The sequence below is a fragment of the Mustela lutreola genome, chromosome 12, assembly GCF_030435805.1.
Source record: "Mustela lutreola isolate mMusLut2 chromosome 12, mMusLut2.pri, whole genome shotgun sequence".
Classification (NCBI taxonomy): domain Eukaryota; kingdom Metazoa; phylum Chordata; class Mammalia; order Carnivora; family Mustelidae; genus Mustela; species Mustela lutreola.
Window position 1 is genome coordinate 61,075,649 of NC_081301.1, and position 1,153,433 is coordinate 62,229,081.

Here is a 1,153,433-nt window from a genome sequence, read left to right on the forward strand (position 1 = left end):
AAAGGCACTGGTTCTTTGTAGTAAGTCAGGATTACCCTTTCTTTAATATCAAGAAATTGCCTCAAACAGCCTTCCTAGTCTTATTTATTTATCTCCAGCTTGTTCCTTCTCCCGTTTCCCACAGCTAAACTTATCCAGTTTCTACTATCCAGTAATTGCCAATCTTACTCATTTCCATGCAACCAAAATTAAGAAATATATACCCCAGCTACCTTTTTCATCCATTATCACTTCCTTCCCTTCTTTCTCTGAAGGAGGATCCTCCCTCTTTACCATGTGCAACCTCCTTTCTTTGAAGGAGCATCCTCATCTCTTCACCATATGCAAACCTTTCGCCCAGGCTCTTGACCAATGTCCTTTTTCTCCTTTACATCTCTGCACAGGAGGTAAACCTGGCTCTCCCCTGAATCCTTTCTCTCCTTTTTTCCCCTCCTTCTGTATTTCTCTTTATATTGCCCCTCATATGCACATGCACACCTCTGCACACACAATCTACAGATAAAATTGAAGAAATTTTATTTTCTTCTTCTCCTATTATTTCTGGTAGTAGAACATGACCTGATATAAGACAAAACTCAAATCTGAAGAGGAGACAACCATTCTTTTAGCGTAATGAGCCACAAATCCTTTACAAGGCAGGGATTATTCAATGCTAAAGGTCAGATTTTGTTGTAGGTTCTGTACCTAGAGGTAGGGCCAGCTACCTAATTTGTGGGGTCCAGTGAAAAATGAAAATGTAGATGCCTTGTCCAAAAGCCAGGAGGAAAAGTACTATTAAAAGTAGTAAAATATATGGGTGGCTCAGTGGGTTAAAGCCTCTGCCTTCTGCTCAGGTTATGATCCCAGGGTCCTGGGATTGAGTCCTGCATGGGGCTCTTTGCTCAGCAGGGAGCCTGTTTCCTTCTCTCTCTCTCTGCCAACTTGTGATCTTTCTCTCTGTCAAATAAATAAATAAAATCTTTTTTTTAAAAAAGGTAGTAAAAAATAAAACTTTTTCCTTTCTTCAGTGGCCTTTTTTTTTTTCCTGATCTGTATTATAAGCTTTACTTATTATTTAATGTAACTGTCTGTTAGGCACAGTGATATTCATTGGGAGTGTATAAACCCTCACAGATTCCCGGGGACCTTGCCCTATGAATCATGACACAACCTAATAACTTTTGGGTTCCCCTCCTGCCAGTCACTGGACTGATCTTCTTGGGCTGGAGACAAGGAAGTCAATCTTCCCTTCCTATAGGAATGTATTATATCCTTCATGCCATGACACATTTAGTACCTGAATAAGAGGTGGCCAGGAGGCTCACCCTTCTAAGTTGCCTACCACACTATCATGGCACTCTGCATACCAGAATCCTGCCTTCCCTAAACCCAGGACCCCAGGTAAGGAGGTATAGGAAATGGCAGCAGCAACTGAGCAGTAATGAGGAAGCAAAGAATGGGTAAGTCTCAGGCACCAAGAAGCAGAAAGATTGGGCCACCAAGGACCTGTTCCTGGAAACTGAGGTAACAGAGCCAACATGAGCTAAGGCTTTGAGAAATCTCGAGGCTTTTATGCTCCATTTTCTCATCAGACTTAACTTGCAAAACCCAAACTCAAAGACAAAAATCATTAAGAATTTTAAGACAGTGATAACACAAAATTAAACCCAAGCTTAGGGCCCTTCCATGCATATACTCCCATGTGACAAGTCTATGAAGCTGGCCCTTCCTGGAAACACACCACTGCGTTATCATTTCACACCAGCTTCTTGATCACCCTCATGATATAAAACCATGTCTCAATAACCCCATATCCGATTTTTCTCCCACTTAATCCATACTCATTCTGTCAATAGACCAAGCTTTCTGACTCACAAGTCTGGTTATATCATTCCTACTTGAAAATGATTTCCCCCTGTTTTCAGAATAAAATTGCATGAGAATTGCAGGAAAGATAACACATACTACCTATTTTAAACAGACAGAGTTAAGAAATTAAAGGCTTACAAATTAATTAGGACTGAAGGAGTGGGCTCTAGCCCAGTTCTCCAGGAATTATTCTCAGAGATACAACAGCATTTTCCCACCAAAGCTACTGCTGCCTCAGCCACAAACAAGAACACAGATAGCCAAGGCTCCAACTCAAACTGTTGACTTCAAAATATATTACTGTAATTGTAATTTCAGGATCAGAAAATCTCTACTACCATGAGAGGCTCTCAATACCCACAAAAAACTAGAGATAAGACCCTGGAAAAAATGCAAATTATTCACCATCATGACTGCAAAGAGATACAGCCAGAAGCAGCAGAAATATAGGCTCCATTTCAGTTCTGCTTTCCAAATCTCATGGGAAGACATCTTACTGGTGAATCTATCTATTGTAGGAGATTCAGGAAATTCAGATTTTCAGGTTCTTTGACTCTGAAGTAGAGAGAGAGTCACTAAAGGAGGCTAGAATTAAATAAAACTACTCCCCATGTGTACCAAAAATATCCATCTAATTCTCCAGATTTCTTAGTCATTCTCCCCATTATTCCTTCCTTACATCCTTCAGTCCATCCATGCCGATAACTTGTTTTTCTCCTAAAAGGGTAAATACTTTAGAATCTCTCTAAATTTGCCTACAATATCCATGAAATGTCCTTTCCTTCATTTTCATACTATGCAACTGCCACTCGTTCTTCATAGCTCACCTCTTCTGAAATTCTCAGAAATAATTACTTCATTTTCCCTGAATCCTTTAACCATTTATTCTATTCCACTGTCACTAAATCTATTCATCTTGTGTTATGGTGTTGGCACACCCTTGTTCTTTTACATCTCATCTATCTAGCCAAAGGTCTAAAATACACAACAAAAGTATATTGGCAAAATGAATCTGTTGAGCAGAGCTAGAATTCTTTCAAATCAGACTCGTTCATAAAGTGAGGTAGACCTATATACACTAATACATTTATAAACAGGTTATGAATGCTGAATCCACTAGAGCAGAAAAAAAGTAATTACAGAACAGAAAAGATAGTTGATATCTCATAATAAGGGGATAATATAAGCATAAAACCTCTCTCTTACTCTCTTTTCTCAGAGGACTCTAGAATGTGGAACTCATCAAGCTTAAGTACCAAACAGAAGTAAGTCAAGTGCTTAGTCTGTTATTTATATATCTCCCTCTTGTGGTAATAGAGAGACTTCATTTTCTTTTACAGTAGTCATAATTAGAATTTAATAGAAACAAGGCACTCTTCATTTAAAAAAAAAAGCTTCATGTGGTTTGAAGTAAATTAATCCAACAAGTTTTGCTATCTGTGTCTCCTTAGAGTTTTAGTCTTGAACAATACAGATAAGAAAAATATATATAAAACATTCTAGGGGTGCTTGGATGGCTCAGCAGGTTAAGCTTCTGCCTTCGGGTCAGGTCATGATCTCAAGGTCCTGGGATCAAACCCCCCATAAGGTTCTTTGCTCAGCAGGGATCCTGCTTCCCCCTCTCTCTCTGCCTGCCTCTCTGCCTACTTATGATCTCTCTCTCTGTCAAATGAAATCTTAAAAAAAAATTCTAGTGAGTCCTTTGCTCTCAGTGACTTCTGGTACTTGATGATTTTTCTCCTTTTTCAGTACAAATATTTCAATAAAGATGCAGAGATGTCAAATATTTTATGATATGAAGTTTCTTTCATAGAGTATTTTTCTTTGAGGAAATAAGATTCTTCCAATGCCTTAACTCTCCCTTCTGAAATTAACTTTGTAGGCAGACTATTATATTGGAGTTTCATTCAAAAGGAATGGTCCTCTGGAATTCACCACAAAGATAATGTGATTTTGGTGAAGGTCAAGTCCATCATACCCCATGAAGCCCATACCACAGTCACCTCTGCCAATTCAGGTCCACCTCCATTCACCTCCATTACTTTGGATGAAATGAGTCAGCTAAACATTTTGAAGTCCAAGAGGACTTCAGATTGCCTTGTCAATAAAATGATTTCAAATTATAATTCCCTTTGCCTCAGAAATCAAGACTCCTAAGCAGAAACGTAGTATCTTCACTTAAGCTGTGGACAACTGTACTCATTCCCATGAGGGCCAATATGGCTAAACACTTTCTAAAAGGAATGGATGTGATTACAAACCATACTTGTCTGCAAGCACAGAGTTCAGAAATTCAGATTATTTTATATGAAGAACAAGGAATGGAAACAGGAAAATACATCACCATGCTATATACTATGGAGAAATGGTAAGGAGCTATGCAAAAGCATAAAGGGTGAAAATCATGCTCTAACTCCGTTTTCCAAAGGCTATTAGCCTATCTGGGCTAGGGAACAAAAGGAAAAACTTTCTTTCCCAAATTGTTTCTTGGCTCATAAATCTCATTCAAGGAAAATATTTTTCTCTCTTTCTATTCCCTCTCCAACCCCCAATCTATACAGTCCTCTGCAATTTCCCTCAACATCATTTACTAAGTATATCATAATATACTCCTTCCCTGAGGCCACCATTTCAAGAGACACCTTCCCTTAATCTGGGAAATTTTTAAATAAATCTCCCCATTTGGATTTTCTTCCCTCAATATATTTAGTGTTAGAAACACATTGGTGAAGGTTTTAAAAGCTAAAATTGTTCTTTGAAACATCAATATATTTGGGGTGTAGGCTTATGGTACAGAATGACTCCTGAGGGCAAAGTCAATCACCTCTGGTTTGTTGAGTCTCTAGAACTATTTTACAAATGCTTTTGTTAAAATAATATCCCTCTTATCTCCCCCCGCTGAAAGCTATGCCAAACACTCTCTCCTTTCATGTGGTTTTGGAGGAAAATTCAGTCCATATATTTTTGCCTTATTTAAACTCAGATCATTACAGGTTTTAGGTGCTTCTTGTCCCACAGCCAAGACACTTAGTTATCTTCATAAAAACAAATCAAATCGAATAATGAGAACTTGTTTGAAACTCAAAACCTCACATGTAAGGCAAGGTTATATCGTGAAATCAACATCTCCTTATTTCTATTTGTTTTTGTCTAAGCCAGGGTTAGCAAATGATAACCTGTGGGATAAATCTGACACACTGCCTATTTTGTATAACTTATGAATTAAGAATGGTTTTTCTATTTTTAAATGGTTATAAAAATAAAAAATTTAAACACACAAAGAATTATATGTGACACTAAATGTATGTAACCTACAAGCCTGAAATATTTACCATCTGGCCTTTTACAGAAAAATATTCCCACCACTGATCTAGCCAAATAAACATCCCTCCATTTTTTAGGTCCTTGTCAAATATCTAAACTCCACTGCCATCTATCTTTACTTAGAGTGTAAACAAATCATAAAATGGAAGAAAGTTGTTTTATATTTGATTTTGTGATATATATTGGGTATCTTATCTTAATTTGGGTTCACCCACAAGTAAGCCATGAGACAAAGATTCATGTGCAAGAGGTTTATTTGAGAGGTGATCACAGGAGGTAGAGAGAGAGAGGTAGGCTAGGGTATCAGCCAATACAGGGTGTGTTATCATGCAAGTTTCCTATTGTAGGGAAATGAAGTTTTAACCTGCAGGGGAGCACCAACTGGTGTGGGATGGGCACTTAAAGTTATTCTACATGTGAGGCAAAGAAGAAAAGGGACTGACACAACTCTCATCAGATTTGGTTGAAGGCTTCTGCAACTTCCAGCCTATAAGCACACCTGCAGACCTGTGGTTTCTAGGCATCAGAGGAAGACACCAGACAACAAAATGTAGGTGCTAATGGTTTGAAGAGATACAGGTGGGCACTAAGAACATCTGTAATACTCCATCTCTTACGATGCTCCACAATTTAAATGAACTCTTTACCATCACTGCTTCTCCAAGGTGGTCACAATTTCTTTTATTTTCTACAGTTTTATTGGGATATCATTGACATTTAGCATTGTATAAGTTTAAAGTGAATAATGAATGTGTTGATTTAATACATTTGTATATTGCATACAACAACTACCACAACAGTACCGCCATCTGATTTCTAAAACCAAACTTACAACCAGGAGGGTTGGTGAGAAACTAATGTTTCTATTTCCACAAATGACATTTTCATCCCTCTCTTCCACCACCCAGAGTGAATTCTCCTCCCCCTTAGCTAGCAACTTTTGTTAATTTAGATCACTTTCATCCTTTAGAGTATAAACTTCTGGTTAACATACTCTAATAAGCTCTTATTACCAGGCTTACCTGCCCATTCACAATGAACACTTGACTACATCTAGAGGCAAGCCAGTAAATTCCCTAAGTTCCAGGTATAATCCTCCTTGTGCCTATTACATTGCAGCAATCTCTTCTCTACATGATAATCAGCATCATCTATGCTTGACAGCATAGTATAATATAGTATGATATAGTAGAGTAGGGTAGAGAATGATATAACTTATTTGGTGGCCCACTTGTCTACATGCACGAAGAGCCCACAGTGTCCAGGGTGCAATCATAGCTTTAAGATTAGTAGAACAGTTAATGTGTCTCCCAGAAGAAGTGTCATTTACCTACTCCCACTGGAAACCAGGCCCTCTAATTCACTAGAGACCAAATTGTGAGGATGAGAAGCACAAATTCCCCACAAAGGTCACTGGGAATGGATGGGAATGAACCATGCCTACTTCCACATCTTGTTTCCCAGACTCATGTTCATTATTTATCAAGGACACAACACCATATAACAAACAGTAGTTCAAAATATGTATCACATCATGAAAGACAGTAACCCAGTACTGACATGTGTATTCATCAAGGTGGCTCTTCAGCTATGTATTAAAATGGCACTGCAACAATTCTACCAGATAGTATCTCTTGAGTGAGGTGATCTATTTTAAGGCCAGTGGATCCTATGGTGGTCATTTGCTCATTGTTACATCTTCCCTTTAAAATGGATTGTTCGATTCAAGGGAATGAAGGATCTTATAATGGTAAATCAGACAGTAAGCACATGATCCCTCTTAGTCTTCAGACAAAAGTGGTAACCAAGCCACTATAGCAGAAAAGATCCATAGTCTAAGTGTGTCCCCCAAAAATGTATATATTGAACTACTAAACCCCAAAAGTAATGGTATTTGTAGTTGAGACCTTCAGGAGATACTTAAGTCATTAGGGTGGAGTCCTCATGATTAGGATGAGTGCTTTTGTTAACGAGATTCCTCAGATGTCACTAGCTCCTTCCACAATCTGAAGACAAAGCAAGAAGCTACCAACTATGAACTAAAAAGGCCCTAACTTGACCATGCTCCAGTCATGATCTTAGACTTTCAGCCTCCAGAACTGTGAGCAATAAATTCCTGTTGTTTATAAGATACCTAATGTGTATTTTGTTACAGATGCCTATACTGACAAAGGGCAAACCTATATTTATAACATATACCAATACAATACCATACCACAGAAGAATGAATTTCTATACTCTCCAGTTGGAAGGAGGTCCAATGTAGTCAAATTTCCAATAAGTGGCTAATTGAATTATTCAGAGAATGGTACCATATGAGAGTTCAGCTTTAGTCTCTACTACTGACAATTTGGACAATCTGCACTACCAGTCAGATCAGGCTAGGTAAAAGGAGCTCATGTTGTTGGGCCAACCCACAAACTCCATCTCTGCCACCATGAATACTTTTGTATATTATGCAAGTATGAATGGCCACAAAAACAAAATTTTGCTTACCTCTAATGGACATCTATTCAACCAAGTTATTTAGTGCCACCTCTATGATGGACACTGTCTGGTAGGCATTGATACAAGGCACAAAGTTTTGAACACTTTGTGCTACTCTCATTGGACTATCTACATGCCTCTTTTCTACATCTCTTTGTCCCTAGTTTTCAAATATTGCTCCTTCTAGGCTCCTGACTAATCTACAAAAAACACTGATAATTTTTCCAGGAATTTATGATCCTTACTTCAGGACATTTATCCCTGTCCACCAATTTAATAACCAGATGTAGTGTTCAAAGTTCTGTCCACTGAGAGACTTTCCCCTCAGCACGATCTTCCAGGACTATACCTGAATGTGGCTGTAGTGCAGCAACAGTCCATACCAAATTGAGGCCTGTATACTCTCTTCCTATATTAGTTGGTTATTGTGAACTCCTGAAGCCATAAGCATGAGTTAAAGAGACATCATTACTAGGTAACATGGGGGTCTGGGCCACCTGTACACTCAGCTGTGTCTGCTGGACATTCTCTGGCCTGATCCTGAGTATATAATTTCCATTATACAATGATTTGCTGCTGTGTTTTCCTGACATTATTACCTAATAGTTCTGACAATATCCAATTCATCACGAGAAGCTCCAATTACATAATCATTAAATGTCCTCCATAAGGCTGAGAAGCATGCCAGGAACTGCATCTCAAACAATGAATACTTTTCTACTGCAGATGGCATGGCTTAGCTCCAGGGTTCTGTGCTGTGACTCTCCTATTGTGACTTGCCAGAGACCTTGTCAGTGATACCTCTAATAATTTGGGATCTGTTGAATCATATGGTCCAACCAGCTACACTTGTACTAAAAACTGATACTACTATAGAGACCCCTTTTTCTTTGCACCCTATTCAAAACTGGCAACCTCATGAATTGCATGACAAATGCATCGGAACATTTCATAATCTGGACTGTGCTGTCTTCAAAATCTGCCTACCAAGTTCATGCCTAGATCTTAGAGGTAGGTGGTACACTTGATTTGGGTAGAGTTTATCTCCCATCCAACTGTGTGCATGTGTCTTACCAAACCATCCAGAATACCCTCTACTTCCTGTTCCCCAAGTCGAATTAACATGATACTACAAAACTAAAACAAATAAGATACCACAATATTAAAACTTCAGAAATAATATGCCCCCAATATTTTTTTTAATTTTTTATTTTTTATAAACATATATTTTTATCCCCAGGGGTACAGGTCTGTAAATCACCAGGTTTACACACTTCACAGCACACACCAAAGCACATACCTTCCCCAATGTCCATAATCCCACCCCCTACTCCCAAAGCCCCTCCCCCCAGCAACCCTCAGTTTGTTTTGTGAGATTAAGAGTCACTTATGGTTTGTCTCCCTCCCAATCCCATCTTGTTTCATTTATTCTTCTCCTACCCACGTAAGCCCCCATGTTGCATCACCACTTCCTCATATCAAGGAGATCATATGATAGTTGTCTTTCTCTGCTTGACTTATTTCGCTAAGCATGATACGCTCTAGTTCCATCCATGTTGCCGCAAATGGCAAGATTTCATTTCTTTTGATGGCTGCATAGTATTCCATTGTGTATATATACCACATCTTCTTGATCCATTCATCTGTTGATGGACATCTAGGTACTTTCCATAGTTTGGCTATTGTGGACATTGCTGCTATAAACATTCAGGTGCACGTGCCCCTTCGGATCACTACGTTTGTATCTTTAGGGTAAATACCCAGTAGTGCAATTGCTGGGTCATAGGGCAGTTCTATTTTCAACATTTTGAGGAACCTCCATGCTGTTTTCCAGAGTGGCTGCACCAGCTTGCATTCCCACCAACAGTGTAGGAGGGTTCCCCTTTCTCCGCATCCTCGCCAGCATCTGTCATTTCCTGACTTGTTGATTTTAGCCATTCTGACTGGTGTGAGGTGATATCTCATTGTGGTTTTGATTTGTATTTCCCTGATGCCGAGTGATATGGAGCACTTTTTCATGTCTCTGTTGGCCATCTGGATGTCTTCTTTGCAGAAATGTCTCTTCATGTCCTCTGCCCATTTCTTGATGGGATTATTTGTTCTTTGGGTGTTGAGTTTGCTAAGTTCTTTATAGATTCTGGACACTAGTCCTTTATCTGATATGTTGTTTGCAAATAACTTCTCCCATTCTGTCAGTTGTCTTTTGATTTTGTTAACTGTTTCCTTTGCTGTGCAAAAGCTTTTGATCTTGATGAAATCCCAATAATTCATTTTTTCCCTTGCTTCCCTTGACTTTTGCGTTGTTCCTAGGAAAATGTTGCTGCGGCAGAGGTCAAAGAGGTTCCTGCCTGTGTTCTCCTCAAGGATTTTGATGGATTCCTTTCGCACATTGAGGTCCTTCATCCATTTTGAGTCTATTTTTGTGTGTGGTGTAAGGAAATGGTCCAATTTCATTTTTCTGCATGTGGCTGTCCAATTTTCCCAGCACCATTTATTGAAGAGGCTGTCTTTTTTCCATTGGACATTCTTTCCTGCTTTGTCAAAGATTAGTTGACCAAAGAGTTGAGGGTCTATTTCTGGGCTCTCTATTCTGTTCCATTGATCTATGTGTCTGTTTTTGTGCCAGTTCCATGCTGTCTTGATGATGACAGCTTTGTAATAGAGCTTGAAGTCCGGAATTGTGATGCCACCAACATTGGCTTTCTTTTTTAATATCCCTTTGGCTATTCAAGGTCTTTTCTGATTCCATATAAATTTTAAAATTATTTGTTCCATTTCTTTGAAAAAGATGGATGGTGCTTTGATAGGAATTGCATTAAATGTGTAGATTGCTTTAGGTAGCATCAACATTTTCACAATATTTATTCTTCCAATCCAGGAGCATGGAACATTTTTCCATTTCTTTGTGTCTTCCTCAATTTCTTTCATGAGTACTTTATAGTTTTCTGAGTATAGATTCTGTGTCTCTTTGATTAGGTTTATTCCTAGGTATCTTATGGTTTTGGGTGCAATTGTAAATGGGATTGACTCATTAATTTCTCTTTCTTCTGCCTTGCTGTTGGTGTAGAGAAATGCAACTGATTTCTGTGCATTGATTTTATATCCTGACACTTTACTGAATTCCTGTACAAGTTCTAGCAGTTTTGGAGTGGAGTCTTTTGGGTTTTCCACATATAGTATCATATCATCTGCGAAGAGTGATAATTTGACTTCTTCTTTGCCGATTTGGATGGCTTTAATTTCCTTTTGTTGTCTGATTGCTGAGGCTAGGACCTCTAGTACAATGTTGAATAGCAGTGGTGATAATGGACATCCCTGCCGTGTTCCTGACTTTAACGGAAAAGCTTTCAGTTTTTATCCATTGAGAATGATATTTGCGGTAGGTTTTTCATAGATGGCTTTGATGATATTTAGGTATGTGCCCTCTCTCCCTACACTTTGAAGAGTTTTGATCAGGAAGGGATGCTGTACTTTGTCAAATGCTTTTTCAGCATCTATTGAGAGTATCATATAGTTCTTGTCCTTTCTTTTATTGATGTGTTGTATCACATTGACTGATTTGCGGATGTTGAACCAACCTTGCAGCCCTGGAATAAATCCCACTTGGTCGTGGTGAATAATCCTTTTAATGTACTGTTGAATCCTATTGGCTAGTATTTTGTTGAATATTTTCGCATCTCTGTTCATCAAGGATATTGGTCTATAGCTCTCTTTTTTGGTGGGATCCTTGTCTGGTTTTGGGATCAAGGTGATGCTGGCCTCATAAAATGAGTTTGGAAGTTTTCCTTCCATTTCTATTTTTTGGAACAGTTTCAGGAGAATAGGAATTAGTTCTTCTTTAAATGTTTGGTAGAATTCCCCCGGGAAGCCGTCTGGCCCTGGGCTTTTGTTTGTTTGGAGATTTTTAATGACTGTTTCAATCTCCTTACTGGTTATGGGTCTGTTCAGGCTTTCTATTTCTTCCTGGTTCAGTTGTGGTAGTTTATATGTTTCTAGGAATGCATCCATTTCTTCCAGTTGGCAAATTTATTGGTGTAGAGTTGCTCATAGTATGTTCTTATAATAGTTTGTATTTCTTTGGTGTTAGATGTGATCTCTCCTCTTTCATTCATGATTTTATTTATTTGGGTCCTTTCTCTTTTCCTTTTGATAAGTCGGGCCAGGGGTTTATCAATTTTATTAATTCTTTCAAAGAACCAGCTCCTAGTTTCGTTGATTTGTTCTATTGTTTTTTTGGTTTCTATTTCATTGATTTCTGCTCTGATCTTTATGATTTCTCTTCTCCTGCTGGGCTTAGGCTTTCTTTCTTGTTCTTTCTCCAGCTCCTTTAGGTGTAGGGTTAGGTCGTGTACCTGAGACCTTTCTTGTTTCTTGAGAAAGGCTTGTATAGCTATATATTTTCCTCTCAGGACTTCCTTTGTTGTGTCCCACAGGTTTTGAACCGTTGTATTTTCATTATCATTTGTTTCCATTATTTTTTTCAATTCTTCTTTAATTTCCCGGTTGACCCATTCATTCTTTAGAAGAATGCTGTTTAGTTTCCATGTATTTGGGTTCTTTTCAAACTTCCTTTTGTGGTTGAGTTCTAGCTTTAGAGCATTGTGGTCTGAAAATATGCAGGGAATGATTCCAATCTTTTGATACCAGTTGAGTCCTGATTTAGGACCGAGGATGTGATCTATTCTGGAGAATGTTCCATGTGCACTAGAGAAGAATGTGTATTCTGTTGCTTTGGGATGAAATGTTCTGAATATATCTGTGATGTCCATCTGGTCCAGTGTGTCGTTTAAGGCCTTTATTTCCTTGCTGATCTTTTGCTTGGATGATCTGTCCATTTCAGTGGGGGGAGTGTTAAAGTCCCCTACTATTATTGTATTATTGTTGATGTGTGTTTTTGATTTTGTTATTAATTGGTTTATATATTTGGCTGCTCCCACGTTGGGGGCATAGATATTTAAAATTGTTAGATCTTCTTGTTGGACAGACCCTTTGAGTATGATATAGTGTCCTTCCTCATCTCTTATTATAGTCTTTTGCTTAAAATCTAATTGATCTGATCTAAGGATTGCCACTCCTGCTTTCTTCTGATGTCCATTAGCATGGTAAATTCTTTTCCATTCCCTCACTTTAAATCTGGAGGTGTCTTCGGGCTTAAAATGAGTTTTTTGGAGGCAACATATAGATGGGTTTTGCTTTTTTATCCATTCTGATACCCTGTGTCTTTTGATTGGGGCATTTAGCCCATTAACATTCAGGGTAATTATTGAGAGATATGAATTTAGTGCCATTGTATTGCCTGTAAGGTGACTGTTACTGTATATGGTCTTTGTTCCTTTCTGATCTACCACTTGTAGGCTCTCTCTTTGCTTAGAGGACCCCTTTCAATATTTCCTGTAGAGCTGGTTTGGTGTTTGCAAATTCTTTCAGTTTTTGTTTGTCCTGGAATCTTTTAATCTCTCCTTCTATTTTCAATGATAGCTTAGCTGGATATAGTATTCTTGGCTGCATGTTGTTCTCGTTTAGTGCTCTGAAAATATCATGCCAGCTCTTTCTGGCCTGCCAGGTCTCTGTGGATAAGTCAGCTGCCAATCTAATATTTGTACCATTGTATGTTATAGACTTCATTTCCCGGGCTGCTTTCAGGATTTTCTCTTTGTCACTGAGACTTGTAAATTTTACTATTAGGTGACGGGGTGTGTGCCTATTCTTATTGATTTTGAGGGGCGTTCTCTGAACCTCCTGAATTTTGATGCTCGTTCCCTTTGCCATATTGGGGAAATTCTCCCCAATAATTCTCTCCAGTATACCTTCTGCTCCCCTCTCTTTCTTCTTCTTCTGGAATCCCAATTATTCCTATGTTGTTTCATCTTATGGTGTCACTTATCTCTCGAATTCTCCCCTCATGGTCCAGTAGCTGTTTGTCCCTCTTTTGCTCAGCTTCTTTATTCTCTGTCATTTGGTCTTCTAGATCACGAATTCTTTCTTCTGCCTCATTTATCCTAGCAGTGAGAGCCTCCATTTTTGATTGCACCTCCTTAATAGCTTTTTTGATTTCAACTTGGTTAGATTTTAGTTCTTTTATTTCTCCAGAAAGGGCTTTTATATCCCTCGAGAGGGTTTCTCTAATATCTTCCATGCCTTTTTCGAGCCCGGCTAGAACCTTGAGAATTGTCATTCTGAACTCTAGATCTGACATATTACCAATGTCTGTATTGATTAGGTCCCTAGCCTTCGGTACTGCCTCTTTTTCTTTTTTGTGTGTTGAATTTTTCTGTCTTGTCATTTTGTCCAGATAAGAGTATATGAAGGGGCAAGTAAAATACTAAAAGGGTGGCAACAACCCCAGGAAAATATGCTTTAACCAAATTAGAAGAGATTCAAAATAGTGAGGGGGGAGAAGGGGGATAAAAAGAGGTTCAAAAAGGAAGAAAAGGAAAAAAAAAAGAAAAAAGAAAAAAAAAAGAAAAGAAAAGAATTTAAAAAAAGGAAAACACCTAAGAAAAATATAAAAAAGAAAAAATATATTTATTAGATAAACTAGTAAAAAATCGTTAAAAAAGGAAAAGGTAACAGTTAAAAAAAAAATTACCCGGATGCGAGAAGAAAAAAACAAAAAAGAAAAAAGAAAAAAATTAAATTAACTGCAAGACTAAAAAAAATTGCAGGGAGAATGCCTTGAGTTCCGTGCTTTGCTTTCTCCTCCTCTGGAATTCTGCTGCTCTCCTTGGTATTGAAACCGCACTCCTTGGTAGGTGAACTTGGTCTCGGCTGGATTTCTTGTTGATCTCCTGGGGGTGGGGCCTATTGTAGTGATTCTCAAGTGTCTTTGCCCCAGGCGGAATTACACCGCCCTGACCTGGGGCCGGGGTGAGTAATCTGCTCGGGTTTGCTTTTAGGAGCTTTTGTTCCCTGAGCGCTTTCCGTAGAGTTCCGGAGGACGGGAATACAAATGGCGGCCTCCTGGTCTCCGGCCGAGAGGAGCCGAGAGCCCACGGCCCCACTCCTCAGTGCGCCCTCAGAGAACAGCGCCCAGTTACTTCCGTCTGCCTGACCTCCAGCCGCGCTCCGAGCTCACCGAGCCTGCGCCCGGTTCAAGGTAACACCGAGCTGTGAGCTTACTGTCGGCTCTGTCTCTGTAGCCGGCTTTCCCTTTCCAATACCCGCAAGCTCTGCCACACTCAGACACCCCCGATCCTTCTGTGACCCTGCGGGACCTGAGGCCACGCTGACCCTGCGTGGGCTTCGCCCCAATTTAGCCTCTGGAGTGATGTCCCTCAGCAGAACAGACTTTTAAAAGTCCTGATTTTGTGCGCCGTTGCTCCGCCGCTTGCCAGGAGCCGGCCCCTCCCCCGGGGTCTATCTTCACGTCGCTTTGGATTCACTTCTCCTCCGGTCCTACCTTTCAGAAAGTGATTGTTTTTCTGTTTCCAGAATTGCTGTTCTTCTCTTCGATCTGCCGATGGATTTTCAGGTGTTTGCAATCTTTAGATAAGCTATCTAGCTGATCTCCAGCTAGCTGAAGTAGTCTCAGCCTGCTACTTCTCCGCCATCTTGACTCCTCCCCCTATGCCCCAAATTTTAATATAAATTCCCATTGCCAAGTTTTAAAAAGGAATTAAAGTCCAAAAATCAAATTTCCATGGAAGTTAAACCCTCAAATAATTAAGCTTGAAGTTATATTACTTTTCCCTTATGAGATAAAGGTCCTTGAAAACTATACTAGTTGCAATTCATTCTCCCCTATTTCCTTTTCTTTCTTTCTTTTTTTTTTTTTAAAGATTTTATTTATTTATTTACTAGAGAGAGAGAGCTAGAGAGAGAGAGAGGAGACAGAGAGAGAATGAGTACAACTGCAGGGGTGAGGGGAGGGGCAGGAGTGGAACAGAAGGAGAAGAAGGCTCCCCACTGAGCAAGGAACCTGATGGGGGACTCAATTCCATGGCCTTGGGATCATGACCGAGCCAAAGGCAGACTCTAAACCAAGTGAACCACCGAGGTGTCCCTCTATTTCCTCTACTGATCAGTTGAGTTGCATGGGAGTTCTCAATGCCTGGGTAGAGTTAAGAGCCCCTTAATACTGGCAGCATGGTGACTCTCACTGAAATAGATGTAGTTTCTTCAGGACTTCCAACTTTATATTAATTCAGTGCTATGTCTTTATTGGACCTGAATTCTCAAAGTAGGCCATGCACTGGCCTTATACCCACCATGTTTAGAAAATAAGCCAGCCCCCTCCAGGAATTTATCCAAGGTCATCTAACTAGCTAGTCAAGAGCAGTACCAAGATGAAAATCTTTTGCAGGCTGCCCTTATGCACTTCTACCCACCATGCTCTCCTTACCGGTTTTAGTCTTGCCAAGATGCTGACAAATCTATGCCAGGTGTCTGAAATATGTGATCTATGAACTTAAATTCATTTGGACATTAAATTCATCAAGAGATTAATTTTGACACTATACATTTGGCACGATATATTCAACCATATCTTGAAAAATACATTGTCTTTTCCCTTAGGGGATATAACAGTTTTCTCTGAAAAACTGCAACTACTGTCACCAGATGTTATTTGCTTGTTTTTATTTTTTTTATTCTTTAAAGATTTTATTTACTTATTTGACAGACTGAGATCACAAATAGGCAGAGAGGCAGGCAGAGAGAGGGGGAAGTAGGCTCCATGCTGAGCAGAGAGCCCAATGTGGAGCTTGATCCCAGGACCCTGAGATCATGACCTGAGCTGAAGGCAGAGATTTAACCCAGGCACCCACCAGATGTTAATTGAAGAAGGTTTCTTTTCTATCTGGTATATTCAAAGTCTCCTAATTTCCTTTTTCCCTTTGAGGCTTCATATTCTGGCATTCTAGCAATGGACTGAATAGAGGTTCTATCTAATAACACAGAATCTGTGCTCTCTTATGAGTAGTCATTTTCAGTTTTATACCACAGTATTGCTTTTTCTTTTTCTGACTCTTAAAAAAAGAATTCCTAAGGCCTAAGAAACAAACTCCCAGCTAATGTGTTTCCCTTATTTGTAATTGATTAACATAGAATCAACCTGGGACAAAATGGTGGTTTATGACTCTTGAGACTGCATACAAACCACTCCAACCCAACTGTAGCATTCTCACATCAACCTCCTCAGCCCTGACTTCAGAATGGAACTGTGGGCAGTGATATGCTGTCTATCTAAACATAGGGCACTGGTAGATTAAAGGCAGCTTCTTTGGTATTCTAAAATACATACAGAACTCAGCTGGCTTTTCTTTACAAACAGCAGATACTGTTTTGCTTCCAGTGCCTAAAAAGTCTGTATTTGAAAAGACACTTCTCACTATATTCTTGAATTGGTTTCAGTTATACCTGAATGACTCATATTCATGCTGCAGCCTGTGTAGGGAAGTGTTTTCAGCAGGCTTAGGTAGCTGTTTAGAGGGGAAAGTGAAATGTGTCCTTCCTACAATAAGATTTCTACTAGAAAGCCTGGGCTACACATGCTCAGTTTCACTTTCTAAAATCACTGGTCTTATAAGTCACCCCTTCTCCACATTATCGTGTGAGAAGTCAGTGAAGGAGGCAGGAGGAGAGTCCAGAAGGGATACAAAGAATGGAGGTTCCTCCATATGGAAGGAAAGTCTATGATTAGGAACTACACATTTTCTCCTAAAAATGACTAGGAAGATTCCTGGAAAGAATAGTGGAAAATACAGTTTTGCTATTGCTTAAAGATTTAAAGTCCATGACATGAAAAAGAGTCCCTATGCTCAGGAGAAAATAAGAAGAAACACATGGATTAGGTTAGCATCTACAGGAAGTAATAACATATCTTATCTCTAAATCACACACACACAGACACTCCACACCCAAAAGCTGTTATAAATTCAACCAGAACTTAAAGTAGTCAAGGGAAGGAAAATAAATAAGAAGACAACAATTGGGTTTCCCTTATTTCTTCAAAATAGGCAAGTCATAGAAACCATAACTGATGAAGAATAGCTTCAGCCAGTGAATTATAAGATGATAGTCAAGATCAAACATATTTCACCAACATCTGGGAATTACCAAATCCCCTATCCTCACATTGTCCTTTTTATCACATGGTAAAGGGAAGGTATTAATTCCTGCTGTATCTACTTCACAAGGCTGAGTGAAACTCAAAATGAAATAAGGAAGAGCTCTATAAACTGTAGAATGAGCCACATGTGTTCATTAACATTCCTCTTTCCCATGCAAAGAATAAGGTTGGTTTCTTCATTAGTTGCACGGTAGTTGGGTGACTGCAGGGCTTCAGGCTGTGCTTTCCCATCTGCCTAATCTAGCAAAAATTTCCAATTCACTTCTAAGTACAAAGACTTTGGCCACCATGATTCCCTGCAGTGGATCCTAAAACAGATTTTCCCAATGCTCTGTTTCTTGTCCCTTTCCTTGAAATAGATTGAAGTCTGGACGATCCATTTGTGTGGTTTCTTGGCAAAGTACTGGCTCTTTACTTTCTGAATCTCATAGGGTCCACTGCAACCTTCCATTTTTTTCCCTTTTGAGTATAAACGCATTAAAAATGACCAAAGGTAATCACAACTTATCCAGACATGGTAGACACTCCATATTAATTATTTCATCTAATCCTCACAACATTTCTCAGGAGGCAAAATCTCTGTTTTTAAAATGAGAAAACTGTGAAAAGTTATCAATAATTTGTAAGTTGTGCATGAGTGCTTATGCACACACACACACACACACACAAGGTATATAGTGGATCTGTAGAGACTTAGTGAAGAGTCACTGGTACTTCTCTTGTGATCTTAATCCCAGGTAGAGTCTCATTAACCCATGTGCTAATTCCATATGGCCATCTAACCTGCTTCCATACTTGGACTAAGTAATGATATCTCATGGAATCCTTAGAGTGAATCCACATTATAAGAATTATCTTCCTTGTGTTATGCAGGGGAAATGCTATTTTAAAAGTTGGCTGCTATTTGAGCCAGATGCTCTCAGAGGACAGCAGAATTTCCCTTGAAGAAAAAAATGTTCTTTTCATGGGGAACCTGTGTTTATTAAATGTATAGCTATAGTCTAGTCTGGGTGAAGAATGAGGAAAAAGAAATCAACTCCTCTTGTTCTTTTTTGTCTTTGCTTACAAATTTTCATTAAAGGAGAAAATCTTGGCCACTGGAGATTATTTCATAATTCTTTAATTTTACATACAAAGAAACTAGGACCTAGAGATATTAGGTTGACTTTCCCAAGGTTACACAGCTAGTGAATGACAGAGATCCTTTCACTACACCAAAATCTCTCCCATTCAACAACCTTCACAGTGTTCTGCAATAGGTGTTCAGGGGATACAATATGGAAAACACATTCCCTAAATATCAGGGTCTCAAATATGGATAAATCAATAACTTACATAGTATAATTAAAAGTATGGTAAGATAAATGCCATCTCACAAAAAAAAAGGTAAATACTATTGTGGGTATTAAAAGAGCTCAGTTTGGTTAGATGTTCCATGGACAAAGATGCATTTAAGACTAGATTAGATAGTTTTTTTAATGTTATTCTTAATTGCAAACAACAAAAAAGTCCTATTCAATCTGGTTTAAGTATGTAGAAAATTTTTTGTTCATCAACAAAATTCCAGAGGTAAAGAAGACTTCTCGGTTGGCTCAGTGGCTCAACACTGTCAACTATTACATTAAAACAATATTTCTATTCCACTGCCCTCACTACCACCTGCTTTCTAAGTGCATTGCCCATAAGATGATAACAACTGGAGCTTCCTTGTTCACAGTGGGAAATAAGTACCTCTATTCCAATGATAGGTGAGAATTACTTCTTTTCTTCCTTATTATACCAAAGTGGGTCACATCATACCCACTCTGGTCACTTCAATCATGGTCCATGAACCAATCACCATTCATCCATTCCATCCCTCCTATATAATATATAATGTTCTGTCGTTTTACAATAAGGTGAATGGGATACTAGGGTGTCAAAAACACCACCTTTTTAATAGGTCACAAGAAAAGCTAGGAGATGAGACAATCTTAATAGAGAGAAGAGCAAGAATAAAGGCATAAAGAGAGGAGAACTCAAAGTGTGAGCATCTGAGTCGCCTTTAGCCTGGAATATACACAAGGAGATATACAAAGCAGGGAGAGAAAAAGTTGTAATGATGGATTTGGTTGACATTATTAAAGGGACTTGATCATCAAGGTAAGATAACTAGTGTTAGTCAATGGGGATTTTTGAAAGTTGTGGCACTTTTTAACAAGAAAGAGACAATCAGAAAATTACTTTAGAAATCATTTTTAGAACAGTTTGGAGTGAAAAAAGATCATTTAGATGACTAATATATTATGCAAGATTAAATGCACTAAAGCCCTAAGTTTAATTGAGTAATTATAGGTAGGGGAAGAAAAATAATAATATAAACATTGAAGAGGTAGAATCTAAGGAACTTTCTGAGTGATTGGATGCAAGTAGGAAATAAAGGAAAACTTGAAAATAACTCAGAATCTCAGACGTAAGTGGGAGTTGATCAGAAGATATTGAGGAGAGAGATTAATCAGTTTTAAAATTCTAAGGCATTATATGGAGACTTCTAGCACATAGTCAGAATTCAGGTCTGAGAGTGGTAGAGAGGTGAAAATTGAATAAATGTGAACTTGCCATAGAGAGAGGAAGAGACCACTGGAGATAACAAATGGGCCCAACACACAACCTCAGGTGCCTTCTGCATCCTATGACTAAGCATGGACTAGGAGTTAGCTGAAGTGACTGAGGGGACAGAGCAGCAGAAGAACAACAGGACCTATTGCAAACATTCCCAGATGAGGCTGTAAGGTAAAGTATATTATGCTGCACAAAGTTTAAGTAGAATGAAGACAGAGAAAGGCCTGTTCCATGAGGTGATCTGAGTATCTAGTGACATTTCAGAGAATTTTTAGCAAAAATAAAATCATAGAATGAAAGGGTAACTTAATTGGGTGGTTAGAAAGGTTTAATGCCACTTTCTATGAGTTCTGTTATAACATAACATTCTGATCTGTGCCTTTACTTGCATATTTCACCCTCATCTCTGAATGTTACAAGAACTTTGGCCATGTTCTCTCTACCTTTGGGCTCCCAATATGCAACTCAATATGCAATATGCAACTCTTGTAAATCCTAGGCTTACAAGGGAATGTGAAGCAAAGGGAATAAATATTTGATTAAATGGAACAGACAAAATAAGTGGGCTAATTTACAGAAAAATTGGAAATGCAAGAGAGTGTAAAAATAGCATATAGGTGGAGGTGTTAACCTTGCCAAGAAGGAGGCCCACTCAGAAAATAGACAGAAACATTTGAAAATAGGAAAGGAGGTTTGAGAGGTTCCTCTGGGCAACCTCAGTTCTCTAAGTGTGGAAAATAAGTGAGAAGTAGGACAGGAAGGAAGCCAAGGGGAGTGAAGCAGTTATGTCCAGAAAATGTCAGAATTCAAGTCAGAGCTAGCCACTGGTCTTCTTCATTGGCTAGACATATGGTACATTCCTATTTTAATCTTTTTTTTCTATTTTTTATAGTCTTTATGCTTTCTACAGAGTTGCTTCCCCATCCTTTTCAGTGTTTCTAACATTGAAGCCTTAACTCTCTGTATGATGGTATTTGGAGATGGAATCTTTGGAAGGTAATTAGTGTTAAATAAGGTCGTAAGGTCGATACCCCCAATTCAATGGCATTCATGTCCTTATAAAAGGTGGAGGAGACACCATAAAGACCCCCATCCCACTCTCTCTTTACACACAAAAAGAGGAAAAGTCATGTGAAGATACACCAAGAAGGTGACCATCCACAAACCCAAAAGAAAGATCTTACAAGAAACTGAATCTTCCAGTACCTTGATCATGGGCATCTAGCCTCCAGAATTATGAGAAAATAAACTGCTATTGCTTAAGTCACCCAGTCTTTGGTAATCTATTATGGCAGCCCAAGCTGACAATTATAATCACCAAGTAACAGGATTTCTTTGCCAGTTCTGGAAAATGCCCAGGATCAGGAGTGTTTAGAACTGGGTTCTATCCCTGGGCTCAGACTAATTCAGAAACATTGGACCCATATCTTGACCTTTCTGAGCTTTAGGTACAGCATCCAGAGAATTAGGACACTGAATTAAATCATCTCAAAGACTTCTTTCTAACTCTTCTGGTTATTATTCCAAGAAGCAGTTTCAGTTTGGAAGGTTCATAAATATTGTCAAGTCCCCAAATGGAGACCATATCATCTCCATTAGTAAAGACAGATGTTCAGTCAACTGACCTAAAGGACTTTTAAATACTCACCTAGTGCAAAGATTCTGATAGTTTATAAAGTTGGTGGCAGCAACTGAGAAGGTGTAGTTAAGACAAAAACCTGGAAGGAAAAATGTGTTATTCAGAGAAAACACCATCAATTTTTTAAAAGTGAATTGCAGCCTTCTTGTCCTCTTTCCTTTGCAAACTATGATTAGGCTGTACTTTGCTTGAGTTTACAGTAATGATACCTTACACTCAGCCCTGTGCATTCTGAAGAGTGTGCTTGAAAGTACTTTACCAGCTTGTAGAACATAGTCCTTTCCTAGCAGGGTGTACTGTCTGGCCTCCTCTGCTTTGCCCTTTCTCCATGGTTAGTTAATCAGCAGGAATGCTTTTTAGGGCAAGTAGGCTAGGAAGAGAACTCTAAGAAGCACATTTCTACTGACAAAAAAGTAACCATGGTCCTAGGAAAATAAAGAAAAGCATTCCCATTGACTGAAGGCTTAAGGTGTGCCACATGTAATACTTGATATTTTCACCTGGTTTGACTCATTATAACTTAATTCCTCATAAATTACTACTAAAATACTCTATAAAACAGACTAATCTACTGCTCTGTATCTCCCTTTACTAGGATTTTATTTTATATGCATTTGGTTCCATTAACCAGTCTTTCCCTCTCTCAGTGTAAATGAGGCAAGTGAAACCATTTTGCAAGGAGTGTACAAGCTCATAATGAGCAAAATGGTAGCACTTTACAATCTGGAGTCAGGGCAGACACTATTGCAGAGGGACTTCTCTCTCTACTAGAGATGAGGAGCAAGGAGGCATGGGAGAAACGCTGGCTTTGAAGGCAGATGGAGTTTCCAGGATAGACAATGTACTAAATACAGATTTCAATGACTGCAAAGTTGTGCAAAGAGTTAATACTGATCTATTTATTTCTGGATTTTCCCAAAGTTTACATACAATCACTCTTTTGGGGCACTTCTCTTTTCACAGACGTTCCATGTTACACAGAATTGTGTATGAATCACATTGGTAAATAGTTAAGTATAAAAATGCTTCCTACATTTCTATGTAACTTCCAAGTCTTCAAAGCATTTTTAAGTGCTTTCAAATGTATATATGATAAAGTTCATTGTTCCATTTTATAGATGAGGTAAATGATGTATAAAAAAGTTCAATGATTTGGTCTATATCACTAATCTATAAAACACTGATAGATAATTCTCAGAAAGAACACAATCTAATAAAAAATTTCAACCCAATAATATTTTAAAAATTTTTATTTAGGCTTAAAAAGAAAAAAAAAAGAAAAATAGGAAAGAAATAATAACCATATAGCTAAAGGAATTTTCACAGAATAAAGACTCTCAAAAAGCCACCTTAATGATTAAGAAACAGAACATTACCAGCACTTCCAAAGTTCCCCTCATTCCCCTTCTAATCAGCACTTGTAGGAATCAATGCTAAGGAAATATTCAGAAAGAAAGATAGTGACTTAAAGATGGAGATGTTTATTACAAAGTTATTTATTATAGTGAATAATTAGAATAATTCTAAATACTTACCTCTTGGAGAACGGTTAAATTAATCATGGTAGAGTTATAGACCAGAATAATATTCACATTTGGCCTCCCATTCAAATACAAAAAGTGAAAAGAGCTTAGTTCTTACTCTAACAAGAAATAAACAGATAAACTACAAAATCATAGTTGTGAAAAATGTATTAAAGAACTTAAAATATTTAAAAAGAAACTAAAATGCACTAAATGTTAGAAAGCGATGGCCTTTTCTACAAGAGTAGAGAGAGGCCTACAGCTGCATTCATCCTTGCAGAGATGCAGGAAGAACAGGAAGCTATCTTAGATGAGGGTGAGGAGATACCAGCTGTATTTTTAACAAGCTTAATGGCTGCATGTGAGCTACCATGAAAAATTAAAGTCCTGATGAAGTACCAGCCACAGAGTAAGGCCATACCCAGCTGCCAACTCTTTTACCAGCCTTCTCAAAACCAAAGATTTACTATGCTGATAGCTGAAGTGAGGGAGGTAGAGCTAAGTTAAATCCTACATGAGGCACATGGGACATTTCTTAGGTCCAAGGTGGTGGCTTACTGAAGGCTATAAATAGGCAGGAGAGCTAACAGAAGTATTTCAAGATGCTTCAAGAGGCAATCCAAGCCTTTGCTAGTACCCTCAATCCCCCTAAAGCTAGGAACAGGTAAAGAAAGAGAGAGAGCTCTCCAGAATTCAAAAAGCCAGGAATGGGACTAAAGAACAAAGGGAATCCTCCAATGATGCAAAAATCTGCTTTAGGTAGGTAAAATAGATATATTAATCACAGTTCAGAAATCTGGTACTGTTTCCAAAGCAGAGGAAAGTCACTAGAAACTTATTAATACTCAGGTCTCAGGATCTGACAATAAGTTTTTAAATGTCTTCAAAACATTTGAAGCCAATGAGAAACTGAATTTAACTAACGTTGCCACAAGTCCCAGGCCTAGATAGGTAAAACTGGACAATTACACAGTGGATTTATTCAATTTCCCATCCTAGAAAACTGACAAAAAAAGGAGGTACCTTTGGGAGGGGCAGTAAATATTATTTAATTCAGTCTCTACTATTCTTTTTCTTATAATATCCATCATATAATCAAAGATTATAAGACATATAAACAAAGGATAAATTTGACTCATGGTTAAGAGAGGAAATAGTCAATAGAAGCAGTTTCCCAAATAATAAAGATTTGGAATTACCAGGAAATAATTTTTTTTTTTAAAGACTGATACATCTTTTTTTTTTTAAGATTTTATTTATTAATTTGACAGAGAGAGATCACAAGTAGGCGAGAGACAGGCAGAGAGAGAGAGAGGAGGAAGCAGGCTCCCTGCTGAGCAGAGAGCTCGATGCGGGACTCAATCCCAGGACCCTGAGATCATGACCTGAGCCGAAGGCAGTGGCTTAACCCACTGAGCCACCCAGGCAATTTTTAAATAGTTATGTTATATATTTAAAAGGATATGTGGGGAAATGTGGGAAAAAAATGCATTAAAAGATAAGAATTTCAGAAGATGGATGGAGATTATATTTGAAAAATGGAAACACCAAAAATAAGAAAACACAAGAAAAGAAAGGAAGAACTTATTCTAAGAGCTAAATACCAGAATTGTTGTACTTGAATACAAGTAAATAAAAATTATCCAAACTGAAATACAAAACAAAGTATGAACTGAGCATCTGAGTTCTATTGTACAACCACCTAACATAAGGGTTATTGCATACACACATAAGAGATGACACAGGATGGGGTGTCTGGGTGGCTCAGTGGGTTAAAGCCTCTGCCTTCAGCTCAGGTCATGATCCCAGGGTCCTGGAATGGAGCCCCGCATCAGGCTCTCTGCTCAGCGGGGAGCCTGCTTCCACCTCTCTCTCTCTCTGTCTGCCTCTCAGCCTACTTGTGATCTCTGTCAAATAAATAAATAAAATCTTAAAAAAAAAAAAAGGATGACACAGGATCTACACAGGATATAAGCACAAACTAACTTCATGATTCCAAAACCCCTCATCACATTTAGGACATATAAAAGGGAATGGAAGCTTTAAATAGAAAACTATGGGAGAAAAAGTTATTTGGGGTAAGTTATTTTCTTTTGGAGAGAGAAATTCTACATGGTTTACATTTTCTTCTTGTGAGAGAGGTGGATATAAAGAAATGTTGCAAAAAAAAAAAAAAAGAAAGAAAAGAAAAGAAAAAAGAAATGTTGCATCCTAACCTTGTAAGAGAGTCCTCACAAAAGTTATACAGAAATAGTTTGTAAAGATAAAGGTTGGTCAGTTCTACTTCCAACTACTCTCACCCTCAACCCCCAAACAATGCAGAGGTAGAAAGGTGCCTGCCTCCTATCTCAAGGACATGGGCTCTGTAGCTTGAGAAAATGGTGAAAATATTCCTAACAGGTGATATTTTACTGCCTGGAAAATCCATAGGGACAGCAATGGGTTGCCTTGTTGTTTTGTTGGAGGTAAAGAGAAGGGATTAGGTATCTTGTACTTCTAGGGCAAAGGACACAGGCATGTTTCCACAAAAGATACAAAGAGCCTTGTTTGATATAATTGCTATAACAACTTTAAGTCATTGTTAACTTAGACTATTCACTATGGAGTTGCCTTCCTTTAAAGCAGGTGAACTCTGTGCCTAATTGTTGGTACGGTGAATATCCAGAAGAATTGGCTATCATTTCCAATAAGCTCTTTTGGGCTGTGGCAAACAAACTGAGCTGCCCATAATTTAGGACATTTACCAGACAAAATCAATAGACATAGAAGAGAGTAACAACACCTTCAAGCTTTTTTTTTTTTTTTTCCCAACATACACTGGAGCCCTACTACCTACAAAACACAGCACTAAGTATTTGGGGATTACATGGACACAGATATTGTTCTTTAAAAACAAAACAATACATTACCAAATGTAATTAGCACCATAAGATAAATACCAATTTCTCTGGTTATTTAGGAAAGGAAGACACAACTAAGCTGAGCATAGTTTGGAAGTATGGTGGTGGCAGTGGGAGGATGGATGTAGCAAGTGGGAAAAGTAGAAAAAATCAAGAAGACTTCGTGAAAAAACTGGTATTTGACCCAAATTAGAAAGCTGATACATTAGCAAGAACGCAGTGGCAAGGAGAAAGATTGTCCTAACAGAAAACAGAATGAAACAATATGGTATCTTAGAAATGGAGTAAGTTTGGGGCACCTGGGTGGCTCAGTGGGTTAAAGCCTCTGCCTTCAACTCAGGTCATGATCCCAGAGTCCTGGGATGGAGCCCTGAATTGGGCTCTCTGCTCAGCAAGGAGCCTGTTTCCTCTTCCCTCTCTGCCTGCTTCTCTGCCTATTTGTGATCTTTGTCTGTCAAATAAATAAAATCTTTTAAAAAAAAAAGTAAGAAAGAAATGGAGTAAGCTGTGGTATCAGACATATCAAACTTAAAATCCCTACACCACTACTTTATACTGTGTGATCCTGGCAATTTATCTCACTCCTCTTGCTCTCAATTTCATGATATGTAACATGGGAGTACTAGCCCTATAATCATCTGAATATTTGTGTTGCCCCCCAAATTCATATATTGAAATCCTAAGGCTCAATGTGATGGTATTCAGGGGTAGGGCCTTTGGGTTGATTAGATTATGAGTAGGATTAATGCTTCACAAAAGAGGCTCTGGAGAGGTCTCTTCCAACCTTCTGCCATATGAAGGCACAGTGAGAAGTCTATACCCTGAAGGGCCCTCATTCGACTGTGCTGGCACCCTGATCTTAGACTTTCAGCCTCCAGAACTGTAAAAAATTCTGCTGTTCATAAGCTACCCAGACTGTGATGTTTTGTTATAGTAGCCTGAATGGAATAAGGCAAGCCCTAGTTTTTAAGCATGGTATATAAGCACCCAGTAACAATTGTTCTGGCTGCTATTAATTTTTAATAAAGTCATGGATGTGAGGAAATTCAGAGGTGTATAAGAGGGATTGTAAATCATGCAAACAATAGAGGGGAAAAGGAAATTAAAAAAAAAAAAAAAAAAAAGAATAGTATCCAGATCATGGAGCACTGGATTTGGGGCCTTATTTGGTAGGCAATGGAGAGACTTACAGGGCTTTCAGAGGGTTCTGAGATGTACTTCAGGAGATATCATCTATAATGTTTTATGTTATTGTACAACATATTTTACCTGCTTCTTGTGTAGATGTAGAAGCCACCTCACATTCTTACAAATCCAGGACAGATAATACAAACCAGTGACACAGGCTCAGTGATGCCCATGCAACTCAAGAAGGCAACCAAAGAGGGAGTGGCCCCTATCTAGCTTCAAGGTCATTGATTCCATGTGAAAGCATGAGGATATGTGGCCAGATTGTTCTGGCTTTTCGTGGAAAATGTGAAGCTTTATGTGACATCTCCCATTTTTTGTATGTTAGATGTTTTTAAACAACACTAATTGATCAAACATATTGATGGGAGTAAACTGTTTGAGATCTCTGACCTGGAGTCTCCCATATCTTAAAAGGATCTTTGATTTACCTTTTCACAATCAAGTTTCAGAAAATATCTATCTTTGTTGTTTTGGCTGTTGTTTTCCCCAAACAATAAAGATATCTGCTCTCAAATGTGAATGCAAACCTCTAGAGAAACAGAAATCTTGCTGAAACCTTCAGAATTCCAGCTTTTTCCTGCTTTTGGACATTATTTAAAAAAAAAAATTGGGCTTCAGGCTCAATGTGAGAACTCTGTTATAAATTTCAACATATCTTCTCTGATAATTTTGGGGCCTGAAACAGCATTTGGCAGTTGGAATATAAAGTTGTTTATTATTTTACTATGTAAGATTATTTTGAGGTTTTTAGGAAAGGCTAATCTTCAAATGACTTCCAAAATTCTCCATGATGTCAGAGTATAGTCATGTTTTATCAAGGTTTTGTCACCTTCATGCCCAAGATGTAATAAGAATAGAGCTAGCATTCATTGAGTGTCAAACAAACAAACAAAAATAGTGAAATAATAAAGATCAGAATAAAAAAAAAATCAAGAATCAGAAAACAACATAAAAGATTAAAAACCAACTGTTGATTCTTTGAAAAGATAAAAGCCATTAGCTAGACTAATTAAGAGAGAAAGAAAGCACCAAATAAGTAAAATTATACAGTGGTGAACTGAACATAATAAGGAAGAAAGAAAGAAAGAAAGAAAGAAAGAAAGAAAGAAAGAAAGAAGACATTACAACCTATAATGAAGGATTATAAGAGACTACTATAAACAACTATACTGGAAACCTAGAAGAAATGGCTAATTCCTAGAAACATAACCAACCAAGAGTGAATCAGGAAGAAATACAAAATATAAAAAGACTAAGTAAGGAAAATGAATCAGTAACGAAAAACCTATCTCATCCCCCCCCAAAAAGAGTCCAGGACCAGATGGTTTCACTGGTGAATTCTACCAAACATTTATAAAGAATTAATTAATGCCAATCCTTCTCAAGCTCTTCCCAAAAATTAAAGAGTAGGGAATACTACCAAACTCATTTTATGAGGCCAACATCACTTTTATACCATGGCCAGATAAGGGTATTACAAGAAAAGGAAAACCACAGGCCAATATCCATGATTAATATAGATTGATAAGGAGGAGTAAAGTAGCAGGCTGAGACAACATCAGGTAGAAGGAGATCAGCTAGATAGCTTATAAAACCATTGTGAACACCTACAAATCCAACAGGAGATCGAAGAGAAGAAGAGCAACAATTCTAGAAACAAAACTGACCACTTTCTGAAAGGTAGGACCATCAGAGAAGTGAATCCAAAGCAACAGGAAGATAGACCACAGGAGGGAGGGGACGGCTCCCAGCAAGCAGTGGAAAAAGGGAGCACAAAATCAGGACTTTTAAAAGTCTGCTCCACGGAGGGACATTGTTCCAGGCTAAACCAGGGTGAAGCCCACATAGGGACAGTGTGGCCTCAGGTCCCACGGGGTCACAGAAGGATCAGGGTGTCTGAGTGTTGCAGAGCTTGCAGGTATTAGAGAGGGGAAGCCGGCTAGAGACAGAGCTGAGGAGTGAGCTCTCAACTCGGGGTTACCTTGAACTGTAATCTGTGGCACAGACCCCTGCTCTGTGAGTGGGGTCCCCACAAGATCCAGGGAGACCCCCCCAGAAGAGCTCAGGGATCTCTGGGGTTCAGAGACTCCAGGCAGAGCTGTGTGCCAGAGACAGAGACACTTGGTCACAGGCTGGGTGAGCTCAACCAGAGAGATGAGAGTGACTGAGCACTTTTCTCCAAGCACGACCAGATGCCGGAGAGTCAGGAGTGATTGAGCGCTTTTCTCTAAAGGCCCACTAAGGACTGGGGCCCCAGCTCTTGGCTCCTTCAGGCTGGAGATTGGGAGGCTGCCATTTTCATTTCCGTCTTCCAGAACTCTACGGAAAGCGTTCAGGAAACAAAAGCTCCAGAAAGCAAACCCAAGCAGATTACTAAGCCTGGCCCCTGGTAAGGGCGGTGCAATTCTGCCTCAGGCAAAGACACCTGAGAATCACTACAACAGGCCCCTCCCCCAGAAGATCAACAAGAAATCCAGCCAAGACCAAGTTCACTTACCAAGGAGAACATCAGAATTCCACAGAAGGAGAAAGCAAAGAATGGAATTCAAGGCTTTCTCTCCATGATTCTTTAGTCTTGTAAAGTTAATTAATTTTTTTAATTTTATTTTTTTCTTCTGCTAATTTTTTTAAACTTTTACCCTTTCCTCTTTTAACATTTTTTAATTAGTTTATCTTAACAATACCTTTCATTTAAAAAAAATAATCTTTTTTGAACCTTCATTATTATAGTCATATTTTATCCTTCATTGTATCTGACTTCATTTTTTATATACACATAGGGTTTTTTCTTCTAAAAAATTTAGGGTACCACTTCTTCTAATACATCAAAATATACCCTAAATCTCACACTGGGCTTGCTCTGGTCTCCAGCCCAAGCAAATTATCTCCACCTTCTTTTTCTTTATTCTCCCAACCAACTTACCTTATCAATTCCTTTTTTAGAAATTTAAAAAAAAAATTATCTTTATAGTAATATTCCATCCCTTCATTGTGTTTACCCTTATATATGTTTTTCATTCTTTAAAATTTTGGGAAATAGTTTCTTCTAAAAGACCAAAATATCCCCAAAATTAAGTGGGTGACCTAGTTCTAGTCATCAGTCTAATATATATATATATTATTCTGTGTATGTTTTATTTGTTTTCTATTAATTTTTTTTTCTCTGAAGTTCTTTTTACAGCCTTTCTTCTCCCCCTCCTCCCCCACGATTAGGGGTCTCTTCTGATTTGGTTAAAGCACATTTTCCTGAGGTCTTTGTATTTTATTTTAGTATTTTAGTATTTATTTAGTCTTTTATTTGCTCCTTCATATATTCTTATCTGGAAAAAATGACAAGATGGAAAAATTCACCACAAAAAAAAAAAAAAAAAAGAAAAGAAAAGAAAAGAAAAAAAAGAACAAGAGGCAGTACTGAAGGCTAGGGACCTAATTAATTTGGACATGGGTAATATGTCAGATCTAGAATTCAGAATGATGATTTTCAAGGCTTTAGCTGGGCTCAAAAAGGAATGGAAGATAATAGAGAAACCCTCTCGAGGGAAATAAAAGCCCTTTTTGGAGAAAAAAGAAATAAAATCTAACCAAGCTGAAATTTAAAAAAAGCTATTAATGAGATGCAATCAAAAATGGAGGCTCTTACTGCTAGGATAAATGAGGCAGAAGAAAGAATTAGTGATATAGAAGACCAAGTGACAGAGAATAAAGAAGATGAGTAAAAGAGAGACAAACAACTACTGGACCACGAGGGGAGAATTTGAGACATAAGATGAAACAACATTAGAATAATTGGGATTCCAGAAGAAGAAGAAAGAGAGAGGGGAGCAGAAGGTATATTGGAGAGAATTATTGGAGAGAATTTCCCTAATATGGCAAAGGGAACAAGCCTCAAAATTCAGGAGGTGCAGAGAACCCCCCTAAAATCAATAAGAATAGGTCCATACCCCATCAGCTAATAGTAAAATTTACCAGTCTTAGCGACAAAGAGAAAATCCTGAAAGCAGCCCGGGAAAAGAAGTCTGTAACATACAATGGTAAAAATATCCACAGAGACCTGGCAGCCCATAAAGAACTGGCATGATATATTCAGAGCACTAAATGAGAAAACAGGCAGCCAAGAATACTATATCCAGCTAGGCTATCATTGAAAATAGAAGGAGAGATAAAAAGCTTCCAGGACAAACAAAAACTGAAAGAATTTGCAAACACCAAACCAGCTCTACAGAAAATATTGAAAGGGGTACTCTAATCAAAAAGACACCCTAAAAGTAGTAGACCAGAAAGGAACAGAGACAATATACAGTAACTGTCACCTTACAGGCAAATCAATGGCACTAAATTCATATCTCTCAATAGTTAACCTTGAATGTAAATGAGCTCAATGCCCCAATCAAAAGACACAATGCCCCAATCAAATGAGCTCAATGCCCCAATCAAAAAAAGAAAAAAAAAGGGATTCAGATAAACAATTATCAGAATGGATTAAAAAAAATCAATATGCTGCCTTCAAGACACTCATTTTAGACCAAAAGTCACCTCCAAATTTAAAGTAAGGTGGTGGAATACAATTTACCATGCTAATGGACATCAGAAGAAAGCTGGGATGGCAATCCTTATATCAGATCAATTAGATTTTAAGCAAAAGACTATAATAAGAGATGAGGAAGGACACTATATCATACTCAAAAGGTCTGTCCAACAAGAAGATCTAACAATTTTAAATATCTATTCCCCTAACGTGGGAGCAGCCAACTATATAAACCAATTAATAACAAAATCAAAGAAACACATCGACAATAATACAATAATAGTAGGGGACTTTAACACTCCCCTCACTGAAATGGACAGACCATCCAACCAAAAGATCAACAAGGAAATAAAGACCTTAAATGACATGCTAGACCAGATAGACATCACAGATGTATTCATAACATTCCATCCCAAAGCAACAGAATACACATTATTCTCTAGTGCACATGGAACATCCTCCAGACTAGGTCATCCTGGGTCATAAATCAGGTCTCAACCGATATCAAAAGATTGGGATCATTCCCTGCATATTTTCAGATCACAATTCTCTGAAGCTAGAAATCAATCACAAGAGGAAATTTGGAAAGAACCCAAATACATGGAGACTAAACAGCCTTCTAAAGAATGAATGGGTCAACCAGGAAATTGAAGAACAATTTAAAAAAATCATGGAAACAAATGATAATGAAAACACAGTGGTTCAAAATCTGTGGGACAAACAAACTCAGCAAACTCAGTCCTGTGACGAAAATATATAGCGGTACAAGCTTTTCTCAAGAAACAAGAACGATCTCAGGTACACAACCTAACCCTACACCTAAAGGAGCTGGAGAAAGAACAAGAAAGAAAGCCTAAACCCAGAAGGAGAAGAGAAATCATAAAGATCAGAGCAGAAATCAATGAAATAGAAACCAAAAACAAACAAACAAACAAAAAACAATAGAACAAATCAATGAAACTAGGAGCTGATCCTTTGAAAGAATTAATAAGATTGATAAACCCCTGGCCAGACTTATCAAAAAGAAGAGAAAGGACCCAAATAAATAAAGTCATGAATGAAAGAGAAAAAAATCACAACCAACACCAAAGAAATACAAACAATTATAAGCACATATTATGAGCCAGCAAATTTGACAATCTGGAAGCAATGGATGCATTCCTAGAGACATATAAACAACCACAACTGAACCAGGAAGAAATAGAAAACCTGAATAGACCCATAACCACTAAGGAGATTGAAACAGTCATCAAAAATCTCCAAACAAACAAATGCCCAGGGCCAGATGGCTTCCCAGAAGAATTATACCAAACAATTAAATAAGAATTAATTCCTATTCTCCTGAAACTGTTCCAAAAAATAGAAATGGAAGGAAAACTTCCAAACTCATTTTAGGAGGCCAGCATCACCTTGATCCCACAACCAGGCAAGGATCCCATTAGAAAAGAGAATTACAGACCAGTATCCTTGATGAACACAGATGCAAAAATTCTCACCAAAATACTAGCCAATAGAATCCAACAGTACATTAAAAGGATTATTCACCACAACAAAGTGGGATTTATTACTGAGCTGAAAGGGTAGCTGAACATCCACAAATCAATCAATGTGATATAATACATTAATAAAAGAAAGAACAAGAACTGTATGATACTCTCAATAGATGCTGAAAAAGCATTTGATATAGTACAGCATCACTTCTTGATCAAAACTCTTCAAAGTATAAGGATAGAGGGCACATACCTCAATATTATCAAAGCCATCTATGAACAACCCACCACAAATATCATTCTCAATGGAGAAAAACTGAGAGCTTTTCCGCTAAGGTCAGGAACATGGCAGGGATGTCCATTATCACCACTGTTATTCAACATAGTACTAGAAATCCTAGCCTCAGCAATCAGATAAAAAAAAGTAATTAAAGGCATCCAAATCAGCAAAGAAGAAGTCAAATTATCACTCTTCGCAGATGATATGATACTATATGTGGAAAACCCAAAAGACTCCACTCCCAAACTGCTAGAACGTGTACAGGAATTCAGGAAAGTGTCAGGATATAAAATCAATGCACAGAAATCAGTTGCATTTTTTTACACCAACAACAAGACAGAAGAAAGAGAAATCAAGGAGTCAATCCCATTTACAATTTCACCCAGGACCATAAGATACCTAGGAATAAACCTAACCAGAGGCTAAGAATCTATACTCAGAAAACTATAAAATACTCATGAAAGAAATTGAGGAAGACATAAAGAAATGGAAAAATGTTCCATGCTCACAGATTGGAAGAACAAATATTGTGAAAATGTCTATTCTACCTAAAGCATTCTACACATTTAATCCAATTCCTATCAAAATCCTATCCTTTTTTTTTCAAAGAAATGGAACAATTTCTTTGAATAATAATAAATAATTATTATTTATAATAATCCTAAAATTTATACAGAACCAGAAAAGACTTCAAATAGCTAAAGGAATATTGAAAAAGAAAGCCAAAGTTGGTGGCATCACAATTCCGGACTTCAAGCTCTATTACAAAGCTGTCATCATCAAGACAGTATGGTACTGGCACAAAAACACACACAAAGATCAATGGAACAGAATAGAGAGCCAGGAATAAACCCTCAATTCTATGGTCCACTAATCTTTGACAAAGCAGGAAAGAATGTCCAATGGAAAAAAGACAGCCTCTTCAACAAATGGTGTTGGGAAAATTGGACAGCCACATGCAGAAAAATGAAATTGGAGCATTTCCTTACAACACACACAAAAATAGACTCAAAATAGATGAAGGACGTCAATGTGAGACAGGAATCCATCAAAACCCTTGAGGATAATACAGGAAGCAACCTCTCCGACCTTAGCCACAACAACCTCTTCCTAGGAACATTGCCAAAGACAAGGGAAGCAAGGGCAAAATTGAACTATTGGGATTTCATCAAGATCAAAAGCTTTTGCACAGCAAAGGGAACTGTTAACAAAACTAAAAGACAACTGACAGAATGGGAGAAGATATTTGCAAACAACATATCAGATAAAGGTCTAATATCCAAAATCTATAAAGAGTTTAGCAAACTCAACACCCAAAAAACAAATAATCCAATCAAGAAATGGGCAGAGGACATGAACAGACATTTCTGCAAAGACATCCAGATATCCACAGACAGACACATGAAAAAGTGCTCCATATCACTCGGCATCAGGGAAATACAAATCAAAACCACAATGAGATACCACCTCACACCAGTCAGAATGGCTAGAATTAACAAGTCAGGGAATGGTAGATACTGGCAAGGATGCAGGGAAAAGGGAACCCTCCTACCCTGTTGGTAGGAATGCAAGCTGGTGCAACCACTCTGGAAAACAGCATGAAGGTTCCTCAAAAAGTTGAAAATAGCAATTGCACTACTGGGTATTTACCCTAAAGATACAAATATAGTGATCCAAAGGGGCACGTGTACCGAAATGTTTATAGCAGCCATGTCTACAATAGCCAAACTATGGAAAGAACCTAGATGTCCATCAACAGATGAATGGATAAAGAAGATGTGGTATATATATATACAATGGAATACTATGCAGCCATCAAAAGAAATGAAATCTTGCCATTTGCGACGACGTGGATGGAACTAGAGAGTATTATGCTTAGCAAAATAAGTCAATCAGAGAAAGACAACTATCATATGATCTCCCTGATATGAGGAAGTGGAAATGCAATGTGTGTGGTTTGGGGGGTAGGAAAAGAATAAATGAAACAAGATGGGATCTGGAGTGAGACAAACCATAAGAGACACTTAATGTCACAAAACAAACTGAGAGTGACGGGCAGGGAGGGAGAGGGTGGTGGGTATATGGGCATTGGGGAGGGTATGTGCTATGATGAGTGCTGTGAAGTATGTAAATGTGGCGATTCACAGACCTGTACCCCTGGGGCTAATAATACATTATATGTTTATTAAAAGTTTTTTAAATTATTTTAAAAATATAGATGGATAAAATTTCAATAAAATACTAGTAAACTAAATCTGACAGCAAATTAGAAGGATTATATACCATGATCAATGGAATTTATCCCTGTGATTCAAGGATGGCTCAACATACACAAATCAATAAATATGATATATCACATTAATAGAATGAAAGATGAAAGTCAGAAGATCATTTTTAATGATACAGAAAGGGGTGCCTGGGTGGCTCAGTTGGTTAAGCATCTGACTCTTGATTTCAGCTCAAATCATAATCCTAGGGTCCTGGGATCAAGTCCTGAGTCAGGCTTCATGCTCAGCAGGGAGTCTGCTTCTCTCCATTTATATATTATCTCCAAATAAATAAATATTTACTCTAAGAAATACATTCACTCTAAGATCAGAAACAAGACAAGGGGCACCCACTTTTACCACTTCTATTCAACACAGTACTGGAAGTCCTAACTAGAGCAATCAAGCAAGAAATAGAAACAAAAACATCTAAATAAGAAAAGAAAAAGTTAAATTGTCTCTGTTTGTAGATGATATGAATTTATATATAGAAAATTCTAGATTACACTCACACCTAAAAAAATTATTAGAACTTATAAATAAATTTAGTAAAGTTGAAGAACACAACATCAATACATAAGAATCATTTGCATGCACTAGCAATGAATTAGAAATTTCATTTCTTGAAAAAGAAATGAAAATAATTTCATTTACAATAACATCAAAAATAGTAAAGTGCTCAAGAAAAAATTTAACCAACAGGTGAAAGATCTATATGCTAAAAACTAGTGGGAAATGATGGGAGAAATTGAAGAAGACACAAATAACTGTAAAGATATCCCATGTTCATGGCTTGAAAGAATTAACACTGTTAAAACATCCAAACTATCCAAATAATCTATAGAATCAATGCAATCCCTATCAAGATTTCAATAGCATTTGTTACAGAAATAGGAAAAATAATCCTAAATTTATATGGAACCATGAAACACTCTGAATAGCCAAAGCAATCCTGAGAAAAAGGAACAAAGCTGAAACACATCATGCTTCCTGATTTCAAATTATATTACGAAGCTATAATAATCAAAGCAGTGTGGTATTGGCATTTTAAAAAACTGCATAGATCAATGGAACAGAATAGAAGGCCAGAAATAAACACATACATATATGGTCAATTAATCTACAACAAAGGATTTACGAATATATTATAGGAAAAGGACAGTCTCTTCAAACTGGAAAGCCATGTGCAAAAGAATAAAACTAGACCACTATCTTCCGCCATACACAAAAGTTAACTCAAAACAGATTAAAGACTTGAACATAAGAACTGAAACCATAATACTTCTAGAAGAAAATAGTATGGAGGTTCCTTTAAAAATGGAAGATAAGGGGGCGCCTGGGTGGTTCAGTGGGTTAGGGCCTCTGCCTTCGGCTCAGGTCATGATCTCAGGGTCCTGGGATCAAGCCCCGCATCAGGGTCTCTGCTCAGCAGGGAGCCTGTTTCCTCCTCTCTCTCTCTGCCTGCCTCGCTACCTACTTATGATCTCTGTCTGTCAAGTAAATAAATAAAATCTTTTTTTTTTTAAATGGAAGATAAAACTACTATATAATCTGAAAATTCTACTTCTCAATATATATCCAAAGAAAATGAAATCACTATCTTGAAAAAGATACATACACTCCCATGTTTATTACAACACTATTTATAATAGCTAAGCTATGGAAAAACCTAAGTGTCCATCCACAGATGAATGGATAAAAAAAAAACAATGACTGATACACACATACACACACACATGCACACAATGGATTATTGTTAAGTCACAATGGATTCTGCCATTTGTAACAACATGAATAAAATTTGAGGTTATTTTGCGAACTGAAATAAGTTCAAAGAAAAGCAAATACAGTAAGGTATCACTTATATGTGGAATCTAAAAAAATCAAACTCATTGAAACAGAGTCATTACCAGGGGTGATGGGTGGTGGGTAGGAGAAAAGGGAAGATGTTGCTCAATGGTACAAAGTCACAAAATGAATAAATTCTGGGGAGCTAATGTACAACATGATGATTAAAGTTAATAATATTGTATTATATACCTGGAAGTTGCTAAGAGATAGTAGATTTAGAATTTCTCACCACAAAAAAAGAAAAACTGTTACTATTTAAGGTAATGATGTGTTAACTAACCTTATTTTGGTAATCATTTTGCATTATCACATGATGAATAATCATCACATTGTATACATTAAACTTATACATTATTATATGTCAATTATATCTTAAATAAAGCTAAAGGGGGGAGGGAACACTGGCTGTGTAGATCACAACCCAGTAACTGGATCTTATAAATTAAAGTGTACAAATTCAAAGAAAAGGAAACAGACACATGATTCTAAATATGAAGTCTCCTTTTTGGCTACATAATTGAAGTCTAGATTGAGGAAAGAAATAGAACTTCTAGTCCTACTGGGAATCAAGTTTTCACATCCCCAGAAGCATACAAAGGTTGGCAGCAGTGAAAATAAAATAATAGTAATAATAGAGGGAAAATAAAACTGCCTCCATTTGGCTCTGATATGTGTATGTATGGACTAAAATTACTAGATACATCATTTTATTTCTCTTGAGGATATTTAGAACTATAATCCTGTTATGTCCCAAGGGGCTTTAGCATCATATACCATATAAAACACACACACATACATAAAGTCTCACTTTAGGTAGATAAGACACCAAAAGTTGGAGATAGGGTGTTAAAAGTCCAAGTTCAAGTTTGTCTCCTATTCCCAACTTGAGGAATCTGGGACCCTATGAACATCTCACTGTGGTGTTTTAAAATCACCCGAGAAGCCTGGCCTCCAGTCAATCATTTTTTATGAACGTAGCACAAGCTGAAAAGCAAGAATAATAAATGCCCAACTCAGGCAAGAGATACTCTAATGTCGCAGGTCTGCAGTCTTGGCAATCAGGACTTGGACCATCTCAGTGATTCTAGCCTTTAGAAGTGAGGACAATCTGTGGGATGACTGGCCCCTTAAGGACATGCACAGTAGTCACACATATTCCATCAGTCCTTTCTATCTAACCCCACTGAGGTTTCTCTCTGTAATAGCTGTAGTAAACAGTCTGGTTCATTCAGGATGGTGTGAAAGAATTAAAGTTGAAAGTTAAGGTTGTAATGGGTTCTAAGATCATGAAAAATACATTTGCCAAAGGCCAGCTCCAGCTGTAACACAAGGGGCTCTGGATACTACAGGTGTAGCAATTACTTGGTTTCAAGATGCCCCAAAATAATCAGAAACTGTTTCTCTGCTTTTAGAATTGCAAAAGCATCCATAAAATACTTGAAATCCTTAAACCAACTGAATGAGAATCAGGACTGGGTATTCTGGAGTCTTGAAAATTAGAAATTTCTACCTCCAGTGTGTCAGGCAGTAAGGTGCCAGACATGTGCAGACTGAACAGCATCCATCCCTAACCACTCACTTAAGTATTAGTTGACATGTGTTTATTGAGCACCTCCTAGTGCCAGGCACTATGATAAATGCAAAGATAAAGACAGTGGGCTTCCAGTGAGCTCTTAGTCTTCTAGAAGAAATGAAGGAAATACATAAAGATTATAATGTAAGGGAGGATATATTTAGATCTTAGAAGTATAAATTGTGAGGTCTTAAAAGATAAATGGATTTTTTTATCCACAGAAGGGAAAGAAAGGTGCACTCCTCAGAACAACTCAGAAGAGGTGGAAAAGTACAGGATTTGTTCAGACAACACTCTGTAATCCACTGGGGCTGGAGGGCAAGGTTAGAGCTGTGTGTGGAAGCATGATTTTTCATAAATGATAACCTGAGACAAGAATTTGGGTTAATATAGCTTAATTTGGGAGGAGGAGTCAAGATGGCAGAGAAGTAGAAGGCTGAGACTACTTCAGCTAGCCGGAGATCAGCTAGATAGCTTATCTAAAGATTGCAAACACCTGAAAATCCATCGGCAGATCGAAGAGAAGAAGAACAGCAATTCTGGAAACAGAAAAACAACCACTTTCTGAAAGGTAGGACCAGTGGAGAAGTGAATCCAAAGCGACGGGAAGATAGACCCTAGGGGGAGGGGACGGCCCGGCAAGCAGCGGAGCAACCGCACACAAAATCAGGACTTTTAAAAGTCTGTTCCGCTGAGGGACATCGCTCCAGAGGCTAAGCCAGAGTGAAGCCCACGAGGGGTCAGCGTGGCCTCAGGTCCCACAGGGTCACAGAAGGATCGGGGGTGTCTGAGTGTGGCAGAGCTTGCGGGTATTGGAAAGGGAAAGCCGGCTACAGAGACAGAGCTGACAGTAAGCTCGCAGCTTGGGGTAACCTTGAACCGGGCGCAGGCTCGGTGAGCTCGGAGCGCGGCCGGAGGTCAGGCAGACGGGAGTAACTGGCGCTGTTCTCTGAGGGTGCACTGAGGAGAGGGGCCCTGGGATCTCAGCTCCTCCGGGCCGGAGACCAGGAGGCCGCCATTTGTATTCCCGTCCTCCAGAACTCTACGGAAAGCGCTCAGGGAACAAAAGCTCCTGAAAGCAAACCCGAGCGGATTACTCACCCCGGCCCCGGATAAGGGCAGCTTAATTCCGCCTGGGGCAAAGACACTTGAGAATCACTACAACAGGCCGCAACCCCAGAAGATCAACAAGAAATCCAGCCAAGACCAAGGTCATCTACCAAGGAGTGCGGTTTCAATACCAAGGAGAGCAGCAGAATTCCAGAGGAGGAGAAAGCCAAGCATGGAATTCATGGCATTTTCCCTGTGATTTTTTTTAGACTTGCAGTTAATTTAATTTTTTTATTTTTCATTTTTTGGTTTTTTTTTTTCTCGCCTTGGGGTAAATTTTTTTTTAACTGTTACCTTTTACTTTTTTACCGATTTTTTACTAGTTTATCTAATATATATATTTTTTTCTTTTTTTACATTTTTCTTAGGTGTTTTCTTTTAATTCTTTTCTTTTCATCTTTTTTTTTTTTCTTTCTTCCTTTTTGAACCTCTTTTTATCCCCTTTCTCCTCCCTCACGATTTTGGATATCCTCTAATTTGGTTAAAGCATATTTTCCTGGGGTTGTTGCCACCCTTTTAGTATTTTACTTGCCCCTTCATATACTCTTATCTGGACAAAATGACAAGACGGAAAAATTCAACACACAAAAAAAGAACAAGAGGCAGTACCAAAGGCTAGGGATCTAATCAATACAGACATTGGTAATATGTCAGATCTAGAGTTCAGAATGACAATTCTCAAGGTTCCAGCCGGGCTCGAAAAAGGCATGGAAGATATTAGAGAAACCCTCTCGAGAGATATAAAAGCCCTTTCTGGTGAAATAAAAGAACTAAAATCTAACCAAGTTGAAATCAAAAAAGCTATTAATGAGGTGCAATCAAAAATGGAGGCTCTCACTGCTAGGATAAATGACGCAGAAGAAAGAATTAGTGATATAGAAGACCAAATGACAGAGAATAAAGAAGCTGAGCAAAAGAGAGACAAACAGCTACTGGACCATGAGGGGAGAATTCGAGAGATAAGTGACACCATAAGACGAAACAACATTAGAATAATTGGGATTCCAGAAGAAGAAGAAAGAGAGAGGGGAGCAGAAGGTATACTGGAGAGAATTATTGGGGAGAATTTCCCCAATATGGCAAAGGGAACGAGCATCAAAATTCAGGAGGTTCAGAGAACGCCCCTCAAAATCAATAAGAATAGGCACACACCCCGTCACCTAATAGTAAAATTTACAAGTCTCAGTGACAAAGAGAAAAAATCCTGAAAGCAGCCCGGAAAAGAAGTCTGTAACATACAATGGTAAAAATATTAGATTGGCAGCTGACTTATCCACAGAGACCTGGCAGGCCAGAAAGAGCTGGCATGATATTTTCAGAGCACTAAACGAGAAAAACATGCAGCCAAGAATACTATATCCAGCTAGGCTATCATTGAAAATAGAAGGAGAGATTAAAAGCTTCCAGGACAAACCAAATCTGAAAGAATTTGCAAATACCAAACCAGCTCTACAGGAAATATTGAAAGGGGTCCTCTAAGCAAAGAGAGAGCCTACAAATGGTAGATCAGAAAGGAACAGAGACCATATACAGTAACAGTCACCTTACAGGCAATACAATGGCTTTAAATTCAGATCTCTCAATAGTTACCCTGAATATTAATGCGCTAAATGCCCCTGTCAGTAGACACAGGGTATCAGAATGGATCAAAAAACAAAACCCATCTATATGTTGCCTCCAAGAAACTCATTTTAAGCCCGAAGACACCTCCAGATTTAAAGTGAGAGAGTGGAAAAAATTTACCATGCTAATGGACATCAGAAGAAAGCAGGAGTGGCAATCCTTAGATCAGATCAATTAGATTTTAAGCCAAAGACTATCATAAGAGATGAGGAAGTACACTATATCATACTCAAAGGGTCTGTCCAACAAGAAGATTTAACAATTTTAAATATCTATGCCCCCAACGTGGGAGCAGCCAAATATATAAACCAATTAATAACAAAATCAAAGAAACACATCAACAATAATACAATAATAGTAGGGGACTTTAACACTCCCCTAACTGAAATGGACAGATCATCCAAGCAAAAGATAAGCAAGGAAATAAAGGCCTTAAACGACACACTGGACCAGATGGGCATCACAGATATATTCAGAACATTTCATCCCAAAGCAACAGAATACACATTCTTCTCTAGTGCACATGGAACATTCTCCAGAATAGATCACATCCTCGGTCCTAAATCAGGACTCAACTGGTATCAAAAGATTGGGATCATTCCCTGCATATTTTCAGACCACAATGCTCTAAAGCTAGAACTCAACCACAAAAGGAAGTTTGGAAAGAACCCAAATACATGGAGACTAAACAGCATTCTTCTAAAGAGTGAATGGGTCAACCAGGAAATTAAAGAAGAATTGAAAAAAATAATGGAAACAAATGATAATGAAAATACAACGGTTCAAAACCTGTGGGACACAACAAAGGCAGTCCTGAGAGGAAAATATATAGTGGTACAAGCCTTTCTCAAGAAACAAGAAAGGTCTCAGGTACACAACCTAACCCTACACCTAAAGGAGCTGGAGAAAGAACAAGAAAGAAACCCTAAGCCCAGCAGGAGAAGAGAAATCATAAAGATCAGAGCAGAAATCAATGAAATAGAAACCAAAAAAACAATAGAACAAATCAACGAAACTAGGAGCTGGTTCTTTGAAAGAATTAATAAAATTGATAAACCCCTGGCTCGACTTATCAAAAAGAAAAGAGAAAGGACCCAAATAAATAAAATCATGAATGAAAGAGGAGAGATCACAACTAACACCAAAGAAATACAAACTATTATAAGAACTTACTATGAGCAACTCTACGCCAATAAATTTGACAATCTGGAAGAAATGGATGCATTCCTAGAAACATATAAACTACCACAACTGAACCAGGAAGAAATAGAAAGCCTGAACAGACCCATAACCAGTAAGGAGATTGAAACAGTCATTAAAAATCTCCAAACAAACAAAAGCCCAGGGCCAGACGGCTTCCCGGGGGAATTCTACCAAACATTTAAAGAAGAACTAATTCCTATTCTCCTGAAACTGTTCCAAAAAATAGAAATGGAAGGAAAACTTCCAAACTCATTTTATGAGGCCAGCATCACCTTGATCCCAAAACCAGACAAGGATCCCACCAAAAAAAGAGAGCTATAGACCAATATCCTTGATGAACAGAGATGCGAAAATACTCAACAAAATACTAGCCAATAGGATTCAACAGTACATTAAAAGGATTATTCACCACGACCAAGTGGGATTTATTCCAGGGCTGCAAGGTTGGTTCAACATCCGCAAATCAGTCAATGTGATACAACACATCAATAAAAGAAAGGACAAGAACTATATGATACTCTCAATAGATGCTGAAAAAGCATTTGACAAAGTACAGCATCCCTTCCTGATCAAAACTCTTCAAAGTGTAGGGATAGAGGGCACATACCTCAATATCATCAAAGCCATCTATGAAAAACCTACCGCAAATATCATTCTCAATGGAGAAAAACTGAAAGCTTTTCCGCTAAGGTCAGGAACACGGCAGGGATGTCCATTATCACCACTGCTATTCAACATAGTACTAGAGGTCCTAGCCTCAGCAATCAGACAACAAAAGGAAATTAAAGGCATCCAAATCGGCAAAGAAGAAGTCAAATTATCACTCTTTGCAGATGATATGATACTATATGTGGAAAACCCAAAAGACTCCACTCCAAAACTGCTAGAACGTGTACAGGAATTCAGGAAAGTGTCAGGATATAAAATCAATGCACAGAAATCAGTTGCATTTCTCTACACCAACAGCAAGACAGAAGAAAGAGAAATTAAGGAGTCAATCCCATTTACAATTGCACCCAAAACCATAAGATACCTAGGAATAAACCTAACCAAAGAGACACAGAATCTATACTCAGAAAACTATAAAGTACTCATGAAAGAAATTGAGGAAGACTCAAAGAAATGGAAAAATGTTCCATGCTCCTGGATTGGAAGAATAAATATTGTGAAAATGTCTATGCTACCTAAAGCAATCTACACATTTAATGCAATTCCTATCAAAGTACCATCCATCTTTTTCAAAGAAATGGAACAAATAATTCTAAAATTTATATGGAACCAGAAAAGACCTCGAATAGCCAAAGGGATATAGAAAAGGAAAGCCAATGTTGGTGGCGTCACAATTCCGGACTCCACCTCTATTACAAAGCTGTCATCATCAAGACAGCATGGTACTGGCATAAAAACAGACACATAGATCATTGGAACAGAATAGAGAGCCCAGAAATAGACCCTCAACTCTATGGTCAACTAATCTTCGACAAAGCAGGAAAGAATGTCCAATGGAAAAAAGACAGCCTCTTCAATAAATGGTGCTGGGAAAATTGGACAGCCACATGCAGAAAAATGAAATTGGACCATTTCCTTACACCACACACAAAAATAGACTCAAAATGGATGAAGGACCTCAATGTGCGAAAGGAATCCGTCAAAATCCTTGAGGAGAACACAGGCAGCAACCTCTTCGACCTCTGCCACAGCAACATCTTCCTAGGAACAACGCAAAAGGCAAGGGAAGCAAGGGAAAACATGAACTATTGGGATTTCATCAAGATCAAAAGCTTTTGCACAGCAAAGGAAACAGTTAACAAAATCAAAAGACAACTGACAGAATGGGAGAAGATATTTGCAAACGACATATCAGATAAAGGACTAACTCAACACCCAAAGAACAAATAATCCAATCAAGAAATGGGAAGAGGACATGAACAGACATTTCTGCAAAGAAGACATCCAGATGGCCAACAGACACATGAAAAAGTGTTCCATATCACTCGGCATCAGGGAAATACAAATCAAAACCACAATGAGATATCACCTCACACCAGTCAGAAAGGCTAAAATCAACAAGTCAGGAAATGACAGATGCTGGCAAGGATGCGGAGAAAGGGGAACCCTCCTACACTGTTGGTGGGAATGCAAGCTGGTGCAACCACTCTGGAAAACAGCATGGAGGTTCCTCAAAATGTTGAAAATAGAACTGCCCTATGACCCAGCAATTGCACTATTGGGTATTTACCCTAAAGATACAAACGTAGTGATCCAAAGGGGCACGTGTACCCGAATGTTTATAGCAGCAATGTCCACAATAGCCAAACTATGGAAAGTACCTAGATGTCCATCAACAGATGAATGGATCAAGAAGATGTGGTATATATACGCAATGGAATACTATGCAGCCATCAAAAGAAATGAAATCTTGCCATTTGCGGCAACATGGATGGAACTTGAGCGTATCATGTTTAGCGAAATAAGTCAAGCAGAGAAAGACAACTATCATATGATCTCCCTGATATGAGGAAGTGGTGATGCAACATGGGGACTTAAGTGGGTAGGAGAAGAATAAATGAAACAAGATGGGATTGGGAGGGAGACAAACCATAAGTGACTCTTAATCTCACAAAACAAACTGAGGGTTGCTGGGGGGAGGGGGTTTGGGGGAAGGGGGTGGGATTATGGACATTGGGGAGGGTATGTGCTTTGGTGAGTGCTGTGAAGTGTGTAAACCTGGTGATTCACAGACCTGTACCCCTGGGGATAAAAATATATGTTTATAAAAAATAAAAAATTAATAATTAAAATATATGTATAGCTTAATTTGGAGTGATTCCCGGAAACTCAGGAGAGGAGTAGTGAAGCCAGCCAGGACTGGGAGGGAAAGACAATGAAGGGTGTCCTTATCATTTGTCACTGTGGACAACTGGAACATGTTCCATCTAAAGACCTACTGAAAGCCCATGTAGAACATTGGTCAGAATTGTCCTCACAAGTGACAAGGAAGCTGAGATAGCTATCCACCAATTCCCTTCTGTCAATGGTTGAGAGTTAATCTTTCAGGGATGTTAACTCCATAGCACTTACAGCTAAGCATGTTCCTGCAGCTTGGAAAGCCCTCAGGTAATGAGACATGAGGGGTTGAGACAAGAAGCCTTTTTGGTGTAGAGTGAATGGTCTACTGAAGCTGTAGATGATCCTACAAAGGAGAGCCACTAATAGAATCTGCTACAGGGAGTATAGCTAGAACACCAAATAATGAAGCAACACCAAAGACCTTGTATTCCATTCATCTGAATGGAAAAAATTCTGAAAGGAAAAAATTAATTAACTATGATACATTTCTTTAGAAGAGTCTGGGCTTTACTGTCTCATGTGTAGCCACCAAAAACTTATGAGGAGGTAAGTAACTTGACCAGACCATCAGTCTCATAGCGGTGAGTGCCACGGACTGGCAGAGATATTTGACATGAAAAGACATTTAAGAAGGGCCTGCACTAGAGTGGTGATGATGGGGATTGGAAAGGGATGTGTGTGAGTGTGTGTGTGTGTGTGTACACACGCACGCATTTACAGGACAAAATAAAGTTGTCAAGATATGCCTGCTGATCAGATAAAAAAGATGAAGGTGAACGAGGATACAGGAAATTGAGATGTATGGCCTTGGGGAAATGCTAGTAGCATAAACGGAAACAAAACAATCAGAACAGTGAAAGGTATGGAGAAGAAATGTTCATTTTTTTTTCCTGTGTTGAACTTGAATTCACAATACTACTCTCTCTTGTTATGCATCATCTTGCTCAGTATTCCAGTTACTTGCCCCAAATTGGACCACTGGGCCTCTGGCAGTTTGTAAACTCTAACGGTCATTTCCAGGTCTTCTGGGCTCACAGAAGCAGAACTAGGGGTCTAAGCCACATCCATTGACATCACCTAACAATATGACATCAGCTCACAATAAACACAGGCTTAAAAAAAAAAAAAAAAACCCTGGAAACCTGGATAGTCTTTCTTTCCAGAAAATCATAATCCTTTTCTTACAGGTCTGCAGGTCTGAGCAGAATATAAGGTTTCTCCCCAAATGTAGATTAAGACTCAAGCAAGAAAGAACACCTGGCTTTAATGACCTGGGCAACTGGGAGTCTTCCTTCAAAAGTGGTGCCACAGGTGGTTCCCACATGTGCATCTGTCAACATAAAAATACTTTCAGTCCTTGTCAGAACATTTACAGCATTCCCTGCTTCTATTTGAACCACAAAGGCAGTTGAGAGAATTGAGGATTTTCCCCCTCTCTCCTTTCTGAGGTTCCTTGTTGCTGTTTGCTTGTTGGTTGGTTGGTTTTTAAAAGGGAGGTGGAGAGCTACTCTCCACAAGATTTGGCTTAGAAACTCCACTAAGTCACCAATGGCATCAGGAGCATGGTACAGATCCATAGTGATTGTGCTTACTCAACTTTTTTCTCAGAGAGGGAGGTGTACCCAAGGGGTTGCAGCCCCACCTATAGGATCTCCTTGGGAAACCACAATCACAGTGTATTAGAACACTGAGGAATTTCTACCAAGGGATAGCTTAGTAGGGTGAGCCCTAAGATTAAACCACAATAACACACAACTGTTAACTAATGATTCAGAAATTGGGAGCAGAAGAGGCTATATTGATAAATGAGATTAGGTGAAGGAAGTCTAGCCTGAGGGAATACCAACTGGTTGATGAAATCCCCTCTGGGTGCCAATGGGATACTGAGCCCTACTTTGGCCTCATTGTCCTAGAGCCAACTGGCCAAACTGAGCTTTCAGCTGTATTTTATCCACAGCCAGCTTAAATTCCTGTTGGGAGAATTGTGATTAGAGCTAAGAGTGCCACCTACAGACACTTTAGTGCTAAATGTGTATTAGAAAATCTGAAGAAAGCCATTTCTAGCCACTTTTACAAAATTCTAGTAGATCTCAAAGTATCACTGGCAAAGAAGGAGTGTGTGTGTGTGTGCACGCACGCACATGCGTGCACGCACCCCACCACATGCACACGTGCCTGAGCTTACTGGGGGAGGGAGCAAGTGATAGACCAGGAGAAAAAAGTGATTAGAATTCTGGACCTGAAGGTGGCTGGAAGAGTACTGGTGACAGACACTGGGGAATTCAGAAGAGGGCTTTAGGAGAAAGGGTGAGCTCACCCTAACCCTGTCTTCCATTTCCACCAACACACTTAGTCTGAGCACCTAGTGGGAAAAATTCTCAACTCTTTTTGTCAGCATTTAAGGCACATCTTTGAGGACTCTGAGCTCCTGGAATTTCGTGATAAGTAGTTATAAAACTTCTACCTCCATGTTTCTTACAGATTTACTGTGACTTCCAGTGGCTAAGTGAAGTGACATGGCTGGTCCCTTCCCCTGCTTATCACTGGTTGGCACAGCCTTGCCAATACCAACCATCTTCACACCCCATCACAGCCTACTGTCAGCTACTAATTTTCTCAAGATCTAGTCTTTTCTTAAAAGAGCACTAAGCATCAAACTTCAAATCATCAAGGCCTTTTTTTTTTTCACCAGTTATTTTAAAGTTAACATTTAAGCCAGAGTTAATACTAAAACTGGAAAAATAGAAAAGGTATTTTGTAACATGGCTTCTCCTGTGAATCCTCAAATTACATCACATAAAATTTGTCTATATATGTTCAAGTTTATCACAAATACTAAAATAACACTTGCCTTTCTATGTGTTATAATGGGAATAGTAAGACAGAACTCAACTCTGTTCTCTTTTAAGCTATGTGATTTGGGCAAGTCATTGAACTATCCTAAGTATCAGGTTCTTAATCTATAAAGTGCCTCCCTCACAGGATGAGTTACAGACTTAATGGTTAACTTTAATGGTTTACTTTATCCTTAAATAAATCCAGTGCCTCACATGTACTAAGTGCTCAGTGAATGTTAGATGTACTCTTGACTCTTCTCCTTCCAGTTCAGTAATTATTTCTGAGCCAGCTTGCTTAGTGGACTTCACTATGTTTCAGGTAGCTTCTTCCGATGACTCTTAGGTCATATTTCCCCTTATTAACAGAAGGTCATTACATTAGTTAAATACTTTCTCATGTCTGTCACTGACATCTTAATTTAAACACAAATTATCCTGACTTCAAAAGCTTCCTTGTAAAACAGATGAGAGGAAATTGTACTCTTCTGATCACAGGACCACCATTCAGCAGGTACTGGCTTTTCTTAATGAAAAGCACCAAGACAGTGTAAAGAAGGAAAAATATTTGCCAGAAACTAAAGCATACAAGAGGGACTAACAGGAAAGTGAGTTATAATCACACTGTTGATTCTTTTTCCCTTTTATTTCTCCTGGGAGTCGAGTTCATTTTCCTGGCTCCCAATACAATGACACCATAGTGGATGCATGCATATTTTTAGAAGAGCTGTATTATTGTTGACCTGGTACATGTGCTGCTTTTAATCATCCAAGTCATGCCTGGGTGATGGGCCTAACACAATAGTGAGGCTCTGACTAGACAAATAAGCCATTTCCTGAAATCTGCAGGAACATAATCAAGCAGGGGAATTATCCAAAATTCCATCATGAGCACAATACTTATCTTCTTGAGTCAGGAATGAGGGGATGTTTCTCAATTTATTTCCCACTCCCTCCACCCCTTTCAAAATCTAAATAAGAGTGGTTTCCTCTCCCAGTGAAGTCAGACCATCCATTTGCTACATGCGGTTTGAGGGATGATGCGGGGGAAATGAGGGATGAGAAAATGTGAGCTCTGTCCTCAGAAGCTGACTCTCAGCTAGAGCAGGTAAGAACAAAGTGGGGAGAAAAGGAGAAAGCTCCACTGTCACTGGCTCCTGACTCAAAGCCAGAGCCTCTTGTTCTGACCACACGACTGTGACTGAAAACAGCTAAGAATAACCCTCTTTGCTTTCTGTAAAACTTTACCTTCTACCTTAAAGGCAGTTGCAGGCAGAAGAAGATGAGGGTGGAATCACCAAAGCTGATTCAAACTCAAAGAAGCTGAAGGAGAGGTTTGATAAGAGAATCAAGGCATGGAATGGTAGCATGCAGCTTTCAGAGCCATGAGCCTGTGGTGTTATGGCCATCACAAGGCACCACCAACATGCTTACTCTTCTGATCTTCAGAGATGGTCAGTGAGAGACAGGTAGGAAAGTTGGAATTTATAGCTTGCCTGTGGAATCTGAATTCACAAAAATTTCACTACTTGTGGAGCATAAGGAATAACATGGAGGACATTGAGAGATGGAACAGAGAAGTGAGTTGGCGGAAATTGGAAGGGGAGACAAACCATGAGAGACTGGGGACTCTGATAAACCAACTGAGGGTTTTGGAGGGGTGGGGGTGGGGTATTGGGTGAGCCTGGTGGTGGGTATTACGGAGGGCATGTATTACATGGAGCAATGGGTGTGGTGCATAAACAATGAAGGCTGGAACACTGAAAAGAAATAAAATAAAATATAAAATAAAATGAAAAAAAAAAATAAATAAATTACTCTAAGATCAACAATAACCTCACAGACTCAGAGTCCCCAGCTAGTGTTCTAAACATTCATTTCTTGAGAACTGAATATATATATTTTCCTGTAAGAACAGTGTCCTTTGTATAGTTAATTCCAGACTGGCCTTCATAATCCATGTTCAATCTTGAGAAGCAGAAGCAGTAGCAGAACTCCATTGATCTCAAAACAAGATACTCTCTGTCCCCACAGGAACAAGCCACAAAGTACCAAGACTCTAGAGTCATGGGATACACATGGATGTCTTCCCTGAATCTGTTGTACTTGATAAGTATTTTCAAACATGACATGTAGATGGTATATGAGATGGAAGGTTAAATTCACATGAACCTTTAAAATAAAACCTGCAGGTGCACAAAAACTATAAATGGCAGTTTACCATGATTTCTTTATATAAATTTGTACTGTTTGAGTTGATTTTCCCCAAAAATATGTCTACATTTATTTGGGGGAAAAATACAATTTTAAGTCAATAACTATTTTATCTAAGAAATTTCTCTAAGAAATCTCTCACAGAACAAATTCAGGCTGTATCCCCAGACACAGTCGATTCATTGGCTCCCCTCCAACACTGAAGTCTTTCCATGAGCAAGCATGAAAAATATGGAGATGGCAAGATCCCTGGACAGAATGGACACTTTGAAGAAATGTGAAAGGCCCAGCTTCATCACATACCATGTGACACTGACCATACTATCTCTGATAGCTTATTTATCCAGTAGACATTTAATGAACACGTACTATGTGCTGGATACTGTGAGCTAGGAAGTTCCTCATCCATAAAAGGGGATAGTAATATAGCATACAGTATTATTAAGGTCAAATAAAGTACTATATAAGTACTATACACATACTATACACAAAAGCATTCCATAACTATCGTTTTACACTGTTTGGGGATACTTTACAATTTTAGGTATTTTATGGATTAAGAAGAATTTTCTGGATTAATCTCTGAACCTAACCATTATGTACACTTTCTATGCAGAGCACACTATGTTAGGGTATCAAGGAATATAACTTCCTCTCTCTGTTTCTTCCTTTTTCTTCCATATGACCTATAGGAGTGTCCAGCCAAGAAAAGAATGAGGCTACATTCCAAGAAAGAATGAACTCAACAGGTACTGACCAAATTTTAGGATCAAAAAACATACCAGTTCAAAGGACCCTCCTGATCCTCTAGGGCCCCATAATAAATCCATTACTCTTCCACTATATCACAAACCAAATCTTTACGTGGAAAGGATATATCACGTGTCAAGTGTTTGCAGTCATGAGCAGTCTGAAGAAAACAGAAGCTAAAACAAACAGAAATGGAAAACTTTTCCACTGACATGTGTCACTGCCTTTTGAGTCAAGGTAGCCCTAACTCCTGCAAGGGAGACCACTCTTCAATGAGAGAAAAACAGAAAAGGAAGCAGTAAAACAACACCCAAACTAAAGAAAATGGTTGTTTTCATCTCAAAGAAAACTTTTTAAGAAACTGGAGCCTAGAGCCACTGGAGGAGACTATCATGAAGGATGGATCTGGTTGAAACGCACTGTTAGAAAGGGATGAATGAAGATAATCTCCCCTTAGGCCAAAGAAAATAACAGAGCATTTTAATTTTTTGGTTTTTAATCCTTAGAAGAGTTGTAGGCTAATAAATAAAAAAGAAAAAAAGCCTTTGACAAAAGCCTCTAGAAGCAAAGTAACCAATATCATGGTTAAGTTCATTTAAAACAGAATGAAGAGACTACTTCTTGACCACATCTACAAGAGGCCACAGACACAAGCCCTTTTCTCAAATGAACTCATTTATTAAGCACTTGCTACATATGAAACAGTGGAAAGGTTCTCAGGGAAATGAAATGAGAATAGATAACCCCTGAGCTTTATTTGTTCACTATGCACTGGGAAAACCAAAATAGCTTTGCAGAAGGGAGTCTATATTGAGAGTTATCAAAACATGGTATGGAAGTACATAGGGGACAGACATTAATTTTGAGAAATCTGAGAGAGCAGACTGAAGGAGAAATATTTTAAGATGATAAAATGAAAGGATAACTCAAATTGATGAAATTGCAGAGATTAGTTATTTGGTAACTAAAACACCAATAATTGGTTAAAATGCCCAGCCATAGAAGAAGGAAGAGGAGGCAAAGGAGAAAAGAGAGGGGGGCAGAAAGAAAGAAAGAGAGAGGGAGAGAGAAAGAAGGAGAGAGAAACAGAGAGAAAGGAAGAAGAGGGTAAGGACAGAGGAAAGGAGGGAAGAAAAAAATAGATTAGCAAAACATACGTGCACCAATTAGCTGCACCAAGCTTAGGCAGTATGAATCTCCTCAATTACCCTCAGGTTACTCACCAATTTAGAGAGAGAGGAGGTTTAGCAGATACTGTTGGTTAACTCTCCTACATCTGTCCTCTTCCTTCCTGTTATGTTCAAGTAGCTCTGACCCTTAACACAAGCCGCCTCATCCAGACCCACAGGAGTGGATTCTGATTGGCCCAGCCTTTCAAGTTGCCTCAGCCCTCCCCCAACCAGTGGTTTGTTCAAGAATGAACATGTGACACAATTCTGGCCAATGATATTGCAGGACTTGGAGCAACAGAAGAGACCATTATTTTCCCTTTCTGTGATATCATCTTGTTGGGATTTGATACTTGGAGCTCCTTGTAGAGCAGGAAATATAAGAAGGCGGACTCACAACTTCACCAATGAACTAACCCACCCTGGAGTCCCTCCTCTCCACTTTATGCTGTATGAGAAAATAAATGTTCTTACCACTTCGGCTAGGTGCTCCACATTTCTGTTACTTGTACTGAGAGAATCCTAACTGATACCAGGATTTATATCTTTGATCTGTTTGATCTGTTCATATCTCTAGGATATGGTTCACTGTCACCAACTTCTCACTGAGGCCCAAATTTGGTTATGATCAGAGTCCTCCACACTCTTCTCTGCCATCTCTCACCTGTCATTTGTCTACAGGTTCATGGATATGGAGGACTCTCACGCGGGATTCAGCTGGCACTAAGCTTAGACAGAAAAGGGCCATCATGTAGGAGAACTGAGAAGAAAAGAGAGGTGAAGTGGTGGCCAGAATGATTGTACAGGCTGATGAACAAAACCATGGTGTCCAAACCCCTGACCCTCAGCAGCAATGTCTCCTCCTGGCATATGGCATGTAAACACCTGGACTATCATACACTCATCTACCACTTCCTATTTCCAAAAACTTGGAAACATGATTTCACATATATCTGATACTCAAGAAATACTCATGAGCTAGGTAGAGCAGGTATTTCTACCTCCATTTAATAGATAAGCAAACTAAGATCCAGCAAGATAAAGTGACCTTGGAAAGCCACACAGTTGGTGTTGATGGGACCTGGACTTTGGATTCCCTTCCCAAAAAAGACCAGGAACATAACAATATACAATACAAACATGTTAAATATATTTAATAATAATTAATATATTTAATTAAATACAAATATTAATTACAAGGGATTCAGGCCATGGGTAATTCTTACATGCTAATAAGAGAAAGAGGAGAAATACACTGGAACAAAATATAAAAGACGCACCAAAAAACTTTAAGGGAAATGTTTTACTCTTGGATCATCTGATATGTCACACAGGAAACAATTTTCAACGTACCATATTCAATAGAATTCAACAAGCTTTTACTAATTTTTTTTAAGCCTCTATGATGTAGAAGGTACCCCATGGGCTGAGTCCTAAAGAATACACTGACGTGAGACAGGGAAGCCTGGAGGCAGGGAAGAAACCGCAGGCAGAGAGAACAGTCTATGTTACCACAACAGAGTTATTAATCAGCTTGGTGCAGAGGAACTTCAACCAGCTTCATGTTACTGGAGCACTGGATGCAGCAAATGCCAAGAAAAAAAGCACAAAAGAGAAGCACAAGAAAACCACTGTCTGCCAAAGGCTCAGTCCTGCCCTCCATGGATAGGCAGCTAAAGAGTTTGGTCTCTCTTCATGATTCCATGGCCTTCAAACTTTATCTGTTTATATACCCACTAAAATAACTTAAAAACTGTGCGCCTCATGTCTGCAATTTAGTTTGAATTGCAGGGCTTGATTCCAGAACCCCAGGATCAAGATCTGAGCTGAAGGTGGGTGCTTAATGATTGATCTTCCCAAGTACCTCTATATCATTCTTTGAAGTCTTTGGGTTTAAAATTTTGTCACAATAAAAATTTGTGGAAAGAAAAATCCATATTGCCCCTCACACATATTTAAACTTTTCAACATAGATTTATTTTTTAAATAAAAGGACATAGAAAATGTTAAACATCATATAAAATGAAATGAGAAATGACTATTTATGAAACAAAAATTATACTTTATGATTTGATAAATAGATTTTTAACTACCCTGTTGATAAAGCATACTAAATCTGAAACAAATCACATAAAATATGCATCCTTAGTTTGTATACTATTGTCTGGGAAAATGTGATAGCCCCCATGCTTTCCAGTTTCCTTCAGAAGAGTTAACATCATTAGCCTTCTACTGTTACAGCTGATGATGAAAATACAGTGATTAACCATTAAAGGAAGTCTTTTCTAAAAACCAATATTTCAATTTTTTCCTTTATTTGATCTTCAGAGGTTTTTACATCCTAGGACAATGTACCAAAGTAAGATTCAGGGTGGGTAAAAAAAAAAAAAAAAAAAAAACTATCTTTCTTTTATAAGAGGTAGAAGAATCTTGTGATTGCAGGCTCATTTGTATATTAAAGACCTAGAAACTGATTTTTTTAAAATCCATTCAGGGTGTCTGGGTAGCTTAGTTGATGTGTCCAACTCCTGATATTGGCTCAGATCATGATATTAGGGTCATGAGACCAAGCCTCGCAGCAGGCTCCATGCTCAGCAGGGAGTCTGCTTAAGATTCTCTCTCCCTCTCCCACTGCCCCTCCCCTTCATGCTCTCTCTCTCTAAATAAGTAAATAAGTCCTTTAAAAAATAAATAAGTAAAAAATAAACAAGTAAACTAAAATCCATCCATGCACGTGTACCCTTTTGTGAGTCTGTGTAACCTCATTTGGAGACTCTTCTCTAAGTGGGAAGTCATCACCTATAAGATATGCTGTGAAAGAACAGCACTGGTTCTAAACCATAACTCTGGAATGAGTATGGAAGACAGATTTATGGGGTCAAGAGTGGAGGGTTCAGGGATACCAGCTAAGACAATATTGCAGTCACGGGATCTGAAATAGGATGGAAATTTTAGAGCAGGAACTGAGAAAGAATCTGAGAAATACTTTCAAAGGTCAGTGTTCAGCTGGACTGATGACTGACCAGATGCAGAGAAAAAAGGAAAGAAAAAGTAAAGACTGACTGTTTTACCCATTATGATAAAATAAACATACTCTATAGAAATTTAATATGTGGGGGCGCCTGGGTGGCTCAGTCAGTTAAGCGTCTGCCTTCAGCTTGAGTCATGATCCCAGGATCCTGGGATCATGCCCCACATCGGGATCCTTGCTCAGCAGGAAGCCTGCTTCTCCCTCTCCCACTCCCTTGCTTGTGTTCCCTCTTCCACTATCTCTCTCTGTCAAATAAATAAATAAATTCTTTAAAAATATTAATATGTGTACAGTCTGGTGAGGATAACACATGTTACAACATTATAAAAATTTATACAACCATTGATGGTAGCTTTTTTAAAATGTGACAGTTCAAAAAATAAAATAAAAATAAAAAAATAAAATGTGACAGTTCAATCTAGAGACTATCCTTCAATGCTGTGGCCTCCATCTCATGGGATCACATGTCCAAGAGCTGACTGGGTCAGGGAAGTGCCTGCAGAGTCCCAAGCTATGGTCAAGGCAATTGGAAGAATATGCAATGAGGATTAGGGCGAACAAAGAGAGTATAGGCCCAGCTCTGCTTCTACTCCCTCCTGTGTGACTTTAGAGAAATCACTTAACTTCTTTGGCCTTCACTTATATCATCCAGAAAGCAGATGTCAACAAGATGGTCTGCAAAGTCCCCTTGCCTCCCTAACCTTATTACAAATCTCAAAAATCAATGGATTCTGGACAAGCCAACTCCATAAGAGTAGTGAGATAGTTAAGAGTTGAGTGAAGAATTTGACAGATCATGAAGATGAATTAGCTGCAGGGAGAGTCAATAGGTGTAAATTGCTGTAGGCTTGGGGGCTTTCTGCAGCCCCTAGTCAGCACCTGGAGGAAGAAGGTGCTAATGATACTATGGGGACAGAACTGCTGATAGTTATTAAGCAGCAGGCAGTGGAAAACCCAAATTTACACTAATTTAATCTGAATCAGTGCCAATATCAGCCCAATGAAGGTCCTCAGGGGTGGGTGACAGCACTCTGAGAAGTTGAAAATGATGGCTAATAATAACGCATGGAGTTAAACTAATACATGCATTTCTTTCTTTCTTTTTTTTTTCTTTAAAAAGGCCCCATTATACTAGCAGGTGATTCTACCTAGAAAAAGAAAAGTGTTCATTTTTTCCAATGGTCTATAAAAAGATGGGCCTATCTTCTTTATAAGCAAGTAAAAGAAAAAGCACTGGTACAGCTCTTTGCTATTCTCCACAAGAGCTCACATTTGGACTCAAGGTGAGTTACCGGAAGCAAAGCAAAAGGAAGTCTGGGTTATCCATTGGAAGGGAAAAAGAAACATAGAGCCAATAAACTGAGTCTGGAATCCTAGATAACTAAAGAATAGTTCAACTAGGACCAGTCCCTCCTGGTGAAAAATCCATTAATTCAAGGTAAGAGACCCAGACAGACCAATCTCCTGACCCCCCTGGGGATAGGCAGAGCTCTCCACTTCTTCAAGATCTGTGATCTCACTTAAGCACAACTCTGTGATCTCCAACTGAATCAATTCCATTTTCAAGTAGATACTGCATGTGAATTTTCTAGGAAACAGGGAAGTACTATATTTCTCTAAGTAGTTTTTGCTATTATTATAACCATTCACACCCCCTGGAGCCCTTCAGACCAGCAGGGACACTGTTCTAAACACTTTACACATTCCATTGTCACCTAGAATATTTCTTCTTCTCCACCCAAGTCCCCGTACCTAAATCAAGTTCATCCTTCAAATCTCATTCTCTTTGAAGTCACCAGCCCTCACTCTAACTCTAAGCTCCTATTATTCTTATAGACCATGACTAATAATTTAGAACATGATTTTACTAATTGTTTTCATTCTTAACAAAACAGTTTTGTGATTGTTTACATTCTTGCAGCTGAGGGACATCTCCTACCCTTTATTTAACCCCTTATAATCCTAAGAACAGTTAGAAACTTTTGTTAACACTAACACAGCCTGTTTCCCAGGACTCCAGAGTGGCAGGCTTATCTCTCCCGCCTTCACACCTAGAAGCAAGTGTGGGTGTGGCAGTTCCTGAAAGGAAAGTAACTTGCCCCAGCATCAAACTAACCTCCACCATGCCTGGTTCGGCCCTACTTCACCTCTTAACATCTCATATATCTCTCAGAGACAGTCTTTCAGAGATTCCTCCTGCAAGAACACAGGAGACCAAGCAAGACTCCAGCCTCAGGGAGTCACAGAGGAAGAAGAGGAAAAAGATAGTGACAAAGAATGTGGAGGCTAAGACGTGTTCCCACTGTGGAAAGAGGAAACGTGACTCCCACAGGGCAAGGACAATCTGCAAGACAGCTGGAAGAGTGCCCATGAATGAAGGCACCTAGAGAAGAGGAAAGATCATAGTTTGGACATTAGAAAATTGGAAAGTAGAAGAAATCAAAATTCAAGCATCAGGAATTTAAGAACAGTCACCAGAAAACCCATGAAGTAGGACATGCCTGATCCATAGTCATTTCAAGTCGTGTCACCTTAAAAGCACAAGTATGATAGAGTAAGGGAGGAAGAAGCCAATTTTCCAGAATCATATTATCAGTCATTGATTCATCTAAAAAATGTGTTTGTCATTGGTTAAAAAATAAGGGTACCTGCGTGGCTCAGTGGGTTAAGCCACTGTCTTTGGCTCAGGTCATGATCTCAGGGTCCTGGGATCGAGCCCCATGTCAGTCTCTCTGCTCAGCAGGGAGCCTGCTTCCCCCTCTCTCTCTGCCTGACTCTGCCTACTTGTGATCTCTCTCTCTGTCAAATAAATAAATAAAACCTTTTTTAAAAAGTAAATTAAAAAATAAACACAATCTGTGTCATCAATGCCTCCAAATTATGTGTGGAAAAAAACACATCCCATTTATTATAAGAGGTATTCTCCTGTAGATGATGCATAGCAAGTAGGATACATAACTTGTAAATAACTCATTGTATATTATATTACCCATCATAACTTATTAGCCAATAATAACTTATTAGCCTACATGTATATGAAGCCAGCTTCAATAGCCTATGAAGTTACAATGTGCCAGGCACTGTTGTAAGTCATTTGCAAATATTGACTCCTTAACTTACACCAACCCTGTGATTAGCCCCACTTTACAAATGAGGAATCTAAAGCACTGGCAAAGTAAATGTCTCTCCTAATGTCACCCAGATGGGACCAAGATTTGAACCCAGCATGTCTGACTCCACAGTACTTAGTCTTAGCTGTTTCTTCCCAACCCTGTGTCATTTTGCTTATCAAGTGGAATTTATAGCCACGTGACGTAGAGATGACAACAGCAGCAGCAGTTTATCTGCCATTTTATGTCCCCTAACCCAACAACCAACATCCAGAGCCTAGTTCCCTGGGTCATCCCAATATGGAACTCCTTAGTCAACTCTATGTCCTACTCCCAGAAAGCAAAATATGAAGAAAGAATTTTTATAGGTTTATTGGCATAGTGTAGATAAATAATCTTGAACATTCTCCATGCCAACTCTTTTTTTAAATCATTATTACTGCTGATAGAGATCCTCTTACTGGCAATGAAAAAACATGTTTCTCCTTCCTTCTCCTTGTCCACCAAGCTGGCAAAGCATTCACTCCCTACCCTCACCTCCCAGGGATGTGGCCTATGAGAAGTATCTCTTCCCCATGGACCCACTGAAATCTCTCAAGAGCTCAGAAAAGCAAGGATCCTCTTCCGGCCCAACATCCCAAAACCTCAGCATCTGTTCATTGATCAGCTGACCATGAAAACATAAGTGAAAATTTTAAAGTTTTCCAAAACAATTTCAAATACTTTGTCAAATCCACACACTGGGGGATGGCAAGAATCTACAGAACTTACATTCTTGCTTAATTTGGCTTAATTTTCATAAATGGATATTATGAAAATACTGTTTTTCCTGATGTTTGAAAATCAGAAAAATCCTCCCTGAATCGGAGGAATCCTCTAGATTCCTAGAATTTCAGGAGGGTAATGCCATTGCTACTTTGCTGGACTTGCACACACTTCTCTGCTCCTTTGACAGCCTCTCCTCCTCATGTTGCTTCTTCCCTTACTTCTTTCCCAGACTGGAAGCAGCCAGAGCAGTTGTGCCCCCCTAGGTTATTCTCCATTGCTTTAGTATATATGCCTTCACTTTGGGTGTGTGAAAGTAGTCACTGAGATTATGTCATTTACTCTGCTTAAACATGAAATAGACTCTACTGGACTGAGGGTAAAAATATGCTTTTGAAGAAGGAGTCAGTGGAGGCCTATATTTACAGGACATTTATTGCTGCCACTTTATGGGGGAAATTAGTCTTTTATGTTTTCAGTAATGATTCCCCAGGCCCTCTTTTCAAACCACCATGATCATAAATTCCTTGTTTTTACAGAAGGGCAAAAAATGTGCAAAAGCATGCTCTTCCTCACTCAGCAACATCATCTGGTAGAGGATGGAGAGGCATCCTCTCTGGAAAGAAAACAGCCTGCTGGCTAGGGTCACAATGCCAGCAGGCTGCTGGGCCATCCTTGGATACATCTCCCAGGAGTAGGGGTAGTGCTATTTAACTGAGGGAGCCCATCTGGACAGCACACGTTTCTTAGAAACACAGCTGGCTCTTTAAAGAAAAGAAATCCCAGGCAGACATTGAGAAAGGAAGACCAGCTCAGGCTTTCTGGGTTTTACTGGGGTCGAATGATGCTAGCCAGATACTATTTGAAGAGGTTCCCCTCATGCAGGGCATCTGGCCTCAGTACATCCTGTTTCTAAGTGAGCCAGAAATAACTTCTTTGAAACCTGGAGAAGGTTCTCAGATAAATCCAGCTATGGATTGTGTTCCCTCCCAGGTTATGCTTTGCAGGAGCAGAGTACTTGCCGATTCCATACCCAGTAGCCTGGGCTCCCTTTCCACCAGTGTCAAGCAAACTCTGTGTCTGAGCAACCTCTACCATATCACCCAAACTTAAGTCATTTTAAACTTCCAAAACATGACTCAAAGACATGCAAGAGAAAATAAAACCAAGATTGCCTTATGCTTAAAAGTAAATCACTTCCTATTACATAAAGGGTGGAGAGAGGGCAATGTTCAGTGGAAAGCTTTCTTATGGCCAGCTTTGTGTTTTCAAGATAATATGATTAATACTAATGTCACAAATGTGGGAGTGGTATATTGACCAAGAATCAGCTCGATTTAGAGAAGATTATTCAAATATTCCAATCATATGGTGGTCTTACCAAACTATAGAGTTGGATTCCATGAGTCTGAGGTGAAATCAAAGATTCTGCTTGACTTATTTCACTAAGCAGAGAAAGACAACTATCATATGATCCCCCTGATATGAGGAAGTAGTGATGCAACTTGGGGGCTTAAGTGGGTAGGAGAAGAATCAATGAAACAAGATGGGATTGGGAGGCAGACAAACCATAAGTGACTCTTAATCTCACAAAACAAACTGAGGGTTGCTGGGCAGAGGGGGGTTGGGAGAAGGGGGTTGGGTTATGGACATTGGGGAGGGTATGTGCTTTGGTGAGTGCTGTGAAGTGTGTAAACCTGGCGATTCACAGACCTGTACCCCTGGGGATAAAAATATATATTTATAAAAAATAAAAAAATTAAAAAAAAAAAAGATTCTGCATTCCTGGCAAGTCCCCATGAGAAGCGGGTACTCCTAGTCCAGAGACCATACATGAAGCAAATAAAGAGGTCTTGGGTTGAGAGCTCTGGCTTTGGAGTTGGACAGATTCAGGTTTGAATTTGGTGACTTATTCCCCTTAGCATATTATGTAAATTCTTTAATTTCTGAGCCTCTGTTTTTACATGAAAAGTAAAGCAAATAGTAATACTACTTGTCTGTCTTTCCTTCCCATAGCTGATATGAGTTTCAAGCAGCTCTGGAAGTTCTAAAATACTTATGCAAATGTTAGTTATTTCTTTTGACTCCTTTCAATTATACTGTTTTATGTACTGAGTTACTCCCAGAAATGCCTTTTGCAACATATTGCAAAGATAGAATAGACAAGGAAGAAATTCCAAGAGGTTCTTTTTCTTCCATTGTCCCCTCAAAGGCCAGTGATAAAACAGGCAAAGACAAATCACCTGTCCATGTTTTAGAGAATTTTTATAGACGATTCTACTACCTTTCTAGGTAGGCTGTTCAATTTCAAGGAGAAGTAAGCACTTTTTTGGTTGGATCATTACTCATCTACATGATCCCTATCATTGGTTTATTCAATAAAATTATCAGCTATGTCTTCAATTTGGTACATAATGGTAGATGGGTTTTTCCAGTCTCATTCAATACATGCTATTCAATTACGGAGAAAAAAAAAAAAAAAAAAAAAACAGAAAAAAACATGGGCCTTAAGGTCACATATATCGAGTTTAAAGCTAGAGTCTACAGCTTACTAATTGTGTTGACCCTGAACAAGTGGATTGACCTCTCTGAGTCTCAATTTGCTCATCTGTAAAATAGGACTAAGAATCTGTATCACACAATATTTGGGGGACTATTTGAAGAAATAATAAGTAAAGTTCCTAAAACCTAAAAGATGGCCAGTAAATATTAGATCCCCCCACCTCTGTTCTGATTCTGTGCCAGAAAACAAAGAACAAGTTATCACTTTCTAGATGTGTTAACAATTAAGCAACTTTGCAAATACTCTCTATTTATCAAGAAATTCATTAGGCACTTTAAAAGTATTCACTCATCTAATTCTCAACAAGGATTTCACTATTATTTTCCCATATTAGAGATGAGAAATTTGGGGTGTAGAGAAGTATCTTAGTCCAGTCCCCACAGCTGGTAAGTGGCAATGCCAGGATACAAGGTCCAGAGAAAGCTAACTTCAAGGCCCTCACCCTTATCCATGTACACCTGACTCAACCTCCTCCTCAAAATAACCCTTCACATGGAGGTGGTCATAATTCACTGTCGACCATCTCTTTTTCTCACTCTCAGGGTGCTCTTACCACTGTCTAGCATGCAGGCTGATAGAAAAGGTGTTACATTTTGGAGTCCATCCCATAGAGTGCTGTCTGCCATTAGCATACTTTGTGAAAGAGCTACAGGCCAAGAGACGTTGCAACAGAGTGAATAAATCAACAGGTCTGGAAAGCCCAGAAATGCACAGTATGTCATTTGTCAGTATGACCTTATAGCCTTCCACAAATATCACATATTTTTTTCCTAAAAAATTATGCTTTTTAACTGAATAGATGGGAAACTAAACTGAAGAAAAACCTCTAACTGTAAAAAGAAATGTCTGGTTTCAGGCCATTTTATGGCTATAGAATTTGTGTTTAAATAATAACTCTAAGAACTCTCTAGATCTTCCTCTTTCCTACAAAGATAACTTCACCTTAACTTTTCTTTCTCAAGTGGCATTTAAGAAAAGTGAAACGATTTCTAACAATGGTAAGTTTTAATGGCCACATGGGTGGGGAAACTGATAGAGATACAGGTCAACCTGACATTGTTGAGGTCTCAAAACTATGTGAAACAGGGACCAGTGTCCAGGTACCCAGTCTTAGAACTCCAATCCCTAACTGACTGATGGCTTGGTTGATTGATTGACTGATTATGCCAACGTGTATTGAGTGTTAACCATGCATCTTATACTAGACCAAGTGCTTAACATACTTCACTCATTTAACCTTTCATAAAATATTATGGCTAAATGTTATTATTATCCCAATTTACAGATGAGGAAACCAAGTGTCAAAGCAGTTAGGTAATTTTCTCAAGCATAGCTAATGAATCATCTAGCTCTGACTGATTCTGAAGATTGAACTTTTAGCAATTCTGACAACTGTCCCTAAACTTCCTATTTTTTCTTTTCCTCTTTTTTCTTAAGCTTGTATAAGGCTATCACACACACACACACACACGCACACACACACACACTCACACCCCAGATCATAGGCACATTCACTGATTCAAGCTAAAAGTAACATAATGGACTTTTTAGTTACTCTCCCACTCCTGTCCTATTCCCAGAGGTGAGGTATGGCTGCTCTCTATTACCCTCCCCTCAACTCCTAAACTCTAAATGTGCCAAGAGTGAATCATGAGTCAAATCAAGGAGTTGCTTGAATAAATTCTACAGCTATTATAACATCAACACATGGAAGCTAAATCCAAGATAGGGGAGCTTCCCTATATCAGTCTCTTCTCCTGCCAACTAAGTCAACAGACGTCCCGCACAGACCCCTCACTTATTCCACGTTATCCTCATTTTCCTTCTCATTTGACCACTTCTGCAAGATGACTCATGATATACAAAAGTGCTGATTCTTAGATGTAGCACCTAAGTTCCTTAGCATTTTAGCACCTAACGTGAGGTCACTTTATCATGATGCCACTTGAATGAATGTGAGCAATTGACTCACACTTCTGGATCACTGTGCCTTCATCTCTAAAATGGGGCCATAAATCCCACATTAGCTTATAACAAAGATGATGCCTAAACTCTAGGGAAAGAGTAGATATGGGAATGCTCTGAAGACTCTAAGTGCTGTACCATAATAAAGCAACCTAGGATTTATTAAACCCTTACTGTGTTCCAGGTACTACACTAGGAAATTGAAATGAAGTTTCTTATATAATCCTCCCCCAAATAACTGTGAGGCAGAAATTACCACAAGTGAAACAGATGAAAGCAAGCATACTAAAATAACCTGCCCAGCACCACACAGTTAGTAAACAGGAATGCAATCATGTTTGTTGTCCTGCTGCATAGTACTTGTTTCAGGAATGGCCACTTCAATCCTGTCACAAAAAAAGAAAAAGAAAGGAAGGAAGGAAGGAAGGACGGATGGAGGGAAGGAACTGTGTGTGGAGGGTATCCATTTCTACTGCCTTTGTTCTGAAGTCAGCCTGGTTCATTTAGACATTAGGGGCTTGTGCTACACAGTGGTTTTCAATCCTTCATGCCCACTGGAACAGCCTGTGGAGCTTTAAAAAACTGACAACTGGGATTCCCCCCAGTTGTTCTAATTTGATTAGTTTAGGGTAACACCTGAGCATAAGGCTTTTTAATAATTCCCAGGTGACCCCAATGCTCAACCAAGATGGTAAGTGACTGTGCAACACTGCCAGAGCCCTACAAAGACAGAAGTTCCTAGGATGCTCAGATATGGGTTCCAAATGCTCCCTTCCCAAGTGGGAAGCAAAGAGGTGGGGTGAGATGGGGGAAGTGAGAACTGGTAAAGTACTGATGGAATCCAATATTCATTGCTGAATTCTGAATGGCAACTTTCTTGGCAGATACATAATTAGTCATGTCCCAGCTATAAACCATAGAGCTCTCATTTCCTCAGCAGCCTTATATACTCTGAGTGTCTTTCAGCATTATTAACCTCCATGATCAAAATAGATAGGGAGGCTTAAAGCCAGAGAAAACCTCTTTACATCTTCTGAATTGCAAAGCCACACAGTGAAAAAGAAGTTAGCCTGCATGTGAGCATTTGTGCTTGAATCAGACAAATACAGAGCCTGGACAAATTCACTTTGTGTACATAATAGGTTCAAGAGGGCTGTGGATTTAGGGAAATAAATGTGTCATAATTAGATTCATTGCCATTAGTATAACAGCATGCTTTGTTTGAACAGTGCTCCATGTAAATAAAGTTGTCTCAGCTTCTCTTAAGCACATTTCTAGGCAAAAATTAAGATATGTAGAGGAAATATCACTCATTTAGGATTGCCCAGCATCAAAACTCCACTCTGATTTGGGTAAATCACAGAATTGGTAGGAGACAGAGTTCAATTCCTATTGGGGAAATTAGAGAAAGATAATCCTGCTTTCTCCTCCCAGGAAGCTAGAGTGTGGCTGCGTGACTTGACTTCGCCAAACAGATGCTCCCACCCCATGCTTTCATATGTCTTTAAGAGAAGAATGTAAAAAATGAATGAATACTGGATGGATGGATGGATGGATGGGTGAATAAGAGTGTGGAATCTGTCAGGGATTTTTCGTGGTGCCTGTGGTAGATTAGAGGATCCATAAACAGTGAAACATGTGTCTAAGAGAGACATAACCCACAGCATGGTAAGTGTCCACTGACTATGGTGCCAGAAGCAGTAGAGAGTCTCCAGCTGGCAAACAAGTGTCCTCAGCAGGATCCTTCCAAGATAGTGCTTCAGCCATACCTTGTGCCCCTTGATTACACCTGAACCTGTTATCCAACCTGCTGGATTCCATAAGCTATCGTCATTGCCTCCCAAGAAACTCTTCTTTTCCTTAATGTAAACAAAGTAGTTTTCTATGGTTTCCAACCAAGAACTCTATTAGTGCAGGGTGATATAAGGGGATCCAATTGTTGCTCCTTTAACTACTAGTTAACCAGAAATTACCCACAAGGTCCTTATACAATTCATATTTTTATATTATGGTAATATCTAATATTATCTCTATACCTTCTCCAGCTTCTAATCCCTCACTTGCAAAATGAAACTCTGTGCAGATTTTATTCTCTATTATTTTCCACCACTATGAGAATTTTGGATGCAATATACCCAAGTGGTGAGTGAATCACTTCAAGTTATGATTTAAGGAGTAGAGTTAATTTCCTAGTCTGAAAAATGGAAACAAAAATAGGGTACAGTCTAACTCAGAGGTCATAAGATGGGCTAAGTAGCATGAAGCAAGCTGTTGAAGTACCAAAATTTAGTATACAATTTTTTTATCTTATAGATAATCCTAAACTCTATATCTGTCATATTTGGTCCTTGGATGCAGTATTCAAGTGCACCACATCCAAAATTATCTTCCAACACTTTTGTCTGACATCTTTTCTGCGGGTGGGGAAATACAGTGTTTTGATCTAAAAGATCTTTTCTTGGTAACTGAATTGAAGGTGGGATAGGAAAAGAAATCCAAACCTCATTCTTCAGCCTTCTGGTGTACTATATAAGTGTGTCAAGCTGCATTTCAGATTAGGAGTCCATGGAAAAGGTTATCATAGATCAGCCAAGGTGCTAACATAAATGTCACCAAAGGAGTCAAATACAGAGGATGCAATATCCCCTAAACCAATAATTTTTAAGCTAAAGACCATCTACTTCATGTCCACAGTCCCTGATGATCTCTCACTCCCAAAGTACTTATTGTCATCCACACATAACAAATGGCTCCTGAGTTGAAAGGAAATATGGGACAGCTGAAAAAACTGGGGTTTGGGAGCAAAAAACCTAAGTTTAAATGCTGTTTTTATTGCTGTTAGTTCTATGACCTCGAACAAATTTCTTAACCTCTCCAGTGCTTTGTTTCTTCTCTAAAATGTATACATAAAGTTATATAAAGTGCCTAGCACACTGTTTGGCATATAGTGAGGGAAAATGGTTGAGCCCATCCAGAAAGGGTAATTAAGGGGGCTTAAGGAATATCAACATGTTTTCCCTTCATGCAAGACACATTTATTGTCTGCTTATTGTGTGCAAGGTTGTACACACATATATACACAAAGGTAAATAAGACCTAGAATCTGACCTCAGGGATCAGTTGATGATTAAAACATTGGCTATACAACCTGGTAGTAAGTGCAATTTTCATTTGCTTTTGCCCAGGGGCATTTGTAGAAGAGATTGTTTTGCCAAATATTTATCTTTTTCTTCATTTTCTTAAAGCATGTCTTTTCCAGAAAGAAAAGACATTTAACAAGTATTAAAAACATGTGTTTAAACTAAAAAAAAAAAAAAAAAAAAACATTGGCTACAATTGGGTGGTATATGTAAGTGATAAACCACTGAATTCTACTCCTGAAACCATTATTGCAATTTATGTTAACTAACTAGAGTTTAAATAAAAAATTGAAACAAAAGAAAAATTAAAAAAAAAAACATTGGCTACAGTTTATAATCATCAGAAATGTATTGATAGAAATCCTCAAAAACAAAACAAAAAAAAACAAAAACAAAAAACCTACCCCTTCCCACATCCCCACAAAAAAATCTCAAACTCCTCTTTAAAAATCTAATAATGGCTATTTGTCTAATTGCTCTACAAAATTCAGTCCAAGAATCCCCTTCTCTGTAATACCTCTCCTTATATACCCCCTCCACACCCCCAGGCAGTAGTATGCTAATAAATGTTTAACAACTAGTTCTCTGAAGATCGTGGAGGGGGAACCCTAATTTGTAGTGTTTCCCAGCTGATATAGTGCTAATATTCCTTCCAAGGCTGACTTTAAGTTACCTACATGACAGCACTGGACACATAGTTGGGAAAAGATTTGCATAGTCAGCTCTCATGAGGTGATAGAAGCTGACTGCAACACACCACTGTGACCTCATGTCAAATCAACAATTCTTTCACTTGTGTCTTACTACACTTGGCACTGCCCTATCCAATGCAGCATTTAAATAGATGTCTATCCCATCTGCCTCCAATAAACTGCAAGTTACTTCAAGGCAGGAACTCTACCAATGCTTTATTATTGTAACTCCAGCATGCAGCATACACCTTAGCCCAGAGTAGGTCTTCAGTGAATGCCTTTTGAGTGAGTGATGTCATAGGAAGCTTTCCATCCTTTTTGGCAATCCTGCAGTCTTGGAGATATAAGGAACTGCTCTTATTAAGTTCATGAGGTTTGGCCTTAGCTGCCCAAACTCTTCTTTAACTTCCTATGTCCTTTTTATCTTTCCTGCTCTTCCATCATGAAGGGCAACCAGGAAATGTCCTAGCAGCAGTCATTTATACCTCTGAATGGATTGAATGTCTTGTTTCCAAACATGCCCTGCCTTAGCTCTCCCTGGACAATGAATCATTGTCCTTAATTAGGATAATTTCAATGGCAGGAAACAGGAGTAAAAATTTAGTGGCAGCCATTCATTTTGCATGCATATAGAAATAACCTTAAAGAAATATCTCTCCTGAAAAATATCAATTTAGTATTTGCAACTATTTTTTTAAAGATTTTATTTATTTATTTATTTATTTATTTGACAGAGAGAGAAATCACAAGCAGGCAGAGAGGAAGGCAGAGAGAGAGGAGGAAGCAGGCTCCCCACTGAGCAGAGAACCCGATGCGGGACTCGATCCCAGGACCCTGGGATCATGACCTGAGCCGAAGGCAGCAGCTTAACCCACTGAGCCACCCAGGCGCCCTGCAAATATTTTTGAAGTCTCAAAAGCTAATGACATTTTGAAATCCATAGCATTTTTCTGTAAACTAAGACAAACTGACCACTCACTGAAATCACCTTCCATCCTAAAATGCACCAGTCCAGAAATACACTAATTCAACTTGCTCCTTTATTAAAGCTCTGGTATCTACCAACCACACAGGGATCTTGAAACTCTTGTTTTAACTATCTCATCCTAAAAATAAAACCATCCTCAAGCATGTTTCATTTCATATAAGAGATGTGTCCTTGACAAATGATCTGATAATCAAGTCACATATTAAGAGTGGTAGGAAGGAACATTGGTAATAATTGCGTAATGGACTGAGTGTTTGTGTCCCAGTGAAATTCATATGTTGAAACCTTAATCCTCCATGTGATGCTATTGGAGGTGAGGCTTTTGGGAGGTCATGAAGATAGAGCTCTCATGAGTGGGATTAGTGGCCTTGTAGAAGAGACATCAAAGAGGCGATCGTTCTCTCCACCATGGGAGGATACAAGGAGAAGATGACCATCTGCAAACCAGGAAGAAGCCCTCACCAGGAACCAAATTGGGCAACACCTTGACTTTGGAATTCCCACCCTCCAAAACTGTGAGAAATAAATTTTAAGTTTTTGTGAAGCAAAAAAAAACCCCACATTGGTAATAAAAATAAAATGATTAACATTCTAACTGCTTACTATATGCCAGTCACTAAGGAAATTGCTTTATGTAAATTTACTCCTTTACAACCAACCACAGAGCAAGGAAACCTTTGATGACATAAATAATTGCTACTCAAATTTCTCTGCAACTTTGAAATTTTGTCTTGGACTTTTCTAAAGCAAGGTTGTCATTTCACAGCTCTGGTGCAGGTAGACTGAGAGCATGCAAGCCTTTGTGTGTTTATGTATTTATTGCACACTCCACTCTTCAACTAGCAAGAGCCAGGCCAAGCCCTAGGAAGTATTAATTTAAGGCATGACATGAAATAATATCCACATGAATGGATTATCTCATATTCAATCACATTTGTTTCAGTATTTATTTAATTAAAAACACAGCTATATTTATAATGGCAGCCTGTGCCTTCCAAGATCCATAGCCTTATTTCCTTCTGGAAGCACTCACTGAGGAGAAACTTTAAGTACTTCTTTTCATAGCCAAATATATCTTATTTTCATTAGAGTTGCCTCAGCACATAGACATTCACCATAACCTTATTGATAATTGCACCTGATTAACCACAAACTGCAACGGAAGGAGGATTGGATGCTTTTTATTAATTAACATAGTCAAGTCAAGGGAAACAGCCTACATGAGGGATAGCTTGTATAAAAATAATTGACTCATTAATCTTAACCATATGAACATGTTCGCATTAGCAAGGTCAGTCGCTAGAAAGGATTCAAACTGGAATAGCACATTCACTCAAGCAGATTTTGTAGTTATTTCATTTGGAGTAGCATGGAATTCCTTAGAACAGTGAAAGGTTTTCAGAAGGACACAGTCACAGAAACGGGAAAGTTTCAAAACAGTGATCTTTCTTTTACCTTTTCAAGTTGTCAGGACACTATGGGGGAGAGTCACATTCCAACTTTTACTCCTGCACATAGACAGTACTTGCACCTGAAAAGCAAGCCCATGGACACATACCTCCTCATGCTGTGATACTTCCGATAAAACCACCACATGCACCTCAACAGTGCATGCCAGGAGTTGTGAGCCAGACACACATTGCATCCTGGGGACTATAACTGGTTGGGAAAGGAATTTGGGTACAGGAGCATTTAAGCCTGGAAAGCAGTCATTTAAAATAATAACAAAAGGAAGTACTTCTTCGCACAGCAGGTGGTAAACATGTGGAACTTGTTACTCCCAAAGACTTGAACAAGCCAAGAAATGTAAATAGGCTCAAGAAGGGTTTGGAAAAATTATGATGCCCAATATCTTACTGGTTGTTGAAGAGAGTTTTGAGGTGTATGGGCGCACTCCCAACTTTTGATATTACAAAGGCAGCTGCCATCCTTTGCAAAGCATCCCTGTGTCCAGCCTGTTCAAATGGTGGAGCGAACCATTGAACTGACCCTATATGGTCTCTCTTTTGCTCTTTTATTCTTAAAGGAGGCCTTCAGAGGCACGCATTGGCAGAGGTATCAGAGAACTGGACTCTCGTACAGGCCTGGCTTCTTAAAAGCTGTGTGATTGCAGGAATGTCTCTAAAACCTCCACAAATCCCAATGAAATGAGCTTGCTTGTATTGTTCCTCCTGACATCCTAGTCTTACTGTGAGAATCAAGTGTGATAATGTTTACTAAATTATAAAGGACTGTGCACAGGTAAGGGTAACATTTTTAAATATTTTATTTATTTATTTGAGAAAGAGAACACAAGCAGGGGGAGGAGCAGAGGGAGAGGAAGAAGCAGGTTTCCTGCTGAGCAGGGAGCCCAACATGGGGCTTGAGCACAGGACCCCAGGATCATGACCTAAGCCAAAGGCAGACACTTAACCGACTGAACCACCCAGGCACCCTGAGGGTACAAGCTTAAATAACCATAACCTGGATGCCTCACAGGCAAATTGTAGGAATTCCATATCCAAGAGAAACTAAAATCAATTTAAAAAAATCCTTAGATGGTCATGACATAACTGATGTCTAAAAGGTTCTCTTTTCCTCTCCAAGGCCCCACCATGCACCATCATCACTGCTCCAAATCTGCTGTATTCATCCCACCAAGCTTCAGACCTCCTATCCTGGCCTCTTCTCAAACACTCTCTTCAAGTTTAGTTTGTTTCCCTTCATCCATTATTCCCACTAGCAAAACAAAGTTTGGGACCTGAACAAATTAACAGAAAGGTATCACACCTGGGGAAATTTATATTAATTTTTTGCCCCTCACTGTTATTTCTAGCCTTAGAATGCAATAATATATTATAAATCTCCACTGTTTCATGTGAGTAGTGGGTCACATGGGAGTAGGGCTAGAAGGCAAACATCTCAAATCAACAAATGCTTGCTGAAGTATCTGCTGTTCTATGTCACTGTGGTGGTGGCAAGGGTCAGGGAAATTCACATCAACTCAGAAAGGCTACATCCCAGGGGATCATCAAAGCTGATGCTCTTCAATCTCACTAGCACATCTGTACACCCACAGTGACTCGTTCATATGAAGGTGCTAATCCAGCGATTCTGACCTTGCTCTGATCACCATGGAGTGAGGGCTCCAATTCAATGCCTTTGAACTAGAGAAAAAAAAAATTCAGTGTTTGAGTCTTAGTTCCACCCCTGAAAAGCTGTGAGACCTCAGACAAGTGTCTTATCCTCTGTGGGCTACCATTTTCTTATCTATAAAATGGAGATTACAGATATGCATACCTCTCATTGAACTAAATGGAATAACGTACATAAAGAACATGAGTGCTGGGGCTGGCACAAAGTAAGTACATAACAAATGAGAAATGTGGTTCTCGCAGATCTCTGAGGTTCCACATAGATCTATAGGGTGCTACAGAACTGGAAGTGTGCTGGGTGGCATGAAAACACCAGCTGCTACAACTTGCACAATACCATCTCCAATGATATAAGAAATGACTACCCCGGGAACAACCAAATAGTTGACTCTTTCTTCCAGTGTTCCACCTCAGCTGGCTGTTCAAGGTACTGGAAAACTGCTTTTGCTCCAGAGGAGACCATACCCTGGATCTTCCCCTGGAGTCACTGTGGCAGGTGGCATTTGTCTTGACTTCCACAAACTGCTGTTCTCTTCAAGGATCATTGCTTGTCTAAGCCACGTATTAATTTCTTAATGTTCTGGCATGGTCTCTCTGTGATCGTTATAGGCTCCCATGTAATCAGATCACTCTGGGCCTATTAAATACTGTATTTGCTTAACAGCCAAATACTCTCTGTGTAAACATTCTGTGAAAATGAATTTTTTTCAGTGAGCTGTATTAGACGTCAATGCTTACAGAGTCTCATTATTTTGTGAGAAGCCCATGACTTTCCCACACGCATCCCTCACATTCCAGGTGGGTGGGAAGATGTCACCAGATAGCCACCGGGGAATCCTTTTACCCAAACCCCACAGCTCTTAGGTCTTCCAGAAACTAAGTTTTCACCTTCATTATCTGAATAATTCAGAAATTATCATCCACTTTCCTCCAAGAGAAAAATAATTGTTCCCATTGTAGCTAGTGTTGTAAAATGTTCCATGAAAGTGAAAACCGTTTTTATTTCAGGAGCAATCAGATGGCATGTAAAGAAACAGCAGGGGTGAGTGGGGATTCATTTCAGTATCTCACAGCCATTTATATTGATTTTTCCAACTTTGTACAAAAGAAAAGATTTCCCAGCTGAGTTGAGCTCAAAAATGGCACATTTAACATGATCTTGAGGATCCAGAAGGCCATCTTGTATAAATACCTTTAAGAATGTACAATACAATTCTTTAAAACGTGTGTCTACAAGAGAGCAAACAGTTTATCCGGGGGGGGGGGGGGTGGCATGTAATGGAAGCCACCTCCTGTAAGGTAACACGGGAAGCCCTACAACACATTTCATGGAATCATTGTACAACTGTGACAACTAATGAGTCTTGCCCTTCCTATCTCTCTCCTCCCTTTGCTGTAAACCTCACAACTCTTGAGAAGAAAGTGAGAAACCAATACAGCAGGGAGGGGACAGTGTGAACATGGAGCACTGGTCATCATGGGGGCACCCTCAACCTAAACTCTACAGAAAGTATTTCATTTTGAGAGGCTGGATTATCAAAGAAAACCATTTCAGAGTGTTACCAAGATAACAATGAGAACGGTTTTATTTATCTTAACACCTGCTGCTGGAACAGCAGAAAAGCTCATGATCCCATGCTATGTATAAGACATTGTGTTAAGGACTTGGTGGCAGAAGAATACAAAAGTGAAGAAGGAATTAAGACTTGTACCAAAGGAGCTCAAGTGGAAAGAAGACAATAAGGAAAGAGAAATCAAGATATACATAGCAGCCTCGTTAACAAACCTGTTAATGGGAGTATAAAAACTTCTTGGTGTACTAATGGAAAACTTTATGGAGAAGATGAAATTCAAGTTGGGTTTTCAAAGGATACTTGGAAGAAAAGTAAAATGACAGAGGTGATGCCGCAGCTTTTATATCAATTTTCTGAATAAGGAATGATGCCATCACCATGATAAAGCAGCATAAAGAAGCAAATTTGGGAGGAAAATTAGTTCAGTTCAAAATGAATATAAAGTCCCTTACTCTATCCACTTGATGCTATCCAGATGACATTTAAAAATTGAGGCCTCAGTCTTGAGAATCTAGTTTGCACTCTCTTGGGTACAGTGTGTGTATAAAGACTAGCAATGGAGTTTATAGAATCATTTTCTGGGCCCACATAATGCGGGCAACATGGACATTTTTGTTTCTTGCAGGCTAAGCCTGCAGAGTCATAGCCTTTCGTTGCTATCCTCTGATATTTGATTTAACTTGAAGGAATTTCTCCATGCCTACCATGACTACCTTTTCAGGGTTGTGGTAGGAAAAACTATTGAGATAATTCTTATCTTGCATTGGTTTCTCTAAAAGGCACTTAAAAAAACTGATAAAGTAATCCCTCTACCTCTTCCTAAAATGTTGGCCTACACTGATGCTGTGGTCTAAGACTTGGGGGAGGGAGGGAGCTTTCACCATGGTTTTAGTGGAGAGGGTCAATGTGAAGGCGTCTTAGTAGTCTGGATTAGAAAGAAAAAACACCCAACAAATGGACAAAGGCTAAAGCAGCTTTATGGAATTAAAAACAACGAAGTCTCCTTCCAGGATGGAGGACCTTTCAAGAATCACAGCAATTCCTGAAGGGCTTCTGTGAGTCTAGTGGAAGATGGGAAGAGCCTCCAAAAAGACCCAATCTAGCAGTTGATGGTAAGTGAGAAATGTGAATATGTTCTGTACATTATAAAATGCTATTTGAATGGAAGGCATTATTACTACTCAAATGCCCATCTCTCCCCATTAGGAACTGCTCTCAGGAAAGCTGCTTATTTCACACATTCACACAAGGTAGATAGAAGTTAATGCATAACCCCTTCAGGTTTTGTGTCTTATTAAAGGAATTTCTGACATGAATGAGCAGGTGATTCTGTGACTGGCTAAGTGTATGTGTGTATGGACCTGTACATGGTAATATATAATGGACAGTTAGTGAATCTTCTTTGACTGAGAGCATAATATGGCTACTAGTGGGGCTAATTATGGAGGAGACCACAAGTAGAAAAATAGGCAGGACATGCTGTGTTCAAGCTCAAGTCACTACGTAGCCACCGTTTTTTAATTTCACAATGAAATAATATATATAAACAGACCCTAACTTTAACAACGTGTGTGTGTGTGTGTGTGTGTGTGTGTGTGTGTGTGTGTTTGACAGCGGGAGATTTGTGTGTTCTACTTCTCTAATGGCTGTTATGTTTCGCATTCTTCATTTTGCCTTTAAGATACTATGTTCTTTGTAGGTGGTATTTCCTGCTAGCCATACTTTCATAAGGAGATTAATGGAGATGGTCCTTGGGTAGTTAATGGTCTTCCTGCAAACACACAGTATCCTTAAGGCAAAATGAAGAATGTGAAACATTAACAGTCACTAAGGAAGTATAGAACACAAATCTCTTGTCTCTCTCTCTCTCTCTCTCCACACACACACACACACACACACACACACACACACACACGTATTTATCCCCACCATTCCACCCCTGCCCACTTCTAATCAAATGGCAAGTGGATTTAGGACAAGAATCCCAGGACCCTTACCAGAAGACCTGAAACAAAATGGAAAAAATAGGTTTCCCTGCTTGCTGCTTTCAGCATTCCCCAGAGAACTCTGTGCCTTCCGACAGCGAGCATGTCTGCTTCTATTTCTGACTCTTCCTTTAGGAAGCCCCTCAGGGCTTGGCAGCTCTGTTCCAAGAGTACACAACCCAGGGCGCTCTGGCAACTTGCTCCAGTTTCTATATTAGACTCAGCATTTGTGTATTGATATGCTTCTCCCTAATCCATTTCCATCATTAAGAAGCCTGATACTGGCAGCCAGAAAAATCTGCCACCTTGGTTCCCTCTTCCTGCCAAGACCCATCCATTCAATACTTATACTGGGAAAAAAAAAATAAAAGGAGAAATGAATGCAACATTTACAAACTGTAGAATGAGTTATGTGTCCATATAAGGAAAAACACATTATCCTTTCCTTTCACAATCACCTTATTTGAGTTTGAGAAGTCTCTTTCTCTGAGTTCACTGGCTTACAACAAAGCCAAATAGTTGTTCCTGTCCCTTTCTCAAGGACAGACATCCCACTTTAAGAACGAAATAATAGACATCTTTTGGCTAAAAAGAGTCATTTACCTTTAGCAGAGAATATCTGATCTCATATATTAATCTGTACTTAAGGCTATATTCAAATATAATTTTGTATCAGTCAGTCCACTTATCCATCAACAAATAGTGTGAGGGGGCAGGGAGATGGAAAGATTGCTAATCTTAACTTGGAGTTGCCAGCCTGGACAAGGCCCAAGGACAGACTGCCCTCAAAGCAACTAACAGAGAAGCCTGCCTGGCTGAGGGAAAGGGAGCCCAAGGTAGAAGGACAGGAAAAATCCTATTAGTGAGAGCTGAAAGCCCACCTTCCAACACACTGTCCAAGAAAACAGCCACACATGGAGTCAGAGGCCACTGTCAAGGGACCCAACAGCTGATTACAAGTTAAACATTCATTAATAAGTCAAGCAGAGAGAGTCAATTATCATATGGTTTCACTTATTTGTGAAGCATAACAAATAGCATGGAGGACATGGGGAGTTAGAGAGGAGAAGGGAGTTGGGGGAAATTGGAAGGGGAGGTGAACCATGAGAGACTATGGACTCTGAAAAACAATCTGAGGGGTTTGAAGTGGCAGGGGGTAGGAGGTCGGGGTACCAGGTGGTGGGTATTAGAGAGGGCACAGATTGCATGAAGCACTGGGTGTGGTGAAAAATAATGATATTGTTATGCTGAAAATAAATAATTTTTTTAAAAAAGTATAAACATTCACTGAAAAATATTCCTAAGACTTCAGGACCACAGGGAGCCAAAAAGACAGATCAGTCTATCTTCCTTCCTTCCATCCTCCCTTCCCTCCTTCCTTCCTTTCTTCCTCTCCCTCCTTCCATTCTGTCCTTCCTTTTCTCCTTCCTTCATTTTACTTGGTACTTTTATGTCCTTGATTCTATTAACGCTTGTGCTGGCTTCTAAGGAAAAAATAAATCCCCATGGTACATACAGCAGAATCATTAAAACAAGGAAAAAAGAACAGGAGATGTGGAACCAAGATATAATATTGGGAGGAGAGATCACTGTAGCAGAAAATCTAGGGTAAGTATATTTATCACAACTAACCTATAATCTAGCTTTGAGCTACAGACATAAGGAGTTACAAACACTCATTAACTACTGAAAATAAAGCATAACAAAAACTTAGTGCTAAGGAAAAAAAGTTACGTAGATATTCAAACTGAAACCAATACTTACAGAACATACTTACCTGCCAAGCACCTCTTTTAATGCTCCTAGTAAGCCTGCCATGTGGTCATTACCCCGCCTATTTTACAAGTGAGAAAACAGGCTCTGGGAAATAGAATGATCAGAACAATAAGCAATTTCATGGACAGTTTATTTGATGACAAGTTGACATGTGCCACAAAACTCTTCTTCATTTGGTCAAAACAGTTTATTTGATGACAAGTTGACATGTGCCACAAAACTCTTCTTCATTTGGTCAAAGGCCTGAAAGGTGCAAAGCCACCAACAATACCACATTCTTCAAGAAGCTGATATCAGAAGTGAGTAGATGGCATCTGAGTACTATTTGGGCTCTATGCATGAGCACAACCACATTTAGAGGAGCATTTTACTATTTCTGCTGGTGTTTATTCTGACATCCAGGAGCAAAGTCTATGAAACAGGAAGCAAAGCCTATGAACTCTCTGAAGTCTTATCTGAAATTTTGCTTTGCACCAGGGCAGGAGAAATTGTTAAGTCTCCATCTGTCATGCACCAGTCTCCCTGGAACTTCCTGGTAATAGTGAAACAATGATTCCTGAGGCCTCCAAATGTGGTGGGGGGTACGGAGCTAGGTGTCACCTGACCAAGTCTGGTAGGTCAGCTATTTTGCTGCCATCAGTCTCCTTCACATAAGAATTTATTTGATCCTTATGGCAATCCTGGAAAATAGATAATATGGTGGTTTTCAATCCCAACTTGTCGATCAGGAAGCCGAGGCCAGGAAAAATTAAGATTTTTCCATGAGCCAGCATAATCACGACAAAACCTGGAACTTCTGACACTGAAGCCTATGCTTTGCACTCTACAACCCACTCCCACTCCCAGTAAGAAATACTCTCTTGGAGAATGAAGGACAGCACTGCATATTGTTCAGAAAATACAATTTAAATTGATTATATGTCTGAAGAGCTATATGCCTGCCTGATAATAATTTGCCTTCTCTTCTGTGTTCTCTGAGCAATAATTTATGGGCCTCAGAAAGCTGACTTACACAACTGAGCAACTAAAACTCCTGCAATTAATTTTATACTTGTGCCATGCTTCCTGCATTTCCACTATTATCTGGTTCTGATTTTCTACTTCCTGTTTCAAAACCTAGACTCACTCAAAACCAGACACCTTCTTTGTTGGTTTCGCCCAGCTTTCTAGTCTCAACCACCTTCAGAGACCTAACAAGTCACTGCTCCATTTTGCTGGAAGTCCCAGGCTTTGTCTGACAGACAGATACTTGACAGCTGCCCCACCCCTCCAAAAGGGAAAATTTAAGACAGGATCCCAGAGAGTATATACAGACTTTGCTTCCTGCCCTAGCTTCATAGATTCTGCTTCCAGATATAAGATTAAGCAATGAGAGAAATTCCAGAGTTCTGAAAATATACTGTCACTGGGATGACAAAAAACAGATGCATGGAGCCTCAGTTTCATATGGTATCTGGTAGTGGAGTTAAGAAATTTTAACAAGGAATGGGAGTGGATAGTAGGAGCAGGAGAGATAGAGGAAAAGGCCATAAACTAGCTGACTTGAGTTTCTGGTTTGGAAGCAGTAGAGAATCACAGTGATATCATATTCTTTTGTCCCTGTTAAAAACAGTGAAATCTAAAGGTCTAAGGAAAAGGGTACACATATATTATTTTTCAGTGCAGGAAGATTACACTGTTGTGCTCATAATGGTCTTGGGATTGAGAAAAACATGAATTTTTATCCTGTTATAGCAGTTCTAAACTGATATGAAGGAATCTGAGTTCAGGTGCTAAGGTTTTCTGTGTAATAGATAATAATGGAAGAAATGTGATATTTATTTTTAAAATAAAAATTCACCTAGGGCTTATCCATCTGAAAATATTATAACAGCTACTGTGACAATGACAACTCAAGTCACCCACACTTCACTTGTTGCTACAGGGCCAGAGTCCTCTATGAAATAATCCCTTATTATCCCATCTATCTCAAGGAGTCCCAGGGAAGGTCTTACATGTGCTCACAAATTAGTACACTCCTTCCAGGAAGCTCTGTCACCTCTGTCACCACACCAGAGCCCTCAGCTTGCTACACCTTGGCCTATGGTAACTGAAGGAAAAGATGACACATATGTCTCTGCTATGCAAGACCCACTCAGAAGAGCCAGTAAACAGTATCTCTCCTGCTCCTCTGCCTTGTGGTGTTTTTAGTGGGATAAATTTGTTCCATTTTACCTACATCCCTTTATCTCCAATGAACCAGAAATAAATTCCTGAAATTGGGCCAGAAAGAGATAGATTTGATTTGGCAGCCTTCAGATTTTACCTGGAACATCCCTTTCCTCTGACAACCAAGGCTTGAGTACAACAAAGCCATGCTCTTCACACCAGTGCCTTTTTCCCCAAGAGGTTCCCCAGCAGAGTTCTGGCAAACCACCTCATACTCACCAGTCATTCACTTGACAAATTCTTACTGAGTATGTACTGTGCACAAAAAATAAGTGAAATTCAGCTTTCTAAAGCACTGGTTCTCTTTACACCCTCTACAAATCCTAGGCATCATCCCTCCTTCCAAAGCATAAGAGTGCCAGCAGTCACTGGTAACCACAGGGTTATATTTCCAGCTATATCACCATCTGAATGCATGTAATATTAATCATTCCACACTTGAACATCTCTTTTCTAAAGAAGTACCCAGAGGCCCACAGGCATAGCTATACTTAGAAAGCAGCTACAGGCTTTGGGGGAAGTAAAACAATCCTGCCAACAAAAGACTTGTCCATATCAATATGAAAGAGAATAGTCACAATTATTAAAAAGTAGGCATTATCAGAATCACACACATGTAAAATAGGATAAAAGTGACTACAAAGTATAGATAGAATTTCACACAAATTTATACAGTGAAGGGAAAGGAAAAGAACATTAACAATTTCTTCTCTCTCCTTGAAAGGTAAATGAATGCACCTTGTCATTTTCTCCTGTACACCTTGGGAGGGAGTAATTTCAGAGGTATGTATTTACAGTTCCAAAGGTCAGAAGGCCCATGATTTTGCATTGTAAAATCAAAAGGTCAAGCCTCTTATTGAGCCTATTATGTTTTCAAGGAGACACCCTAAGAAAGGGAAAATGAAAAGAGAGTCACCTGTCTCCTCAAAGAAAATTTCATCATTTTATCTTATGAGGCCTGAGGGTTTAGATTGTAAAAAGGACCTATATTACCAAGTTGGAAATCACTGGATTTATATGGGCATTAGTGTGCTTCTGTGCTGGATGTTTTACACAGATTATTTATAAAACATCATGCTTACAAATTTTAAATTTCCAAAGAAGAGCACATTTTCATTCAACACCCGTTTCATCTACAGGGTACTCACCGACACCAAACAAAAAATAAGCCTCAGTGGGAAATGATGGTTGGAGAAGGAAATAGGGACATGGGGTTTAACAGGCTAAGAAAAGCAAGGAATGACAAAAAAAGGATGATTTAGAAAAATACCCAATACAAATTTTGCTGATTTCATAAGCTTATCAAGAATTAACACTCTGGTGACAGATGGTAACTACACTTGTGAGCAGAGCATAGCATACAGAGTTGTCAAATCATGATATACCTGAAACTAATGTAACATTGTGTGACAACGATACTTCAATGTAAAATTTTTTAAGAATTAACACTCCCTTCAGTATATGTGTGTACTCATGTTTAGGCACATGCCACATGCATAAATCTCAAATGAATATCTCTTTATACTATTTTACATCTTATGACAACATAATTTACTGAAATAGTACTAAATGATTTGGCTTTTCATTTTGTTCTTTTTCTGATGTGCAACAATGAGAAGGGATGAGAATTACATGTAACTTGGTCACACATTTCCTCTGGTCACATTTTTCCTCACTTCGGTACATTTGTAGGGCCCACAGCAGAATTAGCTTGAAAACAACTTCCTTTTCAGGCCTTAGTAGAGCCTGAGAGGATCTCTACCTCCATAGGTGCTTGAGTCAGCCACTCAGTAGAGCCCTGGCAGGGTGTGGGGAGATGGCAGCTTCTTAACTGCAAACCACAGCTCAGATGCTGCCTTTTGAGAGAGCCCCTGTAGAAGCTGAATTTCCCATGATGCATCCAGAATTAGCACTGGAGTCAGAAGTACAGCCAAGTTCACAATATCTACAAAAACATATCCGTGGAGTGTATCCAGTTTTGTTTTGATTGTTGGTTTTGGCCATCACTGGAAATAACACTTCAGTGGATATCAACCCTTATTTTGACTCTTCCATTACAATTTTGCTCAACAGGTCATGACTCCATAAGAATGAATAGGCACCTAAGCCCCAACGACCACAAACTGAATCATCTCAGCACCTTATGACTTGTGTTTTCTTTGCTTTTCAAAGACAAGCACTTTAGTCCCAACTGCAAGAATTATCAGCTGAAGGCAAGCTGTGCTGGCTGATGAGGGTGGCTCTGCTAGGTCACCTCTCACCTGAGATAACACTGGCCTCTTCCTGAAGAGGAAGCCAGAGGAAGGGCTTCTGTATCAAAAACATGCAGTGAAATATTTTAAAAACAAAACTTTCCAGCAGTTAATTCTTTTTGACAAATAAATTCTAATATCTAGCAAAGCATTCCCTTCACTTTCTGTTAGCACAATTCTTTTCTAGAAATCAGAGTAGAGGATTTGTAGCAAGCAGGCCACACCAGGGTCATTTCTAAACATTCACTTTTACCTGCTGAGGCATACCATATGTGGGAGTTTGAAATAGAGGACATATTCTCTAACTAATGAAAACTGCGCAAGCCTAAACTCATCCCTAAAAGTAATTTCCTAAACAAATCAACTCAATCAGAATGATCATTTTCGGGGCGCCTGGGTGGCTCAGTGGGTTAAGCCGCTGCCTTCGGCTCAGGTCATGATCTCAGGGTCCTGGGATCGAGTCCCGCATCGGGCTCTCTGCTCAGCGGGGAGCCTGCTTCCTTCTCTTTCTCTCTCTGCCTGCCTCTCAGTGTACTTGTGATTTCTCTCTGTCAAATAAATAAATAAAATCTTTAAAAAAAAAAAAAAAGAATGATCATTTTCATTTTTCTAACATTTAGTGTTCTTTTCAAAGAAGACATGGTGATCTGTGATTTTATCTGGGTGTTGGGATTACAGAAGGCAACTTTTTTTCATACTTTTCTAATTTTATCAAAAAAACAGTGCATGCATTTTTGTAGAAAGGTTTATTTTGTTTTGTTTTGTTTTGTTTTAATTTTGGATGTTGGGGGGCATTTTATTTATTTTTACTTTTAGTGTGGCTACATGTCCCAAAGCTTACTGTCTCAAGCTGTCTTTCAGGCTGAGAGAGGTCTCAAGAGTCACCTGAGCCAGCCAGATTTTCAACGCAACCAGTTATGGATCACACGTTAGCTTTATTGCCTTGTCTGGCTGTAATTTAAGATAGACCTCAAATCTGTTGAATCAGATACCCAGGGGCAACTCAGAAAGGAAGAGGCTCACCAGGTTTATTGCATTCCCTGGAAAAAGGGCAGAATGACTGAGCACAGCCAGGATACACCAAGGGCGACACTTTTATATGGGGATCAGCAATTTAATTTGTCTTTGTATTTTATGAATTGCAGGCAGAGATGTATTTGCAGGAAAATACATGGGCACTTTTGAAAGCGATTAATTAAGCATGCAATTTATATGAAAACAATTTACTGCAGGACATTATCAGAGCACCCAAAATGCACATGCAATTTCCTTGCCTTCTAATTTGTGGACATAATTTATTTTGATTGTGCAATTAGGAAAGTAGACCTTTATTAATTTCAGTGCAAGTCTAAAGAAGCAAGACAAATTTAGCAGTGAAAGAGTGTGCCTTAATGGAAAAGAGGGAAGTGTGGCCTTGTGCTCTTGCCTTGTAGACAACTCTCTGAATCCAAAGCCGTGGAATTATATCTATTTCTGCTCCTGATTTTCTTCAACAGGTCATTCAACCACACTGAGCTTCAGCTTTTTCTTTTACAAAATGGAGCTGAAAAATCCCTCCTCCTGGATTGACATTTAATAACAGGTTTAAAGGGCCTGTCATGGTTCACTTAGTCTGTTGGTAATGGCAAGCTGCCCCATGCCTGGCCTCGCTATGCAGACTCACTGTTCCCCAGACTTCCCCTTTAAGGTAAATGAAATTTCACTGCATGCAGCAAGTTCACTGCAGTGCCCCCACCAACTGACTCTAGGCCCACAGCTGTCAAGAATGAAGAAGGCAGACAATGGCCTGAAACAGATTTTGTTTTATGACAAGCAAACTGCCAATGTGGAAATGGAGCCCATGATCTCATTAGCCCTGTCCTACAACACAACAATAAATTAATCCAAATCACCAAAATTTCACTAGCTACTTTCAAATGATACAACCACCAAAAGAGTAGGTACTTTTTTAAAGTTGGGGGAAATTATTAAATCATCAACAGAAAAGTCTGTCAGAGATCTGACAGCAGCATGAAGAAAACATTCACTGGTCTCTGGCCCACTCCTTTCCCTCACACTCACTGACCACAGTAAAGAGGAAAAGGAGGAAAGATATCAAATTGTGCTAGATACCATACTAGACTCCCTTCCTGTCTTATGCTACACCAGGGTCATAACAGCACCATAAAATAGGTATATTTAGGGGTGCCTGGGTGGCTCAGTTGGTTAAGTGTCCGACTCTTGATTTCAGCTCAAGTCACAATCTCAGGGTCATGAGACCAAGGCCTGTGTCAGGCTCCATGAAGGATGTGGAGTCTGCTTAAGATTTTAAGATTCTCTCTCTTCCTCTTCCTTTGCCCCTCTCCTCTCTGCTCCTCCCTCAGCAGTCTCCCTCTCTCAAAAGAAGAAAGGAGGAGGAGAAGGAAGAGGGGGAGGGGGAAGGGGGAGGGGGAGAGGGAGGGAGAGGAGGAGGGGGAGGAGGAAGTAGTTTGTTTATTCCCATTCTGCAGATGGGACTAAGAAGAGTTATGTGAGGCTCATAAATGTTAGGTGGAATCCAGACTACAATTCCATGCTTTTTTAGTAGACCCCACAAGCTGTGGGCTCCACCAGGAATGCAGAGAGGTAGGGCAGTGTGATCCCTTTCCTCTTGTGAGCCTTCCCTTTAGCAGCTGAGCCTTAAAAAGATAATTTAGCCACTTTCTGAATTCCAGGTGACACTTAGCCTGTGTGTGCTGAAAAGCATCACTTTCACTATTTACTGTAAGTCTGCAAACTTTCTTTGGTTTTTGATACACCACTGTCTTCAATATTAATAGCACTTGATTGTTTCCCAAGCATAGTCACAATCATTATTCATATATGTAACCCAGACTTTACCAAACTGGGCTCAAAACAAGAAATTATGTTTTTCTTTCATATACAAATTACATACAGTGCCACTGATTCTCCACATACCCAGATTAGCAGAAAATCTAAGTTTTCTACATTCATACAAAGAACCTCCCTCCTGTGTGTGATCAGAATTCCCAAATAAGCTTACTCAGTCTTTAGATTCAGTCTGGATTCTCTTGCTGTAAGAGTGAAAGTGATGGCCTAATCAAACCAAGAATTGCCTTGTTCACTGTCAATGTTGACACTATTACCAAACCAGGAAGGCGCTACGAGGAAACAAAAGGTTTGTTCATTTGAACTGGCACTAGAAAAACTTGGGAATTAGAAGCAATGCCCATTTCCTCCCACTGTCATTGTTGTTTCTAGAATACTATGTCATCACCCAAATCAGAGAGGTTCTTAAAGCTGATGGCCACAGTGCCATCCCCTATAGGGTCTCCTTAGACCCCACTATCAGGTTCAACCATGGATGTCCCCACCCAAACTCAACCTGGAGTTCCAATTATTATACTCCTAGTTCTCTCATCTCATCTTTCCCCAGTGCAGACTGTATCCTGGAGCAGTTTCTAGCATGAATCAGGAACTGTACCCAGGAGTTCACTCACCAAGAGTCACTGCCTTCATGCTGACTTGGGACTGTGTATTCACATTTCTTCCTCCCTTAGGGCAATTTCTTCTTAAAGTTCTTGCCAACATTTCTGGAGCTCTAAACTAGAAGGGCCTTACCACAGTCCATCAGAACTTCATAGTCTCCTGGGAAGCCTTGTAAATTGGTGGAGACATACAAATAGAATAGGGTTTTGCCAGATGTCTAAATACCTTAAAGGAGTCAATTGGCAGCCCATCCCAGAACCAAGTGAATCTGACCAAGAGTGAACAAATTTTCTCTCCTAGGGAAACAAAACTGCTTACAACTCTAAAATGACAGCTATATAAAAGTAAGTAGAGCTCCAGTCCTGTATGCCTGGACACTTTATGAACAAGCTTTCTCCCTCTATCTAAGACTGTTTAGAGTACACATTCATGAGAAAATGAGAGATAAACACATACAAATCTCTTCAGGTGATGTGGGACAATACAAATGATGATTATCCTGATGTCAGAAATAATATCACACAGAAGTCACTCACTTCCTACCATGACACTGTACAGATGCTCTGGTTATGGTATCTTATCTAATCTTCACAATAACCTTACAAGGTAGCTGCTACCGTCAATCACAAATGAGAAAACTTGAGCTCAAGAAGGTTAAGTGGCAAACATAAATATTAGGACTAGGATCTGAACCCCTGTCATATCCAAAAATCTGTTTTCTTAACCATTTGTAAATTTTTAGTTAGAAACAGCAAGTTAAGATAAAACCTCTATAGCACCCTTAGATCAAGCAATCATTAGCTGGATGTCCTTTGGCAAAATATACTTTCATTGGTGATCAACTTCCTTATATGTAAGTGGAACTAATAATAATGACTATTTTCCAGGGTTTTCTAAAGGGAAAAAGGTGCAATAATGTGAAAAGACTTTCATAAATCATAACACACATAAAACATGTGTTATATTTTCAATTTATGTCTTGGTAATTTGGGTGACAACATGATGAAAATAGACCCTGGAAATCTTGATGACAGTGGCCATTACTGTTATTACGAGGAGTGCCTTCATGCCCAGATGGCTTGGTGAGATAGAAGTAAGAGATTTCTAACATACCTAAAATAATGGACATCTATCTGTGGCTGCCAAAATCTTGATAATTCTCCACATTGTAAAACCTACCTTCTCAACATAGAATTTTAAAAACTCCTGTCCTAATATCATTTGCTATCAGAGAACAGAATTGTGGTCTAGGTCCTACCACACAGACCCACATGTAAGAGAGTGATCTGAGGAGATAGAATGCAGAATAAGTGGTACCCTGGTCAGTTTTTCTCATTTTCTCTATTTTCTATGAGCACCCTGAAAAATAAGCAACATTACTACCACTCTACAGTTGAGAAATCTGAAGTTTCAAGGTTAAGTGAATTGTGTAAAAACATATAGCCAGTTAATGCAGAGGCCCAGCTTCATAAAATGCCTCTCTGCTTCCCAAGCCCACCACCTCCCCACTGTAACACTTTGAAATGGAAAGTAGACTTAGACCCAAGAATTTCCAGGGTCCTGATGATCAGCCTTCCCATAGAAAGGAATCAACCACTTTAAAAGATTAATCTACTGATGTCTAATGACCTCCAAAAAAACAGCTCTTGATACATTTTGGTGTCCACATAAGAAATTTTTCATGAGCAAGTTTATTTAACCTGAAAGAATAAAGATTGATTTTCCTATTACTCATTCTAGTGGTTTTATGTATTTAAATTGCAAACCATCTTCAGAGGCAGTTCTAAGTAATGAAAGGTAAGTGGTATCTATTTAAGGACCAAAGCAGTCAGATTTCAAAGAATTGTCATTGTATTTGTTAAACAATATCATATTTGAAGTTTCCTGATTTTTTTTTTTAATTTTAAGGAAAGTGACACTGAAAAGCCACAGGTTTTTTTGTTACCATCTGTGGGCCAGGCAAAAATGAAAATGCAGGTGTACTATGTAAGAAGGGAGTCACTAAGTGGGAAACCTTACGAGAGGTCCAGGAAGACAACTGACTCTCTCTCAGCAGCAGTGGCTCTGGCGATGGGTAAAGATTCTCAAGCCAGGTGTCTTCCTTTTTTTTGCCTTCACTTTACAAGAAGTAAATAATACAACAAGAAAACTTTGTCCAGGTCAAATAAGGTATTTTGGGGAAATAAAACAAACCATTCCACAAGCACAATCATTTTGACAGGAGTCCATTTCTTATAATCTAAGAATCTGGAAATCTAGGAAAGTTTGTATAAAAAAGAAAGACATGAAGTATGTTGCAGTAATATGCAGCATTTCCTTGATTCTGAGATATTATTGATTATCAGATGCCTCTTGGGGTTATTAACAGCTTCTCATAGAAACAAACAAACAAAAGAAACATTTCAAATGAACATGTTGCTTTTAAAATGGACTCCAAATTCCTGAAGATAAAACATTAAAAAAAAAAAAAAAAAAAAAAAAACTTCTCTTAGAGTCAACCCAAATGACTTTACTGAGAAAGGCTAAAAACATTGATAGTCTGTCATTTTCTGTTTATTCTTTTTTATTAATTAAGACTCTGCATTACAAGTAACTAATTTAAGCATTAAACCAAAGGAAGATTTTATTATAAGGATATATAGAGATGTCTCATTAAATCCAAAGACAAAAACATAGCCAGATCTTAATGAGACAGAAGCTAGCAACTGGAAAATTGGAGAATCTGAGGAAGTACCCTCTCTTCATTTCTTGTGACTGCCCTTTTCTGCAGAACTTCTTTATCCTTGCCTTTTTCTGGAGACAAGCTTCTTTCTTTCTCATCCATATGTCAGTATTAGACCACCAGTATAAAGTTTACTTCTCTAGATTCAAATGCCCCCATTACCAGGAAAGAAATTTTATTTTCTAAGTTAAATGTCCCTTATGTCTTGGATATGAGGGGAGAGGAGTAGGGGAAGTTGGACAACATATATAGATATGGTTCCAAGGACCTACCATGTGAATGCAAAACAGGGGGACATAATCTCACAAAGGAGATAGCAGCTCACAGGCTAGGCAGTCTGTCCCCCAAGCTCATGTCCAGAACTCTCTAAATTCAAAGCTGCTTTCTCTGCCCAGCAGCTCACACAACCCAGATGCAGAGCTTGAGAAACAAGCAAATGACTATATGTTTACACATTGAAATACCACCTTACACCAGTTAGAATGGCCCAAATCAACAAGACAGTAAACAACGTGTGTTGGAGAGGATGTAGAGAACAGGGAACCCTCTTACACTGTTGGTGGGAATGCAAGTTGGTGCAGCCTCTTTGGAAAACAGTGTGGAGATTCTCAAAAAATTAAAAATAGAACTACCCTATGACCCTGCAATTGCAGGGAGAAGGAGAGGAGAAGGGAGAGGGAGAGGAGAAGGAGAGGAGAAGGGAGTTGGGGGAAATCGGAATGGGAGACAAACCATGAGAGACTATGGACCCTGAGAAACAAACTTAGGGGTTTGGAGAGGAGAGGGGTGGGGGATTGGATAAGCCTGGTGGTAGGTATTATGAAGGGCACGTATTGCATGGAGCACTGGGTGTGGTGCATAAACAATGAGTTCTGGAACACTGAAAAAAATAAAATTAATTTTTTTTAATTACTATATGTTTAGATGACCTCCTGAGGATGGACAGTTGTTCACAGCAGCACTAAGTTTCAGGCATCAAACTTGGATGTCATACCATCCATCCACGAACACACCCTTTGAATGAATGGTGGCATTTGTAAGACTAGCATCCATACAGTTTTGCTCTTTCAATTACTAATAAACTGAGACACAGAAGCTTTTGCTTTATTATTAAAAGACCCTGAGATTTTGCCAATGAAGGCTAGAGTAACTCGTATGATGAAAATATGAAATTACAGCCCCCAAGCCGAGTGGTCAGCACTTTGCCCCAGAACCAGCATCAAAACTGCACTTGAGATTCATTACCCGGGTCTGACACCTGGACTTTCAGTCTGAGCTTTCTACTTTTGTGATCTTCCCTAAAAGTTCAAAGAAAAACACACCAAAACTCTGATAGACATAGAGCCTAGGAAGATGGGCTATTTTCAACACTCAGGGTAAAAATTACCTAATTTTAATGTCTGGCATATTTTTGACATGTAATTTGTTTTCTTTTATTATTTTGGGGGAAGGTTGTGTTTTCTGATCTTCTTGAATGATCATTGTTATTATCCTGGGAACTTTTTCTTACCTTTATTTTCTTTCTCTCTTTGTTTAGGTTTTCAAAAATATCTGTAGGGATACTAATGATGCTAGAATCAAGGTAGGAAGAAATCAGTAGATATTCATTTGTCTTGAAAGAATCCTTCTCACTGATCTGGCCCCACATGCATGGTTCTCCCAAAAAGCTGACTGGAATGGAGCAGCTGTTGCCTTAGGCTGCCCGGAGATTCTCACTGCCTCCAGCCTTCCCTTTTGCTCCAGAAAAGCCAATCAACGGCAGAACTTTGCCACATTCTCAGACCTTTACACCCTGCCTCAGAAAAGGAATTAGGCTTCCTTGAATCCCAAGAAGCCTTAATTCTTATGAAAGGGAAAGCTAGAACTCCCTGGAGTTGATATTTGCCCTTTGAATAGAGGTCCTTTATGGAAATCAGTGGTTACCTTAACAACTGCTTTCAGGGAAGGAAAAGAAGACAGTATTGAGAGAGCCTGTCACATGGAAATGACTACAATAACCAAAATGAGAGTAGGGAAAACATGGAAGAATGAAGAGTGGAGATGTGACAATGAGACTGCATGTATACAGCACATCTTGGTCCTGTTGAAAAAAGAGCTAAATCTTGATTCCTCAAAGGCAATTTGTTTCCCTTGCTTTTTTTTCTTCCTTCAGGGTTGAAGTTATTGTGCTCAATAGATATGTTTGCTCAACTATAATCATGATCTGAGGGGTGTGTCATCAGTCAACCATTTCGGAAGTGACCTCTCACAGAGTGGCATTGTCCTAATGAATTTCCAAAATCCACTACTCAGAGCTGGGCTTACATTGACTGAACTCTAAGTCTAAAACCAGAATATATGAAACCAGAATACCAATTTATTTATTTATAGTGAAACAAAATGCCAAAAGGCTTATACATCAGTCCCGGGCCAAGTATTCTCTTCCTATAGATACACTAACTACCAAGGGAACTAAATAGTAGTAACAAAGTAACTTGGTGAACATAAAATCAAAACAAGAAGAGTTTTATGAGTTGGATGCTTAATAGCATCAGCTTGAAATGACATGTTTTTATCTCTATAATAGGAAGATCATGAGACCAGATATATGAAATCGCTGGGCAGATTCTCTCTCTCCTACTCTCCCATCCTCTTCCCCTCTCCTTTCCCCTCACCTGTGTGAGCATGCACTCCCTCATTCTCCCTCCCTCTCTCTTCTAAAATAGCTTTAGTCATTTTCACACCTTGATATAGACTTTCTTTTGATATGTTAGTTTCAGTAAATTTTTTGTCTGGTCTTATAGACAAAGAGATATTCTCTTTCTTTTAGAAAGATTCATTACCTGTTTGTCTTACATGTTTAACCTTCAGACAGCAATCTTATTTCTTTTATTTCTAGATTCTTGGAGGATGCCTTATTATACATATTGGAACTTGAAATGCTATCTGTTTGTGCTGTTTTGGGCATAAGACCCTTGGCATCCTTTCAGCCTTCCTATGCTTGATGTTTTGCATCCAAGAGTCAGAGAAAATTAAGGTCAACAGCCTATCTTAAGCCTTTGGAACGCAAGGTGCTCTGATGATCTCACATGGGTATTTGTGAGTCTCTCACTTTTTCCTGAAGTTCACAAGGGGGGTGACTGGAAAGACCAATATGGGATAGTCAACTGGGCTTCTATGTAAAAGGCACCCGGAAGAGCAGAGACAAGAATACATTTTTTCATGGAAATGAAATGGATGAAACTGGATATCAATGATTGGAAAGGGAAATACTTAGGGCTTAAGAAGATCAAAAGGGAACAAAAGGGTAAAAGAAAGGTAGTCCTGATGGTTTCAACGTTCATGCATTCAGTTTTCAAACAACTCACATATTTGTGTTTGTCTGTGTGTGTTTGTGTGTGTGTGTACATATATCGTAATCCTATTGCCAAACTTGGATGTTCATAACTCAGGTGACAAATAACTTCTTCAAGTCGCTTCTCAGCTAAAGTTTCCATTTCATAAGCCTTGTAATATTTGTGTACACAACAGTATTTATGCAATTATTCAAAAATTTGTGGGGGTGCCTGGATGGCTCAATTGGTTAAGTGTCTGCCTTCAGCTCTAGTCATGATCTCAAGATCCTGGGATCCAACCCCACAACCTGTGTATTTTTCCATATTATTTTATAAGTAAGGGTAAACAAAAAAAAATAATTAAACAGCTGACATTAACTGTAAAAGGTACTGTTCTCATAAATTTAATTCAGTTGAGACAAAGAGGGAACTCATCAGACATGTCAATTGCAGAAAATCATTTACCTGAATTGCATTCCTGCTGGACATGAGCCAGCTGATCGTGAGTTCAGTTACAAAGGAAAATAACAAAAAAGAAAGAACATATAAATAAATAATGCTGGGAATGTAATACTGAAGATCATATTAAAAAGGAAAAATGTAATTAGGAAGTTTGAAAGCATTTTTTGCTTTATGACTGTGATTCCCTTACAAGGTGTGCCTGTTGTTTAAGTTCCCTATATTTCACTTTCTTACATGTTTTCAGATATACATTAAATTTAAAAGACGCTTTTTCAGTGATCTCTGGAAAAGAAAAAACATATTAGCAAAATATCTAGAGGCCTTGAAACTTCATTGCTATTAGCAAGGAAAGGGATGAAGTATGGGTGAGCCATGTCAGACTTTCTGTTACATTCTGCGGGCAAAGCACTGCTTAAGATGAGGAAAGTGAAGGAAAAGTACTTCCGCCTTAGCAATGGTGATTTGATTGTGTTAAAGGTTACACACCAACTTTGTTATCACAGCAGCCAGATTGCACTGTCTCTCTGGAGACGTGCTCACACCAGGAATAACACAAGTCAAACAGAGAGCCTCTTAAGAGCACTAGTCTCCTAGCCCTGTGTCACTGATTAATGAGTCCCTTGGCATCAGAATCTGAAAGCTGAAAGATAGTAAGAGACAGTAGAACTGCTAGAACCAGCATCACCATCTGTCCGAAGACTACTACTTTTACACTTCCCCTACATTATGTACCCAAATCCCAAAATTATCACATCTCAAACTCTGTTCACTTAAGTAAAAGCATAGTATTCTCATGAAAGCAGTAGTCATGATCAAAGAGAACTATAGGAAATTAAGGTACAAAGAAGTCAGACCAAATAGAATTCAGGCGTCCCCAGACCTTATATTATATTTTTGCTTTAGTCTGTGTGTCTCTTGAAAAGATAGAGTTCCAATGTTATATTTTCATACACAAAACACAAGCCATGTTATCACTACCCAACATTTGAAGATCAGGCTATAATATCAGATATTGGGATATTTGGAGAAATGGGAACTCCTATATATTGCTAGTGGGTATATAAATTAGTAGAAACACAGGAGTGCAATTTGGCAGTATTTACCCAATGAATATCCTTAAATAGTAAAAATGAATGAACTAGAGCTAACTCTATCACCATGCTTATATCTCAGTTAAGGTTGAGTGAAGAAAATTGCATAAAGTTACACATAATATAACACCAATTATCCAAACTTTAAGACATTGGAACAACAGCCTGCATTTTAATGGAAACACCCATGTGCAATGAAGGTAGACAGCTAAGGAAGAGAAAGTATAAGCTTACTTCAAGATGATGGTTTTCTTGGTGAAGGGAGGAAGAGAAATGAGACTGGAAAGAGGCCAAAAGGAGTTTGAACTGATTGTGTAATGTTTTGTTTTTTAAGAAAGAGAATTCTTAGGCAACTATGGCAAAATGTTAAGATTCGTTTAAACGGGGTGATAGCAGATTGAGAACACATATTTACTTTTTTTCCCTCCTGAAGTTCACTAAAATGATAATAAATGTATTTTTGAGGCATAAATCTAAAAGGATAAAGATAATAAGAAAGAAAACAATAGAAACAAATTTGGGAAGCTGGAAAGCAGGTGGGATGTCTGACTTCAGAGAACTGAGAAAAGGGAATCCTAGGCTGACAGTAGGAAAGGAGAAAAACAATTTGATTTTTACTTTAAGCCCCCAAAATGTTCAAACATGGTGATAGGAAACACTGGAAGTGTTGGTCAAAGTGGAGCTAAAGTACGATGATGGGCTGAAAGTCTGTTTTAAAGGCAAAGAGAAACTTAGATTCCTATCCCTCTCTGAGCAGCTTAGTGAATGCCCTTTTTTTTTTTATTTTTTATTTTCAAATAACAGTATTCATTATTTTTTCACCACACCCAGTGCTCCATGCAATCCGTGCCATCTATATTACCCACCACCTGGTGCCCCAACCTCCCCCCTGCCACTTCAAACCCCTCAGATTGTTTTTCAGAGTCCATAGTCTCTTGTGGTTCACCTCCCCTTCCAATTTCCCCCAACTCCCTTCTCCTCTCCATCTCCCTATGTCCTCCATGCTATTTGTTATGCTCCACAAATAAGTGAAACTATATGATAATTGACTCTCTCTGCTTGACTTATTTCACTCAGCATAATCCTTTCCAGTCCCATCCATGTTGCTACAAAAGTTGGGTATTCGTCCTTTCTGATGGAGGCATAATACTCCATAGTGTATATGGACCACATCTTCCTTATCCATTTGTCCGTTGAAGGGCATCTTGGTTCTTTCCACAGTTTGGCGACTGTGACCATTGCTGCTATAAACATTGGGGTACAGATGGCCCTTCTTTTCACGACATCTGTATCTTTGGGGTAAATACCCAGGAGTGCAATTGCAGGGTCATAGGGAAGTTCTATTTTTAATTTCTTGAGGAATCTCCACACTGTTCTCCAAAGAGGCTGTGCCAACTTGCATTCCCACCAACAGTGTAAGAGGCTTCCCCTTTCTCCACATCCCCTCCAACACATGCTGTTTCCTGTCTTGTTAATTTTGGCCATTCTAACTGGTGTAAGGTGATATCTCAATGTGGTTTTAATTTGAATCTCCCTGAGGGCTAGTGATGATGAACATTTTTTCATGTGTCTGATAGCCATTTGTATGTCTTCATTGGAGAAGTGTCTTTCCATATCTTCTGCCCATTTTTTGATATGATTGTCTATTTTGTGTGTGTTGAGTTTGAGGAGTTCTTTATAGATCCTGGATATCAACCTTTTGTCTGTACTGTCATTTGCAAATATCTTCTCCCATTCCGTGGGTTGCCTCTTTGTTTTTTTGATTGTTTCCTTTGCTGTGCAGAAGCTTTTGATTTTGATGAAGTCTCAAAAGTTTATTTTCGCTTTTGTTTCCTTTGCCCTTGGAGACATATCTTGAAAGAAGTTGCTGTGGCTGTTATCGAAGAGATTACTGCCTATGTTCTCCTCTAGGATTCTGATGGATTCCTGTCTCACGTTGAGGTCTTTTATCCATTTTGAGTTTATCTTTGTGTAAGGTGTAAGAGAATGGTCAAGTTTCATTCTTCTACATATAGCTGTCCAGTTTTCCCAGCACCATTTATTGAAGAGACTTTTTTCCACTGTATATTTTTTCCTGTTTTGTCAAAGATTAATTGACCATAGAGTTGAGGGTCCATATTGGGTTGGGCTCTCTACTCTGTTCCACTGGTCTATGTGTCTTTCTTGGTGATCACAGCTTTGTAATAAAGCTTGAAATCAGGTAATGTGAAGCCCCCAGTTTTATTTTTGTTTTTCAACATTTCCTTAGCGATTCGGGGTCTCTTCTGATTCCATACAAATTTCTTCAAAGAGCTGGAGTTAATGCCCTTCTCTTCTCACTTGAGAACTGTTAAATTAATTCCCTGAGAAAGGTAAAACAGAGGGTCCTTCTACTAGGAGACATCCAGTATAGGAGGAATCATATTGAAAACAGGGCTAAGGGAATTTTTAAACCCAGAGTTCTTTTCCCTCACTGTTCCCAGAACAGTGGTAATAAGTCTATTACTCTCTAGACAATACCTTGAGAGAATTTTCTCTGAAGAATCTATCCCAAGACATGGTTGGTTGGTTGGTTTTTACAACACTTTGTAAACATAAAACCTATTCTAAGTTCATGGAACATACAAAACAAGCCACTGGGACATCGTTTGCTGACTTTAGTTTACTCAACAGCAATACTGGAAGCCAACTGATAAAGGAGCAAGACATTCAAAAGTCTGAGGGAAAATTACTTTCAAACCAGAACTCTATACTCAGTCAACTATCAATTAGGCTATCAGGAGAAAGATATTTGGGGACATGGAGGGGTTCAAAAAATTTTCCTTCTAAGTACCCTTTTAAGTACCCTGGGGCATGTGTGCCACCAGAAACAGAACATAAGTTAGAAAAGCAAAAGGAAATGTCATTACAAAATCTAGGATCAGCAAAGAGAAAGATGAAGGAAATCCACAGTATGGTAATAAGGATAAATGTCAGCAGAAAATACATTCCAAATTAGAATAGGTTCAGGTCTTCAGAAGAAATTTCTTCCAAAGACAGAATTAGTAGAATGCCTGATATAACTAAACATACTGATTTTAAAGCAATCTTATTTTGTACTCTATCTTCTTTCTTGTGGCTGAAGGAAAAAATAGGAACATACAACAATGGGGTATTTTGCAATCTCACTTCAGGCCAAAGAATATTCACATTAGTAATTCAAGTTCTTTGCCCATCAAAGACCCCTAAGCAGGTATTCTAGTTCACTTTGCAGAAGTCTCTCAAACTGCACACCATGTATAGGAAATGACATAATCCATATGGGTGAGATTTTTTGGCTATTCCTTGTACTGGTTAAAACTTGGTGCTATTCATGAATGAGGGACACTTAGCATATGATCATTCTCACCTTTCACTTATCAAAATCCTCTTTCACACTTCTTAGAAGGAATGCTAACCATATGCACCGTATTTGTTACAACAGTAATCAGGTCACATAATCTGCTACATCTATCCTCCATTCCATTCTTTAAAAAAAAAAAAAAAATAGCAGGTTGTTAAGATATCCCTGAAGATACTATATAGATTGTTTAGGTCATTAGCACAAGTCACATTTTCATACTATCCCCTCAACAGTCAATCTTTCTCATTGAGATATTCTAAAAATAAGCTGTTTTTCTGCTAAACTGACACTCACCTAAACTCTTGATTTCTTCAATATTTGATTCATGCATTGAGATTCCTTGGATTCACCACAATCTATTCCTGGAAAACTGTAAGACAACTTCCTCATTTCAATAAATATCTCACTTTTTTCCTGCCTCCAGCTCCCTCTTCTGGACCCAAAAGGCCACAGAGAATTTCTTGGCCCCTATTTCCTCTCTTCTCATCTGTTTTCATTGTTTTTTCCTTTTTTCTCCTCAATTTTGTCCTTTTCAACTTGTCCCTCTCTTTCTTCTTGGAAGTTCTCTTCCAATTAGCTGGCCCAATGCTCAGAGTAAAAAACCGCCATAATCTATTCTTCCTGAGCTGTCCCTGCTGTTGCTCTTTCTTTGCTAAATTCTGTAAGGCTTGGTAATTTCTTCAGTGCCTTTGTCCTTCATCTCCCCATCCCTTTCCTCTCTTCCTCTTGTTTGCAATCTACTCAGGCATTAATAAGGCAATTAATTCTCTTCCTCCATGAGTCTAGCTGGGATTGCCCACTCATGGCTACAATCTCTTGACCATCACAACAAACAAATGAGGTTGGTATTATTATCATCACCCAATTTTAGAGATAAGGAGATTAAAGCACAGAGAGGCCAAATAACATTCCCAAGCTTGTAAAGCTAGTAAGTTGCTGAGACAAGAGGCAAATCTAAGCCTATCTAACCCCAAAACGTGTCAGCATTCACCAGTACCATGCTGCTGATGCATGGAACAGAACTATGGCCTCTTTGTGGTTCAGTAGTATCATTTATAATAATCTTCAGAGGATTTTGTTTTAAGATGTATTTAAATTCCAAAACACCTCTGCTGCTTTAGAATAATAATCAGGGGGTTTCTAGAGGATATTAAACCTATCTTGGGGGATATTGTGTTACATTCCTAAGGGGAAAGAACATAATTATAATTATAAACACACCCCAAGAAAAGAATCTGTTGATTTTTTTCAAGCCCACATAGAGCCTATTAACGTTCCTGTAAATTACTATACAGAATAAGCCAAAGTTTATCTTCAAGAAGAGACACATTTTGGTTGTTTTTGTTTTTAAGCAAAAGAGATTCAATCCAGAAAATGAGAATTTCTCACAGATAAGATAACTTGGAGACATTTATCCAGCAAGGGCAAAGGACAGAGTAAATCTAAGGAACTCCACTATAGTAATGAACAGTAAGGCCAGGAGGCACAGATGAAATGAAAAAGGAAACTATCAATATGGCTCCAAAAGAGGCACAGTAATACAACACAGAGCACAGGAGAGGCTGTTCATCTTGGCAGGACTGAGTCAGAGAAGAAAAGGGAAGCACTTCCCCCAAAAACACAGTCAGGGACCTAAAGGCAGAGGAAGAAGAACATGTGAAGATGATAAAATGTTCACTTGCCCAAGAAGTAGACTCAACCAATGACAATTTTACCCAGGATTCAAGGAGAAAGTGCAACAGAAATTATAGAGTATCTCTGGCTTGAAAGAAATTCTATATGAAAAGCTATAATAAAATCACAGAATTTTAAATTAAAGTTTAAATTAAAAAACTCAAACATTTTAATTTTATAATAGCATAAATTCCATATTGTAAAAAAAAAAAAGCAACTAGATTTGATATCAGACCTAGAGAAAATAAAAGTGGTAAATAATTTAATAAACAGTGAATTACTATACAAAAGTGTTTTCATCACCATGGTTATCTTGTGAATCTTCATTTGACCACAAAGAAGAAAGGGCAAATGTTAGTGTCCTAATTTTTCCAATGATAGAAATTGGGCTTAAAGAGGTTAAATAAACTGTATTCACCAGTAGATGATAGAGAAATGAGACTATTACTCAGATAGAAGCTTTCTTATTTCCAGCTGCAATACATTTGCTATTTTTTTCTTTGTATATTAATTTATGAGTATAATGGAAAGAGACTGTGGTGAAAAAAGAGGTGAAAATTGAAAGATCTCAGCTAAAACAGAGAAACCAAGACCAAAGTTCTTTTTAAAGGGGAGTCAAATAGAATAATCAGATGCCATCTTTAAGTTTATAAGCCTAATTTTAAAAGGATTAAACTACTTGCCTAGGAAATTGCTTTCTCTGAAAAGCTTCTTTCCCTCCAACTGCTTTTTATTTATTTATTGCCTGAAGAGTTTAAATAAAGATAATAAATTGCATGATCAATAGAAACAACAAAGTTGCTTTACTTAAAGCCAATAACAGAGATTATAGATTTTCCATGAATAATTGAAAAGGTCCAACAAAGAGGTTTAACCCTCCTGTCTCTGCCCTTCTACTTCTCTGCAGTTTTTATAATGCCGAGTTCCTAACTCTTCACATGGGAAGCAATCACATCCATCCAAGTCAACCATCCCAATAACCAGGAGGGTTTATTTATTGCCTGCAGTGGGGAGCCACAGCAAGTCATGTGGCAGTAAGAACTCAGGAAGAAGGCAGAAGCTCCAGGATGCTTAGAGTAATCCACAAGCCTAAGGGGATGGGAGCCTACCAGTGACTCATTAGCCAAGATCCAAGGCTGAAGATAAACATGTATAAAACTAGGCAATTTCTTTTTGAAAACTATATTTCTTTACTCTCAAAACCTCAAACCTCCTCTTCCCCCAAGGGGTACCAGATAGTTTTCCTAAGGTGAGCTTTTGTTGGCACACTTTTTTTTGAATGTTTTCATTATTTGTTCCATATGTACATTTTTATTATTATAGTAAAAACACATGAGATCTACCCTCTTAACAAACTGTTAAGTACACAATACAGTATTGTTAAGTCTAGGCATAATACTGTACAAAAGATCTCTAGAATGTATTCATCTTGCATAACTGAAACTTTATACTTGTTGAAAAGCAACTCCTCATTTCTCCCTCCCCTTAGCTACTCTGGCAACCACCATTCAACCCTCTGTTTCTATGACTTTAACTATTTTAAACACCTGATACAAGTGAATCATGCAGTATCTGTCCTTCTGTTTTTGTAACTAGCTTGTTGCGTTTAGCATGTCCATCAATGGATGAATGAAAAAGCAAATGTGGTATATATATGCAATGGAATGTATTCAGGTTTAAAAATAAAAAAGGAGGAGTGCCTGGGTGGTTCAGTCATTAAGTAGATGCCTTCCGTTCAGGTCACGATCCTGCACCATGGGATCCAGCCTCACATCAGGCTCCCTGCTCATTGGGAAGCCTGCTTCTCCCTCTTCCATTCCCCCTGCTCGTGTTCCCTCTCTCATTGTATCTCTCTCTGTCAAATAAATAAATAAAATCATTGTAAGGCACATAACTAGAGGTGCCTCCACAGGGTGCGGCCCAGAATAAAGATGGCGCCGGCTTGCCGTCTCTTCCGGCCAACAAGGCGCCAATTTCACAGTTTCGGTTCCTGAAACCTATGGCACTTCCTCCTCTTGCCCGACACGCCTTAATCTTATTGGCTCTTCCCCCTCTGTCCTCACTTCCCTTCTGCTGCTCTATATAAGGTGTGCCCCCACACAATAAAGTGAGATCCTGCTTCGACAGATCTCCCAAGCCCGGTGTCTTCTGTGGGTGCGTTCCGGGTTCGCGACACTCGCCATCCCGCTCAGCCCCAAGGAGAGGCCTCCGGCTGGCCCGGGCGCCTCCTCCCCTAGGCGGGGAGCCCAACAAATCATAAAAACAAGAAAAGGAAGAAATCCTTCCATATGCAACAACATGGATGAAACTAGAGGACACTATGTTAAGTGAAGGATGGACTTATAGTTTAGGGAAACATCTCACATGTTTATTCCAGCAACAATGAGCATAAAGAAAACTTTTCTATATACATAGCTTGAGACTACAAGATTCTGACAGAAAAAAGTTTGTAAGAATTTCAGGCTGTTGTGGCACTGTATCTGGTTCAAGCTGCCAAAATGTGGTCAGTTTGGTAACCAGAGTCTATGCCCTGCAGACTTCTCTTCACCTCTTTCTCTCATTCTCCCCAATAGTAGCAAAAGAAAGCAATAAACTAGAAAATAGAAGCTATGAGTCCTAGTTTCATCTGTGCCAAGGACTGGATGCCCTTGAGGAAGTTGTCTCTACTGTCTCAGCATCCAGCACAGTGAATGGCACATAGCAAATGCTCAAAAAGTGTTTGTTGATGACGGAATAAATGAATTGGATCTCAGAAATTCTCCATTTCCTCATTATTATGAATGAATGTTACACTAAAAAATAGGAAAGTTACACTAGATCCCTACAAAATCTCTAACTCTAAGATTTTAAAATATTAGTAGCACTACTTTTAGGCCAGTGTTTCAGGATACTATAATTATGTTAAGATAAGGCAGAGTTCCCATTCTGACATGATGGAGTAAACTGACAGACCAACCTTCACACAAACAACTATTTAAAGGCTCTGGAGAGCAGGCAAAATCAGAAAGATTTTAAAGATGTCAAAATTTGGGAGAAGAGACTAGGACATGATGAGTATTCTATTTTTAGGCTTTATACTGAAAGCAGACCACAGTATGCAACATAGAGAACCAAACTCAAAAGAAAACCTTCCATACTACTGAAAAGCCAAAAGGCAGAACACAAGGAACTATAGTCACTACAAAGTAGAGCAAAATCTCAGAGGGGGAAAAAAAATCCAGAAAATATAAATGAAGAAACTGCAAATTGTGGGTATAAATGCTGCCCAAGTGTCTGGAGAACACTTCAACCATGCATACTTGGGAAGTTTGTAGTTAAAGCTAAAAGAACTGAACTGACACTTAAGCTGTTAGAACATAAGAATTTGCAATTTGAGTCAAGCAAAATTAATTGCCCACTAAAATAAAAACATCAATATTCTTTGGAGGAATGTAACAAAATCCAGAATGTTCCCCAATATAATATTCTAAAATTCCCAAGATATAATCCATAACTACTCAGGAAAAAAAAAAAAAAAAAAAACAGAAAAGAACTAAGAAAGTGTGATCCATGTATGTGAGAAAAGACAATTCACAGACAATATCAAGATGATCCAGATGTTACAATTAAGAGCCAAAGACTTTAATGCACTTACTATAACTGTTCTAAATAAAGGAAAACATAATAATAATGAATAAAAGAGATGAAATCTGTGAAAGAGGAAACATACAAAAGAGCCAATTAAAAATTACTGAAATGTACAATGCCTGAAATTAAAAATTAGATGGATGGACACAATTGTAGAATGGAGATGAGAATGGGAAGAATCAGTGGACTCAAAGATAGATAAATAGAAATTACCCAATCTGGAAAAAAAATGAAATTGAAAAAAAGTTAAAGTATTAAAGACCTGTGGCCTATCAAAAATTCTACCACGTGTATAATTGGAAACCCAGCTTGAGGTTAGAGAGAAAAATAGGTTAGAACATATATCTGGGGCACCTGAGTGGCTCAGTGGGTTAAGCCTCTGCCTTCAGCTCAGGTCATGATCTCAAGGTCCTGGGATCAAGCCCTACATCAGGCTCTCTGCTCAACAGGGAGCCTACTTCCCCCTCTCTCTCTACCTGACTCTCTGCCTACTTGTGATCTCTCTTTCTGTCAAATAAATAAATAAAATCTTTATATATATATATATATATATATATATATATATATATATGAAAAAAATGGACAAAATCTTCCTAAATTTGGCAAAGACTTAGAGAGATTGATAGATGAATGAACTCCACACTGAAGAGTTACAAAGAAAACCATGCCTAGGTATAATCAAGCTGCTGTAAATCATAGCAAAAAACAAGCACTTGAAAATATTCAGAGAAAAAAATGACACATTATATACAAGGAACAATTATTCAAATGACTAGCAATGTTTTACCAGAAAGTAGGAAGACCAGAAAATAAGTAAAACCTTAGTAATATGAAAGACTAAAATATGTTAATCTAGAATTCTATACACTATGAAAATATCCATCAAGAACTAAGGTGAAACAATGACATTTTTAGATAAAGCAAAGTTAAGGAAATTAGTCAACATAAGACCCCCACTATTAGAAACAAAACAAACAAAAATAGTACTTAAAGTTGAATGAAAGTGGTACCAAAAGGAAAATCAGATCTTCAAGAGAGAATAAAGAACATCAGCTATAGTGAATATCTAGATAAATAAGAAAACCCAGTTTTGGGGCACCTGGGTGGCTCAGTCATTAAGTGTCTGCCTTCAGCTCAGGTCATGATCCCAGGGTCCTAGGATCAAGCCCCACTTGGTGCCCCACAATGGGCTCCCTGCTCAGCAAGAAGCCTGCTTCTACCTCTCCCACTCCCCCTGCTTGTATTCCTTCTCTCGCTGCCTCTCCCTCTCTGTCAAATAAATAAATAAAGTCTTTTAAAAAGTAACAAATAAAAAAAGAAAACACAGTTTCTCCTATTAATTTCTTTAAAATATGTACAGTTGTAGCAAAAATATAATATTATCTTGTATGCTTTAAATATATATTCAGATATATAGTATGGCAGCTAAACCATAAAAAATGGTAGGTTGTGAATAAATGGACTTATGGGATTCAAGTTTTCTTCATTTTATGTAAAATAGTATGATATTAATTTTAAATATAGTATGAAATTTTAAGAATATGTACTGTAATTTATAGAAAAAATCACTAAAAAATAATGTGAGGAGGTCTATTTTAAAAGCCAATAGATAAGTTAAAATATAATTCTAAAAATACTCAAATAATCCAAAAGAAAGCATGAAACAAGAAGCAGAAGATCTAACCACGTAGGTGACCTAAATAAATAAATAAATAAAACAGATTCAATCCAACAATATCAATCAATACATAAAATACTTATAAGCTAAACACTATAGTTAAGATGCAGAGATTATCAAAATGAATAAAAGAAGAAAAAGAAAAACTAATCAAATAAATGCTATCTATAACATGAAAGTAAATGAATGTAAATAATTATGCCATACAAACAATAAACAAGAGAGGCTATATAAAATAATTTCAAGATTAAGTATTATAGCAATAAAGTGAGATATTTCCTGATAATAAAAGAATAAATTTATCAGAAAGGCATAACAATCAGTAATATGTATATGCTTTATAACAGAGCCTCAAAATATATGAAGCAAAAATTGTTAGAATCAAAGGAAAAAATAGACAATCCCACAATGATAATAAGAACTTTTAACACCCCTCTCTGTAATTGCTAAAGTGAATAGACAAAAAAAATTAGTAAAAACATAAAAATTCTGAAAAATGTTACCAACAACCTGAAAAATGCTACCAACAACATGATCTAATTGATATTATAGATCCATACACCCAATAGTTTGGGAATTTATATTACTTCCAAATGCATACATTATATTCATCAAGATAGACCACTTGCTAGATCGTAAAACAAATCTCACTAAATTTAAGAGAATTTACAAAAAAATATTATCTGAACGAAATGGAATTAAATCAGAAATCAATAACAATGAGATATCTAGGAAAAGCCCAAATCTTTGTAAGTCAAACAACACATTTCTTTTTTTTAATTTTTTTAATTAACATATAATGTATTATTAGCCCAGGTCTGTGAATCTCCAGGTTTACATACTTCACAGCACTCATCATGGCACATACCCTCCCCCAATGTCTATAACCCAACCAATCCTATCTACTTTACATATAAAAGGAATTTGTTTGAACAATTTATATCATTCATTACCAACAAGGCTGAAAATTAGATTTGGAGGCTCTGCAACCAGGAATAACACCTCAAAAGCATATTCTAAGTCTGCTTTCACAAAATGAAAAACAAACAAACAAACAAACAGAACAAAAGAAAAAACCACTACCACCACTGCTGGGCACTGATACCAGTTTGCCCTGCTGATACCGCTGATTTGACTTTGGGCTCTGTCTAAAATAGTTAGTAGTTCCTCTAGATACTTACATAATGACATCCAGTTCTGCCTCTATCACCTCAGCTCACAAGCCACAATTCTAACTTTAAAAGAAGTGAGCACTATCACATAGGATGAAGAGAGCCTAAAGCTAAGAAATACTCTCAGGCCAAACATCCAAAAGTGTGACAAACTATTTACATGAGGAAAAAATTCACTTCTCACTCCATCCCTGGAATTGGATAATTAGTAATAAAACAAATAGCTTGTTGCAGATCAACACTCCACCTCCCTCTCTCTCTCTTCTCTCTTCCTCCCTCTCTCCCTAACTGAAAAATCTGGACATGGGGGTATTAACAGTGTAAGTCATCAGAGAACTACAGAATTATTTCAGTAAAAGGGAAATGCAGAGACAAAGCTGTGGCAGGAGGGTGAGTCCAACACTTGACACCAGTTTTCCCCTTAAGTCATTTGTTGATTTGAAAGCTGCATTTCAGAGGCTGAGAAGGGAAGCTATTTCAAAGAGCTAAGAATGCAAAAAAAAAAAAAAAAAAAAAAAAAAAAATGGAGTTCAGGATCCACCAAAAAGAGAGAGATTCTGGTAAACCCTAAGTTTTAATTTGGGGTCCCCAAAGTATATACCCTTGAAGTAAAGGTGAACCAAAAACAGAGCAGCACTTAAAAGATCAAAGCCCAACTTTGGATCAGCTCATTTCCTGGTTATAGTAAGATAATTTGTCCTCTATTTTAACTGCTACCAGAAACAAAAGTAATGGAAAAATATAACATCATTCAGAGCTTCAAATTACCTCTACCATTTTTCTTCATAATGACTGACATTAAATGAAAAATTAGACATTGCAAGAGGCAACATTATAACACAACACAGATGGAGAAAAAAACAACAGTTGATAAAATAATAAAAAAGGATAGCCATAACGGCCATAACAAAACATTAAGGCCGGCTGAACAGATAGGAAATAGTCAAATGATAGATTTAAGCTCAAATGTATTAGTAATTGCATTAAATAAAAATGAATTAAACCCTTAAAGGCTAAAGATTGAGGAAAATAGATTTAAAAAATAACTATACAATGGGACATCTGGGTGGCTCAGTCAGTTAAGCAAGATTCTTGGTTTTGGCTCAGGTTAAGATCTCAGGGTCATGAGAGAGAGCACCCTACCCAGCTCTGTTCAACATGGAGTCTGCTAGAGATTCTCTCCCTCTTCCTACCTCTCTGCTCCTCCCCACCATGGGCACTTGCACATGCTCTCTCTCTCTATCAAATAAATAAATTAATTAAATCTTTAAAAAATATATATAAGGGGCACCTGGGTGGCTCAGTGGGTTAAGTCCTCTGCCTTCGGCTCAGGTCATGATCTCAGGGTCCTGGGATTGAGCCCCGGATCAAGCAGAGAGCCTGCTTCCTCCACTCTCGGCCTGCCTCTCTGACTACGTGTGACCTTTCTCTCTCTCTGTCAAATAAATAAAAATATCTTAAAAAAAAAAAAATATATATATATATAAAAGACACTTATAGGAGATAAATTACTAAGCCACTTAATTGAGGTATTCTTGACACGTGAAAAGCTCTACATAGTTAATGTATACAACTTGATGAATTTGGAGGTAAGTATACACCCATGTAACCATCACCACTGCCAAAGAATAAATATACCCATCACCTACATGAGACACATTAAATAGCAGGATATAGAAAGTTTAATAGTGAAAGGATGCAAAAATAAAACCTGGTGTTGCTATACTAAAATCTAATATATACAAATATATAATATATACTAATATAATAATATTCGTGTACTAATAAACTAATATCAAAGCAATCTCTAAAATAAGAAATATTAATAGACATATAATATCTCAAATTATAATATTCAGTTTATTGGAATATAAAACTTGATTAGAATATTGAAGATATATATACGTATATATACATATATATGTATATCAATGAATCATTTACAGATAATTTATAAAATCAATTACAGATCCTTCTCTACCTATCTGAGAAGACAGGAGGTCCTCCCAGATCCTACCCTGCTTACAAACTTAGTACAATCTAGAACGTGCACTGAAGTTCACCTGAGCCCCCTAGAAAAAGAGTCCTTACTCCGGATATTCCCTAAGTCTTAAATTTTACTTAGTAGAGTAAATTCCACTATTCTTGATAGTGGAATGATATTTTAATTCTGAAACCATTTTGTGTTTTCTAGGATAGAGAAAATTTAAAAATATATTTATTATGTTGAGAACCAGGGCATTTGCTTAAAGAAAGGGAAAGAGAAAAATATATAGGAGCTGATAAGGGTCTATTTCATTTTGATTTTGAGTTATCAACAAAAATATAATCCTAACGGTACACTGAAAAGACACTAGGAGAAATAAATCTCAATAGCGATGAGGCACAATTAGCGCTAAGCACTTGTACTATCCTCTAGGAAAAAGTCACCAGTGCTCCTAGGAGAAGTGGCTGATTCCAGGTCTGGAAAAATACAAGATGATCCTGGAATATTGTGTACTAAAAAGTAAGTAAGTACGTAAAAATTAGTGAGCCCAGATGCTGTCCCAAGGGGACAGCCACTGGTTGTAATTGACAGTAAAAAAAAAAAAAAAAAATAGCAATGAATTAAAATACATGGGAAAATGTAAGTCCATCATGAGATTCAAAATAAAGTGTAGGGGTAAATAAAAGAGAAAAATTCCTCTCTAAGGAAGAATATCAGCTAAAAAAACAAGGAACAAATGATAAAATGTAAAATCACCACTCTGAAATACAATATAAGTACTGATTCAGGCAAAATCATCAGTAAAAGTTAAAGTGAAAAGAACAAAAGTTTCTTGGAGAACAAAATACTCACATAAACTCAAAGTAATCTCCTATCCAAATTCATTTATTCATTACAAAGGAAAAAAATGAATTTTTACCAAGGAGAGCTAGGACGGTCACAATTCTGGCAAAGGCAAAATGATAGGAACAAAAAACATGAATGGTTGTCAGGGACTCAGAGAGGGGATGGTCTGACAGCAAAAAGACAGGAAAGAATTTTGGAGGAAGATGAAACCATTCTTTATCTAGATTGTGGTGGTAGTAACATAATTGTACATAGTTATAGCTTTGACAAACTCCTGTATACCACAAGGAGTAAACTTGTAAAATATTGATAATTATGTAAATGATCCCTCAAAAAGCCTGACTTTAAGAAACAAGGAAATCAACAACAACAAACCAGAGAAAGGTAATGAATCCTTTTAGGCTGGGGGAGATTAAAAAAGACACTACTGCCAAATGCTATGGTGAACCTTGATTGGATCCTAGATTTGGGGGGATGGCGAGAAAGAGCTACAAAAGACTTTTAGGGACAATTGGGGAAATTTGAGCTTGGACTCCGCTGATAATGGTATTGAATTAATGTTTTTCCTCAGGTACAGTGATAGGGCTGTGGTTTCATAGAAACTGGTCCAATACTTGGGAGGTATACCCTATATATTTAGGGGTAACTTGTAGTGGCTGCGACCTTCTTTTTGATACTTTGTTGAAAGCACGAGTATAAACACAGAAAGGAAGGGTCTTTCCTGTGGGTTTGAAAGATATCAAAATAAAAATAAATTATTTTTGTTAAACCCCAATAATGCACAGCGGCAACCACCATCTCCAGACTTCTTGCTAGATGCTGTGGCTTTGCTAATCCATCCTCATTCCTCCAGTTCTTCCCTTTCAGAAGTTCCACCCTTGCAGCTCCTTATTTCTTATTCTCTGATCATGCCTTTTGGTTGGCAGGAAACCATTTGTTTCCAAGGCTGTTGATCTCTGCCATGGCCCTCCTCTTTCCTCTCCCCTGAGCTGAAGCCTGACCCATACAGCTTGGCTATTTTTAAGTAAAATCTATATTCTCCAAGTATCTTTAACAGAGTCAAACAGCATCTAGGTCTCTCTGGGACCATCCACCCCTCTTTAAAAAGCTTCTCATTCTGCCTCAACCCTCTTTTTTGAACTGAAAGTCCATTCACCATATTTTCCTCCTTTAGCTCATGGGCCTGGCTGCCTGGCCAGCTGAGTCAGAGAGGATTTTTCTTCTAACATCTCATAACCCCCATCTTCTGATTGCTCTCCTCCTTTGCTCCCTCTCACCTAAATGTAGCTGCCAATTCCCCTGTTTTCCTCTCAACCTTTTCTCATTCTCTGGCTCATGGATGCACCAAAAGTACTCTTTCTCATCAGGATATCTCTGCAGACATGATGTGGGTGAACAGGTACCTCGAGGACAGAGAGATGGAAGAGAGCCAAGGAATATTCCGCAGCCTGACACGAATACCGCCATCTTGGGTTGACCAGCAAACTTTCTCTATAAATGACCTTTTAAAGCACTTAGAAAATATCATCTTGATTTTCCTTTAAAGTGTGAAAGTGAAGAGGATAACCTTCTCTTTTTAATATACTCTCCCTGCCTCCACTCAAAAACACATCAATTATAACTGTTGTGGTGATTTTGTTAATGAAAGAATATGCTGAGAAGCAGCCATTAGACTGAGTATAAGCTATTTTCCGTGGTTTCCACACACAGCCCAGTAAACTTGGCCAGATTGTCTGGCAGGTTGGGTACCCAGCACCTCCTGTGCTGTGATCATCACTGATATGAAGCTGATGATGCTCAGTTATTCTAAATCACTTCCCTAAAAAGATCCTAATATGACCCTCTGAGCAACTGGCAGCTCTCTAGTTTTCTGCTTTTCTTCTCACAAGTATATCTCTACCTTATTCTTGGCTAGATTTTTCATCGAGATATGTTCAGGTGGCTTTGATTCCACTTGTAACTTTGGGATACTTGCTCTCAGAGAGGTAGGCATGTAATTTATTTGAAAAACCAACATAATTTCTTTGAGGCAGATCTGCTTTCCTTCAAACAATTTATAACTTTTCGTTGTCATCAGAGCAACAAGAACATATATTTATCAAACTAACATTTTAAATACTTTTTTTTAAAAAAGATTTTATTTATTTATTTCACAGACAGAGATAGGCAGAGAGGCAGGCAGAGAGAGAGGAGGAAGCTGGGACTCCATCCCAGTTCCCTGGGGTCATGACCCAAGCCGAAGGCAGAGGCTTTAACCCACTGAGCCATCCAGGTGCCCCTCAAATTAACAGTTTAATGTGGAAAAATGGATCAGAATAAATTGATAAAATGTTAGTGGCAAAATGGGGTTCAAACTCGCTAATCACCAAAGAAACAAATTTAAAACAATTGTGCATCATTTTTAGCCACTGAAACTACAAAACCTTTTGTGAAGGATAATATTGGGTGTCAGCAACGGAGGCAGCAGTGTGGGGATGCCTGCTCAAACAACGCAGCTGGCTTAGTGAGGACAGAGCCTCTGGCTGCAGAATCTTAGTTCTTACATTACCCCACACTATATCTCTTAAGATCACATTTAAATAAATCATAGTATGATTATAAGATGAAGTATTAATTAAAATTCAAACTCTCTCAGAATAATTAATGATATGGGAAGTATTTATGGCATTATATTACATGAAGAAATCAGGATACAAAACTGGGTATGCAGTATGATCCAATTTATCTTAAAATATGAACACAGAGATAAAGGGGCATGTTTGTGTGCATTGAATTACATGCCAAGTGAAGCTTCCCTGGATTTACATATCAAACTAAATTGGCTTAAACAACTAATTCCATGCCCTATGGAAAAGTAAAACCCCTTCTAAGATTTCCAAAAAGTGATATATTCAATCATCTCAGCTCCAGAATCCTACTCTGTTCTGTCCTGAATCAACCCAGAGTTTAAGTTTTTAGCTTAGCTCCTCCTTAAATTTCCATCAGTGGGAGGCGGGAGGCGGCGGGGGGGAAGCAGGTGGGAATCACACAAAGCATTCAAGAGTATTATAGAATCAAGCATTTGGAAGATGGAGAAGAAGTTCATTTAACAGTATTGCAAACCATTTCAAATTGAACACAAAGTATTACCATTTTTTAAAAATTATTTTTAGTCAGACCACTGGCTATTCGCCTGTTAAATCACTGAGCTGCGCGTTTCATGGGCCCATTTTTCTTCACCTTCCCTTCTCTCTACCTCTCCTCCTTCAAGAACAATAAAATAAATTTTATCATTTTCCATGTAAGCCACTTAACTGTCTACTTTGTAGCTGAGATGCTGGACAACAGTCTTCTCTGAGACCCGCCTCCTATCCCAGGCTGCTTATCAAGGTATTTCCCAAATAAGGACAGGCCCTACCCTAAGAATAATCTTGATCTATCAGCTATTCAAATGGTTGTTCTCAATCTTGGCTTCTCCTTGGAATTTCTGGGAAATGTCATTTTGTGTGTGTGGCTTTTAAAATAAATATTACTCGCTGGGCCTCTCTGGAAAGTCTGAGGTTATGATTTTGGCACAGATTTATTTTTAATATCCATGTGATTCTAATGCAGCAGAGTTGAAAACCACCATGCTGAAATAAAGACACTCATATTGTTACACATATACCATACATCTTTGATTCCATGGTGCATGTTTTTTCACAGCTTGATATTTTCTTAAATTAGGATGCATTTAATAATTTATATCAAAAAGAACTTATAAGCTGCCAAGTAGATTAAATTGTGACATACTTGTCATTTCTTGCAATGCATATGGGAACAGTGCCCGGTCTCTCCAAATATATCATGCAATCTTTAAAGCTGGGAGAATTTGGTGTGACTGATTCATGCATTATGAAGAACTATTATTTGGGCACTGAAAATCCATGAGTAAAAGCTTCTGGCTGAATTTCAAGAGAAACTTGTGATGTGTAATTCAATAAAGAAGAAATTATGAGTTTAACTAAATAGAAAATGCAGATAAAATCCTGTTATTTTTTTCATATATTTTGACATTAGACTGTAGATAAAGATGTCTCAGGGGTCAACATTTGAAGCACATATAATGGGAAACGGCACATAATAGGGATGATCTGTACAGCTATGGTTGGCCAAAAGTGATTTTAAATTAACTTTGAACTCAGAATGAAAAAGAAACTTGGTCTCAATTTTGTGAGAAGAAAATGGCATGTAACTGCCAATTTTTAAGTAAGAAAAAAATGTATCATTATTTGTCTTGAAATATAGTAACTAAACCAAACTGGATTTTATAACAGATAGTGAATCTTAGAATTAAAGAACTATAGTACACATAGATATCCATAATCCTAAAAAAACAACTGGAGTGAAGCACATCAAAATGTTAGCAGTCATTGTTGAACAGACTTACGGATGATTTTTACTTTCTTCTTTATGTTTTTTTTATTTCCAAATTTTCTAATAAATATAGATAAATCTCATAATAAGGAAAAGCAAGCAATATTATTAAAACAAATACATGAGCATAGGCATATCATTTTCTACCTCTTAATTCCCTTAAAAAGCTCATTGATCAAAGCTACAAATATCAAAATAAAAGAGATAAGAAAGGCAAAAAAAAAAAATGCATTTTGGATGATTCAAACCATGGGCCTTTTAACCACAATAATACCTTTGCTTTTTAAGTAAAGTCCACATGTAAAAGATTGTTGACTTCCTCCATACCTCTGCTCCACACCCTGAACAATCTTTAATTAAACCCAGAGCCCAGTTTACTGGAATGATGTTAAATGTGCCAGAAAAAAGGAAGCTAAGAAGCTGTCCACCTTCTCCCTTTCCACCATTTCTCACACAAATGGCATGCTGTGAAACACACCCTTAAATTGATTGGTATTAATGCATGCATACGGATTCTAAAATGTCAGCAAGATGCATTTGCTTTCAAGTTATATTAATTCTGCTGATTACAAAGAGCTGGGTAAATAAATCTTCGTTTTTCACAAAATTTGTTTTAAGGTCTTTTCTCATACATGCTCAGAATTTTCTTTCTTTACTTCATTTATTTATTTATTTATTCATTCATTCATTTATTTATTCATTCAATGGACAAAAACTGTGCCAGGCACTGTTCTCGGCCCCAGGGAAATGGTAATGAACAAGACAAGAGGTCCCTGCCCTTGATCAGCTTATGTGCCAGTAGGGTTAGAAAACAAGCAAAGGAGGAAATAACTGCATTAAATATAATTTTTTTTTAAATGGATAAAGAATGCCTGGGCCAGGGCTAGTACAGGGTAACTGGAAGCAGGTGACTACAACAATTAGGGATTCTCTGAGGAAGTCACATTCACAAAAGAGTAGGATGCTAACAAGGAGGTAGTCCTACAGGATCTAAAGAACATTCCAGACTGAGGAAACAGCAAGGACAAAGACCACATTCAGACTGAGCTTGGTGCATGCATGCAACACAGGGAAGGTCAGTTTGTCTAGAATAGCATGGGGAAAGACAAGTGGTATAAGTTGAAATTGAGAAATAAGTAGGAGCCAGAATATGCAGGACTGCACAGGTTGGAGTTAGATTTTATTCTACTTGTTACATGAAACCTTTGGAGTGATCTGATATGATTTATGCTTCTTCTAAAAAATGTATAACATGGAATGCAGAAATGTACATTATTCCTCTCTGTCCAGTTCTTGGATTTAGAAATAAACTGGAAACAAGAACATTTTAGACAAAAAGTCAGAAAACCTGGAATCAATTCCTATCTCTTCCATCTAGAAACTGTATTACCTCAGTCAAAATACTTAATCCTCTGGCCTCAGTTTCATTACCTGTAAAGTGGAATACTACAACATAGCCATGAAATATACATGAGATGAGGGATTTAAAACTACCCATATAGTGGATGGTTAGGATGTCAAGTCCCCTCTTTCTTGCCCTCCTTCCTAGGAGATACAGAGTAGGGGGATTCTGGAGAATGAGCACCTACAGGACAAGTTATAATTGCTAATGGAGAACGTGAAGCAATATGAGTGGATCCTTTGTTTTAGTCTGGGATCCTCTGAGACAAGGATTTGAGTTTTCTGGGAGATGATCCTAGAAAACCAGTAAAGAGAATAGAGCAGTGGAAGAAGAGAGAGATGGAAGCAGATGAAGAGAGTATTACCAAGCATGGCACCACTATGGGCAAGGGCCTCACTCATATCAGGAAACTTTGGAAAACAATGCAGAAGACATCTTGGAGTTTTCCCACCTGAGGGGCGAAGGAGCTTGGCATTTATTCATCAGGTCCATAGTCCCTAGGGCTAATTCTCCTATACTTCCAGTTTGCCCCAGATTTTGACTGACAAGGCTCCCATGGCCAGAGAGAGACCTAAGCAAAGATTTGCAGGTCCCAGCAACAGAAGCCATAGAATAGGCATGCTTAGAAATGTAGGTGCCAAGAGAATGTGGCTGGAGCACAGCACCTGCCACACCCTTAGGCTCGGACCCAACATTGCAAGGCCCTGGAGATATGAAGGCCTTTTCTCATTGTCAGAACTGCAACATGATTTTCTCCAGACTGTGACAACACCTGGGAATACTGTGTGTGAATGATGATGCCTCTGGCCACACTACTAGGGACCCCCTGGGAAGATTTAGCAAAAGGGCTAAATCTCTTCTCTGGACACTACATTCCTCCTCACACCTGCAGGATAACCCGCAGTCCTGGCTTTCTCTTGGACCAAGTTTGTGGATTTTTAGACACAAAACAGGATGAACTTATTAGGAATTCTAGTCTCGAGGGAAATTTTCTGTAAAGAGTCTTCCTGTTTAAGAAAAAGTTAAAATCAATACGCTTTGAGAATAGCCAGGCTTTGCTAAGTTTGGTCAGTGGGTGGGATTTATTATTTTGCTAGTATCAAAAAGCCAACACTTATTGAGAGATTTTACCATATGCCAGGGAAGAGAAGCACATAGCTAATATCATATAAATGAGACTTCTGTACAAAAGAGAACTATGAACTGACCTATAATGTAATCAAATAGGACATGACAGAGACAGCTGTCATCTAAGAGAACACTACTGCATTTGAAATGACATAATGTAATCCGTGGTGGAGCATTTTTAATATGTCTAGATTAATGGGCACCTGGCTCAGTCAGTTAAGCATCTGCCTTCAGCTCAGGTCATGGACCCTGGGATCAAGTCCTTCCTGTTGAGCAAGGAGCCTGCTTCTTCCTCTGCCTGTTGCTCCTCCTGCTTGTGTGTACACTCGTTCTCTCTCTCTCTGATGAAAAAATTAATAAAACCTTTTAAAAATATCCCTAGATTATTAATACTTGTCTTAATTTACTGAGCATTTATTATGAGCCAAACACAGTGATAAAACCCTTTCTCTACTTTAGCACTTTTGAACTTCACAACAACATTGAGAGAAAAGTATTGCAGTTCTTGTGTAAAAAGATGAAGAAACTAAAACTTCAGTCAGATTAAAGAACTGGCATTTAACCTACACTTTTAAATTTTTTTAGGTGGTAATCAAGTGTATAGCTTGCCCTGGGAATCTGTATAGAGAGATCCTGATAAAAATCTGTACAATTAGCTATGGAATTATGTGTTGCAGAACTAATAAAACATCCTTGGGCTCTGTCCAATCAGTGCATGGGGGAAGAAGCTTGGAGGAATAACATTTATTAAGTATCTTATGGGCCGGTGGAAGCTCATTCACACATTTGGATACTCCACGAAGGATGTCATTTAATATGCCTAAAACTTTATATTCCTAAAACTGAATGAAACATAAGACTAAATACCATTTCAGATTAAAAACACTCACAAGTCTTTGTCTCCTCTGATTTCATGAGGAAAATGAAGACATTGCCTAATGGCATAAAACCCCAAATATCTTATTTGATCCCTCATTTTCATAGAATAAAACAAAGGAACAAAAAAGAATCTTTAAGTAATTTCTTTCTTTTATCTTTCAAAGAGAATTATGTAAGTTTGATTCTCTATGGCTTGGCTCAACATTAACTGTACCTCATTTTCCTTCACTAGAGAATAAAAGTGTGAAAAATAACCACAAAACACATCCCCATGCTTTGCAAAAAGGCAGCTTACTAATAAAGATGAAAAGAGATGTTTTAACAGAGCAAGATGCTAAGTAATGAATTCTCTCCTTTAACAAACCTAACTATTCCCTAAATAAACATTTGTTTCTAGAGGAAGCTAAGCATGTCAAATCCAGTCAGTTCCATCTGTTGACCACTTCCCTACATCTCCCTTTCCTTTTCTCACTCTTTTTCACCTTCCAAACCAGTGCCTTGTACCTTCCTTACACCTTCACCTATCACTAAAGTCAAAGACCCTGCACCCATTGTCTGTCAACAGACACAACTCCATCACACATGCCATCAGTGCAGTTGCTCTGACAGTTGAGGTCAAACACAGGTGTCTCCACTGCACTAGCTATCTACTGCTGCACAGAAAATTATTCCAAAATTCTGTGGCTGTGCAGACAAGTCTCCATTAGGCCCCTTGTGCTTCTTGTGAGCAGAAGCACTGACAGCTTTTAGTCCAGATTCTCTTTTCCAGGATATTTGTATAGCAAACAACCTCAGAAGGTGGAGACAGTGTATCCCCCTGGGCCACAGGCCCGAAGTGTCTGCTGTCCAATATAATAAAAATAACATGGCTCTCCAGGGTAAAGTTTGAGCAAATTTTCTTGAAGCCCTCTTATAAAAGGTTGGGGTTTTCTAAGCTGAGGGTCCCTCAGCTGTGAGGCAAACCCACTGCGTGTGTAGCGTCTACCTGCCCATCGCTTTTTCATCCCCCATTGGACTTAGGAAGCAAGAGGAACCAATGCAAACATGTGCTCACACTGACTGCTTTGTTATAAATGTACAAGTCTTTTGTTCCTGACTCAAGAGTCCAATGACTTTTTAGATTACAAATAGGGTAAGATCTCAAATCTTTCATGGGTTTTGACAGTTGTTTCAAACAACAAACATTTATTTTCTCATAGTTTCTGAGAGTAGGAATCTGGAATTGACTTGCCTGGGTGATTGTGGTTGGGGGTCTCTCATGAGGTTACTGTGAAGCTACCAGCAGAGGCTGTTGAAGTCATCTGAAGGCTTAATCAGGGCTGAAACATCAAGTCAGCAACAAGAAGGCTGACTCATATGGCTGTTGGCTGGAGGCCTCAGTTCCTCACCACACAGGCCTCTCCACAGAGCTTCTCAATCCTCAAAACATGGCAGCTGGTTTCCACCCAGAGCAAATGATCCAAGAGAGAATGAGTGTGGCCAAAATGGAAATAGAAGGATCTCTTATATTCTAACACCAGAAGTGATATACTATCACTCTGCCATATTCTGTTGGATACAAACTTCAACCACAGCACACTATAGGAGAAAACTGCACAAGGTTGTGAATGTCATAAGACAGGGATCACTTGGGCCTTCTTCTGTTTTCAGGTGAGCACCTCACTCACACACAGAATCTGACTGGCATTACCAGATGCTTTCCAGCCAGGGACATGTAGAACTGAAGAAATGATGGCTAGGTAGCAAGCAAGATGGTGGAGGAATAGGAAGCTGAAATATCATTAGGTCCCAGGAGTTCAGCTAGATAGTTATCAAACCATTCTGAACACCTACAAACTCAACAGGAGAAAGAAGAGAAGAAGAGCAGCAATTCTAGGAACAGAAAATCAACCACGTTCTAGAAGGTAGGACGTGTGGAGAAGTGAATCTGAAGCTACGGGAACATAGACTATGGGGGGAGGGCCTGGCTCCTAGCAAGCAGTATAACAGCAGAGCACAAAATCAGAACTTTTAGAAGTCTGCTCCACTGAGGGATGTCACTCCAGAGGCTAAGCAGGGGGTGGAGCTATGCAGGGACAGGGTGGTCTCAGGACCCAAGGGGTCACAGAAAGACCAGGGGTGTCTGAGTGTGGCAGAGCTGCCAGGTATCAGATCCAGGAAGCTGGCTACAGAGACGGAGCTGAGGAGTGAGCTCTCAGCATGGGGTTGCCATAAACCATGATCTAAGGCACAGTTGGGTCACTGCTCTTCGAGGAGGGACCACATAACTAGAAGAACTAGAGAGATCCCCTCCTGCTCTAGGAGGAGTAGCACAGGACTGCATGGCAGGAATCTGCTGGGTTTGGAGACTCCAGACGGGGCCGTGCACCAGAGATAGAAATGCTCTGTCACAGGCCAGGTGATCACAGAGCATGGCCAGAGACCAGGAAGATGGGAAGGATTGACTGCTTTACTTGGAGGGCACACTGAGGAGTGGGGTCCTGAGCTCTCAGCTCCTCTGGGCCAGAGATTGGGCCTCCAAAGCTCTATGGAAAGTTCAGGGAACAAAAGCTACCAAGAGCAAACACAAGCAGATTACTTAGCCTGGCCGCTGGCAAGGACGGTGCTATCCACCTCAGGTAGACATTTGAGAATCACAGCAAGAGACTGCTCCCCGAGAAGATCAGCAAGAACATCCAGCCAAGACCAACTTCATTGATCAGTGAGAACTGTGGAACTCCAGAGCAAGAGGAAAGCAACACATAGAATTCATGGCTTTTTTTCCATGATCCTTTAGTCTTGCAAAGTTAAATTTTTTTAATTTTATTTTTTTCTTATTCTATTTTTTTTAACTTTTCCTCTTTCCTCTTTTAACATTTAACCATTTTATCTTAACAATATATTAAAAAATCTTTTTAAATTTTCATTGTTATAGGCACATTTTATCCCTTTGTTGTATTTAACCTTATTTTTTGTATGCATACAGGGTTTTTTTTTTAATTTTTGGATAAAATTTCTTCTAATAGATCAAAATATACACTAAATCCAGTGCATGGCTTTGTTCTAGTCTCCAGCCTGATCACATTCTCTCCTCTTTTTTTTGTTTTTCCAAGAAAAAGTTTAACTTATCAACTTATCAGTTCCTTTATTAGAGTCTTTTTTAATTTTCATCTTTACAGTCATATTCATACCTTCATTGTGTTTAATCTTATTTTTGTATATATATAACTCTTTCTTTCTTAAAATTTTAGTATATGTGCTGCCAAAGCGAGAATGCTTTCTTTAAAATTTTGAGAGTGTTTCTTCTAAGAGACCAGAATATACCCAAAATCAAGTGGGTGCCTCTGTTCTATTCACCAGTCTAATATATATATTTAAATATCTTATATATATTATATATAATATATAGTCTAGTAATATACAGTTTAATATACAGATATATATATTATATAATATATGTTTGTTGTTGTTGTTTTTATTTTTTTAATTTTTTTATTTTTTAATTATTTTATTTTATTTATTTTTCATTTTTTATTTTGTTTTTATTTTTTATGTTTATATGTTTGATGTTGTATATATATAATTTGTTGTTGTTTTTATTTTTTTGTTTTTTGGGGGGTTTTGTGCTTATTTATCATTTATTTTTCAATTTTCTATTTCATTAATTTCTGCTCCCCACTTCCACTATATTTCTTTATTTTTTTATTTCTTTTCAGTGTACCTGGATTCCTTGTTTTTGCACCACACCCAGTGCTCCATGCATTATGTGCCCTCCTTAATACCCACCACCTGGCTCCCCCAACCTCCCACCCGCCACCCTTTCAAAACCCTCAGGTTGTTTTTCAGAGTCCATAGTCTCTTATGGTTCATCTCCCCCTCCAATTTCCCTCAACTCCCTTCTCCTATTCATCTCCTCATGCCCTCTGTGTTATTCCTTATGCTCCACAAATAAGTGAAATCTTATGATAATTGCCTTTGTCTGCTTGACTTATTTCACTCAGCATAATCTCTTCCAGTCCCATCCATGTTGATTCAAAAGTTGGGTATTCATCCTTTCTGATGGAGGCATAATACTCCATAATAATATGGACCACATCCTACTTATCTATTCATCCATTGAAGTGCCTCTTGGTTCTTTCCACAGTTTGGTGACCGTGGTCATTGTTGCTATGAACGTTGGGGTACAAATGGCCCTTCTTTTCACGACATCTGTTTCTTTGGGGTAAATACCCAGTAGTGCAGTTGCAGGATCATAGGGAAGCTCTGTTTTTAATTTCTTAAGGAATCTCCTCATTGTTTTCCAAAGTGGCTGCACCAACTTGCATTCCCACCAACAGTGTAAGAGGGTTCTCCTTTCTCCACATTCTCTCCAACACATGTTGTTTACTGTCTTGTTAATTTTGGCCATTCTAACTGATGTCAGGTGGTATCTCAAGGGGGTTTTGATTTGAATCTCCCTAATGACTAGGGATGATGAACATTGTTTGATGTGTCTGATAGCCATTTGTATGTCTTCATTGGAGAAGTGTCTGTTCATACCTTCTGCCCATATTTTTATATGATTATCTGTTTTGTGTGTGTTGAGTTTGAGAAGTTCTTTATAGATCCTGGATATCAACCTTTTATCTGTACTGTCATTTACAAATATCTTCTCCCATCCCATGGGAGAAGATTTGTTTTGTTGACTGTTTCCTTTGCTGTGCAGAAGTTTTGATCTTAAAGAAGTCCCAAGAGTTCATTTTCACTTTCATTTCCTTTGTCTTTGGAGACATATCTTGAAAGAAGTTGTTGTAGTTGATATCAAAGAGGAGAACCTATGTTCTCCTCTAGGATTCTGATGGGTCCCTTTCTCACGTTGAGGTGTTTTATCCATTTTGAGTTTATCTTTGTGTAAGGTGTAAGAGAATGGTCAAGATTCATTCTTCTACATATAGCTGTCCAATTTTCCCAGCACTATTTATTGAAGAGACTGTCTTTTTTCCACTGCATATTTTTTCCTTCTTTGTTGAAGATTATTTGCCCATAGAGTTGAGGGTCCATATCTGGGCCCTCTACTCTGTTCCACTGGTCTATGTGTCTGTTTTTATGCCAGTACCATTCTGTCTTGGTGATCACAGCTTTGTAGTAAAGCTTGAAATCAGGTAACATGATGCCGCCAGTTTTATTTTTGTTTTTCAACATTTCCTTAGCAATTTGGGGTCTCTTCTGATTCCATACAAATTTTAGGATTATTTGCTCCAGCTCTTTGAAAAATACCAGTGGTATTTTGATCGGAATGGCATTAAAAATATAGATTGCTCTACACAGTGTAAACATTTTAATAATGTTTATTCTTCCAATCCAAGAGAATGGAATGGTCTTCCAGCTTTTTGTGTCCTTTTCAATTTCTTTCAACAGTGTTCCATAGTTCCTCGAGTACAGATCCTTTACCTCTTTGGTTAGGTTTATTCCCAGGTATCTTATGGTTCTTGGTGCTATAGTAAATGGAATCGATTCTCTAATTTCCCTTTCTGTATTTTCATTGTTAGTGTATAATAAAGCCACTGAATTCTGTACATTGACTTTGTATCCTGCCATGTTACTGAATTGCTGTATGAGTTCTAGTAGTTTGGGGGTGGAGTCTTTTGGGTCTTCCATATAAAGAATCATGTCACCTACGAAGAGAGAGAGTTTGACTTCTTCATTGCCAATTTGGATACCTTTTATTTCTCTTTGTTGTCTGATTGCGGTTGCTAGGACTTCTAATACTATGTTGAACAAGAGTGGTGACAGTAGGCATCCTTGTCGTGTTCCTGATCTCAATGGGAAGCCTGTGAGCTTTTTCTCATTGAAGATGATATTTGCTGTGGGTCTTCCATAGATAGATTTTATGAAGTTCAGTAATGTTCCCTCTATCCCTATACTTTGAAGCGTTTTAATCAGGAACGGATGCTGGATTCTGTCAAATGCTTTTTCTGCATCAATTGAGAGGACCATGTGGTTCTTCTCTCTTCTCTTATTGATTTGTTCTATCACATTGATTGATTTGGGAATGTTGAACCATCCTTGTAACCCAGGGATGAATCCCACCTGGTCATGGTGAATACTCTTTTAATGTGCTGTTGGATTCTGTCTGCTAGCATCTTGTTGAGAATCTTAGCATCCATATTCATCAGTGATATTCATCTGAAATTCTCCTTTTTGGTAGGGTCTTTGCCTGGTTTGGGGATCAGGGTAATGCAGGCTTCATAAAAAGAGTCTCGAAGTTTTACTTCTGCTTCAATTTTTTGAAACAGCTTCAGGAGAATAGGTGTTATTTCTTCTTTGAAAGTTTGGTAGAATTTCCCAGGGAATCCATCAGGTCCTGGGCTCTTGTTTTTTGGGAGGTTTGTGATCACTGCTTCAATCTCTTTACTAGATATTGGTCTAATCAGGTTGTCAATTTCTTCCTGGTTCAATTTTGGGAGTTTATAGTTTCCCAGGAATGCATCCATTTCATGTAGGTTACTTAACTTATTGGCATATAACTGATGATAATAACTTCTGATGATTGTTTCTACTTCCTTGGTGTAGTTGTGATCTCTCCCTTTTCATTCATAATTTTATTAATTTAGGCTTTCTCTCTTTTCTTTTGGATTAGTGTGGCCAATGGTTTATCAGTCTTATTTATTCTTTCAAAAAACCAGCTTCTAGTTTCATTGATATGTTCTACTGTATCTCTAGTTTCCACCTCATTGATCTCTGCTCTAATCTTGATTATTTCCCTATTTATGTGTGGAGTTGGTTTGATTTGTTGTTGATTCTCCAGCTCTTTAAGGTGTAGAGACAGCTGGTGTATTCTGGATTTTTCCATTTTTTTGAGGGAGGCTTAGATGGCTATGTATTTCCCCCTTAGGACCACCTTTGTGGTATCCCATAGGTTTTGGACCAAAGTGTCTTCATCTCATTGGTTTCCATGAATTGTTTAAGTTCTTCTTTGATCTCCTGGTTGATCCAAGCATTCTTAAGCAAGGTGGTCTTTAGCTTCCAGATGTTTTAGTTCCTTCCGAACTTTTCCTTGTGACTGAGCTCCAGTTTCAAAGCATTGTGTTCTGAGAATATGCAGGGAATAATCTCAGTCTTTTGGTATTGGTTGAGTCCTGATTTGTGACCCAGTATGTGGTCTATTCTGGAGGAGGTTCCATGTGCACTTGAGAAGAATGAGTATTCGGTTGTTTCAGGGTGGAATGTTCTGTACATATCTATGAGGTCCATCTGGTCCAATGTGCCATTCAATGCTCTTGTTTCTTTATTGATTTTATGCTTGGATGATCTGTGTATTACTGAGAGAGGCGTGTTAAGATCTCCTACTATTAATGTATTCATATCAATATGACTCTTTATCTTGATTAACAGTTTTCTTATGTAATTGGCTTCTCCCATATTGGGAGCATAGATATTTACAATTGTTAGATCATCTTGGTGGATAGTCCCTTTAAGAATGATGTAGTGTCCTTCTGTATCTCTGACTACAGTCTTTAGTTTAAAATCCAATTTATCTGATATGAGAATCGCTACCCCAACCTTCTTTTGAGGCCCATTGGCATGAAAGATGTTTCTCCATCCTTTCACTTTCAGTCTGAGTGTATCCTTGGGTTCGAAATGGGTCTCTTATAGACAATATATGGATGGGTCCTGTCGTTTTATCCAATCTGCAACCCTGTGTCATTTTATGGGCTCATTTAGGCCATTCACATTGAGAGTTATTATTGATAGATACGTTTTTATTGACATCGTGTTACCTTTGAAGTCTTTCTTTCTGTAGATTGTCTCCATATTTCTGTTCAATGATATTCTTAGGACTTTTTCTCTTTTATAGAACCCCCCTTAATATTTTCTGAAGTGTCAGCTTGGTGGTCACATACTCTTTTAAGCCTTGCCGGCCTTGGAAACTCTTTATCTCTCCATCCATTTTGAATGTCAGTCTTGCTGGATAAAGTATTCTTGGATGCATGTTCTTTTCATTTAGTGCCCTGAATATATCTTGCCAGCCCTTTCTGGCTTGCCAGTATTTTCTGGACAGGTTTGATGTGATTCTGATGGGCTTTCCTCTGTACGTAAGGAGCTTCTTTGTCCTCACTGCCATCAAGAGGGTCTCCCTACAATTATAATTCTTCATTCTTGCTATTAGGTGTCTTGAGGACTTTTGAGAATCTATAATCTTGCAGGGAGACCGTTCTGCCTCTAGTATAGCCCTCGACCCACAAGGACGACAAGAATCCCCAGTTCAGATATATCTTCTCTCTCTTTATTTCCATAAGTCTACACACTTATATACGTTTACATGACCAATCAGCGAGCAGGGTACAGGAGGGAGCGAATCAGGCTGTGCACCTAAACGAACAACTTCGCTAGCAACCAATGCTGTTTACTTCCCCTTTGGGCATTCTGCTTAGTCTCACGACGCAATCCTAACCTGGCAACTAGCCAGGCACCATCTTTTAATGGCGGAAGCCACCCTGGCCAGGGGCCTGCCTCTGACACTCTAGTACATGAACACTGGTTCCATTTGCGAGATTGGGAAAATTTTCATGGAGAACTTGTTCCACTATATCTTCTAGACTTCTTTCTTTCTCCTCCCTTCAGGGAGTCCAATAATTCTGACGTTGGAATGTTTCATGGCGTCATTTATTTCCCTGATTCTGTTTTCGTGGCTTCTAAGCTGTTTGTTCCAGGCGTCCTCCTGATCCTTTCTCTCTATCTGTTTGTCCTCCAGATCACTAATTCTATCTTCTGTCTCAGTTACCCTAGCCTTTAGAGAACTTAAATTAGATTGAAACTCATTGAGAGCATTGTGAACCTCATCCCTGTTGGCTTTCAGTTCTGCCCTAACATTGTGAACATCATCCCTGGTGGCTTTCAGTTCAGCCCTAATCAATTCCGTTTTGTCATCCATGACTTTCTCCAACCTAGCTATTGCCTGGATAATTGTTAGCCTGAATGCCCTTTCCGACATATTGTCTATGTTGATAGCCATTAGCTCTGTTGCAGAATGCCCATCCTCTGAATTTTTCTTCTGTTGGGAATTCCTCCTCCTAGTCATTTTGGTGAGAGATGGCTGAATGGTGTAGCTGGATGTATCAACCTTGGTGCAGTCAAGGTGCACCCTGGAATGCTTCTGAGCAATCAGGAGACCCCACCCAAATGAGAGAAAAAAGGAAAGAAAAAGAAAAAAGAGAGAGAGAGAGAGAGAGACAGGAAAATAAGGGAAGATAAAAGAGAAGGCTCAGCCCAAATGGGCCCCAAGGTAGGATTTATGAAGTATACAAACAAAAACAGACAAACAAAAAGACTAATAAAAGTATATGACAAGAGAAAAAATATATATATAAAATCAAAACAAACAAACAAAAATAGAACCTCATCAAAAAGAACCCCAAGTATAAGATTTATATACTATCAGGACAAACAGAAATACACAGAAACACTGGCAGAAGAAAAAGATGGGTGAGTGGTTATAAATTCTCGGTGTGGGCAAGGAAGGTTATTTTGATTCTTCCTGGATGTATCTTGATATCTTTGTTAAAGGACTCAACTTTCGGGCGCCTGGGTGGCTCAGTGGGTTAAGCCGCTGCCTTTGGCTCAGGTCATGATCTCAGGATTCTGGGATCGAGTCCCGCATCGGGATCTCTGCTCAGCAGGGATCCTGTTTCCCTCTCTCTCTCTCTCTGTCTACTGTGAACTCTCTCTGTCAAATAAATAAATAAAATCTTTAAATAAATAAATAAAGGACTCAACTTTCTTAAGATAAAGGGGGATTAAAAATTGGTTTACCTATAGGGGTCGCATTGATTGGGGAAAGGGAATTACCTTGAAGTTTAACTCTATATGAATATTAGAAAATAAAAATAAAAAAAGAATAAAGTAGACTAAACTAAAATTTTTTTAAAAATTTAAAAATAGAAAAGCAAAAGAAAAACACGGGTGTATGTATCAAAAAGTTCAGGTTAGAAAGTTATGATGGAATTTGATGTACTGGACATCTCACTGTGATGGTAATTAGGTAAAAAAAAAAAGTCTATAAAAAATAATAATAATGAACCAGAATAGTGGGAACAAGTTAAAAATAAAAGTTGTATCTATGAAGTAGTTGTGGTTGTTTTCTTGTCGTCTTTTTTTTTTTTTTTCTTTCCTGGTTGGTTTTCTGGGGGAGGGGCCTGCCACGTGGATTTTCAGTCAATGATGTTCCCTGAGTTAAGTCCTCCCGCCCCCCTCAAGGGGGTGGGCTCTGAGGAAACCGGTTTTTCTTGCTTTTGTTCTCTAGAGGTTTTTATGTTTGTTTGTTCGTTTTGTTTTTTCTTTTTTCTCTCTCGCCTTGACAGTTTTTGATGGTTTTTGGAGATTTAGAAGAAAGCAAACTGCACCCTGACCTCCCTCTCAGAGAGAAGCTTCAGTCTGTTCCCGTCTGGGTGCTGCAGAGCACATAAGCTCCCCCTCAGCCACTGGCAGAGCATGTTCCGAGTTGCGGTCTCTGGGGACACAGGAACTCCTGCTTGTACCCAAAATCACAACAGTGGTGGCTCTCTGGGCAGCTCCAGACTGCTAGAGAGGTTCCAAGTAGTGATTTCACACTGAGATTTTCCCACTGGTCCGGGCTGGGAGTGCCTGGTCTTTCCAGGCATCAGACTGGCTCCTGCACCACCTCTCTCAAGGGAGAGTGTAGGGTGCATGCATCTCAGGCTCTGATAGCACTGCACAGTCCTTGCCCTTGCGTGGAGAGTGCAAAAAGGCTGAGCTTCTGCTGGCTGGCGAGGCTCCCAGCCCCTCACAGGACCCCATGTGCTCTAAGGTGCGCTGGCGGCTCAGGGACCAAGACCTAGTTTCCCCACCACACTCTCTCTGACTCAGCACCAGGGGTAGCTGTTCTGGGTCTGGGGACTTAAGTCCCTGTCTCTAACAACCCCAATTCCCACAATTTCACCCCAAGATCCTTTGCTCCTTTTGAGTGCTTTCAAACAGACTCCAAGTTAATGCTAGTCCTCAGACGTCCTCAGATGTCCTCAGACGCAGGGCACTCTTGTATTGGGGTATTACTTTCCAATTGGTTGCCTCTGGTGTCTCCCTCCCCCTTTTGCTTATCTTCCAATATCAGACGAACTTTCCCACTCCTCTTTACCTGCCCGCTGGCATCTTGTGCCCCTGTAGAGTTCCAGACATGTATAATTCTGATCTCAGGCTCATTTCATAGGTGATCTGAGTTCTTTGGTAGGTAATCAACTCACTTTAGGGTACAGGTTGAAATGGCACCTCCTCCTACTTCCCCGCCATCTTGTCTGGAAATCTGTTTTTATTTTTTCCTCCCTTTCTTCTCCATCCGGTTTTGGGTCTCTTCTGATATGGTCGGTGTATGTGTTTACAACACACCACAAAAAAAAAAAAAAAACAAAAAAAAACAAAAAAACAAGAGGCAGTACCAACAGCTAAGGACCTAATCAATATGGACATTGTTAATATGTCAGAACTAGAGTCCAGAATGATGATTTTCAAATGCTAGCTGGACTTGATAAAGGCATGGAAGATATTAGAGAATCTCTTTCTGGAGAAATAAAATCCCTTTCTGGAAAAATAAAAGAACTAAAATCTAACCAAGTTAAAATCAAAAAAGCTATTAATGAGATGCAATAAAAAATGGAAGCTCTTACTGCTAGGACAAATGACACAGAAGAGAGTATTAGTGACATAGAAGACCAAATGATGGAAAATAAAGAAGCTGAGCAAAAAAGAGACAAACAACTACTGGACCACGAGGAGAGAATTTGAGAGATAAGTGATACCATAAGATGAAACAACATGAGAAAAACTGGGATCCCAGAAGAAGAGAGAGAGAGAGAGCAGAATATATATAGAGGCAAATTATAGCAGAGAATTTCCCTAATATGGCAAAGGAACAAGCACCAAAATCCAGGAGGAACAGAGAACCACCCCCCCAAAAAAAAAATCAATAAAAATAGGTCCATACCTTGTCATCTAATAGTAAAACTTACAAGTCTTAGTGACAAAAAGAAAATCCAGAAGGCAGCTTGGGACAAGAGGTCTGTAACATACAATGGAAGAAATATTATATTGGCAGCAGACTTATCCACAGAGATCTGGCAGGCCAGAAAGGACTGGCATGATATATTCAGAGCACTAAACAAGAAAAATATGCAGCCAAGAATAATATATCCAGCTAGGCTGTCATTGAAAATAGAAGGAAAGATAAAAAGATTCCAGGACAAACAAAAACTAAGAGAATTTGCAAACACCAAACAAGACCTACAGGAAATATTGGAAGGGGCCCTCTAAGCAGAGAGCCTAAAAGTAATGGACCAGAAGAAAGAGAGACAAAATACAGTAACAGTCACCTTTATAGGCATTACAATGGCACTATATTCATAACTTTCAATAGTTATCCTGAATGTAAATGGGCTAAATGCCCCAAACTAAAGACACAGAATATCAGAATGGATAAAAATAATTTTTTTTAAAAACTTTGTTTTTTTTTTTTAAAGACCCATTGATAGCTGTCTACTCCAAACACATTTTAGACCCAATGACACCTCCAAATTTAAAGTGAGGGGGTGGAAAACAATTTACCATGCTAATGGACATTGAAAGAAAGTTGGGGTGGTAATCCTTATATTATATAAATTAGATTTTAAGCCAAAGACTATAATAAGAGATGAGGAAGGACACTATATCATAATCAAAGGGTCTGCCCAACAAGAAGATATAACAATTTTAAATATCTATGCCCCTAACATGGGAGCAGCCAATTATATAAACCAATTAACAAAATCAAAGAAACACATCAACAATAATACAATAATAGTAGGGGACTTTAACACTCCCTTCACTGAAATGGACAGATCATCTAAGTAACAGAACAACAATGAGATAAAGGCTTTAAATGATACACTGGACCAAATAGACATCACAGATATATTCAGAACATTCCATCCCAAGGCAACAGAATACACATTCTTCTCTAGTTCACATGGAACAATCTCCAGAATAGATCACATCCTGCATCACAAATCAGGTCTCAACTGATACCAAAAAATTGGGATCATTCCCTGCATATTTTCAGACCACAACGCTCTGAAGCTAGAACTCACTCACAAGAGGAAATTTGGAAAGAACTCAAATACATGGAGGCTAAAGAGTATCCTACTAAACAACGAATGGGTCAACCAGGAAATTAAAGAAGAATTGAAGAAATTCGTGGAAACAAATGAAAATGAAGACACAACTGTTCAAAATCTTTGGGACACAGCATAGGCAGTCCTGAGAGGAAACTTTCTCAAAAAATAAGAAAGGTCTCAAGTACAAAACCTAACCCTACACTTAAATGAGCTAGAGAAAGAACGGCAAAGAAAGCCTGAACCCAGCAGGAGAAGAGAAATAATAACGATCAGAGAAGAAATCAATGAAATAGAAATAAAAAAAAAATAGAACAAATAAACAGAACTAGGAGCTGGTTCTTTGAAAGAATTAATAAGATTGATAAACCTCTGGCCAGATTTATTAAAAAGAAAAGAGAAAGGACCCAAACTAATAAAATCATGAATGAAAGAAGAGAGATCACAACCAACACCAAAGAAATACTGATAACTATAAAAACATATTGTGAGCTACTATACGTCAGCAAATTTGACCATCTGGAAGAAATAGATGAATTCCTAGAGAAATATAAAATACCAAAACTGAACCAGGAAGAAATAGAAAACCTAAACAGACCCATAACTATAAGGAGATTGGAGCAGTCATCAAAAATCTCCAAACAAACAAGAACTTAGGGCCAAATGGCTTTCCAGGGAAATTCTACCAAACATTTAAAGAATTAATTCCTATTCTCCTGAAACTGTTCCAAAAAATAGAAATGGAAGGAAAACTTCCAAACTCATTTTAGGAGGCCAGCATTACCTTGATCCCAAACCCAGGCAAAGACCCCATCAAAAAGGAGAATTATAGACCAATATCCTTGATGAACACAGATGCAGAAATGCTCACCAAAATACTAGCCAATAGAATCAAACAGTACATTAAAAGGATTATTCACCACGACTATGTGGGATTTATTCCTGGGCTGCAAATTTGGTTCAACATCCATAAATCAGTCAATGTGATACAATACATTATTAAAAGAAAGAACAAGAATCATATGCTACTCTCAATAGATGCTGAAAAAGCATTTGACAAAGTACACTATCCTTTCTTGATCAAAACTCTTCAAAGAGTAGGGATAGAGTGTACCTACCTCAATATCATCAAAGTCATCTATGAAAAACCCACAGCGAATATCATTCTCAGTGGGGGAAAACTGAGAGCTTTTCTGCTAAGGTCAGGAACATGGTAGCAATGTCCACCATCACCACTGCTATTCAACAAAGTACTAGAAGTCCTAACCTCAGCAATCAGACAACAAAAAGAAACAAAAAGCATCCAAATTGGTAAAGAAGAAGTCAAACTCTCACTCTTTTCAAATGATATGATACTTTATGTGGAAAACCAAAAAGGCTCCTCTCCAAAACTGCTAGAACTAATACAGGAATTCAGGAAACTGTTAGGATATAAAATCAATGCACAGAAATCAGTTGCATTTCTTTAAACCAACAATAAAACAGAACAAGGAGAAATTAAGGAGTCAATCCCATTTACAATTTCACCCAAAACTATAAGATACCTAGGAATAAACCTAACCAAAGAGGCAAAGAATTTGTACTCAGAAAACAATAAAGTACTCATGAAAGAAATTGAGGAAGAGACAAAGAAATGGAAAAATGTTCCATGCTCCTGGATTGGAAGAACAAATATTGTGAAAATGTCTTCTCTACCTAAAGCAATCTACAGTTTTAATCCAACCCCTATCAAAATACCATTAATTTTTTTTAAAGAAATGGAATAAATAATGCTAAAATTTATATGGAACCAGAAAAGACCCCAAATCGCCAGAGAAATGTTAAAAAAGAAAGCCAAAGTTGGTGACATCACAATTCCAGACTTCAAGCTCTATTAAAAAGCTGCCATCATCAAGACAGTATGGCACTGGCACAAAAACAGACATATAGCTCAGTGGAACAGAATAGAGTGCCCAGAAATAGACCCTCAACTCTATGGTCAACTAATCTTCAGCAAAGCAGGAAAGAATATCCAACGGAAAAAAGTCTCTTCAAGAAATGGTGTTGGGAAAATTGGACAGCCACATGCAGAAGATGAAACTGGACTATTTCCTTATAGCACACACAAAAGCAGACTCAAAATGGATGGAAGACCTCAATGTGAGATAGGAATCCATCAAAATCTTTGAGGAGAACATAGGCAGCAACTTCTTCGACCTCAATGGCAGCAACGTCTTCCTAAGAACATCACCAAAGGCAAGCGAAGCAAGGGCAAAAATGAACTATTGGATTCTATCAAGATCAAAAGCTTTTGCACAGCAAAGGAAACAGTTAACAAAACCAAAAGACAACTGACAGAATGGGAGAAGATATTCACAAATGACATATCAGATAAAGGTCTAGTATCCAAAATCTATAAAGAACTTATCAAACTCAACACCCAAAGAAAAAATAACCCAGTCAAGAAATGGGCAGATGAAATGAATAGACACTTCTGCAGAAACATCCAGATGTCCAACAGACACATGAAAAAGTGCTCCACATTACTCGGCATCAGGGAAATACAAATCAAAACCACAATGAGATACCACCTCACACCAGTCAGAATGGCTAAGATGAACAAGTCAGGAAATGACAGATGCTGGCGAGGATGCGGAGAAAGGGGAACCCTCATACACTGTTGGTGGGAATGCAAGATGGTGCAGCTACTCTGGAAAATGGTATGGAGACTCCTTAAAAAGTTGAAAATAGAGCTATCCTATGACCCAACAATTGCACTACTGGGTATTTAGCCTAAAGATAAAAATGTAGTGATCTGAAGGGGCACATGCACCTGAACGTTTATAGCAGCAATGTCCACAATAGCCAAACTATGGGAAGAACCTACATGTGCATCAACAGGTGAATGGATAAAGAAGATGTGGTATATATACACAATGGAATACTATGCAGCCATCAAAAGAAATGAAATCTTGCCATTTGCAATGACGTGAATGGAAGTAGAGGATATTATGCTGAGCGAAATAAGTCAATCAGAGAAAGACAATTATCATACGAGTTCTCTGATATGAGGAATTTGAGAGGCAGAGTGGAGGGCTGTGGAAGGTAGGGAAGGAAAAAATGAAACAAGATGGGATCACGAGGGAGACAAACCATAAGAGACTGTTTAACACACACACACACACACACACACACACTTGAGGGTTGCTGGGGGATGTGGGGCTATGGAGAGGGTGGTTGGGTTTGAACACTGGGGACGGTATGTGCTATGGTGAGTGCTGTGAAATGTGTAAGCCTGATGATTTACAGACCCATACCCCTGGTGCAAATAATACATTATATTTTATTTTTTTTTTAATTTTTATATTTTCTTTATTTATTTGACAGAGAGAAATCACAAGTACACTGAGAGGCAGGCAGAGAGAGAGAGAAGGAAGCAGGCTCCCTGCTGAGCAGAGAGCCCGATGCGGGACTCGATCCCAGGACTCTGAGATCACGACCTGAGTCGAAGGCAGCGGCTCAACGCACTGAGCCACCCAGGGGCCCCAATTTTAATGAAAAATAATTTAAAAAATAAAATAATGGCTAGGAAGAAAGAGATAGAACAAAGGCTTGTATATTGTAAGAGTTTATTTCAGCAAGAAGAGAAACCTCTGGAAAGGTTCTAGCAAAAAGCAGTGGAGTTTAGAACCCTTTCTCACGAAGAGCAGTAAAACTCAGAGGAGTTTGTTTTCATTTTATTTCCAAGAGAGATGACATATTCAATCCAGTCTTTAGGAAAAGAAAGAGTCACATTGCTACCCATTTCCTTTCTTCTGAAGAAAGCAACAGTATTTTTTTTTTCCTTTAATACTCCTCTCCCACCAACCATGTCATGCTCCCATTTGGCTAGCCTATGAGACAGTGGAAGCTTTTTTTTCCTCATTTTTTTCATGAGTGTTTGACAAGGCCACCTAACACATGCACTCTTGTGCCACTGCAGAGTGGACACTGTCACTTATTTCTGGTTCCAGCAGAAGTACGTCCAACAGTGAAATCATGTGCAGTGAGGACATCTGAAAAGGAAGGAGGAACATAGAATGTAAGGGGGCAGTATATGCATGTGTATATGGGCATGCAGACAGGTTCTAAAGAGGAGTCAGGGAAAAAAGGATCAATATATAATGCAGTTTTAATTCATGTTCTCTTGTTCTTCACTGCGAAGGAAAATTTTTAGTTATTAATGCCAACTGCAATTTGCAAACGCTACCATATAATGTTAAAATGTTTGCCTGGAAAACACATGAAAGTGGTGTGCATATATGTATGATATGTAGGAATGATAATAGAGGGCTCTAGAGACTTTTAGAAATAAAAAAGAAATGGTCTTCATTTTAGCAAAATAAAATAAACATTTTTAGCATATTCTGTATGCCAGAGTCTGGGCTAATTTTGTTCACATTTAATCTTCATTCAGAACAGCCCCTAAGGTAGGCAAAATCATCCCATTTCACAGGAGAAAAGAAAAAGTGGCTCAGAAAGAATGTACCTTACATAACACAGTGACAGATTCAGAAGTACATGCTCTTATAGGTCTCACTAGCTCTTTGACAAAATAGGGATATCTGTTGCTTGAAATGGTAAAGAGGAGAAGTGCCCAAGTCTGAAATATTTATTGAAAGCACTAGCATTTCTATAGTTTGGGGAGGACAAAACAAGTGAAATAACTAAGAGTGAGGTGGTTTTCATATCATCCTGAGAAGCAGCAGAGTGCACATGAGTTTACACAATCTCTTCATCTTCAGAAAAGTACTCCAAGAGCTTTTCCTCCTAACTGCACTTCCAGTGTGCTTCAGTCCTTGAAAGAGGGTTACGAACCACTCAAACATGCATGAAGGAAAGGAAGCCCCAACTCCTCCAAAAGACCCAAGACACATGAGCCAGGATTCTATTTCCTGGAACCAGGAACACCAAACTAGACAAGACCCTATGGCTCCCAGTGCCATCCCTTGTAAACCATCTGTGGTTGGTGCAGGGTATTTGACTTTAGTTGCTTTCTCTTAGCTATCCTAGTGTCTTACTGGAATGTTCAAAGCACATTAACCATGGCTCACATGGCTAACTCATGGCCATGTATGGGAAAGTATCTCTTATTTGAGCAATAATATTTACACTGTTACCAAAAGGAAATGAGCTATTTGGGAGCATCAGAGAATACATGGAGTTGAGAGCAAGAATGGAGTGATGTTACATGTGATGCTGTTCTAACAAAAATCATTTAAAGACCCTAAAACACTTTTTCTTAAGATTTTTCTCCAACAGGAGAAATAAAGTGGGAAGGCCTAACTCTTCAAACACAATACAAAGTGTACAATGTACAGTACACAGGCAGCTGGCTAATGAAAATTTCATGTGCACAGTGGACTATCTCTTTGAGAGAAGGGTGATACAAAGGATGATCCAAAAAGCATGCACTATGGAGTCAAACAGACCTGAGTTAGCATTTTAGCTCAATATTACTTGTATGACTGAAAATTTATATAAAGTCTCCAAGTCTATTTCTTTATTTGTACAATTAGAATGAAAAGACCTACCTCTGGGCTTTGGTTATCCCTATCCATGAGATAACACAAGCAAACTATCTCATACAGTCTGGTGTATGCTAGGTCCTCTGTAAATCACAGCAATGAATTCCATTCATTCATTTTTCAAGTCATATGTGTAAATCTGTGGGTTACACTTTCAAGAAGAAGCCTTTAGGATTCTGAAACCACAAGCAAACTAAGTTTCCAAAGAACCACATCTTTCAAATTGAATTGGATAATTCATAGAGTATTTAACAGGGTGCTGGTCTTGAAGAGAATAGATTTAATTTGGTTTAGTTCCTTTGACATTTTCAGGTAGAAACACACCACAAATTAATTAACATGTCTTCATTTGCTTGAGGATGATTAATAATACTCAGGGAAACAGGTTTTACATAATTCATCAGTTTGACACAGCCCAACACCTCTGGAGTTCTGAGAACTTCCAACCCCAGCTGGTCTGTGACACTTTAAAACTAGCTACAAAATATAGAAGGGTGCTATTCTTGTAAGCACTACATTAGCTATTGTTCTGAAGTGAGGGGAGAGAAACATAATCACAATCTTCAAGGTTACTTTCCTTCCAATTTAGGGTAAAAGGGTGTAAACAAATCCTCTGTGCATGAAACAGCTTTGACTAGGTCTCCAGTAATTCACTTGGTTCACTAAAGTGGCTGAGCATCTACTAGGTAGAGGCACCATTACATGTGTCTTCTTTTTCTCCTCCCCACCATTGGTCTGTATGAACCCCCAAGTAGGGGGGCTGACTCTCTTGATATAAGCAAAGGTGTGTCTTTTCATACTGTGAAAAATGTCTTCACCCTAAGCACACAGAGTTTTCTGAGTGTTCTGTCATGCACAAGGTATGAGCCAAGGCATTGGAAGCATGGACCATCAACAAACAACCAAGAAGCAAAAAGTAAGTTTGATCAGCATTTCTGAAACCAAATTGGAATGCCTGCTGTCCCAAATTTTTCATTATATACTGATGGCCTGATATCAAAGAGATTACTGATTATGTTCTCCTCTAGGATTCTGATGGATTCTTGTCTCACGTTGAGGTCTTTTATCCATTTTGAGTTTATCTTTGTGTACGGTGTAAGAGAATGGTCAAGTTTCATTCTTCTACTTATAGCTGTCCAGTTTTCCCAGCACCATTTATTGAAGAGACTGTCCTTTTTCCACTGTATATTTTTTTCCTGTTTTGTCGAAGATTAATTGACCATAGAGTTGAGGGTCCATATCTTGGCTCTCTACTCTGTTCCACTGGTCTATGTGTCTGTTTTTATGCCAGTACCATGCTGTCTTGGTGATCACAGCTTTGTAATAAAGCTTGAAATCAGGTAACGTGATGCCCCCCATTTTATTTTTGTTTTTCAACATTTCCTTAGCAATTCGGGGTCTCTTCTGATTCCACATAAATTTTTGGATTATTTGCTCCAGCTCTTTGAAGAATACCGGTGGAATTTTGATCAGAATGGCATTAAAAGTATAGATTGCTCTAGGCAGTATAGACATTTTAACAATGTTTATTCTTCCGCTCCAAGAGCATGGAATGGTCTTTCATCTTTTTGTGTCTTCTTCAGTTTCTTTCATGAGTGTTCTGTAGTTCCTCAAGTAAAGATCCTTTACCTCTTTTGTTAGGTTTATTCCCAGGTATCTTATGGTTCTTGGTGCTATATACTGATGGCCTTAGGAATGAATGAGAAGAAGAATCCCATGAGAGTATGAAGAGCAACAACTGTCTTAAAATATTTAGAAGAGGGTCAGGGAAAGAAATGAGAATTTTAAAACAAAATAATATTTATCTTTCTAGGTCTGCAGAGACCCTGAATTTAGCCAACAGATAAAATTAGAGGTCACACAGCCATCTGTGGAATTCAAGAGAGAGGTCTTCTCCTCTATGTAAAAGGTTGGACAAATGGACTGAAAAACTCTAAGATCCATTCCAAAACTAGGATCCTAGGAATCTAACTGGAATTTACAATAAAGAAGAACTTTGAATTCTTCACTGAGACCTGCCTTCAATTTGACTGTCCACTCTCAACTCTGGTTATTTAGTTAATTCTGGTTATTTAGTTTTGTTAAGTCTACTGTTTATGTCACTTGTGACTCAGAATTCTTTGCAAGATGCTAACTGGGATAGAAAGGTTTCCTAGCCAAGATCATCAATGCTATTTTGAACTCTCTTGATCCTAGTACCAGAAACCAACTCAAACTACTGTCAATCTAAGAGGAAATTCAGTGGAAGAATATTCAAGTATCTCACAGTTTTCAAGTGTAGAGAGGCTTAGGGAAGGGGCAGAAACTAAAGTCTGAACCATCAGGAATCTTGGCAGTATCCTTTCTCTCTTTAATTTTGACCTTTCCAAAAATCAGTCTCATTTTTATTCGTTTTTATAGAATAGATTTCCCTAATTCCCAGTCCACACGGCAAGAAATGCCATGCCGCCTAAAGTGACATCATGTCAGACTCAGTGACACTAGAGAAGACCCGGTTGGCCCAGATTAAGTCACATCAATTCTGGCCACGGAGGTGTGAGGGGTGAGGGATTACAAACATGGCTGCTGAGGGCCCATGCCTGTGAAAGATGAGAAACGATGTGAGAAGAAAAGTAGTTCTCAAGAAAGGAGCTGGAAAAAAATCCTTAAAGAAGTCCACTAAAAATAGATTCCACCAAAACAATAAATATTTCATGCTTATGTTTTCTTCAATTGGGTAAGTAGTACAGGTTGCTGTTGCTTCTGTTTGTATCTTACCTCTGAAAGAACTATGTCAATCCTACAGATGCATCAACTTCTCCTTTTTTTAAAGTGATATCTAAAGCATGTTTTCTTTTTCTATTTAAGACTTCACGTCACAAATAATCAATATTTGCCCTGAGGAAATCTTAGGGCTATTTTAAAAACCAGAATCCTATAATCCTCTGGTGTCTTATAGCTCTAGGAAAAACAAGTTACCCTTTTAAAAGAACTGTCTCTGCCTGTTTCTTCTTCTATGACGGGAACTTGTCTTAATGACCCCATGTCACTGGATGGGGTGGGCTCATCTAGAGAAAATAGAAGCAGTTATTTTTTATTTCAAAGCCATCCAGCAAAATACTTCATATATAATTTTCCACTGTCTCACTTAGAGAAAATGTGGTTCTATCCACACTAACCATTGATCTCAGAGTCCTTTTGGTGGCTAAAGGCTGGGAGAAAGGGAATGAGTTTATCTAGCCAGACTACTATTAGAAAATTTCAACCTAAGCAAAGAAAAAAAAATTTTAAACAAAACCAAATGCCATTTTTTTCCTAACAAAATACAATTGCTTTCAAATGGGTAAAAGATAAACACTTTACCAAAGAATATATACAGATTACAAATAAAAATGTAAAAAGTTCTCGATGTTATTAGTCATAACAAAAATGCAAATTAAAACCATGATGAGACACCACTAAATGCCTATTAGAATGGTTAAATTTTTTTTTAAAAATGGTAATATTAAGTGATGTCAAGGTTGTGAAGCTCCAGAAATACAAAATGTGCACCCACTTTGGAAAACCATGTGGCACTTTCCTATAAAGTAAAACATTAACTTACCTACAGCTCAGCTATCCCACTGCTAAGTATTGACTGAAGTGAAATAAAAACTTACAGTTCACTTGAAAATATATGCGCAGGTGGTTTTTTTGTATAACTACCAAAACCTGGAAATAATCCAAATAACCCCCTCCTAGGAGTTGGATAAGCAAACTATGGTACATCTAAATAGAATAGAATGCTTAGCAATGAAAAAGAAATAAATTATTGTTATATACAACATTATGGATGGATCTTGTATGCAAAAAAGAAGGTTCCAATGTTAAGTGAAAGAAGTCAGACTAATAAGGCTACATATTATATAACTCCATTTTAAAGACATGTAGGAGAAGGCAAAACAGAAAACAAATCAGTCTGAGGGATTAACTACAAAGAGGCACACAATTTGGGGAGTGATAGGACTATTGTATATTTGGTTTCAGTGTGAGTTACATGACTATATGCATTTGTCAAAACTTACAGAACCCCACTCACACTTAAAAAGTGGATTTTACTATATGAAAATTATACCTTACTTAAAAAGAAAAAATACACACTTATCAACAGATGTAGTGTAGTATATATTAATTCCTCTTCAACTGTACTCATGTCCACTTTAGAGATTCTCACTGAACAGTATTTTTAAACCTCATAGCAAGTCCAATGTACCTTCAGTCTCTTTGGCTGCTTCTGTGCATTTGTGAAATCAAAACAAAAGCTATTCCTTTAGCTTAACTGTGCTCACCTCCAGAGCACTCTTTCTGAGACAAGAGCCCTTTTTGTCTTGATGGATTTACCACAGAAATGGAGAGAGGCCAAGCATGTCCCATGGGCACTCCCAGAGCTGAAGTCTCTCTTTGCCGTGTTAAACTCTTCACGTAAATGAGAGGAAATATCTGTCTCTTATTTTTTCTGCTGGGTAAATTTTCCCCAACCTGCACTTGAATTCAAGTATCTGTAGTCCAAACAGCTGGAGACAATGCAAAGCTGTTATAACCTGCATCGTTCTGTACCACCCCCAGAAGGAACTATCTCCCAGCCACAGAGAAAGGAAGGGCCAGCCCATCAGTCATCCTCTGGGTGACTTATATGGGCTCTATTAATATCACAAGATGCTTCCCTTCAGCATTCACCTCTTAAGAGTCCATTTTAATCCCAATAAATATTCACAACTGACACCTTCCATATGCCACCTAGGCTAAAATGGAACTAATGAGTGCTTAGGAGATGATGTTTTAAAATGATGCACTGCATAGAAACCAGTACAAATCTCTGCTTTATTGCAGGAACAGAGGTTAGCATTAAGAGGACTGCCATTTGCTTCTCCAATTTGTAACACCATTAATTACTCATGTGTTTTTTTAATCTGTCTCTAAAACAGAAGCATTGCAAATCTACAATGCAAGGATTCCCTAAATGAGGACTTGGGATAAACCCACACTCTCTGGAAATACTGGTTCCTGTTCAGTCAAGGAAGGTAGAGCACAGAAAACAGACTCTGCACCTTGGGGACCCCAGTTTAAATCGATAGGAGATATGCAGGTGTGGGATAGAGGAAACAAAGACTGAAGCTTATTGTGGAAATGTCAACACAGAAGAAAGTCACAGTGAACTGTCCCTATAGAAGTTAGACAAGTCTCAGACTTTCCATCAGGGTCCCTCTGGCTAGTAAACTAGCCACAGCCCTAATCAAATATAAGTGCTGACCTGCCGCCAGCCACAGCATGTCAGCCCTGACATCAGAATCCTCCTGTCCTTTGACCCACAGGGATGCTGCGAGCAGTAATTAATGTCCATTAAGTGGCTAGTCATCCTTACTCAGCAGCTTTCTGTCAAGTTCTAAGCAGACAGCAGCATACCCCATGACCCAGAGTACCTCATCAGACCATTTCCTTCTCTGGGGAAAGGAGGTAACCTCAGCTCCAGCTGTCCACAGTTCAAAAGCCACAGACACGAAAGGGCCTCTTGCCACCATAAATAGTGTCCCCAAGATGGAGCTGAGCCCTGAGCCCCTGAGTGGGGCAGGCCCAGAGAAAATGGCTGTTGCATGGTGTAAGTCTTCAGAATTCAGAACAGTTAAACCAATTTAGAGAGCTCTGTTGGATGGAAATAATGCCGAAACATTCTTAGTGCAAGCCCAGCCAGAGCATAAATGATGATCTACAATGACTTTCTCCTGCTTTCCAAACAACCAGCCCTATTCCCCTATACCAAAGCTCTGAATTCATGAAGCCCTGACTGGGACTACTGAATACCAAAAGAGCTGAAACAATTTGAAAGGAGAAGCTAACATTTGTTAACTTCTACATGTTGCCAAGTTCTTTAATTACATCCATAGCATAGCACCTGACACAAAGTAGATGCCAAAAATCTGAAGCTTAAATAAGACTTGTCGAATGAATGGGGTGAATGAATTCCCATTTAATTTTTGCAACAATTCCAAGTTAACAATTTACACCTGAGGAAACTAAGGCTCGCAGCACCATAGACTTCATCGTAGTCATGAAACTATTTAAGGTTGAGGGGAGTTGAAATAGGTTTTTTTGACTCTTTAGAACCATGACTCTTTAGGAACCTTTGCTAGTTCCTGACTCTGGTAGTTCTTCTTGTTAACACTGATGTGGCATGGTTGGTGTTACTTACCTTTTTAAAGAGACCAAGAGTTGGCCTCCTCACTCAGATAATTGGGATGAAAATCCCCAGAGGCTTCTCCTCCCATCTCTCCTACCAAGGATTGGTCATAATATTCCCTTTATATATAATTACCTGTCCATAGGCAAGGAAAAATATTCCACTTTCCTTTTTTTTTTTTTTTTTTTTTTTTTTTTTTTTTTTTATAAACATATATTTTTTATATACATATATTTTTATCCCCAGGTCTGTGAATCACCAGGTTTACACACTTCACAGCACTCACCAAATCACATACCCTCCCCAATGTCCATAATCCCACCCCCTTCTCCCCAACCCCCTCCCCCCGGCAACCCTCAGTTTGTTTTGTGAGATTAAGAGTCACTTATGGTTTGTCTCCCTCCCAATCCCATCTTGTTTCATTTATTCTTCTACCCACTTAAGCCTCCATGTTGCATCACGGAGAAAGGGGAACCCTCCTACACTGTTGGTGGGAATCCACTTTCCTTTTTGGAGAGACTTTTGTTCCATCATCTCTAGGTCTCCACAGGAGCCAATTTATATACCCCTCTCCATAGCAGGCAGTAATTTTTATTGAAACAGTAATATTCAAATATGGTTCCTCTCTCCTCCCTTCACCTACACCTCTCTATAGGAGAAGGTGTTTGTCCGTTGCAGAGCCCAACCCATCAAATCACATGCTGGTGTGAAGAGGAAATAAAAGTGGAAAACCACTTCCACCACCTCTTTCATATGGCCTCCTGCAGGCAACGGTAAGAATTTCTGTTTTTCCAGACATAGTAAGTACCCAGAGGACCTTCACTGCCTTCCCATCCCCACTCTGCCTTCCCCTGGGCCAGTCCCAGGCTTTCTGAAACGGACTCTGCTCCTGCCTACAGCCATTATCTGGAGCTGTTAGAGTCTGCTCAGCAATGCCAGCTCACCCACAGGTGGGAGCCACTATACACACTCCAGAAGTGGCCGTAGGTCCCCTCTGCATTCTCTGATTTGGCTTTTCCTTGATCTTTGGCAACTAAGGGACCCCCTTTAAGGAAGCTACTGGTCTAATCCAGCTTCTCTATCTGTTCTCTAAGGCCTACCTAAGCCCTGAAGCTAAAGGTTAGGTGAGACGCAGGTGCTCATCCCTCTGCCCCCTCTAAGGTTCTAGCCAGCTGACACTGCATGTGACGTCTTTAATACCAGCTTTAAAGTCTGAGCACCAGTCAACAACATTTACCCCCTCTCTCTCAGAATATAATTACGTATATCTTAGGTTTTATTTTGCTTCTGAAATGTTTCTTTTTATTTGGAGGGAGGGGAGATTCTATGTTCTTTAGGTTTCTTTATTACAGATTGGAAGAGTTCCTCATACGTGTGTATGTGTGTGTGTGTGTGTGTGTGTGATTTCTGGAAGCTCTATAGAAAATATTTTACCATTCAAAGTATTCACCTTTATTACATGTCTCCCATTTTCAGCTTTGAGTTTCATCATTACCACTTGGGTCTCTGTAGCTTGTACTCAGAGTGGTGGCCTGGCTGTGTGAGGGGAGGAGGGTACCTGGCAATCAGCAACTCTGTACTTAGGTTTTCAGCCAATGCCCTTGGTTTCAGCTTTATACTTCACCCCTCCCTCCAGTTTCCCAGACTTGCTGAAGTTCTACACAACAGAGTATTTCCTCCTCCTTCTAAGGACACTAAGTTGCTACTGCCTCCAAACTATTAAATCAGCTACCAGTCCACTCTCCAGCTTCCTACACCTGTGGAAAGTTTCCTTTTTCAGTTGCCTTCTTGGCCCTCCTCTCTGTACTTGTGGTTTTGTATCTATCTTACTCCTCTTACTGGGGTTTGGAAAGGAAGAAGAAAGTTGTTGCATGGCTGTCTATCTTCCAGGTTTCTACTTCATGCTTACTAATGTGGGGCCACAAGCGAACAGTCAAGAAAGAATTCTTGAGATGTTTTCATTGCAAAAAGATGCTTTTATTACAGCACAGAGACAGGACCTGTGAGCAGAAAGAGCTGCACTTTTGCTCTGTGAAAGCTGGTAGTTAAATGCTTAGTTTTCAAGGGGGAGGGGACATGCAGGAAGTATTAAATCATAAATGTTTTCTTTAAATTTCTACTGTAAAACTACTTTCACAAGACTTCTCTGGTACTTATCATTCAGCTCAATATTAACTATTGGTGAGATACGCAGATAATCATTGGATCCTCTAAAGTTGTAGCAACCAGCACATAGTTGAGCCTTATTGAAACTATGACATCTATAGGTCAGTCTCCTGGGCTCAATTAGGTGAACATTCTTCTGTCCCTCATCAGTTACCCCCTCCAGTGCTGAGAGAACTAAACCAAATGAAGAAGGAAACAGGGAGTTCCAGAATGTGGCTCTTATTGCCACTTTCCATATCCAGAGTTCTCAGGGAAGAACAGGAGAGGGCATTCCCTTTAACACATGGTAGGAACCCCCTGCTTCTCTTTGGGATCCAAAACACTGTCAGTCCCATCTCTTTTGTGTATGCCTGACCCATCATGGTGAACCGACCCTACATTCTCTCAGCTTTTCACCACAGACTTTGCCACAGGGATTGGGACTCCTCCTCCCAAGAGCACCCAACATTCTAGAATTTCTCTGATGAGTATTAAACAGACCTGCCCATGGCCTTGTTTTCCTTTGTAGTTCATCACCCATGTCTTGTCTTTAGTTCTGAGCCCACTTGGCACCCTCCAAGGGGAGAATCAAAGATCTGTCAAGGGAACCAACAACACTGGCCCGAAGTTTTTGAGATGCCAAAAATCGCTGGTGTCACTGTTTCACAGAAAAGGAGAACGGTAGACTCCATTTTGGCAGAACAAAATCAGGCCACCAACAGTGTACTCAGCTTGTGGGAACATATCTCATGGACAGATAGAAGGAAGATTTTTGGTATAGCTCTCTCCAATTATTACAACAGTGCAAGGCCTAGACAAGGATATCAGGAAAATGCCTTACACAGAGGAACTATTTTAAAGTGCATGTCTGAGAAACTTCAAAAAGAATTCTTCTCTCTCCTTCTCCCTCACCTTTCCACCTCTCTGCTCTACTCTTCTCTCTTTTGCTCTTCATTGTCCCCTTCCAATATTTTTTTTCTTTCTTTTTCTTTCCTCTTTCAAAACATGACAAGATTATCTGCTGCCTGATAAAATTCTTCCACCAAGCTCAAGCCCTCAGAGAATATTTTCAACATGGCCATTTCCAGGCCATGGAACTTAGAATCTACAAAGGAAGTGCTGACAAAAGCCTTAAGTAGGGCAGCCCTGCATAGCCCCAGCCTTGTTTAATCAGCTTGCTGAGAGCTGGGCCCAGAAAATAGGATAATCTCAGTCATAAAGCTTTTCACTCATCTTTAACCCACCTACTTCTCGTCAACCTATTCATAACAAGCAATAAATGAAGCCCTGTCACAAAGCCCCAGACCTTGGTGCAGGATTTTACTTCACTGAAGCAAGAGCTTTCCACATTAATGCCTTTTGCTTTTCTGTCATATGCTTCTTGTAAAAGACATCCTGCTCTCTTTGGGGAGAGAAATAAGACAAATGGCTTGGATAGTTGAGATTTACTGAGTCCTTACCCTGTGCAGGGCTCAGCATTTTATATGCATTATCTCACTTAATCCTCATGATGACCCTAGGGGAGAGATCCGATTATCATCCTCTTTCCCACACAAGGAACCAGAGATGGAAGAGCACACAGAGAGTATGTGGTGGAGTCAGGATTTGAATCCCAGCGTTCTGGTTTCCAGCCTCCCATTAATGACTACCCTGAACTGGTTTCCTAAGCATGGAATTCGAAGATGGCCTTCAGTCCAAGTCCTTCCCAGCCATACATGTAATGGCATCCTGCCCCCACAGACCTGAGTGTGCAATTGTGAAGACAAGCTATGCTTTGTCTTGCTCCCTTTATCTCATCAGGGGCCAAATTGTGTGCAACCCTATTCCTGCTTGAGAAAGAGCAAAGCTTGAGATATGAATGTGGAAGTTACCAACAGAGAGATGACATTGGAAATCAAGTGAATAGATGTGATTGCCCAAACGCAGAGGCAGGAAGGGGCAAAACTGGTAAAGATAATTTAGAAAAGAGGAGTAAAATTGGTACTATGCAAAGAAGACTAGGAATTAGCAGTAGAGAGGGAAGAAATGAGAACCCCTTGTGATGGAAGAACATTTGACATTGTGGGTCAGAGAATGAGGGCACCCATTGTTAAGGTCTGTGGACCCCAAAAAACTGCCTTTGTCATAGCCCATGAGTGCAGTATGTGTATGGTTGTATGTATCTGTGTGTGTTCAGATCCCTCAACTGTCCACATATCCACCTCCCACTCCCACCTCCCACTTCTCGCCTGCCTTGCCGTTCCTATATTGCACCAGTTGAATGTGTCAATCAAAAAAGAAAATAGGACACACTTTCAGGTTCCTCAGCACCACTTCTCCTTGCTTCTCTTCCCTTTCCCAGCAGCCACAGCCTAGAGAATTCCAGGCATGAGTACATAAATGGCAAGAACATCACAAATGATTGACTTATGACGCCCCCACGGGCCCTAAGTTAAGACTACCACCCCTTCTTCCTGACCTCACTACTCTCTAACTCCACTTGAGACACTTCTATTTTAGAAGATTTGGAGGGAGCATTGTTTTCAAAAGAAGGACAAAACAAAGGGTGGGAAGGAAAACCCTGGAAAAAGTGATTAATATCATTGCTAATTTTCCGCAAGCACTTATCAGCACAGCAGTGAGCCAACTCAGAGTGTGCTAAAAGTAATCTTGAAATTCTCCAGCATCTCACTCCAGCAATAAAACACAGATTTATGTGGTGCAGCCCATAATAGAAGATGGAATAAAATCATCCTAGATGACTGAATCACGGTGTTTCTGGTCGAAGAGCTTAATAACTGAACTCTTTATACCTCCAGGGACTGCTCAACCATTTGTTTTCATTTCTCTGACATTTTGTCAAAGTCACATAATCAGATGTGCTGCCCTTCTTCATGGTCTGGGCCTCAGAGGTCAATGTGCTTCACAGTAGGGTCAGGAGACCCTCTCCTAGGTCCTGCTCTGTCTTGCACTAACTCGGAGACCTGAAACAAGTTTCCCCATAAACACCACCAGTGGTCTTTCATGCCACCTTGGAATGTCTTCCAGGCTCACCCATACTCCACCTCCTCACTCCTCACTTTTCTGCCCCATTTGATCCCACACCTAGGTTCCTGTTCTTCATTTAGCATATTCGGAGCCTGGTCCTAAGCTACTTCTGCAAGAAAACACCTCAGAAATCTAAATTGGTTTTGGAGGGGAGGTGGTTGGAGGAATGGGGTAACTGGGTGATGGGCGTGAAGGAGGCACGTGATGTGATGAGCACTGGGCGTTATATACAACTGATGAATCACTGAGCTCTGCCTTTGAAACTAATAATACAGTACATGTTAATTAATTAAATTTAAATAAATTTTTTAAAAATCTAAGTTACTTTTAAAGCTATGTTTTAAGTATGTTTCTTCCTTATTGTCATCTGAAGTAGCTGTGGGTTTATTTGGGCAATTTGGGGGTGAGTTTTTTTTTCCTGGTCCTCTGCTATAAAGTGGAATAATTTCTTTTTCTGTCCTCTTGCTCTATACCTCCTTCTATCTTTTTCTTCCCATGTCTTTTTCTTCTGCCTTCTTCTTTACTTTCTGATTCCTGACAATTACCTGGACATGTTTGACACTCTTTGACAGGCATGGCTTATTTGCCTGGTGACAGTCAAGGATAAAGAGGACACTTATCATTTTACACACAGTGACAGTTCAAAGTTGTGTAAAATCACCAAGGAACAGATGAGGAACCATTTAAAGCAGTTTATATCTATAGCATGAGCATACGTGGAAATGAAGTGGTGACACACACAGCTAGAAAAAAGGAATGCATTTAAGAGCGCAATATTTGACATATCTGAAGAAAAATGGTGAAAACTTTTGGAAGCATTTCTCTGCATGAAGATTCCTCTTCTTGTCTCAAAGTGAAAATGGATTGCAACAGCAGAGAGCAATGTGCCTGAGTTCCATCACTGGCAAGGAATGCAATTACAAATATGAACAGAACAAACCACACCTATAGACACCCACCTGGTAATAAAGCCTCCACAAAGCTTGAACATAATGCATATCTATCCAGGAAGACTCACAATTCTCCAGAAATCCTTTATCCATCTTAGTGTCCAAATGAAACTTCCAAATTACCATGGATCCAGGTCAGGGGTAGATTAGCAAGATATCAGGAGTAACCATAAATGTAATGAGGGAAAAAAAAAATCTAGAACAAAACAAAGAAAGGGATATCTCCCTAGTAACATTGGTTAAGCACTTCCTGTAAGAGAAAATGAGAAAATAAAATCCACAGATATTGAGATGTTATGTATACTGTATATATTTTATAGCAGTTTAGGAGTGTCTGTTGTTACTCCTAAGGAGCCTCCTTGACTGTACCTGAGTTTATACTAATGAGATGACTCATGAAGGAAGGGCCTAGATTGTCTCAGTATGGGGGCTTGTCACCACAGGAAACCATTATCTGAATACATTGGTGGAATTTTCAGCCCAACTCTACCAACAAATTTCCCAGAGGAGACAGGGACTGAAGACAGAGTTCAATCAGGGGGCCAAAATTTTAATCAGTCATACCCACTGTCTTAGCCTATTCAGGCTGTCATAACACAATACCATAGAGTAGGCGGCCTAAGAACACAGAATTTCACAGTTTTGGAGGCTAAAAACCCAAGAGGAAGGTGCCAGATGATTCAATTCCTGCTAAGGGCCCTCTTCCTGGCTTGCAGATGTCCACCTTCTCTCTATATCCTCACCTGGCCTTTCCTTGGTGCATACACACAGAGAGAAAAAGCAAACGAAAAATCTTCTTTCTCTTCTTCTTCTTAGAAGGCCACTAATCCCATTATTAGGGGTCCACCCTCATGACCTAATCTAACCCTAATGACGTCCCAAAGGCCCCATCTTCAGGTACCATTACATTGTGGTCTGAATTTGGAAGGGATGCAAGCATTCGTTCCATTACTCCTACATGATGAAACCCTGTATGAAAGGTCTGGAACAAGAAGGTTCAAGAAATTTTGAAATTGGTGACCACAAGATGTACTGGGAGGGTTCGACACAAGGATAGGACCAGGAGTGCTGTGCCTGCACTTCCCCAGACCTTGCTATCCTATTTCTTTCTTCACTTGGCCATTCATTTGTATGCTTTGTAATAAACCAGTAATTGTACATATATTGCTTTCCTTTATTTTTTTAAGATTTTATTTATTTATTTGACAGACAGAAATTGTAAGTAGGCAGAGATGCAGGCGAAGGGGGGGGGAAGCAGGCTCCCCGCTGAGCAGAGAGCCCGATGCGGGGCTTGATCCCAGGACCCTGAGATCATGACCTGAGCTGAAAGCAGAGGCTTAACCCACTGAGCCACCCAGGTGCCCTCATATAGTGCTTTTCTGAGTCCTGTTAGTTATTCTAGCAAATTACTAGGGGTGGTCATGGGAACCCACTTAGCCATGAGATCTAAATAGTAACCCAAGATTTAGTGTCAGAATTGAACTGAATTATAGGATACCAATGGGAGACTGATGTTAGAAAAAACATACCCTCCCATTACCCATCCCAACAGCTAACAAACAAAATGATGTTTTTACCGTCTGACTGCCCAGTGTATTAGGTATAATTCTAAGATGATCCCAAAGTTCTCACCCCTGATGGCATGCCTTGTATAATCCCCCTTTCCTTAGTGGGGGCAGGACCCATGAATTTGCTAGTGCTTTCCTTCTGTGATTAAGTTTTATTATGTGACAATAATGAAGGGGTTTTGGTTTTTTGTTGTTTTTTTTTAAACACCTTTTAAAGATTTTATTTATTTACTTGACAGAGAGAGATCACAAGTAGGCAGAGAGGCAGGCAGAGAGAGAGGAGGAAGCAGGCTCCCTGCCAAGCAGAGAGCCAGATGTGGGATTCGATTCCAGGACCCCCAGATCATGACCTGAGCCGAAGGCGGAGGCTCAACCCACTGAGCCACCTAGGTGCCCGTGAAGGAGTTTTTGTAAATATTATTAAGGTCCCCAATCAGTTCATTTTGATTTAATCAAAATGGAGATTATGCTGGGCAGGTCTGACTTAATAAAGCTAGCCCTTTAAGAGAAGGTCTATAAGTCATTGACAGAGGAATTCTAAGATTCTCCTGCTGCCCCTGAAGACATAAGCTGCTATGTTGGGAGAAGCTCTATGAGTGGACCACATGGCAAGGAACTGAGGGGCCTCATGGTCTGAGAGTAGACCCCAGGTGATAACAGTGGAACAAGACTTCAACCTATAACCACAAGGAACTATATGCTGTCAACAACCTGAGGGAACTCGAGAGAGGGCTCCGGGCTCCAGGACTTAACACAACCCAACTAATCCTTTTACTGCAGTCTTGCCAGATCCTAAGAAGAAGACCCAGATAAGATGTGCCCAGACTTCTGACCCATGGAAACTGTGGGATCATAAACATTGGTTCTTTCAATCTGCTAAGTTTGTTATAATTTGTAATGCAGCAATAGGAAACAAATGCAACCACATATCACACACACTGATCAATTTGTCATTCTCCTGCTTCCCACTTACAGTGCCACCCAGTCTTTTTATGATGCCCTCTTCAAGATGAAGCATAACAAAATCTTTTGACAGGTGCTCAACACCAGGATTTGCACATAATATATGATTGATACCTTTGTTGCTTGAATTGATATTGTACTGTCATGATTTACAAGACAGTATTAGCAAAATATTACCATGGTTTACCTCAACCCTTTAACATATTCTACTCTGAAAATAAGAATTCTTTGTTGTATAATGACTTATTAAATACCATTTCACTAAAATATTATTTTCAATGTGGGAAATAAATTCCATATATATCTTCTGAAGACACATGGTTTGATATTTTTTAATTTCCTGAGATTTTTGGACTCTACCATTAAGTAACAAAATAGCAACTATACCTAAGTTAAAATGTTGACCCAAATTACAATTCTAACTTCTCTATTCAAGAGTAAAATCAGCAGCTTTTTCATTGAGTTCTGATTTAACAGGTAGTCCAACATACCAAGCACTAATGGGGAGGTCAGAACCATACCAGAGTCATAAGTTCAGCCATGGATTACTTTGTCCATTACTATTCCTGACCTCTCTCCCTCTCTCCCTCCACCACTAACTGCCCTGAAACCAGAGCATGGCAAGGAATGTGTTCTGATTATTTCTGTGTTCCCCTTCTCTCATTCACTTTCTACTCATCTTTGTTATATTACGTCATTTGGATCATGTGTCACACTGAGATAGTGAGGGGGTTCATGCCTCTCATAAGTTTGCTAAAATCAAATGCATCAATGAACAGGAAATTATTTTCAAATGAGAAAAGATTTCCATGAATGTGACAAACCTTCTTTTTTAGTGAGCAACCATTTTTTAAATTTTTTTGTAAAAATTGTATTTATTTATTTACTTGACAGAAGAGAGACAGTGAGAGAGGGAACATAAGCTAGGGGATTGTGAGAGGGAGAAGCAGACTCCCTACTGAGAAGGGAGCCCAATGTGGAGCTTGATCCCAGGACCCTGGGATCATGACCTGAGTCAAAGGCAGATGCTTAATGGCTGAGCCACCCAGGTGCCCTGTGAGCAACCATTTTATAATGTAATAGAAGTTCAGTGTTAAAGAATTTTATTGGGGCACCTGGATGGCTCAGTGGGTTAAGCCTCTGCCTTCAGTCCAGGTCATGATCTCAGGGTCCTGGGATCCAGCCCTGCACTGGGCTCTCTGCTCAGCAGGGAGTTGCTTCTCCCTCTCTCTCTGCCTGCTGGTCTGTCTGCTTATGATCTCTTTCTGTCAAATAAATAAAATCTTTAAAAAAAAAAAAAAAAAGAACTTTGTCAAACCCTCCCACCTGGATATTTGATCTTTTCTGAAGCTCATTTATTCATCAAAAATGTATAAAACACTAATAATGATATATACCCTAGGAAAAGCCCTTGCAAGTAGTCTCCAGTTGATAACCTCCAGTGACAAGGAATTCACTATGTCTTGAGGGACTTCATTCCATTTGGTGCAGTTTTTATTTGTCAGAAACATCCTCCTTGTAGTAAGAGCTAAGAATCCTCATCAATATCTAGACTTCAGGGGTGAAAAGTAGTGTCAAATGGTGCTAGGCCACTAGCAAGAAGATATGATTGCACACCTGAAGCAATAGTGAACAGTATGGGTTAGTATATTCATGGTGTGGATACTGATTAAATATACTAATAAAAGCTGAAAGAAACAATGAAGTCTTCACAGAGGAGGTAGAACTTAAATGAAGCCTTAAATGTCAGCCAGAATATGAGGAGTGAGAAAGCAATTTTAGATGAGATGAAAAAAGGAATGGAGTGCACTCGTGGGAAAAAGGATGTGTTTGACAATAGTGGAGGATACTGGAAGTTTGACAAAGGAGTTTAAAATTGATATGGTGGGAGCCAGAAAACCTCTTAAGGTCACTAAAGCTTTATTAGTTTCATTCTCACAAGATCAGTTTTTATCTGAAGAACAAATGGGTGTTCTTCATCCCCAAGAAGAAAATAGGGACACAAAATAATATAGGTCCAAAGAGAACCATAGGCAAAAAGCCGGTTCTGGAGAAGGAATTGAAACAAGACCAAAGCCTATGGTTGTTGAGTCAACTATTACTTGCTTTACAAATTTGTCTAAGGAAATTGCCAGAAGCAAGTGGTCTTAGCTGGTCACCTGTTCCTTTGTGCAGTAAGACTTCCTGAGGTTTGTGAAAAATCATTTGTTCTCTACACTTTGCCAGGAGGATCGTAATATTTTTATGAGCTCCATTATCCAGAAAGCAGAATTCCTAATAGTACAGACACCAAAAATAAATGAAATCTCTTAATTAATATTTATGGTTTATGTATACATTTTCTGAATATGCCTTATGGTGAGGTCTCTTTGAGTTAGGACTGGGACCATTCTGATGCTCCCCCAAACACCTTACTCCAGTAGGATACATGTAAGTTATATCTAGATAAAATTATTGAAACACAGTTCTCTTGTACCCCATAATATTGAATGAATAAGGTTTTTTTTTAAATGTTTATTGTGTTATGTCAGTCACCATACAATACATCATTTGTTTTTGATGTAGTGTTCCAAGATTCATTGTTTACATGTAACACCAAGTGCTCCATGAAATACATGCCCTCCTTAATCCCCACCACCAGGCTCACCCATTTTTCCCACCCCTCCCCTCTAAAACCCTGTTTGTTTCTCGGAGCCCACAGTCTCTCGTGCTTCGCCTCTTCCTCTGACATCTCCCCTTCACTTTTCCTTTCCTTCTCCTAATGTCCTCCATGTTGTTCCTTATTTTCCACAAGTATGTGAAACCATATGATAATTGACTTTCTTTGCTTGACTTATTTCACTCAGCCTAATCTCCTCCACTTCCATCCATGCTGACGCAAAAAATTGGGTATTCATCCTTTCTGATAGCTGAGTAATATTCCATTATATATATGGACCACAACCATTCGTCTGCTGAAGGCATCTCAGCTCTTTCTACAGTTTGGCGATTGTGAACATTGCTGTTATGAACATTGGGGTACATATGGCCCTTCTTTTCATTACATCTGTATATTTGGGGTAAATATCCAGTAGTGTAATTGCCAGGTCATAGGGTAGCTCTATTTATAATTATTTTAGGAAGCTCCACACTGTTTTCCAAAGTGGCTGCACCAACTTGCATCCCACCAATAGTGTAAGAGGGTCCCTTTTCTCCACATACTCTCCATTTGTTGTATCCTTACTTGTTAATTTTTGCCATTCTAACTTGTGTAAGGTAGTATCTCAATGTGGTTTTGATTTGAATTCCCCTGATGCTAATAATGATGAACATTTTTTCATGTGTCTGTTAGCCATTTGTATGTCTTCTTTGGAAAGTCTCTGTTCATGTTTTCTGCCCATTTATTTGACTTGATTATCTGCTTTTTGGGTGTTGAGTTTGAGAAGTTCTTTATAGATCTTGGATATCAGCTCTTTGTTTATAGGGTCATTTGCGAATATCCTCTCCCATTCTGTGGGTTGTCTCTGTTTTGTTGACGTTTCCTTTGCTGTGCAGAAGCTTTTGATCTTGAAGAAGTCCCAAGAGTTCATTTTCACTTTTGTTTCTTTTGCTTTTGAAAGAAGTTGCTGTGGCCAATGTCAAACAGGTTACTGCCTATGTTCTCCTCTAGGATTTTGATAGATTCCTGTCTCACATTGAGGTCTTTCATCCATTTTGAGCTTATTTTAGTGTATGGTGTAAGAGAATGGTCGAGATTCATTCTTCTGTACAACAGCAATCTAATTTTCCCATCGCCATTTATTGAAGAGACTATCTTTTTTCCACTGGATATTTTTTACTGCTTTGTCAAAGATTAGTTGCGGGTCCATATCTGGGCTCTCTACTCTGTTCCACTGGGCTATGTGTCTGGTTTTGTGCCAGTACCATGCTGTCTTGGTGATCACAGCTTTGTAATAAAGCTTGAAATCAGGTAATGTGATGCCCCCAGCTTTGTTTTTCTTTTTCAACATTTCCTTGGTGATTAGGGGTCTTTCCTGGTTCCACAAAAATTTTTGGATTGTTTGATCCAGCACTTTAAAAAATGCCAGTGGAATTTTGATTGGGATGGCACTGAAAGTATAGATTGCTCTAGGCAGCATAGATATTTTTTAAATGTTTATTTCTCCAATCCATGAGCATGGAATGTTTTTCCATCTTGTTGTGTCTTCTTCAATTTCCTTCAGGAGTGTGCTGTAGTTCCTCAAATATAGATCCTTTACCTCTTTGGGATGAACATTTTTAAATGTTATGTTGGCCAGTTTTAAAAGCTGCCAAATCGAGAGAGGAGTCAAGATGGCGGAGAAGTAGCAAGCTGAGACTGCTTCAGCTAGCCGGAGATCAGCTAGATAGCTTATCTAAAGATTGCAAACACCTGAAAATCCATCGGCAGATCGAAGAGAAGAAGAACAGCAATTCTGGAAACAGAAAAACAACCACTTTCTGAAAGGTAGGACCGGCGGAGAAGTGAATCCAAAGCGACGGGAAGATAGACCCCGGGGGGAGGGGCCGGCTCCCGGCAAGCGGCGGAGCAACCGCGCACAAAATCAGGACTTTTAAAAGTCTGTTCCGCGGAGGGACATCGCTCCAGAGGCTAAACCGGAGTGAAGCCCACGCGGGGTCAGCGTGGCCTCAGGTCCCGCAGGGTCACAGAAGGATCGGGGGTGTCTGAGTGTCGCAGAGCTTGCGGGTATTGGAACGGGAAAGCCGGCTACAGAGACAGAGCCGACAGTAAGCTCGCAGCTCCGTGTTACCTTGAACCGGTCGCAGGCTCGGTGAGCTCGGAGCGCGGCCGGAGGTCAGGCAGACGGGAGTAACTGGGCGCTGTTCTCTGAGGGCGCACTGAGGAGTGGGGCCCTGGGCTCTCGGCTCCTCCAGGCCGGAGACCAGGAGGCCGCCATTTGTATTCCCGTCCTCTGGAACTCTACGGAAAGCGCTCAGGGAACAAAAGCTCCTGAAAGCAAACCCGAGCGGATTACTCACCCCGGCCCCGGGTAAGGGCGGTGTAATTCCGCCTGGGGCAAAGACACTTGAAAATCACTACAACAGGCCCCTCCCCCAGAAGATCAACAAGAAATCCAGCCTAGACCAAGCTCACCTACCAAGGAGTGCGGTTTCAATACCAAGGAGAGCAGCAGAATTCCAGAGGAGGAGAAAGCCAAGCACGGAACTCATGGCTTTTTTCCTGTGATTTTTTTTAGTCTTGCAGTTAATTTAATTTTTTCTTTTTCATTTTTTTTTTTTTTTTCTCGCCTTCGGGTAAAATTTTTTTTTTTTTTAACTGTTACCTTTTTCTTTTTTAACGATTTTTTACTAGTTTATCTAATATATATATATATATTTTTACATTTTTCTTAGGTGTTTTCTTTTTTAAAAAAAAAATTCTTTTCTTTTTTTTTTTTTTTTTTTTTTCTTTTTTCTTTCTTCCTTTTTGAACCTCTTTTTATCCCCTTTCTCCCCACTCACGATTTTGGATCTCTTCTAATTTGGCTAAAGCATATTTTCCTGGGGTTGTTGCCACCCTTTTAGTATTTTACTTGCCCCTTCATTTACTCTTATCTGGACAAAATGACAAGACGTAAAAATTCACCACAAAAAAAAGAACAAGAGGCAGTACCGAAGGCTAGGGACCTAATCAATACAGACATCGGTAATATGTCAGATCTAGAGTTCAGAATGACAATTCTCAAGGTTCTAGCCGGGCTCGAAAAAGGCATGGAAGATATTAGAGAAACCCTCTCGAGAGATATAAAAGCCCTTTCTGGAGAAATAAAAGAACTAAAATCTAACCAAGTTGAAATCAAAAAAGCTATTAATGAGGTGCAATCAAAAATGGAGGCTCTCACTGCTAGGATAAATGAGGCAGAAGAAAGAATTAGTGATATAGAAGACCAAATGACAGAGAATAAAGAAGCTGATCAAAAGAGGGACAAACAGCTACTGGACCACGAGGGGAGAATTCGAGAAATAAGTGACACCATAAGACGAAACAACATTAGAATAATTGGGATTCCAGAAGAAGAAGAAAGTGAGAGGGGAGCAGAAGGTATACTGGAGAGAATTATTGGGGAGAATTTCCCCAATATGGCAAAGGGAACAAGCATCAAAATTCAGGAGGTTCAGAGAATGCCCCTCAAAATAAATAAGAATAGGCCCACACCCCGTCACATAATAGTAAAATTTACAAGTCTCAATGACAAAGAGAAAATCCTGAAAGCAGCCCGGGAAAAGAAGTCTGTAACATACAATGGTAAAAATATTAGATTGGCAGCTGACTTATCCACAGAGACCTGGCAGGCCAGAAAGAGCTGGCATGATATTTTCAGAGCACTAAACGAGAAAAACATGCAGCCAAGAATACTATATCCAGCTAGGCTATCATTGAAAATAGAAGGAGAGATTAAAAGCTTCCAGGACAAACAAAAACTGAAAGAATTTGCAAACACCAAACCAGCTCTACAGGAAATATTGAAAGGGGTCCTCTAAGCAAAGAGAGAGCCTACAAGTGGTAGATCAGAAAGGAACAGAGACCATATACAGTAACAGTCACCTTACAGGCAATACAATGGCACTCAACTCACATCTCTCAATAGTTACCCTGAATGTTAATGGGCTAAATGCCCCTGTCAAAAGACACAGGGTATCAGAATGGATAAAAAAACAAAACCCATCTATATGTTGCCTCCAAGAAACACATTTTAAGCCCGAAGACACCTCCAGATTTAAAGTGAGGGGGTGGAAAAGAATTTACCATGCTAATGGACATCAGAAGAAAGCAGGAGTGGCAATCCTTATATCAGATCAATTAGATTTTAAGCCAAAGACTGTAATAAGAGATGAGGAAGGACACTATATCATACTCAAAGGGTCTGTCCAACAAGAAGATTTAACAATTTTAAATATCTATGCCCCCAACGTGGGAGCAGCCAACTATATAAACCAATTAATAACAAAATCAAAGAAACACATAAACAACAATACAATAATAGTAGGGGACTTTAATATTCCCCTCACTGAAATGGACAGGTCATCCAAGCAAAAGATCAGCAAGGAAATAAAGGCCTTAAATGACACACTGGACCAGATGGACATCACAGATATATTCAGAATATTTCATCCCAAAGCAACAGAATACACATTCTTCTCTAGTGCACATGGTACATTCTCCAGAATAGATCACATCCTCGGTCCTAAATCAGGACTCAACCGGTATCAAAAGATTGGGATCATTCCCTGCATATTTTCAGACCACAATGCTCTAAAGCTAGAACTCAACCACAAAAGGAAGTTTGGAAAGAACCCAAATACATGGAGACTAAAGAGTATCCTTCTAAAGAATGAATGGGTCAACCGGGAAATTAAAGAAGAATTGAAAAAAATCATGGAAACAAATGATAATGAAAATACAACGGTTCAAAATCTGTGGGACACAACAAAGGCAGTCCTGAGAGGAAAATATATAGCGGTACAAGCCTTTCTCAAGAAACAAGAAAGGTCTCAGGTACACAACCTAACCCTACACCTAAAGGAGCTGGAGAAGGAACAAGAAAGAAACCCTAAGCCCAGCAGGAGAAGAGAAATCATAAAGATCAGAGCAGAAATCAATGAAATAGAAACCAAAAAAACAATAGAACAAATCAACGAAACTAGGAGCTGGTTCTTTGAAAGAATTAATAAAATTGATAAACCCCTGGCCCGACTTATCAAAAAGAAAAGAGAAAGGACCCAAATAAATAAAATCATGAATGAAAGAGGAGAGATCACAACTAACACCAAGGAAATACAAACTATTATAAGAACATACTATGAGCAACTCTACGGCAATAAATTTGACAATCTGGAAGAAATGGATGCATTCCTAGAAACATATAAACTACCACAACTGAACCATGAAGAAATAGAAAGCCTGAACAGACCCATAACCAGTAAGGAGATTGAAACAGTCATTAAAAATCTCCAAACAAACAAAAGCCCAGGGCCAGACGGCTTCCCGGGGGAATTCTACCAAACATTTAAAGAAGAACTAATTCCTATTCTCCTGAAACTGTTCCAAAAAATAGAAATGGAAGGAAAACTTCCAAACTCATTTTATGAGGCCAGCATCACCTTGATCCCAAAACCAGACAAGGATCCCACCAAAAAAGAGAGCTATAGACCGATATCCTTGATGAACACAGATGCGAAAATACTCAACAAAATACTAGCCAATCGGATTCAACAGTACATTAAAAAGATTATTCACCACGACCAAGTGGGATTTATTCCAGGGCTGCAAGGTTGGTTCAACATCCGCAAATCAGTCAATGTGATACAACACATCAATAAAAGTAAGAACAAGAACCATATGATACTCTCAATAGATGCTGAAAAAGCATTTGACAAAGTACAACATCCCTTCCTGATCAAAACTCTTCAAAGTGTAGGGATAGAGGGCACATACCTCAATATCATCAAAGCCATCTATGAAAAACCCACCGCAAATATCATTCTCAATGGAGAAAAACTGAAAGCTTTTCCGCTAAGGTCAGGAACACGGCAGGGATGTCCATTATCACCACTGCTATTCAACATCGTACTAGAGGTCCTAGCCTCAGCAATCAGACAACAAAAGGAAATTAAAGGCATCCAAATCGGCAAAGAAGAAGTCAAATTATCACTCTTCGCAGATGATATGATACTATATGTGGAAAACCCAAAAGACTCCACTCCAAAACTGCTAGAACTTATACAGGAATTCAGTAAAGTGTCAGGATATAAAATCAATGCACAGAAATCAGTTGCATTTCTCTACACCAACAGCAAGACAGAAGAAAGAGATATTAAGGAGTCAATCCCATTTACAATTGCATCCAAAACCATAAGATACCTAGGAATAAACCTAACCAAAGAGACACAGAATCTATACTCAGAAAACTATAAAGTACTCATGAAAGAAATTGAGGAAGACACAAAGAAATGGAAAAATGTTCCATGCTCCTGGATTGGAAGAATAAATATTGTGAAAATGTCTATGCTACCTAAAGCAATCTACACATTTAATGCAATTCCTATCAAAGTACCATCCATCTTTTTCAAAGAAATGGAACAAATAATTCTAAAATTTATATGGAACCAGAAAAGACCTCGAATAGCCAAAGGGATATTGAAAAAGAAAGCCAACGTTGGTGGCATCACAATTCCGGACTTCAAGCTCTATTACAAAGCTGTCATCATCAAGACAGCATGGTACTGGCACAAAAACAGACACATAGATCAATGGAACAGAATAGAGAGCCCAGAAATAGACCCTCAACTCTATGGTCAACTAATCTTCGACAAAGCAGGAAAGAATGTCCAATGGAAAAAAGACAGCCTTTTCAATAAATGGTGCTGGGAAAATTGGACAGCCACATGCAGAAAAATGAAATTGGACCATTTCCTTACACCACACACGAAAATAGACTCAAAATGGATGAAGGACCTCAATGTACGAAAGGAATCCATCAAAATCCTTGAGGAGAACACGGGCAGCAACCTCTTCGACCTCTGCCGCAGCAACATCTTCCTAGGAACAACGCAAAAGGCAAGGGAAGCAAGGGAAAAAATGAACTACTGGGATTTCATCAAGATCAAAAGCTTTTGCACAGCAAAGGAAACAGTTAACAAAATCAAAAGACAACTGACAGAATGGGAGAAGATATTTGCAAACGACATATCAGATAAAGGACTAGTGTCCAGAATCTATAAAGAACTTAGCAAACTCAACACCCAAAGAACAAATAATCCAATCAAGAAATGGGCAGAGGACATGAACAGACATTTCTGCAAAGAAGACATCCAGATGGCCAACAGACACATGAAAAAGTGCTCCATATCACTTGGCATCAGGGAAATACAAATCAAAACCACAATGAGATATCACCTCACACCAGTCAGAATGGCTAAAATCAACAAGTCAGGAAATGACAGATGCTGGCGAGGATGCGGAGAAAGGGGAACCCTCCTACACTGTTGGTGGGAATGCAAGCTGGTGCAGCCACTCTGGAAAACAGCATGGAGGTTCCTCAAAATGTTGAAAATAGAACTGCCCTATGACCCAGCAATTGCACTATTGGGTATTTACCCTAAAGATACAAATGTAGTGATCCAAAGGGACACATGCACCCGAATGTTTATAGCAGCAATGTCCACAATAGCCAAACTATGGAAAGAACCTAGATGTCCATCAACAGATGAATGGATCAAGAAGATGTGGTATATATACACAATGGAATACTATGCAGCCATCAAAAGAAATGAAATCTTGCCATTTGCAACAACATGGATGGAACTAGAGCGTATCATGCTTAGCGAAATAAGTCAAGCAGAGAAAGACAACTATCATATGATCTCCCTGATATGAGGAAGTGGTGATGCAACATGGAGGCTTAAGTGGGTAGAAGAATAAATGAAACAAGATGGGATTGGGAGGGAGACAAACCATAAGTGACTCTTAATCTCACAAAACAAACTGAGGGTTGCCGGGGGGAGGGGGTTGGGGAGAAGGGGGTGGGATTATGGACATTGGGGAGGGTATGTGATTTGGTGAGTGCTGTGAAGTGTGTAAACCTGGTGATTCACAGACCTGGGGATAAAAATATATGTATATAAAAAATATATGTTTATAAAAAATAAAAAAAAAAAATAAAAAATAAAAAAAATAAATAAAAGCTGCCAAATCAGGGAAGCCAACCCAGTTTAGATCAGCACTCATCCAGATTAATTTACTTTTAAAGAGAGGGGTTTTATAACAGAGACAGACCAAGGGGGTTTTACTATTTTTTCATTCCCTAGAGAATGCAGTCTCAAGCCACAGGACAGTCTCTGTCTCTGTCATCTGAAGTTATGATCTTCCTGTTATCCAGATGGGCCTGGACTCCAGACTGCAAGCACTTTATTTGACCTTTGGGAGAGCTCAAAGAGGCAGCACCCAGTACCTATAGCCAAGCCTCTATAAGCACTGCAGAGGATGGTGTGCATTCCCCCTGTTTCCTCAGAGTGAGGATTAAGGGCTCTCAGGCCACCTAATCACAACACCTTTCCTCTCCAAAGAAGGTTGAAGGGTGACATTCTATCATCGTTATCTTAGCTCATTTGAGACATGAAGAGCATGTTTTTACCTTTAATAGAAACAGAAAAACATTCAGGCAAGCATAATTTGGAAACAACAGGTGATGTTTAACAAAGATTTTCAGACAATACACATTCTCTTCATTTAAAAAGAAAAAAAAAGTATGGCTTTCTCTCTGGGAGATAATTCTTGTTGTATATCAGTTTAAAGTAGTACTCCATAATCAGTCTGATAACCTTATAGGTTGCCATGAGAAACAAAAGACATCATATATGTTATAGGCCTCTGTATATTTCCAGAGATATCCCTTGAACTCAATACAATCACCTGTGCTTCCCAGAATTTTAAGTCATTTTCTCCCTTTTTTGGTAATTTAAACAATTACTTAGCATGTGTTTTCTTTTACATAGAACACTGTGGGTAAAACAAGGAAATTTTGTAATTCTCATGCTCAAATGTTCAAGTTGCAAACAGGTGTGCCAGCAAATGCAGTGTAAAAGAGTAAATGGTGGGAAAGATGGCCTGTACTGCAGAAGGGAAGGATTTGGAAAGGCTTATGCCATGCCCCCTTTCCACAGATTCTGTGATCTCAGCAAGAGAAGGGAATAGCTCCTCTGGGGTAGAGCAACAGAGCAGAAGCATCAGCAGAAAGTAAAAAAGATTCCCTTGAACCAGGCATATCTCAGGCAATCTCAAAAACACCCAATGCAGCTGCAACACTCACTCTCTCCATTTTACCATCTACGTCACTGCAGCTTGGATAGGAATAGAACCTGTCTGTACACATATAAAGTGGAGAACCAGAATTCCAGCCTAGGAGTCCAGCTCTGGATCTCACCACTGATCTCAAGATACCACAAAATAGGTATGTCACAAATATTTCCTAGCATGATACAGTCCAATAGAAATATAATGTGAGTCACATAGTAATTTTAAGTGTTCTCATGGCTACTAAAAAGTAAAAAAAAAATTTTTTTAATTAAATATATATACATATGTATACACATGAATTTAATTTTTGTAATATTTTATTTAACCTAATATATCTAAATTATTTTCATTTCTCCATGTAATTAGCATTAAATAAAAACTATTGATGAGATACTTTATATCCTTTTCTCCATACTTAGTCTTCCAAATCTGATGTTTATTTAGTCTTCACATCTGTTTGGACTGTCCACATGCCCAGTGCTCAATAACCACATCTGAGTTAACAGTACAATTCTGGAACATGAGAGGTAAGATAGCAAGAAAACTGATTTTCAAGAGATTACAAAGATTAGATCCAACTAGAATGGGAAGAATCACACAGATCTAAAGTACTTTTTTATACTTGCTCTCTTTCATCCTTGTGGTTATAAATGACAAATTCTACTGAGCATAGCTTTACACAATTGACAGATACCACCTACTACTAAGATTCATAACTTGCAGGGTTCTAGTTACTCCATTTTCACATGACATCCCCTAACAACATCTGGTCTCCTTGAGCTAGGGGAAGGGCCTGAGACAATCACAGTTAATTAGCTTATGGCCTAAATGTTTCCTGCCCTCCTTCCAATTTGCCAGATTAAACATATGAATTAAATTAAATGTGTCCCTTTCCACTCAGACTTACTCAAAATCCATGCCCAGGCTTAAAGCCTCCTTTCTTGCCAACAATTGCCTCCATTCCTTGGCTATGCTCTTGAACTACTTAAGTGAAGATGAGAAGGAATGAAAGGAAAACTTGTTGGTTAAATTCCATTCTTGTGTCATTACAACTAGCTGTATCCTCTAAAAGCAAGAAATAAATTTCACATCCACGACCTGGCAGGCTCAGTCACTATTGTCCGGAAATTTGGAGCTTGAAATACACTTACGTATCTCTCAAGCCTTAGGGATACTCCTAAGATAATTAATCTTCACTTAAGTCATGTCACCTAAAGAGTGCTGTCAGGGAAATACATTCTTAAACTAGACAAGAGTTGAGTTAAGGTTTTCTGTTCTCAGTTCTCACCCAGAATAAAGCTATTCTGCATCCCATCAAACTCACCAGATCCTTCGTTTATACCAAAATGTAAAGAATTATACTTCAGTGTTCTGTTCTCAAATTTGATCAAGTAGCAAACTCCCTGAAAATCATGGTGTCCTTCCCAGAATATCATGAAAATTTGCCATATAAAAATTAACATCAAGGGGCGCCTGGGTGGCTCAGTGGGTTAAGCCTCTGCCTTCGGCTCAGGTCATGATTTCAGGGTCCTGAGATCGAGCCCCGCATTGGGCTCTCTGCTCGGCAGGGACCCTGCTTCCCCCACCCTCTCTGCCTGCCTCTCTGCCTACTTGTGATCTCTGTCAAATAATTAAAATCTCAAAAAAAAATTAACACCTATCATACAATTCTATATTAAATCAGATAACATCTTAGATTCTAGTTCATACAAACCATAGCATATTCGGACTATAAAAAGAATTAAAAGGAGAAAAATTACAATTGATAAAATCCCATCCTTTGAGTTAACAGTTTTATTAAGAGTTGATGAAAATGGCCATCTCCAGATGGATAGCAGAATGCTCACACAATGAGTTTTCTCCTGGAACTTTAACATAAAAATTTATAGGTTACAGGGTCTGCCATTTTTTACAGGCTTTATCTTTTAACAGGATCCAAGACTTTATGTTTGGCAGTGACATGACATCAAGTTTTAGCCACTAGTAGAAGAGAATGGTTTCATTGACTTGTGGTCGGTGGTAGCTCCCAGAATCACAGCATCAGCAACAAGAGGTATGCCGATTAAGAGCCAATGTCACAATTCCTAAGAACAAATCCCCCATAGTTTTCCCAGTTTGTTCCACTGAATCCTGTCCAGTCCAGAATAGGACAAAAATGGGAGAAGGGTCAGCAGAAAAAAGAGACCTGTGGCTGAGACCTGAAAAGCAATGGTCCTGTGTATGCTCTTCTCACTCCCAAAACAGCCTCCGCTCAGCCTTCACACATCCATTGTTTATGTCTCCCAGAGCCTTTGCATCAAGGCCCCTGCCTAGAGCCAGGGTAGCAGAAGCCATAATTACAATGATTCAAAAGTGGTTGACAAATGTTAACTCTTTTCTTTTCCAAATTTTATTATGGAAAATATTAAACATATGCCAAATAGAACACTAGAGTCAACTGCACATACCCATCACCCAGCTTCATTAATTATAAATACATGGCCATACTTATCCACCTATATTCCTACTCAATTACCCCACACATACACTATATTATTATGAAACAAATCCCAGACATTATTATTTCAAAGGTGAATATTTAATTATGTATCTATAAAAATATAAAGTTTTTAAAAATATAACCATAATACCATAATCACATTTGAAAAAGTTAATAATTCCTCAATATCATCAAATATTCAGTTAGCATTCAAATTTTTCCTATTGCTTAATATATTTGTTAGTACTTGGTTTGTTTAAATCAGAATCCAAAAAAGGTCCATATATTGTATCTATCCCTATGCCCCAATATTTCCGGTAAACTAGAAGGCATGATTATGTTTAGGTTCAATTTTTTTGGCAAGAACAGTTTATAGGTGGTGCCTTGTCCTTCCTATTGCATCCCATCAGGAGGTACATAGTGCCTGAAGTTACTATTGATCAAGAGTCCAGGTGTTGCCAGCCTAAGTCATTGATTACAAAGTTCCCTATCAGCTTTTCAACTCCTGCTCTTAGCAGGCATTGATGTTAATTGCTTAGATCAATTATCTCATTAAAGATGGAAATACTGATATTTTAAATCTTATATTCTCCATTAAAATACAGTTAGTCAAAACTGGAATTTTCTACAAGGAAACACTTTCTCTCAATAAATAGTTGGTTGCTCTGATGGAAACAAAAAAAAGTGACAGATTGAGTTCTTTGCTCTTATTTACCTATTTTTAGAATAATGGATTCATTCCCAAACATCTCACAAAGGTGACCAATTGTGCTGCTTATCATTGTAAGTCAGGTGTATTAACATATCCTATGAACTTCATTCAGTCTATTTGCAGTTATATATTTTTTGTGTTTTTCAAATTGTCCTATCTTTGATCAGTGAAGTCCTTCAAGTCAGCTCCTAAATCTTTTAATACAGTCCCCAAAGTCTTTAATGGTTTTCTTGCGCTCTGGTGTGAAAAGATGTTTCAGGCTCACTTTATATATTTATTCTTCCAAACCTGGAGTGGAATTCTACACAAACCCTGTTGTTTCTTTTAGAAAAGCTATGCTTTTACCTCTCTCCAACTCTTGTTTCTCCTTATTACACCAAAGAACCGGATGAAGAAACATGGAAGTGCTACAAGGACAAATCGGCAGCCATGTGGTGATAATAGGTGAGTACGTCTGACCCTGAAAGAACTTGTGTCCAGCAGAAGTCAATTCCATAGGAATCCATCTCCCTGAAGCTGGGAAGCAGCTTCAGCAGCTATCCTGCTACCACCAGATCCTGAAGATAACAGAGGAGAGTAAGAAGAATTACATCCTTGATGACATGGTTGAGCTAATGAATCGACCAATCTGGAAGTCACCATACCTCTGGAACTCCTGCTAGGTGCAATTAAAAAAATCTCCTTACTGCTTACCTCCATTCAGAACCATGGTTTCTTTTACTTGAGGCCTACCGTAAAGGATACACATCCTCCTCTTTAGAAAATAATTGATTATTACATAAGTCACCCTTTGTTCCCTCTTTCCCCATACCCTTATATGGTTCACTTCTCTTGAGCATATTGGGGAAGGCACTTTTTGGAAGCCTATTCCACCTACTTCCACGTGAGTCTAACTTCAGCTTGGTTCTCTGCTCAGACTCACTCCCAGCTCTGGCCCAAACATCTAAACTGTTTTACTGTTAGTCATGACCTAGAAAGTCTGGCCCATGTCCTCACCCTTCACTAGGTTGTGAGTAGCAATCTTTTTTTTTTTTTAATTTTTTATTTTTTATAAACATATATTTTTATCCCCAGGGGTACAGGTCCGTGAATCGCCAGGTCCACACACCCCACAGCACTCACCAAAGAACACACACACCCAATGTCCATGACCCCCCTCCTTCTCCTAACCCCCCTCCCCCCAACAACCCTGTTTGTTTTGTGACATTAAGAGTCACTTATGGTTTGTCTCCTTCCTAATCCCATCTTGTTTCATTTATTCTTCTCCTACCTACTTAAGCCCCCATGTTGCATCACCACTTCCTCATATCAGGGAGATCATATGATAGTTGTCTTTCTCCGCTAGACTTATTTCACTAAGCATGATAAGCTCTAGTTCCATCCATGTTGTCGCAAATGGCAAGATTTCATTTCTTCTGATGGCTGCATAGTATTCCATTGTGTATATATACCACATCTTCTTGATCCATTATCTGTTGATGGACATCTAGGTTCTTTCCATAGTTTGGCTATTGTGGACATTGCTGCTATAAACATTCGGGTGCATGTGCCACTTCGGATCACTACGTTTGTATCTTTAGGGTAAATACCCAGTAGTGCAATTGCTGTGTCATAGGGCAGTTCTATTTTCAACATTTTAAGGAACCTCCATGCTGTTTTCCAGAGTGGTTGCACCAGCTTGCATTCCCACCAACAGTGGAGGAGGGTTCCCCTTTCTCCACATCCTCGCCAGCATCTGTCATTTCCTGACTTGTTGATTTTAGCCATTCTGACTGGTGTGAGGTGATATCTCATTGTGGTTTTGATTTGTATTTCCCTGATGCCGAGTGATGTGGAGCACTTTTTCATGTGTCTGTTGGCCATCTGGATGTCTTCTTTGCAGAAATATCTGTTCATGTCCTCTGCCCATTTCTTGATTGGATTATTTGTTCTTTGGGTGTTGAATGTGCTAAGTTCTTTATAGATTTTGGATACTAGTCCTATATCTGATATGTAGTTTGCAAATATCTTCTCCCATTCTGTCAGTTGTCTTTTGATTTTGTTAACTGTTTCCTTTGCTGTGCAAAAGCTTTTGATCTTGATGAAATCCCAATAGTTCATTTTTGCCCTTGCTTCCCTTGCCTTTGGCGTTGTTCCTAGGAAGATGTTGCTGCAGCAGAGGTTGAAGAGGTTGCTGCCTGTGTTCTCCTCAAGGATTTTGATGGATTCCTATCGCACATGGAGGTCTTTCATCCATTTTGAGTCAATTTTTGTGTGTGGTGTAAGGAAATGGTCCAATTTCATTTTTCTGCATGTGGCTGTCCAATTTTCCCAACACCATTTATTAAAGAGGATGTCTTTTTTCCATTGGACATTCTTTCCTGCTTTGTTGAAGATTAGTTGACCATAGAGTTGAAGGTCTATGTCTGGGCTCTCAATTCTCTTCCATTGATCTATGTGTCTGTTTTTGTGCCAGTACCATGCTGTCTTGATGATGACAGTTTTGTAATAGAGCTTGAAGTCCGGAATTGTGATGCCACCAACATTGGCTTTCTTTTTCAATATCCCTTGGGCTATTCGAGATCTTTTCTGATTCCATATAAATTTTAGCATTATTTGTTCCATTACTTTGAAGAAGATGAGTGGTACTTTGATAGGAATTGCATTAAATGTGTAGATTGCTTTAGGTAGCATAGACATTTTCACAATATTTATTCTTCCAATCCAGGAGCATGGAACATTTTTCCATTTCTTTGTGTCTTCCTCAATTTCTTTCATGAGTACTTTGTAGTTTCCTGAGTGTAGATTCTTAGCCTCTTTCGTTAGGTTTATTCCTAGGTATCTTATGGTTTGGGGTGCAATTGTAAATGGGATTGACTCTTTAAATTCTCTTTCTTCGGTCTTGTTGGTGGTGTAGAGAAATGCAAATTATATCCTGACACTTTACTGAATTCCTGTACAAGTTCTAGCAGTTTGGGAGTGGAGTCTTTTGGGTTTTCCACATATAGTATCATATCATCTGTGAAGAGTGATAATTTTACTTCTTCTTTGCCGATTTCGATGCCTTTAATTTCCTATTGTTGTCTGATTGCTGAGGCTAGGACTTCTAGTACTATGTTGAAGAGCAGTGGTGATAATGGACATCCCTGCCGTGTTCCTGACCTTAGCGGAAAGCTTTCGGTTTTTCTCCATTGAGGATGATATTTGCAGTGGGCTTTTCATAGATGGCTTTGATGATATTGAGGTATGTGCCCTCTATCCCTACACTTTGAAGAGTTTTGATCAGGAAGGGATGCTGTACTTTGTCTTTTCTTTTACTGATGTGTTGTATCACATTGACTGATTTGCGGATGTTGAACCAACCTTGCAGCCCTGGAATAAATCCCACTTGGTCCTGGTAAATAATCCTTTTAATGTACTGTTTAATCCTATTGGCTAGTATTTTGGTGAGAATTTTTGCATCTGTGTTCATCAAGGATATTGGTCTATAGCTCTCTTTTTTGATGGGATCCTTGTCTGGTTTTGGGATCAAGGTGATGCTGGCCTCATGAGTTTGGAAGTTTTCCTTCCATTTCTATTTTTTGGAACAGTTTCAGGAGAATAGGAATTAGTTCTTCTTTAAATGTTTAGTAGAATTCCCCCCGGAAAGCCGTCTGGCCCTGGGCTTTTGTTTGTTTGGAGACTTTTAATGACTGTTTCAATCTCCTTCCTGGTTATGGGTCTGTTCAGGCTTTCTATTTCTTCCTGGTTCAGTTGTGGTAGTTTATATGTTTCTAGGAATGCATCCATTTCTTCCAGATTGTCAAATTTGTTGCCGTAGAGTTGCTCATAGTATGTTCTTATAATAGTTTGTATTTCTTAAGTGTTAGTTGTGATCTCTCCTCTTTCATTCATGATTTTATTTATTTGGATCCTTTCTCTTTCTTTTTGATAAGTCTGGCCAGGGGTTTATCAATCATATTAATTCTTTCAAAGAACCAGCTCCTAGTTTCGTTGATTTGTTCTATTGTTTTTTTGGTTTCAATTTCATTGATTTCTGCTCTGATCTTTATGATTTCTCTTCTCCTGCTGGGCTTAGGGTTTCTTTCTTGTTCTTTCTCCAGCTCCTTTAGGTATAGGGTTAGGTTGTGTACCTGAGACCTTTCTTGTTTCTTGAGAAAGGCTCGTACCACTATATATTTTCTTGTCAGGACTGCCTTTGTTGTGTCCCACAGATTTTGAACTGTTGTATTTTCATTATCATTTGTTTCCATGATTTTTTTCAATTCTTCTTTAATTTTCCGGTTGACCCATTCATTCTTTAGAAGGATGCTGTTTAGTCTACATGTATTTGGGTTCTTTCCAAACTTCCTCTTGTGGTTGAGTTCTAGCTTCAGAGCATTGTGGTCTGAAAATATGCAGGGAATGATCCCAATCTTTTGATACCGGCTGAGTCCTGATTTAGGACCGAGGATGTGATCTATTCTGGAGAAGGTTCCATGTGCACTAGAGAAGAATGTGTATTCTGTTGCTTTGGGATGAAATGTTCTGAATATATCTGTGATGTCCATCTGGTCCAGTGTGTCGTTTAAGGCCTTTATTTCCCTGTTGATCTTTTGCTTGGATGACCTGTCCATTTCAGTGAGGGGAGTGTTAAAGTCCCCTACTATTATTGTATTATTGTTTATGTGTTTCTTTGATTTTGTTTTAATTGGTTTATATAGTTGGCTGCTCCCACGTTGGGGGCATAGATATTTAAAATTGTTAGATATTCCTGTTGGACAGACCCTTTGAGTATGATATAGTGTCCTTCCTCATCTCTTATGATAGTCTTTGGCTTAAAATCTAATTGATCTGATGTAAGGATTGCCACTCCTGCTTTCTTCTGATGTCCATTAGCATGGTAAATTCTTTTCCACCCCCTCACTTTAAATCTGGAGGTGTCTTCGGGCTTAAAATGTGTTTCTTGGAGGCAACATATAGATGGGTTTTGTTTTTTTATCCATTCTGATACCCTGTGTCTTTTGACAGGGGCATTTAGCCCATTAACATTCAGGGTAACTATTGAGAGATGTGAGTTGAGTGCCATTGTATTGCCTGTAAGGTGACTGTTACTGTATATGGTCTCTGTTCCTTTCTGATCTACCACTTGTAGGCTCTCTCTTTGCTTAGAGGACCCCTTTCAATATTTCCTGTAGAGCTGGTTTGGTGTTTGCAAATTCTTTCAGTTTTTGTTTGTCCTGGAAGCTTTTAATCTCTCCTTCTATTTTAATGATAGCCTAGCCGGATAAAGTATTCTTGGCTGCATGTTTTTCTCGTTTAGTGCTCTGAAAATATCATGCCAGCTCTTTCTGGCCTGCCAGGTCTCTGTGGATAAGTCAGCTGCCAATCTAATATTTTTACCATTGTATGTTACAGACTTCTTTTCCCGGGCTGCTTTCAGGATTTTCTCTTTGTCACTGAGACTTGTAAATTTTACTATTAGGTGACGGGGTGTGGGCCTATTCTTATTGATTTTGAGGGGCGTTCTCTGAACCTCCTGAATTTTGATGCTCGTTCCCTTTGCCATATTGGGGAAATTCTCCCCAATAATTCTCTCCAGTATACCTTCTGCTTCCCTCTTTCTTCTTCTTCTGGAATCCCAATTATTCTAATGTTGTTTTATCTTTTGGTGTCACTTATCTCTCGAAACCTCCCCTTGTGGTCCAGTAGCTGTTTGTCCCTCTTTTGCTCAGCTTCTTTATTCTCTGTCATTTGGTCTTCTGTATCACTAATTCTTTATTCTGCCTCATTTATCCTAGCACTGAGAGCCTCCACTTTTGATTGCACCTCATTAATAGCTTTTTTTATTTCAACTTGGTTAGATTTTAGTTCTTTTATTTCTCCAGAAAGGGCTTTTATATCTCTCGAGAGGGTTTCTCTAATATCTTCCATGCCTTTTTCGAGCCCGGCTAGAACCTTGAGAATTGTCATTCTGAACTCTAGATCAGACATATTACCAATGTCTGTATTGATGAGGTCCCTAGCCTTCGGTACTGCCTCTTTTTCTTTTTTTGTGTTGAAATTTTCCGCCTTGTCATTTGTCCAGATAAGAGTATATGAAGGAGCTAGTGAAATACTAAAAGGGTCCAACAGCCCCAGGAAAATATGCTTTAACCAAATCAGAAGAGATCCCAAATCGTGAGGGTGGAGAAAGGGGATAAAAAAAGGTTCAAAAAGAAAGAAAGAAAGAAAAAAGGGAAAAAAGAAAAGAATTAAAAAAAGAAAACGAATAAAGAAAAGTATACAAAAGAAAAAATATATATATATATTAGATAAACTAGTTAAAAAACGTTAAAAAAGAAAAGGGTAAAAGTTAAAAAAAATTAGCAGAAGAAGATAAAAAAATGAAAAAGAAAAAAATTAAATTAACTGCAAGACTAAAAAATCACAGGGAGAAAGCCATGAGTTCCGTGCTTTGCTTTCTCCACCTATGGAATTCTGCTGCTCTACTTGGTATTGAAACCGCACTCCTTGGTAGGTGAACTTGGTCTTGGCTGGATTCTTGTTGATCTTCTGGGGGAGGGACCTGGTTTGGTGATTCTCAAGTGTCTTTGCCCCAGGTGGAATTTCACCACCCTTACCAGGGGCCAGGGTGAGTAATCCGCTCGGGTTTGCTTTCAGGATCTTTTGTTCCCTGAGCGCTTTCCGTAGAGTTCCAGAGGATGGGAATACAAATGGCGGCCTCCTGGTCTCCAGCCCGGAGGAGCCGAGAGCTCAGGGCCCCACTCCTCAGTGCGCCCTCAGAGAACAGCGCCCAGTAACTCCCGTCTGCCTGACCTCCATCCGTGCTCCAAGCCCACAGAGCCTGTGGCTGGTTCAAGGTAACCCCAAGTTGCGAGCTTACTGTCGGCTCTGTCTCTGTAGCCAGCTTTCCCGTTCCAATACCCGCAAGCTCTGCGACACTCAGACACCCCCGATCCTTCTGTGACCCTGCGGGACCTGAGGCCACGCTGACCCCACATGGGCTTTGCCCCGGTTTAGCCTCTGGAGCGATGTCCCTCATCAGAACAGATTTTAAAAGTCCTGATTTTGTGCTCCGTTGCTCTGCCACTTGCCGGGAGCCGGCCCCTTCCCCCGGGGTCTATCTTCCCGTCACTTTGGATTCACTTCTCCGCCAGTCCTACCTTTCAGAAAGTGGTTGTTTTTCTGTTTCCAGAATTGCTGTTCTTCTTCTCTTCGATCTGCTGATGGATTTGCAGGTGTTTGCAATCTTTAGATAAGCTATCTAGCTGATCTCCTGCTAGCAGAAGTAGTCTCAGCCTGCTACTTCTCCGCCGTCTTACCTCTGAATCGAGTAGCAATCTTTTCTTGAAGGTTTAGGCTGAACAGAGAGCAGTTATGACAAATACAGAAAAAAACTTTACACTAGATGTCAGACATCCTTGTTCCAAGAAATTCACTGGTCATTCCCTCCCCATGGAATTTCTCACACTACACTCCTTGAAGGTTCTTAACCTGTTACCTAGCACCCCCTCCTTGCCCTCTCTCTGTACCATACCTACCTTCTTCTCTTACAGGTTCTTCAACCATCTGAATGCACCAGCAGGCAGCTCTAAACTTCCTGTTATTTTACTGTGCAGAGCACTTACCTAGTGTTTGTTTAAAATTCAATTCCACCTTGCTTTCAACAACAAACAGGCTCATAAATGCATTTTCCTAAATAAAAGAATAATTATGGCTCTGAAAGAAAAATTAATTTTACCTCCTTCTTGGGTCAATCCACTCAAATTCAGCCATCTAGAAACAACCATTGATTTTCTTATTAAAACTTAAAATGGTAATAATGATACCCACCTTATATCACTGCTAGAGAGCTTTGTCAGTGACTGAGTTTAGAAAAATCATTTTATCTCACTCTGCCTCATTTTTCTCATCTGTAAAATGAGAATAAATAATAACAACTCTCTCATAGTCAACAGTGTTGTTGAGGTGATTAAATGTTGAGGTGTTCTCTTTGGTAGCTAGAGAATGCAAATTATCAGACCCTTATAAAAAGATCTTCACATACTGCAATACATGTTGTCTGCAAATTTATTCTAGAAATAAACTCTCTCTCTTTCTCTCTCTCTCTCTCTCTTTCACACACACCCACACAAATACACACAAAGGGCTTTGAACTGTTCCTGGTACATAGTAAGTACTCAAGACATTTTAAGAGCTGCTGCTGCTTGTGTTGGTATTTGAGCAGACATCGTTGATCTAAAAAGATTATTGGACATTATTCCATGGGATAGAGAAGAGCCCCTGTAATACAGCGTTATTGTGAGGCCTGAATGATATGTATAACCTGAAACAACACCTGGGATGTAGTGACTAGTAAAGCCAGGCTTTTGATGCTGAGAAGATCAGTAATACTGTATGTAAGTACCTGCACGAGGCAGGAGATCAATAATGTGAGATCCTATCATTTCACTCTCAGGGAGGTTATGAATGATGTTGTAGATGGGGGACAGAGGGAACTGGTATTTTTTTAAATGCCCCATGTTCACCCCAACAGAAGATATCATTTGTTATTGTCATTACTCTTGTTATTACTATTAACAGAAGTAGCAGTAATGTGGAGCAATGGCTGAGCAGCTGCATAATCCAGGTTCTGTGTTCCTATTCTGACGGGAGGTAGAGATATCATTCAGCCTCTGCCCACAAGTATAAGCCAGAAGGAAGAGCCTCAGGTCTCACTGCTCAATCCCACCCCCGACTTCCGTCTTGCACACCAATGGGGGCTAGGCCACCCTCTGGGAGAGTTTGCTGGGGATCAGCTTTCCACAAACAATTGCCACCTGCCACAGTGAGAGAGTCAGCAGGAAGTTCACAGCATAAAACTCCTGGGCAATACTGCTTCTCAGGGATACAGGGACAATAAAGAAGCAGAGACCAACCCAATCCTCCACTCCCTCCCCAGTTTTTTCTAGGCCACATGACCCAGCAAGCTCTGCAGCTATCCCAAGAGTTTAGAATAGACGTGGAAGTGAGACAACTAGAAAATACTACTGAGCCCTGACCCCAGTCACTAAACATTACCAAAGATATGGACTCTCAACTCTATGGTCAAATAATATTTGACAAAGCAGGAAAAAGTATACAGTGGAATAAACAGTCTCTTCAATAAATGGTGCGTGGAAAATTAGACAGCTGTATGTAGAAGAATGAAACTCGACCCTTCTCTTACACCATACACAAAGATAAACTCGAAATGGATAAAAGACCTCAACGTGAGACAGGAATCCATCAGAATCACAGAGGAGAACATAGGCAATAATCTCTTTGCTATCTGCCACAGCAACTTCTTTCAAGATATATCTCCAAAGACAAAGGAAACAAAAGTTAAACTGAATTTTGGGGACTTCATCAAGATCAAAACCTTCTGTACAGCAAAGGAAACAGTCACAAACAAAGAGGCAACCCACGGAATGGGAGAGGGTATTCACAAATGACAGTACAGACAAAAGGCTGATATCCAGGATCTATAAAGAACTCCTCAAACTCAACACACACAAAACAGACAATCATGTCAAAAAATGAGCAGAAGACATGAACAGACACTTCTCCAATGAAGACATACAAATGACTATCAGACACATGAAAAAATGTTCATTATCACTAGTCATCAGGGAGATTCAAATCAAAACCACATTGAGATACCACCTGACACCAGTTAGAATGGCCAAAATTAACAAGACAGTAAACAACAAGTGTTGGAGAGGATGTGGAGAAAGGGGAACCCTCTTACACTGTTGGTGGGAATGCAAGTTGGTGCAGCCGCTTTGGAAAACAGTGTGGAGATTCCTTAAGAAATTAAAAACAGAGCTTCTCTATGATCCTGCAACTGCACTACTGGGTATTTACCCTAAAGAAACAGATGTCGTGAAAAGAAGGGCCATCTGTACCCCAAAGTTCATAGCAACAATGACCACAGTGACCAAACTGTGGAAAGAACCAAGAGGCCCTTCAATGGACGAATGGTTAAGGAGGATGTGGTCCATATACACTATGGAGTATTATGCCTCCATCAGGAAGGATTAATACCCAACTTTTGAATCAACATGGATGGGACTGGAAGAGATTATGCTGAGTGAAATAAGTCAAGCAGACAGAGTCAATTATCATAAGATTTCACTTACTTGTGGAGCATAAGGATTAACACAGAGGACATGAGGAGAAGAAGAGGAGAAGGGAGTTGAGGGAAATTGGAGGGGGAGATGAACCATAAGAGACTATGGACTCTAAAAAACAATCTGAGGGTTTTGAAGGGGCAGGGGGTGGGAAGTTGGGTGAGCCTGGTAGTGGGTATTATGGAGGGCACGTATTACATGGAGCACTGGGTGTGGTGCATAAACAATGAATTCTGGTACACTGAAAAGAAATTTTAAAAATTAAAAATTTAAAAAAATAAAAAGATGTGTGTCAAGGTACCCAACAGTGTTAAATTCCTCAGAAGCGATGACTGAGCCACAGGGGCCCAGGATCAGAGAAAGATATTTTCTGTCTTTCCCATAGAAGTGCTGAGAGAATGTTTATGGCATTTACATGGAGACTTACAAGTTCAAACCTGGGAAGAGAAAGTGGGTAACAGCATCAGATGTGCGCCAGTGTGGGCCTTGAGCAGCAAGGTGGGTCCACTAGGGTCCAACCATGGGGCCACTTGTCTCACTTGGTGAGGCAAAGACAAGCCAGGCTCCAGACCCACCATGCAGGTGCTCGGATTTCTGAGTAGCAACAGGCTGGTCTAATCTTGCCTCCAAATATCAGAAAATAAAACATTAGGAAGTTGGGTCAACTAAGTACTAAAAATTGGAGTAAACGTCTTAGAAACAAAGACCCTATGAAGTTAGTTCACTTAAGGAGTTCCTTAATCATTCTGTCAAAAATATCGACACAGAGACAGGGGAGAGGGAAGCCTGATGCAAGGTTACTGGCTACTCAGAGGACTGACCATTATGCTAGATTAGAAGCCTCTTACAAAAGGAACTAATTAAATGCTTCTGCACTAAAATGATTGCATGGCTATTATCTGCCCACTCAGAGAAAGTGAGAACCACAAAGTCCAAAATGCAGCAAACAGCAGGCTTAATTGTCTTCTGTAAGGAATGGCTTTTGTTTTGCTCAGTGCTCCATCAAAAACACTTAAGTGTTAATGTACCCTATATAATCTATCTGGCTAGCTAACTAGTTTAATCCATCACACACCATGTGAAAGAATAAAAGCAGGTTGGTAGTGACAAGTTAATAGTAGAGGCAGGAAATAAAATGGAGAAACACACTTTGATTGATGGTACTACTATAGATGGACTCGGTCTGGTTTTATATAGTGGCCAATCAAAGCAAAATAGATCTAGTAATTTAAAACTTTAAATATGTCTCCTCAATTAAAAAGTTAAAAGGCCAGTGGATGTATTGCATTCCAATTGAACAATAAAAATTCAATTACAGCCAAGTCTCAAATATCTACAAGTCGATCTGCCACAACAAATCTTAATTTCAGCTCCTCAGTGGCCTGATTATCTGTTCTGTCAGCCTAAACCCCTTTGTGGCAAAAATCTCTTTGATTTTATCTCAACTTTCTTAGACCATGTGGAGGAGGACAAAATGGTGCTTTGGATCAGGAACATTTAAAACCAAACATTCCAATGTGTTTTTTACCCACAAAGACTACAGGAGAGTGAGAGGCACAAATCTTAGAGGATCGAAAGGGATCTACTTAGTTCATGTCTTGCTACAGCCTGAAAATAATAATGTCATCCATCCCCAAGGCTGTGAAGAAAAACCAGTAGTCTCATGGAGGCAAGGTGGGAAACATACATGGCTTTCCAGAACTTCTTGTTCATTACAGTGGGGACTTTACATTCAGTTGAACCTACTAACCAAATCTGGAGCCCTCTTTTTCTCTTTCGTAGCTAGAGAGCACAAATTATCAGACCCTTGTAATTAGATCTTCACATACTGGAAACATGTTGTCTGCAAATTGATTCTAGCAATAGACTCTCTCTCTCTCTCTCTCTCTCACACACACACACACTCACACACACACATACACACAAATGATATACATATAAGATTAATCACCGCAACACATAGGAAACAATCAAAACAGTCCAAAATGTCCATAAAGAGAGGACTGGTTAAAGTATGGTGCATCCAGCAATGAGATGTTAGCAGCTATAAAAATAAGAAAAACAAATGGCAACTCTTACTCTTTGTTAACATGAAATGATCTCCAAATCATATTGTCAAGTTTCTTAAAAAAAAAAAATCAAGATGCAAAAGGGTACATATGCTATAAAACCGGTTGTATAAAAAGGTGCAGCTCCACACCCATACATACACACATACTTGCTTATATATGCATAGAATATCTCTCAAGAAGTATCTAAGGGTAAGGCCTGATAACCTTTGTTGCCTGTAAGGCAGAAAACAGAATGGGTGGTAACAGCACTGGAGGCATTTTTATTATATACTTTCAAAACCTTTAGATTTGAATATGTGAGAATATTACCTATTCATAAATGAATTGTATAGTTAGCCCTGTTAATCTCTGCTACTAGCTCTCCCATCCTTTGTTTCCTATCAATTTAGTCACTTGAGGTTCTCTGTGTGTACATATACCATGACCCCCCAGTGGTTCTATAATCTTCATACTGAAGACATCTCTTTAATGAGTGGTTCCTGATATAGATAGATACTTTCCTGATATAGATAGGTACTTCCCACAAAATATAGTCATTCACTTCTCCTAAGCATAACTCCAGACCCGAGTCTGGATTTATGCCCTTTAGAGCTGCAAATTGGTATTTCCTTTTTGGATTCTCACAGCCCATCCTAGAGTTCCAGGGCTCACTTCAGTCCCCAGAGGAGTTGTCTTGACCAAACCCCAGGCCAGCAGAGAACTGAAGAGTCTGATAGTCCACTTCTGCTGTTGTCTCCAACAGCCTCAGGATGTTACAGAGGACAATGAGTCCAGCCAGTTTTATCAAGGCTTTGCGTGCTATGCTGATGCCTACTGCCCTAGTCTCTGTTCATTTATTCCCTCCTGTTCCCCAGATTAGGACGCCCTACCTGAGGCCTCCTGAATCTGCCACATCCTGCCGAGCTCTGCTCACTATCTCAGACTTCCCTTGGTGGGTTTTTTTGTTTTTGTTTTTGTTTTTAATCCCTTGGTGTCTCCTATCAGTGGAACCAATTCGTTTCCTTAATGTGAATCTCAGGAAGCAGGAGTTAAGTACTTAGCCCCTCCTTCCTGAAGATTCAGGACTCCAGCAAACTCCCTATTAATCAGCTCTGCATACCTGGCAGTCCAAAAGGAGGTACAAAATGTCCTCATACCCTCCTTGAGCAAAGAGTGTTTCCTCATCTTCAGTTTGCCTAGCTATGAAGGCCCCTGCAAATGACTCTTTTATAAGCCAGATCCAAAGTGTGATATGCTGTCTCTATCCCTAGACATAGGTTAACACAAGCCTTACCTCTCACTCAACGACCCCAGGGATCTCCCACTTAATCTTTGCTTAAACAGACCTACTTCTTCAAAAACAACTGCAGTTTAGGACATCTACTATTGATGTCACAGCCCATAATGAAAAACAAAATATTATCACAAAAGAACATTGAGAGTATTGAGTCAGACCTTCCATTTCATAGTTATAAGGAATATCAAGATTGTGCCAGTCCACTAAATGATCTTCACATCAAAGTGATTTGAATTATTTAATAGCCAGGGTGGAAACAGATCTGTGTTTGAAAACTATGTCCTCAATTCACTAGCTCCAACCTCAAACATCTTAATCCACAAGAGCTCCAGTTTTCTCATCTGTAAGATGGGGATTGTTCTGAGGACTAAATTATTCAGAGCCTGTGGAGTGTTACTAGTACATCACCAGCACTCACTTGAAAACCTACATCAGCAAGGCTAATGCAATAATTTATAAATTGGATTATACTGTAGGGATTTTATCCATTGAAATATCTATGCACTGTGTTAAGACTACAGGAGATTCAGGGAAATGAAAAAGGACTCTCTGACAAATATTGCTGCCTGGCTGAGCCGAGGACTACTCCCAACCAATTCTGCCTTGTCTATTTGCCCCCTAAGAGGTAGTAGAGCTAAATACCCATTTTCCCAGGCTTTATTAGAGTTGTGTGGCTGAGTCATGGCTCTGGCCAAGAAGACAGTAAATCAAAAGTCCACCAGCAGATTTGGGAAACAAAAGGCATAGAAATAACTGCCACTGCTTTTTTCTTCTTTCCTGCCCCTACTGTTGAATCAGTGACTAGAAGGACAGCAACCCTTTTGCAACTATGAGGCAACATGAGACCTCAAGCATAAGGGAAACAACCAGAGAACTGTAACAAAATTTGTTCTGGTATCAGTAAGCCAACAAACCAACTCTAGCAGCTGCCTGCCTCTGGACTCCTTATTCTATGAAGTCATTCAACTCCTATTTATTTCAGTCCCTTAGTAAAGCTTTCTTTTACTGGTAGCTAAACACAATACTGAGTATTATAGATGTTGCCCTCAAGGAACCCCTATTCTAGTGGTAGAAATAAGATATGTTTTCAAATTTCCAAAATACAAAGTGAGAGTTATGAGTATGATTTGACAGAACACCATAAATTATATAAAAATCATAACCACATTTATCCAAATATTTTAGGGCATGTTGGTAGAGGCATTGTATATTTAAGTATAGTACTTTATTCCATAGTCAGCATTCTAAAACATAAATACATTACTGCATATAGCAGAGCTCTTCAGGAACTACAAATGAAAGGTACATTGCCTGGAAAATATCCAATTTTGCATATGCTTATCTTTTCAGATATATGAAAACCATAAAGCAAAGGGATTTAGAAGTACTGTGTAGAGAATCTAACAATGTCCAAGGTTATAAAAAATCAAATTTTCAAATTTACTGCATAACATGTATTTGGTTTACAATTTTCCCAAGCATTTCATTGTGAAACACTGCATAGATATGACTAAGTTTCATATTTGCCTAATACTGTGGATAGAGCAAATACACAAATTGAAGAGCCTGCAGATACCTTCAGTTACTAAATTTTTCTATTGTTGTTGTTCTATGTGTTGGCTTAAGTGACATGTTTAGAGTATATAGCATATTGTGCATATACTGTACCAGCAGTGATTCTGTTTTGCAGTATGTGTGCTATTAACATAATGTCTGATACATAGCCATACCTTTTTCAATGGTTTACTGCATAATTTTTAAAACAATGGAAAACACTAACACTAGTCTCATGTTTTAAGAAATTTCAATTAAGTTTGCATCCAAAATTAGCATCATTATTACCATCAGAGACTTCACTAGGTCCCAAGTTGACTGAGCTGGAAAGGCTATGTATAATAATGAAAAGAACATTGAGTTATCTTCAAAAGACTGATTGAAATCTTCCAAAGTTATCTTCAAAAGAACTTGACTGGAGTTGTAGCTCTGGCTCAGGAAATTACTGGATGTGCAATTCTGGGCTATCATTAACCTCTCTGAACACCAGTTTTCTATTGGTAAAGTGTTGAGAGTAACATTCACCTCACAGGTTATCCTTAGAAAGGTCAAATAAGAAAAAAAACTGCTTTAAACTATCAAGTACTCCAGCAACTAAGGATATGTACTCTCCCGGTTCCACTACTGAACCTGGATAACCTTGTGTGCATTTATTTTGTCTAAAAATTATAGAAGCATTATTTTTTCCAGGAAAATGTGTGCTCCTCTGTTAAAGGAAATCGCAAAAACATAGTAAAAAGTAGGAATTCTGTACACTTTTTATTTATACTTTCATTCAGCTAACACTTATCAAGTGCTGACCATTGTAGCACTAATTAGAACTCAGGGTATAAAGGTAAATAGAATACACTTTCCTGACCTCCAGAAGCCCAGGGTTTTGTAGGGGCTAAAACCACACGCACATGTGATTATAATACACTGTGAAGCATATTAATAATCAAAGGTGTTAAGACAGCTGGTGAAAGGGAATTTGAAAAGATACATGCATCCCTATGTTTGTAGCAGCACTATTCACAGTAACTAAGATGTGGAAGCATCCCTAGTGCTCACCAATAGATGAATGAATAAAGAAGATGTGGTGTAGCACACGCACACGCACAAACGCGCGCGCGCACACACACACACACACACTATGGAATATTACTCAGCCATAAAAAAGGAAATAAATCTTGCCACTTGCAACAACATAAATGGACCTAGAGGGTGTAATACTGTGAAATAAATGTGAAAGTGAAATAAATCAATTAGAGAAGACAAATACCATATGATTTCACTCACATGTATAATTTAAGAAGCAAAACAAATGAACAAAGAAAAAAAAAGAAACAGATGAAAAATAGACAACAAACTCGTGGTTGCCAGAGGAGAGGTGGGTGAGGCGATGGGGGAAATAAATAAAGGGATTAAGACTATGCTTATCTATGGGGCGCCTGGGTGGCTCAGTGGGTTAAAGCCTCTGCCTTCGGCTCAGGTCATGATCTCAGGGTCCTGGGATTGAGCCCCGCATTGGGCTCTCTGCTCAGCAGGGAGCCTGCTTCCTCCTCTTTCTCTGCCTCTCTCTCTGCCTACTTGTGATCTCTATCAAATAAATAAATAAAATCTTTAAAAAAAAATAAAAATTTTAAAAAATAAAATAAAAAGACTATGCTTATCTGATGAGCACTGAGAAATCTATAGAATTATTGAATCATTGTTCTATATACCTGAAACTAATATAATATTGTGTTAATTATACTTGAAAAATTTTTTTAAATACTGAGAACTGTATTTCTGATATATATTTTAAAAAATAGGTGAAAGGAGGCCCTTTGAATCTCTTAGTTACAATCTGAAACGAGAGGGAACACCAGACAGGAGGGAAAATTACTGAGGAAAGGGAGATTTCTCTATGTCGTAGTTTTCTTAGAACCTGCACTTTAAGCAAGGCTTCTCTAAGAGTTCATTTCAAGAGCTTCTTTGGAGCTTCTCAGATGAGGGTATGGTCTTGGTCAACTAAATCCCTAATGCAATAAACTCTCATAAAAGAGAACATACATAATAAGTTGCAGTGTAGTCCTTCACCCAGTTTTGGTTGGTGAATTCTTTGCTTTATGAAATACTTCAGTGATTCAGTGGTCCCTCAGACCTAAAGTCAGGATTGGATAGCACCATATTCTCAGTACTGAGCTGGAATCTTTCTTCTCAATGCAACTACATCCAGCCAACTGGAAATCAAAGCAGGTTTAATGTACTCAATAAAGATTTCCTCAGGGCCTACCAGACACCAGACATTAAGAACAAAGCTAACTGGGACATAGTCCTTGCCTTCAAAGTCCTTACAATCAAGGAGTGACAGCCACATGATTAAAATCCTCCAAAAAAGCATTAAAGAGGCTATAAAACGAGTACAGCAGAGACGTGAGGGTTATAGAGTTAAGATATCTTAGAAGTTCAGGAAAGGATTCAGAGAAGGATAAGTGTTGAAATATAAGTGGTTATTCACCAGATGGTCAAAGGGAGAGGATATTCTGGGTACCAGTATACACAGACACATAAAACTGTGAAAAAATGCTGGTGTGTTCTGTGAACCACGAGGAGAGGATTTGAGGTACGAGCTGACATCAAGGAAAAGTCAGACTAAGACAGTCCTCGAGTGCCATGCTGAGGATTTCGGACTCAGTGGGGATCTACTAAATCTGAAGGATTCTAACCTACTTTTAAGATTAGGTAAGTGTTGAGGAGGGTTTCAGGCCTGAGTATGCTACAAAAAGGATGCTGACTGCTACTTCAAAAAAAAAAAAAAGAACAGGACAGGAGAATATTTCCAAGCTGTTCATTACTTCCATTGCATCTAACACTTACAACTCGGAGTCCATGTCTAAAAAGCAAAACTGGGATAGCCACTTGATTAGATCCCCAAGTGCTAAAGAGATGGCTTTTAAAATGTGTCCATGTCTCAGAAACAGGCAAAGGCAAAGCATCTTCCTGGAAGTTCCCTAATCCTAGAGTTGTGATAGCTGATCAGAGTTCAAGGCGATCAATCAGAAAGAAGTCCACTGAAAAGGTACTGTTGCTGAGTACCGATGGAGAACCCAGCCATCTCCTATCTCTGAAGAAACTGGAAACTGTGCCAAGTGATATTTACATTGTTAGCTTCTCCATAAGAAAAGAACAATTTGTTAAAAAAAAAAGAAAAAGAAAAAGAAAAAGAAAAAAGAAAAGAAAAACAGTTCTTAAAAATGAAACCTTTGCTCCTTGCAAGGAGAATCTTTCACCAAAGCTCTCTAAAAATGAAGGCCCTCTTAATCTCACACCAAAATTTCAATGCAAGTATAAGCTGGGGGAAAGTTTAGACTAGAACTCAGCATGACACTTTTTTTCTCCTTGGTGGCCTAGAGGAACTCTACAGGAGTGGCTAATGTTGCACTGGATAGCTGGGTCTACTGCTTTGTGGTGTCTGGTGGCCCCTAGTGGAAGCTCAAGTCTCCTTCCCGTCCCACTGTCCAGCCCACCTCCAAAGAGAACTAATAGCAAATCAAATTTAAAGGTACTTTATTAAGCAGTTGAACTAATATGTAGGACACTAATTCTGCCAATAAATGAGACACTTACAACACTCAAGGATATGGTATCTCTTACTAGACTTTGTATAACACATAAGAGTTATTTTGGCCACAAACTGAGGGGAGCAAATGGATCTTTATGTTTCTATCTCAAACCCTTCTTTCTGTTGGTAACAGAAGCTTCATCTTAAACAGGGTAAGCTCGGGCAAACCAGAGCTTCTTTCTGTGGCTTTGTGCAGAGAGCTTTATCTGTCACACTGAGTCTTATAGAGCTCCTTTGATAAGGAGGACTTATCTCATCTGTAGTCACCATCACCTTTGCACCTCACATCCCCTAGGATGATAGTACATCAGCCCCAGCCCTGGTTGCCTGTGAGTATCTTCCCTGGCATTTCTGGAGATGTCAAAGCTCCCTGTGTGGTCACCACATCTGAGTCCTCTTCTGCCCCCACTGGTCCCTGCTCAGAGAGGTGAGAGTTCTTCTCTAAGGTAACACTGCAGGGAGGGGCTTCCAAATGTTCTCCCATGCCACCCTGCTGCTGTGGGAAAGGCAGTAGGCCATTTCAGTTTCTCTTTGCAGAAAGACACACCATATACCATGCTGCATGGTGCAAGAGAACTGCAAGGCTTAACATCTTTCTGGGCTTTCCTAAGAAGAGAGACATAGATCACCTCTGTCCTAGGACCTCCACTGAAGTGTAGTTGCCTCAGTCATTGCCCAAAACCCAACATCCCAACTCCCTACATCTCTGTACCTTATGCCCAGGATGCTTCTTCATTCTAGATGGGCGGATGAAGCTGGCCCGTGTCCCCCACCTCTCATTTCTGGCACACTGAACTCTACAGCTTTCTCTCACTTCCTCCTTCATGGCTCTTATTTGTCATGAGTTTTAAAAAGGCAAGTACTGCTTTTTTGCTCTTGTTGAGGTTCTTATCTGCTGCAGTTCTAAGGCAAGGTTAGTCAATGACTGAGAGGGAGAGACCCGAAGGTCGTTAAGAGTTAACTGAATGAGAAACAGCTGTTGATACATTCAAATATTACCTTTTCCAGCCACATTTGTCACTTCATGGAGATGGAGAAGTGGGATGTTTGGGCGTCCTCCTCCCAGGAGAGAGCTCATACCAGTCTTTCTGTCTCTCTGTCTTTCTCTCTGTGTCTCCCCACAGGCTCCCAGAGGCCCAGGACTCTTCTGAGGAGATGCACATTCACCACCTATTCTTCCCACCAAGCGATGTATGAAGGTATCAACGACTTGCCTGAAAATGCCTCTGCGGGAAGGTCAGCTGAGCTAGTTCAGCTCTTGATCTTACAAACAAAAAGCAAAACCTCTCTGGCTTCTTCCTTCCTCTAGCCCAGACAAAAGAGAGCCACCATGTAGTCTACTCTAGAGCACCAGAATTTTGCAAGTAGGGTTAAGCTCCAGAAGTTACTTTTTACTGAGAACACCAGCAGCCTCCATGCTGGAGTTGGCATTTACCTTGGCCTTAGGGGATGGGAAGGACATGGCAAATGGAATTCCAGGGAGAGGAATCAGCATGAAAAAAAAAAGGTCAAGAATTGGGAACCCACGTGGAGGGACAAGGGGAAAGGGAAGTTTAAAAATGACCCAAAGTTTCCATTCCAGGGTTATCAGGCAGATGGTGAAGCTCCGAACAGACCCAAGGCTTGTCATTTAGCATTTATCTTAAGCAGCCGTGTGTTCTATTTTTCTTTATATATCTTGCCTTCTTGAAAATAAAGATCACCTTTGATTCACTCATTTATTCATGTGTCTTCCTTACAACCTTAAAGGAAATAACCAGTATACACTGTTATACCTGGGAATGTGCCATGGAAGATATCCCTCAAACTGTTCTTTGGTTTTTCTTCATTAAAGAGAATGTTGCCAAAATTGTAGGTTGCTATGTTTTTCTCAAACTCTGTTTTAAGCTTTGTAGATTAAGGAAAAATCTATGTTATTGCTTCCCTACATTTTAAACTATAATTTGTGTGAGATTAGTATTCCTTAAATCATGAACATTTAATGATTTAACTTTCAAGATATTATTGCAACCCTTCAAAAATATTATTTTTCAGGGTCCTTTGACTCATTTGCTATTCACCTTATTAACAAGGGAGCTTTTCCTAACACACACACACACACACACACACACACACACACACACACACAAAATGGGACTCTACCTGTAAATAGATTTGAATAAATTATTTGAGTTAACCTGGAAATACAGAAATGTCTAACTGCCAAAGCACATCCTGATTCCATTTTCTTATAGTCAAATGACATACAAGAGAGAAGCAAATAAAAATGCCCTTTCATTTTGTCTGAAACACAACACTACCCTCCGTTTTTTTCATCATACCAGAAAATTCCCTTCGGCCAACCTGACTGCAGTTCACCTCATCAGGGTGCACTGAACTGTGTTCCCCTCAGAAGCCTTCTCTTCCCATCTTCCCTCCATTTCCCAAGAGGCTAGGATTGTTTCTTGCAGGAAATACAGCCCTCAGTCTTATCCTCCTGCTTCTGCCTCTCTATTACTCATGCCATTAATCAAATCAAAGATAAGAGTTAGTGTATATTCCGTGCAGAGTAGTTACTGAGAATTTGGGTAAAGAGCATAGTGATTTCTGGAGAGTTTTGAAATCCTGATTTAGGGACAACTGAAGAAACTAGAAATTAGGTCTCTAATGCTAACATTAAGCTGCCACTTACCTGCCCTGGTTTTACTTTACTTGGAGAAAAAATAAAGCTTCTAAATTATTTAGGGCTTCATGGAGGAGGTGGGATTTGAGCTAAAGTTTCCATAGGGGGAGATGCTTCTCTACTTGATCTGCTTCCTGAACAACTGGCATTTCCCCTTTCTTTCTGCGAGGTTGAGGTTGCCACGGTCAAGCCTGTATAATTCAGAGGCATTCCCACTCCCACAGACGCCCACATTGCTTGAGCTATTTTCCAACACCAGCTTCCTAAAAGAGACTGAAAATGCTCACAGCTCTCAAGTTCTAAGCCCAAGCTTGATGCAGTGGTTTCTCTGGGTCCCCTTTGCGAGAAAGGACAGGGAAGGGCTCAGGGGAGAAGCAGAAATCTCTGTGCCTAATACAGTGATTTACTGTAACCAACCTGGAACCATTAAAGCAAAACACAAACACATTTCAGGGCTCCATTCCCCCTGCTTCTCACCGAGCACTGGGCCTTTTCAATGTTTACTGCGCAGCCATCTGTGAATATCTTTGTGAAACTAGTTAAAGCCTTTTATGAGACCCTAAACTTCTAGTTACACTAATTTCCCCAACCTACCCCCCACCCCACCATGAATTAGGACTTGAGTAAACAAAAGCAGACTTGAGAACAGAGAGCAATTGTGTGGTGTTAAATGGTGCGTTTAACAGAGCCTGCCCACAGATTTTTCCGTTCCCATCCCTGGGTGTGCAGGCAACGCCAAAGCCTACATAATGGACTCTTTATGTGGTACTTGGTTAGAAAAACGTATTGACAAAGAATCACAGACAAATCATGGCCATGACCTTTAGTGCTCAAACAAGATTTTCCTTGGGAGTGATTTAATTGCCCATGCAGCTCGCTGGCTGCACACATGAGTGGCCTTTCTGCCTTTCCAAAGGCCATGCCCAGGCCAGTCTGGTTTGCCTTTCCTGTGAATGTTTGGCAGAGCGCTGCTCCTATAACGAGCCTCCGTTGTGCCATGTAAGGATAAACAGCGCATGGCATCCAGCTGGACTCGGTGAGCTCGAAAGATTGCTTCCCAAGCACTTGCTGCCCAAGCCGACCTTGGATCTGACAGTGCACCTGGCCTCAGACTCCTCATTCAGAGGACCGGGACAGATGCCCATGCCAGGCCTATGGTCTGCAGCAACATGGCAGGACTCTGACTACCAGGTGTCAGAGTGGGGCCTGGGGTTGCAGGGTGAGGCAAAATGTGCTTCTCCTGCCGTTCCCAATCCCTAAGTGCCCTGCTTGACTTCCCTTCACCTGAGCTTCTTTTGGCCTCTTCACTGCCCTGAGCTCTAGGAAAACAGAAACCAGACACAAAAGGCCAGCTATTGTGTGATTCCATTTATATGAATTATCCACAATAGGCAAACCCACAGCGACCAAAAGCTGATTATAGGTTGCCAGGACCTGGGGGAAAAGGAGAATGGAGATGGACTGCTTAATAGGTGCAGTGTTTCCATCTGAGGTAAGGAGAAAGTTCTGGAACTAGAATAGAAGTGATAGTTGCACCTGATTGTGAAGGTACTAAATGCCACCAAACTGTGCACTTTAAAATGGTTAGAATATAAGTTTTATGTTATGCATATTTTACTACAATTTTTTAAAATATGATTGAAAGTTATAATGGGGGAAGGAAAAAGATGGATTTCCTTACTCCTGAGGCCCCAGAAGACAAAACTGAGACAAATAAGACAGTTTTCTGGAAGCAGATTTCAGCTCATAGTGTAAGTAGAGAAGAAAAGTACCATTTAGAATAGGCCTACTGTGAGCCAGGCACCCCTGAGACCTCATTTCTTTGAAGCCCACAACTCTGGGGGGTTGTCCCAATTCTAAAGCTGAGGAAATGATGGCTCCAGGAGCATTTTCCCAAGGACACAGATCTAATAAGAGGTGGAAGTAAGTTTGAACCTAGGCTTTCCTACTCTGCAAGCCATACATTTTTTGATACATTGGTGCTCTGCAACTAATCTTTTTACCAAAGTACCCCTAATGTTCCTTAGGACAAGTGAAATCATGCATCAGGGTGAATAGACAGACCCCAAAGAAGTTGCTGAGTATAAGCCTCGTGTTTTAGCTTACAAATTCGTATAAGTTTCACATGCCTACTCTATTATTTTATATGAGGGTTTTTCTTAAATATTTAAATAAATTTCTGTCTAAATTTGCTAGTGAAAGCATCACTCTGGAAAGATGGTCTGTGTTTATCTTAGAGCCTCCTATCCCCCCTCACATACCTCAGAGGTCAGCTTATTCCTTTGAGAAGCTGGTACTAAACTGGCTGCTTTCCTAGATGGAGGGGAAGGAGAGCGGAGAGGTAGGGAGGTGAGGAGGCACAGTCCTTCATTCCTTCTCCTGATGACAATTGGATTTTGCTACCTTTAGGGATGTTGCAACTTCGGCTGTTTACAGAGAAATGAAAAGCAAGAGGTCTTATTATTTCTTCTCAAATCACCCCATTTGGATAGCTACTTACCCGATTGTACATGAAGTCAGTGTCCAGCTAAAAGGCATTTCTGGTGGGATACTCAATAAAGCATGACACTAGACTTGCAGGAGTTACATATGAGAGTGGACTTCACCACTGCTTACTTCTCCTGGGAGAGTCTGATGACATTGACTTGAATGATTTTAAATAATGACTGAGGCTGGATAGGGAAAGAAATTTCACAAGCTTCAAGAAAGTGAAAAGAACACTAAACTGACAGCCAAGAAAATTCTGCCTAGCACTGTCCCTGACTCAGCTGATTAAATAGGACAAGCCAGTCTTCCTTTTTAAGCCTTACTTATCTATACTTATCTTCCTCTTCCCATCTAGAATGCAATTTATATGAGGCAAGTATATTTAGTCCGGAACATTGGTAACAAATGACAGAAATCAAACATAGACTAACCTCAGTAAGAAATGACGATATTGGCTCTGTTTTGAGAGCAGTGAGATAGCCCACAGGATAGAAGTGGCAATCTGGCTTTGGAAAGGTAGCTAGAGCTGCTGTCTGGGAACTTCTGAAGAAATCTCCCTCTTCCAACTAATGGGAGGATGAGAACTGTAGTGAAGGGAGGTCAGCAGCAGCAATGTGGACACTAGGGGATGCACGGTGCTTCCTGAAAAAGTTGCAGGGCCAGAACTTAGATGAAAGTAATCCAGAGCAAGGACAATCAGAAGAAAAGCAATGCCAGCTGATTTCAGGAGAAGAGGAACCTCAGGTCACCATTATATAAAAACAGAGATGGCACATTGATGAGCAAGATGAAAATGACAAAGAGGATAAAGATATGGGCCAGGAGGGTGATGATATGAATTGATCTCGTAACAGAAGGACCTCTCAGAAGGACCAACCCACAAATACCAACAATGTTACCCAGATTTGCCAGTCACCATCTTTGGCCCCATTAGACCACATAACACTAAAAGAGAGCTCATTAGTCAAAAAGAGTTGATAAATGACAAATTCAGAAAAACCTAATATGAGTTATAGTTCCTGGTGATTTTCGAAGTTTGATTCAAACTGTGACAGAAGTCTTTAGAATAGCATCACTGCATGAGGTCTCATCTATCAAAAAATAGAGTAACATGGACAAAGATTGGGGTTGGTGTAGGCAATTTAAGTCATCAGAATTATTCAGAGTAATCAAATCAATCATACATGATGCTGTAAGTTGCCTCCCTTTCTCCTTGTTGGTGAGTGCAGAATTTTTTTGTCTCTAGTCTTTTAAAGGAAGGTTTTATTTATTTGTTTGTTTGTTTGTTATATCTAATTAGCCAACATACAGTACGTCATTAGTTTTTGATGTAGTGTTCAACAGTTCATTAGTTGTGTGGAACAGCCAGTGGTGAGTCTAGACTTTGTTCAGACATTTACCATTCCATGTGATCATGGAAAAGAGTGATTCACAATGGATTTATAGGTTTAATACAATTATGGTAATTCTATTCTCCCTTGATATTTGATCCAATCCTGGTCTCTGGGGTGGGAAGGGACTTGGAAAAGGTTCTCCCTGCTAATAAAAAGATCATCAAGGGACAATCCCTTCATTGTCTAGACATTGGTAGCTAAATGAGATGCCTGGAACTGAGGCGGCCGTTTGGTAAATAAGGGAATATTAGCCTAAATACCTAGTTTATATGCCAAACATAACATGTAAAAATTCTACCTCTCCACCCAGATCCTGACTAATATCCGTGAGGTAGAGAATCACTCCGCAACTGTTCTGTTTTGTTTGTTTGTTTATGAGAGGGAGAGAGGTGTGGGGGTAGGGCCAGAGGAAGAGGGAGAGAGAAAATCTTAAGCAGGCTCCATGCCCAGCACAGAGCCCAACATGGGGCTTGATTACACAAACCTGAGATCATGACCTGAGCCAAAACCAAGAGTTGGACACTTAGCTGACTAAGCCACCCAGGTGCCCTTCTGTTTTAATAATAGTAATAATACAATCATATTCTTGTTGGCTTTGTTATCATTACTATCCCCTCTGTTAATATAAGAGCAAAACACTGAACTGGCTCCCTGACTTTTACTCTTTCCTGCCTGTAATTATTCTCTGTAAAATAGCCAAACTAGTGCTTTCTAAATTCAAATTTTTAAAAATTTTATTTATTTATTTATTCACTCATTCATTTATTTATTTGAGAGAGAGACAGAGAGAGAACACAAGTCGGGGAGGGGAGGGGCAGAGAAAAGGGAGAAGTAGACTTCTCACTGAGCAGGGAGCCTGACACCAGGCTGGATCCCAGGACCCTACGAACATGACCTGAGCTAAAAGCATATGCTTAACCGATTGAGCCTCCCAGATGTCCCTAAATTCAAGTTTAATAATGCCATTCAGATGCTTGAAATTCTCCAATGTCTTTCCTGAGCACCTAGATAAAATCTCATCCCCAGGTCAAGGACTGTAAGCCTTATACAGTCTCCAATCTCATTTTACTCCACTTTCTGCTTCCTACTTCCATTTCTACCATCACTTTTTTTTTCTGCCTTTAACGCACCAAGCTTTTTCTCATCAGGGATTTTATTCTGGCTTTTTCCTTCTGCTGGGCTTCTTGCTCTCCAGATATTCACATATCCTTCAGACATCAAGTATCAACACTCAATGAAGTTCTCCCTGAACACTCGGGCAAAATTAGCTATCTCCCATACATTGAGTCAGGCTTTATCACATCACCTTCAGTATTATTTCTTCATAGCACTTATGCTATTTGCAGTTATCCTGGTTATTTATTTGCTTACTAATCTGTTTTCATTCCCTCTCCCTAGCACAGAAAAAACAAAAAACAAAAAACAAAACAAAACAAAAAAAAAACAAGGACTTTGTCTTATTCCCCATAATTTCACTTACCCTTAGAAAATGTCCCTAACATCATCAATTCTCAATAATAATTGTTGAATGAATGAAAGGAAGGAATGAAACAAAAAAGAAAAAGAAGGGAAGGAAGGAAGGAGCTAGAGAGAGGAAGGAAGGAAGCAAGGAAGGTAGGTAGGTCTGTGGAGCCAAGCAGGCCATAGTTTCAGGGCCTGAAATTAGAGATTTAAAAGATCTCCAGATTTAAAACACACTGACCTCTAATTTATTTTATCAGAATGAGTCCTTGTCTATACAATCAGAACAATGAAAGAGTCTATATGTGCATATATGACTTTATGTTGGGAGAGGAGAGACAGTAGACTTTAGCTATCCACTTTGCTTTGGAAGCATCTCAGGCTAACTATTGGCCAATGTCTTTCCACCATTCCAGAGTATGCTCTGTTGCCTATCAAAGTCTTTTTCCCCTCAGCCATCAGGGAAAGATGGCTGCTTCTATCATAAAGGCAGCCTCTATTTCCTCTATTCAGATAGTTATTCAACCATATGAGCAGCCTTTGTGACACAACACCAATACACACGTGGATGAACCACAGTCAGACTGGCAGTATAATGGCACAAGAGAGGAAGACCTGGGGCACCTGGGTGGCTCAGTCGGTTAAGTGACTGCCTTCAGCTCATGATCCTAGGGTCCTGGGATCAAGCCCCACGTCGGGCTCTCAGCTCAGTGGAGAGCCTGTTTCTCCCTCTCCCTGCCTCTCTGCCTACTTGTGTTCTGTCAAATAAATGAATAAAATCTTTAAAAAAAAAAAAAAAAAGAGAGAGAGAGAGAAAGACCTACTTTGGTGAGGAGAGATCTGTCATCTTCCATATAAACGGACAGTAACTTACAAGGAGAAAAACATGTTCTTGGCTCCAGATTAGTCTTTAGTGGTGCATTTTTGAGGAATAATTATATTGGTGTTTTTTCTTTCCCCTAATAAGTTCATTTACAAAAATATTGAGCATGCATTACACATCAACATAAATAATTCCCCCCATATCTTTGTCCTCCAAATTTTTCAGTTAATTAAACTAATTTGTCTGTTTTTGTGAGTTGGAAACTCTTACTGTCATCCTTTCCAATCACTACTTATTTAAATTTCATCCTTGGCCAGTTTCATGATAATGTTTATCTGCTCCAGAGGATTTGAAATGAGAATAACACACAGGAATCCCATTTAAGTTCTTTCTTGAAGCTGAAAAAAGCCAAGAATCAACTGGCCAGTTAGATAACACAATTTCCCTTGTAGGATATTTGCTTAAGATAGCTGGGAGCTAATTTAATTCCAGAGTTGCTTATTTACAGTTTTCTGTGAGGGATTCCCTGCAGTTAAGAGTGAACTGGGTAGAGATTCTATAGAAACATTCCTCAAGACCATTCTCTAAAGCAGGTTAAATACGTTATTTCTAAAGAAAATAAAAAGCAGTACAATTTGCTATCAACATTCCACTCTGGACAGTTCCCAAGTAGAAAGACATCTCAAGACCACTTAGATTCATGTTTGGCATTTCATTAATTCATTTGGAAAGAAATGACTCTATGGTCTTGACTCTTTGAAGTGTTTGCTTCAAATGCTCAATCTGTGCTGGACTGCCATGAAGAGCAGAAGAGAACCATCCAGAACCCACGGAGAGGAAGATCAATGTTCTACATTGTTTTGTTTTTGTGTTGAGCTCTCAGTTCCCTAGCCATGCCTGTGCAGCATAATCTAGCCCCTGCCTACCTCACCTTTTCAGCTTCCCTTGAGCCTCACTTCTCCATAGCTCTCAACCACCCACCTAACCCAATTCCCTCAACTCCTCCACATACATCCCACCCCTATCCAGCTACCCTGATGCCTTTGAGGTCCTTCACAAAGCTAATTCTAGCTCAGGCACAGATTTCAACCCAAAACCACTTCTCTGAGCTGCCTTCCCCAACATTCCCCTTCTACTTCAGGTTCCCTGTACTCACCTGCAGAGCTCTCCTGTCTCCTTCTTGCCACTTAGCACCATCCTGACTGATTAGTTATCTATGAAGGATCTTGCTTAAAGGAAGCCTCCTTCTCCTTCTAGGTTGTAAGTTGCACAAATAGCAAAGACTGGGTCATTATTGTTCACTGCTATGGCCAATTCTTAGCACAGGGACTAGCACACAGAAGGTGTTAAATAGGTACTTGTTGACTCAATAACAAGTTGAAAGATATTGAGTAATTCCCTTAAACTCAATGATCCCTTCCATATCAAAGATTATATGATTCTATAACTCTGTGCAACACAAAAATACAACAGCTGGAACAAGCCAACACCTGAATGAGGGATCAAGGAAATTGGCCTGGTAAGGAGATAAAGGTGAGTAGGGAGCAAACAATCAGCTTTAGCAGCTACTGTTTCCCCATACTGCTGTTGTTTTGGGATAGCTTATCTCAACCCATTATCACAAAAATCCTTCAGCTTAGCTCATCACTTGTGCCATTATTTAGATTAGAAAATTGAGGCCAAACAGATAGTAACAGGTGAGGCCACTTGAATCCAAAACTTGATCATTTGCAATATACTCAAATTTAGATCTGAGCTTTTAGTTTAAGAGAAGGAGAAGTGGTATAGAGACTGAAAAGAAAGTGAGAGTGGGAAGACTTCTGTTTTGTGGGTTTTTTTTTTTCCAATCTCTATAATTTGCCTGTTCTCTCATATTACACAGCTCCACACCCACTCCTTCCCAAACACACATGCATACATAAATACACACTTAACATTACAGATCTCCCTCTGAGAAGGTCATTTCCTGAATTCTTGGTGCTCACCTCCATAGCTGACTTGGTGCAACTCTAACCAGAAACTTTGGACCTCTCTCTTCATTGTTACCCCTTCTCCACGTTTTTCTTGGGTCTCTTTTCAAGCTTTGCATGATTTAACACTCATTTGTGTGCCTGTTAAGTCATTATCCCCATTTCATGTTCTGAACAGAATTGCACTTTTAATAAATTATAACAATCAGCTCAATTGAGTTTGAGGATAGGCCTCGCTTTTTGTTCTCACAAAGCCATCTTTGTTCCCACCTCCTGGAAGAGGGATGGACACAGTGTTCTACTCCAAAAATAATTCAAGCAAAAACAAGACACCACAGAAAAGCAGACAGTACTCAGTGTTGCTGAAACAAGCCCAGGGAGCCTGGAGTGGGATGAGAATAAGGAGGTTAATGCTACCTTGATGTAGGAGCTGGGGCCAGATTCAAGGTCTTCCTCTACTGTTTCCAGCCCCTCCAGACTGTGGTTTTAAGGATCTCTTCCTAGAGATGAGTCTGTGAGCTCCTTTCCCTTGAGCCCTAGAAGTCTTCACTTTTTTCTTCCTTCTTTGTTTATTGGGTTTGGTGAGCTATATCTACTCTACCCATAGGGCAAGGTAACTTTGCTAAGTGTTCCAGACCATATCTAGGACAGGACATGTGAACCTCCAACACAAACTCAGAAATGAAAGCAGTGGACGTTGAGGTCCAGTTCTCCACAGGAGAAAGTTCAGCCTTTCAGCCAGAACCACCATCTTCCAGTAATTCACCAAAATGACCAACAGCAAGGGAAATAGGAGAGGCACCCACATTGTGTTCTCTAGGCCTTTTAGAAGCCAAGGCTTTGTTCCTTCTGCCACATACAGCTGAACCTGGGGGAAACACGATCCTGTACACATCAAGGGGAGAGGCTTCGTCAGAAAAGAGTGTTCCCACAAATGTTACCACAGCAAAACAGGAAGAGTCTACAATATTGCCCAGCATGCTGCTGACATGTTGGGCAAACTTCTTGCCAAGAGAATTAGTCAATGTGTTGAGCAAATTCAGCCCTCTAGGAGCCCAGATATGTTCCTGCAGCATGTGGAGGAAAATGACCAGAAAAAGAAGAAAGCCAAAAGGAAGCCAAAGAGAAAGGTGCTTGGGTTCAAGTGAAGCATGGGCCTGCTCTACACTTTGTGAGAACTGATAGAGAGAGGCTGAGCTGCTGGAACCCCTTCCTATGAATTCATGATGAGCATAAAAAAATAAAAGCCTCCTGGACTGTGAAAAAAATTTCTAGAAAAAGTTCTTAAACAAGTTTACTAAAACTATAGAAGATACATTTGTATTAATATTTGTATTAAATAGAGTAATTCTTTTTAAGATAGGTAATATATTTTTATAAATTAAAAAGATAGATGCTAAGTGTCTACTTCTGGTAATGCATGTCTGAGGACCATCCATCAGACCAAACACACAAAAGTGTCAGAGTCACCAAAATCTGACAGAAATTAAAGAGGTGTTAACACTGGGAAGAATGAACCCTTAGCAAAGTTAATTTGCCCTATGGGTAGAGTAGATATAGCTCAATAAACCCAATAAACAAAGAAGGAAGAAGAAAGTGAAGACTTCTAGGGCTCAAAAAAACTGGTAAGGTTTTTTTAATACAGCCTTGCGGGAAGGCAGTCCCCAGTAAATGTTGCAGAGTGGCAGGGTTCTTGTCTCACAGAGTCAAATAATGAACATCCTCCACAAAAAGGTGAAGTGAAGTGGAAGTTTATTAAGGGAAGGTGAGAACAGAAAAGAAAAAAAAAAAAAGCTCTCCAGAGTGAGAGGGGTCCTGAATGGGTTGCCACTGTGGGCTTTTATGGTTGGTCCTATATGGAAATCTGACCGGGGAACTTGGTAAATTTCATGTCAGTAACATGACAGATTTATAAGTATTATGAGAATATCCTGTCTCTATTTAGGATGAACACAGTGTTCTTGTAAATATCATGAGGATAAACAAGGTATTCCCTTCTCTCAAGTTATTTCTTCACAGCTGAGACTTCTGTGAGCCTGATTTCATAATTCCGTGTGTGAGCCTAGTCATGTAGCCCCCTACCTGTCTCTCCCTATCTAGCTTCAACTGTCCCTTACTCATAACTACCACCTGGGGTGCTGAATTTGGGGCTACTAGAACTGAAAGGTGAAGAGGCAGACTGGAAGATGAGAAGTCTAGGGAGGACCCAGTGGCTGGATCATCTTAATGCTCCTTCATTCACTGCTCTGGCTCCTGGTCTGGGAGGACTCAAAAGCTAAGATTGCTCACTGGAACACCTCCACATGACCTGTCTGCATGGCTTGGCTTTCTCAAAGCATTGAGGACTCAAGGTTATTGGCCTTCTTACATGAAGATTTGAAATCCAAGCAAAAACTTACAGCTAAAAATCAGAAGCTGTATTGTTTTTCATAACCTAACTCAAATTCACATACCATCTTATCTGTTCCATTATATTGGTTACAAGTGAATCACAAACCCCCAAAATTCAAGGGGAGGGAAATTAGACTTCATACTTGATGGAGTGTGGTAAAGTTCTAGAAAAAAGATACCTTAAGACCATTTTGGGAAAATACAGTCTGTCCCAAAAATCAATGACTTAATATTCCACCATGAGAAGTCGAAAGGGAAAAGCAAAATAAACCCAAGCACGTAGAGAGGAGAAAATAAAAAGATAAGAGCAATTGTAAATAAAATAAAATGACATAAAAACCAAAAAGCCAAAACTTGACTGTTTGGAAAACCATTATAAAACTCAAACATCTCCAAAGTGACCAGCTAAGAAAAAAAGAGAGAAAATAGAAATTACTAGTTTCAAGAATGAAGGTGAAAGAAGAGATATCATTACTGATTCTACAGACATTAAAAGGACAAAAAGGGAAATTATTAACAAGTTAAAATATTTTCTACAACTTAGTTGAAAGTACAAATTCCTTGAGAAATACATCTTACTAAAATGATGCAAAATAGGAAATATGAACAGTCTCCTACATATCTATTAAAGAAATTGAATCTATTATCAAAAACTTTCCCACAAAGAAACCTCCAGGCCCAAATGATTTTACTGATGAGTTTTAATAAAGATGCAAAAAGAATTAACATAAATGTTAACACAAACTCTTTAAGAAAATAGAAAGTAATAGATTGCTTCCCAATGCATGTATGAGGTTTATGTAACCTTGATATAAAGTTTGATAAAGAAATTCAAAAAAAATTACAAAATAATATCTCTCACAAACATAGAAAAAAAACTCCAATGAAATATTGATAAATCAAATACAGCAATATTTTAAAATGGGAATATATATCATGATTAATTAAAGTTTATCTGAGATATGCAAGAACGGTCTAACATTGGAAAATCAATGTAATTCATCATATAAACAGATTAAGGGAGAAAAACTCTTTGATCCTTTCAATAGACACACAAAAAGCATTTGACAAAATTCAGTGCCCATTATGCTAGAATCTCTCAGCAAATTTAGAACAGAAGGGAACTTCCTCTACCTAATAAAGGACATTTAAGAAAAAAAATTAAAAAAACAAAAAACCTTTATCATTATACTCAATGTTAAAATATTGAATACCCATATGATCAGGAAAAAGTCATTTTTATTACTTCTCTCAAGTATTGTCCTGGAGGTCCTAGCTAGCACAGTAGGTAAAAAAACAGAAAATAGATAGAAACAGATCCTTTCTATCTATAATGATAGTAAAACTGTCTCTAATCACAGATGACATCATTCTTCACTTAGAAAACTCTAAGTTTTTTGATGTTCTACACATCAACATCAGAACTACTAAGAGAATTTTTCAGGGTCAACATACAAAAATCAATTATATCTTCATATATTGATAGCAAATAAATGGAAAATAAACAGTTTTAAAAGTCTATTTAAGTTAGCTTCAAGAGTCATAGAATACTGAGGAATAAATGTATCAAAAGATGTGTAAGACATAAAAACTGCAAACTACTGCTGAAAGGAACTAAGGAGAAAGACACTAATAAGGTGGAAAGTTTTATAATATTTAGAAAAACGTGTTAAAAATCTATCATGTTCATTGATCAGAAGTTTACATTGTTATGGTGCCATTTCTTCCAAAATCCCGGTAAAAATTCCAATATTTTCTGTAGAAATTCACACACTGGTTCTAAATTGTATATGGAAATACAAAGTACCTAAACTAGCCAAGACAATCTTGCAAAGAGGAACAACTTTAATAGTATTTACACTGATCAACTTCAAGATTTATTCCAAAGCTATCATAATCAAGACAGTATAGTACTGGCATACAAATAAAAAATAGATCAACGCCAGACACTTATAAAATCATTTTATTTTCAACCAAAGAACCAAACAATCAATGGGGAAAGAAAGTTTTTTTAACAAATGGCCCTGGCAGAGGACATGAACAGACATTTCTGCAAAGAAGACATCCAGATGGCCAACAGACACATGAAAAAATGCTCCACATCACTCGGCATCAGGGAAATACAAATCAAAAACACAATGAGATACCACCTCTCACCAGTCAGAATGGCTAAAAATTAACAAGTCAAGAAATGATAGATGCTGGCGAGGATGTGGAGAGAGGGGAACCCTTGAACCCTGTTGGTGGGAATGCAAGCTGGTGCAGCCACTCTGGAAAACAGTGTGGAGGTTCCTCAAAAAACTGAAAATAGAGCTACCCTATGACCCAGCGATTGCACTGCTGGGTATATATCCTAAACATACAAACATGGTACTCTGCAGGGGCACGTGCACCGCAATGTTTATAGCAGCCATGTCCACAATAGCCAAACTATGGAAAGAACCTAGATGTCCATCAACAGATGAATGGATCAAGAAGATGTGGTATATATACACAATGGAATACTATGCAGCCATCAAAAGAAATGAAATCTTGCCATTTGCAATGACGTGGATGGAACTAGAGGGTATTATGCTTAGCGAAATAAGTCAATCGGAGAAAGACAACTATCATATGATCTCCCTGATATGAGGAATTGGAGATGCAATGTGGGGGGTTTGGGAAGTAGGAAAAGAAAAATGAAAGAAGATGGGATCGGGAGGGAGAGAAACCATAAAAGACTCAATCTCAAAAAACAGACTGAGGGTTGCTGGGGGGAGGGGGGATGGGAGAGAGTGGTGGGGATATGGACATTGGGGAGGGTATGTGCTATGATGAGTGCTGTGAAATGTGTAAGCCTGGCGATTCACAGACCTGTACCCCTGGGGATAAAAATACATTATATGTTTATTTAAAAAATAAAAAGTTAAAAATTATTTTTTTTTAAAAAGGCCCTGGAACAATTGGATATCCATATGGGAGAAAAATATATTACGACTCAACCACTTCTACACACCATCCATAAAAGTTCATTTAAAAGAGATGATAAATCCAAACACAAATGCTAAAACTATAAATTTTCTATAAGAAAAAAGGAGAATATCTTCAAAAATCATGGCTAGGCAAAGATTTCTTAAACAGGAAAGAAAGCAACAGCCATAAAGGAAAAATAATAAGTTAGACTTCATCCAAATTAAAAAGGTCTGCTCATCAAAGTCAATGTTACAAAAATGAATAGGTAAGCCACAGACTGGGAAAAAGTCATTTCAGAGCATATGTCTAACAAAGGACTTACATCCAGAATATATGAAGTACACCTTGACCTTAATAATAAAAAGACAACTAAATTTTTCAAAGTGGAGGAAGCATAAGAAATAAAGATTAAATTTAGTATGGGACCCTAGATAGAATCAGGAACAGAAAAAGGACAATAATAGAGAAACTGATCTATTTGAATCAAGTCTATAGTTTAATTAGCTGTACTGTGCCATTGACTTCCCGGTTGTGATAATTGCACAGTGATTTCATGTGATGTTAACCAGTATGAGAAGCTAGATGAAACATGGAGAGGAACTCTGTACTATTTTTGCAACTTTCCTGTAGGTCTAAAATTAGTTCAAAATAAAAAGTTTTTTTAAATGGATAAATGTTTTGAACAAAGACTTCCCAAAAGAAGATATAAAATGGCTAATAGCACATGAAAAAGTGCTCAAGTAACTACCAGTTAGAAAAAGGTAAATTAAAACCACAATTCTAGGAGGAGGAGTCAAGATGGCGGAGAAGTAGCAGGCTGAGACTACATCAGCTAGCTGGAGATCAGCTAGATAGCTTATCTAAAGATTGCAAATCCATCGGCAGATCGAAGAGAAGAAGAACAGCAATTCTGGAAACAGAAAAACAACCACTTTCTGAATGGTAGGACCGGCGGAGAAGTGAATCCAAAGCAACGGGAAGATAGACCCCGGGGGGAGGGGCCAGCTCCTGGCAAGCGGCGGAGCAACAGACCACAAAATCAGGACTTTTAAAAGACTGATCCGCTGAGGGACATCACTCCAGAGGCTAAACCCGGGTGAAGCCCACGTGGGGTCAGCGTGGCCTCAGGTCCCACAGGGTCACAGAAGGATCGGGGGTGTCTGAGTGTCGCAGAGCTTGTGGGTATTGGAACGGGAAAGCCGGCTAGAGAGACAGAGCCGACAGTAAGCTCACAGCTCGGTGTTACCTTGAACCGGTCGCAGGCTCAGTGAGCTCAGAGCGCGGCCGGAGGTCAGGCAGACGGAAGTAACTGGGCGCTGTTCTCTGAGGGCGCACTGAGGAGTGGGGCCCTGAGCTCTCGGCCACTCCAGGCCGGAGACCAGGAGGCCGCCATTTGTATTCCCGTCCTCCGGAAATCTACGGAGAGCGCTCAGGGAACAAAAGCTCCTGAAAGCAAACCCGAGCAATTATTCACCACGGCCCCCGGTAAGGGCGGTGCAATTCCTCCTGGGGCAAAGACACTTGAGAATCACTACAACAGGCCCCTCCCCCAGAAGATCAACAAGAAATCCAGCCGAGACCAAGTTCACCTACCAAGGAGTGCGGTTTCAATACCAAGGAGAGCAGCAGAATTCCAGAGGAGGAGAAAGCAAAGGACGGAACTCAAGGCTTTCTCCCTGTGATTTTTTTTAGTCTTGCACTTAATTTAATTTTTTTCTTTTTCATTTTTTGTTTTTTTTCTCGCCTTCTGGTAAAATTTTTTTTTAACTTTTACCTTTTTCTTTTTTAACGTTTTTTAACCAGTTTATCTAATATATATATTTTTTCTTCTTTCTGTTTTTCTTATTTGTTTTCTTTTTTAAAATTCTTTTCTTTTCTTTTTTTTTTCTTTCTTCCATTTTGAACCTCTTTTTGTCCCCTTTCTCCCCCCTCACGATTTGGGATCTCTTCTGATTTGGTTAAAGCATATTTTCCTGGGGTTGTTGCCACCCTTTTAGTATTTTCCTTGCTCCTTCATATACTCTTATCTGGACAAAATGAAAAGACGGAAAAATTCAACACAAAAATAGAACAAGAGGCAGTACCGAAGGCTAGGGACCTCATCAATACAGACATTGGTAATATGTCAGATCTAGAGTTCAGAATGACAATTCTCAAGGTTCTAGCCGGGCTCGAAAAAGGCATGGAAGATATTAGAGAAACCCTCTCGAGAGATATAAAAGCCCTTTCTGGAGAAATAAAAGAACTAAAATCTAACCAAGTTGAAATCAAAAAAGCTATTAATGAGGTGCAATCAAAAATGGAGGCTCTCACTGCTAGGATAAATGAGGCAGAATAAAGAATTAGTGATACAGAAAACCAAATGACAGAGAATAAAGAAGCTGAGCAAAAGAGGGACAAATAGCTACTGGACCACGAGGGGAGAATTCGAGAGATAAGTGACACCATAAGATGAAACAACATTAGAATAATTGGGATTCCAGAAGAAGAAGAAAGAGAGAGGGGAGCAGAAGGTATACTGGAGAGAATTATTGGGGAGAATTTCCCCAATATGGCAAAGGGAACGAGCATCAAAATTCAGGAGGTTCAGAGAACGCCCCTCAAAATCAATAAGAATAGGCCCACACCCCGTCACCTAATAGTAAAATTTACAAGTCTCAGTGACAAAGAGAAAATCCTGAAAGCAGCCCGGGAAATGAAGTCTGTAACATACAATGGTAAAAACATTAGATTGGCAGCGGACTTAGCCACAGAGACCTGGCAGGCCAGAAAGAGCTGGCATGATATTTTCAGAGCACTAAACGAGAAAAACATGCAGCCAAGAATACTTTATCCGGCTAGGCTATCATTGAAAATAGAAGGAGAGATTAAAAGCTTCCAGGACAAACAAAAACTGAAAGAATTTGCAAACACCAAACCAGCTCTACAGGAAATATTGAAAGGGGTCCTCTAAGCAAAGAGAGAGCCTACAAGTGGTAGATCAGAAAGGAACAGAGACCATATACAGTAACAGTCAACTTACAGGCAATACAATGGCACTAAATTCAGATCTCTCAATAGTTACCCTGAATGTTAATGGGCTAAATGCCCCTGTCAATAGACACAGGGTATCAGAATGGATAAAAAAACAAAACCCATCTATATGTTGCCTCCAAGAAACTCATTTTAAGCCCGAAGACACCTCCAGATTTAAAGTGAGGGGGTAGAAAAGAATTTACCAAGCTAATGGACATCAGAAGAAAGCAGGAGTGGCAATCCTTAGATCAGATCAATTAGATTTTAAGCCAAAGACTATCATAAGAGATGAGGAAGGACACTATATCATACTCAAAGGGTCTGTCCAACAGGAATATCTAACAATTTTAAATATCTATGCCCCCAACATGGGAGCAGCCAACTATATAACCAATTAATAACAAAATCAAGGAAACACATCAACAATAATACAATAATAGTAGGGGCCTTTAACACTCCCCTCACTGAAATGGACAGATCATCCAAGCAAAAGATCAGCAAGGAAATAAAGACCTTAAACGACACACTGGACCAGATGGACATCACAGATATATTCAGAACATTTCATCCCAAAGCAACAGAATACACATTCTTCTCTAGTGCACATGGAACCTTCTCCAGAATAGATCACATCCTCGGTCCTAAATCAGGACTCAGCCGGTATCAAAAGATTGGGATCATTCCCTGCATATTTTCAGACCACAATGCTCTAAAGCTAGAACTCAACCACAAAAGGAAGTTTGGGAAGAACCCAAATACATGGAGACTAAACAGCATCCTTCTAAAGAATGAATGGGTCAACCGGGAAATTAAAGAAGAATTGAAAAAAATCATGGAAACAAATGATAATGAAAATACAACGGTTCAAAATCTGTGGGACACAACAAAGGCAGTCCTGAGAGGAAAATATATAGCGGTACAAGCCTTTCTCAAGAAACAAGAAAGGTCTCAGGTACACAACCTAACCCTACACCTAAAGGAGCTGGAGAAAGAACAAGAAAGAAACCCTAAGCCCAGCAGGAGAAGGGAAATCATAAAGATCAGAGCAGAAATCAATGAAATAGAAACCAAAAAAACAATAGAACAAATCAACAAAACTAGGAGCTGGTTCTTTGAAAGAATTAATAAAATTGATAAACCCCTGGCCCGACTTATCAAAAAGAAAAGAGAAAGGACCCAAATAAATAAAATCATGAATGAAAGAGGAGAGATCACAACTAACACCAAAGAAATACAAACTATTATAAGAACATACTATGAGCAACTCTACGCCAATAAATTTGACAATCTGGAAGAAATGGATGCATTCCTAGAAACATATAAACTACCACAACTGAACCAGGAAGAAATAGAAAGCCTGAACAGACCCATAGCCAGGAAGGAGATTGAAACAATCATTAAAAATCTCCAAACAAACAAAAGCCCAGGGCCAGACGGCTTCCCGGGGGAATTCTACCAAACATTTAAAGAAGAACTAATTCCTATTCTCCTGAAACTGTTCCAAAAAATAGAAATGGAAGGAAAACTTCCAAACTCATTTTATGAGGCCAGCATCACCTTGATCCCAAAACCAGACAAGGGGTAGGATAAGAATAAATGAAACAAGATGGGATTGGGAGGGAGACAAACCATAAGTGACTCTTAATCTCACAAAACAAACTGAGGGTTGCTGGGGGGAGGGGGTTTGGGAGAAGGGGGTGGGATTATGGACATTGGGGAGGGTATGTGCTTTGGTGAGTGCTGTGAAGTGTGTAAACCTGGTGATTCACAGACCTGTACCCCTGGGGATAAAAATATATGTTTATAAAAAATTAAAAATTAAAAAAAATACCAAAAAAAAACCCCACAATTCTAATTCACAACCAGGAGAATAACTAAAATGAAAAAGATTGATAACACTCAGAGTTGGCAAAGATGCAGAGGATTTGCACACACAACACTCACACATGTTGGTGAAAGCATAAAAATGTCAAATCACTTGGGGAAAGGTCTACAGTTTTTATAAAACAAAACATACACCTACCCTATCACCCAGTAATTTTACTCCTACATATTCATCCACCCAAATGAAAGCATATAGCCACAAAAAGATCTGCACTGGAATGTTCACAAGAGTTTTATTTGCAGTAGTTCCATACTGGACACATTTCAGGTGTCCATCAGCAGGAGAAGAGCTAGACACAGTGTTATAGTCATATACTGTAAGACTACTCATAAATGAAAAGGAACAGACCTACAAATACACTCAACAGTGTGGATGAATCTCAAAAACATTATGCTGAAAGAAACAATTCTTGTACAAGAGAATAAAAACTACATCAACATATTTACATTAAGCTTTAAAGCAGGAAAAAATTAACCTATAGAAAAAACAAAATCAGAACAGTGGTTGCCTCAGGGGTTGTGTCAATGGTCATCAATGAAGGAGGAGCACGAGAAATTTTCTGGGTAACAACAATGTTCTATTTCTTGATGGGGATTTTGGGTTATTGCACTGTATGCATTTCTGTTGTTTCACAAACTGGTCCCCAGACATGGAGGGCAGAAAGAGACCAATGGAAAAGGTAAGCCAGTCCAGATTGGTAGGTGGCAGGCATAACAAGCAAGGAAGTGTACTTAAGAGTAAGAGTCTTGCTTGGGCTGCCACAAGAGAAGTAGCTCTCTTCACCCACTTGCTAGAATCTTAAAAATTTATGTCTAGACCTTAACTGAGTTCAGTCATAGTTACTGTATGGGTGGCCTCAGCAATACATTACTCTCTCATGGCTCCCACGTTGGAAAAGAGTGGGTGGAACATACGTTCCAAAGACAAGGGGAGAGGGTAAGGACCCTCTAATTTCCCAGGTCCAGCTGGCAGGTCAGTCAGAGGTCCTGTTCTCCCAATGACCTTCTCCCTCAATTTGTCAAAACTTACCAAAAGATACACTTAAACTTTGTATACTTCATTACATGTAAATTTCACTTAAAAAAAAAAAAAGGAAAAAAAAAAACCCACACCAGTCAGAATGGCTAAAATTAACAAGTCAGGAAACCACAGATGTTGGCAAGGATGTGGAGAAAGGGGAACCCTCCTACACTGTTGGTGGGAATGCAAACTGGTGTAGCCATTCTGGAAAATAGTATGAAGTTCCTCAAAAAATTGAAAATAGAGGGACCCTACAACCTAGCAATTGCACTACTGGCTATTTACCTTAAAGATACAAATGTAGTGATCTGAAGGGGCACATGCACCTGAATGTTTATAGCAGCCATGTCTACAATAGCCAAACTATGGAAAGAACCTAGATGTCCATCAACAGATTAATGGGTAAAGAAGATGTGGTATATATACTATGGAATACTATGTAGCCATCAACAGACCCTGAAATCTTGCCATTTGCAATGACATAAATGGAACTAGAGGTTATTATGCTAAACAAAATAAGTCATTCAGAGAAAGGTAATTATCATATGATCTGTCTGATATGAGGAATTTGAGAGGCAGAGTTGGGGGATGATGGGGAGAAGGGAGGGAAAAAATAAAACAAGATAGGACTGGGGAGGGACCATAATAATCTCAGGAAACAATCTGAGGGTTGCTAGAGGGTGGTGGGGGAGGGATGGGGTGGCTCAGTTATGGATATTGGGGTGGGTATGTACTATGGTGAGTGCTGTGAATTGCATAAGACTAATGATTCACAGACCTGTACCCCTACAGCAAATAATACATTATATGTTAATAAAATTTTTAAAAAAGAACTATAAACAGTGAACTCTAGTTAATGATAGTCCTGCTAAAGTTTAAGAATGAAGTATGCTGGTATATTTATTCTACTTTGAAATGCATTTTGAAATGAATTGATAGATGGGGGGGTAGGTAAATAGATATGTGAAAAAACAAATACAAAAAGTACATTTTTAAATCGAGATTGTGATCCATTGTATAATTCTTTCCATTTTTCTGAATGTTTGAAATTTTCACTGCTGGGAGAAAAAAGATTAAGGCAGAATTTTTTTTTTTATCTTGAGCATTTTTTTCATTTTTTATTTAAATTCAACTAGCCAACATATAGTACATCATTAGTTCCAGATGTAGCATTCAATAATTTATCAGTTGCATATAACACCCAGTGCTCATCACATCACAAATTTATTTTTTAATATGAAATCATTTTGCAGTTCAGATAGTGTAACACAAGTTTGAAGTTAATGATAACTTCATTATATAATAAGTATTTCTTTGCATAACCATTTCTTTGCATGCTGTGTCAGTATCATTTCATTGACAGACAGTAATAACTAACTGACTGAGTTTTCTCTGCATACCTTCTAAGTACCTGGGATGGGTTACCTCATTTAATCTTCACAGCAACCAGTCCCACCACTAACCCATATGGCAACATATTGCAAGTTAGAAAACAGCATTCCTTCCTTGAGAGATTTTACTGCTGTCTGCCAGAAAATTGTCATTAGAACTCCACACATCTACAGTGGCTCCAAGCCAAATGATGCCCCTGATGTTGAGGAACTCATGGCAGCTTACACAGTAGTAACTGGTGGCCCTGAGAAGAACCCTGTGAAGTACAATTCCTATCACCAGGGTTAATATTTAGCCAATGCCACAAACAGAGCAGTCCAGGTTGCTTAAAATAGTGAAATATTTACTGGTGGTAAAAACTTTAAACTTGAGACCAACCATGTGTCTGTGCCTACTCTGATCCTGCGGGCTCATTACTTAGGACATTCTTGGTTCCCCATGTTCAGCAACTAAAGGATTAGTAGAACAGAGAGCCCCAGATCCTTGCTCCAGAGCTATGGCCAATGTCTACTGTGATTGTTCTAATTGTTCAGTACCTGTAAAGATTATTAAAGTTTAACAGTAAGCTTGATTGTCCCCAGCTTATGCTTATGGCTCAGGAAACTGAGACCCACAAATATAAATTATGAGAGCTTTCAAAGGTAACAAGCTGTAGAAAAGAGATTTGAACTCAGTAGTCAGACCACAGACTTGGCTACAATACTTCATGGCCTCAATCACAAAACTTTCACTGAGAGGCTCTCCCCAAATTGCCTTCCTTACTTACCTTCATCAGCCCTGGTGGCCAGTTCCATGGACTATCCTAAAACAGATTGGCTTTCGGGTGACTCTAACTAGAAGAAATGCCAACAAGAGGTGCTAAGTGAAGAGTCTGCTCTCAGGAGGCCTTTGGGCAGAAATGCTGGTACATGAGTCTGGGTGCACTGAGGCCACATGCACAACTCAGGCTCTCTCTCTGACCAAGGAAGGCTGGAATACATGCTTGCTGATTCCAATTTAACCTGCAATGGATCTGCAGCAACTTCCAGATGTCTAGGGTACATGTTGCTGTTGACAGTGTTTAGTTTTTTTCTTTTGTTAGTCACTGTACAGTACTTCGTTAGTTTTTGGTTTGTGTTCCACGATTCATTGCTTGCATATAACACCCAGTGCTCATTGCAATATGTGCCCTATTTAATACCCATCACTGGGCTAACTCATGTGACTTTGCCTCCCAAGAGCTCTGGGGTCCTCAAATAAAAAAGACCCCAGTAGCCCTTTGCAATCTGTCTCTTTCCTGGGAGTGGGTGGGTCTAATGAGTCTTATTCTAGCTTTTCCTCACATTAATTAAAGCCAGATCTGTCTAACAGGAGAATACAGGTGTGATTGCTTCCCTCAGGAATTGCGCACTGAGCTGTAGGTGATAATTAACACTGAAGGAAAAAGAATAACCAATACAAAAGTCTTTCTTATCCTTCCCAAAACAAGACTAGGTCAATTATTTTTAGGATAATCTTTGTAGTGGTTACTATTTCTTTTTAACCAACATACCATAAACCTTTCTTAGAGTAACTGGTCACAAAGATGGTCTTGGGATCATCAGAATAGACCAATCAAAATCCTTCCTTGAGATCTGTTCCTTCTGTGATTACAGAGCCAAAGGGTGTAAGTCCAAAGCTTATACAGGTCATATTCCAACTCTACCCCATGGCCCATTAGTGTGCTCTAGAAGTGAAGAAAAACAAGCTCGGCAGAGAGAGAGAGACAAAGCCAGAAATAAAGACAGGAAAACAGAGAGCCCTAGAGCTTTCAACTTCCTTACTTGGAGTAACTCCAAGAGTCAGCTCCTGACCTTCCCACAATTGGGCTATGAAAGTCTATACAATCTCTTTTGGCTTAAGTAAGTTGAGTTGGGTTTCTATCACCTACACTCAAAAGAATTTTGACTAATTGCATCACACTCCTCGAGGCATTCAGAATCCATCTGTGAATGAGGCAGGGGTGGGAGGATTAATTCCTAGTAGCATTTAGAGTAGAATCGGGCCTTGAAAGATAATAGAATTTAAGTAAGCAAATTGGGGCAGGAGCAATTTACATCAACTGGAGCAATGCAACCTTGACAGTAATAAAAATAATTCAGCAGCTACCACAATGCCTAGTGAATAGAAAATTTGGGGGGGGGGGGCAGGGATGCCTGGGTGGCTCAGTCAGTTAAGCGTCTGCCTTCGGCTCAGGTTACGATCTCAGGGCCCTGGAATTGAGCCCCATGTCAGGCTCCCTGCTCAGTGGGGAGTCTGCTTCTCACTCTTCCTCTCTATATGCTCTTCTTCCCTTGCTTATGTTCTTTCTCTCTGTCTCCAATAAATAAAATATTTCTTAAAAAATAAAAATAAAATAAAATAAGAAAGCTGATAGGGCTATACAATTATATGAAATAATCCATATAAAAGACACAATAGGCCTTTATTCTACTGGGACGGCATAAATATTAAAATTAACAATTTTTTTCAGCAGTATAAAAAATAAAGCTGAAGTTTGCCATCTTACAGAGAAATCTAACACTCCTCTGTCTGAGTAATCTGTACCTTCATCCTCCAACCATTTTCATGCCTATGAATAAATGGATAACTTCATGAAAAAAAGAAGTAGTTGAAGGGTTATAACCAGGTGTGGAACAGAAAAAAACTATAGTCAATGAAAATCTATCTGCTCTGCCCAGTGAGTAGGTTAGTTAACATGAGTGGGTACCTGTAGAATGTTAGTCGGGGTTGGAGGGGGTGATCCAAACCCATTAGCGATGCAACTAGAGAGGAAAGGATGAAGACAGGACATATTTGAAAGAAAAAGAAAAAAAAATATATATATATATAGATAGATTGGGTATGAAGGATAAAAGAGAAGAGAATTGGAAAGACCTTGAGCCATTATATATGATATTTCCCAACAGAATGTCAGTATCTTGTTCCAGTTGTATCTTCCAAATAAGAGAAATGGTAAATAACATTCTCTTCTGAAATTCTCCAGAAGTCAGCCACCCTGAACCTTGGTGCTAAAACAACTGTCATTGTGAAGGGCTTTATCTGGCCTTGTGTTCATAAAAGAGGAGAAGAGACGAGAATTACTGCTTAGAGCTCCTTTGCTGTTACCCACAGCCTAGCAGTAATTTATCATGTGTGCACAGCTGCCAGCTGGGTTGTTTGTCTTTGGTATAAACCTCCTATCTCCCACACTGGACCAAACACAGCGTCGAAAACTTCCCTTCTGTGGGGCAAAATATGTTCATGCTTACTAACCGACAGAATTAAAAAAAAAAAAATCCCAAGTTGCTATAGGAAAAATACCTACCTTCTTTTGGACAAGCCCCACCCCTGCCCCACCAACACCTGATCAATACCCCCTGTACCCATTGAGGTCTGGATTGTTGCCTATGGCAAAAACTGCTGGGAGTTGACTCAATATCCCTCTCTTCCTGCCATGCTGCCCTTACTCAATAATAGAATATGTGTGGTCTAACTAAAAGGTTACATCTCTCAACCTCCGTTGGAGCTGGCTCCATGGTGGGTACAGTCTTTTTGTTCTTCCCTCTGTTCTACCTTCTGAAAGTCAGAGAAGAGGACAGGAGTTTCAAAAACTTTCTTAGACTATGAGATAACATGAGGACTGGCAACCACATGCTAACAAAATAGGGCAGAAAAGTAAGGGTCCCAAGTCCCTGAAGACAGACCCATGGCCATGACAACTTGGGACTGCCTATCATTGGGTGTCTATTATCAAACATTTAGGCTAACTGCATCTGACCCTGTTGAGATGACTGCTTCATAGATTTGGAAACTGAGTCTCAGGGGAGTTTTAAGAGCTCTACCCAAAGTCTTATGTCCTATCAGTGACCTGAAACCAGTCCCTGATTGTCAATGCTTCTACATCAGAACGACTTACAGAAAAGTCCTACAGGTAGCTTTCTGCTGCAGAACACCATGGATCAGCTTTGGTTTAGTTTTTCCCTCTCACCATGCCCTGAATTTCCTCTAGAGAAGTCTTACCTCCACACACAGGTGCTTCCCAGCAAACATCAAATATCTGTTCTGCCCTGTGAGAAAGGAACTCATAAACTGTGCACCAAAAGGTGAGAAGCCATGAACCAGTGTTCTGGCCATAAAGTTCAGTGGGTAAGCTTCAGAAACCATGGCAGATCTTCTCCATCCACACCAGAAAAAATGGGAAGTCTGAGCAGTCTTCTCAGAAGGAAAAAGAAGAGATGTCATCACTAGAGTTTGTAACTGTCCCATTGACAGGACTTTGAGGGCCTTTCACTTGTTCTAAGAAAAAGCCACAGCAACAACAAATTGAGTACTACACACCCACTGATCCATCCAAAAACAAGGACTGCAGCCTATGGTCAAAATCCCAGACACTAAAATATTCAGCCTTACTAAGGGAGTATCTCCATCTTTATTTAAATCTTTATTGTATTATTCTGTATAATTCTCTCTACTTGTTTGTTGTGATTATAAAACAATTATCAAAACAACTTATATTTGTGGGGTTTTTTTTCTCTTTTGTCTTCTCCCTTGACCCCATGTTTTCCTCTCCCTTAAATTCATTCATTTAAAAAAAAAAAATCTGTTGGAGACATATATGTTAAAAAGGAGAAGGAGAAAAAAGAGAAGGGGAAAGAGGAAGAAGAGAAAGGGGGAAGAGAATAAGGAAAAGGGAAAAGTCCTCCCATTTGTGCCAGCAGTTGTAGAAGATCTGGGAACTGACCCTACTTGCAAACTAACCAGTTAGGCTGCTACCTTTTCATGGATGCTGACAGAAGACACAAGATTTGTAGGTCAGAGACAAAGGATTTTATTACTTAATGTAAGCAGCATGAGCTACATGTTTGCATTGACTCCCCTTAACCTCCAAGGCACAGAAAGTCTCATGAGATTTAGAATAGCCCAGATGGCTCTTGTGCCTGCAGTGGGTTTGCATCATAGCTCAGGAACCCTAATCTTAGAAAACCCCCAATCTTATAATGGGTCTAATAGCAAACCTGTCTAACCTTTGCCCAGAGGGAGACATTTTTCTTATACTGATCAAGAAGCAATGCTACCTTCTGCCCCAGAAGGAGATACTGTATCTTCTGAGGCTGTTTGCTATACAAATATTCTTGAAAAGATCATCCAGCACAAAAGCTATCAGAAGACATGCAGGAACATGAAGAACCCATAAAGAATGATCTCCGAACACTCTTCACTCTCTCATGAAACCGTATTTCTTTGCTTCTTTTAATGCTAATTTCAGCTTGGAAGTAAAACCGTAGTGATTTTTTTTTTAATTTTTTTTTATTTTTTTATCTTTTATAAACATATATTTTTATCCCCAGGGGTACAGGTCTGTAAATCACCAGGTTTACACACTTCACAGCACTCACCATAGCACATACCCTCCCAAATGTCCATAACCCCACCCCCTTCTCCAAACCCCTCTCCCCCCAGCAACCCTCTGTTTTGTGAGATTAAGAGTCACTTATGCATAGTGATTTTTGATGAAAATCTGCCTCTCCACAAAATTTTAAGTTTGCAAAAGTTGTTGACACTTGCTACTTCTGTTCCACGAAGCTCAGCTCCTAGTAAGAGTCTAGCACACTGTAGGAACTCAACAAATCAATGAAAAGCCTAGCTAGGGGCAGCTGGCAAAACACAGAGTGCCCAGTTTGATGTTTGTATGTGACATAAAGTTAACGGGGCCTAAAGCATGCATAGGAAATTTGCATCATTATCTGGCAATGTCTGCACAATCCTGCCTTTTTCCCTTGCTTTTTTGCATTCTTTCCATCAACGTATCAAAGCACAAAATCATCTTTTTGGAGGGTTACATAGGAAATTTATTCATCTTTAATTTGAGCAAACCATCATCTAATTAAACAATTTAGATTGAATATGCTGATACAGACCTTTTTTTAAAAAAAAGAATAATTACAAAGGGACTTCAAGAGGATAATTACAAATGGGAAATATTGAAACTGAAATTTCTATTTTCTTTAATTACTGAAACCCCCTCCTAAAAAGATCCTGAAATAATCTATATTTAAGTATTATATGCCATGAGGTCTTTCCAGGCATCAGGGAAAATATAATTAAGTTATTGGTGAGGCATTGCCCCCATTCTCTGTCCAAGCATGCAAATTTGGGATCTTCTGGACTTCAAAATGTTACTCAAACTATTCTACAGGAATTAGTCCTCAACTGGGATCTCTGGAGGGAATGTCTGGACCCTCTGACCACTGCAATCAGCAACACAATTGCTCTGCCTTTTTTTAATAAGCTGAAAAAATTCCCAGTCTTCTGACTGGGGGTAAAACTTCTAGAGCATTTCTACTCAGTCCCTAGGATTTCCTCAGGAAGTGCACTGGGGAAATGGTCTTTCTAGAAATCTAACTCAGTCTTATACATCAACTTTCTCAAAGTACAATCTGGGGCTCCTAGGGCTTCCCTAGTGGCTGCAAACACTTAAAAATACAAGTCATTTGTTTAGATATCAGAATGCTGCTCAATTCAAGAAATTTCCAATATTTACCTGCATCAGAGGGCTTCCTAACAATAATCCACTGAGGGGCACCTGGGTGGCTCAGTCGTTAAGCATCTGCTTTCAGTTCAGGTCATGATCTCAGGGTCCTGGGATCGAGCCCCATGGTGGGCTCCTTCCTTGGCGGGGAGTCTGTTTCTCCCTCTACATCTATCTCTGCCACTCCTCCAGTTTGTGTTCTCTCTGTCAAATAAATAAGCTTTAAAAAAAAATATTAAATAAAAAAAATAATCCACTGAATGAGTTACTGAAGGTGACTAAAGTTTGGTATTCACAAATTTAAATTAGCAGATCACCACAGTTTATAAAACACACTAAGTCAGCATTCTGAGAAGTGTGGCTGCCACGCAACACTTGGAAATGTCACAAAGACTACTGCTCAATCAGTGATGAGCATGCTGTGGTATTGTTGTCAAGGGAACTAGGGAGACCCCAGCCCCTGAGGCCTCAACCCAGCCCACTGCAAAGATATTGTTGAAGGCTTTTGGTCTCACCATGAGAAAGAATTCAAGGATAGTCACAACACACACACACACACACACACACAGCTTACAAGCAACACAAGCAGGAAAGATTATGAAAGTAGAACTACATACTCTAGGTGTGAGAGCTGATAAACTTAAGAGAGAGCTTTCTCACCCTGGGGTTTGCATTTCTATGTTTCATTGACAGTTTTTAACTAGGAGATGGAATTTCATCACTTGGAATAGGGAGTCCTGGGAGCAGGGTTTTGTGCCTTTTCTTCCTTTTTTGCAGGGGTTTCCTGTCATGGCACCAGCCATCTTGGGCCTGTCAGATTTGATCTGACTTGTTGTGGAATGCTGCCAAAGACAGGTCTCTGACTTTTCAGATAGCTGGACATGACTTCCTCTTTGCTGACCCACAGCGATACTGTTAGAACCTAACTGCCTTCAACAGTATCAGGCATCATCAATAATGTTTTTAGTTGTAGCAGAGTGTGATTAAGAGGAAGAGTCAATGAACCTGGATTTGAAATCTTATCTCTCCTATACTAACTGTGTGACCTTATCAAGGGACTTATCTTCTCTCTGTGTCTTCATTTCCTATGTGTAAAGTGGGGATGATAATAATAATAATACCCACCTCATGGGTTTGGGGTGAAGTAAGACAAAAACATGCAAAATGCTCAGCACAGTGACTAGTGATGATACTTGATAAATGAAATTGTAAATACATGACTTTTTCAGTTGCCAGTGTTCTTATGCCATTCATTATTTTAATGACATTACTATAAGGTGTGACTTTTTTCATGCTTGTGTTGTATAGTCACAGTATTATTGCCATTTTGCTTTTAAACACTTGCTATGTTGTTACATCTTAGTCTCACTTATTTGTTTTACCAAGTTCACTTTCTACCAGAAAAAGAGAAAAGGTGGGATAGAGGGGCTCTGAAGGCTGCTGATGCAAAGGTACCACCCCTGTCCCATCTGCCCCACACTGGTGAGTAGCACTGAGATGCCTGTGGTCTCCTGCTGTGGGCCCCAGAGGCCAGCACAGTAGAGGGAGCCGGCTGAGCACGAAGGTGACAGGCTAGCAGCATGTACTCACAGCATATCCCATACACTCTGTCCTTAGGTCTTGAAACCAAACGCCAGACAGATGCCAGCACTGGGGGGAAGCAGAGGAAGGTCCTGATAAAGCCAGAGGAATCAGTATGACTTAGGCTTCAGAAAGATTCTGAAAAAATCATTTATTTTTATTTTTGTTCAGGAAGATTCACTGACAAAGTTTTTCTTTAATTCCACTGTCATTCAAATTACCAGCTTAAAACTTGGGTTCATATGGAATAACACGGAGGACATTAGCAGAAGGAAAGGAAAAGTGAATTGGGGGAACTCGGAGGGGGGGAGATGAAGGATGAGAGACTGTGGACCCTGAGGAACAAACTGAGGGTTTTAGAGGGGAGGGAAGAGGGGGATGGGTGAGCCTGGTGGTGGGTTTTAAGGAGGGCACGGATTGCATGGAGCACTGGGTATTTTACACAAACAATGAATCTTGGAACACTATATCAAAAACTAATGATGTATTTTATGGTGACTAACATAACACAATGAAAAATTTAAAAAACAAACAAAACCAAAACAAACAAACAAACAAAACTTGGGTTCAGAAAGGAAAAACTCCTTCGGTTTCCTTCCCTGTCACTTCCTCATGAAGACCTCATGAAGTTAAGCTGGAGGCACCATAGCTTTCAAGTTCAGGAAGACCTGGTTTCAATACTAACTGCTACTCTCTTGTTATGAAACCTAGGCAAGTCACTTTGCCTTACTATGCCTCCATTTCCTCATCTGCAAAAAGAGGAAAATAAAGCCTAAACCACAGGATTCTCATGAGGATTCAATAGAATCATGCACATGAAAGCAACTAGCCAACACCTTGCTGGCCCACTAGAACTTTTTATGCACATACAACATGCATGTATACAACACTCACACTATGTCCTATCAGTTTCATCTGATCATGTGACTCAAACTGGTTCATTCAGAGCTGATCAAGCCCATGCTGGAATAGTGTCCCAGATTCCCAAGATGCTGAAAGACAGGTGAAACCATGAATGAGAGCCTCCAGAACCCCATTCTTCCCCCTTACACAGAGCCATGCTAAGGTGATGAGGCTGACTGTTCAGTCAGCATAGAGCTGACCCAGGAGATGAATGGCAATTCTCAAGAGTCCCTGGGTAGCTGCACATTGTCCGAGTCTTGTCACCCCCATTCCAAGTACTTCTCTTCTTTCAGGATGGCTTTGATACCATTGAGCTCATCCTTTGGAATACTCCCAGGGGCGATAAACTTCTGTCCTTGGGTGAGTACGACTTTTACAATTGCTTATTTTGAGATGACTGTTGATTCACATGCAGTTCTAAGAAATAATGCAGAGATATTCTGTCTACACTTTACCCAGTTTCTCGTCAATGGTAACATCTTAAAAAATCATAGCATAACATCACAACCAGGATATTGATTTTGATACATTCGAAGTACAAAACATTTCCATCAGCATAAGGATGCCTCATGGGGCCCTTTTATGGCCAAATCTAACTCCCTCCTATACCCACCCTCTCCTTAACCCCTGACAACCACTAATTGGTTATCCATTTATATAATTTCAAGAATATTACATACACAGATGCATGCAGTATGTAATCTTTAATATTGGCTTTTTCACTCTGCAAAATTCCCTGGAGATTTACCCAACTTATTGCATGTACCAATAGTTTACTCTTTTTCTGCCGAGTAATATTCTATTAAAGGGTTGTACCACAGTGTCTTTAACCATTCAGCTATTGAAGGACATCTGGGTAATTTCTAGTTATTGGCTATTATGAATAAAACTACAACTAGCATTCATGTACAGATTTTTGTGGGAACATAAGTTATGATTTCTCTGGGATAAATCCACAAAAGTGCAAATGCTAGGCTGTATGGTAGTTATATATTTAGTTGCATTAAAAACTGCCAAGTAGTTTTCCAGAATGACTGTATCATTTTATATTCCCATCAGCAGTATATTAGTGATCCAGTTTCCATGCATCCCCCCAGTCACTATATTTTATTTTAGCCTTTATGATAGGTGTGTAGTGATATCTCACTGTGGTTTTAATTTGCATTTCCCTAATGGCTAATGATCTTGAGCATCTCTTCATATGTTTATTGCCATCTGTATATCTTCTTCAGTGAAATGTCTATGTGTGTCTTTTGCTCATTTTCTAAATGGATTGTATGGGATTTTTTATTGCATATAATTTTTTATTAAGTAATTTGAGCTAAGTGTTATGAATGTCTTGAGTAGTATCATTTTTTGTTTGGTGCAGCAAACACACCAGTAGCTACATACACACAATATATAAACTCACACAAACAACCGAAAATGTATCTGTAAATCAATGAGCCTCCTTTTCTTGTAAAGATCTCAAAAGGGCTCAGAGAAGTTGCCAAAACATACTGCTGAGGTTCTCAACCTGTTATAATCATGGATCACTCTGTGAATCTGATCAATACAAAGATGCTCTCACCACAAAAACACAAAAATGTGTGAAATTTTACCTTTAATTTCTGGGGCCATTGAAGCCAGCAACGAAATCCAGGTTAAGAAAATCTAATTAAGCATTATGCCTAAGTGGTTGACTAGAAGTGGCTCTGAAGAACTCCACACTCACTCAGAAATTAGAGCTTCAGTGCAAGTTTAAAGCTTCCAGCAGTGGACATTAGTTTCCTGTGAGTCGAAATTATGTTGTGGCTCATTACGGAGATGCTCAGGCCTGCTTCCATATCTATCTGACTCAGAAAGTCTGACACAGAGCCCGGAAGTCTGTATTTCTTCCAGCTTGCAGGCTGGGGCCGGGAAGCTCAGCGGGATTTGGCAAACTTCAGTACGCACCATCCTTCCCTAATAACAGACATTTTCATTTTACTTAAAGTACTCAGGAAGGAGATTATACAATCTCCAGAATGTAATTCCCTTTCAGTGAAAAAGGAATTTTCCCTTTAGACTCTGACCTAAATATGTTCAGGATGTCCCTCATTTCCTATTCTCAGGACAAATGCATCTTTAAAGTGCCACCAAGGACAGTTTCAAGTCCTGAAGTCTGGTTTGGAGACAGCTCTCTAGGCTTCACTCTCCTGAACCAAATCCCTGCAAGGGGCTTCTAACTTTCCCCGTCATGTTTATTTTCCAAAGTGAGCATTTGGTTTCTCTCTGCTGTATCCTGTGCTGTAAAATCCTACCCACCAGTTATAATATCATACTGAATAACTCCCAGGCTACCTACAGATATCTGCTGACTCACCTCAGATAGATATCAGTGAGGTGTGCTGGTTTACTTGCACAGAGCTGTGGGATGCATTAGATTAGGATCCACAGTCACTCGTGACTTCTAAAGGTCAAATCCCAGCTGATCTCAAATCCCAGTTCTTCCTTAACTAGCTGGGCATCATTAGGTATATTTCTTAACCTCTCTGGGCTTATTTCCTTATTTAAATGAGAACAATGTAATACCATTATCTTCACACAGAAAGTTGAGAAGATTGGATGAGACAGTATATACATAGTTCCTGGCATAAACAGGACACTGGGCAAGTATTAGCTCCCCTTCTTCTCCATGGACAGTGACTTAATGATATATTTTCACTTGAAGTAAGGTTGCCCTAAACTCTGGGTGGGTTCACCTGACCCTCTGCTTCTCTCTTGCTCGACATACCTCTTTTTACTTCTCTGGGACAGCCCGCAATACAAGGCTGGACCCTCTTCACCCTTAGTGTTGAACTGGGAACCTCCCATGCACAGATCGGGTGGGACTTTTGGGAAAAGGACAGAGAACAGAGCTTGTAGGCTGTAAGTCAGGGGGCAAACTGGTGCATTCACAACTTAATCATGCCACTCCTCCAAACTGACAACATCTGCTATCCCTTTGGCCCAAAGGGAGCTATTTCCCCTGACAGTCACCAAAGTAGAATCTTGAAAGAAGGAAACCAGACTATTTCAGAAAGCAGAAATTACTCACATATGTGGATCCCCCAGGCACCAAAGAATGCTCCAGCCACAGCTCCCCACCACTCCCCTGTTCACATGTCATGCCCTGCTCCAGCAATATTATTCTCCTTGACTTAAACGCAGAATAAACATTTCCTCTCCACTGCTCACATGCATAACTCTTTACTAGGTGCAAGGACTTCATATTCAGCAGCATCCTTGACATCTCTCAAATGGCAAGTCCCTGAGGAGGCTTGAGATATTAAAGCCTTGGACTCCAGTGCTAGACTACGTGAATCAAAACCCAGCTCTACATCTCTCTAATTAGGTGACTTTGGGCAAGTCACTTAACCTGCCTATACCTCAGTCTCCTCATCTGTAAAGCAAAAATGATACCTACCTCATAGGGTTATTGTCAGGATTAAGTGGTTAATATGGCCAAGCACTAGAATACTGCCTAGTGTCTAATAAAACACTGTACGCATAGTAGCTTTATTATAGTATTTATTACCAGGAACTTGACACCCACAGGAAGGGCTGATGATAACAAGAACAATAACAGGACTAGGCTCTTTCTCTGTGGTCCCAACCACTGCTTCCTGTGCTGCTGCAGCTGCTGATTCTGATTCATCGTATTCCAGGCCAGGCACTCTGAAGGCTCTGGGAAATGATCTCCTCTCCCCACCCACCTGATGCAATCTGTCTTCAGTGAGCAGAAAACTTAGGGGTGGCATCATTTTTGCAGACTGTGGAATGATTCAAAGACCCAAAGGCCATGACATTTCTCTTCTAGGTCCTGTTTTGGTGTTCTCCTAAGGGTGTAGGCATGGTTTATCCCTGCCCATTAGCAGTTGTCCACGTAAAGCACTTCTATATCTGGGGCTACCCCCTCTCAATTTTGTAGCCTGCCAATGTGGCAGAGAAGAGTGCAAGCTCAGAAGCAAGATTGCAGAAGTTCAAACACTGATTGTGTAGCCTCTTCTCTGTGCCTCAGTCTCTGCCTCTGAAAAATGCATACACACAATACTGCCTCCATCATAGGGTGGTTAGGAAAATTAAATGAAACAGTCCATATAAACATTGCAGGTAAAGCACAGTGCCTGGCACATGGGGGGATACTCAACAAATGTTGGCTTTATTACTTCCTCAATTCTCCCATCCTCACTCAGTCCCAGCTACATTCTTACAGCATGGGAGCTCCTTGATTTTGATGCCAGTATGAGGTAGGATCGTCACTCCATACCCACTCCCCCAACATACACACACACACATACACACATGCTGCCTTGGACACCCTTTAGAGGCTAGATGACTCCAAGCAGAGATGATCATGAATGGGGTGCTAAGAAAGCCCAGCACTCCTTTTTCTGCTCGTAAGTGACTGTTTGAAGCTGGCATTTCTGGGGCGGTGGAGGAGTAGCTGGTCCCTTGCTGAATGGGCCCTCATGATAGGGTCTGTATCTCACATCCCCCTCACAGGGGTCCACGGTGCACTGTGACTTAGATCAGCTGTTGTTTTCCAATTTCTTCAGTCGCCCACCTGCTGTCTAATCTAATTTAATAGTCTCCATAGCACTGGGGAGCCAGATGTTCAGATGTTCACAGGAGTGGGGAGGATGTTCTGAGACAACCCAAGTGAGGAAAGTTAGCACTCGTACAGCCATACATCCAGGCGTTAAATAAAATAAGCACATAGATTGCAAACCCTAGAGGTTCTTCCACTAACATCCAATTAGCAAACGTGTCCCTATAGGGAATATCTGCTTTTCCATGTCTTCCTATGAAGTGATCCATAACATTAGTAAGGGAATTCAAGCCCTTGCTCTCTGTGCCCTGGTGGTCAGAGTCCCTCTTTGACTGGGAACTGGAAGGTGTGAGGGATGAGTGTGGGTGTGTGTGTGCATGCACATGTTCCTATTGGGGGAGGATTGGTAACAGGGCATTCTAATAAAAAATGCATTAAAAAATAGTAACTCTCCCCTCTAAGCACTCAGCAGTACCCCTTTCAGCAGTCCATGAAGATATTTACCCAGGACTCTGTCTCCCTGAATTTGGGGATATAGGACAAATGATGTGGAGGAAATTTAAATTGGCTGCTCTGGTCATGAAAAATCTGTCCTGCCAGTGACAATGATTCAGTTTTACTCCAGTTGTCTCCACTGTGCAAATATGTGTTAGACTTGGGCTCCACTTTATATTTCTCTGTGACTTTTCTAGAGTTCTTTAGTCACAGGCACATTAGGCTTGGTTTTCCTGTGTAGAATAGTGTATCCATAGGTCCCATCATCTTTGTTCTGACTAGAGGAACTTTAAACCTAGCTCTTCTACTCATTACCTCCCCTCTGATCCATGGCCATGACCATTTCTCCCTACTTGTGGGGCTACTTGCTTGCCTTGCTTGTTTGACTCTCTTCTGTGCATGCCTCACCTTGCCTGTCAGACTGAGTTCCCAGGAGGGAAAGGCTGTGTCCTCACTCTTATTTCTCTCCCAGCATCAACACAGACCAGGACACTGAGAAGGTGTTCAGTGAATTTAGTGCATTGACCAGTTTCTGTTTCTCTTGTCCCAGTGCTTTTATTTCCAGAAAAGTCACTAAGAATTTTCTCCATTAGGGACCTGAAAACGCATCTGTCTGTCTTGACATAGTACTCCATTCCAAAATACTTCTGTGACCTACCCACCCACCCAGTCATCCCACTTAGAAATTAGGCCTCATCCTTGAGGTCTTCTGATGATTCAGAATAGCTTGGTTGTGCTGTGATGACAAACCAAAATGGCCTAATCAGAATGATTTAGTTTTCATATATACTACGTGTCCATCATGGATCAGCAAAGGGTTGATATATATTTCATATATCACTCCTAATTATAGCCCATGGGACAGAATTAGTCACAGACCCCACCTAATTTCAAGGAGACTGGAGAATGTAGGAACAAGACAAGTTGAGTGACAATATTGTCTGCAATATTTCCCTCTGCCCCCAGCTCCCCACCTCTGATCTTTCATCTCAATGCATATCCACTCTACCTTCCCCTTTTTTAGAAAATTATGCCCATTCCTTCCCATCCCCAAAGACAATGCATTTTTCAAGATACCTTCATTGCCTTTGGTGTTGACCCCAACCCTAAGTTCCTCTGCTCAGAGCAGACAACAGATTCTTAAAACACAAATCTGAAAAGAGACAGACTCTTTACATAGAGAACAATGTGGTGATTACCAGAGGGGAGGTATGTGGAAGATGGGTGAAATAGGTGGAGGGGATTAACAGTACACTTATCTTGATGAGCACTAAGTAATGTATAGAATTGTTGAATCACTATATTGTACACCTGAAACTAATATAACATTGTATGTTGACTACACTGGAATTAAAATTAAACACACACACACAACTCTTATGATGTCAACCTTCACTTACAACATTTTAATAGAGCCCTTTACCTACAGGATACCCAGTCAGCACAACCCATGGGCCCATCCCATAGTTGCTCTGCCTACCTATTCAGGCTTATCTCCTCACACCACACAAGGTCAAGACCAGGCTGAAATCCAGCCCAACCCATGTGCTAAGCTTTGATCTCTTGTGATGGGCTGTATCTCCTTGGCAGAAAAGGTGTCCCTGTGCATCTATTTCTAATTCAGACAGATGTAATGTATGCTGACAAGCTGCATTTGCCCAGAGAGCAGCACATTGTTCTGTCCTACACAAAGGAATTGGCTAACAGCATAAACTACTAACAGTTCCCCAAATTCAGCACCCCATTTATCACCTCCAAGCATTGACACAAACTAGCACTCTGCCAGGAATGACCACCCAGTCTCCATACGCTGGCCTCGTGTGATCTTTATCCTTGAGGACTCTTCTGACATGACTTCAGATATTCCCAGTCAGAGGTAATCATTTCCTTAATTTTAATTTGGTTTCCTCCAAAAACAAGCCCCAAGACAATGATTCAGCCCTAGTGGTTTGTGTGGATCCCAACAAGCATAAATAAAGAATGGTGAGAGTGAAATAGGTTACTGTGGCTTATTCCCATGGAGAAACCTCTGAGGAGCCATGAAGAATATGATTACCAAATAACATGGAAGCCAGAGTATTTACCCACTGACTCCTGTTCCTCATGGCCTAAGGTGTGTCTTTGAGAGCATTAAATCTCTTGCATATCTTGGATCTCCTGAATGCACTGAGCAAGCAGGCAGAGAGTCAGGCATCTGAGGCGGCTCTTGGCTTGGTCTTTAGGGTTCTCAGCCCCACACTCTGAGGCATTCTTTTCCACCAGAAATGGCTTGAGTAGCTTTCTTGGAGTACTTCCAGCCTCCTTTCTTCTTGCTTCCAGTTTAAAGAGCCCTCTTCTCATTTTGAATTATCTCTATTGATTTCAAGTTAATACATTTCTTTTAAAAATATATGTTTCTTGGAGCACCTGGCTGGCTCAGTCAGTAGAGCAAGCAACTCTTGATCTTGCAGTTGTGAGTTCAAGCCCCACATTGGTCATAGAGCCTACTTCAGAAATAAATAAATGAAAAAATTTTTAAATATGTTCCTTACGTGTCAAATGATATTCCACTCTATTGAACAAATGCCATATTCAAATTTCTTTCTATAATAAACCCTTTTCTACCCTGTAACAAGCTGCTATAGGATAAAGCTCATAAAAATCTTAGAAGCTGTCTCCAGCCAAGAACACATAAAAGGCATACCATTAACATCTATGAGACTATAAGACACACTTTAAGTGCTTCTTTTAAAAAAAGAAAAAAAGATTTTATTTCTTTTACAGTTGAGAGAGAGGGCCAACTCACAAGCAGGTGGAACAGCAGGAAGAGGGAGAGGGAGAAAGAAGCAGGCTCCCTCCCCTTTGAGCAGGAAGCCCAACACAAAACCCTGGGATCATGACCTGAGCTGAAGGCAAAGGCTTAACCAACTCAACCACCCAGGTGGCCCCACCTTTAAGTACTTGTAAGTTCTTAACATCAGATTTTAGAATCACACCCTTGATTGTATTGTTAACCTAAGACAATGTTTTACTGCCCTAAGTTTGTTCCTTTCCCTAAGACCATTTCTTACTTTGAGGTCCTTCTGCAGATTTGGATAGATCTTCTATATTTCTTCTAAATTTTGCTGAAAAAATGTAACAATTCCCTTTTTACCTTATAATACACTGCTAAAAGAAGCCAGTATTCTTCCTGGATCTCCTTAACCAAATCTACTATTTCATTAGATACATTTTGTGTTTTCCAATTACTGCAAGCAACGTTGCCAACTTCTCACCACTACACACCATGGGTTGCTTTTTCTCTATTCCCCAATATCCACTTTCTGACAGTCCTTCAAACTTTCTCCTTGAGACCCTTTGAGCCTCTGACAGTCCCAAAATCAATGTCACACAAATAATGTGGAATAAGAACTTGACATTACAGATTAGACCTTAAGCAACTGTGGAAGAAACCAGTGAATTACATGTCCAGAAGAGGATAGGAGGATCAGAGAAAGAAGCTACAAGAAGCTGGTGGAGAAGCCAATGGAAGGCTGTATATCTGGGGGGTCTGGAGTTGCTGTAGGTCAGCAGGGCCAGCAGGCTGAAAAGCTGGACATGAAATGGGGAGAGACAGGAAAACTTGCAACCCATACAGACAAACCTGAACCCATAAGACAAACTAAACCCACCTGTGTCTTTCATCACCTCTATCTCAAAGACATGTTTCCCTTACCACAAAGATGTGCATATATCTGGTTCAGGAGACTAAAAGACAAGATTCTGCAGGTGCCAGATCTACAGGCTCAGCTGCTGTCCCACACCAGCGAGGCAAGCAACAGATCATGACAGCACACACCACCCCAGAGCACACCTGCTGCTGTTAAGTCCTGCCTTCCAACCCTCATGCAAATTTCTCTTGTCCTCAGCCCTAACCCACAACCCACAACCATGCCAGGAAGGAAACCGAGAACCACAGATACAGCTCAGCTAAGTCAATAAACTATAAAAGCACCACAGAGGCTCTTAGCATGTGGGTCCTGTCTTAAAGAAAACACTTGATAAATGTTAAATATTTATTCGTATTCTTACTATCTAGCCCAAAGTTCAACACATAGCAGATGCTCCAGTGATGTTTGCTCAACAGAAACTTGATTTAAATACCAAATTTATAGCTACTCCTATAAAACATGTCTTTCTTTTAGTAAAGAGATAAAAGTCTTCTGCACCAACCTAATATTTTATTAACTTCCCTCTTTGTGGGACAGTTTATTGTTTAAAACTAAAGCCATCTGCATACTACTTACTCCTCAAAACAGCTGTATTAAAATTCATTCAAACTTAGCAGTAAGAAGGATGACCTCATGGTGTTACCATTTTCAATGGAGCCCGAATGAGGGGCAGGATCCATGCTTGAACACTTTCTCTTCATTAGCACTTCTGTTCCTGCATTCAGCTCTGAGCCCCACCTCTCTGACCCTACTCAGACAAGGGGAACAGAGTGATGAGGTGATAATGAGGAGAAAATGTCCCACCCTGTTCTGGGCCTGGCTAGTTCAAAGCAGGACCACAGGGACAAGACTGTACCTGGCTGTTTTAAGAGCTTTCTTCATTTGGGAAGCAGCATGATGAAAATTCATCAACATAATGAAGAGGAGGCTGCAGCAGCAGTGAAGGTAGGTAAGAGTGTAGATAACAATGTGCTAGCCTAGGCTCGCTGGATAAGCTCAGATTCTTGCTAGGATAGGTCCTTTAGAAAATCCTAGCATTCTCTCTGCTGCTCTCCAACACTGAGTACATGACTGTATTGGAAGGAAGGAAGGAAGGAAGGAAGGGAGGGAGGGAGGGAAGGAGGGAGGGGACAGAGGAAGCGAGGGAGTAAAGGAATGAATGGAGGACGGAAGGAAGGAAGGGAGCAAGAAAAGAAAGGAAGGGAAGGAGGGAAGGAAAGAAAGAAAACAGAAGGAAAGGCTTTTTCCAGGACACAACAGGTGAAAAGAGATCTTTTCATACCTAAGCCATAAAAAGGCCCCAGTCTCATGTGACTTATTTAAACTCTGTTCCAAACCATGTTTTTTGCTGTTGTTGTTGTTGTTTGTTTGACTGATTATTTATTTATTTATTTATTTTTAGAAACTTCACAATTGGTCTTTGGACAGCACTGATTCTCCAAGGCATGTAGAATGTCTACAATATGCTAATGTTTCCCTAGACTCCCAGACCTAGGCTTGAGAGAAAAGTAACACATGAAAAAACACTTGCTCTTTCCAAGGTGGTTCCCCCTAACAATCCAAGGGTTCTGCTAGTGCAAAGGAGGAGAGGACAAAATTTTGGTATAGGAATAGCAGTCTGCTGTAGCCCTGAGAAACACTTTCAGAAAAACTCCCTCTTGTCTTTCAGATGGAAAAGGTCCCCCTCCACCTATAGTGCCTCTAGGCCAGTTTGATTCCATTCTCTCTCTCCTGCCCGCCCCCCTGTATTTACTTCCCCTTCCTACTACTCTCCTTCTCTCTTCCCACTGACTTCTAGCCCCATCTGTCTCCAAGGTGTTCCTATCTTATTTGGTCTCTGAGCAATCAAATGAGGCTAAAACATTATCATGATCCAATTTTTAAACAAAGAAACTAAGGCCCAGAAAAGATAGATGACTTACCCAAGGTACTCATTTAACTTGCAGCAGAAGCAAGACTAGAGAAAAACCAGGACTTTAGACTAGATTCTTCAGACTCTTGTTCTAACTCTTCTGAAAGGACCCTTACCCACTAATGAGTCTGTATGTGAGGGTGCATGTTAAAGGAAGGACAAGCCTTTTCATTTACCCACAGTTTAGCATTGAACATGCCTTGAACATATTCTTCCAACACCATAAGTGCATGTGTCTCTAGGTTGTAAGTTAAACTGCTGAAGAGTTGTGTTCCTATGGATGGTCCACAAGCACACCCCAATCCTGAAGCTCTAGCAGAGTTCCCATGTATCTCTAAAGGGAGCTTTTTTTTTTTTTTTTTTTTTTTTTTTTTTGCTCTTTTGACAAATAGTGTGCCTATTGTGAGCAGTTCACTAATTAATTTTTTCATTGACTGTTGGCATCTACCGTATCCAAGATTCAATGTCAGTTATACTGAAATGCCAAATGAATATTACCCCCACCTTAAAAGACCACCAGAGACGTGAGTCAAAGCCAATCAGCAAGGGTCGTTTATTGCAGGTTCGAACCTGGACCTCTGCGGCGCTCGTTGCCCATAACGCCGAGAGGTCCAGAGCTGGGTTGGTGCAGGGTTTTTATAGACAGGTACAAACAAGTTTCGGGTGGGGCTGAGCTGACTGATTGACAGTTTGAACAGGCATACTTGGCGTCAGTGAATTGGGTCAGGGGACCCCGTGCAAAAGCAGACAAAGCAATCTTACAGAAGCAGAACTGGCCGGTTAGCCCACGCATGCGGGGGAAAAAAAAAAGCACTACCAGGATATTGAAGGCCTGGTTACTTATCAAGTAAAGACAATTGGGAGTCTCCTGGTGGAATCTTACATTCCTGCTATCAAGCATCCTTGTTAATGAGATTTAGGTTTAGAAGAAATTTAACTTTATTTACTTTTCCTTCTACCTCCGCCTCTTCAGTGTTTTATGGAGGGGAGGGTGACATTAGGGCTATTGATAAGGTAACTTCTTTGTTGTAAATCTCAAGGACATTTGGAAACCAAGGGAGACTCCTACCTTGCAGGACTGTGATCTCTGCAAGTTAACTATTTATTGTTTTATGGCAGTCAGGGGTGCCTGAGGAATGCTACACATATGGAGGGGAGCGGGTGAAGGGGGGGGTGCAAGGCGCCAGCTTTTGCTTTGTCCTCAGCCAGCCTCCTGCTCCTTCAATACAGAAGAAACAAAATGAATGCTGAGATATGGTCTGGTCTTTGAGTCTACAATATACTTGGGAAGATGTCTGAGTAGACATACATTCATTAGGCCAAGTCATAATAGAAAGGATGCTCTCAATGCAGAAAAGATTTCAGATGATGAAGCAATATTTCTGTAGGGAGTCATTAGTAAAATCTTCATTGAAGAAATATAACCTGAATAGAGTCCTGAATGATGAGCAAGATTCTGGTAGACAGAAAGGTAAGATCCCTGCAAACAGAGAGAATAGTATAAGCAGTGGCCAGAGTTTAAAAAAAAAAAAAATCAAAGAGAAGAGCAAACATTGTAAATTGGTAGTGGTGTTAGGATATTGGGAATATAGTAGGAAAGTAGAACCAGAAAGTAAAAAACCTTCAATACCAGAGTCTGAGGTCTGGAATTTTTCCCATAGACAATAGTAAGTCATTAAGGGTTCCTGAATAGTGTGAAGGAACTATCAGAGCAAGGTAAAAGCCACTATCTAGGATCCAGGGAATGAAACTTTCTACCTCACGTATTCTGAAACCTGGAACTCATCAGTGTACCAGAGTGAGCTAGAATTAGGAAAACCAGAATGCCCTTTATTAACTTACAGTAAAAAAAAAAAAAAAGAAAAGAAAGAAAGAAAGAAAGAAAGAAATGTCTACCCAAGTAAATCAAGATTTTCAGGTGCAAACAACAGAACTAACTCTAGCTAGTTAAAACAAAAAGTCAAATGGTTACAGGTATTGTGAAATTCACAACATTTTGAGAGACTCAGAACCAGTGAATCAAGCTCAGAGACTCTAGAGCCAAGACCAGAACCTAAACGTCACACCCCGTTGGTGGTGTGGATGCAGCAGCCAAGTTCACTCAGTACACACAGAGCAGGGGGCACTGAGCATGGCATGCCAACCACAGAATTTTACTGCTAGGAGCTTTGCTGCTGCTACTACTCCTAAAAAGCCCAATCACCTCCTGCCATTCTATCTAGAAAAGTAGATTCTGAATGTGATCTTTTATGTGGCCCCTTTCCAGGTGGAACTTGATTGAATGTGGCTTGGGACACAAGTATGGCTTGGAATGCAACTTTTCCTACTTCTGATGAAGTTTTAGAGTATCAGTGAGGTTCGGTGGGGTGGAGTCTGCAGCCAATGAACAAGAAAGAATTCTTGAGACATCTTTTGTGCAAAATAGTGGCTTATTAAAGCCTGGGGATAGGACCTGTGGACAGAAAGAGATGCTGCCCCTGGGTTGTGAGGGGTGGCAGGTTATGTGTGATGGGGTTGGGGGAGGTAAGAAAAAAGGGAGGTTTCAATAAAACTTTCATATGCTAAAGAGGACCTATAAGATACCAGATACCTTGAGGCCTTGTCATTGTCAAGGTTTTTCCCTTCAGCAAGGTGTTAACATTAAGATACTTGGGAGATTCCTAAAGAATGTCACATATGTCCTACCCAGGAGTGGGGGTGGGGGTAGGTTGCAGGGTGTCAGCTTTTGCTTTGTCTTCATTCAGCCTTTTGTTCCCTCATCACCACTACTGTTGGAAAGAGCAAATCTTAATGAAAAAGATCACCAAAATGTAAGAAGGGGAAGTCCAAAAGATGTAGGATGGCATGGATTATGAAATTATCCTCTTCAGAGCATGATCTGGAAATAGGTTTATCTTGTCATACCATCAGAAACTTCTTGTTCTGGGCCCCTGGGTGGCTCAGTCTTTAAGTATCTGCCTTTGGCTTAGGTCATGATCCCACTATCCTATGATGGAACCTCTGGCTTCCCCTCCTCTGTGGGGAGCCTGCTTCCCCCTCTCCCTCCACCTGCCACTCCCTTTGCTGGGGCTCTCTCTGTGTCAAATAGATAAAATCTTTTAAAAAAGAAAGAAAGTTCTTGTTCAACATGAAGTTAGAGAAATGGAACTCCTATGTATGACTTGAATTTTTTCCTTGCTCTAGTAACCTGTTGAATTCAATGCCACAATTCATTCATCCAATAATGAACATTCACTCATTTGGTTTGCCCCACAGCACATGAACTCCCCAGAACTCTAAGGAGGGACTCTACCATCCTCCCTTTGTCAGCCTTCTTTAGGGACCTTAGCTTTTCTTCCTTTATTCTTCCCTTCCTAGTGATGAGGGAGCACGAGGCTGGCTGAGGACAAAGCAAAAGCTGGCGTCTTGTACCCACCCCCTCCATCTGCTTCCCCTCTGTCATAAGTGTAGCATCCCTCAGGCAGCCCTGACTGCCATGAACAATAAGCAAATAGTTAACTTGCAGAGCTCACAATCCTGCTAGACAGGAGTCTCCCTTGGCTTACAAATGTCCTAAATCTCACTAACAAAGATGATTGATAGCAGGATTGTGACCCCCACCAAAAAGTCTCCCAACTATCTTAATGTTAATGGCTGGTCTAAAGACAACATTGATCCAGCCTCAAGGGCAAGGCCTCTGGTAGGCCTCTGACATCTTGGCACCTTGTAGGCCCTCTTTAGCATATGAAAACTCCATTGAAACCTCCCTTCCCCTCTTGGTGAGGGGAAGGGAGGTTATGTACCTAGGTCCTGGGCTAAGTATCTTCCCTATAATAAACCATCACCTTTCTTGGTCATCGGCTCTAGACCTCAGCCCACCGAACCTCACCTAGGTTCTAGAACTTCATCACTAGTCTACCTCCCAGGCCATGTCTGTTCTTTTATTTGCAATCCACAGAGCTAGTATAATCTTTCTGAACTTGGCCTGAAGAGAAGAAAAAGCATTTTTCCTATTAACATATATATATCTAGGGCAAAGAACTTGAAATCACCTTCCACATGCCAGAGTGAGTCCAGCTTTGACAACTTCTCTCCCAAAGCACCAGTAATAACCTCAACTCCCTGCAAAAGCTATAGCTTTAATAAAAAACAGGTCACACATCAGACACAAGTATTGCCAGAACATGCAAACACACACATACTCTCTGTCACTGATAACTCATAAAAGAAAATGAAATTTCCAACAGTATCCCTTCCCACCAGTTTCCCCCAAGGAATTCCTGGGGAAGAGGGGAAAAAGAGGGTTTTAAATGCCCTCAACCCTCCCAACACCGTACGCAATGTCATGGGTATAATTCTGATCCTTGGAGAATAACTGGGACACACAATCTTTGTGTCTTTACTGAAATGCTGTTGAAGGACAGGTGATGAGGGTGGTAGAAAAGGCACATATTCGAAGTCCTGCTTTTGTCTTTACTGACTGTACGACATAAGGTATCTTCCTGCTCAGTCTCAGTTTCCTCCTCTATAAAATGGGCACGAGATCCCTAGCTCACAGAGTCATTCTGAGACATAAATAAAAAGATCTAAGTAAATGGTACCTTGTACTATCCTTGCTGTTGCTGATGTTTTACCATCATCCCCTTTATTACTGAACCAAAGGATCCTATTGGCTCAGAGTTGAAAACAGAGAGATCCTTATGTCCATCCTGTGGGTTCATCTCTGATAGAAAAGCCACTTCCTTGTCATTTGGGTAATGGAAGCATTGAAATTCTATTGAACATAATGACTAGCCTGCAAGTGGACAGGTGACAACTCACATAGGGAAAAGTCAAGCACTCTTAGGAGCCCTGTGTGCAGGCTTGACCCCTTCTCACCCCTACTCACCCACACTCATTGCCTCCCCCAGCCTCTCCTTACCCAGAGACTTGCTTTCTCATTATGAGCCTTCTGGAAGTGGAGGGGACTCTCCCTCACTCTCTGCAGAAAACAGTGACTGTCCTTATGCATTACCCCCACAGAAAGTGAAACTGTATGGCTGGGAGAATCCCATCATCACTCCACCCCCTAATGAGAGAGATTGTTTGCAGGCAGATGAAATTAAATTGTAAGCTCTATTGACTTCAACAACAGGTGCCATTTGGGCAAACCCAAAGGCGGCCATTGAACTGTCAAAAAGATTTAACTCTTCCTGACACCACAGCGTTGGGTAATAGCCTCCCTCCAGTTCTGCTGCCAGAAACATCACCAATGGAGATCCATTCCACTATGTTCTTGCCCTGAAATCCTTTTTAAAAATGTTAATCCTCAGGGAGAGGAAACAGACAAGTCAATCATGCTAAGGTGGCTGTGTAGAACCTGAGTCCCGATCCTAGCTAAGTTCCTTGGCCAAGTTTCTTCTCTGGAAAATGAGGAATGCTGAGAATTATAGCCATATCTAAGTCTTTGGGGAAGATTAAATGAGAAGTTATAGGGAAGATACTTAGCCCAGGACCTAGTGCAATGTGAGTGTTGCACAATTTATTCATCATATAAGGAATTCCTTGAGCTTCCTCTCTCACAAACACTCTTGTGCTTAGAAAAATGCAGACCCATGAAACTCGCCCCAAGATCCCACAGCAGGAGGTCGGGGCTGGGCCTGTGATTGCAGGCCTTTAATAACCCTCCCCTAGTTTGTAGTTAGACCGTCCTCCTCAGAATCCACCCCACCCCCACCACAGGGCCAATCCTAGGGTCTGGCTGATAGAGGTTACATCCCCCCTCTCTCCCCACAGGAAGAGCCTGAGGAGGACGCTGAGTGGCTAAAGGAGTGAACACTAAAGAAGGTCAGGGAAAGGAGTAATAAATCTCCAAGCTGAAATGAGCGATTTGCAATTTGCCTCCTCCAGGCTGAGGCCTTGCTTAAGGAGATGGGTGAGTCGGGATTGAGAGTTAACTTGGGGGAAAAACTGAGAGAACAAATAACAGTCTACACAAAAGAAAGCATCTTTAGAAAACCATTGTGGGAATACCAGACACCAGCCACAGGCCCCGAAATTCCATTTTAAAGCAATTCAGTTCCTGTTCCATTCAGCAGGCAATGAATTGCAGGCATTTGCACTTCTGTGGTACCTTTCACACCAGAGCTTCAAAGCCATTTTCAAACACAAATCTGTTCAGCTTCATAACCTCTCTGAGAGATTTGGCAAAGGGATAGTGGGGATCACTTCCCTCCCTACCTCAAGGGCAGCCTTTTGGGTGGTGGGAGACAGGAGGTAGAGGCAAAGGCAGTTTAACAGTCACTTAACCAGGCATCTTGACAGCTCACAGGAGAAGGAGCCACGTGGGATCAGACATTTCTGGGACACCGTCTGAGGCACGGAATTACAGAATTACCTGGATATCCACCTCTTCCTTTCCGGCTTTTGCATCTTCACTGTGTAGCCTAAACAGTGTCTGGTGATTCGGCAGACACAGAGAGTGCCTACCCAATGTCATCCTCACTTCCTCCTTGTAACCAAACCCCAAGTTTTTCTGGGGTGACACAGCCCAAGGGGGTAGACTATGATTCCTTTAAGCCAAATTAACAATCCTCTTCCCATTTTTCTCAGCCTTCCTTGCTGCTGTGAGAGACTGTGTAACTTAGGTTTGGCCAGTGAGATGTAAGGGGAAATACTGCTGGGGTTGTGTTTGTCAGAATTTGCTATGCTGCAGTAACAAATTACCCCATCTCAGTGACTTAACACAACAGAACTTTATTCTTCTTTCACATTATAATTGCAATACAATCAGTGTGGACACTACTTCACACTCACCAGGGAGCCCAGGCTTATGAAGTCTCTGGCATGTTAGAATGGAACAATCTAAATCAGGGTCTCTAAAGTCCCCATGAAAGAAACAGAAAAGGTTGCATTTAAAAATATTGGGTCTGGGTGGCTCACTGAGCCTGGGTGGATCAGTGGGTTAAGGTCTCTGCCTTTGGCTCTGGTCATGATCCCAGAGTCCTGGGATCGAGCCCCACATCGGGCTCTCTGCTCAGTGGGGAACCTGCTTCTGCCTCTCTCTCCGCCTGCCTCTCTGCCTACTTGTGATCTCTGTCTGTCAAATAAATAAATAAATAAACAAATAAATAGAATACTGGGCCTCAAATTCCTATGCTCAGTAATGACACATGTCACTTTCACAGTCACACAGAGTCATGTCATGGTCATGGGACACTAATTTAACAGGCTTGAAAATGCAGGATTACACATAGAATGGTGAGTGACACTGCCACAAAGGTGACCTCATGACAAAGATGATGTCTCCTGTTACTTCACAAACCCTCATATGCCATTCTTATAGGAAGACCTTACAGATGGTGATCTGGAATGTCTCTCAGTTGAAGCTAAAAGTGCTTAACCAAGGTAGGTTTCTGTCAGCCCAGCATCTGTACATCTACAGAGTATCCTACAGTTGTGTTGGTAATACTGGGAATCATAATGAAATGCCAATTGAATATTACCCCCACCTTAAAAGACCACCAGAGACGTGAGTCAAAGCCAATCAGCAAGGGTCGTTTATTGCAGGTTCGAACCTGGACTTCTGCGGCGCTCGTTGCCGATAACGCCGAGAGGTCCAGAGCTGGGTTGGTGCAGGGTTTTTATAGACAGGTACAAACAAGTTTCGGGTGGGGCTGAGCTGACTGATTGACAGTTTGAACAGGCATACTTGGCGTCAGTGAATTGGGTCAGGGGACCCCGCGCGAAAGCAGACAAAGCAATCTTACAGAAGCAGAACTGGCCGGTTAACCCAAGCATGCGGAAAAAAAAAAAAGCACTACCAGGATATTGAAGGCCTGGTTACTTATCAAGTAAAGACAATTGGGAGTCTCCTGGTGGAATCTTACATTCCTGCTATCAAGCATCCTTGTTAGTGAGAATTAGGTTTAGAAGAAATTTAACTTTATTTACTTTTCCTTCTACCTCCGCCTCTTCAGTGTTTTATGGAGGGGAGGGTGACATTAGGGCTATTGATAAGGTAACTTCTTTGTTGTAAATCTCAAGGACATTTGGAAACCAAGGGAGACTCCTACCTTGCAGGACTGTGATCTCTGCAAATTAACTGTTTATTGTTTTATGGCAGTCAGGGGTGCCTGAGGAATGCTACACATAAGGAGGGGAGCGGGTGAAGGGGGGGGGTGCAAGGCGCCAGCTTTTGCTTTGTCCTCAGCCAGCCTCCTGTTCCTTCATTCCCCCCTGAACAACTTTGACCCTTAAATCTTTAAGGGGGTTGAAGGTGGAAGGTCTCATCTTCTATAACTTCTTCGTGCTAAATGGGGGCGTAGAGCTGTCCCTACCTACTGGGGTCGATATTGATCAGGGTAGGAATGTATAAGGGAGTTATGAAAGGTGGAGGCAGCTGAATCCAGCGCTGACAGTGAAGAGGCGTCCTCGCGTGCGATAAGGATCGTCTGTCGTGGTGTAGTCATTGTAGCAATGGAGTCTCGGCACCAAGTAGAGAAACATGGAACAAAGCAACATATTAAGGTTAATAAGGCGATAAGAATAAGAAGCCCGAAAAGGAGATTTGGCCATAGTCCTCCTCCAAGCCAGGAACTTAACCAATCACTAAAAGAGAGAGAGGGACCTTCTAGAGCCTTAATCTGGGCATATCCTTTATTAGTCCTGTGATATTTTTGTGATAGTCTGGGATATACACACAACATTCTGTCTTGATAATTGCACATGTGCCACCCTGGGCTGCTGTCAGGACATCTAAGGCCATCCTATTTTGTAGGACTGCCCTGCGTATGTGTGACACTTCGGTATTAAGTAGGGAGATGCCATTTAGTGAATCATTGAGTGCCTCTGTAGTATATTTATTAAGGGCTTCTACATGCCACATGACATCCTCTAGTCCCGCAGATGGAACAAAGATGGATGCTAAGTGATCATACCATTTACAAACAGATCGTGTCCATCTTTGTTTCAAGTTGGGGAGATTAGCTGGAGTTGTAATGGTTTCAGTAATATGCCCATGAATCCAGGCAAATCCTAAAGTACAGCGACCTATCCACCCTGGAGGAGGCCAGAGCCACAGGTTGGTTCCACATATTCAGTGGGTTTCGTTTGGAGCTGGCCATCTAATGCCAGGTCGCCTTACCCAGTCAGTAGCAAAACATTCAGTAGCCTGGAGTACTATTATTTGGGAACACATTTCTAGTGATAGCCATCCTTGATACTGTGTGTTATTTGCCCAAGTATCACTCGTATGATTCCTTTGTTCCCAGCATAAAACTGCCTTCTGACTGAGCTGTCCAATCGTGGGTGTAAGCCACAGATATGTATCCCAGATTTGATATATATCATCCTTAGTATAGCGATAAGGAGTGTTTCGTAACTTAGGCCCATATTTGATTGGGGAGTTATGGCTTGACAGCAATCCCCTTTCCTTTCAAATAGCTCCATGGGCATATAGTACCAGGAAAGCACATTTGGAGTCAGTATAAATGTTAATTCTTAGGCTTTGGCAATTGCAAAGTGCTAGTGAGCACTATGGCACACCTAGCTTATCTTATTTTTTCTATGAAAACTACACCGAGAGGTCCAGGTTCGAACCTGCAATAAACGACCCTTGCTGATTGGCTTTGACTCACGTCTCTGGTGGTCTTTTAAGGTGGGGGTAATATTCAATTGGCATTTCAATAACAAAAATGGCACTGTGGGAAATGGGCTAGTCATTTCTTTACTCAACAAGAAAGGCACATCATTTTCATGCCTGACTCTGTGTTAGGCGCTGGAGGCTCAGAGTAAATAAAACGGGGTCTATTCTTCCTTGAAAGTATCATGGGATTACGAAGAAACAAGGAAGGACTTGCAAAAAGCAGCCTGCTGATGTTACGCATTCTAAGCAAGCACCAAAAATTAATCCCATTCACAACACAACCCCAGACCAGGGACCTGCTCAATAAGAATTTGTGGGAAGGGGGCAGGGGATGGAATTAATGGCCACTTTAATGGCAACTTTTGAGGCTATTTCAAGGAATTGAAGTCTTTGACAAAAAGGGACAATCAAAGAGAAAAAAAATACTGGCAATTGGGTCATCATCAAATACCCAGTTATCTGGAATCATAAAACAGAGAAAACCTGCTTTGAATACTTGTTGCCAAGTTCACCTCCCTCAAAGGAGCACTTAAAAGGCCCCCCGTGTAGCCATACCCTCTTTCAGTTCCTACAGATGACCTCCTTGTGGGCCCTGCCAATCATCTCAGTCACCAATGTGTCTTCCTTAATCTGAGCTGTAACTTGATATGTCAGGAGTGTGAAGAATAATTATCCACTTGAGTATTACATAACTTCAGAAGTCTCTTGAGATGAAATGTATGCAAATGATAGTGTCTATTATTGGTCTGATAACCATTCTTTAATTCTAACTTAAAAGAGAAGAGATTTCCAGACATCGTGATGCATTTGATCCAATGAAACATTCAAATAACTTTATATCACTTGAGTGGTAATTTATCTTCTCTGCCTGGAGCAGCAAGAGGTTTCAGTTCAGTAATAATGAATTTATGTCATTTCTCTCAAGTTGGTTTCTTTCAGTTGGAGCACAGCTATTCAAATTGGTGCAGTCTTTTTAGCGTGGACTTGCTCTGGGCATGAAGCTGTTCAAAAGATCCCGAGATGAAGGTTGCCACCTACCCTGATAATTTTTGTGTCCAGGTTAGAAGTCACAGTTCACAAGAAAGGAAGCCAGTCTTTGATCAGGGATATGCAGCGAGAGAAAACAATGAGAGGGAGAAAGGAGAGACAAACAGGAGACCTGCTGGGACAGATGATGGGGGCCCTGAAAGGCACAAGCCATAGGTTGACAGGCCATGCTGTGCTTTCGGAAGATGGAACCCTCCCCGTTAAAGCCACCACCTAGGCATCTTCCACTCCTCATCACAGTCCCCTGGATATCTCTGCTCTTCCCTGACTTGCTTTCGATCACAATGGCTCCCAGAATCTGAGCCTCGATCAAAGCCAGTCCAGAGAAGGCTAGAGTCACGTGGCACCTGGTGAGATAATGCCTGTTTTATTTGAATATGGAGGAAACTGTGTTAATAAATGCCCGTGACATTTAATGATGTGGCTTTCATTTTGAACACATCATTGCTCGATATTGAATCCATCCATTTTGATAATAAACATCAGGGCCACAGAACTCTCGCTTTTCACCCGCAAATAAATAAATAATAGGGACTTGCTCTGTGTGCTGGGAATGAGGGAGAATTGCAACTCCCCTGCATGCGTTTGCATCTTATGAACTCTATTCAGCCGCATGGCCTCCCATTCGTCTCTCTGGAAATCCAATTTCCCTCTTGCATCTTCGTCTGCCAGTTTTCTAATTTTCACATCAAACTGCATATTACTCATTGTCAGGCTGGTTGTTCTGGAAGAATCGTTAGAGTCTTAAACCCTTTACAAGTATTTTCAATCTTGCCGCAGACGGTTGCCAGGCATCCTGTTTTCCAAAAGAGCGCTAACCACCCGCAAAGAGCTCAAAATTTCAAACATACATTCTCTTGGCCCAGGCCAGGGCCAGTGAGGATAATACTCTCTGAAAGTTAAATCCAAATTCTTTAATACAGCAAAACAGTGTACCACCCTGTGTACCACAGTGTACACCCCTCGCAGTGTACAAGGGAATGTGTGATTCGTTTTTCCATCCAGCACTTAGCACACAATAGACCTTTAATAAATCACTGATTTTAAAAAATGAATAACAACTAAATGAATGGTATGTTTTGTTTTGTTTTGTTTTGTTTTTTAAGATTTTATTCATTTATTTGACAGAGAGAGAGAGACACAGAGAGAGGAGGAGCACAAGCAGGGAGAGTGGGAGAGGGCAAGGAGAGGGAGAAGCAAGCTCCCCGCTGAGCAGGAAGCCTGGGCTCCATCCCAGGACCCCAGGATCATGACCTGAGCTGAAGGCAGATGCTTAACAGCTGAGCCACCCAGGGGCCCCTGGATGGTATGTTTTATACAAACGCACTTCTACAAGATTACATAGATATATGTTACACACATACCAAATCAAACTTTATTGCATCTAGTACAAGTTCATCTTTATCTAGTGTATTTATGCTAACAAAAATAAACTTTCTCTTTATTTTAAAAAATCACTAATTATACTTTAAATGGTAGCTTTAATTGATATAATTAATTTGTCATGAACTAATCCTCAACAACATACCAGATTGGACTCTCCCCAGATCTGTAGCTTCCAAATCTGTGCATTTGGTTCTAGGGTTCTGTTCATCCCATTTCCAAATTCTCAGGCTGATGGAAGGGTCTAACACATTTCCTTTTTAGGGCTGGGGTCCATCATGGAAAAAGATATCTCAGACTCACTGCAGCCAGAATAAAGAGGTTTGACTGGAAATCCGACTCCATGGAGGTCATTTGGATACTCTCATGGTCTCCAAATGTGTGCCATTGCTGCCACATTCAGAGGATGAGCAGGCACCCAGAGGAAACTGCCTTTCTAGAAACCCCGTTCCACGGACATCTCTCCTGTTCCTGGAAAATTCCTCCAGGCCAGGTATAAGCACTAATGAACCAGATAAAATGTTGACTTTTCCTTACAGTTTTCCAGGAAATGAACTATGAAACAAGTGCTTTCTTCCTTAACAGAATCAAACCTCAAAAACCTGAGGTTCATAACAGGTAAATGCAATTCCTGACCCTGAATGCTATGCTGGAGGGGGGAAAAACACTACAAAGGAAATCCACTGATGTCCTGATATGAACTAAAGTTGAAATTTGTTATGAAAAGAGAAAATCCTAATTCTTAGGAAGACTGTCCATGTACATATACTATTCTAATTCCCAGAGCTTTGATACATATTGACTAAATAGATTTAGCCCAAGGGCCACAGTATGCTGACCCCTGAACCAGATAATTGGGTGTATGGGATCTGGCTTTCTCCCATTCAGTTGGGGTCCCCTGGAGGGAAGTGTCCCTGCTGAGCACCTGCGGCAGACTTCACCTGTAATCCCTGCCACTCTGGAACTCCCGCAGCACTATCCATCCATAGTGATCGACATCAGTAATCTCCACTCCCTTCAGGAGTAATCACAGTGGGAAGTCCTCTAGTTCACAGCCTTCTGCAAGTCAGCCTAGAAAACGCAGATGACAATCTCTACATTCATGTGGGAGACAGAAAGGAATATCATTACACATGCCAGTCAGGAAAGGAAAGGGGGTAAGTTGCCCCTCCATGCACACACAGGAGAAGCCTGCTCCTCAGAAATCACAATCCAAAACTGTACCATGAATGTTTTGCTTACTTAAAGAAACAAAGAAAAAAAAAAGTAAGTTTCTACTTGGGTCCATTGTCCTATCTGAAAATGACCGTAGAAGAAAGGTACCACATCAAGAAATGGAGAGTAAGAGAAACAGTGGAGATGGGTAAGGATGGGAAGTAGGGTAGGGAGAGAACAAACCCAGCTGAAGTTAAAATGCCTTTTGCTTCTGCAAAGTCGTCACTGGATTGTTGCCCTCGCGTGCCCCTGCTGGTACCTTGATGCTCACAGTCATCTGGCTTCTGCCCTGTCTCATTACACTTCCTGCACTGTGTTATGGGTTCCCATGGAGAAAACAATGCACCTGCCCCTCCACAAGCTGTCAGAAGTCCCCAGAGAGGGGCAAAGAGTTGGAGCTCAGCCAAACCCCTTGGCTAACAGAGAGCCTCCACCTGCCACCGTCCAGCTGTCTATCCTGTCCCAGAGCACAGAGCACATCCTTAAGCTAATGGTGCTGGCCCAGAGCCCCAGGACCTCTGCTTCTTGAGAGTCAATTTTATTTGGAAGATAATGAATCCCCAGGCAATGCAAAGAAGCAAACAAGCAAGCAAAGAAATAAAAAGGTTGGAGCATCTAGTGTGGCTGAATTTGGGGTGGTGCTGGGGTAGGTGAAACCATCCAGGTGGAGGTTAGACACTTGGCAGTTCCCTCTGATCACATCCTCTCACTCACTCTTGCCTTTGTCTTTTGGATTCCACGCAGGAGAATTGAAAGAGCACCTACTGTGGGCTTGGCAGACACAGGGGTGAATAGGACAGGTGCGGCCCTCCCTTGTGGAGCCTATCTTCAGTGTGGGATCTAAACAGCAAACAAGCAGTGCATCAGACAGAGCCGTGGTTCCCAAACTGAGTGAACATCTCGGGGGCTTGTTATAGTCCAGGTTTCAGGGTCAATGCAGAGTGTCTGATTCAGGAGGTGTGAGGGCGGCCTGAGAATCTGCATTTCTAAAAAATGTCCAGGTTTTGTGAATGCTGCCTGAGGACCAGACTTTAAGAACCACACATTATAGCATGACCAGTGTCATGCAGGTGAAAGTACAGGGTGTGATGGGAGCATGTAAAGAAGCATCCTATCCAGGCTCAGTCAAGGAAAGCATCAGTGGGCATAAGCCAGGTAAAATGTGCTCCAGGCAGAGAGAAAAGCCATGCAAAAGAATAACTGGAGTCTTGAAGGGAAGCTAAAATCCATTCACTGTGGCTGTCATGCAAGGCCATCCAGGGCCACGGTGAGAACCATGTTAAGGAAGCAGTATCTTCTTTGGATTTACCCGCATACCTAGTGGAAGCACATTGTAAAACTAGGAAAAGTAAACGTCCATTTCTGTGTAAGCACAGAGGTTTCGTTGGAAATAAATAGATAAATAAATAAATAATTAAAATAAAACAAAAACTCTCTGACTTCAGGCATTGTGCCTATTTCCTTCCTGAGATTCAAAATGTGGCACCAAATTGCTCTCCCTTTTAAAATGAGACAGACTACTGTTTCCCTTCTAACAAACAGAATGTAATGTTACACCATTTTTGAGGTTGGATCCCAAAAAGGATAGCTTCTTCCTAGGTTTCTCTTTCTCTTGAATCACTCACTACAAAGGAAGCCAACTGCCATATTGTAAGGACCCCATGCAACCTGTAGAGAGGCCCCATCTCGAGAAACTGAGGCCTCCCACACGCAGCCATCTCCAACTTGCTAATGACATGCGTGGCCACCTTGGAGGTGATCCTCTAGTTCCAGTCGAACCTTCAGATGATAGCTGCCCTGACTGACAGCTTGACTACAAGCTCATGGAAGATTCAAGTCAGCACCAAGATCCCCCCCAAATCCTGATCCATGCAACTGTAAGGATAATAAATGTTTACTGCCACTTTAAGTCCCTAAGTTTTAGAGTAACATGCAACAATAGATAAACTAATAAAGATAACTCTTGTAGTTATATCAAAAAATATCAAGACTCTAGAAATAAATCTAACAAAACATGTCTAAGAACACTGCAAGGAAAATTAAAATCATTAAGAGATATTAAAACATCTAAGTGAACGGAAAGAAGTACATCACATTCATAAATATGAAGACAACTGTCAAGATGTTGATTCCTCTCAAATTTGTCCATAGATTTCATACAGTTCCAGTTAAGCCCAGCAATGTTTATCACAGAGCTTGATAAGCTGACTATAATGTTTATATGGAAGATTAAGGCCCAAGAGTCATCAGAACCTTTTTGAAGAAGCAAAACAAAGAAAGAGCCTTCTCCCAGCATCTATCAAGACTGAATAGGTACCTGGCTTAAAGCCAGTATGATCTGAGAGCATCTCAAGGATTCAGCCAGGAATTCCATGCTTTGTCTACAGGATGTGAATCTGAAAGGACCTAGGCTTGTGGCTGGTGGCAGCCATTTTATGACTCTAAGAACCTGACTGAGAATGCCCTCAACAGAGGAAAATGGGGGCCCAAAAATGAGGGAAAAAAGCAGTCAGTTAAAACTGCTCCTAAAGCAGTTCTACCTCTAGATTTTCAGTTATATAAATGAAAAATTCCCTTTTGGTTTTGGAAGCTTAGATTGTCTTCTAGCAGTTCCAACTGGTAATATTCTGACTGATAGTCTCACCCACTTGTCTACTTGTCCTGAAATTCTACCGTTCCTTAGCATTGCTAAGGCAGCCATCTTCAAACAACTGTCCGTGGGCCACATCTGGCCCATGGTCTATTTCTGTAGATATAGCTGCGTTGGAACACAGCCATCCTCATTTATTCACACACTGCATGGTGCTTGCATGCTAAAATGGCAGAGTCGAGCACTTGCAACAGTTCACACGGCCCACAAGGTCTCTAATCTTTACTACCTGGTCATTCTGAAGTCCTGCTCAATACATTACATGAGAATCATCCTGCCTATTTAAATTTACTCTTCCTAGTCCCATATTCTGAAGAGCTTGAGAGGACTTTAAAATATGGGAAAAGAAAGGTTTCCTGAGGGTGACTGTGGAAACATCTCTCGTAATCTTTTCAAATGAGTGTCTGTTCCTGTGGACTAATTCAAAAGTTGTCCTTCCTCTTGATGAAGTTCTAGAACCTAGGTGAGGTTTGGTGGGCTGAGGTCTGGAGCCGATGACCAAGAAAGAATTCTTGAGACATCTTTGGTGCAAAATGGTGGTTTATTAAAGCACAGGGACAGGACCCGTGGGCAGGAAGAGCTGCTGCCCTGGGTTGTGAGGGATGGCAGGTTATATGGCCTGCAGTTGGGGGAAGGTGAGGGGAAGGAAGGTTTCAATGGAGTTTTCATATGCTAAAGATGGCCTACAAGGTGCCAGGATGTCCCAGGCCTACCCGAGGCCTTGCCCTTAAGGCTGGATCAATGTTGTCTTTAGACCAGCCATTAACATTAAGATAGTTGGGAGACTTTTTGGTGGGATGTCTTTGTTAGTGAGATTTAGGACATTTTTAAGCCAAGGGAGACTCCTGTCTAGCAGGATTGTGAGCTCTGCAAGTTAACTATTTGCTTATTGTTCATGGCAGTCAGGGCAGCCTGAGGGATGCTACACATATGACTGAGGGGGAGCAGATGGAGAGGGGGGTGCAAGGCGCAGCTTTTGCTTTGTCTTCAGCCAGCCTCGTGCTCCCTCATCACTCTCAGGCTGGTCTTCTTTAGAAGATCACTCATCCCCCATTCATCCTCTACTGCCTGCTCGTCCCCTGCCCCAGCATCCTTTCCACCCGCCCCCCACACACACTTTTCCTAATTGGGAGCTACTGCTCATTTCCCCAGAGTCTAATGACTGTGGAACAGTGAAGGTCACTAACAGGGCTGAGAAAGCAATTTATCAGCCTTACCGTCCATCCCACTGAGAATTCCCCAGAGCGGTGGAGGAGGCAGATCCATACATTGTGTGGCTCAGGGATGACCAGACAGAGCTTCAAGATCAAATAGCTTGTTCTCATCCTTTGAGGCAGAACCACTTCGAGGAGGCCAGCTTCCTGGGTCAGTGAGATCCTGAGGTGCCCACATCTGCCCAGTGTATAAATGATGTGTGCTGAGGAAACGCCCACGGCTAAAGATGCCTTCCCTTTTCCAGGGCAGAGGCAGCTACGCACCCCAACCATTGCTCCCTCATCTACCATCCAGCACAGGCTTTTAAATCTGACAGTACCAGGGAATTTCATATTCTCAAGATGGACTTTTATGCAGAGAAAAGGATATTCAAAAGTTACTTATGTTTTTGTGAAATAATATTAAATTTATTCAAGTAAATTGAACCTAATCCTTCCTTAGGCTTTTATGTTCAACTTATAAACTTTATTATTTTATATATAATTCCAGAAAATCTGACAATCACCTTTAGGGGCCTTTGGTTAAACCCGACCCCATTTATAAACTTAATTAAGCATAATTTTAAATAGCAATTATATATTTAGTATATTCTATTCTATTCTATTTTGTTAAATTATTTTTTATTTTTGTTAAAATAACTCATGCACATAAATTCACAAATAGTACAAATATGCTTGTAACAAAAAAATGATTCCCTTGACCCCCCACCCTCAAACCCCCTCTGCTTTTCCAGAGATCAGCTACTCTTCTTCTTTTTTTTTTTTTTTTAAGAAATTTTATTTACTTGACACAGAAAGAGAGAGAGAAAGAGACTATAGTCAGGGGGAGTGGGAGTGGGAGTTCCCTGAAGAGCAGGGAACCCGATGCGGGACTAGATCCCAGGACCCTGAAATCATGACCTGAGCTGAAGGCAGACGCTTTAACCGACTGAGATACCCAGGCGCCCCTATTTTTTTTTCTTTTTAAGATCAACTACTCTTGACCCCTTCAGCCATTTCTTTTGGAATATTCGCCTCTCCATACATCTAAATATATATATCTATATACTGCTAACTTTTGGTAGTGCAATTTGACCCATTTCTCCTGATCTACAGTAACAGTTGAGGACTTGGCTTTCTCATGCCACCTTCCCCTTTGCTTCTCCAGACCACTGTTTCACTACAGTGCTATCAAGATCTTTGTTTGAAGTAATTCTCAGTGGTCACATTATTTGTCTATGTAAACATTATTCTAAGCTGAGCTTTGTAGGGCATTACAATTGTTTTATTTCTTATTTTTTGCTTTCCCTGAACTTCACAATTGCTTGCCTTTTTAAAAAACTGCTTAGTTTTTTGTTTGTACATTTTGCTAATTCTACCATAATTTCTACAAATATCTCAATACTGTATTTCATAAATTTTATCATGTCAGGTCTAACACTGACTTACTGCCTTTTTTTCCCCCTTTGAAAACTCCCTCCCAGATAATTTCATTCTCCTTCAACCTGGGTTGGTTTAGGTCTGCCACATAGTACCACCCATGACTTCTCTTCATCCCAGAAATCCCCTTTGTCTTCTCATGGGTAGGAAGCCTGTTTCCTGGAACTCAAGTCTTCCTGCTTCTTGAAAGAAACAGGATCTCATGTCTTGAATCTCATGTCTCCCTCTATCCCCTATTCCGCTGGAGTACATCCTTTATTAGTTTAGCAGATTTAGAAAGAGGGTATGCTGGCCAGTGATGTGCTGATGTCAATTTGTCTACTGCTTGGATCTTAGGGGATATCCTTCCTGCATGGTGTTCCTAGCATCTCCCTTCACTGCCATCCTGATGATTCCCTCCACTGTGTCTTGTGCTGGACCACAGTTTCTGTTCTGTACAAGTTATTATATGTTATTTATTATATAGAACACTTCAGAATTATTTCTTCCTATTTAAATCCTAATCATCCTCAAATGTCCAACATTCTAATACAGAGCTGAGTGATCTACTTTCTTACCCTAAATGAAAATCAGAATATAGGACCTTGTTTTCTGATGTGGTGGACTAATTCCCTTACTTCAATGATCACGCACATCCTCCACTAGCTTCCTAAGAATGTGTGCTTAGGAACTAAAATGTGTAGATATTTCTGTGCCTGAAAATATCTCCTTTCTTTCTTCACATTTAATTTTGGTTAATCTTGATAGAAAATTCTAAGTTGGAAATTATTTTGAAGTCATTGTTTAGTTGTCTTCTAGCTTCTATTATAGATGTTGCAAAGTTTCATTCCACTTCAGTTATTAATTCTTACTATTATTTCTTGAAACCCTATTTTTTTAATTTCTAGTAGCTATGTAGCTGTACAATTCTGATAATCTATAGTGTTGTAACTCCATGTAGATTATTTTCATTGATCCTGCTGGGAACCTGATGAGCCCTTTTAATTCAGAAACTCCTATCTACAGATCTGGGAAATTTTCTTAATCATATTTTTCATGATTAATTCAGCTGTTTTTCTTCTCATTTCTTTCCTTCTAGAAATTTTTTTTATTTGGATGTTGGTTGTCCTATTGTTTTCCCCTTCCCCATTATTTTGTTTATCACCTTCATTTCCTAATCCTTTTTTAAAAATATTTTATTTATTTATTTGACAGACAGAGATCACAAGTAGGCAGAGAGAGACAGGCAGAGAGAGAGGAGGAAACAGGCTCCCCACTGAGCAGAGAGCCCGATGCGGGGCCCGATCCCAGGACCTCGAGATCATGACCCGAGCCGAAGGCAGAGGCTTAACCCACTGAGCCACTCAGGCACCCCTCCTAATCCTTTTGATTTCTTTCATTAGTGCTATCAAGTTTTTCATTTCCAAGAGCTCTCTTTTTTATTCCCTTGTTCTTTTTTCATGGATGCAGTATCTGTGCTTTTCTCTGATTATTGTAACAATTATGTTTTTGTAAGTTTTTTATCCCTGTGTCTCTGCACCATCCCACTGGCTGGTTTCTTTGTGTTGGTCTCTCTTTTTCATATTAGAGCCATTTCTCAGTTGTCTGGCAAACCCTTTCTGTCTATTCATGTCTGAAAGTGAGTAGAGAGCAGATTGAAGTCCTGAGCATATGGGTGAGGACCTGTCGACTCTGAGTTTCCCTTAGGTGGGTTTGTGTGGGCCACACATCAAAAATCTCTGATGCCACCATCCCAAGGTCTTTATTCTTGGATTGGTCAGATTTCCCAGAGTATACACTTCGATTGGGGAGAGGCTTAGCTCTCAGTGGTTCTTGGAGTTGAGTGGGAGAGAAAGACTGTGGTGGGGTTGGGGAGGTGTGGGGTGCTGTGGGGGTCATGTGCATATATTCATTTACTCTTTTTTCAGTACACTCATGCTGTCACCCCCAGCTTGGTGTTCTCCAATCCAGAGTCCCTCTGATTCTTCTTAGAGTAGAAAACTCTGTGTGTATTGTGCCAGGGAAAGGCATTTACCTGGAGGCTTGTGATCCCTGACTACTTTCAACCAAGGCTTCTTTTTTGGCCACTACCCCCCACCTTCCTCTCCAGTTTCAGCTCTAAGTCTTTTGAGGATTCTGTGGATTAGATCAGGATATTCTTGGCTTTTTTTCATTTCAGGCTTAAGATTCAGATTTCTAGCTTATGCTAAGTAAACTAACAGTCATCTGTCTGCTTTTCAGCTTCCAAAATTTATTGCCATTGTTCCCTGCTTTTTCTCCCCATCCTTGTGGGCTTCTATTGAAAACAAACAAACAAACAAACAATAATAAAAAAACCTTTGCTATAGTTTTATTAGGACTTCAGAAGAGAAGAAGATATATGGGGTGTTAGATCCACCATCATTACCATCCTGTAGCCTTTTTAAGTATACCAATTGTCTGATTTAGTTTATAAAACTAAGTGCTTAACCCTTGCAAAGCTATCAAATTAAGTCTTAATTTTTACATGTTGCAATATTATTTATAAAATAACTTCAACTTAAAATCATAAATTTAAATAAGTTAACTGAAATATACATATTAAATTAGAATTACCAGACAGGTCTTTATTCTAATAGGTTAGATTATTTTTAAATTTTGTAAATAATAAAATTTTCACAGATCCCTTAATGCAAAAATATTAATAATGTATATTTAGTTTTCTTTAAAAATTCTATTGTTAATTATATATCTGAAGTTAAAAGATGCTCATTTTATAATTCCAAACAATTTTGGGATTATCTTCTCAAGTACTTTCAGAGTTGGCCTTTTTTTTTTTTTTTTTTTGCTGTGATTCATTAACTACAGAAGAGGTTCCTTGTGAGATGACAACTGAATTTTTTTTTAAGCTTTTATTTATTTATTTGACAGGGAGAGAGATCACAAGCAGGCAGAAAGGCAGGCGGGTAGGGGGGGAGCAGGTTCCCCACCTAACAGAGAGGCTGATGCAGGGCTTGATCCTAGGACCCTGAGATCATGACCTGAGCTGAAGGTAGAGACTCAACCCACTGAGCCACCCAGGCGCCCCGACAACTGAATTTTTGCCACAGCATTGATGGGACACATAGATTCCCATGCGTCTCTGGCAGGGATCATTTCTCAATTCTTTCATCTCCTTGGACAAAATTTGCCATATCTATCATGTTTGTTTTTTTTTTTTTTGCATTTCTTTGGTTTTTAAAAGATTTAAATTGTTTTTATGTGTAACCCTAAACACCTTTGAACTGGAGGAAATCCTACAGTCTTTTTGTCTTTGCACAATTAGGGCTAAGCCTCTTCTAGGGAGCAAAATGACCTCCAATTACCCTTTTGATCCCCTCATTGGTAGCAGCTTGTTATTCTGTGAACATAATTAAAGGCAAAAACTAGAGGAGCTAAGGCAAAAATGAAGATTCAATATAAAACAGTGTCCGAAAACATGTGATCTCTGTCTCATCCTTTCACGTGTAACCCCAGGGGGCTTTATTACCAAATGTAAAATGTGCTTAGAGGGGTGTGAATCCACCAGGCTTCCCACTGGAGGATTGAGGAAACACAGGAAGGGAGTTAAATGCCTGTCTAATTGTCAGGCTGTGACTCAGCATAGACCAAATGCACTAACGGAGCCAAAAAGAGAGAAAATGGGCATTACCCCTGATGTCATCTTCATGGAAGCCCCACAGAAGCTCAATGGAAAATAGTTTTATGAAGGGTCAAAGGTGGTCCGTGATGAGCAAAGTTGGCTGTCAAGGCTGATTTTGAACACTGAGAATGTGCTAGTTATGTTTGCTAGAAGATTGAGACCCCAGTGGGACACTGATACCAACTTTTATACGTACTGCAGAAAAAAAAAAAAAAAGATCTGGCAAAACTAGCTTTAGTCTCTCTATGACAAGGCAATTTATGGAGTTGGTCAAAGTTATGACTATGAAACAATCAAAGCCACAAACAATTCCATGGAGGGAATCCGATTCTGAGTTAACAGTTTGTCTACTGATGTCCACTCCTCTTCTAATGACCCAACGACTGCCTCAGTACCTTTAATGTATGTTTTCTCCATGTAGTGCTTTTTTTTTCTCATAATTTTGGTTTATCCCAATTTCAGTTGGTTAATGATCCCCCCATGTCTTGTGAGATGCATACTTTCAGTCGCAGATCTTTTCCATTTCAACTTCCTAAGGGCAAAAACCTCACTGCCCTTGCTCTTTTCTGTCAGAGCAGAGTCTCTAGGACCACATAAAATCATGGGCCACTGTTTTTAGCCAAGGTTCTATCTGCCTCCACTCCTGGTCCAGTAAGCTGTCACTGGCATGAAAACATGGTACTGAGTTAAAGCATGGTATTAATGTAGGGCTGTTTCTTCTAGAAAAATGGAAGGATATGATAGAAGGATATGAATGGAAGGAATGATGGCTATTTCTGATCACATGGCTTGGAGGCCAAGGAAGGAAAAAAGCCTGACCTCTCTCCTTTTCATCAAGAAAAGCATTCATAAGACTGAAAGATAAGATCTGTAGGAGTGTCTGTAGGTGAACCAGAAACAAAGAAACAAAGATTTTCTTTATCTGCTTTTACTCATGCCTAGGGAGAAACATTTAGGGTTCAAGGCTTGGAAAGAGATATCTTTTGGATTTGAAGATATTTGGCTAATCAGAGGTTTTGCCCAGTGACATTTCTCCTCCTCGTTGCTGCTCTCATGTTTAAGGGCTTGGGATATTTTCTAGTTAGAATGACTCTGGAAATCCTATAGGTGCCAGGCTGGACCCGAGGTCAGGAAGAGGGAGCTTCCTGCTTAAGGCTTGTTCTAATTTTAAAGGAGAAAGAAGGAGCAATGCCTCCGGGTTTCTCTCTAAATTAATTTCACTGAGCTTCCCATGGTGGGATGTTGCAGGATTCAGGCCAGAAGTGTTGTCAGAATTAACAATTAAAATATTTTCTGGTGGGCTCTCTGGAAAGCCAGTAGGTGAACCATGAAGTACATTGTTGTGATTGACGTGCACATGAGTTTTGACCAAGATAACTATCACCATAAATCTATGAGTAGCAAATCACCCTTTGCTGTTTGAGCTCAAGGATGGCATAATGAGATTAGAATGTGTGCCCCCCAAGTCTCTGGGCCAAGGCAAAAGAGTGCTCCTGGTGCTGGCACTTGGTCCAAGGTGGGCATGTCGGGCTTTTGGTAAGCTCACTGCAGCTTTTCTTCCCTCCAGCAGATCCTAGTGCTCTCACTGATTGCTCCCAGGGCCTCATTGTTCTTTTACATAGATTTCCTCTAATACAAGGCCAGTGGAGAATAAAGGAGAGGGTCCCTCCCTTCTCTTCCTGCCCACTTTCCAGGCCATTTTCCTGCTATAATCCACAAGAACACAAATAGAGTTACAAAAGCCTTAAAATACTTAAAGTCCTATTAATGATGGATCTTCATTAAGAAGCCACTGACCTGGCTTCCCTTTATTAATTCACCACATTGCACTGTCTTGGGCATCAGTCCAGCCCAGTTATTCCCTCTCACTGGCCATCAGGGAAAGACAACTGCATTTGAACATAGACCAGTTTGTTCTTCAAGGCTTAGAGACTTTATTTACATCTCAATGATCTCTCCCCAAGAAGAATAAAAACAATAATAATTAAAAGGAGGAGAGAGTATTATTTACTGAGGCAGCTGCTGTGCCAAGCTTTGATGTACATATTTTATTTAATCCTCATAATGGCCCAATAAACTAGATAGTATCTCCATTTTAAAAAGACACAGAGATGGTAATAAGTTTGCCCAAGGTTACTCAACAAGTATAGAGGCAGAATTCAACCTCAGGTTTATCTAACTCCAAAATAATTGCATCTTTATAAAAATAATATATTCTTATTAAAATATCCTTGTCCTAAGGAAAGGATGAAGAAGACAGTGAAAAATTACATGTAATTTCATTGGTCAGATATAATCACTATCTATTCTTTTTAATTCCTATGCAACCACATAGACAAATATTAGTTCATATATCAAAAAATTTTTGAGCATCTCTGAGGTCCTGTTGTAGGTCCTGTTCTACATGCTGGGGTATGCAAAGTCTCCCTCCTGAAGGAGCTTATGTTCTACGGGGGGAATCAGAAAATAAATAAATATATGAATAAATTTATGCTTTAATATATGCTAGACATATGCTATATACAGCTATGCAGGTTGTGCACTGAGACTTCCAGGGGTACAAATCACACTGCAGCTAATGTGAATGACCTTCATAGAAGCTGGACACAACTCCTATACTATACACAGTAGATAATAATGGGAGACAGGAATGTTCTGGGCATCATCAAGGAAGAGCAAAGAGGCTGCCGTAGGTGGAAAGTAGTGATCCAGAGGGAAAGGGTGGGAATAAAGGTCAGATCCCAGGGCCTTTGGGCATGGTTAGGGCTTGGGGTTTTATTTTGTCTGTTGGAAGCCACAGAGAGTTGTAAGCAGGGATGGAGGTCTTAAAAGGACAGTTCTGGCTGCTTTGTAGAGAAAACAGGCATTGAGACCAGATAGAACTAGAAAGACAATGATATGGGTAGCAGAGACCCAGTGAAAGCTGCGTAGTGATGAGAAGCAGCCAGATTCAGGAAGTTTTAAGATGTTGCTGGCAGAGCAGATTTTTGGATAGTACCATCAAGATTTGCTGATACTTTGTTGTGAAATGTGAGAGAAACATGGGAGTCAAGATGACCTAAATGGGTAGAGGGGGAGCTTTAGGAGTTGTGGGCACTATTGGGCATATGAAGTGGGGAAAGCCACAAGTTCCACTTGGAAGAACCAAGTTTCAGATGTCTATTAAGCATGCAAGCAGATATATGTTGAAACTGGAGTTATCATTCTGAAATTGACAGTGTGTATATGATGTTTAAAACCATACACCTGAATGAAATTCCCTATAGAGAGTACAGAAAAAAGGAAAATTAAAAAGTAAGGACAATTGGGAGAATCTGAAAAATCATTTAAGAGGCCACAGAAGTAAGGGGAAAGCCATCAGGGTCTCCTGTCCCAGAAAGCAAGTAAGAAAAGTGTTATAAGCCGGTATGATCAGCTGTAACAGGCTGCTGAAAGGTTAAGTGGGATGAGCTTGATTGACAAAGTAACACCAAATAGTTTTGGTGGAACAATAGGAGAACAACATGATCTGAGTGAACTTAAGAAAGAGTGAGTGGAAGGAAGTAGAGGCAAATATAAACCACTGTTTCAAAAAGTTTTGCAATGAGAGGAAGCAGAGAGAAGACAAGGTAGGATCTGGGGAAGTCAAGAAAGGTTGTAGATTTTATTTTAGCTTTTGGATGAGTAATAGTATGGTAGGTTTTTGAGGTGATGTTTATAATCCAGTAGAGGGAAGGGATAATAATGAAGGAAAGGAGATAACAACTGGACCTATGCCCCGGATGATGAATGAATAGAATTTTGTGCACAAGCAGAGAGATAGGTCTTTGCTAGAATAATGGACATTTATTAATTATAATAGAAGAGAACATACAGAAATTTGTAATAGGCTGAAATTTGTAATTGGCTGTATTATAATGATACTACTTTACAAATAAACTTAGATCAGTACCATGGACTTACCATATTTCAGAGAATGCCTCTTCCATTATTTATTTATTTTTAAAATTTATTTGACAGGCAGAGATCACAAGTAGGCAGAGAGGCAGGCAGAGAGAGAGAGAGAGAGTGTGAAGCAGGCTCCCTGCTGAACAGCGAACCCAATGCGGGACTCAATCCCAGGACCCCAGATCATGACCTGAGCCATAGGCAGCGGCTTAACCCACTGAGCCACCTAGGCACCACCCATAATTCATTTTATCAATCCCCTCTTCTTGGACATGTACGTTGTTTCCAATTTTTCACTGTTAGAAACTATGACGTGCCTCCTTATCTCCAGTACTCTGTGTGCTGACTGCAGGCCACCCCAAGTCAGTTCTCAATGTGTAGCATCCCTGCCCAGGCACAATCCCACCTCTGAGACTGGAACTCTGCTCTACATTCAAGATCCAGTGCATGGGTGGCAAGAATCACTTGGTCCCCTACTAATCTTGTCATTTCCATCACCCTCAGCTTCCACCAGCCAGAGGGATGTGCCTGTTCTGTGGCAGGTAGGACACAGGAGAGTTGAAACAGACACTGCTTCTCTCCCCTCTGGAATTCACAAATGCTAAAAATTTGGAAAGTGCCATGAGGCCATAGCCTCTAGCCCCAGAAGTTTTGAAAACATTTTTAGGCCTAGTTGTATTAAATATTTTCCTTTAAGAAACTGAGTTTTAGAGATGGAATATGTGAAGGCAGGGAAAATCTAATAGCTTGCTCTGAATTTCTCAGCAAAGCAAAAAGACAAGCTAAGAATTCCTCTCTGGCCTGTCTGACTCCACGCATACCCCTCTCCTCCCTTTTCACTGCATGTGTCTCACAATCTCCCTCTCCCTGCCCCCATCACTAGTCCTTCCTAGGCTTCCCCAGACATAACAGCAAAGCAACCTCCCTCCTGGGATCCAACTCCACTCTGAGCCAAAGCCTCAGGGACTCTTTCAAGTCAAGGCCAGAGCCCTTCCAGGTTTATCTCCAATCTTTCCTTCATAAGCTCTGTGAAGCTACACAGGCCACTTCCTAGTCCCCTAATATACTCTCCAATTTCCTGTCTCCTTTCCTTTCTTCATGTCTTTCTTGGTTCCATCTGCTGGGATCCTACACATTCTTTAAGGCCTGATTCATTTGTCACTTCCTCCAAGAAGGTCTTTTCAGTGTCATTAGCCTTCCCCACCTCAGAACTCCTAGAGCACTATATCTGTTCTTGTCTTATGAGCCGTAACACTTACCATCCCGTTTGGTGGTTGTTTTTCATATATCTTATCTCTTCTTCCACCAGACTAGAAACTCACAGAAGGAAGGGATCATAGCTCAATCACCTAAGTAACTCTTATACACCTGTCCAATATCAGGCACAAAATAAGTCCTTGTCATAGGTTTTAAGGATGGATGAATGGGTGAATGAATTCCCTACCTATTTCTGGCTTGATAACTTTTTTGATTAATGTATTTTGTTTTACTTAAATTCTAGAACCTGTCCTTACTGGTATGGTTATACAGAGCTATCCCTAAGTGCCTGGAAATTCTTCATACAATGTCCCTCTTCCATTTCTGTTGCTGTTAGCAGCCCTTTTCCTCCAGCCCACCCTCATCCTATCCTCTTAACGTTCTGACTCTAGGTGTCCCATAATTATCTCACTCAAGCATTCCTGGCTGAGAAGTCAGATAATAGGTACTTAAAATATAGTCTTTGCCAGGGGGATCTGAATTTTAATAGGACACTCCAAAGGCAGAAAGTATATATGTTTCTAGTAATGAAATTTTAGACACCATGATGAAGATGGGGAGAAAGCCTGTCTAACTGCCTGCTTCCTGGCTGGTAAGAGTGGCCCTGTGGCCAGACTCCCTGTGAGGGAGTAGGAATTAACATGAGGAGACCACATCACTGCCTCCCACCCCTATCTTGACCCAGGAAATGAGGGCAGAACATCTCAGAGCTAATGTCTCTGCAGATAGATACCTTTGGCCATGCCACAGACCTCAGCTGGCATCACCTTAGAGCTGCAGAGGTCACAGCCCCCAAAAGCAGTACCCTCAAGAGTTAAAGAACACTAGCTTGGCTCAGTCCCTGCTCTAACTGGATATCTAGAAGCCAAGAGCAGGGTTAGAGACCATTTCCAGAGACCTAGTAGATAGGGCAGGCAGATACCCATCTGCCTTCTGGACCCTGTCCCCAGAAGTAGGACCTCAAAGGGTCCTTCCTAGTTGAGTTTCCTGAGCTTGAGAGTGGGTAGGAAAAACAATGCTAGGAAACATGAGTTGCCCCTATCCTTAGCAACTGAGCCCCAGACTATCTCCTGGGACGAAGTACCCCTTGCCTGAGTCAGCCTGGTCTTCCCTAGCATCACACTCTGGCAGTCAGGGTCAATCTTCTGAGCACCTGCTCTGCACTGATCTTTGGGTTCAGTAAGGCTTTAGGGCCTTCTTCACTTCAAGAAGGGCAGTAACTGCTAATGAACAGAATGCATGGGGCTGGATTCTAAATCTGATTCCATCGTTACTAGCTATGTGACCTTGAAAAAAATGTCCAAATTTCACTAGCCTTCACTTGCTATAAAATTATCGTAAAACAGTACTTACTTCACTGACTTAAGATAAGAAATGTAAGGCACCCAGTACAGTGCCTGGATTTATAAAAGGAGTTCAAGTAATGTCAGCAGCTGTTAAGGAAATTACAGTCTGGCTCTGGGGACATTGAAAATGATACTTAGGCAACAGACACAGGAGAGAGAAGTGACATTCTTAACACTCATATAAAACCACTAACATCTCACTTTTGGATCTGTACACCTACCATTGTCCGTGAGAGCAGACACCAGCCACTGATGACTGCTATTCTTTTGTCCTGGAATTTAAGACCCTCCAAAGCAAGTTCTGATCTTGCCTTCAGTCTTCATCTTTCAACGGTCTTCCAACAACAGACACCTGGCCACACCTAACCACTCCCCCACTGTTATCTATCCTATCCCTGAGTTCTTGGCTGTCAATGTTGCCACTAGCTCCAACGTCCTCCACATCAATCAAGCCTAAATCCTAAAGCCACCTCCTACAGGAAGTCTCTCCAACTTCCTATGTGGAATACAACTTGTCTTCCTTTTAGCTTCTACAGCACATTTAAGGTTAGTGAATCCAGAAGGCTCCCTATTTTGTCAAGATTTCTTTTGAAGAATAAGCATATCAAAGACCTAACAAATTTTCTACCGAGATTAGAATACTCCGAATATAATGATACACTGACAAGGGACACAGGACACAATGAAGCCTCCCCTGCTTAGTCATCAGACTCTGGGCCACATGCTTTGTTCCAACAGCAGGCGCAAGCCTTCAATGACTACTTCCAAGCTACCTATGGCTTTTCTTGTTCCTTCCCAATCCTTGGGGGAAGCAGAGATCCTTCTATCTAAACCTTAGATCACTTTCTTTGCTGGCAGCCCGGATATATCCCGGCTGTCGTCACACCCACCAGATGCTCCTCTCACTTTCCTGCTTTACTTTTCTGTCTGTAAAGCGGCTCCCAATACCTGCTTCATTTGCTGTCCATACCAGTCTCCATGCTTCTCAGATATTTTAAACATATTCCTCTGTCTTTGATATTTAGTCAACCCCAGAACCAGACATCCTTGGGCACCGCTCAGATCAAGCCCTGCATCCAGGCTACGTTCACCCCTGCAAAGCTCTCTGCCTTGGGCATTTGTCAAAGGAAGCACAGGCAACTTATCTCGATTGCTCCAGTGGCAGCATTATTGAGAGCCTTATCCCTACATCACTGCGTATCTCCTATAAGAGCCCACATGAGATATTTCTTTATAATTTACTGCTAAGAAAAGCTCTTCCGTCTTCCCTGAGGAACTTTCCATAATTCTCTCTGATCATAAAGATTATGTAACAGTTCATGCCCCAGTTTTGGTTTTTAGCTACCAGGAGCTTGGCAGCAGATTTGAGGCCCTGCTGAAGGAACTTGGCTTTCTGTACAATTCCAGGGCTCCTTCCTCTAGGGTTACCTCTTGATGTCTAGAATGGTTCAGCCTGTTCTGCTTGAGTTCTTTGATTATTTTACTTTGAGCTTCCTTGGGTGCAGGTTCCATCTGTTCTCTCCATCACTGGCAGGTTTTTAACCATCCTAATAGAATGGTACCCCACACAAAGTTTTCCCATCTTCTCTACCTCTTTGCTCCTGGACCTTTTTTGTTCTTAAGTTCTGTTCTTCTGGAAGGCAGTGTTGGAGTTCTAGTATTTCAGATAAAAATAAAAAGAGAGAATTGTAAAGTTAGTTGCCTTTCCTCCTTTTAAAAGAAAAATCAGTTTTATTTTTATCAAATGTATACCTGACCAGAGTTTAGAGGCAATAGGTCTGCCTGTTGTTTAAAAATAAATAAATAAAAATAAAGCCAGCAATTATCTACTTCATTATTCTTTCCCCAAAGGCAATAATATTTACCTCTTTTAATGGATTCTTTTGGTATTCTTTTAGATAATGTGCTTATAGATTATTTATACCATTTGTATTATGGTATTTCTTTGGTTTTTATTTCTAGGTATTGGCTTGCCACTGAGGAAGATGAGGATATAAATCTCACTGGCCACCACCACTACTACCAGCTCTCAGAAACCAACAGAAAATTTTGTGCCCCCCCACCTCGGCTATTCCAAGTCCTATTGTGATTTTAATTAGATCGATTTCAGTTACATTATTATGATTATAAAAGCGTAGCTGAGCCATGTAATACACAAAAATTACTTTTCCTTTCCAGCACAACTTTTTATTTTTCCTGAATTTAATATATGTATTGTTTTACATTTGCTTGCTTTTTATGTACTTCATACTAATTCAACCCAAATCTGCCCTCCAGTTGTGTATCTCTCCTCAATACCTTCAAGCACCTTAAGGATCCTATTGTTTTCATCTTCTGAATGAAACCTCTCCCAGGGTCTTTTGAGCTGCTCGAATCTAGATAATCTTATCTCAAGATCTATGTAGCAGCAGTAGAAAGCCATAATAGCAAAGGGAAGAAACTGATATTTGAACCTTATAAGAGCCATTGTGGAAGGGTCAGCCAAAGAGAATCATGGTATTAGCTGGAAGACAGCTTCTGACCAACTTAGGTCCAGCATAATTCTCTCTGATTTCTGATAGAGAGGAAGCATGGGGAATAAAAATTATCCCCTCAGTTTCTTCCTGCTGATCCCTTGCCAGCATCTCTAGTGGTCAAACCCACTTATAAATCCCCCAGCAAGCGAGCCCAGGTAATGTAGTATGGTATTGTAGATCAGTTTCCTGGGGCACCAAGAACAGATGGAGAATAGAACTGAAGAAGTAAACCAAGAATATCTAGCAAGCCATATCTTTCTATTTTGGTTTACTCTGTTATTTTGGTAGAGCCCATTCTCCAGTAACTTGATGAGAAACGGCACATGACAGATAAATTAGTTAGGTGTTTATAAATCTTGAAAATACCTTTTTGTCTCAAGCTAAATTAATAGTTTGGCTGGATACAGAATTCAAGGTTGAAAATAATTTTGCCTCTCTATTCTCTTGTCCTCTAGATTTCATCATTGTCAAGAAGTTTCCTGCCAGTCTAAAAGTTTATTCTTTATGGAAAATCTGGAAGCTTTAGGGTGCCTGGGCGGCTCAGTCCATTAAGTGTCTGCCTCCAGCTAAGTTCATGATCCCAGGGTGCTGGGATTGACCCCATGTTGGGCTTCCTGCTCATTGGGGAGTCTGCTTCTCTCTTTCCTTCTGCCCTCCCTGACACTTGTGTGCCCATGCTCTCTCTCTCAAATAAATAAGTAAAATCTTTTTTTAAAAAGTCTGGAAGCTTGCATGAACTCTTAGTTTTTCTACCTGCATTCTTAAATTCCAAAATGATGACTTTTGTATGGCTCTTTTTTCATTACTGAAGACTGAACTTAGTTGATCTTTACCCTTTAGAACCTCTCCTCTAAGTTTGGGGCAATTTCTTGAATTATTCCCTTCATGATTTCTTCACTGTTTTCTCTTTCTGGAACCCCAATAATTTGTATCTTTAACCTCCAGGACTAGTTCATTATCTTTTTGTTTGCCTTTTCTTTTAGCTTTTACATTGTTTTGGTTTTTAGAGATTCACTTAACTTTATACCAATTTTCAAGTACTCATAGATTCTCTGAATGTTTCTTTTTGTAGTGTCGTGTTCTTGTTTTCCTGAAGCTCTTAATAGTAGGTAGGTTTAAGGGGAGGGGGGAGTTGTTTGTTTTCAAGTTTCTCTAAGTGCAATTAATTTTCTCAAACTAGTTTTCTTGTTTGTTTTGTCTTGTCTATGATTTTCATATTAGATGCTCTAATGATCCCTCACACACATACAGGTGAGATAGAAGCTCCATGCACCTCAAAAGGAATTGGCAACTCTGGACTTTCCTGTTGGGTAAATGTCTTGGTCATTTTGTCAGAGACTTTTACATTGTCAGAATCTTCAGATGTTTTCTTCTGGGCTAGATTCCATTCTCCTGCTTATAGACTATAAGCTTAGTTGCCAGTACATTGAAAACTAAGTAAGGGAAGAAAGCAGAGTCTCAGTTAATCTGTGATCCTTCATTTAATATTCTTGTTTCCAACATGGTTCTACTCTCAGTTGTGCCTATCATTCTCTAGCCCAGTTCTCTGTCTTATATTTTGCAGAGATCATACCTTCAATCTTCTCTTGGGGCAAAAAATGCAGTCCTCCTGATACAAGGGATTGGAATAATCTTTGAACAATTTTCCCATTTCCAGTTCTGTTTTCACCTCCACTTCCAGACAAATGGAATCACTAATTCTGAAGCCTTTGGGGGAAAATGCTGGGGTGTCCACTGCATTGTTTCTTCATTTGTATTTAAATAATCTTTCAACAAGTGTTTTTATTTTCAACCCTACCCTCATGCCCATTTTTAGATGTATATGAAATCACTAATTCCTGAGCCTTGCAGGGACAGGAAGGTTCTGTATGTTTAAGTGGCATTATTCCATGGCTTTCTGCCACTGTCAGTTTAGGATTCAACTTCCTCAAGTCTATCAAATCTTTTTCCATCCTATGGCTATCTAGCTTTCATTTTTTAAAACACCATCTTCTCTAGGTCTTTGTATTTTTATATTATTAAAAATCATTTTATTATAACTTTACTAAGTAAGCTTAAGAATAGGGAAGAGAATAAATGCATGTACTCATTTCTCCCATCTTCATCTGGGAATCAAGCAGCTATTTCCCCAATCCAACCCTCTACCCCACACCCTGACCCTCAACTTTATTGTGGTATAACTGACAACGAAAATTGTAAGATAATTAAAATGTCCATCCTGTGATTTGATTTACATATGTATTGTGAGTGGATCCTTACCATTTACTTAATTAACTCATCCATCACCGCACATATTTATCTTTCTATTTTTTGTTTTTTGGTTGAGGACATTTAAGTTCTGTTCTCAACGAATTTCCATGATTTAACACATTTTTAGAATTATGATCATCACATTTTATATTAGATCCTCAAAACTTATTCATTTTGTAGCTAAAGTTTTTAACCTTTTAACCAACCTTTCCCTATTTCCCCCACACCCAAGCTATCACTCTGTTTCTAGGCGTTTTACTCTTTTTAAAAATTTATTTCACATTTAAGTGATACCATGCAGTATCTACCTGGTTTATTTCACTACCTAGTTTATTTCTCTACCTGGTTTATTTCACTTAGAGTAATGGCTTTCAGTTTCATCTATGTTGTTGCAAATGGCAAACATTTCTTCTTTCTCGTGGATAAATAATATTCCATTGTATATACATTGCACATATTCAACTATTGATGGAAACTTAGGTTGTTTCCATATCTTGGCTGGTAATTGCTTTTTGTTGATAGGGCCAAATAAACATAGTGTAAAGAATTTAAATAAATGTGTCTTGCTTGTGTCTTGCTTGTGCACTTTTTGTACATGGGGCAGAATGAGAGGAGGTAACATACAGTGGTATTTGTTTCATAAGATTTATCAGAAGTTCATTAAGAGAGCACAAATAGCATTACTCTAGAGTTCTACATCATATATTTGAATATTATTTTCCAGTTCTCAAAGCATTTACCCATATTTATCCTCTTTGATCCCTGAAACAACTCTAAATAGTAGACAAGGCAGGTGTTACTATTCCCCCTTTACAAAAGAGGAAAATGAAACTTGTAGAGATCAAATGACTTATCCGGAAGAGTTCAGGTTAGTGGCAGAGATGAGACTCCAACACAGGTCTTAAAATGCCAAAGCTAAAGCTTTTTTTTTTTAGGTCTATATTTTCTCCAAGTGGTAATATTTCTGTTTTTATAACTGACGCAGGATGGTGTACAACCCAATAGGATTGCATCCGTCTCCCACATAGTCCCCAGACTGGCCCAGAATGGTCTGCATTGGTACCATCTGTGGACGAGTAAATCGTCGTAAGATTTTTGGGCCCTAACTCCAAGAGATTCTGATTTATAAAGTCTGGAGTGTGGACCAAGAATCTAGATGTTTTAAATAGCTCCCTAGATGACACTGGCATGTAGCTTGATTGAAAACCACTGCTCTGAAGGGCCTGGAAGTGGTCTAGAGTTGTCCCCCGTCTTCAAGTTGGGGATAATCAAATGCCAGTTCCTGGAATGTAACAATTTAACTGTCTAGACAGCAGCCATCTCAACATGCCCCAGTCTAAACTAATAGTTTCCTCCTTTCTGTTCCTCCCTATGGCCCTTGACAGAGCTCACTTCTGTCCTCATTACCTGGCTGCCCACTCACATCATGGAGACTCCCTTGCCATTTTCCTCGGCTGCTCCATTTCAGCTTGTGGGACTTCAGGGACTCAACTTCCTGAAAAAATTAAATTAAAAAACTTCCTCCCAGATAACTTAGGACCTCGTGTGGAATTTAGCTCACCTAGGAGCCAGAGGGAAAGAATAATAAGCAGTTGTATTCGTTATCTGATTGGCGGCCCCAGAAATGTTATTCCTGGCTCTCAGGTGGCCTTCTAGCAGAAAAATATAAACTACAAATACCTTTAGGTTAAAAAGGGAGCATCTTGGCGTCATAATGCAGGTTTATATGTATATGAATGCACAGTAGTGCACAGTGGAGGAGGTCTTTTTTCTAGAACCTGAAGGTCCCTCAGCTGAAGAAGTTTAAAGAATAGACAGGGAGAAAGAGAAGAGAGCTGTATAGCAAGAGCCTCAGCATTTTATTTACCACTGAGAATAAAAGAAGACTGAGCCATTTGGCAGGCCAATGGGAGAGACCAGCACACACATTTTAGCACGAGACAAGAGCCCTTCTGGGAAAGAACTGCCCTAAGGAAAGAGCTGATACATGAATTTGTAAACAATAACTCAGCCAGTGGAGGACAGAGATGACTGTGTGAGATCCTCACCAGATCAGACAGGCATGACCCAGAGTACCTACAACTGCAGAGGCCTCTTTTAAGGAATTTCTTCTACATAAGTCACTTTTGCTTGTAACACGAAACCTCGAACTCCTAGTCAAGCAAATGGCCTGGAGTAGAAACCTAACCTAAGAGTTAGGTTGAAAGGAGAATATGAGAAAGACTGGTACAAGAGCTCTCAAGTGGGGAAGGAGCAATTAAGCCAGTCTGATTCTTCAAGAAACTTATTTAATCAAGGCAATAAATATTTTTTGAGTACCAACTATGTGTAGACATTTTATTGGATTTTTAAAAAAGATTTTATGTAATCCTTACACTCAGTGTGGGGTTCGAACTTAGAATCCTGAGATCAAGAGTCTCATGCTCCACTGACTGAGGCAGCCAAGCATCCTGACGTTTTATCTTTAAATTGTATTGAATAAATGTTTCCACTGAATGTATTCTGTGCAAGACACGTAAATTTTATAAATATTAATTTATTTAATTCTCCTAACAACCCTGCAAACTAGCTGCTATTAACATGCCCGTTTTTGAAGGTTAAAAAAAAAAAAAAATCCTCAGTGCAGAGAAAGCCTAATTAATTTGCACTTAGTTTTTGTGGTAGAGCCAGTCTTTTAAGTTCTGTGACTATATCAATAAACAAAAGAGACCAAAATTCATGTCCTCCTCAAATTTATTTCTACTAATGATTTTGGCCTGGACATTTGGAGAATCAGTGGTACTAGGAAGAGAAGCTAAAAAAATCAAATGGTGAAGGTCAGCAGCAAAAGCTATGTGGCAGCAGAGGCCTTAGAAGGAAGTGTGAGGGACATGGTTGTGGATAATAGAAAAAACTAAAGAGCAATGAATTCAGGATGAGGGCGCATTGGAATAAAGAGATCCCAAGAACTCTCTCATTCCCAGCCATGTTCATATCCATGAGGTCCAGATTCTTGGCTGTGTTTTGCATACTCTTAACTCTGCAATAAAACCACCACAACTGAAGTAACCTGAGTGGATTTTTGCTCTTCACATTTTTAAGAGCTCCCAACATTCAGCCCTATGGAGCCCTAACCCCTCACAAAAGCAAGGACTATAAGAAACAATACCCAAAAAAGGCAGTGTACACAATTCAGTCTCCTTGACAGGTTAAGCATATGAAGTTGCACTATAAGATGAGCACAGACACAGGAGACACCAGGACAGGAGGACAACTCTTTCTGCTTCAGGGAAGTGTCAGGGCTAGCAGAGTGATGTCACCGGGTGTCAACCTCAGCTTAGAATGGTGGTGGCTGTCCTGGCTCTACAACTCCCAACCTCAGGCAGCAGTGGGGTCCCAGTATAACCTCAGTACATCTCAGAAGTTACAACAGTGGTATCATTCGCACTGGTTTCTGAGCATAATGTGGGGGGTAGCTTCAGCATTATCAACAGGATGCAGAAAAAAGTTCCTCTCCCTCAGCCTGGAGGGCAGTGACAGCTGAGCATGCTGACATTCTTGAAGTCATATTGGAGAACACATGAAAATGGCAGTTACCAGGTAAAAACCAAGAGCATTTATTTATGAGCTCATCAAGATGCTCCTTGAGGACTCTCAGAAGTAATTGGGAAGCACTTGATAAGAGTCTGGAATATTGCAATAGCATTTCATACTTAAGACATAAGTATGCTCTTTTTTAGATTTTCACTGAAAACCCATTTAACAATTCAGGCTGATGAGACCAAAGTGAACAAGAATGATTCTTTTGATGTTCTGTTGCCTCACCTTGGTCAATGCTGTGTTGTACAGGGAAGGTGATGTTTACTAAGACTGTGCCAAATCCCTCTGGTTACCATTCTCACCTCAGCTATGTCTCAGGAAACCACATTCCAGAGCACTGAGTCAGTACTTACACTGGTAGGGAACATTCCACAGGAAGCTTCAGCAATTCTGATGCAAGCTGAAGAGTTTTCTTGGCAAGGGCTGGCTTATTGGAATGCAGTCCATTAAGCAGGAAAGATGGCAGTAGTTGCAGAATGGTAAGCTCTTTAGAGATGGAGGTCTATAGGAGTAGCCTAATTGCCTCACATCACAGATAGGGGAATTGATAGCAGTGTTTTGTGACTCTGCAGGAATTTCATGTGACCATGCCCTTCCCCCACATCAAGTTACCAGCTCCTCCTGCTCTTTCCAAGATGAGGGCGAAGCCTCCCAAACACCTAAGAAAACTGGTTTTCTCATCTTACCTCCTCTTTCCAGTTGAGTAAGATGAAAGTTGGAAAAGCTTAGTTGACCAGAAACACTAACCTAAGGTAGGTGGACTATGTAGTTTTGCACATAAAGCAAGGACTCCGAGGTTGTAAGAATGAAGATGAAGATGCAGACCATGAGAATGGTGATGGTGGTGATGATAAAGACTAGGAACAGTTGGCAGCGCCCACTTGTTAAACTGGCCAATATGTTGATTACTTGATATATATTCTCTCACTGAATGCTTAACATCACTGTCAAGAAATAGGTATTATTATGCCTATTGTACTGATGGAGAAACTGAGGTCAACTGTGAAGAGACAAACACCAAGTCACAAAGTTATTAGTGGTAAAGGGGAGCTTTGCACTCAAATCTGCATGACTCTAAAGCCCATCCCTCCTGACTTTTTGTTAGATGCTGCTCAATATCCACTTTTTCATCTCAAAGAGGGAGGGAGGAAGGTCAGGTGTGTAAGAAGGTAGGCCACACTGGGCTGGGAGAGTGTTTCTACCTTAGTTCTTTGTAACTGATTACCACTGGCCAATTCCCTTTGGCTCCTTGTCCTCACGTCCCTCCCACTCCAACTCCTTGAAGGTCACAGACATTTTGTGTTGTCTGGGGGGAAAAATTGGCAACTCAAAGGTCTTATAAAATTACAAAAATATTAGTCTCTTATTCAATGGAGGGAGAAAACGTAGAGGCAGAAAGAGGCCTAGAGAATCAGTCTTGAGGAAAATCAAGTCAACCACATTTCCCATCCTATTCATTTTCTAACCCATTGAAATGGGATTCTAATTGCGTAAAACAACTAATTTTGTTCATTAAGGTTCAATTAAATTAATCTGAAATTCAGGATAATGGCATTGTTGAACAGCCATATTAAAGATGAAACATAATCTCTCTTGACTCCATTTCCTTTGACAAAATAAAGTTCAGCTACTAATGAGCTTATGCTACAAGGTCTCTTTTATAAACGGCAACAAAGGGTGCAAATTTGTGAGCAGCAATTTTTATTATCATCAACAACCATTTCCTTTGTTATCAAAATATGCAGAAATTATTGTGTCCTTTTTTCTCATTCTGGCTTTGATGGGAGGAGGCATTAAATAAATAGCTTCATAATCATATCACCCTGGAGTTACACAGTGAGAGCCTGCAGGGGGTGGTCTCAAAGCTTTGAGGCAGGGCATTCTGTGGACTAGGCAGACATTTCAATTTTCAGCTTTTAAAGGCCTCAGAGAATCGTGCGCCCTCCCTCCCCCACCCCCAAAGTCCAAGTCTCTATTTCTGGGCAAACAAGAAGCATTTCTTTCTACCTAGGTAGCCTAGCCCATGGCTTTTTCTGACCTAAGGAAGACCCTGCTCTCTAGAGTCAGGAGAGCAATTGGCAGCCTGTCTAAGTAGTATGAGTCAGCCTCTGAGAATGAGCCTTCCCACCCTCTGGAGATACCAGGCCCTTTCCATTGGTAGCCACCAGAATGGCTCAGTGCCGCCATTTCCCTCCTCAGGGCCGTGTTGTGTTCACAGTTAACCAGTTCACAGTTGTCAGAATGTCTGCCCCTGGTCAGTAGTGCTGAGAATTTCAAGCCTGGTAGGGTTAACTTACTATCCAAACCTAAGACAAATGCCATCAGTCCCCAGTGCAGTGACACCATAAGTGAGTGGCATTCAACCAAGTAAGTGGCTGGCATTCGACCAAGCTTAGTGAGGGTGTTATGTGCAGGGGATCTCAGGGAATATGGAGATGAATAGGGGCCTATATAGCAGGGGTGAACAGTGGGTATACAATAAGAGGTCCACATCTTTATCCAAAATCCACAGGGCTAGATTTATTTTGTGTGAGTTCAGAGTTTTCAGTATTTTAGAAAGGCAACTTGATATCTAATATCCCATATTACCTAACACCCAACATGACTATCCTATAGTGGTATGTTTGAATGTTCATAGTAAGTGAAATAAAGAATATAAAGAGCCTCCTAGTAGTTCAGGTCAGGTCAAGTTTCCTACTAAATGATTTAGGAGTTATAAAAAAGAATCTTCTAGGAGTAAAAGAACAGCCACCAGGAGAAGAAAGGGCCCTGGGAGGGAAAGGGGTAATGAGATCATCCATAATATTCCTGCAAGGGGCCAAGTTGCCGTGAGCTGAGAGAACTGACCTCTATGGGGGGGGGGGGGGAGCTGAGGACTTACTGGGGTGTGAAAGTCCCATCAGTGGGTGTAGGCAGGGATTGATCTTTCTCCAAAGACCTGTTACAAAAGGGCTGTGCTCTAGTATTCCCAATAGCTGTTGGAGCTGAAGGCCACACTTCCCCACAGTCTCCTGGGCTCTACCTTCAAGGACAGCTCTTTGGCCAGGATGTGCCTTCCCCTTCGCGCCTTTGTTACCAATATGTCTTCCACGAAGAAGACCCACCATGGCCACTACCACACTCACAAACCTGACCAAACCAATCTCTCAAGTCTTCATTTGGTCAAGTGTGTATAGTCTTCTCAAATGGGTGAGTATATTTATGTCCAGAAGAACCCTTCATACTCAAAATGTAGTCTCATGAAAACATTCTCTTTATGCCTCTCAGTTTCAGAAATGTTCTTTAAAACACCATAATATATGAAGAAAGAATGAAAACCGTTGAATTAAAACTAAGTAATTTTGTAATTAGGGAGTAGTGGTGGCTGCAAAATATACTAAAACACACTAGATTGTACATTTTAAAAGAGTGAATTTTATGCTATATGTACTATCAATTAAAAAAATTAAATAGTTAAAAGAAAAAGCTTATTCAGTAAAATGACCTTCAGCTCTACTCCATTCTCATGACCATACCCTGAACCTTATCAACACTCAAGTGTAGAAATTATCAATGAACCCCTCTTCTTCTGACCATTGGTTCTGAACTTGAAGTCAGACCTTGAAGAGGTCCTTTCATCCTCTGCCCTGCAGTTTAACAGTTGTGTTTGTTTGGCATTGATATTGCAACATACTACACAAACTTAGAGGCTAACAGCACCACCGTGAATTTTTTTAACTTTCTGGAGGCCAGAAATCTGACATGCTTCAGCAGGCTAAAATTAAGGTGATAATAGGGCTGGTTCCTTACAGAGGCTTTAGGGGAAAATCTATTTCGCCTTTTCCACCTCCTACTTGCCATCTACATTCTTTGGCTTCTTCTGGTTTCTGTCTCTGTCTTCAAAGCAGATCACTTCACCCACTTTCTTTAACACATCTGCTTTTCAGTCTCTGAACCTCCTGCCTCCCTCTTATAAGGACCCTTCTAATTATATCAGGCACATCCAGGTAATTTAGGATAATCTCCCCATCTCAAAATACTTAATTTAATAGCAACTATGAAATCCCTTTTACCATGTAAGGTAACATATTCACAGGTTTTGGGGATTAGACTGTGGACATCTTTAGTGGGGGAATGGGGTCTTATAGCCATCCGTTTCCCACATCCCTCTTTTCTCCCAGTCAATTCCCTTTTGAAATCAACTACCTTCCCTTTTCAACCCAGACTAATGGGGAGGAAGAAACTATTCTCCAGCGTCTTTAATTCTCATACCCTTTTCTGCACACTGAACCCACTAGAAATCTCCTTCCCAAAACAATTCTATAATTTCCTTTTCTGCTCTTATGATAAAGAATTCAGTCTCTGTGGATGAAATCTCCAACCATTTCACCTCTGTTCTCAATCTGTTTTCCTTCTTTCAGGATTCTTCCATCAATTGTTCTCTTTAGATCTTCAATTTCTAGACCCCGCCATTAGTAAGAAATTATTTTCTCTCATCTTAAAGAAAAAGCGAGGACTCTTCATTCTGGACAGTGGGGAGAAGATTTAGTTCTCCATACTCTAAGCTTAATTAAAGATTTAGTTCTCCATACTCTAAGCTTAATTAAAAGTCATGGACATAATAGAACAACCATAAGAAGACTATGAAATGCTGAAAGAAGCAAGAAGACTTCCGGGGGCTTCAAGATTTAAGAACTACTTAGGAATGTAGTTGAATAGCAATGTGTTTGAACAAGAATGTGTTCTCTGGAATTTTCTTCTTATCTCCCAAATATCCTGGATTTGGAGATGGAGAAATCTGAAAACTGGATCTACCAAGAGGCATAGTGGTTAAAACCAAACCAAAACAAAAACACTTAAAACCTGCTCCCTATAGTCAAAAGACCTAAAAAGGAGCAGCATAGCAGGACAAAATCCTTTTTGACAATATTGTACCCCAGTCAAACATAATGAATGGTCCCTGCCTGTATAGTCTCAGGAAGAGACCAAATGGAGAGTTTGGATTTCTGTCCCTCACATGATGGCAGCAAGAGAGCTGGGGTGATACTCTCCCCTCACCCTCAGTGTTGTGCTGATGGAGACCGAATGAGGAATCTGGACTTCTACCTTCCATCCATCCTGAAGCCTGGATGTCCTGGGTGGCATTTCCCTCCCTGTCGGCATGCTATTAGTGGAGACTGAGTGTTTTTTATGAATAGTATGAGGCAGTGTTCCTCATTTTTTCAACTAGAGAACGGAAGGGTAACCTTAGAGAACAGAGATCTACAGAAAAGAATTCTATAAATATGCACAAGAATTTGGTGACTGACTCACATATGAAACTGATTTACATTAACTCACCAAAAAGTTTGAGAACTGAACTAAAGTGGAGAATAGTACCGTCGTTTGCAGAGTGGACTCTGGATAGCACACAAAGCAGATCAGAAGAGCTCTGAAAACTAAACTGTCACTGGAACCACAGCCCACAAAAATAGGCCAGGACCTAAGCACTAAACCAAAACAGGGTGACTGCCATGACTAATGGCAAAAAGAATATAGATATAATCCAAACTCTTCTAACATAATATTCAAAATGTCCAGGTTATAACTGATTCATTTGCTATGACGAGAACCAGGAAAATTACTTGAATGAGAAAAGACAATCAACACACTGTAGTACCAAGATGAATCAGATGCTGGAATGATCTGACACAGATTTAAAGTAGCCATCATTTAAAAAAAAAATTAAAAAAATAAAGTAGGCATCAGAAAAATGCTTTCATGTATAATCAATCATGCTCTTGAACAAATGAAAAAATAGAAAATTTCAGGGAAGAAATAGAAGATACAAAGAGAAGAACCAAATGGGAATTATAGAGTAAAAAACACAATAACCAAAATTTAAAAATTCGTTCAGTGAGCTCAATATTATTGAGTTTGGAGATGACAGAGGATGGACTCAGTAAATTTGAGGACAGATCAATAGAACTTACCCAATCTGAACAAAGAGAAAATAAACTTTAGAAAAATCATTATTGGGGGGTACCTGGGTGGCTGAGTCAGTTAAGCATTTGCCTATGGCTCAGACCATGATCCTGGGGTCCTAGAATCAAGCCCTACAGTGGGCTTCAGTGTGGAGTCTGCTTCTCCCTCTCCCATGGCCCCTCCTGCCACTCATGCTCTCTTTCTCTCTCTCAAAAAGTTTTCATTTCTTTAAAAAAAATTATCGGAAACCCATGTAACAACAACAACAAAAGACCCATCATTTCTGTCACTGAAGTCCCAGATGGAGATCTCAAAGAGTATGGAATTAATGGATAAAAATTAAATGGATAAAATTAATGGATAAAAATTTCCCAAATTTGGTGAAAGGCCAAGAGGTTAAACAAATCCCAAATGAAATAAACCCAAAGAAATAAAAGTCAAGACACATTATTGTCAAGTTCCTGAAAACTAAAGAAAAGAAAATCTTGAAAGGAGAGAAAAGGGGACGGGTGTGATTGAGGGAGGAAAGGAAGTGGGCAAGTGAGTGATGCCTGTCTAATAGGGAACACTGATTTTTTTTTTTTTTTTTTTTTTTTAGATTTATTTATGAGGGCACCTTGGTGGCTCAGTGGGTTGGGCCTCTGCCTTCGGCTTGGGTCATCATCTCAGGGTCCTGGGACTGAGCCTTTCATCAGGCTCTCTGCTTAGCAGGGGAGTCTGCTTCCCCTGTCTCTGCCTGCCTCTCTGCCTACTTGTGATCTCTCTCTGTGTGTCAAATAAAAACGTTTTTAAAAAATATTTATTTATTTATTTATTTACTTGACACAGAGAAAGAAAGTGAGTGAGTGCGAGCTTGCACAGAACACAAGCAGGGGGAGAGGGAGAAGCAGGCTCCCCATGCCAGGACCAGGACCTGAGCTGGAAGATGCCTACTGTCTGCATTAGGACTGAGCCACCAGACGCCCCTAGGGAACACCAATTTGAATGTTAATAGATTTCTCATCTGAAATCACTTGAAATGCTCTCCCCAAGGTCACTGTTGGCCTGCTCAGAAACAAGGACCTGATCTTGCTTGGACTCTGCAGCACTTTCTCTGTCAACCACTTCTCATTATTAGGAGCACTGTCTTCCTTTGCTGTCCCAGACATCAGAGCGTCCTGATTTTTCCCTTCCAGTATTCAGGCCCAGGCTCTTCTTCTACCCATCCGTTTAGCTTTCCCAGGCTTCTGATCTCTTCTCACAGGACATCTTCTCTCTCTCTGCCTTGCCCACCCTTCACCTCGATTTTATTTAAGTCAGGTTTACTGAGGTGATACTTAAATCTAGTAAAATCCACCTATTTTAGTGTTCAGTTCTATGAATTCTGACAAACATATAGGCTGTTACCACCACCACAATCAAGAAAAGTATTTCCACCCCCCAAACTTCCTTCATACCCCTTTGCTGTCCAACCCCCACCAAATCCTTGGCAAGCACTGATCTTTTTCTGTCCCCACAGTTTTGCTTTTGCCAGAAGGTAGATTCCATGTATTTTTAAAAAACATCTACCAATACGGGTGCCTGGGTGGCTCAGTGGGTTAAGCTGCTGCCTTTGGCTCAGGTCATGATCTCAGGGTCCTGGGATCAAGTCCCGCGTTGGGCTCTCTGCTCAGCAGGAAGCCTGCTTCCCTCTCTCTCTCTCTCTGCCTGCCCCTCTGTCTACTTGTGATCTCTCTGTCAAATAAATAAATAAATAAAATCTTTTCAAAAAAATCTACCTTGGGCGCCTGGGTGGCTCAGTGGGTTAAGCCTCTGCCTTCGGCTCAGGTCATGATCCCAGGGTTCTGGGATCGAGTCCCGCATCAGGCTCTCTGCTCAGCAGGGAGCCTGCTTCCTCCTCTCTTTCTCTCTCTGGCTGCTTATGATCTCTCTCTGTCAAATAAATAAATAAATTCTTTAAAAAAAAAAAATCTACCAATAAAAATGATGCCTTCCTCATTTATACCCCTAGTGCTGATCTGTCTTTTGAGCTTCTTTTGTCTATCCAGTGTCTTTTGTTTGGGTTAGGTTTAGAATAATTTTTTTCTTCATGCATCAAAGAGGTTAAGTGATTCAGAAGTTACTTAACCTCTCTAAGCCTTAGTTTCCCTCCATGAAAGCGGGTAATGGTACTTTGTTGATTTCTTGGGGAGGTTAAACAAGGTAAACAAATGCCACTAAGGAGCCTACCAGGCTCAGGATTCACAATAGATAACTCAAGACATCATTAATAACAGTGGCTCTTGATGAAGTTCAATTTCTTCAAGGGTCCTACACCTACTGAGGACAGAGCGGGAAGTTTCTGAGTTGTCAGCCTACTTGCTGGAGAGTTCAGGCTTCCTCAGAGGCCAGGAATCCTTCTCCCGACCAGTCAGTGCTCTATGTCTCTACAACATACTGGGTGAAAGAATGAGTAACATTTGCAGTGACTGCAAATCTGAATTCTCAGAAAGAGTTCATAGTACGATTGAGTTTTGTAACCAACCAATTACAATTACTTTATGTAATGAGAATAACTCTACTTAGCTTCAAGTTTATGTGGCTGATCAATATCTGAAATGAAGTTTCATTTCAGATCCCTTTTACTTAAAGGAAAAAAAAAGTGCCCAGTGTTATTCTGCAGCATATACTACTCCAATATGATTACTCGTAGGACCTCCCAGTCATTTATAATACCATATGCACTTCAGCCTTGTTTCACATTGGATGGGTACAGGGAGAAGTGGCAGTCCCATTCACTCCTACATCTTTTTGTATTCTGAGTCTACATGTTTTCATATACTATTAGCCAGTAGCAATTTATAATGTATTCCAAGAAGCCATGTGATATTCTAGTGGATGCTTCTCAATTTTTCTCTAGATGAAATAAACAAAAGTACCATAATAAAAGTAAACTGACAAGAATCACACTGTTCTCATTTCACATACACATAAAGGAACTAAAATGTTGTGAAATATGCCAGGCAGTTTTTATTAATCCTCTAACCTCCAGAGAAAGGGCTGGCAATTAGATTTACATTAGAATTGTCACAGCTAGCAATTCTTTTAATACCAGAAGCTGGCCTTCAACTGATTTCATGTTACACATACACACTAAAAATGCAGTTAGTGTAACGCAAAGAAATTAAAATTACAATTGAAGTGTCACACAGTAAGTTAAAAAGCTTTAACAGTCTGTCTGGTCATAGAGCTAATAATGACTATGCAGAATGCAGTGAAACAAAGGTGTCTTTCTCAAGAGATAGAGTGCATCTGGGGCGAGTACTGTTTTGTTGAGGCAGCCATATACAGCTGTACTTAGTTATAGGAACATTAGTTAAGTGAGCCTATAAAAAAAAACAGCTGTATTTGAGATCACATAGGACTCTGCACATTTCCTCCCTGTGGCAGCCAATCAGAAATCTTGCTGACAGGCAAACTTGTATAGAACGAATGATCCTATTTAGATTAATTCTTCTTAATGCCTTACACAGGCTTACTCCCCTGGCATATTGTGGAGAAGACAGGTCAGTTCCATTCAAAACCTGGAGGTAGAAACACAAGCTTGATTATTTGATAATATATATGATGATACTGATATGGAATGTGGAGTGCTCAATCCTATAAAAGTACGACTGGTGGGCTCTTCCCCAGCTCGGAGTTCAGGCATGAGGCACTCTGGAAAATGAGCACTCAGTCAGCAGGTGGTCTGGAGAAATGATTTTTTTAAAGATTTTATTTATTTATTTGACAGACATCCTCACTCTTTGCCATGAAACTCTGAAATGCCCTTGAATCCTTGGCTCTGGACTCTGGCCGATAGGATGTTAACCAGCACCACAGAGCAAACTGAAATGTGCCTACTCAGCTGGGCTCACTTGCTCTTCAGCCTCTGCCACTGACATGAGAAGAACATAGCTGAGCTAGCTCACTGGGCCCAGTGGGATGATGGGAGACATGTGGAGCAGACCTGTGAGTTAGCCTAAGCCAAGGGCAGCACAGCTGCCAAGCCAAGCCAAGCCAAGCCAAGCCCAGTTTAGACCAGCCAACCTGGTCTTCCGAAGGCTGGCCACTGAGATTTTGCAGTTGTTTGGAAGGCAGCGTGATGGTGATTCAAGTTAACTGAAGCAGTCACTAAGGACTCTGTGACCCTCAGCAATCTTTTCCTGCTTGTCCTCCACCGTTCATCTATAAAGTGAGAGGGTCCATACAGCCTTTTCTAAAGGTCACTGGGGACAAGGAACCTGGGATGAGAAAAGCTCTAGACTCTAGGTGCTCAGAGTTCTTCAAGGCCTAGAATAAGCTGAAAGAAACACTTGATCTGACACTGTGGGCAGGCAGAGGAGCCTTTATGCCCAGTGACAGGTCTGAAAGGTCTGGCAATATGTCCAGTTATATAAAAAGTCTGTGAACGAAGAAGGGCCTGACAAACTTTTTTAGCCAGCTCCTAAAGAAAACCTGTTTTTCTGTTGATTTAAACATAAACCAAAAAGCAAGTCAGGAGACAGAATTGGAGAAAATGGAAATCTTTATTTTTAAACACTAGTACATTTTCAGGCTGTTTTAAAAAGGAAAAATCATATTAGTTGAAAACTATGCATCAAAGCATATTTATTTAAACTCTAATTTTACAAACACATAATGAAAGAAATATATTTTATAAATATCTACTCAGAATATTATGGGAAAAAAGTGTTTAAAAATAACAGCCCCAGATCTCCCTCTTTAAATATATAAAATTCCCATACAATTCATAAGAATTCTTTCTCAAGAGCCAAAAATTTCACAAAGGCCAACAACTCAGTTCTCATCAGACACAATCAAAAGTAATAGGGATATAAAAAAATGTAAAAGTTCTGTACAAGGGAAATTACAGATAGCACACGGGTAAATCTCATTACCATAGAGGCCATTTGTATTTTAAAAATGTTTTATAAAAACCACCATTTAAAACAAATAAGTGAGAGTCCTTCCCTGACTGTGGAAAATATATAAATTATTACCCTCTTACCTGGGTATCAGGGCTCCCACTTGCTGGGGTTGGGGAGAGAAGTCTCCATGTGTTTCCTGACTAAGGGCACAATTAGGCCACAATTGAGGACCCACCTCCTTCCTCAGTGGCATTTTTTTGGTGGATGATTCACTATTATTTCCTTTCACTTAGAAAAATTCTTTGGGATCATCGAAGATAACTGCTCAGAAGTGAAAGCAAGACTAGGGGAGGACTTCGGATTGTCCAATTAATAACACTTATAATCTGTGGTCTGGGTGACCAAACTCTGGAAAGCCTAATTTTCCACTGTCAGAGACACACCCCGTCACCTACCCCAGTGAGACATATCACACAGCCCCAAGGTTGTCCCTTCATCTTTCCTTTTCTGGTCCACGTTGCTCTGTTGCCTGCAGCAGCGTATGCAGGTTACTGTCTCTTCTGACATTTTTTCTGAAAAGAGCTCTTCAAAAAAGTGCGATACACAGGATCATCCACATATTCATTCTTAAACCTGGAACTCAGCACCCTTTGTCTCTTTTTCTCCCCTTGGATTATGTCTGCTCCATAAAATGTGTCTTCAAATCGCATATCAGAGGCTGTGGACTAGAAAGAGCCAGTGTCACACTGCAGAAAGCATGGCATTTGATCATGACAAGAATGGACAAAGATCTGATCTAGCCAGCTTGGAGTGGCATGTAGAGGCCAGGACATTAGCCCAGGATTTGCTCCATCCAGGCTCCTGCTTCCACGTAGCCCCAGCTTTCTTCAGGATCTCCCACCCCCAGGGACCTTCCCCCAGCAGAAGCAGAATTAAAGTCTTCTCATATAAACCTCCCTCACTTGTCATCTCCCCTCTGGCTCTTCTTGCCCAACCAGGATTTTGACAACTTGGTCAACAGTCATCTTTAACTCACCCTACTCCTATTTACCTCTGGGCCTCTGCCCATACAACTTCCCTGAAACTGTCCTTGCTCCAGCCCAGTTCCTATGATACCTTTCTATTCTGTCACCTAAGTATTGCTGGAATTGCTCTCTTCTCTGACACTTTATAAGCCCTTCCTCCTGCTTCTCTTCTTCTGGCTGTTCCTGTTGATGTGTCAGGGGTTCTCCTTTCTTAACTATCTGTTCAACTCTGATTCTCCTGATGTTTTTCATTTCTCCTCTCCACATATGCTCCTGAGCCCTCATATCCACACTTCTGCTTCTTCTCCAATGATGTTCATATCTCTCACTCCACTTCAGACCTCCTTCTGTGCACAAGCCTGCATGTCCAACTGCCCAGCAGCATCTCAACTGATCCCAGAGGCAATTCAAATCAACCTGCCCTAAATTGAAATCAAAGTCCTCCCTCCCCGTTACTATCCTTCCGATACCCCATAAATGGCATAACTATCCTACCCACAGAGACATAGCTACACTGATCAGAAACCTAAGAGTCACTGTAAATGTCCCCCATCCCCACCATGTCCAGGTCCCCTCCTCCATGTTCCTGATAGCTGTCCATCATTTCTTCTTTGTTCCTGCTGGCCCCATGATACAGGCCTCACATCTCCTCCCCTAAACCGCTGCAGCAAATGCTACACCCTCAGGCTATTTGCTACAGAACCACTAGAAGAAAGTGCTCTACAAACTCTCTGATTATATGTATCCCTGCTTATCATCTTTCAAAAGCTTTGCTGCTTTTTAAGATGGTATCCAAGCTCTCTAGACCTATATAACTTGGCAAAATCCTACCCCATATGCTGGTCAGATAGAATTATTTGCAGTTCCTGGCCACACCTTACTGGCTCATGCCTTTCTGTCATTAGATGTACTTTTTCCTTTGCATGGACACTATCCTCTTTTCTCTGACACAGGAAAACTTGAGGATCCTTCTTTTGGTTCCTATAAGACTTTATGTATCAATGCAGAATGAGATCAGTGGCAAAAATGAGGGGCAGTTAACTTTCTCTCCACTGGGGATTCCTGAATCCCTTGAGGGTGAGGATGTTACAGAGTGAGTACTGATCTTTACATGTCCTCCACACCAAGCAACACGCCTGGCCCTCAGTCACTGCTCAATTAAGTGTTAGCCAGGTGAAGGAATGTGGGTTTCTTCTGTTATGCTCAGGTAAAGCATTAAGACACAGTTTTTGCTTCCTAATTCTCTACTATTTTGTCTCCTAAAATGCATTTCCAACTGGTTTTCACTGAAGTGGATCACTCCAGATGATGCCAAGGCACAGTGCATCTCACTGTCACTGAGGCCACCTCCTCTGATTGGTGACAGGGGCAGAGTTCAGCTTTGAGAACTTGAAACACATGGTCAATCATGAAGAAGAGATAAACAATGGAGAAGTTACAAAGAAGCCTAAAAACTAAAAAATGGACCCAAGTGCACAGCAGGCATGTTCCCTGCTAGCTCATGAGATGGTTATCCAGGGTCACTGGCTACCTGCATGGACCCCCAGACACTACCTTGCTTCACTTGGGAAGAAAATAACTAAAAGATTATGGGTTTGCTGGGCACCCCCTGCCATTAGGAGAAAACATTTTTGTTTCATTCATTCTTGGCAAAGTACTTCCTCTGAGTAATCTTTCCCTTTTATAAGTGTTAAAAGTTACCAAAGGAGAAAATAAAACATCTATGAAAGTGTTGCCGCTGTGTGAGAACAGCAAAAGGCAGCTTCTCAAATATAATAATAAAACCGATTTACCAGCAGCTCTACTTAATTATGCACTGTTGCCATGGTTATTCTGTGAGACAATAAAAGGTAATGGGGCCGTTTCTGAAGTTAGTGGGAAAGAACCCCCGCAAAATCACCGAGGTAGACTGCTGACTCTTTTGAAAAATTTCTTCCCAAGTCAGCATGTGTCTGGGTGAGCAGCAGTCATTAAAATATGAGGCCTCTTGTTTAGCAGTGAGGCTGCTAACCTACCCTTCTTTAAAAAAAACAAAAGAGATTTCTCTAATCATAAAATATCTTCCATCAATGAGATTTCTAATTAGATTTGTTTCACCAGTCATAGACCAACCAAGGGCCAGAGGGTTATATACGACCTGAAGGAAAGGCTGGACTGCTGTAATAGGAGCACATAAGTCTTTGATTCAATAAAAACAGAGGAGGCAAGCTAGATTTAGTGACTGTGAGCCTTTGTTCCTGAAGATATTTTCTACTAGGTTCAATTGTTTGTTACACTCAGATAATATATGTGATTTACATATTTTTTACAGACTTTTTTTTTTTTAATTTGACAGACATCTGGGGCACCTGGGTGGCTCATCAGGTTAAGCCTCTGCCTTCGGCTCAGGTCACGATCCCAGGGTCCTGGGATCGAGCCCTGCATCGGGCTCTCTGCTCAGCAGGGAGTCTGCTTCCACCTCTCTCTCTGCCTGCCTCTCTGCCTACTTGTGATCTCTTTCTCTGTTGAATAAAAGTGAAATATTAAAAAAAAATTTTTTTCCTCTGAGAATTAAAAAAAAAAGTTAGATGTTGGTGTGACTGTTCAGAGAAATGGATCTTAGGACACTCAGGAGCTAGGTTCAAACAAAGCTGTGCAAGAAGGCAACCCAATATTGGAGACAAATCTATTATGGAACAAAGAGATTGTGATCTGAGCAGAAAGTAAAAAGTGTTCTTTTAATATGATTAAGAAATAGTATTTGAAATCTATAAGACCCAGCCAATGCTTAATCAAACACGCATTAGAAAATCAAAGACCTGAGAGACTTAGGCCTACCTACTCCATTGCCCATCCTTCAGTCTCTAGGTGAATGGATGAATGAATGAATGAATGAATGAAGGAGAGGGAACAATGAAGGGCAGGAAGAGGAGGGAGAATTTAGGGAAGATAGAGGCACAGCATGAGTGTTGCCATCTTTAGCATCTTGAAGAAGAAAGTTGTTCCTAAGAGATTTTTAAGATATAGGGCATGGACAGAATTTTTAGATCTTTGTTAGAAATTAGCCAATGTCTTTACAATAGGAATATTTGATTTTTGTCTTTCCCTGCAGATTACCTGGTGGCTAATCTATTTTCAGGTGTGTGGTTCCCCTACATGTCACATTTCTCACTGGGTGGGCAGCAATGCTGTTACTGTCCCTCTGCTCTTCACTACTTCACTTTGAAAGACCTTCCTCTCAAGGATGCGGCTCAGGAAGTTAGTTGATACTTGGTGCAGTTACCCTGTCCCCAGGACCCTACCTGATAGGAAATGGAGCTAAATATACAACTGAAGAATTAAGGAATGCAAGGATTTTCCAAATTAAGGTAACTCTATAACTGCAGAAAAAGTATTATCATAAGCATTCACTGAAAACTAAGTATGCCGTTTATTCTGAAAAAAAATTTTTTTTTTCATTTTAGTCAGAAAAATCCCATTCATTCATATTTCCCTTTTCAGGATTTATCATTTTGCAGATGTAGTAGATGCAATTCTAATGAGTAAAATTGACTTCATTTCAGGGTCCACTAAATATTTTATGATGCAATAATGAAAACTAAGTTATTGTGAATTATATTTTTTAACAACTTCAGTTTTGAGTATTTGTCCATGTTTATTTGTCTTTTAATGGCATGTATAAAGCCTGAAACTAAAAACATTCTTTTTTTTTTTTTCTTTTTTAAACAGCTTTAATATTCCCACACCTAGTTTTTGGGCTTTTTTTATTCCTTTAGTTAAATAGTGAGAGCCTGGTTTAATTATGAACTGACACAAACATTAATGAGTTTCTGGAGAGATGTTAATCAATATATGATAAGGCTATAGAAAACCAAATATTCATTTATACTGTGTCCCCTTTAATCTACTACTGAAAACTTCCTGTAATGTTGCCTTTGCTGACAAGATTATAAATGCCTGGATGGTACCTTTGTATGTTCCTAGTGCCTTGCACAGAGTACGTATTCAACAACTATTCTGGTATGCCAATAAGTATTAGATCATTTGACCTCATTAGAAAGGAAAACAAGGAACCTGCACTGGTTTCCTGTTTGGGGCCAATTTGAGGTTTGCCTAAGTAAGGGAAAAGTTGCACTGGCCTTCTTGAAAATCAATCCAAAGGCCTAAGTATGTTTCCTGCTGGGCTTGGGAAACAGAGGGATAGGATTTAAGATTCACAAGACAGATCCCTGAGGGGTATTTGCCAGCACTTACAAAACGAGCTTTCACTCTCTTGGGTAATTCTTCATCTAAAGTATAGATATCCTCTCTCTTCATTGCTATCTGGGATCCATCTTCAAATTCAACCTAGTGGGAAATAAGATATCTTGATATATATGTACACACACACACACACACACACACACACACATTCATACATAAAAGTGTTCACCATTTTTTCCCAAGGTTCCAATTAACTCCATAAAAAAAGGGAAAAAAGGACTCAAGCAGAACAAACAAGAGAACCAGCCAACAGCTAAGGAAGGAATGAAAGCTCTTTGCCTTATCAAACTAAGAACGATATATGTTTTCAAACAGGTCAAAATTCTTGAAAATAAGTGTCTTGGAGTATGTGATATGAAAACTTTATCTTCACCCCAAAGCAAAAACAAAGAAATACATAGCTGCTGCTCAAATGATTTCTCAGAACATGAGATTGTGCCCAATTTAGGATTAAGACTGGCTGGGCCTGTGTGTATGGTTTATTTCTTTAAGAGGCTCTGATACCACATGAGGAAGAAAGGATGATATATTTACTCTTGTGTAATGATCTTCCCAAATAAAGTAATTTCTCAAGTTCTTAGATAACTTTGACTTTCAAAACTCACTTTTGTCAAATTAAACTATTCAGCCAGGAAAATCCCAGGTTCTGAAGCTTATAACATGTAAACCACAGCAATGTGTGAAAACTTTCATCTGAAATGAAAATTCAAACTTTTTCTTCAAGCTAATCAAATGGCAGCAAATAATTTCATAACCATTTTTTTTCAACATTTTAGGAGATTTTGTCAGAAAAAGTAAACAACACTGGCTAACAGAAACCTAGAATATTTGGGGGGAAATTCATCAAATGCCTGATTCAGGTCACTGTTCTTGGTTTAGGTTTAACACATGACCTCTACCAGGAGGAAACAACAAAAGGGATGCAATCAGGGCAGAAAATCTATTATGTTCTAATCCTGAACAATTTATTATATTTTTGAAGTCCCCAAGTTGTCCGTCTGAATTCTTTGCATGTAAGCTATAAAAATGGGCTTGTACTTCTGGTTAAAAGGTAAGTGAAACCATGCAGCTATACTACGTTAATTAAAAAAAAAAAAATCTGCTGGAGTTAAAAAAAAATACAATAAGAATAATATATATAATTAAGTTTCTTATCCATGTACTATTTACATTTGACTAAGCTGAAACAATAGGGTGGAATTAGGTCTCAGTCACAGGAGAGCTCCCTTGTTACCTCCCCAGAAGGCTGAGATGAGGAGGCTTCTCTTCCTGGCCTTGTTCTAGTAGAATGGTTTCTTTAATATTTAATTAGGCCAAGGTGTCATCTCATTTGTACAGTTTGATAGCATAGCTAGAACTACTTGTGCCTAACTTTTTTATGTTTTACATAATTTGAAAATTCTAGAGAGAGAGAAAGGCAATTATAAAACTAAAAAGGAGTATGGTAAGATGACCAATCATTCCAGGACCAACAGGTCTGCTAGGATGCAGGACTTTTAGCACTAAAATCAAAGACTCCCTAGCAAGCTGGGATGGCTGTTCACTCTAGCTGGGGCAGAGCAGAGAGTAAACTCTGGCCCTTCCCTTCACCAGCTGTGTGCTCTTCAACAAATTATTAAATTCATGTAACCTTTTTATCCTCATTTGTAAAATGGAGTCAAAAACATTTATCTTACAGGGCTACTGGGAGGGTCAAAAAAATTCATACACTTAGGATATTTAGCACTGTGTAATAGGAATTTTTTTGGTTACATCTATTTTTATAAACGTCTTTCCTTATTCAATAATGAGATGGAATAATTAGACTCAAAACACAAAATAATCTTAAAAGAGCCCTTGGTTTAATGAGGAACTTTAAACTACTTGCACTTGAGAGACAACTTTAATATTAGCCTTAACTTTTTCATTGAGTCTATAAATATGTTTATAGTTCTATGTTGACAGTCCATCATAAATTCAACTGACAGTAACACACCGATTACTAATTAGCCTGAATTTCAGCATGTCCTCATTATGATACTTTTCATGTAGCTAATAGCTTTGCTACATGTATAAGATGCTTCACTTTTGCATTTACTATTTAATTAAATATAATTATTTCCTTTTGAATGATGTAGTAATGCTTTTTTTCTGGGAGTCTCCAGTATGATCAGTCTGTCTTATGATTTTTGCCTAATTCTGGGCATTCTGACACATAGAAGCTCCAGCAACTTAACATTATGACAAAGGGGAAAATAGCCTTTACACACACATGCACATATGCGTATAAATGTTCTCCCCTCCCTACTCACCTCGGATTTTTCTAGACCTTAAAAATCCAAGTTTCCTAAACCTCTTTGAACCCCTTTAATTACACCATGCTGTAGTTCTTGGTACAATGTCTTATAATGTGCTCTCCCACTAAAGCCCCTGTCCCTTACCAGTCTTTGAACAATTTCCCTGCTGAAACTGGCGGTCTTATTCTCAAGCTGTTTTTAACTTAACAGGCCTGAACCTTCTTAGTTTTTTCTTCTTTTACTTCAATCTTCCTGTTTTTACTCTACTGTTTAGCTTGAGAACAGTGATCTCTGCCATGGTGTTACTGAAGCACTATGATACATGATTCTAATATGATTCTATGATTCTAATAAATGTGTTCCTTTTTAAAGCCTAAAGGAATATAAACGTACATGTGCCATCTGTGTTGTTTTCCTTGTTAGAGTTTAACTCATTTTCATTTCTGATAGGGATAAAATATTTTCATTATTTGATTGTATATATACTCCTTAGTAATATGTAGAGTTCCCTAGTGAAAAAATATCCAACTGATTGCTGGACTTATCATGAACTAATAAGCACTCGTTTAAGCTTAGGTGGCCACAACTGTGTCAATACATAATTGATTTAGGTTTGAGGAGACACCCAATGGGGGTATGTCTTTCAGGCAAAAGCCATCCATTCAGGGGATGCTGGCTGATGAAGAGCCATCATTGTCTTGGCTTACGGTGAGATGAAGCAGCCAATTAGTCTCTCTCTAAATGATGTACACACAAGAAAGCAGCCTACCATCTAGTTGCTTATCTTTGTGGCCTAACTATATTCTTTACAATTAAACCATCCATCAATGCTGTTAGTTTTCCAGTGTTGAACTTGATAATAAAACTCCAGTGTCTGGGTCATTAGACACCAAATCTTTGCCTCCTTTATAAAATAAGAGGTGCTCCAAATTCATGTGGCTTATTGATCAGCAGCACAGTGGATATCCATTTGCCCTCTGGCTTTTCCTATTCATCTCAGCAAACATCTCACATGGGACAGCGCTCACCTGGTACATGTGGGCAACATTTGATCCCAGATATTTTGCCCCATAGAGTTTGCCATCAGGCCACTTGACTTGGACAACTTCTCCCTCAGCAGGAGGACCCAGCTTCACACAGTCTCGGCTCTGTGGAAGAAATAGAGATGGGCTTTTCAAGGCAAGTGTCTAAGTGACTGCATTTAGAACTTAGCAAATGATGAACTCCTGGCAATTAAAAGGAGTTATTGCCTCTGTGTTTTATGGATTATGATCTTGCATGGGTGTTCAGGGGAAGAGATATGAGCCAAAGGAGTACTTAAAGATTTAGCCTACATCATAAAGTTGCAAAGGAGCTACCATAAGCCAAGCAGGAAAAAAACAGCAGCATTTACATTTGCTACTTGACAAAGACTCTTTCAGAAGGTAACTAAAATATGCATGGAAACTCCTTTAGCTAACCAGCTCATGATTTACAACACCTGACATTTATATAGCATTTTGCAGTTAACCGACTGCTTTAACATACAACTCATCTGATCCTGAATAATCACTCCAAGAGGCAGGCAGAGATTATTAATTATCCCCATTTTACTGATAAGGAAACTGAGCCTCCAGGGGGGTTGTCAGCATCTCTGGAGGAGTGAAGCTGAATAGAAGACTAAGAGTTGGGACACACAGGTGGAAATGGGGAAGAACAGAGTGAGGTCTAAGCCAGCAGGCTGTAACAAAACAGCAAAAGAAAAGGAAAGCAAGAAGCACCGGCAACCTGGCAGGCAAGGCTAGTGAAGGAGCAGGAGGCTGGCTGAGGACAAAGCAAAGGCTGGCGCCTTGCACCCCCCCCTTCACCCGCTCCCCTCCATATGTGTAGCATTCCTCAGGCACCCCTGACTGCCATAAAACGATAAATAGTTAACTTGCTGAGATCACAATCCTGCACCGACCCCAGCTCTGGACCTCTCGGTGTTATCGGCAACGACTGGCTTTGACTCACGTCTCTGGTGGTCTTTTAAGGTGGGGGTAATATTCAATTGGCATTTCACTAGGAGGGGTGTGTGCAGTTTGGCAGGCCTCTTTAGAAGATCCCTGCACCTCCCTGGAGGGGCATGCTTCTGCTGGCCGCCCATTAAGTGAGTACCCCTCTTCCTTCCACGGGCATCTATGGGTGGCACCCATAGCCAGTCTTTTCATCTCATGTCTTCTACTAACAGTGTCTCCTCCTAAGAGAGTAGTTTAGACCAAACCCCTGTAGTCCATCCTGAAAGGTGCTTCATTTTTTGGTGGGGCAGGGCAGTAACAGGTCTCATAAAATGTTTTCACAGACACAGTTTGCAAACTCTTAAAATTTGTATGTACTGGGTATGACATAGTAAAATTTTAATACAAATGAATTAAGTTCTTGATCTCTTTGGTAAAATTTTTGCACATTTAGCAATTTGTGTTCTGCTAATACCGGTACTTTACTGATGAGGCCAATCTGACTGATGGAAATGCACACTTGACCAATCAAGCTATCAATGCAGACTGGGAATGGCTCTATGGTTTAAATGCAAGGCACACACAGGAAATATTTAGTTTTTTATGACTAGAAATCCACCATCTATTACTTTTCATTATTATTAGAAATTCTGTATTATAAAGGAGTGGCCATTTTATTGTCGGGTTTGTACTATACATGAGAGGCTCAGCTATTCATTCTGCTCACTGCAGACTCCCTTCCATTTAAAGCTATGGGCAAAGAAAAATTTGCACAGAGGCTCCATAGAATTGACAGTCTGCATCTAATTTAGTTAAATAAAAGTAAGTTTCTCCTTGGCCTTCTGTACTATTTGACCTCTGGACATGCAGAATCGAAAAGGTGGGCTGTAGAAATGTATTCCATATATGCCCCTGGGGTCATCATCTTACTTGGCATTTCCCTTCTGAAGATGTCCCTGGTACTAAGAATGCAGGAGCGTACAGCTTCTCTGTACATACTATCCAGTCTCCTAGGCTGGGAAACTACGTCAGCTCTCGGATAACTAAGCTGAAACCTGGAAACTTTGGGGATAGGAGTAGGGAGCAGGGAGGCAACACAAGAGTGTGTGTCTTCCCTCTTCTAAAGTTTTCTTCCACTTGGAGGAGCTCCTCTGGGGTAATGTTCCTGGCTTCTTTACCACTCATTCATCCACTCCTCCAAGAGAATAAGCAGCGACTGAATTTTGTTACTGAGTTCTGAAGGAGATGGCATTTTCCAAACTATGTACCACAGGGCCCTGGGGCACCTCAGCAAACTTGCAGGGGCTCTGTGGGATATTTTCAGGGGAAACACAATGACACTCTTCAGACACCAAGTTTACCACTCCTACTCTTAACCTGTTTAGACCCAAGTTACTTAATAGATGGAACTGTGTGAAAAAGATGTGCTGAGACACCCAGGGGCTGGGAGCCAGTAAAGTTTGGTAACTGGCTTCACTCCTCATGTTCTCTTTCTCTTTGGAGCCACCCTGTGGACAGAGAACTCAAGTTCTGCTCTGCTCCTTCCCTGGAGAGGAGCTGGTGGTATCCTGTACCCTTGTCACTAGGAAGCCTGTCTAATCCTCAGGTCCAGTATTAGGAATCCTATTTGCCCACAGACATAAACTACACACTACAACATCTGCTTTGTTAGTAATAAAGATATTTTCAATCTCCAAATCCTGACTCCATAGTCTCTCTCTATTGCTTTTCCTTAGGCAAGATAATTCTATTTATTGGGCCCTTCAATTCTAAGAGAGGGAATTCAAGGCCTTGGGGGAACACAGAGGATACACTCCCTAGGAGAATTAGGTCCTTACTTTATTTATTTATTTGTTTATTTATTTATTGACAGAGAGAGATCACAAGCAGGCAGAGAGGCAGGCAGAGAGAAAGGAGGAAGCAAGCTCCCTGCTGAGCAGAGAGCCTGATGTGGGACTCGATCCCAGGGCCCCGAGATCATGACCCGAGCCGAAGGCAGCGGCTCAACCCACTGAGCCACCCAGGCACCCAGGTCCTTAATTTAAGACATCTAACCTTTGACAGAGATTGTCTAACCTTTAAAATAATTCTCTAAAACAAATCCTGGACCTGAAATTTTAAGTACCATATCATCAAAGGTGTGGCAATGGCCTTGGAAATGTAGCCTAAGCAAAGTATGAAGATACTTGAGCAATTTATCATAAAAATATAGCTTTATTAATAAACTAAACACATGCAACTTTACCAAGTGAGAAACAATTCTTTTTTTTTTTCTTAAGGTGTTTGAAAATGAAATGTTTGAGATACAGTTTTATATCTTTCTCACTGTCAATTTACCCTTTACTCATAAGCCTTAATTTGGCATTGACAGTGCCTGACCTCAGAGCAGCTTACAGCTCAGTCTCTACCCAACTTTGCTCTGTATCAGTCACAAAAAAATCACTTCATATTCTTTCATGTCAAAATCTAGGAAGGACACACTTCAGTTTGCTTTCTCAGTCTTACCTTCAGAACTCTTTTTTTCTTTGTTCATAATAAAGAAGAAAAAAGAAAATAACCAACTGCATAACAACACAAAATTGTTCTGTGAATCTCCTTTTCTCATCCTCCATCAGGAGACGTCCCTCTTAGCCTTGAGGGCTACCTTCTCATTCTCTGCCAGGTCACTTAGCTGGAAGTAGTTTTATTCTGATTTGCATAAAACTTCATTTAGTATTATTCACTCTTTATACCCCAGCTACTTTCCAAATGGATTTAAGGTGGCTCATAGTAAAACATAAAAAAATGTATTTCTGTGATATCTAGTTTCCTCCATAGAAAGATGATCAACTCACCAGCTGTCTCAAAATTTTGAGTTTGCCGGAAACTTTCTATGACTACATGGAGTAAAAAGCATTCAAATAGGAATGGAAGTAGAAGCATCTGGGCTGATGAAAAGAAGCTGAAAGGTTTGCTACTGAGGTCTTCCTGGTCCCTCCAAAGCAGGAGTCTCCTAAATTCTCACAATCATTAATCTAGTATATATTTACTGACCATCTATGTGAGACACTGGAGGAGTGAACAATATCTAGCTCCCTAAGTTAGAGACAGAGGGCATCTTGTCCACACCTGGAGGCCTGTCACACTGAACCCCATATCTGTATGGTGTGAGTGCCTCAGGGTCCTTGAAGGTAGATCCATGTGGAGTATGAGCTTTTGTCGCCATGATCACTTCAACCAGAAAGAACTTCTATTTGATTTATGGACTGAATAAGATTTACTGACTGAATAATCTGAGTAAGATTTCATATTTTTTTAAAAAAAGTTTCTCTTAAAAATATAAAGTTTGATAAATAAAATCATGAGGTGATTTAGTTTGTGAAAAGCCCCAGTGAATGGTCTGCCCCCTCTCTTAAAGGCCTTCAGCTGGCTTACATCTCCCTGGCCGGTGCACAAGGAGCATATCTCCTTAAAGTGTGGTCCGAACCACTGAGGCACACATTCAAAAAAAAGATTCCAGCCTCCCTCCCCCCACAGCTCTATGTGACCCATGTGATTTTTTTTTTTAAAGCATTCTGGTATTTGAGGTCTATTAAAGGATGTAAAGGATGTAAAATGCTAAAGAAGTCTTTCCTAATGCAGTTCTTAGTGTGTTGCTGGAGCAAGTAAACACCTTTGCTGGAAAATTATATGCATTAAAACCTTGATTAATGCATTTTTTCCAGTTGCTGTCTAGACCCTCAGAAGCAGTTTGGCTTCACCTGACATAAATAGTTGTTTACTGTTTGCCATACTGCCTCCAGGGATGTATGAACTCCCTTAAAGCCTGCCAGAGCCCTGTCCACAGGGACACTGCTGTCTGGAGCTGCCGCTAATCCTGTAGCTAGAGTCCTAAATAGATGATGTGAAAATTAAAGACAGAAATCATAATCACAGTCAAGGGCAGGCTTCTGGCTATGATTAAAGGGCTCTGATAAAAGGACTGGGATGCGTCATCAACCCAGGCAAGAGCACAGTGTCATATCACACTGCTGCCAAAGTCAGGGCTGACTCCCATGCTTGCTCCACCAACTACAGAGAAAAGCGTGACCACCAGGCTGATTACTGGAATTCTGAAGTCACCACATTCTTGGAACTCTTACTGGGGCCTCTGCAAGGACCTCTACAATTGGCTGTGCTTGAATGCTGCCCGTTTTGCCATGTTCCCCCTGACCGAGTCCCACCTCTACTCCTAACAAGTGTAAACCACAGAGCAGGCAACCCTGTCTGTCAGTCCAGCTGTAGCACAGGAAGATGTGGTACTTGAACTCCCAGTGATTAATGGGCATAGAGTTTGGAACTTCTGACAGTCCCCCTTGGGGAAAGTGCTTAAGTGATGGGGAGCAAACTGATACCAGCAGCTGCTGGCATTTTGAGGGATAATCACCTGCTCATTAATGGACGCTGGCAGGGATTAACAAGACTGACTGATAGCCATGTACTAATTGTACTAGCTATCTATCATTTGTTTGGCTGCCCAGCATCTGAACCCTCATCTCCCCTTCGGATTCTCAGTGGGAGGCAGAACTGGCCGGCCATTATAGACACTGGAAAATGCCAGATACCCTGTTACCCAGCTTCCCTGGCAGCAGACATGCATGGGGCTGGCCAATCGGCTGCACCTGCTCAGAATGTAAACCCTGTGACCAGAGACACAGAGAAGCAGCAGAGAGAAGAACACTCTCAGAGTGCAGCAGTGGCAGCCGTAACAGCAGCACCCATGCACCAAAGGCAGAGCCCAGGGCCCAGGCTGACCACACAAGGGGAAGCAGCTGTGTCCTTCCTGGACTGGGTCTATGGCCTGGTCCTGCCCATGTTCCAACTGAGCAGCCTCCCTTGTTTTCGTCAGTTCTCTGACCTTGATCTTTGGCATACCTGGAGAGTCTGTGGATTTCCTGATAACTTTCCACTAAGTTTCTTTAGTGCTTCAATCAGTTACAGTCACTTTTTTTTTTTTTTTTAAGATTTTATTTATTTATTTGACAGATGGAAATCACAAGTAGGCAGAGAGAGGAGGATGCAGGCTCCCTGCGGAGCAGAGAGCCCAATGTGGGGCTTGATCCCAGGACCCTGGGATCACGACCTGAGCCGAGGGCAGAGGCTTTAACCCACTGAGCCACCCAGGCACCCCAGTTACAGTCACTTTTTGTTGCTTACAACCCTAAATGGTAAGTAACTGCTGTTTATCATGGCAGATCCCTCTCCTTACAAAGCAGAGATTATTACACTTTTCATTTAATGGTGGAATATAAAAGTGGAGGGCTTCCCAGAGCACCCAGTCCTCATTCAAAGTGTTTATGAGGAAAGCCATCTTTCAAAAAGAAAAGAATATGAGGCGCCTGGGTGGCTCAGTGGGTTAAGCCTCTGTCTTCAGCTCAGGTCATGATCTCAGGGTGCTGGGATAGAGCCCCGCATCAGGATCCCTGCTCAGCGGGGAACCTGCTTCCCTTCCTCTCTCTCTCTGCCTGCCTCTCTGACTACTTGTAATCTCTGTCTGTCAAATAAATAAATAAAATCTTAAAAAAAAAGAGAATGAATATATTCGTAGACCAGGTAGTCTACGAATATATTCATTCTCTTTTTTTTTAAGATTTTATTCCTAATCACAAGTCTTGGCTCTAGGTCATTTGTGAGTGTCCCCAAGTTTTCATTAAACACCACAATCTGAAGATGTACTCTCTTTAGGGATATCCACAAGAATACACCCCAAGCCAAAAAGGTGAGTCACCAAGTATCTTAATCAATGGTAGTCTGTCAAGGGGACTCTTTTGAAGGAATGAACCATATTTGGAAGGGTTAAATCCTGGGCTAATTGTTATATAGAAGTCATATTTAATATTACCCTTCATGTGAAGATAACAAAGATAGAAAACATTTTAATATTATTTTTCTTAATAATTCTTTGTTCTGAGCATCTACTATAAATTCAGTAGGGGAAATTACAGAATTTTAAAAGATAGAAAAAAAAAAACCCATATTTTCATCACCTAGAAGTAAATGCTGTTACCACTCTGTCAGAATGGCTAAAATCAAAAACACAAGAAACAACCAGTGTTGGCAAGGATGTAGAGAAAAAAGAACTCTCACATAGTGTTGGTGCAAACTGCTGCAGCCACGGTGGCTTTGGAGATTCCTCCAAGGTTAAAAATAGAACTATTCCCATATGATCTACTAATTCCATTACTGGGGATTTATCCAAAGAATATGTAAACACTAATTCAAAAGGATGTATGTACCCTGATGTTTACAGCACCATTATTTACACTAGCCAAATTATGGAAGCAGCCCAAGTGTCCACTGACTACTGATGAATGGATAAAGAAGTAGAATATACCTATGCTTCTATGTGTTTTTTAAAAAGACCTTCTTATACATGACATAATTTTTTTCACAGCTACAAACTTTATTTTCTTTTACATGGAGCACAACTGAGCTCTCCAGAGAGGCAGACAAGGCTGCCTTTTGTGAAGAGCTCAGTATTACAGCTCATGCCCTGCTCCTTCACTCCTTCCACAGCATTTGGAGGGAAGAGGTCTTCCTTTTTATTGTGGTAAAATAGACATAACATAAATTTTACTATTTTAATCACTGTTAAGTACACATTTTGGTGGCTTTATGTACATTCACAATGTAGTACAACCCATCACACCACCTTCCTCTCCAGAAATGTTTCATCATCCCAAACTAAAACTCTATATCCATTAAACACGAACTCCCCATTTCCCTCTACCCCCAGCCCCCGGCAACTACCACTCTACTTCCTGTCTCTATGAACTTGACTATTTCTAAGTACCTCATTATAAATGAAATCCTATAATATTTGTCCATTCGTGTACATTTATGATTTTGTATTTGCCATTTATTGCCTATAATTACGAGTATTGTCTCAGTTATTAATTATCTTTTTAAAACTCCATTTTACTGCGTGAATACATGCAACATTATGGCTATTTCACAATTAATTAAACCACTCTCCCATTGTAAGATATATAGGTCATTCCAATTTTCTCCTATCATCTATAATGCTATTATATACTTTTCTCCATGAATCTTTGTCCAAATTACTGACTCTATTCCTAGAGTTTTAGAACAGGAATAGGTTGATAAAAAGGTACATAAACTATTTATAAAGTTAATTTCATTAAGTTTTGAAAAATTCAACATCAGACTCATTTCTCTAGTGCAATAAATCCTAACCACCACAGAAAATTCTGATTCAGTCAATCTGAGGTATGGTCCTAGCTAAATGCACTCCTGAACAATATGATGCTTGGCCATGTTGATCATTACTGCTTGAGATTATCTCCAGAATACACTATACCTCTACGTATAAAGAAAAAACTAATTCCAAGCTGCTTCCTTTGCGTGTAGCTTTTCTACAGTGAGAGATATCTAACATACCTGAAAGAAAATCTGAAATATCCCTGAACTGAGGTATCTTATCTGTGCTCTCTCCCAGTTACAAAACACTGTCACTGTAGCCTGGGGGATAATGGGTTCAAGCCAACCTGCCTCCACACTGACACTTCTCATTCTGGGAAAAGTCCAATTCTGATGTCCAGCTTTCCTTTTTAATAGTTTTTTCTTTTGTAAAGGAAGCACAAACACACACTCCTTCTCCACCCCCAAGATGCTCTGGTTGTCTCTGTTCAGCTGGGGCAATGCCTCATTATTCCCTCAAACAGCTAGATTCTTTCCCAGCAGTCACCCTTTGCCAATGCCCTGACACTTAACCACACTTGTCTTCTAAAACATAGTGTCTTCTCCACAGAGAGAGAAAAAAACAACACTGACACACATTTGGTGAATTCCTGAGGGCCAAGTTTAGCACACACTTACCCTTTTGCCAAAAACCAAGAATGGATACCCTGCCCAGTAATACTGAGGTGCCAGATACAGAGGTTGTCTTATGTTTCTAAATGTTACCACAGCATTAAGCCTCAGATAATATATTTCTAAAAGAAGTGACACTATTAGAAATAGATGAGATTCTGGCAAGCAAAGGCTTTAAAAGTCATAGAAAATACCAAGTTAGGCATTTTGTTTTGAAAATTATCTTTCTAGTTCTTTTAAGTGATAGAGCATAAGAAAAGTCATTAACTAGAACCAGAGGTGACAGTGAGGGGCTGACCTAACAGAAATGGCATATGAGAGAGGGACACAGAGGCAGTTAATGGCGGGGCTCTGAAATGCTAACAAGGATTCTTGGTAGTGGAGAGGATTAATGAAATTGAAAGACTCATTCACTTACCAACTACCCACCTTTGAGAGTCCCACCCCCCCTTCCCAGCCTTTTCTCCCTCCCTTTGGCATATATTCTTTACTCTGCCTGGTTCTGAGCGCTACCCTGGGAATACAAAGACAAAAAGAGTCCTTCTGAAGTCTTTTCTCTCAAGGAATTCAAGTCTAGTTGGGCATTCGAATATTCCCATGAATATCTACAATATGAGGTACCGTATATAATAATAGGTAGGTGGCTGGAATGCGGGAACGCTGTCCACGACTCACCCTTCTGTGACATCAAATGTATCAAGGACTTTCCCCTAGTGGTTAACCAAAATTCCCCATGTCTTTCCCTCAAAGTTAAGTCACCCTCCACATATACTCAATTAATCAAAGAGCCCTGATTCAGGACTCTCCTGCACTCACTTGGCTAGGTAAATGTGAACACTTTGTAAGCTGTGGTGAGAGCAGCTATGTAATCCTTAAAGACATGTCAGACAGAGCAGCAAGCTGGTAGCTCCAGCAGCGCTTTTGGGGATCACTGTTGGAGGCTTGGGCACTAGCAGCCTGATTTTATTGGGGCACCCACAGTTGGTGAAGCAATCCCAGTGAATATGCTGAGTGGGGTGGCCAAGTCAGGAGGACGGAGCTGTAGCCCTGACCCCTTTCTCTACCTCTAGAGATTGTTCTGGAAGGACATCACCAACTATTGCAGGGCCAACGCCCCGTCACACCAGGAACCCAAATGGGAAATCTTTCATGTTTATCTTCTAATGAGTATGGATGGAGCCACAGAGTATAATGCTAAGCAAAAAAACCCAAAACTAAACTAAACTAAATAAACAAAAACAGAGAAAGACATTACCATATGATTTCATTCGTATATGGAATTGAAGAAATAAAACAAATAAACTAAGGAAAAAAGATAAACCAAAAAACAGACTCTTAACTATAGAGAACAAACAGGTGGTTACCAGAAGGGAGGTGGGTGGGGGATGGGTGAAATAAGTGGGTGAAGTAAGATGTATGAAATAAGCCCAGAAACAATTCCCTAAAATAAACAATTCCCCAAAAGGGAATCTGCATGTTTCAAGCTTTTTAGTACTTCTTAGATCTTCTTTCAATAAAGTTTTGGAGGATATATCATTTGAACATGTTACTGGGAATCTTATGCTTAGGGACTTCTAACTAATGGGTTAACTGAAAATTACTAGCCACCGCCACCACCAGTAACAACCAGAAACACAGTCACATCACTACTTGAGTGTTTATTATGTGCTAGACACTATACTAACTGCTTTATACATTGTATTTCAACAATTTTGGGGTGCCTGGGTGGCTCAGCGGGTTAAGCCTCTGCCTTCAGCTCAGGTCATGATCTCAGGGTCCTGGGATCCAGTCCCCCATTGGGAATCTCTGCTCAGTGGGGAGCCTGCTTCCCCCACCCCCTGCCCCCGCCTGTCTCTCTGTCTACTTGCGATCTCTCACTCTGTCAAATAAATAAATAAAATCTTTTAAAAAGTTTTTTTTTTCCAACAATAGTCCTGGTATTTAGTATTACCTCCATGTTAGGGTTAATGTAACTGGTGTCAACTCCCTTGCCCAGGCTTGCATAGCTGTCTCTACACATCAAGTTCTTGCCACCATGGAGGTACAGCCAACACCATTCTGGACTGACTGCATCTTCATCCTCTTTTTCCTGCAGACACTAAGGCATAAGCACACCAGGAATGGAACTCTTCATACTCAAATAAGGAGAAAACATTGCCATCTATAGGGCAGATCTTTTCTCCCTTTTTATAGTTGTGGCAAAGGCTAAGAAACATGAAGGGAACAAAATATTTTATTATGTCAATAAAAATTTATGCTGCAAAACAGAAAGACAGTCTTGAGGTGAATTTCACGGTCATGGTTTCTAAAAATAAATATCAGTTCTCGGGGCACCTGGGTGGCTCAGGGGGGTAAGTCTCTGACTTCAGCTCAGGTCATGATCTCAGGGTCCTGAGATCAAGCCCTGCATGGGGCTCTCTGCTCAGCAGGGAGCCTGCTTCCCCTTCACTCTCTGCCTGCTGCTCTGCCTATTTATAATATCTCTGTCAAATAAATAAATAAAATCTTCTAAAAAATATAAAAATAAATATCAGTTCCAAAAGCTGGGAAAAGAGGAGGAAAGGAAAGATAGGGGTAAGCATTATGGGACAGGAAGACTCCCCTGTGCTCACATTGCCATAATAGGGGCTTTGCAGTCAGAAGAGCAGTGCCTGGCCAGCGCTGGCCTCTGTGGATTCGCATTCTGCTCCACAGTGTACATTCTACTTCTCAAAGCAACTGACGCAGCACAGAGCACAGCTTCCAAGGTCTGGGGTCACATGCCTGGGGTCAAAGAAGTGACGGGACCCACACTACTCTTGATGCACTGGTTTCCCATCAATCATATAATAACATGACCTTAAAGGAGTGTTGGGAGAATTAGAACTAAAATATATTTAAATGGAGAGGAGAGGGAAAGAGAAAGGCACAGCACAAGTAACTGGCAGCTGGTGACTTTCAAGTGACTATGACTGGATTTAATTCATATCAATGAGGAACATCTGGAGGATGATAGCAAGAGGACAGAACACCTTGGGAGCAGATGAACCTTAAGATTTAAAATTCTGAGGAGAGGACGCACTAAGAAGCCAAGAACCTACTACAAAAGATGATCAGACAAGGTTATCCTAACTAAGGATCCAAGAGTCAGTAAGCAGATGTCATCTCCCATCTAGGTAAGAAGCACAATTATGTGCCCCAGATAACCAGGCCAGTAAGTGGACAAGTGGGGCAGTCATTCACTCAACACCTAATTTCAAGCATTTCTTATATTCTAAGAAAAACAGATGTGGCTATTTCATGCAACTTGTTAGTGTAAGATACAGACATTGAAATAAAAAATAAAAATAAAAAAGGTAAGTGTGAGAACTCCTCTGTCATAGAATTACAGTGCAAAGTACTTTAACAGAATGATTATTAGCACACTACGTGGTTATCATATTCCAGAGAGCTTCAGGATGCCTCAAGAGATAAGAGAACTAAAATGAAAACTTGACACAAGAATCTGAAAGGATCCAGATAGAGAAAACCAGAGAAAATGAGTCACAAAATAAGGAGTTCTTAGAATGGTTCAGATCTTTTTAAAAAATAATTTTATTATAAAAATAAAACATGCTCATATGGAAACTATAAGAAAGTGATAAAACTGAAAATCATAATCACCTATGATTACATTCTCTAGAAATAATCAGTAACATTTCAATGCATTTCATTCGAGGATTTTTCCTTTTGTACATTTATACTTTTATAAATAATTGGGATCATATTATATACACCAATTTTTCCATTTATTATATTGTACCATTAAAACATTTATTATATTGTACCTTTGAAAACATGATCTTTTTTTATTATGTTAGTCACCATACAGTACATCATTAGTTTTTGATGCAGTGTTCCACAAAATCATGATTTTTAATAGTTGCATAAGTAATTCACTTAATCTTCCTCCTAGCTGCATTGGTAAGTGTTCAATGGCTAGATGAAAGAACAAGGAGTTGTCATGCTTGCATGGTCAGATTGGCTTTAAGGCAGTGTTCTCACATCTAAGAGTAGGACACTGTCCGAAAAAATTTCATATTCAGGAGTGTCTTGAAGGAAGAGCACTCTGAAAACCACTTTCTCATTAGATCATTCATTCCTTCCCACAGCAAATAGGTGAGGTAGGAGGAGAATTTTGTTTGGATTTGAGAAGATTCAGGAGGAGGCTGTGTCTTCACAAACGTGAAGGGCTGTGAGTAGGGGCTTATTCAGTTTTGTTCTAGAGGTCAAGAACAAGACTGGTTCTTTGGGTGGTTCAGAGGCAACATTTAGGCTCCACGAAAAGAAGCCAATGCCTCCTAATAATTACAGCAACAGTTTCGTAGTGAACTCCCTGTCACTTTTAGTGACAAGTGACTCAACCATGGACTTGAGGACTGAATGACTCAATCCTCAACAATGGACTTGAGGATCACTCACCACAGCTATGATACAGGAGACTTCTGCAGTGGGTGGGAATTTGAGGGAGTCACAGAGGAAAGTCAGGGGTGGTTTAAAGGCTGTGGCGGGAGGGGACTTACCGCTTAGCCTATCTTACATATATAGAGGCCCTGAACTGTGCCAATGGTTACCAGAGCTTTTAGACAAGAGACCCCCTGGCTAAGATTCTCTCACTGAGCATCCTGTCCAAGCCTCACTGAAGTTACAGTGGATTAGGGTTAAAGTTCCTAAATTTCTCAAACTCTTCTCCTGTGCCAGTCCTCCTTTACCAAAGTACCGGGAATGGAGTATGCAAAGAATAGGAATAAGAATCAGGCACAGTCGGGCAGTTATTTCCTCTCTTGAACTGACTTCAGTCACTAGGTGGCCGTGCTCCTTCAGCTCTTTACAACATCGGCTTCTTCCATGGTCACAGAGACCGAGCATCTTTCTGGATCAATACCCCAAGGAAACCTATTCACAAAGCACAACCTCGTTCTCTGAGGGGCACACAAGGAGCTCTGTTTTAACCTAACCAGCTGTGTAACTTGCCGGGGGATGAAGCAAAAAGCCTAGAAACAATGAGACAGACAGGTGTGTGGAGAGCCTATTTGCCGCAGAAATGGCTTTTACAAAGCTTCGTGGTATAATGTACAACTGCAGAAAGACATCATGGTGTATAAAAATATGTCAAGGATTAATTACTCCTGGGCTGAAACCCAAGATTAGCTTGGTCCTCTAGTCACCAAATGACGTCGCAGTTTATAAATGTCATGCCATGTTGCAGTGTGTGGCTGTGTACCCAGATCAAACGCCACCTTCCAGCTCTCAGCTTCTGCCAACCAGGCCCAGCATGTGCTCCTTCACAACAACCCCTTACGTGGTCATCAAGGCCTGGGATCCGGAATGGGGACTCTGAGTGCCAAAGAGTGGACATAGATGACAGGGTCACATTCTGACACTTATAGTCAGACATGAGTCAGGATAACCCATTTGCTTTTTCCCCTGCCAGAGTCAGAAGAGGTATAAGAGATCCCCCTAGGACAATGTCCCCATTTTAAAGAGAAAGACGGAACAGTGAAACGACTTGCATAGAGTCGCAACTCACCAAGAGATGGCTATCATTTAATTTAATTTTGCATTTTACAGCCTAGCAGTGCAAGATTTTGAGGAAATGAGCAACATCTGGAGAGAGGATTCCACATACAGGTTTAAACAGGAGAAATAGGAAGGGGTGAAGGCAAATGAAAGGATTTGTGAGAACAGGATTTGTCAAAAAAATGTCAGCCCATATTATATTAAGTTCAGAAGCAGACAAGTCCTGAAGCATATGTATGTAGCAATGAAGTAATTCAGAATTTCCTCAAGGTTGCAAATGTGCCTGAGCATAGCAATAAAATGTGAGCAACCCTGATCTACATGTAAGTCACTTCTTCTATCTGTTAATTTCACATGTCCTTCTTTTCAGATTTAATGCAAATGCATAAACTTAAACAATCATGTTCATAACAGACTGTCTTATAAAGAATAGGACGTGTGTAATTACTACCAACCTATTTCTGCTGAGACTAGTCTGCCACAAATGGCAGGCAGATAAATAGATGGTTGAGGAGAGGATAATGAATCAATATATTTACTCAACACTATTTGCCCTTAAAGAGAAGTCAGAAATTCCAGAAACTCCCCAAATCATTCTTGTGTTGTCAAAAAGACTATCAAATCAAAATAATCTTAATGTGGGCACCTGGGTGGCTCAGTGGGTTAAGCCGCTGCCTTCGGCTCGGGTCATGATCTCGGGGTCCTGGGATTGAGTCCCGCATCAGGCTCTCTGCTCGGCAGGGAGCCTGCTTCCCTCTCTCTCTCTGCCTGCCTCTCTGTCTACTTGTGATCTCTCTCTGTCAAATAAATAAATAAAATCTTTAAAATAAAAATCTTAATGTGAAATTAGGGAGAATTTTGCTTTTATTACGCTCCCAACAAGAATGAAAATGATATGTAGATAACACACTACTGTCAGATTTATCCAAACAAGAGCTTTTAATCCAAAGACTTAAAAATACTTTAGAGAAGGGCAGTGAATTTAGCTGGACTGATCACACTCAAGCCTGGAATGCTTGGTTCAGCATTCCATTGAGGATTCTGTTGTGTCCTCTTTCTGTTAACACAAACCTTTGAAATGGGAACCTCTTTGTTCTCTTCATGTTGGTTATTAATCTTTATTTGAAGTCTGATTCTTGAAACATCTGACTTGCTTAATGAACACTGAGTCATCAGTCAATTAATATTTAAATTATGATAGGTCTTTTTTCAATCTTCCCCCCAAAAAACACATGAAATTTTGTTAGCATCCTCATTATTTTCCTTGAAACATGTAACCACAGTTCTGAGTTGATGTAGATCTGTAAGTACTGGCAACTGTGAACCAAGAATATGCCAAAGGGAGGAGGACAACAGGGTATATGGACATCTTAAAGAGGGGTCAGTGGATATGATGCCGCCACCAGAACAGCTGAGCCCAGCTTTTATAGGTTAAACTAAGAGGGGAATAGGTGTGGGTAAAACCCCAGAAATGATACGGTGGAAAAAGTATATATTTGGAAGTAGAGGAAGAGAAAAGGGGATGGCTTTCTAGGAAATGGTTTTAACATCCCTTCGCTAATAATGAATTAGCAATAATGTTAATAGTACATGGGATGCCAACTCCTGGCTTTAGCGAGTCAAACTGTGCCTAGTGCACTCAAACAAAAATCTGCATAGACATACGCACTTATAAACCTTGCATCTTCATTTTTTAAATCCTAGGATATACAAAGCAGCAAGTGGGACTGTATCCAGATGTGGGGTACTGCAGGGACTTGTACTTTTCTTTTCATAGCCTTCTGTATTTCTTGAATGTTAGTCAGTCATGGGTACATAATACAAAACACTGTGCATATGTGATTGTTAAATATTAGCTGCTAATTCTTACTACTGCCAACCAAACACATTTTTTTTTCTATAAACGTAAATCACTGATCCTTTGCCCTTAAAGCAAGGTAAATGAATTTCCAAAACGAGGGATATTCAAGATTCTGGAAGGCCACACCATCCATCTCCTTTGTAAATGAGAGCTCTTTTCAGGGCACACAGCAGATGCATCACCCTTACCCTGGTTCATAACGTGGAAGCTCTGAGGAAAAGAGGCAGAGGCACTGAAGGCAAAAGGAACTAAAAGTTCCAGAGTGGGAAGGAATCACCCAGGCTACATGCACAGAAAACAGGGGTTGGGGAAGCAAAATCAGGTAAATGAGTGCTGAAGATAGCTATGGATTAAAAGAAGTTAGGATGCACTGTACGGTGAGGCCAAAGTTTATTTATGCACAGTTATGCTCAACTTAAATGTTTGTGTGTCAAGATGGAAGTTCCATAAAGGGTAAACATGGCTCATCAATTTTGGTGTTGTCATGTTGAAAAATTACTTGGGCAAACATTCACTGTCTTATCAAATGGGTGAGAGAGAGGTAATTGTGTGTTTGTGTGTATGTGTGTGTTACAGAATGTAACATGCCAGACCATGACGTTTCTGAAATATGTCCGTTCTCACATTGTGTTCTCACATTCACTCAGCATCCCTTCAATTCTGAAGCAAACAAAAACCAAACAACAACAACAACAAAACCAAACCTAGGCTTTGCACACCAGGGGTCTTGGGATGACACTAAATGCAGTAACTGTTCGACATGGGAAAAGCAAGGAAGAAGGAAAGAAACTCCAATTATGGCCAGGTTTGAACTCATAATCTTGGCCCTAAAATCTGGGCTTCTTCTAACATTCCTTCATTGATGGATGTGACCTTCCATTTGGCTAAGGAAGTCAGAACCCTGGGGATCACCTCCGACTTTTTTCTTCCTCAGTCCCAGTATCAGGTCACCTTTGAGTCCTTTTGCAGTTCTTCCACTGCTCCTTAGTCCACGCTGCAACATTTCTCCCCTGATCCACTGAAATGTTCTCCTAACTGGCTTCCCAGAATCTACTGTGTCCCACTCTCCAATTCATCTTCTCTCCTCAAGCCAAAGAAAATACTTCATAACAAATTTCTGCATGATGAATTCTGCTTAAAAGCATCAATGGCTTCTCCCCACTCTTAGAATAAAGACCCAACCCTATAACATACTTTTCAAAACCTAACCTAGTCTGGTGCTTTCCTCCTTCTCTGGGCTCATCATTTACCTCTTTCAGCAACTTGAGCAGACCATCCTCCTTCCTGTGACAGCTTTTGTGCATGCTTTGTTTGGAATACTCTACCTCTGTCCTTTGTCTACTTATTGATTGCTCATCTATATGAGGCATTTTTGGTTACATGTTCTTATAGGATTATATTCCTATCAACTCATGGCTCATTTCAATTTCAACTACATTTTTATTAGTGTGACTGCTGTATGTTACTCTTTCCCTCTTCATGGTAATTTGATAAGAGCAAAAACCATTTCAGTATTATTTCTTACCATCATCATAGTTTTCTGGGCCCAGCACAATGGCTGGAATGTAATGGGAGCTGACTATAAATACATTTTTATGGTAAGGCTACCACTTACTGAAGAGTAAGATACCTCTTGACTAGGGAATCCATAATGCACCTATGCAGTTATCCAGATGTGGCTAATCAAAGCCCTGGCCCTGCAGCAGTTTCTCCTCTACAAGAAGGGCCTCCTGGGGAAGCATCAGCCTTCCACATCCAAATAAGCCCCTCATGCCTAGACAAGAAAAGGGACTTGAGAACCAACACAACTGTTTCCCCATCTTCATTAGACTTCCCCTGGAGGGAACCCGCCTGTGGACATTGGTTAGATATTTGCTCTTTCAACTTTAGAAAAAGAAAAAAACAAAGCATAACATGAAACAAAATTCCATAGAAACATAACTAATGACATGGGATAGAGTTTCAGTACAAATTTTAAAAAGGGGGTGGATTACTAATATTAAAATAAATTTTAAAATTAAATGGAATGTTCAATTTCATATACAAATAAGAATTCCTTGCCCAGGAAGGGAATAAAGTACCTAGTAAGAAGAAGCCAAGTTATAAAGCCCACTATTAGTAGCCTTGTATAAGGCTTGTTACATGATAATCTCCACAGGATAGGTCTTATCTCATTTCAGAATCTCACTGTCAATGGTGCTCACGTTTACTTTCTTTCAACTGCTCTCTTACAGTCCCTCTTTCAACCAGGCTGCAGATACTGGCTGAGGATAATGCAACCATCACAGCCTGACTTGTTTACTTGTTTTGTGCTAGGCACTACCTATGGCATAAATCAAGTAAACTGTTTTAGAAGATTAAATCTTTTACTCCCCACCAAAAAGAGGGTATCACAAACAAAGGAATCATTAGGTCAGATTATTACTATTATTATTATTATTTTTTTTTTTTGATCAGATCATTTTAAAGGCTAAAAAGGGTAAATATAAGCATGCTTTAAAAACAGTAGTCTATAAATATATCATTATAACTATGTAACTGGAAATATGCATAATTACAACCCTCCTTCCCTTTAACTGAGTTGTTCGCCATCAATCTGCAGAAGGCATCTTTTTCAGGCACTAATCACATCAGCATTAAGTACTGTTGGAAAACCCTGCTTGCATCTGAAAAACTATGTACAAAATATTATTCAGCACATTATGCTATTATAACATTCAGAAGGAGCGAAACATTCTTTATGTTTAATGGTATTGGATAAAACATCTAAACCACAGAAGACTTGCAAACATAATATCCTCTATCTTACAGAAGCCAAAAAATCAGATGGCGCAAGGCAGCTGATCTGCAGAAACACATGTAACCAACAAATATTATGGCAGGTTACAGCTTCCAAGTTCTCCACTCACTTCTCAGTGGAGAACATTCTCTAACTGAGGTTAGAGACTGAGGGAAACTGAAGGAAAAACACACTCTATTCTCTCTCCTTACCTCATTCTTGCTCTCCTTTTAACCACAGACTCTAATCTCAAAATATCATTTGGTTAGTAAAATAGAAGGCAAGATTTATTACTCATTCTCTCTCACTCATGAAACTTGGCTAACCTCTTTCAACTAAGGTATGAAAAGGAAATAATAAAATGAGGCAGTGTTAGTTCACCAATAAATAGATAGTACTGACTTCTAGATAAATATTGACTTATTATCAAACATAATCTAAGTTTATTACCAAAGAATTTAAACCCCATGGTCAAATAGGAACATAAGCTCTGGTGATATATGAGCTCAATATCTTCTGGGATGTGACACCAATTTACGTGCTAGGTCCTAGTGTGTTAGCACCGGGGGTTGGCTAAAGATGAAAGATAATGTAAAGGGGCTTATAAATAGGAATGTCCCTGTTGACTATTTGCCTCAGGAAGCTGTGTTCACTATATATTTCAGAAATTGCAGAATGTTGTGCTTACAACTGTGCTACAGGAAGGGTCAATTCCAGAAAATTTAAGGCATATAAAACATGCATGATCATACCACACTCAGGGTCAGTATCAAGGTTTGAGATCAAAATAAAGTTTGAGCGAGGAAAGATTTTAAACTTTGAAACCTCTAATCATAAATAGCTAGTGTGCCATTTTTATTTAAAGGGAAATAGAGGGTCAATAATGAATGGTGACATTCTGATACTATGATGTGAAGCAACAATGTCAACTGTCCACAAATTTATCAAAAGAAATTAAGAATTTTCATTATGTTTATATTTTCTATTAAATGGAAGTAGATTCAGCCCTACTTTAAGATTTAGAAATGATGTCACTAATATTCACAGTTTGGAGCTGAATATTCATGGGGGAGCCTGTTAAGGCCACTAGAGATATCTCCCATTAGTCATGCTCTCTGGTAGACACAGGTAACAGCTGCTGCATTAACACCATGGGTCTCAGACCTCTTTTCACGTAAATAAAATTTACTTCATCTGAACCAGTGGTTTCAATTTTTTTTCATGGCTATAGACTTCCTTCTTCAAAGAAATCATATATGAAAGCCCAAACACTAAAGGCTTGAGTTTTTGCAAGGACTACTACTAGAGCACAGCCCCGCCATAAGGACTGAATATTCTTTACTTGGAAAGGACATGAAAGTTACAATACAAAAGTGACTCAAATTTAAAAACAATTCTTAACACTATCGATTTTTAAAATAACATACTAATTATCTATGGTATGGCTTAGAATAATAAATTAGCTCAAAATGGATCATAGTTCTAAATGTAAAACCTGAAACTATAAAATTTCTAGAAGAAAGCCTAAAAGAAAATCTTTATGACCTTAAGTTAGCCAAAGAGTTCTTAAGACATGACACCAAAAGCATAATCCGTAAAGAACAAATTGAAGTTAAACTGGGTTTTATCAAAATTTAAAACTTTGGCTCTGCAGACACTAGTAAGAAAGTAAAGCTAAGACACAAACTGGGAGAAAATATTTGTAAATCCTTTCTGACGAAAGATTTATATATAGAATATTTTAAAAAAGACTTACAATGCAGTAAAAAAATGTAAGTAAAATATTTGAATAGGCCTTTCAACAAAGATGATGTCTGAATGCCGAATAAGCACTTAAAATGATGCTCAAAAGTATTAGCCATCAAGGAAATACAAACTAAAATCACACTGAAATCCTACTACACACCCGCTAGAAGATTTATTATCCAAAAGACTGACAATACCAGGCTTTGGTAAGGATGAAGAGAAAACGTAAATTCACATATTTGCTGGTAGGAATATAAAACTGCACAGCCACTTTGGAAAATAGTTTGGCAGGTTCTTAAAAGCTGAACATATACTTACTATTAACTCAATATTCTCACTCCTAAATATTTATCACAGAGAAATGAAAACACACATCTACACAAAGACTTGAAAGCGAATGTTCATAGCAGCATTATTCATAATAGCTCCAAACTCAAAATTATCCAATGTCCATCAACCAGCAAATGGATAAAAAAAATAAATTATACTCATACAATGAAAAATTATTTAGACTAGGAGAAAAAGTGTAAAATATATAACAAACTCCCAAAGCTGAAGTGGACTTACTGATAAGTGGTATCTCCATCAACCTGGTCTCTACCATTGTAATGTCTGCATAGCCACCTGACTTGAAAATTGAGGAGCTTCCCAGAATCCCACAGAATAGAATGTTTCTGGGAACAGCTTTTTTCTTCAGTATTTCAGACCCACTTTGGTATTTTATTTTACCTCCAGAAGACACAGGATCACTTCTACATCTATGTTTATACATCTTTGAATCGTCCCGTGGTACCTACCACAGCGCTGAATAAGTAGTTAAAAAAGAATGAATGTTAATAGAGACTCCTGGGTGGCTCAGTCAGTTAAGCATGTGCCTTTGGCTCAGGTCATGATCCCAGGGTCCTGGGATCGAGTCTCGTATGGGGCTCCTTGTTCAGTAGGGAGCCTGCTTCTCCCTTTGTCTGCCACACCCCCTGCTTGTGCGCTCTCTCTTTCTCTCTCTCTGACAAATAAATAAATAATTATTTTTTAAAAATGACTGATATAAATTGGATATTCTCAAACATAGGGTAGATTTGGTTCATGGCCCCTGCTACTCTTGGGCTTAAGCTCTATGCCAAGAAGAGATGGCAAAGTCCTGGATTAATAACATTGCCCTCAAGTTCAAGGTAGTTATTTTGATTTTGTTAGACTGGAGATGAGATGTTACATACCTTGAGCCCCCTTGGGAAAAAAAAGGATGGGAAGGAAATACCAAGAACCTATCTCCTGGGAGTAAGTTCCCAAACCAATCACCTTGAGATAATTACCAAAAGAGAAATGAGAAAAACACTGTCAAATGAGGAAAGTATATATTTGAAGAAAAATGTAACAGACATTGTGCCTTCAGGGCAACTAGTTAATCTCCTACATGAGATATCAGGGTGATGACAAACTTTTTTCTTCAGAGGATCACCAGTGCTAAATGGAAACTGTCAATATGATGGCTGAAGAATTGGAGTCAGTGAGATACATACAATTTATAAAAGTGAAAGGGAGTCCAACTCAAACAAGGGCTTCAACATTTCATTCACATGCCTACGCTTTCATGCAAAAAGCCACATACATAAGAATTACACACAAGTGAATAAAATCGCAGGGTCTGGTAAATAAGTACCCCCACTAAAGTGAGACTGTTCATGAAACCTATAAGAGCAGTTAAGGCCTCAGTGAAGGGCACACTGTTTAGAGAGCTGATCGACAGATGAAAGCTGACCTCAGGAGCCCTTGACCAGAAACTGTGCATTTAGTCTTCAAAGACACAACCACACTCTATTACTCTGAATGGTCTTGAAGTTCTTTGATTATTTTTTCTAAATAAACTCCTGGCCAATATAGTAATATTCCCCCTCAGTTGGGTAGATTCTATTTATTTACCCATCAATTAATGAAGTACAATTTCTCCATTACAAATCATGTTTATAAAGGTGCAGTAGTGTATTTCATAAACATTGAACCTCTTCATGTGTTGTTTCTTGAAGGTGTTTGAAATATTCAGAAGAATATGAAGTACTAAGCTAATACCTGATTAACTAGTTATGAACATTAAATACTTAAAAAAAATTACAACTGTAAGAACCATATATATTTAAAAAATAAAGAACCATATATATTGAATCTATAATCATGTTAAGATTTCCAAGGAAATTTGGTTACTTCAATTTAAAAAGCTTAGGATTTGACCTGTCAAATTTATGTAATATATAAACACTACAAGGGAATAATCTTTTGCACTTATTTTTTATGCAAAAATTATTAAATTTATGAATAAATCTGTCCATTGAATTTGAAGACTTTGAAAAGTAAACTTTAAATCAAATAGCCTAAAATCTGAGAAACAAACTGAGGATTTTAGAGGGGAGGGAGGGCAGGGGTTGGGTTAGTCTGGTGATGGGTATTAAGGAGGGCACATATTGCATGGAGCACTGGGTATTATATACAAACAATGAATCATGAACCATCACATCAAAAACTAATGATGTACTGTATGGTGACCAACATAACATAATAAAAAAATTTTAAAAACATTAAATAAAATTAAAAGTAATAACAGATATTCTTTTACATGATTAAAAGGCTTCCCAAAAGAGCAAAAGTTAATGGGAATTTGGCAAAGCCTACACCTCACAGACTCTCAGCTCCACAGTCCAGAAAGAGAACCAAGGGCACCACTCTTGAACAGTTAAATGCCATATAGGCCATACCTGCAGCAATCCTAAACCAACCAAAGTTCTCAGAGATATCTCTGGCAAATTTCCATCATTTCTAGAAGAACTAAGACTGTCAAAGGAAGAGGAAGGTAAGGGGCATCAATCTGGAGCAAACATAACCTAGATGGTCTGGGATGGGATGAGATTTCCACCTTACTTGAAAATCCAGAGAACCTCAAAATCTAGGGGCCAATAAGAATTTTAAAAAGCTTCCCAGGATCTCATCCCAGAATAATTCTGGGAACAACTAAGAAGTTTATTCAACTCCCTCAAATATTCTCTTTTGCCTCTGGAACATTCAGAGTCACCCCTACACTTACTTTGCTGAGTGGGGCCTTGTAGAATGCTGACTACTGAACAGCTCCCACACTATGTCCATTAAAGGAGGTGCAAGGTACTCTACCAGAGCTATGCTAAGTGACAGCGAGCAGAATTCCTAGAAAGGTACCCAAAAGCATGGAGGCAATAAGAATGGAATGCAGAGAGCCAACCTGCATTCTGGACCTAGCTGTGTTACCACATAGCTTGAGAAGCTTGAACAAAGCTTTTTCAAAGCCTTTTTTTTTTTGTGACCTGGCAAATATCATATCTGTGAAATAAGCATGAACTTACTTTGGAACAGGTTTTGTTATAAAAAGCCACTGAAATAACACTTTAAACACCCAGAAGAATACAAGCAAAATGCTGAGAATCAGGTTCTTTATTAAAAGTCTGAAGATGCTAGGACTGCTTTACAGCAATGGAAATGGTAAGCTGGCTCTGAAATATTACATGTATGTGTGGGAATCCATTTAACTAATAAGTAGGAACAGGATTCTATTCCTACTAACATACTTTCCAACTAAACTTCATCAAGACCAGAGAAGGGCAGCATAAACTAGATGAGGAGTTTAAAGGAAAAAAAAAAAAGTTCTACAGACTGAAGTTAATATCCTAAAAATTTGATTTTGTACCAACTCTGTGTCAGGTACTTAGCTCATTCAGTCCTTTCAATAATCCTAGCGGTAGAAATTATTATTCCCTTTTTAGTGGGGGAAAAACACTGAGGTTTGAACGCTGAAGCAATTTGCCTATTACCGGGAAAAAAATAACTAGCTCTAAGAACCTCAGTTTATATGGTACCTCCCACAGAAACTAAAGGCCATGACAATTCATCCCGAGAATCCTGAAGAGTACAGTTCCTGTGCTTATTTTACATTTCAACAGAGGCTGAAAGATGTAGCAAGTCTTCATGGAAATTTCAGAGATGGATCCTTGTTGTCAAATTTCTAAATGGTCCTGTTTCTCTTCTTACACCCGGTGGTGAATGTTATGTGTTCGTCCTAGAGCTATCCAGATCTCCCACACCATTCTCCTCCCTTGAAATGAGCTCTAAGTTCAGATGAAAGGAAGCAGCCATCATTCTCGTGTCCACATGGGCATGCTAGAAGATTCCAAGTTTTAGCAGCAGCTAAAAGCAGGCCCTGGAAGTGCTCATTGCCTTCTCTCAGATGGGCAACTTTCATTCCCATCAAAATAGGAGGAGACAAAAAAATTCATCAGGAAGTGTATCGCAATTTCACAGACTGACAGATGGCGGCATGTAGCAATACATCTTTTATTACTTCCCTTGACACCTACAGATTGCATACTGAGTTCAACTGGGCTGATAGACACATTCTGCAGGTGTATTGTTGAGAGAAAAAATTTTGAACATTTTCTAGCTATCAAAGAAATAATGTACCTAGGTATGGGAAGAAATTTCCTGGTAGTCCAAAGAATGTTTCTCTCTCCAAATACTCTCTAGTTATGTAATCCTAACACTGGCATTTTAATGCCTGGTAAATTTACTTTCAAACATGGATAGGCGAGTCTGCATTAGAGGTTTCACTTCTGCTGTGTTTATAAAACACAAGAATCTACAACTAAAGGACTGCAACTTTATTCACTAAAGCCCCAGGCTGCATAAGGGACTATATTTTATGTCACACATAAATATATAGCTTGGGATGATTGAACTTGATTTTTCTCAATTTGATTTTCAAAGTTGAAAAACTGAAATTGTGCTGTATCCTTATAGCTGTTCTAGGTAGTAAATACCCACAGCTCTGAGAAGCTAGCGCTCCACTAGCCAGTAACAATGATGTCATACTGCATTGCTGAAAAAGCCTTCCCAGAAGCATTCATACCTGATAAGCATATTGTGTGGATTAGAGTTACAGAAAAACAATAGAAAAAATCATTTTCTAGCCCAGTGTCAGATGCCAGAGGTATATTAGTGAATGAAAACAAAACTTATCTAAGGAGTGTGGAATGTATTTAGTATTTCCACCAAATTATTATTCTGCCATCATCAGCAAGATGTGGAGACAGCAACAAACCTGATGACATTTTTTTTCTCATCTGATGACTAAAGTCCCCATTAGGGTGCTAGGCAGGATCCCCATCTCCCAGAGGACAGTTCTAGTATAGATGGATATCAAAAGTGGAAGTGGGGGCGCCTGGGTGGCTCAGTGGGTTAAGCCTCTGCCTTCCACTCAGGTCATGATCTCAGGGTCCTGGGATCGAGCCTCACAATGGGCTCTCTGCTCAGTAGGGAGCCTGCTTCTCCCTCTCTCTCTCTCTGACTGCCTCTCTGCCTACTTGTGATCTCTCTCTCTGTCAAATAAATAAATAAAATATTTAAAAAAGAAAACTGGAAGTGGGATGATTGCAGCAACTAAGGGCCTGAAAAATGGTGCTATGAGTATATTTGCATTCTATTATATACAGGAATAAGTATAATTTATATGTAAATAGATTTATAATATACTTAATTATACACTACATTATATCTTAAAACACAACATCAAATTCCCCATCTCAAACCAGTCTAGTTGACATACTACACTACAAAGGCATTTAATCATGCAGCTTTCCTCAATTTCAGAAAGAAACATAGAACCCAACCAATCCTTGATGATCTTTTAAATTTTAAAAGTTTGCCTTATAAAATCCAGGGAAAGCTAGATGACGACGAGGACAAAGTATATGGCTAATGGAGTGGATCCATAGTGTGCTACAAGCCAACGATACAATGTGGCTGCTTTATGGAAAAGGAAACTATACTCTGCCACAGAATCAGAGCTTCTCATCATGTGACAAGGTGAAGAAAAGAGTCTTTGGTGAAACATTATTCTGGGTAAGTCTCTAAAGGTATTTTGGGATCAGTTTAATATTTGAATTGATAGACTGAGTAAAGCAGACTACCCTCTCTACCCTCCCTGTTTGAGTGGGCCTCATCCAATCAATTAAAGGCTGAACAGAACAAAAGACTGACTCTCCCCCCAAGGAAGGGGAATCCCCCTCTCTGACTGGCTTGGAGCTGGAACTTGGCTCTTCTGGGCTTTACACTTGAGATGAAACATCTGCTCTTCATGGATCTCACGCCTGCAGGCTCCCAGACTAAGACTACACCATCAGCTCTCCTGGGTTTTAGGCCTTTGGACTTGGACTTGAAACTAAACCATTGGCCCTCCTGGGTCTCAAGCTTGCCAACTGCAGGTCTTGGGGTCTCCCAGCCTCCGTAATCACATAATGTCCCGTATCATCAATATGTGCAATTTAAGAAACAGATGAACACAGGGGAAAGGAAGGAAAATTAAATAATATAAAAACAGAGAGGGAGGCAAACCATAAGAGGCTCTTAACCATAGGGAACAAACAGGGTTGCAAGAGGGGTTGGGTGAGGGATGGGGTAATTGGGTAATGGGCATTAAGGAGGCCACCTGATGTAATGAGAACTGGGTATTATACCCCTGAAATTAATAATACACTATATGTTAAATAAATTGAATTTAAATAAAATTTTTTTTAATTTCATATATATAACATATATACACACACAATCTTTATACATATAGCTTCTTTATATATACATAGTTTTAACATATTTATTATATTAAATACAAACACACAACCCTTATTTGTTCTGTTTCTCTGAAGAACCCTAACACAACGCTGGAAAAAACTCTTCCCTATAGAGCCACCAATGTAGTAAAGCTGGGGATATCTCATTCCTCGCCAAGATAACAAAGATGAATAGGCCACAGCAGCCATCAAATGGTGATACTATTAGAAAGTATGTGATATTTGGGGCGCCTGAGTAGCTCAGTCAGTTATGCTTATGGGTCTGCTTTCAGCTCAGGTCATGATCTCAGGGTCCTGGGATTGAGCCCAGCATCTGGCTCTCTGCTCAGCAGGGAGTCTGCTTCTCCTTCTCCCTCTGCCTGTCTCTCCACCTTCTTGTGATCTCTCTCTCTCTGTCAAATAAATAAATAAAATCTTTAAAAAAAAAAACTTTAAAAAATAAAAGTGTATTTGGAAATAAAACATGATTGAAATATTCCTACTTCTATAATGCAAGTGATTGGAAGGGGTATGGCAGGGTATTAAGGGAGACAAAATCAGACAAAAGAGAAGACCTGCTCACAGATTATTACAATTTATTTTCTCCTGCAGAATTGATCATTCACACAAATCCAGGCACATGCATCTGCTGCCCCTCCCTCGAAGGCTCGAGTTGTGACCACACCCACACACATACACAACCTGCTGCTAAACCTCAAATCCTTTAACAAATGTGCCACATAATAGCTAATCAAGCTATAAAGAGTTTTGCTTCTTCATTCTTACTGACTTAAAAGCCAAGGTGCTCCTGAACAATTTTATGAATTTTAGGACCTGTGTTCTTCTCACAACGCCCACACATACTTAAAATCATCTTTGTATGGGGTTCACAGAGAGAGGAAACAGAAGGTGTCAAAGGAGAGATTTTTAGAATTTCAAAAAAACTTCCAGGATCACAGACATTCTTTTCCAATATACAAGCTGAAGACATTTTAGGAAAGCTTAAAACCAGCTGGGTATGGTAGAGACTTGTGAAGTGAAAGGGAATTTGGGATTCATTAAAAGACTACCATGGATAAAGACCTAACTATTTGCTCAGAAGTCTCCCATCCCACCCCACAATGCCCAGGAAAAACTCAACTCCGCCAGCTCAGTGGTCACCTGCACAAAAGGAGGCCAGCTCTTAATTAAGCACGCACCTGGGCAGGGCTGAAAGCAAGGCCTGGTCTCTTGCATCCTTCTCTGCTTTTCTCACCCTTGCACATCCCTCCTCCTACTTTCTTCCTGGGGTTAAGAAGAGGCTCCAGAGCCAGACTCTGGGTCTGAATACTCTTCCTGACACTGATTAGCTATGTGTGACCTTGGAGAAGTTATTTACCTCCTAATGCCTCAGTTTCCTCAGCAGCAAAATGTAAAAAATAGTAGTAACTAGCATGTGGGGTTGTGAGGATGAAATCAGTTCAAGCACAACAAACTCTTGATGAAGTACTGGCCCGTGGTACATGTCCGTGTCAGCCTAACTAATCTTGTGGAGTCCATTTTTCTGGACCCAGCAGATGGTAAGTTGATTTTGGTTCATTTATTGCATTTCTCACATGGTATAGAAAGTACCCATTTACCAGCCTGTCTCCCCTGAGACTGAGCAGGAATCACACGAACGTTCTCATTATCTTTCCCAGCACCTAGTGGTGGCGCACAGCAGGCTCTCAGTAACTGTGGATTGAGTACTTCAAGACACTAATTTTAGGGTGCCTGGGTCCTGGGTGGCCCAGTTGGTTAAGCATCTACACCTTCAGCTCAGGTCATGATCCCAGGATCCTGGGATCAAGTCCCACATTGGGCTCATCCTCCTCTGTGGGGAGCCTACTTCTGTCTCTCCCTCTGCCTGCCACTTGGCTTGCTTATGCTCTCTCTCTCTCTCCCTCTCCTCCCTCTGTGTCAAATAAATAAATAAAATCTTTAAAAAAAAAAAAAAAAAAAAGAACTAATTCTAACCAGGAGAGCATGTCACCTCGGTTGCTGATTATGGATGGCAATGGCAATGCAGTAAAGTGAAGCTTCAGGTAGAATTCTGCAATGAAACACAGTTCACCATTTGGCTATATAATCAAATCCTCAAATTTCTTTATTTGTCTAAATTCATTTGCTTTAAAAGTCTTTCAGATAAGGTCACTTTGTTTACATACTTGTGCCTCTTAATGGCACTGAAAAGTAAGCATAACAAAGATGACTGAATCAATGTTACTTATGCCCCAGGAGAACAAAATTCAAGAAATATTTATGAGCAGTCTGCTACAGTTACATTTAATTATCAATTGCACATAACACATAATTATTAAAGAATCATTAAGAAATGTCCTTCCAAGTATAAACAAGAGCAAAGCATCAACAGACCCAAGATAAAGCAGAGGTTACAACAACATTTTTGAGGCCTGGCTCTCCCCAAATGCCATTTCTCTTAACTACAAAAGAGATAACAAGATGACCACTAGAATAACCCTGGTCTCAGGTAAGTGATTTGACCTTGGTTTCAAAAAACCTTCTGTGGAAAGTATTCTTCTTGTGAAACATCCTATTAAAAAGCAAGCCTGTGAGACACGTTCACTAGTTTCTCTAAGTCCCAAGGTGTTAATGGAGGGGACAGAAGAAGGAGACAGACAGACATGAATACGCACACACCTACTCCTCCTATACAGACCAGACCAGTTAAGATGATCAGTAAAAGTCACCATCTCTTTCCTGTGTGACTTTTGTTATTCCCATATGACACATGCACAGAGGTTTCTGTTGAATCACAGATATCACTGTTGGGTCAGATTAATAAAAGCCATATTTTCCAGTTAAGCATAAGGAAAAGGAGGTAATAAAAGAATTCAAATATGCTCATGCTCTGTAACAGAAAAGAATAGGTGAATTTGCATTTTATGTTTCCTGGACACATACACTTCTCATTTAATTAAAAGAATTTGGGAAGATGAGTCTAAGTTCATAGGACGCCTATGAAGAACACTGAGAACCTCCTAGAAAATAATACTTCTTTGCAGTGCCGAAAAGCACACCTGGATCAAGTATTAAGTGAAATGAGTTACTCCAAAAGCCAAAAGCAGGACAGCTGAAAGGTACGGCTAGTTTAGTTATACAAAAATGAACTGGATATGGACATCAGGGAGGGTATGTGTGATGGTGAGTGCTGTGAAATATGTAAGTCTGATGATTCACAGACCTGTACCTCTGGGGCAAATGTTAGTAAGTTAAACAGTTAATAAGTTAACTTATGTTAATAAGAAAGAAAAGAAAAGAAAAAAAATGAACTGGGGAGCAGGGACCCCAGAATTTACTCACCACTATATCCTCAGGGAATGTGTCTCTGCTGAAGGAGCCATCATCAAACACGACCTCATAGAAGGTCTGCGATGTCACAGCAATCACCCTGCAACTATAATAGCGGGTGTTCCGATGCTTTGTAATGACCGTCTGCCCCACAGAGATACCCTTCTCACCAGCCTTGGACTTCTAAAAGAGGTGGCACAGAAAAAAGGAGAGAAAAGAAACAGGAGAAAGATAAAAGGGAGGGACAGAAAATAAAATATATATTTATTTAGGAAAAAAATTCACATGCTCATGATATATATTTTTAATTTCTGAACTTTTTATTGGGGAATAATTTCAAACTTAAAGGTTACAAGTATATGAGTAGTACACAAAGATACCTACATACTATTGACCCTTTACCCAGATTCATCTGTTATCTATCAATATTTTTAACATTTTGCCATTACTTTTTTGCACATTCTGTCTCTATTTTATATACATGTATATTTATATATTAATAATTGTGTGTGTGTATATATATATATATGTGTGTGTGTGTGTGTGTATACACACACACACACACACACACACACACACACATATATATATTCCGCCCAGAACAATTTAAGAATAAGCTACATATATCATGGGCTTTTACTCCTAAATACATCAGTTGTGTATTTTCTAAAAATTAGGATTTCCCTTTACATAACCACAGTATTGTTATAGTTACTAACTTCAGTGAATCTAACATGGATACAATACTTTAATCAACAATGTATGTTCTAATTTATCAACTGAGCCAATAATGATCTTCATGGTTTCTCCAACTCCCCCACCCCACACCTGCTCTCAAGTGCAAGGTCCAATCAAGTCAGGTACTGCACTTAGCTTCTGCTTCTCTTTAGCCCCTTCTAATCTGGAACATTTCCACAGCCATTCTTTGTCTTTGTGATCATGAGTGCTACTTCTGAAGAATACAACACTCCCTCTCCCTCCTTTTTTTAACTGAGCATTTGCCTGATGTTTCCTCATGATTAGATTCAAGTTCTACATTCCTGGTCAGAACACTATAAAGATAATGTCATATTCTTCTTAGGATATCACTTCTGGAGGCACATGTCTGTCTCTCTGCTCTCAATGGTGATCTTAATTTTGATCCTAAACTAACTGTAGTCCAATCTCTCCACATTACAATCACTGTTTTTTCCCTTACAACTAAGAAGCAATATGTGGGAGAAACTTTAATACCATGCAAATATCCTGTTCCTATATACATCTGCTTAGGTTTAGCATCCATTGGTGAGCTGGGCCTGATCTAATCTTTACTGTGATGGTGGCGATATGCTGCATTCTGCTGCTCCGGCACTCCCTCCACATATACTAGCTGGCACTTAGTATCTGTTAAGCAGGAGTCTCCTACTCTCCCCACATCCTGCTCTTATGTGGGAGAGGAGAAGACAAGGTATAAGCCTATAGAAATGGCCTGGGGTCAGACTATGGGGGTGGGGTGGGGAAGGGAGAAGGGCAGTCAGTCCCTTTGCCATCCTAAGGAGTAAGGACATTATCCTATGGGCCTAAGGAAGGCATGGAGAAGTTTAAATATAGAAGAAAAGTGATCCAGGTTTATATGGCTATAGGTGAAGAAGGTGAGTGGGGAGCTTATTACACCTGGCCAGGTGGGAGATGAAACCTTGGAGTAAGGAACTAAGGACAAATGCTCATGATTTGGATGGAGGGGTGACGCCCTCCCAACAAGCATGTTCCTACGGTCTCCTAGTTGTAGAGTGAGCTCTGACATCTAGTTTCTCACATGCCTAACAAAACAAAATCATTCCCCAGTGACTGCTGGGTTGTTTGGGGAATAATTAGGTGTATAGCATCTAATAGTTATAGTCAGTTAGGTGTATAAACATCTCAATAAAAGACAACAGTAAGTGGGGCGCCTGGGTGGCTCAGTGGGTTAAGCCGCTGCCTTCGGCTCAGGTCATGATCTCAGGGTCCTGGGATCGAGTCCCGCATCGGGCTCTCTGCTCAGAAGGGAGCCTGCTTCCTTCTCTCTCTCTCTGCCTGCCTCTCAGTGTACTTGTAATTTCTCTCTGTCAAATAAATAAATAAAATCTTTAAAAAAAAAAAAAAAGACAACAGTAAGTAAGTGCACTATGTTTGAAGTAGAAAACATTTGTTTATAAGTTTTCTTTTTAAGTTTTCTGTTTGTTTGTTTTAGTAATTTCTACCCCCAACATGGGGTTTGAAGTCATGACCCCAAGATCAAGAGTGGTATACTCTCCAACTAAGCCATCCAGGTACCCGTGAAGTAGAAATCATTAATAGCTAGGCCACAGTATGTTATATGTGCTGAAATAATTACCTAGTTTCCTATTTCATTTCTTCACCCAACCCCTTCAAATATATCTAACCTTTCAAAGTAAGAAAACAACTCAAATGTAATAATGAAATGTGAATAAAAGCACAGTCTGTGGTGATATAACTCCAAAATTGGGCCCATGACTGTTCCGTAAGACTGTACCATTTACAGCTAACTGTAGGAGGCAAAATTTACAACCTGTGTGACCATACATAGTGGCCCTAAGTGGCAATGGCAGCACTTTCTGCAGATGTTGTCCCTCTCTGTCAAACTGACTTAAAAACACTCATGCTCTATAGCTCTCTTTTTTGGTGGGATCCTTGTCTGGTTTTGGGATCAAGGTGATGCTGGCCTCATAAAATGAGTTTGGAAGTTTTCCTTCCATTTCTATTTTTTGGAACAGTTTCAGGAGAATAGGAATTAGTTCTTCTTTAAATGTTTGGTAGAATTCCCCCGGGAAGCCGTCTGGCCCTGGGCTTTTGTTTGTTTGGAGATTTTTAATGACTGTTTCAATCTCCTTACTGGTTATGGGTCTGTTCAGGCTTTCTATTTCTTCCTGGCTCAGTTGTGGTACTTTATATGTTTCTAGGAATGCATCCATTTCTGCCAGATTGTCAAATTTATTGCCGTAGAGTTGCTCATAGTATGTTCTTATAATAGTTTGTATTTCTTTGGTGTTAGTTGTGATCTCTCCTCTTTCATTCATGATTTTATTTATTTGGGTCCTTTCTCTTTTCTTTTTGATAAGTCGGGCCAGGGGTTTATCAATTTTATTAATTCTTTCAAAGAACCAGCTCCTAGTTTCGTTGATTTGTTCTATTGTTTTTTTGGTTTCTATTTCATTGATTTCTGCTCTGATCTTTATGATTTCTCTTCTCCTGCTGGGCTTAGGGTTTCTTTCTTGTTCTTTCTCCAGCTCCTTTAGGTGTAGGGTTAGGTTGTGTATCTGAGACCTTTCTTGTTTCTTGAGAAAGGCTTGTACCGCTATATATTTTCCTCTCAGGACTACCTTTGTTGTGTCCCACAGATTTTGAACCGTTGTATTTTCATTATCATTTGTTTCCATGATTTTTTTCAATTCTTCTTTAATTTCCCGGTTGACCCATTCATTCTTTAGAAGGATACTGTTTAGTCTCCATGTATTTGGGTTCTTTCCAAACTTCCTTTTGTGGTTGAGTTCTAGCTTTAGAGCATTGTGGTCTGAAAATATGCAGGGAAAGATCCCAATCTTTTGATACCGGTTGAGTCCTGATTTAGGACCGAGGATGTGATCTATTCTGGAGAATGTTCCATGTGCACTAGAGAAGAATGTGTATTCTGTTGCTTGGGGATGAAATATTCTGAATATATCTGTGATGTCCATCTGGTCCAGTGTGTCGTTTAAGGCCTTTATTTCCTTGCTGATCTTTTGCTTGGATGACCTGTCCATTTCAGTGAGGGGAGTGTTAAAGTCCCCTACTATTATTGTATTATTGTTGATGTGTTTCTTTGATTTTGTTATTAATTGGTTTATATAGTTGGCTGCTCCCACGTTGGGGGCATAGATATTTAATATTGTTAAATCTTCTTGTTGGACAGACCCTTTGAGTATGATATAGTGTCCTTCCTCATCTCTTATTATAGTCTTTGGCTTAAAATCTAATTGATCTGATATAAGGATTGCCACTCCTGCTTTCTTCTGATGTCCATTAGCATGGTAAATTCTTTTCTACCCCCTCACTTTAAATCTGGAGGTGTCTTCGGGCTTAAAATGTGTTTCTTGGAGGCAACATATAGATGGGTTTTGTTTTTTTATCCATTCTGATACCCTGTGTCTTTTTACAGGGGCATTTAGCCCATTGGGTATTTACCCTAAAGATACAAATGTAGTGATCCAAAGGGGCACATGCACCCGAATGTTTATAGCAGCAATGTCCACAATAGCCAAACTATGGAAAGAACCTAGATGTCCATCAACAGATGAATGGATCAAGAAGATGTGGTATATATACACAATGGAATACTATGCAGCCATCAAAAGAAATGAAATCTTGCCATTTGCAACAACATGGATGGAACTAGAGCATATCATGCTTAGCGAAATAAGTCAAGCAGAGAAAGACAACTATCATATGATCTCCCTGATATGAGGAAGTGGTGATACAACATGGAGGCTTAAGTGGGTAGAAGAAGAATAAATGAAACAAGATGGGATTGGGAGGGAGACAAACCATAAGTGACTCTTAATCTCACAAAACAAACTGAGGGTTGCCGGGGGGAGGGGGTTTGGGAGAAGGGGGTGGGATTATGGACATTGGGGAGGGTATGTGATTTGGTGAGTGCTGTGAAGTGTGTAAACCTGGTGATTCACAGACCTGTACCCCTGGGGATAAAAATATATGTTTATAAAAAATTAAAAATTAAAAAAAAAAAACACTCATGCTCAGGACTGCAACTACTGTATTTCATTATGGTATTAGTTTCCTTATGCATATTTTATTAAAATTGGAATTAACCCTGTAAGGAAACAATGGTTTGGATTTGAATTCTAAGCTCTGCTACTTACTAGCTGTGTGATCTTGTGATCTTGAACCTTTATCAGCCTCAGTTTGTTCATCTGTAGAAGGGATAATACTTACATTAAAGTTTTGCTATAAAAACAGGATAAAGTACATCAACTACCTAGACTCATGGGCAACTGTTAACTGGTTTCATTTTTATAAGTGGAGAACATACCTAGGACGCTAGCCCCTGGTTAATAAGCCACTCTTTTCTGCTGTCCCTCAGTAATTGGCATGTATGACTGCAGCACCCTGATTTCACATAACAAGGCTGAATCCAGCCCCAAACCATCACTGCCTTGCTCTTTACTTCATCTACTTCTGATTCTAAGTCTTGTCAAACATGGCCACAAAGCTATGGTCCTTAGGAAAGAAGGCATATGGAGGCCTCCTCCCCTAACCCCAATGCTCTGAAAGCCTGTGTTTGCAACTCCCTTAAAACCCTGCTCAAATTACAGTTTCATTGACTATTCCTCCTACAGCAGAGTAAAATCCATGCATCAGCACCAGGACTACATGCCTTTTTTTTTTTTTTTCCTACAGTACCCACCACAGCATGAAAAATACTAATGCTGCTGGATGAACAAAAAATGAACGAATGAAAGAAAGAATAAATAATTTTTAAAAATGAACAAACTGTGAGAGTGGGTACAGACATATTTTCAAAATGGGAGAGGACTGATTCTAATTCATGGCCCAGAAAAGAGGAAAACAAAGGGGAGTTATAGAAAGATGTTACTCTTTCTTGGGGTGGATAGGGATGTATGTGGGTTGAGGGTGGGGGAATAAAGAAGGTTTATGGTGAAATTCACAGGGTCTGGAAAGTGGAATTGGTCAGTCAGGGAAAGAGAAACACAATACAGATAGATAGAGGAAAAGGCTGACTCTAGATTATAATCACTTTTTTCTTACATAGGACCTGAAATTTATGCAAACTAGCTGGCTGGGAAGATGGTCAACACACAAACTAAATGCCTTCATCTAAATAAAAATTTCCCTGAGCTTTAGGCATGACATTTCATAGGAGTATTAAGGAAAACAGATTTTCCCCATAATGCTATTTTGATAGGCTTTCTGATTTATTTTTGCAGGGAAAATTTATTGACAAGCATACCCATAACTGATTATACATTCTCAAAAATATTTCCTGTCAGAAAAGCACAGGAATTTATTGATGTTAACATTGTCATTTCTGATCAAAGAAGACAGACGTTATGCAAGAGGTTCCATCAGATTATAGAAATGGCTATGGTATTTTGAAGATTAGTACACAAGGTAATGCTGTGGAAGTTAAATTTCCTTTAACATGCACTAAGCAGAAATGAAGAGTGGTTTAAGGGAGAAAAAAAGCACAACTTCTTTTAAAGAAAGCTAGAGCCACTTTGAAATGCTGTGGATGGGGAAAAAATGTTAAGTAGGAAATGTTACAGATATTTCACCAAAACATCAGAGAGTTTTTGGGGCACAATTACATAGGTAGAGTTACCAACACACATGCATATACCTGAGTTAATTAAATTCTCCCAATAACACTGTGACATAGTTGTTATTTTCATTAAATAGATGAAGAAGCTGAGGTACACGTCAAGGACTTTTCCAAGATCTCAGAGATGGTGAGAAGCTAACATGGGGCTCACAGGCAGGCACTCTTCTATCTTGAGTGCCCTGGTATCATCAACCATCAGAATAAACGTTGACAAAAATCAGAGGAAAAATAAAACCTACCAGGAAGTGGACCTAATGGAATTAACACACTTGCCTAAAGAAGTTACATTTTTCTTTTCCTTTATTTTCTGATTTACTGAGTACTTTCTTTGTTCTACATACACACTGAGAAATTTCTCAGGTAAGAAATAATTTTATCTCCTCGGTATACTCAATTCAACTAGCAACTAGGATTTGGAGTCTATCTGGATATGAAAAATGTAGAATGTATAATTGCACATATAGTCCATTTTTCCATATGTACATGTAACACACATATACACACTGTGGTAAATTGCAAAAATACCAATAATCTTTACTCCTTGTTTTTGCATCTACTGCAATAAAACCTTGAAGCTCCTTCTATCAAGAGCTGGACTCTATTTCCTCATCCCTCAAATCTGGGTTCGTCTTGCAACCTGTCCTACCTAGGCCAAAAGAATACAACAGAAGTATGCCAATACAATGCCTTTGCTCAAGAAGCCTTGCACCCTGCACCCTTCTGCTGTCATCTGAACAAACTCAATTATCCTACTGACAGATGAGAGATCACATGGACCAGAAGTCACATCTGGGACCCTAGACATGAACCCAGATAGAAAATGGTAAGTAGTTCTACAGCTAACCATAGATGAATGAGGCAATCTGCTTGGAAGGAAAGAACCACCCAGCTGAGCACAGCCTAAATGTATGACCTACAGAATCACCAGCTACAGTATTCTCATTGTTCTAAGCCACTACAGTTTATTTGCTCTTTCTTGTACTTCTCTGTACTTTCTATTATGTGTTTATTTAATTATTATTGAAAACACTAAGTGTAATAAAATACAAGAGTCATTGCAAGTTTCTAAATTCTTTAAACAACAGTCAGGTCTACTTAACTGATGTGCTCAAAAAAAGCTGAAGGCAAATTATTTAATAATAAAAGACAATTCTCTCATTTATCTTTCACTTAAATAAGATAAAAGAAGGACTTAAAATGTACACTTTGTAATGTGGAAGGACACATAAATTTAGTTTAAAAATTTCATCTGAATTAACTTCTATTTCTTGTATTTAGGCCAAATGTGGTATAAAAAAGGGCATCTTTATTTTGTTCTTAATAATCCTTACTGATTCCTAAGACATATTATTTCAGTAAAATGAACACATTTTGTTCTCAGGTTTTCTTAAAAAACCAAGAACAGCAACAAAATAAAAACAAAAACAAAACCCCTCAACAAATCTTTTTGGGACTCACTGCTATACCTATCTTTCCTATCATACTATGTCACCTATAAGGAGCAGCACAAATAATAGGATCCAATTGATTACATGTAGAAGAGTTTTCTCTCCACTATGTTGCTTTCAGGTGTGGGCTTAGAAAGGAAAGAGGCCCTTCTTACATAGCTCTCTAACTTTCCCAAGACTCTGCTGATGTTGAAATAAATGGCCACACTTGGGGGAAAAAAAAAAGACTGCTAACTATCAATGATCACAACCTGAATAAGGAGAAACAGATGTTCCTAATACCTGGATTGGCTCATTAAAGGCACACCAACATCCAATAGGCTAACTACAAAAAATTTAAAGAAAGAAAGAAATGAAAGAGAGAATAGGGAAAGGAAGGAACAAAACAGGATGAAAGAAATCACCATTACCTGACAAGTATACTATGGCCATAAATTCCAAGCCAAAGAGCCAAGAACCAGCTAGCAAGTGATGCAAAGAGGAAAAGTAATGCAAGGAGGGACACAGAAAAAAGTGATACTTAAACAAGCAATTACTGAGTGCTCCTTACAAGTAAGACACCCTGCTAGGTGCTGAGGATTAAATAAAAGAATGAGAAAGTCCCTTCTCTCAAAAGCTGGTAGGAAAGAGAGACATAGTTGACCAAAATGCAAAGTATTAAGAATGCCCAGTTGAAGGCATGAAGGGGCCCTTCACAGACTTCACTACAGGGAACTTCTGAACCAGATTGGAGGGAGCCAGGAAGCACTCATGTACACATGTTAGGAAGGCAGTCTGAGTCCAGTAATTAATGCCATGAACTCCTACCATTGGCTACCTTGTGAGCCTGTGGGCACCTATTCAGAACAGTGGTTTTAAATACATAAAGCAAAACAATGAAAGAGTACAGAAGAAACTAATTGAAATAATATTAAAAAAACAAATTTGTGGTGTAATATCTTTGCCTCTTTAATAATGTATTAAATACTAATATCTAGTGGCAGGTCTAATAACTATTACTATCCTACTTTCAAAGCTGTGTAGAACATAAGCAATATTTTGAAATCTCTGTTACAATGGTAATGTGATTTCTACTGTGGACAGAGTTTCAGAAACTGCTAATACCACCACTGCCTCAAAAGTAACAGACTTGTTAAATTCTAGCTAGAGTTGATGGAATACAATTATAAATCTTTTCTCATCCTCTAACAGACAAATTTTCCTTGATATTAAAATATAAAAAAGATTTTATCACCTGGAATATTTAAAGGCACTAACAACCTTATAAAAAATTACAACAACATTATTTATAGAATGGTGCTTGTATATACTGAAGATAAAAGGGCACAGTGAAATGAAACTCAAAGGAAGCATCCCTGTGAAATTATGGAGGCATTATGGCTAATTCTGGGGTGACCTAAAGTGACATAAGAACCTAACTTTAGTACTGAGGTTGGAACGTGCACTGCATTCTCCAATATCATCTCTCCCCATTGGGTTTTTGAGAGTGGAGAGCAGTTAGTTCACATAAGACCTCTAAAGCAAAGGTTCAGGGAAGAGTCCTGTGTGGCAGAAGGAAGGAAGATTCCTATACTTTGCCAAGGTGGATCTTCTCTGATCGGACCCAGCAAAGTCTCAGCTGCAAATACACCTTGAAGAAGGGTCATCCACCATCTGACAAGATGAGTGATGGTCAGAAATGTCATCTTGGGAAAATCCCTTGTGGAGGCCAAGAAAAACAAGGCTGTACCCAACTCGAGTCTAGCCCTGAGATAAGTACAGCCAACTTGGCAAAGCAAAAGCTGACACCTTGAACCCCTTTTCCACCCACTCCCCTCCCCTCGGTAATATGTGTGACATTCCTCAGCCACCCCTGGCTGCCCTAAAAGAAAAACAAATAGTTAACTTGCAGAGATCACAATCCTGTAAGACAGGAGTTTCCCTTGGTTTACAAATGTCCTAGAGATTTAATAATAGCACAATTTCCAGAGGGGAATAACTCAGTTCCCCAAGCCCTAATGTTGCCCTCCCCACCATAAAACTGAAGGAGGCTGAGACAGAAGGAAATGGAAATAAAGTTAAATTTCTTCCAAACCCAAATCTCACTAACAAGGGCACTTGATAGGAGAAGTGTGAAACTTTATCTCTAAACCTCCAAGATAGTGTCAGCAATCATTCCCAAGCATATAACCCACTGATATACATCTAAAGGGTCTCACGAGAAGATTTTTATTACTGGTAATGAATAACCTTTTTCCCAACAATAGCTAGCCCCTCAAGGTCCTGGAGACCTTGCTTCCAAATTTTCTTAGAGACTTACATCATCCCCTTTGTCCTCACCCACCGACGAGTCCACCCCTACTCTGCCTTTAAAAACTCTGACTGTATTCTGGTTCAGGGTCCAAGTCCCTACTCCACTGTGTCGGGTGTACTTGGGCCCAAGCTTAAGCATGTCACCTCAGGGTCCAAGTCCCTACTCTGCTGTGTTGGGTATACTTGGACCCAAGCTTAAGCTTGTCAAATAAACCCTCGTGTGATTGCATCGGTGCATAGCTCCTTGGTGGTCTCTCAGACATGAAAACTCGGGCATCACACCCTGACTGGGTTCTCCATCTATATAATAATGTTAAAAATAGTGAAAATCTGAATATAATTGTGTATGCAGAGCCAGCAAAGCTGGAGAAGCAACTTCTCCAATAAATAGGCCAAAATGGACATTCCCATTTCTCTCCAGAACTCTTTTACCTTCTCAACTTAATTATTTCTCCCTAATTCCTATGGTTTAATAACCCATGAGATATTATTATTGTATTTTTTAAAAACCATTTTATAAAAATCCCTACAGGGATCTGAGTAAATAAATTAATACACACTATTCTTCTTTTACCAAACTCATGCAGTAGAAGTCACTCATATAAATTTACCTTGTATAATGAAAGCTTTCTTTGTAAAATTACAGGCACTAGGAAAAAATCTTCTACCCAGAAAAACCCAAATCCCTCAGGCTTCATGAAGAAATAATTGCTCTATTGGCAGAAATGCACATGCAGACTCAAAAAAATGTCACAAGTATTTAATTTTCTACATGTATGTTTGTTCACGTGTACTTTTATTTCTTGTGGGTTTTTAAGTACAAATATATAATACAGTGGGAAATGGTGGTAAGCAGTTTTCCAGAAGATTTAAGGTCTTATTCACTTTAATGTCTATAGAAGATACTGAGAAAAAACTAATTCTTCTACATTTGAGTCATTAGCTCACATCAGAGGTCTTGTTTGGTAGGTAAGTGAAGAGGACTGGGACAGAAGAAACATCCCTAGATGCTCACTCTGTTAATGTAGGAAGCTCTCAACAGGTCGGTATCACCTGCTTTTTATTCTGAATAGTAAACAACTTACTTCAAAAACAGCAAAGAGGAAAGTTCATATCAACTGGTGGAGTTGGAGGAGTATGAAGTCTCCCACTGTTAAGATGGAACTTGACACGAGCAACTCCTAAGTCACGTTCGAACTCATTAGTTGCTAGTGAACATGGGAGTCCCTGGATGCCTGCCCTAAGAAGCTCTACCTTGGGCTTTTACATTTCAGGGGCTCTTCAGGCTTCTTGGGTAGCAATAATGGAATGTGGAGAGAACTACAGGTACAACAAAATCTCAATCATTCACAGCAGGCTCTGTAGGTGTAGAAATTAACAAGCTGATTCTAAAATTTACATGAAAATGGAAAGAAACTAAAATACTCCAAGTAATCTTGGAGAAAAAAAAATGTTGGAGGAATTACAACTTGGAGGGAAGGAGAAGGAGAAGTAATGGCTCAACTCTAGGGTAATACAACTTAAAAATTACCTCAGAGGGGGCATTTTCAACAGAGAGAAGCAAGCATCTCTAAATGGTATTCTTCCCAAAAGGACTTCTAAATCTCAACTACAGTTGGGGAATGGGTTAAAAATAGCTTAAAATAGATGCCAAAAAAAAAAGTTCTTATCAAGGAAATCCAAAGTAAATCAGACTAATTAAATGGTTTTATAGTTTTCTGTGCCACCAAGAAGGAAACCCAGGTAAATAATGACACCATATAAACTAACCCAAGCCATAGTCTCCAATTGGAAAAGTGACTACCAAAACAGTAATCTAAATGAAATGTCACATATGCTCTGACCCTGATGATCTGGTAAACCTCTCTGAAGTGCAATTTTATCATCTATAAAATGTGTACAATCATATACCAGGGAGGTTGTGACTGTGAGGACCAAATGAAATAATGTAGTTATGTATGAAAGGGCACAGTAAACTACAGAAGGCACTGTACAAATATTAGGTGTTACATTAAATTTTATTCACCTTATCTACTTTGATACACTGCTCCCAACAAAGGAGCGTTGTCCCCCTGAATAGAAGAGAACATCATGGTGGGATAGGCAGTTGTGGTTCCATAAAGATACCGTAGTTATATGAGCATAAGTGAGGGGGAGGAAGAAAGAGAGGGGGGAGCAAGAAAGGAGGAGAGAAAAGAAGAGAAAGAAAGAAGGGAGGGTGGAGGAGGGAAGAGAGAGAAAGACACAGCAAGTGAGAGAGTGAGAGATTGATCTAAAGTGAAGCTTCCTAGCCTTCTTTTGAAATTGCAGGAGAAATAGCCATAGGGACAGTTGAAGAAAAGCTGGTCAAAAGTTTTCTATTGCCCATCACAACAGCAGAAGTGCAGAATCTGCCTAGCTACCCCACGAATGTTAATCAAAGAGGACAAACCCACAAAATATTTCCATTATTAATAAAGAAAATATCCATCTACCTCTCTATCTAGTGTTAATTAAATGCATCTAAGTGCTTAACACCATGCTTGAAAGAGAAATGTGTGGGGTTCCTTTGGAGGCAGGAAGGGATGGCAAAAAAACTGAGAGTTTTCATAGAAGGAAGCTTTCCTTTCCAGTTTCATGACTGTAGCCCTCATGTTCTCTTAAATATCACCGAAAGTTAATCTCTGTGGTCCCCACAGCCTTGGCAAAAGCTACTTCTCAGTATCCGGTAAGGGCACCAGTCTATTCCAAACACATGACAGATATATATAATAACAGATATGAAGGTAAAATTAGAAAATATTGAATACAAGGGTTTGGAAATTTTGTATTTTCTTCTAATTCCTGAGAAATGTATGAGGAAAGGAGGGACAAACTTAACCAAAAGCCTTATCTAGTACTCAAGGAGAGACAAACAAAATGGAAGGTAACTGATTGTAACTGATTACGGTATCTAATGCCCACAAAAAAAGAGCATTTCATTCCTTTGCCTCCTGCCCCATTCAAAGGATTCTGAACGCCCGATCAACTCAGTAACAGCTCAGAGAAAAATTAAAATAATGCTTTATTTAAAAATGTCGAAAGAGTAATTTCTTACATTTCTTCAGATACTGCCCTCTAAAATTTCATAGATCCACTACACATGGTGGGGGATTAAACAGAGAGAATCCATGAGATCTCACAAAGAAAACAAGCCAATTTCAGATAAAGAATGGTCAAGGAGGGGGCGTGCCTCAGTGGGTTGAGCATCTCACGCTTAGTTTCAGGTCAGGTTGTGATCTCTGGGTTGAGATCAAGCCCCACTTTGGGCTCTGTGCTCAGTGCAGAGTCTGCATGGGACTCACTCTCTCTTTCACTCCCCAGTTACTGGCGCAAGCACATGCTCTCTCCCTCTCTCAACTAATAAAGTAAATCTTAAAAAAAAAAAAAAAAAAGGAAATAAAAGAAATGGTCAAGAAACCACCTAATTTTGCCTAGAAAGAAAAGAAGTGCTGATATGCAGCTGTGAAATCATCAGACCCCAAGATGGCTACCAACATCCTGTGGAAAAGGACAAAGAAGCTGGATAACCGCAGGCTGACTGGCTTCCTGCCAAGAGACCTCACAAGGGCTTTTTAGTTAATCCAGGGTTTTATATATCATGTTTGTTCAAAGTGGACATGTAATGTTGACCTAGAGAGTAGATTTTTAGATAGAAATGTTGGAACTCTTTTAATTGCCATTTCTATTGTTCATAGTAAATAGTCTTAAAAAGTTACATTTTCATTACATTTTGTATCTATGGATTTCATTACGACTATGACATCTAATTGCTGTTTTCTACATGAAGGAATAGAGAAACTCTGTCTCTTATGCTTTACAAGATGCGGGAATGTCAAATAACCCTTTCCTGTTGTCTGTCTGTTGACAGATTCCATTTTTATTTCTCCACCTCATCCGTGGTGCTTCACTCTAATGTCAATGTTAAAATATGGGATTAGTGTCACTATTTAATTTTCTTAACAAGCTATCAGACAATAATGTATGCTTCAATTATTTTCTTTTTAAAAAACAATTATAACTTGTTGAAAAGCTTAACATTTTCTGGGTACTGAGATATATTAATTCTGTGAAAATGTGAGCAAGCATTTTACATGGAAACACACCTTACCTATACTGAAAAATGAAACGAGGTAAGTGGTTCTTGGAAAGACTTGATTTCCTCAGTATGTGTAGTCCCTGAAGTTGGCAAATATCAACTGTGCCAGGTAAACATTCCTTCATGCAGTACAAGCGTGATGGGAATAACAGAGCCAAGGAGGAAACGAACAATGACAAGTTTCTCCTGGGGATTCTGCTGAGTCTGCTTTTGTGATAAAAAACCAAACACCTGCACCAAGATGCATCTCTTTCTTGATTTTTTTTTTAAATAAAATAAGGATTCATTTGTAGTTTTACAAGGCCAGAATAAAAAGTTCAGCAATACATTCTTTTCTGTGAAGCCACACATTATCACACATTTTGAGAGAGATGAATATAACCAAGGCATCAGATAAGAGATCTCCTACTAATCAAGACTCTATAGAGGGTAACTATTAACGCTCACCTTAAAAACACATTAGGCCTCAGCCCCCCACATGGCTTCCAAATTATTTCAGGGGCTCCTCCGGCCCTCAGGAGTAAGTATTGCGTATTTGCAAAATAAATAAGGTGTCCCACAAGATATATGTTCTAACATTTTTTCTTTGCATTTGGATATTTCCAGTAAATACATTTGAGATGCTGTTCTTTTATCCAACCAGATTAAAGGATCAGAAATTTAAAGGATCAGAAAGTCTGGAGAAAGGCTACTCTAGGGGAGGAGATATTTTTCTGAACCCCCTGGGACCTGACTCTGTTTTCTACTCCTGGATGATGATGTGGTTTGCTGACCCTATATCTGATTCAAGAGCTGACTGCTTGCAAGAATTTCCTTAAATGGAAGGACCCAGACTCTCAAAAGTAAATTTTTTTCTAGAATGGACATGTAAATCCTTAATACAGAGCAACTGTATGGTCACAAAATATGACCTTTATTCAGACCCAACAGCAGCCAACTCCATGCAGACACTGCCACAACTCTGTAGCCCGTCATAGGGAACAAGGTAAAAGAGAAGAACCACTGGCATTCAGCCTCTGCTCTGACTACATGGTCTCCCTATTCTGATCAGTTTCTGTATCCCTGCTGATTAAAACTTGAATAGGCAATGGAGGCATCTGTTCTCTCTTCCCACAGATTAAAAATCCCTTGGAGCACTTCAGTTAGTATCAGAAATGTATCTAAAACACCTGCAGATGATGCTTGAACTGCGGCTGGTGCAAAGACCCTTCCCAAGTGGCCAGACTTGGAAAAAGATCTGGAAAAGGGGGAAGGACAGATGAGTAAGCTGAAGATGGCTCAATTTGAGGCACAAGAGCCTCTGGCCCAGAGTCTATGAGGTCCTGTGGGAAGCTTCTGGGGATAGTATCAGTGGAACCTCTCCTCTATGCCCCACAGCCAGGGCCAGTGACTCAATAGCAGGGCTGTCCTACCTTCTGCTGTGGGTCCACTCAAGCCCTTTTTCTCTTGACAAAAAGCATGGCAGAGAGAAGCTCTACACTCTCTGATCCCCACCCTTCCTGTGGAAATGGCTACAGAAGTAGAAGGAGGAAGCTAAATGTGGGGTATTAAATAGAGGGCAGAGAAGTATGAAATAGGACATATTTTGTTTTCTTTATAAAATTAAGAAAAATGATGTCTTCATTGGTTTTACCTGATAAAGTGAACAAGAGGACAATTCCTTCCAAAAGTAAATATTCTAAAATGTCTGTTCTAAATATTTCTTCTCCCAGGCAAACCTGGTGTTAACTTTCTCACTGGGATACATGGATTGAGATCTCAACCAAACATTTCTATTGATGAAAGGGTAAGGGGTTTCTCTTATTTACTATATGTTTGATTTAGGAAGACTGATCAGACTCAGGCCTGAATCACTGTAGTATTTTTTTAATCCTTGTTAAGAATTTTTTACTCCAGATCTTTTCTTGGGTTAGAATTCTGGTTTTCAATCTCAGTGCAAAGTCAGCAGGGCATATAGAAAATAACTTATGTAGAATAAAAAACCATATACAAACACCAGATAATTGTCCATAAGTCTGAGAAGAGTATATCGGTCATAGAAAATGTAACTGAACAGAGAGGGAGTTAGCAATATCTAAACTCTAATAAGAAAAACAACATCCACCAAAACAAACCTACTGCCAACAAAACACAAAGACACCCAGATCTGGGAGACAGGAAGAGATCATTCAGATCATTGTTAGATGAGTGTTAGCTAAATTCTGGTTCTCTTCTATAAAAGATTGGGAGAGAAACTAAAAGTGGACAGAGTTGAGCTACAGAACTGAGCTCCAGACTAAAGGAGTGAAAATAAAAAGGAAAAAGAAAGGATGGATTCAATCCATTGCTGAGTTTGATATGTCAACCCTGTTGGAGCCAAGGCAAACTCACTGGCATTAGAAGGGCACACTTAGAGCAGACAAAACTCATAGCTATAACCTCCTCTGTGAATTCTACCTGATTGCCTTTAATAGAGTTAGCAGCTTCCTTCTTTCAGTTCCCAGAACATCCTTATCTTTATTTAGCCTATCTTATTATGGTCATAGAGCATAGTAGCTAAGAGCCTGGGCACTGAATCAGGTTACCTAGTTTTGACTATTCTTCCCTTTACTACCTATGTGATATATAAAGTTATAATTTAAGTACCCCTTGCCTCAGTTTCCTCAACTGTAAAGAGGGGTTAATAGTAGTACCTACTACAAATGGTACCGTAAAGATTAAATGACATAATACTTGTAAAGCCTTTAGAACACAACTCATGTTGAATAAATGTGTATCATTATTTTTTCAAAAAAGTACATCTGTGTACAAAAGGTGGGTGAATGAGGGCAAGTCATGGGGAATGTTTAATGTTAGGCTAAGTTTAAAAAAAAATTGTGTTTTTATTTCCAGGGCACTCCATGGATCCCTGTATATTGAATTGAACAGTTTCAAAGCAATCTAACTGAAGTTCTCCATAACTAACCTTTGTACCTAGATTATTTTTTATGAGTTGACTAGATAAATGTTAAGATAAGAAAAGAGAGGCAGGCAGTATGCATGGCCAACCTATTATCAAACAGTTTATCTCCAATACCAAAAGTCTTTAAAACGTGGTCTTATTTTCCTTGGGCTCTGTTCATTTAAATATCTTGGAATGGGGTCATAGTTTATGAGGTTTCTACCCTAATCCCATCCTTTCTTCGAAAAAGTTTAAAACATTTTCAAGTTTGGGAACCATTCATTATCCTGAAATGATAATGAATAGAAGCTGAGAGTCAGAAGGTCACCCTCCAGAGAGTAACAGGCCCATAAGAAATTAAAAGAATTTTAGACAAAACATCAAAATTTTATATTTTTCTAATATCCTAAAAATGATGGTATTGATAGTATCATAATATTTAGTGCCCTATATTTTCATTGCTTTACTGTTCCTTAAAGGAAGATAAAGATTGTTTTTGTTTCTTTTTAGAAGAGAGGTGCTTAGGTGATGATTGAAAGTGGGCTATTCTAGACGTATAAACATTGAAACCAATCCCATGACACTTGATCCAGTGGTTCAAACAAAAAAAGAAAACAAAGATCCCTAAAATTTTTATCAGCAACATAATATAAACATGTGTGGTATGACAACCTATGTTGAGACATAAAAAGACCAGATAATGGTAACAGGAGGAAGTATATTAATAAGCCCTTAGTATATAAATTAGAACAGTATATAAATAAACTTATTAAAGGCAGAAAAAAATTGGACATATCAACATAAACTCTTGATCATTTGAAAAATAATTATTTTCCTGCTCTGTCACTAATGTGGCCCCCTGGCCAAAGCAGCTGGTGTTCACATGAAACAAAAACAAAAAACACCCTTCATTCCAAATTTGGTTTCTAATAGAGAGCAACTTTAAAAAAGAACATGGGATCCTTAATGGGTAGCTGATTCCATCTTCGAAACAAGGAAATCAAGATGATTTTGCCATTTCTTATTGAAATAAACAACAACAGTTTCAAAGATGTCTGCTAGTGGTTTTATATTAGGAAAATAAAGTCACCTTGAAGAAGCTCAAAATGGTCAAAGTGTGACAGAAGCATCAAGAAGAAAATTACAGTCAATTGGTACCCACTGAATCTACAAAAGCTATAAACCAAAATGATGCTCAAAAGGGTCAAATAATATAAAGCACAGTCAAGCAAAGTCCTACCTACTGATGCAAATTAAATAAATCGTGCCTGATTACAAAAATATAATCCTATGGCCACCCATCAAGGGCTTGAGGGGCACCATATGGTAAAATGCAACATATGGTGAAATGTAATTCTGGTCTTCAACCCAAAATTCCTATTGGAACTAAATGGATTAAAAATCATAAACCAGAGTCAGGGATAGACTCCAGGAAAACAGATTTCTAGAACTGTATAACACTGAAGGGAGATATTACTTAGGTACCCATCTGGGAACTGAGTTGATCCTCTTCTTCTAGTAGAATACGTGGTCTTCTTGACCTTGATGCTGGCTTAAAAATAGGACTCCTACATGTCTATAAACATTTTACTACATGAAAGACATGGATAATCAGTTTTCCTGAGTGAGTCCCAAGTATAAACACGTGTGGGACAGCGATATATCTTTTGTTTCAGATCTGACAGCACCTTACACACAGGCAACTGCATATGCGCATTAGGGAGAGAGAGCCCAGGGAAACTTTGTTAGGATAGGTTGAATATACTTCCTCCCTCTCTAGTTAAACCATTTCTTCTACATTCCTATAACCTTAGCTAATTAAATGGAAATTTATAGTGGGAGTATTTGTTGGGTCTCTCCCTATCCATCCACAATCAACCTGAAATACTGCAGATTCATTGTAATTAATGAATTCATATAAATGTGTTTCCAATTTCACGAAGGTTTTTTTGTCATTATGTGTTTTTTCCCAAAAACTGATACTTGAAGTATAATATGCTATACAGTATTCCCCTGTGACTAAGAACTATTCTAGGATTTACAGTCTAGGAGCTTTGATCATCCATTGTTCCACATGTAGGTAAAGTGAGAATTATTTTTATATACCAAGGGAAGATTTTTTTTTTAGGTTAGTTTCGACAGATATTTATTTTCACCCTGGTACCACCAAAGCTTATTTATAGAGGAACAGATTAACCAGATGTGCCATCTCGCTCTGAGCCCTTCACCAGATCCTGCACAACATGGGTCCCTGTCCTGAGCCACACATAGTGATGGCACAGAAGGAGTTGTATTGAAGCTTGTCTGGGGAGCTGGCCTGGAGACCAGGCTGAGAAAAAAAAAGTAAGTGCCAAACAAAGTCTCAAGTTCTAGTACAAGGATGAGTGCCCAAATAAGACAGGGAGGATTGCTAGAAAGGTAGAACAACAAAAACAAGAGGACCTTCCAGAGTAGGTGGTGCTAATAAAGAAGCCAATATAACCACTGCATTCCATTATCCACATCAATAACACTGCCTTGAAATAAAGGGCACATTTGAAATATCTGATACAACATTGACATAAAGATGCTCAACAAATACAAGTTCTTTTTCTTTTAGACTAATCCCATTCATTAGCATTAGAAAATTATTGTAACAAATTTATACCAAGCAGCTTCTATGGATGGCTAAGTGCTAGTCAAAGAGAGAAAATATTAATTAATCCTAGCTTAAAAATCTAACTAAAATTATGGACATTGGGGAGGGTATGTGCTTTGGTGAGTGCTGTGAAGTGTGTAAACCTGGCGATTCACAGACCTGTACCCCTGGGGATAAAAATATATGTTTATAAAAAATAAAAAATTAAATAAAAAAAAAATCTAACTAAAATAATGACCTAGCTTAAAAAATATAGGTAAAATAATATTGAATAGAATAATACACAAAAGAGTAGGAAAAAATTTGTCCACTAAGGTGTTTTCTCTATAAAAGTTCTTCTCTTTTTTAATAGGTGACTGTCTCTATGTTAGTAGCCAAAACTTAGAAAATTATGAAAGAAATTTCTCAAATGTCACATTTTTCAAGAGGGGAAGGCACTGAGATGAAAATGATGTACCTCATATGAGATACTTTATTAAAAAGGGCTTTGGTGGGAGGAGTCAAGATGGCGGAGAAGTAGCAGGCTGAGACTATTTCAGCTAGCCGGAGATCAGCTAGATAGCTTATCTAAAGATTGCAAACATCTGCAAATCCATCGGCAGATCGAAGAGAAGAAGAACAGCAATTCTGGAAACAGAAAAACAACCACTTTCTGAAAGGTAGGACCGGCGGAGAAGTGAATCCAAAGCGACGGGAAGATAGACCCCGGGGGGAGGGGCCGGCTCCCGGCAAGCGGCGGAGCAACCGCGCACAAAATCAGGACTTTTAAAAGTCTGTTCCGCGGAGGGACATCGCTCCAGAGGCTAAACCGGAGCGAAGCCCACGCGGGGTCAGCGTGGCCTCAGGTCCCGCAGGGTCACAGAAGGATCGGGGGTGTCTGAGTGTCGCAGAGCTTGCGGGTATTGGAACGGGAAAGCCGGCTACAGAGACAGAGCCGACAGTAAGCTCGCAGCTCCGTGTTACCTTGAACCGGTCGCAGGCTCGGTGAGCTCGGAGCGCGGCCGGAGGTCAGGCAGACGGGAGTAACTGGGCGCTGTTCTCTGAGGGCGCACTGAGGAGTGGGGCCCTGGGCTCTCGGCTCCTCCGGGCCGGAGACCAGGAGGCCGCCATTTGTATTCCCGTCCTCTGGAACTCTACGGAAAGCGCTCAGGGAACAAAAGCTCCTGAAAGCAAACCCGAGCGGATTACTCACCCCGGCCCCGGGTAAGGGCGGTGTAATTCCGCCTGGGGCAAAGACACTTGAAAATCACTACAACAGGCCCCTCCCCCAGAAGATCAACAAGAAATCCAGCCGAGACCAAGCTCACCTACCAAGGAGTGCGGTTTCAATACCAAGGAGAGCAGCAGAATTCCAGAGGAGGAGAAAGCCAAGCACGGAACTCATGGCTTTTTTCCTGTGATTTTTTTTAGTCTTGCAGTTAATTTAATTTTTTCTTTTTCATTTTTTTTTTTTTTTCTCGCCTTCGGGTAAAATTTTTTTTTTTTTAACTGTTACCTTTTTCTTTTTTAACGATTTTTTACTAGTTTATCTAATATATATATATATTTTTTTACATTTTTCTTAGGTGTTTTCTTTTTTAAAAAAAAAATTCTTTTCTTTTTTTTTTTTTTTTTTTTTTTTCTTTTTTCTTTCTTCCTTTTTGAACCTCTTTTTATCCCCTTTCTCCCCACTCACGATTTTGGATCTCTTCTAATTTGGCTAAAGCATATTTTCCTGGGGTTGTTGCCACCCTTTTAGTATTTTACTTGCCCCTTCATTTACTCTTATCTGGACAAAATGACAAGACGTAAAAATTCACCACAAAAAAAAGAACAAGAGGCAGTACCGAAGGCTAGGGACCTAATCAATACAGACATCGGTAATATGTCAGATCTAGAGTTCAGAATGACAATTCTCAAGGTTCTAGCCGGGCTCGAAAAAGGCATGGAAGATATTAGAGAAACCCTCTCGAGAGATATAAAAGCCCTTTCTGGAGAAATAAAAGAACTAAAATCTAACCAAGTTGAAATCAAAAAAGCTATTAATGAGGTGCAATCAAAAATGGAGGCTCTCACTGCTAGGATAAATGAGGCAGAAGAAAGAATTAGTGATATAGAAGACCAAATGACAGAGAATAAAGAAGCTGATCAAAAGAGGGACAAACAGCTACTGGACCACGAGGGGAGAATTCGAGAAATAAGTGACACCATAAGACGAAACAACATTAGAATAATTGGGATTCCAGAAGAAGAAGAAAGTGAGAGGGGAGCAGAAGGTATACTGGAGAGAATTATTGGGGAGAATTTCCCCAATATGGCAAAGGGAACAAGCATCAAAATTCAGGAGGTTCAGAGAATGCCCCTCAAAATAAATAAGAATAGGCCCACACCCCGTCACATAATAGTAAAATTTACAAGTCTCAATGACAAAGAGAAAATCCTGAAAGCAGCCCGGGAAAAGAAGTCTGTAACATACAATGGTAAAAATATTAGATTGGCAGCTGACTTATCCACAGAGACCTGGCAGGCCAGAAAGAGCTGGCATGATATTTTCAGAGCACTAAACGAGAAAAACATGCAGCCAAGAATACTATATCCAGCTAGGCTATCATTGAAAATAGAAGGAGAGATTAAAAGCTTCCAGGACAAACAACAACTGAAAGAATTTGCAAATACCAAACCAGCTCTACAGGAAATATTGAAAGGGGTCCTCTAAGCAAAGAGAGAGCCTACAAGTGGTAGATCAGAAAGGAACAGAGACCATATACAGTAACAGTCACCTTACAGGCAATACAATGGCACTAAATTCATATCTCTCAATAGTTACCCTGAATGTGAATGGGCTAAATGCCCCTGTCAAAAGACACAGGGTATCAGAATGGATAAAAAAACAAAACCCATCTATATGTTGCCTCCAAGAAACACATTTTAAGCCCGAAGACACCTCCAGATTTAAAGTGAGGGGGTAGAAAAGAATTTACCATGCTAATGGACATCAGAAGAAAGCAGGAGTGGCAATCCTTATATCAGATCAATTAGATTTTAAGCCAAAGACTGTAATAAGAGATGAGGAAGGACACTATATCATACTCAAAGGGTCTGTCCAACAAGAAGATTTAACAATTTTAAATATCTATGCCCCCAACGTGGGAGCAGCCAACTATATAAACCAATTAATAACAAAATCAAAGAAACACATAAACAACAATACAATAATAGTAGGGGACTTTAATATTCCCCTCACTGAAATGGACAGGTCATCCAAGCAAAAGATCAGCAAGGAAATAAAGGCCTTAAATGACACACTGGACCAGATGGACATCACAGATATATTCAGAATATTTCATCCCAAAGCAACAGAATACACATTCTTCTCTAGTGCACATGGTACATTCTCCAGAATAGATCACATCCTCGGTCCTAAATCAGGACTCAACCGGTATCAAAAGATTGGGATCATTCCCTGCATATTTTCAGACCACAATGCTCTAAAGCTAGAACTCAACCACAAAAGGAAGTTTGGAAAGAACCCAAATACATGGAGACTAAAGAGTATCCTTCTAAAGAATGAATGGGTCAACCGGGAAATTAAAGAAGAATTGAAAAAAATCATGGAAACAAATGATAATGAAAATACAACGGTTCAAAATCTGTGGGACACAACAAAGGCAGTCCTGAGAGGAAAATATATAGCGGTACAAGCCTTTCTCAAGAAACAAGAAAGGTCTCAGGTACACAACCTAACCCTACACCTAAAGGAGCTGGAGAAGGAACAAGAAAGAAACCCTAAGCCCAGCAGGAGAAGAGAAATCATAAAGATCAGAGCAGAAATCAATGAAATAGAAACCAAAAAAACAATAGAACAAATCAACGAAACTAGGAGCTGGTTCTTTGAAAGAATTAATAAAATTGATAAACCCCTGGCCCGACTTATCAAAAAGAAAAGAGAAAGGACCCAAATAAATAAAATCATGAATGAAAGAGGAGAGATCACAACTAACACCAAGGAAATACAAACTATTATAAGAACATACTATGAGCAACTCTACGGCAATAAATTTGACAATCTGGAAGAAATGGATGCATTCCTAGAAACATATAAACTACCACAACTGAACCATGAAGAAATAGAAAGCCTGAACAGACCCATAACCAGTAAGGAGATTGAAACAGTCATTAAAAATCTCCAAACAAACAAAAGCCCAGGGCCAGACGGCTTCCCGGGGGAATTCTACCAAACATTTAAAGAAGAACTAATTCCTATTCTCCTGAAACTGTTCCAAAAAATAGAAATGGAAGGAAAACTTCCAAACTCATTTTATGAGGCCAGCATCACCTTGATCCCAAAACCAGACAAGGATCCCACCAAAAAAGAGAGCTATAGACCGATATCCTTGATGAACACAGATGCGAAAATACTCAACAAAATACTAGCCAATCGGATTCAACAGTACATTAAAAAGATTATTCACCACGACCAAGTGGGATTTATTCCAGGGCTGCAAGGTTGGTTCAACATCCGCAAATCAGTCAATGTGATACAACACATCAATAAAAGTAAGAACAAGAACCATATGATACTCTCAATAGATGCTGAAAAAGCATTTGACAAAGTACAACATCCCTTCCTGATCAAAACTCTTCAAAGTGTAGGGATAGAGGGCACATACCTCAATATCATCAAAGCCATCTATGAAAAACCCACCGCAAATATCATTCTCAATGGAGAAAAACTGAAAGCTTTTCCACTAAGGTCAGGAACACGGCAGGGATGTCCATTATCACCACTGCTATTCAACATCGTACTAGAGGTCCTAGCCTCAGCAATCAGACAACAAAAGGAAATTAAAGGCATCCAAATCGGCAAAGAAGAAGTCAAATTATCACTCTTCGCAGATGATATGATACTATATGTGGAAAACCCAAAAGACTCCACTCCAAAACTGCTAGAACTTATACAGGAATTCAGTAAAGTGTCAGGATATAAAATCAATGCACAGAAATCAGTTGCATTTCTCTACACCAACAGCAAGACAGAAGAAAGAGATATTAAGGAGTCAATCCCATTTACAATTGCATCCAAAACCATAAGATACCTAGGAATAAACCTAACCAAAGAGACACAGAATCTATACTCAGAAAACTATAAAGTACTCATGAAAGAAATTGAGGAAGACACAAAGAAATGGAAAAATGTTCCATGCTCCTGGATTGGAAGAATAAATATTGTGAAAATGTCTATGCTACCTAAAGCAATCTACACATTTAATGCAATTCCTATCAAAGTACCATCCATCTTTTTCAAAGAAATGGAACAAATAATTCTAAAATTTATATGGAACCAGAAAAGACCTCGAATAGCCAAAGGGATATTGAAAAAGAAAGCCAACGTTGGTGGCATCACAATTCCGGACTTCAAGCTCTATTACAAAGCTGTCATCATCAAGACAGCATGGTACTGGCACAAAAACAGACACATAGATCAATGGAACAGAATAGAGAGCCCAGAAATAGACCCTCAACTCTATGGTCAACTAATCTTCGACAAAGCAGGAAAGAATGTCCAATGGAAAAAAGACAGCCTTTTCAATAAATGGTGCTGGGAAAATTGGACAGCCACATGCAGAAAAATGAAATTCGACCATTTCCTTACACCACACACAAAAATAGACTCAAAATGGATGAAGGACCTCAATGTACGAAAGGAATCCATCAAAATCCTTGAGGAGAACACGGGCAGCAACCTCTTCGACCTCTGCCGCAGCAACATCTTCCTAGGAACAACGCAAAAGGCAAGGGAAGCAAGGGAAAAAATGAACTACTGGGATTTCATCAAGATCAAAAGCTTTTGCACAGCAAAGGAAACAGTTAACAAAATCAAAAGACAACTGACAGAATGGGAGAAGATATTTGCAAACGACATATCAGATAAAGGACTAGTGTCCAGAATCTATAAAGAACTTAGCAAACTCAACACCCAAAGAACAAATAATCCAATCAAGAAATGGGCAGAAGACATGAACAGACATTTCTGCAAAGAAGACATCCAGATGGCCAACAGACACGTGAAAAAGTGCTCCATATCACTTGGCATCAGGGAAATACAAATCAAAACCACAATGAGATATCACCTCACACCAGTCAGAATGGCTAAAATCAACAAGTCAGGAAATGACAGATGCTGGCGAGGATGCGGAGAAAGGGGAACCCTCCTACACTGTTGGTGGGAATGCAAGCTGGTGCAGCCACTCTGGAAAACAGCATGGAGGTTCCTCAAAATGTTGAAAATAGAACTGCCCTATGACCCAGCAATTGCACTATTGGGTATTTACCCTAAAGATACAAATGTAGTGATCCAAAGGGACACATGCACCCGAATGTTTATAGCAGCAATGTCCACAATACCCAAACTATGGAAAGAACCTAGATGTCCATCAACAGATGAATGGATCAAGAAGATGTGGTATATATACACAATGGAATACTATGCAGCCATCAAAAGAAATGAAATCTTGCCATTTGCAACAACATGGATGGAACTAGAGCGTATCATGCTTAGCGAAATAAGTCAAGCAGAGAAAGACAACTATCATATGATCTCCCTGATATGAGGAAGTGGTGATGCAACATGGAGGCTTAAGTGGGTAGAAGAATAAATGAAACAAGATGGGATTGGGAGGGAGACAAACCATAAGTGACTCTTAATCTCACAAAACAAACTGAGGGTTGCCGGGGGGAGGGGGTTGGGGAGAAGGGGGTGGGATTATGGACATTGGGGAGGGTATGTGATTTGGTGAGTGCTGTGAAGTGTGTAAACCTGGTGATTCACAGACCTGGGGATAAAAATATATGTATATAAAAAATATATGTTTATAAAAAATAAAAAATAAAAAAAAAAAAAACCAGATGAATGGAAAAAAAAAAAAAAACAAAAAAACTTATCATTAAATATTTCCTGCTTTCAAAAAAAAAAAAAAAAAAAAAAAGATACAAACGTAGTGATCCAAAGGGGCACGTGCACCCGAATGTTTATAGCAGCAATGTCCACAATAGCCAAACTATGGAAAGTACCTAGATGTCCATCAACAGATGAATGGATCAAGAAGATGTGGTATATATACACAATGGAATACTATGCAGCCGTCAAAAGAAATGAAATCTTGCCATTTGCGACAACATGGATGGAACTAGAGCGTATCATGCTTAGCGAAATAAGTCAAGCAGAGAAAGACAACTATCATATATGATCTCCCTGATATGAGGAAGTGGTGATGCAACATGGGGGCTTAAGTGGGTAGGAGAAGAGTAAATGAAACAAGATGGGATTGGGAGGGAGACAAACCATAAGTGACTCTTAATCTCACAAAACAAACTGAGGGTTGCTGGGGGGAGGGGGTTTGAGAGAAGGGGGTGTGATTATGGACATTGGGGAGGGTATGTGCTTTGGTGAGTGCTGTGAAGTGTGTAAACCTGGTGATTCACAGACCTGTACCCCTGGGGATAAAAATATATGTTTATAAAAAATAAAAAATTTTAAAAAAAAAGTAGAATAAAATAGTATATTGCTAAGTTTCTTACAGGTACCAAGGCAAGTAATAGTTTTAAAATATTTGTTTCTTTATACACATAAACGTGTACTGGCTCATCATGTCAAATGTGTTTTCTAGAGTGGGTCAAGCACAAAAGAGGTTCAGAAGCCCTGGTGTAGAAGGTCCAACTTCCCACACTTAAGAGTAGAAAGTAACCCAACCACAAGCACTTATTTGAGATTTCTACCTCTCCAGTGTGTAAAAAAAAACATATTTCTTTCATTGGTTTGATTTTCCTGTATCTGAGCAAAACTGGGGTGTCTTTGGGTTCTACCTCTTTCTTTTTCAAATGCTCAACAGATAGTCCAGCCACCGGGAGGTTGTCAGAAAAAAAAAAAACTTCCAATGGTATGTTTAAAGAAGAGTTCATGGATGATTCTTTCACAAAATTAAAATATGCCAAACGCTTGCTAAAAAAAAAAAAAGGGCTTTGTTCATTGCAATGAATTAATGCATAAAGTGCAAGTGATTTCAGTGTTCCAACACTGAGTATATTGAATATTCTAATCAAATATGAAGGTTTGTTGATATAATTTGCCCCCCCCAAAAAATCTGTGCATGCATCTTCTCACCTCCATTGTCCTCTATTATTCAGGTGTCTCTTCCATTGGACACCCCGTAGTTTACTCAGGTGTGAAGACACAGACCTTGTGGTAGCTTTAAGGAGGTATATAATTTATGAGTAGCTCATTATTTGTTCCCAATTTCAAAATCATTTTACTATATATTGTGTTCTTTAGTTTTTCCCTTTCCTACAAACATCTGTGCAACATCCACATAAGTGGTTAGGAATACATCCAATGGAACCTTCCAAAATAGAGCCAGGAAAGAGGTCACACTGAATCATGGCAAAGGGTAGGTGGTCAAGTACCACAACAGTATAACATAAACACATGTGCACACATACATATGCACACACAAATGAAATCTTACACTTGAAAGATAGCTGATGCCAGTTAAAAAGTATGCTTGACAAAAACACTGAAAAATACATATAAAATTTTAGATTAAAATAACAGGGATTAGCTGTGCACTTTTGTAACATATTAATATCCTTAAGACTTTGGAAGCTATTCATTTTTTCAAATACGACTTTTTTTTTTTTTTTTTTTTTTTTGTAAAGATCTATTTATTTATTTCTTTGAGAGAGAGAGAGTGACAGAGACAGAGCATGTGGCCAGGAGAGACAGAGAGAAAGAATCCCAAGAAGACTCATGCAAAGCCCATCTTAGGGCTCAATCTCACAATCTGAGCTGAAACCAAGAGTCAGATGTTTAACCAACTGTGTCATCCAAGCACTCCTTAAATCCCACCTTTTCAATTAAAAGGATGCTTACTATCTAATGGAAGAATGCATTATAATAAATCAGATGAGATTTTTAGACTATTATCCAGAATGAGTTTATGCTCAAAGCCCAGTAACATTGAAAATCTAGTATATTTACAATATTTTTGGCATTAAAGGAAGAGTAGGAGTTGCCTTAAATCAGTACTTTGGGTGCAAAAAACACAAATAATTGGAAGAAATAAAAGAATAAAGGAAACAAAAACCCTAAAGTGAGTAAAAATGTAGATCCTACTGAAGCAACTTCATTTCACCTAAATTATACAGGCATCCTCTATTCTGTCAAATGACTGGTAATGCCAGGTTTGCCTAAATTTTATTTTACAGTTTTCACTGCTATGATTCAGCAATTGCCCACTACCCCCAAATAATCAGGTATGGTGAAAATATAGCCAAACTATAGTTCCAGCTTTTGAAAGTATAACCCCTGGCATATTTAGTTTACACAAAAAGAAATACTGGAATTAATTTGAACTTTTTTATGCTTGAAAAGTAAAGCATATTCAATGCAATAGGGGCAATTCATGATGCTCTTAACCAACATTACCAGCGTTTGAATTCCTTCTGGTTAGTTGTCAAACATTTTGGGGAAGAAGCCACACTTAAAGTCCAACTGAAGAATAATGGATAAGAAACAGCTACCAGGAATATATTTTGGAAATTCAGTATTCACAGTGCTTCCTGCTAGAGAACTTTACAAAGGCAATTTATGAACACTAAAATTTTACCTTTATAAGGAAAAATTACCATTTAATATAAATTATATGATGTTTCCCCATGCTTGACAAAGTGTACCAAACTTAAAGGACATCCATAGAGGAGAGTGAGTAGATGAATATATTTTGGAAATTCAGTATTCACAGTGCTTCCTGCTAGAGAACTTTACAAAGGCAATTTATGAACACTAACATTTTACCTTTATAAGGAAAAATTACCATTTAATATAAATTATATGATGATTCCCCATGTTTGACAAAGTGTACCAAACTTAAAGTACATCCATAGAGGAGAGTGAGTAGATGTTCTTTCATCATTTATGAAACAATTAGTAACATAAACTTGACTGAACCACACATCATAGTCAGGAGGAATGACATCCTGATTAGACACATGGATCTCTTTAATAACAACTTTAATATAATCATCAGCAACCACAGAGCTTTGGAATATTAAAATTAAGAATGTGTGATCCCAAGCAAAGCTTCAAATGAACACCTCTAGCTCCATTCAAGGCTGGGAGTTTGGAATTCAACAAACAATAGAGAATGGGCTGGAAAAGCATTTATATTCCAGCACCTGTTGCTCATTAACTGAATCCACTTGGGCAAGGAACTGAAACTTTTAATACTTAGGTTTCTTATCCGAGAAGCAGGGATAATACTAGTCATGTGGCCCAGTTCACAGAGAATTGTAGCACCAAAGCCAGCAACAGCAGCGGTAGTAAAACAGAGTATTAATACAACTTTCATTTTCTGAGGGCTTATTCTGTGGACTGAAAACAAGACAGTGAGATAGGCATGCCTTTGTTTGTAGACAAGGAAGTCGAGGCTCCGAGATTAGAACTTGCATAAGGTTGCACATGTGTTGCTGGCAAAGTCCAAGAGTGAACACAAACTACTCTGACTCAGGAGGTCATGATCTGGTTCACATCTCAAAATGCATTCCCATGTGTCATCTAATGAGGTAATGCTATTGACCATACATTGTAAATGGCAAAGCACCACAGTAATGCAATGTATTATTACTGTAATTTTTTAAAAAGTTGTTAAAATGTATTTTCTGCTGAATATATAATACTGTTTTTAGCAAAAGCCCATTAATTCAAGACACTAAGGAAAAAGCATGAATGGATATGCAACTTGTCACCTAAAACATGGAAAGTAAAATAGATTTGACAGTTGGTGATGTCATCTCATACATTTGTGCATTTACTCAAGTCCCAACCCACAAACATCAAGTATCTCCCAAGACACCAATGGAAATTGCTGGAATCATTAAAAAGTCAAGAGATTTGTTGTGTATGGTCATGGCTTCCCAAGCCCAGACTGACAACCTGGCAGGCTGCTCACAGGAGGTTATTAGACACATAGGACAAGTATGTTAGGCTGCAAATAGTCTGTGGCCAAGCCTCCCAGGGATAGCAAAGGGCAGAAAGTTAGCAGAACTGCCTCTTGATGGCAGCCAAAAACAATTACAGTGAACTGGAAAAGTAACAAAGGCATATCAACCATCTCACACTGTCCTAATTTTTCTAAGCATTTAAAACAAATGAAAGATTCTGTTTGCCAACAACAGGTAAACTAATTTATAGTTAAATTTACATGTTATTTACTTGCAAACACAATTTGCCCAGAAAAAAGTGTGGTCCTGAGTGAAATAGAAGAGGCAGAAAAAAGTGACCTCTTCTACATTTCTGCTTTTCTGCAATTGTCCTCACTTAGCTTATCCCACCTCAGGCAGCAAGGCCCCAGATATTTGTGACCACTTTCCCCCTTCCCTTTACTGTGGTACTGCTCTTTGTTTCTTCTAGAAGAGATGAAATAAAACCCAAAGGCCAGAATGTACAGGTATGAGGATCAGGACACTGATGGGTCCTAGGCAAATACTAGTAAATAATAATGTACAATCCCTGCCCTCGAGGAACTCATAGCCAGGACACATCAACAATGAGTAACACTACCAAGAAAAGCATGCTAGCCCTGGGAAGTGTATAGGAGGGAACTCATATTCAGTCTTGGCATCAGGGAAGGAAGGGAGGGCCTTACCACATTTGGGTTGACCTTATGTCGGAAGCATGTGATGTTCACCACATATGGCCAGTCATCAGGCTCCATTAGCACCCCAGCAGCATGAGCACATGTAACATGGAAGGAGGCTGGGCAGCGGCCATAGGAACACTGGATACAGGCTCCAGAGACCTTCTTAACCCGGTGTCTGCAGAAGATGCATTTCTGGAGGATTAAAACAAAGAAGAACATCAATTCAAGCTGTAACTCAGATGATTTCCACACTTCATAGAATAATAGCTATTAGAGAGGCAGAAAACTGATTACATCAAGAAGTCTGGACCCTTCTGGGGCCCTAGTGGTGAGAGCCACTTATATCTGTGACAATATAAGTTGTATATTTTTAATGAAACACACTGATATGGTCACATGCTACCAAACATATGTTGAAATACTTCCTATGGTTAGGAAAGCCCTTCTGCATATACTTCTCTGGACACAGTGAGGAAAGACCCCAAGGGTACTCCTGTATATCACTTGCAAATGCTCAAGTTGCTTTTTACCTCCTGCATGGCAGGACTTTTGGTACATCAAGAGATAGAATATGGGTTTGGAAGACAGGTACCTACTCTCCTAAATTAGATGAGGTCTTCAGAAATAACCACAGCACAGAGGTGGTCTTAGTTTTCTATTTACAAGGAACTGCAAGGTGTTAATGGTCCAGTGTGGAAACTAGGGGCTCAAGTGTTTAATAATACAAATCTGAACCCTTCATGACTGACATAAAAATATGCTTCCCAAAGTGAGAAAATTGAAAATCACCCCAAAGGGCATAATTTTTTTTGAGTAGCTATAGCTGACTATGCCTAGTAAAGAGAGAATGAAAATAAAGCAGCAATAATGATTACCACAATCTAAAAATTAAATTGCATACAATTAGCCCAAGACATTATCAGTGTATTTGTTATGAAAGACAGGAAAAATAGAACAGCTTCACTAAATGTATAATTAGTGAATACTTGATAGTTAGAAAAATGGTTGTAGAACAACATAGGGTAGGTTCGGAAAGCAGAAGAAAGAGAATGATAAAAAGCTTGACTTTTCATTCCTAAGGATGAAAAACGTCTGCAATCTGATCAAATATTGGTGCGGCTGCTCTTCTTTTATAGGCACATTTTCTTTCCCGGGACAGCAAAGGTACTTAAACTCAATGCCTTTTGGGGATCATAATATTTTATCACGGACCTGTAAGAATCAATGTGAACTTAACTTCTAACTCTTCTTTGCCCTCATATCAGATCAGCAACTTTAGTCTTATAGATTCTGCACCTTAACCTTGTCCTGATCTCTCCCTGCCCATCTATACCACCTGCCACTGCCTCTGCCCATGGTACCCAGCATAGTAATATCCTCCTAACTGGTCTTTATTTTATTCCATTTCTATTCATCTTCCCCAGGCCTGCCAGTATGATCTCTTTACAACATAAATCCAATGTCACCCCCTGTTTAAATGTCCTTCATTGGCTTCTCCTTATCTCCAAAACTTTCTAGAACAAAAGGAACCGCATGAGACAGACGTGGAAAGCTTATAATAGGCCTTATAGTCCATCTGAGCAGTCTTATTTCTCACTAGTCTGCATAAGGTGCCACACTCTAGGCATTTATCTGTTCTCCCTATACATGTAGATTCAATGTACAATTAAGTATTTTTAAGTGGGACTTAAGGATGTGGCTTAGTTGATTAAGAAACTACCCACACACACAACCACAGAACTGAAATAAGACCCATTATTATCAGAATAAAAGCATTACTTAATATCTTGGTGTCTTGGCAATTTTTAAAAGACTTTATTTATTTATTTGAGAGAGAGAGGGAATGCACAAGCCGGGGGAGGGGCAGGGAGAGAAGCAGACTCCCTGCTGAGTAGGGATGCCCAGAGGAGGCAGAGGAGGGGAAGGGGGAGTTCAATCCCTAGACCTGGGGATCATGACCTGAGCTGAAGGCAGCTGCTTAACTGACTGAGCACTCTTGACAATTCTTATTAGCAGTTCCAATACATTCTTGGTAATTCTTGGCATTCTAATATTTTTTGCCAGTTCCAACTTTTTGAAATGTGATGGCAGGTATAATAGTGAAAACTTGTATCAGGGGCGTCAGGCATAATTAGACAATCTTTAAAGAGCCTAATCATACTACATGGAGCTCAGCATTTAACTATGTTAAGATATTGATAAATATGAGAGAAAAAAATGGTTTCCCATTTTCTTAACTAAATAAGATTCTTTTAAGAGTAGGCAAGAACTAAATTGTTGTGGGTTTTTCATAGATAGACTTCATGAAGTTGAGGAATGTTCCCTCTATCCCTATACTTTGAAGAGTTTTGATCAGGAACAGATGCTGTATTTTGTCAAATGCTTTTTCTGCATCAACTAAGAGGACCACATGGTTCTTTTCTCTTCTCTTATTGACTTGAAAAAAAAAAAAAAAGGACAAATCTTTTCAATTGGTATGGATATCAATATTGTTTATAAGGAAAAATGTCTTGAAAAACAATTGTCAATTAGGACAATTTGGGCAGTGTGTACTGTCCAGTTCTCCATACATGGCATGAGATCTATTTTTTCTTTCAATCACTGCCTAGTATTTTATTGTATGTATTTATATCTAAATGGTGCAACAGCATTTCTTTTTTTCTCCCAACATTTCTTTTGTCTTAAACTAATCCTCTGTTGATATGTTTAGAGTCTTTCTAGAATTTTTTTTTTTTTCCTGTCTGTTTGGAGCTATTTCAAGCTTTCTGTAGACCTCTTAGTTTACTTGTACAAGTCTACCCAAAATAAAGTTTTAAGTAAAATTTTTTTAAAAAGTAGGAAAGAGTATTATGACTTAAGCTAGTTAATGAATTGGTAACTCCAGCCTCTTCCACCATTAACTGCCTCATTAAACAGAGGCCCTCCAGAAAAGGCAAAAGAAACAGAGATAATACACTTAAACACAGTGAGGATTCAATCCTTGGAATCCAGTAAGGGAAGGGCTCTCCTTTCCCAGAAGATGAGAAATGGTCACTTCTAAGGATACAACCAGTATCCTTACAAATTCAACCTAACTGCAGACTACTATAATTTGATGTGTTGGAAGATATTTATTCCTAGAACCAGGAAATATGACTTAAACATCAACCAGGTTTTTGAGGAAATGGAGAAATACATAAAACCGAGTAGAGGAACCATTCTGTATCTTGACAGTACAGTCTGTGTTGTATTTCCAAACCCCATTTTCACTGGCTTGCTACTAAACCAGTTGTTCTGTACCTGGGATGAAACATCTCTGGCAATCTGACACCTACCTATGTCTGGGATATAGAACTTAATTTAGCAGGGCAAAGACAAGGACAAATAGATAGTTCTTGAGGATGTTACAATGGAATAATCACTATAAAATGCCAGAGAGAAAGTGCTATGTGGAACCTGAATGAATAGTGGAATGAGTTATGCTTGGAGACAAGACAGGGAAGAAAGCCTTCAGTAAACACATGGCTGACTGGATCAAGATGGTGGACTTAGTCTGTGCTACAACTTTCTCAGCTCTAACCCCTACGTAAAGATAAAGGAGAATAAAAAAAGACAAGCTACCCACTGTTGGACAAGTCCATGGCCTATCCTGTCCCAGTCATCATCAGCAGGTGAGGTAATCCTATCTGATCCGAATCGGAGTCCTATGATCTGACTCATCACTCATCAATAAGCCAAGCAGATTCTCATTTGGGCTGAGGACAGAAAAAGTGTACCCTGGATGCACAACTAAAGTACAATCAGATACTTAAAAAATCACAAACATTGGGGGCACCTGGGTGGCTCAGTGGGTTAAAGCCTCTGCCTTCGGCTCAGACCATGATCTCAAGGTCCTGGGATCAAGCCCCGCATCCGGCTCTCTGCTGCCAGGGAGCCTGCTTCCCCTTCTCTCTCTGTCTGCCTCTCAGCCTACTTGTGATCTCTGTCTGTCAAATAAGTAAATAAAATCTTAAAAAAAAAGAAATCACAAACATTGGAGGGAAAACAAAAATAACTGAGAGATGCTATGATTCTCAGTAGAAGAATATCTGACCTAAGGAGTCAGGTAGGTGGAAGCACAAGATGAGTTAAAAAGAGGTACAGTATATGATATGATAGAGATTCCAAAATATATCCCATCAATTAGGAAAAAAGTAACAATTACATAGCTAAGAAATTTAAAAAGTCAAAAAGAAGATTGCTGAATATTGGATTTCATCCTATTAAAGATCAAATTAGTAACTGGAAGATGGAACCTACAGATTGTCCAGAACACAGAAGAAAAAAGAAAACAGAAATGCTAAGCAATATGGACAAGAGATCCAGATGTTCTATTATCTTTCTAAAAGGCATCTTATAAGAATTAAAAAAGAGAAAATAACAAATTTTCCAGACCTGAAAAAAAGCCCAACAAGTAAGATTAGTTAAAAAAAAAAAAAAATCACCTGGCAACATCTTAGACCTCGAAATAAAAAGAGAAAAATCCCAAAATCTTTCAGAGAAGAAAAGAGAAAAATCAGATTACCATCAGATCTCTAATGTGCAACAGTGAATGATAACAGACAATGAAACAATGTCTTCTGTTTCTGAGGGAAAATTAAATTTGGTCTATATTCAGCAGAATTATCATTCAAATGTGAGGGCAAACATAAAGACTTTTTTTTTTCTTTTTCATATACAAAGATACAAAGATGAGGAGTATATGTGAACTGAAGAGCAACCAAAATGCTAAATATGTAGATAAGTCTAAATGAATATCAACTTTATAAATAATAATAGTAATGTCTTTTGGGTTTCAAATATAGAGAATATGAACAAATAACAACTGAAGCACATAAGGAAGAAGTGGTAAAAGATGCTTAAAATGTTCTAAAGCTGTTGAACTGTCTGGGACAGGGGTAAAAGTATCAATTAACTAAGTGTGGAAAACAAAACAGAATAAGGAAAAATAATAAATTCAAACAAAGACAAGAAAGGAAGGAAATAGAAGCAGAACAAACAAGGAGCAAAGGGAAAGAACAGTGTAAGTTGGTAGAACTAAACCCAAATATGCCAGTATATTATGTATAAACAGACCAGGGGTAGCAAACTTTTTCTTTTTCTTTTTTTTTTAAAGATTTTATTTATTTATTTGACAGATTGACAGAGAGAAATCACAAGTAGATGGAGAGGCAGGCAGAGAGAGAGGAAGGGAAGCAGGCTCCCTGCTGAGCAGAGAGCCCGATGCGAGTCAATCCCAAGACCCTGAGATCATGACCTGAGCCGAAGGCAGCGGCTTAACCCACTGAGCCACCCAGGTTCCCCAGCAAACTTTTTCTTAAAGTGCCAGATAATGAGTATTTTAGGCTTGTATGGTATGGAGTCCCAGTTGCAACCACTCTCAACTCTCAACTCTGCCATTGTAGCACAAAAGCAGTCATAGATAATTTGAAAATAAAGACTGCTGTTGTGTTCCAATAAAACTTTATTTGTAATAGCGAGCACATACTTTAGTTTGCTGACGACTGCTATAGGCCATGGGCACACATTTGAAATTATGGGCACATATTTGAAGTTAGTATGATAGAATTAGTATTTAAGAATGATCACTCTAAATGATAAAGAACAAACTGAAGGTTGATGGAGGGAGGTGGCTGGGGGATGGACTAGATGGGTGATGGATATTAAGGAGGACACTTGTTATGATGAGCACTGGGTATTGTATGCAAGTGATGAATCACCAAATTCTACTCCAGACACCAATATTGCACTGTATGTTTATTACCTAAATTTAGACTAAAATAAAATGATCACTCTATCAGCAAGATAGATCAAGGTAGGAAAACAAACTGTCAGGAAGCCACGTAAATAGGGAGGCAAGGATGATGAAGAGAGTTGGATTATAGAAATAGCTATTAGAAGGAAGGTAGATTTTTAGTTTTTTATTCTTTTTTTTTTTAAAGATTTTATTTATTTATTCAACACAAAGAGAGAGATCACAAGTAGACAGAGAGGCAGGCAAAGAGAGAGGGGGAAGCAGGCTCCCCTGCTGTGCAGAGAGCCTGATGCAGGGCTCGATCCCAAGACCCTGAGATCATGACCTGAGCCGAAGGCAGAGGCTTAACCCACTGAGCCACCCAGCCACCCCAAGTTTTTATTATTGTTGCCCTTTTTTTATAGAGATTTTATGCCTTCCTCTAAACAGAGCTGCTCACTTAAGATAGACAGACTTGCCTTCTGTGGGAAAGAACCTCTCTAGTAGTGGCCTTAGTGTGAAAATGGATGGGGGTAGGGGCAACACCAATTCCAGAGGGAGAGGGATAGTAGAGAACATGTGAAGAGAAAGATTATCAGGCATTTAAAAGCAGAAAGAGTTAAAGAGTTCAGAAAGATAGGGTCATTCTTCCTGCAATTCAAGAAAGTACTAGTGTCCAACTGGGAAACGGATGAGGAGCCAGCTGGTGGATGACGGTTAATGAAGGCTTTGAAAAGTCAAACAAGGCAGCCTGGAGGACCATTACTTCTGGTATTTTAGAGGTAGGGCTGCCATCCAGGGAGGCCAGTGCGGCACAGCAGGAAAACGCTAGCACAGATAACACTAGATTGACTTTAAAGTGTCCTTTACCTCTGTGGTTTTCTAGGGAGGACACCTAGGGATATAACAGCTGCTCAGTCGATGTCTGCTCAAACTGAACACAAACAAGTAGATCAGGGTGAAGGTACAGACCTGCTCATGTTTCCTTAACAATTTAAAGAAAAAAAAAAAAAGGCCTTCATTATAGAACTATGCCACAGGAATATTAGAGCAGGTCAGAGTCACAGGGATTCCTGCTTAAAACACAGATTGCCCACCCCACCCCCAGAGTTTCAGTGTCCCTAGCTAGGGCCACTGAATTTGCATTTCTAATAAGTTCCCAGTGGTGCTGATACTGTTGATCCAGGGATCACACTTTGAGAACCAAGGGTTGAGGGTTAAAGAGTTAAAGGATGTTGATGCTTCTGAGAGCCTGTAGGCTAAGGCAATTCAGGAAGTACAATGATTTTTCATCTATTCTTCTGTGTCAAGGGCTGAGAAAATTCTCGGGCGAGTATGATTTATAGAGCACTATACTTTCTTGGGGGACTGGATTTCCATACTTATTCCAATGGCATAGACCATTAAGGCTCCTAATGGATTGAGGAATTAATGAAGTATCTGGCAATGAGGCTTTGTGTATCATTAGATTCCTTGAGCACACAGCTTGGCAAAGGGCATCAAGAAATGATGAGCTGTGAAGGAGCTGGAAGTTCAAAGCACATCCCATCCCCCCTTTTTTTCTTTTAATATAATTGTAGTATGATTTTACTGCTTTTTTCACAATGTTATGATTCTTTTTCCTTCCATAAATAGGTAATTCCAAAATAGGCACAATGCTTTTTAATTAGTGTCATTTGAGAGGAAGATTCAGAAGGAGCAGAAAGAGGAGTAGATCGATACCAAGAGAAATCAGTTTACCCAGAGAGCTCAAGAGCAGCTGGGGAAGGAGGAGAAAGGGAACACAAGAAACTGAGATCCAACATGGACTGACACTACAGGGTTAGGCTGCTTTTGTGAGAGGCAGCAGTTAATATGCCAACTCATACCACTCACACCACACAACTGTCTGACCTCAGCCATCTAAGCATATTACAAATAGCTGACACTATGAAATGGTACAGTGAAACTCAATTTTGAATACTCGTGCATCAGCTTATTACGTTTAAGTCCTGTGTTTCCCCACCCTCCTCATGAAAAGTTATTTCTACACTTCAAGTTCAGAGCATTAAAATATATGGCTTTTGGTGTCAAGTGCGTTGAATTAAATCCTTATTTATGATATGTATCAGAAGCCATTTATCTCATTGCTTATTGTTTGGTGAGATTCACCCCGCAAAAAATGAGAAGCTAAGAAAAAGTCGACTAGCAGGATAAAGAGGAAAGGGCACAGGAATGAGCTCAGCCAGGCCAAGAGACAGAGCCAGCAGAGGTGGTAGGGATCAGATCGAAGGCTACCCTTACTCAAAACAAGGCTAGTCAGTCATTGTTGGCCCTGAGAAATGTTAAATAAGAAGCACAAAAGAACTCTAGAACTGGAAAAGCCACTGTAGTTCAGACATAAAGTGACAAATTAACAAGTGACTCTTAAAAAGTACTATGTCTACAGCCCAGTCACACTTTTATTTTGTGACTGGGAAGCACTGCGAAGCACACCACTGGGAAGCTCATCAAATAGGAATCCTTCTGGAAGCACTTTTAATCCAGCCCCAGAACACTGACCACATATAGCAGGTGATTAATAACTACTTCCTGACTAAATGAATGACTGTTTCCTTATTATAGATCATATGTTAATTCATTCTTTCAGCCATTTCAATACCTATTAAATATCTTTCATATAATAGACATTTTGCAAAATGTGAAAGGAGATATAAAAATGGAAAAGATACTATCTGTGTATTCAACCAGATTAATCTGGCATATAAGAATAGCTGTAACAGGGGCACCTGGGTAGCTCAGTGGGTTAAAGCCTCTGCCTTCTGCTCAGGTCATGATCCCAGGGTCCTGGGATTGAGCCCCACATCTGGCTCTCTGCTCAGCAGGGAGACTGCTTCCCCCTCTCTCCCTCTGCCTGCTTGCGATCTCTGTCAAATAAATAAATAAAATCTTAAAAAAAAAAAAAAAGAATAGCTGTAACAAAAGCTCTGCAGTGGTCATCACAATAATCAAGATGAAGTGCTATTGGATTTGGATGGAGAGAGGGCTGGAGAACCAAGGTGAGACCAACAGGTGTGCCTCAGCTGGTTACCTTCCTCCAACCTAGTTCCTTCCATCATTCTTCTACTGAGAAGATCTCAAAGAGGAGCAAAAGAGGATGAACTTCATGACAGCCACTCAAGGGACACCCCATACAGAACAAGAAAGCAAGTATGATTCTGCTTGGATGGCTAAGATCATGTAGCGGCAGAGCTCAGGCAGGTGACCTGTGCAACTCTCTGAACTGAGGGCACAAGTCACTGAGTCCAGGCACCACTGGGTCATTTCCATCAGGCTGACTTCCGAAGTCAGAAGTTTTCTGTAATTTATTTCTTGGAGTTTAGAGGCAACGTGCTTCTGCACCAAGTCAGACACCACCTTGGAGTGTGCTGGGGACACGCTACACACTGGCTGAGCCTGCAGCGGCAAGGATATAGGTCTGCCAAATGGTTCAGAGAAACTGCTGGCAGGGTTTAGAGAACTTGGGAAGCTAGCAAGAGCAGGCAGATGCTTTGTACTCACCTTGGATGGACCAGCAGGGTTAGCCAGTGCACATGTGGTAGCATGAAGAAAGAGGAAGGACAGCCTACAACAGATGTAACAAAGCTCAGAAGGTGGAAAACATGAGGCAAAATTGAGTGAAGAAGTGTGAGCAAACTAAAGAATAACAGGCTAGATGGTGAGATTTCAGAAGGTCTTGGGTGGTCCCTGACACAAATCTCACCTTCACTTGCCAAGATGAGAGACTGACAAAGGCTTAATAGTGGTGACTAATTTTTAGATGGAAACAGAACTGCTATTTTATTACAATTTTCTGAGTGACTTAGGTTTAAACCTCAGGCAACCAAGCAATTCTCCCCAGCAGCCCTCCCAGAATATCAGAATAAACCTGCGCACTTATTGTTCAGGCATGGCTCTTTCCTTGTCCATCTTCTGCTCCTCCAGGAGTTGGACGAATTCTACTGATCTTGTTATCAAAGGTACCTCACACAGCATACACAGTTTCTGGGGAGTACCCTGACCAAACACCACACTTCTCCTGACTTCCCTACATATATTTCATTGTAGTTGGAAGCATGGACTGGGAAGTCAGACAGATCTGATTTTGAATGCTAGCTTGGCACAGGTACAACACAAGGGCAAGTCACAGGAGGAGAAGGGGTCTGAAAAAACAAAAGTGGAGAGAAGGTCCTGGGGGAAACAGGCTAACCTCGGAACGCTCCTGCCTTCCTTTCCTACCCTCCTTCAACAGAAAACAGAACTTCCCCTCTGAACTTACTTCCTGGGCTGCGCAGAAAACCCAAACATAAAAGCATCATTTGCAAATAAATTAAATGCAATATCACAATCTCCTGAAAGAGGCACTTCACTGATAGTATAGAGGAGCATTTGCTGAGTCACAAAATAGGCAATGTTATCTATGCTGAGAAAAATCAATCACTTATCATTTCTACTTCTCTAACAGCCTGTTTGGGTTCCGTCCTTCATTTCAAGTTTATTTCAAATTTAAAGGGCAAAAGGGGCATACAATTACAGCATACAGAGTGCTTTAGAACAAATCTTATTCTGAATACTTATTAAGTGTCCCTAAATATCTTTTAGCTGATGGGCGGGAAAAGCAAGCCTCCTAAATCACAAAATAAACATTCTCTAAATACTTTTGTATTTGCATTTTTATTTCTTTTTATGTTAATATTAAAGACCACCTGTTTCCTAGAGGAAATTTCATTTTTTGAAATTATTGTTTACAAGAGATCAAGCAGAAATTCTTACTTTCCCTGAACTCAAAATTACTGAATTATTTAACTTAAAATTTTTTAAAAGGCGCGCTGTCCTTTTGGTAGGAGCAGGCCCTGCTGAAGTCACTGATACGTGCTCTCTACCCTCCTGAAAGAAACCCAGATTTATAAAGTTAGTTATAACATAGGTGGATTTCTAAACTCTCTGAATTAATGACCGAAGTGGCAGTATTTTAATCATTTAATTCTCAGTATTGAATTTAAAAAGAAACATAATTTTCCTGTTTCACAAGATTTTGGAAGGTTAGCTCACAAAGCTTCTCATCGCTCCAAGGACAGCCCCCCCCCACCCCAAGAAACTTTATTTATTATGAGTATCAGATATGATTTGGTACTGACATTATCAAATCAAGGACTATAAAACATTTTCTATTTATTTCTGGCCTTGAGCGTGAAGGCCTAAAGATATTTGACCGAAAATTAAATAAGACAAAGGCAGAGACTAATTATCCTTAGCAGTATTTGTCAAAGGCTGCAGTGTTGCTTTGTTTGATGTTTTTTTAGAGACGTGTATATGGTTTCTTCAATCTCTGTTTTCTATGTATTCACTGAAATTGCATTCATTGGTGAGGTCTGCGATGGAACAATAAAAACTAATCTGCAATGAGGGAACTGGGTCCCACAAATCAGGTTCTAAGTACCTCTTTCTTATCCAACTTCCCACATGAGGTTTTTAACAGTTTAAATGAACATTTATATACACTCCTGCTGCATATACTTATTTCGTTAATGTATAACGAAAATAACGGATAATGTATAACGAAAATAAATAACACTTATTTGAGTGGTTGGGAAAAAGAAACATATAGAAGCCTCATCATTCTTCTTTAAGGGCTATACAAGGTGCTGTGCTGGGACATGCTTCCTGTTCTGAGCACCCAAGGCTCTGGCATACATCTGACCCTTATTAGAGACTGTCACCCATGAAGTATTCTATCTGTGGCCTGCTCCAAACTCTTTGCCTCTTGTCTTTCAATTACACCAGTCTTAGACCACACTGAGAAAATTTATGCTTAAGTTAAAATACCCCAGGCAACATGTCTCCAAACAACCCTGAGGAGGCAACGATGAAAAGTTATAAAGTCAATGAATGCAGGGCAGATGTGTCCCGGTGACCTTTCAGAGGAAGAACCTCTCCAGCAGGACAACCGTGGTCCTGAAAAGAGCAGATTCAAGGTGTGAACACAGACTGTCCAGTGCAGAGCCCATCCTGTCTTCTGTAGCCCCATAACCCACTGCCTTGCTCTGTTCAGGTTTCTACAATGGTTGCTTCAGGAGAAAAATCACCTAACAGTAAATTTGAGGCTTTGTCTTCTAGAATAGACAGATTTGGGATTTCTAATCTCAAGTGGCCCGTAAGGTCACTTAGAAATTCTTTTTATCTTTCCCAGTTTAGGAGGTGGACAAAAGGCAGCTAAATAGGCTCTCATCAAGGGTCTGGGACTGAATCCTAATGCTGCCCCCAATGTGGCTCTGCATTTGGGTTACCAATCAGGGATATTGCTTCTGGATTATTTAGGTAGAGTTCCTTTGAGGGATAGTAAATGATCTATTTGTGGGTAATTTCTCCAAACTTAGTTGCTACATTGGGCAAATAAAGACAACAAAAGCAACTATTCCTCATGATGGTGTTCTCAAAGTTAACGGAAATAACATATATAAAAAGTTTTGCACAGTACCTGAGACATAGTGAGAATTAAGCAATGTGTCCCATTTATTCCCAAACCTTACCTCTCTCCAACCCCAGCCCAAGTCCTCACATTCTAAAGACAACTGAACCTCTTCATTCACCCAGACAACAGGGACCATCGGGCATAACATTCCTCAACTCTCCTGCCTTCCCTTTCATCTTTGGATCCAAAATTCCAAAATATTTACATTCACAATTACTCAAAAATCAAGTAACTATGACTTTGTCTCATTTTGTTATGTAATATATTGGCAGTAAAGCACGTTACCATACCACGAGTTAATTTTAAAACTATTTCAGTAAGTGTACTTTAGTATTATTGTGTCCTATATAATCCCGTGTATTTTGTTTTAAATACTTAAAAACAATTTTCTAAAAAGAGATCCATAAGCTCTACCAAAAACTGCCAAAGGAGCCCATGGAACTCCTGACACAAAACAATTAAAAATGTATAAAATCACTATGAACACAGTGATTACAACCATTCACACAAATGAACAGAATTTCAATGAATAAGCAAAAATGACGAATATCTAGGCTAGTTCTGACTCTGAAATGATAGGAGAGGAAAAAATAGCTCTAAAGATATTATGGTTCCTATCCTATCCTTTTTTTGTCATTATTATAAAAACAAAACAAAAACCTTAAAAAAGAAAAAGAAAACTGCAGGATTCCACAAACCTAAACATGATATTCGTCATTTTTGCTTATTCACCTTGTACTACCCTCAGTTTCCCTGTCGTTGCAACTAGCTATGAACAGGTCATAAGAAAGGTGTAGCTGCAACAGGGGAGTAAGTCAATTCCAAACATGCAGATATTCTTCATGAAAATGACAATACCTTAATCTACATTGTGTACAACGTTTTTCTTTTGTGAAAAATTAGGTGACCAACCTTAAACAGATATTAGACCAGCCAAGCAATGAAATCTACAGCCAAAGGGTTAGAACATTAACTTCTTGCTAGGCCACTCTTAGTTATCCTTGGCATGACTCTTATAATAAGCATTTTATTCTCCTTCCATCTCTTAATGGATTTCTCAATATTTAAAAATTCCATTTTTGTGAGAACCTATCAAACAGAACAATGAATTACCCAAGCAGATGTGTGAAAGAACGTGTTCATACTCTAAAAGACACTCACTGCTTATATTATGGTTCATTGGCAATCGTAAAACTCAAGTGTGGTCTTTTATCATTCACATTACTTTCTTAAAACATGAAGATGATGCGGTCTCTCCGGGAATGCACATGCTTCCATTTCTCTCGTGTGCACACCTATGTGAAAGAAAGAGACCCTTTGCTCCTCTGTGCAACAGAGGTCCGTCAAGCTTCAAAGTGGTAAAATATGAACTGCTTTGTCTCAACATATGTACATCCATGTTTTGGTGCTACAATTTTGAGGCCAAAGTGGTACTTTTCAGTGGTAAGTTACAAAGAAAAAACATTCTTCTTTGGAGTCCTTTTCATGGGCCCTGATCAGATTAATACAAAATGAGGAAAACAGAAGAGTTCAAGGACTCCCATTTTTGTTGTTGTTGTTGTTGTTGTTTGCTTTGTTTTTTTGTTTTTTGGTTTTTTTTTTTTTTTGTAATAAAGTAAGATTTGGGGCTCATAATGCTTGCTGGTATTTGAGCAATTTTCAGGCTAATGCAAACTTCTTACCTCTACCTGCCAGATTAGAGGCACTGGCCCGGGATTGGAGTTTGAGTTCCAGCTCTCCCATTAAGGAGGAGCGATCTTGAGTGGGCTCCCCTGTGCCTCTAAGCCTCAGTTTCTACAGCTAGACTTGTCAGGATCTCAGCAGGGATTAATAGGATAATGGGTACAGAAGTGCCCTCTAAACATAAAAGGTTACAAAATGCCCATTGTTACTATTTTCTTTAAAAGATGTGTGGGAAGAAATAGAATGTGGTGATATGTTAGTTCCTTTCAGGTTGCCAAAGCAAAAGCCACAAGCACTTGGTATACAACACAAATGGGGCAGAAAATCAAATCACACTGTTTATCAAGGGAGTGGACCATCAAGGAACAAAAGATAATGATTTTTAAACAAATCTTCACAAAGAGTGTAGCAGCATTTGCTGACCTGAGGCTGGAGCCCCTATGGCAGAACAAGCATAAACAGCTCTTCTCAAATTCATCTCTACCAAGTCCCCTTGTTGGGCCTGGCCTCACTCAGAGCTACGTGATTTTTTTTCCGGCCAACATCTTCCCAGGTGTGAGTTGATATGTTCATTCTTCAGTCCCAGCTTCTCATTTCAATGGCAGGTGTGATGACCACAGCTTAACTCTTTATTACCAGTGTATGTTTTTCAGATTTATTTTTATGAATCAGAAGGAGAGGGGAGGGGCGCCTGGGTGGCTCAGTGGGTTAAGCCGCTGCCTTCGGCTCAGGTCATGATCTCAGGGTCCTGGGATCGAGTCCCACATCGGGCTCTCTGCTAAGCAGGGAGCCTGCTTCCTCCTCTCTCTCTCTCTGCCTGCCTCTCTGCCTACTTGTGATCTCTCTCTCTGTTAAATAAATAAAATCTTTAAAAAAAAAAAAAAAAAAAAAGAAGGAGAGAGGAGGCAACCCTTTTCCAGATTCAGGGTCTGAATCTAGGACTTTGAAGTATTTTCATTTTTTTTCTGCTATAGCCATGTTTAGTAAGTTATTTTTTAAAGCAGGGTTACTAATATCATGTATCTACTTCAGTATGTATCTATCACTCATCAAAATATAAGAAGCTAAATATCTGGGCTCACAGACCCTTGTTCAAGAATAGGGAATGTGGGGGCGCCTGAGTGGCTCACTGGGTTAAGCCGCTGCCTTCGGCTCAGGTCATGATCTCAGGGTCTTGGGATTGACTCGCATCGGGCTCTCTGCTCAGCAGGGAGCCTGCTTCCCTCTCTCTCTCTCTCTGGCTGCCTCTCTGTCTACTTGTGATTTCTCTCTGTCAAATTAATAAATAAAATCTTTAAAAAAAAAAAAAAGAATAGGGAGTGTGTATTCCTCCTTCCTCTAGAAGGGAAAAACTCTTCCTTTAAATGATTTTAAGTTTTTCAGTTAAACAAAACAAAACATCTATATTATTAGGGTGGAAAAATTATCCTCTTCTATGATTAGACTTGTGTGAAGTTTGACAAAGTGTCATACAGGGTTTTCCTATTTCTCTGGTGTGGATTCAGGTTTGTATTAGGTTAAAGCTATTCCCACAAAAGTGACAGACTGAAAGCTTCTACTGAAAACCAGAAAGAGTTACCTGTTCAGGTCCACTTGAAATATTCATGAACGCAGCAGAGAATTGGTTTAAAAGTAGAGCCCCCATACAGTGGAAGTTTTGGGGTTTCCTCCCCCCAGGTTTTAGGCTTCATGATGGTCTTTTCACAACTTGGTCCACCTGCTCATAAGATGCTTTTAGCCCTACCAGGACTATATTTTACCTTGCAAACTTTTACCTCATGAACAAGAACAAGATACACAATTAATCTTTCCCCTGACAGGTAAAGTGTAATTATCAGTAGCCATATATGAGAAATCATGACAGTGGGTTGATATTGTGGTATATGCCTATTTTTTGGAAAGTGGCAGTTGGGTATGCTGGGCATATATAAAGAAAACATAAATTCTTACATGAGTCAAATCTGTCAGTGGAAAGGGGATACACAGTATACCTCAAAGTCATGTAAAAAAATGGTGCTATTGGGCGCCTGGATTAAGCCGCTGCCTTTGGCTCAGGTCATGATCTCAGGATCCTGGGATCGAGTCCCGCATCGGGCTCTCTGCTCAGCAGGGAGCCTGCTTCCCTCTCTCTCTCTGCCTGCCTCTCTGTCTACCGTGATCTCTCTCTGTCAAATAAATAAATAAAATCTTAAAAAAAAAATTGTGCTATTGTTTTCACTGGTCCACTATACTGCACCTTTTGTAGAAAGACCGAACAGCCTCATAAAAAAAATGTAGCCTATTCCAAAACCATTCCTTCATTTGATCATACCAGCCACTAATGCAAAGGAAGCTTAACCCTTCTGAAAACATTTTAAACCTGATCAAATTAAAAGCAGCACCAGAGGGATTATTATTTTTTTAAAGCAAGAACCCGCAAGCAATTTTCTTGACTAGAGGGAAAAATGCAAAGAAATCCTTTATCACAAAATAGCTTCTTGACTCTTTCTACCAATAAACCTTCCATCCATCCAAGAATGCCTATCCTCCTTGCTGATAACAAGCTGTAGAGATAAATATTTTATTTTTTCTATAAAACCCCAAATGATGTTTTCAAATAAAATAAAAATAAAACTACTACATGCCACTGTCAAAATGGTCCTAGAAGAGGTAAATGTCATTTTAAAGGCTGTGTGTTAAAATATTTAGGAGAAAGAATGTACTTGTCAAAGTTCCCACAGAAAGCTCGGAAGAGGTTATAAGTGCATCTATCAAATTTTCATCTACCTTAAGGCTGACCTACTGGGAAGCCACAGAAAGCCTGGCCTTGTGTTATGAGGGAGCTGGAGGTTCAGAGTTCTGGTCAGCAAAAAGGGTCACACTCAAGTACAAAGATGGGGCTTCATATAGATTATGCCAAGATTCTCCAGGAAGGCACCAGCACTGGGTGGCAGGAATCGGCATTCTACTTTAAGTCACAGTTCAAACTACAGAACTGAACCCATCTAACTGGACCATCAACCTTCCTTGGGAGAATTCTGACCTCTCATGTCAAACCTAGCAAAGAAGTACCCGTCAAATATCAAAAAAAGGCCAAGCCAGCAAAATACAGGAAGGATTTTTTTTTTAAATCTAATTTATATAGCTTCCATACCCTACCCTTTGGGAATTATATTCAGTAACTTTTTTTTAACAAGGAAAATTTGGTTTTAAGGAGCTTATGGGAACATTTAACTTGGACTAGAAAGGTTATTTGCTCAGTGTTAGGCTAAAAGCCAAAATCCACTTTTAGCAAGAGATGATTTTAATATTATACCTCACAAGAGTACTGTCATGTGAGCAGGCGGCTGCGATAAGCAATGTAGTAAAGTTATGACTTCCCCTAAAGACTCATTAAAATGTATTATTAGGTAGAAAAAAGTTCAGAAAATCCAAAAGGAACCCGTCTGTACTATCTCAGAAACAGTAAAAATGGTCTCCAACTTATCACTTCTTTGCTCTGCCTCCTCTACACATACCAGTAAGTAAATACTGTGAAGAACTTGATCCTGATGCAAAAGAGGATGAAAATGCCTTACAGTTGTGTGCCACTGTGATGTTCTGTATAAAATTTTTCCTTTAAATGTGTTATGAAGGAATATATAACAAATTTGAGTAACTGTAAAAAATAATAAACCTGTGAAACTCCATGATATTTTTAAATTATTCAATTGGTAAAACATGTAAAATTATAATCATTATCTTGAAGACAAATAGCAACTTTTTCCAATTTTAATTTTTACAATTTCAAATTTTAATAACTCTAATATTTTTATTCTTCCTTTCTGTTTTGATTTTTAATTCATTAAAATTTCTCCCTTCATTGATTCTTGAAAACTTTCTTCCACCTCTTTAATTAAAAAAAGAAAGAAATGTAATGACTTCATTTAAGCCAAGCAAACGTGCTTCAGAAAGCTTGACCAAATATCGACTTTCTTACCAGATCCTGCAAGAATGTGAAAGCACACTTGGAAAGGCAGTCCAAGCTGCTATGGAAACGACATTCTTTTTTCATAATAACAATACTCCTGGCTGAGGACTGCTGGCATGCAAGCTCCCAATCCAAGCCCATTGACAGCTTGTGGAGTGGACAGATGAAGCGTGGAAAATATTTTAAATTAGTTCATTTATCTTGTTGAGACACAGGAAATGGCAACAAATTTCTCACATAAAAGACAGAACAGAGAAAGACAATGCACCTCTAGCAATATGTAGCAAATTTAGCCCATTAAATCAAACCCTTCAGACTATTTCCTACTGCCTAATAATAGCCACATCTCATATCCTGAGGAAATGTTTTATGATCAAAAGATCCAGAAGGATGGCTAGAAATCACTGACTGTGTACAATTATCTGATGGACTCAAATTCTGGAAGTCAAATAATTTTCAATTAAATGTTACCTGACTGATCCCAGGTAGATCTTGGACCAATATTAATCCTGATTAATAAGTCTAAAAAACTACAATAAAGAACTGAAAGTTCTTGAAGAGGAGCTCAAAAATGCCATTTGGGGTGCCTGGGTGGCTCAGGTGTTAAGTGTCTGCCTTTGGCTCAGGTCATGATCCCACGGTCCTGGGATTGAGCCTTGCATTGGAATCCATACTTGGCGGGAAGCCTGCTTCTCCGTCTCCCCACTCTCTGCTTGTGTTCCCTCTCCAGCTGTGTCTCTCTCTATCAAATAAATAAATAATTTTTTTTTTTTAAAATGCCATTTAGGATGAGTTATGTATGCAAAGATCATTTTTGGATAGGATGTGAACCTCCCCTAAAGTGAATGGACAAAACAGCTTTGTTCTAGGTAACCATTCCACTCTTGACACATCAGGAACTTATGGCTTCTTGTTTTCTTCCTGCCTGAATGTCATGGCACCACCTACACAGTGGTCTGTCACCCACTGCTTCATGAGTCCTTCCCAGAAGCAGTGAGCAGGGGCTTCAGGCCTTTAAGTAGAAGCAAGTGGACACAAGGGAGCCAAAGACAGGTCCTAGGATCCGCTGGCAATCAGGGAATCATGTAAGGTAATTTTTGATTCATAAGTCTAAACAGGAGCTCAGAAATCTGTATTGTTCATATGCACTCCCAAGCCAGAATTGGAAATCACTGTAACATCCCAAACCTGCCTCCTTCACAAACTAAAAGCAGATAGAACTTTGAAAATCTATGTGCTCCGTTGTACAATTTTAAGTAGACACATAAAATTTCTTATAACTTTAAATCATTATAAAAGTCATAATTCTTGTGTATTAAACATTGACATTTAGAAACAAAATACATATCATGGGGTGCCTGGTTGGCTTACTTGCTTAAGCATCTGACTTGGTTGCAGCTCAGGTCACAATCTCAGGGTCATGGGATCAAGCCCCATGTTGGGCTCCCTGCTCAAGCAGGGAGTCTGCTTGTCTCCCTCTCTTTCTGCCCCTTCCTCTGCTCATGTGCTCTCTGAGCTACCCTATGACCCTGCAATTACACTACTATCTTTGTATCCCAAAGATACAGTTGTAGTGAAAAGACAGGCCACATGCAAACCAGTGTTCATAGCAACAATGTCCACAATAGCCAAACTGTGGAAAGAGCTGAGATGTCCTTCAACAGATTAATGGATAAAGAAGATGTGGTCCATATATATAAAGGAATCAGAAAGGAAGAATACCCAGCTTTTGCATCAACATGGATGGGATTGGAGGATATTATGCTGAGTGAAATAAGTCAACCAGAAAAAGTCAATTATCACATGGTTTCACTTATTTGTGGAACATAAGGAATAGCATGAAGGACATTAGGAGAAGGAAGGGCAAAATGAAGAGGGGGAAATCAGAGGGGGAGATGAACCATGAGAGCCTATGGACTCCAGGAGACAAACTGAAGGTTTTAGAAGGGACGGAGTGGGAGGGTGGGTGAGCCCAGTGATGGGTATCAAGGAGGGCATGTATTACATGGAGCACTGGGTATTATTTGCAATCATGAATCATGAAACACGACATCGAAAACTAATGATGAAAATAAAAAAAACCTAATGATGTACTGTATGGTGACTAACATAATAAAAAATAAATAATTTTTTAAAATTATCTCTAAATTTAAAAAATTATCTCTAAATACCACAGTGATTTGATACCTCTACCACTACCACCCTTGAAGAAACATAAAAGAACAGGTGCTTCTTTAACAGGTTTTATAGCATTCCTTCTTCCCTTTCAGCTTCCATTGCCTATATTGTACTTTCTTCACAGAATTTTATCTGGTGATATTTTTGTGCTTAAAACCTCCTTTATTGACCATTCTACCATAATCCTCTGTATAATAAAAATATGCAGATTAGTTGAAATTTCAGTTAATTTTCCTCTGATAAGGCTCTAAGGTAAGAAAAAAACCTTCTGAGTTTAATGATTACACTATAAAAAATTGTAACTAAAAGCTATGTATAAATAATGGTAATTATTTAAAATAGTATTTTTTTGGAAATACATCTCTTTTTCTGTTTTTAAAGATTTTATTTATTTGACACAGAGAGAGAGATCACAAGTAGGCAGAGAGGCAGGCAGAGAGAGAGGGGGAAGCAGGCTCCCCGCCAAGCAGAGAGCCTGATGTAGGGCTCGATCCCAGGACCCTGAGATCATGACCTGAACCAAAGGCAGAGGCTTTAACCCACTGAGCCACCCAGGTGGCCCGGAAATACATCTCTTAACCAGATAAACAAAAGAAGATTTTAAAAATTAGCTTATGTAAATATATTTCACACATCGCTAGAGTGAGACAAGTTTCAAGTGTCAATTTAACTGTATTTTTCTTCTTTAAAAAAAGCATTCACATAACAAGTAGCACTGCAGGAATTTTGTTGCAGCAATATCCCTCAATGATTTTGAATTTCTTCCAAGTCAGATGCCCAGATGCATACCAGACACCATCTAGCACAATCCAGTAACTAACATCCTCTGGGTATTCCTTCAGTTTTGTCCAAAGTAAAGGAAAAGAACCATCTGAATAGCAAATAAATACATGTCACCCTGTCAGTACATTCATTACCTTTGCAACTTTACTTATTAAGACCAGTATTTTGTACCCTTCCTCTGCTTAGCATGGCAGAGGTCTTCCAACTTGGAGCAGGAACAAGATCCCACCATGCAATTAGAGATGGGGGTGAGTTAAGTGGGAGACTGACTGAAGGGCAGGAGGCCAGGACACCCTGTAGACTGTAGGCCTGTTTGTAGGCAGATGAACTTTAGGGGAAAGTATGAATTATCCTTGTACCTATCCTTATGAAGGTACTCAGGATAGGCACACCAGTTCAAAGGTACCTGCCAGATGATCCTGTAGTCCATAATCCACTCCTGGTGGCACCTACAGTTACCCAAGGCGAAGAGCACTCTGACAGCAGCTCAGACAGGAAACAGGGCTGAACAGGGTGGTGCCCAGCATAGTGCTGACTTCACAAGGGCAGTGTGGCAGGTGGGGTAGGAGGCACTAGAACTGAGAGGATGGTGGGCATCTCTCTTAGAGCAACCTGTCACAGCATGGACTCTCCCAATTCCATGGTCTTCCCCAGCCTCATGTTTCCAGAAAGATTCCATTGAGAACACAGCACAAAATGTGGATCCTTATTCCCCTCTGTGACAGAGGGCATACTTACTCAACAGAGTAATACTATTCTGGTGCTACTGTTGCAGCAATCAATGTACCTAGGACTCACAACCAAAATCCTGTGTGGTCTAACTCAGAAATTCACATTAGGGCTAGTGGAGTTTCAAAATACAGAAGTATCTACCAATTTTTAAAACTTCTCCTGCTTGCTCTGGGATTCAAATGTACTAGAGATAAACAAGTTTTTAAAATGAAAAATAAAGAAAGAAAAAAGAAAAAAAAGAAGTTCTTCCACCACATGCTCCATTCACTTCAGGAGGGGTTAACATATAAACTCAGTGGGGAGTACCGTTATCTATAAATGCTAAAATTATCTCACCATGCAGTCTGAGAAGAAAAACACAAGAGAAAAAGTTTTTAAAAGCCCAAACTCCTATGAGCAGAGGACGGACATGGGACCATAACCCTAACTCCTGCCTTTCTGCGTCTAGCAGGAGCTTTCACTATGATGCCACCCTTAAGCAAGATTAAATGTCATCTGGGGACCCAGAGCTGCTCAAGGGTCAGCCAGGATGACTCCACATTTTATAGCATAAAAGTCAGGTTAAGCATAAGACCAGAAAGAATCTATTCTTCTCTTCCTTTTGGTTGTTCCTCTTAGTTCTCTCTGTACAATTAGAGTTTGTTAGAAACAACTTTTGGCACAGCCTCATTGGCTCTTTGAAACAAAAAAAGGAAAAGGCAAGAAAATCCTAGAATATTAATTTTGGAACTGAAAGGATCACTTATCTTAGAAATGAGGAAACTGAGACCTGAAGAAGAGAAGTCTTTGTCGAGGGTCACACAACCATGGCCAGGATGCCCATGAAGGCCCTGGTGCCCTCCTCTGCCACATTGCTCCAGGGCTTCTGCCTCACTCTGTATGGCCCCAGCTCCTCCACTGCTCCTGCCCCGCTGGCTTCTTTCAGTTCACTGATGTGCCTAGCTGCTCTCCTCTTCAGGGCTCTTGAATACACCACTTCCTTTACCTGCATAACTCCCTCTAACTCCACCTTTATCATGGCTATACCTACACGTCTTCTAGCTCTTAAATGTCATTCCTTCAGGCCCATCCGTTCTTGACCCTCAAAATTAGCTTAGTCTCCCTGATAGATATTCTTGTAGTACTGCACTCTTCATAATTAATCATTTTTTTACATATCTCTCTACCTAGACCTATGAACTCCAAGAACATTGGAACCAGTATGCGTTCATCCATGTTTATAAGCCCTTAAGTATCACCCCTTATAAGTAACTGCTCAGGACAGAGAACATGGTAAGCACTCATTAAATATTTACAGATAAATTTAGTAAATATTTACTACATGTCAGATACTGCTTTGAAGATGTTACATATTCACTTAATCCTCTGAACTCCAAGGGACAGGCAACAACAGTATTTTGATTTTACAGATAAAGAAACTGAGGCACAGAGCATTTCAGAATCTTCACCAATATCACACAGTGCAAAGTGGAATGGTTATTTAAAATACACACTATGTGTACTGGGTAATATTTATGGTAGCAGCTTCATGAATGGTTAGGAGACCTGAATTAGGACATAATCAATTCTTGGAACAACTATTAAAGAACAAGTCCATTATGCTCTACTATAGGACATTATGGGAGCATTTTCCAAAAGCATATAATAACAGACTTTATATTATTACTTTTCATGCTCCAGTAGCAACAATCTCCAAAACCTCAGTGGCTAACGACACCAGTGTGTTTCTTGCTCATGCTGAATGTTGGTTGTGACTCTGCTCTGGGCCTTCTTTAGTATGGGATCTTTGCTGAGGGAGCAAGTTCTATCAGAATCATGCCATTCTCCCAGATGGTAGCATCACGCAGGGTAAAGCTTCAGTTTAGTAGAACACAGATCATTACCACTGACATTAAATTAAAAGCCCCATGCTCCTTATTTTCTTTCCCTACATTCCCCAGTACATTAGAAGAAACCAACTAACTCCATTAAGCTTATTTTCACTAAAATGCTCATGGCACTGAATGCTTGGGTCACTTAGAGCATGTCTTCCCTAGGCACTTGATTATAGGGACCTAAAGGGGATGATCTGAGTAACTTTTTGCTATGGCTATACCATGGGCTGCCCGTTGAATCCTTCCTGTAATTCTTTAAGGCTTTTTAGTGCTGTCTTGACACAATGCTTTTACTCATTCAACCCTCTTCCCAGTTGAAAAACCCCTTACTGACCTGGACTCAAATTCCCATAGAGGTACAGTAGAAAGACCTCTCCTATCTTTCCTTTGAGAGAAGGGATAATAAGGAAGAGACATAATCTAACAATCTTAGTGTTTAAACAATACTACTTTGTCTCCTGAGTAACTTAACCTCCATTTGCCTTGGGCACTTTGCATGTGATAATTCAAGATTCCTTATGTCTTTGGATGTTAGAAATGATTATATCATTTTATAGGTAGCAAATAATAATAGACACCTAGAGGTTAAGTATCTTGCCTTCAGTCTAACAGACAGCAGCAGAACTAGGACAAGAAGATCCCTCCTGGTATTCTAACCTTTGCACAGAAATGTTAATCTAGACTTTCTAATGATTCTGAGCTAAGGTAAAGACACAGCCAGAGTAAATATCACCAACCCCTTTCCCTTGATATACATATATCCACACATACTAAATACATATATTTTTATGTGTGTGTGTGCATTATATAAATATATACATATGAACAAACACAAAACACTGACTCAGAATGGGGGGAAAATATTCTTGAACTGTTGAGTACTTGTAGGCTGGTGAACTGACAGAACTTCACTTACTTGATAAATAATTAATCTGTCCTCACTTCTTCAGGAAAATACACAATAGGGAACTGCAGGTCTCATCCCTGCTTGAGACTGCACCCTAACAATGGCAAGGAACATAAATATTAAATAAGGGAAAAGCCTCTAATGTTTGGTGCTATATTTTATCACTTCTCTTAAATCTGACAATTTCCTTTTATTGCATACAACTTGATCATTCATTCTGTTGAACAAAGACATAAGCCCCTATTGTCAGCTGTTTTGCTACTGCAAATGCTTGACAAAATTGCCTGTTTCGTTTTTTAGTCCCTGTAGATCATCCTGCCCACAAGGAAGTGACTCTGAAGCAGTGTGAGATCCGGAGCAGAGTGTGACAACCCAGCAGTCTCGAGATGAAGTGTCAAGTCAGCAGACAATACTGGTTACAAGAGCAAAGCACACTCTCACAGGAAAAGGACTGCCTGCAGTCTCTGGAGGCATGCTGGGACTCACAGGCAGGAAGCAGTCAAAGCTCTGCCTCTGCAAAGGGATATAAGAGAAGCACTATCCCTTCCATCATCAACCTCAGAGAGGACCCAAACTGCAAGGCTCTGAAAGAACCAGTGAACATTTATGGAGTCACTTTAAATGGGATGCCTTTGCCCCTGGTGTCTTACATTGATCACAGTATCAGTAACAATGCCTGACTGGGTCTCCTCTTAACTCCTCCTGAATCTTAACTGCTAGGGATCCTGAAATAAACATAGGTGAGCACATACTATTCCTAATGGAGTGTTCGTCTGAGTCCCTCTATGCTATTCTAGTAGACAAGGGTGGCAGGGAAATCTTCTAACTGATCCATTCATTCATCATGTAAACCTTTTCTGGGTATGGACTCATTCCCCACCTGAGGCTCTAGTGATGCAAAGACAAACAGGCTAAGTCTCTGCTCTGGAGGACAGACAGAACTTCCAGAGAAGGAAGTCTCTGGAGTATTTCTTTGATGACTCCATTCTCAGATCCACCATGATACCATTCACAGGGAGAAGAGTCTAGCCAAGTGAAAGGTGCCTGATGTTTCAACATCATCTACCCAGACACCTTCCTAAAAAGTCTCTTTAGCCAGAAATTAGCTCTTTCACTCCTGCCCTTATCCAATCTCTAAATTGGATCAAAATCTCTAAACGAGTGCAAGAAATTTGGAATATTCACCTTATCCCTTGAGTTTCTGAAGTAATACAAAGCCATTCCTTATTAGTACTTGGCCTACCTTCTACTGATTGCCTCTCTGAACTCCTCTCCAGAACTTTAAACACTTGTTTTGCAGACACCGGAAACCCAAAGGATTTCTTCCATCAATATGGAATATTTCCATCATATTTCCTCATATTTCCTCATCAAATTTCCATCATATTTCCTCATGAAAGCAATTATTCTACTTCCCAGATTTCCCCATTACCCCTGCAGGCTCTGGGCCGTGGGGTGTGTTCAATTTTTTTTTTTTAAGATTTTATTTATTTATTTGACAGAGAAAGACCACAAGTAGGCACAGAGGCCGGCAGAGAGGGAGGGAAGCAGGCTCCCTGCTGAGCAGAGAGCCCAATGCAGGGCTCGATCCCAGGTCCCTGAGATCATGACCTGAGCCAAAGGCAGAGGCCTAACCCACTGAGCCACCCAGGCGCCCCGTGTTCAATGTTTTTCAACAGAAATGTCACGTGTGATTCTGGCATTTATGGTTGTCAACATCTTCAAAGTGGATGAATGCCAGGGACATACTCCTGGAGATGCTTTCAGTCACTGGGGCAGTACCACCTGTGAGAGCTGATGATTTCCTCTGATCTTTTACATATCTGCATAGAGGATATATGCTCAGGTTTCCCTCTGTTGTTCCTTACTTGCAGTGGGTTTGGTGTGTTGTACGGGGCACAAGTAGGAATGTTTCCCTTAAAACCTTATTTAAAACCCTATAGGCATCAGCCTTCCCAAACCATAAATTTAGAGAATTGCATTGTTAGACTAAGTCCTTCCCTTAGCACTTTAGTCATAGAGTTATTCTTCAATTTCTTCCCTACAAACATTTGGCCCAGGTCCCGAGGTCCATCCCATATCTATGTGTCTCTTCAGCACATAAAAGAGATTCAGGAAAGGAGAAGGAACAATAAAATTACAGGTTTACTGGCAGCACTAAGTGAAGTAATCCCACTACGCATACACTTTTCTTACAAGAAGATCAATTACTCAACCTTTCTATTCACCTGCCTGATGAGATCTACAAATATTTTAAGAGGGTAATTTGGAAAAGTTATAATAGCAGAAGTTGTTCAAGCTGTAGCATTAGTCTCTGTCGTTTGCTTTAGGTTTGCCCTGGACATTTAACTCATTTACACAAGTGAATAACTAACTGCCTATTTATTAATCAGGTCAACAAAGACTCGTTTAAACTACCTATTAGCAGTCGTCCTTATATAGTTGTAGTCTTCAAATGTTTTTGCTTATATTTCCCCAAAAGACTTTTGCATATGTTAAAGTTAAACCTTATACATTTATTTGAGGATTAAAAAAATTAAGGGGTATTATTTTCCAACATAGAATTCCAAGTTATAATTATATATGTTTAAAATATATTTTATCAAACCTTTGAGATTGCAGATTAAATATAATTTATGTTAAGTATCTGGTATATATGTATATACATATATAACCCAATGGACAAAGGTAACCATCATTATCAAACCAATTGGCCAAGACTATTTTATTTTCTCTCAGAATAAGTCAAATTCATTTTTAAAATAAAACAAATATATTAATATGTATTCCCTTATCAAGCGTCTCATTTCTAGATTCTAAGAGATAACAAAGAGTATATAGAGTAAAATATAGGCCCCCACTATACAATACCTTAATAGAAATTCATTTCTGACTCACTTAAAAGTATCAGGCTGGCAAATAGTTCAGTGGGGTAGAATTTCTCCACAATCATTCAGAGACAAAAGTGCTATCAATTCAACATTTAGGTTCTAGGGTCTCAATCTGAGTCAACTCCATTCCAGAAACCATAAGGAAGACAATATATGGGAGTATTAAGAAACCAAACTTGGGAGTGATATCCATCACTTTTGCTCCCATAGTAGCTTTAGCTGAGCTCCAACCTGCAAGGGATATTGGATTATGTGGACCAAAGCTATGGACCAAGGAAGAGAAGACCATGGGATTTAATTGGCAGCTAGTAGATAAGGTCACAACTTTCTCAATAAATTAATGCCTAGATTAAATAGTGTGCTATTTACTTCAGTATTTATCACCTAATCTGTCTTTGTCTTGCTCTCTTAAGATGACTATACCTTTGTTTATCTACTTGAAAGTAATGCAATTATTCTATAAAGCAAAAACAGTAGGGGAAAAGAGAACCAGTAGCCCATTCCAACACTCATTCTCCTACAGATCAATCTAAAGAGAGAGTACATGCAAAAGTTGAGAGTTTCGTACTTACTTGACTCAGAACTATCACTGCACTGGACTTCTAAGACAGTCTTCATATAACTCTATGGCATGTGGACTACAGTTTTAGTCCCTGACATATAAAGTATCAGAAAACATACAGGATCACAGAATTCTTTTCTTCTTGAGATTTTTATTTATTTGTTTATTGAGACAGAGAGGGGGGTGGATCGAGAAAGTGAGAGAGTGAGAACACAAGCAGGCCTGGGATCATGACCCAAGTCGAAGGCAGATGCTTAACCGACTAAGCCACCCAGGTGCCCCTAGGATCACAGAATTCTAAAGTGCAAAGTACCAGCGCACTTTGCAAGAGGTGAAAAATGAGCTAAAGGGAAGATGTCCAAAGTAACTCTCACAGAGGTTAATGCACACAGTGGGGCCATTCTTTACTCTAGCAAATTCAATTTTGCCTTAGGTGTAAATGGGTATTTCTAGCTTTTTATCCCACATTGTGTAGAAAGGAGTTCACACCACAGGCCTGGGACTGCTATTCACTGAAAATCCTGCTTAGAAGGTTGGCCCTGGTAGCTGTCTGACAACTTGAATTTCAGGAGTTCCACCCATTCTCTAGTAAGAGTGACTGACTGTGCCTGTACTGTTTGTACAGTACAAATGGTATGGTTAATGCTTGCTTCCCTTCCAGGAGTCTGAAATTTTGGCATGTGCTAGGCAGAAAGGGTGCCATATACGTGATTAGTTCCAAGTAAAAACTGTAGGCACCAATTCTCTGACAAGCTTCTCTGGTTGGCAACATTTCACAGGTACTGTCACAACTGGTTCCAGGGGCCATAAGGAGTGCTGTGTGATCCCCCACTAGGAAAGGACTCTGGAAGTTTGCCCCTGGTTTCCTCCAAAACTTGTTCCCAATCCTTTTTTGCTTGGCTGACTATGCTTTCTATCTTTTCATTGTAATCACAGCTGTGAACACAACTATATGCTGGGTCTTATGAGTCCTCCCAGTGCATCACTGAACTTGGGGGTGGTTTGGGGACTCCTAACCACAGGTAAATTATGTTTGACAAACAAGAATAGGCTAATTTCAGGATATAAAGAAACAGCAAGTAAAAATAGAAATTTTAGTACATTTTGAATTCAAGTTCTTTTTTGGGATATTGAACCTCTAGAAAACACTGAAGGCCATTTATATTCAACTTAATTAAGCTACATACTTTTTAAATGACAGACAATAATGAAAAGCATAAAAAATATTGATCCCGGTCTTAGCTAGCAAATAAAACAAGAATTCCCTGAAAATTACTACCGAAGACATCAAAAGGGAACCTTCCATGTTGAAAGGAATCATTAATAAGAAGATGAATATGGAATTGTGAACATTATTAAGAAAAAATGTGTCCAGAATTGAAAGAAAAAAAAAATTGCTCTGAGTAATTGTGCTCAGAACCAAAGGGAAGAAACCAGTGGACACTACCACGGCTACAGTTTGTCCCATATCCTTCCTACTGAGGTCATAAAACAAAAAATCATATAAAAGGCCAAGGTATTTAAGTAACATTTTCTCCAATTTTATAAACTTTATCTTTTTTCCTCTGATTTTATAAGCAATACAAAGTTTTTATAGAAAAAGTACAAAGGGGTACCTGGGTGGCTCAGTGGGTTAAGCCTCTCCCTTAGGCTCAGGTCATGATCCCAGGGTCCTGGGATCAAGTCTCACATTGGGCTCTCTGCTCACCAGGGAGCCTGTTCCCCTCCCCTCTACCACCTGCCTGCCTTTCTGACTACTTGTGATCTCTGTCAAATAAATAAGTAAAAATCTTTAAAAAAATAAATAAATAAATTTTAAAAAACTGCAAATTACAAGAAAGTACATCTAAAAAAAAATTTTTTTTTAATCCCTCAACATACAGGACACCTGGGTGGCTCAGTTGTTTAAGTGTGTGCTTTTGGCTCAGGTCATGATTCCAGGGTTTTGGGATTGAGCCCCTTATCAGGCTCCCCGCTCAGTGGGAAGTCTGCTCCTCCCTTCTCCCTCTGTCCCCACTCAGGCTCTCTCACTCTCTCTCTCTCTCAAATAAACAAATCTTTAAAAAAAAAAAGACAAAACAGAACCCAATATATCCCGTTATCCAGAGACAACCACAATATGGCATTTAGAGTCTTTTCACTGTTCATTTAAGAAAAAAATTAGGAATATTCTGCATTTCTAATGTCTCTTAAACTTCTTTTCTCATCAAAATGCAGTTTATACACAAAAATAAAACTAAAAATGGAAGAAGGCCCTAGATGTGAGACCTGAAACCATAAAAGTCTTAAAAGAGAACAGACAGTAACTTCTTTGACATCAGCCATCGCAACTTTTTTCTAGATATGTCTCCTCAGGCAAGGAAACAAAAGCAAAACTAAACTATTGGGACTACATCAAAATAAAAACATTTTGCACAGTGAAGGAAACCACCATCAGAACTAAAAGGCATCCTATGGAAAGATTTTTTGTGAATGATATATCTGATAAGGGGTTAATATCCAAAATATGTAAAGCTCAGGGAGCCTGCTTCCCTTCTTCTCTCTGCCTGCCTCTCTGCCTACTTGTAATCTCTGTCAAACTTAAAAAAAAAAAAAAAAAAAAAAAAAAGTATATGACTTAACATGAAAAAAACTGCAAGCAATCCAATTAAAAAATAAGCAGAGGAACTGAATATACATTTTTTCCTAAAAAAGACATACACATGGCCAACAAACACATGAAAAGATGCTCACCATCACTTAACATCAGGGAAATACAAATCCAAAACCACAATGGGATATCAATTCACCCTGTCAGAATGGCTAAAATCAAAAAGACAATAAATAACAAGTGTTGGCAAGGATGTGGAGGAAAAGGGACTCTCGGGTACTTCTGGTGGAAATGTAAATTGGTGAAGCCACTGTGGAAAACAGTAAGGAATTTCCTCAAAAAACTAAGCATAGATACACCTTACAACCCAAAATTCCACTAGTTGGTATTTGCCCAAAGAAAATGAAAACACAAATTTGAAGTTATATGCCCATATGTTTACTGTAGCATTATTTATAATAGCCAACCTGTGTCCATCAGTAGAGAATGGATAAAGAAGATGTGGTACATACATGAAATAGGGTATTATTCAACTATAAAAAAGAATGAGATTTTCCATTTGCAATTACATGATTAGACTTAGAGGGTATTATGCTAAGTGAAACAAATCAGTCAGAGAAAGAAAAACACTGTATGATTTCATTTACATGTGGAATCTAAAAAACAAAACAAATGATTAAACAAACAAAAGACAGAATTAGACCTACATATACAGAGAAAAAAAGGATGTTTTACTGGGGGGATGGGCAAAATGGGTGAACAGAATGAGAGATACAGGCTACCAGTTATGGAATGAATACATGATAGGAATAAAAGGCACAGCACAGGGAATATAGTCAATGATATTATAATAGCATTGCATGGTTACAGATGGTAGCTACGCTTGTGGTGAGCATAGCATAATGTATACGAAATGTTGAGTTCATATATTGTACATCCGAAACTAATATAATATTGTGTGTCAACTGTACTCAAATAAGCAAAAGAAAAACATGTATCTCCCAGACAGAACTTGAATGAGTGACAGTTTCACCAAAACTCAAAATATGTTCAGTTGCTTTGATGTGCTACAGGAAGGCAGGATTCAGGCTGAGATACAAAGTACATTCCCCAAGAAACAAGCCTCTGGGTATGTGAAATGCTGTAGAATTAACAGTGTTACTTCTGAGATTCCTATTAAAATCACTCCATGCTATGGGAGGTGATCCCAGGACGTACCAAAATCATTAATTCCATGTACCTTGGAAAGATTTTGATTCCAATCATCATTTTTGAGGCTGTAATCAGATATATGTTGGACTCAATTACCAAAGGAAAGAGAGATTCCAGGATAGGATAGTACACTAGGCAAAAGAAGTAGCTTTAATCACAGAGTAGGTCAACAAACAAAAATAACTGAGCACAAAGTCCTAAGATTCCAGGGGAAAATGACAGGTGACATATTATCTTAGAAAAAAATCCATGGATTGACTCAAGCAGGAGCTCAAGCTGTTGTGACCCCATCCTAGAGATTATGCTGGCTATTCCCACCTAAGATGAGAAACAGCATCTTAAACAAGATTTGGGGTGCATGCCAATGCAACTTTCCTACTGAACTGCCATTTTCACAGTGAGCCTTCAGTATTATTTTTATTTTTCAGTATCTAGACTTCTTAATGTGCCCTAAAAAATTCAATGTATCATAAGTTTCAAAAGCCCAATATGCTACACATTAATGAATATTAGTGTACTTAGCAAGAACTTTAGAATAATACATATGAATTTAATTCCAGTTCAACTACTTCCTACACATATATCATAAAAGAATTATTATATATCTCAATTTCCTTAAAATCAACTGTTTCTAGTAAAAATGAGTTAGAATAAAGCCTAGCATAAAGTCTAAAAGCAAGAACTTGTACGATTTGTTGTTTTTACTGATGTTTCATTACAGTAGGATGCCTTAAAACAGGGTCTAGCAAAGGGGGAACAGAAATAATGAATGGATACAGAAATGTCAAGGACCACAAGGATGATTGATGCTTCTGATGGCACTGGGCAAGTACCCAGTGCAGGGTAAACATGCCCTAATTATCCTTTTTTTCCCCAAAAGCTATGCTGCTACTATTCCTTTCTATGAGGGGGAACAAGTGAGGATTGACTTGTTTTAAGAATACTAACCAGACAAATCATAGCACCCAAGATCTAATAAAAATCTCCTCCAAATAAAATTCTTTAAAAATAACTAAATAAAGTGTACAAGAGAAGGGGTCTCTCTTTTCTCTACTGGCTGGCTTGTCCTTCCTGGTAAGTATGATCAAACTGATGATATGGGTTTGTTAAATAAAAAAGAAGGCATTTAAAACTGAGCATAAACAGAAAGAATTACAACGAATTTATTACACACAAAGAGGTAGTAAGCTCTGGGATCTGTTTTGGGGGAACCCTAGCAAAATACCCCAATGCAGAATTGTTTCACTGACAGTCTCCTCACTGCCTATCATGTCACCATCACAACTGGGGTGTTTTCTTCTGGGGTCCACTGGGGAGAAAATTATTTCATATCCCTTCTTTTGCTTGAAAAGAGGGTAATCTGTTCATTGCCTCACAAATACAAAGATGGGAGACCTTCATTTTCAAGGGTGGAAATCATCTATTCACTATATACAGTAGAAGATATTGTCAGATGTCCCAAGACCTCTGGAAACCCCCAAATTCATGAAAACCCATTGAACACATACCTTTCCATGTAAAACATGTATTCTGATGGACAGAAGAAAGGTTATGTTCACATGTCAATGCTGGTTGTGTACACATGTCAAAGCTAGGGTCACTGGCTACTGCCTTATACAGCGGCCACAAAAGACTCAGCAAGACTACTACCTAAAAGGATTTGGCCTTTTAGAGTTACTCACAAATAATAAAAATTGCAAAGGGTGGATAGATGAAATGTTCATGTCCAACTTAATATGTACCTGGAATGCTTTAAAAGTATCTGCATTTTTTTCAACATAAAGGAAAAAATGTGAGCTTGACATGCATAAATTAATCTCGGGAAACAAACAGGATTGCTGGAGGGGAGGGAGGTGGGAGGGATGGGGTGGTTGCGTGATGGACACTGGAGAGGGTATGTGCTATGGTGAGAAAATAAAAGAATTAAAAAAGAAGATAAAGATGAAAATAATAAATTAAAAAATAGTAAATATTATCTTTAAATGAAACTAAAAACAAACAAACAACAACAAAAAAAAAACAACCACAATGGTCAAATCTTAATTGTACATAACTTTCTATTAACTGAAGTTTTCACTCTGGTTGAGTTCCAAGAACAGCTTATATAGAAATTGCTTATATACATAAAAGATTCAGATGTTGTGAAATAAACCCAATAATGACATCCCTCTCTTCTCTATAAAGTGAACTCCAGTACAATCTTTTCATTTGAGGGCAAGATTCCTTTGGAGTTTTTCAGATAGCAAATCCCTATCTTTTTAAAAACTGTCAAGGTTAAAATGCTGTTTCTGGTTAACAAAACCCATGTGCCCACATCACCATGAGTCCGAGTTCTGAGACACCTGCCACTAGTGGAGTTTATTTAGATGATAGATTTACGTGTGTCTATGAACCTCTCTGAGGCTTTAGCTGTCTCTGACATACCAACTGTTTGTCAAAGCTTTCCAACAGATCTGACAACAGGCGAGAGTGAACTGGAGTTTTTCGGGCACTGCAAGTCTAATGACACTATGTAAGAATATTTTTAAACTTAAGAGTACTTTTGATTCTCTGGCAACCTACTTCTCACAAGGACTTAAATAACATAGACATAATTTTATAGTACTATATATTTAATGTCCTCTGAAATGGAAAACAGAACAGAATAAAACAAAAACCAGGTTATATACCCGAACTGAGATGATTGTCTTCATGGAAAATACTGGAAACAATTAACTTCAACACATCAGTGCTTGTTTTAAACCTTTAAAAAGATCAAGGAGCTACCTAACTCAGTGGAGAATACAGCTCAGATAACACAGGATTTGGGTCAGGAGGTTAAGATTTAGCACAGCTCTCTGATTTCTATCTATATAACATAAGCACTTTAAACTTCTGATTTCTTATTTTTAAATAGGAGTCAAAACCATCACTTCATGGTTGTTAATTACTGAAACTTACTCACTGCCAGCCAATGTGACAATATAACAAATATTTCATTTACTCCTCCTAGTGATGATATGTTGATGAAGCAGTGGAAACTAAGATTAATACCTTTCTTACAAATGATTTTGGGAGTAGGATTTTAGCTATGGAAATAACTATCTGAGGTGAGAACTTTCTGAATGGAGGGAGATCTATGTGAAAAGCCTTCTGAAAATCCAGGGTTGTCAGGAAGAAGAGTAAACATTTGAGTTTGGGGTGGAATGTGCACAGTCATGGACTTTCCCTCTTACTCCCCTAAACCTCTCCCTTTCAACTTTCATCTCCATTCTTTCATTTCCTCTCCTATTTTTTTTCACATTTTCCTTCTTATGCCACTGAGTTATCATTAGTTTTGTTAGTCATTTCTGCAGTCAATCTAGTAATATATTTTTTAATGATTTTACTTATTTATTTTCAGAGAAAGAAAGAGAGCACAAGCAGGCAAAGTGGCAGGCAGAGGGAGAGAGAGAAGCCGGTTCCCCAATGAGCAAGGAACCCAATATGGGACTTGATCCCAGAACCCTGGGATCAGGACCTGAGATGAAAGCAGTGGCTTAACCAACTGACCCACTCAGGTGTCCCTTTCCCCGGGAAAGGAAGTCTGTAACATACAATGGTAAAAATATTAGATTGGCAGCGGACTTAGCCACAGAGACCTGGCAGGCCAGAAAGAACTGGCATGATATATTCAGAGCACTAAACGAGAAAAACATGCAGCCAAGAATACTATATCCAGCTAGGCTATCATTGAAAATAGAAAGAGAGATTAAAAGCGTCCAGGAAAAACAAAAACTGAAAGAATTTGCAAACACCAAATCAGCTCTACAGGAAATATTGAAAGGGGTCCTCTAAGCAAAGAGAGAGCCTAAAAGTAGTAGATCAGAAAGGAACAGAGACCATATACAGTAACAGTCACCTTACAGACAATACAATGGCACTAAATTCATATCTCTCAATAGTTACTCTGAATATAAATGGGCTCAATACACCAATCAAACACACAGGGCATCAGAATGGATAAAAAAATGATACCTATCAACATGCTGCCTACAAGAAACTCATTTTAGACCTGAAAACAACTCCAGAATTAAAGTGAAGGGGTGGAAAACAATTTACCATGCTAATGGACATCAGAAAAAAGCTGGGGTGGCAAACCTTTTATCAGAACAACTAGACTTTAAGCCAAAGATCATAATAAGAAATGAGGAAGGACATTATATCATAATCAAAGGATCTGTCCAACAAGAAGATCTAACAATTTTAAATATCTATTCCCCTAACATGGGAGCAGCCAACTATATAAACCAATTAATAACAAAATCAAAGAGACACATCGACAATAATACAATAATAGTAGGAGAATTTACCACCCCCTCACTGAAATGGACAGATCATCCAAGCAAAAGATCAACAAGGAAATAAGACCTTAAATGACACACTGAACCAGATGGACATCACAGAAATATTCAGAACATTCCATCCCAAAGCAACAGAATACACATTCTTCTCTAGTGCACATGGAACATTCTCCAGAATAGATCACATCCTGGGTCAACTGGTCAACCAGTATCAAAATATTGGGATCATTCCCTGCATATTTTCAGACCACAATGCTCTGAAGCTAGAACTGAATCACAAGAGGAAATTTGAAAAGAACCCAAATACATGGAGACTAAACAGCATCCTTCTAAAGAATGAATGGGTCAACCAGGAAATTAAAGAAGAATTGAAAAAAATTCATGGAAACAAATGATAATGAAAACATAACAGTTCAAAATCTGTGGGACAGAGCAAATGCAGTCCTGAGAGGAAAATAAATAGTGATACAAGCCTTTCTCCAGAAATAAAGGTCTCAAATACACAAACTAACCCTACACCTAAATGAGCTGGAGAAAGAACAAGAAAGAAAGCCTAAACACAGCAGGAGAAGACAAATAATAAAGATCCAAGCAGAAAAACAAAATAGAAACCAAAAAAAAAAAAAAAAAAAAACCACAAACAAACAAAAAACAAATGAATTTTAAAAAACCTAAAAAACAATAGAACAAATCAACAAAACTAGGAGCTGGCTCTTTGAAAGAATAAGATTGATAAACCCCTGGCCAGGCTTACCAAAAAGAAAAGAGAAAGGACCCAAATAAATAAAATCATGAATAAAAGAGGAGAGATCACAACCACCACCAAAGAAATACAATCAATTATAAGAATATACTATAAGCAACTCTACGCCAACAAATTCGGCAATCTGTAAGAAATGGATGCATTCCTAAAGACATATAAACTCCCACAACTGAACAAGGAAGAAATAGAAAACCTGAACAGTATAGAACCTGAATAGAAACCTGAACCTGAACCTGAATAGAAAACCTGACCCACAACCAGTAAGGAGATTGAAACAGTTATCAAAAATCTCCAAACAAACAAAAGCCCAGGGCCAGACAGCTTCCTAGGGGAATTCTACCAAACATTTAAAGAAGAACTAATTCCTATTCTCCTGAAACTGTTCCAAAAAATAGAAATGGAAGGAAAACTTCCAAACTCATTTTATGAGGCCAGCACTACCTTGATCCCAAAACCAGACAAGGATCCCATCAGAAAAGAGAATTACAGACCAATATCCTTGATGAACACAATGAGAAAATTCTCACCCAAATACTAGCCAATAGGATCCAACAGTACATTGAAAGGATTAATCACCATGATCAGGTGGGATTTATTCCAGGGCTGCAAGGTTGGTTCAACATCCGCAAATCAATCACTTTGATATAATACATTAATAAAAGAAAGAACAAGAACTATATGATACTCTCAATAGATGCTGAAAAAGCATTTGACAAAGTACAGCATCCCTTCCTGATCAAAACTCTTCAAAGTGCAGAGATAGAGGGCACATACCTCAATATTATCAAAGCCATCTATGAAAAACCCACCACAAATATCATTCTCAATGGAGAAAAACAGAGAGCTTTTCCACTAAGGTCAGGAACATGGCAGGGATGTCCGTTATCACCACTGCTATTCAACATAGTACTAGAAATCCCAGCCTCAGCAATCAGACAACAAAAAGAAATTAAAGGCACCCAAATCAGCAAAGAAGTCAAACTATCACTCTTTGCAAATGATGTGATACTATATGTGGAAAACCCAAAAGACTCCACTCCAAAACTGCTAGAACTCGTACTGGAATTGAGTAAAGTGTCAGGATATAAAATCAATGCACAGAAATCAGTTGCATTTCTCTACACCAACAGCAAGACAGAAGAAAGAGAAATTAAGGAGTCAATCCCATTTACAATTGCACCCAAAGCCATAAGATACCTAGGAATAAACCTAACCAAAGAGGCAAAGAATCTATACTCAGAAAACTATAAAGTACTCATGAAAGAAATTGAGGAAGACACAAAGAAATGGAAAAATGTTCTATGCTCATGGATTGGAAGAACAAATATTGTGAAAATGTTGATGCTACCTAAAGCAATCTACACATGTAATGCAATCCCTATCAAAGTACCATCCATCTTCTTCAAAGTAATGGAACAAATAATTCTAAAATTTACATGGAACCAACCTCTTTTTATCCCCTTTCCCCCCACTCACGATTTTGGATCTCTTCTAATTTGGTTAAAGCATATTTTCCTGGGGTTGTTGCCACCCTTTTAGTATTTTACTTGCCCCTTCATTTACTCTTATCTGGACAAAATGACAAGACGTAAAAATTCAACACAAAAAAAAGAACAAGAGGCAGTACCGAAGGCTAGGGAACTAATCAATACAGACATCGGTAATATGTCAGATCTAGAGTTCAGAATGACAATTCTCAAGGTTCTAGCCGGGCTCGAAAAAGGCATGGAAGATATTAGAGAAACCCTCTCGAGAGATATAAAAGCCCTTTCTGGAGAAATAAAAGAACTAAAATCTAACCAAGGTGAAATCAAAAAAGCTATTAATGAGGTGCAATCAAAAATGGAGGCTCTAACTGCTAGGATAAATGAGGCAGAAGAAAGAATTAGTGATATAGAAGACCAAATGACAGAGAATAAAGAAGCTGAACAAAAGAGGGACAAACAGCTACTGGACCACGAGGGGAGAATTCGAGAGATAAGTGACACCATAAGACGAAACAACATTAGAATAATTGGGATTCCAGAAGAAGAAGAAAGTGAGAAGGGAGCAGAAGGTATACTGGAGAGAATTATTGGGGAGAATTTCCCCAATATGGCAAAGGGAATGAGCATCAAAATTCAGGAGGTTCAGAGAATGCCCCTCAAAATCAATAAGAATAGGCCCACACCCCGTCACCTAATAGTAAAATTTACAAGTCTCAACGACAAAGAGAAAATCCTGAAAGCAGCCCGGGAAAAGAAGTCTGTAACATACAATGGTAAAAATATTAGATTGGCAGCTGACTTGTCCACAGAGACCTGGCAGGCCAGAAAGAGCTGGCATGATATTTTCAGAGCACTAAACGAGAAAAACATGCAGCCAAGAATACTATATCCAGCTAGGCTATCATTGAAAATAGAAGGAGAGATTAAAAGCTTCCAGGACAAACAACAACTGAAAGAATTTGCAAATACCAAACCAGCTCTACAGGAAATATTGAAAGGGGTCCTCTAAGCAAAGAGAGAGCCTACAAGTGGTAGATCAGAAAGGAACAGAGACCATATACAGTAGCAGTCACCTTACAGGCAATACAATGGCACTAAATTCATATCTCTCAATAGTTACCCTGAATGTGAATGGGCTAAATGCCCCTGTCAAAAGACACAGGGTATCAGAATGGATAAAAAAACAAAACCCATCTATATGTTGCCTCCAAGAAACACATTTTAAGCCCGAAGACACCTCCAGATTTAAAGTGAGGGGGTGGAAAAGAATTTACCATGCTAATGGACATCAGAAGAAAGCAGGAGTGGCAATCCTTATATCAGATCAATTAGATTTTAAGCCAAAGACTATAATAAGAGATGAGGAAGGACACCATATCATACTCAAAGGGTCTGTCCAACAAGAAGATTTAACAATTTTAAATATCTATGCCCCCAATGTGGGAGCAGCCAACTATATAAACCAATTAATAACAAAATCAAAGAAACACATCAACAATAATACAATAATAGTAGGGGACTTTAACACTCCCCTCACTGAAATGGACAGGTCATCCAAGCAAAAGATCAGCAAGGAAATAAAGGCCTTAAACGACACACTGGACCAGATGGACATCACAGATATATTCAGAACATTCCATCCCAAAGCAACAGAATACACATTCTTCTCTAGTGCACATGGAACATTCTCCAGAATAGATCACATCCTCGGTCCTAAATCAGGACTCAACCGGTATCAAAAGATTGGGATCATTCCCTGCATATTTTCAGACCACAATGCTCTAAAGCTAGAACTCAACCACAAAAGGAAGTTTGGAAAGAACCCAAATACATGGAGACTAAACAGTATCCTACTAAAGAATGAATGGGTCAACCGGGAAATTAAAGAAGAATTGAAAAAAATCATGGAAACAAATGATAATGAAAATACAACGGTTCAAAATCTGTGGGACACAACAAAGGTAGTCCTGAGAGGAAAATATATAGCAGTTCAAGCCTTTCTCAAGAAACAAGAAAGGTCTCAGGTACACAACCTAACCCTACACCTAAAGGAGCTGGAGAAAGAACAAGAAAGAAACCCTAAGCCCAGCAGGAGAAGAGAAATCATAAAGATCAGAGCAGAAATCAATGAAATAGAAACCAAAAAAACAATAGAACAAATCAACGAAACTAGGAGCTGGTTCTTTGAAAGAATTAATAAAATTGATAAACCCCTGGCCCGACTTATCAAAAAGAAAAGAGAAAGGACCCAAATAAATAAAATCATGAATGAAAGAGGAGAGATCACAACTAACACCAAAGAAATACAAACTATTATAAGAACATACTATGAGCAACTCTACGGCAATAAATTTGACAATCTGGCAGAAATGGATGCATTCCTAGAAACATATAAAGTACCACAACTGAGCCAGGAAGAAATAGAAAGCCTGAACAGACCCATAACCAGTAAGGAGATTGAAACAGTCATTAAAAATCTCCAAACAAACAAAAGCCCAGGGCCAGACGGCTTCCCGGGGGAATTCTACCAAACATTTAAAGAAGAACTAATTCCTATTCTCCTGAAACTGTTCCAAAAAATAGAAATGGAAGGAAAACTTCCAAACTCATTTTATGAGGCCAGCATCACCTTGATCCCAAAACCAGACAAGGATCCCACCAAAAAAGAGAGCTATAGACCGATATCCTTGATGAACACAGATGCGAAAATACTCAACAAAATACTAGCCAATAGGATCCAACAGTACATTAAAAAGATTATTCACCACGACCAAGTGGGATTTATTCCAGGGCTGCAAGGTTGGTTCAACATCCGCAAATCAGTCAATGTGATACAACACATCAATAAAAGAAAGAACAAGAACCATATGATACTCTCAATAGATGCTGAAAAAGCATTTGACAAAGTACAGCATCCCTTCCTGATCAAAACTCTTCAAAGTGTAGGGATAGAGGGCACATACCTCAATATCATCAAAGCCATATATGAAAAACCCACCGCAAATATCATTCTCAATGGAGAAAAACTGAAAGCTTTTCCGCTAAGGTCAGGAACACGGCAGGGATGTCCATTATCACCACTGCTATTCAACATTGTACTAGAGGTCCTAGCCTCAGCAATCAGACAACAAAAGGAAATTAAAGGCATCCAAATCGGCAAAGAAGAAGTCAAATTATCACTCTTCGCAGATGATATGATACTATATGTGGAAAACCCAAAAGACTCCACTCCAAAACTGCTAGAATTTATACAGGAATTCAGTAAAGTGTCAGGATATAAAATCAATGCACAGAAATCAGTTGCATTTCTCTACACCAACAGCAAGACAGAAGAAAGAGATATTAAGGAGTCAATCCCATTTACAATTGCATCCAAAACCATAAGATACCTAGGAATAAACCTAACCAAAGAGACACAGAATCTATACTCAGAAAACTATAAAGTACTCACGAAAGAAATTGAGGAAGACACAAAGAAATGGAAAAATGTGCCATGCTCCTGGATTGGAAGAATAAATATTGTGAAAATGTCTATGCTACCTAAAGCAATCTACACATTTAATGCAATTCCTATCAAAGTACCATCCATCTTTTTCAAAGAAATGGAACAAATAATTCTAAAATTTATATGGAACCAGAAAAGACCTCGAATAGCCAAAGGGATATTGAAAAAGAAAGCCAACGTTGGTGGCATCACAATTCTGGACTTCAAGCTCTATTACAAAGCTGTCATCATCAAGACAGCATGGTACTGGCACAAAAACAGACACATAGATCAATGGAACAGAATAGAGAGCCCAGAAATAGACCCTCAAATCTATGGTCATCTAATCTTCGACAAAGCAGGAAAGAATGTCCAATGGAAAAAAGACAGCCTTTTCAATAAATGGTGCTGGGAAAATTGGACAGCCACATGCAGAAAAATAAAATTGGACCATTTCCTTACACCACACACAAAAATCGACTCAAAATGGATGAAGGACCTCAATGTACGAAAGGAATCCATCAAAATCCTTGAGGAGAACACGGGCAGCAACCTCTTCGACCTCTGCCGCAGCAACATCTTCCTAGGAACAACGCAAAAGGCAAGGGAAGCAAGGGAAAAAATGAACTACTGGGATTTCATCAAGATCAAAAGCTTTTGCACAGCAAAGGAAACAGTTAACAAAATCAAAAGACAACTGACAGAATGGGAGAAGATATTTGCAAACGACATATCAGATAAAGGACTAGTGTCCAGAATCTATAAAGAACTTAGCAAACTCAACATCCAAAGAACAAATAATCCAATCAAGAAATGGGCAGAGGACATGAACAGACATTTCTGCAAAGAAGACATCCAGATGGCGAACAGACACATGAAAAAGTGCTCCATATCACTCGGCATCAGGGAAATACAAATCAAAACCACAATGAGATATCACCTCACACCAGTCAGAATGGCTAAAATCAACAAGTCAGGAAATGACAGATGCTGGCGAGGATGCGGAGAAAGGGGAACCCTCCTACACTGTTGGTGGGAATGCAAGCTGGTGCAACCACTCTGGAAAACAGCATGGAGGTTCCTCAAAATGTTGAAAATAGAACTGCCCTATGACCCAGCAATTGCACTATTGGGTATTTACCCTAAAGATACAAACGTAGTGATCCAAAGGGGCACGTGCACCCGAATGTTTATAGCAGCAATGTCCACAATAGCCAAACTATGGAAAGAACCTAGATGTCCATCAACAGATGAATGGATCAAGAAGATGTGGTATATATACACAATGGAATACTATGCAGCCATCAAAAGAAATGAAATCTTGCCATTTGCGACAACATGGATGGAACTAGAGCGTATCATGCTTAGCGAAATAAGTCAAGCAGAGAAAGACAACTATCATATGATCTCCCTGATATGAGGAAGTGGTGATGCAACATGGAGGCTTAAGTGGGTAGAAGAAGAATAAATGAAACAAGATGGGATTGGGAGGGAGACAAACCATAAGTGACTCTTAATCTCACAAAACAAACTGAGGGTTGCCGGGGGGAGGGGGTTTGGGAGAAGGGGGAGGGATTATGGACATTGGGGAGGGTATGTGATTTGGTGAGTGCTGTGAAGTGTGTAAACCTGGTGATTCACAGACCTGTACCCCTGGGGATAAAAATATATGTTTATAAAAAATAAAAAATTTAAAAAAAAAAAAATTTACATGGAACCAGAAAAGTCCCCAAATATTGAAAAAGAAAGCCAAAGTTGGTGGCATCACAAATCTGGACTTCAAGCTCTATTACAAAGTTGTCCTCATCAAGACAGTATGGTACTGGCACAAAAGCAGACACATAGATCAATGGAACAGAATAGAGAGCCCAGAAATAGACCCTCAACTCTATGGTCAATGAATCTTCGACAAAGCAATAAAGAATGTCCAATGGAAAAAAGACAGCCTCTTCAACAAATTGGGAAAATTGGACAGCCACATGCAGAAAAATGAAACTGGACCACTTCCTTACAACACACACAAAAATAGACTCAAAATGGTTGAAGGACGTCAATGTGAGAAAGGAATCCATCAAAATCCTTGAGGAGAACACAGGCAGCAATCTCTTAGACCTCAGCCACAGCAACGTCTTCCGGGGAACATCGCCAAAGGCAAGGGAAGCAAGGGCAAAAGTGAACTATTGGGATTTTATCAAGATCAGAATCTTTTGCACAGCAAAGTAAACAGTTAACAAAACCAAAAGACAACTGACAGAATGGGAGAAGATATTTGCAAACGACATATCAGATAAAGAACTAGTATCCAAAATCTAAAAAGAGCTTAGCAAACTCAAGACCCAAAGAACAAATAATCCAATTAAGAAATAGGCAGAGGACATGAGCAGACATTTCTGCAAAGAAGACATCCAGATGGCCAACAGACACATGAAAAAAATGCTCCACATCACTCAGCATCAGGGAAACACAAATCAAAACCACAATGAGTTACCACCTCACACAATCAGAATGGCTAAAATTAACAAGTCAGGAAATGACAGATGCTAGCGAGGATTCAGAGAAAGGGGAACCCTCCTACGCTGTTGGTGGGAATGCAAGCTGGTGAAACCACTGTGGAAAACAGCATGGAGGTTTTCAAAAAGTTGAAAATAGAGCTACCTTATGACCCAGCTATTGCACTACTGGGTATTTATCCTAAAGATACAAATGTAGTGATCCAAAGGGGCACATGCACCCGAATGATAGCAGCCATGTCCACAATAGCCAAACTGTGGAAAGAACCTAGATGTCCATCAACAGATAAATGGATAAAGAAAATGTGAGATACACACACACACACACACACACACACACACACACACTGGAATACTATGCAGCCTTCAAAACAAATGAAATCTTGCCATTTGTGATGACATGGATGGAACTAAAGGGTATTATGCTTAGCAAAATAAGTCAATCGAAGAAAGACAACTATCATATGATCTCCCTCATATGAGGAAGTGGAGACACAACGTTGGAGTTTTGGGGGGGTAGGAAAAGAATACATGAAACAAGATGGGTTCAGGAGGGAGACAAACCATAAGAGACTCTTAATGTCACAAAACAAACTGAGGGTTGCTGGGGGTTGGGAGGTCGGGAGAGGGTGGTCGGGTTATGGACACTGGGGGAGGGTATGTGCTATGGTAAGTGCTGTAAAGTGGATAAACCTGGCGATTCATAGACCTGTACCCCTGGGGTTAATAATACATTATATGTTTATTAAAAAATTTTAAAAATTTAAAAATTTTTAAAATATCCTTAAAAAATGCAGACTGAAAATTTTCAAAATGGGTGAGATAAGCAAAGGCATGTGAAATTTTAGGGATACTGGTAGATTCATAGACCATAGGAAAGGAACAACACAACTACCTTTAAGACTGACATTTTTATGAAACAATTATATTTTTATAAAACAGGTTTACATGCATGTGTTTGACTATCATGTATATGCTGGAGAACAGTCTGGCAAATTAAGTTAAACATGCAATTTACCATCTTGCCCAGCAATGTTATTCCTAGGAATATACCTAAAAGAAATGAAATTAGGGGCAGTTGGGTGGCACAGTAAGTTGGCCAACTCTAGGTTTCAACTCAGGTCATGATCTCAGGGTTGTGGGATCAAGCCCTTCGTGGGGCTCTGTGCTCAATGTGGAGTCTGCTTGGGACTCTGTCCATATATGACTATCATATACATAGTATGCTATTGAAATACACTCTTAATGCTAACACAGGATGGATAAATGCTGCATTTTTCCAGGCTGTTTTCTCCATAGAAAAAAGTCAAGAATCATTACTTCAATATATGGAACATCACCACTTCTGTGAAGTGCCATGGAGCTGAAGACGACCTTTATTTGTGTATTTTATACACTTACTTTTGTAATCTTTGATGAGAAACACATTACTTTTATAACTAAAACAGTAAGTCCTTAAAGAAAGGACCAAGAGCCATACATGATCTATATATTAAAATTCTAACATTAAATTAAAAAATAGAGCTAAATGATACAGTTTAGACTTATTGGCTTCAGAGATGCCCTGCACCTGTGTGTCTCAGGCCGATAACCTGAACTCTAAGCTTGGCTTGTCATTTTCTTGAAACACCTCTGAGAGAAACAGAATGTGATTAAGGATGAACACATCACGCTAGCTTGTTTGCTTTCCCCAGTGCAGGTGGGCTGTCACCCTCTGCATGCACAGCAAGCTGAGGTTAAAAGGCTGTCATGCCTTATCTATGCAGAACGTACACTGCAGTGGTGTCATGTGCCAGAACTCTGGGGCAGGGAGCCCCAAATCAGTGTGTGGCAAAGAGCAGAGATGTGTACTGCTGTCACAGACAGGAAAAGAAGACTCAGTAAGTTCTAAGGCTATCACTGAGATAAATGGAATTTTGAAATTAAATGGTGATTGCCCCTGTCAAATTGAGAAACCTGAAAATGCACATATATTAACCATTGGACCAGCCAGGAAAAGGAGTGATTTTCATGTTGTTGGCTTTTTCATTTTCACCTTATCAAAAAGGATTCTTAGAGAAACAGTACCGAAGAGTTAGAAATATTAATTTTTTTGTTGTGTCTAAAAACATTTGGGTCATTAATTTCCCTCTTAGTTCTAAGCTGAACTGCCCACTAAAATTCTTATTTGGAAAGGGATAATACTAAAGGATAATTCTCTCTGAATGGCCTCTTCCCAGAGAAATTTTAAAGTGAATTTCTGCAGCAGTACTGAGTTCATGCCTTTTACTGTGCAGTATAAAAGAAATAACAACAAAATCCCTCAATTCTTTAAAAACGAAACCAGAAAAGACCCCAAATTGCTAAGGAAATGTTGAAAAAGAAAAACAAAACTGGGAGCATCATGTTGCCTGATTCAAGTTTTACTATAAAGCTGTGATCACCAAGACAGCATGGTACTGGCACAAAACAGACACACAGACCACTGGAACAGAGTAGAGAGCCCAGATATGGACCCTCAACTCTGTGGTCAAATAATCTTCGACAAAGGAGGAAAAAATATCAGTGGAAAAAAAGACAGTCTCTTCAATAAATGGTGCTGGGGAAATTGGGCAGCTATGTGTAGAAGAATGAAACTCAACCATTCTCTTACACCATAGACAAAGATAAACTCAAAATGGGTAAAAGACCTCAACATGAGGCAGGAATCCATCAGAACCCTAGAGAACATAGGCAGTAACCTCTCTGATACCAGCCACAGCAACTTCTTTCAAGATATGCCTCCAAAGGCCAAGGAAACAAAAGTGAAAATGAACTTCTGGGACTTCATCAAGATCAAAAGCTTCTGCACAGCAAAGGCAAGAGTCAACGAAACAAAGAGGCAACCCACGGAATGGGAGAAGATATTCGCAAATGACACTACAGACAAAGGGTTGATATCCAAGATCTCTAAAGAACTCCTCAAACTCAACATACACAAAACAGATAATCATTGTCAAAAAAAATGGGCAGAAGACATTGAGCAAGACCCTTCTCCAAAGAAGACATACAAATGGCTAACAGGCACATGAAAACATGATCATCATCATTAGCCATCAGGGAGATTCAAACCAAAACCACATTGAGATACCACCTGACACCAGTTAGAATGGCCAAAATTAACAAGACAGTAAACAACATGTGTTGGAGAGGATGTGGAGAAAGGGGAAACCTTTTACACTGTTGGTGGGAATGCAAGTTGGTGCAACCACTTTGGAAAACAGTGTGGAGATTCCTCAAAAAATTAAAAATAGAGCTAGCCTATGACCCTGCAATTGCACTACTGGTTATTTACCACAAAGATACAGATGTAGTAAACAGAAGGGCCACCTGTACCCCAGTGTTTGTAGCAGCAATGGCCACAGTCACAAAACTGTAGAAAGAGCCAAGAGCTCTTCAATGGATGAATGGATAAAGAAGATATGGTCTATATATACAAGGGAGTATTATACCTCCATCAGAAAGAATGAATACCCAACTTTTGTATCAACATACATGACTGGAAGAGATTATGCTGGGTGAAGTCAAGCAGAGAGAGTCAAGTATCATATGGTTTCACTTACTTGTGGAGCATAAGGAATAGCATGGAAGACACTGGGTGAAGGAAAGGAGAAGTAAGTTGGGGGAAATCAGAGGGGGAGATAAACTATGAGAGACTGGGGACTCTGAGAAACCGACTGAGGGTTTTGGAGGGGAGAGGAGTGGGTGTTGGGTGAAACCTGGTGGGGGGTATTATGGAGGGCACATATTGCATGGAGAACTGGGTGTGGTGCATAAACAATGAATTTTGGAACACTGAAAAGAAATGAAATAAAATAAAATGGGAAAAAACAAAACAACAAAAAACAGTAATTCTAAGACATGGTGGTATTTGAAACAGTCCATATTATAAAAAAAATTTTCATTATTATGAATGTTTTATTATTCATATTTCACTGTGTTGTGAGCTATGACTAATCTAAAATTTTATAACAAGCCACTATTTTAAAATAAAGCTTTTAAAGATGTTTATTATTTCTAAAATTATCTCAAACTAATTTCATATCAGAAAGATGTATACATTTTTAATATTTTTATCTATTTGTTAGACATTATCTACATGAGATAAATACCCTGACATTAGAAAATAGAAGAGCCTATTTCAACCCCTCTGTGAAGAAATACCTTAGACCAATGTTCTACTCTAGCCCCTTCCTTCTGCCTTTCAAAATGACCCAAAGAACAAACCATATCCTTGGAAGTTCTACTTCTAAATCCTTCCAGAATATAAATCCCAAAAGAGGAATGACTCTATTCATCTCATGCACCCTGTCATCGAGCACCAAATGCAATGCATGATCAGTTCCATAAGTATTTATTGACTAAAAGATTGATAAACGAATGAAAGAAAACTCTTTATTCCACAATTTTCCTCAAAACCTTGAAAAAGACAGGCTGGAATTCCCAAATTATGTAATAAAAGACAATTTTATTACATTTCAAGATATACTTTGTAGTAGAAATTATTCTAAGTTGATTCCACAACAGTAAAGAAATCTATTATTCTTCCATTGCCCCCAAATCAAGAGCTGTCAAATATAAAGCTGTGACATCATTAAAACTAAGACAAGACAGCTGAATGTATCTGTGGGTCATGATTTTTTTTTTTTTAACTATAGCTGCTGACTTATTTCATTTCACACCACTTAGAGTTTTAGAATTAAATATAGGTCAACAATCACTAAACACATCAACAAGTGACACTCATTGAAATAAATCACACTAAATGGGCAACATATTATAAGCTAGTGTGACACTACCCTGGTTTCATAAATAAAAAATGAGAATTAAACTTTCATAGTAAAATATTTCACCAGACTAGATTGCAAATTTTGACAGAGTCAATTTATCACTCTAAAAATCAGAGAAGACTCACTTGGCTTTGGTCAGAAAGCTCATTAGTTTATTAAGATTATACTCTAGCCAGAGTGTCACGATTATTTTTACTGAAAAAAATTAGTGAAAAGATTTCACAATATTTTCTTGCTTTGTCTATAGAGAAAAAGTGTTTAATTTAAAACCAATTAATTTTTAAATCAATCAGGAACAACAGATGGCTCTAGGAAAATAATGTTTAAGTGTTAATTAACCTTAAGCACTACTCCTTATAATGAAAACTGGTCAATTTATTTGACTACTTTTACTTATTTTACTTTAATAAATAATCATTTATTTAAAGTAAAATATTTTGTTTTGAAAGAAAAACATATTTTATATTCTGAATGAAAAAAATCATGATTTAAAATTTTATCCTAAAGGCAGTTTTATCTCAAAAACTATTGATGAAAAGATGATTTTAAACTAAAATTAACTGAAATTGTAACAAGAAGCAAACCTGAAATAAATACCTTATCATGGGTTTGAGCAACCCCATGTGATTTTTACAGCAAATCCTTTTTTACATTGTGGCCACACATCTTGGCAACAAATCCTAGAGTAGACTATGTGTATACTGGTTGCAGGACACATTTATTTTTCATGAGAACATTATACTTTCTTTCTCATTCACCTTTTTGCAAGTCAGACTACTTCATTTCTATAGGTTTGGTTTTCATTTTCAATATGTTTCTTCTTCTTGCCCTAAGAGAGAATCTAAATAAAACTTGTGGTGCTGATACCACCTTGCTTGACTGTTACACTTCAAACAAGAGTTTGGAGTGGCAGATACGATATTACCGTGAACCAAATACACATCCAGACAAAGCCCTGTTGCTCACTACCACCTGAATGGCTGCCCAGTAATAGTCACTGACTGTCACATGCCTCTAGCCCTAAAAATCTAGGAGCAAGCTGTTAAATAGCTACATACCCATAAGAGGTGGGATTCTGGCACATCTCCCTTCTGAGCCACACCAGATGAACTACAAGTACTTAAGTGCCAAATGTACTTCCCCCTAAACTTTGTGGTGATAAGCCCTGTGCACAGCATGACCTCTACCCAAGCTACTTATGCCAGAACCCAGCTTCTTCCACACCTAGCTTACCCTGCCTCTGGTGGGTTTACCTCTCTCCATCCCCAGGTTCATGCCAAAATCAATGAAACTCCAGGCCTGCTCTCTTGAATACATTCTCCACTCCAGCAGCAAAATGCCCTTCTGAAATATGAATATGATCTTACTGTTATACTTCATAATTAAATACAAAATCCTCTAGGATAGCACTGTCCACTAGAAATACAATATAAGCCACACATGCAATTTTTATTATTATAGGAGCAACATTAAAAAACAGGTAAGAGAGGAAAGAATGGGAAAAAGAATGGGAAATTATTATTCAATGAGTAAGCCTAATTTAAGGAAGATGAAAGAATTCTAAAGATACAGGGGTGTGAGATATAAACACATTTAATGCCATAGAACTATACACCTAAAAATGATTAAAATGAAAAGTTTATGTTATGTATATTTTATAATAAAAAAAGAATCAGGAGGCACCTGGTGGCTCAGTGGTTAAGTATCAGCCTTTAGCTCAGCTCATGATCCCCAGGTCCTGGGATCGAGTCCTGTGTCAGGCTCCCTGCTCAGCAGGGAGTCTGCTTCTCTTGCTGCTTCTATCTGTCCCTCCTGCTTGTGTCTGCTCTCTCTCTCTCTCTTAAGTGAATAAATTAAATCTTTAAGAAAGAAAGAAAGAGAAAAAGAGAAGAAAGGAAGAAAGAAAGGGAGGGAAGGAAGGAATCAGGTGAAATTAATTTCTCTCTCTTAAGTGAATAAATTAAATCTTTAAGAAAGAAAGAAAGAAAAAGAGAAGAAAGGAAGAAAGAAAGGGAGGGAAGGAAGGAATCAGGTGAAATTAATTTTAATAATATATCTTAACTCAAGAAATCCAAAATATTATCATTTTGACATGTAACCAATATAAAAATTAATGAGATATTTTGCATTCTTTTCTTCATACTAAGTCTGAAATCTGCTGTGTATTTGCACTTATAGCACATCTCAATTATGATACTAAATTTTCAAGGGTGTTTGAAATGTGCACCTACCAAAATTATAGTTGTGTTTCATGTGTTTATGCTGCCTCCAGTTTTTAAATTTAGCTTATTTAAAATTAAATAAAATTTACAATAAAAGGGGAGTGTGAAATTTTAGTTCCTGCCAACATTAGCCCTTTGCCCACTTGCTTCAAGCCATGTAAAGGAGTGGAAATTAATTGGGAGGTGTCTAAGTCAGGGTTCACTTGGAGAAGCAGAACTGCTGTGAGGACCATGCAACAGAGGCATATTTCAGGCTAGGTATTACACAGGCCCTGCATGCTATTGCTCATATCTGTGGTTAGGCCTAAACTTCTGGAGGATCAGCAGGACTAGCATGGGAGGTATGTGGATGTGAGTGAGAACAAGAAAAGCCCCCAAATTGTTTAAATTCAGTTCTTTGATAACACTAACCACATTTCATGTGCTCAACAGCCATAAGTGGTTGCCATGCTAGACAGCACAGTTCTATCTCATCTGAGGCTTCTTCTCTCAAGATTCACCTTTCCCTCTCTATACTTCATGCTCCACCTGTACTGAAATTTCATTTCCTAGACTTCATAATTTCCTCCCACTTCTAGGCTACTAAGCATACTAACCCTTCCTCCAGCTAGCTCTTCTCATCTTTCAGGTCTCAGATTAAGCATTACTAAGCAATGCTTCTTTTAGGAAGTTTTTCTCCACCTCTATATTACCAACCCTAATACCTCAAATCTAGTAAGGTCCTTCACTGAATTCCAGATTTCACTACAATAGATCTTCACATACTGCTTTGCAATTGCTTGCCTAATGTTCAATGACTTCTATTATTCTGTAAAATCTATAAAAATTGAAATGAAATAAAATCTATCACCTAACCACATAGCAAATCCTAAATAAATATCTATTGAATAAATAAATAAACATGAGAGATCACCAGGAATCTACTCCCTCTAGAGCAGAAATATTTATTTGCTCTGTTCCTGATTGGTCAAAAGGCAGCTCACAGAGATTTATGAGTCATTAGCCATAAGCAATGACCTACTTTGAAGGCAACTGTATTCCAGTATTCCATTATTCTTACTTTATCCTCACAACCACCCCAGGTTCAGAGAAGTTAATATGCATGGTAAGCATGGCTAAGTGGAGGACACTGGACTCAAATAGTCTTAATCTCAATGTAATAGAGGCTTAGAATTGTATGATCCAAACAGTAATACAGATGAAAGCTAAGACTCTTTCATATTTAAGTCAGTAAGTCCAAACTATGACTGACTAAAACTATGCTGATACCTGTATGTATGAGCTCATGTTAGAAAATGACATCACTGGGCACCTGGGTGGCTCAATGGGTTGAGCCTCTGCCTTTGGCTCAGGTCATGATCTCAGGGTCCTGGGATCGAGCCCTGCATCGGGCTCTCTGCTCAGTGGGGAGTCTGCTTCCCCTCCTCTCTCTCTCTGCCTGCCTCTCTGCCTACTTGTGATCTCTGTCTGTCAAATAAATAAATAAAATCTTTAAGAAAAAAAAGAAAATGACATCACTAAATTGAGAGAATATGCCTAAAATATACCAGAGTTATATGTTAAATAACTTATTTTTTGTGGATATTTAAGAATGCCTCTTTGAGGGAATAAACAACCTAATTCATACTAAAATATTAGAACAACAAATAATAATGAATCCACATTTTTACAATAATGACTATATCTCTCAAAAATTAGAACCTCCCTGCTGTCATTCACTGTTGACCCAGCCAAACTCTGTTATTTGTTTAGAGCCATAGAGCAGCTGCCTCCGTTAGGCATGTGTTTGTTCAAATTGGCCCAGTCGATGTTGGAGTGAAGGGGGTGATCCCATCTCTGGAACCCCAACATCAGCTCACTAATTCAATTAAAAGATCTGCCAGTAATCACTACTCACACAGACAAGATCAGAAAAAAATGAACCATTCAGCAATGCAAGCTACAAAATAAATTACTCTTACAATATTCTTAAATCATGACTTACATGAAGTTCTACTTATCTAATAATGTTTTAAGAATTAGTCCCCAGGAAAAATGAGTTCAAAACTAAAAATTTAAAGATTCCAATCAATTTCCTTTGGCCTCCGAGTTTTCTTTCAGCAGATAAAGAAAATCCATAGTAACAAGATAACATTTCATGCATTTACACATTTTCTCCTATAGATGTCTACAGCCTTCAGAAAGTATATTATTTGTAGTCATGCCTATCTGACATTTTCCATTTTGCTCAAAAGATTTTATGGTTTGGTATTACAGCAATATACAAATTTGACAGCTTGCAATAGGATCTAGTCCCTGTAGCAAATCATTCTGACAGTTAAGAACTATACAGCTACTAATATACATTTTTTTACAATAAACTTATTTAAAAATCTTACAAAGTTGAGGATACAATGTATGTTGAAATTCTGAAGAACGGCCTTAATGATATTATAAGTTTCATACTGAAGTTATTATATAATAGAGCTGAACACACTACACCATATTTCATTTGTAGTATAACTTATTCCTCCTTCAGTAGTTCCCTTTATTAAGGCAAATTTTTCCTCAACTGCATTTACACAATAAAGTCACTTATCATGGTCAATGTTTAGTATTTTCTTAGAATTCCTCTTGTTCTTTAAAAATAACTGAAGATGTGAATAAAACAGTACATGCGTTAATGTGTAACATAATGACATTTTTTGATTGCCTTTCCAATGCATTTTTTTCCTTTTAAAGTGATAAAAGATAATCAATTACGTTTTTGTATTTCCCAAAATGCATTAACAGAGGCTCTGTCAAATACACTCATGATTCCTCTAGAAAGAAGGTGAAGCCGATCTCTAACATTGCTGTAACATTAACTAAATAAGGATGAGGGTGATCTTACAGCACGTAAGGCAGACCCCATCCCTATCTCTCAGTAATTCTATTTTTAGTATTCAATACATCTGATAATGTAAGCCAGTTAACAAGAGAACAAGTGCCTTATTCTAAGAAACAGGAAGTCTGGATGCATTTTTTTTTTCCTTTGATTCAACTTTCAGCTGGAATACCTCAGTGAAACCACTCTATTTTCAGAATTGATGTGCCTTTCAAAACTATAATCTCTGGCTTTCAAGTTCACTATTATTTGCCTTCAGGTACAAATTTTAAAGTGTATAGAGGCTTCTAAGCAGAATAGTTGGTCTCAGCCAGATACTGAAAGGCTTGTAGCTCAGTCATCATTGCAGTGTAAATTCTTTTTCAAAATAATGTTCTTCATTCAGGGAACACTTGTGCCTGCGCTTGGTTCACTCGTCAAATATATATCAGTGGTCACTGAAAGCCTGGGGGCAACTTCAGCTATTCTAAAATTCATTTCTTCCTCTATTTGGTTGCAAAAATAGAATTTCAAATGAAAAAATCTTAGGGATGTCCACACACATAGAAACCAAAGGCACTATGCTATGCCACTGTAAGGATGGTTGCATGGTCAATGACCAAAGTTTCTATGCAATGACAGCTATCAAGATAAACATCATATGCTTTGACACATGTAATTTACTATTTAAGTATTCTTACAACATTTCTATTTGAGAACTTCCTCTCAAAACAGAAAAATTTTTTAAACTAATGGCTGCATTGATGGTCTGCTCCAATTTTCCAAGATTTCTTAGAATCCATAAGCCTGCCTTGCTGTTTTATTTATATCAATTCCACAGATATTTAATTAATTTAATCTTCAAGAAGTAAATGATATATGTAATAAACATTTATGGTAAGTGTGTAACAAACACCAGAACTTCATGCTGTTTTACTCCTTTTGTTAAGTTCTTTTTTTTTTCCTTTTGTTAGGTTCTTAAAATGTTCTTCCCTTAAATTTTATAATCAAATTTAAAGATTTTTTTGGTGATCTGCTTCCAAACAATAACATTGATACTGAAGATCATTTCAGCAGACAATACTGCTGTCTTCTGTGTGATTCTACTATAAAAAGAATATATTGTTTGTCCTCTCTAAATTTCTGTCCTTAACCCCTCTTCCTGATAATCTTTACCTATATTTTTTCCATCATGTAAATAAAAAGAAAAGACATTCTAACTTCATGTGTGTTTTATCTCTATTTCCTTTTCTTTTATTCTCAACTTTGTACAATTCTGCTCCTCTTCCAGAGATACAATTATGACTAGGGCTAACTAATTATATTAGTACAGAGAACAAGATGGAAGGGATTAGGGAAAAAAAATGATTGAGTAAATTCTAAAATCTATATGATGTGAAATCAGGTTTCTTTGTTGTTGTTGTTGTTGGGTTTTGTCTACAGGTATACCAATCGTCTATGACTTCAAACAAATCCCTAGCCTGGCTATCCCTGAGCATAGGATCAAGTGTTAGGTTACGAATGTCTTCAGCATCCTACTCATCCTGTGTCCTACCAGACACCAATGCTCTGATGGTCACTAGGTATTGGAAAATTTTGTTTAGCTTTTAAAAATTAATGTATTTTATTAAAGTATTTAAAATTACCAACCACACAAAATGAAATACATTGTCTTGAAAAGAAGTCTAGTGTCATCATTGCTGTCCATTTAATTATCTAATGAGCAGAGACCACACCTGTGATGTTACCAAACAAGATAGCTGGATGAGATAAAGGTTCTTCATAAAAGCGTTTTAAGATCAACATAATCCACTGATGAGCACTGGAATTTCCATTTGCTGCCTCTTTTTTTTTTAAAAAAAAGGGTCATTATAAGTAAGAGGGAAAATCTACTAAAGTAAATAAATCTTCTTATATTCTCTACAAAAAAAAAAAAAATTCTTCCTACACAAATAATTGAACAGAAAGGTATTTCAAAAGCTGCAAGTTGAACCAATGAATAAATAAAAGGCTAACAACAGTATTACCAAAACATTCAAATACCTGTGCATAAACTCCAGTATTCCATGTTCTAGAAAGACTAATAATAATGATTATTTTTTAAAATATACAGCTTTCATACTTCAGAAGACATTTTAAACTTGTTTGCCATCAGCTGTTCTTTAAGCCTCTTGCAGTTACTAGCTGTTACTAGTGTTGCTTATTACTTATACAGAAAAATACTAACTTGCCCCAAGGGAAAACTGTTCTTTTCCTATGACTAAATGAAAACTGAACTGAAAAATTGCCCTCTGGAATTGAGCATTTTGAATGTACAGCCAGTAGCAAGCACTTTCCCTTTCTTGGTGCCATCTATCCATCTGTCTCTCTCCCTCTCTTTTACATACATACATACATACATACATACACACACACACACACACACACACACACACACACACACACACGACTCTGAATAGGCACTTGTTAGGGAGGTGATTTAAGGGCAATGGGATGAAAAACTGGTCCAGCAGCACCACCTAGTGGGCACAGGGCAGAGGCTCAGAGTCCCCCTTGCGGCTGCTTCATCAGTCAATGCTTGCTTTAGGAACCACTTACAAAGACTTGTGCATAAATTTACCAAAATTTTTAAGAGGAAACCATAAAAAGGCAGAAGCCATTGGTACTGTGTGATCAAACTCTCCAGCCACAGTAATTTTAAGTCAGAAGCAGAAATAATAAGTAACAAATTGCTGCCTTTTATTCCATGTGTACTCAAAATTACCGTGTGTGTGTGTGTGTGTGTGTGTGTGTGTGTGCGCGCGCATGTGCACACACTCCCCCCCACTTGATTACAATTCAAGGTTCTTCAATTTTTATAAAAACAAGTAATGTTAAAATAATCAAATTATATAATAAATTATACAGTTGTAAATACACACCTGTTGCTGAGTTTCTTATTTGCAAATAAATTCAATTTGCCAAAATAAATTCTGATTACTTTTAAAAACAATTAAGAATTTCCATTCTCTCATAGCCTCCAACTTATTTCTTTCAACTAAGATGTTCTGTCTGAAAATGACAAAAGTTAAAATATCCTCTTTATATATATGTCTTCCCTATAGACCAGTGGGTGGGTCTTCAAATGGAAATGATATTGTCTCCCGAAAATTATCTGGCATTGTCTGTTTGGTCAGGGATGCTGCAATCTACAATGCACACGAAAGTCATCCAGAACAAAAAATTGTCTAAAAGGTCGATAGAGCCTAAGTTGAGAACATCCACCTAGACTGTAAGATGCTAAAAGACAGGAACAATGTCTTATTTAAAAATGTATACTAAGTACCTGGCAAGGTAAGGTAATAATGGTTTGGTGAAATAAACTAATACTTACATCTAACGTTGGCCATATACCAATAGATTGCTTAAACTTTAACACAATATTAATGTCAGGAAAGCATACTCTTGACTGTACATATAGGGCAGAGCATCCCACACCACAGTCTGATCACTAAATGAGAAAGACTGGTCACAGATGCTATCTGATGGGAGATTCACCACAGTGATGGTGCTTTCTTGACAATTCTTGGTAAAATATTCATCTAAACTTTTGGTTGTTGCCCACTTTCAAACTGCAACAGAATTTTTGAGGTTTTTTGATCCCCAAAATGAAGTCTCTCTTTGTATTTTTCCACTTAACCACTGTAATCATTTTGATAAGTACCACTTGATAAATACCAAGAAACTCTCCATGCATATAAAACTATTAAAAACAGAAAAAAATCTGATCTATAGCCTGCTAATTTCACCCAAATATGTGAATGAACAGCTCTATACTGCCATTAGAAGTAGACTTTGGGTGATCTTAAATTCAGTAAAAACATATGCTTTTCAAGGTATCAATTGTTTAAGGGTGTAAGACATTCTATAAAGAACATGTGATATATATAATCAAGATGAAGCATAGCACCAAGGAAAAAACAGTAAGCTTTGCCACTTCAGATGTCAAATTTCTAAATATAACTTTCTGAATGGCATGGAAACAATCTCATGTTGTCCTTCCTGCTGTTTCCTTAAAACCCCTTCGGGACTGGTGTAACAATAAATCAGCATTCACATACTAGATTAGCCAGGATATAGCTCCTTAAAGGAAAGCATCAAGACCATTAAACTGGTAACAGAAGTCATCTTTCAGGATAGAGAACCAAAGACATTTTTAAATGCACTGTTGGAATTTTCACAGATACATACTACTTGTAAATTAGAAAAAAATTAAAATATAAGGCATTTGTTTATATTTGTCATACTAAACATTAAATTCTTCAACATGTGAAGAACTCAACATTTTAAAAATATCCTACCTCATAGTCTTAATTCTGGCAAACATTTTTTGTTTGATTCTCATTGGTATGTGTTTGTGTTTTTTTAACTGGTGACCAAGATGCAAGGTTTCAAACTTTCCTATGGAAGTCCAGGAGCTGATGAACTTTTTGCTCTCTTCTGAATCACTGTGAGCTTTAAAGCCATTTCAATGACCCATTTCATTCACAAAACTTCCATTATCACATCCTGAGCACCGTGGTGCTACCACTCAAACCTGCCAATGACAATCATCAGGTCTGTAAAGGACCACATATTTTCTAGTAATATGAAATTCTTGATGCACCTATAATGGAAAACAACAGTGTATACTTTCCCGTCTCTGAGAATAAAAGACTGTAGATTCTAGGTGCCTGTGACAGAGGTCCAGAGACGATATACGCAGCTCCCTGATGGGGAAGAGACTGGTAGAAAGTTATAGCTACAGTGCCCAAAATATTCTATAGTGGAAAGACCTCACATTAAAAATAACAAGTACTGGGGTGCCTGGGTGGCTCAGTGGGTTAAGCCACTGCCTTTGGCTTGGGTCTTGATCTCAGGGTCCTGGGATTGAGTCCCACATCGGGCTCTCTGCTCAGCAGGGGGCCTGCTTCCCTTCCTCTCTCTCTGCCTACTTGTGATCTCTCTCTGTCAAATAAATAAATAAAATCTTTAAAAAAAATAAATAACAAGTACTGAAGAAATTTTAGGGAATGAAGTCTGCATGTAAAACACACTCCCGTATTTTAAAATCATGCAATGTAATGTTAGAGAAAATTATTTAAATATGAAATCTAAGGGCCTAAACTAATGCTTTCTTGGCTCACACTTTAACTCTAGTTGAGGGATGAAAGGCCTATCCTTGGAATGAAAAATATTCCTAACAAAGAGAAGCATTAGGAAGATTTTATGAAAGTTTCTAAACTAGTCAGAAGATAATCAGCCAAAGAGTTTGGCAAATTAAATGACCTATATCTATTCGTAAATGAAAAAATATTCCTTGGTAATAATAAAAGTTTTTCTATTTATCTAGAAATCTAAGTTAAGAAATGATGGAATCAGGTTAGGTGAATCTGCTAAGTCAGGAACAACCAAAGAGAGGCCAGAGAGAAAAACTAAACAATTTAAATACAGACAGACAGGTCAGGTATATTACTAACAAACCTCACCAGATGACCTATACTTTGAAAATTCACACTATCCAGAAAAAGTAGTATTCCTTTGCCTCATTTCAAACAGAACTGAGGAAGGTTATATCATACCTACAATATAACAGGAAAAGAATATGTACAGATAAGTAGATTTAGGCTAAAGGAAGAAAAAAGGTAGAATAATGAAATGACACTAAGAGAAAAATTATCTTGAGAATCTGACATTAGAAGAAATATTCAGAACTTGAAATTAACACTAACTTATGAGGTTAAAAAAAAAAAAGAAGCTTTGCCACTCACCAATTTTAATCTCTGTAAAGGGATTCTGCCTACATCTATCTGTGTCCTCTCTGGGACATTAGTGAATCGAACTTCTGGGACCGCAACAGCACACATGACATGGGCCCACCTACAGGAAAGGAGACATGAAACATGAAAAAAAGTTCCCTAAACTTAGATACTGTATACTTCAGCTAGGCAGTGGCAATTCTCACAGAGAGTAAATACACAGACAAGAAAGAAAGCCAAAAGCCTAAATTCGTCACAAACAGACTCTGAATTTTAAACCTCTTGGGTGATAGCTGGAAAGATTCAGTACCACACCTGCCTACCACTCCAGCATGAAGAATGGAGTGAAGACCAAAGACTCGATCCTATCAATATACAGTATTTTTCCCACACTGGCTCTACAAAATACTGAAATGTTTCCTATTTCATTTGGTACTGAAATATAACAGGTGTTTAATATACTTAAGCTAATTAATATGTAGCAAAAGATTAGTTCAATTAATAAAAAGTATGAAGTGGGTATAGTATATAATCTTTTTACATAATACAAGAGTCGCAAAAACTAGAACAAACAGTAAAGACGTCTAAAAGTATTAACATTGATTAAGTCTTTAATTAAATTTTCTCATTGCAATCCTACTATAACCAAAAGAACCCAGAGATAAGGAGGAATGAAATTTAGCTGGTTTTCTCATTTCTTACTTAAAGCTGAATTCTGAATTACCCAGAAAAATGACATCCCCATTAACACTAGTTTATCAAAAATGTCATGCCCCAAGTAAATATAAAGACTCTTAAAGTTTAAAGACATCTTAAAGGAATTATCATATCCATAAGCCTATTTTTACGTCTAAAAGAATGTCACTCAGACAACATGAGACTCCATCCTGCCTTCAAAGACCACAGGAAGAGAGGACAAGTGTCAACCCCATCAGGGCATTCTTTTAAATCTAATAAATACTATAATCTATAGTAAACACTATTCCTTTCCTTCCTAGCCCAAATTTAGAGAGAGAAGTTCTTACCATCTCTGTCTGCACAGGAACCACCTAAAGCAGTTCACAGTCTACATGACCTGTGCAATATCCTAGACCTCACAACACTTTTTAGTATAAGTGCCAATCACATTAACTAGGGCTGTGAAAAAGGAAGATCCATAGTTAAGTAAAAATTAGTCTATTAGACTAAACTTTATCAACACCGGAATGATAAATGCCTTCACTTTTCCTTGTAAGCAATTTGAAACATGTGCATGTGCACATAGTTATGTTAATTTGATCATTACATTATATACCAGGCGTCCCAACTCCAGCACCCTCAGGGCCAGCCAGGAGGTAAGCAAATATACTGGAAAATCACGCTAACATGGGGATCATCTGTCCCATCTAGGCCAGGTCCTCATCCCAACATGTTATTGTCAAAAAGAGATGTACAATTATTTTTCAAGTACAGATAAAAATTTTTGTATAAAAAATTTGTATAAATCTCTCAACTTTTAATTTGTATCAAATTTATAAAATGGTGTTTCAGTCAACTAAAACATATCTTGGAGCTGGATTTGGCCCTTAATGCCAAATTACCATCTCTGCCTCTATCATTTCTACATTCTCCTATTTCCAAAGGGATATTTAAAATGCTTTGGCCTCATTTTAAATACTAAAATTGGGTCATGAAAATAAAATTCATGCAAAAATGTATTTCAACAATCACATTAAAAACCAGATTACCTTTGTTTTATGTTCACTTCTGACTCTCTTTCAAGATTCTCTTCATATTCTTCAACTGTCCCCCTTTAAATCGTAAAATCAACATTTTTCCTCCCTATGTTTCTATTTTAAGAACATACACTTTCTTGTTAATTTGCTAGTTTTAATAGTAAGTTGCTTTGTTTTAATGTTATGACTATGATTGATTTTATTTATCTGAAGGTAACAGATTTCACTGTTTTTGAGGCACATTGTTTTTATTAGACTAATAGGATTCATCACATTAAACACTAGGATTCCAATGGCACCTAGATGATATGGGGTGCCTTCACCTTCAAACCGCCTTTAGTAAAAGAGGGGTGTCAAAGACATGGATGGAAGCAAGGCTTAGACCACCTTCAACCAGAAGAGGTGAACAAGCTGTCAGTAACAGACTCTGTCAGTAACAATCTCTGAAGACATGCAAGTAATCCCAGCCTCAGGTCTGGACAAGAAAAGCTTTGAAACAATGTCAGCAAACTGTCCACACAGAGGTTCAACACTCTAAAGAGGAGAAGGAAACAATAAAATTGAACACAATTAACACATTACTTACTTGTTGTTCTTTGTTTCTTTAAGAGCACCCCCTCTCAAATTGCAAAGACAACACTCCTAGGAGGAAAAAACAAACAAACAAACAAACAAAAAACACACACAATTATCAGACTCATTTAACAGACATCATTACTATTTATCTAAATATTATCTAAATACCCCCATACATTCCAATTTTTTATTTTAAAATTAAAGCTATCAGGAACTTCATAAAGGTCTATCTCTGAGCAGTTCAAGAAAGGAAAAGAAAAAGAAGGGAGGTAAAGTGAGAGTACGCACAAAAATATTCTTGATATACATGTATCCTAGAGGGAATCATCATTACCCTGGTATCATGTTCACCTGCCATCTCCAGGGGAGAAATACGACACAGAGCACTTGGTAGCCTGGAGACTATTTACTAGAATTCTAGAACAGAGAATACATATATGACTGAATTCTCTTGTGCTCTGGGAAACCGTTTGTGTATACAGAATAACTACAAAATAGAGTATTGGTGGGGTTCATTCTGCAATTAATGACTGGCAGGAAGCTCTTTTTGAGAGATATTCTTTTCATAAAAATATCATTTAGGCCTTTCTGTCAGTGGGCAAACGGTGTTGGAAAAACTGTACTGATAAACCCAGGCTATCCACCCCCAGAAAAAGGTACCATGAAATGTTTTCCTTTCTTCTCCCCACATAAGTTTATATTTTGGGCATTTCTGTGTATGTCTTAGATTGGCACAGACTGTTGCACTCCAAGATGACTGACTCACTTTACCACAAATACAGAATTTAATTATCATTTTTCACGACAATTCTATGAAAAGTCCATCAAAAAACAAGATCAGACAGCAATGCAATGCCTTTTGCTGACCTAGAATTTTTAAATTAAATACCTAAAGTTTTTTTTAATTTTCAACCTTACTTTTATTTTCAATGTTAATAGAAGTCCAATTTATTACATTAATAAATTTTTTAAGTAACTACACGTTATTTTGGGTTTTTTTTCCCCCTCTCCAAGCAATACATACAAAATTTCTTTATTTGTTCTTCAAGGTGATCTTCTTTAACTAAAGTTTTGCCTAACTTTATGAAGAATCCCTTTAATTTATCTACTGTTAATAATGGGGTGTCAAACTCTATAGCTTTAATTTTTCTGAGGAGAGCAATACCAAAACAACTGAGGAGAATAAATATACCAGCATAACTCCTAACAGGCAGCAAAAAAACCCAAACAACCAGAAATGTTCAATGGTTTTATGTGACTGGAAACTCTGCACATTCATTTGAAATTTCCTGGGTTACTATTAAAAGTTAGAGTAGCAAAATTTGCCCTGTGTTTGTATATACATCTGAATCCATTATAAGCCCAGCTCATGAAGATAACTTGATGGATTTTCTCTGTAACAAAGCCAGATTCTAGAGCCCCTTGACATAATAATTTTGATGAAGCACACAATGAGAGTATAAGTTCAGTCCAAATATTAAAAATGAGAAATTCAGTAATTCAAGTTATTCAATAATATCCAAATTATTTAAGAACAATTTCACAAAACATGACTGATTTTAAGAGTTTTCCATGGGGCGCCTGGGTGGCTCGATGGGTTAAAGCCTCTGCCTTCAGCTTGGGTCATGATCCCAGGGTCTTGGGATCAAGCCCCACATCGGGCTCTCTGCTCAGCAGGAAGCCTGCTTCTTCCTCTCTCTCTCTGCCTGCTTCTCTGTCTATTTGTGATCTCTGTCTGTCAAATAAGTAAATAAAATCTTTAAAAAAAAAAAAAAGAGTTTTCCAGTAGTTTATCATAATTTCTGCAGAGAGAGAGAAAATGAAAATAAAACATGAGGTAAAGTATTTTCATTGACTATAAAAAGATGTCAGTATCGAAGTGAGAATGCAGCAAAGGAGAGCCGTGGATGGCGAGGAGCTCAGACACTAAGAGCATTAGATGCCTGATTAATGAAACTAGGAGTGAGAAGAAGCCTAAAGGGACAAGCTAGCAGAGTTAAATACAGCAAAGCAGCATGGAAGCGGCTTGAAAGCACCTGAGGAGGATCATTAAAAGGTACATGTGCTGCACAGCACCACCACAACAGGAGGAGACAATCCTCTCAAATAGAATACACAGACTCAAGATTTTAAAGGAGGTTGAGAAGATTCCACCTGCCATAATATGAAACTGCTTTTTTTCTGGGATTACCAGTGACCTCCATGTCACAGAAGCTAATGGATAATTCCAAGTCCTTGGTTCACCTGACCTGTAAGTGGCATTCAGCATTGTTGATAATGCCTGACAGTTTCCACCTGTGGCTTCTATGACCCATCATGCTCCTCACTGTCTTCCACCTCTTTTTGATCCTCTGCTTGCTTTAACAGGTATCTCTTTCACACTCTTTAAACACTACAGTTTTTGTAAGAGACCTCACTTGCTTCTCTATCCACACCTGCTTGTGGGGAGTTTGACTCTCAAAAGGCCAGTGAGTGACTCAAACATTAATTTCCTAATATGTCTGACTGACATTCAAGAGGCATCTCTAACACACATGCAAAAATGAACAATGTCTCCTTCTCAAGCCTGTACTTCCCCGCTGTTTCCTATCAGTATCATCAAGCATCCTTTCTAGCTCATGCTGGAAGATATAATTTCCCTATCATACTAGATCCAATTAACTGAGTACAATCCGATGTCCAAATCTGCCGCCTTCTCTCCATCATCAATGCTGCCACATTAATGGATAGCCCCAGCATGCTTCAGCAGACCTAAACTACTGCAACAGCCACCCTAGGTCAACCTAGAACACAACTGAATGGGTTTTAATGCTACTCAGTACTTAACGTGTTCCCAAGAGGCCAGGATCATTAGGCCTGGACCTTGTCCAGATTCACACTGTACTATTCTCCATGCATAGACACCCTGTGCCCCTAGATACATCGGACAAACCCTACACCATTTGTTATTTATTATACTGAACACATCCTTGACATCTCAGCCTAAATGCTGACTCCTCAAAGAAGGCTTTCCTAATCCCCTGGCCCAGTTACTTCTCATTCATTACTCTTCTTAACTATTTGTGGAATTCTTTTTGCTGTCCTGAATAAACTGTAAGCTTGATGAGTGCTATGGAAATACTTGTCAAGTTACTCTTTCTCTACTGTGATACCCAATAGAGAATACATCCTCCACATGAATTTGTTACATAAATGAGAAAATGGTAAAACAGGACAAAGTAAAAATCTTGAAAACTACCAAAGGATTAAAAAATTGCAAAGATCATTTTCACATACTGGGACACTAAGAAAAGGAAGTTGCAGACTCTGGTGTCTTAACAGGGAGTTAAAAAAACAATGATTTGACATGGAGCTATTTTTGCTATAATTTACTTGAAAAATCATACTTCCTAGTTAAAGACAAAAAATATTCATGACCAAGCAGTTACTTATATGATATATATGATACCATGGTTTCTGTTCAATTCACTCAATTTTGAAAAAGTAAGTAGGAAAGTAAAAAGTCATGTCCAGTTATGTCACTGTTTTGAGTCACCATCCCTCCTCTCATGGGTTGATCTGTCACAAGCACAAGCATGTCAACCTGTCAACCCATTCATTTGTAAATGAACTTGCATTAAATGCCTATGTTTATAACCAACCCAATAAAAGCAATATTACATAGGAAACCTTTTAACGTTTCTTTCCTTTCTTAAATAGTACCTTATTGTCAGGCAACAAAATTGATAATTCTAAAATTTAAAAGGTTATTCCTTACCTGAAAAGTACCCCAACGTTTTTTAAGAATCCATATAATGCATGATACACATAAAGGTTGATACTTACCAAATACACTAATTGTACTAGTATTGGTCATCTTCTAGTTCACTGAAAAAATTGAACGAGAATATAGGGGTGATAGAGCACCTTCAGGATACTGATTTATTAAATTGGTTATCAATAATAAATATTTTCTCTTAGAAGAATAAAAGCTATATTAAAGGCCTAATTCACTCTGGATACCCTGCCAGAAACATCATATCATTTACCTCCCTTAACATGAACTTATTAGGTAATTTATATTTTACTTCACTTATGAGGAAACTAAGATTGAGATTAAGAGATTAAGTAACTTTTCTAAAATCATCCAATCCCAGAGCTATCAAGCTTCGTCTGTAAATGGCCAGATAGTTACTAGTTTAGGCTTTGGACTACACAGTTGTTGCAACTAAACTCTGACACTGTAGGATGACACGTAAATGAATGGGTGTAGCTATATTCCAATAACAACATTATTCACAAAAACAGGCAGTGAACAGGATTTAGCCCACAGGCTTCAGTTTTCCAACCCTTAACCTACCAACAAAAGTAGAAATTGCAGTTCAAGTACGGGTCTGCCTGAGCAAAAGTCCATGCTCCTTTTCACCAGCATCTTCTATCTCAGTATAAAGCAAGGCAAAAGATTTCAAAATAGAATGCCCAAATAAACAGGAAAAGGTGCCTTTTCTGGGAAGCTCACAATTTAGGAGGTGAGAAGACCTATGTGTACTTAACCGTACTATGAAGAATATAACGATAAAGGGTATAACCAAGACCCCATTTCCTCATTTCTATAAATGACTAAGAATTCATTTCTTTAAAAGATTTTATTTATTTATTTGACAGAGATCACAAGTAGGCAGAGAGAGAAGGAGAAGCAGGCTCCCTGCTGAGCAGAGAGCCCGATGTGGGACTCGATCCCAGAACCCTGAGATCATGACCTGAGCCAAAGGCAGAGAGTTTAACCCACTGAGCCACCCAGGCGCCCAAGAATCCATTTTTTAATTAATCCCCTTAAAAGAACCCATATCATAAAAAAATGTGTTATAAGCAGCATATACTATATATAACTATTTGTGTTCCCATTTGTTTCACTCACCTAGCTAATAAAACTCCTCACTGGTATCATATCATTAAATTTATCTCCACTTCTTCCTTCAAAGAATGATACCATTTGAGGCAAAAAGTAACATTTTAGTTTGTCTTTGCAGTCTCACTTCAGGCTACATGAATCCAATTTAACTCATAGAACAACAGTGATACCAGAGAACCAGGCTTTATCCTGATATTTAATAAAGTACCGATGGTCAAAGTTCAAAATCATAGTTTGGCTATGCCTCAGATATCTTACCTATAAAGGGAGAAAAATACTATTTCCCTAAATGAGATAGTAAATGTAAAGCATTCCAGAAACACAATACAAGAACAGTGGTTAGATATGTGAAAAGTTAACTGATTCTAGACAACTTATGCATAACATCACCAGTGAATGATCTGGGTATAGTGGTTTAGCAGAGAATGAAATAGAGATCTGTCAATAACTCCCTTGAGGTGTAAAAAACAAGCAGCAGACCTGGAGAGAAGAAAACAAAACAAAACAAAACTCTCCAGGAACCTCAAATGCAGGCAGCTGGACTCTAAAGCAAGAAGAGATCTTCTATAATTCTAAAAGCCGCCAACTCAGCTGTGGAAAGCAGGCAGATGTGATAGTTTCCACAGTGGTCAGAGAACAGATACTGCTAAAGGGAAAATCCTGATCTTATCTTCAAAACATCCAAAACTAGAGTGGACTGAGTCAAACTAAAGCTGCAAAAAAGCCCAGACCTAGCTCAACTACAAATCAGACTGATCTCACTCCTGCTCTAGAAACCTGACAAAGGACCATCCCCTTTCTGAAAATAAGATTACCTTCATTTGCTACAAAACAAAATATCCAGCACACAATTTTAAAAAAAGCCCAAGGTACACTAAAAAACAAGAAAATATAATTTATGATTAAGAAAGTTAAGAATCAATAAAATCAGACACAAAAATGAACAAGATACTGGAAAGATCAGATGGTGAGTTTAAAATTGCTATGTTCCAAATGCTAAAGGAGCTAATGAAAAAGATAACATATGAAGAGAAAGAATATTTTAACAAAGTCATGGGAATTATTTAAAAATCAAATGTAAATGGTAGAAACAAAAAAATGTGACATTGATAATGTTGAATTCAATATATTTCAAAGCAGACTGGAACTGTGAGGATAAAACTTCAATGACTTTAAAGACATGAATAGGAAACAGAAGGAATGAAAGCAGCTGTGAGAATGAAGAGAGACCTAAGGAAAAAAAACCTGTTCAATTTCTGTATAATTGCAGTCTGAGAAGGATAGAAGGAGAGAGTGGATGAGAAAAATAATTGGAAGACAAAATGGCAGAGAATTTTCCAAAAGCAGTGGGGGGAAAGAAATATAAACCAAAACCAAAAAAACCACCACCATTGTCAACCCAGGGTGCCTGGGCAGCACAGTCAGTCAAGCATCAACCTCTTGATTTCAGCTCAGGTCATGATCTCAGGGTTGTGAGATCAAACCCTGCATCACACTCTGCAATAATTGTGCAGGCTGTTTACTAGTCTCTTCTTCTTCTGCCCCTCCCCACTCTCTTAGGAAAAAAAAAAAAAAAGTCAACCCACAGACCCAAGATGCCCAATAAACCCCAACAGATAAATACAAAGTAAATACATCTAAATATATAATAGTCAAAATTGTGAAAACCAAATATAAAGAACATACTTAAAAGCAGAGGAAAAAAACATTCAGTAAACAACTAACCAGAAGCAAATGCCAATGGAACAATATCTACAAAAATACTGAAAGAAAAAAGCTGGCAACCTAGAATTCATTTCCAAGGAAAACATTCTTTGAAAATGAAGACAAAATAAAAACAATCTCATAGAGACAAAAAATCTAAAAGAATAAAGGAAAATGATAGCAGTCTGAACCATGGATTTGCACAAAGGAATGAAGAACAGTGAAAAAGAGTAAATACATGGGTAAATATAAAATAAATTTTTTGTATCTTCAAAAAACACACACATCCAAAGAGAGAATGAGAGCAAGAGACAAAGAGAAAGAGACTATAAGTTTCCTAAAAAGCCCTGACTGTTTCAAACTAAAATAATACTACTACAGAGTATAATGTATGTAATGGTAAATGTAAGATAAGAGCAGAAAGAGAGAGAGATTTAATGAAATCAAACTGTTGTAAGGTTCTTCCATTGTTCATAAAGTAGGATGATATTATATTGCTGGAAGGGGGGTCTAGCACCTATCAAAAAGTCTCAAAAAATTCCCAAATATTGGTTTGAAGGGGTGGGGGGCGGGAGGTGGGGGAACCAGGTGGTGGGTATTAGAGAGGGCATGGATTGCATGGAGGACTGGGTGTGGTCCAAAAACAATGAATACTGTTACACTGAAAATAAATTTTTAAAAAATTCCCAAATATTAAGTTCTAAGGAATATAAGCTGACAGTCAAAATTCCAAAAACATGCAAGAAAATATGATTCTCCAAGAAGAAAAAACATAATGTAAAACTAGACAGACGAATAATATCTTAGGCACAAGATGTAAATAAGCCCTTTAAAATGTTTTAAAATTAAATGCATTAGAAATATAAGTAAGAGGGCACCTGGGTGGCTCAGTGGGTTAAGCTGCTGCCTTCAGCTCAGGTCATGATCTCAGGGTCCTGGGATCGAGTCCCGCATCGGGCTTTCTGCTTAGCAGGGAGCCTGCTTCCCTCTATCTCTCTCTCTGCCTGCCTCTCTGTCTACTTGTGATCTCTCTCTGTCAAATAAAAATAAAATAAAAATCTTTATAAAAAAAAAAAGAAATATAAGTAAGAGACTATAAACAAAGGACAAATCAGATTTTTAAGAACAACAATATAAAAATTTCTACAACCAGAAAAATGGAAATGGAAAAATTAAAGAATATGTCAAATAGATCACTCTTAATTGAATAGAGAATTAGAAGAAAAAAAAAAGAAAGAGGGGCACTCAGTGGCTTAGTTGGGTAAGCATCTGCCTTTGGCTCAGGTTATGATCCTAGGGTCCTGTGACCAAGCCCCATATGGGGCTCCTTGCTCAGCAGAGAACCTGCATCTCTCTCTTTCTCCCTCTGCAGCCCCTCTGCTTGTACCCCCTCGTGTACTCTCATGCTCCCTCTCTCTCAAATAAATAAATAAAATCTTAAAAAAAAAAAAAAAAGAAAAGCTAAATAACCAAAAATCAATACAAACTATTCAATAATATATTTAAATGAACAATGAAATTATTGTCTGGGGCAGAGCCAGAGAAAGAGTGTATCTGCCTCTTAATCATAAAAATAAATTCCAATTACTTATAGATCTAAACTCAAAAATAAAACAGAACTATATACGTATTAAAATAAATAGGCAAATATACTGATGAATTTAGGATAAATATGACTTCTTAATATAACATTTAAAAGATAAAGGGCATACTGGATGGACTAATAAATTTTTATTTTGTCAACATTTTAACATTCTGAAGGATAAAATACTGTATAAATTAACAGAAGATGATAAGACAAGAAAATATTTCCACACTTTTGAAGAATAGGCAAAAGATTGATTCAAAGACTCTTCACTGCCAATAAACACATGAAAGACACAAAACTTCAAGAACAAAAGGTGAAAAATGAAATAATGAGGTATCTCTTTCAGATTATTAAATTAACAAAATATATATGGTCTTTGGGTATGTGAGAAGTTATTGTGGCTCTGGAGAGGAATTTGGCATTATCAAAATTTTAAATCACTGACTCAGCAATTCTATTTCTTAGAATCTCAGATAACTTTTAACTGTACAGAAGGAAGGATGTGCAATCATCTCATTTCTGTTTGTAACAGAGAAAACAGTTACCTCTGGGAGCAACAGGAACTGTCTGTTGCTTAGATTCTATTTGTAAACTCTGGATTTTTTAATAAGAATAGAGTTAAGATTGAAATTTAAAATAGCAATGGAAAAGATCTAGTAGATCCATAAATACTGAGTTACAAAGAATGATACATTGTATTACTAAGTGAAAACATTACAGCCTATTAAACTGTGATACCATTTGGGTCCCCCAGGAACAGCAAGCCATTACATTCATGTATGTACAGAAAGGATCTGCAAGGACTATTGAATAAACAGTATCATTAGTTTTCTGTAAAAGAGAATTGAGAATTCGAGAGTGTTAAGAATGGGGGAGACTGTCGGGGCACCTGAGTGGCTCAGTTGGTTAAAGCCTCTGCCTTCAGCCCAGGTCATGGTCTCAGGGTTCTGCAATCGATCGAGCCCCACATTGGGCTCTCTGCTCAGCAGGGAGCCTGCTTCCTCCTCTCTCTCTGCCTGCCTCTCTGCCTACTTGTGATCTCTGTCTGTCAGAGATAAATAAAACTAAAAAAAAAAAAAAAGAAAAGAATGGGAGACTGTCTTAACAATGTTTAGTACTCTGTGGAAAGAGCCAAGATGCCCTTCAACAGATGAATGGATAAAGATGTGGTCTATATACATAATGGAATGTTCCTCAGCCATCAGAAAAGGATGAATACCCAACTTTTGCATCAACATGGATGGGACTGCTAGAGATTATGCTAAGTGAAATAAGTCAACCAGAGAAAGTCAATTATCATATGGTTTCATTTATTTGGGGGAATAAAAGGAATATCATGGAAGACATTAGGAAAAGGAAGATAAAAATGAAGGGGGGGAATTGGAATAGGAGACGAACCATGAGAGACTACGGACTCCGGGCAACAAACTGAGGGTTTTAGAATGGAGGGAGTTCGGGGGGGATGGGTGAGCCTGGTGATGGGTATTAAGGAGGGCATGGATTGCTTAGAGCCCTGGGTATTATACACAAACAATGAATCATGGAACACTACATCAAAAACTTATGATGTACTGTATGGTGACCAACATAACATAACAAAAAAAAAAAAAAAAAAAGAAGAATAAAAAAAAAAAAAGAAAGAAAACCCACAGACAGGGAAATTAAATCATTTTCTATTAAATATGTGTAATTTAAAATTAATGTAACAGTGGAGGGTTAGCCTATTTTCTTTACTTAAATGAAAATTTTAAGTGAGCACTATGATTTCTTCCAGAGTCTTTCAGTGTCCTTTGTAATCTAACCTCTGGAGACACCCCAAAAGAACAAAATAAATAAATAAAATTCAACAGTCAGGGCTCATTGCCAGCCTCATTTTATCTCATGTTTAATGAGCATGCCTTTTCCAAGAACAATAACACCCCAGTGTAAAATGACTCACCATTCTAAAGATTTAGATATATTGCTAGTGAACCAATGTCTCCTAAAACAAAACTAACAAACACTAAAATGTCTGTCACAAAATGATTATTCTGTAAGATAGCTTTTATGCTTGTCTCCCAAGTACAGCATTAAAGGAGCCATTCTGTTGTACTTACCGACCCCCCTTCCCCCCCACAGCGGGGCAGCTAAAAGCTGAATGAAAAAATATAAATTAGATCATATATTGAACATTGTACCTTTCCTGCTTAGGTCCCTTTTCCTCACCTAATACCATTTACAAAACTTCCCTTCTAGCATTACTAAGTATTTTTAAAATTTGGTTTCATAAAAAATAACCACTGCAATGAACCACAAGTTTACCAGTTTACAACGTGGAATGATTTCTTTATGGCTCAGTTATTAAACCGTGAAAAAGAGTGTTTGTAATCAAAGTGCTGACACAACATTAACAACAGTGGTGAGAAGGACATTGTTATAATACAGCTAGCTATTGCAGCTGTTTGTTATTCATGGTGGAGGGAAATCATGTTCCACTGGCTCTTCTATATAACATCAGTTAAAGAAATGCCAATACCAACATTCTCAAGCTGCCTCATAAGAAGCTCTCATTTTAGCTGACATATCCGTAAGTACCACTAAAGCCAATTTTCAGTGCTATAGAAAATTATGAAATTGAAGTATTTCCCCATACCTTTACTTATGAACCATGTTCATAACAGAAATGCAAAACCATAAAATAGGGCTGTCTGAGCTTGGAAAACAAAGAGTAATTAATCACATTACAGAAAGATAGCTTACAAAGTGCTGATCAACACAACATGGAAGAAACCATTTCTGGAGCTATGGCTCATTTATCAGGGTTGAGGAGAGAACAGGATCTCACATAAGGACAGGGCTGGCATGAATTCTGAGTGATTAGGAAACTAAATGACAGGTTTCCTGCAGTCATCTTTTGAGTGGATATTCCACAGGCTCAGTGAATTTCATACTAGCAAGTGAATTCTCCAATTTAAATGCCCACATCAATTTTGTACTGTAAGTGAAAACACATATTCACTCAACAAATATTGGTTAATCATCATGTTCCAGGCACTGGGCAACTTCAATGAATGACAAAGATCCAGCCCTCAATGAAGTTACCTTCTGCTGGGATAGCAGACAAACTAAACCAGTAGACTATTTAAGTGGTAGAGGATGTCAAGTGCTAGGGGAGTGAGCCATGGAATAATCTACAGAAAGTGATGCCAGCAGATTCTGGCCTTTTCTAATAGGAAAAGGGATCAGAAATTTAAGAGGAGGAATAAGACTTCATAGGCCATGGAAAAAGTCAACAACTTTATTCTGATTGAGATAGTGAGGTTCGAACACAGCAAGAACTTAGTTTGACCTATATTTTAATTGGATCATTCCAATGGCTGTGTTGACAACAGACAATAAAGGTTCAAGAGGAGAAATTAAAAATGCCAAGTGAAATAAGTCAGTTGGAGAAAGACAAATACCATATGATTTCATTCATACGTGGAATTTAAGAAACTAAACAAAGGAATAAAAAAGAGAGACAAGCCAAAAAACAAACTCTTAACTATAGAGAACAAACTGATGGTAACCAGGGATGGGGGGTGAATAGGTGATGGAGATGCACTTGTTATGATGGGCACTGAGGAATGCATAGAATTGCTGAATCACTATATTGTACACCTGACACTAATGGAACACTGTATGTTAACTATACTGGAATTGAAATTAAAAAAAAAATTTTTTTTAAAACAAACAAAAAGAGGACAGTCAGGCATATGAAAGGAGACCCTGTTCATGAAGTTGGCCATAGTGCTCCACAACCTAGAAGAGAAGCTGAGCTAGACACTGATAAATACAGGCCATCAATGACTAGCTGCTGTTTAAAAGCATCAAAGCTATGACATGGATGAGATTACCAAATGGGTTAATTCAGAGAAGAGGCTCACGTTTGAGTTCTGGGGAATGAAAAGAAGTGGCAGTAAATAAAGAGGAAAAGCAGGAGTGTGTGGGGCTCCGGGAGCCAAGAAAAAACAGTGCTTTAATGGGAGACAGTGATCAACTGAAAGGAGCAGAAATTCTATAAAATATAGGCAAAGCCTGTGACTCTGTTAAACTAACAGAGAAGTGGTGGGGGTGGAGAACTTCTTGAAGGAAGAATAGTTACATGGATTAATAAAGACAATTCTTTTAAGGAGTGTTACTATACAAAGAGGCATGGAGAAATAGGGTAGACCTGGTAAGGAAGAGGATCAAGAGAGGTTTTATCAGTTTATTTGAAAATAAAAGGAATAGCAGCTTATTTGGATGATAATGAGAATCATCTAGAGAGGGGAAACCTGCTGGTATGGGAAAGAAAGGGATGAATCATCGGAACTATGATCCTGTGTATAAAAAGAGAGGGGGTAGCCAAAGGTAGAAGCAGAGATATTGTGGCCATGATGCAGATGGAAACTTGAAGATCTCCACTGATGGCTTCCTGTTGCTCAGTGAAATGTGAAGTAAGTTCACAAAGTCAGAGTAAGGATGGGGGAGAAGAATGGAAGCTTCAGGTGACAGAGCTATGAAACAGTCCACCTGGACAGTGGTAGAGGGACTGCATGATGGGAATGCAGCATGAATTACTCGCATCCCTGAGGACACACCAATGTCAGCTACAGGAATGCAGGTGCAGAGCTGATACATAATAGGATTTACCAGGATTGAGTTGTATGGACAGTAACAAAGTAAGCAAGTGGAAGAAGAGCTGGAAGTGTGCTCAAGGAAACATATTAGCTAAAAACAATAGTAAGGACAAGAGCAGAGGGAGAGACTGAAAAGCTGGAGCAATACTGGGAGTCACAGTGGGGTAAAGGATTCCTGGACTCCAGGAACTAGAGACTGTGAGCTAGTAAGAAAGGAAAAAAGTCTGAGAAAGATGCCTCATGCTTCAGACTGGGCAAGGACACTGCCAGTTGAGAGTGAAAACAAATGAATGACCCTTTCAAAAGGCTTTCTACTGAATACTATATTAGTTCTATATTATTGCAGTAACAATTTACCTCAAACTTCATCACTTAAAATAACACCAATTTATACAGTTCATTAGGTCAGAAGTCCAAACTGGGCCTCACTAAAATCAAAGGCTAAAATAAGATCAGTGAGGTTATTCATTTCTGGAGACTCTCTAGCTTTTCTTTGCTCTTACTCTAGCTTTAAGGGGTTGCCTGCATGCCCCAGCTCGTGACCCCCTCCACTTACAAAGCCTGCAACAGCAGGTCAAGAGTTTTCACTTTACCTCATTCTGACCTTCTCTTCTGCCACCCTTTTCCATAACCAAGGACCCCTGTGTCTACACTGGGTAAACCCAGATATCATAAGCTGATTAGCAACCTTAATTTCATCTACTACCATAATTCTGTTTTTTATGCAATATTGACAAACACACTCATAGGTTCCAGGGATTAGAACATGGACATCTTGGGGAGGGGGTGTGCACTTACTACATTATAACTATTTAAATGTCATCATACAACCATTTGTATGAATGGAATATAACAGAAGAATATAAAGCCATACATACTGTTTATTTCAAATTCAATTTTTCCCTGGATTTATCTTCCTAATAGCACTGCTTACACCAATATAAAAATTAATTTGAGATTTGCAGAGTATCTATCTGATACAGGGTAGCAAGGCAAGCACATGAGCAGTGGCAAGAAGCACCTCTATAATTTAAGACTGGTCAGAGATCATCCACATGAAGCTTAATGCATTTACATAACCATATTTCCAGGAACCTAAGCAAAGTACTTCAAGTTGAACATATACCTTACTTTGTTAAAACAGTACAACATTTGGCTTTCAAGTAAAAACCCAGCTGGTTTATTCTTTCTTCCCAGCATCACCTTCTATAACAAATAAAAAAGTACTTGATTTCTTCATCCTGTCACTGGATTAATTTTTGCTATTCATGAGAAATGCCTGCACTTCACTCCCCCCCCCCCACCCCCAGGGTTCCCTTTCCTCACTGCTAAGGAGATGTGCCTCGTAGCCTGGTGACCTCCAGGCATGCACATCCTGGTGTGTAGTACAGTATGTTATGCTCCCCATAATGTCAGTCATTATTCTTCCTGACTTCACTTGTGCTCTCTGGTTGAAGCACTTAAGATTAATGAGGCATTTGTTCTCAATCAAGAAGCTATTTATGAATATAGTTCCACTTAAAATAAGTTGTGTAGACTTCTCTTTCTCTCTGTTACCAAGTGGAGGGAGGGAGGAAGAAGAAAGTAAAGAATAAAAAAATGATTTGGGACTTTTTAGCCTGTAAGCAGTTCCCTAACTGGAAGGCTTCCACATCATAGCTATGTTGTCAGGATAATTGATATCCTCAAATGTGCTGTTCTATTTGGTTAAATTTAAAATAATTATTACCACCCTGGCCTTTGTGAGCCAAGGTTTAAGGCTGCAGCTATTTAGAACACTCTGCCTCTTCAGGAAGCAAGAGGTAACTGTGAAGCCAAATGTATTTCCTCAAATGGGAGAGTGTGGTCCCAGCTAGTGGCTTACAGGGACACCTCAATGGAGAGGAGTAATTACATAAGCAACCACTAGACTACAAACCGCCACCACGCACTTGTGAATGCCCTGCCTTTAACAAGAACAGAGCCTTTCTTTTATATTAGTTTCACTGTATATGAGGATCAAAGTCAGCCTTTTAGGCTGACAGCCTCCTATCACCTGGTCTTAAGTGTCTCAAGGAATTTAAAAAAAAAAAAAATACAGCATAAAACACATCACAGGGCACAGCAGTGCCACCATGACCACTCAAGGCCATAAGCCAAACTGATCTAAAAATCAATGGCTCTGATCTACATACAAAGCCACTTCAGAGCTCTTCGTAAAAGAAAAATGTCAATGCTATTGTCAGTTGGCAAATTGGATTCAGAAGATTATCCAGTTCTGGGGAAGGTCCTCTGGGCAGAAACTAGAGTAATTATGAAAGGGTAAAGAAACTGCTTTACTCAACCATTCAGTAATGCTAATTAACCTACATTAAGTAGATAACAAATTCTATTATAATTAGCTAGAAGTTAGTGCTAGATTAGCTTTCAATGGAAACAAACAAAAATCATTCAAAAACCGTGTTCAAAAACTGGCCAGTTGCTTAGCCTTCTTCCCACTCTAAAAACAAGAAACAGATAAATGAGTCTAGGCCTGGAAATCTGAAGGCCAGTGTACTGCTATAAATCCAGGCTCTCTTACCATATTGTAGGGGGAATCAGGGAGCAAAAGACTGACTCTCTAAAACCCTGGTTCATTATCTGTTGAAATGCCAATAGAGTATTACCCCTGATGAGGGAGCAGGAGTCTGGCTGAGGACAAAGCAAAAGCTGGCGCCTTGCACCCCCTCTTCACCCTTTCCCCTCCATAAGTGCAGCATCCCTCAGGCAGCCCTGACTGCCATGAACAATAAGCAAATAGTTAACTTGCAGAGCTCACAATCCTGCTAGACAGGAGTCTCCCTTGGCTTACAAATGTCCTAAATCTCACTAACAAAGATGATTGATAGCAGGATTGTGACACCCCACCAAAAAGTCTCCCAACTATCTTAATGTTAATGGCTGGTCTAAAGACAACATTGATCCAGCAGCAAGGGCAAGGCCTCCAGCAGGCCTGGACCATCCTGGCACCTTGTAGGCCCTCTTTAGCATATGAAAACTCCACTGACACCTCCCTTCCCCTCACCTTCCCCCAACAGCAGGGTACATAACCTGCCATCCCTCACAACCCAGGGCAGCAGCTCTTCCTGCCCACGGGTCCTGTCCCTGTGCTTTAATAAACCACCATTTTGCACCAAAGATGTCTCAAGAATTCTTTCTTGGTCATCGGCTCCGGACCTCAGCCCACCAAACCTCACCTAGGTTCTAGAACTTCATCACCCCCACCTTAAAAGACCACCAGAGACGTGAGTCAAAGCCAATCAGCAAGGGTCATTTATTGCAGGCTCGAACCTGGACCACTGCGCTGCTCCTTGCCGATAACGCCGAGAGGTCCAGAGCTGGGTTGGTACAGGGTTTTTATAGACAGATACAAACAAGTTTTGGGTGGGGCTGAGCTGATTGATAGATAGTTTGAACAGGCATACTTGGCGTCAGTGGACTGGGTTAGGGGACCTGCGTGCAAAAGCAGACAAGAAAGCAGACAAAGCAATCTTACAGAAGCAGAACTGGCCGGTTAGCCCACGCATGCGAAAAAAGCACTATCAGGATATTGAAGGCCTGGTTACTATCAAGTAAAGACAATTGGGAGTCTCCTGGTGGAATGTTACATTCCTGCTATCAAGCATCCTTGTTAATGAGATTTAGGTTTAGAAGAAATTTAACTTTATTTACTTTTCCTTCTACCTCCACCTCCTTCGGTTTTTCATGGAGGGGAGGGTGACATTAGGGCTTGAGGAACTGAGTTCTGTGTCTTTGGAAATTGGGCTATTGATAAGGTAACTTCTTTGTTGTAAATCTCAAGGACATTTGCAAACCAAGGTAGACTCCTGTCTTGCAGGATTGTGATCTCAGCAAGTTAACCATTTATCATTTTATGGCAGTCAGGGGTGCCTGAGGAACGCCACACATATGGAGGGGAGCGGATGAGGGGGGGTGCAAGGCCCCGGCTTTTGCTTTGTCCTCAGCCAGCCTCCTGCTCCTTCACTGTAAAAGGATATTTCTGATAGAGATAAAGAATTCTTTAGTCCTTATCAGTGTTATATTTTATGGAAGCTGTATGCTGCTTATATTAGCTTATATTTAAATCAATTGTTATTCTGAATTATGTAAGTCAAAAGCTGAAAAATAAAACTCTACTTTTCTAAATAAAAGACTTCAAAGAGTATAATGATTGGCAATTTCAAAAATTGGTTATCAGTATTATTATTTTTATCTGGGGAACTAAAGAGGGTAAGGGTTGTGTTATGTGGCAAAGGTCATAAACCTTAAACATACAGATTTTCTTTAATAATCTCCAGCCTAAGAGAACTCTTTATTATGGAGAGAGGGAAAGCACTACCTTGAGATTCAACAGAGCTAAGTTAGAGTTGCTTCATAACAGAGGCACCTCCATCTATAAGACCCAGTCTCAATGCAAAGCGGGAACCAAAGATTACCCAATAAACCACCTTCCCAATCATCAAGCAGAGTAAAGAGAAAGTTACACAGGTTGGTACTTAACTGTTCTCAAAGATCTGACAAGCTACCACTTCCAAGAGGTCAATCATTTTTACCTGAGACTGAGACTGAGCTGACAGACTAATGTACACTTCAAATCAGGAGTTCAAACAAATGCATTCCAACAAATGACTTAGATTCTTCCAGTCTACAAGCTTTAGCAACACCATGGGAGTGAGTTTTGTAAAGACCACCTCAGGAATTTCTAGAATTTAACTTTGTGACTATGATTTATGCAGAAAAAAAATAGTTCATTTTCTTTCAGAAGTCAAATAAAATAGATATGTTCAGCCTTAGAGGGCATGAATGGCAACCACTACCAAATCTATAGATATCACTTACTTATAGTCAAGCAGTAAAAAAATACAAACCAAAATGTTTTCTTTTAATCACTGCAATTCCATATTCCATTCTTTATAAAAGGAAAGGAAATGCAAATCCCAAATTATCATTAAAGAATAACTTGTTCATATCTATGTTACTCCATTAAAAAAAAAAAAACAAGAAAAATAAAGGGCATAGTGAATAAATGTGAAAACATATTTCATGTTTGGGTTTTGATTTCCTGAAACCATTTTGGGGGAAAAAATGTTATTACAGATATGTCACACATATACAATACAACTTTATTATTCTACGTAGTACAATAAATGCTATTCAATAGATGTGTGCAATTACTTAGTTTGTACATTTCATTATACAAAATGAAAATTCCAACCTATAAAGTGTTTTTTTTTAATTTTTCATTACAAAATCTGCTTTTTCATACAATGGCAAATATTTGCCCAAGAATATAATATACAGCTATTTTTTTAACACTGTATTACTTGTAAGCAAAAATACTGAAACAAATTCTTCTAAATTAAGTGTAACAGGATATACTAAAATAAAAAAGAATTTAGATAATGCATATTGTCATGCATTCCCAAGAAGCAAGTAGATAAAGTTATAGTAAGACCTTGAGGTCAATGGTTTGTTAAAAATTTTCTTTAGCTCATAAAAACTACACCGATCTGTCCGATAATTATCAGTGCCACTTGTATTCTTATACTTTTCTGCTATTCAACACCTCTGACTAGTTTAAGAAGTGCATGATAAATTTAGTATGCTTGAAGGTCCCCAATTCTAAAGGAAAGCTAATTAAAGCAAAATGGACATACAAAGCAACACAGAATCAAGAGCTTTTAGGGTCAGAAGAGATCTTAGATATAATCTCTAATAGAACCTTTTCATTATATTGCTTTTAAATCTTTCTTTAATTTGGATTTTGTTTAGATTTTAAGTATGTGAGCTACTGTGCTTACCTGTCCGAGAATTATTTAAAGTAATAAAAAAGCTCCATAGCAAGACATAGCACAAATGATACACACTTTATTTGAAATTGGTCACACTGACAATGAAAAACTATAGCACAGGCTTAATGCTGCCAAGGACAGAAGATTGACAACTTATGATTTGTCAAAGTCATAAATCTGAGTATGATGTGACTTTCCATGATAAGCTACCAATCCTTACACGCAGTTTTCACCACCACTTATGGCACTAAAACAAAACTTAATAGCCCCTCTCCCCTGAAAGGTTCCTGAATAAATATCCAAATTACCTAGACAGAAAAAAATCACCAGACACTTACATAATCTATAAATTTTAAGAAAAGAAAATCTTATCCATATTCCCTTTTAACCTCCTTAATCTGATGATATTTATTTTACCCTTTAGAATTCTATATTATAAATTCTTCAAAAGATAATATGGAAAATCGTATTTTTACTCTACATAATATAAACCATATAAATTATTATTATTATTATTATTATTTTAGATAGTAGTAAGTATTCAGGTTACTGGCCCATTCCAGACATCTAACAAATATCTTTCTTCATAATCAGAAGTGTATCCTTAAAGGAGTAGTCAGGTATTTCACAGAAATACCCAGAATGGAAAAAAATTTTTTTCAGTGTAGGGATAAAAAAGAAAAGGTGGGAAAAAAAGCTTCAAAGAAAGCAATACATATTCTATGTTTTTACAGTGAGAATACTAGCATTTTTAATTAGTAATGACTTATAGTCATTATACAGTGGAAAGAAGCAAATTAGAGAAAAGTATAGCAAATTAGATCAAAAGTGATTAGGCTCACATTAAAAATGAAAATAAGAAAAACATGGTAGAATCAGAGTATTGACAGTCTATACCTAAAAACAGAACTTGGCAATGTTTGGCATGTGCTCTCAAGTCATACGGTAACAGAGTAAAAACTGCTCCAAAATCCATTTTATAAATAGTCACAAAAAGGTTGAAAACAAATAGCTGAAAATAAAATAATCCAATAGAGTTGAGTTATAAGCCATAAACTCGAACATAGCTTTCAGTCAGTTGCATCTATTCACCTAAGCGATACTGAAATAGGGAAATCGGCACAAAGCAGTTACATTTAGTTAGAATGATGGGATGTACAACCTAAATCTCAGGACAGACAGGTTTTTGGGGGGTTCTTTATTTCATTTCATTTGAATTTGGATATAGATCCAGGATCCTAGAATCTAAGTGGGGGTACAATCCAAAATTTGTAACCTATCTCTTCCCCCAACCCATTCAATTAAAGCTCCAAAGAAGAAGCTGAGGCTTCTTTCTTGTTTTAACTGACACAAATGGATAAAGTAAAGAAACAATAGCAAAAGGAAACACAGTAAGCACTGAGCAAGACTCTGAAAACAGTGAGAGCACCGAAGGCCACAAAGGTCTGGCCCATTTCTCTGTGATCACAACCTTCTTACTTTATGTTTCACCCCTTCAGAAATGATCTAACACCGCACAGGTGATAACGGTACTACTTAAAAACTATCACAACAGTTGGGGCCAGAGTGATGTCCCTTGTTAGAACTGGTAAATCAAAAGACAGCTGGTCAGCATTGATTCCAGCTTTGCATGCATCCTCAGTTACCTTGCCAGGGCTGACAGTGACAAAACTGACTACATTCAATACTTAGATGAAATAATACCTACAATGCCTTTGCTTCTAAAATTTAAAATACTGATGCTTATCTCCATGATACATTTCCTATTATAGTCTCCTTTTCCCCCAGCTTTACTTAAATATAATTGATATTTTAACATCTAAGTTTAAAATGTATAACATAAAATGTACAACATGATGATTTAATTTATGTATGTATACTGAGAAATATTACCAAAATAATAAATAAAATAATAAATCACCTCACATAATTTCTTTTACTTATTTATTTTTTGTGGCAAGAACTTTAAAGATCTTAGCAATTTTCAAGTACAGTACTATACAATAGAGTATTTCTAACTATACTTATTACTATGCTGTATATTAGACTCCCAAAATGTATTCATTTTAAAACTGGAAGTCTGTACCCTTAACCATCTTAACCTATTTCCCCCATGACCGGCTCCCAACAATTAACAATTAATTTTCTGCTCCCATGAGTTCAGTGTGTTCTTTTAAGACTACACATATAAAATAGAGTATACAGTATTGTCTTTCCCTGACTTATTTCACTTACAATAGTGCTCTCAAGGTCATTTATGTTGTTGCAAATGGCAGGATTTCCTTCTTTTTTATAGCTGAATATGAAATTCCAGTGTGTATCTTCATATACATATAAATACACACCTCATTTTCTTTACCCATTCATCCATCAATGGAAGTCTTTAAAATAGATCTTTTTTTTGTAATTTTTTATTTTTTATAAACATATATTTTTATCCCCAAGGGTACGGGTCCGTGAATCGCCAGGTCCACACACCCCACAGCACTCACCAAAGCACACCCCCCCAATGTCCATAACACCACTCCCTTTCTCACAAGCCCCCTCCTCCCAAAAACCCTCAGTTTGTTTTCTGAGATTAAGAGTCACTTATGGTTTGTCTCCCTCCCAATCCCATCTTGTTTCATTGATTCTTCTCCTACCCACTTAAGCCCCCATGTTGCATCACCACTTCCTCATATCAGGGAGATCATATGATAGTTGTCTTTCTCTGCTAAACTTATTTCACTAGGCATGATATGCTCTAGTTCCATCCATGTTGTCACAAATGGCAAGATTTCATTTCTTTTGATGGCTGCATAGTATTCCATTGTATATATATACCACATCCTCTTGATCCATTCATCTGTGGATGGACATCTAGGTTCTTTCCATAGTTTGGCTACTGTGGACATTGCTGCTATAAACATTCGGGTGCACGTGCCCCTTCGGATCACTACGTTTGTATCTTTAGGGTAAATACCCAGTAGTGCAATTGCTGGGTCATAGGGCAGTTCTATTTTCAACATTTTGAGGAACCTCCATGCTGCTTTCCAGAGTGGTTGCACCAGCTTGCATTCCCATCAACGGTGGATGAGGGTTCCCCTTTCTCCACATCCTCACCAGCATCTGTCATTTCCTGACTTGTAGATTTTAGCCATTCTGACTGGTGTGAGGTGGTTTTGATTTGTATTTCCCTGATGCCGAGTGATATGGAGCACTTTTTCATGTGTCTGTTGGCCATCTGGATGTCTTCTTTGCAGAAATGTCTGTTCATGTCTTCTGCCCATTTCTTGATTGGATTATTTGTTCATTGGCTGTTGAGTTTGCTAAGTTCTTTATAGATTTTGGACACTACTCCTTTATCTGATATGTCCTTTGCAAATATATTCTCCCATTCTGTTAGTTGTCTTTTGATTTTGTTAACTGTTTCCTTTGCTGTGCAGAAGCTTTTGATCTTGATGAAATCCCAATAGTTCATTTTTGCCCTTGCTTCCCTTGCCTTTGGCGATGATCCTAGGAAGATGTTGCTGCGGCAGAGGTCGAAGAGGTTGCTGCCTGTGTTCTCCTCAAGGATTTTGATGGATTCCTTTCGCACATTGAGGTCCTTCATCCATTTTGAGTCTATTTTCGTGTGTGGTGTAAGGAAATGGTCCAATTTCATTTTTCTGCATGTGCCTATCCAATTTTCCCAACACCATTTATTGAAGAGGCTGTCTTTTTTCCATTGGACATTCTTTCCTGCTTTGTCAAAGATTAGTGGACCATAGAGTTGAGGGTCTATTTCTGGGCTCTCTATTCTGTTCCATTGATCTATGTGTCTGTTTTTGTGCCAGTACCATGCTGTCTTGATGATGACAGCTTTGTAATAGAGCTTGAAGTCCGGAATTGTGATGCCACCAACTTTGGCTTTCTTTTTCAATATCCCTTTGGCTATTTGAGGTCTTTTTTGGTTCTATATAAATTTTAGAATTATTTGTTCCATTACTTTGAAGAAGATGGCTGGTACTTTGATAGGAATTGCATTAAATGTGCAGACTGTTTTAGGTAGCATAGACATTTTCACAATATTTATTCTTCCAATCCAGGAGCATGGAACATTTTTCCATTTCTTTGTGTCTTCCTCAATTTCTTTCATGAGTACTTTATAGTTTTCTCAGTATAGATTCTGTGCCTCTTTGGTTAGGTTTATTCCTAGGTATCTTATGGCTTTGGGTGCAATTGTAAATGGGATTGACTCCTTAATTTCTCTTTCTTCAGTCTTGTTTTGGTGTAGACAAATGCAACTGATTTCTGTGCATTGATTTTATATCCTGACACTTTACTGAATTCCTGTACAAGTTCTAGCAGTTTTGGAGTGGAGTCTTTTGGGTTTTCCACATATAGTATCATATCATCTGCGAAGAGTGATAATTTGACTTCTTCTTTGCCGATTTGGATGCCTTTAATTTCCTTTTGTTGTCTGATTGCTGAGGCTAGGGCTTCTAGTACTATGTTGAATAGCAGTGGTGATAATGGACATCCCTGCCGTGTTCCTGACCTTAGCAAAAAAGCTTTCAGTTTTTCTCCATTGAGGATGATATTTGCGGTGGGTTTTTCATAGATGGCTTTGATGATATTGAGGTATGTGCCCTCTCTCCCTACACTTTGAGGAGTTTTGATCAGGAAGGGATGCTGTACTTTGTCAAATGCTTTTTCAGCATCTATTGAGAGTATCATATGGTTCTTGTTCTTTCTTTTATTGATGTGTTGTATCACATTGACAGATTTGCGGATGTTGAACCAACCTTGCAGCCCTAGAATAAATCCCACTTGGTCGTGGTGAATAATCCTTTTAACGTACTGTTGAATCCTATTGGCTAGTATTTTGGTGAGAATTTTCGCATCTGTGTTCATCAGGGATATTGGTCTATAGCTCTCTTTTTTGATGGGATCCTTGTCTGGTTTTGGGATCAAGGTGATGCTGGCCTCATAAAATGAGTTTGGAAGTTTTCCTTCCATTTCTATTTTTGGAATAGTTTCAGGAGAATAGGAATTAGTTCTTCTTTAAATGTTTGGTAGAATTCCCCCGGGAAGCCGTCAGGCCCTGGGCTTTCATTTGTTTGGAGATGTTTAATGACTGTTTCAATCTCCTTACTGGTTATGGGTCTGTTCAGGCTTTCTATTTCTTCCTGGTTCAGTTGTGGTAGTTTATATGTTTCTAGGAATGCATCCATGTCTTCCAGATTGTCAAATTTGTTGGCGTAGAGTTGCTCATAGTATGTTCTCATAATAGTTTGTATTTCTTTGGTGTTAGCTGTGATCTCTCCTCTTTCATTCATGATTTTATTTTTTGGGGTCCTTTCTCTTTTCTTTTTGATAAGTCTGGCCAGGGGTTTATCGATTTTATTAATTCTTTCAAAGAACCAGCTCCTAGTTTCGTTGATTTGCTCTATTGTTTTTTTGGTTTCTATTTCATTGATTTCTGCTCTGATCTTTATGATTTCTTTTCTCCTGCTGGGCTTAGGGTTTCTTTCTTGTTCTTTCTCCAGCTCCTTTAGGTGTAGGGTTAGGTTGTGTACCTGAGACCTTTCTTGTTTCTTGAGAAAGGCTTGTACCACTATATATTTTCCTCTCAGGACTGCCTTTGTTGTGTCCCACAGATTTTGAACCGTTGTATTTTCATTATCATTTGTTTCCATGATTTTTTTCAATTCTTCTTTAATTTCCTGGTTGACCCATTCATTCTTTAGAAGGATGCTGTTTAGTCTCCATATTTGGGTTCTTTTCAAACTTCCTTTTGTGGTTGAGTTCTAGCTTTAGAGCATTGTGGTCTGAAAATATGCAGGGAATGATCCCAATCTTTTGATACTGGTTGCGTCTTGATTTAGGACCGAGGATGTGATCTATTCTGGAGAATGTTCCATGTGCATTAGAGAAGAATGTGTATTGTGTTGCTTTGGGATGAAATGTTCTGAACATATCTGTGATGTCCATCTGGTCCAGTGTGTCATTTAAGGCCTTTATTTCCTTGCTGATCTTTTGCTTGGATGATCTGTCCATTTCAGTGAGGGGAGTGTTAAAGTCCCCTACTATTATTATATTATTGTTGATGTGTTTCTTTGATTTTGTTATTAATTGGTTTATGTAGTTGGCTGCTCTGACGTTGGTGGCATAGATATTTAAAATTGTTAGATCTTCTTGTTGGACAGACCCTTTGAGTATGATATAGTGTCCTTCCTCATCTCTTATGATAGTCTTTGGCTTAAAATCTAATTGATCTGATCTAAGGATTGCCACGCCTGCTTTCTTCTGATGTCCATTAGCATGGTAAATTCTTTTCCACCCCCTCACTTTAAATCTGGAGGTGTCTTCGGGCTTAAAATGAGTTTCTTGGAGGCAACATATAGATGGGTTTTGTTTTTTTATCCATTCTGATACCCTGTATCTTTAGATTGGGGCATTTAGCCCATTAACATTCAGGGTAACTATTGAGAGATCTGAATTTAGTGCCATTGTATTGCCTGTAAGGTGACTGTTACTGTATATGGTCTCTGTTCCTTTCTGATCTACCACCTATAGGCTCTCTCTTTGCTTAGAGGACCCCTTTCAATATTTCCTGTAGAGCTGGTTTGGTGTTTGCAAATTCTTTCAGTTTTTGTTTGTCCTGGAAACTTTTAATCTCTCCTTCTATTTTCAATGATAGCCTAGCCGGATATAGTATTCTTGGCTGCATGTTTTTCTCGTTTAGTGCTCTGAAAATATCATGCCAGCTCTTTCTGGCCTGCCAGGTCTCTGTGGACAAGTCAGCTGCCAATCTAATATTTTTACCATTGTATGTTACAGACTTCTTTTCCCGGGCTGCTTTCAGGATTTTCTCTTTGTCACTGAGACTTGTAAATTTTACTATTAGGTGACGGGGTGTGGGCCTATTCTTATTGATTTTGAGGGGCGTTCTCTGAACCTCCTGAATTTTGATGCTCGTTCCCTTTGCCATATTGGGGAAATTCTCCCCAATAATTCTCTCCAGTATACCTTCTGCTCCCCTCTCTCTTCTTCTTCTGGAATCCCAATTATTCTAATGTTGTTTCGTCTATGGTGTCACTTATCTCTCGAATTTTTCCCTCGTGGTCGAGTAGCTGTTTGTCCCTCTTTTGCTCAGCTTCTTTATTCTCTGTCATTTGGTCTTCTATATTACTAATTCTTTCTTCTGCCTCATTTATCCTAGCAGTGAGAGCCTCCACTTTTGATTGCACCTCATTAATAGCTTTTTTGATTTCAACTTGGTTAGATTTTAGTTCTTTTATTTCTCCAGAAAGGGATTTTATATCTCTCGAGAGGGTTTCTCTAATATCTTCCATGCCTTTTTTGAGCCCGGCTAGAACCTTGAGAATTGTCATTCTGAACTCTAGATCTGACATATTACCTATGTCTGTATTGATTAGGTCCCTAGCCTTCAGTACTGCCTCTTATTCTTTTTTTTTTGTGGTGAATTTTTCCGCCTTGTCATTTTGTCCAGATAAGAGTATATGAAGGAGCAAGTAAAATACTAAAAGGGTGGCAACAACCCCAGGAAAATATGCTTTAACCAAATCAGAAGAGATCCCAAATCGTGAGGGGGGAGAAAGGGGATAAAAAGAGGTTCATAAAAAAAGAAAGAAAAAAAAAACAAAAAAAAGAAAATGAATAAAGAAAAGTATAAAATAGAAAAAATATATATATTAGGTAAACTAGTTAAAAACGTTAAAAAAGAAAAGGGTAAAAGTTAAAAAAAATTTAGCAGAAGCAGAAAAAAAAATGAAAAAGAAAAAAATTAAATTAACTGCAAGATTAAAAAATCACAGGGAGAAAGCCATGAGTTCAGTGCTTTACTTTCTCCTCCTCTGGAATTCTGCTGCTCTCCTTGGTATTGAAACCACTCTCCTTGGTTGAAACTGCACTCCTTGGTAGGTGAACTTGGTTTTGGGTGGATTTCTTGTTGATCTTCTAAGGGAGGGTCCTGTTGTAGGGATTCTCAAGTGTCTTTGCCCCAGGCGGAATTGCACCACCCTTACCAGGGGCCGGGCTGAGTAATCCGCTCGGGTTTGCTTTCAGGAGCTTTTGTTCCCTGAGAGCTTTCTTTTCCGTAGAGTTCTGGAGGATGGGAATACAAATGGCGGCCTCCTGCTCTCCAGCCCGGAGCCGAGAGCCCAGGGCCCGGGGCCCCAATCCTCAGTGCGTCCTCAGAGAATAGCGCCCAGTAACTCCCGTCTGCCTGACCTCCGGCCGCGCTCCGAGCTCACCAAGACTGCGGCTGGTTCAAGGTAACCCCGAGCTGTGATCTCACTTTCGGCTCTGTCTCTGTAGCCGGCTTCCTCTTTCTAATTCCCGCAAGCTCTGCGACACTCGGACACCCCCGATCCTTCTGTGACCCTGCAGGACCTGAGGCCACGCTGCCCCCGCTTGGGCTTCGCCCCGATTTAGCCTCTGGAGCGATGTCCCTCAGCAGAACAGACTTTTAAAAGTCCTGATTTTGTGCTCCGTTGCTCCGCCACTTGCCGGGAGCTGGCCCCTCCCCCCAGGGTCTATCTTCCCGTCGCTTTGGATTCACTTCTCCGCCAGTCCTACCTTTCAGAAAGTGGTTGTTTTTCTGTTTCTAGAATTACTGTTCTTCTTCTCTTCGATCTGCCGATGGATTTGCAGGTGTTTGCAATCTTTAGATAAGCTATCTAGCTGATCTCCTGCTAGCAGAAGTAGTCTCAGCCTGCTACTTCTCTGCCCTTGACTCCTCCCACTAAAATGGATCTTTAAAGAAGAGAACCACCACACTCAAGTCTCACATATACCTTAAAAAGATAAATATAAGGTATTTCATGCTACCCTCTTCTTACCCTCCATGTGTGCAAAGTACTCACCATAAAATGAAACAGAATTAGCTAGAACAGTCACATCTGTTATATTAATATATATCCCAAGCAAAATATGCTTTCGGTATATTTTGCATTCACAATGAATAATAAGTCTTATTTACAAATACATTTAAAAAGAAAATCCCAGGAAATAATTAGGAATTAGAATTAGTGATGTACAAACTAGCAATCAAATGTTACCTGACCTCCCTTGCACTGTTAGATTTCCATTAGCTCCTTTGGAGCCTCCACTGAAAGGAGTTCCAAGACTTCTCTAGAATCTAAAAACTGACAATGTGAGATTGATTCCTGAAGAAGTCTAAGGATACTTTTAAAATGCAATCATCCAATCATTAAGCATTGCCTTCAGCTCAGGTCATGACCCCAATGTCCTGGGATGGAACCCTGCATCAGGTTCCCTGCTCAGTGGGAAACCTGCTTCTCCCTCTCCCACTCCCCCTGCTTGTGTTCCCTCTCTTGCTGTCTCTCTCTCTCTCTGTCAAATAAATAAATAATTTTTTTTAAAAAAAATCAATCATTCTAGCCATAAAATCCAAAGAATCATACTTGTCTACTAAGAATTAAAATTGTAGCACTCACATCCACACTGAATAAGAGAATTAAAACAAAACATTGATATTATCACTTACTTCTCTGCAATGCTAAAATTGCAACTCACTGATCTCTCAGGAGAAAAAATATAGGATCTGAGCTTCATAGACAAAGTGCACTCAAATGGATAATTTGAAAAAATAATTGGTGCACTATGAATTCAGATCATTTCAATTTAGAAATAAGGTATTACGTGGGTCTAAAAAAGTCACTGTAAAACTGTATTCAAGAGTTTTCATTTCTTTTGCAAACTTTAAGAGATTTACATGGTATCAATAATAAAACACAAAAGGTATTTCCTGAGGGTGGGAGGGATTAAGACTAATAGGAGCTTTAAATCAGTTCTAAAGGATTACTAATCTAGTATTTACTTCTTAAGACATGCTAAAGGAGAATAGCGTAAGCTATCACAAGCAGCATTAGAATCAGAGTGGACAGCCTTGGCCTGGTCCTGGCTCTGCCACGCAAAGGACAATGGTACCTTAGGTAACAGGAGTGCTCAGTGTGTAAACACAGAAGTCAAGCAGTAATTGTAGATGGAATGAAGTATTCTTCATGCTTTGGTGAACGGATTAAAATATCTCTAATCTTGAAACCTATACTTCAGCATGAATGAGAGGACATCACTGTCTAGACTGATTCTACAAAGCTTTATTTTTGGCTCATACAACAATATAAGACCTGCATGGTAAATAAGAACTGAATATACTTATTACTTCAAGACTTCCAGGCTGATTTTAAGATACTCTGTATTTATATAATTTTTGTTAATATAATAATCACATTGAAGGAAATACAAAAATGTTTTCTGGGACATGAAAGAATTTTCTGGGACAATGAAAGAATTCTTAGATTGGAGATATTACCTCTAACACCAAACAGATCAGATTATTTGGGCTATAAAGAATGTCCATACTTTCCCTCATTTTTCCCTTAGTTCCTAAAGTGAATGCCAGCAAAAAAATCATTCAAAAGGACATGGAGAGTTAGAGAGGAGAAGGGAGTTGGGGGAAATTAGATGGGGAGGTGAACCATGAGAGACTATGGACTCTGAAAAACAATCTGAGGGTTTTGAAGGGGCGAGGGGGTGGGAGGTTGGGGAACCAGGCGGTGGTTATTAGAGAGGGCACGGATTGCATGGAGCACTGGGTGTGGTGCAAAAAATAATGAATACTGTTATGCTGAAAATAAATAAAAAATGAATTTGAAAAATTAAAAAAAAATAAATCTTTAAAAAAAAAAGGACATTCTCAGACATCTTTAATTTACAGTCACCATATGTCTCTTTCAACACTGAGAGCTAAACATTTGTATCATGACATAAATTTTTATCATGCAAGGCATTTTCCCTTTATTGTCCCTCAGGATTTTAACTCTGGTTGCAAAGAAATTTAATTCTTTGTCATTAGAGAGCATTGAGAAACAAAGTAAATGCTACTATTACAACTGAAATCACCTGCTCTGAGATTAAGAGTGAGGGATACAATGTTAAGATCTAACAGGTCCTAACTTTCAAAAATGATCTCATGCTTCTTGAAAGAGAATTTTTAAGAACTATCAAAGTAGCACAAAATTAAATGGAAAAATAGGTGACATGGTGAGTTACTATAACTTAATACTTGGATGTAGCTAAAGTTTTAACAGGGTTCATTAGGAAAAACAAGGTAGATGAGGAGGAATCTGTGTTCCCTAAGCAGGGTATCACTTGTTGTTGAAAGAATCTGTCCCAAGTTTACAGTAATGCCTGGCAAGATTCCAAAAGTTCTTGAAGTATGAATGTATGAATGAATCAGTGGGGAAAGACCTCGTACCAGTGGAAAAGTTATGTTTGAGCCTGGTTTTGTCAGGGGTCAGGGAGGATCCTCACCTTGAGTGTGACTTAGAATATTTATTTTCAAGAACTGCAAAATAGACCTAGGAGGGAAAATGAAGGAATATTTTAGACTTGCTCTGATAAACTGGCAGTCTCTGTAGGCTCCTGAGTAGAGGAGTGACACTTAGATATTTATTTAATATTTCTCTGATGAATAGAGCCATTAGATAGGATGATTTGAAAAGAGAAGATCAGAAAAATATTAAGTATAGAAGTAAGTGCACACAAAACCATGCATACAGCCTTACCTTACTGCTAGATTAAATGTGTTCACAGTGGAGAGAGTAAGCAGAGGGATTAAAATATATTAAAATAGGCCACTTACTGCTGTCCATGCATTTCTTTTGCAACGGGCACATAGCCATCCATTACAGATCTCGTGAGAAGGGATACCATAGCAACCTATAAAATAATAGTATGGATCCATGAATTAGGTCTTTTGCATTTTGGTAGTATTATACATTTTAGCACTGAATAAATAAAATCAGAACAACTGCCCACCATAATAGCATTTTTTAAATATTTTTTTTTCCAGTGTTCCAAAGTTCATTGTTTATACACCACACCCAGTGCCATAATAGCATTTCTGATTCTCACTGCTTAAAGCAAAACAGAAGTAAGGCTGTCTTCAGAGATACTTTTGGTTCTCATGCCTTATAAAAGGATATCAGTCTCAGGAAACATGAGAATATGGGTCTCAATCATTACTAATACTCACAATAATTATCTGATAATTCTTGAATGGGCAAAATAATTAAATTTCTAATTTATTGGGCCTTGTCCTTTACTCATACAAAATGTATTTCAAAATAAGCTGCAATTCATTAAAGAAAATTTAGGGAAGCTTAAGAATAATATAATAAACTTTGACATATTTTACAAATTAATATAATTTAAAATTACATTTCAAAAATTATGCTTAATTAGCTTTAATCTCAGTGACAGGACAGAGGATGCACAATTCAGTTAGTGATGAAGAGGTATCTTCAGTTCTATTTGTCTATTCAATACATGCCTGACTCAAAATAACTGTGTAAGGCAATAGCTGATGATCCAAATATAAGCAGGAATTATACAGTACCAATAAACATGTGTTACTCTGACTGCCTTTCAAAGGGCTTTGAAAGATTTAAAGAAGTAATTTTTAATATCAAATTTCTATAACATTTAAATGAAAGAGAAAATAACAGAAATATAATTACCAAAGAAAAGCCTATCATAGTTAGCCAAGACTATAAAATGTTTAGTTCAAGCACATGTTTATGAAATACTACAGTTAAATTGTATAGCTTGTACATTCAGGAATCAAAATTAAATCCCAGTTTTCCTGTGAAATGATGCATTGACTGTTATAAACTTAGAAAAATGTGAGGGTGAATGTGTGTGTGTGTGTGTGTGTGTGTGTGTTACAGATTGATATAAGTAAAGAAGGTTGCTATATTTCAAATACATTATGGTATCTAATCAGTCAATAAATGATAGACACCAAGACTATATCAACCCTAATGTTAGACTGGTGTTTCTCTGGGGTAAATATAGAAGGTAATGCCTCTATTATAACCATCCATGCTACAGAGACCATACATAACTATGTTAGCATGATATATGATTTGGCAAGATCTGGAATACTAAAATGCTTTAAAATAGACTTGCAGTAAAAAATAGCTCCCTTTTCACATTTTAAAGGATTTACATGGCAGGCAAATAAAAAATTATGTATTTGCCATGTATCCCATGATTTGAAATTACCAAATTATGGCAGGTATGGACCATCTCAGGACCATCTCGGTTCCAGGGAAAAACAAATGTAATGACTGTTCTCCCCTTGGAAGGCAACACAGATTTCCTTACCCTCCCAAAGAATAAAAATTAAACTCTATAATTAAATTTAACAATAATTACCCAAATCACTGAAAAAACTGTCCTATCTCTTTGAAAAGTACAAAGAAAAATAATCATGAATTAATATCAGAGGTTAAAATTAAGTTTTTACAAACTATCTCTTAAAATAAGTAAAATCCAAATGTGCAAAAGGAGCCTCAAAATGTCCCCACATCTGTACAACAAACAAAACAAAACTGCTCTCCACTGATACTGTACAAAACTGTAGAAAAAGGGATTATTATACTTACTCATACTTTTATCAGAAGAAATGTGAGAAAGAATGATCTAACCATTAAGAATGCCAATAGTTCAATGCAATAGATTTGGCAGGGGACAAAAGGGTGAGAAACAAAGACTATGTGAAGCACTGAAAAGCCAGTGATTGATGAATGAGAGATGCATTTACTTGCATGAACCCGTACACAGCACTTTGCACAGGAAATCAGAAGACTTGTTCCATCCTCTTCCAGAAAGGCATTAGGCGGAGAATATTCTATACTTTCTTCACTATAAATAAAACACATCTCTGGAATGAGGGGCTTAGACTTTCCTCCTGGAGTAACCACTTCATCTAATTTTGTCTCCCATCTAGAATCATTTTCTTCATTGCTGCTATCTGGCTGAAAAACACAATATTCCCACATGAGTGAAAAACATGCAAAAAAGTTCATCATTTGTTCTGGTCACTCAAAGCCACTAATAGCTGTTCCATTCACTAACTTCCAGCTTCTGTTCTTCCTGTTGTTTTCCTTGATATAACTATTAGCTTTTTATCAATGTTCCTCTTCAGGCTCCCATCCAGAAGCTAAGCTGTAAAAACAGGAGGACATTCTGTATATCTGCTTGTATGAAAAAGTTGATAACCTGCTAAAACTACATTCTTACATAAATAATTCAGGTAAAGCATCAATTTTTCTGAGGAATTTTTATTTCTTTATTTACACTAAGTTAGCAGACTTGGTTTCATTTACTGAAAATTTTACCTGGTTACACTTGAAGGAGTATTTTCAAAGACCTCAGTTTTAATCTTTGCAACAGTTTTTAGAGAATTTTTGAAGGCTTTGCCTCACCACAAAGTTTCAAAACCTCAAGACAGAAAGATCTGGAAAATGTCACTAAATAAGGAAATATAATGTGCAAAATAAAATTGTCATCCCTTACCAAAATATATGAGAAACATTTAACTTAATTGAAACTCTAATTAATGAACTATATTATCTCCAAATATCTTATATTAAAAGGTTTCCCTATATCTTATAGGTTTAGTGAGAATTTTTTTAATTATTGGGGAAATACACAGGCAAAATATGATATACAAATAAGAGTCAATAAAAAGTTAAATTTTTCCAAGAAAACACAGACATTCAATGACTAAACAGAAAATAGTTTCTCAGTCACAAAGGCCCATCAAAGACAAGTGAGTTAAGTTTACTTCCTCTATTTTCAAAGCTGAACATGTGGCATATCACCCAATTTCATGCCCTGAAATACCTGAACAAAAAAGCATTTACTTTACATGAACTCTAAAAGAGAAGCAATCTTAAAATACTTCTGATTCCATTATTGAGACTATAACTCAGGATACAATGCTCACATCAATACGCTTTATAAAAATATTATATCTTAAAGTAGGTCATAAAGTTCCACCCATACTAGATTCCTGAAGATCACTTTGTCTGAGTTTGTGTTAGAAAATGTGGCCTTCAGTAAGCTAAAATGCCATCAGGATGACATATATGGAATAACACCGATGACAATACTATGCACAGCTAGCTGATGAGGGTGAACTGAACAATCCAGTTTGTATTGAGTCCTGCTATATCTTACACATGTTCCACGTGGGAAGATAAAGAGAAACATTTTAAATGTGGGCACAGAGTTGACAATTATTGAGAGCGATATTTTCAAACACAAAACAGACTAAGGCCAAGTTCCCTCTTTGTAAAACTTCTACTACTGTTAAGCTTTAAGTTCTGTGTTTCTTTCTGAAAAAGGTTGGAACTGCTCCTTGACTGAAATGAACCAAGACTGACAAACGAATCACTTATTTTAAAATGATAAAGCACCCACCACCAGAGAAGTGGCTTTCTAGTAACACTCAAAAATTCTGTATGCTATTCTATAACGGCCATGTAGCTACATAAGTACTGATGTCTCCCATTCCATGTACACACATACCTTACAATGATCCACCTGTGTTTCTACAGCCATACAGAAAGCGCAGCAGTAAAGAAACCTGGCAGTGACCCCGCCACTGTTATTACCTTGTAGTAGGGCATGAGGAGAGCACAGATGGCACAGTGTGGCTCCATTTTGGCCATGGCTGCATTATACTCCTGTTCAGCCACAAAGTTTGGGGACTTTGTCTGCCAAAGGTGGACCAAAGGCTTCGCCCAAGACTCTGTTTCTTCCACTTCCTCCTCAACTGATGGAACCTCAGGCAATTCTTGCAAAACAAGGCACATAAAATGTGAGCATGGGACCCAGAGAAAAACAACCCTGGTTATAAAAGAAGCAAACATTCCAAAGTATCACTGATATTAATGTCAGACAGGAAACCTATTTTATCTTTCAAATACATTCTGAGAGAAGCAGAACAAAATGAATGTCCTTTTTATCCTCTTCATCTTCAAGAGCCAGGTCAGATCTGATGGCCAGACAATGAGCCTCCATTTGAAACCCTCCCCATTCCTGCCAGGAATAACTCCCTCCTTCAATTTCACTACTTCTGTATTCCTACTGCTACTACTAACATCTCCTATGGTAAAATAGCTCATATCTATAAAATTTCCTTCCAGTTAGCAGAGGAATTTGCTGGCCCAATAACTGCCTTACCAATATTTTTAGTTTCCTCACCTAATACTGTATATGGCTTAATAAAAATGTATTAATTGAACTTCATTTAATTAACTTTTGGGTTCAAGAATTCATGACAAATAACATTTACAGAGTAGCTATCATATGCCAAGAAATACACTGCCATTACATGAATATGAAAAATAATTCTTATTCAAATCTTATTTGTTAAGATAATACTCCCAGAGGGTCAAATCTCTTAAACATGTATATCTATTAACATGCAAGAGGCAGAGATCTACTCCACAAAAATATTATTTTACAAAATTTTATAGAAGGACAGAAAAATACAGAAAGACAGAACAGATTAAGAGGAAAAAAGTTCTTAATGCCTATAGTAGCGGACAGTATATCAGAACAGGTGACAGCAATCACAGCTACATCTAGTACTTAACATCTACAGCTGTGACACATTCTAAAACTCCTCACCACTAGCTGTCATAGTCTAACAAATAAACACTGTGGAGCAATGTCCTCAAGTCCCAAGGCACAGGTGTTTCTGTGAATCAGTGTGCTCCAGCCCTTACCTTGTTGACTTACCGATTTTTAAAAAGTCAAAGGAGATTTGTTGAGATGGAAAAATAAGAAGAGCTAAATGAAGCTGAAAAGAACTCAAAAGACATCAAATGCCAACTGAGTGAAAGGGAATGTTCCTGCTTCCATGTTGGCAGTGGTGGTATTATTATTATTACTATTATCAATAATGGAAAATGCTTCGTGCTCAGCCAGGCAGTGTTTAAAAACAAAAAGTAAGAATCTTAGCCTATATTTGCAAGGAAGTAATCTGCCACTAAACAAACACACACTGCTTCCCCCTCAGTCCCCGTACAATACAGAATAAAGGGCTACCTATGAAGACTTAGATTTGACAAATGAAAGACAGGAGTTGAAGAGCTGACCGGGAATTTGAAATACCATTAAGTCCTTAACTCACCTCTCCCACATACATACTAAAAATGGGATCTAAACAAAAAGAAATCCTTTAGGTTTGAACAGCTACTGCCTCTTCCTGACACAAAACAGATTTATCATATCACTTGCTTTATTATAAAAGGTTGAAACACACAAGATAGATGAACACTTTGGCTAGTCATAAGTTAATGTGGGTAGTTCTCAAAACATTTTTAGGAATACAGGAAATACTATTTAGTTCCGAAAGCCCTAACAACAAAAAAGTAAAGGAGGGCAATTTCTAACACGGAAGCCAGACAGGAGGGTGTGGGCAAGCCATGCCAAACCTTGACCTAGAATAGCCTGATTCAAATTCAGCTTTTCTCAAACTTTCTCAACAGACCAGGGAGAGAATCTTGCTCTCCAGATGTCCTTCCCCAAAGATGAGGTTGTACTCTGACCCAACGAGTATTTATCTTATTTGGACAATCTCTGCACCAGAATATATAGTGAACACTCTACTATGTAATCCCATCAATTAAAAGTACCATGACAGCAACACTGTACAGCGCCAAGTACAGGGAACTGTTAGTCCAGAGACCTAGCTTTAAATTCAAACCCTTTGATTCAGAAGGCCTATGGCTTTGGGTAAAACAGATTCTCACATAGTGAGAATTCCCTTCTCACTTACTTCAGAGGGCTTTTTTTGTTTGTTTTAATATTAAAATGAAATACTAAATGTAAAACTTCTTTTTTTTTTAAATCTAAAGTGCCAGACTTCTTTGTAAAGTCTAAAGTGGCATACAACTATATATATTACCGTGTAAAATCCATCCAGTCATCTTGTTTTCATTTGCTCTTTTTATCAATTAAATGCTGCAATACTTTATGAGGCAGAAGAGAGTGCATTTAATCACAAGCATATGATGATTATTCACATTTTAATTTAGCTTTAAAAATCAAAAACACTGGCACATTCTTGAAAGTAAATATTCTTTCTTCCTGAAACTTCTTCATCACCCCCTCCATCTCCAAGAACTCTTGCTTACCAAATTGACCCCTGGCATGTTCAAGGATAGACTAATATGGCTATTGTTTTTCTAGATTTATAACATTCATTTAACTATAAATCTCAATTCTGTAGGGAACCAAGAATGTTGGGGGGAGAGGGAGTCCCTCTGGGATATCTAAAAACGTTCATCAACTCACTACTTCAAATGAAAACTGTCCCTTTAGCAAATATTCCTATTCCTGGTAGCATTTTAATAAACCTTCATCTACTTACATAAAACAAACAAACAAACTTCCACTTCCAATATACAGAAGAGGAAAATATTTTTTCTATTGCAGCTTTTAAATGTTTTGACATTCGGCATCGCTATGCGCAGGAATTTCCTCTCCTCCTCCCTTCTTCAACTAGAGTTGACTAATGAACCTCTAAATGCGTCACTGTACTTTCATTAGTACATGATTATCTCACAACATGATGTATTTTAAAACATGCCATGTAATAGAAATAGATTCTTACATATTTTAAACATCAAATTAGTTCAGGGTGCCTGGGTGGCTCAGTCAGTTAAGCATCCAACTCTTGCTTTCAGCTCAGATCATAATCTTAGGCTTGTGAGGTCCAGTCCCGCATCAGGCTCCAGGCTGGACACAGAGCCTGCTTAAGATTCTCTCTGCCCCTACCCACCATTTCTCTTCCCATAAATAAATGAATGAATGAATGAATGAATGAATATATATTATTTGTATATATGTATATCTGATATGTATGTATATATACATATATGTTTTGATATATATTTGTATATATTTGATATATATGTATATTTATACATATATATCAAATTAGTTCTCACAACATCCTCATAAAAGAGAAGGGCAAGGATAGATATTATCAAACATAAAAAGACATGAACACTATAGGCATTTAATTAATACCAATGTTTTTATTACTAAAATTCTATCCTTTTTATATCAGCATACAAACAATCAGAAGATTGTGCACAGTTCTAAGTCTCATCCTGAATGCCAGTTTGCTGTAGATTCAGGAAAGAGTGAGGCAAATGAAAAATCCTTTGGTATGAGTGCATCAAACTTTGGGAAATGTGTGAAAACACTACCAGCAGTTACTGTATTCCCAACAAGAATGAAAGAAGAGCTAATAGTGTACCAGCGGATCTCAAAGTAAGGTATAGACCTTAAGGTATGTCTCCCAGAGACATACAGCACAATTTCACAAAGTCTGTATAGTCAAAAATACCTTCATTATAACATGAAGACATTATTTGCCTATGTCACCCTGGCAACAATTTTATTAAATCTGTGACAAACATGGGATATATGCATGAAGTACTTCTGCTGCACAATAAAGTTCAATAGTTGTCTTGGGAAAAAGTACATGTGCAATTAGTTGAACTGCAAGTTGAAAAAGCTGTCTCTTTCACAGAAACATCATCTTTACTTGAAAGAATAATTAACAGACAAACTATAGTAAGTCAGACTTGGGTCTGGCAGAAATTTTCATGAAAGTGAACAGAGAAAGCCTGTCATTTTAATAAAAAAAAAAATTCAGAGTATTTGTTGACAGTGGCAAATTGAGCTTATAGTTAACTTAGAATTCTGGAAAATATTTTTTACTATTGTAACCTTGACAGCTTCCCCATACTTAAAGCTGTTTCTGATGGGACTGATGGTGATAATATCAAATATAATTTTTAAATATTATATAAAGAGACCTATACAATTTGGGTATATTTACAAATGCATAATGTTCCAAAATCATGCATGTGTAGAAGGGTTGCTCAAAGTGCAAGACAGACCAGCGAATCTTGAGCTTACTAGAGTACAAAGAGTTCATTGATGTGATTTCAGATTCCACATTGCAACTAATCTTTAAAAAACTAACACATGCCGACTTTGGTGTAATGTCAAAGGAAAATACCTATAATTATCTGAAAAGATAATTAAAATATTTTACCCCTTCCAAGCACATATCTATGTGAAGCTGGACTTTCTTCACATACTTCAACCAGAACATAATGCAGCACACTGAATGTAGAAACAGATACAAGAATCCAATTATTTTCTTTTTTTTTTTTAATTTTATTTATTTATTTGACAGAGAGAGATCACAAGTAGACAGAGAGGCAGGCAGAGAGAGAAAGGGAAGCAGGCTCCCTGCTGAGCAGAGAGCCTGACGCGGGACTCGATCCCAGGACCCTGAGATCATGACCTGAGCCGAAGGCAGTGGCTTAACCCACTGAGCCACCCAGGTGCCCAAGAATCCAATTATTTTCATTAAATCTAATATTAAACACCTTTGGGGAAAAAATGTGAAACAATGCCACTCCTCTCTGATTTTTATGATTGGGGATATTGTTATTTCTTATGAAAATTATAACTATTTATGAATTTATTATTGCTTCTTTTAAATGAATTAATACTTTTTAAATGTTCCCTATTCTAAATTCCAGTCAATAAGTATTGATAAGGTGAACCCATAGAAAGGGAAGGGAAAAAGAAAAAGTGAAAGGACATGAAAAGATCAAATGAAACCTCTTTAGGGTCATCAAAACATTTAAGGACATGGGGTTCCTGAGAACAAAAAGGTTGAGAATCATTAACCCACACATGACTATATAACATTCGTCAAAAATATTAGTACCACAGAGTTACTGCTGAACAAATACAGCCCTAACAAAACTAGTGCAGACTCTGTTCTCATAGCCAGGAAAGAATTTTGTAAACTGCTTTCTTTAATCAATTTGTGATTAAAATCAATTTTGTGATTTACACAAAAAGAAAACAAGTCAGTTCCTTCATTAAGGTCTGCAAGTTTTGTTAGCCATAGTAGGAAACAAATTCTATGTCAATAGAACTTCATTTTCTTTTTTCTTGGTGAGTCATGAAGGCAATCTAAACTCACAAAAATGAGTTGGTGCATTCATGAAGGCAATCTAAACTCACAAAAATGTTCCTGTTACTCTATAGTGAATAAAATACAGTTAAGAAAAGCAGGAGCATAACACAAAGTAGTTCCTTAAATTTACATAAGCTCTTATATAGAATTCGTAGAAGCAGGTTATAACACAGCTCTAGACACCATGTTCTCAAGAACTTTGTCCTGAATAAGGAAATGTAAGCAATGGCTTAGGTGGTCTCCAGTGAAGGATGTCCAGCTCCCTAACAACCACTACTATAATGGGGGAATGGGGAAAAGACATACTACCTTGGATAAATATACTGAAGTAACCTGTTGAAAATGTTACTGCCATAACAAACAAACCTCAATAAATTAAAAAAGACTGAAGTCATACCACACATCTTTTCTGATCACAATGCTATAAAAATAGAAATCAACCACAATAAAAAGTCTGGAAAGACCAAATATACATAGAAGTTAAGGTAACCAGGTAACAAAAAGAGAAATAAGACAGTACCTGGAAACAAATTAATATGAAAACATAACAGTCCAAAACATTCAGGATGCAACAAAAGCAGTTCTAAGGGGGATTTATAGCAATTACAGGCCTACCTCAAGAAGTAAGAAAAAATCTCAAATAAAACACTTAACCTTATACCTAAAGGACCTAGAAAAAGAATTTTAAAAACCTAAAACCAGCAGAAGGAAGGAAATAATAAAAATTAGAGTGGAAGTAAATTATATAGAAACTAAAAATATAGTAGAACAGATCAATGAAACCAGGAACCGGTTCATTAAAAAAATTATAATAAAACTGACAAACCTCTAGCCTGACTTATCAAGAAAAAAAGAGAGGGGACCCAAATAAAGAAAATCACAGATGAGAGCAGAGAAATAACAACCAACACCACAGAAATACAAACAATTATAAAAGAATATTATGAAAAACTATATGCCCACAAATTGGACAACTTAGAAGAAATGGATAAATTCCTAAAAACATATAAACTACCAACACTGAAACAGGAAGAAATAGAAAATTTGAACAGACTGATTACCAGCAAAGAAATTGAATCAGTAGTTAAAAAACTCCCAATAACAAAAGTCTAGGACCAGTGGCTTCACAGCCAAATTCTACCAAATATTTAAAAAACAGTTAAGATGGGTAAGGAGGGCAAATGTTCTGATGAGCACTGGGTGTTATATCGAACTAATGAATCACTGAACACTATATCAAAAACTAATGATGTACTATAAGTCGACTAACTGAACATAATAAAACTGAACATAATAAAAAGAAAACTAATATCTATTAATTTAATAGTCAATATCTATTCTTCCCAAACTATTCCAAAAATAGAAGAGGAAGGAAAACTTCCAAATTCATTCTATGAGGCCAGCATTACCCTGATACCAAACTAGATAAAGACACCAGAAAAAAAGAGTACTGTAGGCCCATATCTCTGATGAACATGGATGCAAAAGTCCCCAACAAAACACTAGCAAACACGATCCAACAATACATTTAAAAACCATTCACCACAACCAAGTGGGATTTATTCCCAGGTTGCAAGCATGATTCAATATTCACAGATCAATCAGTGTGATACATCACATCAATAAGAGAAAGAGTAAGAACCATATGATCATTTCAACAAACACTGAAAAAGCATTTGACAAAGTATAACATCCGTTCATGTTAAAAACCCTCAACAAAGTAGGTTTAGAAGGAACATACCTCAACATAATAAAGGCCATCTATGAAAAAACCACAACTAACATCATTCTCAATGGGGAAAAATGAAAAGCCTTTTCCCGAACATCAGGAACAAGACAAGGATGTCCAGTTTTAGCCCTTTGTTCAACATAGCATTGGAAGTTCTGGTCACACCAATCAGACGACAAAAGTAAGTAAGTAAAACACACTCAAATTGGCAAGGAAGAAGTCAAACTTTCACTATTGAAAGATGATATGATACTCTATGTAGAAAGCCCAAAAGACTTCATCAAAAAACTGCTAGCACTGATAAACAAATTCTGTAGAGTCAGAGGATACAAAATCAATTAGAGAAATCTGTTGCATTTCTATAAACCAATAATGAAGCTGCAGAAAGAAAAATTTAGAAAACAATGTCATTTAAAATTAGAGCAAAAAAAAAAAAAAAAAAAAGATACCTAGGAATAAACCTAACCAAAGAGGTGAAACACCTGTACTCTGAAAATTATAAAACATTGAGGAAAGAAACTGAAGAAGACACAAAGAAATGGAAAGATATTCCATGCTTATGGACTGGGAAAACAAGTATTGTTAAATTGTCTATACTACCCAAAACACTCTACACATTTAATGCAATCCTTATCAAAATACCAACAGCATTTTTCATAGACCTAGAACAAACAATCCTAAAATGTGTATGAAAGCACAAAAGACCTCAAATGGCCAAAGCAACCTTGAAAAAGAAAATGAATGAAACTAAGAAGAAAGGAAGAAAGAAAGAAAGAAAGAAAGAAGGAGGGAGGGAGGAAGGAGAGAGGGAAGGAAAGAAGAAGAAAAGAAAACCTGGAGGCATCATAATTCTAGACTTCAAGTCATATTACAAAGTTGTAGTAATCAAAACAGTATGGTACTGCCACAAAAAAATAGATACAGAGATCAAAAGAACAGAGCAGAAAGCCCAGAAATAAATCCACAATTACATAGTCAATTAATGTCAGACAAATCAGGAAGAATATCCAACGGGAAAAAGTCTCTTCAACAAATGGTGCTGGAAAACTGGACAGCAACATTCAAAAAAATGAATCACTTTCTTACACCATACACAAAAATAAATTGAAAATGGATTAAATTCCTAAATGTAAGACCCAATATTATAAAAATCCTAGAGCACAGGTAGTAACGTCTCTGACATCAGCCATAGCAATGTGTTTCTAGATAGGTCCTCTAAGGAAAGGGAAATGAAAGCAAAAATAAACTATTGGTGCAACACAAAATAAAAAGCTTCTGCACAGCAAATAATCAATAAAACTAAAAGGTAACCTATAGAATGGGAAAAGATATCTGCAAATGTATTAGCCCTCAGGGAGATTCAAATTAAAACCACATTGAGATATCACCTTACACCAGTTAGAATGGCCAAAATTAACAAAACAGGAAACAACATGTGTTGGAGAGGATGTGGAGAAAGGGGAACCCTCTTACACTGTTGGTGGGAATGCAAGTTGGTGCAGCCTCTTTGGAGAGCAGTGTGGAGATTCCTCAAGAAATTAAAAATAAAGCTTCCCTATGACCCTGCAATTGCACTCCTGGGTATTTACCCCAAGGATACAGACGTCGTGAAAATAAGGGCCATCTGTACCCCAATGTTTATAGCAGCAGTGGCCACGGTCGCCAAACTATGGAAAAAACCAAGATGCCCGTCAACGGACGAATGGATAAGGAAGATGTGGTCCATATACACTATGGAGTACTATGCCTCCATCAAAAAGGACAAATACCCAACTTTTGTAGCAACATGGACGGGACTGGAAGAGATTATGCTGAGTGAAATAAGTCAAGCAGAGAGAGTCAATTATCATATGGTTTCACTTATTTGTGGAGCATAACAAATATCATAGAGGACAAGGGGTGTTAGAGAGGAGAAGGGAGTTGGGGGAAATTGGAAGGGGAGGTGAATCACGAGAGACTATGGACTCTGAAAAACAATCTGAGGGGTTTGAAGTGGCGGGGGGGTGGGAGGTTGGGGTACAAGGTGGTGGGTATTATAGAGGGCACGGATTGCATGGAGCACTGGGTGTGGTGAAAAAATAATGAATACTGTTTTTCTGAAAATAAATAAATTGAAAATTTTTTTAAAAAAAGATAAAAATAGAACTATCCTAAGATCCAGCAATCACACTACTAGGTATTTACCCAAAGGATAGAAAAATACTGATTCAAAAGGACATATGTATCCCAATATTAATAGCAGCATTATGAACAATAGCCATATTATGGAAAGAGCCCAAATGTCATCAACTGATGAATGGATAAAGAAGTTGTAGTATATATATATACACAATGGACTATCACGCGGCCATTAAACAAATGGAATCTTGCCATTTGCACCAATGTGGATGGAGCTAGAGTGTATTACACTAAGCAAAATAAGTCAGAGAAAGACAAATACCATATGGGTTCACTCATATATGGAATTTAAAAAACAAAGGAGCAAAAGAGAGAAAAAGGAGAGAAAGAGGCAAACCAAAAAACAGATTCTTAACTATAGAGAAAAAAATGATGGTTCCCAGGGAGGATGGGTCAAATGAGTGATAGGGATTAAGGAGTGCACTTGTTATGATGAGCACCTGGTGATGTATGGAGTTGTTGAATCTCTATACTGTACACTTGAAACCAACACAACAACAGTATGCTAACTAACTGGAATTAAAATAAAACTTACAAAATTAAAAATTAGGGGCACCTGGTTGGCTTAGTCAGTTGAGCATGCAAGTCTTGATTTTGGGGTCATGAGTTCAAGCCCCATTTTGAGTACAGGAATTACCAACATGGGTAATGTTTTTAAAAATTAAAAATCAAAAAAATGAAAAAATAAAATTTTTCTGACTTATACCTAAGAAAGCAAACTATACCTCTAATTCTGAATATTTCTGGCAGAAATAAAAGCTCATGGAGAAACGTAGTATAGATAGATATGCACACAGAAGAATTAAGAGGTAAACCAAGAGTATTTGATTTACATAACAGCACTAAGAGACAACTACACTTCTGCCACTTAGATAAAATCACAATAAGCAGCCTCTCATAGGCAGCTTGCTTACAACTCACCCCATCCTTCAGCAGTGTATCTTAAAAACATCTTCAAAATAATCCTCTATGTTTGCTGTTAAAATCATACTTGCTGTGATACTGTGATATAAAAAGAAAATATTTGGTCTTTGATCCAGTTCCTGACAGAAAGCTTCCAAAATTTTAGGAATTTCCTAAATGATATGGATGAGAAGAGCACCACTGGGTGAAATATTTGGTCTCAGTTTCTAGTTCCTGACACAAGAGCTTCTAAGACTCCTGGAATCTTAGAATTGATAAAAGTGTCTTGCATGCTAATAAGAAGACTGACTGGTGGCTGGGGGCCCCCAGATAGCTCCAGGATGGGGGAAGGTTACTAGAAAGCCCAAGGGATGATTAGAGGGTGGGCATTTCAGCCCCACCTCTGACCTTGGTGAAGGGGAGAGGGGCAGGAGATTAAGTTAAATTGCCAATTGATGATGTTTTATTCAACCATGTGGACAATCAAGCCCCCATAAAAGCCATACATGCAAAATCAACTAAGTTCCTAAAAATAATAATCAAAACCATAAAAGTCCTAGAAGAACAGGCAATAATGTTTTTGACATTGGCCATAGTAACATTTTTCTAGATAGGTGTCCTGAGGCAAGGGAAACAAAAGCAAAACATAAACTATTAGAACTCCATCAAAATAAAAAGCTTCTACCCAGCAAAAGAAACAATCAACAAAACTAAAAGATAACTTGCTGAATGAAAGAAGTATTTGCAAATGACATCTAATAAAGAGTTAGCGTCCAAAATAAAGAACTTATAAAACACCCATAACCCATAACACAATTAACACATATAATCCTATTGAACACCCATAACACAAATAATCCAATTAAAAAATGGGCAGAACACATAAACAGACATTTCTTCAAGGAAGACATCCAGATGGTCAACAGACACAGGAAAAGATTCTCAACATAACTTATCATCAGGGAAATGCAAATAAAAAGTACAATGAGCTATATCACCTCACACCTGCCAGAAAGGCTAAAATCAAAACCCAAGAAACAAGTGTTGGTGAGGATGTGGAAAAAGGAACCCTCACACACTGTTGGTGGGAATCAAACTGATGCAGCTACTCTAGGAAAACAGTATAGAGATTTCTCAAAAAATTAAAAATAGAATTAACACATGATCTAGTAATTCTTCTACTGAATATTTACCCAAAGGATATGAAAACACTAATTTGAAAAGATATATGCACCCCTATGTTTATTGCAGCATTATTTACAATAGCCAAAATATGGAAGAAGGACAAGTGTCCATGGATAGATGAATGGATAAAGAAGTTGTGGTATACACACACACACACACACACACACACACACACACACACACAGGAATACTACTCAGTCATTAAAAAGAGAATGAAATCTTGCCATTTGCGATGATATGGATGGATCTAGAGAATATAATGGTAAGTGAAATAAGTCAGTCTGAGAAAGAGAAATACCATATGATTTCATTCATATGTGAAGTTCTTACCTATAGAAAACAAACTGATGATTATCAGAGGGGAGGGAGGGAGGTGGGAAAATGTGTGAAATAGGTGATGGAGATTAAGAGTACACTTATCATGATGAGCACTCAGTAATGTACAGAATATTATACACCTGAAACTAAATAACACTGTACATTAGCTATACTTGAATTCAAATACAAAAATAAAATCTTGAACAACAGGGTTCAGAGAGCTTCAGGGCATGAAGGCATGAATGCTCCGCACTTACTCCCCCATCCCATACCTTGCCTTGTACACTCCTTCTTTTTGGCTGTTCCTGAGTTGTAAACCAGTGAACGTCAAGTGTTTCCCTGAGTTCTGTAAGCCATTCCAGCAAATGATCAAACCTGAGAAGGGAGTTATGGGAAACCCCAGACTTTATAGCACACTGATCAGGGGTAAAGACTTGAAATTGGTGTCTAAAGTGGAGGCATCTTGTGGCACTGAGCCCTTAATTTGTGAGGGCTGTGTTGACTCTGCGTTGTTAGTATCAAAAATGAACTAAATTGTAGGACACCCAACTGGTGTTTGGGGAGTTAAGGAAATCACCTCACTGGGAAAAATGACCCACACATTTGCTGTCAGAATTATTTGCACTTGGAGTACTGGCCCTCTCCTCTAGACCATAAACAATGTTGTTTTTCAAAGATTGACTCCAGTCACAAAGGGATAACTAGAATGTGTCTTGTCAGTATGTAACTATAAAGTCTGAGGGCCAGTAGCACATCTGATGCTGGCTATTTAAATGAGCATAAGATTTTCTAAATTGCAAGGTTCCCCAAAATGTTATATGAAATACCAGCCACAATACTGGTGCTACCCATTACTACAGAAGAACTAGGGCTTCAACAGATGATGGCTCCTTCCCTTCTAGGTCTCCAGCATTTACCTAGAGTCTGCATAATCTTTGCAAACATCATCCAGAAAATTATCTAAAATATATGCCCTCAATATTAAATTTTAACATGACAAGACAAATTGGAACAGGAAGGGCCAATCTACATAGGTACCCAATTACCTCTTACTATATAAACATTTCTATCAAAAGATCCATGTTTTCAGAGAAAAAAAAAAGCCTTTATTCTGCCATTCATTCAAAAACATCACTAAATATTATCTATGATAATAAAAAAGATTAATCTCCTTTACAAAAGGACCCCCCCCAAAAGTGCTCATTTAGAAATATATAAATAAATTATGGCGTGGCCATATTATGTCATCATTAGAAAGGATATTTTGTGGGGGTTTTTTTGTTTGTTTTTAACTAGGCTCCATGCCTAGCATGCGGCCCAGTGCAAGGCTTGAACTCACAGCCCTGAGATCAAGACCTGAGCTGAGCTCAAGAGTCAGGCCTTTAACCAACTGAACTACTCAGGTACCCCTAAAATGGGTAGAGAGCATTACTGAAATATAATAAATATGAATACATATATAACATAATATTAAAGGAATATTCCATTAATAAATTTAAAATATACATACAAAACTATATGACGTTAATTCCGTAAAATACATTTAAAAGTGTGAATAAAGGAAAGGGGATTTGTAAGTTTTTGTAGTTAAAAAATATGCAATTTTTAATGTTAAAAAAATACCCTGCAGTCAAAATAAGATTAGGTAGCTCCTATGAACTGGGGAAAACAGTTTTCAAGCAGATATATGTCAGATTTATTCACTGCTCAGTACCGTATTTTCAAACAAATTATGCTTACTAGGTGCAAATAGATTTCTCAACAGGAAAACATCTGGGCCATGGTTGAAGGGCTGTTGCCAGGACTTACTGATGGAATCCAACAGATGGGAAAAGCCATCTACTCTACTACAGTATGATTGTCCCTTTACCAGTCACCACAAGCATTTTGCTGCTGGGGTATGTGCCAGTGCTGTGCTTTGGCTGGTCAAGCATTATTCTCTGCTATGAAGAGCAGAGCAGCATCTGTTATCTTTCAGGTACTTGAGCAAAATCTCAGTCCTGGGAGGCATTATATATGGTTTCAAATGTCCTGGAAGAAGTTGTTGGGGGAGGAGGCTGAGGGGAGAAGAACAAGGACATAAATGAACTACTCAAACAAACAAATTCAAAGTTGGGAACTTTATTGTTCCTATACAGACTACTTAATAATCTGTATACAAACTGAATTTAATGATTCTAGGAAGTGCTGAGTTTCAAAGGTTTGTAAAGCTGTGTTCAAAAGTACAAAATAGAAAAAAAATTATAGGACTTTAAGGTATGGTTTTACTAGGAAGTATTGACATTGAAGAAAAATTAAATTATATATTAAGAGAAAATGAAATCCCCTAAAATGTTAATATAATAATGGGTAACAGAGAATTCTGTTTTATTTCTAATACACTTCTTTTTAAAAAAAATTATTTCTTTATTTTAGAGAGAGAGAGAGAGGGAGAACATGGGGTGGGGGAGGAGGGGAGGGAGAGGGAGAGAAACTCAAGCAGACTCCCACTGAACACAGAGCTTGCCACATGAGATTATGACCTGAGCTGAAACCAAACAGTCACACACTTAACTAAATGAGCCACTCGGGCACCTGAGCTCTAAAGCACTTCTGAAACTAAATGGATAGACACATAGCCTTACTCTTTATATATAACATTACAATAACAGAGATGTCAAAAGCATTTCAAAAGAATGCATTCCAACTCGTTCAATATACTGTTTTAAATGACATACTTTTTGTTTTTTTTGTTTTTTTGTTTTTTTGAGGTTTTTTTTTGGCATCTGGTGGAGCAGTCAGTTGAGCATCCGACTCTTGGTTTCAGCTCAGTTCATGGTCTCAGGGTCATGGGATTGTGCCCTGTATCAGGTTCTGTACTTGGTGCAAGTCTGCTTGAGATTTCTGCCCTTTCCCCTCAATTCTTTCAAATAAATGAAAGAAAGAAGGAAGGAAGGAGGGAAGGAAGGAAGGAAGGAAAGAAGGAAGGAAAGAGAAAAAGAAAAGAAGTTAGGAAAGAAAAGAAAGGAAAGGGAAGAGAAGAGAAAGATTTCAAAGTATACTCCTTCAAAATTCCTATTACATAAAAATGTGCTGATAGTTATAGTACATCTGAGGAGAAGGGTTTCATGGACAATTTTGGCATTACCAATGTTACTTAACTAGTTAAAGAATGTTAGCTCATATTTCATATATGTACAAATTCTTACAATACACATGGACAGGAAAAGGGACTGCGTTCACTGTGTTCACTTCAGCTTCTTTTTTTTTTTTTTTAAAGATTTTCCATTTATTTATTTGACAGAGAGAAATCACAAGTAGGCAGAGAGGCAGGCAGAGAAAGAGAGGGAAGCAGGCTCCCTGCTGAGCAGAGAGCCCGATGCGGGACTCGATCCCAGAACCCTGAGATCATGACCTGAGCCAAAGGCAGCGGCTTAACCCACTGAGCCACCCAGGCGCCCCTTCAGCTGCTTTTATCAGGACAGGAACTGTTATCAGGGGTTCCTAAGGTGATAAGGTAAAAATAGAAACTTGAAACTAGACAGAATTTAAATCTCTGAGCTCAGTTTCCTCAATAGGAACAATGACAATAATACTATCTACCTTCAAGAACAGTAAATATAAATTACTAACAATGTATACAATAGCAAGAAATCAGTATGGTCAGTTCTCTCATTATTGTAGGAATAGGGAGAAGAAAACTCCGAAAGGAAAGCTGGCCTATTTTTGGAAAACTAGCTAGCAACATGGTAGCAAAAGGAGCTAATTATGAGCATCAAATCAAGGACAGGTGAAAGAGTGAGAATATGAAACTCACTGTGTGCTAGGCAATATGACAGATGCTGAAAATTGGAAATAAAAATAAATAGTTCTTTGCTTTCAAAGAGTTCAAAATTTCCCACGGGAGAAACCTCCAATTTCCAACTGTTTCATTAACAGCATTTATAAGACAAAGTCAAAAAGTGGCTGAACAAGATCTCTGAGCAAAGAACCACTAGCATGTTATAATCTATATTGTAAGGGCCTATTTAGCCAGAGTGGCCCCACCTTGGTTGAACAGCCATTTTGTTGTTTGCACACTTATTCTTGATCTTCATACGTAGTTTCAAAACCAAACAAAAGGTAGAAATAAAAATGCAGAAAACATGGTACAAAATATGGCTAAATCAATGGCCTATTGGGTTCAGACATCTTTGTCTCCAGGGAAAAGGGATTGTGTACAAGTGTAAGGAAATGTAGAGTAATAGATTAAGCTGTATGAAATTGCAGTTTCTGTGGAGAAAAAATCAAATATCAGCAATTTCATACATTTCAACCCAATACAGTAATTTATTTTTCCAAGAATGGAATGAACCACATAATTGTAGTATCAAAAGCTATCTCTCAGATATTTCTACCAGACTTTAAGAGTAATGATACATACATGAATTCAAAAGAATCAAAGTCTTGAGTATCACTTTACAAACTCAATGCTTTTAGCACACTCAGATGCTTAGTCATAAGACTTCATGCCAACCACTGTTTAGGAAAAAAAAAAAGAATATTTCCAGTACATATACATATATATATTATATTTATAGGCTTTATTAAGAGTTTTCTATGAAAACAAAAAAGTTCTAAGACTGATACTAAAAAGTACAGAAAGCAACCATGTAAGTTAAAAGCTAACATTTTTCCCTGTGATTCAATCAAACCCTTATGAAGCCACTAGCATAATAAGAGCAAGGTATTTTTGATTTTTATTCCCCATACTGCCATAAAAGTCAATGCCATTGGGGCTTTCTATAGAATTTACTGACAGAGAAATCAAGCTAAACTGAGAATGCCCGACAATTATTACACAGCTGAGTGCTAGATAAAATATCCATTAAATCTGAGTGCCAATAACATTTAATGTTTTATGTCCACATAATGCAGGAAAACACTGGCTGTGACCTATCAACAAGCATTCCAAGCCAATCTACATAGTAATCTGCTGAATTTGCTGTTTTATTGCTTAAACAGACAAAAATACAACTGTGCTTATCATGAAAGTATAATATTACCTCAAGCTAATAAGAATTGATAGAAAGAGAAGAGATCATTATGTAAAAATTAATAACATTTGGAGAATGACATGCAACATCCATAAGACAGCATTCTTTTTTTTAAATTGTAGGGAACTTTTTACAGAGGGGAAACACTGTCAATGGAGGGATGTTTCTATACTTCACTATTTTGCTTTTCTTTTTTTCTTTTTTTTAATTTTCAGCATAACAGTATTCCTTGCTTTGGCACCACACCCAGTGCTCCACGCAATCCGTGCCCTCTATAATACCCACCACCTGGTTCCCCCAACCTCCCAGCCCCCGCCCCTTCAAACCCCTCAGATTGTTTTTCAGAGTCCTTAGTCTTTCATGGTTCACCTCCCCTTCCAATTTCCCCCAACTCTCTTCTCCTAACACCCCTTGTCCTCCATGTTATTTGTTATGCTCCACAAATAAGTGAAACCATATGATAATTGACTCTCTCTGCTTGACTTATATCACTCAGCATAATCTCTTCCAGTCCCGTCCATGTTGCTACAAAAGTTGGGTATTCATCCTTTCTGATGGAAGCATAATACTCCATAGTGTATATGAACCACATCTTCCTTATCCATTCGTCCACTGAAGGGCATCTTGGTTCTTTCCACAGTTGGCCACCATGGCCATTGCTGCTATAAACATTGGGGTACAGATGGCCCTTCTTTTCACTACATCTGTATCTTTGGGGTAAATACCCAGGAGTGCAATTGCAGGGTCATAGGGAAGCTCTATTTTTAATTTCTTGAGGAATCTCCACACTGTTCTCCAAAGAGGCTGCACCAACTAGCATTCCCACCTGCAGTATAAGAAAGTTCCCCTTTCTCCACATCCTCTCCAACACATGTTGTTTCCTGTCTTGCTTTTCAATGAAAGGCTAACATGGGGCAAGAGACTACATTATACCCTCTCCTACTATCATTCAAGTTTGAATGAAACTTCAGGGTTTGAAAGAAACTTTGGGACAATTAATGAGATGAGGAATCATGATGAGCCTTAAAGAGATTACATGATTTTGTTCTCCAAGGCCACATAGCCATTAACAGCCAAGGAAAAACTAGAACAAGGTTTCTGGTTGCCACCATAAACAGTCATGTACTCATTACAATCTGGCAAAACAGACAAACAAATGGGTGGTTTCAATATTTAAAATAAAATTGTTATCTACTTTAATACTTAAATAATATTTGTAAAGTTTGAATAGATAAAAGACATCACTATTATATTTGGTCAGCATATCCACTTAATCCTTAAAATAAGAGAAATAAAATGAAGACCAGAACATCTACACAAATTCTGTTAGAAAGGAGCAAGTTACAGCATGCCATGGACTGACAGGCATAATTCTCCCCTAAAACAACCATCTACCAAAGTTAAAGTGAAACAACCAATTTTTAATCATGTCCTTTTGTTAGAAGGACAATTGCAAAGTATCCAGGAGCCAGCTTGTACACTAGGAGTACTTACAATGACTGAATGACCCAGGCTAAATTTCAGAAAATACTATAGAAAGTATCAGGCAATCCCAGAAGAAAACAAAAATCTCTCATAAAGTGAATCAAGGCTTTGGCTATGTCTACAACGTGGCAGCTTCATTTTAACTTTGAGGATGTCCTAGAATTTGGCACAGTGGTAAAGAAGATTCTGATACAGTCAGAATACAAAACTGGGTTAGCTGATATATATATATATATATTTCTCCAGCTAACTAAAACTGCATGTTTTCCTATACATTTATGCATACAGAGAATATTTCCTGGACAAGAACTTGCATTTTCCTTAACATGAAAGCATATATCATATTAAAGTATTTGACTAATGGCTGATTTCAAAGTTACTGATGACCAGCACTTTCCTGCTTTTGGATCCATGGATGATTTAAGCCGCAGTGGTTAACCTTGGACTAGGAAGGGAAGGCAAGATGAAAGGAGTGGGAGTAGGGAGACAGACAAATGATGAGCACAATATAAAGTGACAAGTGGCATTCTAAAGCTAAGTAAGTATGTATATAACAGGACAGCAGAGGTAGGAAAGGAGAAGTGGTGAGCAGAAAATGACTCAAGAAGGAAAGGGTAGCACATGTAAAACAATAATTGGGGGAAGTGCATGGAAGTAAAAAGCAGTAGATTACATTCAGAAGGAAAAAAAAGTTGTCTGAATGGATAAAAAGGAGGATTTGTGGAGGGTAGTTAAGAAGAATGAAGCTAGAGAGCAAAGCTGGTACTGGATCATGACGGCCTTAATGTCACTTATCCTGTATCAAAGCTGGAATATTAGGGGAAATATGTGAGAGCTTTTGAGCCCCCATCTTCACCAACGAAGGAAAAAGAAATACTGTGGCAGACTTCTGAGCCTGACAGCCCTAGTTGGTTCATCCCCTCACTCTCAGTACCTTCTGAGGCAAGAGTGTTGTTCTTGGAGCATGCCTGGTTCACCCATGCGACACACACACACTCTCCTTCCTACAGACACTCAACCACAAAGCATTGAAATTGGAGAACAGGAATATGCCATTATGTTGACATATCACAAGAAGAGGACAGGTACATATAAAGAATGCCTCAAAAATAAAATGATCCACCCAACCTTCTCTTTCAAGTTTATGTTTTAATACATTTGTATAATTATTTTAATGAACAGAAAAAATAAAGAATATTAATCCATGTTTCAGAATCACCTTGTACAGCTGCCCAGCTTAAGGAAAAATGTAACTGAAAAACATTTCAGTTAAAAGAAAACCAGAGGCAGCTTAGTCATTTCTTTTCAATTATAAATAATAAAATACTCAGTATACATTTAAGATTTTTTTCACTAAAAACAAAACAAAAAGAAGAATTAGATAAGAGTTTTTATAAAGATACTATATTCTAACATCATTCTTTTCTTATGTATACCACGTCTGCTCTACCACCAACAACCACTGTTTTGCTGGTTGAGCTGAGAGTCAGGAAATCCTTGCAGATTCTGTAATTACTGGATCTGCCACTAACTATAATGGTCTCTATAGTTCCAGGTCATTTGAATATCAAAGAGCCACTTCACTGTACTTTTGAGAAGAGCAACTTAGGGGTGACTCTTATCTCTTGGCTGCACACAAATTCCCAGAGATGCTGGATCAGTATTTTTTCTTTTTCCTAGTTTTCTGTTAAGGAGTCAAATTCCAACTTCAACAGAGAAATGCTCTTTCACCAGCAGAAGACTCAACTGTTGTTTAGAGACACAACTTCTCAGATGCTCTAATCTAGTTAATGCTCCTGACTGAAATATACCTACTTGTATATGAGGAATGCAAAAGGAGCCTAGTAGTTTGGGTAGAAAAATTCCCAAAAGAAGCTAGATTTGGAGTTGTGTGCTCTCAATGAGCACTAATCCCACTCTTCATCATTTTCTAATAATAATGATGTTCATTAACTTCCAACTGTATGACACAGAGGCAAAAGCAGAGGTAACAAGGGCCCCATGATATAAATACAGTTGACCCTTGAACAACTTGGGGGCCTAACCCCACGCAGTTGAAAATTCACATATAACTTTGAACTCCACCAAAACTTAACTACTAATAGCCCACTATTGACCAGAACTCTTACCAATAACATAAAGAGTCGATCAACATGTGTTTTGCATATTATATGCATTATATATGGTATTCTTACTATAAACTAGAAAAAGAAAAATTTTATTTTTAATATATTTTTAAAAGAATTTATTTATTTTTTTTGTCAGATAGAGAGCATAAGCAGGGGGAGCAGCAGGCAGAGGAAGAAGCATGTAGAGGGGAAGAAGCAGCTGAGCAAGGAGACTGATGCAGGACTCGACCACAGTACCCTGGAATCATGTCCTCGGTGGAAGGAAGATGCTTAACTGTCTGAGCCACCCAGGCTCCCCGAAAAGAAAATTTTATTAAGAAAATCACAGAGAAGAGAAAATACTTTTTACAGTACCATATTGTATTTATTTAAAAAATTCACTTATAAGTGGACCCACACAATTCAAACCTGTGTTGTTCAAGGGTCAAATATAATTTACTTCAGGATGCAGAACATTCCCCATTGTTAGTATGGAAAGTTGTAAAAATATTTAGTCATCACTAAAATTCTCTGATTTTTTTATTTTTGATTCTCCAAAATCCTCAGAGGACCTTTTTACTATATCCTTAACATATTAAAATACAGAGTGCATGACTGCAAAAGCTACAATTACCCTAGTGTTTCAGCAAGACATTTAGCCTTAAATCCTTGAGATGACTTTGTTAAACCAATTCACTTAAAAATTTTGTCAACCATACTGATTGAAATCAGAACTGTTCTCCATGGAGAAACTCTGGGCCAATTTATGATGGCCCACAACAAAATAAACTAACTGGGGGTAAAAAGGACACAGGAGAAAGTAGCTTTCCTTACATGTTACTATGATCCATTCCCTTCCAAAAAACTACACAATGATGGAGGAGCGTAATTAAAATTCAAAAGTAATGTACAGTAAGCAGTAATCACCTTATAATTGTCCTTTATTTTGACACTAAGGGGAAAATGGTTTGTTCTGGGTACAATAAAGAGGAGAAAGAAGAAATGAACATGATGACATATGGAAATAAACATGAATACATGAATATGTTTCACTACTTGTATTACTAGAGACAGAATTCCACCTTTGGCTGGTGTTCTGGAAATTGCTATAGTCATTATCCCATCCCTCCACTAATGATCTTTTTTCCTAACTAACCATGGGATATAAAAGAAGACAGTGAGTAAAGAAGAAAACAATCTGTTACAGATGTCTACTCTGATGACTGTATTCAAACCAAACAAGAGGCCTAATCCCAAGGTTCATATTACTCCATTGACAGCATCTTCACAGGCACAGGACCTTAACAGTTTGCACGAGTAAAGGACAATACTTTGAAGAATGGCTTTTTATAGAAAACCTGTTTAAATTGATCTTTTTAGAGAAGGGAAAAATAAGCTTCCCCCCGCCAATGCTATGAGACAGCTTACAAGGAAGAAACAGCTAGTCAGTGGTCTGATTTTTAATCGAAGGCAACAAAAATGCATTTTTGGAAAAAGAGAGAAAGAGAGATAAAAAGGGTAGCCAGGTAAAACAAAATATAAATATTACACCCTGGAATAGTAACTGATTTACTGAATTTACTGATTTACTGAATAGTAACTGATTTACTGAATTACTTACTGAATTCTTACTGAATTACTGAATAATTTTAAAGGACTCAAGTTAAAAATAAAGACAATGCTAAGAAATCTAGAGCATGTTAACTTCATGATTTGACACCTTTAGAGAAGTGATTCTCAACTTCCTCTAGAGTATCTTAAGGTGAATTTCAGAAAAGACCAATTTTATCCCATCATATGAAATGGGAAAACTTTGACTAGAAACATAGCTAGCTTATATGATGCAAGGATTTACCCTTAAAATCCAAATTCCTTTTGCCTGTTAACTATTTCTTATAACCTCCTTATGGTATGCATGTCTTTGCAACTCGGTCAAATTTCCTATCAAGCAATTTTTAGATAAGTTTATTATAAAAAACAGACAGAATGAATGTTGACTATCATTCAGTATACAGAGAATAAACACTGCAAAATCACAAGCTCACCTTCATCACTTGTTGCCTGCTGCTTCACCAGAGTCAGTGGGGATCTTGCTGGAGGCTTACTCAGTGGATGGCGCCAACTTTTAGCAGTTTTGGTTTCTCCCTCTATTCTCTGGTCACAGAACAAAAATGGAGAAGAAACACAGTTAAAGACTTGCTTTGAATAAAAAACCATGATTCACAATGATTTATGATACTTTAATTATAAAGAATTTTTATACTTATTTACCTCCTTGGGAATTAATCCTTAAAAAAAAAAATCTTAAACCTATAAGTCAATAAAAATAGGAATCCATTCTATTAGTTATTTTACCAAGAGATCAACTATCCTTCCACTGCATATTAAAACACTATCTGTGGCGCAGGTTAGGCTTATCAAACTTGCAACTAACATAGCAGTTAGAAGTTTTCAAAATTTCTACCAAACTCATCTAAATTTAGGACTACATATTCATAATTATATAGAACTGTGGCACTTGGTCACCTCTATGCTGGCCACATGTGAAAATCTGGCAGGTCATTTTGCTTTCTATGTTTAATCAGTGAGCCAAAGTAAGCCTGTAATACTTTCTCCCATTCAGAAATGAATCCCCACTTCTCTGAGGATCAACTAAGAAATTTAAAGGTTTTTTTTTTTTTTTTAATATAGTACATTACTGTCATCTTGAAAGCACTTAAATTTTATAAAGAATTTTTTGTCTTGTTCTCTCCAAACGCTATTTTCCTTTCCAAGGTATATGAGAAGGCCATCCACACCCTGACATCTTTGGATAGAATCTACTTACAAGTTTACTTGCCCAGGCACTCAAAAAACAAACAAACAAAACCCCCACTTTAAGGGGGTAGGTATTCAGAGAAAGTGTTTGAAACTAATGGGTTTGCATCAACAATGGACTAGGAAAGAAAAGAGTTTCAGAAATGTACCTGTAAATGGAAGAAGCAGTGGCTGGAAGTAGAGAAATTCCACTGGCTTCTGACACCAAAACAGGATTATGAGAAAATATGTGACAACATTTTAATCAAAGCTGGGAGTAAGGAAAGGATGTCAAAATAATACAAGGCACACCTGGGTGACTCAGTCAGTTAAGTGTCTTGTTCTTGACTGCAGGTCAGGTCATGATCTCAGGGTCATGGGTTCGAGCCCCATATCAGGCTCTGTACTGGGCATGGAACTTGCTTAAGATTCTCTCTCTCCCTCTCCCACTACCCCTCCAAAAAATAATATAGGATGGGACAGATTTGTGGTTTATACTAGCTAAAAATTAATATGAAATACTTATCAAGTCCTCACTTTGTGCCACATTGTTGTAAGAACTGAGCTACAGCAGGAAAAACTACACCAGGTCTCAGCTTTCAAGGAATGTGCATTATAGAGGAGGAAGGCACAGACAATAAACAACTAAATGTTCACTAGTTATGTTCACTAGGTACTATTAAGAAATATGCAATAGGGGCACCTAAATGACGCAGTCAGTTAAGCCTCCAACTCTGGGTTTCAGCTCAAGTCATGATCTCAGGGTTGTGAGACTGAGCCCTGCATTGGGCTCTGTGCTCAGCATGGAGTCTGCTTGAAATTCTCTTTCCCTCTCCCTCTGCCCCTCCCACTCATGCATGTGTACTCTCTGTTTCTCAAATAAATAAATAAATCAGGTTGTTTGGGAGGAAAAAAGGAAATACGCAAGAAATTTAAAAAGGACAGAACAAAGGAACAGAAAGAGATGGGAGGGAGCTATTTTACATGGGGTCATCAGAGAAGGCCTTTCTGACAAGGAGACATTTTAGTGGAATCTTGAGTGCCCTGAGGGAACTCTGTGGACTCAGAGGACCATCTAGAGAGCAGGAACAGCATGTAAGGTGTGAACATACTCAGTATATTCCAGGAAGAGTATGGAACCCAGTTATAGACAGATAGACAGATACTGTTCAAAAGTAACATATTTCTTGGAAAGACTGACTAAAGCTGACTGCTGCAAGCATATACACAGCATTACACTTAGTACTAAGAAACACTGGTCAAAACCATATAAGAACAAAATGGGTCTGTACTGCTTAGAATGGCTGCCTGACACTATGCTGTGAGAAAAGAATATCACACAGTTGATTCTGAGAAGGAGCAAATCAAGTCACTCAGGCCTTAACAGCAGTGTTTGCTTTCCAATGCAGGTCTTTGTTCAGTAAAATGATAAGGATAACAGTTAAAGGCACGGAAGGTAGAATCACCTCCATTGAAAACAAGGATATAGAAAAGTTACTTTCAGTTCCACTCTAAAGAATATGAGTAAACTTAATATAAACAGGCATTTGACTCATTCACCATTCCACAAAGAATCACAGTATCTACTCAGCTGCGTTTAATCCCTATGTGAAGTTAAGTTTTAAATTTTGCTTATTATTATGTGAATACTATTTTCAAATTTCCCTTAGCAACCATTTCAAATAAATTAGACCATATTTTTCTATTTCTCTTATGTTTTTCATAAATATTTAATAGTTCACTAGGATATACAATCATGCATAAGACTGTAAAAGTTATTGAGTCAAATTAGCAAATTATATTTTATGTTTTAAAACTACTATGAACTGACTATTCCAAGCTGATTTCCTTATCTAATCTCCCTTGTGGACTCAAAGATGTGAAAATGCCTGCAGTGACACAAAATGAGCAAGAGCAGTAAGAAGTGGGTCTGTTCGGTGGCTAGCTCAATTTATCACCTCCAACAATTGATGCTCTCCTTATTTATGCCCTGGAGATACTTCATCAAGTTGTATAGGTCAACACAGGGTAATGAATTCTGACAACCACTACACACAACTGGAGCTTGTCTGGTCCATTCATAATCTTAAGATTAAAGCAACAGTTTATACTGAAAGCATATACTATAAATGCATAAGAACATATGAGACATATTTATAGTTTCTCTATAAATGCAAAGAGTTAGAATGGGGTACCTGGCAATCAAGAGAAGTCGAGTTTTCTGAAAGGCAAAAGGCCTGTTTCTGGCAGTGGGTGGGGCCAGAAAGGTCAACCTGGTCCTAGAATCAGAGCCCAAGAGGAGACAAGGGAAAGCCATGACCAGCTGAGTTAAAATAGAGGTTGTGGGAAGCCCAGAGGTTTAACTGATGGCAGGAGGAGGTCAGAGTTCTGCAGGTGAACCTTTTCTGGTATGGTTAATATTACAGGTAACAGAACCATTCTGTAATAGATGTCGGTATCATTATGAAATCCTACTATAGTTTTCCAAGAAAGTACTATTGCGGGAAAATGGGGACAATAAATTTTTCTGTATTATTTCTTACAACTGCAATGAACCCATAATTATCTCAAAGTTCAATTTTAGAAAAAGTTAAAGAAAATTCAACTATAGCATGGAGCCAAAAATTTCATGCTCTCCGAATTTTCACCATGTGAACCAGAGTTCACAAAAGGCTTACCTCCCAGTCATCGAAGGAAATATGATTAAGACCTGTTAATGGGAAATGTTATTTCTACCCTAAAGCAAGATTTCAATGCACAGCATGTTTTCTCCAGAAAGTACTCTCACTATACAATAAATACAGTAAAAACAGACATTGCTACATACACCAGGAACTTTGAGGCCACTGGAGACGGCTAGGACTTCCCCAGGTTCGAGGCCATTCCTGTGGCTCTCCACATCACTCTCTTCTCCCTCTGTCAACACACTGTTACTCTCTGCCATTGAAGAACACGACTCAGGTGACTTTGGCCATGAAAGCTTGGGTGAGTCTGATTCCTTAGATGTCAGATTGCCACTAGATATAGAATCATCAGCTTCACTGGGATTTGAAGGTAGAATTACACCATAGGCTTGGTCATCCTTAGTTTTTATTTCCTCTGTTACAGATGTGCTTAAGCAACTGTTTCCTGAGGAGTCAAACAAAAGACTGTTAGTAAATCTTACACTGCATTACTACTCAACAATAATTCTCAACTAAATTTTTGTTTTTCAACTTCTCCTCTAAACTCTCACAGACATGAATGGGAACAGTTACCATAGCATCAGGAAGCCTTCATATTTATTAGTTTGGCAAAAGAATATACTTACTGACAAAATTAGAGCTTAAAAAAAGGTTACACTTTGACTAATGTCAAAAGCCAATGCAATAATAATTACCCAAAGCAATAGCAATTTGAAATCTTTCTAAAAATAGGAATTATATTCCAGTACATGATGCTAAGAGCTGCTACTAATAAAACATTCCAGCTCAGAGGATCTATGGAAAAAACACATGTAAGGCTGTGTTAGATCCAAATAAAAAGTATGTCATACACTAAACCTGTATTGCATGCTGATGGAAAATAAAAGGAAAGGTTATCATGAGCTCATCTCTTCCACTGCCATCTCTATTTACTCTTCTCTCTCCCTTACAAACATTCATAGGCATCATTTCACCATCATATATTGGCTTTGATGCTAAACTCACCCAAGTTTTGTACCTAAGTGTTCTGCAAGGTCTCAAACCCTGGACGTCAAAATACAAGGAATCATGTATCAATAGAACTAATAAAACTGGGTGCCATTGGCCTCAACCACCCAGTAATCTATCAAGTAGCTAAATAAATCCAATGTAATTAAAAACTATGGTAAGGGACTATTAAAAAAAATCCAGGGTTGCCTGAGTCAGTTAAGCGTCTGCCTTCAGCTCAGGCAGTGATCCTGGGGTCCTGAGATGGAGGCCACAGCGAGCTCCCTGCTATGTACAGTTTAACTGTGTTCTTTGCATTGCTTGCTATTCCTTTCTCTACCTTCCCCATTCTTGCAATTTTCTATCCATTCATCACAAATTAATTCAGATATCACCTAGTCCATGAAACCTTGCCCAGGACAGCCTCTGGACTGTTTGGAGTTTTTTCCTTGGTATATCAGTAATACCCTGGAACATCTCTATTATGGTACTTACCACACTGGATTGTAACTGTATGTTTGCCTAGCTCTCCAATAAAGTATGAAGTCACTAAAAGAAAGTCTATTATTTAAACTCTATTTAAACACAGATATCTCAAGAGCAAACAGTAATGAAAGTGAAGACATAGGAGAGAATCAAATTAGGACTATGAAAAGGACTTTTTCTTTTACTCTAAGTGGAATAAGAGTAAGAAGAAGGTAGGGACAAGACCTCACCTACATCTTTTAAAAGGATCACTCTGCCATATGGAGAAGTGACTAGCATGAGTGAGTAGGGTAGACCCTGAAAAAACAGAAAAGAAGCAATTTCTGCCAACAGTTCAGTCAAGAGATAAAAGTACCTTGAACAAGGAGGAACCAAGGGTAGATGGCCAGATTTGGGGGAGTCCCACAGTTGAAAGACAAACTGGATGAGCAGTATGAGAAATTACCAATAAGCTCAATTAGTAAAAGGACAAAAACTCTGACAAATATTAAAGAGGTAAAACATTACAGCAATTTCAGAGACATATACTATAAAAAGGAAGAAAGCAAACTAGTTGAGACTTACAGGGTATGCCTTTAGTACAGAGAAACAGCAAGGGAACTATACATACCATTTCACAAAACTGAATGATTATTATTATTCTTTTTTAAAACCTTTATCTTTATTTTCTTCTTAAAATTAAGTTGAAAGCTAAGAATCTGCAAAGCATTATCTACAATTGGTTTTTACTGTTCCATGTGAATTTAACAGAAGCTTTCCAAAAATGTATTGTATACTATAAATTGAGTTGTACCCCTCCCCCAAAAGTTTTCATTTTAGAATATTTTTTTTTTAATTAAACCAAATAGGCACTGCTGGCTGTCTCCTAATTCCATCACACATAATTGATGCTCCTGACTTTTACAACATTCACTTGGCCTCCTTACTGTTACTTCATAGCTTTAGATGCCTTTCTGGTAAAGCTATGTGAAAAGGTAAGATACATGTCATAGAACACAGAGTGAAGACATCAGCTTACATGTGAAACATAGTCAGTTTCTCACCTGGGAGTTTGACATTATCTGATGAATTCTGATCTAGCTGCTTTCTGCTAGGAGAAGCCTCTTCTTCTGAAGGTAGTTCTGTGTTCCCCATCTTCACTGCTTTTTCTGGTTTTCCATTGACCTTGAGACCTTCTGGGTCTGGGTCAGGGGTAAGGCCCTCTGCCCCATCAACTGCCGGTGACACTTCTTCATTTCCCTCATTCTTAAGCCTCTTAGAGTGAGAACCACTGCACTGGAAACTATTAACAAGAGAAGCTGTGGTCAGAGCAGGACATTTGCAATTATAAATGTTATTTTCACTTACCGAAAGTAGTGAAAAAACTGATAGCTTTCTAATTATTATGCAAAAATAATCTTCACAATTAATAAATTAAATCTGAAATTGAAATCTCAGCAGTTTTAATAACAATTTGCTAAAAATTAATTTTTTTTTCTAGTTAGACAACGATTTTATTGCTTGAGTACATAGTCAAATTTACGCGACCAGTGCAGAGGCTGTGGATGACTCGTATTTCCAATTGTGGGGGAGGACTCGTTTGGTCTTATAGTATCGAGCCAACCGGTGAATATGGCTCTCTATCAGAATCAGTTGGAATTTAGCATCCTTGTCCTTTCTGTTCCTCTCAAGATGCTTTCGAACAGCAACAGCTTTCTTAATCAAATGGTAGAGATCCTCAGGAAGATCAGGAGCGAGTCCTTTGGACTTAAGAATTCTCAAGATTTTATTGCCTGTCACAAAACGTACTTGTGCCACACCATGGGAGTCTCTCAGAATCACACCGACCTGCGAGGGAGTCAGGCCCTTCTTGGCCAGTAACTGATTATTAAAGTAACTGATTATTAAATATTATTGAGGAATATTGCTAAAATTTTATAACAGTATTAAAAGAAGTCTGAAAATAAAAAAGTGAAAAATTATGACATGGGGATAATAAAGTCATAAATGTTTTTTAGGTAATAAAGAAAGGAAAAGGAAAAGAGATTTCTATAAGCTGTTGTTAAAGTCTATGTATATTACTTACATTCTAAGTTTCATTTAATTTTGAGTATGCATGAAAATCATCAAAATTAAATGCCAAATCATTATTAGCTAAAGGAATTAGAAGAGGAGACAGGCTAACTAATTGTATTTAACATCTTATATCTACTTCTTGTTTTCAGAGTAAACACTATTTTAATTCTTTTCTTAGTATTTTTCAGGAGGTCACTTGATGGCTTTGTCATAGATGCCTTCTGTATAACACACAACATTTCCAACACTTTCATTTAAGAATTACAAATCAAATCTAAGCAACGTGTATTTCCATGTCCAAACACACACACACACACACACACACACACACACACACAAAGCCTGTTCACTACAGGAAGTCAGGGAAGGTAGGTTTCTGAGGTGAAGGTGGTAGCCAAGGATAACCTATGTAAATTAGCTTTGGCTGCTATTGGCAGTACTACTATCATCATCACCATTATTGCATTGGCCAGGTGGGAAATCTTCACATTATAAATAGCATAGCACATGTAAAATAAGATGGCTGATTTCTCTTCGAGATTTCAATGAATCATTCACTTCATTACATTTCCTAGATAGGGTATTACTTAAGGGAGATCAGCAAATGCCATGATCAAGTCACAAGCCTGGGCATAATCAACGAGCCCCTTAATATGAGGCCATCTAACTGAATGAGCAAAGTCCATTGATTATTTTAACCTACTAAAAGGCATTTCAAGTCTGTTCAATGTCATAGATCTATGTTCTCTGTCAACACTAAAGGGTCACTGTTTTTAGTAAATAGGAGAACAGATCATGCACCTAAATAAAGTATTGTATTTTCTGTCCATTAAAGAACAATTCTCAAGATGTTCTATTGGTATTTCTTCTGGACTCAGATTGTCTAATGCCTCCTCACCTTTTTGGCATTGACTCTCTAATCAGTATTTCCCTAACTTTTTTTAAATACAACCAACCCGTTATAAGTTACACATTTTAGATAGTGATACAACACACTCATACACATATGTTGACACATCAGGAATTAATACTCGCCCTTACCACAGAAAAGAAATGCAATACTTTTTACTCTATTTTGCATCCTAATTTTAAAATGTTGTAACTAGCCTACTGAATTTATTTGAAAACTAACAGTTTGAAAATCACTGCTGTAAACTATAGGGTAAAATAAGAACACCTGAGTTTTAGTTCTGTTACTAATTCCACGCCTCAGGTATTTATTTCTCTTATAAAATGCAGAAGCGTGACTCCATGTTCTTAAATTTCCTCCACTCACTACCATTTAAAAATAGCAGAATATAAATGTCAGAATAAGAAAATAAGCATCAGAAGTATGGCCAAAGATTTAAAATCACACTGCTATTTAGTTAATGGCCAAAAAACCCCAAAAACAAAAACTAGAAATAAGATATTGACCCAAACACAGGGGATTAAATACATGCAGGCATTGAGTATTATGTTGTACGAAATCATTTAATTACATGAAGAACACTCACAAAACCAGTCATCAAAGGGTTAACAGAGCATAGCCCAGTTTTGGAAAAGTATATTATGTAATATAATAAGCACATATGTAAAGGGTATCCACCAAATTTTAACACTGGATGGTGATGTTATAAGTGATTTGGGATTCCTTCACTATTCTTTTCCTTATTTTACAAATATTCTCCAGTGCCAAATATTAGTTTTATAATATGAAAGAAAAACAAGGAGTAATATTGGAGAATAAACGTGTAATATAAACCTGGAAAATATAAGAGCCTAAAAACTTTGCCTAAGGACCTGAGAGCAACATAACACATGCTCCATCAATGAGTTTTTTTTTTTTTAAAGATTTTATTTATTTATTTGACAGAGAAAGATCACAAGTAGGCAGAGAGGCAAGCAGAGAGAGAGGGGGAAGCAGGCTCCCTGCCGAGCAGAGAGCCCGATGTGGGACTCGATGCCAGGACCCTGAGATCATGACCTGAGCCGAAGGCAAAGGCTTAACCCACTAAGCTACCCAGACACCCCATCAATGGGTTTTAAAATAGGAAGATGCCCACAGATGACCTAAAAACTTCTGAAATGGCTCTGGCCACTAAAATGGAATATAGAATAAAGTTCACATGGACAACCATGTTAAACAAATACCACCTGCTCTGCTTTACACCTTGTAAAAGAATAAAACCAAGTGTATAAATTGTAGCCAAATATAGGTATCCTGATGAGTAAAGTATCTTGAGTGAAGAATGAAGAAAACAACTAAAGTCAGAAAATCAGTAGCTAAATGAAAAGGTTCGACATCAAGTTATTAAAGTTTATAAAAATATGGAGATGAATACAGAGCACTAATTCAACCTCAATGTACATTAGTAAGGGGTCTAGGAGGTCCCAGGACTGTTCTTTTTGGCATGTATAGCATGTCAGGAATATTCTCAAGCACATTATATATCCCTTCCTATATTTTACTTATTATACTTCTTAAGAATTATAAATTATAATTTATATAATTATAAGAATTATAAATACTTTGCCTCAGTTTTTTTCAGTAAGATATTAAGTAAATTTATGATGATAAACAGGAGAAAGCAAATGAATAGTTTCTGAGAACATCACATTCAATGACCCATTTTATTGAGTAGGTACAAGTGGGATGGGGGGGAAGAAATCATTACCTCCTAGATGCTTTTCTTACTTTCCTCCTCCTCTGCAGCCATGCTTTTACTTCAGGTGTGGATTCTGGAGTAGGCTTTGTGTGATCAATGGTGTATATATCCTTTCCTTGCTTCCAAAGCTGATATCTGTCTGGCTGAAATTTCCTCACAAAGATATCCATTGAGATTTTCACCATGTCTTTCCTGCAGGTGCACTGAAACAACAGGGTTGGTGTGCTTTAAACATTGTACTGGCTACATAAGGTCAGACTAAGTTATACTTTGAATGTACCATACATGAATACTCACTACAAACTTGAGGATAATGTTTTACATTTTCAATATAAATTGCAGCAAGTGATAAATTCAATTTTTTTCTGAACAGAGGTGACAACCTATACTTTCACATTTACAAATGATAAAATGCAGTGTATGGTTCATTGAGAACTTACTGCAAAAACAACTAATAGGAAAGCACACTATCTATCTATCTATCTATCTATCTATCTATATATATATATTTTTTATTGTTTATTTGAGAGAGAGACATCAAGAGAGAGCATGAGTGAGGAGGTCAGAGGGAGAAGCAGATTCCCCATGGAGCTGGGAGCCCGAAGTGGGACTCGATCCCAGGACTCCAGGATCATGACCTGAGCTGAAGGCAGTCACTTAACCAACTGAGAGCCACCCAGGCACCAGGAAAGCACACTTTTGTAAGATTGCCTGGGGCAGAAGAATTATCTTCTCATCATGAATATGGACCAAATGCTGAAAGGCCCATAAAACTGAAAACCTGGATTACAATGAATAAAAATAGCCAATGTATGTTTGTTTAGAAAAATTCAACCAATAGATTGAGATAAATTTTAATCACATGTATTTTAATCACATGTATGTTTATTAATAAATATACTCTCCCAGATTAATCAATAATTAGAGCAAATGACTGGCTTCTCTTCTATGTCCTACCCATAAGACCCCCACCATCATCACTTTAAATATGTAACTAAGAAGAAATAGTGTTAAGGCGAAAAGTTCAAAGAAAAGATTATTTTAAATCTACTAGGACTTTGATTATCATGAATACATAGTCAGCAGTTCCACCTTATAAAACAAGTTTCCTATAAAGACTTCAACAGGTTAAATTGTGTCTAGGCCAACATTCCATTAACAGGGCAGTTATCATGCAAACAATCCCTAACACACCTAACGACAGACTGGTTGACTTAACAACAGCCTTGAAACAATAAGTCTCTCAATATGTTGGTGATAAGATTATCATCTCCATCTAAATTAATTTCAAAGCTTAATAATCTCCAAACTGTATTATCTATCCCTAGAGTTCAAATCTTGACAGGTATAATGTTTTAAAAGTTCAGAAAACACCTTATACTCAACATGCCTAAAATAACTTCTTCAACTGCAAACAAACATTGTTATGATATCATGATTCTTCCATTCTTCTACATTCATAGTCAACATTTCCCAATCCCTCCCTTCTCATCTACTCCTAAAAATTCTGTCTGTCGTCACCAATAAGAAGTCCTTCCTTTAAAATGTCTCCTGCATGAAGTCCTTATACCAGGATCCTTTCATCTTCACTTTCAGACACTGAACTCTAGCATAACAAAGCAAACTCACTTCTCTATCTGCAGTCACTCCTAGCACCAATTCATCTTTAGAGCTGTCACTTTAATCCTCCTCAAATATCTTATAACCTTTCCTGAGTTCAATAAGCTGTAATCTATGCTGCTCTGCTATTAGAATAAAATCTAGACCCCTGAGTCCAGCATTCAAGGGATCCAAGATTTGACTCTACCAGTGAGATTTCCGAGTTTCTCTCCCATTACCACTCCTTTTCAACCCAAGGAGCATAATCACCAGAAGCCAAATGTGCAGATGCTTCCTTAACTCAGTACTTCTGCTTCTACCACAATGTCTTCCTGATCACTGTTCTATTATTACAAGAAAAAAAAATTATCTTAAACACTGTAAATTGTACCAACTATTCCTCTGAATGCAGTACTGTTTATCTATAGCTCTGCTTTCTATTATAAGTTAAGTATAGAAAAGGTTCTACAACATCTTGCTATAATTATCTTGGCCTATAAATACGGAAAAGGGAAATGTGAGAAATTTTAGCATATTTTGGTTTAAGATGCAATCTTACCCCTAAAGGAAGAAACAGAAACTGGATTCATCAGCAGAAACTTTCCTATTTCTTAAAGTGTTACCAATATTTGCTTCATGAAGAAAAATAAGGGATGAACAATATTGACACAATTAGTTTCTTTGGCAAGGGAGAATTTTGTCGTACCTATCTTACTTTCCCATTCCACCCTCACAGAAGTCAGATATTGTGAACATGCAGCAAGATCTACCACTCATTTGACTGCTTGACTCACTACAAAGGATTAAGTTCTATCTCCAAATTAAAATACTCAGAAAGAAAGAGACAAAAATATCCAAAATAATGCAAGGAACAACATCAGAGTCAAAAATAGTAAAATTCAGCAGCACAGAGAAATCTACTTTTTTTTTTTTTTTAAAGAAATCTAGTCTTGTTAGTATTGAAAAATAGTAACACTCATCTAAACCCTTCAGGAAGTTAAATGAGGTCATTTTAAGAGAATGCACTACATAAATTTGTTAGTAAGAAGGAATGACATTAACAATCCCATTTGGAAATTAAGAAACTTTCAGACTACATACTAATACAAAGAGCAATAATAAGCAATAGATAATACTTTTTGAGCAACCTATTTGTGATATCAAGTCAAAATACTAAAAAGAATGGCTATTCTTGCTGCTCCTTTTAAGAACATACACATATGGGTTAAAAATGCTAAGCCCAAATTTAAAGAGAATTTTCAGGGCGCCTGGGTGGCTCAGTGGGTTAAGCCGCTGCCTTCGGCTCAGGTCATGATCTCAGGGTGCTGGGATCGAGTCCCGCATCAGACTCTCTGCTCAGCAGGGAGCCTGCTTCCTCCTCTCCCTCTCTCTCTCTGCCTGCCTCTCTGCCTACTTGTGATCTCTCTCCGTCAAATAAATAAATAAAATCTTTAAAAAAAAAAAAAAAAAAAAAAAAGAATTTTCAGGAGTTTGTATGCATTGAATTCTTCCATATTTCACTACCCTAAGACTTACTATATAGAATCACGATTATATGTTCCTATCTCACAGGAAGTCAAATTTATGTTATTATTGATACTGAAAACCATCAATCTACTTTAAAGATGAAAATGCTTTAAAAATTAGCAACTTTCTAAGACAGAAAATACTAAATTAGTTGTCTCAACTGCAAAACTGGAATTTTCACATAACCACAATAAATGATTAATAAAATAAGAAGTTAATACTAAAACACCCAAACCGAGGTATTACTTTTAACATATTTTCTTCATGACACACAGGATGGATAATTAATTATGAAAAAAATACTTTCATGTGCAAATATCTGATAAGGAAGGCTTTGAAGGTATGAAAAAATGTGTGAAATGATTCTGCTTTTCATTCTGTTTATCAATAATTAAATGATAAGTAGGAAGGAACTAAGTTAAGAATGCCTTAAAATAAGACAAGTCTAGTAGCAACTTGATGGTGGCTGTCATGGTTATTATGAGGGTTTTACAGGTTGAATTGTGACCCCCTCAAAAGGTATGGTGCTGTGCTCACCCCAAGTATATCAAAATGTGACTTGTTAATGCAGAAGTAATGACTTAAGGTCATACCAGAGTAAGGTGGGCTTTAATCCAAAAGGATTGATAGCCATATCAGAAAAGAAGAGACAAAGACACACAGGGGAGAAGGCCATATGAAGACAGATGCACAGATAGGAGAAATATGTCTATAAGGCAAAGACCACCAAGGACCAACTTCCACTACCAGGAAAAGGCAGGGAAGGATTGCAAAGGGAGGCAAGTCTTATTGGCACCTTGATTTTGGATTTCCAGCATCCATTACCATGAGACAATACACTTCTGTTATTTTAAACCATCCAGTTTGTGGTCCTTTGTTACAGCAGTTCTCAGAAATGAATATAGCCTTAGAAAACTAATAAATGTTTGGTATTGTCAAGTGCATTACTGCTATAACAAATACCTTAAAAATTTGGAAGTGGTTCTGGATAAGAAAAGAGTAAAGAAACCTTCTGTGATCATAAGCAATACATACATAATCATGAACAGAATGTCACTAGACATGTGAACTTTGCTAAAGTGTTTTGTTAAAAAGGTGTTTTTGCCAAGATCTTGGATGATAATGAGGAACATGGTATTGAAAACTGGAAGGAAGGTGATCCTTGTGACAAAGTAACAGAACTGGGTTCTTCTGCTGAATATGTAGTTGAAGATATGTCCAAGGAAAATATGGAAAGTGCAGGCTATTTTCTTTGTTATTTATCATAAAATAGGAGGGAAGAAATAAACTGATGAAGGAAATGCTAAGCAAAAAGGAAAATTTTAGCCTATCCATTTAAGTGTGCTCTGCAGACTGGGCCAATGGTTTGGTGGGACAAACATCTGCTAAGGAGATTTGACATGTGAATCAGGGATGAACTCAACCATACCAGCAGAAGCCAGAACTCAGGATGTAGTTATCCTGGAAAGAAATATGGAGGACCTTCCTGTCTGATGGCTTGCATAGCCATGATTGCACAGAAAGCCAACACATTTTTTGAGATCTTTATACTGGCAAAATGCTGCTAGCTTGGATGGAAAGGGATAAAGACACAAAATAAAATGAAGGAAGAAAGACTCCAAGGGCAAAGTTACAGTAAAGAGAACTGAGCCAGGGGAGACAAGATCGTGGGGAACTAGAAGGAGGCACCGTTTCAACCTGTACCTAAAGTGAGCTGATTACCTACCAAAGAACTCTGATCAACCATGAATTAGCCTGAGATCAGAATTATACACGTCTGGATCTCTACAGGGGCAGAAGACACCAGTGGGCAGGTAAAGCGGAGTGGGAACATCGGACTGATATTGGAAGATAAACAAAAGGGGGAGGGAGCCACCAGAAGCCACCCATTGGAAAGTAATACCCCAATAAAAGAGTAACTGGGGACCAGCATTAACTTGGAGTCTGGTTGAAAGCACTCAAAAAGAGCAGGATCCTGGGGGGGGAAATTGTGGGAATTGGGGCAATTAGGGATAGGGGCTTAAGGCCCCAGATCAAGGAGAGACACCCCGGCACTGAGTCAGAGAAAGTGCAGCGAAGAAACCAGGTCTTGGTCCCTGAGCTGCCAGCATGCCTGAGAGCACCCGGGTGGTGGGTGGTGGCTCCCATGAGGGGCTGGGAGCCTCACCAGCCTGCAGAATCACAGCCTTTTTGCACTCTCCAAGCACGCTCTGCGCCCTGCTATCAGAGTCTGAGTTGCGCCCCACACCCTCCCCTGAGAGAGGTGTGTGCAGGCACCAGCCCAGTGCTTTCGGACCTGGAAAGACCAGGCACTCCCAGCCCTGGCCAGCGGGAAAATCTCTGTGTGTGATCACTGCTTGTGACCTCTATGGTGGACTGGAGCTGCCCAGACAGCTGCTGCTGTCGTGGTTTTGGGTACAAGCAGGAGTTCCTGCATCCCCAGGGACTGTGACTGGCAACCTGCTCTGCCAGTGGCCAAGGGGGAATTTATGTGCTCTGGAGCACCGAGAGAACAGATGAGGCTTCTCTCTGAGAGGGAGGTCGGGGTGCAGTTTGCTTTCCTCTAAACTCCAAAAACCATCAAAAGCTGTCAAGGTGAAAGAAAACAAACCAAAAAACCTCCAGAGAACAAAAGCCTGAAAAACCTGTCTCCTCAGAGACCACCCCCTTGAGGAGGGTGGGAGGACTTAACTCCAAAACACTGAAAACCCACACAGCAATCCCCTCCCCCAGAAAGCCATGGGGGGGGGGGCGGGGATTGGGAACAAGAGAACAAGCAGCACTACTTCATAGATACAACTTTTATTTTTAATTCGTTCCCACTATTCTGGTTCATTTTTTTATAGATAATATTTAACCTATTTACCACCACAGTGAGATGTCCAGTACATCAAATTCCATAATAACCTTTTAACCTGCACTATTTGATATATACTGGTATTTTTCTTTTGCTTTTCTATTTTTTAATTTTTTTTTAATTTTAGTTTAGTTTGGTTTATTCTTTTTTTATTTAAATTTTTTAATATTCATATAGAGTTAAACTTCAAGGTAATCCCCTTTCCCCAATTAATGTGACCCCTAAGGGTAAACCAATTTTTACTCCCCCTTTATTTTAGGAAAGTTGACTCCTTTAACAAAGATATCAAGATACATCCAGGAAGAATAAAAATAACCTTCCTCACCCACACTGAGAATTTATAACCACTCTCCCATCTTTTTCTTCCTCCAGTATTTGTATATTTGTGTTTGTCCTGGTAGTATATAAATCTTATACTTGGGGTTCTTTTTGATGAGGTTCTTTTCTTGTTTTGCTTTTATATATATATATATTTTTTTCTCTTCTCATCTACTTTTATCAGTTTTTTTATTTGACTGTTTTTGTTTGTATACTTCATAAATCTTACCTTGGGGCCGATTTGGGCTGGGCCTTCTTTTCTATTTATCTTTCTTTTTTTTTTTTTCCTTTCTCTCTCTCTCTTTTCTTTTCTCTCTTTCTTTTTTCTTTCGTTTGGATGGGGACTCTTGATTGCTCAGAAGCATTCCAGGGTGCACCTTGACTGCACCATGGTCGATACATTCAGCTACATCCATTCAGCCATCTCTCACCAAAATGACTAGGAGGAGGAATTCCGACAGAAAAAAAATTCAGAGGATGGGTATTCTGCAACAGAGCTAATGGCTATCGACATAAACAATATGTCGGAAAGGGAATTCAGGCTAACAATTATCCAGGCAATAGCTAAGTTGGAGAAAGCCATGGATGACAAAATGGAATTGATTAGGGCAGAACTGAAAACCACCAGGGAAGATGTTCACAATGTTCTCAATGAGTACCCATCTAATCTAAATTCTCTAAAAGCTAGGGTAACTGAGACAGAAGATAGAATCAGTGATCTGGAGGACAAACAGATAGAGAGAAAGGATCAGAAGGAAGCCTGGAACAAATAGCTTAGAAGCCACAAAAACAAAATTAGGGAAATAAATGACACCATGAAATGTTCCAATGTCAGAATTATTGGAATCCCTGAAGGGGAGGATAAAGAAAAAAGTATAGAAGATATAGTGGAACAAATTCTCCATGAAAATTTTCCCAATCTTGCGAATGGAACCAGTGTTCATGTACTAGAGGCAGAATGGTCTCCTCCTAAGATTATAGAATCTCAAAAGTCCTCGAGACAACTGATAGTAAGAATGAGGAATCATAATTGTAGACAGGCTTTCTTGAAAGCAGCTAGGACAAAAAAGGTCCTTACATACAGAGGCAAGCCCATCAGAATAACATCAGATCTGTCCACAGAAAACAGGCAAGCCAGAAAGGGCTAGATATATTCACGGCACTAAATGAGAAGAACATGCAGCCAAGAATACTTTGTCCAGTAAGAATGACATTCCAAATGGATGGAGAGATAAAGAGTTTCCAAGACCAGCAAGACTGGAAAGAGTATATGACCACCAAGCCGACACTGCAGGAAATATTAAGGCAGGGTTCTATAAAAGAGGGAAAGTCCTAAGAATATCATTGAACAGAAATATGGAGACAATCTACAGAAAGAAAGACTTCAAAGGTAACACAATGTCAATAAAAACATATCTATCAATAATCACTCTCAATGTGAATAGCCTAAATGCGCCCGTAAAATGACACAGGGTTGCAGACTGGATAAAACGACAGGACCCATCTATATGTTGTCTACAAGAGACCCATTCTGAACCTAAGGATACATCCAGACTGAAAATGGAGGGATGGAGAAGCATCTTTCATGCCAATGGGCTTCAAAAGAAAGCTGGAGTAGCAATTCTCATATCAGATAAAATAGATTTTAAACTAAAGACTGTAGTCAGAGATACAGAAGGACACTACATAATTTTTAAAGGGACTATCCAACAAGATGATCTAACAATTGTAAATATCTATGCCCCCAATATGGGAGCAGCCAATTACATAAGAAATCTATTAATCAAGATAAAGAGTCATATTCATATGAATACATTAATAGTAGGAGACCTTAACACGCCTCTCTCAGTAATACACAGATCATCCAAGCATAAAATCAATAAAGAAACAAGAGCATTGAATGACACATTGGACCAGATGGACCTCATAGATATATAGAGAACATTCCACCCTAAAACAACAAAATACTCATTCTTCTCAAGTGCACATGGAAGCTTCTCAAGAATAGACCACATACTGGGTCACAAATCAGGACTCATCTGATACCAAAAGACTGAGATTATTCCCTGCATATTCTCAGATAACAAGGTTTAGAAACTGGAGCTCAATCGCAAGGAAAAGTTTGGAAGGAACTCAAACACCTGGAATCTAAAGACCACCTTGCTTAAGAATGCTTGGATCAACCAGGAGATCAAAGAAGAACTTAAGCAATTCATGGAAACCAATGAGAATGAAGACACTTTGGTCCAAAACCTATCGGATACAGCAAAGGCAATCCAAAGGGGGAAATACTTAGCCATCCAAGCCTCCATCAAATCCACCAGCTGTCTCTACACCTTAAAGAGATGGAGAATCAACAACAAATCAAACTAACTCCACACATAAATAGGGAAATAATCAAGAACAGAGCAGAGATCAATGAGATAGAAACTAGAGATACAGTAGAGCCTATCAATGAAACTAGAAAATGGTTTTTTAAAAGAATCAATAAGATCAATAAACACTAATCCAAAAGAAAAGAGAGAAAGCTCGTATTAATAAAATTATAAATGAAAAGGGAGAGATCACAACTAACACCAAGGAAATAGAAACAATCATCAGAAGCTATTATCAACAGTTATATGCCAATAAGTTAAGCAACCTAGATGAAATGGATACATTCCTGGAAAACTATAAACTCCAAAAATTGAACCAGGAAGAAACTAACAACGTGAATAGACCAATATTTAGTAACAAGATTGAAACAGTGATAAAAACCTCCCAAAAAACAAGAGCTCAGGACCTGACAGATTCCCTGGGTAATTCTACCAAATTTTCAAAGAAGAAATAACACCTATTCTCCTGAAGCTGTTTCAAAAAATTGAAGCAGAAGGAAAACTTCCAGACTCTTTTTATAAAGACAGCGTTACACTGATCCCCAAACCAGGCAAAGACCCCACCATAAAGGAGAATATCAGACCAATATCACTGATGAATATGGATGCTAAGATTCTCAACAGGATCCTAGCAAACAGGATCCAACAGCACATTAAAAAGATTATCCACCATGACCAGGTGGGATTCATCCCTGGGTTACAAGGATGGTTCAACATTCCCAAATCAATCAATGTGATAGAACAAATCAATAAGAGAAGAGAGAAGAACCACATGGACCTCTCAATTGATGCAGAATAAGCATCTGACAAAATCCAGCATCTGTTCCTGATTAAAATGCTTCAAAGTATAGGGACCGAGGGAACATTCCTGAACTTCATAAAATCTATCTATGAAAAACCGACACCAAATATCATCCTCAATAGGAAAAAAGCTCACAGCCCTCCCATTGAGATCAGGAACACAACAAGAATGCCCATTATCACCACTCTTGTTCAACATAGTATTCGAAGTCCTAGCAACCGCAATCAGACAACAAAGAGAAATAAAAGGTATCCAAACTGGCAATGAAGAAGTCAAACTCTCTCTCTTCGCAGACACATGATGCTTTAAATGGAAAACCCAAAAGACTCCACCCCCAAACTACTAGAACTCATTCAGCAATTCAGTAATGTGGAAGGATACAAAGTCAATGTACAGTAATCAGTGGATTTCTTACACACTAACAATGAAAATACAGAAAGGGAAATTACAAAATTGATTCCATTTACTATAACACCAAGAACCATAAGATACCTGGGAATAAACCTAATGAAAAATTTAAAGGATCTGTACTCGAGGAACTACAGAACACTCATGAAAGAAATTGAAGAAGACACAAAAAAATGGAAGACCATTCCATGCTCTTGTATAGGAAGAATAAATACTGTTGAAATGTCTACACTGCCAGGAGCAATCTATACTTTTAATGCCATTTCGATCAAAATTCCACCAGATTTCTCAAAGAGCTGGAGCAAATAATCTAAAATTTGTATGGAATCAAAAGAAACCCCGATTGCTAAAGAAATGTTGAAAAAGAAAGATAAAACTGGGGGCATCACATTACCTGATTTCAAGTTTTACTACAAAGCTGTGACCACCAAGACAGCATGGTACTGGCATAAAAACAGACACATAGACCACTGGAACAGAGTAGAGAGCCCAGATATGGACCCTCAACTCTATGGTCAAATCATCTTTGAAAAAGTAGGAAAAAATATACAGTGGAAAAAAGACTGTCTTTTCAATAAATGGTGTTGGTAAAATTGGGCAGCTGTGTGTAGAAGAATGAAACTCGGCAATTCTCTTACACAATGCACAACTATAAACTCGAAATGGGTAAAAGACCTGAATGTGAGGCAGGGATCCACCAGAATTCTAGAGGAGAAGATAGGCAGTAACCTCTTCAATATCAGCCACAGCAACTTCTTTGAAGATGTCTCCAAAGGCAAAGGAAACAAAAGCGAGCTGAACGTTTGGGACTTCATCATATCAAAAGCTTCTGCACAGCAAAGGAAAGTAAATGCTGAAAATTAAAAGAGGCTGACTCTCTTTCTTAGAAATTATTAATTTCCCAACAAAGTATCCACAGTATCATAAAATAGTGAAAGTAAATGCTTAAAATTTAAAGAGAATTACTCTTTCTTAGAAATTATTAATTTCCCGAAGGAGTCAAGATGGTGGAGAAGTAGCAGGCTGAGACTACTTCAGCTAGCAGGAGATCAGCTAGATAGCTTACCTAAAGATTGCAAACACCTGCAAATCCATCGGCAGATCAAAGAGAAGAACAGCAATTCTGGAAACAGAAAAACAACCACTTTCTGAAAGGTAGGACTGGCGGAGAAGTGAATCCAAAGCGACGGGAAGATAGACCCCAGGGGGAGGGGCCGGCTCCCAGCAAGCGGCAGGCCAACGGAGCACAAAATCAGGACTTTCAAAAGTCTGTTCCGCTGAGGGACATCACTCCAGAGGCTAAACTGGGGCAAAGTCCACGTGGGGTCAGTGTGGCCTCAGGACCCGCAGGGTCACAGAAGGATCGGGGATGTCTGAGTGTCCCAGAGCTTGAGGGTATTGGAATGGGAAAACCAGCTACAGAGACGGAGCCGACAGTAAGATCGCAACTCGGGGTTACCTTGAACCGGTCACAGGCTCGGTGAGCTCGGAGCGCGGCCGGAGGTCAGGCAGTCGAGAGTAACTGGGAACTGTTCTCTGAGGACACACTGAGGAGGGGTGCCGCGGGCTCTCAGCTACTCCGGGCCAGAGACCAGGAGGCCACCATTTGTATTACCGTCCTCTGGAACTCTACGGAAAGCGGAAAGCGCTCAGGGAACAAAAGACCCTGAAAGCAACCAGAGCGGATTACTCAGCCCCTGGTAAGGGTGGTGAAATTCCGCCTGGGGCAAAGACACTTGAGAATCACTACACCAGGCCCCTCCCCCAAAGATCAACAAGAAATACAGCCAAGACCAAATTCACCTACCAAGGAGTGCGATTTCAATACCAAGAAGAGCAGCAGAATTCCAGAGGAGGAGAAAGCAAAGCACGGAACTCAAGGAGTTCTCCCTGTGATTTTTTTAGTCTTGCAGTTAATTTAATTTTTTTCTTTTTCATTTTTTTCTCTTCTTATACTAAAATTTTTTTTAAGATTTAAGCTTTTCTTTTTTAATGTTTTTAAACTAGTTTATCTAATATATATATTTTTTCTTTTTTCTATTTTTCTTTATTCATTTTCTATTTTTTAACTCTTTTCTTTTCTTTTTGTTCTTTTTCTTTTCTTTCTTTCTTTATGAACCTCTTTTTATCCCCTTTCTCCCCCCTCACGATTTGGGATCTCTTCTGATTTGGTTAAAGCATATTTTCCTGGGGTTGTTGCCACCCTTTTAGTATTTTACTTGTTCCTTCATATACTCTTATCTGGACAAAATGACAAGGCGGAAAAATTCACCACAAAAAAAAGAACAAGAGGCAGTACTGAAGGCTAGGGACCTAATCAATACAGACATAGGTAATATGTCAGATCTAGAGTTCAGAATGACAATTCTCAAGGTTCTAGCCGGGCTCAAAAAAGGCATGGAAGATATTAGAGAAACCCTCTCGAGAGATATAAAATCCCTTTCTGGAGAAATAAAAGAACTAAAATCTAACCAAGTTGAAATCAAAAAAGCTATTAATGAGGTGCAATCAAAAGTGGAGGCTCTCACTGCTAGGATAAATGAGGCAGAAGAAAGAATTAGCGATATAGAAGACCAAATGACAGAGAATAAAGAAGCTGAGCAAAAGAGGGACAAACAGCTACTCGACCACGAGGGAAAAATTCGAGAGATAAGTGACACCATAGACGAAACAACATTAGAATAATTGGGATTCCAGAAGAAGAAGAGAGAGGGGAGCAGAAGGTATACTGGAGAGAATTATTGGGGAGAATTTCCCCAATATGGCAAAGGGAACGAGCATCAAAATTCAGGAGGTTCAGAGAACGCCCCTCAAAATCAATAAGAATAGGCCCACACCCCGTCACCTAATAGTAAAATTTACAAGTCTCAGTGACAAAGAGAAAATCCTGAAAGCAGCCCGGGAAAAGAAGTCTGTAACATACAATGGTAAAAATATTAGATTGGCAGCTGACTTGTCCACAGAGACCTGGCAGGCCAGAAAGAGCTGGCATGATATTTTCAGAGCACTAAACGAGAAAAACATGCAGCCAAGAATACTATATCCGGCTAGGCTATCATTGAAAATAGAAGGAGAGATTAAAAGTTTCCAGGACAAACAAAAACTGAAAGAATTTGCAAACACCAAACCAGCTCTACAGGAAATATTGAAAGGGGTCCTCTAAGCAAAGAGAGAGCCTATAGGTGGTAGATCAGAAAGGAACAGAGACCATATACAGTAACAGTCACCTTACAGGCAATACAATGGCACTAAATTCAGATCTCTCAATAGTTACCCTGAATGTTAATGGGCTAAATGCCCCAATCTAAAGATACAGGGTATCAGAATGGATAAAAAAACAAAACCCGGGACGCCTGGGTGGCTCAGTTGGTTAAGCAGCTGCCTTCGGATCAGGTCATGATCCCAGCGTCCTGGGATCGAGTCCCACATCAGGCTCCTTGCTCCGCAGGGAGCCTGCTTCTCCCTCTGACTCTGCCTTCCACTCTGTATGCCTGTGCTCGCTCTCACTCGCTCTCTCTCTGACAAATAAATAAATAAAATCTTAAAAAAAAAAAAAAAACCCATCTATATGTTGCCTCCAAGAAACTCATTTTAAGCCCGAAGACACCTCCAGATTTAAAGTGAGGGAGTGGAAAAGAATTTACCATGCTAATGGACATCAGAAGAAAGCAGGAGTGGCAATCCTTAGATCAGATCAATTAGATTTTAAGACAAAGACTATCATAAGAGATGAGGAAGGACACTATATCATACTCAAAGGGTCTGTCCAACAAGAAGATCTAACAATTTTAAATATCTATGCCTCCAACGTGGGAGCAGCCAACTCTATAAACCAATTAATAACAAAATCAAAGAAACACATGAACAATAATACAATAATAGTAGGGGCCTTTAACACTCCCCTCACAGAAATGGACAGATCACCCAAGCAAAAGATCAGCAAGGAAATAAAGGCATTAAACGACACACTGGACCAGATGGACATCACAGATATATTCAGAACATTTCATCCCAAAGCAACAGAATACACATTCTTCTATACTGCACATGGAACATTTTCCAGAATAGATCACATCCTCAGTCTTAAATCAGGACTCAGCCAGTATCATAAGATTGGGATCATTCCCTGCATATTTTCAGACCACAATGCTCTGAAGCTAGAACTCAACCACAAGAGGAAGTTCGGAAAGAACCCAAATACACGGAGACTAAACAGCATCCTTCTAAAGAATGAATGGGTCAACCAGGAAATTAAAGAAGAATTGAAAAAAATCATGGAAACAAATAATAATGAAAACACAACAGTTCAAAATCTGTGGGACACAACAAAGGCAGTCCTGAGAGGAAAATATATAGTGGTACAAGCCTTTCTCAAGAAACAAGAAAGGTCTCAGGTACACATCCTAACCCTACACCTAAAGGAGCTGGAGAAAGAACAAGAAAGAAACCCTAAGCCCAGCAGGAGAAAAGAAATCATAAAGATCAGAGCAGAAATCAATGAAATAGAAACCAAAAAAACAATAGAGCAAATCAACGAAACTAGGAGGTGGTTCTTTGAAAGAATTAATAAAATCGATAAACCCCTGGCCAGACTTATCAAAAAGAAAAGAGAAAGGACCCCAAAAAATAAAATCATGAATGAAAGAGGAGAGATCACAGCTAACACCAAAGAAATACAAACTACTTATAAGAACATACTATGAGCAACTCTCTACGGCAACAAATTTGACAATCTGGAAGAAATGGATGCATTCCTAGAAACATATAAACTACCACAACTGAACCAGGAAGAAATAGAAAGCCTGAACAGACCCATAACCAGTAAGGAGATTGAAACAGTCATTAAATGTCCCCAAACAAATGAAAGCCCAGGGCCTGACGGCTTCCCGGGGGAATTCTACCAAACATTTAAAGAAGAACTAATTCCTATTCTCCTGAAACTATTCCAAAAAATAGAAATGGAAGGAAAACTTCCAAACTCATTTTATGAGGCCAGCATCACCTTGATCCCAAAACCAGACAAGGATCCCATCAAAAAAGAGAGCTATAGACCAATATCCCTGATGAACACAGATGCGAAAATTCTCACCAAAATACTAGCCAATAGGATTCAACAGTACGTTAAAAGGATTATTCACCACGACCAAGTGGGATTTATTCTAGGGCTGCAAGGTTGGTTCAACATCCGCAAATCTGTCAATGTGATACAACACATCAATAAAAGAAAGAACAAGAACCATATGATACTCTCAATAGATGCTGAAAAAGCATTTGACAAAGTACAGCATCCCTTCCTGATCAAAACTCTTCAAAGTGTAGGGAGAGAGGGCACATACCTCAATATCATCAAAGCCATCTATGAAAAACCCACCGCAAATATCATCCTCAATGGAGAAAAACTGAAAGCTTTTCTGCTAAGGTCAGGAACACGGCAGGGATGTCCATTATCACCACTGCTATTCAACATAGTACTAGAAGCCCTAGCCTCAGCAATCAGACAACAAAAGGAAATTAAAGGCATCCAAATCGGCAAAGAAGAAGTCAAATTATCACTCTTCGCAGATGATATGATACTATATGTGGAAAACCCAAAAGACTTCACTCCAAAACTGCTAGAACTTGTACAGGAATTCAGTAAAGTGTCAGGATATAAAACCAATGCACAGAAATCAGTTGCATTTCTCTACACCAACAGCAAGACAGAAGAAAGAGAAATTAAGGAGTCAATCCCATTTACAATTGCACCCAAAGCCATAAGATACCTAGGAATAAACCTAACCAAAGAGGCACAGAATCTATACTCAGAAAACTATAAAGTACTCATGAAAGAAATTGAGGAAGACACAAAGAAATGGAAAAATGTTCCATGCTCCTCGATTGGAAGAATAAATATTGTGAAAATGTCTATGCTACCTAAAACAGTCTGCACATTTAATGCAATTCCTATCAAAGTACCAGCCATCTTCTTCAAAGTAATGGAACAAATAATGCTAAAATTTATATGGAACCAGAAACGACCTCAAATAGCCAAAGGGATATTGAAAAAGAAAGCCAAAGTTGGTGGCATCACAATTCCGGACTTCACGCTCTATTACAAAGCTGTCATCATCAAGACAGCATGGTACTGGCACAAAAACAGACACATAGATCAATGGATCAATGAAACAGAATAGAGAGCCCAGAAATAGACCCTCAACTCTATGGTCTTTGACAAAGCAGGAAAGAATGTCCAATGGAAAAAAGACAGCCTCTTCAATAAATGGTGTTGGGAAAATTGGACAGGCACATGCAGAAAAATGAAATTGGACCATTTCCTTACACCACACACGAAAATAGACTCAAAATGGATGAAGGACCTCAATGTGCGAAAGGAATCCATTAAAATCCTTGAGGAGAACACAGGCAGCAACCTCTTCGACCTCAGCCGCAGCAACATCTTCCTAGGATCATCGCCAAAGGCAAGGGAAGCAAGGGCAAAAATGAACTATTGGGATTTCATCAAGATCAAAAGCTTCTGCACAGCAAAGGAAACAGTTAACAAAATCAAAAGACAACTGACAGAATGGGAGAATATATTTGCAAAGGACATATCAGATAAAGGAGTAGTGTCCAAAATCTATAAAGAACTTAGCAAACTCAACAGCTAATGAGAAAATAATCCAATCAAGAAATGGGAAGAGAACATGAACAGACATTTCTGCAAAGAAGACATCCAGATGGCCAACAGACACATGAAAAAGTGCTCCATATCACTCGGCATCAGGGAAATACAAATCAAAACCACAATGAGATATCACCTCACACCAGTCAGAATGGCTAAAATCAACAAGTCAGGAAATGACAAATGCTGGTGAGGATGTGGAGAAAGGGGAACCCTCCTCCACTGTTGATGGGAATGCAAGCTGGTGCAACCACTCTGGAAAGCAGCATGGAGATTCCTCAAAATGTTGAAAATAGAACTGCCCTATGACCCAGCAATTGCACTACTGGGTATTTACTCTAAAGTTACAAACGTAGTGATCCGAAGGGGCACGTGCACCCGAATGTTTATAGCAGCAATGTCCACAGTAGCCAAACTATGGAAAGAACCTAGATGTCCATCCACAGATGAATGAATCAAGAGGATGTGGTATATATATACAATGGAATACTATGCAGCCATCAAAAGCAATGAAATCTTGCCATTTGTGACAACATGGATGGAACTACAGCGTATCATGCTTAGCGAAATAAGTCAAGCGGAGAAAGACAACTATCATATGATCTCCCTGATATGAGGAAGTGGTGATGCAACATGGGGGCTTAAGTGGTTAGGAGAAGAATCAATAAACAAGATGGGATTGGGTGGGAGACAAACCGTAAGTGACTCTTAATCTCACAAAACAAACTGAGGGTTGCTGGGGGAAGGTGGGTTGGTTGAAGGGGGGTGGGGTTATGGACATTGGGGGAGGGTATGTGCTTTGGTGAGTGCTGTGAAGTGTGTAAACCTGGCGATAAATACCTGTACCCCTGGGGATAAATATATGTTTATAAAAAATAAAAAATTTAAAAAAAATTTTTTTAAAAAGTAATTATTAATTTCCCAACCATTATGAAAAACACCCAGTACATCAGATTTATTGAATTAGAACAATCAAAAAGTGGGGAGGAGCCAATGATGGCAACTCTTGTTTCAAAGATTTATATATGACCAAATGAAATATATATTCTCATTTTCCACTGACACAGGAATTCTTTTTTTTTTTTTTAAAGATTTTATTTATTTATTTGACAGACAGAAATCACAAGTAGATGGAGAGGCAGGCAGAGAGAGAGAGGGGGAAGCAGGCTCCCCGCTGAGCAGAGAGCCCGATGTGGGGCTCGATCCCAGGACCCTGAGATCATGACCTAAGCCGAAGGCAGCGGCTTAATCCACTGAGCCACCCAGGCGCCCGACACAGGAATTCTTAATGTGTCTTTAACCTCAGAACACTATCCTTTGTAATAAGAATACTAGAGGGTATTATGCTAAGTGAAATAAGTAAATCAGAGAAATACAATTATCATAAGATCTCTCTGATATAAGGAATTTGAGAGGCAGGGCATGTGGTTGTGGCGGTTAGGGAGGGAAAAAATGAAACAAGATGGGATTGGGAGGGAGGCAAACCATAAGAGACTCAATCTCATGAAACAAACTGAGGGTTGCTGGGAGGCTGGGGTCCAGGGAGGGATAGGTTGGCTGGGTGATGGAAATTGGGAAGGGTATGTGCTATGGTGAGTGCTGTGAAATGTGTAAGCCTGATGATTCACAGACCCTGGGACAATAACATATTATATGTTAATTTAAAATAAATAAAGAAAGACATGCATATTAAAAAAATACTAAGATATTTCATACTGTCTTTTGTCATAATCATTATAAGTTGTATTTAACAATACAAATGACTCAGTCCGTTTTCCTCTTCCAGGGATGGCATCTATAGGTATTCAGAATGCTCCAGCATTTGACATACTGTCATAGGCTGTCCTACAATACAGCCTCTAACAAAGCTAAGCTGCCCAAACCCCTGGTAACAGAATTGTTTACCTTTATACCAAGAAGGTTTGGAGGCACCAAAATCCTCATGACGCATCTGCATAGACTCACTTTGAGGAGTTACTGCTATGAGATCTGAAGTTTTAATGAAGTTGTCTAAAGTGAAAAAACATGTCGGCAGGGCATATGGGGGTTCTATGTTGTTTAGAGTGTCCAGGACAGGATCAAGCTTGCTTTCCTTGTTGAGGAAACACTTCCTTGTGAAGTGTTAAAGACACAGAGAGAGTAAGAAAGAAAAAAAAAATTGAAGCTTTCTTAAAAATGAAGCATTTTAAAAATGAAGTTTTTAAGTAATAAAAAATTAAGAGGCCAAAAAAAGACTAATTTTAAAACCACAGGTAAACATATTAATTCTTGTTTCCTTCAGAAATTAAAATCAATAATTGGAAAAGGTAGTTTTTAACATCCTATGTTTATGTCAAAATCTAGTCCCCCTAAAATATTATTATCAAAAGTTAAGTTAATTATTTCTAAGGCACAAATTGCCAGATAAGAAATCTAATAACCCCTTAACCCATTCCAACAGATAGCAAAAATGTCTCACATCTCCAAATATATAAGCTATAAAAATAATGTACATAAAATGTAAAAATGCCAGATATTCAATGGAATCCCTGTCATTGGCTTTGAGAGCCCAAAAGTTTGTACATTACAAGCTATCCTTTGAAAGAGTATTTCATTAATAAAGAACAAAGGGAAGAGAGAGATTTTTCCAGTTCACTGTTTTCTAACACCCTACGTTTTTTAGCTTTGAAGTAAGAATTAAGAAAATTATGTTATTAACATAGTTAGACAAAGTTATTCATTATTTCTACATTAGGTAGCAAAGATATTGTTAAGTATGAGGCATAGCAACCTTTTATTTAACCAAAAATGTGACTGATGGTGATAACTAATTAAAACCCAAGTCAGTAACTAAACCTGAAATGTAATTTTATTCTAAATTATCAAACTACTTTTTATAGTAACAGATAATTTAGTCCTCAGTAAGTTCAGATACTTCACTAAAAAAATGTGTAGACATTCCAGGGGTAGAGCAGCAAGAGAAATCTTAACTACAGAATTTGGGTATTAAATTGACAAGGCTGTAATAAGTCCTTCTTAAATGTGGTTTGTGACCAGCTGATGTACAACCTACCAGGGTTGCTTCTCTTTCATTCTTTCCCATTCTTAGAGCTTTTTATCTATTTTCTTTTTTTTTTTAACTTTAATTTTTTTTCAGTGTTCCAAAATTCATTATTTATGCACCACACCCAGTGCTCCATGCAATATATGCCCTCCATAATACCCACCACCAGGCTCACCCAACCCCCCACCATGCTTCCCTCCAAAACCCTCAGTAGGTTTCTCAGAGCCCCCAGTCTCTCGTGGTTTGTCTCCCCTCTGATGTCCCCATCTCAATTCTCCTATCCATCTCCCAATGTCCTTCATGTTATTCCTTATGCTCTACAAGTAAGTGAAACCATATGATACTTGACTCTCTCTGCTTGACTTATTTCACTCAGCATAATCTCTTCCAGTCCCATCCATGTTGATACAAAAGTTGGGTAACCATCCTTCCTGATGGAGGCATAATACTCCAGTGTATATATATATGGATCATATCTTCTTTATCCATTCATCCATTGAAGGGCATCCTGGTTCTTTCCACAGTTTGGCGACTATGGCCATTGCTGCTATGAACACTACAGTACAGATGGCCCTTCCCTTAACTACATCTGTATCTTTGGGGTAAATACCCAGTAGTGCAATTGCAGGGTCATGGACTAGCTCTATTTTTATATTTTGAGGAATATCCACACTGTTTTACAAAGTGGCTGCACCAACTTACATTCCCACCAACAGTGGAAGAGGGTTCCCCTTTCTCCACATCCTCTCTAACACATGTTGTTTACTATCTTGTTAATAATGGCCATTCTAACTGGTGTCAGGTCTCAATGTGGTTTTGATTTGATTCTCCCTGATGGCTAATGATGATGAACATTTTTTCATGTACCTGTTAGCCATTTGTATGTCTTCTTTGGAAAAGTGTCTGCTCAATGTCTTCTGCCCATTTTTTTGACAATGATTATCTGTTTTGTGTGTGTTGAGTTTGAGGAGTTCATTATAGATCTTGGATATCAACCCTTTGCCTGTAGTGTTATTTGCAAATATCTTCTCCCATTCCGTGGGTTGCCTCTTTGTTTCATTGACTCTTTCCTCTGCTGTGCAAAAGCTTTTGATCTTGACGAAGTCCCAAAAGTTCATTTTTGCTTTTGTTTCCTTTGCCTTTGGAGACATATCTTGAAAGAAATTGCTGTGGCCGATATCAAAGAGGATATTGCCTATGTTCTCCTCTAGGATTTTGATAGATTCCTGCCTCACATTGAGGTCTTTTATCCATTTCGAGTTTATAGTTGTGTATGGTGTAAGAGAATGGTCGAGTTTCATTCTTCTACATATAGCTGCCCAATTTTCCCAGCACTATTTATTGAAGAGACAGTCTTTTTTCCACTGTATATTTTTTTATATTTTTTATATATTTTTTCCTGCTTTGTCGAAGATGACTTGACCATAGAGTTGAGGGTCCATATCTGGGCTCTCTATTCTGTTCCACTGGTCTATGTGTCTGTTTTGTGCCAGTACCATGCTGTCTTGCTGATCACAGCTTTGTAGTAAAGCTCGAAATTAGGCAATGTGGCATTTTATCTATTTTCAACTTAGTTATAATCAAACCCTAAATAGTCTTCTCTAAACATGTAAATAATAATTTGCTGGCAAATTTGATAGCAGTAAAGCAAACTAAGTTACTAATAATCCACCAGCACACCTGACTTTTTTTTTTTTTTAAGATTTTACTTATTTGACAGACAGCACAAGTAGACAGAGAGGCAGGCAGGGGGGCGGGGGGAGAAGCGGGCTTCCTGCTGAGCAGAGAGGCCGATGTGAGGCTCGATCCCAGGACCCCGGGATCATGACCTGAGCCAAAGGCAGAGACTTTAACCCACTGAGCCATCCAAGCACCTCTACACCTGACTTTCTGTCTTCATCTCACATCTACATAAACATCCACCTACTCAATCAATATAAATGGAATTTCCACCCATCATATCAAACTTACAAAAAAAAAAAAAAAGGTAAAGCTCTTCAGTAAACTCAACATAGTTAATTCATTAAATCTGTAGTGTTCCAAGATTCCCAAGATATTCTCTGCTACATTTACACCTATTTATTTCTTATTCTATGAATGAAGAAAAATATTTTGCAAAATGCACTCAGATTACAGTTAAGATTTCTAATCAATATTTTCTGGCATTATGTTTCAATTAAAAAGCCACATGTTTTTAATGAAATTTAATCAATTATTTTAACAGAAATGTGGCCTCAACTAAAGGGATATTAAGAGGGGCGCCTGGGTGGCTCAGTGGGTTAAGCCTCTGCCTTCGGCTCAGGTCATGATCTCAGGGTCCTGGGACAGAGCCCCCTCTGCTCAGCAGGGCAGCCTGCTTCCTCCCCCCACCGCCTGCCTCTCTGCCTACTTGTGATCTCTCTCTCTGTGTCAAATAAATAAATAAAATATTTTAAAAAATAAAATAAAGGGATATTAAGAAACAGTAAACAAAGACAATCTTAGAAAACAGATGCATTATGTAGTTACTGAAGCCAGCATTTACTGACAGGATATCATTCTACTATTTGTAGAAGTATCGAAACTAAAAAGATACTACAAAAATTGCTGAAGGAGCTTTTGTTCTTTACCTGTTCAATAGATACAAACAATGCATAAAAATATTTAATGTGCTATGAATATGGGGTGTATGTATCCCTTTCAAATAGTATTTTTATATTCTCTCAGTAAATATCAAGTAGTACAATTGCTGGGTCCTAGGGTAATTCTATTTTTAACTTTTTGAGGAACCTCCATATTGTTTTCCACAGTGTCTGCACCAGTTTGCTTTCCCACCAACAACAGAAAAGTGTTCCTCTTTCTCCACATCCTCGCAAACACCTGTTTTATCTTATATTGTCCATTTCAGACATTCTGACAAATGTGAGGTAATATCTCTTTATAGTTTTGTTATTTAAATTCAATTAATTAACATACAGTGTATTATAACATACAGTGAATTATAGAATTCAGTGATTCATCAGTTTTACAAAATACCCAGTGTTCATTACATCATGTGCCTCCTTAATGCCCATCACCAAGTTACCTCATCTATAACCACCCTCTCCCCTGCAGCAACCTTCAGTTTTTGTTTCCTATGATTAAGAGGCTCTTAGGGTTTGTCTCCCTGTGGTTTTGTCTTGTTTTATTTCCTTCCATCCCTAGCTCCTCTTTATGTTTCTTAAATTCCACGTATCAGTGAGATTATATGATAATTTTCTTTCTCTGATTGACTTATTTCCCTTAGCATAATCCCTTTAGTTCCAACCCTGTCGTTGCAAATGGAAAGATTTCATTTTTGACAGCTGAATAGTATTCCATTGTGTGTGTGTGCGCGCGCGCGCGCTCGCATGCCTGTGTGTGTATGTGATCACCTCTTCTTCACCTGTTCACCTCTTAATGGATATCTGGGCTCTTTCCATCCCTTGGCTATTGTGGACATTGCTGCTAGAAATGAAGGGGTGCAGATGCCCCTTCAGATCACTACATTTGTATTTTGGGGGTAAATACCTAGTAGTGCAATTGCTGGGTCATAGGGTAGCTCTATTTTGAACTTTTTGAGGACCGTCCATACTGTTTTCCAGAGTGGCTAAAACAAGTTGCATTCTCACCAACACTCTGGGGGTTTCCCCTTTCTCACATCCTTGCCAACATCTGTTATTTCCTGACTTGTTAATTTCAGCCATTCTGACCAGTGTGAGGCGGTATCTCACTGTGGTTTTGATTTGTATTTCCCTGATGACAAATAAGGTGGAACACTTTTTTATGTGTCTGATCGCCATTTGTATGTCTTCATTGGAGAAATATCTGTTCATGTCTTCTGCCCATTTCTTGATTGGATTATTTGTTCTTTGGGTGTTGAGTTTCATTAAGTGCCTTAGAGAGTTTTGGATACTAGGATTTTACCTGTAAAGACATTTGAAAATAACTTCTCCCATTCTGTCAACTGTCTTTTTGTTTCATTGACTATTTCCTTTGCTGTGTAAGAGCTTTTTATCTTGAAGTCCTGATGGTTCATTTTTGCCTTTGGAGACATGTCTAGGAAGAAGTTGCTACAGCTGAGGTGACAGATGTGGCTATCTGTGTTTCTCTACCATCTTGAAGGATTCTTGTCTCACATTTAGGCCTTTCATCCATTTTGAGCCTATTTTTGTGCATGGTGTAAGGAAATTGTCCAGTTTCACTCTTCTGCATGTGGCTGTCCTATTTTCCAACACCATTTGTTGAAGAGACTGTATTTTTTCCACTGGATATTCTTCCCTGCTTTGTTGAAGATTAGTTGACCACAGAGTTAAGAGCCCATTTCTGAGCTCTCTATTCTGTTCCATTGACCTTTCTGTCTCTTTTTGTACCCATACAATATTGTCTTGATGATTACAGCTTTGTAATATAGTTGAAGTTTGGAATTGGATGTCACCAGCTTTGGTTTTCTTTTTCAATATTCCTCTGGCTACTTGGGGTCTTTTCTGGTTCCATACGAATTTTAGGATTATTTGTTCTAGCACCGTGAAAAAAAAAACTTGATGGTATTTTGATAGGTGTTGCACTGAATGTATAGACTGCTCTGGGAAGCAGAGACATTTTAACAATATTTGTTCTTCCAATCCATGAGCATGGAAATTTTTCCATTTCTTTCTTTGTGTCTTCCTCAATTGCTTTCATGAGTGTTCTATAGTTTTCTGAATATAGATCCTTTGCCCCTTTGCTCAGATTTATTCCTCGGTATCTTGTGGTTTGGGATGCAACTGTAAATGAGATCGACTCCTTAATTTCTCTTTCTTCTGTCTCATTTTTGGTGTATAAAAATGCAACTGATTTCTGTGCACTGATTTTATATCCTCTCACTTTGCTGAATTCCTATATGAGTTCTACCAATTTTGGGGTGAAGTCTTTTGGGTTTTCCATATGGAGTGTCATGTCATCTGCAAAAAGTGAGACTTCAACTTCTTTGCCAATTCAGATGTCTTTTATTTCTTTTTGTTGTCTGATTGCTGAGGCTAGGATTTCTAAGTATTATGCTGAACAACAGAGGTGAGAGTGGACATTCCTGACGTGCTCCTAACCTTAGGGGAAATGCTCTCAGTTTTTCCCTACTGAGAATGGTATTTTTGTGGGCTTTTATGTTACTGAGGTGTGTTCCCTCTATCCCTACACTGTGAAGAGTTCTAATCAAGAAAGGATACTGTACTTTGTCAAATGTTTTTTCTGCATCTATTGAGAGGATCATATGGTTATTGTCCTTTCTTTTATTAATGTAGAATATCACATTGATCTGCAGATGTTGAACCACTTTTGAAGGCCAGAATAAATCCCACTTGGTGGTGGTGAATAATCTTTTTAATGTGCTATCGGATGCTATTAGCTACTATCTTCAAGAGTATTTTTGTACCTGTGTTCATCAGGGGTATTGGTCTATAATTCTCCCTTTTGGTGTGGTCTTTGTCTGCTTTTGGGATCAAAGCAATGCTGACCTAGAGTTTGGAAGTTTTCCTTCCATTTCTGGTTTGTTTGCTTGTTTAGTTTTGTTTTGTTTGAAACACCTTCATGAGAATAAGTATGAATTCTTCTTTAAATGTTTGGTACAATTGCCCTGAGAAGCCATCCAGCCCCAGACTCTTGTTTCTTGAGAGATTTCTGATTACTGTTTCAACTTCCTTGTTGGTTATAGGTCTGTTCAGGTTTTCTATTTCTTCCTGGTTCAGTTTTGGTAGTTTATACCTCTCTAGAAATGCACCCATTTATTCTAGATTGCCTGATTTGCTGACATATATTTGCTCATAATATGTTCTTATCATTGCTTTTATTTCTTTAGTGTTGGGTGTGATCTCTTCTCTTTCATTCATGATATATTTGGATCCTTACTCTTTTCTTCTTCATAAGTCTGGCCAGGGGTTTATCAATCTTCTTAATTCTGTCAAAGAACAAGCTCCTAGTTTCACTGACCTGTTCTACTCTTCTTTTGGTTTCTATTTCATTGATTTCTGCTCTAATCTTTATTAATTCTCTTTTCCTGATGGGCTCAGGCTTTATTTGCTATTCTTTCTCCAGCTCATTCAGATGTAAGTTACGCTGCATATTTGAGACCTTTCTTGTTTCTTGAGAAAGGCTTATAGTGAGAAATACTTCCCTTTTAGGATGGCCTTTGCTGTATCCTAAAGGTTTTTAGTTATGTTTTCATTTTCATTTGTTTCCATGATTTTTTTTAATCCTTATTTAATTTACTGGTTGAACCATTCATTCCTTAGTAGGATGTTCTTTATCCTCCATGTATTTGAGTTCTTTCTAAATTTTCTCTTGTGATTGAGTTCTAGTTTCAAAGCAGTGTGGTCTGAGAATACAGGCAAGCATGGTCCCGATCTTTTGCTACCAGCTGAGACCTAATTTGTGACCCAATATGTGCTCTATTCTGGAGAAAGTTCAGTGTGCACTTGGGAATAATGTGTCTTCTGGAAGGCTCTGAATATACCTGAGAAGTTCATCTGGTCCACTGTATCATTCAAAACCCCTATTTCCTTGTTGATCTTCTGCTTAGATGATTTGTCCATTTCTCTGAGTCCCCTACTATTATTGTATTATTATCAATGTATTTCTTTAATTTTGTTATTAACTGGTTTATATAATTGGCTGTTCCCATGTTAGGGGCATAAATATTTACAACTGTTAGATCTTCTTGTTAGACAGACCCTTTAATTATGATATAGTGTCCTTCCTCATCTTTTATTACAGACTTTTGATTAGATTTTAAAACCAAATGGGGAGCAATCCCTACCCCAGCTTTCTTTTGATGTCCATTAGAATGATAAATGGTTCTCTGCCCCCTCACTTTAAAGCTGGCAGTGTCTTTGGGTCTAAAATGAGTCTCTTGCAGACAGCAAAACAGGGTCCTGCTTTTTTATCCAATTTAATACCCTGTGGTTTTTTTTTTTTTTTTTTTGATTGGAGCATTTAGCCCATTACATTCAGAGTAACTACTGAAAGATATGAATGTAGTGTCATTGTATTACCTGTAAAGTCACTGCTTCTTTATATTGTCTCACTTCCTTTCTGGTCCATGTTACTTTTAGGCTCTCTCTTCGCTTTAAGAATTCCCTTTAGTATTTATGGCAGAGCTGGTTTAGTGATCACAAATTCTTTTAGTTTATGTTTATCCTGGAAGCTTTTTATCTTTCCTTCTATTTTGAATAACAGCCTTGTTGGATAAAGTATTCTTGGTTGAATATCTTTCTCACTTAGCACCCTGAATATGTCAAGTCAATACTTTCTGGTCTACCAAGTCTCTGTGGATAGGTCTGCTGTCAGTCTAATGTTTCTATGCTTTAAGATTAAGGACCTCTCCTCCCAAGCTGCTTTCAGGATTTTGTCTTTGTCTCTGAAATTTTCAAGGTATTGACCTATTTTTACTAGTTTGGGGGAGGAGGGTTCTCTGTGCCTCCTGGACTTGAATGCCTGTTTCTTTCCCCTGATTAGGGAAATTCTCAGCTATAATTTGCTCCAATATACTTTTTGCCCTTCTCTTTCTCTCTTTCCTCTTCTTCTGGGATCCCAATTATTCTAATATTGTTCCACTTGTCTCTCAAATTCTCCCCTAGTGATGCAGTTGTTTATCTCTCTTTTTCCCAGCTTCTTTATTCTCCATCATTTGGTTTCTCTATCACTCATTCTCTCTTCTGCCTCATTTATCCTAGCAGTTAGGATAAATGTTTTACTGCATCTCATTAATAGCCTTTTTTATTTAGACTTGACTGTTTTTAGTCCTTTTATTTCTCCAGAAAGGGATTCTCTAGTGTCTTCTAGGCTTTTATGCTTTTTTCAAGCCCAGCTAGTATCTTTATAACATTACTGCGAACTCCAGTTCTGTCATCTTACTTATATTCATACTGATTAGTTTCCTGGCAGTAATATTGCCTCCTGTTCTCTTTTTTGAGGTGAGTTTTTCCATACTTGTAGAAAGTGGTCGCTTTTCTACTTGTAGAATTGCAGCAATTCTTTTCTTAGATCTCTGGTTGAGTTTGCAGGTGTTCAGAATGATTTGATAGCTAGGTGGTTCAATTCCTGGGATCAGAAAAACAAAGGTCTCCTATTCCTCTGCCATTCTGGACTCTCCTCTTATTATAGTTTTGATTTTCACTTCCCTGATGATCAGTGATGTTGAGCATCTTTTCATGTGTTTGTTGGTCATCTGTATGTCTTCTTTTGGAAAATGTCTATTCATTCTTCTGCTGATTTTTAAATTGGATTATCATTTTGGGGGTGTTTGGTTTTATAAGCTCTTTCTATATTTTGGATACTAACCCTTTACTGGATATGTCATTTGAAAATAACTTTTCCTATTCTTTAGTTCTGTTGATTGTTTCCTTTGCTGTGCAGAAGCTTTTTATTATGGTGAAGTCCCCATAATTTATCTTTGTTTTTGTTTCCCTTGCCTCAGGAGACATATCTAGAAAGATGTTATGGCTGATGTCAGAGAAATTACTGTCTGTGCTATCTTCTAGGATTTTTATGGGCTCAGGTCCCATATTTATGTCTTTAATCCATTTTGAACTTATAGGAGCATTATCTATAATAGCCAAATTACAGAAACAGCCTAAGTGACCACTGACTGATGAATGGACAAAATAAGTGGTATATAAATAAGTGAGATATAGATATAGATATAGTTATAGGTATAGATATATCACTCAGTCATTAAAAACAAATGAAATCATGCCATTTGCAAAGACATATATGGAGCTTGAGAGTATCATGCTAAATGAAATAAGTCAGTCACAGAAAGACAAATATCATATGATATCACTCACATGCAGAATTTAAGAAACAAAAGAAACAAAGGAAAAAATAAAAGAGAGACAGGCAAACCAAGAAACAGACCCTTAACTATAGAGAACAAACTATGATTACCATAGGGGAGGTGAGTGGAGGAATGGGTGAAATAGGTGATGGGGATTAAGAAGCACCAGGTATTGTATGTAAGTGATGAATCACTATACTGTACCCCTCAAACTAATATTACACTGTATGTTAACTGGCATTTAAATAAAACTTAAATTTTAATAAGCATTTAACCTATTGATTAACTGTAAAAATATAAAGGGATCTATTCATATTGAAATTCCTCACAAAAAATTCCAAAAGATGAGCAGAATATTCTTCTATAGAATATAGAATATTATCAAAATTTTCATTACGAGTTACAAATATGAACAAAAATTCAGCTTCTTTGAAATATTCCAAACAGACCATCATTTCTTCATGGGTTCAAAACTAAGTGTACATTAGAAAAAGGAAAATTTAGAATCAATATAATGAATGTAAATTAATCTAATATACATTAAGCTAAAGAAATCAGACATGAAAACTCTGTACAGGTTATTCTACCAGAGTAATGAATATGACTATGTTTAATATGATTAGTAAGCCGTAGTCACATTGCTTTATATGCCTGCTGAAACTTGTACTACAGTTCTTCTGTTTATTAGTTAGGTAAAAGCGAATTGACTTCTTCATATAAAAATGTTTTCGTACCACTCTCATAGGAGTTTAAAAATCAAAAAGTATGTAAATATACTTGATCAACTAAGCTCTTTCCATGTGATTATAATTGTGGTCTCCCTGACTCTTTACTCTGGGGTGGGGGGGGGGGACCTGAAGTAAATTCAAAATGCTGTGATAAGGCAAAGAAATTTTTTTAAAGATTTTCCTTATTTCAGAGACAGAGAGAGTTTGAGTGTGTGGGAGGGCAGGGAGAGAGGGAGAAGCAGACTCCCCACTGAACAGGGAGCCTGACACTGGGCTTGATCCCAGGACCAGGAGATGATGATCTGAGTAGAGGGCAGACATATAACCAACGAGCCACCGAGGTGCCCCAAGTAAAGAATTTTTTTTAAGTTTAGTCTGTATTCAAATAGTTATATTTTACAGAATTGATTTTCCAAGATGTTAGAATCATAAGATTCTTCAAAGAGCTTAACCAAAAGCTAAAAAAAAATTTCTACCTAATAGTAGAATAGAAAAATTCTGTTCCTGCAGGTTCCTATCTATTGCATATACTATAAACCCATCACTGTATACTTGAATGGAACCTTCACCCATTGGTCACATATATCAATTATAACATTGATTTATTTAATCTATGTCCTCATTCAATTATTACTCATTTTTACATGTACCTTCTGACCCAAATAATTTTGGGAGAAAATTTTTATGATTACCTGAACAATTTTTAATAATTATTTAATTAGAGGAAACAGAGTTTTAAAATATTTAGATCTAATTAAGATGAAAAATAATATTTTAATATTGCGCTTTTTTCCCCCTGGGTTACATTTTATATAGCAATATCAGCCAAAGACAGATGATAGTCTTTCACCAGAGTACATGGAAAAGCAAACTATATAATTACATTTACACTGACTGAGCAGAGGGAATAAAAAACACAATTCTAAGATCAATACTAATCAACAAAGTCAGTACATAAAGAGTGCAAAGGCCATTTCCTTTGTCCTTATATTCACTCGTGAAGCAAGGTCTGCATGAGGCCTAACCATCCCTCGTTCCTCCCAGACTGGTCTGCAGAACTCACAGAACCATGATTTTGTCAAGGTGCACAATATACTTGAAGGCTTCAGGATCCCAGAAAACACACGCATAGAAAATTTCCAAATATTTTGTTCTCACAGATGTAAAGAAGAGACTAGCTTTAAAAGTTCCCTAGAGACCAAAAAGACATTTCATAGCCATAGTAAAAAAAATAAAAATATATATGATACGAGACCAAAGTTCTTATTCTAATTTTAATAAATCATTATTATGAATTGATTCAAATACTTTTGCCTCCCTGCCATTCTATTTTAAACATGAAAATATACACTGTATTTACTGTCTTACTGAGAAATGCATTCTAGGTTCCTGGAAGGCCAAATATTCAAGATACCTGAAAGTATTTCAATAAATTACCTGGTTTTTTTAACATATGAGAAACAGAGGCTCAGAGAATTTAAATTAACATGGCAATGTCACACAGCTAACAAGTAATACAGCCTCTGCCTGATTCAAACCTAGAACAATTTCAATACTCTACTGCAGAAATTCCAAAATCAAACCATTTAGAATACATCTTAAATAGGTCTTAATTTAAATTTAGGACATATTTTTCCATTTCAAACTTCTTTTCCTATAACCCCAAACCAAATTGAAATTATAGTTGAGAACAAATGTGTGGGTCTAATTATTTTTGCTTTTTATGCATGTTATCATGCTGTGTTTACGGAGTTTATCCAGTCTAGCTAAAAATTTTCCAAAATACATTTCCTCCACTCCCTCTACTACTAATAGGTTCAGATTAATTTCTTCTGAATATTTTCAGGCTTCACCATGCCAAGATATGTCTCCCTTATAAAGGAAGGCAATTATAAAGCAATTTAAGGTATGGGATTAGAAACTTTATCTTTCTATCCCATGGGAACACTGTTCAAACAGACCAAGAAAAACTATGCAAAAGAAGGGGAATGGATTCAAATAGTTTGCTCCAAGGGTCTCCAAAAGATTCTGTAGAAATTATTTTTAGAATTTCTGCTTCTTACCTGAGTATCTGATATAAAGGCTATGGAAGTTCAGAGTTACAGATATTAAACAATCTACTCCTGCTGTGCCATGTAAAACACAGCATGAAATTGAACTCCTTAGCATTACGGAATAGATGAAGTTATTTTGTTCTGAATTCATGCATTGCATTTCACATTTTTTATGGATGATAAATTTGGGCAAGACCAGATAAGAATAGGAATGGCTCTGTAGACTCTTAGGGATCTAAGTGTTTTATGAATATAAATATTTGCTCATAAGAGCCTATAAAATTACATATCTGAGCCACAAGAAATGGCATGGAAGTATATAACATATAATCTTTCTCTTATAATGCTTAGATATTTTTACTTCCACTTTTGAGAGTCTTTCAATGGACATAATTAAAAGATAATCCTACACCTTAAAAAGTAAATCATCTTCTCCAATCATCATAATTCAAGGACAAGAAACTAAGCAAAAAAAAATGCTAAGTGACTTGCCGGATGTCGCAAGGATAGTGAATTCAAAAATGTTCAAATGATATAAGATTCATCCTCCCTACTAGCCTCCCTGAGATTTTCAATTTCCCATTCATTGAGCAACCACTGAGTACATAGGAATATACTGAGTAATGCAAGGGGCTGAACACAGAACTAGCCATTTTCCAGGGCTTGCAAAAGAATGCTGGTCATGTTCAAAACCAACCACCTAACTCATACAGAAGATGTTCACCTTATCTCCCCTTCTGCAGAACTGGAGATGAAGGCAGCATCCCCTAATCTTCGTCCATATTTTTTGCACAGTTCAAACAATAACATCAATGTAGCAGAAATACTATTTTTTATAAAGGGGAAGGGAGAGGAGTAAATGAGGAAAAAATTTAATGGAATGGCTGTAAATGCATAATATAGTCCCCATAATAGAAGCCCTGAGTAGTATATAGTCAGAGTACCCTTGCTTGGTAAAAATAAAAATAACCTGCTAACAGCTTTCAAATAAATTTTGGATTACCATATTTTTAAATTTATATGTCATACTGAATTTTGAATGCAAGTCTCAGGAAAAATAAAACCTTTATTTATTTAACAGCCATGTTATAAGCACTATCCCACACTCAGTGCACTCTGATTATATGTCTCTTGCCATCTAAAAATCCTTGGTACTAGTTCCAAACCAGGATAAAACCTGATGAAAGCTAACTAGACCAAAAAGTTAATGCTTTTTGGGAGAACTGTAATTTATTTTAGGCTTCCTAATGCTAACAATATGGTCAAAAATTTAATACCAAGTATTAAAAAGAAATAATTTTGTTGGAAATAAGATTTTTTAAATTTTAAATTTTTAAATTCACTGACAACACATTTTCTTTCAGTGACACTTCTTTAGAAAACTACATAGTGGGCGCCTGGGTGGCTCAGTGGGTTAAGCCGCTGCCTTCGGCTCAGGTCATGATCTCAGGGTCCTGATATCGAGTCCCGCATCGGGCTCTCTGCTCAGCAGGGAGCCTGCTTCCTCCTCTCTCTCTCTCTGCCTGCCTCTCTACCTACTTGTGATCTCTCTCTGTCAAATAATTAAATAAAATCTTAAAAAAAAAAAAAGAAAGAAAACTACATAGTGAGGCACCTGAAGGCCTCTGCCTTCAGCTCAGGTCATGATCTCAGGGTCCTGAGATGGAGCCCTGCATCGGGCTCTCTGCTCAGCGGGGAGCCTGCTTCCTCCTCTCTCTCTGCCTGACTTCTCTGCCTACTTGTGATCTCTGTCTGTCAAATAAATAAATAAAATCTTAAAAATTAAAGAGAAAAGAAAAGAAAACTACATAGTAACACTCTAAGTAAATAATTCAGCATTTCAGATTCACTTTATCTGGTAATTTCTGTGTTTCCACTCAAGTGTGAGACTATGTTGGCACAGCTATTATCTTTTCTCTGTTATTAATTTTGTGAAATTATTTAAAGCAGAAAATACAGTAAATATATTCAACACGAGCCAGAAGGAAAGCAAAGAGAGGACAGAAAACACAAAACGGATTTTAAGTGTTTCTTCAATTTCTCCCTGGCCAAATTTAGAACACCATCAATAGGATAATATATGGAAAAAGATTTCTCATAAGAAGATATTCATTATTATTTTATGGAACTGAAATGAGAAAAACAGGCCTAAAATCAGATTATGGTCAACAGGGATCCAACATGAAGAACTAACCTCCATGACTCTTAGTTAGCTGACTTCAGACTCATGAAGAGAAAAAAAAAAGTTGCATTAAAGCAATTCATGACATGTTACCAATAAATCAGGCCAACAATCTGGCAACACTTAACAAAACTTTTAAATAGGTAATAATTTTTAAAATATGAATAATCTGTGACCAACAACATAACAACTGGAAATTTATCATAAGGAAATAATGATTAATTAATGTACCAGCATATACTTAAGAATGTTCACCTTAGCAGTGTTATCAGAAATCTAAAAAATGGAAAAAAACACTTTCTGAAACAACAAAATAGTCCTTAAAAGAAGTCTTTCTATAATTTATGGGAAGATGCTTAATGCCATGGAAAAGCATTACTATTAGGTGAAGAAAACAGGTTTTACATACTTATGATCATATATTAATATCTATCTATCTACCTATCTATCTAACTGTAATAAACTTATACATGTGAAAAACTTACTAGTATATTTCCTTATCTGATTGGGGGGCAGCATGGGCACAGAAACAGTGGGTAAAACTAGAAGTGTGCATAGCAGGAGGAGGTTGCTGGACTAAAGCCAAACACTTGGAGTAAAAATATCCATAAGTAGATGGATCCCTTTCTTGTCTTGTTTTTTCTTTTTAGATGGATACCTCTCTAAAGTGACAAAAAGTTTCTCCCTTACTCCTGATCTCTCTGTATTTCTCTCAAACCCAAAGGGTTTCATTTCCTAGCACCTTGGTCTTTTCCTTCCAACAATCTGCAATCGTGTGTTTCAGTGATTAGTTACATCTGTTTCCCACACTAGAACCTACTATGTTCTGTGAGGGCCAGCTTCAGATCAGTTTTAGCACTGTATATTCACCACCAACACATAGTTCATGCTCCCTAAATATTAGTAGAATGATCACCAAATCACTAGAGTATTGACAGTATAATACAAGAAATAAGACAAAAATTAAAATTAAAATCTAATGTTAACCTCATTATATTTGATTTAATGATTTGTTTCATTTCTATTTATATAATGTACTTTAAAATTGAATTACCTTATCAGTATGTTGAACGTGTGATTAGAAGACCTTAAATTATTTCATTATTAAATAGGGTGACTCTGCCTTAATTAATGAGAAACATGTCATAAATGTTTAAAAAGCATCCCCCCCCCCAGGAAATGACATGTAGCTATAAACTATAAGTCAGAGTTCTAACTCTATGTCCATTGTCTAAGAAATTGATTAATTCAAATAAAATATAAAATTGTCATTGCTGTAATGAATCATTAACAAGCTGTGGACAAGAAATTTCTTTCACTACCCCAGGGGCAATGGGTCCACAGATAAAATCTAGAAAGTGCTTTGGTGGAATACACCCTATTTTTACTCTGTAGAAGCTCATTAATCAGTCTAAATGTAAAAGGCTACATAAGAAATTCAATTTTAATGACATACATTTCCTCATATTCACATGTACTCATACTATATTTAAATCCAAACTGGACTGAGTCCAAAAAGTAATCCTAAATACAGCCTATATCTGCCTCATGTTCTGCCAGGCCTTGAAAGACCACTTTAAAACAACTCTATTCAACTGCATTTCTGGTGCCAAAAAAAGGCTCCACATTTGTACAGCTTATATAATAATCATATTAAAGATTAACCTATACGTGTAATACATGTAATAAGAAATTCACTAACTTCCTCAGATGTGCCTGCCTATAACCATCCATCATCTGTCAACAAATAAAAAAGCAGGAATGTTTTGTCTTCACTAGTGAATAAATACAAGCTGTAGTAACTACTTATTAAATCAAAACACAAAAAATCTTTCCTCTCAGATTCAGAGTGATCCTATAGTTGAAAACAAATGACAGGGTTAGTGCAGACATTCACCATTTTGATTCTGGTTCACTTTGTGTCCCAAGAGCTATTGCTGACATATGCTGGGAGGACCAGGTAGGGCTCAGAACGGCTTTTTACAGCAATGAACAATTATCACACACCAGGTCTGCTCACCCTTTGCCTATTTACTTTGTTCAAGAAAATAGGAATAAGTTGAAAATGGCTTCCCACTATTCTAATTCTGTTTGGGAAATCCATTTTGCTGCTAAATTACCACACCTGAGCCATATAACCCCTGGCCCAAGACTGTAAAAGTGCAACTTCCTTTCACAGTGCAGAAAATCATGAAGACTATCCCACCTCAGACTTTCATTTCCCCGCTCTGTGAAATGTATATTGAAAAGAAAACCAATATAAGGCCCAGTTCTTTAATCATATATTAAATTACATCCTTTTTATCTATCTATCTATTTATTTATTTATTTATTTTGTAAACATTTATTTTTATCCCCAGGGGTACAGGTCTGTGAATCACCAGGTTTACACACTTCACAGCACTCACCAAGGCACATACCCTCCCCAATGTCCATAATCCCACCCCCTTCTCTCAAACCCCCTCCCCCCAGCAACCCTTGGTTTGTTTTGTGAGATTACGAGTCACTTATGATTTGTCTCCCTCCCAATCCCATCTTGTTTCATTTATTCTTCTCCTACCCACTTAAGCCCCCAGGTTGCATCACCACTTCCTCATATCAGGGAGATCATATGATAGTTGTCTTTCTCTGCTTGACTTATTTCACTATGCATGATACGCTCTAGTTCCATCCATGTTGTCGCAAATGGCAAGATTTCATTTCTTTTGATGGCTGCATAGTATTCCATTGTGTATATATACCACATCTTCTTGATCCATTCATCTGTTGACGGACATCTAGATTCTTCCCATAGTTTGGCTATTGTGGACATTGCTGCTATAAACATTTGGGTGCACGTGCCCCTTTGGATCACTACATTTGTATTTTTAGGGTAAATACCCAGTAGTGCAATTGCTGGGTCATAGGGCAGTTCTATTTTCAACATTTTGAGGAATCTCCATGCTGTTTTCCAGAGTGGTTGCACCAGCTTGCATTCCCATGAACAGTGAGGATTCTCCGCATCCTCGCCAGCATCTGTCATTTCCTGACTTGTTGATTTTAGCCATTCTGACTGGTGTGAGGTGATATCTCATTGTGGTTTTGATTAGTATTTCCCTGATGCCGAGTGATATGGAGCACTTTTTCATGTGTCTGTTGGCCATCTGCATGTCTTCTTTGCAGAAATGTCTGTTCATGTCCTCTGCCCATTTCTTGATTGGATGATTTGTTCTTTGGGTGTTGAGTTTGCTAAGTTCTTTATAGATTCTGGACACTAGTCCTTTATCTGATATGTCGTTTGCAAATATCTTCTCCCATTCTGTCAGTTGTCTTTTGATTTTGTTAACTGTTTCCTTTGCTGTGCAAAAGCTTTTGATCTTGATGAAATCCCAATAGTTCATTTTTTCCCTTGCTTCCCTTGCCTTTGGCGTTGTTCCTAGGAAGATGTTGCTGCGGCAGAGGTCGAAGAGGTTGCTGCCTGTGTTCTCCTCAAGGATTTTGATGGATTCCTTTCGCACATTGAGGTCCTTCATCCATTTTGAGTCTATTTTTGTGTGTGGTGTAAGGAAATGGTCTAATTTCATTTTTCTGCATGTGGCTGTCCAATTTTCCCAGCACCATTTATTGAAGAGGCTGTCTTTTTTCCATTGGACATTCTTTCCTGCTTTGTCGAAGATTAGTGGACCATAGAGTTGAGGGTCTATTTCTGGGCTCTCTATTCTGTTCCATTGATCTATGTGTCTGTTTTTGTGCCAGTACCATGCTGTCTTAATGATGACAGCTTTGTAATAGAGCTTGAAGTCCGGAATTGTGATGCCACCAACGTTGGCTTTCTTTTTCAATATCCCTTTGGTTATTCGAGGTCTTTTCTGGTTCCATATAAATTTTAGAATTATTTGTTCCATTTCTTTGAAAAAGATGGATGGTACTTTGATAGGAATTGCATTAAATGTGTAGATTGCTTTAGGTAGCATAGACATTTTCACAATATTTATTCTTCCAATCCAGGAGCATGGAACATTTTTCCATTTCTTTGTGTCTTCCTCAATTTCTTTCATGAGTACTTTATAGTTTTCTGAGTATAGATTCTGTGTCTCTTTGGTTAGGTTTATTCCTAGGTATCTTATGGTTTTGGGTGCAATTGTAAATGGGATTGACTCCTTAATTTCTCTTTCTTCTGTCTTGCTGTTGGTGTAGAGAAATGCAACTGATTTCTGTGCATTGGTTTTATATCCTGACACTTTACTGAATTCCTGTATAAGTTCTAGCAGTTTTGGAGTGGAGTCTTTTGGGTATTCCACATAGAGTATCATATCATCTGCGAAGAGTGATAATTTGACTTCTTCTTTGCCGATTTGGATGCCTTTAATTTCCTTTTGTTGTCTGATTGCTGAGGCTAGGACCTCTAGTACTATGTTGAATAGCAGTGGTGATAATGGACATCCCTGCTGTGTTCCTGACCCTCGCGGAAATGCTTTCAGTGTTTCTCCATTGAGAATGATATTTGCGGTGGGTTTTTCATAGATGGCTTTGATGATATTGAGGTATGTGCCCTCTCTCCCTACACTTTGAAGAGTTTTGATCAGGAAGGGATGCTGTACTTTGTCAAATGCTTTTTCAGCATCTATTGAGAGTATCATATGGTTCTTGTTCTTTCTTTTATTGATGTGTTGTATCACATTGACTGATTTGCGGATGTTGAACCAACCTTGCAGCCCTGGAATAAATCCCACTTGGTCGTGGTGAATAATCTTTTTAATGTACTGTTGAATCCTATTGGCTAGTATTTTGGTGAGTATTTTTGCATCTGTGTTCATCAAGGATATTGGTCTATAGCTCTCTTTTTTGGTGGGATCCTTGTCTGGTTTTGGGATCAAGGTGATGCTGGCCTCATAAAATGAGTTTGGAAGTTTTCCTTCCATTTCTATATTTTGGAATAGTTTCAGGAGAATAGGAATTAGTTCTTCTTTAAATGTTTGGTAGAATTCCCCCGGGAAGCCGTCTGGCCCTGGACGTTTGAAAAGAACCCATATACATGGCGACTAAACAGCATCCTTCTAAAGAATGAATGGGTCAACCAGGAAATTAAAGAAGAATTGAAAAAAATCATGGAAACAAATGATAATGAAAATACAACGGTTCAAAATCTGTGGGACACAACAAAGGCAGTCCTGAGAGGAAAATATATAGCGATACAAGCCTTTCTCAAGAAACAAGAAAGGTCTCAGGTACACATCCTAACCCTACACCTAAAGGAGCTGGAGAAAGAACAAGAAAGAAACCCTAAGCCCAGCAGGAGAAGAGAAATCATAAAGATCAGAGCAGAAATCAATGAAATAGAAACCAAAAAAACAATAGAGCAAATCAACGAAACTAGGAGCTGGTTCTTTGAAAGAATTAATAAAATTGATAAACCCCTGGCCAGACTTATCAAAAAGAAAAGAGAAAGGACCCAAATAAATAAAATCATGAATGAAAGTGGAGAGATCACAACTAACACCAAAGAAATACAAACTATTATAAGAACATACTATGAGCAACTCTACGCCAATAAATTTGACAATCTGGAAGAAATGGATGCATTCCTAGAAACATATAAACTACCACAACTGAACCAGGAAGAAATAGAAAGCCTGAACAGACCCATAACCAGTAAGGAGATTGAAACAGTCATTAAAAATCTCCAAATTACATCCATTTTCAATTCAGTTTAATACTGTGCTGCTGCAATTATGTTCACAATAACAAGCTATGGCTGCATTCATTCTACAAACATTTTGAGGCTAACAGAAGCAAAGAGGTACAACTACAATAACTGAACATCATAAAGAGCTACATGAAAAAGGACAAAAATCTGAAAAAAAGTTTTCAACTTTCGCCACTGGTTAAGTTTTGTGGAACTTATTAACAGGGCTGTTTTTTACTTCTTTTTTTTTTTTTTATTTCTTTACAGTATAACAGAATTCATTGTTTTTGCACCACACCCAGTGCTCGACAAAATACGTGCCCTTCTTAATACCCACCACCTGGCTCCCCCAACCTCCCAACCCTGCCTCTTCAAAACCCTCAGACTGTTTTTCAGAGCCCACAGTCTCTCATGGTTCACCCCCCCTTCCAATTTCCCTCAGCTCCCATCTCCTCTCCATCTCCCCATGTCCTCCATGCTATCTGCTATGCTCCACAAATAAGTGAAACCATATGATACTTGGCTCTCTCTGTTGACTTATTTCACTCAGCATAATCTCTTCCAGTCCCATCCATGTTGCTACAAAAGTTGGGTATTCATCCTTTCTGATGGAGGCATAATACTCCATAGTGTATATGGACGAATGGATAAGGAAGATGTGGTCAATATACTTATTTTTTCCAAAAAAAAAAACTTTACTGTAATTGGTATGGCAGAATTAAATCATTACGTTTTATTGCCACTTGTCATTCCTAAGACTTCTCTTCATTAGGATATTTTGACTAAAAAGAACACACCTTGATTTCCCCTCCAAGGGTAGGCCATGTTTTTTTAGGAGATGCTAGATTGGCCTACCGAGCTTTCCATCTTAATGGCAATAGTGTTTAGTTTAGGGATAGGCACATATGACCCAAACAAAGTCAATGGGATTCACCTTATTAGCCTAGAAAAGCCAACAGCCGTTTTTCCTGCATCACAGGAACAACTGCCTGAGAAGGAAGCCAAGTGTGATAGAAGAACCAGAGATAAGACAGTATGATCAGAACCACTAATATAGATAGATCGATAGACAGACAATAAATATCTAATATATATATCTGAAGATATACATCAAGGATAACTTGGAGGTAGCCCTTTTTTTTTTCTGCACCAATAAGAGTTGAAAGGAAACAACTTTTGAGAATGTTTACCCATTAAGAGCTTTTTAGGACAGAATATGCACACTTAATCTATATTAAATGGAAATATTAAAATCATCTATAAGCATAAAAAGGATTTTTCAATTCAGTTCTCTATAAACTATTACTGGAAATGCATCTATAGTTGAAAATAAAGCATAACTATTTGCATTTGACTTAGAAAAAAAGGATTTTTATAGTCAGAATGTGATGGAATGGGTAAGATAGACATATACTGTGAACCAAACACAGATATAAAATTTAAATTAATAAGACAATTAATAGGACACCTGGGTGGCTCAGTGGGTTAAAGCCTCTGCCTTCAACTCGGGTCATGATCCCGGAATCCTGGGATCGAGCCCCACATCAGGCTCTCTGCTCAGCAGGGAGCCTTCTCTCTCTCTCTCTCTTTCTCTCTCTCTGCCTACTTGTGATCTCTGTCTGTCAAATAAATAAAATAAAATCTTAAAAAAAAAAATTCTTTAAAAAAGAAAACACAATTAGTAACAGAACATTATATGTAAGAGTTTGCCAAAACAGAAAACCATTTTGGATTTCATTTTTACATATATTCAAAACAAGGTCAATTAACATATTTAGAGTCTTAGACCTAAAGGTAAACAGATACATTAACTCCATGTTTTTAATCTGGAAACTTGATTTTCATATAGCTGTTAAAATCAGTTAAGGTTTTAAATGCCAGTCACATCACACAAAAAAGTATTCAGTAAGAAAAGTATATAAATGTATACATTCATTTCAGTCTCTTTATCATCAAGAAAGAAACATCAATGGGGCCTGCCTTCAGCTCAGGTGATGATCTTAGGGTCCTGGGATCTAGCCCCGTATCAGGCTCTCTGCTCAGCAGGGAGCCTGCTACCCTCTCTCTCTCTCTGCCTGCCTCTCTGCCTACTTGTGATCTGTCAAATAAACAAATAAATAAAATTTTAAAAAAAAAGAAAGAAACATCAAAACAGCAATTAAATATTGACTAAGCCAATACAAATTACATATTCCGATGTCCCAGAAATAATACAAACATTTTAAACACCCAATGTTAAATACATTGCTTTAAAAGCCTAACCAAAAATACCATCTCACTTTACTACTCAGATCTAAATTCTAATGTTATTTATTTATTTATTTATTTATTTATTTATTTTAAAATATTTTATTTATTCATTTAACAGAGAGAGATCACAAGTAGGCAGAGAGGCAGGCAGAGAGAGGTGGGGGACCAGGCTCCCTGCTGAGCAGAGAGCCCGATGCAGGCCTGGATCCCAGGATCCTGAGATCATGACCTGAGCCAAAGGCAGAGGCTTATCCACTGAGCCACCCAGTTGCCCTAAATACTAATTTTCAATAAAATGTCAGAAATATGGCAACCTTTAACCACAGAGATATAAAATCACTAAGTGCCTGAAAATGAATGACATATATCAAAAGATAATATTACGTTATTGGCATTGAACTACAAAGGTTATTAGAATCTCAATTTTAATAAAGAACCCTGACTTTATTTTGGATTATTTCCAGCAGTTCAAACAAAGTAAATGTGTTATCTTTTTTTTTAATATTCAACTATTCTTTTCATTTTTTTTAATGCAATAGTTTAACTTAATTATTCTTTGGTAGCAGTAATATCCAAGAATATTGTCAATCACAGCCAGAGGTTCTTCCTCTAAAATGGCCGAAATGAGCAGAACATGAAATTGCTACAGTGGAGGCAGCATGAAGAATTTTCTAATGAAGAGTGTTTAAATGATACCCATGGTTTCCTTTGCCCAGTGGCAAGTTATTCATGGTATTTTTTCAGTTATGTTTTTGACTAAAAAGAGCACCTTGATTCTCTGCTAAAGACAGGCTATAATTTTTAGGTGACACTAGAACAGTCAATCAAAGATTGCCTCCAATGTCAACAGTGATTGGTTCAGCAATGAGCACATGACTCATAAACTCAACCTATGATACCAACATTGCCTTGATTCCAAAACCAGACAAAAATACCACTAAAAAAGGAGAATTACAGGCCAAAATCCCTGATGAACATGGATGCAAAAATTCTCAACAAGATACTAGCAAATCAAATCCAACAGTACATTAAAAGAATTATTCATTACAATCAAGTGAGAGTTATTCCTGGGCTGCAGGGGTGATTCAATATTCACAAATCAATCAACATGATATGCCACATTAATGAAAGAAAGGATAAGAACCATATGATCCTCTCAACAGATGCAGAAAAAGCATTTGACAAAATACACCCTCCATTCTTGATTAAAATCAACAAAATAGATTTATATGTAACATATCTTAACATCCTAACAGCCGCATATGAAAGACCCACAGTTAATATCATCCTCAGTGGGGAAAAACAGAGCTTTTCCTCTGCGGTCAGAAACAAGACAGGGATGTCCACTCTCATCATTACCACTTAACATAGTATCGGAAGTCTTAGTTTCAGCAATCAGACAACAAAAGGAAATTAAAAGTATCCAAATTGACAAGGAAGAAGTCAACCTTTCGCTATCTGCAGACAACATGATACTCTATGTAGAAAACCCAAAGACCCCACCAAAAAAATCTCTAGCACTATACATGAATTCAGCAAAGTTGCAGGATATAAAAATTAACATACAGAAATGTGTTGCATTTCTATACATCACCAATGAAGCAGCAGAAAAAGAAATCAAGCAATTGATCTCATTTGCAACTATACCAAAAACAGTAAGATACTTAGGAAAAAACTAACCAAAGAGGTAAAAGAACTGTACTCTGAGAACTATAGAACATTTCATGAAAGAAACTGAAGAGGACACAAAGAAATGGGAAAATATTCTATGCTCATGGATTGGAAGAACAAACATTGTTAAAATGTCTATGTTACATAATCCCTATCAAAATACCAATAGCATTTTTCACAGAGCTAGAACAACTAATCCTAAAATTTGTATGGAACCACAAAAGACCCCAAATAGCCAAAGTAATTTTGAAAAAGAAAAGCAAAGTTGGAGGCATCACAATTCTGCCCTTCAAACTACATTCCAAAGCTGTAGTTATCAAGAAAGTGTGGTACTGGCACCAAAAACAGACACATAAATCAATCAAAAAGAACAGAAAACCCAGAAAAGGACCCACAACTATATGCTAAACTAGTCTGTACAAAGCAGGAAAGAATATCTGATTGAAAAAAAGACCATGTCTTCAATAAAAGAAGACATGCTGGGAAAACTGGACAGCAACATGCAAAAGAATGAAACTGGATCACTTTCTTATACCATACACAAAAATAAATTCCAAATGGATGAAAGACCTAAATGTGAGACGGGAAACCATCAAAATCCTAGAGAAGAACACAAGAAGTAACCTCTCTGACCTTGGCCTTAGCAACTTCTCACTAAACACGTCTCCAAGGGAAACAAAAGCAAAAATGAACTATTGGTATACCATCAAGATAAAAGCTTTTGCACAGCAAAGGAAAAAAAAAAAAACTAAAAAGGCAGCCTATGGAATGAGAGAAGATATTTGCAAATGATATATCTGATAAAGGGTTAGTATCCAAAATCAATAAAGAACTTACCAAACTCAACACCCCCCAAAAATGAAAAAATGGACAGAAGACATGAATAGACATTTTTCCAAAGAAGATATCTAGATGCCTAACAGACACATGAAAAAGATGTTCAACATCACTCATCATCAAGGGAATACAAGTCAAAACCATGGTGAGATATTACCTCACACCTATTAGAATGGCTAAAATTAACAATACAAAAAAAAAAAAAACAGGTGTTGGAAAGGATATGGAGAAAGAGGCACCCTCTTACACTGTGGTGGGAATGCAAACCGGCACAGCCACTCTGGAGAACTGTATGGAGGTTCCTCAAAAAGTTGAAAATAGAGTTACCCTATCCCCAAGTAATTGCACTTCTAGTGCTCTACTATCTTTTACCCGAAGGATACAAAAATACATATTTGAAGGCACACATACATCCTGATGTTTATATAGCAGCAGCATCAACAACAGCCAAACTATGAGAAGAGCTCAAATGTCCACTTTCCCTTGATTGATGAATGGATAAAAAAGATGTGGTAGTGTACACACACACACACACACACACACACACACACACGCAATGGAGTATTAGTCATCAAAAAGAATGAATTCTTAACATTTGCAACAAGAGGGTATTATGCTAAACAAAATAAGTCAGTCAGAGAAAGACAAATGCCATACAATTTCATTCACATGTGGAATTTAGGGAAAAAAAACAGATGAACATATTGGAAGGGGGGAAAAAAGGAAAAAGAGGGAAGAAAACCATAAGAAACTCTTAACAATAAAGAACAAACCAAAGGTTAATGGAAGGAGGTGGGTGGAAGATGGGCTAGATACGTGAAGGGTATTAAGGAGGGCACTTGTTATGATGAGCACTGGGTATTATATGTAAAAGTGATGAATCACTAAATTCTACTCCTGAAACCAGTATTATACTATATGTTAACTAATTAGAATTTAAACAAATATTTGGAGAAAAAAGATATTTTCCTATATTTTCTTCTAAAAGCTCTATATTTTAGTTTTCTCTTTCATGTCTAGGATCCATCTTAGTTAGGAATTCTAGATGGTGGGGATCAAGGTTCACTTTTTCCCAAATACGGAAGACTCTTCTCCTGAAGGGATTGCTTTGGTGCTACTGAGAAAAATTAAATGCCATATATGTGTGAGTCTATTTAGGGTTCTTTCCTCTTTTCTACTGAAGAAGATCTAGATCTACATTGAGAACTTGAGCTACATGTAGATATAGTCTTCATAAACAGTCATATCCTCTATAAATAGGAACAATTTTCTTTCCTTTTTTAAAATGCCCATCATTTCTTTTCCTTGACTTAATGCAGTGGCTATAATCTTCATAAAATGTTCAGCAGAAATGATGAGAGTGAAAATTCTTGCTTTGATGTATATCTTTGGGAAGAGCTGCACAGTATTTCACCATTTAGTATATTTATTGTAGGTTTCTTATACTTACTTTACTGACAAAGTTCCCTCTGAGAGATTTTATCTGAAATGGCTATTGCTTTCTCTGCATTTATTAAAATGATCATGTGGTTTTTACCCTTTATTCTGTTAACATGGTAAATTGAACAGATTGGTTTTTCAAATGTGAAACCAAACTTATTATAATAGTTAATTTTACATGTTAGCCTGACCACGGAGTCCCCAGATACTTGGTCAGACATTATTCTGGGTCTGTTAAGAATGTTTCCAGATGAGAATAACATTTGAATCCGTAGACTAATTAAAACAGACTGCCATCTGTAAGTTGGGCATGCCCCATCCAATCAGTTGAAGGCCTGAATAGAACAAAAAGTCTGACCCTCTCTGGAGTAAGAAGGGACTTCTCCTGTCTAGCCATTGAGGTAGAACATCAGTTTTTTCCTGACTCTGAACTAGAACTGAAACATCAGCTATTGTTGGGTGTCCAGCTTGCTGACTACATGTCCTGAGACTTCTCAGCCTACAATATTGATGAGTTAATATCTTATAATAAATCTCTACACATATACACCCTTTAGGTTCTTGAGGAACCTGACTAATATACTTGTGTTCTGGAGGTAAATGCCACTGAGTCATCAATTATCCTTGCTTTACCATAGTTCAGCTGTAAAATGTATCTCTATTAAAGAACATGAAATGGATGTGTGATTCTAGGTATTTCCCTACAAGTTGCCTTATGATTCCTATGCTTGCACAGTGAAAACCACCCTTATATTTAACTTCCTACTAACAAATATTCTCTCATTAAAATGATGTAACTCCCAAGAATAGTAATGGAGATAGAAGCCAGATAAAGAAATCTCTTAGAAATTCCCATGTTTCTGGACGCCTGGGTGACTCAGTCAGGTAAGCGACTGCCTTCAGCTCAGGCCATGATCCCAGCATCCAGGATAGGGTTCTGCATCAGGTGCCTTGTTCAGCAGGAAGTCTGCTTCTCCCTATGCCTCTGCCTTCCACTCTGCCTGCTGTGCTTCCTCTCTCTCTCTCTCTAACAAATATATGAATAAAATCTTAAAAAAAAAATAAATAAATGAAAGAAAATGGGATTGGGAGGGAGACAAACCATAAGTGACTCTTAATCTCACAAAACAAACTGAGGGTTGCTGGGGGGAGGGGGTTTGGGAGAAGGGGGTGGGATTATGGACATTGGGGAGGGTATGTGCTTTGGTGAGTGCTGTGAAGTGTGTAAACCTGGTGATTCACAGACCTGTACCCCTGGGGATAAAAATATATGTTTATAAAAAATAAAAAATTATATATAAAAAAAATAATAATGAATAATAAAAATATATATTTTTTGCTATTATAAAATTTAAAAAAAAAGAAAGAAATTCTTTTTCTAACATTGGCATTAAGAAACAGAGACCAAGGGGGCACTTGGGTGGCTCAGTGGGTTAAAGCCTCTACCCTTGGCTCAGGTCATGATCCCAGGGTCCTGGGATTGAGCCCCACGTAGAGCTCTCTGCTCAGCAAGGAGCCTGCTTCCTCCTCTCTCTCTGTCTGCCTGCCTCTCTGCCTTCTTGTGATCTCTGTCTGTCAAACAAATAAATAAAATCTTTAAAAAAAAAAAAAGGAAAAAAGAAACAGAGACCAAAAGATGTAAAATGTGGATAGATATAAAATGATTATTGAGGAGATAAAATCAGGCAGAAATTATATTAAATAAGCCAGTCTTCAATGATGTAAAGAAAATCTGAACTAAAACATTTCTTATGTCATAAACAAAACTAAATAAGATTCCCTTAGTCAATAAAATATCAACAGAGTTATACTCCTAGTGTTTAAAAATTTAAATCATTAGCTCCAACAGATTGCAATGAAGTTTCTTTTTAATCATTTCCCAAACTTTCAAATATTCCTCTGGACTTAGAAAGAGCTCATCTAGGAATAGTTGAAAAAGTGATAGCAAGAAAAAGTAAGATTTTAAAAAAGGAATAGGAATATCTCAGGGAAAGGAGGACAGTGGAAGTACCATCAACTAGAAGAATGTACAAACAGCTGCTTAGGGAGACAAGGAAGACTGAGAGGTGACAAATGGATTGCTGCTCTGGAAGACTGTGTGGGAGGACAGACAACATGCTACCTTACAGGGAAAAGAACAGATCTCATAAATTTAAAAGCAATGAAATCATCACTATCAACTCAAAAGTTGTTATTCTTCTCTACTCTTATTCCTATAAGACATCATGTAACTTCCTATGTATCATTACATTTCCTGGAAACATCCTCATCCTCTTGCTATACCAACCATCTTTATCGAGCTAACATCCTTCATATTTCACTTCAAATGCATAGAGACTAGGTCAGCTCCCCCTACTACAAACAATCTGGTGCCATGAATATGTGGCACAAATAATGGTTGCAATCAAGTACTCAGTTGTATAATTATTATTATAAAATGCCAGTTGCTAACTCTTATTTGTGAGAGGACAAAGATTGTGATTATCCTGTTCATCACTGCAACTCTCAACCAAAGTGGTCAATAAATACTTTTTGAATGAATAAATTGAATGACAAAAAATGCATCATTTGCTATATTTCAATAATAAATTATTATCACTAAAGAAAGCATCGGTCTGCATTTATTTATTTGTCACTTCCATGGTGTAATAGGAAGCTGGTATAATTATCATCCCCACATTAAAAAAAAAAAATGAGAAAACCAATGTACAGAAAGGTTAAGTAGCTTGGCCAAGGACCCTCATGGAGCGAAGATTCAAACCCTGGCAGCCTGGTTCTATATTCATTACTAATTAATTATCAAAATAATGCCCCAAAACAGCTACTGAGAATAAGTATCCTATAAAATATTTAAAGGTCTAGGATTTCATATTTTAGTTCTGCAATTCTCACATATGTATAGTGAATTAAGGAAAATCTCAGTTAACTGATTCTTGATGCTGAGCTCTTTTTTAGTAACAGAAAACACTACATAAAATTTTAAGGAGAAATAGATAAAGTTTTCATACTACCTACCACTTTTACATATTGCTATCCTGATGCCCAGAGTATGTGCTGAAGTAGAAATGAACAAATCCATGTCAAGATTAAGGTAGTCAGTAAAGCAGACGACCTTTTTTCTTCCCTTACTGGAACAAAGAAATCAGCATCCTAACTGAATCTACCATGTTGACTACAAAAGATTAACTATGTAAAAACATCAATGCTAAAAACATTTATAGGACGTTTTTCCTTTAGTAAATCAAACTCATTAAAATGACCACTGTGCATACTTTGTTTCAAAAAGAAACCATAAAGTGTCATCTTCATATGACCCAATTATGTGATTAACATAATTGAAATAGTTGAAAACTTCAACTATCCTTAACTTATCTGAATTTTAGTGGATTTAGTGCCAAAGTTCAGTTTGTATTTCTGAACACTAGAAAACTGGAAAAGTTATCTACTTTTGGTCTTCAAATGCATTAACTTTTTCTTACCCTACTGCTAACTAGATAAAACACTACTACAGGAAGGGGAACTTGTGCTTGCTATACTATAAATATTTCTAATTCAGGATGTTGATGTAGGCTCACTCAAGTTTTTACTGGGTACAAGACATTTATAATATGCCTAATAATCTCTAGTTCTTTTCTAGCTTTTCTCCGCCAATTTATTTCATGTTTTTTCCATACCACATGCATAGCTCATCCTGTATCTCACCATCAGTCCATGTTCCCCCACCACTGACCTAAGTAAATAACAAAGCGAATGCTAGCAAACATAACCTAGCAAACAGATGATTTCTAAATGAACTAAGAATGCCCACAATCATTCCACGGTATTTGATTAATGCATATACTCATTCAGGAATGCACAGAAACTGCACTGACGACATCTTTCAAACATTATGGGCTCTAAGGGGAAAAGCTTAAAAAGATAGCAATTTTAGGGCACCAGGATGGCTCAGTCAGTTGAGCATCTGACTCTTGATTTTGGCTCAGGTCATGATCTCAGGGTCATACGACTGAGGGCCACATCAGGCTCCACACTCAGTGGGGTGTCTACTTGAGATTCTCCTTCTCCCTCTTCCCCTCCCCATCCTCACTCTCTCTCCCCCACCTCTAAAATAAATTTTAAAAATGCTTTTTGTTTTTTGTTTTTAAATGATGGCAATTTCTACATAGGAGAAGCAATAACATGGAAAAATAACTGTGGCTATAAATGGATGACAGAAAAGTAACATTAAATACCATTAAAGATTAGTTGGTTTTTCTTTTTGTTTTTCTTTGGGGCAGTACACACCTTTACTTGCACATTACACCCACGAGTTTGAATTGTGATAATAAATATTACTTCTATAAATAATTTTGAACTTAAGTCACAGTCTAAAATAAAAGAAGAAAAACTGTTTTATGAATTACTAATGACTTACACCATATTCTTTCTAATGAGAAATAGTTAAAAATATGACCTTCTATACATACAGAAATTTTATAAACTTTTTTTGACAGTTTGTACAATCAATTTCTCTTTGATAGGAAGTAGAAGGATAAATTTCAGTAGCTGATGTGCTAAATTTGTAAGCAGACCACCTGATTCTTCTCTCTATACTGGAACAGAACCTTCAATTCATCAGCTCCTGTTCAGTACTGTACATATGTAGCAACATGATGGCAGGACTGTACTATGTAATTACTGCTAGATAATTATAAAACCATCCTTTGGTATTTCGTAGCTATTCAGCACTAGCAATATTTAACTTTAAAGAAGAAAAAGAAACAAAGAATTTTACATACTGCCTTTAGTAAACCAAAAATGCTTCAAATGTTTGAAAAGTAGTGATTCTGATAGAACATAAATAAATATGCTGAGTGAGGTAAGAGACACTGTAATGTGGTCTGGTATCAGCCTAAGAGAAAGTGAATTTGAGAGTGCTCTGAAAGCTACCACTTTCTTGCACAGCACCCTTTGTGACTCATGCTTAGTTCATTCTAGTGTGTATATTTAGTACTCATTTCTCTGTATGCTTGCCTGTCTCCCCTACAGGTAACACCCATAAGCACAAGTGGTTCTCAGTCACAGGGCATTTGCCCCCCAATGGTATCTGAGAATGCCTGGAGACATTCTGGTTGTCCAGTGGGCAGAGGCCAAGAAGCTGCTAAAAATGACAGTACTGCTGAGGTCAAGAAATCTTGCAGTAGTCTGAACTACCAGAGGACAGGGACTGTCCACTACTTGCAGCACTGTGCTCAACCCTACCCCCAGGCACACGATAGGCACTCAAATATGGGACAAATTGTTGTATGTGTACATGAAAATTCATGTCACTGTGAATTTATAAACCATTGTTTTCTATATGACACTCTTTAAAGAGTTTCCTTTTCTTTCTGCTACTGCCTCTGAGCTGTTATGTAATGAGACAGGGAACATATCTGTGATTAATGTCAAAACTGTAGTTCTACCCTGGAACAGAGAAGTAATGGGGGAAGGCACACTGGCCAAGATTCCAGTTCCTCCATGCGACACAGGAAAGTTCTTAACCTGACAAGGACATCTGGTGACTTGAACCAGATGACCTCTCCGACCTCTGATTGAAAGGATTACTTTAATCATTTTTACATCTAAGAACATTCACCTCATGTAATAACTTTCCATATGGGCTATCCAGCTTTTATTATGGCAGTCAAAGCCCTGCAGTATTTTACACCTTGGGCTCAGCTGCTGTCAAGTCTGCAGTAACCATAATCTTTAGGTCAAGCTTTTATTTCACTATAAAAGGCTTTAAATATGAATATGCCTGGTGATAAATTAGGGTGACAGGCATTTCCTTTTATTATGATTCAAAGGAAGACATATATATCTATCATGTTGTTTGGTGTAAACAACTTATGAGTGCAGTAATAATTCATATAGCCTAACTAGACTACAATTTCACAGAATTAACATACCATGGCTATAAATTACAAGTCACTTACACTTCTTGGAGCTGTCTTATGAACTCTAATAGGAACTCATAAATTGAAACAAATCTAAAGAATGACAGTAGCTGTGCACTTCTTCAGTAAATCTGACCAGTGTAAAAACCTAAGAAATGGCTTTTCTAGTTGTTCAGAGTAAATTTGTGGCTGTGTTATCTGGTGGCACTATGTTACAATAACTACAAACAAGATAAAGTCAGAATGCTTAAAGTTCATTAGGCAGGTAAAATTTCAAAAATAACAGTACAGGGCATATTCTCTAGGAACCCATGACTGATATCATCATCTAAAATACAAAAGAAAATGACAACAATGCAATGAGACAGACCAAACACTCTAAAGAGAGAGGGGGCAACTGACACCCTCTCCTCCATCTTTGGGCACATGAAGAGAAGGGACCCAAGACTGGAGGGTGAGACTCTGCAGGCACTTTCAAAAACTATAAAGCCAGGAGAAAGCTTGGGTGCTTTCCAGCTCTCCTATTCTCACCTGTTTCTTTTAGAGAAAGTATCTGGGGGGTAGAGCTATCTCAGGTCAAGTTATTTGGTCCTTGGGTTCCTGTATAACTCTGAAAAGGGATGAAAAAGCATGAGAATGACTATGAATGATTTATTCCAGGTGTTACGCTTTGAAAGGGAAGCATAAAAAGGATCTTATGATTTCCCTCTAGGACTCTATAATACCTTCTACAAAACTCTATTTTCTTCCTCTCTAGTGATGTTACCATATGAAAGAAACCATAAACTTTTATGACTGAACTATTCAAGGGAAGAAACTGATACCTTGCTCAGAGCTATATTATTATTTGTCCTTAGCTATTGTCCCAATAATTAAGTGATTTCCACTGAAAATACTCTTTTGGTAGTCCTTTGTAATTGTGTTATTGTTGTTAATTGTTTGGCAAAGTGGGGAGTTGACAAGGAGAGGAAGAACTGAATCAGTTTGGAAACATCTAGTTGGAAAAAAAAAAAAAAAAAAAAAAAAAAAAAAAAAAAACTTTTCTTTGCCCTGCAATGAAAAGAGAATCTATAACCAATTAAAAAAGGAAAAGGCAGGGGCACCTGGGTAGCTCAGTGGTTTAAAGCCTCTGCCTTCAGCTCAGGTCATGATCCCAGGGACCTGGGATCAAGCCTGTCATTGGGCTCTCTGCTTGGCAGGGAGCCTGCTTCCTCCTCTCTCTTTGCCTGCCTCTCTGCCTACTTGTGATCTCTGTTTGTCAAATAAATAAATAAAATCTAAAAAAAAAAAAAAAAAAAAAAAAGGAAAAGGCAGCTTTGCTACAGCAAAACCCCAAATGTTGCTTACAAAATCAGGACTAGCTGGACTAGCTGAACGCAACCAATGCTTGCCTATCCACAATCATTGTTTCCCTTGGACAAGAAATACACTTGGAGGTCAGACCATCTGATAACCCAACAGCTCTGTGGCCCTCAAACATGGATTCTGTAGCTTTCTAGTGATAATACTTTTATTATTACAACCATAAACATATGTACTGTCTGCACTTTACTATAGAAGAATGTGAGGATCAGAAGGGCTAGATGGTTTGTATAAGATTGTCTAGTCATTAAGGAGCAGAGCCAATGTGTAGACTGAACTCTCTGACTCCAAAACTGAGCACATACCACCCTGTCATCATGTCACCTCACCTGACATAGCTCCAGGACACCCTGGTTTCATTTCCCACAGAGTAAAACCGTGCCTCTGTTATAGAGTATCTATCACACCACACATTGAGTTTGTGAGAATGAATACCCATTCACAGAGGGATGCATGAAGAGATCATCTACAATACAAGACCCTTCTGGGAAGGAACCATGGTTCTATGCACAGAAGAATGAAATGGCCTTCTGAGAAACAGTAGTCTCCGTGTCATATCTCTTATCATGGTGTTGGGTTTAAGACCCACAAATATTCTTCAGTGACGTGGCTGCCACCACTGCTGGTGCTGCCATTACTGCAGAGAAAAAAGTTTTTCACTGATTTCATTATGGTTTTGACAAGCTCTAGATTGTCCAAAATGCGGTCTTTTTTTGCCTGGAAGGAATAAGGTCCCAAAAGAAAGGCTACAATGAAGAATGGGGAAGCAAATGCAAAAAATCTCCATGAAAACTAAAAAACAGATTTCCGTCTTGCAACTACTCATTTTGTAAAGAAAATGAATGGTAGATTTAGTCTGAAATATTTATAATAAAATATATTAAAGGATTTGTGATAGAAAAAAATAACAAAAGTGATGACTGGTGGTATTTTGCAGAGCATTATCTTTCTAAGCAGCTGTATGCCAGAGAGAATGTGCACTTGCGATTTCAGGGCATTACAAATAAAAGAACCTATACCAAATTCATTATTTTCTAAGTCAAGATGCTGCAACCTGAAAAATATCACAAACAAGAGGTCATGCTTCATACTAATCAGCCCTTCTATGAAGTGAGTTAGGAAAGCTGGCAGGTCCCTCACCTGTCTTAAAAAGTATGAAAGTGCAACATGTACTCACTGTGAGAAAGAGCACAACTTAAACCATCCTAGCCCTTAACATACCATCTCAAAACTACAGTCATGCCTGAGGATGCTGGAAATGGTTGTGGTACTAGGGACACTGTCTCAGAGCACTACAGAGCTCCCAATGAGGTCTGCAGCCAAAGAAAGGGACACTACTTCACGTGCTCCAGTAAAGGGAAGAAACATATCTTTGCAACCAACAGGCAGGTCAGCAGGTTCTCCACCTAAACCTATGTAGACATTTGAAAATGTCAGGTTCCTGAACTTGGTCAGATCTCACAGACCAAGGGGTCAGCAATCTTTCTCTAAAAAATTCCAGAGAGTAAATATTCCAGGCTCTGGGAACCATGTGATCTCTGTCACAACTACTCAAGTCTGCCATTGTAGTATAAAAGCAGCCATAGATAACACATAAACAAATATACACAGCTGTACCCTAACACAACTTTATTTACAAAAATGGCATGAGCCATAGTTTGCCAACCCCTGGCTTAGAAAAACAGGTGAGGTGGCATTTGACTCTTTGACTAGGCGGTCCAACACAAAATTAAAATCCTGAGTTACCAGCACCCACATCACCATTTTTGAAAGAACTAAAGGAGGCTCTGGAAATAAGGCACAGTCAGAAGTACTATAACTCTGGTATCTCCAACCCAAACTCAGGGCAGCTGGCTGCAATGTGCCATATTATTCACATTATAAAGACTAAGAATAATTTTGTGTTAGATAAAAATGTCACTGTATCCCTCCTGAGGTTAACCTTGACTTGCCCTGGAAATTCAAGTTAATACATCAAGTTATAAGACAGTTTGATATAAAGAGAGTATTTTTCCCTACAACTGAGTCAATTGATTTGGTACTGTTGGTAAGCTAAATGCAGAAAAAAGCCAAAATATTATAACTGCTTTACAAAACAAAAAGAGGAAGCCGAAAATTTTTCAAGTGCTAAATTTTAAAAACCATTGTGCCACTAATTAGAAGCTGGCTGCACTCTCCTTTCCAGGAGACCTGCTTGATAAGAATGTAGCACAAATTCCATGCAAATCTGCCTGCAAAAGAATGGGAAAGCTGACTGATTAAGTGAATACAGATCAAAGACATCCCGCTCAACTCTTGGAGACCAAGCCTTTACACTCAGCTCTGTGAAACCTGAATCATGGTCCATTGCCCTCCATGTAAAAGAAAGGGCAAACCAAGGACAAGCAACAAAATGGTGGACAGTTTTGCCTCCATTCAGAGATGAAAAATAAAAATGTCCCAACTTACACAATGGTGCATTGAACATTTCATCTTTCTGTGCTTTATCCTACCCAAATAACAGAATGATTACTTGTCTCATCACTGATTGAAAATTATCCTCTTAAAACTCTTGTGTCCATTCCTCCCACCCCATAGAAGAATTTCTGCTAAAATATAGGGAGACAACCTAAGCTCGGGAAGAAGAATTTTCTGATTTCCCCAGGTTCTAAAACCCATGAAACAGGAAGAAGGCATACCATTTTGACCACTTAAAGATTCTGAATGAACAATAGTTACTGGCTCTGAGTCTCCTTCTTTTGGGCTTAGGTAATCTTTAAAAATTGCTTAGAATGGCAAATCATTTAAAGTAGACATTTTTAACCTTGTAGAAATTGCTGTTTACAATCTGATAAAAAGCTATGGACCCAAACTCCAGAAAAGTACACACACAGACATTTACAAGAATTTTTCATATGATTTTATATGGCTCACAGATCACTAAGTCCTCTCCTTAGACCCCAAGTTAAGTACCCTTGAAAAGAAGGATAAAAGATCATATCCTGTATATTTTGTCTATCTTACTTGGCAAGTAAGTGTAGCTACCAGAATAATTCATTATCACATAATATCTTTAATTTTATTCAGTATATGTGCAGGAATTCTGCAGAGTTTAAAGAAAGCATGGAGATAAATAAAAGCAGAATCCCACTTTCCTAGAAACATAAAAACAAATGTAGTCCAAAGGCATTTACATGACCAAGTACTAAAAAGAGATTGAAATGAAGGCCCAGGAAAAAGCCATACTACATGGGGAAGCGTGGTTTTGCTATTTAAAGTAGACACTGATACTAGTTCATAACCAAAAGAAAATAAAGGGACTGAAGGCAGGGAGAGAACAATTCCTTTAGAAGTGATGTTGCCTGGTCAGCTCAGTATGAAAATAGAATGAGATATAGTGTTTAGGTAAGAAAAGAACACGGAGGGTCTCTGTGGAAAATACTGCCTGCAGACCACCTAACAGCTATGCCTGAAAGTATACGGTGCCCATACCAGGAGCAAGGTGAGATGGCAGTACATTAGGAAAATCAATGTGTTTACAATCACCCAGAACTAATTCAATAGCAGCACTTAAAGACTCTCAGTTCTCTCAAAGTTTACTAATCATATCTGAGGATCAGTAAGCAAAGATCAGCACGAATCAGCAAAATGTATGACATCATACACTGAGACTTTTATTTGAAACAAAAGGTTGCTCTCTTTTTTTTTTTTTTTTTTTATTTTTTTTTTTTATTTTTTTTTTTATTTTTTATAAACATATATTTTTTATATACATATATTTTTATCCCCAGGTCTGTGAATCACCAGGTTTACACACTTCACAGCACTCACCAAATCACATACCCTCCCCAATGTCCATAATCCCACCCTCTTCTCCCCAACCCCCTCCCCCCGGCAACCCTCAGTTTGTTTTGTGAGATTAAGAGTCACTTATGGTTTGTCTCCCTCCCAATCCCATCTTGTTTCATTTATTCTTCTACCCACTTAAGCCTCCATGTTGCATCACCACTTCCTCATATCAGGGAGATCATATGATAGTTGTCTTTCTCTGCTTGACTTATTTCGCTAAGCATGATACGCTCTAGTTCCATCCATGTTGTTGCAAATGGCAAGATTTCATTTCTTTTGATGGCTGCATAGTATTCCATTGTGTATATATACCACATCTTCTTGATCCATTCATCTGTTGATGGACATCTAGGTTCTTTCCATAGTTTGGCTATTGTGGACATTGCTGCTATAAACATTCGGGTGCATGTGTCCCTTTGGATCACTACATTTGTATCTTTAGGGTAAATACCCAATAGTGCAATTGCTGGGTCATAGGGCAGTTCTATTTTCAACATTTTGAGGAACCTCCATGCTGTTTTCCAGAGTGGCTGCACCAGCTTGCATTCCCACCAACAGTGTAGGAGGGTTCCCCTTTCTCCGCATCCTCGCCAGCATCTGTCATTTCCTGACTTGTTGATTTTAGCCATTCTGACTGGTGTGAGGTGATATCTCATTGTGGTTTTGATTTGTATTTCCCTGATGCCGAGTGATATGGAGCACTTTTTCATGTGTCTGTTCGCCATCTGGATGTCTTCTTTGCAGAAATGTCTGTTCATGTCTTCTGCCCATTTCTTGATTGGATTATTTGTTCTTTGGGTGTTGAGTTTGCTAAGTTCTTTATAGATTCTGGACACTAGTCCTTTATCTGATATGTCGTTCGCAAATATCTTCTCCCATTCTGTCAGTTGTCTTTTGATTTTGTTAACTGTTTCCTTTGCTGTGCAAAAGCTTTTGATCTTGATGAAATCCCAGTAGTTCATTTTTTCCCTTGCTTCCCTTGCCTTTTGCGTTGTTCCTAGGAAGATGTTGCTGCGGCAGAGGTCGAAGAGGTTGCTGCCCGTGTTCTCCTCAAGGATTTTGATGGATTCCTTTCGTACATTGAGGTCCTTCATCCATTTTGAGTCTATTTTTGTGTGTGGTGTAAGGAAATGGTCCAATTTCATTTTTCTGCATGTGGCTGTCCAATTTTCCCAGCACCATTTATTGAAAAGGCTGTCTTTTTTCCATTGGACATTCTTTCCTGCTTTGTCGAAGATTAGTTGACCATAGAGTTGAGGGTCTATTTCTGGGCTCTCTATTCTGTTCCATTGATCTATGTGTCTGTTTTTGTGCCAGTACCATGCTGTCTTGATGATGACAGCTTTGTAATAGAGCTTGAAGTCCGGAATTGTGATGCCACCAACGTTGGCTTTCTTTTTCAATATCCCTTTGGCTATTCGAGGTCTTTTCTGGTTCCATATAAATTTTAGAATTATTTGTTCCATTTCTTTGAAAAAGATGGATGGTACTTTGATAGGAATTGCATTAAATGTGTAGATTGCTTTAGGTAGCATAGACATTTTCACAATATTTATTCTTCCAATCCAGGAGCATGGAACATTTTTCCATTTCTTTGTGTCTTCCTCAATTTCTTTCATGAGTACTTTATAGTTTTCTGAGTATAGATTCTGTGTCTCTTTGGTTAGGTTTATTCCTAGGTATCTTATGGTTTTGGATGCAATTGTAAATGGGATTGACTCCTTAATATCTCTTTCTTCTGTCTTGCTGTTGGTGTAGAGAAATGCAACTGATTTCTGTGCATTGATTTTATATCCTGACACTTTACTGAATTCCTGTATAAGTTCTAGCAGTTTTGGAGTGGAGTCTTTTGGGTTTTCCACATATAGTATCATATCATCTGCGAAGAGTGATAATTTGACTTCTTCTTTGCCGATTTGGATGCCTTTAATTTCCTTTTGTTGTCTGATTGCTGAGGCTAGGACCTCTAGTACGATGTTGAATAGCAGTGGTGATAATGGACATCCCTGCCGTGTTCCTGACCTTAGCGGAAAAGCTTTCAGTTTTTCTCCATTGAGAATGATATTTGCGGTGGGTTTTTCATAGATGGCTTTGATGATATTGAGGTATGTGCCCTCTATCCCTACACTTTGAAGAGTTTTGATCAGGAAGGGATGTTGTACTTTGTCAAATGCTTTTTCAGCATCTATTGAGAGTATCATATGGTTCTTGTTCTTACTTTTATTGATGTGTTGTATCACATTGACTGATTTGCGGATGTTGAACCAACCTTGCAGCCCTGGAATAAATCCCACTTGGTCGTGGTGAATAATCTTTTTAATGTACTGTTGAATCCGATTGGCTAGTATTTTGTTGAGTATTTTCGCATCTGTGTTCATCAAGGATATCGGTCTATAGCTCTCTTTTTTGGTGGGATCCTTGTCTGGTTTTGGGATCAAGGTGATGCTGGCCTCATAAAATGAGTTTGGAAGTTTTCCTTCCATTTCTATTTTTTGGAACAGTTTCAGGAGAATAGGAATTAGTTCTTCTTTAAATGTTTGGTAGAATTCCCCCGGGAAGCCGTCTGGCCCTGGGCTTTTGTTTGTTTGGAGATTTTTAATGACTGTTTCAATCTCCTTACTGGTTATGGGTCTGTTCAGGCTTTCTATTTCTTCATGGTTCAGTTGTGGTAGTTTATATGTTTCTAGGAATGCATCCATTTCTTCCAGATTGTCAAATTTGTTGGAGTAGAGTTGCTCATAGTATGTTCTTATAATAGTTTGTATTTCCTTGGTGTTAGTTGTGATCTCTCCTCTTTCATTCATGATTTTATTTATTTGGGTCCTTTCTCTTTTCTTTTTGATAAGTCGGGCCAGGGGTTTATCAATTTTATTAATTCTTTCAAAGAACCAGCTCCTAGTTTCGTTGATTTGTTCTATTGTTTTTTTGGTTTCTATTTCATTGATTTCTGCTCTGATCTTTATGATTTCTCTTCTCCTGCTGGGCTTAGGGTTTCTTTCTTGTTCTTTCTCCAGCTCCTTTAGGTGTAGGGTTAGGTTGTGTACCTGAGACCTTTCTTGTTTCTTGAGAAAGGCTTGTACCGCTATATATTTTCCTCTCAGGACTGCCTTTGTTGTGTCCCACAGAATTTGAACCGTTGTATTTTCATTATCATTTGTTTCCATGATTTTTTTCAATTCTTCTTTAATTTCCCGGTTGACCCATTCATTCTTTAGAAGGATACTGTTTAGTCTCCATGTATTTGGGTTCTTTCCAAACTTCCTTTTGTGGTTGAGTTCTAGCTTTAGAGCATTGTGGTCTGAAAATATGCAGGGAATGATCCCAATCTTTTGATACCGGTTGAGTCCTGATTTAGGACCGAGGATGTGATCTATTCTGGAGAATGTTCCATGTGCACCAGAGAAGAATGTGTATTCTGTTGCTTTGGGATGAAATATTCTGAATATATCTGTGATGTCCATCTGGTCCAGTGTGTCATTTAAGGCCTTTATTTCCTTGCTGATCTTTTGCTTGGATGACCTGTCCATTTCAGTGAGGGGAATGTTAAAGTCCCCTACTATTATTGTATTGTTGTTTATGTGTTTCTTTGATTTTGTTATTAATTGGTTTATATAGTTGGCTGCTCCCACGTTGGGGGCATAGATATTTAAAATTGTTAAATCTTCTTGTTGGACAGACCCTTTGAGTATGATATAGTGTCCTTCCTCATCTCTTATTACAGTCTTTGGCTTAAAATCTAATTGATCTGATATAAGGATTGCCACTCCTGCTTTCTTCTGATGTCCATTAGCATGGTAAATTCTTTTCCACCCCCTCACTTTAAATCTGGAGGTGTCTTCGGGCTTAAAATGTGTTTCTTGGAGGCAACATATAGATGGGTTTTGTTTTTTTATCCATTCTGATACCCTGTGTCTTTTGACAGGGGCATTTAGCCCATTCACATTCAGGGTAACTATTGAGAGATATGAATTTAGTGCCATTGTATTGCCTGTAAGGTGACTGTTACTGTATATGGTCTCTGTTCCTTTCTGATCTACCACTTGTAGGCTCTCTCTTTGCTTAGAGGACCCCTTTCAATATTTCCTGTAGAGCTGGTTTGGTATTTGCAAATTCTTTCAGTTGTTGTTTGTCCTGGAAGCTTTTAATCTCTCCTTCTATTTTCAATGATAGCCTAGCTGGATATAGTATTCTTGGCTGCATGTTTTTCTCGTTTAGTGCTCTGAAAATATCATGCCAGCTCTTTCTGGCCTGCCAGGTCTCTGTGGATAAGTCAGCTGCCAATCTAATATTTTTACCATTGTATGTTACAGACTTCTTTTCCCGGGCTGCTTTCAGGATTTTCTCTTTGTCATTGAGACTTGTAAATTTTACTATTATGTGACGGGGTGTGGGCCTATTCTTATTTATTTTGAGGGGCATTCTCTGAACCTCCTGAATTTTGATGCTTGTTCCCTTTGCCATATTGGGGAAATTCTCCCCAATAATTCTCTCCAGTATACCTTCTGCTCCCCTCTCACTTTCTTCTTCTTCTGGAATCCCAATTATTCTAATGTTGTTTCGTCTTATGGTGTCACTTATCTCTCGAATTCTCCCCTCGTGGTCCAGTAGCTGTTTGTCCCTCTTTTGATCAGCTTCTTTATTCTCTGTCATTTGGTCTTCTATATCACTAATTCTTTCTTCTGCCTCATTTATCCTAGCAGTGAGAGCCTCCATTTTTGATTGCACCTCATTAATAGCTTTTTTGATTTCAACTTGGTTAGATTTTAGTTCTTTTATTTCTCCAGAAAGGGCTTTTATATCTCTCGAGAGGGTTTCTCTAATATCTTCCATGCCTTTTTCGAGCCCGGCTAGAACCTTGAGAATTGTCATTCTGAACTCTAGATCTGACATATTACCGATGTCTGTATTGATTAGGTCCCTAGCCTTCGGTACTGCCTCTTGTTCTTTTTTTTGTGGTGAATTTTTACGTCTTGTCATTTTGTCCAGAGAAGAGTAAATGAAGGGGCAAGTAAAATACTAAAAGGGTGGCAACAACCCCAGGAAAATATGCTTTAGCCAAATTAGAAGAGATCCAAAATCGTGAGTGGGGAGAAAGGGGATAAAAAGAGGTTCAAAAAGGAAGAAAGAAAAAAGAAAAAAAAAAAAAAAAAAAAAGAAAAGAATTTTTTTTAAAAAAAGAAAACACCTAAGAAAAATGTAAAAAAATATATATATATATTAGATAAACTAGTAAAAAATCGTTAAAAAATAAAAAGGTAACAGTTAAAAAAAAAAAAAATTTTACCCGAAGGCGAGAAAAAAAAAAAAAATGAAAAAGAAAAAATTAAATTAACTGCAAGACTAAAAAAAAATCACAGGAAAAAAGCCATGAGTTCCGTGCTTGGCTTTCTCCTCCTCTGGAATTCTGCTGCTCTCCTTGGTATTGAAACCGCACTCCTTGGTAGGTGAACTTGGTCTCGGCTGGATTTCTTGTTGATCTTCTGGGGGAGGGGCCTGGTGTAGTGATTCTCAAGTGTCTTTGCCCCAGGCGGAATTACACCGCCCTTACCCGGGGCCGGGGTGAGTAATCCGCTCGGGTTTGCTTTCAGGAGCTTTTGTTCCCTGAGCGCTTTCCGTAGAGTTCCAGAGGACGGGAATACAAATGGCGGCCTCCTGGTCTCCGGCCCGGAGGAGCCGAGAGCCCAGGGCCCCACTCCTCAGTGCGCCCTCAGAGAACAGCGCCCAGTTACTCCCGTCTGCCTGACCTCCGGCCGCGCTCCGAGCTCACCGAGCCTGCGACCGGTTCAAGGTAACACGGAGCTGCGAGCTTACTGTCGGCTCTGTCTCTGTAGCCGGCTTTCCCGTTCCAATACCCGCAAGCTCTGCGACACTCAGACACCCCCGATCCTTCTGTGACCCTGCGGGACCTGAGGCCACGCTGACCCCGCATGGGCTTCGCCCCGGTTTAGCCTCTGGAGCGATGTCCCTCAGCGGAACAGACTTTTAAAAGTCCTGATTTTGTGCGCGGTTGCTCCGCCGCTTGCCGGGAGCCGGCCCCTCCCCCCGGGGTCTATCTTCCCGTCGCTTTGGATTCACTTCTCCGCCGGTCCTACCTTTCAGAAAGTGGTTGTTTTTCTGTTTCCAGAATTGCTGTTCTTCTTCTCTTCGATCTGCCGATGGATTTTCAGGTGTTTGCAATCTTTAGATAAGCTATCTAGCTGATCTCCGGCTAGCTGAAGCAGTCTCAGCTTGCTACTTCTCCGCCATCTTGACTCCTCCCCCCCGAAAAGGTTGCTCTCTTAAATACATATTGTTTTCAAAAAGAGCTATCAAAATCAATTTTGTATTTCTTACTCCAATAAAAGAAAGCCTGATAGTCTAGGTAGCTTAGGACTGTCTCCAGAGCAACTTGAAAAACGAAGGGATTTGATTCCATTATTACTTTGGAAGGATTGAGTACTTCTCTTGAAAATGAATGCAAATAGCCAAGTTAATTCAAACCATAGGTCAAAGCAGAATAAATCATGTTTAAATCTCTCAATTTTATCTTCAAAAAGTAAAGGCAGGGAGTTTTACTCCATTGTGGTTCAAAATGGCTGAGTAAGCTAAAGTGATTAAATAAACAGACTATTATGTGCCATCAGTTCAATCAAGTGAGAACACTCTGGCTCTCAACTCTTAGTGAAAGGAAGATGTTTGATGCTTTTCATAATAAATATCCATTCATAAAATGTGCTGAAATGAACAAAAAGATCTATTGCCAATTCCAGCTATTTCACAGAGAAAAGTTGGCAAGGAATTTCCTAACATCTAAAATAGAAAAGAATCAATTAATCATGAAAATGACTCCAATAATGTGCTACATTTTGTTACATATTATCACATTTATCCCAATGCCTTAAACCATTTATAACAACATCATATAAAAATGCAAGTACTTGTCACCTCAGGAAGCAAAAATTTTTTAAAAATACATGTCTACAAAATTAAAACACGCTTATTGGAGTAATGTTGAAAAATAACAAAGGATACCATCAAGAAAATAATAACCACCTAGGAAGAACCCCATTTAATGTACTTCTTGTACACTCATCATCTAAATGCACTTCTGTCACAGGAACAGTACTTCACATGATGTCTGCCTTGGCACACTCTGAACAAGGTCTCAAAGCACTAAGTATTCACCTAACAACAGTGTTGAATGATTCCACATTCAAGTATTCTTCTTCTATGTAACTGCACCATGATTTATGTCACTAATCCTCTACTGCTACACATTGTCAGCTGTCAGGTTGTTTTGTTTTGCTGTTTTAAATAATGTTATGTTGAACATCTTTACAAATAAAATCTTGCATATATCTGTACCTATTTCTTCATATCTATTTCCTTAGCTCTGATTCTTAGAAGTAAAATGCCAAATCATAGAATATGCACATTTTTAGAGTTTTTCAGACATTTTCTCAAATTTCCTTTCATTAGATTAGACCAATTTACAATGTCACTGGCAATACATGTCTTAAGCCAAATCAGGTTCATCTTTATAAAGAGTTATATTTCTTAAAATATGAACTAAATAACATCATAAAATCATATTACCCTACTCGTACTATTAAAAGGATAAAGAGGAAGAAAGAACTAAATGTGCTTAAAATGATAAAATGTGTCAATTTTCATAAATTGTGTAATAACATAAAAATTTAAATAACATTGCTGGTTATTGCTTTTATGACTTTATAGCCAACTTACATACAAAGTACATGCAAAGTACTAAATCCAAGGGGTGCCTGGGGGCTCAGTCAGTTAAACATCTGCCTTTAGCTCAGGTCCTGATCCCAGGGTCCTGGGATCCTGGGTTCAATCCAGGATCCTTGTGGATCCTTATGTCCACTCCCTGCTAAGCAGGGAGTTGGCTCGTCCCTCTCCTTCTGCCCCTCCTGCTGCTCAGGCTCTCTCTTTCTTGCTGACTCTATCAAAATAAAAAAAATCTTTTAAAAAAGTGCTAAATTTAACTAAATCACACAAATGTTATTTTATTTGTAAATGAATTTGTCACTATACTGCATGCTTATTTTATTCTTAAAGGTATAAAATATGTAAATGATAGTCAAATTCTTAATGCAGTGTTTTGTCAATGTTATTTCTAAATTGTATACTTATATGTCACTGCCCCCATTAAAATGACCTGTAGCACTCAACTGAAATGGTCAATTCTGGTTTTAAGAGATACTTAACAGCCTCCACCATAAACAGGCATTGTTGACCCCACCCAGTTCCTAGGACATTCCTCAAGTTCTTAGAAACCCAACTCCCAGTAACAAATGAGATGGAACGAGTGATGCCCATATCTCATAATATGTATCAATCCCCCCATGAGCAACAGCTGAAGATAATTACATCATGGCTAGAAGAAATTGATGTTGGAGTTCTGAGTCCAAAAGAAAAGATTCACTACAGGGTTTTAATTTACAGCTCAAAGGCATATATATAGGTGGCTTTGGAATTGTCATAAATGAACTATCAAATAGTATGAACCCTGAAGGCTAGAAAAAGCCCAAAATACTGAGGACCTGATGGAGAATTGCACATTAAATGAAATACAATATTTGGAGAGAATAAAAAGATAAAAAGCTTCTTCTGTCCCTTCAACCCATTAATGCAAAAGTTGAATATAGGGTCTTAAAATCTAAAAAGAATAGCAATTTATCACATTTAATCCCTTTTCATTAAAACAACAAAAAAGAGTGAGGAAAGAAAAAAAGGGAAAATTAATATATATCGTCATCTTTTTTATAAACATTTGCCTTTCTACAAGTCTACTTGTGTAAATGTACGTGTACGTGTGCCTACATACATATTTGACCCACAGAATAATTCTACTGTTTACATTATCAAATAATTAACTGTAAGAAATTACTATTACTGCTGCATCTCTTCCTGAGCTAATGAATGCCATCTATACTGGCTACAGAATTCAGGCAGTTTTGCAAAGTTAGTCATATTAAAAAGAAATAAATTTCTGTCACAAAACAGTTAACTTTCTTTAATGCAGCTAACTGGTAACTCTTAAGATTATAAATTCAAAAGACTGATACTACAATTAATATCCAGTAAACTTATTTCCTTCCAGAGGTAATCATAAAAATGGGGATTTATTTTATAAAGCTAAAACTCAACTGAGTAAGAAATGCTATAGCACCTCTCCTAGAGAAAAAACAGGAAAACAAATTATATTTGGAAACAAAAAAATCTGTAAATATATAATGAATAAGTAACAAACATGGGATGGAGAGACCAATAAAAACAGTGAAAAACCTCCACACAAATGCAAATGATTATAAAACTGTACAGCAGTGGTTAAGTCCTGACATATACATAATTTCCTAACAAGTTTGTAAAAAGTACCAATAAACAGTCTACACACCCAGAGATTCAGACTTACTCATTCTTGGTCAGGGTCCCAAAACAGATTCTAACAAACCACCATATTAGAAGATGATAAATAGGTTAGAGATAAACTGGTTAAAAAACTATTTTAAAATACAATTTCAAGTAAACAATTTTAAACAAGAAGACATTAAAAAAATTAAGTTTGCAGGGCGCCTGTGTGGCACAATCGGTTAAGTGCCTGACCCTTGGTATTGGCTCAGGTTATAATCTCAGAGTCCTGAGATAGAGCCTGTGTTGAAATCCCAGGAGTCTGCTTAAGACTCTCACTCTCTCTCTCGATAAGTCATACCATAAAGCGAAACAATTATTAGAATAATTGGGATCCTAGAAGAAGAAAAAAGACGGGAGTTGGGGGGGGGGCAAAAGATATATTGGAGCATATTATAGCAGAGAAATTCCCTAATTTGGGGAAGGAAACAAGCATTAAAATCTAGGAGGCACAGAGAAACCCCTCAAAATCAATAAATTAAGTCAACACCTTAACATCTAACAGTAAAACTCACAAATCGCAGAGACAGAAAAAATCCTGAAAGCAGCTCAGGACAAGAGGTCTGTATCCGACAATGGTAGAAACATTACATTGGCAGCAGTCCTATCCACAGAGACCTGGCAGACCAGAAAGGATTGGCATAATATATTCAGGGTACTAAACAAGAAAATTATGCAGCCAAGAACGGTTCATCCAGCTAGGCTGTCACTGAAAACAGGAGTGATAAAAAGCTTCCACAACAAATAGAAACTAAAAGAATTTGTGATCACCCAAAGCAGCCCTACAAAATAGTTTTTAAAAAAACCTCTCTTTCTTGAATAAATAAAATCTTCTTAAAAAAATTTAAGTTTGCTCTCTGCCTCACACCATACAATGAACAATTCTAGAAAAAAATTATAAAATTAATAAATGATAATCTAAATGACTGTGGCTATAGTATTCTAGGTAAGGAAAGCCTCTTTGAGCATATAACACCAAATGTTGAACAGACAGGTTTAAAAGAAAACTGGCACATATGACTATTCCTAATTAAATACAAAGCTCATATAACATAGCAAGAAAACACTAATGAGAAAATAGATTGTAAAGGACAAACAGGAGGAATTTTTTTAAAACATAAAATGATGAATAAACATGAAATGTTCAATCTCTTGTAGAACCCAAAGAAATGCAAATGGAAGCAATTTCCATTTTTCCTCACTAAAATTAGAAAAAAAAATAATGTTCATAACTAGAGCTATTTACAGAGAAATAAGCATACGGATAATCAGTTGCAGAAATTATAGATTGACATTCTTGAGAGAAAATTGGCCCAAGACAGTGAAAATAAACATCTTCCAGAGACTGTCCTGGGAAAGACCTAGAAATGCAGTCACATGGTTATATGCTTGTTAATTTACAATAGTAAAGGATTTTCATTTGATTCTGTTAAAGGCACTGACCACCTCCATTGAATTTTACTGCCCCTTACTTTACATTACATAAGGTGGCATTAGAGTAGCTGCTGGAAAACTGGGATCTGGCCAAGAAGCTGCCAAGTTGGGATGCATTTAATATGCAATGAGAGGTAAAATCTTAAATAAAAGTAATGACAAGGCTGTAGGATTACCTAGTAATCCAATTAGTGAGAAAAAATGAAAAAGACAAGTTTTCTGTCTGGACATGAAAATACTTACATTAACCACAAGAAAAAGTAAAACTCAGAATGTACTACTTCAGTGACATACTGGTTAATGAGCACCACCAATTCAAAAAATATATATTCATATGTATTCAGTGTATGTACATGCACATTCATAAGCACACTCACATAAACACTTTGAAAACCTGGAAATATTACAGCTTGCATATGAAAGAGAAATGAAAGAGGTTTATCCCGGGTGCCTGGGTGGCTCAGTGTAACCCGCTGCCTTCGGCTTGGGTCATGATCTCAGGGTCCTGGGATTGAGTCCAGCATTGGGCTCTCTGCTCAGCAGGGGGCCTGCTTCCCTTCCTCTCTATCTGCCTGCCTCTGTCTACTTGTGTTCTCTGTCTGTCAAATAAATAAATAAAATCTTTAAAAAAAAAGAAAGAAAGAAAGAAAGAGGTTTATCCCAAATCAGGACATCAAAGCTAAAAATTTGCTTGTCATTACAAATAATGAGTTGTGACAATTAAAAGAAATAATATTTTTTAAGATTTATTCATTTAGGGGTGCCTGGGTGGCTCAGTCATTGGGCATCTGCCTTCGACTCAGGTCATGATCCCAGCATCCTAAAATCGAGCCCCGCAGCAGGCTCCATGCTTGGCAGGAAGCCTGCTTCTCCCTCTCTCACTCCCCCTGCTTGTGTTCCCTTCTCTCACTGTGTTTCTCTCTGTCAAATGAACAAATAAAGTCTTTTTTTTTTACAGTAGTATTTTTTTTTATTTGATAGACAGAGAGAGATCACAAGTAGGCAGAGAGGCAAGCAGAGAGAGAGGGGGAAGCAGGCTCCCCGCTGAGCAGAGAGCCCGATGTGGGGCTCGATCCCAGGACCCTGAGATCATGACCTGAGCTGAAGGCAGAGACTTAAACCACTGAGCCACCCAGGCGCCCCCAAATAAAGTCTTAAAAAAAAAAAAAAAGATTTATTCACTTATTTTAGAGAGAAAAAGAACACATGGCCGGAAGGGGTAGAGTGAGAGGGAGAATCTCAAGCAGACTCCATGCTGAGCATGGAACCCAATATGAGGCTCTAGTTTATCCTGAGATCATGCCTGAGCCAAAGCCAAGAGTCAGATGCTTAACCAACTAGGTCAACCAGAAGTCCCTAAAAGAAATGTTTTAAAACTAAATAACAGAAAAAAATTTAAACAATGCTGCAGCAAAGAAATGAATCATCTTTCTATTACAAAATTACCAGGATATGAAGTAGAGATCAATGATAGGCAGCCAAAACAAGTAGGAAAATGTTATAGAAGGGTGTCATGCATCCCTCTATATAATTAATAAAAAATAAAGGCAAAATGTAGTATTAAATGATATTAACAGATCCTACTTTGCATAATCTATTGCTTTAAATTTTAAAATATAGTAAGTTTTTAAAATACAGATTTTATTTCTTTAAGTTAAAATTGTTATAATTGTTATGCCTATGTTAAAATTGTTATACCTATGGTATTAATTACAGTTACCTCATAATTCTCCAATCATTAGTAACAATGTGCACCCCTGGTTATAGGAGCAACATAGTAAAATCATGTTCATCCAATGACAAATAAGTAGACATAATTCATTTGTACTAAGAAATTCACAAAAAGCTACGTCATGTTCATTTACCAAGTGAATTGTCATTCTAATGATGTAAATTTTGCCATTAATACTAACAGAAATGACATATCTCCATCAAACAAAATATCTTAAAATCTGTGGGTTCCACATGTGCTGCTGCTGCTTCTGACTTATCTGACATTAAGTGCATTTAGATACTCTACTCCCTTACTGACCAAGAAAACCTCCTTTTCAATGTACTTTAACATTTCTGAAAGCAAATATAAGAACACATTTTGCCTCATTCAAGACCACAACATGTAAAAGCTCATTTTTGCTATCTTCAAGAAATATTAGTATCTTATTAAAACTCAAATTTTATTTAATAAAACATTAGATTTAAGCCATATTGAAAATCTGAAAATATAATTAAACATATGCTATCATTTCCAAGAATTATTCAAAATCATCTAATTTTAGATTCTCAGATTATAAATTTAATAAGCACATAATTAATCTTAGCAAGTAAATCCTCCTTAAAAGGTGACGCCTGTTGTTAAAATTGTTAGCTTATTTACTTTTTTTATTAACATATAATGTATTATTTGCTTCAGGGGTACAGGTCTGTGTCATCAGTCTCACACAATTCACAGCACTCACCATAATACATACCCTCCCAAATGTCTATAACCCAGCCACCCTATCCCTACCCACCACCCCCAGCAACCCTCAGTTTGTTTCCTGAAATTAACAGTCTCTTATGGTTTATCTCCCTCCCTGGCCCATCTTGTTTAATTAATTCCTTCCCTGCCCCCAACAACCCCCCACCCTGCCTTTCAAATTTCTCCAATCAGAGAGATCACATGATAACTGTCTTTCTCTGACTGGTTTATTTCACTTAGCATAATACCCTCTAGTTCCATCCACATCATTGCAAATGGCAAGATTTCATTTCTTTTGATGGCTGCATAGTATTCCATTGTATATATAGACCACATCTTCTTTATCCATTCATCTGTGGATGGACATCTAGGTTCCTTCCATAGTTTGGCTATTGTGGACATTGCTGCTATAAACATTCAGGTGCAGGTGCCCCTTCGGAACACTACATTTGTATCTTTAGGGCAAATACCCAGTAGTGTGATTGCTGGGTTATAGGGTTAGCTAATTTACTCTTACACTATTTTCTTTTTAATCATGAGTTCAAGAAAGAAACCCCTAGGCAAATGAATAGCAGTACAAAATACACCAACGATACTTTTAGATAGTTTGTAATCCCAAAATTACTTTGAATTTATGCTGCCCCAAATAATATTTATATATTATTTTCACAGAGTGTCAGGTAAAAATGGTTTAATTATTTAAAAGGAAGGCTGGACTAATTCTAACTAATAAAAGAGAAATTAGAAAGATCTTTTATTGTTGACCTAAATGAGCTGACTAGAAAAAAGAAATATGGGGTGCCTGGGTGGCTCAGTTGGTTAGGTGGCTGCCTCTGGCTCAGGTCATGATCCTGTCAGGTCATGATCCTGGAGTCCCAGGATCTAGTCCCACATCAGGCTCCCTGCTTGGCAGAGGGTCTGCTTCTCCCTCTGACCGCTCCCCTCTCAAGCATTCTTTCTCTCTCTCATTCTCTCTCTCTCTCAAATAAATAAATAAAATCTTTTAAAAACTAAAAATAAATTAAATAAATAAATATAAAAATTAAAAAGAGAGAGCTTGTGTGTAGATGCGTGTAAACTGAAAATGAGAGACCAGAAAAGACTACTCAGGGATCAGGATGGAGCAAGACAAAATAAAACATCACTGCACAACTGTGCTAAAACATGGACAAAAATAAGAACACTATACAAACTACAATAACCTAATATAATAACCTCAGTTCCAGTTAACATGAGTACAATGCTACTTCTTTACCAATTACAGCTTTGACCTACGCTATTCCTCTTGCCTTATAAATTATTAAGATAACAGATCATAAAATTGCCCCCACTTTCTGCCATATCTAATCCAAACCAAAACACTCTTCCATTGAACTCTCCCAAATCACCTAAACAACCCCCAATCCAATAGTAAGTCTTTACTAAGTATACATAATTCCCCATGCTGTGATATTGCCTCTGTTGCGAAGAGGCAAAAGATTCCACTTTATTTGACTGTAAGCTTGCTCCTATAGTCTGGTTTAGAGGGCATCTAAAGAAAATAATATTGAAGTTAATTTTCTTATCCAAAAGTAACCAATATGTTTTAGAGGGGAAAAAAATGAACAGAATTTTCACAATGACAAGGAGTGCCAAAATACTTTCATGTATTTGATTATACCCTAATATAGGCTAAAAAGCAAAAAAGACATGAGCCAAACTCTAAAGAATCACTGTTCCATCACTGATGTTCATGAAATCCTGCAAATGAAAATCAATTTATAGAAGGAAGTTTAACACACTGAATTTCAAATTCCTTTAAAGGCTTAAAACTATCACTGTAATATTAACCACTTCCCGGCACCACCCAGGCCTTCTGAATCTGCTATAAATTCAAATGTAAAGATGTAAATTCAGAATACAGAGTCAATTCAATAACACTCTCTGTTTGCAGGTAATTTAATTTCATTTTAGAGAATGCTTTAAACATCACAATTCAACAAAATAAAGCTTTAAAACTGTGCCATTTTTCTGATATACGTAAATTTAAGCTAACCTGAAGGAATACATTGTAACATTTTACATCTAAGCCAGGAATGACTGAAAATTAGCAAGGGTTAGGTAAAAATCAAGTTTTGACTTTAACACTGCCAAGTACAGGTAAGTGGATCTCAAACTTTAGAAAATATGAGGAAACACCTGGGAAGTTTGTTTAAAAAGCACAGGTTTCTCTCAAGTATTCTCAAGAATCTGGTTCAAAGAGGACCAGAAATCTTCACTTTTTATAAGCATTTCAGCTGGTTCTATTACTGAATGCCATATTTTCACATACTGCACTGAAATACCCTTTAATAGAAGACCAAAGTATTTCTGGGACAGGTAATTATGTGCAACTCTTTAGTACTATCTTATTTTAGCAAAGAAAGAATAAAATTTTTAAAACAATTTTTTTCAAATAATGATGACGTTAAAATGTTTTAAAATTTCTAAAGTAAAGAAAACTTACTTCTCTTAGTATTTATGCTCTAAAAATGTCTATAACTTTTGCTCTGATTAAAGGAAATCATGTTGGATTGTTTCAAACTTGGACTGTAGAGATAAGCACAAAAGATTAAAAATCTCCTGGGGCACTTGGGTGGCTCAGTCAGTTAAGTGCCTGCTCAAGTCATGATCTCAGGATTCTGGGATCGAACCCTGTGTAGGGCTCCCTGCTCAGTGGAAAACTTGCTTCTCCCTCAACCTCTGCGCCTACCCCCAACTTGTACGTTCTCTCTCTCTCACTCTCTCTCAAATAAATAAAATCATTTTTAAAAAGGATTAAAAATCTCCTGAAATTCTATCACAGAGGTAACTACTTCTTAGTATTTTAGAATATCTTTTTTTCCCCTATATTTATATGTTCCTCACCTGGAACTTTTTATTTCACTATATAGAATAACAGGGTAAAATTGTCAAAAGAAAGGTAGATTGTCACTAGATATAGGCCTTCATTTACAAAAGTACATAATCATATTAATAACAAAATACACAGGGGCGCCTGGGCAGTTCAGTGGATTGTAAAGCCTCTGCCTTCGGCTCAGGTCATGATCCCAGGGTCCTGAGCTCAAGCCCCGCATCGGGCTCTATGCTGCAGGAAGCCTGCTTCCTCCTCTCTTTCTCTCTCTCTCTGCCTGCCTCTCTGCCTACTTGTGATATCTATCTGTCAAATAAATAAAATATTTAAAAAGAATAACAAAATCCACAGACGTAAAACAAAGGAAAAAGTAGCAATTAGTTCATAAGCCCTAAAGAAAGAAATACCGTAACTGAGGGAAAGCACAATGAGGCATAGCTTATGCTACACATGCCCATGCCTTCTTGGGAGAAGTGATATTCAATGAAGTTCAGGACACATGAAATATAAATGGATACTGTCTTATGTATAAGAAGTAGACACAAGATTCTGTACCTAACACCTATATTACAACAGTTTTAATGGCTGTAGGAATAATTACAGAAGGGGAAGAAAAAAAAAAGCTCTAAGGACTAAAAAAAAGAGAAAGATAAATAAAGCCAACAGACATAATAAAAAAGGGAAAACAAAACTAAATGCAGATATATTTTTGATGAATTACAAAAAACTAGTTTCATTGTTAATTAGTTCACTATTTCCCTGAATCTTTAAGGTAATTATATTTTCCCTCAAACACAACATGGCCAAACCTATTCTAAAGGAGATAAAGTATATACATTCAGAGTAACTACTCTGCAAATTAATATCCACAATCCCTTCAAAAAAAGGACTTCAAAAAGGACTCCATGTCACCTGGACTCAAATCTATAAAGGAACAGGGGTCATGCAGGTGCAGAGCAACATTGTGCCAAGCCACTCCAACACAGATAAGGAGAGCTCAGGAAGGAGGTCAGTGTGCAAGTCAGGAAGGGAAATCCATCAGCAGCATCAAAGCAAAAAAAAAAAAAAAAAAAAAAAAAAAAAACAAGCTACAATGCATACACACTAATATTCAACTTCATTATAATGAGTTATCCTTCCAGAAATTCTAATGGAAGATAATTAGAATTTTCATCACTTCTTAATTTCCTTGGAACTTAGAAAGCTTTATTACGCACACAGATACCTTATGCATACAGGTGCTCAGTAGAGGCTTGCTTATTTATTTATATTTTAATTTCAGCAGAATTAACATATAGTTTTAAATTAGTTTCAGGTGTACAATACAGTGATTCAACAATTCTAAACACTCAGTACTCACTGTGGTACGTGTACTCTTAATCCCCCCACCCAGTTCCCCTCTGGTAGCTATCAGTTTTTCTCTCTCTATTTAAGAGTCTGTTTCTTGGTTTGTCTCATTTTATCCATTTATTTCTTAAATTCTATATGTACAAAATCCTGTTATCTTTCTCTGACTTATTTCACTTAACACTATACTCTCTAGATCCATCCACGTTGTTGCAAATGGCAAGATTTAATTCCTTTTAATGGCTGAGTAATATTCCATTATATATGTACATCCATATGTACACCACTTCTTCTTTATCCACTCATCAATTAATGGATACCTGTGCTGCTTCCATAATTCGGCTATTAAAAATAGTGTTGCTATAAACATAGGAACACATGTTTTCAAATTTGTGTTTTCATATTTTTTAGGTAAGTACCCAGTATTGAAATTATTGGATCATATGGTAGCTCTATTTTTAATTTTTTGAAAAACCTCCCGACTGTTTTCCTAGTGGCTGCACCGGTTTTCATTCCCACCAATCACTCATGAGGGCTCCTTTTCTCCCGGTCCTTGCCAACATTTGTTGTTTCCTGTGCAGACTTTTTCAGTTTAAACCTGATTACTATCAATTGCTTAAAATATAGAAAACCAATTTTCAAAGAACCAGATTAAAATAACAGTAATAAAACAAAACAAAAAATAAAAAGGAAACAAATAAACAAAAAGAAACCATATTTAAATTATCTAGTTGACTGAAGGAGCAACAAAATTGGAAGGGAGCAATTCAAATAGCCACAGAACCAGGCAGGTCACACAAATAAATGCAGTGCACCAGGGCATCCGTAAAATAATGGGGCAGGCACAGGGAGAATTAGGCCCCCAAGTACCTCTATGTCTGACTAGAGAAGAGCAAGCTGAGAACTGAGGAACTGTAGAGAGCTTGTATGGTCTGAGGGAGACAACCTCTGCTTACCTCCCAGCAAATACTGCCCCTCAGGGAATGTCAGAGCAGTGTTTTCAAATCATCCTGGCTTAAGTGAACCTATGACTCCAGAGTTTTATGTAAAATCATCTGATATTTAAACATTGACAATTTATATAATTCAAACATTTCTAAAACACTGTGAACCTCTATTGTACATGTACACATTTAGTCATGGCCTACAGGCTGTTAGGTACTGATTGCTAGCCTTCTGGTGAATCTGCTGTGGTTTCAACTTGAGAATAACCATGGCAAGGAATAGATAGCCATCTCTGGCTCTGCTGCCATAAGGATGAATATGAGGTGATACATCTGATAAGGTAGTCCATTTCTCTCTCTTGCTTCTCTTAGCTAGGAGCACATTCTGCTTTCCTGCTAACACCCAAAGGTAAAACAAAATTAGATTATTGTCCCATGAAATATATGTAGTATTTTTTTAAGTTTCTGTATTCTATTCTATATTCTATACATGAATATGTTCCATTAATCTCACAATAAATTTGTTTTACATAACTTACGCTATTGTACCTTTGTTTCTAAAAATAAATACTTTTGCAAACAATCTTTTAAATATAATATTAAGACATGGAAAGCAGAGAAAGTATTCTGGAAGACAGCAGGAAGGACAATCTTACAGAAAGAAGCAAATGCAAAATCAACTACCACAAAACAAAACAAAATAAGACAAAATCAATTTCAAATAGCAGAAATTGCAAATAGAATAAAGAAAATGCATCCAGTATCTTATGCTGGACCCATGGTGCACCAAAACAGTAAAATTTTACACATCTTAATTTTGAAATATATAGATAAAGGATGCTGCCTTTAGGGATCTGTCCACAGAAAAAGAAATTATATCCAACTTATATTTTAAGATAAAATTCATAGAAATACAGTAACTTCATTCTTCATCAGTCTCATCTAAAATAGGAATGCATTTTCTTAGCTGTCTATGACACCATTCATCAGAGAAAGAATAAAATTTATATTCACACCATCATTAGATTAGTTCTTTCCATCATGTCCTACAAATTACTGATCACTGTCCAGCAGAGATCAGAAAGGAAAAGCACTTCCATCCTCACTATATCATATTAATTAATGAATTAATTATACTAATATTAAACTAACTCAACATAAGAAACTTTTATTATGAGATTAAAATCTTAAATCATGTACTTAACAGCAAACATATATAAAGCAATACTCTAATTTCTATGAGGAAATAACATGTGCCATCTGAGGAAAGAAACCTACTGTTAATGAACATGTACAGGAATGGTTTCAGAGCTGAAGACCATTTGGAGACTGAGTCTGGATGTACTTATGGATAGAGAATAAGCCACACAGGCGAAGACCAAAAAAATGGAGTGGGGAAGGGCAATAAGGATATATGACTGAATTTGGAAAGGAGTAGAGATCTCCTCTCAGGCATGAATGAGGGTATCAGTCTGAATAGGATAAATATTCTGAAGTTTCAAAAATCAAGTAAAAGTTGGAGTATTATATAAAGCTCATGCAATGAAGAGAGCCAAAGAGAAACTAAAATGATCATAAAGTAATTAATTTCTAGAAAAGTAGTACAGTTATAAATTTAGTGATGTATGGATATTTATTTGCCTAGAAAAAATTAATATTTTGTTTAAACAAGATGTTGGTGAAATATATAAAAGAAATGAAAACTTACATATTTAAATGTTGGCTATACTTTCCCACCATTATCTCAACATAATTATGAAATTTTAAAGGTGAAATGATTTAAAGAATATTTCTGCCATGTGGATGATTTTAAGTCTCTCATATTCAAGTATTTATTTGCATTAGTATTAATCCTCAAGCATTTGGGTCCTATTTTGTTGGGGTGGAACTGAAAATTGTCACGATTCCCACAAAGACTTTTAAAAAGTTGTACTCATCTTGTTCTCCACAGTGACAATGATGGGTCGTAACTGCTTACATTTTGAAGCTCAAACGATATTCAGATTGAGAACTGTTATCTCTAGGTGACAGGAACAAGAAATGTAGTTTCTAACCATAGGATAAAACTTAAATCTCTTCCTCAGAGTTACTGTGTGTGTGTGTGTGTGTGTGTGTGTGAGAGAGAGAGAGAGAGAGGGAGAGAAAGAGGGAGTGTGAGTGCATGGTCAGGAGATGATGGGAGTCACTTGACTATTACATAATATTCAAATATACTTTTAAAAATATAATTTATGTTAAAAACATCAAGGAAAACTCATCTATTAAACACACATTGAAGTCTATGCATCAACTTCAAAATATCTATTCTATTTCTAGGAAATTATACTCAATGTAATGAGGTATTAATAAATTTAACATCAACACCCTCTAAAGAATGTTTATAATAAAACTGTGACATCATTGAATTTGACATAAGAATGAAAAAAACTAATGGCAGAACTGAAAAATAAAACACAAATTTACTTTGAGTAACAGGTTTATGTATTCCAATTAAATGAAACATGAAAAAGTTAATTTCAATGAAATAGCCACCATTTTATTATTGGTATATCTGGAAAAATAAAAGCTTCTATAAGGGGCATCTGGGTGACTCAGTCGGTAAGTGTCTGCCTTCAGCTCAGGTGGTGATCCCAGAGAGCTAGAATTGAGTCCCGCATTGGGCTCCCTGCTCGGTGGGGAGTCTGCTTCTCCCTACCCCTCTGCCTGCCAGTCTCCCTGCTTCTGCTCTCTCTTTCTCTATCAAATAAATTAACAAAAAAATTTTTAAGTCTATAAGAAAAACAAGTTTAACTATCTTTCTTCTTTCCTCAGACTCTCCTTCTTCTCAAAATCTATAAAAGCACAAGTTGTGTGGGGCACCTGGGTGGCTCAGTCGGTTAAACATTCAACTGTTGATTTCAGCCCTGGTCATGATCTCATCGTCTCATCAGCTCCTGGCCCAACCTGGAGTGGGCTTGAGATTCTCTCTGTCCCCCCGCCCTGCACTCCTGTGTGTGTTTTCTCTCTGTGTCTCTCAAATAAATAACACTTAAAAAAAAAAAAAAAAGCACAAGTTTTGTAGAAGTAAAACCATTCCAAATACATGATAGAAGACTGACAAACTCCTAAGCCACACACAGCTCTTCAAAAGGCTCTGCAGTGCTGTGATGATTTGTAGTTTTCTGGTTTCCCAAGGGGAAGCTATAAAAATCAGGGAGACTGAAGACAGTGCCTGCTGAAAAACTGAACAGATGGCTTAGTCAACTAAAAAACCAGCAGTTTTGGAAGCCTGTTCTCATTTAAAGTACCTTCCAAAAACAGCTTGGTGTGGTTGGTTTCAATTTTCTTTTCCTTTGACATTGTTAAGCTATCTTTCCAGCCTTTAGATAGAGAGAACAAAGAAAATATTAACTTCCTTTACAAGAGAACAAAAGACTTACTGTTTCATTTTGTTCTCCTGAAAAAGTTTTAGACCTGAGTTTTACTCACTAAGAAAAAATCATAACCTTTCTTTTCCAGCTGCAGTATTCTCTAGACAATCATAAACAACTCTGAAAATGGGTGTTATGGCATGGAAGTAAAGAAATAAAATAAATATATTTATTAAATATATACCAAATATATAAATATTATATATATTCAGTATATTGATATATCAATATACATTTGAACCTTGAACAATGGGTCTGAACTGGACAAATCCACTTATAGGTGGATTTTTTTTCAGTAAATACAGTGTGCTACAATAAATGTATTTTCTCTTATGATTTTCTAAATATTTTCTATAGTTTATTATAAGAATACTATAATACATATAACATATGAAGTATGTATTAATTGGTGTTACTGGTAATGCTTCAACATTAGGCTATTAGTAGTCAAGTTTTTGAGGAGTCAAAAAGTTGTATGTGGACTTTCAACTGCTTAAGACCTCTAACCCTCATGTTGCTCAAGGGTCAACTGTATATTAAATTATGTATACATACACACATACATCATTCAAGCAAACACGGAAACCTCTGGCTACACCTTTGGTGGAGGAGATCACATACACAAGATTCTGTTTTATGTAGATTATATTAGCAATTTGTAAAAGTGTTGAAAGAAATAGACCAACATAAATTTGAAACATTTATTCTTTGGCAGAGAAGGAAAAAAAGAGAAGGGAGCTGCTCCCACGACTTAGGAGATGATTCACTATTCTGTGGGGAGGAGTTTCAGTGTGGGACATCTATGTAGGCAAAACAGGTAAGAAATGCTTGCTCTGCTACAAGAGGGAACAATATCAAATGATACACAGTTCTACAGCATATTGTTTTTAATCACAAGAATAAACCTACTATGTTACAAATAAGAAGGCTAAGAATTTGGCATTATCCCCAAAGCAAAATCTGACTTCACTAAGTAACCTGGCAAGGTAAATACCCTCCTCAGGGGTGTATTGCTATGAAATATATTTTTCTTAGGCACCATTCAACTATTTACCTTTCCACCAATGAAAGGCCATTTATTTTTTTTTTTAAGATTTTATTTGTTTACTTGAGAGAGAGACAGTGAGAGAGAGCATGAACGAGGAGAAGGTCAGAGAGAGAAGCAGACTCCCCATGGAGCTGGGAGTCCGATGCGGGACTCGATCCCAGGACTACAGGATCATGACCTGAGCCAAAGGCAGTCGTCCAACCAACTGAGCCACCCAGGCATCCCAAAAGGCCATTTATTTTTAAAAGCTGATTTGTATTTTTTGTTTTTAGAGTTTCAAACTTTCTCTGAAACTCAACTAAACACACATACGCACACACACACACACACACACACACACAGTAAAGGGAAATATAAAAATCTATGTACGGATTGCCAGTTGGACCTTCCTTGGAAAACAAAACATCCTGATCCCATCCTTTTTGCTGTTTTTAGGGAGTCCTTCCTCCTCACCTCCCATTAAAATCTCAGGGTCTTGTACTCCTCCTCCATGACAACACCTAAATTTGAACTGTCATACTGAGATTCAAAATAAACACACACACATAAAACTGATCTTCAATTGCTAATGTATAATTTCTAAGTCAAACAAATACATCTTAACATTTAATTCATTTAGAAGCACAAAATCAGGGTTACAGTCTTCCACTTAAATTCTACTATTTCTGATCAATGTTAAATCATAAAAGCACATGAAGTTTACAGAGTAAGGTACAAAGATTATCTCCCTAAAAGGTATTTTGAACCACAAGGCTAGCAAGAGCCTTTTAATAAGAAGAAATTACAGATGGGGGCGCCTGGGTGTCTGTTAAGTGTCTCCCTTCAGCTCAGGTCAAGATCCCAGGGTCCTGGGATAGAGCTCCCCATCAGGCTCCCTGCTCAGAGGGAAGCCTGCTTCACCCTTTGCCACTTCCCCTGCTTGTGTTACCTCTCTTGCTGTGTCCCTGTCAAATAAATAAATAAAATCTTAAAAAAAAAAAAAAAAAAAAAAAGAAAAGAAAGAAAGAAAGGAAGGAAGAAAGAAATTACAGACGTTACTCCTTTCGCAGGAGTAACTTTAACTGATGATGATGATGATGATGATTTTTTTAAAACCTAGAACGTTTCTTTTTAAAGCCTAGAAAACTTTTAGCTTCTTTTTTAAAAGCCCCTCAAAGTTAGGTAGTTAAGAGATCTTTAAGTCTTATAAATACAATGAACATCAATAAACTTTACATTCTACTCTTTCCTATTAATTATAATAATAAATTAGTTACAGTATTCAGCTTTTCCTATTTCTCCAATGAAAGTAGCTATGATCAGGGTGCCTGGATGGCTCAGTCAGTGGGGTGTCTGCCCCAACCCGGGTCATGATTCCAGAGTCCTATAATAGAGGGAAAATGTTTCTCCTTCTCCCTCTGCCAGCTGCTCCCCTTGCTTGTATGTGTGCTCTCTCTCTCTGTGTCAAATAAATAAAATCTTTAAAAAAAAAAAAGTAGCTATGATCACTATTCACTCTACATAGCAAAATGGCCAAATATTTTAAGTAACTGTATAGATCTGGGTCTAGAATCTGTACTTGAAATCAGGTCAATAATAATAGGCATTTAATCAAAATTTCTTCATTCCTATCTGCTGCACACTGTGCTAAAATCTTTACATAGGTACGTCCCACAATAACTTTATAAAACAGGTTTTATTACCTCAGATAAGGAAACTAAAGCACAGAGGAGGTAAGTACCTGAATAAGGGCACACAGTGATTAGTTTGCAGAAATGGGAGTTGCTCTCAAGCATTTGCTCATAACCACTACACTCTGTACCTTCCAAAATACCACTCCCCCACAAAGATTTCTATGAACTGGCTCCCAGAGATTAGACCCTCCCATTCTCTAAATAGTCCAGACAGGGGTCATTCTCATTCATCAGAAGGCTTGATGTTCAACTTAAACCAGTCAACTACTGCAGCAGGAACAACGCAAGAAAATGCAAGAGAATGGGCTGAGCAATTTCAGCTGGGAAATATAAGTTTAACTTAAGATGTTATTATCTCAACATCTCAAAAGAAATGGTGACATCATGAAATAAAAAGTCAAAATATTAAATATCTAGTGGTAATGTCTTTTTCTCAAGCCCTGTTACATATGGATAAATGTATCTATGCACTGATTTACTTAGCAAATCAAAATCAAGTGATGTATTACTGCTTATATGTACATATGCAAGCACATACCTACAAATCTCCATTTTTATAGCACATACAGTCTTAAAAATAGATATAAAGCTACATAATTGAGAGGGAATCATCTAATTTAAGTAAAATCACCAATTTAGTGAGTGATGGAGTTTTAAAAGAAAACACACAAACATATATCTGGATGGTCTGAGATCACAAGGTAGCTTTTTCTTATGTTGCTAATTTATTAGTTTATTTCCTTTCTAGGATTTGAATAAATGCCATGTGTTGGAGCTACCTTCTGTCTCTAATCCAGTTTTCATTTCAAAGCCAAAATAAATTAAATAATTTATTTTTAAAAAAACAAATAAAATATGTGAAATCTGAAACATAAGTATACCTGTCTGCCTATGTACTTCAATAGGTTTTATTAAACAAGATGCTGAGATTTTTAATTACTATTTACTCTTTGTTCATCCACTTTTCATAAAATTCAAGGTTTTTTTTTCCATTTTCCATTTAGTTTATTTCTTTTCAGTGTTCCAAAATATATTGTTTATGCACCACACCCAGTGCTCCATGTAATATGTGCCCTCCATAATACCCACCACCAGGCTCACCCAACCCGTCACCCCCGACCCAAAGCCTCAGTTGGTTTCTCAGACCCCCAGTCTGTAGTGGTTTTTCTCCCCCTACAATATCTCCCCACTCACTTCTCTCCATCTTCCAATGTCCTCCATATTATTCCTTATATTCCACAAGTAAGTGAAACCATATGATACTTGACTCTCTCTGCTAGACTTATTTCACTCAGCATAATCTCTTCCAGTCCCATCCATGTTGATACAAAAGTTGGGTAACCATCCTTTCTGACGGAGGCATAATACTCCAGTGTATATATGGACCATATCTTCTTTATCCATTCATCCATTGAAGGGCATTCTGGTTCTTTCCACAGTTTAGCGACTATGGTCATTGCTGCTATGAACACTGCAGTACAGATGGCCCTTTTTTTCACTACATCTGTATCGTTGGGGTAAATATCCAGTAGTGCAATTGCAGGGTCATAGGAAAGCACTAGTTTTATATTTTTGAGGAATATCCACACTGTTTTCCAAAGCGGCTGCACCAACTTGCATTCCCACCAACAGTGGAAAAGGGTTCCCCATTCTCCACATCCTCTCTAACACATGTTGTTTACTGTCTTGTTAATAATGGCCATTCTAACTGGTGTCAAGTTGTATCTCAATGTGGCTTTGATTTGATTCTCCCTGATGGCTAATGATGATGAACATTTTTTCATGTACCTGTTAGCCATTTGTATGTCTTCTTTGGAGAAGTGTCTGCTCATGTCTTCTGCCAATTTTTTGATGTGATTATCTGTTTTCTGTGTGTTGAGTTTGAGGAGTTCATTATAGATCTTGGATATCAGCCCTTTGCCTGTAGTGTTATTTGCAAATATCTTCTCCCATTCCGTGGGTTGCCTCTTTGTTTCGTTGACTCTTTCCTCTGCTGTGCAGAAGCTTTTGATCTTGTTGAAGTCCCAAAAGTTCATTTTTGCTTTTGTTTCCTTTGCTTTTGGAGACATATCTTGAAAGAAATTGCTGTGGCCGATATCAAAGAGGATATGGCCTAGGATTTTGATAGATTCCTGCCTCACATTGAGGTCTTTTACCCATTTCGAGTTTATAGTTGTGTATGTGTAAGAGAACGGTCGAGTTTCATTCTTCTACATATAGCTGCCCAATTTTCCCAGCACCATTTATTGAAGAGACAGTCTTTTTTCCACTGTATATTTTTTATATTTTTTTTCCTGCTTTGTCGAAGATGACTTGACCATAGAGTTGAGGGTCCATATCTGGGCTCTCTATTCTGTTCCACTGGTCTATGTGTCTGTTTTTATGCCAGTACCATGCTGTCTTGGTGATCACAGCTTTATAGTAAAGCTTGAAATCAGGCAACATGATGCCCCCAGTTTTGTCTTTCTTTTTCAACATTTCCTTAGCAATTTGGGGTATCTTCTCGTTCCATACAAACTTAAGATTGTTTGTTCCAGCACATGGAAAAACGCCAGTGGAATTTTGATTGGGATGGCACTGAAAGTATAGATTACTCTAGGCAGTATAGACATTTTAACAATGTTTATTCTTCCAATACATCAGCATGGAATGGTCTTCCATCTTTTTGTGTGCTCTTCAATTTCTCTCTTGAGTGTTCTGTAGTTCCTTGAGTACAGTTTCTTTACCTCTTTAGTCAGGTTTATTCCCAAGTGTCTTATGGTTCTTGGTGCTATAGTAAATGGAATCAATTCTCCAATTTCCCTTTCTATATTTTGATTGTTAGTGTATAAGAAAGCAACTGATTTCTGTACATTGATTTTGTATCCTGCCACACTACTGAATTGCTATATGAGTTCTAGTAGATTGGTGGTGGAGTACTTTGGGTTTTCCATGTAAAGTATCATGTTACCTTCGAAGAGAGAGAGTTTGACTTCTTCGTTGCCAATTTGGATACCTTTTATTTCTTTTTGTTGTCTGATTGCTGTTGCTAGGACTATGTTGAACAAAACTGGTGAGAGTGGGCATCCTTGTCCTGTTCCTGATCTCAAAGGGAAGGCTGTCAGCTTTTCCCCACTGAGGATGATATTCGCTGTGGGTTTTTCATAGATAGATTTTATGAAGTTGAGGAATGTTCCCTCTATCCCTATACTTTGAAGTGTTTTAAAGTGTTTTTTTTTTTTTTAATTAATTTGAGAGAGAAAGAGCACAGAGACAGGCAGAGTGGCAGGCAGAGGCAAGGGGAGAAGCAGGCTTCCTGCAGAACCCGATGAGGGACTTGATCCCAGGATGCTGGGATCATGACCTGGGCCAAAGGCAGCCACCTAACCAGTTGAGCAACCCAGCTGTCCCTACTTTGAAGCATTTTAGTCAGGAACGGATGCCATATCTTGACAAACGCTCCCATAAAATGGCACAGGGTTGCAGATTGGATAAAATGACAGGACCCATTGTCTAGAAGAGACACATTTTGAACCTACAGATATATCCAGACTGAAAGTGACAGGATGGAGAAGCATCTTTCATGCCAATGGGCCTCAAAGGAAAGCTGAAGTAGCGATTCTCATATCAGATAAATTAGATTTTAAACAAAAGACTGTAGTCAGAGATAAAGAAGGACACTACATCATTCTTAAAGGATCTATCCACCAAGAAGATCTAACAATTGTAAATATTTATGCCCCCCATATGGGAGCAGCCAACTACATAAGACAATCTGTTAATCAAGATAAAGAGCCATAGTGATATGAATACACTATTAGTAGGGGATCTTAACACACCACTCTCAGTAACAGCCAGATCATCCAAGCAGAAAATCAATAAAGAAACAAGAGCATTGAATGACACATTGGACCATATGGACCGCATAGATATATACAAAACGTTCCACCCTAAAACAACAGAATACTCATTCTTCTCAAGTGCACAGGGAACCTTCTCCAGAATAGATCACAAACTGGGTCACAAATCGGGGCTCAACCAATACCGAAAGAGTGGGATGATTCCCTGCATATTCTCAGACCACAAAGCTTTGAAATTGGAACTCAACCAAAGAAAAAGTATGGAAGGAATTCAAACACTTGGAAGCTAAAGACCACCCTGCTTAAGAATGTTTGGATCAACCAGGAAATCAAAGAAGAACTTAAACAATTCATGGAAACCAATGAGAATGAGACACTTCCATCCAAAACCTATGGGATACAGCAAAGGCGGTCCTAAGGGGGAAATACATAGCCATCCAAGCCTCACTCAAAAAAACTGAGAAATCCAGAATACATCAGCTCTCCTTACACCTTAAAGAACCAGAGAATCAACAACAAATTAAGCCAACCCCAAACACAATAAGGGAAATAATCAAGATTAAAACAGAGATCAATGAGATAGAAACCAGAGATACAGTAGAACACATCAATGAAACTAGAAGCTGGTTTTTTTTATAAACTGCTGGCCAAACTAATCCAAAAGAGGAGAGAGAGGACCCAAAGTAATAAAATTATGGATGAAAGGGGAGTGATCAAGACTAACACCAAGGAAATAGAAACAATCATCAGAAATTATCAATAGCTATATGCCAATAGGTTAAGCAACCTAGATGAAATAGATGCATTCCTGGAAACAAATAAACTTCCAAAACTGAAACAGGAAGAAACTGACAACCTGAATGGACCAATATCTAATAACGAGGTTGAAGCAGTGATCAAAAACCTCCCAAAAAACAAGAACCCAGAAACTGATGAATTCCCTGGAGAATTCTACCAAACATTCAAAGAAGAAATCATACCTATTCACCTGAAGCTGTTTTAGAAAACAGAAACAGAAGGAAAACTTCCAGACTTTTTTTATGAAGCCACCATTAACCTGATTCCCAAACCAGGCAAAGACCCCATCAAAAAGGAGAATTTCAGATCAATAACCCTGATGAAAACGGATGCCAAGAATCTCAATAAGATCCTAGCTAATAGGATCCAACAGTACATTAAAAAATTATCCACCATGACCAGGTGGGATTTATTCCTGGGATGCAAGGGTGGTTCAACATTCACAAATCAATCAATGTGATAGAACAAATCAATAAGAGAAGAGACAAGAACCACATGGTCCTCTCAACTGATGCAGAAATTCAAGCTTTATATCAGGAATATAGATTCCTTATGGCAGGAATCAAGAATTTTCTGTTCAGTAAGTAATTATCTGCAAGAAGTTATGCTGTTCACTGACAAAAGAAGTAACACAAATGAGAGAGAGATACATTAATGAAATATATTTAATGGCCCTTTTATAATCTCTTGTTTTATACCATACTTTCTAAAAAAAAAAAAAAAACAAAAAAAGGTCCTGGATGATTTTCAGAATAAAAAAACATAGTTAAAAAAACTGGACAAGTAGGAATATAGGCACACTTCAAATGTTTAAAAAATCTTGAATATTAACAATTAGCCTCAACTTGGTCATAAAATACTAAGTTTTAGAAAAGTATCAAGTCATATTCAATTATAGTTCTCTGTAAAAATTAGAGGAGGACAGAGGGGAGGAGTCAAGATGGCGGAGAAGTATCAAGCTGAGACTGCTTCAGCTAGCCCGAGATCAGCTAGATAGCTTATCTAAAGATTGCAAACACCTGAAAATCCATCGGCAGATCGAAGAGAAGAAGAACAACAATTCTGGAAACAGAAAAACAACCACTTTCTGAAAGGTAGGACCGGCGGAGAAGTGAATCCAAAGTGACGGGAAGATAGACCCTGGGGGGAGGGGCTGGCTCCTGGCAAGCGGTGGAGCAACTGTGCACAAAATCAGGACTTTTAAAAGTCTGTTCCGCTGAGGGACATCACTCCAGAGGCTAAATCGGGGCGAAGCCACGTGGGGTCAGTGTGGCCTCAGGTCCCGCAGGGTCACAGAAGGATCGGGGGTGTCTGAGTGTCCCAGAGCTTGAGGGTATTGGAAGGGGAAAACCAGCTACAGAGACAGAGCCGACAGTAAGATCGCAGCTCGGGGTTACCTTGAACCGGTCACAGGCTCAGTGAGCTCGGAGCGCGGCCGGAGGTCAGGCAGTGGAGAGAAACTGGGAGCTGTTCTCTGAGGACACACTGAGGAGTGGTGCCGCAGGCTCTCAACTCCTCCAGGCCAGAGACCAGGAGGCCGCCATTTGTATTACCGTCCTCTGGAACTCTACGGAAAGCGCTCAGGGAACAAAAGCTCCTGAAAGCAACCAGAGCGGATTACTCAGCCCCTGGGAAGGGTGGTGAAATTCCGCCTGGGGTAAAGACACTTGAGAATCACTACACCAGGCCCCTCCCCCAGAAGATCAACAAGAAATCCAGCCAAGACCAAATTCAACTACCAAGGAGTGCGATTTCAATACCAAGAAGAGCAGCAGAATTCCAGAGGAGGAGAAAGCAAAGCACTGAACTCAAGGCGTTCTCCCTGTGATTTTTTTAGTCTTGCAGTTAATTTAATTTTTTTCTTTTTCATTTTTTTTCTCTTCTTCTACTAAAATTTTTTTTAAGTTTTAAGCTTTTCTTTTTTAATGTTTTTAAACTAGTTTATCTAATATATATATTTTTTCTTTTTTCTATTTTTCTTTATTCATGTTCTATTTTTTAACTCTTTTCTTTTCTTTTTGTTCTTTTTCTTTTCTTTCTTTATTTATGAACCTCTTTTTATCACCTGTCTCCCCCCTCACGATTTGGGATCTCTTCTAATTTGGTTAAAGCATATTTTCCTGGGGTTGTTGCCACCCTTTTAGTATTTTACTTGCTCCTTCATATACTCTTATCTGGACAAAATGACAAGGCGGAAAAATTCACCACAAAAAAAAGAACAAGAGGCAGTTCCGAAGGCTAGGGACCTAATCAATACAGACATAGGTAATATGTCAGATCTAGAGTTCAGAATGACAATTCTCAAGGTTCTAGCCGGGCTCGAAAAAGGCATGGAAGATATTAGAGAAACCCTCTCGAGAGATATAATATCCCTTTCTGGAGAAATAAAAGAACTAAAATCTAACCAAGTTGAAATCAAAAAAGCTATTAATGAGGTGCAATCAAAAATGGAGGCTCTCACTGCTAGGATAAATGAGGCAGAAGAAAGAATTAGCGATATAGAAGACCAAATGACAGAGAATAAAGAAGCTGAGCAAAAGAGGGACAAACAGCTACTCGACCACGAGGGAAAAATTCGAGAGATAAGTGACACCATAGACGAAACAACATTAGAATAATTGGGATTCCAGAAGAAGAAGAAAGAGAGAGGGGAGCAGAAGGTATACTGGAGAGAATTATTGGGGAGAATTTCCCCAATATGGCAAAGGGAACGAGCATCAAAATTCAGGAGGTTCAGAGAACGCCCCTCAAAATCAATAAGAATAGGCCCACACCCCGTCACCTAATAGTAAAATTTACAAGTCTCAGTGACAAAGAGAAAATCCTGAAAGCAGCCTGGGAAAAGAAGTCTGTAACATACAATGGTAAAAATATTAGATTGGCAGCTGACTTATCCACCTGCCAGGCCAGAAAAGGCTGGCATGATATTTTCAGAGCACTAAACGAGAAAAACATGCAGCCAAGAATACTATATCCAGCTAGGCTATCATTGAAAATAGGAGGAGAGATTAAAAGCTTCCAGGACAAACAAAAACTGAAAGAATTTGCAAACACCAAACCAGCTCTACAGGAAATATTGAAAGGGGTCCTCTAAGCAAAGAGAGAGCCTATAGGTGGTAGATCAGAAAGGAACAGAGACCATATACAGTAACAGTCACCTTACAGGCAATACAATGGCACTAGATTCATATCTCTCAATAGTTACCCTGAATGTTAATGGGCTAAATGCCCCTGTCAAAAGACACAAGGTATCAGAATGGATAAAAAAACAAAACCCATCTATATATTGCCTCCAAGAAACTCATTTTAAGCCCGAAGACACCTCCAGATTTAAAGTGAGGGGGTGGAAAAGAATTTACCATGCTAATGGACATCAGAAGAAAGCAGGAGTGGCAATCCTTAGATCAGATCAATTAGATTTTAAGCCAAAGACTATCATAAGAGATGAGGAAGGACACTATATCATACTCAAAGGGTCTGTCCAACAAGAAGATCTAACAATTTTAAATATCTATGCCACCAACGTCAGAGCAGCCAACTACATAAACCAATTAATAACAAAATCAAAGAAACACATCAACAATAATATAATAATAGTAGGGGACTTTAACACTCCCCTCACTGAAATGGACAGATCATCCAAGCAAAAGATCAGCAAGGAAATAAAGGCCTTAAACGACACACTGGACCAGATGGACATCACAGATATATTCAGAACATCTCATCCCAAAGCAACACAATACACATTCTTCTCTAATGCACATGGAACATTCTCCAGAATAGATCACATCCTCGGTCCTAAATCAAGACGCAACCAGTATCAAAAGATTGGGATCATTCCCTGCATATTTTCAGACCACAATGCTCTAAAGCTAGAACTCAACCACAAAAGGAAGCTTGAAAAGAACCCAAATATGGAGACTAAACAGCATCCTTCTAAAGAATGAATGGGTCAACCAGGAAATTAAAGAAGAATTGAAAAAAATCATGGAAACAAATGACAATGAAAATACAACGGTTCAAAATCTGTGGGACACAACAAAGGCAGTCCTGAGAGGAAAATATATAGCGATACAAGCCTTTCTCAAGAAACAAGAAAGGTCTCAGGTACACAACCTAACCCTACACCTAAAAGAGCTCGAGAAAGAACAAGAAAGAAACCCTAAGCCAAGCAGGAGAAGAGAGTTCATAAAGATCAGAGCAGAAATCAATGAAATAAAAACCAAAAAGACAATAGAGCAAATCAACGAAACTAGGAGCTGGTTCTTTGAAAGAATTAATAAAATCGATAAACCCCTGGCCAGACTTATCAAAAAGAAAAGAGAAAGGAGCCAAATAAATAAAATCATGAATGAAAGAGGAGAGATCACATCTAACACCAAAGAAATACAAACTATTATGAGAACATACTATGAGCAACTCTACGCCAACAAATTTGACAATCTGGAAGACATGGATGCATTCCTAGAAACATATAAACTACCACAACTGAACCAGGAAGAAATAGAAAGCCTGAACAGACCCATAACCAGTAAGGAGATTGAAACAGTCATTAAAAATCTCCAAACAAATGAAAGCGCAGGGCCAGACGGCTTCCCGGGGAAATTCTACCAAACATTTAAAGAAGAACTAATTCCTATTCTCCTGAAACTGTTCCAAAAAATAGAAATGGAAGGATAACTTCCAAACTCATTTTATGAGGCCAGCATCACCTTGATCCCAAAACCAGACAAGGATCCCATCAAAAAAGAGAGCTATAGACCAATATCCCTGATGAACACAGATGCGAAAATTCTCACCAAAATACTAGCCAATAGGATTCAACAGTGCATTAAAAGGATTATTCACCACGACCAAGTGGGATTTATACCAGGGCTGCAAGGTTGGTTCAACATCCGCAAATCTGTCAATGTGATACAACACATCAATAAAAGAAAGAACAAGAACCATATGATACTCTCAATAGATGCTGAAAAAGCATTTGACAAAGTACAGCATCCCTTCCTGATCAAAACTCTTCAAAGTGTAGGGAAGAGGGGACATACCTCAATATCATCAAAGCCATCTATGAAAAACCCACCGCAAATATCATTCTCAATGGAGAAAAACTGAAAGCTTTTCTGCTAAGGTCAGGAACACGGCAGGAATGTCCATTATCACCACTGCTATTCAACATAGTACTATAGGTCCTAGCCTCAGCAATCAGACAACAAAAGGAAATTAAAGGCATCCAAATCGGCAAAGAAGAAGTCAAATTATCATTCTTCACAGATGATATGATACTATATGTGGAAAACCCAAAAGACTCCACTCCAAAACTGCTAGAACTTATACAGGAATTCAGTAAAGTGTCAGGATATAAAACCAATGCACAGAAATCAGTTGCATTTCTCTACACCAACAGCAAGACAGAAGAAAGAGAAATTAAGGAGTCAATCCCATTTACAATTGCACCCAAAACCATAAGATACCTAGGAATAAACCTAACCAAAGAGGCAAAGAATCTATACTCAGCAAACTATAAAGTACTCATGAAAGAAATTGAGGAAGACACAAAGAAATGGAAAAATGTTCCATGCTCCTCGATTGGAAGAATAAATATTGTGAAAATGTCAATGCTACCTAAAGCAATCTACACATTTAATGCAATTCCTATCAAAGTACCATCCATCTTTTTCAAAGAAATGGAACAAATAATTCTAAAATTTATATGGAACCAGAAAAGACCTAGAATAGCCAAAGGGATATTGAAAAAGGAAGCCAACGTTGGTGGCATCACAATTCCGGACTTCAAGCTCTATTACAAAGCTGTCATCATCAAGACAGCATGGTACTGGCACAAAAACAGACACATAGATCAATGGAACAGAATAGAGAGCCCAGAAATAGACCCTCAACTCTATGGTCCACTAATCTTCGACAAAGCAGGAAAGAATGTCCAATGGAAAAAAGACAGCCTCTTCAATAAATGGTGCTGGGAAAATTGGACAGCCACATGCAGAAAAATGAAATTAGACCATTTCCTTACACCACACACAAAAATAGACTCAAAATGGATGAAGGACCTCAATGTGTGAAAGGAATCCATCAAAATCCTTGAGGAGAACACAGGCAGCAACCTCTTCGACCTCTGCCGCAGCAACATCTTCCTAGGAACAACGCCAAAGGCAAGGGAAGCAAGGGAAAAAATGAACTATTGGGATTTCATCAAGATCAAAAGCTTTTGCACAGCAAAGGAAACAGTTCACAAAATCAAAAGACAACTGACAGAATGGGAGAAGATATTTGCAAACGACATATCAGATAAAGGACTAGTGTCCAGAATCTATAAAGAACTTAGCAAACTCAACACCCAAAGAACAAATCATCCAATCAAGAAATGGGCAGAGGACATGAACAGACATTTCTGCAAAGAAGACATGCAGATGGCCAACAGACACATGAAAAAGTGCTCCACATCACTCGGCATCAGGGAAATACAAATCAAAACCACAATGAGATATCACCTCACACCAGTCAGAATGGCTAAAATCAACAAGTCAGGAAATAACAGATGCTGGCGAGGATGCGGAGAAAGGGGAACCCTCCTACACTGTTGGTGAGAATGCAAGCTGGTGCAGCCACTCTGGAAAACAGCATGGAGGTTCCTCAAAATGTTGAAAATAGAACTGCCCTATGACCCAGCAATTGCACTATTGGGTATTTACCCTAAAGATACAAACGTAGTGATCCAAAGGGGCACGTGCACCCGAATGTTTATAGCAGCAATGTCCACAATAGCCAAACTATGGAAAGAACCTAGATGTCCATCAACAGATGAATGGATCAAGAAGATGTGGTATATATACACAATGGAATACTATGCAGCCATCAAAAGAAATGAAATCTTGCCATTTGCGACAACATGGATGGAACTAGAGCGTATCATGCTTAGTGAAATAAGTCAAGCAGAGAAAGACAACTATCATATGATCTCCCTGATATGAGGAAGTGGTGATGCAACTTGGGGGCTTAAGTGGGTAGGAGAAGAATAAATGAAACAAGATGGGATTGGGAGGGAGACAAACCATAAGTGACTCTTAATCTCACAAAACAAACTGAGGGTTGCTGGGGGGAGGGGGTTTGGGAGAAGGGGGTGGGATTATGGACATTGGGGAGGGTATATGCTTTGGTGAGTGCTGTGAAGTGTGTAAACCTGGTGATTCACAGACCTGTACCCCTGGGGATAAAAATATATGTTTATAAAAAATAAAAAATTTTTAAAAAATAATAAATTAATAAAAAAAAATACATGCAAAATTGAATATGTATGGGTTTAACTTCAGCAGTCACCCAAAGATGTCATAAACAATGACATAAGTTTGCTAGTGATAATAATAAACTGTGCTCTCTTTTAATCTAAAAAAAAAAAAAAAAAAATTAGAGGAGGATATATACCGGTACTGAAATTAAATTTTAGAAAAAATTATCTATCTGGTTTTAACACTGAGTTTCACAATAGGGAAAATCTGGAAAAATTCTAATTCAAAGGACCATTCATTCTAAAAACAAACATGCAAAAATCCTTGCCATCACTTCGATCTTTACCTTTCTGCCAAGCTTTTGTGTTCTTGACAAAATGTTTCTCTTGAGATTTATACATTGCCTTACATGTATATTAAAACTATACATAAGAAAATATTAAACAAATTACCATCAAGTTCAAATTCACTGAAAGCGAATTTATTTCCCCTGTTTAAAATTTATTATTAACATAGCATTCTTTTTAAATTTTTGATGGAACTTTAGCCAAAAGTTATTTGCAGAACCAGGTTCAAGAGGAATAAAACTGTTCATCAGATACATTTTTCTTCCATAAGGAAAGCCAACCCTGAATATGGTCCAAGCCACTCCTTTCTTCAATCTGTTTCATTTCGACCATTGATTGCTAGCCTCCTCCCCCAGCATGCATGCAGCAGATAACTAGGATTTGCTTCAAATGGTAATGCTGGTATTTATCTTTCCCTAAGGCACTACCTGCAGAATTAAAGAAACCAAGGGATTTAGAACCTCCCCGCACAATTAACTGTCAGAATCTACTAAAGGCTTTCTAAAGTTAACATCCTAATGTCTAATGTTTCCCTAGAAGAATTTCAGAATGTGTTTTAGAAAAGTGGTTTCAATTTATGCTGGTAGTCTATCCTATGCCTTTTAAATCTAGTATTATTAGGTGAGATTCACATTTCTTATGGAATTAAAATACTTTGAAATTTTACTACTGAAGATGTATGTAAATGAACTACACATCCTGTACAATAAGTGAAAAAACCCAAGAATAAAATAAACTGTCTTTTCCTTAAATTAGCTTTTCAGCTAATGGGAAAATTAATAGAAGTCTGGATGAAGGGTGGTTACAAAGTGTGGTAGTACAGTTAATACCATCACCACACTATTGACATTTGGGGGGCCAGATAATACTTTGATGTAGGGTACTGTCTGTGCATCCAATGATGCTTAGCAGCACCCATGGCCTCTTTTCACTTAGATGCCAGTGACATTTCCCCATTTGTGACATTCAAAAATGTCCCTGGACATTGTTAAATGCCCTCTTGAGACAAAATCATTTCAGGATTCAGAATGGATGATTTAGCAGAAATGGCCACAAACAGGTCACAGTTTGGATCTGCTCCTTTGGGTGTGCATCAACCAGGGAGACACATTTCACCTCTTTGTCTCATTTTCCTTCTGCCTCAAATAAGTGATGTAAGGGTTAAATGAGAGGTCTGAAAAGTGACAGCAACTGATAGTATTGTATACACTGTAGCATCTCTCTCTATAGACTCTCTGTGCCACTTTTTCTAAGTATTTTTCATAATTTCAGTAAACATACAGTGTTCAATCAGTTTCAGGTGTATAATATACTAATTCAATAATTCCCTACATCACCTAGTCTTCATCACAAGTGCACTCCTTAATCCCCATCAGCTATTTCCCCATCCTCCCAATCACCTGCCCTCAGGTAATCATCACTTTGTTCTCTAGAGTCTGTATATTGGTTTGTCTCTCTCTCTTTTTTCCCCCACTTGCCTCACTTGTTTTGTTTCTTAAAATCTACATGTGAATTAAATCATATAGTATTCGTCTTTCTCTGCCATATTTCACAGAGCATACTATACTCTGGATCTACCATGTTGTTGAAAAAAATTCTTTGTTACAGTGCAGCAATATTCCTGTGTGTGTGTGTGTGTGTGTGTGTGTGTGTGTGAGAGAGAGTGTGTGTATCACCTCTACTTTATCCGTTTATCAATGGACATCTAGGCTGCTTCCACAATTTGGCTATTTTTTTTAATTTATTTATTTATTTATTTGACAGACAGAGATCATAAGGCAGAGAGGCAGGCAGAGAGAGAGGAGGAAGCAGGCTCCCTGCCAAGCAGAGAGCCCGATGCGGGACTCGATCCCAGGACCCTGAGATCATGACCTGAGCTGAAGGCAGAGGCTTTAACCCACTGAGCCACCCAGGTGCCCCAATTTGGCTATTTTTTTAATGTTATGTTCAACATACTTTGGCTATTGTAAATAATCCTGCCATAAACACACTGATGTATGTATCACTTTGAGTTTGTATTTTTGTATTCTTTTGGTAAATACCAAGTAGTACAATTGCTAGTTCATAGGGTAGTTCTGTTTTTAATCTTTTGAGGAACCTCCACACTCTTTTCCACAGTGGCTGCACCAGTTTGCAATCCCACCAACAATGTAAGAGGGTTCTCCTTTCTCTGCATCCTTGCCAACATCTGTTTTTTCCTGTGTTGTTCATTTTAGCCATTCTGACTGGTGTGAGGTGTGAGGTGGTATCTCACTGTAGTTTTGATTTGTATTTTCCTGATGGTAAGTGAAGATAAGCATCTTTTCATGTGTCTATATATCTTCTTTGGAGAAATGTTTGTTCATGTCTTCTGCCCATTTTTAATTGGATTAGTTGGTTTTGGGGTGTTGCGTTTTAGAAGTTCTTTACCTATTTTGGATACTAACCCTTTATTGGATATGTCACTTGCAAACATCTTCTCCCATTCTATAGGTTGCCTTTTAGTTTGGTTGACTGTTGCCTCACTGTACAAAAACTTTTTATTTTTATGTAATCCCAATAGTTTATTTGTACTTTTGTTTCACTTGCCTCAAGAGACATATCTAGAAAAAAGTTGTTACAGTTGATGTCAAAGAAGTTACTGCCTATGTTCTCTTCTTGGTTTTTTATGGGTTCAATTCTCACATGTAGTTATCTAATCTATTTTGTATTTATTTTTGTATATGATATAAGAAAGTGGTCCACTTTTATTCTTTTGTATGCTGCTGTCCAATTTTCCTAATACCACTTGTTTCTTTGGAGCTTTTAAAACTTTTTTTTATTTTTAAAGATTTCATTTATTTGATGGAGAGAGAGCATAAGCAGGGGGAGCTGCAGAGGGAGAGTAGAAAGTAGACTCTCTTGAGCAGGGAGCTTGATGCAGGGCTTGATTCCAAGACCCTAGGATCTGACCTGAGCTGAAGGCAGACACCCAACCGACTGAGCCACCCAGGCATCCCCCCACACCAGTACTACTTGAAGAGAATTTTTCCCATTGGATATGCTTTCGTGCTTTGTCAAACATTATTTGACCATATAATTGTGCATTTATTTCTGGGTTTTCTATTCTATTCTATTTATATCTGTATCAATTTTTGTGCCAATAGCATACTGCTTTGATCACCACAGCTTTGTAATATAACTTGAAATCCAGAATCATGCTGCTTCCAGCTTTGCTTTGTCTTTTCATGACTGCTTTGGCTCTTTGTGGTCTTTGTGGTTCCATACACATTTTAGGATTATTTGTTCTAGCTCTGTGAAAAATGCTCTTGGTATTTTGATAGGGATTGCATTAAATGATTGCTTTGGTTAGTATAGATATTTTAACAATATTTGTTCTTCTAATCCACAAGCATGGAATATCACTCCATTTCTTTATGTCATCATCAATTTCTTTTCATCAGTGTTTATTATAGTTTTCAGAGTACAGATCTTTTACCTCTCTGCTTAAGTTTATTCCTAATTTTCTTATTATTTTTGGTGCAATTCTAAATGGGATTGTTTTCTTCATTTCCTTCTACTACTTCATTATTACTGTATAGAAATAGAACAGATCTTCTGTATACTGATTGTGTCCTGAGACTTACTGAATTCATCTATCAGTTCTAGCACGTTTTGGTGAAGTTTATAGAGTTTTTAATATATAGTATCATGTCATCTGCCCACAGTGCAAGTTTGATTTCTTCCTTGCCAATTTCGATGCCTTTTATTTCTTTTCATCATCTGATTGCTATGGCTAGGGCTTCCAGTACTACATTGAATAAAAGGGATGAGACTGGACATCCCTGTCTTGTTCCTGACCCTAGGGAAAAGGTTCTCCATTTTCCCCACTGAGAGTGATGTTAGCTGTGGGTTTTTCATAGATGGCCTTTATTATTTGGAGGTATGTTCCTTCTAAATCTACTTTGTTGAGGGTTTTATCATGAATGGATGTTGTACTTTGTCAAATATTTTTCCTGTGTCTTGAAATAAACATATGGTTCCTATCTTTCTTTTATTGATGTGATGTATCATGTTGATTCATCTGTGAATACTGAACCACCGTTGCAATCTAGGAATAAATCCCATGTGATTGTGATGAATGATTTTTTTAATGTATTTATTAGATCTTATTTATTACTATTTTGTTGAGGATTTTGTATCTATGTTCAACAGACACACTGACCTATAGTTCTCTTTTTTTCGGGTGTTTTTATCTGATTTGGATATCAGGGTAATGCTGGCCTCATAGAATGAATTTGGGAATTTTCCTCCCTCTTCTATTTTTTGGAATAGTTTGAGTAGAATAGTTTTTAATTCTTTTTTAAATGTTTGGCAGAATTCCCCTGGAAAGCCATCTGACCCTGACTTTTGTTTGTTGGGAGTTTTTGGATTACTGATTCAATTTCTTTGCTGGTTATTGATCTCTTCAAATTTTTTATTTCTTCCTGTTTCAGTTTTAGTAGTTAATATGTTTCCAGGAATTTATATATTTCTTCTAGCTGGTCTAATTTGTTGGCATATAGTTTTTCATAATATTCTCTCTTATTATTCTATTATAATTATTCATATTTCTGTAGTGTCGGTTGTTTTATCTCTTCTCTAATTTGTGATTTTATTTATTTGGATCCTTTCTCTTTTTTTTTCTTGTTAAGTCTGGCTGGAGGTTTACCAGTTTTACTGACTTTTTTCTCAATGAACCAGCTGGTTGCTGGTTCCATTGATCTGTGATCTAATGTATTTTTGGCTTTTATATCATTTATTTCCACTCTAATCTTTATTATTTCTCTCCTCCTGCTGCTTTTAGATTTGTTTGTTGCTATTTTTCTAGGTCCTTTACGTCATGTAAGGATAGGTTGTTTGACATTTTTCTTGCTTCTTGAGAAAGGCCTATATTGCTATCAAATTCTCTCTTAGAACTGCTTTTGCTATCCCAAAGGTTTTGGAAACACTTTCACCTGTTTCCATGTACTTTTCTATTTCTTCTTGTATTTCTTGGTTGACACATTCACTGCTTAGTACCATGTTATTCAACCTTCATACATCTGTGGTCTTTCCAGAATTTTTTCTTGTGACTGACTTCTAGTTTTGTAACATTGTGGTCAGAAAATAAGCATAGTAGGATGTCAATTTTTTTGAATTCTTGAGGCATGTTTTGTGACCTAGTATATGATCTATTCTGGAGACTGTTCCATGTGAACTTGAGAAGAATGTGTATTCTGCTGTTTTAAGATGGGATGCTCTGAATATACCTGTTAAGCCCATCTGGTCCAATGTGTCATTCAAAGCCATTGTCTCTTAGTTGATTTTCTGTTTAGATGATTAGTCCATTGAGGTAGGTCAGGTGTTAAACTCCCCTGCTATTATTGTATTATTATCAATTAGTTCCTTTGTGTTTGTCATCAATTGTTTTATGTATTTGGGCGCTCCCATGTTGGGTGCGTAAGTATTTATAATTGTTTTATCTTCTTGTTGGATTGTCCGCTTACTATGATATAGTGTCCTTCTTTGTCTCTGGTTACAGTTTTCATTTTAAAAGTCTAGTTTATATGATATAAATAGAGCTATCTCAGGTTTCTTTGACATCATTTGCATGACAGATGTTTCTCCATCCTCTCACTTTCTTTTTTTTTAAAAAAGATTTATTTATTTATTTTATATAGAGAGAAAGCATGAGCTTGGCAGGGGAGTAGAGGAAGAGAGAATACTAAGCAGACTCCATGATGAACATGGAGCCTGACAAGAGGCTTGACATCACAAACTAAGCTGAAACCAAGAGACGCTTAACCAACTGTGTCACCCAGGTGCCCCTCCACCCCCTCACTTTCAATCTGCAGGTGTGTTTTCATCTTAAATGAGTCTCTTATAGATGGGTCTTGATTGGTTTTGTCTTAATTTACTCTGTCACACTATGTCTTTTGATTTGAGCCTTTAGTCCATTTACATTCAAAGTAATTATTCATTTTATTATTTGTTTTATGGTTGTTTCTGACAATATTCTCTGATCCTTTCTTCTCTTTCTCTCTTTCATGGTTTGCTGATTTTCTTTAGTTTTATATATATATATATATATATATATATATATATATATGGATTTTTTCTCTTTATTCTTTGCGTATTAGTGGTTTTTGATATATGGTTACCATTAGGTTTGTAGAACAACTTCTTCTGCATTTGGCAGTCTATACTAAGTTGATGGTCATTTAAGTTTGACCCCACTGACTCAGGAATGTCTCCAAAGTGTGCCACATGTGCTCTGTTGTTTTGTCCTGGTATCTTTATCCTTCAGGCCTGTTTGCCTATTGTGGGCAGTCTTTGGTCCCTGGCCTGAATGTGACATGTTTTAACTAGGTGTGCTCTGGTCTGCTTGTGAAATAAGACTTGTCGCCATCACCATTGGAACTGATGCTCCACAAAAAGTCTCGGGTTGTGAGACAGGGTTTTGGTGGGGGTTTGGGCTATTCTTCTGGGGGAGGGGATCTGCTGCACTGGGACTGAGGCAAGTTGTCTGGGAAGGGAGGCACCACCAAAGTGGGGGTGGGGTGGGGTACGGTGTGGTATGCTTGGTATAAGATAGCAAGTGTCAGTGCTATGTTGGTTCCATTCATAGCCGTGTGCCTATGCTAAGGGGTGAGGAAGGGAAATGGCACTTGCTCATTCCTTTGCTCCTGGAGAGGTCTCTCTATGAACAATGCCTCTCTGGAACACACTCTGAGATGAACAAATAACCTCCCCACTGTGTGACCCATGAGCTCTTCAGATCACTATTTTCACACTGTATGTCCATGGGTTGTTTGCTTAACTTCTTTCCAAGAGCAGCCCCAATGTCCTCCAAGGCTCTTCCCAAGCCAAGCCCAGACCTTTAGCCTCACTGGTTGCCAGAACTCACAAAATTCAGCCTCCCTCACTTTCCAATCCAATTACTATTGGGATTCGTTTTCCCCCATGCACTGCCCTGTGTGCTAGTCTGTCTCTCACCCTCCTCTGCAACTGTGGCTCCCTCCCTAATCTGGTGGCCACAATCCATTTCTCTTCCAAATCACACCTCCACACTTCTTACCTTCTTAATGTGTCCTCGCCTCTACCTTTAGTTGTGGAGTTTTTTTCTGCCAGTCTTTCACTTAATTTCTGTGGTATTTAGGATGATTTTATAGTTATCTAGTTGTATTTGCAAAATGAGGTGAGCAGTCCTCCTACTCTGTTACCATCAACCCCTCCTTTCCCCAAGTGTACACTTTTTCAACAAACTTTTTCCTGAGTGCCCTAGACTAAGAGATTAAAAAAGAAAGGGATGGGGCATTGCTAGGGCCAATATTGTAAGCCATAATAATATATCCCAAATCTTAGTTCCCAAAGTCTATGCACAAGAGAACCAGGATGGCCCACTTGGTCACTGAAACCATCACATACTTTCCCCTCTCTGTACTCTGGCTACAGCTTTTGTCTGATGGACAACATGACCCCACCACTTGAATAGCTACATACCTGTAAGAATCCAGAATCCCTCATGAAGTTATTTTCCTAGTGGCATCCAATCCATCCCTATTACCCAACCCCAAACACCATGGCAGAGTCTCTCTCATATTACTCCTACTATTCTTCAGGGCACGACTGATTTATTGATGGCTACACACATGGGAATTCATTTCCCTGCTAAACCTCAGGTACTTTTTCTGTTCTCATGCACCTATGTCTAGCCTGCAGTATTAAGCCAGGGACCTGGTCACATTATGACTTACGATTTCTTTGTAACTGTTAGTACCTTTAGAGAGTTAATAGTCCATTTTCTTATAAGCTGATATAATTCTCACATATAGCTCCACAGTAAACATTTTTCCCAGATAAGACTTCCATTAAGATATGAGCAGTGCTTACTGACATCCACAGCCCCAAGAAGGCTAATATTCAAGAATAGTATTCACTGATATGGAGGAAATTATTATTAAACATAAATATTTACTTGAGGGCCATTTACTGGGTATATAGAAGTATCTTTATTAAGTAATGAAGTATATTTCTTAATAAAGCACTAATTACTATGACCTTAAATTTTAAATCTTATAACTCTATTTGTGTGTTTCACTAATTGTTAACCAATATTTTTCTCATGAAAATTATTTTGTTCAATATATACTGTTTCAAGCAACTATAAACCTACTATAGTGAGGTGATGGTAGTTTCAGCCTGGAGGTGGCAAGAAGGAGGGTAGGGCATATCCTATATAGAAAAAAAGTAAGTATCCAATGATGCCTGCTGCACTCATTACAGGGATCAAGGCTTAAAGTGTCTGTAGGGAGATGGGGGGAAGGGAGACAAAGTAATCCAAACATCTGCAGCGTCAGGAAACTGTAATTGCAGGTGTTATCCTGAAGAATTCTGGCATAAGACAGTAGTCACAGGCAAGGGCAAGATTACAGTCGTGTATTTCAATATGCATTCAGAGGGCTACAGGCATCAGAATACTCTTAAGATGCTTGCTATGAAATACAGCTACAGAGGAGTAGAGGCCTGCTTCTACATTTTTTTAATAGGAATTCCAGATTTCTTCTGTACATGAAAGTGGAAGAACCACTAGATTAGCTTTATCACCTTATTAGAACAAAGGGATACTAACTGCTTAAGACATACAAGTAATTACACTGTGTAGATCGCTTTAAAATATATTTTTAAGTAAATGCCACTAACATAAATAGCTGCTTTATTTTCTAGGCATTCTCTGTATTAGGTGCTCAATAAAAAAATGAAAGGGTCTGTATAAAAAGATTACAGAGAAATTTACAGAAACAATTCATGTAGACAATTCTGTAAATACTGACAGAATGGGGCAGAAGTTATTCTCAGGATGTGAAAATTCAACACTCATATCCCAAAAACCTTACCTCTGCTGCCCTAGAGTATTTCCCATCAGTGGCTATATCTGACCCATAGGAGATCCCAAGAACTGCTGACTCTGATTAATTTTACTTCTGTGAGGAGTCTTGGAAAACAGATATTCTAGCACAGCACCAAGGAAAATGTCTTTCTCCTCTGACAAACTGAAACCAATTAAGTCAAAAGCATCACATTGATCCAATTATACCAGGAAGAGTTAAAATGAGACTAATATCCCCAAGACTCTCAGGACTCATTAAGAGTAGTAACATTCTTCAGGGGCCAGTGAAATTAATGACCTTTCAAAAATGAGACCCTTATGAGCCACTAAAGAAAGAAGTGGCAGAGGGTTGTAGAAATCAAGTGATGTTAATCCTTAAAAACTAAAAAAAAAAATTTGAAAGAAAAATCTCTATAATTTCTTTAAAATAGTAAAGACGGACTTCTTACATATTTTCTGGCACCCACAAAATATCCTTCCTTCTTACATACCTCAAATTTGGTTTGCAAATCTGACTAAGATACCAGCTGGTTAACTTCAAAACAGGTAACTCATGGGCTTCAGTTTCTTTCTCCATAAAATGGAGCTGCTAAAAAGAGTCAACTCAATAGAGAGGACAAAGTTCCTGGACCAATGACTGGGGCAGAGCAGCCAAAGTAGCTACCTGACTAAAGGAACTGAAAGACCAAAAGAACCCCCCTGGCTAGAAGTGCATTTTTATCCTGTTAACCAGCTAGTTTCGCTTCTGAACGAATGCTTGCTTTTTCGCGCGCGCGGGCTAACCCGCCAGTTCTGCTTCTGTAAGATTGCTTTGTCTGCTTTCGCGGGGACCCTTTGTCTGCTTTGGCGCAGACCCCTGCTTTCGCGCACGGGTCCCCTGACCCAATCCACTGACGCCAAGTATACCTGTTCAAACTGTCAACCAATCAGCTCAGCCCTACCCGAAACTTGTTTGTATCTGTCTATAAAAATCCTGCACCCACCCAGCTCCGGACCTCTCGGCGTTATCGGCAATGAGTGGCGCAGAGGTCCAGGTTCGAACCTGCAATAAACAACCCTTGCTGCTTGGCTTTGACTCACGTCTCTGGTGGTCTTTTAAGGTGGGAGTAATACTCAGTTGGTATTTCAGAACAGCCTCTACACTTAATTTCTATCCTATTCTATAGCTTACATACACTACCTCCTTACTGAACTGTTGAAAGGGGTGAAGGGGGTGTCAAACAGGATAACATGTATACTGCTTTGTGAAAAGTAAAGCATTACACTCAAATGTTAGCTGTTATTAACTTGGAAATGGAAGAATAAACACAATTAAAAGAGATCTGACACCCAGGATAGGTAAGTAAATAGTAAAAGGGCATTTAGTTTCTTTAAATGAGTTCAAGTCTCTTTCATTCCTTCAATATTTATTGAACAAAAGGCAAGGGCCAAGCATTTGTCTTCAGTGACCTACAAGGGATATTAGACATAAGCAAACACAAGAAAGAAAAGTCTAAGCACTGTAATTAAGGTAAGGATAACTAGGGATTTCACAGTAGAGAGAGATTACTTCAAGCTTAGGGTAAGCAGATAAATCTTCCCAAAAACGAAGCAGCTGAAATGGCCTTGAAGTATGTAGAGTTTGGATAAAGAACATATTTCAGTAAGAGCACAAGGCAAAGCAGGGAGATGAAGAAGCACAGGTGTGGAGTATAAGGTAATTCATTTCTGCTAAAGCACAGGGTATAGGCAGTGCTGGGCCAACAGCCTGGAAAACAGGCTACAGACAAGCCGTAGAGGGCCCTGCATGTGTGTCTCAGGAAACAGAGACTTAAAGAATCCTGGCAGCTATGCTTCCTTGCTTAAAATCCTTTCACGAAGGAATTTCAGAGTTTTGTATTCTCAGAGTAATCTGACATGTTTTCAAAGGAAGGCTAGAGCCAAGGGTAACCATCAACCTCCAAGGTGGTTAAAAGGTGAATGTTTGAAAAAGAAATGGGTAGGAACAATGCAATAAGTAAACTGACTAATCATGGGGTATAATGAAAGAGGCACCATTAACACAGCAAAAGACTCCAGCTTTTATCTGCTACAAAGATGTAGTATCCTTAATGGAAAAACAGCACATGGGTGAGCGAAGTATAAATGGTGTTCCAGGATACTTAAGTAATGCACAAGATGATCACAGAAATACTGACTACAATCTTGGGGAAACTACGACACCCAAGTCCACACTGTGAGAGGAGTTATTAAAAGTAAAGCCAAGCAGCCAGCACCTACTATCTCAGCATTTTTGTGGGCACAGGACATACAGCACAAACAAGACAAACAAAAGTGCCTGCTCACAAGGGACTTACCTTCTAGTAAATGTAAGACAAATAACTAAATCAATAAAGACTTTAAAGATAAAGAATAGGGCCAAGGGCAGACCTCTGTGACCTTCTAATATTCAGAGGCCTAATAAAGGAGGATGAGAAATAGCCAGAGAGGAGAAAGAAAACCAGGTGAATATGGTGTTAAATGGAGACTAAAGAAGCTCATGTTTCAAGGATGGAGAAGTTACATAAAACGAGGATGGGGAACTCACTAATGGCTTTGGCCCAGAGAAGACCTTGATGGAAGCTATGTTAAAGCCCAGTGTGTGAGTGTGTTAAAGCATCAGTGTGAGGTGAGGAAGCAGAGAAGTAAGTATGGTGACTCCTTCCAAGAGTCTGAGAGTGTGGTAACCAAGATGAGGTAGCTTTTCAAAATGGGAAGAGTGGCCCGATGCTACTGAAAGTCAAGTAAGATGAGAACAAAGGTTAATAATGAGTTTGGGTAAGGTATAGGCCAATCACTCAAGCAGTTTTAGTGGAGTGGTCAGAAAAGTAACAATCAGAATGGAGGTAGGGAGAGGGTGATGGGGTTATGGACATTGGGGAGGGTATGTGCTATGGTGAGTGCTGTGAAGTGTGTAAACCAGGCAATTCACAGACCTGTACCGCTGGGGCTAATAATATATTATATGTTTATTAAAAAAAATAAATAAATTTTAAAAAGTCAAAAAAAAAAAAAAAAAAAGAATGCCTTGAGAGGGCCATCCCACAGAGAGGATGGAGGGCCACCTCAAAGGGAAGCGTCTTGCTTTGGGGGTAAGTCTGATACATCTCATATCCTAATTAATGATTATCTAGTAATGTCATCAGTTCTTCTGTTACCATCACCTGAGAGCCTAGGTAAAAATGGTCAGGCGTGTTCTTAAGTATAAAGCCTGAAGAGTGTATTTTCTTCAAATGGTAATGGTAAAAATTCTACACTGCCCTTACTGAGAAACTAGTTACCCAATATATTTCCCACCAATCATATAAGTAACAACTAAGGAAAATAAAGACACATATATTTAATTGCACATACCAATAATATTGGCATGTTTATAAATATAAAATTGGGCAGGGGCGCCTGGGTGGCTCAGTGGGTTAAAGCCTCTGCCTTCAGCTCAGATCTGATCTCAGGATCCTGGGAGCAAGTCCAGCTCTCTGCTCAGCAGGGAGCCTGCTTCTCCCTCTCTCTGCCTGCCTCTCTGCCTGCTTATGATCTCTATCTGTCAAATAAATAAACAAAATCCTTAAAAATATAAATAAATAAAATAAAATAAAATTGGGCAACAATTAAGAGGCAACAATACTACTGAGAATGACCAGATCATCTAAAAAGCATTTATGATGCTAACTACAAATTCTAAAACCCTATAATATAGTTCCTCAGGTAAGTCATAACATTAAGAACACTGTCTAATAATTTGAAAACTACTTAACATATACCAATTGTTTTTACAATTCTAATCTATATCTGAGATAAACAATGTTTGGAGGCATTTGATTTGTTTTTCCCAGCATGTGTTCTTAGCACCAGGCCTTATCCACCCTAGATTGCAGAATGAGACATAAAGGAGGGTAGAAGTTAATACTGGAAAGATCCTGTGGCTTCTCATTGAGAGGCAAATAATCAGCTTCATATTGTAACTGTTGTTATGAGCCACTCATGAAATAATTCTGATTATGCAAAAATTGACTATAGCTACAAAATCTAACCAAAGCAAAAAATGAAAACACACACTTAGAGAATAAGATTCCACCTTTCACCTTATATTTCCCTTCCCTTCATTTTCATTTTGATCCCTCTTTTGCTGATTTTCTCTCTACATCTCCTTCTCTAATACCACCTCATACTTGTTTCATTTGTGAACGCCCCCTTTGCTCATTTAATTCTCATATCAACACATTTTACACACATTCACATATTAAATGATGAGAAAATTAAAGCTGAAAGACATGAGTGGACCTATCAAACTCTGACAAGGTCAGTTTTATTTTGCCACTACCACCACAGATGCCTCTCCCAGTTGAAGTCTATCACTTTGAGAAGTATTTTCTTGTAAGACCCAATGCCTAATACCCACTTGCCATCACAGAGGATAAGTTACTCACACAAAGGAGAAACCTGGCTTATCAACGAACCACCATCAGAGAAAAAGACTTTATTTTTACTATCACCAGCTGGTCACAAGGTCACTTTTAAGAGCAAAATGAAGACATGCTGCCCATACAGTTGCTCTTACCACAAGATTTTGTCATTAGCAATGGCTGTTCTTAGAAAGTGTTCATGTCCATTGTAATCCATTGAAGGGGAATTCAGGGTCCATTAAGGATCCATCTGCAAAGTTCCACTTCAGTGACTGGTAATCCCAGTACTCTAGGATGACTGCAGCTCCACATTAAAAAAAAAAAACAAAAAACAAAAAACACCAAAACAAAAAACAGTGCCTTTCCACATCCCCATGCCTTTTTATAAAATATAATCCCTAAATTTCTCAAGAAATGGTAATACATCATTTCAGCTACCATAAAATCAAAAGCAAAAACAAAACCTGACTTTGAACTTGAATTGTAATTGACAAAATCTTGAATCTCAAAGAGATCTGAATCTCAATAAAAAAAAATAAATAATTCACATTAACTGGGGGCTGGGGAGAAAGGGAACTACAATGATCTACTGTAAAAATTTCTTTAAAAACATGTTTTATAACAGCAATTTTCCAAACAAGGAAGGAGCCCATGATAAACCATCATTCCACTGTATCAGGTGAAGAGAGTTCTGGAATTGAGCTTATCCTAGACAAAAGAAAGCGAGTTAGCCCAAATTATTGAAGTTTGTATCTCTTTTATCTGATCCACATACTTTTCTATGGTAACCACATCATACAGTAACATTTATATCACAATTATTCCATCAGAAACCCTTCCACAGCTATCATGTGAGATACGTCATCAACAGTGACAGCCCTGCAATGTTGACATACGATCATAACAAGTCCCAGGGAAGCGCAACTCAGGCATCCACAGAGAAATTTAGAGAAGAAACAATGAATGGTCTGTGATCAAGAACCCATACTCCACAAGCTTCAAAAGGAATACTGAGCCCTCAAGAAAAGTCTTAGAAAGTCAAATAGTAAAAAGAATACGGGATTCCTTGAATGCTCATTGTCATATGCCTTGTTCATTTCAGAACTTCAAAAGCAGCATACCCAAGACTCGCTAACACAAAACATGGTATCAAAATATGTTTTTAAAGAGAAAGAACTAATGCCAGACACATTAGTATGAGTTGAAGGCCTTACTCTGGTCAACAAAAATCTCTACCACCCATAATTTTTAATTTAAAAAAATTGATACTGTACACAACTTAATTGTATCTATATCAATGGCAAAGCAGAATCCAGAGACCAAAAGAAAAATTAGTTTAAAAAATATATATTTTCAGTTTTTATATTTAATAAAAAAACCCTCTCACAAAATCCAAAAGAGTTTTCTGGGTCAACATAGTATGAATTGGCCCCAGCAGAAAACAGGTGAAATGTTAAACACTGGAATAATTTGAGGACTGAATTAAGGGACAGAACAGGTATAGGCAGGGCATAGAAAAACAGAAGAGACAGAGTAGGACCTGGGGCCAGATAACAACAGAGTTTTCACTAAAGCTAAGTCTGAAATGCCTTGAGAAGACAGCAGAAGGAGACTACCTGGGAGGCTGGTCTAAAGCAACTGCTGTCACTGGGCCCTCATTCCCTTCCCATCCCCATCTCAGCCCTACCTTCCTGCCTCCTCTTTGGTGCAGAAGATTAGGCTTAATGTTCGAGAAGCAGAGGGGTAGTAAAGGAATCAAAGAGGTGAGGAGTACCTGTGTCTGGAGATGACATATGTTGGCTAAAGAGCAATCATGTAGCACTTGTGTACCTAGTAAGATCTTTAAATATTAATATACATGAAATGGGAAGTCATGATAAAGAGATTTCAAGCAGAAAGGTGTACAATCTGAAAAAAGGTTTTAAAGGTGTCCCTCTGGCCTCTAAATTAAGAATTGACAGGAAAAGGGAGACTTTGAGAGTCACTAGGACAATTCAGGCCAGTGATAACAGTGGTTGCACCAGAGATGTAGTGGCTAGAGTGGTGAGAAGTGGTCACTTTCCTATAGATTTGGAAGATGGAAAATCGTGGAGATAATGAATTTGTAATTAAAGAGAAAGGAAGATATCACTGAAGACTCCAGAGTTTGGGGTCTAAACAACTAGGGGAATGGAGTTGTAATTTAAAAAGATGTAGAAACTGGTAAGAGCAGTTACTGGACTTAAGTCTGTGAAGCTTATTAGACATCCAAATGGAGTTATCAGCCTGGATCACTTCGCAGAAGTTTGAGGGTTCAGAGGAAAAGTCTAGAATAAAGATATAAATTTAGTAGTCAGAAGAAATCAAGATATGGATGATATTTAAAACTGCAAGACTGAATTCAGTCATAAGGGTGCAAATGTAGACAGAAAAGAGGAACCCAAGAACTGAGCCCTAGAGTTCTTCAATGGGATGCTGTTTCAGAGATAGAGGAAACCACCAAAAGAGACTGAGAAGGACAAATTGGGTAACATGGAAGGAAATCAGAAATGTACAGTGTTCTGAGAAACCAAGGAAAGAAGATCTTCAAGGAGAATGAAATGCAGTTGTATCACATGCTGCTAATAGGTCAGGTGAGATGAGAATTAAAAAATAATACAATTTAGCAACATTGGGTTATCAGGGATTTTGACAAAAGAAGTTCTGGGAGCATAGAGAGGGTCGAAGAGTGTGGCAGTTAAAGAGATACTGGGAAAAAAAAGAAGCAATAAAAGGGGGTGGGGGGTTATAAGCATGATGAGAAGAGGGATTACAAGAATCTTTCAGATAGGAGAAATAAAAGCTTGTAGGAAGATAAGAATGATCCATCCAGTAAGGAAGGAAAAACTGACAATGCTGAAAAAAAAAAAAAAAATGCTGACAATGCTGGACTGAGGAACTGGTGAAGCAGTGTTCTTGAAGGTGAAAGGGGGACTGGAGTTATGTGCACAAGTGACCTCAAGTAGAAGCAAAAACAATTTATCCAGAGTGACAGAACAGGAGATTGAGTATATGGGCTTTGGTGCTGTTGGGAATCTGTGAAGTTCTCTCATATTTTCACTGAAATGAGAAGAAAGGCACATAAGAGAGAATGAGGATGGAAACAAGAAAGGGATCTAGAGGATGTGGCTAGACTGCTGGGCATAATAAAATGTCCACCTGAGGTCTTGGATCTGGAAAGAGCAGTTGGGATAGTTGTGTGCTTGTCCCCAGCCACAGTAAGGCTACATAGGGACAAGCATGGAGAGCAGGGAGATAGGTGAGAGGAACCAGATGCAGATGTGACAAGTAAGAGAAAGGCTATAGTGTGAAGAGAAAGATGACAATGATAGGATATAATTTGCCGGAGAAGAAGTGAGAGCATGAGGGGAATGAGCAACCATGAAAAGTATGATCAATGGCTTTTTAGTTGCTGCTCGAGTTCAAGGGTGTACTGGGATTAAGGTAGTAGAAGGAATGAGCTGAAGAGACAAGGAGTCACCTTGTCACAGGATGAGATTTCTGAAACTGGAATTAAGAAGACAGTGCACATATTAAGACCACTGGAATGACTGACCTAGATAGGGTGGAGACAAGATCACTGGAAGAAAGAAGTCAAGGCAGGAGCCGCCCAGCAATGATTGCAGGCGCCTCCACTTTATGCCTAATCTCTCATATCCGCAAGTCACTTCAGTCAATGAAAATAACTCATATTACTGTAAATGATTTAACCCTCTTGCATTAAACAAACAAACAAAATGCTTGATGACCTAACTAATCACTAATGGGTAAAATATGAATACTCTAATTATATCATATCCCAAAAATCAAAGAGACAAATAAATGGAACTGGGATGTTTCCACTGTAATTCGCAATCATACGGCCACCCACCAAGCATAGGAAAACAGGCTGCTTTACAGTCATTTGGCCAAAAAGGAAAAACTCAAGGTGATCAAAATTTCTTAAAAATACAGACTTATTTACTTTTAATTAAAGAATAGTTGGCAAACAATATTACATTAGTTTCAGATACATAACAGTGATTTAAACTCTATATATTACGCTATGCTAGCCACATATGTAACTACCATCTGTCACCATACAAGGCCATGACAACACCATTGATTATATTCCCTATGCTGTTCCTTTCATCCCCGTGACTCATTCATTTCATAAATGGAAGCCTGTATCTCCCAATTCCCTTCAACCATTTTGCCCATATCCCTAAACCCCTCCTGTCTGGCAACCACTAGTTTGTTCTCTGAATTTATGAGTCTGTCCCTAAATGCAGTCTTATTTTAGAAGACACAGTCTTCTTAATAAGCATGCAATATTCAATGCTTAAAAAAAAATGAAACATCCTGCTAAAAGCTCTTCATGGGACAGATCTAGTTTTATTTATACTTCATCCCCACATATGAATAACTTTGCATGTGACTAGAACTCAATATGTATTTGCTGAATAAATGTCAAAAAAAGTTTAATTAGTCAAAAGAACTAGACAAAAAAGAAAAATGCTCTTATTAAAATTGTAAATATAACTATTATTGTATTTTCACCATTGTGTTTTATAAAGGTTTATATTGAAACTTTTCTCAAAAATGGTCAATGGCTCTCCATCACAAAAAAATTAAAAGGTCCAAATTTCTCTGTGTAACAGTCAAGGTATTTCATAGCTTGGCTATACCCACCATTTTAAAAGTACTTCATTTCAAACCACAAAGAGACAACTATCAAAAACATCCTGTCGTGACTTTACTCAAGCTGTGGATTTCCTCTTTCACCCTTAAACTTCTGAACCACCAATACTAGAATAATCTCATCCAATCTCCACCAGCTCAAATATTAACTCTCTCACAAAGCATTTCAGATACCCGTTATGCTGGAATTAAACCCTCCCCATCCGGTACTCCCATGTTACTTTGTGCCTTTGTTAGCATTAATCAGTGATAAACAGCTCAGCCTAGGACATATTCAAATACTAAAAACTGTCTTTGGTGGCTTCTCACACCCAGCATAGATCCTGTCACTACTATGAGCTGATCATGTCAGCTTTATTAATCAACAGTTTACAGTGGAATCTGAACATGTTTATCTGGCCCTCTCCTTGTTCTTCAAGAGCTATACCTTGAATACAATGTATACCCACCAAGATTAAAGCCAAAATAAGGCCCAAGGAAGATATGTAAGTTGCTGTACCATTCAAGGAAAGAAAAACAAAATCAAGAGGTCTTTTTATTCTTGTGACAGACAAATGGATTTCTTCCCACAGAGTTTTTCATCTTAAAGAGTTTAAAACAATACGGGATGCCTGGGAGGCTCAGTTAATTAAGTTCCCAGCTCAGTTTCAGCTCAGGTCATGATCTCATGGGTGGCGGGATAGAGCCCCTCTTGGGGCTCTGCACTCACTGGGGGAGTCTGCTTACAGATTCTCTCCCTCTGCCTATACCCCCATTCACATGCTTGCTCGTACATTCTCTTTCTCTCTCTCAAATAAATAAATCTTGAAAAAGTTTTAAAAAAAATCAAATCTTTGCAATCAAACAGCATAAAAAATGCCAAGTACAATGAGGACAATGACTTCACAATGACTGGACTATAACAATCATTTTCTATCTCTTTTGAATTGAAAGAGAATTTAACCCCTAACCTCAAAGTGGCAAGCATCTCCAATTCTTCATCATGGCAGTTGTTTCTTGTCCCTTTTTACATGCAATCCTCTAATCCCCTCATGAAGATGTGAAGACCCTAATACATGCTCATAGGCAGATGAGAGAACAACTGTTTTTGCAAAATCTAAACAGCAGGAACATATAATGTGCTTCTTGCCACAAGAGAAATTAAGAGATGATACATTCTAGGAAATCAATAAGATGATGTATCTTAAAAGCAGTAAAGAAAGCTTATAACTTTCCTAAACTAAAAAGCACCTCATAAAAAAATTCTATCATTCTAGATACTTTCAGAATTTTAATTTTGAAAACAGAATTTAATTAACTCCAGAATTACATATTTGTGGTCCACTCTCATCAGTAACAATCCTTACAACACAGAAAAATAAGTAGCAAAATCAAAAAGACACAAAGAAATCTGAATAAATTTTTTTTATGTTAAAGGGCAGTCATAAATTAGTCTAATACCTCTGCATTCTTCGTTATAAATACTAATTTTACCAAAAGTATGCAGCATATCATAAGAAGGCAGGAAATAACATACTCTTTTCTCATATTCTTAGACAAATCTATTTAGAATAGGAAAATAAGAAGTGTCATAAAAAGATCAGAACAGGGCTCTGAACTGCAAATAAAGACAATGTAACAAAATTCAAATGGAATAGGAGAAAGTGTGGATGAAAGAGTTCTTAGCATCCTGACCTTTAATTTATTGCCTATACACAAGTATCATGCTATCTTTTTTCTCAACAGTTAACAAGTTATATGTTTCAATTAAAACTGCACAAAACTGACATCAGAAGGCCTCAAGGGATGTCAAATACAGCTGTTTGTTTTTAATAGTAACCTTGGGAATTTTCAATTCTGCATATATATGTTACCATAATACAGTAAAAGTTGCCCAATTTTTCCCAAGTGTTAGCTTCACTGATAAGAAGGAAGGGAAGGGAAAAAAGAAGAAAGGAAGGCAGGCAGTAGGCAAGCAAACAGGTTGTCAGAACACCTATGAAGCTGAGATAGCACCCCCAAAGAAGCCTCTGCCTTGCCATGAAGGAAAGTGAAGTCAGCTGACACACCCCTTCAAAAGGAGGTGTGAAATAACATTCCTTTACCTGCCTCTAACCAATCCCATTGGAAAGCACTTTGGACACGACATGTATTCATCCACAGCTGGCCCAAAGCATGGACTGAAAAAGAATATACTTCATAAAAATCCATTTTGTAAACTTGAGCCTAAGTGCATCAGATTCCAAAACTGTTGCATTACATTACCAAAAAAAGTATGTTTCACCATATGCTTTAAGAATACCTAAACAGCTGGGTTGTTTGTTTGTTTGTTTAAGTTTTAAATGAATTTGCATACACTTATATTTTAATACTAGTGAAACATTTTCATACAAGAATTTTTATTTTTCCATTCATATCCCTGAGCAGCTAACTTTAAAAGAATACAGTCAAACTGTATTACCTAGTAAGAAATCTGAACATTTACTTTTCCTAGTATGAGTGCTGGTCTTTTGTTTATTTGAAAAGAGAAGTGGGGCACCTGGATGGCTGGTAAGTTGAGCATCTGACTCTTGATTTTGGCTCAGGTCATGATCTCAGGGTCATAAGATTAAGCCCCGTGACAGGCTCTGAGCTCAGTGCAGGGTCCACTTAAGATTCTCTCTCCCTCTCCCTCTGCTCATCCTCCTGCTGATCAGCGTGCTAGAAAAGAGAAAAGAGAGAGGAAGGAAGAAAGGAAGGAAAAGAAAAGAGAGAGGGAAAGAGACAGAAAGAGAGAGGAAGGGAGGAAGGAAGGAAGAAAGAACCTTAAGAAAAAAAAAAAAACAGAGAAGCGAAACTGTCAGTTACTGAACTAAGGTTCAATCACAAGCATTTGAATTTTCACATTCCATTCCTTTTCAGAGGAAGTACTGAAATAACCAGTATTGTTTGCTTTTTATGGTTTTATTGTTTTGTTAAATACAATATTTAAAATATTGTACAATATCCACTGATTTGCAACAAATAGAAAAGCTATCATATGAAAAAAACTTCAAGAACAGAACTTTGTAATTCTTAAAACACCAATAGTAAAAATGTTAGTAAGAAAATGTATTCTTTCCTTCTTATTTCTATATCGAAGTTAGTACACAAAGAAAGGTAAAAATCCCACTGCAACTCACAGGGAATACACATACATACCTTTGAGGGCAACTAGCAGTTCTGAAGGTACTACTACATGCTACCCTGGTTAGAATCAAGTTAATGGGGAAAGAAATACCTCCTCCCATAAGTAAAAATGTCTTTGGAGTATGGCAAAGCAAAAATTAGTCAACACACAAAGCTGTGAGTATATACATTCAGTCTCTCATTATACACCACTGATAACCAATCTTGTATATTAGTTTTCTGAACTTTCAACCTACTCCATTCGCATACATTAAAGTGCATTTCTATTTTGATCTGTTGTACTTGGCCACAGTTATCTGTGTTCCTTCTCCAGTGAATTCTGATATGGGAAACAAAGGCAGAAGAAAAATTATTAAATTCCCTTACTACCCAGAGCCTACTGACAAGTCCTTGAAACAGAGTGACATTCTTCTAGGGACTCAACTACCTCGATGTTAATACTTTGTGAAGGGCAAACTGTAATCTTAGCCCAACCCACAGAATGCTGTAAGTCTACTTTAACATATAAAAATTCCTTTAGAAATTGCCTTTATCTTTAAACTCCCAAGATATATGTTGGCAATCATCACCCAAGCATATGGCCCCACCAATACACATCTGAAGGGTCTCATGACTAAGGTTTGATTAGATGGTAATAAATGACCTTTACCCCACAATAGCTAGCCCCCTCAAGGTCCTAGAAACCTTGCTTTGAAAATTCCTTAGAGACTTAGTGTTATCCCTAACCCCCTCCCAACCTGAAAGTATATAATGGGCCACTCCGTATAACCCCATTGCTCACAAGTCCTGTCCCCATACTTTAATAAAACCACATTTTTGCACCAAAGTCTCAAGATCTCTTTCTTGGCCATTGGCTTCAAATCCAAACATCTTGTCTACATCAAATTCCAGGACTGTGTGGGCTCCTATAACTCTGCCTCAGAGAACAGCAGCTCACAGGGCACTGCGAGGTATGAGCATACAGCACCACCTGTTGTCTTGTAATCTGTAGAATAACCCCGGAAGACAAATAGGAGGCCTGTTAACCTGCACATGAGGGGTCACGAATGCTGCCGGCCATAGCTGAGCCCTGCCATATACAGTGTTCATCAAACGGGGAAGAGGCACCACAATTCCCAAAAAAGGGCTATAAAGAAGTGAGGGATGGCAGGAAGGGAAGAGTTGAGGTGGAACAGGAGGAGGAATAAGGCTCACAGATTACAGGAAAGCACTGTGCAGGCCCCTCCTTGTTCAACCTGAACCTTGAGAAAACCTATTCCCACAAGTCCCAACTTCCTGGGGAAAACCTTGCAAAAAGAAAGATCAGCTGGCAAAGAATTCCAGAACTACGTTCCCACCTTATTCATTCACAGACTTTTAAACTAGGAACCTGACCCAGAGCCCCAGACAAAAGCTGGGGAGAGGCACTGAAGAAGAGTCACATCACCTAAGAGCCCAGAGCTGGAGAGGGGTTTAGTTGGGTTGAGGTTTCCTCTCTCCAGGGTCAGTGTCCAGGAGGTGCACCTGCCCTTAGCTCTAGGTCATGTAGATTCGAAAATACACCTTTTAAATATCTCAAAGAAAGCCCCACAACAACAAAAAACTTAATTAAGATTCCAAATATAATAAATTAGAGATCCTGGAGATTTATCAAATCCCTGTTTTTGCTTGAAATATGAACATTTGTATACAATTGCTAACATTATTAAACATGCATATTTATCTAGCACAGGTAGGAAGTAAAATATACCATAAGAAGGATAGGTATGAATTCTAATATTCCCTAATATACTTGTTTACTTTCTTAATCAGGATATGCAATATATCAAAATCATTAACTTAACAGCTCATAGTTATCACTATAAATATTAGATACAGCTATATGTGCTCAGGGATTATTGATATTTACACTCCTCTTTGAAGCTGAAAACAAGTAATTTGGCCAAAGTCTCAGATCTAGCCAATCATGTATACCCTGATTTATCAAATTCTTCCTCTGGCATATTTTCCTAAACTACTGCTCTTGTCTTTTTGCCTCCATTTTAAAAGCACTTCACCAGTGGATTTACACTTAATTTGAAGTAAATTCAGTACTTTGAAATCTATAACTAAATAAAAAATACAGTTAGACAGTTCTTTTTAAAAATAAACTTTTAATCTTTTAACTGCACATGTAACAGTTGCTGTAGAAATACAACAATAAAATTGCAATCCCATCAAAGATGATGATGTTAAATAATGAACACCCCTCTATTATTTATAATACATGTGTACGTTCTTTCCTTTTTTAAGTAGCTTCCATACCCAGCACAGAGCCCAATGTGGGGAGCTTCAACTCACAACCCTGAGTTCAAGACCCACACTGAGATCAAGAGCCAGTCACTTGACCAACTGAGCCACCCAGGTGCCAACGCAAGTGTACTAAAAAGGAAAACATCCTATTTTGTAATCTACTTTTAATCCTTGACAGTATGTTTTAAATGCCTATCTATCAATAATTACACACCCACATCATTTTTCACACTGCTCAACACGTCATGGATGGATGTGCCATAAATGAGTCAACCATCCCTCAGTGTTGGACATTTATTTACTTACTATCATTTTTTCAGTTTCATAAACAACACTATAAGGATAATCCAAATAGGTACATTCTGGTGCAACTTTCTCTTTTTCCACAAGACATATTCCTAGATGTGGAAAGCAGGATCACAGAACACACTTATTTCCAAAGCTGACAGCCTGGGCATCCTGTAGGCTGTATTAATTTGCAAAGGCATTAACAACACTGGATGTTTTCTTTTGTCTCCTTTGCCAGAAACAACATTCATCGTTCTGCATTTCTACAACTACTAATAAGATTAGATTAAGATTATGTGATTACTAGCTACTGTATTTTTTTCTTTGATGAATTGCCTTTTACCTAGTGGGTTCTGTTTTGGTTTGGTTTGGGTTTTTTTGGTTTTGGGGTTTTTTTCTTTTTGGTTTTTTTTTTTTTTTTTTTGAGAGAGCGAGAGAGCACGTGCACACATAGGCATGCAGGCATTCTAGCTAGTGGAGGAGGGTCAAAGAGAGGTGAGAGAGCGAATACCAAGCAGACTCTACCTCTCCTCCACACCCCCACAAAGGGCCCCATAGAGTTCAATCCCACAACACCTGATCATAACTCAAGTGGGAAGCCCAACTGACTGGGCTACCCAGGTGCCCCCAAATCTTCTACTTTAAATGTGGACTGACCCTCAATTGCACCTAATATTTCTCCTCTACAAAATGGGAGTAGTAATACTATGTCTCTTACACAACAGTTGTAAAACTTAGATGAATTTGTGTAAGTTTTATACCTGGCACAAAGTAAAGACTTAATGAATTTTAGCTATGATAATTATTAATAAATTAAGACTGAGAGGTTTCTGGGGCACCTGGGTGACACAATCAGTTGAGCATCCAACTTTTGGTTTGGCTTAGGTCCTAATCTCAGGGTCCTGGGATCAAGCCCCGCCTCCAGCTCATGGTTCAGTGTTGTTGCCTTGAGCTCCCTGCTCCCTCATGCTCTCTAAAATAAATGAATCTTTAAAAAAAAAAAAAAAATTGAGGAGGGACACCTGGGTGGCTCAGTCATTAAGCGTCTCCTTTCAGCTCAGGTCACGATCCCAGAGTCCTGAGATTGAGGCCCCACATCAGCTCCCTGCTTAGCAGGAAGCCTCCTTCTCCCTCTCCCACTCCCCCTGCTTATGTTCCCTCTCTCTCTCTGTGTCTCTGTGTCAAATAAATAAATAAAATATTTTTTTTAATTGAGTAGTTCTTTTCTTCTTTAAAGATTTTATTTATTTATTTGTTTGTTTGTTTATTTATTTATTTTAGACCGAGAGCACCAGCCACATTGTGGGGAGCAGTGAGGGGCAGAGAGCAATGGAGACAGGAAAGGAGAAGAAAAGTCTCAAAACAGACTGCACTCAGCTCAGAGCCCCACAAGGGGCAGATCCCACCACCTTGAGATCAGAACCTGAGCTAAACCAGTATCTAGTAACACTTAAGTGACTGAACCACCCAGGAACCCACAGAGGTTCTTTATATATTCAAGTGGCGTTGCTTCTCAAACCTGACCACTAAAGCACACCTAATGGCAAAGAAACACTCATAGCCCCATAGCATCTTAAAAAAAAAAAAAAAAAAAAAAAAACAACCAGCATCTCAGATGTGCCAAATTTCCCTAAAATTTCCAGTTTTATTTTAAATATTCTTATAAATTTTACATTCTGCCCCAAGTTATATCAATATTTGACTAAATATGTTTTCAGTTCATTTGCTATTAAGTAATATTTAGGAATTACAACTACAGCTTAAGGAGTTTACATAGTACAAGTACAGCTTAATATTAACCCACTATCTCTTATGTAATGTAAGTGGTATACAGTACTTGTTTATTTAGTTTGCAGTTTTTCAAATCTCACGGTCTCTTCCTTCATGGAATCCACCAATGGATCCCGCTTGGAAAGTCCTCCCAAACCAAGGATCAGATAAATATTCTCCCACATTTTCTTTTAATACATTTAACATGAACAACTTCAGCCACATAAAATTTTGTTTTGATGTGACAGGAATCTCAATTTATTTCCACTTACCTGCCACCCATCTTCACCCTCTTTTGCTCTGTCAAAATTCCCTAAAATAATGAAGCTTTCAAAATGTAAGCACATATTTAGATACTTGCTTCATTAAATGATTAACTGCTATATTAAAAATACAAATAAAAGCATACTTTTGAGTTTTAATTTTTTTAAGATTTTATTTTTAAGTAATATCTACATCTGACAGGGGCTCAAACTTAAAACCCCAAGTGCAAGACTTGGGGACTGAGCCAGCCAGGCACCCCTGAGTTTTAATTTTTTTTTTTTCTGAAATGATTTTAATTTTAATTTTATTCCAAATCCTTTCTTTTCTATTCCAATTTATGTTGCTATTTCATCTTATATAATTTTCCAAAGTCTTTTGCCTCATTTTTATTTACATGTTTACATTTTTAATTATAATTGTATATATTTAAGTTATTTTATTTTTTATATAAAAAAATTGAAGAGCATTCTATAATTTTGGGTACAGCATTTAATAGAAGAAATCTTTGAAACACCTGGCAGTATTAAAGATCCATCTACATCTTTGGTGATTTTTCATGGCCATTACTGAATAGTTTGAGTTTTTAAAATAAAATTTCTATCCCCAATACACATCAATGAAAGTTGATGTGCTAGATCAGATAGTTACGACATGGCCAGATTAATGAACTGCAGCAGTAAAGCAATGTGTTAAACTCTCAAGCCTTTCTGGTCTACATTAGAGAGAACAAGTGCTGATCTTTGCAGCTCCCTGTCCCCTCTTCCTGTATCTGCATATGTAAATCTGTTCTCTTAGCCACAGCTACATAATAAAGGACATCCCCTTCCACAAATGCAAAGCTAGAGTCGGAAGAAGAGCACTTTTCCTTTGTGTGTACCTATGCATCAAATTCAAGAATTATATTCTTTACTTTCATATATGTTGAAGTATCTTTTTGCATTTTCAAAATGTCTCATGTTCTTGCTTTATTTTATGAAGAAGGAGGTCAATTAAAAAAAAAAAAAGAACAAAACAAGGGATATTTTAGAACAGCTATCTCAGCATTTGAACTTTTCTCCCAGTAGTACAGTTTCTGTCTCCCTGTATGATTTATTCAATTAAAATTTATTCCAGAACTACAGTCCTTTAGTATGCTCTGGATACAGCCCAGATGGAAACCAAAGAATAAATATTTTGACCTATTTAAAGTCCCTCTGACCCAGACGATAAAAATGCACTCCCCCACTAGGTACCCTCCACAGTTTTATTCTGAAGGACAGTTAATAGCATGGCTGGCATGTATGTCAGTGGTAGCTGCCCAATAATGATAGGATATCAGATCTGCCCCACAAGTGTCATCATGGAACAAAGAGTCTTGGCTTACAACTAGTTCCTGGGGCACAGCTGGGAAGCAAAATACAGGAATGCACTGACATACTACCACAGCACAATTTCACATGATGGGGACCCCAAACTGATTTAAAAAGTTTAATAAATGTCAACACTTCATGAGAAAGAGAAGAAACACTTATCACATCACATGTAGGAGTTACTATTTCAGTAACTTATAATAATTACCTCATTTAGTCCTTACAACTAAACTATAATATAATATTATTATACCAACTTACAGAAATCTTGCCTAAAATGATACTTTCTATAAATGACCAACCCAACTCAAGCTCAAGCAGTCTAAATTAAATGCCACTTAATGTCCCCAACTAAGCTTTACAAATTAATGCCACTTAATGTCCCCAACTAAGCTCTTTAACTTCACCTTCCAAAAGCTTAACAAAGAGCAAGTTCAGCAGGTCTGAGTTATCTCAAGAGAGTATCTGTCCTAAATGTTTGATAGAAGCTTCCATTTCTAAAAAGACTACTTCTTCACCTAGGAGGCCCATGGATGTGCTCTTTCCTTTTTCTTGTAAATAAAAGCATGACATGATGGGATCTCGGTTGGGTCCTTCCACTGAAACACTTGCCCAGTTACACCTCGTTCAAGTCCACCTCATTGTGGAAGAAATGAGACCTGTAGGGTCTTGCACACACTGCTACTTGTCAGCTTGTAAGTTTCCCTCAACAAATTTTATTTTATTTTTGTACTGTGTGTTTATACACACACTGCTCCTTTGCACAGCAGTTGCACCATACAACACGAAGGGACCAAATCCATGAACAACCCGCAATAGTTTTGGGTGCATTATAAATTTATTTCACAAAAAAAAAGCACTTCAATTTGATGACATTTTATGCTAAATGCTCACACTTCTTCAACATAAAATGAACATTCTTTTAAGAAACAACTAATCTAGAAGGATTATAAAAAATAGTACAAATATCCCTTACTACACTAAGTTACATTCATTTTTATCACCTTCTATTCCATATGAAACATATCAATTACAAATTTGTAATCAATTAATATCTTTAAGGTCTTCATACGTCAAATTAGGTCAAATGCTATTAGGGAAACCCTCTTATCAAGACTGCAGGAAAAAAAATTGTGAAGAGACACTGCCCTCTGCTGGTTAATGATACACACTGTCCATAAATCTTTATTTTGAGAACAAAAGTAATGAAATGCATTAATATTTAAGTACCATGGTCCATAATGCTATTTACAGAGTCTAATAGTGAGTTTTGATTATATGAGAATGATAAACACATGTACACGTCATAGCAAGAGCCAATATACAATTTCAGGCTCTTCTACTATAACAAATATAAAACATTACATTCAATCTGCAAATAGTTTCAAAGCAAATTTCCATTTTCACTCTTTCAGCAATTTTTTAAATAATGTATATCAATGCTGTTTATTTGCATTTTAGGATCAATGATGAATGTCACCTTAGAGATCAATTAGTAACTACAGAATAAAGTTTTAAGGCCTTAAAAGTACTATGGGGCGCCTGGGTGGCTCAGTGGGTTAAGCTGCTGCCTTCGACTCGGGTCATGATCTCAGGGTCCTGGGATCGAGTCCCGCATCGGGCTCTCTGCTCGGCGGGGGGCCTGCTTCCTCCTCTCTCTCTCTGCCTGCCTCTCTGCCTACTTGTGATCCCTCTCTCTGTCAAATAAATAAATAAAATCTTTTTTAAAAAAAGTACTATGATCATGTACAGACACATATTTATCACCCTCCCCTACACTGAAATTTTGGTACAAACTAAGTATCTTGAAGTTGATAAATTTCAGAATATTTCTAACATGTGCCTATATGACACATGTGAACATTAGTTTAGACCTCTCTATATAAACACTACTGAAAACTATAAAGATAACTTTATTGAATTCTAAGTAGTACAGAATAATACATGAAAACAGCCTTGTAAAAAAAAAAAAATCCAACAACAGAAATGCATAAAAGGTGAGGGTTCCTGTATTATACACCTCAAATTCACTCCAATGGCTATAGGCCAACATAATTAACCCTTTGTATCCTTCATTTTGTTTTTCTATTTACATATTTTTGAGATAGTTTTTAAAGAAGATTGATTCACACTATACAAGACACTTAATCACCTTGATTTTCACTTTATAATAGATTTTTAAGATCTTTGTCACAACAGTGCATAAAGATTTAACCCACTGGTTTTAACAGCTGTCTTCATGAAATAAAATACACATATTATATAAACAAATACTATGCAGTGTAGTTTTTAATGTTTGCCAAACTAACACTTAGAAGCAACATTATATTAAAACTCACATGAGTCTATAACTGTACACAATAACTATATAAAAATAGATAATTTTCCAGTGACTTAAAGAGAAACCATTAAAAACCAAAAGCTAAACCTATACAGAGGGGAAAATGGACATCATATATTTGTGAAAAATATTATGTATTTGTATGTTTTTGACTATTTAAAAATATTCAGCCTCCATTAAAGAACCACCAAAAGCTCACAAAAATAGTGAGCATGTAACACACTTACAACCATACAGTATTCCATTGATCTTTCCTTTTTATATGACTCTTGCTTTATACCACAGTTAAAAATCCCCAACTGAAAATACAAATAACTCTATAAATAGCACATTTCCTTGAAGTTCAACCCTCCTCATTTGTGTTCAGTAATCCATACAACTCTATGATTAGTTCTGCTGTGGGCTTAAACCATAAGATACAAAATGGCATAAAGCAGGCTAGCTTTGCCAAACTAACACTTAGAAGCAACATTATATTAAAACTAAAACTAAAACAACATTATATTAAAACTCCTCCCTTCACTTAGCTATAAATTTACTCTGAAGGTTTATTAATGAACAGCACAATCACAAACACCCTAGCTGTTATCAGATCCCTTCCTGTTAAATTTACTGAAGCATATACGCTACTGTCTGCATATCTCCATACATATGCTTTGTAAAACCACAGATCTGCATATTGAAACTGGTTTTTAGTAAGTTTTCCCCACCTTCAAACTGCCCAGTCCCAAAAGTCTGTCATCCTCTGTTAAATGTATAGCTCAGTACTTGAATGAATATTTAATCTATGGTTATGCCTTGACTTTCTGTTGAACGCCCATTTCCCTCTGTGTCTTATTTCTATTTCCCCAAAACTGTAGTTTCCTCGCCCTTTGGTTTCCCAGCTTTTGACTATGTGTTTGGCATGGGTTCGGTTTCACAGTTATCACATCTTGGAATAGCAGCAAAGAAACACTTTCTCTGCCTTTGCTTCAGAGATAAACCCATTAAAGCAGAAGGCCCAGAGCTGCTAATTTGCCCACTGAGGACCACTTTCTCACAGACCCTACTGAGTGACTGAAACAACAGGAAGCTGGGAGCTGGACACTTGACATTCACTGAAAAAAGTTCCTTCCATATTTGTGTTTGTTTGGCTTTATCCTGTTACATTTCCATAAATAAGAAGCATCATTTATTTACTTCAAAGCTGAATAATTATAAAGTCTCGGAAAATACATCTAATTCAATCTGCTATGGTGTCAATCAGTTACAGAAGGTAAATGGAGAAAATAAAGTGGGGCAGAGAGGGGCCAGAGGCTCTCTTAAAATGAAATAAACCCAAACAACACTATTTAAGTGTACTAAAACTAAACTCTATCTATGGAAAGTCTAGGTTTATAAACCTCCCAACCTCAGAATGTTTCTTTGAGACACAGTGATTTGCACAGCCCAAATTTTCTTTATAAGTAACCACAACAGTTACTCAGTAGAGTATCAACTTCAGACTCTCCACTTCACAAAGAGTGGATACTTTTGTAAAATGGATCTGCACTTCCAGTTCCTTTTCTTCATTTTTACATAAGCTATGTGACTAGCAAGATAACCAATATGAACAAAAAGTAAAGCATAAGAGGAACTGAACAACAATCTGTGCTCAGCACTAACATCAGTCCAGTGCTGAGTAGCTGCATAAATCAGAGACTGATTTAGCTTTGCCACAGACACCGTTCATCTCAACACCACCAGCAAACACATCTGTACAGTAATTGGATTAAAATGTACCATAAACTGTTCATAAAGAATCTATACTATAGAAATGCCTTCTAAGATGCATTCCACTGACGTTTACACTATAATGTAAACCTATGCACAAATCTAAGAACAGCAGTTTATCTAGTAAGATATCTTGGTCATGCTTACTCAAACTATACATTTTAGGGCTTGGGATTCAGCATTAATTACGAAGGTCATGGGTATAAGCAGCACCAAAATTCAGGAAACCTCTCCAACACTCTTTCTAGTCAAATGTGAAATACTAAAGCATGAAACACATTTTCTAAAACTTATGAGTATGTACCTCAATGAATGTCATTTTAGAGAAATAATCTAATACTTCAGAACTTCCAACATTCAACCTCAAGTAACTTACCAGAGCCACTTACAGAGACAATATGTAACAGAAAAGAATTTCACACAGAGGAGCTGAGGAAGGTTTGGAATACTGCTTTCTTAGAAATCCTTTCCCTCATCTACTCCTTCAGTCCCTTGCCAAGACAGCCTCCAATGTGTGTCCTTACTGGCAGATTACTGCTGCATTTTGTTCCTCAACTCAACCCTAGCATACCCCCAAAATAGAAAAGTTTGCATTAGACTTTTTAAATATAGATGGTATATGCTCTTTGGTTCCTGGATTTTAAGAATGACATAAAATTAAGGGGTATTTTAAGCACCCTCTGCTCTCTTGCAACAATGGGCAATAATTTCCTAGTTGTCTTAATTTGTGTGCATGTTTTAAATCTAGAGTATCCTTTATGATTATTGCAGTTGATATTTTCTTATTTTATGTAGCCCTTCTTTTTTTTTTTTTTTTTTAGTTTTTTTTTTTTTTTTTTTTAGTTTTTTAAAATTTATTTGACAGAGAGAGAGAGAGACATCACAAGCAGGGGTAGCAGCAGAGGGAGAGGGAGAAGCAGGCTCTCTGCTAAGCAGGGAGCCTGAAGCAGAGCTTGATCCCAAAAGTCCCAGCATCATGATCTGAGCTGAAGGCAGATGCTTAACCAACTGAGCCACCCAGGCATCCCATTATGCAGCCCTTCTTGCCTATAATGTATATTTACAAACCAGGCTGGATTTTATCCCCACTTTGTATCATTCCTATTTCAATTTCCCATTATCACAGAACTGTTAACAAAAGTCATTTAGTTACTTTTTCCTATCATGTATTCCAAATTCACTGGAATAATCCCTTATGAGGCCAAAGAAATGCAATTCTAAAGAAACTTATTAAAATTTACATGACCAATCCAACCCTTCAAATATGAGAGCACAGTTAAAAATGTTGTTATTCGATAAGACAAAAACAATGATGGCATTAACTACCTTACAGTATGAACTGTGGTGGAATAAACTGAGATAGTGGGAGCAGGCAGGGCCCATCAACAAAGATAAGACTGGAAACGTGCAAGTGCACCAGGTCCACATAGCCATCTGCTCTGCATGGAGGGAATGAAATAGAGCAATGAACTAAGGCATTTATTTTCAAAGTCCTAATTTGTTAACAAGACCTGTGCAATGAACTCTCATGTGGTTCTATGATGCCCCTCCAAAAAAAAAATCCACCACAAACCACCTGCCATACTCTATGGGGACAAGTTAGAAGATTTTCCTAATAAATGTCTATACTTCAAAAATGTTTTACTTGCATATGAAAGAAACATTAAAAGAGAAAATGTTAAAAGGAAAGATACTAGAAAATAATGTTTACAATATTAATCAACTTTGTGTGGGCTTTTAAGAAGATAAAGACTTACACTGATATTCTCGAAGGGATATGCAAGTTATTACAGGCTTTACTTTAGGGAAGAGATTGGAAAGCGTGTCATTAAATATTTTTCTGTAATCTACTTTTTTTAAATATATGGACATATATTCATTTTTATTTTATTTCTATATATCTTAACAATGAGTATTTGGATAATAATATTAAAAGCAATAGTGATTTCCTTTCAAATAATTTTCTGTAAAATTAAAAGGATTCTAATACATGGACACACCATAAGTTACTCAATGATTCCCATTTATCATTGGACATTTTAGTTATAATTCAATTTTTGCTGACAAAATTGGACTACAACAATCACTTCTATCAATGAAATTTTGTCTGCATTTGTGATTATTTCCTAGGAGTGGAAGAATGGGATAGGGCATGGAGATGTCAAGCGCTATTAATGCATACTACCTACCCACTTTTTAGGATGCTTATAACAATTACACTTCCACCTAACAGAAATGCAGAGTACCCACTGTAGCAACTACATTCTCAAGAGCAATGGGAATTTTCCTTTAATCTTTACTAATATGATAAGAAAAAGAAATCCTTCACTATTACTTTGAATAATACTAAGGTTTGGAGCACCTGGGTGGCTCAGTGGGTTGAGCCTCTGCCTTCGGCTCAGGTCATGATCTCAGGGTTCTGGGATCGAGCCCCGCGTCGGGCTCTCTGCTTGGCGGGGAGCCTGCTTCCCCCCTCTCTCTCTCTGCCTGCCTCTCCGCCTACTTGTGATCTCTGTCAAATAAATAAAATCTTAAAAAAAAAATTTTTAAAGAAAATAATACTAAGGTTTGAACAATCTTTCAATTTTATTTATCTGCAAAGAAACAGGTTTTCATGCTATTCTAAGAATTATCAGAACAGTCCAAATTTTAAAATATTAATACTTACAGGATGACTCAAAATATACATTTCCTAAAACTGGAAATACTCTACCAAGAGTCACTGGAATTATTAATCGTTATGAAAATTGTAAATTATATAATATCTGTTACGAAATTTTAAAAAGTTGCTGGAAACTACCTACTTTTGTATCTTAACTCAAATAAAAACCTGGAGTATATGAAAACCATATGTGGACGACAAGAGTCAAACTGAGCAGGAATCTCTAATATCCATGATGGTTTTCTTCCCAGGGATTTACAACACATGGTTTTTTCAGATTCAACACAGGGCCCAAGAGCTACAGCAAGCTTTTGAAGACATAAGCAGCCTATCCAAATACCTCTCCTTAGCACTCTGGCCCACAGAACCCTAAGCACTGCTGGGTGATATCACTTCTTTTCATACTGCCCTCATGCTGGCAGAAAGAGTGAACGAATATGAGATATAAGTAGAAATATATAAAGCAATCCATCTGCCCAGCCTGCTGTTAGCACTTATCCTGAAAATACTATCCCCACAGCCACAGTTCTCAGTGCCTCAGATCTGAACTCTGCCAGCCTTCTCCAAATTAGTATCAGGGAGTTCCCTGACTTAGAAGTTTTAAAAATGTTTTCAATGAGAGAGGCATGGTGCTACATGACTGCACCAGCTACAGCTGCCATCCTCACCACAGGCTGATGAGGGGAGGGTTAAAGCCTTCCTCACAGGTAGGAAAAATGCAGCTCACAGAGATAGGTTACACAGCTGCCCAGCACAGAAACAGAATTCTAACATAGGTCTGTGTGATTGGGTTGGTTTTTGTTTACCTACACTCAAATATGCCATCAAAACTCCTGTTAAGGAAAGAAGCACCACAGAGATGGAGCGATGAACACTTGAATCTCTGACTGACAAAGTTATGAAAAATAAAACATTGGCCTGCTTTCTCTAGACTTTGGTTTTAAAGAGAACCATTTCAGCTCTCTAATCTGGTATCCAAAGCATGGACTTCAAGCTAGGCCCAGTCCCCTTACGACTGCAGGTTGCAGACTTCAGTGCTTCCTTGTCCCCATCTAGAGAGATGAGCCTCCCAACACATATAGGCAAGATGGCGTTTTTCCCCCATCTTCACCAACCCAATCCTCCTTTCTGTTGGGCCAGGAACTGGCCCACTGAACTGACCCATCATCACTGGAAAAAGAAACCGATTCCCTTAGACCAATCACAACCACCAATGAGCCAAGGTCAATTGCTCAAACTGGAATTCTGGAAGAAAGACACATATTTACCTAGTACATATCTACCTAGTACTCACCACAACTTTTCAAGGCTCCCTACATATTTCATTGTATTTATATCTCAAAACAACTATTTTTTTGGACAGGTTAGTTAAGTACTTACTCCAATCACACAGCTAGTAAAAGGAAAAGTTTGAATTTCAGTCAGTCCGACTTATCCTTGAACTTGTACCCCCTCACCACTACACAATAATGCTTTCCTTCTACATATCGAAAGTAAAGCTCTGCATGATTATATACAGAGCCTGAGAGAGATTCAAGACAAAGTGTATTACTACCCAGAGGATCTACCACATCCACACATTGTGTCACTCCCTTGAGTGTGACTCAGATAGCAATCCTATGTGATCACAGAGGATTTGCTTGAGCTCTATTTTTTACCTTTTTTGTAATTTTATTTTTTGCAGTGTTTCAAGACTCATTGTTATGCACCACACCCAGTTTGAGCTCTATTTTTAATTAAGCATACTGAAAGAAGATGTAAGATATAATTAATTTTATAAAACTTTGATATGACAATGGAAGTTAACACATGCTAATTTTTTTTCCTTAAAATGTTTTTCTAGCCTTTTCCTAAAAGGTTATAAAATAACAGCAATAATAATGAAATATATGTACATATGCAACTCTCATCTCCGTCCCCCCAAAAAAGTGATATGTATGATTACACAACAGACAATTCTCCAATATTAAATTTTTGCTTCTTCACATTTTTTTAGTACTTCATATTTTTTTTTTAAGATTTTATTTATTTATTTGACAGACAGAGATCACAAGTAGCAGAGAGGCAGGCAGAGAGAGGGGGGAAAGCAGGCTCCCTGCCGAGCAGAGAGCCTGATTCGGGGCTCGATCCCAGGACCCTGGGATCATGACCTGAGCTGAAGGCAGAGGCTTTAACCCACTGAGCCACCCAGGCGCCCCATAGCTCTTCATATTTTTAAATGACATTATAACTCTGAGTTGAAATTTCCCCTACTTAACACTTTATTCATTGCTCATACTCTAGTATAATAATAATCAGAATATTAAACAATAATAAGAGCTGCATAAAACCATCATAAAAACTGCACTCAAGAATCAACAAGGCATACAAGTATTGGTATTGTCCTCAGTTAAAGACAGCACATGGAAAAATGCAAACTGATCAATACAAATAAAAGACGAACTATAACGCCTGGAAGAATTAGCTGTAAGCACTAAATTTTGTAGATAGTGCCACAGAGAATGTATTGGTGCTCTAAGCTATCATAGAAAATCATCCCTCCACAGAATCCAGAGTGTCCAGAAGACACTCTTGTTCTGCCTTCCTCGTTTTAGAAAGAGGCAAAAACTATTAATGGCCATAGTTTATAGAGGATAAAATTATAGTAAATTAAAAATAACAGGTATGGCTAAATGAGGGACAGAACTAGGTACTAGGATTCTATACTATATGAGACTTTTTCAGGGTCTGCCTAGCTGGAAACACCTTTCCTCTTTGAATTGGCTAACACTCTGATTCTTCTAATTACAAAGGTGTAGAACTATTAAAACAGTAATAGAGAGTAATCATGGGTTTCATCACCTATTCTTTATTCCCTTTGATATTTAAATGTCAAAATCTTACTCGGCAATATGCTTTCATTATTTTGAGCTTTTGGCCTGAGTATGGTCCCTGGCTCTGGCAGAGAGTGCTCTTTGGGGAAACAGCCCTAGTGGGTAATTTCCAGGCTATAGTTATAACCAGCAGTCCTAAAAAGAGATATGTTCTATCACCTTGCTCAGAGCACAGGAAGGATAGATTACGGATCCACCGATTAAGGTTTAATTATAGCCACTGACCTCAGTGAAATCCCATTAAAACTTTCTTTTAATTCAAAACTGTCCTATCAAATGATAAGTAAGCAAGACTCCTATACCAAAGCTACAAATCAGGCATCTGCACATGTTGCTCTTGTTTCATTAACAGAGAAGGTTATCTCAAAGGAAAAGGAACAATGACTTTGGTTGGTATGCCTTATTTAAGAAGCCCTAATTTAGGGGGATGCCTGAGTGGCTCAGCTGGTTGACCGGCCTTGGCTCAGGTCATGATCTCAGGGTCCTGGGATCGAGTCCCGCATGGGGCTCTCTGCTCAGCAGGGAGCCTGCTTCCTCCTCTCTCTCTCTCTGCCTGCCTCTATGCCTACTTGTGATCTCTCTCTGTCAATAAATAAATAAAATCTTAAAAAAAAATAAAAAAGAAACCAAACCATAAAGTTATGAAGTGAATCAAACGACCACCAAGAGGATCAACTGCTGGGAAGCAGCAGTGTCCATACCAAATCCAGCCCCACAAGCTACAAATGGTACTCTCCTTTTACCCCTGGTCATTTACTCATTGGTCATACTAAAGTAATGATATAGGCTGCCTCCTAGCTCATGTGTGATCACATGTCTAACGACAGCTTTAGACAGCTTTTGAATGAAGTTAGGAACAGAACCACAATTTTAACATGACAGTCTCAGCAAGGCGGAATGATACTCCCAAAGAAAATCAGCTTATCGGTGATAGAGGGAGAACTGACTGTATTCACAGGGTCCAAGTTTTTTGTTTTCTTGCATTATCCCCAAACTTTGCAAACCATTTCCTTTTCTACCGTGATATCTTACGCTTTACCATATAAGTTGATATGATGAGTTAAGTAGTGAAAGTGGATTTCAGATTCAGACTGGAAAGCTACAAGTTCTTGAGGAAGATTTTTAAATGTAGTAAATTTATATATTACATTTGTAATTATTCTGTTCTGTGTAACAGAGCAGTCAGTGAATGTTAGCTGAAAATGTAAAAAAGAGAACACTATTTATGTAAGAATAAAGCAATAAAATATAGGCAAGATTCCTAGGTTTGAATCCTGGTTCTGATGTTTTTCACTAAAAGGCCTTGGGCAAGAAGTCATTTAATCATTCAATAAATTATTTCTTGTGCATCTATTACGTGCTGGGTAAAGAACACTAAATGATATTATTAATATTATTGATACTAATGATTTTTTTCCCTAAGATTTTATTTATTTATTTGACAGACAGAGATCACAAGTAGGCAGAGAAGCAGGTGGGGTGGGGGAAGGAGGCCCCCCACTGAGCAGAGAGCCCAATGCAGGGCTCGATCCCAAGACCCTGGGATCATGACCCGAGCCGCACGCAGAGGCTTTAACCCACTGAGCCACCCAGGTGCCCTGATACTAATGATTTTTTAAATCCCTACTCTTACAGATCTCTCAACCTACTGCAAGGGAGACAAACAAATTAGGACATTATCAACAGTATGCCAGACAATAGTAAGAAGAAAAATAAGCTTAAAGGGGTACAAGGATTATAGGAGGAGGGAGTAGCAATTTCCATATTATTTCCATATTATTTTAAATAGAGTATCTATTATCTTTGATAATTTATATTCACCTTTGATAACCCAAATATACTATTGTATAATTATATTATTATAAGAGATTAAGAGTTTATTTTATACTATTTTTCCATAATGAAAAAAAAATAGGAGAAAAACTAAGAAGGAATATTTTTTAAAAAAGGATCCCCTAAACAATTACAAATCCAGTACATTAGATAAAAAGCTCATAGTTAACCTTAGAAATCGCTATATACAAAAGCTATATACTTTTACCTTTAACACTCGTCCTCCTCTAGAAGATCTTTTCCAACACTCTCTTACCCAATTCTACTTATGCCCAAAATACCTATTAATTCTCATAGAAAAAGGGCCATTAATAATATACTTGAAAGCTGTTACACATCTCCAACTTACAAATGGGTTCTACATTGATGGTTTAGAACCTAAAATACTTTTTTAGTAGAGAAAAAATATTATATGATGTTGAAGGGCCTCAATCCAAACAACAAAGGTCTATTTAATTCACTAAAGACCTGTGGCTTTCAACTCAAAGCATCCACCAGATTCAATTATGGGGATTTTTAAAATTCAAACACTTATAACCCCTTACCAGAGATCATTATCTTACTGGTCTGGGTGAGGCCAGGGTTCTGTACTTTTAAAGCCCCACAGGGTTGAGGACAGCTTCTGGAGACTTAGCTCCAAAAGACAGATCACATCTGTCTTATTTTACTTCTTTAACCACAACACAGAGCCCGGCACGAATAGAGCCTAAACATGCCATTAACTTCCCCAGCCTTCTTTACAGTTATGGCTAGCCATGGAATATAAAAGGAAGTTTTCAGATGGATTTAAGGAAAGATTTTCCTCCCAAACAGAGGAAGGTAGGTGAGCCACCTTCTTGTACTATCTCCTTTTCTTCCTGTCCTTGGAGAGAACATGCCTGGAGTAAGCACTTGTGAACACTCTCCCACTAAGGCCAGTAGGACAGAAGATTAGGAAGATCAGGGGACCTCATGACACTGCTGAGCAGCTATACCAACCCTGGGACCCCAACCCCCGAATCCCTCAAGTGCCAAACACCTACATGGAACAGAGCCTTTTGTAGAATTTTTTACTATGTATTTACTATTATAAACACTGAATAAATCTGGAAAAGGTAAAAGAGATAGTTAAGAAAAAAATCCCAAAGTTTCAAAAGTCCTGCAATAGAATTTGGTTCTTAATAATCATAAGAACAGGTAGGTGTGCCCTCAATTTCATTCTAACTCCCCAATTAGGGTGCAAGTTCCCCTTCACAGCTTACACAGTAGACAGGATCATTCTAAATCCTCAAGAATCTTAAAAATAGAGGCGCCTGGGTGGATCAGTGGGTTAAAGCCTCTGCCTTGTCTCAGGTCATGATCTCAGGGTCCTGGGATCGAGCCCCGCATGGGGCTCTCTGCTCGGTGGGGAGCCTGCTTCCTCCCTCTTCTCTCTCTACCTGCCTCTCTGCCTACTTGTGATCTCTCTGTCAAATAAATAAATAAAATCTTAAAAAAAAAAAATCTTAAAAATAATTCCACAAATCTCACAGCAGACTGGCACCTATTTAATCCACCGTAATCAGGGAGATGAGTCCAAAAGGAAATAGCACACTAGGGGGTCAACCTTCTGCCTCTGATCCCAGCCCCACCGTGCTCATTTTACATATCATTCCTCTTCTCCTCCCTCCTCTATTCGAAAAAGGGGTTGATAGAGGGCGGAAGGCATCAGATTATCTATGAACTGACACTATCACAGAAATGACAAGAAATAAAATGAATAAAGTGCCCTGGACAAGGCCCAGCATATCATGAACAATCAATCTCACCAATCATTACTAACGAACTCATATGAAAGTAGAATAATTTAAAAACAACAACAAAAAATAATTTTTAAAAAATAATTTTTTCTCAGTAGAGTATGTAAGTTATTCAAAGAAGCCAATTTACTTTTTCTTTTTTTTTTCAAAGATTTTAATTATTTGAGAGAGAGAACCTGAATGAGAGGAGAAAGTGAGTAAGAGAGAGAGCACAAGCTGGGGGCAGAGGCAGAGGGAGAAGCAGACTCCCTGCAGGGATCCTGATGCAGGGACTTGATTCCATGATATCTGGTATCATAACTTGAGTTGAAGGCAGATACTTAACCAGCTGAGCCACCCAGGAGCCGGCCAACTTACTTTTTCTTAAAGTACTGACTTAAACTAAAGCCTCAAAAACAGGCATTACATTGATTTCAGTTTAGCAACTAAACATGAGGTCATAAGCCATGTAACACAAATCCCAAAATTTGGCAAATTTAAGTTAGCAATAAATAAAATCAGGCTCCCTTGCTCTGAGGGCTTGAGGTCCAGATATCTCTCCTGCAGACACAATATTTACTAATCAAATGGCTTTCTACTATACAACTTGACATCTCAGATTTTCTGAATCCCACAATTCAGTACTTTATCAGAATAAAATGAGGATATAATATGAATATTTTCTTAATACCTCTTCCACATATATAAATACTAACTCCCCAGTCAGAGTACAAGCTCCAAAAGACTTAACTTCATATGATTTTGTTTCTCTACATGATATTTTATACTCTATGTTGTACCACCAGTGACCAGGAAATAGAAACAAAGAAGAGGTAAAAAGAGAAAATGAGAATATAAAATCTTGTGCTCCTAAAGTTCATATTATATAGGCCACATTAGACATTCAAAACTAGAATGCAGGACTATTAGTCTACATTTCCTTTCCTTCACATGCTTTAAGAATTCAGAAATTCTGTGATGTAAAGCATATTCAACATAGGGACTCACCACGAAAATAATTCCTGATTGTTTTTAAAAAGACTGCCCAAGATTCAAGATATTTTTGGAAGGGTGCTACCTGATTTAAAAATAAAAATCCAATTCTAGAAAAGGATTAAAATATAAAATGAAATGAACCTATACCACAGCTCTTGTATGTAAGACAATTTTTTTAATTGAAATCCACTCCAGATTAAAGGGAAATCAGTTTCAAAATTCTATCTTTTTAAACTTGTTCAAACATTTAAGGATTCAAATGTCAGAAAGCTTTAAACTTATATTATGAAATGCCCCTAAAGTTCATGAGAGAACATTCCCAGCTCTGCAGTATAATTTTTCAACTTTTTGGCATATCATCTTAATAGATTATCACTTAATATAAAATTAATGCAAAATAAGAGGTATCATTTTGGAGCCACCAACTATTACCTTTCCTTCCAAAAAGATAACATGATTTATCGTGCCATAGATAAGTCTCTCATACTGCACATGTGGTCATAAATACACTACTTCTGATGGTGTAAAGCTAGATATCACTATCCCCAACACAATGATTCTTTTTTACTCAAGAAAATCAGTACAGTAAATAACTTTTCTTCCCTTCGAGACAATCACAGTGCTTGAGGCTGCTGCGACACAAAAACAAAATATCTTCACAAATGTCTCCAAACAGTCAAGCTGAAAATCTAAGCCAAAGTTTCATTTAACAGCCTGTCAGTTTTTTGATGTGAAGCTAATGAATGCAGTGGCAAACAAATCCATCAAACCTAACATCAAAACAACTGCACTTCATCCTACCAAACAGAAAAATGAAATACAACCTGCAGGCCAGCTCTTTGATCCAGCCTAGCCAGCAAGCAGACCTGTGAGTACCATCACAGCTGCTGCACCGAAGTAATCATGGACTTCATTCCACCACAGAAGGAGAGAAGGCTCCAGAAATGGAAAACATTCATCTCAAATATGCATCAATATCTTATTTCAATTGCTAAAGTGTTACATAGTTTTACATTTCTACCAGAAAAAAATACAGCATTTCATTCTAGATTACTCAAGTTCAAAACTATAAACATGCCTAAAATAAATAACTAGATAGTATGTTCTATTCATACTACAGTTTTGAAAATGGAGGTTTATTAAAAGCCCTTCTGTTCTTTATGAAAACTCCTTGAAGACAAAGAAAACACATCTTTCTTCTTTGTAAAAACACAGGCACAATTCCTGTTGCAAAAGAGGAACTCGCTGAGCACTCCTGAAGCTGAACTCTGCCTAACTCAGTAGGCAAATGGGCATGTAGCTATCTATAAAATTCCTCTCAATTTTTCTTCAGTGAAAACCTTACCTCTGATCAATGTAATGGGGGAAATTACATAACCCCCTTCTTAGGTAAGTGAGTTCTCTTAAAGGCAAGGTCTTTCTGTTCTAGAGTATAATTTTCTGAATAAAAATCACCAATAGGGACGCCTGGGTGGCTCAGTTGGTTAAGCAGCTGCCTTCGGCTCAGGTCATGATCCCAGCGTCCTGGGATCGAGTCCCACATCGGGCTCCTTGCTAGGCAGGGAGCCTGCTTCTCCCTCTGTCTCTGCCTGCCATTCTGTCTGCCTGTGCTTGCTCTTTCTCCCCCTCTCCCTCTCTGATAAATAAATAAAATCTTTAAAAAAAAAAATCACCAATAATTCCAATATTACCAGTGACCCTGGGATTATTTTTTCAAACCCAATGTTTTGGGTTTCTTTTGTTTTAAACAAAAAACTGAGATTTGGAGGAGGAGAGGCAAGATGGCAGAGAAGTAGGAGACCCTGTTTCAACTGGTCCCCTAAGGTGACCTAATTATCTACGAGAACACTTTGAACACCCATGAAATCAGCCTGAGATGTAAGATTATACACTTCTGGATCTCTATGGAGGCAGAAGGTATCAGTGGAGAGGTAAAGCAGAGTGGGAATGCCTGGACTGATATCGGAGGATAAACAGAAGGGTGAAGGAGCCACCCACTGGAAAATAATACCCCAATACAAAAGTTCTCTGTGGTTGGGGACCAGCATTAACTTAAAGTCTGGTTGAAGGTACTCAAAAAGAGCAAAAGAGCTTAAGGGACAACTGGTAGAATCAGGTAGTCAGGGACCTAAGCCCACGGACCCAGGATGACCACTGCTGGTGACCACCTGTGCCAGAGAGTGTGGCAGAGCCTCCATGGTCCCTGAGCGCACCACCACTGGGCTGGACACACTCCCACCCTCGTGTGAGACAATCTGGTATGGGCGCCAGCCGCCACTCGCTAGGTCCACACCCTTCTGTGCTCCCCTGAACTCCCCAAACTGTGAGGGGGCTGTGAGTGTACTCCCCCCAAACCTAAGGGAGCTTGGTGTATGCACTAGCCAGCTGTCTCTAGGACCAGCTGAGGATCTGGTCAGTCCCAGTCTGCACTTGAGAGAACCCGCTAATCTCTGGTCCGGGTCCCTAGGCAGCGGCAGCCTTCTGCAACCTGCCCAACAATGATGTCTGGACCCCTGACAGCAGTCCCAGCAAAGGCAGACACAGGAAGCAGGCTCCCTGGACCAATACTGCTTGAGGTTTTAGTAGCACGGGAGTGCAGAGACAACAGGCATCTCCTGTGACCACTGAGATGGTGGCTGGGGGCGTTCACCGCCTGTGGGAGGTTGTGCGGTTCAGCAGACATTGCAGAGGGGGCGTCTGTGTGTTCTGTACCACCGAGAGGGGAGCAGACTGAGGCTCCCCTCTGAGGTGGAGGTCTGGGTGCAGTATGCTTTCCACTAAACCTCAAAAAGCCACTAAAGAACAAAAACCTCTATAGAATAAAGGCCTGAAAAACCGGTTTCCACAGAGCCCAGCCACTTGATAGGGGACAGGACTCAATGCAAGCAAGACTGACTGAAAAACAATGCAGCAGGCCCCTCCTCCAGAAAGCAGGCCAAAAGAACAAGAGGACAACCTCCACAGGGTCCCCATAAAACAGTAAAATCCTAACATGAGGGGAAAATAATATATTAAGCTCCTGGTATTGTCCTAAAACCTGTATATTTCATAGGTACAACTTTTTTTTAAATTGTTCTCACAATCCTTGTACTTTTTAACTTTTTTAACCTATTTACCATTACAACTAGAGGTTTAATACAACATATTCCATAATAACCTTTTAACTTGAACTTTTTTCTTACATAGACCTGTTTTTCTTTTCTATTTTTTTAATATACATATAGATATAAGCTTCAAGGTAATCCTCTTTCCCTAATCAATACTACCCCTATACATAAATCAGTTTTAATTTCCCTTTATCTTGGTAAAGTTGAGTCCTTTAACAAAGATACCAAGATACACCCAAGAAGAATCAAAATAACCTTCCTCAACCACCTCAAGGATTTATAACCACCTTCTCATCTTCTTCTTCTGTTAGTGTTTCTGTGTATTTGTTTTTGCTGGTGTTATAGAAATCTTATCCTTGGGATTCATTTGGGCTGAGTTCTGTTTTGTGGGGTTTTTTTTCCTTGTCATTTACGTTTTTTGGTCTTTTTGTTTGTCTGTTTTGTTTATATACCTCATAAATCTTACTTTTAGGGCTCATTCTGCTGGGTTTTCTCTTTTCTCTCTCTCTCTTTTTCTCTTTTTTCTTTCTTTTTGTTGGTGACTTCCAATTGCTCTGAAACGTTCCAGGGTGCACCCTGCCTGGATTGTGGTTGATATATTCAGCTATACATCTCTTCAACCACCTCTCACCAAAATGACTAGGAAGAACCCCCAACAGAGGAAAAATTCAGAGACTGTGCCCTCTCCATCAGAACTATTGAATATGGACATAAATAGTATGTCAGAAAGCGAATACGGGGTAACAATTATCCAGGCAATGGCTAGTTTGGAGAAAACCATTAGCGACAACATAGAATCTCAAAGGGCAGAAGTGAGAACTGCCCGGGAAAAAGTTAAAAATGTAATAAATGAGACCCAATCTAATCTAAATACTCTAAGAGCTAGGGTAATCGAGGCAGAAGATGGAATTAGTGATCTAGAGGACAAAATGATAGAGAAAAAGGATCAGGAGGAGGCATGGAACAAATAGCTTAGAAGTCATGAAAACAGAACTAGGGCAATAAATGATGCCATGAAACATTCCAAAATCAAAATTATTGGGATCCGTGAGGGGCTGGAAAAAGACAGAACTAGAAGATAATAGTTGAACAACTACTGGATGAAAATTTTCCCAGTCTGAGAAATGGATCAAGCGTTTGTGTCCTAGAGGCAGAAAGAACACCGACAAAGAACACCTGCCTCAAGGCACTTAATTATGAATCTCATGAATCATAATTTTGACAGGAGCTTCTGAGGGCAGCTAGAAAGAAGAGATTCTTTATGTACAGAGGAAGGTCCATCAGAATAACATCAGACCTGTCCACAGAAACCTGGCAAGCCAGAAAGGGCTGGAAAGACATATTCAGGGCACTAAATGAGAAGAACATGCAGCCAAGAATACTTTATCCAGCAAGGCTGACATTCAAAATGGATGAAGAAATAAAGAGCTTCCAAGACTGGCAAGGTTTAAAAGAGTATGTGACCACCACGCTGGTACTAAAGAAGTATTAAGGGGGGTTCTATAAACGAAAAAGAACCCAAGCATGACATAGACCAGAAATTTACAGAGTCAATCTATACAAACAAGGACTTCACAGGCAACATGATGTCGATAAAAACTTATCTTTCCATAATCACTCTAAATGTGAAGAGCCTAAATGCTCCCAGAAAATGGCACAGGGCTGCAGATTGGATAAAATGACAGAACCCATCCATATACTGTCTACAAGAGACACATTGGGAACCAAAAGATACATCCACACTGAAAGTGAAGGGATGGGAAAGCATCCTTCATGCCAATGGGCCTCAAAAGAAAGATGGAGTAGCGATTCTCATATCAGATAAATTAGATTTTAAACTAAAGACTGTAGTCAGAGATAAAGAATGACACTACATCATTCTTAAAGGATCTATCCACCAAGAAGATCTAACAATTGTAAATATTTATGCCCCCCATATGGGAGCAGCCAACTACATAAGACAATCTGTTAATCAAGATAAAGAGCCATAGTGATATGGATACATTAATAGTAGGGGATCTTAACACACCACTCTCAGTAACAGTAAGATCATCCAAGCAGAAAATCAATCAAGAAACAAGAGCTTGGGCACCTGGGTGGCTCAATGCGTTAAGCCTCTGCCTTCAGCTCAGGTCATGATCTCGGGGTCCTGGGATCAAGTCCTGCATCAGGCTCTCTGCTCATCAGAGAGCCTGCTTCCCCCTCTCTGCCTACTTATGATTTCTCTGTGTGTGTGTCAAATAAATAAATAAAATCTTCAAAAAAAAAAAAAAAGAAAGAAAGAAAGAAACAAGAACTTTGAATGACACTTAGACCAGATGGACCTCATAGATATATACAGAATGTTCCACTATAAAACAACGGAATACTCATTCTTCTCAAGCGCACATGGAACTTTCTCCAGAATAGAGCACATACTGGGTCACATAGCAGGGCTCAACTGATACCAAAAGATTGAGATTATTCCCTGCATATTCTGAAATCACAATGCTTTGAAACTGGAAATCAGCCACAAGAGAAAGTTTGGAAGGAATTCAAACACTTGGAAGCTAAAGACCATCCCGCTTAAGAATGTTTAGATCATGATATGGTGAATGCTGTGAACTGTGTAAGCCTGATGATTCACAGACCTGTATCCTTGGGGCAAATAATACATTACCTGTTAATAAAAATAAATAACAAAAAGAAGAAATGAAAAAGGAAAAAAAAAAAAAAAAAGAATGTTTGGAACAACCAGGAAATCAAAGAAGAACTTAAAAGAATTCATGGAAACCAATGACAATGAAGACACATTAGTGCAAAACCAATGGGATATGGCAAAGGGGGTCCTCAGCAAGAAATACACAGCCATCCATCCAAGTCTCACTCAGAAAACTGAAAAATTCTGAATTCACCAGCTCTCTTTACACCTTAAAGAACTGGGAAACCAACAAAAAATTAAGCCAATGCCACGCACAGAAGGGAAATAATCAAGATTAGAACAGACATCAATGAGATAGAAACCAGAGATACAGTAGAACATATCAACAAAACTAGAAGCTGGTTTTTTTTGAAAGAATCAATAAGATAGATAAACTGCTGGCCAAACTAATCCAAAAGAGGAGAGAGAGGAACCAAATTAATAAAATTATGAATGAAAGGGGAGAGATCACAGCTAACACCAAGGCAATAGAAACAGTTATCAGAAATTATTATCAATAACTATATGCCAATGAGTTAAGCAATCTAGATGAAATGAATGGATTCCTGGAAACCTATTAACTTCCAAGACTGAAACAGGAAGAAATTGACAACCTGAAGAGATCAGTATCTAGTAATGAGATTGAAGCAGTGATCAAAAACCTCCCAAAAAACAAGAGCCCAGGACCTGATGCATTCCCTGGGGAATTCTACCAAACATTCAAAGAAGAAATAATACCTATTCTCCTGAAGCTATTTCAAGAATAGATACAGAAGGAAAGCTTCCAGACTCTTTCTATGAGGCCAGCATTACACTAATCCCCAAACTAGGCAAAGAGCCCATCAAAAAGGAGAATTTCAGACCAATGTCCCTGATGAATATGGATACCAAGGATTCTCAACAAGATCCTAGCTGATAAGATCCGAAAGTACATTAAAAAGATTATCCACCATGACCAGGTGGGTTTTATCCCTGTGATGCAAGCGTGGTTCAATATTCACAAATCAATCAATATGATAGAACAAATCAATAAGAGAAGAGACAAGAACCGCATTGTCCTTTGAATTGATGCAGAAAAAACATTTGGCAAGATACAGCATCCGTTCCTGATTAAAATGCTTCAAAGTATAGGGATAGAGGGAACATTCCTCAACTTCATAAAATCTATCTATGAAAAACCCACAGCGAATATCTTTCTCAATGGGGAAAAGCTGGCAGATATCCAAGATCTATAGAGAACTTCTCAAACTCAACACCCAAAAAACAAATAATCAAGTCAAAAAATGGACAGAAGATATAAACAGACACTTCTCCAAAGAAGACATACAAATGGCTAACAGACACATGTTCATCATCATTAGCCATCAGGGAGATTCAAATCAAAACCACATTGAGATACCACCTTATACCAGTTAGAATGGCCAAAATTAACAAGACAATAAACAACAAGTGTTGGAGAGGATGTGGAGAAGGGGGAACCCTCTTACACTGCTGGTGGGAATGCAAGCTGATGCAGCCACTTCGGAAAACAGTGTGGAGATTCCTCAAAAAATTAAAAATACAGCAAGCCTATGACCCTGCAATTGCACTCCTGGGTATTTACCCCAAAGATACAGATGCAGTGAACAGAAGGACCACCTATACCCCAATGTTCATAGCAGCAATGGCCATAGTCGCCAAATTATGGGAAGAACCGAGATGCCCTTCAACAGACAAATGGATAAAGAAGATGTGGTCTATATATACAATAGAGTATTATGCCTCCATCAGAAAGGATGAATATCCAACTTTTATATCAACATGGACAGGACTGGAGGAGATTATGCTGAGTGAAATAAATCAAGCAGAGAGAGTCAATTACCATATGGTTACACTTACTTGTGGAGCGTAAGGACACAGAGGACATTGAGTGAAGGAGAGAAGTGAGTTGGGGGAAATTAGAGGGGAAGACAAACCATGAGAGATTGTGGACTCTGAGAAACCAACTGAGGGTTTTGGAGGGGAGGGGGGTGGACGGTTGGGAGGGCCTGGTGGTGGGTATTAAGGAGGGCACGTATTGCATGGAGCACTAGGTGTGATGCATAAACAATGAAGCTTGGTACACTGAAAAATAAAAATTTTTTTTAAAGATTTTATTTATTTATTTGACAGAGAGAAATTACAAGTACACTGAGAGGCAGGCAGAGAGAGAGAGAAGGAAGCAGGCTTCCTGCTGAGCAGAGAGCCCGATGCGGGACTCGATCCCAGGACCCTGAGATCATGACCTGAGCCGAAGGCAGCGGCTTAACCCACTGAGCCACCCAGGCGCCCTATGAAAAATAAAATTTTTTAAAAACAGGGCTTTGTAAAGCTTTTTTCTAAGTCATCAAATTAGAAATATTGGTTTGTAATATATAAAATATAACCAGTACAGACCCACATGCTGTACCACATTAATTCTGTCCCACAAAGAGACTCTGTCTTGGAAGCTTTTATGTATTCTACCCATGTGACAGGCAAAGGAGATCTCATTTCCCCTAGTCCTTCAACTATGAAAAAACCATGCCATTATTTTTTAAATTATCTGCCCCCCTCAAAAGCACAACTCATCCCTTGTGAATAATAACTATTTCTGTTTTTAATTAGAGACTTAAAATATATTTTTTCAAGTACATGTGTTTATAGGTACCCTAATCCCAAATAACCATAAAAACATAAAGTCATAAAACTTTGGGTACTTGAACGGGAAATATTTATAGATAAATAAAACTTACAGGACCCCTCAGATGCTACTATACACAAATATAAAACTACCCCTGAGTATAATAATAGCTATCGTTTAGAATAAACTAGATAAAGCAAAGAATTCAGTAGGCAAAACTTCGTTAGTTTAAGAATTAACTTAGGTATCCTCAAAGCTAAAAGTTTGTTTGGTTTTTTCTAAGATTTATTTGTTTGTCAGAGAGAGAGAGAGAGAGAGCAAAAGCAGAGGGGAGCAGCAAGCAGAAGGAGAAGCAGACTCCCCGCTGAGCAAGGCGCCTAATGTGGGACTCCATCCCAGGACCCTAGGATCATGATGAAGGCAGATGCTTAACTGACTGAGCCACCCAGGCATCCCAAAGCTAAAAGCTTCTAGGTGCAGTTCATAACTAATCCATTATACATTTGTTCCCAGCAAAACACAAAAATTAACTGTCCAACTCACAAATTTTCCCAAAATTAAAAACTACACACACACATGCATGCACACATGCACACAATACAGTATTCATATTGCTGTGTAAAGAAATAGACTTGGAGATCAATAAAAATGTGTCAAAAAAATTACAAAGACATCAAAATATGCACAAAAATGCCATCATAGCACCCTACAATATAAGAGAACTTATTTAATGAGACTAATCAAGAAAATATTAAAACTGAGGGATATAAAAAAATAAAATAAAATAAAATTGAGGAATATGATTTTAAAAAGCATAAGTATGTTTTAGTGAAACATTCAAAACTGTATCCGTTATAAATTTAATTTCCAGTTCCTGTATAAAATAACTGAAATTAGTTACATCTACTCACAGAAGACTCTTAATATATCACCATGTCAATTATTGACTGGAACTCTCTATGGTAGAGAGTTTACTGCCCTAACCTTCCCATCCCCACCAACAAAGATATGTATGTCTCAATCCATGCAATTTGTGAATATGTCATCTTATATGTTAAAAGGGATTTTGCTTGCTCTGAAATGTAGGAGACCACATGGAAAGACCTGAGAGATACCTCTAGGAGCAAAGACCTAGATAACAGGCAGCAAGAAAATGGGAACTCAGTCCTACAACCTCAAGAAACTGAATTCAGCCAACAACCTGACTGAGCAAGGAAATGGATTCTTCAACAGCATCTTCAGTAAGAAATGCAGCCCTGCAAACATTTTGATTTTTGCTTGGTGAGACTAATATCAAACTTATAACCTATAGAATCATGGTAAGTGGGTATTGTTTTAAACCAGTACTTTTATGGTAGTTTGCTCTAATAGCAAGAGAAAACAAATACATTCTCAGAGGAGGAGAACCACATCACCAAAAGTAAGGGAAAGGTAGAGGCAACACCTAGAAACATCTCAAACACATGCAATTAAAACAATTTTTAACCAACTAGCCAAAACTGTATCATAGGCATTGAACAATTTTGTACCTAGCAAAATACCAGAACCAAGACAGTCATATTCTTTAACTAAATTGAATGATATAAATCAACACAGCATGAGTGGATATCCACATACCTAAGATTTTTTTCCCCTCATAATAAATCTATGGGGTGGAGAGGTATTTCTGATTTATAGAGGAAGAAACTAACAAAATAAATAAATGACTGTCCTAATGACATATGGTTAACTAGAAAAAAAATGGGACCTTGGAGCCCTGCCTCCTCTACTATGGCATTACCTTTCTGTGAAAGCACTGTAAGTAGCTGGCCAAGACACATACTCTGAGTTTTCTATTTTTTTATTAGGTTTATTATAATATGAAAGATGTGTAATGGGAAGAAGTAGTTCAGTTCTGTTCCTTTCTAAATTACCCCTCATAAACAGAAATTACTCAGAACAGAAAGTCTTCTAATAGCAGGTTTCCTTTTTTCGCAAGTTCACACAAATGCTTCCTAGGCTGTCAAAGGGCTATAGTTTCATTTTAATATACTATGTAATTCTCTAATTACACATATAAATTAAACCTAGTGCTCTATTCCCTGAATATATTTCTATCCAAGTTCACCCAGTGGTTCTACATGCAAGCTTTATCAATGTAGAATGAATAATACTCATACTGTGGCCAAGAGACAGCCATGTAAGTTGTATGTGTCACTTTCCACTAAATCTGTGTCAATTTTACATACTCTGTAAAATAAACAGTTTCATTTAGAAGCTGCCCTCTGCCAGCCTGTATTTCTGCCTTCAAAGCCACAGGAAAGAAAGCAACCTAATGGAAGCTACCTTTGAAGATGTCTTCTATTTAACACCACAGGGGGAGATTAAGTAAATTAAATAGAAGTTATGGCCTGTGAATGAAAATACACAGTGTGTGAACTAAATTAAATATAACTGAGCAGGAGATGCAAAATTTTATACCAAATTTAACATAAAGATATATTTCTTGTTAAAGCATGTTCTATATTACTTTCAAGAAATTCATGTTTGTACTAAAGGCAATTTTAATCATTTCTTCTTACCATCCTCCCTCAACATCTTACTACAGTTTTAACAGAAACTTTCCTCTGTAAGTAGTTGTTTTCTAAGCCATGGACTAAACTCAATTTGGACAGAGCCAAGTCTAGCTAACGTGGAGCCACAGGGAGCCACTAAAAAATCTCACAAAAATACAATTGGTGGCTTTAAGAAAGAAAGCAAACATCAGCTGCATAAAAATTACCTCTGCACCACATTAATCTCAAAACAGAGAACTATAGCTACAAATGATAATATAGCCCATATAAAATAAATATACCTGGTCTGAAATAAGTTATCATGATAAGAAGCACACAACATCAATGAAGGAAAAAACTGTCGCATGTGATCTTAGGGTTTCCTGCTACAATATTACCAGAATACACATTTATTTTTGAGGCATAACTTACCAATTTAGCAACTTTCCCATAGTCAATCCATCGAACTGTAGCAAAATTTGTAGATTCTGCACAATTGAAACCATGATTAAACCCAGCATGGTAGCCATATGGAAAAGTGATCATAAATTCTCCAGCCTCCTGAGTGATCTGTAGAATAGAAATCATATAATATTTTCTAATTATAGACTTTCTAAGTTGCAAATACTATTAAAATATATTTCCAAGGGATGCCTGGGTGGCTCAGAGGGTTAAGCCTCTGCCTTCGGCTCAGGTCTTGATCTCAGGGTCTTGGGATGGAGCCCCACATCGGGCTCTCTGCTCAGCAGGGAGCCTGCTTCCTCCTCTCTCTCTGCCTGCCTCTCTGCCTACTTGTGATCTCTGTCTGTCAAATAAATAAATAAAATCTTTAAAAAAAAAATATATATATATATATATATATATTTCCAATAAAGAAAAGAAAAAAAAATGCCATGGTATCAGAGCTATCTAATATAAAAAAAGTAGCCCCAGATCTTTACCCAATCCATTAACAGTTTTTCAGGAAACATTAAAGACTTTTCTAAACAGGGTTACGGCAATGTTGTTCAATCATTAAATCCATAATCAAAGATATTATATTTTATATGAAGATGTTTTTAAGTTATCAAGTAAATTTGTTTTAGCACTCAACCTGCATATTTTAATACTTTAAAAATTCATATTATTGTAGTTCTGTAAAGGGACCTATTTTGACTTTTTTTTTTTTTTTGCAGTTACAGCTATAGAAACTCTAATAATGCACCCTCAACAGGGTTTACTATGAATTCTGTTGCTAAATAGTTGGTGGTATTCACCAAACTATTCTTTCATAATACTCAGAAAACATACAATTAGCTATATTCCATTTAATAGTAAAATTTCTATCAAAGAACTCAAATATGTATGTATGAGTGCATCTTTAAATATAATTAAAGAAACTTGGGTAAACCAGTCAGAACTTAAAAGCAAAATGAGAAATACATTTATTCCATTCCTATTTTTTAGGTTAAAGAAATCTGGCTTTTTACAACCACCAAAACACACAAATCACACCATGAGCTATAGAAAAATAGTAAAGCAAAATTTTTCTGCTCTCTTTTAAAAATTTACCTATACTATGATGGATTATCAAATGTATTACCTATGCTTCATTTTGTCACCATGGTTCAATTCAGTCCTAAAATGCTGAGAAATGAATCTGGGAGTACGTATGTGTATGTAGACATACAGGAGACATACTGTATAAATACAGATGCACACAAGGCAATTCAGTTGCCATTTTAGGTATACAAAAATGTTGTATGTAGAAGTATTTTCTTTTACAACAAATCTGAAATTTATCTCATTGCCCTCAAGCCCATGACAGCCCAGAAGGTGTTCTACTACAATGAGCAGCACTCTGCTGCCACCTGGCAAGCAAAGAACGACTTCTCAGTGTTCAGCATGTTTCCAGTTCCATCATTCTGAGCCACATGACAAAACAGCCTGGTTCTCTCCTTTCCTGGTCTAACTGAATTTCATTAATTATAATTGGGCTTGGAAACTAGGCACTTCCCTGTACTATGTGATAAAACAAAACTCAAGCTGGCCAACTATTTCTAACCCTACACATATGGGTAAAGAGGGTAGGGTTGCTGCCACTGGGATAAAGTAACTACCTTCACTGTGCCATTGAATCCCACCCACAATCCTTTTCTACTCTACCTAGAAACCTCTGTTCTTGCCATGTTGAAAGAGAGTACCTGTTCCCATTGAAAGGGACTCTAAATTTTATGCTTCTATATAATTTCCAGAAACAGTGAGTCTCAGTTAGCCAAAATGTTTTTTGGCTTATTTTACTGCCTCTGTGTAATATGTACATAAGAAAGCATGGTGACAGAAAAGAACGAGTCCCTTTTATTAAAAGACTAAACAATCATCACAATTCCATATCACAAAAGAAGTTGGAAAGGAAAGTACACATCTAAAAGCAGACATTATCAGTTTATTAAACATATATATATGTATATGTGTGTGCATATATATATATATATATATATATAATTGCAAATACATTGAAAGAAATCTGGCTTTTTATAACCACCAAAACATACAAATCACACCATGAGCTATAGAAAAGAATGTTACTTTGACTGTGAAATGATTGCCTAAAAACAGGGTCAAAATGAGGAGAAAGAGGGCTATGCAAAACCCTTTTATAGATCATCTCTTTTCATCCTCATAATAGTCCTATTAAGTGGGTACTATTATTATCATCGTTCTCCAGCTAAAGTAACTGAAACTCAGAAAAATTATGTAATTTCCCCAAGTGACAGAAACAGGAATGAACTTGGGAAGTTTAATTCAGAAGCCTACACTACTCTGTCCCATGATACATTATCATCATCAGAGAATAAGTTCCTTGAGGAGTACAGAGTCATCACATATTCTTTGTCAACATGGAAAGGGAAATGGCAGTATTTCACATAAAAAACTGCAAATGTCAATCAGATGGTGAGGCACTGGTGTCTTCAGAAGCCATGAAATGTCCCAACCTCAAGAGATTAAAGGAGAACCTGTCATCTGGTGATTTACCAAGTAGTACTGAAAAGCCACAGCCCAGAAAGGGGTGCAGGGCACCTGCCTCCTTCTCCCCAGAGCTTGGAAAGGAGCTACAAGCTCCAAAGGCCTCCAATCCTGGGGAAATGAACCAATCCCACACTCTGCTATTTCACAGGACCCTCTCTTCAAAGACCAGCTTGATCAGTATCTATCACCAGCCCTAAAATCATTAAGGATTTTCTGTTCTTGGGAGACTATTCCATTCATTCTCCTCTCTCTTCTAAAATTCCAACTTAAATAGAAGTGTCTAATTAAGTTAATGCCAACCACCTAAAAGAAAGACTCACTGATGATGTGTCTGAGACTAAAAAGCCCAGTGCCTAGAGGTATCTGTAAGTAAGACAGAACCTCACAGTGGCAGTGGCCCATCTGGGGGACACAGCCCCTGCCCTCTGTACCTGTGAGTGCTGTAGTCCATCACCAGCTTCTCTCCACACACAGGCACATCCCCCACAGTATACATCTCAAAGACCTGCTTTTTGTCAAGGCTAAGACTATGCGAGTAAAACAGTGGTGAGAGCATCCCTGTCACACAAGACAAATATGTCTCATCTCATGCATGAATACAGCATAGACAGTTTGTGAGTGAGCAGCAACCACCTCCAAGTTGAAGAATGACTCCTCGTCCTTACAAAAATTCTACACTGAACAAAGCTGGGGGTGGGGGGATGTGCTTTCAGGGCTGGGGATTAAGAAGAGGTAAAGATTTAGTCACAAGTGAAAAACTTCTAAAGTGAAAAACAACAAATATTATGGGAAGAAAAGTCAAATTAAAAAGTGAAGAAAAAAAGATGAAGAGAGTGTAGCTATTTATTAATATGTCCACAAGTAGCTAATTCCTAAATCCTCTTCTAACTGAGACGAGCTTTTATTTATCTGGTCAAAAGCTTTTTGTCACTTTAGCTTCTTCACATAAAAATTCTCATGTTCAAAAAAGAGTTCTCATGCTCATAATAATTCTGACCCAGTAACTACCCATGGGCACAAAGAAAGAGGAACCCAGTATGTACTGAGCCTTACAGAACCTAATCTTCAGAAATATTTCAAAGAAGCAACTTCTGATTATTAAATCATCAGGCAATTTTATTCATGATGAACGCTCAATTGTTTTATGTCTGAATATGTTTAGAAGCAACATACTGGTATCGTAATCATAGACTCTAACCAACCAAACTAACGATAATTGTTCTGAGTTCTTTTTTCTTAAGATTTATATTTACGTAAGAGAAAGAGAGCATGCCTGTGCACACAAGTGAGGGGAGGGGAAGAGGGACAAGAAGACTCCCTCCTGAGTGCCTAGCCCACGGGAGGGGCTCCATCCCAGGTCTCTGAGATCACAACCTAAGCCATAGTCAGATGCTTAACTAACTGAGCCACCCAGGTGCCTCTGTTCTGAGTTCTTTTTAAAAAATAGATCACACATACATAAACTATGTTGTTCATATAAAAGTCCTTAATGTAGAAGTGCTACATCTTATTTTGTTGAATGTCCTGCATTTTACTTTTAGTATTATTATAAGTGAACTATAACCAGCATGAAATTATAGTAAATGTACCCTGAAATAAAACTAATTTCATGGGGCACCTGGCTGGCTCAGTGGGTTAAGCCGCTGCCTTCGGCTCAGGTCATGATCTCAGGGTCCTGGGATTGAACCCCACATCAGGCTCAGCAGGGAGCCTGCTTCCCCCTCTCTCTCTCTGCCTGCCTCTGCCTACTTGTGATCTCTCTCTCTGTCAAATAAATAAATAAAATCTTTAAAATAAAGTAATTTCAAATTAGTACTCAGATAAATAATTGTTGTTATAAAACATGAATCTGCATTTTTCTCCCCACATCCTAAAAACCCTATTTGAAGTCAAGGATATATTAGTTTGTGTTAAATCTGTCTTACATATAAATACTATGCACACAAAATGAATGTTAAAAAAATAATACTAATTTACCTTATCAAAGGGAATACCATATTTCTTCAATACAGACGGAGATATCAGTGTCATCTTGTGGCGAAGAAATGCATCACACCCTTGAGAACTGCTTGGGAAAAAACCTAAATGGAAACAATGAATATAAGTAGTGATGTGCCAATTATGATAAAATTTCAGATAGATTTTTTTAAAGCTTATGTTCTAGTATTCTCACAGAAAGACCGTTCTATGCAAACATATACCAACTCCATCAAAAAAACCCTGGTACTAAAAATTAGAGTCAGAATTCTTAAAAGCTAAAGGATACATCTTTATATCACTAAAGGCTGACCTTCCTTACAAAAAGAGCTACCAAGAATTGTTTTCATAAGATATAAAATTACTAAGCCTTACAAATTTCAACTTACAAATTTTAATTCAACCTAATATCTGGTAAATGGAGAAAATAATAAAGATGGTTAGGAAAGGTTAATACACATTTTAATACAGAAATCTCTCATTTTAAGAAAGATTCCTAGAGGTGATCGTTCCAAATACCTGGCAAGAGAAGAAACAGCAGTTCCCTCCCACCTTTTTGTGTTTCTTTCTGATCAATTTAATACAGTTAACTGATACTGTAGATGCTGCTGCTATTAAAGACAGGAGTGCATACGTCCCTTAAATTAGTATTTTTGTGTTCTTTGGGTAAATTTCACTCATACATGGAATTTAAGAAACAAAACAAGCTAGCAAATAGGAAAAACAACAAAGAGAGGCAAACCAAGAAACAGACTCTTAAATATAGAAAGTAAACTAATGGTTACCAAAAGGGAGGTGGGTGAGGGGAATAGGTGTAATGTGTGATGGGGATTAAGAAGTGCACGTGTTGTGATGAGCACCGGTGGAAGTACTGAATCACTATATCGTACACCTGAAACTAATATTACACTGCATGTTAACTAACTGGAATTTAAATTAAAAGGTTAGCTGCTACCAATTTCCTGAACCAAATTCCCAGACAGCTCCGGTCAAATGCTTGGAAACCTGTCCCACCAGTCTGTGTGGGAGCAGTGTTTTGAGCAGTCCTTTAAATGAGGAAACTTAAGATGCAGCAACCCTTTTGCTCAATAGTATATCAAGGACCAAAACATAGTTGTTTTTCTCCACCACTGACTTCATCCCTGTAGTTTTTGTCTGAGGCAGAGTCATTAATTCAGCCACGCAAGCTACAGGAAAATGAATATGCATAATGCCCTGCTCTTCGCCTTACTTACTCAGAGAGAAACACTACCAACGCAAAGCAAGTGGGAAAGCAAGAAGGGGAAGTGGGAAAGCAAGAAGGGAAAGAGACACAGGGAAAAGACAGAGAAGAATCCTAGAGAGAGAACCCAGAAAGAAAACAGAACTCACCAAGAAGACAAGGGGATACACATGATAAAGTGGGTAGAGGCACAGAAGCTGTTTAATTCCTTCACTGCCAAAATGAAGACAAAGCCACTAGAAATGTTACTTATCTAACTCTATAGCTCACTACATGCAAATAGTTCAAGATGTGACCAATTTGACAAAAGGATTACCAGTATTCATTAACTAACTATGAACAATTTTAACCTCATGGAAGTGTCTCACAATATTTTTAAAGTAAATCAAAACCACAATGAGATACCATTCTAACACCCGTTAGAATGCCTAAAATTAACACGACAGGGAACAACAAACGCAGCCAAGGATGTGGAGAAAGGGGAACCCTCTTACATCGTTGGCAGGAATGCAAGCTGGTACAGCCACTCTAGAAAACAGTACGGAGGTTTCTCAAGAAGTTAAGATTAGAGCTACCTTACAACCCAGCAACTGCACTACTGGGTATTTATCTAAAAGATACCAACATAGTAATCCCAAGGGGCACCTGAACCTCAATGTTCATAGCAGCAATGTCCACAATAGCCAAAATGTGGAAGGAGCCAAGATGCCCTTCAATAGTTGAAGAGGTAAAGAAGATGTGGTTCATATTTACAATGAAATATTATTCAACCATCAGAAAGGATGAATACTACCATTTATATCCATCACATGGATGGAAGTGAGGGTATAATGCTAAGTGAAATAAGTCAATCAGAGAGACAGTTATCATATGATTTCACTCATATGTGGAATATAAGGAACAGCACAGAGGATCATAGGTGAAGGGAGGGAAAACTGAATGGGAAGAAATCAGAGAGGAAGAAAAACCATGAGTGACTCTTGAGTCCGGGGAAACAAACTGAGAGTTGTGGAAAGGGAGGTAGGTGGGGGGATGGAATAATTGGGTGATTGGCATTAAGGAAGGCATGTGATATGATAAGCACTGGGTGTTATATGCAATTAATGAATCATTGAACACTACATCAAAAACTAATGATGTACTGTAAGTTGGCTAATTGAATTTAAATTAAAAAAAAAAAAGAGGGGTGCCTGGGTGGCTCAATGGGTTAAGCCTCTACCTTCAGCTCTGGTCATGATCTCAGGGTCCTGGGATCGAGCCCTGCGTTGGGCTCCCTGCTCAGCAGGGAGCCTGCTTCCCCCCTCTCTGCCTGCTTCTTGTCTACTTGTGATCTCCTTCTGTTAAATAAATAAATAAATATTTTTAAACAAATAAATGAAAAAGAAAAAATATAAATAAATAGGACTTATTGATGCCACCATGGAGTATGTGATCATCAGAAGGAAACAGATCAACTTGCCAGGAAAAAGCCATTAGGGTATAAGGAACCACCTGCAAAAGGTAGGATGTTCTGCTTAAACATCTGCATCTGAGTTTTTTAAATAGCTGGAAATTTTTAAAGTATATGGCAAAGAAAACAACAGAAATACTATCATTCCAGGGGCTCAGTCGGTTAAGCATCTGACTCTTGATTTCACTCATGTCATGATCTCAGGGTTGTGAGAGTGGGCTCCATGCTGGCCATAGAGCCTGCTTAAGATTCTCTCTCTCCCTCTCCCTCTGCCCCTCTCGCCCCTCACCCTGCCTCCACAGTCATGCACACTCTCTGTCTCTCTAAAAAAGAAAAAGAAAAAGAAATACTACCATTCCCTACAATACCAATAGGAATAAAAGGAATCATTTTGTCCTATATGGTCACTTGAGGCAGCCCTCTGTATATGGTTAATATATATTATATATAAATAGGAAATAGAATATTATACCAAATAAACGACCCTATGAAAAAAATGCAGATTTCAGTGAATGGAGAGAAAATACCACACTAATGTAACGGCCATATCTACACACTAAGACATGCTGAGTCTTACACCACAGACAGTAAAGCACAGGAGGGAGGTCCCCACACACACAACCCATGGAAACATTTTTAATATTACAATTCAAATGGATTTATCAAACTTCTGAAATCTGTATCTCTGCACATCCTAAATGAATTGACTTTTAAATTAAAATCAATGAAGAAAGAGGAGTCTATTCAATTTTCTTTTGATACAGATTTGTAATCAGGACCTGAAAAATATGGTGACTGGTCATAAGTTAATTTAAATTGGAAAACCACTGAAGTAAGGTAATTTGCAGCGTATTAAAAACTTTGGTTTAGAATTTGTATTTACAACAGGCTATCAGAATTACATTTTACACTACTGGAAAACACCTCATAATCAGCACAAATTATGCTCAAGCATGTGCCTCAAAATGAGTTTTACCTCAAAATATCTGCATGAATACATGGTTCATATTCGCCTCACCCCACAGTCTATGAAAATTATTTTATCAACGTATAAACAACCCAGTATAGCCAGAATACTATTAGATACAAAATGATAGTATTTTTAAAAACTCAGAATTACGCTGGTTGAAGAAATGTTGGTGTATTTAATAATAAGTAAAATAAAAAAACAACTTTGGGGTCACTTGCATAAAGAAACAACAGTAACATGGATAGAAATGATAATATTTAAGTAAAAATTCAACCTAAGATAATTAAAGTTTTTGAAGAGTCACCAAGAAAAAAGATAGTATGTGTTAAAACTTCTGCAAACAAGTTCTTCAAAATATGCCTCTCAGAATCATTTTTTCTACTCTAATATTTGCTTTCTTGACATTCTCTTTTCTAAGTTTTGAATAATTTATTTAGATGAAGTACTCTCTGGAAGTTATATTTTAATGTTACTACTGTAAGAGTCCATAAATTTTTCCAGTTAACCAGTCACACAGGGCAACTATCTGCTCTTCCACAATCTTGGAAATCAAGAAGTTCCAATAAAGAGAAAATTTTAGGGGTGCCTGGGTGGCTCAGTGGGTTAAAGCCTCTGCCTTCAGCTCGGGTCATGATCCCAGGGAGCCTCCCTCCCCCCCTTCTCTCTACCTATCTCTCTGCCTACTTGCAATCTCTGTCAAATAAATAAATAAAATCATTTAAAAAAATTAAAATAAAGAAAAAGTTTTACATTGAACCTTCAATCATCTAGTTAAGGAAATAGCAGCTAGCATCCCACTGCCACACCTCACACCCCATGGTCTCTAAGTAATGTGCTATATGTAGAACACACAGAATAAACCTGACTCATAATTCTGTACTCCTGTCACGTTAGGTCACTTGTTTTATTCTTACATAAAAACAAACACATTAAGGGAACAAGATACAAAATATGCATGAGTGCTGTAGGGAGATGTGGTTTCAGTCTCTTATTTTAAAAGATTTTATTTATTTGAGAGAGAGCATGCAAGCACACGTGAGGGGGGTGGTATGGAGGGGAGGGAGAAGCAGACTCCCCACAGAGCAGGGAGCCCCACGTGGAGCTTGATCCCAGGACCCCAAGATCATTACCTGAGCCAAAGGGAGATGTTTAACCAACTGAGCCACAAAGCCACCCAAAGTATCTTCTTCTATAGGGATATTTTGGTAGGAGCATTTGAGAGTCAGACTACAAGGTGCAAACTATGCTATGGGATTCCGTATAAATCTTACTCAATCCCCTCTTACTGGTGCTTAACACACATACTTATTTGAGCACCAACCTTCCTCTCTCCTTTAACACTCTTGACTAACACACTTCTTCTCTGGTATAAATTGGAGAGCTAAGTTTTAGACCAAAGAGCTAATTGTTGGAAATATTTTTTATTATCTCTATAACTTTTATTTCTTGTTTTACTGATTTTTTTAGTGTATTATGTTAGTCACCATACAATACATCATTAGTTTTTGATGTAGTGTTCCAAGATTCATTGTGTTCCTTAATACCCATCACCAGGCTCACCCACGCTCCCCTCTAAAACCCTCAGTTTGTTTCTCAGAGCCCACAGTCTTTCATGATTTATCCCTCCTCTTATCCCCCCCCTTCACTTTTCCTTTCCTTCTCCTACTGTCCTCCATGTTATTCCTTGTGTTCCACAAGGAAGTAAAACCATATGGTAATTGACATTCTCTGCTTGACTTATTTCACTCAGCATAATCTCTTCCAGCTCCATCCGTGTTGATGCAACAGTTGGGTATTCATCCTTTCTGATGGCTGAGTAATATTGCATTGCATATATGGGCCGCATCTTCTTTATCCATTCGTCTGTTGAACAGCATCTTGGCTCTTTCCACAGTCTGGCTACTGTGCACATTGCTGCTTTGAACACTAGAATACATATGGCCCATCTTTTCACTACATCTGTATCTTTAGGGTAAACACCCAGTCGTGCAATTGCAGGGCCATAGGGTAGACACATTTTTAATTTTTTTTAAAGATTTTATTTATTTATTTGACAGAGAGAGAGAGAGATCACAAGTAAGCACAGAGACAGGCGCAGAGATAGGGAGAAGCAGGCTCCCTGCTGAGCAGAGATCAGGGCTCGATCGATGCAGGGCTCATCCCAGGACCCTGGAACCACAACCTGAGCCCAAGGCAGAGGCTTAACCCACTGAGCCACCTAGGAACCCTATTTTTAATTTTTTGAGGAATCTCCACACTGTTTTCCAAAGTGGCTACCCCAACTGCCATTCCCACCAACAGTTTAAGAGGGTTCCCCTTTCTCCACATCCTCTTCAACACATGTTGTTTACTGTCTTGTTAATTTTGGCCATTCTAACTGGAGTAAGGTGGCATCTCAATGCGGTTTTATTTGAATCTCCCTGATGGCTAATGATGACGAACATTTATTCATGTGCCTGTTAGCCATTTGCATGTCTTTTTTTTGGACAAGGGTCTGTTTATCTCTTGTGCCCATTTTTTTGTGATTATCTGTTGTGTGTGTTCAGTTTGAGGAGTTCATTATAGATCTTGGATGTCAGCCCTTTGTCTGTAATGTCATTTGTGACTATCTCTTCCCAATCCGTGGGTTACCTCTTTGTTTTGTTGACTGTTCCCTTTGCTGTGCAGAAGTTTTTGATCTTGATGAAGTCCCTGAAGTTCATTTTTGCTTTTGTTTCGTTTGCCTTTGGAAACATGTCTTGAAAGAAGTTGCTGTGGCCAATGTCGAAGACGTTACTGCCTATGTTCTCCTCTAGGATTTTGATAGACTCCTGCCTCACTTTGAGATTTTTAATCCATTTCGAGTTTATCATTGTGTAGGGTGTAAGAGAATGGTCAAGTTTCATTCTTCTGTACATAGCTGTCCAACTGTCCCAGCACCATTTATTGAAGAGACAGTCCTTTCTCCACTGGATATTTTTTCCTGCTTTGTCAAAGATTATTCAACCATAGAGTTGAGAGTCTATAACTGGGCTCTCTACTCTGTTCCACTAGTCTATGTGTCTGTTTTTGTGCCAGTACCATGCTATCTGAGTGATCACAGCCTTGTAATAAAGCTTGAAATCAGGCAACATGATGCCCCCAGTTTTGTTTTTCTTTTTCAACATTTCCTTGGCAATACAGGGTGATTTCTGGTTCCATACAAATTTTAGGATTGTTTGTTCCAGTACTTTGAAAAACACCAATGGTATTTTGACCCAGATGGCGTTGAAAGTATAGATTGCTCTAGGCAGCACAGATTTTTAACAATGTTTACTCTTCCAATCCATGATCATCTTTTTCCATCTTTTTCCAGTTTTTCCATCTTTTTGTGTCTTCTTCAACTTCTTTCATGAGTGTTCTGTAGTTCATTGAGTATAGATCCTTCACCTCTTATTCCTAGGTATCTTATGGTTTTTGGTGCTGTTTTAAATGGAAACAATTCTCTAATTTCCCTTTCCACAGTTTCATTGTTAGTGTATAAGAAAGCAACTGGTTTCTGTACATTGATTTTGTATCCTGCCACATTGCTGAATTGCTGTATGAGTTCTAGTAGACTGGGGGTGGAGTCTTTTGGATTTTCCACATAAAGTATTATATCATCTGTGAAGAGAGAGAGTTTGACTTCTTCTTAGCCAAAGTGAACACATTTTATTTCTTTTTGTTGTCTGATTGCTGTTGCTAGGACTTCTAGTACTATGTTGAACAGCAGTAGCAACAGTGGGCATCCTTGTCGTGATCCTAATCTCAATGCAAAGGCTCTTAGCTTATCGCCATTGAGAATGATATTCGCTGTGGGTTTTTCATAGATAGATTTTATGAAGTTGAGGAATGTTCCCTCTATCCCTATACTTTGAAGCATTTTAATCAGGAACGGATGCTGTATCTTGCCAAATGTTTTTTCTGCATCAATTCAAAGGACAATGCGGTTCTTGTCTCTTACTGATTTGTTCTGTCATATTGATTGATTTGTGAATATTGAACCATGCTTGCATTCCAGGGATAAATCCCACCTGGTCATGGTGGATAATCTTTTTAATGTACTTTCGGATCTTATCAGCTAGGATCTTCTTGAAAATCTTGGTATCCATCCATATTCATCAAGGATATTGGTCTGAAATTCTCCTTTTTGATGGGCTCTTTGCCTAGTTTGGGGATTAGTGTAATGCTGGCCTCATAGAAAGAGTCTGGAAGCTTTCCTTCTGTATCTATTCTTGAAATAGCTTCAGGAGAATAGGTATTATTTCTTCTTTGAATGTTTGGTAGAATTCCCCAGGGAATGCATCATCAGGTCCTGGGCTCTTGTTTTTTGGGAGGTTTTTGATCACTGCTTCAATCTCATTACTAGATATTAGTCTCTTCAGGTTGTCAATTTCTTCCTGTTTCAGTCTTGGAAGTTAATAGGTTTCCAGGAATCCATCCATTTCATCTAGATTGCTTAACTCATTGGCATATAGTTATTGATAATAATTTCTGATAACTGTTTCTATTTCCTTGGTGTTAGCTGTGATCTCTCCCCTTTCATCATAATTTTATTAATTTGGGTCCTTTCTCTTTTCTTTTGGATTAGGCTGGCCAGTGGTTTATTGGTCTTATCTTCAGGTTCAAAATGCACCTCTTGTAGACAGCATATGGATGGATCCTGTCTTTTTATTCAATCTTCATACCTGTGCTGTTTTATGGCAGCATTTAGGCTGTTCACATTGAGAGTGATTATTGAAAGATATGTTTTTATCGTCATCATGCTGCCTGTGAGGGCCTTGTTTCTATAGATTGTCTCTGTAAGTTTTTGTTCTATATCACTCTTGGAGTCTTTCTTCTTTTATAGAACTGCCCCTCCAATATTTCGTGTAGGGTCAGGTTTTAGTCTTTGCCAGTCTTGGAAGCTCTTTCTGTCTCCATCCATTCTGAATGTCAGCCTTGTCATATGAAGTATTCTTGGCTGCATGTTCTTCTCATTCAGTGCCATGAATATGTCTTTCCAGCCCTTTCTGGCTTGCCAGGTTTCTGTGGACAGGTCTGATGTTATTCTGATGTTCCTCCCTCTGTACATAAGGTATCCCTTTCCCCTAGCTGCCCACAAGACATTTACTCTGATTTTATGATTCATGAATTTCACAATGACATGCCGGTAGGTCTCTCTACCCTCGTTGATCTTGGGGGAGTGTCCTCTCTGCCTCTAGAACACAAACATTTGTTCCATTCTCCAGTTTAGGGAAATTCTCAGCTAGGATTTGCTCAACTATATCTTCTAGTCTTCTCTCTATCTCTACCCTCTCAGGCATCCTAGTAATTCTGGCATTGGAATGTTTCTGGCATCATTTATTTCTCTAATTCATGTTTCATGGCTTCTAAACTGTTTGTTTCAGGCCTCCTCCTGATCCTTCTTTTCTATCAGTTTGTCTTTGAGATCACTAATTCGATCTTCTGCCTCATTTACCTTAGCTGTTAGAGTATTCAGATTTGATTGAATCTCATTGATAGCATTTTTAAGTTCTGCCTGATCAGCTCTCACTTCTGCCCTTAGAGATTCTATGTTGCCACTAATGGTTTTCTCCAACCTAGCCATTGTCTGCCTAACTGTTACCCTGAATTCTTTTTCCAACATCTTGCTTATGTCCATATCCAATAGTTCTGTGGCAGAGGTCACACTCTCTGAATTTTCCCTCTGTTATGTGTTCCTCCTCCTAGTCATTCTGGTGAGAGGTGGCTGAGGGGATGTATAGCTGAAAATATCAACCACGATCCAGGCAAGTTGCAACCTGGAAAGTTTCAGAGCAATCAGAAGTCACCACCAAAAAGAAAGGAAAAAAAAAAAAAAAAGCCAAAAGGAGCCCCAAGGGTAAGATTTATAAAGTACAAAAACAAAAATGAACAAACAAAAAAGCAGACAAAAGGAAAAGAAAAAGAAAAAAAGAAAAACCCTGCCAAAATGAACCCCAAGAATAATATTTATAAAGTATAAAAACAAAAACAAAGAGCAACAAAAGAAGAAGAAAATTAAAAAACACAAAATAAAAAGGAGGGTGATGGGAAGGTGGTTATAATCCCTCAATGTGGGGGAGGAAGGGTACTTCAGTTCTTCCTGGGTGTGTCTTATCACCTTTGTTAGAGGCCTTAACTTTCCAGGGATACGGGGAAATTAAAACTAGTGTATATATAAAGATGTAGTACTGAATAGGGAAAAAAGGACTACATTGACACATATCTATGTATCTGTATCTATATCTATATCCATATAAAAGAAAAAAAAATGTGTATGTATGAAAAAAGTTCAAGTTATAAAGTTACTATGTAATATGTTGTATTAAACATCTAGTTGAAACAGTAAGTAGATAAAAAAATTAATTAAAGAAAAAAAATCATGAGAATGAATTTTAAAAGAGAGAGGAAAAAAGTTATATCTAAGAAATATACAGGCTGTGAGGCAATACTGGCAGCTTAATATATTGTCTTCTCCTGATGTTGGGGTTTTATAGTTTTATGGAAACCCTGTTGTGGTTGTCCTCTTTTTCCTTCCACTTGTCTTCTGTGGGAGGGACCTGCCTCATTGTTTTTCCATCAATCCCGCTTGGGTGGAGTTGCCCTGCTCCCTATCAAAGGGCTGGGCTCCATGGAAACCGGTTTTCCAGCTTTTGTTCTCTGGAGGTTTTTGTTCTATGGCAGCTTTTCCTGCCTTTAAGGAGGGTCAGAGCAAAGTAAACTGGCTGCACCCAGACTTCCACCTCAGAGGGAAGCCACAGCTGCTCCTTTCTGAGTGGAATACCTCCTCTCTCAGAACATACAGACCCCCCCTTCTGCAAACTCTGTTGAACAATCCAGTCTCCCACAGGTGGTACGCACCCCCAGCCACCATCTCAGTAGTCACCTGAGGCCCCATTTGTCTCTGTACCCCCGTGCCACCAAAACCATGAGCAATACTATTCCGGGCAAGCCCAGTCCCAGCAGCTGCCATTCCCAAACCACTGACTCAAGTCCCCTGCAGGTCCTCTCATCCACCTCTGAGGCAGAGGCGTCTGTGGTGGCTATGGCAGCTGCCAGGCCCAGGGACCACTGACTCAAGCCTATGCCATAAGCCCTCACCCCTACGACGGTGGAGGCTGTGGAAATGGCTGTGGAAGTGCTGCTGGCCGCAGCAGCCACCAGCCCCAGGGACTGCTGACTGTGGCCTGCACCGATGGGCAGTGGCTGCAGCTGACCTGGGACTGTGGCATAGGTCTACACCTGTGGCCACCAGGTCCCAACAATTGTCCCTTAATTCCCTTTGTTCTGTTACAGTGCTCTTATCAGTTCCTTCTGGTCTTGCAGCCACCAGTCCCCAAGCTATTGCTGGTCCCCAAGCTCAGGGCACCTTAACATTGTGGTATTACTTTCCAATGGGTTGCTTCTGGTGGCTCCGTCCCCCTTCTGTTTATCCTCCAATATCTGTCTACACACTCCCAACGTTTTTATACCTCTCCACTGGTGATCCTCTGCCCCCATAGAGATCCAGAAGTGTGTAATCTTACATCTCGGGTTGATTTCATGGATGTTCAGAGTGCTCTGGTAGATATCTAGCTCAATTCAGCAGACCAGTTGAAATACGGTCTCCTACTCCTCCACCACCTTGCCCCTCCTCCTGAAATATTTAAAACCACCCTCACTTTGTCTACATGGCCAGCAAAACAAGAGATAATAATAGTTGTTAAGAACTTGCTGAGCCTTGCTGAGACATGGATTCCAAAGACAAATCCAACACTCATGTAGCTCTGACTAGTCATGTGATCTCTCAGCTCCTCAGTTTCCTCATCCATAGAGTTATCTTCCTTCCTGGATTGTCTTTTTTCAGCTTTACTGAGCTATAATTGGCATGTAACATTGTGTGAGTTTAAGGTATACAGAGAAAGAATTTGATTGATTACCATTATGAAATGATTACCATCACCTCAGAATTTTTTGTGTGTATGATAAGAACTTTTAAAATCTATTCTCTTGGAAACCTTCACTTATACAATACAGTTTTAACTATAGCCACCATACTATATAGTCCATCCCTAGAACTTAACCTTCTTAAAACTGTAAGTCTGTACCTTTTGACTACCATTACCCATTTCCTCTCCACCTTGCCCACCACCTCTGGCAACCACTAACTTGTTCTCTGTATCTATATGTTCAGTTTTTTTAGATTCTACACATGAGATCCTACTCTCTGACTCATTTCACTTAGTATAATGTACTCAAGATTCATCCATGTTGTTACAAATGGTAGAATTTCCTTCTTATGGCTGAATAATATTCTACTGTCTTCATATATAACACATTTGCCTTATCCATTCAAATGTCAACAGACACTTTAGTTGTTTCTATGTCCTGCCTACTGTGAATAACACTGCAATGAATATGAGAGTGCAGATATCTCTTCCAGACAATGATTTAATTCCCCTTTGATATATATCCAGAAAAGGAATTGTCAGATCATACAGTAGTTACATATCTACTTTTCTGAAGAAACTCCACACTGTTTTCTATAGTGGCTGTTCTCACTGGATCATTATGGGAATCCAACAAGATAATGCTCAAAAAACTTATCCATAGCTAAAAGGTGGAAGCAACCTAAATGTCCATCAACTGATAAATGGATGAAGTAAATGTAATATATCCACAAATGTAATATTACTAAGCCATAAAAAAGAATGAACCACTGATACATACTTGAAAATGGAAAAGATGAGAAGTAAAAGAAGACAGACATAAAACATCACATAATGCATAATTCCATGTACACTAAAATATCATGGATTAGTAAATTCCTAGACAGAAAGCACACTAGCAGTTGTGAGGGATTGGGGAGAAGCAGGACAGAAAAGGCAGGGACCAATTAATACATACAAGGTTTCCATTTAGGGTGATGAAATTCTCTTGGAACTGGATAGAGGTGATGATTGCATAATAAGAACATACTCACTGTCACTGAATTGGACACTTCAAAATGGTTAATAGTTTGTTATGTGAGTTTTATCTTGATTTAAAAAAACAAACTATTGGTATACTTGACACAGAGTAAATTTGAGTAAATAGTAACCATTCTTTTTATCCCTATTTCTCACTTCTACCCTACTGACTCCAGTCCTCATGTTAGTTCAACAAATCTTCTTTCTCCACTACCTCTGCAGCCTGCTAGCTAAGAAGAGGGAATCACAATTCCAAGAGACCTAGAGAACTGACTGGGGTGCTATCATGAAAAGTCAATGGGTACTAAGCCTTAAAACCTGCCTCACTCCCTTGGGCCCTTTAACCTAAACCTAACTGTTCCAGTCACAAAGTAACAAACTTCCCCCTCAAAAAGGAGTTCTAACTGTCAAGCATGACCTGAGTTAAACTATACAGGTTTATTTTTAACCTTGTATTCACCTGTAGATTCTTCCACCTGTTCTCTAACGCTGTTGTTTTAAAATTAAATATCAAAACTCAGGTCTGGATTCCAAATGACCACTCACAATTGGGCTTCAATGTAAACACCCTGTAGGCTAGAAAGACCAAACTGAGAAGGTAATCACTTCTTTTACACTCTAAGCAATGAATACTGGTAAGGACACCACTTTACAACTTATTCCCTCCATATCAACTCTTCCCTACAAGTGACACATTAGGGCTTCTGTGACAGGTAAATCAATGAACTCCCAATGAAATGGTATGTGATTTGGAGGTAGGAAACTGAAAGAATAGTTTGGAAAAACAACCTATGTTTTCACTAAACTGTTAAATAGTAAGAATACAGAACCTGTTTTAAGAGTCTCATGCTCTACCGACTGAGCTAGCCGGGCGCCCCAGAACCTGTTTTAAATAATATTCAAAATAAGTAAAACTTTGATCTGTTTTTTAAAAATAAATATTTATTTTGAATATTCAATATTTAAATAAATATTCCAAACATTTAAGTAAGTATTCATAAACAAATATTCAATATTAAATAAATACTCAAATTAGAACAAACTGCAATCCTGCATAGGCTCCAAGGAGCGCAAGTTTAATTGTATATTTCAAGAGGAAACTAAGAGAAAGGAAGAGCAATAACAAAAACTTTTAATAGGTTGCTTATGTAACTTGATTATTTATTTATTTAGTTAGTTTGGTTGTGAAGTGAACTATGTTCTCTTTTTTTTAATTATAGAAAATGTCAAACATAAAGTAAAAGAGTATAATAAACCTCCATGTACACACACACCATCCGCCTTCAACAATCATCAGCTCATGGTGCATCTTGTTTCTTCTATATTGCCACCCATTTTCTCCATTCTGTATTATTTTTGAGGCAGAGCCCACACATTACATAATTTCATCTAGAAATACAACTTGATTTTTAGAGTCTATACCTCATTTATACTATCTACAAAGATAGGACACTGCTAGCTGCCAATTCCTTAGCAAACTAAAGATAATATTTTTGTTTACTTTTTAAGATATCATATAGTGGGGCACCTGGGTGGCTCAGTGGGTTAACGTCTCTGCCTTCAGCTCGGGTCATGGTCCCAGGGTCTTGGGATTGAGCCCCTGGGCAAGCATTGGGCATCGGCTCTCTGCTTGGCATGGAGCCCGCTTCCCCCTCTCTCTCTCTCTGCCTGCCTCTCTGCCTACTTGTGATCTCTGTCTGTCAAATAAATAAATAAAAATATTTTTTAAAAAAAGATATCATATAGTGGTAAGCAAGAAGGATAGTCTTTGGAACCATTATTCCAATACAAACAAAATGAAAGAGGGTGAAAAGCTAGCATTATAAAAAGCATGTACTCCAGAGATCCCAAAAGAGACTCGAAGCCCTAAAAGTACTCCATAATAACCTTTGCTAAGACAATAAAGTACTGCAAGGAGTTGTACAGCATGGGAAGTGCAGAAACCCATAAGCATTCTCAAGGACCAGGTGCATTCTTTGAATACAGGTGCATGTCCTGTGTACAATGGAAAAGTGATCATAAGTGAGAAGCATTATTCTAAGTGAAAAAAGACACAAAAGTTTACATACTATAAAATTCTATTTTTATGACACTCTAGGGACAAAAATCAGATTTAGTGGTTGCTAAAGGCTGTGGGGAGGGATTAACTGAGAAACGGCACAAAGAAATCTTTTCAAGGAATTGGAAATGTTCTATATTTTGATGATGGTGGTAGTTCCACCACAGTACATATTTGTCGAAACTCACTGAACTGTATATTTAAAGGGAGTGGCTTTTATTGTAAGTATATTATACTTCAATTAATCTGACCTCCCATAATAATAATTAAATGTTTTTCAATCGTTTTAGAAATAAAGGAGATACACTCTAAAAATATGTACTCTTTCCTTCAGATGAAAATTTTTACAAACCGTCAACTGGTTTACATTTTCTAGTATATTAGCTGTTACTAAGGAATGCCTTTTATTTATTTATTTTTTTAAGTAGGCTCCATCCCCATTGTGGACCCCAAGGCAGGGCTTGAACTCACAACCCTGAGATCAAGACCTGAGCTGAGAGCAAGAGTCAGATGCTTAACTGACCGAGCCACCCAGATGCCCCACTAAAAACTCCCTTTAAATCCTAATCTCATATGACAAATATGACAAACACAAACACATGCTGTTGCTATTAAATCATCAAAGTTGCAGCGTTGAAAAAAGGTTACAAATCAAAGTTTAGTAACTTTTTCTATGGATCTGTAAACACTATTTTGGAGAAGCTTATATTAGTTATTAGTCATTTAGGAAAGAAACGAAGAAGGGAAGAAAGGAATGAGGAAAGATGAAGAAATCAGACATGTAGAATACATCTCCACATTAGCAACAGAAAATTTCATTCAAATATAATTGAAATTTACCCAAGAATACTTTGATACAGTTTTTATAATGGTTTTTGTTATATTCATATAACTAATAGGCTTAAAAATATATTGCAAGCATACAAACAAATGGTAAGGAAAAGAACACAGAAAAAGGATATGGAAGGATTGCTTCTGTGGGAAATGTTTATAGATAGATATATTGAATTTACATATGAAATTTCTTAACAACCTTATTAATGAAAAGAACCAATGAGTACGTGGGGAGAAACCCGGTAATTTTTACCCACACCCCTACATATGACATCAACTTCACAGGTTTAAGTTATAGCTGATGTTTCTGTGTGTTCTACTACTCACTGTACAATTAGTTACTCAGGAACGGGTAGAAAATTATCACATTGCAAGCTTCACTCAGCTCTAAATGTCCACAATCTACCAAAACAGGCTTCACTCTGCTCCAAGTGTCCCATGATCTATCAACATCCGTAATAGAAGAGACAGAGCTGGGGCGCCTGGGTGGCTCAGTGGGTTAAATAAAGCCTCTGCCTTCGGCTCAGATCATGATCTCAGGGTCCTGGGATTGAGCCCCACATCGGGCTCTCTGCTTGGCAGGAGCCTGCTTCCCCCTCTTTCTCTCTGCCTGCCTCTCTGCCTCTTTGTGATCTCTGTCAAATAAATAAATAAAATCTTTAAAAAAAAAAAAAAAAAAAAGAAGAGACAGAGCTCCATGGAGCACTCCAGAGGAGCACCAGGAAATTCACACTGATCTCAATCTTGAGAAGGATAGTGGTTCTCCTAAACAAGTGCCTTATTTTATCTCCTGAACACAGTACACCACGTAATGGTCAAGCTTTTTCCATTTCATTTCCACACAGGCATAGATCAAGGACTCCCCAGGCCAAGTACTTTGGGCTCAAACAGGTCAAGGCCAAGTTATTCACAATCTTCCTGGCTCAGCTTCCACCCAAAGAATCAAAGTAGTCTTAATTTCCCTCCATAGTAATTCCCCCCTGCTAGCTGATAGTCCCTTCCTGAATTTTCCTTTCCCAATCTCTGCTGTCACTTCTCAAAATTGTCTATCACCCTACATTAGAATTACACTAGCTTGCTGTATGTTATGTATTACTGACCAATGCCTAAAATCCTAGAACATAGCCAGACATAAAATATTCAGATATATTTAAACACAGACCGTGATATCTGACATCAGATTATGAGGAAAGTAAGCTTAGGGACTGTTGAATCATTCTTAATACAATCAACTGATAAAAAGATGAAAATAACATAGCCTGACAAACCATACATTGATCTCCATGTCTAGGGCATGAGTTAGGCATGAAGGCAAAGAATATATCACTGAATTTCTTCATTTTTTATGGCTTAGGGGACTCCTTAAAATTGATTATTTATAATCAAGGGTATTTTTATTTATTAGCCTTTCACAGCCAGGCATTTTAATATAATAGTTACAGACCATCAGCTAAATGAATGTTTAAGGGAATAAAGTATTTATCATTTGGAGAGCAGATAAAAGTACATTTTCTTAATTCCAAGACAGAGGTATGAGAATGGGTCAAGTTAGAATCAGTTCATAAAATTAACATGACTTGTTATTTATTGCTGCTCTTCTAGTCTCTTGACAGCAGGTTCACAATCTCTATTAGGTCAAACCCTCTGAAGGGATCTGAAGATTGCTTCCCAGAAATACACACATGTGACCAATTTCAAGTATAATTTCATAAAGTCCACAGACTCCCTACATCCCTCCCACAGACGCTTGTCCACCTTCTAGAACAGGAATCCCTAGAAATTAGGTTAATACTCTTGGTTTCACAGGCTTAAATTCAAGACTACTAGTCATTAAAACACACATACCCCAAAACTAACTATTAAAAAAAATTAATCCGTGCTCGCTTCGGCAGCACATATACTAAAATTGGAACGATACAGAGAAGATTAGCATGGCCCCTGCGCAAGGATGACACACAAATTCGTGAAGCGTTCCACATTTTTATGAAATCTTGCCATTTGCGCCAACGTGGATGGAACTTGAGCGTATCATGCTTAGCGAAATAAGTCAAGCAGAGAAAGAAAACTATCATATGATCTCCCTGATATGAGGAAGTGGTGATGCAACATGGGGGCTTAAGTGGGTAGGAGAAGAATAAATAAAACAAGATGGGATTGGGAGGGAGACAAACCATAAGTGACTCTTAATCTCACAAAACAAACTGAGGGTTGCTGGGGGGAGGGGGGTTGGGAGAAGGGGGGTGGGGTTATGGACATTGGGGAGGGTATGTGCTTTGGTGAGTGCTGTGAAGTGTGTAAACTGGGCAATTCACAGACCTGTATCCCTGGGGATAAAAATATATGTTTATAAAAAATAAAAATTAAAAAACTTTAAAAAAAATTAATCCTTCATAATAATGACTCTTCTGTTCCTCCTTCCTGAATGTTGTTTTAAAATAAGTCACAACTAAAATACCTGCTAAGAAGAAGACATCCAAATGGCCAACAGATCCATGAAAAAGTGCTCAATATCACTCAGCATCAGGGAAATACAAATCAAAATCATAGTGAGATATTACCTCACACCAGTCAGAATGGCTAAAATTAACAGGTTAGGAAATGACAAATGGTGGCAAGGATGCAGAGAAAGGAGAACCCACCTACACTGTTGGTGGTAATGCAAGCTGGTTCAACCGCTTTGGAAAACAGTACGGAGGTTCCTCAGAAAGTTGAAAATAGAGTTACCCTCTGACCCAGCAATTGCACTACTGGGTATTTACCCCAAAGATACGAATGTAGTGATCAGAAGGGGCACATGTACCCAAATGTTTATAGCAGCAATGTCCACAATAGCCAAACTATGGAAAGAACCTAGATGTCCATCAACAGAAGAATGGATAAAGATGTGCATATATATACAATGGAATGCAGCCATCAAAAGAAACAAAATCTTGCTATTTGCAACGATGTGGATGGAACTAGAGGGTAGAGGGTATCATGTTAAGCAAAATAAGTCAGTTAGAGAGGGGCGCCTGGGTGGCTCAGTGGGTTAAGCCTCTCTCTACCTTCGGCTCAGGTCAAGATCCCAGGGGCCTGGAATCGAGTCCTGCATAGGGCTCTCTGCTCAGCAGGGAGCCTGCTTCTCCTCATCTCTCTCTCTGTCTGTCTCTCTGCCTATTTGTGATCTCTCTCTCTGTGTCAAATAAATAAATAAAATCTTTAAAAAAAAAAATAAGTCAGAGAAAGACACTTATCATATGATCTCTCTCATATGAGGAATTTGAGAGGCAGGGCAGGGGGGCTGTGGAGGGTAGGGAGCGAAAAAATGAAACAAGCTGGGACCAGGAGGGAGACAAACCATAAAAGACTCTTAATCTCAGGAAACAAACTGAAGGTTGCTGGGGGGTGGGTGTTAGGGATAGGATGGCTGGGTTATGAACACTGGGGAGTGTATGTGCTATGCTGAGTGCTGTGAAATGTGTAACCCTGATGATTCACAGATCTGTACCCCCTGGGGCAAATAACACATCATATTTTAATGGAAAAAAATAAAATAATAAAATAAAATACCTGCTATGTAAGTATAAGAATTCACTTTTCTAAAAAAAAAAAAAAAAAAAAAAAAAAAGAATTCACTTTTCTTACTGCCATCTGAAACAAGATTCTTGCTGATCATTCACACTTCCAAACTCAGTTGCACAAAGCCCTAACTCATATTTTCTTTTTCCAGTAACCAAAATTTTGACCACAGTAAATCAACTTCAATTTTTTTAATATTGGCCGGCATTTTATCCATAACAAAAGACTAATGGAAGACAGCTCTTTGTAAAAAAATTTAGTCATTCCCAATTTACTTCAATCCATACTTTGCTTAACTCAATAGAACAGCAAAGATATTGTCTTATTTCTAAAATAGATGAGATTTAGACATTCTAAAAAGTGAAAATGTTCAAAACTGTCATTCATGATTTAATATTATACCTCTATTCTCCCTTATACTTTCCATTCAATTGTATCAAACCAAAAATTAGAATGTAATAGCATTATAAGCAAACATAACAAGTATAAAAATTGCAACAATTCACTTGAATTTTTTTTTATTACATTTACATCTACACAATATTGGGGGAAAAGAAAACCTATATAAATGAGAAAGCAGCTGAAGGGCAAAATCAAACTCCTGTCTTTATTAGATGCAGGCTTAATGTCTTTGAGATAAAATATTTGTAGGTGCCACAGTCAATCAAGATTTCAATAGAAACCAAAGATGAAAGCATTCATGCATAAAAGGCAAGTGTGATAATTATGATGTGCAGACAAGATAATGGAAAATATCCTTGGCTGCTTTTCATTTTCTGTATCAAGTGCTGCCTTGACCTAGACATCCTATAATGTTCCATCACACTTACTGCATTATTTTATCATTTTAATTATTTAGCAGAAAGTAATTAATTTGGTTGGCATATGCTCAGTTAGGATGGGAATCCTCTACTGTCTCATTGGGTCTTTTCCCTGTGTCATTTCTCAAAATAATCCTGTAAAACAGGTTTGAATAAATGTGCAATTGATTCAAAATTCTTGTACATCCTTCAAGTTTATTAACCTCTTACTGATTAAACAAATGGTACCCATTTTCCTAGAATGTCATTTTCAGACAGTTTATGTCAAAGTTTGTGCAGACAATTTATAGTAGAAATTTTAGTGTGTGACTCCATACTGTAAAGTTTACATTGGCTCCAGGTCTCTGGTGGTGAGGCAGATAGAAAATGGTGGAATAATTATTATAGAGAAGAGTATAGTTCAGCATACAGATTTAGCACAAAGTTCACTGCCTGTGTATTTAAGGATTATGGTAATCGTTTTCTCAGCCACACTCTAATCTTTTCTTCAGAACCAAGGTTCATCCACCTTAATATTCATGAAAATAGTCCCTAACAAAGTTCAAGATTACAATTACATTGCTATTATTACTACAATGTATTACATTATAAAAACACTAAGGCTTTATAGTTATTAGTCTGCCAAAATTATAATAATGCTTCTGACAAATGTGATACTGTAAGTGTTCCTTCTAATACTCTTCTATAATTGGGGGGAAAGTAACTTTTAGATAGCATTAACAATTTCTGTTCAATAAAAGGGATTTTTCAGTGTCCCCATTTCATTATTAAATGAAAGCATATGTAAGACAGGAACAAAAATCCTTTCCCACTAAAAGGCAAACTAAACACACCAATTTTGAAAACAAATCAGCACCTGCCTAAAAGGACAATGGTCACTGAGGATTTGATCCTGGATAAAAAGCAAAACGTCTTACACTCTAATGCAATTCCACCTTCCCCTAGAAATAAGTCACTACCAGCCTACTTATTCCTTGGTAAGCATGGCTAGCAAAACAGATGATGTTGGCAGGGGGTGAATCAGATTCTTCTCCCTTGTATAAACAGGTATGGCAAGGTTTTCTTCTGTGTCTTAAAGACAGAAAAGAGGGGCACCTGGGTGGCTCAGTGGATTAAGTATCTGCCTTCGGCTCAAGTCATGAACTCAGGGTCCTGCTTAGTGGGGAGCCTGCTTCTCCTTCCTACTGCTCCCCCTGCTTGTGTGCACATGCTCTCACTCTCTCTCTCTCTGTGTCAAATAAATAAGTAAAACCTTAAAGGTAAAAAAAAAAAAAAGAAAAAAAGAAAAGAAAAGAAAGAGGAAGGCACTTTGTGCAGATACAAGTGGGTACAGAATGAACCCATTAATAGAGTTCTTCATTCTGGCCCTTACAAAGATAGATAAAGCCACAAAAAATAAAAATTCAAGTTCCAGTAAGGTATGCTTAAATTTGCCTAAGAAGGCATACATGCTCATGCTTACTGGTTATCTGGGAACAGTCATCTTAATACTTCCATGATAGCAATCCCAAACCCAGGGGGCCAAACCAGGAGTCAGAAGGAGATATAACACAACCCTTAGTGAAATAACAGGACAACATGAAGAGTATGCATAAAATACCTGCACCCTGAGATGCAGCATCAGTACTCTTTGGAATTTAACTCAAGAGTATAACTTAAAAGAAAGAAAAGTATTATTAGCACAATAATGTTAAGAAAATGTTTTATATATATGTATATACACATATATATGTTACATAAAAGAAAAAATTGGAAATAATCAAAATAGGTTAAGTGTATCACTTGATGAAATACTAAGCAGCCAACTAAAATAAACATGAAGATTATACAACAGGGAAAAATAGTCACATGGCAATGTGAAAAAAAAATTAATTGTTCAATTAGGAAAACATTAAAAACTCATTTACTTGGAAAGAGTAAAACTAATGGTGACATCCTATACCGTAAAAATACCACAATAACAAAGTATCTATCCAGATGAGAAACAAAGAAAGCAAGTTTACCTTGAGCTAGTCTTTCAAGTCGCTTTCCATGTTCCGGGGGTATTGCATACCTAAAATTTTAAACATAAATAAAAATTTTAGGTTTATAACTGCTCAGCTAGTATCCTTAGATAACGTCATTAAAAAAAAAAAAAAAAGCCAAATTCCACTTGGACGAAATGAATGGAGATTAGAAAACCAATCGCAGAGTCATATACCTGGGACACTAGACAGAAGAAAAATAAACTGTAAACCACCTATTTCAGTGTCCAACCTCATCCCAACCACATTTTTACTCATTAGGAAACAAAGGCCCAAGACCAGTAAACTCCTTGGACAAGGGAGGCAGCTAGCCACAGAAGGGACACTAGAACCTCTTTTCCAACACTCACAGCATCCCAGAAGTTTGGCCTGTTTTTAAGAAAACCAAGGTAGTTGTGCTTTCTTTTAAACCTTTTAAAATGTTTTTATTGACAAGCAGGACAGAACACAAAATTATTATAGCAATATTCATACTTCCACCAAACCTTTCTAAGAACATTATACTTTCCAAATAGATTTTTTTTTAAGATTTATTTATTTATATTAGAGACAAAGAGCGAGCACATTGAGAGTGAGCACAAGCCAGAGAAGGGGTAGAGGGAGAAGGAGAAAATCCTCAAGCAGACTCTCAACCTGGCAGAGCCTGGCACACCTAAGATGAAATCAAGAGTCAGAAGCTTAACCGACAGAACCACCCAGGCACCTCTCAAATAGATTTTAAATAAAAAATTACCAGCGATAAAAAAGCACTGTTTATTGATTTTTATGATTTTATGACTTTTAAAATCTTGATTATAGAAAAAAAAATTTTTCACCCTTGAACAAAAATACTCATTTCTAGTTCCCAATATTTTCAAAAGTGAAAAACTTGAACTTATCCACTGTGAACTTACTAACAAATTTTAAAACAATCATCTCACAGGCTGCCTGGGTGGCTCTGCATGGAGCCCACTTAAGATTCTTTCAGTGGGGGTGGGGGGGAGGTGCCTGGGTGGGTCAGTGGGTTAAAGCCTCTGATTCAGCTCAGGTCATGATCCCAGGGTCCTGGGATCGAGCCAGAAATCCTGCTTCCTCCTCTCTCTCTGCCTGCCTTTCTGCCTACTTGTGATCTCTGTCAAATAAATAAATAAAATCTTTAAAAAAAAAAAAAAGATTCTTTCTCAGGGATCCCTCTCCCTTTGCCCTACCCTTCCTGCTCACTCACTCTGTCTTAAAATAAATAAATAAATAATAAAAACAAAACAAAAAACTCCCAATTTATTACATAAATAATAAATATTATAAGCAGTTTAATGAGGAAATTTAAGGATGTTAAAAATAAAGTGATCATTTCATGTTTTAAGTAAAAATGATGTTGTTAAGACCTACATTTGCTATGTTTACTAGCTCAATATATATTAAGTATAAGTTAATTTTTACTAAAATAATTTTTCTCATTTTACTTAACACCACACTTGGTTGCATTTAATGCCATTGATAACACATGCAAAACTTAATTGGATCCAATATAACTAGGCAATTTTCTAAAAGAAAATGCAACCATATATCCTGTTCCCTAAGGCACTGTTAAGAAATTATTCCAACTGAATTGGGAAGATAAAATTTTAGCATAACTCAGTAACAATCATCCAATTTATTTATACACTGGCCACTTCTTACCTGTTTTTAATCCCAGTTTACATCACCAAATATACCCAGAAAAGGGGAAAAAAATCTGTATATGCCCCAGATAAGATGGTCATGTCCCAAGTCATACACATGTCCCATGTCATACACACATACACACACATATGTACACACATACGTGCTTGCATACATGTGATGGATATATGCCTGGCACAAATGGCTGAACACAGATGGGTATATACATTGAGATTCACTTTTCTGAAAATTGGCATCCAAGTTAAAGCTCATTAATCTGAGGTTCAATCATATATTCAAAGAAAATATAAACCTATATATAAATTATAAATATACACATAAGTATAAACATACATATAAGGATAAAAATATATTAGACATAGTCTTTCAGTTAGTCCACACAACAGCTCTGTGAGAAAATCACACGGCTATCTTCTTCTTACTGTAAAGTCATCTTCTAAAGGGATACTTGTGAAACTTCTCGAGGCTAATCACCAGAAAGATTTTCTGCATACATTACACATATAACAAAAATTCTTTAAATTGGACCCATGACCATAAGGCACTAAGTGTGTCCCCTTGATGCAAGGGGTGTAAAATGACGATTACAGGTGTGCTCTCCACTGTCTTCCAAACTACCTTCTACAGTGTGCTAAGAGTCATCTCTGCAAACTGCAGTGAATCGTGACAAAGTCCTGGACCTTCAATGGCTGACTGTAACCTGAAGGACAGAAGCCAAACTTCTCTGAAGGGCACACAGGCCTGCTGCAATCTTGGCAACTTTTCTGATGTCCCTATCAAACTTGCTCTTTGGCTTTAACAAATCACTTGAAGTTCTTTCCGGTGCCCTTGCTACTTCACACCTCTACTATTTTCCATCCCCGATTTCTTGGCTTTACATGCCCTCAATCTTGTCTACTCAACAAAAACACACATTCCGGGCTCCTAAGTGGCTCAGTTGGTTAATCAACTGCCTTCAGCTCAGGTCATGATCCCAGAGTCCTGATATCAAGTCCCACATCCAGCTCCCAGCTCCATGGGGAGTCTGCTTCTCCCTCTGACCTTCTCTTCTCTCATACTCTCTCTCTCTCTTTCTCTCAAATAAATAAATTAAACACACACACACACACACCTTCTTCCAAGCTCAGCTTGAGCCACCCCCAAGGAGAGCTTCCCCCTCCCTCTTTTGTTGCCTCACCCATCGGAATACAAGCCTCCACCATGGCGCTCAGAATTTAATTTTTTTTTACCTTTTTTGCCTCCCTCCTCTCCTCTCAACTAGACTACTATCATAACTGAACTCTGCCTGGATCTCTCCGGGTAGCTAAAGTGTTCAAAACACTATCATATAATAAGAACCTTAATTCCTTACTACCTGGCTTTCAAGGACACCCCCCCCATAGATACACACACAAACAATCTAGACTTAGCCTTAAGTATCAACAGTGTGCTTTCAGTAGACTAGACTATGAATTATTCTGTTACTCACTCCTCACCTCAAAATAGGCCCCTCCATTATAATTCAAATCCCAAACCTACAAGCCCAAATTGCACCTCCTTGAAGCTTTCATTGACCATTATAAATCTTAGCAATCTCACCCTTCTCTTTCTCCCAGTACCTTTCTGTTATGTTTTTCATGTAGTATTTACCATCTACTACTTTCCAAAGCTAGATGTTGTTCAGTGTGCATAAATCTGAGTTCTCTGCGGGAGAGAGCTTAACACAATCCAGAAATTGAATTACCTTTTTAACATACCTTGTATAGTACCCAGTTAATAGCCAGGCACTTTACTATCTACCACGATTGCTTGGTTATACAGCTAATACTTAATTCTTTGAAGATATGAAAGTGGATTGCCCTTCTTTGTATTCTTTGAAACCCACCAAATAAGATGCCTCCAGTACATACTGGTTTGGTGAAATTATTAATTGTTCATTTAACCTTTAGGACAGTGTTTTTGTTTCAGATATAATGAATACTGCCAACAATTCTGCTGATATTTAGAAACTATGAATCACTAATGAACTATGAACACACTAATTAGATATTTACAGGGTAATGTTTTATTTAAAACCAAAAGCTTTTATGAATTCAACAACAACAACAAAAAAGATCTAATTTGAAAGCCAAGGTAAACGTTAACAATCCCTCCGAGCACATCTTTTGGTGGTTTACTCAAAGAAGAGACCTAAAATGATGTTTTCCTGATAGGTGTAATACAAACACTACCTTGAATGAATAATATTTTTCAAAATGTAATAGATCCATTTCTCTGATACAGGTTTTCTATATGAAGTGGTCCACTGTATTTCTCTTTTCAAGATATGCTCAGTCCCTAAGTCCATTAGAAGCTCATTTACCAGCACTTCTCAAAAGGAAATTCCTACTTTTTAGATCACTCCCTGAAAGTCTCCATAATTTGGTGGGGAGTGGGTGCATCGCTAGGGCTGCCACTAATATGCTTAGAAATAAATGTTCTCAGCTTCCCCCACCCCCTCCACCCACACCTCTGTCACTGGGCTGTCTGACATAGGCAGCTGCCTGAGTCCCTCTGTCACTCTACTTAACGGGGTGCTGCTGGTGCCTCCTGCTGGCTCAGCTTCAACCTACCCTGTAACATCCAGGGCAGTCTTACCAGTCCAGAGCACAGAGAGCAGAACCTCTTCCAGGCCCATGCCATGTTCAAGTAAATCAGTCCTGAAAAAGGGCTGCTCTTTACTCCCTTCCCTTAACTGAGACTGTGTGTGAAACAGCCCTTTCCTCCTCTTGTGTTTACATTTCTTCTTCTTGATGTTTCCTCTTGCAGTCATCTCCCAAAAAGAATCAAGTTCACATTCCTAAGGACAGTTTTCTGACAGACGAGTCTAAACTGACCCTCCCCCACTTTTACCTGACTTGGTCTCTATTGTTACTAAGGGACTGAAAGCTCAGTGAAAAGATTAACTGACCAATAAATAGTGTAACATCATCACAGCTACCATTTATTGAACACCTACAATATACCAGACCTCGTGCTAAGATCTGTAATCCAAGTTCTACTACTACTACCTCCATTTTACTGATGAGGAAACCAAGGCTTAGAATTTACTTATGCAAGAAGGATAATACAGGTGGCACCCAACACCAGACCAATGTGGCTCCAAAGCCCAGGATGTGCTTTCCACCCCCTTATTGCATTCCTGTTTCCTCACCAATCACCACAAAGATGTCAACCGGAAGGAAGTGAAAGGGGCTAATAAGCACCCTTCTCCCCATAGACAATGATCACTGCAATCACTGGAGGGTAATCTAACTTTTGGAAGAAAAAGTCTTCTGCCTGCTGCTAACAGAACAAAGTTCCAATATTCACACAGAATACTTACTTCTCCCAGCTACTCTTCCTACCTTCATCCACTTTTAAAACTCACAATTGGAAAAAAAAAAAAAATCACTAACCTCTCCAGCTAAAATTACAGTGTGCATCAAGCAAAAGACAACAGCATTTTAAATAAAATGTAGATATGAAAAATAAAGCCAGTAAACCACTACTAAAGTTTCCCTTTGGTTCTTGTTACAAAAACTTGATGAATCAAAAAGTACCTATTTATATTTCACAAAACTCAGTATTTCTGAAGTGGTTAATCTACAATATGCTTTTTAATCAAGGCATATTTCTAACTGTGTCAAAAAGAAGTCTGAACAACTGTGGATTTTACATGTGTGATTATGTTAACATTTTTATATTACTAATGATGTTAACATGTTTTAATATTGTGCATTTATTAAAGTATATGCATTCATATTTTAAATTACAAAGTCTCATTAGTTAACTGCAGAAAATATAAGACTGCTTATATTCATTTCCAGTTCTTAAAAACAGATAGACGTGAGAGAAACAGGGATGCTATGGTAGGTGCCAGGCTCCCCCTTCCAGATGAGGCCCTCACTGCATTCTCCAAAGGAAGACTTCTCACCTCACCTCACACCCACTCAACATCATGTTCCCTCCCTGAAGATCCCTGAAGATCATGGCAGTGGTGGCCCATATACAATGAATGATACATACGTGAATATAAAAGCCTGATGCCCTTGCCTCAACCTGGAGCAATTCGGAAGGCCTTGCCAGCTCCAGCTGCCTATGGGGTCTGCCCATGGCTCTACTGCAGTTTAACTTCCCCCCTCTGGCACACAAATCTGAGTTTCAGTGTGGGCTTCCTGAGCTACAATGAACATGTCTATAAGTATATGTCCCTTAAAGCTAGGCATCTAAAAGCATGGACTAATGAACAAGATATCTGAGCTGAGGCCTTACAAGACTAAACAAACAAAAAAAAAAAAACTCTGAGCAAAGGAATTCAGCCAGAGCTTAGCCCCACACTTATGGCTTCTTATGGCCTATTTCCTAAAGAACAATTAAATGAAAAAGAGAAACTCTACAAGCCACATCTGCAGACAGTCATAAGTCAGGAAACTGCAGGAAAAAAGAAATCCTAATGAGGAAATTTCATTGAATAACTGAGCATTAAAAATATAAGCAGCTCTTTTTAATCTGGAATTCAAAATACAGTTCAATATCCATATACATGTAAATTAATATCCACAGCAATCATAAAAACCAAGTTATTTTTTGTCTGAAATCATTATAAAACCTAGTAAAAACAGTAACTGCACAAAACTTGATTTTCAAGAAAGAATATATTTTGTGTTACTTAATCCACTGAACATTTTCTAAGATCTAAGTGTGTCTTACACATTACTAATGGGTTTTTTCCCCCTGAAATGAAAAAGATACTATGAATTATTAGTTGATACCAACTATAGGTAACATTAAAGAAGTCTTTGTTCCTTAATACTGATCTCTCCAAAATACTCAATAGATATCACAGTAAACAGTAAAGGGATTTTTCCAGGACTAGAGGATCAAATGACTGATTTTCAAACTGTTTTCCATACCCGTCCCTTGTCTCCTCCCCACCTCCCCCTTCCTGGACCCAGTGTTTCTTGATGAAAGTGCTTCAGGAAAAGAGTTACTGAGGGACAGTATCCTACCAAACACATTTCAGCCAGGTCAGCTCTTCCTTTATTTTCAGTTTTATATATTGACCTTCTAAAGAAATTTTCACTTACAGAAAGTCTAAAAACTTCTGTCCTTTCTTGAAAGGATTAGCATGGTTCCTGGCACATGAAAAAGGACTTCACTAAGGGGCATCTTGGTGGCTCAGTCAGTTAAGTGTCTGATTCTTGATTTCAGCTCAGGTCATGATCTCAGGGTCCTCGGATTGAGCCCCGCATCAGGCCCCACACTCAGAGGAGTCTGCTTGAGATTCTCTTCCTTCTGCTCCCCCCCAACCATGTGTGTGTGCTCACTCGCTCTCTCACTCTAATAAATAAATAAATCTTTAAAAAAAAAAAAAAAGAAAAAAAGGACTTCACTAAATGGAATGGAGTCAACCAAAACCAAAACATACTTCACCACCCTAGTCAAACCCTACTCCTTGAAAAATAAACTTACAAAGAATGAGTAAATTTGAGATCCTAGAAGTAGGACATAAATCTCTTTGCAAGCCTACCTGTAGATGTGCAATCTCACACACATATACACAGAGCCATCTTCCTATATGCTCAAATCAAAGAATAATTTTTGCAAAACAAATAACTAAGTAATATGTATTTTCTATAAAGCTCTATCTAAACAGTAAGATTAAAACAGTCTGAAAAGGAAGGAAGAAATATGGGGAAAAAAGATAAGCTAAGCAAAATAATTGGTGAACTATGACATTTGCCATGGTAATTTGTGAAACTAACAGGACTAATGCTTGTTTTCCATTAACTACAAAGTAAATACATTTGCATTAACCTTCTGATTTTTCCCTAAGAGTTATGGATTCGATTCAGCAATTTCTTTTCATTTGAAGGGGGCTCTCTGGTTCTTGTTAAGTGATGGTGGTGGCTTTACATGAAAGAATAGCAGCAAGTAAATAAGAGGCATCCCAGAGGAATTCACAAGCCCCTGCTATGCTTTCCAGGGGTATCAAGAGTACACAATATAAGTTTAGAGTTCCTGTGTGAGAACCCACACTTACCATTGGTTAGTAAAAAGGCATTACATCACATCAATTCAGGGAAAAGAGTGAGATTTGCTTTGAAAATCACAAACACTAGAGCTCACTGATGCTTCCTTTAGGGAACTCTGCTGAGCAGGGGTCTATGAGACTCCATGGATTGCAAGCATGTGGATGTGTGCCAGTATGGTGGTGTTTACTCTCAAGTCAGGCTCAGGTCTAAATAAACTATGATCCACTCTATCAATAAAAATTTTTGCTCTCACTTATCCTTGTATTTTCTTCTTTCTATACCCAGTAGCTGATTACAAAATGAATACCTTACTTCTTAACTATCTTCCCAATTTCTTAAAACTTTTGCAATAATATCTTAAAAACTATACATTCATATGCCTAAAAATAATCAGAAAAGCTTATGCAATTAATTTCACTAATAGTTGGTTAAGGTATTTATACAAATCTATTTTTCCTATTTAGAAAGTAGTAATAGTAATTAGTAATAGTAATTAAAACCAGAAAGAAACTACTTAATTCCAAGAGTATTTTCTCTATATAAACCATCAAAAGGATACAGCTTTTACCATTATCTAATTAGCCTTAATATTTGAAGTTAGAATATATTGAGTCTAAACTTACTATGTAGACAAGCAGGAGTTAGTACCATGGGTTGCTAATTCAATGCATCATTAAATATTATCAAGCTGTCCAATCCCTAAAGCCATGTTCTGCATTAGGTGTTTAAAGAAATAACCTCAATAAGAAATTCCTCAGTAAGACTGTTTATTTAACAAATATTGAGTACCTACTATGCGCTACAATCATGCCAGATACCGTGCCAGGTATGGGAGATACGCGAGTGAACTAGAGAACTGAATTCTAAAAGTCAACAATAATTGAATACTTATTTATTAGTAAACAGCATTTCCTCTATACAGGAAGAAAGGAAGAAGAAAAAGAGCAAGGGGTAAGACGGAGGGGAGTGAATGGAGAGAGGGAAATATTCAGAGAAAGGGTGAGACAAATACCCAATTAAGAGCACCTGATCCCTGGACTGAGCCATGCTTCTAGCTTATTCCAACCATATACACTAGCAGATATCCTTTTGCTTAAACTAGGTTTGTGTCATTTAGAACCAAGAATTCTTATTAATATATGATCTATGTGGTCTTAGATAGGACATGCAATATGTATTTAACTGAAATTTATGAAATATTATTGACTGAGCACTTATGATATATCAAGAGCTGTGGCACATGCTTTATACACTGTATTTTACTTCATCTACAAAACCTTAGAACCTTCGGAGTGTTTTAGGAGAAGAAACTGAGGCATGGAGGTTATATAATAACTGCCCAGGTCACATGCTCAGTAAAAAGTAATGTCAGAACTCAAAACACAAGACTCAGGTACAAAAACCTCTTGCTCTTCATACAATACTGAACAAATGATCTAATGAAAAAGCATCAAACTAAGTTTAAACTATTTATCCTGAATAATCTGATACTTCTTAATGCTACATGGTACTTTTATAAAACCTCACAGTTGAATAAAATTTAACAAAGTCCAAAATACTACAGCCCATTCTTAATTTTTCTAAAAACATCCAGGAGAAAACTTCTTGCCTGATTTTAGACATTTTCATAGCTTAAGACAAGTCCTCTCAAATATGACCTCATTCTCTAGAGAGTAAGTCTGGAAGTCTCTTATTCACTGTGTTTGGACACAGGATTTGAGGAACCATCTAAATTCTACATCTCCCAGCAATTAACCACTATCACATATGACATTTGAAAGGGAGAATTATATTTCATTTAGCCTTGAAAACCCTACTGTATTATATAGAGATATATCTTGCCAAGTTCAGGCTTAGTCATTACTAAGACCTAAAAATGATTTTCGTAAGGTTATTAAAATAATAGTAATTGGAAATATTTGTATAGTACTTTACAGTTTACATCGCACTTTTACAGAAAATATATCCCTGGACCCTCCTAGAAGTTCTATAAGGAGAGAGAGAATAAATCATGCCTCCATTCAGCAGTTAAAGAAATTCATGATGAAAAAAGTAGTTATTTGCCCAAGTCATTCAGCCGGTAAGTGACAGACTGAGATTTTAAAACAGGCCTTCTGGCTCCAAAGTCAATGTCCATTCCAAGAAAATAAATACTTTACCAATGACTGCTAAAGCACTTTTCCATCTGCTTATTTAAAGCATTCTTTCTCCCCTAAACCTTTATGCCAGAAATATTTAAATAAATCATCATCTCCTCTAAAGTCTCTTCACTACAACCCTGGTTCATGCACACTTACTCAGCAAAATCTGCCACACTCAGTGCCCAGAAAAGTATGTCTCAAGGCTTCTACCTGGATCTGTGCATCTGCAGCTACTCAGAAATCCCAGGAAAATGAGTGTTCTTAATTAACTATACTTTGGACAAAAATCTTTATAAAATGTTCTATATATTTCCTTGTTTGCCCTTAAACAAACTGTTGCAAAACAACACTCTCCTGATACAATCAAGAATTATGTACAGAGCCTCGGTCCTATAGCCAGGCCTTATGGTAAGTGCTGATGATTCAAAGGCAGACACAGACCCCAACTTCAGGGCAGCACAGGAAACTGTGAGGAGGTAGTCAAAAGCACCTGGTGCAAAAACAAATATCTTAAAGTAAGGGCAGCAGATAGTCCAGAAAGCCTCTGGGCAAAAAAGAAGAGATATGCAGGCAGAGAACACTGTAAACATGGAATTAAGGAGGAAATCTTAGGCAATTTTGCAACAATCACATCCAAAAGCTGATGGCTTAAGGGAAGAATTGAAGAAGTCAAAATTCAACACCAGCCTATAAGGCCTGAAGGAAAAGACACATTGCTAGGTTCAGAGAGGTCAAGCACGGATGAGAGCACCCCCGGAGAAAAGTAAACACAACTATCCCACATACAACTCAATAAGAAGAAGATAGCAGAAAACAAAACCAGTGCTCGTACATGCATGCACACAGAGAACCTTATGTCACCTCCTCATCTTCTCATTTCCTAGATAGGATAAGCCCTGAGCTGGGCTCCTTGCTCAGTGTGGAGTCAACAGGAGATTATCTCCCTCTCCCTCTCCCTCTCCCTCTTCCTCCCCTTCTGCTCCTCTTACCCCCAACCACCCCAACACCTCTCTAAAATAAATAAAATCCTTCAAAATAAACAAACAAAGGAGTATAGTTATCTGTCCAAAGCCACAAACGTTAGTAGTAGAATAAGGAATAGAGCCCAGATTGCTGTCCCTTGAATCTAAGCTCTGCCAACAGACACTGCCTACCTCCCATATTTATATAAATTTGTACTGCTTCTACTACCTTTCAAAGCTCACTTAAAATATATCATGATGAGTACTAAAATGAATTTTAGTGATAAAACAATTTAACTCAAAATTATTTATGCTGAACTAATATAATCTTTCATAAATCTACTTGGAAATATCCTTAGAGTCATTTATATCATTCTTTTCTACAGTAGTTATCTTAGAAAGTGGAATGTAGATTAGTGGTCATAACTCACTGCTGGGTTTTATTATTTTATCATTATAAATAATGGTCAAGGTTAAAGATAACAGTGACATTATAAATCTACCTTTAATGCATATAATGAAGTCTATATGTCTATAGTAACTAATAGAGTAATTACAGAAAATATAGATGCTAGCAGAAAGAAATTCTTTGAAAATGGGCATAATTATTCTCATTCATGAACAGTGGTACTCTTTCACAAAGCCACAAGACTCTAGAATCAGTTTTCTCCCTGACCAGAATACTCTCCCCTAAGTGATCTTTAGGAGATAACATAATTCTGTTCAGGAAGTACGGCGGAAAGGATCATCTTTCTTGATAAGAAAGCAGAGATATCATCAAAACTCCTCTAATAGTGGAGGGTGGGGGAATAAAATAAACTCCTCTAATACTAAAATTTCAAATTATTGTCCTGGGCATTCTCATTAGCTAACATCTAAAACACCTCCAGAAAAATTTTGTTACTAACTTTTCCGATTTCTTAAAGAAAATAAAGTATATAGTTGCCTATACACTAAATTTTACCAACATGGGTTGGATTTACCCATTTCATTTAATTTTGTTCACACTGAAAGTGAATATCAGAAAGAGCATGGAGGTAATTATGCGGCTGAGAGACTGCCCAGGTGCCTAGGAATTGCTTAAAATATTTATCTAAGTCTCTCAAAGTTAAGTCCCAAAAGTACTAAAGGATGACATTCCAACAGATGTTATGGTGGTGTTGAAGAAACATGACAAAGACCCACATGGCCTTAAGCATGTGCTCAAAACTGGCCCTCAGTAAACACCTATGTAATGAATAGTCCCATCATACCAGTCTATCACAAAGGCCTCTCTGGGTCCTAGACCACCTATTAAAAATGTTTTATTTAAAATATTTAAAATTTTTATTTATTCCATTTAGAGAGCAGATTGCTCAGGATTTATGAAATGAAACACGCAAGTAAAACACCTTTAATATATGTTTAACAGCCTCCCCCTTTTTTTATATCATAAAACTCCATAAGAAATCAGAACTGCCTGGATTTTTCTTGTATGCCCTAGGAACTTTGCTCTTCTACCTAAAACTTGCCTTCCAACTAAATGTCATTTGTAATTATTAGGAACTTTTGCTATATTTGAATTTTTTTTTTTTTTAAGATTTTATTTATTTATTTATTTGTCAGAGAGAGAGCGAGCGAAAGCGAGCACAGGCAGAGTGGAAGGCAGAGTCAGAGGGAGAAGCAGGCTCCCCGTGGAGCAAGGAGCCCGATGTGGGACTCGATCCCAGGACGCTGGGATCATGACCTGAGCCGAAGGCAGCTGCTTAACCAACTGAGCCACCCAGGCGTCCCTATATTTGAATTTTTTGAAGAAAATTTACAACTTCATACTCAACACATGAAAAAAACCTCAAGGGCAAGTGATAATGGCAAAATGGAGGTAGAAATTATCCCCAAATTACTGCATCTCAATACCTAATCAACAGGAGAACTTGGAAAGAGGCCATTATCTTTAGGAGGCAGGAAAGCTACTGGGTTGACACAAGCACCTGAAGAGCAACCTATCATGTTCACATCCATTGAAAACATCATCTTTCCTGTATTGGTCAAGGTCATATCTCATATGCTTCTGTCTGTGTTCTCCTGCATATATGTGTATTATAGAAAACAGAATTGATATTTAAATTTCCCTAAAACTAAAACCCACAAAAACAAGTTCAAAACAGGAAACTGGCTAACCACAAAGGATCCCAGGATAACTGACAAACTAGCAATTATGTATGTGTACCAGCAAGTACAGAAGAATATACTACATGATGTATTTTACAAAGCCACACATCTTTAAGTCATTGCTCAGAAAGACATGTGAAGAGGCTCACAAACACAGGAAACTGCAAGTTAAGAACACATATTAACAATAACATTCTTTTCCCCTGCCCATCACCCAAAGAGCAAGAGCAGGCCTCTTGATTGATCCCTCCTTTCCTACTCTTATCATTTATTTAGAAGAAGCTGGACCAGAATATCATTACTGTTACCTAATACCCAACATCAATGAAGTCACCTTTCACTCTTAACTATTTCCAGCATACCTTCCAACAAATGCTCAGAGAAGTAAAAATGCCTAACAAATTCTTTTATCAATCCATGCCCCACAAAATGATCTGCAAGCCACTTTAGATACACCAGTCACCACTAGCTTTACAGTTTTGAGCAAAAGCATGGGCAAAACAGAACACAATCAATTATTACACTCAAAAACTTTCAATTCACATAAATCTGAATTCACCAGATAAGGGAAGAAAATCCTCTTCAGTAGGTTCATATTGCCCAAATTTCAAAACTCTTAAGCAAATGAATATTAAACATGTAACTTGCCAAGACTTGGGCTCTCCAAAGTGGAGATAATTAATGCTGTAGAGGTCCATATCCTCGGTGTGCCACGCGAATGTGGTTTTCCACATGCCAAAATAGAGATAAGGGGTATTTACACCCTCTATAGAAATACCGCACTCTTCCTCAACCACATCCAAGACTGTATTTAGGCGAGCTATGTTCCATTCATCCACACCCTGGAACCAGGAGAGAGAAAAAAAAAAAATCAAACATTAATAAGCTAATAAAGATAACATTTACTAATCAAACTGTCATGTGACAAAATTATCACACTGTGTATTTTAATTCACTGAGAAATGAAAAATAGAGAAATCATTATTCAGGTGATATATCAATTATTAATTATCCAAGATTATTACTGGCATAATGTAGCTCTATATGAACATAAGTATGAAAGTATAGCAAAAAAACTTCCTGATCCAAATGCAAGTATAAATTAAATCCCCACCCCTCATCTGTTGTTTGTAAAAAAAATCACTGATTCAAAGAATATGATTTGAAGTGAGCTTTTCCATGTTTGGCACACAAGCCTTTTATTTGAGAAAGGAGGTAGCGTTTTCCTTTTTAATTTATTTGTACATTATTTTAGAAGTCATGTTCAATATCAGACATTATCTCAAGATACCAATGGCAAAATATTTCTTTTGGGCTCCCACTCTCATCCCTATTCATTTCATTTTAGCATGTGATACATCATTTCCTAAAAATTCCACCTCTAATTATGGGGAAAACTCAGAGATTTTTCTTCTAAACCAGAGATTTTTGTGCTTTTACTGTTCCTTCAACTAAATATTAACTTCTTACGTTGATGGGAAGTTTTAAACACAGAACAAATGATTAAAAAATAGTTATCCAAACTTTAATAAAATTGCTGGGAAAATCTAGTTTTACAGCAATAATGGTGATGATAGAAAGAAAAGGATAGAATCACTGATACTAGGAAAAGATTCTGGTTTTATTATAACTTACCAATTACTCAATTATAACTCATAACTGCTTAAGATCTTTAAAAAACTGTGTATTTTTCCTTTTATAAGAAATACATGCCTTTCTCATAATGAAACATAAACATTAGGGATTGGGCCCATTCGATGCAATCATGAGGAAACTGCAATCCCTTTAAATCTAATTTAGTCTCCTCGTGGTGCTATTAAAGAAGTTTATTAAATGTGTTCCCTCTAGGGATGCCTGGGTGGCTCAGTTGGTTAAGCAGCTGCCTTCGGCTCAGGTCATGATCCCGGCGTCCTGGGATCGAGTCCCACATCGGGCTCCTTGCTCCGCAGGGAGCCTGCTTCTCCCTCTGACTCTGCCTTCCACTCTGTCTGCCTGTGCTTGCTCTCGCTCGCTCTCTCTGACAAATAAATAAAATCTTTAAAAAAAAAAAAAAAAAAAAAATGTGTTCCCTCTATACTGATAAGACCTTCTCCAATGACTACATAGACTACCACATCTAATATTTCCCTTATACACTAAAAACTTCCAGGGTTGTTCTGTTTTTATACAGGTCTGTAGACAATTCTCTAATCAGTGTACTAACTTTACTTCCTCATGCTTTGGGTTAGGAAAGTTATTGATGCAGCAGTTACTGAAGTTCTGCCTCAGGTGACATAATTAAAAGTCCCAGGGAAGATAATTTAATTCCCAAATTCCCCTAAGCAGCCACTCTATCTACAACTTAAACCCCACAGTGGGAAGTGTGCATTTAGAAATTGGTCAAAGTATCTATTTAGAGAAGATCCTAGATTCCAACTTATGAGACCTCATAAAAATTAAATCAGATTCTATAAAATGTTTTATCACACTCTATTTATAGTGATGCAGTCTCTCAACTCTAGTCCAATCAGACCTCAGTCCAATCACTCTAATAATAGAGTCCAATTTGAAAGTCATTACTGAGGCAATGAATCTAAAGTAATAAATGAGCACCATATAAGAGGAATCATTTTAAAACTGAATGAGCTTGAAAATTTAAGAACAAACTATTCCTCTGAAATTCCTAAGATTATTTTCTTTATTTCTAACTGATATTATCTTTCAGGAATAACTGAAGCTAAATCCTTTGACATCCCTTGACCTGCAGCTCTAAGGGGAAGAAAGTGAAGAAGAAAGAATACTGAAAGAAGACCTAGATTATAGCCCCAGCTCTGCCACTGACCAGGGCAAAAATCACTGAGACTTTCTGTGCTTTCAGTCTGACTTCATGAAAACATGAGAGCTACAGCATCTTCCTCAAGTTGTTCAGAGTACTGAATATACTAACAGACACAAAATCTTTGGAAAATAACACCTACTATTTCTTAGAACCTATGAAATAGACATCTCCACTATTCTCTAATAAGTCTGACTAGAAAGCCTCCCCAAACAATGAGATAAGTGATAATAAAGTCCTGTGAAATTCTTTCCATTAATGGTTCTTTCCATAAATGGGCAAGTAACATATTTGCAGTACTTTCTTCTGGACAGAGCCATAGTTGCCATGATGCTGAAATTCAATTTATTTTATTAAAACAAAAAGTCATAATATTTCAACTAAAGAGGTTATATTAAGAGTAACTGACATAACACAGACTAAGAATAAATCTTACTGCTTCAAAATTCCTTCTCCAATTTGTGTCCTCTACTACTGATTGAACTACCTAACAGCTACCAAGGACAGACTCTGCTCAAACACTGAGAGTCCAGGTTGTCCTCAGAGAGTTAGAAAAGCAGTACACCAGGGCGCCTGGGTGGCTCAGCGGGTTAAGGCCTCTGCCTTCAGCTCAGATCATGATCCGAGGGTCCTGGGATCAAGCCCCACATCGGGCTCTCTGCTCAGCGGGGAGCCTGCTTTCTCCTCTCTCTCTGCCTGCCTCTCTGCCTACCTGTGATCTCTGTCTGTCAAATAAATAAATAAAATCTATTAAAAAAAAAAAAAAGAAAAGGAGTACACCTAGTTTGTCATTTAGACAAACTGTTATACCATACTCTACTCCATTACACTACACATACCTACATTCTATACCTATTCAAAACAATCCTGTAAAATATGTAACATTATACCCAAATGAGCAAATGGAAAAACTAATACTCCTAGCTAGTAGTAGGTGGCAAAGATAAACCTAAATTTGCTTCCTGACCTAAACTCCATGCTTTCAGTTCTGATCATCTTAAAATAAAACGTGTCATCCTCTTCTCGCAGCCTCCTCAACAAAGATCCAAGGAGCTAAAATTTAGGACAGGCAAACCCATAAAGTCCCCAAATTCTTCCTACCCACACGGAGAGACATCCTACACACACACTGGCAAAGCTTAAAATGCAAGCCTGCTTCACTTTTGTGGAGGTAGTAACAGAACTCATTTAGTGTAAAAGCAATCTCAAAAGACATTAGCTATAAACAAGCCCCACATGACAGAACGGGATTTGTCAAACTATTCAAAGTTTACAGCCACTGAGTCTGAGCAGAAAGTCTGCACACCAGCCCAAGTTCATAGTCAAAGCCTTTTCTCAGATTCCATCCCCTCAAATAAAGCTCTCCCACATATCTTTCAAGAGATGCTTGAGCATCTGTTTTGTCCCACTCCCTTCACTCCAATCACCCATTTGGCATTCTGGGCCTGTCCCGCTCCATTTGTCTATTTACCCTGTATCTGTCAGGTTTTCTGCTCACAATTGGCCCATGATTTGTGCAGATACACATAACTGAGAAGTTTATGAAGGATTTCTCCTTTCAATCTCTGTATCTTCCACCTATCAGGAATCTGATGGCAGTTTGAAAGAACTCTTAAGTCTTCATTACCATAACCAGAGCCAGGTGCTGTCTGAAGACCAGGCTTTGGATTTCACAGTGGGAGTAACATCAGAACAGGAACAATACATTTATATATCTCCAGAAAGACAGTACCAAGTTTGAGTTCCTGGCCCTTGTGCTCTGGGCCTGTGTCCCTGAAATAGGCCATAGCCGGGGCAATAAGCAACCTCTCCTCAGGACTGTGCACATCTGTGACTCCCCCTACAGTGACTGCACTCAGTCACTAGAAGACTGAAGGATGACATAGCATCAACATATCATGTTAGAAACCTCACCAATAATAAGCCATTCCCACCTAACACAGAGAAATAATGAAAAGCTCATAGAAAACCAGTTTTTTCCCAAAATATTTCCAATGGGACATTAGTCCTACCAGCAGATATAGTCAAACTTTGGCTTCTATTTCTCCTCCTCTTAGAGAGTCATAGAGCTGATAGGTACTCCAAAGCATGTGAGAGGTCCTTTATAAGAAAGTCTGTTTAACTCTGCCTAACTCCAAATTTACCAAATAACCCTTAACCATGGAATCTTGTTTATCTAATACATAAAAATTCCATAAAATCATGCTGTGTAGGGAGTGCCTGGGTGGCTCAGTGGGTTAAGGCCTCTGCCTTCGGCTCAGGTCATGGTCTCGGCGTCCTGGAATCAAACCCTGCATCGGGCTTCCCACCCCCCACCCCTGCCTACTTGTGATCTCTGTCTGTTAAATAAATAAATTTTAAAAAAAATCATGCTGTGTGGGACAGCACATTCAGGGAAGGATTATAGTAAACTGCTCCTTAAATGTCACAGCCCAAAGAACTCAGTAGTAAAAGAGAAAATAATTTGAGCCACAACTGCGATGGCATTTTAGACCCCAGGGTATGTGATGGGTGGCTGGAATATGGTTCCATCTATTGTCATAACACGCATATGTAATTTGATTGTGCCACCTAAAAATACATAGAGAGAATGTAAATTTAATGCATTTAAAACCTTCCCAAAAAGGTATTTCTAAATGAAGACAAAGAGATTAAAACTAGGAAGGGAAGACAGAAGACATGACCAAATTTTTAAAACTATCAAACATACTGATGACCAGAGAACGGGGTTTTAAAAAAAAAAAAAAAAAAAAAGGCATATAAAAAGGAAGGCACAGGGCACCCGGATGGCTCAGTCAATTAAGCATCTATCTGCCTTTAGCTCAGTTCATGATCTCAGGGTGCTGGGATCGAGCCTGTCATCTGGCTCCCTGCTAAACAAGGAGTCTGCTTCTCCTTCTGCCTATCTCTGCCCCCAACCCACTTCTGCTCTCTTTCTCTCTCTCAAATAAAATCTTTTTTTTTTTTTTTTTTTTTTTTTTTATTTCTGAGAGAGAGAGAGGGAGCACAAATACAGGGAAGGGCCGAGGGAGAAGCAAATTCCTGCTAAGCAGGCAGACCCATGCAGGACTCCATCCCAGGACCCTGGGATAATGACTTGAGCCCAAGGCAGATGCTTAACCAACTGAGCCACCAAGGCAAACCTCAAATAAATAAAATCTTTAGGAAAGAAAAATAAAGGCACATCCACCAAAGCCTACATAAAGGTTGTTCTAAAACAAAAGACAAATTAGTAAACTTATGAAAATCAAGGTTACACACTCTTTTTCTGCCCTCACTCAGCAAATAGCAAAATGGAATAAAGAATTTCTATCTCAAAGAATGACGCGATCTCAGAAAAGCAACATGCTGCACATGGGTCAAAAGCTCTCTAATCAAATGCTGGCTCCAGCACTTAGCAGGGTTATAGGATCTGATGGCTTCTCAATGGTCATTTGTAGCAGAGCAGCCAGCTGGGCCCTGACAAGACTGTGACCACTTTGAAACAGCCATAGTAAAGGTCCAGTGTTTAATGGAACTATTTTCAAAAATTATATCCTTGTTCAACAGAAGTGGGGTCCTAAGACTTCCCAAAAATACATAAATCCAGACTTGCCTACCTTACAGGAAAACTGCAAAGGTAAGATTACAAAATACATATGAAACTTTTTTTTTTTTTTAATTTCCTTTCTAACTAAATTTTTCTTTCAGAAACATGGGAAGGGGTTTCAGTACCACAGCTTGTTAGAGTGGTATTCCCGGGGTTCAGGGCCCACCTCACCTCAAAGATAATTGTCGCAGCATGTTCCAAAGAGCACAGCAAGAAGTGAAGAGCTATGTGATAAAGCAGGAGTTACAAATTCAGGTGCTCAAAGAGCACAGCAGGTAACATCAGTGAGTGAAGCAGCCAGGTGTAAGTCAAAGCGGGATAGGGAAGACCATTTGGAGACTTTACTCATTTCCCAAATGGGGAGACCTACCCATTTGGAGACATCTACTACCCTTTCTAACAAGGACAGCCATTACTCAACTCCTGTCTATTGCTGTCACTAGAAAAGCTGCCAGATCTTCTGACGAGCCCCAAATCCAAATGTTATGGGATATGAACCAACTTTTAAATACAAAATAAATACATCTGTGGCCACTTCTGCAAAAATACAGTAGGTATTAAAGAGTTCACACTTATTGCAATAATTTATATGTGATGACAAGAAGAAAGAAGTTTTGGATATAGGCTATACATACAAAGTTAGTGACTGTGAGCTTGGGACAGAGACACTGCTCTGATTTTTAAAACTAATCATACATTTGCCCTCAACTCTCCAGTAACCAGAGTGAGATTGTGCAAGTGGCATGACAGGAATCTACTCTCCATAAACACATCGTCCTCCCATTCCATCACTGTGTAGAAATCCAATACGCTAATGAACAGAAAGACACAAAGTAAAATGGGAAAATGTAAAGCCTGAGTAATTATGAAAACTGAATAACCAACTGCAGATAAGTGGAAAGAAGCACATAGGTTTAGACAAAACAGTCCTGAACAAAGCTATTTAACTTCTTCAGACAAGCCTCTGTGAAGCAATAGCCAGGATAAGAGTGAAAAGAGGGCAGAAGAAAGCTGTGCAAGAAATAAGCCACACCAACACACCTGCCAAGTGACAGGCAGTGACAACATGCATACCTGCCAAGTGACAATTCTGTGAGCTGTACTGCACCAAGGTCAACCTGACTATACATTCTGCTTTGTCCACAAAGTAGAAGAGTTAAAATCACTTGCCTGTAAGTATGAAAAATTGCTACAATATCAACAACAATTATGTGAAAAAAGCCCTGGATGACCACTGAAACACTTCCAACTGAAGACTCAAACCAATGAAGAATTTCTTCACTCTATTTTACCTATGGTTGGCTATAGAACAATAACTGATAAATTGACACACTCACTATTATTAATTATATTTTTATGGCACCTTTCATACAGTAGGAGAGTCTATATGGTTCTTGTTTTCCAAAATTAGTTCTAAACACTAACCTGCCAATCTCTCACTTAGGCTTTCTACATCTTCATTGTCGTCACTCCATTATATTCTATCCTCAACACTGTCAAGATCCAAACACATGCTTCTCTCCCCACCCCCCATCTCCTACCATCATTTTAGCACCTTCAATGCTGAAGGTGCTACTTTCCAAACAATGTCATGAGCCCTCAATCTCATGCCCATGCACATGCCCAGTTCTGAAACAAAGTGATATATGCAAAAAATCTTTTAAAAAATTAGTAAACAAACTTTAAACAAAAAGAAAAATAACATTTTCTTTATATCTGATATCCACAAAAAACACTAGTGCAAGTATTTGGCAATTATTTTATTAATGCAGAGACCTAAAATGCACTGAGATAATCTCCATGCTAGCAAAGCACCCTCGTTTTACAGATGGAGGTAAGAAGCTCTGCAAGTTAACAGCAATTTAACTCTTTGTTTGAAAATTAGAGCCGTCTCCTCAGTAGCGAATACACTGTCTGTCCAGCAAATCAGAATTCTTTGTAATCAATCCCTTCAGAAATACTGGAGTTGGTTCCATTTTTAAACTCAGTATTATAATATGGTATTTCTCATTAGCACATAATATGTACTATGCAGTATTTTTTAAAATTTTTAGGTATTTTTACCTAAACCGATTAGACAAAAATACTAATTTTTAAGTATTTTTTTAAAAGATTATGTTTTCCTTTGACTTTTACCATTCCTTTTAATGACCCTGTCATAGCGAAGCCAACACCTAACAAAAGACCATGCACCAATCTCCACTAATTCACTGGGAACGTAGAGCTAGGCTAATGTAAATTACTGCCACTAATTCACATGCCTTTAACAAGCCCTTAAAGTCTTAAAGGTAACGCACACAGAGAAAGAAAAATAAAACTTGGTCAGTGCTTTAAAGACTTCAAAATTCAATCCATTTTACACTGTGTGAAAACTATACCCTTCCATAACTAAAATGAAAGCTCTGGTCCACATTTTAAAATAAACTGAGGATTTCCTACAGATCTTTACACAGTTAGAATAAAATTAGACCCACATAAAATTCATTTTGCTTCAAAGTTCAGTACAACATGTAACATGATAGTCCTTTTTGTTTCTTTCTTTCCATAAAAATATCTCACATTCTCTGAACTTTCTAGTTAAAAAAGTTAAGAACAGAACTACCCTATGATCTAGCAATTGCCTTCTAGGTATTTACCCAATATAAAAATACTAATTCAAAGGCATCCATGCACCCTGACCTTTAGAGAAGGGTTATTACAATAGTCAAATTATGGAAACAGCCCAAGTGTCCATCAAGTAATGAATGGATAAAAGAAGATGTGGTATGGGGTGCCTGGGTGGCTCAGTCAGTTCAGTGTCTGCTTTCAGCCCATGTCATCATCCCAGGGTCCTGGGATCAAGTCCCACATGGGGCTCTCTGCTCCTCGGAGAACCTGCTTCTCCCTCTGCCTGCCACTTGTGCTCTCTCTCTCTCTCTCTGACAAATAAATAAATAAAATCCTTAAAAAACAAGAAGAAGACGACAATGACGTGGTATATATATATAAAGGGATATTACTCAGCCATAAAAAAGAATGAAATCTTGCCATTTGCAATGACATGAATGGGATTAATGAGCATAGTGCTAAGTGAAACAAGTCAGTCAAAGACAAATACCACATGATTCTCTCATATGTGGAATTTAAGAAACAAAACAAATGAGCAAATGGAGGGGAAAAAAGAGAGAGAGAGAGAGAGAGGCACACCAAAAAAACAACAACAACAACAAAACTCTTAACTACAGAGAACAAACAGATGGTTACCAGAGGAGAGGTGGGTAGGGAAATGGGTAAAAGAGATGAAGGGGATTAAGGAGTGCACTTGCTGTGATGAGCACCAGGTGTTGTATGGAAGTGTTGGCTCACTATATCGTACACCTGAAACTTATATTATGCTGTACATTAACTGGAATTTAAATAATTTTTTAAAATTTTTAAATAAAATAAAAATAAAACAGACCTCTTTTCCCTTTTACATTTTTATATACCAAAATACAATTTTATAGCAGTGCCTTTTCTTTCTAAAAATCTAGACAATAACCAACCTAGAACAAGTTTTCAAAGAAACAAAATTCTTCAACAAAAGTACCATAGAAAAAGACAAACTGTTCACCTTAAAAAGGTAATTATGAGTATGAAAAGAAGGACAGAAAAGAAAAAGATAGAACTGCCCAGTCAAATAAAAAAACTACAGAGAGCTTGGGATGCCTGCATGGAGTCTGGACTATTAAGGGTTTCAAGTTATGTTAATGTGTCCCTGGTTCTAGGGAGAAGCAATCCCAGCCCTCCTGGGAGAAAAGCTCCCTCCATTTAGACCTATAAATTTTTCACAAATTAAGATCAAGTCAAAGCATATAACCAAAGATTGCCATACACACAGGGAGGCGAGGCAACACTGGACAAAGCTAGCTGACAAAGCATTTAGAACCATCCCCCAGCAAGGGCTGCTGACATTAGAATTACCAGAGAGACAAAAAAAAACATGATTTAAAGAAATAAAATACAGAATAACAAAAACAGGCTCATAAAATAAACTATTTAGAATAACCTGTCAGATCTGGAGGAAGGGGTGGACTTCTAGAAAGGAAATACATCATCATTAAATTAAAAACTCAATTAAAGGGTTAAATAAGAGTAGTTAACCAGAAGATAAAATTTAAGGCCTTACCATACAGTGCAATACAGAAGGATGAAGAGATAGAAAATCTGAAAGTGAAGCAATACTTAGAACAATAGTATGTCTCAGGAGAAATAAAAATTCTAAAACCAAATTAAATGAAAAAGGCTAATAAAAATCAATTACATTAAAATTAAAATCTTCATTCATTGAAGACACTGTAAATAAACCTACCTCTAAAAATTCTGATGTCAACTTTAGTTAACCTTAAATATGTTGAACTGAATCTACAAAACAGAAATCTCAGAACTTTACTAATGCTGCAGCTTTTATTTTCCAAATGGCCAAAATACCAAAATGGCTATTATATTTATGGATTAAAACTACTTATTAAGGGTTGCCTGGGTACCTCAGTGGGTTAAAGCCTCTGCCTTCCGCTCAGGTCATGATCTGTCCTGGGGATCGAGCTCCGCATCGGGCTCTCTGCTCAGCCAGGAGCCTGCTTCCCTCCCTCTCTCTCTGCCTGTCTCTCTGCCTACCTGTGATCTCTGTCTGTCAAATAAATAAATAAAATCTTTTGAAAAAAAAAAAACTGCTTGTTAAGTCTTTATTATTACACCTATTCTTGAAGATGATAATATTCTATGTGGGCCAAATATATAAGCTTATTCTAGACTTACTTCAATGTTCTTCATTTTGTTTGTTCTTCATTTAACTCTTCACAGACATGTTGAAAGTAAAAATAGTATTTTGTCTATATTCCTTTTCAAGTATTTCTAGGTAAGGGATTAAAAAAACGAACCACATTTCTGAAGTAATAAAATATGAAACAGGTCTCTCCAAGGTCAGAAATGATTAATGTTTTTGCTATATACCTTTATTCATTATTTTCTGATCAAAAGTTACTAAGTATTTTTATGTTTATAAATGTGCTTTCACAGCATACCTTGTACACATGTAAAAAGTATTCACTTTTGCTGCTCACCTTCTAATTGACAAGAAAGAAAAACAGTGAAAATTAAAAAAAACTGTGGAATATAATAATAGTAGGGGACTTTAACATCCCCTCCTCCTCACTAAAATGGACAGATCATCTAAGCAAAAGATCAACAAGGAAATAAGGGCTTTAAATGGCACACTGGGGGCGCCTGGGTGGCTCAGTGGGTTGGGCCTCTGCCTTCGGCTCAGGTCATGATCTTAGGGTACTGGGATCGAGCCCCACATCAGGCTATCTGCTCAGCAGGAGCCTGCTTCCCTCTCTCTCTCTCTGCCTGCCTCTCTGCCTACTTGTGATCTCTCTCTCGCTGTCAAATAAATAAAATCTTTTAATTAAAAAAAAAATGACACACTGGATCAGATGGACATCACAGATATATTCAGAACATTCCATCCAAAAGCAACAGAATATACATTCTTCTCTAGTGCACATGGAACATTCTCCAGAATAGATCATATCCTGGGTCACAGGTCAGGCCTCAAATGGTACCAAAAGACTGGAATCATTTCCTGAATATTTTTGGACCACAATGCTTTGAAATGTGAACTCAACACAAGACAAAAGTTAGAAAGATCTCAAATACATGGAGGCTAAAGAGCATCCTACTAAAGAATGAATGGGTAGACCAGGAAATTAATGAAGAATTTTAAAAATTCATGGAAACCAATGATAATGAAAACATAACTGTTCAAAATCTCTGGAATGCAGCAAAGGCAGTCCGAAGAGGACTTGTATGGCAATGCAAGCCCTTCTCAAAAGACAAGGAATGTTTCAAATACACAACCTAACCCTATACTTAAAGGAGCTGGAGAAAGAACAGCAAATAAGGCCTAAACCCAGAAAGGGAAGAGAAATAATAAAGATTAGAGCAGAAATCAATGAAATAGAAACCAAAAGAACAGTAGACCAAAGAAACTAGGAGCTGGTTCTTTGAAAGAATTAGTAAGATTGATAAACCCCTAGTGAGATTTATCGAAAAGAAAAAAGGACCCAAATTATTAAAATTATGAACAAAAGAAGAGAGATCACAACCAACACCAAAGAAATACAATCAATTATAAGAACACATTTTGAGCAACCATTCACCAGCAAATGAGACAATCTGGACGAAAGGGATGCATTTCTAGAGACCTATAAACTACCAAAACTGAACCAGGAAGAAACAGAAAACATGAACAGACCCATAAACAATAAGGAAATTTAAGCAGTAATCAAAAATCTCACAACAAGCAAGAGCCCGGACCAGACAGTTTCCCAGGGAAATTCTACAAACATTTAAAGAAGAATTAATACCTATTCTGAAACTGGTCCAAAAAACAGAAATGAAAGGAATACTACCAAACTCATTTTATGAGGCCAGCATTACCTTAATCCCAAAACCAAAGACACAATCAAAAAGGAGAATTACATACCCTCCCAATATGTGCTTTGGTGAGTGCTGTGAAGTGTGTAAACCTGGTGATTCACAGACCTGTACCCCTGGGGATAAAAATATATGTTTATAAAAAATAAAAAATTTTTTTAAAAAAACTGAAAAAGAAAAAAAAAAGGAGAATTACAGACCAATGTCCTGATGAACATGGATGCAAAAATGCTCACCAAAATCCTAGCCAACAGAATCTGACAGTACATTAAAAGGATTATTCACCACGACCCAGTGGGATTTATTCTTGGGCTGCAAGGCTAATTCAACACCCACAATCAATGTGATACAATAAATTAATAAAAGAAGGAACAAGAACCATAGGATACTCTCAACAGATGCAGAAAAAAGCATTTAACAAAGTACAGCATTCTTTCTTGATTAAAACTCTTCACACTGTAGGCATAGAGTATACATACCTCAATATCATCAAAGCCATCTATGAAAAACACACACTGAATATCATTCTCAGTGGGGAAAAACTAAGAACTTTCCCCCTAAGGTCAGGAACATGGCAGGAATCTCCACTATCACCACTGCTATTCAACATAGTACTAGAAGTCCTAGCCGCAGCAATCAGACAACAAAAATAAATTAAAGGTATCCAAATCGGCTAAGAAGAAGTCACATCTCAGTCTTTGCAGATGATACTTTATGTGGAAAACCAAACTACTTTACCCCAAAATTGGCAGAACTCATACAAGAATTCAGTACAGTGTCAGGATATAAAAGCAATGCACAGATATCAGTTGCATTTCTAAAGCCCAACAACAAAACAGAAGAAAGAGAAATGAAGGAGTCAATCCCATTTACAATTGCACCCAAAACCGTAAGATACCTAAGAATAAATCTAACCAAAGAGAAAAAGAATCCGTACTCAAAAAATTATAAAACACTCATGAAAGAAATTGAGGAAGACACAAAGAAAAGAAAAACGTTCCATGCTCATGAATTAGAAGAACAAATATTAGGAAAATGGGTATGCTACCTAGAGCAATATATACATTTAATGCAATCCCTATCAAAATACCATCAACTTTTTTCAAAGAAATGGAACAAATAATCCTAAAATTTGTATGGAACCAGAAAAGACCCCAAATGGCTAGAGGAATGTTGAAAAAGAAAACCAAAGCTGGTAGCATCACAATTCCAGACTTCAAGCTCTATTACAGAAGTGATTACAAGTAATCATCTAGATAGTATGGTTCTGGCATAAAAACAGACACACAGATCAATGGAACAGAATAGGGAACCCAGAAATGGACCCTCAACTCTATGATCAACTAATCTTAGACAAAGCAAGTAACAATATCCAATGGAAAAAAGATAGCCTCTTAGACAAACGGTGTTGGGAAAATTGGACAGCCACATGCAGAAGAATGAAACTGGACCATTTCCTTACACCACACACAAAAATGGGTGAAAAAAATGGGTGAAAGACCGCAAAGTGAAAAAGGAGAACATAGGCAGCAACCTCTTTGGCCTCATCAACTTCTCCCTCGACACATCACCAAAGGCAAGGGAAGCAAGGGCAAAAATGAACTATTAGGATTTCATCAAGATAAAAAAACTTTTGCACAGCAAAGGAAACAGTCAACAAAACCAAAAGACAACTGACAGAATGGGAGAAGATATTTGCAAATGACATATCAGATAAAGGGCTAGTATCCAAAATGTATAAGACTTATCAAACTCAAAACCCAAAAAACAAATAATCCAATCAAAAAATGGGCAGAAGAGGGGCACCTGGGTGGCTCAGCGGGTTAAAGCCTCTGCCTTCAGCTCAGGTCATGATCCCAGGGTCCTGGGATCGAGCCCCGCATCGGACTCTCTGCTCCATGGACAGCCTGCTTCCTCCTCTCTCTCTGCCTGCCTCTCTGCCTACTTGTGATCTCTCTCTGTCAAATAAATAAATAAAATGTTTTTTAAAAAATGGGCAGAAGAAATGAAGAGCTATTTCGGCAAAGAAGACATCCAAATGCCCAAGAGACACATGGAAAGTGCTCAACGTCACTCAGCATCAGGGAAATACAAATCAAATACACAGTGAGACACTGCCTCAAACTACTCAGAATGGCTAAAATTAACGAGTCAGGAAACGACAGGTGTTAGCAAAGATGCAGAGAAAGGGGAACCCTCCTACACTGTTGGTGGGAATGCAAGCCAGTGTAAGCACTCGGGAAAACAGTATGGAGGTTTCTCAAAAAGTTGAAAATAGAGCTACCCCCTACAACCCAACAATTGCACTTCCAGGTATTTACCCCAAAGATACCAATGTAGTGATCCAAAGGGTCATGTGCACCCCAGTATTTATAACAGCAATGTCCACAGTAGCCAAACTATGGATAAAGCCTAGATGTCTATCAACAGATGATAGATAAAGAAGGTATATATCTACAATGGAATATTATGCAGCCATCAGAAAGAAACAACAATGAAATCTTACTATTTGTTATGACATCAATGGAACTGGAGGGTATTATGCTCAGCAAAATAAGTCAATCAGAGAGGGATAATTATATGACCTTACTGATTTGAGGAATTTGAGAAACAAGACAGAGGATCAAAGGAGAAGGAAGGGAAAAATGAAACAAGATGAAAACTAGAGAGGAAGACAAACCCTAAAAGATTCTTGGTCTCAGGAAACAAACATTATTGCTGGAGTGGAGGGATGGGGGGTGGGAGGGATGGGGTGGCCGGCTGATGGATATTGGGGAGGGTATGTGCAAAGGTGAGTGTTGTGAATTGTGTAAGATTGATGAATCACTGACCTGTACCACTGAAACAAATAATACCTTATATGTTCATTTAAAAGAAAAGATTATATACTGCTGCAAACCTTTGTACATGTGCACCAGGAACCATGCATATGAATATGACCATAGCAATAATATTTATTTGTATTTTGTTATTTTTATTATAGATGGTAAACATACAGTGTTTAATATTAGTTTGAGGTATACAATATAGTGATTCAATAATTTCATACACTGCTCAGTGCTCATCAAGGTAAGTGTATTCTTAGTCCCCTTCAGCTATTGCACTCGGAAATGTTTATTACTAAAAGAAAAGAAAAAGAAAGAAAATGTCCCTTGGCAAGATAATAAAAAATAAAACATATATTCACCAATTGGAATAATATACAGCACTGAAAATGGTTGGACACTACTTCACACAGTAATATTAATAAACCTGGGAAACCAGGTTGGGTGAAAAAAATCAAAGTCTCAAAAGACTACATAAGGTGATATTATGCATTAAGGTCAAAAGAGTCCAAACTAAATCAATTTTTAAAGAACAGATGCATCTCTGTGAAAACTATATTTTTAACAGGCAAAAAGTCAAACACAAAATTCAGGCCACCCTTGGGTGGTGGGGTAAGGTAGCAAGGAAGGGCCACAGAAAGAGTTGTCCATGGGCAGTATGTTAACATTCTAGATGCTGGACTGCATAGTGGGTTTGAGGTATTGAGTATATCATTGTGCTTTAAAACTTAAATACCTTGCACACAGAAATCAGATATTACATTCCAAAAATATGACAAGGAAAAAATCGTGATACAGTAGGTACTCCTGATTCACACTCCATAGCACCAATTCAGTCACGGCAGCGACAAGATGATGGTCTGTTTATTAAAAACAAAAGGAGTATTTTTTAAAGCAGTAGTCCCTAAACAAATATCCTTCATGGTTCTGTCAGTCTTTTGACAGATGATTAGAAAGTATAAATTGCTGGGCTGGACTCGTGCATAAATGACAACTGCAGAACAGAATAGAATTCTTCCCAATCCTACTGGAATCAACTACTCACTATCTCATTACAGACTCAAAATCTTTGTCTTATTTTGCTATAATATTGCCACCAGCAGCAGCTAACATTTATTCAATATACACTGTGCAGCAGACCATGAGGTGTTTCATTTGTCATGTCATTTTTATCCTATGAGGTAGATACTAAAAGCATCTATCATCAGTGCCATTTTATGGATGAGGAAACTGCATCAGAGAGAGATCATATAACTTACCTAACATCTTACAGTTCATAGTCATGGAGCTGCATTCAAGAGCAAGAATGAAAACTTGAACCCATGCTAGCTCAACTAGTCTGAAGCCACATGGCCAAATAATGAGCCAGAAAGTCAACTCTAAACTGCCTAGCGTTAGATAATCAAGAAGGGGAAAACCCTATCCTCTATCCTCTATCCCTAATAACTGGAAAGGAAAGTTAGTAATTTGGTGATGATGCTTTTTCTTTTTATTCTTTTAAAGGACTACCTATCAAGAAGATGATTTAGAAATACTGTCTTGGGCCAAGAGCAGGACTAATAGATTGACTTAAAGATCTGCATTCTATTAAGAAAAATCACAGAAATTGGGATGCCTGGGTGGCTCAGTTGGTTAAGCCGCTGCCTTTAGCTTGGGTCATGATCCCAGCATCCTGGGATCGAGTCCCACAGTGAGCTCTTTGCTCGGCAGGGAGCCTGCTTCTCCCTCTGCCTCTGTCTGCCACTCTGTCTGCCTGTGCTCGCTCGCTCGCTCTCTCTCTCTCTCTCTCTGACAAATAAGTAAATAAAATCTTTCTTAAAAATCATAGAAATAATAAACAGAGTTCTCAAATTTATTTTACACATCTACACATGTCTGTTGCAGAAAATCCTAAAGGGAACCTGAACCATATGAGGCCTTATTCTCCTTTAAAGAAGATCAAATATCTCCACATTTAATAAAACAGTAAAATTCCATACTCAGACCCTGAATATACTTTTAATATAGTAAAAACAAAAAATATTTACTAATGTATTCATACTTTCTAGATTAAGAAACCCCTTGTGTTATTCAACTTTTCAAAGTGTATAATACTGCAGTGTAACACAGTATTTCAATATCATTGCATCTTATAATAAATTTTTATGACGGAAAATGACTAAGTACTTAGCATCGATTTTCACCATCTTTACTACTTATTACTAATTCCAATAAAATCTCAATTTAGATAAAGAATTTAACTGTCTCTCCCAGTTCTTTTTTTCCCAGTTCTATTTTTTCTTCTGCGTATCCCAATTGTTTTTTCCACCTTGCTTCATTTCTCTGTTGCTGTAATTTCCCACTTAAAGCAATTTTAGATTTAACACTCTCCTAACATTTGGCAGAGGGGTGGACTCAAGTTTCCCTTTAATTATTCATAAAATAAAAACAATCTAAGGTATTTCCAATGATCTCATCTTCATTCTTCACAGTGTAACGTTTGGGATCATATACAAAGGCTCAACAGTATTCCTTCAGTGAAAATGGGAGAACAAGAATTATTCTGAATATAAAACTACATTTTCTCACTGTAAAACATTTGGAGACTAAACTCACTTATCGACCTGCAAATAAGAGAAAACCATTATATAATCTTGGTTATATTTTTCTCTAAAAATAAATATTTTAAATTAGAACATAATTAGAATCAGACTCCTGATTTTTGTGGCTCTAATTCTGTTCCAGTGACCCCAAATGCCCACTGACAGGTAGTGACTCACTTGGAGGAACCCATTCTAGAAAGCTAGTATTCTAGCTTTCTAGAAAGCTCCTCAACATCCCCATTTCAGGCAGACTAGCTGCTCTCTGCCCAAGTCAAGTGAATGATTTATCAAGGGAATTCTACCCATTCTATTGGAAACCCAATATGGGCATTTCAAGATCCTAGAGATGCATCTTCTTTAAATTTTATTTAAATTCAATTTAGTTAACATATAGTATATTTTTAGTTTCAGGGGTAGAATTTAGTGATTCATCAGTTCTATATAACACCCAGAGCTCATTACATCAAATGCCCTCCTTAATGCCCATCACCCAACCACGCCATTCTCCCTTCCATCAACCCTCAGCTTGTTTCCTACAGTTAACAGTCTCTTACGGTTTGCCTCCTTCTGTTTTCATCTTATTTTTCCTTCCCTTCCACTATGTTTATCTGTTTTGTTTCTTAAATTCCACACAGGAGTGAAATTATATGGTATATGTCTTTGTCTGACTGATTCATTTTCCTTAGGATAATACCCTCTACTTAAATCCATGTCAATGCAAATGGCACAATTTCATTTGTTTTCACGGCTGAGTAATATTCGTGTGTGTGTGTGTGTGTGTGTGTGTGTGTGTGTGTGTGTAGCCACTTCTTTATCTATTCATCTGTCAATGGACATTTGGGCTCTTTCCGTAGTTTGGCCATTGTGGACACTGCTGCTATACGTATTGGGGTGCATGTGCCCCTCTGAATCATTATGTTTGTAACCTGTGAATACATACCTAGAAGTGCAATTGCTGGGCCATGGGGTAGTTAGGTCTATTTTTAACTTTTTGAGGAACCTCTATACTGTTTTCAAGAGTGGCAGTACCAGTGTGCATTCCCACCAACAGTGTAAGAGGGTTCCCCTTTCTCTACATCCTCACCAACATTTGTTGTTTCCTGAATTGTTCATTTTAGCCATTCTGACCAGTGTGAGGTGGTATCTCATTGTGGTTTTGATCTGTATTCCCCTGATGCCAAATGATGGTGAGCATTTTTTTCATGTGTATATTAGCTATTTGTATGTCTTCTTTGGAGAAGGGTCTTATACCCATTTCTTGACTGGATTTATTTTTTTTGTTTTTGGAGGCTGGGTTTGATAAGTTCTTTATAGATTTTGGATACCAGCCTTTATCTAATATATGATTTCTGACTACCTTCTCCCATTCATCACATTGTCTTTTAGTTTTATAATTGCCTCCTTTGCTGTGTAAAAAGCTTTTTATCCTAATGAAGTTCCAATAGTTCCTTTTCGCTTTTGTTTCTCTTTACCTCTGGAGATATGTCTAGCAAAAGTTGCTGCACCAAGATCAAAGAGGTTGCTGCCTGTGTTCTCCTCTAAGATTGTGATGAATTCCTGTCTCACATTTAGGTCTTTCATCCATTTTGAGTTTACTTTTGTGTATGGTGTAAGAAAGTGGTCTAGTGTCATTCTCCTGCATGTGACTGTCCAATTTTCCCAATGCCATATGTTGAAGAGGTTGTCTTTTTCGATATTTGTCCATTGGATATTCTTTCTGTTTTGTCAACGATCAGTTGCCCATACAGCTGAGGGTCCATTTCTGGGTTCTCTATTCTGTTCCAATGAACTATGTTTCAGTTTTTGTACCAGAACCATACTGTCCTGATGATTACAGCTTTGAAACACAGCCTAGAGTCTGGAATTGTGATGCCTCCAGCTTTTCTTTTTCTTTTCTTTTTCCTTTGCTTTTTTAAATTTTATTTATTTATATGACAGAGAGAGAGCATGCATGCACAAGCACAAAAGTGAGCAGAGGGAAAGGGAAAAATAGACTCCCCACTAAGCAGGGAGCCTGACGCGGGCCTTGATCCCAGGACACTGAGTGACAGGCAGATACTTAACCAAGTGAGCCACCCACACACCCTTGCTTTTCTTTTTCAACATTATTTTGGTTATTTGGGGTCTTTTCTGGTTTCATACACATTTTAGATTTGTTCCAGCTCTGTTAAATTTTTATAGGGATTGCATTGAATGTGTAGATTGCTTTGGGGAACACAGACATTTTAACAATATATGTTCTTCCAATCCATAAGAATGGAATGTTTTTTCATTTCTTTGTGTCTTCCTCAATTTCTTTCATAAGTGTTCTATAATTTTCAGAATACAGATCTTTTACCTCTTTGGTTAGGTTAATTTCTAGATATCTAATGGTTTTTGGAAATAGCAAATGGAATTGAATCCTTGATTTCATCTTCTGCTGCTTCACTGCTTATATATAGAAACGCAACAGATTTCTGTGCACTGATTTATATCCTGCAACTTTGCTGAATTCCTGTATCAGTTCTAGCAATTTTTGGATGAAGTCTTTTGGGGTTTCTAGATAGAGTATCATGTCATCTGCATAGAGAAAATTTGACTTCTTCTTCACCAATCTGGATCCCTTTTATTTCTTTTTGCTGTCTGATTGCTGTGACTAGGACTTTCAGTACTATGTTGAACAAGAGTTGTGAGAGTGGATATCCCTGTCGTATTTCTAACCTTATGAGAAAAGTTCTCAGGCTTTCCCCATTGAGGATGCTATTCGCTGTGGGTCTTTTCATATGAGGATTTTATGATGTTGAGGTATGTACCCTCTATCCCTACATGGTGGAGGGTTTTTATCAAGAAAGACTGCTGTGTTTTGTCAAATGCTTTACCTGCATCTATTGAGAGGATCATATAGTTCTTTTCCTTCCTTTTGTTAATGTGGTGTATTACACTGATTGATTTGTAGATGATGAGTCACCCTTGCAGCCAGGAATAAATCCCTTGCTCATGGTGAATAATCTTTTTAATGTACTTGGATCCTATTAGCTAGTATCTTGGTGTGAATTTTTGCATTGATGTTCATCAGGGATATTGGTCTGTAATTCTTTTTGGTGGGGGTCTTTGGTTTGGGGATCAAGGTAATGCTGGCCTCATAAAATGAATTTGCAAGTTTTCCTTACATTTCTATTTTTTGTAATAATTTCAGAAGAACAGGCATTAATTCTTCTTTAAATGTTGGTAGAATTCCCCTGCAAAACCATCTGGCCTTGGACTTTTTTATCTGTTGGGAGATTTTTTTATTACCGCTTCAATTTCCTTGATGGTTATGGGTCTTTTCAGGTTTTCTACTTCTTCCTGCTACAGTTTTCATAGTTTATTGTCTCTAAGAATGCATCCATTTATTCCAGATTGTCTAATTTTGTCATGTAATTGCTCATAATATTCTCTTATAATTGTTTGTAGGTCTTTGGTGTTGGTTGTGATCTCTCCTCTTTTATTCATGATTTTATTTACTTGGGTCCTTTCTCTTCCCTTCTTGATAAGTCTGGCTGGGGGGGGGGGTATCAATTTTATTAATTCTTTCTAAGAACCAGCTCCTAGTTTTATCAATCTATAATACTGTTTTTTGTTTTTTAATTTCTGTATCACTGACTTCTGCTCTTCTGCTGGTTTTGCTTTATTTGCTGTTCTTTTTCCAGATCCCTTAGGTGTAATGTTAGGTTGTGTATGTGAGACTTTCCTTGCTTCTTGAGGAAGGTCTATATTGCTATATACTTCCTTTCTGGAACCACCTTTGCTGCATCTATCTTGGGGATACATCTATACACAGTTACTCTGGTTTATTCACTCACCACTGAATTATGAACATTTTCCTAACATCTATTCTAGTGTATGTATTACTTCATGCCTACAACAGTTTGTATCATTATTTTCCTTTGTAACACATACACTGTTTTACAGTCTCTGCTGTAATTTAAAAAAAAAAAACTGGAAAATAATTTTGGTACATATACATTGACCCGTATTTCTGATCATTTCTAAAACAGACTCTAGAAGCCAAAGGTGTGGATCAACAGTTCCTTTTTCACAGTAGAATTACATGATTCTTTCTATTTATAAAATCTCTCTTAAAAAAAAAACAAAAACTGCTCCATGTCTTTAAAAGCCATAATAAAGATGAAATCTAGATTATATTCACCCTCATTTTTTTGAAAATGGGCAATAGTGGTGCCAAGGTAGGAATGGAGCTTCAAATGGACATGTCTTATCAAAGTACTTTTATGAACTTGCAGGCAAGGCCAGGGCTGCAATGGCAACAGAAGAATCTTGCTTCTGATGATACTAATCATGCAGTGAAGACCCAGGAAGATACTAACCCAAGAGGGGAAGAGGACCAGAGTACATAACTCAGTTCAAAGTTCTAATTATCCCTCCTGGCGACAGTGTAGAATAGTAGAAAGAGAAGAGGAAAAGGGGCCTCCCAACTCTGTCACTAAGTGGGTGTCATCTTAGAAAAATCCTGGATAAATCCTGTTCCAATCTGAGGATCTTCATTTAAAAATGTATTGGCTACATCAGATGGTTCCCAAGACATCTTCCAGGTGAAATCATCAATGATTCTATGATCATCATTCAGCAATAAAACTCTGGTTTTTCATCTCTGGCCTTCATGTTCTGGCACCTTCAGTAATTCCTATTGTTGCTTTCCTAATTCTTTCCCAAGAGGTATCTGCCCCTCTGGGCTTACTGATCATCTAGTACCCAGAAAACAGTTAGTATCCTCACCCCACACCATGGTTCATATGTCTGATGGCCACTATACTTTTAATACTCACCATAATCTCAGGGATTGTGTCAGTCTCCAGGAAATTTAACCTTTTTATACTTTTTAAGGTGCATAGTATTCATGCCAGCCTTGGAGCACCAAGTTTGCACTAGATGTGTTATTTATCCCTTGGGTAAATCTTTCATGACTCTCCAGTTAACCAGTAAGCACTTTGTACTGGCAAAGACCTGCTATCCTGACACTTCTCACACTTCCACAAATCACTCAGCAGCATGGGACTCTACACACACTTCTGATTATCAGTTTAGCACTGTATTGAACATGTAAGTATACTGTAATTGTGAAGTTTAACAGTTGAAACATAAAGAGAAATTAAACAAAAATTACTAATTCTATCTAAATCCTATCAAACCCAAAATAATTTTCAACATAAGATCAAACAGTTTTTCCCATGAACATGCTGAGGTCAGTAGCTGCTTATCTCAAAGTGGCAGCCTAGCCTGTCCTGGGGCAATTGCATTCTTCGCAAAGTTCTTTCAGAGACAAAATAGATGTTCCCGCAGTAATCCCACCTAACCGTCTCACATGCAATACACCTGAGGGCAGTGGCCATTTTGAGGTCATCCTGCATCTGGGCTTTACATGTCTTCCACTGTCAGTTCCTCTATAATCCTGGCATGCTGTTCTAGCAATAGCTCTCTAAAAACACAGCTTCCAGAACTGATGGAACATTCTAGATGAAATATGACTACTGAATTGGAAGAACCATCATCTCCCCTGTTTGATGGCATAATATGGGATCACTCACTGAAGGTCAGTCACAATATGCTGGCAGAAATTGAGTTTTGACTAACTCACAACCTCATTTCAGAAAACCAAAATCTGAAAGTCAAAATTCTATACACCAATATCTTTTTCTTTGCACCAAAAAATGTCTGGAATGATGACATTTTACCTTGGATGTGAAAATTACACACATAGTGTTCTGCCTTCAAATTGTTTCTTATTTCAAGAGAAATGATATACTGACATGACACAAATAAAAAATGGAAAGGAATTGCGTTAGTGACTCGATTTAAACTGTTTAACCTCACTGGGAAACCCTCTGTCTTAGATAAATTTGTTGTTCAATTGCACCATCTGGTGGATAAAGGTATTTAAACTCCCCCATTGTGAGAAGAAAAAAAAATATATCATTTATAAGACTAAAGATATCACTAAAACTAAAATCTTAGTATGAAAGATTCCCATGCTTTAGCCAAAATCTTTCTTATAGAGAGGCTCTTGATAAAATTAAAATACCACAAAAAATCTAAAGCTCGTAAAACTTCACTATTAAAGAATCCAGTTCACCTTCTTCAAGAAATGTTGTTCATCATGAAAAAACATTTTTAATCTGGGAAGAACCTCAGAGAGCAGCTAATTGACTTCCCTTTACAGATGAATACTCCAAGGCAAAGACAGGGCTTTCTTGAAAGTCATAGCTAAGGATATATTGATTATATATGTAAATAGATCGAATATCCTGTATTGTTTAATATGGCCTTCTATTTCAAGAGGCTGTGTGAGAACGACAGGAAATAAGTCAGTCAGTGTCTGCTGCAAAGTGCTACTCTCATGGGTTGACAATAATCTGGCTACCCCACTATGGACTATGGCCTACCCCAACTGATCTCTGTAACACCAGGAGTTGTCATACCCTTCCTGCCTCTACAACCTGCCTGCATCCTTCTTCAATTTAGATTTAAACTCCTCTCCCTCTCCCCCAGAGAAAACCATCCTACCAATAAAAATAAGACAGATAACAGGTAACAATATCTAGAAAATATATCTAAGTCATGGATAATCCTTTTATCACTTAAGAATCCACAAAAATGACACAAGGAATGAAAAAACAAATAAGATCGATAAGATAAATGTTAAATCACCTGTTGAAGAACATCTATCAACAGGAGGAAGTGTTCACAATGTGTTAAAATAGGAGAGGAAAAGAAAAGCCAAATACGTTCACTACAATACCTTATTTGTAAAAAACAAACAAAAAACAAGCAAAACACAGTTCTCAAGCATTGAGTAGAGAAAAAACATTGGAAAGAAATACACTAAATATTGTTGACAGCTAGTGTCTTTGCCAGGATTTATGAGTGATTTCAATTTTTTTTCTCTTACACAATGCTTTCCAAATTTTTTATCCTTAACATTTATATCAATAAAAGGGTACTTTTACCCTTTTGTATTTATACTCATATACCGTAAAGAAAACTGGCAAAAGAAACTGGAAAGAGGACCCACAATACATACCCATCTACCCAGTACGTAAATAGTAGGGGAAAAAAATTTTCTAGCTCTCATGAAAAAATATATAGTATAAGACACTGTATTTTTGTCTTAAGACTTACCAGTTTTTCAAAATGTTTTGAATTTTCTATCAATTCTATATTAAGAAATACCTGGATAACTAGCAAATTAACATTGATGGATAATCTCAGAAATATAATTTCTCTAAAATATTTTATATATTTTGAGACTTAAAGACTTGAGTTCACATCCTATGTCCATTTTCTGCTTGTAATATTTTGCCTCAATTATATGACAGAATATATGGCATGATGTTCCCCAAAGAATTCACAGCTTCCATGATGAGAACCACTGTCTCCTAATGTGGTTCGGTCTTTGACATATATATCAGGAATGCAGAAGGTCAGTAACAAGAATGTTACATTGTTATTTTGTCTTAAAATCCCTGCATCATCTATGTAGACTGCAATCAGAGAAGTAATCTTTTGCTAAATATCATAAGGTAACAATTTTTCAAGCATTGTCTGAGGACCACAGGAAAACACCCAGCTCCCATTAGGGTCCATGGCATTAAAACTGTCTCCACAATTATACCAACACACTATTTGCTTTACGGTCTAACAGTAGGGTCAAATTTTCCAGAGGCTATATGACATCACCACAGACTAAATGCAGAAGCAAATATATGAATCCAGAGGTCTTCTATGAAGCTAGACATTACAGATTTGAAAAATGTAAAATAATGCCACCCCTTTCACCAAATTTTTTGTTTCAGAAAGTAGTCATTTTTCAATAAAAATGTGTATGTTATTATATAACGGGTTATTCTTAATAAATTAAAATACTTTTAAATAATCTCTGTTTCAGTTTTAATTTCTAATAAAACAAACAAGGATAGATATAACCTACAAGAGAAAAGCTTTTTGAGGTCCACAATAAATTATTAGAAGTATAAAGGAGTCCTAAGACCAAAAAGTTTGGGTATTCATGTTCAGAAAAAAACACACACTGGGAAAGATTACTCTAACCTAGACCTCTTCTTTCTTTTCAAAGCACTTTTCAATTGCTGTGACCAGTCCACCTTAAAGACCATTATCTGACCACAGTTCCCAAAGCATGACTGTGATCTATCACTTCTCTACTAAAATGATCTCAAACAATTCAAAATGTAGAGAGTGATAACCAAAAACATGTAAGAAACTCCATGGTTTGTCCTCAAACTATTTTTTAGAAGTCATACACTCATCAATTCTATAATTATTTCGCTGCATTTTTTACAGCAGACACTATGATAGGAGCTGGGAGTGAAGAGTCTATGAGAAATAACACCTGCCATCATTGGGCTAAGCATCTACTGAGGAAGAAATAGTCACATAAATACAGATATCTTTAATTTTCTATACTATTTTTCCAAATTTGCCATAATTATATGTTTTTTACCCAAAATTCACTATCCACATCAAAAACTCTCTAAAGTGACTCTGAATGTCTACCAACAGAATCATTTTGGTTGTACAGAAATCTAGGTAAGGGAATGTGGATAACAGCTCAGTTGTATCTCAACTGTTCTCCCTAAAGGATTATGCCAATCATGCCTTGTGCCCATATTAAATGTACCTTTGAGGACCAATGCTATCATTATTCCATTCATAATGAAAATATCTTCGGAGAAAGTAGAAATGTGCAACAAAAGAGCATAAGAAACTTAGAAAAGCCCACATATCAGAAAGATTTGGAAGTAATGGTGCATACTGAGGGAAGGAAGCATATAACACATTATCTCCACATGTCCCTATCTATTAAACACAGCAGTGTTGGAAAGCTTAACTGTAGTTACCCAAGCCAACACAATATCTGAGAAACTAGAGAAATTCCTTGTACAGTAGACTGAGCTCCACTCGCAGTGTAGGAGACCACTGAGTACCAGGCTGGTACAGGGGCAGGTGGTGGACACTTTCAAAGACCTAGAAGCACCTGCAAGTGTGGGGAGAGGGAAAACACGATTTAGTGAAGAAATTAAATCTCAAAGCAAGTCTGAGAGATTTATGAGCAGTGATATATGGCACAAGCTGAAGATCATTGGTGAAGCAATTTTCCCTCACAGTGAGATGGGCTATCTTCCTCCAGAGAACTGCAAAAAACTGCCATTAAAAATGATGACACACAGGGACACCTGGGTGGCTCAGTTGGTTAAGCCGCTGCCTTCAGCTCAGGTCATGCATGATCCCAGGGTCCTGGGGTCGAGTCCCGCATCGGGCTCCTTGCTCAGCAGGGAGCCTGCTTCTCTCGCTGCCTTTGCCTGCCTCTCTGCCTGCTTGTGTGTACTCTCTCTGTCTCTAGCAAATAAATAAAAAATCTTTATTAAAAAAAAAAAAAAAGATGACACACAAAGGAAACTGACAGTCTTAATGCAATACCATCTCACAGGCTTATTTCAAAACAAAGAAGTACCTGGACGTAAAGCATCCAAAGAAGGCTAACTTGCTCTTAAGTGAGAACTATGATGGTGTGCATAAGCTAAGGTCCTTGCTGGTACACTACTCTGACAACATCGGCTCAAAGGGACACTGCAGACTGTACTGCCTGTGATGATATGAGATATCTGAATCAGAAAGCCTGGGGGGTGGAGGGGGTGGGTGAGGCTTAGGAGCAGAACTCTCTCTCATCATTTAACAAGAGAGCCAAGAAGGCTCTCTTAAAAACAGACAATATTCTTGGGAATCCTTCTGGTGTAACAAGTTATGAAGATAATAGCCAGCTTAAAGGATATGGAACTTCATTTAAACCTCCATTTAATGAGCCATTATCATCATTAAGACATTATACTATATGACAGGTGTTGCTAGAAACGCAGCCATAAATAGCACACAGAATACAAAACTGACTGCCTCACTCTCACTGTTCTAGTATAAATAATGTTGATGCCTGTGCTTCACGCTCTGTCTTCAAAGGTCTGTGGAAGTATACTCAGCTACTGCCTATCTCAGAAATGTCCTAGCTTCTGCCTTTCCTACAAATACCTGTTGACTTGCATGACCCTAGCCAAGTTGCATCATCCCACACAGTTACAGGACATTTTCTCCCTGTTCCTCTGCACCCTTTATGTCTCTTCTTTTCTGTGTTTGTTTCCTGAAGTAACTCATGCTTCTTTTAACAGAAAGTTAACTTTTTAAATGTACAGTTAGCAAAGGCTAGTTAAAACTTTCTTTATAATGGACGAGTCCAGGGAACCAGGCTCAGTTGGTTAAGTGTCTACCTTGGCTCAGGTCGTGATCTCAGAATCCAGGGATCCAGCCCCGTATCAGGCTCTCTGCTCTATGGGAAGCCTGCTTCTCCCTCTTCCTCTGCCCCCCCCCCCCGCTCATACTCTCTCTTTCTCAAATAAAAAATTCTTTAAATTAATTAATTACATGATTAAAGTTAAAATATATATACATACATATGTGTGTATGCATATACATATATATATATATATAATACATATAATGAACAAGCTCTTAGTGAAGCATAACAATAAAAATTCAGATCTTAGAACTCTGAAGCTTATGTTACTGTTACCAAGGAGTCATCTAGGGCCACCCTAGAATGCAGGTTGTTCTACTTCTAACTTCAGGAACATCTTAAATTACAGAAAATTCCTGATAAAATTAAACACCTCAATCTCACTGTCTCAAGGTATCAGTGTAGTCAATATATATGAATCCCATTCTCCTAAGAACATTCAGAATTTTATTTATATCCCATCTATCTCAAAAAGGTTTTGAGCATCCTTCCCTGAGTATGTAAGTATGCCTAATTATGTATTAGGGATTGGTAAACCTTTTCTGCAAAGGGTAGACAATAAATATTTTAGCTTTTGTGGGCCATACAATCTCTGTCACAACTACTTAACTCTGCCACTGTGGTGAAAAAAAAACATAATATGTAAATGAATTAATTAGATTATGCTCCAATAAAACTTTATTTATAAAGACAGACTCTGACTGCAACCCCTGCTCTGCATCATGTCACCACATGCCTTTGATAGTCTTGGTATTTCAATTTTTAAAATAGTAACTTGTTTAAGTCATATGACTGTTACTACTGCCACAGGCTACTGCCCATGGTACAGACTGATACTCTTTTCATATATCCTAATATATCAAGCTCTGAAAGAAGCGGCAGAATGAAAGAGGAGCCAAGACTTGCGCCCTGGGATCTCCAAGCCCTTTTCCCTTTACTATTAGGGCTGACTGTTCTCAACTAGTCCCTCATGAACACCCTCACCCCTAATTCCTATTTTGTATCCAAGCCTGATCATCACTAAAATGGCACCTATCTCGTTGCTACTGAAAAGATTTGCCTGGTGTTGCAAGACAAACATGTGAGCAGGAGGGGCCACTATAGCACCACAGGTCTGAGCTCCTATCCACAGCCCTGTCTGCAGCCTGGGGCAGATCCCTTCCCCTTAGAACCCATTATTCCAGAGCAGCCTCACCCTCCTCAAGCTGTTGCTCAGAAAAAAGCCTCAGAATTCAATAAAAATACAGAGACTATTATGTGTGATCTTACCCTCAAATTTGTCTAGCTCCTGTCCCATCCTCCTTTCTGCCTCCTTTACCTGACTTGAACTTACTCATCTAAGTCCAGTTCAGATCCTTCAGTGCCAAGGCTGCTCTAAGTGTCTCTCCTCCCAGCTCCCTAGAACTCTATACTTGCCTTTATGGCCAAGCTTATTATACTTTAGTGCCCCTCTAAGCTTATGAATTGAGAATGAGGATCCTTATTCATCTCTGCACCCTGCACAAATTGTTCCTCTTACCTCCCCATACCCTCTCCAAGAACTTCCAGCCTCACCAAAAAAAAAAAAAAAAGGACATGATTTTTTGATCATTCTACTAAAATTAAAGGAAATGACCATATCTAGAAATTAGGGAGGAAGTGAACTACAATTTGATGACTATTAATTCCTTCCAAAATAATGCCATGAACCATAACCAACCAGTTCCCAATACAATTTAAGTATTGAGCCAAACAGTTAATTCAAGGACACAAAAGTAAAGAGCAAAACAATACATGGGCTTTTTCAATGCACATTCATTGTGATGATTTCAAACACTGCTGACAGTCATGGGTCATTAGTACTCTCACTCTTCGCTCTCTTTAACGCACTCTCTCTCTTGTTACTCTCCATCTACCTCAAGGGGCAAAAACAAGTTGTTTTTCATTTGTTTGAATTAAGGTGTTGGGAGTGTGATTGGTTTTGTTTACCAGCAGCAGTTTACAACATCTCACTTGTCTCTCTTTATGCTACAAAAGCTTTGAAAATGTCACCTCAACTCTGGAGCTACTAAATGTTCCTGCTGAGCCACACAAATTCCATAAAATACTAGTATGCCTTGTAGGTCCTACCAAAATGACAGATTCCTGACTTTAGAATGTGGAAATGATGAGGATGTTTACAGACCAGTAAATTTTGTTCATTGGATTTTATTAAGTAACGTTACTCAAATCTGAATTCTAAAGTCAATGTTCCCTTAAAACAATGCCAATATGTAACTGGTTTTCAAATACAAGCAGTACATTGATAAGCACAGCAAACCAAAGTCCATCAGTCTTTTCTGTGCCATCAACAATTATTCCATTTTACTATCAAATAGGAAAAACTAGTTCAGGGCATTTTTATGTTAACTGTTCTGGAAACTGTCCCAAATATGCTACTTCTAACTCTTAATTATATATGCAAAAATTAACAAAGAAGTCAATGATCCCAAAGGGTGGTTAGAAAAAAAAAATACCTTAAATTGAGTTTTATTTTCTTTTAGAGCACTAAGACAAGCAAACTCTCAGTCTAGACTCGATGATTTCTCAGTTCAATCTTCCTCTTGGAAGCCTAAAAACTTACCAGTATCATACAGAAGAAACCAGAGAGATGGCATAAAATAAATGAATAGTTTAGGGGAAATTTATGATTGACAACAACCTAGTTTCACACATTTCTACAACTATGAGATTAACTATATACAACTGTTTTCTTAAGACTGGTATGGAAGATATCAGGGCGCCTGGGTAGCTCAGTTGGTTGAGTGTGCAACTCTTGATTTTGGCTCAGGACATGATCTCAGGTCCTGAATCTAGTCCCCAAACCCCATGGGCTCCATGCTCAGAAGGGAGTCAGTCCACTTGGGATTCTCTCTCTCCCTCTCCCTCTGCCCCTCCCCTCCCTATGCATGCATGTGAGCTCTAAATAAATAAATAAATAAATCTTTTTTTTTTTTTAAAGAAATATATAAATAAAAATTTTCACAATTTGTGCAAAAAGGAGACTAAACCTATTCAAATATAACTTTTTTAAATGACTAGGGAAAAACTACTAGAAGAATACATATTAAAATACTGGTTTTTGCCTTAAGTTGGTAGTACTATGGATAATATTTCCTGTTTCCCAAATATCTTTATAATGTGTTTTGCTCGAAAAAATTTTAGTATAATTTAAAGATTAGCCAGATAACCATTTAATATATTACTGTTGAACAATTTCAGCTATTTGTACCATTCACTGGTTTCAATCTGAAAAATACCAGCAACAGAAATCCTACAGATATGGCTTGATTACCTCTTATCCTATGAGGAATGATAGATCACACACAGCACAACAAAGAAGTAATTTTCTAGTGCCTAGAACAGTAACAAAAATGGGAAATCTGCCTTTACAAAACCCATTACAGTATAAATATACCTCATCATATATGCTCCCATTAATGTCTGCGCCGTAGATAGGTGCCACAAAAGTTAAGTTCTTCCAGTACTTGCGTTCCAAATCTTCATAATCCAAATATCTTGGAGTACAGTACCTGCAAAAGGTAAATGAAAAGAGTACAAACCAATGCAACAGTATAAGATTTTCCCCACCCACATCACTTAAATTACTTTCTAAACAAAATTTTATTAAAATGAAAACAATGTAGCAACTCAATTGTCAAATCTAACAAGTAAATACACAAATGTGTATTTACTTGTATTTATCACGGATCTTTGGATACTGTAAATACTCCCAAATAACTCTATACAGTAATGTCATATATTTTACTAATAAGGAAAATATTTTCAAAAGCATATCAAATATAGGAGGAGAAGAGTTAAAAGTTCACCATTTTACATCTGCAAATCAATGAGATACAATACATTAATAAAAGAAAGAACAAGAACCATATGATACTCTCAATAGATGCTGAAAAGGCATTTCACAAAGTACAGCATCCTTTCCTGATCAAAACTCTTCAAAGTGTAGGGATAGAGGATACATACCTCAATATCATCAAAGCCATCTATGAAAAACCCACCGCGAATATCATCCTCAATGGAGAAAAACTGAGAGCTTTTCCACTAAGGTCAGGAAATATGGCAGGGATGTCCGTTATCACCACCGGTATTCAACATAGTACTAGAAGTCCTAGCCTCAGCAATCAGACAACAAAAATAAATTAATGGCATCCAAATTGGCAAGGAAGAAGTCAAACTATCACTCTTTGCAGATGATATAATACTATATGTGGAAAACCCAAAAGACTCCACTCCAAATCTACTGAACTTGTACAGGAATTCAGTAAAGCGTCAGGATATAAAAGCAATGCACAGAAATCCGCTGCATTTCCTTACAACAACAAGACAGAAGAAAGAGAAATCAAGGAGTCAATCCCATTTACAATTGCACCCAAAACCATAAGATACCTAGGAATAAACCTAACCAAGGAGGCAAAGAATCTATACTCAGAAAACTATAAAGTACTCATGAAAGAAATTGAGGAAGACACAAAGAAATGGAAAAATGTTCCATGCTCATGGATTGGAAGAATAAATATTGTGAAAATGTCGATGCTACCTAAAGCAATCTACACGTTTAAGGCAATCCCTATCAAAATCCCATCCATTTTTTCCAAAGAAATGGAACAAATAATTCTAAAATTTATATGGAACCAGAAAAGACCTCGAATAGCCAGAGAAATATTTGAAAAAGAAAGCCAAAGTTGGTGGCATCACAATTCCAGACTTCAAATTCTATTAAAAAGCTGTCATCATCAAGACAGTATGGTACTGGCACAAAAACAGACACACAGATCAATGGAACAGAATAGAGAGCCCAGTAATAGACCCTCAACTCTATGGTCAACTAATCTTCAACAAAGCATGAAAGAATGTCCAATGGAAAGACAGTCTCTTCAACAAATGGTGATGGGAAAATTGGACAGCCACATGCATAAAAATGAAACTGGACCATTTCCTTACACCTCACACAAAAATAGACTCAAAATGGATGAAGGTCCTCAATGTGAGAAAGGAATCCATCAAAATCCTTGAGGAGAACACAGGCAGCAACCTCTTCGACCTCAGCCACAGCAACTTCTTCCTAGGGACATCTCCAAAGGCAAGGGAAGCTAGGGCAAAAATGAACTATTGGGACTTAATCAAGATCAAAAGCTTTTGCACAACAAAGGAAACAGTCAACAAAACCAAAGACAACTGACAGAATGGGAGAAGATATTTGCAAATGACATATCAGATAAAGGGCCAGTATCCAAAATCTAGAAAGAACTTAATCAAACTCAACACCCAAGGAACAAATAATCCAATCAAGAAATGGGCCGAGGACATGAACAGACATTTCTGCAAAGAAGACATCCAAACGGCTAACAGACACATGAAAAAGTGTTCCACATAACTCGGCATCAGGGAAATACAAATCAAAACTGCAATGAGATACCACCTCACACCAGTCAGAATGGCTAAAATTAACAAGTCAGAAAATGACAGATGCTGGCGAGGATATAGAGAAGGGGGAACCCTCCTATAGTGTTGGTGGGAATGCAAGCTGGTGCAACCACTCTGCATATTGCATGGAGGTTCCTCAAAAAGTTGAAAATAGAGCTACCCTACGACTCAGCAATTGCACTACTTCGTATTTACCCTAAAGATACAAATGTAGTGATTAGTGATCCGAAGGCATATGTGCACCTGAATGTTTATAGCAGCAATGTCCACAATAGCCAAACTATGGAAGGAACCTAGATGTCCATCAACAGATGAATGGATAAAGAAGATGCAGGGTGTGTGTGTGTGTGCGTGTGTGTATATATATATATAATGGAATACTATGCAGCCATCAATAGACATGAAATCTTGCCATTTGTGACGACATGGATGGAACTAGAACGTATTATACTTAGCAAAATAAGTCAATCAAAGAAAGGCAATTATCATATGATCTCCCTGATATGAGGAAGTTGAGAAGCAACAAAGGAAGTTTGATGGGTAGGAAAAGAATAAATGAAACAAGATGGGATCCGGAGGGAGACAAACCATAAGAGACTCTTAATCTCACAAAATAAACTAAGGGTTGCCAGGAGGAGGTGGATCGGGAGAGGGTGGTGGGTTATGAACATTGGGGAAGGTATGTGCTATGATGAGTGCTATGAAGTGTGTAAACCTGGCGATTCACAGATCTGTATCCCTGGGGCTAATAACACATACGTCAATAAAAAATTTAAAAATTATATTTAAAAAATTATCAACCAAAAAAAAAGAAACTCACCATTTTACCTTTCAAATTATTTTCTAAACTCTTTAACCAATTATTCTATACTAGCAAATTTTACAGACTTACATGCAAAAGATAAAACATTTATAGGAAAATTGACAAAAAATAATTTCACTCAAAGTCCAGGAAAGCAGGAAAAGCCAAAACTAGAAGCAATCAACATGATCATTAGAAGCAGAATGACCTAGGGAAAAGTTCAGGAAACCAAAATAAGATACTTTACCAACATTAGTTTGGAAAATGGTTAATATATTAATGGTAGGAAAGAATGAGACCTCTCTTACACAGCTGGAGTGAAAGTATAAAGTAGTACAAACTTTCCAGAGTACAATTTTTTACACATATCAAAACCTTCAAAAAATGCATATCTTCAACCATAAAATCCAACTCTGGAAATTCATTCTAACAATGCAGAGACATATACAATGATACATGACCTGTGGTGTTTGTTCCAGCAATAACTGAAAACTCAAACTAATGTTGCCCTACAACAAGGGCTAAGTTAAATAAAATACAGAATACAAAATAAGGTAGATCTTTCTACATATTGATATTAATATTTTTCCACAATGAATTAAGTAGATTACAGAATGGTGAATATACATGTAAAAAAATCTATAATTATATTCAAAAGGACAAAAAGAAATTTATACCATATTATTAATATTAATGGTTATTTTTTACATTGGAATTACAGAAAAGCACTTACTTCTCTGTGTTATTTGGACTGTGAACAAATAATCTTATATTAATACACATACACACAAAAATACCAGTATTTCTACATGAAAAATAAATCAACAAACCAAGAGAGTTTTTTAGCAGCAAAAAGAGTGTTTAGCAGCAGTAGCAATCCCCATAAAGCCTACTGACATTTTACTATAGATTTAATAACTGTAGAACAATCAAAATCAATACCCACTGTACTAGGACCCCAAATTAGTTACCTAAGCAGTAAGCAAGAAAACCAAACAAATTAACAACTTTATTTGAAATATAAAATAACTTGCTGATTTACCCAAAACATTAAAATCTCAACAGGACAGCCAAAATTTTAAAAGATGGGCATGAAAGCATCATTTACTCCACAGTATTCTACCACTTCAATTAGTAGGTTTCAAGAGTAATAAGAATTGTAGGCAAGCTAACTAGAAGCCAGACTCAGGTGACCAAAAAAGGTAACAGAGATACTGTTTATTATATCTTACAGAGAAATTTGTTGGACTTTTTTGGATACCAAAATCTTAAACTGTTTTTCACTATAACAGACCCAAAGACTCTATCACTATATACCACTCAATCATGGATCAATTTTTAACTACCTATAACTCTAAAATAAAAAAGACACGTGGTTTAGTAGCTACTGAGTTAAATTCTAAAATCGTGAATATAGTATTTGTTGACTGAATGAATAATGATTCTAAACTTGAAAAAAGTGACCAGTTCACTCAGTTGGTGCCCAACTCTAATGAAACTTGGCTACAGATTCCATCCTTAATAGACCGTCAAACAATTACAACTGTCCCACAAATCCAGTATCAATTTGCTCAAAACCAATCCACCATTCCTTTCTTTCAGAACCTTTTATTCACTATATAGCAACTGTTAGAGGTGGGTCTTTAGGACCAGCCTGCCTAGAGCTTTGAATCCAGCTTTTGCCATGTGTAAGCTATGTAATCTTGGGCAAGGGGCTAATTTTCTCTGGACCTCAGTTATTCCTCTATAAAACGAGGATAGTAACAGTTGAATTACTGTGAGGACACCATTGCATAATTATACAAAGCACATAGCTCCATGCATAGAAGAATGTATAGATCAGTAATGTAAGTGATACAAGAGAGTATATTACTTACCTCCATAAAGTTTTATAGTAGAATTATCTTGGAGGTCTCCAGATTTTCTTTTTTTTTTTTTTTAAGATTTTATTTATTTATTTGACAGACAGAGATCACAAGTAGGCAGAGAGGCAGGCAGAGAGAGAGATGGGGGAAGCAGGCTCCCCGCTGAGCAGAGAGCCCGATGCGGGGCTGATCCCAGGACTCTGGGATCATGACCTGAGCCAAAGGCAGAGGCTTTAACCCACTGAGCCACCCAGGCACCCCTCCAGATTTTCTTTGAACTAAGTTGTGTTATTAACCAAATGAGCATGTTATCCTGTTTACTATTTACACCAAGCACATGATGCACTGTGTACCTATGCAAAGGCATATACTGAATCAAAGTAAACAGACGAACAAAGGGAAAAAAAAAAAAAAAAAAAACAGGAGAATGCCTCCTGCCTCCCATGAAAATTTACTCCATCTCAGGAGGACCATCCTATAACCATAATGAACACCATTTGCCCAAGTACAACTGTAAGTGAACAAGCAAAAGCCTTGGATTGAGGCTTAGAAACCCATCTCACTGGCATTTGAAATAAATTTCCCACATGAAACTGGCAGAGGAAATATAAAAAGAATTTTCTTTTTTTTCTTTTTTTTTTTTTAAAGATTTTATTTATTCATCAGAGAGAGAGAGAGAGGGAGAGAGAGCGAGCACAGGCAGACAGAATGGCAGGTAGAGGCAGAGGGAGAAGCAGGCTCCCTGCCAAGCAAGGAGCCCGATGTGGGACTCGATCCCAAGACGCTGGGATCATGACCTGAGCCGAAGGCAGCTGCTTAACCAACTGAGCCACCCAGGCGCCCCAAAAGAATTTTCAAAAGTATCTTTTTTCCTAGGAATCTTCATTTTATTTTTTCTTTCTCTCCAAATTTTTATTAAAATTCTAGTTAGATACTCTAACTATTCTAACTAAAAAGTAATATTGGTTTTGGGAGTAGAATTTAGTGATTCATCACTTACATACAACACCCAGTGTTCATCATAACAAATGCCCTCCTTAATACCCATCACCCACCTAGCCCATTCTCCACCCACCTCCCTCCATTAACCCTCAGTTTGTTCTCTAACGTTAAAAGTCTCTTATGGTTTGTTTCCCACTTTTTTTTCCCTACCCATATGTTCATCTGTTTTGTTTCCTAAATTTCACGTATGAGTGAAATCATATGGTATTTGTCTTAGCATAATACACTCTAGCTCCATCCACATCATTGCAAATGACAAGACACTTTTGATGTGAGTAATATTCGTGTGTGTGTGTGTGTGTGTGTGTGTGTGTGTGTGTACACCACTTCTTCTTTTCCCATTCATCAGTCAATGGACATTTGGGCTCTCTCCATCGTTTGGCTATTGTTGATAATGCTGCTGTAAACATCAGCATACATGTACCACTTCAAATCTGTACTTTTGTATCCTTTGGGTAAACAACTAGTAGTTCAATTGCTGGATCATAGGGTAGTTCTATTTTTAACATTTAAGAATTTTTTATTTTTAGAGAGAGAGGGTGCATGTGCATGGAAGGGAGGGGGAAAGGGAGCAAGAATCTTAAGCAGGCTCCATACTCAGCCCAGAGACCAATATGGTGCTCCCTCTCGCAACCATAAGATCACGACCTGAGCAGAAATCAAGAGCTGGAGGCTTAACCGACTGAGACACCCAGGTGCCCCTATTTTTAACTTTTTGATGAGAGTAAAAATTGAACAGCTATACGAACAAAACAAGTGCCTAGTAAAATAAATTCCCTCTAAAAAGAAAACTGATACTACACTAGAATAATCACATGGGCTAGAGATGATGATCCAAGTGTCTCTATGACAAGAAAAAAAGGTCTTCAAGGCTCTGTTCTCATCAATATTTTGAATTACCACGTATTATTAACAATGATCATCTGGGAGCCAAAATTATATATTTCTATAATGTTTGAATTTTCAAATAAACATGTATTACTTTTGTAACTGATAAAAGCATTTCTGACCATTCTTCAAAATTCATCTCAATGGCACGTACAAAACAAAATTACTCCTTTCCTGATTATCAACCATAGAAGTCTTTTGAAACCCCATTGTACTTTGTACCTCTCCTATGGTAATTATAATAATTATTAAAGGTACTAATAAGCATTTTCTAGCAAGTATAATCTGATTACTTTCAAATTCAAATTGTCTCCCAAAATACCAAAGTAGCCAAGCAGATGTTCCACTATATGAACTAATCTATTTAATTAACACTTTAAGAATGACTCTGGAGGAGCGCATGGGTGACTCAGTCATTAAGCATCTGCCTTTGGCTCCCAGGGTCCTGGGATCAAGTCTCACATGGGGCTCCCTACTCAGTGGGGAGCCTGCTTCTCCCTCTCCCACTCTTCGTGCTTGTGCTCCCTCTCTTGCTGTGTCTCTGTCAATTGAATAAAATCTTTTTTAAAAATTTTAAAAAAGGACTCTGGAAATGGGTGCTAGAAGATAAACAACAGAATACAACACACCATTTATACTTTTAAAGAGCTAGATAAGTCTGCTTCCACAATCCTGTTTCAATTGCATTACACTATAGTGTAATGTACATTATATATAATGTACATTACAGTAAATGGCTAAAAGAGTCCTTGAAAATTCTGAATGCAAACCAGTCCAGTCTACAATAAAAGTTTCACATTCTCAATTAATGAGATCTTAAACAATGAGATTTACTAATGCCTACCAAAAATTCAAAAGAAGGGACTCACATGAAATATAAAACTTTCAGGATGAGTCCAAGATGGCAGAAGAGTATAAGACAGAATCTTCAGCTAGGTAGCTATTAAACCATTCTGAAACTGACAAATTCAACTGGAGATCAAAGAAAAGAAGAGCAGCAATTCTATTGACAGGAAAACGACCACTTTCTGCAAGGTAGGATGTGAGAAGAAAATCCAAGGCAATAAATGGGAATATAGATCGCAGAGGAGGAGGGATCCTCCATCGGCCAGCTACTGGCAAGTGACAGAGCAGAGGAGCACAAAATCAGAACTTTTAGAAGTCTGCTCCAGTCAGGGATGTCATTCTGGTGGCTAACAGGCAGGGGTGGAAGGGAGTGGAATCCTTCTTGGGACAGTGTGATCTCAGGACTCTCAGGGTCACAGGAAGACCAAGGCTACAGGAATGTGGCAGAACTCCCAGGTATCAGAGCGGTAAAGATGGCTGCAAAGAGTGATCCAAGGAGTGGGCTCTCAGGGCAGAGTTGTGTGTTACACAGCACAGTCCAGCCACTGCTCTTCAAGCAGGGGCCTAACAAGAGGCAGATCCAGACAGAACCCCCACAGCACAGGAGCATGCTACAGGAATCTGTGGAGTTTAGAGACTCTAAACAGGGCCATGTGCCAAAGATACAAACACTTGGTCACAGGCCAGGGGAGCACAGAGTATGGCCAGAAACCAGGGGGACAGGAGTGATTGAATGCTTTTCTCTGAGGGCTCATTAAGGAGTGGAAACCCAAGCACTCGGCCCCTCCAGGGCCTGAGATTGGGAGGCCGCCATTTTCATTCTTGTCCTCTAAAGTTGCATGGAAAGATTTCAGGGAACAAAAACTACCCAGAGCAAAGCCCTACAGATTACTTAGTCTGGCCCCCAGCAAGTGCGGTGTAACTCCCCCTGGGGCAAAGACATTTGAGAATCACTGAATAGGCCCCTCCCCAAGAAGATCAGCAAGAACATCCAGCCAAGAACAAGTTTACAAATCAATGAGAACTGCAAAACTCCAGAGCTAAGGGAATACAGCACATAAAATTCATGGCTTTTTTCCCATGATTCTTTAGTCTTTCGACTTTAATTTTTCTTAATGTTCTCTATTTTTCCCCTTTTTCTTCTTGAATTTTTCTTCTTTTTTTGATTTCAACCAACTTCTCATCAATTCCTTATTTAAAATATTTCTTTAATTTTCAATTTTACAGTCATATTTAACCTTACTCTGTATGTGTGTGTGTATTTTTCTTTCTTTAAAATTTTGGGGTGCCATTTCTTCTAACAGAACAAAATACACAAATCTAGTATATGGCTCTGTTCTATTCACCAGCCTGATATATTCTTTTTTCTTTTTCTTTTACCCATGGATTCGGGTCTCCCCTTATTTGTTTACTGTATATTACTCTGGGGTCATGTTACCCTTTTAGTATTTTGTTTTCTCATTCATCTATTTTTCCCTGGACAAAATGACAAAATGGAAAAAACTCACCTCACAAAAAAGAACAAGAGGGGCAGTACCAAATGCCAGGGGCCAAATCAATATGGACATTAGCAACATGTCAGAACAGGAGTTCAGAATAACGATTATAAAGATACCAGATGGGCTTCAAAAAAACATAGAAGACACCTGAGGATCTCTTTCTACAGAAATAAAACCTAACCAAGTTGAAATCAAAAAGGATATTAATGAGGTGAATCAAAAATGGAGGCTCTGGGGCACCTGGGTGGCTCAGTGGGTTAAAGCCTCTGCCTTTGGCTCGGGTCATGATCCCAGGGTCCTGGGATCGAGCCCCACATCGGGCTCTCTGCTCGGCGGGGAGCCTGCTTCCACCTCTCTCTGCCTGCCTCTCTGCCTACTTGTGATCTCTGTCTGTTAAATAAATAAATTCTTTAAAAAAAAAATGGAGGCTCTAACTGCTAAATAAAGGAGGCAGAAGAGACAATTAGTGATATAGAAGACCAAATGATGGAGAATAAAGAAGCTGAGAAAAAGAGAGATGAACAACTACTGGATCACAAGGGGAAAATTTAAGAGATAAGTAACACCATAAATCAAAACAATATTAGAATAATTGGGATTCCAGAGGCACCTGGGTGGCCCAGTGGGTTAAGCCTCTGCCTTTGGCTCGGGTCATGATCTCAGGGTCCTGCGATCGAGGCCCCCATCGGACTCTCTGCTCAGCAGGGAGCCTGCTTCCCCCTCTCTCTCTGTCTGCCTCTCTGCCTACTTGTAATCTCTCTATGTGTGTCAAATAAATAATAAAATCTTAAAAAAAAAAAAAAAAAGAAGCATTGGGATTCCAGAAGAAGAAGAAAGAGAGGCGGGGGGCAGAAGGTATATTGGAGCAAATTTCAGTGGAGAACTTCCCTATTTAGGGAAGGAAGCAGGCATCAAAACCCAGGAGGCACGGAGAACCCCCCCCCCAAAAATAAATAAAAATAGGTCAACACCCTGACATCTAACAGTAAAACTAACAAGTCTCAGAAAAAAAGGGAAAATCCTAAATGCAGCATGGGACAAAAGGGCTGTCATTACAATGGTAGAAATATTAGATTGGCAGTAGACCTATCCACAGAGACCTGGCAGACCAGGAAGAACTGGCATGATATATTCACAACACTAAATGAGAAAAAACACAGCCAAGAACACTATATCCAACTATGCCGTCATTGAAAACAGAACGAGAGATAAAAAGAGATAAAAAAAAACATAGACCAGAAAGGAACAGAGAAAATACACAGTAACAGTCCCTTACAGGCAATACATTTGCACTAAATTCATATCTTCCAATAGTTACCCTGAATGTAAATGGACTAAATACCCCAATCAAAAGACACAGAGTATCAGACTGGATAAAAAAAAGCAGGACCCATCCATATGCTGTCTGCAAGAGGCTCATTTTAGAGCCAAAGACACCTCCAGATTTAAGTGAGGGGGGCGGAAAACCATTTACCATGCTAATGGACATCAAAAGAAAGCTGGGGGCAGGGGACAATCTTTGTATCGGACAAATTAGATTTTAAGCCAAAAACATAATAAGAGATGAGGAAAGACACCATATCATAATTAAAGGATCTGTCCAACAAGAAGATCTAACAATTTTAAAGATCTATGCCCCTAACATGGGAGCAGCCAATTATGTAAGTCAATTAATGACAACTTCAAAGAAACACATCAACAATAATATAATAATAGTAGGGGACTTTAACATCCCCTCCTCACTAAAATGGACAGATCATTTAAGCAAAAGATCAACAAGGAAATAAGGGCTTTAAATGCCACACTGGGGGCGACTGGATGGCTCAGTGGGTTGGGCCTCTGCCTTCGGCTCAGGTCATGATCTTAGGGTACTGGGATCGAGCCCCACATCAGGCTATCTGCTCAGCAGGAGCCTGCTTCCCTCTCTCTCTCTGCCTGCCTCTCTGCCTACTTGTGATCTCTCTCTCGCTGTCAAATAAATAAAATCTTTTAATTAAAAAAAAAAATGACACACTGGATCAGATGGACATCACAGATATATTCAGAACATTCCATCCAAAAGCAACAGAATATACATTCTTCTCTAGTGCACATGGAACATTCTCCAGAATAGATCATATCCTGGGTCACAGGTCAGGTCTCAACTGGTACCAAAAGACTGGAATCATTTCCTGAATATTTTTGGACCACAATGCTTTGAAATGTGAACTCAACACAAGACAAAAGTTAGAAAGAGCTCAAATACATGGAGGCTAAAGAGCATCCTACTAAAGAATGAATGGGTAGACCAGGAAATTAATGAAGAATTTTAAAAATTCATGGAAACCAATGATAATGAAAACATAACTGTTCAAAATCTCTGGAATGCAGCAAAGGCAGTCCGAAGAGGACTTGTATGGCAATGCAAGCCCTTCTCAAAAGACAAGGAATGTTTCAAATACACAACCTAACCCTACACTTAAAGGAGCTGGAGAAAGAACAGCAAATAAGGCCTAAACCCAGAAAGGGAAGAGAAATAATAATGATTAGAGCAGAAATCAATGAAATGGAAACCAAAAGAACAGTAGACCAAAGAAACTAGGAGCTGGTTCTTTGAAAGAATTAGTAAGATTGATAAACCCCTAGTGAGATTTATCGAAAAGAAAAAAGGACCCAAATTATTAAAATTATGAACAAAAGAAGAGAGATCACAACCAACACCAAAGAAATACAATCAATTATAAGAACACATTTTGAGCAACCATTCACCAGCAAATGAGACAATCTGGACGAAAGGGATGCATTTCTAGAGACCTATAAACTACCAAAACTGAACCAGGAAGAAACAGAAAACATGAACAGACCCATAAACAGTAAGGAAATTGAAGCAGCAATAAAAAATCTCACAACAGGGATGCCTGGGTGGCTCAGTTGGTTAAGCAGCTGCCTTCGGCTCAGGTCATGATCCCAGCGTCCTGGGATCAAGTCCCACATCGGGCTCCTTGCTCCGCAGGGAGCCCGCTTCTCCCTCTGACTCTGCCTTCCACTCTGTCTGACTGTGCTCGCTCTCGCTTGCTCTCTCTCTGACAAATAAATAAAATCTTTTAAAAAATAATAATAATATGAGAAACCTCTACCTTTAAAAAAAAAAAAAAAATCTCACAACAAACAAGAGCCCGGACCAGACGGTTTCCCAGGGAAATTCTACAAACATTTAAAGAAGAATTAATACCTATTCTCCCAAAACTGGTCCAAAAAACAGAAATGAAAGGAATACTACCAAACTCATTTTATGAGGCCAGCATTACCTTAATCCCAAAACCAAAGACACAATCAAAAAGGAGAATTACAGACAAATGTCCTGATGAACATGGATGCAAAAATGCTCACCAAAATCCTAGCCAACAGAATCTGACAGTACATTAAAAGGATTATTCACCACGACCCAGTGGGATTTATTCTTGGGCTGCAAGGCTGGTTCAACACCCACAATCAATGTGATACAATAAATTAATAAAAGAAGGAACAAGAGCCATAGGATACTCTTAACAGATGCAGAAAAAAGCATTTAACAAAGCATTCTTTCTTGATTAAAACTCTTCACACTATAGGCACAGAGGATACAAACCTCAATATCATCAAAGCCATCTATGAAAAACCCACACTGAATGTCATTCTCAATGAGGAAACCTGGAGCTTTTCCTAATGTCTATTATCACTGCTGATATTCAATATACTAGCAGTCCTAGCCTCAACAATCAGACAACAAAAAGAAATAAAAGGCATCCATATGGGCAAAGACAAAGTCAAATTCTTACTCTCTGCAGATGATATAATACTTTATGTGGAAAACCCAAACTATTCCACCCCAAAATTGGTAGAATTCATACAAGAATTCAGTAAAGTGTCAGGATATAAAATCAATGCACAGAAATCAGCTGCATTTCTATAGCCCAACAACAAGACAGAAGAAAGAAAAATTAAGGAGTCAATATCACTTACAGTTATACCCCAAACTATAAGATACCAAGGAGGCAAAAAATCTGTACTTAGAAAACTACAGAACTCTCATAAAAGAAACTGAGAAAGGCACAAAGAAATGGAAAAACATTCTACACTCATGGACTGGAAGAACAAATATTGTTAATATGTCTATGCTACCTAGAGAAATCTACAGATTTAATGCAATCCCTATCAAAATACCACCAACTTTTTTCACAGGAATGGGACAAATAATCCTAAAATTTGTATGGAACCAGAAAAGACTCCCAAATAGCCAGAAGAATGTTGAAAAAGAAAACCAAATCTTGTGCATCACAATTCCAGACTTCAACCTCTATATCAAAGCTGTAATGATCAAGAAAGTATGGTACGGTGCAAAAACAGACACATAGATCAATGGAACAGAATAGAGAGCCCAGTAATAGACCCTCAACTCTATGGTCAACTAATCTTCCACAAAGCGGGAAAGAATATCCAATGGAAAAAAAACATCAGTCTCTTCAAAAAATGGTGTTAGGAAAATTGGATAGCCACATGCAGAAGAATGAAACTGGACCAAAAATAGACTCAAAATGGATGAAAGACCTCAATGTGAGACAGAAATCCACCAAAATCCGTGAGGAGAACAGAGGGAACAACCTTTTTTACTTCAGCTGCAGCAACTTCTTCCTAGTCACATCACCAAAGACCAGGAAGCAAGGGCAAAAATGAACTACTGGCATGCTCTCTCTCTCTATGTGTGTCAAATAAATAAATAAAATCTTTTTTATTTATTTGGCACTTTATTGACACTAGTGACACTTTTTGACACTATTGGCACTTTATCAAGATTACAAGCTTTAAACAGTCAACAAAACCAAAAGACAACAACCAATAGAATGGTAGAAGATATTTACAAATGACATACCAGATAAAGGACCAGTATCCAAAATCTATGAAGAACTTATCAAACTCAACACCTGAAGAACAAATAATCCAATCAAGAAATGGGCAGGGGCGCCTGGGTGGCTCAGTGGGTTAAAGCCTCTGCCTTTGGCTCAGGTCATGATCCCAGGGTCCTGGGATAGAGCCCCACATCGGGCTCTCTGCTCCACAGGGAGCCTGCTTCCTCCTCTTTCTCTGCCTGCCTCTCTGCCTAGTTTCTCTCTGTCAAATAAATAAAATATTTAAAAAAAAAAAAAAGAAAGAAAGAAAGAAAGAAAGAAATGGGCAGAAGACATGAACAGACATTTCTGCAAAGAAGACATCCAAATGGCCAATAGACAAATGAAAAAGTACTCACCATCGCTCAGCTTCAGGGAAATACAAATCAAAACCACAATGAGAAACCACCTCACACCAGTCAGAATGGCTAAAATTAATAAGTCAGGAAATAACAGATGCTGGTGAGAATGTGGACAAAGGGGAACCCTCCTACAGTGTTTGTGGGAACATAAGCTGGTGCAGCCACTCTAGAAAACAGCATGGAGTTTCCTCAAAAAGGTAAAAATAGAGCTACCCTATGACCCATCAACTGCACTACTGGGTATTTACCCCAAAAATAAAAATGTAGTGATACGAAGAGGCACCTGCACCCCAATGCTGACAGCAGCAATGTCCACAATAGCCAAACAAAAGAAAGAACCCAGATGTCCATTGACAGATTAATGGATAAAGAAGAGTGGTACACACACACACACACACACACACACACACTGGAATATTATGCAGCCATGGAAAAATGAAATCTTGCCATTTGCAACAACGTGGATGGAACTAGAGGGTATTATGCTAAGCAAAATAAGTCAATCAGAGAAAGACAATTTCCATATGATCTCACTGATATGTGGAATTTGAGAAACAAGACAGAGGATCATAGGAGAGGAAAAAATGAAACAAGACAAAACCAGAGAGGGCGACAAACCATAAGAGATTCTTAATCTCAGGAAACAGACTGAGGGTTGGGAGGAATGGGATGGCTGGGTGACGGACATTAGGGAGGGTATGCATTGTGGTGAGCGCTATCTATTGTGTAAGACTGATGAATCATAGACCTACACCCCTGAAACAAATAATACATTATATGTTAATAATTTTTTTTAAAATATTTTATTTATTTATCAGAAAGAGAGAAGGAGAGAGCGAGCACAGGCAGACTGAATGGCAGGCAGAGGCAGAGGGAGAAGCAGGCTCCCCGCTGAGCAAGAAGCCCGATGAGGGACTCGATCCCAGGACACTGGGATCATGACCTGAGCCGAAGGCAGCTGCTTAACCAACTGAGCCACCCAGGTGTCCCGTTAATAATTTTTTTTAAAAGCCTTTTCCACGCTACCCAGGGAAGGGTTCATATGATGTGTTTTGCCTTCCTGCCGCAACTTAAAGGGAAATTTTCACAATATCCGGAGCTCTTGATGTTCTGCAAATGAAGGAGGAGGATGTCCTCAAATTCCTTGCAGCAGGAACCCACTTACGTGGCACCAACCTTGACTTCCAAATGAATAGTACATCTACAAAAGGAAAAGTGATGGCATCTATATCCTAAAACTGAAGAGATCCTGGGAGAAGTTTCTGCTGGCAGCTCATGCCGCTATTGCCACTGAAAACCCAGCTGATGTCAGTGTCATATCGTCCAGGAATATTGGCTAGGGAGCTGTGCTCAAATTTGCTGCTGCTACTGGACCTACTCCTGTTGCCAGTCGCTTCGCTCCCGAAACCTTTCCTAACCAGACCAGCCAGGCTTCCAAGAGCTGAGACTTCTAGTGGTTACTGATCCCAGGGCTGAAGACCAGCCTCTTACAGAGCTGTCATATGTTAACCTACCTACCACCACTCTGCGTAACCTACCTACCAACACCTCTGTGTTGTGTGGACATTGCCATCTCTTGCAACAAGGGAGCTCACTCAGTGGGTCTGAGGTGGTGGATGCTGCCAGGGAAGTTCTGCACATGCATGGCACCATTACCCATGGGAGGTCATGCCTGATCTCTACTTCTACAGAGATTCTGAAGAGATTGAAAAGAGCAGGCCACTGTGGAAAAGGCTGTGACCAAAGAGGAATTTCAGGGTAAATGGACTGCTCCAGCTCCTGGATTCACTGCTACTCCACATGAAGTCACAGACTACTCTGAAGGTGAATAGGCGCTCTCTGTTCTTATTAAGCAGTTCCCTACTGAAGACCGGAGTGCTCAGTCTGCTACTGAAGACTGGTCTGCAGCTCCCGCTGCTCAGACCACTGAATGGGTAGGAACACCACTGAGTGGTCTTAAGCTTCTCTTCCAGAAAGGCAAACAAAATGGAAATAAAGTTGACGGTAAATAAACAGTTTGTAAAAGTCAAAAATATATACATATAAAACTTCCAATTCCTTTGGAATAGACACAATGTTCCATAGCTGAAACTTTACACACAGAATTAAGATTCTTCAACCATCAAGTATTGACTATGTCAAATATAAATTTAAAATTTCAAAAACATATCAACTAAATTCATCCAAAGAGCTTACCCAGGGAATTTAGATGGTGATGTTTGTTGATCAGCACATTGGCTGATTTGAGGTTTTAGTTTTTTTTTCCTAATTAATGTTTTGGTCTTGAGCCTTAACTACCATATCAGAAACATTTTTTTAAAAAGGTAATTTATGGGATGCCTGAGTGGCTCAGTTGGTTAAGCCGCTGCATTTGGCTCAGGTCATGATCCCAGCATCCTGAGATCGAGTCCCACATTGGGCTTCCTTGCTTGGCAGGGAGCCTGCTTCTCCCTTTGCCTCTGCCTGCTACTCTGTCTGCCTGTGCTCACTCTCTCTCTGACAAATAAATAAAATCTTTAAAAAAAAAAAAAAAAAGGTAATTTAAAGGGATGTCTGGGTGGCTCAGTCAGTTAAGCATCTGACTCTTGGTTTTGGCTTAAATCATGAGCTTGGGGTCCTCAGATCATGATAGCCCCGTGACTAGCTCTGCATTCAGTGGGGAGTCTGCTTCTCTCCCTCTCTCCCTCTCTCTGCCCCCATCCCAACTCATGCACACATGCTCGCTCTCACTCTCTCTAATTAAATAAATCTTTAAAAAGAAAGGTAATTTATAATAACAACTGTGATGGTCTCTATTCTTTTTTAAAGATTTTATTTATTTGTCAGACAGAGAGCAAGAACACAAGCAGAGGGATTGGCAGGAAGAGGGAGAAGTAGGCTCCCCACCAAGCAGAAAGCCAGACACAGGGGTTGATCCCAGGGCCCCGGGATCATGACCTGAGCCAAAGGTAGACGTTCAACCAACTGAGCCACCCAGGCCTTCCATGTGATAGTTTCTAAATATATTCACAAATTCTTTAATACTCCTCCCTTCAAGAAGTAGAGCTTAATTCTTACCCCCTGACTATGGGCTGCCCTTTGCAACTAGCTTGTAACAAATGGAATATGGCAGAAGCGACAGTCAAAAAACAGATCATAAAGAGATACTGTGGCTTCCATCTTGGCTACTCTCTAGGATCATTTTCTCTGGAAGAAGCAGGTTGCCACAACATGAGAAGTAATCCATGAGGCAAGGAACCCAGGACTCTAGCCAACAGCCACGTATGGGGAACTATCTTAGTAAAGGCTTTTCCAGTCACAGTCAAGCCTTCAGATGGCAGCAGCTCCCCCTGACATCTTGACAGCAACCTTATGAGAGGACCTGAGCCACAGCCACCCAGCTAAATCACTCCCAGATTCCTGACTACAGAAGCTGAGATATTAAATAAATGCTTGTTGATTTAAGCTATAAGGTTTGGGGTAATTTGTTACACGGCAATAGGTATAATTACAATATGGTAGCCCTTCAAATCTTTCAAGGATTTCCTTTTCAAATTACTCATCTTCCAAATATGTAATTTATCATTTGAGACTTAAACACTGCCAGGGGTATTGTGTGCTGTGCAGCACTGGAGGCTGGCACAACCAAAGGTATAAAGGGCAGAGGAAAAAGCTCACCAATCTGACAGGTCCTTTCCCAAGCCCCAAAGGCAGCATGGGACTTGGGGACCAGTGAGCACACTGAAAGTTCAAGAAGAGCCTCTGCTGTCCGCAGTGTCTCACCCTGCCCCATGCCAGGCACAGCTGCCTTGCCCCCAGCTGCATAAAGTGCAGGAGGCAGAGGCAGAGGAGGGTGGCATTACAGGCCCAGGCCATACCCTCCATGCCCAGGGGATGAAGACGTTACTATCATGAACAGCCACTGCCTCCGTCAGTTCAGCTGCTGAAGCACTGGGGTCCTCATGATCCATGTGGATCCTGCGATCCACCACTGCACTGGGTGCTGGGTGGCTATGTCATCAATGGGCACACCAAGGCCATGGTGGTGTCTTACTCAGGCAATAGGCTGGGGTACGTAAGGCATACAGTCAATCCCCACAGCAATGGACACTGTATCACCTCTATCTATTACCTAAATCAGAACTGGGACATCAAGGTGCATAGCAGCCTGCTGCCAATCTCCCCAGAAGACTGGCCTATAGCAACCAACATCAAGCCACTCCTTGATGGGCTGCTCATTTTCTGGCCGCATCAGTGGAACCTCCATGAGGTGGAACCAGCCGATGCCACCAGGTATGCCATCACTATCTGGTATTTTGATGCCAAGGAGTGGACAGCAACCAAAGACAAGTTATCAGCTAGCATCCAGAAAGAAAGGTGTCCAAGTACCTGTTACAGCCAACTACACCCACATTGTGGCCAGCCCCAGAGTTGTAAGGACAGATAGCCTGCACTGATTTCAGGAGAGCCTCTGGCCCTGTGCTGCTGGCCCAACAACCCACCAGACTCAGTGCCTGCTCCTTTTCTGCCACTGCTGCTGCTTCCAGCTTTGCCTCTGTCTGACTAGTATAGAGGGCTCAGCCTAACCCTGAGGACCAAGGAGGGCAGAGACCTCTCCTGTCCTGTGATGGGAGCTGGGATTATGCCTTGAGAAGGAGCCAGGATTGGGAGCTACCATCAGTGGAGCTAGGGGCCTGTGGTTTACCCCATCTGGCCCTGTTCCTCTCAGGTATGGAGAGCTGGGAAGAGCCACTGCCACCTCCCACCAGGATGCAGGCTTGGGGGCTGAGATGTCATGGCCTCTTGCTCGTAAAGCATTGTTGGTAGAGTATCCCCAAGCCCCTTACTCCTCCAGCCCAAAATGTGAAGTGACTCTCCAACCCCTATGGCCACAGCACCTTTTGGACTATGCTGTCACTGCATGGGCAGGATAAAAGGTGCTGAGGAGCATGGGTGTTAAAAGTCCTATCAACCAAGAAAAAAAAAAAAGTTTACCCCAGAGCTGAAAAAAAAAAGACTTAAACTTTGTGTACAAAGAAAATTTGCCAAACAAATGTGAATCATGTGTAAAATCAAAAATACTCATGGCAACTAAAAGAAAAAAACCATTTACAGATATGACTAAGATGATAAAATGAGAAATAACTTCCTTAGTGGTAAGCTAAATATAAGCACACAACCACATGAAGAACAGAAAACAGATACTCTTAAACGAAAACTGAAAGAAGATATGCAGGAGACTCCTACTTCTCATCACAAGCTCCTCTGTCTACTTGATTTCTTACCATGTTCATGTATATCTTCAAAAGCAAAAATAGCAAAGTGTATGCACTCACTTGCCACTGTTAGCCAGCTGCCTGAACTCCTTCACTGTCATGGCTTTTTTCTGGATGTTGTATTGAGTGAAGAGTCCTGACTGCCCAGTGACCATCTGCTGAATCGGTGCTGGAATAAGCAAATTATCAATGTCATCATAGCACTGCCGTGGCTTCCATTCCCGAGGAGGAATCACCTAAAAATAAAATAATAAAATAAAATATTATCCAGAAAATATTCCAGGTAGTCATTTAGCTTTGATATTCCAACAGAAGAGAAATGAAGAATTTCTCAGCATTTCTATAACAAATGTGTAGAAGAACTATGAAGATTCAGAGTAAGGGAAATGCCTTGTATTCTCCTAAATAATCACCTTACTTTGATTTTTTTTTAACAACAAAATTTATTGAGCATTATTCCAAACAGTACTTTTATTAACTTATTTTTTAGCTGATACTAGTAGCCTCTCAATTTTAAAAGTAAAATTGAAAGACACACAAAATAACTTGAAGTTCAATCGTGCTTATATTAATACAATAAAAAAATAAGCAAATATATGTTTAGTCAGTATTTTTTTTAAAGATTTTATTTATTTATTTGACAGAGAGAAATCACAAGTAGATGGAGAGGCAGGCAGAGAGAGAGAGAGGGAAGCAGGCTCCCTGCTGAGCAGAGAGCCCGACACGGGACTCGATCCCAGGACCCTGAGATCATGACCTGAGCCGAAGGCAGCGGCTTAACCCACTGAGCCACCCAGGCGCCCAGTCAGTATTTTTTTTTAAATATCTCTCACACAACATGGCAAATAGCAGAGTGGTGTGCTAGTAAATGTTTAACAATCAGTTTTCTGGGAAGATGGAGAAAACCTTGAATTTGTAACTCTCGCCTATTTCCATGATGTAACTACACCCATCACGGCTAATTTGAGCTTACCAACATGTCATCATTGAACAGGAAGTCGAAAAGAGTCATACATTATCAATGTTTTTGTTCCTGTATGAGGTTGTTCAGCACACCACTCTTTTCCAACAGTATTTTTTTTTTAAGATTTTATTTATTTACTTGACAGACAGAGATCACAAGTAGGCAGAGAGGCAGGCAGAGAGAGAGAGGGAACCAGGCTCCCCACTGAGCAAAGAGCTCGAGGCGGGGCCTGGATCCCAGGACCCTGAGATCATGACCTGAGCCAAAGGCAGAAGCTTAACCCCCTGAGCCACCCGTATGCCCAATTTACCAACAGTATTTAAACACTTAATTATTAACAGTGAAAAGATCAATAAACAGACCAAAAACATATACGCTTATGATTAAAAATTAGAAGGGACAAAGTTATTAAGTCATGATTTACAGCTGGAATATATTTACCTTTAGAAACTTTCAATTTCTTAAGAAAAACTTTAAAAAATTAATTGCAAAATATAGATAGCACACTTCAATAAATGCATGATTACAAATATGTAACTGTGAATTATAAAGCTACACCAGAGTACCACATGTGCCCTCCAAACACATTTATCTCTTGCCCAATCACAGCATTTATGGTACGTATTATCACAGCATTTACGGTATGCATTTCCCTACTAGGGTTTATATGATTTTATTGGGTGCCTGAGTATGCATCCCTAGCACCGGTTTTTAAAATGAATGGAAATATACATAATATAATACATATATACACATCTTCTTTGAGGTTTATCTTTTATGTTTCATTCAGTATTTCTCTGAGATTCAAATATGATGGTCTATATAGCTGAAGTTCACTGATACTCCTACTGTACTCCTTCATACAAATATTTATTCATAAATGGGGAACCATTTAATGCTCACTTGTTTTTTTCTGATTATTTTGTTTATTATTTCTGATTATTCTGTTACTTTGCAAATAACACTGCTATTAATATTGTTGTGTGCATTTTCTGCTGCATATAAGCACACCGTTCTCTAAAATAAACACATATCTATGGACACTCCCAACAGTGAAATTATGGGATGCAGGATATGTATAGATCAAATTTAATAGTTATTACTGAATGTTTGTCAAAGTGGTTGTACCATTTCACATTGCCACCAGCAATGTATGCAGTCTTTTTCTTGGGCTCCCCATATTCATCATTACTTTATATTGTCGATCATTTAAATTTTAGCCTTTCTTAGAGGTTGTGTAATGATAGTCAAATGTAGATTGAAAGACTATGAAAAAGAAAAGTGAGCTGTCAATTCTAAATTTAATTTAATTTTCATCAGCGATATGGAGATATTTCACATTTTATTTCCACCAAGGTATGTTAGTTTAAAATGAGAATAGATACAATCATATTATATGCTGTTTAAAACACATACTCAATACTTTAAAAGAATTTGGATAATTGTAACAAATGCATATGGATAAACACACCAAATTGTCTTCAGGACATATTGAAAGGGGGGAAAAGGTTGTAAATACTAACTTGCTCTTCATCAGAAATAAGTGCAAATAATCCAAAAAACTGAAACATGGATTGATTCAGGCCATTGTTTAGAAACAAATATATCTATAATCAAAATTAATATATTTTGAGTTGAATATTTTCCTATCTGTGAAAAAAGTTTTGTAGCAATTTTCTCTTCTAAATTTAGAGAAGCAATGAATATAACAAATTTATGAAAATTAAACATTATCTTTATAAATATTTCATGTATGTGTTCATTTACTTTTGATAAAAGTGTTCAGACAGAACTTTAAAAATTTGTTAACTTCAGGTCTATAATAAAAATCTTATTTTTGGACTGTAATTTTAAATCTCAGATTTTCTTACATAGGAAATGGCAGGAAACAGAAGCACAAGATACTTAGGACTTTAAAAGATTCCAAAATTAAACTTTTACATAAAATGACTCTAACTAAAGGTAACCCATTCCTCCTAAAGTTTACCTTCTTATTGTATCAAAATAAAAACAAACATTTTATTTTGTATCACCATTTCCCCAATCCCAGCCTGAGCCTTATACTCAAAAGAAAATTTCTGACTGAAACCTGTATTTGCCCTACTTACCTTGAAATAAGTTGCTATTATCACCATCTAAATACTGAGGAAGAAGGAATAAGAGGAAGAGCAGTGCATCTTGTAATCTTTCTTCATGAACCTTGAGGACATAGATCACTGTCTATACTCTCCAGGCTATTCACAAAACTATGTAATGTGCATAACCTATGGCCCAGGACAGTCTATGTCCAGATTACTGTCATGTAATAATTTTACCCACTTCATATGTAATAAATTTTCCTCATAATCTTTCTCCACAAAAACAATGTAAATTTTACATTTAAAGAGACTGTGAATCTTCAATTTGCAAACTTCACAACTACCTTTTAGATAGAAAGTTTGGGGTCAAATCTTTCATTATGGAAATAAAAGTTAAATCTAAAGTATAAATCTTAAAAAATGTTCATTAAAAAAAAAAAAAAGACAGACTATAATCTAAGGCCAAAGTCACTACTACTGGAACTACTCAACCCTCTTCTCCAAATCATAAATTAAGACCAATTCATTAAATGGTGCATTAACAAAGAGTCTCATGGGTGGTTCTGTCCCCAGGGCTTACTCTCAAAGCAAACTAGCAGCATTAATACAGTTTTAATTTTGACAACTTGATTTGTGCAATTTTATACATTTGCTCTTGCTGCAAATTCCAGGAAAAAAAGGCAAAGTAGGTGAAACTGACCTTATGTGACTTACTGTGAAAGGTAACAAAAATGGCCCAAAAAACCCACAAGAAACAAAAGAAAACAAAACAAACAAACAACAACAACAAAAAACGAGTTCATTGTATTCCTAGTAGAAGCAAAAAAAAAAATTATCATGAGACTGAATAAATGAGTATCTCCAACTTTGTCAATAAATCTCATTCAAAAAAAAAGTCTGGGGTGCCTGGGTGGTTCAGTAGGTTAAAGCCTCTGCCTTCAGCTCAGGTCATGATCCCGGGGTCCTGGGATCGAGCCCCACATCGGTCTCTCTCCTCCTCAGGGAGACACTTTCCTCCTCTCTCTCTGCCTGCCTCTCTGCCTACTTGTGATTTCTGTCAAATAAATAAATAAAAATCTTAAAAAAAAAAAAGTCTAGACTCAGGTGTGTTTTGTTCAACATTCAGAAAACTAATTGTGGTTCTCATTAACCTCATTCTGTTACAGAATGCCAGCAGCGGCACAGGTGTACCCTTGGGAAGATGTGTGCTGCTTTCCCTTCCCGTGTTACTAAACGTGCCACCCTACCACAGCACACTCCATAATCTCAGTGGAACAGAGTAAAATCTATGTTTTCAAGGAACAAAAGGGGGAGAAGAGCAAGACAAAGGGCTGCATTCAAAGCCCAGAGAAGGGGACAACCAGTTACCCCCAACTTTCCTCCACTCAAATAAAGCCCAAATCCTTGCTACCCCACTGCTAGTTTATGATCAAAATTACATGTGTTAGATAATCCTGAAATGATAGTCTCTTCAACTCAAAAATGATTTTTCTCGAAGGGGGCAGTAGGGAGATGGTTTTCCGCCAGATCAAAGATATTGAAGTGCTGAGGTTCCAAAAGTGGGTTCTTTAAGAACTCAATAAATAAGTTAAACTAAGGATCCCTCATCTGAGAAATTCACTATAAACCTCTTAACTTTTCTCTTTGTTTCCTCTTTTATCTTCCTTTTCTGTCACTTACCCACCCCTAATAAACTTTCACTCAACTTAATATCCCCCAAATTTTAAACCCTTCCTAGGCGGGACTTGAACCATACACAACAAAACGACAGACCTCAGGGGACAGATAACAGCACAGTCGAATTGGGTTATAAGATGCCGGAGGACTTGAATACTGAAACATCCCTGCCATTCTGGGACTTCTCTCCTCTGATATCTGCTCTTAATGCTACTGGACATCCCGCTGGATGTGGGAATTCCAAGAAGAACCCATGACCCAGCCACAGTCAAGCAGGCTCTGGCAGAGTTCAGGATTCATGAGGTGATGCTGACAAATCTACAGAAACCCAGATTACAAGCTTAACGTTTAGAATAATAAAATGAAGTAAGTACAATAAAACATACTCTTCTGAGGGGACTTTTTTCCCTCCCTCACCCCTTAGCCTCTTACGAAGTAAATTTTTAATTGAAATATATTTCCAGGGACACATGGATGGCTCAGTTGGTTAAGCGTCCAACTCCTGATTTCAGCTCGGGTCATGAAAATCAGGGTCATGGGATGGAGCCCCTTGTCAGACTCTGCAGTCAGCATGGAGTCTGCTTGTTCCTCTCCCTCTGCTCCCCCCCTCATTCACATGCTATCTCTGAAATGAGTAAATAAAATCTTCTTTAAAAAACTGAAGAAAAAAGAAATAGATTTCCATTATACAAGGAATAGTAATCCATCTCAGGTTGTGATCAAAGGATGAATTATATAGAGTATCTCTCTTTCAAAGTTCTAACTTTGGATCTATGGGTGCAAACCCACAGTGAAATCTTCAGCGCCTTACTGTGACCCTCAGCATATCACAACAACCCCTGACAAGACTCCCCTTTTCCACTCCGTCAGCACTCTTCTCAGTCAGTCCACTCTGTCTCCCCGCAATATTCATTCTTCATGTAGGAGCCATTGTGACACTTTCAAAATAATGTCACTGGGATGCCTGGATGGCTCAGCTGGCTAAACAACCAACTCTTGATTTCAGCTCAAGTCATGATCTTAAGGTCCTGGGATAGAGAATGCCCTGTGGCTCCTTGCTCAGCAGGGAGTTGCTTGAAAATTCTCTCCCCTGCCCCTGGCCACCCTCCCCCTCTGCCCCTGCCGACTCATGTGCACCTGCACACTCTCTCTCAAATACATAGCTTTCAAAAAAAACAGAACAAAAAAAAACAAAATAATGTCACAAAAATAACAAACACACAAATAGCCATCATGTCTTTCTCTCATCTGCTTTAAGCCCATCAATGATTCCCACCACACTTCAAATAAAACCCCCAATGCTTACTAAGCCCAAGCAAGCCCAGGATGATCTGGCCCCTTCCAGGGCTCTTACCTTACTTACCAACCTCTTCCTCTGCTCACTGAGCCCCAAATTCACAGACCACCTTTCTATTCCTCCCACACATGAAGCTCAGGTCAGCTTTCAGGCCTCTGGACTTGCTATTCTCTCTGTCCCCACGTCTTGAAAAAGTTGGTTTCTTTCTATTTTTTGGGCCTCTGCTTAAATGTCCTTATCTCACCACCCTAAGAAGCTACCTCCAGAATATAAATTCAACAGGGGCAGAAATGTGGTCTTTACTATCCCATCTCCCAGGACACGGCAGTACCTGGTATGTAGTAGGCACTCTCCACACTTGATAAGCAAGTAACTGAAAAGAAAACAGAATACACAAATCTACAGAGAAAGAAAATAGTGGTCACCTACAGCTGAGGGGATAGCAGGGAACAGAAAATGACTGCCAACGAGTACCAGTGAACTGTACATTTTAAGTGGCCAAATTGTATGATATGTGAATTATATTTCAGTAAATCTGTTATATTTGTAAAAGGGGAAAGAGAGAAAGAAACAATTAGAAAGAAAAGAGGAGGTAGAGAGAGAGGAAAGGGAGGGGAGTAGTTAAGCTTCAGGTTAATAACTGTCCTCTATGAGAAAGTGATGAAAGCTATGAATACTCTCACCTCTCTCTAGAGCCCAAACATGGATCTCTTTAGTTTCTAGAAGCCACACGTGTTTTAAAGAAAAATAAGAAGAAGAAGAAGAGGAAGAAGAAGCCCTAGAACACAACCTAGCATAAATAGTTAAAAGAAAAAATAAGACAATTATTCTTTGAAGATAATAAATGCTCTGCATGAATTAATGAAAACAAATTTTACAAATATTCTCTGGAATAAACCATTTCCCATATTATGAAGACTAAGAGCAAAAACGAAAGGCCAAGTGATTGTTCTTGGTTTAAAGGATGTGAGGATAATCACCTTTGCAAGACCTGCTCGATGGGCTCCTTTAGACTCCATGTATGCGAGGTATTTGTTGAATTCCCGGAACTCCTCCATGGAGGGTCTGAAGGTCATGATCTTACAGCTGGGGTTCAAAGGACTCTCCACCTCCGCCACCTCCATGATGGCTGGGGCAGTCTCTGCAGAGGAGATGATGCAATCATCAGCACTGAATTCTTGTGTGCTTAAGGCTGGTGGTCATTTTCTCCCAAACAGCATGTAAGCACCCCAGTCCCAGCAGAAACTCTTCTCTTAGTTACTTACCATTCTCATTAACACCCCATTAGGGAGACTTCCTCATCTCTCCCAAACTCTTGGGAAAAGAACCTGTTTTTAGCCATTCCTCCTCCCAAGTTCCTATTCCTGATTATATTGCTCACCTCTTCAAAATCCTTCCTAGTGAGAATGAATTTTCTAACTTTCCAAGTTTACAGAAGGTGTTGTTCCTATGCACCAGTTCTGAAACAGATTCTCATACACACGACTGTATAAAGGCCTAACCTTGGATGAGTAGTGAATGGACAATGCCCAACATCCCCAGCATAGGATTGTTCAGTGTCCTAATACGCTTTCCTATAATAACTTACAAATTACCCATTCTGCAAAACTACCAAGTGCCAGACTAAAATACTAGAGGTAGAAAAAAGGGTAAGATTTGTCTTCACCATCCGGAGTCACTATCTAGAGGTGGAACAGACTTCAATACAAAACTATACACAGGCAGGGGTATTAACTCCACCTAAATTACTCAGAAATGACTTCAGAGTTAAGACTTAGTAGAAGGTACAGGGGTTTGCCAGATAAGAGAAAAAGCATTCTGAGCAGTGAAAATATCTGGAAGTATTGTTAAAAACAGAATTTAGTTTGCCTAGAGCTCAGAAAGGAAAGATTACAGGATATCAAAGTAGAAAAATGGGCAAAAATATGAACTTAATCTCGCTGACAAAAACCAGGATGATTCCCTCAATATGTACTGAACACTTCAGACACACAGAATGAAAAAATTAGTAAGAAGCACTGGCCTGCCTGCCCCAGAAAGGAGTCTTATCCCCATCCCACTTCTAGAACCAATAATTGTACCTAGTATCTGACAATCCAAACAACAAATAGTCTCAGAACAAAACTCTCCTTTTTTTTTTTTATAAATTCAATTTGCTTGACAAAAAGAAAAATTGGGAAGGGATGAATACATAAAGATGAAAACATGCTATGGGATAATAAGAGGTTAAAATGGATCAGGGCTACAGATAAAGACATGAGCATCATTCATAAAGGTTTAAATAAGCATTCTCTCACCAAGTACATGTGAGAAGAATCAAATTAATCCTGCCACCCACTAGGAACTTAAATATAAAGGAGAAAATCTGCATGGATATAGGTAAGTTAATACATGACATAAAATATTATATATATATGTATATTATATATATATATATATATTTTTTTTTTTCTTAATTTAAATTCAGTTAGCCAGGGAATCTGGGTGTCTCAGTCATTAAGTGTCTGCCTTTGGCTCATGTCAGGATCCCAGGGTCCTGGGATTGAGCCCTGCATCAGGCTCCCTGCTGGGAGCCTGCTTCTCCCTCTCCTTCTCCCCTGGCTTATGTTCCCCCTCTAGGTGTCTCTCTGTCAAATAAAAATCTTTTAAAAATAAATAAATATAAATAAATAAATAAATAAAGTCAATTAGCCGACATATATTACATCACTAGTGTCAGATGTAGTGTTCAGTGATTCATTAGGTGCGTATAACACCCAGTGGGATAACTGGGTCATGGGCATTAAGGAGCACAAGGGTTGTGATATAAGCACTGGATGTTATTCTGTATTCTCTTTGCCTCAGGGAGAAAGCGTGCAAAAGTAAAAACCTTCCAGGCAACCTCCCCACCCACTTCCCTTCACACCTATACAACAGATGCGCATGCCCAATGCTGGGCTGCAGGATCAAAGTCTAACCTCTATACAAGACACACATAATCCTTTAGAAGCACCTAGATCAAACCTTTACATAACTATCATGGCCTTGTCTACCACTACAGCCTGCATTATATTTTAAGCTCCAACAATGCTCACTGATTTGTGCTTCTCGAAACAAGTAAAACCCTCTGTGCCTCTGCCTAAATCATTCCCTCCCATCAGGGCAGCCTTTAACTGTCTCCTCACCTGGCAAACTCCTGGCCACTGTTAAGATTCTCAATCCTACCCAAGTAGGCCAAGGTGAGCCAGCCTTGACTTCCCTTCCTGCATTCCTCATAGTAGCTGCCTATCACAGTTGTTGGCACTTCTGACCATACACTGAACTCTAAACTCAAGGGAAAAGCAGGCTGTCTCTGTAAACCCTAACTTCCAGTCTGAGATCCAGCCTGGTTTGTAACATCTGCTATAATAACTATTTGCTAACTGAATAAAGAAATAAATGCCAAAATGTTAAAATATTTACACAAAATGATACCAAATGCATGAAAAAGGAAAGTATTGATCTCACACACAGAAAAGTTACTTAGAAAATAAACTCATTGCTTGACAGGTAAAGAATAATCTGAGCAGTGAGAAAGGAGAAGAAGCTCCCGGACTACCTTTGGTACCTGGAAGGCAGCTTTACTTTTACCCTGGCCAAAGAACAAGGGTGTCATGCATAGCTCTCCCACAGAGGGAAAACCCACTAGAAAAGAAACTCAAAATTCATCCAGTCACTCGAAGAACCATTACCGAATGTCTAACTGCTGAGTAGGCATTCAGGAGGGAATGAAGCGAAACCCTAATAGGAGGGGAGTGAAGCAAACAATAAATAAGTCAGAAGCACGCTGAAGAAGAAACCAGGAGTAGCTATTTTTTTTTTTTTAAAGATTTTATCTACCTATCTGACAGAGAGAGATCACAAGTAGGCAGAGAGGCAGGCAGAGACAGAGGAAGAAGCAGGCTCCCCACTGAGCAGAGAGCCCGATGCGGGGCTGGATCCCAGGACCCTGGGATCATGACCCGAGCTGAAGGCAGAAGCTTAACCCGCTGAGCCACCCAGGCACCCCAGAAGTAGCTATTTTATATAGCGTAAGTGAGGAAGCATTTCAGACGCCTGAAAGAGGGAATAAATCATGCGGATAACTGGAGGAAAAGCATTTTGTACTAAAGCAACAGCAAGGAGCCTCTTGGGCTCTTCGAGGAATAGGAAGGATGTAAATGTGACTGGAAGTCATAAAGCAAGAGAGTGGAGAGAGGGAAAACAGAGAAAAGGAGTTTAGGGGAAGTAATTTGGGACTCTTCCCCTTCTTATACATTCTCATTCTTGATACTCTAACACGTTTCCTTTCAAGAAGATGACAGTGTTTTCTAAGGTAACTCTTCCAGAGGATTTTAAGCAGAGCACTGAGCAGGCTCATCATTCTGACTATTGTATCAAAGACAAGGTTGGAAGCACAGAAACAATTTACACCAATCCAGGCAAAATAAAATGGTGACTTGGACCAGAAGTAGGCAGTGAGAAGTGGTCAGATTGCAAATATATTCAGAACAAAATTTCCTGATAGAAGTAAGAGAAATGTGCAAGTCAAGATTTCTGGTCTAAAATACAGAACAATGGCTCTGACAAGAAACTGAGGCAATGAGACTGTTAAGATATGCAGCAAATTAGTAGCAATCAGAATTAAATATCTGCCCTTGACCTAGTTTGCTAACTTGTCTGTGAAACATACTTTGCCTCCTTCTCGTGTCACTATTCACTGATAACACAAACCCAGTTCTACCTACAAATCAGGCACATACACTAAAGACCTAGTTAATTTATGTTTCAGACCCTTTTCAATCTATAAAGTTAATATGTGATCACTATAAAATTTGAAATATGCTAAAATTTCTAAAAATTTAATGTGAATCCCACGACCCAAATCTTTGCCAACATGGCAGGCAATAAAAAAAAAATCTATTGTTAAGTTTGTTTTTTTTTTGGACATTAATAACCATTTTCATTTTATTTTTGGGTTGCCTCCTTATGTTCTCTACCCGTAAAAGGTAGTTTATAAATTCACTATTCCTTGAGTTTTTCCTAATCCACATCTATCACTATTAAGCCTAATCATGCTGCTACAATCAAATTCCCAGTCACCCTTCTTTCTTTTACCTTTAGTTCTCTGAAGCAGAAGAGTAGGTTTAAAATGCTCTTGCAGGGGCACCTGGGTGGCTCAGTGGGTTAAAGCCTCTGCTTTCAGCTCAGGTCATGACACCAGGATCCTGGGATTGAGCCCCACATCGGGCTCTCTGCTCAGCAGGGAGCCTGCTTCCCTTCCTTTCTCTCTGCCTGCCTCTCTGCCTACTTGTGATCTCTGTCTGTCAAATAAATAAATAAAATCTTAAAAAAAAAAAAAATGCTCTTGCAGTGTTTCCCACTCAGAGAAAGACTTATACTTTGGGGAAAATATACCTGTGATTTTCAGCTGGAGGTGATGTAATTAATAATATTTTTTTTAATGCCACACCTCTTACAGACAGTCCCCAAAGTGAGTGACAACAGCTGATGACAACTTTATTGTTTTGCTTCTAGAGAGCTAGTCATCAATGTTTTTTCAGACCACCTAAAACAGCCAAATTTATAGTATGCACCCTAAGAATTTTTTCTTAATTAAAGATCTTTTTCAGCAAGTGAAGGAAAGTGTAACACTAATTCATACTTATATAACTCTCCCAGCTTCTGTTCTGAAAAGTTGTACTTTATCATGAAGGAAAAACATGTGCTCTTCTTATCTTAATCATATATCTTTATTTGGCAATAGAAAAGAAACTGAATTAATGCTTTGCTGCTAAATGTAAATCTATATCCTATATAACTTTCCTGTGTACACCTATATTTCCAAATTGTGTTCTCTTATTTAAGTAATTTCTGCGGAAAATGTAAAAACACGATTCTCATCTTAGGATTACTCGTTTCTTAGACAATGCCTGCCACAGAACTGGTATACAGTGCTTACGGTCTCTGAAGAGAACACTTAAGGATCAACTATAAAGTACAACCCTGGGAGATAAAGCACTCACCATTTAAGCAGATAATATATTAAGCTAAAAAGAAAATGAACCAAGGCACGATTACTAGCTATGCCAGTGTTAGATGAGAACTCTCCCCCCATGATTCCTCCTGTGGACCCGCTGGAACCCTGGAGGCCATCCTTTCCAGTCCTCACTCACTCCTACTTCCCTACAGTGAGATTTTAGAAGAAACTGTCCAGCCAAGGCCCAGATGTTACAGCTATGACTACCTTGCTCTCCTTTCAGTTCCCAAGTGCCACGTCCACCAGAGGGAGGGCTTGGACCTTGTCTAAGGTAGCTGGAAAGCTGGCATTTCCATTCCAACACTGTAATTCACCCAGTTTGGTCTCACAGTGAGTCAATAAGGTTCTTCTTACATAGTGCTCAGTAAGGCGTTGTTATGAGTTTAATTGTGTCCCCCAAAAAGATGTGTAAAAACCTGAGCCTTAATACAGGTGAATATGACCTTTTTTGGAAGCACAGGTTTTGCAGATGTAAGCAAGTAAGATGAGATCATGTTCAACACCTCATCCAATATGACCAGTGTCCTTATAAAAGGAGAAGAGTCAGAAAAAGAGGAAAGAATAATGTGAAGATGGAGGCAGGCAGACGAAGTCACACAGCTGCAAACCAAGGAATGTCAGCCAATACACAAGGCTAAGACAAAGGCACAGATCTTCCCCCAGATCCTTCAGAGAAAGCATGGCCATACTGACACTTTGATTTTGGCTTTCTACCCCCTAGAACTGTGAGAATATCAATTTCTCTCATTTTAAGCCATCCAAGTTTGTGGTTAGTCATTATGGCAGCCCTAACAAACTAATACAGGCATCAGGATCAGACTGATGGGACCCTGGTAGACTGCCACATTCTCCAACCCCAGCCTCACCAATACTAAAGCCTGAAATACTCTGACCTTCCATCTGACTCCATATTTCTCAAATGGGTGGGAAAGTGGTGGAACACTCCAAAAATGCCACATTAGCCATTAGTATGTCTAACCAGGAACTGAACCACAACAGGGTCATCTGGCTTTAAAGTCTGCCCTTTTCTGTCATCCCAGGACTTCACAGGCCTGGCACCCTAAAATGAAAAGGAAGACAGCAAAGAAAAGCCCTCAGCCTATTAATCATTTTTTGCCTGAGCTAGACTCATTCCTCTTCCAGGCAGCTCTTCTTGAATCATCTTGGTCCCATTCAATCTTGCTCCACCAGCCTACAGAAACCTGAAGTAAAAATGGGAAGGTGGACTCAGGGAGATAGTTCTGGGACAGAAGAGCCAAGGCAACAAATGAATTTGTACAAAACTTTCTTTTATTACACAGATAATATATGGGTCCCAGGAGAAGGTTTCTAAAGAGAGATGATCCAAGTAAATATCTAAATTCTCTCCAACAATCTGTACCGGCCAAAACATAATCCTGATCACACCCCTCTTACACCCTTAGTGGATGGAACAGGCAGAAGTCATCCTCCTGGGCAAACTGAGCAAGGCTTCTCCTCTTGATCACCAAAGATCTGGCAAGATTAACAGATACTGGAGCACTGAGGCTATCATCTCCTCAGACTTAAGTACGCAATAAGAGTGTGTTGGAACCATTAAAGCTGCCAAGTATTCACTCTTGGCCCCACCTGGCATGACATTCATTTCCAGGGTCAGATTATAGCCAGGTCTAGACTTCAGTGGGTCAGGAGAAGAAATTTTCCTTTCATGAAATGCTCACAATGTAATTAATTCTAGTTGCAAACACTAAACTTCTCAGCACTAACTCTTACAGCATATAACATCTAATTTATATGTCCCCTTCAGTCTTGCAACAATTTTTCAAATGCACTGAGTCAGATGTTAATTACATGTGTCATTTCTTGGTTTTCCTTTCTCTATCTCTTAAACTTCCATAGTAACCATCAATAGGGGTCTGGCTGAATCAGTGTATTACTTCTGGCAACGTAAGAAGAGTGAGAGAGATCTCTAAGTAAAGATCTGAAGTGATTTCCAAATTACACTGTTAAATTAAAAAAGCAAAGTGCAGAACAGCTTATAATATTCTACTTTTTGTACAGGAAGCAAGATCAAACCCATAAAAATGGTTACCTAAAGGGAAAAGAAGACACAGATAAGGAAGCAAAACTTCTGTGAGTATAGCCCTATATACTATGGGCCAAGTAGTATATATGATTTCATATAGTAGTATATATGATTTCATATATATGATTTCATATAGTAGTATATATGATTTCATATATACATATGATTTCATATAATCATATAAATAATTTACAAATTATTTTATAAATCATACAAATATGATTTATATTTTTACAAATCATATAAATAATTTACAAAATTAAAAAGAAAATCATATAAATAATTAACATGAAATCATATAATTTACAAAATTAAAAAGAAAAAAAAAGACCTCAAAACTGAAAAACAAGCTAATTACATAATAAGTCAGTGGCATAAGCAAACAAGGAAAAGAACTACTTAAGTAACTGTGAGTCAAAGTGTTTAGGCTATAGATTCTAACAGGATATATTTTGGGATATAGAACAATTTTTAAAAGATATATATAAACTGTATTTATTTGTCAAATTGTTAGTAGTAATATTATTGATATTGGGTCTTTTTTAACTATTACAAGTATACTAGAAGATACAGCAAATAAGTAATAATGCTAATGTCATTGGGGATCAAGATTTTCATTATAAGGAGATACCAATATAAAATTCTTGATTAAAGGGGCGCCTGGGTGGCTCAGTGGGTTGATCCTCTGCCTTCGGCTCAAGTCATGATCTCAGGGTCCTGGGATCGAGCCCCGCATCGGGCTCTCTGCTCAGCGGGAAGCCTGCTTCCTCCTCTCTCTCTCTCTGCCTACTTGTGATCTCTCTCTGTCTGTCAAATAAATAAATAGAAATTTTTAAAAATAAATAAATAAATAAATAAATAAAATTCTTTTTTTTTTAATTTATTTTTTTTATTATTTATTTGACAGAGAGAAATCACAAGTAGATGGAGAGGCAGGCAGAGAGAGAGAAAGAGGGAAGCAGGCTCCCTGCCGAGCAGAGAGCCCGATGCGGGACTCGATCCCAGGACCCCGAGATCATGACCTGAGCCGAAGGCAGCGGCTTAACCCACTGAGCCACCCAGACGCCCCAATAAATAAAATTCTTGATTAAAAACTTAATCTTTCACTAGAACTGAAACAGCAATATGAACTCAAGATTTTTTTCTCTCAAAATATTTATCTCCTAGTACTGCCCACTTAAAAAGGCATGGAAATAATGATAAGATAGTAGCAAAAATTATACTTTGCACAAAAATTATGGCCTCTAAATACCATATCTCAATGAAAAGAACCAGGGATCTTTGTAGAAAATGCTGGTTCCAAGTTTGGGACAAGAAATATATAAGATGTGTCTAGAACATGTTTGTGCCACAAAGAAAGCAAGCTATCAAAGACTTTTGAGGATACATATCACTTCAAAATTAACATCACTGCTAAGAAAATTAGATAGTATGTGCCTCCTGATAAGATGCACTAAGAAGGATACATCTACTTACATGGCTATCCTACCAAAAGTAAATAATTTATATCTAATCATGAGGAAACATCACGAAAGGCCAAATTAAGTGATATTCTTACAAATAAAGAGGTTATACTCTTCAAAAATGTGAAGGTCATAAAAGACAAAAGATTAAAAAGTAGTTCCAGATTTTAAAAAGACTAATGAAATATGTGATCCTTGGATCCTAGACCAAAAAACAATTTTTTTCTCTTTTCCTATGGTACAAAGAATATCATTGGGATAAATGGTGAATCTGAAAAAGATCTGATCAGATAATAGTGCTGTCTCAAATTAATTTTCTGATCTTGATAACTATACTGTGGTTAGAGAATGCTCTTGTTTTTAGGAACATAAAATGATGTGTTTACAGTTAGAGGGGCATTACATATATAAGTTACTTTCAAATGGTTAAGAAAATATTATGCACATGCACACACGCACACACCAAAGAATAAATAAATAATGAGCATAGAGGAACTATAACACTTAGGAAATCTGTATGAAGTGTATGGGGGAACATCTTGTTCTCTTTTTAGCAAATTTTCTTTAAGTCTGAATTTATTTCCAAATAAGTCAAGAAAACAAAAACAACTAATGGGAGTCATATCAAAAGGACATGGGAACTTTGGAGAAAACAGTCACAGTAGCCCCAAGCAGGTGTCAGAGTCTGAGTGGATGAAGAAAACATCCTGCAAGCATAGCAGCAGCAACACTAGGAGACTGGCTACATACTGGCCTATAGCGGGAGCCCAGTTCTTCCCATTGGAGAAAGGAATATTCAGATATGGAGGGGGAGGAAATTAGAACTGACCTTTGGTAATAGATTAGAATTTGGGAGCACAGGTATAAGCTCACAATGTGTATGTATGTATGTGGGTAGATATGTGAATGTGTATATATACATGTCCATGGATATGTACAGATACTTCCTTAGCTCTGCCCACTGAGAGGTCTTGGTAGCTGTAATACCACAGTACCAATGAGCTCTCAAATCTTGGTTTCTAAATACCACCATCCACTGAAAGGAACTAGGGCTTCTTGGACTGATTCCAGGGCTGGAGAGAGAAAGTACAAGGTAAGCCAAGAACATCTTGTTGTGTGCCAGAAAGGAAACACTCAAAAAACAAAAGGGAACATATCTAAAGGACACAAAAACCAACTTGAAAGGGCTTCCACTGGCTAAATCTGGGGGAAACTGAGCATCAAAATAAAGGATAGTAATCAATATAATCAATTAAATAAAATAAGAATCTATGAGTCCACAGTGAAGTAAATACAATAAAAGAGTTATTAAATCTGTAAGTATATGATATTCCTTTTTTTAAAAAGCATCATTCACCATTAGAATATATCAACATACTACCCTAAAAATGTATACATAAAGAGAATGAAATAAGCACTTATCTTGCTTTTTCTGGAACAACTGCTATTTTAGGGTAAGTAAAGAACTGATAGCAGAAAGTTCTTCTTTATAGAAAAATTCCAACTAATAAATGTAGTAAAAATGACAGAATTATATCATCCCCATTTTTTTTTTTACAATCCCTAATAGATAATATAGGGAAACATGATCACTGGCTGCTAAAATCATGAGGTGACAAGTTAACAGGAAGCTTTATAATGGAGGAATCAGGCTCAGGCTCATTAATCACTGGAATAGACAGACATGACTTGAAGCAATGGAAAATACATAGCATCACCTATTAATTGTTTTTACCTTAAAAAAGTAAATCTGAATCTAAACCAACCCATTAAACCATTGAATCTAACTACCAGTTGTCAGGAAATAAGGAACAAAGTAAATACCACCACAGGAAAATAATGTGCCAAATCTGGAATATGAGACAGCCTTCATTCCAAATGCCAATAGAAAAAAGGAGAGTGAGGTAAGGGCTGGGAGCAAGGGACTGTTACAGAATAAAAAGGACATCATACATATGAACAAAAACTATATGCATCAACAACTGGTCACCAGAAATTTTTACAGAAAAGCAACAGAATAATGTAACAAAGCAGAAAAAAATAAGATTAAAAAAAGCAAAAACACAGAGGGTGCCTTGCTGGCTCAGTCAGTGGAACATACAGCTCTTGATCTTGGGGTAGGTCCTGAGTTCAAGCCCCATGCTAGGCGTAGAGCTTAATTAAATTAAAAAAAATATTATAAATGAGCAGTACAGTAACTAGAATAAAGAGTTTTCAATATGTTTTATATGTATGTTGTTTACATACATATATAACAATATTTATATTGTTATAAACATGAGAATGTATGTCCTCATTTAAAGATTTTATTTATTCATTAAGGAGGCCACAAGTGCACAAGTTTGAGCAGGGGGAGGGGCAGTAGGGGAAGGAGAAGGCTAAGGAGAGAATCTCAAGTAGACTCCCTACTCAGCAGGGAGCCCCACCCAGGGCTCCATCTCAGGACCCTGAGATCATGACCTGAGTAGAAACCAAGAGTCAACTCAGCTTAATCAACTGAGACACCCAGGTGCAGGGAGAACATCCTCATTTAAAAGGCATGAACTAGAACATTGAACCTTTTAGAGTCAATGTTTAAGACTTTTTCTAACTGCCGGCCTTATTATTTTCAACTTGCAAAGTTCAATGGCAGAATGTCAGAGTTATTTTAACAACAGTCAGATTCCACTAAATAGACAACTATTAGAAAATGGGGGTGGGGGGAGTGTCTGGGTGGCTCAGTGGGTTAAAGTCTCTGCCTTCAGCTCAGGTCATGATCCCAGGTTCCTGGGATCCAGCCACACATGGGGCTCTCTGCTCGACAGGAAGCCTGCTTGCCTCTCTGTCTCTGCCTGCCTCTCTCTCTGTCCCTGCCTGCCTCTCTGCCTACTTGTGATCTTTGTCTGTCAAATGGATAAATAAAATCTTTAAAATAAAAAAAGCTTTAAAAAAAGGAAAAGAAAATGGGGGGTGAAAGATGGGGAGACAGACTCTACACTCAGTCATATCGTGTGCCACACAATAACCACCTAATTGTTAGAAATCCCACTATCCTTTGCCCTTGGAATAAAGTTTCCATTCATCTCTACTAATAACATGATCACAATCATATTGATTTATTAGTCCATGCCCAAATCCTTAGGCTGAAGCACTAAACAAAAAGTCACTATAGCCAATGATAGTTACTTGGCTTTCCAGCACTTAAACTAAATTTACATCATAATGGTAATCTCAACCAAATAGAATAACATTTTATTAAAAATTACTCTTGGGGTGCCTTTGCTGGGCCCTGTGATCAGCTGGGAATATGCTGGGAATTCTCTCTCTCTGCCCCCCTCTACTCACTCTCTCTCTCTCTCCCTCTCTCTAAAATAAATACATCTTTAAAAACAATTACTATTACAATAGGAGTTGAAGAAAATCACCTTGTATATTTCTCTCAACTATCCCACTTAAGCAGCCAGGTAGAGGAAAGATCATACCTTAGAGCCAGATGGAACTGGGTTGTTGTCTTTTTTAGTAGGCACCATGCCCAACGTGGGGCTTGAACTCATTACCCTCAGATTGAAAGTTACATGCTGTATAGACTGAGGCAGCCAGGTGCCCCCAGAATTGGATTCTAATCCCTCCTATCTATGTCCCGCACTTAATGAGTGACCTCTGGAAAGTTACTTGAACTAGACCTCTATTTCCCCATCAGTATAATGGGATACCACTCCTCCCCCTACAGCATTGTGATAGGGACTCAGTAAGTAGCCAAATATAAGAGATTAGTACATTGTCAGGCTATATAGCAAGCACACAGATGTTGGCTTAAAAAATAAACAAAACTATTCAAATTAAATCCCTTCTATTACCTTCTTCTCCATTGCTTATACACATGCTCAAATCTCTCCCATGTAATTTTTTAAAAGATGGTATGTGTTTATTTGAGAGAGAGAGCACAAGCCTGTGTACATGCAGATGCGGAGGGGACAGAGGGAGAGAGAATCTGACCCGTCACGACCTGAGCTGAAACTAAGAGTTGGCTGCCAGACCCACTAAGTCACCAGGTGCCCCTCCCATGTGATTTTTAAATGTTCTCTGTACATATTCTCCCCCCACCCATAAAGACTCCAGCTACAGCATTCTCTCTCCAACCCCTCATAGACAAACCTCAACAAAGAACAGCCCACACTCATTTTGTCCACTTCATCTATTCTATCATTGACATCTCCACCCACCAGTGTGCTGAAATCACTCTGAAAAAGTTTGCCAGTGACTTTCTAACTGCTTTATACTATATGTTGTCTTTAGTCCTCTTATCAGTGTCTTTGCAGCATTTAAAACTGGATAGCCATCCCTTAGTACAGCTTCTGAAGACTGGGGAGAAGAGGGAGGGGAGGTGGGAGGACAACACACATACACCATCCTCCACTCACTCTATTTCAGTTAACTCTACCCTCCACTCTGAACTTCCTTCTGTGCTCCTCCAGAGCTAAACCCTTCAGTACTGGTATACGACAAGATTATTTCTATAGTTGTCTTTCCTTTCCACCAGACACAGACACCATGGGAAATTTCATCCAACTATCCTTATCAATGGCTCAGAAATACAAAACAAGGACCTCTCTCCCCTAAATCCAAGTCCAATAAATCTAAGCACCTACTAGGCAGAGTCATTTGGAGATGATCCTCAAACTCAACAGAGACAAAACTGAATCCAAAAGTTAATAGGGATAAAAAGGAACCTTTGCTCCAAAATCTGCTTCTCTACCTAACAGTCCCAATCCTGGTTCATTCAATTCATCCATGGTCCTGCATCAATCCTCAAAGAGCTTACAAGTGCAAGAGAAAACAAGTATACAGACGGCTCTAATACCACAGGCCAGGTACTGCAAAAAACGGAAGCACACAACACCACCATGGCCTTTAGAACAAGAACAGAAGAATCCAACCCTTTAATAGGGTAAAGGGTAGAAGGGGAAGCAGAAAAGGAGAGCATCCCCTACACAGGCCCTGACCTCCAGTACATGGCCTGCATCAGAATCCCAGGAGCCATCCTCAGCCCTGCCTCACCACATCTGTGTGGGTACCAGTTATGGTCTATGTGACCTCCTGAACATCTTTTATATCCATTCTCTAGTGTTTCCAAAGTTACTATCTTAAATCAAGCTTTTCTCCTCTCTTTCCTAAACTACTCCTGTAGTCTTTGCTGATTTACTCACCTTTAGTTCATCTCCCTCAATTCTCTTCTATACAACCACAAAAACACAAAACTTTCCTTTTTTTAAGGAGGTTTTATTTATTTATTTGAGAAGGAGAGAGAAAGAGCAAGCACACCAGGCAGGGGAGCAGCAGAAGGAGTGGGCGCAGCAGACTCCCTGCTGAGCAGGAAGCCTGCCTTGGGAATCAATCCCAGGACCCAGAGATCATGACCCAAACCAAAGGCAGACCCTAAACCAAATGAACCACCCAAGAGTCCCCAGAACAAAATCTCTTGACACAAAATGGATCATGCCATCTTTATTTTTTTTTTTTTAAGATTTTCTATTATCTATTTGAGACCGAGCGAGCATGAACATGGGGCAGAAAAGAAAGGAGAAGAGACTCCCCATTAAGCAGGGAGCTGGATGGGGGGCTTGATCCCAGGACCCCAAGAACATGACCTGAGCCAAAGGCAGATGCTTAACCAACTGAGCCACCCAGGCAACCCATACCATCCTTATTTTAAATCCCTTAGTTGCTCAATACTATTTCAGCATGGAAGCTACCTCCATGATCTAGCTCCTCCTTCTCCCCCCATCCTCAAAGATCCCTTTGACCTACCTGAAACCTTTGCTTCATTCTAACCAAAGTTCCCAATTGGTGCCAAGCTATTTCCCTCCTTCAATGTACTGTATTGACTTATGTGTCACATGTATGACACTACTGAGTACTTCCTATGAGCTATATATCTACAAAGTACACCCTCTTATTTAAACCTAATAGCTCAAAATAAATAAATAAACTTAATAGCTCAAAAATAAACAAATAAACCTAATAGCTCCATTGAAAATGACCATAAATATCTTTATGTCACCAATAATAAAAACTAAAATGCTTGCAGGGTCCTATAGCAAGAGCTAAGGACAAGATTTGAACCTAATCGGAGATTCTAACACTCATATTTGTAACTACTGCACTATTTTCTTTGCCTTTTCTCAGTAAGTTCTAGCAAAACCCATCTTTCAAAGTTTATCTCACATGTAGACTGCATTATGAAGCCTTTCCTGGCAACACTCCCTACAACTAATAGTGCCATTTCTTTAATGTTCTCCTCACCCTCTTTCCATATATACAGTCATCCTTCATTATTCCTGGATTCAGCATTGGCAAATTCACCCATTTCTAAAATTTATTTTTAACCCCCCAACCAATAATGGTGGCATGTGTGTATGGTCATTCACAGACATGCACAGTGTTGAAATACTTGAATCACCCAACAGGCACATCCCTTCAGCAGAGGTCAAACAAGGCAAAAATATACCTTTGCAGTCTATTTAGTGCCAGTGGTTTTGCATTTTTGTGCTCCTACTGGTGATTTAGCTGCTTAAAACAGCCCCCAAGTTCCTAAGTACAAGAAAGCTATGATGTTCCCTATCACAAACACACTTTGTGACATAACTTTAGGCATCAGTTATATCACTGCTGGCATGAGTTCAGTGTTATGAATCAATAAAATTATATATTAAATACGGTATCTTTAAAACAGAAACACACAGGGGCACCTGGTGGCTCAGTGGGTTAAAGCCTCTGCCTTCGGCTCAGGTCATGGTCTCAGGGTCCTGGGATGGAGCCCCGCATCAGGCTCTCTGCTTAGCAGGGAGTCTGCTTCCTCCTCTCTCGCCTCTCTGCCTACTTGTGATCTGTCTGTCAAATAAATAAAAATCTTTAAAAAAAAAAAAAAAAAAAAAAAAAAACAGAAACACAGATAATGGGTGCCTGGGTGGCTCAGTGGGTTAAGCCTCTGCTTTCAGCTCAGGTCATGATCTCAGTGTCCTGGGATTGAGCCCTGCAGGGGCTCTCTGCTCAGCAGGGAGCCTGCTTCCCCTTCCCCCTCTGCCTGCTTCTCTGCCTACTTCTGATCCCTCCCTCTCTCTCTGTCAAATACATAAATAAAAAATCTTTAAAAAAAATAAATAAATACACATAAAACAAGGTGATACATAGATCATTTGAAAAAATGTGTGATCAAAGCCTCACGGGCAACTAATCCTACATTTCCCTTCAGAGCAACGGTTCAGTATTCACTAATTCAGTATTCTCAGTGACTTTATGGAACATAACTACCACAAATACTGAGAATCAATTATATCTTAGCCCTTGTAATGAGACCATTCACAAAAAGCCCCCACCCCTCAGCCCATGGAAACCATCTTCCTCCCCACCTCAAGAATTTCTCCCACTGACACCCAGGAGTCCAGGCAGTCAATACTTCATACTGCAATTGACCTACATTCTCCACTAGCTCAATCACTCCCTCAGGAACTCAGAATTGGAGAACAGATGAAGCCCTGAAGGGCTGGGGCTGCCAAGGTCCTCCTTTTGCATAAACAGAAAATGGCTAAAGGAAGGAAATTAGCAGATAGAAGTATCATACAGAGAATGCACAGCCTGAGAGAGAGAGAGATGATTTGAAAGGGAAAAGGAAAGGTTGGGGGGGGGGCTCAGTCATGCAAAGCATAATGCAAGTCATAAAGTAAACACCTGAAGAGTCTGCATCTTCAAGAGACTGGATAGTCTGAAGAACTGAAAGCTACACTGCAACAGGCGTTCCAGATATGATTTAAATTTTTCCAGTGAAGAATGAAGAGACTTGAATTCAGAAGTAGGCAGAGTGTGGAAAGAATTGGCGACCACAAGGTACTTTTCTTGCTGGAACGGAGCTAGCACAGGTAACTTAGCTCTTAAGAATAGTCCTAGCACTATTCCTGATCTCTGTATGAAAACTAAGATGGCATGCTCATGGAACAAACAAATGCAGCAGCAACTACCTGCTCCCCAGCTTTCTGCGACGGTGCTATGATCCCAGACTATTACTCTTCAGTTTCCTATTTGTAGCAGAAATGGCAGCTCTCTGGGCAGCACCTCCAGCAGTGGTGTTCTGGGAGACATCCCATGGGATGAGCCCCTCAGGACCCAGCCAAGAACCTGCTCTCCAACCTTCAACAACTACAGGATCAAATCCCTTTTTGCTTAAGTTAAGCAGGGCAGTAGACATTAGCTATAATTGAATCATGGCTGATGAAATTATCAAACATAAACCGATAATAATGATGAATAGAAAAGAAACCTGGTATACAAATACCAGTAAATCAAATGAAGGTTTTATTCATACCTCTTTGCCTTTTGAGTAATCCTTTCTAACCACCAGTTCCTTGGTGTATCTTCATAAAATTAACTTGAATGACTCAAAATTCATTTTGTAATATTTAGTAGAAATTACTAACTGAGCCATTAAACAAACTAGCCAGCCACCCAGGGCTACTTACTCTTACTGGCCTACTACAGGAGAAGATCCCAATAAACTACTTAACAGATTTACCAGATAAGGGATACATACTATATATTCTCTCTGAAAAACACCACTGCTACAAAAAATACAACACAGTGGAGACTAGCAGACTCTGTTTATTATGTCTAAGTACCAGTTAAACTACAAGCTTAACAATCAAGTGTTTATTTGCAATCCGGTTTATGCCACTTTTGCCAATTATCTGATATAATTAAATAGATGAAGTGTGAATACAACAGTGTTATTGTTTTTATAAGATTTAAGTTGAATCTTTTGGAAAGATCCAGTAAAATGAAATGACTTGGGGGGGGGGATGTCAAATAAAGTGTGGGAACTGCAACATAAAAGATTAGGGGATAGAGGGATTTGTAAAATCTAGGATTCCAGCTCATATTACTTCAAGTGTTTTAACTCTCACTCTACTAAAAAAAAAAAAAAAAAAAAAAACAGAAACTGACTGAAAGTGGTAGCTGCTGTATTGTAGGTGTGGTTTATGCCGAAGAGGAAATGCAGGACTCCAATCTTTATTCAAAGAAAAGGCTCTGCCCTACAACAAAAGATAGGCAAATGATTGTGTAAGTTTTGTTTTGTTTTGTTTTTTAAGATTTTATTTATTTATTTTACAGACAGAGATCACAAGAGGCAGAGAGGCAAGCAGAGAGAGGAAGGGAAGCAAGCTTCCTGTGGAGCAGAGAGCCCAATGTGAGGCTTTAACCCACTGAGCCACCGAGATGCCCGACTGTGTAAGTCTTAGGTAGAAATAAAAATAATAAATGTGTGTATCATTTTTTATGATTTACATCTTTAACAAAAATTAAAAACTATTCAGTACCTTGGGAAAGAACCATTCTGTGTATTTTAAAAACGAAAAGACAAAAATTGTCAAAGTCTTTCCCTGTGGCTAAACATAGCTATTTCCCTTCTTTCTTCCATACTACCAAGCCCTCCATTCCTGCTTCAGGAAAAAGTTAAATCACTGAAGGAATGTAATTTGTTGACAGTGTTATCTTTTCTAACTTTTCTTTAGAAAAAATTTCAGGGGCACCTGGGTGGCTCGGTCTGTTAAGCATCCAACTCTTGTTTTCCACTCAGGTCATGATCTCTGTGTGATGTAATCAAGCCCAGCATCAGGCTCTGCCCTCAGTAGGAGTCTGCTTGAGATTATCACTCTCCCTCTCCTGCCCGCTGCCCCTCCCACCAGGCTCTCTCTCTCTCAAATAAATAAAATCTTAAAAAAAAAAAAGAAAGAAAGAAAGAAAAGAAAAAGAAAGAACTTCAATCTTACAGAAAAATTACTGTACTAGAAAAAAATGTAAAAGCCTGTATACACTTAACCCAGATTCATCTATTAATCTTCTACCCTATTTGCTGCCTTATCAATTTTCGTTCTCTCTCTCTCTCTATGACCCACAATTTGTTTTTCTGAACCATTTGGGAGTAAGTTACATATATCATGGACCCCTAAAAGTTTTAATGTACATTTCCTAAGAAAAGGGGTCTTCTCTTGCATAGAGACAGTGAACTTTTCAACTCCAAAAAGATTAAAAGACACAATACTTGTATCTAATTTCTGTGTTTTAATTTTGTCAAGCGACTAATATACATACCCTTCTTTTCCCTCTAGTAGGGAATTCAGTCTAGAATTAGAAAATGCATGTGGAAAAAAAAAAATACATGTAGCTGTCATATCTCTTTAGTATTCTTTCATGTAAGATATTTCCAGAGCCTTTGTCTTCAATTTTTTAAGAATTCAGTCATTTTAACATTTAAATAGAACATGTATTTGTTTTAAGTAGAACATTAAATAGAACATGTATTTGTTTTAAGCGGAACATTAAATAGAACATGTATTTGTTTTAAGTAGAACATTTTCCATTTTGGTATAATATTTTTTTTTATTTTTTTTTTTTTTTTAAAGATTTTATTTATTAATTTGACAGAGAGAAATCACAAGTAGACAGAGAGGCAGCCAGAGAGAGAGAGAGGGAAGCAGGCTCTCTGCCGAGCAGAGAGCCCGATGCGGGACTCGATCCCAGGACTCTGAGATCATGACCTGAGCCGAAGGCAGCGGCTTAACCCACTGAGCCACCCAGGCGCCCCTGGTATAATATTTTTTAAGCTGAGAGTTTTTCCTTTTGTTACTGGCATATAAAAGTATCATTAATTTTTTAAATTAATCTCACATCTAGCTACCTACTTCTAATCTCTTTTCCAATAATTTGTCTACAGATTCATTAATGATTCTTTGTAGACTATCATGTGAAAATTATCTGAGAATAATGCTTTTTTGTTATTTCCTTTATAATACTTATTCTTTTTATTTCTTTTTCTCATCTTACTGACCTGTCTCAGACATCCTAATGCTGTAGAGAACTAGTGACACGGGAATGTCTTAATATACAGGGAATGAAGCACTACATAATTGCTAATGTTAAGTCTTAGGAACCCTCAAACTAAGGAAACTAAACAAATTCAATGTTCCTAACCACTTGTGAACAGTGAGTCCACTAGCCCTCTGAAAACAGGAAGAAAAATGCTCTGGTTTTTCATAAAGTTCCAACTTTTATTCTTAGAGAATCCTTTCTACTTTGTTGATGTTTTTTGGATAGTAATAGTAGTAAGTTTTCTTTGATATTTTTTATTTTAGGAAATTAAAAGTTGACCCAAAAAAGGAAAGAAAGGCCTATGTCAGTTCAACTGATTTTTTCAAATCCCTAAGTCTGGGAACCAGTAAAATACATGATCTCTGAGTCCTTTAAGGCCCCAGTGTTATAAGTGAGAGAGACGAAGGAATAAAGTATAGAGGGATATAAGGCACTAATTATTTACATTAACAAAAATCGAGTAACTTAAGTTCAAGTCTTTATTTAATCAATACTTTTCTGATTTCTAAGCTTTTAACTGCACCATGCCCCCAACTTCTACTTAAATAGATAAATCTTCAAAATGTAACATTCTTACTGAACCATTCTCTCAGTAAAAATGGCTTCCAATTGCAAATCACTATAACTTCAACACGTGATGTAAAACTAGTCTCATCCCATCGTTTTCTTTGAAAGAGTGATTCAGATCTTACTACCTATTCCTTCTATCTAAATCATTCATTCCTTCAAGTGACATTCTGTTTCTATAGCTAAATACAAAGATTAATCAAAGAATTTGCCTATAAAATCACTTAACTTCAAGGACCTGGAGACAATAAGAAAGAAGAAAAAACAACTCACCGATCTTAGGTTAAAATAAGAGAGCCATCTCAAAATGCAAAACACAGGAACTGACTACTGAAAGAGCCACACCCATGACAGAAAAGGTAACAGAAGAGACCACAAAGTTGTCCAAACTCTGAGCATGAATCCCTAAAGAGGTATCCAAGGCAAAGCAAAAGAAAGATCTCTCTATTACTTAAAGGCAGTGGCAGCAAACAGCACTTAACATATCAATCAAAAAGATGACAAACTTGGGGCACCTGGGTGGCTCAGTCAGTTAAGTATCTATTCTTGATTTCAGGGCAGGTTAGGATCTCAGGCTCTTCAGACAGAGCCCTGCTTCAGGCTCCACACTGAGCAAGGAGTCTGCTTTACTCTCTTCCCCTACTTCGGCCCCTCCCCCCCACTCATGTGTGAGAGCTCGAAATACTCTCTCACGTCCTCTCTAAAATACATTTTTGAAAAATTGTAACAAACTTAATCAAAGTCATATAGTTTTGAAAATATAATTATAGGCATAACTGAGATTTTGCTATAGTGATTAAATAGGCAGGAAGGGAGAAAGGGAGGTTTTGGATGCTTGAAATATGCTTCCATCTAACTCTGGGTACAGAATCTAAAAGCAAAAAGAACTCCTCCCAGAATAACTGCCTAGCTTGACCAAAATCAGAAGGAAAACGCCAACAGTCATAAAGATTGTTCAACTGACCAGGAATTCCTTCCCCTTTGTCAGAAACTGAAAATCCAGAAGGCTAAGAAATGCTAGCAAAGTTGGCAATACAAGGCAGTATGTATCTTGGAGCTAAATTCTAGGTACAAACGTAAGTGTTCTAAGAGTTCTTAGGAAAAAGAAAAGACCACAGATGGGCACTGCGGGAAAGGGCAGAGTGAAGAGGTGAATGTGAGACGGTCAATGTGTGAAACTAGCAATGTCTGTGTTTTTATTCGTCACAACTGGAGGACTGCTACTGGCATCTAGTGGGTATAGACCAGGGACACTGCTTAACATACAATGCATAAGAAGACACCCACAACAACAAAGAATTATTCAGCCCTGTCGAGTGTGCAGAGGTTCAAACACCCTGCAATGGGACCTGAAGAAACTATAGCATATGTTCAATAACAGACATTGTATGACAATATACACAGTAGCATTTTTATAACAGCTAAATATCAAAAGCAACTAAAACGTCCATTTACAGGAGAATCAATAAATAAGAGTATATTCAACCAATTCACAGCAGTGAAAATAAAACAAATGAACCAACCAAAGCTATTCTCAACAATAAACATATGAACCTCAGAAAGTTTAGTCTTAAACTACTCAAAGCACATGTCTATTTTTACAAATCCAAAAAATAAAATTTAATCTCTTCTTAAATGATAAATGCATATAAAATAAATCCATCTTTCTAAAGCATGGGAATACTGGGTTGCCTGGCTGGCTCAGTTGGTGAACCATATGACTCTTAATCTTCAGGTTGTGAGTGTGAGCCCCACACTGGGCAGAGAGTTTAAAAAAAGTACTAAAATATTGTTATGTGAGATCAAGCCCTGCACCACCTCTGCGCTCAGCAGAGAATCTGCTTGGGATCCTCTTGTCCCTTTGCCTCTCCCCGCATAGGCAGGGATTCTTATAAATCTTAAAAAAAAATAATAATAATAGATAAAGCAAGGGAATATGAACACAAAAATCAGGTCAAGATTGCTAAAGGAAAGCAGACGGGATAGAAGAAAATCAAGTAAGTATATCTGGTGAATTCATAAGACTGTACCATGTCTTTTGTGTACCTCAAGCATTAAATTTTTAAATTGATGAAACAACCAATACAAGTGATAAATTTCTGAAAATACCTAGGAAATTGAAATATACTTTGAATTAAACTACAAAACTCTTTATATTCTATGCTAAAACTATTCTTTAATACAACTTTTCTGTAATACCTAACAATCACTTCCAGCTTTTCATTTTGACAATTCCATATTTTTGTATAAATGTACAAAATAGGACCTGGCCAATGAAGACTCAACACAGGGCTTCAAAAGTTGTTTTCTGGGACACCTGGGTGGCTCAGTTGGTTAAGCAGCTGCCTTCGGCTCAGGTCATGATCCCAGCGTCCAGGGATCGAGTCCCACATCGGGCTCCTTGCTCAGCAGGGAGTCTGCTTCTCCCTCTGCCTCTGCCTGCCATTCTGTCTGCCTGTGTTCACGCTCTCTCTCTTTGACAAATAAATAAAAAAAAAAAATCTTTAAAAAAAAAAAAGTTGTTTTCTAACTATATTTTGTGACATTATTTTAATTGAAAGTCTGTGATTGGATTATGTATTTGTATTCAAGTACTTAAAATGGCAATAAATTGCTTGGGTCTCCTCTCCTTAGTCTTACTCTGTTATACCACCAATAACATAACTATATAACTAAATATCTTTAAATTTACAGATTAAATGAATGAACACTCAAGTATCGCTCCTTTGGTAAAATAACTGACTTTTAAATAATCATCAATTATAACACCCACAATGATTTTAGCATTAAAAGGTAATTTGTGGGGGCGCCTGGGTGGCTCAGTGGGTTGGGCCGCTGCCTTCGGCTCAGGTCATGGTCTCAGGGTCCTGAGATCGAGCCCCGCGTCGGGCTCTCTGCTCGGCGGGGAGCCTGCTTCTCACTCTCTCTCTGTCTGCCTCTCTGCCTGCTTGTGATCTCTCTGTCAAATAAATAAAATCTTTAAAAAAATAAAAAATAAAAAAATAAAAGGTAATTTGTGTAAAAAAATCATTTGTACACTAGGATAAAAATCTTTTCTAGCTATATAAACTAAGCATCCTACCAATACCCTTTGATCTGGGAGGAAATTTTTACATAAACGCATCATTAACAGCAGAAGAAAAGAAAGTTTACAAACAGCAGTAATTCTAAGTAATAAATCTTTTCATCTAGAAAGTAGTTTGTAGTGTTTCATAAAAGCAATTTCTCACATTGCAATGCAGGGAAATTTCGTATCAGATCTTACTATTTAATTGTCAAAGGTACAGAGAATACAGTCAAACAAACAAAAAAAAAAACTCAGGGACGCCTGGGTGGCTCAGTGGGTTAAAGCCTCTGCCTTCGGCTCAGGTCGTCATCCCAGGGTCCTGGGATCGAGCCCCACATCGGGCTCCTGCTCAGCAGGGAGCCTGCTTCCTCTTCTCTCTCTCTGCCTGCCTCTCTGACTACTTGTGATCTCTGTCTGCCAAATAAGTAAATAAAATCTTTAAAAAAAAAAAAAAAACTCAGTAAGTATAAATGCATTCACTTTTGAACTAAAAAATAAATTCTAAATATGGATACTACATGGAATCATAAATTACCTGATAGACAATGATAACAAGACAGAGAAAGGATTATCTTGGCCTTAAATTTATTTTTTAAGAATGGAAATACTAATTGTTTTAATTCTTTACTCCTAGACTCTTTCTAAATCTAACTATTTTAAAGCCAAACATAATCTCTAACCCGTATATCAATAAAACATCTAAGCATGGAACAAGAAAATGTTTGGTGGCTTAGTGGATTAAGCCTCTGCCTTCAGCTCAGGTCATGATCCCAGGGCCCTGGGATGGAGTCCCACATTGCACTGGGCTCCCTGCTCAGCAGGGAGTCTGCTTCTCCCTCCCCCTGTTCTTGTGTTCCTACCAGGCTCTCTCTCTCCCGCTCCCTCTAAAATAAATATATTTTTTTTAATTTTATTTATTCATTTGACAGAGAGAAATCATAAGTAGGCAGACAGGCAGAGAGAGAGAGGGGGAAGCAGGTTCCCCACCAAGCAGAGAGCCCAATGCAGGGCTCGATCCCAGGACCCTAAGACCATGACCCAAGCCAAAGGCAGAGGCTCAACCCACTGAGCCACCCAGGCACCCCTAAAATAAATATTTTTTAAAAGTTATGAAAAATTTAAAAATCATTTTTAAAACATGCAAATTTGTATCTGATTGAGATTCACGACCTTTATGAAAAGAGCTAAGAAGAGAAACTACAGAATTTTCTAAAATTTGAGTTATAAAAGAAAACTTCATTCCCTGTTAATGCCAACTTTAGGAAAATCACGGAACTATACTAAAATATGGGTCCAGACAGGAGCAAAAAATTATGCAATCAATGCCAACTAACATTTCTGCATGAATAGGGGAAAAAAAAGATTGTTCTCCTATGACTGTGAATTTAGAAACCTCATTTGTTTTCTAAATCCCTATTATTATGCAGGGTGATTGATAAGGACACTCAAAACAGCCAAAACTTGCATTGCACATTAATTGTGACTTCCTACCAAGAAGTCTGCCAGGCTTGGATTGTCTCCTCAGTCAGAAGACCTGGGAAAGAGGAAATGCTCCCTGGCACAGGCAAGACCTACCAGAATCTCCAGGTTCCAATACCCAGACTCCAGCCACCTATGGCAGCATAATGACAACCACAGGCCTGTGTCACCCACTGCGCACCCCAAGCCCCTGTGGAAGGCTTGCTGGCCAGCGCCTCACCTTGGACTTTCAGACTGTACCACCTGCCCCATCCCTGGAACAGATAAACTCAGTGCCTGCGATGGAACCCATATCAACTACCATCAGCTTTACAGTGAAGCCCATTTCACATTTACAACTCAGATTACCTACACTATCTATCAGAAAAACTCATGAGAGGCGAGGTAAATCACTTATTACTATTTTCAAGCATAAGATGTCTAAAATTTGAAATATTTTGAAAACATATTTAAATTTAATTTTGTATGAAAACTTTGAAATTATTTCTAAAGATTCGTAATCACATAAGCCACACATAGTATCAGCTATACTGAGAGGGAAGAAAAAAGGGTTGGAAAATATCAGACACAATAATCTGAGAGTCCTTGCTTATTCCATTATTAATGAATGCAAGGAGCACTATTTTAAAGAACTGTGACAATTTGCACATTTTTTGGTAACTACCTGTCCAAAAAAACAAGCTTGCCGGAAAAGGATTTACTATATTCTCATCCCATATGCAATGCTGGCACAGTACCTTGCACTGGTATTTGTAAATCTTTTAATCTTAATACCAATTCAGGGTTTCTTTAACATTCGAACTGAATCTATAAACACATGAAAGTATTTTCAACATCTCTTTAGATGAGTTTACCCTTCTTTGAAATCTCAAATACTTAACCAAACTATAATAATCACAAATATAATCATGATACGAACACAAAGGAAAATCATTATGTTACTCCATGCTTCTCCTTGATTTAAATTATGATTTTAATAAATATAAGACCAAACCCTCATTAATGTTCATGAAAATAAACTCATCACATTTTGTTTGTTTGATTCATAACTTTCTTTGTTGTTTACAGCCTGGTCTTTTGCAGAGTAGTATGGGCCATCTGCACAAACTCTTTCAACAGTATTATACTAAAGATGATCCTCACTGACAACTCTTTGAACACTGAAACCTTATTAAATGAATCTTTTTAAAAAACTGTATCTGTTTTGGTTCTTTACTATGCTGTAACATACAATACTTCATTTTCATTCTTACTAGTTTTCTGTGCTATTAGTCAGCTGTGATTATTCCCATTTGAGAGATGATGAAACTAAGGCTCAGAAATGGAAATCACTCCCCTGAAGTCAAACAGCAAGTAGATGCCATGAACTGACCGCACATTTAGTATCCCCAAAACCCAGACCCCAAATATAAATGACCTCTTTGCTAGGCTCTTCAGCTACCATAATAAAGCAAACCAAAAGCCCACTAAATCAAGAATAAACTTGCAGTACCAAGCCCAGATGGTTTCAGAGAATTATGTTCAATGTTTAAGAAACATAATCCAATATTATTTAAGCTATTGCTGAGCACGGTGGGGGGGAGCTCTAAAGCTCTAAAGTCCTTTAAGAAGCATGCCTAAATGGATAACAAAACTTGAAAAATGGCCCAAGAAAACTGCAGAACAATTTTAAGAGTATTGACGAAAATTATTTTTTTAAATGAGGAAGCAGGCAACCCTCTCAAGGCCCCCTTACTCTTCAGGTGCTTTGTACTATCACTCACTATCACTCAACAAACTTTGCTTTGCAGCCCACCACAAAGAAAAAAAAAAAAAAAAGAGGAAGCAAAATCCAAAAGCACATTAAAATAATAACCATGGGGGCCTGGGTGGCTCAGTTGGTTGGGCGACTGCCTTCAGCTCAGCTCATGATCCTGGAGTCCTAGGATCAAGTACCACATCAGGCTCCCTGCTCAACAGGGAGTCTACTTCTCCCTCTGACCCTCCCCTTTCTCATGCTTTCTTTCTCTTTCATTCTCTCTTTCTCAAATAAATAAAATCTTAAAAAATAAAATAATAAGCCATGACTAAAAACTCATTCCAGAGTACAATAATGCACCAATACTAGTATTTGTTATATAATTTTTGTGTGTGTGCATGTATATTTATGGATTAATATACATAAATGTGTATCTGAACATACACATATTCTCTAGCTTGGTTCATTGAGAAGGCACGGGAGGAACATCCCAATATCAATAACCACCTGGCTTCTAAATATTTGGGGTAAGAAAAGTTCAAGATGAGCCTGCATATCTCACTGTGCCCAAAAGGGAGGGAATGCCCAAAGAATGATAGGACATGTCAAAAGCATACAGAACCAAACATAAAGGATTCCCATTGAACAAACCTATGACAATTTAAGTGTCAATATAAATAACAATATTAACAGATTATAATTCATTGAATAGGACAGGAAGTCATAAATCCTAATTGATAAAGATAAATAAATTTAAATTAAAACTTAAGTTATTTACAGAGTTTTTCAAAACAAAAAAATAGAGAAGCACAGAAGAGTCTAGTGTAGAAGATCTTAAGCAATCAAAGTGAACATTACCAATAACAGAACAAAATGAAATTATGTACCACCTGAAAAGATGTAATAAAAAGAATAGAGTTCCGGGGCGCCTGGGTGGCTCAGTGGGTTAAAGCCTCTACCTTTGGCTAGGGTCATGGTCTCGGGGTCCTGGGATCGAGCCCCACGTCCGGCTCTCTGCTCAACAGGGAGCCTGCTTCCCTTCCTCTCTCTCTCTGCCTGCTTGAGACCTCTGTCTGTCAAATGAATAAATAAAATCTTAAAAAAAAAAAAATAGAGTTCCACCTCCGTGATATTCTGGCCAATGATGCCTCAAGATTCTAATCACAAGGGGCACGTGGGTGGCTCAGTGGGTTAAAGCCTCTGCCTTCAGCTTGGGTCCTGGGATTGAGCGCCCACATCGGGCTCTCTGCTCAGCAGGGAACCTACTTCTCTGCCTGCCTCTCTGCCTACTTGTGATCTCTGTCTGTCAAATAAATAAATAAAATCTTTGAAAAAAAAGAAAAAGAGAATCAAGGAAAGACTAAAGACTACTTGAAAATGAAGGGATGCTTAAAAGACCTCAGAACAAGAAAATGTAATGCATCATTCTGGAATGGATACGTTTGCTACAAGAAACATCACAATTACAATAGTGATACATTAAAAAAAAAAATCTAAAGATTTGGTGAAAGTACTTATCAGTGGTAACTTCTTGATTTTGGTGGAAATATTGTGGTTTTATAGGAAACTGCCTTTTTGGAAATATCTACTGAAATACTGAGAAGCAATAAAGCATGTAGTTCTTTGTACTATAACTGCAACACTTCTAAAAGTTTGAGATTGTCCAAAGTAAAGTAAGAAAATTATTTTTAAAATAAAATAAAAAGGAATAAAATTTAAGAAAATATGCAAGATCTGTGTAAAGATATTTTTTTAATGTCCTTTCTAAGGACTTAAAAGAACATTTAAATGGAAAGGCATACCATATTTCTGGGCAGGAAAAGTCAGCATCTGAAAGGTATTTCTCTAAGTAAGTCCATAAATGAAAGACATTCCTAATAAAACTATCAATAGCTTCCTGGAACTTGACAAATTGATTCTAAAGTTAAATATAATGAGGGAAAATAAGAACAGACTGAAAAGTCCCAAAAACATGTTATAAAGCTTCAACAATTAAAACACTGAGGTAAAAATTTAAAAAATAAAAATGAAACACTGAGGTAATGGTACATAAATAGACCATTATATAGAAACAGAATCAAGCTAAATGACTTTTAATATTGCATTGGTTAAATAAATTATGGTAGATGCATAAAATGTAATTACTGTGGGATCATTTTTAAAAAGAGCTCTGCATGTATTCATATTTTTAAAATCACATTCGAGGGAAGCTGGGGTGGTTTCATCGCTAGGCCTTCAGCTCATGTGGGTTATGATCCTGGGGTCTTGGGACTCAACCCTGCACCCAGGCTCCCTGCTCCATGGGGAGCCTGCTCCTCCCTCTCTCTCTGCCTGCTCCTCTGCCTACTTGTGCGCGCTCTCTATCAAATAAATAAATAAAATATTTTTTTTTAATCACATTAAGTTACAGTGTTAAATGAAAAAATATTCAGAACAAGTACAGACACCATGATTTGTATTAAAAAATGTATACATATACATATACAAGCTTTATAGAATATCCTATATAGAATATGTAAAATATCTCTGAAAAGCCCTAAAAGAAACGGATTTAATGGTGGTTAACCAAAATGAAGAAACTGGCTGTCTGATAGCAAAAGTGAGAATATGCAATTTTTACCTATTTATTTATATCTTCTCTTTTATATCTTCTATTTTTATCTTCTCTTTTTTTTAAAATGTTCTTATTTATTTGAGAAGGAGCATACATTGGGGGGTGGGGGGAGCCTCAGAGGGAAAGAATCTCAAGCAGTCTCCCCACTAAGTGAGCACAGAGCCAGATGCAGGGCTTGATCTCATGACCCCGAGATCATGACTTAAGCCAAAATCAACAGTCTGACACTTAACCCACTGAGCCACCCAAGCACCCCCCCATTTATATCTTCTAAACTGTATACGTTGTTGTATACTTTGCATTGCCCACTTAAAATAATATTTTAATATACATTTATACTCTAATGATTTTAATAAGTTAAATTATCAAAAAGGAATGAATTTACCTATCTCAGGTCCAAATTCCTCCTACTAATGTAAGCTGCCCTGAATGTTGAGAGTTCTCAGTAAAGTGTCCAACTATCAAGGTGATAGTGCCTTTTGAAAGTTAAATAAAAACAGAATGGGTGAGATAAGCAGCCTGGGGCGGGAAGGGTGGTGGGGGAGACTGTACCATCAGACTTCCCCTCAAAGGGACACCTGTGTGCTTTCTAAGTATCTGATGCATTTCCAAAACACAACAGAAGCAACAAGGCTAATGTTGAATCACAGACAAATACCCTTAGGTCTGGTATTTAAACAAATGTCTGAGAAACTAGTTAGAAGATGGAGATAAAGATAGAGCCAAAATAAAGAATTTGACTTCTTTAACCTCTTCAACAGGAGAAAATGTACCTGCAGGAAGAATATTCTGATGAGAAAGGTGAATACTCTCAAGGGTCAGAGAAGCCCCACAGGTAAAAACTTGTTTAGATTACTCCCCAACGGGGGCACCTGGGTGGCTCAATCATTAAGTGGCTCTGGTCATGATCCCAGGTCCTGGGATAGAGCCCTGATTGGGCTCCCTGCTCCATGGGGAGCCTGCTTCTCCCTCCCCGACTCCCCCCGCTTGTGCTCCCTCCCTCACTGTCTTTCTCTCTCTCTGTCAAATAAAGAAATGAAATCTTTAAAAAATACAAAATAATAATTAAAAAAAAAAAAAAAAGATTACCCCTCAACACTACCCGTGTCCATCTGCTGGGATCTGCCTGTCACTAAATGATGTGCTTTCCCAAGAAGCAAGACTTCCTAGAAAGAGCCCTGAAGAATGGACAAGCATGCTTTGTATCCAGGTCCTAGTTCTCCTTATGAGTCTAATTACAGAGTGACACTGAGAACATTAGTCCTTTAATGCCTGACATGGTCTAGATCAACTGGTAAAGTTCAGATTTCTGAAACTCCCATGCTAAAAATGAGAAGAGAACTATGAAATCTCCTAAAAGTACTATCACTCACACAAACACACACATCCCCCCTGCCAAAAGTCCTATCTGTCCAACAAATTGTCCATACTTAGACATTTCTAATTTCTAAAGTTTCCAATTCTTTCTCTAGAAAATAGTAAATCAATAGTTAGTATAACTATTTTGTATGGCTATCAAATACATTTTCAAAAGCATAATTTACTAAGGTTTGAATGCTAAAACACTGAACAATTTCAAACATAGGTTTCGAAAAATTCACTGTGTGATGATTATACATTTAAACTATCACTACAGAGGCGCCTGGGTGGCTCAGTCTTTCAGCCTCTGCTGAGGTCATGATCCCAAGGTCCTGGGATAGAGCTCCTCATTGGGCTCCCTGCTGGGCAGGAAGCCTGCTTCTCTCACTCCCACTCCCCATGCTCGTGTTCCCTCTCACTGTCTGTCAGATTAATAAATTTTTTAAAAATCTTTAAAAAGGGGCGCCTGGGTGGCTCAGTGGGTTAAGCCTTTGCCTTTGGCTTGGGTCATGATCTCAGGATTCTAGGATTGAGCCCCACATCAGGCTCTCTACTCAGCGGGGAGCCTGCTTCCCTCTCTCTCTCTGCCTGCTTCTCTGCCTGCCTGTGATCTCTCTCTCTCTCTGTCATATAAATAAATAAAATATTTTTAAAAAAATTTTTAATCTTAAAAAAAATAAACTATCACTATATGTTTCCTTCAATTTTGTTTGAACCTGACAAAGTTAACAGAAAGAAGATGTCCCTGCATAATCCCTAATTCATCCAAAATCCTTTCTATCCCTTTAATTCATGCCACACAGCAGGATGTAATAAGGGATATTAGGATTTTCCAAATTATCATGCTACGGGCAACCATCAGTTAAACATTCATTATCAACATGCGTAAGTAGGGCATGAAAAGATACAGTTCTACTTCAGCAGTAAAGATGAAAAACAAGGTAAGCTTTAATAATGTAGACAGGGAAGAAAAAAATAAAAAAACAGACCAGGAGAAGAAACATGGATCACTGTGCAGTGGAAGACTATGAAGATTGTGAAGGTGAAATACACATCCCACTTTGACAGGGGTCCCCAAAACACAGCCACTAGAAATCTGGGCACTATCCAGCATTTAATAAAGGTATTATTTTTACTATTTTCAGTACCTAAATTAATGTACAGGAAATTTGCTTTTCAACTAGTATCCCTAATTAGAAATGCAACAATGCTCATTCTAAAAAATCTCTAAGAAGGAAAATAAAAATTACCAGTAATTTCACTATCTAATTAGCATTCCAGTTTATTTTCTCAAGCATATGTACATTTATAAAAACACAATGAAACACAACTAAGGTCCTGTGATGTATAAAATTTTGTATAATTTTCTTTCATTAAACATAGGTTTGGAATAATTCTAACATTTTAAAATATTCATCCAAGATACAAATATCACATCACAGTGTGCAGTTAAATAGCCCTTATGCTAGATATTTAGGTTATTTCTACTATTTTGTTAGCAAAATAGATAAGAGATCAGTATTTCATTGGTGGAGACCAAAGAGCCCCAAGCCTTCCTTGCAGAGGTTCTGGTGAAGTGAATAAATGAGAACCACAGCTCTAGTGATCAGTTCTTATCTACTGAATATGACATGACATCCTTACCAAGCCAGGCTCCTTAGTTCAGCCCTTCACAAACACTTGTTTGCCTTGATCCCTTTGTTACCACTTTTGGAATTTTGTTTGGTTTGAAACAAATTGAGAAAATAAAAGTGATTAGAGGCCAGCCTTACCAGTAACTTACCACACACCTGCAGTGAGCTTTGCCAAATAGGGTAAAAGAGTATTGGCTATCTGTGGCCCGGAGAAACCTAGAGGACAAGATCTAAGGTAGAGTCTGACTTAGATTTTTCTCAATCTGACCTTAAGCAACTCTCCTTTGAGACCAGATCAGAATTTCTAAGCAGAACTAGCTTTCAGGGATATAATAGTAAAGGTATAGGATAGCTATACGCACTTGGACTTCCAATCAGACAAGAATTAGAAAATAGCAATTGTGTTTAAAAAGGCGGGGGAGGACTTAATGTAAGCAAAGCATTTTCCTCATATATCCTTAGAGCTTGTTGTTCATACTGCAGCCTGCAATCCTACCCAATTTGATGGATTATATCAATATTTTTATAATATGTGATATGGAACAAGACAGAAAATATCAGAGTACAGCACAGTGTACAAAGCAGAATCCTGGACTTATAGAAGTGAATGAAAATACTTGGGTCCCTGCCCTTGTAGAATTCTTACAGTCTAGAAACTATCAAATAATCACATAAATAAAGAGCAATAGTGTAACTAAACATTCACGCTCAAAACAATCCTTTTCTTGAAATGTTGGGAATTACTGATCTATTGTATACATTGCTATATGCTTAAGTGCTGTGGGAGGAAACAATTAGGGAATTAAGATAAATTATCATCAGGAAAGCTGATTTAGATTGGAGGAGAGGTGCACGTGACAGGTCAGGATTCTTTAAGCAAGTACATTCAAGCAGAGACTGAAATGATGTACCAAAAAGAAAGTGGGAAGAAAGTCTGACAGAAAACAGCACCTTCAGCAAGGGCCTGTACACTTTAAGAAAAAGAAAAGCCAATGGGCAGAGAGGAAAATTAAAACCATCTAGATAAGGTTTGGAGATTGCTTCCTTCAGACAGGAAGAGATCATGCAGGAATTTTAAGTCTCCCCAGAGCAATGAGAATGTTCCAATTTGCATTTTAAAAGATCATGAATGGAGCAGAAATAGGAAGGAGTCTGGACTGGCTACTGAGATGATACCAAGCAGAGACTAGAGGACTGATCTAATATATATTTTGAAAGCAGAAATGATAAGGTGCCAACAGTCTGGATGTGATGAGATACCTGGGATAACTCACAGGTTCCCCCCAAGTGAGCAGTGAAATGGGATGAGATCCATGAGAAACCCAGAGAAGCAGTGCTGAGAGGAAAGATCCCAGTTCACCTAGTTACAGTTAACAAGTAGAGATGTCAAATTAATAACTATTACTGGATGGAGATCTAAAAAAAGAAGTCAGCATCAAAAGGGTTTATGACACATGATTCTGCTCTGTAAGTATTTACCCTCAATAATAAATAACACATATGCAAAAAAAAAATCTACAATAAATTTTAAAGATTCTATGGAGCAACAGCTTATAAATACCATAGTAGCTGAAGCCACAGTGTATCTGAAAATGTAGAGCAACAGTGTAACAAAACATTCATACTCAAAATAATCTTCTTCCAGGAAATGGTAGAGAATCACTTGTCTGTTGTGTTCATTTGCTGTATGCTCCACATCTAACCTAGCACATGATACACAGTACGTGTTAAAATACTTACTGAAGAAATATACCCACTATTAGGCAGAACAAACTACCCAGCAAAAATAAGACAGTGCAAATAACAAGTAACAGTGCAATGAAAAACTCTGTACTATGAAGCATACAAATGTGATAGAACAAAGACATTTCTCAGAAAAAAAGGAAAATGAGTTATCTACACTACCATAGCCTAATAGTATCAAAGCTAGATTCTATTCCTAAGAATCAGCTTAATTTCAATACCAGAAATTCCATCCCTAGACAACCAATGGTAAAATATGCTCACCTTCCCTATCATCCCTAGATATGAGAAAGAATTAAAATGTAATAAAAGTTTGATATTTAAAGCTATAGTAAAATCTTATCTAGTTTCCTAAAACAAGAGAGTAGAAGGAATTTTATTAAAATAAAAATGGCGGGACGCCTGGGTGGCTCAGTTGGTTGAGCAGCTGCCTTCGGCTCAGGTCATGATCCCAGCGTCCTGGGATGGAGTCCCGCATCGGGCTCCTTGCTCGGCAGAGAGCCTGCTTCTCCCTCTGCCTCTGCCTGCCTCTCTGTCTGCCTGTGCTCACTCGCTCGCTCTCCCTCTATGCCTGACAAATAAATAAATAAAATCTTTAAAAAAAAAATGGCAATTACTGATGATTTTTCTTTACTCTCTTGTTCACGAAAGTCATACTGATACATAGAGAATTCAGAAAATGCACACAGAAACAAATGAGAAAAATTACCCATAAGTTCATCACCCAGAAGAAATTAACCACTTAAAACATTTTGCACAAAACTTTTTCTGTGCATACATTCATGGTGGTGGAGAGTAAACAGTAATCCACGACTAATCGTATAATTGTTTAAGACTATGAAGGAGATTACAAAATACTGCTATAGCTAGTGTACAGTATAGAGGGAAGACCAACTTGAAGAAGTAACAACTGAGCTAAGTAAGCTATCTGAAGGATGAGATGGAATTAACCAGAAAAGAAGAACAGGTCAGGGTAGCAGTCAAGGTAGAGGGAACAAGAAGGTGAGCAAGGTACCAGCCCCACCTAGCCAGGAAATGGGGGGAAAAATTTGGCTGGGCAAAGCCTTACTGAGAGAGAGCTGAAAGGACTTGATTCTCAGGGAAAGGATTGGATTGTTCCAAAGGGCGTGGAGGGTGGGGAAATGAGAATCTTTGAGGATGTGCAATATAATATTTTAAAGATAATAATACAGTATTTTAAAATTTATATTTTAGTTTCCACAAAACCTTCTAGATTGGTAGCAAGTGAAGAAAAACAGTGACTTTAACTCTTGCACAACTCCCAAAAAAATTCATATTAGAAATGGAGGTGGGCAGAGGAGTGTGTGTGTGTGTATGTGTGTGTGTATAAAATATAAAATAAATTTATATTACTTTAAAAGACCGAAAGACCGGCATTAGACACTGAGTTTAATGATAGTATGGAATATACCTGTTTTATCATCTCTAATAAATATATAACAAATTAGTATCAAGGGAATAATCATTTGCTGTATGAAGAAAAACTGGCTAACATAAATGGATGATCTTAAAGACACCCAGACAAGGAAAAAAACATCACTATCCATAGGACAAAGCCCCACACAGAGACTTCTGGCCTCCAGAGAAAGGGAGCTGGTGGTGGAGCAGAGTAGGTCCCTCAAAGGCCTGGAGAGAGTATCCTTCAACCCTAACTATCCATTCTTCATCCATCTATTCACTCAAGAAAAAGATTTAACCCAGCAATTCTTACTAGGCATATATCCAAGAATAAAGAAAATCACACATACATACTAAAACTAGTTTGTGAATATTCATAGCACATTATTCATAATAGCCAAAAAGTACAAACAACTCAAATGCCCATCAACTAATGAATAAACAAAAAGTGATATATCTATACAATGGAATACAAATCAGCCATAAAAAGGAATAAAGTACTGATAGATGCTACATGATGGATGAACATTGAAAACATTATGCTAACCGAAAGACTCCAGTCCAAAAAACCCACTTATTGTACGGTTATACTTACATGAAATGTCCAAAATAGGTAAATTCATTGAGACAGAAAGCAGATTAGTCACTGGTTGGGGCCAAAGGAGATAGGAGCTGAAGAGAAAGGGACAATAACTGCTAATGGGAACAGGGCTTCTTTGGAGGTGATAAAAATGTTCTAATATCGATTCTGATAACAGTTGCACAATTCCATGCAATACTAAAACCACTGGATTGTACACTTTAAATAGGTGGATTACGTGGTATGTGAGTTATATCTTAATAAAATTGTTACTTAAAAAGAAAGAGGATATTTTATTTTAGCGCCCCCAAGAATTATGGTAAATTGCTAGAAATATAGCAAAGAAAAAAAAAAAAAAAAAAAAGAACCTGTTCTCAAAGCCCTAACATTCTAAGGGGGGGGGGGGGGGGGACCAGTCAAGAAACAAAGACAAAACAATGAGAAAAAGAAAGAGAAGAAATCACAGACTACCCAAGTTTAGTTAGGCACCTAACTTAGGCCTGGGTGGTTCTGGTGTCAAGCAGAGAACTCAAAATACCAGATTTTCGTCCTTCATTTGAAATTTAAATCTAAGCAACTTTTTAAAAATTATGTACCTATTCAGCTTATTAAAATCTTCATTCTTATAGAAAAATTAATAATGGATTTTTTAAAAGCATTTGTGCATCTACAAGGTTTAAAACATATTTTTAATTTTAGACAAGCAACCGATTAAAATCTGTTAATAGTCTCCAATTTAAATTGTATTGTACCACCAAGTTCGTGGAATGTTGTAAAGATTTATGCAAACTTTTCATAATGCCTTAAATTGGGAGAAAGAGGGCCTTAAAAAAAAAAAGGTATAGCCGTGTAATACATCCCAAAACAAAGCGGGGGGGGGGGGGGGGAGGGTGGATCAGCAAGGCAGAATTTGAGTAATGATCATAAAGGAGAACTAAGTGTTTCACGGCAAAAATGGAGCTTTAAGAATTAAAGCCACTAATTTCCAGCCACAACACTTAGAAATTATATTAGCAAATGTTACCATAGAAACGGTGAAGCCGAATTTCCCGATGAAAAATTAAAATTCCAGCACATTCAAGGGAGTGAAATAGGTCAAAACTTGGTCCGAACGTAGGTGGAACTGAGCCTACCATAAACTTACATCGAGATAGGGTGAACCAACGCCAACTTCTAACGCACATTTCCAAATCAGGTCTTGATAAACCGCCTTGAGGGTAATTTACCAAGTTTAAAAAAAAAAAAAAAATTGTCCTCTCTTCTCCTGGAGCAGAAACCTTACAAACCCCTCCTGAGCATCGCCCACAACCAAAGCCAGTCCTTGCAGACCTGCACCGGGCAGTGTAGGGCAAGGCTGGCTCCGAGTCCACCCGGCTTAAAGCATCTGAATCGAGCCCGGTTGGTTTCATTGGCTCGCCTGGAGGAAAAACCCAAGCTCGAACCCAGAGCTTCAGCCTGCCTAACTCCCCCCTCCACATCCCCACCCTTCGCCACGTCCCGCCCGTGCCTGGCATTCCACGCGGAGCGATCCAACTCATTTATTAAGCTCCCACTGTCTACACCGCATCGTGGTTTCAGGCACTGCAAGAAGAGATGGTCCCTTGCCGAAAAAAACCAAAAGAGCAGCAAGGGGGCTGCGGACGAACCCGGGGAGGGGCTACCTGCCTGCGGCGAGATGTTCTGGAGAGGAGCCCCTGCTTTCACCGAAACCCCCGGGTCGTGACAGTTCCAGAGAAGAGATGGCACCGAGAGCGAAGCAGGCCGTACCTCCCTGGAGTCCCCCGCAGACCAGGCTGGAAGGGGAATGGAAAGGAGTCGGCATCCCTGGACCACCCGCGCGCTGCTCTGCCCGAAGGAGGGGGACCCAGACTTCGACCCCCGGGAGAACGGCGAGCGCGGGGACCGAACCCCCGAGAGGGCCGGAGCGGACTGTCACTGGCTCCCGCCTCCCTCCGCTGCGACAATGGCCGGCCACTCTCTCCCCAGCATGACATCGGCGGCAGTCGTGGACCCAGCGTCTCCAATGCCGCGTCTCCGCTGCCCCGACCGCCGACACCCCCAGCGGCTCGGAGCAGAGGGGGGCAGTGCCGAGAAGACCGCCCGAGCCCCTCCCCCCACCATCCCTCGCCCGGAGTCCGGAAAAGCGGTTACCTGGCGCGCGGGGTGGACCGGGATACGACCCAGAGGAGGAAGATGAGGAGGAAGAGGGTGGCCCCCGGCCCAGCGAGATTTGGGAAATTTGGAAGACTTGTTCCGCACTGGGTGACAGCTGTTCGCTGCGCACGCGCACCGGACCCAGACGCCTGATCACTCCGCCGCTCCTCACCCTCCCTTCAAGAGGATGGTAGGCAGCGGCGAAAGCGCGCGCACAGAGCCTGCCGGCTCTCCCTACGCGAGGGCGCGCGCGGTGTCACGTGACCACTGGGGCCCGACACTCAGTGGGTCACGTGAACTTCGAAACAGTTTAGAGATACCTGGCACCTTCTTGCTTTGGGATTAGTCTTCCTCGCTGTTCTTAATGTAGATTTGCTGTGGTGCATCTTGTTGTCTGGGGAGGGGCATGCCCACTTTTTCCCAGACGGGAAGACACTTAAGAAGGAAGGAACAGGTGCACAGAACCTTGCCCGGAAGTGCCTACCGGGTTCCCGCAGGGCTGGACCTGAGGGAGTCCACGCGCCACACGTCGTCCTGGGCCGCGAGGCGGGCCTATGGCTGCCTCCGGCACGCGAACGTCAGAGTGGCGTTGCCATGGGTGGGGCTTCGGAATGCTCTGCGGAGCCTGGCTAGGATGTCGGGGCTCGCTGCTGGGCAGCAGTGACAGCGTCTTAATCACCGGGGCTCCTGCGCCTCCCAACAATGGGAGATCCCGAGTGCGCCAAAGGGGTCCACCTACCAACCTTTTAACAAGCAACTCTCAAGCAGAAGTCCGTGTTCTTTGACTAGAAGAGCGAAACTGTCCCATACTCCAAGCACCTACGTGGAGTCCATCCAGGTGTGCGCTGGAGCTGAGGAGAACCAAGGGTGGCCACAATAGGAATCAAGGCTGGGGAAGCTCTCAAAAACTAGGGATTGGCAGCAGTTTGGCCTGAACTGTAGTAACAGGAAGTGCAAGTGTCTCCGGATCCCTGAACGTACTTAAATTAGCTTGCTACTTCTGGTTACTGTGGTGCTGTAACTCCGCCCTCCAAGGTGTCAGAAGGAACCGCATAGACCTTTTAAGTCTTTGTACTGCCAAAGACAGATGGTTAACACCAGATGTTTTGCAAAGCTCAACAATTTTTAACTTCCTGCAGAGTACCCAGCTGGGTCCCTTGTAGCGTTTCCCCTAACGCCCTCTTAGCTAAGACTATGCAGATCATTACACTCCTGAGCACCCGTGGGCTAATATGCTGAGGTTCCTATTACAATCCACTGATTTCTCCTTTTTAAAGTATCCCAGCAGGTCCACTTACCACACCCTTGAAGCCTTTTCTCCCTGGGAAGAGCATATCGAGGTCGGATGAAATGTGAATAATTAAGTAAGGCTAGTGTGATTATTGGGCCACCACATTTATTTAGTTATTAAATTAGAAACAAGGTTTATGCTCTGTTACCCATATACACGTCTGAACTTGCCTAATACATATATTCAACTAGGAATTCTCCAAATGTGTATGCTATGAGGATCCCAACCGTCCTTACAAGTCAGTTGGATATGCTAAAACAATAAATATATAACCCAACATTTATTTAGAGCTTACTATGAGCTTGACATTGTTTTAAGTGCCTCACAAATATTAACTAAATTTATCCTTATAATAATTCAAGGGAGTTATTGTTATTATCTCCTTATTTTAGATACTAAAACTGAAATACACAGGTTAAGAAACTTGCCAAATAGCTACTAAAATCCAGGGTACTTAGGAAGGCATATGCTGTATCAGACTGACAACCTGGTACACCAGAATAAAAAGTCTGGAAATCTGAATTCCAGTCCCTTTACAGTTTGCGGATGTATGATATTAAATAAATAACATTTGTTAAACACAGTAAATCAAATTTGGGGGCTTTTTTAAACTGAAAAATTAGAGGAAAATACCAGCCTTGCTGACTTCAAGCATATTGAACATCAAGGAAGATAATGCAAAATGCCAAAACACTTCAAAACCTGGATAGCACTGTTAATTTATTAGCAACAGTTTGGGGAATTGAACTGAAAATCAAATGGATTCATGGCACTGAGTCCCTAAAGAATCAAATATCTGTATATGGTGAATTACAATAATAATTAACATTCTAGCCATATAGTAGATTAACTTATTTAGATCCAGTTAAGAACTCCAATTGCAATAAGATGGGAGTTGTATAATGGATACAAAGATTTCCCTTGAAGCTTATATGTTATGTGAACTACTTTTTAGATCACTTCAGAGATAATTGTTGTAAACTTCTTTATGTATAATGCAGCAAACTGATACACTATTAAATAAGATCTAATTTTGAATATATTGAAGTCCATTCAACTTCTGCAAATATAAGGAATTAAATAATAGTAATGCTCATTAACATTTATATTTACCCTATTACATATGGATGTTATTTATACAGGTATAATACAAATCACAACCAATAATTAGATATTTAGATGATGTTTTAAAGAGTCATGGTGAACAGGAAAGGAAGTAGCTAAAAAAAATCAGAAACCTTGGTGTCTTTTCTTCTCTATGTCCTGTGCTGTGAGTTTAGGCCAATTTATCTCTTACCTGGATTATTATATAATGGATTAATATTAAATAATTCTCCTAATGCTATCTCTACCTCCAGTGCTTCTTCACCTACCCCTTTCCCTTCCAACTCATCTTCTATAGTGCAAGTCAAAAATTATCCTCCTAATGTAAAAATGGAATCATGATTCTATCCAACTGAAACACTTCATTAATTTCTCATTATTATCAAAGATTTTTAGACTTGGCTGAGAAGAGTATGGTGGCTAAGGGTATGCAGATAGACTTTGAAGTGACTCAAGCCTCCTATGTAAGCACAATATTCAATCAGTTTGGATACCATTATATTTGTGTTTGTTTTAATATAAGAAAAATACCTAAAATTACTTGGCAGTTAAATTATTTAATTTTCCTATCAAAAGATTTGAATAAAATTAGAGGGGAGATATGTCTAGTTCTCCCTGGGCTATTGCCCTAAATTTGCACGTGTATGTGTTTGGGAGGGTGGGTGTCGGGAACAGGTGAGGTAGTTTATGGTTTTCACATCAAGGAAAACATTGGAAATTATTTATGATACATGAATCATAACACCATTTGAAAACTATTCATTTTTAACAAATAAAAGTAAAACAATAAACATAAGCTGAAGATGCAAACTCTGCATGTAGTTGTTAGTTTCAATCCATCCTCATTTTTTTTATTATTGCTGTTTATTATTACTTACACTATGTTTTATGGATAGTGATACAGCTATGAACAGGACAGATGTGAAGTTGCCTTCATTGAGCGCACAGTCAAGCCAAAATGAGAACCAACAATACACAACCAAAACATGGCTCAAAATAAAAAGACAGAAACAAATATCGGTGATGATGTGGAGAAACAGAAACATCAACGGAAATACAATATTATATGCATCAAAAACATATAGAAGAAAATCTGTAGCAGCATTAATTGTGAAGTCCCAAATTGGAAACAACCCAAATAGCCATCAATAGAATGAAGATACAAATGTTGATATATTTATACAATGGAAACAATGAAAATAAATGAACTAGTGCTATCTAAAATTGTATGGCTAGAGCACCTGGGTGGCTCAGTTGGTTAATCAGCTGCCTTCAGCTCAGTTCATGAACCCAGGGTCCTGGGATCCTGGGATAGAGACCCACATTGAGCTCCCTGCTCAGCAGGGAGTCCGCTTCCCCTCTAACCTTCCCCGCTGCTGATGCTCACTTGCTGTCTCTCTCAAATAAATAAACAAAATCTTTTCTAAAATAGTAAGCTAAATATCACAAATACAGTGTTAAGTGAAAGAAGCTAGACACAAAAGAGCACATGCTGTATGATTCCATTTACATAACATTTAATGTTAGATAAAATTATTATATGATATTAAAAGTCAAAGTAATGGCTACATGTGAGGAGGAGAAAGGGGGCAGAGTAACTGGGAGGAAAAAGGTGGGGAACCTCTGGGATGTTAGTTATGCTCTATTTTTTTTTACTTGTGATAATTCATCAAGCTCTATAATTATGATGTGTGCACTTTTCTCTTTTATGTGTGGCATTTAAAAAACTTTTCAGGGGCACCTGGATGGCTCAGTGGGTTAAAGCCTCTGCCTTCAGCTTGGGTCATGATCCTAGGGTTCTGGGATCAAGCCCCGCATCAGACTCTCTGCTCGGTGGAGAGCCTGCTTCCTCTTCTCCCTCTGCCTGTGTCTCTGCCTACTTGTGATCTCTGTCAAATAAATAAATAAATAATCTTTAAAGATTAAAAATAATAATAATAATAATAATTTTAAAAAACTTTTCAAACATTAGTATGTTAATTTTTGTATTTTTTATATCAACTTTCTTACTCACCTTTTGACAAATGGACCACCCAGGTTGATGTAACTTGATAAACCAAAAGGTAAAACTTCTGAACCTTCCCCCCTCCTTTTCCATAACAATTTTTGTAGTATTAGAAGTAGAAAACTTGAAGACAAAACCAGTGGATGGGAAACCGAGCTCCTTTTTCCTTTTGGTCCTATTGACCCATAAGATTTTAAGTAACTGAGAAAAAAGAAGAAGAAGAAGAAAGAAAAGAGAAGAGAAGAGAAAAGAATGAATTTCTGTAATTGAAAGGGGTTTTTTCTCTTTTTAAAAAATATTTCTTTCAGGCGGGCATTTTCCTTTTTTTAATCAACATTGTCAATAACTCAGAAACACTCCATTACAATAATTACAATAATTTTATTAGGATAAGTAATTTTTTAGCTTTTCCAGCCATGTTACAAACATACTAATATTTCAAATCCTTTTTGGCTGCAGGCAATTGTTATATTAAAATTGAAAAATATAAAGCAGACGATTTTGTAAATATTTTCTTCACTTTAGTTTGCTGAAATCATTTCAGATAGTAAAGAAGGCAGCAGGTCCATTTATAACAATTTATAACAGCATATGATAATGCCATCTGTGTGTTAACCAATGATGTTAGTGTGTAGACCAGAGGGTTTACTGGGGAGATGCCGTGGCTTACACATGGAAGCCCCCGGACAAAATTATCTGGAGTAATAAGTAACTTATCACATACTTAACCATCAAATGCCTTATAATTTCCAGTGTATTGAATCAGTGGATTCCAGAGTATTAGACCAATATATAAAGAAGACCTATTAATTATCTCATTCAACTTTTATTAGAATGTGCTAGGAGATATTCTCATATATTCTCCTATGAATTATAGAAAGGAAAGTGTTTATTTGGCGGAGAAATAATTGTGACTTCATCCCATTCAGAATCAAAACAAATTCTAATGGTTTTTTAATACATGCATATACTTTGTTTCATTTTTTCAAAGTTTAATTCTTACTTTCCATAAAAATTGATTTGGGGTCTTCAGCAAGTTAATCATAAATGAAAGACAGGTGGCTCTTGTTTAGGTGTTTAACCATCTTTTAAGTACTTACTACCACTTCGGAAAATTGGCATTACCTGCTCAAGTTGAACATACGCATACCCTGTGACCTACTGCTTTCCCTTCTAGGTATATACCTAACAGAAATTCATGTATATATGCATCAAAATACATTTTAAGATACATATTAACTTTAATTACATAAGATAAGATACATATTAATTTCTTTGAAATTACCAAAAACATATTACCAAAGATAAAAGGTGGAAGTCAATGTTTATAGCTTTAAAACCATGGAACAAGGCCATTATTTCAGGTAGAGGCCAGGTATATTTATCTCAGGCCTGCGGTGGAGGCCTTCCATGAATAAGGATTGAAGTAAAGTTTTATGCTCACAAAGTGGAAGAAAGGTGGTTCAAACTGATGAGGAGGAGACAGAAGTCCTGCTGGTAGTAGTTTGTGAATGGGCATACCTGAGAAGGGTTGGGATTAGTAACCAGAGTCTACCAAGCTAACCATTGTGAGGGATAAGGAGGAATTTTTTTGGACACTGATTAATACTACATCAGGGTTCTGGAAGCACATTACTTCCATTAATGGTCATAGGGTACCCGTAATTTCAGAAGATATCCTTCATCACCAAGGGGGACTACACCCCTCCACCCTTAAGCAATGAGCTTAAAAGATCCCTTCACTGAGGGAGACATGAGCTATTGTATTGCTATTTTTTATAAAGTCTCTCATTACAATAGAAAACAAAGCACTTGACATCTTGGGAATGAAATTAATGAATTAGTTGGAAAGAGACCATAAAATGTCTTCTTGGAGTTGCTTTAACAGTCCTTGACTTCCAGAGTATTACCAACTTCTTTTTACTTTTCCTTTATTAATTTCTGTCTGGCTTGCTTCATTTCTCCAGCAATAGCTCTTTGTATCACAAACAAAGATCCTTTATCATGGGCATTCTTGTGCAGAATAAAATGTTGCCATATATTTTCATATCCTACAGTTCACCTCTATTTTATTGATTTACTGATTTTAATATTTTCCTTTCTCTGTACCTAACTACTCCTAATCCTTCTTTTCTGCTCACTTTCTTCCAGTAAGGTATTCTGTCTGATGAGTGAGTTCACTTCTCAGCTTTGCGATACATTTTCTAAAGGTCTTGCACTCACTGCAACTAACAAGTACTGTGTACCACCTTCCTTAAGTTCTCTTTCATTCATGCATAATTGACATCTATCACTCACCTAAAGTTGTAAATGGTTTCTCTCCTTGAACTAATGTTAATGCAGCTTAGGCCTTTGTCATTTCCATTCCCTGCTGTGATAAAATGCAAAATATGATTGCAAATTCCTCCCATGATCCTACGCAATATGACTTTATGCTTCCTCCTATCAAGAGGTTGTTTATGTCTTAGAATCTGGGCTGATCTTGTGACCTGCTTTGGTCAACAGATTGTGGCAGGAATGATGTTATGTGACCCAAAGCCAGGTCTTAAGAGACACTGCAGCTTCTACTTTCATCTTATAATGCTGCCCTGACACTATCATATAAGGATGCCAGTTTAGCTTACTAGAGAATCGGGGGTCACATGTAAAAGAACTGAGGCTCCCAATGGATAGTCAGCAGCAAATGCCAGACATGTAAATGAGGTCACGTTCCAGCCCAACCACCTTTCAGCTGAACGCAGGAAACACCAGCAGATAAACTTTCAGCCAACTCAGAAAATCATGAAAAAAATAAATCACCAATGCTTTTTTTTTTTTTTTAAGATTTTATTTATTTTACAGAGAGAGATCACAAGTAGGCAGAGAAGCCGGCAGAGTAGCAGGCAGAGAGAGACGGAGAAGCAGTCTCCCCGCCAAGCAGAGAGCCCGATGTGGGACTCCATCCCAGGACCCTGGGATCATTACCCGAGCTGAAGGCAGAGGCTTTAACCCACTGAGCCACCCAGGCGCCCCTAAATCACCAATGCCTTAAACCATTAAGTTTTGGGGTTATTATGCAGCAATAGATAACTGATAGAACTGTCTCCTCTTTGCCTTTCTCACCTTGGTGATTCCCTGACTCTCCATTATCTAATTCAGAAAATACAATTTGGGTGTACCTAGGTGGCTTAGTTGGTTAGTCATCTGACTCTTTGTTTCAGCTCAGGTCATGGTCTCAAGTCCCCCAAGTGGGGGCTCAACCTCAGCACATAGTCTGCTTAAGATGCTCTCCCTCTCTTTTGCACTTCCCTGTATTCATGCCCTCATTTTCTCTCTAATAAATAAATAAATAGATAAAATTTTTAAAGAAAATACAAATTTATTCCTATTATTTTCTTCCTCAATTTCAGAATCGATCTGCATAAGACAATTATTCAAAACTTCAGCATCATAACTTTTATAATCAAGATATTATTTCTTCTGTTTCAGAGACCTCTGGTACACTTTTTCAGGTTTTCCTGAGCTTGACATTTTGCTCATTCCAACTTCTACAGGAAGCTGTAGCGTGACAGGGCCCACACTTAACTTTCTCTTCAATAGTTAATAGCTTCATTAAGAGCTATCTTATCTCTAAGAGGTTTGACAAAATTTTTTTAATATTTATGAACTTTTTTTTTTAAGATTTTATTTATTTATTTGACTGAGAAAGAGCACAAGCAGACAGAGGGAGAGGAAGAGGCAGGCTCCCCATAGAGCAGGTGGAGCCCAATGTTGGGCTCAATTCCCAACTAGGATCATGACCTGAGCTGAGGGCAGTTGTTTAACCAACTGAGCCACCCAGGTGCCCTGGCTTACTGAATTCTTACTCATTATTTTTCTATGAACTTAAAAAGCTTTTCTACAGATTTCTTTTCATTTTCTTCTTAGTTTACACCATAACAAGCATTTTTTCCCCACTGGCTTTATATTATTTTTTCAATGTTTCTTGATTTTAGCCAGCAATTCCTCAGAATGCTTAGATGCATTCCTATCTTGTTGGCTATTTTCTCTTCAAGTGAATTCTTGTTTGTGAAGATTTTGTTGATAGTCTGACGCCTTTTCAGGAATTTTTTTTTCCCCTTCAATTAAGTCTATTCTTTTCAGCAACTAATATTACTAGGTATGTTCTGCTCTTTTTTTTTTTTTTTTTTTTTGGAATGAATAGACCCAAGGGCAAATGTTATAGCAAGAAGCAAAGAGGACAACACCCCAGAGCACTACTTGTAAATTCCACAGATCACCACTGTCTAGATTGCTCCAGCAGTGCAGACCCGGCTCTGGGATCCAAAGGGCTCTTGACTAAATTGTTGAAGGGAAGGCCCTGTTTCTAAAGTAATTTTTGGAGCAGTGGTTCTTTTTTTTTTTTTAATTTTATTTATTCATTTGACAAACAGAGAGATCACAAGTAGGCAGAGAGGCATGCAGAGAGAGGGGGGGAAGCAGGCTCCCCACTGAGCAGAAAGCCCGATGCGGGGCTCGATCCCAGGACCCCGAGATCACGACCCGAGCCAAAGGCAGAGGCTTAACCCACTGAGCCACCCAGGCGCCCCTGGAGCAGTGGTTCTTAAAGTTGAGAGCAAAGACTCTCAGGAGTCAGCAAGATTAAAAAAATTTTTCTTACTGTCTTTGTTTTGGTTTTGGTTTTTTATTTTCTGGGATTTTATTTACTTATTTGACAGAGAGACAGCTAGAGAGGGAAACAAGCAAGGAGAGCAGGAGAGGGAGAAGCAGGCTCCCACTGAGTCTAATCCCAGGACCCTGGGATCATGACCTGAGCTGAAAGCAGATGCCTAATGACTGAGCCACCCAGGTGCCCCTAAAAGTATTTTCTTAATAATACTAAGATTTTACTTGCCCTTTCCACTATTATTAACTCTCATCCACAGGGGAATTTTCTGAGACTATAGTTAGGAGTGATTTCACTTCAGTTGGGAAGGCTAATAGAACGTGTGTTTCTATATTACTGTGTTTAAAATGTTTGTCTTAAAATCTAATATAAATATTGATGAGTATACTCACAAAGATAGTTTTCAAGAGTGTTAAGAGGCTCTGTGACAAATACTTTGAATGCCACATGAGTAACAAACATACAGTAAGAAAGACTAATTTTCCTTAACTCTCACCTCAGGATATTCCTTTAACAATAGATCCCTCCTTGAGGTGCCCACCTTTCCTTCCTTTGTGTGTTTTTAAGGGTCCAGAATTACTGCTGTCAGGAGTCCCCAGAGTAGGCTGCTCCAGGCAACCAGGGGGGTCAAAGGCAAAGGGGCAGTGAGGGGCAGGTACAGGAAAAGGAGGGGCCTGGTCTCTCTGCCCTGGTCTAGGGCCACAGGGCCCCTCCACCCTTATCCTCCCCAATCTTCTTGGGCATTACCACCTCTCCTCCTCCTCCCTGCTGCTGTCTCAGGGTCTCAAGGACTCTCCGGCTAACCCTCTTTCATGGACAATAGGGATTGCCTTGCAGGGGCGGGTAATGATGCAGTGTGTCTGCTTATTTTTAGTAAAATAAAAACTGATAAGTTGCTTTTCTAATTGCAGGAGTTTCAGTGGTAACTCCAAATAAGCATTCCAAAAACGATCTCACATTCTGCACAACTGAGGACTTTGGGGGCAAATAGGATTGAAGTAGACCACTTAGAACCTATCCAGAGCACTAACAACAGGGCTGCTTGCACAGTTAAAATTCCTTTAGAGTTTGTGGCTGGCTGGCACCTTTAGTGGATCTAGAATCTCTTAGTGGATCTCTGATAAAATGACCCACCCATTTTTTTTTCCAACAAAAAGAGGGCTTCTGTAGAATTTTCAGCTTTTTCTTAAAGTCTTCTTACACTATAAGGTTTCTTTCTTTAATTGCTCCCAAATATTAACATGCAAAGAAAAATTCCACTTGAACCCACTATTATTATACTGGCATGGGCCTATTTATCAATGACCTATGAGCTAATCCTTGCTAAAGAAACAAAGTACACACACACACAATAAGAAAAGAAAAGAAACAAAGCACTGTTATAGCAGAAGAGACTGACACTTCAGTTTGCTTTCTTCCATTTTCCTGCACTCCTCTTCCCCAGATCTTTTGCCAAATATTCTCTATTCATTCCTCACTTTGCAAAAGTTAACCCACTCTTAGTCTTTCAAGGAGGTCACATGTGGACTAGATCCTGAGTTCTTCTATGTTTCAAAATAAGTTTTTCCAAAGACTGTCCTTTTTGAGATTGCAGAAGTTGGCCTGCTTCCCCACTCCCCCTCCTAGAGGTGACATAATCCCTTAGGTGAAGCCACTCTTTTAGTGGTCAGACTTGGAGAGGATTTCATGTTAATGAGTCTCTTAGCTACTAGGTCCACCCCCAATAGTCAGATGAACAAAGATTGGCCACAGAGTCCGTATAGAATACAGAAAATCTTGTATTTTCTCTTGGTCTAGCTTCCTGTTAGTAAAAAGTGCAAACAACAAAATAAAATAACTGTAAGAGGAAAAAATGAAAACTCTAGGTAATCCTTGTCACCAATTAACTCAGTAAACAGATATAAAATGAATAGTCAAGATGCCCATGGTAATTGTATATGAGGTATGTATCGCTTGCCTGCACAAAGTACCACAGTCATGCCATTGAAAAGGCAGGAGTCCCTACCACTGACAGAACCATTTCTGTCGACCTAATTTCATTAGCTATACTTTACATAAGAGGATTAATTATCTAGCAGCTGTATTGTTTAGTCCTCTTGATCCCTTGTTATTTTTATATTGGGTAATCCTTTGTCAGCACCATTTTCTCTCTAAGAATGTCTCTTGATGAAAGCTATATCCATGTTAGACGCTATCTCAGCTTCCCTAGTCTTTTTCAGATCTGGATGTAGCATAGGCTCAATAAAACCACTAGGCTAAATGTTCCAAAAAGGCTAATGTCATGAAAGATTGATAAAGACTGCAGAAGTGTTCCAAATGGGTGGCTCAGTGGGTTAAGCATCTGGGATCAAGCCCCGAGTCAGGCTCCCTGCTCAGAGGGGTTGGGGGAGCCTGCTTCTCCCTCTCTCTCTGCCCCTCCCCCCTGCTTGTGCATTCTCTCTCTCTCTCTCTCTGTCTCTGTCTCTCTCTCTCTCATGCTCTCTCTCAAATAAATAAAATCTTTTAAAAAAAAGGAAGTATTGCAAATCAAAGGAAGATGAAAAGATATGACAACTAAATGCAATATGTGGTCCTAGAATGACAGATAAATAAACAAATATATGCTATAATGGGCATTATTAGGACAATTCAAGAAACTGGAATATAGACTGTAGAGCAGATAAAACTGTAGAGCACTCATAAAATTAAAATATTTCATCAATGCTAAATTTCCTAAATTTGATAACAGTACTGTAGTTATTTATATAGGAGAAAATTCTTTTTCTTAGAACTATACTAAAGTTTTTGTGGGGAAGGAAACATGACATACAAAACCCAGCTTCAGATGGTTGAAAAAATGTAAACAAGGTGTGTGTGTGTGTATAGAGAAAGAGAAAGAAAAGGCAAATATGGCAAAATGTCAAAAATGGTAAGTCTAAGTAAAGGATACATGAGACTTCTTTGTTCTAGTCATACAAATTTTCTGTAAGTTTAAAATTAATTTTAAAAAATTGGAGAAATAAATAAAATCTTTAAAAATAAATAAATAAAGGGGGTGGGGGTCACCTGAGTGCCTCAGTTGGTTAAGCAGCTGGCTTCAGCTCAGGTCATAAGCCCAGGGTCCTTGGATCAAGCTGCCTGTGGGGCTCCCTAGTCAGCTGGGAGCCTGCTTCTCCCTATCCCTCTGCCCCTCCCCCCATTCATGTTCTTGCTCTTACTCTCTCTCAAATAAATAAATAAATAAATAAAATCTTAAAAAAAAAAAAAAAACCTGGAGGGGCAGCACCTGGGTGGCTCAGTGGGTTGAGCAACTGACTGGTGATTTTGGCTCAGGTCATGATCTCATGGGTCATGAGACTGAGCTCTGAGTTGGGCTCCCAGCTCAGTGAGGACTCTGCTTGAGATTCTCTCTCCCTCCAACTCAGCCCCTCTTCCTCCTCATGTATTCTCTCTCTCTAAAATAAATGAACAAAAATCTTAAAAATAAATAAAAATTACAAAAATAAAAGAACTGGAAAAAAACACCTAAAAAGATATATACCAATTTACATTCCGAATATCTTTTCTAGAAGGCCCTTTAGTTATATGTATCAATATCCCTAAAAATGTGCATTGCCTTTAAACCAGCAATTCTACCTTAGGCATTTTTTGTAAGGAATCAAAGTAAAAGTCAATTATGTGTATGAGACCTTATCCTTCCATTATTTTAATAGCTAAACATTTTTTTGAAGATTTATTTTATTTTTTTATAAAGATTTTATTTATTTATTTGACAGAGAGAGAGAGAGATCACAAGTAGGCAGAAAGGCAGGCACAGAGAGAAAGGGAAGCAGGCAAGTTGCTGAGCAGAGAGCCCGACGTGGGGCTCAATCCCAGGACCCTAAGACCATGACCCAAGCTGAAAGCAAAGGCCCAACCCACTGAGCTACCCAGGTACCCCTGAAGATTTATTTTAGAAAGAGTTTGCGCACACACACACACACACACAAGCAGCTGGGAAAGCCAGAGGGAGAGGTACAGGGAGAGATTTAAACTTTGAGAAGAAAGATACATGGATAGACATTTCAGAAGAGGTGAAAAATTACAGAAAGTAGAGGGAACTTGAGTGAATTCTTTACTGGATGTGATATTTCACTTAAGCACATACTTTGCCATAGCTAATGCCAGCTATGGCTGGCAGACAACTGTGCACCTGCCCAGCTGGGGTAGTGGAAATGGGTCATGAGACATAGGGCAAAAGAGAAACTGGCATGTTAGTTAGTTACTCATAGAGAAAAGTTACTAGTTACTCATAGAAAAAAACAAATATTCTAAGTACCATTCTTTAAGCAAGTTAGGCAAAATGTTAATTTAAAAAAAAGAAACGTGAGAACTGAAAATACGATAACTAAGCAAACAAAAACACCTTACAGAAGAATGTAATGATGTGAAAGAGTCAATGAACTTAAGGATAGATCAATAGAATTTACACAAATTGAACAACAGAGAAAAAAGAGATCCCCTCTCAGCCAAAAATGAACAGAACCTCATAGGTCTATGAACAGTACCCAAAGGACTAACATTCATGACTAACATTCATGTCATTGGAGTTTTAGAGGAAGAGAAAAACTGCCTTACTATATATAAGTATAAAAATTTACAAAATTTGGCAAAAGACAGTAACTTAAAGATTCAACGAGGTCAGTAAACCCTAAATAGAAAAATACAAATAAACGTGAATTTAAATTAAAATTTCTGAAAACTAAAGATAGTCTTAAAAATGTCAGGGGCTTGGGACGCCTGGGTGGCTCAGTTGGTTAAGCAGCTGCCTTCGGCTCAGGTCATGATCCCAGCGCCCTGGGATAGAGTCCCACATCGGGCTCCTTGCTCCGCAGGGAGCCTGCTTCTCCCTCTGCCTCTGCTTTCCACTCTGCCTTCCACTCTGTCTGCCTGTGCTCGCTCTCACTCGCACTCTCTCTCTCTCTCTCTCTGACAAATAAATAAATAAATAAATAAATCTTTAAAAATATAAAAAAATAAAGAAGAATGTCAGGGGCTAACAATGCATTGCTAACAGATAAACAAAGATTCAAATGACTGTGGAGGCAAGTATAAGATTTTAAAGTGGCAAAAAAGGAAGGAAAAAAAACAGAAGAGATGTCAACTCAGAAACCTATATCAAGTGAAAGCATCTTTCAGAAATACAGATGAAATACAGATTTACTCAGATAAACGGAAACCAAGAGAACTTGTTGCACAAAAAACGCTCTAAAAAAATTTTTTTAAGAAAAAGAGAAAGCTTAAAAAAAGAGAGAGAGAGAGAGAGCTTGCACAAGGGAGGGGGTAACAGAGGGAGAGGAAGGGAGAGAATCTCAAGCAGGTTCCATGCCCAGTGCAGCGCATGACAATTCAGGACTCAATCTCATGACCCTGAAATCATGACCTGAGCTGAAAGCAAGTCACTTGCTTAACATCAGTTAACATCAGTTAATATCAATCATGACCACCCAGGTGTCCCTTCTCTAAACAATTTTTTAAAAGATTTATTTATTTATCAGAGAGAGAGAGGACAAGCAGGGAGAGTAGCAGGCAGAGGGAGAAGCAGGCTCCCTGATGAGCAGAACTTGATTCCAGGATCCTGGGACCACAACCTGAGCCAAAGGCAGACCCCCAACCAACTGAGCTACCCAGGTATTCCTCTAAATAATTTCTAAGGGAAGTTCAAACATAAGGAAAATAATATCAGATGGAAACAGGGAACATCAGAAAGGAAGGAAGAATAATATAAGTGTGAACTGAATAGATTATTATTTTCTTGGTATCTTTAAAATATGTTTGATGGTTGAAAGCAATAATTAAAACATTGTCTTCTGAGTCATCAATGTATATAGATGTAATATATAAGATAACTATAACATAAAAGAGGAAAGGTAAAAGAATATGAATGATGGGTCCATTTGCAATGATAAAATGCTGATTCTAAAGAAACTGAAAAGTGAAGTATGTACATCATAACCTCTGAAGTAACAACTGTATGAAAAGATTAAGCTGAAAATGCAATCAATGTATAATGGAATACCAAAAACTGTTCTCATTTTCTAAATAATAGTTGGAAAGAAATGATACAGGAATGAGAAACAGAGAAAATAAACAGAGAACAAATAATAAAACGATAAGGAATTGAGGAGTACCTGGGTGGCTCAGTTGGTTAAACAGCTGCCTTTAGCTCGAGTCATGATCTCAGGAGCCTGGAATCAAATCCAAAATCTGTCTCCCTGTTGGGCGGGGAGTCTGCTTGTCCCTCTCCATCTGCCTGCCATTCCCCTTGCTTGTGTGTTCTCACTCTGTCAAATAAATGAATAAAATCTTTTTTTAAAAATAAGGAATTAAAATTTAAATATCAATAATTATATGACTCTAAGTGCTCCAGACATATCAATGAAAAGATACAGGCTGTCATAATGGATTTAAAAAATGACCCAACTATATGCTGTCTACTAGGAAGTCACTTCACATATAATGATACAAGCATGTTAAAATTTAAAGGATAGAAAAAAAGGTAAACACTAATACAAAACAAAGCTAGAATAGCTATATTCATGTCAAAAGTAGACTTCAGAGCAAAGAACACTACCAGGTGGGTATGTTAGTTGCCTCTTTCTTTATAACAAATTATCTCCAGAATCAGTGGCTTAAACATATTTATTTTCTCACAGTTTCTGTTGATCAGGAATCTCAGTATGTATTAGCTAAATTCTGTGCTTCACGGTCTCTCACAAGGCTGCAATCAAAGGTCAGCTAGGCCTGTGGTCTCATTTGAAGTTTTAACCAAAGAAGGATCTGCTTCCAAACTCACTCATGATATTGTTAGCAGGTTTCAGTTATTCCCAGGCTGTTAGACTGAGGGCCTCAATTCCACACTGGCTGTTTGCCAGGGGCCACCCACCTGCCGTTCCTTGCCATATGAGCCTTTCCATAAGGTTGCTCACAACATGGCATCATCAGACTAAGTGCACAAAACAAAAACAAAAACAAAAAACAAAAAATCCAGAGAGAAAGTGCAAGCAAGAAAAAAGTCCCAATATTTTTTTTTAAGATTTTATTTATTTATCAGAGAGAGAGGGCAAGAGAGCAAGCACAGGCAGACAGAATGGCAGGCAGAGGCAGAGGGAGAAGCAGGCTCCCTGCCGAGCAAGGAGCCCGATGCGGCACTCGATCCAGGATGCTGGGATCATGACCTGAGCCGAAGGCAACTGCTTAACCAACTGAGCCACCCAGGCGTCCCAAAAGTCCCAATATTTTATAAAACTAATCTTGGAAGTGATCTCCCATTATTTTTGCCATACTTCGTTCCCAAGAAATGAGTCACCAGGTCCAGCCTATATTCAAGGGGTGGTGATTACATAAGGGTGCAAGTAACAGGAGGTAGGAATCATTAGAGTGATTTCAGAAGCTTGGTACCACTGAAAAACATTAATAATAATAAAAGACTCAATTAATCAAGAAAACATAAACAGCCCTAAATCTGGGTAAACCTAACAACAGAGCTTCAAAATATATGAAGTAAAAACTGACAAAACTGAAAGGAAAAATAGAAAAATCCACAACTATAGTTGGAAGTGTCAACATTCCTATCTTATTGATTGATAGAACCAGTAGACAGATATTCAGCAAGGAAACTAAAGAACTGAATATTATTAACCTGGATTTAATTGACATTTATAGAATACTCCAGCCATCAACAGCAGAGTATACTTTCTTTAGAAGTGTAAGTGAAACATCCATCAAGAGAGACATAAAATTTGTGATAAAACAAATTTGTATGCATGTGTGTGATAAAACAAATATTAATAAATTTTCCCCCACACCTTCCCTGCCCCAAAATCTTAATAAAATTAAAGGAATTAGAATCATTCAAAGTATGTTCTCTGGCCATAACAGAACTATAACAGAAAGAGAACAGAAAAATCTCTAAACACTGGGATATTAAACAACATACTTCTAAATAATTCATGTATCAAAGAAGAAATCTCAAATTTAAAAAGATCTTAATTTGAATGAAAATGAAATTTGAGTGAAATTGGAAAGAATTTTAAAATAAATAAAAATATATGATAAAATTTGTAGAATGCAGTTAAAGCAGTGTTTAGGGGAGTGTTTAGTGTTTAGCATTTACTGCCTGTATTAGGAAAAAAGAAAGGTTTAGTATCAATATTTCAAGTCTCATGAAAGTTTAGGGAAAAAACAGAAAAATAACAAAATAATCCCAAAGCAATCAGAAGAAAATAAAGAATAAGAGCAGAAATAAAATTGAAAACAGAAAAATACAGAAAATCAATAGAACCATAAGGTAGTTCTTTGAAAAGATGAAAACAATTGATAAACATATATATAGCAAGACTGAAAAAGAAAAGAGACAGAACACTTGAATTACCAATATCAGAAATGAAGGGGATTACCACTACAAAATGGAGGTTCGTACACAATTTTTAGCATTTCAAAAAGTGTAACAGACAGTATGGAGTAGATGAAAAAGCAGGAACTTTGAAGTCGACAGCCATAGTTAAATATCCTAGTGCTTTTATTAACCAGCTGTAGTATTAAAGCCAATTACTTCACGTTCTAGGTCTCAATTTTCTAATCTGTAAAATGTGTATTGTAATATGTTTTTAAAGATTTATTTATCTATTTGAGAGAGAGTATGTGAGCAGAGGACCAGGGGGAGGAGGAGAGGGAGAGAGAGAGAATCTAAAGCAGACTGTGCAGAGAGCAGAGCCTGACTCTGGGCTCGATCCTACCACACGGACATCATGACCTGAGTCAAAACCAGGAATCAGATGCATAACCAATTAGGCCACTCAAGCGCCCCAGATATTGTAATATTTTAATTCAAAACCAAAAGATGAGATTTAAAACAAATTAAAATAGGTAAATAGTCTAGCACAATAGAAAGTACTAAACAACAGATAGTTTTCTACTCACACTTTCCTATGAGGAATGACACTTACCAATAATAAGGAAACAAGGGGGTTATGTTTCCTTGTTTTTATTACCAATTATGAAAATTTATTAGGGACGCCTGGGTGGCTCAGTTGGTTAAGCAGCTGCCTTCGGCTCAGGTCATGATCCCAGCGTCCTGGGATCGAGTCCCACATCGGGCTCCTTGCTCCGCAGGGAGTCTGCTTCTCCTTCTGTCTGCCATTCTGTCTGCCTGTGCTCACTCTCTCCCCTTCTCGCTCTCTGATAAATAAATAAAATCTTTAAAAAAACACACACAAAAATACTCTTTAAAAAAAAAAGAAAAGAAAATTTATTAGATAAGTTTTATATTCAAAGATTTCCTGTACCACTTTACCATGCTGATCAAAAGCTCTATTTTACATATCAATGTCTACCTAGTATCTCTGTCTCTACCTCTATACATAAGTATGATTCAAACCAAATGGAAAACCAAATTTAATGCTACTTTTGATCATTTTGTTTCATAATTCAAAATTACAAATGCTGTGTCCATGAGGGAAGTGGTAACAATAGGATTAACATGTCCAGTAATATGTAATTTACAAAGCCCACACTAGATGGCAGATGTTAGACAGGATTTTCTGGCTCACAAATTATTCAGGGTTTTTCTATAATCCTCCAGCCTAGACACTTGATACAGAATCCCGAATTCCTCTTTGTAGGCGGTAGTTGTGATATTTTGATAGTTGAGATATTTGGAAACCTCATTGCCAGGTAGCCAAATTAGAAGAGGCAAGTATCTGTGAAGGTATTGGTGGGGAAAGAAAAGGAATAAATACATACCAATCACTGAAATCCAAACAGCCAGATTCATTTCTGCAGTATTTTTATTTTCTTTAAAAAAAAAAAACAACTATATGCTATATTTTATCAATGCAATTTGGGAGAGAGGATATACTAATTAGGAATCTTTCTGAATCATTTTTATGACTTCAATCACTTTTTTAATGCAACTGCCTTGTATCTTTTCATTTTTTCTTCCTCTTTTTTATTTTAACCATGTTTTCAATTAAGTCTTAACGAGAACACACTGTGTATGAAGAACTTTGTGTAAATGGGAGGAGGGAGGTGGATGTAGGGGAGTGGAGAATAGGTCATGCATTCTAAACAACTCTCTCTCACAATAGCCTTTTTTTTTTTTTAAGATTTTATTTATTTATTTGAGAGAGGGAGAGAGCGTGCATGAGAGAGCACAAGGGGGGGGTGGAGTGAGGGACAAGTAGACTCCCCACTGAGCAGGGAACCAACTCGGGGTGGGGCTCGATCCCAAGAACCAGGGACTTTGACCTGAGCTTAAGGCAGATGCTTTGAGGCAACCAGGTGCCTCAAAGATGCTAGAGTGTTTAAGGGAAAAATAAGACTACAGGAATACCACAGTGCAGGTAGAAAGTGAGACATGTAAAGTTTTATCAGATGTAAAAGAGAGGATTATCTCATTCTGGAATGAATAGTGAAAAGGGAAGGAAGTGACACATATTAAGGAGTAACTATATGGCAGGTATTGAGCTAGGTGGTTTACGTGCATGATTTAATTTCGTATCACTTTTATATCAGGCCACACTGAAGTATACATCTTAACTTCAAATGGAAATTATAACTCACAGTGTGCAGCCACCTGCCCCTTGTTCGTGGGGATAAGAGTCTAATACCCATTTAGGGGTTTAGGCAGAAGGAAAAGGCTACAGCATAGAGGACTTCGCAGTCTTAAGTTGGTGCTCCAAAGGAACCACTTCTACCCCATGAGCCATAAGCAAGGGGCCATGCCTGACCTTGCCTCTCTAACCCTGCACCTACCATTCTTCCCTTCCCTTGCTCTGCCCTACTCCTCATGACCAAGCTATTCTTAGGTCTCTGAACCAAAGATCAATGTATTCAGTTAAGGCCCAGGTTCACATTACATTACTTGTATTTGTTATCAATTGGTCTGATGCCTTCCTAATTAACTAGAATGCTATCCTACAAATTTATTTGTAGATGAACCACCATAAAGAAATCATTCTCAAAACTTTCTAAGGAAAGAGATACATTTATCAAATTATAAAAGAATATAATCTATTTTACTTTTAAATTAAGTATTCAACAGGTTATTATGTTAAATACTAAAACAGTAAAATGATATACATGGTCAAGGTCCAGTTTGATTGTGTCATCTGAACTTTATAGTCTTGTTATATGTATCCAGTTCCCACTCTAACCTCACCTCTATTACCAGTTTCTTGCGTGTTCTCCAAGAATTTTAATTAATACAAATATATTCATGAATATACAAATATATACATGCTAGTAACATATGGGAACTATAGAATTGTTGCTACATCTACTTTTTTTTGACAAGGAAAAACTTTTTAAGTTTCAAACCCGATTCATGTGGAGTGCCTGGCTGACTCAGTTAGAAGGGCATTCAACTCTTAATCTCAAGGTCATGAGTTGGGCCACAAGTTGGGTGTAGAGATTACTTAAATAAATAAAGCTTTAAAAAAAACCCTCTCAATTCATTTGGTATGTTTCAAAAGGTAAATATTTTTCTTCATTATCAGTTTAAAAAGTTAGAAATTAACTTCAAACAAATAAGGAAATAGCAAACAAATTACCGTAAAAGTCACAATCACATATACATTACATCCTAGAAAAGAGAGACAAGTCAGGTTCCACTATGACTTTCATCAAATACTGGACCTATTGAAGGGTGGAGAGAAAAGGCAAATTTCAAAAAGTAGTGCATGTTTTTATTATTATTATTATTATTATTAAAGATTTATTTATTTATTTTAGAGAGGGAGAGAGCACAGGGAGAGGCAGAAAAAGAGAAAGAGAGAAAACCAGCAGACTCCTCACTGAGCTTAGAGCCCAGTGAGGGACTCAATCTCAAGACCCTGAGATCATGACCCGAGCCAAAACCAAGAGTCTGATGCTTAACCGACTGAGCCACTCAGGGGCCCCAACAGTGTATGTTATTAAATGAGGTATTTGCAATACTCCTTCCTAAGAGCATCAGATGAGGCCTATGTTTTCCAGACTAAATCTAGGAAATGGAATCAATCTGTCCTCTGTTCAAAAACTGCTCCCTGGTTAATGAAAGAAAAAAACAAGATTTAAAAACAACAACAAGGGTGCCTGGGTGGCTCAGTGGCTTAAAGCCTCTGCCTTCAGCTCAGGTCATGATCCCAGGGTCCTGGGATTGAGTACCACATCAGGCTCTCCACTCAGCAGGGAGCCTCCTTCCCCCTCTCTCTGCCTACTTGTGATCTCTGTCTGTCAAATAAATAAATAAAATCTTTTTAAAACAACAGCAACAACAAAACAACACACACACTGCCAAAAAAATAAATAAACACTAAGATGTCCCAGATATTCTCCAGACAGGAACCAGCGAGTAGCTTCAAAAATTGGGAGCCTAGAATTACTCTGTTGAAAAGCCATAATGAGCATGCCCTACTTTTAAACACATAATTTTTTCTAACAATAAAAACCAAAACTAATTCTGATCACTTTTCTGACATAGTGATTCAAATTTAACTAGTATTTAAACAGAGTTGGGAGGAAGAAGGAGGCCATACTTATGGGCCTTGGGCCTTTTCTCACACACGTGCATATGGGTGGTTACAAAACATTTGTCTTCATTGCTGTCAAGCTAGCCAGAAAGATTCAACTGGTAAAGAAACCGTGAACCCTTCTTAGATGAGGTAGTGTATTTCTTACACAGATAGCAATAGTAAGATCAGCAAGGGTGCCAGCTCCCGATGTCCCTTGCTCTGCCTCTCAGCAGCAAAACTAAAGAGGTCAGATAACAATGCAAAATGGGCAATGTGGAGTTGTTTCTGAGGAGCCAACTTCCTACTCAGCATTTTAGAGTATAATAGCATAAATCTGTACCCTAAAGTAGGGGGAAGTGGGGAATTTCGAGGCAGAAACTTGTATTTCACTAGAACTTGGAAGGCAATGAGAAATTGCCTCCAGGGAAGATGAAGATGTAGGTGAGAAATGGCTGTGTTTCTTACAAGCCTGTCATTCTCCCCTGTTCTGAGAGGATTATGAAGAACTTTAGCAAAATTCAAATGAACTGAGCATAAGCTTTTTCTATGGCCTTGTGTATATGGATATATGGAAGTACATTTGCACAGAGCAGTTTCCATACAACTCTACCCCCTAACGTTTCACATCACCAACCAAGAACAATTTTTACAACAGAGAAGAACAAGAACTCTTTTTACAACAGAGGCCACCCCATCAGATATCCTAATAGGCAATATAGATTCAACAGTGAGTTAAATTTATTGCATGTGCAATAGTATATAAATAAGATGAGGCTAAAGGAAATCAGATCAATGTCCAGAAAGTTGATCTTGTTCTGCACTATTGAGTGCAGGTTGTTAACTCCTGGAGTCAGCAGCTACTGGGAGGTTTCTGGAAGTTCTTAGATTAAGATTCCCCATTGGCCATTAGTGAAGTTGAGGGTGGCAGTCAGTCTACATTAAATTGGCCCTATGCTCTGTAGATAAGAGCTGAGGGAGATTAATTGTCCCTCGCCAACCCCAACCCTCCCCAGCAGCCAAGACTGTTCCTGTGCTGCTACCATATGATCAGTATTAGTCCCCACAGCAATAATGTCACCCTTTGACCAGAGCTCCCCACATCTCATACCATATGCTCAGGCTTATTTCTACATAGCTCAGCAGTTTCTTTATTGTCTACCATTTTAACACTCCAGAATATCTCCCATCTTCTGGGTGAAACTAGGAGCACTTTAGAGTTGTCATGTCATATCCATAATCATTATCATTATCAAATAACAACCCAAATCCAGCAAGCTTAGTTTGGCAGCAAAACAGAACAAAACACCAAGTTAGACTCTGGCTCTTCCTCGCTATTCACAAATCCCAGTAGCCCAGTTTCCCAGGAGGTAGACGTGGAAGGGGGGAAAAAAAAGAAAGAGAGAGTTAATTACATAGTTTATTTACCAAGACCAGTGCCTGAGATGATGTGTCCATGAGCTTTATTTGCTACCTGAGTATATAGTTAGCAGTTTGGGCATGTGTGTCAGGTTTCATTGGTCTCAGATGCTAGAATCACTAGAGTTTATTTCCAGGCCAAGACCTAACTTGTACATGGATTTCCATGCCTGTGTGATAGTGTATCCAGGTGGCCATAGTCCTTACTTGGGAAGTTCAGGTCAAAACAGTTTGTTGATTCCATTTATGTTTATCCTCCAACAGTCCTTACCTGTGGGCATCCACAGGGGTTATGAACAGAGGACATGGGTCTTGTGCAAGCTTCTGCATAATGTTTGGCCCTACAAAGCCCGAGACCTGATTGTCCAATTTTCCTGTTGCCATGTCCCAGACTACACTGCTGGCCTACTGACTAATGTCATGGTTCAATGAAAATGTAACATTTGGGAGGCATTTTTAGAGCAAGCACTGCAATTCATACATATGTGTGAGCAGAGTTCCCTTTACCATGCATAGTTTTCATTAGTTTTCTTTAGAGCTGTGGAAAACACTCACCATGTAGTTAGTTGTACTCACAGCTAAGCTTTATTACAGTGCAAGGATACAAAACAAAGTCAGCAAATGGAAAAGGCATATGGGGCAAAGTTTGGAGGAAATCAGCCACAAGCTTCTAAGAGTCCTCTCCCAGTATAGTCACATAGGCCATGCTTATTTCCCACATCTACAAGTTGTGATAGCACATGTGAAATGTTGTCTACCAGGAAAGTTCATTAGAGACTCCATGCCCAAGATTTTTATTGGAGGCTGGTCATGTAGGCACCTTGCCTAACATGTACGAAAATGCCAGATTCCCAGGAGGAAAGCAGGTATACAGCATAAACCACATTGGTTGCACAGTTTAGATAAAATGGTGGGAACCATTTGCAAATGGTGGGAACACTCCCAAATCAACTTTCAGACACCTACCCAAAGGCCAACCTCATAAGCAGGTTTTTCCAAGAATAAGCAAGCTTCTGGTCCTTTGCCGAGGCATCTTTACAGCAAAACTATTATCAGCAGGACCTCAAGAGCAACCTGCAGTATTAATATCAATTATGCCCTAAATTTAGGAATCCTTTAACCAGTTAAAACAAATCTCATTAACCATATATAGACCTACCTGAGAAAGCCGAATGATTTCATCCTGGTTTCAGTTTTAATCTTTTTTTTTTTTTTTTTTCTTTTCAAACTTGGCCCAAGGCATCAATTCAGACATAGCCAATAAATTGAAGCTCACCTGAAAGCCTTCCAGGGCCGAGGCTGTGTCAGGACAGGCACGAGGACACAGACAGGGACACCTGGGTGGCTCAGTTAGTTAAGTGTCTGCCTTTGGCTCAGGTCATGATCCCAGAGTCCTGGGATCGAGTCCCACCTAGCTTTCTCTGTTCAGTGGGGAACCTATTCTCCCTCTGCCTGCCACTCCCCGCTGCTTGTACTCTCTTTCTCTAACAAATAAATAAATAAAGTCTTTAAAAAAAAAAAAAAAAAAAGAGCACACAGACAAGAAGAACAATTCCAGAGGGTGCTTGTGGTATACACGGAAATAGAGAGTTTCCAACTCTTGAGACATGCCAAGCAGGACAAACGTTAGGCAGGCAGTACAGGTTAAGAGGGCTCTCAGCATGGCATTCCACTGTGGGGCCTCCCACCCTGGGTCCTCGGTCTAGTCCGAATCATGCAGTTCAGTCCATGGTTTCAGAGGGACTACCTGAGGCAGTCAATTCCAGTTTTAAGTGTCTGTAATATCAGTTCAACTGTGTGGACATTGGCAGGTATTTTGAAGGAAAGTGCTGGTGTTGGGATCACCTCCTGCCATCTCATGGTCAGTGCTGGTCAGGTTTGAAGTTAGGATCAACAAGTTAGAATTCAAAGTGCTCACAACTTAAAAAGGCACACAGTGAGTTTTCGTTTAGGAAGGGGGCAAAGCCTACAGGAACACTTCTGTAAAACAGAGATAATTAATGCCCTTCCCCTTCTCCACACCCCAGGTGCTAGGATTTTATTTTTTCCTCTATCATTACAAACTATGTGTGTCCTTTTTAGAAATCATAACTTAACATTTTTTCAATCATTCCCTACTCTCATCTAGACATTTCATCTGGAATGGTTGTAAGCAAGAGACACAAAAGCATTTTCACAAAATCATTTTTATATAATTTAACTAGAAAGAACCAGAAGACATCATATTCAGAATTGTCCAGAATGAAGTTTTGAATTAGAAAACCTTTTTCAGGGACGCCTGGGTGGCTCAGTTGGTTGGAGCCAACTGCCTTTGGTTCAGGTCATGATCTTGGAGTCCCGGGATCAAGTCCCGCATCGGGCTCCCAACTCCACAGGGAGTCTGCTTCTCTCTCTGCCCTTCTCCTCACTCATGCTCTCTCTCACTCTCTCTCTCTCCCTCTCAAATAAATAAATAAATAAAATCTTTAAAAAACAAAACAAAACAAAAAAACAAAAAACCTTTTTCATGAGTTTACTCATGAGAGTTTCATAACCTCTCATCCGTTTGGTCCTGATCGTTTATCTATGGAGCAGGCTAGAAAACATCAATCCCTTTCCAGGGATAGCTGCATTTAATAAATGAACTGCCTTACTAAGATGTATGTACCAGAAGAAAGGGAAGGGAAGGAGAGAGTCAGGTTACCAGAGCACTGTTGCAAAATATAACTAATCTGGAAAGCCAAAATCAACAAATCACCAAGTCATGGGGTCCAGGGTTTCATCTGTCAGTAATGGGTAAAGGGGTCACACTCCCTATGATATGCCCTTCCTCAACTTGTAGCTTTTGTAGTAATCATAAATTAGGATCACAATCTAATCTCTGTATCAGAGATACATTGCTAATCCAGTAGCTCAATTTCAGGAATTAGCCATTTTCTTTGGGTGTTTATGACCCAGATGGTTCAACCAACATCCAAGATGTTTCCACAATTTTGTCCTGAATCTGCAACTGTCCCAGTGTCTGGGTTTTGTTTTTCAAGTGGAACAACTTTGTCAGATTTTATTTTCGCAAAGCTGGGGCTGAGGTTGAAACTCCCCATGCTGGAAGTATCTAGTTTCAGCTTAAGGTCAGGTCTAGACAATTAGCGTTAGGATTCTAAAAGAGCCAGGGCTTTTCCTCAGCAGCAGCAAAGCTGACAGACTGCAAGTCCAAACCATGTTCCAAGTCTAACTAACAAGCAATGCTTTATTATACCCTTTTTATCCTTATTGGGGTTAGAGTCCAAATAGACTAACTCAACAATATACACCTCACTTTGGAAAATCATCAGGCTTTATGAGTCAGATACCTGATTTAACAAATCTCGCTAGCATCTAAAATCTGCTTTGTAAACTCCGTAAGTGTATTTCCATTTGGAAGTCCCTCTCTATTCATGCTGCTTCCTTTTTTCAGAGGTTCCAATAGGTAAAAAAATATATATATATATATAGTAAATATCATCACTTACAAAGGCTTATTTTGTCTTCAATTCTCAAAAATTTTAAATTTCAACCCACTCAGCAATTATTTGTGTGTCCCACTAATACTTTTTCTTTGCAGCTTTCCCTGATTGAGAAGATCCCTCTAGCATTTATGAAATTATAAGCATATAACATGTTTACCTCAAATTTTTTATCCTACACCCAGATGCAATAGCCACAAAACATAAAGCTACATTTTTAAAAATCTGTCCTCCACCATTTCAAATGGATTTTTTTCAACCCTGTATGTGAATTTAATATTTACAGGGTTAACGTTATAGCTACCATGTGAGAATCAGCTGGAATGTGGGCTGGGGGTGTGGCTGACATAGTACTGATGGTAACTAAGCTGAAGAAAAGCTGGAATCATAGAGGTCAGGATAAGAGGGAGGGAGAGATCAGGGGGCATGGAGAGAGCAACTCTGTCCCAGTAAACACAGGTTTGTACTTACTTTCAGATTTAAGTGGCTGTCCACTCAGTTTCAACAAATGAACAAACAACTAAGACACTATTCAGACACCTCTCTAAGCCTCCAAACACTAATAGGAAACATATACTATTAGATCTTGGGGAGTCTTCTCATATCACTTAACCCAACACACACAGTCTATTAACAAGTATGACAAGAGCATACACTCCAGGGAGTGTTATGATAGGCCCAAGTGGCTCTTTCTTTCTTCCAAAAGGACTGCCTAACCTTAAATTTAAAAAAAAAAAAAAAAAAAAAAAAAAAAAAGACTTTCTAGCCTTAGCAGCCCCAGGTTGAATGCCAAATGTGGTAAGTATGGCTGGCAGAGTAACAACCAGGGTATAAGGTCATTAGGGAGCCAGCATGGAGCAGTTCCCCCTACTATTGCAAAAATATATTTGATTTGATTTATTTAGGTAATCTCTACACCCAATGTGGGGCTCACATTGAGATTAAGAGTTGCACACTCATCCAACTCAGCCAGCAAAATTAAATTCTAAATTTTAATTTGAGTTATATGTCACTTTTAGTCTGATGATACTGCTGCAGAAAGTGCTCTGAAGGCACTTTCAGAACAGTACTCAACTGCAGCTAGCCTCAGTTCTAGAGGCTACAAGGCAGCTAACAGGGCTTTGTCAAACAGCCTTCAGGTCACAGACCAGCACTTCATCAGCGGGTGCAGTGACAGGGGTCTGTGTGTCTCTGGCAAGCTTCTCAATCATGGAGAGTCACATTTCTGAGATCAATTTCAGTTCCAACAAACAAGGAGTCTTCAGACGATGGAGTATCTTAAGTACCCACTTTTCTTTCACATTTTCAAATGAGGGCAGAAGACTACTAAATTATAAACTAGAAATACATGTGTTTGTGAACAGATAAGGGGTTATTCTGTCAAATTTTTCTTGCCCTGTAGGATTCAAAAGTCCAAAGGTATATGGCTCTCATCAATTACACAGTTGTCAAGTTTTTGACATATTCAGACATTAGTTTCATAGATATCAAGACTTATCTTACCAACCACACCAACCCTCACACACAATTGTCTACATTGCTGAAATATTTTTTAATCCACCTGAAATATTCCAAATTTAATTTTGAACTCAGCTTCTCCACAAGACTTTAAGGACCTAGGTGTTTTTATCAGCCTCAAGTCGGCCCAGTAGTAAAAGAGATGGAAGAAGGGTGTAGGCCGAAGAAGCTTTCACAGTGGAGGAGGTGGGCCAATGTGCCAAAAAGCATTAAAGAAAAAGTCTTAATAGCAGGACAGGTACTGGTCAGTTGGAAGCTCACTCCACCAGGCTGGCAATCGCAATAAGAGCGCACTGGCAGAAACGGCCCTATGGTTCCTGCCTTCCCTAGCTGCTGATGCCTCCACAATGTTATGGTAGTGTTCAGAAACTGTCCGAAGGCCTTTACCTTCGCGCGCACCCCACACACCCAGGCAGCGACTTTCTGGAAGGACAGGTCAAGACCCTAGCTAAAAAGGCGAGCGGGCCATTGTACAGGCAACAGGGAGCTAGCGTTCTCCGTGGGTCCTGTGACCTGCAGGGGGACCACAAAAGGTGCAGAAGGACGTAGAGCTGGACGGTCAACCGCAGCGGTGAGCACCTGACCCAAGGTGCTTGGAGCAACATGAACCTGCATAGCCTTAGAGGGTTCCCCGTTCCTCCCTCCAGCTCCTCCGCGCTTCACTCCGACAAGCGCCCCCTTCTCATCATTTCCCGCCGCTGAGGCCGAGGAAATCCTGGCTTCCACAAGATGAGGAAAGATCAGAGAGAAGAGAGGAACTGACAGGAAGCGAGTGGACGGACGCACCACCCGGTGGGCTGGCCGGGACAGAGCTTACCCCGGCTCCCCAGACTCGCCCCCGTCCCGCAGAGACGGTGACGTTGGAGATGGGCTCTGCCCATCGCGGCGGCAGAGTCTGCGGCGGCGCGAGTCCTTCGACATCTCCTCTCCGCCTTTTTGCTCGAGTTGGAAGACCTAGGTTCTGCCAACCCCTTATTATGGACTTTGCAACATCCGCTGCGTTTGTTCGCGAAATTGCCCTTATTTTGCGCCACGAACGAGGGAGCGCGCACGGAGGGCCGGAGGTTTGTCAGGAACGCGGAGGCCGAACCAACCTGGGCCTGCACTGGCATGACGAGAACTGTGGGTGCCTCCTGGCCCCAAACGACTTACCAAAGCTAGTTTGCACCAGTCTTTTGTAGTTGAGCATTAAGCACCCCGCCCAAGGTGTCTCAAAAAGCCGCACAGACCTTAGCTTTGGTGCTGAGCGAGACCAGCACGAGGTCGGCAGGACTGAAATACTTGAACAATCTGCAGTGTTGCAGCTGGATCTCACCGGGGCCTTGACCTAGCATCTTCCATGCAAAGAATATTAGGTCTCTCCATTTACTAATTTACTAATCAGTGGATGCGGGCTGAAACCAATTGCTTCGTTTTTATTTAAAATCGCTACACACTGATTGGTGTACTCTCTTGATCTCTGCTTCTTCAGTAACTCAGGGTTGCTTGGTGGTCTTAGTCCCACGCAAGTGTTTGCCTGTTTACTTGGTTGTAAAGATATTGTGGGGATATGATTAAGCCAAATATAGTGGTCATATTGGAAGTAAAAAATATGGTTTGCTCTCTACTCTTCCCACATTTAAAAAATTTCTGAGATGCGCCCTACTTCTGTGCTTAATTGGGTGTATTATTATGTGTATGAGACCTCCATCTCATCAGGAGTTAAAGTGACACAGTAGAACTGTTAACATTTATACAGGTCTTGTTTGCCAGACACTGTTGTAGGTGCTCTGCCGGTATTAGCACCTTTTATCTTTAGTGAAGTATTACTGAGGGAAGTACATGCTGTCATTCCCATTTTACAGATGAATTGTCACATGGTGAGATTAATTTGCTCAATTCTCTTCTCCTGGTGTAATGGGAAAGGACAGGAAGTCTAGAGACCTATTCCAGGCCCATCTTCACTATTTACCACTTGTGCTATGTTTATAAGTTACAGTTGCTCAACAACTATAGTTGAGTCTCTGTTTCTTTACCTGAAAAGTAAAGGTGCTACACCAGTTGTGTTGTCCTCCTTTAGTTTTTATGCACATCAAACAACAATGTTCTTTAATGAAACAAATGGGGTTGCTGGAGGGATGGGGGGGTGGAGTGATAGACATTGGGGAGGGTATATGTTGTGGTGAGTGCTGTAAATTGTGTAAGTCTGGTGAATCACAGACCTGTATCCCTGAAACAAATAATACATTATATATTAATAAAAATAAATAAATAAAAATAAAAATTGGAGAATTTTCAAAACTATAAAGCACTATATGAAATATAACATGTTATGTATTATACTTGTTTCAGTCTTGACTATTGAAGTAGGCCAATTAGGAAATTAACTAAATTATTACCCAGACAAGTGTAATATGTCCCTGAAGTAGAATTACCATTAAATTTGAACTGTAATTAAAATTAACAATATTATTGCCAGATAGAGTAATTCATTTAGTTCTGATAATGAATTATAGTTGCAGGGTAGCTACAAGATCCTTTTGAAATCAATTATGTAGATGAACTACCTTTGAAATTACCTCAGAGACACTACTTGTTTAAAAAAAAAAAGTTTCTCAGAAACATCTGGCTCAGTTGGTAGCACATGTGACTCTTTGGCTATTAAAAAACAAAAAAGTTTCTCAATTACTCATAATACTAATAATATATCAAATTACAGAGTCAGGTTTTGTTGAAGTCCACTGGACTCTGGCAAATATACTCTGAAACAGTAATCATTTCTTTTCAAAAATCCTACAGCATGCAAAATATGTTTGTTCATCCCTGTGAGTTTCCAGGAATAAATGATCAGAAATTACTGCTACACCAGTAATACACCAGATATTCAGAAGAATTTTTTGTATAATTGTATAACGTATACAATTTTTGCATAATTGTATAATGTATACAATTGTATAACAAAACATTCAAGAGAATGTTTTGTATAATTCAAAACATATTACTACATGTTACTACAGGTGCTAAGAATAATATCTGAAATAAATGCATTCATTTGGGCTAATGAAATCTCAATGAAACTCAAAATTTTGGGTTTCATGTTCATGTATTTAGTTTCTTTCTTGGGTGAAAAACAGTGCAATACAAAATCTGCAGAGCTTTATTTCAGCATGATCTAAATTATCCTTTAAAAACTGCTACTTCGGGTGCCTGGGTGGCTCAGTAGATTAAGCCTCTGCCTTCGGCTCAGGTCATGATCCCAGGGTCCTGGAATCAAGGTCCGCATTGGGCTCTCTGCTCAGCAGGGAGCCTGCTTCTCCACCCCACCCCGCCACCGCCTTCCTCTTTGCCTGCTTGTAATCTCTCCCTCTGTGTCAAAAAAATAAATAAATAAATCTAAAAAAAAGAAAGAAAGAAAGAAAGAAAGAAAGACAAACTGCTACTTCAACTGTAAACTTCCACATGTTCTTCTTTGTGATTTCCAAGTGATGAAATATCAAGCTGTATACTTAAAGGAACAGAAGCCAATGATTCTGACTGGGGAAATTTAGGATTATTTATCAGGCCCATTACCCACGGGTGAATGAGACTGGTGAACAATGTATTTTTGAAATGTGTATTTTTAAATGTAAGAATGAAAGAGCATTTGTTTCTAAGTATAATTTAGTAATAGTGTTGTTAAGCATTCTTTGTCCCCTTGTAAAATGGCTCTTCAAGTATCTAGATAAGACAAAACACTTTCTAAACCAATCACCTATAACAAGGGTGGGTATTCATCTTTCTGCCACAGTTATCTCTGTTTGGTCCTTGGACCTAGCAGATACCAACTGCAAACTCATCTGGGGCTATTGGCTACAGGCTTCACCGTTCCTACATATGGGCTTACTTAGGCTTCCTTGCTGCAACAGCTGAAGTCAAAGCAGGAGAGTTCAAATAGGACAGTCTTTGAGGTAGTCCTCTATTGTAGCTAATACCAAACATATTTTGTGATATAAGAATCAGATATAAATTGTTTGGTTCAGAAATGCATGATGCCGGGGCAGAGCAAAGAGAAAAATACTGCTTGATAAAACAGCTAAACCTAAATACCAAAGGGAAATTTATACGTTGTTTTGAAACGTGTTCTAACAAAGCAGCCTGAGGAAAGAATGCTAAGAAACTTCTACCTTGAAAAGGGAAAGGTGAATTAATTCCTCTAGCCCTAGGAGGGGTTGGTAATCAAGGACCCTGAAGAAAGAACAATCTGAGCTGAAGGGCTTTAGGTCTAAAAAAGATGAGGGGGGGGCGTCATTTAATGTACATAGTGTTCAGGGCCAAACGGGTGATCCACTTTTACACATGAGACGCATGTACTGTCTTTAGCTTGAGAAATAAGTACCAGAAAGGTGAGGTGGAAGAAGGTCTAATGGATTTCCACAAATGAGTCAGAGTCATTTTTAAAAAGATTTATTTGTTTATTTGAGAGAAAAAGAGAGTGAGTGAGAAAGCACAGAGGGAGGGGGAGAAGCAAGTTCCCTGCACGGCAAGTAGCCTAATGTGGGGCTCCTTCCCAGGACCCTGGGATCATGACTTGAGCTGAAGACAGATGTTTAACCAACTGAGCTACCCAGGCAACCCATGAAGACGAATTCTAAACAACTAGTTCATGATGAAGGTCCTCCTGGTGGATCATATTTTGGATTGTATTTTGGATCAATCCAAAATAAAAGTATTAACTTCAGAAGAGGAAATTGGAGGGGCGCCTGGGTGGCTCAGTGGGTTGGGCCGCTGCTTTCGGCTCAGGTCATGATCTCAGGGTCCTGGGATCGAGTCCCGCATCGGGCTCTCTGCTCAGCAGGGAGCCTGCTTCCTCCTCTCTCTCTCTCTGCCTGCCTCTCTGCCTACTTGTGATCTCTCTCTGTCAAATAAATAAATAAATAAATAAATAAAATTAAAATAGAAGAGGAAATTGGAAAAGCTGACCCCAGGGTCTGGGGAATATCCTGGGGGAACTCACTCTCTGGGGATGGTGATTTCGAATAAAAAGGGCCCATGGGGCGAGGGACAGGGCTGGGTCTGGCATTTAGTGATATCTGCATGCACCAGCACTCCATTGGATAGGGCTGCCAAATCCAGTTCTCCAGAGAGCTGCAAGTCTTAGGGACTGAAAACCCATCAGGCCTGGTTGGACTGTAAGCATCCACACTCACTCAAGGTGACAATGGGCATATCACAGCAAATACAAAAGGAAATATCCATCCATGTTCCAGGGATCTCAGAACCTCCTGGCCGCCTGGTTCCAGACTCTTTATCTGCATTACATGATGGGAAGGATGGTTAACGTGGGCTTGTATGTCTGGACCTTGGAGGGGAAAGTAGCAAGAGAGAGGTGGCATAGTACTGAGGGTTCAACTTGAAGATATTTTTTTCCACTAAGGTGGTGGCAAATTGCCCGCTTGTGGCTAGAAAGACCTGGATGCCAATACCCCTGACTTTATAAGGTCTCATGTGACCTGCTGGGTTTGAGGAGCCTCATGTGACCCTACATCTACTAGGGAGAGAGCCATCAGGCCAGGTCCTATCAAGTCACTTTAGTCAGCTGATAGTCTGACTTAAGTTCTTCAGGCAGCACCTGAACTAAAGCCATTGACACCAAAGCATCTTGCTTCCTTGTTGGACTGACCAGTCCTGCAGCTAGAAGATTCAAATTGGAAATGGAGCCTAGTCTGATTCCTCTAGTGTGGGAACCAGCTGGAGTTAACACAGCACGAATAATGGCTTCTACACCTGAACATGGGGCCTTCCAAAGCAGTGACATCATCGGTGTGAGCTCCGATCCACCAGTTGCAGGGCTCACTAGTCTTGGAGTTCTGGAATGGAGATGGTGTTATGTGGAAAGTCTCCCTCAGCCCTGGGGTCTCTGCAGCCTCTGTAAAGTGGTAAGGTCATAGATGGACATACATATCCTTTTGGACCTCTTACAAGGGGGCACTTCAGGATGCCTGGGTGGCTCAGTTGGTTAAGTGACTGCCTTCAGCTCAGGTCAAGATCCAAGAGTCTCAGGACTGAAGTCCCACATTGGGCTCCCTGTTCAGCGGAGAGTCTGCTTCTCCCTCTGACCCTGCCCCCTCATGCTCTCTCTATCTTTCTCTCATTCTTTCTCAAATAAATAAATAAAACCTTTAAAAATTTTTTTAAAAATTAAAAGAAAACAAGGGGGCACTTCAGCAATGGCCATGTTTTGTTTAGGGGAGGAAAGTGCCATCTATTGGAAGCACCTGTATGGAGCCTGTTCTGTCGTGGCAAGTGGAGCCTTCAGATGGGGAATCTGAAAAGGGAACTTTGCTGGGAATGTTTGGAGCCCACTGTGGGCTGATATTCAGAAAATTCTAAGAGCAGTTGCACTCTGGTTCCATTCACTGTATCAAAGTCAGGTTGTTGCAGCCTTTGGTTTTGCATTTCAATGCCTGTCCTTTAAGGTGTCAAATTCAGGACTTCTGTGCTGCCACAGACAGGTGGCATAAAATGCCAATGTTTAGCAAAAGTAAAATAAACTTTCATAACTGCTTGACAGTGTCTCAACTGCCAGTCCCTGTGGGACTTTCTTCTACAATGTTCCCAACTAAGAAAGATTAACCCAATCTTAAAGTTAGTCAACAGATCTGGACAGAATCTAATTACTACTTCCTATTTCAAGTTATATTATACTTTGGTGAAAAGACTCCATTTCAATGCTACAAAACTCTAATTTCAACTTTTCTGAAAATCTCTGTGGTCTCTATACCCATGGTTTCTTGGTTTTGAAGGGCACAATGAAAATAAAGGGAACATGATATTCATGGATATAAGGCAAAAATATTGTTTATACCCTCCCAAAACTAACTTTTTCCTACACTAGCACACAATTGGAAGTATTCTTTTTTTCTGGAGGGGGGAGCATTCTTAATAAAGTATACAATATCAGGGTTCTTTCTTTCTCATTTTATTTTTCAATATCAGGCTTCTACCTAATTCTACTTAGAAGGCAGGGTGACATGAGTGATTGTAATAACAGCAATGAGTAATAAACATAAACTTAGTCTCACACATTTTGGAAAAGTTATTTTTCTTCTAAAGCTTTCAGAGTTATCTTCCAAAATCAAAAGGCAAAAATATTGTAATTAAATAATGTAAAGATATTAAGCCAAAATTATTTCAGGTTGAATAATCTTAATTTCTGTAAAATATAGTTAAATCTTATTAAATATTGTTATAAAAATAAAATTAACAGGGCACCTGGGAGGCTCAGTCAATTGAGCACCTGACTCTTAGTTTCAGCTCATGTCTTACTCTCCTGGCTATACAATCAAGCCCTGTCTTGGGCTCCATGCTCAGCATGGAGTCTGCTTCAGATTCTCTCTCCTTCTGGCCCTCCCCTGCTGGAACACACTCTCTAAAATTAATTAATTACTTAATTAACTAACATAATTTTAGTATTCAATGTCCTCCTAGTTGCAATGTTTTTTTTCATCTAGTTGCCAGTGTTAATAGCGTGTTTCATATATATTAGGTCTTGGTGTACATGTGTAGGACTTTATAGAAAATATGAATTAACATTCATAAATGTTTTCACAGCTGTTGCAAATGCTATGCTAAAGTAATTTGCGAGTAATTTTGGAACTACTCATTGGAATATGAAGAGAAGCAAGAAGCTGATGCTCCAAACTACTTGGGAATGATAATTTTCATGTAAGAATCCCTTGCATTCACGATATCTGAAAGGATTCGACAAAAAATGTAACTTGTTATGATGTCCTACATAAGGGCTTCTGTTACTCAAAACCTGTCCATTCCCTGAAGCAGTACCCATCTCCGATGTCGGCAATGAACAACTGGGGAGCCATTAGGGCATTTGGATGCAATCACATTTTCTTTTTCTTTTTTAAAGATTGATTGATTGATTGATTGATTGATTTTAGAGAAAGAGCAAGCAAGCGAGTGAGTGAGGGTGGGGAGGGGGAGAGGGAAAGAATCTCAAGTAGACTCCCTGCTGAGCACATAGCCCAATGCAGGGCTAGATCTCATGACCCTGAGATCATGACCTGAGTGGAAATCAAGAGTTGGTTACTTAAGTGATTGAGCCACCCATGCACCCTGGGATGCAGTCACATTTTCTTTCAAAGACAAAGAACAAAAGATGTCTTGAAGTGTTTATCTACCTGCGATCTAATGGGTATCAGAGTATACCACTGTAAAATACACCATCTTGGCATAAGGATTACTTTGAGCTGAAGGCAACTGAGTAGAAGTATACAAAAAGCTTTTGTCCCTCCATTTCCCTAAAAGCAGGACATAAACTCATAAAGGCGTTCCCCCTCTTCTCTCCACCAGAAAGAAGTTAATTACCAGAACCAACTCTAGACTTACTAGCCCGAAGACTGCACCAAAGGAATCTCCATAGCAAATTTTATTAATTTTATGTTTCATTAGTTCCCCATATATTTGCCTTCCCACAGTTTGCTCCAAGAAACTCAAAGAAAGGTCTTTGGCCTTTCCTTGGTCTTATCACTTCTCTAAACACTCATTGTTCTTTTGTCAAGATGCTATTTAACCCACGGGATGCCTGGCTGGCTCAGTTAGAAGAGCATGCAACTCCTGATCTCAGGGTCATAAGTTTGAGCCAATGTTGGGTGTAGAGATTATTTAAAAAAATAAATAAAAAATAAATAAAAATTTTAAAAGATGCCATATAAGACCAAGTTCTAACCATTCCTTTGAGTTACTCACCTCTGAGTATTCCCACATATATACACTATTCTCATATAAATAAACTTGTTTTTCTCTTGTAGGTCTGTCTTTCATCAGTCTAATTCACATGGTCCCAGCCAGAGAACCTAAGATGGGTAGAAGGAAAAGAACTCTTCCCCCTTCTCTTAGAGGTCTTAGCAGTTTAGTGTTTGTGATATGTTGGGACCACTAAAGTGCAGGGCCCTCTCAAGGAGGGCTAAGAGTAAATACTGCCTTATTTGGTTCCTATGATAACCACCAAGTACAGGCCACAACCTCCCAATGGACCATGTAGTACAATGTAATGGTGGTTAAAAACATGGCCTTGGAAAAATGAATCCCCAAATAAATCTCAACAACTCCCTTATGTTGCCATTAATTTAAGACTACCCTGTACAGCTTCCAGATTTCCTTCTGGGATGCCAGGAACTATTTGATACAGATCTTCTACCAAATTGCCTCTATATATGACTAATTACCTGATGCATTATCACCAAAAGCCTGTAGCCATTAGGAGGGCACACCATAGAAAAGATGCATTCAGAGAACTGAGCTACCCCCTAAAAGATCTGTGCTCCAATGGAAGCCAACTTCTCATGTTAAGTGGACCTAAGTCTGTTCCCCAGATGTGTTTTGATGAATTTAACACCTTTACTGATCCAAATCTAACTTTTCAGTAACAAGAAATATAAGAAAATAAGGTAATTTCACACTATTCAAAAGAAGCCTAAATTAAAGGCCAGGAGTACAAAATTTGTTTGCATTTAAAACAAAGAATCTTGGGGTACCTGGGTGGTTCAGTGGATTAAGCCTCTGCCTTTGGCTCAGGTCATGGTCTCAGGGCCCTGGGATCTAGCTCTGCATCAGGATCTCTGCTCAGCGGGGAGCCTGCTTCTTCCTCTCTCTCTGTCAGTCTCTCTACCTACTTGTGATCTCTCTGTCAAATAAATAACTAAAATCTTTTTTAAAAATTAAAAAAAAAAAAAGAATCTTAGTGTAACAGGAGGTATTGAGTAAACACTATAATTTAAATATATGTAAGGGAAAGCCGCTCAATTTTAACAGGTTGTCTCTGTATTACAGATAAAAGCTTTTCCTCTCTAAAAAGATCTTATAAAAAAAAATAAATTAAAGCAGCTCTATAAATCAACCCAGTCCATGGGTTCTGTCCCTGTGCTTTAATAAAGTCACCTTTTTTGCACCAAAAAAATTAAATAAATAAAATTTTAAAAATAATAAAACAAAATCAAAAACTAAAAGAGCTTATAACATTATAAATGTGTTATAGATTATTAAATTAAAATATATTAAATATTTATTTGCATATTATATATTATTTACATTAATATATAATAATCTATATTATATATTAAATATATATTAAAAATATATTTAAGGTCTGAAGAACAACTGCCAACTGGTCAATTAAAATCCATATATACATGGAACCTGGATGGCTCAGTGGTTTAAAGCCTCCACCTTTGGCTCTGGTCATGATCCCAGCACCTTGGGATCCAGCCCGCATCAGGCTCTGCTCCATGGGGAGCCTGCTTCCTCCTCTCTCTCTGTCTGCCTCTCTGCCTACTTGTGATCTCTGTCAAATAAATTTAAATAAATAAATAAATAAACAACCAGATATACAGATATGTCCATATACATATTACATTTTCAAAAGTAACATCATGAAGCTTCAATTCATAAAAATGTATGAAACATGAAGAATTTGTTTCTGAACATTTTGTCTGAATGTATTTGTGGATTTATTTAGCCAAGAAGATAATTTGCCAGTGTGAATGACTGTGTCTGATGCTTAATGTTCCGATTTAAATTATTTTAAAGGTTTTGTTTGTTTGTGAGAAAATACATGCATAAGAGCAGGGTGAGGGCAGAGGGGAAGTAAGAAGGAGAGAGAATCTGAAGCAGTCTTGGCACTGAGCACAGAGTTCGACTGGGGCTCAATCCCAGGACCAGAGATTGTGACTCCACCCCAGCCAAAACCAAGAGCAGAAGCATAACCGACTGAGCTACCCCAAGGTGCCGTGGAATTAAATTATTTTATAGTTAACTTTACAAAAACACATCATAGGCTCAAGAAGAGAAATTTAACTCTGGGTTGATAAGAACAAGCCACAGGCAAGGAATAGATAAAAAGTTTGGCCCTGAAGCCAGACTCTTAAAGGGGGAAAACTATGATTTAAAGACTCTTACCTGCCTTGAAGGTGATGGAGTACTAGACCAAGGAACCTTGTTCCTTAAATGAATGCATGGAGCAGAGGCCCCACCAATCCATGTTAGATTGTGATGTGAACAATAAACAAAATTTTATTGTGTTGAGGACCCTAAAATTTGGGGTTATCTAAAACAGTAGTTTACCTGAAAAATTCACACAATTATTACAAATCTTATAGAATTGTCAGGATTCAAGCTAAATAATCTTGCCTAAGAAAAGCAGCTCAGGTTTTGGAAAGATGGATATCAAATCAACAAATTCTCTTTTCTTTGCTAAATGACACTAAGGAATCATACTGGTTCTTTAAAATGTTTATTCCAAATTAGGGAGTTTAGTGCTTAATACCTAATTTCAAAACATTGATTAAATAAATTAAATAATGAACCTAGGAAATTTAGTATTTTGCTTTAATTTTTAAAAATTTACTGTGGGGGTGCCTGGGTGGCTCAGTGGGTTAAAGCCTCTGCCTTCGGCTCAGGTCATGATCCCAGGGTCCTGGGATGGAGCCCCGCATCGGGCTCTCTGCTCAGCAGGGAGCCTGCTTCCTCCTCTCTCTGACTCCCTCTCTGCCTACTTGTAATCTCTGTCTGTCAAATAAATAAATAAAATTTTAAAAAAATGTACTGTGTTTTTGCTTTAATTTAAAAATATTAACTGCGTGTTTTCTCTATTGTGATTAATACATTTGTACACAAGGCAAAATTGAGACCTGGAGGCATGGCATATTTGGATGGTTCCATGCAAGAATCTGTATTCTGGAACAGCTAAAGGTTTAAGTACATGTAACATAAAACATGGGGTTTCAGTTGAATGTATTACAATTAAAGTATAATTTTAAAAATCTCATATATTTTATGAATTTGTTTTAATAAAACTCATGTAAAAAACCTAGAGTTTTTAACTCAGAATTTCATACACTTTGGTTCACATCTTAAAAGTACAATTTGTTAAATAAAATCTTTTTTAAAAAGTACAATTTGTTTTAAGGAAATAATCCTGCAGACCAATGAGGGAGTTTAGAGGTTTCTCTTACCGCAGTGGTTTCTAAAGTTGCTTAAGCCTTGGAACAGTTTGTGAAAGCAATAAAGGAGGTTTGTAAGGCTTCCCCTGGATTTCAAAAAGTGTACTAGGCCTTGTGGTATAAGCATTGACTGTGAGTATAACAGATATGGGTTCTTTAGGCAACTTGCTCTTTGATAAAAGGCCAGTTACTTCACCTCACTTTCTCATATGTAAAAATAGTGGTAGGGGGTTGCCTGGGTGGCTCAGTAGGTTAAAGCCTCTGCCTTCGGCTCAGGTCATGATCCCAGGATCCTGGGATGAAGCCCCACATCAGGCTCTCTGCTCAGCCAGGAGCCTGCTTCCCCCTCTCTCTCTGCCTGCCTCTCTGCCTACTTGTGATCTCTCTCTGTCAAATAAGTAAAATAAAATCTTAAAAAAAAAAAAAAAAAGCCTCTGCCTTCGGCTCAGGTCATGATCCCAGAGCCCTGGATCAGGCTCTCTGCTCAGCTGGGAGCCTGCTTCCTCCTCTCTCTCTCTGCCTGCCTCTCTGCTTACTTGTGATCTGTCAAAGAAATAAATAAATAATCTTTAAAAATAAAAATAAAATAGTGTTAGGACTATTTAACTCAAATTTACATTGTCAATTATATCTCAATAAAGATGAGAGAAAAAGGTAAAGAATACTTAAAATATTGTTGTAAGATTTTTATGAGATAATGTTTGTAGAGTGTGACATACTGATAATATACAATAAATGGTTCTTCTCACCCTCTCTCCAATAAAAACTACAGGTAACATTTACTATCAGTAAGGATGGATAACATAACCTGAATTACCTTTTTTCAATTGCTTTCATCATCAGTTCAGTATCAGATCATTTCCTTCAGAAATATTATTCCACTGTTATTATTCCAAAGTCCTGTTTTGACAGTACTCAATGTATGTGTTGAAAACCTTATTTTTCTTTCTTTCTAAAATTTGTTCCTCTTGGTAACCGAATTATCTTAGAATCTGTTGCATAACCGTAAAACATCAGTAAAAACGGTCTTTGTGTTTGGAGAACCACAGGACTAGCATGTTAGGACATATTCTCAGAAATGAATACTAGATGGCAGCTTTTAGACAAGATCATCTGGGTAAAATGACCCATTTTCCCCTCCCCTGACAAAATTTAAGCCGTCTTCTCTGAGTGTGGAATCTTTCTTACTCAGAGGATACCGCTTCCCCAGGGACCCTCCCACTTCCTTCCACCAACACAGCAGTTACTAACCTAAAAACCGAAGCATCTATAGAGAACCCTGAAGAGAAAAGATTAAAGAAAAAACGGAAATCCGGGGAGCCTGTGTGGCTCAGTGGGTTAAAGCCTCTACCTTCTGCTCAGCTCATGATTCTGGGGTCTTGGCATCATGCCCGAGCTGGGCTCCCTGCTCAGTGCGGAGTCTGCTTCTCCCTCCCTCTTTGCCCCACCCCTCCCGCTAGTGCTCTTTCTCTCAAATAAATAAAATCTTAAAGAAAACAAACAAACAAACAAACAGAAATAAACAACAAAAAACTTACCTATATGCCTGTCCTTCCATTATACTTTACTTTCATTTTTAAAGAGTAAATACAAAGTGATTTTATCTTTGCGGTGATGGAGAAAATAGAGCAGGGGGAGAAAGGAATCTTCCTGAATCAATTCTAAAGACATCAGTACATTGTTCATTATAAAAACAAGTTTTTCAGCTTGTTCTTTTTCTTTTAAAAACATCTCTATTTTTTCTTTCATTCATATCTTCAAGTCAAGTGTTTACAGTGTAGGATTTGGTGCATGTATCAGTCTGTCACTAAGGGTGGGAGAATAGAAAATATATTTGGGTAAGTTTAACCTGCTACCCTTCAGACCAACACAGTCTTATGAGGAACATAGATGTCAGAGTAAGGTACACTTTCTGGCATATACATTTTGGTAGTACAGCACCAATGAAGTCTTATAAGTAGCATCTTACTATATTATGTTGAGGTAAGGAAAAAAGAAGTAAGCTAATTTGAGTGCCTACTCTATGATGGGTGCTTTACAATACCTATACCACATTAGTTAACTAACACCTTTTACTCATTTTTTGAGATGAGGAATCTATTTTTCAGGAAGATTAACTAAAAGGTACAAACTCACACAGAGGCTGGCAGGATCAGGAACTGAAACTAGGTGTTAACTGCCTCTTAAAGAAGGCACAATGAGTGAGATGTTCATTTTGTAACTTGAATTAATTTCTGCCTCAGGAATATGTTTTTCTTATTTTCTTCAGCAATAGTTCTTTCAGTGTCATAGGCAAAAATCAAATTATAGTGGACTTGGTGTTACAGAATGGCAATATTCTCTTTCTATAATCTCTTCTTGCCCTGTATTAATTTTCCAGATACTGAATTCTCTGCTTTCACTCTTTTATTCCCTCTTCAACTAGTTGTTCCTGGCCTTTCTCATTCTGTTTTGTTCTCATTCAAATTCTGTTATCTGATCCTAAAGTATATGAGTTTCCTAGGACTTTGTAGTAAATTACTATAAGCTGGGGGCTTAAAACCAGAGAAATTTATTCTCTCATAGTTCTGGAAGCTAGAAGTCCAAAATCAAGGTTATTAGCAAAGCCATATCACCTCTGAAGGCTCTAGGGAAGAATCCTTCCTTGCCTTTTCTAGCTTCTGGTGGTTGCTGGCAAATTTTGACAGTCTTGGCATATGACAGCATCACTCCAATCTCTGTCTCTGTCTTCACATGACCACATCTTCCATCTGTGTATGTCTGTGTCCAGATTTCCTTTTATAAGAGGGACACAAGCTGCCCTAATCCAGCATAACCTCATTTTAGCTTGACTACATCTGCAATGACTTTATTTTCAAATAAGGTCACACTCACATGTTCCAGGTGGACATGAATTTGGGAGATATACTATTCAACATAGCACATAAAATTTGTTTTTAGTTTCCTGATTCTCTGCTTTAGGGCCTGTTTCTAACTAAACCTGGAATAATTGCAATGAGCAGAATTACTCTTCCAACTTCCTTCTATGGTCTTTCATTTTCATCTACTCCATTTGTGAGTGGCTGAAGCACTTTACTTAGTGAAGTATTTCTGTCTTCATGTTTTAACTATTGCCTATTTCAGTGTATGCACAAGTTTTTCATTACTTTTGTTCTTAGCTTCAGAATTCACCTCCTCAAGATAATTGCTTCAATTCTCTTTGCCATCCTCTTTGTAATCAACAGAGTTGTCCTTTTCTTTTGGAGATCTCTTATGTACATTCACGGTTTTACTCAGCTCAATGTGGCTGGCTTATCCCAATTCTCTACTCTCTGTAGATACTGCTCTATTTTCCAAAAACCTGAATCTTTTCCCCTTGCATTTTAAAGAGCTCACATTTGATGATCTCTTTAATGACTTCTGCTTCCTTGATGCTGTGGTCCAAATGTTGGTGTCTCCCCCCAAAATTCGATATGTTGAAATCCTAATGCCTGATGTGATGATATTAGAAAGTAGAGCCTTTGGGAGGTGCTTAGGTCAAGAGGATACATTTTGGTACCTTGATCTTGGACTTCCCAAATTCTAGAGCTGAGAAATAAATCTCTGTTGTTTTTAAATAACTAGTTGGTGGTATTTTGTTATGGCAGCTGGAAAGGACTATGACAACTAGTGACTTTTTTTAGTTCTATAAATTGTAGTGATTTCTTACGTTTTATGTTTCTAGAAATTTGTAACATTTTTCACATTTCTTCACCACTTCTTTCTCAAAGTCCATCTTAAATTCATTGTGCTCTGCCCTTGCCTACTTTTTTAAAATCCTGGTTATAATTTTAAGCCCAGCCTTCTTAATAGTGAGTCGTATTCTGAAGCATATTCCTAAGTGACCATGAATCCTAGGATTTCTTAGCTCCTGTTTTTTTCTGTTAATGTTTGGACACATTCCTAGGAATTTCTGGAATTTTTTTTTCTAGTGAGGTTTATTTTCAACAATTTGAGGTTTATTACCTTGCATAATCTATTTTACATAGAAAGGAACTTTCTCCAGATTAAAATAATACATTCACCAACCTCCATCAAGGCCATGATAATGAGAGGCTTCAAGGCCACTCCATAAACATTAAATCTAGATGCAAATACTACATGAAGCATAGCTGAAGTTAACTGTTTCCTTCCGGTGTATTCTCTGCCTTCCCTAACTTCCTTTGTGGGTACCCTAGTGGCCAAATCTTCCTTAAGTCAATTTTTGGAACTGACGTTCCAACATGGGACACCCTTTCCCTCTATGTTTGATTTGAAAAGGGTTCTTGAACTGCTTCTCCTGTCTGGGTCTGGGGTCAAAGGCAATGGAATGGAGGTGGGGCAGGACCAGGGGAAGGAGGAAGAGGGGGAAGCTGGGCTCCTGGGGTATGGCTTTTTCTTTAGTCTCTTAGTGTTGTGTCCTGTGTCCATCTACAGCCACCACCTTTCACACACACCCCAATTCCCATGCCCCCCAGCGTCTTCCATCCCCACCTCCTCCTCCACGCTGGCATGGTCTGCAGCCTCCTGCCATTCTCCAGCTTCCCTCTATCCCTCTACCCCTCCCACTAAAGCACATCTGCTCTTCAGGTCTATGTGCCCAAACTTCCCTCATGAATAATAGACTTACCCGGGAAAAAATAGACTTACCCGGCAGAAAATAAGATAGACCTTATTTTCAATAGAAAAACCCCTGGGAGACCTTGGTTTTTCTTTTTCTCGTCTACTCACTGCCTATTTACTTTGCTGTTACTTCTACTTCTTGTTTTTCTCATCGTCAGTCATCTGTGTATTGGTTAGAAATAAGTCTACACCATTTATTTATCTAATGTGAAGTATAACACATATACTGTAAACAGCATAGAACATTTTACCATTTAAATAGTTTTAATATAGAAACCCTTTAAATACTATCCAACAGATACCAACTGCCCCCTCCCTCCAAGATCACAACCCATCTCTCTCCTCTGGAGATAAATTCTACCTAGATTCTCATAGGAATCACTTTCTTGCTTTACTTACCCCCTTTCAGTATCATTACCTTAATGTGCATACCTAAACAGTATAATTTGGTTGTAACTATAATTGAAGATTATATATGTGGACTTACACCCCATGCATTTTTTTTAAAAGATATTTTTTATTTATTTGACAGAGAGAGAGGGAGGTGTCACAAGTAGGCAGAAAGGCAGGCAGAGAGAGAGGGGGAAGCAGGCTCCCCGCTGAGCAGAGAGCCCGATGTGGGGCTCGATCCCAGGACCCTGGGATCATGACCTGAGCGGAAGGCAGAGGCTTTAACCTACTGAGCCACCCAGGTGCCCCCACCCCATGAATTTTATGTCTTCTTTCTCTCAACATTGTGATATTTATCCATTTGGATTTAACTGTAATTTGTTCCTTTTCATTTACATCGTTTTCTGTTGTATGACTATTGCTTCTCATGTTCATAGATAAAGGGACTATTTGTTTGGGGCTATCAGGAACATTCCTGTCCATGGATCCTGGCGCACAGGTGCTTAATGTATCACTGTTAAGATATAAAGTTTAATTCATAAGGTCTGTAGTAAAGCCCAGAAATTTACATTTCTAAAAAATCCTGGGAAATGCTGAGATTTTTGGTCTGTAGTCTACTTTTGAATAGCAAGGGTCAGTGTATAGCTGAAAGTGAAAGTGCAGGAGCACAGAGTATTTATATCTTCAGTTTTTTAGGAAATGTCAAAACTATTTATAAAATTGTTGCATATTTACACTCTTTCTCTGAGTGTTCCTATTGTTCATCATTCTTGACAACATTAGTTATTGCTAGATTTTTCTGTGTTAGATTCTTAACATTTGTCAATCAGAGGAGTGATTTAAATTTGCATTTTTTGGATATTCATGAAATTGAAAGCATTTTAACATTTATTATCCATTTGGATTTACTCTTTTTGGGAAATGTTTGAGGTTCCCCCTACCAACACTTTCTTTTTCTCCTTGAAAAAACTGCTGTCCCTTTGACCACTGTTGGGGAGGAAAAGCTTCCTCGATCCTTTTAGGTTTCATAACTGAAGTTGACTTAACTTGGCGAAATAAAAAGCAAAATATCACATCTTTTGCTTTTCCATTTTCCTATGAATTTCTCTGATAATCAAACTGATAAAAGGTTGTTAGTAAGAAAAAAAAAAAAAAAAGGTTTAGTCATTTACCTATGGCATTACCCAAGGAAGAAGCTAGATCACGGAACAGAGGCTTATACACTTAATTTAGTAGGAGAAAATGGCTTCTATGGGAAGAATAAATAGATTTATTAGGATAAACAAATAATTTTTTTGAAAAACAAGAAGAAATTTTTGAGATTTATGTTGGTGGGAGTGGTCTTTCCTTCCTTTTCATGGCCATGGGAAAGGGATTTATGATACATTTACTCTTGGTTTCTCTACTGGGGTAGACTTGCACTGAAGGAATTCTGGCAGCCTCACTTCCCAGAAGTATCTGCTTTTAGTCAGGTAAGGGAAGCTCTCAGAAGGCTTCTTTCTACACCTATTTATTCTCAAATGTCTTCAGCTTAAAATAATCTCCATACTGACCCTGGGTTCCAAAGGGTCCCTACACCATCTTATAAATTTCCAAGTATTTTTTTTTCTTCCTGAGGTTTCTTTTTTGCTTTTATTTATCTTTTTAGAGAGAGGGAAAGAGAGCATATACACCATGAGCAGGGAGAGGGTCAGAGAAACAGGGAGAGGGAGAGAGAATCTTAAACCAGACACTTAGCTAACTGAGCCACCTATGCACCCCTCTTCCTGAGTTGCTTCTTGAGGTGCATCAAGCTATCTAGTTAAATTAATCACTTGGTTGTTACTGGACCTTTATTTTTAGACCTCTTATACTATGAGTGCTTTCAAAAGTACTCAATTTTTAAAATTATGAGCACTGGGTGTTATACACAACTAATGAATTGTTGAACACTACATCAAAAACGAATGATGTACTATATGCTGGCTAACTGAACATAATAATAAAAAATACATACATACCAATAAATAAAATAAAATAAAATAAAACAATAAAAAGCACTGTACCTGTAGGGGGTGGGGAGAAAGAGACTTTCTGGTATCCATTTTCAGTTGAATTAAATACTAGGCAGGTAAGCATTCTTATTTTAGCTGACTTGTTAGAGATGCTTTTCAGCAATATGAGAATGAGTACAGTATATTGTGCTACTTTCTGAGATAAATTTCATACCTTTTTGAAAAGAGGCCTCCTGGAGTTAAGTACAAGAGGAAGCAAATTAATGGTGAGATCAAAAGCAAAATATCGGAACTTTTGCTTTTCCATTTTCCTATGAATTTCTCTTGATCTAGGGGGGAAAATATCAGGGTTATGAATTCTTCCCCACCCCCATAGCCTTACAGTTTTTTTCTGTCTCTCATTTGTTTCCTTCCTTTTGCCAAATACCCCTCCCTTTTTCCATAGCTGATGGAAGCTCAGACTGAAACATGCTCCACTGTAGCAAATATATTAAGCTTGGCAGAAAAATTTCCTTTCAGTTTTCCCAGTCATATTGAACACATTATCTCTGTTGCAGGTCCTTTTAATAAGAGGCAGAGTGTATGTATTTTTATAAAGATTTTATTTATTTGCAAGAGAGCAGGAGAGCACAGAGGGAGAAGCAGACTCCCTGCTAGGCAGAGAGCCCAATGTGGAGCTTGAGTCTATTTTTTAAAAATATTTTATTCATTTATTTGAGAGAGAGACAGTGAGAGAGAGCATGAGTGAGGAGAAGGTCAGAGGGAGAAGCAGACTCCCCGTGGAGCTGGGAGCCCGATGTGGGACTCGATCCCGGGACTCCAAGATCATGACCTGAGCTAAAGGCAGTCGCTTAACCAACTGAGCCACCCATGCGCCCCAAGGAGCTTGATTCTAAGACCCTGAGATGACGAAAGGTAGACACTCAACTGACTGAGCCACCCAGGCACCCCCAGAATGTATATTCAAAGCTAATGAATGAAACAAATCATTAGAAAAATGGGCCAAGATTTGCACTGAGTTCCCAGAAAAGAGACTATAAATGGCTCTTAAATACAAGATTCTCATTTTCTAAGAGAAATGAAAATTAAAACTATTATGTGATACAATGACAATCTTATCACATCATCAAAGTAAGTATGTATGCTAATGTCTTGTTGATGAGTCTATGGGGAAACATACACACATTGCTAGTAGAAATTAAATCCATAAAACCCTTACAGAAGGCGGTTTGGCATTTATTTATCAAAATTTCAAATGCATATAATTTTTGACACAGAAGTGGGGTTTTTTTTTAAAGATTTTATTTATATATTTGACAGAGAGAGAGAGAGCACACAAGTAGACAGAGCAGCAGGTAGAGGGAGAGGGAGAGGAAGAAGCAGGCTTCCCACTGAGCAGAGAGCAGGATGCGAGGACTGGATACCAGATCATGATCTGAGCAGAAGGCAGAAGCTTAACCAGGTGCCCCCAGAAATGGTCTTCTAGGAATTTATATTGTCATAAATTTGCATAATTCCAAAACAACTTTTTTCATTACAACATTGTGCATAATCAACAAAAGACTGGAAGGATCCCAAATATCTATCAACAGGGCATTGGTTTAAAAAAAAAAAAGGCAACATTGTATATCCATACCACAGAATCTGTCCAGCTATACAAAAAGCAATGACAAAATGCAATGAGAGGCTGGGGGATGCTAAAGAGTAAGACTCTAGAGATGGCAGCGGCGGGTTAGTCTTAGCCCCATGGGGTGGGGATGGAAATTAGGTACAAGAAGCAAGGTATTTCTTAAACTGGGTAGCTAAAAATCTAAAAAAAAACCAGGCCAATTTATGTTTACATTAGCGGAAAATAGGTTGTGCTGTGGTTCTCTTAGGTGTGAGAATACGTATGCTCGTGGGACGCACGGTCACTCCCGATAACGCAAGGGAAAGGGAAGATGACGGCGACAGAGCCTCATCAAGTACCACTAGCACGCGCGCTCCCTACTCTAGCTCCAGGTCTCGAAAGAGCACCTAATTCCCGGCTGCACAAGCCTGCCAGTCACACTCCTCCTTCAACCCTGGGGACGGGGAGTGGGGCAGGGCGACCGCGAGAGTCTCAGCCAAGTAGGGGCGAAAAACTACCCCTGACCGCCAGCTCCCGCACCACCTTCTCTTCAAGACTCCAACGAAGCACGCCTTTCTGGACTACGAAGAAAGGAAGGGTAGAAATAAGGCTTAGGAGACTTAATGCGAGAAGCCGTCCTACAATGCGCATGCGCCAACAACGGGAGCACCAAGGTAGGTCCGCGCAATGGAAGGGCGGTAAAGACATCCGCCCCTACAGGCGGGCAATCTCCAAAATTGCACTCCACGCGGCAATCACGTGACAGCTGAGCCAGACGTCTGTCACGTGACCCTCGCCCTCGGTGGAAGGGACCGCAGGGAAATACGACGGGTAATTAGCGAGTCACCCGAGCCTCTGGTTTCAGGCCCCCGGTTAGATTTTGTTACCTTTTGCGGGACCTAAACTGGCGCCATCCTCTAGCATCTTCTTGCACCCTAAAGATGGGAACCCCCCCTTCTAAGTAGAAGGCAGAGATGTTTGAGCAGGAAAGAGGAACAGACGCATTGGGCACTCTGCCCAAGCCCGCTCTGACGCACTAAGCCCACAGGGTATCCACGCGTGTCCCACGATGCACTAGGCTTTTCTGCGTTCCCTATGGGTACGCTGCCGCGTGGCGACGTTACAACGCGGCTTCCGCAGGAAGGGACTTTGAAGGGCGCACTGCGTCCTTCCTATCTACGCCGCTTCTTTCTAGCCGGAAGTGACCTATTTTGTGCGCCTTTTCCTCAGTTCCGTGGCGTGAGGTTTCTGCGGTCCGGTTGCGGGTTTAAAGAAGTCCTGGTCAGGTACTTGTTTGCCCGTGTGCAGGGAAATAGGAAACTGAAATTGCTTAAAAACAAATTGAAAAACTAGTACAAAGTCTTCCCTCGAAGAAGACTCCAGGCTACCCTGGATTCCTTGGAGAGTTAAGCCAAGCATTTTACCAGGTAACTTTTCTGACCTAATCAGAGACTTCTAAAATGGAGAAAGGGAGACACAGGGAACACTTAAACGGCTCGTGAGACTTAGCATAACCCTGATGGGAAAACCTCACAAAGACAGCAGATTAGTGGAGGATTATGTACCAGTTTTGCTGATGAACGTAGATATAAAAACCCCTTAGCAAAATATTAGCTACTTTACATTATAGAAAGAACAATACATTGTACGCAAGTTAGATTGTTTCAGCATGAGAATTCAAGATGGTCATGGGTTAATGGAGAAAATATCCTCTCAAAAAATGTAGAAGAAACCATTAAACGCTTTTTTCATAATGAATGCTCATAGAAAGCCAGGGATAGAGGGGAAATTAATCTGATAAAAAAATCCGCAAAATTGAAAGCTTTCTGTTCTTTACAATTTTTTTGTTGACTGACCTGGGTCCTTTGATAATACAGCATTTACTCTAGTCTGGATTTTGCATATACATAATTGCATATATATGGAGCATGTCAACATGTTCCTCTGTCCTGTTTCTTCCTAATTGGAGTTATTTTATTTCTTTAATCATAGTAATCATAGTTGTTTTGTAATCTGCATCATAATTTTTTTTTAAGATTTTATTAATTTATGTGACATCACAAGGAAGCAGAGGGGTGGGGGAAGCAGGCTCCCCACTGAGCAGAGAACCTGATGCAGGACTCTATCCCAGCCCGACCTGAGTGGAAAGCAGAAGCTTAACCCACTGAGCCACCCAGGCTCCCCTGTATCATGATTCTAATGTCTCAGTTTGTTTTTGGTTACTTTCTGCTGCCTAATATTTATGCTCTATATTGTCCATTGTGTTTGGTTCCTTGTATGTGTGCTTCTTACCTATGAAAAACTGTGAAAAAAAAATATTTGTGGCTTTTTGCAAAAAAGGTTGTTTTTTTTCCTTTTAGATTTTATTTATTGACAGACAGAGATCACAAGTAGGCAGAGTGACAGGCGGGGGGGGGGGGGAGAAGGCTCCCCGCTGAGCAGAGAGCCCCATGTGGGGCTCGACCCCAGGACCCTGGGATCATGACCTGAACTGAAGGCAGAGGCTTTCACCCACTGAGGCACCCAGGCGCTCCAGTTTTGTTTTGTTTTTAAGATTTTATTTACTTATTTGACAGAGAGATAGAGCACAAGTAGGGGAGCAGCAGGCAGAGGGAGAGGGAGATACAGGCTCTCCACCTACCAGGGAGTGGGATGTGGGTGTAGACCCCAGGATACTGGGATCATGACCCAAGCCAAAGGCAGCTGCTTAACTGATTGAGCCCGCCAGGCATCCCTGCAAAAAGGACTTTTTTTTGCTCCTGCTAGGTACCTTGATGCCTTCTCAATTAGACTGTTTTCTTGGGTTGAGTTTCCCTGAGTCATTGCAAAAGCAGGCTACAGATTTAAGCAAGAGCTGTGCAGTGGCCACACACAAAGATGGGATGGAGAGGGCTGCTTTTTTTCTCCTTTTATAGTCAGTGTAAAAAACAGTCATTCTTTAAGTTCTTGGGTACTGGTTCACCCCTACCCTTGGACATAATGTATGGAATCCCAATTTAATTTAGGCAGAGTCACCTAATAGTATCTTCACCTTGGATAGCCCTGCACCTTGGCTGCTCTGCCCATGTTCATTGAAGCTACTACAAAAATACTAGATGTTCCCTGTCTAGAAAATGTCAAGGTAAGAGTAGCTTTTGTCCTTCTGTACCTCATTTGCTTTTCTGGGCTTCCACCTTCTCTTAGCTTTTGGCATAAGAGTTCTTTAATCTCTTGTCACCAGTTTTGCTCTTTTGAGGAATTTTTTATGTATGTTTATAGTTCAATAGCATCTTTAGTCATTATCTATGGATATATTTTATAACCTAGCTCATAACTGAAAATAGCAATTTGAGGTTTAATTCTTTTCTTCATTCTCTTAGTTTTTATATCTCAAACACTTTGCAGAATGTTAGTCTTGCATCACGCTTTTTTCCTTACCTGAGTGTTTCATAGGCCATTGCTCCATTTTCCTTTAGCATTAAATTTTGATACAGATTGCTAACAGCCTGATTTCTCCTATCTTTTATAGTTGACATGCTCTTTTTGTATGGATAAACCACCTTTTCCAGGTCATACTTGAAGAAAATTTACTATAGTGAGTCTCCCTCAGAGAATAAGCAGGCAAAGAACCACCACCAAAGAGAATTCAGCAAATCAGCTACATTTCTTTTGTGTTAGTTTTATATATTTAGCAGTCATATGCACAGCTACATGACCAAAGATGCCAATATGAATAGTTGTGGACATTTACTATTTATTGAGTGCCTACTATGTGCTCTTAACTACAGTATATGCTTGATATATAGCTTTGAATGTAGTAAGATATAAGTCCTTGAGCTCATTGACCTCACAGTCAACCCAAAGAGCTAGATATTCAATAACTAAAGAACTGTTATTTAATTAAGGTTGTGATAAGTGCAGCCATGACAAAGTACAGGGTGTTATGAAAGTATGGAACAGAAATACCTAACCTAGTTTGCAAGATTTGAGTAGGTGTCAGTAAATAAGTCACAAATTAGAGACCTGAAGTATAAGGCGGAATCGGTCAGTTGGAAAGTTGTGGAGTGACCCTTGTGGGCAGAGGGAACATGATGTGCAAAGGTCCTGAGTCTGAACAAAGCTCCATGACTTCTAGGAGCAAAAAACATCAGTGCTTCTGCAGCATTATGAACAAAGGGGAGGGTTGTCCAGATGAATCCAGAGAGACAAAGCCCAGGGTTACACAGGCTTCATGGGCAACATTAAAGAATTGTGACTTCATCCTGATAGTAGGGAACATTATTAGAACTTTTCTTATTAGAAGTTTTTAAGTTAGAGATTTGATCATATTTTTGTTTTTATAATACAATATCATTTTAGCTGCAATTTGAGGATCACATGCGCACAAGTAGAAATGAAGACTTCATTTTGGAGATAATTTTAGGTGTCTAACAAAACATGAAGTCATTTTGAACTACAGTGGTGATAGTAAAGATTTAGAGAAGTGTATATATTCACAAAACATTCAGAGAGTAGGATCCCTGGGGTATAGGGATAGTAAGATGTGATGAGGCGATTGAGAGAGTTGTCATGCCATTTTGAAGAATTCTGAGATTTCTCTCACCTCACCAAGAAAAAAAAGCTCTATATTGTTCTTCTGGAATAAGGCTGTACTTTTTAAGAAATGGTAAACATTGAAAGTTTGATCAGTATGAAACTTAACAGAAGCAAACAGGGAAGGAGGGAAATCCCTGTAAAAGGAGCTGCGTAAAAGCTATACAGCTTTTGGGGCTCCTAGGGATATCAGAAGAGTTAGAAGAGTTCCAAATGAGGACATACTTCCTGGACTCAGCATCTAGCTGTGCTTTCGCATGCCTTCCCTTGCCTTTCATGGACCCCAGGTGTCATCCTAGTTTCTGAGATCTGTCCTCCCATGATCTGGCCCTCACCACTGTCACCAGCATCCCTTCTGTCACCTAGACATTCTCCTCCCTTTGGATTGAGCTCTACTAGGTCCATCCTCTGAGGCTAAAGTACCATACCTTTTCTACCCTGATTGGATACAACTGTTTCCTGGTTAATAACTACAAGTTCTTGAGCATCTACTCCATGCCATCCACTTTACTCTGCACGGAAGCTACATTTCACATAATCTTAACAACTTTGAAAGAAGCATTATCACTTTCTCCATCTTCAAGATGAGGAAAGTGTGGAAAGAGGGTCAAGGACATTAAACACATAGCCCAAGATCACAATTACGGTACTTAGCAGATTTGGGTTTCCAACACTGATCCACCCCATTCCAGAACACTAACTTCACAGAATGCTGTCTCTGGTTAATCTTTCCTTCAGATTCGTACCTCTGCCTGTGTTTGCGAACCCATCTAGAAATATTACTTGATTTTCTAACAGATTTCTTTGTATAAGCATTTAGTTTTTCCTTTTTAACTAGAGACTACACCCTGATTCCTTCTAATGTCATAATAGCACAGAGAAGGGCCACAGCCCTGCCTCCAAGAAAGCAATTTCTATTAACTTCATTTGGAGCATTGAAGACAAAACAGTTACTTCTCAGGTAACTTTTGTGCTTAATCTAATTGATCATTTATTTTCCTATTAACTATTTGTACCCTGTGTTTTCTTCAAGACTGTTGATTAAAGCTACTTTCCATTTTTACTGTTTATTTCTCTCTAAATGTTGATACAGAGATACATGTTAGGTTTAGGTGTATAGTTGTTTACCCCTACATTATCTTATAATAGTAAAAATCTGAAACTATTGAGTCTAGTTAAATAAAATATGATTACCCATAAAATAGAGCTCAATGTGGGCATTAAAAAATTATAAAATAATAATTCTGTCGTGGAAAATTGTTACCAATCTATCTCAAGTTATTGTTTTTTGGTTTTTAAAGGCAATCAGGGCACCTGGCTGGCTCAGCCAGAAGAGCATGTGCCTTTTGGTCATGGGGTCATGAGTTCGAGCCCCACACTGGGTGTGGAGTTTACTAAAAATAAATAAATAAATAAAGTTCTTCTTCTTTTTTTTTTTTAAAATGCCATCAAACTGGGTGCTTAACATGTTACTACTTTAAAAATTATACAGGAACACCTGGCTGGCTTAGTCAGTAGAACTTGTAACTCTTGATCTTGGGATTGTGAGTTCCAACCCCTGTTAGGTATGGAGATTACTTTAAAAATAAAAAATAAAAATCTTTAAAAATTATAGAAATATACATATGCACACATATGCAAATATGGATTTAAAATTTTATATATACATCAGAATATTAAGAGAATTATAGCGTCTGGGTGGCTTGGTAGGTTGGGCCTTTGCCTTCGGTTCAGGTCATAGTCCCAGGGTCCTGGGCTTTCTGCTCAGTGGGGAGCCTGCTTCCTCCTCTCTCTCTCTGCCTGTCTCTCTGCCTGCTTGTGATATGTCTGTCAAATAAATAAATAAAATCTTTTTTTAAAAAAAATATTAAGAGGGAGCCTGGGTGGCTTAGTGGGTTAAAGCTTCTGCCTTCGGCTCAGGTCATGATCCCAGGGTTCTGGGATCAAGCCCCACATTGGGCTCTCTGCTCAGCAGGGAGCCTGCTTGCTCCTCTCTCTCTGCCTGCCTCTCTTCCTACTTGCGATATCTAACTGTCAAATAAATAAATAAAATCTTAAAAAAATATATTAAGAGAATTACAGAGATTGGTGTCGCTTTTTAATTTTGTTTCCTCTTCTTTTAAAAAACTTTGCAGCATTGAGCACAAGCTTGTTTTTTTAATTAGAAGTAATTAAAAATAACATCTTCATGATTTCTACAACTGTGAAACCTATGATTAGTTTCAGTTCTCATGAAATAAGAATATAGAGGGGCACCTAGCTGGCTCAGACAGAGCATCTGACTTGATCTCAGGGTCCCGAGTGTGAGGCCCATGTTGGGTATTGAGATTACTTTAAAAATTAAAAAAAAAAGAATGTAGGATGCTTTTGGTAAGGTTAGTATTTTATTATTTATTGGTAAGGTTAGTATTTTATTATTTATTGGTCATTTTCCCTTTAAATTACTATCATCTAGTTCAATTCTTACAGAGTTGAATTTTGTCAATTTGTGCTTAGCATCTGTTGTTTCTGACTTAGTATTTGAAAGTCTGAGTTCAGGTCTTCATGATACAATTGATTTTTTAAAAAGATTTTATTTATTTGTCAGAGCACACAAGCAGAGAGAGCTGCAGGCAGAGGGAAAAGCAGGCTCCCTGCTGAGCAAGGAGGCTGATGTGGGACTTGATCCCAGGACCCTGAGATCATGACCTGAGCCAAAGGCAGACACTTAACTGACTGAGCCACCCAGGAGTCCCAGCACAGTTTATTTTAAGGACATTAATAGTCCCGAGGGTTTTGTGTTTCTTTAGTTGTTGTTAAACAAGATCGCCGCTAGTAGAAACCTATAAGGATATTAACCACAGTTTATGAGCTATTTCTGGGGTTTTCAGACATTTAAACAAGCATTGGAATATAAATGAAAAAGCGTAGAGCTTGACACTAATAGACATGGGTCCAAATCCTAATCCTTTTTTTTTTTTTTTTTTTTTTAAAGATTTTATTTATTTGTCAGAGAGAGCAAGCGAGAGCGAGCACAGGCAGACAGAGTGGAAGGCAGAGTCAGACGGAGAAGCAGGCTCCCTGCGGAGCAAGGAGCCCGATATGGGACTCGATCCCAGGACGCTGGGATCATGACCTGAGCCGAAGGCAGCTGCTTAACCAACTGAGCCACCCAGGCGCCCCTCCTAATCCTTTTCTTAACTAGATTCAAAAAAGCAGGCAAGTTAAACTGCCTTGGCTTCTGCTTTCTTATTTTTTTTTAAGATTTTATTTATTTGGCAGAGAGAGATCACAAGTAGGCAGAGACAGGCGGAGAGAGAGTGGGGGAAGTAGGCTCCCCGCTGAGCAGGGAGCCCGATGTGGGGCTCGATCCCAGGACCCTGAGATCACGACCTGAGCCAAAGGCAGAGGCTTAACCCACTGAGCCACCCAGGCACCCCTATTTTCTTATTTTTAAAATAGGGAGGGTAATATTAACTCAGAGGGGCCTGAGGATAACCTGAATTAGCGTAGGTCTGTGTAAAGAGACTGTTAACATGAAAGGTGCTCAAACACATGTACAGAAGCTACATGTACCTGTAGGAAGGATTCAGAGGATAATCCAAATTTCATTTCTTTGACTTTGGTTGCAACTGTATCAGTTCACTATGAGGTCATTTCTGTTAGAATTCTAGGGAAATTTCCATTTTCTCAGTTACCACCTCATTACTATCAAAAGTTGTACTTTAGGTAATCAAAATTTCCCCAAATCTGGAATCCAATAAAAAAAAAATAGTATTACTTAGAGGAAGGATTGCTAGGTTTTTGAAGTGAACACTAGATGGCAGCTTACAGGCAGGATTTTCTATATCAGACGCAATGGGCTTCTCCCCAGTACTCTTAACCCCAACAAAACAAAAGCCCAGTGATCTACCTCCTTACCTCGGTTTGAACAGTAAATGAGGGACAGTATTTGACAGTATTTCCCAGGGACTGAACAAAGAAGTACACTTGGAAGGAGATGGGAATAATAATAAAAGCTTGTAATAGTATTTACTTGTGCCAGGCACTATTCTGGTCACTTTTATATATGGTGAAACATAGAATAAACATGGAATTTTTTTTTAAAGATTTTATTTATTTGTGGGGTGCCTAGGTGGCTCAGTGTGTTGAGCCTCTGCCTTCAGCTCAGATCATGATCTCAGGGTCCTGGGATTGAGCCCCACATAGGCTCTCTGCTCAGCGGGGAGCCTGCTTCCCCCTCTCTTTCTGCCTGCCTGTCTGCCTACTTGTGATCTCTCTCTCTCTCTCTCTGTAAAATAAATAAATAATCTTAAAAAAATTTTTTTTAATTTATTTGAGAGAGAGGTCATGAGCAGGGGAAAGGGTAGAAGGAGAAGCAGACTCCCCACTGAGCAGGGAACATGACTCGGGGCTCTATCCCAGGACTCTGGAGTCATGACCACCATGACTAGGCACCCTAAACTTAGAAATTTCTTAGAAATTAAATTTCTTTCTTTTTCTTTTTTTTTTTTTTAAGTTTTTTTGTCTTTTTTTTTTAAATTTGGCAGAGAGAGAGAGTGCACAAGAAGGCACAGTAGCAGGGCTAGGGAGAGGGAGAAGCAGGCTCCCCACTGAGCAGGGAGTCCCATGCAGGGCTCAATCCCAAGACCCTGAAGCCATGACCCCAACTGAAGGCAGGAGCTTAACCAACTGAGCCACCCAGGCACCCCAGAAATTAAATTTCTTAGAAAAAGTAGGGATGCCTGGCTGGCTCAGTCAGTGGAGCATGTGACTCCACATGCTCCTGGAGTTTGAGTTTGAGCCCCACATTGGGGATAGAGTGTACCCCTGGAGTTTGAGTTTGAGCCCCACATTGGGGGTAGAGTGTACTTTGAAAAAAAAAAAAATCATAATAGGGATGCCTGGGAGGCTCAGTCAGTTAAGCGTCTGCCTTTGGCTCAGGTCCTGATCTCAGGGTCCTGGGATGGAGTCCCACATCAACCTCCTTGCCCAGCCAGGAATCCGCTTCCTCTGCATGCTGGTCCCCCTGCTTGTGCACTCGCTTGCTCTCTCTCTGAATAAAGAAAGAAAATCTTTTAAAAACGAAGAAAAAAATCATAATAAATTTTTAAAAACGACAAAAAATGAAAAAAATTTTCATTTTTTTGTCAGAATTTTTTTTCAATTTTTTCCTTCTTTACCTTACTTTATTATTCATGCTTTCAACAAAACAAGTATTTTTAAAGTGTGTACTGTGTTTGAGATACTAAATGTGTCACTTTGGGTCCATGGGTAGGAAGGTAAAATAATTCATACAAGGGTAAGCCTCTAACTCTCTGTAAACTGAAGAAGAAAGAGGACATGTGAGTTAAGAGTTGTGGACAAGGTGAAGTGTGCAATGTGTGCATTTTTTTGTCACAAAAGAAGTTTTATTGAATGGTAAAGGAGGTATGGATTATCTCATAATGGAGTAAGCAGAACAATAGAGAAAGGGAATTAGCATGTATTGAAAGTACTATATACCAGCACCCTGATAGGCACTTTGTATATACCATTTCATGTATTTTCATTTTCAGAAATTTATTTCCATTTATTTGGTTGTTAATATTCCCATTTTCAGGTGAGGAAATTGAGTCTTAAGAGTTAAAAAAAAAAGAAGAAGAAGAAGAGGAGGAGGAGTAAGTTAACCTACCTTACTGATACACAGACAGGGAGGGGTAGAATAAGGCATCATGTATGATTAACAATGACTGCTCTTTGTTGTAACTTAAAAAGAGAATACAGATATATTTTCAGGATATAAAGTGATAGATGTGCATTAGAGAATGGTAGAGTTTTGATAGGACAGATGGAAGTGGAAGAGTGCCCTAGGCACAGGATGGACAATGACACAGACCAGAGGAATGTGTATAGTCTGATAGGAATGTATTTAAGAAGTACCTTTTTTAAAGTGGAAAAAAAGAGAGTTTAAAAAATCTACTCAGAGATAGAAGATACCAGTGAAGCAGATCACTGAGGATGGGTCTCCATCTTGACCCAACACCCCTGTAGTTCAGTTCCTGTTTGTTTTCTTGGCTACCTTCCACATTCTGATCTTATCCACAGAACTCAGGTAGGTGAAGGACATCAAGTTCTGATCTCCCACATATGAACAGTTTTGACTTTTTCCCCTAAACACGCACTTTATAACTGTAAACTCACTTTACAGCACTGAGCTGTAAAGTGAATGTGTATATGCCAGTTATATTGGGTCCTGCCTCCTATTGTTATATTGGGTCTTTCCCTCCAAATCCCTGTTAAATTGGCCATTACTAAAGATAGTAGGGGACTTGTGGGCCAGTCCCTTTATATTTTCTTGCACATGCAGATTGGTTAAAGCACAGATTTTAGAGTCAGACAGACCCACACTCGATGAAATGTGGGATAAGAGAAAAGCGAAAATCCCAGCAGTAGAGCCCATATTCTAAAGAAGCTAGTGCTCAAGTTGACAGCAACTCTCTGCTGATGGCCTTCTCAATCTCTGTATGCTTTTCTATGTAGTTCCATAAATATATGAGCACTGCCATTGTCTTCTGAAGCCCCTGAAAGCACATGGTCTCTGCCCCTGTGTCTGGAAAGTCTTCAGCCTTTGACTGCTGCCTGGCCCCTTTGACCTTGAGCTTCTCTGACCCTCAATCTGCTTTCCTGTGGGTTGATTAACCTAGAGGAGACAAAGAGGAAAGTTGATAGTTAAAAGGAAGACTGTGGGATGCCTGGGTGGCTCAGTGGGTTAAGGCTCTGCCTTCAGCTCAGGTCATGGTCTCAGGGTCCAGGGATCGAGCCCCGCATCGGGCTCTCTGCTCAGCAGGGAGCCTGTTTCCCTTCCTCTCTCTCTGCCTGCCTCTCTGCCTACTTGTGATCTCTGTCAAATAAATAAATAAAATCTTAAAAAAAAAAAAAAAAAGACTGTATGCCACAAATAAGGGAGTCATAAAGTAATTGGCAATGAAAATGTTAAGAGGAGCAGGACCCCACAGGGAGTGAATGAAATCAGGCTGCACTGAAGTGGAAATTTTAATTAAAAAGGGAAGATATGATCTATACTATGCAGGCTTCTGGCTGTCCTTGTCCTCAGGTCAGAGGCTAACATTCATGGTGTTTCTATAGAGAGAAGATTTGAGGGAGGGAGGAGAGTCACCTTTGGGGTCATGAGTGAGTCCTCTTTTTTTTTTTTTTTAAATTTTTAAGTTTATTTATTCATTTAATTAAGTAATCTTTACATTCAGCATGGGGTTTGAACTCACAACCCTGAGATTAAGAGTCACATGCTTTTTCAACTGAGCCTCTCACACACCACATAAGTGAGTTCCTTTTAGGACCTGCTTATTGCTGGTCAGAGCTAGAGGAAGAGAACCCAGACCAGGCCCAGTTCTCCTTCAACCCTGCATCTGCCCTTTTGACCTACTGCCTAGTACGGGAAGAGAATGCTAGCTCTGGGGTAAGGTCAGAGGTGCTGGAGACCTGAGGATTCACAGCTAGATATTGATGAGCCAGAATGCCACAGTGGATGGGCCAGTCTGATTGCATGTAGGGACTGTGGTTAATAAGAAACATATTTGGTCTTTGTCCCTGGTTCTTGGCACAAATCTCCCCAAACCCTTGGAACTTCCTAAGTGAGAATAGGTGGTTTTTTGTCATTGTTGCTGTTTTCCTAAGTGAGAGTAGTTTTTAAAACTTTTTTGAAAGTTATTCATAGGGGTTCCTGGGTGGCTCAGTCAGTTAAGCATCTACCTTTGGCTCAGGTCATGATGCCAGGGTCCTGGGATTGAGTCCCACATCAGGCACCTGCTCAGTGGATAGCCTGCATCTTTCTCGCCCTCTGCCTACCACCCTGCCTAGTTGTGCTCTCTATCTCTCTGACAAGTAAATAAATAAGTAAAATATTTTTTAAAAAGTTATTCATAAGATCAATCGCTTCGGGTCCCCTTCCTCCTTGGGAGCTTTGTACTATCACTTGCTATCACTCAATAAACCTTGGTTTGTTGCGCGTAGGGGCATGAGCCTGAGCATCCACGAGTGCACACACATTATTCATATTAAGTTATTTTTTAACATATCTGAGTTTATGCTGATAAAGTACTTAGGGTGGGGCCCCTAGATAGCCTCAGGATAGGGTAAGTCACCAGAAAGACCAAGTGATTAGAGGATTGGAACTTTCAGCCCCATTCACTGGCCTCCAGGGAAGGGAAAGTGGGAGGAGGGGTGCTTCAGATTAAGCTCTATGAAAATTCTTGACAAGATTGGATGAGCTTCTGGGTTGGTGGAGACATCCAAATGCAGGGAGGCTGGCACACCTTAATTCCGCAGGAACACAAGCTCCTATATACTTTTTCATCTGGGTGTTCACTGTATCTTTTATTATTTTTTTCAAGTTTTTATTTAAATTCTAGTTAGTTAACATACAGTGTAATACTGGTTTCAGGAGTAGAATTTAGTGATTCATCATTTACATCCAGTGTTCAATAGAATGAGTGTATTTTTTACTCATTTAGCCCATCCCCCTGCCCACCTCCCTCTATCAACCCTCAGTTTGTTCTCTATAGTCCTCATGTTTTGCTTGCCTCTTTTTTCTCCCTTCTTTTGTGTTCATTTGTTATGTTACTTAAATTCCATTCACTGTATCTTTTATAATACCCTTTATAGTAAGCTGATAAACGTATGAAAGTGTTTCTCTTGCGTCCTGTGAGCAGCTCTAGCTAATTAATCAAACCCAGGAGAGGTAACTCTAATTTATAGGTGGTCCATCAGCAGCACAGGTAACAATCTGGACTTGTGATTGGCATCTGAATGCCTGGGGGGAAGTCTTGTGAAACTGAGCCCTTAACTTGAATCTGATGCTGTCTCCAGGTAGACATGTCAGAATTGAGTTAAATTTGTAGGACACCAAGTTGGTATCACCTGAGAATTGGGGAATTGTTTGGTGGTGTTGGAAAACACTACAGGAGTCAATATCCAAGGCTGAGCTGGACAGATAGCTTTGGCAATGACTGACCTCATTCTAGCCCCAAATCCCTTCTCCCATCATCTCCTGCTGCAGGCCTTCACCTACTCCAGAATCTGAGAGTAATCCACTAATCATGTCTCTAAACAGGGAAATACTTAGGAGCTTAGTTTTCCTGTTTAGCCTAGGGTGGGGGGTGGAGGGGTCATTTACTTGGATCTTATTCCCTGTTTCCAATAAGTGGGATTCTGCCTGAATTTTTAGTAATGGGCACTCTGTATCATTTAGTTACCCTACCATGGAAATTATCTTAAGTTCTAGGTGGATTTTCTATTATCCCAACGTTTCTAGCACCTCATGGATTCCTTACTGTATTACTTGAGTATTTCATCCAATTCAAGTGGCTGGATCTTGCTTTGGAGGTACTGCTTGCTGAGGCCAAGCTCTGGCTGTGTGGTTCAAGATTCCCTCCCCATTCCCCCATGGCAGTAGCTGTTGCTAATAGCTGAACCCCCCAGATTCCAACCTCCTGAAATAGCCCTAGTTTCACTCTTACACTACCCTCTGAACTGTGAACTAGACCCATGACCCTTCTTTCATCTTGCAGCTCTAAGCCCCTCCTGGGGAGGCATCACAACCACTACCAGGTAGTCTTACCCTCACAAAGTGAGGAGTTTTCATCTTGCTGGTTTCCATCTCCACTATATTCAGTCTTCTTCCACTCCACTTTTTTTTAAAAGATTTTATTTATTTATTTAACAGAGAGAAATCACAAGTAGGCAGAGAGGCAGGCGGGTGGGGGGGGGGGTAGGCTCTCTGCTGAGCAGAGAGCCCTATGCGGGGCCTGATCCCAGGATCCCTAGAGCATGACCTGAGCCAAAGGCAGAGGCTTAACCCACTGAGCCACCCAGGCTCCACTTTTTAATGAGAACTATGTTTGTCTAGGCTACAGCTTCTCCAAATATGTGGATGAGCTGTTCCTTTTCTGATGCAGTGTCTCTATGTTTGATGCACTTCCTTTCCCAAAAGGGTAGAGGTTCTATTTGCTATTCCAGAGGTCATTTTTGTATAGATAATGGGATTTGGGGGGGGGGGGACCACTCATGGTTTATTTGCTCTTTTCACAACCTGGGCACTGAGTGAACTTTGGAATTGACTCTATGATACTTGTTGGTGTAAAACTCTGACCAGAGAGTGCTGGATTACACCACGTTGGCCAGCACCAGCCAGAAAACCCCATGTGAATGTGTCGCCCAGTGCCCCAAGGGTCAGGGTCTGCCTGCTTTGAAAATTTTCTCTGTCGTTGTTCCCTTAAACCATTTTCCTCCCTTTCATCACCGGACATCTAAAGACTTAAATGTGTTGCATTCCTTCCCTGATCCCTTTCAATTCAGCCCTGCAGGGACAGGCTCTAGACCTGGGGCAGTTGTTCTATCAAAGGCCAAAGGATTCTCCTCAGTGTAGACTTCTTTGAATCTTTTCCTGTTTCCCTTTCCCTTGACCTTTCTGAGGAATATGAACACAACACCCCTACTCACCTAATCCTGACTTTTCTCCTTTCTGGTCTCCAGGACTCTAGGCTATCCTATGTCTCCTCTTAATTTCTCAAGACTTTTCCTTGCTTCCCACAGAGGCTTTGCTCACTCTCCTCAAATGTGGATGATCCCCAAGGTTTGATCTGATCTGTTTGGTCACATCCCTTCCCAGAGACCTTGCTTGGACACATTATACTAACTCCCCACCATCCACACTGGAAGTAGATAGCTCTTACTCCCAGATCCCTAGAACTGACCTCTGATCTTAACCCCACATTATCACTGACCTGTTCTGTGCCTTCCTGTGAGTACCCTTCCCTCCTACTTCAAAGTCACATTTTTGGAAGCAAAGTCAACTTCTTACACCCTAAACTCACAATCCTCCTGGATAGCCATATTTCCATTATGTGTGCCAATACCCTCTGATTTTCTAGACTCAGAATTTGAGAGTGGCCTTTGTTTATTCCTTTTCTCTTGTCTTTTACTTATAGTAAGTGTTCATTATATCTTATCATGTTAAGTACTACTTTTGTTTTTTAAAAAGTTTAAAAATATTTTCAGGAGTATATTTCCCCACCATGATATTAGGTGGGAAACATTCATTTCACTAATGTTAGGCTTACTTATATACATTTAATTTATTACTGGATCAATGTCTACTTTTTAAATGATTGAATTATTAGCATTTAAATATAACCAGATATACCTATTATTTTGGCTATGAAGGTGTCCAACTCTTTTCTTGGCTTGCTACAAATACAGAGGCTGTTTCCCAGCATGCAGTAGTTGCTATGAGACTAGTCTGACCAATGAGTTACAAGAAGTAGTGCACTGATCCATCTATTAGGTGAAGCTTTGAATATATAATGAGTTGATTTCTTAATCCAATTCCTATATTTTCTTATTAAAGGAACAATATCCCCCATGGAGGTCCACAGTTTAACCATGTTTCTCTCAAGTCAGAGAGACAAAGTACAGCCTGTACATCTAAATGGATTTCTAGGGAGGAAGTGACCAAGCATAGCCTCAGAAGCACCGAAAGCAGATTAGGAGTTACTAAGATACAGAGGTAGGAGTAAGGGGAAATAACTGCTTAATGAGTATGGATTTTCCTTTTAGAGTGAGGAAAAGTTTTTGAAACTGGATGGTGATAGGGTTTGCACACACTGTGAATTTACTAAATGCCACTGATTGTTCACTTTTAAATGGTTAATTTTGTTATGTGAACTTCACCTCAATTTTTAAAAAGTCCCACCAGCAGAAACACCATCCTGCCCCACTTAATCTTCCCAGGAAGAGGGATGGAGAATGGTATGGTAAGTAGGGGCACGTATAGACAGGAATCACAAACTGAGGAAGACCAAGAATTCTGTATCCTCTTTCCCTCTCCTCTTCCATGTTTTTCTTAGGGGTAATTTGATTGTGAACTGGACTGGACTCACGTCAGACCCTAGAGTAAAGGAAAGAAGTCTGTAGTAACTTAAAAGCATGTCATAAAAAATATTTTGATTGTTATGAAGGCAGACAAAATACATATGAACAAAGAATTAGTTATTAGACACAAAAGTTCATTGGTATATAGCTTTTTAAAAAAATTATTGATGTACAGTTGATATAAGTGTTACATTAAGTTTCAGGTATACAACATAGTGGTTCAACAATTCTATATATTCTTCTGTGCTCACTCCAAGTATAGCTACCATCTATCACCATAAACACTAATACCGTTGATTATGTACCCTATGCTGTACTTTTTATCCCTGTGATTAGGAGTTACTAGCTTTAAAATTATTATTATTAAAAATAAAGTTCCCTAGGGACGCCTGGGTGGCTCAGTTGGTTAAGTGGCTGCCTTCGGCTCAGGTCATGATCCCAGCCTCCTGGGATCCAGTCCCACATCAGGCTCCTTGCTCAGCAGGGAGCCTGCTTTTCCCTCCGCCTCTGCCTGTCACTCTGTCTGCCTGTGCTCACTCTCTCTGTCAAATAAATAAATAAAATCTTTTAAAAATAAATAAATAAATAAATAAATAAATAAATAAATAAATAAATAAATAAAAATAAAGTTCCCAAATAATGTTCTGGCTTATGTAATTCTTTTTTTTTTTTTTTTTTTTTAAAGATTATTCATTTGACACAGAGAGCACAAGTAGGTAGAGTGGTAGGCAGAGGGAGAGGAAGAAGCAGGCTTTCTTCACAGAGCAGGGAGTCTGATGAGCGGCTCAATCCCAGGACCCTGGAATCATGACCTGAGCCAAAGGCAGATGCTTAACTGACTAAGCCATCCAGGCACCCCAAAAGGTGCGTATAATTCTGAGAAAAGAATATTCAGCAATTTACCCAGAAAAATCACTGCTGTGACACCATCCAGACTCTCTGAAGCCCTCACCTTGAACCACTGTAAAGACTCTCAACTGTTCGCCAGCTGCCCTCTATAAATGTTCCTTTTACCAAGAAACTAAAATATCTCTCCATGCTAAAAGGTCGGTCCTGACTGGCCTTAAACTTTTGTGCCTCTTTTCCCTACAGCTGGAATCAGCTGCCCTGTACTTCCAGGCTCAGCCTGGGCTCTCAGTTGCTAGAAAATTTCAAACTTTGGGCAGGTGGTAGGGCTTGCCTGAGATGTACTAGCACCCCACTTATGCTAATAATTTGTACTTTCTTTTGTTTTTTGTTTTTTTTCAACATTTATTTCATGAGAGTTGTACTGGTGCTTTTAGGTAATGTTTGCTATTCTTTTAATTTTCCCTCAAGGGGGTGGAACCAGTGGGTTTGAGCAGACATGTAAGTGGCTCCTTATGAAAACCTGTGTGAAAGGGTGCTCTTGTGCTGGCCCATTCCTGATGGTTTATTCCCCTAGAATTGGTGCTCAGGCCATAGTTGGAGTAGCCTGCCTTGATCTGGATCTTACATAAGAAATTCAGGGGAGCTTAACATCTTGTTCAATGTTTAAGTAACTTGGCATCAGATTAGGTCTGAGGCTCCCCATCCATGGTATTTAATAATGAATATATGTATTAGGCCTTGGGGTGATGACTAGCCAAATAAATATTCTACCAATGTCTTCCTGACATTTAGTATCCTGTACCTGACATTACTCTGAACTTGTATTTTCAGGTCTTTTGAATGATAGGTCTTTTGTCATTTTGGATCCTATAGGCATGTCTGACAAGATTTCAGCCCAGTAAATGACCAAAAAGGTCTTGATCCTCTTGCATCATGTTGACTTAACTGAAGTTAGGAAATTGTAATGTAAACAAATAATCGTAATCTCTATAAATATTTGGCATTGTGAACATAAATGATTTGGCAGAAGGGGAAAGGAACATTTCATTTATTCATAACTGACAGTAACTGCATTTTACTAATGAGAAATAGAGGCAGAGCAAGGTTAAGATCTGCTAAAACACACTTCCAGTAAGTAGCAAGGCAGGACTCAGGGCCAAGGATTGCAGTCACAGAGCTGAATTTCTGTTCCCCTCTCTCACAGCAAATACTCATTTGCTTGAGGTAGCCCCCTTGCTTACCTAGAGCACCAGTATTTTCTGTGTGATATTTTTTCCTTTACAAAGCACATTGCGTTTGAAGAAAAAAAAAAGTTTTGTTTTTTAAAAATTAACTTCAGGAAGAGATAGAACAAGAAAAGTCTATTTCTACTGCACCTATAGAAAGAGCAGTATTTATTAATGATGCAATGAAATTTACATTTTGAGCAAGGCTGTCAGAGTTAAAGCAGTTGTGTTGAGCTGGTGGCTAATTCTGCATTGGAATCCTGTTATGCATGCAGGAACAGCCCAGGTCTGGAAGCAACTGCTGCTACCTCACATTGCCTGCCCTTAATAGTAAGTCAGTGGCCTTTTGGGTTTTGAGTCGACCTTTTGCTCTTTTTCTTTCTTTCCTTCTTTTGTTCTTTCTTTCAAGATTTTATTTACTTGAGAAAAAGAGAGAGCATGAGAGGGGAGAGGGTCAGAGGGAGAAGCAGACTGACTCCCTGCTGAGCAGGGAGCCCAATGCAGAACTCAGTCTGGATCAGTGTAAGGTTTTTTTCCGGCGAGATAAACACACCACCAGGCAAAGTGGGTGCAAGGCAAGATTTATTAAAAACGCTCTCCGGCGAAGTTTCAGGGCTCAGGAGAAGGGGAGCCAGGAAAGTTGCACCGGGAGGAGGTGGGCACCCTCGGGCGAGGTTCCGCCACTCTGGAAAGCAGAGTGGCGGAAGTCGCACCCAAGGCAGGGAGGAGGGGGCTTTTAAGGTGTCTCGGAGGAAGCTCAGGGGTCTTTTGGAAGTTTCCCTTATTTGGATATCCCGCCTGCTCATCGGGATCCCATTGGTCCACAGGAGCCCGGGGCGGGGGTCTCAGATTTCTGCTTGGGCCTTTGTTCTCCTGTCCGAGCTCAGGTCTTGTGGCGGGAACTTTCGCCATCTTTGGTAGCCCCCTTCCTGCCAGCCCAACATTCCGACCTTTTGCTTAATATAATGGTGTCAGGGGCGTCGACTTGGTTCTGGCTACTTCCTGCTGACAGGGGGCGTCGTCGTAGGGGTAGTCGGAAGTGGGCAGGCGAGAGTAGGGCTGGAGGAGGAGTTGATTGACAGATACTCAGGCAAGTTCTTGTAGGCGACCCTGCAAGTACCGGAAAAGACAGGGAGCAACTGAGATTAGGAGGAGGATTATGCTTACAGGTCCCGCCAGAGGGAGCAGCCAGGTTACCCAGTTGTAGGGGTCCAGGCCCCAGGAGGATGTGTCTCGCCACTGTGCTTGGATCCAATCCCTGAGTTCTTTGATCCTGGAGGTAACTATATGATTGGTTAACAAAGTAACAACATTCTTCATTTAATAATAGGCAGGTCCCCCCTTTTTCGGTGGTCAGAAGGTCTAAGGCCCGTCGGTTCTGTAGAGCTAAGGCTGCCAGGCTGGTGACTTGCGTCTGTAGGGCTGTGAGGGAGTCAGCAACCCGTTCTGTGTCATCATTCAGGGCTTGGGAGAGTTTGTAAGAAAAAGTCTATTGAGGTTCCTATCCCCGCTGTTCCAGTTGCCACCCCTGTGGCTATTCCTGCCCCTGTTATGAATGGGAGGTGGGCAGCCCTTCCTCCATGGTGTTGGGGAAATAGGATGGACAGCAGCTGGGATTCAGAGTAGATGGTGGTAGGAGATAGTAGAATGAATATACAGCCCAGGGAGTCATTAGTGGTCAGGCAGCGATAGATTCCCTGAGGGCACAAGAGAAATATTCCCGAGGGAGTACAGTACAGGAGGGAGGAATTAGTGATATGGCAGCTGCGGTGGTAAGGGAGGACACATTAATAATATGTATGTTTCCCCCGATGGGGCCCATATGGACCCTATTATTTGTGGCCCTGAAGTTGGGGAGTGGCCAGTCAATAGGGAGGGGTATCCCTAGGGCAAGGAGTGAGGTAAGGTAGATAGGATAAAAGAGGCGGGGAAATGGCTGGAGGGCTGTGATTTCTAAGAAAGGGCCGGACGTATAGTAATTCAAATGGGCTTAAGCCTGAAGACCCGCGGGGCGTAGCCAGGAGTCTGGTGAGAGCCATAGGCAGAAGTGTAGGCCAGGAAAGACGGGTTTCTAGAGTAGGTTTGGTGAGTTGGGCTTTGAGCAGCCCATTGGCCTTTTCTACCTTACCAATGACTGTGGGTGGTATGGGATGTGAAGTTTCCAGGTTATGTTGAGGCTCTCAGCTACCTGTTGGGTTACACTGGAGATGAAGGCAGGTCCGTTGTCCGACTGGAGGGTCTGGGGCAATCCGAACCTCGGGATGATGCGCTCGATGAGTATTGTAGCCACTGCGTCTGCTGTTTCCCGGGCGATGAGGTATGCTTCGATCCAGCCTGTGAATGAATTTTATGGCAAGGCATGGGAGTGAAGTCCAGGTGTCAGTCTTCCACCAGCTGATGACCTCGGAGCTGTTGGTTAGGCCCTGGTCTGCAGATTCCTCCTTGTGAATTCACCACAGAACAGGTTTTGCAAGCCCTGTGGACAACTTCGATTACCTTAGATAAGGAAGGATGATAGAACAATGGCTGAAGAAATTAGTGGAGAGCCTATGGGCCACTATGGAGGGATTGGTGGATGTCAGTAATCAAGGTGTGCACCAGATTGCCTGGCAGGGCAATCCTGTCCTGGATCCACCCCTTATCTGGCAAGGGTTTAGGCAGTAAAGTTGCAGGGTTTAAGCGGGGGGAGGTAGAGAGAGAGAGATGCGGGTTCTCTAGGAATAGCAGATGGAATAGCTGGAGACGGAGTCAGATGGGCCAGGGATCGGTGGCTAAGGAGCTCTGTGAGTCAGCAGGAGAGTAGACCATGATGGGCTGCCCTAAGGTCATGTTGAGGGCCTTAGAGGGGGGTACTTGATATCCCTTGGCCCCCAGAAAGCTAAGTAGGGTGGAGGTGTCGTCTTGGGAGACCGAGAGGGAGGGGCTACAGAGGAGGAGGTCATCCACATATGTAGTAGAGTACTGGCCTTAAGGACGCACTGCTGTTAAGTCTGTAAGCCTGGCCAAAAATGTGAGGGCTGTCCCTGAACCCCTGGGGTAGAACAGTCCAAGTTAATTGTCCAGAAGCATGCGTGTCAGGATCCTCCCAGGTGAAGGCAAAAAGAAAATAGGAATCAGGGTGCAAGGGGACGGTGAAAAAAGCGTCCTTTAGTTCCAGTACAGTAAAGTCATAGGTGTTTGGGGGAACGCGAGACAGTAGCGTTAGGAACGACTGGGTGGAGGGGGACCACGACCTCGTTGATAAGCCTAAGGTCTTGTACCAGTCGATAAGCCCCTGAGGGCCTGCGTACTGGGAGGATGGGGTGTTACAGGGGGAAATGATGGGGATCAGGAGTCCCTGACGTTAAAGCCGTTCTATGATAGTTCCCTATTTCCTTAGCCCACCGCCAGGGCCTGAAACTGAGCTTGAGGGAAACTTAGAGTTATCCTTAAGCTGTACTTGAACCGGGGTAAGGTGGGAAGCAATGATGGGTTCTGAGGTGTCCCACACCTGAGGGTCTACAGTAGGTAGGTCATCTGGAGCGGGGGTCGAGGGAGTGGAGAGGTGTAGGATGAGACGGGTTGAGGTGGATAGAGGGGAGGAAGGGGAGAGGCAGATAGTTGCCCTTAGTTTCTGGAGAATGTCCCTACCCAGTAGAGGGACCAGGCAGGAAGGAATCATAGGAACGAGTGGGGGAAGGGAAACCCATCCAGGCTACAGGTAAGGGGAAGGGTCACCCTAGGATTGGAGGAGGTCCCATCGATCCCCATAACAGTAATTGGTGAGGTTCGAGTAAGTCCCGAGTAGGAAGGCAGAACAGAGTAGGTAGCCCCCGTGTCCAGCAAAAAAGAGATGGACTTACCCGCTACCTGGAGCATAACCCTGGGCTCGGCCTGGGTGAGAGGGGTGGCTGAGTCTGGGCTTCATCAGTCGTCCTCCAATCCAAGCAGTTGAAAGGCCAGACTTACTATCTCGGGGGGTCCCCCACGTTGAGGCGCCGAAGATACCCCGAGGTTAGGGCAGTCGGATTTCCAGTGGCCCATCAAATGGCATTGAGGGCAAGGCCGAGTTGGCGGCTTTGGATTGGGGCACTGGCGAGCCCAATGTCCCTCGGCCCTGCATTTGAAACAAGCCCCCCGACGGGGTGCGATTGGTTTCCCCTCTCTGCTGGCTCCCAGAGCCGGCCGGCCGCAGGGCTGCTACCAAGGCTTGGGTCTGCAACTGAACCTTTTGGCTTGTCGTTTAAGCTCAGCCGCCTCCTCACGGGAATTAAAGACCTTAAATGCCATTTTCACCAAGTCAGAAATGGGGGTCTGAGGGTCCTCCTCAGCCTTCTTTAACTTTCTCTGTATATCCGGTGCCGATTGAGAGATAAAATGAGTAGCCAGTACCGTGGCCCCCACAGGAGAGGCAGGGTCCAAGCGAGTGTACTGGGTTAAAGGTTAGGTCAACTGGTTAAGAAACATGGTGGGGTTGTCATAGGGGCCTGGACAATATCCCTAATCTTGTCATAATTAACGGCCTTATTAGAGGCTGGCCACATGCCTGCTATGAGACACTGGACCATGCGGTCGCGGCGCCAGTGGCCATCTTGGCCATCCTGATAATCCCAACCTGGTTCTACAGCTGGGACCGCCCGGGCTCCAGCATCAGTGAGCTGGACCTGATCCGCGTGCTCCTGAGCAGCAGCCTGGATGCGTTCCCTCTCCTCTATGGTGAGGGTGGTGGTCTGGACCACATGTAAATCATGCCAGGTGAGGTCATAGGCTTGGGCCAGATACTGGAATTCTTTAATGTAGTTATCAGAACTGGCCGAAAAGGAGCCCAAACGTTTCTCAATTTGGGAAAGGTCCTGTAGAGAGAAGGGCGCATGAACTCAAACTTCCTCAACTCCAGCAACCTCCCTTGGGGGGCAGACTAACTCAGCGGGGGGCTTTCGAGCCCTAGTGCTGCTGGAGCCACACAGACACATTCACGCAGTCAGGCACTCTTCAGATTCAAACAGACTGGACACCCTCCCCTTTGGGTATCCCTGGCTAATGGGAGGTGATCAGTCTCCCCTTCCATTCTTTACGAAAGCATCTAGCTCAAACAGTAGCCCTGCGGCTGTTACAACAGAATTCAATTAAGCACAAAAGGTGTTTACCAACAGATTTCAAAAGCGTAAACCTAGTTCTGGCGACCAGCGCTCGGGTATTTTATCCCATTCTGTTAAAGGTTACCAAAGACTTTGAATGCTACCTTAAGAATGACCCATTAAAACTCTGAGACACAAGTAACCAGCAGTTCTAGTCATCTCTTTGCTAGCAGATTTTAACAAATAACAAGAGCCTATTTGACCTTCAGTAAACTTTGATTGGAGTTTCCCGTTTACTGCGGATAAATTTGTCAGGAGTTCGGATAGGAGTGGGGAGGGGGAGAAGGAGGGGTAGACGAGAGCGCTGGTTCAGAAATCCTGAATTTAAGGGACCTTGGGGTGAAGGATCGCGGTAAAGAGGAGGAGGAGGAGGAACCAGAGGCCCTCTTGTCAGTGGATGGGTGAAGCTCTCCGGGGGTTCAGAGAGAGGAGATGGGGAGGAGAGGTCCGAGTCTTTGGGAGCAGTGGGTGGCAGGGTAGGGGGAGGGGAGCGGGCCAAGAGGACCTGTGAGGTGGAGCAGTGAGAGCAGAGGAAGGGGCGAGAGTGCAGAGTCCAGAAAGCTGGACATAAGGGACCTTGGCCCATCTGCCTTGGTGCCTGCCGAGGTTATTTAGGTCCATGAAAGTCTGATAGTTAAACGTGCCTTCCGGAGGCCATTGGGACTGATTGTCTAATCGGTATTGTGGCCAAGCGACAGTACAGTAACGTCGTTTTCACAGGTCCTGGTCCAGTTCCAGGGTTTTAAGATTGGCCAGCAGGCCTAAAGCACCCCCAGGATGTTTTAGGGTCGAATTTGGATTGGGAGGTCCCCACGATTCGTTGCCGGGCAACCCGAGGGCTGGAGGAAGGCATCCCCTCGTCCACCACTGGGTTGCGGAAAAACTGTGTCGACTGCCGTAGAGGTTAGGATGTCTCCCAGCCTCTCGGAGTCACGGAGGTCACCTGGTGACCGGCGGGGTCCACCCTGACGCGGCCGCGATTAGGGCAGGGCTTTCCGGAAGGAGGCGCGGAATCGGGGAAACTCACCACAGCTTCGGAAGTGGCGTTCGGAAAGGCAGGTCCGGTTCAGCCAGGGAAAGGAGAGAGCCTCCCCACTGTGTGGGGGCTCAATCTCCTTCCCGGGTCTCGGCACCAAATGTAAGGTTTTTTTCCGGCGAGATAAACACAACACCAGGCAAAGTGGGTGCAAGGCAAGATTTATTAAAAACGCTCTCCGGCGAAGTTTCAGGGCTCAGGAGAAGGGGAGCCAGGAAAGTTGCGCCGGGAGGAGGTGGGCACCCTCGGGCGAGGTTCCGCCACTCTGAAAAGCAGAGTGGCGGAAGTCGCACCCAAGGCAGGGAGGAGGGGGCTTTTAAGGTGTCTCGGAGGAAGCTCAGGGGTCTTTTGGAAGTTTCCCTTATTTGGATATCCCGCCTGCTCATCGGGATCCCATTGGTCCACAGGAGCCCGGGGCGGGGGTCTCAGATTTCTGCTTGGGCCTTTGTTCTCCTGTCCGAGCTCAGGTCTTGTGGCGGGAACTTTCGCCATCTTTGGTAGCCCTCTTCCTGCCAGCCCAACAATCAGGACCTGAGTCAAAGATAGTCTCTTAACCAACGAGCCACCCAGAAGCCCCTCAACCTTTTGCTTTCTTGTCTTTCCACAGTATTTTGTGCTGGTCAGTGAAAGACACATAAAGGCTGGTCCTCTTCCAATACATTTTCTGTCCCGCCCATTCCTACAGTCATCTTTCTGAATCTGCTTCCCTTCATTAATTGTAATAAATAGAGACATGTATTTATTTAATAAATTTACTTCATGTATTTACTTCGTAAATTTCTTTGGTAAATCCAGGGACTTTAGCCGGACACTTACAGGACCTCAGCTAAGAGCTGAGTGAATTGTCTGTTTAAAGGAATTCACACTGAGTTGTTAATGAGGCTTAGCATGGCAGATTGCTTTCAAAGGAGAAACCAGTTAACGCAAATGTATCTCTAATTGGTGTAGTGGGAAGGGATTTTTTTTGGACAGGGGCCACAAGTAATCCTTTGTTTCCTGTCTTGCCTCACCCTCAGCCCCCAACTCTTAGCCAAGAAAGAAAATTCAGGAACTAAACTTGCATCTGAATGCCTCAAGAATTCTGTTTCTTTCAGAAGATAAAGTATCACCTGAGAGCCAGCCTCCTTGTCTCTCTTAATGGGAATTTAGAGCCTGTGTAACACTTAACACTGTTTTAGTTTAAAAAGCCCATGGGGTTGACAACATAGCAGTAAATCCAATATATAGCACTGGCATTCACTGAGAATCTTCCTTGCTTCTGGTATCTGACCCTCAAAAAAGAGTAATGTGGCAGCCGTTGTAGGACTTAAGATCTAGAAGTTAAATCCTGGTTCCCTCCCTTCTTCCCTATCTTTGTGACCTTGGACAAGTCATTTTACTGCTCTGGGATTTAGTAATGTGTATGAAAGTACTGGGCACATAGTAGGCCCTCCATAAATGTTACTTTCTGTCTGTAATTGAGGTCTTCCAGGAAATGCACATTCAATTCAGGGAAGGAACATTTGATGAATCTTTCCCTGTTGAATGCCCCATGTTCCCCCCATACTCTTCACACACTTCCTCCCATCTATGCATTATTGACACACATGTTTATTGGTCAGAATGTTTCTGTGTGGAAGAGATCATTACTTGTCTGTTTTCGTATATATTATCTACCTCTTCATTTATAATGGAACCCAGATTTTTGCCTGAGCACATAGCCATCCCAATACAGTTTACATTTTCTAGCTTTCCCCCTTGCCTCTCATGACTTATTTTTGGCCACCAAGATGCAATGAAAATTGTATATAGAACTATCCAGAAATGTCCCTAAATGAAGAGGCATTCCCTATTTCTTTCATTCCTCCTTCCTGCTGGATTGAGTGCAGATGTGATACCTGGAACTTTGATAGCTATCTTGGGCCATGAGGTGGGAGGCACATACTGAGGATGGAAGAGCAAAAACAGAAAATTGGTTGTTTCCCCACCATACCTACCCTAGACTCTCAAATTGCTAGACCTTATTTAGATGAGAGGAAATAAGCCACTGTTATTTCAGGTTTTTTTGTCACTTGTGACCTAACATAATCCTAAATAATAAAGCCTGTATGTTCCAAAGGGCAGGGGTTGGGATGGGGGCAGTTCTTTAAAGTAATACAACTAATCTCTTCTAGTTTCCTTTGAAACAGGATATTAGATGCTAAGTTGAGGTGTTATATATAGCTCTGGTTGCAAAGCAAATCCTCAACATGGATCCAAGCATAAATGTTTGTAGGTCTAAGCATCCTTAGGACTTGAAGGATGTTTACTGAACATTGATTATTTGCTGGACTCTGTGCTGGGCATGTCAAGGATGCTATTTTGCATTTATTCTGTTTTGTGATTTCTGTGGCCTTAAGAACACAAGCATTATGCAGTAGAAGATGTGGGGAAGAAATAGGTCAAAGAATTTTCCCAGGTGCTTCCCTCTAAGTCCCTTAAAACTAAGCAGTGTACTCCTTTTCTATTTCTACATAGATGCTACCAGGTGGCCACAATCTGGGCTCCTACTCCTGCTTCTCCCTGCTCAGACTAACAAGGGCCTATTTTTGTGGGGATCAAACTTCTTTCAAGGTTTCTTCTTCCAATCAAGTGGCTATGGGCACAGAAGTGCTCAGAAGAGACAAATTGTTCTTTGCCCCCACTCTCCAGCCCTTTTCCTCTAGTTCAGTCATACAAAGCACTGCTAAATAAAAACACTTCGGCATTTCTCAGAATATCGTACTCATTATAGGATTTAGTTTCATCAGCTGTTCTATCTACAATATCTCATTTACTTCTCACAGCTAGGTACTATTTTCATTTGTGTTTTATAGTTGAAAAATCTGGGGTTTAAATTCATCCAAAGTTACTAAGCTAGTAAGTAGGAGAGGCAGGATTTGATTTTGGGTATTTGACCACTAAGCTATATTATCTTCCTAATGTTGAATTCCTGTTAATATATACCCCCATGTCTAAATCTTACCATATAATTTCATTTGGAAGAACCTAGAGGCTCAGTGGGTTAAAGCCTCTGCCTTTGGCTCAGGTCATGATCCCAGGTCCTTGGATGGAGCCGCGCATCCAGGCTCTCTGCTCAGTGGGGAGCCTGCTTCTCTTTTTCTCTCTCTCTCTCTCTCTCTGCCTGCCTCTCTGCCTTCTTGTGATCTCTGTCTGTCAAATACATAAATGAAATCTTTACAAAAAAAAAAAAGAACCTAGAGGATCATGAAATACATGAGATTTGGGGATGAAATATTTTGGGTGAGAGATTGAGAGAGAAATTTTTAGCTCACAGTTTAAAGGTATCTTGCTTTTAGGTATGACTGGGTCCAGGTTCTCAACTGATGTCATTAGAACTGGATATTTTTTTCTTTCTTTTTTTGTCTAATATGGGACATGAACACACAATCCTGAGATCAAAAACTGAACTGAGATCAAGAGCCAGGCATTCAACCAGCTGAGCCACCCAGGTGTATTTCTGTATGATTAAGCCACTTTGGGGGAAGCTACATGCATTGAATCCAATCCTATAGGATATGCAACCCCTACTCTTGGGAGTTACAGTGAAAGTTTGAGCTGGCCTGTGGTCTGGAGTGTAGTCCACCCATTCAGATACATGGCCTGATAATGTGGGAGAGATGCTTTCCCAAAGGAAATGATTGTCCACTTAACAGAAGCAAAGAAAATACTCCAGGCAGGAGCTTCAGATATTCACAGCAATGCCTCTTACTATATAAAAGCTGTGGGTTAAGGTCTGAACTGGGCAGAAAGTAGCTGCCCCGCACCTGAATTATTGCCTACTTGATCCTCTACATCAGTAAGTTATTCTGAATAAAATTCTATATAAACTCTATGGTGTGTCCAGCTTCATTTTTCAGTCTCAAGAGTGCATTTTCTGTCTGGAGGATACTTTACTGCCCCTTCACCACCTTCTAACTATTGGCAAGTCAGCCAGGAAGCTGAAAACAAAACAAGCATGGATAATGAGGCCATGTCACGAGAAAACCTGTTGTCTGAGGGGGAAACTCCAGGTTGGCCAGCCACCTCCATCTGGGGAGATTTGACCATGTTTTTTGAGCATTGTACGTGTATGAGTACAGGGATGCCCCCCAAATGCCCCAGGGATTGTTAGATACCTTGTCTAAAATGGTGGGGAAAAGGAAATGGAGAAGGGAAAGTGAATAAGCTATTGCAACAGTAGCTTGGCCATTGATTTGTGTATTAAGAGATGTCATGGAAATGGAGTTACAAGTAAGGAAGAAATTGCAACAGATCAGAGAAGCATTAACTTTGAAAAAGAATGGGCAAGCTGTGTGTTTTTCTAATGCAGACATGTCCAAAAGAATCCAACAACAGGAAGAATGCTTAGAAAGTATGGCATGTGAGGGGCACCTGGGTGGCTCAGTGGGTTAAAGCCTCTGCTTTCGGCTCAGGTCATGATCCCAGGGTCCTGGGATTGAGCCCCACATCGGGCTCTCTGCTCAGCAGGGAGCCTGCTTCCTCCTTTTGATCTTGGGGTCATGAGTTTGAGCCACATGTTGGGCGTAGAGATTACTAAAAAAATAATAAATCTAAAAAATTATGGCATGTATGATGGTAAAGATGCATGGGTGCAGACTACCATGCACTAAAGGGAGAATTACTATATCTCAAGAGAATTAGGACCCTTCAGCATGTCATCCCTGGGATAGTGACTCCTCTGATGAAATGGATGTTATCATAGAGGAGGAAAATTATGTATAGGCATGTCATTTGATTCAAATAAAGACCCAGGCCAGCTGTGAATCAAAGTAGCCTCAGTCACTTGCTCAACATGCCTCAAGACGAAGATTATATGCCACTGGCATGGATGAGAATGGCCAGCACTTAGCTAATTTGATTAATTGGATAAATGCTAGCATTAAGGTAGTCTGCCTAAAAAAAAACAGATGTTCCCTCCCCTCCATTACACTGGATATCTTAGGAAGAACTACAGAAATTATACAGGAACTGGGTTTGAAACATGCCATTTACACCCGGCATTTTAAAGTTCCAGATAATGAATTATTTTCCTCTGGTGTGAAAGGCTGTATCTTAGAGTCAGTCCTAGAGGCAAGTTAGAGGACTTTAGTATCTGTCCTTGCTTCTACGGTTAATCAGCTCCTCGCTTTAGTAGCTGCTGTGCTGGCTGACTTAAGTGAAAAATGAAAAAAATCTGTTGGGGCACCTAGCTGGCTCAGTTGGTGGAGTGTGGGACTCTAGATCTCAGAGTTATAAGTTCAAGCCCCACATTGTGAGTGGAGCCCACTTAAAAAAAAAATCTGTCACAAGAAAAATAAATGGGTTGAAAAACAAGCTTGGGTAGATGGGAGAAGAGGACCCTAAGTTCACCTCATCCCATGTTTGTTTACAACTAGATTTTACTCATGTCCAAGTAAATAAACTGGAGAGTGATTCAAAAACTTGCAGAACAAACTCCACAACTAAATGTAGAAAAGAAGCTGCACCCAAAAAGTTAGAAAGGGCAGAGATGGTGTTGTCAGGAGCTGCCTGGAGGAGGAAGGTGCTGCAATTGTGGAGAGGGGAAACACCAGGGAGCTCACAAAAGGAAAATGAATTTCCATAATGTTTGGCCTTGAAAACCTGAGGGGTTGGGAACACCTGGATGGCTCCCTCAGTTAAGCATCTGCCATTGGCTTAGGTTACTATTCCAGGGTCCTGGGATTAAGTCCCATTTACAGCTCTCTGCTCAGTGGGAAGCCTGCTTCTCCCTCTCCCTCTGCTGCTTCTCCTGCTTGTGCTCTGTTTCTCTGACAAATAAAAATAAGATCTTTAAAAAGAAAGAAGGAAAACCTGAGGGGCTGAATTCCATGAATTTGTATAACCAGTGGGACTTGGAGCTGAGAACTCTATAAGTCAGCTGACTCAGCACTGGGTGACCTGGCAGGGCTAAGGATAGATGGGTCCTACCTTTAAAGAGACAACAGCCCAAGGAGAGGCAACATAGAATTGTCAATTTGCACCAGGGGAGGAAGATCTATTGATACTGATTTTGGAGTGTGTTAGGTTACTTCTCCACAAACAAAGGAGCTGGCAGTCTCCATTTTCTTTTCCAGCCCCACAATGGGAGGCAGCGCTGCCTACCCTGCTAGCAGTGTGCCCCAAACACATGTTCTCCTGAGGATTCGCCAACTCCCAAGTCCGCTGGCCTCCACCCTAGACTCGGGAAATTTTGTTAACACCACTCATGCTGTACCCGTGGCTGGCTGCTGCTGCACTTCAGGAGATATGGCCTAGGACTAGTAGCTCAGTGCAAATTTTGCTAACATGATGTGAGTGCCCGGGCAGCCACAGCATGCACAGAAGCAATGAGACCCTGGCCACTGCCATTGCCATGAGCTATGCCCCAGCAGCAACCAGGCTGTGGGGCATCCAGCAGCAGCTCAGTGCAAATTTTGCTAACACTACTGCCCTTTCCCTGAGCCCTTCTATTGTCATGCTATCTCAGAGTCACCCTGCCTGGGTCTCTCTAACATCACAAAGAGCAAGCACAGCCCACAACAGGCAGGGAATCAGTGCAGACATCTGGACTAAAAGGAAGTGACTCCAACATAATAGCAGGATGCAAACAACCCACAAAAGAGACCCCTCTGAAGTGGCACGTTCTGGTGAAGAGGGGACACTGAACTAAATGGCACTATAGGACCTTTTCTTCATAATTCCACTACTTTCAAGAGTAGAAGACATAGCTGACTTTCCTGACACAGAGAGACACAAAAAGGTAGACAAAATGAGGAGACAGAAATATGTCCCAAGTGGAAGTAGAGGACAAAATTAGAGGGAGATCTAAGTAAAACAGAAATAAGTAATATGCCTGATACAGAATTTAAAGTAATGATCATAAAAATACTGAATGGCCTCAGAATAGGGTGGAGGACATCAGTGAGATCCTTGACAGATTAAAAAAAAAAAAAAACTTATCAGATGGATAACTCAATAAATGAAATTTAAAATACAACAGATGGAATAAATAGTAGGTTCAGAAAGCAGAGGAATGTATCAGCAACCTAGAGAATAGAGTAATGGAAAGCAATCAGACTGAAATACTGTCTAACGATAATAACTTGGAGAACTCAGTGACACCATCAAGTGTAATAACAGTCACATTATAGAGATCCCAGAAGGAGAAGAGAGAGAAGGGGGGCAGAAAGTATAATTGAAGCTGAGAACTTCCCAAATCTGGAGAGGGAAACAGAAAACTATATTTAGGAGGCACAGAGGTCTCCCAACAAATTCAACCCAGGAAGGTCCACACTAAGACACATAGTAATTAAAATAGCACAAAATAGTGATAAAAAATTTTTAAAGTTACCTTTCAAAAAATTTTTAAGTTTTTTTAAATAAAAGGCATGCTTGGGTAGCTCAGTCAGTTAAGTGTCCAACACTTGATTTGGGCTGAAGTCATGATCTCAGGGTCATGTGATAGAGAGCCTCTCTATCTGCCCCTTCCCTGCTCTCTCTCTCTGTCTCCCTCTCTCTGTTATTCTAACAACAACAACAACAACAACAAATTTAAAGGTTGCAAGAGAAAAAATAGATAGTTACATACAAAGGAAACCCCATAAGGTTATCAGGTGATTTTTCAGCAGAAACTTTGCAGGCCAGAAGAGAATGGAATGATGTATTCCAGCGCTGAAAGGGAAAAATCTGCAGCCAAGAATACTCTATCCAACAAGGCTATCATTCAGACTAGGAGAATTGAAGAGTTACCCAGACTAGCAACCACAAAAATATTAATGGCCACTAAACCATCCCTACAAAAAAAGATATTAGAAGGGGACTCTGTAAGTGGAAAACAAAAACCGTAGGTAAATATAAGAAAAATAGGAAACACAAAAGGAAACAAAAATTAACTATATCTGTAAAAATCAGTCAAGAGAAACAAAACAAAAGGATATAAAATATGATGCCAAATATCTGAAATGTGGAAGGGAGAGGAGTAAAAGATGAGTTCAAAATTAAGTGACCATCCATTTAATATAGATTGCTATGTGCAGAAAATGTTATATATGAGCTGATTGGTAACCACAGATCAAAAAACAATAATAGATATGCAAGAACTAGAGAGGAATCCAAGCATATCACTAAAGAAAATGAAAAAAAAAAAAAAACTAAAAGAGAAGAAAGGATCAGAGAAAAACTATAAAACAACCACAAAACAAGTAACAAAATGGCAATAAATGCATATAATAATTACTTTGAATGGAAATGGATTAAATGCTCCAATCAAAAGATGTAGAGTGATAGAGTGGATAAAAAAACAAAACCCTTCTATATGTTGTCTGTGAGACTCATTTCAGACCTAAAGATTCCTGAAGATTGAAAATAAGGAGATGGAGAAACATTTATCATGCAAGTGAATGTCAAAAGAAAGCTGAAATAATAATACTTGTATCAGAAAAAATAGACTTTATTTCTTCTTATTATGTTATGTTAGTTACCATACAGTATATTATTAGTTTTTGATGTAGTGTTCCATGAGTCATTGTTTGTGTATAACACCCAGTGCTCCATCCAATATGTGCCCTCCTTAATACCCATCATCAGGCTCAACCATCCATCCACCCCATCCCCTCTAAAACCCTCAGTTTGTTTCTCGGAATCCATAGGCTTTCATGATTCCCAACCCTCTTCATTAACTGTTCCTTCTCCTAATGCCCTCCATACTATCCCTTATGGTCCACAAATAAATGAAACCATATGATAATTGACTTTCTCTGCTTGACTTATTTCACTTAGCATAATCTCCTCCAGTCCCATCCATGTTGATGCAGATGTTAGGTATTCATCCTTTCTGATGGCTGAGTAATATTCTATTGTATATATGGACCACATCTTCTTTATCCATTCATCTGTTGAAGGGCAACTCAGCTCTTTCCACAGTATGGCTACTGTGGACATTAGTGCTACAAACATTGGGGTGCATATGGTCCTTCTTTTCACTACATCTGTGTCTTTTGGATAAATAACTAGTAGTACAATTACTGGGTCATAGGGTAGCTCTATTTTTAACTTTTTGAGGAATGCCCACACTGTTCTCCAAAGTGGCTGTACCACTTTGCATTCCCACTAACAGTGTGAGAGGGTTCCCCTTCCTCCACAGCCTCTCCAACATTTGTTGTTTCTTACCTTGCGAATTTTTGCCATTCTACTTGGTGTAAGGTGGTATCTCAATGTGGTTTTTTTTTTTTTTTAAAGATTTTTATTTATTTATCAGAGAGAGGGGTGGGGGAGAGTGAGCACAGGCAGACAGAATGGCAGGCAGAGGCAGAGGGAGAAGCAGGCTCCCCGCCGAGCAAGGAGCCCGATGTGGGACTCGATCCCAGGACGCTGGGATCATGACCTGAGCAGAAGGCAGCTGCTTAACCAACTGAGCCACCCAGGCGTCCCTCAATGTGGTTTTTATTTGAATTTCCCTGATGGCTAATGATGATGAACATTTTTTCATGTGTCTGTTAGCCCTTTCTATATCTTCTTTTGAGAAGGGTCTATTCATGTCATCTGCCCCTTTTTGCCTTGATTATTTGTCTTCTGGATGTTGAGTTTGAGAAGTTCTTTATAGATCTTGGATATCAGCCCTTTGTGTATAGTGTCATTTGCAAATATCTTGCCCATTCCATGGGCTGCCTCTTAGTTTTGTTGACTGTTTCCTTTGCTGTGCAGAAGCTTTTTATATGAAGTAACAAAACTCATTTTTGCTTTTGTTTCCCTTGCCTTTGGAGGTGTGCTTGAAAGAAGTTGCTGTGGTCAGTGTTGAAGATGTTACTACCTATGTTCTCCTCTAGGATTTTGATGGATTCCTTTCTCACATTGAGATCTTTCATCCATTTTGAGTTTATCTTTGTGTATAGTATAAGAGTTTCATTCTTCTGTGTATAGCTGTCCAATTTTCCCACCACCATTTATTGCAGAGACTGTCTTTTTTCCATTAGATATTTTTTTCCTGCTTTGTCAAAGATTATTTGGCCATAGAGTTGAGGGTCCATATCTGGGCTCTGTATTCTATTCCACTGGTCTATGTGTGTTTTTGTGCCAGTACCATGCCGTCTTGGTGACCACAGCTCTGTAATATAGCTTGAAGTCAGGAAATTTGATGCCCCCAGCTTTGTGTTTCTTTTTCAACATTTCCATGATGATTCGAGGTCTTTTCTGGATCCATACAAATTTTAGGATTGTTTGTTCCAGCACTTTGAAAAATGCCCTTTGTATTTATATCAGGATGGTGTTGGTGTTGAAAGTAGAGATTGCTCTGAGCAGCATAGACATTTTAACAATGTTTGTTCTTCCAGTCCCTCAGCGTGGAATGTTTTTCCATCTTTTTGTGTCTTCTTTAATTTCTTTCGTGAGTGTTCTGTAGTTCCTTGAGTACAGATCCTTTACCTCTTTGGTTAGGTTTATTCCAAGGTATCTTGGGTTTTGGTGCTATTGTAAATGGAATCAATTCTCTATTTTCTCTTTTTACAGTTACATAGTTAGTGTATAAGAAAACAACTGATTCCTGTGCACAAAATACACTTTATTTCTTTTAAAGATTTTGTTTATTTACTTGACAGACAGAGATCACAAGTTAGGCAGAGAGGCAGGCAGAGAGAGAGAAGAGGAAGCACGCTCTCTGCTGAGCAGAGAGCCCAATGTGGGGCTTGATCCCAGAACCCTAAGATCATGACCTGAGCCAAAGGCAGAGACTTTAACCCACTGAGCTACCCAGGAGCCCCCAAAAAAGACTTTAAAACAAAGTTTGTAAAAAGAGACAAAGAAGGACACTATATAATAATAAAGGGAAAATCAAACAAGAAAATATAACAATTGTAAATATTTGTGCACCCAACATGGAAGCATCCAAATAAATGAAATAATAACAAACATAAAGGAACTTTATTGATAATAACACAATAATAGTGGGAGACTTTAATATTCCACTTACACTGATGGACAGATCATCAAAACAGAAAATCAGTAAAGAAACCATGGCTACAAATGACATACTGGACCAGATAGATTTAACAGATACATTCAGAACATTCCATCCTAAAAGAACAGAATACACATTCTTTTCAAGTACACAAGAAATACTTTCCAAAGTAGATCACATATTAGGCCACAGAACAGGCCTCAACAAATATAAAAAGAGCAAAGTCATACCATGGACTATTTCTGACCAAATGCTAGTATACTAGAAATCATCCACAATATAAATAAATAAATAAATAAAAACATTAAAAGAAGTGATAATACTTTTCTACTCAAACTATTCCAAAAAATAGAAGGAAAAAACTTCCAAATTTATTTTATGAAGTCATTATCACCCTGATAACAAAACCAGATTATCAAAACACTACAGAAAATAGAACCACAGGCCAATATCTCTGATGAACATGAATGAAAAAAATCTTCAACAAAATTCTAGCAAACAGAAACCAACAATATGTTTATTTTTTAATGAGTGATAGTAAAGTTTATTGAATAATAGAATACAAACCTCCCAAAGAGAGAGGAGACTCCATAGGTTTGCCTCAGAATCCAACAATTTGTTTTAAAATATCATTCAGCATGATCAAGTGGGATTTATTCCTGGAATGCAAGGGTGGTTCAATATTCACAAATCAATGTGATATATCACATCCATAAAGAGAAGAGATAAAAGCCATATGATCATTTCAGTACATGTAGAAGAAACATTTGACAAAGTAAAACATCCATTAGTGATAAAGCCCTAAACAGTATAGGTTTAGAGAAAACATACCTCAACATAATAAAGGCCAAATACCTGAAGCTAACATCATAATGGTGCAAAACTGAGAGCTTCCCCACTAAGGTCAAGGATAAGACAAGGATGTCCAGTCTCACCACTTTTATCCAAATTAGTACTGGAAGTCCTAGCCACAGCAATAAAAAGCACCCAAATTGGTAAGAAAGAAAGAAAGCATTCACTATCTGTAGATGACATGGTACTAAATATAGAAAACCCTAAAGACTCCACCAAAAATCTGTTAGAACTAATAAATAAGTGAAGTAAGGTCACAGGACACAAAATCAATGCACAGAAATCTGTAATCTGTTGCATTTCTATATGCTAATAATGAAGTTACAGAAAGAGAAATAAGAAAACAACCCTGTTTACAATTGGGCCAAAAATAATAAAATACCTAGGAATAGACCTAAGCAAAGAAATGGAAGGCTTGTACTCTGTAAGCTATAAAACACTGATGAAAGAAATTGACGATGACACAAAGAAATGGAAAGACATTTCTTGCTCCTGGATTGGAAGAACAAATATTGTTTAAATGTCTGTACTACCCAAAGCAATCTACATATTTAATGTGATTCCTATAAAAATAACAACAGCATTTTTAAGAGAACTATAACCAAAAAAAATCCTAAAATTTATATGGAACCACAAAAGACCCTGAATAGCCAAAGCAATTTTGAAAAAAGAGAAAAGCTGCATGTATCACTATTCCAGGCTTCAACTTATATTAAAACAAATATGGTAATCAAAACAGTATGGTACTGGCACAAAAGTAGACACATAGATCAATAAAACAGAAGAGAAAATCCAGAAATATTGCACAATTATATGATCAGTTAATCTTTGACAAAGAAGGAAAAATATTCAATGGGAAAAAGACAGTCCCTTCAACAAATGATGTTAGGAAAACTAGACAACTACACGCAAAAGAATGAAACTGGAACACTTTTCTCTCACCATACACAAAAGTAAACTAAAAAGTGGATTAAGACCTAAATGTGAGACCTGAAACCATAAAAATCCTAGCATAGAGCACAGGCGGCAATGTCCCTGACATTGGCTATAGCAATATCTTTCCAGATATGTCTCCTGAGGCAAGGAAAATAAAAGCCAAAATAAACTGTTGGGGTTACATTAAAATATAAATCTTGTGCACAGTGAAGGAAACAGTCAACAAAACTAAAAGGCAACCTACTGAATGGGAGAAGGTATGTGCAAATGACATGTATGATAAAGGGTTAGTATCCAAACTAGTACTGACACAACTCAACACCCAAAAGAAACAACTAATCCAAGTAAAAAATGGGCAGAAGAAATTAAGAGACTTTTCTCCACAAAGAAGACATCTGGGTGGCCAACAGACACATGAAAAAGATGCTCATCATCACTCATCATCAGGGAAATTCAAATCAAAATCACAAGATATCAGGGGCGTCTGGATGGCTCAGTGAGTTAAAACATCTGCCTTCAGCTCAGGTCATGATTCCGAGGTCCTGGGATGGAGCCCCGCATCGGGCTCTCTCCTCAGCAGGGAGTCTGCTTTCCCCCTCTCTCTCTGCCTGCCTACTTATAATCTCTGCCTGTCAAATAAATAAATAATATCTTTTTAGAAATGGCTAAAATCAGAAGCACAAGAAACAACAGGTGTTGCAAGCATATGAAGAAAAAGGAACCCTCTTATAGTGTTGGGAATTCAAACTGATGCAGCCACTATGAAAAACAATATAGAGTTTCCTCAAAAAGTTAAAAATAGAACTATCCTAACATCCAGGAATTACACTACTGGGTATCTACCAAAAAAAGAAAAAAATACAAAAATGTTAATACAAAGGGATACATGCATTCCTATGTTTATAGTAGCATCATTTATGGTAGCCAAATTATGGAAGTAGCCCAAGTATCCATTGAAGAAGAGGATATATATGTATATATAAATACACACATATATTTATATATATTTTATTTACACATATATGTTTATATGCATATATACATATACAAATACACACATTTATTTATACACACACACACACACAATGGAACATTATTCAGCCATAAAATTGAATGAAATCTTGCCATGTGCAATGACGTGGATGGAGCTAGAGAGTATAATGATAAATGAGATAAGTCAATCAGGAAAGACAAATACCATATGGTTTCACTCATATGTGGAATTCATGAAACAAAACAAATGAGCAAAGGAAAAGGGTGGGGGAGAGACACAAATCATGAAACAGACTCTTAACTATAGAAAACAAACTGATGGTTACCAGAGGGAGGTGGGTGGGCAATAGGTGAAATAGGTGATGGGGATTAAGGAATGCACTTATGATGAACACTGGATGATGTATAGATTTGAACCACTGTATTGTATACCTAAAACTAGTATTACACTGTATGCTAACTATATTACACTGTATGCTAACTAATTGGAATTAAAAGAAAAATGGAGAAAAACAGAGAATACTGTCAACAACAACAAAAAAAAATGGCAGGAAGGGCATCAAAGTCTCTCATAAACAATTTCGGCAACTCCTAATATTATCTGGGATCCTGAGAGAAAAAATGTGGACAAACCCAGTTCCGTCTTGCTGATCCTATGGAAAGCATTGAGAAGGGAGAGCAGTTTGCTTCCTTAAGGAAGGCTAAGAAGGGCTGGGTGTATTGCCGAGTGCCCCTCCACTAGCAGAGGAGTTTTAGGGGTAAATACCCCCTTATCCCTAAAGAGTAGGGGTTGGGCCAAAGTTGTCCTCTAGTGCATGCAGTGGGGAAACAACCAGAGGCTGGATGTTGAATTGGCTGTTGGTTGGTCTCTCACTAACAAACAGACTGCACTAGCTCTAACAGACACTGGAGCTGAGTGCACACTTGTTTATGGAGGCTCCTCAAATTTTTAGAAAGAAATAAAAGCTATTGGTGATTATGAGGGACAAATTATCAAGGCTATACAGATTCTTCTCTACCTAGATGGGCAGTCTTCCTTCCTGCTTTTTTTTTTTTTTTTTTTTTTTTTTTGTCAGAGACAGACAGAGAGCAAGCACAGGCAGGCAGAATGGCAGGCAGAGACAGAAGCAGACTCTCTGCTGACAAAGGAGCCCGATGTGGGACTCGATCCCTGAACACTCGGATCATGACCTGAGCTGAAGGCAGTGGCTTAACCAACTGAGCCACCCAGGCATCCCTTTTGTGCTCTTTTTTAGTGTGCATTTCCTCCATTCCCGAGTGTATTTGGGGGCATAGATATTTTGCAAGATCTAGATCTAACCATAACGATGGGCAAATTCAGTTTGCATATTTGAGTAGTGAAACCCATAGTCATGGGTCATGCAAAATGGGAATCTGTACAACTACCATATCTAAAGAGTAATAAACATAAAACAGTGTAAGCCACTTGGGGGGCATAATAAGATTATGACCACAATTAGAGAATTAGAAAAGGTGGGATGATCAGGCCTGCACAAAGGCCATTGAATAGCCTTCTTTGGCCTATAAAGAAATATAATGGGACCTGGGGAACGACAGGATTATAGGGAACTCAATAAATTACTCTGCCCATCCTAATATGATGTTATTGTTAGAAAAAACAATTATGTCATCCTTTAAGACATCTCATTATGTATTGGACTTGTCTAACACCTTTTTCAGCATTCCATTAGGATTTGACTCCAAGACAGTCCACTTTCAAATGGAATGGGAGACAATGGAGTATACCCCAAGAGTATGTCCATAGTCCCACAATTTGTCAAAGGAGGGTAGCCAGAGATTTGGAAAAATGGATATTGCCAGAGGAGATGGTGCTTTCTCATTATCTAGATGATGTTAAGTTAACCTGTAATGATTAATCTTCCTTGTGTCAAGCAGATGTCATTATAGGCATACTTGAAGTCAAAAGGTAGAAGGTAAATACCAACAAGATCCAAGGGCCAGATCAATCAGTGTAGTTCCTAGGCTTTAGCTGGTTGGGTAAGGCAAAAGTGATGCTAGAAGCGGTCATTGATAAAATGCAAACCTTCCTAATTCCTAAAATGGTAAAGAGATTATAGACTTTTGTTGGTTTATTGGGTGAAAGGAGACCTGTTATTCCCCATCTAGTACAGATGCCTGGTTAAGAGGAGAAGACAATGTAACCGGGGTGCTAACCAACAAGAGGATTTCTTAAAGGTAAAAATGGTAGTAAAATGAGTACAGGCCCTGTACTTGTTTCTTCAAAGAAGAAACTATATCCCTGGGGATATAAATGCCAGGTGTGAGTTGTGAATTAGTGTACATTCATATCCAGAAGGGTTTGGCTTGGACTTCTGGCAATGACAGAATGGGAGACAAATCCCATGAGGATTCTGGTCTCAATTATGGAAGGGAACAGAAACCAGGTATATAGTCTCATCAAGAAACATCTATTAGCTGTATATTTTACACTGCAGCAACAGGACTGACTGCCTACCTATGTTGATATGAACCTCTCTGCAGAGAACTTCACTTGTTAGTAGGGCTGGTCACATATATCAACCTACCCAATTTCCAGAAGTCAAGGACATTATGCCACCCTCCCATAAGTAAAGGAAGGGGTAGGCATGCCTCCAGTGGACACATGGTACACTGATGGCAGTTGTCAGGGAAACCAGCCAGTTTGGCATTCCTCTGGTATCTGATTGGATTTTGATGTACTTTGGTTCAAAGAAGAAACTAAACAGAGTAGTGAATGGGCAGAATTGAGAGTGGTATGAATTGTGTTGATGCATGAGACCATACCCATCCATTTGGCCACTGACAGCTAGACAGTGTGGGAAGTGTTAACAACATGGATATTGCAGCAGCACAAAGAATTTTGGGTTTTATTAAACAGATTCTTGTGGGGAACAAAACTATGGAAAGATATTTGGAAAATATGCCCCAAGCCTGATGCAGCCATCCAAGTATTGCTGGTGTCTGCTTACTCCTCATTCACACTACCAGGCAATCATAAGGCAAGCATTCTAGCCCAGGCACAAGCTCTTCTGCTAGAGGAAATGTTGACCACATCTGATGCAGCAGAATGTGTCCACTGTAAGTTGGAATACTGAAGTCCCCAAACCACTCATGAAATAGTAAAAAGATTGCATTTGTCTTTAAAATATTCCAATTAAGAAGCTGCTGACAAGAACTGTTCCCAGCGCCACCTCAGGCAATGGCTATTGTGCCATATGCTGGGCATAATGGATGGACTAAATGCCCAGTTTCTCATTGGGAAATAGAGTATAGAGGCCCTTTGCCAGTTTCAGAAGGGCACAAATACCCACTAACCTGTATGGACATGTCAATAGGACTTATACAAGCCTTTGCCCATAAAAGAGCTAATCAGACTGCAACTACAAAGGAATTAACAATGATAGAGGGCTCAGATAGGTAGTGACCAAGGGACACATTTTACCAGCCATGAAGTCCAAGAATGGGTAGACTTTCTACCTGTCATCCAGTCCCACTGCTGCAGGCCTAACTGAAAGGGTGGATGAACTAATAAAAAACACATTAAAGACTGTCACCCGAAGGTTCCCCCAGAGGATGGTCTCTGAGATGAACAGAGGCAATTCAACTCCTTAATGCCATGTCTATAGCAGTACAGACATCTGCATATGAATACCTAACCAACAACATCCTTGCAGCTCTGGTGCTAGGGTTACAGTATCGTCAGGAGGTCGGAGGCCTATCTGGGAAGAAGGACTCATTGTGCAATTGCCATAAAACCTCCTACCTGATAAGACTTTAGTTCATTGGGAATTGCTTTGGGAGTGCCACCCCACACAGGGTGGCTTGGTGTCCTAATCCCTTGGGGCCAAGGGGTCATGTCTGGTATTATTCTTAACCCCCAGTTCTACCTTGTCAGGGCCCAATCTATATGCAAATAACTGCTTCTCAATCTCTGACACTTGGTATGGAGGCAGGATTGTTAGTATGAAAGCCATCTGAGATGCCTATGTACAATATAGACAAACCCTCTAATAATACTAAGGAACAAAATATACGGTATCACTCCCCAGGGAAAATACCCAAGCCAGCAGTAGTATTGACTCATGGAGATCAAACGATTACCATGTTGTTACTAAATGAAGATTTACAATACCTATTGCCTATAAAATATTTGTCTTATTGCCCCTAGCCTCCTATTGCTGATGTGTTTCTTTCTGTCACATCGGGAAACATCTTCCTGTCATATGCCACTACTTACAACTGTTGGGTCTGTGGAAAGGCCTCTTTACTATTTAACAGTTGCTGGAGAACCATAATTCTAAGTATTTTCTTTGGTCTGATAGCTATATTAGTATTGTTGCTGTGGCATAGGAAAGCAAGTCACCTCCCAGCATCTGACTCTAGGGTCATCATGGAAGAATGGTGTATAAAGATGTTGAGGGTGGGGGCACCTGGGTGGCTCAGTGGGTTAAGCCTCTGCCTTTGGCTCAGGTCATGATCCCAGAGTCCTGGGATCGAGCCCCGCATCGGGCTCTCTGCTCAGCAGGGGGCCTGCTTTCCTCTCTCTCTCTCTCTCTCTCTCTGCCTCTCTGCCTACTTATGATCTCTGTCAAATAAATAAATAAAATCTTTAAAAAAAACATGTTGAGGGTGGAGTGTAGAGTTGTCAGCTAACAATACTGACTCCATGTTTGGCCCTCCATCTTGTTCATGCCCAAGAAATGGCCTCCCTCAGGGTTACATGTTCTGAGCCTTCTGGAGGTTAATGTATGCCCTGAACAGAATGTGGGAAGGCTTGTTCTGATCTTCCCTAAACTCGCACACAGAAGGCTCCACTTTCAGATAACTAGTAAACTTTTTTTTTTTATTTTTTTTATTTTTTTTATTTGACAGAGAGAGTGAGATCACAAGTAGGCAGAGAGGCAGGCAGAGAGAGAGAGAGGAGGAAGCAGGCTCCCCGCTGAGCAGAGAGCCCGATGCGGGACTCGATCCCAGGACCCTGAGACCATGACCTGAGCCGAAGGCAGCGGCTTAACCCACTGAGCCACCCAGGTGCCCTCAGATAACTAGTAGATAACTGGTGCCCAGAAGGTACCACTTTAGCTAACTAACAGAGAAAACTGGTGCACAGGTGGGGCCACATTAGATAACTACCCTTTGATCCCCCAACCCCCCCCCCGCCCCACCCTGCACTCTATAAAAGCTGTAGACTAAGGTCCAAACTAGGCAGAGAATAGCTTCTTAGTGCCTGGTCTATTGTCTGCCAAATCTCCCATCCCTCCCTACCTTCCCATCTGAAAATTACCCTGAGTAAAACTGTGTAAATGGCATGGAGTGGCTTCACTCATTTTTCAGTTGTAAAGTGCCTTCTTAGTCTGGAGGATACTTTTATCATCCCTACTCCACTTTCTAACAAAATGGCTGTCTTTTAAATTTCTGTACCATGTTAAAAGAAATTGTAGACACCATAATCTCTCCCTTCACACTAACCCTAAGAATAGGAACTTTAGGGGCGCCTGGGTGGCTCAGTGGTTAAGCCGCTGCCTTCGGCTCGGGTCATGATCTCAGGGTCCTGGGATCGAGTCCCGCATCGGGCTCTCTGCTCAGCGGGGAGCCTGCTTCCTCCTCTCTCTCTCTCTGTCTGCCTCTCTGCCTACTTGTGATTTCTCTCTGTCAAATAAATAAATAAAAATAAAAAAAAAAAAAAAAAAAAAAAAAGAATAGGAACTTTATTCTGGGGTGCCTCGATGGCTCAGTCAGTTGAGAAATCTGGATTTTTAGCTCTGGTTATGATCTCAGGGTTATGAAATCAGACCTTGCCTCTGCTCCACTCAGAGTGGAGCAAATAATCTTAAAGAGATTCCCTCTTTCTCTCCCCCTGACCCCCCTACCCCGCTCACACATTTTCTCTCTTAAAAAAAAAGAAAAAGAATATTGTCCTATGTAACCATTATCACACCCAGAATAATTAACAAAAATTCTTTAGATTTTGCCATGTAATTATGCCATGTAATAGTCATTTTTATATTTTATATAAAAGCTAGTGTTTTGAGCCAGAACTGAATTAGGATTCATGTATGTATCACATTGTTGTAACTTTTAAAGTTCTACCATCATCACTCTTTATGTTAAAAAAAAGTCCTAATAATTATTGTTTATTATTTCCAACTATAATTTAGACATGTTTCGGGTGCCTAGGTGGCTGGTTGGTTAAATCTCTGACTCTTTTTTTTTTTTTAAGATTTTATTTATTTATTTGACAGACAGAGAGAGAGAGCACAAGTAGGCAGAGTGGCAAGCAGTGGGAAAGGGGCAAGCAGAAAGAGAAAGAGAAACAGGCTCTCTATGGAGCAGGAAGCCTGATGTGGGGCTGGATCCCAGGACCCTGGGATTATAAACTGAGCAAAATTTAAGCATCTGCTTAACTGACTGAGCCACCCAGGCACCCCTAAACATCTGACTCTGGATTTAGGCTCAGGTCATGCTCTCAGGGTTGTAAGATAGAGCCCTGCCTTGTGCTCCACGCTCAGCTGGGAGTCTGCTTGAGATTCTTTCTCCCTCTCCCTCTACCCACCGCCCCCGACCCCTGCTGACTGCAGGTTCTCTCTTTCTCTAAAAATAAAATTTAAAAATTTTGACTTTTTATAAATTTCCAATTACTATTGGATTTTTACTAGACTTCAACTAAACCTATACATTATTTTGTGCAGAAGTGAACATTTTTTTTTTACTATATTTAGGTTTTCCTTACAACATCCTCTTTGTTTCATTATTAAAATATTTTCTCTTAGTGAAGCTTTGTTTTTTATAATATAAATTTTGAGTACTTAGTGTTATCATTATTTCCAAGTGTTGTATTATTAATGCAATTTTTCTCATTTTAAGTGATCATTGCTGATGTAAAGGAAATCTATTGAAACTCTTTTATTAGTTCAAATTAATTTCAGTTGGTTATTTGTGAACACCTACTTATAAAAATTAAAATAATGAAACTTGACAAGCTTTAATACAGGGCTATGATTTAATACAGGGCTAAGATTTAATATAGGACTATGATTTCCAAAATAATGTTAAATAAATATGTCAGTTGTGGGCATCCTTGCTTGTTTCTAGATTTCTTTTACAATTATTTATGATGTTGACTCCTAGTCAGAAATTCTTATGCACAGCACTCCAATGAAAACACCTTTCTTGGTCAAAATGCCCCTTTATTGAGCTGATTAGCTTATAGCTATTTCTACATTCCAGTTATGAAGAAAGACTTCACTGAACATATGTATGTTTCATAGGAATCCTCAATATATATCATATTTGCACATCATCAATAGCAGAACTCGAGGAAACAACTACACAAAAGAGTACTAACTTGGATCAACATTGAGGTATTTTCTTCCAACCATAAGAATGTGACAATCTCTACTGAGGTGAGATAGTTGTAAATGAAAACTATATGCATATTTCTGAGAAACTCTTGTCATATAACTCTACAGTAAATTTTGGTTACTTTCTTTCTTCCAGATTACTGGACATGGAAGATCTCAACCTACAGGCAGGGGCTGCTGGGATTCAAACAGTTCATCTGCGTGGTTTGTTTGGGATTTTAAAAACTTATGCAGAAACTATCAGCTACAAGGAATTACTACCTAAATCATTGCTATAATGAGTTTTAGATGTGCTGGCTTAACATGAGAAAGTGTATACATCAGAGGTCAATCAGGAAAACAGAAATCACTCTGGGCATTTCAGGCAGAGGGTTAATATTAGGTATCAGGTGTTTACAACATTGAAGAAGAGAAAGTCAGGGGAAGTTACCACCGGCTTCCAGGTTTGAGTTGTTGCTGTGGTCCTGAAAGCAGTGAGTTGTGGCTGTCACACAAGAACTACAGGAACTAGCCACCAAGCATTATTGCTGCCTTGTTGCATAGAGAGGGGTGACTAACAGTGAAATACCTGTGGTCATTATATTTCCCGTCTGCTTCATCGCACATACCTATCCACTGCTGCAAGAGGAAGAAAGAAATGACTTTTGCCTCTCTTGTGCCTAACTAACATTGAGTGTATTTGTGGCTGACTGTAAATTTCATCCAAGATCCTGGAGGAAATGTGATCAGAGAACTACAATTCGAAGACTCTCCAGCGTCTGTGATACAGACAATAAAAGGGAGTGGAAATGCGTTTTGGATAAAGAAAAAGAAACAGTCTACTTCTTTGGCTACTCAGCACCCATACAGATCTTTCTATTTATATTCAAGTTTACAAATAACAGCAGCAAAAATAGCCTGCTCCTTCCTAATGTAATGCAACATTCTCTTATACAAAGGAAAGCATATCCACCATTTCCTCTGGAAGGGGACAGCCAAAGTCTCATCAATCATTATGAATGATATTTCTAGTTCAGTCATAATCCCCTTTTGATATTCTATACACAGTGGATTAATTTATAATGTTAACTACCATCAACACAACTTATATGAAGGAATAAAAAGGGGAACAGGAAGAAAGGTTGATAAAGTACATATATAACAGAACATGGAAAAGTGTACATAGGAACTTCATGCTTGTGTCTGCAACTCATCATTGCACTATAACTTACATTTATAATCTCCTTAATAAACTACCTATATCCTGTCCTCTTTTTTCCTCCGCCAGTACCTTAGCGTCATGATTTTCTACCAGTAATGGGATGACCCAAACCTCCGCTTCCGAAGGGTCTGAGCCCTTACTGGCCCTGTCTATCTAGGGTTACTATACTTTTCCATTACATTTTAGTCATTGGACATGGAAGTACTGTGAACAGTGTGAAGCAGTAAACCTACCTTCTGTTTATAATTAGCATCAGTTGCCTCACCTGATAAAGTAGTCCCCTTCTTTGCTTGTTGATTTAATGGCATGAAGAGTCCCAAATGTCCAGGAGGCAGCCTTAGCTTCCAGTTCAATAGGATCATTGTTGTATTTCCTGAATGAAACATTACTTTCCTTGGACCTAAGTTCTCTAAATCAACAGAGTCAAAAACTAGAATGAGGGTAATCTCGCACTGTTAAGTCCATATTGTACTCCTTGGACATTTTCAACATGACATCACTGAGCAAATACTGGGGTGGTTGGGGACGGATTCTCGCTGACATACACAGAGTGAGCAGTCTTGTCCACTTGATTATTGGGAGCCTCACATGCAGTCAGTGCTCTTTGGTGAATGTTCACATGGAAAGCTAATTTTCTCATTTTGTGACATTCTAAGAGGTCTGAGTAACTTCTCTTCTATTCACTGATTCTCCAGTCTTGTTTTGCAACAACCCATTATCCATAAACCATTAGCCACTATCCCAGAGTCAGTGAGGTTTGTAGCTCTGGACATCTCTCTTTCCAAATGAATTATTTCAAATTCTGCCCATTTAGAGAATTTCTCTTTCCTGCTGTCCTTCAAGGCACTTCGTGAGTGTGACTATAGTTTCATATATTAGTTCCATTTGGTTTTTATCAAATATCATGAAGAACCAATTGTGCATCAATTCTTTCTTTGATGAGACAATACATGTGGACTGAAAAGGAGGAGTCAATGTAGAACAAATAAGTGTCACAGGAGTCTTAAGCATTTGTTTATGAAATTACTAGAACCTTCAGAAACTGGTTGAACCCATCTACTGGATAATAGAATGGATACCACTTCTACTTGAAGTGACTCATTATTAATGTATTCAGTTTTGTGGCCTATGATCAGTCCAAGAGTTATTTCTGAAAAAGAGCATTTTGTTGCAGGAAATGGCATGGCTTCGCTTCAAAACCTATGTGTTTATTCTGTGATTCTCCTATTAGTGCTTACCAGACAGGCCAACATTGGATTTACACATATGTGCCACAGACAGGCCAGCAGTGGATTTACTAGGTCATGAATCCCAAGGGTTAGACAAGATTATATTTCCTCTTTCATTGGCCCCACTAAAAACTGGCAACTTTATAGGTAAATGAGCTGGAGTAGTACACATAAATGTGACATATACAGTCTCCAAAATCCAAACAGGCCCACCAAGCATTGTGCCTCTTTTTGAATGGTAATGGGTTTAAGGCTCACAAAACTGTCTTTTACTTTGAAGTGAATAGCTCAACATGACTAATACCACTGGAGCTTTAAGAACTTTACTGAGGTAGTGGATTCCTGAATCTTAATGAGGTTTATCTTCTACTCTGTTTCATGTCTTACCAAGGACAAACTCTTGCATTCTGCTCACCAGGTCCTTCAAGCATCATGTCCTTCAGGAGGGCAAGACAATCCAAGACCCTAGCAGATTATAGCATGACAGAAAGTTGAAAAGTTGACACAGCCCTGTGGTGGGATAGGCAAGTATACTGCTTCTGTTGACAGGTGAAATTAAGTGCTTCTGGTGGTCTTTACCAATTCGTATAGAGGAAAAGTAGTTTTCCCAGATTAACAGCCACATACCAGTTGCACAGTACTATTTTAATCTGTTCTAGAAATTAGAAGTAACAGCTTCATTTGGAATTATCATCAGCATAAATTTTCATAATCTATTATCTATCTAAATTTATGTCTTCTGTATAGATCAAACAGAGATATGAGCCAGACTTCTGCTTCTGGAAAAATGCAGTACAATATTTTGTATTGAAATACAAAAGGCACTTATCAGAAGAGTGTGAAAGGTGGAGAAAAGGAGGTGGCCTAGGCACTTTAGGACTTGAAAAATGACCCAGCAGTGAGATTCCTGAGGTTTTTATTTTGCCTCATGTGTATCCAGGCTTCAGGGAAGGGGAAACCTGCCCTCACTAGTCAAAAGAATGAGAAAATAGTGACTCTGAAGGATAAAACATGTTTGACCATACCTGTCCTACTCCAGGTAGACACCATGAAAAAAGCCAAACCCATCTCCCTCATAGCTGGGTCTGGCAAGATTGTGGGGTGGAGCCTTGCTGGCCATCCCTGCCCTGCACTAACAGAGGCAGCACTCCTTGAACCAAGCTCTATAGAGACATGAGATGGGACATTTTTGAGCATCGCTGCATTAAGAATGCCATTCCACCTCAACTCTGTGTTTGAGAATTAGGAAAGAGAACTGGAAAATGGTATTCTTTAAATCTGTGTGTGAAGTTGTGAGCAGACCTTGGAGCGGACGACACATGAAACTGACCATAATCAACACAGCACATGGAACTGTGTGGACTACTGCCCAGGTTTTAAATTGTTCTGGGAAGTACCCCAGTGGGGCAGACCACAATAGCACTGCAAAGGGTTTGAAAACTAATTGACATTTCAAATACAGCCCACAGAAATGGGCCAGGATATGCATTCTAAATTCTTTTTTTTTTTTTTAAGATTTTTATTTATTTATTTGACAGAGAGAGATCACAAGTAGGCAGAGAGGCAGGCAGAGAGAGAGAGGAAGGGAAGCAGACTCCCCACTGAGCAGAGAGCCCGACTCGGGCCTCCATCCCAGGACCCCAGGATCATGACCTGAGCCGAACGCAGAGGCTCAACCCACTGAGCCACCCAGGCGCCCCAGGATATACATTCTAAACCTAAACAGTTTGACTGCCTTATAAAATGGAAGATTTATTTTTATTTTTTTAATGGAAGATTTAAATAGGAACCATAGTCTCACAATATTCAAAATGTCCTAGATAAAATACAAAGTTACTAATCATACTGAGAATGAGGAAAATCCTTAACTTAATGAGAAACATAAAAAGGAATTAAATAGAAATTTTAAAACTGAAAAATACAGTAAATAAATAGAAAGTAAACCAATGGCTGGAGTTTACACAGGATGGAAAGGACAGAGGAAAGAACCAGTGGACTTGAAAGTGGAGCAGTAAAGGTAACCCAAGCTGAGCAACAAAGAGTAAATAGGAGGAAAAAAAATGAACAAAGCTTCAGAAACATATGAAAATATAACAAAAGGTCTAGCATTCATGTTTTTGAAGTCCAAGGAGAGGAGAAAAAGAGAAAAGAGCTGAAGAAAAAAATAATGTTTGAAAATTTCCTAAATTTGATAAAAAAAAAAATACAAACCTACATCTTTTTTAAAAAAGATTTTATTTATTCGACAAAGAGAGAGAGATCACAAGTAGGCAGAGCAGCACACAGGGTTGGTGGTGGTGGTGGGGGGAAGCAGGTTCCCTGATGAGCAGAGAGCCCAATGTGGGGCTCCATCCCAGGACCCTGAGATCGTGACCTGAGCCAAAGGCAGAGGCTTAAACCACTGAGCCACCCAGGCGCCCCCAAACCTACATCTTTAAGAAGCTAAGTGCAAGGGACTGAATTGTACTCCTCACCACAATTCATATATTGAAGCTCTAACCCCAGTGTGATTGCTTTTGGGGATAGGGGCTTTAAAGAGGTAAATGAGATCCTAAGGGTTGGGGAACTAGTCCAATAGGATTGGTGGCCTTATAAGAAGAGGAAGATTTATTTCTTTTGTCTTTCTTTCTCTCTCCCCAGCCCCTAACCCCTCCCTTTTCTTATGTACACACCAAAGAAAAGCCATGTGAGCACCTAGCAGGAAGGTATCTATGTGTAAAGCAGGAAGAGAACTCTCACCAAGAACTGAATTGGACTTTTTAGCTTCCAGAACTGTGAGACATAAACTTCTGTTGTTTCTACCCACTCTATGGTATTTTATTATGGCAGCCCAAGTTGACTAAGACACTGAAAAATCTCAAACAAGATAACCACTTTCCCTAAAAATGATAAACCCAAAAAAGTTCATGCCAAATTGCTAAATACTAAAGACAGAGATAAATGATGAAAGAAGCAAAAATAACACCTTATCTATAGGGAAAAAGTCTCTGAATGCTAACAAATTTTTTATCAGAAACCATGGAGGACAGGAACACATCACATGTTTTTCAAGTGCTGAAAAAAAGGAAGAGTTGACCTAGAATCTTTTGTCTTCTGAAAGACCTTTCATGAATGAAAGGGAAATCAAGTTATTCCCACAAAAGGAAAACTAAGAATTAGAAGCTAGCCTTTGAAAAAAATAATTGAAGGACATTCCCTAAACAAAAAGAAAATGATTTTTTTTTTAAAGTTTTTCTTTTTTAAACATTTTTTTTTTTTTTAGAATTTATTTATTTATTTGACAGAGAGAGATCACAAGTAGGCAGAGAGGCAGTCAGAGAGAGAGAGGAGGAAGCAGGCTCCCCGCTGAGCAGAGAGCCCGATGCGGGACTCGATCCCAGGACCCCGGGACCATGACCTGAGCCGAAGGCAGTGGCTTAACCCACTGAGCCACCCAGGCGCCCCCAAAAAGAAAATGATTTAACAAAACCCCCAAAACATTCTTCGAACATCAGGAAAATAGAAAGACCAAAGGAAAGAGCAGAAATTTAGGTAATTTCTGCTAGCTATTAATTCTCTCAGTTTTCATCTGAGGAAGTCATTATTTATTTCCTTTTTTTTTTTTTAATAGTTTCAAGTTTTTATTTAAATTCCTGTTAGTCATGGGGCGCCTGGGTGGCTCAGTTGGTTGGACAACTGCCTTCGGCTCAGGTCATGGTCCTGGAGTTCCGGGATCGAGTCCCGCATCAGGCTCCCAGCTCCAAGAAGAGTCTGCTTCTCCCTCTGACCTTCTCGCCTCTCATGCTCTCTCACTGTCTCTCTCTCAAATAAATAAATAAAATCTTAATAAATAAATAAATAAATTCCTGTTAGTCAACATACAGTGCAACATTAGTATCAGATGTAGAAATTAGTGATTTATCACTTACAACATCCAATGGTCATCACAGTAGGTGCCCTCCTTAATACCCATCACCCATTTAACCCATCCCCCACCCATCTCCCTCCATCAACCCTCAGTTTGTTCTCTATAGTTAAAAGTCTGTTTCCAGGTTTACTTCTCTCTCCCATCCCCCAACCCCCATGTTCATCTGTTTTGTTTCTTAAATTCCATATATGAGTGAAATCATACAGCATTTATCTTTTTCTGACTAATTTATTTCACTTGGCATTATACACTTCTAGCTTCATCTTGTTCACTTTTGTGGGTTTTTTTAAAAAATATTTTTATTTATTTATTTGTCAGAGAGAGGGAGACCACAAGCAAGGAAGAGTGGCAAGCAGAGGGAGAAGCAGGATCCCTGCTGAGCAAGAAGCCTGATGTGAGACTCAATCCCAGAATTCTAGGATCTTGACTGAGCTGAAAGAAGACCCTTAACTGACTGAGCCACCAAGGTGTCCCTCTTGTTCACTTTTGAAGGATAATTTCACTGCATAGGATTCTAAGGTGGTGTTTTTTTTTTTTAGTAGCTTAAATATTTACTCCAATCTTTTCTTATTTGCATATTTTTATTTATAAGAAATCTGCCATAATTCTTTATTTTGTTCCCCTAAAGGTAAGGTGTTTTTCCCTCTGGCTTTTTAAAAATATTTATTTATTATGTTCAATTAGCCAACATATCGTTTTTGATATTGTGTTCTACAATTCATTAGTTGCATATACCACCCAGTGCTCATCACAACATGTGCCCTGCTTAATACCCATCACCCAGTTACCCCATCTCCTAAACCCCCTGCCCTCTGCAACCCTCAGTTTGTTTGCCAGAGTCCAGAGTCTCTCGTGGTTTGTCTCCTTTCTAATTTCTTCCTATTCAGTTTCCCCTTCCTTTATGTCATTCCTTATATTCCACATATGAGTGAAACCGTATGATAATTGTATTTCTCTGCTTGACTTATTTCACTTAGCATAATCCCCTCCAATTCCATCCATGTCAATGCAAATAGTAGGTATTTATCCTTTCTGATGGCTAAGTAATATTCCATTGTATATATGAACCACATAGTTGTGTGTGTGTTTTTTTTTAAGGTTTATTTATTTAAGAGAAGGGAGAGAGCACTGAGCAGGGGAGCAGCAGGCAGAGGCAGAAGAGAAACAGACTCCCCACTGAGCAGGGAGCCCGAAGGACTCAATCCCAGGACCCTGGGATCCTGACCTGAGCTGAAGACAGACACTCAACTGACTGACCCACCCAGTTTTCCCTGAATTTTGTCTTCTTTATCCATTCATCTGCTGAAGGACATCTTAGCTCCTTCCACACTTTGGCTATTGTAGATATTGCTGCTGTGAACTTGGGGGTGCATGTGGCCCTTCTTTTCACTACATCTGTATCTTTGGGGTAATTACCTAGCAGTGCAATTGCTCTGTCATAGGGTAACTCCATTTTTAATGTCTTAAGGAACCTCCATACTGTTTTCCAGAGTGGCTGTATCAGTTTGCATTTCCACCAACAGTGTAAGAGGGTTCCCCTTTCTCCACAGCCTCTCCAACATTTGTTGTTTCCCATCTTGTTAGTTTTTGCCATTCTAACTGGTGTAAGATGGTATCTCATTGTGGTTTTGACTTGTATTTCTCTGATGGCTAATGATGTTGAATATGTGTCTGGCTACTATGTAGCCATTTGTATGTCTTCTTTGGAGAAGTGTCTGTTCATGTCTTCTGCCCATTTCTTGACTCAATTATTTGTTTTTTGGGTACTGAGTTTGAGAAGTTCTTTATAGATCTTGGATATCAGCCCTTTATCTTTAATGTCATTTGCAAATATCTTCACCCATCCTGTCGGTTGCCTCTTAGTTTTGTAAACTGTTTTCTTCTCTGTGCAGAGCTTTTCAGCTGGATGAAGTCAGAAAAATTCATCTTTTGCTTTTGTTTCCCTTGCCTTTAGAGATGTGTTTTTAAAGAAGTTGCTATGTCCAAGGTTGAAGATATTGTTGCCTATGTTCTCCTCTAGGAGTTTGATGAATTCCTGTCTCACATTGAGGTCTTTCATCCATTTTGAGTTTATCTTTGTGTATGGTGTAAGAGAATAGTCCAGTTTCATTTTTCTGCATGTAACTGTCCAATTTTCCAAGCACCATTTATTGAAGAGAATTTTTCCCATTGGATATTCTTCCCTGCTTTGTCAGAGATTAGTTCAATATAGAGTTGGTCCATTTCTGTGCTCTCTGTGCTGTTTCATTGATGTATGTGTCTGTTTTTGTGCCAATACCATGCTGTCTTGATGATCACACTTGTTTTTTAAAAGATTTATTTATTTATTTGATAGACAGAGATCACAAGTAGAGAGGTAGGCAGAGAGAGAGGAGGAATCAGGCTCCCCGCTGAGCAGAGAGCAGGATGCGGGGCTCGATCCCAGGACCCTGGGATCATACCTGAGCCGAAGGCAGAGGCTTTAACCCACTGAGCCACCCAGGCGCCCCGATCACACTTTTGTAATATAGTTTGGAGTCAGACATTGTGATGCCCCCAGCTTTGGTTTTCTTTTCCAACATTCCCCTGGTGATTCGAGGTCTTTTCTGGTTCCACACAAATTTTAGAATCGTTTGTTCCAGCTCTGTGAAAAATCTCTGTGGATTTTAGTAGGGATTGCATTGAATGTGTAGATTAGTTAACACAGACATTTCAACAACATTTATTCTTCCAACCCATGAGCATGAAATGTTTTTCCATCTCTTTGTGTCTTCCTCAGTTTATTTCATAAGTGTTCTATTGTTTCTAGAGTGTAGATCCTTTACCTTTTTGGTTAGGTTTGTTCCTAGGTATCCTCTTGTTTTTGCTGTTATTGTATATAGAATTGATTCCTATTTCTTCTACTTCAGTCACATTGTTAGTGTATAGAAATGCAACTGATTTCTGTTCACTGATTTTGTACGCTGCCAATTTGCTGAATTGCTATATAAGTTCTAGTAATTTGGGGTGGAGTCTTTTGAGTTTTCCACATAAAGTATCATGTCATCTGCAAAGAGAGAGAGTTTGACTTCTATTTTGCCAACATGAATACCTTTTGTATCTTTTTGTTGTCCAAGTGCTGAGACTAGGATTTCTAGTGCTATGTTGAACAATAGTGGTGAGAGTGGGCATCCCTGTCATGTTTCTGACCTTAAGGGAAAAGGTCTCAGTTTTCCCCCATTAGAATGATAATTGCTGTGGGCTTTTCATAGATGACTTTTATGATATTGAGTTATGTTCTTTCTATCCGTATACTTTGAAGAGTTTTAATAAGAAAAGGATGCTGTATTTTGTCAAATGCTTTTTCTGCATCAATTGAGAGGGTAATATAGTTCTTGTCTCTTCTTTTGTTAATGTGATCCATCATGTTGACGGATTTGCAAATGTTGAAACATGCTTGCATCTAGGAATAAATCCCATCTGCTCCTGGTGAATAATGCTTTTAATGTACTGTTGAATCTTATTGGCTAAGATCTTGTTGAGTATTTTGTCATCCATGTTCATCAGGGATATTGTTTTATAATTCTCCTTTTTAATGGGGTCTTTGATTTTTTTTTAAATATTTTATTTATTTATTTGACAGAGATCACAAGTAGACAGAGAAGCAGGCAGAGAGAGAGAGGGAAGCAGGCTCCCTGCTGAGCAGAGAGCCTGATGCGGGACTTGATCCCAGGACACTGAGATCACGGCCTGAGCTGAAGGCAGCGGCCCAACCCACTGAGCCACCCAGGCGCCCCAATGGGGTCTTTGATTTTGAGATCAAGGTAATGCTAGCCTCACAGAATGAGTTCGGAAGTTTTCCTTCCATTTCTCTTTTTTGAAACAGCTTCAGTAGAATAGGTTTTATTTCTTCTTTAAATGTTTGCTAGAATTCGCCTAGGAAGCCATCTGGCCCTGGGCTCTTGTTTTTTGGGAGATTTTTGATTACTGATTCAATTTCCTTGCTGGTTATTGGTCTGTGCAGATTGCCTATTTCTTCCTGTTTCAGTTTTGGTAGTTTGTAAGTTTGCAGGAATGCATCCATTTCTTCCAGATTGCCTGATTTGTTGGCTTATAGCTGCTGGTAATAAGTTCTAATAATTGTCTCTATTTCCTTGTTATTAGTCATGATTTCTCCCCTTTCATTCATGATTTTATTAATATGGGTCCTTTCAAAGAGAAAGGACTGTTCTTCCAGTTTCTATTTCATTGATTTCTGCTCTAATCTTTATTAATTCTCTTCTGCTGTTGGTTTTAGGCTTTATTTGATGTTCTTTCTTCAGGTTCTTTAGATGTAAGTTTACCTTGTGCATTTGGGATTTTTCTAATTTTTTGAGAAAGGCTTAGATGGCTATGTATTTCCCTCTTAGGACCACCTTTGCAGTATTCCATAGGTTTTGAATTGATATGTTTTCATTTTCATTGGCTTGCATGAATTGTTTAAGTTCTTTAATTTCCTGGTTGACCCAATCATTCTTTAGCAAGATGCTCTTTAACTTCCAAGTGTTTGAATTCCTTCCAGATTTCTTATTTTGGTTAAGTTCCAGTTTCACAGCATTGTGGTCTGAAAATACAAAGGAAATAATCTCAATCTTTTGGTTTTGGTTGAGACCAGATCTGTGACCCAGTATATGATCTGTTCTGGAGAAAGTTTTGTGTAACACTCAAGAAGAATGAGTGTTCTGTTGTTTTAGGGTAGAATGTTCTGTAAAAATCTTATGAAGTCCATCTGGTCCAATGTGTCATTCAAAGCTCTTGTTTGTTTGTTGATCTTCTGCTTAGATGATGTGCCATTGATAGGAATGGAGTGCTGAAGTCTCTTACTATTAATGTCTTATTATCAATATGTTTCTTTATTTTGGTTGTTCCTTGGTTTATATAATTGGCTACTCCCATGTTGGGGGCATAGATAATTACATTTGTTAGATTTTCTTAACAGAGAGACCCTTTAAGTGTGATATAGTGTCCCTCTACATCTCTGACTTCAGTCTTTGCTTTAAAATATAATTTTTCTGATATGAGAATTGCTACCCCAGATTTCTTTTGAGGTCCATCGGGGTGATAAATAACTCTCCATCCCCTTACTTTCAATCTGGAGATGTCTTAAGTTTCAAATTGAGTCTCTTGTAGACAGCATATGGATGGGACCTGCTTTTTTATCCAATCTGAAATTCTGCATCTTTTGATTGAAACATTCAGCACATTTACATTTGGAGTAATTATTGAAAGATATGAATTTAGTGCCCTTGTATTGCCTATAAAGTTCCTGTTTCTGTAGATTGCCTCTGTCTCTTTCTGGTATATAGTACTCTTGGGGTCTCTCTTCACTTACAGAATCCCCCTTAATATTTCTTTCAGAGCTGGCTTGGTGATCACATGTTCTTTCAGTTTCTGTCAATCCTTGAAGCTCTTGATCTCTCTGTCCACTCTGAATGAGAGCCTTCCTGGATAAAGTGTTCTTGACTGCATGTTATTCTCATTTAATAACCTGAATACATCTTGCCAGCCCTTCCTGGCTTGCTTGAGTCTCCATGGATAGATCTGATATTATTCTGATGTTCCTCCCTCCATATGTAAGGAATCTCCTCTCCCTAGCTGATCTCAGGATAGTTTCTTTGGCTCTAAGATTTGCAAGCTTCATTATTATATGTCAGGGTGTTGATCTGTTTTTATTGATTTTGGGAAGGGTCCTCTCGGCATCTTGGATGTGAATGCTTGTTTCCTTCCCCAGATTAGGGAAGGTCTCAGCTATGATTTGCTCAAATATACCTTCCCCAGATTAGGGAAGGTCTCAGCTATGATTTGCTCAAATATACCTTCTATAGGTAGCTTTGTGGCAGAGAATACTGCCTTGTTTCTTTTTTGTGTGAGTTCCTCCTTCTTGTCATTCTGTCCAGAGAATGATGGTTGGGTGAATGAACAGAGTCCAAAATATCAACCATGACCCAAGCAAGATGCACTCTAGCAAAATCTGGCATGATTGGAAGCCATCACAGAAAACAAAGCCAGGGGCGCCTGGGTGGCTCAGTGGGTTAAGCCGCTGCCTTCCGCTCAGGTCATGATCTCAGGGTCCTGGGATCGAGTCCCACATCGGGCTCTCTGCTCAGCGGGGAGCCTGCTTCCTCCTCTCTCTCTCTGCCTGCCTCTCTGCCTACTTGTGATCTCTCTCTCTCTGTCCAATAAATAAATAAAATATTATAAAAAAAAAAAGAAAAAAACAAAGCCAAAATGAAACACAAGAATAATTTTTTTTTTAAAGAGGGTGGGGGAAGAGGGAGTATAATCTTGCAGTGTGGACAAAGCAGAGTGTTGCACTTGTTCCTGGGTGAATTTTGTTCTGTGTGTTTGAAGACACTAAATCCCAAAATTAAAAGGAAAGTAAAACATATATATTATAAATATATATAATAAATATGTATAATGTATAATATGTAATATTATATACTATAATGTATAATAGTATATATTATTATATATTATATAATATATATGTATATATATACACATATATATATAGTTGAATAGAGTGTATCTATAAATAAATAAAATGTGAAAAAGTACAGGTTAAAAAGTGACCATGAAATACTAGTTAGTATAATAAGCAACTAGTTGAAATGAGAAAAAGGTAAAAGAAAAAAAAAGGGGGAAAGCATAAGAAAAGAGAAAAAAAAGAAAAGGAGAATTCTTCTGAAAAATAATGAGTTGTGAAGCAACACCTGGATCTCAATATACTCTTTTCCCCTGTTGTTGGAATTTTATAGTCCTGTGGGACCCATAGGCTTGTCATCCACCTCACAGACTGTCTTCTTGAGGAGGGGCCTGTTGCATTGTTGCTCAGGTATCCCTGCCTGGGTGGAGATGTCCCATCCCCTGTCAGTGGAATGGGCTCAGCACAAACTTGGTCCTCTATGTGGCTTTTGTTCCCTGGAGGCTTTCTGTGCCTCTCCAGAGGATCAGAACAAACATGGCTGTAGCCAAACCTCTGGGCCAGAACAGAAAGATCACTGTCTGCCCTCTTTAATAAACCCTTCAAGACAAACAGTTTGCACTTCTGTATGAGCCAAAACCGCAGCCTCCTGCAGTGAATGCTGCTGCAACTCCCTCAGAGGTAGTCCCAGGGGCCTGGGAGTGCCACTGCCCTTTGTGAATCTAAAACCAGGAGTGGCTGCAGGCTTGCAGTCCTAGTTCATGTCTGGGTGCTGACTTAATGTCCTTTCTCAGCCACTACCACCCTACGAGCTTTTACCTGGTGGTGGGTGCAGGCTACAGTCTTTCTCAGGCTCCTCAGGAAAAGAGGGATTACTGCATGCCAGACTCCTGGTTTATAGCACCCTCCTGGGCTCACTGACCATAACCTGCTTGCCAGTTCCACTGCTAGGGCACTGTACCGGTTCAGGCATCCCTGTTCACCCTGTGACTCATCGGATCCCAAGACCACAATGCCCTATCTAGAATTCTATCTTTTCAATTCCAGAGTCCCTTTCAGAAAGGGATGTCTCTCACTAAAGCAGATTTCTAAGGGTTCTGATTTTGTACTCCAGTGTTATATCACTGTCCAGGAGCCAATATATGGATGCTCCTTCCCCCTTCTGTTTATCTTCTGATACCTCCCTACAGATTCACGACTCTGCATGTCCTATCTTGCAATGGGTCCCCTACTCCCCCAACCTTGCCTTCCTCTCTCTCTGGCTTTTAAAAAGATTTTGTCTTTTGGGGCACCTGGCTCACTCAGTGGGTAGAGCATGTGACTCTTGATCTTGCGGTTGTAATTCTGAGCCCCACATTGGGAAGTGATTATTTTAAAATAAAATATTTTTTTTCCAAAGATTGATTGATTGATTGATTTACTTTCAAAAGAGAGAGCACACATGCAAGTGGGCGGAGGGGCAGAGGGAGAGGCAGAGAATCCCAAGCAGACTCCATCCTGGATTGCAGAGCCCAATGTGAGACTCAATCTCGTGACCCTGAGATCATGATCTGAGCCAAATCCAAGAGTTGGTCGCTTAACCAACTGAGCCACACAAGTTCCCCAACAATAAAAATCTTTAAGATTGTTTTCATTTTTTCCCTTGGTTTTCTTCAGTCTGAATATGATATGCCTAAGTGTTGTTGTATTTCTCTTGCTTAGTGTGTTCTCTGATCTTCCTGTGACTTTTGTATTTATTTTAATTTTTGAAAGTTTTCTTATTATTACTTCAAAAATTTCCTTTACTTTCTCCTTTTCCTCCTCCTAGTATTCTAGTTATGCACCTTTTGAAATTCTCCCATAGTTCTTGGATGTTCTGATCTGTTTTTTGTTTTTGTTTTTGTTTTTGCTTTTTCATTCTGTTTTCTTCTTTTGAATTTCAGTTTGGGAGAGTTCTATTAACTTAAGTTTGCATTCACTAATTCTTTCCTCAGCTGGGTCAAGTCTACTCATCATCACTTAGAAGGCATTCTTCATGTCTGTTATAGTGTTTTGATTTCTATCATTTCCTTTTGATAATTTCTTGGAGTTTCCATCTCTCTGCTTACATTGGCCATCTGTTCCTACAAATCATCTAGTTTTTCTACTAGAGTTTTAAACACGTTAATCATAATTATTTTAAATTCCTTGTCTGATGATTTCTACATTTGTATCATATGTGAGTTTGATTCTGATGATTTATGTCTCTTCAAACTGCCTTTTTCTTGACGTTTTTCATGTCTTGTAATTTTTTGTTGAAAGCTGAACATGATGTATATTGTGTGATAAGAACTGAGGTAAATAGGGCTTTAGTGTGAGGACTGATGCTAGTTTGACTAGGGTTGTATTGTGTTTAACGTTTGCTGTAGCTAACAGGACAGAGGCTTCCAATTCCTCTAGTGTCCTTGTTTATCTTTCCCCCGTTGCTTGTAGGATTCCCTAGTACTCTTCTTTAGAGACAGCCTGTGTCTGACAGCAATTTTAGTTGTTTCATTGGAGTCCTATTTATGTGGTGGTGTGTTGTGGTAGAGAAGTGGTTCCTAATGTTCCAGTTAAATATAGGCCTATGTCTTGGGCTGTAAACCCCCAACTGTATCTTCCATGATTTAGCTCTCTCACTCCCACCCCACCTCATACTCCTTTCCTTGACTGCAGGGTTCCCAATCTATTCCCTCGAAGCACTAAACCTAGTTGAATTTTTTTCCTTCACTATGTGAGATAAGAAGGCTGGAGGGGGCTGGAGTGGGAGGAATTCCCTTCCCTAGCTTAGATAAACTCTGGAAGTCCTTTTCTTTGGAGAATAATTCTTTGTTGTGAAGATGGCTCTGGGCATATTTCACAATGATTATTCTTTTCCTTTTCCTATCAGTGCTAGGGGTAGATATTTCTTGGATTTTTACCCTAACTGTGGTGGAGCTTCTAGAGGTAAAGTCCATGAAAGTGTGGGCCCCACTAAAACTGTAGCCCCCAGGAGTTTCTTCCTCTCAAGTTAGTCCACAGTCAGCACCCAATGATCCATCATAATTATCATTACATACTCCTACCAGTTTCTTACTCTAGCAGCTACTGCTCTAGGAAAGCAAATCTTGGCTATGCCTCTTTGGATGAGCCTGTCTACCAGATTTCAAGATGGCATTTTGTCTTGCAATGTCAGTTTCAGAGGTGTCCAAAAGTCATTGATTTTTAGTTTATCCAGCATTTTCTTGTTGTAAAGACAGAAGTGATGACGTTCATGCTCTTTACATATTGGAACTGAAGGCAGAAGTTCTAAATCTCCATTTATAATCAAACTTTCATAACATCCCACTACAATTAATGGACCAGAGTAGTTTGTTTTGGATCTGCAGAATTTAGCATTATCTTGGAACCAGGTTCCAGTAACTGCCCAAAGTTTGGGTATTTTCCTTTCTTTGGAGTATTAGTCAGTGTTCTCCAGAAAAACAAAATCAATAGTATATGTATATAGATATATCAAAAGAAGTTTTAAGAAAATGGCTCTTGTTGGGACACCTGGGTAGTTCAGTCAGATAAGTGGCTGCCTTTGGCTCAGGTCGTGGTCCTGAGATCCTGGGATTAAGTTCCATGTCCGGCTCCCTGCTCATCAGGGACCCTACTTCTCTCTCCGACTGCCATTCCCCCTGCTTGTGTGCTCTCTCTCTCTCTGACAAATAAATAAATAAAATCTTAAAAAAGAAAGATAAATAAATAAATAAATAAATAAATTGGGGCTGCCAAGTCCAAAATCTGCATTAGCATGCTAGCAGGCTGGAGACATAGAGAAGAGTTAATGCTAAAGTTCATGTCTAAAGATTATTAGAGAAGAGCCAATATTACAGTTCAAGTCCAAATGCTCCCTGTTGCAGAATCTCCCCTTGCTTAGGGGACATCATTTTTTTGTTCTATTCAGACCTTCAGCTAATTGGATAAGGCTCACCCACTTTTGGAGGTCAATCTGCTTTCCTCAGAATCCACTGATTCAAACGTTAATTTCAACCAAAAACATTTTCACAGGAACACCAGAATAAGGTTTGACTCTACATATCTGGGCATTGTGGCCTAACCATCACACTTGGTAAATGGCCACAGGTATCTTTAGGAGAGTTTAGGAAGAGGATTTATAGTGTATTATGTATAGCAGAGTTATAAGATCTTTTCTCAGGTGTTCTTTTTAAAGATTTCCTTCATTTGGGAGGCTCTGGGTCTATGAATTGGCTAAAGAAAACTACTTGAGATCCCTGTGGATCAAGCCTGACTAGTTACTACTCTGACTCTGCTGCCCTTTACAGCAAACTTGCCTGCTTTTTTCTGTTTTCTAGTGCTGCCACTGGCCCTACCACTCTGGGACTCTATCATTACCACTGAAAACAAGGAGCGCATTTCAACAGCGGTATCTTCTACCATCATCTCATATATACAGACACAGAAAATACAGGCTTTTTAAGAATACTACTGCTCCTCTTAGCAATGGATTTCTCAAGGTTAAGATGAAGTGATTGTCCTCGGGGACTTCCTGAGGGATATAATGAAAGTGTTGAAGAGTATATTGCACATGATGAAACCATCCCAACATTCCTATCTCATCAAGCCTTCCTTTCTTCTCTGTTATGCCAAGAAAGTTTTAGTATATTAATCTAATCTAATGAAGGCCATTGTTGAGTCTGGTTTCAGTCAACCAGCTCAGCAAACTCTTAAAGCCACTTCTGACTGATACACTGAATCCAGAATCTCTGATGCTACTAACATATCAGTAATTTCAATATTATTTCCCTTGGTCTAGAACACACTCCCACTCAGTACTGACCCAATCCTCCAGTACTGACATACATTAACAATATCTTGCCATTGTTTCCCTGTGTAGGCTTCTCCTCTAGTGTCAGGCATCTTACTCATCTTCCCAGGGCATGCTGAGATCTGAGTCTTGTGGATCTAGAGGTAAAGAAGTATTAACATACCTTTGCAAGATTAATGCTTTAGTGAAGCCATCATAGGATCACCAAGCAAGGGATGGTCAGCATTTCAAAGAGGGGATGAGGAGCAGCTTCAGCTGTCAGAGGGACTCAGTGAAAGTTGAAGATTCACGATAATCAAATTCAACCCAAACTGCTCAAATGTCCCTGTTCCAAGTTAAGACTTAGTTTTTAATTAATCCCAAACTTTAACATGTGAGACCTGATAAAGCTGTGAATTCAACTTGTATGATAATTGGGCAATCCATGGATCCTGGATCAAACATTGGGTGTGATTTTTTTTGTTTGTTTCTCAAAAGAGTTTAATGACGTACAATTTTGATATAACAAAGCAGAGTGGTGTAGGGCAAGAAATAGGATTGACATCATGACAGGAAATGAAACTGAGAGCTATCTAACAGTGAAGCACCCCCCAAGGGCCATCCCACGGGATCCTTCCACATAACTTTTCCTACATTTCCTCTAGTTGTCAGAATGTCCCTCTTGGCTTCTGGATTGGGTGTGATTTGTAAATACCTTCTCTCTGCATCTAAGGAAGTTAAGAGATTGTTTTTAGAGTGGTTGAGCTCTCTAGTTCTTCGAATTATCATTTTATCCTGTAAATTCTCTAGCGCACCTGGAAGCCAGAGGCCCTCCCTATAGTCCTTGTAGATATCATTCACACCACAAAGGTCTATCAGCAACTAGTTCATCTAACAAAGACGTCCCTTCAATAGTTACTTAATTCCTGGAAATGGGGAATTAAGTAACTGTTTCCATTTCATGACAAGACTATCATTATCTCATTTTCCACTAGTGACAGTGTTATCATGTACTTCAAACAGAACCAGGTCAGACAGTTAATCGCAGATTCTTGTCTTTGATGCTTAATTTCTTTCTTTTTTTTTTTTTTTAAGATTTTATTTATTGGGGCGCCTGGGTGGCTCAGTGGTTTAGGCCTCTGCCTTCGGCTCAGGTCATGGTCTCAGGGTCCTGGGATCGAGCCTCACATCGGGCTCTCTGCTCAGCGGGGAGCCTGCTTCTCCCCACCCCCCCACCCCGCCTGCCTCTCTGCCTACTTGTGATCTCTCTCTATCAAATAAATTAAAAAAAAAAGATTTTATTTATTATTTATTTGAGAGAGAGACAGTGAGAGAGAACATGAGCGAGAAGAAGGTCAGAGGGAGAAGCAGACTTCCCATGGAGCTGGGAGCCCGATGCGGGACTCCATCCCGGGACCCCAGGATCATGACCCGAGCCGAAGGCAGTCGTCCAACCAACTGAGCCACCCAGGTGCCCCTGATGCTTAATTTCTTAAAGCTACTTTTTTTCTCTGTTACAGGCTCTCTTAAGATTCATTTAGAAAACATGGAGTATTTCAAACAGAGGAGGATTAAAACACCAGGAATAGGTGTGGAAGAATTGCAAGAGCAAAAAACTGAGTAGATAGAACACCACTATCTTCAGGTAAACCCCTGAAGTTCAATGAGAAATTTCTGCTGCCTCCTATGTTGGAAAACCAAAGGACATTTCCACTGAGGGACACAGCTACCCTGCTGTACCAGTGTGGGTGGCTGGTAAGGAAGCACTCCATGTCTGCTGTCAGAGAAATAAGAAAATGATTTCTGCTTTATCCCATTTTCTAGTTCTCACACAAGTCTATCTTGCTGATAGAAGATTAATAATGTACCGAACCCTGGAACCAAAGGAATCTGGTAATTATAGTTCTCTGCCTTCTAGTCCCTGTGATACACAGAGTGTACTAGACAGGAATAGGGATGGGATCCCACACTGAGGGTATCTCCCAACTTTTATGAAGGCTGTAATTCCCATTCCAAATGAATAAAAACCTCAAAGACATTCAACCTAGCCCTTCTAGCTCACCACTGCCCCTGCTTGCCAGATGCACACATTTTGCTTACTGTTTTGTTTTATACTTTTTTCCTCTTTGCCTAGTCTATGTGTCTGTCAACTACGGAGCCCAGAATGTACAGAGGATGATTGAAGAAGGAAGCTTAGAGGAGAAAAGAACAGGTTCTACTTATCTGTAGTCTAAGTGATGTTCTGATGACTTTGGGCCAGTCTTATTTTCCTTATATTAGGACAATTGTAATTTTGAAAGTTCGTTCTTTGTTTGTTTGTTTCTTTTTTTAAGATTTTATTTTTCAGTAATCACCACACCCAGCACAGGCTAGAACTCACAACCCTAAGATCAAGAGTCACATGCTGTACAGACTGAGCCAGCCAGGTGCCAGAAAGCTCACTTTTTAAAAAAGATTTATTTAACTATTTGGGAGAGAGAGAGTATGAGGCTGGGGGTGGGGGATGCAGTGGGAGGGAGAGAGAAACTTTAGCAGACTCAGCGCTCAGCACCAGCTGAGGTGGGGCTCCATCTCATCCTGAGATCAGACCTAGCCTGAAAGCAAGAGGAGCCTCTTAACTAACTGCATCACCCAGGTGTCCCTTCAAAGTTCATTTTTTTTTCTTTTTTCTTTTCTTCTTCTTCTTTTATTTTTTTAAAAGACTCTACCTATTTGACAGAGAGAGATCGTAAGTAGGCAGAGAGGCAGGAGGGGCGGAGGGGAAGCAGGCTCCCAGCTGAGCAGAGAGCCTGATGCAAGGCTGGATCCCAGGACGCTGGGATCAGGACCTGAACTGAAGGCAGAGGCTTTAACCCACTGAGCCACCCAGGTGCCCCTTCAGAGTTCATTCTTGATAAAAATGTCAAGAGATAGCTGGAGAACTTAGAGGTACACAATTTTCTAACTAAGACGATAGTCAAAATATATACCTCGATATCTTTTGCATTCCCTCCCTCCCCACATTATGTATGGGGAGAGATAGAGAAAAAGGAAAATGATTCAGCCTACTGTTGGGACAGTTCTTTCAATGCATAATCTCTTTAAATCCATCCAGCTGTGTGAGTTGAAAAAAACCTGGAGCTCAGAGGTTGAGTAACTTGCCGACAATCATAACTATAAAAAAAAAACTTTCATCTGCCCATATGGGTTTCCATGAAATATAACCAGGAACGAGATCCTAAAATTAATTAATGGACACTAATTATTTGAGCCTGGCTTCTCTGTCAGAATCATCTTTCATCTCAGCTGAGTTCCCCAAGCGCTTCGCCCGCAGCTGTGCAGCCGGATCCCGCACCAGTGCGGTCCCAGACCTTAACCCCAAGCGCATGGATCGCCCTGGTCTTCGCGTGAGCCAGAAAGGGAGTAAGAATGCCTGAGGATGGCAGGCCCTGGGCCAGGAGCAAGACTGCTGAGGGCCAGGGAGGGGTGTAGGGGAGGGGGGCGGGGCCGCTTGTGCCCCGCCCCTGCCCCTCTGTCCACTCCCATTGGCAGAGCCTTTCCTGGCCCCATCCCACCGCCCGCCTGCAGGGCAACGCTTAAAGTGTGCGGAGCAGGTGCCTCGCGTGGAGCAACAACTTTGCGCGCGTGTTCAGGCTGAGCGCTGCGTCCATTCACTGCCCACGAGCGCGCATCCGTCTGTTCAGCCGGTGGCCCACGAGAAGAGGCTCCAGGCAGAAGGCAGCAGCCACCTGGCTGCGACCAGAAGAGGCCGAAAGCGCGGCTGACCCTCGCGGGCCGGGACAGGGGACTGTGGCCGCGACCATGCAGACATGCGCCAGGGCCTGGGGGCTGCGTTTAGGCTGTGGAGTCGGGGGCGGCCGCCGCCTGGCTGGAGGCAAGGGACTGCGCTGGGTGCCGCGGGGCCGTGACAGCAGCAGCTGCGGCGGGGATAGCAGCAGGGCTGGGGACTCGCGCCTCCTCGAGCGCCTCCTGCCCAGACACGACGACTTCGCTCGGAGGCACATCGGCCCTGGGGACAAAGACCAGAGGGAGATGCTACAGGCCCTGGGGCTGGCGGTAAGGACCCCACCCGGCCTTCTAGGGCCTCCTCCCATCCTGCCGGGTTTCTGACGGCGGAGCCTCTCGGCCCCGCCCGGAGCTCTGCTTTGCTCCGCTTGGGACGGGCTCCCGACTCTGGGGCCCTGGCATGGAAGCGAGCCCGCGAGTTCGGTTCCTGTGCCCCAGCCTTCTCTCATCCATTTACTTTCTCCACCCGCTTATCGCGCCTCAGAACCTTGCGTTTTTCAACCCAACTCGCCCTCCTGATGAACCCTAACTTTGCAAAAGGAGGACCGCCTGGTTTATCCTATTATCTCTGGTTGCTGGCTGAAATCAAACCTGGAGTGGTCGAATCACTAACCAAATTCATTTGCTTTCCTCCAAGTGATTTCTGGTTTGCTCAGTTGTTCTTTTCTCTTAAAAAAAGAAACCGTAATTAGGCGATTTAAATGAGGTTCCCACAAGCCTTTGTAGATGCAAAACACAGAGGTGAAAAAAAAAAAAAAAAAAAAACACAGAGTTAAAAAAAACTCCCGAAGCACTTTCCTCTCCTTTTAGTGTTCATGGACTTAATGTTTTAATTTTAGAGCATTGATGAACTGATTGAGAAGACGGTCCCCGCCAGCATCCGCTTGAAAAGACCCTTGAAAATGGAAGACCCTGTTTGTAAGTTGCCGGGAGGACTCCCTTAGACTCCGCTTGCTCTGACCTATTTGTTTTCTGTGGTCTCTGAAAATACAGCTCTAGGTTAGGATTGCCCAGGACTGGGAATATGTTTATTAAAATAAAACAGCGGTGGGTACCTTGTTGGGCAGAAGATGGTGGAATATTTAGTTCCTGGAGCAGTCACTTCTGTACCCTAGGTTGGAGTCCATGGCTCACCTTTATAGGTTTTTATCTAGGCACCGGCAAACTTCCCATGGGAAGGCAGTGCCCAAAGGCGTATGCAGGACTCCCCACTTCCCAGGCAACCATCCCACGCCACTGTTCTCATATCCTTTGGGTTGAGAAGTGTCATCACCTCTGTGCAAATCAGGATACTGTGAAGGGAAAGAGGAATTGCCAATATCATACAGCTATGGAAGTGGCAAAAACGGGAGGAGATGTAAACCGTCCATCTAGCCCAATTTTCTTTATAGGACTGCAGTTTCACATTGTTTATTTATCTCAGGTCTAGTTTCATTATTTATGCTTAGTGTAAGGCAGCAATACTCTTCAAGATAAAATGATTTTTGTAAAGAAACATGCAAATAATATTTGTGCTTGGTTTAAAAAGCTTAGTTTACTTATAGAATTAGAATTTTGTTATACGTTTAAATTTCTAATAATCTAAAGACTAAATTTCATAGGTATTATTTAAAGATTTTATTTACTATTTGAGAGTGAGAGATTGAGAGCATGAGAGTGAAAGCGAGAGCGAGAGAGAGCATGAAAGTGGGGGAGGGCCAGAGGGAGAGGCAGACTCCCTGCAGAGCAGGGAGTTCTATGGGAGACTCATCCTGGGACTTGAGGATCATGACCTGAGCTGAAGACAGTCGCTTAACCAACTGAGCCACCCAGTCACCCATTATTTTAATGTATGCACTTGACTTTTCATGGATTTAGGCATAAGTTCATATGTCAAAGGATTAGTCAGGCAGAGCTGAAGAGCACTCTCCCTCTCTCTGAACAGGAAAGAATTCTCTTGGGGGATATCTGGTTGTGAATCATAGAGATGCTGTCTCTTATACTTTTGTTGGAGTAAGGTGAAGAGAGGGTACTTTGTTTTGTTTTGGGTTTTAGGACAGAAAGGATATATAGATGGCAGACTTCATTTTTTAAGATTTTATTTATTTGTTTGTTTATTTAAGAGGGAGAGGGGGCATTGTGTGCAATCCAGGAGAGGAGCAGAGGGAGAGGGACAGGCAGACTCTGCTCTGAGTGCAGAACCCAGCTGGGGGTTGGATCCCGCAACCCTGAGATCATGACCTGAGTGGAAATGAAGAGAAGTCACTTAACTGACTCAGCCACTCAAGTGGCCCAAACTTTATTTTGTTTAAAAATAGACAACTTGAGGGGTGCCTGGATGGCTCAGTGAGTTAAGTGTCTGACTTTGATTTCCACTCAGGTTGTGATCTCAGGGCCTTTGTGATCAAGCCCTGAGTCAGGGTCCTGAGCTGGGTATGGACTCTGCTTAAGATTCTCTCTCCCTCTGCCCCTTCCTCTCTCCAAAAAAAGGGGCAAAAAACCAACAACTTGAGGTATGAAGCCAGTCCAGCTCCAGCAGTCTAATATAACTCAAGCTTGATGAGGACTGCTTACCTGGTTGGTTTCAAATCTGAACCATTTCTCCTGACCATAGGGATCTTGCCTTTCAAAGAAAATCTGCACATTTTGTTCAGTTGAACAGACTGAGACCTAGGGATAGATGGAAGCTTTATCTGTTCCAATTTTAGGAAATGATAATACTGATTTACTGGACGTTTAAAAGGTGAAGTTATATATGTTTTTTTTTTTTAAAGATTTGTTTATTTATTTTAGGGAGGGAGGGGCAAAGGAAGAGAGAGAGAGAGAAACTCAAGCAGACTCCATGAAATAGGGCTTCGTCTGACAACCCTGAGGTCACCATCCTGAGATCAGGTCTCCGAGATCACAACTTGAGCTGAAACCAAGAGTTGGTTGCTTAACCACTGTACCACCCAAATGCCTCAAGAGTTTTACATATATATACATTAGATTTATTTATTTATTTATTTTTGAGAGAGAGTGAGTGAGCAGGGAGAGGGGCAGAGGGAGAGAAACTCAAGTAAACTTAGTGGGGAGCCCAACTTGGGGCTTGGTCCCACAATGCTGAGATCCTGACCTGAACTGAAATTAAAAGCCAGATGCTTAACCCACTGAGCCACCCATGCACCCCTCAAACTGTATATATATTTAAGATTTTTAAAAATTCATTTATTTGACAGAAAGAGATCACAACTAGGCAGAGAGGCAGGCAGAGAGGGAGAGGGGGAAGCAGGCTCCCTGCTGAGCAGAGAGCAGAGAGCCCAACGCAGCGTTCCATTCCAGTATCCTGACATCATGACCTGAGCCGAAGGCAAAGGCTTCACCCACTGAGCCACCCAGGTGCCCTTCCAATTTGTATATTTTTAAAGCAAGGCTTAGGTAATGCCTTTCTGAGACTTTCAAAGTCAGAAAATGTTTAGGTCAGCCCCTTTTACAGTCTGCTCTAAAATAGATGTTCTTTAAGAGCGTTAGAGCCTAAGAAACTTGTCAAAATTGTCTGCCTAAAAAAAAAAGTTAATCTACTCATTTCCAACTGAATAATATGAGCTTCGGGGGATTCCATTTTTCCTTTCTCAGTGGAACCATGCTCCTGATAAGTAATATGCAGCTTACTTACAAACTTTGAACCCAGTGGCTTCTGTGAGTTTTGGGGCTGGGTCCCTCTGGTTATTCTGAGGTGACTTAGAGAAAATATTGCACAGTCAGGAGGTCTCCCTGCCACCAGCCTTGCCACTTCCTTGCCTTGAAGTGGACTGGCTCTCCAACAAGGCTTGCTTCTTGGAAGAGTGAGGTCTGGTTGGGGCAAGCATAGAATGTTTCAGAAAGGCATCAGTGTTTTACCGAAGTGTGCATGTGTCATGGTTAATGAATGTTCTCTACATGGGGAGAACAAATTGGTCCGTGTAACTTTGAGTAGTAGTATTTCTATAGCAGAGGAGCATTATCCAAATGGTTTAATGTTGAATGCCTGTGTTCTGTTATAGTTAGGAATTCTGGACCTAATATTTGTTCACTGTATAAACAGGAAACTGGTAAGAGCTAGTTCGTTACATGAGTAAAAAGACTGAGAGCTGTACATACCATGGAGATATTTGGGTTAGTTCTTACACATAATTCAATAATCTCAAACATTTATGTAGTGCTTACCCTGTACTGGGCACTTTAAAGCGTGCTTTTTTTTTTTTTTTTTTTTAAAGATTTTATTTATTTGACAGACAGAGATCACAGCTAGGCAAAGAAGCAGGCAGAGAGAGAGGAGGAAGCAGGCTCCCTGCTGAGCAGAGAGCCTGATGTGGGGCTCGATCCCAGGACCCTGAGACCATGACCTGAGCCGAAGGCAGAGGCTTTAACCCACTGAGCCACCCAGGCACACCACCCCCCAAAGCGTGCTTTTTCGTGTGTTAATTTAGCCCTTAGTGCAACCTTTTGAGGTAAATACCATTTTCTGTTCTAAAGATAAAGATATGGCATACAGAGGATATGTCATGACTTGCAGTGGAGACAGAATTTGACCCAGGCAGCCTAGCTCCACTGTCCACCCTCCAACCACTAGTTTAAACCACTATCTTCGGGCGCCTGGGTGGCTCAGTGGGTTAAGCCGCTTCTTTCGGCTCGGGTCATGATCTCAGGGTCCTGGGATCAAGTCCCGCATCTCGGGCTCTCTGCTCAGCAGGGAGCCTGCTTCCTCCTCTCTCTCTGCCTGCCTCTCTGCCTACTTGTGATCGCTCTCTGTCAAATAAATAAATAAAATCTTAAAAAAAAAAAAATAAACCACTGTCTTCATTGTTTACCGTTCTGCACAAATCCAGTTATACCAGATTCCCCCTGCCATTTACCAACTGCTCTGGTGGAAATGCAGTGGCATGCAGAGGGCACAGAGGTGGGAACAGCCAGCCACAAGCAGGGAGAGGGAAGGAGTCACAGGTGCAGGACTAGGGTTGGGTATTGAAGGATGAATAATGATGCTCTGCTGGGAAAGGCTAGTGGAAGCTGCTACAGGTAGAGGGATCATTATGTACAGGATGCGACATGACCGAATCAACGAGGTACAGATGATTCATCTATCATGAAGATGCTCCCCTCTCTTAGGACATTTAAGTGCTTTGAAAGAATACCTTATAAGTTGGCTTCTCAGCAAATCATGCTTCAAAGAAATAAGGAAAGCTACTCGATTCAAAACCCTGTTGTCATCCTATTCAAGTGAATCCACTCTCACCCACATACACACAATAAGAAAGAGAAAAAAGTTACCAACGGGAGCACTTATTTCCCTGGATGGGCCATGTTGCATGATTTTAGCTTTCTTTTTTATTACCTTTTCCTAGATTTTCTACAATAACTATATATTTATTTTGTGATTACTACCAAATTTAGAAGTAATTTATGAACCAGCCCAGTCACTTTTAGCTATGGTATGCCTTACTGTGTAGTATTTTCAGTGAAGTCATCTCAAGTTAACCAGATTGAATTAGCTCATAACTTCACAGAAGCTGCAGGGTTTAAAGTTTACAGAAAATTGCACATTGCTTATTATGAGAATGCCTAGAAAGAGAGAGGAGAAACTAACTCCTCTAATGTTAAAACTATGCAGCCAGAACCAAGCAGCTGAGCTGTCACAATGAGACTTCTGATGAACTTAATGTTCTAAGCCACACCGTTTAGAGTGATGTTTAATAAATGGTTAATAAAGGGGATGTTGTGTAATGTAGCTGCAGGTGGTGACTGTGTCACGTGAGTTGTGTTGGGCATTCTCCTGCACTGACCCCAAGTACACCTAAACAAAACAGCTGTTCCCCAGACTGTGGATGTCAAGTGTCTTTCAGCTGAATGATAACTATTATTGGGTTTTGCATGTAGATTCTTCTAAGTTTGTTACAAGGCTCTCCCTTGGCTTATTCCTGACCAGGTTTCTGGCTTAATATGAATTATTTTATCTTTAGGATAATACCATTGGATTTTCCTTATATGTTTTCCTTAATATGAAAATAAATGAAAACCAACCAAATGAGAAAAGTTAAGACTACTTATTCTGAACTTGTTGTATGAAGGGAGTCAGACTTTTGTTTTGGCAGAGGAATGAGAAAGCCTTGTAGTGAAATAAAGGAAGGACTTCAGAAATGCCCATGTCAAGGGCTATTGGCATGCAGAAGATGTGGGGGAGGTAAGTAGAAACAGGGGATCCTGTGTGATTGGTTAAGGATGCATATTTGGGGGCACCTGGGTGGCTCAGTGGGTTAAGCCTCTGCCTTCTGCTCAGGTCATGATCTCAGGGTCCTGGGATCGAATCCCACATCGGGCTCTATGCTCAGTAGGGAGCCTGCTCCTCTCACCCCCCTGCCCCGCCTGCCTCTCTGCCTACTTGTGATCTCTGTCTGTCAAATAAGTAAATAGAATCTTTTTTTAAAAAAGGATGCATATTTGGCTTTGTATCATTGGTCCTGTATTGGAAGCCAAGACCAAACTTAAGCAAGCTGTCTAATTGACAGTCCTAGCCAATAATTTTGGTCCAAATACTATATAAGTTATTGTGCTGGATTGTCACTGAAGATAGCAATTTGGCATACTGCAAGTCTAACTTAAGCAGGCTGGCTTCTGGTGTTTTAGAAAAAGTGTTGGTTTCTTGAGCAGGCTGCTGGAGGTTGTGGGTGAAAATTACATGGTAATAATATGGTCTAGCCGTTGTCTGTTTGTGTATTCAGTCTCACAATAGAATCTGTCTTGTCCTTAGATTTTTGTCATTAATTCTTTTTAGGCAGACAGCTGCTAATCTGAGTGATATCTTGTACAGTTGGTCTATTGCCTGAATTGCTAAAAGTTCATTGACCATCTAGTATTTGCAAAGCACTGTGAGGAAAAATAGGTGAATAAACATAATCACCATCCTCAAGAAGCTTATGTCAGAAAGTTAAAAAGTCCCAGGTGCTATAAGAACTATGGATAAAATGCTGAGTGCTTAGAAATGTGAAGTTGGGAGACAAATAGGGTTTTTGAAACAACGTAGAGTTAGAAGCAAAAGCAATTATCTTTAATTGACTGGTTTTTTTTGGTGTGTATATAAGGAAAAAAATGAAAAGAAATAAAGGTAGTATCTTCACAGAAAAAGAAAAGACAAATGCAACAGGACAAGCACAATTAGGGAAGTATTTTAGTATTGTTGGAATCTCATCATTGGTGGAATCTTATAATACTTACACTGTCAGTCATTTGGGGATTCTGGTGTATGTTCAGTTCAATCAACAAAGCAATTCTTCAACCAGGTGTTCTACAAATTTAACTCAATTCTGACACTGTCTACCTGGAGATAGCATCAGATCCTACAGGGTAAGGGCTTGGTTCCATGAAACTGTCCCCTCTTTAGATGCCAATCCCAAGTGCACCTGTACTTCTGACCGATAAGCTATATTTTGGAGGTTTCCACAACCCCCTCCATGAGTCTGATTAATTTGCTAGAGCACAGCTCACAGAGCTTAGAAACATTTCCATGTTTCTCAGTTTATTTTAAAGGATGTTATAAAAGATACAGGTGAATCACCAGATGAAGAGGTACATAGGGTGAGGCCCATAAGGGTTTTGAGCACAGGAGCTTCTTTCCCTGTGGGACTTGGGGTTCACCACCCTCCTGGCATGTGGATGCATTAGCCATCCCAGAAGGTCATCAAATCTTGTTGTTCAAGAGTTTTTATAGAGCGTAATCTGTATTTTCCCATCCCCAATCTGTCTCTTTCCCAGAGGTCTGTGGGGTGAGGCCAACAAAGTTCCAACCCTCTAATTAGGTTTTTCTTGGTCTTTCTAGCCAGGCCCATCCTGAGGCTATGTAGGGCACCACTCTAAATCACTTCATTAGCATAAGACCAGGTGTGATCAGAAGGGCTTTAAAAAAATTATTTATTTGAAAGAGAAAGAGTGCTCCCTTCAAAGGGCTTCTTATGAATGACAAAAGAACACTACTATTCAAATTCCAAAGACCATGTGTGTATATATATATATATATATAGTATATTTTTTATATATTTTTTACTATACCACAGTGATATTTCAGTTAAATGGTGGAGGCATATCCCGATAGAAGTGGAGAAAGGAAAACAATAATCTTAAAAGATGCACCCTTGGGGTGCCTGGGTGGCTCAGTGGGTTAAAGCTTCTGCCTTTGGCTCAGGTCATGATCCCAGGGTCCTGGAATCGAGCCCCTGCATCGGGCTCTCTACTCAGTGGGGAGCCTGCTTCCCCCTCTCTGCCTGCCTCTCTGCCTACTTGTGATCTCTCTCTGTGTCAAATAAATAAATAAAATCTTAAAAAAAAAAAAAAAAGATGGCACCCTAAAATAATCATTTTTTCCCTTCTTTTTAAAGTTAGAATTCAAACTTGGTATCTCAGTCTTTATAAGTTATTTTTAGCATTAAAGTGTTTTGGGGTGTCTCAGTTAAGTGTCTGACTATTTTAGCTGAGGTCATGATCTCAGGGTTGTAAGATTGAGCCCCACATTGGGCTCTGTGCTTGGTGTGGAGTCTGCTTGAGATATTTTCTCCCTCTCTTTCTGCTCTTGCTGTCTCTCTCTCTCTCTGTCTCTCTTTTAAATAAGTAAGTAAATCTTTGAGATTTTAAATAAATCTTTATGAAATAATAAATAAAATGTTTCAGACTTCCTTCTTTTTTGACATATAGAGGATACAAACATGTAAACATAGTGAACAAATAAAATAGGTTATGTGATGGGGACAAAGAACATAAAATGTAAAAACAACTTTTTCCCTCTCCATCTTGATTCCAAAGGATCATGGAATTTATCCAGTATCATCAATTACATTTTATTTATTTATTTATTTTTAGCTTTTATTTATTTATTTGACAGACAGAGATCACAAGTAGGCAGAGATGCAGGCAGAGACAGAGGAGGAAGCAGGCTCCCTACAAAGCAGAGAGCCCAATGCGGGGCTCCATCCCAGGACCCTGGGATCATGACCTGAGCCGAAGGCAGAGGCTTTAACCCACTGAGCCACCCAGGCGCCCCTCAAATACATTTTATATAAATGAAATTACTTCTTTAATATTAATTTAAAAACTGACTTTTCTTGTGGGGGGGAGGAAGCTATTTTATCTATTAGAAATTAACTGCAAAATTCTGTGACTTAAAACAACCGTGAACATTTCTAATCCTCACCGTTTCTGTGGGTCAGGAATCCAGGAGCAGCCAGCCAAGCGGGATGGTTCTGGCTCAGAGTCTTTTGTAATATTGTGGTCACCTTGGTGGATGCTCATCTGGGCCTGGAGGAGCCACTTCAAGGTGGCTCAATCACAACAGCCTCCTCACCTGGATCTCCTTCAGCTGCAGCTGGATTCCCCCAGAGCCAGTGATTCAAGAGAGGGAAAGAAAGCCAGGCAGAAGCTACCCTTTTTATGACCTCCTGTGGAATTCTTTTAGCATCACTTAACACCACTTTCTATTGATTAGAGTGACTCATTAAGTCCGGCCTGAATTCAAAAGAAAGGGAATTAACTTTCACTTAAAAATATTTTTATGCTTGAATACAGTTGGAACACAATGTTACATTAGTTTCAGATGTACAATACGGTGATTTGACAAGTTTATGCCTTTTCTGTGCTGACCACAAGGGTAGCTACCATCTGTCACCATAGAATGCTCTTATTATATCATTGACTGTTTTCCTTGTGCTGTGCCTTTTATTCTCATGGCTTATTCATTCCACAACTGGAAGCCTGTATTTCCCACTCCCCTTCACCCATCATGCCCATTTCCCCACCCTTCCTCCCCTCTGGCAATGATCAATCAAATTTGCTATATTTATAGTTCTGATTTTATTTTTCGTTTGTTTTGTTTTTTAGATTCCACCTATGAGTGGAATCATATGGAGTCTGTCTTTCTCAGTCTGACTTTCACTTAGCATAATATATCCAAAATATATAAAGAACTTACACAACTCAACACTAAAAAAACAATCTGATTTGAAAATTGGCAGAGGACATGAATAGATATTTTTCCAAAGAAGATACGCAAATGGCTAATGGACACATGAAAAGATAATCAACATCACTAATCATCAGGGAAGCACAAACCAAAACCACAATGAAATATCACTTTATACCCATTGAAATGGCTAAAATAAAAACAAGAAATAACAAATGTTGGCAGAGATGTAGAAAAAGGGGGCACCTGGGTGGCTCAGTGGGTTAAGCCTCTGCCTTCGGCTCGGGTCATGATCTCAGGGTCCTGGGATCGAGCCCCGCATTGGGCTCTCTGCTCAGCAGGGAGCCTGCTTCTCCCTCTCTCTCTCTGCCTGCCTCTCTGCCTACTTGTGATCTCTCTCTGTCAAATAAATAAATAAAAATCTTTAAAAAAAAAAATGTAGAAAAAGGATCACTTGTACCTTGTCGGTGGGAATGTAAAATTGGTACAGCCACTGTGGAAAACAGTATGGAGGTTCCAGAAGAAGTTTAAAAAGAGATACCGTATGATCCAATAATTCCACTACTGGGTATTTAACCAAAGAAAATGAAAACACTAATTCAAAAAGATATGCACCCCTATGTTTATTGTAGCATTATTTATAATAACTAAGATATGGAAGGAGCTGAGAGATTGTTGGAGAGTTTAGAGATGATATTTGAAATGTGCATTAGTTCAGGTCCACCAAAATGTACTCACCAGGATGACATTAGATATGCAAGAAATTTATTGGAAGTGGAAACAGGAGAAGGTGGGGGGTCTTTACACTGCTTTGAAGTTCTGACCCTGGTGGAAAGGGAGAGAGATAGAAGGGGAGGAATGGCTAGGAAAATCTTAGGCTGCAAGCACAGATCTAAGAAAGTTTTGATTGGTTGAGCCAAAGTCACCTACGTCTTGCAAGAATGGGTCTGCATGGTTCTCTTGATGTTCTTAGTATCTGGCTGTGAGCAGCCTATGGGGATTATGGTTTTAGTATAAACATGGTGTTGATCCAGAGGGGCAACAGGTGGGCTGTTAGTTTCTAGGCTGAGTGTCTGGAGGTGATGGTAATGTCATCAACAGGAAACAGAGAAGCAGAGGGTCCTGGAGGAAGGAGAGATCATGAATGTTTGAGCAGAATTGTTTTAGGTATTCATGGAACATGCATTTGGAAATGTTGAAGCAATAGTTGGAATTAATGCATCTAGAACTTAAAATAGAGATGAGAGATGGGGTTCCAGATTTAGTGAGTATTCTAAATAAATTCATAGGGAGTGAGATGTCCTGGGATGGAATATAAGGAGGAAAACAGAAGTCAAGATGTTGGGAAACAGAGCATGTAAAAGGAGGCAGAGCTGTCTGAAGTGAAGTAATTAAAGAGGCTGGAGGATAAATTTTCAGTCAGGGGTTGTGGACCCCACTGGCATATTCTGGACTTTTCTTAGATAGAAGAAGGAATAAAGTCCACCTGAGGATGTGAGGACACTCTGAAGTAAGAAGAGTTGAAGGGTTGCCTGTCTGAGGATTTGAGTGAGAGACGGAAAACATGAGACTGGATGTTAAAGAAAAGTGGGTTAAGGTTCAGAATAGCTATTGTGAGCATCCAAGTAGTAAGAAACCTGGTATTTTTACAAAAAAAAAAAAAAAAAAAGGTATTTTTGCAATGCCCACATCATCAACATACTGATTAAACAATGAGGAAATACAGTTTCTAAGATTCTGAAATTAATTGCATTAATTAATACACAGTGTTGTTTCACAGAACTTAATAGCTGCAGTTTTCCATCCATAAATGTTTCTCTGAAGCCCATACTTTTAGGCATGCAGTTGAACTAAACGTGAAAACAGTCTGTGTATTGCTTTGTCATCATGAGATTTTGTGATGGGTGATTATGGTGAATATTTGAGCTAGCTATATTTGGGAATTTAGGCAAGTTTTCATTGCAATGCCTTAATTCATCTGTATTTTCTGAGCACCTGCTATGTGCCTAGCAACTGCTATGCCCCTGCTCACAAAGAGATTATAATTTGGTGGGTAAGATTCTGGGTTGGACTATAACTTTCTCCTTCTGCCTATTTCTTTGGTCTATAAAAAAGCATCTCTTTCTTGCAAGCATGTTAGATTGTTTGAGTTGGACTCCTAGAACATATCCTTCCCTAATTGTTTTTGCTCTGCTGGCTATAACAGTGTCCCCACAGGGCAGCAAAGAGGAAAAACAAATACTCCAGGACTTCACCCTGATTCTCATTTCAAACTCACCATTTGGCCTGATTATATAGGTAAACAGGTATACCAGGTAGATGTGAATTGCAGTTTCTCTGTAAATTTCTTTTAAAAATGTTCGTATATTAGATGAAGAGAGGTGGTAGAGGAGGCATCCCACAGAAAGCAGTGTGATCCAAGACCAAGGAGAAAGTGACAGAAATGGTGCCTCTTGTCCCCACATCCCCACTGTGGGATGTTCTTGTCTTCTTACAGTTAGTATTAAGATCTCGAACCTGATTTTGGGTGAATGGGAAGGGCTGTAGGGACTGCTCACTCCTATGGAGACAAGGGGCCAAGGAATCATCACAAACACAGGTCGGACCTGCCTCAGCTCCTTTTGGCTTTGGAGGTGCCTGCTGGAGGGCTTTAACCCCTGGGGTAATGAAGGGCTGGGTGCAGTGGGATGTTAATTAACTGAGCAATAAGATGGGAAAGAATCTGGCTGGATTAGGGCCAGGTGGATCAGAGCCCCAGTCAGGCCTGCATGGTCCTGTCCCAAGCATGTCTTGTCACAGGTTCCCTTCTGTGAGTATCAAAGAATGTTCAATTTGAAGAGTTGCGGTGTCCTTATTCTACATGACACAGAGCTTACAGATTGGTTTACCTTTCTGGAATGGAGAAATTCTCTGATTCACAGACTTTGTTTGTGAAACTGTTCTTTGTTGGGGGAGGAAATTTAACACATAAGAGGGAGTAGCATGGATTCGTTAAGTGAGTTTAAGTCAGGCGGTTATGGGGGAGGAGTGGGGTGCTACAAATGATGAGGTGATGATACAGAAAGGCTGCACATTACGATGGAATTTGTACCGAATTCCAGGTTCAACTCAGAAAATCAGAAAATGGCCTGACAAGGGCTGTCATTCATGGTCTGTTTATCTTGATTGAGACCCTTGACCCCACCCCATGGTTTTCTAAGCAGCTTTGAAGTCAAGGATCTATCTGCAGGTTGGCAAGAAAAATATGCTAAGGCAGTCTCTGTCCTAACATTCTGGCCCCAGCTTTCCCCTTCAGCCTCTGGCAGAAAAAAGCCTTTCTGGGCAAATTCAAATATGATTGTGTTGGTTTTCAGTCCTGATGATTTCCTTGGAGACCTTTTCTGAGTATCTTGCCAAGTACACGAAGGGCAGGGAGTGGGAGGGAGGCTCTGACATTGGTTGAGTGGCTGTTCTGTGCTGGTTGCTGCTGGACTTCCCGGAAAATGCCCTGTGGACCTTTGGCCACTGTGGGGACTGAAAGGTGTCTGCCCTCATATATTTAACAAGGAGGATTTTGTTCTGCACATAACATTTTAATTGAATTTTTAAATTTTTGAATAACATAGGCATATTGTCCAAAATTTAAAAACACAGAAACATATGTAGGAAAAAGCAAGACTCCTTCAGTCTCCTCCTATCAGTTTCTTGAGAATCATTCCCAAGATATTCTGTTACTATGTAGCATATGCATATGTATTTATTCTTTTTTTAATGTAAATGGCAGAATCCTTTATTTTCTCTCCTTGGAAACTTTGACCTAAGATTTTAAGATTGCCAAGAAACAAAAACAAAGCATGGGTACATTTTTTCATACAATTGACAAAAAAGTAATCATAGTGTTATGTGTTAGGGATAACGATTTAAGTGTGGGGAACAATGTGTGTATGCATGTGTGTTTCAGTATAGAAGGAACATTGACCATTACAGCCTGCCTGTCTATTCTAATAATATTTTTTTCCAATTCTGGTCAAAATTCACATACATGGAAAATTAAGACCTGGGCGTATAGTGCATGGAGTATTTAATACCTGTTAGGAGTATTTGTTTGGTGCAGTGGTCAGTACAAAGCCCCCCTTGTTATTTTAGGTGCTGGTGACAAGGGAGTTGCTATTGGAAAGTCTCTTTTAGAATTACATAAGGAGAAAGCGTTCATTCGGAATTCTGTGAAGAGGAACAGTATGGAGATCCACCTGCGGATTCTTAGAGAGTGGTGCCGAGGTCACTGAACTCTGTTCTTGGTACATTAGAACCAGGGCATTATGCAATGCTCAGAAGCAGAGGAATAAACAAGGTCAGAAATGGGCATTTATTCCATAAGAAAAGAACATATTGCTTGAATTCCTGAAGGACTACTGGAGGACTTTTGTGACTGGGGATGCACGATAATGCACAGTAACTGACTATAGGCAGGAACTTGGAGAGTGACACATTGTTCCAAGTGTTTCTTTCTTTCTTTTTTTTTTTTTCCCCAAGTGTTTCTTAATGGACACTCCCTTTCTCTTTCTGTCTCCTTTCCCCCTGGTCAGTTTCAAAGCCATTCATAAGAAAGACAGTTACTGGAATTGGGCCTGTTTACAGGAGGAAGCTGTTTTTGTCAGATTGGATGGAAGAGTGAGAAGAATGTGCACGGCTGTGGGGTTTGCTCTGGAGTAAAATGGGAAGCATTTCAGAAGCATAGCCAAGAACCTACCCTACTCTTGATGACTCAGGAGTGTCCATTACCTTGGTGTACAGATGTCTGCTCATTTGTTTAACTCACTTTATTCCAAAAGAAGGTAAATAAGAAAAAGTCAAGCTTGAGAAGCAAGGCTTGTTGATCCTATAATGCTTCTGTCCTCACATGGCATTTTCCTCATATGTGTAGCTCTGCATCCAAATTTCCCTTTTCTTATAAGGGGAACAGTCACTGAATTAGGACCAACCCTAAAATAACATGAGTTCATCTTAACTTGATTACGTTGTTAAAACCGTATTTTCAAATAATATCATGTTCACCAGGGGTTAGGACTTTAACATATCTTTTTAGAGAACACAGTTCAATTCATGGCACTCTTCTGCCCATCTCCCTTCTGGACTAATGTACTAGCTTCTTCAATATCTCCATGTTTCTAGGGTCTCCCCTCTGACCTAGCCACCATATCAGTAATTATCTTTCTGTAACATAAAAAAGATATTATTCATTACTCTATTATTCCTAAAGGTTAAACTCTTTTTTAAAAATTAATTAATTAATTAATTTGACAGACACACAGTGAGAGAGGGTAACACAAGCAGAGGGAGTGGGAAATGGAAAAGCAGGCTTCCCGCCAAGCAGGGAGCCCAATGGGGGACTGGATCCCTGGACTCTGGGATCATGACCTGAGCAAAGGCAGACTTAATGGCTGAGCCACCCAGGTGCCCCCACCTAAAGGTTAAACCCTTGATTTGACAGATACAGCCCTTCATAGACCATTTTCATTTGGGAGGTAGACCTTTTGTCCTCATGACATAATACAGAACAGGGGCCTGTCCTTCTTGCACAGAATTGTGCAATTGAATTAAAGCTGGCCTTGCTGAATTGTGTGCCTACCAGGCACTGCTAGTCAATCCCAACTCGTAATGGGTTCTCAATCACCCTCTCATAAGAAAGCTTTGGGAAGTGAGTGGATTTCTTACATGACTGCTTCTAAGGATGCTGCACTTGCATAACTCCTCAGATATTGGTTTATTGAATTTTCACTTACATTTCCTAAACTTTCAATGGAAAAAGGTAAAATTGTCTATCATAAGGCAGTTGGATGATACTTACTCATGAAACTGATACCTAGAAAACTGTCTTCTCTTTCCTTAACCCAATCTGGCAAAATGACACATCTCTTGTGAATTTACTTTTCTTGAAAGCATGTGGAGTGGGAGGGTGGGATGGAGGGTAAAAGTGTTTTCATTAAGGATAAAGAAGGATTAATGAGAGCAATAGTCACAGAGTTCAGTTGGATTAAAATAAAGTGAAGCATCCTCTTATCTAGTTTGCCATTTTAGAGACTGCTGTATATAGATTTTTCTCTGACATAGTAACAATAAAATCAGACAATTATAAAATTTAAGTGAATGAATCCCTGAGAAAATCTTAGAGGAACCATATATTTGCCCAAGTAAATGCAATGATGTATCTATAGGCAGAAGGGCAGAAAAAGAACCATGTAAGGTCATTTGTATCTATAAACTATCTTTTAGTATAAGTGCTGTGCCTGAAGCTGGTTTGTACTGGGCCTGGTGGGGGGAGTGTAGAATCTGGAGTCAGGCAGACCAGGTTGTAACCATTCAATTTAAAGCCATGTAGCCTTGGGCAAGTGATCCTATACATGCCTCAGATTCCTCAGGTGCAAGAAAAGCATTTGGTATGACTCCTGGCAAAGAGTAATGCTCAGAGGTCAGATTTTGTTGTTACTATATGAATGACTCCAAATAGGGTCTCACCTGCATCCAAGAACTTTTATAATTCTTTCTTAATTATCGAAGTGTCCTAATGGGAATGTTGGTTAAAATTGCATCTTCTTTTTTTTTTTTTTTTTTAAAGAGAAAATACTCTTTTTTTTTAAAGATTTATTTATTTGTTTATTTGACAGAGAGAAATTACAAGTACACTGAGAGGCAGGCAGAGAGAGAGAAAGAAGGAAGCAGGCTCCCTGCTGAGCAGAGAGCCCGATGCGGGACTCGATCCCAGGACCCTGAGATCATGACCTGAGCCGAAGGCAGCGGCTTAACCCACTGAGCCACCCAGGCGCCCAAAATTGCATCTTCTATTACAGCTGTTATTTACACTTCTGGGTGAAGGGCTTTTTATAAGTAGTCACTTTTTGTAAGTGACGCAAAGGAAAAACATAAGAGTTAGTAGAGGAGCTTTAGAGAAAAATATAGATCATGCGTTATTTAAGACATATCAATATTGGTATTATAAAGGCAGTTTAAAAAGGAAAACAGTATTTTACTAAGAGAAAGCAGAATTTACTTTTTAAAAAAAATTTTAACATATAATATATTATTTGTTTCCAAGGGTACAGGTCTGTGAATCATCAGTCTTACACAATCCACAGCACTCACCATAGCATATACCCTCCCTAATGTACATCACCCACCCCCCATCCCTCCCACCGTCTTCCACTCCAGCAACCCTCAGTTTGTTTCCTGAGATTGAGTCTCTTATGGTTTATCTCCCTCTCTGATTTCATCTTTTTCATTTTCCCTCTCTTCCTCTATGATACTCTGTCTTGTTTCTCAAATTCCTCATATCAGTGAGATCATATAAATATCTTTCTCTGACTGACTGACTTCACTTAGCATAATACCCTAATTCCAGGGCGCCTGGGTGGCTCAGTGGGTTAAGCCGCTGCCTTCGGCTCAGGTCATGATCTCAGGGTCCTGGGATCAAGTCCTGCATTCGGGCTCTCTGCTCAGCAGGGAGCCTGCTTCCTCCTCTCTCTCTACCTGCCTCTCTGCCTACTTGTGATCTCTGTCTGTTAAATAAATAAATAAAATCTTAAAAAAAAAAATACCCTAATTCCATCTATATTGTTGGAAATGACAAGGTTTCATTTATTTGGTGGCTGCGTAATATTCCTTTGTGTGTGTGTGTGTGTGTGTGTGTGTGTGTGTGTGTAACTGATACTTTTATATACATTTTGTATATATATATGTATACACACTACACCTTCTTTATCCATTCATCTGTGGATGGACATCTAGGTTCTCCGTAGTTTGGCTATTGTGGACATTGCGGCTATAAACATTGGGGTGCACGTGCCCCTTTGGTTCACTGCATTTGTATCTTTAGGGTAAATACCCAGTAGTGCAATCACTGGGTCATAGGGTAGCTCTATTTTCAACTTTTTGAGGTACCTCCATACTGCTTTTCAGAGTGCACGCACCAGCTTACATTCCCACCAACAGTATAGGAGGGCTCCCCTGACGAAGGCGAGGTTTTAAAAAATATTTTATTTATTTAGTTGGGGGTGGGGAGGAAACGAGAGTCGGGGAGGCAAAGGGACAAACAGATGCTATGCTGAGCAGAGAGCTCAGCACTGGGCTCAATCTCACAACTCTGACATCATGACCTGAGCTGAAATCAAGAGTCCAACACTTAACCAACTGAGCCACCCAGGTGTCCCAAGAAAGTAGAAAGTGAAAATACCATAGAAATGTAAAGGGAACAGTAGAAACTCAGAATGTGGCAGATATTAAAATTGGGCAAGTCTAACAAAGCCAAAAAAAGAAGAGCCAAAAAAAAGCTATGGGGAACCAAATTGGAGGGGTAATTGAGTGCTGTTTTGGGATTTTTTTTTAAATTTCTGCATGCACTACGTAATATTGTTGTGGAATTGATTCTTATATTTTTCATATAACTGTTTTCATATATATATTCAAAGAAAACAAAATTCTTACACTATAGTTAGAGTTCTCTTTTGAGATGTTTTTCTGTTTATAATATTTCTCTCTTTTTTGTAATCAGGTGAAAATGAAATCCTTACAACTCTGCGTGCCATTTCCAGCAAAAACAAGATCTGGAGATCATATATGGGCATGGGCTATTACAACTGCTCCGTGCCACAGACGATTTTGCGGAATTTACTGGAGAATACAGGATGGTAATGTATTACTAGATTGAAAACAGGAGTACTGTGTTTTGATCTGCGTGAATTTCCCCATTTCCCCCACACAAGCTTGTTTTTTTCCCCATTTCCCCACACAAGCTGGCTTTTGTGTGTTTGAGTCTGTGAGGAGTTGACGTTGTATTGGCCATCAATACACACCGCCCTCATCTGCTGCTTCAAGTCCACACCTGCAATTCTGAGGCACAAAGCATTTGTCTAGGCTAGGGCAGAGGTTAGCCTGGGTAGATGAGAAGCACAGCACCTTTGTATCTTTTTCTGCTTTTGAATAGCAAAGCAGTTCTGGTTCATCAGAGTGCTTTGTCCTGGATGAAGTCGCTCATGTCCCATCATTAGAGGAGCCAGATTTATTGGCCTAATCACTCCCGCCTCCTGGCCAGAGCTTTTAGCTTCAATATGCTCCATTTCTTCATTAGTAGGAGAACAGGAAAGAACCATCAAAGAACTAGGTGCTTTTTGTTTTTGTTTTTGTTTTTTGCTTTTAGTGTGAGTGTGAATAATTTGCACTGCTGAGGTTTCTTTTCCACTGTGGTATTGACAAAAGTTTGCATGGTTGAACTCCAAGTTTGATTTCAAAAGCAAATGGCCTGTCTTTCCCCTTACAAAATAAGCCTCAAAAGTACATGAATGAGCTGCAGCATTTTAGCTCTCTGAATACTGGCCAGAGCCCTTCACTCTTGGTGGCCATAGAGAATATCCACCATATTGCTTCCTGGCTGTGAGTGGATGTGTTAATTTACTTTAGGAGCTGCCAGCATTTTGAGAGGGAAACAATGTTGTTTTGCTTTTTCAGTCCTGGTTTTTGGGCACATTTTAAATGTTGTTCCTTTCCATTCACTGAAAGTTGATTTGAATCTCAGAGGGTAATACTGTACATCACCAGCACTGATAGAGAGGGCTGTGCACATGAGGGCAAGGAAATTTCACAGTATCACCCTTCTGAATGGTTTCCATAGAGACAGAACCAACAAATTCCGGTGACGTGAGGTGAAAATAAATGGACAACATAGCTTCAAAAGAATACAAACATTTGGGCTCTTACAAGAAAATTTACATCAGGTCCAGAATTTTATTTTATGGGGTCCACTGTTAAAACAAATCTTTCATGGCTGATAACATCAGTAACTAATAGAAAAACACTTAAATTTTCCTTGTGGCTATTTCTGTTCTGAGTAGCTTTGGCTCTGGGATTAAAAGGAGAGAATCTCATGAATGTTTGTCCTACTGCACTACCTCCTTCTTTCTCAATCCCACAAGAATGTCACAGCCCAAAATCGTAGAAAATGCTTATTTTGGGATAAATGTTAATGCCATGTTAAATATATAAGCATCTTGTTTGAGCCAGATAAAATGCTTTCTTGGATGTGCAGATGCTTTAAAAATATATTAAAATACATCTAGAAGCAGAAATGAATTGAGTTAGTCAGTTGAAATAAAGAAAATGTAGGGATGCCTGGCTAGCTCTGTCGGTAGAGGATGAGACTCTTGATCTCAGTGTGGGGAGTTTGAGCCCCATGCTGGGTGTAGAGATTATTTAAAAATAAAATCTTTAAACAAAAGAAGAAATAGAAAATGTAGGTCACAGACACCCCATCTTAATCACCACATTTTGCCTAATTGAGTCAGCAAAACCTTTGTATAGATGACAGGAGGTCCGTGTTAGCATTTTTCTCCTGAAATGAGGGTTTATTAGTATCCTTGGGCCTCAGACTCACTGTCCTGAGTTTTTTTAATAGTTTTGTTAAGACCTTTAATACCTGTTACTATAGTTGTCCAGAAAATGTGTAGACTAAAGGAAGCTCACAAATAAAACAAGAGGGATCATGTATTTATTTTTGCAAGAAAACAATTATAAAACTCTCTGCCTTTAGCAGGACTAATTACCTTCAGTCTAAGTTTGGGCTTATTAGAGTGTTGAGCAAGGCAAGAAAAGCTGGCAAGAGAAGAAAATATTAAATCTCAAAGTCTGTTATCAAACAAACAGTGTGATCTAAGGTATGGAGGACTATACTTGGGATGGCTGGGGTTTTTTCCTGCAAGTAATGGGGAGCCATCTCCATTTAAAAAGGGAAGTCAAGGGACGCCTAGGTGGCTCAGTTGGTTAAGCAGCTGCCTTCGGCTCAGGTCATGATCCCAGCGTCCTGGGATCCAGTCCCACATCGGGCTCCTTGCTCAGCGGGGAGCCTGCTTCTCCCTCTGCCTCTGCCTGCCATTCTGTCTGCCTGTGCTCGCTCTCTCCCCCTCTCTCTCTCTGATAAATAAATAAAATTAAAAAAAAAAAAAAGGGAAGTCAAATACTACACACTTCTGTACAACAGATCTTCAGTAAGTTCCTCTTTTAAGCACAGCATTAGGGCAGTAAGGTAACAAAGGGCAAGTTGTGGATATGGGGCATTGGAAGGAAGATTAATGGGAATAGATCATGATTTGAGCTCAAAAAAACTGCAGTTTCTACCTTGAGAACTAGCACAACACCTTTGAAGGAATAAGAATATTCAGGAAGAGAAACTAGTGTATTTGGGGATCTAGTTGGAGGAAGAATAGGCAATGTGAAGCTGACGAAGATGTGATAAATTTTCAGAAAAAAAACCTTTCCAAATAGGAATACCTAATAATACCTGAGCAGAATTGTGAGTAAATCCCTCTTAAAGATCAAAATAATGGGAAAAAAAACCTTTTTAAGACAACTAATATTTGGGCAGGATTTTACCATTTCCATATGCTTTATATATATTAACCTCCTTTGAATGCTAAGAACATAAAGATATAGGTGATGTTATCTTCATTGATCACCAAGAGAAACTGGGAAAGAGAGATTTGGTTACTTGTCCCAATTCACAGGTAGTGCGTTAAAGAATTAAGGTTGAAACCCAGGGCTTCTTAAAACTAGTATCATGATAATGCAGGGAAATCTGTGAATCATTATAGTACTAAATAGGGTACGGAAGGGTATGATCTTTCTGGAGAGGAACATGGCAATATGTACTGAGAACCTTAAAATTAATTATCATATACAGTTCAAAATTCTACTTCTAGCAATTATCTGAAGGAAATAAGACAGAGGGTACTTAATTTGAGGGTACTTAATAATAAATAATAGTAATAATAAATAATAATAAATTATAGTAAATAAGATGATTTAATGCTACATAACAGTTAAAATTATGTCATTGAACAATATTGAAGTTATTAGAAATTGTTCATGGGATACTGTTAACAAAACAGGGCATAAAACTTTACACAGAACATAGTATTATTTTAAATATAAATATGATTATGGTGTAGAAAGAGTAAATTAATTAGCTTGATTGGGGTACCAGAATATGTATATCAAATCATTATATTATATATTTTATATTTTATTATTTTATTTTATTAAGTAGGCTCCACACCCAGTGTGGGGCTTGAGCTTACCACCCTAAAATTAGGAGTCAGACCTACTGACTGAGCCAGCCAGGTGCCCCTGTACACTTTATCTCGATTATCTCAATAAAGCTGGAGAAAAAGGAATTATAAAGAGAAGTCACAAATAAACAGGGGGCAGATACCACAACAGAAAAATGGGCAACATACTTGAGTGTGTCTGTCATAAAAGAGAAAAAAAAACATTAAAAAGAAATGCATTTAAGTGGTAACTGTTGTTATCTTGGGAGTTTTCTGATAATGGGTGATTTTATTTTCTCATCTGAATTTTCCAAATTTTTATAATAAAAAGGTGTAAGATAATCAGAAAATTTACAAAAATGGGATCATGGTATTTAACACTTGTACTTTTTAAATACATATATCAGGAGCACCTTCATGTCAGGAATTATTCTTTAATGCATTATTTTCAATAAATGTGTAGTATTATGTATGCATAATTCTCTTTTCAGTGAACACTTCATTTTGTTGCTTTTGTGTTGTTCTTATTACCCCTTTTTCAATATTCAGTGCTGTGATGAATTCTTTGGAATATTGCTGTCTCTATTCCTATTATATATGCTGTGTCCATGGGTATTCTGAATCTTTCCCATTTATTGGATGGACCAGCTAATTTGTGTATGCTCACGTGTGTGCCTGAACAAGTTTGTGTGTCTGTCTATATGTAAAATAACGACTCTGAATAAAATGAAAGTTTCAGATAGCCAGGCAATCTAAGCATGTCTTTGTGGTGGCAGGCCATGCTGTGTGTGAAAGTCTTATCGGATGTGAGGTCACAATTGCTTCTTGTCTGTGCCTTTTGTGTGACCCCATTTCTACTCAGATTCCTTTTCTACTTTGTCTACAACATGTATTGTGTGCCTCATTCATTCCAGTTCACTACCCACTTAGAATTGGCAAACTGATTTATAGTTGCTAAGCCAGGCTGTTCAAGGAGTTAACTGGAGCAAAAATGTACTCTGCTATACACCTACACACATACACACACACACAACTATGCCAGTTAAAAGTTTTAGATTATTTCAAACTCTTGATGTTGGACTGCTTGGTTAGGCAAGTTCCCCCACCCACTTCCCCTCAAACATAAGAAGTATTGATTTCAAATCCTTCAGAAAGAAAAGAAAAAGGATGGAAATATCCTGCACATGATTACCAGAGCAAGACAGAAAGGGATAGGGCTTTAAAAAAAAAATTGTTTTTCCCTAATACTTTTCTGGCTTAGGAGAACAAAAACAATAGAATTATAAAACAATGTCAATCACATGTGGGAGCATGGACCCCAATCTGACCCACTTTGGTGGTAGAGTGAATGGATTCCAGGTGAAAAGATAGCAACTGTGTTACGAGTCCTCAGTCACCCTCTCATATCACCTGATTTTATTTTCTTTCTTTCTTTCTTTCTTTTTTTTTTTTTTTTGATTTTTATTTATGTATTTGACAGAGAGAGATCACAAGTAGGCAGAGAGGCAGGCAGAGAGAGAGAGAGGAGGAAGCAGACTCCCTGCTGAGCAGAAAGCCCGATGCGGGACTTGATCCCAGGACCCTGAGATCATGACCTGAGCCGAAGGCAGCGGCTTAACCCACTGAGCCACCCAGGCACCCCTGATTTTATTTTATTAAAAAAAATTTATCACTCTGAAATGATTTCATTTATTTATTATCTCTTTTTCCCCATGACAGCATATTATTGAGATCAGGGACCGTTACCCGTTTGTTTATGATGTATCATCAGCAGAACATAGCCTAGTTCTTGGTGGTTACAGGCATGTAGTAAAGTTTGTAGGATGAGTGAAGTAATGAAAAAAGGATGAAAGTATAAAATGGATTAGCTCAAATACCTGAAGAAATATTTCTGACTAATAACTAGAGGATACAAGACTAAAACTCTTGCTGTGCTGTCTTCTAACCATTTATATCCTTGAATTTTGATAGCTGCAGAGTTAACTTCTCCAGACTTAATAACTGAATAGTCAGGATTCTTAAATAGACCTCTCTTAATTTCCTAGGAGCACATAGAATCTCTACTGCTTAGTATAAAAACAAAGATCCTCATAAAACAACACTTTTGTGGGGCATCTGGGAGGCTCAGTGGGTTAAGTGACTGCCTTCAGCTCAGGTCATGATCCTGGAGTCCCAGGATTGAGTCTTCTATCAGGCTCCCTGCTCAACAGGGAGTCTGCTTCTCCCTCTGACCTTTCTCCACTCATGCTCTCTCTCTCTCTCTCTCAAGTAAATAAATAAAATCTTAAAATAAAAAACACCACTTTTGAGTATAGATAGTAAATTCTTAGATGCTTTCCTATTGTGGACTGTGATGGAGATAGGCTTTTAGCTAGAAGAAAGATAACAGGAAGTAAAACTTGTGTTTATATTACTGTAGGTAAACTCACGTGGATTTAAGAACCAGGTTACAATAAAACACATACATATGATGAGATTATTAATACAGACCTGTAAGATTAAAAAGCAACTTAAAAAAATAGAAATGTAAGTACTGAACATGGCCAAACTAAAGATAAATATTGTTACTGTGATTTAAGTCTAAGCATCCCTACTGATAACACAGTTCTCAAAGAAGGCAAACTTAATTCCAGTTACTGAATTCCAAAATGAACACGTCTCGTGCACTTTTCTGATAGTGAAGTCACAGTTTGGACATGGCCTTTGTGTCTTTCACAGGATCACCCAGTATACTCCATACCAGCCAGAAGTATCTCAGGGGAGACTGGAGAGTTTACTAAACTACCAGACCATGGTGTGCGACATCACAGGCATGGACATGGCCAACGCATCCCTGCTGGATGAGGCCACAGCAGCTGCAGAGGCGATGCAGCTATGCCACAGGTGAGAGGCCCATGGGCCAAGGGCCATTCTCGGGTGTCTTTGGCTGTGCAGGTAGAGCTGGCCCTATTAGTGTCCAGTGACTGACTCTCTCTGTCTCAGAAACACACACACACACAGTAGCATTATACCAGTCAACTGAGAGAACCAATAAATCTGCAATAGTAGCAGCTTTAGAAAAGTGGCTTTTTAAAGCCGATATTGTTTTCCATTTAACATGAGAAAACATTTGGCTCTTCTCATTCATTGTGTTGGCTCTGGTCATCCATAGTGTTAAGTTCAGGGATGTTAGGGCAGCTCTGAGATAGTATCAAGCTCCCCTCTCTGTGCCATCTTCAGTGTGAGGCCTTTGTCCTCATGGTCACAAGATGACTGGTGGGGCTTTAACCATGACCCCTGCACCCAGGAAGGAGGAAAGGGGAAAGGGTGCTGCTAGCTAAATAAGGCCTCTTGAAAGAGTTTGTTGGAAACTTGCATTCACAACTTCATGCTTTCTTGACAACCCCTACCTATGTGACCTGGGGGAATGCAGCTTTTATTAGAGGCGCACTGCTGCCCACTACGTTCTCGAGTTCTGTTCCTGTTGGTAAAGGGGAGAACGGTTATTGGGTAGGAACTGGCGATCTGTGTTGTTGAAATACCATTTTCTTTCATGAAGCAAATTGTTTTAGATTGTCCTTAAATGTTTTATACCTTGTTTTTTTGTATTTAACAATACATTGTGAGAAGATTTGCTTTAGTCAGCTTTCTAGGACATGGCTTTTATTGACTACCTGGTATTACTCACTCGCATGAAAGTACCATAATCTATGTAACCTCATCTCTTTTGTTACACATTCACTTTGATACCATCTTTTACTGTTACAGATGCTATTGTTTTACATATTTAGAATAAATTTTGTCAAAAGTTCTGATTGCGGTATGCCTGGGTGGCTCAGTAGGTTAAAACCTCTGCCTTTGGCTCGGGTCATGATCCCAGGGTCCTGGGATCAAGCCCCACATCAGGCTCTCTGCTTGGCAAGGAGGCTGCTTCCCTTCCTCTCTCTCTACCTGACTCTCTGCCTGCTTGTGATCTCTGTCTGTCAAATAAATAAATAAAATCTTAAAAAAAAAAGTTCTGATTGCATGGAGCACTGGGTGTGGTGCATAAACTGAATCTTGGAACACTGAAAAAATAACAACTTTTTAAAAGAAATATTTAAATTTTTTTAAAATTCTGATTATTTTAATATTCTATAATTTTAAATTAAAATTTTTTTTTTTAAGTTCTGATTATTTCCTGAGGATGCATTTCTAGAAATAGAACTGCTGGGTCATGGTATAGAGTTAACAGTTGCTTTCCAGTTCCTCACCTTCCTTTGTTCTTGGCCTTGTGAGTACTTTTGAGCTTACCTTCCTGGTAGAATTTTCCTGTAGATGTCATCTGGTTCGGAAATCTGCCCATATTCGTGGTATGTCTGAGATTTTGTGCCTCTGGCTCTGAATGCCCATGTAACTCTCTTTTTTGGCTTCCAGATACTTAGAGATGGTTAAATTGGTTCAGGTACCAATTCCAATATGTGTGTGGAGGTTTTCCCCACACCAACAAACGATTCTTTGAGAACAACAGTGTGTCTAAGAATTCCTCTCAATTCTGACACAATCTATCTAGAGATAGCATCGGATTCCAGGGGTTAAGGGTTCAGTACAAGATTGCCCCCCCACCACACTCCACCCCACCCCACTTCATATGCCTGTGGCAAGCCTGTGTTATTTCCTTTGCTTCTGAGTGCCTGGCTATAAACAATAGGTTCCCAGGACACGCTCAGTTAATTTGCTAGAGCGACTCACAGAACTCAGAGAAACATTACTTACTCGATCACTGGTTTATTACTAAGGAAAAAAACAGGAATAGCCAAATGGGAGAGATACATAAGGCAAGTTATGTGAGAAAGATGTGGAGCATCCATGCTCGCTCTCAGTGTATACCATTCTCCTCCGATTGCCACATATTCATTGACCTAAAGTTCTCCAAACACGGTCCATTTGGGTTTTATAAGGCTTCATTACATAAGCAGAATTGATTAAATCATTGGCAGTTGGGTATTGATTTGACCTCCAGTCCCTGTTCCTTCTGAGATCAGGGAGTAGGATTAAAAGTTCCACCCCTCTAATCACATAGTTGGTTCCATTGGCAACCAAACCCCATCTGTGGACATTTTCCAAATTTAATTAACATGTAAAAAGACATCTTTGTGTTCTCCACAGTTAGGAAGTTTGGGGAGCTATGAGCCAAGAACTGTGGATGAAGGCTTAAATATAAATGAAAATATGAAATATTTGGTTTTTGATATATTAAAAATTTGGTCATAACCAAATATATATTCTTATAAATCACAACATTGCAGTAGTGAACCCCAAACAAACTTGCTTAGCAGGTATGTAAAGCTCTGAATTTCCAGCCGCAGGTTATTCTGCTTTCCAAGCAGCAGAGGTGGGTTCAGACTTTTCCACCTGATCCTGGGTGGATAGCCAGAAAGAATGCTGCTCCGTTCTCAGCTGTTCACATTTTTATCTTATCTCTTCCTTATCCCCCTTCTTGCTTCATCTCCTCCACCTCTCTTTCTAAGCTTCCATTTCATACTTGGAGAACCTGAGGCCTTTTTGGTTGATGGTTCAGGGGTTTGGTCCTGAACTGATTTAAGTTAATGAGCTACAGCTCTGCAAATGCTCGATTTACTTCATCTCTCTTAATTCTCATACCTTCGGGCCTATGTTTAATTTGACTCTTGAAAAGTAGCTTTGTTTTTATCTTTAGAAAAGATAAATAAAATAATAATAATAATAAATAAAAGTTAAAATAGCAGTGTTTTTGTTTCCAAAAACAGATGGCTCTTTTCTCCCAATTTAATGCTCTATTAAAGTTATGTTAATTATAAAAATACCTGTTCAGAGTGGAAAAATATGTAAACAGTAGAGAATATAATGAAGTGAACCTGCTGTTTCTCAGTCCTGTTCCACTGAGAAAGCTGTTGTTAACTGGTCAGTGTGTATCCTTCTGGAAAATTAAATGCATAGCACAATGTACATGTCGTGTTCCCCATCCTTTCTACCCAGATATGCTCATGATACATGCACTGTTACATATACTATTTAAAAAAAAACAAAATTCAACTGAGCATATCTGAAGCATATCTGAACTGGCTTTATTATTAAACAGTTCACAAATTGGGCAGCATTCTACTTATCAGGTAGAAAGGCTCCCTGAGGAGTTGTACAAATGAAAGATTTTTCTTATATAGGAAGGAGGGTGGGGCAAGAATGTGATAGGCAAGATCACCTTCCCTTAGGGGGAATGAAAGGGTGTCTTATTATGCAGATGACCACTTCTAGCCTTTGGTGGATGGAGAAAGCCCACATGACAGATTACCTCCTTTGTGCTTATCAGTAAATTCCTGACTCAGGGTTAAGACTACCTTTCTGGAGGAGGTTGAAACTGCAGTTAGTTTAGGTATTAAGCCCCGGTTTGATAACTGGGCCTGGTGCAAGAAACCCCATTTTGGGCCTCTGGTTTTCTTTTTTTCTTTTTTTTATTTGACAGAGACAGTGAGAGAGGGAACACAAGCAGGGGGAATGGGAGAGGGAGAAGCAGGTTTACTGCTGAGCAGGGAGCCAGTGGGGTGGGGGCGGTGAGGAGGGAATCCATCCCAGGATCCTGGATCATGACCTGAGCTAAAAGCAGATGCCCAAAGACCAAGCCAGGGTGACGCCCCTCCCCTTTAAAAAATTTTTTGGTTTTCTTTTTAACAATCTCCATCAATTTTGTTTCCTGAAATCATGAACGTTTAGAAAACTCCCAGGATTTAGGTCCTTTGGTAGCTGTAAGGTACTGCCCATGTCACTTCTCTTGAGTCCTTTCATGAATGAGGACATTTGGTTTAGATAATCTCCAAATGCTTCTTCTTCTTTTTTTTTTTTTTTTTTTTTTAAAGATTTTATTTATTTGACAGACAGAGATCACAATTAGGCAGAGAGGCAGGCAGAGAGAGAGGAGGAAGCAGGCTCCCCGCAGAGCAGAGAGCCCGATTCGGGGCTCGATCCCAGGACGCTGGGATCATGACCTGAGCCGAAGGCAGAGGCTTTAACCCACTGAGCCACCCAGGTGCCCCTCCAAATGCTTCTTTGGCAGTAAAATTCTCAGATGTTTTTATTTCAACCTTTTTTTATTTCTACTTGTACCCAGTCATTATCCTGTTTTTATTTCTTTTTCTTTTTCTTTTTTTTTTAAGATTTTATTTATTTATTTGACAGAGAGCACAAGTAGACAGGCAGGCAGAGAGAGAGAGGGAGAGGAGGAAGCAGGCTCCCTGCAGAGCAGAGAGCCCGATGCGGGGCTCCACCTCAGATCCTGGGATCTTGACCTAAGCCAAAGGCAGAGACTTTACCAACTGAGCCACCCAGGTGCCCCTCCTGTTTTTATTTCTTTTAACTCTTAACATATTTAAAAATTTAAGCCAGTTTAAGATTGATTTTGCTAAATAGGGTTGGAATAGTGTTTAAAAAAAAATAAAACCCCAGATTCAACTGAGTAAATTTGAAGATCTAACTGGCTTTATTCAACGATTCATGCATTAGGCAGCATCTCATCTAGCAAATAGAAAAGAGTGATAAAGGGCTACAGAAAGGGAAAGATATTTTTTTTTAATATCTGATGATTTAATTTCTTTTTTCAAGTTTTTATTTAAATTCTAGTTAGTTAAAGTGTAATATTAGTTTCAGGTATAAAATTTAGTGATTCATCACTTATATAAAATACCCAATACTCCTCACAAGTACCCTTCTTAAAATCTTTTTTTTTTTTTTTTAAAGATTTTATTTATTTATTTGAGAGTGAGAGAGTATGAGAGAGAAGCAACTCCCTGCTGAGCAGGGAACCCGATGTGGGACTTGATCCAGGGACTCCAGGATCATGACCTGAGCCGAAGGCAGTTTCTTAAACAACCGAGCCATCCAGGCACCCAAGTGCCCTTCTTAAAACCCATCATCTCTATTCAGCCCATTCCCCACCCATTGCCCCTCTACAACTCTCAGTTTGTTCTCTGTGGTTAGGAGCCTGTTTCCTGGCTTTCCTCTCTCTCTTTTTTTTTTCTCCTACATTCATCTGTTTTGTTTCTTAAATTCCACATATGAGTGAAATTGTATGGTATTTGTCTTTCTCTGATTGACTTATTTGGCAAAACACAATACTCCCTAGCTTTATCCACATTGCTACAAATGGCAAGATTTCATTCTTTATGACCAAGTGATATTCCATCGTGTGTGTGTGTGTGTGTGTGTGTGTGTGTGTAATCTTCTTGATCCATTCATCAGGCAATGGACACTTGAGCTGTTTCCGTAATTTGGCTATTGTTGATAATGTTGCTATAAATACTGGGGTGCATGTATCCTTTTGAACCAGTATTTTTATATCCTTTGGGTAAATACCTAGTAATGCAATTGTTAGATTATAAGGCAATTCTGTTAACTTTTTGAGGAGACTCCATACTGTTTTCCAGAGTGGCTGTACCAGTTTGCATTCCCACCAACAGTGTAAGAGGGTTCCTCTTTCTCTACATGCTTGCCAAGACCTGTTGTTTCCTGTGTTGTTGATTTTAGTCATTCTGACAGATGTGAAATGATATCTCATTACAGTTTTGATTTGTATTTCCCTGATGATGAGTGATTTGAGGATCTTTAGTCATCTGGATGTCTTCTTTGGAAATATGTCTATTCATGTCTCCTGCCCATTTTTTAATTGGATTATTTGCTTTTAGGGTGTTGAGTTTTATAAGTCCTTTATATATTTTTGATGCTAACCCTTTATCAGAGATGTCATTTGCAAATGTCTTCTCCCAGTAGATTCTTAGTAGATTGCCTTTTAGTTCTATTGATTGTTTCCTTCGCTATGCAGAAGCTTTTTATCTTGATGAAGGTCTAGTAGTTCATTTCTGCTTTTGTTTCCCTTGCCTCAGTTGACATATCTAATAAGAAGTTGCTTTGGCCAATGTCAAAGACATTACTGCTTGTGTTCTTCAGGACTGTTGTGGTTTCAGGTCTCATATGTAGGTCTTTTATTCATTTTGAACTTATTTTTGTGTATGATGTAAGAAAGTAGTCCAGTTTCATTCTTTCACATGTTGCTGTCCAGTTTGAAAGAGAAAGGTTTTTATTTTTTTATTTTATTTTATTTTTTTAAGGATTTTCTTTCTGTATTTGAGAGAGATAGGAGAGAGCATGAGCAGGGGGAGGGAGTATATTTTCCACTGTGCAGAAAGCCCAACCATAGAGCTTGATCCCAGGACTCTGGGATCATGACCTGAGCCAAAGGCAGACACTTAACAGACTGAGCCACCCAACTGCCCTGAAAGAAAAAAGGTTTTTAAGGAAGTTACAAACAAGAAAGGGATTACTTAGAGCAATGTCACTTTCCTTTGGAGGACAAAAAGGGTCTTATTAGGTGAATTACCACCTCATTGGTGATTACCAGGAAATTCTAGGCTGACCAATTAAGATTGTGTTACTGGGGATGTTTGAAACTATAATCAGGTATGTATTAAGCCTCAGTTTGGTGACATGAACCTAGCACGAGTGACTCTATTTTGGGCCTTTGGTTTTCTTTTTAAGAATAGAAAGTGGATTTCAGTAGAATTGATGACTCATTTTTTACATTGCATTCAGAGTTTCCCTAAGTACCACCTTTGCTTTGCGTTCTTAGAAGCCACTTTGATTTCTTTAATGTTCATGTTTGAATGTGATTTTCCTTTTCAACAGACACAACAAGAGGAAGAGATTTTTTGTTGACCCCCGTTGCCACCCACAGACAATAGCTGTCGTCCAGACTCGAGCCAAGTAATTAATTTCAATCTTATTTTGAACTCAGGGATAATATATATCATACTCATCTCTGTTGTTTCTCACTGTTACTTTCAAACTGATTGGCGGTGAACCTGGTTTATATTGAGGTTGTTCAGTTTTACTTTCCCTCCTACTGTCTTCCTGAGATCTTGCCTCGTAAGTAAAATGTGCCAGAATGGAGAATATAGAAGTGACTTTAGTTGCCTTTGCTTTGTATTGAGTAACCCTGTTGTTTGTTTTCTTTTTTTAAAAAGAAAATTAAAAATACTGAAATAATTTCAACAATGTTCTGGAAAGCTTGAAAAGTAGGGGGAAAATGGAATTCTCATGCAATTGTTAGAATTTAGTGTATACTACTGCAAACATTGTTTATAGGGAATCTAAGTAAAACCTAGGTGTGGTATGATATAGACAAAAACAAGCATACTATATTAGTTTAGTGCTGTAATCAGATAAACACAGCACAGCTGTCCCTGGCTGGTGTATTTGTTTGCTTTCTTCTTGTAATAACTGGGCAATATTATATTTCCCAACCCCAAACCACCATCCCTTCAGAAGGGGTGTTCTCACATAGGATTGGAACTGGATGGTTAAGAAAGGTCTTTCTCTTTGTCTTATTGATGGCTTTCCATTCACCTAAAACTGATCCCAGGTGAAAGTGGTGACTGCTGTCTAAAGTTGGTTCTTTAGTCCTAGGAAGCCTTGTTCCTGACCCTTTCAGGAGCAGGTTCTAGCAGGAAAGGCGGAATGGGAGTGGTAAGGGTGGAGGAGAGAAACAGAAGCCAAGCTGTTGGAAGCACTTGAGATGGTGTGAAGCTCTGTTAACAATGAAAGGTCAGATGTGAGATGGGCACATGCACGTGTGTGTGTGTGTGTGCGTGCCTATATGTGAGTGTGTGTCAGGATGAGGTGGGGTGAGGGACAATGAGGAAGGACATGGAAGATGGACACTATATCACTGAAAATAAATTGTAAGGGATTTTTATTTTCTCTTGAAAATCAAAAGCATGATTGCTCTTTGTCTATTGTCTTTCCAGATACAATGGCGTTCTCATTGAGCTGAAGTTACCCCATGAAATGGACTTCAGTGGAAAAGATGTTAGTGGAGTGCTCTTCCAGTATCCAGACACTGAGGGGAAGGTGGAAGATTTCACAGAGCTTGTGGAGAGGGCCCATCAGACTGGGGTAGGCAAATCTCTCCTTGTGGGGGTTCACGGAGGTGTGTCCCAACTTTGAATTAATGATTTTAATGCATCTTAGTTTCTATACCTGTATAGCCTAGAATGTTAAGTTCTATCCTTCCTGCCTTTTTTCAATTTTATTTTGTTCATTAATTCCTGGCATTCAGTAATTTTTTTTAAGATTTTATTTATCTGAGAGAGAGAGAGCATGAGGAGGGGGAGGAGCAGAAAGAGAGGGATAAGCAAGCCCCCTGCTGAGTGAGGAGCTCAATGTGGGGCTTGATCCCAGGCCCCTGGGATCATGACCTGAGCTGAAGTCAGATGCTTAACTGACTGAGCCACCCAGGTGCCCCTTTGTAAATATTTTTGAATGAATCAGTGAGTAAATGGAATTCACCAGGTCTGAAACAACCCTGTCTGTCTGCTTATATTGAACATAATTTACTACTCTCCAACTGCTCTCAGGAGAAGGTGACAATTAACCACCACTTTCTCTCTTGTGTCCTTTCTAGAGCCTGGCCTGCTGTGCTACTGACCTTTTAGCTCTGTGTATCTTGAGGCCTCCTGGAGAGTTTGGGGTGGACATTGCCCTCGGTAGCTCACAGAGGTTTGGAGTGCCACTGGGCTATGGCGGACCGCATGCGGCCTTTTTTGCTGTTAGAGAAAGCTTGGTGAGGATGATGCCCGGGAGAATGGTGGGGGTAACAAGGTAACACAGCTCACGTTTCTCCACTTTTTGATTGTGCTTATTGTTTTTCCTGTCTCGTCTGATTACAAAAGTTGTTGATTTTTCTCTGAATTTAATTGGGCCATGCAGGGTAATTTACAGCATATTGGTATTGAAGTCATAGAAGTTAAGTTTTCAATTAGGTTGACAAAAGCATTGAAAGACTGGACATTTTAGGTGTGTTTTATATCTAACCACTTTCATTCTCAAAAGCATTATCACGCCACACAGTTAGGTAAAAGACATGCACAGTGAGAGATTACCATGTACACATAACTGTTATCTACATTATTTCATAGAGGTCTGCTACTTATTTTTTCTGGTAATTTCTAAATGTACTCTCTCAAGTGCTTCTCATTGATACACCTCCTCAGATTAAGAATTTAGATAAATGTCATGATTATTACTGGGGAAATTTAGCATGCTCTTTTAGACCTTTCATTGAAGTTGGACTTATTAGCCTAAGTGAATAGTCTCTATTAGTGAATAATTTGAATTTTTGAAAAGCAGCTTACCACATAATAGCAAGAGGCACCTTGCTTTTTAGTGTAAAAATAGTTTCTTCAAGTATTCTTTTTTTTTTTAAAGATTTTATTTATTTATTTGACAGAGATCACAAGTAGGCAGAGAGGCAGTCAGAGAGGGGGGGGGGGTGGAAGCAGGCTCCCTGACAAGCAGAGACCCTGATGCGGGGCTCGATCCAAGGACCCTGAGATCATGACCTGAGCTGAAGGTAGAGGCTCAACCCACTGAACCACCCAGGTTCCCCAGTTTCTTCAAATTTTTATATTTGCTTCTTTCAGTGATATATCTTTACCAGGCGAAATGAGGCAGAAAATTTTCTAATTAAAAAGAATTTAATATATTGTTGTCTGCTGATTTTTTTTTTTTTTAAAGATTGTATTTATTTGTCTGGGAGAGAGAGCAGAAGCAGTGGGAGAGGCAGGCAGAGGGAGAGCAGGCTCCCCACTGAGCAAGGAGCCCGATGTGGTGCTTGATACCAGGACTCTGGGATCATTATCTGAGCTGAAGGCAGATGTCTAACTGACTGAGCCTCCCAGGCATCTCATCTGCTGGTTTGTTTGGTTTTTTTTTAAGATTTACTTTATTTATTTGACAGCACAAGCACGGGGAGCAACAGGCAGAGGAAGGGAAGAAGCAGGCTCCTTGCTCAGTGGGAAGCTTAATGTGGGGTTCCATCTCAGGACCCTGGAATCATCCATGACCTGAGTTGAAGGCAGACACTTAACTGAATGAACCACCCAGGACCACCTGTTTGCTGATTTTTTAAAAAAAATTTTTAATTTTAGTTATTTATTTGACAGAGATAAAGAGAGAACACAAACAGGGGGAGCAGCAGGCAGAGGGAGAGGGAGAAACAGGTTCACCCCTGTGCAAGGAGCCAGATGCAGGGCTTGATCCCAGTACTCTGGGATCATGACCTGAGCTAAAGGCTGACACTTAATGGCTAAGCCACCCAGGTGCTCCTATCTGCTGATTTTTGTATTATCTTTCTGAAAGATCTTTGATATCTTTCTGAAAAATGGACCCCAGAGCTTGGTGAAATAAGGACAGGACTGTTGAATCTTTCTTTTTTTTTTTTTTAAATTTTTAAATTTTTAAATTATTTTATTTTTAAGATTTATTTATTTGTCAGAAAGAGAAGAGAGAAAAGAGCACAAGCAGGGGGAGTGGCAGGCAGAGGGAGAAGCAGGCTCTCCACTAAGCAAGAAGCCCAACTCCAAACTCAATTTCAGGACTCTTTATTAAAGATTTATTTATTTATTTGAGAGAGAGAGAAATATGAGTGGGAGGGACAGAGGGAGAGCAAGAGAGAATCTCAAGCAGACTCTGAGTGAGGAGACCTACTCAGGGCTTGATCCCACAACCCTAAGATTGTGACCTGAACAAAAACCAAGAGTAAGTTGCTTAACCAACTGCACTACCCAGGTGCCTGTATCCAAATTCTTAATTATATTAGGAAAGAAGGAAAATTTTTCTTTTTCTTTTCTTTTCTTTTTCTTTTTTTTTTTTTTTAAAGATTTTTATTTATTTGTCAGAGAGAGAGAGGGAGAGAGAGCGAGCACAGGCAGACAGAATGGCAGGCAGAGGCAGAGGGAGAAGCAGGCTCCCTGCCAAGCAAGGGGCCCGATGTGGGACCTGATCCTAGGATGCTGGGATCATGACCTGAGCCGAAGGCAGCTACTTAACCAACTGAGCCACCCAGGCATCCCAGAAGGAAAATTTTTCTTAGAGATAAGTGGTAAGATTATTAATATTCTTTTTTTAAGTTCTTAAAATCCAGGTAACATACAGTGTAATACTAGTTTCAGGTGTACAATTTATTGATTCACCACATTCTTTTTCTTTGTAGCAATACAGTTGCTTTAGGTTCTAATGCAGAAGTTGATTCCTTTGTCAGATACCTTTTTTCTGTGCCTGCCAAGATGCTTAAAGTGAAATTGAATTTTCTCTAAATTTAATTTTAAATTGAATCTTCATTCCCCATCATTATATTAGTCTGGGTAATTCCTGGGAAGTTTCCTTTCAAGGTTGCTAGTCTTACTGTATATATCTTAGTTCCTCCCTCAGAGTGTATACTAAAAATTATTAGTCCTATTTAAAACAGGGTGGCTTAGGAATTGTTTCTTTATGGCCTTGCAGCCAAATACATTTTCTAGGTTCCTTTCAAGCTGGGAAGGAAAGAAATAGGCCCATTTGTGACCACCCTTGTGCTATGATCTTATGTATTAACTAAGTATTTTATTCTTGGACCAGAGATGCCACTGGGAAAGAAGTGTATCGTCTTGCTCTTCAAACCAGGGAACAACACATCCGGAGAGACAAGGCTACTAGCAACATCTGTACAGCTCAGGTAGATCACATGCCTGCCTTGCCCACTGAATCGTTTAGAATTAACAGAAATGAGCTGCTCATGCATTCACTCAATTGTTCTTTCATCCGTTTACCACCTACTGGCCAGTGTTTGCATCAGAAATGGTGTGATCTTACTGGTAGAGAAGCCCTGTGGTCTTGTCAGAACCAAAATATAATGTATTTTCCTGGAGTTCTGTGTACGAATATACTTGATACTTCAGTGTTTCTAGCGTTCTCGGCCATTGGGCCAGGTCCCTTATGGGTGGCATGCGACTGGGCACTTTCCTTAGGGTTGAAATGGAAGCCCTCTAGGAATGTGGTGAGGAAGGCAACATGACCATGCTTGAGGGGTAATGAAGATTGCCTGTTTGGTGGTGGTCGTGGGGTACTCTTGCTGGGGACTCAGGATAAGCATTCCTGAAAGGATGGAATAAAAGAGGAGTAGCTTCCTAAGTTCCTGATGATTTTGGAAGTTGTCCAGGGTTCATGTCAGAAGGAGTAGTGTTTGAGACCAGGCCAGTTTCGGGGCTTAGGTGGAGGATTCTTCCTGAGCAACCAGTCCATCTTCTCCTTCAGGGTGAGAGAAAGAGCTCTCTTCAACATTTCAGTGGGCAGTACAGTGCTTTTTTCTCTTAGGGCATTGGCTGAAAGCACCACCACCAAGTTTTAGAAAGACTCTCCAGGGGCAGTAGATAATAAGATCTTATATTTGGTTCTATAGCCTTGGTCTTTGGACTAGCTTCTTCAGTAGGTTTTCTTGTCTTATGGCCTCAAAAAGGTGGCTGCTGCTTTTTAGTTAGTTAAGAACTCTTCTGTTATCACAGGAAGGAGCCAGCTGTCAAGAGTTTTTCCTCTGTTGATAACAAATTGAACTTTATGTGATGTTATTACTTTCTGTAGTTTACCCCTCATTTGTTGAATTCCCTGCTTGCATACTTCCCCTTCCTTTGCAACTACTTATTGTTCCTCATTGTTCTGCTCATGTACTTGCAAAAGATATCTGTCTGGTTATTAAATGCATTAAGGGTTTTTCTGCTTCAATGTTTGAAATTAATTTTACTGGTGAACTTGGGCTGAACAAAGGTCTCCATCTTTTTTAGCAATTATTAAAGTGATGTTTGCCTTGGAACTAGCCCAACTCTGTTTTCTTTGATTTTTTTTTTTTGAAGATTTTATTTGCTTGTTTGTTTGCTTATTTATTCATTTATTTATTTATTTAACAGAGGTTGAGAGAGAGAAAGAGAAGTGAGAGAGGGAACATAAGCAAGGGAGTGGGAGAGAGAGAAGCAGGCTTTCTGCAGAGCAGGGATCCTGATGTGAGGCTTGATCTGAGGACCCTCACATGACCTGAGCTGAGCAAAAGGCAGATGCTTAACGACTGAGCCACCTACGTGCCCCTTCTCTGATTTTTTTTTTTTTTAAGATTTATTTATTTATTTTAGGGAAAGAGTTGGGAGTGGGCAAAGGAGTAGAGGGAGACAGGAGAGAGAATCCCAAGCAGACTCCACCACAGTGGGTGTGGAACCTGATGTGCTGCTCAATCCTAGGACCCTGAGGTCACGATCTGAGCTGAAAGCAAGAGTTGGACACTGACTACACCACCAGATGCCCCTGTCTTCTCTGATTTTTATCTTCTCATTCTGGAGAGCTTCTAGCTACCCATTGTCTATTTCATTTCATGAATTTCTTTTCATAATTGGTTGCATAAAGCAGTTGCTCATAACTCCAGTGTCATTCTCTATAAGCATGTAATTAATCTTTTTTGTTAGGAGATGACTGATAATTTTTTGAGATGCTCCTTGAGCACTATTGCCTTTAACTCCAGCTTTCTGCTTCCTTAGCAACTGCTCTTTGTTTCTTGACTGCCCCTTTTCTCTTGAGCATAATAGGCTCCACGCTGGAATTGTCTTAATTGTGCACTGTTGGTAGTACAAAGCCTTTTTTTTTTTTTTTTTAAATCTCTGAAAGTGTGTTATTGAATTCTTTTTTAAAATTCTTTCTATAAACTTGTGATATTTCACAGTCATCTGACTTTGCATCATGTCCTGTTCTTTATGTCTTCTTTATTCTTGGGTTATACTACCACAAGCAATTTTTTCATTAGCTTTTTCTAAAGTCATTGTGTTGAGGTATAATTTACATTTCATTAACTCTTTCAGTGAGCTATAACTCATAAAATTTGACCATTTAAAGAATGCAGTTAATTTATTACAGATAATTAATTATTTACAATTAATTAATTTCATAAAATTTGACCATTTAAAGAATACAGTTCAGTGGATTTTAGTTATTTTTGTGAAGTTGTGCAACCATCACTAGCATTTCATTTCTGAACATTGTCATCACCCCAAAAAGAAACCAGTTTATGAAGCAGTCACTCCCCAACCTTCTCCCCTCCCTACAGCCCCTGAGAACTAGTAATCTACTTTCTTCCTATATGTATTTGCCTATTCTGGACATTTCATATAAATGGGATTTTTACAGTATGTGGCCTTTTGTGCCTAGCTTCTTTCACTTAGCATAATGATTTCAAGGTTCATCCATATTGCGGTATGAATCAGTACTTATTTTTTTTTTTTATGGCTGAATATTATCCCATTGTATGGACATACCATATTTTGTTTACCCATTTATCAAGTGATGGATATTTGGGTTGTTTCCACTTTTAGGTATTTTGAATAAAGCTGCTATGCACATTCACATACAAGAGTTCATGGGGTCATGTTTTCAGTTCTCTTAGGTATATACCCAAGAGTAGAATTACTACACCATTTTATTGACCCACATTGAACTTTTTGAAAAACTTCCAGACTGTTTTCGAAAGGGGCTTCACCATTTTTTATTCCCTCCACCAGGGAATATTTTATTTGAGGGTTGTAATTTCTTCACATTTTTGCCAATGCTTGTTAATTGCCTGTCTTTTCAGTTATAGCCATCCTAGTGAGTGTGAAGTGTTATCGCATTGTGGTTTTAATATGCATTTCCCTTATAACTAATGATTCTGAGCAACTTTTATGAGGTTGTTTTTTTTTTAAAATATTTTATTTATTTATTTGACAGAGAGAGATCACGAGTAGATGGAGAGGCAGGCAGAGAGAGGGAGAGAGGGAAGCAGGCTCCCTGCTGAGCAGAGAGCCTGATGCGTGACTGAGATCATGACTTGAGCCGAAGGCAGCAGCTTAACCCACTGAGCCACCCAGGCGCCCCTATGAGGTTTTGATTATACTTTTTTATTACTTTATTTAAGTAGACTAGTTACGTTAAGTTTGTCCAGGTTATCCAGGGAATTTGAATTTTCTTGGTCTTTATTTCCTTGAACTTTGGAGTTCTAAAGCATTTCTATGATTTCTAAAAATGATTTTATATTTGTTGTCAATTTGTTGGCCAGGCACTTGATACAGTTTCCTCTTTGTGGAAAAGAACCATCTCTACATTATGCAGGATTGTTGTGATAAGAGGATTCCAGAGAATTCTGTGAATATCAGGCCTGAGTTTCTATTCCTCAGAAGTAGTCATAAGCATTTGCATATGTAGTGTCATGGGTTGTTTGACTTGCCCTTTCCATGACTGGAAGGTATTGTAGTGCTTCTATATTTATTTCTAATTGTTATACAGAGTCCACAGAGCTTCTGTACTTTCTTGGGGGAATTTTTGTTAAGAAAGTCTATTTCTGTGTTCTCAGATGTCTTCTTCTTTTATAGAAAGGGAAAGAGAGGGAGAGGGAGAAAGGGACTCTTAAGCAGGCTCTATGCCCAGTGCATAGTGCAACGTGGGGCTTGATCTCAAAATCCCAAGATCATTACCTGAGCCAAAATTAAGAGTTACGATGCTTAAGAGTTAAGATATTTAACCCACTGAGCCACCCAGGTGCTCCAGATGTCGTCCTTTCCTTTGCATGTTGGCTTCACTTTCTGGCATCTTTTTTATTTATTTATTTAGTTTTTTGCTAGAGAGAGAGAGAGAGAGAGCACAAGTAGGGGGCGTGACAGGCAGAGAGAGAAGCAGGATCCCCACTGAGCAAGGAGCCAATGTGGAATTCGATCCCAGGACACTGGGAACATGACCTGAGCTAAAGGCAGATGCTTAACTGACTGAGACAGCCAGGTGTCCCTTTTTGGCGTCTTTTGAGAACTGTTTCTTATTTTGCAGTGGTCCCGTGGATTCTTTCTGGCAGCCTCGCTGAGAAAATCGTACCTAAAAAAATCAATCCAATATTAAATATCATCCAATTTTAAAGCACTATGTTTCTCAGTTTCCCTTCCCATTCGATAGTGATTGGCTGTGAAGATGACCTTGAACTAACTACTGACCTACTTACTATCTTAGGAGAGAAGTCACAAATGGGACTGAAAACTTCAGAGTTTATAGTGCTTACCTAGTAAAATGGGAGTGGCAGTGGAAGAATGGAGTAGGCTGGGCAGGGTAGGAATCTGAGACCTGAGTTGGGACCAGTTTCCTAGAGGGCCGGGATGGTATTGCATGGTTAGAAGATCGCTAATTGGCCGGATCTATGGTGATAACACAAATGAGGGATGGTACCAGGAAGAAGAGAAAAGCACGAGGTGGGCCTCCCTCAACTTTTAGCACATTGTAACTCCTTTTGGTCTCTTATCCTAGCTATCTTATTGCATCCTCTTCCCTGACTCAACGTGCCGTCACAGTGGGTCCTTTTCCTTGTTTCCCGCAGGACTTCCTCACTGAACCACCTTGAGCTGCCTGTGCCCCTGAGAAATTCCAGTGCCATTCCTTTCTGTTTTTCATCACACAAAACACAGGCTTCCCTGTAAATGTCTGTGAAACCTCAATCCCGTGGTCAAGGGAGATATCTTTGCCTGAGAAAGTGACTTTGCTGTGAGCAGGGAATAGCCAATAGGTGCTGATTTTCTCTTTCTAATGTATGTCCTGCCAATTCATTCTGGTTTTATTCCCCATGTCCTGCATTTTCATTTTCAGTAGTCCTTTTTCACACCATCTCCACTCTGTCATTTGGCTGAACTTCAGCTTCGAGCACTTTATTTATGCTCTCAGGAGAATTGTGTTTTCTGAGTTCTTGAGTATTTGAAAATTGCTTGTTGCTTTTATCTTTGAACTGTTTGACTATAAAATTCTTAGATCTCACTTTTTTTTTTCTGACACTTTATTACTCCATTGTCTATCTACATGAAATACTACTTCTCAGTGTTTAGTGACAGCCCCATCCCCCTCTTATGGTGATATGATTATAAAGTTTCATCCTCCTCCTTTATGGTGGTCAAATTTAAAGGTTTAGTGTCGTGATTCCAGGGTGTCTTGGATGCCGTGTTTGCCCCTGAGATAGGCAGGTTATAAATGGTCCCCCACTCTCATAGAGAATGCAGGAAATCTGATCATTTTTTGGTCCCTGTTTTCAATTTGGCATTTCAAGTCAAAATAATATTTCTTCTCACTAATTGTCTTCATCACATTGTTGAGCATGATTCCTTAAATGTTCTTGTTGTTTTAGGCTCTCTTGGCAAACATGGCTGCAATGTTTGCAATCTACCATGGTTCCCGTGGGCTGGAGCATATTGCTAGGAGGGTACATAATGCCACTTTGATTTTGTCTGAAGGTGAGTCACTTAACTGTTTAAAAACTTTGGGACATAATAAGACTGATAAACCTGAGTAGGTAAAATAGAAAAATTGTATCCAATACTGTATACAAAATTGAAAGTCAAATAAAGTATTTCAACATTTCTGGGGCGCCTGGGTGGCTCAGTTGGTTAGGCTGCTGTCTTTGGCTTGGGATCCCACATTGGGCTTCTTGCTTGGCAGGGAGCCTGCTTCTCTTTCTGCCTCTGCCACCACTCTGCTTGCTTGTGCACAGGCACACTCTCTCTCTCTCTCTCTGACAAATAAATAAATAAAATCTAAAAAACAAAACAAAACAAAACTATTTCAACATATCTGATAGACTGGCTGTTAAAAATTTTAATATGGAGATCTCTTACTTGCTCCCCAGCTCCATAAACACCAGAGGAATGATCACTCAGAGAAAAATGGGCAAAGGACATTAAGTGTAATTTTATTTTCAAAATTTTTTTAAGATTTATTTATTTTATTTTAGAGAGAGAGAGAACCAGGTGGAGGGGCGGAGGGAGAGGGAGAGTCTTAAAGCACAGAGCCTGATGCAGGGCTCAGTCTCACAACCCTGAGATCACGGTCTGAGCTGAAACAGAGTCAGATGTTTAACTACCGTCACCCAGGGGCCTAAACTTAACTTTAAAAGAAGCAAATATACAAATAAATGGCCAATAAGCATAAAGCTTCAACCTTACTATTAAGGAAATGTAAATTGAAACAATAGTGTTTCTCCCATTACTTGGTAAAGATTAAAAAGAATGCTGATATTGGTATAACTTTTTTTAAAGATTTTTATTTATTTATTAGAGAGGGAGGAAGAATATAGACAGAGAGACAGGGAGAAGCAGACTCCTTGCTAAACAGGGAGTCTGACAACATGGGGCTCTGTCCTACCAGAACCCTAAATCATGACCTGAGCTGAAGGCAGATGCTTAACTGGCTGAGCCACCCAGACACCCATGCTGGTATAACTTTTATGAGGGCATGTAAGCAGTACATTATCAAAAGCTTGAAAAATGTGCCTAAGTTTGAATAAAAAATTCTACTTTAGAAATTTATCTAAAGGAAGTAATGAAGTAAGGATGTAAAGGATATCCACTGAAGCGTTGTTTATAATACCACAATCTTAGAAACAGCCTTGATGTTTAGATTAAAAAGATCACAAAGATACTGATCTATAGAAAAAAATATTCTTTATGTATTATAAATGTTTTAAAGTGTAAAGAACTGTATGTGATATCTCTCTCTCACACACACACACACACATCCCAATTCTAGAGTAATATACACCAAATTGTAATTAGCAAGTATTTCTGGATGGTGATTATGGTGATTTTTCTTTTTTTAAATATGTATTTCTTTTATAATATTCTATAGTATAGTAATAAGCATTTAATTTCTTAAAAAAAAAAAAAAAAAGCAGCTATCTAAACACTGTCTAAGACCAGGAACAGACTATAGTTAAAATTTACCTCTTGGGTCCCCCGAGTGGCTCAGTCAGTTAAGTATCCTACTCTTGATTTCAGCTCAGGTCATGATCTCAGGATCCTCAGCGCTCAGCGCAGTCTGCTGATCCCTCCCCTTCCCTCTGCTTGTGTTCTCTCTTCAAAATAAATAAAAAATAAAATCTTAATTTAAAAAAAAAAAAAAGTTTACCTCTTTACTTCTCTGTGAAAGGTTAGGGGCTGCAGAGCAGATTTCTGTTGGGGACTCATGGCTCTCCTGTCTTGTCTAGGTCTCAAGCGAGCAGGGCATCAACTTCAGCATAACTTGTTCTTTGACACTTTGAAGATTCAGTGTGGCTGCTCAGTGAAAGAGGTCTTGGACCGGGCCGCTCAGCGGCAAATCAATTTTCGGCTCTTTGAGGATGGCACAGTTAAGTAAAACTTACCCATTTTTTAAAACTATTTTAAAATTTCCTGACTTTTCTTATTAAAAATTTTCTTCTTAAAAAAATAAGCATTGGAATGTTGGGCACAATCTATATTTTTAAACAATCTTCATTTCCCACTAGGAACATTGTGACTTTTAAATAAAGGATGTGTTTTCATGTAGGGGACTCTAAGGCACATATTTTCTCATAATACCCTTCACAATATGACTGTTGAAGGTAAAACATGATAAGTGATATAATAAATTAAGTTAAGGAAAGAAAAGGGTAAGTGAATCTAATGTCAATAGGGGTGACCTACAGGCACCAGACTGTTAAGAGCCTGGAGGTGGCTCCTAAAACTCTAAACTTTGTGAAGCCTCAGACTCATCTAGTCACGGGCCAAATTGGATACAGTGGCACCCAGATATTTTGGAATAACTGAGGGTTTTATCCAGCATCTTCCTCCCTTTGACCTCTCTTGGGGTTTCTCCACTGCTCTTGGTGTTTAGGGCTGATGTTTGCCTTTTCATTTTCATTTCTGTAGCTTGGGATTTCTCTTGATGAAACAGTCAATGAAAAAGATCTGGATGACTTGTTGTGGATCTTTGGCTGTGAGTCATCTGCAGTAAGTAAATTAAGAAGGTGCATTTCTTACAATAACTGAGATGTTGTCAAAGATGACTGGGCCTCTTGTTCCATGTGTGACTTTGGGTGGCCTGTTGTTAAAATTACGCCACTGACCATCCCTGACAGCTGGTGGTCACTGCTGTGGGCCCTAGCTAGTACCTTGCAGCCGGGCTACATGGGAGGCTTGTTAATGGTGTTTAATTGTAACTATCCCTAATATGGAGAATCATGACATTGATTTCTTGGTTATCTCAGTTTTGGGAAAATACTCATTCATGTAACATATTTATTGAACACCTAAAACCTGGCAGTAGTATGCTAGGCCCTCAGGATGGTGGTGAATTAGACATGACTCCTGCCCCGACAGAGCTTAGAGTCTAATGGGGACTCAGACATGTGCAAGATTAAAATCCAGGTGATATGTCATACTAGGTGATGTTTGAAGATGCTCTGTGAGGAGGAGCTTCTCCCCAAGACTTGGAGAAATTGTCCTAAGCTGAGTTCTGAATGATGATGGGTGGGAGTTATCCAATCTGAGATGGCACAATTGAAGAACAAGGTGCTTGGGGCCAGAGGTGTTCCGGACAATGGGAAGAGCAACAATAAACACTTAGAGGACAAAGATTATAATGTGAACTAGGGGCAGTTCAGTGTGGCCGAGTTGGTTTCTAAAAGTTGGTTTCTAAAGTTGGTTTCTAAAGCAATGAAATAGCAGGGCCATGTGAGGAGAAAGGAATGAAGATGATAGAGAGATGGCATGGTGAGATGTTAATCACAACACTCTGCAGGACCCGTGCACAGGAAGCACTCAGTAAACACTGCTGAATGCATCAGTGGAAGGAAACGTTTCCTATACAAGTAGAAATAGGTTCCAGAGTGCTGAACAGTGCCATCCTGGTTGTGTAGGTATTGTTTAAGAGAGGACTTAAGTACCAGATCACAGTTGTAAACCATCAAAGAGATAGCACACTGTTCTTAGTTAATAAATCGGAGTGAATAAGCTGTTTTCTCCCTAGAACTCTGCATTGAATTAAACCCCAGGTTCCATACATTTAAGGAATATTTATGGAGCACCCACCAAGGGCTCTAGGTAGCTGTACTATTAGTCTGCAGCAGAATGAGGAACAAGACATGCATTTATATAATCTGGATATTAAACGCTTATCAGATATGATATGCAAACATTTCTCCCATTCTGTGGGTTATCTCTTAATTCTTGATAGTGTCCTTTGAGATGCAAAAGTTTTTAATTTTACTTGAAGTCTGCTTTATTTACTTTTTCTTTTGTTACTCATGCTTTTGATATCCTATTTGAGAAACCAAAATCCAAATCCAAGATCATGCAGATTTGTGCCTGTGTTTTCTTCTAGGAGTTTTATACTTTTGGCTTTTTAATTTAGGTCCTTAGTTCACTTTGCATTAGTTTTTGTATATGGCATTTGGTATAAGGTAAAAGGTAAGGGTCCAACTTCATTCTTTTGTATCTGGATACCCACTTTCTCAGCATTGTTTGTTGAAGGGATTATCCTCTTTCCTACTGAATGGTCTTGGCACATGTGTTTTATCAGAATTGTTCTTACAGATGAAAGCACTGACAAGGGAGAATACTTATGTGAGTGTTGTATTCATAACTTTTTAAAAAAAATTTACTTACTTGAGAGAGTGTGAACAAGAGCATGCACGGAGGTGGGAGGCAGAGAGAGAGGAAAAGAGAATCTCAAGCAGACTCCCCACTGAAAGCGGAGCCAGAAGCAGGACCCTGAGATGGTGACCTGAGCCAAGATCAGAGTGTCTGCTTAACTGACTGAGCCACCCAGGTGCCCCCATCATAACTTTTTTGATGGCTCCCTAAAATAACTTACTAGAACTTGCTTCATTACTCAAGGAACATGCAGGAGAAGTCTTACTGGGGATGGGGAGAGGCAATAAAAATTGTGATTTTTCCTCTTTTCTGTGGCAAATGTCAATAGAACATAAAAATGATGCTCTGGAGAATTGCCACAATTCTTGACTCCTGAAACCTGTTATCTCACCATGCCAGATGCCAGGGGGTTGGGCAGTGGTAGTAGATCTCTAGTGCTTTGTTGGGGTACATGCGGACCAGAAGCCTGGATCTCCACAGGTGGTTCCAGGCATGCTTTCCACTGATAATCTGTGGTCTCTCCACATAGGAGCTGGTTGCTGAAAGCATGGGCGAGGAGCGGAGAGGTATTCCAGGGACTACTTTCAAGAGAACTAGCTCTTTCCTCACACATCAAGTGTTCAACAGGTTTGTGTGGTTATGTGCATTGTGTGCTGTGGCTTGGGAGTACAATGGAGAGTGGCTGCTTAATTTGTTTTAAAGATTTATTTATTTGAGAGAAAGAGAGCAAGTGAGAGTGTGCAAGTTGGGGGAGGGGCAGAGGGAGAGCATCTCAACTGACATGGTAAATAACTGCTTTAAGTTAACTCCACTAAGCATGGAGCCCGACATGGGGCTTGATCTCACAACCTATGAGATTATGACCTGAGCCAAAACAAAGAGTGGGAGGCTTAACCAACAGAGCCATCCCGGCACCCACATGGAGTAGCGTCTGGATCTAACTATGATATGCTCGGGTTATTGTAGCTCAACTTTGGCTCTCTAATAAACCATATCCATAAGGATTCTATTCCTGATTTTGGCAAAGCCACCTCTTGGTGGCTCTGCTTCATTGGCAGTGTAACCCCTAATCCCACTTGTCAGAAAGAGAGGACTGTGGATACCCAGGAACTCAATGTACTCTTCTTCCCAACCTTCCTTCCTGCCCACAGAAGCTTCTTGTCCTACTGCATTCCCTGAGGTTCGTGGGGGTTCTGTGTCTTTCCTTTCCTCTGATGCTTTTGTTGGCATGTTGCCTATGGCTCAGTTTGATCTGTATTTTGAAGGTGGATCTGTGTGTCTTATCTTTCAGGAGGATGTGTATAGACTCTTACCTCATAATAATGCTCCAAATCATGTGTTTTGTGTTCACAGCTATCACTCAGAAACAAATATTGTGCGATACATGAAGAAATTGGAAAACAAAGACATTTCCCTTGTTCACAGTATGATTCCACTGGTAATTCTTGTCTTTATCCCTGGTCGCACCTCTTTGGATTATATCTGATATGCTGCAAGAGGGATGAAGGGGTGGCCATATGGGGAGCTCAAAGGGTCAAGAGGAAATCACTAATGTGATTCGTTTTGGATATGCTTTTTAAAGGGGTCCTGTACCATGAAGCTCAACAGCTCGTCTGAACTCGCAGTAAGTAGGATACTTCTCTTAAGAGGGAACTTAGTAGAAGCAGTGTTCTACCTTGTACATAGTTAGATAACTGGAGAAAGCTACTGGGATTGTGATTTATTTTTTTTTTTTTTTTTTTTAAAGATTTATTTATTTATTTGACAGAGAGAGATTACAGGCAGGCAGAGAGAGAGAGGAGGAAGCAGGCTCCCTGCTGAGCAGAGAGCCCGATATGGGGCTCGATCCCAGGACCCTGAGATCATGACCTGAGCCGAAGGCAGCGGCTTAACCCACTGAGCCACCCAGGCGCCCTGGGATTGTGATTTAATAACTACCTGAATAATTCTTTACCTTGCTGTTCTTTTTTTTTTTTTTTTTTTTTTTAAGATTTTATTTATTTGTTTGAGTGAAATAGAAAAAGAGCTCGAGTGGGCTGGGAGGGGCAGAGGGAGGGGGGAAAGCAGGCTCCCCACTGAGCAGGGAGCCTGATGTGGGGCTCAATCCCAGGACCCTGGGATCATGACCTGAACCAAAAGCAGACGCTTAACCAACTGAGCTACCCAGGCACCCCATCTTTACCTTGCTATTCAACAATTTTAGGAGAAACCCCAATTTTTATTGCAACTTGATCATTTAAATTTGAGTAAAATTATCTGAAATTAATACTGTATGTTAATCAATTGAATTTAAGTTAAAATGATTAAATATATAATATTCATGTCTTCCTACCCCCTATTTATTTATTTGTAGATTTTATTTTTAAGTAATATCCACACTGAATGTGGGGCTTGAACTCACAGCCCTGAGACCTAAGTCAAATGTCTACTGACTAAGCCAGCCACTTGCACCTCCTATTCCCCCTTTTAAACCTGCAATGCTTTTATCAACTTGTAGTTGTTAAGCTCAGTAGAATTCAGAACGTTAAGCCTTCTTTCTAGGAATCCATTCACAGTGCCAGAAGGATAGAGGTTTTGATTTATTTCTTGTATCAACAGAAGATTTGTGTAACTTGCTCTTGTGGTTGATAAATATCTCTCCTAGGCTAGGATCCATTTTAGCAGAACTGTCTTCTTCCTTTTTTCCATAGGATTATTCTAGTATGACAAACAGATCAGACAACAAAATCATTTTATATTGTGATTGGAAGCATTTTCCCCATTTGCTTTTGTTTGTGTCTTGTTCTGCTCAGTGAAGAGAGGATAAATATATGTGCTGTTAAACCATACCGGAAACAACTCATTGGGTTTCATGGATATAAATCTATTTCAGGGACTTTTTGTTCCTGAAAAGATAAAAAAAAAAGTTTATATTTTTGTGTAACTTCCCTTTCTATGCCCTTCTGACCCACTTACAAAATGAAGGCAGTAAGAGTACTTACCTGGTAAGACTGTGGTGAGATTTAATGAATTAATGTGTTTAAAGTGCTTAAAACAATGCCTGGTACATAGTAAACACTCTTTGTGCTAGGTATTGCTATACTTATTATTGTCATCATTATTAAAGTTAGTATTGTTCTTACTATTACAGTTGTACATGTGCATGTGTTTTCTCCCCTGTTGCTCTTTAGCCTATCACATGGAAAGAATTTGCAAACATTCACCCATTTGTGCCTCTGGACCAAGCTCAAGGGTATCAGCAACTTTTCCAAGAGCTTGAGAAAGACTTATGTGAACTCACGGGCTATGACCGATTCTCCTTCCAGCCTAACAGGTAAGAGATTTCTTCTGTTTTTTTTCAGCTATCTCTTTTGGTATAGTACCCCTCCCTCTCAAAACTTTGAGACTTGAAACAACAATTTCGTATCATTCTGAGAGTTGAGTAGACAGTTAACTCCACTTGGGTGGATGGCCAGAAGGTCAGCTAGTAGCCACATTCACATAGATGGCAAGTTAATGATGGGCTGTTGGCTGAGAGCTCAGTGGAGGATGTTGCCCTGGGCCTTGGCTCTTGTTCATGTAGACATCTCCATATGGTTGCTTGAGGCTCGTTCATCCTGGAATGATGTCTAGGTTCAAAGTGGAGTGTTCCATGATGGAAGAATGTGGAAGCTGCAAAACCCCTTAAGGCTCAGCCTTTGGAGTTTCACAGCATGACTTCCAGAGAATTCTGTCTATTAAAGCAAGTGACAGGGCTAGCCCAGTTTGAATGCAGGAGAGGACAACACATAGGTGTGAATGTCCAGAGTTGTGTTTCATTGTGGGCCATCTTTGAAAACTAGTCACTATATCCATCAATGACATAACATTAGAATTAGAATCAAGTACACATGTTAACTCCTAGGAAGCAGCAGTGTCTCAATCCAGTAGGGTCAGGAGAACCTAGATCCTGGTTTGTGCTATCACTAATAACTTTGAAAGTTCCCTGCCCCCATCCTGGCCTCTTTCTTTATCTGTAAAGTAAAAACTCTGAAGAACAGTGAGGGGTTTTTTTTTGTTTTTTTTTTTTTTTGTTTGTTTTTAAAGCAGAGGGCTCTAGCACCAGTTTTGGGGTACTTAATAAAATACAAATGTCTGTGTCCCACTGTAGCCCTCCTGATCATAATCTCCAGGAGTTAGAGGACTAAGACATCTTATTTTTAAGAAGCAAAAAAATGATTCTGATATACATCCAATTTGCAATCCCATTGGTTTGTGATCTGTCTTGAAGGGAAAAGAGAGAGAGAGAGAGATGGGTAGACACTTTTATCAGCATGAATTCACATTTCAAGTATCTTCAGAAGAGTTGTGTTTCTGTGGCTGGATTCGCCACCTTCCGCTACTCGAGTATAATAATTCTCTACCAGCAAACTCATCATTTACATCACTCAAGAGCTTTAGAAATGCAGACGTCAAGATACAAAAATCAGGGACGCCTGGGTGGCTCAGTTGGTTAAGCGGTTGCCTTCAGCTCAGGTCATGATCCCAGCGTCCTGGGATCGAGTCCCACATCGGGCTCCTTGCTCCGTGGGGGGCCTGCTTCTCCCTCTGACTCTGCCTTCCACTCTGTCTGCCTGTGCTCACTCTCGCTCGCTCTCTCTCTGACCAAAAAAAAAAAAAAAAAAAGATACAAAAATCAAGGAGCAAAAAATACATTATATGTTAATAAAAATAATTTTAAAAAGATACAAAAATGAATGCTTTTTAAAAAAGATTTATTTATTTGTACTGGGTAATAGCAGAGGGAGAATCTTCAAGCAGACTTCCCGCCGAGGGAGAAGTCTGACAGGGGGCTTGATCTCACAATCCTGAAATCATGACATGAGCCCAAACCAAGAGCTGGAGGCGTAACTAACTATACCACCCAGACACCCCCAAAATCAAATGATTTTAAAACTGAAACATTTATTGTCTCACTCTCTGAAATAGAAAGTAATTAGATCTTAGCTAAAATCAAGCCCTACCTCCTATTTGGTAACATAAGCTCTACAGCAAAGTCATGCACTTTGTAAAAACATACATTGTATAAAATACAAACCCTTTAGGAAGAGGGCATATGGCAAATGAAAGGACACAGAGCTCTTTTAGTAATAGCTTCTCAAATCCTGATTTTATAAATAGGAAGGAATGACATGCATGAAAGTCAGGCTTCATACCTTCATTAAAACATCATCAGTCAGCCCCTCTCCCTTTTCAAAGAAAGAAAAACCTGAGTGAATTATTCATCTGTGGCCAATAATACTTTAATTAAATGTTGAAAATGAAGAAACTTCGCCCTCTAGTGATGGACTATGATTACATCTTCTGTGTCCTATGGGAGAGTAATTGTTTAGGATTATTTTAACTCTTAAGTCCTTAGCTTTTGCAGCTCATTGAGGGCCCGGCTGGGGTCCTGAAAGATGGGACCTAAGGACAAGGAAGCTTGCCTTCCCTTAAAGCAATGGTTCCCAACCCTGACTGGAAATTGGGAGTCATGTGGTGAGTTTATAAAAAGATTCTGGTGTCCAGATCTCAGTCCCAGATGGAACTGTAATCTTAACAGGGAAAGACAGGGGTAAGGTAAGGGACACAGGCATGAGTGTTTCTATAAAGCTTCCCAGGTGATACCAGTTTGAAGGCAAGGATAAGAACCGCTGTTGTAGAAGTTTCTCTTGTTGTTTTTCTTATTATATCTCTGTCCTGCTCTCCTCACTCATATGATTGGCAGTGAGATTCAGTACCCTGTCTCAGTTTTGTAGGAGGGAAGGAGATTGCTATTAGGATGTCCTTTCTGTCAGTGATGCCCAGTGATGCCTTCTCCACCTTCACAGATCCCAGATGTAACCCTCATTTCTAAGAGCTGATTTGAAAGGAAATGAGCCATGCCCAAAGTTGAGGCTTATTGAGGGATATTTCTGGTTCTTAGCAGAGGCTGCTATGACAGATGAGGAAATGCCCTACTCTTCTTTTGGGAAAATCATGCTTCCAGAGATTAAAGTTTGGGGGAAAGAGGAAGGGATACACCATATATTCTCTATGTAAGGATTTTATTTTTATCTGGTTAGAACCCTCTTGGTTTGTTTGTGCTGGTCTTCTCTCCACAAATGAATTAGGTCTCATTATATTCTAAGTATTATACTTAGTCTACCCACAGGGCTAACTATTTATTGGTTAATTCATCAATTATTTACTGCTGGCTATTGACCACTCCAATCCAAGGTATTGATATAGCCTTCATATTTATTGTAAGAAGAAATATAAGTTTTCATGGATAATCTGTATTGAGGGAGAATTTACTATATTGTTTCAGCCACTGAAACTATATGTCTAAAATATGGGGTGCAGTCGTAATTATCATCAGGAGACTATTTCTTGGTGTTTTCATTTATACCTAATTGGAGTTGGTCAGTATATCTGTAGGGTTCTAGAGGCTAGTCACTGAAAAGTTTTCCATCTAAACTTTCTTTTCCTTTTTTTTTTTTTTTTTAAAAGATTTTATTTATTTATTTATTTGAGAGAGAGAGACAGTGAGAGAGAGCATGAACAAGGAGAAGGTCAGAGAGAGAAGCAGACTCCCTGTGGAGCTGGGAGCTCGATGCGGGACTCGATCCCGGGACTCCAGCATCATGACCTGAGCCGAAGGCAGTCGTCCAACCAACTGAGCCACCCAGGCGTCCCTCTTTTCCTTTTTGATTTGATGATTTTTATGATATAAATATGATATATCATATTTATATTTATTATGGCAAAATTTTTAAGAATTAAAATTTTTGACATAGGATTAGATATTGCCATAGGATTAGAATATTTTGCAACTCTAAAATTTTTTATTGTGATAAAATGCACATGACATGAAAATTTAGCATTTTGACCATTTTTTAAAAGAATTTATTTATTTATTTATTTATTTATTTATTTGACAGAGATCACAAGTAGGCAGAGAGGCAGGCAGAGAGAGAGGAGGAAGCAGGCTCCCTGCTGAGCAGAGAGCCTGACACGGGACTCGATCCCAGGACCCTGAGATCCTGACCAGAGCCGAAGGCAGAGGCTCAACCCACTGAGCCACCCAGGTGCCCCATTTTAACCATTTTTAAGAGTACAGTTCAATAGCATGAATTCACATTGTTTTGCAACCATCAGCACCATCCATCTCTAGAACTTTATCTTCCCAAATCAAAGCTCTGTATCAGTTAAACAACAACTCCTCATTTCTGTCTTACCTCAACCTCTGGCACCCATGATTTTATTAAGTTGACTACTAGGTATGTCATGTAGGTGGAACTATATAATATTTGTTTTTTTGTATCTGGTTTATTTCATAATATCTTTATCCATGTTGTAGCATATGTCAGCATTTCCTTTTTAAGGCTGAATAATATTTCCCTGTATGTGTGGCCCCACATTTTGCCTATCTCTGCCCATTGATGGACATTGGGTTCTTTCCACCTTTTCTTTTCTTTCTTTCTTTTTTTTTTTTTTTTAAAGATTTTTATTTATTTATTTGACAGAGAGAGATCACAAGCAGGCATAGAGGCAGGCAGAGAGAGAGAGAGGAGGAAGCAGGCTCCCCGCTGAGCAGAGAGCCCCATGTGGGACTCGATCCCAGGACCCTGAGATCATGACCTGAGCCAAAGGCAGCGGCCTAACCCACTGAGCCATCCAGGTGCCCGGGTTCTTTCCACTTTTTAGCTGTTGTGAATAATGTTACCATGAAAATTGGTATACAAATACCTGAGTCCCTGGTTTTAATTCTTTTGGGTATATACTCAGATGTTTTTTTTGAGGCATGGCCATACTGATTTATATATTAATGCATAGGTGTAGGTGGGAAGAGGTATATGAAAAGAAGGACAGATAGTTTTCTTAAGGTGGTAGAACTTCAGTGCTTTTTGTCCTTATGCTTTTTAATTTTTTTTATCTTGGTTTTCCCCTTCCCTGTCCTTACGCTTTTCTAGATTACTAAAAACTTCTTTAACCATGATAAATGTTAGTATATAATCTAAAAAGAAGTTAATTTTATTGTGGGGAGCATGCATACTATGAAATAATTAAACACAATGTAAGTTGCTTACAGATTCATTTCTACCCTGGGTCTTCTGATCTCAGAGCATTTCTCTGTCAGCTGATGGTGTGATAAAGCTGGCTTTGACACCTGCCCTGGGTTTCCTTCCAAACCATATACTACCTCAGTCTTAGCGGCAACATAGTACTCAAACATAAAGTGAGAAAGTCTTGCAACAAGGGCATAGGTAACAAGCTCCGAAGAACAGAATGAAATTTAACACCAAGTGGACTCGTAACACAGCTCTCTGGTTCTAAGATGATTGTGTAGGAGAACAGTTTTCAGGCATGAACCTGAGTGTCCTGCATGTGGTCCTGACTGCTCTGCCTCATCTCTGCTGCTGGGCCCTTCCGATCTGATCCAGTAGAGTTCTACATTACGCTCACAGACGGCTTTTGGTCTTTCCATAATAGTGCCTGCCTAGGTATATACTGCCATAGGACCTTTCCCTTCAGTGGATTTTTTTTTTTTTTCCTGAAAGGGAATTCTGGGTTAACACCCAGAAAATGTGAGACCTCCAAAGGGCTTCCTCCTTAGACATAATGTAGGTTTCTTCTCCCAGCAATAACATGCTGTTATTGATCTGACTAAAGCTTAATTGAGGAATGGCTGATGATTATGGTTGATAAAGGATTTTATTATGATCAACTGTGGCATGAAATCTTTAACTCATATGGCTAAACTTTTACTTGCTCCATTTCCTGGGACTGTTAGATTCCCAAGGTGTTTAAGACTTGAAACAAAAATGTTAAGAAGCTTGTCCCCATTTCTTGTATTTATTGCTCCACCCACAAACATGGAGAGCATTTCCAGTTTGGTGAAGAAAGTAACCAAATCAAATTTTATTGTCTTTCCATGTTCTACTGTGCCCAGCATGGCTTGCTTTGGCTTTTTCCCCCAAAACACTGTGACACACTTAAAATCATTCAGCAGCACACAGATACACTCCAGAAATTGCTGGGTTAGAGTTACAATGTAATGTTTAAGGCAGACAGAAACAGTAATTAACACCTTTCACTGGTATCTAAAGTGAAAGACAAACCAGGATTATTATTAGCTCCCTTGGTTTATAATAAGAGTAAGGAAGTTGTTTTCATCTTTAAAAACAGCAAACTATGATCATGAATATAGAGCTGTCAGTTAGTTTCCCAGAATCTCCACCTGAAAGGTTCTTAAACAGAGGTGTAAACAGAATAATCTATGGATCTCAAACTTTATTGTGTGGGAGAATCACCTATGGGGCTTGTTAAATTGCTAAACTTCTCTGTCAGAGTTGCTGATTCAGTAAGGCTGGATTGGGGCCTAAGAAATTACATTTCTAGGGTGCCTGGGTGGCTCAGTGGGTTAAACCGCTGCCTTCGGCTCAGGTCATGATCCCAGGGTCCTGGGATCGAGCCCCACATCAGGCTTTCTGCTCTGCAGGAAGCCTGCTTCCTCCTCTCTCTCTCTCTGCTGCCTCTCTGTCTACTTGTGATCTCTCTCTGTCAAATAAATAAATAAATAATCTTAAAAAAAAAAGAAAAAGTCTTAGGTTGACCTACATATATCTAACTGCTCTAGCACTATTTGTTGAAAAGGCTACTGTTTCTCCAATGCATGGCTTTTGCATCTTTGTAAAAAAAAAAATCAGTTTGGTTTATTTTTTGTGAGTTGATTTGTGGTTTCTGTATTCTAATCCATTAACTACATGTCTGTTCCTCCCCCAGTAATACACAATCTTGATTCCTGTAGGTATATAATAAGTCTTGACATCAGATAGACTGATTCCTCCCACTTTCTTCTTTTTCAAAGTGTAGCTATTCTAGTTACGTTGCCTGCATATAAATTCTTGAATAAACGTTTATTTCTATAGAAATCTTATTTTCTTTTTTAAAGATTTTTTACTTTATTTATTTGACAGAGAGACATCACAAGTAGGCAGAGAGGCAGGCAGAGAGAGAGAGAGGAGGAAGCAGGCTCCCTGCTGAGCAGAGAGCCCGATGCGGGACCCGATCCCAGGACCCTGAGATCATGACCTGAGTCAAAGGCAGCGGCTTAACCCACTGAGCCACCCAGGTGCCCAGAAATCTTATTTTTTTAATAATGATAATATATTTTAGCTTCCAGATGTTAACAGTGCATACTGTGAGCTAGATGCTAGTTGTTAGATATAGATAAAGGGAAACAATTCACTTCATATTTAAATGTATAATTTATCATTCATAAAAGAATGATTTCTCATGAAGAATGTCTTTTTAAATGTAATAGTTAAAAAAATACCAAAAGAAACTTATCAGGAAATTTAAATATTATTAAAAATAAAATAGGTCCAAGGCACCTGGGTGGCTCAGATGGTTAAGCCTCCAGCTTTTGGTTTCAGCTTAGCTCATGATCACAGGGTCATGAGATTGAGCCCCATGTCAGGCTCTGTGCTCACTGAGAAGTCTGCTTGAGATTCTCTCCCCTGCCCCCTCCTACTTTCTCTCTTTCTTTCAAATAAATCTTTTTTTTTTCTTTTTAAAAAGATTTCATCTATTTACTTGAGACAGAGAGCACAAGCAGAGAGAGCTGCAGGCAGAGGGAGAAGCAGGCTCCCTTCTGAGCAGGAAGCCCAATGTATAACTCAATCCCAGGTTTCTGGACCATGACCTGAGCTGAAGGCAGATGCTTACCTGACTAAGCTACCCAAGAGTTCCAATAACTAAATCTTAAATAAATAAATAAATAAATAGGCCTACTGACCTATAAACAGCATAGAAGAGAACTTCTCTTAAGTCACACACAAACTTCTCTTAAGGCCACACACACTGTGGCCATCAGTGTGCAAAAAATAATAATGGGGATAAAAACAGAAAATCATTTCTGTAAGAATATCTAGAGAAAATTAAGATAGGAACAGATCTGGTAAATCTAGGTACTCAATTGAAAAAAAAAATATGAATCTTAAATTACTGACACCGAATTTTAAAATGGTAGAATCCATAACAGATCATTTTCTTGAGGGCACATTTTTAGCTGCTTTTGATTAGTATAAATACAGTATCCTCCTAGAGAACATAAATACTGTTTTCTTAGTACAGTTGCAGTATAATTCAGTAAGACTTTTGGTGACTACTGGGGTTACCTTAAATCGTGAATTATCATATTCTGTAGTCTTATAAAATGTGTTCTATGTATAAATATAAAAACCATGAAACATTTCTTTTAAAAATAGCAGTTTAGGGGCACCTGGGTGGCTCAGTGGGTTAAAGCCTCTGCTTTCGGCTCAGGTCATGATCCCAGGGTTCTGGGATCGAGCCCCACATCGGGCTCTCTGCTCAGCGAGGAGCCTGCTTCCTCCTCTCTCTTCTGCCTGCCTTTCAGCCTACTTGTGATCTCTGCCTATCAAATAAATAAATACATCTTTAAAAAAATACAATAAAAAAATAAAAATAGCAGTTTAGGGGTGCCTGGGTGGCTCAGTGGGTTAAGCCTCTGCCTTCAGCTCAGGTCATGATCTCAGGGCCCTGGGATTGAGCCCCGCATCGGGCTCTCTGCTCAGCAGGGGGCCTGCATCCTCCTATTTCTCTCTCTGCCTACTTGTAATTTCTGTCTGACAAACAAATAAATAAAATCTTTAAAAATAGCAGCTTTAATAATGTCTCTAAATATTCCAAAGCAACGAACTCCTGAGGAATTTCTGTGGTGTCTGTAATGTCAGCCACCATATTCTTTAAGCAGATTGAGGAGTTTTTTTCATGACTTGTCAAAGATTACTTCTGTAATCAGTGATAAATATACACAGTAACTGACCAAAATTCCTTCTTTACAGGATGCAGTTCATTCATAATCTTAATCCATCATTAGTTCTATGCTTAGGAAGTGCTCAGCTTTCCACCTGTGACCACTGGCCATGCATGTTTCACATAGTCTATAAGAGCACGCTATGTTTCTTCATCATATATAGACAAATCATTTGCTGTCATGTTTCTAACATCTAGCAGAAGTCTCTAACTTTCCCTTGGGATTGATCTTGTTTAAGGGTCCAATAAAAATTTGTTCCAATATCTAAAAATGTAACCCTTCCAGATATAACTAAGCTGTAGTATTTCTAAATTCCAACCTTTTGCCCAGGGTTTTTAGCAAAGGTAAAGGTAAACTGATAAAAATCTTTGACATTTATTGTGTCCTTAAGCTCTTGTGTAGTCTTGGCAAAAGAGCTGAACTATCACCCTGGCCCTATCGTGTCATCTTCAGATTCTCCACCCCCTTCCCCTTTATGATAAATTCACATTGAGTAGCTGCCTGAAATTGTCTTGAGGATGCTGCACTGATACTAATAGAGTCCATGTTAAATCATTAAAAAACTGTGGAATTCAATCAACTCCATCTTATTTTCTCCTTGTGGGACTTCTAGTCTATAGAGTGAGTCTGGGTTTTGCAGGAAGTCATCTGCTAGATTTCACTCATTCTGTATTAAGCAGTATAATATGTAGCAGTTCTTTCATCAGCCTGAATAAATGCAATGACTGAAGGACCTTGTTTTTCTTTCTTTCTTTTTTTTTTTTTATTTACTTGACAGACAGAGATCACAAGTAGGCAGAGAGGCAGGCAGAGAGAGAGGAAGGAAAGCAGGCTCCCTGCTGAGCTGAGAGCCCGATGCAGGGCTCCCAGAAGAACCCTGGGACATGACCTGAGCTGAAAGCAGAGGCTTAACCCACTGAGCCAACCAGGCGCCCCAGGACTTTGTTTTTCTAAGACAGTTTATGCCTATGCTCACTTGGCTCACTTTTCTAAGACAGTTTGAGCCGGTGATCTGTGGGTCTGAGGTTCCCCACCCACTGCTGTCCTCCTTTCTGTTGCCAGCTCTGCAGGTCCAAGCCACCAATGACTTCCAATTTAAAAGATGTCAGAAAACCACTATCCTTGCTGCTACTCCCCATGCAGTTTTCTGACAGACTTTCAATATGGGTTTTGGAGCCAAGCCGTTATTTTTCATAATACTTTTCCACCAACAGGTGGCACTAATAGTTCCTACTTTATTTTTCTTCTTCTTTTTTTTTTTTTTAAATTCCCCTTACTTTAATAGAACCGCAGTAATAAGGTTTATGTGGCCTTTAGAACATATATTTTGCACTTTTTGAGTTGCTGCATCCAGCATTTTTTTTTTTTTTAAGATTTTACCTATTCATTCGACAGAGAGAGAGATCACAAGTAGGCAGAGAGGCAGACAGAGAAGAAGGGAAGCAGGCTCCTTGCTGAGCAGAGAGCCCAATGCGGGGCTCGATCCCAGGACCCTGGGACCATGACCTGAGCCGAAGGCAGAGGCTTCAACCCACTGAGCCACCCAGGCGCCCCTGCATCCAGCATTTATGATGAAGTCTTTAGCATATTTCCTTTCTCTTAGATTGCCAGCTCATAGTTCCAGTCTCTTTCATTCTTGGTCTGAATACTTTGGCTCTACAACAAAACAAGATGAACAGAAGTTGTGAGAAAAACACATGGCCATTTGTTGAGGCCCCTTTCCATGGAAGAAAGGATGACAGTGTTGACTGCCTAGGCTGGAGATGGGAACTCAATTTTGAACAAATTTATTCAGCATTTATTGCAGAGCTACTCCATGCAGATTACTAGTAGTTCTATGTATTCTGAGACCCAGATCCTACTCTCAAAGTTTACACTCTGAGACAAGACAGGCACACAAAATAAATGTGAGCTCTATAACCATTTTCAATGTACAGTACATGTATAGGATTGTATTAACAGAAGAGTGAGCAAAATACTCTGAGTGCAAATGGGTGCAATTTATTATCCCTATTTTAAAGATGAGAATACAGAGGCACATAGAGGCTAAATAATTAGGGGTGTGGGTGGTTTGCTGAAGCATATTCATTTTTCTGCTCCCAAAATAAAAACATTGTGTGAACTACAACTATTTTTCCAAAGCCAGGAAAGTGGAAGGCTGGCGTCTGCCTCCCTCCCTAGAAGCAAGCAGAGCCGAGTTTTTATTAAAACTAAGCAATGAGGAGCTGGGTGCCCCAGTCTTACAGGGACAGGTGTTCTTTTACGTTAGTTAAACCTCCTCATTCTATCACTTCTATGAAGGAAAACCATAACTCTGACTCCTTTGGGAAGCACAGCATACTCTAAGGAGTAGCACAGCTTACCCAGGAATCATGAGCCTCCTTGAGAGGCCAAGTGGTATGAAATGTAAAATCTGCCACTATGGGCCATTGGGCATGTAATACTCAGACCTCAGTTTCTTGTCATGCAAAATAGGAGCAATGGTACCTACTTCATGGGAGTATTGGGACGATTAAATAAGATGATGAAAAATGCTTGGTGGCAACCACCACAAGGGCTACCATTTCCCAGTGCTTCCTTTGTGCACTCTGCCTGATAACTAGGACATGCTTGGTTAATGGAGCAGTTTATACTTATTACCGTTACTTAGTTCATCTCCTCGATTTTAATTGCTCTGCAAATCATCACTTCCCTTCTCTTCCTCCAGCTACACTCTAGGCCTTTCACCCCAGATGCTTCCCTGTTCTATGTCCTCCCCTAAGTCCTCAATTCTTCTGTCTCCTGACACCAGATGATCAGTGTTCCACAATAGTTTGCAAACGTTTCAAATCCAACTAGTTCGATCCTTGTGTTCTCTTGAAAAATATTCCAGTACTCAAAATTTTAGCTTTTGGTTTATAAATAAAAGTTAATCTAGTTTGTCCTTAAGCCTTGTGTTTTTAGAGTATGATCTCAATATTGTGGGGTGATTAGAAAGGATGAATGCCAAAGCCACTTGGCTTTCTACAGAGTTAAAGAATGATATAATTTTGCAAAATAGAGGAAATACGCATTTGAATGGGATTTAAAAACCTATTACTCACTTCCCTTTCTTTCCTGCAGAGATTACTGAGAACATTAAGTAACAGTTTATGATTGAATCAGCATCACTCACTGGACTGTTAGTCATTAAGTGTGCTCCGAAAGTAGTGCCTTCCAGGACTGCTTAGTTGGGTATGGCCAGCCTAGCAACCTCATGGATGAGGGGCCTGGGAAAGACTAAAGGGAATGCTGAAACATTCAAAGTGCATAGTTCCTTTGGGGTAATCTGATCACTGGCTAAAAATGCTGTGGTATTGAGAAATTGTGGTTTTAGGTGTATTACTTGTAGTTACCTATATATATTTTTGAAGATTTTGTTTTATTTTTATTCTTTATTTATTTTTATTTTTTAAAGCTTTTATTTATTTGACAGAGAGAGAGAAAGAGAGAATGAGCACATAAGCAGGGAGAGTGGCAGGCAGAGGGAGAGGAAGAAGCAAGCTCCCTACTGAGCGGGAAGCCTGATGCAGGGCTGGATGCCAGGACCCTGGGATCAATGACCTGAACTGAAGGCAGACACTTAACTGACTGACACTGAGTGACCCAGCCACCCTATTATTTTAATTTTTTTATTTAAATTCAATTAATTAACATATAGTATATTACTAGTTTCAGAGGTAGAGGTCAGTAATTTATCAGTCTTATATAATTCATTACATTACATGCCCTTCTTTATTTTATTTTTTTTTTTTAAAGATTATATTTATTTATTTGACAGAGAAAGATCACAGGTAGGCAGAGAGGCAGGCAGAGAGAGAGAAGCAGGCTCCCTGCTGAGCAAAGAGCCCGATGCGGGGTTCGATCCCAGGACCCCGAGATCATGACCTGAGCCGAAGGCAGCGGCTTAACCCACTGAGCCACCCAGGCGCCCCCCCTTCTTTATTTTAGAGAGAAAGCGAGAGAGAGAGAGAGAGAGAGCGAGCATACATGTGGAGGGGAGAGACAGAATGAGAGGGAGAGAGAAACCCAAGCAGACGCTATGCTGAGCATGAAGCCCAATGGCGGGTTTGCTCTTACAACCCTGAGATGAGATCTGAGCTGAAACCAAGAGTTGGATGCCCAGCTGACTATGCTACCCAGATGCCTCTGTAACTGTATTTTAAAAAACAGTTGTTATCTTTGAAAGATAAACAGTGAAATTTGAATTGATAAAATGATACGATGCTTGAATTTTGCCTCAAAATAACATGGTTCACAGTGCCTGGCTGGCTTAGTCCATAGCAAGGAACTCTTGATCTCAGGGTTGTGAGTTCAAGCCCAGTGTTGGGCATGGAGCCTACTTAAATAATAATCTAGTTCAGAGTAAGGGGGTTAGTGAGGGATATGGTTGGAAAAAGCTTGACTGTATCTGAGAATTGTTAAAGCTGGGTGATATGTACATGGCAGTTCCTTATATTCTTCTATTTTTGTATAATTTTGAAATTTTCTATGATAAATGAAATCTTAGGTGCATGGTCCCAAGCAGGGCTTGAAAGGATCATCTCTGAGTAGCAGTGGGTAAGCTTTAGAACAAAGACCAAGACCCATTCTATGGTTGTTCAAGAACTTTTAGGCTGGTGCAGCGATCCTCGGTGAACTTTCAATGGTGTTGGGTAATGTCTTTAGGTCGCATGTTGGTGAACATGCCACCCATGCCCAGTGATTATTGAATGAGTAAATGAAAACAAAGAGGCCCAAAGCCCTGACCCTCTTCTTATCTTTGCAGCGGAGCCCAGGGGGAGTATGCTGGGCTGGCCACTATCCGAGCTTACTTTGATGGGAAAGGAGAGGGACACAGGACCGTGAGTATGGACAAAGTGGTGGTTGCTTAACACCGGGTGGCAGTGGGTCCAACTCTCAGCATCCTCTTTGTTCTGTGGTACACTCCCTCTGAACCTTCTTGTAAGCAGCTAGGGAACATACAATCAAGGAACAGATTTCTTTGAACTGGCCATTACGGTCCTTACCCCAGGACATTTCACGGGACCATTTTAAGGGAAAACATTTGGAATAAAGGTTTTTGCTCAAACCCAGTGTGTAAAAGTCAGCCAGTTTTTAGATTCTTCATTGCAAAATATAGGCAACTAACTAGTCATAAACAATCTTCTCATTTTAATAAAACCAGAAATGGACTGAGATTGGGCCACCATCTACTGTACCCCACTTACTTGGGTAGCCAGAACAAGCCTGACACCCTTTTCTCTAACTCTCCTGGAAGCAAAGGAAGGAAAAGACAGGAATGTTACAATTCCAGGTCTTAGGCCTGGACAAAGAGCAGAGACCAACCTTTAATTGTTCTGTAACTCCTACTGTGACTAGGCACAATTCTGCTTTCTGTATTAAAAAAAAAAAAATTTTATTAAGGGGTACCTGGTTGGCTCAGTTGATGGAGCATGTGACTCTTTTTTTTTTAAGGATTTTATTTATTTATTTGACAGAGACAGAGGGGAACACAAGCAGGGGGAGTGGGAGAGGGAGAAGCAGACTTCCCACTGAGCAGGGAGCCCAATGCAGGGCTTGATCCCAGGACCCTGGGACCATGACCCGAGCCAAAGGCAAATGCTTAACTGACTGAGCTACCCCTGTGCCTCGGACCATGTGACTCTTAATCTCAGAGTTGTGAGTTCGAGCCCCACGTTGGATGTAGACATTGCTTAAAAAAGTATGGGGAGAGGGAGAGAGAATCCTGAACAGGTTCCATGTCCAGCACAGAACCCAACATGGAACTCGATCCCATGACCCCAAGATCATGAACTGAACCGAAATTTAACTGACCGACCCACCCAAGCACCCCATAAATAAATTTTTAATTAAGTATTTACTGAATAAGTAAATTCCCTATTGAGAATTGTCATTTCTAAGCAGCAGAAGAAGACATGGAGCAGAATTCATGGTTCTGCTTCAGTTTTTGCTTTGAGTATGAGAGTCTAGTCTCTAGGGTCCAGATTGCTCTTAGAGCCTGTATAGGGACTGGCAGAGGTGCTAGAGGGCTTGACTGGACTCCACTAATGCCCAGAGGCAGTGCTTGTAGCGGTTATCTGAACTTTGCTTCCAAGTGTGGTAAAAGGAACTGTGTTTTAGGGAGGTCTTCATTTTGATGATGACCAGCACTAAGCTAGAACTTCCACTGAGTTGTAAACATGGGCTGTCCACATGAGCTGTAAACTGAGCTCCCTCTTAGAGGGAGCAATGGGTAGGGGTTGGGAGCAGGACAAAAGTGACTGCCCATCTCAGGAGAGTTAGAGAAAAGGGTGCCAGGCTTATTCTGGCTGCCCAAGTAAGTGGGATACCGTAGGTAGTGGCCCAATCTCAGCCCATTTCTGTTTTTATTAAAACTAGATTATTCATGGCTAGTTGCCTGTATTTTGCAATGAAGGTTCTAAAAAGCGTTTCACCTCTCCTTCAAAAAAGGAGGGAAGAAAGAACATTTTCTTTATCCTGATTTGTTTATCCTGATTCCACAGATGTGTTTTCCCAGGCCTTTACCCTAGTTGGGCAGTAAGTAGAACTGATTTTTAAAGAATTTTGAAAAAGAGGACGTTCATTAATTGAGTAATTATTCAATACTGGTCATATACAAGGTACTGTGTGTACCAGTCCAGAGTTACATCAAATCATAACTCAGATAGACATAGTCCAGTTTGGTTTTTTTCACTTGGGTTCTCTAGTGGTTTTGAATTCTTTCATTTTCTTTTTTTCTTCCTTTAAAAAGATTTTATTTGACAAGGAGGGAGAGAGCATAATCGGGGGGAGGGGGACAGGGAGAAGCAGGGACTGATGAGGGACTCAATCCAAGACCCTGGGACAGCAAACGCTTAACCTACTGAGCCACCCAGGTACCCTGAATTCTTTAATTTTCTAAGCAAGGGTTAGTTTAGAACTACTATTATTCTTTAGCATCATAAAGGAAATACTGAAGCTCCTGTTGTTCAGGGAAAGGATGCCATGTGACTGACATTAAAAGTCCCCCATCTGTTTTTCCTCTGTGGCTTCCTCAGACGGAGATAGCCACTAGAACTCCCCCTTGTTAAACTTTTCAATCACAAGATATCTGGGAATCCTGGAAAGGGATCCATTCGTCCAGTGTGACCACGTTGCCTCCTTTGTCTCACCCCCCTCCTTCCCAGAGGCTTTATAGAGAGGCCTCAGAGATCTACACTCTGGTGCTTATGGAAGGCAAGCGATGAGCCTACCTTCTAATAACTAAGAACCAGCTAACATACACTTTCTGTCTACTTCGTGATGCTTCCCACCCCTCGTTGTTTCCTAGTTCTCCAGTGTGACACCAGGAAGAATCTGTGAATGTTCCGGAGTTGGGGACCAAACCAGAAAGGTCAAGGAGAAAGGATGGAAGAACTTCTGATTGCCCCTGGGCAGAGATCTTAGACTCATAGATTTCTTTCTTGTGCTTTCCTCTCTATGTATTTTTCAGTCCTTCCTTCTCTCTCTGTCCTGTGTGTGACATTTCTTCTCTCACCATTGTCTACACTATTATCACCCTGTGTCCTTGTTCCATTCTGAAAGACAGAGGGGAGCTAGGTGCAGCAGTTTGGGGAGGGCTCTGGGAGGGAGAGGCAGGGAAGGCCACTCAGAGCTTATAGAAATATAGAAGTCTTAAGTTTGGAAATGTTAACATCCTTTCTAGATTAAAGATTTTAATTAAAGCCAATGTTTCCAGTTGGAAAAGAAGAAAATGACTTACTGCTCAAATAATCAAGGATTTTTCCACATCAGAGAAATCCAAGGCAGCTGCTACTGCACGATAGACTCTAATGGAATCCAGTAAAATATATCCTTCTTTTTTGAAAAGGAGTGTGGGGAAATCATGTGCCTCAGAACCTCCCAGGTTCCTGATGGTTCTCTTATTTCAAGCTGTTGGGTAGTTAGTTTCACATTTGCTCTTAGGTTAAATTTCAGAGGTTCCTAAAATGCAACAGCCAAGTTCCTGATTTACCAGTTTAATTTGGGGGAATATAAATTTATTTAACAAATACTTACCAAGCACTCTCCAAAGCCCTTTATAATTAATAATTCAATTTGCTAGTCAAATATTAACTTAGATTTGCTAATCAGAGATGAGATTCTTATACAAAGGGAAAACATTAACCCCTAGAAAACACCAAAAACCACTCCCTACCCACAAATGTATATGGGAGTATTTTCGCTTCCCAACTGCCTGAGATGAAACAGTAGACTTTGGTTGTTAGATTTTACTAGTGAAAAGAAATTTATTTCCCTTATAAAGGAACACTGCTCCTTAATCCCTCACTCATTCAGCAAGTGTTAGAGGATGAGCTCTAGGTTGGGTCTATGCCAGGTACATTGGGGTATTTGAAAAACATGGCATCCACCTAAATGGGCATGAATGCACCAAAGAGGAATGTTTTATATAAACTAAAGCATCAAATCTGGGTCCTGTTATTCCTATGTTCCTTGTGACCCCATAATTTTAAAGTGAGAGAAAATGACCATTAAAAATTCCCCCCCCTAAAATTATTTAAAAAGTTTCCTGTTTCCACAGAGAAAAACAGAAATATATAACAGCAACATATAAATGATCATTGACAAAACCGCTGAAACTTTTTTCTTTCTGCAGCCTTATGTCAGAATATGTGTTAGTTTCCTGTGGCGGCTGTAAGAAATCCTCATAAACTTAGTGACTTGAAAAAAACAAAAAATTATTTTCTCACTTACGGAGTCCAGGAGACTAAAATTGAAGTCAAGGTGTTGGCAAGGCTACCTCCTTTTGGAGGATTCAGGAGAGAATCTGTTTCTTTGCCTCTCTGGAGGCCTCCTGCATTCCTTGGCTTGGGGCCCCTTCCTGCCATCTCTCCATCCTCCCATTCATTCATGAAATTTTCTCCTTACTTCGTAGTCAAACCTCTCTCTGCTGAGAATACTAGGGAATATACTTAGGGCCCAACTGATAACCCAGATTTCAAGATCCATAATTTCTCCTCTGAAGAACCTGATCTAATCAGTCACAAAGTCCATTTTGCCCTGAGATAACATCCACAGATTCTGGGGATCAGGTCTGGACATTTTAGGGGATCCATTATTCAGCTTACCACAGGACAGTTGACATTTTTACCTTGAATATTTTTTTTTTCAGCAGAACTTTGCTGGTACAAATTCTTAATTTAGGCCTTTAATCAATATTTTATATTTATTCAAAAAATTTTAACTTGAATATGTTGACTATATTAATTTTTCATATTTGCCTTTTCCTTCTTGATCAATGTTCTGCCCAGAGGTGTCCTTTTATCCAAAGATTCTGTGATAGAATAAAAATACTTCATAGGAATGGACAAGTGACTTTGGTTGAGAAAGAAAGTCAATACAGTAGGGAATCATTTAAACTAGAAAAAGGATTTGAGGACACCCTGCATAATCAGCGTGAGACCAGTAACCATTCAAAAGAGGCACAAATGCTCTGTCAACAGAAAAGTGACAGTTTGCCTTTGTGTATGCACGTTTTTCTTCAGTAGACAGCTTTGATGTTTTTGAGGAAACAGCTGTAAGCCAAGTTTCCCCTTCATAAGTGCGTTTCTGTAATGCCCATCCATTTCTCTTCAAGGGGTTGCAGTGATGATTCTGGGATTTAGAAACAGGAGGATTATTTTTAGGGTGATCATTGCTTCTCCTGCTGCTTTCCGTTGGGAAAAACTCTTTGATGCACCTTCCTGTAGTGCAGCGTCATCACATCTACCCAAGGATATGTTTGCTTGTGACCATGTGATTTGTAGGAGGAAATGAAAATTATTTAAATCTGGGAATTCTAAAATTGTACCCACCATCCACCTTCTGTAAGAATTCAGCTCATCTTTAAAGGCTAGCTTGGGCTCTAACTCTGGAAACCCTTTCCCTTTCCTTTTTCTGCTTGAATTGACACCCCTTTATTCTGAGTTCCTGTGGCCCCTGTTTATACATTTGCTAGCATTGTCTATGAACACATGACATGCTTTCCATTCTCACCTTATGATTTGTGTGACAACTAACAATTCATTGCACAGATTAAGGATCCAGTAAATACTGACATAACTGATGTATCAGCACCGGAAGACCTTGGAATTATCTCTGCCATTGTCATCTCTCCTGGATCTCAGCAAAGCCATGCCAAGCACTGAAGCTGTGATTTGGGCACTTGGGTCCTAGGGTTTAACTTCCAGCCCCATGTTCTTATAAGATGCCTTCTTTCTACATGTTATAACTGTGACAAGGTCACAGTAAGCCTGTGTCTGGTTTTTGCTATGCTGAGATAAGGGAAGAGAGTACTAATATTAACACGAGTCTTTAAAGAGCAGTATTTGTGGATTCAAAGGCAGACTCCTCTTTTGGACATTGTTTTACACTACAATAATACTGAAATCATAGCAGATTTTAAGGCAGTAGTGACCAGTTTAAATAAAGCATGTGGTGCCGATTTAATCTGTATTTCAAGCATTTGTAGGACTTTTCTGCCATGAGTAGCCTGGTGATGATTTTTTCTCCTTCCTTTTCATTCCTAAGGTTTGCCTTATTCCAAAATCAGCACATGGGACCAATCCCGCAAGTGCTCACATGGCAGGCATGAAGATTCAGCCTGTGGAGGTGGATAAATACGGGAATATTGACACAGCTCACCTCAAGGCCATGGTACCCATCTTCCACTAAACAGATGGGCGAGGTCTGGGTTGGGAAGAGATGGTGGGGAGAAGGGACTGGATGGTTTATATCAATGTTCTCTTTCTTTGCATTCTAATTAAAAGACTGCAGTTCCTCCTCTGAATGGGTCTGGATAAAATGGTGTAAAATCAGAAAACCTAACCATCTCCATTAGAAAAATAAAAAGCAACAGTCACATTTTTGGTCTATAATATAACTGAACATAGTCTACTTCTTCCTTCACTAACCGGGAGAAGGTCCTTTAAACTGAAATCCCATCCTCTTAATGCATATGTAAGAAACTGAATGAATTATTCATGGTGATAGTAAGGCCGACTCCTTGCAGGGCCTGCCTGCCTCCTCCTTCCTGCCCAACCTTCACCTGTTTTCCCCATTAATAATCAAACTAGCGGTCACAGTTGATTCTCAATCTTTGTGTTGGGAATTAAAACATAAATGTAGATTTTGCAAATGTGTGTGACTGTCCCAGCCATTACCTGCTGAAATTTGGGCAGCATTCCATCTCCTTCCTGCAACATCAACCCCCACTCCCAACCTCCCAACCTCCAGGAAGAGGTTGCCTAGCAACTATATCTGCTTTCCACTGGTGGACTGGAGGCTGCATCTTTAAGAAGGAAGGAAATCAGTTGAATAGCAATGTGATTTTGCCAGCATTACTAGGCATGGAGACTGAGAACTTCATGTAACTGCCTTCAGAGGAAACTGAAAACATACAGCACCGCTTGTCTCTCCCATCCATCCCCCTTCCAGAGCCCCACAAAGTTTATACCAACAGATATTTTGGGGTAGTAGTTGTAATTACTAAGTTTCCCCAATATAGGATATGACCTTTAAAAAAAATTTTTTTTTCATTTCCGCATAAGCACACTCTGACTCACTGGCCAGAACAACAGGAATGTGCTTTTTATATGTGTTTGCTTTCTGTAAAAAGGAAATGTGAGGGAGATTTCTTTTTTATCAGAGCAGGACACTCCTTATGGGAATTCTAATTTGAACAGAATGAGAGGGAAATGGAATAGGGGTGGATATGGCAAGATGAGCAGAGAGAGATTAACTGTAGAACAGACATGTCTGGAACCAAAAAGATCTGAAATAATTATTCAGATGACTAAAACCAAGGAAAACCTAGGGGAGTTGAGCCTAAAATACCCAAAAATCTTTCTTTTTTTAAAAATATTTTATTTATTTATTTGAGAGAGAGAGAGAGAGAGGGAGCGCATGAGAAGGAGGGTCAGAGGGAGAAGCAGACCCCCTGCTGAGTCCCTGACATGGGACTCAATCCCGGAACTCCAGGATCATGACCTGAGCTGAAGGCAGTTGCTTAACCAACTAAGCCACCCAGGCGCCACCCGCCCCCGCGCCCCCCACCCCCGCCCAAATCTTTCTAATAGTCTTCTAGGTCTTGATCTTGGAGACCTAACCTAAAGGCATTTTGTTATTTCTTTGGAATGACTTAAGAAAAGACTAATGGCTGTGAATTGTTATTGCCATGGTACTTTGAGAAAATTCCAGAAATGGAAAGTCCAAGAATTCATCTTTCCTAATTCTGTAAAGTAAAAAGAAAGAGTTTGGCCAATAAACATATCCTCCTTTGTCTCCCTCTGCTCTTTTCTATCCCACAGGTGGATAAACACAAGGAGAACCTGGCAGCGATCATGATTACATACCCATCCACCAATGGAGTGTTTGAAGAGAACATTGGTGACGTGTGTGACCTGATCCACCAACATGGAGGACAGGTCTATCTAGATGGGGCAAATATGAATGCACAGGTAGGCAACACAAAGAGGGACTGCCTGTAAATCAGAAAAATATTTTTTCCTCTGACTTCTTGACAATTATCTTAAAACATGATACTGAATTCAGAACTGTGGTTGACTTTGTTTATTGCCAATTTCAAGCAAAGTGCTTCAATTTCTCTGAGGTTAGTTTTAAAGGAGGTGATAGTGGAGGTTGGGGAGGAGATGAAGAGAGCAACAGGATACAGGGAATGAACTGAATGTCCTTAGTTCATCAGAAGTTGGGATCTCTCTCGGGGTGCTACTGGTAAGAAGGTCACTTGACTCCCTGCCCATGGGAGTTCAGACCCAAGTTCTGGCCACTCTGGATGTTGATCTCTCACAGTATCCCTTGACAATGAACAAGCCATTAATCTGGCTTCAACTTTTTCAGTGTAAAGTGGCTGAAGAGTTCTGTCCCCGAAGGCCAATCCTGATTACTTATGTGGGGTGTGTGTGTATGTGTGTGTGTTAGAGTGAGAGAGGGAGGGAGGGTTGGATCGGGCTCTGTGTAATATACACCCCTGAGCAAATGCTGTAGGGGCATTGGAGCAGAGGATGTCATGATCTTTCAGAGTTTTCCTAACTTCTTGGTCATTGTTTATTGTTGTGATTGTGGGTTGGTTTTATTTTTTGTTCATTTTTTATTTCGGTTTGTTTTACTTAGCCATTTCAAATTCTTCCTGCTTTTCTTTACTTCTGTCTGATTGCTTCTGTAAGTGTGGTCCAGGGATTGTCTGTTGCTTCACTAGCATTAATGCATGCTTCATCTTCAGCCACATTGAAAATTAGTCCTAATGCCAAAGTGGCAGGAGGGCCTATTGAATGTTGTAGCTGGTCTTAGGGTGGTCTCAGGAAAACTGTCAGCCTCCCTTCCTTGCCCTTGGCTTAGCATCCTCTCAGGTGGCCTTCCATCCCCTTCCACTGGTATGCCCGAAGTACATGCTACTCAAAGCCAACCAGACAGCGGGAGGTAATGTTGCTAGGGTGAAAGTAATCTCTTTGTGCAGCAAGGAGGTACTTGCCTTTCTTTTGCTTAGGGTGCTTCCTCTCCTCCCTCTTGTGGTGGAAAATTAGGAATTGACTGTATATTCAAATCTGCATTTTAAAATCTAAGTTAGGCTAAATGGTCAGTTGCTGTTTCCATAGAAACTATAAGCCAGGCTGCCTGTGGGATGTGAGGTTTTGACTACAGAACTTGGCCAGTATTGAGAAAATTTCTGTGAACAGCTCTGCCTGCCTTTTCCTCTAAAGGGAGAGGCTGCAGTAAATAGTATGGCCACCTTTCCAGAGCACCATTTCAAGCTCTTGACTTTTGATTTTGGCTCTTTCCCTTTGTGGTAGGTGGGAATCTGTCGTCCTGGAGATTTTGGGTCTGATGTCTCACACCTAAATCTTCACAAGACCTTCTGCATTCCCCATGGAGGAGGCGGCCCTGGCATGGGGCCCATCGGTGTGTGAGTTCTGGGCTGCTTGTTTTGGGAAGGTTTTAGAGACTAAAAATGAAAGAATGCCCCCAAATTTGCTGTTCTTCTCATCAAGGTCTTCAAGTGTCATGGGCACCTTCATATCTAGTGTGCTTGTAGGGGCTGGGAGAGAAGCAGTGAGAAGGGTGATTAAGAACATGTCCAAAGAGGAGCATAAGTAGATTTTATTAACCACAATGCTCGATTGGCCACACTCAGCTCCTAGTCATGTGTAGACAGAGCCGTTTATAACAGAGCAATGAATAGGGAGTTTACTGAGGCATTATGTATCTGAACTGGAATATTAGCACCTGCAAGTGTCCCTTAGACTTTAATAGATTTCCAAGAAGCTTTTCTTTTTATTCATTCTTTTTTAAAAAGAAATCAGCTGATGGTTGAAAATGAATTATCTATCAATAACAGAAAGAACTCATAGGAAAAAATTGCTTGCCAGGGGCTGGGGAGCAAGGAGGTGGGTAGGGAGAGGTTGGTAAAGGGTATAAACTTTAAGTTATGAGATGTGTAACATGTAAAACATGTTGATTACCATTGATAACACTGTATTGTATTGTATTTGACATTTGCTAAGAGAGTAGAAATTAGATGTTCTCAACAAAGAAAGAAAAAGAAAGAAGTGAGTTGGATGTAAAGTGTTAAACACTTTGCAGGCTGGATTCTTACTACATCTGAGAGAAGTCAGAAGGGGAAACAGACCTTAATACTAGAAATAATTAGATGAGGTCAGAATAACACTGAAGGAATGTCTCGTAGCTCTTGATAACTTTTTACACTGTGAAGTTGAATCATCTTGTGAAAATGATGCTGAGTAGCCATTTCCTGAGTTTCTTCAGTTTTCCAAAAATGGACCAAAGGGCCCAGACTTCAGTTGCTGGGAGCCTGGCCCTCTTGGTTTTTCCTGTTTTTCTTTTTGATTATTATTAATTGTAACTAGTGGGGTCGTCTCAGTACCTCAGCTGTGGGGAGGTGGGATAGTGATGTTCGGTGCTGGCCTCTGATGTTTAGGCCCAATGGGGCTCCCTCTCAGCAGCACTCTCTGTCCCTTAGATGCCTCGGGAAAGAATGTGGGGCGTGGGGCTGGGAGGTCCCCACATCCTGGTGAGTTCATTGCAAGCTATTTCACAGCTGCCTATCTGCCAAGTCATCTGCCATAGTTCTCTGGTGAGCCACTGGGACACTGATGGCTTGTGAGGAGGAGGAAGGAAGGAACACTTCCTGAACATCTGTTTCTTAGCAAGTGTCGGGTCCTCTCCACTCTGAGTTCCTCTACTAGGAATGGAACTTTTGGAGAGGGCTTAGCACTTGCCTATTTGTTTGGTCTGGATCTTTTCATTATATCTTCTGAATTTGTGTTTAAAAATAACAGGAAGAAGCATCTTGCCCCTTTCCTGCCCAGTCATCCCATCATCTCAGTAAAGCCAAGTGAGGATGACCGACCTGTGGGTACTGTTAGTGCAGCCCCATGGGGCTCCAGTTCCATCTTGCCCATTTCGTGGGCCTATATTAAGGTAAGGCCCGTGACTGTGTTAGGCAGGCGGCGGATGTGATAAGTGGGTGGGAAACTAAGACTTTCTTCTTGACTTAAAAATGAAGAAATCCAGGGGTGTCTGGGTAGCTCAGTTGCTTAAGTGTCCAACTCTTGGTTTCAGCTCAGGTCATGATCTTGTGGTTATGAGATCGAGTCCCACATGGGGCTCTGCACTCAGCTTAGAGTCTGCTACAGATTGTCTCTCCCTCTGCTCCTCCCCCCGCAAATAAATAAATAGATAAAATCTTTAAAACAAAAAAAAAGAAGAAGAAGAAGAAGAAATACATGATCTGAGATTTGGTTCAGTTAAGATTGCTGACTTAGGTGGAAGAAACCTTCTTAAAGAGATGAGATAAATTTTATTTCATCTCGGGGTGCCTGGGTGGCTCAGTGGGTTAAAGCCTCTGCCTTTGGCTCAGGTCATGATCCCGGGGTCCTGGGATCGAGCCCCACATTGGGCTCTCTGCTCAGTGAGAAGCCTGCTTCCTCCTCTCTCTCTCTCTGCCTGCCTCTCTGCCTGATTGTGATCTCTCTGTCAAATAAATAAATAAAATCTTTTAAAAAAATTTATTTCTTCTCTTTTCATATTGCTATTTCCTTTGGGTTTTCATAGTGGGTTTAACATCACAGAAACTAGACATGTTTTTTAGACCAAGTTAAGTTCCATGAGTCATATGGATGTTCTGGCTACATCATTTTAGTTTCCTGTAGGATTTGTATAGCCTCTTGGAAGTGAAAAACAGTGCACGTACTAATTATTACACTTGGTTGAAATCCTGGGGTAAATCTTTAGGAATAAATCTCATATTGCTTTATATTTCTTAGGTACCTTGAAGATAAGTCTAAAAAATAGCAGAAATTTGCTTATGTGGTAGTTTCCCAAAGCTCTTTGCCCTTTAGAGCCTGTGGAACTATAACTCTATGGGGTAATTAGACTTTGTTAGAGAACAGCTTTCCTTTCTTTGTGTTTCTCCAAAAAACTCTAGAGCCAGAGTTTATTTTATACAGCTCTTGTTCAAATGGGCTTGCCCACCTTCTAGGCTGACAAGGCTGTGCATTGGGTAGGAACACTTGTTCGGCAGCTAATTAAGCAGCATTCCCAAACTGGCTTCCCTCCTTAAAGGAAGAGTGGCTTCTAGTGAAATAAGACTCCAAAACTCAGCTATGCAAGTCATGTTGAATGGCTCTCTGGGGCTGGCTGTTACTCTGAAACAGTGTGGCATTTATGATTCTTAATGAAAACTTTCTGGGAAGCTGGGACAACCATTCTGTACCTCAGAGACTAAAACCTCCTTTTAAAAGTGATATTTGAGTTTTACAAATAGTAACAACAACAACAATCATAGTAAAGGTCTGCTTCTTTATAAACAGAATCTTATTCTCAGGTTCCTTTTGGTCCTGAGATCCTATAAACCTGGATTACTTATTATGGATATATTTGAGTTAGTATTTCCCACATAACAAAAAATAATGTCCCAAGTCTGGTTTGGCCATATGCCAGGAATACCAGACATTTATAATCTCCTTTATAAATGAAATAAGTAAAATGGGTTTTAAACTACCCCTCTGACCTTGACCCCTCTCTTTATCTCAAGCTGTTGCCTGGGCTCCAGAACTACCTTCTTTCCCTGCTTCAGTCCATCTTGGACACTCTGTAGTACAGCAGGATTCCCCTAATGGCCCAGATTATCTTCTGGTTTCCTTTTGCCTTTACTGCTCAGTCTTATTAGCCTACACAGAATCCTTAGGGGCTTCTTCCCAAAATGCACATGCCTAGGCCCCATCCCAGAGGGAATCAAATTCAGCATATAGGAGGTAGGGGTTGGGTCATCAAACTTTCCAGGTGACCCATGAGTTGAGAGCCATTGACTGGCTGAGCCAAATCCAAGTTCTTCATAGCAAAGGTTTGAATCTTACAAGAGGATTGTCACAGCCCACCACCTCTACAGTAACACCCCAGACTGCAGCCCTGTGCCTTCACTTCCACGCTGCCGTGGTTTTTGTCATTCTTACATCTGGAGCTCCTTCCCCTTTCTTTTTGCCTCCAAATTCCACCCATTTTTAGATTTCCACCCCAGTTCTGACTTACACCCTAGTAACCCTTGTTTGTCCAGCTTGGCAAGATAGGTCCTCTCCTTACTTTGGATATTGGTGTCACTGTTTTATTTGATGCTTTCTCATGTGCTTGATACTAATTATGTATTTAATATATACCAAGCCTCCATCATACATGAGGTATTCTGGAAAAAATGTCAACAATAAAAATGAGTGCAACCTTGATTTTAAGCTCTTTGCTGGTGATAATGTTCATCCTGTGTAACCACAAGGATTTAGAAACTATCAGAAAAGGATAATATCAACTCTGGCTGTTGTTAAACATGTAAATGACCCTGAGTATGGACAACTGTAAGACAAACCATACAGATTGATTCAGGGGGGATTTAGGTCAAGATCGCACAAGATTTCTGGCAATTACCAAGACATTTCAATTTCATAGTAAACAAACATAAGCTCTCCCAAGTGCATGTAATCTAAGATGCTTTTTCCTCTTTTTTTTTTTTTTAATTTAAATTCAGCTAATTAACATATTATTTGTTTCAGAGGTAGATAACACCCAGTGCTCATTATAACATATACCCTCCCAATGTCCATCACCCAGTTACCCCATCCCTCCACCTTCCTTTTCTCCAGCAACTCTCAGTTTATTTCTTGTGATCAAGAGTCTCTTGTTCTGGGGCACCTGGGTGGCTCAGTGAGTTAAAGCCTCTGCCTTTGGCTCAGGTCATGATCCCAGAGTCCTGGGATTGAGCCCCGCATGAGGCTCTCTGCTCAGGGGGGAGCCTGCTTCCTCCTCTCTCTGTCTCTGCCTGCCTCTCCGCCTACTAGTGATCTCTGTCTGTCAAATAAATAAATAAATAAATAAATAAATCTTTAAAAAAAAAAAAAAAGTCTCATTCTTTTTTCTTCCTTAGATAAAACACAGCAGCCAATTTTACCTTGTTGTAAGCTTTGTTACTTTGTTACTATCATAAGAAATACAAAGTCATGTACCAAGGAGAAAACTAAAATTTATTGAGAATTTATTTATTTTTTAAAGATTTTATTTATTTATTTGACAGACAAATGACAAGGAAGCAGAGAGGCAGGCAGAGAGAAAGAGAGGGGGAAGCAGGCTCCCTGCTGAGCAGAGAGCCCGATGTGGGGCTCGATTTCAGGACCCTGAGATCATGACCTGAGCTGAAGGCAGAGGCATTAAGCCACTGAGCCACCCAGGCACCCCGAGAATTTATTTAGATAAGACTGGCAGACCTCCTTGTTGGGATTTTATACCCATCTGTAATCCAGAGTGATAGCTGACTTCCTTTGTAAGTCAGATTTTTGGGGGTGTCCTTGATTGGTGTCCATTAATTTTACTTATTCTGTGGTTGATGACTCTTTCTCTCTCTGTTGCAGATGATGGGAGGCAAGGGCCTTAAACAGGCCACAGAAATTGCTATATTAAATGCCAACTACATGGCCAAGAGATTAGAAAAACACTACAGAGTCCTTTTCCGGGGTGCAAGAGGCAAGTATCAACCTTAGTTTACCATCACCTTGGTATCAACCTTAGTTTACCATCACCTTGGTTTTTTTCTTGACCAAGTTTCACCTAATGATTTTCTACAGTGGGTAGGAAATTTCCGTTTCTTAGCATATACCAGAGAAAAGCATAGATTTTTTGGAAATAACTTCTATTTAGTGAACAGTTTAGGAGTATTAGTATTAGTATGAGTATTTGGAAGGCTGTGTGATGCAGTTCGTGTACACAGCTCAGGTCAACAAGGAGCTACACCCACTGAGAGATGCATACATAAATACTGAGAGCTCATTACCTCACAAAGTGCTATGGGAATGCCTCTAGAAGAGTGGAGTAATTCAGACTGGACAGAGGAGGGGTGAAATAATTGGGAGAGACTTCTGGGAGGAGCCCCTTGAGATGAACCTGGATGAGAGAGGAGCGGACCCCGGTAAACAGAGACTACAGCAAGCCAGAATTGTCTAGGTGGTGGGAGGCTTTGGCTGGGGTTGATAGGTGGGATAGGAGGAAGGGAAACAGATGAAGAATGAACTTGGAGAGGCAGCTTGGGGTCTTGAAGATCTCAAAAGGCTCTTAGCTTTATCCTTGAGCCAGATGACAGCCATGAAAGGTTTTTTGATCAGGGGAATGACAGGGTTAGGAGAATGATAAAGTCATTAAGAAAATTGGGAGGGGATGAACATCCTATTAGAAGTAAAAACAATAGGACTTAGTTACTGATTATTTGAGTGTGAAGAGAATTTCTGTGTAAGCCTCTTAACGCTGACAATAGAGGTACAATAGTTGGAATAATAGAAGGGGGAACGAAGTTACCCTGGAAGATGGGGAGGGGTTGGAGCCAGATCTGCAGAAATCTGGCTTTGGGCACAGACTCTACGAGCAGACTCTTAGAAATGGTGAAACCCAAGGAAAGAGTTTTGAGTAAATAGGGCAAGACCCGTCAAGCAGATGGCTACACTAACAGGGATGAGCAAGAAAGGAGTACCTGGTGAGGGAGGGTTCCATGCTTGAGGCAGCCGTAGGGCCTCTGCATTTGTCACAGTACCTCTCCCAAGAAAAGCCCCTGCTGGTCCTGTGTGTCTCTGTTCTGGTTACACCTCCTCCCTGAAGCCCTCTTATCCTGGCAGAGAGAACTACTCCTTCCCTTGTTCTCTCCACGACTGAAGATTTCTCCCTCTCGGTTTCTTGTCTGGCTCTCTCCATCAGACCTTGAACTCCTGCAGGATAAAGACTGTGCCTGCTTCCACTCTCTAGCACGTATACCTGTCAGTCATGCCTGGCCAACCATAAATGTATGCAGTGTTGCACAGCAGAAACAGACTGGTCTTATGACATGAGTCTTAAAAAGAACCTTGCCTTTAACAGTTGTGAACATTTTGGTCACCTTTGAAAGAATTGGGACAAAAATGATAAGGCAGATGCCAAATAGAAATGAGCTGAGAAATGGATTGAGGGTGGGGAAAAGAAGGGAGAGGCATTCATGGTTTGGGGGAGTTATTCATGGTAGTGAAGGCAGCGGACAGGTGGGAGCTACTGCAATAGGATGCAGTTTTGTTTTGAAATAAGAAAAGAACATGATTTGGGCACCTGGGTGGCTCAGTTGCTAAAGCAACTGCCTTCGGCTCAGGTCATGATCCTGGAGTCCCGGGATCAAGTCCTGCATCGGGCTCCCTGCTTGGCAGGGAGTCTGCTTCTCCCTCTGACCCACCCCTTCTCATACTCTCTCTCTCTCAAATAAATAAATAAAATCTTAAAAAAAAAAAAAAAAAAAGCATGATTTTAAACTGCCAGAGAAAAGGAATTGAAGAGGGGAAAGTGAAGCTACAACAGAAGGAATGATAGATGGGTGAACAAAGTCATCCTGGAAGTGATGGGAGGAAAGGGTGCTAAGAGCCAGGTAGATAGGCAGCACATTGGCTATGGGCACAGAATCAGAGACAGGGACGGATGGGGACTTGCAGGTTGGAGCAGAGGGACAGCCATCAATAAGTAGCATGGGCCACAAGAAGGAGGCCGTTCTGACTGTTTCTCTAGCTCAGGTGGAGTATATATCTACACCTGGGATCTTGCCTTAAAAATATGTACCGAAAGGGTTAGTTCTGGAGTTTGAAAATAGAAAAGCGCTAAATAACTAGAAGCTCTGGTTAGGAATGCTCCCCAGAGATTAGGAAAGAAAGTTGTGGACAATACGTCTCTAAGCAATACAGTAAAATGCTTCTGAGGTGGGTAATGAAGAATCTACAAGAACTACTAATTAATTCATTCAAACAGAGCTCCATGTATCCTGCTTATGTATTGGCCTTCAGGATTAATTAAGTATTTGTTTTGCCTGAGTGTCTAAGTAATTTGTGTATGCTCACCAAAAAAATTGGGAAGATAAAAACTATGAGGAAAGAAATATAATGATCCATGGTTTCATCAAGCAGACATAACCACAATTAATATTTTGCTATATTTCTGCTTTTACATTTAGACCATTGAAATCACATTACAAATACAGTTTGTGTCCTGTTTTTTTGTTTGTTTGTTTTTAATTAATTTTTTATTTTTTATAAACATATATTTTTTATCCCCAGGGGTACAGGTCTGTGAATCACCAGGTTTACACACTTCACAGCACTCACCAAAGCACATACCCTCCCCAATGTCCATGTGTCCTGTTTTTTTAACTTATCTTATATTGTGATCATTTCCCCTTGTCCTTAAATGTTATTTGAAAGTAGCTACGTTGGTTCTATTATATGGATATACCAGGATCTAGGTATAATGTTTTCCCCCTAGTTGTTTGCTTTACATTTGTAACAATGCTGCAACAAATACCTTTTTTATTTAGATTTTTAAAAAACATTTCTGATTATTTCCTGAGGTTAGAGCTGTAGAAGAAAAATTGCTATCTCAGAGAATGAATGCATTTAAGCTCTTGGTATGTGTGGCCTGGTTGTCCCCACAGAGAATTTGTACCAATTTATTTCATGCTAATAGCGTATGAAGTGACCATCACACGAGGGCCTCGTGAATACCAGGTGCCAGGCTGAAAAGACACCACCAACAAAAACAAAGTATCTTTGCCATTCTGGTGGTTGAAAAAATGATCTTTTTGTTTTAATTGACAAGCTTTAGGGTGTTTTTGTTTTTCTGTTTTTTTTTTTTAAGGTATTTGAAATTTACTTATGATTAACTTTATTTGAAAACTTCATTGAGGCAGAATGCATATACCATACAAATGACCCACTTTAAATGTACGATTCACAATTTTTAGTGTGTTCACACAGATGTGCAGTCTGAAGTTTAGTTTTTTATTTTTATTTTTTTAAAGATTTTATTTATTTATTTGACAAACAGAGATCACAAATAGGCAGAAAGGCAGGCAGAGAGAGGGTGGGGAAGCAGGCTCCCTGCTGAGCAGAGAGCCCGATACGGGGCGATACGGGGCTCGATCCCAGGACCCTGGGATCATGACCTGAGCCGAAGGCAGAGGCTTAACCCACTAAGCCACCCAGGCGCCCCTGAAGTTTAGTTTTTTAAAGCAAGATTGCATGTGATAAAAAAAAAAAAAATGCAAGTATCTGGACTGCATGGGGGTACAGTGGCAGTCTAGCAGAGAAAGTGAACAAGCGTTTCTCAGGTACCCACCATGAGCTTAGCATTTGAGTGACTGCTTTAAGCAGAGACGGTCTCCATCCTCGGGGATTTGCAGCACAAAATGATAGATGCAATTTCCATTTGTTCTGACATTTTATCCCAGAATTAAATAATAAATTGTATTTCTCATCCCACGCAGAGATTACAGATTTTATTACCTAATCCCAAAGTTCATGAAATAAAAAATTGTCTCATGTTTGGTCTGGTAAACACATTCATTATATAATTTGAAGCTGAGTATTCTAGGGCCTAGAAAAGAATTACCACCATACCTCCCGAGGGCCAAAATAGAAATGTTCTTAATAAACACATTGTATTCCAACATGTTTAATGGCAATGTTAAAAGACCATTATTCATCTTAATCGTATTTACTAGTTCTATATAAAGGACTTTGGAATTACAGATGACTATGAGGCAATAATTTTAATGAACTCCAGGCTTCCCTTTATGAACTATTTCTTTGAGAGATTTGAAAATACCAGCTAAACCACTAAGGCTTATGGTTTTCTGAAGTAAGGAAGTGACAGGAAAGAATTGGGTTGGGGGAAAAGCAGTAGTATTTAGGATGAGGAAAGAAAGGAATTACCTCAGGTAGAATGGTATCTTTTTTTGTTTGTTTTAATGATAAATTCTTATTTATTGAAAAACAGGGGCGCCTGGGTGGTTCAGTGGGCTAAAGCCTCTGCCTTCAGCTCAGGTCATGATCCCAGGGTCCTGGGATCGAGCCCCACATCAGGCTCTTTGCTCCATGGGGAGTCTGCTTCCCTCCTCTCTCTCTGCCTGCCTCTCTGCCTACTTGTGTTCTCTGTCAAATAAAAAATTTTTAAAAAAAAATAAAAGAAAGAAAGAAAAGAAAAACATCTAGTTGAGTGTTTTTTGTTTTTTGTTTTAAGATGGAACCTTTTTTTAAAGGAGGAATTAAAAAAATTCACAGATGTCTACTCTAGTGGGAGGCTAAGCTTATGGATCTAAATGGTGTTTCTGTCAGGGGAGTAGGCAACTTTATTAGTATCCCAAAGTTTTATTTAGGTTCTAATTTCTTAAATGCCTATCCCTTTTTGACCTCAGACAAACCTAACACTGCCTGGAAATTCCTGTTCCTCAGTTGGTTTCCCAGTGTCCTTTATGGGCAGATATGGGCCTCATGTGTAGGATGGGCCTACACATCCCAGGCCAGGAAAGTGACCCTCCTGAGGCCAGAGGCCCCATCTACCTGACCTCATTTCCGAGGAAACATTCAGTTTTGCAGTTTTGATTCGATTAGTTATGGTCCCTGGATTGCATCTGAAAAGCTTGACCAAGCCCTGATTGCCCTCCTAATAAGGTTTATGAGCAATTAGTCAGTGAGTTCCATTTATTTTTTAGGCAGTCACTCTGAGGATGGGGAGCTTAGAGCCAAGCCACTTTTATTTTGGTTTTCCATCATGCCACCCTCCCCTCCTTGGTCCTTTAACTTGGTATCTTTTCAGACTCTCAGCTATAGTCATGGTTAGGCCCAGCAGGAGCATCAAATCCAAAGGAAATTCAAACTTGTGCTGATCAGTTTATGTAATTTCTGCTTCAGATTGCCCTGACTCACCATATGCCATAGAAGGTTTGTGTATCTTTTCTCTTTAAAAAATACAAACAGGGCGCCTGGGTGGCTCAGTGGGTTAAGCTGCTGCCTTTGGCTCAGGTCATGATCTCAGGGTCCGGGGATCGAGTCCCGCATCGGGCTCTCTGCTCAGCAGGGAGCCTGCTTCCCTCTCTCTCTCTCTCTGCCTGCCTCTCCATCTACTTGTGATTTCTCTCTGTCAAATAAATAAATAAAATCTTTAAAAAATAATAATAAAATAAAATAAATAAAAAATACAAACAAAGATGAACATCTTGGGATCTGGCCTCTAAGAGCCACCAAGAATCAGTTTCACCTCCTTCAGGGCTCAAGTACAAAGAGAGAGAGATACACTGAAATTACACTGTTTCCATTGAACACCTTAGGATATGGATTTAGAAAATAACATCTGAACCTTATTTTGAAAACCGAGCTCTTTCCAAACCACCTGGCTGTGGTGGGGGCCCTGCAGAGGCAGGCTTTGTGTTAACAGTACTGGGCGGGGCTCCGCGTGACTGAACTTCTCTTTGGAAGACTGCCCTCTGCCTGCCAGTGGGAGTGACTCCTTTCCTCCATCGTGTGTCCCTCTCCCCCTTCGCCCACTGAGCATCCTTCAGAGCAGTGAGTTCTGTTAGCCTTCTTTCTTGGGTCACTGTCACAGTGCTGGGATAGCTGCCAGAGGGTCAGAGAAGAAAGGTTAAAAGTTGAGGCTGGGCTACCAAAATGGGGTAGGGACAATTTTGTATTTAGGATTTCTAGACTTAAATGATCTCACCATTCCCACCCTCCCCAGCCACCCCCAGCCCCACCCAGTACTCCAATTGGTCGCTTCTTTTAGGTACCTTTTCCTCCCTGACTACCTAGCTAAGAATACAACCTTGTACTTTGGAATCCCACTTCCTACAAATTTAATCCCCATCATTGTTAGGAAAAATATTTTAAAAATACTCAGTGAGAGTATATTTAAAGCTTCAGGTTCTCATACTTTCGTTTTCTAACAAAACCAGTCCTTTCTTACCTAGTCATTACATAAGAAGCAGAGCAGTTACAGATGGTCTCAGGGGCTATTATTAATGACTGGAGCTGTACTCAGGCTTGAGGAATTATGTCCACTCTGTATTTATAAGTAAGATTCATTGTTTGCTGAGATTCCAGAGAAGTAGGTTAAGAAGAAGGTGTACATTATTATCTCAGGAGCAGATACTTTCTTAGAAGGAAACTCATCAGTTGTGTGAGACATGGAATTTGGATGCCCCCAGAAATGTTGTTCTATTTATGGAAATGCTGACTTAGTTGATGACTTATTCCTGCTGACAGGTGGGTGATCAAATAGCTCATGCTGAGCCGATAGCAGCCTAGGCCTGGAGGGCCATTAGTGCAAGGACTAGAGCAAAGTGAACTGACTTCCAGAGCCTTTGGCTTCTTCAGCTTCTTGCCACTTGTGGTGTGGTGTTTGACAGTCCCAATTTCTGATTCTCAGCTTGAAGCCTGAAACCAAAATCACAAGAGCCCCTTTGAAGAATCACATACAATTACGTATATGCCCTACAGATATAGGTTTACTATATATTTATATAGACTCAGAAGAAAGTTATTTGATGCTGGGGGCAGAGTTCCTGAAAACAGTGTCAGTGCATCTTTAGCTCTAGAAATAATTTTGTAATAAAAGGGTCAGGCCTGTGATGATATGTTTAACTGTTGGAAGTAGATTTTATAACTACAGAGTAGAAAAAATACCATCCCCAGGAATCTCTAAGCAAATCCTGCAGCAGTACATCGGCACCTGAGTCCCAGCTCCCATCAGCCTCTTGGCTCAGGGGTGTGTTGTGCACTGAAGATCGGACACATTGACCTGACGTGTTAAAAACATCTTTATTTTTACAATTATTTTTATATTTTATATTTGATAAAGTAGATGAGGTCTTTGTTACCACAAATAAGTTTGGCAAGTGACCATGGCTTCTTGGTACTTTGTTGATATGTGCTAAAAAGCTGATTTATTTGTTCATTTGCTTGGGTAAAACAAGCTGCTGCTAATCTTGAGCTGAAACAATTTTCCAGGTTATGTGGCTCATGAATTTATTTTGGATACAAGGCCCTTCAAAAAGTCTGCAAATATTGAAGCTGTGGATGTGGCCAAGAGGCTTCAGGATTATGGTGAGTGACCTTGTGGGAGCAACTCCTTTTAGGGCAACTCAGGTTTTTGACATTCATGCAATTTTCCATGCTGACTATGGGCCACTTCCTCAAGGCACTAACCACACGTGCAGGCACCATAATAAACTGATCCATTGGCTAAACGGTGAGCACTGGGTTCTAGGCAACCTTCAAAATGATGAGAAAACACTTTCCCAATGACTGCATTGGTAATATCCTTCAAAAGATATTAAATCATATATCCTGAATCGATAGGCATCCTAGAAAGAAGTCTTTGTAGTTAACATAATTAAAAACCCCAAAGAAAATGGTTGCTGTTTCCTATATTTCTTTATTTTTTTTTTACATTTTTAACTAAATTTTTAATTTAAATTCCATTACAGTTAACATACAGTATTTGTCAGTTTCAGGTGTACAATATAGTGATTCAACATTTCCATACATTACTCAGTGCTTATCATGATAAATGTACATTCCCAGCACCTATTTCACACATCTCCCCCACATCCCCTCTGGTCATCATCAGTTTGATCTCTGTAGTCACGAATCTATTTCTTGGTTTGCCTATCCCTCTTTTTTCCGCTCTTTGTTCATTTGTTTTGTTTCTTAAATTCCACATACGGGTGAAATCATATGATACTTGTTTTTCTGTGACTAATTTATTTTGCTTAGCATTATACTCTCTAACTCCCATCTGTGTTGTTGCAAATGGCAAGATTTTAAGCTTTTTTTTTTAATGGCAGAATAATACTTCATATACAACATCTTCTTTATCCATTCTTCAGTTGGTGGACATTTGGGCTCTTGCTCACAATTGGCTATTGCTGATAGTGCTGCTCTAAACACTGGGTGCATGTGTCCCTTTGAATCAGTAGTTTTGTGTCCTTTAGGTAAATACCTACTAGTTCAATTGCTGGGTCATAGGGTAGCTCTATTTTTAACTTTTTGAGGACGCTCCGTGCTGTGATCAAGAGTGGCTGCACCAGCTTGCATTTCCACCAACAGTGCAAGGGGGTTCCTTTTGTCCACATCATCGCCAACACTTGTTGTTTCTTGTGTTTTTTAAGTTAGCCATTCTGACAGTTATGAAGTAATATCTTAGAGTTTTGATTTGCATTTCCCTGATAATGAGTCATGTCAAGCATCTTTTTTATATATCTTGTGGCCATTTGGATGTCCTCTTTGCAGAAGTATCTGTACATGTCTTCTGCCTTCTTTTAATTGGATTATTTGTTTTTTTTTGTATGTGTGTGTTGTCTTGCTTATATTTCTGGTAAATTCTTACTCCTTTTCCACTCTTGGTAAACAAAGGAGTTCATGAAGAGATAAGTTGATGTAATGGTTAAGGAAGTAGAGCAGGTAACGAATAGAAGTGTTCGAGACCAATGAATGGCATTTGAGTGTTACAAGCACCTCAGTTGTGGCATAGCTGTTTTAGCTGTTTCTGTAGATGAAGGAGTAGGCTTCCCTCACCTTATGAAGAGTTTCTTCCACCATAGGAATATGGTTTCATAAAGACAGTGCAGTTTTCTGGGAAGAATTTTGAAAGACACAGGCCCTTCATGAATTAGTGGATGTTCATTCAGCACAGTCCTTATTGAAATATATGTTTTAGTGCCATTATCAATAATATCAAAGACACGTCTATTCTCCGGCTAAGGTGGGGAGAACTTTGCCTTTCAGTGGGTGTGGAGTTCTATCTGAATTTTAATAATTTGAATAACTTCTCTTAATAAGGAAAGTGAAAGCTTCAAAAATTTAATAGTTTCCCTAGTGCATCATAACGGGAGTCCCACATGTGTAGCTCATTCCTCTCCTGAAAGCACGATCTTATTATGCAGAGTTATAATATGTGCAGTGGGAAAGCCAGAGAAAGTTTTCATTAATGAAATTAGCAGTTACTCCCTCAAAATCTCTTGGATGCTCCTGTAACCTGACGTGGCCTTCAGGCGAATGACTGAGTGATGGGCGATTCATGCAGGCTATAGATTCACCTCTGAGCTTTCTTGTCTGCCTTACATGTCTGGCAGCAGCAGCATCTGCAGGGAGGGACAGGGCAGGTGAGGAGGAAGTTGTCACTGAAGTTACAACCCAGTACTTCAAAGTCTTGGTCTATCTCCAACCTTGACATTATTTTGACGTTTGATAGGGGGATTGCCATACTTGCCCCAAGTCTAGGTTGTACAGGTGCCTAGCGTTTTGTAAACACCTCAGAACGAACGTGTTTAATTAAAGTGAGAGAATGAGGTGCCTGGCTGGCTGGCTGTGGAGCATGCAACTCTTGACCTCGGGTCGTGAGTTCGAGCTCCACATTGGGTGTAGAGATTACTTGAATAAACTTTTTAAAAAAATGTGAGAGGATGAATGAATAGCTAAGTAAAATAAACAAATAAAAGTCCATCAAAAAACCCCAAAACAGCAATTGCGAATGACAACACAGATTCTTAATCACACTTACTGGATCAGAGTTTCCAGGTAACCTGTATATTTAACAAGTACCCCACAGATGAGTCTTAACAGCAAAAGATGGAGCACGCTGCCCTGGGGGAGAAGTTTCCAAATTTAGTAATAAAAGTCACCAGGGAGTTTTTAAGACTCATAGATTTCTGAGCCTTACTTTGGACTTCCTGAATCAGGGTGAAGATCCAAGAATCTGTGTTCCCAAGACAACTCTGATGGTTTTAAGATACAGGAGCTGCTATAGCAGAATATGTTGGGCTGAATTTGCTCACACATGAAATTGAGGTTGGACTTCATGGGTAATGAGATTAGCTTGTTTTAAAAAAATAAATGCTGGGCGCCTGGGTGGCTCAGTGGGTTAAGCCGCTGCCTTCGACTCAGGTCATGATCTCAGGGTCCTGGGATCGAGTCCCGCATCGGGCTCTCTGCTCAGCAGGGAGCCTGCTTCCCTTCCTCTCTCTCTACCTGCCTCTCCATCTACTTGTGATTTCTCTCTGTCAAATAAATAAATAAAATCTTTAAAAAAATAAATGCTTTTCTGGTTTGAATGACATAGTTATATGTCTTTGTGAAAACTTAACTAAATAATTTAAGATTTGTGCATTTTACTTTATGTAAATTTTATCACAAATACATGTGAACAAATACGAAATTCTAGTTCATAATATGCATGCTGAAGTATTTAAAAGAACAGTGCAGTGATGACTGAAGCATACATTGAAATGCATCAAAACTAAGGTGGAGGGGCGCCTGGGTGGCTCAGTGGGTTATAGCCTCTGCCTTTGGCTCAGGTCATGATCCCAGGGTTCTGGGATTGAGCCCCCGTGTTAGAATCTGCTCGGCAGGGAGCCTGCTTCCTCCTCTCTCTCTCTCTGCCTGCCTCTCTGCCTACTTGTGATCTGTCAAATAAATAAATAAAATCTTTAAAAAAAAAAAAAACAAACTAAGGTGGAAGAATGAATACCTGATTAAGCAAACAGCATTATTTTAGAATCTAGGTGAATGGTATATAGGTATTCATTCACTCTGTAGTCTTCTCAACTTACTGTTTGAAAATGTTTATAACATGTTGAGGAGACAGTTCCTTCAAGCACACAGACATGACCCTAAAGCACCCCATGTGATTTATGCAGATCAGAATTTGGCAACCATTTAAAATTAACTGACCGTTATAGCAGCTTTGGAGCTGTTCATCATCTTTTAACAGTTTCATAGAAAAAGGGTAAGATGTGGGAAAAGGTGATTTTAGCCTTTGTCCAGGAAATCTCTCTGAAGCCTGTGTCTTGTTGATTCATTTTACATATGAAAACTTTTGGAAACAGAAATACGTTCAGTCTGTATTCAGTGTAAAGACAAAAGGCTTTCCGTGTACCAGTCAAGCCTCAGTTTCGTCATCTTTGGCTGTTAAGACTCATCTGTGGGGGGTGCCTGGGTGGCTCAGTCATTAAGCATCTGCCTTTGGCTCAGGTCATGATCCCAGGGTCCTGGGATCAAGCCCCACATCAGGCTCCCTGCTCAGTGGGAAGCCTACTTCTCCCTCTCCCGCTCCCCCTGCTTGTGTTCCCTTTCTCACTGTGTCTTTCTCTGTCAAATAAGTAAATAAAATCTTAAAAAAAAAGACTTATATGTGGGATGCTTACTAAATACACGGGTTACCTGGAAACTTGGATCCAGTAGGTGTGATTAAGAATCTGTGTTGTCATTCTCAGTTGCTATTTTGAAGTGAGTAATACTCACTTCAGGCTTATGGTTGCTATATTGTTATTTAACTTGTGATAGGCTATGATATTTTAATTTCTCTTATACCTGTAATACACAAGCATTGTAGATTCTAAAACAAAACCAAAGGAAATAAAAATAGTTTATATTTTGGTGATAACCCCTATTAAAATTCTAGTATTTATTCTTCAAGGTGTCTTCCTTCATAATAAATACTTTGTCACTTTTTTTATAAAAATGGAATATCATTATTATGTAGCTTGCTTTTTTTGACTTCATATTTTTTAATGTTTACCCAATTTACAAATACAAATTTACTTACATTTGAATGGCAATTTATTTATTGTTTGGATACCCTGTAAAACTTAGTTAACCGATCGTCTATTGTTGGATGTTTATTTCCCCTATTTTTCTTTTTCTTGCATAAACAGTGCTGAGATGCAAATTATATATGTAAGCACATTTATCCAGTGATTTCCTTGGGATAAATTTTAAGACGGGGAGGGTCTCTTCTAAATTGGAGAGGTCAAAGTTAATGACACAAATTCCCCTATTTCCTTCACAGGCTTTCATGCCCCTACCATGTCCTGGCCGGTGGCAGGGACTCTCATGGTTGAGCCTACTGAGTCAGAGGACAAGGCAGAGCTGGATAGATTCTGTGATGCCTTGATCAGCATTCGTCAGGAAATCGCTGACATTGAGGAGGGCCGCATTGACCCCAGGGTCAATCCACTGAAGGTGTGTAGGCACTGGTACTTTATCCAAAATGTTCCATAGAGAAGATTGGGTATGGCAGTGTGCCAACAACTCCTGAACTCCCATCAGAAGATGAGATTATTCTTGCCTAGAATAAGAGGATTCTTCTGAAAAAATTCATTACTTGCAAATTTAAATGTTCTTGAACAACGTAGTAGCAGTTACTCAAGCACAATGTGGATGTTTTGAGATATGTTTAAATTTTGTTTATGTAATTTTTTTGTCATTGTGGGAGGCATATCTCCCACATGTACCTGACTGGTTGCCAAAGGAGGGATCAGAGGCTGAAGAACTGTGTAGTTGGGGAGTCTTACCATTCTGTGTATCTGTTTGATACACTCTAGTGAGATTATTTACCTTACAAACTCTGGATAAAGACAAGTTCTTATATTGGAGCAGTTATTGCTTAGAACATCTAATTGGTAATTGGCCTTTTATAATGTTATGGCCTATTTTGGAGAAAATCTGAAACATGTTTGTTGTGAGCTTGTGAGTCTAGTCTCTTGTTAGGTCCAGACATTAAGCTGGGGGTGGGGGGTCATGAATTGAATGTGAAGACTATGGTTGTGCTATTGTGGTCCCAAGCCAGAGAACAAGTCTGAGATGATCGGGGAAGCTCAGGCAAGGTCCAGAGTGTCCAGCTGAGGGCAGAGTACCTGGGCCAAAGGCTGTTAGGAGAAGGGATCTTGCTTATTATTACTTCTCTTTTCTGTGGATACTGCTGATTCTAAGGACTTAGGCCATCTTTAAAAATGGCAGTAGAAATCTAAAGAACGTAATACTGAGTTACAAAAACAAGTGGGGAATAATATTCACAGAATGATAATTAAGATTTTAAAATGTGCCCAACTCTGCTATATGCTATTTATGCATATATATGCAGTAATAGTATAAAAACAACCAGCATGGTGAACACCAAATTCAACATAGTGGTTATCACTGGGGAGTAGGGTTAGAGATGAGATGGATGGGATATGTAGGCAGCCTCAACTGTATCTGCAAGGTTTTTTTTTTTTTTTATTTGACACAGAAAAGGAGAGCACAAGCAGGGGGAGGGGTGGACAGAGGGAGAAGCAGGCTCCCCACTGAGTGGGGATCCCTATGAGGGGCTCGATTCTAGGACCTGTGGTTCATGACCTGAGCCAAAGGCAGCTGCACGACCGACTGAGCCACCCAGGTGCCCCTGTTTATTTTTTTAAAGATTTCTATATTTTGAGATAATGAGTTAGCACATGTGGGGATGGGCAGGGGCAGAGGGAGAAGGAGAATTCAAGCTGACTCCTAGCAAAGCATGGAGCCTGACACAGGGCTCGGTCTCAGGACCCTGAGATCATGATCTGAGCCAAAACCAAGAGTTGGACACTTACCTCAAGGAGCCAGCCACCCAGGTGCCTGTCTGAAATGATTATTATTTTTTTTTTAAGATTTTATTTATTTATTTGACAGACAGAGACCACAAGTAGGCAGAGAGGCAGGCAGAGAGAGAGGAGGAAGCAGGCTCCCTGTTGAGCAGAGAGCCCGATGCGGGGCTCGATCCCAGGACCCTGGGATCATGACCCGAGCTGAAGGCAGAGGCCTTAGCCCACTGAGCCACCCAGGTGCCCCTGCAATGATTATTTTAAAAGGTTAAGCACATATGACAAAATGTTGATTTATGTTGGTTGGGTGGTAGATGTTCTAATATATTACCATAACTTTCTGACATTTGAAATGCTTCACAATAAAAAGTTTCCTATCAATTTTTCCCCCTTAAGTTGAAATTAAACAAAACAACCGCTCTGTGTCTCTGGGCTTCTATCAGCTCACTGCCTGAAACAAAGCACGGGAGGAGGAGGCAGTGTTCTAGTCTGATCCCTTTCCCAACTGTGTGTCTGTTTCAGATGTCTCCACACTCCCTGACCTGCGTCACATCCTCACACTGGGATCGGCCTTATTCCAGAGAGGTGGCAGCATTCCCACTTGTAAGTTCACCTCTGAAGCTGCACGCGCCAGCTGGTAGTGTTCATGTGTGTATTAAGGGCCATCGCCGATCCGGTGGGGCTCCCATCCTTACAGCTGCATTATAGTAACTATATGTGGGATGCTTTTTTTTTCTAATATAAAGATTTTATTTATTTATTTATTTGAGTGTAAGAGAGAGAGAGAGAACAGGGGGTGGGGAGGAACAGAGAGAGAGGTACAAGCAGACTCCACGGTGAGCACGGAGTCCAATGTGGGGCTCAGTCTCAGACCTTGAGACCATGACTTGAGCTGAAATCAAGAGTTGGATGCTTAACCGACTGAGCTGCCCAGGCGCCCCTATGTGGGACACTTTCTTAAATGGGTCATGACAAGTGATGCAGAGCGCAGGCATAGGTTTGGGAATCCACCAGGTACACGGTGGAGGAAGACCAAATAGGAGTCCCTGCCAAATTTCTACTGTCATCCAACAGGGAGATAGCTCCAAATGCACCAAATACAGCCTTTGTTTCCTTTCTGATTCTTACATGTAAAAGGTACTCTATAGTCTGTTTGGCAGGGTGGAGACAAGAGTCAAAAGTTGGGATTTTGGGGGACAGTAACAAAGGGATTGCTTTTAGCTTTTTTTGTATTGGAATATAGTTGACAATGTTACATTAGTTTCAGGTATACCATATAGTGATTTGACAACTTGGTACAATGTGTTGTGTTCACCACAAGGGTAGCTGTCATCTGTCACCATAAAAAATGCTCTTATAATACTCTTGACTCTGTTTCCTGTATTGTACCTTTTATCTCCCTGACTTATTCATTCCATACCTGGAAGTGTGTACCTCCCACTCCCCTTCACCCATTTTGCCCATTCCCCACACCCTCCCCTCTGTCAACTGTCAGTTCTCTGTGTTTATGGTTCTGTTTCTTTTTTGTTTTTTAGATACATGTAAGTGAAATCATATGATACTTGTTTTTCTCTGATGTATTTCACTTAGCATAATACTCTCTAGGTCAATCCATGTTGTTACAAATGGCAAGCTCTCATTCTTTTTCATGGCTGAGTAACATTTGTGTGTGTGTGTGCGCGCGCGCGCGCGCGCGTCTTTATCCTCTGTTGGACACTTGGGTTGCTTCCATATTTTGGCTACCATAAATAATGCTGCAATAAAAATAGTGTGGGTTTTACCTTCTTATACTTTTGGGCACTTATTGGGGGTTAGGCTGTGGGAACATCACTGTAATCTCTTCTTTCCACAAGAGAAATGTTTCAGAATACCCCAGAACATTCCCATCTTTTGTCCCTTGCAGCCCTTTGTGAAACCAGAGAACAAATTCTGGCCAACCATTGCCCGGATTGATGACATCTACGGAGATCAGCACCTGGTTTGCACCTGCCCACCCATGGAAGTTTATGAGTCCCCATTTTCTGAACAGAAGAGGGCCTCTTCTTAGTCCTGTCTCCCTAAGTTCAAGCAACTGACTTGATGTCTCACTCTGGAGCATTTGATGAGCAAGAGCTGTATAATTTTCCATCCCAGACTCAACTTGGGGTTTTATATACTGTGTATATTTTTGTAATCTCTGTCAAGGTAAATGTAAATACCATTAGCACAGTGAGTGGAAACTCATTGGAAGTCTGATACGCCTCAGTGGCTGCTTTCGTATGTAGTAGTTGATGTTCAAGCCTTGGTGTTCAAGTTGCCATTTAGTTTTTTGCATAGAAAATTTGGGGTGTGCTAGGAACTTTAACTTTTGATGTAGGAAGTTCAGAGACATGATTGATAGAGGTTCTACTGTAAACTCTGATAGATTCTTGTTCCAAATAAGTCCTTGTGGACTGTGCCATCTGTGAGAAATCCCAGGGCAAATGTTTACATTTTATATACACTGAAGAAAATTTTTCTCTAATTTGCCTAATCTGTAGTAGCATTTCTGAGTGTTTTCCATTTTCCATGTGTGTGGTTTGCATTTGTCTGCAATTATTAGTATTCTAATAAAAGCATTTCAATTTGAAGAATGCCTTCTTGGTCTGTCTTTTCGATCTTCTTTCTACATAGCCCAGGTTCGGAGAGATTTGAAGGGCAGTGAGAATACCCAACCCAATAGCCATTTTTACATGATCAGTTTTGTCTAGCGGTTTTTCCTCATTAGACACTAATAGAAGAGATAATAAGCCAAGGTCTAGTGTTCTTCAGTCTTCCCGTTGTGCCTTCCTTTGCATGTTGTCATCATCCTCATGGTTTTCAGATGGCTGCTGTGATGTATTGACATCACATAACCATTTTAGATAGGAAAAAGGGAGGAAAACAAAAGGCAAATTCCATCCACATTAACTTCTTTTGAAATGCTTTCTCAGAGATTCCACCCAGTAACTTCTGCTTGCTTTTATCGGGCCAGAATTGTTTCACATTGCCGCTTCTAGCTGCAAGGTAGTATGAGGAGGTCTTTTACCTGGGTATGTTAGTGCCCCAAAGAAAATCAGGAGTTTGTTAGATAAATTAAAGGGAGGAAATGGATTTTACGTACCCAACTACCACACCTGCCACAAAATAACTATCCCCTAGAAACAGCAAATGTTTCAGAGTTTCTTCCCTGATTGTGAGCACTTGTTCAATTCCTGATTACTTGGTTCTTTGCAGCTCACTCAGTCGACTGTTATTCAAGCTATTATGATAGTCATCAGAAGAAAGGACTTAGTGCTCTATTGATTGCTCCGCAAGTGATCCACTTAATTCTTACACTTAAACATTTGTAGAATAATTTATTACAGCCTAATTAAGCAGTAGAGAAGTGATGAGATCCATATGTGGGTTTTTTTTTTTAACATTATAATTAAATGGTTAATATTTACTGAGTTCTCTGGGGTCAGGTAGTCTAAACGTTTAAGTTGTATTATCTCATTGGAGCCTCACAACAGTCCACTTTTACACAAGGGGGTATGGTGCAATGCCTAAGGTCACACAGCTGATTAGAGGGAGAATCTGAATTTGAACCCAGGCTGCACAACTCCAGTGGGAACTGGTCAAAACAGGTTACCACACTACCATGGTCACTGCATACCTGGAGACTGTCCTTCCTGAGCTGGAAACCAGGCTGTCAAAACAGACTAGCCTTCAGGGTATGGAAAATGCCCTTTGGAAGAAGACAGGATATGAAAACGAAGTGAACAGCAGCTCTTTTCTTTTCACTGTAAAGTATATCAGAGGTGCAGGTGAGCAAATATTCAAATTGTCCTTGACTGTTAAGTCGCTCATATGTTCACATGATGCTTGTACCCATCTTTACCGCCCCTGGGTCTCTGCCTGAGTGGTGTCCTCCACCTGGAGCACTCTCCCCTACTATCTTTGCTTTACTAGCTCCCGTTAGTTCATTTTAGCTTTTCCTTAGGAAGATTTTCCATAGTCTGCCCTCCACCCCTGGACTAGCTAAGAGAAAGCAGAATCAGGTTTCATACATGTGCCCAGCCAAACCAGCGTTCCTAGCCTGCTTCAGAAAATGGGTCAGCACAGGGAAGAGCCTACCATGGGAACCAAGGTGAGCCCAGGCCAGTTGCATCACCTCAGAAACATGGGCCACCCTGCCACTTCCGGCTTCTTCCTGGACTTGGAGGCCAGGCTGATCTTCTTCAAACACCTATAGCTTCATAGGCCCAGGAGGGTATTTGTCGTTTTTCGTAGTGCTGTCGTGTTTTTGAAAATGACTTAACGCCAGCAAAGAGCTTCGTCCTTGGTAGATGGTTAAGAAAGATCACTTTTCCTCTCTCATCTTATTTGCTTATCCTAAAACCTACAGTTAGCAGGATGAGTAGTAGTTTCGTCCCATTTTCCAGATAAAGAAACTGAGGCCACTTGATCAAATGATCTGTTGTCCTAGGCCTAGAGTCTTGCAGCATCTTTGGAAGAATGCCCTGGATCTGTTTTCATGCTTTTTTGCTTACTGCATTGCCTCTCCCTGCCCTCCCCCCCAAAACAAGCATGTTTAAGAATATCCTGGATCTAGGGGGCCCTGGGTGGCTCAGTTGGTTAAGCAGCTGCCTTTGGCTTGGGTCATGATCTCAGGGTCCCTGCTCAGTGACTCAGCAGGGAGTCTGCTTCTACCTGTCCCTCCGATCCTCATCCTTTCTTGTGCTGTCTCAAATAAGATTTTAAGGTAAAATCTTAAAAAAAAAAAAAAAAAAGAGAGAGAGAGAGAAACAAACAAAAAAACACCATCCTGGATCTAAGTAGAAGAGGAGCTTCAGGAAAGAACAACACCTGAATGGTTTAGGGATGAGGCTTGGTGGGAATCAACTTCTGAACCCTCTTAGGGACTAACTGGTTCACACCAAAACCTGCCCTACTTTGAATAGAAAGAGACTGTTATGCTTAGGTATGGTGTGGAGAAATAAAGAATTCATTTAGGGGGGGAAAAAAAAGGTCTTCCACACATCTGTGAAATGTGCTATGATTTTGTATCTTGGCACTCAGCTTGCTTTCCTTTACCCTTAGCACAAGTAATTACCCTGTTTACTTGGTTGTCTTCTACCTTAGCAGACAAGGTTCCCTGAGAGCAGGGACTATAAATTTCATTCATCATTGGATTCCCAGTGCTGAGCCAGGGTCTTCCACATAGTGTATGTTCAACAGCAAGAAATAGGAATTGAGTAAAGGAATGATTTTTTTTTAAGGTTTTATTTATTTATGACAGAGTAAGAGAGGGAACACAAGCAGGGGGAGCAGCAGGCAGATGGAGAAGCAGGTTCCCCGCTGAGCAGGGAGCCCAATGTGGGACTCAGTCCCAGGATGCTGGGATCATGACCTGAGGCCAAGGCAGATGCTTAACAACTGAGCCACCCAGGTGCCCCGATCTTTTGTCTTAAAGAGAGACACTCTTATGGAAACCAGTATTTTCAGTGCCTGCTGCAAGTAATTGTTCAAGTACAAAATGCCAGGCCTTAAAGACAAAGCCTCTAGATATGCTTTGTATAGGATGCTCCCCTGTCCCCACCTTTTTTTTTTTTTTTTTATTGTGGTAAAGTATACATAAAAGTTACCATTTTAAATTATTCAATTCAGTAGCATTAAGTACTTATACAGTGTTGTGTAGAATGCGCCTTTTCAGCAGTTTTGAAGATGAGGATCTGAGGTAGACATGCACATACTTCGTATAAATGGGGAATTCCCCTCTGCCCTCTCCCAACCCTGGAACAGGAGGCCACTGTTGGAGCAATCATTGCCTTGTTGCTGTGAATGATAGAGGGCAAGGGCCTAGTGTGGAAATCCCATGAAACCACTATGTAAACATAGAGGTCAAGTTTCCCAATGACAAAACTGGTGCCTATCATCCAAATAAAGGATGGAGGTGCCACTTTGGGGTATAAGAAGCCATCTGGGACAAGTAGTTTGGGAGCTGAGATGTTAGCACTTTTGGAGGGTCAGAGGGCTCTGGCTCAGAATGTGTAGGGTTTTTAATTGGTCAGGAATGTGTCCTAAGGCAGTGATTTTTAAACCTTAGCATGCATAGACCACTAGGAGGGCTTCTGAGTCCCTGGCCTCAGTTTGATACAGTTCGTGGGCAGGACCAGAGAATTTGCATTTCTAACATGCTCCAGGTAGTACTTCTCAGCCTTCTTTGTTCACATTTCAGACTTTAAAGGATGGTTTTGTTTTTAAATTTTTTTTAAGATTTTATTTATTTATTTGTCAGAGAGCACATGCAGAGTGGCAGGAAAAGACAGAGAGAGAAGCAGGCTCCCTGCTGAGCAAGGAACCCAATGTGGGACTCGATCCCAGGATGCTGGGATCACAACCTGAGCTGAAGGCAGCCGCTTAACCAACTGAGCCACCCAGGCGTCCCTAAAGGATGGGTTTTAAGAGGCTGAAGGTGGGTAAGAGGCTGGATTTAGTCAGCCTTGCATTTTTTTGTGCAAATCTTACCATTTTGAGAAAAATGCCTCTTTCCCCTGCTGCTATTGAAGATCCTGAGGCAGGAGGAGGCTCTTTAGGAGTGGAAGCAAGTAGGGCTTTGGCCACACTCTCTGATCTAGTAGGCTTGCTCCTAACAACGTGGTATCAAGGCTCAAGGAGTTTTTCTCTTTCTCTCTTTCTCTCCTTCTTTCTCCCTTTCTTCTTTCTCTTTCTTTCTTTCTTTTTTTTGAGTTTAAAATAATCAGCTAATTACTAATAAAGCTGATTGGTAAATGGTGTTTTTAGCTGAATCAGAGGGCTTGCTCTCCATTTTTGTCACTCTGATGCTTCTCCAATCTAAGCCTAGGATAGCCACTCAGGAAGACAGTTTGGGTCTGTAGAGCAGTGCACCGGTGCAGAAGTGCTGCCCTGTGCTAATCCCAGGTGAACAGGGGAGATACCAAGGGGTCTCCCCTTACTAGTGGAGCACCATGGATGAATGGATGTTATCATCAGTTGTCTCCTCGACGGAGAGCAGTGAAAAGTAGGCCAAGAGGCAGGGCAAAATCCAGGAAGCAGGACTTAGTGCCCAACACACAGTATTCCACTCTTCTTACTGAGGGTAGTGCAGGATGGCAATTAGAGTATTTGCTCCAGAGTCAGATCATAGCTTCCCCATATCCCAGCTGGATGACCTTAGGATAAATAGCATCTCTCAGCCTCAGTCTTCTTACCTGTAAAATGATATTACCTACGACTCCTGGGTGAAGTGTCAATATATTGCTCCAAACAGTGCCTGACACAACATAAGTGTTTATTAAGTTAGCTCTTACTTTCATCTTCATTAAGGATCTTGTGTCCTATACTGTAAATCCTTGCACTCTCTTCTCTAGGAGTGGGATGCTGACCCCAATTGGACCTACCTTGCATTCAGATGCATTTCCTTTGCTTTCCTTTCCATTTCCTCTGGATGGCCAGAGAAAGTAGAAGGAACATGGGCTGAGACTTTATACAGATCTAGATTAAATTCTCAGATATGCCAATTTTTTTGAGACAAAAGGCAAATTCACTTATAATTTCTGCACTTGAGTTTGTTAGGTTTAAAATAGCAATAATATAGTACTTATTTTAATCAGGCTTGTTCTAAGTATTAAATGAGATAACACAAAGTGAGCACCTAGCATAGTGTTCATAGAAATCATGAACTTAGTCTGTGAATTCTGACTGCGCCATTGTGTACCAGGCACAATTCTAAATGACACCTCTTTCATGATGCACCAATGCTAGATGGACAAACAGATAACACATCAATCAAGACTTCAGTGTTAAACATTCCTTAGAAAATAAAAATCAAATGATATGTATGAGGGATTTAGAACCTTTTCACATTGGGTGGGTAGGGAAGGATTCTCTAAGGAGGTGATTTTTCAACTAAAATCTAAAGAAAAAAAGAACCCAGCCATAACTAGATGTAGGGAAGGGGTAGGGGAGTGTTCAGGAATAGAGAGAAGCATGTTTGAAGCACGTTAGTATCTTCATTGCAGCACTTGGTTATTTTCATATGTAAAGGTTTGAATCCCTGGGAAATATGGAGGGGAGAGAGAAGATGAGGAATAAAAGCTGAGGCTGGGGAGATGTGTGGGCCTCCTTCCAGGAGTTATGAATAGTGAGGAGGGGTTTTAGCTTAGAGTCAAGATCACAGGGAATGAAAATAGGGTCCAGAGAAGAAAGGGACACTGATTCAGGTGAAGGGCTTTGAGAAAAAGGAAAAGGAGAAAAGAAATGGGGTGGATGGAGGTCCTTGGGTCAGGAAGAGAGGGAAGGATCTATAATCGGGGACAAGAAGGGAAAGAGTAGGATAGAAAGTGGGAGAAATATGCAAGAAGGAAAGGGTCGAGGAGGTAGAGAAGGGCCTCTGGTAGGGATGGGGAGAAGGAAGGGATTAAGATGTGGAAAGAGAAAGAACATCATCAGCTCAGTGACTAGACAGAAGAATCAGGAAGTGCTGGGGTAGGAGAGATTGGGAAAGCTCTCTCAGTGGGAAGTAAGAGAAGGGAGTCAAGAGCACGAGAAGGCATAGATCAAAAAGTGAGAGACGACTGTCAAATCAGGAAGAGGACAGGGAACATGATGAGACTGGGGAAGGGGATGGTTAATAAGTATGTTGAGTGCAAAAGTCTGGGAGGGTCGTTGGTCAACTGCAGGGTGGCCTCTTAGTGAAGGGGTAGAGAGAGAAGCCCATGATTGGAAGGGAAAGGTGGGTGAGAGGGGAGGACCCGGGAGAAGAGAGGAGGTAAATGTTTTTTGGAAACCAACTAGGCAGTGAGATTGTTGAGGTAAGGGAGCCTAAACCTGAGGCCAGAGGTAAGGAAGCAGGAGGCAGGGAAGGGAATGCCCTGGGGTTAGAATGTCTGCAAAATTGAAATCTAAGCCCAGGTTGCAGCAAAGTCCTGAATATAAGGCTGGTGGAAACTTCCCAGGACTATTTCAGTAACCCAGAATGGGAGGCTGAGGTGCTGGAAGACCCATTTGCTCATTTCCAACTTTATACATATACAGGTGCCCTATATGCATGATTTGTGTAGTGTGTTTATATACATCAGAGTATATTGCCTTTTTCTTCCTGCTCCTGTTCATATGCAATTCTCATTGCTTGCTTCACTGAATACTCTATCTTACCCTCTTCCTCTCCTCCTGATGCCCTTGAGTCCTTCCAGTTCAGGGGTGCTTCCAAACTGTTGCTTTACCTTGCCAATCTTTAACCATCCAATTTTGTATACATTGTTCATCTAGGGATTTTCCCATAGCTCCCACCTCTCATACATATAACTGGGGATGGAGAGAAGTCTCTGATATTAAAGAAGTTACAATTTGTGCTCTTGGCTCACCCATCCCCAAATTTGGAGAAATTTAGTTGTTTTGGGACAGGGGATGGACTCTGGAGCCTGGGACTGGCTCTTACCATAAAAGCAGTTTTGCTAAATTATGGTTTAATAGGCTTCTATACACTAATCTGGGAACCTACTCTTTTCCTCTGTATCATTGTTCCTATAGGTAATATTCGTACAAATTCATACAGATGAGATTATTACATTTTCAACCTACATCGATTCAAAGATCATGGCCTTCATTCTTTTACAAATTAACTTCCAAAATGCAAGTTGAAAATTGCCTGATATTTCTTCTAAATTCAACAGAATGGATGGAGGGCTGAAAAAAAATGAAGTACAAATTTTTTTTAATCTGACTCTCTGGGTGTCTGGACCTCTCTTATTTTCAGAACCAATGCAAGAGAAATTTTAGTGTGCTTTTGATCTGTTTGTTGCACTGTATTTTAACCTTACCAATAAAGTGTTATCATTCAGGGTGTGGAAGATCATTTGGAAAAAAAATTCAAAACTTGGTGAGATTTGAAGATTTAAGGGCTTTAAGTAGCAGCCAAAGTTATAAATTCCCGGAAAAAAGGGTGTAATCCAAAAGCACCAGGAGCGATGTCAGTCATCCTAAAAATATGCAGACTTTCCCCCCAGTAGTGCTGCCACTGGGAACTTGATCCCAAACTGCTACTCACTGAAGTATGAGCAGCCAAAGCAGAATTAGATGCAAACAGATCCTTTCTTTAAAGTCTGGGCATAAAGAATGGAAAGAAAAAAATAACTTGCTTATGTTCAAGACACTCTATCCAATGTGAACTACAGATGAATATTAAAGCTCCCCAGAATATAACAACTAGATGTTTTTATTGGTTAAAAGAAGCTGCTTCAAATGCATTTCAAAAGACAATGAGGAAAATAGTCACCATGGAAAGAGACAGCTGGGTACGCTGTTAAATAAACTCACAAATAGCAAAGGAGTGAGTATAGTAAGTGGTGCTGGCCATGCTGGGAAGGAGGGGTGGATTGTGGGGGGTAGCGCCATTTCTGTGGTTTGTCAAAGACAGGCTTTAGCCTGGGACATACCTGCCATTCAGAAAATTGCTGTTAACAGTCCTAAGATGCTAAAGGCAAACAGGCTCAGTACAGTTCTTAAGACAATCTTAGGCACAGGCAAACAGGCTCAGTACAGTTCTTAAGACAATTTTAGGATTTCCCAGAAATTAATTGCTTTTAAGAATGAAACCAGGGTTTTTAAGAGTATGAAAATGAGAAGAGCCTTTAAAAGAAATATGCACCAGGCAATAACCATTGGATATTTTGAGATGAAATTCAGTCAGGTTGCATATGACTTCCCTTTAAGATAGTATCCAAACCTGGTTTTCAAAGGCAAAAGGTTGTAGTATAAATTTAAAGTAAAAACTGTAGTAAATAAATAACACACTGAAGCAGAAAAAGTAGCAGAAAGTAACACATAGCCTTAAGTTTAAATTTTATCTGCTGCCTGTGGCTTGGGGTAACTCTCTGAAATCACTTTACCTTGTCTGTAAAATGGACATAATACTATTTACCTCACAGAGTGTGTATGAGAAGTGCTATGAGTGCTCATAGCACTCTTCTTTTTGGACACAGACTCCACAGATGTGAAAACTATTGCCATCCCTGCTGCAAATGAACATGTTGAGAAAGTACTTCTTCCTCCAATTAAACAAACAAACAAACAAACAAACAAACAAAAAAACCCAGGAAGATAAGAACTGGTTATTGAGGAAGAAAAGGAAAACTCCAGGTGGCAGAATTGAAGAGAGAACCCATAGGGCCTGAAACTACCTGGGCCATGAGGAGGTGTGTCTTATGATTGGGGTTTCAATGATGCCAGGGAATGAATGTTAGAATTTAAAGCTGCATTTATAATAGATAGTAAGGAACAGAAATGAGGCATGTTCAAAACTGGGAAAGCTCTATTCCAAGAGAACTGAATTATCATTATTCTACTAGCCCAAGGTCACAGCAGGAAACAAGCTTTCTATCTGAGGCCATGGGTGAAAACAGATTCAATACAATTCACATAACAACTGGTTCAGTTTTAGGAAAACTCTAAGGGCCCTAGAAGAAACAAATCTAAAAATTTCTCCAAAGGAAGTGACTACACACAAAAATATGCCATAAGGAAAACTCTCTGAGAAGAAAATGCCACAGAAGATGAGCTCACAAATTTACAAAACACAATGAAGTTCAATGTTAAGCACCAACAAATGGCAGAATTCTTACTTAAGGAACCAGAAATGACAGAAAACAACTTTGAAATAAGTACGTTTTAAATGCTCAAGGAGAAAACAGAAGGACTAAAATTGATAAATGAGAACAGGAGATTATGAAACAAGAACAGATAAATGTGACAACAAAATTAGAAGAAAACAGCTGTTGAAGTCAAATATAACATTAAATGGTTAAACAGTAGGCTAGACTAAAAAAGAAAATTCAGTGAATTATAAGATATGAGGAATCAGGGCGCCTGGGTGGCTCAGTGGGTTAAAGCCTCTGCCTTCGTCTCAGGTCATGATCCCAGGGTCCTGGGATCGAGCCCCGCATCAGGCTCTCTGCTCAGCAGGGAGGTATGAGGAATCACCTAGAATACAGCACAGAGTGGGTAAAGAGATGAAAAATGTAAGAGATGTTAAGGTAAAGCAGATCAAGAAGGAGACAGAGGAAACAGGAAAAGTTCAATATTTTTAGGAGAAAGTAAAAAATTGCCAAAATGAAGACATGCATTCCCAATTCAAAGGCATACAATGGTCCCAATACAAACCAATAAAAACTAATCCACACCTAGGTGGATTTCAGTGAAACTCCAAAGCTATTAGAGAAGCTACATCCTTTAAAAAAAATGACAAATTGACACTCAACATTTCAGTAACAAGAGATGTCAGAACATAATAGAATGTCTATAAGACGCTGAACAAAGATAACTAGCAACCTAGACCTAAACCAAACCAATTTTTCTAACAGTGTGAAAAAGAAACACATTTTCAGACATGCAAGATTGAGAAAATTTATTGAAAACAGACATTTACTGGAACATCTATGGTACAAAAACATCTTTAAGTATTCAACAAGAAATAGTGAACAAGGAAATAGACAAAACTTGTCAGTAAATCCGTAAGTCACATATTTTAAAAAACAACTCAGGTTTTAAAGAGTTCTAACTAATATAATAAACACATGGAAAACAGATCAGAAAAGGTATTTGAAGGCTGGTAGTAAAAAATAGGGTGAGATACTTATCCAGGAAAAAAACAGAGACAATGGCCATTTTATAAATATTTATATGCTCCAAAGTATAGGTATGTTAAAAACTTAAGAATGAGTACAAAATTGGGGTGCCTGCGGGCTCAGTTGGTTGCACGTGCCCAACTCGACTTCAGCTCAGGTCATAATCTCAGAGTCCTGGGATGGAGCCCTGCTTTGGCTTCTTGCTCAGGGGGAGTCTGCTTCTCTCCCTTTCCCTCTGCTGCTCCCCCTGCTCTCTCAAAAATAAAATAAAATAAAATAAAATTATAAAAGAGTAAAAAATAATAACTGATTTAATATGTGAATAACTTTTGGTGCAGTGCAAGGGAAAGAGGGTAGGTTCAGACCCTCTTTAGAGGTAAGGACAAGAAGGAAAGTTAAGACAGGAATTACTCCTGCCCTTTTCATAATAAAGATAAATAGAAAACAAAATGCAATGAGAGGAATAAGTTTAAATATTTCAGTATCATAACAAATTTACCTTTTTTAAAAGAGAAAACTAACCCAAAGCACAAAGTTGGTAAAAAAGCTAATTGCAGAGTACATACAATATACCATTTACATAAAACTTAATACTTGAAATATTATATTTTATGAATACTTATATAAATGAATACATAATAAAAAGTAAACTGAGAAGGCATCACTAAATTCAGGATAATTTCTTGGGGTGGAGGGAAATATGGAAAAGATGACAAAGTTGTCAACTTCCTTTGTAGTTATTTTGTTCTTTATTTTAAAAAAGCGTTACTTTCCCCTGGCTGGCAGCGCAGAGGCCGCACGATGCCTGGAGTTACTGTAAAAGACGTGAACTAGCAGGAGTTCGTCAGAGCTCTGGCAGCTTTCCTCAAAAAGTCTGGGAAGCTGAAAGTCCCTGAATGGGTGGACACTGTCAAGCTGGCCAAGCATAAAGAGCTTGCTCCCTACGATGAGAACTGGTTCTACACAGGAGCTGCTTCCACAGCACGGCACCTGTACCTCCGGGGCGGTGCTGGGGTCGGCTCCATGACCAAGATCTACGGGGGATGCCAGAGAAACGGGGTTATGCCTAGCCACTTCAGTAGAGGCTCCAAGAGCGTAGCCCGCAGGGTCCTGCAAGCCCTAGAGGGGCTGAAAATGGTGGAAAAGGACCAAGATGGGGGCCGCAAACTGACACCTCAGGGACAGAGAGATTTGGACAGAATCGCCGGACAGGTGGCAGCTGCCAACAAGAAGCATTAGAACAAATGCTGGGTTAATAAATTGCCTCATTCATAATAATAATAATAATAATAAAAATGTTAATTTTTATTAACATTAATTAAAATTAACAATGACATACTGAGTAGTCTATATGCAAGGTGTTTGTTACAATTTCTTTGTAATTTTTTTTTCATACTTTAAAAACAAGCAGGCAGGGATGCCTGGGTCTCAGCTGGCTCAACAACTGACTCTTAAGGATTTTGACTCAGGTGTGATCTCAGGTTCAGGAGATTGAGCACCCGGCTGGAGTTTGGGCTCAGGTACTCAGCGGGGAATCTGCTTCTCTCCCTCTGGCCCTCCTCGCACTCACAAACTCTAATAAATAAATCTTACAAAGAAAAAAAAAAAAAAGCAAAATCCCCACAGGCATAGAAGTTACTTTCCTTCCCCTGGCTCGAGTGTGTTTTATAATAGAAGGAAATGATCTTCTTGGTTTGTTGGAGATTTTTAATATTACTTAGTATAGTGTTTGATACCTAAGTGCTTAATGTCAGTTTCCTCTCAAATAGAGTTCCTTTAATGTTAAACATGCTTTGGTTTCTCAGTAGGTAAAAATCGTTTTTGAAAGGCTACTTGGGGGACTTCAAGTTTCACACAAGATGAAGTAAGTATATTCCACTCTATCCCTGCCGCTAAATAGAACTAAAAATCCTGGAGGAAATACATAAAGCAACAATTAAGACTCTGAAAGGTGGAAAAAATGAAGGTAGCCTGGGGCTAGGCATTTTGGAACTTGAGGAATGATCTGGCAGTAAAGTTTTCTGGGGGTTTTCTTTTTTGCCTTCTTTTTACCTTCTTTGCTTGGGTGCAAGGGAAGTTACAACCTGAAAACATTGATGGGCACAGCCACCCTGCTGCTACTCCCCCCACCCCATTCCTCCCAACAAAGCCTTATTTCAAAGACAGGAATGGGAAAAGGGTGACCTGTAGGAAAGACCCAGTTGAGTTTACCTGCCCCACTCCTGGTGAACACCCAACTCCCTACTCACTGATGTGGCCAGGCCTATGGGGAGGAGCCTTGCAGACCATCCCTAAGTGACCAGCTGCAAAGAGGCAGCACCTTAACTATCTTTACTGGAGACTGAGGGAGGATTAAGGAGGAAGCTGGAGAAAGGGTTCCTTTAAATCTGTATATGAAGTCCTGGGGAGTTCCTCAAGCAGACCATGCATGAAATAAACCATAATCAACACAGCCAAATGAACTGTGTGGACTATTGCCCAGGTTTCAGATTGGGTTCTGGGTAAGACACAAGTGGATGCAGACCAGAATAGCAAAGCAAAAGCTTAGAAAATTAAATTGACAAGGACCCACATAAATGGAACAGAATATGCATTCTGAACCTAAGTGGTTTGAATGTCATATAAAATAGAAGATTTAAATAGGAACAAGAGTTTCATAATACTCAAAATGTCCAGGATACAATGCATAATTACTCATCATATCAAGACCAGGAAAATTCAAATTTGAACAAGAGATATACAGAAGACCCAAACAAAAAAATTTTTTTAAAAGATTTTATTTGAGAGAGTGAGAGAGCACAAGTAAGGGAGACCAGTAGGTAGAGGGAGAAGCAGGCTCCCTACTGAGCTGGGAGCCTGATGTGGGACTCGATCCCAGGACCCAGGGATCACGACCCAAGCTGAAGACAGACGCTTAACCTACTACTCAGGTGTTCTCCAAAGAGAAATTTGCTATGCTTTCGACCAGTATCATTTCTCATCTATGGTACTTCACCACAGATTTTTAGAATACCTGTATTTTCTCAAGGAGAGAATGCTATTGAGTTAAATTCTTGGGTATGAGGGAAAGAATACTTTCAGAAACAAAGTGAATTCAGGGTTAGGTCATTAGAGATCTTTTTTTTTTTTTTTTTAAAGGTAAGCTTCACACCCAATATGGAGTCCAGTGTGGGGCTCGAATTCATGACCATGAGATCAAGACCTGAGCTGAGATTGAGACCAGTGCTCCTGAGCCACCCAGGTGTTCCAATCATTAGAGATTTTTTTCAAGACTTATGTATTTGAGGGGCACCTGGGTGGCTCAGTGGTTAAGCCGCTGCCTTCAGCTCAGGTCATGATCTCAGGGTCCTGGGATCGAGTCCCGCATCGGGCTCTCTGCTCAGCGGGGAGCCTGCTTCCTCCTCTCTCTCTCTGCCTGCCTCTCTGCCTACTTGTGTTCTCTCTGTGTCAAATAAATAAATAAAATCTTAAAAAAAAAAAAAAGACTTATGTATTTGAGAGAGAGAGAAAGAGGAGAGAGAGAAAAGAGAAGAGAAGAGAGGCAGAGGGAAATACAAACAGATTCCATGCTGAGCATGGAGACTGGCTTGGAGCTTGATCCCACAAGTCATTAGAGACCTTGCCTGAGTCTATCAATTACCTAAACTGGGGCACTTTTATTTTTTAAAAAGATTTTAATGGGGGTGCCTGGGTGGTTCATTCAGTTGAGCATCTGCCTTCAGCTCAGGTCATGATCTCAGGGTCCTGGGATGGATCCCTAATTCAGGTTCCCTGCTCTGTGGGGAGCCTGCTTCTCCCTCTCCCTGCAGTTCCCCTTTCTTGTATTGTCAAATAAAGAAATAAAATTTTATTTTTTATTATTTTTTAAAGATTTTATTTATTCATTTTACAGAGAGAGATCACAAGTAGACTGAGAGGTAGGCAGAGAGAGAGAGAGAGAGAAGCAGGCTCCCTGCTGAGCAGAGAGCCCGATGCGGGACTCGATCCCAGGACCCTGGGATCATGACCTGAGCCGAAGGCAGCGGCTTAACCCACTGAGCCACCCAGGCGCCCAAGAAATAAAATCTTTAAAAAAAGATTTTGCTTAGAGAGTTCAAGAACAAGCATGTGAGTGGGGTAAGGGGCACAGGGAGAGAATCTCAAGCTGACTCCCTGCTGAGTGTGGAGCCCAATGTGGGGCTCAATTCCATGACCCTGAGATCACGACCTGAGCAGAAATCAAGTCAGATGCTTAACAGACTGAGCCACCCAGGGACGCCTAAACTGGGGCATCTATATTTTTAGATTTTATTTAAATTCTAGTTAACATATAGAGTATTAATAGTTTCAGGGGTAGTATTTAGTGATTCATCAATTGCATATGCAACATCCAGTGCTGATTACCTCAAGTGCCTTCCTTCATGTGCATCACCCAGTTACCCCATGCCCCACGCAACACTCAGTTTGTTTCCTAGAGTTAAGAGTCTCTTATAGTTTGCCTCTCTGTTTTGATCTTATTTTCCCTTTCCTTCCCCTATGTTCATCTTGTTTCTTAAGTTCCACAGGAATTAAATGATATATTTGTTTTTCTCTGACTTATTTTGCTTAGCATAATACCCTCTAGTTCTATCCATGTTGTTGCAAATAACAAGATCTCATTCTTTTTGATGGCTGAGTAATATTCCTGTGTCTGTGTGTGTGGATACATACATCTTCATACACCCAGGCACCCCCATTCATCTGTGTTCCTTCCATGTTGTGGCTATTATGAACATTGGGGCTATACACTTTGGGTTGCATGTGCTCCTCTGAATCACTGTTTTTTGTAGCCTTTGGGTAAATCCCTAGTAGTGCAATTGCTGGATCACAGGGTAGTTCTATTTTTAACTTTGAGGAACCTCCATACTATTTTCCAGAGTGGCTGCACCAGTTTGCATTCCCACTAATAGTGAACGAGGGTTTTCCTTTTCCACATCCTCACCAACACCTGTTGTTTCTTGTGCTGTTGATTTTAGCCATTCTGACAGGTGTCTGGTGGCATCTGATTGTAGTTTTTATTTGGATTTCCCTGGGAACCAGTGATGTTGAGTTTTTCATGAGTATGTTAGCCATTTGTATGTCTTTGGAGAAATGTCTGTTCATGTTTTCTGCCTTTTTTTTTTTAAGGTATATGTGCTGCTGAAGTGAGCACTCTTCTGCTTATTTCTTGACTGTGGGTTTTTTTTTTTTTTTTTTTAGGTGTTGAGTTTGAGAAGCTCTTTACAGATCTTGGATAGTAACCCATTTATCTGATAAGACATTTGCAAATAACCTCTCCCATTCTTTCACAGTTGTCTTTTGGTTTTGTTAACCATTTCTTTGCTATCCAAAAGCTTTTAATCTTGATGAAGCCCCAGTAGGTCATTTTTGCTTGTTTCCCTTGCCTCCAGAGATGTGTCAAGAAGTTGCTGCAGCCAAGGTCAAAGAGGCTCTTGCCTGTGTTCTCCTGTAGGATTTTGATGGATTGCTGTCTCACATTTAGGTCTTTCATCCATTTGAATTTATTTTTGTGTATGGTATAAAAAAATGATCCCAGGGTGACTGAGTGATTCAGTCAGTTAAGCATCTGACTTCGCTTCAGGTCATGATTTCAGGGTCATGGGATCAAGCCCCACACAGAGGTTCCTGCTCAGCAGGGAATCTGCTTGAGATTCTCCCTCTGCCCCTTCCCCCACTTTCTCTCAAATAAATATCTTTAAAAAAATATTTTATTTGAAAGAGAGAGCACACATGTATCCATAAGTGGGGTTGTGGGGGGTGGGGAGAGGAAGGAGGAGAAGCAGATCCCCCACTTAGCAGGGAGTCTGATGTAGGGCTCAATCCTAGGACCTTCAGATCATTACCTGAGTCAAAGGTAGACACTGAAACAACTGAGCTACCCAGGTGCCCCAAATAAAATCTTAAAAAAGAAAAAAAAGTGGTCCAGTATTCTTCCGTATATGACTGTCCAATTTTCCCAACACTATTTGTTAAAGAGATGATCTTTTTTCCTTTGGATATTCTTTCCTGCTTTGTCGAAGACTAGTTGACTATACTATTGAGAGTCAATTTCTGGGCTCTCTATTCTGTTTCACTGAGTCTGTTTTTGTGCCAGTACCATACTGTCTTGATGATTACAGCTTTGTAATAGAGCTTGAAGTCTGAGATTGTGATGCCACCAGCTTTGGTTTTCTTTTTCAACATTCCTCTGCCTATTCAGGGTCTTTTCTGGTTCCATAGAAATTTCAGAATTGTTTGTTCCAGTTCTGTGAAAAATGGCTGGTATTATTTTGAGAGATTGCTGGGGCACTTTACAAGAGGAAAAGTGTATTGTATTCATAATCACGCTGGAACAACAAATACAAGGTGGGTTTGTCCTGGGCAAACTGACACTTAAGGCTACCCTATCTGTGTTAGTCATGTATTGCTACATAACAGATTACCCCAAAGTTTAGTGATTAAAACATTCCTTATCGCAGTTTCTGTGGGTCTGGAATCCAGCAACAGCTGAGCTGGCACCTCTGGCTCAGGGTGTCTCTGTTGGAATGAACAGTGAAGTCACCTCAAGGCTCAGCAGGGGAAGAATCCACTTCCAAGCTCACTCCTATGGTTTAGGACCTTTTTAGCTACCGGCTGGAGACAAGTATCTTGCCACATGGGCCTCTTCATAAGGCAGCTCAAAACACAGGAGATAGCTAAGTGAAAAAGAGAGGGCACCCAACATGGAAGCCACATTAGTTTTAACCTAACTTTGGAAGTGATATCCCATCACTTTGACTACATCCTATTTATTACAAAAACAAGTTCAGGTGTGCCTGGGCAACGCAGTCAGTTAAAGCATCCAACTCTTGGTTTCAGCTCAGGTCATGATTTGTGTCATGAGACTGAGCCCCACAATGGGCTCCATGCTCAGCACAGAGTCTGCTTAAGACTCTCCTTCTCGGGATGCCTGGGTGGCTCAGTTGGCTAAGCATCTGCCTTTGGCTCAAGTCATGATCCCAGGATCCTGGGATTGAGTCCTGCATCAGGCTCCTTCCCCGGCAAGGGGCCTGCTTCTCCCTCTGCCTACTGCTCCCCCTACTTGTACTCACACTCTGACAAATAAAATCTTAAAACAAAACAAAACAACCCAACCAGCTCTAGAGGGTGATGAAACACTCTGCCTAGATGTGACACACAGCATTTATTAAATAACTCACTGATTAACTGGTCATATGGCCCTAGCCAACCATAAGGAGGCTAATATGTACAATCCTAACACATGCACTTGAGAGCCAGAAATATCAGAACAGTATTGATGACTGGTCACTAAATATTCAACCAATTCTTGTGTCCTACAGAAACTACACATCCTCCAGAATGGTTACAGTGAAGAGGACCAAAACAAAGTGTTAGTGAGAACTGTCATACACGACTGAAAGGAGTATAAAATGGCATAAACCACTTAGAGCATTTTTTCATTTGAGTAAATACTAATGAAATTGACAGGTTATATGGTAAGAACATATTTCATATGAAACTTTCAAGCTATTTCCCAAATACTTACAGATAAAGGTTCATAGCAGCTATTTATAATAGCAAAATCCTGGAAACTCAAATATCCATCACCAGATGAAAAAACAAACTGTGGAATATCCATATATAATGGAATACCCACTAATACATTCAGACTTTGTCCACTGTTTTATTTTGCTTCAATCATGTACTTCCAAGAATTTTAATCTCAAAATACTTTTCATACAGTACCTTATTGTTTAGTAATGCAATGTAGTTTTATACTTGAGGATATAGTATAAAATTCATTCTTTCATTCTTTCTTTTAATAGTTGTTACTTGGTCTGCCTGCCTGGTCCCTCTAGCTAGTTCTTAATGTTTCGTGTTTGGTGTTAGGTATTTCCTTCTTTGTACTGTCTGATTAATCCAGGTTACTAAATAATCAGTTCTTTCAGGGATTCAAACGTCTGATGTGTGGACCAGTCAGCATACAGTAGATAAGCATGAAATCATTAAGTTCAGTTCCCTAAAATCAGGAAGAGTCATGAGCTCTGTATTTCAGGGTGTCCTGAAGAATGGGAAAAGGTTCAGTCCCTAACAAGCAGAAAAAAAATAGTACACAGTGGGCAAGTCAGAGCAGATCTCTTATCCGGTTCATATATAGGCTCTATACTAAAATCCAAAGCTATAATACAGACAGGCAGGTCCCCTTTCTGTTAGCCAAACTGTCATAACAAGCTTATGAGAGAGCTTAGGGTGTTTCAGACTCCCCAAAGTTTAACTAATATTCTTGAACATACTAGCATGACCATATTTGTTGAACTCATTTAGAAATGAGTTCTACAACCAGAGGCACTGCATATGCTAATTTAAAAAAAATCCTGCCATACGAAAGTGGCTGACTACTTAACAGGAATCACTGTCACCTACTAAATATAAAAGAATCCAGTGAGAAGCTGCTCTTTCAAACTTGAGCCTAAGAGTCAGCCAGATACTATATGCCACCTGAAAGGATAACCACACCTCCTATGAAGAACTGTTGGCCGGGGGTGTGGGGGGTGTGGGGGGTGTGGGGGCTGTATCAAACCTGAATCTGGTCACACTTGAATTCCAATTACCAATTAACATAGAATAAAGAGAAACAGGTTAAACCATACCACATGGTTATAATGAGCAAAATCTTACTGTCAGCCTCCAGAATAATTTAAGCACACAAATTGCAAAAAGTAAATTGAAGGGATATGTACAGATTAAAAGATATATAAGTGATAGCAATTAATAACAACATAAGGTCCTTATTGGATCCTGACAAAAGCAAACCTAAAATATCTATACACGACATTTTAGACAATGGAAATTTAATCATTTACTAGATATCTGATGATACAATAACTTTTTTTCACATGTGTGGCAAAGGTATTGTGGTTATTTCCTAAAAGTCTGTATCTTTTATATCAAACCAAAATATTTATGAAAAACAAAACACTCCTGAGGTCTTTTGAAAAAGTTTAAAACCAACATAAAATTGCTTAGTTTTGGGCCATTCTTGGCTCCTGAACATGTTAAGCTGGTATCTACTTTCTTTCCTAGTCCATAATATTATATAGCAAAGTTAAGATAAAAAACAGCCTAACTGTGGGAATCACTTATTTTGCTAATAAAAGCAGAACTAAACCAGTTCAAGTAGCTGAACTAGGGGATATTTGTTCCCCACCTTCACACAGAGAGATGGCCAATGCCAAAGGAAATACAACACTAGATGATACAATTTAATGCTTCATTTCAATCTAAAAAGGTTCTATTTGATTCTTCAAAATGAAAATGATTCCAATGTCCACAACTAGCCCTAAGTAAAAACAGTTCCAATCACTATGCTGTTAAGTGATCCCTAGGCCCTGATTTTGAATTCAATTGAAGGCAGGAAAAGCACCCAAACTAGCTTGGCTTATATAGCCCGGAAGTAAAAGACTGCCAGTGTCTGAGGGCTCAGATTGCCTGTTTCTAGCACAGCTGTGCCACTTCCTTGACATACGAGCTTCGGCAAGTTTCCTAACATTTCTGTACCTCTGATGTTCATCCGTAAGATGGGGATAATAGTACCTACCTCTAAAGGTTGTCAGGAATATGAAATGAATATACATAGAAACGTACAGGTGACTAGTGCGCAAAGCAATATTCAATAAATATTGGCACTATATGTTGCTCTGAATTCAGAAGCAGGAAAACTGATGTTAAATCTTTTTTTTTTTTTTTTAAAGATTATTTATTTATTTATTTGAGAGAGAGAGTGAGAGAGAGAGAGCATGAGAGGGGAGAAGGTCAGAGGGAGAAGCAGACTCCCCATGGAGCTGGGAGCCCGATGCGGAACTCGATCTGGGGACTCCGGGAGCATGACCTGAGCCGAGGGCAGTCGCTCAACCAACTGAGCCACCTAGGCGCCCCTGATGTTAAATCTTTACTCTGATGAAAATGTAAAATATACTTTCAGATGCTAGAAAGATGTTTTCTCATATTTAACTCTTTATATTAAAACTTTACTCTGATGAAATTATAACAAACATTAAAATTTCACTCTGATGAAAATATAACAATATACTTTCAAAGACTAGAAAGACGTTTTCTAATGGCTGTAAAACAAGTAGCACTAACAATACTAAAACTGAATGCAAGACTGAAGTTATTATAGATAAAAGAACAGTCACTGGGCACTTATTTTGAAAATTTTTCCTATTTAGGAAAAGTAAAAAAAAAAAAAAAAATCAAACGCAGGGTGAAACCTGTCCTTAGTGTTTAAGATTTCACACTAATTTGTATTACCAAAAATCAAGGATAGAGAATTATAGAAAATGTCTTTTTTAAAATACACAACGAAATACTGTGGAAGTGATTAATTCTTAAAAATATGTACTATAAGCCACAAATGCAAAAAAGTGAAGCAAGATGAGCTATTTTTCTGGTCATAAAATATTTATTAAGGTATACTTTGGGGAATATAGTGAATATAAAATTTAGGATCACAATATGAAGCAATTTCAGTCCTCTCAAAAGTCAGCCCAGCCCTCAATGCTCTGCAGATGTAAAACCACTGGTGAGACTTACTAAAAGCAGTTTGACTAGTACAGAAGAGGTTTTTCATGAACATTTACAACTAGAGCATCTGAATACCTCTTTTAAGTGCAAAACCACACCACATTACACTAATGCAGCAACAATGCATTCTTATTGTTTTCATTAGTCATTAGTAGTCAATTTGCATAAAACACCAGAAAAAAGCACAATGGAGCTCACAAAATGGGCTAAAAAATGAACCTGTCATTGCCAAACACATTGTAATGGAAGAAGACATTAAAAATGTATTATGCACAATACAGAAGCTGCGTTCCAAAGATCTTGAGTGTCATTTCCTCTGTAAAATCAAATTACACAAACCAGGCACAACTAATATTTGGGAGGCAGTGCGTAGCTAAAATTTCATTTAACTAATTACTCAATGACTTAAAAAATCCCCATAAGTCTTTTCTGTCCTGAGGTAGTTGCAAAATAAATCATAACTTGGATATCAACTAGAGCTGAGGCTTTGACTTTTTACTCATTTAAAACTAGCTGTTACTGACAGGAACTACCTTTTGATATTTAAAAGACAGTTGAGAAATGGGCCTCTTACTACACACACAAGATAATGGCTATGTAGGAAAGAGGATTAGCTGCTTCAGAACGTGAGAGATATGGTCCACCATTGCGCTTCAACCCTCCCCGCCCCCCCCCCAAACATTTTAGATTCTTTATTGTCCAAAAAGCCATCAAGAGCAACACAGTAGAAGTAGACAAATCATCGTCCTTTGCTGTAGCCAGGGAAGAAAAGCTCAAGTAGAGTCTGCAGAATCTCATTGGGAATCATGAGATAATTCTGGCCAAGATCATGCCGGCAAGCAGGGCAGGAGAAAACTTGAGCCTTAAAGGAGCGCTGTAAGCAATCCTAAGGCAAAATCAAAAAACAAACAAAAACATACCCAATTTCATAAGAGTAGTAATATGCAGAAAAATCAACAACTTATGCTTTTAAATAGGAACTAGAAACTTAAGATGAATAACTGTAAAAGCCTGAATCTGCACTATGAAAACTAGTCTACAGACATGGCTTCAAGTTCCACTTCGAGAACATACTGTGAGACTTAAGGTAAATGACTTTAGTGTCTTTTAATTTCCTCGTCCAATAAAATTAGAGTGTCAGAATTTATGGACAGTTTCCACTAGACTCATCTTCTAGGTTAGATTTTAATCCTGTTCTTTCATGGCAGAATACCTAAAAAAACACTCAGGATTCCCCTGGTTAGAACTAGATTTGATTTCATCAAATCACTTAAATGTAGAATAGGTCTTCCAGAAATATATAGTTCAGGCACAAACATATGCGGAAGGTTTACTTCCATTTTACAAATGAACTTCCATTTCACAAAAGAAACTGAAGTTCAGAAGTTAGGTCAGGGCGCACAACCACTGAGCAGTACAGCAGGATTCCACCTTGGTGTGACTAAAACTCAGTTTTTCCCTTTACATCACACTAATAACATTCAGCTCCTCTGGGCATGCTGCCAGACAGAATCTGTTTTAGATTCTATTATGTGGTTAGAATTCAGTTTGCACTATAATATATGAAACACACATAAGCTCTAACATAGAAAACATCAAAACACCTTATTTTCTTACCCATTTTAACCTCTCCTCAGTAATTCCAAACATGACAGAATACCTCAACTATATGTATTTAACTATTACTCTAGAACTAAAACACGCATTATTGCCAAAATATAATGAAATCTTTCTTAACTTACAAGGTTCCACAACTGTTCTGCTGCATGGAAAAATGCTTTACATGCTAAAAACATGTCTATAGGTTAGTGTACCCTCTTGCCCTAAACAAGGGAAAATGAGAAAAGAAATCTACTTACTTTACAGACATTATGGAGGCAATCTGTTGTCACAGGCTGGTAAACTAGCTCCTGGCAGCAGACACACATAAAAGATTGTTCCAATTTTTTCAGAAAATTCTAGAATGGTACCCAAGGGAAAGAAAAAAAGGTTAGCATTTCAAAAAATATAATTAAGATTCTAAATAATTAGGGGGAAAAATGTCTGTCACTGTAACACATTTGGTCTTAAAAAAAGGGATGTTAACCATAAACAAACATATAAAACTAAAGAAACTCCATTCCATTAAGATAATACACATTAATTTTAAATCTTAGAACTGGACTGGGAGAGGTGCAAAATCAAAATATGTGGTATTAAAAAGTGAATGTTCCCATTAAACCTCATATTCCAGAGATTACTGTTTTTCCCTTTAAAACAATCATGGACATACGTTAACAAACTGGGATTTAAATAAAAACTTGAAAGAAAAAAAAAATCATGGACAGCTTGTCTCATCATTACATACAGATTTTTTTCAAAAAAGGTGGGTGATATGGGGCGCCTGGGTGGCTCAGTGGATTAAGCCGCTGCCTTCGGCTCAGGTCATGATCTCAGGGTCCTGGGATCGAGCCCCACATTGGGCTCTCTGCTCAGCAAGGAGCCTGCTTCCTCCTCTCTCTCTGCCTGCCTCTCTGCCTGCTTGTCATCTCTCTCTGTCAAAAAAATAAATAAAATAAAAAAAAAAATTAAAAAAAAAAAAAAGGTGGGTGATAAGTCAGTATATGAAAACATATCATTTATTCAATCTTCTGCTGTTGTGAAACCTCAATATCTTTTTTTTTAAAGATTTTATTTATTTGACAGAAATCACAAGTAGACAGAGAGGCAGGCAAAGAGAGAGGGGGAGGTAGGCTCCCTGCAGAGCAGAGAGCCCAATGTGGGGCTCGATCCCAGGACCCTGGGATCATGACCTGAGCTGAAGGCAGAGGCTTTAACCCAATGAGCCACCCAGGAGCCCCTAAACCTCAGTATTTTTTGAGCTAAAAAATTAAAAGTACTAATACTCTGTACTATTTAATACTCTGAAGAATCAACACATTTGTTTTCCTAGAATTATTTTCGGTGGTATTTTACGTCAATCTAAAAATCCCTACTTCCCTGATGCCAGTGTTTACTCAGATTGGGACTAAATCATAAAAGACAGAGCCATCTTTGGGTTCTTAGTTAGTACAGTTAGTTAAGTGTCAACTCTTGGTTTCTACTCAGGTCATGATCTCAGGGTCTTGAGATCAAACCCCACATCAGGCTAAGCTCAGTGAGGAATCTGCTAAAGTTTCTCTCTCCCTCTGCCCTTCCCTGTGCTCTCACACATTCTCTTTCTCTCTTCAATAAATCTTAAAAAAAAAAAAAAAAAAAAAGGTATTTGATAAATCTCACCCATTTCTAAAAGTTTAAGAATTAGGGGCACCTGGCTACCTCAGTCTGTAAAGCATGAGCCTCTTGATCCCGGTATTGTGAGTTTGAGCTCCACATTGGGGGTAGGGATTACACACACACAAAAAAATAGAGTAAAATAAAATGAATAAACAGGGATACCCGGCTGGCTCTAGCTCAGTCAGTAGAGCATGTGACTCTTGATCTCATGGTTCTCAGTTTGAGTCCCATACTGGGAGTAGAAATTACTTAAAAATAAAATCTTAAAATACATATAAATGAATATATAAATAAATAACTGGATATTTAAAAATTGTACCAGGGAAGATTCTTCCTTAATATTGATGACTATTTCTCAAATAAAAAGCAACACAAAAACTGAGAGTTCTCTCTAAATTTAGACAGAAAACTAACCCCATTTCAGACACATGAGAAGTTCTGGCTAACAAACGAACAGAAATAAAGGGAACACTGGAAAAAAGAAATTACTAGAAGATGACAGGATAAAAATTCAAGAGAGGATACTAAAGCTCACCCATAATAGCTGCATGGAGGGAAAAACCCAGAAAAGTAACTGTATTACACCTAATAAGGGGTTACTATCTAATAAAATGCAATATTCTAATTTTAAGCAAAATTAAAGACATAATAAAAGCAAGTGAACAAAGAAGGAATAGACAATTAATATTTGAGAATTCCAGCTTCCGGAACTGGATAAGAAAGCATCGTTTGCAAAATATAGCTTAACACAAAATCAACCCATCAGTTGTAATTTCTTTTCATTTTAATATTTCATGATTATTAAAAAAAATGATTATTAAAAAATGGGAAAAAATCTAAAACATATAAAGTATTGAAATAAAATTTTTTTAAAAAAATATTTTATTTATTTATTTGACAGACAGAGATCACAAGTAGGCAGAGAGGCAGGCAGAGAGAGAGGGAAGCAGGCTCCCTGCTGAGCAGAAAGCCCGAGGCAGGGCTCGATCCCAGGGCCCCAGGATCATGACCTGAGCTGAAGGCAGAGGCTTTAACCCACTGAGCCACCCAGGCACCTCATAAATAAAATTTTTTTTTAACCGCTAAGTTAAACATGTGCTGAATTGCTTAAAATTTACACCATCAGATAATCTTGAACTACAGCGAAAAATTTCCCAATGGGTTTTAAATTGTGTTATACAAACTGAAAATTCTTCCCATGTACAGTGCCTTCAACATAAATGAGTAAGTTCAGGCACAGAGAAGTCAAAACCAATAACTAAGAGGCCTAAAATCAATTTAAATGCATTTAGGTACTACTTTAGATTACTTCTGAAAGGTAGTGGCACTGGCTGAGAGGATTACATAAAAACATCAAGTTTTGACTGATTTGCAGAGAATATTTTTCACTATTTGTTAATATTAGAACATTATTATTTAAAAAACCTTTACATACTGGACCTTCCGCAAGAGATGCAAGCACTTCATCCCACAGCTTCTGGTTTTGGTGATCTTCTCTAATTAGATGTTGTTGTTGAGGGGTTAGTTGGAAAGCCTCAACTGCTTCTGCTGCTGAATCTGGTGTTTTTAACACTTTGGAGGCACTTGGACAATCATCTAGATTTATTTAAAAATATATAAGCAGACTTATGAGTGATTCCAAGCAAACTATGAGATCAAAGAGTTAACTGACGCCAGTAATGTTTAGCATGAAGATAACCTGAATAATAAGGCAGCATTTAACTTCCCTTGAGTTCAGAATACTACATCTGCTACTGTTTTGGCTCTGACACTACTAAAATATACAATAAGTCCCATGTCTCTCCACTACTCCCAAATATCGCATTTAATTTCTTACGAGTTTCTCAATTTATTCTCTTAATATTTTCATTAAAAACTATGTTTTTAGGACTATGTCTGCAATCATTACCTACCATCTGTAGTTGGCCTTTTTGAGGATCCACTGGCCTGCTTCTTTGACTGTCCTTTAGTCTTCTTCCCTTCCTTATCTGAAGGGTAACCTACTGGATACTGATGGGGGAAAAAGCACAATATAGATTAAAGCTTCACAAAGAAGTGGAGAGGGGGCGGTTTCTAGATGCTGCTGAGAAATTTAAAAAGGGGGAGGTGAAGAGTCTATATTTTTCCTAAACTGAGAGACTTTTATAAAGGAAACAAACACTTAAAGGACAGAAAGAATATTAAAATCCCCAATTCAGTGTAAAACCATGTGGTCATAACAACTATTAAGACATTTCTATCTTATAAAATAATGATCTTAGTTTCAGATCTGAAAGAGGAAAGTCAAGTTTTGAGGAGATTTGACTAGGTGGGTTAAAAAGTTTAAGGAAGAGAATAATCTAGATATGAAGGTAAGTGAAGATCAACCATAGATGACAGTACAGTACTCATATAGATGGTATTACACTCAATTGTGGAGCCAATTTTTAAAAAACCATACAAACACCCCCGCCCCCACATTAAGGACTAAATTTCTTATCTCCCAAAATAAGTGGGGGTGGGGAGATGGGGCTTTTGGAAGACCTAAAGCCACTAAATTACTGAATTCTTTATCAGCTAAAAACTTTAAGGAATAAAGTCTACCTATTTGTGTTTTCCTCACTACACTTTTTTTGGGGACATGCTCTGTTGATAACACTGGTATTAAAAGCTCAACATGTTTTAGGCCCCATCAATATAGTAAATTACCACAGTAGATAGGCTTATATGCTTTTATTTACAGTTTCAAATCTAACCTATCTAGAACACTGCTCTGCTGAACAATGAATCTGAAAAAATCTTAAAAAAAAATGGATTTAACAAGTTTTTTTTTTAAATTATTATAAAAGGAATTATTTTGGCAGTTATTTTATGTTTGGCAGTTATTTTAACAGCCGATGTTTCATTTAATTAATGAAACAATTAATTCTACAAGTTTAAAAAGAAAACAAAAACAGACATACACTTGCACTAGAAAACACACACTCACCTGCCTGGGTGGTCAGACACTTGCCCATATTTCAGCCCCTACACATGCAGTGTGGGCAGAGCCAGGGGAAATGAAAAGCTGGTAGTCTTTACAGGAAGCACAACAATGGGGAATGATGGAGGATGAACTCAAACCATGCTCTGAAGTCAGTGTCAGGGACAAAGTCTAGGGTGCATAGGCAGTGGACGGGGAATGTAGCCATACCATCCATTATGCACACAAAACCAACAGTCTTATATGGGTTAACAGCTGAACATGGGCAAAGGGGGAAAAAAAAAGGCAAAGCACTAAAGGTGGTGACAGGACAGGGAAGCAGCTTTGAGGGGGAAGAGAAAAAAGGGGTGAGGAAAAGTGAGAAGGGTAGGAAGCAGACCACTCTTACAAGCCACCTCCCCCTTCCCCTACCAGAGACACACCCCCTGTGCCCTCTAGGATAAACTTCCCTTCTTAAGCCCTCCTTTATATAAATTTTATGTATCCCTCTCCCTCATTCTTCAAGTCATTTCCAAATTGAATTGGAAATATTTTACTTTTCATTGAAGGCGTGGCTTTTCCCAGACATAATTCTTGGTCTTTAGGGCAGTCTGACACCTAGAATGCTACCTTTTTACTTTTTCCTTCTGTATACTTCCATGATTTCATTCCTCACCCCTTAAAGTTCACTAATCAATTGCCAGGAGTTGTATCCAGTGTTAAGGCACAAAGATACTACAGAGGTATGCATTTTTATGAACATACAAGTAGCCTAGACAAATATAATCTAACCTGTAAACGTAGACATAATCTCCTTGACCGTTCTATTCCTTCTGAGGTCCAAGGAGCAGGTTCAACATCATCTCTTCTTAAAAGGTAGCGCCAAACCAAGAATCCATGGCTTGATGAAATTTCTGGCCAGTATTTCACCACCTAAATCATAATATTTTGTAGTAGTTTAAGATTTAATCCTTAAACTTGTATTACTAGTTTCAGTACACTTGAGTGAACTAAATGCAACTAAATGCAAGTAAAGATACTTGCTTTGTCACAAAAACAATACATAAAAAATATTTACTAATTGTTTTGACTTTATTTCCCAAGTCAGTTCCCATATAAGTACACATTGCTACAAATTTGAAATATTAACAAGATTATGGTCACAAATAAATTCCTGCATAATAGATAAAAATGGTGGCAGTAAACATTTCCATTTTTTAAAAAAGAAAACAACCTATTTTACAAATTATTACGTGCTTGCTTTGAAAATCTATTACAATTAAAATATTTGTAAAGATATAAGAATCAGTATCTACAATGGTCACATTTAAATAGTTTTATCACACAGAATATATACTTATAAGAAGTTTAACTCAAAGTATAATATAACTCTGCCCTTATGGACTTCAAATAAGCATTAAGAGAAAAGTATCAAAGTTAGGATCTCACTTTACATATCTGTTACATTTCCAGAAAAAGCAGAAGTACCAACTAAGGTGATCTACTGTTTCCTTTAGCCCACCCCAACAGAGTAGTTCCCTTTGGCAGCCCTGTCTTGAAAGCCCAGGAAGAGTGACTAACAAGATGTCATGCCAGATAGAGCACCTTATAAATGCCATCATATCTGTTGCCTTCTTCAGGAGCATATTTGCTGATCTTCCTCCCTTTAAAACTGCGTATCACTCTGACTGGCTTACCAGCTCTCCAATTCCGAGACTCTGCTCCAATTTTATCATCCAATGGAGCATCACAGTTTAGGGCCAATGCCCTAAAAAAATAAAACAAAGTCTTTATACCAAGTAATCTTTAAGTATATAATCGCATTATTAGCTCAATTAAAAGGTGAATTATGCCTTACCTGATGGTTAAGATTCTATGATTCTTTCCATATTATTCCAGATAATAGGATTATGCTTTCCCCCACCAGCAGAGAAGACAAATCAGTTTTCTGATGTGACCCCCAAGCCAGGGGATTGGTTCTCAGATAGCCTGTAGGGTTCTTCTGAAAGTAATAACATCTGTGCCACGTATAATAGAAAACAACTAGAAATACATGGAATTTTTTTAAAAATAACGTTTGTGAGGGAAGGGAGAAAGTTGGAAAACTAAAGCAAGTGATTGTTGTAGTATTTATTTTTGATAAGGGAGTGAGGTAAATTGCTGGAATAATGTAGAAAGAAATTCAGGAAAATAAATTTGTCAGCAAGGTACAAATGACCTTTCTAGGTCTACTTTCCACATTCCAGACAATAGAGAATCCTTAATGTTTAGAAGCTATTAAAGAACAAGTTTAATAGGAGAATATCGTTTTAAGATTTTGAGTAAAAAGTTTAAATAAAATTGAAGCATTCAAATGCCTGTGTTAAATCTTAACAATAGAGATTTTTGGCTCCTCCAGATCACTATTTTTACTATGACATGTGAACAAGGAGGAACAATGAGTGAGAAGTAGCAACTGAGTTAACTGAAGGTCCCTTAGTATGTGTACTCACTTAGCAGTAATTAATCAGTAAGGTTATGTAAGAAGACCTTTCCTGGGAGAACTTAGTCCTGCCAAAAAACCAAAACAAAAAACCAAAACAACTCCCCCACAAAAACCCCACCAAACTAGAATCTATTTAAAATTAGTATTCTTCTTCTCAGATACCTACTTCCTAACTTAAGTGAAAAGACATCGTTGAGAACATGTAAGGTTAAAACACATACATAACCAATTTGGTAAATTCAGATATGATACAAAATACTTTTTCAGGGTTTAATTTTATGTAGGCTCAAAATAAAAAAAAAAATTGACCTTATGACGAAATGTCTAATCTACCCACATTTCTTAATCAGTTATATTGTTAAAGTAAATAAACTCAAAGTGTTTCGCGAAAAAAAAAAAAAAAAAAAGTTTATAATTGTGGTCAAATATAGTTTACCAACTTATCTTTTTTATCTCAAAGGAAGATGCATTAAATCTCTGGGAGGGAGAAGAAAACGTAGCCAGCCTTCTAGGGCTAGTATTTCATCTTATTTATGTAATACCTATTGAAATATACATACTTCATCTTAAAGAGCTAGGAGAAGGACAAATACTATTTTCACATTAATGAGTGGAATGCTTTGGTGCTTATAGGCACCTTCATTCAGAATGATTTCCACCACTAACTGGCATTATTAACTCACTTCTAGCTTCACGTAAGTATCTACGTTGTTCAAGTATGTGAAAAGAATCTAAGATCAAAGTAGGTGAAAAGTGGCTTTTACATTACTCTGCAGCTCAATCAATTGCTTCTAACTGGCCTGGTAAAGGAAGGCCAGGTTATCTTCCTGCCCTCTTCAGTTTCATAAAATAAAAGAACTGAGAAATAGGAAAAAAAACTTCTCAAAGCAAGAAGCAGGTGCCAAACTACCTCTTAGTGGAGAAGCAAAAATGAACTAGACTATATACTTGTCAAGAAAGAGTACAATGTGGGGCAGAGCTAAGGGTCTTTCACCTCAGTTTTCATGTTTATAAAATATATAGGTATCTTTGTCCAGAGGTCTTTACAATCATAATGTGTACTCAAAGCTTAATGTATAAATTACCTGAATGGATGTGAGTCCCTATGGTAAGTCAATCCTATATGGTTTCGAGTTAATATTCTATATTCACTACCTTCCTTTCAATACATTTTTACTACTTGTTAATTATTTTCTAATAGATTATAACATATGGCATATAGATTCTTTAAAAGCTTGGAAAATATTTACCATGTATATTATAAGTGTAGGAAGTTAGGAAACAAATTTCACTCAAGCAAAATAATCTACTGTTATTAAGATAAGTATAATTTTCAGATTTGAAAATGTGAAAATGCCCTTTTGCAAATTCAATATATACTCTCACTGACAAAAAGACATAAAAAAATTTCTAATTCCTTTTAAGATCATTCCTCCTGAAGAGATGCTATTTTGCTAGAGAAAAACTAGCTAGGGACTGGACTCCTGCCTCAGGAATGTTTTCACCAGCAAATCTGACCTGTCTCCTCTGCTGGTTCAGTTAAATAATCCTACTGTCAGAAATAATATAGAAGGAAGACATAAAAACAGACTCTATGTAATTTGGTATGCAACAAATTCTTGAAATCATACTAGTATATTCTTTACTTCACACGGTAATCAGAAATTAAGGGCACACTACTTAAAACCGAGTGATTTAGATTCAAGAAAGAAAAATACTCATTTTTACTCAATAATCCATAAAACACCCTTAACAATAGGATATAAAAATTTCAACTTTATGAAATTGATCAAAAATTTATCACTATGACAAGTTATAATGTGGTCGGTGCTATCTGTTGGTTTGGGTCACTTTTTTATTATTGCTATAGCATACACGTATGAAATAAAACATTTTGCAGTCATTTTTTGTTCCCATGGAAGCTGGAATATCATTAATACATCTATAGAACAAAGGTCAGCACAAGGTGGCTATTTTGTAATGCTTTATAAGTATTTACTTAGAAAAGGTCACTTCTGTAACTAAATATTCTCTTTGATAACACCTGAGACATTATTATAAATTCTAAAAACATCTTGAGTGTGGTTTTGATTAAGTTTATCTGATGTTTCACTTATGCCCACAAATGTGGCTCCCAAACTAAAACCTATCTCACATTGGTGAGTCTCTTAAAAAGAAGTTTGTTAATTTAAAAGATAAATCTGTCAAGTAAAACATTACTTTGACCTATGGGATAGCAGACAGCCACCTTGTCCTCATTTTCACTTATATAAGACTGGGAATTACATCATTGAAAAAACAGTATGAAGAAATAAGAATGCTTAAAAACAATTATATGATCAGGTAATGGGATTTTTAATTTAGATCTTTAACTCCATTTAAGATTTTCCCCTACAGTCTAAGTTACAAATTATATTATTATAATCAAACTTTTATACAAAGCCCCAATAGAGAGATAGTTTTTATGAAATTCTAACAGTAAAGAGTACCTGTTCATGTTTGTTAATGTTTGATCAGCCGATGGTGCACCAATTCTTTTATTACCAGCAAGATTTTTACCACCACTTCCAGTGTATGTGAATTCATCACCTCGGTCCTACAGGAAAAGATTTTCAGCATTAAAATACAGAAAACCAAGTATAATCTCGTCAATTCTTAATTTACAGTCAGAACATCTGATTAGAATGTTATGAATTTATATGTTCTCTCTCAAGATATCTTGAGAGATATCTGCCAAAATATCTCAAATGCAGCTGTGCATATAGTACATCTTCAAGTTACATCACTTGATCATTTTAAAGTTAGAGCTTCTAATACCTCCAAATGTGGCTATTCTCATGCTATATATATATAACTGAATAATCTCTAGATTATTATAAAAAAAAGATTTTATGCACTGGAAATATTGTTTCATTTAATTCAATGGTAATAAAATAAACGTCAATATTATCTTGTAGGTTTTTACAGAATACCATTTTAGTAAATATTTCATGTCTGATTTCCCATCAGTAATCAACACAATACCCAAATTTGCTGTTAAATTTCCAAACTAAAATCCTAACAGCACAATAAGTTCACTTACTGTGTCCACCCAAATTTCATACTGTATATATAGGTTCATTTAAATTACATATAGGTGAAATAATTGCCCATCATTAAAAGGAACATTGGAAAAGAATTTGAAAACTATAATTTGTATAAAGTGTCTACTAAATGTGGGGAAAAAAAAAAACAACGCCAAAGGAAGGAGATGTTACATAAACTAGGACTACAAATATCTCTGTACTAGCTACAAATTTATACCAATATTACTAAATCTCTGATTCAGTACTCAAAAATCAGTTGAGAAGAGTATCAGTATACAAATTAATTGGACTAACATTATCAAGAGTGGTAGTTCTCTTTTTTTGACAATGTTAGTCTCAGGTATATAACAAAGTGATACAAGTTTATACATTATGCTGGGCTCACCAGCATAATGTATAATGTATAATGTATACATTATAATGTATAATGTAGAATGTGTAGCTACCATCTGTCTTGATACAATGCTATTACAATACCACTGACTGAATTTCTTCTGCCGTGCCTTTGAGTCCTGTAACTTACTCATTCCATAACTGGAAGACTGTATTTCCCACACCTCTTCACCCATTTTTGTTCCTTCCCCCACCCAAGAGTGCTGCTTCTCTATTGTAAGATTTTAATTAGTTTAAATTAAACTTTAGATAAAGATGTTTTCTCTACAAAATAATCCATTTGTAATAAAGGTCAATTATTTTGCATCTTGTCTTGGATTAAGTCATAACTAAAATCTCATGGTTTTAGAAGTGCTTTTATTGATCCAAAATGACTTCACTTTTTGTTGATCTAATATTGAAGTCTGTATTTTAACAACTTAGGCATTAAGGAATTTCATCGTTAGTGTGTATTCCATTTGAAGGAAATCTAGTAAACAACTACATCTAGAGCAGCCCAAAACGCTTCTTAAACAGTCTTCCAAATGGTATCTAGATTGACTACACAATCCTTATATTCAAAACTCTCTGAATTTCTTTTTTTAAGATTTTATTTATTCATCAGAGAGAGAGAGAAGAGAGCGAGCTCACACAACCAGGAGGAGCAGCAAGCTCCCCAGATGCCTAACCAACTGAGCCCTGCAACCCTCCTGTCAACCTTTTTTTTTTTTTTAAAAGATTATTTATTTATTTGACAGAAAGAGAGAGAGCGCGAGAGAGAGATCACAAGTAGGCAGAGCAGCAGGCTCTCTGCTCAGCAGAGAGCCCTATCCCAGGACTCTGGGATCATGACCTGAGCCGAAGGAAGAGGCTTTAATCCACTGAGCCACCCAGGCGCCCCCCTCCTGTCAACTTTTCAAGTTACAGTTGTCGTGGTCCTAGAAAGGAAAAAGGAGTGCTGACTATGAGACCATAATAGGGGCAACTTAAACTCCGTAGTGTTTAAAATGAAAGAACAAAAACATTTCTGATCATTCCTCAAATAGCAAATAATCAAGAACAATTAAAATTCTATGTCATTAGCTCATCTATACTTTAATCATCACACCAACAGAAACTTTTAACTATTATTAGGGGAAAAAAGAATTGTTGGACTGTCAGAACTTAGCCAATCTATTAGTTCAGACTAATCTTACTAAGGAAAATGATCCACCCAAATTTGTTACACATTCTAGTCCATGCTTCACAAAGTTGTACCCTTGTGCGTCAGCAGCCTAAAGAAGTCTGCTGTCTGGGAACACCTCATATAAGAAGCCATCATCTATATAGGGGACATACTACTGCCCTAGAGTGACTCAATTTCCCAATCTTGACTTTTCTCTCAAGTGATAAAGTAGCTGTCTAACACAATAAGCTGGATGCTCCCATTCCTGCCATCACCTTTATCAGACAAGACCATCATCTCAATCTCCTTATTATCCCCTGTAAAGACTATCAGATAAATATCCTAAAGCACAGTTAAGATCATTAAACTTTTCCCAGACACCTTTAATGGTTCCTTAATTCAAAGACTATCAGATAAATATCCTAAAGCACAGTTAAGATCATTAAACTTTTCCCAGACACCTTTAATGGTTCCTTAATTCAAAGCTATCTAGTATACAGCTTCAATCTCTGCCAGTTTCTCTCAAAATACCTCTCAGATGTTTGCAAAACTGGGTACTACTAGCCATTTTATTGCTGTTAACACTTACCTAGCATTTACTCTGTGTGTGTGTGTGTGAGAGAGAGAGAGAGAGTTAGACTAAGCATTTTACATGTGATTCTTTTAACGCTCACATGAACCCTAGGAAGTATTTTTTTAAAGCCTCACTTTATAGATGAAGCAGAGGTTCATTAACTTACCTAAGGTCACTTAACTAGTAAGAGATGGCACCAGACACAAACACAGTTTGGTTCCAAAATCTGTTCCTGGTCACTGAGCATAATCTTTCTGAGTTCTTAATCCTCAAGTGGGGTTACCCTAACAGAGGGCACAAAAAACTAGCATTTGACTCTCAGATTACTAGACTAAAATATTAACTAGTTTATCAATAGGTACTCAGTAGTTTCATGTCCATTCATCTGGACATAACAAAGATTATGCACTCCATGAATGTTATACTTAAAGGTTTCAAAACAAATTTTTTTCTCAAATGAGAAAAGTTTATTCAGGTTTCCTCCACCAATTCTGTAGATACGACCTGCCTGCAATAAGAGATCAAAAGATTAAAAAGGTTTATAAAATATACTAACATCTCCAAATATATCTTAGCTGTTGATCTGAGCCTATGTGTTTTAGCTCCAAAATGAATTATTCCTTACATTATTTAACAGACTAAGAGTTAATTGCTTAAGACACATAATTAATGGCTCATCTGTACTTTTCTATACAAATGTTTATTGTTTGACTGGTAACTATATTTAAAAGAAGAGGAAAAGGGGAAGTAATAATAACCATCCCAATAGAACTTGGTACTTGTTTTCACCTCTACATGTTTATGTTTTTTATATTTAAGATGAACTCTGCTATAGATAATACAGTATGTTATATGTTAACAATCCTTGTTGTATACTAAGACTACATAAGTGACCTCATTTAAAATCAATAATTTTGGGGTGCCTGGGTGGTTTAAAAAGCCTTTGCCTTTGACTTAGATCATGGTCCCAGTGTCCTGGGATCGAGCTGTGCATCAGGCTTTCTGCTCAGCAAGGAGCCTGCTTCCCTTCCTCTCTGCCTACTTGTGATCTCTGTCTGTCAAATAAATAAACAAAATCTTTAAAAAAAAAAATCAATAATTTTGATATAAAATGGTGGTACTATTTTCTTCTATTTTACTCATGGGGAAACTGAGATTTGCTGAAGTAAAATAATTAGTCCAAGGTCTCACACACAAATGTCAGAGTCCAGATCAAACACAAAGGGCTAGATGCTAAAAAAATGTTAAAGATTCTACTTTTAGCTGGCTTGTTTTATTACAGAGCCTTAAAAAAACAAACAAACAAACAAACAAACAAAAAAAAACAACCTTAAGTGCCATCCATAGCAAACTATACAACATCCTTTGTATTTCTGAAAAATACAGCTTAAAAATAGGCATGTTAAAATGAGTAGTCAAATAATTACCTGGCATATTTCCATCTTCAGTTTCCTTTGCCATACTAGTATAAATGTACTGCTAAATCTGCCTGTTAGAAAAATGGCAAGCTTTTCTACCTTTGTCTGAAAACATACATAGCTAAAACAAACCAAAGAAACAGACTGGGAGAAAATACCTGCAAACTACATACTCAATCAACAGCAAAAAACCCCAATTATGACTCAGAAAATGGGCAAATGACCTGAAGATATATCATCATCGGCCATTAGGGAGATACCTATCAGAATGGCTAAAGTAAAACAAAGCAACAACACTGCATGCTGGCAAGAATGCAGAGAAACTGGATCACTTACACACTGCTAACAGAAATGTAAAGTGGTATAGTCACTCTGGAAAACAGTTTGGCAGTTCCTTAAAAAACATGCAACTACCATATAACCCAAAAATGCACTTCTAGGCATTTATCACAGAAAAATGAAGACTTATATTTATTTTAAAAAAACCTGTACTCAAATGTTTATTGCAGTTATTTGTAAAAGTCAGAAACTGGAACAATCCAAACATTCTTCAATGGGTGAATGGTTAAACTGTGGCATATCTATAGCATGGAATACTACTGACAAATAAAAAGGAATAGACTATTAATACATGCCACAATTTGAGAATTATGCTGAGTAAAAAGTGCCTTTCTCAAAGGTCAAAGACTATTATGATTCCACCTATAAAATTTTTTAAAAAAGATTTTTAGAGAAAGAGAGAGGGAGGGAGAGTGCATGAGCATGTGAGGGGAGGGGCAGAGGGAGACAGAAACTGAGAAGCTCAAGTTGAGTGTGGAACCCCACTGACTGAGGGCTCCATCCCATGACTCTTGAGATCATGACCCAAGTGGAAATTAAGAGTCGGATGCTTAACTGACTGAACCACGTAGGTGCCCCTCCACTTCTAAAAATTTTGAAACAACAAAATTATAGAAATGGATAACAGATTAGTGGTTGTCAGGTGTTAGGGAGGAGTTGAGGGAGGGCAGATATAGTGGGTGTGGCTATCAAAGGGCAATATGAGGGATATTGTGGTAGCGAAATGTTTAGTGACCTGAATGTATTAGTATCAATATCCTGGCTGTGACACTGTACTATAGTTTTGTAAGAGTTTACCACTGAAGGGGAAATGGGTAAAGGGCACAGAGATATCTACAATATTTCTAAGGTTACACGTCAATCTACAACATCCCCAAATAATAAGTTTAATTAAAAAAAAAAAAACAAAACTCTACAGAGATTGTGTTTTCATTGCAGTAATCAGTTAACACATTTATACATAAATCTGTACATGTGAAGACTGAAGACTGCCAACTGACTTGTAATTTGTACAGAAGTACCATTTCAACACAAAAACTGCTAAAAAAAAAATGGGATTTGATACAATCTAGAAAAATCTTCTGTATTTTTCTGAATGATCAAGCCAGGTTCTAAAGAACAAAGTTGTATCATGACTTACTACTTCATCAGCAAATCCACCAGCAAGGACAAGAGAATAAGCCCCATCATTACTTCGACCATGAATTCCACCAACATGGGGCCTATGGACACCTGCTTCGCTCACCTATAAAATAAAGAGAGTCTCAAAATACCTTTGAATAGTCAAGTTATATTTACAAAAATGCTTTCACAGGTATTATTGAATCTTAAAAGCTTCTAACTAATAACTGAATGTCACCCAGAGTTCTACCATTTGCTCACCAACTTTATTTCTTCCCAACTATGTATCCCTTAGGTACAAGCTGGTAACCTTAAAACTGCTCAGACCTAGAATTCTGAGTTTCAAAGTAATTATTAAATACAGTTTTATGTCTACTCGTCATTACAGCTCAACTTGGGTAAAACAGACTTTATCAGTTGTCCAGATCCCTTCCTATCTTATTTCTTCTCTTCAATTACTGTGCTGCTCCCTAGCCACATCAGAAAGGCAAGAGTCATTTATTCCTTTTTTTTGAGAGAGAGTGTGTACAAGTGGGTGGAGGGGGTTAGGGAGAGAGAATCTTAGCAGGGGCTCAATCTCATGACCCTGAGATCATGACCTGAGCCAAAATCAAGAGTAGGATGCTTAACCGAATGATGAGCCCAGGCACCTCAGGTAGGAGACTTTTAGCCTCATTCTTCTCCTCTATTTTTCAAACCCATTTTGGTCATAAATACTACTGATCAATCTCCTAAATCCCTCAAATACATCTTTTTCTACTTCAATTGCTATAATCTTAGTTTGAGTCATGAATGCTATAAACATCTTTTTTCACTGCTTCCAGTTTTTCTCTTCAAACCCCATTCTACCCATCACAAACAATATATTCTGCTTTTAATATTTAAACATACATTAAATGGTCATATTATATATCAAGCCCCAAGTATTATGTATTACCCTCTCTCAATCTGGCTCCTATCTACTTTCCCCACTTTAACTCTTATTTCCTCCAACTTTTTCTTCATAGAGCATGTATGTCTGAGCCAAAACTACTCAATGTTACCCAAACATGCTTCCCGATTGGTTAAATTTACTCATGGTATTCTACTACTTCAAAGCTTCTTCCCATGTATCTTCAATTTGGCTCACTGGAACAGTGTCACTTTGTGGACTTCAAACTCCCTGAGAGAAGTATTAGAATTCATTTGTTCTCTCATGTAATTGTTCTTAGAGAGAAAGAAGCTGAAATCCAAGCCTGAATAGCGGAGTAGGGAAAGATACATATTAGAAGTGATAAGAAGCTAATACAAGCATCAGAACCTGAGTTCAGGTCTTGAAAACACCAGGTACTCAAGAAGACAGGACCACTTGATTCCCAACCTCACCAATCCTGATAAAATAAATTAGACTCTTCCCCACTTCCTAAATGGCAAATCCAACCCTGTAGTTTCTCAGGCAACAACCTCAAACTCATCTGAGATCGTATTAAGAGGACTTTTAGAATTTGGGAATAAATTAGTGACAGGTATACTGAGGGGTGGTGGTGGGGGAACAGGAGCAAAGAAAAAGGAAAAAATCAAGGCAATTAAAAATAACTTAAGTGTACTTTTCATTGTATTTATAATGTTATATTGTATTTATTTGTAGTATTTTTTTTTTACTGTATTTAAAGATCTGCAGTCATAAAACATGCATATGGATTTAGCTAAAATTATAATATAACCATTGCAAGGATGGGAAGACACAGAATGTGTTAAACCAAATATTCATCTCCTATAGAAAGAAGGTAATGAACTAAAATATGAAGACAAAAGCAGCAGAAACATGCTGTTTAGAAATAAGGTACATCTAGAAGAAACAACTAAAACTTTAAAGTAGTTGTCTCTGAGAAACAAGAAATGAAGATGAATAAATTTTAAGTTCTCTATAATGATAAAATTACCATTCTAAAAAGGAAGCTAGAAATGAATACAATAGAACCTTCAAGAGGAAAAGAGAAGTTATTTTATCCTTGGGTTATCTGGGCACTTCCTCTGATCAACAACTTTAATGCTCATTCAGGAGGATAAGCCCCAAACAAAACACCTGAATGAACTTTCTAAGACTTTAATGACATTATTTTAAAGACAAAAAAATTTAATATTTCAAATATTATATTATCAGCAAGAAAAATTCTCTAAAAAGGCTTAACAATAATGTCAACTAGGGGCGCCTGGGTGGCTCAGTGGGTTAAGCCTCTGCCTTCAGCTCAGGTCATGATCTCAGGGTCCTGGGATCCAGCCCCGCATCGGGCTCTCTGCTCAGCAGGAAGCCTGCTTCCCCCTCTCTCTCTGCCTGCCTCTCTGCCTACTTGTGATCTCTTTCCATCAAATGAATAAAAAAAAAAAAAAAAAAAAAAAAGTTAACTATTATAAGAGTAAAACAAAGTGATGAAAAGGCATAGCTGATGCCTAGTTCCATGATATATGGTTCTCTGTCTTAAGCTGTGGGGAAGAGTCTATCAATCCTATAGGAATCTTACATTCTAACAACTGAATGCCATGTGATGAAACCTAGATTAGTCCACTTATAATCAATAGAAACTGACACTGCTGCAATTTTAACTATATCCGACTTCACCCTTTCAACAAAGCCAATTTAAAACATACCTGAACTCTAAATCTCCATGTTGATCCAACAGGAATCCCAGGAATAGGTCCATAATGATTAGAAGGAACAATAGTACATTCTCTAGTGCGACCAACACAGGCCATTCCCTACAAGCCAACAAACAAGCTATTTGAGAAACTGGTTATGTCATATCTTAAAGGCTTTAATTCCCAAAAATGAGAATAAAATAGAAACTAACTATATGATTAACAATATATAATTTATATGATTTCATTAACATACAGCTAACAGTTATAGCAAATTAACAACTATATACTTAAACAATAAAATTATTTGTTAATGTTTCTGATATGGAAATATAATTTATGTCACCACTGCTGCTGGTATTGAAATGTAACTTGCATTACAGTCATAAATGTTATAGCTAGGAAGAAAAGAAACTTTCTTCTTTACCCTGCCCCAGTCTCTCCGGCTTTCAGTACTAGCTGATGGCATCTTTGCTTTCTTTTTACTCATCTTGAGTCTTTCACCAGCCTTTACAACTTCACTGGAATCAGTTTTACAGGAAGGACAGTACCTTTAAAAGAAAAAGGAATTCTGATAATACCTTATTAAAGCCAGTAACAGAATGACCTTTCTAGGTCAGAACAAGTTTTAAGAGGTAATACTTGGTGTGTATTACAGAACTTCAGCTGGCATTTAAATATTAAACTTTTGAAAATATTTACAAGGATAAGCTAGCAGGAAAAAAAAAAAACCCCAAAACAAAACCAAAATTTATCACTCCTTTAAAGAACATAAAGCATTATAATATCATAAAATCTCAAATTCAGTTCAAAAGCCAGAAAAGCTGTCCAATTCAAATAGCACCATGAACTGATTTTTTTTTTTTTTTTAGATTTTATTTACTTATTTTTGCTAGAGAAAGAGAGAGTGAGCATAAGCGGGGTGGGGGGGTAGGGGGGCAGATTCTCCACTGAGCAGGGAACCCGATGTGGGACTTGATCCCAGGATCCTGGGATTATGACCTAAGCCAAAGGCAGATGCTTAACAAGTAGCCACCCAGGTAGCCATGAACATGAATAATGGAATTATTCATTTGAAATTCTTATTATTAAAACAAAAGTAGCAAGAATAGATAATCCTAGACTCAATGTTCAACTATGCAACTGAATTGGTTATATCCCCATCTAAACTCATTATTAAAACTCTCAAAGTCAAAAATGTATACTCCAACACAGCTAATATACAGGATCCAAGGATGCTTGTTTATATTAGCCTTATCCCTAGGTTCTGCTTTAATTGTCTATACTTTTTGTCCTTTAGCCTGTTTGTAGTTGGTCAACCTACTATATAACTTGCATATCATTATAAGCTACCTTAAATCATTCTTAAAAAGCAAAGTATAAATATGTCTATAGAATCAGATGAGGCTGTTCCTCTATTACCAAGGAATGCGAACTCGAGGGATGTCCTAATAAAGATCAACTGGCCCCTGTGTCCGTTAATATTAAATGTGCCTATATACTTTTCATTTCATAATTACTCCATACAGTTTAGAGAGCACAAAACCATCCATGCCCACCAATTAATTCTGAGTGCTTAATTATGAGATATTTTGTTTACTATTAGAGAAAAGAAAAATATAATTTAGTCCCTGATTCTGAGAAAATCAGTAAGGTTGTGATATACACATGCAAAATCAAGGCAAAAATTAAAATGTACGAGAGAGCAATAAATACTATCAAGTAAAATCCCTTCTTATTGGGAAATGAGGCGGCTTCCAAAAATTAATTTCCTCTAAGACCAGATTTTACCCAACGTGATAAACTTTAAAACTATATTTTTTCAGAGATCTTAGGGGCAAAGCAGATACTATTTATAGCGAGAAAATGACTTCAGAGGTTAAATATGTGAGCAACATGATTTGGAGAAATAGAAAAGTTATAACAGGCACTATTTTGGTGCTGGGGATAAATATAATCAAAATGTTTGTAGAGTAAAGAAAACTACTACATACAACAAAACAATTTCAGGAAGTCGGGAAGTTCTATAAAGGAAATACCTCAAGGTTTTATGGGTGTTAAGAGTGACTAGAAATGATATGTGTCTTTAGATAGAGTTCTTTTCCTTTCTTTTTTTGTGTTATTTTTTTAAATTAACATATAATGTATTATTAGCACCAGGGGTACAGGTCTGTGAATCGCGAGATTTACACACTTCACAGCACATCCCTCCCCAAAGTCCATAACTTCACCACTCTCTCCCTCCTCCCTCCCCCTGGCAACCCTCAGTTTGTTTTGTGAGAGTCTCTGATGCTTTGTCTCCCTCCCGATCCCATCTTGTTTCATTTATTCTTTTCCTACCCCCAAACCCCCCCTTGCATCTCCCCTTCCTCATATCAGGGAGATCACATGACAGTTGTCTTTCTCTGAGTTATTTCGCTAAGCATAATACCCTCTAGTTCCACCCATGTCATAGCAAATGGCAAGATTTCATTTCTTTTGATGGCTGCATAGTATTCCATTGTGTATATATACCACATCTTCTTTATCTATTCATTTGTTGATGGGCATCTAGGTTCTTTCCATAGTTTGGCTATTGTGGACTTTGCTGCTATAAACATTCGGGTGTATGTGCCCCTTCAGATCACTACATTTGTATCTTTAGGGTAAATACCAAGTAGTGCAATTGCTGGGTCATAGGGTAGCTCTATTTTCAACTTTTTGAGGAACCTCCATGGTGTTTTCCAGAGTGGTTGCACCAGCCTGCATTCCCACCAACAGTGTAGGAGGGTTCCCCTTTCTCCACATCCTTGCCAGCATCTGCCATATCCTGACTTGTTAATTTTAGCCATTCTGACTGGTGTGAGGTGGTAACTCATTGTGGTTTTAATTTTTATTTCCCTGATGCCAAGTGATGTGGAACACTTTTTCGTGTGTCTGTTGGCCATCTGGATGTCTTCTTTGCAGAAATGTCTGTTCATGTCCTCTGCCCATTTCTTGATTGGATTATTTACTCTTTGGGTGTTGAGTTTGATAAGCTCTTTATAGATTTTGGATACTAACCCTTTGTCTGATATGTCGTTTGCAAATATCTTCTCCCATTCTGTCAGTTGTCTTTTGGTTTTGTTAACTGTTTCCTTTGCTGTGCAAAAGCTTTTGATCTTGATGAAGTCCCAATAGTTCATTTTTGCACTTGCTTCCCTTGCCTTTGGTGATGTTCCTAGGAAGCAGTTGCTGCAGCTGTAGTCGAAGAGGTTGCTGCTGTGTTTTCCTCAAGGATTTTGATGAATTCCTTTCTCACATTGACGTGCTTCATCCATTTTGAGTCTATTTTCGTGTGTGGTGTTAAGGAAATAGTCCAGTTTCATTTTTCTGCATGTGGCTGTCCAATTTTCCCAACACCATTTGTTGAAGGGACTGTCTTTTTTTCCATTGGACATTCTTTCCTGCTTTGTCAAAGATTAGTTGACCATAGAGTTGAGGGTCTACTTCTGGGCTCTCTATTCTGTTCCATTGATCTACGTGTCTGTTTTTGTGCCAGTACCATACGGTCTTGAACATGATAGCTTTGTAATAGAGCTTGAAGTCTGGAATTGTGATGCCACAAACCTTGGTTTTCTTTTTCAATATTCCCCTGGCTATTCGAGGTCTTTTCTAGTTCCATATAAATTTTTGGATTATTTGTTCCATTTCTTTGAAAAAAAAAAAAAGAAGCTGATATTTTGATAGGGATTGCATTAAATGTGCTTTAGGTAGCATAGACATTTTCACAGTATTTGTCCTTCCAATCCATGAGCATGGAACATTTTCCCATTTCTTTGTGTCTTCCTCAATTTCTTTCATGAGTATATTATAGTTTTCTGAGTATAGATTCCTTGCCTCTTTGGTTAGGTTTATTCTTAGGTATCTTATGATTTTGGGTGCAACTGTAAATGGGATTGATTTCTTAATTTCTCTTTCTTCTGTTTTGTTGTTAGTGTAAAGAAATGCAACGGATTTCTGTGCGTTGATTTTATATCACGACACTACTGAATTCCTGTACAAGTTCTAGCAGATTTGTAGTCTTTTGGGTTTTCCACATATAGTATCATATCATCTGCAAAGAGTTAGAGAGTTTGACTTCTTCTTTGCTGATTTGGATGCCTTTAATTTCTTTTTGTTGTCTGATTGCTGAGGCTAGGACTTCTAGTACAATGCTGAAGAGCAGTGGTGATAATGGACATCCCTGCCGTGTTTCTGACCTTAGCGGAAAAGCTCTCAGTTTTTCTCCATTGAGGATGATATTCGCTGTGGGTTTTTCATAGATGGCTCTGATGATATTGAGGTATGTGCCCTCTATCCCTACATTTTGAAGAATTTTGATCAGGAAAGGATGCTGTACTTTGTCAAATGCTTTTTCAGTACCTACTGAGAGTATCATATGGTTCTTGTTCTTTCCTTTATTAATGTATTGTATCACATTGATTGATTTGTGGATGTTGAACCAACCTTGCAGCCCTGAAATAAATCCCACTTGGTCGTGGTGAATAATCCTTTAAATGTACTGTTGGATCCTACTGGCTAGTATTTTGGCGAGAATTTTCGCATCTGTGTTCATCAAGGCTATTGATCTATAATTCTTTTAAAAAAAAATTTTTTTTTTAAAGATTTTACTTATTTATCTGACAGACAGAGATCACAAGTAGGCAGAGAGGCAGGCAGAGACAGAGAAGAGGAAGCAGGCTCCCCGCTGAGCAGAGAGCCCCACGCGGGGCTTGATCCCAGGATCCTGGGACCATGACCCGAGCCGAAGGCAGAGACTTTAACCCACTGAGCCACCCAGGCACCCCTGTAATTCTCTTTTTTGATGGGATCCTTTTCTGGTTTGGGGATCAAGGTAATGCTGGCCTCATAATAGGAGTTTGGAAGTTTTCCTTCCATTTCTATTTTTTGGAACAGTTTCAGGAGAATAGGAATTAATTCTTCTTTAAATGTTTGGTGGAATTCCCCTGGGAAGCTATCTGGCCCTGGGCTTTTGTTTGTTGGGAGATTTTTGATGACTGCTTCAATCTCCTTAATGGTTATGGGTCTGTTCAGGTTTTCTATTTCTTCCTGATTTAGTTGCGGTAGTTTATATGTCTTTAGGAATGCATCCATTTCTTCCAGATTGTCAAATTTGCTGGTGTATAGTTGCTCATAATATGTTCTTATAATTTTTTGTATTTCTTTGGTGTTGGTTGTGATTTCTCGATAGAGTTATTTTCTAGTGATAGTCCAGCTGAGATCAAAGGGGTCAGTCCTATGAATTAGCCAGGGAATGCATTCTGGGCAAAAACACATTAAGTATACAAGTCCTAAGGCATAAGAAGAAGTGGTACGCTTTGAACAACATAAACGTGGGTAGATCCGAAGTTTAGCAAAATAAACTGCACAGAGATAAGCAATGAGGTTATAGAGCAGGCAGGGCCATGTCAGAATAAAACCTAAGCTCATGCCATCTAAGTCTAACAGGACAACACTAGGGGATTTTAAACAAAGAGTAAACCAATTCAGGACTTAGTAAGATCATTCTGCTGCTGTGGGAGAAAGGACAGCTGGTAAGCAATGTGAAAGCAAGGAGACCAGCTAGGTGTTTTATTTTATTTTATTTTATTTTTTTAAAGATTTTATTTATTTATCAGAGAGAGAGAAGGGGAGAGAGCGAGCACAGGCAGACAGAATGGCAGGCAGAGGCAGAGGGAGAAGCAGGCTCCCCGCTGAGCAAGGAGCCCGATGTGGGACTCAATCCCAGGACGCTGGGATCATGACCTGAGCCGAAGGCAGCTGCTTAACCAACTGAGCCACCCAGGCGTCCCCAGCTAGGTGTTTTATATACAGTTCAGGGAAATGACATTAGTTTGCACTGAAGGGTTGAGAGCAGAGAAAGATTATGGAGGACTAACAAGACCTGCTCATGTATTATTGGATGTAGAATATGTGAGGAGGGCAAAGAGGAAGTTTAGCTTTTCAGCCTGAACAAGTAGATGAATTACAGCATCTACTGCAGACTGGGGAAGGAGCAGGATTTTAGGGGGTGTGTTTATGGAAATCAAGATCTCCATTTGGCCTAATTTTGTGATGTCCATCAAGTAAACAGTTGAATGAATACAGGAATATATAACCCAGGGACGATTAGACAGAAAGATATTGAAAATTTAGAACCATGAGCTCAGTATTTAAAGTCTCATGATCAGATGAGGTCATCTAAGAAGCAAGCATGAAGTCAAAAAAAGCAAGTGAGCAGTGCTTTGGAAAACTCTTAAATCTGATAGATATGGAAAGGCCAAGTGAGGTACAATGAAAATTAGGTCATATGGTATCACACAATCTATAAAAACAGAGAACTGAGATGTACAAGTAAGGAGAGGACTTAGAAGTGACTACTGGATTTTTGCAACATGGAAAGTGTCTTTAAGCCTAACGTAAATGTAGTGGAGTTGTGCGAAGCTAAGTCCAATTGGAGAGCTAAAGCAAACAAGACAAGAGAAAACAGAAATCATCAATGAAGATAGCTCTTCAGAAGCTTGCTATAAAGGAAGCAAAGAAACAGGATCAAGGGGAGGGGTGCATCTGTAAATGGGATTCCCAGTACTGGCAATGTGAGAATTACCTATAGGAGTGAAGTTCCTGAAAAGGCAAAGGGTTTTCGAACTGTGAGTACAGGTAGAAGGCTTTGCATTTTAGAGAAATAGGAACTATCCGCCAATTTCAATTTCAATTGAAACAAAAGGGAAGAAAAATATATGAGACAAAATATATGAGACTTTAGAGGAAATATAATTACTGTTTATAGATGGTAAAATACAGCTTGTGACCATGCGAGGGAGAAGGAGGGGGTAAAAGGAAGAAGTTAGATCCCTTTGCTTCTCCCATTCTTATAGCTTCTGTGGTAATACAATTAACAACCTTCTCAACAGGTGGGGAGAAGCCAAAGGAATGGAGAACAATCTATTCTTCACAATAATACCAGCTACCCAACTGTGATGTTATTAACAGGCACGGCTCATTTTATGGCACTTCAGATACTGTGTTTTTTACAAATTGAAGATCTGTGGCAACACAGTGTTGAGTATGTCCATTAGTGCGATTTTCCCAACAGCATTTGCTCACTTTCTGTCTCTGTGTCACATTTTGGTAACTCCTGCAGTATTTCACACTTTTTCATCATTATATTGTTAAGGTGATCTGCAATCAGTGATTAAGACTTGCTGAAAGCTCAGATGATGGCTAGTAATGGGAGCATTTAAGTATTTTAAAGTATCATATGTATTTTTTTAGAAACAATGTTACTGCACACTTAATAGACTATGACATCATGTGTAAACATAACTTTTACATGCACTAGGAAGCAAAAAAATTCATCTGACTTGCCTTATTGTGGTATTTACTTAATGTAATGGTCTGGAACCTGTACTATATCTTAAGTATAACTGTATTTCTGAGTGTGATATTCCTTAACTTAACCCTGCACGTCAGCAACACTCCACAGCTTAAGAAGAAAAACTTCTTAGTATGACATGAAAAAGTTTATTATTATTTCGGGTATGTTCTTCCCAGTCTTTTTTCTAATGATTTTGTTTTCTAGCTAAGACTATTTAATAGATGTAGTATAGGTTAGATGCAGTATATTTAACCCTAGTGCCTGGTTCTACTTATTAACCTCAAAGGACTAAATACAATAATCCATATAAAGCAGTTCATCAGTGTTTGCATATCTTAACCATTTAATAATCATTAAGTACTATTAGAGGCACATCTAAAATAACTGGGGAGTCCCTGGCCAGACTTATCAAAAAGAAAAGAGGGGCGCCTGGGTGGCTCAGTGGGTTAAGCCGCTGCCTTCGGCTCAGGTCATGATCTCAGGGTCCTGGGATCGAGTCCCGCATCGGGCTCTCTGCTCAGCAGGGAGCCTGCTTCCCTGTCTCTCTCTCTGCCTGCCTCTCCGTGTACTTGTGATTTCTCTCTGTCAAATAAATAAATAAAAATCTTAAAAAAAAAAAAAAGAAAAGAAAAGAAAAGAAAAAGGACTGAAATAAATAAAATCATGAATGAAAGAGGAGATATCACAACCAACACTGCAGAAATACAATTATAAAAACCTATTAGGAGCAACTGTATGCCAATAAGTCAGGCAATCTGGAAGAAATGAATGCTTTCCTAGAAATGTATAAACTACCAAAACTCCGGAAGAATACTAAACCTGAACATTCAGACCCATAGCCAGCAAGGAAATTGAAGTAGTTATCAAAAATCTCCCAACAAACAAGAGCCCAGGGCCAGATGGTTCCCCAGGGAAATTCTAATTCTTTTGAAACTGTTCCAAAAAATAGAAATGGAAAGAAGACATCCAAACTCTTTATATGAGGTCAGCATTATGTTTATTCCAAAACCAAAGATCCCACCAAAAAGAATTACAGACTAATATCCTTGATGAACACGGAAGCAGAAATTCTCACCAAGATAGGATTCCAACAGAACATTAAAAGGATTATTCTCCACAACCAAGGTGGATTTATTCTTGGGCTGCTAGTTGATTCAATATCTGCAAATCAATCAATGTGAGACATCACATTAATGTAAGAAAGGACAAGAACCATATGATCCTCTCAACAGATGCAGAAAAAGCATTTGACAAAGTACAGCATCCTTTTTTTTTTTTTTTTTTTTAAAGATTTTTTATTTATTTATTTGACAGAGAGAGATCACAAGTAGGCAGAGAGGCAGGCAGAGAGAGAGAGGAGGAAACAGGCTCCCTGCTGAGCAAAGAGCCCGATGCGGGACTCGATCCCAGGACCCTGAGATCATGACCTGAGCCGAAGGCAGCGGCTTAACCCACTGAGCCACCCAGGCGCCCTACAGCATCCTTTCTTGATGAAAACACTCCACAGTGTAGGGATAGAAGGTATATACCTCAATATCATAAAAGCCATCTATGAAAAGCCCACAGCAAATACCATTCTCAACAGGGAAAAACTGAGAGCTTTTCCTCTAAGGTCAGGAACATAAATGGGATGTCCACTTTCACAAATGCTATTCAACATTGTACTAGAAGTTCTAGTCTCAGCAATCAGACAACAAAAAGAAATAGAAGGCATCCAAACCAGCAAAGAAGAAGTCAAACTCCCACTCTTCATAGATGATACTCTGGGGAAAACCCAAAGACTCAACCCCTAAATTGCTAGAACTCATATAGGAATTCAGTAGAGTGGCAGGATATAAAAATTGATGCACACAAACCGGTTGCCTTTCTATATACTAACCATGACATAGGAGAAAGAGAAATTAAGTAGTTTAATCCCATTTACAACTGACCCACAAACCTAAGATACCTAGGAATAAAACCTAGCCAGAGGCAAAGGATTGGTACTTAGAAAACTATAGAACACTCATGAAAGAAATTGAGGAAGACAAAGAAATGGAAAAATGTTCCATGCTCATGGACTAGATGAACAAATACCGTGAAAATGTTTATGCCACCTAGAGCCATCTATACATTCAATGCAATCCTTATCAAAATACCATCAACATTTTTCACAGAGCTGGAACAAATAATCCTAAAATTTGTATGGAAGCAGAAAAAAACCCCAAATAGCCAAAGGAATGTTGAAAAAGAAAACAAAAGCAGCAGGCATCACAATCCTGAACTTCAAACTCTATTACAAAACTGTAATTATCAAGACAGTGTGGTATGGGCACAAAAATAGACACACAGATCAATGGAACAGAACAGAGAAGCCAGAAATAGACTCCTAACTCTATGGTCAACTGATCTCTGATGAAGCAGGAAAGAATATCCAATGGAAAAAAAGACAAGTCTTTTCAACAAATGGTGTTGAGAAAATTGGACAGCCACATATAGAAGAATGAAACTGACCATTTTCTTACAACATACACAAAAATAGACTTAAAATGGATGAAAGACAGATGTTAAACAGGAATCCATCAAAACCCTAGAGGAGAGGGATGCCTGGATGGCTTAGCCAGTTAAGCATCTGCCTTCCGCTCAGATCATGATCCTACGATTCTGGAATCAAGTCCTGCATCAGGCTCCTTGCTCGGCGGGTAGCCTAGTTCTCCCTCTGCCACTTTCCCACTTGTCCTCACTCTCTCTCTCTTTCTCTGGCAAATAAATAAATTGCAATCTTAAAAAAAACCCCAAAATCCTAGAGAACATAGGCAGCAACCCCTATGACCTCAGTTGCACAACTGCTTGCTAGACACATCTCCAAAGGCAAGGGAAATAAAAGCAAAAATGAACTACTGGGACCTCATCAAGATAAAAAGCTTTTTTTTTTTTTTTTTTTTTTTAAAGATTTTATTTATTTATTTGACAGAGAGAGACCACAAGTAGACAGAGAGGCAGGCAGAGAGAGAGAGAGGAGGAAGCAGGCTCCCCGCTGAGCAGAGAGCCTGATGCGGAACTCGATCCCAGGACCCTGAGATCATGACCTGAGCCAAAGGCAATGGCTTAACCCACTGAGCCACCCAGGCGCCCCAAGATAAAAAGCTTTTGCACAGCAAGAGAAATAGTCGACAAAACCAAAAGACAACCAACAGAATGGGAGAAGCTATCTGCAAATGTCTTATCAGATAAAAGGCTAGTAACCAAAATCTATAAAGAACTTATCAAACTCAATACCCAAAGAACAAATAATCCAGTCAAGAAATGGGCAGAAGATGGGAAAAGACATTTCTCCAAAGACATCCAAATGGCCAACACACCTATGAAAAAATGCTCCACATCACCTGTTCTATCAGGGAAATACAAATCAAAACCACAATGAGTTATTACCTCACACCAGTCAGATTGGCTAATATTAACAAGTCAGGAAATGATAGAGTTGGGAAGGATGCAGAGAAAAGGGAACCCTCCTACACTGTTGGTGGGAATGCAAGCTGGTACATCACTCTGGAAACAGTATGGCGGTTCCTTAAAGTTAAAAATAGAACTACCCTATGATCCAGCAATTGCACTACTAGGGATTTACCCCAAGGATACAAAGTAGTGGTCTGAAGGGGCATGCACCCCAGTGTTTATAGCAGCAATGTCCACAATAGCCAATATAGGAAAGAGCCAGATGTCCCTCAACAGATGAATAGATAAAAATGTGTTATCTATATACAATGAAATACTACTCAGCCATTTAAAAAAAAAGAGAGAGAAAAGAAAAGAAATCTTGCCATTTACAACAATGTGGATAGAACTGGAGGATATTATGCTAAGCAAAATAAGTTAATCAGAGAAGACAATTAACAGATGATTTCACTCATATGTGGAATTTAAGAAACAAAACAGAGGAACATATAGGGGAAGGGAGGAAAAAATAACAAGACAAAATCAGAGAGGGAGCTAAACTGTAAGAGATTCTTAAAGGAAACAAAATGAGTGCTGCTGGGTGTGGGGGATGGTTGGGGATTGGGTAACTGGGTGATGGACATTAAGGAGGGCATGTGATGTAAGGAGTACTGGGTATTATGTAAGACTGATGAATCACTGAACTCTACCTCTGAAACTAATAATATATCATACATTAATTGAATTTAAATGAAAAAAAAATTTTTTTTTTAAGATTTATTTATTTATTTATTTTGACAGACAGAGATCACAAGTAGGCAGAGAGGCAGCAGAGAGAGAGGAGAAAGCAGGCTCCCTGCTGAGCAGAGATCCCAGGACCCTGGGACCATGACCTGAGCCTCAGGCTTTAACCCACTGAGCCACCCAGGCGCCCCTAAATGAAAAAAATTTAAAAAAATTTTTTAAAAGAGCACACACACACAAAAAGTAATAAAATAATGGGGATAGAGAAGACCACCCATAAAGGCTTTCCCAGGTAAAGTCATAGTTAAGTGAAAACCTGAAGAATAAATATCATCCTGAAGGTTAAGCAAAGACGAAAATGCTTCTAAGAGAAAATGTGTCCAGTGTAAAAGCCCAGAGGAGAGAAAGATGACAACTTACTTAAGGAGCTGAAAGATATTTAATCTGGCTAGGGTACAGAGTATTTGGGAAGATGAAAGAGAAAAATAAGAAATACACCTGGAGAAATCAATTAAACAGTATTGTGGAAGGCCCTCTAGGGCCCTGTAGGGGGACATAAAGGGGTTAATGCAATCTGGTTTGTATTTTTGAAAGAACACAGACACCATATTAGAAGAAGGACTGCGAGGATTAAAAAGTGGAGCTAGAAACCGGTTCCCAAACCCTTATAATAACCAAATAAGGTTATCAGTGGCAAGTAAACATTGGCTATAAAATTTTTAAGCACTTTAATACACATTCTGTATCTTCAAAAATCTTCTTTTCACATTCAATTCTTAACATAGTAACAGTAACAAAAAACCTTGATAATCATACCAGTACTCCTCTTCAGGGACCTTATCCAAAGGTGGATTCAGGCAGTAAATATGATAGGCCATGTTACATTCATCACATAGAAGTTGCATGTTAGGTTCCTGTTTTCCACCACATATATGACAGGAGCAAGAATGACATTTCTTATTTGGATCTCCACCACAAATGTCACACTCAGGATCATTTTTCCCTATTAAGAATAAATTTATAACAAGCCCAGTGTTAGGATCATTTTTTATCTATGAATTTTACAAAGAAAAACACATGAAAATAGCATACAGCTTTTTTAATAGAAAAAAAAATACAAAGAATAATCAAGTGTGGGACTTTATGAATAAATGCTTAAGCTTCATTCTATACCATCAAAATAATAGGGATGAAGCCCATGCAGAGCAGCCATCTCTACCTGCAAGAGGATAATGTATACTCTTGCCTTTATTTTTTAATTTTTTTTACTCTTGCCTTTAAAATTTGTGTTGACCAGACTGAGAGTTCCAGGGGCAATGCAGAGAACTCACCAGGGTACCATAAGGTATCTTCAGACTTCAAGGGAATACCACATTCTGTTGCACAAAGTTGTCTGGATCTAACTCCTTAATAAATGGAACTATTAAATACCATGTACTCTGTAGACCTATATCTTTCCTTGAGTGGGCTAAAGTAAGAAGGGAGGGCTGATTTTAAGAGTTAGCAAGCCCATTTTTGTTCCCATTCAAGCTATGCCCCCAAATACTTTTTATCAGTAAAGAAATTAGTATTTCTAACTCAGTTGATTTTTATCTTATTTGTCAATTGGTTCAGAATTCTGGCACGTAAGAGGTGTAGCATTTATTGCCCCCCCCACCTATCTAAATCCAAACAGCTTTTGCCAAAGTGTTTCCTTGAAATTGTAAGATATACACATGTACACAAAAAACCTTAATGTTCATAATACAAAAATTTAATGTCAAAAGAGAAATGGTTGGAAAGATTTTATTAAAAATAGGTAAGTTTACAAGAACCATAATACAGACGTAATCAGGTATATGAAACACAAAGGGAAACTACAGAATTTTATTTTTAAAACACAAAGATGAATTATGTAGATAGTGGAAGATGTCTAGAATGATATAGAATGTTAGAATGATTACTTCCTGGGAGTCCTACATTTACATTTTTAAAATTATTATTTTGAAGGAGAGAGAATGAGAGGGGGGAGGGTCGGAGGGAGAAGAAGACTTCCTGCTGAGCAGGAGCCTCATGCGGCACTGGATCCTGGGACTCCAGAATCATGACCTAAGATGAAGGCAGTCACCTAACCAACTGAGCCACCCAGGCACCCCCGATATTAAAATTAATATTGTTCTGGATTTTGAATTTCTGATAAATGTACACAATACATTTGTGGGAAATTTACAATAACAGAACTGATGTAGCAATATGAGGGAAATGGGGAAACATACTGGAAAAATGAGACAGGGGTAAGGGAAAAGGCACTAATTTCAGTATTGTCTGACTGGTCACAACCTATTCCTGCTAATGAATGGCAGATAAAATTCTGTTTCACTTCCACTAAGAGAGCTGTGACAACACGTAACTAATGGCTGTATAACAGACTTAAAAACATGCCTTTGACATGTTTAGATTTTTGGTATAGAGAGTGATGTGATCAAAGGCAATCTGGTTGTTGCTGTGAAATGATTTCTTTACATACAAATTTAAAGTTGTAGCTATAAGGTGATTAGTATTCGGCAGAGGACAGATATGGAGAATGAGAGAGAACAGAATACAGATGTACTAAGAGATAAGAGAAAGACAAAAAATCCTCATCTATCTTGGATTTGTATTGTGTTTTACTGAGAATGACTAACTTCACATTAAATAGGTTTACTCAGGGGCACCTGGGTGGCTCAGCTGGTTAAGCATCTGACTCTTGATTTTAGCTCAGATCATGACCTCTGGGTTGTAAGATCAAGCCCTGCATCAGGCTCCACACTCAGCAGGGAGTCTGCTTAAGATTCTTTTTTTTCTCCCCCCCTGCCCTTGTCCATGCCTCCTCCTCGTGCCTCTAAAATAAAATAAATCAATCTTTAAAAAAAAAAAAAAAAAGAAAAGAAACAGGTTTATTCAAGTTACTTTTACTCCTAGGATATAACCACACCAGTAATCATACAGAGTATGCCTGAAGGCTATTAATTCAAATCTAGATATACCAGCATTGCAATCTCAAAGAATGAGAATGGCTTAGACTAGTAACATGAAAGTCTATTTACTGATCTGTTAAAGGTATTGTCTTGCTATTATCTTGCACAACTGCGGTAAGAAAAAGTTAAGCAGAAGCCTTTAGTTAGGAGTATTTTTCTAAAACAATACTAGATATTGAGGCTCCTGGCTGGCTCACCAGGTAGAGCAGGCAACTTTTGGTCTCAGGGTTTTGAGTCCCATGTTGGCCATAGAGATTACTTAAAAAAATAAAATCTTAAAAAAAAAAAAATACTAGATATTGACATGTAGCATAAAGTCAATAAACTACTTTCTCCAAAAAATCCAGAATGAAGAGTGTATGAGACAGTAATCTATTTGGAAAGATAGTGAGTAAGCCATGAATTAAAAGACCCCAAATCTACTCCTGCCTCCGTTATCAACCAGCTGTATGATGTTAAGCAAATACAATATGTAGTGAAATACATACAATTCTCACAATTGTTCATACCTTATTTATTACTTCTCATAAACTCATGGCTCAACTGGCATTGTCAGACTCTACTCATATAAAAATAAGTCTCATTATTAAAAATCAATCTGCGGTGGCCACAAAATTACTGAGTGGGTTATTTGGACAGAATCTAATAGAAAACAAAATGGCAATAAAATGCCGAGAAAAAACTTTTTTGAAAACAAATTTTGTCATTTGAGAAAAATCCATTAAGTCCACTAAACCAAAATGATCAAAATTGTTGTTTTGCAAATGTTTGTATGATCTACACTCTTATACTTTCTCAGAAGTTATTTCCTGGGTGGTTAAAATACCAATCAAGTACAACACATGTAGTCTAAATTCATAAGAAAAATCCATACTTAAAAACTTTCCATCTGCCAATGACAGGGGATGAGCTCCAGGTTTCTCGATCTTAAAGATTTCATTTACAAATCTTATCTGGCAGTCATTTAATTTTCCTTCAGAACCCCTGTTTAAAAAAAAAGGAGAAAAGTTAACTTTTGCCACCAAAATCTAAACCCTAAACAATTAAGAGTCATTTCAGAAACCCACTGACTTTACTGATTTAAAACTGGGATTCCAGCTATTCTAATCACCTTGAGCTATTGTTTCCAATGGCAGGAAAAGTCCAACAGTGATTAGTTACTATTCAAAGTAAAGTGTTAACTTTACTGCAATATTAGGAAAAAAAAGTTAGATTTCACCTAGGTTATAAACACTAGGTTGAATGGTACTCTATGAATCAAAATAAAAGATTTAAACATATTTCCAGTAAATACAGTACGTCTCTGAGTTAAACGTTACTTATTAAAAAGAAAAGTCCTTCAGATTCTAAGCCTTATTCTTCAAAGACACAATTTATACCTGTTTACACATGCTTCTTCAAAGTTTCCTACTATTATGGATTTACGTATAGACTTTTCCTTTTACTCTGTCAACATTGGTTTATATTCTGAAGCAATATTATTGGGCACATACAGATTTAGAATTCTTAAATTATCTTACAAAATGTCTCTGTATCTCTAGTAATGCATTCTATATCAAAAGTGTACTTTTTTTTTGGTTAGAATTTGCTTGATGATTTTTCCCATATTTTCACATGCAACACATTTAAACTTTTAATGTCAGATATTCATAAATGCAGAAAACTGCATAAATGTACAGTTTAATCAGTTATAAGGTATACATTCTCTAGTCACTGACCACAACAGGAGGCAGAAGAGTTTACCTCAGAAGCCCTTGGCATGCTCCCTCCCAACCTCAATCTCTTTTATTCCCTTCCAAGACTTGTATTTACCTTAATTTTCTTCAGCCTTATCACCTGTCTTCCTAAGCATATTATATAGTTTTGCCTGTGTTTTAAAGACTCTAATCCATCAATTCCCACATTTATTGTAGACCTTTCTTTACAATTTGTTGAAGAACCACCACCATTTGTCCTATAGAGTTGCCCAGTATCTTGATTCTGGTATCTGCATTCCCAAAGTGTAGTTTAAATAGGTTTTTTTCTGTTATTTGCATTTCCAGTAAGTTGGTAGCTGGATCCAGAGTAGAGGTAAAAAACCCTGGTCTGCTGCCTGCTTTGTAAATAAAGTTTCACTGGAATATAGCTACACCTACTCACTTACGCATTCTCTATGGTTGGTTTTGTGCTACAGTGGCAGAGTTGAGTAGCTGTGATGGTGGAGACCATTTGACTGTTAAGGGCTGGCCCTTTACACACACACACAAAGTCAATCCTTGCATTTAGAAAGGCTTAATCAAACCCAGGTTCATGTTTTGGTAAAACTATTTATAGGTCTATTCTCTTAGGAAGCACCCAGTTTATTTAGTTTTCTTTTCCTATAATGAGAGCAGCCGTCGATACTCAATGCTAAGATTAATTCGCTGGGGTTTAGAAAGTGTCGATGTTCCAGTTCTAGCATTCTTTTCTAATTTATTTGCTAGACTTCAATAGAAAGAAACCTCATCAATTATTTGGTGACTCAGTGATATATCGTGTAAAAAATACGGATTAATTATTTTCTTTGGCAACTTTAAGAAATAGTTCCCTAATGTCCTATATAGGTGACCAATGAGTTTCTGTATTACTACGAATTCACATACATACTTGAAGTATTTCAACGCATTTTAACTATTTTCCTTGTTGATATTTAAACTATCTTTGGCCAAAAGGAACTTCCAGCTGACTCCCAAATTTTTCTGATGAGAAGTCAGCAGTCTTTGTGGCTTTCCTTGTCATCCCTAAGGCAAGATGTTTCAAGTTCATCTTGCACATTTTCTGTCCCTAGTCTGGGGTCCTATCTATAAGGAAGCCCAATTTCTTTTGGGTGGAAATACTTCAAAGCCATACTTCAGGCACTAGAAAAGCTTACTGCAACAAGACTGATCACTGTTTCAAGGCTTCTTCAGTGGACAGAGCTACAAAATTTAAGCATACACATGAATACACATACAAAATACTTCCTAAGTTCACACAAATGCTTTGATCAAAGTCAGAACTAAAGGGTAAATTTACTTTTTAAAAAACAATTACGTGTCTGTTTCTCCTTCTTCCCTAATCAGAAAATACTAATTATCAAAGATACCAGGGATATCTAAATTAGAGTGTTACATATATACTGCTTTGCTGTATCCCACATTACACACAAGACATTCTTACTAGTTGTCATCATGATTACTGAAAACAGTTTTAATCCTTTTGTGTTATTTCCACCTATATCCTACAGTTAGATCTATGATGTAGATCATAATAATCATTACATGCTATACTTTCTTCTTTGTACTTACTTTAGTCCTAACTTCTAAATGTAAAAATATTTTAAGATTTTTTTTTTACTTGTGTGAGAGACAGAGAGTGAGCGTGCACAAGCAGGCTACCCACTGAGCAAGGAGCCCGATGTGGGATTCGATTCCAGGACCCTGGGATCATGACCTGAGCCAAAGGCAGATGCTTAACCTACTGAGCCACCCAGCTGTCCCTAAATGTAAAAATATTTTTAATGTTTATCACTGCACTTTATGTCAAATTTTCTTCAGTCACCTTGAAGGCCTGAAGCTAGTTCTCTAGAACATTCCCCAGGAAGTATTCATGAGAATAGCTACCCTAGTTCTTCCAAAGTAATGGCAGTTTGTCTCCAGCCTTTATTCTGAAGGCCATTTTGGCTAGACTTAAAACCCTTGGTTCATCTTTTCTTGACTCATGAATGTCTTTCTGGGATACTTTCCTTAAAAGGAATGAGGATAACATCCTTACATTTTTTCCTTTTTCTTCTTAGTATGTAATCTGACATCAATGCCTTTTAAAAAGAAAAAAATTAAATGTACTGAATCCCTGGATGGCATAATTTCACTTAGCTTTATTAGCTCACAGCTATAGAGTTCCATAGAATTCATTTATTTTAATTATTTTTTGGAAATGCATTCACTACTACAGAAACTAAAATCTAATCTGACAAAAAGCAAATGACTAGTTGTCTGGGGCCAAGGCTGAGGATAGTGGAGATATCTAAGGGACCCAAAAGAACTTTCTGGGGTGATGAATATGTTCTAGATCTTGATTACAGTGGTGGCATGGATGTATGTACTTACCAATATTCACTTAAAATATACAGTATTTATTTATATTATACATATATATTATACATTACATATAGTATTATATATATAAATATATATAATATTGTTGTATGTAAATTACACCTCCAAATTATTTTAAAAAGATACTACGGAAGCTTACGTTCTTAAATCTCCTGGCTCTATTCTCTTTCTCTATTTTTAACTTTTTTATTTTTGTCTTTATTGTCCCTATCCTACTCAGTGTGGACTAAATTCCCAGTAGTTTTTCTTAATGGGGCTTTGTCCTGGAACAGTTTTAGCTAGGTAATTTTAAGAGCTTGCTGGTTGCTAATGCCTTAAAATTTTATTGCAAATTGCTTGTACTCACCTAAACTGGTGTGCATACCCCTTCTAGCTTCAGTTGCTGCCTTAGTCCTCTTGTAACATTAACAAATCACCTTAAAACAAAAATTACCTCACAGTTTCTGCGAATCACGATTTGGGAAGCAGCATAGCTGGGTAGTTCTGGCTCAAGATCTTGCACAAAGTTTCAGTCAAGCTGTTGACCAGAGCTGCAGTCTCATCTAAAGGCTCAACTAGGGCAAGACCACCAGGATGTATGAAATCCTCATAAAACAGTAGCTGGCTTCCCCCAAAGGAACTTATCTGAGAGAGCCCAAAATGGAAGATTCACTGTTTTTATAACTGAATCTTGGAAGTAGTAAATTATCACTTCTGTCATATCCTATTGGTCACAAGAGTAAAATATGTAAAATATGTAAAAAAAGTAAAATATGGGAGGGAAAATGCAAGGTATAAATACGAGGAAGCAGGAAATACTGGGGATCATTTTGAGAAATGGCCATCATACCTGCTTTTCTCAAAACAGCTTGCTAAGTTAGTTTATTATTTCAGAATTCTTGGGTCCATCATATATCCTACAGTTACCCCTTCCTACCTCTTGCACAGCTACCAATAACACACTGGTCTTGTAGCTTTAAGTTATTTATCCCACCAGCTTTTTTCTTTTTTTTTTGTAGAGGATACCACAACACTCTGAATGGTTATACAAGTTGCCCATGAATTCTGGATTAGGTATTTTAGTTGTTCTATATGTTTGTGTAAGAATATCTAGGGAGATTAAAAATCTACACTGTTATCATCTACCTGGAATCCCATCCATCTTTATAATGTCAACTTGTGTGACTTCATACTTAAGGAATCTTTCTTATAAGCAGCATATGGATTTTTTGTTTTAATCCTATTCATCTTTAATTGTAATATCTAGCTCACATTTAGTTAATATAAATGGCTGAAATATTTGGGTTTGTTTCTATCATTTTATTGTTTTCCATTTTATCTAGCTTTCTGTTTTTTACTCTTGATTGCCTTCTGATTCATTCTTATAATTATTTCATTTCACCTATTAATATGCTAATGTTTTTATATTTTATCATTAAAATTCTATTTAGCTACATTACAATTATATATTAAATCATATATACTTAATAATTCTATGAAAAGTTTAATTCAGTGGTTCTTAAAGGATATACCATGTAATAATACCATGTAAATAAACCCAAGAAATCAATCTTAAGTTTTACTTCACTACTACCTTGATCATGTCAGAATTTCATAGCTTCATTTATCACCCCCCATTTTTTACACTGTTGTCATCCATTTCATTCTACACAGAAACTTCACTAGTGAATAGTCTGTTTGTACTTACTTGTTCAGTTATCCTTCCTCAGTTCTTTAATTCCTGTTTTTCCTTGTTTCTGAGATTACCTTCCCTGTGCTTAAAGAATTCTTTATTAGTAATAGTCTACTGGTACTGAATTCTTTGGTTTGGTTTGATAACATCACTATCTTGGCTTCATTTTTTTGTAAACTATTTTTTCACTTCTAAGTTGAGAATTTTTTTTAGCAGTATTTTCAGATGCTGTTCCATGTGTTCTAGAGCTTTTATTATTTCTGATGAAAACTCAGCTCATATTCCTTCTGTTTTTACCTTTAAGTTTCACCAGCACCACTGTGCTTTCTTTATATTTATCCTGCTTAGTGTTCACAGGTCTTTAACCTGGGCTTGGATCTTCTCACTTTTGAAAATTCTAGCGATTATATTTTCAAATATTGTTTTCACCTTTCTCTTTTTCAGGAACTACAAGTAGATGTAATGCATACCTTTTACCAGGTCCCCTATGTCCAAAAGTCTTTTCTGTATTGTTTCTCCTATTTTTTTCCATGTTTCAATTTATCCAAATTCTTCACTGACTTGCCTTTGAGTTCACTACTCCTATCTTCTGCTTTTAAGTCAATCTAATGAAGTCTTAGTTTCAGATTCTGTATTTTTCAGTTCTAGAGTGATTTCACAGATTCAATGTGATTATAGATTCCAATTCTCAGTTGAAATTCTCCATCTTCTCATTTTCTTGAGCATTTAAATCATAATCACTCTAAAATCCCTGAGAACTTGAAATATCAGGACCAGCGTTTTTTAAATAGGTTTTATTTATTTGAGAGAGAGTGAGCGAGCAAGTGGGAGCACACAAGTGGGCAGTGAGAGAAGGAGAGCTGATCAGAGAGCCTGTTGTGGGACACGATTCCAGGATCCTGGAATCATGACCTGAGCAGAATACTGAAGCTTAACCAACTGAGTCACCCAGGTGTCTCAAAGATCAGCTTTATTTTTCTGGCTGGTTTTTCATTACGTGACCCTGTCATTTTGTAGTGTTTTTGGCTTCATGGCAGGATAAATATAAAGAAAACACAGTGGCTTATTGAAATAATGTTGCTGAAAACTAAAGATAAAAACAGAGGGACTAGAAGCTGAGTTTTCATCAGATACAGCATAAGCCAGAATACAGAACAGCATCTGAAAACACAGATGAAAAAATTCTCAATTTAGAAATACATTTCTAATGAAAAACAGGTTACAAAAAATGAAGCCAAAATAAAGATGTTATCAACCCAAACCTAAGAATTCAATAGTATAAATATAAGACATTAGAGGAGGCTTCAGATATTTCTATACCACAAAGAGGGAGCAATCTTCCTTCTGCTGGGAGATACTCTGGTGTTTTAATATTTTATTCAGCAACTATGCGGAGGCAAGTCTTGTTTATAGTCTTAGTTAAAATTTAGGCTACACACTTGTCTTAGCCATCCACTAAGAGCCTTTTGTATACTCTGTGGGACCATTCCACTAGTGATCCCAAAATCTATATTTGTCTCCTAAAACTGCTGAAAATTCCACCTCGTTGTTTACTTACATTTTTAGCCTCCTGCCCAGCAAAACTTCAGTATTTAGCAAAAGTTGTATCAAGAAAACAGGGCATCCCCATTACTTGCCTAAAGCTCTGATTTCTGTTTCCACCATGCCCCCAACTGCTTTCCATTAGATATGCTCTGCATCTGTAATTAACAAAGCTCCCACGGCCAAAAGCAACTACAAAAAACTGCCTTCTGAAGTTCTTCCCATTCCAGAGTCCTAAGCCCTGGTAGTTCTCGTTGCCTCTCTGTTGCCTTCAGATGAAAATGGTATTTGATCTGGATCTTCTAGTTGTTTTAGGTAAAAATGCTAATTACTGCTAGCTAGTCCATCCTACCTGGAAACAGAAACCTTCCATGTATTTCAATAGATGCTTCAATAAATATCACAAAAACAATTTTAAAACAAGAATCACTTTTTCACTCTTTTATCATTTTAGTTGAAGGCCTACCATACCCATTTCTTCTGCACAAAGTTTATGAAGCATAAATCACACCAAAAAACATGAAAATTCCTTCAATACTACATTTCATTTCAATCTAATAGACCAGCAAATGTAAAATACAGTATTTTATATACTACCAAAAAAGAAATTAGCCTGCAATGGGGTAGTCTAAGAACAACCCCTAAAGTTGGTACTCTAGATGGAAACCAACCAACTCTAAGACACACTATTTTATGAAATTATAAGAAAGAAAAAAGTCTGAGATGAGGTGTCTAAGGATGCTCAAGTAAAGCTATGATACCAAATGGTTCTTCTCACAGTTTAAGATAAATGGTAAATAAACCACCTTGCAGGTAGAGACAGAAAATAAACAGGATTATTTTGATGTTATCACTGAGTAAAAAGAGAAAAAGTATCCCAAGAACTGAACCACAAAAGGTATGATTCATGCTGTTTTGCAGATACAAATTCATACTACTTGTGTGGTCTAAGGCTCAGAGAATGTTAAGTTAGATGGTACTCCAAGGTGCCTAGCAGAAGCAAACTCAAATCTCTGAAAAGAACCTAACTGTGTTCCAATAGCAATTTTAAAATACATTTTGAGATGTTAAAAACAAAACAAAACAAAACAAAAACCATTGATCTCCGATTCTGTGAAATACTCTATTAACTGAATATGCATTATAACTTGTACCTAGAACAGGGCCTGGCACATGGCAGCTACCAAAAGGGCATTAATGTTTTAGTAGTATGACAGGCAGAACAAATAAGTGCCAAAGATCTCAAGATCCTAAGTGTGGGAACATATGAATATTATATTACATGGTGAAAGGGACTTTGTAGACAGGATTAAGTAATGACCTTGAAATAGGATTATGCAGGTAGGCCCAAGTTAATTACAGGGAAACTTAAAAGTAGGAGAGTCAGAAATGAAATGTTAAAAAGGGAGGAAGTGGGCAGTGGGCCAAGGAATTGGGGTGTAGGGCCTCTAAAATCTGAAAAAGACAAGGAAATAGATTCTCTTTCAAAGTCCCCAAAAAGTAACACATCTTTGCGACACTTTTAGTCCAGTGAAATCCATACAAGACTTCTGACTTAAAGGACTTATAAAATGGTGAGTTATACTATTTAAGCCACCAAGTTTGTGGTAATTTTTTGCAGCAAGAATAGGAAAACTACCACAAGTAGGCCAAGAAAGACAAATGTCAGATTATAATCAATACTACAAAGAAAAATAAGAGTAAGGAAAGAATTCAAGGAATCTATGCCTGGCATGTGCATATACAATTTTATACAACACAATCAAGAAAGTGACGTCTTCTGAAGTGACGTCTGAACAAACACCTGTGACAAGAGACAGAGCAAGTATCTGTGCGGAGCAGAACAGGCAAAGGGAACACCAAATGCAAAGGCTCTGAAGCAGTAACATGTTTACATATATGATTAAGCACCACAAGCAGACCCATATGGTCAAAATACAGGGAGTTTTGATTTATAACTTGAAAATGGACACCAAAGTTGTACTGTGTAAGAATGTTAAAAATATCACTAAAGAGACTTGATAAAAGAGTATGGATAAAATTTAGTAAATAAAGCTCTTAAAAAAATGGCACTGAAAATAAAGTCACCCATAGTTTAGTTTTAGCCTTAGATAAATTATTTTCTTGTTATAGAATTTAAATTCCACTCATCAATACCTAAACTAATATAACTTCATGTGGTATTAAATATAATATGCATAACAGTAACTGAACAAAGTATTATAAAAAACAGATTTAAACTACACAAACTTTTGTTCTGAATTTTCTTCAGTGCTAAAACAGAAACAGAAAATGACACTAAAAATATAATTTGATCACTAGAAGTTTAAGCATATTCACTTTTTGGTACTCAGAAATTTAAAATAGATGGACACCTGGGTGGCTCAGTTGGTTAAGCATATGCCTTCGGCTCAGGTCATGATCCCAGGGTCCTGGGATTGAGTCCCAAATCAGGCTCCTTGCTGAGTAAGGAGCCGACTTCTCCCTCTGCCTGCCGCTCCCCCTGCTTGTGCTCCTGTCCTCTCTGACAAATAAACAGATGAAATCTTAAAAATAAAACAAAACAAAACAACAATAAAAACAGAAACAAGCATGGACTTTAATTCCAAGTTCCCTTGGAATTAAATATCCTTGTATCAAATAAAATATCCAAAATAGATTAAATATCTATCTATTTATTGTCAAATATCCTTGCCAAATATCCAAGATAGATTAAAAAGGGTGTCCTGCATTTCTCCTTTTGTACCTTCAATATAATAATATAGAGTGTATCAAAGCTGTAGGCTTATTATCTGCAAAAGCTTAATAAAATTCATAATCTGGTGGGACAGATTAAAAAGTCACAAACTAAACTCAAGAATAAAAAAGGGATCATAATAAAGACTGCACATTAAAAAATGACATTAAGCAAACTTGTGACAGTAAATAAAATTTAGGTAAAATCAAGTTCCTAAAAAAATAAAATTTTAGGGGTGCCTGGGTAGCTCAGTAGTTAAGCGTCTGCCTTCAGCTCAGGTCATGATACTAGGGTCCTGGGATCAAGCCCTGCATCAGGCTCCCCGTTCAGTGGAAAGCCTGCTTCTTTCTCTTCCACTCCCTCTGCTTGTGTTCCCTTTCTCACTGTGTCTCCTTCTGACAAATAAAATTAGAAAAAAAATATAAAATGTTAATTCAAGAAATAGGAAATCAGAGTCTCCCCATCATTACAGAAATTGAGCCAATCATAAAAATCCTTCCACAAAGAAAGCTCAGCCCCAGAGGGCTTTACTGAGAAGTTCTACCAAACAGTCAAGAAAAAAACACAAAACTTCATTATAAGACAAATATTATTCTAATTATTTTATAAAACCTAATAATTTCTGAAGGATAGCTAGACAGGCAAATTAACAAGCAAAGTTTACTCAGTAACACAAATGCAAAAATTCCACACAAAATATTGTCAGTGCAAATCCAGGACAGCATTTATCCACAAAATGCTTATGACAAATATTATAGTTGGTGGAGTTTTGAAAAGTTTTTCTTAGCGATAAGGGAGAAAAAAGATGTCTGTTATCACCACATCCTTTCAATAATGTACTAGAGCGCAGCTGGTGAATAAAAAAGATTAAAAGACAAAAATGTCCTAATTCAGAGATAATCATAAAAATTCCCCCCAAAATCTATGTGTCAATTTAAACTAGGAAATTCAGTAAAGCTACTACATACAAGATTAAAGGTTACTTACATACCAGTGACTGTCCCCCCTCACCCCGGGCAAAAGCATTTATAGGAACAGTAAGTAGTACCTAAAGTTAAATAGGGTAAGATCAGATGTCTGGAGAGTATTGAATAGGTTCTACCATATATCTGCCATCACTGATTTATTTTGAACCTATAAAAACATGTTGTATGTTTCAAGCTAATAGGAGAAAAACACATTAAAGACCTAAACAAATGAAGAAAAAGCACATTTCTGGATTAGAGTCAACACAATATGTATTAAGTTCCCAATGGTTTTTATGTTTAAATTACCAAGATGACTTGGAAAACTCAAATGAAAGCACAGAGACCTAAGAAAACAGAACTACTGAAGAGCAAGGTAGAAAGCCCTGTTCTGTCGTATCATCAAAATGTGGAACTGACAGGATACACAAAAATAGACCAATGGTACAGCATTGATATGAGGTGATACTGAAGACCAGTGTGGGAAAAATGGGCTTTTTAATAAGCAATGCCAGGAAAGATCATTATCTATATTATATCATTATCTATATTATATCTATATCTATATATATCAAGGTAAGTCAAACCCTTATCTCAAAACCTACATTGAATGGATTAAAGACCTAACAAAGAAAGGCAAAACCACAAAGCTTTTTAAATAATATCTTAACTCATTTTGGGTTAAAAGGTGAAAAGTTTCTCTCCTGCCCACTCCCATGTTTACTGAGATATAATAGACATACACTGTAAGTTTAAGGTATATAACCTAATGATTTGATAGATGTATATACTGACAAATGTTTACCACAAAAAGTTAGCTTCCATTACTCAGATAGTTATAATTTCTTTTTGTGACTATAACTTTTAAGAGCTTCAAAATATAAGAAAAACTATAAAAGTGAAAATCTTTACCCTTTACATAACTGAAATGGTCAAGTCTTCATAATTAGAACTCCTTAAAAAAATCAGTAATACAGACTTAACAACAAAACATTAATGTTTGGAACAGGGTTGTCACAAAAGGTATCTAAATTGACAACAAACATAAGGTTATTAATCTCATTAGTCAAGGAAACGCAAATCAAAACCATAATGATATACTATTTTATTATATACCCCTCTGATTAGCAAAAATTCAAGTGTGACAAAATTAACTATGAATGAGAATGCAGAGCAACGGGACCTCTAATACTGCTGTAAAAGTGCAATCTGATACAGCTACTTAAATATTTGGTCCTATCTATACAAGTCAAGATATACAGGTTCTACAACCCCAAAATTCTACTTTTGGGCAAGATGCACCCTACAAAAACTAATGCGCATAAGCAACAGAACATGGGTATGATGTCACGACAGCATAAGCCCAAAACTGTCAATAGCAGAATACATTTAGACTTTGGTTTCGATTATTTATCCACTATTTCCAGTAAAGAAAAAAAAGATTTCTAACCATGGGAAAAAAAAATCCTATCCATACCACATGCCACACTGACTTCTTTTTAAGCTCTTAACATTTCTAACACATCTAGTAAAAACTTAAATGACACAGAACATAGTATTTTACAGGACAGTGTGTTTTACTGTTGGGATATCTATCACGTTTTCTCTAGTGAGTCATTATCTGCCTATCTATAATTTCCACTCAATCTTAGTTCTAGTCCCTAAGGCCAGGATGCTCCACTCTAACTATACTTCAGAATCCCTCAGGGAAAATCTTTTAAATAGGAAGGTATTTTTCCTTTTTTAAACTCTGTGAGTACTTTTATCTCCTCCTATTATATACACATGCTGTTTTGTACTTCTTACACTCAAGTACGTTATAAGATTCCCTATCTAACCCATTTATGTACAGGCCTTTTCCTTTTCTTCATGATTTGTACCCTTATACAAATCTGAATTTGTTCAAAAGTCTGAGTTACATCCTTACCTGGCAACAGAATCACACTAGTGTTTGTAGAAAGTTCTGAAACTGTTTTCTAAAATATAAGCTATTTTCAGCACCCTACAACATTCTTTTTATCTTAGGAGTCAGCGAATTTTTTCCATGAAGGGCCAGAAAGTAAAGAGTTTAGGTATTCAAGCCAGGTAGTCTCAATTGCATCACTGAACAATGCTGAATACAAAAACAGCCATAGATAATGTGTAAATGGGAGGACATTATTATGTTCCAGTTAAGTATTTTCATAAAATCAAGCAACCAGTAGGCTGTTATTTACTGACCCCCTTCTTTGTGTTATTAATTGTAAGCAGATGCTTAATCTCAGATTTGGTATAATACATCCATTATATTTAACATATACTCCATATTATATATCTATCCAACATATATATATATATATGTTACATACAATAATCCTGTTAAACAGAACTTGACAAGAATCTTGGGGGGGCTGCTTCCTACAAACACACAAACACATACACAACTGCCAGGGACATTCTAGAATCCCCAATGCTCAACAGAAATGTATTTATAAAAATTCATTCTTAAAAAAAAAAAAAAGCAAAGCACAAAATACATATATGAGATTATTTACTTAAATACTATAAAAACTAGAAAGAGTTTAACAGACTTAAAAAAAAATTAGTTACTGTTCATCCAATAAATTCTACTCAAAAGAATCAGACACAGAAAGATGGGGATAATATTTTCCTATGTGTTAAGTAGCTGTGAAACAATGCATGGTACTTTATCACTTGAGTGAAACACCAAATGATTTTTTAAAAAATTTTATTTATTTGCAGAGAGAGAGAGCACACGTGCGCACACACATGCACAAGCAGGGGTAGTGGCAGGCAGAGGGAGAAGCAGCCTCACTGCTGAGCAAAGAGCCTGAAGGGAGACTGCATCCCTGGACCCTGGGATTATGACCTGAGCCCAAGGCAGACACTCAAGTGATTTAGCCACTCAGGCACCCCAACACCAAATTATTTCTTGAAGAATTAATGATAGAAATAGTGGAGCAATTTGGCATTTTGGGTGACATCTTATATTTCGAATTCTCTTTATTAAGCTTGTTAAATTCTGTAAAATGAAGAAAATTACTATAAAGAAAAATTTCAGCTAGCCTTACTAAGTACAGCAGATAGGTGGTCAGGCTGATATTCACTGCTATTATATCAACATAAATCCTCATTAACAACCACAGCTATTGACATGCTTTTGTATATTACCTGTAAGAATCCTGTGAGGTAAGCAAGGATTTCTTGAATAAAATATTCAGCTATTTCCAAGATGCTTTCAAATAATATCTCCACAGCCTTAAAGCAGTGATGGACATTTAAGGGCCATCCTTAATAAAAAAAAAATCTCAAGAATTTATATTAAAAAGTTCTCCTTTAGTACGTAAATTTCTAACTTTCATAGATACCTTTTTTTTTCATTAAAACTAAGGAACATGTGTGTAATATCTAAAAATTACATCCTTGATTACTTCAGTAGCTAAAGGGCATCAGTGTAAGTAAGTAATCTTACCCCAAGATAATATTCACACGAAGTTCTTTTTTGGTCCTTGAGATTGTCTTCAGTGCGGTAATTTCTGCATCAAACCAAAATCCTCTATTACCAGGATTTTCTACAGAGTAATTAACCATTACCACATCACCGACATTTAGTTCATTCCACTTTAAATTGGTTCTAGCTCGTGGCCGAAGATCCTTGACATTTATTTCTACCGTACCACTTTCTGGATATCTGAGGAGAGAAAAAGAGAAGAATCACAAAATGCTGCTTACTATCAAAGACTGAAAGTATATTGAATACATATAAAAAGCCCAACCACTCTTAATTCCACTTAAATGTTATTTTTTTCATGATTGTAACTGCCAGAATAAATAGTTTTTGGTAACATTTTAGTAAGACATTCTTTGCTAGCTTAAGGCGTAGGAGTAGGTAAAAACACAAGCTCTTCTTGCTCCACATTTTCTTAACCTAAGCTTAAAGATTACTTTAATAGGACCACATGACCTGCTCTTGAACAGTTCACTGAGATCTGCTATTTGCTTTACACACAGTAAGAATGAACTTAGTACATTTCAATAACCTCCATTTTTCCAGGAGAGGCAAAATTCTAGTTCTTACATGTAGCCATGTAGTCTCATAACGGATAAAAAAAAAAAAAAGGACCCATGTGAAATAATTCTAGCAGAATACTGGTTCTGTGCTTCTAAAGGTAAGCTTAACTTAAACTGAAACTTGATCTAAACCTAAAGCTTTAGAAGTTTCCTAAAATTTAGGCCTAACTTCTGGCATTAACAAGCCATAGAGAGCTAGAGAGCAATGTAACAGTAACAATAGCTACAAAATTAAGACCTGTAACTCTTGGTAGTAGGGGAGTCAAAGAAATAAGTAATGTCTTGTTCCTACTCTTGGAAAGCTCAATCTGCTGGGGTAGGCCGAACTATTATAATGGTGTTTCTCAAAATATGAGCCCCACACCAGCATGAAATCAACACCATCTGGGAACATGGTACAAATGCAAACTCTTCGGCTCCACTTTGGATGAGTCAGATCATCTGGGAATGAGGCCCAGCAATTAATTTTCACAAATCCTGTCAGTAATTAAAAAGCATGCTCCAGTTTGATAAACCTAGTGCATTATATGAGTAAGCATCATACCCTACTGTGACAGTATTAACAAGGTAGACAAGACCATTAACCCTTAACCGTGAGTCCAAAGTTGGAAGCAGTTCTAGCAGGAAGGCCTTGGTTCTTCTGAAGAAACCAAGTATTATTGCAAACCTAGGACTCTCATAGTATACCTAACTCATTTTGAGTAAACGGGCATAAATCCTGGGTGAGATCTTTAGTTAATCATCCAATTTAACAAAGTCTCTTCATATTTTAGTTAACTGAAAAAGAAAAAAATCTCACTATCAGCAAAGGGCCTCAGTGTAGATCTGGTTCAATTACCTTCTTAGTGCCATAACTCCCTTCTACAATAAGTCTTCCAAATAAGCATGTAACCTCTGCTTGGACAGTAAGTGATAATGGGGCAGTTTTAATGCTCAGAAAAGCCCTTCTATCTTCATAAAGCTCTGACATAGGGAAGAGAAAACACCTGATACTGGATCAAACATAAGCTTTGCAACTAATTTTGTACCTAAGTCCCAAGAGGAAACTTAGACACTGTCCACAAAAGATGTAATACTGGACAGTCTAAATGTCCTTGCCACCGTCAATGTTCTCTTTTAAGTAAAAATATTTTAAGTGGATTTCCTTCAACGTATATAAAACTTATATTTTGAGTCCTTTATCATCCTGGTGTCTTCACTGGCTGGATTTAAATTCCCATTTTAGCTTTTTACTACTGGATATCCTTGGGAAAACTCTGTATACATATTAAACCTTGCCATATGTAAAATGTAGTTTAATGTTAACTAAGTGTATCACATGTGGTTGTTTCCAGAACTAAAATAAGACTTGTAAAGTGTTTAAAACAGCATATAATGGGTTAAGTAAATGTCAGTTAATATTCTGTCATTATCCCACAGAAATAATCCCAAAGAAACTGACAAGTACAAAACCATGTCTATGGTTCTGCTTTTCTCCCATTTCAATCCCATTTTTTAATGGTCAAACCTAAATTTAGAGGTCTCTTGCCAAACACTTGTGTTTATACACTCATGTTGCTTCACATTGGTTTGGTCACAAAAATAACCAACATCTCTCCCAATCTGTAAAGTAAAGTTAAATTAGGTTATTTAAGATTTCTCTAATTTGGAAGTTTGTGAACTTGTTTCCTGCTTCAATATCCTTAAGACCATAGGATAGAAAACTATTAAAATTCTTTTCTCGCTGTAATGTCATGATGCCAAAATATAATTTTCACATTATATATGTTTAATACAGTTTAGTACAGTAAGAAAGCATACATAGTTTAATACAGTAAGAAAGCATATTTCAATGGCAAAAAAATTCTACAGACATCCTAACACACACAGAATTGTGACACATAAGCTCCACTATAACTCCTTTTTCTTCAGATTCATATCTCCAACGACATTTCTCTAATAGATAATTTAGAAGCACCTGAAATTCAAGGCATCCAAGATGGAATTCCCCATCCCATAATCTGATGTTCAGTATTCTCTAGAGGAAACTATTTATACTCCCAAAAACTTAGGAATTATCTCCAATTCCTCTAATAATGCCTTCATTCAGTTAATAAGTTAATTCAGTTAATAAGTCCTCCTTATGCTGTACCTTTAACATCTTTCATATAACAATACCCTCCTTAACGAAGACTTGCATTTCACTAAGCCTACTGTCAAGGCCTAACATAACTCCCTGTCTTTAGGATCACATCTTAAACCCACACCACACTTTTGCTGGAGTTTAAAAACAGGATAAACCAAAACTAATAAATATAGTTATACTATAACTATAAAAAGAATTAAGAAATAGAAGAAACCATGATGGTCATTGTTTCTCTTCATGTATCTTGTTTTGGAGATCTACCTATAGAACTATGTAATTTTTTCACAATTATAAAGCAGAATTTAAAACATTTAAGAAATTCCTAAAAAGCAAAGGCATGGTGGCTTAACTACGTAGGGAGGAACTATTATATGTGACTTAAAAACACTAGATGAACAATACATCTAAATAGGGTTACTTCCTAAGAACATAAAGTAAAAAACAAAACCACCAACTTTTCAGTAGTCATATTGTTTGCAATATTACTATTGCCTAGCCTGAAACTATAATGAGTAGGATAAGTCAAATCAATGATGTTGTTATTTGGAACTGAGAGTTTTCAAGTAAGAGAAAAAATAACAAATGGAAGATTAAAGAGATTAAATTGTAACTCCTTTCTCTCAATTTAATTGGAAATATCAATATAAACCTATGGTATATTTAAGTATTTCCTGGCTGTATCCAATGAGAAAACCTAGAAACATGATTAAACAAGTATTGATGAGCAGCCCAGACTATGTGCTCTAAATGCGATCTCTAAAAAGAACTAGAGTTCCTTGAAGAAATGGCTGAAGCCAGGCCTGTGCAGGACACAGAAGGGCTTGGAATATCCTACTACACCTGAATGCGAAGAAACCCTCAAGAATGGTTATGTCAAGCTCAACTTGAAGGAGCCTCCACAGGCCAGAGATTGGACAATTTGAGTACCAAAAACTTTAAAGCAGGTGTTAAAAATCTATTAGTTCATAATGATACTTTTAAGTAAAAATCTTACTGGCCAACCTTTGGAGGATTCTAAAGAACTTAACACTCAAAAAGTTTAGGACTCAGGGGCGCCTAGGTGGCTCAGTGGGTTAAAACCTCTGCCTTCGGCTCAGGTCATGATCCTGGGTCATGGGATCCCAGGGTCCTGGGATCGAGCCCTGCATCCGGATCTTTGCTCAACAGGGAGCCTGCTTCCCCTCCTCTCTCTGTCTACTTGTGATCTCTGTCAAATAAATAAATAAAATCTTAAAAAAAAAAAAAAAAAGAAGAAGTTTAGGAATCAATAGTTTATCTTCCTAGTCTTTTTTTAAAAGGTTTTATTTATTTGACAGAGATCACAAATAGGCAGAGAAGCAGACAGAGAGAGAGGGGGTTAGCAGGCTCCCCACCAAGCAGAGAGCCCGATTCGGGGCTTGATCCCAGGACCCTGGGATCATGACCTAAGCCGAAGGCAGAGGCTTTAACCCACTGAGCCACCCAGGTGCCCCAACAGTTTATCTTTCTATATATGAAGCTGGTTGTTAAAGTTCTCTATGAAAGAATTATAGCTAATAAATGAAGGAAAGATAGAAGGTGGCGTTCTTTTTGTAACACAACAAAATAGTGGAATTAGGTAAAGATTAATGGCTGCTAAACCATTAAAAGCTAATAGCAAATTTCACAATAAATGGATCAGAACCACAACACTCAATCTTAAGACCCCCCCCCCCAAAGGAAAGAAGTAGGTATTATGTGCCTCCCCATACTATGTAAGTAAGTAAACACCCTCTCTCAACTAGTCTTATCAGGTAAAGAATTTGAATCCAATCAAATCTCTAGATAGAAGTATAAGCTTTCAGGAAACTGAAAAGTTAAAATACCACTACAGGGATGTTATCAGTAAGGCCCAGACTCTGGGAAAACTGAATGAACTGAACTGAACTGTCACAAATAAATTAGCAAGGAGGAAAAAATAGGTTAAGTCTCAACTTACAGATTTCACCCATCAATTAAATGTAATGGGTAGATCTTGGTTTTGATCCTTACTTGGACAACCTAAATATATTTTTGGAAAAGACAAGACTACTGATTGGTTATTTCATATTTATGAATCATTACAAATTTCATGTGGGATTTGTTGGTTTGTCAGGGTTTCCAAACCATCTTTAGGTTCCGTGATTTACTAGGGAAATTTACAGGACTTTTTCATAGGGCAGCATATGGTTGTTTCCATAGCTATGATTTACTACAGTGAAAGGATACAAAGCAAAAAGCAAAGGAAAAAGGCACATAGGGTAAAATCAAAGGAAACCAAGTACAAACTCAGAATCCTCTTCCAGTGGAGTCACACTGGAAATGTGCTTAAATCCTCCAGCAACAAATTATAACACATGTGAAACATATATTAGGGATGTTCAGAAAAGAAAGAATACACGATTTTTTTTTTTTTTTTTTTTTTAAGAATACACGATTTTTATTAGGGGCTGATCACATAAGCACTTCAAGAAGCTGGTGTTCAGCACAAACCAATACTGTCTGCAGGTTAGGCACAGTGAATTATTGTTTTGTTTTTTATTTTTTTAAAGTCATGGAATGATCAGAATCCTCCTGAAAGCTAAGTTCTCAAACACTGCACAAACACCTTTTAAAGAAAATCAGTCTGAGATCTGGTATGTTCTTTTCTTACACACTTTAAAAAGAATGCTTTCAGCTATTTTGCCCGTTGAATGCTCTGAGATGTTAAGATGAAGGTGAACCTATAAAAGACAGGGAGAAAGAGTTAGGTCTAGGCAAAAGACCATGTTAGGTCACTTCGAAGGGAGGATTCAGCAAGAAAAGCACGAGAATGTGTTACAACTCTGATAAAGTCTTGACCAGTCCGATGGTAAGCTATGGTACAGATCACACTTGCTCACTGGTTGGAGGGTGCCGCCAGGAGAGTGTGGTCTTGGCTCAAACACTGTAGCAGGTCTCCAAAGTGGTGCTGCTAGAAGTTTTCAGCTAACTGCATTTCTTTCTTGAAGCTGGTCAATTTTTTTTTTTTTTCTTGAAGGGAGGAGCAGTGCACCCACCATAGTACTAAGGCCATTTACTGGTTGAAATGAGGTAGGGTTTGGGACTTGCTACAAAATAATCCAGCAGTGCTTAGGGATGCTAGTTTAGATTAAAAAAGACTGGCCAGGAGTTCATAATGGTTGAAGCTAGGGGATGGGTTCATTATACTGTTTTCTCAACCTCTGAATAAATTTAAAGATTTCTCTAATAAGTAATACAGTGCTTTGTGATTAAGTTAAAATCCAAACAAAAGGCTCATCCTTTTTCAGTTTTCCCATATATGTACAAAATTCAAAAAGTCAACACTCAAGCCTTACAACGAAGACAAGTAGTCTCCTGCCCAGCCCACCATATTCTTACCTTATATTCCTCAGATGCAACCATTTTTAATCCTCAGCTTTTTCTTTACATCTATATTTTAAAATAACATGCTCATACTTTGCTTTTTACTTTAAACTATTATTCTATCCATTCCTCGTGCACAGTTCGTCTCCATTCTCCTCTTCCTTGTAATTGGTTAACACATGGCCCTGCTTTAAGTGTTCACACATTTACAATCCTTAGGATGTAAGTGCCATTCTATTCTCTCCCCCGACCCTGCCACACCACCATGTATTAAAGATGAAGCACAAAGGGTTCTTTTGCAGAGGAACAAGGAGGAGACAGGATTCAAACTCTTGATTATCTGGGTCTAAACCCGTATTTCTGCAAGGATGGATGAACTTTTTCTTGCTCTTAAGTACATTATACAAACTTTGTAAATTCAGTATTTTTTATGATTTTTAAAAATTTTTAAATGTTTTATAATAGTTTAAACAAGTAGAAATCACAGATAAATAAAGAAGTATGCTTTAATACCTATCCTTTCTTCCACAGTTCTTGTTTTCGCTGAATGCTTAACTGTTCTGCATCATTATTTTATCTCCATTCTGCCATGGCTGTTAAACTCCTGTACATCGTAACATTTCAGGCACTCAACCAATCTTTTTGGCTTCAAAATATCTTTTAGAGAACTTGCTGTAGTCTAATCAGGACAGCTTGCTCTGTAAGGCCTAGACTTGTTCCACAGCTTTATGCTGGGACCTCCTTTCATTATTTCCTGTTTCCTTGAATACCACAGTCTTCTTTCTTGGTTTAAACCCTGAATGGGGTGGGAGTGGTTAAAATGGTCTTTCAAATAAATTAACCAATCCTTTTGTTCTCAGTTTTATTTCATATGCCTACCTCCAAGGTACTTGGTAAATCCAAGGCCTGAGTCTTTCAAAGGTTGTTCAATGCCAGTTTAGTTGCTTGTTGTTGGCTTCTCATTCCTAGGTTCCAGTTTTCTCTGACTTGTTAAGTTAGGTACCATTTACCCATTAGCTTCTTACCTTCTAAAAGTTCCTTGCTTTCTTTTCTGTGTGTTTTCTTCTATCTTTTGTGTGTCTCCTATATCATTTTTTAATCCTTGGCGGGGTTTATGCATTGATTCTTTTATGGTCTTCTAGGAAGGTTTAAGAAGGACTGGAGATAAACAGACATCTTCCTCATCCATGTTTAAATGAAAGCCTTTTAGTTTCACTTACTACATACCCTGTACCTACTACATTCCAGCTACAATAATGTACCCTCAGGTAACCGTTATTTCCTACTTCTTTATCCTTGGTACTCTGCTATTCTCCTTCAGGAACACGGAAGTTATTTCCTATACCTTGTACTCTCGGAGCCCTAGGTACTCTAGAAACTTGGGGTACATATTTCTAAAACAATAAAAAAGCAAGTTTTCATTGAGTAGGTACCATGTTCAAACTTTGATGTATTTGGGATATACCAGGACTACAAATGTTTGAAGGCATGCAACTTATTAAATAGAAAAGTCGACTTTTAAATAACTAAGGCTCTTAACTATAATAAACTATGACCACTGTATTTTGATTTTGCTATGTCTCCTCTTTGTCCTTTAACTAGTTAAGTAGGACCACAGAATCCAATGAAACCCTAATAAAGGCTTTTTAAAGATTGCTTTTGATGTTAAAAACAAAAAACCTGTAGTCAGTTCAACTGTTAATTATGCCAGTATTCAATTTAAGTACAGGGAGTCCCCAACACAGCATTCTCCTGTCCCATAAGGTCTAATGTATAGTGGAGGACAACCTCTGCAAATTGGTCCAAGCAACTAACTTCTTTCAGCATTTGCACTGAGCAAAACTATGTAGGAGACTATTTGAAATACTTTTGTTTTTTTCGTTTTGTTTTTGGAAATATTTTGGAAAGTGTTATAACCTTGAATAACTTCTAAAACCGGGCTCAAGATATCCTCAAAGATTGAAATACAGAGAGTTAGGAATCTATCAAGGCTAACTTTACCTACGTGGTGCTGAGGGCCAATCCTATAACCTACGCCAAGTATGAAACTAGGGTTCTTCCTTCTCTTATACTATGACTTCCTGTTCTCAGAACCTAATGTCAAGGTTATTCTAATGTAAGTTATTATAATTAGGTACTTTGTTGCATCCTTTAGAGTTTAGACAAAATCAGACAACCCTCAAATATCCCTAAGCTTATTGCTGAATCACTATATTGTGCACTTGAAGCTAGTAACATTTTAATTATACTGGAATTAAAATTTTAAAAAATCCCAAAGCTCAAGTTTTTCAGTAACATTTTCATTGGTCCAAATATTTGGATAGCTTTTAGAACTATCTTTTGGAGTACATGCTTTTGATTAATCTTAACTATGCCAAAAGCCAACTGTTTTCAACTGACAAAACAATCCTTGAATAAAGCCTAAGGAGTTAAATCTCAGGGAAACTAAGCATTATTCCTCAAAAATAGATTATAAATAGTAAATTACGTTTCCTTAGGTGACTTGTAGGCTCATACTAATTTTAGACTCAAACTTTATTAAGCAAAATAATATTAACGAAGCCTTCCTTCAAAATATGGATGGCTTCCTGGAGCTAATATGCTTAAGTAAGAACACCATTCACCTGGAGGCATGTTCTAGTTTAGCAAATCTTTAATGTCATACCACATGCAAAAAGCATTTATTCTAATAGATAACACTACTAAGTTTCACACCTTAAATGTCAAGCATACTCAGACAATTAATTTATAACTGCTTGTAGTAGGCATGGAAATAAATCTCATTCCTATAACACATTAACAACGGTAGATAACTGCTTTAATAATGTAAACAACATATTTATGTTAGAAAATACCTATGCCAAAGATGAAACTTTATTTAAGAGTATTTACCAACCTGGCTTTATTAATCAATGAAATGCAGAAAGTTTGATTCTATTATTACTGGGTATTTTTCAAGATTATTAGGGAAAAAAACAGGTCAAGAAGATATTTACAGATGAGGATATCAAAGCTGCAGGAGTTCAAACAAAACAAAAAAACTTAACAAACCAAATTCTGATTCTAATGCCTGAACTATAAAATAACTACTACTCTGAATTCTTAACAAGTCTCTGGGGGTACTTAACTCGAAAAGCAGATTCTTGGGCCTTACCCAGGCCCAACCCAACACAGGAGTACCCCCTGTGGGAGTACCAAGGGTTTTGGGGTCCCTCTGGAATCTACACTTTAAACATCTTTCTCCATGAATCTATAGTGCTGCTGTCCAACCTTTTCAGAAACATGGATGTAAAGGGAGGATGTATACATTTGAAAAGGTGAAATCAATCCATAGAGTCATTATTTTAGGCACTAAGTGATCTTATAACACAATAGAAGAACAATGACAAAGCCACAGTCTTAACTTCTTCCACCTTCCTTTTCATTATGGCATGTCAGAGAAAGCTGGAAGAAATATTTGAAGTCTTTGGTAAATACATTAGTAACATTCAAGTAACAATGGGGCAGACTGATTACTGCATGTGGGTTCTGAAATTAAACATCTCATTCTTGTTGTCTATACTCAACAATCAACAGAACACTGACTTGATTAAAAAAAATCTGCCACTCTTTCTCTCCCATCAAAACCCAGAAATCGGGCGCCTGGGTGGCTCAGTGGGTTAAGCCGCTGCCTTCGGCTCAGGTCATGATCTCAGGGTGCTGGGATCGAGTCCCACATCGGGCTCTCTGCTCAGCAGGGAGCCTGCTTCCTCCTCTCTCTCTGCCTGCCTCTCTGCCTGCTTGTGATCTCTCTCTGTCAAATAAATAAATAAAATCTTTAAAAAAAAAAAAAAAAAAAAAAACCCAGAAATCATTACATTCTGACATTGCTTAAAATATTTTTCAGATTCCTCGGGACACTTGGGTGGCTAAGTCTGTTAAGCATCTGCCTTCAGCTCAGGCCATGATCCTAGGCTCCTGGATCAGGGTCAGAGTCCTGCATCAGGGCCCTTGCTCACAGATCCTTTCCCCCTCTGCCTGCCACTCCCCCTGCTTGTGGTCTCTTCCCCCCTACTTGAGCTCATAAACACACTTACTCTCTCTGACAATAAAATCTTTAAAAAAAAATTTCGGGGACTCCTTCAGAAACAGATCAGTACATCAATACAGTCAAGAAAATTAGTTTTGTTACTTTATAGAAAAAAGAACTTTTATCTAAAAATACCACTTGTTTTATTCAGAACTGACTCAATGACTTCTATATGAAATAATTAAGGCTACTCAAAGACATAAAACACAGGCCGAGAATAGCTTGAAAAATCTTAAAGAATGCTGAAAGCAATGACAACATTATACTAAGATAATTGCCAGATGAGCTTTTAATTATAGTTTGGCATAAGTTACACTCTAAGTCCTAAGTGATGCTAGGACATTTCCACTTGACTCAGTCCCATGGTAGAGCCTTGACACTGTGTTAAAAGCAGCAATTTAACCTATTTGATTTAAAAAGTCATATACCACTAATGAGCTATGGATTCTCCCCACAGAAAAAAAAGGCACACAGGCACTTATGGACAAAAAGAACCTTTGGTTCAAGGTATCTGTTCTGCAAAATCAGCATAACTGGAGAGACAAAATTTTTTTTAATTATGTAAACAATGCTACATATAGATGTTTTATTTGCTACATATAGATGTTTTATTTTATAACCATGCTTCTTTCAAAATTATAGTATGGTAGAATGGTTCTAAGTATGTGCTTTTGTGAACTGGGGCTTAACGCTTATCAGCCAAGTTAAAACCTCTCTAAATCTCAGTTATCTCCACTTTAACACATAAAAATACCTACACCTCACTGAATTTTTATGAGGATTACAAAAACAATCTCCACTTTAACACATAAAAATACCTACACTTCACTGAATTTTTATGAGGATTACAAAAACAGTCCAGGTAAAGTACTTGCTAAAATAACACTGTCAGGCACTATATAATTATTAAATTAAGCTACTATACTTTAAAAAGAATATTCTTTTTAAATTTTTTTTTTTTTTTTTAAGATTTTATTTATTTATTTTGACAGAGAGAAATCACAAGTAGATGGAGAGGCAGGCAGAGAGAGAGAGGGAAGCAGGCCTCCTGCTGAGCAGAGAGCCCAATGCGGGACTCGATCCCAGGACCCCGAGATCATGACCTGAGCCGAAGGCAGCGGCTTAACCCACTGAGCCACCCAGGCGCCCTAAAAAGAATATTCTTAAAAAGATTTTTATTTACTCACTTGAGAGTGCGAGAGAGGAGAAAGAGAAACTGAGACAGAGGGAGAAACAGACTCCCTGCTGAGCTGGGAGCCCAATGAGGAGCTTGATCTTAGGACCTAGAGATCATAACCTGAGCGAAAGGCAGATGCTTAAACCATCTATGCTACCCAGGTGCCACTTTTAGAATATGTTGGAATAATTTACTAAAAAGTAAAAACAAAAACATTTGTATCTGAGGTAAACTGACTTTTCTATTTTAATAGGAACATTACAGAGCATATGATTACAAAGACTCTTAGCTAACATTTACTCAGGTTTAAAGATTTCAACTTCACCTAACTATAGAAAATACTCATTCTTAACATACAATATAGATATAAGGGGTGCCTTGCTGCTCTGTTGGTGGAACATGTGATTCTTAATCTTGGGACTGTGAGTTCAAGCTCCATGTTGGGTATAGAAAATTCCTTAAAAATAAAATCATTAAAAACAAAAACAAAAACAAACATCCAAAACCATTCTCCTTCTTTACATATACACTTCCTTATCCAATCAGGTGTCTTCTAGCTTACTTTTCTACAGAAATGAGCTAAAATTTAGAAATCAAGATCTCTACATTAGATTGCTAAGCTTAATAAAGCAGTAAAGAAAGCAAATCACTTGGGATGCCTGGGTGGCTCAGTTGGTTAAATGTCAGATTCTTGGTTTTGTCTCAGGTCATGATTTCACAGTTGTGGAATCAAGCCCCAAGTAAGACTCTGTGCTCAGTGTGGAGTCCCTTTCAGATTCAGATTCTTTTCCCCTCCGCCTCTGCCCTTCCCTGCTTAGGTTCTTGGGTGTGCTTTCACTCTCTCTTCTCTGATAAAATCGTAAAAAAAAAAAGTAAAGAAAAGAAATAAAGAAAAAAATTACCAACAAGAATAGTATTCCTAAATTCACTTGTTTGACCTTGTGGGGGCGCCTGGGTGGCAGAAATCACCCAGAGGACTTATTAAAACAGATTGCTGGGCCACTCCAAGACTGATTCATTACATCTGGCATGAGACCCAAAATTTACACTTCTAACAAGTGATGCTGATGCTGCTGCCCAAGGAATATACAGAGAACCATACTAATCTGAGGGCAGCTGTTCTCAACCACAGCACAATCATACTAGAAGTTCTTGAGGGAAGTCCTAGAAAATTAATGGGTACCCCAAGTTGAAACACACTAGTCAGGCTAATTAAAAGAAATCTAAACCAAATCTACTGAGAACAGATGATGCTTAATACAAAAGCAGGGTAAGATTTTTAGCCCTTATCTGCTGATAAAAGCAGCCAAATAAGGAGTCAAGATTAAATTCAGTATGGTGGCCTCAGTTGCTTACATACCTCGGGTTAAACTCAACAGAAGCTGGATGTACGGTGCCTGCTTTAAATCCCAGGCTAAGTCTAAGTAAGTCTTTAGGGTCACAAAATGGTTGACCTTTGAAGACAACAGAATCATAGGTTACTATCAATCCCATGTACCAAGTTTAGGCTGAGAGGTAACACTGCATATTGGTTAACTCTTCGCTCTGGAGTCAGAACATTTAATAGATTTTGCCTTTGGCAAATTACATAATTAAACCTTGGTATCTTCATTTGGGAGTTAATGAAGCTAACACTGGGGCTAAAGATCACAGGTCATCCATGTAAGAAGATACATCAGAATCTGACACCTAAGATTTAACATAATCTAAATCGTCATAAGCTATGCCATACACATACTACCTTGATATTAACCTACCAGAAACACTTAAGAAATTACTGTCCTTTCCAAGTCTACTTTTTAATCTTCAGTCATCATCAGGGTGTTTACTCTTAAAGATGACAGTCACATCCTTATGGATTTAGATGTTCAGGACTGTAAGTGTTAAACTTTAAATACCTTACCTATAGAGAGAGAGCAGTTAATGGAAATAAATACAACTTTTAGAAAGCTTGGAAGTATTTAGTACAAACTTACTATGAAATAAGGGGAAACTTCATGTTCTTTCTCTTGACTGCTTAACCATTTCATGATTTATACTTGCCTGTATTACCCTGATGTTTGCTCACTTCTGAATCCCTTTCCCCCCTTTTTTGGCCCAAAATACCACTAAAAATACACTTTCATCAGGCATAGTCTCTCCCAGGTAATCATGACTTTGGGAGGAAAAATGGCAGCTCTCCTCACAGCCATGTTGTACATTCCCATTAAGCAGGTACGTTTTAAAAACCTTAAGGAGGGGGCACCTGGGTGGCTCAATAGGTTAAAGCCTCTGCCTTTGGCTCAGGTCATGATCCCAGGATCCTGGGATAGAGCCCGGCATGGGGCTCTCTGCTCAGCAGGGAGCCTGCTTCCCCCCCACCCTCTGCCTCTCTGCCTCCTTGTGATCTCTGTCAAATAAATAAATAAATAAATCTTTAAAAAAACAAAACAAAAACCACACCTTAAAGAAAATTTCAGAATTTCTTAGAATCTAAATCTCTTAAGTATAAATTCAATATTCCTACTACCAACTCTTTTCCTAAGTACTTATGACATAATGGTTGAGTTCTAAAAATACAAAGCCCTTGCTAAGACAAGGGTAAATGATAAGTGGTATCAAACAGCAATTAGGAAAAGAAAACCCCCACAACTACTACTTTGTACCAGGCACTTTGACGTATTTGCAGTAGATGTGAACCATAAAATGGACAAGCCTAATCTAGGCCTTATGACTGATGAACTACAAGATCTTCACTAGAAACCTTCAACAATTCAGTCTATGTCCATCAAAGAATCTACAGAAAAGGGACCTTTAGAGGGCACATTGGTGGCTCAGCTGGTTAAGTGTCTGCCTTGAGTCCTGGGATCAAGCCTTGAGTTGGGCTCCCTGCTCAGCTGGGAGTCTGCTTCTCCCCTTCCCTCTGCTCCTTGCCCTACTAGTGCTGCACGTGCTCTCAAATAAATCTTAAAACAATAACAACAAAAAAACCCTTACGAACAGTAAAACTCTTAAATCTTAAAATATTTCAGATAAATCTCAATCTGTTTATGAATTTACAAGGTTTTAATCTTTAATTTTTGAAGGAAAAATAAAGATTAGGAAAACAAATTTATGTTTTAGAACCTTGTCTACCACAAGATTTTATTTGGCTTTTTGGGGTTCCTTGGTCCCATATACCTCTCTGCCCTGGCTAAATGACAGCCTGCTCAAATTATATTATTTTACTCAGAGGTTTGGAGATATGATTATTAATTAAGCAGTTTACTCTAACAGGAGAGAAATGAGGTTAGTTCACTGAGGGAAATGTTAATATTTAGTACAAAAAGGGAATGGGATGGTAGCTTTTAAGTACCTAACGCCTATTTAAGTAAGCTTACGTCCAAAAAAACTGAGAACTTCTGTTGCAGAAGTAAAAATTAATCTAAGGGGTCACCAAATCCAATCACTTAAATTTTATAAGTTCTCTTTGCAATGTAGTATCTCTAACTAATCTCGCTAACTATATGACTGAAGATGGCCAATGCTTGTTTATTGCTCACTCTTCAGGGAAGATGATTCTCTCTTCAGAGATTTGACTGTTTTGAAGTTTAGGTTATCCTAAATTTACCACCTATGTTGTAAAGAACTTTCTCCTATACAGAACTTTTAAAATGTGAAAGCTATCATGATCCACATCTTTTTAAACAAAATACTTAGTTCTTTCATCATAATTTTACATTTTGGGTTCTACTCTGAAGATACACCAGGTCCTGCTGGTATTCTTAAATAATATTCCAAGTAGGGAATAATCAGCTCAGTACAACAGTAACATTGCCCTGATTATTCCAGCTACCTTACAATATAACTACTTAATAGCTACATTTTATTGACTCACTTGGAGTTTACAAAAACAAGAACAAAAAACAACAAAATAAAACAAGAAAACCCCCCCAGACCAACAGCACTCCTCAATGCAGCCCCTATCGAAGGAATCAAGAATCAAGAACTTGTTTATTAACTTATTGAGAACAACAGGCACTTTACTAGTTTTTAACTTACTTTCCAGTAACGATAAGGAACGAACCTTTGAAAGATTTGTTAGATCCATATTGGGGCATGATTCTTTCTAAGTCATGATTCTTTTCAGCTTTCTGTTCCTTGAGACTCTTATCCAAAAGCTCATCTATTTTACTTTATACTTTGTTTTATATAGTCTTTTTCTCTTTTTGAAGATGTGAATGACATTCACCTACCACTTAAGCTTTTGTCATCTTTTATTTCTCAAAGACAGTTCAACTATCATTAAGTTGCCAGCTGTGAAACATTTAATACTATCACATAAAAGTATTTAGGAAAAATAATTTTAGTCTTCTCATGCATGCTGGATTTAGACTCTTTTATTAACCTTTATTCTAATCAAGACAAATTTCTCCTTCCAAAAACAAACAAAAAAACCGCCAAATACATGCTAAGGTATAGTGACTTGTGCCCTAATATTACACCAAACTCAGGCCTATCCCTTGAAAGTCTCACTCCAAAACCGAGTCCCCCAAAATTGTTAAAAATTTAATAAGCCTTAGTTCACTTACCGTTTAAAGATTATACTAATTCTCACAGTGATATTTTATAAAATATTTTTTTTCACCAAATAACTCTTCTATTTTCTAAGAAATAAAATTCAAAGCAAATCAAGAACTCTACTTGTTGATACCAGATATACAGATAGCTACAGTCTTCAATAGTCTTTGTTACACATTCACAAACTCAGAGACAGATTACTGTCAACACACCAACTCTAATCCCTTTCTATCCCAGACTCAATTTACCAATATTGCCAGTTCTGGCCAATTCTGGATCTTAATATTCATTCAACATGTTGGTTACATGGTACTGTATTCACTGTATGAGGTCTCATTTGAAATAAGCCATGTTGGCAAGTTAGCCACACCACAGGAAGTATCAGAAAAATAATGACTAATGAGATCTACCTTTGACCCCTTTCTAGGCATCCTGGAAATCTGGGTTAACACCAAAGTCTTTTACACGATTTCATGGCGGCGGGGGTGGGGGTGGGGGTGGATATTAAAACCATTTAAGAATCTTGAGCTCTTATATTTGATCAAGATTTGGTAGCCTAATATTTTCCATGCATATTAAGGTTATCATTTGAGTGATAACAATTTCCTTTAGTGTGCTGAATAAATACTAAATCTGCCCCAATGGTAACTTTTATACTAGAATTTTGAAAACGTTTAAAAAAAAAAATCAATTTTGAAATCTCAGCCCTCAAGGCAAGTTCTTAATACTGTTTTCATAAGAACATTTAAAAATGGGACACCTGGGTGGCTCAGGTCATGATCCCAGGATCCCAGCACTGAGTCTGGCATCGGCATCCAGACCCCTGCTCAGAGGGGAGCCTGCTTCTCCCTCTGCCTGCCTCTCCCACTTGCATGCCCTCTGACAAATGAATAAAATCTTAAAAAAATAAAATAAATTTTGGAACACCTGGGTGACTCAGTCGGTTAAGCGGCTGCCTTCAGCTAAGGTCATGATCCCAGGGTCCTGGGATTGAGTCCCGCATCAGGCTCCTTGCTCAGCAGGGAGCCTGCTTGTCCCACTCCCTCTGCCCCTCGCTCTCTCCCTGTCAAATAAATAAATAAAATCTTTAAAAAATAAAATAAATTTTAAAAAAGAACATCTAAAAACATTTCATTGAGAAGACAAGAAAGGGAGTGACTGTTGGGTATGGGTTTTTTTGTGGGGAGGGGATAAAAATGTTCTAAAATTGGTTTGTGGTAATGTACAATCCTGTGAACACACTAGTAACAGTGAATTGTACCCTTTAAATGAGTAAACTATGTATGTGAATTTTCTCAATAAGTTATTTAAAAGCATTTCAACTTCATCCTAATAGCTACACTACTCTACATGTTATTAAATACCAAAACAATAACCCCCCAACAAAAAACCCAAAAACTAGATCATAGAGGAAGAGACAAAGAAACCCTTACACACACTAACTTAAGCCAGGCATTAGGATGTCAAAAACAAACCACTTAGGAGCCAGAGATGACTGAACATTAAGAAGCCCTTGTTACAACCACTGAAAGGGTAACAGACTGAATATGACCCCTAAATGATTTCTTCAGAAAGACTATTATTTGAAAACAATCTTGAAATGGAAGGCTTTGTGTCTATAAACAAAAATATGAATGAAGTCCTCAATAGCATGAGCACTTACTCATCATACTCGATATGATAAATAACGTCTTCATCAGCAGCAACAGAGTCTGAATTAGACGTAGAGGGTACACTGTCCAATTTATTTGTGTTCTCTTTGGAATTATGATTTACATTTCCATTAGTCCTTTTACAAGAACTGCCATTCTTCAGTGGAGTTTTGCCACGTGAATGTCCATCAGAAGCTCTAGTAACACTACGTATACGGGCTTCAAACCAAGCACCAAGGCCGACATCTCTGGCATCCACCAATTCATTTACCTAAAAAGAGTTTAAAATTAGTTAATGAAGCTTAATTTCATCTATTGCTTCAAAAACCATACTATAACTCAAGTTATTTTGAGAGTTATCACGGTTAGCATCATTTACAGCTATTCCTGTTTAAAGTAATTAGAAAGATTAGATCAAAACTATTCTTTTTGGATTATACTGTCAAATCTGTTATTTACTATTATGAAAATTAACTTTCTTTCTAATTTCATTCAGTGAAATAGGTATTTTCTTTACTCCTTGCCTGGGTCTACATTAGACTTTTAGAAATATCATTCTTGTATACCTAAGTGTTCTACCAAGTCATTAAATAAGAATGTCACTTAGTGAAAATCTAGGACTTCCTAGTATTGTGGCTATTACTGATCTGCTTAATTTCTTCAGAATCCTAGAGATAACTTACAGTCAGTCTAACAGAAAACAGTTAAGTAGCAGAAAAAACTTGAATATGGGGAATTATAAACATGTATAAGGGGAAGAATCCAGCAAACCCATCTATAAAAAATGGGGCAAGTTCTATCACCAGTTAATAACTCACTAGCAAATGCATTATTTAGTACCTCAAAGGAGAAAATAAAGAGAACAGAGCTGCAAAGATGCAAAATAGATGTATTCAAGTCTAGTGGATAATTCAGAACTAAAACATGCAATCTGACAAAAGGAATACGGTGCATTAGAAACCATGTGTATCAATAGAGTTACAATGTGGAAGCTGGTTAAATAAAACACACAAACACACACAAAACCTCTCCAGAAAAAAATCAGGCAATTGGTCTAAAGGTAAGGCTCTTTCAAGAGCAATAACCAAGAGACCTAGAAAAAAGCCCCCTTCAGCTTTTTTCATTTTTTAAAGCCCTTAAAAATAAAAAAGACCTCATTAATACAAGATGATCATCCAATCAAGCTAGTTCTTCCTGAGGGTATTAGAGACCACTTAAGTTATCCAACAGAATTCTGATGGATTGTATAGCTTGGGACCAGGGCGGAGTTTATACTCAAAGTTAAATATCCATATATTATCCAAGTCTCTTTTTAGGCTTGTTGAACTCTTTTTTTTTTTTTTTTTTTTTTAAAGATTTTATTTATTCTTCAGAGAGAGAGAGGGAGAGAGAGCGAGCACAGGCAGACAGAATGGCAGGCAGAGGCTAAGGGAGAAGCAGGCTCCCTGCTGAGCAAGGAGCCTGATGTGGGACTCGATCCCAGGACGCTGGGATCATGACCTGAGCCGAAGGCAGCTGCTTAACCAACTGAGCCACCCAGGTGTCCCTAGGCTTGTTGAACTCTAACAAGCTTAATAATTCCTCTTTTACAAGATAAGAAATTAAAAGCCCTGACAAGTTAACTTGCTCCAAGTGAAAGCTCATGAAATGTAAAGCTAGAATTTGCAGACATCAACCTTGAGGTTTATGTTCTTGCCACTGTGTTAGGAAGACTGATGAGAAGATGACAAGATAGGTAAATAGGAACTTCAAAGGTTAAGTGATGAAATAAGGTATTAAAAGATAAAAATCAGAGATGAAACACAGTATACATACATTAATCTATGCATTAAATGGACACTAGTCCTTTTCTTCCTAACAGTCACTGATAAGTTTAAAGATACTTTTTTCTTTCTTTTTTTTTTTTTTAAGATTTTATTTATTTATTTGACAGAGATCACAAGCAGGCAGAGAGGCAGGCAGAGAGAGGGGGGAAGCAGGCTCCCCACTGAGCAGAGAGCCCGATGTGGGGCTAAAATCCAGGACCCTGAGACCCCAGCCCGAACTGAAGGCAGAGGCCTAACCCACTGAGCCACCCAGGCGCCCCTAAAGACACTTTCTTACAGGCAACATTAGCTAAAACAAAAAATAATCAATGTGAAGGTTGATCAAACTTGGGAGAACAAACAGACTACTCTTTCACAGCAAATCAAAATGTAAGGTTTTATGTAGCACTTTGCACTCATTACAGCAGAGAATAGAGGGCATACAGTTGATACTGAAATAGGTAACAGAAACATAAGGCAATCTGAAAATACTCCATTGCAGATTCAAAAGAGAACTTACTATCTCATAAAAGGTAGGACATTGAGTAAAACAACCTTGGACTTACAACTGTAAACAAGAATTGCAAATTCTCTAGTTGACCATACATGACAATGTATATAAACTGGGTGGGAAAAAAATGCTTCTAAATTTAAAAAAAGATTCTGCACATTACACAGACATACTGAATTACGTCAAAATTGAATGGGTCAAAATGCATGCAAGAGATTAAAGATCCTTTGTAAAGCCTGGGTTTTGAGTATGGAGAAGAGGATAGTTAAACTTACAAGAATAACATGAGAACAGGATACTGCCATGGTAATTTCTTTGATCTCATAGTAATCCAGCTGAAAATTAAGAACTGCATTGATATGATATAAAGTTATGATATGCTATGATAAAAAAAAAAACCTCTGTAAAATAGGTCTAGAGGGAACATATCAACATAATAAAGGTCTTATATGGAAAAACCCACAGCTAACATGTTACTTAATGGTGAAAAACTGAGAGCTTTTCCCCTAAGGTCAGGAACAAGATAAGAATGTCCACTTTCATTCAAGCCCTAACCACAGCAATTAGACAAAATTAAAAGCCATCCAAATTGGTAAGAAAGAAGTCAAACTCTTCATTGTTTGAAGACGACATACTATATTTAGAAAATCTGAAAGACTCCACCACATAACTGTTAGAAGCAATAAATGAATTCACAGTAAAGTCACAAGGTACAAAAATCCATGTACAGAATGCTGCATTTCTATACACTAATAATGAAATAGCAGAAAAATTAAAACAATCCCATTTACAACTGCATCAAAAACAGTAAAATTAGCTAGGAATAAACTTAGATAAAAAGATAAAAGACATGTACTATGAAAACCATAACACTGTGATATAAGAAATTAAAGATGACACAAAGAAGTGGGAAGACATTCCATGTTCATGGGTTGGAAGAATATTGTTAAAATGTCTATACTACTCAAGACAATCCACGCATTCAATGTAATCCCTATCAAAATACCAACATCATTTTTCACAGAGCTAGAACAATCCTAAAATTTGTATGGAACCACAAAAGACCTCGAATAGGCAAAGCAATCTTGAAAAGGAAAAAAAGCTGGATGTATCACTATTCCAGATTACAAGTTCTACCACAAAGTGGCAGTAATTAAAACAGTATGGGACTGATACAAAAATAGACACACAGATCAATGGAATAGAAGAAAAAAAAACAAATAAATCCACAATTACATGGTCAATCCTCAACAGAGGAGGAATAAATAGCCAATGGAAAAAGATGGTCTCTTCAACAAACAGTGTTGAAGATTTAGACAGCCACATGGAAAATAAAACTAGACCACTTTCTCTCACCATACACAATAATAAAATTAAAATGAATTAAAGACCTAAATGTGAGACCTAAAGCCATCAAAAACCTAGAGAAGAGCACACGCAGTAACATCTCTGACATCAGCTATTGCAACCTCTTTCCAGATATGCCTCCTAAGGGAAACAAAAGCAAAATCAAACTATTGGGACTACATCAAAATAAAAAGTTTCTGCAAAGGAAACAACTCAAAGGCAACCTACTGAATGGGAAAGTTATTTGCAAATAACATTATCCATAAAGGGTTAGTATCCAAAATATACAAAGAACTGATACAATGCAATATCCCAAACCCTAATAACCCAGTTAAAAAATGAGAAGACATGAATAGACATGTCTGCAAAGACGACGTACAGATGGCTAATAGACCATGAAAAGATGCTGAACATTACTCATCATTAGGGAAATGTAAATCAAAACTACAAGGAGATACCACCTCATACCTCTCAGAATAGCTGAAACCAAAATCACAAGAAGCACCAAAGTGTTGGTGAGAATGTGGAGAAAAAGGAACCCTCTTGCACTGTTGGTGGGAATGCAAACTGGGGCAACCACTGTGGAAAATAGTACAAGTTTCCTCAAAAAATTAAAAATAGGACTACCCTATGATCAAGTATTCACACTAATGGATATTTACCACTGTCTCTAGAAAGAAGTCGTCCATCCTTAGCCAGAAAATACCTCCCCCAAAGATGTCAAATTGTAAAAGATATAGGAAAAAAAATTAATGGGGTTGGAGTATTTGAGCTGAAGTTAGGAGATAAAGTTAAAAACAAATCTAATCACATAAATGTTAGCTGAAGAGTTGGATTTATTCATATAAAAAATACAGCCACATTTAGAGAAGAATCTTCCATATCCGAGTAGATGAGAGTTAAAAAAAAAAAAAGTATGGGAGACAAGGAGAAATCATTAAAAGATGAAATACCAACAAATACTGGAGAACTTACTGTATCAGGTATACTTCTAAGTACTTTATATGTTCCATTTAAAACATACCAGCTCTCTCATTTAAGAACTAGCTCCTAACTTAGGTACACAGACATACACACACAACAAAAACCCCACACCAGCTCTGCAGATAACCTAGGTTTAAGTTTATCATCTACTAGGTATAACCTTGAAGAAATTATTTAACCTGTCTCAGCCTCAACTTCTTTATATAATAACATACTTTGCTGTGTATTAAGAGATTAGGTAACTAAATCCATATGATGTGCCAACTAGCAAGCACAGGCACAGATGAAAACAACTGTCTCCTTCCACTAAGGAGACATATGTACAATTTTAAGACCCATTAAGTCTCAGTATAGTCTTAATACCATAGTCTTCTTAGTAACAATATTAGCAATTTACTGTTATGTATATTACCTCCTTTAATAACTAAAATATGAAGTCCTTATTTTCCAATGGGTTACAAAAGAAACTAGAGTCCTCAGGGGATACACACCTGTAAGTGGCAACTAAGCTGATAAAGATTTCCGAATTAGAACATGACTCTCATTTCAATGTTTTTCTAAAATTTACAAATCAAAATACAATGTGGTTCCATTTACATAAAGTTAAGAAAGAAAATAAAGGATGCACACATAGATTAAAGGTTATTAAGAGGTAATGACAGGATCAAGTTAATAAAAAGTGAAGAAATAACTTATCTAAACTCTAAAGCCTTATTTATCTTCATTCTAGAGTTTAGGCCAAGATGACAGTCATCTCAACAGTAGGATCTGCTGTGAGTCATTCAAAGATTCTACATCCAAAACCAGAACTGAACTATTTAGATATCAAAAGTCCACCTTGTTTGAGAAAATCACCTCCCAGAGACCACGGAAAGGGATGTACCCAGGCTCTGCACAATCTTCCACAGGCCCCCTGAGTATGATAACGACATACTCGGTTTCTTATAACATATGAAAAGATAACTGAGCAACATTTGGTCCATTTCAGACCTCAAATAGCACAAAACAAGAATTATGGTGGACAAGAACTTCAGTTTAAAATTCTATTTTTAAAATAAGAGAATTATTAAAAAAATAGATTTAAACATTTTTTTAAATGTTAGAATTCTTTAATGTTTAAATGTTTACCTATGCCAGTTGAGAAATACTGACTTGAAAATTCACTTTCTGTATCCACTTACACGAAGGCCAAGGAAAATTTTAGGCAAAAAGTAAAAGCTCCAAATCTGTTTGCTCATCCATAATGCAATTTTAATTATAGAAAGCCCTATATCTATAAAAGGAAAATCTTTACATAGCACAAATGACATAAGCAGGAATTCAAGATAAAGGCAAAACAAAACACAACAACAAAAAAAACCCAAACCAAACAGAAAAACAACAAAACCTCCCAATATTAGTGACCTAGGAACAAATTAAATTTTGATACAGTAGTCACAGACTTGCTCAAAGGAAAACATTCACAACAAATAAACTTAAAAGTAGCAGTTTCTAAGTTGTTTTCAGGTTAGCCAAAGGTAAGTTTTAATAGCTAGCAAGATTCTGTGAAAGCAGGGGGCAATATCATTTGTTTATCCTCCCATCTCTAATATCTAGTACAAATATATTAAAGATAACCAAATATTTCATCCAATGGATGAATTATCCAGAAATAAGCACTTCTGTGTTAAAAAAAAAAAAATCAGGTCACCTGGATGGCTCAATTGGTTAAGCATCTGCCTTTGGCTCAGGTCAAGATCTCAAGAGTCCTGGGATTGAGCCCTAGTTGGGCTCCCTCCTCAGTGGGGGAGTCTGCTTCTCCTTCTCTGTGCTCTCATGCGCAACCATGCACACTCTTGCTCTCAAAAAATAAAAATCAGTGAAAATTTCAAATACCTATGACAATTACTGAGCTTCATTAAAAAAAAAGCAAATAAATCTGATAGCCTCTTCAACTAGTAAGTTAAATGCAGCTCTGACTAAACATTACAAACAACAGAACAGCCTTTTCAGAGTTTAAGTTCCAGATTTCATGCATGCTTCTAAATGAGGAAAAGAAGACAATATAAAACGTAATGTATTTGTACAAATGGGGAGAAGCTGAATCAGAATTTGAAAGCATGTCTGATGGGGTACCTGGGTGGCTCAGTGGGTTAAAGCCTCTGCCTTCGGGTCAGGTCATGGTCCCAGGGTCCTGGGATTGAGCCCCACATCAGGCTCTCTCTTTGGCCAGGAGCCTGCTTCCTCCTCTCTCTCTGCCTGCCTCTATGCCTACTTGTGATCTCTGTCAAATAAATAAATAAAATCTTAAAAAAAAAAAAAAAAAAAAAAAAGAAAAAAAAAGAAAGAAAGCATGTCTGATGACAAAGCTAAATTTCTTAACCTCTGTGCTATATATATAATATGAGATATAAAGGTTCTTTAAAAATTGAGGTATCAGAGAGGTGATTGGCCAACAAGTCAGAAGCACGTGACTCTTGATCTTGGGGTTAATGAGTTCAAGCCCCACAACGGGTACAGAGATCACTTTAAAAACAAAGTAAAACAGGGATACCTGAGTGGCTCAGTAGGTTAAGTACCTGACTCTTGATCTCAGCTTGGGTTCTGATCGCAAGGTAATGAGTTCAGGCTTGTTGAGCTCCATGCTAGGCGTGGAGCCTACTTTCTAAAAAAACCCAAAACAACCTAACAACGAAACAAAACCACTCCGGGGTCATCCTAGATATAAAATAACTTATTTATTTTAAAGATTATATTTATCTGAAATAGAGTATAGAGGTGAAGGGAAAGAGGGTCAGAGGGGGAAGCAGACTCTGTTGAGCAGGGAAACTGATGCAGGACTCAATATTCAAATTCCAGGATCATGACCTGAGTTGAAGGCAGTCGCTTAACTAACTGAGCCACCCAGGCGGCCCAATAAAATCTGCTTTAAAATGAAACAAAAACAGGAGTACCTGGGTAACACAGTCTGCCTTGGACTTTGGTAGTGCAAGGTCCTGGGATCAAGCCCTGTGTCAAGCTCCCTGCTCAGCACTGAATCTGCTTCTCCCTCTGTCCCTCCCCCTGATCCTACATGCGCTCTCACTCTCAAAATCTTTTAAAAAACAAAAATAAACATTTTTTTTTTAACAAGTTAGGTACTAGAAGTAGTTGCTAGTCGAAGTGCTAATAATGAAAAAAAGGACAGATCTGCTGAGAGTCATAGTTTCTCTTAATGCTTTTTTGAATTAGAGTGGAGAGATGGCAGGGTATGGAGATACCCGCTCAACAGAATTTTTTTTTTTTTAAATAGGATTTGAGAGAGAGAGCTCAAGCTTGTCAGCAGGAGGTGGGGGAGAGGGAGAGAATCTCATGCAGATTCTGTGCTGAGTGCAGAGCCCAACACACAGCCTGAGACCATGACCCTGGCTAAAGAGAAAGAATTTAGGTTGACTAGAACTGCTTAACCTTCAGCCCAGACCTACAGATACATAAGCTGGCCCTCTTTGAAAATAAATTCATGCCTGCACTGCCTAAAACATATTAAGTCAAAAGCAGCAGCTTCTGAACTACTGCTCTTAACCAGAAAGTTAAAATAATGTAAGTTTAATATACAGATGGCTATATACTGGAGATACAGGAAGAATCTGTAGTAGTAAGGAACATACCTAGACCCTAGATCTTGGTTCTCTAAGGCTGGTGTAAGAAATAACTAAGATGATCCTAATGCATCTTCTAGTGCCTGAAAGTGCTTTAACAAAAACAACGAAAATCACCCACAATAATGGAGGTATATCAAAGGGACACAGGGGAAAATATCCCTACTGATGTGAATGACTAACTGAATAAATGAGGGCAAAGAGACAAGTCTCCCATGTAGAATTCCCAGTACATTTTGTAGATAATCTGCCCTCAAGAAGTAGAGTTGTAACCAAGCCACCTCCTTATGTGTGGGCTGCATATGGGCACCTCATCTCAAAGAATATAATGTGAAAAAGGGGTAGGGGAGGAGTAACTTCACAATGAAGAAACTTGACGAATGCTACTTCATCAGCCAGGTGATTAAGGTTCACATCAACAGTACAGCAAGTTACTACTGATGTAAAAACCTAAGGTATAATTAGCACATAGAATGTTGGTAGTTTGTACCCTAGATAGAATGTGATAAAAATAGCACTTTACCTCTGTGGTCTTCCTCCAAAAAATATGTAAATCCAGTCTAATGATGAGGAAAACAAGATGAATCCTAATAGAAGGGTATTTTACAAAATATCTGACCAGTACTCCTCGAAACTGTCAAGGTCTTCAAAAACAAAGTCAGTCTGAAAAACTGTCACAGCCAAGAGGAACCTAAGGAGATTCAACAACTATTTAGTATAGTACTAATGTAATATAATATGGTATCCTAGATGGGATTCTGGAACAGAAAAAGGATGTTAGGTAAAATCTAAGAAGATATGGTTCATTTATAACTGATGTATCATATTAATGTAAAGTATTGGTTAACAGGGCAAACCAGAAGTTGGATATATGTATCTTCCCAACTATGCTATAAATTTCAAATTGTTCTAAAACAAATTTATTTAGAAAACAGAGGGGCACCTGGGTGGCTCAGTCCATTAAGCGTTTGCCCTTTCACCTCAGGTTATGATCCTGGAGTCTTGGGATCGAGCCCCACACTGGGCACCCTGCTCAGCAGGGAGTCTACTTCTCCCTCTGCCCCTCAATCCACTGTTATACTCTCTCTCATATAAATAAAATTTTAAAAAAAGAAGAAAACAACACAGAAAATACTGGTTACTCAAAGGGGTAGTATCAATGTAGACAATAAGGAAAGTGGGCATTCAATATTAAGAATTCTAAATTTCGGGGTATGTGGGTGGCTCAGTTAGGCATCTATATTGGTTCAGGTCATGATTCTGGGGTCCTGGGATGAAGCCCTGAGTTGGGCTCCTAGCTCAGTGGGGAGCCTATTTCTCTTTCCTCCTTGTGCTCACTTATGCTCTCAAATAATAGTTTTGACTTTTCCAATAATTCTACTTTGTTGTTGTCCTGCCTATCTCCATCATGTAGAAAGATGTTAAGTAACAGCATTAAGTGGCTTCTTTCTTGTCTGGCTCCTGTCTTTAATGGGAATGCTTCTGGCTTTTCCCCACCATTAAGCATGATGCTGGTAATGGTTTAAAAAATTCATCTATCTGTTCCACTTACAAAGGATTTAAAAAAAAAAATCAGAAATGGATCTCTTTTTTAGATTAGATCATTTGGTTTTTTTGGCTTATTACTATGACAAATTATATTAATATTACTATATTGAGGGCTGGGTAAAATGGGTGAAGGGTGTCAACTGTGTGGTAATGGGTAGTAACTAGACTTATGGTGGTGATCACCTTGTAATGTATTGAATTCTAAAGCTGTAAACCTGAATTTTAGAAGACAAATGATAAATTATATACCTGCAAATTATATATATTGAAAAAAAAATCCAAATAATGAACTATCCCACTTCCAAGCCATCCCTGGCCAAGATATTCTGTTCTTTTAACAAACAGTCATAATTTTATTTGTTAAATATAACTTTGGTTTTACATCAATATGTAGTGATACTGGTGTGCTTTTGTTATATTTTAGTATCAGTGTTATATTAACTTTTTAAAAACAATGGGAAGCTTTCCTTTTTTTAAATTGTGGGTCAAGTTAGCTAATATAATTATCTATTCTTTAGAGGTTTAAGGTAATTCATCACTGTAGCCATCTAGGCCAGGTACTTTTGACATATAGCTCTTGGCCAGTTTTTTTTGATTCTACATATATGGATTTGTTTCCATTTTTTCTTAGATCAAAAATTACCTCTATCTGCATTTTCCTAAGTAATTTACTTCAGCTAATTTTTAATTTTAGCCTTAAAAATGCTCTGAAAAATTGAGTCTTGGTCCCAATTTGTCCAACTGGTAATAATTAAGAAAAAACAGTGTTAAGGATAGGACAGGATGAAGCAAAACTGTCATTCAGTTATTTCTACAAAATTTATTAGCATTTGAAAAAGTTGGTAGATACAAGGGTCAATATATGTATCAACTGCCTTTCTATACGTAGGCAAACAAATCACAATTTTAGTAGATAACCATTTATAATAGCACTAAAAACGCAGGCACTAGAAATAAGATATGCAGAGAAAACTAATAAAGCTATCAAAGATCTAAGTTGTGGAGACATCTATCATGTCCATGAATGAAGGACTCAACGTTGTATGTAGAGTTGTCAATTCTCCCCATCAAATCCTGTATTACTTATCTGTAGAGTTTAACAAACTAATTCTAAAATTTTTACATGCAAGTTTTAAAAGCCAAACACCAAGACACCCTTAAACAGTAATAGATTTGGGAGATACGAGTTAGGGAGGTAACAGTATACTAGTCTACAGTACTTAGAATAGCAAGCACAGGGATACACAAGCAGACCAAAAGAACACTGTAGAGAGCAATTTGGCAGTATCCTGGGAGTGAACCAGCATTCCCATTTCTAGGTAAAAATTCCTAAAGATATTCTAGAATAGTGCACCAGGATACATAAAGGAGGTTCAAAACAGGTGAAAACTGGGAAAAGCCCAAATTTATCTATTCATCCTTGATTAAATATGTTATGGTATGTTAATACAATGAGAATCAAAGCTGAGAAAAAGAATTGTTACATAAACTTTAAATACAAGCAAAACAAAACATTTTTTTAGAGGTAACAAAAGTAGTAACACTACAACAAAAAAGATCAGAATACTCAGAGTAAGTAGTTTACTCTTTAAGGAGAAAGGAAGACATGTTCTGGTAGTCGCTTTAAAAAGGAATTGGCATTATTCTACTTAGTTTCAGTGGAATTACACCGGTATTTGTTTTGTATTTTTTAGGCGGTATGTACACATTTTATACATTTAAAGTACATATTGCACAATTCTGTGAAACTTTTAAAAGTCAAAATATTAATAGCTCAGTCTTTACTTTCAAATGACAATCAATCTTCACTTATTTGCAACATCCTTAAGAGAAGAGACATCTGTATTTTCACAACTATCAAGTCTAAAGAAGACAACATACCTTATATAGACCAATGCCAGGATCAATAAGAAAATCACAAGTTGATGTAGACGGCTGACTAGAAGGTCCCACCCTTGGGGTTTTCTTTACTTTAGGTGGGCTATTAGAACAGGGTTTGGCCTGTACATCAATCTGTTTAGATGTGCTAGGAAGATCTGGGTCTGGGCGAACTAGTAGCTGAATAATGTCATTCAGTCCAACATCATAGTCAAATAAAGTATATCCATTTTCCAACTGGAAAAAAAAGGATAAAAAACATTAAAAGATTAAAATGCTTCTCTCAAAATTTGATCTTTCCACATCTTTAGTCATCCAAATGTCTTAGCCCAATTATTAAAATAGCAAAGCACTTTAGTGATACTTAAACCATTCTTATTACTTTATGGCCTCTTTTGATGGCAGCAGCATCTCTGGACCTCAATAAATTCTTGAGAATCAATCCACATTAGCTATCAGGAATGCAGACAGCCACCAAAACCAAAAACATGTCATTGCTTACAGGACTTCAAAATGTAGGCAGAAAAACCCTAGATTTCTCACCAAGTTTTACTTAAATTAACAGTACCTGAATCCACTGTTAAGAAAGGTGAATTTTGAAGGTGAGTGGTTTTATGACCTTGTGTTCGTATTTAAGTTAACAATTTTATGTTTCTAAAGCACTGCAATTTTTTTTTTTAAATCAAGCAGGAATTCCAAGTCTTGTTCATGCTATTCCACTTGCCTAAAGTTCTCTGATTCTATTCATTTGTAAAGGTAGTCAAGTTGTATCATGAAAAGTCTTCCAGGATGAATAATGAATAAATTATCTTGCAACTTACCCATATTTTGGCAAGGTCTCTGCAATGGGTTAAACTGTGACCACTCCACTGCCCCATTATACTAAAGTCTTAATCCCAAATATCTCAGTATAGGAGTATTTGGAAATAGGGTCTTTATAGTAGTAGTAATCAAGTTAAAATTAGGTCATATTGGGTGGGCCCTAATCCACTGTAATTGACATCCTTATGAAAAGTGTAAATTTGACCACAAAGATGTGAAGGCAGCCATGTGACTAAAGCAATTATCTACAACCAAGAAATTTACAAAGGATTGCTAGCAACACTAGAAGCCAAAGGAAACAAGGAAGGATTCTCTATTAGAGCCATCAGAGAGAACATGGCACTACTGATACTTTGCATTCAGACTCACAGCCTCTGGAAACAGGAGACAATAAATTTCTGTTTTAAGCCACCTAGGTTTTGGTGGCCTTTTTTTTTTCCCCCCCACAGAAGTCCTTGAAAACTAAGTCTCCCATTTTTGTTTCTTTATAAAATTCCGTTGGCCATTTTACCATAATACAATAAGAAAACCAAACTCCATTGAAGATCAAAACTAACATTTCTCTAGAAACATTACCAATTTAATCACTGTTCATTTTCCCCTTCTTTGTATATAATAACCATCCTCATTCTCAACTCCCTACACACAGTAAGACCGTATTTCCGAAGTCCACCAAAGGGAAGAATGAGTTTGTCCTTAAATGATAAACTTACTAGTATACTAAATAAATATTAATTCAAGTTGTCCCAAAACACATCTAGCACAATCCTACACATTATACATATTCAGTTTTAACTATAATAAGGGATCAAACAATTCACAAATTTCCCAGTAGGGAAATCAGACACTATCCCAGAGGTTGGTTCACATGCTTATTCCAAGTAAGTCCAAAGGGGTTTCCCAAGTCAATAAGCAGATAAACCCTTACAAAGATTAGCGATCACCACTGCTTACTTTATTAAAATAACACCACCACAACTCCCACCTAATTCTGAACTCCTGGAGAAAAATTAAAGGAGCCAAAACCTATACATTCACACCTTCATTTTTGACATTCTCCAATACTCCTTTGCCCCAAAAAGGTAACAACATACTAGTCTGGAACTGTTAAAAAAGTACAACTTGATTAACAATACAACTGTTGCACATTATGAGCGTCCAAGTAGAAGATTAAAAACAAACTCTTAACAGTATAGAACATGCAAAACAAAAAAATCCCCCAGTAATACAATATGCAAATTAACAGGAAAGACATTTCCCAAAATGAAGCAAGCTGTTAAGGTGGTAAAATAACTGGAAATTCAAAGTGCTTCCACAAATAATTTTCCTTTGAAATCTGAGGCACAAGAATCAGAGTGTCGGCAGGACACTCTTATACTCAATCCCTCTGATGAGTTTCTAAGTGACTGCTCAAAATCATATAAGCTGCTTCAAATGATTATTTGGTTTGAAATGAAAAGCAATGTCTTAAGTCAGAAAAACACTGCATATCAAGGCATGAGGCCCTCTCGTGAAGTTAGGCCCACATTAACATGTAACTTTTCCTTCAATTATTCATGCTTGCTAGGACAGCCACTTTTTTTTTTTTTTTTTTTTAAATTTTTTATTTTTTATAAACATATATTTTTTATATACATATATTTTTATCCCCAGGTCTGTGAATCACCAGGTTTACACACTTCACAGCACTCACCAAATCACATACCCTCCCCAATGTCCATAATCCCACCCTCTTCTCCCCAACCCCCTCCCCCCGGCAACCCTCAGTTTGTTTTGTGAGATTAAGAGTCACTTATGGTTTGTCTCCCTCCCAATCCCATCTTGTTTCATTTATTCTTCTACCCACTTAAGCCTCCATGTTGCATCACCACTTCCTCATATCAGGGAGATCATATGATAGTTGTCTTTCTCTGCTTGACTTATTTCGCTAAGCATGATACGCTCTAGTTCCATCCATGTTGTCGCAAATGGCAAGATTTCATTTCTTTTGATGGCTGCATAGTATTCCATTGTGTATATATACCACTTCTTCTTGATCCATTCATCTGTTGATGGACATCTAGGTTCTTTCCATAGTTTGGCTATTGTGGACATTGCTGCTATAAACATTCAGGTGCACGTGCCCCTTTGGATCACTACGTTTGTATCTTTGGGGTAAATACCCAATAGTCCAATTGCTGGGTCATAGGGCAGTTCTATTTTCAACATTTTGAGGAACCTCCATGCTGTTTTCCAGAGTGGCTGCACCAGCTTGCATTCCCACCAACAGTGTAGGAGGGTTCCCCTTTCTCCGCATCCTCGCCAGCATCTGTCATTTCCTGACTTGTTGATTTTAGCCATTCTGACTGGTGTGAGGTGATATCTCATTGTGGTTTTGATTTGTATTTCCCTGATGCCGAGTGATATGGAGCACTTTTTCATGTGTCTGTTCGCCATCTGGATGTCTTCTTTGCAGAAATGTCTGTTCATGTCTTCTGCCCATTTCTTGATTGGATTATTTGTTCTTTGGGTGTTGAGTTTGCTAAGTTCTTTATAGATTCTGGACACTAGTCCTTTATCTGATATGTCGTTCGCAAATATCTTCTCCCATTCAGGACAGCCACTTTTACCTGAATTATCTACTTCTTCCCTAATTCAAAGGTATTCTTCCAATTTTCCTAAAATATTGATTACTATCCATTGCATAATTAACTTCCATACAGCTAGGCTTTTGTGAAGAATGCTGGAATGAATTGTTACTTGAAAAGTAGTGAAGTTTTCCCAAATTTAGCACAAGTGTTGGCTGGAAGTTACTGTCACTTATACCCCAACTGGAGAAGGGACAGAGTCACTTAGAAATCACAAACACCTGTGAGTTTCAGGCATGTAACAATATTCCATCAATGTCTCACAGGACAAAATGCTTGGGAACTGCTGTCCTAGAAGATGGGAGCACAGTATTTAAAATACTATAGGTGTAAAAATGGCCCTAGAGTGTTTTTTGGTTTTTTTATAAATCTTTTTAAAGATTTTATTTATTTATTTGACAGAGAGAGATCACAAGTAGGCAGAGACTCAGGCAGAGAGAGAGGAGGAAGCAGGCTCCCTGCTGAGCAGAGAGCCCGATGCGGGACTCGATCCCAGGACCCTGAGATCATGACCTGAGCCAAAGGCAGCGGCTTAACCCACTGAGCCACCCAGGCGCCCGAGTGTTTTGTTTTTTGCCAGACTTCAGTCTTGTGTCTAGTATTGGGTTGAAGTAAGAAATTTCAGATAATAGGAAGAACTGCAACAGTGATGCAAAATAAAACTAGGAAGCAAACACCAACTGACAATGACTGAGAAGAAAGTGAGAGAAGGCTTTCCAAAGGGGTTACTGACAACTTAATGCCCTCGACCTGCATCCCTTAAACAACCTTCATGTATCTTGCACATCATATATATAATATAGATAAGACACTCATTCTCTCTCCCTGTTTAAATAGGCAAATGCTTTTACTTTGCATTCCATGTAAAAATTAAGAATCCAGGGGCAAAAGGGTATCGTGGTATAAACAAGAGCAAGAGGGGAAGTGACAGAATCCTTTCAAATTAGGGAAAGCTCTGGATTCTCAAAATATTTAGGAATTCATAATATAATTTTTCCTTAAAGAGCTAATCCTCAGGATGCATGCTCAACCTCCCAGAGTAATGTCCAAGTGAGGTTACTCTACTCTAACCAGAACTTTTAAAGCCCTGAATTGCTGCCCTCTATTTTGACCCTCAAAAGTGGAGCTACTCTGCTTTTCAAATTTAATTTGCATAGAGATCACCTGGAGTCTTTATAAGTGATTCTGATATATACCAAAAACTAACAGCAGCAAACCTCACATAAAAGGGGTGAGGAATAAGGGAGAAAGGGTACTATTTACATCAGAGACACTGTAAATTTGTTTTTATTTACATTTTTCACTATGTAGCAGTAAAGGGGTGACTTTTTCAAATAAGCACAATGGCATTCTATAAGCTAGGGCAGCACTGTGATGCAAATCTAGTAGTTGCTATAGACCTACTACTCTGTCCCCGGACTATGAACTCCAAAGAGTAAAAGAGAATAGAGGTAATAATCACTGTCATGGCTACTCCTCAGCTCACAAAGTATACACAGCTGAAGCAGTGTCTTCCTTCTGTCTTCAACTCAATGGGGCACCAAAGGTCCATACTGGTTTATCACTGAGCTGCAGAAATCAAAATAGTGAGTTATCAACTGTCCTAGGAGAAGAAGTACAAAAGGGTAATTATCCTCAACAGTTTTTCCCTAAACCTGGAACAGAATTTCCTGGTTTACTGGAAGTCTACTTTGCTGACCTGAATTTAACTCAATTTCTACTTTTTCCTCAAGACAGCCAGGTGCACCTTTTTAGTATATTTGATAATTAGACTTTGGGAGTTTCCAGGAACACATGAGAATGTTTCATTTCTATCTCTTATGCTGAAGTCACCAAAGTATCCCAGCAATTCATGTACTATTATAGCCTTAGCTAAAAAACAAAATTCGGAAGACGTGATCATATAATTCTTATCTTTGACCAAAAAAATAATAAGGTATCAGTCACTGAAGGTATAGCAATATAAAGCTAGGTAGGGTTTAACATATATGATTTCAAAAGCCAAGTTTACAACGGAATTGAACACCCATTTTTTTTTTCAAGTCAAACAGTAAAGGATCAATAAAACAGTTTCGAACACCTATCAAAGATGCTATCACTTATTTAAAAACAAATTAAAATAAACCCTGGCTCTCTTTCTCTCTCAAAGTATAATCTTGTTACTGACATTTCTGGGCAGTTTTTGAAGCTAAGCCTATGAAGGGAAGAAAAATATTCCTTTCAAATCCTTTGTGGCTATAGGAAAATCGTACTTCCACTAAATCAAAGAGCTACATTTATTCCAAACCACAGAAATGAAGCCAAACTGTAGCCTAAGTGGAGAATGCACCTTTTTAGTTGGGGGTGAGGAAGACAAAATTGAGTACGCTTGGGTCTCCAGATGTAGACTTGTCGGATAAGAAAAATCTTTAATGGGCCAGACCATGGTCATACCATACAACTACCAGAGACACCAACAGACACCCTCCCTGCCAAAACCACTTTCAGCCTTTAAGTATGTTCCGCTGGCTATACTCCAGTTGCTGTTTTAAAAGTTTGTGTGAGGGGGACTACATCAGAAGGGGAGAAGCAAAAAGAGCAGACCACTCAGTCTTTCACACTCCTTTCCACTCTGGAAATAAACCACCCTCTCTTGCCTATACCTAGGAGTTTAAAACCGATCCCGAATTACATCAATGGCTCGCCCCTTCAGCCCAAGTTTCTAATCTTCAAGACGGATTCCAATTCCAGAAAAGAGGTGAGGGAAGAGAGCCAGAAGTTTTGGAAACCCTTCGAATCTTCAGTGTGCTCAAATCCTTTCACAGTGGAGAGTCAGAACTAGGGCTCTTGAGCCTAAGAGGAAACGAGTTGTAAGTTTCCCCCCTGCTGTCTGAGAGCCGAGAGCGCAGAGGAGCCACCAAAGCAATGCGAGCCGTTAGCCGGGTTAGCGCCGCTGGGAGCCGGATCCGTCGGCCCTCCCCACCGGCGCTGAGGCATGGCCGCCAGAGCCCGCTGCCCTCCCCGCCTCCAAGCGCGCCGACCCAGCCGAGGGCGGGAAGCTAGGGATCCCAGGCGCTAGGGCGGGCTGTGCCAGCGGCTACCGCCCCGCTGAAAAGGGCGGGGCAGGGGGGGGCGAGGTGTCCGCGGTCTGGGCGCCTCCTCCTCTGACCCTGCCAGGAGCACCTGCACTTCGGGGCTGGTACGGACCCCGCTGCGTCCCCTCGGCGGGGCCTGGGCCTGCACTCTGAGCCTCGCGCGCTGCACACCCAAAGTGGAGCCAGGTGTTCTCTACGCGCGCGGCGCACCAAGCCCTGGGGCCCGCCCAGCCCACGCGTTCTAGCGGCGCCCTGCAGCCCTCTCCCCGGGATTCCCGAGGGGGTGCGGTGGGCTCGCCTCACCTGCTTGCCCCGGTAGAAGAGGCGCTGGCACTCCGGCCGCACGTCGAACAGCGCCCACACCCGCTCGCGCAGCTCCTCAATTGTGGCTTTGCGAGACACGTCTTCAATGGTGCGCGTCTGGGAGCCGTCGATGGTGCGAACCTGAATCCACATCTTGGCGGCGGGAGAGGAGACTGGCCGGGCTTTGTCTCCCCCTGCGTTCCGGACGCCGCGCCCCGCCCGGCCCGCTTCCCTAGCAGCTCCGGCTCTCCGCGGGCAGCGGAAGAGCGCGCGCACAAATGAGGGAAACCGACCGGACGCCGGGCCCCACAGGCAGCGGCGACTTCTAATCCGCGCGCCTGCCCAGCGGAGCTGAGAAGGAAAGGAAACCGGAACCAGTCGGGCCGCCACTACCGCAACCCCACCTCACGAATAGGAAGAAGCCTTGTCTGCGCTGCGCGGAGTGTTTACTTATAGAGCGCTAGCTCCCACATGGAGGTCACGGCGCCAACCCGGATCTCGCGAGATCGACTCCCGGCTCCGCCTTAAAGAGGAAGCTGAGGGGGTGGGGAGGCGGGGAGGAGAGGGCTAGAAACCAAAGAGATATAAAATGGGCGGGTGCGGGGAGAGCGGGAGCGGGGTGATAGGGCGGGGCTGCGCAGAGCCGTTACTTGTCGCTTCTCTTGCACCTAGGCCTTGGAAATTCCATCTAGTCTTTGCGGGGGCTAGCGACTCCTCAGGCCTAAGCGGATACGGTTTCTGTGGTCTCAATAACACACCCAAAATAAGCGGGCGCGGCCTAAATTTCAGAGAGCTCACATAAGGAAGTGAGCTGCACCTCCACGCTTAGCCGAACGCGGCCCGCCGCGGCCTAGCTGGGCCCGCGGCTCGGAAAGGACCCAAGACCCTTCTGCTTCGCGAACTTCCTACCCGGCCCGAATTTCCCGCGGAGCCAGAATGTTGCCTTCGCGCGCGGAAAGCAGCTTCCTGTGGTTTCCCGGGGCTGCGCCGAGGTGGAGGCTTCAGGTTCGCAGGCCGCGGGTCGCGCTGGTATCGCTCTCTGATCCAACGCGCTCAGGCCTGGACCTTTGGCCACGGAAGTTTGGTATTGCTCTTAAGGAGGGCCGCTCGTCAAAATCGGGCGTTTCTTTTTGTGGACCTTCCCTGTTAGTGTGCCTCTGACTAAGGGATTGAAGGGTCATGGAAAACACTTATAAAGGATGCAGAACTACACACCTCAGGAGAAAAACTCCCAAAACTACCAGGAGTAAATTCTTGGAAATAGGCCCAACATAGGATTACCTAACAGTGGGTTTGTTTAAAATGAAAATGTTTTCATAAGAAGGAAGAGAACACATGAAAGTAGAGACATATAGAGGGATATAAATATAAAATAATATATATCACAAAATTTGGACTTTATACTTGCCAAAATCTGTAACTTGAATATTCAGACTGGTGCTAATTATTGCCATAAAGGTAGAGAAGCAATTTTGTAATAACCAATTAAAACAATTATAAGTCTGGTGAAGTCCAGAAGTAACATAAAAGAAGGATGGCCCAACATGGGAGAGAATGAAAAAAAAAAAAAAAAAAATATATATATATATATACACACACATACACACATATTTTGGGTCTCTGCCCTTCCCAAAAATTTTACATACACTTATATCCTCCAAATATAATTCATCTGATTTCCTGACTTAAGTACAGCAAATATTGAATATTCATTACATGTGTAAATGAGATGATGGAGATATGTAAAGCACACTTCTAACCTGCCCCAGTGAGGAATAGCTATTTGCTATTATAAAAATGTGCTATACTTTTGTGAAGACATGTTAAGAATTTCTTTAATTCCCTGCATACAGAGAATTTGCTACCTAGTTCAGTTAAGATTTAGAAAAGATGAAAATACTAAAGAATTGTTTAATACTAAGTAATTTGTTGTCAGTTTAAACAACAGTTAATGATAAAAAGGGGACTAGAATTATCTGGAAGTGTAAGGATGGGGTACAACTTGACCTAAGTTAGATGGCGTACTGTAATGTAATTGAATATTTAAATATTCAACTCATAGATTGAGATATATCTGGATTATAATCCCAGTTTTTTTTTGTTTTTGTTTTTGTTTTAAATTTTTATTTATTTTTAAAATTCTTTTCAGTGTTCCAGAATTCATTGTTTATGCACCACACCCAGTGCTCCATGCAATACATGCCCTCCATAACACCCCCACCAGGCTCACTCAACCTCCCAGCCCCCTCCCCAAAACCCTCAGACTGTTTTCAGAGTCCACAGTCTACCATGGTTTGTCTCCCCCTCCAATTTTCCCCAGCTCCCTTCTCTTTTCCATCTCCTCATGTCCTCCGTGTTATTCCTTATGCTCCACAAATAAATAAAACCATATGATAATTGACTTTCTCTGCTTGATTTATTTCACTCAGCATAATTTCTTCCAGTCCCATCCATGTTGATACAATAGTTGGGTATTCATCCTTTTTGATGGAGGCATAATACTCCATAGTGTATATGGACCACATCTTCCTTATCCATTACATTGAAGGGCATCTTGGTTCTTTCCGCAACCTGGCGACTGTGGCCATTGCTGCTATGAACATTGGGGTACAGATGGCCCTTCTTTTCACTACATCTGTATCTTTGGGGTAAATACCCAGTAGTGCAATTGCAGGGTCATGAGGAAGCTCTACTTTTTTTTTTTTTTTTAAAGATTTTATTTATTTATTTGATAGAGAGAGATCACAAGTAGGCAGAGAGAGGAAGGGAAACAGGCTCCCTGCTGAGCAAAGAGGCCCACGGGGCTTGATCCCAGGACCCTGGGATCATGACCCGAGCTGAAGGAAGAGGCTTTAACCCACTGAGCCACCCAGGCGCCCAGGAAGCTCTACTTTTAACTTCTTAAGGCATCACCACACTGTTTTCCAAAGTGGCTGCACCAATTTGCAGTCCCACCAACAGTGTAAGTGGGTTCCCCTTTCTCCATATCCTCTCCAACATATGTTGTTTACTGTCTTGTTAATTTTGGCCATTCTAAGTGGTGTAAGGTGGTATCTCAATGTGGTTTTGATTTGAATCTCCCTGATGCTAGTGATAATGAACATTTTTTGATGTGTCCATTAGCCATTTATACATCTTCATTGGAGAAGTGTCTGTTCATGTCTTCTGCCCATTTTTTGATATGATTATCTGTTTTGTGTATGTTGAGTTTGAGGAGTTCTTTATAGATCCTGGATATCAGCCCTTTGTCTGTAGTGTCATTTGCGAATATCTTCTCCCATTCTGTGGATTGCCTCTTTGTTTTGTTGACTGTTTCCTTTGCTGTGCAGAAGCTTTTGATCTTGATGGAGTCCCAAAAATTCATTTTTGCTTTTGTTTCCTTTGCCTTTGGAGACATATCTTGAAAGAAGTTGCTGTGGCCAATGTCGAAGAGGTTACTGCCTATGTTCTCCTCTAGGATTCTGATGGATTCCTGCCTCACTTTGAGGTTTTTTATCTATTTCGAGTTTATCTTTATGTATGGTATAAGAAAATATAATCCCAGTTTTGATGTTTACTTCAAATATGATCTTGGACAAATAATTTGTTTTAATTACCTCAGTGTAAAATGATGTTTGTAATATTTAATAAATGTATAGTGTAGTATAGCATAGTGCCCATCCCTTGGTAGTACACAATAAGGTATTTTCATGGTATTATTATTGAGAGGATTTAGATAAGCAGAGAATGCCCAAAGAGAAGAGAATGCTTACACACAGACAGAAGATTTGCATTTTTACAGGTCAGGAGATATTGTATCAGAGAAAGATTTACCAGATAGAGAAGGGCAGAGTATGAAGATTAGCATTCAAAGCAGGAGACTTTGCAGGCCCTAGGGAAAAACTAAAACTTTAAGGGGTCCACTGATGCATTAAATATGCATTTGGAAAGATAACAGAAGGACGTTTGAAGGATGCCTTAGGGAAAAACTAAGGGACCAGTCGGAAAGTTTAGTGAAGAGGTAATTGTGTCCATTTCAGTGAAATTTTGTGGAAGTGGATAAGAGAAGAAAGAGAAAATTCCAGAATATTCAGAACTTCAAGCCTACCAGACTTTTAAAATGTGTGAATATGAGGGATGTAGAAATGTGAAATGCTGAGACTAATTCCTGGGTTTCTAGTTTAGGAGAAAATGCATGTCTTGGATAGATGGTGATGCTCTTAACTGAAGTAGGTGGAGATGTATAACTGACCACTGGAAATAAAAGCCCAAAGTTTTGAAGGGAAGTAGAAAAGTTATGAAAGAGGAACTAGTGAAGACTTTCTGTACTGCCCCCCATGAGGGGATTTATTCTTGTTACACTGGTGAACTTTTGGGAGAAAACCATCAAAATTGGTATCTACTTGGACTATATAGGATTTGTGTTAATCTAGTCAATATAGATCCCAAAGGATAAGGACTTAGAGGTGTGAGACCCAAAAAAGATACACTGTCTTGTGGAAACCAAATTAATTACTTCTTGAAACGTAAGCTTATGTGTGTAGTAAGTTACTTAGGATATAAATAAGTGATTGCAAATAATAATTCTATATGTAACAAAATACACCCTTCTGCGTTTAATTTCCTCAGTGTAAAATGGTGTTTATAACATTTAATGTTATAATTTAATAAACAAAAGTTTTCCCCTTTTTCCATATATGCTTTTGCTTACTTAGGAAATTGCCCAATTGTCAAAGCAAGATAGAATTTCTTTGACAAAAACCAAAATATCAGACAGTTCTGACATAACATACTTTATTATCACATGAGTAGCTGAAACAACTTGGATGTGACCAGGCAAAGAAAAGAGGAATTATTTATATAGATAAAGAGCAAATACTGAAATTTATGCCATAAGTCATGTCTCAAAATTTATTCAAGTCAAAATAGGTAAAACAGAAAAAAATTGATTTTTGAACTAATTATTCCAGACTCCTCCTACCACAGAATATCTCCAGTTTTCCCACCTAATGTCCCAAAGTCAAGAACTTTCATATATACTAAAAAAGCTAATTTCAATTTTCTCTCTGAAGCTATGATTATCATCTTTTCATTAGCACTTCTATGTTGGTGGTCTTCCTTTTGGTACACCAGAATCACTCTACCAGCTTGCTGTCCTGGGGTCCAAGGGCAAGGAGTACATCAGTGGAATCAGCACTCTCAGGCTTCCAGTTGAATCTGGCCAGAGGGAAGGAAGCACAAACAGAACACTAAAACAATGAGGTCTGTATATTTATTCCACTGGGTTTCCCCCTGAATGTTCACCTCTAGCTTCTGTTGCCTTCCTGGGAAATCACTACTACTCTTAAAGTAGCCTATTCTACATGACTCACTTTCATATTTTGATAACCTTTCCTTTTTCTTACTGCTTTGGGTCTGCACATTGTAACAGTCCTAGATTCATACATATTTCTTCAGTTTTCTGTACCGTGGCCCATACCCTTTCAATTGATCCCTTGCATGTGTGCCTTTTGGGGCAGGGAGTATCACCAAAGTACCTTAATTAAAGGTTTTGTTATAATCTCTAGTGCTATTTCTGAAAGAACTATTTGTTATGAGATGTGAACTAAAATTTCCATTGGTAAAAAATATTTTTATTATGACTCATTACTTAAATTAGCTATATTTAAAGGTTATGCTCCTTCTTTTTAATAGAATCACAGATTTTTACTTTGGACATCCACTTTAGAGATAATTCCAGTCTATCTTCTCTTTAAAAAATAAGAAAATGATTTGTACAGGACATGTAATCAATGAACGACAGTGTTAGAGCTTAGAGCCCTGTGGCATTCCTCTTTCGCCAATGTTCTTTACCCTTCAGCTGTCCCTCTTTTGTTTTCTCTCAGGCTTCTCCATTCACTTTGTCTAGAGAATAATCCTTGTCCTTCTTGCAGTGGGTGCTTCTGGTTCTTTGATGACTGAGATAGAAGTGGGAACCTGGGATTCTCACTACAAACTTACAGTTTATCCATGTTTTTTCAGTCACATGCTTTCTCCCGCCTAAAAAAAAATTTTTTTTTAGGACGCCTGGGTGGCTCAGTGGGTTAAAGCCTCTGCCTTCAGCTCAGGTCATGATCTCGGGGTCCTGGGATAGAGCCTTGCATCAGGCTTTCTGCTCAGCAGGGAGCCTGCTTCCTCCTCTCTCTCTCTTTGCCTGCCCCTCTGCCTACTTGTGACCTCTGTCTGTCCAAGAAATAAATAAAATCTTCAAAAAAATTTTTTTTAAATATTTTATTTTTAAGTAATCTCTACACCCAACATGGGGCTCAAACTCACAACACTGAGATCAAGAATCACATGCTCTACCAACTGAGCCAGTCAGGCACCCCTCCTGTCTTTTAGAATTGGCCCTCCTCTCTAAGGGTCTTTGGATCAATTCAGCTCAGATTTTCCCCACTGGAGGCAGGTAAGGCTCTATTTTCTAGTGATGGGGTCAATTCTAGTTACAGCTTACTCTGTGAAACAAATTTTAGAGGTTTAAAATAACAACAGTGACTTTCCTGTCTTAAACATTTTCTGTAGCACAGGATTTCTCAATTGGCTCAGTTGGAAAACCTGAGTTCTGGCTCAGAATTTATTATGCTATTGTAATCAGATGCAGCTAAAACTGGAAGAATGGAGGCTAGAGCAATTGGAAACTATCTAGGTATCTCTCGCTAGGAAGTCTCAGGACTTCTCCATGGACTTCTCTCTGTGGGACAGTTTGGTCTTTCTCACAACATGGTTGCCTCAGAATAGTCAAGCTTCCTACCTGATAGTTGAAATCTTCAAGTGTGAGAACTCCAGTGAGCATCACTGGAGGTGCATCACTTTTTACGACTTTGTTGGAAAGACATATAGCATCACCTGTACCATACTCTTTTGGCCAAAACATTTATAAAAGCCCATTCAGTTTCAGGAGGAGGAGATACATACCCCAACTCCTGATGGGAGGGGTGTCAAAAGTCATATTATATAAGAGGATATGGGATGAAAGATATTGTTGCAGCCATTTTAGGAAAACAAACTTATATAACTTCTCCACTAATATTTTCCATCTTTCTTTTTTTGTATAACCAAAGAGTTTTTAAATTATGAAATACATCAGTCATATAAAAAAGTATAGAGAATAATATAATAAATACTTTGGCATTCACCAACTTGCTTTAGAAATAAAGCATTTCAAGTATTTAAAATCCCTCTCTGCTTATATTCTCTCTTTTCTAGAAATTGTCTTGAATTGAATATTTATTATTGTCATGCCTGTCTTTATACTTTTAATACATGCATCTCTAAACAAATATTAAATTTGAGGTCTTTTTACAGTTTATATAACATGATTATTTGTAATATTGAAACATGTTTTAACTCAATATTATTTTTCTGAGATTTATTTGCATTAATATATAGACTCTAGTGCAAACTGTATTAAAGATTCAGATGGGAATATGTTAAGCTGAACAGATGATATCTTGCAATTTTTCATCCTACACTTGTAATACAGAAGTGGCTACTTAATATGTAAATGAATGGTGTGCCTGTGTTCTGATAAGACTTTATGAAAATACATGGCAGAGTGCACAATTGCTGACCGCAGATCTAATATAAAAATTATAACACTACAGATATCTCATGTTCCCTAAAAGTTGCTTTAGGTTATAACCCATCCCCAATCTATCCTTATCATATTCCTTTACCTTAAGAAATTTTTAGCAACACTAACGTAGGAGTGAAACTGGCAGATTTACTAAATTTTGATTTGTGGAAAGCGTCATTTAACTCTATTTTTCACCTTTTATTCTTGATGGTAAAGGTCAGTAAACCGCTATAATTAGATCCCTGTAGCCACCCTCTTTTGAACTTGGCCAGGCTCTTTCTTACCATGCCTTCTCTGCCTAGAAAATTTCAACTCCTTTGTCATGATTTCCCTCAAATGCCACTTTATCCAGGCGGACTTTCCTGATACTCCCCAGCTGAAGAAAATGTTTCACCTGCATTATCAAATTTAGTTCATGTCTCTACTCTAATATTTAACTCAGAGCTGTAATTTGTTTGCATGACTGTCTTTCCACTATTAAATTTTTGATTCCCTAGAGGATGGGGACTTAGTCTATTTATCTTTGTTTCCAACACAAAAGTCAGTGCTTGGTACCTAGATATACTTAATAAGTGGTTGTTGAAGGATGGAAGGGAGGGAGAGAGGAACCAGAGTCTATTCAGATGTCTAGTTGGATCAAGAAAAAATTTGCATAATCGTCAGCCCTCTAAAGGTAGAGATACCACTTTCTTCACCATTCTAATCCACCTCACCCTAAAGCATTTCTTCAGGCCCTCCTACCTCCTCTTTGCAGGGAGGTAGTTATACAGATAATTATAATTTTTGTGTGGAAAAACTTTACATTTTCTTATGATCTAAATTTCCAGGTTCTAAGAGATTGAATGCCTTTAAAACTAACTGACTCTTAATCTCACAAAACAAACTGAGGGTTGCCGGGGGGAGGGGGTTGGGGAGAAGGGGGTGGGATTATGGACATTGGGGAGGGTATGTGATTTGGTGAGTGCTGTGAAGTGTGTAAACCTGGTGATTCACAGACCTGGGGATAAAAATATATGTATATAAAAAATATATGTTTATAAAAAATAAAAAATTAAAAAAAAAAAACTAACTGCTCTCTATGAAGGATAAGAAAATTGAGGTAATAAAAAATAGCTTTTTGTCTAGTACAGAGAAAAAATACATTGTTTCAATCTCACTAATATAATTAGTTTGCTGTGAGGATTACTGCCTGTGAACTGGGAAAGGATATTAACATAAATACATTCTATAGAAAGGTGTCCCCCACATTTTCCAATTGAAAACACATGTTGACATTATTTTGCTGATTTGCATGAGCAAGCAGTCCTTTATAACTGATCTATATCCGTTTAGTAATTGGTTTGTTTAATGAAGGTTTGATGAAAGTGTGTAGCATGATGGAAAGAATATGGGCTCTAGAATTGGAGAGACCTCAACTTGACTCTGCAGTCTGCTAATTGCCTGTCACAGCATTGGGCAACTTGCTTAATTTCTCCAAACCTTGATTTCTTTTTCTTTCCTTTTAAAGATTTTATTTATTTATTTGAGAGAGAGAGAGAGGGAGAGAGAGTGCATACAAGCAGGGGCAAAGGGCAGGAGAGAGAGAAGCAGACTCCCCACTGAGCAGGGGCTAGATCCCAGGACCCTGAGGTCATGATCTGAGCTGAAGGCAGCTGCTTAACTGACTGAGCCACCAGGCACCCCATCCAAGTCTTGATCTGTATCTGAAATAGAGTACCACAAGAACCAAATGAGGCAAATTCTCTTGGCACAGGTACTTGATAATGGTTACTTTCTTCTGTTTTTGTCACAATATCTGAGTGCGTTCTGTCAAAAGAATTTATTCTGGTTTTCAAATGATTTTTTTGGTGATTTGAGACAATAAAGAACGTGGAATGGAAAGCTGTGTTGTCATTTTTAGTCCATTTGGGTTTATGAGCTTGTTTATCTTTCTGATAGGGTTCCAGTTAGCTTAAGATGGAGATGAATTATGAAGTGCTAACTTCTGCTTGGCAAATTGGCATATATCTAAATTATTTTTGTGTTTAGTTAGTTTGACAAGCAAATCATAATATTTATAAGGCACTTTAAGAAGCTTTCTATCCTCTTATGAAATCCCAGAAGATTTTCAAACTTAGAAAGATCTACTATTTAACTTCTCTCTGCTCACTCCCAGACTCCAAGTTTAAAATGTAAAAAATAATTCTGTAAGACAAAAGAAAAAACATCACAATACAATTACACATAAATTTATGGTGATACAATAGTCCCATTTTCTCTTTCTTCCTGGTATTTAAAATGATATTTACACTGTGCAAATAAACCAAATATATCTGTGTACTCCCTATAAAACTGTACTATTAAAATTGCATTTTATGGGCGCCTGGGTGGCTCAGTGGGTTAAGCCGCTGCCTTCTGCTCAGGTCATGATCTCAGGGTCCTGGGATCGAGTCCCGCGTCGGGCTCTCTGCTCAGCAGGGAGCCTGCTTCCTCCTCTCTCTCTCTGCCTGCCTCTCTGCCTACTTGTGATCTCTCTCTGTCAAATAAATAAATAAAATCTTTAAAAAAAAAATAAAATTGCATTTTATAAAGTTTCCATACAGTGAGGAAGTTTTGTTATCCCTTTTAGGTCATTGAAAGAGAATTTTTGGAGGTTATTTAGCCTACATATTTTCTTTATAAACTACCATGGAGATTTTTTATCATGAACATTAATATAATTTATAAACCTCACAAAATTTTAGCAAAAGACTAGGAGTTAGCTGGGACTGCTTTGAGCAAATCATAGTTTTTATTGGCTATTGATTATCTATCTCTAAAATAGTAATGAGCAGGAAAAGTAGTATTGGGTTAGAATAAACCACTAGTGATTAGCTGGTAAGGAAGCTGATAGCTTAAGCTTTATTCTGGAGTCAATTCTGTGAGGTAAACCTCAGTTATCTCAACTATTATCTATTATTTACCTAATAGATTTATGGTAAGAATAAATAATTAAATAAATAAAAGCATAAATAAATAAATTACTTACCTAATAGATTTATGGTAAGAATAAATGAGATATCCTATGTATGCACTTAACATACCATTCGGTGAATGTTGAGTACCATTGTCAGTAGCAGCAACTATCGGCAGACTCAGAGCAACTTGTGTTGGAGTTTTTCATAATAATTAATTTTTTTCATCAGGTACTTATACTTCTTGTATTTGTTAGATTTTGCTGCATAACAAACCACCTCAAATGGCTTAAAACAACAGCCTTTTACTTAATTCATTATTCTATAGGTTAAAAATTTGGACTAGGCTCAATTGAGTGGTCTAGAATGGTCTCACCTGAAATGATCTGTTACCGAACCATACGGGTCTAGCCTGTGCTTATTCACATGATAGATATGCAGGGTTCTAAGAAAGCCAGTGGAAACCTCCAAGAACTCTTGAGGTCTAGGCATAGAATTGGCACAATGTCAATTCATCAGATTTTATTGAAAAAATCAAGTACACAGCCAGCCCAAATTCAAGGAGAGGGAGAATTGACTCTCCCTCTTGATAGGAGGAACTGCAAAGACTCATTGTCAAGGGGTAGTGAGGGAAATAATTATGGCCCTCCATAGTTATTTATATAATATATAAATATATTTTATATTTTAATAAATATAATATAAATAATCAATACAAAATTCTTAATTATAATTATAAATTATGTATAGCAATATAAATTAATATATAATAAACAATAATATATATTTAAATTTTTAATACTTATATATAATTATATAAATTATTATATATTAATAATTATATATAAATATGATAATTATATATAAATGTATAATCTAAATAGTATTTAGATTAATCTAAAATACCATCTCCTATTAATCCTAGATGTAATAGATTATCCATTGGTAATCTTTTATAATATTGGTAAGCTTGTTTCTCCATTTCTCATAATCCACCAATCTTTCAATCTAACCACAGATTGCTACTATAAGTGTGCTTCATGTATTTGTTGGTTTGGGCTGAATTTTTTGTCACATGACCAGTTGGTGTTGCTAAACTTTGATCTACCTCAAATTTATGGTCCAGTATCATTTTATCTAATCCCAGCTAGGGCAAATTATATACTTTCTTGAGTAACCCCTTAGAATATATCATGGTATAATCTGAAAGAGGTTAGGAATTATTGTTTTGTTTTATGTCCATAACAGTAAAAATGTGTTTTTTTAAAGATTTTTATTTATTCATTTGACAGAGAGAGATCACAAGTAGGCAGAGAGGCAGGCAGAGAGAGAGGAAGGGAAGCAGGCTCCCTGCTGAGCAGAGAATCCGATGGGCTCTATCCCAGGACCCCGGGATCATGACCTGAGCCAAAGGCAGAGGCTTAACCCACTGAGCCACCCAGGCGCCCCAACAGTAAAAATGTTTTTAAGAATATCACAGCAATGTTTAGTTTCTTAAAACTTACCACAAGTCTCAAAAGAATAGACTAAATACAAAGACTGACGATGTTGAATGTTAGCAAGAGTAAAGAGTAACTGGGAGTTTCGTACCTTGCAGAATGGGAACAAAGATTGACTCAATCAAATTTGAAACCTGGGCAGTTTCTACATATCTACCCTAGGAGCAATTCTACTCACAGTTATATATGCAATAGAAATTAATGCATATGTTCAATAAAATACATATAAGAATGTATGTAGTAGCTTTATTATAATAGCTCCAAGTTGGAAACCACCTAAATATAAATAGGAGAATGAGTGAACTAATTGTAGTATATTTATACCATGGACTACTACACAGCAATAAAAAAGAATGGGCTACAAATATATGCCACAACATCAATGAATCTCAGAATCATTATGTTGAGTAAATGAAGCCAGGCACAAAAAACATATATTGTACGATTTCTTATATAAAGTTCAAAAAAATGTGAATTTAATCCATAGTGTTAGAAATCAAAACTTTGGAGGATGAAGGACTTGGCGGTGTTGACCAAGAGAGTATAAGAGAAACTTCTGAGTGATAGTAATATTCTAGTTATGATCTGGATGGTGGTCACAGGAGAGTTTATATATGGAAAATTTTACGTATGAGGTGTTCATTTTATGTATATTGAATGTTTATACATACCTATACTCACACAGTTATATTGATAAGTTTCTTAGAAAAAGTGGACTTTTTATTTCTATCTGTGGGTGATATAAGTGAAAATATAAATCCTAGCTTTAGCATTGATCTGTATAGAGAAATTAACCTTCCACACTTCTCTCTCCTTTTTCAGAGATTAATTAGGGAGAAAGTCCAGTATAAGAATTTGATCTGGTCAAAGATAAAGAAAAATGAAATTTAAAAGCTTCTGCAGGTTCTACAATTAAGGATCATTTTAAAAAAGATTTTATTTATTTATTTGACAGACAGAAATCACAAGTAGGCAGAGAGACAGGCAGGGGGGTGGTGGGGAAAGCAGGCTCCCTATTAAGCAGAGAGCCTGACACAGGGCTTGATCCCAGGACCCTGAGATCATGACCTGAGCTAAAGGCAGAGACTTAACCCACTGAGCCACCCAGGCACCCCTGCAATTAAGGATCTTAGATGAGAGAGGTTGGTTGTTCTATATTTTGGGGAAAGGTATGATAGTGTATGTACATGCATGTGTATAAATATGGACGCATGTGTGTGACCATGTGTGCATATGCTGGGTGCACACATTGTGCCTGTGATTGTGTATGTATGTGCATTTTGTTTTCTACTGGATTCCCGTTGGAGGAGCTTGGAGGCATAGCTTTCCTCTAAAATATCAAAGGTTTCATGAAAGGGTGCATGCTTTGAGTTAAGTCCCAAAATTTTGCTGAAGATCCTAAGTACTATTATTCTAGGTATAACAATGCAGACTTGGAGAAATGTTTAACCTCAAGTGAATAGCTCTAGGTGAAAGTGAGCGCAAGGCACAGAGCCTAGGACTAGTATATCACTCCTGTGTTAGGGAGTTTGATATTCATAAAGTAGTATTAGAATCTCATTGGTAAAAAGAGAGGCGCTCTGGGGTGAAGTGACCTTTGAAGGAGGGTGAAGCAAGTCTAGGAACTATGCTACTCCCTCAAAAGGAACCTTATTTCTGTTCTTTGGACCTATAGCATCCAGTTCTTTTTTTTTTTCTTTCCCTACATTTTCTCTCAATTCTTCAGAAAAACGTAGTACCTATTCTGCTGCCTTATGTTGGTGGTGTTGGGACAGTAGGCAGGGAATTAAGAAACAAAACAGTAAATAGAAGAGTAGCCTTACCATCTCACCTTTCCCTGAGACTAATGTAACTGAACCATAAGGTATAGAGAGGGAGGGCAGTGATCTGAGAATTCATGAGGCCACCAGGAATGAAATGAACAAAACCCCACTATGTGACAATAGAGAAACTGCTGCAACATGGACAAATGAAGGAGGGGATGGGAGCCCACCCCGCTAAAGTAAGGCAGGGATGGGAAATAGGGGTAAGAATGAGCAGACACTTGGCTCACAGTATGGTTTAGGATCTTTGATAAAGAATATTGGAATGGCATGTGAATGAGATATTCACATGTCCTATTGTGACCTGTCCAAAAGAGACCTATTGGATTTTTAAAAGTGTGTTGAAATACCCCATATGTACAATTTAGAAGGCCAAAATAGGCGTGCCTGAGTGCCTTCATAGGTTAAGTGTCTGCCTTTGGCTCAGGTCAAAGCCCCTGCATCGGGCTCCCTGCCCAGTGGGGAGTCTGCTTCTCCCTCTGCCCCTCTCCCTCTGTCTCTCCCTTTCTGTCTGCCCCTCTCCCTTTTCCTCTGTCCCTATCTCCTTCTGCCCCTCCCCCTACTCAAGCTCTCTCTCTCACTCTCAAATAAATAAATACAATCTTTAAGGAAAAAAAAGCCAAAAATACATTTGTATTTGGCTTCCTGATATAAAAGTATGGGAACAAATTGAAACAAGATACAAATTTTAAAATAATAAGTAATATTTAAAATATATTCTTGAGGATTTCAATTATTCTGAATTATTCATAGATCAGTGGGGAAAAAATCATGGATTAGAAATGAATGTAGTTGAAATTGTGTGTATCTTCAGCAGTTTTATCCAAAGTCAGCAGAGAGGCTAACTACTTTTTAATTGTCAAAAATGTCGGGGAGGAGTCAAGATGGCGGAGAAGTAGCAGGCTGAGACTACTTCAGCTAGCCGGAGATCAGCTAGATAGCTTATCTAAAGATTGCAAACACCTGAAAATCCATTGGCAGATCGAAGAGAAGAAGAACAGCAATTCTGGAAACAGAAAAACAACCACTTTCTGAAAGGTAGGACCTGGGGAGAAGTGAATCCAAAGCGATGGGAAGATAGACCCCGGGGGGAGGGGCCGGCTCCCGGCAAGTGGTGGAGCTACGGCGCACAAAATCAGGACTTTTAAAAGTCTGTTCCGCTGAGGGACATCACTCCAGAGGCTAAATAGGGGCGAAGCCCACGCAGGGTCAGTGTGGCCTCAGGTCCCGCAGGGTCACAGAAGGATCGGGGGTGTCTGAGTGTCGCAGAGCTTGCGGGTATTAGAACAGGAAAGCCGGCTACAGAGACAGAGCCGACAGTAAGCTCACAGCTCGGTGTTACCTTGAACCGGTCGCAGGCTCGGTGAGCTTGGAGCGCGGCCGGAGGTCAGGCAGACGGAAGTAACTGGGCGCTGTTCTCTGAGGGCGCACTGAGGAGTGGGGCCCTGGACTCTCGGCTCCTCTGGGCCGGAGACCAGGAGGCCGCCATTTGTATTCCCGTCCTCCAGAACTCTACGGAAAGCGCTCAGGGAACAAAAGCTCCTAAAAGCAAACCCGAGTGGATTACTCACCCCAGCCCCAGGTAAGGGCGGTGCAATTCCTCCTGGGGTAAAGACACTTGAGAATCACTGCAACAGGCCCCTCCCCCAGAAGATCAACAAGAAATCCAGCCGAGACCAAGTTCACCTACCAAGGAGTGCGGTTTCAATACCAAGGAGAGCAGCAGAATTCCAGAGGAGGAGAAAGCAAAGCACGGAACTCATGGCTTTTTCCCTGTGATTTTTTTTAGTCTTGCAGTTAATTTAATTTTTTTCTTTTTCTTTTTTTTTTTTTTCTCGCCTTCTGGTAAAATTTTTTTTTAACTTTTACCTTTTTCTTTTTTAATGTTTTTTAACTAGTTTATCTAATATATATATTTTTTCTTTTTTATATTTTTCTTATTTGTTTCTTTTTAATTCTTTTCTTTTCTTTCTTTTTTCTTTTTTCTTTTTTTTTTCTTTCTTCCTTTTTGAACCTCTTTTTATCCCCTTTCTCCCCCCTCACGATTTGGGATCTCTTCTAATTTGGTTAAAGCATATTTTCCTGGGGTTGTTGCCACCCTTTTAGTATTTTACTTGCTCCTTCATATACTCTTATCTGGACAAAATGACAAGACGGAAAAATTCAACACAAAAAAAAGAACAAGAGGCAGTACCGAAGGCTAGGGACCTAATCCATACAGACATTGGTAATATGTCAGATCTAGAGTTCAGAATGACAATTCTCAAGGTTCTAGCCGGGCTCGAAAAAGGCATGGAAGATATGAGAGAAACCCTCTCAGGAGATATAAAAGCCCTTTTTGGAGAAATAAAAGAACTAAAATCTAACCAAGCTGAAATCAAAAAAAGCTATTAATGAGGTGCAATCAAAAATGGAGGCTCTCACTGCTAGGATCAATGAGGCAGAAGAAAGAATTAGTGATATAGAAGACCAAATGACAGAGAATAAAGAAGCTGAGCAAAAGAGGGACAAACAGCTACTGGACCACGAGGGGAGAATTTGAGAGATAAGTGACACCATAAGACGAAACAACATTAGAATAATTGGGATTCCAGAAGAAGAAGAAAGAGAGAGGGGAGCAGAAGTTATACTGGAGAGAATTACATACAATGGTAAAAATATTAGATTGGCAGCTGACTTATCCACAGAGACCTGGCAGGCCAGAAAGAGCTGGCATGATATTTTCAGAGCACTAAACGAGAAAAACATGCAGCCAAGAATACTATATCCAGCTAGGCTATCATTGAAAATAGAAGGAGAGATTAAAAGCTTCCAGGACAAACAAAAACTGAAAGAATTTGCAAACACCAAACCAGCTCTACAGGAAATATTGAAAGGGGTCCTCTAAGCAAAGAGAGAGCCTACAAGTGGTAGATCAGAAAGGAACAGAGACCATATACAGTAACAGTCACCTTACAGGCAATACAATGGCACTAAATTCATATCTCTCAATAGTTACCCTGAATGTTAATGGGCTAAATGCCCCTGTCAAAAGACACAGGGTATCAGGATGGATAAAAAAACAAAACCCATCTATATGTTGCCTCCAAGAAACTCATTTTAAGCCCGAAGACACCTCCAGATTTAAAGTGAGGGGGTGGAAAAGAATTTACCATGCTAATGGACATCAGAAGAAAGCAGGAGTGGCAATCCTTATATCAGATCAATTAGATTTTAAGCCAAAGACTATAATAAGAGATGAGGAAGGACACTATATCATACTCAAAGGGTCTGTCCAACAAGAGGAAGACACAAAGAAATGGAAAAATGTTACATGCTCCTGGATTGGAAGAATAAATATTGTGAAAATGTCTATGTTACCTAAAGCAATCTACACATTTAATGCAATTCCTATCAAAGTACCATCCATCTTTTTCAAAGAAATGGAACAAATAATTCTAAAATTTATATGGAACCAGAAAAGACCTCGAATAGCCAAAGGGATATTGAAAAAGAAAGCCAACGTTGGTGGCATCACAATTCCAGACTTCAAGCTCTATTACAAAGCTGTCATCATCAAGACAGCATGGTACTGGCACAAAAACAGACACATAGATCAATGGAACAGAATAGAGAGCCCAGAAATAGACCCTCAACTCTACAGTCAGCTAATCTTCGACAAAGCAGGAAAGAATGTCCAATGGAAAAAAGACAGCCTCTTCAATAAATGGTGCTGGAAAAATTGGACAGCCACATGCAGAAAAATGAAATTGGACTATTTCCTTACACCACACACAAAAATAGACTCAAAATGGATGAAGGACCTCAATGTGCGAAAGGAATCCATCAAAATCCTTGAGGAGAACACAGGCAGCAACCTCTTCGACCTCAGCCGCAGCAACATCTTCCTAGGAACAACGCCAAAGGCAAGAGAAGCAAGGGCAAAAATAAACTATTGGGATTTCATCAAGATCAAAAGCTTTTGCACAGCAAAGGAAACAGTTAACAAAATCAAAAGACAACTGACAGAATGGGAGAAGATATTTGCAAACGACATATCAGATAAAGGACTAGTGTCCAGAATCTATAAAGAACTTAGCAAACTCAACACCCAAAGAACAAATAATCCAATCAAGAAATGGGCAGAGGATATGAACAGACATTTCTGAAAAGAAGACATCCAGATGGCCAACAGACACATGAAAAAGTGCTCCATATCACTCGGCATCAGGGAAATACAAATCAAAACCACAATGAGATATCACCTCACACCAGTCAGATTGGCTAAAATAAACAAGTCAGGAAATGACAGATGCTGGCGAGGATGCGGAGAAAGGGGAACCCTCCTACACTATTGGTGGGAATGCAAGCTGGTGCAGCCACTCTGGAAAACAGCATGGAGGTTCCTCAAAATGTTGAAAATAGAACTGCCCTATGACCCAGCAATTGGACTATTGGGTATTTACCCCAAAGATACAAACGTAGTGATCCAAAGGGGCACGTGCACCTGAATGTTTATAGCAGCAATGTCCACAATAGCCAAACTATGGAAAGAACCTAGATGTCCATCAACAGATGAATGGATCAAGAAGAAGTGGTATATATACACAATGGAATACTATGCAGCCATCAAAAGAAATGAAATCTTGCCATTTGCGACAACATGGATGGAAGTAGAGCGTATCATGCTTAGCGAAATAAGTCAAGCAGAGAAAGACAACTATCATATGATCTCCCTGATATGAGCAAGTGGTGATGCAACATGGGGGCTTAAGTGGGTAGGAGAAGAATAAATGAAACAAGATGGGATTGGGAGGGAGACAAACCATAAGTGACTCTTAATCTCACAAAACAAACTGAGGGTTGCTGGGGGGAGGGGGTTTGGGAGAAGGGGGTGGGATTATGGACATTGGGGAGGGTTTGTGCTTTGGTGAGTGCTGTGAAGTGTGGAAACCTGGTGATTCACAGACCTGTACCCCTGGGGATAAAAATATATGTTTATAATTGTCTAAAATGTCAAAGAAACCCAAGGATAGTAAATGTAATTGAGTCAAGGACATGCACTTGTCAGATTTTGTATTCAGCAACTTCAACAAGGCAACTCTTAAAATATTACAAGAAAAACTTTATATGTCCCATGGTCTTGGAATGTAAGTAGAAATAGAATATATGCCTCTGAAAGTCTCCTTTGAATCAGAAAGTCTAATCAGACCAATACTAGAAGTAGTATGTTGCCCCATATTTTTCAGGACTCAGTCCCAGTCCATATATAGTGATTAAGATGGTAACTCTGAATGTGGTCCAGTTTTGGAGCAGTCATTTTAACCATGCTGTAGTCAGTCATTAAAGCATCCAAACCCGCATGGTCATTGTATTTGTAGTTGTGTATAGAACTAGTTTATTATTTTCTCTTAAATTATCTGCAAGATTCCTAAAGTGTTTTTTTTTCTATTCTCATCGGTAGGCATTTATTTGTGGCTTAAAAATACTTGGTGAATATTTCAGATATTTTATTAGTTTGCTAGGGTTTCCATAGCAAAGAACCACAAACTGTTTACTTGGTGGCTTAAACAACAGAAATTTATTTTCTCCGTTTGTTGGTTCGAAGTCCAAGATCAGGGTGTCAGCAGGTTTCATTTCTCCTGAGGCCTCTCTTCATGGCTTGCAGATGGCCACCTAGTTGTTTTTTATTCACATGGTCTTTTTTCTGTGCATGATCTTTCCTGATGTCTTTCCCTCTTAGAAGAATATCAGTCATATTGAATTAGGGTCCCATCCATATGACATTTTTACCTTAATTACTTCTTTAATTAAGGCCCTATCTCCACATACAATCATATGGGGGCTAGGACTTCAACATTTAAATCTGGGGGGATAGGGACACAATTAAGTTCATGGGAGATGGCCATACTCGTGAACTTGAAGTTCTATCATCACTCACTTTTGTTTTAAGATTACAACTTACTGGTAATTGTAAATAGCATAATACCCTAAGTAAAGGATGAATTGCTATTGGAAAAACCCTTGAAACTAATTTAGGGATTTTAAAATTTACTTCAGCCAGGTAGAGCCTCAGATTGTTAAGAGCTAAATGATTATACACACATGTTGAATATTAATCTTGGAAAATTCAGTTATCTAAGATGTTAGTAAATTCAGTGGCAAATAAATAACAACTGTGAGAAATAGTACAATCATCCTTTTTAGTTTGCAGATTTAAGAAAATTCTAGATGAGTTTTTTTCAGAGCTTTTCCTTTTTTTAATCTTTTAATTTTTAATTCTTTTTTTTGTTAGGTTCAATTAGTCAACATATAGTACTGCATTAGTTTTTTTTTTTTTTTTAAGATTTTTTAATTTATTTGACAGAGAGAGAGAAACCACAAGTAGGCAGAGAGACAGGCAGAGAGAGAAGAGGAAGCAGGCTCCCCACTGAGCAGAGAGCCCGATGCGGGACTCGATCCCAGCACCCTGAGATCATGACCCGAGCCGAAGGCAGAGGCTTTAACCCTCTGAGCCATCAGGCACCCCCAGCATTAGGTTTGGATGTAGTGTTCAATTATTCATTAATTGTGTATAACACCCAGTGCTCATCACAACACGTGCCCTCCTTAAAACCCATCACCCAGTCACCCCATCTCTCCACCCACCTCCCTTCTGTAATCTTCAGTTTGTTTTCTGGAATCCAGAGTCTCTCCCGGTTTGTCTTCCTCTCTGATTTCTTCCCATTCAGTTTTCCCTCCCTTCCCACATGGTTCTCTGGGCTACTGCTTATATTACACATATAAGTGAAACGATATAATTGTGTTTCTCTCATTGACTTATATCATTTAGCATAACCCTCCAATATTTTTCCCTTTAAAAAGAAAAAAGTTTTATTTATTTATTTGAGAGGAAGTGAGTGAGGGAGCAGGGAGGGCCAGAGGAAGAGAATCCCTAAGCATAATTCCCACTAAGTGTGGAGCCTGTCCCAGAGCTCAATCTCATGACCCAAACATCATGCATGACCTGATCCAAAATCAAGAGTTAGCCACTTAACCAACTGAGCCAACCAGGTGGAAACCCCAGGGCTTTTTCCTTTTAATGAATCATGTTAAATCCTAAAATAGTCTAGGCAAAGAGCTTTGCTTTCTAAAGCTAAATATTTAAGATGCAACATTTCCCTTAAAAAAGCCAAGGACCCCAAAATGTAAATTAATAAGTTCTAAAAATATGTAGTGAGAAAAGAAAGAGCTTTTAAAGAGATAGAAATGATCTGTATGTTTTGTCTTAAGAATAATTATTTCTTGGGGCATCTGCGTGGCTCAGTGGGTTAAGCCTCTGCCTTCCACTTAACCCGCATAGGGCTCTCTGCTCAGTAGGGAGCCTGCTTCCTCCTCTCTTCCTGTCCCCTGCTCTGCCTATTTCTGATCTCTCTCTCTCTATCAAATAAATAAAATCTTAAAAAAAAATAGTTATTCCTTTTATAAAAAGAGGCAAGAGTACCGAGGTAAATCATTTTGAAAGATGATTGTTGTTCTGATTTGGCTTTCCTATTTTTTTTTTTTAAGACTTTATTTATTTATTTGACAGAGAGAAAGAGATCACAAGTAGGCAAGCAGCAGGCAGAGAGAGAGAGAGGGAAACAGGCTCCCTGCTGAACAGAGAGCTCCGTCCCAGGACGCTGAGATCATAACCTGGGTGAAAGGCAGAGGCTTAACCCACTGAGCCACCCAGGTGCCCCTTGGATTTCCTACTTTTAAAATAAACATGGTGTGGATGCAAGAAAAGAAACCTGTGGTTTTTCTGCAGATTGGGAGTGGATCTTGTGTATTGACAAATTTTGGTGTGCTTGTTCTCAGAGAAATTCTTCCTACTTTGAAAATCTAAACCCTTAAAATATGATATTATGGTCACATAAAGTTATAGTTATAAAGGACATATTAATTTACTTTTAAAATTAAAGTTAGAAAAATTTACAATCTGTTCCTTTTCTCAAACACTTGTAACCACAAGTTTTATTCACTGTAAATATCTTACTCTTCCTTGAAAGTCCAGGTAAGATGTTTTTGTTTAAGCTTCTTAGTGATGTTTTCTGAGAGAAAAGAATTGCTTATATATTGGTATGCCTAACTTTAATAGTTTCTAGAATGGCATCTGAAAATAAAAAAGAAAGTCTTTTCTCTTTGACATTGGTGAGTAAATACCATTCAGTGATATAAAGCAGTGATAAGAATCTATTGTAATACCCACAGAAACCCCATTATGAGAAGTTGCTTTCTGAAGATTGTGGTACCTTGTTTGTTAGGAGAAAATTTAGAGAGCATTTTTGTAATTTCTATTGATGTCCACAAAGATAAATATGGTTTTAGGTAGTCAAAGAATCAGAATTGGTGAATTTTAAAACAACAAAAATTATCTTTTTGAGGCTCAAACTTTTCCATTTGTCTTTTATTATCTTTAATATCTAGGTAATACATATACATTGTAGAAATTAGGGAAACTTACTTGAATTTCTTCTGTCTTCTAGAGAAAACCACTGTGGATTTTTAAAATATAAATACTCTAGATATTTTTCCATGTGTATATGTATGTAACTTAGCACTTAACAGAATAAGCTGAACAACGTTTTCTCATTACTCTATGTAGATTTTGGTATTTTTGATGGTTCTGCATAATATTCCATTGAATGGATAACATATTTAACAAAATCCCATTGATGGATATTTGGGAAGTTTCTAAGTTTTGCTAGTATAATCAATGCCCACGTGAATATACACATATGCACACACACATTTATATAGCTGTATCTATATACTTATATATCTATTCCTATCTATCTATATGATAAGTGATAAATAGTATTTCTTTAGAATAAATTCCTAGATATGTATTTACTGGATGAAAGAGCTTGCATATTTTGTCAGATAAAAGCCCTCTTAACCAAAGAAATAAAAACTGGTAAATGCCCTATTAATCAAAATAAGTGACTAAAGAGGGAAATCATAAAAATATGATATATGTATATATAAACACACTCATATATATGTATAAAATATATGTAAACATACACATATATCTTAAACATTTTATTTTTACTTAAAAAATATAAATGCCTATTCATTCATTAATTTAGATGAAATTTTAAAATTTCTTTTTAGGACTAAGGAATTTATTGTTGTTGTTGTTGACAATGAGACCCATGATTAAATTCCAAATAATCTTCTTGGATGAATGACATCTGTGATGAATTGTTTAGGCTTTTTAGTTTCCTTTTTTCTAAGGTGAAGCAAGAACTGAAAAAGGGTATACTCCTCCTCCAATATTTTGCTACTAATTTGGCATTTGTATGTGTGTGATCTGCCTTTAGAATCTATCCAAAGCATTCAAATTAGTTTTCCCTGAAACATATCATTTTGTTTTCTTTCACGTAATACTGATTAAATAACATAATTATAAGACAAGTATAGTTGACATACACGTATTTTTTAAGAAACCAAACCACTGACTCTTGATAAGCAAAAACTCAAAATGTCAAGAGCAGATCAGAGAGTACTCTACTGGTATAAAGGACTCAAAGGGTCCCGGCCAGCTGTGTGTTTTATAGAATCAATAGAGTGTCAGTTTAATAATTTAGTTAATTCAGGGTTGGTTGAGAGAGTTTCTACTAAATTACCTTTCAGGAAAGTACCATTGACTTACCCTCTTCCAGCAGTATATGCAGTATATGAGAGTGTTTCCGTCCACTCTGGCTGTCAAACTTTAGTGGTCATAAGAATAACTTGGACAGAGGTGCCTGGGTGGCTCAGTTTGCTAAGGGTCTGTCTTTGGCTCAGCTCATGATCCCAGCGTCCTAGGATTGAGCCCTTCACTGGGCTCCCTGATCAGTGGGGAGCCTGCTTTTTCTCCTGTTTCCCCCTGCTTGTGCTTTCTCTCTGTGTCAAATAAATAAATAAAAATCTTTTAAAAAAAAGTAAGAATCACTTAGACAACCTGTTAAAAATGCAGATTCTTGACATACCATTCTAATAGATTTTGATTTGGGGCAAGTCCCAAGAATCTGCAAAATATCAACCAAGGTGATCATGTCAAAATATTTAATTGAACGATGAGATTCTATGATTCTCATTAATCCATAGAGAGTCTTCTAACAAAATTTGGTTAAGGTAACAATATTATCCATTTAGGTAATTTCACCTCTTTGATCCAACCTATTCATTCTAGAGAAATAACTTTCAGGAGAAGAATTTTCTTGGTCCATCCAGCTTTTCTATGACAGAGATTTTGACAATCCAAATATTCAGATTTATTTTTGAAAAATCAAAACTAGATATTTGAAAAGTCTAAATGCATCTTAGCAGTACGGGGTAGATCCTCTAAAGCACACCATATAAGATTTTTCAGAGTTGGATTAGGATTCAGATGGAACTCAGCTTCTTTTTTTTTTTTTATTTTTAAATTTGAGTATAGTTTAAATACAATATTATATTAGTTTCAGGTGTACAACATAGTGATTCAAGTTCTCTATATGTTATGTTGTGCTCATTATAAGTATAGCTGTCACCCAACACTGCTATTACAATATCATAGACTATATTCTCTATGCTCTCATTTATTCATTCCATAACTGGAAGACTGTATCTCCAACCTCTTCACCCAATTTGCTCATCACCCCAACCTCCCCCTCTCTGGCAACCATCAGTTTGTCCTCTGTATTTATATATCTGAGTCTGCTTTTTGTTTGTTTAGTCATTTGATTGTTTTTTAGATTCCATTTTTAAATGAATTCATATGACATTTGTATTTCTCAGTCTGACTTATTTCACTGAGCATAATACCCTCTAGGTCCATCCATATTGTTACAAATAGCATGATCTCATCCTTTTTTCAGGACTGTGTAATACTTTGTTTCATATTACATCTTCTTTATCCATTCACCTATCAATGGACACTTAGGTTTCATCTATATCTTGTCTATTGTAAATAATGTTGCAATAAACATAGGGGTATGCATATCTTTTCAAATTATTGTTTTTGTTTTCTTTAGGTAAGTACTCAATAATGGAATTATTGGATCATATAGTACTTCTATTTTTAACTTTTTGAGGAACCCCCTACTGTTTTTCACAGTGACTGTGTCTATTTACACTCCCACCAATAGTGCATGAGTATTCTTTTTTCTCCATATCCTCTCCAACACTTGCTATTTCTTGTCTTTTTATTTTAGCCATATGACAAACATGATAACTCAGATTCTTGTCTATATATTAAACAGCTTCATAGGGGCAATCTCTCCTTAGTTTTTACCCAAGTCACTTTGCCATTAAATGGAATTTAAATAAACCTACAGCCAGGTAATGAAGGAATTTTTTTCTCTAAAAACCATGCCTTTAGAAAACCAATGATACTAAAACTTGAATTTTTTTATTTTTTATTTAAAATTTTTATTTATTAATTTAAAAATTCCAGTATCATTATAAAACCTGAATTTATAATAAGAAGTTAATGTCCATTATCACCTAAAACAACAGCAACAAAAAATATTGAAAATTTTTTTGACAATAGAAAACCACAGTTAATTTATTAACACTTAAATTTTTTTTAAAGATTTTATTTATTTGTCAGAGAGAGAGAGAGAGAGAGAGAGACAGTGTGAGCGAGCACGGGCAGACAGAGTAGCAGGCAGAGGCAGAGGGAGAAGCAGGCTTCCTGCCAAGCTAGGAGCCTGATATGGGACTGGATCCCAGGATGCTGGGATCATGACCTGAGCCAAAGGCAGCCGCTTAACCAACTGAGCCACCCAGGCATCCCAACACTTTTAAATGTTTAGGGGCTTCATTAATCTTAACCAAATTACAGTATAGCTACCTAGTGTCTTGCAGAGAAGGGGGCCATGCAGGGATTTTTATCAGTTTTTTTTTTTTCCCTCAGGCTTGAGAGTTTGCAAAGAAAGATGATTTTCATACTGGAATAAATGTTTCTGAACTTTTCTTGCCAACTTAGGGCCCTAGGACACTGAGATCCTGAAGAGCCACAGCTGGCCTGATGGAGTCAATGGATATCAGGAAGAGATTGTCCAGAGGGTAAGGAAGAGTTGAAATTTGAAGCGGCTATCTGTGGCTCTAGGAAGCTGAAGCAGGAGGCTTATTTAAAGGTGCTTGAGTCTTTCATTTGTGAGTCATGCAGGAAGTATTAAAGTCTTCAGTTTGCTCAGAGAGGTGGGGGAGTAAATAAGTATATGTGAGCATCAGGCTGAAAGTTCAGGGCTCCACTGATCCATTCAATCCCTCAGGTTCCATGGCTCTCGGTTGTTTATCAGAGTAACTCTAGGGCCTTGTCTGATCCAACTGGAACCAGTGGATGTTCAGAGGGAATGAGGAAGTACGGGGCATTGATATTATATAGGCAAACATGACTAAAGAGAGATAGGAAACAAAGGAATCAGCAGATAAATTGCCTACCCTTTCAAACAGAAGATTTCAAGACAGAGTGGCTCCATGTTGCCTTTTTCTAAGGGGTCCTGTGACACTGAGCAGTCTATTGCTATGACCAGTTTAGTAATTCATTATTGTGTTTGCCTTCTCTCCTTACCTGAATGAATTCTCTTTTATTTTTCACTCTTGCATTTCTGAGATTATATTCCCCAATAACACATTAACACAAAAGCTTTGCCTCAGGCTCTGTTTGTTTTTGTTTTTGTTTTTTAATTGAGGCTAAGAAGATGGATTCCAGGATAGCCCTAAAAATAAAGCTGTCAGGATGGAATTTTGGAGTTGGGTTACCTAGACTAAGGGCAATAGAGAATCCACTTCTGGTGGTTAAGTGGGAAGATAATGACCCCTGGCAGTGAAATCACAATGAAGTTTTGCCTGTGGTTAGTTGGGCAGCGATGCAAGGTATAAGGCAAGGCATTCTGAGATCATTATGTGGAAAATAATAATTATAAGACTTATAACATGGTGTGACTGCCTTTGATGGCAGTAGAAATATTATATATAGAAAATGATACTTTCCTCAGCTGCCACTAAGGTGCCCAGTCCTTCTGAGGAAGCTAAGTTGGCACTGGGGTCAGGCCCTTACTTTATCCAGCAACTAGCACTGAACCCGGCAGTGATCACTCAGCATTTGCCTGCACCATGGCCTCCATCTAGGAGCTCACCTGCGTCTCCTTGGCCCTCATTGTGCATGATGATGAAGTGACAGTTATGGAAGTTAAGATTGATGCCCTCATTAAAGCAGAAGGTGTAAATGATGAACCTTTCCAGCCAGGCTTATTTGCAAAGGTCCAGGTCAATGTTAACATCAGAAGCCTCATATGCAATGTAGGGGCTGGTGGACCTGCCCCATCAGCTGGTGCTACCCTAGCAGAAGGTCCTGCTCCACCACTGCTGCCCCAGCTTAAGAGAAGAAAGTAGAAGCAAAGAAAGAAGAATAGGAAGAGTCTGATGATGACATAGGCTTTAGTCTTTTTGATTAAACCTCTTCTGTAAACTGTTTAATAAATAGCTAAACTCTTGGGCATTTGGGTGGCTTTCTTGGTTAAGGATCTGCCTTTGGCTCAGGTCATGATACCAGGGTCCTGCTTGGCAGGGAGTCTGCTTCTCCCACTGCCCTTCCCTCCACTTGTGTACACTGTCTCTCTCTCTCTTTCTCAAATAAATAAATAGAATTAAAAAAAAATAGTTGAACTCTTAAGAAAAGGGGGGGTGCCTGGGTGGCTCAGTCAGTTGAGCACCAACTCTTGATTTTGGCTCAGGTCATGGGTTTGAGCCCTAAGTTGGGCTCTGTGCTGGGCATGGAGCCTGCTTAAGATTCTCTCCTTCTCCCCCTCTCCCCTCCCTACTCTCCCTCTCTCTAAAAAGAAAAGAAGAGAAAATTATATACTCAGGGAAGCTAACGACATAATTAAGGGATCCTCTGAAAACCAGAGGTGTCAATGGCAGTCCAGTCTCAGGGTAGACTGGTTTGAAAATCAGATCCAGGTTCTATTTATAAGGACAGTAGAGATGTAATGGAAATTAAATTTGTAACTGCTATGTATATAAACTATATTAAAACCAGGACCCAGATGGGGAAGAGGGCACAAAAGAGCTGTGATGAGGATATCTGAATGGGTAAACCTAAGATACTAAACTAAAAAATTCCCTGGAATATTCCTGGGCCAGTGGAATCCTCTTGTTTTCTTTGCCAAAGGAAAACACCCTCCCTTTTCCTAGAATCTGTACAATGGCCTTACCCAAAGCTGGTGCTAATAAGATGATGCTTGTCATTTTAAAAGCTGCCTCTACAACAACTCATTGCCTTTGGGCCAATAACCAGGATCATATTTTAGCACAGCCTGAGAGGAAAGGTACAGTTCCTGCTTAGGGAAGAAATAGACTACCTATTAAACAATTGGCAAATCTGGCCATTATTTATCAGCAGACAACAAGGGAATATGTATGTTCCCTCAGGGGAATATGTATCCCCTCAATATGTATATTGAGGATATCAGATCAGGATAGTCTGGATAGAGGAGAAGTCAAAGGTATGGGGTTATCTTCTATGACTGAGGACTCAATGTTCCAGGACCTAGAATTGCTCTAAATATACTATCGGTTTGGTTCCTTGAAATTTGTTCATGACAATGGCCTAGAGTATATGAGGTGAAGTTACCAGTTGTCTTGGGGTTATATTGAATAATGAAGACATAAGGATCAGGGAAGCAGGAATGCTAGAATGGATTTACTATGTACAAACTGAGGACCTATCACTGATTCTGATTATAAGGTCCCTGAAGGACTCAGATCTCACTCCTATCTCTAAGGCAATAGGGAATATACTAGTGCTGGGTATGCCAGTGTCTTTAGAAAGCTTAGTGTTGTCTCTTTTCTGCAGGCGATGACTGAAGATGTGGCATGCAAATTAGGACATCTAATATAAGTGAGGACAATGGGATTCCAGAATGGTAGAGACCAGTGGCATTAACTAAAGGGGAGACCCAAATTTCCTTGAGGAAGAACCTAGCAATGCCACTAGAGTATATAGAACAAATATTCTTCTGATCCTTCCCTAAGAGGACCTTCGATCATTTATGAGTGTGCCAGGGGAAAGGGCAATTACCAGGCTTTCCAAATCTGTTAGATATGAAGTCTGAGCTGGCACTGGCATTAATAGTAAGAGGCCCAAAATACCATCCTGTCTTCCAGTTAGAATGGGAGTTATGGTAGCCAGATGATAAACTGAATATTAGCGGAAGTCCAATTCACAATAGTATCAATGAGTCAGGAGACCTGTCCTGTTATTCCTTGAATATATAAATGGAATAGTTATCAGCTGAAATGGGTATCAGAACTTTTACATGGGTTTCCTGTACTGTGTAGATTGAGGGCCATTATTTTCAGGCCAAGTGAGAGTACCAGAAACTGACTACCCCTGAGTAAAAAATGTAAATTATAAATAATACCTTATCCCAGAAGGGATTGCAATGATTTACACTACTATCAGTCTTGAAAGATGTGGGGGGTTGTGGTCCCCATTGTAATTCCTTTCAATTCACCTCTATTCTCTCAAAACCAAAGGATGTTGGTGGATGGTGGGGGACCACCAGACATTCAGTAGTGACAATCTTAGTCATGGCTTATGGGCAGAATATGGTTATCTTTACAGAAGCACATTAATTTATCCTCTGGCATTTGTCATGTGGGTATTGGTGTAGTGAATGCTTGTCTTCCAATCCTCATCTGTAGGGAGTATCAAAATCTGTTTGCCTTTATAGGGTAGGATGGAGTTAATGCCTTAATGGCTTTTACTTATGGGAAAAAGGAGGTGAAAAAAACTGAAAGATACATTACCTGCCCTCCAAAGATTACAAGATGCAGTAACTCCAAAATGCCTTTCTGGAGATATCCCTCATTACCAAAGAACTCATTAAGTCTCTTTTATAAGTATGCCCAGCTCAGTAAATACACAAAAGATTGTATAACCTTCTTGTCCTTCCTTGCCTCATTTACATTTTCCCTTTGTTCTTGCCTCTCTGGGACTGAATCTCCAAGGAAGAATTAGCAGAGTTTTGCTTCATGTTGTTTTCTAAGAATCTGAGCTAATAAAACAGCCCTCCACACTCTACTTAACCTAACACCAACTGGTTGAACTTAGAAAGGGAAACATAAATGTGTAGATAAGCACATATTAGTTTTGAAAGACATCTGCTCTGCATTATTTCTATGAAAATCAATGGAGAAGATAAAGTAAAAGGCAAATATGTTGTTTAAAAATTAACTACAGATTACATTTAAAAATATTTGCACAGGGGCGCCTGGGTGGCTCAGTGGGTTAAGCCTCTGCCTTCAGCTCAGGTTATGATCCCAGTGTCCTGGGATTGAGCCCCATATCAGGCTCCCTGCTTGGCGGGAAGCCTTCTTCTCCCTCTCCCACTCCCCCTGCTTGTATGCCTTCTCTTGCTGTATCTCTCTCTGTCAAATAAATAAATAAAATCTTAAAAAAAAATTGCACAATAAAGGAGTGCCTGAGTGGCTCAGTCTGTTAAGTGACTGATTCTTGATTTTGACTCGGATCATGATCTCATAGTTCTAAGATCAAGCCCTGTGTTGGGTTCTGAACTCAGTGGGAAGATGGCTTGAGATTTTCTCTCTCCCTCTCCCTCTGCCCCCCCCCACCCTGTTCCCCTACTCTCATTCTCTAAAATAAATAAGTCTTTAAAAAATATTTGCACAATAGAAGTATAAATTCTATTTACGTCTTTAATAACTGGTCAGTTTAGACTATAAGTTAATTTACTATTCATTAATAAAATTAATATCCCTTGGAGCTATAAACCTTCTGAATAGCCATGTAGCATCTGATCATTTTTATTTATCTTTATCATTTAGTTTGTGCCAGCAAGCCAGTGTCTATGAGCAACTCTTTTAAGATTGCAAGTACTGAATATTCTAATCTCTGCACCAGAATCCAAGTATGACTGACATTCTGATTTGGAAACTATTTTAAGGAGATGGTTTGACCATCAGCAGTAAAGGTTGTGTTGTAGCATTAGTTTGCTACGGACTTATGAAGTGCTAGATTTAATCCTCATAGGCACTGAGTTTATTGGACTAGGAGCAAGTTTCTGAAGTTTCATTAAAGAAACAAGAATAAATGTGTCTTGAGGGGAACTTGAGCTCTGAGGCTCCCTTCATTTCTAGTTTAACAAAGCCTTAATGAGTAGACCATCAGGGCGCAGTTTCAAAAGCACTGCTTTTAATTTAACCCTTTTTTCTCCCTGGGAAGACCTAACCAAACATGTTATTTAATAATTATTTTCAATGTCATTGTACTCAGGGACATGGTATGTATCACAGGCTCTACAGATGTACAAACCATTGAGAGTCACTGCCTCAGGAGGGTAGACCTGGGAGAGGGATCCTTGCAACTCTAGGAGAAAGCTCGATGCTCTTTGGACAAAGCTTTCTGCGGTTCCAGCAATTCCATGTGTGATTTAGAAGAGTGGGAGGTACTAGGTCTTGGTAGGCGAGTCTCTTGACTTGTGGACCTCATTCTACAGGGAAGAGCATGGATGAAGGAAGGCTAGATGGGCCCCTTTAAAGTACAGGATTTGAAGCAGGGACTGGGTCTATGAGTGATATGCAAAGTAGGAATGATCAAGGAACAAAAAGACTGGTGAATCTGGAAGGAGGTCATGAGAGGCCATGGTAATAGGATGAGATTGATCAGATAAGCCTTGAAGATCATGACAAGGCATTTAGATTTTTGTTTTACTGGTATGCTTGTTTGCCAGTCAGACCACATTAGGTCTGCAAGCCTTAAGTAAGATCTGATCAGGACCTTGTCTGAGGCTTATCTTCAAAACTTTGGGACAGGAGACTGTAAAAGAAAGGGCTTGGGATTTTACCTAGTCTGTGGTGAAGGAGAGGTAAAAGTATATCAACATATTCTGATGGAGCCAAGATAATATCATAGCACAGAAAAAAGAGCTTTTTCATAATATAATTCACCATGTGTACACCAGGGCCTGTAACTAGAGACAAGATTTATTTAAACTCACCTAAGAGCTGGATAGGAGACAGAAGGCTATGCTTTGCTATGAAGCTGACAAATGTTTATATTTCAGGTTGTCTTGGTCTTATTTACAAACACCCTGATGTTATTTATAGCATTGTCCTTGGACCTTTCTTTTTTTTCTACCCCAGTTTGCCTGAATCTCAAATCCTGGTTCTGCAATTTCAGCCTTTGGCCTTTGGGTTAAGTTTAGCTCTTTATCTTGCCAGCTTTCCAATGTAAGCTTTCCCTAATGGCTTCTGACTTAGCTGGCCTGTCTGACCTCCTGATGTCACATGGCAAACATTGTTCCAGTTCTGACCACTTGCGATCTAACTTCTGCCCTAGCTAGAACAACCTCTGCTTCCCCGCAAGGAGAGATTAAGCATTTTGTTATGAACCCCCAGATTCAGAACACCTGCTTGGTTGCCCTAGCAACAAGGCAATGGCTCTGCTTTTCTTTAGTCCCTGGGCTTGGAGAATATGACATTACCAAAGGAAAATTCAGAGCTCCAAGGACAGGTTCCTACTGGATCCACCCAGTCAGTGGAGTTTGGGATGCAGATACAGACCCTGCTTTTACATACTGGAGTTAGCATCTACTGTAGGCAGCTAGGCCCATCCCTATTTACCCATCTAGAGAAATGTAGAGGCAATTCAGCAGAATTCCCTGAAATTAACCAGTCATAATGATTCATTGAATATCAAAGTTTTGGTTGGAAATTGGAGGAAGGGGGTGGTGCTGGGTGCAAACTGATTTCATTTCTTACATACTGCATTGTAAAAGATGTGGAGAGTGATAGCTCTGTTCCTGAAACCCAAAAGCAATGTCCAGAGGGGCACAAGCAAGGTCCACCCACAAGAACTGATAGGTATTGCTTATCTGCTAGGAGAAAGAACTGACACCTCTAGATCTTATGGGCTATCCTGAAGGAAATGAGTTTGGGATGATCCAAACTTCCACCACAATTTAGCCACAACCTCAAGAGAGGATTATGTAATAAGCTAGCTCAGCTGCTCAGGCTTGAGGGTTTCAACATTAACAAGCCTCTGTACAAGGTTGGAAAAGGGACTAGTACACACCATGCTTCTCTCTCTCTCTCTCTGTGGTAGCAGGGCTACTTTCCCAAGGTACGTGTATATGTGTATGCACATGCATGTACATGTGCATACCTGCCCCTCTCTGTTTGCCAGTTTCCCCAACCAGGTCACCTATACCTTTGTCACATATCATGCATATTTAAAAAATATATATTTTATTTATTTATTTGACAGACAGAGATCACAGGCAGGCAGAGAGGCAGGTAGAGAGAGAGAGAGGAAGGGAAGTAGGCTCCCCGATGAGCAGAAAGCCTGATGTGGGGCTCGATCCCAGGACCCTGGGATCATGACCTGAGTCAAAGGCAGAGGCTTAAACCCACTGAGCCACCCAGGCGCCTCATATATCATGCCTATTTTTATGCAGTTTGCATTATTCTTATTCTAGTTCTAAAAAATACTTGCTTAAAGATCATCTATTGCAAAAAAGTATAGATCAATTTTAAGGATTTGTTATTGACAATTAATATTCAAGAACACTTTCTCTGGTAAGTGCCCTCCTTCATACAGAGAAAACTTTGGGGATGCTTTATACATGATGCTTGCACTATTTTTTAAAAAAGATTTATTTATTTATTTGAGAGAGAGAGAGAGAGTATGCACACACGAGTGGGGAGGATGGACAGAGAGAGAGGGAGAAGCAGACTCTCTGCTGAGCAGGATGCCTGACGCAGGGCTCTATCACAGGACCCTAGACCCTAGATTATGACCTGAGCCAAATGCAGACACTTAACTGATGGCCACTCAGGTGCCCCTGATGCTTGTGTTATAAAAATGTTCCTTGGTAACAGTGACTAATGTTTTACAGTGGCAGCAGGACTTCTGCAGTTTGGGAGGCAGCTGGGAGCCTGGATCTGAGTCAGATGCACTTGGATTCAAACATCCAGTCTGCCATGTACAAGCTGCAGAGACTTGGGCAAGTTTCTTAACCTTCCTGCCTTAATTTTTCTCACTTATGAAATTTCTTCCTTAAGGGTCTTTGGTGAGTATTAAAGAGGGTAATAGATGTAAAGTCCTTAAAACAGCATTCAAATAAATGCATAACATGAAGGTTTCCAGGACTGTGCTTGGGCTTATGAAAGCTCCTTAAATATTTGTAGGATATGTTTTTTCTTTTTTATTATTTAAAAAAGATGTGCCAAGATTTTATTTTTTCAAAAGGAATAAATAAAATTCTATAATTCAAAATGATTATGTATAATATCAAATTGACTGCCACCAAAAACCCTAGAGCATTTCCCCTTCAAGAAGAGGAGGTACTTAAGCCTATTCATTATATTTTAAGTTCTTTTTAAAAAATTTATTTATTTATTTAATTATTTTTATTACCATAGAATGCATTACTTCCCCAGGGGTACAGGTCTGTGAATCATCAGGCTTACACATTTCATAGCACTCACTGTAGCACATACCCTCCCCAATGTCCATAACCCAACCACCCTCTCCCTACCCCCACACCCCCCAGCAACCCTCAGTTTATTTTTTGAGATTAAGAGTGCCTTATGGTTTGTCTCCCTCCCAATTCTATCTTGTTTCATTTTTTCCTTCATAAACCCCAAACCCCCCACCCCGCCTCTCAAATTCCTCATATTAGAGAGATTATATGACAATTGTCCTTCTCTGATTGACTTATTTTGCTCAACATCCATATCATTGCAAATGGCAAGATTTCATTTCTTTTGACGGCTGCATAGTATTCCTGTGTGTGTGTGTGTGTTTATGCAACATCTTCTTTATCCATTCGTCTGTTGGTGGACAGCTGGGTTCTTTCCATAGTTTGGCTATTGTGGACAGTGCTGCTATAAATATTCAGGTTCATGTGCCCCTTCTGATCACTACATTTGTATCTTTAGGGTAAATACCCAGTAGTGCGATTGCTGGGTCATAGGGTAGCTCTATTTTCAACTGTCTCCATGCTGTTTTCTGGAGTGGCTGCACCAGTTTGCATTCCCACCAACAGTGTAGGAGGGCTCCCCTTTCTCCACATCCTTGCCAACATCTGTCATTTCCTGACTTGTTAATTTCAGCCATTCTGACTGGTGTGAGGTGGTAACTCATTGTGGCTTTGATTTGTATTTCCCTGATGCCGAGCGATGTGGAGCACTTTTTCGTGTATCTGTTGGTCATCTGGATGTCTTCTTCACAGAAATGTCTGTTCATGTCTTCTGCCCATTTCTTGATTGGATTATTTGTTCTTTGGCTGTTGAGTTTGATAAGTTCTTTGTAGATTTTGGATACTAGCCCTTTATCTGATACATCATTTGTGAATATCTTCTCCCATTCTGTCAGTTGTCTTTTTTTTTTAATTGTTTCCTTTGCTGTGCAAAAGCTTTTGATCTCGATGAAGTCCCAATAGTTCATTTTTTGCCCTTATTTCCGTTGTCTTTGGCAATGTTGCTGGGAAGAAGTTGCTGTGGCTGAGGTTGAAGAGGTTGTGTTTTCCTCAAAGATTTTGATGGAGAGACGCCTGGGTGGCTCAGTGGGTTAAGCCTCTGCTTTTGGATCAGGTCATGATCTCAGGGTCCTGGGATTGAGCCCCACATGGGGCTCTCTGCTCGGTGGGGAGCCTGCTTCCCTCTCTCTGCCTGCCTCTCTGCCTACTTGTGATTTCTCTCTCTGTCAAATAAATAAATAAAATCTTTTTTTTAAAAAATGGATTTTGATGGATTCCTGTCTCACATTGAGATCTTCCATCCATCTTGAGTCTATTTTTGTGTGTGGTGTAAAGAAAGGGTCCAGTTTCATTCTTCTGCATGTGGCTGTCCAATTTTCCCAACAGCATTTGTTGAAGAGACTGTCTTTTTTCCAATGGACATTCTTTCCTGCTTTGTCAAAGATTAGTTGACCATAGAGTCGAGGCTCTATATCTGGGCTCTCTATTCTGTTCCATTGATCTATGTGTCTGTTTTTGTGCCAGTACCATACTGTCTTGATGATTACAGCTTTGTAATAGAGCTTGAAATCTGGAATTGTGATACCACCAGCTTTGGCTTTCTTTTTCAACATTCCTCTGGCTATTTAGGGTCTTTTCTGGTTCCACATAAATTTTTGGATTATTTGTTCCATTTCTTTGAAAAGAAAAATTGATGGTATTTTGATAGGGATTGCATTAAATGTGTAGATTGTCTTAGGTAGCATAGACATTTTCATGATATTTGTTCTTCCAATCCAGGAGCATGGAACGTCTCCCCATTTCTTTGTGTCTTCCTCCATTTCTTTCATGAGTACTTTACAGTTTTCTGAGTACAGATTCTTTGCCTCTTTGGTTAGGTTTATTCCTAGGATTCTTATGGTTTTGGGTGCAACTGTAAATGGGATTGACTCCTTAATTTCTCCTTCTTCTGTCTTGCTGTTGGTGTATGGAAATGCAACTGATTTCTGTGCATTGATTTTATATCCTGGCACTTTACTGAATTCCTGTATGTGTTCTAATGGTTTTGGAGTGGAGTCTTTTGGGGTTTTCCACATAAAATGTCATATCATCTGCAAAGAGTGAGAGTTTGACTTCTTTGCTGATTCGGATGCCTTTTATTTCTTTTTGTTGTCTGATTGCTGAGGCTAGGACTTCTAGCACTATGTTGAATAACAGTGGGGATAGTGGACATCCCTGCCGTGTTCCTGATCGTGTTCCTAGGGGAAAAGCTCAGTTTTTCCCCATTGAGAATGATTTCACTGTGAGTTTTTCATAGATGGCTTTGATGATATTGAGGTATGTGCCCTCTATCCCTACACCTTGAGGAGTTTTGATCATGAAAGAATGCTGTACTTTGTCAAATGCTTTTCAGCATCTATTGAGAGTATCATAGGAATTTTGTTCTTTCTTTTATTAATGTATTGTATCACATTGATTGGTTTGTGGATGTTGAACCAGCCTTGCAGCCCAGGAATAAATCCTACTTGGTTGTGGTAATGTACTCTTGGATCCTATTGGCTAGTATTTTGGTGAGAATTTTCACAACCGTGTTCATCAAGGATATTAATTGGTCTGTAATTCTCCTTTTTGATGGAGTCTTTGTCTGATTTGGGGATCAAGGTAATGCTGGCCTCATAAAATGAGTTTGGAAGTTTTCCTTCAAATTCTACTTTTCAGAACAGTTTCAGGAGAATAGGTATTAATTCTTCTTTAAATGTTTGGTAGAATTCCCCTGGGAAGCCATCTGGCCCTGGGGTCTTGTTTGTTGGGAGATTTTTGATGACTACTTCAATCTCCTTACTGGTTATGGGTCTGTTCAGGTTTTCTATTTCTTCCTGGTTCAGTTTCAGTAGTTTATATGTCTCTAGGAATGCATCCATTTCTTCCAGACTGTCAAATTTGCTGACACATAGTTGCTCATAATATGTTCTTATAATTGTTTGTATTTCTTTGGTGTTGGTTGTGATCTCTGCTCTTTCATTCAGGATTTTATTTATTTGGGTCCTTTTTCTTTTCTCTTTGAGAAGTCTGGCCAAGGGTTTATCAATCTTATTAATTCTTTCAAAGAACCAGCTTCTAGTTTCTTTGATCTGTTCTACTGTTCTTTTGGTTTCTATTTCATTGATTTCTGCTCTGATCTTTATTATTTCTCTTCTCCTGCTAGGATTAGGCTCCTTTTGCTGCTCTTCCTCCAGCTCCTTTAGGTGTAGGGTTAGGTTGTGTACTTGAGACCTTTGTTGTTTCTTGAGAAAGCTTGTATCGCTAAATACTTTCCTCTCAGGACCACCTTTGCTGTGTCTCAAAGACTTTGAACAGTTGTGTTTTCATTTTCATTTGTTTCCATGAATTTTTTCAATTCTTCTTCAGTATCCTGGTCGACCCATTCATTCTATAGTAGGATGCTCTTTAGCCTCCATGTATTTGAGTTCTTTCCAGCTTTCCTCTTGTGATTGAGTTCTAGCTTCAGGGCATTGTGGTCTGAAAATATGCAGGGAATGATCCTGATCTTTTGGTACCAGTGGAGACCTGATTTGTGACCCAGGATGTGATCTATTCTGGAGAATGTTCCATGTGCACTATAGAAGAATGTGTATTCTGTTGCTTTGGGATGGAATATTCTGAATATATCTGTCATGTCCATCTGGTCCAGTGTGTCATTTAAAGCCTTTATTTCCTTGTTGATCTTCTGCTTGGATGATCTGCCCATTTCAGTGAGGGGGGAGTTAAGGTCCCCTACTATTATTGTATTATTGTCGATCTGTTCCTTTGATTTTGTTATTAATTGGTTTATATAGTTGGTTGATCCCATGTTGGGGCATAGATACTTAAAACTGCTAGATATTCTTGTTGGACAGACCCTTTAAGTATGATACACTGTCCTTCTTCATTTCTTATTATAGTCTTTGGCTTAAAATCTGATTTATCTGATATAAGGATTGCCACCCCCAGCTGTCTTTTGATGTCCATTAGCATGGTAAATTTTTTTCTACCCCCTCACTTTAAATCTGGAGGATCTTTGGGTCTAAAATGAGTTTCTTGCAGACAGCATATTGATGGGTCTTGTTTGTTTTTTTTTAAAATCCATTCTTTTTTTTTTTTTTTTTTTTTAAAGATTTTATTTATTTATTTGACAGAGAGAAATCACAAGTAGATGGAGAGGCAGGCAGAGAGAGAGAGAGGGAAGCAGGCTCCCTGCTGAGCAGAGAGCCCAATGCGGGCCTCGATCCCAGGACCCTGAGATCATGACCTGAGCCGAAGGCAGCGGCTTAACCCACTGAGCCACCCAGGCGCCCTTAAATCCATTCTGATACCCTGTGTCCTTTGATTGGGGCATTAAGCCCATTTACATTTAGGGTAACTATTGAGAGATATGAATTTAGTGGCATTGTACTGCCTGTAAGGTGACTGTTACTGTATATCGTCTCTGTTCATTTCTGGTCTACTACTTTTAGGCTCTCTCTTTGCTTAGAGGACCCCTTTCAATATTTCCTGGAGGGCTGGTTTGGTGTTTGCAAATTCTTGTAATTTTTGTTTGTCCTGGAAGCCTTTGAATCTCTCCTTCTATTTTCAATGACAGGCTAGCTGGATATAGTACTCTTGGCTGTATATTTTTCTCATTTGGTGAGAAATGCCAGTTCATGCCAGTTCTTTCTGGCCTGCCAGGTCTCTGTGGATAAGTCTGCTGCCAGTCCAATATTTCTACCATTGTATGTTACAGACTTCTTGTCCCGAGCTTCTTTCGGGGTTTTCTCTTTGTTACTAAGACTTGTAAGTTTTATGACTTAGAAGGAGTGTGGACCTATTTTTGTTGATTTTGAGGGTGGTTCTCTGTGCCTCTTGGATTTTGATGCTTGTTCCCTTTGCCATACTAAGGGAATTCTCTACTATAACTCGCTCCAATATACCTTCTCTCCCTTGCTCTCTTTCTTCTTTTTCTGGGATCCCAATTATTCTAATGTTGTTTTGTCTTACGGTATCACTTATCTCTCGAATTCTCCCCTCGTGGTCCAGTAGTTGTTTTACCCTCTTTTGCTCAGCTTCTTTTTCTCCATCATTTGGTCTTCTACATCACTCATTCTCTCTTCTGCCTCATTTATCCTAGCAGTAAGAGCCTCCATTTTTTATTGTACCTCCTTAATAGCTTTTTTGATTTCTACTTGGCTAGATTTTAGTTCTTTTCTCTCTCCAGAAATGGTTCCTCTAATATCTTCCATGCCCTTTTCAAGCTCAGCTAGCACCTTGAGAATCATCGTTCTGAACTCTAGTTCTGACATATTAGCAATGTCTGTATTGATTAAGTCCCAGCTATTGGTACTGCCTCTTATTCTTTTTCTGTGGTGAGTTTTACCACCTTGTCATTTTATCCAGATAAGAATATGTGAATGAGAGAATAAAATACTAAAAAGGTGGCAAAGACCCCAGAAAAATATATGCTAACCAAATCAGAAGAGATCCAAAACCAGGTGGAGAAGATGGGGGGGGGGGAATTAAAAACAAAACAAAACAAAACAAAAGTATAATCAGACTGGTGAATAGAACAGAGCCACCCAGTTGATTTTGTGTGTATTCTGGTCTCTTAGAAGAAACTACCTCCCAAAATTTTAAAGAAAGAAAAACTTATATATATACAAAAATAAGGGTAAACACGATGAAGGGATAGAATATGATTGTAAAGATGAAAATTCAAAAAATTTCTAAAAAAGGAAGTGGTAAGATAAGTTGGTTGGAAAAAGAAAAATAAAAGAGGCAGGGGTGTGCTCAGGATGGAGACTAGAACAAAGTCATGTGTTAGATCAGGGTATATTTTGATCTATTAAAAGAAATCGTATCCCAGAACTTTTTAGGAAAAAAAAACCCTATATGTATACAAAAGATAAGTCTAAATACAATGAAGGATAAATATGACTATAACAATGAAGGTTTAAAAAGATTTTTTTAAAGAAAGGTATCATTAAGATAAACTAATTAAAAAACATTAAAAGAGGAAAGAGGAAACGTTTTAAAAATAGAATAAAAAAATAAAATTTAAGAAAAAATTAACTTTGCAAGACTACAGGATCATGGGGGGCGGGAAGCCATGAATTCTATGCGTTGCTTTTCTCTAGCTCTGGAATTCTGCTGTTCTCCTAGATCGGTGAGCTTGGTCTTGGCTCGATGTTCTTGCTGATCTTCCGCAGGAGGGGCCCGTTACAGTGATTCTCAATTGTCTTTGCCCGAGGCAGAATTGCACCACCCTTGCCAGGGACCAGGCTAAGTAATCTGCTCAGGTTCGCTCTTGGAGCTTTTGTTCCCTAAACGCTTTCTGTAGAGCTTTGGAGGATGGGAATGAAAATGGCAGCGTCCCAATCTCTGGGCCAGTGGAGTCGAGGGCTCGGGGCCCCACTCCTCTGTGTGCCCTCAGAGAAAAGCGGTCAATTCCTCCTGTCTCCCTGGTCTCTGGCCACACTCTAAGCTCACCCAGCCTGTGACTGAGCATTTCTATCTCTGGCACACAGCCCTGTTTGAAGTCTCCAAACCCAGCAGATTCCTGCTGCGCTGCTCCTCCTGGAGGAGGAAGGTGAGTCTCCCTGGATCTGCCACTTGTGGGTCCCTGCTCAAAGAGCAGTGGTCCAACTGTGCCTTGCACCATGGTTTAAGGTAACCCCGATCTGAAAGCTCACTCTTCAGCTCTGTCTCTGTAGTCTGCTTTCCCACTCCAATACCTGGAAGCTCTGCCACACTCAGACACCCCTGATCTTTCTGTGACCCGTGGTACCTGAGGCCACACTGTCCCTGTGAGGGCTCCACTCCCACTTAGCCTCTGGAGCAATGTCCCTCAGTGGAGCAGACATCTAAAAGTTCTGATTTTGTGCTCCATTGCTCCACCACTTGCTGGCTGCTGGCCCCTCCCACCATGGTCTATCTTCCTGTTGCTTTGGATACACTTCTCTACACATCCTACCTTTCAGAAAGTGGTCGATTTTCTGTTCCTAAAGTTGATGCTCTTCTTCTCTTCTATCTCCTGTTGAGTTTTTGGTGTTCAGAATGGTTGATAACTATCTAGCTGAACTCCTGGGACTAGTGATATTTCAGTTTGCTACTCCTCCACCTTCTTGTTTCCTCTCCTATATACCTAAATTCTTTACAGTTCCATCTCTCCACCATTCTGTTTCGTGCTTTGCAAACTGGTTAATTATGTAGAGACTGGTATGACAATATTAAACAGCACTCTAACTTAGAAAACGTTTATTCAGGGGTCCTTGGGTGGCTCAGTCATTACCAGTCTGCCTTTGGCTCAGGTCAGAGTCCTGGGATCGAGTCCCATTTGGTCTCCCTGCTCCATGGGGAGCTTGTTTTTCCATCTATCATTCTATCTGCTTGTGTTCCCTCTCTCACTATCTTTTTCTCTATATCAAATAAGCAAGTAAAATATACTTTAAAAAGTTTCTTAATATTCTACCTACTCCAACACCCCAATATAGTAATCAGGTTGTTTTGTTTTGTTTGTATAACAACTGTAAAAGAACTGTTTTTCCAAATGATTTGCTCACTGAAGAGTAAATGGATTGTTACTATTTTATCACAGAGCAAACAATAATTTTTCATTATTATTGATTTTATTTATTTCAAGAATTTTAAAAATTTATTCATTTGACAAGGAAAGAGAGCATGCAGAAGCAAGGGCTGCAGCAGAGTGAGGGAGAGGGAGAAGCAGGCTCTCCGCTGAGCAAGGAGCTCAATGTGGGGCTCAATCTCAGGACCTGGAATCGTGACCTGAGCCAAAGTCAGCAGCTCAACTGAGTGAGACACCAGGTGCCCCACTTTATTATTGATGTTAATGGAAACAATGTTCTTAACATCTGTGCCTACAAACCACAAACTTTAAAAATACACGTTTTGCAAATGTTTTTTTCTTTCCATATGGAGTGCCTGTGTCACTCAGTCATTAAGCATCTGCCTTTGGCTCAGGTCATGATCCCTGAGTCCTGGGAATAAACCCACATTGGGGTCCCAGCTGGTGGGAAGCTTGCTTCTCCCTCTCCCACTCCTCCTGCTTACATTCCTTCTCTCACTGTGTCTCGTCAAATAAATAAAGCTTTTAAAAAAAGTTTTTTCTTTCCATAATATCATTTCAAAACAACTACAGTTATTACACCACTATAAAAATCTTTTGAGTGGGGCACCTGGTTGGCTCAGTGGGTTAAAGCCTCTGCTTTCAGCTCAGGTCATGATCCCAGGGTCCTGGGATCGAGCCCCCCATGGGGCTCTCTGCCCAGCAGGGAGCCTGCTTCCATTCTTGTCTCTCTGTCTGCCTCTCTGCCTACTTGTGATCTCTGTCTGTCAAATAAATAAATAAAATCTTTAAAAAAAATCTTTTGAGTAATTGTGATAATTATGAATGAAATATATACAACAAAATAAATCAGCCTTCCAAATTGTAAATGCACTGTGGTTCTTTTAGGAAGCACATTATCAACTTGGCCTTACTTATCACCACTGTTTCAGACATAATGTTACTTTTGAAAAATATAGATAGCTAGATTTGATAGGCAGATTAGATAGGTCATAGATACAAACAATTATATGTATATGGGTGATTGCTTGATAAAATACACAGACATGCAACCTGCTGAAATGTTCATTTTTATGTAAGGTAATAAAAATCTAAGGGACATAAAACTCATTAGGTTACCTTATGTTTATAGATGTAGGGCAGGAATGATTAAATCCAGCTTTTCAGTCTGAAATACAAGATTGAGATGTCACGGCCACTGAATGAACTGATCAGTAATATTTGATTTGCATGCCAACAATCCAGCACAAACACCTTTAAACTCCCAGTTAAATATCTGAACTAGGGATAAAGAAGGGATGTTCTCCCCAGATGGAAACTGACACTGTAAGGAATCTATACTTCAATTTAAGAGAAAAAAAAGTTAAACAATTAAAAAAGGTATCTGAGTTAAAAATAACATGCAAGATTTCATTTGTTTATATCTCTGTAGAATGAGGCTGTTACAGGCAAGGGAATGAAGTCAGTGGTTCAAAAACTGTAAATCCGTTCTTTCAAAGCAATAAAATTTAATGCTAAAGCAGTTATAATCAACAGCTGTAAAGTATTTGTTGGAAAATATTTTTCCATTAATATTGTTTAGTTCCTGGCACATGTAGCAGTAAATAAATTACGAACAATAAATATGGCATCAGTGGATATGCATTTACAAAAAATAAAGTTGTTACAAAAGGCAATGGTAGGGGCACCTGGGTGGCTCAATGGGTTAAGCCTCTGCCTTCAGCTCAGGTCATGATCTCAGGGTCCTGGGATCAAGCCACACACTGGGCTCTCTGCTGAGCAGGGAGCCTGCTTCCTCCTCTCTCTCTGCCTGCCTCTCTGCCTACTTGTGATCTCTGTCTGTGAAATAAATAAATAAAATCTTTTTTTTTTAAAGGCAATGGTATACTAAATGGCGCAATCTGTGTAGAGATAACATCACATCCTCAGCCTGAAAAAATACTAAAGAGTTTTGACCCCATTAGATAAAAATACAATTACAAGTGTGATGCTTTCAGGAAAAGTTCAAGACATAACAGGACTTTGACAGAGTTTAAGACTGTGAGAATTTAAACAATCACCACAAAGGCAGAGAATTTCCATTAGTTTAACATCAGCCAACATCACCAAGACTTCTAAAACTTTCTCTCAAGAAATAGGACAGGTGTTAAAAATGAACTGAAGGAGTTTAGGAATGGGATGTGCAGAGAGCGAGAAAAAACGGGAGTAAAAGCAGTGAAGATATTTTTTAAAAATCCTTCAAATGCCAAAACACATGTTCTAATCCTTACAAAATGGTATGGCTGCTTTTGGATCTTTCCCCAAAGTTTTTCTGGACAATTGCAACTAACAAGATGTGTGTGTGTGTGTGTGTGTGTGTGTGTGTGTGTGTGTGTGTGTGTATGTGTGTATCTATAAAACCTCTTGCCTTAAAACTCCATGTCCATCTGATTGGTCTCAGTTTTCTTTTTTTTTTTTTTTTTTAAAGATTTTATTTATTTATTTGACAGAGAGAGATCACAAGTAGGCAGAGAGCAGGCAGAGAGAGAGGAGGAAGCAGGCTCCCTGCTGAGCAGAGAGCCCGATGTGGGACTCGATCCCAGGACCCTGATATCATGACCTGAGCTGAAGGCAGAGGCTTAACCCACTGAGCCTCCCAGGTGCCCCGGTCTCAGTTTTCTTTTTAAAATGCATTTGATTCAGTCTGTGGTTAACAGGGTTTGTGTTAGTGTTTGTCCTCATAGGTACATTAAAATTAGCCAGGGTTGTGGCTGTTGCTAATTTGAACTGCTGAAGGAGTTTTGGTGGTATTTTACTGTTTGCATAAGTTATAGCTTTTGGATTCATAGCCTGAACTTCCAGCAGGGGAGGAATCTGACCCTTGAGATTCAGGAAACTTGATGTGCTTTCACAGAGGGCTTGGGTGCATGTAGGACTTGTTGCACAGTTTGCAGACTTATCTGAAGTGTGCAAATGCATGTGCTTCTTGTGGTCACTGCTCTTGACAAATCATCTGTCACAGCCTTCAAATTCACATTTGAAAGATTTCTCACTATGTCATAAGTCCTATTGTGGATCTTGAGGTTCTTGGAGTGGGCAAAGATCTTCCTGCAGCCCGGGTTAGGGACACACGAAGTGCTTCTGGCCCATATGAACTCAAATGTTGTTTCCTAGTTTGTACTTTGCCTTGAAGGACTTGTCCTTGGGAGGGCACTCTTCCCAGTAGCAAATATGGTTGCTCTGCTCCAACATGCTCCATGGTGACATGTCTCATCAGCCCCAGCATGTTGCTGAAGGTCATGTCACAACTCTTCTTGGGTCAGCTCAGATGAGCCTCCTGGATCCACTTGCATAACACCATAGGACATTTCATATATGTAAAAATGTTACCAAATCATCACGTGAAAAAACCTGTTTCATCTCCTGCTATTTTCAAACGATGTTTCCCCCATGCCCCCGCAGGAAAAAAAAAATATTGCAAGCAGGAATATTTTCATGTACTAGAAGTTGATTGCTTTGTTTTGTTAAGGGCCCCCCAAAAAGATAAATATGATTTGGTTGCTAGCTTGATATAAACAATGAGCTATAGCTAATATAGTAATGGCATCTGTTCAGAGCTAACTAAATTTCCAATTTTACTAAGAAGACGGCATGAGTCATTTCTCCCTGCCCCCCTTCTCTTACATGCACACATACACACACATACACACACACATGCATATACAATTATACTAAAGCAGCTAAAATAAAATGTAGCTTAGAAACCTGAATTTAGATGAACTTAATTCTCTGAGCTTCAGTGAAGAACTGTGCTTTATTTTTTAATTATTATACATTATTATTAATTATTACTACTATTATTAACATATAATGTATTATTTGTTTCAGGGGTAGGTCTGTGATTCATCAGTCTTACACAATACACAGTTCTTACACATGCCCTCCCCAATGTCCATCACCTAAACTTGCCATCCCTTCCACTCCCCTTCCATTCCAGCAACCCTCAGTCTGATGAAATTTAGAGTCTTTCATGGTTTGTCTCCCTCTCTGGTTTCTTCTTGTTTCATTTTTCCCTCTATTCCCCTATGATCCTCTGCCTTGTTTTTCAAATTCTACATATCAGTGAGATCATATGAGAATTGTCTTTCTCTGACTTAGTTCACTTAGCATAATATTCTCTAGTTCCATGCACATTGCAAATGGCAATATTTCAGTTTTGATGGTTGATATATATATATATATATATATATATATATATATATATATATTCACATCTCCTTTATCCATTCATCTGTCAATAGGCATCTGGGCCTCTTTCCATAGTTTGGCTATTGTGGACACTGTTGCTACAAACATTGGGATCAAGTGACCCTCCGGATTACTATATTTGTACATTTGGGGTAAATACCCAGTAGTGCAATTGCTGGGTGGTAGGGTAGCTCTATTTTCAACTTCTTCAGGAACATCTATACTGTTTTTCAGAGTGGCTGCCCCAACTTCTATTCCCACCAACAATGTAGGAGGGTTTCCCTTTCTCTGCATCCTCACCAACATCTGTCATTTCCTGACTTGTTAATTTTGGCCATTCTGACTGGTGTGAGGTGGTATCTCATTGAGATTTTTTTTCTTTAATTTTATTATGTTCTGCTAGTCGCCATACAGTACGTCATTAGTTTTTTTTTTTATTTCTTTTTAGTGTAACAGTATTCATTGTTTTTGCACCACACCCAGTGTTCCATGCCATCCATGCCCTCTCTAATACCCACCACCTGGTTCCCTCAACCTCCCACCCCACCCCTTCAAAACACTCAGATTGTTTTTCAGAGTCCATAGTCTCTCATGGTTCACCTCCCCTTCCAATTTCCCTCAACTCCCTTCTCCTCTCCATCTCCCCTTGTCCTCCATGCTATTTGTTGTGCTCCACAAATAAGTTAAAACATATGATAATTGCCTCTCTCTGCTTGACTTATTTCACTCAGCATAATCTCTTCCAGTCCCATCCATGTTGCTACAAAAGTTGGGTATTCATCCTTTCTGATGGAGGCATAATACTCCATAGTGTATATGGACCACATCTTCCTTATCCATTTGTCCGTTGAAGGGCATCTTGGTTCTTTCCACAGTTTGGTGACCATGGCCATTGCTGCTATAAACATTGGGGTACAGATGGCCCTTCTTTCCACAACATCTGTATCTTTGGGGTAAATACCCAGGAGTGCAATGGCAGGGTCATAGGGAAGCTCTATTTTTAATTTCTTGAGGAATCTCCACACTGTTCTCCAAAGAGGCTACACCAACTTGCATTCCCACCAACAGTGTAAGAGGGTTCCCCTTTCTCCACATCCTCTCCAACACATGTTTCCTGTCTTGCTAATTTTGGCCATTCTAACTGGTGTAAGGTGGTATCTCAGTGTGGTTTTAATTTGAATCTCCCTGATGGCTAGTGATGATAAACATTTTTTCATGTGTTTGATAGCCATTTGTGTGTCTTCATTGGAGAAGTGTCTATTCATATCTTCTGCCCAATTTTTGATATGATTGACTGTTTTGTGTGTGTTGAGTTTCAGGAGTTCTTTATATATCCTGGATATCAACTTTTGTCTGTACTGCCATTTGCAAATATCTTCTCCCATTCTGTGGGGTGCCTCTTTGTTTTGTTGACTGTTTTCTTTGCTATGCAGAAGTTTTTTATCTTGATGAAGTCCCAAAAGTTCATCTTCACTTTTGTTTCCTTTGCCTTTGGAGACATATCTTGAAAAAGATATGTGGCTGTGGCTGATACCGAAGAGGTTACTGCCTATATTCTCCTCTAGGATTCTGATGGATTCCTGTCTCACATTGAGGTCTATTATCCATTTTGAGTTTATTTTTGTGTACGGTGTAAGAGAATGGTTGAATTGCATTCTTATAGATATAGCTGTCCAGTTTTCCCAACACAATTTACTGAAGAGACTATCTTTTTTCCACACATATTTTCCACACATATTTTTCCTGTTTTGTCAAATATTATTTGGCCATAGAGGTGAGGGTCCATATCTGGGCTCTCTACTCTGTTCCACTGGTCTATGTGTTTGTTTTTATGCTAGTACCATGCTGTCTTGGTGATCACAGCTTTGTAGTAAAGCTTGAAATCAGGTAACATGATGCCCCCAGTTTTATTTTTGTTTTTCAACATTTCCTTAGGGATTTGGAGTCTCTTCTGATTCCATACACATTTTAGGATTATTTACTCCAGCTCTTTGAAAAATACCAGTGGAATTTTGATTGGAATGGCATTAAAAGTATAGATTGCACTAGGCAGTATAGACATTTTAACAATGTTTATTCTTCCGATTCAAGAGCATGGAATGGTCTTCCATCTTTTTGTGTCTTCTTCAATTTCTTTCATGAGTGCTCTGTAGTTCCTCGAATACAGATCCTTTACCTCTTTGGTTAGGTTTATTCCCAGGTATCTTATGATTCTTGGTGCTATAGTAAATGGAATCGATTCTCTAATTTCCCTTTCTGTATTTTCATTGTTAGTGTATAAGAAAGCCACTGATTTCTGTACATTGACTATGTATCCTGCCATGTTGCTGAACTGCTGTATGAGTTCTAGTAATTTGGGGGTGGAGTCTTTTGGGTTTTCCATATAAAGAATCATGTCATCTGTGATAATGGTTTGACTTCTTCATTGCCAATTTGGATACCTTTTATTTCTCTTTGTTGTCTGATTGCTGTTGCTAGGACTTCTAATACTATGTTGAACAAGAGTGGTTAGAGTGGGCATCCTTTTAGTGTTCCTGATCTCAACGGGAAGGCTGCAAGCTTTTTCCCATTGAGGATGATATTTGCTGTGGGTCTTTCACAGATAGATTTTAAGAAGTTTAGGAATGTTCCCTCTATCCCAATTCTTATTGGCATATAACTTTGAAGCGTTTTAATCAGGAACGGATGCTGGATTTTGTCAAATGCCTTTTCTGCATCGATTGAGAGGACCATGTGGTTCTTCTCTCTTCTCTTATTGATTTGTTCTATCACATTGATTGATTTGTGAATGTTGAACCATCCTTGTAGCCCAGGGATGAATCCCACCTGGTCATGGTGGATAATCTTTTTAATGGGCTGTTGGATCCTAGCAAACATGATGTTGAGAATCTTAGCATCCATATTCATCAGTGATATTGGTCTTAAATTCTCCTTTTTGGTAGGGTCTTTGCCTGGTTTGGGAATCAGGGTAATGCTGGCTTCATAGAAAGAGTCTGGAAGTTTTCCTTCTGCTTCAATTTTTTGAAACAGCTTCAGGAGAATTGGTGTTATTTCTTCTTTGAAAGTTTGGTAGAATTCCCCAGGGAATCCATCAGGTCCTGGCCTCTTGTTTTTTGGGAGGTTTTTGATCACTGCTTCAATCTTGTTACTGGATATCGGTCTATTCAGGTTTTCAATTTCTTCCTTGTTCAATTTTGGGAGTTTATATTTTTCCAAGAATGCATCCATTTCATCTAGGTTGCTTAGCTTATTGGCATATAACTGTTGATAATAACTTTTGATGATTATTTCTACTTCCTTGGTGTTAGTTGTGATCTCTCCCTTTTCATTCATAATTTTATTAATTTGGGTTTTCTCTCTTTTCCTTTGGATTAGTGTGGCCAATGGTTTATTGATCTTATTGATTCTTTCAAAAAGCCAACTTCTAGTTTCACTGATACGTTCTACTGTATCTCTGGTTTCTACCTCATTGATCTCTGCTCTAATCTTGATTATTTCCCTTCTTATGTGTGGAGTTGGTTTGATTTGTTGTTGGTTCTCCAGTTCTTTAAGATGTAGAGACAGCTGTGTATTCTGGATTTTTCAATTTTTTTGAGGGAGGCTTGGATGGCTATGTGTTTCCCCCTTAGGACTGCCTTTGCTGTATCCCATAGGTTTTGGACCAAAGTGTCTTCATTTTCATTGGTTTCATGAATTAAGTTCTTCTCTGATCTCCTGGTTGATCTAAGCATTCTTAAGCAAGGTGGTCTTTAGCTTCCAGGTGTTTGAGTTCCTTCCGAACTTTTCCTTGTGATTGGGCTCCAGTTTCAAAGCATTGTGATCTGAGAATATGCAGGAAATAATCTCAGTCTTTTGGTATCGGTTGAGACCTGATTTGTTACCCAGTATGTGGTCTATTCTGGAGACGGTTCCATGTGCACTTGAGAATAATGAATATTCTGTTGTTTTAAGGTGGGATGTTCTGTATATATCTATGAGGTCCATCTGGTCCAATGTGTCATTCAATGCTCTTGTTTCTTTATTGATTTTCTGCTTTGATGATCTATTTCTGAGAGATGTGTGTTAAGATCTCCTACTGTTAATGTATTCATATCAATATGACTCTTTATCTTGATTAACAGTTTTCTTATGTAATTGGCTGCTCCCCTACTGGGGGCATAGATATTTACAATTGTTAGATCATATTGGTGGATAGTCCCTTTAAGAATTATGGAGTTTCCTTCTGTATCTCTGACTACAGTCTTTAGTTTAAAATCTAATTTATCTGATATGGGAATCACTACCCCGGCCTTCTTTTGCAGCCCATTGGCATGAAAGATGCTTCTCCGTCCCTTCACTTTCAGTCTGGGTGTATCTTTAGGTTCAAAATGGGTCTCTTGTAGACAACATATGGATGGGTCCTGTTGTTTTATCTAATCTGCAACCCTGTGTCATTTTATGGGTGCATTTAGGCCATTCACATTGACAGTGATTATTGATAGATATGTTTTTATTGACATCATGTTACCTTTGAAGTCTTTCTTTCTGTAGATTGTCTCTATATTTCTGTTCAATGCTATTTTTAGGATTTCTCCTCTTTTATAGAACCTCCCCCTTAATATTTCCTGCAGTGTCGGCCTGGTGGTTGCATAGTCTTTTAAGCCTTGCCTGTCATGGAAACTCTTTATCTCTCCATCCATTTTGAATGTCAGTCTTGCTGGATAAAGTATTCTTGGCTGCATGTTCTTCTCATTTAGTGCCCTGAATATATCTTGCCAGCCCTTTCTGGCTTGCCAGGTCTCTGTGGACAGGTCTGACATTATTCTGATGGGCTTTCCTCTGTAAGTAAGGAGCCTCTTTGTCCTAGCGGTAAAGCCTACATTTGTATGATTGTACAGACCGGTTCCCATCTGACTGAGTCTTATCTCTTAGTTCTAATGTTCTAAAAAGAAAGTTTACCTCAGACAAGTCTATGAATTTTTCCTCTAAGTTAGGTAACTATTTTTTCTCCAGTTGGCTTCAAGTTATTGGGAGTAGGAGAGAGAAAAGAGGAGAGTATCCTTGGAGAGGTGGCACTATCTTGGATGCATTGCTTTCAAAGCCATGGGTCTGAGGCTGGGTAGCCAGGACTGGGGTGGAGGTAATCAAACCTTCAACTTCCAGAAGAACCCACTTCTCTTTTTGAGATGGTCAGTTATTTAAATGGTAGTATAAGTAAACAGGTAATGAACCTTTAAATTACCTGGTGAACTCTCAGGAATTCCCAGGTATTTTTGACTGGGATCTGCTTAGTAATTTTTGAGAGGCTATCAAGTTGTAGGATAATGTGCTTGTACTAGCTGGCCATTATTTGTAAGGCATTCTTCCACCCATCTCTTGGCTTATGTGAATGAGGCTCTGGACACTGGAAGTTGTGGTATCACTGAGTTTCCCACCAAGTCTCTAGTTAGCCAGAATGGGACATGATCTCAGATCTGATGACTGCATTAAGATTCCAGTAGTTTTTTTTTTTTTTTCAAGATTTATTTATTTGAGACGAGGTGGGGGAGGGTAGAGGGAGAGAATCCTCAAGCTGACTCTCCACCGAGCATGGAGCCCGACCCAGCACTCAACATCACAACCCATGAGATTACAAGCTGAGCCAAAACCAAGAGCTGGATGCTTAACCAACTGAACCACCCAGGAGCCCCAGCTCCAGTACTTTTGATAGAGTGGCACTCATCCTTTTTTCTTACATAGGAATTCATGGGCAAGAACTATACTTTCCTAGTCCAGATAAAACTGACCTCATATCCTGGCAGAATCAACATGTGGCACCCTCTCCTTGATGGAACATTGACTATCATTATCAGAAGACCTACAAATTTATGAACCAGAGGTCACTGCTCATTTCTCTGCAGTTCATGTAAACCATGAGAATAGGTATGTGATATAGTTTCTGTCAAATCTGGAGCTTAGAAGTAAAGTATCCTCCAGAAGTTGCCGGTCAATTTCTCTAGGAATGATGCTAGCAGTTTGCTGTGGTTGTGTATGATGCTAATATACGAAGGCTTTGTATTCTACTCCCATCCTTCCAGTTGCATTTGGAGTGTCATCTGTGAGAATTTGAACTTTTGACCCTGTCTTCACCTTCTACCCCAACCCCTACTCTCATATGGGCAGTGAAAGACCAAGAAAACAGAGCCTCAGAGAATTTTGTTCCAATATCCCTCCCAACCAGTGGTTCTTAGGAGTTGAGCCAGACCTAGGAATGGGCATCTTTGAAGGTTCACATATTCCAGGAAGTAGAGGAAATTGCATCCTGAAGTGGTCAGGTTAAAGTTAAATAGACTGAAGCTAGGCTACAAGATCCAGATAGGGCTAGATGTACAGAAGGGATCAAATTATGAAGATAGATTACAGAATGAGAGGATGCAACACATGAGAAGAGTAGAACCAAGTAGAAGAAAGGAAGTTTGGAGGAAACCTTTAATCCAGTATCCAAGTGTTCACAGAGATAATTTATCTAATGTCCATGACTATTGATGCAGGTATGCTGAAATCCAATAAAAGGGCCAAAACAAAACAACTACACAGCTCCATTATTGTTAGTATTAACTCTTTAATTCCACATCCTTATCAACTTGCAAATTTATCCATCCCTCTCCTTTTTGCAGTTGTTTCCTAAGTCAGAGATTCTATCTCTTAATACTTCTCAATCTATTTCTATAATGACCAGAGTGATCTAAAACTCATTTGACTTAAGTACCTTCAATGCCTTTCTATTCCCTACAGAATTACTGAGAGCATATAAAACTATGATCTTGCCCCATGCTATTTCTCTACTCTCGTCTCTCTCTTGACCCAATGACTTATTGGTATTTCCTGGAACATGCCGTTCTATTACATTCCTACATGACTTAGTTTTTCCAGATATTATCTGGACTGTTCTACACTTATCAGTCTGGCAAATTCCTGCTAGTATTCTATGACTTTCTGCCTCTCTGAAATCTTCTCTGAGTCTCTGAAATCTTTCTATCGAGACAGAGTTGAAACCACTTTCTTCACAGACTTCCCCTATTGTAGCACCTACTTCAGGGAATCATAATGATTTGAGAATACATTTCTAAAAAGCATGGACCATGCTTAATTTCAGTGCTTTCAGAGCTTGGCACCAGGCCTGACACATGGTAGGGTCTTAAATTATCACTTTTTAAAAATGATTTTATTTGAGACAGAGAATGAGAGAACACAAGAGCAGGGGGGAAGGAGGGAGACAATTAGAATCCCTTGGGGACAGGGAGCCCAGTGTGGGCTTAATCCCAGTACTCTAGGAGCATGACCGTGCTGAGGGCAGATACTTAACTGACTGAGCCATTGAGGTGACCCTTAAATTATCTTTGAATAGTGAAGCAAAATGCTTTGTTTAAAAGTGGGAGGAACTTGTCAACATGTTGTTGATAAACTTTTGGGTCCAAGATTCAATGTCTAAAATATGTGATATTCATTCCTTCATTAATTCAACAAGTGTTTCTAGAGCCAGGCATGGGAATAAAATGATGAATAAGAAGAGATATTTCTTTACTGCTCTTAGGGAGTTGAATATTTATTGGGGAAAACTGTTACTACACTTGCTTGAATTATTAAATAAAATAAAACATATTCTGGGTTTGGCCCATGATGTCAGCCTGAGATTTTCCCTAACACCAGGCTTTCTACAGTATGAGATCAAAGCTTTTGCCTGTTGAGTTACTTTATGTATGTTGCAAGTTTGTGTTGAGTTCTTTAGCACAGAAAAAAACATTTCGGGTGATGAATACTACAAAGTAAGAAACAAACTTGTAAACAGTGGAATATCTTGTTTTAATCCAAGCAAAACTTTGTGTTTAGAAATCTGTGGAGGGTTGAGATACACAGGTGACTTTATAACTTACCAAATGCTTTTGAGTTTACTGTGGTTTTTGGTTTTGCTTAAAGGAAAACCAAAGGAATATGGAGGCATTTAAAAGAATCAACACACATTGAGATATCACCTACACCAGTTAGAATGACCAAAATTAACAATACAGGAAACATGTGTTGGAGAGGATGTGGAGAAAGGGGAACCCTCTTACACTGTTGGTGGGAATGAAAGTTGGTGTAGCCTCTTTGGAGAACAGTGTGGAGATTCCTCAAGAAATTAAAAATAGAACTTCCCTATGACCCTGCCATTGCACTTCTGGGTATTTACCCCAAAGATACAGATGTCGTAAAAAGAAGGGCTATCTGTACCCCAATGTTTGTAGCAGCAATGGCCACGGTTGCCAAACTATGTGAAGAACCAAGATGCCCTTCAACGGACGAATGGATAAGCAACATGTGGTCCATATACACTATGGAGTATTATGCCTCCATCAGAAAGGATGAATACCCAACTTTTGTAGCAACATGGACGGAACTGGAAGAGATTATGCTGAGTGAAATAAGTCAAGCAGAGAGAGTCAATTATCATATGGTTTCACTTATTTGTGGAGCATAACAAATATCATGGAGGTCAAGGGGTGTTAGAGAGGAGAAGGGAGTTGGGGTAAATTGGAAGGGGAGGTGAACCATGAGAGACTATGGACTCTGAAAAACAATCTGAGGGGTTTGAAGTGGCAGGAGTGTGGGAAGTTGGGGTACCAGGTGGTGGGTATTATAGAGGGCATGGATTGCATGGAGCACTGGGTGTGGTGAAAAAATAATGAATACAGTTTTTCTGAAAATAAATAAATTGAAAAAATTAAAAATAAATAAATAAAAGAATCAACAAAACAGGATCACTTTCTTAGATTGGAGGGACAACCTTTAGGTGGTGGTGACATGTTATAATATATACCCAAGCAAATAAAGGTCCTACACCCCTGCTGAAAATTAAAAAGACACAGACTTCTATTTCAGGCAATGTGACTGGAGGATTGAAAGTAGCTGCTGGGTCTGACATTTTGAAATTGGAAAAGGAATCCCTTCCCTATGCACCCCTCCCCAAATCCCCTGAGGGCTCAAGTTGTATTTCCTTCTCAGTTGGGGTCAGTTTTAAAAGAGGACAGACTTGAGAGTCAAAGACACCAGTGACGTATAAAATCAGTTAAGCTCCCTCAGAGGCATAAGGGCCAGCATTACAGGAAATGAGCATTCTGTTTTAAATGTTGCATTGTTGCTTAAGACAGGGGTTTATCTTTCTTGAATTTGGCTATGCTGTTTTCCTTCTAGCCCCTCAGCTGGAGGTAGTAACAAACTAGGAATTGCTGCAGAACAGAGAAGCATTTTTTGTCCTTTTAGGTGGCATGCTGTTGTGGTAGACACATGCTGCTTCAACAGTTAAACTTCCATGTATAAAAACATTAAGAAGCACAAGGCAAAATAAAGTTGCAATTTCAGCTTGAGTCCAAAGTAACAATCCCCTAAATTGATGCTAAAGTTACTTTGCTTAATTAAGAGCTTTAAAAAATCAAGTTTTAAAAGCTATAGTATTATGTAAAAACTAATCTACTAATACTTTTCCTTTCTGAGGTTCTCAGAGGAAAGGAGTATTCTTGATCATCCTTTTTAAAGTAAAAAGTGTAGGCCAGGTAGAGCTTCAAGATTTCTTTTGAGATTTAGGGCAGGAAGGAAATGAGGAGGGGAAAAAATTACAGATAATTTCATACCTTTTTCCAGTTTTAAAAAGAAAGCTACTTTGGCATTATAAATAGAGTAGTTTTTCTGAAAAAGAGTGGGGGTGGGCCCAAGATCTCTCTGAAGCCATTGTCCTGTCCATTTAAATGCAACTCCAGAAGGCTAGTACAGCAATACATTTCATCTACTAACTTTAGTGTAAAATAACTGGGTACAGAATGTTGGGGGTCTCTATCTCAACAACAGCAAATACATATATACAAATGGGAATAATTGTTCTCAAAACTGGCCTCTGTCCATTTCCTGAATTAACTTTAACATTGTGGTTTAGTTGTTTTTGATAGGCAGAGTCGCAATTGTGATGAGGAAAAGGAGTTCTTGCAGTAGTTAGGTGGCCAGGCAAGGTAACCAAGGAGTTCATTCCGGCTCCAGAAAAGGGCAGCAGGTCATACCCACTGCTTGCAACCAGATCATCTCTACTCTTCAGAACCGGATTGACTCTACTTCACTGAACTGGATCATTCCCACTCCTGGAAAGTGGAAGTGGATCGTCCCTACTCCCTGAAGCTAGGAGCAAATCATTTCCACCCCCAGTTGAAGAAGGAAGGCAGTTACTGCTAAACTTTCTGTCACCTGCAACTCTGGATTTGATTGCCCCCATCAGACCTTCAAATGATCTGAACGTAGATGACTTCTTCATGTCTCCAAGCTTCCCGTAAATGGCAGAACCCATGGTAGACAGGGCAGCTGATGTCTTTTGTTTCATGTAAACACTGGAGACTTGAACATCGTGCCAGCCTTTGGACAGATTCTGCCTTAGCCCCACCAAGGCTATGAGACCCAGCTTCCTCTTAAGCTCCATACAACATCTTTCTTTGGCTGCCAGAGCGTGGCATAGCGTTATAATTTCCTCTTCCACTTTAGTGAGCTCGGATTTGAGCTCCTTTCGTTCAGCCTCTCTGAGATCCTCTGGTTCAGCAGTCAGGTGGGATTCATGTGTGTTTGCTGAGGTCACTGTCATAGTGCCTGGCATGGAATGGGAAAGATCTTCATGAAGAGAATCCAGGTCCAGTTCTTGGTACAGAGAGTCGTACACGTAACCAGCAGAGAAATAATCTTGGCCAACAGGGTTGAAATATAAACCTGTGGGGTCCAACTCTTGGCTGGTGGTGTGGGGCTCTGGGAATGATGGATCCATATCTTAGGGGGTGGAACAGCCTCCTTGGTGGGTAGTTGGTTGTTCTGACATTGTTCTGACATGAGAAATGGATGCCTCCGCTCGACGGGTCCACTTCTGGGTGAGGATAGGGAGTAGGTGGGCGGGGGCAGGGCCTGTCCCTGCTGGCTTGGTGGTGAGGAGGCGGGATTTCCGAACCAAAGGCAGCGGCAGAAGGAACCTTGGGCTCAGCTGTAATGACTGCCACACTCTTGGTGGTGTTTCAACGTCACAATGAACATGTGAGGTGGGCAAAGTGCCGCTTATTATGAGAGAGAGATTATTTTTCCTTCTGCCGCATTAAGGGGTAGGTCTCAGCCTTCAAACAAGTCTGACTTCTCCAACGGACTTCTTTGCACCTCACCAAGCATTGCCAAACTCTTGAAAATCAGTTGAACCCTTTGTACTAATTTATAAATTTATTAGAAAGCCCAATACAGAACATAAAACTGCATGAAAGTGGAGGTAGGGAGTCTAGAACTCCTGTATCCTCTCCATTTTACCTTCCCAGGTGGTAAAGGGCCCAAGAAACTCCTAGGGCTACTTCTAAAGTGGATTTGAAGGCTCCTCAGAACTCTTGAGTCTAGGTAGTGAAGAACATGCATGCTCCTATGGCATGAAGTATCAAACTCTGTCAGAGGCTTGGGACAGCGAAACTCAGAAAGTGAGTCTGATTAGTCATAATTATCTGTTATTTTGGGGAGGAGAATGAAGGAGAACAAATAAATCTATAATAGATGTGGCAAATTTAAACTTAATAAATTGAGCAGACTACTGTTTTTTAAAAAAAAATTTAAAAATTTTAAAAATTCAATTAACACAATGTATTATTAGTTTCAGAAGTAGAGGTCAGTGATTTATCAGTCTTATATAATACCCAGTGCTTAATGTAGGGGCCTGGTTAGCCAGAGGGAGCCCTTTGGTTGTAAACTTAGATTGACCCCACCCCTCCCAGAGGAACTTACTTGCAAACCCTGGATATAGGGGTGGGCCAGGCTAGATGAAGACATCCAATCAGTGGGGCACACATATATTTATTGTGGTGAATTGAAATTCAATTGGTCACCCATATTGCCAATGGAGCATGACTGTGCAGTCTTCCCCGTGTGTTGCAATCTCTTTGGCTGCCAGTGTGTGGGCCAGGCTCAACTACTTCTATAAAGGTTAGTCTGTGAGGCTGGGTCAGGGGAGTAGTAGTAGTAGTCGTAGGAGTAGACATTGGGTGATAGTCATTGGGAGTGGCTTTGCCGCTGCCAGCAGCGTCGTCGGGGTTGTAGTCGTTAGAGTAGCCGTCAGGGAGCGGCCTTGTCCTGGGAGCCTCATCGGAGTGACATAATGGGGAGCAGAGTCTGCATCGTTGGGGTTGTCCTCGTCGTTGTCGCCTCTTTGTAAGAGACGGCCCCTACCGGTCAGTTAGATTTTCGATGCTTGGCACAAAATAAAGCTTTGCTTGACTTTCACTTTGCATCAGTCTTGTTCCTTTGATCACAGACCCTAACACTTATTACATCACATGCCCTCCTTATTATCCTTCACCCTCTTACCTCATCCCCTTATCTCTCTTCCCTCCAGCCACCCTCAGTTTGTTTCCTATGATTAAGAGACTCTTATGGTTTGTCTTCTCCTCTAATTTTGTCTTATTTTATTTTTCCTCTCTTGCACCATGTTCCTCCCTTTTGTTTCTCAAATTTCATATACCAGTTTCTCTGGTTGACTTATTTCACTTAGCATAATCTCCACTAGTTCCATCCACCTTGTTACAGATGGCAAGATTTCATTTTTTTTGGTGGTACTACTCAGCCACCAACAAAATGAAATCTTGCCATTTGCATTGGGGTGGAGAATGAGCCCAGATGTCCATCTACAGATAAATGGATAAAGAAGATGCAGTATCTGTTGATGGGACATCTGGACTCTTTCCACAGTTTGGCTATTGTGGGCATTGCTGATATAAACCTTGGGATGCAGGTACCCATTCAGATCACTACATTTGTATCTTTGGGGTAAATCCCTAGTAATACAATTGCTGTGCCAGAGGATAGCTCTATTTGTAGCCTTTTTTTTTTATTGTGTTATATTAGTCACCATAAAATACATCATTAGTTTTTGATGCAACATTCTAAGATATTGGTAACTTTTTGAGGAATCTCCATACTGTTTTCCAGAGTCGGTGAATCAGCTTGTATTCCCACCAGCAGAGTAGTGGGTTCCCCTTTCTCTACCTTCTCGCCAACATCTGTTTTTTCCTCTCTTGTTAATTTTAACCATTCTGACTGGTGTGAGGTGGTATCTCATTATGGTTTTGATTTGTATTTCCCTGATGACAACTGATGTGCAGCATTTTTTCATATGCCTGTTGGCCATTTGTACATTGTTTTTGAAGAAATATCTGTTTATTTCTTTTGCCCATTTCTTGATTTGTTTTTTGGTGTTGAGTTTGATAAGTTCTTTATAGACTTTGGATACTAGCCCTTTACCTTATAAGACTTTTGCAAATATCTTCCATTCTGTTGGTTGTCTTTTGGTTTTGTTGACCGTTTTCTTCACTGTGTAAAAGCTTTTTATTTTGATGATGTCCCTATAGGGACCTTGTCCTTGGAGATGTGACAAGAAGTTGCTGCAGCTGAGGTCATAGAGGTTGCTGCCTGTGTTCTCCTCTAGGGTGCTGATGGATTCTTGTCTCGCATTTCTGCCTTTCATCCATTTTGAATCTATTTGTGTTTGTGGTGTAAGAAAATGGTCTGGTTTCATTCTTCTGCATGTGGCTGCTCAGTTTTCTGAGACCATTTTTTGAAGATACACTTTTTTTTTTCCATTGGATATTCTTTCCTGCATTGTCAAAGATTAATTGACCATAGAGTTGAGGATTCATTGATCTATGTGTCTGTTTTAGCATACTGTCTTGATGATTACAGCTTTGTAATAGAGCTTGAAGTCCGAGATTAGGATGCCACAACTTTGGTTTTCTTTTTCAACATTCTTTTGGATATTCAGGTTTTTTTCTTGTTCCATACAAATTTTAGGATTGTTTGTTCCAGCTTGGTGAAAAATGTCAATGGTGTTTTGATAGAGATTGCACTGAATATGTACCCAGATTGCTCTGGGTATTATAGATAGTTTAACAATATTTGTTCTCCCAATCCATGAGCATGGAATGTTTTTCCATCTTTTTGTGTTTTCCCCAATTTCTCAAATGTTCTATAGTCTTTAGAGTGCAGAGCCTTTGCCTCTTTGGTTAGGTTTATTGCTAGGTATCTCATGGGTTTTGGTGCAGTGTAAATGGGATCAACTCCTTAATTTCTCTTTCTTCTATCTCATTGTTAGTGTAAAGAAATGAAACTGATTTCTGTGCATTGATTTTATATCCCACCTCTTTGCTGAATTCCTGTATCAGTTCTAGCAATTTTTTGGTAGAGTCTTTTGGGTTTTCAACACAGGGTATCATGTCATCTGTGAAGCGTGAGAGTTTGACTTATTCTTTGCCACTTAAAGCAAAGACTATTGTACTATGAGAAATTAGTAGAGAAGGAATAAGACATATGAAAATTGACCATATATGGGTTTTCAATATTGTTGTTGCATTTTTTTCCCCAAGCAGCCACTTATGTTTCTGAATGTATGTCTGCCCACATACATGGTTATTAGATGTGGAAGATGGTCTGCAAAGTAAAATAGTAGTTGGATAATGTCTGTCAGGATATAAAACCACCATATTCTTTATTTCGATTCAGAGCTTGTAATGCATACAATGGAAAAATCAGAACTTCAGTCCAGTGAGGAGAGGTGGTCACATATTACTTAGACCATTGTTAGGCTGCCCATTCCCAAGGAATAGCTTGAGCAAGTTTTAGATTCTAGTGATTTTGTTGGAGATTCTGGTAGTTATTGCAAACATGATCTTGTGGGACATGATGTGATCCTTAGCAAATTTTGGCAATTTGCCTTATGCATGCCCTATGTAGTTACAATGAAACATCTAATTAGGCATCCAAACTAACTTTAAGCCTCCCTTCGGGTTTATATTAAATAACCTTTTCACATAACTCAATAGTGTTTATTATGTCTTGCTCTGAAGTGTATGCTTCCCTAGATTAAAAAACGAGGATTGGAAACATGAAAGCTGTTGAGGATTTGGCTATGGATATAAAAGCCTGAAAAGGGCAGCAAAGACTGCCTAAAAAATATTTTGTTCCACAGGGTGGACTTTTCTCTATTGCCTGCAGAAACACTACTAGTTTCAGGAATGGTCTCTCTGAACCAGAATTCTTTCAAAACTGAAGATGAAAGTTAAAGAACACCTTGAATTAAGCTAAATAACAGGGAGCACACATTGTCCATTCAAAGTCAATTATCATATGGTTTCACTTACTGTGGAGCAAAGGAATAACATGGAGGACATCAGAAGAAGGAAAGGAAAAGTGAATTGTGGTAAATTGGAGGGGGAGATGAAGCATGAGAAACTGTGGACTCTGAGAAACAAACTGAGGAATTTAGAGGGGAGGAAGGTGTGGGGATGGGTAAGCCTGGTGGTGGGTATTAAGGAGAGCTCGTATTTCATGGAGCACTGGGTGTGGTGCATAAACAATCTTGGAACACTGAAAAAAAAAAAAGTAAAATTAAGATGTTAAAAAAACAAAGATTCCAAATAACCAGATTTGAATTTGCATTTGATTATTCTTCTCTGAAATATTTCAGTCACCAGTCTCATTTCCTATTTTGTTTCTATGCTTCCATACCCTTCAATTCAAGGAATGAAATCCCTTGTTTAATTTGGTTCTTGTAAGTAGTGTAAAGATCCAAATCAGGGGCACCTGGGTGGCTCAGTGGGTTAAAGCCTCTGCCTTCGGCTCAGGTCGTGATACCAGGGTCCTGGGATCAAACCCTGCATCAGGCTCTTTGCTCAGCGGAGAGCCTGCTCCCCCCACCCCCTGACCTCCACCTGCCTCTCTGCCTACTTATGATTTCTGTCTGTCAAATAAATAAAATATTTTTAAAAATCCAAATTAAAACATGGCTTCTGGAAGAGTGCCTCCTAGCTAGCAGTGTTCTGACCTCCTGAGCAGACTTACCTGTAGAAATAAGTCACTACAATAGAACAATTCATTTTATTAGGTTTATGCTTAGCCATGTACAAAACAACACTTATATTTTGAAAACATAGGTCTTTCAAATGAAATTTCATTTAATTTATAGAGATTCTAGTCAATTGTTTGAATAAACTACCCCATTAAATTGCAAAATACAAACTATTGGTCCATGGTTTCACAATCTTACATCTCTAGATTAGACAGTGAAATCTCTATCACATAGAAAGGCCCACAAAGTTATTAATCTGAAACTGAAATCTTTTTGATGCTACTTAGGTACCAAACAGCCAAAATACTTGATTCAGTAACCTATGAAGAAAGAACTTGAGGATTGTTTTTAATTTTACAAGTTTGCTATCTTTTGTTTTCAAGGAAGACATTATTTATCCATTTTAGTAAACAATAAATGTTAATTATTTCTCTAGTAAGAGTGATGAATTTATATACTGATCCTTCATAAACATAAAGGTAAATGGTATAACAAAAATGATGGTTTTTTTCTCCTTCTAATGTTTAGAAGCTTGTATGTTATGTTTTATAAATAAATTATTGAAACTAGTATGTAAAAGCAAAGCCGTAACCTTCACCAGGTCTGGATTGGTTAGGATAAAAGAAGTGAGGTTGTAGGATTTGATACTTGAGTTGAAAAATGATTAGGGACTAGTACCAATGCCAGCAGGTTTAACCTTTTGATTTCTTTTGTTATAAAAGATCAATATAGAGCTTCTCTTTTTTTGCCTCTTTTCTTTTTCTCCTTCCTTCCTTTCTCCCTTCCATCCCTCCTTATTTAAATTCAATTGACCAACATCATTAGTTTCAGATGTAGAGTTCAGTAATTCATCAGTTTCATAAAACATCCAGTGTTCATCACATCATGGACCCTCCTTAATGCCCATCACCCAGTTACCCCCTCCCCTCCCCAGCAACCCTCAGTTTGTTTCCTATGATTAAGAGTTTCTCATGGTTTGTGTCCCTCTCTGATTTCTTCCCACTCAGTTTTCCCTCCCTTCCCTTATGGTCCTCAGCACTATTTGTTATAGTCCACATATGAGTGAAACCATATGATAATCATCTTTCTCTGATAATGGAGAGTCAATGGATATCTTGACTCTTTCCACAGTTTGGCTATTGTGGACATTGCTGCTATAAACAATTGGGACATTGACAACCCTTTGTTTCACTACATCCGGATCTTTGGGGAAAATACCCAGTAGTGCAATTGCTGGGTAGTAGGATAGCTCTATTTTTAGCTTCTTGAGGAACCTCCATCCTGTTTTCTAGAGTGGCTGAACCAGCTTGCATTCCCACCAACAGTTTAGAGGGTTCCCCTTTTTCTACAACCTCACCATTTGTTAACTTAGGCATTCTAATTGGTGTAATTGTGGTTTTGATTTGTATTTCCCTGATGAAAACTGAGGTGGAGTATTTTTTCATGTGTCTGGTAGCCATTTCTGTGTCTTCTTTAGAGAGGTGTCTCTTCATGTCTTCTGCCCATTTCTTGACTGGATTATTTGATTTTTTGTTTTTTGTTTTTGTTTTTGTTATTGTTGGTTTTTGGGGGGATTTTTTGTTTCTGGTGTTTTTGATTGTTTGTTTGTTTTGTTGTTGAGTTTGAGACGTTCTTTATAGATCTTGGGTACTAGCCCTTTATTTGACATGTCATTTGCAAATATCTTTTCCTATTCTATAGATCGTGTTTCAGTTTGGTTGACTCTTTCCTTTGATGTGCAGAGCTTTTCATGTTGATCAAGTCCCAGTAATTTATTTTTGCTTTTGTTTCCTTTGCCTTTAGAGATGCATCCTATAAGAAGTTGCTGCAGCTGAGGTCAAAGAGATTGCTGCCTGTGTTCTCCTCAAAGATTTTGATTGACTCTTATTTCACATTTAGGTCTTTCATCCATTTTGAATTTACCTTTGTGTATGGTTTAAGAGAATGGTCCAGTTTTATTCTTCTGCATGTGGCTCCTTCCTGATTACATCAGCTTGTAAAATAAACCATGTTGGTGGCTCAGATTACTTCTGAAGAACTGACAATTCACCCTGCAGTCTAGTCAACTGCACTCCAGATTTAACCATTGTGAGTTCTCTAAGGCTTTATTTCTAATACTATAGAACTACTACTATGAACATTTTATTTATTTTAGCTACCAAGAAAAATGTTTAAATATTTAATTAAGACTGAAAATAAGGAAAGTAGTTGAAACCCTAAGCCAGCCAGAATGTTTCAAGAGTAGGAGAGAAAATTGATACTTGGCCTTTCTTGTGGAAATCCAGAATATTAGGCTTGATTTCAGCTCGCAAGTTATTTTCACTATTATCTCATATCATCACCCAGCTCCCTCAATTCAGTGTGTCACCCACCCCAGAGGTATTCTCCAGTATGAATTGGAATATTTGCTGTAGTTTACAGCTGCAAATGTTATTGCTAGCAATACCCGTATTTCAGTAGTTAACTTGATGCTCATTTTCAATGAATTTCTCTTCAGGAGCCCTTCTACATGGACTAATAAGCCTTAAAAATACTTACTTATATTATAAAATAGTATTTTCCAATCTAAAGCCCAAACATACAGTCAGGATATTAAGTTAGGGCTTATTATTGTTATTCACTGTCTTTGGTGGTGTATATAGTTGTGGCAGGAGTCCCCAGAAGAATGAAATTAAAATTTAGTATCTGTCTCCTTTGCACAACTGTCAATTTTCATAAGTTGATATATATGGGTGAACAGACTTGTTAAGAGTTTTGTTATACAGGTCCTTAGAAGAAGAGAAAAGACAGGGAGATGGAAAGATGGAGACAAGGGAAAAGAAACCGATCAGAAGATGTAGAAGCTACCCTAGATTAAAATAAAAGATTCTGGAGTTAGAAGCAAGATGGCAGAGGAATAGCAAACTGAAATATCACTAGTCCCAGGAGTTCAGCTAGATAGTTATCAACCATTCTGAACACCAAAAACTCAACAGGAGATAGAAGAGAAGAAGAGCATCAACTTTAGGAACAGAAAATCGACCACTTTCTGAAAGGTAGGATGTGTAGAGAAGTGTATCCAAAGCAACAGGAAGATAGACCATGGTGGGAGGGGCCAGCAGCCAGCAAGTGGTGGAGCAATGGAGCACAAAATCAGAACTTTTAGATGTCTGCTCCACTGAGGGACATTGCTCCAGAGGCTAAGTGGGAGTGGAGCCCTCACAGGGACAGTGTGGCCTCAGGTACCACGGGTCACAGAAAGATCAGGGGTGTCTGAGTGTGGCAGAGCTTCCAGGTATTGGAGTGGGAAAGCAGACTACAGAGACAGAGCTGAAGAGTGAGCTTTCAGATCGGGGTTACCTTAAACCATGGTGCAAGGCACAGTTGGACCACTGCTCTTTGAGCAGGGACCCACAAGTGGCAGATCCAGGGAGACTCACCTTCCTCCTCCAGGAGGAGCAGCGCAGCAGGAATCTGCTGGGTTTGGAGACTTCAAACAGGGCTGTGTGCCAGAGATAGAAATGCTCAGTCACAGGCTGGGTGAGCTTAGAGTGTGGCCAGAGACCAGGGAGACAGGAGGAATTGACCGCTTTTCTCTGAGGGCACACAGAGGAGTGGGGCCCCGAGCCCTCGACTCCACTGGCCCAGAGATTGGGACGCTGCCATTTTCATTCCCATCCTCCAAAGCTCTACAGAAAGCGTTTAGGGAACAAAAGCTCCAAGAGCGAACCTGAGCAGATTACTTAGCCTGGTCCCTGGCAAGGGTGGTGCAATTCTGCCTCGGGCAAAGACAATTGAGAATCACTGTAACGGGCCCCTCCTGCGGAAGATCAGCAAGAACATCGAGCCAAGACCAAGCTCACCGATCTAGGAGAACAGCAGAATTCCAGAGCTAGAGAAAAGCAACGCATAGAATTCATGGCTTCCCGCCCCCCATGATCCTGTAGTCTTGCAAAGTTAATTTTTTCTTAAATTTTATTTTTTTATTCTATTTTTAAAACGTTTCCTCTTTCCTCTTTTAATGTTTTTTAATTAGTTTATCTTAACGATACCTTTCTTTAAAAAAATCTTTTTAAACCTTCATTGTTATAGTCATATTTATCCTTCATTGTATTTAGATTTATCTTTTGTATACATATAGGGTTTTTTTTTCCTAAAAAGTTCTGGGATACGATTTCTTTTAATAGATCAAAATATACCCTGATCTAACACATGACTTTGTTCTAGTCTCCATCCTGAGCACACCCCTGCCTCTTTTATTTTTCTTTTTCCAACCAACTTATCTTACCACTTCCTTTTTTAGAAATTTTTTGAATTTTCATCTTTACAATCATATTCTATCCCTTCATCGTGTTTACCCTTATTTTTGTATATATATAAGTTTTTCTTTCTTTAAAATTTTGGGAGGTAGTTTCTTCTAAGAGACCAGAATACACACAAAATCAACTGGGTGGCTCTGTTCTATTCACCAGTCTGATTATACTTTTGTTTTGTTTTGTTTTGTTTTTAATTCCCCCCCCCCCATCTTCTCCACCTGGTTTTGGATCTCTTCTGATTTGGTTAGCATATATTTTTCTGGGGTCTTTGCCACCTTTTTAGTATTTTATTCTCTCATTCACATATTCTTATCTGGATAAAATGACAAGGTGGTAAAACTCACCACAGAAAAAGAATAAGAGGCAGTACCAATAGCTGGGACTTAATCAATACAGACATTGCTAATATGTCAGAACTAGAGTTCAGAACGATGATTCTCAAGGTGCTAGCTGAGCTTGAAAAGGGCATGGAAGATATTAGAGGAACCATTTCTGGAGAGAGAAAAGAACTAAAATCTAGCCAAGTAGAAATCAAAAAAGCTATTAAGGAGGTACAATAAAAAATGGAGGCTCTTACTGCTAGGATAAATGAGGCAGAAGAGAGAATGAGTGATGTAGAAGACCAAATGATGGAGAAAAAGAAGCTGAGCAAAAGAGGGTAAAACAACTACTGGACCACGAGGGGAGAATTCGAGAGATAAGTGATACCGTAAGACAAAACAACATTAGAATAATTGGGATCCCAGAAAAAGAAGAAAGAGAGCAAGGGAGAGAAGGTATATTGGAGCGAGTTATAGTAGAGAATTCCCTTAGTATGGCAAAGGGAACAAGCATCAAAATCCAAGAGGCACAGAGAACCACCCTCAAAATCAACAAAAATAGGTCCACACTCCTTCTAAGTCATAAAACTTACAAGTCTTAGTAACAAAGAGAAAACCCTGAAAGAAGCTCGGGACAAGAAATCTGTAACATACAATGGTAGAAATATTGGACTGGCAGCAGACTTATCCACAGAGACCTGGCAGGCCAGAAAGAACTGGCATGAACTGGCATTTCTCACCAAATGAGAAAAATATACAGCCAAGAGTACTATATCCAGCTAGCCTGTCATTGAAAATAGAAGGAGAGATTCAAAGGCTTCCAGGACAAACAAAAATTACAAGAATTTGCAAACACCAAACCAGCCCTCCAGGAAATATTGAAAGGGGTCCTCTAAGCAAAGAGAGAGCCTAAAAGTAGTAGACCAGAAATGAACAGAGACGATATACAGTAACAGTCACCTTACAGGCAGTACAATGCCACTAAATTCATATCTCTCAATAGTTACCCTAAATGTAAATGGGCTTAATGCCCCAATCAAAGGACACAGGGTATCAGAATGGATTTAAGGGCGCCTGGGTGGCTCAGTGGGTTAAGCCGCTGCCTTCGGCTCAGGTCATGATCTCAGGGTCCTGGGATCGAGGCCCGCATTGGGCTCTCTGCTCAGCAGGGAGCCTGCTTCCCTCTCTCTCTCTCTGCCTGCCTCTCCATCTACTTGTGATTTCTCTCTGTCAAATAAATAAATAAAATCTTTAAAAAAAAAAAAAAAAAAAGAATGGATTTTAAAAAAAAACAAACAAGACCCATCAATATGCTGTCTGCAAGAAACTCATTTTAGACCCAAAGATCCTCCAGATTTAAAGTGAGGGGGTAGAAAAAAATTTACCATGCTAATGGACATCAAAAGACAGCTGGGGGTGGCAATCCTTATATCAGATAAATCAGATTTTAAGCCAAAGACTATAATAAGAAATGAAGAAGGACAGTGTATCATACTTAAAGGGTCTGTCCAACAAGAATATCTAGCAGTTTTAAGTATCTATGCCCCAACATGGGATCAACCAACTATATAAACCAATTAATAACAAAATCAAAGGAACAGATCGACAATAATACAATAATAGTAGGGGACCTTAACTCCCCCCTCACTGAAATGGGCAGATCATCCAAGCAGAAGATCAACAAGGAAATAAAGGCTTTAAATGACACACTGGACCAGATGGACATGACAGATATATTCAGAATATTCCATCCCAAAGCAACAGAATACACATTCTTCTATAGTGCACATGGAACATTCTCCAGAATAGATCACATCCTGGGTCACAAATCAGGTCTCCACTGGTACCAAAAGATCAGGATCATTCCCTGCATATTTTCAGACCACAATGCCCTGAAGCTAGAACTCAATCACAAGAGGAAAGCTGGAAAGAACTCAAATACATGGAGGCTAAAGAGCATCCTACTATAGAATGAATGGGTCGACCAGGATACTGAAGAAGAATTGAAAAAATTCATGGAAACAAATGAAAATGAAAACACAACTGTTCAAAGTCTTTGAGACACAGCAAAGGTGGTCCTGAGAGGAAAGTATTTAGCGATACAAGCTTTCTCAAGAAACAACAAAGGTCTCAAGTACACAACCTAACCCTACACCTAAAGGAGCTGGAGGAAGAGCAGCAAAAGGAGCCTAATCCTAGCAGGAGAAGAGAAATAATAAAGATCAGAGCAGAAATCAATGAAATAGAAACCAAAAGAACAGTAGAACAGATCAAAGAAACTAGAAGCTGGTTCTTTGAAAGAATTAATAAGATTGATAAACCCTTGGCCAGACTTCTCAAAGAGAAAAGAAAAAGGACCCAAATAAATAAAATCCTGAATGAAAGAGCAGAGATCACAACCAACACCAAAGAAATACAAACAATTATAAGAACATATTATGAGCAACTATGTGTCAGCAAATTTGACAGTCTGGAAGAAATGGATGCATTCCTAGAGACATATAAACTACTGAAACTGAACCAGGAAGAAATAGAAAACCTGAACAGACCCATAACCAGTAAGGAGATTGAAGTAGTCATCAAAAATCTCCCAACAAACAAGACCCCAGGGCCAGATGGCTTCCCAGGGGAATTCTACCAAACATTTAAAGAAGAATTAATACCTATTCTCCTGAAACTGTTCTGAAAAGTAGAATTTGAAGGAAAACTTCCAAACTCATTTTATGAGGCCAGCATTACCTTGATCCCCAAATCAGACAAAGACTCCATCAAAAAGGAGAATTACAGACCAATTAATATCCTTGATGAACACGGTTGTGAAAATTCTCACCAAAATACTAGCCAATAGGATCCAAGAGTACATTACCACAACCAAGTAGGATTTATTCCTGGGCTGCAAGGCTGGTTCAACATCCACAAACCAATCAATGTGATACAATACATTAATAAAAGAAAGAACAAAATTCCTATGATACTCTCAATAGATGCTGAAAAGCATTTGACAAAGTACAGCATTCTTTCATGATCAAAACTCCTCAAGGTGTAGGGATAGAGGGCACATACCTCAATATCATCAAAGCCATCTATGAAAAACTCACAGTGAAATCATTCTCAATGGGGAAAAACTGAGCTTTTCCCCTAGGAACACGATCAGGAACACGGCAGGGATGTCCACTATCCCCACTGTTATTCAACATAGTGCTAGAAGTCCTAGCCTCAGCAATCAGACAACAAAAAGAAATAAAAGGCATCCGAATCAGCAAAGAAGTCAAACTCTCACTCTTTGCAGATGATATGACATTTTATGTGGAAAACCCCAAAAGACTCCACTCCAAAACCATTAGAACACATACAGGAATTCAGTAAAGTGCCAGGATATAAAATCAATGCACAGAAATCAGTTGCATTTCCATACACCAACAGCAAGACAGAAGAAGGAGAAATTAAGGAGTCAATCCCATTTACAGTTGCACCCAAAACCATAAGAATCCTAGGAATAAACCTAACCAAAGAGGCAAAGAATCTGTACTCAGAAAACTGTAAAGTACTCATGAAAGAAATGGAGGAAGACACAAAGAAATGGGGAGACGTTCCATGCTCCTGGATTGGAAGAACAAATATCATGAAAATGTCTATGCTACCTAAGACAATCTACACATTTAATGCAATCCCTATCAAAATACCATCAATTTTTCTTTTCAAAGAAATGGAACAAATAATCCAAAAATTTATGTGGAACCAGAAAAGACCCTAAATAGCCAGAGGAATGTTGAAAAAGAAAGCCAAAGCTGGTGGTATCACAATTCCAGATTTCAAGCTCTATTACAAAGCTGTAATCATCAAGACAGTATGGTACTGGCACAAAAACAGACACATAGATCAATGGAACAGAATAGAGAGCCCAGATATAGAGCCTCGACTCTATGGTCAACTAATCTTTGACAAAGCAGGAAAGAATGTCCATTGGAAAAAAGACAGTCTCTTCAACAAATGCTGTTGGGAAAATTGGACAGCCACATGCAGAAGAATGAAACTGGACCCTTTCTTTACACCACACACAAAAATAGACTCAAGATGGATGGAAGATCTCAATGTGAGACAGGAATCCATCAAAATCCATTTTTTAAAAAAAAGATTTTATTTATTTATTTGACAGAGAGAGAAATCACAAGTAGGCAGAGAGGCAGGCAGAGAGAGGGAAGCAGGCTCCCCACCGAGCAGAGAGCCCCATGTGGGGCTCAATCCCAGGACCCTGAGATCATGACCTGATCCAAAAGCAGAGGCTTAACCCACTGAGCCACCCAGGCGTCTCTCCATCAAAATCTTTGAGGAAAACACAACCTCTTCAACCTCAGCCACAGCAACTTCTTCCCAGCAACATTGCCAAAGACAACGGAAATAAGGGCAAAAAATGAACTATTGGGACTTCATCGAGATCAAAAGCTTTTGCACAGCAAAGGAAACAATTAAAAAAAAAAGACAACTGACAGAATGGGAGAAGATATTCACAAATGATGTATCAGATAAAGGGCTAGTATCCAAAATCTACAAAGAACTTATCAAACTCAACAGCCAAAGGACAAATAATCCAATCAAGAAATGGGCAGAAGACATGAACAGACATTTCTGTGAAGAAGACATCCAGATGACCAACAGATACACGAAAAAGTGCTCCACATCACTCGGCATCAGGGAAATACAAATCAAAGCCACAATGAGTTACCACCTCACACCAGTCAGAATGGCTGAAATTAACAAGTCAGGAAATGACAGATGTTGGCAAGGATGTGGAGAAAGGGGAGCCCTCCTACACTGTTGGTGGGAATGCAAACTGGTGCAGCCACTCCAGAAAACAGCATGGAGACAGTTGAAAATAGAGCTACCCTATGACCCAGCAATCGCACTACTGGGTATTTACCCTAAAGATACAAATGTAGTGATCAGAAGGGGCACATGAACCTGAATATTTATAGCAGCACTGTCCACAATAGCCAAACTATGGAAAGAACCCAGCTGTCCACCAACAGACGAATGGATAAAGAAGATGTTGCATAAACACACACACACACACACACACACACACACACACACACACACAGGAATACTATGCAGCCGTCAAAAGAAATGAAATCTTGCCATTTGCAATGATATGGATGCTGAGCAAAATAAGTCAATCAGAGAAGGACAATTGTCATATAATCTCTCTAATATGAGGAATTTGAGAGGCGGGGTGGGGGGTTTGGGGTTTATGAAGGAAAAAATGAAACAAGATAGAATCGGGAGGGAGACAAACCATAAGGCACTCTTAATCTCAAGAAATAAACTGAGGGTTGCTGGAGGGTGTGGGAGGCCTACAAAATATAGCAAGTGATCCCTAAAGAGAATTTTGTTTTGGAGAATAGACTTTTCCTTTGATGCTTGCAGAAATGCTAATATTCTAGGATTTTCCACTGACTTTGTACCAGAAATTGCTCTCTTGGCTTAAGATGAAAGAAATGTGGCCCATGAACTAAGCTAAATAAAAGGCAGAATGGGAGGGAACCAATGTAAGGTGTTCTCATTCCCTTCTTTTCATTTGGATGAGGGAAGTGTGGAGCTATAGAGTCTCCCTTTCCAGAAGTTTGACTTTTGTTTTCTTTTTGCATGTTGGAAGATAGCATGTTGGAAGATATGTTCTGTGGCATCATCTAGGGAAGAAAGTGGGCAAAGGTGATATGTGAGTGAGAAAAGAATTGGTCAGCAATGGGCTCATAAATAGAGATTGCTTGTGTTCTGCGAAGAACTGAGTGCTTGGCATATCTTTCTAGTCATGATCTAGGATTCAGAGGATGCCTTAAAAGGGAGTGGGAGATTGTAAAATGCCAAGATTGGGATTTGCTTCTCACCATCACCCTCCTCCCCAGCCAACACATTTTTCTGAATTACATGCAATTCCAACATGTGCAGACTGCTGCAAAATGTCTGCAATGGATACAGATTACTTGACCCTTAACTAAGCAGGGAAATTTATCTCGATGATATTTAAATTTGGGGTACCAGGAGATAACATCTTTCCTAAAGTGATTCGGCTCAGAGTGGACATCTACAGATAGGATAGAAAGGAAAGGTTAGCTCTGAGCATGGAGGGCTCCAACAACTAACTGGGAAGACTTGTGGTGGGGATGCTGAAGTTCTGAAGCTTGGCACTGAGGTTTTTGAATCAGCAAAATGTGGGGGCCACAGCAGTTTGACTGACATATCCAGAGACTTCAGAGTGCAGAGGCCTGAGAACAATCAGGTTATTAATAGGCAACTCATGATCTTTCAAAGGTTCTGACTATTGTCGTGGATTTGCTATAAAATGAAAAACCTAAAGCCTGGACTCTACTCTGTGGTTGCTTAGCTATTCTTGTCTTAAAATTGTCACTCCTGCTATGACAATAGCATAATTACTTTATTTCCTCGATTGTGAGATACATTCAATTGTAAGACACATGTTTATTTTAGTATGTTTCTAGGAGATAAAACCCACTATGTTAAATCATACATTGATTTTAGGGTGCAATCCCAATTTAAGAAACATTAAAATACATCAAAATGTGCATCTTAGAATTAAAGAAATATAGTAGTAATGCAGCAAGCTACAAACATTAATGACTCTACTTGACACTTCTACTGGAATTCAGAGTAGACTCTCTTTTATTTTGGGGGAGGGTTGTCTCTCCTATCCAACACTTTTTTTTACTTTTTTTTTTTTTTTTTTTTTTAAATTCCAGGGGTCTGTGAGTAGTGCAGTCACTTGGGTGTCTGGCACTTGGTTCAGGTCAGGATCTCAGGGCTGAGATCAAGTCCTGCATCAGGCTCTGAGCTCAGTGAGGAGCCTGCTAAAGGTTCTCTCTCCCTCTTTCTTTCCCCCTCCCCATGTGCTCTCTTTCTCTCTAAAATAAATTAAAAAAAAACTTAATTTAAAAAAATTCTAGTATCATTAACATATAGTGTCATATTAGTTTTGGGTGTACAATATAGAGATTCAACAATTCCACACATCATGATGAGGCCTGTATTGTAATATACTTCCTGCTTAGGACTGCCTTTGCTGCATCCAAAAGATTTTGGACTGTTGTTTTAATTTTTTTTGTTTATGTGTATTTTTATTTCTTAATTTCCTGATTAAAAGCTTCTTTCTTTAGCAGGATGTTCTTTTACCTCCATATATTTGTGGTCTTTCCAAATTTTCTTTTCAAGATTGACTTCAAGTTTCCTCATATTGTGATCTGAAAATATGCATGGTAAGATCTCAGTCTTTCTGTACTCGTTGAGGGCTAATTTGTGACCCAGTATGTGATCTATTCTGGAGAACGTTCCAGTCTCCACTTAGAAAGAATGTGTGTCCTGCTGCTTTAAGTGAAATATCTGTTAAGTCCATCTGGTCCAGCATGCCTTTCAAAGTCATTGTTTCCTTGTTGATTTTCTGCTTGTTGATCAGTCCATTGCTGTGAGAGGGATATTAAAATTCTTTACTTATTATTGTATTATTATCAATGAGTTTCTTTATGTTTGTTCATTTTTTAAATATTTTATTTATTTTATTTTATTCTCTACTGGCCTGCCAGGTTTCTGTGGACAGATGTGCTATGAACATGATTTGTCTTCCCTTATAGGTTAAAGACTTTTTTTCCCTTGGTGCTTTCACGATTCTTTCCTAGTTTGTGTAATTTGTAAATTTGACTACAAATATGTCTTGGTGTGGGCCAGCTTTTGTTGAATTTGATGGGAGTTCTCTGTACCTCTTGGCTTTTGATTGTATTTCCTTCCCCAGATTAGGGAAGTTTTTGGCTATAATGTGCTTAAATACACCTTCTGCCCCCTTTTCCCTCTCTTCTTCTGGGATTCCTATAATGTGTATGTTATTATATTTTAAGGAGTTTCTGAGTTCCCTAAGTCTACATTTGTGATCCAATACTTTTCTTTCCCTCATCCTTTCAGCTTCATTCTTTTCTTTTCTTTTCTTTTTTTTTTTGAAGATTTTATTTATTTATTTGACAGAGAGAGATCACAAGTAGGCAGAGAGGCAGGCAGAGAGAGAGGAGGAAGTAGGCTCCCTGCTGAGCAGAGAGCCTGATGCGGGACGCGATTCCAGACCCTGAGATCATGACCTGAGCCGAAGGCAGCGGCTTAACCCACTGAGCCACCCAGGCGCCCAGCTTCATTATTTTCTGAATCATTGATTCATTCATCTGCTTTGTCCATCCTCATTGTCATTGTATCCATTTGGTCTTGCCTCTCAGTTATAATATTTTTTTATTTTAGCCTGACTAGTTTTTAGTTATCTCTGAAGTAAGGGATTCTCTAGTGTCTTCTATGCTTTTCTCAAGCTAGAATCCTTATGATTGTTGTTTTAAATCCTGGTTCAGGCATCTTGTGCCTGTTTTGATTAAATCCCTTGATGTTAATTCTTCCTGTTCTTTCTTTTGGGGTGAATTTCCCTGTCTTGTCTTTTTGTCAAGATCACTGTTTTTGTGTGTGATTGTTGGGAAAGCCTGTTATATTCCTGCTCTTTAGAGTAATGGCTATATTAAGAAGAGGCCTTGTATTGTCTTGGGGCTGGTGCTTCAGGAGATGTTTCAAAGTATGCACTCTGCTCTTGTGTTTTGGCTGCTCCTTCTGTCAGGACAGTCTCTGCAGAGTTTCTCCTTGCCTAAAGTTGGGGGGTGTTTAGACATTTTCCACTATTTGACAAGTTTTAGTTAGGTGTGTTTTTTTTTTTTTTAAAGGTAGATCCTATTTATCCTATAGCTGAAGATTTGCAGCACTCTATGCTCAGTAGACTTGGTGTGTGTAAAGGATTTGTGCTGATTTCCTGGGGGAGAGGCCTGCTGCACTGATTCTTAGGCTGACTTGCCCTAGTGGAGATGCACCTGCAGGGTGGAGGGCTTGATATAGGTGGCTCCAAACTCCAGGAGGGGGCAAGGTGCTGTGTTGCTCACTGAAGTTGGTCAGTATTGATGGGCAGGGCAAAAATGGCATAATCTCTCTCATCCCCAGAGTGGGGAGTTCACACCTGTCACTCTTTAGAAAGACCTCCCAGAAGAGCAAACCTTCTCCCTTCTGTGTCTCTGGCTTCTGTCAGATCCTTACCTTCACCATGTCTGTGTTTAAGCTGTCTGCCTGCCAGGCAGCACAGTATTTCTGTGTTTAATATCAGGTGTGCAGCTAGGTTTCAAAACTCCAAACTTTAGGTACCCATGTGGTGTGGACCCATGCTAATCCTGTAGGGGATGGTCTCACTATGTTTTGGTTGGTGCTGGTTTGTCCTAGTAAAGCAGTTCCATGATTGTGCAGTGGTTCAGAGTTTATGGTAAAGTGCAGCAAAAAGCCAGCATGAAGGTTTGCTGCCTCACAGGTGTGTCTGTTCCTATTCTAGTGAACAGGGTAGCACATTGGCACCCTCCAGCTCTTTTGTCCCTGGAGAGGCCATGCCACCACTCCCAAATGCACTCCAAGAAGGAGAACTGTTACTCTCTGTGCAACCCAAGGAATCCTCAAGACCACACTGCCTTCTCCTGGGCCTCCACCCTCCTTCCTCACCAGAGAACCACTAAGTCTGCCAGCATTATTCTGGCAATGGTGTGGACTTCTAAAACTTCAGACTTTGACCTCCACTGCTTATAAAAATTTGCTTAGTCAGCTCTTTTCATTTTCCCAGTCTGTCGATGCCCGAGCGGCTTGTAGCCCATGCGCGGTGATGCTTCTGGGCTCTGCTGTGCCCGCTCGTTGCCTCGGCCGCCGCTGCCTCAAGCCATCGCCGCCCCCGGGTGGCCACGGTGTGGAGCTGCTCCGGCTGGGCCCGCAGGGGGGCCCCGGGCGCTGCACGACTTTTTCGGTGCCTGAAAGTAAACACGCCATTAAGATGGCGGCTGGATGCGAGCCAGTAGGCGGAACTTAGGATTTTGTATCTATGTGGCTGCGAGTGATTGGTTGTGCAACCTTGGTATATATAGACATGCACGGGTGGGGGAGAGAAGGATCCCAACAGCTACGCAGAAATAAAGCTTGCTTCGCTGAGGTCTCCTGATCGTTCTTGCTGGCGAGAGCGACAAGTGGTGCCGAAACCCGGGAAACCCGAAACCTACACAGAGGAGTTCTCAGTAAACGCAACGATCTGGTAAGTGTGCACAAAATTTCAGATAAGTAAGTTCCTAAGTATAGGACGAGAAGTGAGAAAGTTCCTAAGTATAGGATGAGAAGTGAGAAAGTTCCTAAGTATAGGATGAGAAGTAAAAGGGTTCCTAGGCATAGGACAAGAAATAATGGGATCAAAGTTTACTAAGATGGGAGGATTGCTGATGGAGGTGCTTAAGGCTAAGGGCACTCCCCTGGACTCTAACCATAAAACAGTTAAAAATGTTATCGAGGAGCAGGTCAGAGAAGCCTCTAAGGCAGGATCTAGCAGAGGGGGAGAAAATTCAGAGGAGAGCTCCTCTGAAGATGAGCTTGGGGAAGCCATGACACACTTAAAATTAAAAGAGGAAGTCCCTAACGAACCTTTAAAGGGAAAGACATACAAAGAAGCCGGGAAAAAATATGACTCCCTAGCACCCTCTGTCAGAAGGTCAAGAATTCCTACCCCTGAGTGTAGGCCTATAGCGCCACCTGCAGAATGGCCGCCACCATATAACACTCCATGCTCCCGAGGGGCATGCGGTTGTCCAGAATGTAGAAATGCAGGATGGAGGGACATTACGGACTTTACTAAACCGTCCCCTCTTGCATACCCAGTGTTAGAAGATCAAAATCAACAGAGGTTTCATCAACCACTAGACTTCAAACTTATTAAACAGTTTAAGGAAGCAGTCACTACTTATGGGCCACAGGCTGCTTATACACTTTCACTTTTGGAAGTAGTTGGTAGCATGAACCTTACCCCAGACGATTGGACTAACATGGCAAAAGCAACTCTGTCTGGTGGACAATACTTGATATGGAAAATTGCTTGGCAAGAGTGTAGCTCAGAAACTGCCCGGCGTAACGCCGCATCAGGGAATCCCCACTGGAATATTGACATGCTCATGGGAGGAGGTCAATTTGTGGGGCAAAACAATCAGATTGGGTACCCCCCAGGGGTGTATGTACAGATAGCAGCTGCAGCCACTAGGGCTTGGAAGACCATACAGGGTTCTGGTGATTTGCAGGGACAACTTTCCAAGGTGTTGCAGGGGCCTAATGAACCCTATGCTGACTTTGTAGATCGTCTGCTCCAAGTAGCAAGGCATATTTGGGGATGTGGACCAAGCAATGCCCCTTGTTAAACAATTAGCCTATGAACAAGCAAATAAATGGTGTAAAGAGGCTATCCGCCCTTGGAAGTCTAAGGACCTGATTACATATATCAAAGTGTATCGAGACATCACTGATACAGTTGTTCAGGGCCAAGTTGTGGCAGCAGCAGTAGCCCAAGGGATAAGAAGTTTCAATGGAGGAACCAGGAGTTCTTCCAAGGCTTGTTTCCTTTGTGGAAGGGACGGTCATCTTAAGAGGGATTGTCCAAAGGGTAAAGGACAGCCTAGACCAGTCAAGCCCGCACCTGGGTTGTGCCCTCGTTGCCGTAAAGGGAATCATTGGGCTAATGAATGTAGGTCCCAGAGAGATATTCAAGGAAATCCCCTGCCACCGAATAACTGGATTCAATCCAATTACTCAAAAAACGGGAAGCAGGGCCCCGCGCCCCGGGGCCCAACACAAATTTATGGAGCACTAACGCAAATGCCCAGGACATGGTATCCTCCCTCCGAGAAAGGCGCGCAACCTCTGGATCAGCAAGACTCGATATCAGAGCAGCTGCCCGAATGGTCCTAACTCCGGAGATGGGCATTCAAGCACTGGCCTCTGATCTAAGAGGGGGCCCCCCTCATGGTACTGTAGGTTTATTACTTGGCTGAAGCTCTACTTATCTCAAAGGTCTGATAGTTCACCCAGGGGTAATAGATTCAGATTATGAGGGAGAGATCAAGATACTGGTGTCTTCACCAAGGGGAGTTACTGCAATTAGCCCAGGAGATCAGATAGCTCAACTTCTCATACTCCCTAGCCATCATGAAGCCTTTCCCAGTAAAGGAAAAGAAAAAGGTACGAGAGGTTTGGGGTCTATGGGAGTTGACCTAACATGCCTGACCCTGGATATGACTGATAGGCCCATAATTACCCTCAAAGTGCAAGGAAGGAAAATTTTAGGGTTACTGGATACGGGCGCCGATAAGAGCATCATCAGCCAACAAGAGTGGCCTCCGAGATGGCCCCTAACACAAGCAAAACAAACTCTCAGGGGTTTAGGAATCACTCAAAGTCCTGATCAAAGCGCAGCTACCCTTGAGTGGGAGGATGACGAAGGCCATAGGGGAACTTTTCAGCCCTATGTCTGCAATATTCCTATTTCCCTCTGGGGACGAGACGTTTTGGAACAGATGAGCGTCCGCCTGACAACTGAAACTATATACAGCCCCCGATCAATAGCTATGATGCAAAAAATGGGATACATACCAGGAAAAGGGTTAGGGAAACAGGAGCAAGGTAAAATAGACACCATCCCTTTCACCTCAGAATATAAGGGGCAAGGCCTGGGTTTTCAGTAAGGGCCACTGAGGCAATGAAAATAACGTGGAAGACAGATACGCCCTGCTGGGTGCCTCAGTGGCCCCTTACTAGCGAAAAACTATCAGCTGCTAAAGCCCTGGTACAGGAACAGTTAGAGGCGGGCCATATGAAACCTTCTACCTCACCTTGGAATACAACTATCTTTGTTATTAAAAAGAAATCTTGTAAATGGAGACTTTTACATGATCTTAGAGAAATTAATAGGCAAATGCAGAACATGGGACCAATACAGCTGGGATTACCCATGATAACCGCCTTACCGAGAAACTGGCCATCAATAGTGGTTGACATAAAAGATTGCTTTTTCTCCATCCCTCTGCATCCTGAGGATACAATTAAATTTGCCTTTACCCTACCTTCTATTAATCATGCAGAGCCTAACCAAAGATATGAGTGGACTGTCCTCCCTCAGGGCATGGCTAATAGCCCCACTATGTGTCAATTATATGTTTCTAAAGCCATACAGCCTATTAGAGAGACTTACCCTGATTTAATGTGTTACCATTACATGGATGACATATTGTTGTGTGGATCTGACTCTACTACAGTTTCTGAAGCCTTAGTAATGTTACAAAAGGAGCTAAATTCATGGGGGTTAATTATAGCCCCCGAAAAGATACAGGCTTCCAACATCAAAGACTATTTAGGCATGAAACTATACAATACCATGGTAAAACCTTCAAAAGCCTCCATTAGAACTGACAAATTACAAACACTCAATGATTTCCAAAAGTTATTGGGGGACATAAATTGGATCCAACCCTACCTGAAAATAACTACAGGAGAATTACACCATTGTTTGATATTCTGAAGGGTGATGCCCGTCTAGACTCTCCTAGGAGCCTTACTCTGGAGGCAAAACAGGCTTTGAAAATTGTGGAGGACAGGCTTGCCTTGACTTCAGCAGATAGATGTGATCCTAACCAGATAGTCCAAGCCATAGTGATTCCATCCCCTTCTTCACCTACTGGAGTGCTATGGCAAGGTGGGCCCTTACAATGGCTGTACCTCCCAAACACTCTTCCTCGGATAATCACAACATATCCAGTTGCAGTAGCCATGCTAGCTAACAAATTGATCACTGTTTGTATTTCTACTCTTGGAATCATACCTGACAATTGCATCGTGCCGTATACTAAGGAACAGATTCGCCTACTATGTGCTACCCTAGATGATTGGGCGATACTGACCACCTCTTACTCAATAGAATTTGACAATCATTATCCTTCACACCCACTTATAGAATTCACAAAGGGTATTGAATTCATACTACCAAAAATTAGTAGATCGACACCACTAAAAGAAGCCTCTACTGTCTTTACAGATGGAAGTAAAGAGGGCACAGGAGCATATATCATAAATGGAATCGTGAACCCAGTCATAGTTCCTGCCAGGTCGGCTCAACAAGTAGAGCTACTAGTAGTGCTCCTAGTGCTCCAAAGATTTTCAGACACTCCCCTAAATATTATTTCTGATAGTCAATACGTGGTAAATGCAACAAAAAATATTGAAACAGCCATCCTCTCCTTAAGTGATTCACCTATTCCATGAATCTTAAAGCAACTACAAGAGATTGTGCAACTGCACACTGCACCATTTTTTATAGATCACATCAGAGCCCATATGAGCCTACCAGGACCATTATCCGAGGGCAATACTCTAGCAGACCACAATAGTCGTTTCCAACTTATTTGCCCTACCTTAGAACAGGCGAAGCTGTTCCATAGCAAATGGCATGTGAATTCTAATACTTAAGATATAGATTCCATATCACCAAAGAACAGGCAAGAGATATAGTAAGGACCTGTGGGAGTTGTGCCACATTACTCCCTCAGCCTTCCTTAGGGGTAAATTCCAAAGGCCTTCAAGCTAATCACCTATGGCAAATGGATGTCACACATGTACCTGAATTCAGGCAACAAAAGTACGTACATATATCAGTGGACACTTATTCGGGTATCATAATGGCTACTCCCCTCACAGGGGAGAATTCAAAACAAGTCATCACACACTGCCTACGATGCTTCGCAGATTGGGGTATCCCAAAACAAATAAAGACAGATAATGGACCTGCATATACATCAAAATCTATGCATCAATTCCTAAGTCAATTTGGTATAGTCCATACTACAGGTATACCTTACAAGCCACAAGGTCAAGGAATAATTGAACGCGCCTATGGCACCTTCAAACGATGCTTACAAAAAATAAGAAAAGGGGGAATAGGGGATGACTACAAGTCACCCTGTGATCTTACATCTCTCACCCTTTACATTTTAAATTTTTTGTCCTTGGACCATAATGGTACATCTGCAGCGGACAGGCATGCGGCGGTTACCGAACGCACTCTAGCCCAGGCAAAATGGAAGGATATACTCACGGGCCAATGGAGAGGCCCTGTCCTGGCCCTAAGATGGCACCGAGGTTCTGTTTGTCTTTTTCCACAGGATGCCCAAGTGCCTATCTGGGTCCCGGAGCGACTGATTAGAAGAATCGATCAACATGGCCCGCCCCGTCCTGATGCTCGCCCTGATAGCGATCCTGGCAACACCAGCATCCCTTCAACAGATGCACCAATGGGCAATAGTGAAAGCCTGGCCATTCCCCATGCCACTGACGAATGAGTCCGCCATCCTCCCTCCTGTATACCTACTTTCATTCCCATGCCCGTTTCTGTAAATCCTAACAATTCACCTGTATTGCTCTCAAGACATAAAAGAGACTTTGGGATCACTGTAGCCATTATTGCGGCTGTAGCAGCCTCCGCAGCTGCAGCAATGGCAGCGGCTGTAGCTCTCACCACATCTGTAACAAGTGGACATTCTCCAGAAACTATTGACGACCGGATGCATACAATCACTTTCTGGACTTTGCATAACCTCCGTGGCCTATAATGACCTTTCTATTGCTGCTAATCTGTCGAAAGAGTTAAGCAGATGAGATTGACATAGCTCCATTACGGGATTGGGTATCTGTTGTAAATCCTTATGTTCCGCTGTTTTGCATCATTACGTAAACAACAATGTAGGCAACAGTTGGCGCTAGTACAAGCTTGCATGGCACTGGAAGCTGGTACATTTCCCCAAATCTGGCTGGCAGCGCTAGATCGGTAGTCAATGATGGGTAAGATTGGCTGCATGCACATAGCAACCTAAGCCAGGAGTTCTCCAACCAGGGGGAATTATCCAATGACGGGTAAGCATGTTCATGGCAGCTGACAACCTAAGACAGGCACGGTCTCCTGCCTTGCATGCCTAATATAAAAGAAAAGGGGGAGATGTCGGTGCCCCAGCGGCTTGTAGTGCATGCGCGGTGATGCTTCTGGGCTCCCCCGTGCCCAATCGTTGCCTCGGTGGCCGCTGCAGGGTGGCGACGGTTCGGAGCTGCTCCGGCTGGGGGGGGGGGGGCGCTGCACGACTTTTTCGGTGCCCGAAAGTAAACACGCCATTAAGATGGCGGCTGGATGCGAGCCAGTAGGCAGAACTTAGGATTTTGTATCTATGTGGCTGCGAGTGATTGGTTGTGCAACCTTGGTATATATAGACATGCACAGGCAGGGGAGAGAAGGATCCCAACAGCTACGCAGAAATAAAGCTTGCTTCGCTGAGGTCTCCTGGTTGTTCTTGCTGGCGAGAGCGACACCAGTCAATGGTTTTGGGGAAGAGTTTTTCTTGTGCAATTCCCTGTGTGCAGCTTGCACACTCTATCTGTCACTCTCTTGCTCTCTCTCTCTTTCTCTCCTGCTCCTCTCTCCCTGATCAGGGCTACCACCCATCTGCAGCCTTACAATTCTTTCCTCCACCTAAATCAACTCTCCACAGCTCTTACTTAAAACAATGTGGCCATTTTTCTACCTCTAGATGTGCATTTTGTTCTCTTAGTTCTCAGATCAATTTCTTTTGTGTTCAGAATGATTTGATATTTATCTAGCTGTGTTCAAGGGATGAGGCAATTGAGAGTTATCCTCCTCATCCATCATCTTAACTTGTCCCTGTGATAGTTTTTTGAACCTACTTTGTTTGTTTTTTTTTTAAAGATTTTATTCATTTATTTGACAGACAGAGGTCACAAGTAGGCAGAGAGGCAGGCAGAGAGAAAGGAGGAAGCAGGCTTCCCTCTGTGCAGGGAACCTGATGCGGGGCTCCATCCCAGGACCCTGGGATCATGGCCTGAGCCAAAGGCAGAGGGTTTAACCCACTGAGCCACCCAGGCACCCCTGAACCTACTTTGTTTTTGATGACCTTAACAGTTTTGAATAGTGTTGGTCAAGTATTTTGTAGAATGTCTGTCAATTCCAGGTTTTCTGATATTTTTCTCATGGTTAGATGATTTTGGGTTTGGGAGAGGATCACCATAAAAATAAGTGCCACTCTCATCACATTACATCAAGAGTACATGCTTATCACTAGGTTTACATAATTTTAATATCTTTAGTTTAAATGGGTGGATGGTGAAAGCATAGATGCTGAGGTCTATGAACTGAATTCAGATGATCATAGCTCTTTTATTTATTAGTGTGCGACATTGGAAAGTTACTTAATTTGTCTATTCCTTAGTTTCCTCATCTGTGAAGTGAGAATAATGATAGAATCTACCTCATTGAATTAGTAAAAACATGAAAAGCACTTAGAGCAATGTTTGGCACAGAGGAAATAGGATATAGCTTTGAATATTATTAATATTATTAAATGTATTTCTTTCATGTATGTCTTCCTGTCTCTCTTTACCTTGGAAAATTAAACTGTTGGTATTTAGTGATAAAAAAACATGGAAAAAAAGTTGGTATGTAGTGATAAAAAAAAACACACAGACAACTTGTATTAGAAATTTTGAACATGGGAAGATCTTTGTCTCATTGTTTTTTGGGGTTCTGAATTATCCCTAAGATATTGTAGTTTCCCTTAAAGTTTGTATTGTCTGTTAATGAGAATCTTTTTTGGGAGACTCCTTTTAGTATTTTTGTGATCATTTTATTTTCATAATTCTGTTATTAAGCTTGTGCTACATTCATTTGCAATCTGAAAATTCTCTTCAGAGTGCTGGCTGTCTTTTAGTCATTGGTCCCCTGATATTTATTTCTGGTTCTGTAGGCCACAAATCTAATTCTGATTAATAATCTATAAGAAAGTGTTTTTACTGTTTTCTTAACTTTTGCCCAAGTAGAGGAATCTCAGGGTGTGTTTCAGCATTTATTAGTATGACAAATGAGATTTAATATTGTTCACTGCATAGTTAATGGTTGATATTAATGCTACCAGAAAGGAAAGACAATTGCATTTACAAATCTGTATGTTAATTTTCTGATGCATTTTCAATTTTCTGTTTGTAATTCTAAGTGATAATTTTGAATACTGATTTTGAATATTAACATATATTCTTTTTCTGTTAGGATTTTTGAAATTTTTATTTGAGACTTTGCAAAATGTTTTATGGAAATGCAAATATGCATATTTAAAATATTTTTGTCTCATGATTTTTTTTCTCCATGCAAGTGGTATCACCCTGTCTGTTAGTCTCTTTTCTTCTTGTTTTCTTTCTTGGTAAATTTGGCCAGTAGAATAGACTCATTCATAGAGAGTCTGAGTGTATGTGTCTGTGTGCATACATGTTTGTGCAAATGGGTACCCACACATAGGCATG

The 1,153,433-nt window shown here is 38.8% G+C and overlaps 4 protein-coding genes, 3 long non-coding RNA genes, 1 other non-coding gene and 3 pseudogenes across 28 annotated transcripts; 7 read left to right on the top strand and 4 right to left on the bottom strand.

The window, feature by feature from the left end:
* Nucleotides 1–162,849: 162,849 nt before the first annotated feature.
* Nucleotides 162,850–184,432, bottom strand: LOC131813007 (uncharacterized). The gene is made up of 3 exons (XR_009346573.1): nucleotides 183,826–184,432; nucleotides 171,351–172,100; nucleotides 162,850–164,783 (listed from the first exon to the last, which is right to left on the bottom strand). It is a non-coding gene; the product is annotated as an uncharacterized LOC131813007 (long non-coding RNA).
* A 49,001-nt stretch (nucleotides 184,433–233,433) lies between these two features.
* On the bottom strand, nucleotides 233,434–754,514 carry KDM4C (lysine demethylase 4C). 15 transcript variants are annotated; one of them, XM_059142109.1, is made up of 24 exons: nucleotides 754,269–754,514; nucleotides 753,779–753,910; nucleotides 716,434–716,594; nucleotides 709,498–709,673; nucleotides 689,985–690,099; nucleotides 658,594–658,787; nucleotides 644,974–645,023; nucleotides 623,109–623,212; nucleotides 618,555–618,692; nucleotides 472,723–472,916; nucleotides 469,054–469,292; nucleotides 466,681–466,982; nucleotides 463,103–463,211; nucleotides 440,726–440,907; nucleotides 438,868–439,081; nucleotides 436,903–436,979; nucleotides 406,624–406,679; nucleotides 404,335–404,443; nucleotides 344,508–344,693; nucleotides 317,934–317,984; nucleotides 313,051–313,221; nucleotides 282,369–282,488; nucleotides 279,056–279,148; nucleotides 273,437–274,522 (listed from the first exon to the last, which is right to left on the bottom strand). In XM_059142109.1, the coding sequence occupies exons 3-24, from the start codon at nucleotides 716,575–716,577 to the stop codon at nucleotides 274,346–274,348; spliced, it is 3,201 nt and encodes a 1,066-aa protein (XP_058998092.1). In that variant the 5' UTR covers nucleotides 716,578–716,594; nucleotides 753,779–753,910; nucleotides 754,269–754,514; the 3' UTR covers nucleotides 273,437–274,345. The 15 variants fall into 15 exon arrangements, 14 of the variants coding, with proteins under 14 accessions (XP_058998091.1, XP_058998092.1, XP_058998093.1 ...); XM_059142110.1 differs by having other exon boundaries at nucleotides 753,783–753,910; nucleotides 754,269–754,446; XM_059142108.1 differs by lacking the exons at nucleotides 273,437–274,522; nucleotides 754,269–754,514 and adding an exon at nucleotides 233,434–239,044 and having other exon boundaries at nucleotides 753,783–753,867.
* Nucleotides 640,468–640,574, top strand: LOC131813274 (U6 spliceosomal RNA). Its single transcript, XR_009346700.1, has one exon. It is a non-coding gene; the product is annotated as a U6 spliceosomal RNA (small nuclear RNA).
* LOC131812495 (small ribosomal subunit protein uS2-like) lies at nucleotides 705,253–706,142 on the top strand (annotated as a pseudogene).
* Nucleotides 754,515–804,029: 49,515 nt separating the features above from the next.
* Nucleotides 804,030–868,675, top strand: LOC131812234 (uncharacterized). Of its 4 annotated transcripts, none has more exons than XR_009346285.1 (6): nucleotides 804,030–804,256; nucleotides 848,561–848,695; nucleotides 848,790–851,611; nucleotides 855,313–855,509; nucleotides 867,721–868,093; nucleotides 868,335–868,675. It is a non-coding gene; the product is annotated as an uncharacterized LOC131812234 (long non-coding RNA). The 4 variants fall into 4 exon arrangements; XR_009346286.1 differs by lacking the exon at nucleotides 848,561–848,695 and having other exon boundaries at nucleotides 867,721–867,845; nucleotides 868,025–868,093; nucleotides 868,335–868,671; XR_009346284.1 differs by lacking the exon at nucleotides 848,561–848,695 and having other exon boundaries at nucleotides 868,335–868,673.
* Nucleotides 868,676–869,682: 1,007 nt separating this feature from the next.
* Nucleotides 869,683–963,490, top strand: GLDC (glycine decarboxylase). Its single transcript, XM_059141445.1, has 25 exons — nucleotides 869,683–870,256; nucleotides 870,826–870,904; nucleotides 888,451–888,586; nucleotides 894,713–894,877; nucleotides 901,664–901,741; nucleotides 902,785–902,932; nucleotides 903,441–903,637; nucleotides 906,434–906,530; nucleotides 912,015–912,120; nucleotides 913,869–914,008; nucleotides 914,551–914,631; nucleotides 916,805–916,902; nucleotides 917,629–917,713; nucleotides 917,858–917,899; nucleotides 919,446–919,588; nucleotides 932,883–932,958; nucleotides 938,666–938,791; nucleotides 940,444–940,593; nucleotides 941,944–942,056; nucleotides 943,450–943,591; nucleotides 947,065–947,176; nucleotides 954,487–954,582; nucleotides 959,327–959,499; nucleotides 961,398–961,478; nucleotides 962,779–963,490. The coding sequence occupies exons 1-25, from the start codon at nucleotides 870,002–870,004 to the stop codon at nucleotides 962,920–962,922; spliced, it is 3,063 nt and encodes a 1,020-aa protein (XP_058997428.1). The 5' UTR covers nucleotides 869,683–870,001; the 3' UTR covers nucleotides 962,923–963,490.
* A 10,785-nt stretch (nucleotides 963,491–974,275) lies between these two features.
* On the top strand, nucleotides 974,276–974,797 carry LOC131813181 (small ribosomal subunit protein eS19-like; annotated as a pseudogene).
* Nucleotides 974,798–983,938: 9,141 nt separating this feature from the next.
* On the bottom strand, nucleotides 983,939–1,069,616 carry UHRF2 (ubiquitin like with PHD and ring finger domains 2). 4 transcript variants are annotated; one of them, XM_059143450.1, is made up of 16 exons: nucleotides 1,068,531–1,069,613; nucleotides 1,061,708–1,061,941; nucleotides 1,050,026–1,050,285; nucleotides 1,032,491–1,032,709; nucleotides 1,018,862–1,018,971; nucleotides 1,015,808–1,015,994; nucleotides 1,003,883–1,004,006; nucleotides 1,003,468–1,003,575; nucleotides 1,000,859–1,000,963; nucleotides 995,253–995,359; nucleotides 991,884–992,046; nucleotides 991,071–991,211; nucleotides 989,251–989,347; nucleotides 988,773–988,933; nucleotides 985,942–986,040; nucleotides 983,939–984,968 (listed from the first exon to the last, which is right to left on the bottom strand). In XM_059143450.1, exons 1-16 carry the CDS (start codon nucleotides 1,068,681–1,068,683, stop codon nucleotides 984,822–984,824), a joined length of 2,415 nt encoding a protein of 804 aa, XP_058999433.1. In that variant the 5' UTR covers nucleotides 1,068,684–1,069,613; the 3' UTR covers nucleotides 983,939–984,821. The 4 variants fall into 4 exon arrangements, with proteins under 4 accessions (XP_058999433.1, XP_058999434.1, XP_058999437.1 ...); XM_059143452.1 differs by having other exon boundaries at nucleotides 984,829–984,968; nucleotides 988,763–988,933; nucleotides 1,068,531–1,069,616; XM_059143451.1 differs by lacking the exon at nucleotides 1,000,859–1,000,963 and having other exon boundaries at nucleotides 1,068,531–1,069,615.
* A 25,855-nt stretch (nucleotides 1,069,617–1,095,471) lies between these two features.
* On the top strand, nucleotides 1,095,472–1,095,812 carry LOC131813153 (large ribosomal subunit protein P1-like; annotated as a pseudogene).
* A 28,594-nt stretch (nucleotides 1,095,813–1,124,406) lies between these two features.
* TPD52L3 (TPD52 like 3) lies at nucleotides 1,124,407–1,125,659 on the bottom strand. The gene has a single exon (XM_059142715.1). The coding sequence runs from the start codon at nucleotides 1,125,452–1,125,454 to the stop codon at nucleotides 1,124,762–1,124,764; it is 693 nt and encodes a 230-aa protein (XP_058998698.1). The 5' UTR covers nucleotides 1,125,455–1,125,659; the 3' UTR covers nucleotides 1,124,407–1,124,761.
* Nucleotides 1,125,660–1,145,177: 19,518 nt separating this feature from the next.
* On the top strand, nucleotides 1,145,178–1,151,539 carry LOC131812556 (uncharacterized). The gene is made up of 2 exons (XR_009346397.1): nucleotides 1,145,178–1,145,307; nucleotides 1,150,241–1,151,539. It is a non-coding gene; the product is annotated as an uncharacterized LOC131812556 (long non-coding RNA).
* The last annotated feature ends 1,894 nt before the right edge of the window (nucleotides 1,151,540–1,153,433 follow it).

Bases quoted from the DNA above. Each gene is read 5' to 3' on its own strand.
- KDM4C (XM_059142109.1), bottom strand. From the start codon at position 716,577: ATGGAGGTGGCGGAGGTGGAGAGTCCTTTGAACCCCAGCTGTAAGATC. The intron at 344,694-404,334 runs GTGAGTGGCAAA...TTAATCCTCCAG, and splicing joins CTTTACAGAGATTAAAATTG to AAATGCATCTTCTGCAGACA. The intron at 313,222-317,933 runs GTAAGTAGCAGA...CACCTCTTTTAG, and splicing joins ATCACAAGATCACACAGCTA to AAGTCCAAGGCTGGTGAGAA.
- UHRF2 (XM_059143450.1), bottom strand. From the start codon at position 1,068,683: ATGTGGATTCAGGTTCGCACCATCGACGGCTCCCAGACGCGCACCATT. The intron at 1,000,964-1,003,467 runs GTATGTTTTAAA...TTTATTTTATAG, and splicing joins CATGGAGATTTAGAGTTCAG to GTGAGCGAAGCAGGTGTCCA. The intron at 989,348-991,070 runs GTTAGATTATAT...TTCCCCCATCAG, and splicing joins GATTATGTCTACGTTTACAG to TATCCAGTAGGTTACCCTTC.
- GLDC (XM_059141445.1), top strand. From the start codon at position 870,002: ATGCAGACATGCGCCAGGGCCTGGGGGCTGCGTTTAGGCTGTGGAGTC. The intron at 938,792-940,443 runs GTACCCATCTTC...TCTATCCCACAG, and splicing joins CAGCTCACCTCAAGGCCATG to GTGGATAAACACAAGGAGAA. The intron at 947,177-954,486 runs GCAAGTATCAAC...ACAATTTTCCAG, and splicing joins CCTTTTCCGGGGTGCAAGAG to GTTATGTGGCTCATGAATTT.
- TPD52L3 (XM_059142715.1), bottom strand. From the start codon at position 1,125,454: ATGGATCCATCATTCCCAGAGCCCCACACCACCAGCCAAGAGTTGGAC.